The sequence below is a fragment of the Phascolarctos cinereus genome, unplaced genomic scaffold (genome assembly GCF_003287225.1).
Source record: "Phascolarctos cinereus isolate Bilbo 61053 unplaced genomic scaffold, phaCin_HiC Scaffold_4;HRSCAF=312, whole genome shotgun sequence".
NCBI lineage: Eukaryota > Metazoa > Chordata > Mammalia > Diprotodontia > Phascolarctidae > Phascolarctos > Phascolarctos cinereus.
In genome coordinates this window covers 528,483,047-529,636,479 of record NW_027555847.1, presented here as the reverse complement: position 1 = coordinate 529,636,479, position 1,153,433 = coordinate 528,483,047, and the positions used below count along the sequence as shown (strand labels likewise).

The 1,153,433-nt window shown below is 34.5% G+C and overlaps 1 protein-coding gene and 1 pseudogene across 2 annotated transcripts; one reads left to right on the top strand and one right to left on the bottom strand.

Moving 5' to 3' along the window:
* Positions 1 to 325,749: 325,749 nt before the first annotated feature.
* On the bottom strand, positions 325,750 to 1,121,981 carry CCDC102B (coiled-coil domain containing 102B). Of its 2 annotated transcripts, XM_078153543.1 has the most exons (11): positions 1,121,882 to 1,121,981; positions 1,097,142 to 1,097,186; positions 1,049,896 to 1,049,993; positions 1,035,734 to 1,036,354; positions 1,032,466 to 1,032,680; positions 1,007,839 to 1,007,947; positions 930,431 to 930,547; positions 886,784 to 886,993; positions 663,626 to 663,796; positions 583,344 to 583,447; positions 325,750 to 329,333 (listed from the first exon to the last, which is right to left on the bottom strand). In XM_078153543.1, exons 4-11 carry the CDS (start codon positions 1,036,334 to 1,036,336, stop codon positions 329,216 to 329,218), a joined length of 1,647 nt encoding a protein of 548 aa, XP_078009669.1. In that variant the 5' UTR covers positions 1,036,337 to 1,036,354; positions 1,049,896 to 1,049,993; positions 1,097,142 to 1,097,186; positions 1,121,882 to 1,121,981; the 3' UTR covers positions 325,750 to 329,215. The 2 variants fall into 2 exon arrangements, with proteins under 2 accessions (XP_078009669.1, XP_020841283.1); XM_020985624.1 differs by lacking the exon at positions 1,097,142 to 1,097,186.
* On the top strand, positions 651,851 to 657,089 carry LOC110207832 (crooked neck-like protein 1 pseudogene; annotated as a pseudogene).
* Positions 1,121,982 to 1,153,433: the final 31,452 nt, after the last annotated feature.

Here is a 1,153,433-nt window from a genome sequence, read left to right as displayed (position 1 = left end):
TCCTTAATTACCAGGTGGTAATGTTCGCCACACTCCAGGTCCTATGGTAATAGAAATATTAAACACTGGATAAGTCATATTCTCTCCTTGACAGTAATATAGTCTACTTTATTGAGAGGAAGTATTGAGGAATTACCAACCTTTCTATGGTTCTCAAAGAATGAGTAACTTTTATCCTTCAGCTCTACTTCTCTCTTAACCATCTAGCAATATAAGTTGGCTAAAGGGCATAGTTATTTTGGATTTATTCAATCAGAATAGTTCTGAGCTCCCTCCTACTAGCAAAACTCTACTTTAGCCTTGATCTATTATATTTTACAAATCCCTAATCACATGAACTTGGCATAATCCAGTCAGGTCCCTATGGGGGGTGGGGTGGGGAGATAACAACAGAGCATTCTTAGCTGTACACAGTGCTTTATTCAGCAAACAAAAATAATTCATAATAGAACTTAACCTATGACATGGATGTGTACACAATGATTTTTCTAAACCCAAGGTACCCCATAATAATATAGAAAGCACTCTCAACCAATGAGTTCCTGGAAAGATACCATTCAATTTCTTCAGCATCCACCCCCTACACTATAATCCCATAGCTATTCTTCCTGAAAGCAGGCAGGAGACTATAGGAAAAACTACACAGTTCCCAGCTGTGTTACATTTAACTTCTTGACACCTCAGTTTCATCATCATTAAAATGGGAAATAAAATGGAAATAAAATTATATTACCTTCATCATAAGGTTGTTGTAATTATGGAAAGCGTATTGAAAATTTTAAAGTATTATTAAAAAAAGAGCTTTTGCTATGCTAAATATATGTTTTCTAAATCACATTTTCTTTCAAGTAATTGTTATTTTCATAATATTTTGTATACCAAATTTAGGCATTTATCAGCAATCATGTTGCATTGAAATCATTCAATTAAAATGGTTTAATTTTACTTTCTTTGTCATAATGATTTTAGTTGATTATTATAAATCCCTAAATTTACATAGCTTTGAGAAGTGAAAGGAGGGCTAGAACAATGTAAAGGCATAGAACAACTCTATACACATGTGTGCGAGCACACACAAATCAGAAGAGAATACAACAAAATTACAAAGATCCAGCCAGACTCAAATGAAGAGATATGAGAAGACAAACCCAAACCTACTCCTTCATGGAGGTAGGAGGTCCACAGGTGTTACATCTTGCACATGCTTTCATAATTTTTTTTTTAGGCAATTAGGGTTAATTGACTTGCCCAGAGTCACACAGCTAGTAAGTGTCAAGTGTTTGGTCTGAGGCCAGATTTGAACTCAGGTCCTCCTGATTTCAGGGCCAGTGCTCCATCCACTGTGCCACCTAGCTGCCCCTATAATTTTTTTTCAATGAGTGGATCAGTTGTGCTGATTTTTTCCATTTTAAAAATATTGCTATATGAGATGTTTCTCTGGGAGGAGGAGGAGTAAGGATCAAGGTTATTATCATGATGATTTAGAAAAAACATAAGATAATAAAAGCTTATTAAAAAGAAAGGAGAGCTCTCCTCCAAAACCCTCCAACTACCTGTAAAAAAATCCAGAAATCTCTTCAATTAGGAAACGTTTGATCAATTTTCTATGGAAACACACAGCAATAAAGGGCCAGAGTAAGTTTATGTTATAATTCACTCACAAACATTCAGCAGAGAAATTATAGAACTCTTATGAGCAAAATTTAAAAAAAATATATTATAAATTACTAAGTTGCTGAAAACTTGATGTGAGAACTGACAAATTAATATTATCCTAATAATTTATCCTCAGACTCAAAAAAGATTCAGCTGGAATTGACAACCATGTATACTGAGGCAGGGAAGAAGTGCATGCAATTCAGCATCCTTGATTCAGCTGGCTTGAGAACTCCATTTTCCATCAGTTTTCCCATCTTGGTTTCCAGTCCAGTGAACATTATACCTATTCCAGGATGAGCTAATCACAAAAAAGCTCTCCACTATGAAGACTGACTCAGTTTTTGATACACAACAACATTCTCAACTTTCTCAGCTGCATCTCTCCTCTGATTGGAGGGTTAGAAGATAGAACAATAAACTCCTCCCAGAGTCTTCCTTTTTTGGGGAGCTCAGAACATTGCAGGTAACTTTCCATTTCCCATTAGCAACTCTGCTTCATAGAACATTATGACCATGTACTGGTTATTTCCTGGTAGTCCACTGATCCCCATTTCAGCTTCCTTTTGTGTGTTGTCTTCCCAAATTACATTGTATGCTTCTTGAGGTCAAGGACTATCCTTTTCTTACTTCTGTGCTAAACCCTTAGCACAGCTCTTGGCAATAGTAGTTGCTTAATAGATGTCTATTGAATTGATTTGAATTATTTGAGTATGTTAGATTTGCAAATCTTACAGATTCTTGGGCAGTTCTTTTGTGCCATCCAGATGGGGTTCTGAGACTGACTAATAGAACTGAAATGTGTTAACTATCCTTAAGTTTTATTGGTTTGTGTAGTCTTATCCTAAAAAAAACCCCAAAACAAAAGAATGGTAGCACAGAATTCCAGGATATGAAAACTAAAGAGAATAGCAGCAGAACTGTTGGTGGTAGTAACTGTATAGATGTAGAGTAATGACAATTTTAGCAGAGAAGAGCTACATAGAGGAGTATAGCCAGAGTGACAACAGAACCCTAAGCACCCATGCGTTGACAGGAATGAATACAAGGCAGAGGGAGTGGAAGCATAGCAATTACTGTACTATGCCAAAAGCTGTGGGAAGCAGAACCATTAAGTGGTGAAGCACAGTCAACTGCTGGGAGATGGAGCCATGAGAACTTAGATAAGAGAAGTTTTCCAGCTGGGATACTAGCAGGTGTCAGTGAAACCTCAATATCCACTTACCTCAGATGGTGAGTTTTACAGTGATTTGTGTGCTAATTAACATTCCCCAATAATGCATGCATCTATGGAAGATTGTACTCAGGTCATCAAGCTAGTCATTTTTTATAGCACACTAGTATTCCATCAAAATCATACACCACAACTTGTTCAGTGATTCCCCAATTAATGGGATACCCACAATTTCCATTTCCTTGCCACCACAGAGAGAGCTACTATAAATATTTTAGAACTCATAGGTTCTTTTCATTTTTTCCTAATCATCTTGGGAATAAACCTGATAGTGGTTTTGCTAGGTCAAAGTGTACAGGAAGTTTAATGACTCTTTAATCATAATTCCAGATTGCTCTCCAAAATTCTTGGATTAGTTTGCAGTTCCACCAACAGTGACTTAGTGTATCAATTTTTCTACATCTATAGATTTGCATGAAATAATGAAGAGTCAAATGAGCAGAATCAAGAGAATGTTACATACAGTAATACCAATAATGTTTAAGAACAACTTTGAGTGACAAAGTCATTTTGACTATTATAGATACAGAAAATAATTATACAGGGCCTATGGAGGAAGATTCTATATGCATGCAAAGAAAGAACTGATAAATAGAGGTATGCATAGACTAGTTTTACATGCAAACAAAAATATATATATATATATGTATGTGTGTGTGTATTTGTGTCTAATGGTGGCCATCTCTAGGGTGGAGGGAATGGAAGAAAAAAGGAAAAAAAAGTTACATGACAGCTTTATTATGTATTTAAAAGGAATAGGAAATTGTACATAATAGATTTGTAGTTTCATGTGGAATATTTTTTCTCCCTATTGTACTATGTTATAGAAATACTTGTTTTATTTCTTAAGTTCAGAATAGTAAAAAGCAGATTATACTCAGAATCACACAGAATCATAGAAGCTCATAATTGGAAAAGACCTTAAAATCTTAAGTGTATGCATCAGAATAGAAACAAAGTGCTCATTCAGCTTTTCATTGAAAGACCTCCATTTGTGTAAGGGATTAAGAGTGGTTACCTTGCTTGGTCTTTATTTGCTATTATACCCTAATTAAAAACTTGGCATTTGATTTATGGTTTCTGCCTGGTATATTTGTAGATTAGTGACTGCTTGGCTGTTTAGGCTTCATATTACCTTGACATTTAATCTAGTAACTGGTGGAAATTTCAGAGTAGATAGTAAATGCATGTTATGCTAATATTATTCAAAAAAGCTAAAGTGATGAATATATCAGCAGCTACTATCACATATGCCTCATTTTTAATCACCATAATATCTTCATGAGAATGTTCTATAAATTTGTCAAAACTATCCTTTATGAAAATATATGAATAGGCTTTTGTAGTTCTTAACATTAATTGACATCATCAGTCAAAATGAAATAACAATAATAATAATAATAATCAACCAACAAAATTTAATAAATTTCATCATTTTATCTAAGCTAGAAGAATGAAAAAAATTCAAAATATGGATGTCTAGCAGAGAAAGCCAAAATCATATGGGAAAAAGATGAGTTGAATAGCATCCTCACTGTTCAGACTGAAATTAAAAGATTAATGAGGATGTTTTCAACAATCATATAGAAAATGAGCTTACATAATACTTTTATTCAACTACAAAAACATCTACTTAGTCCATCTATGCAATAGTATATAAGACATTAAATATAGAAGGACAATTGCCAGGAAGTAACTTGCACCAGGATCATTTATGTCTGAATTCCATCAAAACAAGAAGAAATGAATGAAATAATAGTTATTTATATGGTACTGCGTGTTTCTTTGGGATAGCTAGATGGCTTTGTGGAAAGAGTGTTGGGCCTGGTGTCAAAAAAAGAGTTGAGTTCAAATTTAGCCTCAGACACTTATTAGCTATGTGACCTTGGGCAGGTCACTCAATCTCCATTTGCCTTAATCTACTGGAGAAGGAAATGGCAAAACCGTTCCAGTATCCTTGCCAAGAAAACTCCCTGGACAGTATGACCCATGGGATCATGAAGAGTTGGACATGACTGAACAACAACAGCAACACATTTCTCAAAGTACTTTATATGTCTTATCTCATTTGATTTTTACAACAAATATATGAGACAGGTAAAACATATATTGTCCTCATTTTGCAGAAAAGGAACATGAAGATCAGAAAGGTTAAGTGACTTGCCTATAGCCCCATAGCTGCTATGATTAAAAACTGAATGCAAAGCTATGTCTCTCTTGAAGCCAGTTCCTATGCTGAGAGAGATAGGTAGGACATGATTCTTTTACATCTCAGGCATGTTATTTCTTTCTTTCTTTTTTCTTTTTGTAAATGAAAGGCTTAGAGGAATGTTTGTGGCACTTTAGATGAGTTCTTTTTTGAAGAATTTATGGAAGTATGTAGATCAACATCTCATAGCATGAGCAGGCAAGGATGAATTGTCATCTGCACCATTGAGATAAAAGAGCCATCAAAACATATCTACGACTATTGAACATTACCAAGCTTTTGGTGAATATATAAAATGGTTGACTAAAAATTATATTTTATATAAAAATTTTTCATTCTTCTTATATCTAAGGAAGATGAACCTGTATTCAAAATTTTGAAAGCTTTCTACATTGTGTTACTTCTATTTGACAGAACTAAGACTATTTGCTTGCAACTGAACTAGTTTTATCTATATTATCTCAAGATTTTTTTGTTTGTTTGTTTTGTTTTCACTTATGAAATCCACTCACCGAAAACTATCATAATATATACTTATTACACATACAAATACACTTTTTAAAACTCATTTTGGAATTCAAGATCGACTTTGATGATAATAAAGAAACTGTGAAAATCATATTAGTATTCTTTTTTTGCAATTAAAACTATATTTCCAAAAAACTTCAGACCAAAAATGAAAAATGCCTCCTTAAAACTTTCTTTCTTTTGATTTTTGTTGTTTATGACATCTTCTTTCTTTAACTACCACTACCAAAGAGAATCAGCTACCATTTTACAACTTATATTTTCAGAGAATTTCATTCGGCTATAAGAAGCTGTAGGACTTGCCCAGAATCAAATGGCAAAAATAAATAAGGGGCAGGATTCCAAGCTAGATCTTCCTGATTCTGAGAATAAATCGTTATGCAATAAGTTACAATACATTTCTTTACTTTAATATATTGATATATTTTAAAAGAAGAAAATATGAATACCTATACCAAATATATGGAAAACATATGTTTAACAAAAATATGAAATTCTCAACTTTTATTAAAATGCCTGAAAATTATGATTCTGTTAATCAATCACACTTTCTATTCTATTCTATAATTTCATTATAATATGCAAGATGTATTTTGTGACTTTGATGGAAATAAGACTGATTTGTTCACTCTGATGAAGTTGGAAAAGGCAACTTTGAATAGTCAAAATAGAAGGAAATAAATCACAATTAACCTTAGGAATTAATTTTATGCTGATTCTCTGCAATGTTTGAAATAATTCATATGATCATACCTTAATAGTTGGAGGAATTTTACAGATGAGGAAACTTTAGCCCACAGTACTTAAGCAGTTACTATGATCACATAGGTAGTAATAGGCAGAGCCAAGAAGGAAACACACATACATTGTCTCCAAAGTTAGTCCACTTTGTCCTGCACCATGTTGCCAGGAGCCTCAAATGTGAATGTATTTTCTATTTTAATATTCATTACTAAACTATTAGTTTTAATCAATGTTATCATTTGCTAAAGATTGATAAATTTATTTAATCAGTTCTCAATTATCCCTTATCAGAGGGAAGCAGCAATGAAGATAATTCAAACTATAATGTAACTCAAGAAAAATAACAATTTTTATTTTACTTTGAGTGATTATATATATAATATGCATATGTCTGTACACATATATACATATATACATACTATAATAGTTTTACCTTTGATCATACTAATAATAAAGTTATTGTGACTACTCATGCCAGTGGGGATGGGCTGGATGGTAGGCAGATGTAACTCTAAAACTAAATTTTACCATGAAATTTCTATATGTAGTTTGTAATCAAGATTGAGTTTTATATGGCATAAATCAAGTGAATGAATAACATATTTCTCCAATGGGAATTTCTCAAGTCCCTTACTCAATTATATGAAAGATAACTACAGAGAACTAAAGACTTATACGGTCATTTTTGTCTGCATAGAATATAATTTTTTTCATTTAGAAATAATTCTTAAAATGTTCTTTGTTAGTGTGTTGGGAAATAAGCTAAAGAAAATTTCACTATGCAATTTTTAATTAAATGAGCCACATATGTGATCACAACTTGCCTCATAGGTATAGTTAGAGATAGATATTGATATCTGTGTAACTATTAATATAGCTAGATTTTACTTCAAAATGTATGGGATATTCAGGATGGACTAGTACCTCTAGTGTCAGGGCTTATCTGGCCCTTTTCAAGGCTGCTCATCCACCTTGGGTGTCCACTTTTCCTCCAACTCTCTGTACAGTATGTACAGTAGCCATACCTCAGTTAGCATCTTAGCAGATGGACTAAACTAGGTGGAGGGTAACTGACAGGTCTCAAATCTGTCTGTGAATTAAGGGATGTCTAGATCCAAGCATATGAAGACTTCCCTTTGCAAAATGGACAGATGAGATAAATTTGTTCCAATGGCCATGAAGGCAGCTGAACCAGGCACTTAGAACTTGGTCAAACCTCAGATATGCCAAAGTTGTCCAATCTGTCTGGAACCATTGACAGTTGTTTTGACTTTTGTTCTGTGACTGGGCTTTGATGACTCTGAAAGAGAAAGTGAGGCTGACAACTTTGCACAACTCTGCCTCACTTAAAACCAATTTGCACACAAGTCAAGATATCACCCATACGCAATGCACATTGACCCCAAGATCATGATGTCATTGGTCCCCTTTAAAAATGGAGGATGAAAAACAACTTTAAATATATTTCAAAAATCAGAGACCTCTTTTGTCAATACACACATATTCCAAAAGATCACTGACTGAATGATTTCAAGCCAAAAATAAATGCAAAGATGACTTAGTACAACACTATGATTTCAGAGACCGTGAAAGATGGAGTGATTACAGGATTTCACCAAAAACTTTCTGACTTCCAATCCAGGGCTCTTCATGCCAGGCAATGCTACTTCCTGATCTAAGCATCAGAACCAGTTTCATCTCCACATTGATTCAGTCTTCATGTTGTTGCCTGCTAGATATGGTTGCTTCATTCTGGTCCCTGGTCTCTCCATAATACTTTGGTAACACTACAATCTCAAAGTTCTCATTCTACTTTTCCATTGGACCTCTTTTTTTCCATTACTCATTCATTAAATGAGACATACTTCAAAGCTTCAAATACTCTACACTTTTTTTTCCCCACTCTTTCCTATACTACATTGCTGTTCAATTGTTTCACTTATGTCTGACTCTTTGTAACCCTCTTTGGAATTTTCTTGGTAAAGATACTAGAGAAGCTTCCCATTTCCTTCCCTGGTTCATTTTACATATGAGAAAACTGAGATAAATAGGGTTAAATGACTTGCTGAAGGTCACACAACTCTTTTTTTTCAAAGTTTTTTTTAATATAAATTTATTTTTAGTTTTCAACATTCACTTCCACAAGTTTTTGAGTTCCAAATTTTCACCCCATCTCTTCCCTCCCCCCATCCCAAGGTGTCATGCATTCTGAATATCCCTTCCTCTAGTCTGTCCTCTCTTCTATCTCTCTCCCCTTCTCTTATCCCCTTCCCCTTCTATTTTCCTGTAAGGCAGGACAGACTTCTGTACCCCATTTCCTATATTTCTTATTTCCCAGTAGCATGTGAAAACATTTTTTTTAAAAACATATATTTTTAAAACTTTAGGTTTCAAATTTTCTGTCTTCCTCCCTCCCCACCCATCCTCATTGAAAAGGCAAGCAACTCAATATAGGTTGTACATGTGCAGTTATGCAAAACACATCCATAGTAGACATGTTGTGAAAAACTAACTCTATTTCCCTTAATCCTATCCTGCCCTCCCATCTATTCTATTCTTTCTTTTGACCCTGTCCCTCCTCAGAAGTATTTACTTCTGATTACCCCTTTCCCAATCTGCCCTCCTCTCTATCATCCCCCTGCTCTCTTGTCCCTTCTCCCCCTATTTTCCTGTAGGTAAGACAGATTTCCATACCCAATTGAATGTGTATGTTATTCCCTCCTTAAGCCAAATCCTATGAGAATAAGATTCACTCATTCCTCTCACCTTCCCTTTCCCCTCCACTGTAAAGACTTTTCTTTTCTGTTTTTTTTGTGAGATAATTTACCCCATTCTACCTCTCCCTTTCTTCTTCTCCGAGTATCATCCTCTCTCATCCCTTAATTTTATTCTCCAGATATGACCCCTTAATCTTCAACTCACCCTGTGCCCTCTATCTATCTATCTCTATCTACATATACATACATATAATTTTTTTCCTCCAACTACCCTAATACTGACAAAGGTCTCATGAGTTATAAATATCATCTTTCCATGCAGGAATGTAAACAGTTCAATCTTAATAAGTCTCTTATGATTTCTCTTTCCTGTTTACCTCTTCATGTTCCACTGAGTCCTGTATTTGAAAGTCAAATTTTCTATTCAGCTCTGGTCTTTTCATCAAGAATGCTTGAAAGTCCTCTATTTCACTGAATGACCATTTTTTCCCCTGAAGGATTATACTCAGTTTTGCTGGGTAGGTGATTCTTGGTTGTAATCCTATCTCCTTTGCCCTCTGGAATATTATATTCCATGCCCTGTGGTCCTTTAATGTAGAAGCTGCTAAATCTTGTGTTATCCTGATTGTGTTTCCACAGTACTTGAATTGTTTCCTTCTGGCAGCTTGTAATATTTTCTCCTTGACCTGGGAACTCTGGAATTTGGCTATAATATTCCTAGGAGTTTTCCTTTGGGGATCTCTTTCAGGAGGAGATCTGTGGATTCTTTCAATTTCTATTTTGCCCTCTGGTTCTAATATATCAGGGCAGTTTTCCTTGATAATTTCTTGAAAGATGATGTCTAGGCTCTTTTTTTGATCATGGCTTTCAGATAGTCCAATAATTTTTAAATTCTCTCTCCTGGATCTATTTTCCAGGTCAGTTGTTTTTCCAATGAGATATTTCACATTGTTTTCTAATTTTTCATTCTTTTGGATTTGTTTACAGTGTCTTGATTTCTCATAAAGTCACTAGCTTCCAATTGCTCTATTCTAATTTTTAAGGAAGTATTTTCTTCAGTAATCTTTTGGACTTCCTTTTCCATTTGGCCAATTTTTCTTTTTAGGGCATTTTTCTCCTCATTGGCTTTTTGGACCTCTTTTGCCATTTGGGTTAGGCTATTTTTTAAGGTGTTATTTTCTTCAGTATTTTTTTGGGTCTCCTTTAGCAAGCTGTTGACTTGTTTTTCATGATTTTCTTGCATCACTCTCATTTCTCTTCCCAGTTTTTCCTCTACTTCCCTTACTTGCTTCTCAAAATCCCTTTTGAGCTCTTCCAAGGCCTGGGACTGATTCATATTTTTCTTGGAGGCTTTGGATGTAGGAGCTTTGACTTTGTTGTCTTCTTCTGGTTGTATATTTTGATCTTCTTTTTCACCAAAGTAAGATAATATAGTCTGACTCTTTTTGTGCTGCTTGCTCATGATCCCAGCCAATTACTTGAGTTTTAAACAAATCTGCTTCCAATGTGGAGAATGTACTGCCCCAAGCTTCGGGGGTTTGTGTAGCTGTTTTCAGAGATACTTGTAGGGACCTGTAAATTTTCAGTTCTTCCAAGGTGGTATGATAAGGGGCGAGGTGTTTACTCCTTTCCTGGCCTGTGACTACAAGTATTCCTTTCTGTCCTGTAACTGTGAGGAGGGGTTCCTCTCCACAACCACTGCAAGCTCCACCAAGCCAGCACTCCTCCTCACCCCAGCACCAAACCAGATCCAAACATGGGCAAAGCAAGAGATTCCTGCCTCAGCACTGGCAAAGAGATCCCTGCAATCCTCTATGATCAGGCACTGGATTCCCCCTCAGTCTGTGGGCTGGAAGCTTGAGAAGCAGCTCCCCCCCCCCAGCTCCACGCTCTTGGGTAATGGAGCTGAAACCCTGCCTTCCTTTCTCAGCACCGACAGAAACAGACTTTTCCCACTGATCTTCTAAGTTGTCTTTGACATTCATGGATTGAAGAGTCGGAAACCTCCACAGCTGCCCGAGATTCAGTCCTCTGCGGCCTGCTCCAGGTTCGCGGCATCCTGCATGTCCGTGCCACGCTGCACTGCGCTTCCAGCCTGGCACGATACACCTTTCTGATCAATCATCCAGGTTGTCTTGGGCTGGAAATTTGTTTCACTCTGTCTTTTTGTGGGCTCTGCTGCTTCAGAATTTGTTTAGAGCCATTTTTTATGAGTATTTGCATGGGTTTGGAGGAGAGCTCAAGCAAGTCACTGCTTTCACTCAGCCATCTTGGCTCCTGGGTCACACAACTCTTAAGTGTTTGAGGCTGGGTTTGGATTGAGCTCTTACTGACTCCAGACCCAGTACTCTATCCATTGTGCCACCTAACTGTTTCTCCTTCCCCATACCCACTGCCAACTTCATCTATTACCAGGCCTTGAATCAACACAATCAAATTAAGTGGTCTAGAAGATCATTTCCATTCAGAAATTTTATGGTTTATCAGAATGTTGTTTCAACTGCCTACCTACTCAGTATTTGAACCATTTGCCATTTGCCAATAATTTAAATTCAAAGAAGTCCACAACTTTAATATTTTGCTCAAAACCTATCACTTTCTGCAGTTTTTCTGTGTGGTACCATCATTCCCCTAGTTCCTGAGGCTTGAATCATTGGAGTCATTTTTGTCACCTCAATATTCTTCATGAATCACATGAGATTAATTTCTATGCCTTACGGCTTTCAACTCTGAAACATTTATTGGATTCATCTTCTTTTCTTTTACTACTATTAAGTCTAAAGGCAACATAGCACAGTATAAATGAATCAAAAAGTGCATAGCACAGAACAAAAGAAAATATAAAAGGAAGCAAAGAAAAGATGGACAGCTCTCAACACAGTGTGTTGTATTTATCATACAGGCTTTCTTGAAATAAAATTTATTGTTACATATTTTGAATCCCCTCATGTTCTGTTGTGCACATGACATTTTTGTTACTTTGTATTTAAGTTCTAATATTTAATTAACAATTTTTTCTTTTCTCTGTTCTGTATTTGTGTTCTGGTGTTTGAATATAAAAATAAAACAAAAAGAAAAAAGAAAAAATATATAAAATATATAGCATAGTACATAGGCCACTGTACACAGAATCAGGGTGAGTTGTTTTAAAATCTTGCCTTAGATACTAGCTATGTGGTTATAGGAAAATCAATTAGCCTCTCTGTGTATAGTTTTTTTTTAAAAAATGTAAAATAACTGAATTAGAGTCAATGGCTTCTACAATCTCTTCTGTCTTTAAATGCATTTCAAGTTTTCATCATATTACTTAATATATCATGTCTATGAAATAGAATTCTTACCTTCAACCCCTCCCTGCTCCATAATATCCATTATATCATTGTGTGAAAATTTTCCTGATGCTCTTATTTCATCTCTCCCCTGAGCAAACATCTCAATTGTCATCCTTTGATTATTTGTCTTTGTAATCACAATCCTCCACAGCTTGCCTGTGACATATATTTTTTATTACTATTTCATATGTTCATCTTTATAACCTCTATGTCAAATGAACTGAAATAATCTCTCAATAATTTAACAGAATTCTGAAATTTTAGAGCCAAAATTTACCTCAACAGTAACACAGGCCAATCAATGTCTCAATAGCAATCCATACTGTAACATACTGAACAATTTCTCATCCAATCTGTGCTCAAAGTCAATCAAGCTAGGAGAGACTAATACTTCTCCAGGCAGTCCATTTTTCTTTTGTATAGCTCTAATATATGACATCTGTTCTAATGTCTAATCTAAAATTTCCTTTTAATGTTTTCTTCCCATTGCTTCTGGTTTTACCTTCTTGGGCCAAGAATAAGTCCAATTACTCTTCCATGGGACAGTCATTCAAATATTTGAAGACACATATTAAGTCTTACCTGATCCTTTTCTTCTTCAGAATATGGATCCTCAGTTCCTTCAAATGATCATTCCTTTTATTATTCAGTTGTTTTAGTTCTGCTCTACTCTTTTTGGCCTTACTTGGGGATTTCTTGGCAAAGATACTAGAGAGATTTTCCATGTCCTTCTCCACTCATTTTACTCTACATATACATTCATATTAAACATATTTTCACATTAGTTATGTTATAAAGAAGAATAATAACCAATAGGAGAAACCATGAAAAAGGAGAAACAAAAAAAGAGAGAGACAAAGAGGGGGGGAGAGAGAGAGAGAAGAGAGAGAGAGAGAGAGAGAGAGAGAGAGAGAGAGCGAGAGCGCAAATGGAATGCTTTGATCTACATTCAGACTCTACAATTCTTTTTCTGGATGTAGACAGCATGTTCCATCATGAGTCTTTTGGAGTTGTCTTAGATCCCCACATTGCTAAGAAGAGGTAAGTCTATCAAAGTTAGTCATTGAACAGTGTCATTGTTACTATGCACAATGTTCTCCTGGTTCTTCTCACTTCATTCAGTATCAGGGCATGTGAGTATTTCCAGGTTTTTCTGAAGTCTGCCTTCTTTTCATTTCTTGTGGAAGAGTAGTATTCCATCACATTCATATACTACAACTTGTTCAGCCATTCCCCAGTTGATGAACATCTCCTCAATGTCCAATTCCTGGCCATCAGATAAAGAGATGCTATAAATATGTTTGTATATGTGGGTCCTTTTCCCACTTTTGTGATTTCTTTGGGATATAGAACTAGTAATGGTATTGCTAGATCAAAGGGTATGCATAGTTTTATAGCCCTTTGGGCATAATTCCAAATTGCTCTCCAGAATGATTAGACCAGTTCACAACTCCACCAACTATGTCTTAGTTTTTCAATTTTCTCACATCTCCAACATTTATCATTTCCCCTGTTTTTCATGTTAGCCAATCTGATAGGTGTGATGTGGTACCTCAGAGTTGTTTTGATTTGCATTTCTCTACTCAACAGTGATTTAGAGCATTTTTTGTTATGACTATAGATACTTTAATTTCTTCATCTGAAAACTGCCTGGTCATATCCTTAGATCGTTTAACAATTGGGGAATGACTTGTATTCTTGTAAATTTGACTCAGTTCTCCATATGTTTTAGAAATGAGGCCTTTATTAGAGATAATGGTTGTAAAAATTTCTCCCAACTTTCTGCTTCCCTTTTAATCTTGATTGCATTGACTTCTTCACTGTACATAATATTTATTTTTGTTAAAGACATTTTCTATAGGTTTTGTCTTCTCTTGAATTAATGGAATTGAGGGCTATTATCAGGATTGGTATAGAAGAACTTCTAGTTTTCTCTGTTTAAGAATAAACTCATTTTAAGTTTTTACATAGCTTGAATCCATGTTTTGGCTATCTTTGTTAATAGCTTCACAAGGGAGAATGTGTAAGTAGCAGGAAAAAAAATTAATTCAGTGTAAGTGGACCTAGGTTCAATTCCTATTCCCATTTATTATTCAGGACTTCAGTTTCTTCTTTTGTGAAAAAATGAGGAGGTTGGAGATTATTCTTAATCTAATTCCTATGAAATCTTAGAGTCCTGTGAAAACCTAAAAAAAGCATAAGGAATGTATTTGTTCCTTTCAACAACTCTGTAGTTGAATCACAACATTGTGAGTTAGCCTATTCATTACTACTTTTGTTTAATGCATGATATAATGAAAATTTTTTTCTGGGGAGAAATTTAGATGCCATTTTAAAATACTTTGTTTAAAGAATCATTCAAGATGTAATAGCTAATGCTGATTTTGGGTTGGTTAAGAGATTTAACAAAATCACATTCATGCTCAAATCTACTGTCAGTACTAATCATGACAATATCCATTCTATGTCAGGATTTTCAAGTTCTGTGGCAACTCTTTCCATATTTTTGGAATATTAGAACCATTAACTTGTTCTAACAAATTTATATCCTTTATTTGGGATCTTATGGTATCTAATATATTAGTTCAGGACAAATCATTAGCATCCCATGTTTGCTATCTAACACAATTTAGTATGTATGCTTTATAGATTATCTTTGACATATTGCCTTTGCATTATCCCTCATAACTTGTGGATTTTATAATTCATCATATGTCATATGTTCCATCAGTGAGGTTTCACACAATGGTTATTTTAATTACCACCATTGGTAACACATGTAAATGTCTTTTGTTCATTGTGGAACCACATTATTTGGAATCACAGAGGTAAAAGTTTCTTCTCTTCTTAGTGATTTTTTCGTTGATGAATACAGTACAGGTATAGCTAAAACCAATTCAAGCACTTCATCAGCAGATTCTTTGCTTCTGAAGTACCATCTATGAAGTTAATCTAAGTGATACAAAACATTACTAGTTACTTCGACTGTCAAAATGAGAAATAAGAGATGTGAAAGACATGAAGAAAAAGCCCATATTGAAAGAATAGGGATAGAAGAAATAAACAACATAGAAAAACATAAGACAGAGGATGGGAGATGAAGGAATCTAAAAAATGAATAGGAGGGAAGAATGAAATTAAAAGATGAATTGCATACAGAAAAGTGAAACTATATGGAATAAAAAGTCAAAACAAGCTTAAACAATTCCTAGATATGTCTGAATTTGAAAAATTCCTACCCCATTGCTTTGTTCTTATATAGATGAGATCTTACATTCTTAATGGCTACATTAGAATGCAAAGTCTGGAAAATTCTACCAAACTAAAAAGGCATCAAATGTTATCTCATTGATAGTCTGGTATACAAAGACAAGCCAAATTTAGGATGAAGAGCAATGTCACATGAGGGGATAAATCCCCATGAGGGACAAATTATTTGGGAGTGATAATACAATAAAATTAAATATAGATGGTTCAAGGGTGTTCTTTAATTTAAATACAATTAGATCTAATGATACATGGTTAGAAACTCATGAAAAAGTTAATGAAGAAATAAGTTAAGGTTCAGCTCCCCATTTAGTATTTCAAATAGAAATAAAGGTACTTAATAATACAAAATTAAGAATGGTCAGAAGAGAAATGACAGAAATGATCAGTAGGTAATTTTCAGAGAAAAAAAAGTTTATAATATCTCCTGTCACTGTTATAGTATCCATTTCTCTGTGCTCCACACCACATGTGGTGCAGAAAGAATTGAAGTATTATAGGTTTTTGGAACAAAAAAATGATAAAAAGCATGCTACAAATAAGGAAAATAATGGGAAAATTGACCAGTAATATTTGAAGGTAGTAGGAGGGAAGATGGAGAGAATCTATAAGAACACTAAAAAAAAGAAGCCCAAATTTTGACTAAAATTCAGGATTATGATATATAGTAACAAATATTACAGGTATATATGGGAATATAATTTTTTTCTTCCAGAAATTAAATTTAAATAATGCAACATTTCTCTTAATCATTAGAAATCAATGGAAAAATTTATATGACATCCTAAAAATTAAAATTAAAGTTTGTACCCCAAATAACATATCCTGGAAAATTGAATCTATGTATCAAGTAGCAAAAAGTATATTCTGGAAAAAAGAGAAAAAAGTCAATATATATCTTCTGGAGAACCCATAGGTAAAAATGGTATTTAGTGTGCAAACTAATCAAAGTGAAGAAACATAGATAACTTCACAGGGCAGCAAAACACAAGGATATTAAATTAATGTTTTCATGCTTATAAGACTAGACAAGGCTATAAGCATGTGGCATAGAAACTTTTTTTCTTAAAAAATTCATACATATTCAGACATATATAAAAAAGAGAGAGTTTCTATAGGCAAAATAACTTAAGAAACAAAAGAGAAGGGAACAAAGCCAAGTAGGAAGTTAGAAGGAAGGAAATGGTAAATAAATATATCAGAGACCAAAAAACATTCCCTCATTAGTTTAAACATCAATTTGTGGTACAAAAATACAGATGAATACTTTATACAATGGCCTTTTGTTGAATTTAATTGAATATTATTTTGGTGAATTGTGCTCAGTAAAGGATGTTTAACATTTCTGCATTTGCCTATTAGCTCTTGTGCTCTAATAAATGATTTTCATCAAAATATGCATTCAGAATTTAATACAATGGATCTCTGGTAATTACTAAATGGGAAGAGGGAGGGCCATGTGATTTCTACAGAAATTATAAGATTGTAAGAGGAATGGGTTTGTTGAGAAACATATTGCTCTCTGCTTTGAACATGCTGAACTTGAGATGCATTTGAGACATATAATTTGAAATGTTTAATATCAACTTGATGTGACACTGGAAATCAAGAGAGAAATAGGGCTATGTTATAGATCTGGAAGTTGTATGCCAATGATATTTAAAATCTTGGGGTACAATGAAGTAATCAAGATTGACAATGTAGAGAATTAAGAGAACATAGGAAAAGCTCTGGGATAGAACCGCACTTAAAGTGAATGAAATAAAGACTGACAAGTAGTGATCAGACAGATAAAGATAATGTAGCACTATGAAAACCCAGAGAAGAGAGAGACTAAAGGAGAAGAGGGTGGTGAACAATGTCTAATATAAAAGAGAGATCAAGAAGATATATTTCAAAGGGTTGAATAGTGAGTGAGAGGAAAGGTAGTCTAGGTGACAATTGTATTTTGTTATTGTTCAGTTGTTTCACTTATGTCTCACTATTTATGACCCAATTTGCATTTTTTCATGGCAAAGATACTGGAGTAGTTTTCCATTTCCTTCTCCAGTTCATTTTATAAATGAGGAAACTGAGGCAAACAGAGTTAAGCGACTTGCCCAGTGTCACTTAGCTAATAAGAACCTGAGGTCAGATGTGAACTCATTAAAATTGTAGGGTTTAGAATTTCCCTGCACGTGGATATTCATGACCTCCCCCCTTCACTAAATAGTGAGTCAAGTTCAATAACGAAGAAAGAGGCTGGGAGCTCCAGTATGATTATAGGAGAAATTTAATAATCATATGTATTACTTACAATAGGGGCAAAATGATGGATCACTGCCAAAAGTTCAATACTCCTCAGTCTGGGGTGGTGGCCATATGATTAAGTGGATTCCCACAAAGACCCCAGTAAAGCCCCATGGTAATTGTAAAAGTAAGATAAGGAAGGAGGAGCTATAAACACCCTTACATATGTCATCACAATTTAGCTAATGTTTTGATTTGCTACTTAATATTGGACTCGATTCCCAGAAACTCGGGCATCAAGGCCAATGCTGTTGGGTAGATGTCCACATGTCTTATACTAGTCACTGTGGCCCTGTTATGCTTTCACCAATTAGGACTCCACATTCCACACCTGAAAGCCATCCATACATACTTTCTGAATATCTTCTGCAAGGTCCCTGGGGCAGCTCTACACTAGAGTTTTTTAGGGTCTTTTTGGTATAGCCAAAAGGGATGGCCCCATTTATAAGCATAAACTTCAAAGCAATGCAACCACAAGTAGGAAAACAACATGACCAATAAGAAAATTACCACAATTTTTATAGTTTGTGAGTGGTGAAGGAAAGATCAATGGCATTTGATGAGCTCAATGTCTGAACTTAGTACAGGCTAGCTCAGAACTAGGTTCAGAGACAAATAGAATGAATTACAAAGTAGGATTAGAATAACTTGATTTTTTCAATTTCCCTTTTCCATGGGAGACTTGTCATAATTTTTCCTGACAAGTTAATGTAAGGAAAATGAGCTTGACTAATCACAACACAAGCCATAGCAAGAATATCCAAAGCCATACACTAATTTTAGAGTGCAGATTTACATGACATCAGGTAACTTAGTGAATTTGGTATTCAGATATAGTAAAACAAACAAAAACAACCACAAAAAAAAGTAGTCCAATAATGACAATCAATCCACTCCCAATATCTATTTAATCATCAGATTTCATTTTGGAACTTAGATATCCCATGTTGTTGTCTGGTCTTTGGAGCATTTTTTCTTGGGGCAATCTGGAAAATGTTTTGTGCTCAGGGGCAACTCTTTAGTAATTTTTTTCCTTGGTTCCAAGTTGCTTGTGGAGACTCCTCAGATATTCCTGCTAAAAATCTCTTATAAAATGCATCTCAATACCAGTTGGCAGAAACTCTAAAAATTTATGAATAAAATTGACTTTTCCATTAATGTAACACAAAATATTCCAAAGGTTACTTCCCTCTAAGAAAATCGATTCCATTAAATTTTCTTCCCCAAACCAAACTGAAGACATTTCTGATTTAGTTTCAATAAGTAATATAATAACATCTAGGTCCTACAAAAAGTTGTATCAATACCCAATTATTCTTACATATTTTGAAACATTTAAGGACCTTATTTCATATACACATATATTTACATGCATGCATGTATGTGTGTATATGCACACATAAACATGAACACATACACATGTATGTATAGTAACAGGAAGATGACTAGGCCAGATAGTAATTTACTAAGTTGCTTGTGATATACAAAGGACTATAATTCTAAGATGAATACCTCAGATCTTACACACCTTCATTGTTCCCTGTCTTCTATTGACCACTTGCTCAGATTATAGAAAATTGAAATAAAATAAAAAAATAAGGAACATGATTATAACATCATCAAACTGGTCCTTGATGACACATATATGTCAGGTTAAAGCATCCTTAACTCTGTTTGACTTTAGGTGAGAGTCATAGTTGATAACTAACCATGTAGTAACAATTCTACCTCATAGCCAGATTCAGTAATAGCCAGATGGGAAACATTCCTGTTCATAAAGAGCACAATGGGGAAACTGAGCCAGAAGAATCCTACCTTAGACTAATCCAAAGACAATCCTCTCAGCTTTCTCCAACATACAAACCTTCACCTGTGTCAGAGCAGGGTCACATTCGCTCTGAGTATCATGTGACATTTCTCTGGAGTGGTGGATTACTGACTTAATGATTCATCAGACAGCTATACCTGAATTCAAACCTCAAAATAAAATCAGTTACAGTCCAAAGAGTTTGTCCTCAAATGGCAAGCTTTTCCAATCCCATCTTAGGGTTGGGTATAGTTGTTTTTCCTCTCATGAGTTGCAATAAGCAATAAAAGTTTATTAGGACTCAAACATACAAGACATGTCATTTAATGTTCTTCATTTGTTTTTCTTTTCTTCTGAAGTTTAAATTTGTCCTGTTGTAAAGATCAATCATTATAAATCATTTCTATATTATGCATAAACTTGCAAGCCAAATTCTTTTTTTAGGAACTTTATAACCCAAACAAACTAGTTTCCCAGTGCTGATGACTTTGCCCACACAGATAGTTTCTAAGAACCTGGCAAGGTTCCAAAATAAGGGAAATTGACAGGGACCCCAGAGAAGAGGCTAATCCTGATGACCCTGTCTGTCCACCACACGTACCATCAGGGATGCTGTGGGTTGTGCTGTTTCTCACATACACACACATGCACACACACACACATACACACACACACACACACACACACACACACATACACACTGTGTAAGGTGGAATAGACTAACCCTGCTGCACACCCTTACACCCTTCCTTTTCACACACAGTAATCAATTACCAAGTTTAGGCTTCAACATTATGACAATAACCCCAAATAACTTAGTTAATACTTTTATACTTCATAAGTGATAGCCAAATAATTGTAGATGTAACTTCCTTTTAACTAAACATCATAAGACAGGGTCAGCAGGTCTGATAAAATAACATAACTGATTTTAAACAATTTTCTACTGTCTTTTAGTTTGTTTCAGTTTATGCTCTAATAATACCCCGGTTATAAAATATTGTTTGACATATCTGATACAAAAGCTTATCAATTTGCACATTATTACATATTTAAAACTTGAAACAAACCCATTACTGGTCATGTGACTCCAATCCTATTGAATGAACTTTCAAATTATCTTATACATGAAATCAGGTGTTTCATCACCATTGACATTGCATACTAATCATATGTAAAATCCCATATGAAATTATCAAGTATGAAGCAATTACACCTAATTAAGGAAGTAATAATAACAGCATTTGTAGTGTTTGTCCTGTGCCAGGCATTGTGTTAGGCACTACATAATCCTGTGAGGTAAACTGAGGTAAATAGATATGAGTTCACTTGCTTAAGGTCACCCAGTTAATAAATTTCAGATCCATGCATTTTCCCAATTTGTCTTAATGCCAAATAATTTAATAAATTCTGACTTATCTTAAATATCAAATTAAGAGAGACACATTTCACTTAAAATGTGAACATAATCAATTCAATTACCTTTTGGTTGTGTCTAGTACACAAAAACTTTCCCCTTTTCCATGAGCCAGGACAGGATTAAATGCCAGTCCAACTCCAAAATGTAAGCCTTGCTGACACAGCCCTCAAACCTGCAACTTGATAATCATGAAAATGTAGGCTGTTTATTGCTGGAGCTTTGAAGAGACAGTAAACCTTTTTTTTTTCCTCCCCAGAAGTTTCCAAATTCTCAAATCCTCTGTTCACACTGTTAATGAAACCATATTATGACTTTATTTCTGACCATGTTCCTCTCATTCCTACATGCTTAGACTTTCTATCTTTTCCTTCTATATAAGTATTCTTCTAAATTAGGGCTTTGATTAAAGTCCCTTTAAAGCTGCATGTCTTGTTTCTTTCTTATTCTGATCAGACACTTTTCTTTCTTTTTTCTATTTGTTTTTCTCATCATATATCAAATAATCTTCTCTGAATTTATTTCTCTCTCTCTCCCCCTCTCTCTCTCCCCCTCTTCCTCTCCTCCCTCCCCTCCCCCTTCTCATCCACCCCCCCCCCCGGCTGTTACAGTCAGGTAGGAGAGGGGAAGAAGGGGAAAAAAAGAAAGAAACTCTCTCTGTCTTCTATACGATCCTCTGAATCTTTTCCTGTATTTTTGTCTTCTCACTGGTCCCTCATCTTATTATTTTCTTTTCTACATGATTAACTCCCTTCAACCTGGCTAACCAGCAAGCCAGTGTTTCTACATGTTTCTCTTTCTTATCTACCTTGTATGACAGATCCCTAAGTACTAGGGCTGTGGCTTTGGGCACGTCTCTTTCTAATTGCATCTTCTCTGTTATTCTCAGCCTTTCCCTTTCCAGGTCAACTGTTTCATATTAGTCATGACCCTTTTCCCTTCACTTGGTGGTGGCTTCCCTCAACAACATGGCAAAAGGCTATCTCACCTCAGCTACCTCCCTTTGGCATTTCTTCAGTATCCTGCCAACTATGGAACTGCAGGGTCCAGAATTCCACTGCACAGATATATTCCTGGTCTCCCCTTCCCCAAAGAGAGGAGACAAATTTGATACTGAAGAAAGCATCTGGGAGCTCCAGTATGATGGTAAGAGAAGTTTAATAATCATATGGATTACTTACAATAGGGACCGAAGGATGGATCCATGAAAAGAGTTTAATACACCTCAGTCTGGGGCAGTAGCTAGACAATTCAGTGTATACACATAAAGCCCCTGAAAAAGCCCTGTGATAACTATAGAAGTAAGACAAAGGGAAGGGGAGTTATAGAGCATCATTACATATGTCATTGCTTTTTCGCTAATATTTTGATTTACTGCTTAATACAGGACATGATTCCCAGAAATCTGGGCATCAAGACCAATGCTGGTGGGTAGATGTCCACATACACAAGGTCTCATACTGGTCACTGTTACCTTGTTATGGCTTTCACCAATCAGGACCCTACAAGATACATCTTCCTCAATCTAGGCCCAGCACTTTATTTACCACACCACCCAATGGACCAGAATTGTATGAGTTTCTGTAGGAGTTTGATGAGAAAGAGAAAATGTAGTATAGTATGATAGCTTGAGAGGATAGTGGGTTTCATGCAGGTTTTTTAAAGAAATGAGATTGAAATCATTAGGGAAAACATAAGACATAAATCAATATAATATTTAGAGAGAGACAACTGAGGTGGCAACCTACTAGAGAAGTGAAATGATGATATCAAAGTTACATATAGAGGAACCAGCCATAGCAAGAGGAGGGCCACCCTATTATCACACTGTAGGAAAGGAGAAAAGATTTGGGGATGATGTCTTAGATTTTGAGATGAAAAGAATGGATGAAGAGGGAGCTTATCATTAATGGCTTCAATTTCCTCAATAAAGTAAGAGGTGAGGTTCTCAGCAGAAAGGAAGTTGAGAGGGAGAATGTATTGGAAACTCAAGGAGAGAAAATTTGGATTAATTTCTGTGGAGAAGTTTCAGATTAGGAGGATTAAAAGGAATGTCTTGCTTTATCAAAGAACAAGTTGCTGTTAGATTACATATATTTGTCATATATCCCACCAATTAATTATATGACTTCTACCAGTTCAATAAGTAAGGGAGGAGTTGGATGGTGGGAGTGATTCATCTCTGTAACTGGGCAAATGATGAGTGCCAATAGGATAAGGGGTCAAAGGATTTGAAGGTAGAAAACAGCTTGGAGCTATGTTCACCTTCCATAGACATTAAACCAACACTATCCTCTACACTAATCTATATCTATTTGTGCCAATAACAGCACAGGGGGAATATTGTTTTTAAAATGATGATCTGAATCAGGAAATTCATAGGTTTTGAGTTGCGCTGGAAAGCACCTTAGAAGTCATCTTGTTCAGATAGAGGGTTGTGTGTGTGTGTGTGTGTGTGTGTGTGTGTGTGTATTAAAGATACATGTAGAATAATGTAGACAATGGATGTATTCTCATAAAAGTTTTTTTAACTTATGAAATAAAATATAAGATTCCAAAGGAATCCAACGATGGTGAGTTATCAAAATATTTTTTAAAAGTTCACGTACTTCAGGTTAAGGAACTCTGAATTACTTATACCCTCTTATTTAACACATGAGGAAATTGAATCCCAAAGAAAGGGAATTATTATATAACACAGAAATAGAAAGTAACAGAGACAGGGTTGAAATTCAGACTCTCTGACACTAAATCTTGTGCTTTTGATACAACATTTCAGTTGTTATCTTGTTCTATTCATTAATAGGAACTCATCATTTCAAAAAAGGCATATTTCTGTAAGGTGTCACTATGGTGACTACTGTTTCTTAGACACATTTTAAAAGGAATTATTTAGTTTTCTCATTGTTTTATTCTTTCCAAGAAAATATTTTCATATTTTCTTAGATATGAAGAGAAGGAAAAAAGGATCAGGAAAAGGTCAAGATCAAACAACCCTTAGGGAAATTATGTGAATGTGTAGGTCAAAGAGAGCTTCTTTACCAGCCAAGATTTAGTATGTTCTCTCCAACCTCCACATCCATCTCTGTCAAAGTCCTTACTTAAAGTGTGGTTCCAACCAACCACAAAGGTATGTAGCATAGCATGAGATTTCTCTCAGCCAATCAAGAATCAAATCTCCCCCCTTCTTCATGCTGCTAATGTAGCATGAAGGTCACAGGGGTGTGTTTTAGAAAGAAGTATCCTAAACATGATTGGAAATAAGGTAACATTTTTATCACCATCACCAGTAAAGTGACTGGCACATGAGATGCCTGTATATAATTCAATCAATCAAGCTACAATCATTTATTCAGAAACTACAATGTGCCAGGAGCTGAGAATATAAAAACAGAAATAAAATGGCCAAGTCCTCAAGAAGCTTAGATAGTGTCTTGAGACAGAATATGTAAACATGCAAATATGTACAAAGTGTATAGAGAATTACAAGATAATTGGGAGGTGTTGGGAGCTAAGAGGATCACAATAGATGATTTTTAAGGAAATAAAAGGGATTCAGAAAGGAAGAGAGGGAGATCACTTCTGGCAAGGGATATAGCAAGTATAATACACACAGATGGAAGATGGATCGTTGTGTGTGAGGAATAGCAAAAAGTTTAGTTTAGCTGGACTGCAGAGGATAGGAGTAGAGATATGTATAATGAAGTTGGAAAGGTAGTTTAGGACTAGATTTTGAAGGATTTTAAAAGCCAAATAAAGTAGTCTAAATTTGATCTTAGAAGTTATAGGAAGTCACTTGTTACCTAGTTTCAGTCCTATATGACTCTTTGTGATCCCATTTGGGGTTTCCTTTGCAAGGATACTAGAGTAGTTTTACATTTCCTTCTCTAACTCATATAGATGAGGAACTAATGCAAAAAGGGTTAAGTGGTTTGCCAAGGGTCAAAAAGTCTGAGGCTGGATTGAACTCAGGTCTTCCTAACTCCAGGCATGGCACTCTATACACTGTACCAACTAACTTCCCAAGAAGCCACGAAGTTAAGCAAATATGGAAATGACATGGTCATACCTTATCTTTTAGAAAATTCAGCCTTTTTAGCTGAAATTTAAAAATGATAGACTCTCATCTAGGCTTTTATTTAATAATAAAAATGGTTTCATATTAGATTAATTTAAATTTGATGATTTAACTATCAAATATTATCAATATTTTTGATAGTGCCAATTTTTATCCATATTATCTATCATTTATCTTTCATTTTCATCCTTAGTCCTTTTTTAATATTCTTTCTCCATATTAATTCTTTTTATTATACCTTTTTCCATGGTAGTTGGGGTATTATACAGCCAAGCAACACTTTCATTCAGTTTTCAATTTCATTATTTTTGTTACAAATTCTAAATAATTAATTTCTTTCAATATCTTTATTTTTTATTTTCAATTCTTTAAAAATATTTGTTTATTTTTAGTTTTCAACATTCATTTATAAGATTTAGGGTTCTAAATCCCCCCCAAGATGGCATGCAAACTGATATAGACCATAGATGTACAATCATATTAAACATATTTCCACATTAGTCATGTTGCAAAAGAAGAATCAGAACAAAAAGGAAAAGCCATGAGAAAGAAAAAACAAAACAAAACAAAAGAGAGAGAGAGAGAGAGAGAGAGAGAGAGAGAGAGAGAGAGAGAGAATAGTACTCTTTGATATGCATTTAGATTCCATCATTCTTTCTCTGGGTGTAGATAGCATTTTCCTTTAAGAGTCTTTTGGAATTGTCTTAGATCATTGCATTACTCAGAAGAAGTAAGTCTAACAGTCAGTAATTGCACAATGTTGCTGTTGCTATGTACAATGTCATCATGGTTCTGCTCACTTCACTCAGCATCAGTTCATGCAAGTCTTTCCAGGTTTTTCTACCTGCTCACCATTTCTTATGGAACAGTAGTATTATATTACATTCATATACCACAACTTGTTCAGCAATTCCCCAATTGATAGGCATACCCTCAATTTCCAATTCCTGGCCACTACAAGAAGAGCTGCTATAAATGTTTTTATGATCTCTTTGGGATGCTGACCTTGAAGTGGTATTGCTGGGTCAAAGCATATGCAAAGTTTTATAACCCTTTGGGCATAGTTCCAAATTGCTCTCCAGAATGGTAGGACCAGTTCACAACTCCACCAACAATGCATTAGAGTTTCATTTTTCCCGTATCTTTCCCAACATTTATCATTTCCCTTATTTTGTCATATTAACCAGTCTAATAGGTGTGATGTGGTATCTCAAAGTTGCTATAATTTTCATTTCTCTAATCAATAATTATTTTTTTTCATATGACTATAGATAGCTTTAACTTCTTCATCTGAAAACTTTCTGTTCATATCCTTTGACCATTAAGGAATGATTTGTTTTGTTTTTGTTTCTTGTTTTGTTTTGTTTTTTTGTTTTTGCTAGGTGATGGGGTTAAATGACTTGCCCAGGGTCACACAGCTACTAAGTGTTATGTGTCTGAGGCTGGATTTGAACTCAGGTCCTCCTGAATCCAGGGCCGGTGCTCTGTCCACTGCACCACCTAGCTGCCCCTACGGAATGACTTATGTTCTTATATATTTGACTCCGTTTTCTACATATTTTAGAAATGAGGCCTTTGTCAGAGACACTGCAAAAAATATTTCCTAGCTTTCTGCTTCCCTTCTAATGTTATTTGAATTGGCTTTGTGCAAAATCCTTTTAATTGAATATAATCAAAATTATCCTTTTTGCATTTCATAATGTTTTCTATCTCTTATTTGGAAACAAATTCTTCACTTCACCCTCCATTTGGGAGGTTAATCATTTCTTGATCTCCTAATTTGCCTACAGTTTCACCTTTTAGTTTAAATCATATACTGATTTTTACTTTATCTTGGTATATGGTGTAAGATGTTCCTCTATGCCTGGTTTCTCCCATACTGTTTTCTGGTTTTCCCAGCAGTTTTTTGTGAAATAGTGAGTTCTTTTATCAGAAGCTGGAGTCTTTGCATTTATCAAACAGTAGACTACTGTAATTATTGAATACTGTGTCTTTTCTCCATAACCTATTCCACTGATTCACCACTCTTTTTCTTAGCCAGCACAAAGTAGTTTCAATGGCTGCTTTTCATTATTTTCCTTGCAATTCTGGAACTTTTGTTCTTCCACATGAATTTTGTTGTTGTTTTTCTTGCTCTATAAATTAATTTTTGTTAGTTTGATTGGTAAGCAGAAATGGAACAGCTCAAAAGAAAGACCAGATGCACAAATTTAGAGAATCCACCACATATGTTCACATGGACTATTCGTGCCCAACTTGTGGTAGAACATCCCAAGCTCATATTAGTCTGATGAGCCACAGTCAGACACACTGAAACTTGATTCTAGAATGGTGCTGTCATTTTGGTGCTCTTCAAGAATGAAGAATGACAACCATTACCAAACTACATAAGTAAGTAAGTTTAGCAGGATTGCCATTTTTAATATTAGCTTAGCTGATAATTTTCCAATTATTTAGATCTGAATTTATTTGTGTGAAAAGTGTTTTATAATTATATTCATATAATTCCTGGGTTTGTCTTGGCAAGTAGACTCTCAAATATTTTGTATTATCTACAGTTACTTTAAATGAAATTTCTCATTCTGGCTCTTGCTGCTGAGTTTTGTTAATAATATATAGAAATGCTTATGATTTCTGTGGATTTTGTATCCTGCAACTTTGCTAAAGTTGTTTACTATTTCAAGTAGTTTTTTTACTTAATTCTCTAGGATGCTCTAAGCATACCATCACATCTGCAAAAAATGATAACTTTGTTTCTTCTTTGCCTATTCTAACTCCTTTGACATTTTTTTTCTCTTATTGCTAAAGCTAACATTTCTAGTAAAATATTGAATAACAGTGATGATAATGGACATCCTTGTTTCACCCCTGATCTAACTGGAAATGCTTCTAGCTTACCTCCATTATGTATAATGCTCACTGATGGCTTTAGATAGATGCTACTTATCATTTTAAGGAAAACTCCATTTATTCTTATACTGTCTAGTGGTTTTAATAGGAATGAATGCTGTATTTTGTCAAAAGCTTTTTCTGCATCTATTGAGATAACCTATTATTTCTGTTAGTTTTGTTGCTGTTATGGTCAATTATGCTAATAGTTTTCCTAATATTGAACCAGCCCTGTAAGCTTGGTAAATCCTACCTTGTTAAAGTGTATAATCCTTGTTATCAGTTGATGTGATATCATTGCTAATATTTTATTTAAACTTTTTGCAACTATATTCATTAGGGAAATTGGTCTATAATTTTCTTTTTCTTTTTGGCTCTTAAGTATCACCATCATATTTAGATCATAGAAAGAATTTGATAGGACTCCTTTTTTGCCTACTTTCCCAAATAGTTTATAGATTATTGGAAATAATTGTTCTTTAAATGTTTGATAAAGTTCACTAGCAAATCCATCTGGCTCTGGAGATTTTTTCTTAATGAGTTCATTAATGGCTTATTCAATTTCTTTTTATGAAATGGAATTGTTTAAGTGTTTTATTTCCTCTTTGATTTATCTGGGCAATTTATATTTTTTATAAGTATTCATCCATTTCAATAAGATTATCAGATATATTGACATGCAGTTCAGCAAAATAGCTCCTAATTATTGTTTTGATTTCCTCTTCATTGGTGGTGAATTCACACTTTTAATTTTTGATACCGGTAATTTGGTTTTCTTCTTTCTCTTTTTTTCACCAAATTAACCAAAGGTTTATCTGTTTTATCATGTTTCCCCCCATAAAGCCATCTTTTGGTTTTATTTATTAATTCAATAGTTTTCTTAGTTTCAATTTTATTAATCTCTCCCTTGATTTTCAGAATTTCTAATTTGTTATTTAATTGGGTATTTGTAATTTGTTGCGTTTTTTAGCTTTTTTAGTTGCATGCTTACTTCCTTGATCTCCTCTTTCTCAATTTTATTGATCCAAACATTTAGAGATATAAAATTTCCCCTAAGAACTATTTTGGTTACATCCCATAAGCTTTGACATGTTGTCTCATTATCATCATTCTTTTAGATGAAGCTATGGATTGTTTCTGTGATTTGTTGTTTGACCCACTCATTGTTTAGAATTAGATTATTTATTTTCCAATTAATATTTATTTTATCTTTCCATGGCCAACTTTTTTGGGTGATTTTTATTTATCATGATCTGAAAAGGATGCATTTAACATTTCTGCTTTTCTGCATTGGATATTGAGATATTTATGTCTTCATACATGGTCAATTTTTGGATAGGTGCCATGTACTGCTGAGAAAAAGACATATTCAGCCAAGATGATAAAGTAAAAACAGTGACCTGCTTGAGCTCTCCTCCGAACCCCTCCAAATATTTGTAAAAAATGACTCTAAACAAATTCTAGAGCAGCAAAACCAACAAAAAGAGTGAAACAAATTTCCAGCCCAAGACAACCTATTGTGCCAGGCTGGGAGAGGAGCAGAGTTCATCATGGGCCATTCCTGCAAAAATAGGGCCTCAATGAACCTGGAGCAGTCCTCAGAGGATTGAATCAAGGGGAGCTGTGGTGGTTTCCAGACTTCTCAAACCACAAACACCAAAGACAACTTAGAAGGTCAGTAGGAAAGGTGTGTCTGACTTACCTGAGCAAAGAGCTCAGTCCCAGCCCCACTATCAGTGCAAGCCCGGGGTGGCTGCTGCTTCCAGAGCTCTCTGCACACAGACTGAGCAAATATCAAGCAGCTGATTTTCGGGTAATTGTAGGGATATCTTTGCTGGTGCTGAGGCAGGATTCTCTTGCTTTCCCTGGGATCTGGGTTGCAGTTCTGGGTGGCAGTCTTGGGGCGAGGAGAAGTGATGGCACAGTGGAGCTCATAGCAGTGATGAAGAGGAATCCTCCTCACAATTCCAAGGCAGAAAAGAGTACTTGTAGTCACTCATAGACCAGAGCCCAGGCCAGGAAAGGAGTAAACACCTCGCCCTTGATTGTACAACCTTGGATGACCTAAAATTTACTAGTCACTAGAAGTATCTCTGAAAAAAGCTGCACAAAATCCCCAAAGCTTGGGAAAGTACATTCTCCACACTGGAGGCAGACCTCTATCTTTAAATTTTTTTAATTAATTTGTTTTGATTTATCAACACTAACTTCCATAAGCTTATGAGTTTTAAATTTTTCTGCCCCCCTCCCCAAGATAAGACACAATCAGACATAAACTATACATATAATTTCCTATTAAGCATATTTTCACATTAGTCATGTTGTAAGGAAGAATTAGAACCAATAGAAGGAACCAAAACAAAATGGAAACAAAACAGAAGGAAAAAATAGCAAATACTATGCTTTGATCTGTGTTCAAACTCCATAGTTCTTTCTTTGGCTGAAGATAGTATTTTCCATTATGACACCTTTAGAGATGTCTTAGATCTTTGCATTCCTGAGAAGGGCTAAGTCTATCAATGTTAGTAATTGTACAACATGCTGTTAATGCATACAGTGTTCTCCTGGTTCTGCTCAATTCACTAAATATCAGTCCATGAAAGTCTTTCCAGGTTTTTCTGAAGTCCATCTACTCATCATTTCTTGTATCACAATAGTGTTCCATTACATTCATATACCACAACTTGTTCGGCCATTCCCCAATTAATGGACATCCCCTCAATTTCCAGTTCTTTGCATCCACAAAAAGAGCTGCTATCAATATTTTTTACATGTGGATCCATTTCCCATTTTAATGAACTCTTTGGGATATAACTCTAGAACCCGCTATTTCTGGGTCAAAGGGCAAGCACATTTTTATAGCCCTTTGGTCATATTTCCGAATTGCTCTCCAAAATGGTTGGATCATTTCACAACTCCACCTACAATGCATTAATGTTTCAATTTTCCCCCATCTTCTCCAACTTTTATCATTTCCCCTATTTTGTCATATTAACCGGTATAATAGGTGTGATGTGGTACTTCAGAGTTATTTTGATTTGCATTTCTCCTATTCAGTGGTGATTTAGAACATTTTTTTTTCATGTGACTATATATGGCTTTAATTTCTTCATCTGAAAACTGCTTCTGCCTGTTAATACCCTTTGACTATTTATCAGTTGGAGAATGACTTGTATTCTTATAAATCTGACTTAGTTCTCTATGTATTTTAGAAATGAGGTTTTTATCAGAGACACTGGTTGTAAAAATTCTTTCCCAGTTTTCTGATTCCCTCCTAATGTTGGTTGCATTGGCTTTGTTTGTGCAAAAACTTTTCAATTCTATGTAATCAAAATTATCCTTTTTGCATTTCATAATGTTCTCTACATCCTGTTTGATCAGGAATTCTTCTGTTCTCCATAAATCTGACAAGCAAACTATTCTTTGCTCTGCCATTGGCTTATAGTATCAGCCTTTATATCTAAATCATGAACCAGTTTTGACCTTACTTTGGTATATGGTGTGAGATTTTGGTCTATGCCTAGTTTTTGCTATACTCTTTCCAGTTTTCCCAGCAGTTTTTGTCAAATAGTGAGTTCTCCTCCAAGAAGCATGGGTCTTTGGGTTTATTAAATAGTAGATTACTATAGACATTGACTACTATGTCTTGCATACCTAACCTATTCCACTGATCTGCCACTCTATTTCTTAGCCAGTACCAAGTAGTTTGGATGATTGTTGCTTTATAATACAATTTAAGATCTGGTGTGGCTAGGCCACCTTTCCCCACATTTCTTTCCTTTAGTTCCCTTGATGTTCTGGACCTTTTGTTTTCCCAAATTAATCTTCTTATTATATTTTCAAGGTCTATAAAATAATTTTTGGTAGTTTGGTATGGCACTGAATAAGTAAATTAGCTTAGGTAGGATTGTGCTTGGCCTACCCATGAGCAACTGATGTTTTTCCAATTATTTAGATCTGACTTTATTTGTGTGAAAAGTGTTTTGTAATGGTGTTCATATAGTTTCTGGGTTGGTTTCAGCATGTAGATTCCTGAATATTTTGTAATTTCTACAGGAACTTTACAATGAATTTCTCTTGCTGTTGGGCTTTGTTGGTAATACAGGGAAATGACAATGATTTGTGTGTGTTTATTTAAAGCCTTCAACTTTGCTAAAGTTGTTTATTATTTCAAGTAGTTTTTTACTTGATTCTCTAGGATTTTCTAAGTATATATCATCCTATCATCTGCAAAGAGTGATAGTTTTGTTTCTTCTTTGCCTATTCTAATTCCTTTGATATTTTTCTTCTCTTATTGCTAAAGTTAACATTTCTAGTAAAATATTGAATAACAGGGCGATAATGGGCATCCTTGTTTCACCCCTGATCTTATTGAAAATGCTTCTAGCTTATCCCCATTACATATGATGCTTGCTGAAGGTTGTATGTAGATGCTACTTATCATTTTAAGGAAGGCTCCATTTATTCCTATATTCTCTAGTATTTTTAATAGGGATGGGTGTTGTATTTTGTCAAAAGCTTTTTCTGCATCTATTAAGATGATAATGTGGTTTCTGCTAGTTTTGGTGCTGATATGATCAATTATGCTGATAGTTTTCCTAATATTGAACCAGCCCTGCATTCCTGGTATAAATAATACCTGGTCATAGTGTACTATTCTTGTGATAAGTTACTGTAATCCATTTGCTAATATTTTATTTAAAAGTCTTGCTTCTATATTCATTAGGTAATTTCATCTATAATTTTCTTTCTCTGGTCTGACTCTTCTTGGTTTAGTTATCAGCACCATATTTGTATCATAAAAATCATTTGATAAGACTCTTTCTTCACCTATTTTCCCAAATAGTCTGTATAGTGTTGGAATCAATTGTTCTTTAAATGTTTGATAGAATTCACTTCTAAATCCATCTGGCCCCATAGATCTTTTCCTAGGGAGTTCATAGATAGCTTGTTCAATTTCTTTTTCTGAGATGGGGTTTTTAAAGTATTTTATTTCCTCTTCTGTTAATCTGGGCAATTTATATTTTTGTAAATATTCATCCATTTCACTAAGATTGTCAAATTTATAGGCATACAGATGGGCAAAATAGTTCCTAATTATTGCTTTAATTTCCTCTTCCTTCGTGGTGGATTTACTGTTTTAATTTTTGATACTGGTAATTTGGTTTTCTTCTTTTTTTAAATTAAATTAACCTAAGATTTATCTTTTTATTTTTTTTCATAAAACCGGCTCTTGGTTTTATTTACTAGTTCAATAGTTTTCTTAATTTCAATTTTATTAATCTCTCCTTTAGTTTTCAGAATTTCTGATTTGGTGTTTAATTGAGGATTTTTAATTTGTTCTTTTTCTAGTTTTTAAAAAAATTTTAGTTATATGCCCAATTCATTGATCTCCTCTCTCTCTATTTTATTCATGTAAGCATTTAGAGATATAAAACTTCCCCCAAGAACTGCTTTCACTGCATCACATAAGTTTTGGTTTGTTGTCTCATTATTGTCATTCTCTTGAATGAAGTTATTGATTGTTTCTATGACTTGTTGTTGTTTGGCCCATTCATTTTTGAGGATTAGAGTTTTTAGTTTCCAATTAATTTTTAGTCCATCATTCCATAGCCTTTTATTACACATAATTTTATTGCATCATGATCTGAAAGGGATGCATTTAATATTTTTGCTTTTCTGTATTTGACTGTGAGTTTTTTATGCCCTAGTATATGGTCAATTTTTGTTTATGTGCCAGGGGCCATCATGAAAAAAAGTATATTCCTTCCTATCCCCATTCAATTTTCTCCAGAGGTCTACCATAGCTAACTTTTCTATTATTCTATTTACCTCTTTAACTTATTTCTTGTTTATTTTGTGGTTAGATTTATCTAGTTCAGGGAGAGGGAGGTTGAAGTCCCCCACTGGTATGGTTTTCCTGTCTATTTCTTCCTGTAACTCCCTGAACTTCTCTAAGAATTTGGATGCTATACCACTTGTTGCATATGTTTAGTAATGATGTTACTTCATTGTTTATGGTGCCTTTTAGCAGGGTATAGTTTCCTTCCTTATCTTTTTTAAATAAGATCTATTTTTGCTTTTGCTTTGTCTGAGATCAGGATTGCTACCCGTCCTTTTTTTTTTTTTTACTTTAGCTGAAGCATCATGATCTGAAAATGATGAATTTAATATTTTTACCTTTCTGTGTTGGATTGTGAGGTTTTTATGCTCTAATACATGGTTAATTTTGTGTATGTGCTATGTACCATTGAGAAAAAAAAAGTATACTCCTTTCTATCCCCATTCAATTTTCTCCAGAAGTCTATCATATCTAAACTTTCTAAAATTCTATTCACCTCCTCAACTACTTTCTTGCTTATTTTGTGGTTAGATTTATTTAGTTCAGAGAGGGGGAAGTTGAGGTCCCCTAGTAGTATAGTTTTGTTGTCTATTTCTTCCTGTAACTCCCTGAACTTCTCTAAGAATTTGGATGCTATGCCACTTGGTTATATCTGTTTAGTAATGATATTACTTCATTGTCTATGGTGCCTTTTAGCATGATGTAATTTCCTTCCTTATCTCTTTTAATAAAATCTATCTTTGTTTTTCCTCCTTCTGATTGCTACTCCTGCTTTTTTTTTTTACTTCAGCTGAAGCATAACATATTCTACTCTAGCCTTTTATTTTTGCCCTGTGTGTATCCTTCTGTTTCAAATGTGTTTCCTGTAAACAACACGTTCTGGGATTATGGTTTTTAATCCATTCTGCTATCCATTTGTGTTTAATGGGAGCATTCATCCCATTCATATTCACAGTTATGATTACTATCTGTGTCATTCTCCCCATCCTATTTTCCCCCTGTTTATGCTTTTCTTTCTCCTTTTTCCCTTTCCCTCCTCCCTGGTGTTTTTCTTTTGACCACCTCCTCCCTCAGTCTTGCCTCCCTCAGTTCCACCTTCATTCTGTTAGCTTCTTCCCTTTTACCTTTACTACTTCTTCACTGCCTTCCTCCTCCCTTTTCTTTCCCTGGTTCCCTCCTACTGCCTGTAGGGCAAGTTAGATTTCTATACCTAACTGATTATGTTATTCCCTCCTTGAGCCAAATCTGATGAGAGTAAGGTTCAAACAATGCTCATTTCCCTCCCTTCTTTACTCCTACTGTAATAGGTTTTTGTGCCTTTTCCTGTAATGTAATTAACCCTTTTCTGCCTCCTTCTTTCAGTTTCTCTTAATTAGATCTGCTTAATCAAATTACTTAGATCCATTGAACCCACTTAATTAGATATTTTTATCATTACATCAAAGTCAACTTATACATACCCATGCTGTCTATATGTACCCCTTTAAAATGGTGTAATAACAATATAGTTCTCAAGACTATCAAATGTCATCTTCTCTTGTAGGAATGTAAACAGTTTGCCCTTATAGATAAAACTTTTTTTCTGTCCTGTTTACCTCTTTATCTCTGTCTTGAGTCTTGTATTTGAAGATCAAATTTTCTGTTGAGCTCTGATTTTTTTAGCAGGAAGGTTTGGAAGTCCCCTTTTTTTTTTGTTTAATGTCTGTTTCCTCCCTTGAAAGATTATGCTCATTATCACTTGGTTGTAATCCAAGCTCCTTTGCCTTATGGAATATCATATTCCAAGTCCTCTGATCTTTTAATGTAGAAGCTGTAAGGTCCTGTATAATCCTGACTGTGTTTCCATGATATTTAAATTGTTTTTTTCTTGCTGCTTGAAGTATTTTCTCTCTGACCTGGTAATTTTGTAATTTGGCTAGTATATTGCTTGGTGTTTTCAATTTGGGATCTCTTTCAGTAGGTGATTAGTGGATTCTTTCTATAGCTATTTTACCCTCTGATTCTAAGGCCTCAGGAAAGTTTTCCTTGATGATTTCCTGAAAGATGCTTTCCAGGCTCTTTTTTACCATGCGTCTTTCAGGTAGACCAATAATTTTTAAATTATCTCTCCTGGATCTATTTTCCAGGTCAGTTGTTTTGCCAATGAAGTATTTACATTTTCATTTATATTTTTCATTCTTGTGTTGCTGTTTGACTGATTCTTGTTCTCTCATAGAGTTTATTAGCTTCCACTTGCCATATTCTAATTTTTAATAAATTGTTTTCTTCTATTAGATTTTGTGCCTCATTTTCCATTTGGCCCATTTTACTTTTTAAGGAGTTCTTTTCCTTAGTGAGTTTTTGTGCTTCATTTTCCGTTTGTCCAATTCTGCTTTTTAAGGAGTTTTTTTTTCCTTCAGTGCACTTTTTTTCCAGTTGGCTAATTGTATTCTTTAGGGACTTGGTTTCTATAGTTATTTTTTGTCCTTCCTTTCCTAAACTATTGACTCTCTCTTGCATACTTCTCATTTCTTTTCCCAATGTTTCTTCTGCCTCTCTTATTTGACTTTTAAAGTCCTTCTTGAGCTCTTCCAAGATGGCTTTTTGGGCTTCAGACCAGTTCATATTCCCTTTTGAGGTTCTATATGTGTGTTGGTTGAAAATGTCCTCTTCAGAATTTCTTCCTTGATCTTTGCTGTCCCCATAATAAGAATCTATGGCCATTGTAAGTTTCTTTTTTGCTTATGGTGTTCACTTATTTCCTGGCCTTTTAAAAAATTGTGCTCTCATGCTGGGGAGCAGGGGGCACTGACTAAGATTCTTGTGCTAGGAGCCTGGGGTCTGGCTACTGGCTTTGTGTGTGAGGTCCTCCAAAGCTGGCAATTGGAGGCTGTAGGGTTCTGACAACTTACCTGATGTTGGGCTGGAATCAGCAACACTGGGGCTCTAGGGGTGGGGGTGGGAAGTCTGACCCCCTAGAGGATGCCTGCTCACCTGGGCCTTTCACTTCTTTCTTTGGCTCCCTGTAGATGGATGCTTAGCTGCTGCAGGATGTTTCTATGCCTGGAGCTTTCCCTCTTGGAGATGTGTTTCCCAGAGTTTTGCTGAGGTACTGGGAGACTTGGCTGCTGCAGAATGCCATGGCATGTGGTGGTTTTCTGAGCCCATTTCCACTGGTTCCTCTGACCATACTGAGGGACTTGGGGGTCCTGGTGTTGGTGCTTGCCTGCTCCACTACCTGGGCCTGCTTATGCTGAGGTGGGGCTTCCTGCCAGCTTGCTGGGAAATCTCCCCTTCTGTATTCCTCACTGTCCCCTAGGGCAAGAGGGTCCTTTCCCATTAATCACTCAAGCTTCCTGGGCTACAAGATTGCTGCAACCTGTCTTTCTACTAGTTCAGCTGTTCCAGGGGTTTTCCTTGGGTGATATTTTCCAAGCTTTCAGAGGTTATTTCTTACTCTGTCATCTTGGCTCTGGGAAGTGGAACCTAGATTAAGACTTACATTAGAACTCTATATCTAACTTTTCTGAAATTCTATTCACTTCCTTAACTTCTTGTTTATTTTATTGTTAGATTTATGTAGTTATGAGATAAGGTGGTTGAATCCCCCACTAGTATAGTTCTGCTATCTATTTCCTCCTGTAATTCCCTTAACTTCTCCAAAAAATTTGTATGCTGTACCTCTTGGTGCATGTATGTTAAGTTCGAATATTACTTTATTGTTTTCAGTACCTTTTAGCAGGATGTAGGGGTTTTTTTTTTCTTATCTCTTTTAATTACATTTGTTTTTGCTTTCACTTTGTCTGAGATCAGGATTCCTACCCCTGCTTTTTTTTTTTGCTCCAGCTGAAGCATAATATATTTTGCTCCAGCATTTTACCTTACTTTGTGTGTATTTCTCTGCTTCAAATATGATTTTTGTAAACAACATATTATAGGGTTATGGTTTTTAATCCACTCAGCTATCTGCTTCTGTTTTATGGGAGACTTCATCCCATTCACATTCATAGTTATGATTACTAACTCTGTCTTTTCCTCCATCCTATTTTCCCCCCATTTATGTTTTTTTGTCCTTTTTCTGTTGGCCTCCTCACAAGTGAAAGTTTATGCTCATTTTTATAATACGAGCTACTTTGGCTTCTGGAATATCATATTCCAAGCCCTCTGGCCCCTTAATTTAAAAAATGCTAAGTCCTGCATAATGCTGACTGTGATTCCATATTTAAATTGTTTCTTTCTAGTTGCTTGTAGCATTTTCTCCTTGACATGATAATTCTGGAATTTGGCTACAATATTCCTTGGTGTTTTTCATTTTGGGGTGATTGTTGAATTTTTTAAATTAATGTATTTATTTTTAGCTTTCAACATTCACTTCTATAAGATATTGAGTTTTAAATTTTCTCCCCCTCCCACTTCTTTTCCCCACCCCAAGATGGCATGCAATCTGTATGCCTGTACATACAGGCCTGTAGCTCTACATATACATTCATGTTAAGCATATTTTCCTGTTAGTCATAATGTAAATAACAATTAGAACTAATGGAAGAAACCACAAGAATAAAGTAATAAAACAAAACAAAAAAGAAAATGGAGAGCAAATTGTATGCTTCCATCTGTCTTCAGACTCCATATTTCTTTCTCTGGGTGTGAATGGCGAATTCTTTCAATTACTATTTTACCCTCTGGTTCTAGGATATCAGGGCAGTTTTCCATGATAATTTCTTGAAAGATGCTGTCCATCTCCTCCTTTTGATTATGGCTTTCAGGTATTTCAATGATTCTAATATTGTCTCTCCTGGATCTATTTTCCAGGTTGGTTGTTTTTACAATGAGGTATTTTGTATTTCTTTATATTTTTTAATTCTTTTGATTTTTTTGGACTGATTCTTAATGTCTCACAGATTCATTAGCTTCCACTTGCCCAATTCTAACTTTTAACAAATGGTTTTTTTTCAGTTAGCTTTTATGCCTCCTTTTTCATTTGTCCAATTGCACTTTTTTAGGAGTTCTCCTCCTTGATGAATTTTTGTATCTCTCCTTCCCTTTGACTAATCCTTCTTTTTAAGGAGTTCTTCTTTTCTGTGGATTTTCTTACTGCCTTCTTTGTCCAGTCAATTGTAGTTTTGAAGGAATTTTTTCTTCAGTCAATTTTTGCCCTTCCTATTCCAAGCTCTTGACTCTGCCTTGCATACTTCTCATTTCCTTTACCAATATTTTTGCTTCTCTTCTTTGACTTTTAAAATCCTTCTTGTGCTCTTCCAAGAAGGCTTTCTTGGGCTTGGGACAGACTCATATTTCCTTTTGAGCTTTTAGATATAGGTATATTGAAAATGTTGTCTTCTTCTGAATTTGTGTTTTGATCTTCCCTGTCACCATAATGATTTTCTTTGGTCAGTGTTATTTTCTGGTTTTTGCTCCTGATTTTTACCTATTTCTTGGCTTTTAAAATTGAGCTCTCCTGCTGGAGCACAATGGGCATTGTACCAAGCCTTTTGTGCTCAGGGTCAGGGGCCTGGTCACTGGCTTTGTGTTCTGGGTCCTCAGGTGCTGGCAACTGGGGACTCTAGGGGTCTGGCAGCTTACCTATTGCTGAGATGGGGTCCTAGTAGTTTTGTCTGGTGTGTGCTGAGGCCGAATGGACTTTTTCTATGTTTTCTATGTTTCTCTGGGCCTGCTCTGAAGTGGGAGGTTTGGCTGCTGGAGGATGCTTATTCACCTGGGGCTGAGCTGAAACATATGGAAGTCTGGTAGCTGGAGGATGACTACCCATCCAGGATTGCACTGAAACAGTTGGAGGTCAGCTGCTGGAGGACACCTACCTGCCCAGGGCTGCACAGGAATACAAGGAGGTCCAATTGCTGAAGGATGCTTACTCACCTGGAGCTGTACTGGCACATGTGGTGGTTCTCCAAGGTAGTGTCTATTGCTTCCTCTCGCTATCCTAAGGCACATTTGGGTTCCTAGTTTTGGCGTTTGCCTGCTCCACCACCCTGGGCTTCAGGATCTCCTGCTGGTTTGCTGTGGTGGGGCTTGCTGCTGGCTTTCTGGGACAATATCTGTCCTGGAATGCATTGCCCTTTTACTTTAGTGAAACAGACCTTTTTTACTGATCCTCCAAATTTCCTGGGCTAACAGACTGCCCCAGCCCATCTTTCTGCTGGCTATGCTGTTCAGAAATTTTCCTGAGGTGCTATTTTCTGTTTTTTTTTAAGAGGCCAAAAAGGGAGAGTGGGAGCAACTTGCCACTTCCTCCATAATCTTAGCTCATAGAAGTCCCCCATCCTTAACCTTTCTTAAATGCTCTTTAATGCAAATCTTCTGATTTACAATTTTCTTCATATGAGTGTCCTTTCTTAATATACAATGGTGTCCTATCCATACCTCACTTTTACCTACTCTCTTCATTTTAGAGAAGTCATGCCCCCCCCCCAAAAGGGCCTTATGCCATCAAGTCTCAGTAATAACTATATTAGCAAAGTAATTTCTTGGAGAAGGATGCTAGAAGCTGAGGGAATCAGATGAGGATTCCCAAAGGAAGTGGTACTTTAGATGAATTTTGAAGCAAGACAGGGATTTGATAAATCTGATTCAATCAAGAAATACATCCTAGGCATGAGGATAGCCTTTTTGCAATTTGAGGATACAATATTCTATTGGAAGAACAACAAGTAGATCAGTCTGACTGAACCATACAGTACATGAAGAATATCATATATTATGTCTGAAAAAATAAGCTGGAGCCAGACAGCAAATCAATCAATTAATAAGCATTTATTAACAATATACTATTTGCCAACCATTGTGCTAAAAGCAAGAGATGCAAAAAGAGAGGCAAAAACAGTCCCTTCCCTCAAGGAACTTACAATGTAATGTGGAGACAACGTGCAAACAAAATACATATTCAGGAAGCTATATATGGGTTAAGAGTGAAATAATTCACAGAAGGCACTGGAATTAAGAGGAATTGGCTTCTTGTAATGTCACTTTCCTAAAATGTAGGATGGATTGGAGTGGAGAGTGAATTGAAGCAAGCAGACTCACCAAGAGATTATTATAGTTATCAAGGCATGAAGTGATGAGGACCTGCATTAAAGTGGTGGCAGTATCAGAGAGAAGGAAGCATAATTGAGAGATGCTGTAAAGGTTAAATTGATAGGCCTTGGTAACAGTTTGGATATGGGGATGGAGAGGAATACAGGATGATTCCTAGTTTTTTGAGCCTGAGGGACAGAGATGATGGTGTTGCACTCTACAGCAATAGGGAAGGTGGGAGTAGCTAGGTGGTGCAGTGGATAGAGCTCCAGCCTTGGAGTCAGGAGGACTTGAGTTCAAATCCAGCCTCTGATATTTACTAGCTGTGTGACCCTGGGCAAGTCACTTAACCCTGATTGCCTCACCAAAAAACAAAACAGGTTTTAGGAGAAAAGATAATGAATTCCATTCCAGACATAATGAATTTAATATTACTTTCGGACATTCAGTTTGAGATAGTTGAAAAGAAGTTGGAGATGTGAGATTGGAGATTTGAGAATCATCAACATAGAAATAGAAAGTAAATCTATGGGAGCTGATGAGAACACTTAATGAAGGAGTATAAAGGGAGAACAGAAGAGGGCCAGGGACCACACCCTGAAGGAAATGTACAATTAGAGGGCATAATATAGAGAAGGATCCAGCAAAGAAGTCAGAGGGGCAATGATTGGATACATAGGAGGAAAACCTAAAGAGTGTGGTATCCCTAAAAACTAGAGAGGAGCAAATCAAGAAGGAGAGAGTGATTAACATTGTCAAAAGGTGTAGAAAGGTAAAGATAAATCAGGAATGAAAGTTGGATTTGGCAACTGAAAGATCATCAGTAACTTTGAAGGGAGCAGTTTTGATGGAATAATAAGGTTGGGAGACAGATTGTAAGAGGTTAAGAAGAGAACAAAGGCGAGACAGTGGAGGAACCTAATGTTGATAGTCTTAGACACAACTGGAGAAAACAAGGAGCCATTGAAACTTTCTTAAAAATGTAATTACATGATCTTACCAGTTCTTTAGAGATATCACTTTGAAAGCTATAGAAAGAATGTGTCACAGAAGAGTAAAACTGTAAGAAAGGAGAACAATTTAGATGGCCAAAAAATAATGTAGGGAAAAGGCAAAGGGGCTCAAGGATGTTGGCTATGTGGGTGTAGATAAAGGGAAATATGTGAGAGATGTGGAGGTATAATTAACAAGAAGTAGAAACTGATTAGTTATAATGAAGGCTGGGAGGTGAGGAAACAAGCTTCATGGTCAGTTCATGAAGGCATAATTGAATGTCTGAGCCATTGAATCTGGGTGATTGAAAAAAAATAGTCAGTCCCTTATCAAAAATATTTAAACATACAAACTATTTAAAATTGATATGTGTTACAGTTAATTTATTAAAAAGAAAACCTTATGATTCACAATATAGTATCCAAGGCCAGGGTATTTTAATCATTTAAAATTAAAAAGATTATTTTGTTGCATCACTATTTTTCTAAACACAGCTATAGAAAGCAACAGGATATATTTCTATCAATCATTAAGAAGTATGCAGATCATTTTATAAGACTCCAGTCCTTGGACTAGGAAAGTTATTAATCTTTAACTAAATCACACACTAGAGTATTTCACATCAAGTTTGGTTCTTTAATACAGCACATTAAAAATGATTTTGCGTATGTATTCTTTCCTGTCATTGCATACACCTCTTCAACAGGAACTAGACTGCATGAGAGAAGCATAATGAAAAGAAAAAAAGTGTGAAAATCCTTTGCTCTGGTGTTTTATATTAAATAAATTTAAATCATGTTTGAAAGCTTATTGGGCATGTCCTTTCTAAGGTACTGCCAGCATTCCTAAGACCACATGCCCAATGAACTGGGTATGTTTTCCATAGCAAGTTTCTTTCCTTAAATTGTGAGGAAAATCAGAAGCTGCTGGATTCACAGTGCATTGGTTTTTAGCATTGACAGTGAGAATCCTTTGCAAGGCAAGAAAGGAACCAATGCTTTCTTAAAAATGTTAATGGTAGCAGGAGATAATAATTGGTAAGAATCAAATAGATACTCTCTTCAAATGATACTTCAAAATTATTTTTAATAAGAAATGAATGCCAATATTAAAACCATTCTGTGGTAGCGATTGGATAATCTTATTTTGAAGTCAAATTCAATGATTCTTCATTCTCTACTTCATTTTAAGGGTTTGTTATTTTTCTAAGTTTATCTAATACCAAAATGTAATATTTTATAAGGTTCCCAAAAGTGACAGATGCCAATTGGTTTAAGCTGGCTCAAGCACAGTGGGTGTCATCACCCGTTTCTAAAACCATTTAAAATTTTTCACCTTGTAAATATGTACATTTTTTTCTATGTAATCTACCAAATAACTAAAGGTAATATTTTAGATAAATGTTCTAGCCTTCTAAGTGTTCCTTTGCCAAAAAAATTGAAAATTTGAATGATAACATTTATTCTGAAAACTGAAATGGAAATGCAGAAACACACCACTTGGCCTTAGCACACACCAGACACCAGTACTAGGATGCCAGTCAGCACCAGGTAAGCTTCCTGACCCCTATGGCCTCCAGTAGCACCAACCACTATCCACTCCAGTGTATCAGCTCAATGCCAGACCCAAGAGTTCCTTAGGGGCTTCAGGGCAACATCAGCACAGCATCAAGTAAACAGCAAGAGCCTGTAGTCACTAGCACAAGAAACCACTAGCACAAGTGCCCCTTCCATTCTGGGTACAGAGCTCAAGTTCAAAAGAAAGGAAAAGGGCCAAAAAAGATGAGCAAAAACCAAGCAAACAAAAAAAAGCATCTGACCATAGAAAGTTATTATGGTGATGGGGAGACAAAGACACAAACTCAGAAGACAACAATGTGAAATTACTCATGGGCAAAACCCCAAAGGAAAATGGGAAATGTTCTCAAGCCCAGAAAGAACTCATGGGAGAGCTCAAAAAAAAAAATGATTAAGAATCATATAATACAGGTAAAAGAAAAATGGGAAAAGAAATGAGTGTGATGCAAGAGAATTATGAAGAGTCAACTGCTTGAAAACTGCTTAAAAAGCAGAATTGGTCAAATGGAAAAGGAGATACAAAAATTCATTGAAGAAAATAACTCTTTAAAGAATACAATTGGCCAAACAGAAAAAAAAAAGTAACAAAAGGTAATTGAGGAAAACAACACCTTAAACCTGAGAATTGGCCAAGAGGAAGGTAATGACTATGAGACATCAAGAATCAATCAAATTTAAAAGAATTTAAAAAATGGAAGAAAATGTAAAATACCTCATGGAAAAAACAAATGACCTGGAAAGTAAGTCCAGGACAGACAATATCAGAACCACTAGACTACCTGAAAGCCATAATGAAAAGGAGGATCTGGCCAGTATCTTTCAAGAAATTTTCAAGGGAAATTGCCTTGGTGCCCTGGAACCAGAGGACGAAATAGTCACTGAAAGCATCCACTGATCATCTCAGGAAAGAGATCCCAAAATAAAAACTCCAAGGAACATTATAGGTAAATTTCAGAACTATGAGGTCAAGAAAAAATACTACAAGTGCCCAGAAAGAAACAATTCAAATACTGAGGAGTCACTATAAGGATTACACAGGACTTGGAAGCTGAAATATTAAATGATCAGAGGTCATGGAATATGATATTTCAGAAGAAGCTAAAATAACAACAAAGAACCAATTGCCCAGCAAAATTAAGTGCAATAAATACATCAAGGAAAAAATGGTCATTCAGTGAAATAGAAGAATTTCAATCTTTCATAAGGAGAAGACCAGAACTAAACCAAAAATTTGACCTGTAATATCAAGACCCAAAAGAAGCATAAACAGGTAAAAAGGGGGAACAAAAACATAAGGGATTCAACAGAACTAGACTATTTACATCCTTATATGAGAAGATGATGCTTATAATTATTTTTCATTTATTTATTTATTTTTAGTTTTCAGCATTTACTTTTATGAGATTTTGAATTTTAAAAGTTCCCCTCTTCCCTCTCCCCCTCCCCAAGATGGCATGTAATCTGATATAGGCTATATATGTACAATCATGTAAGACATATTTCCACATTTGTCAAGTTGTAAAGAAGAACCAGAACCAAAGGAGAAAACCACAAAAAAAAAAAGAAAGAGAAAATAGTAAGCTTCGATCTGCATTCAGACTCCTAGTTCTTTCTCTGGATGTGTATAGCATTTACCATCTCTAATCTTGGAACTGTGTTAGATCATTGCATTGCTGAGAAAAGCTAAGTCCATCAAAGTTGGTCATTGCACAATGTTGCTGCTATCACATACAATGTTCCCCTAGTTCAACTCACTTCACTCCCCATCAGTTTATGTAAGTCTTTCCAGGTTTTTCTGCAATGGACCTATTCATCATTGCTTATGGAAAAAGACTATTCCATTACATTTATATACCACAACTTGTTCAGCCATTCCTCAATTAAAGGACATCCCCTCAATTTCCAATTCTTTATTTAATCATTCTCTTACCCATAGACAACCCAGGATTTGTTGCATCATATTAAAGCAGTGAGTTCTACATGTCCCTGTAGTCTTTTGAATTTACTAGGGAAGTTGTAAATAGTCCCTCATAAACTAAGTCTATCCTTGATCTGTATATAATGTAAATTTATCTTCCTTGCATCACAACAACAAGAGGCATTAATCATTTGTAAAGGTTTCAAAGGTTCTGTACATGCCATATTTCTTTAATCTATATACAATGATTATAAATTTTGAAGTGTTTTATATATATATATATATATATATGTATATATATATATATATGTATGTATATATATATATATACATATATATATATATATATATATATATATATATAGTCCCAATAGTTATTGCCATCAGTTTACATTGCAATCCATCCATACCTTTATAGAGTACAGAACTGAAAAAAACCTTTTAGGTTATATCAGTCAACCTGATCATTTTACGGATTCAATAAATATTTGTTAAAATTCCATTATAGGGTTTTCTAGGTAAGGAACTGTGCTAGGTGCTGTAGATGCAAAGATAAGAATGGAATAAAATTTTCCCTCAAAGAGCTTACATTTTACTTAGGGGTATAAATGAAATCTGAGTCAGAGAGAAATTATGTGATTTTTCCAGGTTCACACATATAGTAACAAAGTTAGGATTTGAATCTATTTATTTTGATTCTAAGTTCTTTACAATGTACCTTGTTCTCATACCATTATGCTCATTTTCTATTCATCTTCTTCCATGGATAAGATTTATTTTTGAGACCTGCTTTTAGGTCTTTTCACTTTGTAACAATATTAAGCAGCACACTGAAAGGTTTACTATTCTTATTTTTTTTTCACAGGAAACTATGTGAATGTAATATAAATTCAAAATATTACTTATTCAGGCAACAAAAAAAAATCCATTTCTTGCTAGGGAGGAGGAAGAATGTAGTTCAAATAGCACTAAATTTGGAACCTGAAGACAAAATAACTTATGTTAGTTTAGAGATGCATAACATTGAAAACTTATTTACTACTCTGAGCCTTAGTTTCCCCACCTATGAAGCAAGAATAATAATACTTGTACTTTCTTATTGTATGAATCAAATTCAATAGTATAAACAAATGTTACATAAATATAAGCTATTTTTATTTCAAATTTATTATAATCAAAAGTGTATTGAAGCTCTATCATTATAGCAGTCCATTAAATTATGATATCTTCAGAATTTTCTCTAATTCTCATCACCAGTGGTGTATTTTAGATTAGCATTGTACTTCAATGAAGTAGTGAGTAAACTACAAGTTCTCATTTCTGGAGTGTCAAGAAAATCATTTTCTAAGAAATACACATGATCCCATTGATACATCTAAGTAGAATGTCTTCCTTAACTCATACAATAGAGTTTATCCTTTTGAAATTCATTCTCCTTTCTTTCTTTATCTAAATTTACTTGCTTTTCCTCAATTTTTATTTGGCTAATTTATTTTAATTTTCAAGAATTTTAACATGCACTGCAAACAAACAAACAAACAAACAAACAAACAAACAAAAGTGTAAGGGGGCAGCTAGGTGGCGCAGTGGATAGAACACTGGCCCTGGATTCAGGAGGACCTGAGTTCAAATCCAGTCTCAGACACATAACACTTACTAGCTGTGTGACCCTGGGCAAGTCACTTAACCCCATTGCCTTGCTTAAAAAAAAAGGAAAAGCAACATTTCTTAGGATTCTATATTCTAAGAGTAATACAACATCCTGTTTAGGTACTTTCACTTTTTATCAAGCACTTTGATGATAAATGAAGTCTCACAATTCTAAGACAGACAGTTATGAAAATATTTGTTCTGATCAAAATTCTGAGATAGTTGCTCCTTTTTGAATGGGATGAGCTATTTTATGTGAGACATAGATGGGATAAATACAATTTATTTAATTATAGATGGAAGGTTGGAATTTGTTTATTAATAGTAAGCTATGGCATGGCTACTCACAGAGAAGATTTAGAACTGAACCTACAATGGTAAGAAATAAGGTAGCAAGAGGCAAAAAGACAGATTTTGGAACTGCATCATCTAGCTTGAAAATAGAAAAAATAGATGCTATAGTTGCTGTGGAGGATTAGTCTAGCTAGGCAGAGTAATAGCTTGGAAGCAGAGAATCAGAGGATTCTCCTAATGGATCCATTAGTTTCATTGAAATGTCATGGCTTGGAAGTTACTGATCAAACCTAATGTGTATCAACTCAGTAGAACCATCTGTTTAATTCAGAATGTCTACTTTTTTCTGGAACCTGTAATAGACCATTACTGAGAGAAAATGGGGGAAATGAAGTTTATAATTGTAAAGAACTTGGGTTTGTATCAATAATGCTGTCCATGTTAGGGGTGGAGTGTGTGTGTGTGTGTGTGTGTGTGTGTATGTGTATGTGAATTCTTATCCACAGATGCCAAATATGTTGGTGGGAGACTGTGACTCTGTTTTATGTGTGAACTATTTTGTACTTATTGTTGCAGTATTTAATTTGAGTACTCATGATATTATAATTTCTTTTGTCTTATTGTTCAGTTAATGGTTACATATAGGATCTAAAAGGGTCATTAACTTGAGTGACTAGTTTTGCGTAAATGGAAGCACTTAAGTAAGAATATGAGAGTTAAAGTGGTTAGTAGGGAAATGTATTCTGCCCCAAACAGAGTTACCTCAATACACTGAGACAGTCTGAATATGATCACTTGGTAATGGTTGTTTCCTGGGAATCCAGACTTGTCAGTATGAGATCAGGCTGGAAAGAGTGACAGAGAGTGAGAATAGTTGCTCTGTATTACAGACATGAGTGGACACCTCATGCATCCATGATAACAATATAGTTAAAATCAGAAGAAATGATATTGAGAGAAATTGTGGAATAATGAATGTGATGATGGATTTGAAGTCAGGAGGACCTGGGTTCACATCCTGTCTCAATACTTGCTAGCTATGGGACAGTTTATTTATTCTCTAGGAGAATTAGGCAACTTCCTAAGATTTATCAATTAAATTACATATGGATTTTAATTGGTTTGTGGAAGGAATTTAAGGTCATTTCTAATCTTATGGGTTCATATTCTTGGACTGATTATGGTACTTCTACCTGCTACACTTGTTTATGCTCTCCATCTTCCACTGAATTATCTTTCCCCTGTAGAAAATAAGTTATTTATCAATTTATAGTTTTCAATTAGATTCTTTGAAATGGAGACAGAAAGCATATAGTAAGTCTTCTAGGTAAAATACTACATTCGTTTTACTAAATCCAGAAAAAAATTTTCCATTACAGCTTTTCCCCTTGCACCTTTCAAAAATGCCATCCTTGTCTTCTTGCATGAAATGACATGAAAGATAAAGGGAAGGATTTATTTGTTGGCATCTTCCTCTGCGCACCAGCCAAAATAACATTTAAAGTCATTAGAAATTTCATATCTAGAAAAGTAGTTATTATTTTTTCTTGGCTTTGCCCCAACACCACTAAATTAAAAGGAACATAAGAAGTTTACTATGTAAAATCATAATCTAAGTTTGTTTCAAATTTTACATTAAAAAACCAATAAAAAAGGATAGTAGATTACATTTAAGGAACTATTACATATTCACTTCCCTACTTCCTCTGTGCAGAGTGTGGAAACGTTTTTCTGAATAACTAAAAAACTATTAGCTATTTTATTAAATGTTAAAGTATTAAAATATTCAAAAAAGGAATAAACTTGACTCAGTGTTACACTGGAATTGTAAGAAATTTGTGCATTTCCTAAAAACATGCATATTTTCTATTATAACCTATGTCTGCCCATCCTGTTCTGCTATTGTTTATATATTTCAATACATTCACCACAAAGGGTTCATTAAACTTGCGTCAGGCCATTCATGAGTTCACCGAATATTTTAAGGATACAAGCAGGGCAAATGAGTCATGCTTCATTTGTTTCTTATTCTCCCTAGATTAACCCATCTTCCTTTTAAATTATACTTTTCTCTGAAGACAACCAACCAACATTTCTAATACATAATTCCTTGTTATAATATTTTGTAGCCTACTCAGGTCCACTGAAATCAATTATGGTCCTGACTAATATTCAGCTTGAAATATTGCCCAAAATGTATGTCATATATGAAATCATGTGTATGTCATATATTTCAGTAATTCTTTACAATGTTCTTCAAAGGGAATAAAGGCATAAGCTATAACAACTGCATGTAGATTTGTGTGTGTATATATATGCATATATATAACATATGTATGTTAACATATATGCATATTTGTATAGACTTATATTTGTGTAAATGCAGTCACATATATGCACATGACTTGATATGTATGTATAGACAATTCACATACTTTTATCTTCATGAATAACATATGTGTGTATGTACAGATAAGATAGAGATAAGTAAATCTATAAATACTTACCCATATAGAGACAGATATAGAGATCTAATACCTATTGATCTATATAGCTCATTCAATAATTATTGAAAAAGAGTTCTGTATTGTGGAATTATGTATGCATATATATGAATAGTATTAATACATATGTATATTTTAGTCTAGACAAGAAGCTTTCTTCATCCACTTGATTTTTCCTCTGTGAATAGTTAAGCTGAAGTGAATACCATTCACATGAAGCCTAAAAATTTGAAACTTTTAACTATACAACTCAGGATTCATAATACGATTCATGAGTCATTATTGGCATTGTGGAACATTACTTTGGCCAAGTATTTTTTTTCTCTTCAGATCAAACAGTCTTTATGTCATTAAATAAAGGATGCTGAGGAAAAAATAAATCCTGAACATGATCAACTATGCCCTCATGGCCAAAAGAAAACATAGGGTTATGCAACTGCCTAGTGAATTAAAAGTATACTAAGATTGATTGAGAAAATATGCGGGAAAGAAAAGTTGCTAACACTGACTCATTTGAGATAGCTTTGGCTGTTAGGACAGCACCAATTCACCAGGGATTTTATCGCTGGGAATATGCCTAAAAAAATCTTTGAAGCCATTTGCATAAACCTTGAGACTCAGGGTGCTATTAATGGGTTTGATGATAATCCATTTATAAGTAACTTACTATTAAACTACTTAGAGTACATGAAAGGAGTTCTTGGGCTTCAATTCGGCTGGCCCAGGGCTTTTGCATGGATAGAATTGAAATTCACTTCTACATTGAGCACAGGTAATATTCAGAGGGTTATAGAAATGACTGTTTGGAAACAGTAGCCTTATTCGCTGTCTCAGAATTATAGACTTGTAGAACTAGAAGTGTCCTTAAACACTGTGCTATTCTAATTTTGATTAATAATGATAATAGATAACATTTGTTTAGTTTCTATTATGTGCCAGGAACTGTGCCAAGCACCTTCAAAATATTACCTCATTTGATCCTCACAACAGCTCCCAGAGGTGGGTGGTATTATTATCACTATTTGTTGTTGTTGTTGTTGTTGAGTTATGCCTGACTCTTTGTAACTCCATTTGGGGTTTTCTTGGCAAAGATACTGTAGTGGTTTGCCATTGTCTTCTCCAGCTCATTTTACAGATGAGGAAAATGAGGCAAACATGGTTAAGTGACTTGTCCAGGGTCACACAGCTAGTAAATGTCTCAGGCTAGATTTGAGCTCAGGTCATTCTGATTATAGGCCCAGTACTCTATACACTGTAACTCCTACCTGCCTAACTGCATTGCTGATTATATAGAACAAACTTCCCATTATCAAGTCATAGCTGAGTGCTGGGAAATGTGATACTTTAAACCACCATGGTTAGGATAAATTGGCTAAAAGAGGAATAAAAACTAATTCAGCCCGTTTTAAGGTAGGGGATTGAATATCCATGGTGGGAAATTCAGGTATATTAACATGACAGACTGAGATCATCATTAGCCATGTAACACATTTCCTTAGGATATGAATATTAATAAGGCCAAGGTGAAGAAGGTTAATTATCCCCAAAGAAGGGGTTAACATTATTCTGTTTTATTGCTATACTTTATTGCTAAACAGTTTTTTTTTAATAGATGTAATGCATTGGTCACAAGGGGAACTAAAAAAAAAACAAACATTGTGTAATTGTGTAAATGGTTCAGGGTATATTCATAATGATTCCTAGAAAAATAACTTTTATGAGATATTGATTTTGAATCAACAGAGCTATCATTGTTATTTTCAACCTCTTTCCTACACTTTAGGTATAGACTTTTCTTACAGGAAAGTATGAGAAAAACATAACTAAGTTTCTGTGGTGAAAATGTCCTCATTATTCAAGTAGGTATCAAAGATTCAGTATTTACAACATTTCTTGTCTGCTTCTAGAAGAGCATCAGGATTCAGTGAAGCATAGCTGAAGTCCAGCCTTTGTCTGTACCTTATAGTCAGTAACTCTTGATTAAAGGTTCTTAAAGCTTTTTTTTTTTTTTGACTGAGAATCCTGGCTACCGTATTCCTGACTGGATGTTTGATGACAAAGTTTCACAACAAATCTTATATAAAAAATTAAAATCAAGCTACCTTTCCTTATTAATTAAAAAAAATCCGATTATGTGATATACTTTCATTAGGAGATCATTCATTTACTCTAATTTGTTTTTGTTACGACAGGATCATATTTTAATAGTAATTGATGGCACTATGTTTACTTCATAGAATTCCTCTAAAATTCTAGTTCAAGAATTTTATATTTATATTATTGTGTGCAAACATTAGTCTCAAGATCATCAATAATGTACAGGAAACAGTGCTGGACTTTGAGTCAGAAGACTTTTGGTTGACTTGTTTGTTCTTTAATTTTGTCCACAACCCTTACTAATTACATGATCAGGGCCAAGCAACTTAATCTCTGAACCTCATTTTGCTCTTTCCTGAAATGAGAATTTCTATTCTTACACCAATTACCTTAGGAAAAGCATTTTGCTATGTAAAAGCTATTTTCAAGCTTTTACTTTTAATATGTGTCAGTGCTATATTATTTTTAATATATATTTTGTAATCTATTGTGGACCTGATACCTGTCTCTGAACATTTGAATGACTATAATGTGGAAGTGAGATTAAATTTATTAAACTTGAAAGGTGAGTAATAGAAGAAAGTTATACATAGGCAGATTTTTGTCACAGTATAAAGAAAATTATTAAATTAAAATTTAATTGTTAAATTAAATTAAAATGTTTAAGTTAGTGTGGCCTAACAGAGGAATAAGTTATCATTAGAAATACTGGTTTGGTCCTATTTGAAAACCTTCAGTTAGGCTCTGAATGTCATAAATGAATTCCTTTCTGCAACAAGTTAGATAAGATTACCTCTGATGTTATTTTCAACTCTTAAATTCTGATTGATTCAATTAAAATATTTCAGATAATTCATGCAAATTTATAAATAAGAGGTAGCATGATGTAGTGGAAAATGAATTGCACTTGAAGATATAAGGTCAAATCTTAGCTCTGACATCACTTTTGTCTTAACCTGTGAAGTTGACTTCTTTGAATATGAGTATGTGTATACACACACACACACACACACACACACACACACACACACACACACACACACTTTTTAATTCCAGGAAACATTGTTCTCCTTAGTACAAATATATTGTTTTCTAAAATCCCACATGTCATAATGAAGACTCCAAATCCCCAGTACAATATAATGTACAGAATAAAATTTTCAAACTTTGTCTAAAACTTTTAGTGCTTTATTTTAGCTTCAGTTGCTGTTTTCATTGAGATAGTGACTAATAAAAATGTGATAATAAGAATTTTCACTTCAAACTTTTGGCACAATGAGTTCTTGATATTAACAATTTAAATATATGTCCTTGTTTACTCACATTAAAATAAAAAACAAAATATACTCAAGTAATTAGAAGGAAATGGAGAAATAAGAGAAAGTTGCAGTAAGGATAGAATTATAATGGTAATTAAACAAGTTATTTAAGAATTTAAATATAAGAGCTATTCAATGAGCACCCACTATCTGCCAAGCACCATGACAGATACAAATATGAATTTACTATGGTGAGTGTTTATATGAAGCCTACAATCTGATAGGGAAATCAGATTTACAGAATACAAAGCAAATACACACATAAATACATATGTACATATACATGCATGTACATGTATATTTATGTGTATGTGTATGTGCATGCACATGTGCGTGTATGCATATGCCTTCACATATGTGTATGTATATGTATATGCATGTTTAAACATATGTATGTGTATATAAGCATATATTCATACATACATGTCTACATTCACATATCTACATATACATACACACATATAGATTAAATATATAGATATAGGTATATGTGAAGGGGTGTGTGTGTGTGTGTATGTGTGTGTGTGTGTGTGTGTGTGTGTGTGTGTGTGTGTGTGTGTGTAGGGTGTGTTCAGGGAAGACTGCTACCTTTACTGTGAGGGCTGCTGAGCCCTTTCCAGGGTTTCATTCTACCTTTGGTGTCTACCTGATCCACCTAAATCTCCCCTGTGGCTCCAAGAAGCTATAGCATGCACAGTGGCCACACCCTGGTAAACCATTTTGACAGATGAGCTAAATCAGGTTGAGGGTAATTGAGGGCCTCAAATTGTTGGTAATCTAGACTAGACAATATCTACCCTAAACATGCGAAGACTTCCCCGGGGGAATGGGGGGATGAGGACAACATATTCCAACAGCCATGAAGGCAGCAAAAACAGTTGCTGTGGATTGCTTAGAACTTGGTTAGACATCAAAGATGCCATCCACTACATCTCTAGCCATCATCAGTCATCTTAACTCTGTCCTGCCACTGGACCGTGATGACTCTGGAGGAGTGTGGCCAATGACTTCATGCAGTTCTGCTTCACTTAAATCTAACTTATGCATGAATCAAAGGTCATCACTCATACCTTTTTGCCATTCTTCTCAAAGTCTGTATTTCAAAGTCCTGTTGCAATGGGCAAGTGATGAAGCAGCAAGTGTGGATACACTGAGCGCTGTAGTCACAACCCTGCATACAGGTGGCCCAGACCTTAAGGTCTTCTTTTCACTGGAAGCAGCAGTGGGATTTGGTAGCCCCCTGGGCATCTGAGCAGCCTTTTAAGGATTGTACTGCTCACATCCTAGTATGAGTAAGGAGCTGGATACAATTTTTTTCTGGAGTGGCTGCAGTTATGGGGAGTGTTGTGAAGCTGGTGAAGGTTCTGTAATCAAAACTAATCTAGTCAACAAACTTGTATGCCTACTGAAAGGAGTGAATGACAGACTCATGACAATGTGATTACCACTTGCAGGAAAATGTCACACCACCATCATCAGTGCCTACGCTCTTGCCATTATGAACCCTGATGAAGTCAAAGAAAATTTTATGAAGACCTGGGACTCCTATCATCAATGTTCCAAAAGTGGACAAGCTTACAAAGCTGGGTAACTTTAATGTTAGAGTTGGCTTAGACTACCAGACATGGCACAGAGTCCTTAGGAGGAATGGAGTTGGGAACAGCAACATCAATGGTCACTTACTATTGAAGACTTGTGCAACTCATAATGTTTTCATTACCAACACTGTCTTCCATTTACCTAAATGCAAAAACAATTTTATGGATATACTCTCAGGGCAATTATTGACATTTAATACACTACGTTATTGTAAGGAAAAGAGACAGACAAAATGTGATAATAATGAAGGCAATGTGTGGAGCAGAGTTCTGGAAAGATCATAGACTTATCCTCTCCAAGCTAAATATTTGCATTAAACTGTATCAGTGGTCTCAAGACAAAATGACTATCAGAAGAATCAATGTCAACAGGTTAGAACATTTCTCTGAGTAGGAATAATTTGTCGCTAACTTGGAGGGAAAGCTGAGTGGACAGAGAGTTGGTAACAATGGAGCAGAAAAAGAATGGGTAGCTTTCAGAGATTTGGTTTACAGCACTGCATTTGCTCATCTGGGTCACAACACTTGCAAACATCAAGACTGGTTTGATGAAAATATTCGGGTAATTAGGAAGCCACTAAATGAAAAATGAGAACTCCACGGTGTTTTCTAGAACTATAGCTCATCCATTGAAGAAGGCAGCATTTAATTCCATTGAAAGTTAAGTACAAATGAAGCTTAGAGGGATGCAAGATTCTTGACTCAGTAAGAAGGCAGATGAAATTCAGTTTTATGCTGATAGGAACAATTCAAAGCACTTTTATGATGCCCAGAAGGCTATTTATGGGCCAAAGACCTATGGTGCATCTCAACTACTCAGTGCTGATAGAGCCATATTGATTAGTGACATGATCCTAGACAACTGGGCTAGACACTTCCATAATGTTCTCAACAGACCATCATAGTCATCAACCAACACTGAAACCACTGACTATTTACTTCAGGTTGAAGTCACTCCCTCCCTACCTGTAATTCCAACTGAAGAAGAGACTTTGAATGCCATCAAGCTCCTTTTGTGTGGCAAAGCATCTAGTGCTTGTGAGATTTGTGAGATATATTCTAGGTGAGATTTAAGAGGTAGTGGTGGTGGTGGTGGTGGTGGGATCCATTGCTCATTCAAAAGATAGCTTAAGTTTTGAAGGTTATATGGCAAGAGGAGGTTGTCCCTCAGGAGTTCAAGGAGTTCCCTATTGTCCAATTCTGTAAAGGTAAAGGAAATAGATTGTTCTGCGACAGTTGTCCGGTGGAGAAAAGGGGAGGTTCTATCTCTTAGTCATTGCTGGCAAGATTCAGGCCAGAATCCTCCTTAATAGGCTGATCTTTCATCTGGGAGATGATTATTACCTGAGAGCCAGTGTGGCTTCAGAAAGGGCCTAGGAATGGTCATTATGGTGTTTGCAGCTTACAAGTCCAGGAGAAATGCTAAGAGCAGAACAAAAGTCTGCATACAATGTTTATAGATCTGACCAAGGCCTCTGATACTGTCAGTCATGAGGACTTATGGAAAATTATGTCAAAATTTGGTTGCCTGGAGAAGATCATCAGTATTGTATGTAATTTCACAATGGCATGCTTTCCCTGGTTCACGTACTTTCTCAGTTACCAGTGGAGTGAAATGAGGCTATATGCTTGCTCTCATGCTTTTTAGTGTGGTGTTTTCAGCCATGCTGTCAAAAGCCTTCAACTAGGATGAACATGGCATCAAGGTCAACTACCACACTGATGGTAAAGTCATCAACTTGAAAAGGCTACAAGCCAAGCCTCAAGTGGAGGGAGTATTGATGCATGATTTTTTTTTTTTGTACATGATTGTCACTCAACACAATCTCTGAAGTTGAGATGCAACAAAGTATGAATTGATTCTCTGCTTTGGTGCTAATTTTGGCCTAACAATTAACAGCAAGAAAACACAGGTGCTCCGTCAACCTGCACCACACCTTCCATGTGTGGAATCATGGATTACAGGAAATGGAGAAGTTTTGAATGTTGTGGAAAAGTTCACTTATCTTCGCAGTATACTTTCTAAGGATGTACACATTGATAATGAGGTTCACACACTCATTGCCAGAGTTACCTCAGTGTCTGGGAGGCTCTAAAGGAAAGCATAGGAGAGAAAAAGTTTTAGACTGACTACCAAACTCAAGGTCTACAGAGCCATTGTGTTGACCTCATTGTTGTATGCCTGTGAAGCCTAGAGAGTATATCAGTGCCATGCCAGGAAATTGAATCACTTCCATTTGATTTGGCTTAGGAAAATTCTGAAGATCACCTGGCAGGATAAGATACCAAACACTGAAGTAATTTCTCAAACTAAACTGTCAAGCATTTAAACTCCCTTGCAGAGAGCATAATTCCAATGGGCTGGCTGCATTGTTTGAATGCCAAACATATACTTGCTAGAAAGACTGTTTTATGGAAAACTCACACAGGGCAAGTGCCCACATGGTGATCAGAATAAAGCAATACAAGGACATTCTCAAATTCTATTTGATGAACTTTGGATTTGATTGTGTGACATGAGAGACACTGGAAGAAGACTGCCTAGCATGGTGTGCCATCATCAGAGAAGGTACTGTGCTCTATGAGCAAAGCAGAACTGAAGTAGCTCAAAAGAAATGCAAAATGTGCACATTTACAGGATCCACTCTAAATGCTGACATGGATTACTTGTGCCCAGCCTGTGCTAGAGCATTCTGAACTTATATTGTTCACATCAGCCACAGTCAGACACAGTGTGACACTTTTGTCCTCTTCAAAAACAGACAGTAACCAACCAATATATGTATTTATATACATATATATGCATTCAAATATGTATGTTTATACATATATGCATATACATAGAGAGAGACCTTATATTGCACATACATATATAATATAAAGTATATGTGTGTATATATACTCCTTGTTTTGTTATAAATACATATACATATAGGTATACACATACACATATGTATAACATATATACATAGATACAAGTTTTCTCAGAATTCAAAAGGGGAAGAAATTACATCTAGAGAATGCAGACTGAGAGACAAAGGAATAAAGTAGTATTTAAGCTGGAATTAGAATGACAAGTAAGATTTTGACAGGAAGGTGGAGGTAGAAGGAGAAAAGACAGGGGTCAACAAATACAAATGCATGAAAGCATAGTATATGGTGAATAATCATGGCTTGTTATAATTTGATTATGTGAAGAGGAGAAGTCAAGGATAATCCAGAAAGGTGACTTGAGAAAAATTATGTAAAGCCTTGAATGTCAGGCTAGGGAGTTTGGATTTCATTCAGCACCCAATGAAAATTACTATTTTTTTAATCTCTGAAGTGCTGATCTTAATATCCCTATGTAATGAGTAGGTAATTTTTTTGTCTATTTGTTATCCATATTTCAATCTGTGCTTTGAACAAAGAAGACCTTTAATTTTTTTTTGTAATTGAGGCTAAATTGTTGAGCAGAGTTACACTTTAAGAAGAGGAGGGACAGCATTGTATAAAGGAAAAAGCAACGTCTTTGGAGTAAGGAGACCTGCGGTTCATGTCTTGCCTCTAATGCTACATATTGGGCGAGTCATTTAACATCTAAGTTTCCTTGACTATGAAATAAGAGGGTTGGACTTGATGACCTATAAATTGTCGTCCACTTATAAATCAGTGATCCTATAATCCTAAAATTAATATGACAGCAATGTGTAGGATGCATTGAAAAGAAATAGACTAAAAATGGGAAGAATGATTAGGATTGTACTGCAAAAGTTCAGGAAAGTCATAATAAGGACCAGAGCTCAAATCTTGACAGTGTGAATGGCTATCGATATGAGAGATTCAACTGAGATAAAATTGACTATATTTGAACACTCTTTAGCTATAGGAGGAAAGGGAGAAGGGCTCAGAGATGATTCTGAGGTTTTGAGCAGGTTTGATGTTGTAGCAAACAGAGAGGGAAGGGGAAAGAAGTGAGTTAGACTTGTTAACTCCTCTGATGAAATTATTCAGTACTTACTGGAAATGTAGGTCTGCCTAATCAGCTTTAATTTTTATTTACAATAAAACAGGGCCCATCTTGTATTCACCCTTTGCTTGTTGCTTGCAAATAAGAGGTGGGTTAGCAGAGAGCAGCTAGCCATTTCTGAAAAGATTTATCTATCTCAAGTCAGTGATAATACTAAAGGCAAGCTGAAAATTCAGCTCTCATACAATGATCTTCAGCTTTTCTCCAGCAAGTGAATGCCAGCCACTGAAACCTTCTTGTCAGCTGGCTGCTTCTGCTGGCATCTTCTCATGCAGCTTCTGCTGATTCTTAACTGTTCCTTTTATCTTAACTTCTTTCCTATTGGATTCAATACTTTCCTTTCAAAATATCTTTTTATTTATTTTGTTAAATAAATTTTCAAATAAATAATTTACATAAATATTTCCTTGGTGCTCAGTGGCTCATCTTTCACTTTTAAGATAAAACTCACAAAACCCTCTGTTAGTTAGGAAACAATAGCCTTTATTTAATTATCCTATATTCTCCAAATAGTTGTTTTATTTACTTTTGATTTAATTTTCAGTATTAACTTCTCAAACTCCAAAAACAGTTTCATGCAAATGAGCTCAGGATCCTCATTGTCCTATAGCCTCATTTATTTCAATCTGTTCAAATAAGACTTCTCACTTCCCTATTTGCTTCTCCTGTTCTGGCTCTTGGATTTAGATGGAAAGTTCTGTTTCTTTGGATGTGGATTTTTGTCAGTTTTTCACACAAAATGTTGATTTCCTATTACTTTTTCATCTATACTATTCATAGTAGAAAGGAGGAAGCTCCTTACATCTTGCACAAATTGTTTTAGTTAATTTTTCTATATGTAAATGTTCATTTTCTGCACTGAAAATCTATCAGTTACCCCTTTCCACAACTGAAGTGCTTACATAATAAAGGGACCATACATTACAACTGAAAATAATAGCAAGGTGTTGGATTAGCAAGGGAAAGACTGTAGAGAGAAAAGAGATCAAAAATAGATTGCCAGATAATGATATAATAGAGTGATAGAATGCTAAGAAGCTATCAAAAGAGATAAAGATTTAACAAAAGTTATTGACTTGCATAGTAGGTATTTAGGGTTATATATTTTTTAATTTTGCTTTTAAATGTTCATTCTTTCAAAATGTAACCTTAATATCTTACTATGTAGTGTAAGATTTTTTTCTTTTCCTGTGATTAATTCCATGTCCTTTGCTATTTGGTTTTCCTTCATTCACCTGATGAAGTCAGCCCTAAAATTCTTTAATCAATATCTTCATCCATAAATTATGGAAGCTGGGTATGGACTTCATACCTTCCAGCATTCAGTGCAACAAAACTGCTACAAAACTGAATGAATAGTAGCAGTTCATTGAGTAACAATCCAATTCCTCCTGCCTAAGAGACTTGATTTAATGCCAACTGTCAAATCTTCACCTAATATTTTTTTATTCTTTTGTTGAGTTAATAATGATCGAAAATCAGAGTTGAAAACAAATGAATCCCCTCCATCCCACTTCTATTATTCTATTCCCATCCTTGTGATTCAATTTCCTTTATATTCTCTGAATAACTGGATCATCTGAGATCATCAGGGAAAAAAGCCCCTTTTGGTACATGTCTGCCAATACTTGTTTTTCTTGTTTCATAGAAACTTTAAAAAACATTTTTCAAAGTGAGAGGTATAACTCATTTAATGATATAGGACTGACTAATTCATGGAATCTGAATAGATCACCAAATAAGCAAAAACAAGTGACATGCTGCACATGCATACAGAATTAATATTATAGATGTTACATCAATTTTTGAAATACTCATGAGCCTTTGTCAAAGCCTTCCTTAATGTCAAAAATTGTGTCCAACTTACCTAGTATTGGGAAATGTTTATGGGATATCTTCAATTGTCATAGGACAAAATAAAAGACAGCAGATCTAATTCTACCATACATGAAATGAAATATGAGTCATACTACAATAATACTACAATCAAAGATAGAAGCCAATTTCTAGTTCTGGTTCTAGTACTAGTCATGTTCCTGTGCAGACACATTTGAGAGGAAAAATTAACATCATGCGTTTACTTTATAATTACTTAAGTGAAATTATTGCATTCATAAGAATGTATGAACTTAGAATTTGTAATGATTTCAGAAATTAGATGCTCCTTTATGCAGATTTTAACTGGGGATTCAAAATGAATCTTCACTTATTATAAGAGAACAAAATGTCAATAAAATTTATCTGAGGTAGCCTGGGTTTAACCGTAGTTAACCACCACTACCAGTACCACCACAATAACAAAAGGATATCAAATTTAGCTACATCTACTGATTCTATATTTTTTAAGAATTTAGCTCAGTAGAATAAAATGTAGATTTTAAGTTTTTGCTACAAATATATTTAAATAATATAAGACCTTCATGACACATATGACAATATAGATAATGTTCATCTGAATATTGACTTCAAGCAAAATCTTTGAGGCATTATTGAAAAATGTCTATTAACTAATTCAAACTAAAGGATTTTCAGTTGAAAGCAAAGTTTACCAAATGTTTCAATTCACAGGTAACATTGTACCAATCACAGAGCTCCAAAACACTATAATACTTCCTCAGTGAGATAAATAGCAATATAAAAGATTATGTTTAGTGGTGATAGAAAAAATCAAGTGGATATAAAGGCATATTTTGTTTGAACATTAGAGTCCACAGTATGTTACATAGAGCAGATCCACTAGCCCATACTGAATAATTTCATAAACTTTATGTGTGTGTGTGTGTGTGTGTGTGTGTGTGTGTGTGTGTGAGAGAGAGAGAGAGAGAGAGAGAGAGAGAGACAGACAGACAGACAGACAGACAGACAGACAGAGACAGAGAGAGAAAGGGACTGCCCCACCCACACCTATGGATGCAGAGTGGCCCAGGTTCTAGATACTTTGTAGTTCAGAATCCTATCAGCCTCAGTGGGGAGAATGAAGACGTGTATAGTGATCATTCATGAGCATACATGAAACCATGGATACATGGTTTCAATGAAAGGCAATATGGAAGGCCAACTCATATTGGAACACACGCAGAAGGTCTACTGAGTGGACAGCATAGAGTTAATGAGTGGATATGGAACTCATGCAGCTTATGCTACAGAGATACTAATGTCCTCAATGGACAGTATGATGATGCTCTTTACTTGGAATTTTCATTGCAGAGTGTAGCATGTACACTGATTCTTCTTGTATAACTGATTTATGCACTATATCATCTTTGTCTATTTGATGGCTTTCAGAACCACTAATATTTTGTCCACCATCCATTGGGAATACTGTAAGTTTCTTTGTGCAAGGGAGGACTACAGAGGCTGGGGACAATTATATTTTTTCTATCTCCAATGTCTGCTACAGGGCATGGCACATCTAAAAATCTTCAGGGAAACTAGTTAGTCAGTTTATTCAGTCAAATTCTCAATCTACTAGAATGTACTGTAGTTAGCACCTTGCTGTCCTATAGGAAAAGTCCATAGCATTTTCAGCTAGATCTTTCAGCTTCCCACATCTTAATCTCAGCTGTCAATCTCCATGTGAGGTGCTGTTTTCAGGCCAACAGTTACTCTGTCCACTATGCAATCAGGAGAGTTATGATTAGTAAGTCTCTACTTTTCTGGAGAGGTCTACAAAACTGTTAGACAACCCTTTAAACCAAAGGCTATTAAGTACTTTGCTTCAGTCAACCTTTGCCAGAGATAGTAACAGATGCAATGGCTGAAATCAGATTTGCTCTTCAAACTCTTCTGTCCTGTATTGTTTCCCTCTGACTCACGTTCAGCTCTCATCTGAAATGAGATAAGAAATCTCTTTAAATTATTATTTCTGATTATATATCCATGGAAAGGTCAAGTATTTTCATACCTCTATTTCTTCAAAGAAGAAAGGAAGCTACATACAACTTTGGTTAGAAAACTGCTTTTCATGTCTCCCATCATGTTTCTCTGTTTTACATAAGTCATAAGGGCTTTGTTGGTTGGAGAATACAGAGAACTCTGGTAACCTTTTTACTTCCCTCCAGGAACAAATTCTACCCTAGTGTCTGTCTCTTTTCTCTTAATATTTAAAAGTATAAAGACAGTCATAGATAAATAGTCAAAGGATAGGAACATGCAGTTTTCAGATGAAAAAATTAAAACTATGTATAGTTGTATGAAAAAAATGCTCTAAATCACTATTGATTAGAGACATGCAAATGAAAACAACTCTGAGGTATGACCAAATACCTATTAGATAGGCTTTACATGATAAGAAAGGAAAATGATACATGTTAGAGATGTGGGACAATTGGAATACTAATGCATTGTTGGTACAGTTGTGAAATGATCCAACAATTCTGGAGAGCAATTTGGAACCATGCCCAAAAGAACTGTGCATACTGTTTGATTCAGCAATACAACTTCTAGGTCTACATCCCAAAGAGATCATAAAAATAAGAAAAGGACCCACATGTACAGCAATATTTATAGCAGTTCTTTTTTTGTGTGGTGGCCAAGAATTGGAAGTTGAGGGGATGCCCATCAGTTGGGGAATGGTTGAGCAAGTTGTGGTATATGTCAATGGAATAATATTTTGCTATAAGAAATGATGAGCAGGCAAATTTCTGAAAAAAAATGGAAAGACTTAACTGAACTAATGCTGAGTAAAGTGAGCAAGAAATAGGAGAACTTTGTACACAGTAACAGCAACATTATGCAAAGGCCAACTTTGATAGACTTCGCTCTCCTTAGCAATACAATGACCTAAGACAATTCCAAAAAACTAATGATGGGAAATGCTATCCACATCCAGAGAAAGAACTATGGAGTCTGAATGCAGATAGAAACATACTGTTTTCTCTTTTTTGTTATTTTTTAATTTCTTATATTTTTTCCAAAACTTTTGTTTTGATTCTTCTTTCGTAATATGAGTAATGTGAAAATATGTTTAATATGCTTGTATATGTGTAGCCTGAGAAAAGGTAGTCAAGTGATTTACACAGTCACATAACTAGTAAGTATCTGAGTGAGGATTATGAACTCAGGTTTCCTGACTCCTAATCCAGCATTCTAGCTACTTCACTGTATAGTGGCCACCACATTTTACTTTTAACATTTCATGCCTCTTTTCCTATCACCTGTACTGCTTTTAGACTTCTTTCAGCTTCTCCATCATGTTCTTGTGCTAGATATCTTCTTTTTCCCCACTTCCCTTTCCAGTTTCCTTTTCTGTGTCCTCTTTGGCCATTAGAGTGTAAGTTCTCTGAAGATGGTGACTGGCTTTCTTATCTGTATTTGCATCCTCAGTGTTTACCAGAGCCCTGACATATAGTAGATGCTTAATAAATGCTTACTGACTGTTTTCTATACTGTATATTCACACAGTAATGTAACTGTGTGAAGTTGGATGGGACAGAGGAGAAATTGGAGGCATGGAGACCAATTAAGAAGCTATTGCAATCATCCAGGCAATAGATGATCAGGGCTTGAACTACGATGGTGGTCATGTGAATGTAGAGAAGGGATCAGATGCAGGATAGGTTATGAAAATCAAATTGACAGGACATAGAAACTAATTATCTTAAATATTTACTTATAAATGTGTTATAAATGTGTATGTGTATATACATGTATATATGTGTGTGTGTGTGTGTGTGTGTGTGTGTGTACACATCTAAATTAGAAGAAAGAGAATGAAACATCAATTATGACTTCAACTGTGTCAACTTGGGTGACTAAGTAAGGAGATGAGTGGAAGTATGTCTATTTTATCTAGTCCTATTTTTTTTAGTATTATAAAATCGTGTAACTAGGCCAGGTTTGATTTGCCTGAATTGTGCACAATGTCTCATTTTTATTCTTCTAATTTAGTATTAATCTCAGTTTTTAAAAATAAAATCACCTATACCTGTATTGTATAAAATGGACTGATTACAGGGAAAAAACAATATTTTATATAGCCATATACATGGCTATATAACAATAGTTATCCATACATCTCTGCCATAGGACCTGTGAAAAGGAACCTTCCTGCACCACAGTGGTTTGGAGTAGAAATGACATGTTATCCCTTGACTAAAGCTCTCTTTTGATGCCTTATTAAGGAACAAAGGTAACTTTGGCTTCTCAAAGACCCTAAAAATGAAGCACAAGTCCTAGGAAGTTTTAGCAAGCTAAAAAGATTTTGAGTAAGGGCCTAGAGATGAACTTCATGCCTGTTAACACTGGACTGGTCTAAGTTATTAGACTGGCAGTATCACTTCATTAGTCTCAAGATGCTGCCTTTTCTGCCACAGCAACTGTTGAAATTTATCTATACAGGATTATATTCATATTATATGGAAGTTATTGTCTGTGTCTTTGTTGGTTAAAGGGTTATCCACATTAATAAAATTACTAGATCCTTTAAGTTGAACAGTAGTTATCAATACTTGAGTCTTATCCCATCATAAATTTGAAGCTCCAACTGAGGGCATTTTGTGAAGTAAGAATTTTTTCCCTTTTTTTTTTTACATCCACAGCAACTAGCTGAGTACTTTGCATATAATAAGTTAGGGGTCTTAGTGTGGGTACACAGACTCACGATGGTCCATGGATAGATGTCAGGGGGTTTGTGAACTTGGATTGGAAATATACACATCTCAATAAAATTGAATGTTTATTGTCCTATATAATTAATTTTATTCATTTAAAAACAAAATTTTCAGGTTTCCATACACTTCAATAGACTGCCAAAGGAAGCCTATGTTTCATATAAGAAAATTTTAAAAATCACCATCATAGGCACTTGGGAAAAGTTATTGAATTGAATTGAATTTTCTTCTTCCCTACATGCCTTTCTTTAATTTCCACATCTGCTAGACTCAGTTGGAAGATCTTGAAAGGAGTAAGAAACTGCTTCCTGCTTGCTCTAAACCAGTTTCCTGCCCAGAGTGTTAAATGGTGAAACTATGGTCAGTTTATCCATGATGTAGAATCCTGTGACTACAAGAAACCTAAAAGATAATGTAGGTCAACTTCCTGCCTATATTTGTTCTTTGTTGTTACTCTTTGAATCAATTAGAGAATGCTTACACAGCACCTGCAATTTCCTGGGGGAAAATATTTTAATAGTATCATTATAGATAGTAACTATTCGCATTTATTTTAAATTTAAATGATTGAGCATAAGGAATACTTATTTTCTAATAGCCTGAAGCAGCAAGTATTATGGACTTATCTCCTGGAATGCATATTTCTCACTTCATCTTGTCAATTAAAATGAAAATTTAGAAATTTTATTCTAGGACAATGGTAAAATTGGTTCCAATTTTTAAAATATAAACCATGAAGCTAAGAATTAATTTTGAGATTTTTCTAGGTTCAAATACTGGTCAGTATTAACAAGCATAATACAATTTTTCATGAGCTAATGCTAACACTAATACAAGTTAGTAAAATTATTGATTTTATTTTAAAAATAATATGGCTTAATGAAACTGTTAGTTGTCTTATTCTAAATTATATTCAAATCTATTAATAAAACAGGAACACTATTGACCTTCTAATTAAAGCACTAACTTTTAAAAATTCAGTTGGCTTGAGTTTAATACTCACTATTATACACCTAACCTAGCACATTCTGAATATCAATGCTAATGTAATTAAACACTCTTGCATTAGAAACATATAAATTTCCTGTAACAGGATCATATTGTCATATTTGGATTGTAATAAAAGGAAATACTTGCTGATGGATGAATGCATATTTCAAGAGCAATAGCAAACACTCCAAACCTTATTAATATAATTACTTCTAATCAATTTATTATAGTATCTTATTCTGCTAATTAAACATTCAAAAATGATTCTATATTGAATAAAACTTAACACATATTATTCACTAGTGCATGTATAAATGGTATAAGTCTCATTACCAGTCAGGTTTTATTTTCAATATTAAAAGCTTCAGGATAACATGAGAGAACACTGTTTGAGAACACTGAGAAATAGTATTCTCTGAAAATCAAATGAGATGGTTAACCTAGTTAACATTTGTAAAGTGTTTTGAATTGCTTCAAAGTTGCTTTGAGAGTACTGTATGTATGTTTGTTTGTTTGTTTGTTTTTCCACATGATTACCCCAACTCCTTGAAAGGTCTTCAAGATTAAGACATTACTTGGAAAAAGATAAAAGTATAGATAAATTTATGTTTTTTTTCTAAATTCTGTGGTTTCTTTTTATAGAAAAATATATGCCATTAACAAAATGTCAGGAGATAAGATCATTAACAAGTAAATCCTTAGCAAACAAGAAAAGGAAAATGATCAAGAAATTAACACAGAAAATCACCTTTCTTCTGCCAGTGTTTATACCCATGAAACACAAAAACAAATAAAAAGTCATCCAATGATTAATCTTGAACAATACTTATTTTATCATGCCATGTCTTACATGTACTTACAGGTACAATGTAAAAATGTTTCAGAAAAGATTATGTTTATGTCGCATAATGTTATTTAAAATAAATACCTATATTCATCCTATATGAAGCAAAACTGTTTAGTAGATATTCATGCTTACCACATTACCTATTCTAAGAGGAAGGATGATGCAATAGAAGGAACTCTGGAGAGTTAAAAAAAATGTGTTTTAGTACTGGCTTCACTACTATTTGGTTTGGTCATCCCTTCACCTCTTTGGGTCTCAACTTCCTCACCAATAAAATTGATTGAGGGTTGGGGCAAAGTAGGAGTGTTGGTCCAGATGAATTCTAAGATCTCCAATTCTAGCATCTTATTATTGTCTTATCTTTTTAAGCCAAAATACCAAACTACATACTAATTAGATTGTCAAGAAGTTAGAACATATAATTTAATATAATTTCCCACAAATTTTCTTTGTAGAACAACAATGAATAGACTTGCCAAAACAAGTCATCTGGAAGTGATCTGTGCCTAAGAATTTCTCATGTGTGGACTTCTATGCACTTGCCACATTCCAACCTTCATTTTGGTTATCTTTGGTTTTGTCCTATGTTTTCTTCTAGATCATATACTCTATTAAGGCAGAAATGGTCTCTTTATTCATCTTTATATCTTCAGGGAGAACATACTTTTCATACACGAAAGAAATAAATGAATGTTGTTAAATTTGTTATTATTCAGTTTACTTTGAATGGTTATTAATAGGATTATTCTAGAATCTACTTAGAGATTTTAATACCTTCTTCTTATACTCCAATAATATGCTGATATTGTATAGCCTTCCTCTATTTTATTTGTCTAAAAGCTATATAGCAAAAATTGAAGTAAGTGCAATTTAAACTCGTTCTTCATTTAAGATCTTCTGTAACTCCATGGTTAATGTAGTCTAGTATCACTTTTTCTCAACAACTAAACTATGTCAGTGTGCATTGTCTTTTGGTATGCTTTAAATCTATCCTTTTCCCTTCATCATAACAAGATTTATGTATTTTCTTCCACTCTATAGGCTTGATTTAAATAGTTCAGAGCTACTAGGAAATATATGAAAGCTGTTCACCATTTGTGAAGCCATTAAATAAAATGCCAGTCATAGAATAAACAAAATTAAGTATCTTTTATGTATCCATGCTGCTATGGTTTCACCTATCAATAACTATAGCACTGCTTAGACAAGAGTAATCATACTCAGACTAAATGTAATTATCAATTTGCCTTTTGCAACAAGATAAATGATGAATCTATATGAAGATAAAGTTGAATTAAGGACAATCAAATGAACACAAATTCTAACGAACCATCTAGAAAACTGAAATTGAGTTCTGAAACAAATGTCCACCAAATGTGATCATGAAAAGTATCACCAAGTTATATCTGTGTATTCTGGGAACATTTAAAATAGATTGTACACAAAACTATTATTTTTTTTTTGCTTTTAGGCAACTGGGGTTAAGTGACTTGCCCAGGGTCACACAGCTAGTGTCAAGTGTTTGGTCGGAGGCCAGATTTGAACTCAGGTACTCCTGACTTCAGGGCCAGTGCTGTATCCACTGCACCACCTAGCTGCCCCTCAATATTAATTTTTTACAAATAATTACCTAGTCTGGACTCAAATGACCATTTGATTAAATAACCATGTATAATATATCCATTGTTATCATTTATCTCCATAAATGTTCAAGTTCTTTTAAGTGGAAAAAATGTGTCATGAATATAAGAATTAAAATTGAATCAGAGCTATAAAATTAAATTCAAAAATTATAGTTAAGGAGATAAAATACGAAGAAACAGAACTAGTACATTTGTGATATGATTACACCTACAGAGACTGAGATGACTATAATCTGTAAATTAGATGTATGCATAGAAAAAATGGAAAAATAATTGGTACTATAGGAAATAAAGTTATCTTTAATTAAAGATCTATGTCAAAGATGATAATATGTATATGTTTGGGTGGCATTTATGTTTAAACATCAAAAGATTATTCCTATGCCCAGGTCTTTAAGGTTTCATTCATTCATTCAGTAAACTTTAATTAATAGCATCTGGAAGGATTGATTCTAAAGAAGAGTGAAAATAACTAATTATTGTTAATGGTCTGTATCTAAGCTGGCATATTTTATGTACAATAATAATGTTAATCACTCAACAAGAAGCATTTATTAATTACAAAATATATGGCTGACCCTGTGCACCAAATACAAAACAACAACAACAACAACAACAAACCATCACTGCCTTTAAAAACAATTATCATTTTATAGGGGCAGATAGCATGTGTTTATACACACACACCCAGACACCCAGACACCCATATATATATATATATATATATATATATATATATATATATATATAATATATTATTATATATATATGTATAATATATATATATGTATATATATGTATATATATATATATGTATAATATATATATATAGTATATATATGTATATATATATGTATGTACGTATGTATAATAATTATAAGGGAATTTTAAGTAGAGCAAACATTACATTTATAGATTTATAAAACATTTTACAAGTTGGAAAACACTTTATGTATATTATCATATTTAATTTAAAAAAACCCAACCAAACCAACCATGAAACACAGGTATTGAAGGTATTCTTTTACAATTTTAAACAGGAGAAATCCAAGGTTCAGAAAATTTAAATGACTATCCTTTAGCTATGCAGCAAGAAAAGGAGTAAAGTCATTTTTAGTTAGTCAAAGGCTCTTTCCACCACATCACTAGACCCAATATGTTGCTTATAACATATTCCAAGCCTTATGATCTTTTAATCAGAAGCTGCGAGTTCCTGCATAGTCCTGACTGTGGTTTCACAATATTTGAATTGTTTCTTTCTGACTGATTGTTATATTTTCTCCTTGACATGATAATTCTGGAATTTGGCACAATATTCCTCAGCATTTTCAGTTTGTGATCTCTTTCAGGAAGTGAACAGTGGATTCTTTCAATGACTGTTTAATCCTCTTGTTCTAGGACCTCAGGGCATCTTTCCTTGATGATTTCTTGAAAGATGGAGTCCTAGCTCTTTTTTTGATCATGGCTTTAAGGTAGACCAATAATTCTTAAATTATCTCTCCTGGATCTATTTTCCAGATCAATTGTTTTCCCAATGAGGTATTTTATGTTTTCTTGTACTGTTTTTCATTCTTTTGATATTGTTTGACTGATTTTTGATGTCTCATAGTGTCATTATATTCCACTTGCCCAATTCTAATTTTTAATGAGGTGTTTTCTTTGGTTATCTTTAGTTCTTTCTTTTCAATTAGACCAATTCTGTTTTTTAAGGACTTGCTTTCTTCAGTGCACTACCCCCCCATTTTGTCAACTGCATTTTTGAATTAATTGTTCAATTTTCTTCTACCTTTCTTATTTGACTTTTAAAATCCTTCTTGAGTTCTTCCAATAAGGCTTTTTGGGCTTGAGACCAGTTCATATTCCCCTTTGTAGTTTTGGATGTGAGGGTATTGCTGATGTTTTTCTCTCCTGAATTTGTGTTTTGATCTTCCATCATGATAATATTTCTCTATGGTCATTGGTTTTCCTTATTGCTTTTTGTTCATAGTGTTGGCCTTTCTCCTGGCTTTTAAAGTTGATCTCTACTTCTAAGACACAGAAGGCACTGTCCCATGCTTCTTTTGCTAGGGGCTATGGGTCTAGTTACTGGCTTTGTGTGCTGGGGCCTCAGATGCTGGCAGCTGGAAGCTGTAGGGGTCTGGTGGGTTACCTGGTGCTGAGCTGGAGCTGGTGGTGGATGCAAGTGTTTGCCAAGGTAAGATGGGGTTTTTCCTGTATTTCTTCAAGGTTACACTGAAACTTTTGGGGTGGGGGTGAGGCTAGGGGTGGTGTGGAGATAGCCTTACCTGAGGTTGTGCTAAAACATGGGTAGGTTCAGCTGCTGGTGGACTACTGTCCACCAATGCACATGGTGGTACTCTAATCTGGCATCTAGTGGTTCTCCAAGCTGCTGTCTGCTGGTTCCCCTGGCTGTGTGAAGGTATGAGAGTCCTGGTGTTTACACTCACTCATTCCACCACTCTGAGACTCTGATTTTCTGAGGTGGGGCTTGTCACTGGCTTGCCAGGGCACCTCTCATCCTGTACAGGTCACTTTCAGCCACAGCAAGAGGGACCTTTCCCATTTAAACCCCTTAGCCTCCCAACTAAAATACTTCTGCACCCTGTCTTTCTGCTAACTCCACCATTTCATAATTGTTCCTGTGGCAGTATTTTCTGGGTATTTCAAAGTCAATAAGGGAGGGTGAGAGTGATTTACTGCTTACTCCACTATTTTGTCTCCTGGAAGTCTCCTCTACTCTCAGTTAAATGGTTTCTTTATCATTAATCTTTTAATTTGATTTTTTCACATTCTAATATTGGAATGTTAAGGACTCCTAATAATATTATATTTTGTGTATTTCTTTGTATATTTCAAACATCTCACTTTAATTTGATTTTAAATTTGCCAAGTGTATAAATAGAGTATCACTACGTATTTGATTTTTGTTTTTCCTTTTGTCATTATATAACGGCATTGTTACCTTAATCATATGTTTCTAATTAGAGTTCTTATGAATCAGGTATTAGTGCCACCTTTTCTTATTTTGAATTTGGATTCACATATTGTTAGGTAACTCTTAGTTTTTAACAAAACTATATACTGTTTTATATTCCACAAGCAACTTTTGAATTTTTTTTTGTTTTGTGATTCATTCTATGACTCTTTCTTTTAAAAGAGAATTTAGATTTTAATTTTTGTTGTGTTTTCTCTTTTATTTTAAGTTTATTTACATGTTTTGATTTTATATTACAAATTTTTAAATATTATTACCACTTTTTGAGGGGTATCTTGTAAAAATGTTAACAGTTAAGCAAAACTGATGATATAGTGACCTTACCTGAAGGTGCATGCAGATTTTCACATCTGTAGCACCCTCCCACAAACACCTTTAAAAGAAAAGTAAATGAATCCTATTTATCTCCCATCTAATTACAAAAAATATGCATTTATTTAAATAAATATATATAGTTAATTAAAATAATTTTGTACAAGAATATAGGTGCCTCATTTGGTACTCTAATCTATCACATCTCTCTAGTGGGTAGAATGGTTCATTATTGTTCCTGAGGAATTATAAATAGACATTATAATAATCAAAGCTATTTCATTTTTCAAAGTTATTTATTATTAAATTCTAATTGTTCATATATACATTGTAGTCATTTGAACTTTTCATTTATTATTAGTTTATAAAATTTCTCAAAGTTATTGTTTTACAATATTGCTAATACAGTTTAAGGTGTTCTCATACTGCTACTTATTTCAATCTGCATCAGTTCATATGTCTTTCTATGTCTATTTGAAATTACCTTTTTCCTAATTTCTTGTAGTATATTTGCACTCAATCAATCAAATTAATCTACCTCTATTAATTCAACTATTCCTCAATTATTGAACCATTTCTTAATTTCCCATTTTTTACCATCTTGAAAAAGAACTGTATATCTTCTTAAAATAATATTTTATTTCCCTCTAGTTCTATGTAAAGACAGTTTTTAATATTGGTATACCTGTACATATATACCAACATTAAAAATATACACATATATATGTATGTATGTGTGTATGCAAATGTGTGTATATATACACATATAGATATATATACATATATATGTATATGTATATGTTTACGTATATGTATATGTGTGTGTGTATAATTCAGCTCCAAATTTTCTCCTTCTCTCCCAAGATTCCCCCCTCTCTGAGATGGTAAGCAATTTGATATAGGTTAAATATATTCAATTATACTAGACAGATTGCCATATTAGTCATGCTGTGAAAGAAAACATAGACCCAAAGGGAATAAATGAAGAAAGTGAAAAAGAGTATGCTTTAGCGTGCAATTAGATGTTGTCCATTCTTTTTCTTCATGTGGATATCATTTTTCAACATGAGTCATTTGAAATTGTCTTGGAACACTGTACTGTTGAGATTAAGTAAGTCATTCACAGTTTATCACTGTACAATATTGACATACCATGTATATTGTTCTCATGGTTCTGCTTACTTCACTTTGCATCAGTTTGTGTAAGTTTATCCAAGCTTTTCTGAAATCAGCCTGCTCATCATTTCTTATAACACAATAGTATTCAATTGTAATCATGTACCACAACTTCTTCAGTCATTTCCCAACTGAAGGGTGTCCCCTCAATGTACAATTCCTTGCTACCACAAAAAGAGCTACTATAGATATTTTTGTACAAATAAGCAATTTCTCCCCATCCCTGGGATGCAGACCTAATAGTGGTACTGCTGTATCAAAGGATATACACGGTTTTATAGCACTTTGGGCATAGTTCCAAATTGCTCTGCAGAGTACTTGGATTAGTTCACAACTCCACCAATGGTGCATTAATGTCCACATTTCCCCAAATCCTCTTCAATGTTTATTATTTTTTTTCTGTCATATTAGCCAATCTGATAGGAGTGAGGTGGTACCTAAGAGTTCTTTTAATTTCCATTTCTCTAATCAATAGCAAATTTTTTCCCCATATGACTATAGTTAGCTTTGATTTCTTCATTTGATATCTTTGACCAATTAACAATTGGGGAATGACTTCTATTCTTATAAATTTGACTTGGTTCTCTAAATAATTGAGAAATGATGCCTTTATCAGAGACACTTGTTCTAAAATTTGTTTCCCAGTTTTCTGTTTTCCTTTTATTTTGGTTGCATTGGTTTTGCTTGTGTAAAACTTTTTTAAAAAATTAATATAATTAAATTATTAATTTTACATTTAGCAATGCTCTCTATCTTTTCTTTGGTCATGAATTCTTCCCTTCTCCATAGATTTGACAGGTAAACTATTGCTTGCTCTTTATTTTGCTTATGGTATCACCATTTATGTTGAAATTATGTATCCATTTTGACCTTGTCTTAATATATGGTACAAGATGTTGGTCTATTCCTAGTTTCTGCTATACAGTTCTCCATTTTCCCCATCAGTTTTGTCAAATATTGAGTTGGGGTCTTTGGGTTTTTCAAACAATAGATCACTGTAGTCACTGACTACTGTGTCTTGTGTACCAAACCTATTCCAATGATCCACCACTCTATTTCTTAACCAGGACCAGATGGTTTTGATGATTATTGCTTTATCTTGCACTTTGAGATGATATATGGCTGGTCACCTTCCTTCACCTTTCCTCCCCTTTAATTCTCTTGCTACTCTTGAATTTTTGTCTTTTCAGATGAATGTTGTTATTTTTTTAGTTCTGTGAAATATTTTCAATAGTTTCAATATGACACTGAACAAGTAAATTAATTTAGTTAGAATTGTCATTTTTTATTTTATTGGATCATCCTACCTTTGAGCAATGTATATTTTCCAGTTGTTTTTAATAATAGATGTGATGATGCACAAACTTGATTCCATCCTGTACCTATTGAGAAAGATTTTAGCTTATCTCCATTACAGATAATGATTGCTGATGGTTTTAGATAGTTACAACTTATTTTAAGAAAAGCTCCATTTATTCGTAAGTTCTCTAGTTTTTTTTTATTTCATTTGTTTATTAGTTTTTGGTTTTCTACATTCACTTCCATAAGATTTTGAATTCTAAATTTCCCCCCCCCTTCTTCCACTCCCTCCTCCCTGAAAAGGTGTTCAATCTGATGTAGGCTATACATGCATAAATCATATTAAATACATTTCCACATTAGTCATGTTGTAAAGAAAAATTAGAACCAAAGGGAAAAAAAGAGAAAGAAGAAACAACAACAACAAAAGAGAAAATGGTACACTTTGCTCTGCATTTAAACTCCATAGTTCTTTCTCTGGATGTGGATAGCATTTTACATCATGAGTCTTTTGGAATTGTTTTAGATACTTGTATTGCTGAGAAGAGTTAAGTCTATCGGTTATTGCATAAGGTTGCTGTTGCAGTGTATAATGTTCTCCTGGTTCTGCTCACTTCACTCAGTATCAGTTCATGTAAGCTTTTCCAGGTTTTTCTGAAGTCTGTCCACTTACAATTTTTTATGGAACAACACTATTCCATTACATTCATATACCACAACTTTTTCAGCCATTGTGCAATTGATGGGCATACCTCCTTTTTCCAATTCTTGGCCACTACAAAAAGAACCGCTATAAATATTTTGTATATTTGGGTCCTTTTCCTATTTTTGTGATCTTTTAAGGATACAGACCTAGAAGTAATATTGCTGGGTCAAATGGTATGCACAGTTTTACAGTTCTTTGGATGTAGTTCTAAATTGTTGTTCAGAATGGTTGGGCAATTTCACAACTCCACTAACAATGTATTAGTGTTGCAATTTTCCCACATCTTTTCCAACATTTATCATTTTTGTTTTGTCATCTTAGCCAATCCGATAGGTGTGATGTGGTACCTCAGAATTGTTTTAATTTCCATTTATCTAATCAATAGTGATTTAGAGCATTTTTCATATGATTATAGATAGCTTTAATTTCTTCATCTGAAAACTGCCTGTTTATATCCTTAGACCATTTAACACTTGGGGAATAACTTGTATTGTTATAAATTTGACACAATTCTATATATATTTTAGAAATGAGGCCTTTATCAGAGACACTGGCTGTAAGAATTGCTTCCCAGCTTTCTGCTTCCCTTCTAATCTTGGTTTCATTGGTTTTATTTGTGTAAAACCTTTTTTTATTTCAGTGTAATCAAAATTATCCATTTTGCATTTCATAATGTACTCTATTTTTTGTTTGGTCATAAATTCTTCCCTTCTCCAAAGATCTGAGAGTTAATCTATTCCTTGCTTTTCTAATTTGCTTATATTCTCACCCTTTTTGTCTAAATCATGTACCTATTTTAATCTAATCTTGGTAAAGGGTATAAGATGTTGGTCTATTCCTAGTTTCTGCCATACTATTTTCCAGTTTTCCCAACAGCTTTTGTTAAATAATGAGTTTTTGTCCCAGAAGATGGAGTCATTAGGTTTATCAAAGAGTAGATTACTATAGTTATTGATTACTTGTGTCTCATGTATCTAGCCAATTCCACTGAGCCACCACTCTTTTCCTTAGCTACTACCAAGAAGTTTTGAGGACTGCTGCTTTATAATACAGTTTTTGATCTGGTATGGCTAGGCATTTCTTTTCATTATTTCCCTTGATATTCTGGACCTTTTGTTCTTCCAGATGAATTTTGTTATCATTTTTTATATCTCTGTAAAATAATTTTTGATAGTTTGGTATGTCACTAAATAAATAAATAAATTTAGGTAGAATGGTGATTTTTATTATATTAGCTTGGCCTAACCATGAGCACTGATATTTTTCCAATTATTTAGATCTGACTTCATTTGTGTGAAAATAATTTTGTAATTGTGTTCACATAGTTCCTGGTTTGTCTTTTTGGAATTTTTCTTCTACCTCTCTTATTTGACTTTAAAACTACTTTGTGATATCTACTAAGAAGGCTTTTTGGGCCTGAGATCAATTCATATTCCCCTTTGAGGTTTCAGATGTAGGTATATTGACAAGGTTGTCCTCTGCTGAGTTTGTATTTTGATCTTCCCTGTCAAGATGTTTCATGTTCCAAGTTCTTTTTTGCTTCTTGCTAATTTTTTTTTGCCTATACAGTGGCTTTTGAAGTTGATTTCTCCTTTTGGAGCACAGGTGGCACTGTCCCAAGCTTCTTGTGCTGGGGTGTCAGAGCTCTGGTCACTGGCTTTTTGTGTGGGGCCTCAGTGCTCACTGTGCTGGGGTGGCTCAGCCCAGTAGCACTTGTTGCCTGGTTCTCAGGGCTGGCAACTTTCTTTGTGGGCTGGGAGTCCTTAAGTCCTTAAGCTGGCCTGATGTACTAATGGTCTACTGAGCCAGAACCAAGGAGCTAAAGTTGCTGACCTGTATTGTGGCTGAGAGCCTCCTGCTTGCTTTTCAGGACACCATCTGTACTGGGCTACATTCTCCTTTCACCCAAGTAATTCAGACCTTCCTGAAAGTCCATCCAAGTTATCTGAAGCTGGAAAATTGTTTCATTCCATTTTTTGGTGGGTTCTGTCCTTTCAGCATCCATTTAGAGCTTGATTTAATGTTGTTTCTTAGGGAAACTGGAAAGAGCTCAGACAGCTTCCTGGCTTACACTACCATCTTGATTCTACCTCCTCAATTCTTTTTCTTTTTTTTTCAGCCAAAGACAAGGTTTATTAGAACATCCGTCATATTGGCAAGACTCTTACAGAGTCTGAACATTAGTGAGCTGTTGGTTAGATTGTGAAAATCTGAGCAGTGGCTACATTCTAAGAATCTGAGTCAGTAATTTTTTCAAGTATGATGTCCAGGCTCTTTTTTTATCATGACTTTTTGTAATTAAATAATTTTTAAATTATCTCTCCCACATCTATTTTCTAGGCCATTCATTTTTCTAATGAGATATTTCATATTTTACTCTATTTTTTAATTGTTGTGATTTTGCTAGATTGATTACTGAGGTTTCTTCTGGACATCAATGTCTTCTTGCTTACTTCTAACTTTCTTTTTGAATTATTTCTTTCAGTGAGCTTTTGTTCTTCTTTTTTCATTTGACCAACTTTACTTTTTAAGGAGCTGTTTTCTTTAGTGAATTTTTATACATATTTTTCCATTTTTTGTGTTTGTTTTAACAAGCTGTTTTATCTTTTTGTTTTACATTCTCTTGTATAACTCATTTCTTGTTTCCAATTATTATTCTACCTCTCTTATTTGATTTTTAAAATCCTTTTCAAGCTTTTTCAAGAATTCTTTTTGTGTTTCAGAATAATTCATATTTCTTTTTGAGGTTTCATATATAGGCATATTGACATTTCTTTACTCTGCTCAGTTTGGGTTTTAATCTTCCCTGTCACTGTTATGGCTTTCTGTGGTTAGGGGGTTTATGTTTTTTGCTTGTTTTTTTTTTTTTTGCTAATTTTCCAGCCTATTTCATCACTTTCAAAGTTGAGTTATACTTCTGTTGAACAGGGGACATTATTCCAAGCTTTTTGTGCTTGGGGCCAGGTTTCTAGTCATAGGCCTGCTTCCCTCAGGTCTCTGGCTTGGCTGCTTGCCTTCTGCCCTGGTACCAACAATCCTAGTTGCTTGTCTGCTTCCCTGAGGGCTGGAAGACTCACAACTGGCCTGCTGGGCCACTGGCCTATTGCTCTTGGGCTACAGTGCCTCATGTCTTCAGTTTCTGACCTATCTTGGGTCTAGGGGCCTCCTGCTATCTTATCTGGACAATATCTACACTGGGCTGTCTTCCAGTTTTACCTGAGTGAGTCCAACCTTTCCCTTAGTCCTTCTAAGTTTTCTTTGTTTGGAAAATTGTTTCACTCAGTCCTTTTTTTGGGTTTTGCTATTCCAGAATTCATTTTGAGGCATTATTTAAAGGTATTTTGGGGAAAATTTGGGAAACTTCATTGAACTTGCTGACTTTTTTTAGGCATCTTACTCCACCTCTCATAAATATTATTAGTGACATTTGTGTAAAAATCCAAATTGGTTTCCAGAATGTATGTACTTATTCATGGGCTTAACCACATTGTATCAAGCAATTTTTTTTTCTGTAATCTTTTAACTTTTTAACTGTTTTCTAGAGGGAGTAAGTCTATTTTAATCTATATTTTTTTATTTTAAAAAAATTCAATGTATTATTTTTGTTTTTATTTTTCTATTTTATTTTAATATTTTACTATTAAACCTAGTAAGGAAAATAAGTTATATTTCCCTTTTAAGGCTATTAAGATTTATGTTTCCTAAAGGTTCAGCATAGTTTATTTCATCAATAAAAAAGTTTTGCCTTTGGGATTTAAAAAAACAACAGCAAGGTTTTAATGGTATATTTTGTTTTTATATTATTTAAATTTCCTCCTGTATTCCTCCCCTCTTTTTTCCCCAGAAGATTATATATCTCCCAGGTTATACATACATACATACATATATATGTATATATGTACCTGTATATATATGTACATGTATATATCTCAAAGAATTTTTTTTAAAAGAAAAAAAGGGGAAGATAAAAAAAGCATAAAAGTCTATCAACACATCACAATGTTTCTCACTTGCAGACTTCCCTTCCCACATCTGTAATACAGTGAAAGAACTGAGTATGTTTTCTCAAACCACTTCTTTACAAGGTTATTCTTTGCAACTTGGCAACATTTATTTTATAATATTTTGTATTTGTTGTTCTTTCCACTTAAGTTGTCATAGTCACTGTATCTAGTTTTTTTTTTAGCTCTGCTTACTTCACTTTGCACCAGTATTTACCTGTTTTTTTCTGTATTCATCCTGTTAATCACTTCTTAGAGCACACTAATAGCCCATTAATTTGATGTCTCATAATGTGTTTAGCCACTCCCTTATCAATAGACATATACTTTGTTTCTACTTCTTTGCTACTACAACAAGGATTACTACAAATGTTTTAGTGTATATAGGTGTTTAAAAATAAATTACTTCCTTGGTATAAAAGCCAAACTATGGGATTTCTGGGTCAAAAGGAGGGGCCATTTTGTCCCCTGATTTACATGATTACAAATTGCTTTAGCAATGGTTTCAGTAATCCATAGCTTCACCAACTCATTAATATATCTATCTTTTACACGGTCCCTCCAACATTAAAAGAGGATGGAAACAATAAAGGAAAGGAATAAGCATTTATGCAGTGACTACTATGCACCAGGCCCTTCAAAAATGATTGATTCTCAAAATGACCACATGCTATTATTATCTCCATTTTGTAGCTCAGGGAACTGAGGCAAATAGAGGTGAAATAATTTGTCCAGGGCCACACAGAAGGTAAGAGTCTGAGACCAGATTTCAACTCATTGCTTTCTAACAGGCTCAGCATTCCATGCACTGTACTACCTAGCTTTCTGTATTGACTAGTCCGACCTCATGAAAATGTTTCATTGCTTGTGGAATTTTGTTAAAGGATTCCCTTGGATTTTATCTGTCTTTGAAGTGGATTCTTTTATTTTTCAGATCATATTGTAATTACTGCAGAGTATGTAGTTTTGGGGTCCAATCACCTTTCTAGACTTTGTTCCAAATATGTGATGCTTATCCTTTGTTATTTTAAGGAGTCTGATGTTAATCTAATTGGCATTTTTTTTAAAGTAACTATTTTTTAAGGTGTGTAATTGTTCATTTTGCTTTGAAATTTTACAATTCAATAATCTTATTTCCCCTGATTAAACATGACGAATATATAATTTTGCTGGTATCCTGTGTATTTACTCTACATTTTATCTGGTGTAGTATTATAAGATCATAAATATAAAATTAAAGAAATTGGAAGAATCTGTTCAATGCCCCCATTTACTGATGAAGAAATTGATGCAAAGTAAAATTTCTCTTAATAGTTCTTGAGTAGTCTTTTTACCCCCTATATCTCTTCCTGTGCCTTTTAGTTGAAATCCTGTGTTTTTTTCTTATAAACCTATTATTTTTCCCTATACAAATATTAATGTCTTGTTTATTCCATTTATAATTTGCACTTATGATTTATTCTTTGGTTCTTTTGCATCAGGCTTTTTATTTAACTTCATTTATTGTTATCCCATTGATGTTTTTTTGTTCTCGGCTATCATTCTGAAATTTCTATAATTACTACTTAATCTGTGTGTATGTGTGTGTATTTTCAAAAAGTAAAGTAAAACACTCCTTTAATTCTTTTAATAAGGGATAAGAGGATCATAGCTCAGGAGCTGGAAGGGATTTAAACTTATGAACCAATTTAATGTATCCCTGTTCACTTCTACCTTATTCATTGGCATTTCAATTTGAATTCCTGAGGGAACTTTTACCCATAGTTCTTTAATATTAAAGAATGTTTTTATTGAGTTGCAATTTTTCATTTCTTATTCATTCTACTCTTCTGGAATGGGAGTGGTAGAAAAGCAAATCTCTGAAATGTAATTTTGTAGAGGGTTGGAGTTACTTTCTGATTTAGTGAGCTCTGGAGGAGAGTTTAGAATAAGTACATGTATTGGAAGTAGACCTAGGAATGCTCTGTGATTTTGTAGTGGGGGTGATGGATGTTCTTAGAATTTTGCTACTGTCCTGTCCTTCCCCCTTTTCCCACCTAAGGAAAGTCTCTATACCTGATAGAGATAGAATTGTTTACTCTCCATCTCCAAAGGTTAAGATTGAGAACTAAAAAGATTTGAACTTTTAGACACTGACTCCTTTGAAAGAGGCAGAAGAAAGGTAAGGCTGATTGGTGAGAGTCCTCAGTAATTTGGGCTGTGGTAAAATATCAAGTATGGCCAGAGGTTACTGAGACTTTAATTGTTAATCAGAGTCCTGAAGTGAATTTCTCATCTGGGCTTAACCTGTGTGGTGAGTCTGGATCTACTTGGATTAGACAAGAGTATGAATGTAAGACAACAAAGTAGGCCTTTATTCATTTAATCCACAACATTATGGAAGTGAGGAAGGGGATGGTAGAAATAAATAATACAAATTGGAATGGGGGGGGGAATCACACACCCACCAGTTAGTGCAGAATCAGAGACTGTAATAAAGACATAGTACTTCTGTGATAGATAAAGTTTCATATTTCTGCAATTCCAACTTGAATTGTGTGTTATTCTTTAAATGTTTAGTTTTATTGATTCCTTTTATTATTTTATCACATTATTTTCTGAGTGTATCACTTGCTCTATTCCCATGACCAGAGAACCTTCTCCAAGGTTTTCCTTTTTTTATTCCATTTTTTTCTTCCTAAATTTCTCCCTCCCATTTTTTCATTCTTTCCTTCCTCCCTTCCTCCCTCCCTCCCTTCTTTCTTTCTTTCTTTCTTTCTTTCTTTCTTTCTTTCTTTCTTTCTTTCTTTCTTTCTTTCTCTTCCATTTCTTCCTCTTCTTTTCTTCCTTCCTCTTCTCCTCCCTCTCTTCTTCCTCCTCCTTGTTCATTTTCTCCTCTTCCTCCTTCCTATCCTTCTCCTCCTCTTCATCCTCCTCCTTCTGCTTTTCATCCTTGTCATCCTTCTCCTACTACTTCTTCTCCTCCAATCTCCTTTTTCTCTTCTACCTCATTGTCCTCCTCTTTTCTAGGTTGAGCCAGAGAAGGTTAGATGATATTTTTGTATTTGACAAAGGAAAAAAAATCAGTCAAAACTCATTATCTTGGCTTCTCTCTACTCTGATATCTGCCAGAAAGAGAAGATATTAATTTCTTTTGTTTCTGTTATTATATGTTTGTTAATATATTTCTTCTCTAAGTAAACTGTATATCCTTTAAGATCAGGATCATGCCTTGATTTCTCCATTATCATCAATAGACTTAAATGGTGTTTTGTATATTATTTATGTCCAGTATGTGTTGGTTGGCTAGTGACATCCAAATAATGTTTTCTCAAGCCATGAATCTTTTTGCTTACTTTTAAGTTATATAATGCATCTTTACAAAGTGCCTAATAAAACAAATTTTGGAAATATGAGACAAGATTATATAAAATACCTATTTATTTGGTTTATAACCAGCAATTAGTGATCCATTTCTTGTTTCTCTTGCTGTTTTTTCCTAAACCCATGGCCTGTTACAAGGAAAACTCACATTGTCTTTGCAATGTTTATACAAGAAAGGAACAGAAAATGAGAATGAGAGTGGAAAAATCTCTTGATTTTCACCCTTGAAACTTTTTGCTGGTCTTAAAATCTGCTACCTGTCCTGAAGTCATTTAAAAATGTTACATCCTAACATTGATAGACTTAGCCCTTCTCACAACACAAAGATCTAAGACATCTCCAAAGGTCTCATGATGGAAAATGCTATCCACATCCAAAGAAGGAACTATGGGGTTTGAATGCAGGTCAAAGCATACTATTGCTTTTATTCTTCCTTTTGTTTTGTTTTCTCTTTCTTATGGTTCCTTCTATTGGTTCTATTTCCTCCTTACAACTTCACTAATGTGAAAATATGTTTAATAGGAATGTATATGTATAGCATATATCAGATTGCATGCTGTTTTAGGGAAGGAGGCGGGGAGGAAGGGGGAGAAAAAATTTAAAACTGAAAAGCTTATGGAAGTGATTGCTGATAAATCCAAATAAATTATTTTTTTAAAAAAGAAGACAACATAAGATACTTGTACAAATCAAGTAATGGAATGACTAAGTAAGGAGATTTTTGTCAGTGAGTTATATATAGCAATGTGCAGCATTCTATGTAAAAGTATAAAGACTTTAAGTTATAGAATTTCAAACTGGAAGGCACAATAAACATCATTTCATGATCATGAGATCTCTTCATTCTGGAGATGAGAAGTAACTGAGGCACTGAGTTTGGAAAATTGTCATTTTAATTAATAAATTTTATTTTTTTAACTTAAAAAAATGTTTCATCATTCCCACAAACCTTAAGAGAAGGAGAGAAGGGTTTTCAAAATTATGGAATTGTCACTGAGAGTGGAAATATTTTGGTTTGAAAAGTTACAAAAATATTTAGCCACAGAGGAATAGATTACATATTCTTTCTAGGATAAATAACAGAATTGTTTCAGTTATTGTTGTATACCTGGTGAGCAGGACAGGGTGGGTGGTAGGGCTAGAGATCATTTATACAAAAATACTTTTGAAGGGAACTGGTTATTAAAAAGAATACACCTCATTATAAATTAAATAAACTGTTTTTTACATTTTATGTAGTGGGAGAGGTGGGAGGTGCTATTAGAGTGGCGCTTGGAATATTTTTTGTTAATATAAAATGAATATATTACCTTACATTCATATGTCAAACATTTTTTTGCTTAATATTCACAAAGAAATTTAATTGAACTTGATATTCAATGTATTTAATTAGATTCTCATCATAATGATATAAAGTAGGTAGTTTAAGTTTTTTTGGCTTCTAGATGGTGCAGTGCAACACTGGGTCAGGAGTCAGAAAAACCTCAGTTTAAATCCATCCACAGACACTTACTAGCTGTGTGATACCAGAAAACTCATATAACCCTGTTTACCTCAGTTTTATTATGTATAAAATAGATTACAGAAAGAAATGGCAAACCACTCCAGTATCTTTGCCAAAAAAGCCTCAAATGAGGTCATGAAGAGTTAGGCATGATTGAAATGACATAACAACAACAAAGTTTTGTTTGTTGTTGCAATTTGTAAACAAGAAACCTCACTTCATAAAGGCTGATTTACTTGCTCAAGATCACACAATTAGTTCATGGTGAATTCAGAATTCAAGGCCAAATATCCTGTTTGTAACCACACTGACCAATGATAGCAGTGAGGTATTCTTTTTCCCCCCATCAATTGTAAAAGCTTTTGCCCCAGAATTGCATTCTACTTAAGGTACCTAAAATAAATGTTAATTTTCTTTAGGAAATCCCTTTTGTAAGCATGGGGATATGTTCAAGAAACATTATAATTTTAATTGTAATTGTATTGACACTTTATATTTCTGGCTTATTCCTCTTCAGAATGTCTATTTGCTCTTCTGCAAAACCAATTTCAGAATTTTAAGAAATGTAATAGACTAAAAAGCAGTTTCAAATCACTATTAGGTAGGGGATCCTGAATGATGAGGACAGTTTTACAAAGGGAAGGCTTACTTATATGTAGGCTTTGTCCATTATAAAGAACAATTTTATAATTTGTGATTTCAGCTACAAAAGGATTTTGCATAATTTTAATTTCTAACAAATTTTGAAATGTCCTAACATTAATTAAAATTATCTAAGAATCTGTGTCTTGAAATGCATTTGGGATATTTCCTGACTGTATTAAATGCTACAGAACATTGTTTTATGCTTAAACTCATTAGAAAGTTTCTGCATTAAGAGTTTCTATGCTGTCAGAATAAAGTGAGGTTAAATACTGCAGTCAATGGACAAAAAAATGACTTGAGATAGCCCATGCCATCTAAGGGTTATCCATTTAGTTGACTTTTCTGTAAAGCCATTAGACATAGCATTTAGTAAATGTAGATATTAATAAATGATGCACAGTGTAGAAGATATAATAAGGACTATTTTTGCCAGGTCAACACCTTTAGGTATTGTAAGATCTCACAAAAACTTTTTTCTAACCCAGATATTTCAGCTTGCCCTAGTTAGGATATTCTCCAAAGCCTCATTAAATGCCTCCTCAGATCCTTTTTAGGAGGAGTAAAATTCATAAATAATGCTTTTGGAAAAGTAAAATATCACATTGGACAATGTTTTTGGAGATGTTTTAATTTTTATGATACATCTTATTAATTCAGTGCGGTTTTAAATAAATGATAATTATTTGAAATGGACTGAACACCATCATATAATATTCTTCTCTTATTCAGAACTTATGAGGCAATGAGATTTTATTGCCTCATAATCTATTGATGGAAGATGTGATTTAAAATCAAGAAAAATGAAGTTCAGGTGTTTCTTATATATTCAAGCCCTCTGATCATGAATAGGTCACTTAACTTTCAGTGCCTCAAGTCAAATTTCCAAGATTATAAATTACAGTAGAGATCAATTACAGTACAGACCCACATGGGTAGAAGGAATTTCCATATAGGGGAGTACTACACTATGAGAAAACAGAGGTCTCCAAAAATAATTACACAAATTGCTACTTAGGAAATTTTTATTACCTCTGTCAGACAACTCTTTCTTCTTCCTCTTTTCTATTTTTCTCATGATTTCTTGTTACATGATCAGACTTAAGCAAAATTATAAAGTTAATGAAATTTTTCTATACCTTGTCTCCACCTCTAAGAGTACATCCTTTCTTTGGAAACTTTTTACCTGGAACTAATGTTACTGGTCACTGTATATTCTCCATGGAAGCTTCATGCTGCCTAGACTACTTAGGAACATCCTTTGAATATCCAAACCCAGGACTTCTGGAAGTCACAATGGTTAGGTAAGCAGTAAATGGTTGTCATTCTCCTATACTGACCTCTGAAAAACCAGAAAATAGCTCTGCAGGCAATGTACTGGAAAAGTAGAGACTACAGAAAGATGGGGTTAGAGCAGTTTTTTAGCCCTGGGAACTTGTATGATCAGTAAGAAAGGTCCTTTTCATTCAGGTAAAAGAGGAGCACATTCCCAGGACAGAAAGCATGCCAGCAAGCCAGCAGCAAGCCCCATTTCAACAAAGCATGGGGATATCCTGAGCCCCAGATCCCTTTGCCTGGTGAAATAGGCAAATGTCAACATCAGGACCCCTCATGTGTCTTAGCATAGCCAGACAAACTGGCAGACTCCAGCTCAGAGAACCACCATATGCTTAAATGCAGCCCCAGGCATCCCTCAGCAGCAAGACCTCCATGGGCTTCTGTGCAGTCCTCTGTGGGCAGGTGTTATTCAGCATCCATATCTCCATATGCTTCACTGTAGCCTCAGGAAAACACAGAAAAATGACATCTGGCCTTAGCATACATTAGACACCACCATTAGGATCCCACCAGAGCAACAGGAAAACTGCCAGACCCCTAGGACTCCTAGATGCTAGCACCTGAGGTCCTAGCACACATTGCCAGTAGCCAGGCCCCTGGACCCTAGCACAAGAAACTGGGGACAGTGCCCCCTGTGCTCTAGCAGGAATGCTCAACTTTAAAAGCCTGGAAATAGGCAAACAAAATGAGCAAAAAGCAAAAACAAACATTGACAATAGAGAATTACTATGTTGATAGGGAAGATCAAAATGCAAGCTCCAAAGAGAACAGCATTGTCAATATACCTACATATGAAAACTCAAAAAAGAATATGAATTGGTCTCAAGCCCAAAAAGCCTTCTGGGAAGAGCTCAAGAAAGATTTTAAAAGTCAAATGAAAAAGGCAGAAGAAAAATTGGGGAAAAAATGAGAAATATGCAAGAAAGAGTCAACAGTTTGGAAAAGGAAGGACAAAACTTGACTGAAGAAAATAATTCCTTAAAAAATCAATTGGCTGAATGGAAACAAAAATCCATTAAATTTTTAAAAAGTTAGATATAGTAGACCTCTGAGAAAACAGAATGGGCATAGAAAGGAATATACCTTTTTCTCAGCAGTACATGGCACTTACACAAAAGTTGACTATGTATTAGGGCATAAAAACCTCATAATCCAATTCAGAAAGGCAGAAATATTAAAGGCACCTTATTTAGATCAGGATGCAATCAAGATTACATGTAATAAAGGGCCACAAAAAGAAGGACTAAAAATTAATTGAAAACTAAATAATCTAATTTTAAATAATGAGTGGGTCAACCAACAAATCATCTAAACAATCAATAACATCATCCAAGAGAATAACAATAATGAGACAACATACCAAAACTTATGGGACATAGCCAAAGCAGTTCTTAGGGGAATTTTTTTTTACCTCTAAATGCATACATGAATAAAATAGAAAAAAGAGGAGATCAATGCATTGGGCATGCAACTAAAAAGCTAGAAAAATAAAAAAAATTTAAAAAATTAAATACCAAATTAGAAATTCTAAAAATTGAAGGTGAGATTATTAAAATTGAAATAAAAAATAACTAATAAATAAAAGTAAGAGCTAGTTTTATAAAAAAAATTGAAAAACTTTTGATTAATTTGATTAAAAAAAGAAAGAAAACCACATTACCAGCATCAAAAATGAGAATGGTGAATTCACTACCAATAAAGAGGAAATTAAAACAATAATTAGGAGCTATTTTTCCCAATTGTAGGCCAATAAATCTGACAATCTAATTTAAATGGATGAATATTTACAAAAATATAAATTGTGTAGATTAACAGAAAAGGAAAGAAAATACTTAAATAACCCCATTTCAGAAAAAGAATTTGAATAATCCATCAATGAACTCCCTAAGAAAAAATCTCCTGGGTCAGATGGATTTAAAAGTGAATCTGATCAAATAATTAATGAACAATTATTTCCAGCATTATATAAAATATTTGGAGAAATATGCAAGAAGGAGTCCTGCGTAATTATTTTTATGATACAAATATGGTAATAGCTAAATCAGGAGGAGCCAAAAAAGAAGGAAAATTATAGTCCAATTTCCCTAATGAATGTTGATGTAAAAAATTAAATAAAATATTGGCTAAGAGATTACAGCAACTTTTCATAAAGATAATACACTTTGATCAGGTGGGGTTTGTACCAGGAATACAGGGCTGGTTCAGTATTAGGAAAACTATAAGCATAATAGACCATATCAATAAGAAAATTAACAGAAATTGTGGGATTGTCTCAATAGACACAGATTTTTTTAAAATATAACTATTCTTATTAAAAAGACTAGAAATCATAAGAATAAATGGAGATTTGCTTAAAATGATAAGTAGCATCTATCTAAAAACATCAGCAAGTTACATATGCATACACACACACACACACACACACAACACATATATAATGAAGATAAGATAGAAGCATTTACAATAAGATCGGGGTGAAACACGGATTTCCATTATCATCACTGTTACTGAATATTGTACAGGAAATACTAACTTTAGCAATGAGAGAAGAAACAGAAATTGAAGGAATCAGAATAGGCAATGAAGAAACAAAGCTATCACTCTTTGCAGATGATATGATGGTATGCTTAGAGAATCCTACGGAATCAATTTTGTGTCTTGAGAATATGTTAGGTATTTTGACATAAATAAGTAACAACATGCAGTTTTTAAATTCAGATACAACTTGTTTTGCTTGAATAGACAATGCCTTTTCTTTTGATTTTTTTGATCCTCTTCTACATTTTCCTTGATTTCTGTGTTTTGCATTCCCAATCAATATCAACAAATTGTTTTTCTCTCTCTTCCCTCCCCCCCTCTTCCTTTCTCTCTCTGTCTCTCTTCTTCTCTTTCTCTCTCTCATTTTTGTGAAATTTGTCATCATATATATGAGGTGTTCTATCCTACCCATTTTCCTTTTTTGCTTTGTAATTCAGATAATCTTTTCTCATGATTCTCATTTCTCTTTTAAAACACTCAGGAATAATGTTTCATGGTTCTATGTTCTCAATTTCTATGGGTTCCACTCTCACATCATTTTCCTTTGTTTTATAGAGGTTATTTACTTTGAATAGTTTGAACTTATTCACTAGATCTGGGTGCCATATTTTGTTCTATTTTAATGTTTTCCTGTTGATTTATCTGCTTATGGAGATCTTTAGCAATTTCAGTCATTTCACCCCTAAATTTTCTTATTGTTCATTTTCTGATTCTCTTCCCTCTTGTGGTCAATCCTTTGGAGACTATATTTCAAAGGTTCTCTGCATTTTCCACACATAGGGCCATTCATGGTTCACCAAAGTCTCTGCCCCACATGACTTTGTTGGGTGGTGGAGAGGGTAACAGAAGTGTCATCATTTGGATGCTATTAGTTAGATGCTGGTTTCTTTCACTCACTTAGTGGAGTTTTTCACACCTCACACATATGGTTTCCTCTCCTTTTCATTTGATTACTCAGTTTTCTGGTTCAACAGTTTAGGTCACTATTATATTGGTAATTAGAAGGAGCCTGAGGTGATTTCTATCACTTGGAGTTTGGCTCTTCTTGTTCAGGGAGAAGGAAAAGTATTCATGGTGTGGATTTGATCTTTATTTCAGTCCCTGACACCTGCCCTTCCCCTTTCCCTCTGTTAATCCACTTTCACAGAGATAGTTTACAACCAAGGACAATGTTGCAGCACTGGTTTTCAAGTCCTCATCAAATTTCTGCAATTTAGAACTTGTATCTCCATGACACAGGAGAGAGGAAAGATACACTGGGGTATGAGGTTGGGTTTTTTTTTTTCAAGCACATAGGTCCAGTCAGCAAGTGAGGTCATGAGGTTAAAAAAAAGTCTTTTCTTCATTTTGCTGGTCATATAATCCAGAAGAACTATAAATTCATTTAAAGTAATTTGTCTGTATTCAACAGGAAGTAAACTTTGGATTTCCTGAGTATAATAGAGTTATTCTGTGTTTGAACTATGAATAATGTGCTGATAATACAGTTTTACCAATTACTTCTATGCTGTCTTGATTACTATTAGTCTTATAATCTTTTTAAATAGTCTAAGATTGAGAGGATATTGATAAAATTATGTAACATAAAGTACTTGATCTCCATAAGAGCTAATAGTATAAACAGATTTAAGTTTCTTTGTAAAGAGAACTTAATGGCATATTATGGGAACCATTTTCATTGAACCTGCCAGATTCCAAATGTATTACATTGGATTGACTAGGCTGTAATTCAGTTAAAGAGAAAATATTGTGATGTCATAAACTACCTGACTGATGAGTAATATCCTAGTAAGTGGTAGTCATTGAACATTACTTTCATATTACATTTAATGTCCCTTAAAGATCAGCAAATTTGCTTGGATAAATATAGGCCTAAATCAATCTTTTTCTCCCAAATTCAAATAAAATATGTAAGTATTTGCATTAAATTTACTATGATATGGTAAAGCTAGTTCAAAAATTTTCCAGACCAAAAAAAAACCCCTTAAATTTTCCCGTATTTTCATTTTTTTGTGTGAAAAAGTTTTCTAGCACTTTGGCCTAATGTTATGCTTTTCTGTAGAATTACTGAGAATCCTTAACTTTAAAAAGATGGTAATATTTGCTTAAAGGCAACAATGTTGAATCCTTGACACAATTTACTGACACATTTCTGTGTTGAAGGACTGTTGAATGAAGCAGAGATGTTGAGCCTGAAGACGGGAAAAGTGGGTAGACGTTATAGCAGTCTTCAAGAAGTCACAACTGCTGACATGTAAAATTGGTATATGTATTTTTCTTGATGCCAGAGGATACAAATAATGTGAGTGAATGGAAGGTTCAGAGAGACAGCTTTTGTATGCAGATAAGGAAACATTTCTTAACCATTATGGCTGTCCAAAATAAAATAGATTGACTCTAAAGATAGTTTCCCCATCCTGAAGGTTTTTATATATAAATTAGATGACCTGACCACTTGTTGAAGATCTTAAAGACAAACTCCTTACTAAGGGGCTTCTTATTGAGGTATTAGTTGACTTAGATCACCCCTGAATGCCTCTTTTAAAACAAAGAATATGATTCTGAAACTAATGAAATATTTCATAAAATACACATTTTCTGTTTTTGATGTTTTCTATATTATTTTATTCAAAATTTGTCATATACAGCTATATTTTTTGCCAATGACATTTAACCTAAAAAACACACTAAAGTGATTGCAATTGTGTAATGTGAATGCTTCAGTTGAAAGTTTAGTATAGCTAAATCCTTCATGCTATTTTGTGATGTGAGTTTGCTTTTGTCTATGTCTGTGGGTTGGGGTGAAGCTTGACCTGTAATCAATATGCATTGTTTCCTTGAATTATTGTATGGGATTTGAGGTTCATTTTACCTACGTGTTTAGAGTCTCCAAAAGGAGCTGTATTCTGAAATTTCTCAGCATAAATTCTGTATAAGAACAAAACAACCTGAAATCAAAGTGCTCTTTGTCTATGAGATGTAACACATTTCTTCCAAATTAAACCAGAAGTTCAATTTTAAGAGGCAAACTGATTTGTATATAGAGGCTGCCCATGGAGAGTCAGCAATACATTTTAGCTTGACAGATGAATACCATGGAGAAGGTAAACTAGATGATTTTTGATGTTGGAACTCCTGAATCCTAGATGTCTAGCGGAATTGAGAGTTCTTGAAATCTAGCTTCTTTGATTGAAGAGGGAGGAGTTCATGGTCAGTTCTATCTCAGAATCCATTTTTCTAGAGGGAGAAAAAGAGTTTTGGGTACTAACAGTTTCTTCATAAAATAAAAATGAATATATAGCTCTCAAAACCAGAGGAACAGAAGACAAATTTTTGCCCTCCATTATTACCATTAGTTATTCAGATGGTTTAAGTCCAGTGGAAACAATATGACTGACAATCTCATGTAATAAGGAGAGGGATGTGACAATCTAAAAGGCCCATGTGAATATCCTTTTTTGGGAAGTCAAAGATATTCAAGTAGTATGAGGGTGGAGGGTGGAATGAGTTCACAGAGCAAAGAAATGAGACCAGAATATGTCGATTGTCTCTCTAGTAGTAGCAAGTTCCTTTTTCATTTTTTGGAGGAGTCCAAGGTTTCAGTTAGTACACAAGACAGGGTGTTTATATGTGGGTCTCGGTGGCAAAGAAGTAACTAACCTGACTATCTAGGGAGAATGTTAAAGGGTGGAGAGGATTGCTCATTTAGAAGTCCCATATTTGTTTCATTCTTAAGGAGTACAAATCACAAGGCAGTGTTATAAGCATGGTGGCCTCGAGGACCCTGAAGACTGATGGTAGTTACTAGAAGTGGACAATTTATCAATTGTTCAAGGGCTCCTGGAAGTCCTTTCAGGTCTTTTTTTCACTTTTGTAGGTTGAAATAAAGGCTATCCTGTATCTGATATTTATTAGTATGTTGAGTTATTATATGAGGCCTTGGGACCCTTTTTACCCATGTCTGTGGAAATGTAAAGACAGCTATATTTTAATTTTTCCCAAAGCAAACCTTGCATGAGGGCAAAGAAAGGCAACATGTGTTTTAGGGTACTACCCTCAGATTAATTGGGGGTTGTAGGCTACATATTAAGGAATAACACCTGGCAGTAGTTTGCCTAATCACCCTCCTCCACCCCTTTTCTGGAAGCTCAGTTGATTCACATTTCAAATAAATAGTATGAAACTACATCTAATGCTATAGCTCTGATTTTTGGTTGCTCAGCATGATATGGAAGAAGGGAGTAGTACAAGAGAAATAAAGTCATAAAACCAGGCCAAGATAAACATTTGTGTATGTGTTCCCATACGATAGGATATTGATGCATAAACTCAAAACCAATATCATGGCATTGCAGCAATCAGTGTCTCAACTTCTTCAATTCTTTCCTTAACAATCAGTACTGTCACAAGTAACACATGCCTCCCCATAACTAATCACTGACTCTTCCCCCAATCTCTAATACTCTACATATCAAGAATCACTCATTTTTGATCCACAATAAGTTTGTCTATTTTTCCATTATTTTATCTATTTAACCTATTCTCTCTCTCTCTCTCTCTCTCTCTCTCTCTCTCTCTCTCTCTCTCTCTCTCTCTCTCTCTCGTATATGCTCTTGGTCTTATCCATGAAGTAACTCTCTGTGATAAGACAAATTTTAAAAATTCTCAGTATTGGGTTTTCCCCAATTATATGTTAAAAAAATTTAACATTCATTTTTAAACTTTGAGTTCCAAATTTTCTCCCTTTCTAATTCATCTCCTCCCTCATTGAGAAGGAAAGCAATTTGATATAGGTTATACACGTGTAGTCCTGCAAAACATATTTCTATATTAGTTATGTTGTAAAAGAAAACATAGACCAAACAATGCCCTCAAAAAAAAAAAGAAAGTAAAAAAATGTGTGTTTCAATCTGTATTCAGATACTATCAGTTCTTTGTCTGGGGATGGATAGCATTTTTCATCATAAGTCATTCAGAGTTGTCTTGGATCATTGTATTGTTGAGAATAGCTAAGTCATTCACAGCTCATCATGGTAAAATATTGTTGTTTCTTTGTACACAGTATGTTTCACTTTGTATCAGTTCATGTAAGTCTTTCCAGTTTTTTCTGAGAGCAACTTGCTCATAATTTCTTATAGCACAATAATATTCTATAACAATCACATAGCACAAATTTATTCAGCAATTTTCCAATTAATGGGCATCTCCCCAATTTTCAACTCTCTGACATGTGGTAGGACCAGTATTTACCACGATCCCCCATATCCCTTTCACCTCCAACATGGTTAAGGGTACATTTTCTCATTTTCTGTTGTTTGTCTGTCTGTCTATCTATCTACCTATCTATATCTTTCTCTCTATCTCTCTATCTATCTTCTATTGCATATACCCTTACTATATTAGGGCTAAGTAAACTATTTGTTAACTGTTCAATGATTTCTGAGTTGGTAATTTCATCTCAATATTGAAACTAAACTAACAGTTTCAGTATTAGGCCCACCCCAGCACTTTCCATTTGAGATTTCTTTCCACTCATCCAGATTGGCAGTATTTCTGTAAATTTATGGTCTTCAGGAGTTCCCAAAGTGACTTAACTAGTATCACACAGGCAGTATACATAAGGAACAAAACTTGAGCTCATATCTTCCTGATTCTAAGGCTAGACTTTTGTCTACTTTTCCATTCTAACTCTCACCCCTTAAATATTCCTACAGAATTATAAAAATCAACCACTCTTCAAGAGATCCTCCTACATTTCCCCCAAAACAAGCAACACTGGTACCACCCTGATGAGTACTGCAACATTCCTATCTCCTGATAGAAGTTTACATAGCTATTTCCAGTAGGATTCTAAGTACTGTAGCCATAGATTATGAGAATTTTATCTATTTCTAAGGATACGTACAATCTTCAATATCTAAAAAGATAGCCTCAGGCTCAATAATTATCGAAACGTTCTTCCTTGTGTCTAACCAAAAAACATCCATGTTGCTGTTATTTGAATGTATGCTCATTGTAATGATTATTTTATTCTTTCTACTTATATCAGCAGTATTTAGCACAGTACCTGACCCATTGTAAGTGATTAATAAATATTTGTCAATTGGTGCTAAAAATGCTATTTTGTTGCCTTACTTGTAAAACTCTTTCCTCACAATAACCATGTAAGTAGTATATTATTGTCCCAATTTTACAGATGAGGAAATTGAAGTTGGGAAATGTTAGGTCAATTATGCATGGCCCTAGGACTTTTAAGTATCAAAGACAGGATATGAACCCAGATTTCTCAAAATACTCTTTCTGAAGTGAAACCTATTTTTTCTTTGTTTCCATTCATAAAAGTATGCTGTATCAAATGTAGAATCTCCAAATTAAAGTTGAAATAATAATTATCCATATTTTAGTAAATGTATTGGGCTAGAGCAGATAAGTCAATAATTATCACATGGGTACATTGCATTGTGTAGACATCTGAATAGGTAATGTCCATTTAAAGAATTCTCTCTTCATACAGTTGAAGGCCATTTTTGGTAACAACATTCACATTTATTTTCTGGCTTGAACAACATAGTCCTTTTTAACTGTTTTTCTCTTATTTTCTATCCATCATGTAATTTAAACAGGTGTGCTAAGAAAGAAAACAACACTGGGAAAATGGAATCTTCAGGAGGTAATTCAGTGATAGAGAAAAAAATGTCTGAATGGACTTGAAGAAAACTATCCATTTTCTAATCTCAGATATACATTTTTGTTTTAATTTCATGAATTATACTTTATTGAAAGATATATTTTTGAAATATTTTTGCTTACATAGTTTGGCCATTTTCACAACTAATCAGAAAGCCATGAGTATAGTTTTCTTTTATATAATAAACCATGCTGTAGTAACAGTAAGTCAGTTACTGATGAAAATATGCTACTTACATCTCCATGCATTTTGTACTTTGCTTTACAGACCTGGAATCTTCTGTGAAGGAACACAAATCTATATACTGCTTCCCTCCACTTTTCATGTTTTCATTGACAATTTTTCTGACAGCTATCACAGAGCATATCTCTAAGGTACAATTAAATAACAATATACCTATGAGGATTTATACATTTATAATTTATACATCTAAGTATCTCTATTGTAAAATGGCTCTGATATATAATTTTATGAGACTTTTCAATAGTTTAGTTATATTACTAATAGTAAAGGTAATGTGTTTGAACATTCATTTGAATCATCTTATACTACATCTGATTGACCTCTCAATGTAGCATGGATAATAATTCTGTTGTCATAGCATGAGAGTAAATGATATCGTGGTATGAAGGTGTCAATGAATTCCAATCCCTTTCTTTACATAAATATGTTGGTTAAAATATATATATATATATATATATATATATATATATATATATGTATATATATATATATATATGTATATATATGTATATATATATATATATGTATATATATATATACACACACACACACACACACATATATGGCATATATACATATATACACATAAATACATGATATACATTATATATGCATATCATGTAATTATATATGTCAACATTTAATCTTTGTCTTTTCACATTCCTTGATTGATGGGGAGTAGAATCATTCCATGATAAGCACAACACTGTCAAATTTCGTAGCATAATAATTAATGATGATGATAGCTTATCTTTATTTTGTGCTTCAGAATTTACAAAGACCTTTCATCCCCAAAACTCTGTGAGGTAGTTAATATAAGTGTTGTTCCTTCCCAAATGAGGAAACAGATACTCAGAGGCGACATGACTTGTCCAATGTCACAGAGTTAGTTGTCAGAAAAACTTATGTTCTTTTGACACTAAGTCCCTTGATTTTCCCATTATGCTATAGATCTCTGTATATTCCAACAAAATCAAAAATGAACTTGTTTGGCATTAAGAGTATTGCATATTTAGGAATTTTGTGGACCTGTATCAATGAGATTGTACAGATCATTAAGGGAGAATAACTATGCTTAACGAAAAACGGTAATAGCTAATCCCTTTGTCCATGCATGCAATTTAGCAAAGTCTTTCTATGTACTCCACTCAATCCTATTTTCTTCTTCCCTCTCCCTCTCCTTCACCCCCCACTCCCTCTTTTCCCTTTCCCTCCCTCCCCCCTCTCTTTTTCTCTCTCTCTCACCATAGTAGCTTTAATCACATACATGCTTATAATGTTTTATTTTAGTTAATGCACATATATATCTTAGTCCATAGTGAACAGAGAACTGCACTGAATCAGAAAGAGCTGAAGTGAAATCCTGCCTTTTTGTACCTGTGTGAACTGGAACCAGTTAATTAATATCTCTTAGCCTCAGTTTAGTCAGCTATAAAATAGGTATAATAATAACACCTACCATGCAGGTAGAAGGCAACCCATATCACTGCCAATCTTCTGTGATTCTTGTCTAGGCCCTATGAAAAGTTTGCCATAAACTATCTAGCCAGTATGCTGGAAACTTTGCTCCAGTTCTTCCATTTAAGGCTCCTAATAGAGCTCATGGGCTAACCACAAGTTTTCATTCATTTTAGCCACATGAATAGCCCATCTTCTATGTTCAGTCATGTATTTTTAAAATATCATCTCTTATACCTACTCTCCATAATTACTAGTTTAAAAGGTGATGTTTTCTACTTGTGCACATTTTGAGTTTTTCCATTCCTCTTTTGGTTATGTTCAATTTCAGTTGTTTTTGGGGAAAAACAACTTGGAGTAATTAAAAGAACTTTTGCATTTCCCACAGTTAATCTAACCTGTTATATCTACTCTTTTATTTAATGCTTAGTACAATCCACTGACCAGTTTGCAGTATCTAACCAAGAGTATGTTGGATAACTTCTATAAGTTATTCACTCAACTTTTGTATCACAGTCTTCATGAGAGACATTCTTTCTTAACTTTGTTTTTCTAATGAGATAAATCAAATTCTCTTTAGTTACCGTGGGTTTTATTTAGAAGGCTCCTTAAAGCTGTGGGGCTTGATATAATGAATAAAACATTATCTAGAAACAGGAGTATTTGCAGGGAAGTCACAATTTATTGGGAATTCCTCATTTTCTGCTTCTGAAGATTTTATAAGTATATTTGCATTCTATATCTCTGTCTGCCATATTTTTTCCCATTGGGAAATAAATCAAGTGCTTGCTGATCAAGGTAGTTTTGGTGCCTGTTTGGCCTCTCATTTTTTCAATTGATTTACATTGGTTAAACTTCTGTATGAAATTCTTCTAATTGAGGTTGATGTCAAGTACAACAATTTATATTTTTAACTTCAATGACTTGGTGAGGAAGTCAGTAGGTAAGTCAGTCAGATTAGAGTAGTTTCAATTGCATGCCATATATTTTTATCCTGATTATAATTTCTATCATTAATTATTGTTTCTTCTAGCTATATATTAATGCTAATTTTTGCTCTAAAAGGTATTACCTGGTTATACATAGACAGCTGATTCAGAAATTACTTTCATATCAGTAATGAATTATTTCCTGCTTATTTTAATAAAATCACATTTCATTTTGAAATGTTATATGATACTTACCGTGTCCTACTTAGATTTTCTTAGAAATCATGTCTGTGAAGTATATGTGTGAGGCTGAAATGTAGTCTATGTGTTTTTGGTCTCTTTCATGCTTTATTCCTTAACTATATTTTCCAATTTCCCATTCTTACTAAAAAGGTCCACCTTTTCATTAACGTCCAAGTATAAGATTTATTTTGGAGGGTCACAGAACTTCTCAACTTTTTTAATTGATGTTGTGACTAAGTTGCAATTATTTTATGTAGCCTTTTTGAAATAATAAGTATTATAATATCTTATGAAATGTTAATCTTTGTTTGAAAATAAAATCGTTTCTGCTCACTATTTTCCTTTCTGAAGAGAACCTGTGAGTTTTCCTCCCACTTGGGACAGCTAGGTGGCTCAGTGAATAGATCTCTAGGCCTAGAGTCAGGAACATCTTCATTCAAATTTGGCCTCAGATATTTGCTGTGTAACCCTGGGCAAGTCATTTAACCTCTGCTTGCCTTAATCCACTAGAAAAGAAAATGAAAAAAAAATACTACAGTATCTTTGCCAAGAAAACCCCATAGACATTATTGGTGTGCTACGTTCATGGGGACATAATGAGTCAGACACAACTGAACAGCAACAAATCCTCCCATTTAATTACAGGTTCATTTTGTTTTCAGAATTCAAAGTGGATATGATTCACTTGTTCCAAGTATATGTCCACTCACTAGACATTGGTCAGATTTCTAACATTTAGAGTCTAAATAGTAAAGGAAAAGGTTATAAATTTTCCAAAGCTCATGTGATTTTTGAGCATCCTCTGTCTCATTTTGTGTCACCAGCAGTGCAGAATTCTAAGTGGGATCCAACAGCACAGTGCACCATTTTGAACTTTTCAATGTTTTTTCTTTGGCCGTGGCCAAAAAATTCTTTGTCAAATCACCATCATACTGGTGATGAACATTTCTATTATTAGGAAGGCTGCTTATTGGTAAAAAGTCACAGTCCTTTTTGCCTCAGTCAAACCGAGACTTGTTAAAGATATTAGCTTAAAAAGACCAAGATCTCCCACTGCATCCAGGGCTATCTCCAGGCATCCTGATCTACATCTTACCCTTGGACCCAGATTACTTAGAAGGAAAAAGTGAGTTTGGTGACTTTGCACAGTCCTCTCTCACTTGAATCTGATTCTCTTGCATTGCCTCCCTCATGTCATGGTTCTCTTCCAAAAGGAAGGACAAACAACAACCTCTGTGAGTAGCAGGAGCTGCCCCACTGCGGATCCAGCTGGAACAGACAGGCCAATTGGGCAACACAGCTCCTTTGTACTTCCTTCCTTCCTTCCTTCCTTCCTTCCTTCCTTCCTTCCTTCCTTCCTTCCTTCCTTCCAAACTTTCTTTCTTCCTCCCTTCCTTCTTTCCCTGCTTCCTTCCCTCTCTTCTTCCTTCCTTCCTCTGTCCATATAGGGTATCATACCCTTACCTTCAAGAGCTTGCCAAAATGAATGCAAATTTTGATCCCTGGAACCTCTGAAGATATCTTGGACTTTGTGGACTAGAATTTTTTTTTCTTAAGGACCATGCCTTAAACCCAAATCATTCTGGCTCTCATTAATTGGTTAACAATAGGTCACAGGCCAAGCCCCACTTGCTCATTGTTTGGACCCTGATTGGTTCACAGCAAATGTAAATTGCAATTATTTCTGTTTTGGCCAAAAACCCTGAGGGTCTTCACTTCCCAGACAGATTTTTTTTGACTTGGTAAAAGAGGTCATTTCTTACCTAGCCTTAATCACTGAATGGTGTTGAGTCAGTCAAATTGAGACTTGTCGGGGTCCTTAGCTTAAAAACGCCAAGATTTCCCATTGCATCTGGGGCCATCTCCAGTTGTCCTAATCTATATTTTGCCACTGAACCCAGATGACTCCAGAGGAGAAGGTGCAGTTGATAACTTTGCACAGCCCTTCCTCACTTAAATCCAATTCACTTACATGTCATGGCACTGCCTCCCTCTTCCTTATCCCAAGGTCCTCTTTGAGAATGAAGGACACACAACAAAATTCTAAGTATGTCTATAACCCACCACATGCTGTGTTTCAAGGGACTTAGCCTTCAAAAATCCAAGGCAATCTTCATATTATAAAAATGTGTGAGAGTAAGACTGGAAAATAAACTATGATATTAAGGAAAATAAATTGCTGATTTTCTTTTGAACTTGAAGATCACTAATCTTTCATATGCCTGAATAGGCACTATTATATTCAATCATTGAGAAAAAATTCATTAAACTCTTACTGTGTGTAATTAACTGAGAAAGAATTGGTCCCTGCCCTCATGAAATTTGTGTCCTAGGAGGATAATAAATCACCATATAGTACATGATATTAGATTGTTAGCTTCTTAGGGGCAAGGATTCTATTTTACCTCTTATTGTGTCCCATCCCACAACATAATACCTGGCACATAGTGTATACCTAATAAATATTTATTTATTGATTAGTTCATTAAAAAATTATTAAGAGAAAAAAGAACACTATGTGATAACCAAAATAGGCAGGCTTATCTCCTTTACCAGATGGGGATTTTCCCAGGGCCACTTTGGAGAAGTGACATTTGATAAGACTTTTAAAACATAGGTCTGAATTTGTTACCACAGAAAGGGTGAACATTCTTTGTCTGATGTTTGCATCTACTGTTGAAATAAACTGAATGATTAAGTAATCTTCCATTACCTGAATCAGTTTTTAAAGAAAGCTATTATTGAACTACTATTTGAGAACCCAATGATTGGCATGTCTCATCATGTGCTTCAAATACAATTTTTTACAACTCTCCTTCTAGATATCATCATCTAACAACTGCTTAGATATCTTAGCATTGTTCATTTCTTTCATAGCTTGAAAGCTAAAACCTGACCTAGAGGAGACTTTGAGTTTCAGAACATTTTCTTTTTCTACAAAGGAACCTAAACCTTCCCTTCCTAATTCAAAAACAATAGGAATCTTGCTTCCATGTTCTTTTCTTAACAGACTAGTATGCTTACCACCATTAAGAACTTACAATTCCACCAGGTGGTGCTATTGGTGTCTATGTGTGAGTACAGTCCCCTAATGCCTTGGGACACTTCAACCTTCTCAGATGCTGAGCCTTATCAGAATATGAGGAAATGAGCTGATCCTAGTGAGAATCAAAATGATATTCTATTATGTTGAACTATTCTCTTTTACATTGGAGTTCCTTAATGACAGCAAATATTAACTTTTGCAAACTATGTCCTAATGTACAATGTGTAGCATATTTTAAATCTTCATCTCATTTTAGACTATGATCTTGAACAAGTAGTAATCAGTAGGGGTAGCAATTAAGTAATTTCTATTTATTTGTGAATGAATCATTATGCCATATGCATACTGTTGGTGTGGACAATAATATTTGTATATGCATGACATAACATTTTTCATCAATTTTTTTTCATGTGTGTAAAATTTTTTTTTCCAGTCTTAGAAAGTAGAGCTCTCTATGAAAAAAAAGAAATTTCATCTCTCATGTTTTCAAGCAATGATCTTATCTCCACATTTCTGAGCTTTAAGTTCTTCCATATTTCCTTTTATGAATAAAAAGCAAAAGGTCCTATATGATTAGCTTTTAAAAAATGCATATGTGTACGTACGTATATATACATATATATATATAATGTATTTACATTTAATTTGTATATGTTTGAACAGATATATGTATAGATATAATAAATAATAAATATATGTGCATATGTAACAAACAGCTTTGTATAAATATTAATAGTAATTTTTAATGTTAAAATAATTCTACTTTTAAAGATCATGTGGATTAGAACATTTAAATAAATAAAAATACCAAATAACAATTTAGGATCTTTCTCAAAAATCTTTAACATTCAACATTTAAGGATTCATATTGAATTGACCATATTTCCTCCACTCTTAAACAGAATTGACTCACATTAAATCACTTAGTATCAAAGTTTTATTTTTGTTTTTATCTACAGATACAGAAAGATACCAATGCCATTTGATGTTTGCTTTATTTTAAAGTAATTGTATATGATTTTTAAATGGAATTAATTGTTCTAAAGTTATTAGTAACTGCTAGTTAATATTTATACAAAGGTATTTTCATAATGGAATTCTATATAAGAACATCATCATTGAGAGAGAAAACATTCTACACTCTCAGTTAAAAACATCCACCAAAAACATAGTCACCAACATAATGAAGACACCACTTCTCATTGTTGGATTTAGAGACAAGAGCATTTAGATCTGAATCCCAGCTCTATTACTACCTTGAGAGACCCTGAGCAAGTCTGATGTTCTTTGTTCTAGTTTTCTCAACTGCAAAACTGAGGAGGTTGGACTAGTCAAATTTTCAAGATCTAGAAAAAAATGATGATAGTATTTATAGAGCACTTTAAGATTTGCCAAACATTTTACAAATAATATTTCATTTGTTTCTCACAACAACCCTCAGAAGTAGAGCCTATTGTTATACCAAATTCACAGATAAAGAAAACAGAGCTCAGAGAGGCAATGAATTATTTAGTCATACAAATGATAAGTGTCTGGGGTCAAATTTGAACTTGTCTTCCTGAGTTCAGCTCTATTATTCTACTTATTGTGCTACCAAGCCACCACCATGATTATCATGGCAAAATATATGACCCTGTCATCCATTGTCATTCTTCTGGTGGCAGTTTATACTACTTAAAGCTAAAATATGTATAAAGAAATAGACATTCTCTGGTGCAGTGGTGCAGTAGATAGAGCTCTGGCCTTGGAGTCAGGAAGATTTGAGTTCAAATCCAGTCTCAGATACTTGACACTTACTAGCTCTGTGACCCTGGGCATCACTTAACCCTCATTAATTCAACAAAAAGCAAAACAAACAAAACAAAAACAAGAAATAAACATGCTCTTGACTGTTGACTTTATAAAATACAACTAGTTATCCATTATAAAAATCTGATAGATTTGTTTAAGAAATGCACCAGAGAATTTTTTTACAGCAACTTTCTCTGCTAAACGTCTCATTTCTAAAATATAGAAAGAACTAAGTCAAATTTATTTTAAAAAAAGCCATTTGATAAGTGGTCAATGGATATGAACAGTCAATTTTCAGAGGAAGAAATCAAAACTATCAATAATCATTTTTAAAAATGCTCTAAATCATTAATAATTAGAGAAATGTACATGAAATCAGCTCTGAGGTACCACCATCAGATCACCAAGATGATAGTAAAGGAAAATGACATGTATTAGTGGGGATATAGGAATACGGATAAAACCATTCTAGAGAACAATGTGCAGCTCTACTCAATGGTTAAAAAATGGTGCGTACACTCTGACCCAGAAATACTGCTACTATGTCTATACCCTAAGAAGATCAAAGAAAAAGAAAAAAACCATACGTACAAAATTATTTGTAGTAGTTCATTTGGTGGTGGCAAAAAATTGGAAACTGAAGGGATACCCATTAATTAGAGATTGGCTCAGAAAATTATGGTATATGAATATTATGGAATATTATTGTGCTATAAGAAATGGTAAAGGAGATGATTTCAGAAAAACCTGGGAACATTTGTATGAACTGCTTCAAAGTGAAGTGAGCAGAACCAGAACAACTTACATAGTAACAGCAATATCATAAAAATAACAAATTATAAAAAAACTTTAGATAATATAACAATTCACCACATCTCTAAAGAATTCAAGATAAAAAATGTGCTGGGGCAGAGCCAAGATGACAGTAAAAGCAGTGACTTGCTTGAGGTCTCCCCCAGACCCCTCCAAATTCCTATAAAAATGGCTCTAAACAAATTCTAAAGCAGCAGAACCCACAAAAAGACAAAGTGAAACAAATTGGTCTGGATAGTTGATCAGAAAGGTATATTGCTGGGCTGGGAGAGGAGTGTAGTTTGGCATGTGCACGCAGGCCACAGCGAACCTGGAGCAGGCCTTGGAGGACTGAATTTCAGGCAGCTGTGGCAGTTTCCAGACTTCTCAAACAATGAACGCCAAAGACAACTTAGAAGATTAGTGGGAAAAATCTGTTTCTGCTGTGAGAGTGGAGCTAGGTCTCAGCCCCATTCCCCTAGCTTGGCCCCAGGGCAGCGGCTGCCTCCTGGGCTTCTGGCCCATAGACTGAGGGGGAATTGAGTGGCTGATCAGAGAGGGATTTCAGTGATATCTTTGCTGGTGCAGGTTTCTTTTTCTTTGCCAATGCTTGGATCTGGGTTACAGTTTTGGGTGGCAGGCCTGGGGCGAGGAGGAGCGCTGGCATGGTGGAGCTTGTAGTGGCTGTGAAGAAATCTTTACAGTTCCAAGACAGAAAAGAGTACTTGTGGTCACTCATAGAACAGAGGACAGGCCAGGAAAGGAGTAAACACCTTGCCCTTGATCATAGCACCTTGGAAGAACTGAAAATTTACATGTCCCTACAAGTATCTCTGAAAACAGCTGCTCAAAAACCCTGAAGCTTGGGACAGTACATTCTCCACATTGGAAGCAGACTCTTACCTTAACAAAGAGTTTATAACTCAAGTAATTGGCTGGGATCGTGAGTAAGCAGTGCAAAAAGAGTCAGACTATATTATCATACTTTGGTGATGAAGAAGATTAAAACATACAACCAGAAGAAGACAACGAAGCCAAAGCTTCTATATCCAAAGTTTCCAAGAAAAACATGAATTGGTCCCAGGCCATGGAAGAACTCAAAAAGGATTTTGAGAAGAAAGTAAGAGAAGTAGAGGAAAAACTGAGAGTAATGCTAAAGGAGACTCAAAAAAATACTGAAGAAAATAACACCTTAAAAAATAGCCTAACCCAAATGGCAAAAGATGTCCAAAAAGCCAATGAGGAGAAGAATGCCCTAAAAAGCCAAATTGGCCAAATGGAAGAAAGAAGTCCAAAAGCTTACTGAAGAAAATACTTCCTTAAAAAGTAGAATGGAGCAATTGGAAGCTAATAACTGTATGAGAAATCAAGGCACTGTAAAACTAATCCAAAAGAATGAAAAAAGAGAAGAGAATGTGAAATATCTCATTGGAAAAAAAAATAGCCTGGAAAATAGATCTGAGAGAGAACTTAAAAATTAATCTACTATCTGAAAGCCATGATCCAAAAAAAAAAAAAGCCTAGACATCATCTTTCAAGAAATTATCAAGGAAAACTACCATTGTATTTTAGAACCAGAGGGCAAAATAGAAATTGAAAGAATGCACTGATCACCTCCCAAAAGAGATCCCCAAAGGAAAACTCCTAGGAATATTGTAGCCAAATTCCAGAGTTCCCAGGTCAAGGAGAAAATATTGCAAGCAGCCAGAAAAAAAACAAAAAACAATTCAAGTATTGTGGAAACATAATCAGGACAACACAAGATTTAGCAGCTTCTACATTAAGGGACCAGAGGGAATGGAGGATGATATTCCGGAGGGCAAATGAGATAGGACTACAACCAAGAATCACCTACCCATCAAAACTGAGTATAACCCTTCAGGGGAAAAAATGGTCATTCAGTGAAATTGCTGAGGAAAAGACCAGAGCTGAATGTAAAATTTGACTTTCAAATACAAGACTCAAGTGAAACATGGAAAAAGTGAACAAGAAAAAGAAATCATGAGAATTATTAAGGTTGTACTGTTTACATTCCTGCATGGAAAGATGATATTTGTAACTCATGAGTCCTTTGTCAGTATTAGGGTAATGGGAGGGGAAAAGTATCACATGTATGGAGAGAGAGAGAGAGAGAGAGAGAGAGAGAGAGAGAGAGAGAGAGAGAGAAATAGATGGATGTATAGAAGGCACAAGGTGAGTTGAAGATGAAGGGGTGATATCTGGAAAATAAAATTAAGGGGTGAGAGGATTATACAGGGAGAAGGAGAAAGGGAGAAGGAGAATGAGGTAAATTATCTCACATGAAATGGACAAGAAAAGGCTTTTACAGTGGAGGTGAAATGGGGGAAGGTGAGAAGGAATCAGTGAATCTTATTCTTACAGGATTTGGCTTGATAATGGAATAACATACACAATGGAGTATGGAAATCTATCTTACCCTACAGGAAAATAAGGGTGGAAGGGGACAAGAGAGTAGGGGTTTGATAGAGGGGAGGGCAGATTAGGGAAGGAGATAATCAGAAGCAAACACTTCCGAGGAGGGACAGGGTCAAAAGTGAGAATAGAATAAATGGGGGGTAGAATAGGATGAAGGGAAATATACTTAGTTTTTCACAACTCAACTGCTATGGAAGTATTTTACATGACTACACATCTATAACCTGTATTGAGATGCTTGCCTTTTCAATAAGGGTGGGTAGGGAAGGAGGAAGGGAGAAAATTTGGAACCCAAAGTTTTAAAAACACATGTGAAAATTAAAAAAAAATAACTTTAGCCTCCCCAAAAAAATGTTCTTCACCTTCAGATGGACAACTAATGGACTCAGGGTGTAAATCGAAACATACTTTTTTTTCCATTTAATTTTCTTCCTTTTTTTGGAATATGGCTAATATGGAAATACATTTTGCATGACTTCTCTTGTATAATAGGTATCTTATTCCTTGCTTTCTCAATGGGTGAGAGAGGGAAGGAAGAGAGGAAGGGAATTTGAAACTGAAAATAAAAATTAAATTAAGTTTAAAAAAATATGTATGGAGCCAACAGAGCCTTCTAAATATGAGTGTTTCACACCTTTTGCCCTGAAGGCCTCTCTCAATAGTAACACCCCTCCTATTTCCCTCTTCCTATTCTTGCTCTAAGAAGATAATCAAATTGGTTACTGCCACTGCTCCTGAAAAGGGCATGACAATTGAGTGACCTTTTCCTCTCTTCAAAACCCCATGACCACTAAAACTCCCTTTCTTGGTCACCACTCCCATTTATATGCTAGATTCCCTAAATAGAATATAAATTTCTACAATACAGACACTGTCTCACTTTAATATTTGTATTCCCATCACCTCCCATAGACAAAGTGGATGCTTAATAAATGTTTAATGTTTGATTGATTTATGAAGCAAAATGAGTGAAAATGTCACAAATTTCTAAACTATTTTGTCCTCATTTTGTGACTTTCTCACTTCAAGTAGTTCAAGTTATGATGGAACGGAGCTTGTTAATCCATAAATGAAATATTGGAGACTTATTTGATACATTGTGACTTCTCTGATAATTAGAAGTAAATAAATATACTGCTTAGGCTCATAGCAAAATGCATTACTTCCTCAAGAAGCCAAAAGACGTAATAGGCCAACTAAAACTCATTGATGGCCCCAATTACACATTGTAGGAGGCTGTAAATGTGGTTCTCGGATCCCTGACATACAGGAAATAGAAGCAAAAGATGTGTCTGAACTTCATGCCAATTTCAGTAGCCAGAAATGGCTCCCTCTTTGTCCAGCTAGCCAAAAGACTGTGTTTTTTCTGCCAGGGAGAAAAATGAGCCATCATACTCCCCATATCAATCACTTTTAAAATGCTCTTTATGTAGGGGCCTACCACAGCAGGCAAACAAAACTGCAGCAAGTACAAAATAGATCAGCTCACCTGCTAGGTGAAAGGTAATCACTGATACACATGTGGATCCCAGTGCTCATCAAGGTCCCCTGGTCATAAAATGAGATTAAATTCCAGATTCTCAGTTTTATTTTGAAAATGAATAAGTGGAAAGACTGTCTCTTTACCTTACATAAATATTTTTTAGGGGACTATGCTGCTTATTTCCTGGTAACCAAATTCTAAAATACCTTTCTTCCTCTTCCTCAATAGTTGGGGATGAGATTTTGGCAAGGACAGATTTATCCATCTAAACATGAAGTCACAGGAGAAAGACTGAATTTGAGGTGGAACTTGATCAATTCTAATGTAATAAAGACTTTGAAGGAAAGAAGAGCTGTTGATACCTTGAAGGAAATGATAAATAGCAATAAGTAGTTAAAGCAGGAATTCTCTACTCTTTTTGCATTATGAACACCTTTAGCTGGCCAATGAAGCCTATGAATGCTTCTCAGAAAAATGGCTTTAAATTTATAAAATAAATTAATAGTTTCACCTAAGGAGCCAATTACATTGACATATAATTAGAAAACTATCTTTTAAAAGATAAATTCATGCACCCAATGTTCAGAACACCTACTTCGATGTTGTTCATTTCTAACATTGACTACTAATTACTCAATTAACAAAAAGTATTCATTTTAAGCATAGGAATAATAACACCAACCTCACATGGTTGATGTGCTGGTTAAATTTGATGTTACATGAAAAATACTTCATAAAACTCAAAGTACTATATATATACACACATATACACATATTATGTATGTATATCCATGCATATATAAACATATACATACAGTGTAATTACTACGATTATAAAGGAAGACTCTCAAAAAATCTCTCAGAAACTAGAAGATCGTTAAAAGACACCACCCACATAGAAACTGAGTATTCTAAAATGTCATAACTTTCAAATATTTTATCAAAATAGCAGGACAATCAATTTCATAATTTTCCAATCAATATGCTCTGTATTTCTACACAATAAAAGCAAACTAAAATGCCAACATTTTGAATTTAGAATTCTAAAGAGAAGGCCCTCTTTTTCTAGCACTCCTATGGATGATCAATTATATACTTTTAGGTAGTCAACCTGATTTTAGAGATCTAATCTGCAGTCAGAATTCAGGCTATATGTCTCAGTTAATGAAGTAAGATGTCAATAAGATATGCACATTTGTGTTTCTTACCATGGGATCACAGATTTAAAGCTAGAACCTGTGGGGCCATCTGGTTCCACTCCTTCATTATATAGAGAAGAAAACAGGTCTATGGAGATTAAGTCATGCACCAAATGCCACGCAAGTAATAAGCATTAGAGGAACCCAGGGCTTGTGATTCCTGAGGAACTGTTCTTTCTTCTACACCACACTGTCTCTTAAATATTATAACACTACTGTATGTGTGTGTGTGTGTGTGTGTATATATATATATATATATATATATATATGTTGTGGAAGATACAAAAACCATATCTGATCCCAAGAATTAAGTTTAGGATTCATAGTTCTTTTTACTTTTAAACTCCAAGAAGAAGGCAATATAGCTGTCAAACAATACAAACTCCTAAGACTTGGCTCTGAATTGGAATCAGTTTTGTGGTACGGAAGATGCTAGCCTTCTTCCCTGAGAGAATGAGCATCCTTCAGCAGGCAGTGGAGAATACAGATCATTGATTAAAACATAAAGGGAGCTATAATAAGTAAATAAGGAATTTTTCTAACCTAAGACTCAATTTTGCCAAAAGAGGATTAGACTTTTTGGTGTATTTTTATACATTTGTTTCTCTTTCTCCTCACCATGGCAGGGAAATGGGGGTGGGTGGGTGGGACAGTAGAGCCATACTATTATCAATGGCTATGGAATATATGGCTCCATTACTTTAAGAATCTTACATTACTAATTCCTTTCCTGCAGGAACATGTTATTTATATTTTGATGATAGAGGAAATGGAAGCAGAGGGAGATAAAATGGCTTTCCCAAAGGTCTCAGTGAAAATTAATCACAAAGTCATATGGAGAATCTATTTTCTCTTATAGTACAAAGACTTTTCTCCTCTTCCTGTTTTTCCACTCTGACATGGGGAACAAAATATTGACAGACTAAGATCATGTCTTTACAGCTTCAAGAAAATTGGGCATGGTCTTAAAAATGACTAGGTTCAATTAACAGAGATCATTTTTATTTGTTTTTTCGTTTGTTTGTTTGTTTTAGCTAGACAATGGGGTTAAGTGACTTGCCCAAGGTCACACAGCTAGTGTTATGTGTCTGAGGCCCGATTTGAACTCAGGTCCTCCTGAATCCAGGGCCGGTGCTCTATCCACTGTGCCACCTAGCTGCCCCCAGAAATCATTTTTATGCCATGTAAATGATAGAGTTTTGTCTTTGATCCATTAGATTTCCTGTAGTGTTCCTCTTTATACAAATGAATATACTATAAATTGAGATGATTGGATTTTGGAAGACTAGTAAAATTCGTCTGTGGTCATATGGTCATTACTTACATAAAAATGATACTTTCATCTCACTTTACCCTCTAAAGGATATAGAGTGCATGCATTTTACTAAAACCTTGTCACAGCAAAATAATATCATTTCATTCTGAACTCAAAAATCAACATTAAAATATTTGGAGTAAAATAAAAGTCAATGGCATTTCACCATAACAGCATTCTAGAATGCTTCTGTGTTTACTGTAGAAAAAAATATTTTGACAAAATTATGGAAAAAATGTTGTATCATTTTTTTTCTCTGCTGAACTCCTATTCCAGTACCTGAAAGGTCTCGAATGCTATTTCAGTACAGTGCTCATTCCATTGGATCTTGCCATGCTGTTAAAATTTGCCATGTTGGTAAGTCCAGGGCTAGTGATAGAACATGTGACAAGGGAGGGGAAAAAAAAACCTAATTAGGTTTGGAGAGATTCATCACCACAGCATTTGCTCTGTGTAGATTACTTTGGTCATGGTGGCTCACAACATTGTATCTGAAGGCATAGGGGAGGTTGTTGTCTTCATCAATGGAGGGAATACACATATCGGTGAAGTCACAGATCTTAGAAGTACAGACGTTCTTATAGTAAATAAAGTGAATAATTAGTATATTGACCAAAAATATTTGTTTTACCTCAGAGAGAGTCACAGTGAAATGATATTCCTTTGCTTGGCTTTACTGAATCAACATCAAAGCAATATGTTAACACCAATTATTTGACCAATTTTTATGGAATTAACCAGTCAATCCATGGACTAGTCAACTGAGAAAATCATTAAAATTCATTATTTGTTAATTTTTTTTAACATTATTTTCTTTTTTTGAGCATATTTTTTCAGTTTAATAGTATTTTGTTTTTTCCCCAGTTACATGACAAGAAATTTGCTAGCATTCATTTGTACAAGATTTTGAGTTTCAAATTTTTCTCCTTCCCTTTCCTCCTCTCTTCTAAAAATGGTAGGTAGGTTGATATAGTTTACACATGGGCTGTCATATAAAAATATTTCCATATTTGTCACAGTTGTGAAAGAAAAAATTATCAAAAGGAAGAAAAAAACATGAGAATAAAATAAGTGAAAAAAATATGCTTCAATCCACATTCAGAGTTCATCAGTTCTTTATCTGGATATGGATAACATTTTCCTTCCTGAGTCTTTTGTACTTGTCTTGGATTATTGTGCCGCTGAGAAGAGTTAAGTCACTCATAGTTGATCATAACAGAACGTTATTGATACTGTGTACAATGTTTCCTGATTCTGCTCATTTCACTTTGCATTATTTCATACAACATTCTTTTCTTTTTAAATTTTGTGTTCCAAATTCCTTCCCTCCCTCCCACACCTCCCACATCCACTAAGAAGGCAAGTAATATGATATAAATTATACATGTGAAATTATATAAAACATTTCCATATTAGCCATATTTTTTAAAGCAAGAAAAATGAAGTGAGAAAAGTATATGTCAATTTGTACTCAGAGTTCATCAGTATTCTCTGTGGAGGTGGATAGCATTTTTTTTTTTATCATGAGTTTTTTGGAATTGTCTTGGATCATTATAAGGATCAGAATAGCCAAGTTGTTCCCAGTTGATCATCATCATAGGTGATCACATGCACAATAATCTCCTGTTCTTCTCACTTCACATCACAATAGGCCTTTCCAAATTTTTCTGAAAGCAACTCCCCTTGTCATTTCCTTTTATTTTTTTTGTCATTTCCCATAGCACAATAGTATTCCATCACAATTATATGCCACAAATTGTTAAGTAATTCCCCAACTGATAAGCATTCTCTTGATTTCCAGTTCTTAAGCATCACAAAAATGAGCTGCCATAAGTATACTTGTACTTATAGAGTTTTCCCCCTTTTTTCCTTTTATCTCTTTGGGATAGAGACCTAATAGTGCTTTGCTAGGTCATTTTTATGGCTCTCTGGGCTAAGTTCCAAATTATTCTACAGAATAGTTAGGTTAATTCACTACTCTATCAAGAAGTAGTATACCTATTTTTCACTCCTCCCCTCCTGTATTTGTCATTTCTGAGATGTTAAGTGGTACCTTAGAGTTGTTTTAATTTCCCTTTCTCTAACAAATAGTATATTTAGAGCATTTTTTCATATAAATATTGCTTTAATTTATTCCTCTGAAAACTGCCTGCTTATATCCTTTGAACATTCATCAATTGTCATTTTAGGTAAAATCATCCAATTACATTGGTTGGCCTACCAATTAATGTTAACAATTAATATTTTTTCCAGTTGTTTAAATGCATCTTTTTTTTCCTGCAAATTTTTTTTTTTTTTGTAACAGAGTTCATATAGTTCCTGGGCTTGTCTTATCAGGTAGATTTCCAAGTTTTTATACTGTCAGCAGATATTTTAAATGGAATTTCTCTTTCTATTTCTTCCTGCTGGACTTTGTTGGAAATACATAGAAATGCTGGTGATTTATGTCGATTTATTTTATGTACTGCTTTCTAAGATTCTTTAAGCATACCAGCAAATTTTCTGCAAAAGGTGAGAATTTTGTTTCCTCATTGCCTGTTTTACTTTCTTTAATTTTTTTTTTTTCCTGGAAGGATGAAATTCCTCATAAGGAAACCCTATCTATTAAGGCAGTGTAGCAACTGCTTTGTTATTGATGGTCTTGAACAATTCTAGAAGCACTTAGATGTTGTGACTGTGGTCATACATTTAGGATCTATCACTGGCAGAATTTGAAACCAAATCTTTTTTTAAATAGTATTTTATTTTTCCAATACATGGAAAGTTTTCAACCTTCGTTTTTACAAGATTTTGAGTTCCAAATTTTTCTCTGTCCCTCCTTTTCCTCCCTTCCTCAAGATGGCAAACAATATGATATAGACTATACATGTTAAACATACTTCTACAGTAGTCATGTTTTGAAAAAAGAATCAGAATAAAAAGGGGAAATCATAAAAAAGAAAAAAAAGCAAAACCCCATAACAGTGAAAATAGTATACTTTGATCGGCATTCAGACTCCATAGTTCTTTCTCTGGATGTGAATATCATTTCCCACCATGAATCTTTTGGGTTGTCTTAGATCATTGCTGAGAAGAGCTAAGTCTATCATAGCTGATCATCACACAGTGCTGCTGTTACTATGTACAATGTTCTGTTGTGAACCCAGATATTTCTAAATTTCAGGCTGGCCCTTGAGTCATTGACACATTTTGCAATATTTTAAAAGTACTATATAAACTATATCTGCATGAAAAGAGTGAATTGGACCAGACTTTAAAACTGATCATTTCTGATTTACTGTATTTTGTTTCTATTTCTGGAAATTGCAATCATACCTTGGATACACTGGCTTCATTTTTGTATGGAGATCTCTGATGAAGTGGACAGGTGAAATTCTTTGGTCTTTCAGGGGTCCAATGGATATTGTCTATATTGATGTTTATTTTTAACAGCTTATGAAGATAAGTGATGATCATATGAGCATTCAAATTCAATTAGATGATTAATGTTGAATCTAATTATAATGATGGATTAGGATGCTCTACAATGATTAATCTATTATCATGATTTATCACTACTTTCCATTAATAACATTCAATTTTTACAAACTTACAAATGTATAAAACACTGATTTTTATTCTTGAGTAAGATAGATGCTACTTTACAAAGAAGCACGAATAATACTTATTAAAAACTTTCATGGTCTTGGTCTTGTGAACTCATTGATGGGACTACTTTCCCCACACTGGTACAGTCTTTAATACATCCATGGTTCCTCTTCTTTTGTGATTCTTGCTTTTGTCTTCCTGGAAATTCTGTACAAGGGGTAAATTCAAACTTCTATGGTCTTTCTCTAAATTCTTTATATCATAATGGAATAGGCAGAGTGTCTACAGGTTACTCCTCACTCTCACTGTATGATGCCCCTCACCTCCTTTTCAGATTATGTAACAGTCTAATGGAGTACTTAGTGGGCCTTAAAATGTGGGTTTTGACACCACATGTGGTCATGTAACTGATTGTGGTGGTTGTGAAAAATTTCACAATAGTAAAGAGTTTCTGAATGCACAAGGACCAAAAATTAATTCAAAATCAAATACATAATGAATCTGAGGTGTATCTGGCAGCCCTTGCCTGTGTTACATTGTATCACTTCACTATAGCCCTGGTTCATGCCATGGAACACCAACGAATACTGCCAGAAACACCTTGGCTCAGATTTGAGATTATTGTTATGTTATGAATTGCACTGTTTTTTACTCTACATACAAAATCTTCTGCTCTTACATGGACATTATCATTTCATCACGGAAAATAAAAACTTCTAGTATTTCCCTAACATCATTCCTCAGCATGTAATTATCAAATTAATGTATCTTTGGAATTAATTGTGCTAGAATGTTAGATTTTAAACATTGCTGTTATCTCCTTCTACGTTAACCTAAATGGTTTAATAGAAGCAAATGAAGATAAAAGCCTTTTAATACTATTTCTCCACTATCACTGCCATATATATATATGTAAGTGTGAACATCAACTTTTAAAAATTATCCACAAACGCAATTTCATAAACTAAAGCTAGTATTTATTTGAGAAATTATTAGCAATATTTATGTTTTCAGACAATAATATTTTTTCAGTTATGGATAAGTGGCTAAATTTAGACAGAAGTAAAATTACTGGTCATAATGTGGCAGAGTCTTTGCTAACAGGTCATAGTACACCTAAATTGATAAGAAAAAGACAATATGGAATTACTTCTAATGTATTTACTTCTAATAATGATGATGGTGTGGAAAAAGCTCTTTGCTTAATTTGGAATGAAGTTTTGGCTTTAGAGAGCACGAAACCAGCCAAACTAAAACAACATCTTAATACCAAGCATGCAGCATACAGCAATAAACCAAAATAATATTTTGAATGACTTTTAAAATCTTCAAATAAAGAAAAACAATATTTGGAGAAATGAAAAGTATTTACTTGCATCTTACGAAACTTCTTATTTAAATGAAAAAAACCCCATAAATTCCTACATAATAGGAAAAGATCTCATGTTACCTGCTGTTATTAAAATGTCAGAAATGCTTCTGGGGGAAAAATATGGGGAAGAAATTCCTAAAATTCCTTTATCAAATGATAGTGTTTGGGAAAGAATTTCTGTAATTAGTAATGACTAATTCCTTTATTACCAGGCTTTGGAAGGGCGCAGAAAACGAGAAGATAGATATAGCTACAAATATAGATATAGATATAGATAGATATACACATACATATATGCATACATATATAAACATATGTAAATACATATCTTAAAGTCAATGAATTTTTCACAAATGAAGGTTTACAGTGGAAAAATTGCATTGCAGTCTGTACAGACAGTGCTGCAGCAATGATGGGTGAGAATGTTGTATTCATAAGAAAAGTTAAAGCTGGTCACAATGAACATATCACTTTTACTTACTGCATGATCTATCAGGAGATACTTATAGCCAGAAAAATACCACCAGGGTCAGATTTTATATTTTGCAATGCTATCAAAATCATTAACTTCATTAAAAGCCATGCCCTTTACAGTAATTTCTTTTCAAACCTTTGGAAAGACATGGACTCAAATCATAAAACTTATTACTACATGGAGAGGTAAGGTGGCTCTCAAGAGGACAATGTTTAAACTGATTATTGAAATTGAAAAATGAATTTATATTTTCAACTGAGCAGAAATCTGATTTTGTTAATTTTTTCCATGACTTATGACTTTCAAAATTGTGTTATTTGTCTAATATTTTTGAAAAACTCAATGATGTAAACAAATTGATTCAAGGAAAATATTGTAGCATATTTATGTTAAAAGATAAAATTGAAAGTTTTACTAGACAAGTTAACATGGAAGAATAGGGTGAAAAATGATTCTTTACAAATATTTACATTTATAGTGGAAGGGAAGTGGGGGAAGATGAGAGGGAATGAGTGAATCTTATTCTCATCAGATTTGACTTAAGAAGGGGATAACATACACACTCGACTGAGTATGGAAATCTATGTTACCTTAGAGGAAGATAGTGGGGAAGGGGATAAGAGAGGGGATGATAATACAAGAGAGGGAAGATTCTTGCAGGGAGTAGTCAGAAGCAAGGACTTCTGAGGAGGGACAGGGTTAAAAGAGACAATAGAATAAATGGGGAGCAGAACAGGATGAAGGGAAATATAGTTTTTCACAACATGACTACTATGGAAGCATTTTGCATAACTACACATGTATAACCTGTATTGAGTTGCTTGCCATTTTAATAAGGGTGGATGGGGAGGGAGGAAGGGAGAGAATTTGAAATCCAAAGTTTTTAAAACAAATGTTAAAAATTGTTTTCACATGCAAATGGGCAATAAGATATATAGGCAATGGGTATAGAAATCTATAGTGCCCTACAGGAAAATAAAAGAGGAAGGCGAGAAGAGAAAGGGGGAGGGGGATTATATAAGGGAGAGACGATTGGGGGAAGGGGTATTCAGAATACACACCTTCTTGGGATGGGGGAGGGACGAGATGAGGAGAAAATTTGGAACTCAAAATCTTGTGGAAGTGAATGTTGAAAACTAAAAACAAATAAATTAATAAATATTTTAAAAAAGAAAAAGAAATGTTTATAGTTACAGACAACCTTCCCAAAGACTTAATTGTAAGAGTTATAATTGGTTATCTGAAGTGCCTAGAGCCCAGTTTAAGAAATATTCCCTTCAAATTTTGATTCTAAAAAATTAAGTTGGGATCATAAACCATGCTCAATTGAAATAAAAAAAATACATTGGTCATCTGCCATTAAAAGTCCAAGAAGAATTTGTTGAGTTATCAAGTGACAAAGGTTGAAAACTAGAATTTCCTTAAAAAGTCAGTAAATCACTTTTGGCTTGGGATTAGGACAGAATTGCCAACAATTTCTGAAATGGTCCTAACCTTACTTCTGCCATTTTTTACTGCATAATTATGTGAAATGGTATTGTCATCATTGACAATTATAAAATCAAAATATCATCTACTCTGAAAAGTGTTGAAGATGAGCTATGTCATCACATATACTGCAAAGATTTGATTCTTTATATAAAAATAAGCAAGCACAGCCATCTCATTAGAATGCAAATTTGCTTCCATCTTTAATAAATGATAAAATTATGTGTATACCATACAATTGTTTTAAAATAAATTTCTTTAAGATTTATTATCAATACATGTTTGATTTGCATACCTATATATCTAGGGTCATGTAAAAATTTATCAGGCAAAAAGGGGTTCTGAGTTGGAAAAAATTAAGAAGCCCTGCTTTATACCACTTCTACACAGCTCTTTGTTGGTAATTAGCTGTAGCCCAGTCAGGTCCTCTGTGTGCTTTTTCATTGCTCTTTGGGTGACCCGCAGCGTCAACTTTGTGCTGTTCCACTAAACTATAGTAATATAACACCATGGGAAGAATATCTATGTTTGAAAGATGGTCCTTCATTTATTCAAAAAATTAGTAATCCTTAAAGACACTGAAAAAAGTCAATCTAACTCATTCTATTGGTCTTATATTTTGAATTCAAAATAAGTTTCCAACAGTTATATCTAAGATATGCTTACTGATGGATCAGCTCTATAGCTTGCACTTCTAAGCCCACATCACAGGCTAGAAAACAATAGTTGCAAAATATGGGTAAATCCATGAATTTTTTTTTTACTTTTTGAAAAACTTATTTTCCACTGGTTGCAGAATTTTTGTGTTGTTATCTTACCAAAGTATGATGCTCAAAATATTCTAAAACTTCCAATTTTAACACTATCATTCATTCTAGATACATGGAAGTTCACTCTAAAATTTTATAAAACAATACATTGATTGACCTCAGAGATAATCTGTCACTGCCTCATCATTTTATAGATAAGGAGACTGAGACCCAAAAAAGTCATGATCAGGCCAAGATCACGCGATAAATTTATTTGAGTAAAAGGTCATGAACACAAGCCATCTGGCTCCCAGTTCTATTGAAGTCTCCAGTGTGCTACTACATACTCAGGTTTCTTAAAACAGTATGTTTTGAGATTCTAGTAAGTATGATCTAAAAGGAATGATTTTTAAATTAAACATGGTATGTTGTCTTTTTCCACTACCTCTATACAAAATATACGAAACATATGTAGAAAAAGAAAGATACTTGAAGAATTCAGTGGGATTTGCAGAAGGGTTTAAAATTTGGAATTCAATTCTCCTTCCTGAATGAAAGATCTAAGGAAAAAGTGTTTTATAGAACTAACTGCTAAATTACAAAGTTTGTGAAATGTGGCAGAATAGGATTGGGATCAGAATACAGGAAACAGGAAACTGTCATCCAGAATTTTCAAAGAAAGGAAAATCTGTGAGTTATGGACTTGTCAGTCTGGAGGAAAAAAAAATCTAAATTAGTCTAGATTAGTGATTACATAGGAAAGGAATTGTTCTACCTAACAGCATGGTTTCCCTAAAAATGACTTCTAAAATTAAAACTACTTCCATTCTAGATAGTATTGCTAGATTGGTAGACCAAGGAAGGGCTGTAGAAAAAACTCATATGTATTCAAATAAGGTTTTCAGCTTATCATTTTGGATATTTATATGGATGCCACAAAAACTATGGCTGATAATGGTTTTAATCCAAAGGGAGATCTCTAGTTGTGGTCTACAGGACATTGTGTTCCTGCTCAAGATTTTTATGAACATCTTAGGCATAATTGGCCAATACTTATTAAATACTTTTATCACTCATAAATGGCATACTTATGACATTTCTGAATGACACAAATTTAAGAGTGGTAGTTAATATTTGAATAACAAAATTGTTATTTTAATAGCCTCCCTAAATGAACCTGAGTAGATCACTTTGAATTAGAATTAATGAGCAGTTATCACACATCTATGGTGATGTTATGCTGGATACTGATCTACAAATTAAAAAAAAATGAAACAGTCCTTGCTTTTGAGGGATTCTGTTGGATAAATGTAAACCTAAACATAGTTTTAGCTATGGTAGAATAATCTGGGATTTTTTACGAGATCTCAGAATTATGGAGTAGAAAAGGATCTTGAATATCATCCATGATTAACTATGATTTAGAAAAGAATAATATAGCTAGAGTTCAAACTTAATATGATCTAAAGGTGCAATGTGGCTACCAAAAGAGACAATGGATAGCTATTGGTACTAACATGCAATTTTGTTAGAGTAGAATGTAAGCTCCTTGAAGTCAGGTAGTCTTTTTACACTCCTTTTACAATACCTGACACATGGCAGACAAATTAAATTTTAATTTATTTAAAATAAGTATTTATTAATTTAATATTTTATTGGTTGGCAGAAATTAGGTTTAGACCAATGTATTACATCATATTCACAATATATTCTAAATAGATATGTGACCTTAATATTAAAAATCATACTAAGAATGTTGATTGACACTGACAAAAAGGAAAGAAAAACCTTGAATACACATTTAACATGCTTTCAGACTTTTGTAGACATAATAAATTGATTTTTTTTCTCATTTTACTCTTGTGTCCCCAGTCAGGAGTACTGTAGGGAGAAATCTTGCTTTTTCACCCCAATAATCTAGACAGTATATCTATTCTTTTTATCTTCATATGTCAATAACAAACTCTTTTTTTTTTTTTGCAACCCCCTGTTTACAAGTCAGGAAGCCTGTAGATCAGAAGCAGTTAGTATCAAACTGATTTTTATCTTGAGTAAGTCAGCTTTAAAGTACTAATTAAATCAGGAATTATGGACATGCTTAAAAAAAAGATGAATTTTTGATTAAATGCTTGAATTCTTTTGAAAAAAGAGAGAGTGGAATAGAGCAATTAAAACACTTCCCAGTCTTTCTTAGTTCTCCTAGAGACAGAATTCCAGCAAATCTCAGGCCATTTTGATCACAATTCCAGCCCTAACCCTTTCCCCCACCCAGCCTCCATTTTATCTACTCACATTTACTCATTTGATTCCATTTGAATCATGTATGGAACCTTTCTTTCTCCAAAATTCTGAATTACCAACTGCTTACCGTGCAAACCCATTCACAACTCAATATTACTTCTAATACCCTCCAAGGACAAGAAGACACATATTTTTGTGACTACTTTCCCTAGAAGCTCATGAAAGACATCTCTGAAAATATTTGTGCATGTAGAAATCTGCTCCAAATTTTTTTTTAAAACTCTAGTGCCCACTTCACAATATTTTTTTGAGGGATCAAGTATAATTATGTATGCAAAGTACTTTGCAAAACTTAAACAGCAAACAAATTTTGGTGAATCGTACTTTCTTTATTTAACTTTGACTCCATAATCCAGTGTGTCACTCACAGACTTCATTAGCTTACTTTCTTTATCTTCGTTTAAGTGATTTAGGATATTGTAAATGGAACAGTTTTGAGTATTAAGTGTTGTAATATATAACTGGAAAACTTTCTCCAAACTGACATGGATCCATTAATCAGTCCCCTAACCCTGCTTTAGTACAGTCCTTCAGGTAGCTTTTAATCCATCTCAGAATGGATGATCCAGTTCATATTGCTCCATTTTATTCACAAGAGATAACTGGAGATACTCTGTCAAATGTCTTATTATAATCCAGGTACACTAAGTCTATGGCATTCCTCTGATCTACTGTCATGTAACCTTTTTGAAAAAGGAAGTATCATTATTGTCAGACATGTTTTTGAAAAATTCACACTGATTCACAGAGGATGACCACTTTCCTTCATAAGTGTTTGCAAATTGTGGGCTCAATATCTCACCTAGAAGGTTATTGGAAATTGATGCCAAGCTCAAGAGTCTGAAGGTTCTGGAATCAATTTTTAAAAGCAACATATCAACTGCACCATGCAACGTCTTCCAACTATTTATAATTGATACTGCTGTACTTAGTGTTCAGTACTGCAATCCATAGTGCTAAAGAAATTAACCAAATGCTCTATTTACTTTGGAAAGGAACATGGCATTTATTTTTCTTTAATTGTTACTGAGGAACAAAATCTATATTTATACTCCCCAAAGTAGTTAATTATCTCTATCCTATAAAACTTCAAAAATCCACACCAGTTAATTTTATAGTTCTTACTATCACGGATCTACCAGATGGCCTCTTATAAGAAGTAATCAGAATTTTATGTGCATGCAGTTGAAACTTTAGGAGATGTTCTATTGCTATTTTGGTGGTGAAACTTTTAGTGAATTATTAATTATACTAATAATTTTTTTTCACTTCTGAAATTCACTGACTCATCTCCAATCATCAAATTATCTCCAAGAATTGGACAGGAATCTAATGAAAGCATCCATCTTTTATAATTTTATGTGATATGTGTCAGTTTGTTCCTCATTCAGGAAAATGTAGATTGTTTTCTAGAGTTTTAGGCTCTCAGAAGATGGAATGAAGCACCCTGAAGTATTATCAGAAGCATAAGGAAGCTCAACAACTCATTTTTGAGAGTTCTCTTAGATCAGTTGTGCAAAGGAAGACAAAAAAAGATTATCTTCCTTCACAAAATGGAAAGGGAAAAGAATATTATTTTGCTACTTGGAAAAAAGTTAAGAGCATGTTAGAGTCAACTTGGGAAGACTCTAATATCAAAGGTGAACACAATAGTTGTGTACCATATAACTCAGCTCTTTGTATAAGATGCCAGTGAACCTATTGAGAACTGTCATTTACTGACCATGAAAGGCTCAAAGACCAAGTGATATACAGAACCAAACATTAAAACACTCAAAAGACATTAAATTATTTTACTTAATTTGTCAGTGGATGTAACTATCCACAGAAAACTGAGCATGTTCATATACAACTTCTGTCTTAGAGAAAATAGTTTGTAACACTCTAGAGAGGAAATAAAAAATTGAACTAAAGAATTTTTTAAAACTAAGACACAGATGAAATTGAGCAAGACGATTGAGTAAATTCAAGGGTAAAGTGTAATTTGTTGATGTTGACATCAGTTTATATTGATCCCTATGGGTAGAATAAAATATGTCTGGGTAGTCATCACTAAAGAGAATATGTAATGGAAGCATTGTGTCATAGAAAAGAATAGAGAGCATACATATAGTCACAGAGAAGAAAATAGAGGTCAGATCTGTAGATCTTTTTTTTTATTCTAGAAGGCATAAAAAAACATAGCTCAGAAAAAAAAAAGATAAGTGATGACATTGAACAATAGATGAAAAATGTCCAATCAATCACTGACTAAGAGAGGTAAAAATGGAGAAATATATGAGTAAAAAGAGCAGGTCAATTAAAGAAAAAAAGTTGGCATAAAGATAGCAAATCCTTGAGATGACACAATATATTTCATTGTTTTCCTAATTAGCTAACAGTCCTCAGTGGGATGTACAGACAGATAGACAGACATTGACATGCACATAATTAAATTTTTCAAGGTCTAGCTAAAAAGAATGAAGCAGGATAAAGGAATATGATGCAGATGGATTGATGGAAACAGGACATTCTTTGGTTATGTTTATACATCTTCAGAGTAGCACTCAATTTTCATTCTAGAAATAAAAACAAAAAAAACCCAAGGGTGAAATTAATAACTTCATGCTCCTTAATATGTCACAACCATTATAAATGTAGGTTGATTATTTAGTCACATAAAGGTAGAAATATGAATTTATTAGTCTTTTCTCCATGATCTAGATCCTATTGCTGGATGACTGGTAACTTGACCTAAACAACCATTATAATAACCACTAATGCTGATTCGGTACTTTTAGTTTTATAAACTATAGCAGGAAAAACAAGTTCTGTCATCATTCCTATTTACAGAGGAGGAAAATGAGACTGGAAGAAGTTAAGTAAATTGTCCATGGTCATATGGCTGGTAAGAATCAGATCTGGGATTGAAGTGAATGTCTGCTAACTCTACCCAAAAACCATTCTATTCTACCACACTGCTTCTTATCACAAGATATCACACTAGGGTAATTGTTCTGGTATATATTAATGCTCATTGTGAATAAAATAATCTTACTTCCAATGCGAAGCCTTTAACCATGAAAACTGCTTTTTTTCTGACTCCAGAGCTGAAAAGGCAGGGCCAATGCCTGCATTGTTTTCAATATCACTACTTATGGGTCAATCCACAAAAAAAAAAATTAATTTTCTTTCTTTTACTTTTTGTGTCATGTGGATGACTGCCAATTTTTTAATGCAAAATATTTTAGTCAATACTTCTGAGTCTGTACAGCCTTCATTCATTTGTTTTATCTTTCCCACTGACTGGAACAATGATTTGCATACTTGAGATGCTTAATGAATTTTGTTGAATGAATAGTTGAATAATACATTTTCCAGTATAGATGAAAATTTTGAGGATCTTTGGGTCCAAATCTGACATGCCCGAAGTACAAGTTTCAAATTTTCTAAAGAAGTAAAAAATAAACTACTGTTACATGTCTATTTCACATGAAAGACTCTTGTAATGAATTTCAATTTAGATTTACTTAACTGTTTTTTTCTTTCTCATAATCAGTGTTTTTGGACACTTATAGTGTACTAGGAACAATAAAATGTACAGAAAATATTGTCCCTGCCCTTGAGAAGTTTACATTCTATAATAAAAAAAAATACCTCTCTCTTTAAATGGTATTTTGTGTTTGGTATTTTCTACAAGGGTAGTGAGGGGAAGATTTTGCAGTGTAAGCTTTAGGTATAACTTAGCCCCACCATCACTTAGTGAGAAGATTGAGTTTGGGGAAGAGTTTAAGGCAGACAAAAACAGGTCATTCAGGGTACGGTTTAGAGTGAGATTTTTTTAAAGCCACTATTTCACTAAATTAGGGCAAAATTTTCTATGGAAATAGGAATAGAAGCAAAATATTAGTGGGATGCAAGCAAAGGGAGAAAGGAATCTCAGATATTGAAGCCAGAAATATCATTCTATATTTCCCCACAAAACACTTTCCCCACCTCCACCACCATAATAGTCATGTGGTTGGTGAAATGGCAAAAGGAGAAAAGGCTAAATGGTATGCCTGACAAATTGGAATATGGGATCAAAATCCGAAGTGTATTGCAAGAATAGCAACAAATTATTTTAAAGAGGGATTTTGAAAGCACAAACCTGATAGTTCATCAATATCACCACAAACCATGAGACTTGTAGCTTCTGTAAGTTAGAAAAATGCCATACCAAAAATTTAAGTGGAACATATGATTTTATTCAGACCACAACCTTTTGTTTTAAAAGAGAAAATGAAAATCAGGGTGGTGGAGAAGGGAGTAATATTTTGAACAATATGGAACACATAGAACTTTTGCCATTTAATAACATCATAATTAAACTTGTTTGTTTTTAAAGCCCATTATATAACTACCAAGTGGGAAGTAAATCTGCAAAATGTACAATTTCCTTTGGAGAAGTTTTCAGAACTAAAGATTTGATTTACATAAATAGCTATAGAGAAAATAGTAAAAAGTCCATTCATAAAACTTTTACTCCACTTATATCAACTTAATACACATATTCTTAACAATTATACTTGGATAGTTCATAAAAATTTCATAAAACATTAAGCAAGCCAATCATCTTAAGTTATTTCTTTGTTAACTACTTTTACAACACATGCATGTTAGGCACGTACAAAAAAATCACAAAAGCAAAAAAAACCCCAAAATCAAAAAAAGTTAAATAAATGTTTTTTTTTTAAATTTTACTGTTGTGCTTGATATACACTGACTTTATGAATATCAAGCAATTCATTTTTCCTGCATCTTTAATTGTACATTTGTCCTTAGGTCGGCTAAACCATTTGGTTACAAATAAAATGAGTGCAGCAAAAACAATGAAGGTGAACAATAGGTGACATCAAATAATAGAATATGAACCATTTCTGCCCTTCTCCAGAGTAAATTTACTGGGTTAAAATGTTTTCTTAAGGAACACACATTTGCATCAAAGGTGTGCATGTTGAGATTATGTATTCCACAGATACACACAGAATGTCATGTAAAATCTATAGGATATCTGTTTCTACCACAGCCATGAATGCTCCAACCCAAAAGTATCCACAACAACTATACTTGTGGCTGGAACCAATTATCCCTTTATCGCCCAACCATGACAGACCAATATGTAGAAAGTTGTTGTTGTTGTTGTTGTTTTGGCTTAGACATGAAAGTTCTTTAAAACTGGCCTTATGAAATCACAATGTATCAAAAGTACTATGTCAAACGTAAAACATATACAAAAATTCCGTATGTCCATATTGGCCACCTCAGATGAAAATAGGTAACATCCCAAATGTTGACTGGCTCTCCTCCCATAATATTAAACATAATAACCACATAGGAAATATGGAAATCCAAATAGAAGTAGCATAAACTGTCATAAATCATAAACAAAAGCTATTTGTGGGATAGCACAGATGACAAATAGCCTACTGTGTAAATTTTAGAATGAGGCAGACAGAAGTTGGAAGGCTGGTTAATTTTCCACTCCTCTTGTTTCTGCTTCATCTCCTTGGGTATGTGATGTCCACAATGTCAAGTTTTCTCTCAGTAATTGCATTATTATCATATTGCCTTTGTAGGATTCTTCACTTAATGTATCAAGTTCAGCAATGGCTTCATCAAAGGCTGTCTTTGCAAGGGAGCAGGCTTTCTCTGGAGAGTTCAGGATCTCATAACAGAACACAGAGAAGGGAGCCAATATGGTGGAGTAAAGGCAGGGACTCTCCTGAGCTGTACCCCAAACCCCTCCAAATAACTTTAAAAATGACTCTAAACAAATTCTAGAGCAATAGAACCCATAAACAGACAGAGTGAAACAAATTTCCAGCCCAAGATACAGCTTGGAAGGTCAGTAGGAAAGGTCTATTGTACCAGGGTGAGAATGGAGCACATTCCAGTTCAGGCCATGCCAGCAAGCCTTGGCTCCAGTAAACCAGGAGCATGCCTTAGTAGTGATTGAATCAGAAACTCCTGCTTCCTTAGCTCTCAGCCCATAGATGGCCATAGGTCTAACAACTAGTCAAAAGGATATTACAGGGTCTTTTTGCTAGTACTGAGGCATGTCTCTGTTGCTTTGCCCATACTCAGATCCGGGTCCTGGACGGCAGTCTCAGGGTGAGGAAGATCATTAGCATAGCTGAGTTTGCAGCCACAGTGGAGGAGGAACATTCCTCACAATTTCAGAACAGAAAAGAGTTCTTGTGATCATTTACAGACAAGAGCACTGGACATGAGATTAGTAAACAACTCTATTTTTTTTTAATTTTCTTTTGGTTAGGCAATGGGGTTAAGTGATTTGCCCAGGGTCACACAGCTAGTAAGTGTTATTATGTGTGAGGGCGGACTTGAACTCAGGTCCTCCTGATTCCAGGGTCGGTGCTCTACCCACTGCGCAACCTAGCTGCCCCAACAACTCTCTTTAGATCATACCATCTTGAAAAAACTGAAAACTTACAGGTCTCTAGAAGTATCTCTGAAAACAGCTGCACAAACCCCCTGAAATTTGTAACAGTGTGTCCTTCACCCTGGAAGCAGAGCCCTACTTTAACAAAGACTTAAAAGTCAACTAACAAAAAAAACCCAACAACTCTGACTACAGAAAGTTATTATGGTGACAAGGAAGATCAAAATATGTACTCAGAAGAAGACAATAAAGTCAAAGCTTTTATATCCAAAGGCTCCAAGAAAAATATGAATTCATCTCAGGCCATGGAAGAGCTCAAAAAAGAATTTTGAAAATCAAGTAAGAAAGGTAGGGAAAAATTGGAAAGAGAAATGAGAGGGAGGCAAGAAAATCATGAAAAAAAGAGTAAATTCCTTGGTAAAAGAGATACAAAACAATACTGAAGAAAATAATGCCTTAAAAACAGACTCGGCCAAATGGTAAAAGAAGTTCAAAAAGCCAATGAGGAGAAGAATGCCTTTGAAAGCATAATTTGCCAAATGGAAAAGGAGATCCAAAAGCTCACTGAAGAAAATAATTCCTGGAAAATTAGAAGGGAGCAAATGGAAGTTAAATGGCTTTATGATAAATTAAGAATGATAAAACAAAATCAAAAGAATAAAAAAAGAAGAAAACAATGTCAATATCTCATTGGAAAAAAAATTGACCTGGAAAATAGATCTGGAAGAGATAATTTAAAAATTGTTCAACTACCTGAAAGCCATGATCAAAACAAAACAAAAAAAAGAGCCTAGATATGATCTTTCAAGAAATTATCTAGGAAAATTTCTCTGATATTCTGGAACCAGAAGATAAAATTGAAATTGAAAGAATCCACCAATGATCTCCTGAAAAAGATCCCAAATTTAAGACTGTGAGGAATATTATAGGTAAGTTCCACACCTCCTAGATGAAGGAGAAAAATATTACAAGCAGCCAGGAAGAAACAATTCAAGTATGGTAGAGCCACAGTCAGTATCACGCAAGAGTCAGCAGCTTCTACATTAAAGGATTTGAAGGCTTGGAAAATGATATTGCAGAGGGCAAAGGAGATAGGATTACAACCAAGAATCACCTACCCAGCAAAACTGAGTATAATACTTCAAGGAAAAAAATGGAAATTCAATATGATATAAGACTTTCAAGCATTCTTGATGAAAAGTCCAAAGCTGAATAGAAAATTTGACTTTCAAATCCAAGACTCAAGTGGAACATGAAGAGGTAAACAGGAAAGAGAAATCATAAGAAACTTATTAAGGCTGAACTGTTTACATTCCTGCATGGAAAGATGATATTTATAAATCATGAGACCATTGTCAGTATTAGGGTAGTTGGAGGGAAAAAATTATATGTATGTATATATAGATACAGATATAGATATAGATATAGATATAGATATAGATATAGATATAGATATAGATATAGATATAGATACAGATACAGAGAGAGAGAGAGAAAGAGAGAGAGAGAGAGAGAGAGAGAGGGAGAGAGAGAGAGAGAGAGAGAGGGAGAGAGAGAGAGAGAGAGAGAGAGAGAGAGAGAGAGAGAGAGAGAGAGAGAGAGATAATAGATGGCATAAGGTGAGTCGAAGATGAAGGGGTCATATCTGGAAAATAAAATTAAGGGGTGAGAGAGGATTATACTGGGAGAAGGAGAAAGGGAGAGGAAGAACACAGTAAATTATCTCACAAAAAATAGAAAAGAGGCTCTTATAGTGGAGGGGAAACAGGGGAAGGTGAGAGAGAATGAGTGAATCTTATTCTCATATGATTTGGCTTAAGGAGAGAAAAACACACACACTCAATTGGGTAGGGAAATCTGTCTTACCCTAAAGGAAAATAGGAGGAGAAGGGGACAAGACAGCAAGGGAATGATAGTGAGGAGGGCAGACTGGGAAAGAGGGTAATCAGAAGCAAACACTTCTGAGGAGAGACAGGGTGAAAAGAAAGAATAGAATAAATGGGGGGGTGGGATAGGATTAAGGGAAATATACTTAGTTTTTCACAACATGACTACTATGAAAGTGTTTTCCGTAACTGCACATGTATAACCTTTATTGAGTTGCTTGCCTTTTCAATGAGGGTGGGTGGGGAGAGAGGAAGGGAAAAAATTTGGTACCCAAATTTTTAAAAACACATGTTTAAAAAAATGTTTTCACATGCAACTGGTAAATAAGAAATACAGGACATGAGGTACGGAAATCTATCCTGACCTGCAGGAAAGTAGAAGGGAAGGGGATAAGAGAAAGCAGGGAGAGATAGAAAGGAGGGCAGACTATGGGAAGGGATATTCAGAATGCATGCCATCTTGGGATGGGGGTAGGGGTGAGATGAAAATGAGAAACTCAAAATCTTGTGGAAGCAAATGTTGAAAACTAAAAATAAATAAATTTAACAAAACATAAAATGAGATAGTTGAACTAAAAAAAAACAAATATGAGACTCAAGAGAAACATAAAAGGTAAATGTAAAAGGGAAATCATAAGAGACAATATGTTTCAACTGTTTACATTCTTACACAGGAATATATTTGTAACTCATAAAACCTTTCTCATTATTAGGGTAGTTAGAAGAAACATATATAGACAGAGGGCATGGGTGTGAGTTGAATATGAAGGGATGATATCTAAAAAATAAAATTAAGAAGTAAGAGAGGAATATACTGGGAGAAACAGAAAGGAAGAGGTAGAATGGGGTAAATTATCTCACATAAAAGAGGCAAGAAGAAGCTTTTGCAGTGGAAGGGGAAAGTGGAGAGGGGAAAGATAATGAATGAATCTTACTCTCATCAGATTTGGCTTAAGGAGGGAACAACATATATGCTCAACTGGGTATAGAAATCTGTCTTTCTGCACAGTAAGATCAGGAGAAAGGGGATAATGGGGGGTGATAGAAGGGTTTGAGGGAGGGAGTAATCAGAAGCATTCTCTAGCCAATCAGGAATCATGTCTACCTCCACATAGGAGTACCTAACATGGTGCTACTGTCTCGTTGTAATACCTTCTCAGGAAGTGTGGCATACTGTATACAGAAATGGTCTTAAACCAGGAAGACTTGAGTTTAGTACCTTCTGAAAAGGTAGTTACAGATCTTTGAAAGGAGCTAGTTTTCCCTTCACTATTCTCTATCCCAGAACAACCATGTTCAATGCAACCATTCCTAGGCCTACGTAACACCACTGAAGGATCTTTCTTAATATGTGTGTTGGGGTGTGTGTGTGTGTGTGTGTGTGTGTGTGTGTGTGTGTGTGTGAAGGGACAGAGAGGGTAGAAGAAGGAGTAATCTGTGAATCTTGAGAAGCAGTTAGTGGATAAAATTACAGGTCACATGACCAAGAAGATGGAGGACTGGATAACTTTTCTAATCCTTACAACCTCTCAGATTTCTCCAAAACAGTAAGACATTTTCAGCTTTCTCCATGCTCTAAGATACCAAGAACTCTACTGAAATAAAACCTGGTGAATTAGCAACAAAAAAGGCTAACCCCTAATACTAATGTTCTCACATAGAACATTGTCCCCTAGTTATTTTCACAGTGCTGGTTGGGCTTCCAGGTGCCACACAAAAATCCCAATGGCAGACACTTACTTTCACTTACAGAACAGCAAAACTGCCCTCAATCAGAGAACTGAGGAAGAAAGATACCTAAGATATGGTGCCAGAATATATAATATATATGGTACACCAATAAGCCTGAGGGAAAGTGGACTATCATGGAGCTAAGTACAATACTGTTCCCCCACATATCATTTAGGGGAGGTATGAAGGCTTCTGAAACTCAAATTGTGCAATGTGGGGAAAGCTTGAGACTGTTTTGAGTTCCACTGCTAGGGAAACCATCATCAAAGGGGAAAGATTCAGAAAGGTAGAAATAGAAAAAGAGAAAGGAAAAAAAGAATTAAAAATCCCAAAGATGTTTGGGGGAATAAAAATCAATTAAAGACCTTTAGCAAAAGCAAATAATTCATCAGGAAAGCTACTGAAAACAGAAGGGAATATGGTCTCCTTATAAACTAAGAAAGTACAGACATCTATGAATAAGTATTGTAATGCAGAGGTAAATGAATTGTCAGCCGATGATCCTTTGCATTTCTAAGTGAGCACAAAATTAAAGCAGACTGAATGTTCCTGAATGGTTTAAAAGAGATATAAAAATGATGGTAAAAATGTATATGTGGCATAGGAAATATAATCAGCAGAATAGTAAGACTTGATACCACATTGTCAAGTCTTACCAAAGAAACAAAATAGAGAACTAATTGTCAATGTACATGTATTTGGTAATGAAAGACAATCTCAAAGAAGAGAAACAAATAATAATAGTAATAAAAACATGATTCCTACAAAAGCAAAACATATTAATCTTGAAGACAGGAGATGCAGAAACAACTTAAGAAGTGTAAGTCTCCCAGAAGAACAGAATTCCAAAAACTTGTACACCATAATACAATAAAGCTACACATAATTTCTGAAAACTGAGTGCCAATTAAAAGAATCCACAGATCACCCCCAGAAAAAAAAAGCCCTATGAAGCAAATATCAAATCATGCTGTGGTTAAAGTTAAGAATTACAATGACTAATAACAAATTCTGTAAGAAATCAAGAGAGCCAAGATGGCAGAGTGAAAGTAGTGACCTGCTTGAGCTCTCCCCCAAACCCCTCCAAATACTCATAAAAAATGGCTTTAAACAAATTCTGAAGCAGCAGAACCCACAAAAAGACAGAGTGAAACCAATTTCCAGCCCAAGACAACCTGGATGATTGATCAGAAAGGTGTATCGCGCTGGGCTGGGAGCAGAGCTCAGCGCAGCGTGGGCACGCAGGCGGCCGCGAACCTGGCGCAGGCCTCAGAGGACTGAATCTCGGGCAGCTGTGGAGGTTTCCAGACTCCTCAATCCACGAATGCCAAAGACAACTTAGAAGGTCAGTGGGAAAAGTCTGTTTCTGTCAGTGGTCAGAGAGGAAGGCAAGATTTCAGCTCCATTCCCCAAGAGCGTGGCCCTGGGGGGCAGCTGCTTCCCAAGCTTCCAGCCCACAGACTGAGGGGGAATCTAGTGGCTGATCAGAGAGGGACTGCAGGGATCTCTTTGCCAGTGCTGAGGCAGGAATCTCTTGCTTTGCCCGTGTGTGGATCTGGGTCACAGTTCTGGGCAGCTGTGCTGGGGTGAGGAGGAATGCTGGCTTGGTGGAACTTGTAGTGCCTGTGGAGAGGAACACCTCCTCACAGTTACAGGACAGAAAGGAATACTTGTGGTCACAGGCCAGGAAAGGAGTAAACACCTCTCCCCTTATCATACCACCTTGGAAGAACTGAAAATTTACAGGTCCCTACAAGTATCTCTGAAAACAGCTACGCAAACCCCTGAAGCTTGGGACAGTACACTCTCCACATTGGAAGCAGACTCTTACCTTAACAAAGAGTTTAAAACTCAAGTAATTGGCTGGGATCATGAGCAAGCAGTGCAAAAAGAGTCAGACTATATTATCTTACTTTGGTGAAAAAGAAGATCAAAATATACAACCAGAAGAAGACAACAAAATCAAAGCTCCTACATCCAAAGCCTCCAAGAAAAATATGAATCAGTCCCAGGCCTTGGAAGAGCTCAAAAGGGATTTTGAGAAGGAAGTGAGTAGTAGAGGAAAAACTGGGAAGAGAAATGAGAGTGATGCAAGAAAATCATGAAAAAAATCAACAGCTTGCTAAAGGAGACCCAAAAAAATACTGAAGAAAATAACACCTTAAAAAAAGCCTAACCCAAATGGCAAAAGAGGTCCAAAAAGCCAATGAGGAGAAAAATGCCCTAAAAAGAAAAATTGGCCAAATGGAAAAGGAAGTCCAAAAGATTACTGAAGAAAATACTTCCTTAAAAATTAGAATAGAGCAATTGGAAGACAGTGACTTTATGAGAAATCAAGACACTGTAAAACAAATCCAAAAGAATGAAAAATTAGAAAACAATGTGAAATATCTCATTGGAAAAACAACTGACCTGGAAAATAGATCCAGGAGAGAGAATTTAAAAATTATTGGACTATCTGAAAGCCATGATCAAAAAAAGAGCCTAGACATCATCTTTCAAGAAATTATCAAGGAAAACTGCCCTGATATATTAGAACCAGAGGGCAAAATAGAAATTGAAAGAATCCACAGATCTCCTCCTGAAAGAGATCCCCAAAGGAAAACTCCTAGGAATATTGTAGCCAAATTCCAGAGTTCCCAGGTCAAGGAGAAAATATTACAAGCTGCCAGAAGGAAACAATTCAAGTACTGTGGAAACACAATCAGGATAACACAAGATTTAGCAGCTTCTACATTAAAGGACGCAGGGCATGGAATATAATATTCCGAGGGCAAAGGAGATAGGATTACAACCAAGAATCACCTACCCAGCAAAACTGAGTATAATCCTTCAGGGGAAAAAATGGTCATTCAGTGAAATAGAGGACTTTCAAGCATTCCTGATGAAAAGACCAGAGCTGAAACAAAAATTTGACTTTCAAATACAGGACTCCAGTGGAACATGAAGAGGTAAACAGGAAAGAGAAATCATAAGAGACTTATTAAGATTGAACTATTTACATTCCTGCAGGGAAAGATGATATTTGTAACTCATGAGAAGTTTGTCGGTATTAGAGCAGTTGAAGGAAAAAAATTGTGTGTATGTGTATATAGATAGATAGATAGAGGGCACAGGGTGAATTGAAGATTAAGGGGTCATATCTGGAGAACAAAATTAAGGGATGAGAGAGGATGATACTCAGAGAAGAAAGGGAGAGGTAGAATGGGGTAAATTATCTCACAAAAAAAACAGAAAGAAAAGTCTCTCACAGTGGAGGGGAAAGGGGAAGGTGAGAGGGAATGAGGAATCTTATTCTCATAGGATTTGGCTTAAGGAGAGAATAACATACACATTCAATTGAGTATGGAAATCTGTCTTACCCTACAGGAAAATAGGGGGAGAAGGGGACAAGAGAGCAAGGGGGTGATAGAGAGGAGGGAAGATTGGGAAAGAGGGTAATCAGAAGCAAATACTTCTAAGGAGGGACAGGGTCAAAAGAAAGAATAGAATAAATGGGGGTGCAGGATAGGATTAAGGGAAATAGAGTTAGTTTTTCACAACGTGTCTAAGGAAGTGTTTTGCATAACTGCACATGTACAACCTATATTGAGCTGCTTGCCTTTTCAATGAGGGTGGGTGTGGAGGAAGGAAGGGAGAAAATTTGGAACTCAAAGTTTTAAAAACACATGTTTTAAAAAAAATTTTTCACATGCAACTGGGAAATAAGAAATACAGGAAATGGGGTACAGAAGTCTATCCTGCTCTACAGGAAAATAGAAGGGGAAGGGGATAAGAGAAGGGAGGGGGGAGAGATAGAAGAGAAGGCAGACAGGGGAAGGGTATTCAGAATGCATGCCATCTTGGGGTGGGGGAGGGGTGAGAAATTTCGAACTCAAAAACTTGTGGAAGTGAGTATTGAAAACTAAAAATAAATAAATTTATATTAAAAAAATAAAAAGAAAAAAAGAAAAAAGAAATCAAGAGAAATACTATCAAAGAGAAATGAAAGGAGATTTAAATAATGTAAGATTATGCTGCACCCTCCAGAAAAAAAAAGTAGAAAATAGTACAAAGGAGCTCAATATAGAACATAAGTTCTCCTGAAGATGATAAAAATTATGAGAGACATAGATAATCTTAAAAACAAAATAAAACTATAGAAATGATAAGTGAAACAAAGTTGGTTCTTCCAAATAAGTAATAAAATTGATAAATTAATGTGATTATGAAGTGGAGAAAATCAAATCAACAAAACTGCAAATATACAATGTAAAGTAATAATTCAACTAAAAGGAATGAAAGAAGTTATACATTGATCCGTGATAATAAAATCAAGAACACAAAAGCAATAAATATTTTAAAAAATATAAAACACTCAAACTAACAGGAGACCAAATAATAATCTTAAATAGTCCAATTTCAGAAAAAATAATATAACTCATTGTAAAAGAACTGCCAAAGGAATGCAATAAAAACTCCTGATACTGGATCAAACTGTTAAAAAACAGTTAATATGGATGCTATACAAATTTTTCTCAACAATTGAGAAAAAAGCAAAAGTGAATATTGAAAATTTGTAAAGAGCAAACTTGGCTCAAAAGAAGACATATGAGAACACATCTCCTCCTAACAGCTTTGCAAAGGTAGTAAATTCACAAATATACATTGTGCATATTTTCAGACTTTTTAAATATATTAAATCTTCTGCTAATTTTCCTGTCCTTTTTTCCCCCTATTTATTGTCTTAACAAAAAGCTCTGTTGTATGGTATTTATCTGTGGGAGGGAGATGGGAAGAAATACTGGAGGGAAAATATGATGATGCAAAAAAAAGCAAAAGAGAAAAATACAAGCTTATTTTAAGAAGACAACTCATGTCACCTCCTCCCACAGCTTGTGTCCTCCTGTCTAACTTTAACTTCTATGTTTAATTCTTTTTTATTTCAATAACATAGTACAATAAAAAGATGATTGTACATGAAGCTACAAATATATTATACACAACTTGCTATTCCTTTCAAATACACAACAAATATCTTTTTTTAAATTTTTTCTCTTTCTTCCTCCACTCTAGAGATGGCAACCATTAGACACAAATTGTAATATGTAAAATTATTCTATACATAATTCTATTTATCACTTTTTTCTTGGTGCGTATAATGACTTTCTTCATATGTCCTTAATAGTTAATTTGGGAATTTATAATAGACAAAATAATGAATTCACTCAAATCATTCTTAAAACAAAATTGCAGTTACTATATACAATATTCTCTTGGTTCTGTTCATTTCACTCTTCATTATTTTGTGCAAGTCTTTTCATGTTTTTTTTTCTAAAACCATTGAGTTCAACATTTCTTTTTCATTTAAATCTTATTTACTATTTTATTTTCCCCAATTACACATAAAATCTATTTTACCTTTTTATAAATTTTGAGTTCTAAATTCTCTCCTTCCCTCCAGTTTCTCCCTCCCCTTGAGAAGGCAAGAAATTTGACTTAGGTATGTGTAGTCATGCAAAACACATTTACATTTGTCATTCTGTGAAAGAAAACACATACAAAAAATACAAGAAAAATAAAGAAAGTAAAGAAAAAGTATCTTTCATCAGCCCCCAGGCTCTACCAGTTCTTTCTCTGGAGATGGATGGCATCTTTCATCATAGGTCCTCCAGAATTATCTTGGATCGTTGTATTGCTGAGAATAGCTAAGTTATTCATAGTAGATCATCACACAGTATTTCTGTTACTGTGTATAATGTTCTCCTTGTTCTGCTCATTTCACTTTACATCAGTCCATGAAAGTCTTTCCATGTTTTGTCTGAGAGTGTCCTGCTCACCATTTCTTAAAGGACAATAGTATTGCATCACAATCATGTATAATAACTTGTACAGCCATTCCCCAAATGATGGACCTCCCCTCAATTCCTAATTCTTTCCCACCACTGAAACAGCTGCTATAAATACTTTTCTACACATAAGCTCTTTCCTTTTTATTTTTGTCTTTTAAGAAATAGACCTAATAGTGATATTGCTTGGTCAAAGGATAAGCACAATTTTATAGCCCTTTTGGCATAGTTCTAAATTGCTCTCCAGAATGGTTGAATCAGTATACAACCTCACCAATAGAACATTAGTGTTTTAATTTTCCCACATCCCCTCTAACATTAGTCATTTCCCTTTTCTCTAATATTCACCAATCTGACAGGTGTGAGCTAGTAGCTGAGAGTTGTTTTAATTTGCATTTCTCTCACTATTGATGAGATACATGCAAATTAAAACAACTCTGAGGTTCCACATTACACCTATCAGATTGGCTAACATGAGAAAACAGAAAAATGACAAATGCTGGAGATGTGGGAAAAATGGAACACTAATGCATTGTTGATGGAGTTGTGAACTGATGCAACCATCCTTTACAGCAATTTGGAACTATGCACAAAGGGCTATAAACTATGCATACCCTGTAATCTAACAATACTACTTCTAGGTGTGTATCCCAAAGAGAACATAAAAAAGAGGAAAAAGGACTAATCTGCACAAAAATATTTATAGCAGCTTCTTTTGTGGTGGCAAAGAATTGGAAATTGAGAGAATACCCATCAATTGGGGAATGGCTGAACAAGTTGTGGTATATGAATGTAATGGAATACTATTGTGCATAAGAGATGATCAGCAAATGCAATTTTGACCACTGCCTTCTTCAGTCTGCCTTCCCTTCTCTCTGCCCCCTCCCTTTTCTTTTCCCCTTTCCCTCCTACTTCCTATAAGATAGGTTAGATTTCTATACCTAACTGATTATGTTATTACCTCTTTGAGCCAAATCTGATGAGAGTAGGGTTGAAACAATGCTTATCTCCCTCCCTTCTTTCCCTCTACTTTAATAGGTCTTTGTGCCTCTTCGTGTGATGCAATTTACCATTTTCTGCCTTCTCTTTTCTTCTTCTCCCAGGACAATCCCTTTCCACCACTTAATTAGATTTTTTTTTAATCATCACATCAAAGTCAACTTATACTCATGCCCCCTGTCTAAGTATATCTCTTCTAAATGTTATAATGAAGATATAGTTCTCAAGAGTTAGAAGTATCATCTTCCCAGGTAGGGATATAAACAGTTTGCCCTTCTTGAATAACATGTTTTTTTTTTTCTTTCATGTTCACCTTTCTATGCCTCTCTTGAGTCTTGTATTTGAAGATCACATTTTCTGTTAAACTTTTAATCAGGAAAGTCATTGAATATCCATCTTCTCCCCTGAGAGATTATGCTAAATTTTTGCAGCCAATCCTTGGTTGTAACCCAAGCTTCTTTGCCTTACAGAATATCATATTCCAAACCCTCTAATATTTTAATGTTGAAGCTGCAAGGTCCTGTGGAATTCAGACTATGGTTCCATGATATTAAAATTCTTTCTGGCTACTCGCTGTATTCTCTTCTTGATGTGAGAATTCTGGAATTTGGCTACAATATTCCTAGGTGTTTTCAATTTGGGATCTCTTTCAGGAAGTGATCAGTGGATTCTTTCAATTACTATTTTACCCTCTGGTTCTAGGACCTCAGGGCAGTTTTTGTTGATTTTTTGAAAGATGCTTTCCAAGCTATTTTGATTATGGCTTTCAGATAGACCAATATTTTTAAATGAGCTCTTCTGGGTCTATTTTTCATATCAGTTGTTTTTCCAATGAGTCATTTTATGTTTTCTTCCATTTTTTTTTATTCTTCTGATTTCGTTTGACTGATTCTTGATATATCATAGTCATTAGCTTTCACTTACCCAATTCTAATTTTTAATGAATTGTTTTCCTCAATTAGCTTTGTACCTCCTCCATTTGGCCAATTGCATTTTTTAAGGAGTTGTTTTCTACAATCAATTTTTGTCCTTCCTTTTCCAAATTATTGACTCTCTCTTGCACACTTCTCATTTCTTTTCCCAGTTTTTTCTACCTCTCTTATTTGACTTTTAAAATCCTTCTTGAGCTCTTCCAAGAAGGCTTTTTGGGCTTCAGACCAATTCATATTTCCCTTTGATGTTTTGGATGTTCATATATTGACAATGTGGTTCTCTTCTGAATTTGTATTTTTATCTTCCCTGTCCCCAAGGAAAGAATCTATGGTCATTGTCCATTTCTGCTTTTTGCTTTTGATATTTGCCTATTTTCTGGCTTTTGAATTTGAGTTCTAGTGCTGGGAGCACAGGGAACACTGTTCCAAGCTTCTAGTGCTATGGGCCAGGGGCCTGGCCACTGACTCTGTGTGCTGGGGCCTGAGTTGCTGGCAGCTGGAAGCTGTAGGTGTCTGACAGCTTACCTGGTGCTGAACTGGGGTCCTAGTGGTTGTGTCTGGTATGTGCTGAGGCCAGGTGGGGTTTTCCTCTGTTTCCCTGGTCTACACTGAAGATCTCAATGTGTGTGGAGTGGTATCTGGCCCCTGGAGAACATCTGCTGCAAGACGCCTGCCCACTTGGAGCTGTGCTGAAGCATGGGGAGGTTTGGCTGCTGGAGGATGCCTGCCTATTGACACAAATGATGGTTTTCTGAGCTTGAGTCTACCAGTTCCCCTGGCTGTGCCATGGGGATTTCTGATGTTGTTCTTGCCCACTCTGCCACCCAGCAGCTCAGGAATTCCTGTGAGTTTGCTGAGGTGGAGTTTGCTGCTGGTTTGCTGGGATGCCCTCCATCCTGTACTGCTCCCCTTCCACCAGAGCAAGAGGGACCTTTCCCATTAATCTCCCAAGCCTCTTGGGCTACATGACTGCTGAAAATGGTCTTTCTGCTGGCTCTGCTGTTGCAATTTTTTTTTCTTGAGATGATATTTTCTGGGTTTTTAGAGGTTGATAAGGGAGAGTAAGAGTAACTTACTGCTTACTCTGTCATCTTGGTTCCTAGAAGTCTACTCCAGATTTTTTTAAAATAAGATCTGTTGTTTACCCAAACCCTTTTAACATTGTACTTGTGAAGTTGACTTTTTGAACACAAATTTCAAACTTTACATTTATCTCTATTAAATTTCATCTTACAATAATCAGTCTCAAATTCTTGTTTGTTAAACTCTTTTTCATCTGGACTCTTTCTTTCTTGTTTTATCATGTTGGCCAATCTAATAGGTGTGATGTGGTACCTTAGAGTTGTTTTGATTTGCATCACTCTAATCAATAGTAATTTAGAGCATTTTTTCATATAACTATAGATGACTTTAATATCTTCATCTGAGAACTGCCTGTTGATATCATTTTATCAATTGGGGAATGATATATTCTTATAAATTTGACTTAATTCCCTATATATTTTAGAAATGAGGCCATTATCAGACAGACTGGCTGTAAAAATTCTAGGAAACCACAGGAGATTTTTTCCTAGGGAGTTCATCAATGGATTTTTCAATTTCTTTTTCTGAGATGGGGTTATTTAAGTATTTTACTTCCTCTTCTGTTAATCTGGGCAATCTGTATTTTTTAAATATTCATCCATTTCACTAAGATTGTCAAATTTCTTGGCATACAGTTGGGCAAAATAGTTCCTAGTTATTATTTTAATTTCCTCTACCTTGGTGGTAGATTCACCTTTTTCATTCTTGATACTAGTAATTTGGTTTTCTTCTTTCCTTTTTTTTTAAATTAAATTAACCAAAGGTTTATCTATTTTATTGTTTTTTTCATAAAATCAGCTCTGAGTTTTACTTATTGGTTTAATAATTTTAAAATGTCAATTTTCTTAATTTTTCCTTTGGTTTTCAGTATTTCTACTTTGGTGCTTAACTGAATATTTCTAATTTGTTCTTTTTCTAGTTTTTTTCATTGTATACCCAATTCATTGATCTCTTCTTTTTCTATTCTATTTATGTAAGTGTTTAAAGATATAAAACTTCTCTAAGAACTGCTTTTGCTACATCCCTTAGTTTTGGTATGTTGTCTCATTATTGTCATTCTCTTGAATGAAATTATTGATTATTTCTATGATTTGTTGTTTGACCTAATCATTTTTTAGGATTAGATTATTTAGTTTCCAATTATTTTTTGGGTCTACCTTTCCATGGCCCTTTATTACATATAATTTTTATTGCATCATGATCTGAAAAGGGTGCATTTAATATTTCTGCCTTTCTACACTGGATTGTGAGGTTTTTATGCACTAGTACATAGTCAATTTTTGTGTATGTGCCATCTACTGCGGAGAAGAAAGTATATTCCTTTCTATCCACATTCAGTTTTCTCCAGAGGCCTATCATACCTATCTTTTTGAATGTTCTATTCACCTTAACTTCTTTCTTGTTTATTTTGTGGTTAGATTTATCTAGTGCATAGAGGGGGAGGTCAAGGTCCCCCACTAATGTAGTTTTGCTGTCTATTTCTTCCTGTAACTCCCTAAACTTCTCCTCTGAGAATTTGGATGCGATACCATTTGGTGCATATATGTTTAGTAATGATATCACTTCATTGTCTATGGTGCCTTTTAGCAGGATGTAGTTTCCTTCCTCATCTCTTTTGATAAGATCTATTTTTGCTTTTACTTTGTTTGAGATCAGGATTGCTACCCTTGCTTTTTTTTTAAAGTCAGCTGAAACATAATATACTCTACTCCAGCCTTTTCCTTTACCCTGTGTGTGTCATTCTTTTTCAAATGTGTTTCCTGTAAACAACATATTGTAGGATTATGTTTTTTAATCCATTCTGCTACCCACTTCCATTTTAAGGGAGAGTACATCTCATTCACATTCACAGTTATGATTACTACCTGTGTCTTTCTCTCCATCCTTTACCCTTCTCACCGTTTATGCTTTTCTTTCTTTGTCTTTTTCCCTCCTCACTAGTGTTTTGCTTTTAACCATCACCTCTCTCAGTCCCTCCTCCCTTCTATTAGCCCTTTCCCTTTTCTTCCCCTTTACCCCCTTACTGCTTCCTCCCTCCCTTCTATCCCCCCTCCCTTTTCTTTTCCCTTTTCCTTCCTACTGCCTATAGGGCAAGTTAGATTTCTATACCTGATTATTTTATTCCCTTCTTGACCAAAATCTGATGAGAGTAAGGTTCAAACAATGCTCATCTCCCTCCTTTCTTTCCCTCTGCTGTAATAGTTTTTTGTGCCTTTTTCTGTAATGTAATTTACCCTTGTCTGCTTCCTCCTTTCTCAGTATATTTTCTTAGATCAGATTAATCCACTTCTTGGATCCATTTAACACACTTGATTACATTTTTTTTTATCCTTACATCAAAGTCAAGTTATATCCACCCCCTTTATGCATACTCCTTTAACATGGTGTAATAATAATATGGTTTTCAAGATTTACAAGTGTCATCTTCCCTTGTAGGGATGTAAATAGTTTGCCATTATTAACAACATATTATATCTTTCTGTCCCATTTACCTTTTTATGTCTCTCTTGAGTCTTGTACTTGAAGATCAAATTTTCTGTTGAGCTCTGGTTTTTTTATCAGGAAGGTTTGGAAGTGCCCTAGTTTGTTGAATATACATCTCCTCCCCTGAAAGATCATGCTCATTTTCACTAGATAGTTGATCCTTGGTTGTAATCCAACCTCCTTTGCCTTATGGAATATCACGTTCCACCCCCTTTGATCTTTTAATTTAGAAGCTGCAAGGTCCAGTGTAATCCTGACTGTGGTGCTATGATATTTAAATTGTTTCTTTCTGGCTGCTTGCAGTATTTTCTCTTTGACCTGGTAATTTTGGAATTTGACTACCATATTCCTTAGTGTTTTCAATTTGGGATCTCTTTTAGGAGGTGATCAGTGGATTCTTTCTATGACTATTTTACCCTCTGGTTGTAGGACCTCCAGGCAATTTTCCTTGATGATTTCCTGAAAGATACATTTGACTTTTAAAATCCTTCTTGATCTCTTCTAAGAAGGCTTTTTGGGCTTCAGACCAGTTTATATTCCCTTTTGAGGTTCCAGATGTGGGTTTGTTGACAATGTTGTCCTCTTCAGAATTTCTGTTTTGATCTTCACTGTTCTCGTAATATGAATCAACTGTATGTTTCTTTTTCGTCATGGTGTTTGCTTATTTCCTGGCCTTTAAAGAGATTGAGTTCTCCTACTCAGGAGCAGAGGGCACTGACCCAAGTTTCTTGTGTTGGGAGCCTAGCTCTTGGTCACTGGCTTTTTATGCTGGAGACTCCAATGTTGGCAATTGGAAGCTGTAGGGTTCTGGCAGTTTACTTGGTGTTAGGCTGGAATCAGCAAGGCTCTAACTCTAGGGCAACTCTAGGTTGGCTGCTTTTCCTTTCCTTTTGCTTTCTTCTGCTCCTTTCAGGTGCCTATTGTGGGGTGTTTATCTGCCTGGGGCCCATTGTCCTGCTGCTTCCCTTATTTTTTGCTGAGGCACTGGAAGACCAGTTTGCTGTAGAATGCAGAGGTACCCGGTGGTTTTCTGAGCTGGTTTCCACCAGTTCCCTCACCCTCACTGAGGCACTTGGAGGTCCAGGTGGTGGTGTTTGCCTGCTCCACCACCTGGATTTAAGGATCTCCTCCTGGTGTGCTAAAGTGTGGCTTTCTGCTAGCTGGCTCTGATGCCTCCTGTTCTTACTGCTCCCCTTCCCCCAGGGTAAGAGAGGCCTTTCCTGTTAATCCCTCAAGTTACCTGGGCTACTGGACTGCTGGTCCCTGTCTTTCTTCTGGTTCAGCTGTTCCACAGTTTTTCCTGGGGTGATATTTTCTGGGCTTTCAGAGGTGGATAGGGGAGGGTGAGAGCAACAACCTTTTTTTTTTTTTTACTACACCATCTTGGCTCCTGGAAGCAGAAATCTCGTGTTTTCTTTTTCCTTTTTTTTTTTTGATAGATGATGCAACAACTGCAACAAGACATAAAATGGCTATAGTGATGATGAGGATGACTATCTAGAAAACAACAGAACTTGGGCTGAAACACTGGCTTTCTTATTCCTAGTCTAGAAGGTAATGTAAGAATTTTATGTTATACATTATCCCAGAAATAATTTACTGAAGTGGTTTTTGAAAAAAATCAGAAATTACTAAATAATAAAATAGTCATCATAAGAAGTAATATGATTTTTGTAATATGTTTAAACAACGGAAAAACATTTATTTTTGAAGCCCAAATTAACTTTTCAGCTGTGGTATTTGTCTACTTCATTATTTTCATTTGCAACCACAGCAGTGAGGGCAGCTAAGTGTTACAGTGGAGAGAGTGCTGGGCCAGGATACAGGAAGATTCACATTTGTGAATTCAAATCTGTCCTCAAACACTCACTAGTTGTGTAACCCTAGGCAATTCACTTAACCCTGTTTGCCTCATTTCCTCATATGTAAAATAATGTAGAGAAGGAAATAGTAAACCTTTCCAGTATCTTTGCCAAGAAAACCTCAAATGCAGTCATGGAGAGCTGGACATGACTGAACAACAGCAAAAACAAAACCAACAAGTGATGTGAATTGCAGGTAAAGAGTATTCTATTTTCACTTTTATCTCCGATGTCACTTATACATCAGTCATTGCTGACTGCCCTGGCACCCTCTCAAGCTAGTCATGTTGAATTGCTGAAGTGCATTTACTACCTTCTGTTCTGATGCATCTCCCACACACAGAGTTGTTCCCACAACTTGCCTGAAAATGTGAGGCAATTACTCAAAGGTTGTCGGTGTGTCAGAAAAGCAGCCAATGAGCAATATGTTTTCCATGAAAAGAGCAGATGTGTAGTCAGGGAAATAGTTCTATCGATACGAGCAAAAATAAAATAAAGAAATAATAAGGAAGGTCGCTTTCTTGCCCTTCCTATAAAATGTGTATTCTAAGCACATTTGAAAAACTGTAAGAAAAACAGACATTTCAGGAGACCCTCTCCCTCATAAATGTCAAAGAAAATAATTTCTTAAAATCAAATTAATTACCAAATAAACTGAAGATAATAATTTATATATATTTATATTTCTAAGTATATTTAAAATTGTTGATAACAATAAAAATTGTTAATAATAAATCATGCAAAATATCTTTCCATGTTAGCTATGTTGAAAAAGAAAGCAAACAAAATAAATCATTAAAAATAAAGAAAATAAAAATAAATGCTCTTCTATCTACATTCAAAGTCCATCACTTCTAGAGTTCTCTAGAGATGGACAGCATTCTTCACCATGGCTCCTGTGGAATTGTCTTAGATCATTGTCTTTATCAAAGTAGCTAAATCTTTTATAATGGATATTCTTATAATATTGCTGTTACTATATACAGTATTCTTCTGCTTCTTCTAACTTCATTTTGTTTGAGTTCATATAAAGTATCCCAGTTTTTTTTTTCTGAAAATATCCTGCTTCTCATTTTCTATAGCATAATAGCATCTCATCACAATTAATATCCCACAGTTTGGTCACCCATTCTCCAGCTGATAGACATTGCCTAGATTTCCAATTATTTGCTACTAGAAGAAAAGCAACTATAAATAATTTTTTTTATAAAAATATATCCCTTTCCCTTGAGAATAACATTCAATATTATAATAATCAAAATAAAGAAAAGGAGGAATAAGTAAAGAAAGGATACACACTCACTGAGCAGGCTGTCTTATACCTACTGGACCAGGGAGACTGAAGAACAGCCAAGATGTCTGGTCAGGGAGGCAACAGGGCAGCGTCCCGCTCCTACCTCAATAGAAGACATGCACGCGATCTGCTTCTGATCAACAGAGATTCGTTATCCCTATCTTCGACATCAAAGAACTCCAGAAATCCCCTTCCAAATGACCCCTTTTATATCCACATAAACCAGGGAAAAACAAGCTTGATATTTTATTTTGTGTATGTATTCTTGGAGAGTGCTCAGGTTCAGGGCACGTACACATCTTAACCAAGGTTGAGGCTTGATCACAGCCCCAAATACATGTTTGTTGTGTAAGTCTCCAAGGAGTGATCAATTCCTTGGACAGTTAACACACCTTTCTCAAGAAAAATGTTCCTTGAGATGAATTGCTTTCTCGGGTAACATAGTTTGTTTGTTACTTAATGTTCTAGTCTCCTTGGTCCTGGCCATGCACGGTAACTTCGAATTTAACTTTATGTCAGGTCATGAGGCAGTTACACCAGGGGGCTGGGAAGGATCTATCCTCCTCAGTTTCCCTTATAGATGGGTGGGTATAGAAATATATGTTACTCTTTAGAAAAGGAGGAGGAGAAAGGGGAAAGAAAAGGGAGGGGAGGAAATAGGATAGAGAGAATACACAGTAATCATAACTGTGAATGTGAATAGAATGAACTCTCACATAAAATGGAAACAAATAGCAGAGTGGATTAAAAACCATAATCCTACAATATATTGTTTGAAAGAAACACATTTAAAGTGGAGAGATACACACAGAGTAAAAGTAAAAGGCTTGAGCAGAATATATTGTGCTTCAGCTGAAGTAAAAAAAAAAAAAGAGGTAGCAATCCTGATCTCAGACAAAGCAAAAGCAAATATAATGAAAAGAGATGAGGAAGGAAACTACATCTTGCTAAAAAGGTACCATAGAAAATGAAGTAATATCAATACTAAACATGTATGCATCAAGTGGCATAGCATCCAAATTCTTTGAAGAGAAGTTAAGGGAGTTACAGGAAGAAATAGATGACAAAACTATACTAGCGGGATACCTTAGCCTTAGCTTCTCAAAACTAGATTAAGCTAACTACAAAATAAAAAAGAAAGAAGTTGAGGAGGTGAATTGAATTTTAGAAAAGTTAGACATGACAGACCTCTGGAGAAAAATGAATGAGCATAGAAAGGAATATAGCTTTTTTCTCAGTAGTACATGGCACCTACAAAAAAATGACCAAGTATTAGTGCATGAAAACCTCATAATCAAGAGCAAAATATAGTATAGATTAAAGAGTATTCACAGTTCTATAGCCCTTTGGCCATAGTTAAACATTGTTCTCCAGAATGGTTGGATCAGTCCACAACTGCATCTACAATGCATTAGCATTGTAATTTCCCCACATCCTCTCCAATATTTATAATTTTTCCTGTTTTGTTGTATTAACCAATCTGGTAGGTGTGAGATAGTACCTTAGAGTTGTTTTAATTTGCATTTCTCCAGTCAATACTGATTTAAATCATTTTTTCATATGACTACAGATAGCTTAAATTCTTCATCTGAAAACTGCCTATTCATATCCTTTGACTATTTATCAATTAGGAAATGTCTTGCATTATTATAAATTTGATTAAGTTCTGTATTTATTTTATAAGTGAGGTCTTTAGGAGCAACTAGGTGGTGTAGTGGATAGAATACTGGCCCTGGAACCAGGAGGACCTGAGTTCAAATCTGGCTGCAGGCACTTGACACTCACCAGCTGTGTGACCCTGGGCAAGTCACTTAATCCCAATTGCCTAGCCAAAAAAAGAAAGAAAGAAAGAAAGAAAGAAAGAAAGAAAGAAAGAAAGAAAGAAAGAAAGAAAGAAAGAAAGAAAGAAAGAAAGAAAGAAAGAAAGAAAGAAAGAAAGAAAGAAAGAAAGAAAGAAAAAAAGAAAGAAAGAAAGGAGGACTTTATCAGTAACACTGTCTGTAAAAATTGTTTCCCAGCCTTCTGCTTCCCTTCTAATCTTGGTTGCATTAGCTTTGTTCATGTAAAACCTTTTCAATTTAATGTAACCAAAATTATTCATTTGGCTTTTCATAATGTTATTTATCTCTTGTTTGGTCATAAATTGTTCCCTTTTTCTATAGGGCTGACATGTAAACTATTCATTGCTCTCCTAATTTGCTTATGGCATCACCCTTTATGTCAAAATCCTGTATTATTTTGACCTTATCTTGGCATATGGTGTAAGGTGTTGGTCTATGCCTTGTTTCTGCCATACTGGTTTCCAATTTTCCCAGCAGTTTTTCTCCAGTAGTGAGTTCTCATCCCAGAATCTGGAGTCTTTGGGCTTATCAAACAATATATTACTATAGTCATTGACTACTGTGTCAATAATGCTTTAAAAATTAATCTGAGGGACAACATTTTTTTCTCAAGATCCTCCTTTGGACTTTGTATAAAATTTTATATTATAAAAAAGAATTATTGGATTCTGGAGTGAAGATGGTGGAGTAGGTAATAAATTGTGGTCACTCTTCCCTATTCAGCACAGAACAACCATAAAATTGCACCCCAGAACAAATCCTGGAACAAAAGTTTTGGTGATTGTTGCTTTATGTTAAGTTTAAATCTGGTAAGCTGGGCCATATTGCTTTGCATTTCTTTTCACTAATTCTCTTGATATTCTTGATCTTTTATTCTCCCAGATGAATTTTGTTATTATTTTTTCTAACTCCATGAAATATTTTTGGATTTTGATTGGTATGGCATTGAATAAGTAAATTAATTTATTTAGTGTTATTGTTTTTATTATATTAGCTCAGTCTAACCATGAACAATTAATAGTTTTTGAATTGTTTAGATATGACTTTATTTGAATGAAAAAGTTTTGTAATTGTGTTCATATAGTTTTCAGGTTTTTCTTGGCAGGTAGACACCCACTTCTTTTACAGGAATTTAAATGGAATTACTCTATCTCTTGCTTCTGGGCTTTGTTAGTAATGTATAGAAAAAGTGATGATTTATGTGGGTATATTTTATATCCTTCAACTTTGCTGAAGTTGTTAATTATTAATGTTTATTTATTTATTTTTATTTATTTTGGGGGGGCTAAGCAGTGGGGTTAAGTGATTTGCCCATGGTCACACATCTAGTAAGTGTTTGTGTCCGAGGCCAAATTTGAACTCAGGTCCTCTTGAATCCAAAGCTGGTGCTCTATCCACTGTGACACCTAGCTGCCACATTTTTTTTTATTTTTTAAAAGCACTTTAATTTTTTTTGCTCTTTTATTACTGAAACTTTTATACACAATAAAAAGAAGAAATATGTTATAAACTTAAATACAAAAATAAGAAAAGAAAAAGAGCATTTCATGTGCATAGCAGAACATATGAGGATTCAAAATATATAGCAATAAATTTCCAGTTTAAGAAAGCCTATGCAATAAATTCTATGCATTTTATTAAGAACTGTCCACCTTTTCTTTGTTTCCTTGTTAGTTTTCTTTCCCTCCCCCAGAAGGTTACAATTAAGAACAGATATATATATATATATATATATATATACATCTATGTAGATAGATATCTATATATAGATATAGATATAGATATGTATGTACTTAGATACTTACATATATACATACTTATATATACATATATGTATATATATAAGCATATATATCTATGTATAGATATATAGACATATACTTTCCCTAACAAATTTCACTTCTGATTTTTGTTTTTATATTTGTTGATATCTTTTATGTCCTATCCCTCTTTGTCTCTATAGTAACTCTTTACGGCCAATGTCCATTTTTGTTTTTTCCCATGTTATTTGCCTATTTCCTGGCTTTTAAAGTTGAGCTGTCCTGCTGGAGCACAGGCAGCACTGTCCCAAGCTTCTTGTGCTGGGGGCCAGGGGCCTGGTCACTGGCTTTTTTCACTGGGGCCTCAGGTGCTGGCAGCTGGAGGATGTAGAAGTCTGGCAGTTTACCTGGTGCTGAACTGGGGTCCTAGTGGTAGTGTCTGGCTTGTGCTGAGTCCAGGTATGGTTTTTCTCTCTTTCTCTAGGGCTACATTAATGCATGTGGAGGTCTGGCTCTTGGAGAGTGCCTGTTTGCCCTGGATTGTGCTGAACCACTTGGAATTCCAGCAGTGGAAAATACCCAACTGTCCTGGGTTGAGCTGAAGCACTTGGAAGCCTGGCCGCTGGAGGATGCCTACCCACCTGTGACTGTGCTGCAGCATGTGGTGGTTCTCTGGGCTGGAGCGTGCAAGTTCTCCTGTCTATGCTAATGTACATGTGGGGAAGGGAGTTTCTGCTGTTGGCATTTGCCAGCTGTACCTCCTTTGGGCTCAGGATCTCCCACTTTTTTGCTGAGGTGGGACTTCCTGCTGGCTTGCTTGGATCCTTCCTGTCTTGAAATGTGCTCCCCTTGTACTCAAGCAAAACTGACCTTTCTTGTCACTTCTCTAAGTTTATTGGCCTAAAAGCGTGTCCCACTCTGTCTTTGTACTGGCCCTGCTGTTCCAGGATTTGGTCTAGGGTGCTATTTTATGGTTGTTTAGTATTGAATAGGGGAGAATAACAGTTATTTATTCACTACTCTGCCATCTTAGTTCCAGAATCCAAAAATCATTTTTTATAATATAAAATTTGTTCGAAGTTAAAAGGAGGATCTTGAGGAAAAAAAAGTATTGTCCCCCAGATTAATATTTTTAAAGCAGTATTATATTAGATTCTTAGAAAAGGCTAGAATAAGATAGACATCATTAAAATAAACAGGGAAATTTAATTATGCTTGAAGTCAACATAGATAATGAAATATTAACAACTATAACTCTTTGCCATATGACATATAATTTGAATAAACAAACTAAATATGAAAAAGTAATATCATAAAAATAGAAGGAAATTGGGAGGATTATGTCATTGATAAGTATTGTTAGAAAAAAAATCACCAGACACAGACTAGATAAGATCAGAAAAGAAAAATAGATAATTCCAAATATATGAAATGAAGGATATTATACATAATTAAAATTTATTCCAACTAATATAAGAAGTAAAGTCATAGACTTGGAAACTATATTTCTCTGATAAACATATTACATGGAAAATATTTGCAGACTTAAATGTAATTTCATAATGTTTCTCAATGAAAATGTTATGAAATAGATGAATAATATTCTAAAGAAGAAATATAATAGCCAAATTTAAAAAAAATCAAATCTGAAATATCTGGATAAACTCCAATTAAAAAATCTTTTTTCCTTACATTTATTTAATAATCAAAAATGGGAAAAAAAATCCAAATGATTGTAATTCCTAATTCCTTGCAGGAGCATCTAGTTGGGGGCAATGGATAGAGTAGAGGGCTTCTTATCAGGAAGACTGATTTTCCTGAGTTCCTACCTGGCCTCAGACACTAACTTGCTATGTAACCCTACACAAATCACTTAATTCTGTTTCCCTCATCTATTACAGTTTCCTCATCTGTAAAATGAGATGGAGAAGGAAATGGCCTACCACTCCAAAATCATTGCAGGAAAACTCCAATGGAAAGTAAGACATGACTGAAAAAGACTTATCAAGTTTCTTGCCAGTAGAGCTACAGATTAGTTCAAGGATTTTTGGAAACAAAATATAATTTTCCAAGAGTAAGTAATAAATTGTTTATACCTTGTGATGATATTGTATTACTGGAACTACATCTCAGGGATGCTAAAGACAAAAAGGAACAATTCATGTACAAATATATTTATTTCAACATTAAGTAAATCAAGAAAAAGCTAGAATTAAATCATTCTAGTTAATAGCTAATAATTACTGGTGAATAGTTAGCTATTAGTACTAATAGAATTAACAATTGGTGAACAGCTGAACAACTTGTACAATATGAAAATAATACGATATGAATGCACCTTTAAAGGATGAATATAGAGAATTCTGAGAACTTTGGAGAGACTTGAATGAAATTATTTAGATTAAAAAGCAAAACTAATGATGATATATACAAGGATTATGATAATATAACTAAAGATAATATCAAAATAATTAAAATTCTAATTATATACAAACCAATTTTAGGGCCAGTCTATCAAAATTAAATGATACATTCCTTCCTTTCTATTATCCATCAATAGTGAACAAGTCAACAAGCATATATTAATCACAGATCTTTAGAGGAAATTTGCTTGTTGTAGGGCTTGTTCTATTATTTGTTGGGAAGCATCTTCTATGTTCAAAACAAAATGAACAAATATCAAAAATAAATTTTAATAAAAGTTTAATTTTTTAAAAAATATAATTTGTTTTAAAGTCTAGACTTTAAAGATATATTTCATTAGTACTTACATGAAAATTGCAACCTTTACATGGTTTATTAGATAATCTTCATGAGCCATAGTGGCCTAAAATAAATCATCATGACATGGCCAAGTTTTGGTGATAATCCTTTCTGAATGTAGCAAGGCTTGCTCTCAGGCCAGACACACAGGGACTGTCAGCTGGTCTTTAGACATTTTTTCCCCCAGAATGACAGGGGATTTGAAAAAGTTGCCACTTTGCTGCCCTGGTCCTTGAAGAACACAGTTACAACCCTGCACCAAGATGATGAATCAACATAAAACTAACAAGTAATTTTTAAGAAGAAAAATGGGAAAACAAAGCAAACAAACAGACAAAACTTTTTGTTGGGAAATATTCACGCCATGTTGCAAGGCTCAAATTGGATAATAAATTTAAATTGCTTTGCAAGCCTTAAATCTTGACAGAAATGCCTATCATCATCATCACCATCACCACCATCATCATCATCATTATTACTATTATTATCATTATTATTATTAGCCTACAATTACTGGGCATTTAGTCCTTTGATGACTTCATTCTTTGAGCCTTCAACTACACTCTGAAGCAATACAGGGCTGTACTAGTAAATATTCAAGAGCCTAGCTGGACAGAGGGTTAAGATACCCTTCCTTTTCATCATTTTTAATTTTTTTTTCTCTTTTGGTTATAAATGATGGTTTTCTGAGAAGTAGAAAGGAAAGGGGTATATTGGGAAATTCAGGTGATTAAAAAAAGATATCAGCAAACAGTATTTAAAAGAAGAGGAAATATTGAAATATGACCTACTGAAAGCAAATTAAATCAGTTTTAATCTCAAAATAGTATATCCTGCAAGTAAACTCATTGGAAAATCAGAATTGCACATTGCAAATTACACTGAATTTAAAGTCATGTTACCTGGGTTCAAATCCCACCTCTTATTATTATAAGAGCAACCTTGAGCAACCCTGAACTTTATCTCATTAGGATTTAATCTCCTTTTCTAAAAAGTTAAGTTATTACAAATGACCGACAAATATCCACTCAAACATAAACCATGTTCCTATATTTTTTTAATTACATTTACAACCTTGGCTCTCACTGCCTACCTAACAACTGGTATGTTACATTCCAGCCCTCCACTAGGGTTCTCCAGTATCATTAAGGGGATTGGAACGTGTGTAGGTTTTCTTCCAGTGGTACCTGCTCCACATTTTGTATGTCTCAAATGTACAGGTGGGTCCCCCGCACTCCAGTTTCATTCAACCACTAAGAGTCAGATTATCCTTTACCAAGAAATATTTATTCAAAGGTAAAATCACAAATATACAAACATGTCTCAGCACATGAGACTTCATCCATCCTTCCTCTACCACTTTGTTCTCTGGAGAAAGGAAAAGGATGAGCTCAGTCTCTATTGAACACAGTGCCCAGTTACAAATTCAAAGCTTCCACTGGATTCAAGTCCTAGGCACCCTGACTTCTCAGAGCTTCAATATTGAATGGGCTGGCTGCAATACCCCACCTGGAATCTTGCCTACAAAGTCACCTCATCTGATCTCCCTGGCCCAATGAGGATTTTATTCTACCCCTAGAGATCGAGAAAGACAAATGACAGAACAGAAGAAAATACCAAAGATTTTTTTTTTCTTGAGGTTACAGGAACAAAAAGGGGAAGTCATCCCCCCTTTTCAGAGCCTTTGGAGCAGTGGTTGAACAATGTGTGATCTTTATCCTCTGGAATTGGCAGGAAGGAGCCATGGGGGGAAAATGAGCAAGACTGTCCCAGCCTCAAAGTTTCAAATATGTAGCCTTTTCCACAGACAGGCAATCAGAGACTACTCTCACTGTGAGATAGGGAAAAACAGGAAAGCATGTTGCTTCCATGTTAGGAGATCTGAGTATGTTCCAAGCAAAGCCCCATTATGCACACACACACACACACACACACACACACACACACACACACACACACTCATTTAACTTACAATTTTTGATTTTTTGGTTCTTCAGTGTTTTAATTGTACTTCCAATTCATTGACCTGTACCCTCTCTTTATGCTTAGAAATCATAACCAAATTCCCCAATAGCCTCTTTGTCACATCTCAACTATTTTTTGAGAATTAAATAAAAGAAATGTTAATAAAAGGGCCATAGAAGTATCATTTCTCAAAGCATATCCAAAGCAGTAACTATTAAAACAATGTATTATTGACTAAAAAATAGAGATTTATTAATAGAACAGATTAGGTATACAACATAGAACAGAAAACACATCTATTACTCTATTCTACAAAGAGAAAGATTTTACTTTTTTAATTATTTTAAAAAGAAAGAAAAACAAAAGCTTATGGGAAAATTGTACAGTGCTATGGAAAAAATTACACTAACACTTCACATTTCATGCAAAAATTATTTTTGATTGTATGTATGATCTAGTTATAAATGTTCACAACATAAACAAATCAAAGAAATATCAGAAAAAGTGACTATCAGATATATAGATAGGAAATATTCAAAACCAAACATGGAATACAAAGGATCACAGATGATAAAATGAGTAATTTTGATTACATAAAATTTAAGTTTTGTACAAATTAATCTAATAAAGCAAAGATTCAAAAATAAATAATGAGGAAAAGTTGTAGCAATTTTCTTTAATAAAGATCTCATTTCTAAGATATATAGGAAACTGATTCAAATTTCTAAGAATCATTTCCAATAACAACAACAATAACAACAACAACTTGTAGGATGTCATTCATAAAGAAGGAAACCTGAGTATCTTTAGTTATTTGGAAAAAAAATGCTCCAAATGCACTTTTAATTAAATGAAAATTAAAACAATTGTAAGATTCCTCCTCACACCAATCACAAAGGCAAAAATGACAGAAAAAAGAGTACAATAAAGCTTAGAGTGACTGTGCAAAAATGAACACATTAATGCACTGTTGGTAGACCTGTGAATGGGGATAATTCTGGAAAGCAAGTTGGAATTATATACAAAAATTTAGTGAACAGTAAGTCCATTTCATCTAGCTATACCACTGCTGATGGTATACCCAAAAGAAATCAATAAAAGAAAAAAAAGAATCCTTTATGCACACACATGCATGTATACATGCAATATACATATAGATGTAGACATATGTGTGTGCATACATATGTGTATACACATGTGTATTATATCTACACATGTATGCATGCATATAACGTGAGCTATGATTGAACTGGAAACAAAGTGAAAGAAAATAAGAGAATGCTCAACAACTAAAGGATAGTAGAATAAGTTATAATATGTCAATGTGATAAGTACTGTTGTGGTATAAGAAGCAATGAAACATGGCTTTAAAAGCTCATTGAATTACTTATATGCTCTCCTGCAGGGTAAATTCAGCAGAACCAAAAGATCAATTTATAGTAAAACATCAATATTTTTAAAATAAATGGTTTTGAGGACTTTTGTAAACTGACAAAGAATTTAAAGAGTAGAATCAAGAGAACAATGTATACTGTAATGGCATTGTAAAAGTAAACAACTTTGAAAATATAAAAAAAAAATCAATACAAGGGACATTCCTGATACCAGAGGATTGATGATAAATCAATTATGTTACTATCAGAGAAATATGACAGTTTTAGGTTGCAGAAAAAACCACATGTTTTGTATACTGTCATTGAGTGAATTTGTTTTGCTTGACCATATTTGCAAAGCAATTTTTTCCCTTTTTCCCCCTCAATGCAGTAGGTGGGAGAAAGAGAGAAAATAGATTATTGTTCACAGTTTTTACTTGACTGTTTTACTTTATTACAAGAGACCTCTCATGAAGTGCAAGTATTTGTATATGTATGTATTATTAAAAAAAAGCACAACACTTTATGAAAAATAAAGTAATTTTCTTTAAAAAAATTCAGTGTGTGGAATGTCAGAAATGTTGAATGCATCATTTATAATCTGCAAGACAGTACTCTATTTTACAAAGAAAAAAGAACAAAAGGTTAACACCAATTAAAATTAAATAATGATTTCCTGAATAACAAGTAGACAAAAGAATAAATCCTAGAAACAATGTATACTTATACTAAAAATGAAAAAAATACATTTTCAAAATGTATATAATAATTAAACCTTAACAATAGCTCATTTGCTTTATGTGTTCCAATATGTCTTATCTAAGCTCAAACAAGGTCTTCTAAAATTTATTTATTTATTCATTTGCAGTACTCTTCCAAAATGTGTCTATCTATCAGGATCAAAGGTAAATGTTATGTTCTTTAATTTTTTGAATCTGTATTTGTGGCACCATTGAGGTAGGCTTTTTCTGCTTGTTTTTTAAAAATTTGCCTTCCTCCTTCTCTATAATATCATCCCACAAGTTTATTAAGGCAGTTTTAACCAGTAATTGTTTTAGAAATGTAGAAAGGGTAACACTATCTAACACAGACAAGTGAATAACTCTTAGAATCTCTATCTGCACCATGTCAAAAATGAGAACAAAAAGTGCTTAGTACTTACCAGCTATGCTAATACAGTGTTTTATTTCAATGACTTATCTTTATGAAATTAACTTTAAAATATTACCTCTTATTACCCTTAGAAACTTATTCTAACTTTCTTTTCTATTTTGATCTTTTGAGCTATTTTAAAGATTACATTACACCTTCTTGTTGTAAATTTAATGTGGCTTCTGGTCAGGAGGAATATAATTTGTGTTTCTCTAAGAATTATTAAGCACTACAATATATTATTTAGAAAAGGTGCACAACCTCTTGAAGTAGAACTTTAAAAATTTTGTACTTCATTTAGTAGGAATAATATAGAGGTAGGAGGTTGTACTTCTTAAAGGAAAGAGATAGAACTAAAATCAAATCTCAATGCCCTATTCCAACCAAATAAATGTGTAATTTTACATTCCCACATAATCTGCCTACCTTAGAACACTTGTAGACAAATCATTCCTTAAAGTTTTGTTACCTTTTGGATTATGACCTTAAATCTGGCTGCTAATTATGGCAATCTTGAGGCTACATGAAAACACACACTCTCAGATAGTTCCATTTTAAATGCATATCTATTGTTTTTTTGAGAAGAAACACTTATGTAGCTTCTCCACTCAATTCATGAAAGGTTTTTTTTTTTTTATTGTTCTTCGGAAATTGGCTGAAAAGTATGTGTGTACTTTCCCTGGGGTTAAACAATGTATATTTTCTTTTTTTTTAACCTAGATTTTTATCTACTTTCATTTTTGTTGTACACCTTAAAGACATTTAAATTTGTTTTCTTCATCTGTGAAATGGTCAAAGTAGTAAATATATCACTTACCTTACAGGTTGTTTGAGCAAAGAGCTACGAAATATGATTTATTATCACTATTATCATCAAAAGTGCCATATAATGCTACGGCCCCAAAGAAGCAATTGACTTTTTTATTCAGTAACACGAGAATTTACTTAATTTTAAATGGATGCTCTGAAACCCAGGAAACAAAGTCTTTGCACATCTCTTGGAGGTCATATAAGGCCTCTGTGTTCTGGCTATTAAATTGTTCAACCAGATTTCTCTGGTTCCATAGGTGAACATTAAGAATGTTGTATTGTCAGCAGGAAACATCCATGATCTAATCGACTTGCTTGCAGACACTCCGTGGATTCTAAACTTGGAGAGAAAGGTCTGAAATCAAACAACAGATGGCAACTGGCTAAAGTAATTAAGTGTTGAAAATTTAATTCCTCTTTACACAATCTGCACAGAATGTTTAAGCAGACATTTGACCAGTGAGATAAGGCATACAGTAAAATGTTTCCTCCCCATAATAATCTCTTTTGTTTCACAAATAAAATAATTCTACATTAAATAAAATGTTTGTTATATTTAAAAGGACAACTGAACTGAGAAGTGAAACCTGGATTCCATCAGGGTATGAGCAATTTGAATTAGACTGTTTGAATTATGTAAAATGTCCCTGCAGGAAATTATCAAGACTAAAAGCAATTATTCTGTTTTCATTTGTCCTCAGTACCTGGTACTGTAATTCAAATATAATAAAACACTGTTTCAGTTAAATTCCCTTGGTTAACAGAACATTAAATTTTGGGCGATAGGGGAAAGAAGATTTGTAAGAAATAGTTTTTTTTGTAACTAAATACTAGTGCCCACATGAAATTACTAGAATTATTTTATTTTTATACTTACCTTTTACTGACTAAATCTCATTGAAATAAACATAGAATAAGATAATGAATTTTTTAAAAGTGTTTTTGGGAGGGGGAATTATCCTTATTCTATGTTAAATAGTGTGTTATATTACTAGCTTTAAAAAGTAAATGTGCTATCTCAAACATCATTATACTCCAGGAAGAATTGACTCATCCAGAAATATCTGGCTCAATTAATAAAACTGAATATTTAGAAGCATCACATGCCCTATGGCTCAATTAAAAATCCTTGTGATTCCATCAATCAAAATTCCCTTACCTAACCAACATGTCCATAGCGTGTTGCTTCCTCCTATTAAAATGTAAGCTTAATATTTCTAGCGCATTTCAGCAGAAGGATGTAAATTAATCATTTTTTTCCACACCACTTCAACTTTCCAACTATTCCCCCCACCCCCAAAGAAGTCACATGCCATAGAGAGTAAATGCAGCTAACAAAAGGAATAAGAGACTCTGGCAAAGCAATATTCTTATGCATCCAAAACAAAGAAATTGAATCTTTAAAGCACTCTATCAGCATCCCTTCCACATCAGTCTCAATGTGTCTGTGCCAGGAGCACAAGCTAAATTACTATCTCGTTCAGGGATTGGTAGAATGATAACCTTGATGCTTTAGAGACTGTTATGGTACACTCATGCTCTCCTTCCATCCTACAAAGAGAGACAAATGTTGATGCTACCTAGCCATATGACACTAAAGTAAAGGATTTAAGAAGGACCAGGTTGAAAATGTGCTTAGGTTTGATTGTGCACTGGTCCTACTCTACAGAGTCTGAGGCTTTTGAAACCATTTGTACAGCATCTCTGTGATCTCTATGTACCTTGAAACAAGGAAGCAGATAATAGTTCAAACCAGTTGAGAAGGAAAGGAAGATAAATAAAGAGAGAAATTAGAATTGAGAGCCAGCACAGGTAGCTAGGAAAATGACCTAAAATGCACTTGAAAACCAGCTATTATTAAGAGGAAAAGAAAGGCCAGAAAATCCTATATTCCCCAATGAGAAAGCAGAGGCAGCTTTGCAGCCCAGTAATTCAAGTATACCTTCCAATACAGGTAGAGGGTAAATGATGCTGGGAATAAATAGAAAACTAAAAAAAATGCCAAATATTTCAAAAGAAAAAAATAAATAAAAGCCTATAAAAGCAAGAGAGAAATTAACAGAGGATTCTTTAAGTTAGAAAAAAAAGAATTACTACAAGCTCATAGAGCATAAAAACTTCTCTAAAATATTATAGAATTACAGCAAAGATAGGTAATGAAACTATTTCAGATTAGCCTCCCAGAATTCCACTCCAAACAACTTGAAAATAGCATTAAATAAAATTATAACATGTTATACTCAAGAAAAATTCTAAGTGACAAAATTTTCAAGACTAGGACAGCTTAGGAGGTCAGACATGACTGAAATGATACAACAACAAAATCAACAAAAGATAGTAGAGTATGGCATTGAACAATAAATAAAACAAAGAACTGGTTTTATGAAAAAAACAATAAAATAGACAAACCTTTGGTTAATTTAACTAAAATAAAAAGAAAGAAGAAAACCAAATTACCAGTGTCAAAAATGAAAAGGCTGAATCCACCAAGGAAGAAGAGATTAAAACAATAATTAGGAACTATTTTGCCCATCCGAATGCCACCAATTTGACAATCTTAGTGAAATGGATGAATATTTACAAAAAATATAAATTGCCCAGATTAACAGAAAAGGAAGTAAAATACTTAAATAACCCCATCTCAGAAAAAGAAATTGAACAAGTCATTGATGAGTTCCCTGGGAAAAAAATCTCCAGGGACAGATGGATTTACAAGCTAATTCTATCAAACATTTAAAGAAAAATAAATTCCAATACTATATAGACTATTTGGGAAAATGGGTGAAGGAGTCTTACCAAATTCTTTTTATGATACAAATATGGTGCTGATACTTAAATTGGGAAGAATCAAAACAGAGAAAGAAAATTATAGACAAATTTCCCTAATGAATATAGATGCAAAAATTTTAAATAAAATATTAACAAATAGATTACAACAACTTATCACAAGAGTAATACACTATGAATAGGTAAGATTTATACCAAGAATGCAAAGCTGGTTCAATATTAGGAAAACTATCAGTATAATTAATCGTATCAACAACAAAACTAACAGAAACCACATCTCAATAGATGCAGAAAAAGATTTTGACAAAATACAACACCCGTTCCTATTAAAAACATTAGAGAACATAGGAATAAATGGAGTCTTTCTTAAAATAATAAATATCATCTACTTTTTTAAAACCTTCAGCAATCATCATATGTAAGAGGGATAAACTAGAAGCATTTCCAATGAGATTGGGGGTGAAACCACAGTTGTTCAAGATGGTACTGGAAATGGCAGCTTTTACAATAAAAGAAGAAAGAGAGATTGAAGATAGTGGAATAGGCAAAGAAGAAACAAAGCAAAACTATAAATCTTTGCAGATGATATGATGATATACTTGGAGAATCCTAGAGAATCAAGTGAAGAACAACTTGAATTAAAAAACAACTTTAGCAAAGTTGCAGGCTATAAAATAAACCCATGAAAATCATTGGTATTTCTACATATTACCAACAAAGATCAACAGCAAGACATAGAAAGAGAAATTCCATTTAAAGTTACTGTAGATGTTATAAAATATTAAGGAGTCTATCTCTTGAAACAACCCAGGAACTATTTGAACACAATTACAAAATACTTTTCACACAAATTATGTCAGATCTAAATAATTGGAAAAGCATCAGTTGCTCATGGGTAGGCCAAGCTAATATTATAAAATGACAATTCTACCTAAGGTAATTTATTTATTCAGTATCACACCAATCAAACTACTAAAAATCATTTTATAGAGCTAGAAAAAAATAATAATAAATCATTTGGAATAACAAAAGGTCCATAATATCAAGGGAACTAATGAAAAGAAATGCAGGGGAAGGTGGCTTAGCCATTCCTGATCTTAAATTGTATTATAAAGAAGTAATCATCAAAACTGCTGGGTACTGGCTACGAAATGGAGTGGTGGATCAGTGGAATAGGTTAAGTATGCAAGACACAGTAGTCAATAATAAACCCAAAGACCCCAGCTTCTAGGATAAGAACTTACTCGTTGACAAAAACTGCTGGGAAAACTGGAAAAGAGTATGGCAGAAACTAGGTATAAATCAAAATGTCACACCATGTACCAAAATAAAGTCAAAATGGGTTCATGATTTAGATATAAAGGCTGATACTGTGAGCAAAATGGGAAAGCAAGGAATAGTTTACTTATCAGATTTATGGAGAATAGAAGAATTCATGACCAAACAGAGATACAGAACATTATGAAATGCAAAATGGATGATTTTGATTACAATAAATTGAAAAGTTTTTGTACAAACAAATCCAATGCAACACAGATTAGAAAAAAGGTAGAAAATTGGGAAAGAATTTTTACAACCAGCCTGTCTGATAAGGGCCTCATTTCTAAAATATATAGAGAATTAAGTCAAATTTATAAGAATATAAGTCATTCACCAATTGATAAATGGTCAAAGAATATAAACAGGCAGTTTTCAGATAAAGAAATTAAAGCCATCTATAGTCATATGAAACAATGTTCTAAATCACTACTGATTATATAAATGGAAATCAAAAGAACTCTGAGGAATCACATCACACCTATCACATTAGCGAAGATGACAAATAAGAAAAAAATAAATGTTGGAGAAGATGTGGGAAAATTGGAACATTAATTCATTGTTAGTGGAGTTGTGAAATGATCCAACCATTTTGGAGAGCAATTTGGAACTGTGTCCAAAGGGTTATAAAAATATGTATACCCTTTGACCCAGCAAAAGCACTTCTAGGGCTGTATCTCAAAGAAATCATAAAAATGGGAAAAGGACCCATATGTATGAAAATATTTTCAGCAGCTCTTTTTGTGGTGGCAAAGAATTGGAAAATGAGAGGATGCCCATCAATTGGGGAATGGCTGAACAAGTTGTGGTATATGAATGTAATGGAATACTACTGTGCTATGAGAAATGATGAACAGGCTGACTTCAAAAGAACCTGGAGGCTTCCGGAAGCCAAGATGGCAGAGTGAAAAGGTAGCCACTCTTACTCTCCCCTATCAACCTCTGAAAACCCAGAAAATATCACCCCAGAAATAAAACCCTGGAACACCTGGCCTAGAAGAAAGATGAGGAGCAGCAGTGCAGTAGCCCAGCAAACGGGTCTCCCAGTGCCTCAGCAAAAATAAGGGAGGCAGAACTACAAGGGGCCCCAGGCAGACAAGTACCCTGTGGCATTCATCTGAAAGGAGGTGAAGAAAACAACCTAAAGGCTTCTTAAAGCCTGGGCCTTGCTGATTCCAACCCAACACCAGGTGAGCTCTAGAAGCCCTGAAGCCTCCAATTATGAAGAAATCCTGAAGCCCAGGTGGTAGAGCAGAGCAGGCAAACACCTGGACCTCTGAGTGCCTCAGTGAGGGCGGGGGAACCGGTGGAAACCAGCTCAGAAAACCATCAGTTGCCTCAGCACTCTACCACAAAGGAATCTCCCAGTGCATTAGCAGAAATGAGGGAGACAACACTGCAAGGGCCCCAGGCAGATAAACACCCTGCAGCACCCATCTAAAAGGAGCTGAAGAAAGCTAAAGGAAAGGAAGAGCAGGCAACCTAGAATTGCCTGAAAGTTCCAGCCTTGCTGATTCCAGCCCAACATGAGGTAAGCTACCAGAAACCTACAGCCTCCAATTCCCAACATAAGAGGCCCCAGCTCACAAAGCCAGTGACCAAGACCTAGGCTCCCAACACAAGAAGCTTGGGTCAGTACCCTCTGTTCCCCAGCAAAAGAGCTCAATCTCTTTAAAGGCCAGGGAATAAAGAAACACTATGAGTCAAAAGAAACGTACCATAGATTCTAACAGAAGAGTACACTGAAGAAAACAAGTCCCTAAAAAACACAATTGGCCAGTTGAAAAAGGAAGTATAAAAACTAACAGAAGAGTATACTGAAGGAAACAACTCCCTAAAAATCAGAATTGGCCAGTTGAAGAAGGAAGTACAAAAACTAACACAGAAGAAAACAATCTGTTAAAAACTAGAATTAGACAAATGGAAACTAATGTCTCTATGAGAGAGCAAGAATCAGTCAAACAGAAACAAAAATGAAAAAATAGATGAAAACGTAAAATACCTCATCAGTAAAACAACCGACCTGGAAAATGGACTCAGGAGAGACAATTTAAAAATTATTGGACTACCTGAAAATCATATGAAAAAAAGAGCCTGGACAGTATCTTTCAGGAAATCATAAAGGAAAACTGCCGAAGTCCTAGAACCAGAAGGGAAAATAACCATAGAAAGAATCCACGATCACCACCTGAAAGAGAAATTGACAACACCAAGGAAATATAATAGCAAAATTCCAAAATTACCAGATGAAAGAGAAGGTGCTGCAAGCAGCCAGAAAGAAACAATTTAAATATCATGGAACCACAGTCAGGATTACACAGGACCTTGCAGCTTCTACATTAAAAGACCGCAGGGCATGGAACATGATATTCCGTAAGGCAAAGGAGCTTGGAATGCAGCCAAGGATCAATTACCCAGCAAAAATGAGCATCATTTTTCAAGGGAGGAGGTGGATATTCAACAAAATAGGAGACTTCCAAACTTTCCTGATAAAAAGACCAGAGCTCAACAAAAAATTTGATCTTCAAGTACAGGACTCAAGAAGGACTTAAAAAGGTAAATGGGACAGAAGGATACAATATGTTGTTAATAAGGGGGGGGCTGTTTAAACCCCTACAAGGGAATATGAGACTTGCAACCCTTGAGAACTGTATTGTTATTACACCTTGTTAAAGGAGTATACATAAAGAGGGTGGATATTAGTTGACTTTGATGTAATGATAAAAAAAAATCTAATCAAGTGGGTTAAATGGATCCAAATAAGTGGATCAATCTGATCTTAGAAAATGTACTGAGAAAGGAGGAGGCAGACAAGGGTAAATTACATTACAGGAAAAGACACAAAATCCTATTACAGCAGAGGGAAAGAAGGGGGGAGCATTGTTTGAACCTTACTCTCATCAGATTTGGCTCAAGAAGGGCATAATATAATCAGTTAGGTATAGAAATCTAACTTGCCCTATAGGCAGTAGGAGGGAAAAGGGGAAAGAAAAGGGAGGGGGAAAGAAGGGAGGGAAGAAGCAGTAAGTAAAGGGGAAGAAAAGGGAAAGGGATAATAAAAGGGAAGGGACTGAAGGAGGCAGTGGTCAAAAGCAAAACACTAGTGAAGGGGGAAAGGAAAAAGGAGAAAGAAAAGCATAAATGGGGGGGAAAAGGATGGAGAAAAAGTAATCACAACTGTGAATGTGAATGGGATGAACTCTCCCATAAAATGGAAATGGATTGCAGAATGGATTAAAAACCATAATCCTACAATATGTTGTTTACAGGAAACACATTTGAAAAAGAGTGACACATACAGGGTAAAGGTAAAAGGCTGGAGCAGAATATATTATGTCAGCTGAAGTGAAAAAAGCAGGGGTAGCAATCCTGATCTCAGACAAAGCAAAAGCAAAAATAGATCTAATCAAAAGAGATAAGGAAGGAAACTACATCCTGCTAAAAGGCACCATAGACAATGAAGTAATATCATTACTAAACATATATGCACCAAATGGTATAGCATCCAAATTCTTACAGGAGAAGTTCAGGGAGTTACAGGAAGAAATAGACAGCAAAACTATACTAGTGGGGGACCTGAACCTCCCCTTCTTAGCGCTAGATAAGTCTAACCACAAAATAAACAAGAAAGAAGTTAAGGAGGTGAATAGAACATTAGAAAAGTTAGGTATGATAGACCTCTGGAGAAAACTGAATGGGGATAGAAAGGAATATACTTTTTTCTCGGCAGTACATGGCACACACAAAAATTGACCATGTACTAGGGCATAAAAACCTCACAATCCAATGCAGAAAGGCAGAAATATTAAATGCATCCTTTTCAGATCATGATGCAATAAAAATTATATGTAATAAAGGGCCATGGAAAGATAGACTAAAAAATAATTGGAAACTAAATAATCTAATCCTAAAAAATGATTGGGTCAAACAACAAATCATAGAAACAATCAATAATTTCATTCAAGAGAATGACAATAATGAGACAACATACCAAAACTTATGGGATGCAGCAAAAGCAGTTCTTAGGGGAAGTTTTATATCTCTAAATGCTTACATAAATAAAATAGAAAAAGAGGAGATTAATGAATTGGGCATATGACTAAAAAAACTAGAAAAAGAACAAATTAAAAATCCTCAACTAAACACCAAATTAGAAATATTGAAAACCAAAGGAAAAATTAAAAAAATTGAAATTAAGAAAACTATTGAACTAATAAATAAAACTAAGAGCTGGTTTTATGAAAAAACCAATAAAATAGAAAGCCTTTGGTTAATTTAATTAAAAAAGAAAGAAGAAAACCAAATTACTAGTATCAAGAATGAAAAGGCGAAGCTACCACCAAGGAAGAGGAAATTAAAACAATAATTAGGAATTATTTTGCCCAACTATATGCCAACAAATTTGACAATCTTAGTGAAATGGATACATATTTACAAAAATATAAATTGCCCAGATTAACTGAAGAGGAAGTAAAATACTTAAATAACCCCATCTCAGAAAAAGAAATTGAACAAGCCATTGATGAACTCCCTAGGAAAAAATCTCCAGGCCAAATGGATTTACATGCAATTCTATCAAACATTTAAAGAACAATTAATTCCAATACTATATAGACTATTTGGGAAAATAGGTGAAGAAGGAGTCTTACCAAATTCTTTTTATGATACAAATATGGTGTTGATACCTAAACCAGGAAGAGTCAAAATAGAGAAAGAAAATTATAGACCAATTTCTCTAATGAATATAGATGCAAAAATTTTAAACAAAATACTAGCAAGTAGATTGCAGCAACTTATCACAAGAATAATACACTATGACCAGGTAGGATTTATACCAGGAATGCAGGGTTGGTTCAATATTAGGAAAACTATCAGCATCATTGAGCATATCAACAACAACCAACAGAAACCACATGATCATCTCAATAGATGCAGAAAAAGCTTTTGATAAAATACAACACCCATTCCTATTAAAAACACTAGAAAGCATAGGTATAAATGGAGTCTTCCTTAAAATAATAAATAGCATATATCTAAAACCTTCAGCAAGCATTATATGTAATGGGGACAGGCTAGAAGCATTTCCAATAAGATGGGGTGAAACAAGGATGTCCATTATCACCACTGTTATTCAATATTGTACTATAAACCTTAGCTTTAGCAATAAGAGAAGAAAAAGAAATTGAAGGCATTAGAATAGGCAAAGAAGAAACAAAGCTATCACTCTTTGCAGATGACATGATGATATACTTAGAGAATCCTAGAGAATCAAGTAAAAAACTACTTGAAATAATAAACAACTTTAGCAAAGTTGCAGGCTATAAAATAAACCCACATAAATCATCAGCATTTCTATATATTACCAACAAAGCCCAACAGCAAGAGATAGAAAGAGAAATCCCATTTAAACTTACTGTAGACATTATAAAATATTTAGGAGTCTACCTCCGGAAACAAACCCAGGAACTCTATGAACACAATTACAAAACACTTTTCACACAAATAAAATCAGATCTAAATAATTGGAAAAACATCAGTTGCTCATGGGTAGGCTGAGCTAATATAATAAAAATGACAATCCTACCTAAGCTAATTTACTTATTCAGTGCCATACCAATCAAACTACCAAAAAATTATTTTATAGAGTTAGAAAAATAATAACAAGATTCATTTGGAAAAACAAAAGGTCCAGAATATCAAAGGAACTAATGAAAAGAAATGCAGGGGAAGGTGGCCTAGCAATTCCAGATCTTAAATTGTATTATAAAGCAGCAATCATCAAAACTGCTTGGTACTGGCTAAGAAATAGGGAGGTGGATCAGTGGAATAGGTTAAATATGCAAGACACAGTAGTCAATGACTATAGTAATCTATTATTTGATAAACCCAAAGACCCCAGCTTCTGGGATAAGAACCCACTCTTTGAAAAAAACTGCTGGGAAAACTGGAAAAGAGTATGGCAGAAACTAGGCATAGACCCAAATCTCACACCATATACCAAAATAAAGTCAAAATGGGTTCAGGACTTAGATATAAAGGCTGATACCATAAGTAAACTGGGAGAACAAGGAATAGTTTACCTATCAGATCTATGGAGAACAGAAGAATTCATGACCAAACAGGAGATAGAGAACATTATGAAAAGCAAAATGGATAATTTTGATTACATTAAATTGAAAAGTTTTGCACAGACAAAGCCAATATAACTAAGATTAGAAGGAAGATAGAAAATTGGGAAAGAATTTTTACAACCAGTCTCTCTGATAAAGGCCTCATTTCTAAAATATATAGAGAATTAAGACAAATTTATAAGAACACAAGCCATTCCCCAATTGATAAATGGTCAAAGGATATGAACAGACAGTTCTCAGATGAAGAAATTAAAGCCATCTATAGTCATATAAAAAATGCTGTATATAGTTATTGATTAGAGAAATGCAACTCAAAACACCTCTGAGGTACCACATCACACCTATCAGATTGGCCAACATGACAAAACAGGAAAATGATAAATGTTGGAGGAGATGTGGGAAAATTGGAACACTAATACATTGTTGGTGGAGTTGTGAAATGATCCAACCATTTTGGAGAACAATTTGGAACTATGCCCAAAGGGCTACAAAAATGTGCATACCCTTTGATCCAGCAATAGCACTTCTAGGGCTATATCCCAAAGAGATCAAACAAATGGAAAAGGACCCACATGTACAAAAATTCATAGCAGCTTTTTTGTGGTGGCAAAGAATTGGAAATTGAGAGGATGCCCATCAATTGGGGAATGGCTGAGCAAGTTGTGGTATATGAATGTAATGGAATATTATTGTGGTATAAGAAATGATGTAACAGGCTGACTTCAGAAAAACCTGGAAAGACTTATATGGTCTGATGCTGAGTGAAGTGAGCAGAACCAAGAGGACTCTGTACACAATAACAGCCACGTTATACAATGACTAAGATTGTCAAAATGAACCCTTCTCAGCATTACGAGGATCTAAGACATCTCCAGAGGCCTTAGATTGGAAAATGCTGTCCTCATGCAAAGAAAGAACTATGGAAGTCGAATCTCTATCACTTATTTTTACCTGTTGTTGAGTTTTGTTTCATCTTTCTGATGGTTCCTCCTATTGGTTTTAATTTTTACTTACAACTTCACTAATGTGAAAATATGTTTAATAGGAATGTAAATGTATAGCCTATATCAGATAGTTTTCCATCTTGGGGAGGGGGGGAGGAAGGGGGAGAAAAATTTTCAACTCAAAAGCATATGTAAGTGATTGTTGATAAATCAAAATAAATTAATAAAAAAAACAACCTGGAAAGACTTGTATGGTGTGATGCTGAGTGAAATGAGCAGAACCAGGAGAATGTTTTACACAGCAACAGCCACATTGTGCAATGACTAATATTGATAGACTTAACCCTTCTCAGCAATACAAGGATCTAAGACCTTTCCAAAGGCCTCATGACGGAAAATGCTATCCACATACAAAGAAAGAACTATGGAGTTTGAATGCAGATTGAAGCATAGTATTTGCTATTATTTTTCTTCTTTTACTTTTTATTTCTTCTTTCTGGTGGTTCCTCCTATTGGTTCTAATTCTTACAACATCTCTAATGTGAAAATATGTTTAATGGGAAGATATATGTATAGCCTATATCAGATTAAGCGCCATCTTGGGGAGGGAGGTGGAGAGGGAGGAGGAGAAATATTTATAACTTAAAAGCTTATAGGAGTGATTGTTGATAATCCAAAATAAATTAATTAAAAATATTTTGTTAATTGTAAAAAAAAAAAAAGAAAGAAAGAAATGGTGGGTATGAGCATTTCAGAAAAGCCTGGGGAGATTTTTATGAATTCATGAAAAACAAAGTAAGCAGAATCAGGAGAACATTGTATGCAGTAAAAAAAAAAAAAAGATGAGCAATTGTGAAAAAATTAGTTACTGTGAATCAAGACAGTGATACAAGATAGTTCCAAAGGACCCATGATGAAAAATGCTATCCACCTTCAGAGATAACTGATGAATTCTGATTGCAAACTGAAGCATTCTTTTTAAAATTCATTTTTTTATTATTTTATTGTGTCTTTTCTTTTGCAACATGACTAATATGAAAATATGCTTTGCATAACTTCACATGTGTAATTGATTTCATGTTGTTTGCCTTCTCATATAGTGGGCAGAAATAGGAAAGAGGGAGAGAATTTAGATCTCAAAAATTTAAATAAATGTAATTGAAAAATATATAATGAAATAAATTAAAAAAACTTAGATTCATAAAAGAATATATTAGTTACTATTTGTATTGGATTCAGACCTTGGGGAAAGCTTGGTAGAAGTTGGGAAGAATGGCATGTTATGGTGTGGTACAGCACTTCTTAAGTTTTGTCATTACCCCATATGGGGTCACAAAAATTTGGCAACATAAAAGGTTTCTGAACACAGAGTGACCAAACATAAGTTAAAAATCAAACACACAATGAATTTGAGGTGTTTCTCACAGTGCTTGCCCATGTTGTATCTGCAACTTCACTGCAGCCTTGGTTCTGAACACAAAGCATGCACTCTTTGCACTGCTCATGCCCTCAGGCCACACAATGCCAATGCAATTGCCTAAATGCAAAAAGAGGTAGCTGCAAATGGAAAAAAAGTTGAAGAAGCCCTGTCATGCTGATAAATATTGTCTGGGTTTCTTCTCTTTTTGTTCTATTTATGGCACATATGAATGCTTATATTTAATTTTGATGTTCTGGTTTTGTGGCTTAGGCTAGCATTGTTAACATACATAGTATGTATCAGAGTAGAGTGTAAATGATGATGTAAATATAACATTAGATCTACTCTCTCTGCTGCGGTAGGAACAATATCTTCCAAAGCCTGAGCCATGTAGTCTAGGCTAATCTTTTGTAATTGTTATCTCATATTAAAAATATTGTATTAGTTATAATTAATTATATTATATATAGTATTTAATTAATTGTATATAATTAATTATATTAAGATTTCCCTTTTTGTATTTCCTCATGCAGAAATCAGCCCCTTGTAAGTAATTCAGCCAGCATCTGAAGGACATTGCTGATAGATAAGAGTAAAAATTACATGTAATAAAGGGCCATGGAAAAATAGACAGCAAACTAATTGCAAACTAAATAATCTAATCCTAATGAATGAGGGGGTCAAACATAGTCATAGTCACAATTAATAATTTCATTAAAGAGAACAACAATAATGAGACAACATCCCAAAACTTACGGGATTCAGTCAAAGCAGTCCTTAGGAAAATTTTATATCACTAAATGCTTGCATGAATAACATAGAGAAAGAGATGAATGAATTGGACATGTAACTAAAAAAGCTAGGAAAGGAACAAATTAAAACTCTCAATTAAACACCCAATTAGAAATTCTTTAAATTAAAGGAGAGATTAATAAAATTAAAAGTAAGATTATTTAGGGAAGGTGAAGCCAAGATGGTAGAGTAAAGGCAAAGATTAGCCTGAGCCCTCCCCCAAACTCCTCCAAATACTTTAAAAAAATGATTCTAAACAAGTTCTAGAGCAGTAGAACCCGCAAAAAGATGGAGTGAAACAAATTTCCAAACCAAGAGAACTTGGAAGTGTGGCAGGAAAGATTTATTGTACCAAGATAAGAGGGGAGTGCACATTCTCCTAGTGCAGATCAGTACCAGCAAACTAGGAGCAGGCCTCAGAGACACTAAAGTTCTGCTAGTAGTGGTGGATTCCAGACTTCTCAGCCCACAGATTCTAAACAACTTAGAAGGTCAGCAGGAAGGGTGAGTCACTACTGGGTGGGAGTGGAACACAGTCCAGCACAGGCGTCACCAGCATAGCCATGACTACAGCAAAACCAGGAGCAGACCTTGGGAGGAACCGAATCAGCAGCAGTAGTGGGTATTTCCGGAGCTCTCAGCTCACAGACAGTAAAAGGTTTAAACAGCTGGTCAGAAGGAGATTACAGGAGTCTTTTTTGCTAAAAATGAGGCAGGATTCTATTGCTTTAGCCATACTCAGATCCAGGTTGCAATCCTGGGTGTCAGTCCCAGGGTGAGGAGAATAAGCATAGCAGTCACAGTGGAGGGGGGACCTTCCCCAAAGTTCCAAGACAAAATAGAGTACTTCTGGTTGCTCACAGACAAGAACAGAGTCTAGGCAAGTAGGAACCATCTCTCCTTAAATCATACCACCTTGGGACAACTGAAAACTTACAGGTCTATAAAAGTATCTCAGAGAACAGATGAACAGAACCACTGAAGCTTGGGACAGTTCACCCTCCAACCTATAAACAGAGCTCTACTCTAACAAACAGTTAAAAGTCAAGTAACAGGCTGGGAAAATTAACAAAAACAGAAAAAAAATCCTGAGAATAGAAAATTACTATAGTGACAAGGAAGATCAAAACACAAAGATCCTACATCCCAAGCCTCCAAAAAATATGAAATGGTCTCAGGCCATGCAAGAGCTCAGAAAGGATTTTAAAAATCAAGTAAGAGAGGTAAAGAAAAGAATTAGGAAGGGAAATGAGAATGACGCAAGAAAATAATGAGAAAAGAGTCAACAACTTGTTAAAGGAGACACAAAAAGTACTGAAGAAAATAACACTTTAAAAAACAGACTAGGCCAAAAGGTAAAGAAGTTCCAAAAAGCCAATGAGGAGAAGAATGCCTTAAAAAGCAGTATTGGCTGAATGTAAAAGGAGGTTCAAAAGCTCATTGAAGAAAATAATTTCTTGAAAATTAAAATGGAGCAAATGGAAGCTAATGACTGTATGAGAAATGAAGAATTAATAAAACAAATCCAAAAGAATGGAAAAAAATAGAAGAATGAAATATCTTATTGGAAAAAATAGCTGAAACTAGATCCAGGAGAGAGAATTAAAAATCATTGGATTACTTGAAAATCATGATAGAAAAAGAGCCTAGGCATCATCTTTTAAGAAATTACCAAGTAAACTCCCCTGGTATTCTAGAACCAGAGTGTAAAATACTCATTGAAAGAATCTACCAGTCATCTCCTAAAAGAGATCACAAAATGACAACTACCAGGAATATTATAGCCAAATTCCAGAATTCTCAGGTGAAAGAGAAAATATTGTAAGCAGCCAGAAAGAAATAGTTCAAGTATCATTGAGCCACAATCAGGACAATACAAGATTTAGCAGCTTCTATATTAAAGGATTAAAGGGCTCAAAATACAATATTCCAAGGGGCAAAGGTTCTAGGATTACAACGAAGAATCACCTACCCAATAAAACTGAGTTTAACTTTTCAGGGGGAAAATGGATATTTAATGAGATAGAGGACTTTCAAACATTTTTGATGAAAAGAGCAGAGATGAATAGATAATTTGACTTTCAAATACAAGACTCAAGAGAAGCATATAAAGGTGAACAGGAAAGGGAAGTCATAAGAAGTTTAAAAAGATTAAACTGTTTACATGCCTATGTGGTAAAATGGTATTTTTAACTCATAAGTTATTTCTCATTATTAGGGTAGTTAGAAGGAATATACTGGGAGAAAGAGAAATGGGAGAAGTGGGATGGGATAAATTATCTCCTATAAAAGAGAGAAGAAAAAGCTTTTACAATGGGAGGGAAGAGGGGGGAGGTAAGGAGGAGTAAGTGAACCTTACTGTCATCAGAATTGGCTCAAAAAGGGAATAACATACACACTCAATTGGTTATAGAAATCTATCTTACCCTATAGGAAAGTAAAGGAGAAGAGGATAAGAGAAGGGGAGGGTGATACAAGGGAGGGCAGATTGGAGAGGGGGTAGTCAGAAGCAAAACAATGTTGAGGAGGGACAGAGTGAAAGGAAAGAGAACAGAATGGGGGGGGAGAGACTAGGATAGAGGGAAATACAGTTAGCGATAGTAACTGTGGAATCATTTTTCTCTGATAAAGGCCTCATTTGTCAAACATATAAGAAAGCTGAGTCAAATTTATGAAAATAGGAGCCATTATGCAATTGATAAATTATCAAAACATATGACTAATTTTCAGATGAAATAATTAAAGCTATCTATAGCCATATGGAAAGTTTCTACTCACTATCAATTAAAGAAATACAGATTAAAACAATTCTGAGGTACTACCTCATACCCATTTGATTGGCTAACAGGACAGCAAAGATAAATATGACAAATGCTGGAGAGGATGTGGAAAAAATGAGGCATTAATGCACTGTTGGTGGAGCTGTGAATTGTCAACCATTCTGTTGAGCAATTTAGAACTATGGCTATAAAACTATGCATACCCTTTGAGCTAGCAATACCAGTACTAGGTCTATATCCCAAAAGAGATTAAAAAAAAGGAAAATAACCTATATGTACAAAAATATTTGCAGCAGCTCTTTTCTGGGGGCAAAGAATTACAAATTTAGAGGTTGCCCATCAATTGGGGTGTGGCTGAGTAAGTTGTGGTATGTGATTATGATGAAATATTACAGTTCTGTAGGAAATGATGAACAGGACTCTATCAGAGAAACCTGGAAAGACTTATATGACCTGATGCAAAGTGAAATGTACTGTGTACAAAGTAGCAGTCATATTACATCAGCTGTGATTGACTTAGCTATTCTCAGCAATAAAACCATCCTAGACAAAGCAGGACTTATGATAAAAAATGCTATCCATCCCTAGAGAAAGAGCTGATGCTGTCTGAATAGAGATTGAAGCATACTCTTTTGTACTTTATTTTTCTTCAAGTTTATTTTTTTTATGTTTTCTTTCCCAACATGACTATTATGGAGGTGTTCTACATGACTGCACATGTATAGCCTATATGGAATGGCTTTCCTTCTCAATGAGCAGAGGTAGGGAGGGAGGAAGGGAGAGAATTTGTAACTCAGAGTTTTTAAAAGGAATATTAAAATTGCCTTTGCATGTTACTGGGGGAAATAAAACAATAAATAATAAAAGGGAAAAGGAAAGTACTCCTCTACTTTATGTGTATGTGTATTCTCAGTTTTATTAGCACGTAATTGCTGAATATTTTCTAATTATTCTCTTTATTTCTGCTGGATTTTTTGTTATTTGACTTTGCTTATTTGTTATGTTATTGATTTGATTATCTCTTCTTTTCTTAAATTAGATTAACTAAAGGTTTATTAATCCTATTGATATTCAAATTATTCATGTCCAGATTTATCATTTCCATATTTTCTTTATTTCTAACTTATCTATTCTCTCTCTAAATTTTAATATCTCCTCTTTTGTACTTATTTTAGGCTTGTTTATTTGTTGGCTTCTTATTTTTAAAGGTATATTCAGTTCTCTAATCTTTCCATTTTCTATTTTTTAATGTATGTTTGTAAGGTCATGATTTTTATCCTATGGACTTCTTTGGCTGCATTCCAGAAATTTTGATATGTTGCTTCAAGCTTATTATTTTCTTTTAGTAATTATTAATAACTCATAAAATTTAACCTACTTTATTTTTTTTAATTTAGTATTTAATTGTTAAGGCTCCATTTGGTTCTATATTTTTGTGGTATCTAAGCTGATTGCTTTTTAAAATTGTGTTATGATTTGTAAAGGCTAAATTAAATACATCTGCCTTTTTACATTTATTTAAAACATCTCTTTGCCCAAGTACAAGGCCAGTTTTTGTAAAAGTTCCATATGTTGCTGGGAAACATGCATATTACATTAGAGTTCCATTTAGAAGATGATAAATCTTCCCACATTAGTTTCTTGAACAATGAGTTCAGCACTTTTGTTTATTTTTGTGATAGACTTACCTAAAACTAAGATTGATATTCATCTCCCTGTCACCATTGTGTCACTCTCCTTGGGGCTCTGATGTTTCCTTTATGCATTTGGATGCTAAAACATTTGGAGTATATTATTACTGATTTTGATTCACTGTGTATAGTTTCTTTCAGAATAACATAATTTCCTTGTTTATCCCTACTTGCTTTATGAATATTCATTTTTGCTTTGTCAGAAAGCATTACTGCAACTCCTTTTTTTAATATTTACCTGATGATAGTAATTATTTTTGACCCACTCTTATTTATTTTGTTTATGTCTGTGATTTTAAAATGTGTTTCCTGTAAGCAAGAGATTACAGGATTTTGTTATACACTCTGTTATTCTTTCTTTGTTGTTGTTTCATCAGATTGTTCAATCTATTCAGGCTTCAAGTTACGAATTTGTTTTATATTTTCCATTGTCTCTAATATTTTTTCAAGTTATAATTTTCCCCCTCCTCTGATGTATGCACTATGTTCCTTCAGTTACTTTATCTTAATCTTTTTTTATAGTGTCCCTATTCCCCCTGGCTCTCTTCCCCTCACCTTTGATCTCCTCTACTCATTTGTTAATCTTTTCCTTTTTCGGTTTTGTTTATTAGTTTCTTTTTCTCTCCTATTTGTATCTGGTTACATATCCCACACCCCCCTTTCCTCTCTCTGTTAATCAAATTGATTCCCTCTTTCTCTCCTTGTCTTCAACTAGTCCTATTGAAAAAGAAACTTTTTTCCCATACCATTTAATAGGGTTGGAGTCTACTGCACTTTAGCGTAATGTAATAATAAAACATTTTAATCAGTATCAAAACCTTAATTATGCTAGTGATGATGCATGCCTGTTATAATTGACAGCATGAGTAATAAGTTCTTCATTGAATGCCTTGCAGTAATTGAAAATCAAACACATGTAATATACAATTTTAGATAGTGGAGTTCAATTTTAAATCATCAGCCCTCTTTTCATATATTTGAGCAAAAATCTAAAAAGTCCCATGAGTCGATCTCCCAGATATCACCAGGACATTTTCAGAGGTAGAGTCAAAACCTTTCCTTTAGTCCTTCTGAATCTTAAGGTCTCCTTTTGAAAGGTCTTCCCTTTAACCTTTTGAGATTGTCACTGGACATTCAGTGTCTCTTTTTTTGCTCCATGACAACACCCTCACCATAGAGGTTTAGACACCTGCACAAGGATGCGCTGCAGCCCAGGTGGAAAGGACCCTACCAAGTCCTCAGCAAAGCTGAAGGGAATTGATAGCTAGATATATCTGTCTCATCTAAAGAGTGCTCCAAAAATCTGAGTGGACAGCCCAGCCTACTACTAGTGATTGCAAGCTCATCTGACCTACAAAAAGAAGTGGAAGATAGCAGTATTTGATAATTCCCCCAAAACACTAGATGTGGACTGTGTATCCTATGTCCCCTGATGCTTTTGTTGAGAATTAAGTGTTCTCCACATGTCCTTTCTCATATTGAGGTCTGTGTTACTGATAGTGTCATAGTCTGATATCTCATTGAACTGCTTAATGACTCTGTTGGTCAGTGACAGAATTTGTCGTGACCAACAGAGGAGAATGTTGAATGCAGCTAACTGAACTGACATTATCTGAGCTGGGGATTGCCTGAGAGAAGTCAAAAAACAGTTAAAAAGAGGCCTATAGAAACCAATGAAGAAAGAAAGGAAACCCCTCACTCCTTCTATTTTGTAAAACAAACTTCACTTGACACTCCCTACTGAGCCTCCCCCAGCCTTCTCTGTGGACTTTTCCATGAGAAATATATTTAACAGTGTCCCATGCTTCCCCTCTTGGGCACTTCAGCACTCTAGTACTGTGTGATGGTCTGTGAATGGGATCTCCTTGCCTCTATTAAAGATTCTAATTTTTGCTGGTTTGGAAGTATTCTTTATTTCAGATTGACAATCCTTAGGTTGTCTCTATGCATCCTGGCTTTGAGATCAGTATATTTTGCTTCCATAATGGTCCCATTAGCAGTAGGTAAATAAACACAAATAAGACAGAATCCCTATATGTGGGATGAATTATTAGCCTAGGCATAGCAGTTTGACTCATGAACTTCTGTCAAAATCACTCATATGTTGTGTTGCCTTTTCATGTAGCTCTTCATTTTCTGAAGATTTTGTAATATCTTTCCCCCGGTTTAAATGTACGAAATAATTATTTGCAAATTGAGCAATGTCAAAATTAAATAGAGAGAAAACAGCTAGAGGTGACCATTTAACTTTTAGTAAAGTGGCCTTGGAAAATACAAATTTTCATTGGATTGTTAGAACACAACTATAATATGCTGAGTACATAAGGTAAGACTGAAAATCTGTCAGTCAGCAATGAAATGGTAAAGCAGACAGGCAGGGAACATCTGACTGCATAGCAGTCATGCTTAACTAGCCTGAAGGACTTCTTTGAAGATATTACTGTCATGATAAATAAAGAATATGCTGGGGATGTACTATTACTACGATTTTCCAAAATGAATTTAACTGTATTCCACATCAGAGAGTTTAATTGCTAAGGTGAAGTATCATGGGTAAGCCTGGATGTGAAATAGAAAATAATGGAATCATCATCTAGTCACAAAAAAGTTTGTGGGCTTATGGTATATGTTCTATACTCTTAGAAACAGTTTTAGGGCTTTTTCTAGAGAATGACTTTTAATGCACCTATGTTGTTGGCTTTAACTGGAAGGCTTTGTGAAGTATAAAATGCTTCTATTGCCCTTATCAAAAATGAAAAGAATGAATTTTCCACCAACAAAGACAAAACCAAAGTACTTATTAGAGGTTTTACCCAATTATGTGCTGGTATAACTAACAATATAAGTAAAATACATGAATATTTACAAAACCATAAAGTGTCCGGATTAACACAATATGAAATAGAATAATGAAATGGTTCTAACTTAGAAAAAAATGGAACAAGAATGATTTTTCTAAGAAAAAGTCCCCAAGAAGAGATGGATTTACAAATGAATTCTACTAAATTTTTAATAACAATCCCAATTCTTTATAAACTATTTGCAAAAGAACAGGTAATGGAACCCTAACAAATTCCGTTTATGTCACAAATATGATTTTGGTACCTAAACCAGAGAGAACAAAAACAGAGGAAGAAAACTATAAACCAATCTCCCTAATGAGTATAGATGCAAAAATTTTAAATAATATCCATTGATCATTTTACAGGTTAAAAATAATTTCATATTCATTATCTTCTCTAATTCTCAAACATGAGGCAGCCAGGACAATTATTCTCTAAGATTTACATGTTAGAAAAATGAATATCAGAAAGGATTCATTATTTCCCAAGGTCTCACAGTTGATATGTGGTTTAGGAAAGACTTGAATTTACATCTCCTGATTTTAAAATTATTGTGTTTTGAAACTCACAGTATCTTATTTTTCTATACAGTTTTTCCATTTACATAGTGTGCCAAGCATTTGCTGCATAAAGAGGGGTGTGTGTGTGTGTGTGTGTGTGTGTGTGTGTGTGTGTGTGTGTGTGTTCAAAGGATTACATTAGAGAGAGAAATGCAGAAGGGTGATTCAGGAAAGGTTGGATGGAAATGGGAAAGGACATGAATTCTGAGTAACCATTCAAATTCTTTTTTTTTTAGCCAATTTTTTAAAACCAAGTTTGTTTTTTGGTTTTTTTTTTTGGTATCTCATTGACTACAGTTGGGAAATTATATAATGAGAATTTCCAATAATAAATTTATTTATAATTTACAGCAATTATGGGATATTCAGTCTTTGTTTTAGTACTTAAAGAAATTGTTGAGACTTCCCAAAGCCACACTAAATCTAATACTGCTCCTCTACCTCTTTCAATTTACTTTTATACATTGCTTTTTTGTACACTGTCTCCTATTGTTCATTGTGAGCTCCTTGAGGACTGGAATGATCTTTTGCCTTTCTTTGTCTCCCCAAGCACTAATTTTGAGTTCTCTTACATTAATTATCTTATATGATCTATCCATACTGGACAACTCTATACACATTCAGCTTGATCTTTTCTCTGTGTGCTTTTATGCTGGATTTTCTTCATTTTTGAGTACTCCTTCTTCACTTGCACTTCTTGTAATCTCTAGTTTACTTCAAGATACAGGTCAAGTACCACATTCTACGTTAAGCCTTTCTTGGTTCCCCAGCTGCTAGTGTACAACCTCTTCAACCATATTTTATTCATCTTTCATATATGATATTTAGACATAGGTGTGTAGGTTGTCTCTTCTAACTGGGATGTAAACTTCTTGCAAGCAGGAATTATACAGTTTGGTACTATGGCCTCATACTTTGGCCAGACTGTTTATATCATTCCTCAAAGATCCAGAGGGATACCATGAGGAGTTGGAGATATCTCTTTTCTCAAATGTATAAACCCCCATTCACCAATTTGTTAGGTACCAATTATTAGCAACCCAGTTCCATTTAAACATTTAACATTAAAAGGCTTTTATAAGAAGATATTTACTTCAACAATAGAGCAAGAGCAATTGCACAGGTACTTTCTCTAGTACTTTTGGTGCATACTTTACCACAATCTTCAATCTGTAAGGAGGAGGCTCAAAACTTAGCCTACTTCCAACATAGCCTCATCAAATTTATCTCTAAAGGCACTATTGCTGCCATGAGTCAAAAAGTCACCGCTAAATATTGCTCCTTATTCTTTACTCCTTGCTCCTTTAGGTGCTGATTGTGAGCTATTCATTAAACTCTTCCTAAAACCTAAGCTCTGTAATGCTAAGACACTAGAATATTCTCATGATGACTTTTTAAATTCACTAGGTCATGAGACTCCACTCCCTTCACCATACCACATCTCAGCAGACACCGTGTGAGAATCATTAATGTCTCTCAGATGTGAATGAATCAAAGAAAAGATAGCATAAGCTGATAGTGGTTAGTACATGTTTATTTTCTATTCATTATTGATTCCTTCTTTGTGAGGTCAGAAAAGAAAAACTAATCGGAAATGTTTGAATGGGAAACAGCCCCTTTCCTATAAAAACTGTGATCTTTAACTGCCATTCAGAGCTGCACTATTGTGAAGGGTATTACAATGCTGACATCTTTTTTTCCCAATTAAGAGCAATAGAAATCTCATCAAAGCATGGCATAAGAAATCATATAACCTCATTTCTGACCTCTTTTCCAAATCTCACTCTATTCTGAAGACCATACTTTTTTATCTTGAAGGACTGACTACTCTTGTAGGTTTATCCCTGTGATATTCTCTGTTCTACCCTTCCTTTCCTTTTTTACCTTTGTTCTTCCCCCATGATCTTGCTTCCAAGTGCTTTGTCTTAGTTTCTTAGCTTTTTGTTTAAAGCAAAATGCCATAATGAAAGGCCTATTCATTTACATATTATTAATCCTCTTGCTTCTTTTGTGAAATCCCTTCCAAGTTCTATTAACACTATTTAGGGCTGAATATCTGGCCCCTAATCTCACTTAGCCCTAAAGGTACTTTAACTAAAAGGAATTTTAACTAAAAAGTATTTAAACTAAATGCGAATAAATGTGTCTCAAGTTACAGAATGCATAAGGGGATTGAGGCATCTTTCTGATAACAATATTAAAAATGTATCTGTTTATCCCCTTTCTAAGTGGAAATGACTATAGATAACTGTAGCATTCCTTGTGTCACAGTCCACAAAATAAGAATATAGATTAATTTGGGGTATGACTGAAGTTTTTTTGTCTTTGAATTTCTTATGCATAAAGACAAATAATGTTTACTAATGTAGCAACTTAAGTTTATTTCAGTGGCACAGGAATTCTTCCTTTGTCATGTATAGGTACACGTTTTACTCAAGTAGATCATGATTTCTCCACACTTTAACAGCTGATCTTTTTTAGTTTCCAAGGCTGAAAAAATGCAATTTGTCACCTGATAAATCATCTTCTGGTGAGGGCTTAGCTAGACTTTTCCTCAAATGGCAGACATGAAATCTTTGGGCAGATTTAAAAGTTTTTCATTGTGGTAGCAGAAATTGTATTTTGTTGACAAAGTTTTAAGAATCTAGACTTACCTGCCTGTGATAATGAAATAACAGCTTAGGTTTTAAATATAGGAAGACTTTAAACACTTTATAGGAATTATTTGACAGCCAAGCAAGAGCCAAATAGGAGGTCAGTGAGAGAACAGAAGCTTAAAAAGAATATAAGAGGGGTCAAAGAGCAACTTCAACTTTGAGATTTTATTTCCCTTTCAATCCTGCTGGAATTCATCTTCCCGCTCCCTACTTGCCTCCTTCCCATACACAAACCTTTTACTTGTGCCCTGTAGTATGTAAACAATCACTTAAGTACTGGAAAGAAGCATTACTCTGACCATCCCAGTGAGAGCTATTTGTGGGCCTTGTCTACACCACACATACCCAACTCTTTATAGGTTATTTCCTAAAACTTCCCAACTCTGTCCCCTCCCTCTCCCATGTAAGGTTTCAACCTCCCTTCTCCTTCTGTTTCAGGTATCATAGCCTCAATGCAGTCATAATCAAACTGCCAGGCAGCTAAGCAAAAATTGTCCATGTTCCATTGGAAGGATTCTACCAAGCAGATCACATTGTGCTACAAAAGGTATCATTTAGAGGGAAGGCTCTGCATTCTGTGGAAGTAACTTAGGTGAGAAAAAAATGACTCCCATATGATGAGCAGACATGGATGGGTTATGATCTGCATTGCAAATCTCACTGCATTACATTTATCCCAAGACCTAATACCACTTAAAAAATCTCTGTTTCTATCAATTGAGCTACCATCCTTCCATTCACCCAGCTTTGAATTTTCTATGTTACCCTTAATTCTGCACTCTCTTTCATCATCCCACATATCCAAGCAGTTGCCAAATTTTGTCACTGATACCTCCACACAACTTTTGCATCTGTACCTTCTCTCTAATCTCAGTAAGAACACATGAATGTAGGTGCTAATGACTTATGCCTTAGACTATTACAATCACCTCCTCATCAGTTTCCCTACTCCAATCCACTTTCCACTAAAGTAATTTTCTAGGAGCAGAGTTCTGACCATGTCACCTCCTCTTTGTTCAATAAAATCTAGTGACTATTAATTCTAGGGTAAAATATAAATGCCTCTGTTTAGCATTAAAGTCCATCACCACCTGGCCCCAATTTACCTTTCTACATTTTTTGCCTTTATATTCATTATACCCCTTCTCCAGGAGTGTTATGAAGCTCAGATGACATAATGGATGTAATTTTGTTTATTGTTCAGTCATTTTGGTGGTGTCAAATGATTTGTGATCTCTATTTGGGGGTTTTCTTGGCAAACAAACTAAAGTGGTCCACTATTTGCTTCGCCAACTCATTTTATAGATGAAGAAACAGAGGTCAGGATTAAGTTACTTGCCCAGGGTCACATAGCTAGTAATTATTTGAGTCTAGATTTGAACTCAGGTCTTCCTGAATTCAGGCCATCTGCTATACCATCTATTGACAGAGAGAGAGAGAGAGAGAGAGAGAGAGAGAGAGAGAGACATTCTCTTAAAACTATTTTTAATAAAGGTGCACTATTTTTAAAAGTCTGTGAAACAATGTAATAGAGGGCATTGTCTCAAATATATTATGTCCTCTGACTAATAAATAACATGATTTCTAACTAGGTGGAGTGCTGCACTTCAACTAAGGAAGACCCAAGTTCAAATCCCCCTTCAAACACTAGCTCTTTGATCCTAGGAAAGTCACTTAAACCTCTCCATGTTCAGTTTCCTCAACTCTAAAGTCAGAATAATAATAGAATATACCTCTGAGTTTTGCAATGGTTAAATGAAATAACATATGCAAAATACTTTACAAACTTTACAATGATATTTAAATGCTTATTGTTATTATTAAAATGTGAACTACAAACTCCTACCTTGGTATGAGAGAGGAGTTTCTGAAACAACAGTTACATTTACTGTAATTGTATCATAAGTTGTCCATCAGAAATCTGCTTTTTCTTACTCTTAACCAAACACACTGAGAAAATTCAAAATGAATCAAATTTGAGATTCATGGGGTGACTCTAATTGCCCTTCACAGAGTAACAACTCATTAAAGCCTGCTCAGAAGCATCACATGGACTAAAAGTGAAAACATATTTATCAATAAAACCTAAGTTTCAGCTCTTCAGATTGGGTTTCCTGGTGACAGAGTGAGGATAATATTAGAATAATACACAAGGGTTGAGTTAGTCAGTCACCTCTTAAAAATGGAACAAAGTGGCACCTTCACTTTGGAAACTGAGACTAAGATGAAAGTGAGGAAAGGAAAAGAAATTGAGCTGTTGGAGTTTAGTAACATGTTCTGCTTTTCATGTATTTTATATTTCAGTCACTGGTTTACTGCCTCATTCCAGTACTTCAAAGCCCCTCCCCCCCCACAGTGCATATCAACTATTATGGGGCAACCAAAATGACACCAAACCAGTAAGCTGACAGTGGTGGGAAACAGAAAGAAGGCAGAGTTTGAAAAGATGATTCAGTTTCATTTCAGTCACTGACTAGTTATTCTCCCACCCTAAACATAGCCCTTTTCTGAACTTCTCTATTATTATCAAAGGCACCATCATTCTTGCAGATAGCTGATTTTTGTCCTTGATGTCATCTTCAACTCCCTATTCTCACTCACCTCATTTTTCTGCTCCAAATGTTCTCCTTTTCTCTACTCAGAAGTACCACGCACATATAACACACATATATGTGTATATATATATGTATACATGCACATACATATATGTGTGTAGATATATGATGGTGCCTTTTTCATTATAAATTAAACTTTTTTGAGATGGGCATTGTTTTCTTTTGGTTTTGTATCCCTGGACTGCTTAATAGATGATTGTGGATTGATTGATTGATTGATATAAGATTATAGATTCATAATTGAAAGTTTCCTTAGAGGCAAACTAATTCAACTCTCACTTTACTGATGAGGTAACAGAGATCCGAAGAGGATAAGTTAGACGTCCAGGGTTACACATGAAGTGACAGAGACAGAGTTTGCTTTTCTTCTGATTCCCAATTCAGTGACCTTTCCACTTGCTCCCAAATTAAATCAGATATAATGATTTGAACCCATAAGAGGCAAAGAAAACAATAGCTATGTTATTAGGAAGTGACTCAGAGTGATATTATGCCAGGGCACAGACATAGAAGAGGAGATGTTATGGGATATAGAACCAAATAGCACATCAAGAGATTGAGGAGATACACACTCCTGTGTTTGATATCAAAGTTGAAATGAATTTAAAAATTCGAGAAGTATAGGAATTGGGAGTGGGGCAGGGAAACTAGATAATAAGAAAATTTCTTAGTAAAAAAAAAAATTATCCAAAACGAATATACAATCACAGTGCAGCTGTATACTTTGATATTTCAGAATTTGTGATTTTGTCAATGTGTTTTTCCCCTTCATTGATAAAGATTAGAACCTTTCTACAACTGTCTTCAGTAGCTCTGGCAATGGAAAAGTTCAATACCTCATAGCCAAATTGGCAATCTTAGCTTCTATTATCTTCAGATAGCAATGCCATACCCAGCTTTTGTAGCTGGATAGGGCCTAAAAGAACTTGTGAACTGTGACCATAACATTTAAGAACCTAGAGTAACTGCCATACTTTAGCGAGAGATTGTTGTTGACTGTAATGGAATAAAATAGTTCTCTGGAGGAGAAAATCAAATAGAGTTGTTAGAGCTAGAAGTAATCTTAGAGATAATTTAGTACTGAGTGCTTAGTATTCATCTGCTTAATGAATTAATCTAGTCTGGTGCTCTGATTTAATTGAAACTGAAGGTAAGACAGGTAAAGTAATGAGCTCAATTGTCATTAGTATCAAAGCTGAATCAGGGTTTTGGGATTCTCAGACCACTGGTCTTTCTAATATAATCTACTATGATTCAAGAAGATTGAAGACTTCCACTAACTTAAGTGCCTTTTATATATAAAGAAGCACACATTGTCATTCCCTTCAAAAGACTTAAAATCTAACTGGGGTGATGTCTGTGCATGATATATGAACCCAGTAGAATGTAAGCTGCTTGAATACACAGACTTGTTTTTGTTTTTATCATTGTAAAACCATCACCCAGCACAATTTCCTGCACATATACGTTTATTAGGTAGAATGATAAATAGAATACTTGATTTGTGGTCAGAAAAGCCTAAGTTTAAGTATAACCTCAGACACTAGCTGGGTGACTGTGCAAGTCACTTAGCCTCTTTGGGCATCAGTTCCTTCATTTGTGAAATGAGAATAATACTACCCACATATTAGGGTTCTTTTGAGAATGCAATGAGATTATAATTACAAATATTTTGCAAACTTTAAAGCATTATATAAATGCTAGCTATTGTTATTATGATTGTTAAATGGAACAGAATTGAGTTCATGGGATTGTAAGGTGATAGGTTTAAAGCTGAAAGGGACATTTGAGGTCACTGAATTTAACACTTTCATTTTACAAAGGAGAAAACTGTGTTTCCAGAAGATTAAGTGATTTGCCAAGGGTCACATAGGCAAAGCAAGGCAAGGCAATAAAGCATTTCATAACTGCTTACTATGTGCCAAGCACTACGCTTACTGATGAGGATACAAAAAAAAGCAAAAAAAAAGACAAATCATTCATTCAAGGAATTTACATTCTAATGGGGGAAGACAATATACTAAAAGACACTGAAATGCTGAAGTAGGGGATGGGTATGGAGGTATCAATGTGTAAAGAATAGTGTTAAAGTCCAGCTAGTCAGAAGCACAGCTGGAAAGGGAATGAAGGTTGGCAGATCCAGAAAGTTCTCCAAAATGGAGGCCCAGGGACAGAACCTCCAGTGGGGGAAAGCGTGCTAGAAATGATGATAGATATTTCAGGGTGATGGAAAAGGAGACTGGCATAGATGATGGATTTTCTAGGGTGAGGGGTCAGCAGGCACTGAGAGAGGTTCCAGGATGAGATTGTAGCAGAGACATGTTAGCAAAATCCAGGAAGTTAGAAGTACAAGTAGGAGATAAGAGTTAGAGGGAGAATACAAACTCAGACATATCTGACTCCAAATCTGGTCCTTAACTGAATCCAATTGAACATGCTATAAACTCCATGAAATCTTACTCCAATGTCTCATCTTGGTATGAAGGAGAATCTAGATTATTGAAAGTTATATCAAAAAAGTACAAATTTTAATAGGTTCTCTTATGCTGGAAAGGCTTTGAATAGACAGACAGGTTGATGGTCTCAGACTGATTTTATTCTCCATAGACCAATTCAACTAAATACATAGAAACTGATCAGAAGCAGTTCATTCTTTAAATTATATATTTTCTCACTTTGGAAATCCATCAAAAAAAGAAAATTACGAAATGACTTTTCTTCTTGAATGGTCTTTATTTCTGGTAGTAGAGTAGCATATGGTAAAAAAGGATGCTAGATATTACAAAATTTTAAATGATTTAAAAATACCCTATTACAATACCATAAACTTGAGATGTGTACACAATGAATGATCTATACACATATTAAACTTATCTTGAATGAAAATGCAAGAAGATAATAGGCTCTTATGAACTTTTTTGTTTTATTTTTTAAATTTTATTGATGACTTTTGGCTTTTAAACCAGCCATTTCCTGATACACTTCCTCCTACACACATTGATAGCAAAGCAAAATAATTAAGAAAAACAAAAGACAGAGCAGCTGTGTTTGATAATACATATATGCTACCTTCTAATACAATTTACATATGTTTTCTCTTCTGAGAGGCAGGTGGTATGCATTATCATCTATTTCTGAGAGGCAGGTGGTATGCATTATCATCTATTTCTGAGAGGCAGGTGGTATACATTATTATCTATTTCCTAGAAGTGAGATTGATCATTACCATTAATTATCATCTGACTGCCTTTTGGTATTATTTTTGCCTTATGTTATTGCAGTCATTTTGGACATTGTTCTCCTGGTCCTGATTGCTTTGATTTGTATAGATTCATAAAAATCTTCTCATATTTCACTGAATTCCTTATATTCGTTTTGATAGTGCAATAATTATCAAAAGTGGGGAGGCTGATTAATAGTTAACACTTACATAGAGCTTTAGGATTTGCAAAATATTTTACATGTGCTACTGGGGTGTACAAATGTTCAGGGAAGACTAGTACCTCCAGTGTGAGGGCTGCCAAGCCCTTTTCACAGATACTTTCCAACTTTGGTACCCACCTGACACCCAACTCTCACTTGTGGCTCCAAAAAATTGTGGCATGACCAGCAGCCACACCATGTAAACCATTTTGTCAGACAGGATAAACCAAGTTTAGAGTAACTGACAGGCCTCAAACCCTTCAGTGAGTTAAATGGGTATCTACCCCAAGCATGTAAAAATTCACCACAGTGGAAAGGTGAATATGAACAATTTGTTCCAGTGGGTCTTGAAGGCAGAGGAAACAAACATTGTAGAGCACTGAGAACTTAGTCAGATATCAAAGATGCCAAAGTACTCACTGCATTTTGAGTCATTGCCAAACTTCCTGACTTTTGCCTTGCCACTGGACTCTTGATGACTTTGCAAGAAAGTGAGGCCAACAACTTTGCAAAACTCTGCTTTATGTAAATCCAAGTTATGTGTGAGTCAAAAGACATCACTCTTACAACTTTACTATTTTTACTTACCTCAAAGTCCTATGGTAATGGGCAAGTGATGAAACAGCAGATGTAAATACACTGGGAACTGTAGTCACAACACAGCAAGCAGGTATCCCAAGCCATTAGTACCATCTTCTCATCAGACTGAGAGATTTGGGAGCCCCCTGAGTGTCAGAACAATCTTTTTAATGACCACATTACTCACCTCCTGGGATGAAGAAAGACCTAGAAAAGGTGCCCTGAAAATCGTCTGCTTGAGCTAACCTAACCATGGCCTCCTTATCACAGCAGTTGGGGATCTTACCCTGTTGTCTACACACACAAAAAATGTACAAAAACTTTTGTGGAGATAATTGGTACATAGAACATGCACATGCTTATAGACAAAATAAAATCCAGTAGACCAAAAAGATGAGTAGCTCTTATCAGAGAATTCAACAGGTATTGCATCCAAATAGGAGCCCTGAATGAAACAAGGCTTGCAAATGAAGGCTAGCTTACCAAAGATGAAGTTAAATACTTTTTTTTTTTTTTGCTGGAGTGAAATCAGTGATGTTGAATGCCATGAAGCTGATGTAGGTTTTACAATCAAAACTAATCTAGTCAATACAGTTGTATGCCTCTGAAACAGTGAATGACAACCTCATGATAATGTAATTTCTATTTGCAGGAAAGTGCCATGCAACCATCATCAATGAGTATACTCCAACTATCTTGAACCATGAGGCAAAGAAAAAACAAAGCATGAAGACCTGAAAATCCTCATCATCAATATGCCAAAAAGAGGACAAGCTTATAATTCTGGATGACTTCAATGTCAGAGTAGGCACAGACTATTAGACATGGCAGGGAGTCCTTGAGAGGACTGGAGTCAGAAACAGAAACAACAATGGTCACTTACTTCTGAAGACTTTTAAATCTCATGATGTCATCACCAACACTACCTTCTGTTTACCTAAATGAAATAAAACTTAGTGGAGTCACTCTTGTAGCAAACATTGGAATTTAGTAGATTATATCATTGAAAGGATAAGACACAGACAGGATGTGAAAATAACAAAGGTGGTATCTAGCACGGAATGCTGGACAAATCATAGACATATCCTCTCCAAGCAAAATATTTACATTCAACAATAATGTTGGCCCCAAGGAAAGAAGACTACCAGAAGACATAATGTCAACAGATTAGAGTATTTCTCCAACATTGAACAGTTTATTGGTCACTTGGAGGGAAACTGAGCTAACACATAGTTAGCAACAGTAGAGAAGAAAAGGAGTGGGCAGCTTTCAGAGACTGGCTGTACATTACTACATTTACTCATCTAAGGCCAAAACATTCACAGACATCAATATTGGTTTGATGAAAACGATAGGGAAATATGGAAGCTGCTAAATGAAAAATGAGAACTCCACTGGGTTTACCAACAAGATAGCACATCCATCCTTAAGAAGGCAGTGTTTGACTACATCAAAAGTAAAGTGCAAGCAAAGCTTAGAGAGATGCAGTATTCTTGATTGAATAAGAAGGAAGCAGAAATTAAGTTTTATGCTCTGTTTCTCTTTCCCCTAGTACATTCCTCTCTTACCTCTTAATTTTTTTTTTAGATATCATTCCTTCATATTCAACTCACACCTGTTCTCTCTATATTCTAACTACCCTAATAATGACAAATGTCTTAGAAGTTATAGATATCATCTTCCCATATAGGAGTATAAGCAGTCTTACCTTACTAAGTCCCTTATAATTTCCCTTTTCTGTTTACCCTTTTGTGCTTTTCTTGCATCTTGTATTTGAAAGTCAAATTTTCTATTCAGCTTTGTCCTTTTCATCAAGAATGTTTAAAAGTCCCCTATCTCATTGAAAGTCTATTTTTCTCAGGAAAGATTATACTCAGTTTTGTTGGGTAAGTGATTCTTGGTTGTAATCCTAGTAACTTTGCCCTCTGCAATATCATATTCCAAGCTCTATGGTCTTTTCTGTAGAAGCCATTAAATTTTGTATTATCCTGACTGTGGCATCACCATGCTTGAATTGTTTCTTTCTGGGCACTGGCAACATTTTCTCTTAGGGTTGGGGAGTCTGAAATTTGTTTATAATATCCCTGGAAGTTTTCCTTTTGGGATCTCTTTCAAGAGGTGATTGGTGGATTTTTTTCAATTTCTATTTTATCCTCAGGTTCTAGAATATTAGGGCATTTTTCCTGGATAATTTATTGAAAGTGATGTCTAGGCTCTTTGTTTGATCATGACTTGGGGCTATCACCCAGGATTGAGTATGGGCAAAGCAACAGAGTCCTCCCTCAGTGCTAGCAAAAACATCCTTGTAATCTCCTTTTAACCAGTTGTATGATCCCCTTACCATTTGGGGACAGAGAGCTCCAAAAGCAGCCACTGCCATGACTGTTTCAAATCACTCCCAAGGCCTGCTTCTGGTTTGCTGTGGCCATGGGCTGTGCTGATGCAGCCTGCTCTAGATTATGCTCCTCTCTCACCCTGGCACAACAGACTTTCCTGCCAAACTTCCAAGTTGTCTTGGGATAGAAATTTGTTTTGCTCCATCTTTTTTTGAGTTTTGCTGCACTAGAATTTGTTTGGGGGAGAACTCAGGCAAGCCTCTGCCTTTACTCTGCCATCTTGGCGCTGCCTTCTGGACTTGTTTTCTTCAATCATTTTTTTTTGTGCTTCCTTTTCCTAGCTGTTGACTTTTTATTCATTTTTCTTCTGCATAACTCTCATTTCTTTTCCCAACTTTTCTTCTTCCTCTCTTACTTTAATTTTAAAATCCTTTTTGAACTCTCCCAAGAGGACTTTTTGTGCTTGATAACAATTTATATTCCCCTTTGAGGCTTCACATGTAGATACTTTGACAATGTTTTCTTTTTCTGGGTTTGTGTTTTGTTCTTCCTTGTCATCCTTGTAGCTTTCTATGGCTAGGACTCTTTATATTTTTACTCATTTTAAAATATTGAGCTCTGCTACTGGGGCATAGGGGCACTGTCCCAAGCTTCTTTGACTGTGGTACAGGGACCTGGGCACTGGCTTGCCATGCCAGATCCTCAGGTGCTTGCAGTTTGCCCACTGTGCTTGGATGGCCCAGCCTAGTTGCACGTGTTGTTCTGGGTTGTGGGGCTGGCAATTTGCCTTATGTACTGGGCCTGGAGATCTCATAGCTGGCCTGCTGTACTACTAGCCTGCTAAGCCAGGACTGATTGGACTCAATTGCTGATCTGTGCTTTGGCTAAGAACCTCCCTCTTGCTTGCCTGGGCACTGTCTGTGCTGGGCTGTGCTCCCCTTTTACCTAAGTGAGACAGACCTTTCCTAAATTCTTTCTAAGTTATCTTAAGCTGAAAAATTGTTTCCCTCCATCTTCTTGTGGGTTCTGTTGCTCCAGAATCCATTTAGGAATTAACATTATTTTAGAGAGAAACTGGGCAGAGCTCAGGAAACTTCCTGGCTTTGCTCCATCACCTTGGCTCTGCCTTTCATGTAACTTTCTTAATGAGCAAAACTAAGGAAACTGTATATAGTAACAACAATATTGTTTTAAGAACAACTTTGAACAACTAAGTCACTTCGACTATTATAAATACTCATAGTTTTCATTTGGTCATTTGCCATTTACTTCTGTAATCCTTTCAATCTGTCACTGAACTTATTACTCAGCTTAAATTGTTCCATAGGTTTATCTATGATCTTAGTGACCAAAGCTGATGCCTTCTTCAGTCATTCCTTCTTGATCTCTCTGCAGTATTTGCTGCTGTTGACCATCTTCTCCTTACAAATATCATCTCTTTCCTGGGTTTATCAAACTTTTTCCTATTTTCATTCTCTTAACTGTCTTACTATCCTGTCTATAGAGTCATCAAAGTTCCAACTTCTGTGTGTGGATATAACCCAGAGCCTTCTGTCTGGGACTCTTCTCTATGTTTTCACTTTGGAGTAGGATGTTTGCACATTGTCTCCTTTCTTTTCTCTTCCTCCTTTCTCTTCTTCCTCCTCTTCTTCCTTTTCTTTCTTCTCTCTTTCCTTCTCCTTTTCCTCCTTCTAATTCTTTACCCCTCATTCTCCTCTTCCGTGTTCTTATTTTTACTCTTCTTGTTCTTGTTCTTTCTTCCTTAAATTCTATGGATTCATCGCTATGTAACACATATATTTATGTATGTATAAATACAATCTGACTTGTTACATGATTAATGTCCATTGTAAATCTCCCACTAAGAATTTATAATCATTTCAAACTCTGCATTTCCAAAACTAAATTCAATATCTTCTCACCCCCAAAAAATTTTCTTTTCTCAATTTTGCAAAAGACTCTACAATCCCAGTCTAGTTTTGCACCCTCAGAGTTACCTTCATCTCTGTTCTTCTTTATCTTTACCCCTTTTCTAGCCAGTTGTCAAATCTCGGTAATTTTATCTTTGTATCTATTACATTTGTTCCTTTTTCTTCACTCACATAGTGATTCTTTTGGATCAAAGCAACTTCATTTTTCATCTGGACTATTGCACTGGCCTTCTACTTTCCTTCCATTCCTCAAGTCCCCTATACTCCTTCCCTGCTTCAATTCTTCCCCACGTAGCTGTAAATTGAAAACATTTTTTGAACTAATCATTGAAGAAAATCAAGCAAACAATTTATTATATTTCCCTTATAGTATGCATTTGCGTTCCTCCTAAAATATAGTCTGATCCAGAATTAATAAGAAAATATATCACTTATGGAATTTCTAACCATTCTCATAAAATTATTGTGTAAAGAGATAATTTCTATTTCATCAGCTATTCAGAGAGCAAGACCTAAAAGCTAAATATATTCCAATTCCTCAATATTAATGTTGACATTTAAAAAACAAATTCTGTTTTTTGGATCATAAAATTCTCAATCTTTAGGTACAGATTAGTGATTGTTTCTAAGCATGAACCTTAGAACTAAAACGGTGAGAAAAATAGAAGCAGACAGTAAATACCATCCAAGCATTCTAATAAAATGTGTTAAACATTAAATGAAGTTAGTAGGTACATAAAAGTATGTGTGCTAACATTGCAATTAGATAGCATGAACATTTCATTTTTCTATGAAAAGTATATATCTTGTGTTGTAATTCCTTGGTGTTCATGCTGAAAGTCAAAATCAATTATAGCAATCACTGAACATTCCACCATCACAAAGATAAATAACACAAGTAACTAGGTGAAAGATTAAAAGAACAGTGACATTCACTCTAGTAAAATTTCCACAGTACCAGAATGGTTCAGAAATAAAATTATTTCAAATCACGTTAAAATCCAGTGTCTTGTTTTTATTATTTATATTTTATCATCCTGATGCACATTGGCAACCAGCCAAATTTCTATGTGATATGAAATCTCAAGACAAAATTTGCAATTATCAGTTTTGTTTGACTTTGTTAAATTCATAGTATTTTTAATAATGGAAAGCAGAATACCTTATTGGGAACCAGTATCACAAGAATTCAATTATGCAATTCAATTCAACAATTCAATTACAATATCTTAAATACAAACTATATATTGGGTGCTGTTTTAGACACTGGAGACAGAAAAAGAAAAAAAAAGAAATTGACTCTGGCATCGAGGACCTCATATATCATTAAGGAAAATGACACATAAATTGAAAATTAAATAAAAAATACGTATGAATTTCCACAGAGAGAACATTATCAACTGATAGTATCAAAATAGGTTTACAAAAGAAGTTGGCATTTCTGCTTTGAAAAAAAGATACAGTGATTCCATGAGGCAATGACATTTTATCTTCTGTCTCAGTCTTTATTATAATTTGTTTCTTTCTCCTTAATAAATTTCAAAATTAAGCTTTTAGTATTTGTGATAAATAGTCAATATATATTACTGAAAAGGAATTATCAATAATCCTTGTTGATTAATTAAACAAGGTAGGGAGGCACTTGATAAAGACCTTTTCCCCTTTGGAACCAGTGAGTGCACATCTGCAAATAGCTTCCCAAAACCTTTCCCTATTGTATGTAAAATTGAAGCAATGATCTGAACTGTAATGGTCTAAACCCACTTGGATACTGGACAACTTTCTTATTGTTTCTAAGAGGATCATTGACAAATAATGAGCAGGTCAAAAAGGAAGGGGTTGAGAAGACAGTATCTTTTTGTCTTTTGGTTTCCTAACCATATTTACCTTACAGTGAACCTGGCCTAAGGAGGAAATGAGAAGCAGGACTAAATAATTGAAAAAGGATTAGACTCCAAAGGCCTCATGATGGAAAATGTTATCCACATCCAAAGAAAGAACTATGGAGTTTGAATGCAAATCGAAGCATACTATTTGCTATTTTTTTTCTTCTGTTGAGTTTTGTTTCCTCTTTCTGGTGGCTCCTCCTACGGGTTCTAATTCTTCCTTACAACATAACTAATGTGAAAATATGCTTAATAGGAATGTATATGTACAACCTATATCAGATTCTGTGCCATCTTGGTGAGAGTGGTGGTGAGTGAGGGGGAGAAAAATTTTAAACTCAAAAGCATATGGAAGTGATTGTTGATAAATCAAAAAAAATTAATTTTAAAAAAGAACTACTATAAGAGCCTTCTTAAAAAAAAGAAAGATTAGACTTATGCTAGGTAAAAAGAAACAAGAACAAATGCAAAAGTGTAAGGTAAAGGAGACCTGTCTAATCAAGAAATCCTTTTAAGAAGATCTAGTTTTTAGTGTACTTTAACTTCAAGATAAGTTAAAAGTGTGACCTAGCAGTCAAAATAGAATATCTTCTGAGACATTTGTTAATAGAGTACCCCAACCCCCCCCAAAAAAAAGGAGCAGCGGAGACACAGTAGGAATATAATCACAGACAAGTCATTTAACTGCTATGTGCTTCAATTTCTTCATTTTCTTTTTTTTGTGGAAGGAATGGGAAGGTGAGGAGTTGGAAGCTCCTACTAACAACTCAACTCTTTTGCCACTTTAATCTTAGATCAGTCTCTAAAACACTAAGGGGTGGTTTTTCAAGGTTAAACAGTCAGTAAGCATCAAGGGTAGGAGTTTTCTAATAGGCTCATTCATTATTTACATGGACATAGTAATAATATTTGTAGGACAAGATATAGTGGAGATTCTTTTTTTAAGCACAGGTATTATAGCCATTAGTAATCCACTACAACTCTATAATTCTATGATTGTGTGAACATCTGTAGTGAACACCTGATAATTTAACAACAAAACTGTAAATGTTAAACTTATAAATAATAGTTATAATTAATGTGATTTAAATGTTACTTGTTCAGTTGTTTCAGTTGTATCCAACTCTTTATGATCCCATTTGGGGTTTTCTTGGCAGAGATATTGGAATGATTTGCCATTTCTTTCTCTAGCTTATTTTACAGATAAGAAACTGAGGTAAATAGGTTAAGTGACTTGCTCAGGGTCACACAGCTAGTAAGTTTCTAAGGCCTGATTTGAACTCAGGAAGATGAGTCTTCCTGATTTCAAGCCCAACACTCTACCCACTGTGCCACCTCCTACTGTTATGTCATTACTCACATCATTTTATTGAGTTTGTATGTCTATCTCAGTCACTATCCTGCTATTATCCTTTGTATTTAGTGTTCCCTATTCAAGAAACCAGGTGAATAAAGGATTTTGGCTATACACATTTGCATAAAATAACTGCTTTTGTATTTGAGTAAAATATTAAAATGTTAGATTATCCTTTGTAGACAGTAGTAAAGAGGATAATAAGGATGACATGTATCTCATCTTACCCAAGTAACATGAGGCTATGCCAAATATCTCTATTTTGAAAGATTTGCCTTGCATGTAGCTTGGAGATTAGGTATATTTTGCATAGTAATATCTATTAAAAATGCTGTTCTTTAGTTTTTTCTTTTTAATGAATCAATATATGCAGATGATTCCGTGGTGATTATAAAGTTTATTTCCTGAGTTCTCTACATGTTAATGTCTCTTTTTGTGGCATGTAAATTTATTATGTTTTGGTCTGTGAAAAATTGTGATCATCTTTTATTTTTAGTCTCTTCAATTTTACCCAACCTGTTCCCCACTCCAACCCAACCAACCTCTCTCATCATGCCCTCTTCATCTTTGATCATATGGTGAACAAAATTTCCTTAATTTTTAATCTCTTTCTCTAAAATACTTTTACATCTGTTAGTTCTCACCAATAACTGGCCTTCTCTCCTCACTCCAAAGACAATGTATTCTTGACTATATTTTCCAGTCTTATATGTTCCTTCACCAACAACCTCGCTACTATCACCCCCTAAACCCACAAATATTAATCCTGGTGAGGGAATTGGAATACTCATTGAAATCAAATGCTACTTCCAGACTCTCTCAGGAATAGGATTTGGGTGGGGTAGGATTGAGGAGGATGGGGGTGTGTAAAGGAAAGGAGAGATAGTGTTCCTGGTTTCTTCCAAAGTGATTGATCACTGAGTCATACAGGAATAAGAGATGGGTGGTGAAACTTTTTTTTTTAATTGATAGCTGTAGGGATAGTTACAGGCAGCAAATGAATAATAATGCTCACAGTCTGGATAGTTTGTTGTTGGCCCATAGGAATTCAATTAAAATTTCCAAAAAAACCCAAATTATGGTGATTATTGTGTATCTCTCATCCAGTAGGATATTCTCCTTGTTTTTTCAAGAATTTTAGCATCTTAATATATTCTCTAACTCCTGCCTTTTTCTTATTGGACTTCATGTTCCCTCAAAGTTCCTAACCTCTCAGTTCCTCTGCCTCCTTAAATTCCTATTCTTTAAATGATTTGCTCCTCTACCTCAGTCACACACAGGGATGGTCACATCCTATATTTGTCCGCTACTCACAAGTATTCCACTTCCTTAATTAAAAACTCTGAAATTCTTTTATTTGATTCTCCTCTCATTTCACCTTTACCTGCTTCTCATTCCTCATAAATCTATAGTATTCATCTTCTCATAATCATTTTCAATTCTTTCATTCTTAAGTAGTTTTACAGGCCATTGTCCCATTTGCTTTCCTTCTGATCTAATAGTTAGCCATTTTAACTCCATACTGTCTTCTACCCTTTAATTGCTTGTCCTTTTGTCATATCACCACTTATCCCTTAAAAGACTTCATCCCTGGATCACCCCCACTGCCAGCCTGTTCTAAATTTACTCAAGTACTACTGAATGGACCTGGAGAAAGTCACAGAATTAATGAAGCACACTGTGGATATTATAAATGTATATCTCCCAATTTCAACTGGGCCATTATTGCATCAAAGCAATCATTTTCTTTCTCTCTAACTGATTTCCAACCGTTCTAAATCTCTTTTTCCCTCAAGTCTTCCACATTTCTCCTAACTCTCCTCCTTCTTCTAACAAGAAAATTGAAGAGATATTCCTTTTTTTATTTTGGGGGGATGACCTCCCCTGACCACCAACTTTACCAGTTAATGGGCTCTCCCTTCCTCTCCACCTTCTCCTACAATTCCTATGGGGACATGTATTGGTGAAGTAACTCACAGTCTCCATCCAAATCTCAAACATATGGGGCAAATTCTCACATTCTCTGACTAGTTATGACTATAACTGATTATAATCTGAAGTCAAGTGATTGATTTGAAATAGATAGCTATTAAAAACAAACAGAAACAACAACAAAAAACAAAAACAACAGTTTAGCTTATTCCATTCCAGTACCATCACCAAGTATGCATTCTAATTCACATTTAGTCGATGAGAGTAAGCATTTCACATGATGCGCTGGAGCAATGGCAGGTACATTAATATGTTCTTGTCTACTTTTTGCTACCTAGTTTCTCATCTGTCATCCAGCCATTTGAGAAGCTGCAAACTATTGCAACATTTATTACAGTCAGCAAAATAGGAGCTGGGAGGAGACTATTGAATAGAAAGCCAAAAATATGTCTTTTAGAGAGCAACTTGCCTTTTTCTTTAAGTCAGATTTAAGGCCAGATGTCACCCTATGTGTTTTATACCCTGCTGACACTGTGGGTGTTCTGGGAAACCTAAATGCTGCAAAACTTTTTGTTTTTTGATGTATTGAGACTTAACTTTTTTTGAAATTTTTATCTTTTACTTTCTATATGTGTATGCTAGTGCTTTGAGAGGGAGGAGTAAATGGAAATACTGATGAAGTCATTGGGCTGTGTCACAAAGTAGACATGTGGGAGTCTTGGTGAAACACAGCAGGGCCAACTGGATAGGTTCATTTACAAGGACAAAGAAATCATTGAAACCCACTGAGCCACACTCTAGCTATGAATGTGTTCTCCTTTTATCTTTGGTATGTTACACCTGGGCTCTAAGAAAAAAAAAAGGACAATATCATACTGTTCATGAAAATAGGAGATATGCTTCCAAACTATACCTAGTTTTCTCAGACAGATTTCATTTTTTTTTCAGTCAACATAGTGAAAGAATCTTTCTAAAATGTTCATTAGGAATGGAGACCTAGAATTCAACTAGGCTAGAAAAAATGTTCATAATGTTGTCTCTTCTCTTTTCCAACAGAATAATATTTAATCATCAATTAATGCATCTCAATTCTTAAATATCAACTTCTAGAAAGCTAATGGGGGAAGGCAATATGTTGTTGCAGTACAAACTTGCTAGAAGATAACCCTGGTCCTCTGGGGTGGGGTGGGAGGAAATCACAATCAAATTATGGATGTTGATTATGGATAACAAAGATGAAAATTTCAGGGATAAAAACATTACATCGATACTTTGATAAAATATAAATATTAAGTTTTAAAGTGTAGCAACCAATTAGAATTGCCTTTGCAATGCATAACTATATATGTATATATACATACATACATACACAGACACACACACACACACACAATATATATGTGTATATATATATATATATATATATATATATATATATATGAAAAGACAAAAGGCTTGTGGAGGTAGCCTGTTAATCCAGAGAGATAAAGAGAAAAAACGGTTTAGACCCCAGATACCAGTAGAATAATCATCTAGAAGGGCCTATGTTTAAAAAGAGAAGGCTCAGAGATATAGAGAGTATTTTTATTCTTCCAAGGACTAAAGTAGATAATAAAAATAAAGTGAACTAGCAATAAGGAATTAAAACCAAATATTGTTAACTAAGAGAGTAAAAACAGGCTATTCCTGCACTTAGTCAGCCAACCAATAAGCATTTATCAAGCATGTACTATAGCCCAGGGATCATGGTACATTGTTATTGTTTGTCCTTTATTTTCTAAAAGGATTAATTACATCATTGGGTTATATCTTGGCTCATATTATGAGCATTAGTTCATAAACTGGATTTAAGTGAGGTAGAGTTGCACAAAGTCATTAGCCTCATTCTCTCTTCCAAAGTCATCTAAATCCTGTGGCAAGACAAAAGAGAGGATTGTGCAGTGGATGACCTTGGCATCTTCAATGTCTGATGAAGCTCTAAGCACTCTTCATGCCTGCTTCATGGCCATTGGAACACAGTGTTCTCATCCACTCATTCCCCCAGAGGAAGTCCTTATATATTTGGGGTAGACATCTTCATCATGCACCTATTGGTTTGAGGTCTGTCAGTTACTTTCATCCTGGTTTAACAATCTAAGCTTCTAATTCATGATTTAGAAAATGAAGATTTATAATCAGCTATTGATTGAAGAAAGATAGAGGTAATATCATTTATCTGACTTATACGTTTACAACTCTGATCCAAAGAATTTGATATTCAGAGGCTGAATAACAGTAATACATCTTTGTAACTTTTGCTCAGTGAAGAAAGAAGGGTTGTGGCTGGTGGATGTCTGTCTATATATGGATATACTTAAAGCCTTGTAGAGTCTTCTTTAAAAATTAAGAACTGTCATCTCTTTCTCTTCCTCTTCATTACCATTTCAACACTATAATTAATATCCTCATTACATCCCTCCTAGACCACTGTCACAGTGTTCTAGCTATCTTGCTGACTCCATTCTTTTTCCATCTAATTAATCTGTTTGGCTATTTTTTTTTTCTGAAAAGATACTTTCATTACCTGCTGTACTCAAAAGCTTGCAAATCAATCCCCATTGCCTATAATGCAAAAATTAAGTTCCTCCAGCAGGTTTCTTAGTCCCTTCATATATTGCCTTTAAACAGTCTTAATAATCAATATTGTCCAGCACACCCATTGTTCTCATCAAACTAGATGCCTGATTGTCATGAAAGCACAATAGGCTCTTTTCTAGCTCTGTTTGGGCTCTTGACTATATTTACTCTCCTACCTGGAAACCTCTTTTGTCTCAGGGACTAGCCAATTCACACCTCCTTCCTCTGTGAAGTTTTCTTTAACTGTTTAAGTGATAACTGATATTTACCTTTTAAGAAGTCTTTCAACATATATATTCTGAAACATACAATCTAGCGCTTAGTTATATGTCTGCCTTTTTCCCCCTTCTAATTATTTATGGAAACATGAGTGTTTTTCTAGAGGATAAGGACCATTTTTTGATACTTGTTCCATTTCCACAGTGATTCAGGGATCTCTAACAAACTTTCAGGGGGCTTATGGGATCAAAATGATTTTCATAATAATATTAAGATGTTTTAATTTTGAATATGGTAAATATGAATAGATACTGCCCACATAAACAAAAGCTTTATGGGAGTCTCAATAATTTTTAATAGTGTACAGGAAGTCCTATGATTAAAATCTTGCAAACTTGTGCCCTACAATATTTATTTCATTACTGATCACAAAGGGGGGGGAACTAAAATTAATTCATTGATTTAAATAAAAGTAGGACTAGTAGCTAATCTCAAAACACAGAATAAGCCCCCTTAGAGCTCTATATAGTGTCTAATTCACTTTTGCCAACTCCATTCTTCTATCTCTTCACCCATACATGTGGCAAATTATGTTGAGAAATGTAGAAAAGAGAAGCACATTCTATCATCTATAATTTTTAGAATTATGCTGTGTATAGAGATTCTAATTGTGCCTGAAATTCAACATCATAGAATATAAAATAGTAGAATGAAAGAGTCAGGATACTTAGACTCCTAGGTTCAAATATTGGCTCATTTACTTGCTATTTGCAAGTATTTGTATTTGGCCATGAATGAGTCAATTAAACTCTAGAGGTGTCAGTTTCTTCATTTGTCAAGTGTGGGTGAGTGGGGGAGAGGAGGAAGATATGATAACCTCTAAGGTCCCTTTCAGCTTTAAATCTATCAATAAGCCTATTTGGCATGACCATCAGCAGCCAGTACATGGCAAAGTCCAATGTTTAATGGGACTAGGAGTTCCTTCTCCTGAGGCATTTCTACTCTCTAGGGTCCTCTTTTCCCTCATTCTAGTTCTGAACAGAGATCTCACATTCATCTTTATCTAAGCAGTGAAGATAAGAAAGGACAGAATTGAATCAATAATGGAAGGATACTTTTTTCTCAATATTTATTTTACTCTGTATCTTTGTTACTGAGTACGTTTTCTTTATACAGTAAATTGTTGGGATTTATTTTTCACTCCTTTCTTTCATTCTTCCATTTTATGGACCTATTTAGTGTCTTTAACGTGCATTTTCTGTTGAATAGTTTGTATTTTTCCATAATAATAACAGCTAGTATTAAATAACATGCTACATGTGCTATCTCATTTGACCCTCACAACAACCCTGGTATAGGGGTGCTATTATTACTCCTATTTTACTGATAAGGAAATTGAAGAAGAAAAGTTGAGTCAATTGTCCAGAGTCACAAAGCTGGTAAGGGCCTGAGGCAGTCTTTGAAGTTAGTTCTTCCTGAATTAATTCCAACACTCTATCTGCTTCTGCCATCAAATCCTTTTCTATTATTTAAAACAAAACAAAACAAAACAAAGAAGAAGTAAAAGACCCAAAACCAGCACTAGGCCCATGCTGTTTCTTTTTATTAACACAATCTAATACCAGTTTTTCACTATCCTACATAGACATACACCCACACTCATTCTTTCCCATGTACATCCCCTTTCCTAGGTTGATGGCTTTTTCCTTAAAAACATAAATCAAAACTATGTATTTGGGATTTGTTTTGCTTGGATACATTCTAACCCCAGTCTCAATCCAGAAAGTTTCTCTCATATCTCTGTCTCTGTCTCTTTACTTTTATTTCATTTCTGAACACCAAACATTTTTATGGGCTATCCCACAGTCCTAGAATTCTCTCCTTCATTTGTGCCTCCTAGATTTCTTGGCTTCCCTCAAGTCTAAGATACAGTCCCAACTTCTGCAAAAAAGCCTCTTACCTTTACTCCTAAATGCTATTGTTCTCCCTCTGTTAGTTATCTCCAATTTATACTGTACATATTATGTTTACACATAATTGTTTTTATCTTATCTCCCCCAGTATACCGTAAATTGAGTACAGGGGTTGTCTTCTGCATTTATTTGCATTCCCATCACTTAATATAGTGTCTGAAACATTTGTTGTTATTCGGGGATTTCCATCATGTCTAACTCTTCATGAAGAACATAGTAAGTACTTAATAAATACTAAATAACTGACAATTTCTCCTCCATTTCCATAGAAGAGTGGGTTTGATATATTCTCTTCCTATCACTCTACCTCTTTGTTTTAATAAATAATATTTTCCCCGGGTAACTCATTCAAATAAGTATTAATTCAATTGTTTTTCCCTGTTCCTTTCCTCCTGCTTCTATTTGATTTCCCCCCATGGGCTTTGCCCACAAATTTTTTTTCTTCTATTTTTATCAATAACCCTTACATAAATTGAAGCAATCACCTTGTCTTCTTTGATAGGCCCAGAGAAGAGTGTTGTCCAGCATTCCCCTCTGCCTCCTTCCCCTCCCCTGTCTGCTCCACCCCCTTTAACCTTTTGTTTCAAAGACTTCACTGTGTGGTACTCCATTAAAAGAAATATTAATTAATGAAGGAGATACTGTAGTGTAGTGGAATAAGCATTGCATTTGGAATTAGAGAACCCAGTCCCAATTCCAAGTACTATCACTGACCACAAGTTTCACCCTAGGCAAGCTATTCCATCTCTCTTGTCCTTATCCCCCATTCACAAAGTAAGGGGATTGAATCAGAAGACCTCCAAGACCCTTCCCTCTGGGATACCAGTGGGGCAAAGCCAATGAGCAGAAAGATATCTTGGAAGGAGAAAGAGACCTAGGATCAGAAAACAAGTGTTTGAATTCTGGTTCTACTCAGTACTTACATAGTAAGCTGTGTAACCTCTATTTGCCTCATTCAGTTTTATAATCTATCAAATGAAAAGAGGCAGACAAGATGACCTCTAACTTCAACTTTAAATCTATGAACCTATTTGGCACAGCCATCAACTCCTAGCAAATGTAAAAAATAACTCATGGTCCTGGGATTAGACATTTCTTCTCTTGAGATAATTCTATTCTTTAGGAACTCTTTTTCCATAGGCCAGCCAAGAACTGAGAGCTTATATTTAGCCTCCTCTAAAGAATGATTGCAAAGCAGGACAGGTATAAAACAGGAGATATAATCAAGATAAATGCTCTGTCTTTGAGATGCTTACAACCCAGTAGGAGGTAAGGACATAAGACAAATATACAAATAACCAAACAACCAAGACATAAAGAAGACTGTGAGAAATGCTTTAAGAGAGGGAAAATATGTGATGAGGATTCAGAGAAGGGAAAGATCATGAACAAAAGTTTCTGTTATCTTGTCTTAAGCTTAAGAATCTGGATGAAAGACTCCAGCAGATTTAATTAAAAGAACACATAACTAGGTTCCTGCTCAGTAAAATAGAAAATCTAATTTAAGAAAACCATTATAATTTTTTTCTTCTGAAATTCTTCCCAGAGTTTAACTACTTATTCCTTCCAATCCACATTAAAGTAAGTGTGTTATTTGGTGACCTTATATGGTTTAACACTGAATTTGAAGTCAGGGGACACTGGATAAAAACAGGAAACAATTCTTCAAAAAAGCAGTGCCTCCTTAGACTCTGCATAAAGAAAAAAAGATACACAGAATCAACTCTACCCTTGTAATTAGTGAGCTATAATTAGCCTTTCAACATGAGATGGCCCCTAGCTAAAGATCTTCCAGCAACCCCTACTGCCTTCCACTACAATATTTTCTGGTGGAACAAAATTTAAATCTAGCTGTGCAATGACTGCTTCACACTACAGCTACATGGCAACATGACAGTGGGAAAGGGGTGAGGGAGCCCTAAACAAACTGTTCTGCTTTTTCAGAATAGAATGTCCTCACATTTCCTCTTCTACCAGTTGCCCCACTACCATTACCACTTAACATCCATTACCACTAGGGCTGTATTGTGTCAAATGGTCTGATCAGCACCCTGCTTCCTCTACCAAAGCTAAACCATCATACATCTATTATTGCTACTCTTTCTCTAGAGATGTATTAGTGTGATGGATTAATGTGGTCAATTAATTAATAATAAAGCTTCAAATAGACAGCATGTTCATAATTTTTAGTTTATGAAATTTTGATTCAGTTAATGTCTTAAGGGTTAAACTTTAATCCTTCTTAACAGGGGAATATAACAGTGTTGGAAACTTTAAGCACCATGGCAGCTTTATATGGAACAAATTTCTGATCAGAGGGACCTTTTAGTAACCTCCAAATAATACATCAAAAGTCATTGTTTTAGTGGCAGCTATGTGATGCAGTGGACAGAGCACTGGCCCTGGAGTCAGGAGGACCGGAGTTTAAATCTGGCCTCAGATGCTTCCTAGCTATGTGTCCTTGGGCAAGTCGCTTAACCCAGATTGCCTTCAAAAAAAGAAAACCAACCCCCCCCCAAAAAAAAACCCAAAACATTGTTTTCTCTGCCTGCTAGTAAGTATGGCTTAGTATAACAGGGGCTCCTCAATATTCTCTTTCAGGGGTCAGTGACTATCCAATTGTTTACTTTCATCATTTGAGAAATACTTTCCCTAAGACAATGTGCAGTTGAAAGAAACAGGACTGCAAAACACTCTCCAATGCTTACATTTGACCATTGGAGCTAATGAATTTTCCTTCCTTCCTTAAAACTGAAAGAATCCCTCCACGTTATTTTTTTCATAGTCCACTTTACCTCTTTGAAAATTAGAAGTACTTAGTCAATTAATCTTTCCCTGCCTAAAAGATTTAAGAGACAAGTGAAATGTTGTGGTCTCAGATTAGCACTTTATTGTTGAATGGAAGGAGATGGGATTTGGAATTATATCATTAGTAGTAATCAGACAAGTAGAACTCATTAAAACCCTAGAGAAGTAGCAGTTTAATATTAGTGCAGATTTATGTTATCAGAAGTAACTGTCACAGGTGAACATTTCCCAGAGTTTTACTTGCAAAGAATGTTTTAGCTAAAAAATAGGAGAAAATATTAGAAAAAGAATCTCAAATTGGAAAAGAAAAATTACCAATAAACTAATTGAACAAAAGTCATTTTGCATAAACTTCCTCAAATTGCCAAAGAATTGTCTTCTTGCTACAGATATGACTAGGAAGTAGATACCCTAAGATTGTGTCTATTCCCCTGCCCCTTTTAAAAAAAACAAATATTTTCCATAATGCCATCAATAATAGTAATTCTCATGCCAAAGGACAAGATCAGTAAACACTTTGCATATTTGCAGTTAAATTTCAGGCAATGTTATTTGATTTTATTGGCATGAATCTTAGAAGCAATGTGATGTGAATGGATAGCCAGTGTTATACTTAGGAAAATGTATTCATTTATTCAATTTAATAAACATTTATTAAATGCCTATATACAAAGTATTCTATGTAAAGAATAAATAGGAAACAATTTAAAAAGGGAAAGTACTGGAATTAAGAAAACTTATGGAAGGCTTCCTGTAGAATGTGAGATTTTAGCTGGACTTTAACAGAAGGCAGAGAGAGCAGTAGTCAGAGAATAGGAGGGACAGCCAGAGAAAATATCTGGAGCTGAGAGATGAAATGTCTTGTACATGGAGCAGCCAGGAGATAAGGGTCACTGGATCAAAGATTATCTATTGGGGAGCATGGTATAAGAAGACCGGAAAGGTAGGAGAAGGGGTTATATTATGAAAGGCTTTGAATACCCAATACAGCATTTGTATTTGTGACTGGAAACAATAGAAAGCCACTGGAGTTTATTGAGAGGGGGTGGGGGTGACATGAGCAGATCTGTGTTTTAGAAAAAACGCTTTAGTGGCTGAATGAAAAATGAATGGGGCCTTCACTTACAAAAGGAAGAAAACTAAGAAATACTGGAAATTGTAACACTGGGGTTCATACCTGAAGGACATTCACTTGCTTCACTTCTTTACTTATACTATTGTCCACATTGTTTAAATGTCAAATGTACATTTGTGTAAATGATTTTTATGGAGAACTCACACAAGACAAGCACTCACATAGAGGTCAGTAGAAGCAATATAATTACATGCTCAATGTCTCTCTGAAGAACTTTGGAATTAATTGCTTGACATGGAAGACTCTTGCACAGAACTTCCTAACATGGCATGCCTGCATCAAACAATGCACTGTGCTCTATGAGGAAAGCAGAATTGTAGTAGCTCAAAACTGAACAAACAAATAAACAAACAAGCCATGTGATATGTAAATTTAGAGATGTCTCTGCTCTAAATGTTCATGTAGACTATTTGTGACCAATCGGTGGTGGAGCATTACAAACTCATATCTCATATTGGTCTGATCAGCCACAGTGAGATACATTGTACCTTAACTCTAATATAGTGATGTCATTTTAATCCTCTTCGAGAATGAAGGACAACAACCAAACAACCAACCTTGAACCCTAAACCTCAATAGATAGACAGGACTTATGGGTTTCTTTGCTGGTTTAATATAAGAATTTTAGAGCCAGAAGACAGAAAGGTCATCTAGGCCAACCTCTACATTTTATTTTATTTTAAGATGGCTTTATTGGTGTCATCTTACTTCATTCATTTTCAGAATATACCACGTATTCCCTCCGGACCTTCCCTTATAAGATCAAAATAAAAATACACTTAAAGAAAACCAACCAATAAAATGGGCACTTAGGATAGTATGTGTAATATTGTGTATCCTTAATCTGCCACCTCTCTACTTGGAAGAGGGAAGTGTATTTCATCAACTGTTCTCTAGGACCAAGACTACTGTAATAGAAAGTGGACTGACTTTAGAATCAGAGGACCTGAGTTGGAATCGCGTCTTTGCTCCCTATAACATATGAGAATACGGGCAAGTAATTTAACCTCTTTGGGTATCATTTTCTTTATGTGTGAAGTGAAAGGGATGCAATAGATGCAAAATTCATTTCAATGTCACACCAATATCATGCCAATATAATGTAAATATCACACCGATATGATACCAACATCATGCCAAAATCAAACATCATAACAAGGTCAACAAAATCATGCCAAAGTTATGTCAATGTCATGCCAATTTCCCATCAATATAAAATATCACTCCAATATCACACAAACAATCAGAAAAAAAGACCAAAGAACATAATAGTAACTGGAGATTAGATTGTAATACTCCTCCCCTTATGTAAGTTATATTATACAAAAGCTGCAAGTTTATACTTCATAGATAACTTTGTTCAGTAACTCTAGGTATTAACTTTTTGTCATTATTTTAGAGCAATCTATTGTTTTATATTGAGTTCATGAATTAGATCACTACTCTTCATTGAGAGAAAGAAAAGGCAGTTGCTGTAGAAGAGTGAGGAGCCAGGAAGGGTGTATGAGGAAAAAAAAAAGATTCTGAGTTAGGGAGGGGCTCAGGTTTGTTTTGTAGTTATAAGTAGCTGACAATATTTAAAAGGAAATTAGAAGTCAACAGTAATGGTAGATAAGTACAGGCTCTACTCAATTGCGAAGTCTTTTCTGTGTTTTTCTTTAATTACATCCTATGGAGCTTTCCATCAACCCCTTTAAAATAGGCCCCTATGATCAGCATAGATACTGAAAATTATCATATAAATGACTGAAGACCAGAAATGCAGATAGATCTGGGAAAGGCACACAAAAAAAAATGGGTTCAAATACAGTAGCCTCTCAGAGCTCTGTGACACTGTAACAATAATCACCTTTATTAATAAGGGAACATTGATCTTTTCTGAAACTAGCAGTCTAAGAGATTAGAGAATTGGCAGTATGATCTAACAGATATACACAATGCTGGATCTACAGAAGCAAAAGGAACTATTCTAGAAATAATATTTAAACAAGGATATCATAGAAAAAATAAGGAGGATTAATAACAATTACTGTAAAAATAGACTAAATGAAAATGAACCATGATAGAAAATAAAATTTAAGTGAATAAGTGCTTCCCAGCAAAGGCAATTGAGTCAATGTCTCATGGTAGCAAAACAAAACAAAACAAAGCAATAAAATAATTAAATGAAAAGGTCAAAAAATTAAAACTCTCAAGAAAAAAAAAGCAAGTCTAAGAAAAAAAACCAAGTAATCTAGAATTAAAAACAGAAGCACTATTAACAAAAAAAGTAAAATCATAAAAATACAGTATTTCAACAAAAAAGTAGAGGTATAAATAACTTGTATAAAGTAAAAATAAGATGGCCTCTACAAAAAAAAAGCATGTTGAATTTGAAGATAGGTTATAAAAATATAATCTAAAGAATGTAGTTTTTTTAGGATAACATCACAGAAAGCAAAATCTTACTCACTTAGGTAATTTAGAATTTAGTAAATATAAGAATATTCAGCTGAAAAAATTAAGTTAGATGACAAAATATAACTTGGAAAGAAACTACTGAGTACAAACAGCAAGAAACCAGAAGTCTCACCAGAACAGGGACTAAATGTTGTAGGTAGATAAGAGGAACTCTATTAGAGTTTAAGAATAATCCATCAATTTGAATAATACAGAAGTATAAGAAATTAAAAAAAATGTGAATAAGATATTCTTAAAGCAATTATCGGTTTATATCTCAAAATAATACATCCTGTGAGTCTATACCTAATCATAAAAGGAAATAGTTAGACAGCAATACAAAAGATCATGACATTCCTGCAAAAAATCAATAGGGGTACAGGATATTCAACATGGAAATTGATTAAACATAAAACAGTTAAACTCTTTCAGGTAACAAAGAAAGACTAAGAAATCAAATCTCTGTTTTAACATGTCTAGAACTAAATTAGGCCATAGCTAAGGACTAAGGAACTTTGGTTTATTCTATTTTTTTCTATTAAAAAAAAACTTTAAGGGGGCAGAGCCAAGATGGTGGAGTAAAAGCACTGACTTGCTTTGGCTCTCCCCCAAACCCTTCCAAATAAATGTAAAAAATAAATCTAAACAAATTCTAGAGCAGCAGAACCTACAAAAAGACAGAGTAAAACAAATCTTCAGCCTAAGGCAACATGGATTGTTGATGGGAGATGTCTGTTGTGCCAGGCTGGGAGAGGAGTTCAGTTCAGACAAAGACAGGGCCCCAGTGAAGCTGGAACGTGCTTCAGGGGACTGAATTATGGATAGCTGTAGTAGTTTCCAGACTTCTCAACCCACAAACACCAAAGACAACTCAGAATGTCAGTTGGAAAGGTCTGTCAGACCTGTCTGAGAGAGGAGCAAGTTCCAGCCCTAGACAGTGCAGCCTCAGGATGGTGGTTACAGTAGCAGCTGCTGTTGCTGGAGTTCTCAAAGATGGGGTGGGGATTGAGTGGCTGAAATGAGGGGATTTCAGGGATGTCTTTGCTGGTGATGAGGCAGGATTCACTTGCTTTGCCCATGCTTGGATCTGAGTTGCAATACTGGGTGGTGGTCCCAGGGTGAAGAGAAACACTGGCATGGAGCTTGTGGTGGCTGTGAAGAGTGAATCCTCCTCACACTTTCAAGGCAGAAAAGAGTGCTTGTGGTCACTCATAGACCAGAGCACAGTCCAAGAAAGGAGTAAACACCACCCCTTTGATCACACCACCTTGGAAGAACTGAAAATTTACATGTTCCTAGAAGTATCTCTGAAAACAGCTACACAAAACCCCTGAAGCTTTAGATAGTATGCCCTCTACACTGGAAGAAGAACTCTACCTTAACAAAGAGTTAAAAAGTCAAGTAATTGGCTAGAAACATGAGAAAACAGTGGGAAAAAAATCAGATTATAGAATCTTACTTTGGTGACAAAGAAAATCAAAACATAAAACCAGAAGACAACAAAGTCAAAACCCCTACATTAAAAGCCTCCAAAAAAAAATTTTATTTGGTCTCAGACTATGGAAGGACTCAGAAAATATTTTGAAAAGCAATTAAGAGAAGTAGAGGGAAAATTGGGAAGAAAAATGAGAGTGATGCAAGAAAATCATTAAAAACGAGCCATAAGCTTGCTAAAGGAGACCAAAAAAAATATACTGAAGAAAATAATATCTTATAAAATAGACTAACCCAAATGGCAAAAGATGTCCAGAAAGCCAAAGAGGAGAAGAATTTCTTAAAAAACAGAATTGGCCAAATGGAAAAGGAGGCCCAAAAGCTCACTGAAGAAAATAATTACTTAAATATTACAATGGAGCAAATGGAAGCTAATGTGTCTGAGAAATCAAGAAATTATGAAATGAAATCAAAAGAATGAAAAAAAGTGGAAGACAATGTGAAATATCTTGTGGGAAAAATATTTAACTGACCTAGAAGATAGATCCAGGAGAGATAATTTAAAAATTGTTGGACTACCTGAAAACCATGATCAAGAAAAGAACCTAGACATCATCTTTCAAGATATTATTGAAGAAAACTGCCCTTATATTCTAGAACCAGATGGTAAAATTGAAATTGAAAGAATCCGTAAATCACCTCCTGAAAGAGATCCCAAAAAGAAAGCTTCTAGGAATATTATAAGCAAATTCCAGAGTTCCCAGGTTAAGGAGACAATATTTCAAACAGCCAGAAAGAAACAATTCGAGTATTGTGGAAACACAATCAGGATAACACAAGACTTAGCAGCTTCTACATTGAGGGACTGGAGGGCTTGGCATGTGATATTCCTGAGGTCAGGAAAGCCAGGATTAAAACCAAGAATCATCTACCCAGAAAAAAATGAGTATAATCCTTCAGGGAAAAAAAAATGGGTATTCAGTGAAATAGAAGACTTTTAAGCATTCTTGATGAAAAGACCAGAGCTGAATAAAAAATTAGACTTTCAAATACAAGACTCAAGAGAAGCATGAAAAGGTAAATAGGAAAGAGAAATCATAAGGACTTTTAAAAGTTGAACTCTTTACATTCCTACATGGAATGATGATATTTGTAACTCATGCGACCAACACACATATACACATACACATATACAGATACACACACACACACACACACACACACACGTATATATGTGTGTATACACACATACATACATATATATAGATAGATATAGATATAGATATAGATATATATCAGAGGCCACAGGGTGAGTTGAATATGACTGGATGATACCTAAAAAATAAAATTAAGGAATGAGAGAGGATTGTATTGAGAGAAAGAGAAAGGGAGAGGTAGAATGGGGTAAAGTATCTTACATAAAAGAGGCAAGAAAAATCTTGTACAGTGGAGGGGAAGAGGGAGGAGGTGAGAAGGAATGAATGAATCTTACTCTCATTGGATTTGCCTTAAGAACGGAATAACATACACAGTCAATTGGGTATGGAAATCTATCTTACCCTAGAGGAAAATAGAGGGGAAAGTGATAAGAGAGGGGAGGATGATAGAAGGGAGAACAGATTGGGGAGAGGGGTTAATCAGAAGCAAATACTTTTTAGGAGGGACGGGGTCAAAGGAGAGAACAGAAAAATAAAACAGGATAGGTTGGAAGGAAGTGTAGTTAGTCTTGCACAACATGACTATTATGGAAATATTTTGCAGGACTACACATGTATAAACTATATTGAATTGCTTGCTTCTCAATGGGGGTGAATGAAGAGAAAGGAAGGAAGAGAATTTGGAACTCAAAGTTTTAAAAAAGAATGTTAAAAATTGTTTTTACCTGCAACTAGGAAATAAGATTTACAGGCAAAGGGATATAGAAATCTACTCTGCCCTATAGGAAAATAGAAAGGCAAGAGGATAAGAGAGGGGACAAGGTTGATAGAAGGAAGAACAAATTGGGGAAAGGGGTATTCAAAATGCACATGGACTTGAGTTGAGGTGAAAGCAGAGATGGGGAGAAAATTTGGAACTCAAAATCCTGTGTAAGTAAATGTTGAAAACTAAAAGTAAATTAATTAATTAATTAAAACAACTTTAGCTAAAAATGAATTCTATAAAAGGTAATTAATTTGCTGAGACCCCATCAGGGTGCAGTTTTGAAAGGACCTATTTTTTGTTTTTATTTTTTATTTTTTTTTAATAATAATGGCTTAACATCTAAAAAAGGGACGAATAATGAGTGAAAAGGCAAAGATTAGGATGGAGTCCCCAGACATGGTTTACTCAGTATTTCTGAAAGTTATTGCCTCCTTAAAAACTAGTATCTCTGAGAATAGACTTTAGAATATACTAAAAGGAGAATGAATACAGCCTGAAATGATTCTTCAAAAATTAAAGTCAATAAAGCTAAAAATAATAGATGAAGTGGTGGTGGAGGAGAAGGAAATTTTATCTGAGATGAGAATGGGAAGGTAAAAGAGAAAAGATGAGAAACAAAGAAAGAAAGAGAGAATGAGACAGAGACAGATAGAAACAGTTAGAGAGGCAGAGACCTGCAGAGTGGAAAAGAAAAAAAAAGGTATAGATAATGAGAGAAACAGAATAACAATAAAAAGTGACAAAAAATATATGGGTTTGTGCAGAATTATAGAAGAGAGGGTATCAGGCTCAGTTTAGCATAAACAAAGCAAATTTGAGAAACCAGACACTGATTTAAAAGATGAAGAATGTAAAGCTAATAGAGATAAAGACATGAATAAACACATACAAATCAACACTTGTGTGAACGAGTTTAAGCAAAGAAATGCAAAGCATTTAGAAGCCAAAATATGAATATATTAAATATTAATAGAAAAAATGGAAAATTGGTTTTTAAAAGCCAAAAATTTGCAGCATAAAAGAAATGTTTATTATTACAGATATGTTGTTCGTTAGCCAACTCTAAAAACAGGGATTGCAATAATATTTTAATAGAAATAATAATATGATTCTTATTAAATTATTATTGTTAAAGAGGCAAACAGGAAAACACTGTTTACAGACAATAGAGAGAGAAAATAACAAAATTAAATATATGTATTCCAAATAGCAACACAACTAAAAAACTTTTTTCTTAAAAGCAAAGCAAAGTGATAAAAAACAGACATCAAGAACAATACAATAATAGTGGGAAACCTTGATATTTCTTTCTTTTCATTAAATACAATTGAATAGTATTAATTGGTTAAATAGAATGAAAAAATAAAAAAATGATTATATGGATGCATATGTGTTTATGAATGAACATACTATTGGAAAAATCTAGATTTGTCTAACCTGTGGCAACTTCTGAATAGTAATAGAAATGCTTACATACATACATCAACTTCCATCACATCTTCAGAGTTGTTGATAATGTATGTTGCTATATGGAATCATAAACAGATATTAAAGCAAAAATACTAAACACATGCTTTACAGACAATATTTTTAAAGTACTAGCTGGAGACTAAAAAGTGACATCACAAATAATGAGTCAAAGAATAAATCAGAGAAACAAGTAATTATGGTAAAAAGGAATTCAGAAAGAGAAAATATGCCAAAATTTATGAGATGCCACTAAAGCAGTGTCATAGGAAAATGCATACATCTGTGATTTTTTAAACACGCTATTAAACAGAGTGATTTGAGAATAAAATTCAAAAGTCTAGAAAATAGGCACACTAAACCTTAAAAAGTATAATTTTTAAATTTAAAAAATAAGAGTAGCGAAACTAAAAATTACAAAGAAAAGAAACTGATAATAAAAAAGAGCTCATTTTAAAACACCAACAAAATCCATAAACAATTAGCTTACCTGATCAAGCAGAAGAGCATAAAATCAAATTATTAAAATAAAAAGGAAGATACATTCACAATGAAGAGAAAATAGAGAAAATTACCTTAAACTAAAATATATGTTTTTGACAGGAAAACTTAGAAGTACAATGAAGTAGATAATTATTTACAAAAATTAAATTGAACCAATTAACAAAATAAGAAAAAGACATCAAGTAACCATTAGGTGGGAGCCACTCAGGAGCCACTGACTGCACCAATTGTAGAAACACAGGAAATACCACGAGAGGTTTTGGACTCTAGCCTCTAGGAGATTCATTCTTGATCTGGGCAGCCAGAAGGACAGGAACTGAGAGACAGTGAGGGGTTTAATAATTTATTCTTATTTTCTTCAGGTGGGTTGCTGATAATGAGAGCACCAACTCCTACACCTTCCCCTAATTACTCTTCTTCAGGACAGGGGCCAACAAGAATGGGGCAATGACCTCTACATGGGAGCACAGCTCCTATCTTATTCCCCTGAGATAGGGCCAGTTGAGGCAGCACAGCTTTCCAGCTTGTGAATTCCCCCTAAGACTCAATGGGAGCCAGCTGAGGCAAGCATACCATTATTCTGTCACATTCCCCTGAAGCCTTGATGGGGGGGGTAATCAAGGTGCACACATTCACAGATCCCCACTCACTGACCAGTGCTCACCTGATTTATAGGAGAGCACACAAAGAAGGCAATTTTCCAGTAATAGACTCATAATCTTATGTTAACTTTAGCAATATCCTGATGACTTAGCACTGCACAAATGCAGTAGGTTATTTATGACAACTCAAATGTTTATATTATCTCATAGCTGTATCTCACTGTGCAGTCTCAGTTGAAACTGTTTATAATGTGAAAAACTGGGAACTAGACATTATTTTGGCCATGGATCCTGGAAATTATTATCTAAAAGTTTATAACAAAATCCACCTTACTTACATTAATACATAAATAGCCTGACATGAGGAAAATTAAAATCCCTTGTGTCAAATGGATTTACAAGTGAATTCTATTAAGACTTAAAGAACAATTAAAAACCAGGTGCTCAAAAATAACTCTCAGGTACAGAGACAGAAGGTACTCTATCAGTCTTCTTTAATGAAACAAATATTGTTATTTCCTAAACTAGTGAAAGAGAAATCAGAGAAAAAAAATTATAGATCAGCTTTACTAATGTATACAGATGCTAATATTTGAAGTAAAATCCTTACAGGGAAATTGAAGTTAAACATACAAAAAATAATTTATTATGACAAAGTTGGTTTCCATCAGGAATGAAAGAATGATTTAATATTAGGAAAGCAATTAACAAAATTAATCGTAATAACCCCCCCAAAAAAAACCACATTCATTTAATTAAGCTCAGAAAAATCCTTTGGCAAAATGTTGGACTCATTTATGTTAAAAGTCTCCAAAGAATGTGTGTAAAACCAAGTCTTAGCATTATTTAAAATGATAAACCATTACAATTTTCACAGCACAAAAACAAAGTCTCCCCACTATGAAATGGCAGCTCTTAAAATGTTAGAAGCAATACATATGAGAACAATTCAAGTTATACACATCAGCAAAGAGGAAATATATTATTTCTACTTGCAAATGATATGATAATATATTTTAAACCTCTAAAAAATTCTTTAAAAGACCAATTGTGGCAATTGGTAGCTTTAGAAAGGAGCAGCATAATAATACATCCATAAAAGCATCAGCATTTATTTAGAGCACTAATAAAAAGCAAAATTAAACAATAATAAGAAAAATTATATTAAAATACTTACAAAATGCTTTGGAATTAACCAACTAACATGAATACTAGATTAATGTATCTCAACATGCATGTCAGATTAATATATGTATGACTACAAAATATTCTTGACAGTATTAATGATTAAAGAGTAAAGCTCATAAGTACAGTACTTTGCACAATTTTACATCAAAAAACAACAAGGCAAATATATGGCTACTTACAAAAATATTAGATACCCTTATTAACAAAAGAAGCAAAAGATTATTTAAAAGTAACAATATAAGAAAAAATAATTTGAACAAGCAATAAATGAACTTGCAAAAAAAGAAACATAGAGATTGATACAAAGTCTAACATTAAAAGAATAATTAATCCCAACAATGTATAAAGTGTATTTTTAAGCAAAAGATGGGACTTATTCAATCTTTTTCAACAATATCAAAATGGTTCTCAATAAGTAAGGCATAGAAAAATTAAAAAGAGAAAGAAAAGAATATGTCAATATCATTTGGAAACATTGATGCAAATATTTTAAATAAAGTTTAAATGATATACAAAAATGTGTTCAATATATATTAGGAATGAAAGATTGTTTCAATATAAGGGAAAATACAAAAATAAATTGTATGAAGAACAAATAAAAAATGATCATGTGAAGAGATGGTGAAAAGGGTTTAGATAAAATACAATAGTTTCTTCGGTTAAAAATATTAGGAAGCTGAGAAACAAATGGACTTTTCTTTAATACAATGAATAATATAAACATAAAAGGAAGGGTAAATATATGTAATAGAGAACAATTAGAAGCCTTTCCAATAAAATTGAGGGAAATCAATGGTACTTATTATGACCACGACTATCTACCATAGTGTTAAAATGATAGCAATAGCAATAAGAAAGGAAAGAGAAATTTAGGGAATAAACAAAGATAAAGAGGAAAAAACACTATTTATTTGGAAATTGGGAAAAAATCAATGAAGAGATTCAGAATGAAGTCTACAAAACTAGGAGAATGATTTATATTATGATGACACTAAAAGGAAAACAACTTTGAAAGACTTTTGGACTCTGATGCAAATAAAAGAAAAAAAATTATTCCAGAGAACTAAAGATGAATCATATTTATAACTTTTAGAAGAGTTATTACGGGCTCAAAATACAGAATGAATCATAATTTTTTCTTGGACAAGGCAAATAGAATATTTGACTAGTTAATTATGCATATATGTTACTAGTGTTTTCACTTTTCAATAAAACTAAAATCTTTACATCCCTACATGGGAAGATGATAGTTGTAACTCTTAAGAACTGTGTCTTTATTATGATATTTAGAAGGGGTAGACATAGATAGAAGGTCAGGGTTTAAGTTGAATTTGATGTGTTCAAAAAAATAATTAAGGGGTGAAAAAATTGTACTGGGAGAAAAAGAAAGGAGGAGACAGAAAAGGGCAAATTAAATCACATGAAGAGGCATAAAGACCTATTACAGTAGAGGGAAAGAAAAGAGGGAGGCCAGCATTATTTGAACCTTACTCTCATTGTATTTGACTCCAAAAGGGAATAACTTACACACTCACCTATCTTACCCTATAAGAAGTTAGAGGGGAAAAGACAAAGAAAATGGAAGGGGCTGATAGAAGAGAGAGCATATTGAGGGAGGTGGTGATCAAAAGCAAGTGAGGAGGGAAAGGGAAAAAGGAGAGAGAAAAGCGTAAATGGGGAGGGGATAATATGATGGAATGAAAGACACAGCTAGTAATCATAACTGTGAATGTGAATGGGATGAAGTCTCCCATAAAATGAAAGTGGATAGCAGAATGGATTAAAAATCATAATCCTACAATATATTGTTTACAAGAAACGTATTTGAAGCAGAGAGATACAGAGTAAAGGTAAAAGGTTGGAGCAAAATATATTATGCTTCAGCTGAAGTAAAAAAAAAAAGCAGGGATAATAATCCTGATCTCAGACAAAGGAAAAGCAAAAATAGATCTAATTAAAAGAGATAAGTAAGGAAATTATATCCTACTCAAAGGTACCATAGACAATGAAGTAATACAAATAGTAAACATACATGCATCAAGTAGTACAACATTCAAATTCTTACAGGAGAAGTTAAGTGAGTTATAGGAAGAGATAGACAACAAAACTATACTACTGAGGGACTTCAACCTCCCTCTCTCAAAACTAGATAAATCTAACAACAAAATAAACAAGAAATACATTAAGGAGATGAATAGAATTTTAGAAAAGTTAGATATGGTAGACCTCTCGAAAACCTGGAAAGACTTTATATGAAATAATGCTGAGTGAAATGAGCAGAACCAGGCAAACATTGCACACAGTAACAGCAGTGGTGTGTAATAAACATCTTTAATAGATTTAAGTCTTCTCAGTAGTACAGGTATCTAAGACAATTCCAAGGGACTCATGATGGAAAATGGTGTCCACATCCACAGAGAAAACTGTGGAGTCTGAATGCAGATCAAAGCACACTTATTTCTCTTTTTTGTTGTTTCTTTTTCCTTGTTTTTCCCTTTGGTTTTAATTCTTCTTTACAATATAACTAATGTGGAAATATGTTTTTTAAAAAAGCCACACATTTGAAGCACAGAGACATACCCAGAGTAAAGGTAAGGGGATGGAACAGAATTTGTTACGCTTCTACTGAAGCAAAGAAAGTATGGGTAGCAATCATAATCTCAGAGAAACCAAAAGCAAAATAGATCTAATTAAAAAAGATAAGAAAGGAAACAATATCTTACTGAAAGGTACCATAGACTAGGAAGTAAAGTCAATACTAAATGTATATGCACCAAATAGTATAGCATCTAAATTTTTGAAATAGTTGAATGAGTTAGAGAAGGAAATAGACAATAAAACTATACTAGTGGAGAACCTCAACTTTCCCCTCCCAGAATTAGCTAAATCTAACCAAAAAATGAGGAAAAGTTAGGAAGGTGATTAAAATTCTGGAAAAGTTAAATATGATAGATCTCTGGAGAAAACTGAATTGGAAGAGCAAGGAGAATTTTTTTTTCTCAGTGGTATACATGGCATCTACACAAAAATTGTCCATATATTGCTACATAAAAATCTCACGATCAAATGCAAAAAGCAGTAATAGTAAATGAATCCTTTTCAGATCATAATGCAATAAAAATATTTTCAATAATTGGCACTGGAAAGACAGATTAAAAATTAATTAAAAACTCATTAGTCTAATCTTAAAAAAAGAAGTGGATCATAGAACAAATCATAGAAACAATCAATAGTTCGATAAAAGAAAATGACAACAATGAAGCAACATATCAAAATTTATGGGATGCAGCCAAAGCAGTATTAATAGGAAATTTTCTATTTCTGATTACTTACAGCAATAAAAAAGAGAAAGAGCAGATAATAAATAATTGAGCATGAAAATAAAAGTCTAGAAAAAAATAAAATCACCAATCAAACACAAAATTCAAAATCCTGAAAATCAAAGGAGAGATTAATAAAATTGAAAGTAAGAAAACCATTAAATTAATAAATAAACTAGGAGCTGGTTTTGTGAAGAAACAAAAAAGAGATATTCCACTGGTTAATATGATTAAAAAAGAAAATAAGAAAACCAAATTGGTAGCATAAAAAATGAGAGGGGTGAATTCACCATTAATGAAGAGGAAATTAAAATGATTCTTAGTAGCTATTTTGCCCAATTATATGCCAATAAATTGACAATCTAAATTAAATAGATGGATATCTTAAAAATATAAATTACCCAAACAGGAGAAAAATAACCACCTCTTAGAAAAACAAATTGAACAAGTCATCAATAAATTTCCTAAGAAAAATTCACAAGGGCCAAATGGATTCATAAGCAAGTTCTAAGACTTAAGCTTATATTCTATCAACTATTTGGAAAAAGTGGGTGAAGGAGTCCTACTAAATTCTTTTCATGATGGTTCTGATATATGGTTCTGATACCTAAACCAGGAAGAGTCAAATCACAAAAAAAGAAAATTATAGACCATTTCTCCTAATGGATATTGTTGCAAATAAATAAATAAAACACTAGCAAAGAGATTACAGCAATATATCACAAGTATCATACACCATGACTAAGTGGAATTTATACCCAGGAATGCAGGGCTAGCTCAATATTAGAAAAACTACCAGAATAATTAATCATGTCAATAACAAAAACAACTGAAATTAAATTATCATCTCCATAAGATACAGAGAGATTGACGAAACACAGCACCTATTCCTATTAACAATATTAGAGAGCATAGGAATAAATGGAGCTTACCTTAAAATGGTAACTAATATTTACCTAAAATTACAGCATTATCTGTAATGGAGATAGATTAGAAGCTTTCCCAGTAAGAACAGGGCCAAAACAAGGATGCCCATTTCACTACTATTATTCAGTATTATACCAGAAATGCTAGCCATAGCAATAAGGAAAGAAAAAGAAATTGAAGGAATTAAAAAAGGCAATGAGGAAGCAAAATTATCACTCTTTGCAGATGACATGATGGTATACTTAAAGAATCCTAGAGAATTAACTAAAAAAATAGTAGAAGTAATGAACTTTAGCAAAATTGCAAGGTATAAAATAAATCCGTATGAATCACCATCATTTCTATATGCCACCAACAAAGTCTAGTAGCAAAAGATAGAGATAACATTTGCATTTAAATTAACTGCAGACAAATAAAATAGGATCTAAAGAATTGGGAAACTATTGTTCATGGGTAGGCTAAGCTAGCATAATAAAAATCACAATTCTACCAAAATTAATCTATTCATTCAGTGTAATACCAAACAATCAAGAATTACTTTTATAGAGCTAGGAAAAATCATAACAAAATTCATCCGGAAGAATAAAATGTCAATAATTTCAGTGGAATCAATGAAAAAAATGTGAAGGATGTTGGCCCAGCTGTACTGGATTTCAAACTGCATTAGAAAGTGGTAATTATCAAAACAATCTGATACTGGCTAAGATATAGAGTGGTGGATCAGTGTGATAGATTAGGTAGTGATTATATTATCATAAATGACAATAATAATCTAGTATATGATAAATCAAAGATCCAAACTTTTGCTACAAAAACTCATTATTTGACAAAAAGTCCTGGGAAAAGTGGTAAACAGCATGGCAGAAACTAGATATAGACCAATGTTCAATGCCGTATTACAAGAAAAGGTCAAAATGGGTACATGACTTACAAAATAAAACAAACAAACAAACAAAACCTGTGCATATCTTTTGATCCAGACATATTACTACTAGGTCTGTATTTAAAAGACCTCAAAAAAGAAAAGGGAGGGAAGACCTATTTGTACAAAAATATTTATAGCAGCTTTTTCTGTGGTGGCTAAGAATTTGAAATGGAATGGATGCTCATCAATTAGAGAATGACTAAACAGTCTGTGATATATGATTGTGATGGAATATTATTGTTTTATAAGAAATGACAAGCAGGATGATTTCAGAAAAACCTTGAAAGACTTACATGAACTGATATAAAGTGATGTGAGCAGAAACAGGGGAATATGTTTTAATAGTAACAGCACTATTTTACAGTGAAAAACTGTGAATGACTTAGCTGTTATCAACAATAGAAGGATCCAAGACAATCCAAAGGGACTAATGATGAAGCATGTTATTCTTCTCCAGAAAAACAAAAAAGTCTGATGTTGTCTGAATACAAACTGAAATGTGTTATTTTTTTCACTTTCTTTCATTTATTCTTTTTTTGGCCTTCCTTTACAAAATTAATAATACAGAAATGTTTTACATATTTGCACAAAATTTAAAAAAACTTTTAAAAAAGTTAAATAATTGTTTAAACATGTAATTGAGGAAAAATAAAATGGTACATATTAAATCTTAAAAAAAAATGTTGGTTGTTTTCCTAATGTTAAAGTATCCTTGATATATACCTAACTTTCACAGAAAGAATTATTTCTGGGATAAATTGCTGTAGTTTGAGAGAATTTTATTTAAAATTGTAGCACTAATATTCATTAATGATTTTTGCCTACAATTTCCTTCTCTGATTTCTCCTTACCTGATTTAGGAATTAGGATATTTATCTCATTTAAAAAGAAGTAGTGTTTCTCAAATCCTGCGACTAATTTTGATAGAATTGTCAAGAACATCTTTATTAAAATTATGTTTTTTGACCATTTTTCCCACTTACAATTACTGTATAGCTTATTCTATTTGCTTTTTCTGTGGTAAGATTATTTAAAATCTGCATTTCATATTCTTTTAGTTTGGGTATTCTATATTTTTGAAGGAATTCCTATTTTTGTGTTATTTTATTAGCAAATAACTTTTCAGAATAGTTTTTGATAATTATTTTATTTTTATTTCTTCTGGTCTATTTTTTATTTTAAACTTTTGTTGATGTGTTTTTCTCCTCTCTCTGTAAAACAAAATCAGGTTAACTAAAGGAATATCAATATTATTCATTTATTTTTCCCCTAAAAGATGAAACTTTAGTTCTGTTTGTCATTTCTGTAGATTTTTTTCATTCTAATTTATTTATTTTTTCTCTAAATTTAATATCTTCTCTTTGGTACATATTTTAAATGTGTTTACTTGTTAGCATTCTAATTTTATATGCAAATTTATTTTCAAATTTTCATTTTTGGTTCCATTTTATCTTTTTTTTATTTGTGCTTCTTGAACCAATAACTATTTTTATTAGGTTATAGTATTTGCAGATGTACTTATAGTTTCTCCTTAATACTTATTTGCAATATACCTATTTCCCAAAACAGTGAATTTTTATAAAAGTTACAAATAATTCTGAGAAATTATATATATATATATATATATATATATATATATATATATATATATATATATATATGTGTGTGTGTGTGTGTGTGTGTGTGTGTGGTGTATGTAGATATATGTGGGTGTGTATACACACACATTTACATATTACCAAAACCATTAAGGATATGTCATAAGTTATTTTTTGTCCTAGTTTCTACCACAATTTGTTCAATTATATATTTTACTTTTTCTTTAAGTTTTCACATTTGTCCAAAACTCTGAGATGGGCATGAAAATATCCATATATAATTGTAACAGTATCTATGTCTTCTCTTAATTCTGCCCATTTTCCCTTTATGAACCTACATCCTGAGGCATTTGAAGCACATATGTTTAATACTGTTATTGATTTGTTGTCTAAAGTTACTTTCAACAATGTAGTTTCCTCATTTATCTCTGTTTATTTTATGGATTTTTGTGTTGTCTGATTAGCATGGTGATAATTTTTCCTTTTTGTATTTATTAATGCATAAAACATTTTCTTCCAGCCCCTATTATTTCATCTGTGTTTGTCTTTTTATTGTTGCTCAGATATGTTTTTTGTAAGCAACAGATTGAAGAGCTTTGATTTCTTTTCCAGTTGCAACTTTTTTTCATTTTATTTAATTATCTAACTCATTCACATTCAAATTTTTGAAAGCTAAGCCTATTATTCCACCATTTGTTTCCAATATTGGTTTCAACTTTTTGTTTTCTTCACCATTTTGTATACAATTATTATTTTTTCATTCTCTGATTCATGGTATTTAAACTAATTTATTCCTATTTTGACTTCCTTCCTCCAAACAGATTTGTGTTATTACCTTTTTATTCTACTGCGCTCTCTCTGCGAGTTATCAATTACTAAAGGAGATAAAGAAGATGGAAATACTATACCATGGCAGAAATTTTCTTCTATCCTCGATTATGCAATTCATTACTATACACTACCCTAAATATTATCTCATTGTTTTCACATTTGCAATGAATTCTCTGTGCTAAATCTATGCTTTTCTACCTTTCAGATGTCAGCTGCCAAGAATTCCTATTACTTTTTTTATTGAATCAGGTTGCTATCTATAAAGACACAAGTCTTTCCAAGGGGTTGTCTTTTTAAGCACTATATACCTTCAGATTATGTATCTCCTCATCTCCCATTATAGAATGTAGCTCTTCCTCAATGCAAATATTCTTCAGTGGGACCCACCTCCCAATACTTAATCATAATTTCACCTTATTTCCTACTGTTTTAATTCCTCCAATTTCTGACTTTACCCAGTTATTATCTTTTTTTATTATTTTGTTGGGACACCACTGTGCATTCATTTGTTTTTCAGTTCTGTCAATCATTTCTATTGTGTAGGCCATAAATTCTTCTTTCATGATTCACATTTCTCTCTTGAACCATTTAGAATATTCTTTTGCAGTTCCATGCTCTCATGGGAATACATACGAATAGTTCATCAGATGTTGATTCAGTTTCATTTTTCTCACAATATTTATTTAGATATGGTTGGATACATTTAACCATTCTAGAGGCCATATTCCATTCTAACATTCAGTATCTTCCCCATTGATTCTTTTTATTATGTTCAATGTTTTTAAATGCATTTTCTTCTTCCTGAAATATTTGGCAATTTCATCATTTTTTTTAACCTGATAATTCCCAATCACTCATTTTAATAATCTTTTCCCTTGATGACAGCTCCCCTGGAAACTATACCTCAAAGCTCTCTCATATTTTTTTTTCCACATTGGACAATTTAATTTTGACTTGCATCAGTATCTGCCACAGATGACTTTTGAGAGAGGGCAGAAGAAGTAAGTGGGACTGATCTTTGATTTTTTCCAGCCCTCTGTCCTTCAGGTACTCCACACCTTCATACATTAGCTCCCTGTCTCACTTTCCTCTTTCCTTAGTTCTCTGACTGAACACTGCCATATAGCAGAACAACACTCTGCACCCACTTACCATTTCCTCCATTTCCACCTCCTTTTAACTTGCCATCAGAGACTTCCCATAGTGGAGCAAAGTGAGGCTACAAGTAGGAGAGTCTGCTGGAAAAGTCTATAGCAATAACAAGATGGTTGGTTGGCTGTTGTCCTTCAGTCTCAAAGAGGACCAAAATGTCATCATTATGTTAGGGTCAAGTTACAGTGCATCTGACTGACTGACCAAACAAATGAGAGCTCAGAATGTTCTATCACAGGTTGGGCACAAATAGTTTATGTGAACAGTTGGATGGATCTCTAAATTTATATATCTTGCATTTCTTTTGAGTCACTTCAATTCTGCTTTGTTCATAGAGCTCAGCACCTTCTCTTTTGAGGGTACACCTTAATGGGCAGTCCTGTGTCAGTGTCTCCCACATCACACAATCAATTCCAAAGTACTTAAGAGAGACTTTGAGAGTGTCCTTGTATCACTTCTTCTAACCACCATGTCACTGCTTGCCATGTGTGAGTTCTCTATAAAACAGTCTTTGAGGCAAACAAAAATTTGGCCTTCAAATAAATGGCCAGCCCATTATAGTCGCACTCTCCAGTAGAGTTTGAATGCTGGGCAATTTAGCTTGAGAAAGGACCTCTGTGTCTGATATTATATACTGCCAGAGGATCTTCAGAATCTTCCTAAGATAATTCAAATGGAAGTGATTCAGTTTCTTGGCAAAGAACCTGTATTCTGTCCAGGTTGCACAGGTATACAATAATGAAGTCAGTACAATGGCTCTGTAGAGTTGCAGTTTGGTAGTCTGTCTAACACCTCTTGTCTTCCGTACGTTCCTTTGGAAGCTCCAAAACACAGAGCTAGCTCTGATAAAGTATCAGTCATAATGCATGTATACATCTTTAGAAAGTATACTGCCAAGGTAAGTGAATTTATCAATAGAATTCAAAACTTCTTTATTTGCTATAACCAATGGTTCCACATATGGATGATGTGGTGCTGACTGATGGAATACTTGTGGTTTCTTGGTGTTAGTTGTTAGGCCAAAACAGCACAAGCATCAGAGAAACCATCCATACTTTGTTGCATAACAATTTCAGAGGCTGCACTGAGTTCACAATCATCTGCAAACATAAAATCATGAACCAATACTCCTTCCACTTTGATCTTGGCTTATAACCTTCTCGAGTTGAAAAATTTACCATCAGTGAAGTAACTGACCTAGATGCCAAGTTCATCTTCACTGAAGGCATTTGACAACATGACTGAAAAAAAAAAACATGATGAAAAGCATGGGAGCAAGCACACAACCTTGGTTTACCCCACTGGTGACTGAGAAATCATGAAAGCATTGTCCATTATCCAGAACTCTGGCAAGCATGTTGTCATGAAATTGATGTACAACACTGATGAACCTCTCTAGGAAACCAAATTTTGACAAAATTTTCCATAAGTTCTCATGACTGACTGTATCAAAGGCCTTGGTCATATCTACAAGCATTGTGTACAGACCTCTGTTCTGCTATTGGCATTTCTCCTGGAGTTGTTGGGCAGCAAACATCATATGCATTCCCTAACCATTTCTGAAGCCATGCTGGCTGTCAGGAAGATGATCATGTTCCAAGTGAAGGATCAGCCAATTAAGGAGGACTCTGGGAAGAATCCTGCCAGCAATGACCCCAACAGAGACCTCCCTGTGATTATCACAGGACAATCTATTTCCTTTGCCTTTATAGAGATGGACAATAGAGACATCTTTGAACTCCTGAGGGATAATCTTCTCTTGCCATAACCCAAAAAATTTCAGCGAGCTTTTGTGTGAGCAATGAATACTCCACTCAACTAGAATAGAATTGTAACAGATGCTTTGCTACTCAAAAGGAGCCCAGTGGCATTAAAAACCTCTTTTTCAGTTGGAACTTCAGCTAGGGAGGGATTGACTTCAACCTGAGATAAACAGTCAATGGCTTCAGCATTGATTGATGATGGTCTGCTGAGAACACTATGGAAGTGTTCAGTCCATCTGCGTAGAATCATATCCTTATCACTAATCAATGTGGTTCCATCAGCCCTGAGTATTTGAGATACAACATAGGTCTTTGGCCCCTAAATAGCCTTCAGGGCATCATAAAAGTGCTTTGGATTATTAATATCAGGTTAAAACTGAATTTCATCTGCCTTCTTACTGAGCCAAGGATCCTGCATCACTCTAAGCTTTGCTTGTATTTTACTTTTAATGGAACTACGTGCTGCCTTCTTAGAGACAGATGAACTATCCTGCTGGTAAACCCCGTGGAGTTCTCATTTTTCATTTGGCAGTTTCTGAATTTTCTTATTATTTCCATCAAACTAGTGTTGATGTTTCTAAGTGTTCTGACCCAGATGAGCAAATGAAGTGCTGTACATCAAATCTCTGAAAACTGCCTACTCCTTTTCTGCTCCACTGATGACAACTGTGTATTGGCTCAACTTGCCCTCCAAGTTAGCAAGGAACTGTTCTCCCTCAGAAGTCCTCTAATCTGTTGACATTAATTCATCTGGAAGTCATTTTGCCTTGAGGCCACTAATTTTGTTGAATGTGAATATTTAGCTTGGAGAGGATAAATCTATGATCAGCTCAGCACTGCACACCAGACATTGCCTTCATTACTTTCATATCCTGTCTATCTCTTCTCCTTAAATTCACATAGTCTATTAAATGTCAATATTTGCTGCAAGGATGCATCCATGAAGTTTTATTGTGTTTAGGTAAACAGAAGACAATGCTCGTGATGAGAAGGTCATGGGACACACAAGTCTTCAGTACTAAGAGACCATTGCTGTTGCTTTCTCCAACTCCATTCCTTCCAAGGACTCCCTGATATCTCTGGTAGCCTAAGCCTACTCTAACATTGAAGTCTCCTAGAATTATAAGTTTGTTCTCTTTCGGCACATTGATGATAAGGGTCTCCAGGTCTTCATAAAATTTTTCTTTGACCTTATCAGGGTTCATCCTTGTGGGAGCATAGACACTGATAATGGTGGCATGACATTTTCCTGTAAGTAGCAATTGCATTGTCATGAGTCTGTCATTCATTCCTTTTGGTAGGCATGTATATTGGGTAGATTAATTTTGATTGCAAAACCTATAACAAATTCATGGCATTCCCCTTCACTGTGGCCACTCCAGAAAAGCATGTATCCAGCTCCAACTTTAGTAAGCTGGCCTTCATTTGCCAGCCTTGTGTCACTCAGGGCTGCAATTTGGAGGTGATATCTGCTGAGTTCTCTTGCAACAAGAGCTTTTCATCTTTAAAGTCTACTTGTTTTTGTGTTGACTATAAGTATGTGTACATTCAATGTACTAATGATGAGTGGAGTCATCTTTGCAGAAGTTTTTGTGCATTTTTTTGGTGTGTGTTTCAACCAAAGGGTGGGATCTCTGACTGCCATGATACTCAGGCCATGGTCGGGTATGCAGACAATTTTGGGGGCATCTTTTCTAGCCCCTTCTTCACACCAGGAGCTGAGCAGTATTATCCTTAAAAAGTTGCTTAGAAACCCAGGGGATTACCAAATCCCACTGCTGATTCTGGTGAGAAGATAACCCTATGGCCTGCACTGCCTGTGTTCAGGGTTGTGACTACAGCTTCCCAGTACATTCATGCTTGCTGCTTCATCACTTGCCTGTCACCACAGGACTTTGAGGTAGGTAAAAATGGTAAAATGGTATGGGTGATGTCTTTTGATTCATGTGTAAATTGGAGTTAAGTAAGGAATAGTTGCTCAAATTCATTGGCCTCACTATCTACTCTAGTCATCACAGTCTAGTGGCAGGACAGAGTCAAGATGACTGGTGATGGCTTGAGATGCAGTGGATGACCTTGGCACCTTCGATTTCTAACCAAGCTCTAAGTGTTCCACACTGCCTGCTTCAGTTGCTTTCGTGGCCATTGGAACAAACTGTTTTCATTCATTCACTCAACCAGGGGAAGTTATCACATGCTGGGGTTAGACACTCCTCTAATTCACTGATAGTTTTGAGGCACCTTGGTTACACTTGACTTGGTTTAGCCCATCTGTCAAAAAGGTTTACCAGGGTGTGGCCACTGAACATGCTACACCTTCTTGAAACCACAAGTGGGAGCTAGATGGATCAGGTGGGCACCAAAGGTGGAAAGCAGCCCTGAATTGGGCTTAGCAGCTCTCACACCATAGATACTAGTCTACTCTGAACACAACCTATATCCCCAATACATCCCCCCAAGTGGATCCCTAGACATGATTCTTTTTGTGTATCACTGACAGTGCATGGGGGTTAGTGGTGGATGCTATGTTTACTGAGTTAGACCCTAGCCTTCTTTTTCCTTAATCATATTGTACTTTATTAGAGGTTCTTGGTGCCTTAGCCTAAAAAGCTAAATTCACTTTTATCCTTTGTATACAATTCATAATTTATAGAAGTTTATAATGTTTTGAAGTTTAGGAAAATATCTAGACCTCTTTATTATTGTTCATATTATGCTAAAAGATAGATATTTTTCAAAAGAAATAAAATGGAAACTGTAAAGAACCACTTGAAAGCATGCCCAAATTCATTATTACTGCTACTATTACTGCTATTACTACCACTAACCACCTACTACTACTACTACTACCACTAACCACCATCACCTACTACTACTACTACTTTTCTTCTTCTTCTTCTTCTTCTTCTTCTTCTACTACTACTACTACTACTACTACTACTACTACTACTACATTTGTAGTTGTTGCTCATTCCTTTCAGTCTTCTCTGATTTTTCATAACCTCATTTGTGGATTTCTTTGCAAATATACTGGAGTGGTTTGCCATTACCTTCACCACTCATGAAGATGAGTCTTTCTGACTCTAAGCCTAGTGCTGTATCCCCTGTGCCACCTAGATGCCACTACTACTAATATGCACATTAAAGAATTCTTTAATTTTATCTTACATTTCATAAGATGGCAATTATATTTTTAAATGGACATTTGACACAGAAGAAGCAGTGAAAATATAATCATAATCTACCATTCTGGTAGAGATGTGAAATGCTCTGATATTGGTGTTGCAATCCCACTACTGGACATATACCAAAAGGAATGAAAAAAAAAAGACAAGAACAAAGTTCTAATAAGAAGCTCTGGTGGGGACTCATGAGCTTTAGAGAAATAATCTCAAGCCCCTAGGGTTGCCCCTAGAATCTGTTATTTCTGAGAATATTGTTGATTCATCAGTTATTAATAGTGTTATTGGGGTACAGCCAAGATGCCAGAGAAAAGACAGGAACCTGACTGAGCTGTGCCAAAATACTCTCTGAACAACTTTTTAAAAATGTCTCAAAATTAATTCCTGGGTGGCAAACTCACAAAAAGATGGGGTGAAACAATTTTTGAGCCCAAGACAACTTAGAAGAACTACAGAAAATATTTGTCTCACTCAGGTAAAAAAGGAGCACAGTCCAGTATAGGTGGTTTCCAGGCAAACCAGCATTTCCAGCACAGGTCAGCAACCACAGTCCAGCCTCAGTGCAACTGGCCAGTGGTAAAGTGGGCTAGTGATGAGGTTTCCAGTCCTGGTGCATCAGGTCCCACCTCAGCAGGTGAGCCTACAATCCTGGGGTCCGTGGTGCAGCAGGTGAGAATTCAAGTCAAGAGACTCTGGTGTGGCATGTAAGCCACACCATACCTGGAGGCTCCAGGGCAACAGGTGAGCATGCAGGCCCAGAGACCCTTGCACAGTAGGCCACTGGCCAGGGTCCTAGCCCCCGAACAAGAAGTATAAGACTATACCCCTCCTGTATCTCAGGAGTGGAGTGCAAGTTTAAAATTCACAAAATAGGCTGGAAAATGATGGGGGGAAAACAACCTTAAGCATAGAAAGCTTTTATGGCAACAGGGAAGATCAAAACACAAACTCAGAAGAGAACAACAGTGCCATAAAACCTGCATGTGAAGCCTCAAAGAGAAATATGATTGATCTCAGGTCCTAAAAGAATCATTGTAAAAGCTCATAAAGGATTATAAAAATCAAATAAGAAAGGGACAAGAAAAAAATTGGAAAAGAATGAGAGTTGCACAAGAGAATCATTAAAAAAATAGTTAACAGCTTGATAAAGGAAGTACAAAAAATGGAAAAAAATATGTACAAATATTCACTGAAGAAACAACTCCTTAAAAGGTAGAACTGATCAAATGGAAAAGGAGGTACAAAAATAAACAGAAAAGAGTAACTCCTTAAAAAAGTAGAAATGGCCACATAGAAAAGGAGGTACCAAAGCTCACAGAAGAAAATAATTTCTGAAAAATTAAAATTATGCAAGTGGAAGCTGCTGACTGCATGAGACATAAAGAACCAAGCAGACACAAATGAAAAGATTGAAAATATAGAAAAAAAGAATTATCTCATTGGGAAAATGACTGATCTAGAAAAAAAAAAGATCCAGGAGAGATAATTAAAGAATTATTGGGCAACCCGAAACACATGATTAAAAATATAAAAAGAACATGACAGCATCTTTGAAGACATTATCAAGGAAAACTGCCCTGATATTCTAGAACCAGAGAGTAAAAAATCAATGGAAAGAATCCACCAATCACCTCTTGAAAGGGATCCCAAAATGAAAACTCCTAAAAATATTGTAGCCAACTCACAGAACTTCCAGGTCAAGGAGAAATTGCTGCAAGCAGCTGGAAAGAAACAATTCAAATACTGAAGAGCCACAGTCAGGATTGCACACGATCTAGCAGCTTCTACATTAAAGGATAGAAGGTGTTGGAAGATGATATTACAGAAGGCAAAGGAGTTTGGATTGCAACCAAGAATCACTACACAGCAAAACTGAACATAATGCCTCGGGAGTAAATGGACATTCATTGGAATAGAGGAGCTTCAAACATTCCTGTTAAAAAGACCAGAGCTAAATAGAAAAAAAAATAGACTTTCAAATATAAGACTCTAAAGAAGCATAAAAGTTAAATATGAAAGAGAAAATATATGTTATTTAACAATGTTGAAGTTTTTTACATACCTACATGGGAAGATGATACTGGTAACTCTTAAGAACTGTATCACATGCAGGGCAGTGAGAAGCAATATATATATAGTCAGAGAGTTCTGGTATAAGTTGACATTAATTGAATAGTATAAAAAAAATTAAGGGGTGACAAAGAGGATGACACTGTGAAAAGAGGGAAAGGAGAGGTAGAATTGGATAAATTATCTCACATGGAGAAGAACAAAAGACATTACAGTGGAGGGAAAAAAAGGATCACTTGAACCTCACTCTCATTGAATTTGGCTCAAAGATGGAATAACATAAACATTATAAATATTGAGACAATATTCAGATTCTTTTCTGTCTGAATTTTATAATTTTGCTCTCTACTCTCCTCACTTTTTTCGATTATAATTCCAATAATAGTATTTCCAATAGATCCTACAACTTCCCATGATGATATTTCCTTATTGCTTTTCCTAATCCTATCTTACTGCCTCTGATTTTAGAATACTTTCTACTTTCTTTACTTCAGGATTATCCACTATTATATCTTCAATGGCTATGAATTTTTCCAATTTCCCTATATCTTAGGCTCGATATGGTGGAAAAGCAACAACAGCAACATCACTGGAGTGTTGTATAAAGAAATGGACACAAATAAAAAGTAGAGAACTTTATGCCTTCTTACTCTAATTAAATGATGTAGAGGGTAGATTTTTGTACCTCTAACTTCCTTTTGAAGTTTGAAAATTTACCACCTTTCAAATGGGACCCCCATTTTATAAAATATATTAATATTAGAATAGGATCATATTCAATTAAATATTTTATTTCTAGTTCTAGAATAAAATAGAAATTGAAAGAATCCACCAATCACCTCCTAAAAGAGATCACAAAATGAAAAATTCCCAAAATATTATAACCAAATTCTAGAGCTCCCAGGTCAAGGAGAAAATATTGCAAGTAGCCAAAAAGAAATATTTCCCGGAGTCACAGTGAGGATCACACAAGTAGTAGCTTGCATTTTTAAAAGAGTAGAAGGCTTGGAATATGACATTCTGGAGCACAAAGGAACTAGAATTACAACCAAGAATAAGCTACCCAGCAATACTGAACATAATTCTTCAGAGGGAAAAATGGGCACTTATTGAAACAGAGGATTTTCAAGCGTTCCTCATGAAAAGAGAAGTTCTGAATAGAAAATCTGACATTCAAATACAAGAGAAAAGATAAATACAAAAAATAGGAATGAAAGAGTATTCATAAGGGACTCAATAAAGTTAAACTATTCATATCCCTACATGGAAGATGACATATATAACTCCTAAGAATGTTATCATTACTAGGGCACTTAAAAGGAGTCTACCTAGACAGACAAGATGAGTGTGAGTTGATTATTTTTGGATGATCTCCAAAAGAAATTGAAGCTGTGAAAAAGGGGCATGGATTGGGTTGAAGGGCAAAGTGAAAAGTAAAATGGGGAAATAAAAGAGGCACACAAAGAAGAGTTTTTATAGAAGATGTGAAAATTGGAGTAGGGGTGGGAAATAATGCTTGAACTTTACTCTTATTGGAATTGGTTCAGAGAGGGAAGAATATATATGTACACTCCTATTTGGGGACAGAAATATATCTTGCCCTTTAGAGAAATAGGAGAGGAAAGCAATGAGACATGGAGGGTGTGGTAGAAGGGAGAATAGATTAAGGGAGGCAATGTCAGAAGCAAAATAGACTTTCAAACAGGGACAGGATAAAAAAAGCAAAAAGGATAAACAAAATTAAAAGAGATGGAGGAAAATATAGAATTAGTAATTGTAAATGTGATTGTGAATGTAATAAGCTCCCTACAAAACAGAAACAGGTAGCAGAATGAATTAGAAACCAGAATATAACAACATGTTATTTACAAAAGACATACTTGAAACTAAAAGATATGCACAGAGTTAAAATAAAGGGTGGGAGCAGAATCTAATATATTCCCTCTGAAGTAAAAAGGGCTAGGATATCAATCATGATCTCACACAAAGTGATAGCAAAAAATTAAAAGAGATAACCAGAGAAACTATATTTTCCTAAAAGATACCATAGACAAGAAAGTAATATTAAAAATCTTTACATCAATTTTCTCTGATAAAGGTCTCATTTCTCAAATACATAATTAACTGAGTCAAATTTATAAAAAAAAATAAGAGCAATTCTACCAAAAAATAAATGGTCAAAGAATATGAACAGACATTTTTCAGAGGAAGTAAAAGCTACCTATAGTCATATAAAAACGTTCTAAATCACTATTGATTAGAAAAATGCAAATTACAACAACTCTGAGGTGCCATCTCATACCTATCAAAAATGATAATTGCCAAAAATTAAGGAAAATAAGAACACCAATGTATTGTCAATGGAGTTGTGAACTGGTTCGATTGTTGTGGAGAACAACTTGGAACTATGCCCAAAGGGCTATAAAACTGTGCATACTCTTTGACCCAGCACTACTAGGTCTATATCCAAAGAGGTCAAAAACAAAGAAAAAGGACCTACCAAAAAAATTTATACCAGTGTTTTTTGTGGTAGCAAGCAATTGAGGAGATACTCACATATTGGGTAATGGCTGAACAAGTTGGTTCATGTGATTGTTATGGAATACTACTGTCCTATAAGAAATTACAAGCGGAATGCTTTCAGAAGAAAATATGGCAAGATCTATATGAACTGAAGAAAATGAAGTGAGAAAAAAATGGAAGATCATTGTGTGTGGCAACAGCAATATTATAATGAGGACCAATTGAGAAAGACTCAGCTATTCTGATCAAAATAAAATTGATCTAAGACAATTCCAAAAAAATCATGATGAAAAAATGTTATCTGCCTCCAGAGAAAGAACTGAAAAAAATCTGAGCACAAATTGAAGTATGATTTTCTCATTTTATTTTATTTTTTTCTTAAAATATGGCTGATATGGAAATATGTGTTGAATTATTTCACACGTATTATTGATATCATTTTGTTTGCCTTCTCAGTGGATGGGGGAACACCGGAAAGGAGTGGCATAATTTGGAGCTCAAAATTTAGAAAGCGAGGAATATTATAAATAAATATATCATAAAAATATAATGATAGGGGCTTGAAATACTAATTTTCAAAAAAGTACTCATCATTAAGATTTGGTGGGTTGTGACTCCTGAGTAGAATATCCTAATGAAATCTATATTATAGTTAAAGAGAACAGAATGTATAAGGGCAAAAGAATAGCATTATAGATGAAGAAGCACAGAGAAAAGCATGGTGTAGTACATTTAGGTGAGGAATAATGGAGAGAAAAAATAGACATATTATTGGGTTTGGAACATTGGCACAGAAGGAAGAACTAGATAAAAATGTTGTGGAAAAAATAGACATATTATTGGGTTTGGAACATTGGCACAGAAGGAAGAACTAGATAAAAATGTTGTGGAAATGAGTCACATTCCTAAGATGTTACAGTGAAGAGGTCTAGAGGTTTTGGGGTGCTGCTGGAAACCCTCGAGATTGTGATGCTGGGCCCTGCCTGAATGAATTCAACTCAAATCTTCTTCCAGCCAGGGAAAAACTTTATTAGTGATAAAAAGCATATGCCAGGTGACCCCTGTAAAGACGAGTGGGCATGAGATTCTCAACATCTGAATGGGGGCCAGGGTAGAATTTTTATACACTGAAGTAACTTTCTGTGGCCAGAGAAGGGGGCTGGGAAAAGGATCTAGGTAAGAATTCTGATTGGAAGATCTGAGAGATTGAATAGACAATGGGAATAGATAATGAAGGGAACTGGAAGGCATCTGAATGAGATCAAAAAGATGAGGCTAGGGCTTTCAAAAGGGGATAAGGGGAGTCAATAAGGAACCATTTGAGACCAGAGTAAGGGTTTTCTGGGGCCCATAGACAAAAGGGAGTCATATTCTTTTAGAACAAGGGGCAAAGGCACATCTGAATAAGATTAAAAGGTAAGGCTAAGGCTTTCAAAGGGAGATGAGGGGCTGGGGCCTGTAGACAAATGGGAGTCAGATTCCCTTTGGGGCAAGGGGTTAAGATCTTGGCTTGGGCCCACACCCACATCAATAGTATAGTGATGTGGGACTCAAACTCTCCAGCCTTTATTGAAAACATCTGTCAAAATTAGAATATCCATGACTTGCCTTAAGGATAATTTTATTCTTCTGTAATAGGGATTTGACATATACCCAGAACACCTGAACTATTATCTTCCTGTGGAGGTAGACTAAATCACAAGAACTGATATTCCAAATCTGAATTTGATAAAAAAAATCTATATTACATGGATATCAGAAACAAAATCCTATCAAAGAGTGATCTCTGAACATAGCATATTGAGACCTCCTGAATATCTTTCATGGTACATTTCTCAGAAACTTCTTTGGGAACAATTCATAATTGCCCATCATTTAGATACATGAAATCTGCCCTGAATTTCCCAGGAACTTCACTAGAAGGAACTTCCTGTGCTGTATGGGAAAGAGGTAGTCAAAAGACTTGAATTCTAGCATTGGATTTGCTATTATTCAATACCTTTGGCTGGTCATTTCTTCTCTCTGTGCCTTAATTTCTTCACTGGTTATAAAAAATGGAACTTTGTAATACGATATCTAAGGCCCTTTCCAGTTCTAGCTATCCATTGAAATGTGATTTTATTACAGATAGAAAAAGAGAAGAAAATAATAAATATTCTTGTTGCCATCATCATTATCATCCTCATCATCTTCTTCATTATCATTCCACTAACACTGATTCTTAGTTTTTGGTAAGTTTGTTATCATACATAATACTAGATGGTCTGGTTTTCAAAGCTGTTATATTTTTAATCTATCTTTGACATTATAAACCCTGTTAAAATAGAAAATGTTGGCTGTTGTTTCTAAAATTAAAACCAGAAGTATGCCTGTATTTTTATTTTTAATCACGATTGCTTAGAGATCTTTGGGGGACTACATTTGTTAGCGTTAACATTTGTTGAAGGAAAAAAAAAGTATCAAAAATGTATAGACTTATCCAAAGCAGGTTAATGTTCTTAAAACAATAGAACTAAAAATTTTAAGACATGGCAAAGTGTGTTTTTATGGGTCTACAAAGAGTCTCTTCTTGTTCCAAAAGATAATGGAGTCTTGAATAATATGGATAATATGTTAGTTCCTAAAAATGATTATGTCAAAACTTTTTTTTTTGCTGATTATACATAGAGAAGTAGGGAGAGGAATATGCCTATATTTTCAATCATGTTTCACAGAAGAAATAATGTTTATTTTTTTCACCTTCTGCTCCACATTAATATCCTCTGATCAGGGAGTAGATAACTTATACTAAAAGATGTCATAACTATATGAAAGGATCAATAAAGGAACCGTCATATGCAAACATGTTGATAAAAAACAAATATCAGAATGTATATAAAAAAGAAACGAACATTTTCAAAAGGTTACATATTTTCCAGGGTACTAGAAAAGAGAGATTGGCAAAAATGATTAAGGGAGATATAGTATCTTATAATTTGTGAGACCTTAGCATTAAATTTTTCAACTTTTAAAAATATTTTGAAGAATAAAAGATATTTCTTTTATTCAAGAACTATATCTCCTTTATTTTTTAGTTACTTTGTACATAATAATAATACCTTATCTCTGTCCCTATGCTTTCCCATTTCTCTACTTTCCCTATTACTGTAAAGGGCAATACCATACCCACATTTCCTCAGGCTTACAACTTAGAAGTTAGAGGAAATTGGTAAATATTTAGATCTTTTAGGAGATCATGAGTTCACAAATCTATTTCATAATTATTAAGCCTTCAGATTCTTGCATTATCTAGACTTAATCTCTTTAATAATAATAACTAGCATTTATATAGTACCTTATGCTTTGCAAAGTGCTTTAAACATATCATCACATTTGATCTTCACAACAACCCTAAGAGGTAGGTGCTAATATTTTCTCCATTTTACAGATGAGGAAATTGAGGCTAAAAGAGCTTAAGTGACTTGCTCAGGATCACATATATTGCAGATGTCTTAGGCTGGATATGAATTTAAGTCTCCCTCACTCCAGGTCCAGCATGTTAACCACTGAGCCACCTAGTTGCCTAAATAAAATGTTTAAAACTTTTGCTTAAAGTTAAAGGAATAATTATAGAGAAGCTTTTCAAAAACAATCAAGTCAAATTTCTCCTGGAAGAAAAACCCCAAATTAGATAAAGCAGGTACATATACATATGAAACACATAAACAGCATAAGGTATTCTGATGGATGATTGTTGAGTTGTTGAAAAGTTTTTGCTTCTTTATGTCACAATCAAAGGTAGATGAGATAAAGAGGCAATCCCTCCTTTCTGCAAAACAATCACTCCTAAAGCAATGCATCTCAGATTCTGGTGCTGAGAAACCTAATGGCATGAGCACACAAATCATTTTTCCCTGTTTTGCTTCTGTAGAGATTACCTACATCACATTAAGGACTGATGAATATTTAGTGTTTAAATGCTAATCAGTTTAGCAATAGAAATAAAAAAGAATTTGGAGTTAATGAGGCCATAAAATCTCCTTGAAGCCATTCATGTGTATTTATAGGTATGTTTACTGGCTGATTTGTTTGGAACCAATTTTTGTTGACTATGTTTGGGATTAAGTAATGATTTTCCGCCCTCCCCTCATTCACTCAATGATACATTTTAAATGTGTGTGCCTGAGGAATTCAATGACTTTCACATAAGCAATATTTTACATTTACAGATTTCCCTTTTATACTCTGCACTTCTTAACTCCTAGTAGCAACCCAGGGATGCTGATAGTTAGGCTCTTAGGCAGATGGTAGACTCCACTCCCTTCCACAAGAACATAAAAGAACCAATAAAAAGGCCTAAAATTCAGTCCTGTTCCTTGGTGTCACATGGCATGGAGGTGGAGGAGGGGAGTTAACCAAGGGTCTCATAAACTATAAATAAAGGAACCCTTCACCCTCAGTGCAAATGTAGTAAAAGCCTGGAACCTTTTTGAATCAAGCCATTCTAAAATGACTAACATTTCTGACTATTCAGCCAATGGAAAAAGGCTGTAGCCAACCAAGTGATAAATCAATAAAGAATGTGCACATATGCTCTTCCTTAGTCTCCCAAAAGGAGTCCTTTAGCATCTTCTACATTACTGACATGGCTTAGGTGATCTGGACGTATTCTAAACTCCCTCCTGTATTTGAATTTCTTTTTTCATCTCTATCAGGGTTACATTTTGAAAACATTCAGCAGACCTACATTTTGAAGGCATTATCAATCCAAAACAGTCTCCTGTAGTGTCTAGGGAAACATGAGTATTGTCCTTTTACTTCCATCTCTTACTCCTCCCTCCCCATTATCTAAAAGAGATCTTAATTCAGTCCAGGATGGGGAGCAGAAGATTAGGGACAGAAGCCTTAGGCATTTTGAACTCCTCAGAGAAAGAGGGTACTGGGCTAGAATTAAATCTATCTGCTTCCTTAAATATTGATAGTCTAGGGGATTGGATTTTCAGGTTCAAGTTAATTTCTAATTGCTACTTCATTCTTGGGGAAAAGAAAGACCATAGTCTTTATATCCAGGGTACTATGAAAAAAAAATTTTAATGTCCTTTTATTATTTTTTACCATTCAGGAGTCAGAGTCATTCTTCCTGTGACTAAAAGCCTTTATTCTGTTGATGTTAATGTCATTGGTCCAAAACCTGACTTCTGGAATAAGAACACTAAGGGAAGACTTTGACATTCCTCTTAAAAACCAAAGAGGACTTTCAGCTCCCAAAAGTGGTTTTGTTATTTGTTAGCTTCCCTAGCTAACTCTGTAAGAAAGCATTTCCCTGGTATCAGTTTTCTTGGTTATCTTGGTGACATATAAATCTTACCCCTTACTCAGCCTACTGTGAAACGTCTAAATGTACTTTAATGTGTAACTTGACTTAGTTTACCTATAAAGTCTGTTCAACTAGATTTGTTTACTTAGAAGATATATGAAAAACTTTATCTAATTTTGCCCAAATTTTATGTAATTGAAGGAAGTATGGGATTATGAATCTATCTTTTCTTTAACTTTTATGGTTTAAGGAATATACTGGATGGTAATATGTAAAATAATTATTTCTCTGTCACTCTTGTATAATTTTGTCTGTAAGAGGGCTTGTTAGAATCCTATTCTTCATCCAGACATTTTTTTCTGAGATCAGAACCTATACTTACTTATAATAAAAAATTAGATTTTTTGCCTTCATTATTTCTGCATTATGGTAGATCAATTTCAGCAATTTACCTAATACAGTAATTTAAAAGGGAGATATTTCTCCCTAATAAAAAGTTTGTTCATAATAAAGAAAAGATATTTCTCCATAATGCTACTCATTTCCCACTAAATACCAGTTTCACAATGAACACATATAACCCTTAGCTAAGAACCTCATTTATCCAAATCAGTAACAAAATAGAAGTCAGAGAAGGTATACATTTGAAAATATATACCAGACAATACAAAGTGAAGAAGTTCTTTCATTGGGAGTAAGGTAACTTGGCTCAACCAAGAGACTCCTAGATCTCACCCAAGGGGAAGTTCCCCAAAGTCTCTAGAATAGCAAGCTGTGGATAGGGACATGATAGAGACTACCTTCTTTCACTTCAGTTTTTTTTCCTTTGACAGCTTGAAGGGGAATTGGCATCAACCACCTTCATTCTAACAACTGGAAGCCAGAATTACCCAAAGTGTAAGGAGACACAATGATTCAAGACTCAAATAGCCTTAAAACTTGAAGAGAACTAAAAGAGACTAGATTTTTTTCCTGTTCTTGCCAACATCATCTTATCCCTGATGCAGGCAAGGGACATTGTATCTGTAGAAATAAGGAGAGAGCCTCATTCCAATGGATTGTAGCCTGGGGTTAGATTCCTTCTCTTAGCCAAAACTCTTTGTAATCCTTTTCAAATATCAGCTGAGACAAGTTCGAAAGCCATAAATACACAGCATAAATATAAACACCAACAATTTAAAACCACAAGGGTGATTTCTTGGCATTTCAGGTAGCTTACTTTTAATACTACTGAAAATAAAATAAGCAATGCACATTAATAGTACATGCAGTAGATATGGTACTATATAAAATATCACCTGGGATGATACTCCAATGCCAATGTGCTTAAATATATACAGGATATAATATGTATACCTTCCAAAAGTACATGTATATCCATATGCTGTCATTTCTTCATGTAACTCACTTAACTTCTCCAAGAATTTGGACGCTGTACCATTTGGTGCATGTATATTTAGTATTGATATTACTTCATTGTCCATGGTACCTTTTAGCAAGATGTAGTTTCCTTCCTTACCTCTTTTTTGTAGATCGATTTTTGTTTTTGCTTTGTCTAGGATCAGGATTGCTACCTCCCTCCCCACCCCCCCCATCCCCACCCTGTGATTCTGGTTTTTAATCCACTCTGCTATTTGCCTTTGTTTTATGGGAGACTTCATCCCATTCACATTCACAGTTATGATTACTGCATCTTTCTCTCCATCCTATTTTTACACCTTCTTATGCTTTTCTCTCTCCTTTCTCCCTTTCCCTCCTCATTAGCGCTTAGTTTCTGACCACCACTCCCTCAATCTGCCCTCCCTTCTGTCAACCCCTCTCCCTTTTCTTTCCCCTTTCCATTACTACTTCTTCCCTCCCTTTTATCCACTCTCCTCCTTTTTCTTTTCTCTTTTCCCTCCTATTTCCTATAGGGTGAGATAGATTTCTATACCCAAGTGAGTGAGCGCGTTTTTCCCTCTGAGCAAAATTCAATGAGAATAAGGTTCAAACTATGCTTGCCTCCCTTCTTTCTTTCTCTCTACTGTAATAGGTCTCTGCACCTCTTCTTGTGACATAATTTACTCTTTTCTGCCTCCCCCTTTCCTCTTCTCATAGTATACCCATTTTTTCACCCCTTAATTAATTTTTTTTATCATTACATCAAAGTCAACTTATACCTACACCCTCTGTCTGTGTATACCACTTCTAAATGTCATAACAAAGATGCCAGCAAAGTGACCACTGTAAATCTCTCTTGACCCACTGGCCAATCCCTTTACCATCTGTGGGCTGAGAGGTCTGGCGGTTTCTGTATATAAGTTCCATCTTGTCTCCATTAAGGTGCTCACATTCTTTCAGAGTCTATCCAAGTGTTCACATTCTTAAAATCTAGCCAATGGCTAAGATTTACTCTAGCCCACTTGTCAATGAGTCACAAATGTTTAGATTCCTTTAGAGTCTGGCCAAAAGGGTAAATCTTTGATAAACCTTGTCTTTGGCTGAAAGAAGGCTTGAGTTGAATTTATTCAGGCACGACCCATGTGTCACTATTTTGGGGTCTCAGTACCCCTAAACCTCTAAAACCTGAACATATGGTTCCCTAGACCTCAACATAAAGGATTATTGTTATGCCCAGCTTAGGGCATAGCTTGCTTGCTGGGCCTTAGCTCTGGAAAACAAGATGTCTACTAATAGTAAAAAGAGAGGAGTGAAAAGAGAGGGGTGATTCTTGCAAGGGGATCCTGATAATGAAAAAACGAAAACAAACAAAAAAAAAAGATGAGAAGTTAGCCAGGTAAGTAAAGGCCTTGCAAGTTTCTACATGGGAATACTGCTATGCACAGTGGGGAGCTGGATGCCTTGGGAATCAAACTGTAACAGGTTGGTAATCCTGCTAGATAAGCCCAAAACTGAGAGATGAAGCTTCATGGGAATTGGAAAATTATGGAAAAAAAGAAAAAAATATATTTTGGCAAGATGGAGGGGCCTTGGTTATTTTTGTCTGATGAGTATTTTAAAGTTATTTGTACACTTATAACCTAGGTAATCATGAAATGTTCAGTACCTTAGAGAGGGCTTTCAACCAACAATTATCCTCCATTATCATAGGAAAAAAGGATTAAAGCATGGAAAAGGTCATTTTTAAAAAAAAATCTGGAGGAGAGACCAACCAACCAACTTATCCCCTTAGGCACTTGGGACCATATAACCTACCCCCACAACTATCTAGTACCAGACACACATTATTAAATATTAATGCAATTAATTAATGGACAGTATTACAGCAACAATGGTGGGGAAAAAAAAGAAATAAAAAATCTTTTCCAGAATAGGAAGGCAAAATTTTGTTTCTGAAATGGAAACTCACAAGAGAGAGAGAAAAAGTTTGTTAGAAACTTCCCTTTTAAATCAGTCAAAGTTCCCAACACTAATAGTGCTTGTTTGAGGCAACACCCATTTGATTTCAAATGGCTAGGCTTTCAATATTCACCATCCATCCCCCCATCAAAAGAAAAAGTTAGTCCATGAAAAAATCTTCCTTCCAACTTTTCTCGCTGAAATTCGCTAACATTCAAACAGCAAACCAGGTTGTTGGTAGAAAACAATTCCTATTTATATTCATCCTAGGTCAGAAAAAGTGAGAAAGAACCTAAAATAATGAACCTTAAAAAATTGAAGTTCTGATCATTTAAAGGCCATTCTATAAAAGCTTGAGGCAATTTGGACTAAAAAGGTTTATTTAAATAGTTACATTTGGAACACAACGGGAAACTCTTGTGAAAATAAAATACTGGAGACTACAAGACAGAAAACAAACTGTCCTAGATTTTAGAGAGAAAAAAAATCCCAGCCCAAACCCCCAAAATATTTTGCAACAATAAGGAAACAGAAATTGTATTTCTAAAGACAGAGGTCTCTCGGGGGCAAGGCCCTATGTTTAGTGAGGGGTACACGTGTTGTAAGGGCAGTCCTCCATTTGCAGCATGGGGATATTATCGTAGGGTCATGGAGTATTGATCTGAATGGTGAAAGTCTCTTATAAATGGGCTTTGGAACTTGGATTCTTATGCATTTGTAACATTTCTGTGCTACTTTCTTACATCTAGATAATGAACAAATAATTAATAATCCAACAATTAATCAATCCCTAATTTGTTGCATTTGCCAATTCCCAAAGCAAAAATACTCAACCTAAAAATTTAACCATTGGCTTGCCAGAGCCAGTTCAAGATGGTTCCGAAACACCGTTGGAGTTTATGAGTGATTCCTGTCCATGTTTTCCTTTAAATGTTCATAAAGGAAGCATTCGTTTTGGCTTCTTGACATGTGGTAAACAGTGTTTTATACTTTCTATCTACCTAATATCCTTTACTCTTTATAAATAATTAGGTCACCTACTTTTTGGTAAACACATTTTGATGTAATTTCTTACACCAAATACAATTCTTTGTAATAGATTTTGATAATTCATTCATTTAACAAGCATTTATTAAATGTCTACTAATGACATTTTTTATGCACTGGAGAAATAAAGACTAAAATAAAACACATATACACACACACACAATTTATCCTTACATTCTTTGGGGAGATACAAACCAGGGTATTGCTTAATGGTAAAAAGAAAAATTATATAACAAGTTTCTACTGGTGTGCATCAAATAATTACACTCTTAAATTAACTTTAAAAATTATCAGATAAAAAATAAAACCTTAGCAATAAGGGACCACAATGTAATACTCTATACTAGGCTTTGGCTAGGATTAATGCAAAAGTCTATCTTCAGCTTCAAAGTTTATATAAAATTGGTATAAGGAAATATCACTAAGGCAGGCAGCATCTGCAAACTTATCTTTGAGAAGTAAGATTGTAAAATAGAGAGGCCCAGATAATATAGCAGAAAGACACATAGCCCCAAAGCATATTGACTATGTTTTTGAAAATTGCCAGAGCAACCCCCATGCTGACATGACATCCACCATTTGGGGAATAAAAGGAGTATATGGAAGGGTATGGCCATTGCTCTTCTGACCTAAAAAGTCTATTTCCGTGGGTTGCTGGTATTAAGACCCAAAATGTTCTCCTTCGAGGGACACAACAAGGCATATTAAGACAGGAACAATGGCCATTACATCTGACTTCCGTTATTTATCATTAATCATCAGTATTCTTACATGTTCTGGTAAACTATTTTAGACTCAGTGTTCATTCCAGTCAGTCTCTGAACATGAACATCCTCATAGCAAATTCAACTAAATTATTAAAATTACTATGTGACTATGAAAATGGATATGCTAACTACCTTGATTTGTTTTTGCCCCCCAATCATCCAGGTAGCTAAGAAGAGTTGTATGAGGACTGGCTGTATTAGCTAAGATACAGGGCTGCTTGACATAACAACAATCCTTTGAGGTGACCAAAAATAAACCCAGTTGGATGTGCAGAAAATCAGTAACTCTGAAGTCAATTAAGTTTATACCAGCCTTGAAGAAGACCCTGAGCCATTTGATGGTTTATGGATCTTTTAAAGACATCCTTATCTTCAGAGACTCCCCTAACTATTGGTTGTGGGCCTCTGAAACACATCCTGCTTTAAGGATTTTGGCAATACTCTCTTATCTTATTGTTTGTGCTCAAGCCTTAAACTGTCAGGACCGCTTATCACCAAGAATGCTTTATGATTTATGTATCAAAGGACCACAGCCCTGACACCTGGAATTCCCCATTCTCCTTGTTTCCTGGATCTTCCCCTCCCCTTGGGAATGGGGCTCCTTGCCTCATTCCTTTCTAGGACCTACTTAATTCTCACCTTTCTCTCCCATTCCCTGTCTTTCTTTGTTCAAAAAGTATAAATAATTCACCCTTTCCAAGTCCTCTTTGAACAGATGAGAACACTGTCTCACTGATCCAGCTTGTAAGCTCCTTCTTTGGCAATAAATACATTTATAATATATGCAAACTGTGATTAGATTCTGGCTCATTTCATGTTCCCTTTTTTGGACCTGAGGTTTCTTCCATTTTAACAATTCACAGGAGTTGTTAATTTAACATGACAATCAAATAAAAAGATTAATAATAAAATGAATGCAATGTGAACAGATTACTTAATAAGCTGGAATTAGTTGATAAAGGAAGAGAATTAAATGTAAGAATCAGTAATTCAAGGAATAAATATGAGTATAAGCATAAGTAAGAGAAAAATTAGAAGAAATTAAAGAGGAATAAAATTAATGGGGAAAAAAAAAGAAAAATATTAGGGAAAGTTACAGAAAAAAAAACACGCAAAAGAAGCTATAGTAGAAGAGATTTTGAACTAATCATGTAACTAAAAGTGGAAAGAAAAGTGAGAAAAGTGAAGAAAATAATTAGCTAAATAAATCATTTAATTATTTTTTTCTTTCTTATAAGGAACGCCTGCCTTCCTGATCCCAAACAAGGAACAAATGAGAAATCTAGCAGATGTTATCAAGTATGTAATGATCATTCAACATTAGGAAAGCAATTAGCATGGTTTTATATTAAACAGTAGTAAAAGTACAATACTTTTTTGTCCTAAAATCCCTATAAAGTAGGTTTAAAATACTGTTTAAAAATATGACAAACCATATTTATCTAAAACCAAAAGCTAACATTATGTGAGATGATGAAATACTAGATATTCTTCCCAAAACATACAGGAGTAAATGTAGGAAGCAAACTAACTAAACTGACTCCATTTTATAAAGTCCTTCCATTTTGTCTCTGGTCCTAATCTACCTTAGAGGCCTGCCCTCTTTGTGGCCACATCAGTGTTATAGCAGACAAAGATTTTACTACTAATTCCCTAAAACCATACAACGTTTTAATTATATTGTTTTCTAATAACCATGAAACAGTCTGGAGCCACCTGGGAAATCCCTTGCTTCTTTATCCTTATCTCCCCAACCCCATAATCATAGTCTTATGTGAAGAAATTGTTCAAGGGCATATTCTCTCTGAGGGCATACTCTGGATGATTTTTATTTGTGGCACCACATAATAAAGCAGTTCTAATTTCCCTACAACTTTGGTGTCTATAATCGATCCTACATAAAGTAAGGTTATTTCTTTCCCCATCATTATTTGACAGAGTTCAATTGTGTCTGAATCTTTGTGAACCAATTTGGGGTTCCCTTGTCAAAGATAACTGTAGTGGTTTGTCATTTCTCTCTCAAGCTCATTTTAGAGGAAACTGAGGCAAGCAGGGCTAAATGAGTTGCCCAGTGTCACACAGCTAGGGTCTAAGGCTAGATTTGAAATTAGGAAAATGAGTCCTCCAGATTTTAGGCCCAACACTTTACCCACTGCATTACTTGGTAGCCCCTCAACAACATCTTTTTCCCCATCATTATCTGACATGGCTTTAGATATTCTAGAGACAGCAAAAAAACAAGAGAAAGAAATAAAGGTGTTAGTATGGGTAAATGACATGACAGCTAACATAGAAAACCTCAGCGCATCAGCAAAGAAGACAAATGATAATCAACAGCTTTAGCAAAGAAGCAGGATATAAAAGATTTTTTTTAATAAAGAAATCAATAGAGGCAGATAGGTGGCGCAGTGGATAGAGCACCAGCCCTGAAGTCAGGAGGACCTGAGTTCAAATCTGGCCTCAGGCCAAACACTTCACACTTACTAGCTGTGTGACCCTGGGCAAGTCACTTAACTCCAATTGCCTAACCAAAAAAACAAAAACAAAAACAAAAACAAAACAAGAAATCAATAGCATTTCTATATAACACTATCAAAATCTAGAAGAAAATGATAGAAAAAGAACTTTCATTCAAATTAAGTACAACATGCATAAACTATGTCACTGGATTTTTATCAAGGCATATTCAAAATTTGTATAGAAATGACTACAAAACATCTTTTAAAAAAGTAAGGGATAAGGTCAACATAATAAAATGATGTTACTACATAAAACAATTTAAAGATTTAGTGTTGTTCAATCTAGAGCAGGACTTCTTAAATTTTTTCCTCTCTCGACTCCTTCAGTGCTTCTTAAACTGTGGGTCACAATCCCATTAAAAGTGCTGATCTAGAAGAAGAAATATTCTATTTATCTTCATAGAAATATTGAGAAACTATGAATAAAGGCAGAAAATATCTTCCAGAGCTCATTACAGTTTAAAGCAATATTCACCAAAACAATTTAGTACTGTTTAAAAAATAGAAGAGCAAATCAGTGTGATAGATTAGAGAAGGTTGAATCAGAAACTACTTGACAGGGGTCTGTTAAACAAGTGGTTTATTTGACTTCATGGATCAGAGTAAAGGAAATATTTGAGTATGAGATTTCTAGAAAACTAATACTCAGGAAAATGATGTAATCATGAGTTTAATTATTATGTGATATGGCAAGCAGGCAAATAAATATGACAATATAAATGACATGGCAATATAAACAGACATTGGTTTGTCTTCAAACATAACAAACTCACTCCAGCTTGAGAGTAGAGGAAACATGCTGGAAAGGATGTCGCAAAGTTCAGATTCAGATGGCAAGATTATATAACCTAAGAGTTTGTTTGAGAACAGATATTCAGTGCCAGATGTAGGAGGGTGCATTCTCAAAAAGACCCAGATGTGGTAGAAAGGTTCTCAGGATCCCTTATCAGTACTAGACTTAGGTGAAGCTCAGGTAGGGGGACTTTATTGGGACCAGAAACTGGTCAGAGGATGAATTCTAAGGCAACAGAAGGAGAATAATTCAAAGTCCCTGTACCAGAACAAGCTACAAGCCTTATCTGCCTGAAAAAGTTAACAATGAAAAAGTATAGTGGAAAACTATCTGTTTTTCTTATGTGTTTCTATGGGCATTAGAAAGACAGCCTAAGTGACTTCATATTGGAGTCTTATCATTTAAAATATAATAGCAAATGAAAACTAGGACATTAACAGTAATCATAACATAAAAAATACTATTCAACAAAATATAGTTTATAATTATCACACTGAATTACGTAGAGACCCAATACAAACAGTCCAATTGATTTGCAATCTCATTTACTTGAGTTCTCTACAATGTTTCAGCTAGCAATCCATCCATGTCTACCCATGCTGTGGGACTCTCATCTGTGTCCTTCTAGAAGTTCACCATATGGGGTCTACCCAGCATGCTGGAGGCCTTTCTCAGTTTCTCCTGACAATGAAAAGATATCAGTGGGGTACTCTGGCTATCTGATTATCATTACTTACTTTCACCAACTGACCAACTCATATTCTCTTTATGCCATAGAATTTTGTAATGATAATCTTAGCTTCTATTTTTTTTTTTGGAGTTCCTCTTTGGTTATGTGATACAGCTCTCTCATAACCACCACATGTATTTCTTTCTTTTTTCTTTTTTTGGCAATTGGTCACAATAAGTGACTTGTCCGCAGTCACATAGCTAATGAGCTTTATGTATCTGAGGCCAGATATGAATTCTGATTCCAGGCTGGTGCACTATCCATTGCACCACCTAGCTGCCCTACCACATGTATTTCCATTGACCTTTGGTGATGCTTATCATTAGCTCTTTTTAAGCAGTGGTATTGCTGGTATTATTGCCTTACAACACTACTGGTAACATGTTTGTATTGAAAAAATGGGCCTTTACAGTTATAGGGTTAAGAAAAATGGTTTATGGTACTTCTAAAAGCAATGCTTTCCTTCTACTTTCCCCAGCCATTTTGATTCTGAGCCTGTCATTGTTCATCTTTATTACCTATCCAAGAATCATATACTGATGCACAGACTCTACAGTTTATGTTGGATATTTTCCCCCTTTCTTTAGACTGGTTTCACCCTCTTTCTGCTTCTCTCTGCATTATGAAACAATACTGCTCATAATCATCCAAGATTTTATAGCAGAGTTAACAGTCTAAACAGTATATCCTTCGTCAACCACCTCTGTTTGTCATGTTTGTCAAATATTAACATGTAGGTCCTTTCTGGCCTCTTGATCTTGTTGTTATAGTGATTAATTTACATTGGTTTTACTTCTCAGTGAAATGATTATACTCAGTATTAATGTGGCTTCTACTGTCCATTTTCCAATTTATTTAGCCTATTTTTTTTGTTAATTTATGGCTCATTTAGGTAATTCAAGGTTAAATTTTCTTAATGGTATGCCATCTTTTTTCACTATTACTGTTGTTTATTCTCATTTATTATATATTCTCATCTTACTTCTGGGTTACATGCTTTGTTATGAAGTTTCTAGATAAAATGTAGGAATTTTTACATCACTCTATTTGCATAATTCCAAGTTTTCCAGAACAGTTGGACTGATTTACAGTTCTACTAATAGGCTGTGAATGTCCTCATCATTCCACAATGCCTCCAATATGGATTATATATTCTCATATTTTTATTATCTTTTCCATTTTGCTGGATATGATGTAAAATCACGAAGGTGAATTGACTTCAGTTTGTCTTATTATCAGTTATTTGTAGCACCTAATTCTAGGGATTTGGGGGAGAATAAAAATTAAATAATATGTAAGTACATTGTTAACTTTAAGGCTTAACATAAATGTTGCCTGTTTCTAATTATTATTGTCAATATTAGTATTAAGATTTCAGTAGGTAACTTTGGTTTCTATACCTGGAAGATAGTTCTATGGTAGGTGGATTCTATGAATGTATTAATGAATCTAGATTCACTAAGCACAAACTAAATGAAACAACATTAGAAATCATATTGATATGCTTAAATAATAGCTTACATTAACATTACATATGTATATATATTATGTAGATATGTGTGTGTATATCTATCTATATCTATCTATCTATCTATCTATCTATCTATCTATCTATCTATCTATCTATCTATCTGTATCTGAAAAGAAGCAAAACAGCAGGCTCAGAGCTGGGCTTGATGCCAGAAAAATCTGGGTTCTAGACGTACCTCAGGCATACGTTCTTCATGTTACCCCGGACAAGTCATTTAATCTCTCAGTGCTCTAGGTCGGAGATGTCAAACATACCTGCAACTCTCCTCAGTGTGATGAATCATATCAAAATATGATTGGGAAATATTTGCCAACATAAGCAAAACATAACAGAACATCTAAGTAAATATGATGCTCTAGGGATCCTTATGAATTTATATGATACCATTACTCCAGGATACTCTCTAAGGATCAAATTTGCAGAAAATGTGCTGACTTGCACTGGTAGAGGGAGTTTCACTTTGGAGTTCAATATAATGAAATCACTGATCCATTCCCTATCCCTATAGTAATCTGATTTCTCTATTTAGGGCTTGGGTTTAAGACTTGAAATTGATACTTAGGACTTCATATTGATGAATATCAACTCTGGTTCAGTGAAGAAGTTCTGTTTGAGGGATTCATTGTGAACTCCACATAAAATTCATTACATATTTCTTTGAAGAAATCTCAAATTTTCACAATTTGCAATGGTAAGTCAAATTTTGGAGCTATACAATGATTGCAGCAATGTCTTCACCTGGGAATTGGTTCAATTTATTAAATTAAAATTTTCAAATTATAAAAATCAGTATTTTAAGAATGAAAACTTTATCTACCATCATATTCTTGGATGAGGAGGAGTTCTGGTGGTTGTTATTATGCCACATATTTGGAACCCACAAGGCATTTGGATATTAGTAACATAAGGGATAAGCAAATCTTTCCTGTGTCAATTCAAAGAAGTACAATTTGAGAGCTAGAAGGAACCTTTGTGATCATACTGTCCATCCCCTTGACTTTATAGGATAGGAAACTGAGGTCCAGTAAAGTTACTTACATATGGAGAATCTAAATCTTAAACCCTCAATCCAGAGTTCTTTTCCCAGTGTCATGCCCTATTCTAAATCACTGAAGATGATTTTTACACACAGCATAAGAGGAAAACCTAACAATGAAATACATTTTTTTCACATATATAATAGAGTCATTGAAAGATTTTTAGCAGAAGATTGACATATCAAAATAGTCTTAGATAATTAACCTGGTAGGTATATATAGGGCGCATCGACTTAGAAACTGGACAATAGTTAGAAAACAATCAAAATAGTTTACTACTGAACTAAGTGTCTAGAATAGGGTGATACTTGTGGAAATGGAAAGTTATAAAAATTGACAATCATTTTTCCAATCAATAAGTTTTTTATAGTAGCCAGGAAAATGTGAGTTCTCTAAGAAAAAATCTCCAGGGCCAGATGGATTTACAAGTGAATTCTATCCAACATTTAAAGAACAATTAATTCCAGTACCATATAGACTATTTGGGAAAATAGGTGAAGAAGGAGTCTTGCCGAATTCTTTTTATGATATAAATATGGTGCTGATACCCAAGCTCAGAAAAGTCGAAACAGAGAAAGAAAATTATAGAACAATTTCCCTAATGAATTTAGATGCAAAAATTTTAAATAAAATATTAGCATATAGATTACAGCAACTTATCAGAAGAATAATACACTATGATCAGGTAGGATTTATACCTGGAATGGAGGGCTAATTCAATATTAGGAAAATATCAGCATAATCGATCATATCAACAACAAAACTAACAGAAAACCACATGATCATCTCAATAGATGGAGAAAAAACTTTTGACAAAATGAAACACCCATTCCTATTAAAAACATTAGAGAGCATAGGAATACATGGAGAGTCTTCCTTAAAATATTAAATAGCATCAACTTAAAATCTTCAGTAAGCATCGTATGTAATGGGGACAAGCTAGAAACATTTCCAATGAGATAAGAAGTGAAACAAGGATGTCTATTATCACTACTGTTGTTCAATATAGTACTGGAAGTGTTAGCTTTAGCAATAAGAGAAGAGAAGGAAATTGAAGGTATTAGAATAGGCATAGAAGAAACACAGTTATCACTATTTGCAGATGATAGGATGATATACTTAGAGAATCAATTAAAAAACTACTTGAAATAATAAACAGCTTTAGCAAAGTTGCAGGCTATAAAATATATCCACATAAGTCATTGGCACTTCTCTATATTACCAACAAAGTCCAACAGCAAGAGAAAGAAAGAGAAATTTCGTTTAAATTTACTGTAGACATTATAAAGTATTTAGAAGTCTAGGACATAGAAGTCTGCTTCCTGAAACAAACCCAGGAAGCATATGAACACAATTACAAAACACTTTCCACAAAAGAAAGTCAGATCTACATAATTGGAAAAAAACATCAGTTGCTCATGGGTAGGCCAAGCTAATATAATAAAAATGGCAAATCTACTATCTAATCTACTTATTCAGTACCATACCAATCAAACTACAAAAAATGATTTTATAGAGTTAGAAAAAATAATAACAAGATTAATTTGGAAGAACAAAAGTTCCAGAATATCAAAGGAACTAATGAAAAGGAAATCAGGGGAAGGTGACCTCACCATTCCAGATCTTAAATTCTATTATAAAGCAACAATCATCAAAACTGCTTGGTACTGTCTAAGAAATAGAATGGTGGATCAGTGGAATAGGTTAAGTATGCAAGACACAGTAGTCAATGACTATAATAACCTATTATTTGATAAACCCAAAGACCCCAGCTTCTGGGATAAGAACTCACTCTTCAACAAAAAATGCTGGGAAAATTAGAAAAGAGTATGGCTGAAACTAGGCACAGACCAAAATCTCACACTATATAACAAAATAAAATCAAAATGGTCTCATGACTTGGATATAAAGGCTGATACTATAAGCAAACTGGGAGAGTAAGAAAGAGTTTGCCTATCAGATCTGTGGAGAACAGAAGAATTCATGACCAAACAGGAGATAGAGAACATTATGAAAAGCAAAATGGATGACTTTGATTACATTAAATTGAAAAGTTTTTGCACAAACAGAGCCAATGCAACTACGATGAGAAGGAAGGTAAAAAATTTGGAAAGAATTTTTACAACCATTCTCTCTGATAAGGGCCTCATTTCTAAAATATATAGAGAATTAAGCCAAATTTATAAGAATACAAGTCATTCCCCAATCGATAAATGGTAAAGGATATGAACAGGCAGTTCTCAGATGAAGAAATTAAAGCCATCTATAGTAATATGAAAAAAATGCTCTAAATCACTATTGATTAGAGAAATGCAAATCAAAACAACTCTGAGGTACCACATCACACCTATCAGATCGGCCAACATGACAAAACAGGAAATGATAAATGTTGGAGAAGATGTGGGAAAATTGGAACACTAATACATTGTTGGTGGAGTTTTGAAATGATTCAACCATTTTGGAGAGCAATTTGAAACTATGCCCTAAGGGTTGTAAAAATGTGCATATTCTTTGACCCAGCAATAGCACTTCTAGCGCTATATCCCAAAGCGATCATACAAATAGGAAAAGGATCCACATGTACAAAATTATTTATAGCAGTTCTTCTTCTGGTGGCAAAGAATTGGAAATTGACAGAATGCCCATCAATTGGAGAGTGGCTGAACAAGTTGTGGTATACGAATGTAATGGAATACTACTGTGCTATAAGAAATGATGAACAGGCTGACTTCAGAAAAACCTGGAAAGACTTATATGGTCTGATGCTGAGTGAAGTGAGCAGAACCAGGAGTACATTGTACACAGTAACAGCCGTGTTATGTGATGACTAATATTAATAGACTTAACCCTTCTCAGCATTTCAAGGATCTAAGACATCTCCAAAGACTTAATGATGGAAAATGCTATCCACATCCAAAGAAAGAACTATGGAGTTTGAATACAGATTGAAGCATACTATTTGCTTTTTTTTTTCTGTTGTGTTTTGTTTCCACTTACTGATGGTTCCTCCTTTTGGTTCTAATTCTTACTTACAACATCACTAATGTGAAAATATGTTTAATAGGAATGTATATGTATAGGCTATATCAGATTGCATGCTGTCTAGGGGAGGAAGGTGGGGAAGGAGAGGAAGAAAAATTTGAAACTCTAAAGCTTATGGAAGTGATTGTTGATAAATCAAAATTAATTAATTAAAAAATGTGAGTTCAATGTGACAAGTAGGGTTGAGCTTTATTGGGGAGAGACTTGAAAGACAAGATAAGTTTTCACTTTTATTGATAAGAAGTGGGAAGTCATTAAAGGACTTTGAAGATAGCCATGGTGTGATCAGAATAGATAATGAGGCAGACTAGGTCACCATTTGTGTGAAGGATAAGTTAGAGAAGAAAAGAAGATATATTAAGTTTGAGGTAATGAGAGAACATATAAGTGGTTATAACCAGCAGACAATTGTTGATGAATGTTTTTCTGGAACTAAGGAGTCACATGGAAGAGGTAAAATATGAGAGTTTTAAAAACTGTATTCAATTCAGAAGGAAGGTGTCATTGCGTGTCACTGAGAAGGAAAAATTCATTAGGCTTTTTTTTTTCCAACTAGAGTTATGAAACAAATCTATGTGAACAAACACCACTAAAACCAGAACTGACAAGGTAAAGCCCTTACAAATATTAGCTAGACAGTCTTGATAATGTGCTCTTCAATGAAGTTCTGTCCCTCATTCCACTTACTTAAGGTCGTGGAAAATCCTAAACTTGTGAGATGGAGACAAGAAAAAATATATGTATATATATATGATATGCCAAATATAATTGCCACAAACTATTTTTCTTGCTTAATCTTTGTTGCTGTTCAGCCTAAATTCTTTACTCCACTAAACTAAATTAAAGTAGGTCAATTTCTTTTCTTTAACAAAATGCTTGGTTAAAATTTTACATACCTGTTATACAAGTATTTATTAGTTATGCAATTATTTTAATTTAAATTAGTGAGTTAAATTCTGATTTTTTAAAAACCTAGTGGTAAGAAAATCTGTTAAACTATTTTTAATTGAAAGGGGAAAAAAACAACAAATATAGACTATATTTAAAAAAACAACTTCCAACTCATCTGTTTAAACTTGTGATATTGCAGTTTTATTGACTAACCCATATCACTCTATAGACAAATACAGATGATAGGCTCCCTAAGGCCTCCCTATATTTTGTGAATAAAGATACTTACAATATTTTATCCACATTCATGTTTACCAATAAGAACAATTTGCTTCATTCCTCACCTGGATAATCAGACTACATGAGAAGCAACTCTATAACTCTATACAGTTAATAGAGTGCTACCTTGTAACTGAACATGACACTGAAAACTTGCAAATAGATTAGGTTTAATTTAAATACATCCTTATTTCTTGTTGAATAGTTTTGTACTTTTAAGATATTGGACTTTTAAGTTCACCTGAAGTAACCAAGTGTCCCTTTAAACTGTATATTTGAATTTTCCTAGATTTGTAAGACCTATTCTTATTCTTATTATACATGTTCTTGCTAAAAGAGACACCGACTTTCTTTAAATAAAAGCTAATGAGATGCTATTACATTTTCTTTAGTGTTGATCACCTAATTTTAGCATGACAGCTAATTAATATTTTTCTTTTTAATGATTGAAACTAGCTTTCTAGCACATAAATTTTTAACTCTTGGATATAGCTAGATAGAAAAGAAGATTCTTACAAAGGAGATATGGAATATTGAGATAAGTATTCAGATAAGGCAGAAGAAACTTTTAAATTAACAAATTGAAGATTTGTTGGTCTAGATCATTTCTTTAATTCTCCACATTGTATTGCTCATCAAGCCTTACTTTTAAATTCAGGAAGATGAAGAAAGGCTGTTAAAGACCCAAAGCAATGCCTGGCCTTCCTTCCAGCAACATAAATATTATCAATGACATCTTGAATAATTTATTGCATTTCTATGAAAATGATTTTGTAGATTCTAAAGACATATTACAATGGTCATTTGACAAGAACCAAAAAAAAATTTCTGTGAAAATCACCATTTCAGCTCTAAATTTCAATGCATTCTGCTTCATAAATTAGTATATATCAAAACATTTAAATTCATGATCAAGTGACATAGATTTGAAGGTGGGAGATATAGTGCCACAGTGCATTTAAAGTTCTGTCTTTAGTCTTTTCAACCCTAATTTCCTATTATTTAAAAAAAAATCTGGAGCCTAATAAGCAATTGGCACATAAAACATCTTATTGTCAGTATGTGCCTGATCAATTTTACAAGCTAAGAGTCAGCATAACAGAAATTTCTAATTTATATAAGCAACTGTATGACCCACAAAAATATCTAATGAGAAGGCAAATGCATGAGTGATACTCTTTTACAGAAGAAAATAAAATAAAGGTAGTAATCAAAATTGATTCAGATTTGACAATTTTCCTTTTTAAATATATTTTGGTGGGAGAGGGCTAACTATTATATGCAAATGGTTTTGTCCCTGCAGCATGTTTCCTAAAATAATATGAAGGTCACCATAGTTGTAAGAAAATTAAAACATTACTGAAAGAAACAGGTAAGCACAATAATAGTCTGGCACATTCTAAAACCTTAAATATGAAATAAAACTCTGTCAATTTAATTCAGCTTTTTTTTATAAATCAAGACAACAGATTCCTAAATCCCTGAATTTATAAATTTATGAATTTTACAGACATTTATGTTATCCATGTTATCATTTTCTAGGCTCCTAATGAATCTCAGGACTCTCTGCCCCTACTCAGGCATAAGACACATGTAAAGATTGATTTTATTTTATTGAATGGAATATTTAGAAATCATATATTCTAGTATGTCACTATTGATATAAATATGATAGCTACAAAAATCTAATTTCAATACCATAAATGTTGATCATGGCAACCACTTACATATCTCTAACAAAATACTATACTTAAATGATCACCAGAGAATTGTTGACCAGAGAAGAAAGTGATGACATGGTTCTATCATGTGATCTAAACTATTTACTACCAAAATTAGGTGTGGGAATGAGGACAGGAAGGAACGAAGGAAGGGAAGGAGAGAAGAAAGGAGAAAGAAAGGGAGGGAGAGAGGAAGGAAGGGAGGGAGCAAAGAAAGAAAAAAGTATTTTAAGTCTCTACTAAGTATTAGGAACTGTGCAAAACAATCGCAAACATTATTTCATTTGATTTTACAACAACTCTGGGAGATAGGTGGTATTATTATCCCCATTTTACAATAGAAGAAACTGATGCAAATAGAGATTAACTAAATTACTAAGGTACACACAAATAATAACTATTGGGTCACATCTGAGCTCAGATTTTCCTGATTTCGGAGCCAGCATTATATCTACAATGCCACCTAGATTGAATACTTACCCAGTTATTCAGTACTGGATTACCACTTGTAGATATAGATAGATAGATAGATAGATAGATAGATAGATAGATAGATAGATAGATAGATATCTATAAATATCTATCTATCTATCTATATCTAAGATATAGATATATGTGTATATATATATATGGATATAGATATAGATATAGATATAGATATAGATATAGATATAGATATAGATATAGATGATATAGATATAGATATAGATGATATAGATATAGATATAGATATAGATATAGATATAGATATAGATATAGATATAGATATAGATATAGATATAGATATAGATATATTTTGTAAAGTAAATAAAAAGATTGTAGAAGGCCGGCTTTGGGGAGTTGGAGGGTTTAGGCCAGCTCGGGTCTTACCTGAAGATTGTACTAAGCCTGACAGCTGTGAAACTCAAGATGTTGGCTCACCACCCCCCTGTTCAGTCTCTTGAGAACAGGATGCAGGAAGGGAGGAAACGGATGGGGTACAGGACAGGACACAGGAAAGAATGTAACAGACAAGGTACAAGGAAGTAAGGAAATCACCTAATTAGATTTGTACTTTTCATGAATAATAATGTTACTATTGCTTGATCCAGTACTATATAAGCCTGAGCCCTCAGATCAATAAACAGAGTTTGTTCTTCACTGCTCTCACTTGGCCCGTGATTCTTTCTCTCTTCACACTCTGCCGGCATCAGACCACAGCCGGGTCGCAGGCGCTCCCAGCATTTGGCGCCTAGACAGGGACCTGAAAGGAAGGCTTCCCCCGGCAGAGTGGCCCTGGACAAGGTGGACTGTTTGGTCAACAGCCCTAGAAAAGGAGCTCCGGTCGTCAAGAGAAGACGCTAACAAGGTAGGGCGATAATGTTCCTATACAGTTTTTTATTTTCACCAGGTTAAACGGGGATTAGAAAGAAACCAGACTGCCGCTTATTGGGGTCTCAGATTTAAAGTGAAAGCAAACTGCACAGGTGGGAAAGCAAACCGCACAGGCGGACAAACGAGACTACGGCTTTTGAGCATCTTCAAAAGCAAGAGTAAACTTCAGAACGAGACTGCCGCTTTTCGGCTTCTCTGATTTAAAGGGAAAGTAAGCCACACGAGCTCAGTAGTGTCCTATAAGATAGTTAGCTAATATGGGGCAGAGCTCGTGGGCAGAACAGAGAGATAGACAATATTATTTGAAAGTGTTCACATACGGGGGACACAACTAGAATTTTAGCATGCAAATAAGAACATTGTTTTTCTTTAAATTGTCAACTGCATCTTTGTCATTTCTATTGAGAACAAACCAAGTGCCATTCTGCTACCGAAATCTCTGCATAAGATACCTGTACTGTCCAACCATTGCATTGCCAAGACTGTACTAATACCAGCTTTGATTACACTAGGAAATGGCAGTGCTCACTCTTAGTGGTGTTGCAATTTTCACATATTTGCTACTTTATTGATTATTGTTTAAAATAATAGTACTATATGAGAACTTAATGATTATATCTTGGAATTATTTTGTATAGAAAATACACTTAGAAAAGTGGTTACCATGCTGCTGTCCTGTTCTTGTTTAAAAAAAAAAAAACCCATGTCATAAATATTCAGGACATTGGCAGCTGATCACACTTACAAAGTCAGTGTATAAGTGAAATTATTACTCCCTCCGTAATGCCTTATGGACAAGCAGGAGCTGTGATGTGAAGCTAAATTGTATTTCCCATATTATATATGTCTCCCTATTTGATTTTATTTAAGTTATAGTACATTATGAAAAAGTTGGCCTTAGGTGTGTGTCTTTGTGGCATGCAAAGAATTATGATTACTTTACATTAAATGTTAGAATTTGTAGTCATTATGACATTAGAAATTTTTGTGGTTTTCAAGAGTCTCAAAGAAAATTGTATATTAACATTTTTGTCAGCCATCACATTTCCAAACAGTGTTAAAAAAAAAACAAAGGTAAATGTGATATTAACCAAAATCAGTGGTTAAGGGGATTTCATTTTAGATCCTTTTTACTCATCAAAGAAAATGGGACATTTGCCTTATACATAAAAAAAAGTTTTATTGAAATTAGAGGTAAATTACCATACTTAATTTTATAGCTTATGTAGATACATGTCCTTTGCAACCTTGCATTCATTTCAGATTGGTTTGTAAATCAAGAGTTCTATCTTACCGTAATTCTAGAAAAATAAAGCTTGTATCATTTTATCTACAACCACCATTTAGGTAACTTAAAAATTACATTGGAATTCAAAAAAGAGGAAAATTACTTAAGAAGCTAAGGTATATCAATAATTAGAAAACAAATCAACTTGTTTCTTAATCAGGTGGGGAGGAAACTTCAAGGGTAGGAGTAAATAAACTCTGCTTTAGAAATTTGACATGAGCAGTTTGTATGTTAAACACAGTCTAATGCACTGTATGTATACTAAAATTTCCAGTAAAACATAGCTTGTAAATTTTCTGAATCAGCTCCTTAATGCTAGTTATAATACAGCTAAAATCTTAATATATTTTCCAGTATATAAAAGGCTATAACTTCATAAGTCCTTTTAAACATATATTTGATAGAACTTTTTGATTTAAAAAATTATTCATTCTGACTTTGTTAGAATATTAATAGCAATATTTTTAGGCTTTCATTTGTCCTGGTGGTTCTTTGGGAGGGTTTGCAAGCAAATTAAACAAGCAAGAGTGGTAAAGGGGACATTTATTTGTCTTTGAATATTTAGAAATAGATTTTTGCCCTTGCCCAACAAAACTATTTTGAATTCAGTAGATAACTAAAGAAATTCTTTTGCTTTGCTGCAGAGTTCTACTGCCTAACTCCCCTCTTGTATTAGAAAATCCAGCATAAATTTGTCATAGCCTGGTCAGTAGTTAAAATAACATTTCAGAGTTGAAAATAATTTTTATTAATTAAACGATTAGGGAATCTTTTTTTAAGGACAGATAGGAAACTTAGTTATTTCTGTGTTTTCTGCCAAGAAGCATAGCCTTAAACACATTTCTATACATACCTGATTTCTTAGCTACTTAAACTTATGCTGTTCTAAAAACTATTTAATCATATTTAGTTGGCTATTTTTCTACTGAACAATTACACAATGTTAGGGAGAGTCTTATTCTAAAATTCCTATATTTCATATCAACGTGTGATTCATGTTTTTTTAAGTGTAATTACACTGTGTCAGAGTATGCGCAAAAAAAAAGTGGGGGAAAGATGAATATCATATGAAGACAAGCAGATATTTTGGATTAGTTACATTTTTTAAGAAGGACATAAGCAATACCATTTCTTGTTTTTCTTTAATATTCTTGGCAATCCAAGAAACCTCAAGACTGACAATGGTCCCGCCTATACTAGCAGGAATTTTGCACAATTTTGTCTCACCTATAATATCACTCATTCTACTGGCATCCAGTACAATCCTACTGGACAAGCCATTGTTGAAAGGCGCAACAAGGATATTAAAATCCTCCTTGATAAACAGGAAAAAGAGGAATAGAAAATAGGGTTAGAAGGAGATTGGATCAGGTAATATATACCATAAATTTTTTGACACTAGATGATCAGGGACATACTCCTGCACAAAAACATTTTGCAGGGCAAAAGAACAGGTTGTTAGATGAGCAACCAGATGTCACAGTAATGTGGAAGAATTCAAAGATGGCTAATTGGGATGGTCCAGTAAAATTACTAACCTGGGGTCAAGGTTATGCTTGTGTTTTTCCAGAACATGCAGGAGAACCAGTCTGGGTTCCCAAGAGGAACATCCGTACCTGTCAGCATACCGACCAGAGGAATAGAGACCCTAAGCATCAAAGGAAAAACTGGTTGGAGAGACAAGTGGAGGAGGAAGGCAAGACCGAGAAGATGAAGAGCCAATATTAAGATGTTGACTCTCCTTTTTGCAATGATGACTGTCGCAGATGGCTCTGGGACAGAGTCATGATTACACTGGACTTAAATGCCTTACCCCACCTTGGGTTAAACCTGTAACTTGACCACTATACTTTTCTTTGTATAACTCCCTATTTGCTTTCTAATACTACCAATGTAACTTCTGATCAAATATTGAATAAGCTTCAGGGCGCTTGGCATTCCAAAAATATAACATGGATGGTATTGATCCTCAAGATATTTTTTATAAGCTATTGTACTATATCAAGCAACTTAACACTTTCCAGAATATTTCAAGTTTGCTGTTGCATTTTGTACCCTGATAGTGTTCTTGTTACTCTTGAGTTTTCTCCTGATGTGCATCCTACGTTCTCAAGCTAGAACAGAAGAAAGGGGGAGATGTAGAGGGCCGGCTTTGGGGAGTTGGAGGGCTTAGGCCAGCCCGGGTCTTACCTGCAGATTGTACTAAGCCTGACAGCTGTGAAACTCAGGATGTCAGCTCACCACCCCCCTGTTCTGTCTCTTGAGAACAGGATGCAGGAAGGGAGGAAACGGATGGGGTACGGGACAGGATGCAGGAAAGAATGTGACAGACAAGGTACAAGGAAGTAAGGAAATCACTTAATTAGATTTGTACTTTTCATGAATAATAATGTTACTATTGCTTGATCCAGTACTATATAAGCCTGAGCCCTCAGATCAATAAACAGAGTTTGTTCTTCACTGCTCTCACCTGGCCCGTGATTCTTTCTCTCTTCACACTCTGCCAGCATCAGACCACAGCCGGGGACGCAGGCACTCCCGGCAAAAGATGACAGGTAGTTGATACTAATATGCTTTTATTATTATTGGTACCATTAAAAAGTGATTTTTCTTTTTTTTTACACTTTTGACATTCATTTGATGATTCTTTTATAAAAATAAAGTTTGAATTCTTATTTTATATTAAATTAAAAAATAAAATTTATTATAGACCCTTTATTTGACCTTCTATGTGGCTTTGTTTTAAATATTTTTACTGAATACAGTCTATTGCTGTGTTCTGTTTTCCAATATAGTTTGGAGAATATATATTACCAAATATTTTATAGGTAGCAAGTGTTTCTTATAATCAAAATAGGGACAAAGATAATAGTTAATAAATATTGATTCAAAGATATTAAATATAATGTTAGCAAAGAGATCTGTGCCAACATATTTCAAAAATTAACTATGAACAATTTGAATTTATATTTAAATCTTGAATGGAAGGGTAGTTCAATATTAGGTAAATTAAAATCTTAAGAAGTTTTACAAAGGTTGATTTAGAGTCAGAGGTCTTTGGTTTGAATCCCAGCTTTGCTACATACTCTCTGTGCAAGTTTCATAAGCTCTGATTTTTAGTTCCTGTTTCTTCAACAAAATATAGAATTCATTTTTTTTAAATTAAAAAATCATTGAAGGACTTTTTCTTAATCTTTTAAATGGCAAAATCAAATGGAAGCAACATGGTAAAATGGTATAATATCTGGCCATGTAGTCAGCGGAGCTAGGTTTAAATCCTGCCTCTGATGCTTATTGCCTGTGTGACTCCAGAAAAGTCACGAGGTACTCTAGGGACCTTGGTTCCTGAACTATTAAATGAAGGGATTAGATTAAATGATCCTTTTATCTATAAAAACAACAATAACAAAAAAAATAAGAGGAAGCCTTGTTTTTCAATCTGATGAAGAGTAACCAATGATAGCTTTTGTCTATAACATCCAGAAGTAGTAATATTTTAGATACAAATGACTGTATTAAGAGAGTATTTAGAGAGAAATGACTTCCAAAGTGAGCTGATTTACAGTCTCCCTGTGTTCTGTTCTTATCAGAATAGTCTTAGAGTTTCATGGTATTTCTGGCTACCACATTTTATTAATGTCATTTGAAATTAGAACATGCCCACAGGCTGGTGATATTATTAAGATCAATTGCAGAAATTGAAATTGTTTAGGTTGTAGAAAGAAAAGACTTGGTAAGAGGAGTGATTGATTGTAGGCAGTGGCCATATTCAAATATTGTTAAGATTATCTTGAAGGAATGAGCTTAGCTTTTTCTGGCTGGATCCAAAACCAGAGCCAAACATCAGTAAATACATGAATAGCAAGTCAAAAGTGAAATGAGCTGCATTGTAAGTAGATTTCCCATCATAGGAAGTCTTCAAGTAAACAATGGATATTAATTAGTTAGAGATGTTTAGAAAATACTCCAGTTTAGGTATAGGTGAGACAAAAAGATTCTGACTTTCCTGCAAATTCTGAATTCCTATGGTTCTGGTAATAATGGAAAGCAATATTCATAATTTTTTTTTTGGAACAGACATAAGCACAAACCATTCTTGCTTGTGTCAATATCCTTAAATCTTTCTCTTTAAAGGAGAGTGAAAACATTTTTCCCAATAAGGGCTTAAGAAAAAAAATTGTATTAATAACCAATTTTATTTAAGGGGCCCAAAGATCTTCTTTTTGCTTGCTCATTAAAAGCCCACCCTCTCAAGGGCATTTTTGCCTTTGCCCCAAATTTTACCCCACTCAGACCATATAATTTAGGTGGAATTCTTTCTGTAACTCCACTATAGTTCAATTTAAGTAGGACTGGTTCCTGAGAACAGATAATTTTGTCTAGATTGCTCTAAGGCTGGAATGGTCTGGGTGGAAATGGATGCTTTTGTTTAGACAGCTGAAGGCAGCCGAATCTTATGTAGCCAGTCCTCAGCAGGAAGAGTAGAAGGCTTTCAGCCCACTTTCTTATTCACCAGCTCACTGATTTGTTCATGGAACCTGGCTGATCTCTGCCCACTTAAAAAAAAAAAACATTTAAGGCATTCATTATCTCCATTAGTGATCTTTCGTTACTAGATAAACCAGTGATCTAAATTTATTGATTATTTGCTAGCCTAATGAATAAATTGATTATTAATTACCGAGAAACTCTCTCTCAGAATTTCCATTTGCCTCAGGCTCATTTATTATCTCCTTGGCCTAATTATTATTATAGTTTTTTGCTTATTTAATTTTTTTTTTTACTGGCAAATTCATATCTTCTTGCTTGGAGTTGTGGAGACCTACTGAGTTATAAAAATCTCAACACAAAATTTAATTTTTAAGCATTAAACTGAAAGTGATATCAAACTTTTTAAACATTACATCAAGATATTTGAAATAAATGACAGCTTCAGATTTCATCAGCAAGGGATAATATTCTATCCTTGAATTCTGAAATTCTTTTTAAAGATTAAATGATCTTCCACTTCCATACCGCAGTAAAAGCTTTTCTATTTCCTGGGCTGTTCTTATCACAGTGATGCCACTTAGTTTTGAGCTATTGCATTTTAGAAATCTAGATTTGGGCTACTTATTTGGGTAAGTAAAATGAAGAAAGATGATAAACCTCTACATAGCAAAATTTCTTCAATAGTAGCTCAGCTACACTAGTGGATATTTTAAAGGGCATTCCTTTCGAAATGAATATTACTCCTATCCTCAGTGAAATGAGGTCTTTCTATGGGCTAAGTAATTTTCATGACTAAATCAGTATTTCTACAAAATTCCAATGAAGTAAGTGCATTAGTTTTGATTTCAGACTAGGGTATTAGCTCTGATAAGAATCACTTTTATATTCTTTTCAAAAGTTCTATGAAGTAATTATTTTTGAAAGCCTTTTTCTCATTAATTTCCACAAACCAACTAAATCTGCTAATATGTTCAAGTTGACAATTGTTTTATGGCTTCCAAAGACAATCTTAAGTTAAAGAAATAAATCCTCTTGAAATCCATAGTAGCTCTAACCATCGAATTGCCACATTCAAAATAGTAGTTTCAATGAAGAACTGAGGATCTTTCAGAATGTTTTAATGCCTACATGTTAATATCCTATATGATAGTCCTGAAAAATACGATAATTTGTTTTAATGGATTAAGCCATATATTAACACATACATGTATACACACATAAACATATGTGTGTGTGTATGTATGTATGCTTGTAGGTATCTTATGTGGAGAGACGGTATGGTATAATAGACAAAAAATTGCTTTCAGACTCAGAAGACCTAGCTTCAAGTATATCTTCTACAAATAGTCTGTATTATACTAGGCAACTCACTAGTTGGGGATCCTGAAAAGTGGGCAGTTCTTCAGCAAGGTTCCCCTCCCAGAGAGTAATGTTTCTCTAACTACCCTCAGCGAAGGAAGAGCAAGCCTAGAGCTGCCCAGACCCAGGTACTGCCCAACATCTTCTGGAGATCTGACTGACAGCTGCGCTGTCTCTTCCTTCCTGTTCTTTCCTTTCTGCCCTCCACCCCTACCCCACAGAGCCACATGGGGGTAGTAGCTATAGCCCTAGTGCATGAAAACAGAATGCCTTACAGATTTTTTTTGTTCATTTGTATCAGTTGTTTGAATTTTTGTCACCCCCTTGTGGTTTTCTTGGCAAACATACTAGAGTGGTTTGCCATTTCTATCTGTAGCTCATTTTACAGAAGAGGAACCTGAGGCAAACAGGTTAAGTGATGACTTGTCCAGGGTCATGTAGTTATTAGGTATCTGAGGCCAGATTTGAATTAGTTCTTCCTGATTTCAGGCCTCATGTTCTATCTACTACATCACCTAAATGCCCTGTAGTTGCCTTCCAGATTATAAGTATTGTTATTAATTTTCCAATTATTTCTTTAGTTAACGACTCCTGTGACAGTTTACTCATGCAACTTTCCTTACCAAGACACAATTCCCTCATGACACAACTTCCTTTAGACCTAGCTTCCCCAACCACTTCCCTTGTGAAACTTTCTACTCCACAAAACCTAACTGGCCCTAGTTACTCTGAGGGAGCTTCATAGTCTAGGGCCAATAAAAAGCCTAAGTTGAGGGGGCTCTGGACCTTTTAGACTTGGTAGGTGACCAAGGCCTAGAGAGTGGCTGTATCCTGATTACTGCTAACCAAACAGGTTTCCAGATAGAGATGAAGGGTACCATGTCCAGATAAATGAACAAGTTGGCACTGAGTTATTGATTCATATGTTTGTGTTAGAGGAAAGAAAACTTACTTTCTTAAATGTTTAGTGATTCACCCATGCCTCATTTCATTCCAACATTGAACTATAACTAAGAGGACACTAACATATCCAACAATAAATAGCCTGTAATTCTCAATCATTTTCCAGATGGGGTAGATGATGTCTGACTCTCATTGATGTGGTTTAGGGTTTCAGGGGTGTTGGGACCCCAATATCACAGCATGTGGGTCCTGTCAAAAAGAATTCAACCTAAGCTTTCTTTCAGCCAAGGACAAGGTTTATTAGAACATCCATCATATTGGGTACTCTTAAGGAGTCTGAAATGGAAAGCTGTGGCTAGATTATAAGAATCTAAGCAGTGGCTAGATTTTAAGAATCTCATCATTTCCCCCCTCAAACAAATGGGACCGAAATTCTTTTGGAGTAAAGGACAAAGGTCTCAGCTTCTGAAATGGCTTCCTGCTGGCAAGGGGTGTAGAGCTGTCCATGCCTCAAGGGGGTCCCAAAGAGGAGGTTGACTGGAATAGAACACAGGCTGCATCCAGGGAATGATGTGGAGACATTGGCTGGTACCAACTGTTTGCTACCAACTGTAGGTGAATGACCTGTAGTCTGGAAGACACAAATCTGATAGAAAAGACTGCAGGACCCAGATATGAAACAGTGGCTAGATTTAGGGCCCAACTTTGAGAGGACAGAACATCCTTAGCTCTGTTTGGATTTAGATATCTCAGTTTTTCAAAAATGCAGTATCAAATCTGCCTCATAGCCAGACTCAGGAATAGCCAGGTTGGTAACATTCTCTATCAAAGGAATATAATGGGGAAACTGAACCAGGAGGATCTCATCTTAGACTGAGGCTAAAATTGTCCTCTCAGCTTTTCCCAATGCTGACTTCTCACCAACATCATCTTCTCTGAATAGCTTGTGGCATTTCTCTCAGATGGTGGATTATTGATTGTCAATGGATTATGAGCCATCAGACAACTCAATAAAATCCTATGAGCTTTTACCTCAAACACCAAGTTTAACTAATCACAGCTTAAGAAAAACTTTTCCAGGACTTACATCTCAAACTTAAAAAAACAATCATTAGAGATTTTTATATACTTGCAAATTCTCAGCAAGCCATATATAACCCAAACAAACTTTTTGGCTAGTTTACACATTAAAACAATAACCAACAATAGCTAAATTATTTTAGTGGTAACTAAATCATGAAAAGTTACTTGACATAACTGATACAGGAAGTTCACCAATTTGAAACTTGAAACAAGCCCATTAGCAATCAGGTGATTTCAGTTCTGTTAAATGCACTTCCAAATTACTTTACACAGAGAATCAACATCTCATCATTAACAGTCAAAACTACAGTTAAAAGAGCATGCTTACCCAAGTTTGGAGGCCAGCTTCTTTACCTTGAGCAGGATGTGCTGAACCTGGGTGATACTTCCAGGTAAAGGTTGCCCCAGGGCCTAAGGTCATTGCCAGTGGGACCCATGCTGTAGCTGCTGCCCCTCCTCTCTCCTTCCTTTCCCAGGTGGGGGAAGGTAAACACAAAGGTGAGGGGTAAAAGGGTGAAACTCTCTTCTCCTATGAGAGGGGTTAACAGATACCTTCTTGATTCAAGAGAAGTGAGTGAAAGAAAAGAGTGACCAGGGTTGTATGGAGGAGTTTCAAAACTCCTTAATGATCAATCACAAAACCTCCAGAATCTACCAAGATATTTTTAGCTGCTCTAACTTTCCCTGTAACCTCCATGAAGGAAGATTCAGAGAGGCAGAGGGAGGGGAGTAAGCCTCAGGGAACCAAAAAGCAACTGCAGTTTCCCCCAATTCCCTAGCACCGAGGGAATTGAACATGCACTTCTGGATAGGGCATCCGTCCTTGTCCTCTATGCTGCACAAGGTGTATCCAGGTCGATGGCCTTGAACCAATCCAGTGCACTGAGAGCCTGAGAGCATCAGGCCGAGTGCAAGACAGCTTCATAACTGTCTGCCAGAAAAGCACCTCCAAGACTTGGTGCTTGGAGAGTGACCCCAACTGCAGAGCAAGAAAAGGAGGGGAGGGGGGAAGTTTGCATACCTTCCAGTCTTGGCTGGAGAAGAACTTGGAGTTAGGCAGTTTCCCTGTACAGGCCACCAAAATGTTGCAGTTTAGAGGTTCAGTGGTTCTGGGACCCCAATATCACAACATATGGGTCCTGCTGAAAGAATTCGACCCAAGCCTTCTTTCAGCCAAAGACAAGGTTTATTAGAACATCCATCATATTGGGAAGACTTTTAAGGATTCTGAACATGGGTAAGCAGTGGCTAGATTATAAGAGTCTCAGCATCTTAACAGAGACAAGATAGACCTTATATAAAAAAAGCCTGTGGGAGGGATCTAGGTGTAGCCAAGTAGTTTAGGGTGATGGGAGGAAGGGCTTAAGGTGATCTAGGTGGGAACAGAACTCCTGGGACCTGGACAATGGAGCCTAGCTAGGATTAAGTGTGAGAAATGGCCAGGGGCAATAGGGAAGTAAAACAATGGAGGGGAGATTGGGTGTACCCACAATGAAAGGCCAATTGATGTGATTATAGCCTCAGGTGAATGCCAGAGATTTGGCCATGTGGGAAAGCCCAGGGTTTTTCCTTTTTGGGATCTAGATCCCATCCTCCTCATCATCTTTCCTTTTCTATTTCCCATCCTCTTCAACTCTATCCTAACTACTTTCCACTCCAAAGCTGCCTATATTTTTTACCGTGCCCTCTGAAATTACTGTTCCCAAATGAACAAAATTACCTTCATTCTATATCTCTTTTCTCTCATTATGCTGTCTATTGCCCCTCATTAAGATCTAGTTTTCCCCTGAAGGACCCTGGATCTGGGACAATGTTTCCATCTCAGGCTGTACTCTTACTAATACAATACCCCTACCCATACTCACTCCTATACCAGGGAGCATCCCTAGGCCTTTGAAATCACAGGTCCAAACAAAAGAAAACAAAAAAACTATCAAGGTGAATCTTGAAGGTAAGTATTTCAAATATGCTAGAATATATTCAAATTTCTTACAAAGAAATAATTGTAGTACTTCTCAAGATACATCATACCAACTACTATATATTTGTATGTGTACTTGTATGTATGTATGTGTAATATATGCATATATATACACATACGTATATATAAATATACATATGGTGTGTGTGTATATATATATATATATATATATATATATATATATATTATATATATACAGAGAGAGAGAGGAGAGAGAGTGAGAGAGAGAGAGAGATCATAGATTTAGAGCTGGAAAGGAGTTTTAGAAGTTATATATATATTCTGACTCCATTTTATGATGAGGATACTGAGGCTGAAAGAGAGCAAATTACTTGACTCCAGTCTTATGTGTAATAAGGGGCAGAATAATGAGATTAAAATTCAGGTCTTTGACTCCACTTACTTTGATTCCACTCTGATCTTTCAAGTACATGATGCTATAAACAATAATCAATTGTGAAAGAACAATTTCTGGAAATTTTGGCTCCAAAGCTGATTTTCCAACTTTTTGGAGGAACATAATACAGACTTTAAATTCAGCTCTTTTCTTTCTCTGTAGTGGTTCTTTTGTTGGATTTCTTTGTTTTAAAATAACCTTTAAGGTTTTAATAACTGAGTAAAGAAAAGAAGTTTCACAAATCCCTCAGTATCACAGAACTAGATTTTCTGCACTGTTTCAGATACCAATAAACCATAATTTGAATTTCAATTAATATAATTTTTTAACTTTATAGTCATTTTCTGATAAGCCCACTTGCTCCCACAGTCAAACCTCTCTAATAACAAAGAAAAGCTGTTAGCCAAAACCAGTCAGCAAAGTAAGAGTATTTGACAGTCATAGAACATTAACTCTCTACCAAGAGGAGGGAGCTTTGTTTCATATGCTGTTCTGCAAAACTACAATTGTATCTGTGTCAAATAGCCATTTCTGTTTTTTTAAATGCTTTTTTTAATCTCAATTTTTTAAACCTCAATTACTTCAGGTGAGATTTTGATAATAATAATAATCATAGCTAACATTTACAGAGCTAAGCACTTTACACATATTATCTCATTTGATTCTCATAGCAATCATGGGAGGTAGCTGCTATTATTCCCATTTTTACAAATGAAGAAACTGTAGCAAATTGAGGTTAAGTGACTTGCACTGGGCCACATAACCAGTAAGTGTCTGAGGATGCATAGGAACTGAAGTCTTTTTTTTTTTTTGGCTAGGCAATAGGGTTAAGTGACTTGCCCAGTGTTATGTGTCTGAGGCCAGATTTCAACTCAGGTCCACCTGAATCCAGGGCCAGTGCTCTATCCACTGTGCCACCTAGCTGCCCCTTGAAGTCTTTCTGACTGTAGTCTGGGCACTCTACACAATGAAGCAACTAGCTGCTCCTAGTTTTCCCAGGTTCCTCAAATTTTCTAACGCTCATCATTTCATATAATACAGTAATTTTTTTAATTATATACATATGCCATACTTAATCATCATATAACCTGTGGGCATTCATTTTAGCTCCAGATTTTTCCTCAATACAAAAAGTGCTGCTGTTAATATTTCAGAGTGTTTGGGATCATGGTTTTTTTTTAATTTTACTTCCTAAAAATGTATACAAAGTAGCAGAATTACTGGATATATGAATTTGAAGCATTTCCCTTATCGAATCCAAAGTGTTTGGTAGAGTATTTGGACAATTCACAACTCTATTAAGATTGTATTGGTGTGCCTATCTTTCCATAGCTCCTACTCCCAGTATGATGTACAATGTCAGAGTTACTTTATTGTTAGTGATTTAGATAATTTCTCATATTGTTTTTATTGCTTTAAATGTCTTCTAAAATTATTTATGCCTTGATACCACCTATCAATTGAGAACTCTTTGCCTGTCACAGTGAAAAAAGCACTGGATTTTGAGTCAGGAAGTCCCACTCCAGGACAAAAAAAAGTATAATAAGATTGTGCTTAGATTTTTGTGTTTCTTTTAACCTCCTCAGTGATGATAATGGTGTGGCAATGCATTATAATGGAAAAATTCCTCCTTGTGGATCTGCATTCAAAGTATCAGTCTACCATTTAATTTTTTTGGTGTCTTGGGAAGGTCACTTCTCCTTTCTGAGTGTCAGTTCCTTCTCCTGTAAAAAGAAAGGATGGGTAAAATGACATCATGACAAATGTCACATACAGTTCTAAAACCTTATGTTGGAAAAAGGAGACAGAGGACAGTACAACTACATAGTTCCTTTTACAAGGACAGCTTTAATTGCCAACACGCTTCATGTACAATCTTTATGTGATGGCCAATAAATTGGCACACTAACCAGATTAATTGAACCATATCCATATTGGAATTTTCATTACAAAAGAAAAAAAAGACAAAGAAATTAGAACTAAACTTAAGGAAAAACAAGAGATTGGCTTTCAAGATGCAATAACATTTGATATATTTGGTTTGCTTGAAGGTAATCAGAAATATAATTTCTTAAAATATTTTTACATCTTACACTGTATAATGATGAGAATGAATATGAGCAAACAACAAACCATGAAGATACAAAAATTTGCCAAAAAAAATCATGAGATGTATAAAATGCAGACATCTTATGAAGAATTTACAGAATTCTCCAAATTAGTTAATGTATGCACTGGAATTTAGTAGTTTCAATGGGGAAAGATAGGATGGTAAGAAATATGTTTCATATGTGGTTCATAATCAGTTATCAAAAATGCATTAGCAGATTATATAGATACTTCATGAAAGTATAACATGAATGCTGCCTACAAAAATGATTTGGAAGGTATAGGATCTTGTGGCCACCAAAATGAAAATGATTATATTTTATAAAGGGCACAACTCTACTGATGTGATTTTAAAGACGTAAGTGTCTTTCTTCAGGCAGATAATGTCTTATAGCTGAATATCAAGCTAGAAAAAATGATAAAGATGAGGAAAGTCCATGCATTCAAGTTAATATGTAACTTCATATTCATTGACATCATTTTGAGATTGGTCACAGGAGAAAACAGCCAAAATTATGTTGAAGAGCATGGTTTTGAATCAATAAAAACTTGAGCCAAGGTTTATAGATTACATTAAAGTCTCAAACTTGTGCATTATGAATATTTTCTCTAAGACAGTACAGTCAGTTCTGCTACTATGTGCATTTCTAAAACATAAAGTTCTTCCAATATGATTGGTAGACTAAGAAATATTTTGAGCATAGGAAACATAACTTGAATTTTGAGTTGGCTTCTGCCATATTTCTTCCTCGAGAAACAGAGAGAATTCAGAAAATTGTACTACTTCACATTCATAAGCTGCAACCTTGTGAATGACTATTTCCACAAGCAAACTTCAGGTCTTTGTCAAGGTCCATCTTCTGCAGTAGGAGCTGTAACCTGAGAAGGTACTATACTACTCCTATGCCCAACGCCCTCCCCAATGGCCTTTTATATGAGGCCCCAAGTTGTTATGTCCTGACCAACTTGGTTGTGTAGCCTAACGAGTAAGAGCAATCAACAGCCTAAAATGGCCACTATCTATTGCAATATTTATGTGTTCCTTAATTGTTTAACATCTATACAGCTATGCTATTGATTTTACTGTTTTTGCATGTCAGAGGTGAAAATTTTAAGCATTATGTCCCAACATTATTTCCCCATAAACTCTGTGATTTTTTTTATTGCAAAATTGGCATAGTATGATACTTTTTAGCAGCACATGTCAAGTTATAGAGAAATTACTGTAGCAGGAAAATTTGGAATATGTTTGTAAAAATAAAATTGACTCTTTTTATATAGAAACTATTATTAACCAACACAGTAGTTATTCAAAATCTGCTGTCTTTGTAAACTCTGCTTATCAGTTGGTTTAACACAGAGATAAAAGTTAACATGAAATTAAAAGGATCAAGACCAGAAGACAATATGCTCAATCATAGTAACTCCTTTAGAGGATGAACAAGATTTTTATCCTCAAAATGAAAATAAATACATTGATTCCAGCAATTTTGATTTTCAAAAGCATTTTAACCAGTGCAAAACAATTGTCACAATAACAAAATTTTTAAAAACCTGAAACTGACATAGCCAGTACTTAAACTTGTTCATATGCTAATTGACATGGAAGCCGTGGGTGATATTAGTTTAGAGTACAAGATAATTAGCAAATGTTAAAGAGAAGAATGACAGAAGATTTGAGTAGTATTGCCTGAAAAAATAGGAATTCACAGTTGTTGCTTTAATACAAAGGTAAGATAGTGGAGTGAAAAGAGTGTTAAGGTCTTATGTCAAAAGAGACTTGAGTTTGAATCCTGCTTTCACTTTTTAGTAAATGCATGACCATAGGCAAGTTTCTTAAACTTTCTGAGCCTAAGCTCCCTCACCTTTAAAGTAAAAATTTTAAAAATCAATAATAAATGAAATTATAACTCCTATAATATCTACCTGCTACGGTTGATATGAGATTCAAATGAGAATGCAGAGCCCTTTGTCAAGAGCAAAACACAGTATAAATATAAATTAGTATAAAGAACTTCTCACATGGCATAGTTTTCTTATGATCCTGCTAGCTTTTATCTGTTTGGCTCATCAACAGAAGTTTGCTACTAGTCCACAAAGTATTTTAGCTACTGTACTGCATGAAATCATCTCCTAAAATGTGAAGAGAGTGCAATCTAATTCAGTGAAAGGTGCCCATTCTGATGAAAATGTGGCTCATTTGAAGTACTCAGGTATTTTTTTATTCAGATTTTTAGATAGAAATTTAGTGGGATGCAAAATCTAATCAACTTGACGTTGCTCCTAGAAATGGAGTGTCAGCCTACTCTCCAGTCCCTCCTTTTAACATCCCTGTTACTTTCCAAACCAACCCTTCCTTCCCTAGCCACCAGGACCCTGTATGTATCACTATCCACTCTGACAAAATGTAAGTTCATGGTTGTAGAATATCTGTGTGTGTGTGTGTGTGTGTGTGTGTGTGTGTATAAATGTATACATTTATACATATACACAGATATATCACTACCATATAAATATACATTTATACACACTATATATATACATACATACATACATAAATCAATATTCCTTTATATTATTAATAAAACCCAACAAGAAAAAATAGAGAAACTCCAGTTAAAATAACTATATTTATTTATAAATTTAAAATGGGTAAAATATTTGGGACTCTTATTACTAAGATATACACAGGAACTATAAATATAGCTACAAAACATAGTTTACACAAATAAAGACTGACCTAAATAATTGGAGAAATATTAATTTCCTTGGGTAGATGGAAGAGATATGACAAAAAAGTGATGTTGCAACCTAAATCAATTTACTTATTCAGTACCATACCAATTGAGCTACCAAAAGCTTTATAGAATAAGATAGCTTTATAGAACTAGAAAAAAAACCAAATGTTCTCAAGGAATAAAAGGTCAAGAATAACAAGTAAAATAATGAAGAAATGTGAGGGTAAATGAGGGCTGGCAGTACCAACTATAACACAACACACTAATCATAAAAATAATTTGGTGCTGAGGTGGGGAAGGGAAGTGGAAAATATTAATCAATCAATCAAAAAACAACTTATTAAGCCCTTACCATGTGCTAGGCAGCAGCTACATGGTGCAGTGGATGGAATACTAGCTCTGGAGTTAGGAGGAGCTGAGTTCAAATTCTGTGTGACCCTGGGCAAGTCACTTAACCCGGTTTGCTTCAGTTTGTCATCTGTAAAATGAGCTGGTGAAGGAAATTACAAACCACTCCACTATCTTTGCAAAGAAAATTCCTAATGGAGTCATGCAGAGTAAGACACTACTGACTACTTTCTCAGCAACAACAACAAATGTGCCAGGCATTGTGCTAAATTCTGGAGGCACAAAAAAGAGGGAAAAGACAGTCCCTGACCTCAAGGAGACTGCAATCTAATGGGGAGATGACTTGCAAATACATACATACATACATATATACAAAAATACACACATACATGTATACACACATATACATATATACACATATACATATATACACACACACATATATACATACACACACACATATATAAAGTATATAAAGCTAGTCACAGGATAAAAAATAATTAATGGAGGGAAGTCAATAGAATTAAGAGGATATGCAGAAGGTTTCCAATAAAAGGTGTGATTTTTGTTGGAATGTAAAAGAAGGCAGGCAGACCAGTAGGCAGAGCAGAAGAGGGAGAGCATTCCAGACATGGGAGACAGAGAAATGCTTGGAGCTGGCCAGTGTCACTCAGTTGAAGACTATATGATGGAGAGTAGGGTATACAAAGACCAGATGTTATGTAGGGTTTTGAACAGCTTGTGACATTTTACATTTGTACCTGGAGGCAATAAGGATACATCAGAGTTTATTAAGTAAGGTAGTTACATGATTAGACAGGCTCTTCAGGTAAATTGCTTTAATGGCTGAATAGAGGATGGATTAAAGGGGGAAGAAATCTAAGTCACACTGGCCTACCAGTAGGCTATTACCATTGTCAGGTTGTGAATTGATTACGGCTTGTACTAGAGTGGTGGCAGTGTTAGAGGAGAGAAAGGTGGAATATTCAAAAGATGTTACTAAGGGGAAATATAAAGTCCTTGGCAACATCTTTAATATTGGGTGGGGGGAGATTAGGGAAATAGTGAAGAGTCCAGGATGACTTCTTGGTTGTAACCCTGAGGGATTAGTAGCATGGTGTTATCCTTTACAGTAAAGGGGAATGTGGGAAAAGGGTAATTTAGAGGTAAAGGAAATAAGTTCTATTTTAGATATATTGAATTTAAGATGTCTGTGTCTGAAAGGCAGTTGGAGATGTGTGATTGAAGGTCAGCATAGAGTTTGGGGAAGAATAGGTAGATTTAAGAATTATCAGCATAGAGAAGGTAATTACCTCCTTGGGAGCTGATGAGATTACTAAATGAAATAATACAAAGGCAGAAGATAAGAGAGCCTGGGACATAACCCTGAGATACATCTCTGGTTGGAAGGTATGATCTGGCTTCTGCTTCCAGGAGCCAAGATGGTGGAGTGAAAAGGTAGTCGCTGTCACTCTCCTATATCAACCTCTGAAAACCCAGAAAATATCACCCCAGAAATAAAACCCTGGAACACCTGAACTAGAAGAAAGATGAGGAGCAGCAGTGCAGTAGCCCAGCAAACGGGTCTCCCAGTGCCTCAGCAAAAATAAGGGAGGCAGAACTACAAGGGGCCCCAGGCAGACAAGTACCCTGTGGCATTCATCTGAAAGGAGGTGAAGAAAACAACCTAAAGGCTTCCTAAAGCCCGGCCTTGCTGATTCCAACCCAACACCAGGTGAGCTGTAGAGCCCTGCAGCCTCCAATTGTGAAGAAATCCTGAAGCCCAGGTGGTAGAGCAGGCAAACACCAACACCTGGACCTGAGTGCCTCAGTGAGGGGGGGAACCGGTGGAAACCAGCTCAGAAAACCACCAGTGCCTCGGCACTCTACCACAAAGGAATCTCCCAGTGCATTAGCAGAAAGAGGGAGACAACACTGCAGGGGCCCCAGGCAGATAAACACCCTGCAGCACCCATCTAAAAGGAGCTGAAGAAAGCTAAAGGAAAGGAAAAGCAGGCAACCTAGAATTGCCTGAAAGTTCCAGCCTTGCTGATTCCAGCCCAACAAGGTAAGCTGCCAGAAACCTACAGCCTCCAATTGCCACATAAGAGGCCCCAGCACACAAAGCCAGTGACCAAGACCTAGGCTCCCAACACAAGAAGCTTGGGTCAGTGCCCTCTGTTCCCCAGCAGGAGAGCTCAATCTCTTTAAAGGCCAGGGAATAAAGAAACACCATGAGTAAAAAGAAAATACCATAGATTCATATTATGAGAAGAGTGAAGATCAAGACAGAAATTCTGAAGAGGACAACATTGTCAACAAACCCACATCTGCAACAACAAAAGGGAATATGAACTGGTCTGAAGCCCAAAAAGCCTTCTTAGAAGAGCTCAAGAAGGATTTTAATAGTCAAATGAGAGAGGTAGAAGAGTCCTTCAAAAATACAATTGGCCAATTGGAAAAAAAATACACTGAAGAAAACAAGTCCTTAAAAAACACAATTGGCCAATTGAAGAAGGAAGTACAAAAACTAACAGAAGAAAACAATCTGTTAAAAACTAGAATTGGACAAATGGAAACTAATGTCTCTATGAGAGAGCAAGAATCAGTCAAACAGAAACAAAAAAATGAAAAAAAAGATGAAAATGTAAAATACCTCATCAGTAAAACAACCGACCTGGAAAATCGACTCAGGAGAGACAATTTAAAAATTATTGGACTACCTGAAAATCATGATGAAAAAAAGAGCCTGGACAGTATCTTTCAGGAAATCATAAAGGAAAACTGCCCAGAAGTCCTAGAACCAGAAGGGAAAATAACCATAGAAAGAATCCACCATCACCACCTGAAAGAGATCCCAAATTGAACACCAAGGAATATAATAGCAAAATTCCAAAATTACCAGATGAAAGAGAAGGTGCTGCAAGCAGCCAGAAAGAAACAATTTAAATATCATGGAACCACAGTCAGGATTACACAGGACCTTGCAGCTTCTACATTAAAAGACCGCAGGGCATGGAACATGATATTCCATAAGGCAAAGGAGCTTGGAATGCAGCCAAGGATCAATTACCCAGCAAAAATGAGCATCATTTTTCAAGGGAGGAGGTGGAAATTCAGAGAAATAGGGGAATTCCAAACCTTCCTGATAAAAAGACCAGAGCTCAACAAAAAATTTGATCTTCAAGTACAGGACTCAAGAAGGACTTAAAAAGGTAAGTGGGACAGAAAGATACAAAATGTTGTTAATAAGGGGAGGGGCTGCTTAAACCCCTACAAGGGAATATGAGACTTGCAACCCTTGAGAACTGTATGTTTATTAACCTTGTTAAAGGAATATACATAAAGAGGGTGGATATTAGTTGACTTTGATGTAATGATAAAAAAAATCTAATCAAGTGGGTTAAATGGATCCAAATAAGTGGATCAATCTGATCTTAGAAAATGTACTGAGAAAGGAGGAGGCAGACAAGGGTAAATTACATTACAGGAAAAGACACAAAATCCTATTACAGCAGAGGGAAAGAAGGGGGGGGAGCATTGTTTGAACCTTACTCTCATCAGATTTGGCTCAAGAAGGGCAAAAAAAAAAAATTTAGTAAAAATCTAACTTGCCCTAATAGGCAGTAGGAGGGAAAAGGGAAAGAAAAGGGAGGGGGAAAGAAGGGAGGGAAGAAGCAGTAAGTAAAGGGGAAGAAAAGGGAAAGGGATAATAAAAGGGGAAGGGACTGAAGGAGGCGGTGGTCAAAAGCAAAACACTAGTGAAGGGGGAAAGGAAAAAGGAGAAAGAAAAGCATAAATGGGGGGAAAGGATGGAGAAAAAGACATCATAACTGTGAATGTGAATGGGATGAACTCTCCCATAAAAGGAAATGGATTGCAGAATGGATTAAAAACCATAATCCTACAATATGTTGTTTACAGGAAACACATTTGAAAAAGAGTGACACATACAGGGTAAAGGTAAAAGGCTGGAGCAGAATATATTATGTGTCAGCTGAAGTAAAAAAAGCAGGGGTAGCAATCCTGATCTCAGACAAAGCAAAAGCAAAAATAGATCTAATCAAAAGAGATAAGGAAGGAAACTACATCCTGCTAAAAGGCACCATAGACAATGAAGTAATATCATTACTAAACATATATGCACCAAATGGTATAGCATCCAAATTCTTACAGGAGAAGTTCAGGGAGTTACAGGAAGAAATAGACAGCAAAACTATACTAGTGGGGGACCTGAACCTCCCCCTCTCAGCACTAGATAAGTCTAACCACAAAATAAACAAGAAAGAAGTTAAGGAGGTGAATAGAACATTAGAAAAGTTAGGTATGATAGACCTCTGGAGAAAACTGAATGGGGATAGAAAGGAATATACTTTTTTCTCAGCAGTACATGGCACATACACAAAAATTGACCATGTACTAGGGCATAAAAACCTCACAATCCAATGCAGAAAGGCAGAAATATTAAATGCATCCTTTTCAGATCATGATGCAATAAAAATTATATGTAATAAAGGGCCATGGAAAGATAGACTAAAAAATAATTGGAAACTAAATAATCTAATCCTAAAAAATGATTGGGTCAAACAACAAATCATAGAAACAATCAATAATTTCATTCAAGAGAATGACAATAATGAGACAACATACCAAAACCTATGGGATGCAGCAAAAGCAGTTCTTAGGGGAAGTTTTATATCTCTAAATGCTTACATAAATAAAATAGAAAAAGAGGAGATTAATGAATTGGGCATACAACAAAAAAACTAGAAAAAGAACAAATTAAAAATCCTCAACTAAAACCAAATTAGAAATATTGAAAACCAAAGGAAAAATTAAAAATTGAAATTAAGAAAACTATTGAACTAATAAATAAAACTAAGAGCTGGTTTTATGAAAAAACCAATAAAATAGATAAACCTTTGGTTAATTTAATTAAAAAAAAAAGAAGAAAACCAAATTACTAGTATCAAGAATGAAAAGGGCGAAGCTACCACCAAGGAAGAGGAAATTAAAACAATAATTAGGAATTATTTTGCCCAACTATATGCCAACAAATTTGACAATCTTAGTGAAATGGATACATATTTACAAAAATATAAATTGCCCAGATTAACGAAGAGGAAGTAAAATACTTAAATAACCCCATCTCAGAAAAAGAAATTGAACAAGCCATTGATGAACTCCCTAGGAAAAAATCTCCAGGGCCAGATGGATTTACATGTGAATTCTATCAAACATTTAAAGAACAATTAATTCCAATACTATATAGACTATTTGGGAAAATAGGTGAAGAAGGAGTCTTACCAAATTCTTTTTATGATACAAATATGGTGTTGATACCTAAACCAGGAAGAGTCAAAATAGAGAAAGAAAATTATAGACCAATTTCTCTAATGAATATAGATGCAAAAATTTTAAACAAAATACTAGCAATAGATTGCAGCAACTTATCACAAGAATAATACACTATGACCAGGTAGGATTTATACCAGGAATGCAGGGTTGGTTCAATATTAGGAAAACTATCAGCATCATTGAGCATATCAACAACAAAACCAACAGAAACCACATGATCATCTCAATAGATGCAGAAAAAGCTTTTGATAAAATACAACACCCATTCCTATTAAAAACACTAGAAAGCATAGGTATAAATGGAGTCTTCCTTAAAATAATAAATAGCATATATCTAAAACCTTCAGCAAGCATTATATGTAATGGGGACAGGCTAGAAGCATTTCCAATAAGAGGGTGAAACAAGGATGTCCATTATCACCACTGTTATTCAATATTGTACTGGAAACTTAGCTTTAGCAATAAGAGAAGAAAAAGAAATTGAAGGCATTAGAATAGGCAAAGAAGAAACAAAGCTATCACTCTTTGCAGATGACATGATGATATACTTAGAGAATCCTAGAGAATCAAGTAAAAAACTACTTGAAATAATAAACAACTTTAGCAAAGTTGCAGGCTATAAAATAAACCCACATAAATCATCAGCATTTCTATATATTACCAACAAAGCCCAACAGCAAGAGATAGAAAGAGAAATCCCATTTAAACTTACTGTAGACATTATAAAATATTTAGGAGTCTACCTCCGAAACAAACCCAGGAACTCTAGAACACCATTAAAACACTTTTCACACAAATAAAATCAGATCTAAATAATTGGAAAAACATCAGTTGCTCATGGGTAGGCCGAGCTAATATAATAAAAATGACAATCCTACCTAAGCTAATTTACTTATTCAGTGCCATACCAATCAAACTACCAAGAAATTATTTTATGGAGTTAGAAAAAATAATAACAAGATTCATTTGGAAAAACAAAAGGTCCAGAATATCAAAGGAACTAATGAAAAGAAATGCAGGGGAAGGTGGCCTAGCAATTCCAGATCTTAAATTGTATTATAAAGCAGCAATCATCAAAACTGCTTGGTACTGGCTAAGAAATAGGGAGGTGGATCAGTGGAATAGGTTAAATATGCAAGACACAGTACAATGACTATAGTAATCTATTATTTGATAAACCCAAAGACCCCAGCTTCTGGGATAAGAACCTACTGTTTGAAAAAAAACTGCTGGGAAAACTGGAAAAGAGTATGGCAGAAACTAGGCATAGACCCAACTCACACCATATACCAAAATAAAGTCAAAATGGGTTCAGACTATAAGTAAACTGGGAGAACAAGGAATAGTTTACCTATCAGATCTATGGAGAACAGAAGAATTCATGACCAAACAGGAGATAGAGAACATTATGAAAAGCAAAATGGATAATTTTGATTACATTAAATTGAAAAGTTTTTGCACAAACAAAGCCAATGCAACTAAGATTAGAAGGAAGGTAGAAAATTGGGAAAGAATTTTTACAACCAGTCTCTCTGATAAGTGCCTCATTTCTAAAATATATAGAGAATTAAAACAAATTTATAGGAACACAAGCCATTCCTCAATTGATAAATGGTCAAAGGATATGAACAGATAGTTGTCAGATGATGAAATTAAAGCCATCTATAGTCATATGAAAAATGCTCTAAATCACTATTGATCAGAGAAATGCAAATCAAAACAACTCTGAGGTACCACATCACACCTATCAGATAGGCCAACATGACAAAACAGGAAAATGATAAATGTTGGAGAAGATGTGGGAAAATTGGAACACTAATACATTGTTGGTGGAGTTGTGAAATGATCCAACCATTTGGAGAACAATTTGGAACTATGCCCAAAGGGCTACAAAAATGTGCATACCCTTTGATCCAGCTATATCCCAAAGAGATTAAACAAATGGGAAAAGGACCCACATGTACAAAAATATTCATAGCAGCTCTTTCTGTGGTGGCAAAGATTTGGAAATTGAAAGGATGCCCATCAATTGGGGAATGGCTGAGCAAGTTGTGGTATATGAATGTAATGGAATACTATTGTGTTATAAGAAATGATGAACAGGCTGACTTCAGAAAAACCTGGAAAGATTTATATGGTCTGATGCTGAGTGAGGTGAGCAGAACTAAGAGGACTTTGTGCACGATAACAGCCACCTTATGCAATGACTAAGAATGTTAAACTGAACCCTTCTCAGCATTTCAAGTATCTAAGACATCTCCAGAGGCCTCAGGATGGAAAATGCTGTTTAGATCCAAAGAAAGAACTATGGAAGTTGAATAGCTATCACTTATTTTTACCTTCTGCTGAGTTCTGTTTCATCTTTCTGATGGTTCCTCCTATTGGTTTTAATTTTTACTTACAACTTCAGTAATGTGAAAATATGTGTTAAAGGAATGTAAATGTAAAGCCTATATCAGATTGTGTGCTGTCTTGGGGAGGGTGGGGGGGAGGAAGTGGGAGAAAATTTTCAACTGAAAAGCATATGGAAGTGATTGTTGATAAATGAAAATAAAGTAATAAATTTTTTTTAAAAAGATGTGATCTGGTAGAAGATCTAGCAAAAGAGCCAGAAGGAGAGTGGTCAGATAAGTAGAAGGAGAATCAAAAGAGAGTGGTGTCCCAAAAATCTAGAAAGAATTGAGTATCAAAGACGACAGCATGATCAACAGTATCAAAGTCTGCAGAGAGATCAAGGGGAATGAGGATTGAGATAAAGCCATTAGATTTGGCAACTAAAGGATCATTAATAACTTTGGAGATTAAAGTATAAAAAGATTGGATAAGTAAGGGAAGGGGTTATGTTATGCAGGGATTTGAATGCCAAACAGTGGAATGATAAGGATGGAAAACTATATTGCAAGGGGTTAAGAAAAAAGTAAGAGAGAAAGTGAATGCACCAATATAGAAAGGCTTTTCAAGTTTAGATACAAAGAAGAGAAGTGATATAGGATGGTAGCAGTGATAGAAGGATCAAGTGAGGGTTGTTTTTTTTTTCAGGGTAGGGAAATACCCATATGAGTATGTTTTTAGGTGTCAATGAATGAGTCAGTAGACAAAGAGAGATTGAAAATAAGTGAAAGGGTAGAGATAATGGAGAAGCTAGTCTGTTGGAGGAATTGCAATCACTTGAAAAATACTAGCATTAATCTTCTTAAGGAGTAAGGCCACTTCATCAAGTGAGACAGTGGGGAAGGAGGAGAGAGTGGTATGCAGCATTTGAGTGATTAGAAAGAAGGAAAAGAAAAGAATAAGAAGTTCATACAGAACGGCCTCAATTTGTGTGTGTGTGTGTGTGTGTAAAATTTGAGGTAAAATTCTAAGTTGAGAGAGTGGGGAAAACATGGAGCCACTGAAGGGTTGAGAAGGGATGAAAAGTTTTGGAAGAGCCATTGTAGAACTGAAATAGAGAGTTGATAAGGGAGGTTGAATAGGATTGTCTAGCAACAGTTGAGGGCCCATTTGAGGTGGTGTAACATCTGGAGTGGATCTGGTCAGAATAATTGAATATTTTTGTGAATCTTCATTCAGCAGCATATGTGTAGGAACAAAAGTGATGAATGATGGAAATGATATGTGGCTGAGACTGAATTGGATATAGTGGGCAATGTTACATAGGGTTCCAGATTTGTGAGAAAAGGACAGTGTAAGTTGAATTAGTTCACAACAGATACAGATAAGGAAAAAGAAAAGAAAGTGGCTAACTCAGGGGAGATGGCACTGGGGAAAATTGAGGGGATCACAATATAGATGAAATGTAGGATTTTGTAAGAGAAGCCAGAGGGAGAGATGGAGAGCCAAAATATTATAGTCAGATGAGGAGATTTCAGAATTCTTGAATAAGAGCTGGTACATTTGTCAGTGATGAGAAGGGTATAATCTTCATTGTGTGTTACTGAGGTGGGGTTGAGGAGTAGTTCATAAGAAGTGAGTCTTTCATAAGAAGTGAGTAGGTTGAGGAACTGAGTGGGTAGGGTGTTGAGACTGGTTATAGAACATAAAGAAACAAATAAATATAGAAGCTTAGAGTTCAACAAATCTAAAGACCTCAGCTATGGTGAAATGACTCACTAGTTTCCACAAACTGCTAGGCAAAGTCGACAGTAATCTGAAAGAAAAAGGGTTTAGATTAATACATCGCATATGCTAAGCTAAACTCCAAATGAATACCTGACCTAAATATAAAAAAAAATTACATCACAAACAAATTAAAGAAGAAAAAACAAGAAGCCATTTCATTCACATCTATGGATAGGAAAAGCATTCATGACTAAACAAGGGATAGAGAGGAGTAGAAAAGTTTAAATGGACAATTTTATTTACATACACTTTAAAAGTTTTGTATATATTCCATACAGCTAAGCTTAGAGAGGGAATATTTAATGAGGGAAACATTTTCTTTTTCCAGTAAGTTTCTCTGTTAAAGTTCTCATTATCAAGATATATTGGGAACTGATCAAAATTTATGAGCATAGTAGCCCTTTGCAAATTGATATGAACAGGAAAAAGTCAAAGACTATGGGGAGGCAACTTCATAAGGATGAAATCCAAGCTATCTATAGCTACACAGAAAAAAAAAAGTTTCAAATAAAAAAAATTAAAATTAAAATTAAGCAAATCCAAGATTCTGTCTCACACTCATCAAATTAAAGACATTGACTAATAAGGAAAATGGCAATTGTTGTGAGAAGGCAAGGCAAAACAGGCACATTGGTGCACTGGTTTTAGAACTATGAATTGAGAGTCATTCTACAAAGAAATTTGTTATTAGGCCCCTAAATTTACTAAGCCCTTCAGTAGCTTTTATATAGAAGTATGGTTTATAGGTCTGTATCCTCAAAGACATCAAAGAAAGAGGGACAGGATCCCATGTGTATAAAAATAAATATAATTTTTGTAATGACAAAGAAATGGAAACTAATGAAGTTTCCTTCAGTTGGAAAATGGCTGAACAAATTATGATATTTGAATGTCCAGTCAAGCCAATATTCATTTATGAAAGGCTGACTAAATGCTAAGCACTGTACTAAGTGCTAAAGGTACAAAGAAAGTCAAATTAAATGATAAAAGTGATGGGTTCAAAGAAAATTTGGAAGATTTGTGGTATGGGCTGATAAAGACTGAAGTAAGCAAAATCAGGAGGAAAACTAGTTCTAGAACATCACCGTTGTGAAAGTGAACAATTTGGAAAAATGAAAAACATATGATCAGTAAAATGGTCAAGCATGATGCCAGAGTACCAGTGAAAAAGAATTCTACTCATCTCCTGACAGTGAGGTGATGAACCAGTATGAAGAGTATGTTTTTGAAGATGGCCAGAATGAGAATTCATTTTACTTGGTTATTAATATTTGTTACAAGGTTTTTTTTCTTTTCTTTCCTTTTTAGCAAGTAGAGGAGGTGACCAAGGGGAAAATGCTCAACAGTTAATATAGAATTCAATTAAAAATTATTGTGAGCTCCTTGGGGAAAAGGATTGACTTCACTTTTGTACTTATGTCCCTCGGGTTTAGCACAGTAATTAGCACATAGTAAGATCTTAAGAAATGCTATTTTATTCACCCATTTATTCACGAAGAGAAAAAAGTCCCATTGGATTCAATTGAGAGTAGAAAAGGGAATGACATATTATGGAATGTAAGGACTTTATATTTCAAATAATTTTCTGACTACAAAATTTTGTTTATACAGTATAATATGAATGGTAAGAGATATTTAAAAATTACTATCATCTGCTTTGATGATGGAAGTGCAGAGAGACTGTATGATAGAAAATTTAGTATTTATAATTTAACAGATACCACCATAGATGAATAGAAAGCTTAGAATACAGTATTCCAGAATATAAAGTGTATGTTTTTAAAACCAAAATTTCTAACATAGCAAATTACTATAATGCTACAGGAGTGGGAGTGGGAGGAGAATGGACCTTTAGTGAAACAGAACTTTAAAGCAATCCTGATGAAAAGACCAGAGTTACGTAGAAACTTCGAATTTCAAACACAAAATTTAATGGGAAATATAAAAAAGGTAAATATGAATGAACAATAATAAGAGACTAAAGAATAAACTATTTTTAAGCAAATATGGAGAAATGATATATGAATCCCCTCTAATCTTATCATTATCATATAAGGTATCTAATTAGACAAGTCCTGGGAGTGGTTCTGTTATGGTTAGATGACTTTAAGAGTGGAATGGAAAGAGAGGGGAAGAGAAATACACCAGAGAAAGGAAGGAATGAAAGTTAAGGAAAATAATCTCATGTAATGGGGGTGAATAAGTATACATCTATACAAACAAGGAGGATGGAGTAGGGAAAGTGATTGACACTTCAACCTTACTCTTATCTGAACTGGTCAAAAGAACGAAGAACACACACAAAGAGTTGGATAGAGAAATAAATTTTCATTTAACAGAAAAATGGAAGAGAAAGGTGAAAAGTTTGGAGGGGAAACTAGAGAGAAAGTATATTAGGAGAAAGAAAAGTCCAAAGCATAACAAGCTTTAAAAACTAATGATATGCAAAACAAAATGAATGCAACCAAAATTAGAAGGAAAGCAGAAAACTGGGGGAAATTTTATAGCATTACTGATTAAAGGCCTTCTCAAATACATAGAGAATTGAGTCAAATTTATAAGAATACAAGCCATTCCACAATTGACAAATGGTCAAAGGATATGCACAGTCAGTTTTCAGATGAAGAAATGAAAGCTATCTCTACTCATATGAAAAAAATTATCTAAATCACGATTGATTAGAGAAATACAAATTAAAATAACCCTGAGGTACCACCTCATATAAACAATATAGACTAATATGACAGAAAAGGAAAATGATACATGTTAGAGGTGATGTGGAAAACTGGGACTAATGAACTGTTGGTAAGGTTGTAAACTGATATAACCACCCTGGAGAGCCATTTGGAACTATGCTCAAAGAGTGATAAAATCGCATACTCTTTGACCCAGCAATACCACTACCAGGTCATATTTCCAAAGAGATACAAAAAAGGGGGAAAGGATATAGATATATTGATATAGATCAATATAGCTATCAATATCTATATCTATATAGATAGATCAATAGAGATAGAGATAGTGATTTAGCTCTATATCCATCTTTATGTATCTAAACCTATGTCCCTTTGTATATGTGTGTGTGTGTGTGTATGTTTGTATACATATGTGTGTGTGTGTGTGTGTGTATGTATGTATTAGCTCTTTTTGTGGTGTCCAATAATTGGAAATTGGGGAGAGGCCCATCAATTGGGGAACAAGTTAGAGGGCAGAATAAGAAATAGTAGAAAAATATAACAGCTATATTAAAGCCCATTATGAATAGCTGAATGTATAGGTTTATTCTTAGAAAACAGCCAAGAGACTAAGGGAGGGGGTATGTTCTGGCATTATTTTCTGGTTTCAACATGTCTGTGGGCAGAGCAATCACAGGAAAGTTTAAATATTCAGATTTCCTTCATCTTATCTGTTCTGTTCCCTCAGTGTATATTATATTGAGTATATGATATTTCAAATTTGAACCATGAAAAGAGCCAAGTTGGTTCTGTTTGACTTTTGGAAGTATCTGAGATGTTTTAGGTTGATGGAGTCGATGCATGTTGCAATGGGTGTACCCTTCAGGTACTGGCAAAAAATTTTGTGCTAAGAAAGTAGGTTGATTATCTAATTAGTGGTTTTTCTAAGCTGAGCAGGACAAGAGCACTTAGACCTCTATATTTTTTATAACTGAAAAATTGATTCACAGTTGAGTGTTAAAGTATTGGAGACTACCCATCAAAAATTCAGCCACCCTTCTACCCAGAAGCATTGATTAAGCAAGCCATGTGAGTTTTTAATACATTTTTGTTGCCATCATGTCAGATGGATTTATCAAGACCCTTGTCACAAGGGTGGTCTCACTCATTTAGTACTCCAAATGAACGAATCTTACATAGATTCAACCACAGTTTTTTTTTTTCCTAGAGCTTCCAGATATGAAAATTGACAGCCTGCTCCTGCTGCAAATATCCCGAAAATTCTGAGTTGTGCCAGGAAACATGACAGTGACTCCAAGATCCTATCACATTTGTCTAGGAGACTGATATTTATTCCCAACAGGATTGGGACTTGTAGAAGTTAAAAGCAAGCCCCCTGAAATTATACATAGATGGTAGGTCTCATGAGTCCATGTATCCCTAAATTGACACATTTTCCTAAATGTTAAATATCAGGTCAATCATCCCATAAGAATAAATTGATTTGACCTGCACAGGAAGTGCTAGGATTGACCAGATCTGACCACATTGAATCCTGGGATTGTCTCAGGTCACCAGTAGTCTTTTGCAACAAAGAATAATATAGGATTGGGGAACAGGAATTGTAGCTATCTATAGTTTTATTTCTCCTCACTGCTGGACTTCTAGAAACAACCACACTTACCTGTTTTCATTTCTTCACCACCCACTCAGTACTCATCCTCTTGCACCCTGGCTTTTGACCTTACCACTCTACTGAAATTGCTTTTTTCTCCAAAATTCTCCTAATAGCTGAGTTCAATAGCATTTCCTGTCAAGTCAATTCTTTCTCTTTGGCCCATTTGAACCCTCATCTCCAATTTAATAGCATTCAATTCAACAAATACATATTAAATGACTTTTTGTTCAATTGTTTCAGTCGTGTTAGAATTTTTTGTGGCCCCAATCCAGGTTTTCTTGACAAAGATAAAGATACTGAAGTGGCTTGCCATTTCCTTCTCCAGTTTATTTTACAGATGAGGAAACTGAGGCAAACAGGCTTAAGTGATTTGCAGGGTCACACAGCGAGGAAGTGCCTGAGGCCAGATTTGAACTTAGAAAGATAAGACTTCCTGACTTAAAGCTTGGCACTCTATCCACTGCACCACCTAGCTGCCCTTCATTAAATAACTACTATACGCCAGACACTGTGCTAGGTGTTGAGCATACAAAAATAAAGCAAAATGAAATACTTCTTGCCCCAACAAAGCTTATATTCTACTGGTTTTCTTTTTCCTTGACTCCTATTGTTCTCATCTGATTTTTCCTCCAACAATGGCTGTATCTGACTACTGTTTATTGGTCTTCTCTAGTTTATCCTCTACCTACCCCCTATTATGGGCATTTCTCGAGGCTCTACCCTTGGCCCACTTCTCTTCTTTTTCTAAAAATATTTTCTTTTGATGATATCATTGAATTGGTTTCAATTATTGCTTCTGTGCTGATCACTCAATAATCTAAATTTTAAGTACTCCTTTATGTGAGAAGTATGATTTCATATCTCAGTTTCCTACACAGTTCCACTTTAGTATCCTTCTAGTTACCTGAAGCATACCATGTCCAAATCTGAACTCATCTTCTTTGCTTATCCATTCTCATAACTTAACTAAATTTATTGATGTTTGCTTAAAACCTTCTGTGACTACCATTTCCTATAGGACACAATGTCAACTTCTTAGCCTGATATTTAAGGCCTTCCATGTTTTGACTCCAATCTACTTTTGTATTCCTATGCCACATTATTCCATGTCATACAATCTCCATTTTAAACAAACTGGACTAATACTGTTTCACAATCTCAGCCTATATTCTTTGATCTGTATTCATCAATAAAAACTGTCACCATGCTTTTACTCCTTAATCTTCTTCTTCACTCAGAACACAACTCAGTTTCTAACCCTTCTATAAAATTTTCCCTGGTTTCAAGTGGTGTGGAGAGGTCAAAAGTGAGGGCCAATTTGGGTTGGCAAAAGAAGCCTGTAAGTTTAAGGTCAATAAGCTTTGTTTGGAATTGAAGGTGCTGGATGATATAGTAAGGCAAGAACTGGTTCAAGACCAAAAAGAACAGCTGAATTCTCAGAATGAGAAGCTGTCAAGGATGAGAAACTGTGAAGTGGTTCAGGATTTTCTAGATCCAGGGTGGGGATGTTGTAGTCTTGAGGCCACAAGTGGCCTTCTAGATACTCAAGGGCAGTCCTTTCACTGAATCCAAACTTCAAAGAACAAATGGTCTTAATAAAAGGATTTGTTCTGTAAAACTTGGACTCCGTTGAAAGGTTACAGCCAAAGACCTAAAAGGCTTTAAGGCTGCAGGTTACCCAGTCTTGTCCTAGATAGTCAACTTGGGAAAAGTAGCTTCAAAGTTAAATGGGACCAGGCTCTCAGATAGTGATCTGACTCTATTAGTGTAGATTTTTTTCCCCCCTTCTTCATACAAAAATAACAACAGGGTGACTTAACAGGCAGTTTTCATGGCAGAGGAAGTTCTGCTGAACTCATGAGCTTTTATCAAATACCTGTAGTCCTCACTTTCTGATTCATTCTAGTTCCTGGAAGACATCTAAAGACTGTGAAGCAGTATTCTGTCTCCCTCAAGGTTTTACTAATTCTTTCATTCAATTTGATAACTCTGAATTAATTTTGAACATTTTGAAGCAAAACAAAACATAAATAAATAAAATCAAACCATCAAGTAGTATAAAATATAAGTTAAAAAGGTAAATACTTTTCTTCATAAACCTGAACAAAATTTGTCTTAACTATCTCAATATCCTTGTTTTCTTTTAAGTATTGGAAGCCACACACTAGTTTTGTTAAATGTAAACACAAATGACAAAACGGGTTGGCAGATGGGAAGAAAATATTTTGTTCCATAAATTTGGTGGGGGAGGGAAGTTAAATTATGTAGACTTGAAGGAATACCGTACTTTTGGTTACCATTTATACTTAGTAGAAGTGATATGTTAACACAGATGTCACCAAATCTAATCAAACAATAATGTGCTTGTTTAATTAAAGCAAAGTTCTAAATTCCTAACTCGGCAATTAATATTCTGAGAAGAAATTAGCAAAGGAAGGAAAGGGTCATATTGGGGTACAAGTCTCCATTCCATCTAATCAATGTTACTGTTGCTGCCATGCATACAAAATAAATCATCCAGCATTAGTTATAATCAAAGCTCTCCAGACATTTAAAATAGAGAATTCTTTCTTATTTGTATGCTAAAGTTCCATATTTTAGGCAATTTCTCAAAAATAAAGAAAGACTACCTCATGACCTCGGGGGGATTCCTGTTTTCTAGTCCTGAATAAAGATATTACAGAAAAAAGTAAGAGTTTCTTTCATGTAGTATTGAATCAAGTAAAACCAATGTGAGAAAAAAACAAGTGTTAAATAGTAACCTAATATATCTATTAAAATGAAAATTTCAGACTGCAATCCTTCCCTCATCTCTTACTTTGAAAACTGAACGCTGATTATTATCATTGATCTTTTGTGTTTTCTTAAGAACTCAGTGATACCCCATGGATATTTCTGAAAGACTTCTATTCTGATGCAATTCAGCACGTAACATAAAAGGTAACCAATATTTTATCATCCCGAAATAGAATGACCTTGAGACTCTTTTCAGGAGGTAACCCCTATTAGAGTTCACACCTTCTGGAAATTTAGTTTGTTATTGTTTCTGAATTCTTACTTACGGATTCATAGGATAATATATTAGAGCTAAAATGGCTCTTAGAGGCCATCAAGTCCAATTCTCTTATTTTGCAGGAAAAGAAAGTGTGTCCTTACTAATTATTAGTAAAGTGACTAGAGTAATGCAATAAAAGTAGGATTTACAGTGACATCCTCTGATTCTAAATTCTTATTTTTTCATTGGTTTTTCATCCTTTCATATATATGTTATATGTACGTACACACACACACACGTCTATAGTTAAGAACAAATATGTTAATATAATATGTTAAGAACAAATTAACCTAAAGAAATATATATATATATATATATATATGTATAAATTAACCTATGTAAATATATATAATTAAACATTTATTAAACATTTATATATATATATATTCTTTTTTTCCTGTTAGTATGAATAATACCAAAATGTTGCACAAAAGCCATTTCCTTTATTAAAATAAATGTTTAATTTTTCTTCATGAGTGAATAGAATATTTTCTTTGGTTTTTATGTAATTGTCACATGGTAAATTCCTCCCCCACTGTATCTTTCTTGGGAGAAACCTTATCCCTCAGGTAACTTGCCCTCTTACCATTTACGTTGACTTGAATATGATAATATGAAAATTAAATTGTATATAATCATTAAAGTTGCTTTTTTCCAACTAAATAGTATTTTTTACCAATTACATATAAAGATAGTTTTCAATATTCAGTTTTGGAAGATTTTAAGTTCCAAATTTTTTTCCCCTGCCCTCCCCACTTCCTTCCCTCTCCCTTCTCTAAGATGGCAAGCAATCTGATATAGTCTATACATGTGCAATCATATTAAACATATTTCCACATTAATATGTTGTGAAAGAAGAATCAGAGCTAAAGAAAAAAAACACAGGAAAGAAAAAAACAACAACAAAAAGAGAAAATAGCATGTTTTGATCTGCATTCAGACTCCATAGTTCTTTCTCTCAATGTAGATATCATTTTCCATCATGTCTTTTATTTTGTTTTGACTTTTTTTAATCACTGAAGCTTAAATACACAATAAGAACAGAAAAATAAACATATTATAAACTTAAATACTGAGACTTAAATACGTAATAAGAAAAAAAAAACATGTTACATGCACAGCAGAAAATGAAAGGATTCAAAATATATAACAATAAATTTACATTTCAAGAAAGCCTATATAAGTACTATGCATTGTGTTAAAAAGCTATCCATATTTGCTTCCTTGTTAGTTTTCTTTTTTTCTCTTCTGTATACTTTTTACTTTGTTCTTTTTCCTCCTTCTTCCCTCCCCCAAGATTATAATTACATGTGGATATTTTCATAGATATATAGATGCACACATACTTATATAGACACACGTGTGTGTGTGTGCATGTATACAGAGACAAAGAGAAAGAGAGAGAGAAATACTTTCCCTAACAAATTCTACTTCTGATCTTTATTTTTATATTTGTGTGTATCTCCCATTTCCCATCCCTCCTAACTCCTCTCCTTTTACCCTTTACCTAGCCCTCCTATTACTTATCATACCTCCAAGGATTCCTCCCTTATCCTCTCATTCCCATTAATCTAAATACCTTTCTATACTCCTCTTTAACCTGTTCCCCCACCCTTTCCTGCAGAGATCCCTCCCTTATCTTCTAATCTCTCCTTATCCCTTTGCTGTTTTGTTTTCTGAATTTAGAAGACTTTAACACTCTTCTAAATATATATGTATGTTCTCTCTTCAATACACTCTGGATGAAAGTAGACTTCCAGGTCTAATAGCCTTCCTCCTCCTTCTAATTACTCTATATTCTGTAGGTTCTTCCTCTTGCATTTCATTTGTATAAATAATTACTTATTTAGCTGTTGCTAAAAAGTTTTACGTTTTAAAGTTATATTATACTCAGCTCTACCCCAATCTTTCTTATGAGCTACATAATTACTAACAACAATCTTTTTTTTTCTGTTTGTTCATTTTGTTTTTGTTTTTGTATTTTGCTAGGCAACTGGGGTTAAGTGACTTGCCCAGGGTCACACAGCTAGTAAATATCAAGTGTCTGAAGGCCATATTTGAACACAGGTTCTCCTGACTCCAGGGCCTGTGCTCTATTTACTGCACCCCCTAGCTGCCCCACTAATAACAATCTTAGACATAGTTTTACATTTTACATGCATAAAAGATAAATATTCAGTCCTTGAGTCCCTTGTAATCAGTCTTTTGTATTTACCTTACATTTCTCTTGGCTCTTGAACATCTAATCTAGGAAATTCAGGTTGTTTTTTTTGTTTTTTTTTGTGTTAACAAAGTCCTAAAAAGTCTGACATTTCATGAAATGTCTATTTTTTTCCACTCAGGATTTTGCTCATTTTTGGTGGGTATAATATTTTCACCTAGAACCCCAGTTCTTTTGCTCTTTGATATACAGTGTCCCAAGACCTGTGATCTTTTAGTGATCTTGAGTGATTCTAATTGTGGCACTGCCATATAAATATACATATACATATATATATATATATATATATATATATATATATATATACACACACACACACACATATACACATATATATGTATACATATATGTATATATGTATGTGTATACATATGTATGCATTTACATCTATATATGTATATATTGTATAGATGTGTATATGTGCATATATGATTATATGTATATATAATATATATTACATAATAATTACATATATGTATACATACACATACATACACACACACATATAGGTTTTGCTCATAATATTTTATCCTTGAGGTGGAGGTTTAGGAATTTGACTATAATATCCCCATGGGTTTTCTTCATATAATGTCTTTGAGGTGGTGATCGGTGGATTTTTTCTATTTCTACTTTCCCCTCTTATTCTAATACTTTGGGACAATTTTAAAAAATTATTTCTTGTATTATTTTATCAAGATTCTTTTCTTTTTATCATAGCTTTCAGGTAATCCAGTTATTCTTGTGTGTTCTCTTCTTGATCTGTTCTCCAGATCAGTTGTTTTTCTTATGAGATGTTCACATTCTCTTCTTTATTTTTTCATTTTATGTATTTTGTTTTATTATTTCTTGATCTCTTATAACTTCACTGACTTCCCCTTGCCCAATTCTGATATTCAAAGAGTCATTTTCTTCCTTAAGATTCTGGATCTCTTTTCTAATTGGTTGACTTTCTTTTAATAATCTTGTTTTTCTTGGATTGTTCTTTTCATTTTTTTCCTATTTTTTCCTCAATCTCTCTCATTTGATTTTTAAAGTATTTTTAAAATTCTTCTGTGAATTCTTTTTGAGTAGGTGCCCATTTGATGTTACTCTGCAAGGTAGAAGAGGCTTTCTTTGCTTCAGTACCCTCCTCTGAAAATGAACTCCAGTCTTCCCTACCTCCATAGTAACTATCTATGGTTGAATCTTTTCTCCTTTGCCTACATATTATTGCTATTTTTATTTGTAGTAGCTCAGTTTTTATAATAACCTCTAGTCCTGGGATATGAGGATGGTGCCTCTAGCCTCAGATTCTCCTTCAGTTCTTCCTTCTGGCTTGAAATTGGAACCAAGACCTCCAGTAGTCTCCTGTCAGTATCCAAAGCCAGCAGAGTCCCAGCTCCTCTGCTTCTGCACTCAACAGGCATGTGCTATTTTATTTTCACTCCTGCTACATCTCTCCAGCACAGGTGGGTCTGACATTCTTTGTCAGCAGAACTTCCCTTGATGTTCTCTGCTCAGACATCCAACATCCCTCACTGTACCAGGGATAAAAGTTCCAGCAGCTGGGGCTTAGACAGCCTTAGGTTAGCTTTAACCCAGCTAACCTCAGGGCTTGCTGTTTGTTGTTTAAGCAGGTTTAGGACCTAGCCTAGAAGTGCTTACTCTTCACATGGACTGAACCTTGTCCTGGGACTTTTCTTCAGACCTTCTCAGATGGTTCCAGGAGACCCTTGTTCTGCCCCTATTCTTATTTATTTTTATTGCTCAACATTTGCCTTGAGGTGGTATTTCATATCTTTTGTGGTAGAAAATCTTGAGAACTTGAAATTTTCTGACCTACTTGACAATCTTCCCAGAATCTTCTATGAGTCTATGAATCTTTTGGAATTGTCTTAGATCATTTTATTTTTGAGAATAGCTAAATCTATCAAAGGTGATCATTGCATAATGTTGTTGTTACTGTGTACAATGTTCTGGTTCTGCTAACTTCACTCAGCATCAATTCATGTAAATTTTTCCAAATTTTTCTGAAATCTTCCTGCTTATCACTTCTTATAGAATAATAGTATTCCATTATTGTCATATATCACATCTTAATCATCCACTTCCCAATTGATGGGCATCCCTTCAATTTCCAATATTTTGCCACCACAAAAAAAGACCTGCCATAAATATATTTGTACATGTGGGTCTTTTTCCTTTTTTGTGATCTCTTCGGGATACAAACCTAAAAGTGGCATTGCTGGATGAAAAGTTATGCACAGTTTTACAGTCCTTTGGGCATAGTTCCAAATTGCTCTCCAGAAAGACTGGATCAGTTTACAACTCCACTAACAATATATTAGTGTTCCAATTTTTCCCACATCATCTCCAACATATATAATTTTCCTTTTTCATCATATTAGTCAATTGGATAGGCATGAAGTTATTAGGTTTATTATTGACATAGTCAATTATGCTTGTAGCTTTCCAAATATTCAATCAGTCCTACAACCCATATATAAATCCCCACCTAATTATAGTTTATTACCTTCATGATAAATTGCTGTAATCTCTTTGCTAAAATTTTATTTAAATTTTTTGCATCAATATTCATTAGGGAAATTTGTCTATAATTTTCTTTCTCTGTTTTGGCTCTTCCTGGTTTAAGTATCAGCACCATATTTGTAACATAGAAAGAATTTTGTAGGTCTCCTTCTTTGCCTATTTTTCCAAATAGTGTATATAGAATTGGAATTAACTGTTATTTGAATGTTTGGTAGAATTCACTTGTAAATCTATCTGGCACTCAAATTTTTTTCTTGGGGAGTTTATTGATAGCTTATTTTTTTTTAAATGAGGTTGTTTGAGTATTTATTTCCTCTTCTGTTCATCTGGGAAATAGGTATATATGCATCCATTTTACTTAGATTGTCAGATTTATTGGCATACAGTTGGTCAAAAAAGCTCCTAATTATTGTTTTAATTTTCTCTTCGTTGGTGGTGAATTCACCTTTTTCATTTTTGATACTGATAATTTGACTTTCTTCTCTTTTAATCAAATTAACCAAAGGTTTATCTATTTCATTTTTTTTCATAAAACCAGCTCTTAGTTTTATTTATTAGTTCAATAATTTTCTTACTTTCAATTTCATTAATCTCTCCTTCGATTTTCAGAATTTCTAATTTGGCATTTAATTGGGGATTTTTAATTTGTTCTTCTAGCTTTTTTACTTGTATGCCCAATTCATTGAACTCCTTTTTCTCTACCTTATGCATGTGAGCATTTAGAGATATAACATTTCCCCTAAGAACTTCTTTGGCTGCACCCCTCATGTTTTGATATGTTGTCTCATTTTTATTCTCTTTGATGATATTATTGATTGTTTCTATGATTTGATGTTTGGTCCACTCATTCTTTTGGTTTAGATTACTTAGTTTCCAATTAATTTTTAGCCTATCTTTCCATGGTCCTTTATTACATGTAATTTTTATTGCATTATGATCTGAAAAGGATGCATTTAATGTTTCTGCCCTTCTGCATTGGATTGTGAGGTTTTTATGCCCTAATACATGGTCAGTTTTAGTGTAAGTGCCATGGCACTGCTGAGAAAAAGTATATTCTTTTCTATTCCCATTCAATTTTCTGCAATGGTCTGTCATACCTGACTTTTCTAAAATTCTATTCACCTTCTTAACTTCTTTCTTTTCTTTATTTTGTGATTAGATTTATTTAGTTTGGGGACTGAGGTCCCCCACTAGTATAGTTTCATTGTCTATTCCTTCTGTAACTCACTTACCTTCTGTAAAAATCTGGATGCAATACCACTTGGTGCTTATATGTTTGGTAATGATATTACTTTATTATCTTATGTGACCTTTTAACAGGGTGTAGTTTCCTTTGTTATCTCTTTTAATTAGATATTTTTTTGCTTTTGCTTTGTCTGAGATCAGGATTGCTACCCCTGCTTTTTTTTTTAACTTCAACTGAAGCATAACATATTCTACTCCAGCCTTTTACCTTTGCTATGTATGTATCACTTTGTTTCAAATGTGTTTCCTGTAAACAATGTATTATAGGATTATGGTTTCTAATCTACTCTGTTATCTGCTTCCATTTCATGGGAAAGTTCATCCCGTTCACAGTCATAGTTATGATTACTATCTGTGTCTTTCTCTCCATCCTATCCCCACCCTACCCCTTTTGTGCTTTCCTTCTTCCTTTCTCTCTTTTGTCCTCACTAGAGTTTTGTTTTTAGCCAATGCCTTCCTCAATCTGCCCTCCCTTCTATTAGCTCTCTTCCTTTTCTTTCACTTTTTCCTTTACTACTTCTTCCCTCCTTCTATCCACCCCATCTCTTTTCTTTCTCCTTTCCCCTCCTACTTCTTATAGGGTAAGTTAGATTTTTATAGATAACTGATTATGTTATTCGCTCTTTGAGCCAAATCTGATCAGAGTAAGGTTCAAACAATGCTCATCTCCCTTAGTTCATTCCATCTACTCTTGCATGTCTTTGCACCTCTTCATGTGATGTGATTCACACTTTTCTGCCTCCCTCTTGCCTCTTCTGCCAGTACAATCTCTTTTCACTACTTAATTGGATTTTTTGCCATCACATCAAAGTCAACTTACACCTATGCCCTCTCTCTCTCTCTCTATATATATCTCTTCTAAATGTAGTAATAAAGATATAGTTTTCAAGAGTTACAAGTATCTCCCCATGTAGGGATGTAAGCAATTTGCCCTTATTGAATAACATGTTTTTTTTTCTTTCCTGTTTACTTTTTTTATGTCACTTTTGAGTCTTGTGTTTGAAGATCAAATTTTCCATTGATCTCTGATCTTTTCATTAGGAAGATTTGGAAGTCTCTTGTTTCATTAGAATGTCCATCTCCTCCCTGGAAAGATTATAATCATTTTTTTCTGAGTAGTTGGTCTTTAGTTGTACTCCAAGCTCCTTTGCCTCATAGAATATCATATTCCAAGCCCTGATCTTTTATGTATTATGTAATCCTAACTGTGGTTCCTCCATATTTAAATTGTTTCTGTCTGACTGCTTGTAGTATTTTCTCCTAGATATGATAATTCTGGAATTTGGCTATAATATTCCTTAGAATTTTTATTTTGGGATCTTTTTCAGGAGCTGATTGGTGGGTTCTTTCAATGACTATTTTATCTTCTGATTCTAGGATCTCAGGGCAGTTTTCCTTCATGATTTCTTGAAAGATGCTATCCAGGCTCTTTTTTTTTTATCATGGTCTCCAAGTAGACCAAATAATTCTTAAATTGTTCCTCCTGGATCTGTTTTCCAGGTCTGTTATTTTTCCAATGAGTTATTTTATGTTTTCTTCTATTTTTTCATTCTTTTAATCTTGTTTTACTGATTCTTGATATCTCATAGATTCATTAGCTTTAACTCACCCAATTCCAATTTTTATCGAATCGTTTTCTTCAGTTAACTTTTATACCTCCTTTTACATCTGGCCAGTTCTACTTTTTAAGGAGTTCTTCTCTTCAGCAAGTTTTTGTGCCTGTTTTATCATTTTGCTAATTCTACCTTTTAAAGCATTGTTTTCTTTATTGTGCTTATTTTTTTTTCCGAGTTAGCCAATTGAATTTTTTCTAAGGAATTGTTTTCTAGAGTAAATTTTTAAATTTCTAGAGTAAAGTTCTTTTCCAAGTTGTTGATTCTTTCTTGCCTACCTCTCATTTCTTTTCCCAATTGTTCTTCCACCTTTCTTATTTGACTTTTAAAATCCTCTTTGAGTTCTTCTGAGAAGGCTTTTGGGGCAGTTTTTTTCCCTTTCTTTTCTTCTTGTTGCTTTTTTCTCATAGTGTTTGTCATTTTTCCTGGCTTTTAAAACTGATCTCTGCTTCTGAGGCACAGAAGGCACTCTTCCAAGCTTCTTGTGCTGGGTGCTATGGGTCTGGTTACTGGCTTTGTGTGCTGGGGCCTCAGGTGCTGGCAGCTCTGGAGGCTGTGGGAGTCTGATAGCTTACCTGGTCCTGATCTGGAGCTGATGTTGGTGGCTGATGTGTTCTGAGGCAAGAGGAGGCTTTTTTTCCCCCTACACTTCCCCGGGGGCTACACTGAAGCTTGTTGGTTGGAGATGGGAGTTCTGGTTGCTGGTGGATGCCTGCTCACCTGGAGTTGAGCTGAAGCATGCAGGGGTTTGGTTGCTGAAGGAAGCCTGCCTGCCCATGTGGTGGTTCTCTTGGCTGGAGTCTGACACTTCCCCTGGCTGTGCCAAAGTAGGAGTCAGGGTAGGGTCCTGGCATCGGTGCTTGCCTGTTCTACCACCCTGGGGCTCAGGATCTCCCACTGGTTTGCTGAGGTAGAGCTTGCCACTGGCTTGCTGGAATGCCTCCTGTCCTGTATGGCTCTTCTTTCATCAAAACAAGAGGGACCTTTCCTGTTAATCCCCCAAGTTTCCTAAGCTAAAAGACTGCTGCACCTCATGCTTCTACTGTCTCTCCTCTTCTAAGATTTTTCCTGGGGTGATATTTTCTGGGGGTTTTGGGGTCAATAAGGGAATGTGAGACTGACTTACTGCTTACTCTGCCATCTTGGCTCCTGGAAGTTATCAAAAGATCGTTTCATATAAATTGTTCTAATAGACAAAATGATAACCAACAACATGATACAATCAACATAATTTTCAAGGAAAGTATTCACTTTAAAGTTTAATTAAGCTGAATGATCTTACCAGAATCATATCCAGAGAAAAATGATGATAACTAGGTGAAATAGAAAAAGCTTTTTGCTATTTGCCAGGAAAAAAATAAAACTGAATAAAAAGCATCTCTGGGTAACAAAACCTATTTTTTCAATTAAATTCCATTTCAAAATCATAGATGAGGCATATGAGAGAAAAACCAATATTGTTAAACTGAATACTTTAAGAGAGCAAAATTTTATGATGGAATCAGTTTTATTCTGTGTTGAGTATGTAGTACAATGGCAATGTTATACATAAGAAGAACCTGATGGTCTACAAATTTCCTCCAGGGTGTTTGTAGACTAGTCCAAAATTGACAGACATATTGTAATGTTATCTGTGTAATGCAGTCCTTCATCACCTCCTGTAAGGACTATTTCAATAGTATTTTGTCTCATCTCCTTACCACAAGTCTTTCTCTACTCTAGTCCATCCTCAAGTTAATTGTTAAATTGATTTTCCTAATGCACAGATTTGACCATGTCATCCATCCATTCAATAAACTCCAGTGGTTTCCTGTTACCTTCAGTATCAAATAGAATGTCCTCTGTTTGACTTTTAAAGTACTTCATAACTTGATCTCTTCCTTCCTTTCTAGTCTTCTTATATCATTGTCTTCTTCAACTCTGTGACTTTGTTGTTTCTCACACATAACATTCCATCTCTTGACTCAAATTATTTACTGACCTCCATACCTGGAACACTCTTCTTTCTCACTGCAACATCCTAGCTTCCCTCGCTTTCTTCAAGTGTCAGACAAATGATCACTTTCTGCAAGAAGACTTTTTTAGTCTTCCTTAATCTTAATGCTTTCTTCATAGACTACCCTCAATTTATCTGGTATATGGCGGGTTCGTACATAGTTGGTTGCACATTTATTTTTCTTCCCCCATTAGATTGTGAGTTCCTTTAATGTAGTTACTTTTTTCCCTTTTTCTATTTCTTTGTAGTCCTGGTGCTTGGTATGTGCCTGGCTTTTAACAAATACTAGTTGACTGACCATTCCACAGCATCACAGATAAAAGAAAAAAATCTTAAGTGATAAAAAATGTCATTTTAAAAAATAGACCATCCAAGCAACCTTCTTTAGGATAGGAACCAAAAGTGAGCTCAGTTGCTACAATTTAGTAGCATGTAAACTCCCAGAGGACAAGGAATTTTCTTTACCTTTTGTTTCTATATTCCTTTTATGGAGCATAGTACCCAGCATATAGTGGATCCTTGAGAAATATTTGTTGAATTGAATTGATATATGAGCAAATCTGTCATGATAATTCATCACCCTAATTTTGATGAATGGATAGGTGTGTGAGGTGTTAGACATGTAGGAATGACCAATATATACAACAATGAAACTGATAAACCCTACCTACATATGATGAAGAAAGGAATAGAGACCCCAGACCAAATATCATTGATTAGTGACTCTCTATCTTCTACTAATTTACATCAGGAAATAAGTTTGATTTATTATTTGCCTTTTAAGAGGGAGCACCTTGACAACTCCAAAGATTTTGTGATGGAATTTTATACAGTATGTTAAATATACATTATTTAAAAAGTGCAGGGTTGTATAACTTGGGCACTCAGGGAAACTCTATAGCACACTTTAAATTACATCAACTTGAAGATTGCCTCATGGTCTTATGCAGCCTAAAAAAAAAAAGATAATTTGACCTTTTAAGTAAAAAGAAACAAGAATATGTTTTCTCCAAGTGAAGTTTTTCATTATTTGACATTTAAGAAAAATTCAGCATTGGTATAGAGTAAGTAGAGTTCCGGGCTTGAATTCAGAGACACATGGATTCAAATCCTATTTCAGATACTTTCCAGCTGTGTGAACCTGATCAAATTACCACTTATTTCAAACAACTCATAGAGGTTATTTAAGTCAAAAACTTCAGTGGTGTGAGTTTCCTATGCCAAGGACATCATAAGTCACTTGGGTATTTGCCATCTATAAGACTGCTTGGTTTAGCTGATTTAGAAATCAATAAACATTTATTCTCTAACCTATTCTAACCATGCCAAAAACCTTTACTTGTTTAAAGCTTGAAAATACTCTGGATCTTTTTTCTATATCCATTTTTCTGTTTCTTACTTTAACTTTTCCATAAGCCTGTCTTATACCTAATGAAGTTACAAAAGGAAATGCCACCTGCAAGGCAGCCCAATATTTAAAATACCTAAAATGCCCAAGGAAGCCTGATTGAGGTATTTGAGTATGGCTTATGCTTTTCAATACATATTTGCTTATCCTTTCTTCACAGAAAGCAACTTTCCCTGCCTGCTCATCACCTTATTACCTTCTGTGATAAAATCGAAGTTCCTTTGAAAAGTCATGATTCACTGTTTATTTATATATCATTTTTTTTACCAGACACAACTATCTTAATTAATTAATTAATTTATTGATTAAGTTTTTGGCAAAGAAATATACAAACACAGTGGATTATCAGTCTTTGAAATTGTTTTGGAATGGATGCCAATATGCAAGACCATGCCCATATAACATGTGGCTGATAATTAATTAGAAAATGCCTGCTGAACAGCTTATAGAGGTAAAATAAATGTTTGTCATTAACTAACAATTAATCTGGTTGCATTATGAAGGTCAAACACCAGACAGTGGTATGTAACGACTTACTTGCAGATATTCAGGAGACAATTTTTCAGTCTAAGTTCTTTAGGGGAATGCATGTAATGATGGTGGTAAAAACACGAGAGAAGGGGTATTACCAATCAAAGAGAAAGTGAGAAAAAAGCTCTTGGAACAACAGAAAGCAGAACTAACATAAGAAGCAAATGAGTATTCTGTATGTACTCTTACATGAGTTAAAAAACTTTCAGTGTTTAAAAAAAAGTATTCCAACCTGCTGGTTTGAAATAATGTATGACAGTGAGTGTATGTTTTGGGGGGAGATAGTAGAAAGGTGGAGAAATTTTAGTGCTAGGAGTGAAGGGGAATTCTATAGTATATATTTGTATTGTTGTGGGGAAATAGAAAGGAATATTCTTTATGATTTTAAAATTTTATTTGTGGCAGGAAATGCATAATTCATCAATTAAAACATTAATAAATTTGCCTATTTTAATTTCTCTTGTCAGACAGCTGAGCCAAGTTGAGTTCTCCTTTATTCACAGTGAGTGCTCCCACATAGGATCATCTACACAGGGATGTGAAGTAAGATATGAAAGGGATTAAATGATGATAGAACACAGCACAAGGCATATGTGCTGAATGCATATTACTCAGAATATTAACAGCATCTTCTTAATTCATGTTTTGACCTCCTACAGCTTTCCCCATGCACATAGAATACTGACTCAAGTTATGTGAGCTCACTTTTCAATCCTAATTACATTGGCACTAATTCTCAGTGTACCTCAAAAGCCCAGATGGTTCGAGGAGTCACATATGCTGCAGAAAGCAGGGATCAAAGTATAGATAAGAATATGAATCAATTTTGGTGACTTACCTGATTGTAACAAAAACAGTGCTTTGTACTTTAGTAAATTGTATTACTGGAAGTGTAAAAGTTCTATGTTATATTATGTACTGCATTTCTCTGTTTATCTCATAGTAATATTTTCTTACTATTTACATTACAAGTCATGTAGTTATTTCCACCTTTTTTTTTAATAAGCAGAGACAGAGGCATATCCAAATATACTAAAGACTGTTAAAGATGCAAAACAATAGTTAATTTGGCGATCACATGTCATCCTGACAATTTAGAACTAAAACATTTTATTTCAATTTCAATTTAATTCTAGTTAAAATAGAATCTAATGGCCAGATTGACTACCTCTCTACCTTCTCCCTCCTACCCAAATATAATAGGTCTGTGATTGGCTGGTAGTGTGTCAAAATCATTCTCCTTCTTATCTTTGGGAAACTTTTTTTTAGATTTGCAAAGGAACAAAAAGAAAAGAGGAACTATTTATTGGACAGATGACATATTTAAAAGAACTTTGGTTTATCATAGAAAAATAGAGGTGAAATGTGTCTCAAGAAATAATTTGGTTCAATTCTTTCTGTGAATCAAGCCAGATAGAGAGTAGTCAACTTCTTGAAGACATCCAGAAATAATTGTTCCCTCAGTAGAAAGTAAAGTTGCTGTTAGAAATCTTCATGTTTAGATAGAGCCTAAGACAATTGGGCAACTAAGATTGTAATTCAGAATTCATTCTATCCAGGTATGTTCTAAGCAGAACTTTCTCTCTTTATTTGATGGTTTTACATTTATAATCATGTCTGGAAATTGGCAAAATGTATTTCAAGCAAATAATAGTCACACAAACAATGCTTTCGAATGACTCCATTTTAGACTATGTGATGTTATTACCAAATACACACACACACACACACACACACGCACGCACACACACACACACACATATATATTTATTTATGATGCCATCCCAGTGATATCCATGTATGTTTACAATGAAATTCTATTCAGTAGGTTTTTCCCCCTTCTTTATTATTTCTTATTTAGCTTGTGTATTTGTGTTTGTATGTTGTCTTTCCTATTAGATAGGGTTGAGATACTATATACATATTATTTTGCTTCTTTTTGTGTCTCCAGTGTTTAGCCCAGTACCTGGCACATAAGAAGCACCCAATGTTTGTTAAATAATTGAAAATGAAGATATGTATTTTCTAATTGCCATGTGGTTTCAAATTGTTATAGTCAGTCAAAGACACAAAATAACAAAAATGCAGTGTCATGAATAACCAAAAGGCAGGACAATTAAATAGTTAAGTGGGAAACAAATGGGAAAAGGGAGTCATTTAGCCATTAAACCCTAGGACATTGCCTGAAAGCCTCATTTTCATAATTATAGACCAAATTTTCAACTTCTTTTGGACACAGAAAAGATAAGGATTCTTAACTTTGTTTTGTGTCACTGACTTTTGCTATGTGGATGAGCCAATGGCCTTCTTCTCCAATGCATAAAATAGAATATATGTGATTACCAAAGAAATATATTTAAATGAAGATGCAACATTTTAATTTTATTCAAGTTAATGGGCCCAGGCTCAAGAACTCCTGTTCTAAATATTTTTCTTAAACACATATGTATATATGCATGTGTGTGTGCATTTATTTTTTTTTTAATTTTGAATGGAAGTTGCTAATGCACAACTGCTAAATGGCTACATGAGATTTCAGAATAAGAAGAGACTAAAAAGATCTAGTTACCCTTCTCATTTTGTAGCTGAAAAGACTCCTACAACTGCTTCTCACAATCCTATAAGACTCAGCTCAGGAAGCTTTTTCTGATCTCTCTCTCATCAAATTCTCTGGTATTTACTTATCTGCAGAAATGTCTCCCCATTTCCCACAATAAAATAAGGCAGTTAAGTAACTCAGCAGATAGATCTCTAGGCCTGGAGTCAGGAAGACCTGAATTGAAATCTGCTTTTAGAAATTTGTTAGCTGTGTGACTCTGGGCAAGTCACTTAACCCTATTTTCCTCAATTTCCTCATCCGTAAAATGAGCTGGTGAAGGAAATGACAAAATACTCCAGTATCTTTGCCAAGAAAAGTCCAAATGGGGTCACAAAGAGTCAGGCAATACTAAATAACAACAACCAATAAAATAAAAGTAATAGATCATAATTACATAGTGCTTGAGGGGTTGCCCAGACATTTACAGGAATTGCCTCAATTGAGCTAAAACTATCACTATTTTACAGATGTCAAAGTGGAGGGTCAGAGAATCAAGTTTCCCACTACAACACAGGTAATAAATCTCTTTGGTGCAATTCAAACTCAGGATATCCTACTTCTAATAAGTAATTTCTTCTACGTTTAATCCTCTATGTGTCCTACCACTCTGTCTCTCTTTGTTAGAATATAAACAGTTTGAGAGCAGAGCTTGTCTTTCTGTCTTTATATTCTTAGCACATAGGACAGTCACCCATGTAAGGTACATAAAAAAAAAAAGCTGACTGAATTGAATTGAAACGAAATTAAATGAACAATAACTTCAAAATCACACAGGCAGTAAGTTCCAGATCCAAAATGCCAATTTCCGTGTGCCAATCCCAAATCCATATTCTTTAGCTGACTTCTTGACAGTTATACTTTTCTAGCAATTTTCTCCAAAGCTAGCAGAAGCTGGGCAGCTAGACAGCTCAGTGGATAGAGCATTGGACTTGGAATCAGGAAAACTAATCATCATAATCTCAAATCTGGCCTCAGGCACTTACCATCTGTGTGACCCTGGATAAGTCGTTAATCCTGTTTACCTCAATTCCTCATCTGTAAAATAAGTTGGAGAAGGAAATGGCAAACCACTCCCATACCTTTGTCAAGAAAATCCCAAAAGGGGTCACAAAGAGTTGGACACAACTGAAACAAGTGAACAAAACAGAAACCTGTGGTCATGGAGAGTCCACCAGAATAATAATCAGAAGCCCTGGTATTAGGCAGCTTGGTGATGCTAGAGTGCTATGCCTACAGTCAGGAACATCTAAATTAAAATCCAGCCTCACATTTTATTCACTATGTGACTTTGGACCAGTCACTTAATATCTGTATTCCTCAATTTCCTCAACTATAAAAACATAGCTGATATTGATACATACCTCTTAGAGCTGTGAGTAACAAATGAGATAATATGTATAAAGCACCTAGCACAATGCCTATCAAACAATGGGTTCCATATAAATGCTATGTGTCATCATCATCATCATCATCATCATCATCATCGTCACCACCACCTGTATTCTAATTCTGGACCTTCTGTATGCTATGTAAGTGACTTTTGAGTCAAATACTGTGGTATATAGTTGAAGGAGCCTCTTAGATTTGAGGTTAGAGGAGTTGGAGTCTAATCATAGTTCTACCTGTATACAGGCATAACTCATTTTATTACATTTTGTTTTATTGAGCTTCAGAGATATTGCATTTTTTTTTACAATTTGAAGATTTGTGGCAACCTTGAATTGAACATGACTATCAGTGCCATTTTGCCAATAGTATGTGTTCACATTTTATCTCTGTGTCACGTTTTGGTATTTCTCATAATATTTCAAACTTTTTCATGATAATTGCATCTGTTTTGATGATCTGTGATCAGTAATCTTTGCCCTTACTACTGTAATTGTTTTGGGGCACCGTAAACTGCACCCATATAGGGCAGCAAATTTAATAAATGTTGTGTGTGTTCTGACTTCTCCACTGGCCAGCTATTTCAGTCTCTCTCTCTCTCTCTTCTCCAGCCTGCCTATTCCCTGAAACACAATAATATCAAAATTAGGCAAATTAATAACCCTGTAATGGTCTCTAAGTTTTCAAGTGAAAGGAAGAGTCAATCCTGCAGCAAGCTTCATTGTTGTCTTATTTTAGGGAATTGCCAGAGCCACCCCAACTTTCAGCAACCACCACCCTGATCAGTCAGCAGCCATTAACATTGAGGCAAGACCCTCCACCAGCAAAAATATGACTCACTGAAGGCTCAGATGATGGTTTGCATTTTTTAGTAATAAAGTATTTTTTAATTAAAGTGTGTATATACTTCTTTTTAGACATAATACTGTTACACACTTGATGGACCACAGTATAATATAAACAACTTTTACATGCAATAGGAAACCCCCCAAAAATCATGTGACTTATTTTATTGCCATATTAACTTTATTGCAATGTTCTGGAACAGAACCCATAATATCTTCAAAGCATACCTAAAGTTACACTAAACTATGTATTTTACCTATTTAAGTCTAAATTTCCTTAACTGTAAGTTTAAGGAGCTGTACTAAAGGATCTCTAAGTAGTTCCTCATCTAAATCCCATAATCCTGCCTCTAAAGGCCTCTGTTTCAATGTATCAAGTAAGAGGAAAAAATACCTAGATGATTTCTATTTTCCCTCCAGATCCTTCTATGGGTCTGTGACCACACTGACTAAAGGAGTAAAAATTTGAATTCATGAATTATTCATATGCTTAGTTTCAAACATCCTACTCCTAACTTATTCTTCCATGCTACTCCCCTCTTCTCATCCAGGAAGATCACTGCCCCTTTCTCTGATTGGTCAATTCTTCTGTCCGGGTCAGACACAGTCCTTCATTTCTTTGTTTCTCCAGGCTCCTCTGCTTACGCTACACATTTCCTCTACCTGCCACCTGCTCTGCATTTCCATTCCCTTTTATTTTTCTATAACCAAATCTAAGTTCCTCAAGGACAGGTACTGTCTTTTTGCTTTTATTTGTTGTCCCAATCCTTAGCAAAGGTCTGGCAGTTAGAATCCATTTAATAAATGTTTCTTGACTTAATATGACTTGCTTCTTGCCTGAGCATCTTTTTGTTTTGACCAGGAGTGTAATTTTCTCTGATAGGGAGCTCCTCCTTTGAAATTCTCCCTACCAATGTGCATTGGCTCCTTCCTGCCAACTTAGAGCTTCTTATAGCACTAAGGCAACAAATGACATGTCCAGGGTCACACAGGCAGCTTGTGTCAGTGACTGGAAGTAAACTCAAGCTTTTCTGATTTTGAAAGCAGATTTTTATCCACTATGAAATACGTAATTGCATTTTCAGTGTTTTAAGCAGTATTTCAAGTGCATATTTTAAATATTCACATAGTGGGGGAAAAAGAAGAGGGTTTACGTTTTAAAAGACATAATTACTGCTATATGCTGCTTAAATTCTTATAATTTCTTACTGTCCAAATGTAGCTGTGTTAAATTTTCCAGATTTTTTTTAAGCTGCTTCTGCTTTCTTGTTTCTCTTCTCTCACATTTTCACCTCTAAACAGTGAACACTCAAGCAACTGCTTGAAAAAACTGTGTATTAATTAAAGGCTAAATAGGACAGTTCTAACAAGCAGTGGAAATATCCTCATTAACAAGATTGTTTTTGGGTGCATTGTATTAAGAAAAAATACAACAGTTTATTATCTGTTATCAATGCGGAAAGAGGGAATAACACATTCACAGGCTAACCCTACTCATATTGCACCTTCAGACTGGAAGAACTTTTCTTTCCCAGGTTACTTCAGAAATATAATCATTTTGGTTCCTAAGTGATAAGTGTTGGAGATGTGGGATAATTGGGATAGTAATTCACTGTTGACGGAGCAGTGAATTGATCCAAATATTCTGGAGAGCTTTGTGGAAGCATGTCCAAAGGGTGATACAACTGTGCATGCTCTTTGACCCAGCAATACCACTACTAGGTCTGTATCTCAAAGGGGTTTAAAAAAAAGAAAAGGAAAAGGACCCACGTGTACAAAAATATTTAGAGCAGTTGTTTTTGTGGTGGCAAAGAACTGGAAAATGAAGAGATGCCCATCAATTGGGGAATGGCTGAACAAGTTATGGTATATGCTTGTAACAGCATATTTTTGTTCTAGAAGAAATGATAAGCAGGATGCTTTCAGAAAAACCTGGAAAGCCTCATACATAGTGATGCAAAGGGTAGTGAAAAACATGAAAACATCGTAAATAGTTTCAGCAATACTGTATGATGACCAACGGTGAATGACAGCTATTCTCAGCAATACAATGTTCAGAGAGAGAGCAGAGGGAGAGAGACAGAGACACACACACAGAGACACAGAGAGACAGAGACACAGAGAAAGAGGCAGGGAGGGAGAGACAGAGAGACAGAGAGAAAGACAGAGAGAGGAGTCTTTCGGTTACCACATAAAAACATTTACTTCTTAGAATAAGTTAGATTGTAGAGGTTTAATGTGCCTACAAATCCTTTTGTTCACATATATATTGTTAAGAAGTACTCGGAAATAGGGAGCTCTGGTATAGAGAGAAATTATAGATATTGATTAGAAACAATTAAGACTGAATGTTTCAACTAAGGTAGTACTAAGGGACAGGACTTTTTTATACCCCACCAATTCTGTCTTCTCTTCCCCCATCAAAAATATATATTTCATTTTATATAAATGTTCAATATTTTTTCTTAATAAAAGGAAAGCATTGTACTTACATACTAAATACTAATAAGGATGATTCACATCTTAAGAGAGCACTATAATATGTTTCTACCTGACAGAAATACAATCATTTGTTTATACTGCATAAACAAAACTCACCAATCAGCAATTGCATCTTTGGTTTATCAATGTTTCCAGAAATTTTTCTTAGTTAATTTAATTTAGCTACCTATTAAAATCTCATAGGATGATAAGTATGGATAGAAAAGGGATTCTCGGGGCCAAGATGGCAGAGTAAAAGCAGTGAGTTACTTGAGCTCTCCCCCAAGCCCCTCTAAATACCTATGAAAAATGACTCTGAATAAATTTTAAAGTGGCAGAACCCAGAAAAAGACAGAGTAAAACAAATTTACAGGCCAAGACAGCCTGGATGGTTGATTGGAAAGGTATATTGCACTGGGCTGGGGGGGTGTGCGGAGCCTAGTTCGCTGTGGGCACTCAGGCAAGGCAGGCATCAGCAAACCCTGAGTAAGCCTGAGAGCACCGAATTGTGGGCAGCTGTGGTGGTTTCCAGACTATTCAACCCATGAACACCAAAGACAACTTTGAAGTTCAGTGGGAAAAGTCTGTGTTTGTGTGTGAGAGAGAAGCATGGTCCCAGTCCCAGTACCCAAGCTCAGGCCCAAGGTGGTGGCTGCTTCCAGAATTTCTAGCCCATAGACTGAGGGGGAATCAAGTGGCTGATCGGGGCGGGGATTGTAGGGAGCTCTCTGTTGGTGCAGGAATCTCTTGCTATGCCTGAGTTTGGATCTGTGTCACAGTTCTGGGTGGCAGTCCTGGGGCAAAGAGGACCCCTGGCATGGTGGAGCTTGTAGTGGTGGTGAAGGGGAATTCCTGCTCGCAGTGCAAAGACAGAAAAGAGTACTTGTGGTCACTCACAGACCAGAGCCCAGGCCAGGAAAGGAATAAATGCCTCACCCTTGATCATACCACCTTGAAAGAATTGAAAATTTACAGGTCCCTAGAAGTATCTCTGAAAACAGCTATGCAAAACCCACGAAGCTTGGGACAGTACATTCTCCACACTGGAAGCAGACCCCCTACCTTAACAAAGAGTTTATAACTCAAGGATTGGGTGAGATCATGAACAAGCAGCACGAAAAGAGTCAGACCATAGAATCTTTTTTTGGTAACAAAGAAGATCAAAACATACAAGCAGAAGAAGACATCAAAGACAAAGCTCCTACATCCAAAGCCTCCAAGAAAAAATATGAATTGGTCCCAGGCCAGGGAAGAGCTCAAAAAGGGTTTTGAGAAGCAAGAGAAGTAGAGGAAAAACTGAGAGCGATGCAAGAAAATCATGAAAAACAAGTCAACAGCTTGCTAAAGGAAACCCAAAAAACTACTGAAGAAAATAACACCTTAAAAAATAGCCTAACCTAAATGGCAAAAGAGATCCAAAAAGCCAATGAGGAGAAGAGTGCCCTAAAAAGCAAAATTGGCCAAATGGAAAAGGAAGTCCAAAAGCTTACTGAAGAAAATACTTCCTTAAAAATTAGAATAGAGCAATTGGAAGCTAGTGACTTTTTGAGAAATCAAGACACTGTAAAACAAATCCAAAAGAATGAAAAATTATAAAACAATGTGAAATATCTCATTGCAGAAACAACTGACCTGGAAAATAGATGCAGGAAAGAGAATTTAAAAATTATTGCACTATCTGAAAGCCATGATCAAAAAAAAGCCTAGACATCATCTTTCAAGAAATTATCAAGGAAAACTGCCCTGATATTTAGAACCAGAGGGCAAAATAGAAATTGAAAGAATCCACCAATCACCTCCTGAAAGAGATCCCCAAAGGAAAACTCCTAAGAATATTGTAGCCAAATTTCAGAGTTCCCAGGTCAAGGAGAAAATATTGCAAGCAGCTAGAAAGAATCAATTCAAGTACTGTGGAAACACAATCAGGATAACACAAGATTTATCAGTTTCTACATTAAGGGACCAGAGGTCATGGAATATAATATTCCAGAGAACAAAGGAGATAGGATTACAACCAAGAATCACCTACCCAGCAAACTGAGTATAATCCTTCAGGGGAAAAAATGGTCATTCAGTGAAATAGAGGACTTTCAAGCATTCTTGATGAAAAGACCAGAGCTGAATAGAAAATTTGACTTTCAAATACAAGACTCAAGTGAAACATGAAGAGGTAAACAGGAAAGAGAAATCATAATAAATTATTAAGTTGAACTGTTTACATTCCTGCATGGAAAGATGATATTTGTAACTTGTGAGACCTTTGTCAGTATTGGGGTAGTTGGAGGGTAACAATTATATGTATGTAGATAGATAGATAGATAGATAGATAGATAGATAGATAGATAGATGGCATAGGGTGAATTGAAGATGTAGGAGTGATATCTGGGGAATAAAATTAAGGGTTGAGAGAAGATTATACTGGTAGAAGGAGAAAGGGAGAGGTAGAATGTGGTAAATTATCTCACATAAAACATGCGAGAAAAGGCTATTAAAGTGGAGGGGAAATGGGGGAAGGTGACAGGGAATGAGTGAATCTTATTCTCATTGGATTTTGCTTAAGGAGGGGATAACATACACACCCAATTGGCTATGGAAATCTATCTTACCTTACAGGAAAATGGGGGGGGGAGAGAGAGCAGGGAGATGATAGAGGCTAGGGCAGATTGGGGGAGGGGGTAATCAGAAGCAAACACCTCTGAGGAGGGACCATCAAAAGAGAGAATAGAATAAATGGGGGTAGGATAGGATGAAGGTAAATATATTTAGTTTTTTACCACATGACTACACATATATAACCTGTATCGAGTTGCTTGCCTTTTCAATGAGGGTGGGTGGGGAAGGAGGAAGGGAGAAAATTTGAACCCGAAGTTTTAAAAACACATGTTAAAAAATTGTTTTCACATGCAACTGGGAAATAAGAAATACAGGAAATGAGGTATAGAAATGTATCCTGACCTACAGGAAAATAAAGGGTGAAAGGGATAAGAGAAGGGAGGGGTGAGATAGAAGGGAGTGCAGATTAGGGGAAGGGGTATAAGGAATGCATGCCATCTTGGGGTGGGGGGAGAGATGAGATGGGGAGAAAATTTGGCACTCAAAATCTTGTGGAAGTGAATGTTGATAACTAAAAATGAATAAAAAATATTTTAAAAAAGAAAAAATATAAAAGAAAGAAAAGGGATTCTCAATTCAAATGAAAATCAGTACAGAAATAAACTGTTCTAAGAGGGGAATTATTCTATGTGTCTTTTAAAAATTTTATCATTTTAGAGGATCAGAAACAGACCCCAAGGAAAGATTTTCACTTATGAAGTATAGTTAATTAGTATTTAGTTAGATTTTTAAAAGATTGGCAGAGTGACAATTGAGGGGAAAATAAAAACAAAGCTTAGAATGATGAGAATGATGGCAAGTCTCTGCATGCCTACGTAAAGACTTTTTTGTTATGCATCTGGGAAAGAAAAAGAGGATAGAATCTCTTTTTGAACGATCACTGTTTCCAGTGCAAAAGTATATGCCTTTTAAGTCAAGTGCTTCCTGACCCTTCAGGTCTTTTGTAGGCAAGCAATTAGAGAGCATGCAAACTTCTTTTCAACTCTCACTTACCTTGCCACATTTTATTAACACTTATCTTAAGCCAGTTTCCATATGCAGTGAAGCAGATTGTTTTGTTTCTCAAAGGCAATAGTTACACATTTTAAAAAAACATATAAAGGACATTATTCATTTACTATGCAGTGCTAAGCATTATACTAATTAGTGCGGGGGTGCAAAGAAAGACAAAAAAGTGTGTTCTTTATTTTCAAGGCGATCACATTCTAAAGGAAAAGACAATAGGTAAATAATTAGGTATATATAAGACATATACAGAATAGATGCAAGTTAATATCATAGAGAGGCGTAAGAATTTGGGAAGATCAAGAAGTCTTTCAAAGGATGTAGGATTTTAGTTAAGTCATAAAGTGAACCAGGGAAGTTAAGATGTGGAGTTAAGGGAAAAGAACATTCCAGGTATGGAGGGACATTCTGCTTAAAGGAATGGAATCAGAGATGGAATGTCATATTAGAAGAAAAGCAAAGTGACCAATGAAACTAGATCTTGGAATATATGAACAGGAATAAAGTGCAGAAAGTTGGTTGGGGAGAATAAATGGGCCAGGCTTTCAAGACATTTATATGCCAAACACAGGACTTTATATTTGATCCAGAAGATAATAAGGATCCTAGTAAAATAGTTTGAATTTCATATTGTGAGCCCTTTCCAAAAATTTCCAGAATAAGAGTCATTTCCTATAATTTCCACAGAAACATAAAACAGGCACTGGATAGGCAATTAATATTAGACCATGAAAAGTGCCATCCAACTTACTATTACAAACATAATAATGCAGTAGTGCAGAATATTTTTAATATACAGAACTGTAAGTATGCAAAGATATCATTACATTTTATTCTAATAATGGAAATTAGTTTAGTTTGATAAGTACAAATAATTTGTGCTCAGTGTATATATATATATATAATCAAATGATAATAGTATCAAGATATAGACAAATCAATACAGAAAACAATTATACCAATTTTCTCAATTATTTCTGGGTGCTTTGACATAATTTGACAGAATATACTAGATTACATCTATCTGAGAAAGCACTAGTGAGACACATTTTAAGTATGATAATAATATTAAAGACTGAAAGGAATTCCTAAAGAACTGATATAAAAGATTTATCCACCTAACATGATATTCTGTATATCCTTTAAGTAAGATTAGATGGTTCAGTTCCACATTCTCTCCTTCCTTTCATCACCATACCCCTCATTGAGAACGTAAGCAATTTGATATGGGTTATACTTGTGTAATCATGCAAAATTATATTTTACATTAGTCATATTAAGAACACAAAGACAAAAATAATAAAGTGAAAGATAGCATACTTCGATCCACATTCGGGTTTTATCAGTTCTTTCTCTGGAGGTAGGTAGCATTTTTCATCATGAGACCTTTGGCATTGTCTTGGATCATTGTATTGCTGAGAATACTTAAGTCACTCATCGCTGATTGTTGTATAATATTTTTATTACTGTGCATATGTTCTTGAGTTTCTGTTCATTTCATTTTTCATCCATTCACATAAATCTTTCCAAGATTTTCTGACACTAATCTGCTCATCATTTGTTAGAGCACAATAGCATTGCATTCACATTCCTATTTAACAACTTGTTCATCCATTACCCATTTGATGGGCATTTCCTTACTTTCCAATTCTTTGACAGAACTAATAGAGCTGCTTTAAATATTTTTCTACATATAGATCCTTTGCTCCTGATGCCAACTTTTTTATGTCTCTGGGAAACAGATTTAGTAGTGGTATTGCTGGAGCAGATTATACACAGTATTATAACCCTTGTGGCACGGCATCAAATTGCTCTTCATGATGAGATCAGTTCATGACTTCATTAAAAATGCATTCATGTCCAGATTTTCCAATATCCCTTCCAACACCTATCATTTTAATTTTCTGTCATATTAGCACATCTGATAGATCTGAGATAGCATTAGAGTAGTTTTAATTTTAATTTCTCTAATCAAGAGTAATTTAGAGCATTTGATCTGACTAGGAATATTTTTTTCTTTATCTAAAAACTGTCTGTTCATATCTTTCGACCATTTGTCAATTTGGGAAGAATTTGTATTCTTATAAGTTTGACTCAGTTCTCTATATATTTGAGAAATGAGGACTGTATCAAAAACACTGGCTGTAAAAATTGTTTCTAAGCTTTCTGATTTCCTTCTAAGCTTGGTTACATTGGTTTTGTTTGTGTAAATCTTTTTTTCTAATTTAATGCAAGCAAAATTATCCATTTTGTATTTCATAATGTTCTCTATCACTTGTTTGGTCAAAAATTCTACCCTTCTCCATAGATCTGACAGGTAAACTATTTCTTGCTCTCTCAGTTTGCTTATTGTAACATCCTTTTTGTCTAAATCCATTTTGACCTTATCTTAATATAATATTGAACCTAAAATTGAACCAGCCCTTTATTTCTGGTATAAATTCCACCTGATAATAGTATATGATCCTTGTGATATGTTGCTGTAATCTCCTCACTAGTATTTTAGTTTTAAATTTTGCATCAACATTAGTGAAATTACTCTATAGTTTTCTTTCTCTATTTTTGCTCTTTCTCATTTATGTATCAGAACTAAATTTGGGTTGTAAAAGGAATTTGGAAGGGTGCCTATTTTGACTATTTTTCCAGATAGTTTGCATAGTATGGAAGTTGATTGCTCTTTAAGTTTATCTTACAAATTCCTTGTGAATCCATCTAAGGAATTTTTTTTTCTTTAGGAATCTCAATGATTGCTTGTTTCATTTCTTTTCCTAAGATGAAGTTATTTAACTATTCTTTTTCTTCTGTTAATCTAAGCAATTTACATTTTATAAATATTCATAAATTTCACTTCGATTATTAGATTTATTGGCATAAAATTGGCCAAAATAGCTCCTAATAATTGCTTTAATCTCCTCTTCTTTGGTGGTGGATTCTCCCTTTTCATTTTTGATACTGGTGATTTGGTTTTCCTTCTTTTAAATCAAATTAACCAATAGTTTATTTTATTGTTTTTCCATTAAAAAAAGCCCTATTTTTATTAGTTCAATGGTTTTCTTAGTTTCAATATCATTAATCTCTTCAGTTTTCAGGATTTCCAATTTGGTGTTTCATTGGGTATTTTAAATTTGTTCTTTTTCTAGTTTTTCTTTTAGTTGCACAGCTGATTCATTGATCTGGTCTTTTTCTACTTTATTGACATACATGTTTAGAGACCTACATTTTCACCTTAGAAGAGTTTTGACTACATCCTCTGAATTATGATATGTTGTCACATTGTATTCATTCACTTTAATGAAATTATCTATTGCTTCCATGATTAATTCTCTGATGCACTCATTTATTTTACAATTAATTGTAATCTATATTTCCACAGCCATAGAGTGAAAAAAAATTTCATTATGATTTGAAAAAGATGTATTTAATATTTCCACTTTCCGCATTTCATTGTGAGGTTTTTATGCCCCAATAAATGGTCACTTTTTGTCTAGGTGCCATGTACTGCTGAGAAAAGTTTTCTCCAGAGGTTTATCATGTTTAAATTTTTTACACTTCTATTCAATTTCTTAACTTCTTTCCTGTTTAATTTTTGGTTAGATTTATCTGGTCCTGAGAAGGAAAAATTGAAGTTCCCCACTAGTACAGTTTCTTTCTATTTCCTCCTGTACATTATTAAATGTCACCTTTAGAAATTTAAATGATAACTGCTTTGGTGCACAAATGTTAAGCAATGATATTGCTTCATTGTCTATAGTAACTTTTAACAAGATGCAATTACCTTCCTTATCTCTTTTAATTAGATGATTTTTTTTCTTTGCAGAGATCATTATTGCTACTCCTGCTTTTTTTTTTTTGCCATTTACTTCAGCTGGAGCAGAATCCATAATGCTCCATCCCCTTATTTTTACTCTGTGTCTCTGCTTTAAATGTGCTTTCATAAAAAAAAAACAAAAAGAAAAACAAAAAAAACCCCAACATATTTTAGGATTCTGGTTTTTATTCCCCTCTGCTACCCATTTTAGTTTTATGAGTGAGTCTGTCTCATTCATATTCACAGACATAATTGCTAACTGTGATCTCTCCATTCTATTTTCCTCTTGTTTATCTTCTCTCTCTCTCTCTCTCTCTCTCTCTCTCTCTCTCTCTCTCTCTCTCTCTCTTTCTCTCTCTCTCTCTCTCTCTCTCTCTCTCTCTCTCTCTCTCTCTCTTTCCTTTCACCCTGTCCTTTCTTTTTTTTAAAAAAATTATTTTTAGTTTTCAGCATTCACTTTCATAAGATTTTGAGTTTTAAATTTTCTTCTCCTCCCATTTCTTCCCCCCCCCAAGATGGTGTACAATCTGATATAGGCTCTACATATACATGTGTATATGTATGTGTGTGTGTGTATGTATGTATGTACATATGTGTGTATGTATGTATGTATGTATTTGTGTTAAGCATATTTCCCCTTAGTCATTAGAACCAGTGGGAAGAAACAAGAGAATGAAGCAATAAAACAAAACAACAAAGGAAAAGGAGAGCAAATAGTATGCTTCCATCTGCACTCAGACTCCATATTTCTTTCTCTGGGTGTGGATAGCAATTTCCATCATGAATTTTTTGTAGTTGTCTTAGATTCTTATGTTGCTGTGAAGAGCCAAGTCTATCAAAGTCAGTTATCCCATAATGTGGCTGTTACTGTGTACAATGTTCTCATGGTTCTGCTTGTTTCACTCTGCATTAGTTTGTGTAAGTCTAAGTTCTTTTGAATTCTACCTGTTCATTATTTCTTATAGCACAATAGTATCCATTACATTCATATACCACAACTTGCTCAGCCATTCCCCAATTGATAGGCATCCCCTCAATTTCCAATTCTTTGCCACCAAGAGAAGAATTGCTATAAATATTTTTGTACACATGGGTCCTTTCCCCATTTTTATGATCTCTTTGGGATACAGACCTGGAAGTAACCTTTCCTATCTTACCAGTGTTTTGCCTCCCCTGATCTGCCCTCCCTTCTGTCAGACCAACCATATCTCTCATCACCTTCCCTTCCTACTTCCCTAAAGGGTAAGATAGATTTTGTATATGTAACTCAATATGTAAAGTTATTCCCTCTTTGAGACAATTGTGATAAAAGTAAGGTTCATATGGTACCCACCACCCCATCTTTAATTCCACTGTAATAGATCTTCTGTGTCTTTTCATGTGAGATAATTTACCTCTCCTTTCCTTCTTCTCTCAATATAATCCTCTTTCTCATCCCTTTAAAGTCAACTTATATCCTAGCCCTCTGTTTATGCATACCCTTTCTAACTGTCCTAATGGTGGTAATTTTTAATTATTTTATTTTATTTTTAGTTTTCAATATTTGCCTTTATAAGATTTTGAGTACAAAATTTCCCCCCTCCCCAATATGGCATGCAATCTGATATAGGCTATACATGTATGATCATATTAAACATATTTTCACATTTAGTCATGTTGTGAAAGAAGAATCAGAATGGGGCAGTTAGGTGGTGCAGTGGATAGAGCTCCAACCTTGGAGTTAGGAGAATGTTGAGTTCAAATCCTGTTTCAGACACATAACACTTACTAGCTGTGTGACCATGGGCAAGTCACTTAACCCCAATTGCCTCACCATAAAGAAAAAAAAAGAAGAATCAGAACAAAATGGAAAAAAAAAAAAAACAAGAAAGAAAATACAACAAACAACAAAAGAAAGAGAAAAAAGTATGTTTTGATTTGCATTCAGACTCCATACTTCTTCTCTTTATGAGCATAGCATTTTCCATTATGAGTGTTTGGTAACTGTCTTACATCATTGCATTGCTCGGAAGAGCTAAGCCTAACAAAGTCAGCCATTGCACAAGGTTGTTGTTACTGTGTACAGTGTTCTCCTGGTTCTATGCACTCCACTCAATATGAGTTCATGCAAGTCTTTACAGGTTTTTCTGAAGTCTGCCTGTACATTATTTCTTATGGAATAATAGTATTCCATTACATTCATATACAAAAATTTGTTCAGCTATTCCCCAACTCATGGGCATCCTCTCAATTTCCAATTATTTGCCACCACATAAAAGAGCTACTGTAAATATTTTTGTACATGTGGGTCCTTTTCCCTTTTTATGATCTCTTTGGGATACAGAATTAGTACTGGTACTCCTAGATCAAAGGGTATGCACAGTTTTATAGCTCTTTGGCCAGACTTAAAAATTTCTCTCTAGAATGATTGGATCAATTCACAACTGTGTCAACAATGCATTAGTATTTCAATTTTCTCCCATCTTCTCCAGCATTTATCATTTTCCCATCTTATCATATTAGCCAATCTGATAGATGTGATGTAGTACCTCAGAGCTGTTTTGATTTGTGTTTCTCTAATCAATTGTGATTTAGAGCATTTTTTCATATGACTGCAGATGGCTTTAATTTCTTCACCCAAAAAGTGCCAGTTCATATCCTTCAATCATTTATCAATTGAGGAATGACTTGTATTCTTATAAATTTGACTAAGTTCTCTATATATTTTAGAAATGAGGCATTTATCAGAGACAGTGATTGTAAAAATTGTTTCCCAGCTTTCTTTCTTTGTTCTAATCTTAGTTGCATTAGCTTTGGAGGGGTGCTATTCATAGCTTCTTGTGCCAGCCTTGCTGCTGGTCTTCTGGGCCAGGAATATGAGGCCTCACTGGTGTGTCTGGGAAATGGGTCCTCATTTCTATATTGCTGTACTGGAGGCCCTGGGCCCCACAGTTGGCCTCCTGCTCAGACTCTCATTGCTAGCTTGTTGGGATCCATTTTGCTCATGGATTGCCCAGGTCCCACCTTTACTGGACTACACTATTCTTTTACCTGAGTAAGACAAACATTTCTTGCCAACTTTCTAAGTTGCTTTGGTCTGAAAAATTGTTTCACCTCAACCTTTTGTTGGTTCTGCTGCTCCAGAATTCATTTTGAGGCATTATTTTATGTATGTTTGGAAGTGAATTTGGGAGAGTTCAGGTGAGTTCTTTCCTTACTTAGCCATCTTGGTTCTGCCCCCTATACATACATATCTAAATAAATATCTAAATAAATGTGTGTGTGTATACACACACACACACACACACACACATATACATACACAGTGTACATATATGTATATATACATACACACAAACATATACACACATATACATTGTGTGTGTGTGTATATACACACATACACATGCATATATACATATACACATACATACATGTGTATGTGTGTGTACGGATGTGTGTACACATACATGTGGGAATTTATTTGTGTATTTCTACACCTGAAACCTGTCACTTCTCTGTCAGGAAGTGGATGGTGTGTTAATGTCATTAATTCTTTGGAGTCATGAGTGGTCATTTCATTAAACCTAGCTCTTATAGATTTCCAAGTTGTTTGTTTTTACAATGTAATTGCTTTTTTGTAAGCTGTTCTGGTTTTTTTCATTCCATTCTTTATCAATTTATGAAAATATTTAGAATGGACTATTTTATGTTAATATTGTAGTAAAAATTGTTATTCTAGTTCTGCTTATTTCACTCATCAATTCATTTTTTCATGTCCTTTCAAAATCATCTCTGTCCTTATTTCCTATAATGCAATAGGAATCTATCTCATTCATATTGCACAATTTATATAGGCTTCCTTAACTATTGGGAAAACCTTTGAATTTCCACGGTGTTTTGCTACCACAAAAGGAACTGCTATAAATGCTTTGTATATATAGATTTGCTTTCTGTTTATTTGATCTTTGGTATAATATGTAGTATAACTCATCAAAAGGCAAACACAGTGTACCCATTCTCAGCTCCAGCAACAGTGAATCAATGTGCCTCATTTTCCCACATCCCACCTCTTTAAAGTTTATTATTTTCTTTTTTCAGATTCATTTTTCCCAATCTGATGATTGTGTTGTGGTAAATTGCTTTAATTTAAATTTCTCTTATCATTAGTGATTTAAGCATTTTTATATTGCTGTAGATTATCTAGGTTTCTTCCCTTGAAAACTGTTGATTCATATTCTAAAACTATTTATCAATAGGTTGCATTTATATTTTTGAAATGAGATGTGTATTAAAGGAACTTCTTACAAATATTTTCCCCTAAGTCTTTTCTTTACCATTTAACTTTAGTTTTATTGGACTTTTAGAGCAAAATCTTTTTTTTAAATTTTATTTAATCTAAATTGTCTATCTTATTTTTTCTGGTCCTTTCTATCTTTTGATCATTAACTTTCTATCCTCCTATCCACAAATCTGAGAGGCATTTTTCCTTGTTTCTCTACTTTGTTGATGATATGACTTTTTATATCTATGTCACATATCCATTCAGAACTTATCTTGGTATGAGGTGTAAGGTATTGGTCTAAATTCAATTTCTTTCATACTGCTATATGTTGCAGTCTTTGTATTTATGAAATACTAATGATCCATTTCCTTCCGTATTTTGTTTACCATATCTGTTCGCTTGCCAACTTATTTATTAATCAGTACCAAATTGTTCTGGGAATTAGTGCCCTGTAACATAGCTTGATATCTGGCCCTGCTAGGCCCCCTTTATCTCCTACTACTTTTTAGTATTACCATTTAGATTCTTGACCTTTTTTTGCCTCCACATAAATTACATTATTATTTTTTCTAGATCTCTAATATAATCTTTAATGTAATTTGTCATTTGATTTGGCATGGCATTAATCAGTAAATTAATTTTGGCAGGGTGTTCATAAACGTTATATTGACTCATCCTGCACAAGAGTAATTTATTTGTTTCTTTGTCTATATCTATCTATCTATCCATCCATCCATAGGTTGTTATCCTTCACTTTTGAAGAGACCAAAAAGATATCTCTATACTGGAGTCAGGTTTTAGTGTGTCTGACTGTGGCTGCTCAGACCGATATGAGCTCATAATGTACTATCACAGGTCTGGCACAAATAGTCTGCATGAACATTTGGGGTGAATTCTTTTGTTTGTGTATCTTGCATTTTACTTGAGCTATTTCTATTCTACTTTGATCATAGAATGCAGTATCTTTTCTGATGTGCATTTGCCACACTGAGTGGTCCTGTACCAGTGTCTCCCATGTCACATAATCAATTCCAAAGTTCTTAAGAGAGACTTGAGAGTGTCCTTGTATGGCTTCTTCAGACCACCATGTGAATGTTTGTCCTGTGTGAGTTCTCTGTAAAATAATCTATTTGGCAAGTGTACATTTTGCATTTGAACAATGTGGCCAGCCTATCATAGTTGTATTCTCTGAAGCAGAGTTTGAATGCTTGGCAGTTTAGTTTGAGAAAGGACCTCAGTGTCTGATATCTTATCCTGCCAGGTTATCTTCAGAATCTTCCTATGACAATTCAAATGGAAGTGATTTAGTTTCCTGGCATGGTGTTGGTATACCGTCCAAGTTTCAGAGGCATACAACAATGAGGTCAGTTTGATAATCATTCTAATATCTCTTGTCTCCCATTCTTTCTTTCAGAGACTCCCAAACACTGAGCTAGCTCTGGCAATGCATGTGTCAACCTTATTGTCAATGTGTACATCCCTGGAAAGTATGCTACCCAGGTAAATGAACTTTGCACAGCATTCAAAACTTCTTCATTAGCTGTAACTGATGGTTCCATATGTGGATGTGTGGTGGTGGCTGATGGAGCACTTGTATCTTCTTGCTGTTAATTATTAAGAAAAATTAGCACAAGCAGCATAGAATCAATCCACACTTTGTCGCATTTCAGCTTCAGAGGCTGTGTTGAATGCAAAATCATCTACAAACATAACATCATGGATCAACACCCCTTCTACTTTGGCCTTGGCTTGCGGTCTTTTCAAGTTGAAGAATTTACCATCAGTACAGGAGCTGACCCTGATGCCATGTTCATCCTCACTGAAAGCATTTGACAACATGGCTGAAAACATCATGTTAAAAAGCATGGGAGCAAGCAAGCACACAGCCTTACTTCACTCATACATACACACAAATACACACACCCATATTTGTGTGTTTCTGAAAATAATGGTTTATAGTTATATTTTTAAATGCATATCTTGGTAGATAGACTCCAAGTATTTTATAGCTTTTGTGTTTATTTTAAATAAAATTTCTCTTTTAATTTGTTTTGGCTAAGTTTCATTGTTATTATAAAGGAATTTTGATGATATATGTGTATTTATTTATATTCTATGAGCTTATTGAAATCATTATTTCAATTAATTTTAGTTGAGACTTTGGGGTTTAAGTATCATATCATCTGCAAAAAAAATGATAATTTTGCTCTTTCTTTACCTATGCTTAGTTCTCAATTTATTTCTATTTACTGTAGCAAAGATATGTAGTGCTATGTCAAATAGAAGTGGTTACAAATATCCCTTCCTTTTAATGGAGCTGTTGGTTTTAGATATTTGTTATCATTTTAAGGAAAGCAATATTTTCCTATGATGTCTAGTATTTCTAACAGAAATGATTATATTTTGTCCATTTTCTTAATCTATTAATATATTTATTTCTGTTAATTTTGTTATTACATGGTCAATTAAGTTAATGGTTTTCCCAATATTAAACCATCCTTGCATTCCTAATATAAACCCAATCTTTCAATAAATCATAGTATATAATATTTGTAATAGCTGTTTTAGACTCTTTCCTTACATTTTATTTACATTTTTGCATTAATTTTGATTAGACATATTGGTCTACTCTACCTTCCCTTTTTTTTCTATTTTTCCTATATATATTTTTTAATGTATCTGGCTATATTTGTGTTACAGATACAATTTGGTAAGATTATTTTTCTTTTGCTATTTCTTTAAAAAATTATGCAATATTAGAATTGGTTTTGAATGTCTGACAGAATTCACTTGTGTGTTTATCTGGTGCTATAATTTTGTGGTTTTTTTTTTTACTTTGGAAATCATTTATTTATGGTAGTACATTATATGTTCATAATGGTAGCTCTGTGTCTGTGTGCTGTGTTTCCTTAGTGCCTAAGCTAGCTTCTTGTACTTAATAACTGCTCAGTAATTTTTTTTTATCATGTGTCATGGGCGATGATGATCATCATGATGATCATATACATGGGTAAAGGAAAAAAAAAACAGTGGTAGCAAATGGGATTTACTTATTGTAGAATCTCATATCAACACTAATTCCTTATGACTCTTTTTGAAGATGTTTATGGGACCATCAAAGTTGGTTACTCCTGAAGTGTTTCATCAACATCAACTATTGAAGTTACTGATAAGCAACCATCCAGACTGAAAATGAATTTTAAGATGAAAATTTTTTGATATGAGGTGATATCAAATAAGAGATTACTGAAAACTTCATTTAAGAGATTTGTATATCTACCAATAAAATCAGTACTTTTAAAGTTAAAATAGATAATAGCTTTGAAAGGACAAATTTTACTTTACGCAGTAAAGAAGAGTCAGTAAAGAATCCATGACACGAAATATCTCTTAAAAATGAATCTCCTGATGAATTCCTTGCAAAGATTCATAAAATTTTAAAATTCATAGAGATATTAAAATCTAAGGAAAAGTTTAGAGGGGGAAAAATGTTGAATTACAAATAAGTAATTTTACTCCAACTGTAAACAGAGCTATCTTGGTCATTCCTAATGCTGGAAAATATTAACAGGTCTGATTTTCTTTGTAAGTAATACTTTCTATCTTGTAACTTTATTCATTTATTTATCTATCTATTTATTTATTCATGTATGTATGTATATATGTATGTATGCATGTATGTATGTTTGTATGTTTGTATGTATTTGGCAATTGGGGTTAAGGGACTTGCCCAGGATCACACAGCTAGTAAGTATCAAGAGTTTTGTACAAGGCCAAATTTGAACTCGTGTCCTTCTGACTTCAGGTCCAGTGATCTATCTACTGTGCCACTTAGCTGACCACTATCTTGTAATTTTAGCTGCAATGGAGAAACTCTATCCATATTGTTAGATGATTAAATACATTATATTTCCATGAATCATATTTAGACATGAAATAATAATATAAAGACAGTATAACTCAGAAATTAGGGTAACTTTATTACAAACTAATATATTTTCATTAACTAATACATAAGATATTGATTTTTAAAAATTAGGCATTGTGAGTTTGATCTATCTTATGGATCCATTTGACATTTTTTTCTCATTGGCTTGTAAGATAATTTACATATTTCATGTTATCCTGGGAAACTTAGTTTAGGTGCTCAGCACCAGGGTGGATTTCTGGGCCTGTTTTGTAGATATAGTACTGAATTACCTATTCGGAACTTGGTTCCCCATGGAAATAAACTGTAGACAGTTAACAATAAAATAACATTTATGGTACTTGAAACAGTAATAGTTACAGGTAAAACAATAAAAAGTTTCATTAAGCTTTTATTTTAGGACATTTTTCAATACACTGAACATTACACTTTTTTTAAAATTGCCTTGAAATAAGAATTCAACAGCAAGAGGAAAAAAAGTCCATTATAGAATGCAAGAACTATTTCTCTTGAAATGAATACAAAAGTTAATAATTGTGAAATACTCCTGTAAAACAAATAAACTTGTATTACTTATTAACCAAAAGTTCAAGTAATAAATTATTTTTAAATTTTGATGGTTAATAGTAGCATTCTCTTATCAAATGATTGGAGAACAACATTTATAAGGCCAATTTATGTTAAAAATTATGTAAAGGATATTAATGCTGAAATAGAATAATTATTTATATTGTGCATATTTAACTTCATTAGAATGCAAAAAATTTGATTAGCTTCATCAACACATAGCTATGATTATATTGATTCTACACAGAAGTGTCACAATGTAATCCATGACAACTTCCTAAGAATGACTATTGAAATAAAATTGAGTATCCAAAGTCTTCTCAATTAATATTTATGTATTCATTAGTTTCAATTTTAGGAGACTGTTCTTACAAAAAAAAATTTTAAAGATACAACTGCTCTATATGTTTAGGGAAATATACCCAAATGTGTTTCTTATTTTAACTTCTTTAGCTATGTATTTTCTTTACTTCTTTCTTTAGCTAAGGTATTATAAAAATATTATCTATCCAAGTGTTTAGTTAATACTAGCTATAGTTAAAAAGTATAAAATTAGGCTATAAAACATTGAAAAAGGAGTGCTTTTTAATTTCTTGGGACATTAAATGATTTTTTGAAAACTTAATGTATTAGGAACTTGGAATAATTAAAGACCATGAAACCAATTTTAAGGAAGCATTTTCCAGAATTTTGAGATAGAAATATCCATTCAGTACCACACATTTATTTCTAAACATATCTATGGGTTCAGCTGTTGTTTCAGAAGCTTCCAGATTCTTTCAGTTGACCTGATTAGTCTTCTATAGCAAGGTAAATCATAGGTAACTGATTTGATATAAAATCAGGGATGAAATTGTTTCAAGATAAGTTCTGCCCTCAAAATATGGAGACCTAGTCTGAATTAAAGGTTACTCAAATAATAGAAAATTTTTTTCTTGATTAAAATTGTATTCTACTTTTGAAATGATCCAATATATGAAAATTGAAATGGCCCAAAAAAATCCTGCTTTTCAATTCAACAAAAGTTTAGAAGATTTCTTAGTGAATTTAAGAAGTAGTTTATTAAAATTTTGATTTAATATAAATTTGAAGGAAAATACCAAATAGATGGCATCTTAAAAATAATGTAAGTAATTATACTTTCTTCAATGTACAGACTATTTCAGTGAGAGACTCTTCTGCCACATAAGTTACTGACTGGCTTAATATGCCATTATCTCACCTGAAAGGCTAATCTAGGCAGATTTTCTTTAAGCTAAAGGAGGGATTGCAAGGTACTCTCTAGCATATTGTAATTAGCAGTTCTGTGTATGTTACTTGGAACACTTAAATCTAAATGTGCAAATTAGTATGTATGAGCAAATCATAAATGAAGGCATTTGACTATAAGACCTCTGATGTCTTTTCCAACTAATGTTTTATGAGTTTATTCCATGAAATCAGCATATAAATTTCTGAAAGTTTACACATTCTTTATCTGAAAGTGTATGTGTGGGGATATTCTTTACCTTGCAAAAGTGGATGCATTTGGGATGCTGGACTTTACATAGAATCATATTTCTAGAACCCTTAAAAGACTACAGAAGCCAACTAGTCCAACTTTATCATTCTACAGTTGAGGAAATTGAAGCCCAGATAGGTCGTGACTTGTCCAAGGTTTTGCAAGTTGTAACAAGAGAAGAGGGTTTGGGATCCATGCCTTCTTACTCCAAAGCATTTTTTTTTACTATAGTGCCAAACTATCACTAAGGATATGTCTCTGTTACTTACTATCTGTGTGACCTAGAGTACCTCACTTAAACTCTGAATCTCAATTTCCTCATTGTAAAACCAAGGGGGTGAACTAGATTACTTCTAAGAGCTTATGTCTAAATTCTACAAGAAGGAAAACGTCTTCAAAGACAAATCTATAGATTCATATTTCAGACACAGTCATGTTCATTATCTACTTGATTAAATCTATATGAACAAATCTATTGTTCCAATAAAAATAATTTGTAACTTGCTAAGTTTAAGGGAACATTTATCAATTCAATTTGTCTTGGTAAATATTTTTTCCACCAATAATATACTGGTTTTAAGAACATAGATCTTTTAAAGAATGTAATTCTAAGAAGTTGATAGGTGTCATAATGATCAGTGTTTGGCAAACAAATAAATCAACAGGCTTTATAAAAAAGTAAGTAAGCTGTATATCCCAGGCTTATAATTGATTTCATATGTAGAATAAAAATCAAAGTTAGTGGATAGCCAAAGGGCCAGAAACCAAATCATAACATTTAGAAGAAAAATAGTAGCTATAGTACCACCTTTTAACACATATGACTATATCTCTAATTTTTTCAAATAAATGAAAATGTTGATTTATTCTCTACTAGTTAATATTTTCATTTTTCACATTAAAAGTTGATGGTTCAGCCTAAAGTAATCTTTTGGTAAATTTGCTGATAAAAATGTTAATGAAAGCATTACATCATTAAAGACATAACTTTTTTGTCTCATATATGCATTGTGATGTGCAGGAGGTGAATAATAAACTGAAGCTTTAACTTTTTTCCCACAATCTTACAAGCTCTTGTCCCTACTTTTTCAAAGCACATTTAAAATTCCACAACTTTTCTCAGTGACAATAAAAGAGAAAGGTGAAAAATTTGAAGAAGTGATTTAGTAAAAAACCCCAAAATTCAGAGGGTATATAATTCACACTTGAAAACTCAACCTCTTTTTAATAGACAACAAGGTAGGTAAATTTATTTTATGCAAAAATTGTTAGAATTGGATAAAATGCTTACAAAATATTCTATAATATTTGGCATTTTATTAAAACAGGTGTGTTTGAGGTGCTTCCAATTAATTTTCCTTTCTATATTGTTTCTATACCTTTTTCTTCTATTCTAATTTGACAAACACATATATCCCCATGTGCTTCATGAAATACACTGGTCTCCTTCCTCTTCATACTCTGCTTCTGTGGAGTCCTCAGAAGTATATTTAGCACTCAATTTGATTCCATATGCAGGGCTCACATTCTTTGGTCTCTTGAATCTGGAAGGGGAAAAAAAAAGGAAACGTGAAAATGACTAGACTATCCAACAAAGAGTACCTGTCCTCAGACACTTGACACTTACTAGCTGTGTGACCCTGGGAAATATTCTTAAGTATAAAAATACTATAATTATTTTTTTGCTTGATCTAGAGTTAGGAAGACTCATCTTCCTAAGTTCAAATCTGGTCTTACACACTTACTTGTGCTGTGACCTTGGACACTGAAAATGTTTTTCCTTTAGTTTCCTCATCTGTAAAATGAGCTGGAGCAGGAAATGGCAAACCACCCCACATCTTTGTTAAGAAAACCCCAAATGAGATCACAAAGAGTCAGACATGATTGAAACAATGGAACAACCACAAAAATTAATTCTTCTTGATTTTACTTAACCAAATTAAAGCTTAACTTAGGTATCTTAATTGATCTTTCACTTTACTTGAACCCTAGTATATACTTTTACCATCAGTTGTCCGCTCTGCACATGAGTGTAGGGCACAATGACACTTCACCATCACAAGACAGGGAAGGGATATTTAAAATAAACCATATATGATGAGGTGTATAAATGAGGAAAGAAACCTAAAACAATCATCTAGGCAAGGAAAGGGGGTGTGGGAGGCAGAAATGGGGTCTCAAAATAAGTCAAAATCTATCTATTTCAATGTTAAATGCACAGTGACTATTATCTCATTTCTTTAGGAACAGAACTTTGGGCTTTACAATTAGATGAAATATTTTCTAGGACAGATATAAACCTCTTGTTTAAATAAATAAGAAAATGAACAACCATGTAAACCTGAACTGATTCATTCTTTCCATAAATCAGAAAATTTTAGTAAAACAGATATTAGACAGACAGACAGATAGATAGATGGATAGATAAACAGAGCACAAAGTGGAAATTTGTAATATATAGAGCTATGCCTCAAAATTCATAGAGAAACATATATATGTGATAGTGACACACATGTACATATACACATAAACAACTGAGCTCAACGATGCAAATGAATAATAATACTTTTTTTTTTGCAAGGCAATCAGGGTTAAGGGACTTGCCCAGGGTCACACAGCTAGTAAGTGCTAAATGTCTGAGGATAAAATTTAACTCAGGTACTCCTGACTTCAGGGCTGGTGTGCTATACACTGCTCCACCTAGCCGCCTTCTTTTTTATTTTTATAAAAAATGATATATGTATACATATATTACATATATGTAATTACATACATATATACATATATAAATATATATTTACCAATACACATATATGCACTGTATATATGCATTTGCAGCCATGTGCAGGTATGGATGCTTATATATATATATATATATATATATATATAATTTTAAAATTTAAATGCATATGCATGTATACATATATTATTTTTAAATTTTGCATTATGCAAATTAAGTGTCTATATCAGTTAACTCACAAGAAAAATTTAAAATTTTCATTTCACCTTGGGGGCAGTTATGTGCTGTAAAGGATAGAATTTTGAGCAAGGATTTATGAAGAGCTGAGGTCAAATATGGCCCCAGACACTTAATAATGGTGTGACTTTCAGCAAGTGATGTAAGCTCTGTTTGCCTCACCTTCCTAATCGATAAAATGAGTGTAATAATAACACCTACTTTCCAGGCTTGTTGTAAGGATCAAATTAGATATGCCCAAATTTCTTTGCCAGATCTACAAGGAGCAAACTCAGTGTATGTCCCTTGAACCCCAGGCCCCCAACACTATGTGAAGGCAAGAGAGCATCTCTCCCAGACCTGACCAGCTAAAGCCTCTTCCTTTTTCTCCCTCTACCCAGAGCCTCCCACATATACCTGTTTGTTTTTCATATATAAACATTTTCATTTTTTTAAGAGACAAACATATGTATAAAAATATATAGATATATTTATCTATGTATATACATGTGTGTATAAGTAATGTTATACATATTATAAACATATACTAACAAAATATTATCTATATGTGCATATGTCTATGCATATAGACATATGCATACATGTGTATATATGTACATCTAAATATACGCAAGATATTTTAGATTAGACAGACAGACAGACAGATAGATAGATAGATAGATAGATAGATAGATAGATAGATAGATATCCTACCCTCCATGATATATAACAGTAACAAAGGGAAGGTATTCTACTTAAATTGCATATTTATCTTAATACAACTATGAGATACTTAGGGAAAGGTAAGTTTAAATCTGATGTCATTATTTAGTGATAATCTCCACGTCAGAGTAGATATTGACCTTGGATATCCATATTCTGTGCTAAGTGTCACTACCACTGTCAGCTTAGAAGTTACAGATATCCCTTTCATGGTGATATTTTAAATTGTTATTGGAAAAACAACAGTCAGGGTGAAGGACTGCTGCCCATGAGAGATTTTGTAAACAGAACCTTTGGAAACAAATTTAAGAATGGCATGGAAACTGAAGGAAGGAAATTATCTAACCTCAGGCACTTCACATTCTACATCCTTGTTTGTTCTCCTAATGGATTATCTCACTGCCAAAAAGGATACTTTAATCCCAAAATTTCTGGCTCTTCCTCTCTCTATACAGTGAACCCAGATTCATGATTCTAGTAGTAGGTCCCTCAGGTTCACTGTTTCCTTCCTTAATGATGTTCTTAATGATGTTGGCCAGACCTCGCCACACTCTCCTGAAAAGTTGCAGAGTAGACATGGCTGCACACGCAGCTTGGATATGTGGGGAGTAACTAATTATACTCCTTCCAATATGATGGTGGATAACTAGTACCAAGTGTACTTACCCTCCAAACCTGACACATGGCCATCTGACCAGCCAATGCACTTAAAAGAACCCAAGATCTTTCTATTTGCCCTATAATTCATCTTTCTTTAATATATTGTTTACCCCAATTAGAATGTAAATACTTAAGAATAGAAACTCTCATTTTTTTTCTAATTATATCCCTCAAACTTAACACAGTGACTGCATCTGCATCCTATCTGTTTCTCTCTCTGTCTCTTTCTCATATGTGGTAAATGATTTGGCTACCATACTTAATCCTAATTAAATCATCTGTGGACACAAAATAAGGTTGTTATATTAAATTATTATTCTAAATACTTTAAAAATTATATACATACATATTTAGAAATATAGAGATGATTAAAGGTGTTCCATTTTGAACATTACAATTTGATCCTCATATCCAGAATTAGCAAAATATTCTTAATGATTATATGGTTCAACAAAATAATTTACTGTATTTGTATTTAAATGCAAAGTGTACTTATTACTAAATGACCTAGAAAAATGTTCTAATACCTATAATTTGCCTTTCTACTAGTATCCCATCTGACAGAAAGCAAATTGTTGGTGCTATTGTTATAGACATGTATTTGAAGGCATCCAAGCTTATTTGATAAAATATCATTTTAGTTTCCAAGGCAACAAAAAAAAAATACACAGTGTAAGCATACTCTTCCTTTATATCTCAAGAGAACCAGAAAATTAGGGAATTAAAAGAGAAAACAGCCAACTCAAAGCCATGAATAAAAATGATACAGCCAACATACTGTATCCTATTCCCTTGGAATACACATAAACTGCATATTTAAAAGCAATTTAATTTATCTTGCAATATAGAAACCCTTTCAAATGGAAATACATAGACCATTTCTATAATGGCCCTGGCTTTCAGTTGTAAAATCTCAATTATCAAAGCTAATGGGCCCTCATGAAACAGAGTAGTGAAAACATACTTGGCAGTTTGCTGCCTCCCTAATATCTTTAACAGATTAATAAAGACACAAATTAATTTTAGCCAATTATCATGCTGGTAGTCTTAATTGATGAAAATGGTATAGAGTTTGCTTCAAACTGATAGCAACCCAATACTTTGTTTATTAAATTGAACATTATTTTGAATAATGGGTTTTTTAAATGTTGCTTTATAAAAACACGAACGAGTACATGTTATGAATTTATACTGAAAAAGTGCCCATGGTAGCTGAACTCCACATTTTCATTAAAGCAATGCTATTTGATTAGGAGGTTAGAGTTCTTTATTCCTAAGTCATCTGGAAATCAACCAGGCATTTTAAAAAAAATGCCTCTGAGAGGCACTGCAATAGCAAAATATATGTACCTTATTGTCCTCATGTACCATCATCTTAACTCACTATGGTTTAATTCATTATTACCTCTACCTGGAACACTCCAGTAGTCCCTTTCCACTTTCTCCACTCTCCATTCCAATCCATGTGGACCACTTTTGCTAGATTTACCTTTCAAAGATACTACTATTGTCATGTCACTACTTACTAAAAAAATTCCAGTGGTTTCTGAATTCCTACTAAATAAATTTCATACTGCTATGCCTTGCATTCAAGATTCTCCACAATCCAGGCCCAGGTTATCTCCATATTTGTACCCCTAGCTGCTTAGCATCTCTAAACCTTAGTTCCAGCCAAACTGGTTAATTCATTTCTCTCTCTTGTATGTGTGTGTTCATACATACATACATGCATGCATATAGAAATATACATATGTATATATCTGTGAATGCATATAGCTGTGTACATGTATATACATGCATATATATATATATATATACATACATATATAGCTATTTATTAGTCATTTTGCTGACATCACACTGATGTTTAGTTGTCATACCATTCTTTCCTTTTGTCTTTGCCTATACAATTCTATCCACTCCTGACAGTTAAAAAGGAAAATAAACATACACCATCAGGGTAGAAAGTTCCTTTAGAGGTCATCAGAATTAATCTCCCCATTTTATAGGTGATAAAACTAAAGTTCAGACAGTTAAATTGTCATAAAGTTAATAAGTGTTACAGTAAATTTTCCAATACAGGTATTCTAGTGTCATGATCATTAGTGAGCATAGGTTCCTCAAGAATAATTCTAGATTGGTAGATAAAGGAAATTCTCTAGTATTAATAAACAACAAAAATATCAATAAGGCAAATGAAAAATTCCCTCATGATATCCTTGTTGTGAAGATGTAGAAAAGTGAGATTGAAGATAAGAATTCAAAATATTGAGAACTGGCAGAATTACCAGTCATAAAGAATAGTAATTATTTCATCTATGTCACTCATGAGGAAAGTGCTTCAGGGATCTGGTGTTGATGCAATTTTGTTCAATAGTTTAAAAAAATGATGTGGATAAAATCATATGATTTCTTTATCAAATCTTCAGAGAACACAAAGCCCATAGGGATAGCAGATACTTTTAACAGAATTAAGGTCCAAGAATATTCACAATTAGCTGGCAGGATAGACAAGTTAAATAAAATAAAATTTAGCGGAGATAAATGAAGTATTCAATATTTAGTTTCAAATAACCAACTGCACAAGTCTAAGTTTCACACAGAATGCCTAGATAAGAGGTTTTGTGGAAAAGATACAGGGATTATACTCAGTTACAAGCTGAATATGATTTAGCAGTTTGACAAAACAATGAAAAGTACAAGTGCACAAACGTCAAAGAAACTAGGGAAATAAAAACAATAGTGACTCTGGAGAACAGATAAGGAAACACCTACTACCTCCTTACACAGAGAAGTACTAGGAAAACTAGAATAGTGCATATATTTCTAGATGTAGTTTATCTTTACTCATTTGATTTTCTTTCTTACCAATAGGGACAATGCTGGAGAAGATAGAAATTCCAGAAATGATGGAAATATAAAACCAAAAGTTATTTTTTTTAAAATAAAATGCTCACATATTATTAGGCTGAATTAAGAGCAATTGTGCAAAACAAGAGAGGTGACCCTCCAGTAATGTGCTAGTAAATGATTAGCAACAGGTTTTCTGGAGGGAAAAAAGTTCATATGCTACATTTAAAAAATAATTTGTATTATTAAAATTTCTCCATAATTTTCTTAAGTTTAAACTAGAGACAATCAACAAACCATTAAATCAAACTCTGATCTGTATTGTTTGCAAATGTTCACAGCAAAAATTTAACAATCTGTTTTTGTGAACTTATTCAAGCTGGCTCCAGAACACCCCCATATTCTTCTTGTCAGAACAAATCTAAGATGTTTATTAAGTTCTGAATAACACAGTATATATATTTTTAAAAGTTTTATTTATGCCTTTTTATATGAGATTTTTTTCAATAGATCCATGTCCTTGAACACTGTCTCATAATAAATAAAAACATTTAAATAAAACTAAAAATGAAATTACTCCATCTCATCAGCTCTGCAACATCCCTCATTTGTAGTCTCATGACTCCTAACCCCCAAGAGGAGGGTAGCATTTATTGTCACTCTTTCTTTGGGACCAAGATTATGAGTGCCACTGATGAGAAAGGAAATGAACAACTAAGAGTGTACACCAGAGAAGATGATTAAAATGATGCAGACCCTGGAAACTCTTTTAAGTCCTAGATATACTTAATTTTTTTTTTTATTTAAGCAAAGCACATTTCAATCAGTTATATTTGCCATACTGTGTATACATGCGAATATTTAAGCACAGCTATGTATATACAGGCCCTGCCATTCAGCTTTTCCTGAATTCTCTCCAACTGACTAATTATTTCCCTCCTTCTTCCCAAAGAAGGACTTTGAAACAGGCCATTCCTGACAACTGACTGTGTGAACTGGGGCAAATCTATAACCTCTCTGGCTCTTTCCTCATCTGTAAAATTACCTTGAAGTTTCCTTCTAAGTCTAAATCCAATGATTCTATGAGGGTATGTGTGGATTTAAAAGAATAAACTAGAAATTGACTTAGTAAAAAACTAAGAATCTTTGAATATATATATATATATATATATATATTATATACATATATATATATACATATATATATATGCACACACAAAGATTAATATCAAATACTGTCAATGAAAATTAGCATGGAAAAGTATGACTATGCAGGCAAAATACCATATGTTCTCCCAAACCTAAGCATAGTAAGGATATTAAGAAAGCTATTAAGGAGATGTCCTGTTGTGCAAAGGTATGAGATGACTTATGGTACATGTCCCATCTAACTGTGCATCTCAATATTTTTGTCAGCTAATGCCACTAATAAACTTCCATGGGCATTTGTTTTATAGAAATCAGTTCCTTCTTTCAAATTAAATTCCTGTAATTATGATTGTATTAACTGAATCTCAGGCTTAGAAGGGACCTCAGATACCATGTAGTTCAACTCATACCTTACTGAGGATTCCTTCTACAATACACACAAAGCATGACCATTCAACTTTTACCTGAAGACTTCTAGTGAAGAGAAGCCTATTTTTCCCTAAAGTAGCCAATTTTACTCTTCGATAGCTTTAATTGATAGAAACATGTTATTTGTTTGTTTTCCATTAAACCAAGCCTAACTCTATGTCTTTGAAGTTTCTACCTATTACTCCTTTTGAAGTCAAGTAGAATAATCATTGTAAATTATTTCATGTGTCAGACTTTTAAACAACTCATTTGTGAATTTCAGAAGAAAATTCCCTCTATGAATATATATATATATGTGTATATATATATATATACACATATATATATATACACACACACATATGTATATACACATACATACACACATATAGATAAATATAGATATATATATATAGAGAGAGAGAGATAGACATAAAATAGAAAGATAGATAAAAAAGAGATAAATAGATAAGATAGATAATATTTTGAAATTGCTAGAAGTAGAATATTTTAAATATAATATTAAAAGTACATAAATATAAGTGCATTAAATCAAACAAAAAAAAGATGAACAGGAGAAGTAGTATATTTCAGTGGGCAGTGTACAAGCTCTGGGTCTAGATGACTTGATTTTAAATTTCCCCACTGATACTTACTCTTTTTGTGACCTTGTGTAAATCACTAAATGTTCTAGGGTCTCAGTTTTCTAAAATATCAGATGAAGGGATTGCATTAGATGGCCTCAGTGGTCTCTCTCATTTCTAGATTGCTGTTTCCATAATGCACTATGATGTAAGAAATATGTTAGTTTATTCCCAAATAGACTCCAGAATCTTAGATGGTATTTATTCATCCACCCGTAACACAAATATATTTTCATGTAATAGATAATAGATTATAAATAAATAAATAAATATATTATTATTATTATTATTATTATTATTATTATTATTTCAGAATCTTGGGTAATTTAATCATAAATGGGCTCATGTTTCTTCAAATGAAATAGTATTTGAAAAAAATATTCACTTAGCACAGTGCCTGACACATGGTAAATGTTACATAAATATTTATTCTCTTCCCCCTTACCTCCTTCCTTCCTAATGGGGAAAATATTTTTTTTTGGCAAATTAACCATATAGATTTGATTGCAGAGTCATTATTAAAATTACTGAACTGTATGCATTATTTTCAAGACTTTAAAAGTATTTTTATACATTCAAACAACAGTTGTACCAATGATAAATCCTTTTTATTCACTTTTTCAATTGATTCTCAAAGGAATCATACTAGGTACCAGTTTTTATTGTGATTTGATTTATTATATGAACTGGGAAACAAAATTGTATTTCCTTCCAAGTACACCAATTCTGCTAAAAGAAAAGAAGGAGTAGGTACTTGCCTTGCCTTGCTATTAGTTTCATTTCTCAAATGTTAAGGGTAGTAAGGAAGGTATCTATGACTTTGGTCTTCATTACAACAAAAGCCAGAACTAACAGGTAACATGAGAATGACAAGAACTTGGGACAAGTTTACAATGGTGAACAAAGAAAATCAATTGCCCTAAAATTTAGAAAAGTGTGTGTATATGCGTGCATTTACACACATACACATATGTGTGTATATATATATGTATGTACATGTGTGTAAATTTGTGTCTCTCTACACACACATATATGCTTAAATAAGATAAAAAATACATATGATTCAGTGTCCTTATGGTTAGGATGCATATTCACTATATTGGCAGCTAGAAGGTGTAGTGGATAGAGTGGCTAGAATGCTGGTCTTGGAGTCAGGAAGAACTGAGTTCAAATATAGCTCCAGACACTTACTGCTTTTGTGACTTTGGGAAACTCACCTAACCTGTTTGCTTTTAGTTTCTTCATCTGTAAAATAGCAACAATAATAATACCTCCCTCCCAGGGTTTTTGTATCAAATGGTATTACCATCACTATTATTATTATTATGTCTACCTGTCAATTTCCTATCCATTCTTAAAGGCCCAGCTTCCATCATACCTCCTCCATTAAGTTTTTCTTGATTCAACATTGGTATTTTCTTCCTTATACTTCCTAGAGTAGGGATTTTGAATCTCTCTTTTTCATTATTATGGTCTATTTTATATTCTAGTTATTTTGATACATTTTTATCCTCCTTCAATAATAATAATCACAATCTTAATAGTACTTCACACGTAAAGACTACATGTTTTATAAAGCAACTGTTCCACTACACTTTAAATCCTCCTGGCTAAGTCAATAAATTATTAAATATTTTTATCTCCCATAGTACAGTTCTATGCCTATATAATAGGTTTTAGGTCTAAGGCTGTTAATATGCCCCTACCCATTGGAAAATGGTCTTATATAGTCATACCACATGTTCAGTCTGAGGTTTATCTGAAGGGTTTTTATTATTACATTAATTTCTTGGTCAATTTATCCTTTACAAGCCCAGCAATACCATAGAAGAAGGCTGAGGGAGGGAGATAAAGACACAAAAATATAGTTCCCCATCTGTCTTCCCCTGAGTTGGTACACTGCGCATAACCCTCAGAAAAATTCCCCTGGAGACATTAATAATATAGGTAGAATTTTTTTTTAAGTCCAAAGACTTAAGTCTGACAATCTCTATTCTCACCTAAGACAAATACATCTAAAGATGTGCCACCAGCCTTGAAGTTCACTGGTAAAAATAATCTCTCTTACTCTTCTTTAATGTACCCAACAGTTATTAGCTAGACATTCCCCCTGGCTCTACTGGATTCTTCCTGTTTTTTTTAAATTAAGATGAATAGAAATTATTACATCCAACTAAATTACTCATAACACTATGTTTCCTATGTATTGATTATATTGGGTTTTGTACTGCAGCTATTACTATAGTCTTTTATCTTCTACTGGATTGTAATTGCCTTCATGGCAAAAACAAGCATTTTTTTCAAAGTTGTAGCTTTATAGCTTAGTACTTTGCTTCACATTTAGTAGGTATTTAATATGTTTCTGGATTTCAATTGTCTATAGTATAACAACATACAAGGTTTTAAAAATTAAAGTCTGACTATATAAACAAAATCACAATTATACTAAGAAACAAAAGAGAGAAGCCAATATAGCTGCACAGGAAGCTCAAAGATGAGCTCATTTTTAACAAAGACAAATAGAAGACAGTGGCATGTGGCTGCAATAAAATATGAAAGACTGTCATCAGTGCTTAAAATAAGTTGTTAGAAAAATGCTAATAGCTTTGTGATAGTTCATCAGTTTGTTGTCTTCCCAGTATTGTTGAAAAAGTTCTTGGGGTGATCTCATCAACTTCCTTTAATTTAATTACCATTTCTATGCAAATGATTTTCAAATATTGCTAACCATCCCCCAACTCTCTGTTGACCTCCAGGCTCCTATCTCCAACTGCATTTCAGATATCTGAAACTGGATATCCAGTAGACATCTTTAACACAACATTCCCAAAACCCAACTCATGATCTTGGCCCCCAAACCAGGTGTGGGGAACCTGTGGTCTCAAGGCCACATGTGGCTTTTTAGGCCCTTGGATATGGCCTTTTGATTGAGTCCAAGTTTTACAGAACAAATCCTTTAATTAAAAGGATTTTTGGAGGGTAAGTTGGGATTCAGTCAAAGGGCTGTACTTAAGGACCTAGAGGGCCACATGTGGCCTCCAGACTGCAGGTTCCACACTCCTGCAACTCTCCTCAACTTCTACCTTCCCTATTACTGTAGAAGGGAAAAAAAAATCCTCCCCTTCCCTGAGGCTCTGAACTTGTAAGTCATGATGGTTACCTTACTATCTCTCACACCACATGTCAAATCTGTTGCCAAGTCACGTTGAATTAACTTTTTCAACATCTCCTGAATATACCCTCTTCTCTTCTCTTACACTGTCACCACTATAGTGCAGGCTGTCATCACCTAATGTTTGGATTATCACAATAGTCTGCTGATGGATCTACCTACTTCAGGTCTCTCCAATCCATCATCAATTCAGCCACTAAAGCTCAGGTTTGACTATGTCACCCTCATATTCAATAAACTCCAGTAACTCCCTATTCCACCAGGATCAAATACAAAATGCTCTGACACTCAAAACCCTTTATAGCCTTACATCCTCATAACTTTTCAGCCTTTTTGCACCTTAGTGACCTGGAAAATAGATTGAGGAGAGATAAATTAAGAAATATTGGACTACCTGAAAACCAAGATCAAAGAAAAATCCTAAACATCATGCTTAAAGAAGTTGTCAAGGAAAATCACCCTACTATCTTAGATCCAGAGACAAAATAGATATTGAAAGAATCCACTGATCATCTCTTGAAAGAGATCCAAAAATGAAAAATCCCAGGAATATTATAACCAAATTCCAGAGCTCCCAGGTCAAGCAGCCAGAAAGAAACAATTCAAATACTGTGGAACCACAAAGGATCACACAAGATTTATCAGCTTTCACATTGAAGGAACGAGAGCCTTGGGATGTGACATTCCAAAAGGCAAAGCAGCTAGGATTACAACCAGGAATAACCTAACTAGCAAAACTGAGCATAATCCTTCAGGGGGAAAATTGATATTTAATTAAAATTAATGACTTTCAATAATTCCTAATGAAAAGACGAGAGCTGTATAGAAAATTTGACATTCAAAAAGAAGACTCAGGAGAATTATAAAAAAGTAAATATGAAAGAGTTCTCATGGGGGACTCAATAAAGTTAAACTGCTTACATTCCTATATGGGAATATGAGACATGTAACTTCCAAACATTTTGTCATTTTTTAGGGCAGTTAAAAGGAGTTTACATAGACAGTGGGCATGGGTGGGAGTCCATCATGTTGGAACAATTTTAAAAAAAATTAAAGGGTGAGAAAAAGGGACACACTGGGAAATGGGGAAAAGAAGAGGTAAAATGAGGAAAACTTTCTCACGTAAAAGAGTTGTTTGATGACTGAAGAGCATTTACAATGGAGGGGGAAATGGGACAGTTGCAGGTGATGCTTTAATCTCATTCTCATCACAATTGGATAAAAATGGAAGAATACACACACATACACATATATAGACATACATATATATGTGGGGTGTGTGTGTGTGTGCGTGTGTGTGTGTGTGTGTGTGTGTGTGTGTGTGTGTGTGTGTGTGTACATATACACTTGGGTATAGAAATCTATCTTGTCCAAAAGGAACTTGAATATGAACTAACTGAAAACAGTGACCCATGAAATTTGAGGTGTTGCCAGCTAATGGCTATTAAAAACTGAGATTTTGGATTTGTGATTGTAAATCCTAATTTAATTTGATTGAGGTGTATTCTGTAACTAAATTATCAAATGGTCTCTGTAACAGTGAGATGTATTTTCTTATTGAAGTAATTGTTTTAAATCAGAACTTAATGGAAATCACATTTCCTATCCTGCATTAAGGTGGTATGCTGGAAAATGCATGCATTAGGAAAAGATAAGTAAAAATCAAGTCTCAGAAATGTATTAGCTGTGTGACCTTTAAGCAAGTTATTTCACCTCTGTTTACATCAGATTCCTAGTCTGTAAATATTAATAATAGCACTCACCTCCTAAGTTATTGTAAGGATCATATAATGGTGAAGTCTTTAACACATCATTCCTGAAATGTGATAATATCCAGATAAATGTTAACTATTATTATTTTAAACATAATTACTCCATACAGGAGACCTACATATTGGGTTTTAGATGTGATTAGTATAATATATTAGAAGTAATAAGATGAATGATTTTCTATGATAACTTGGAAATCCACTCAATTGAATTGGTATCCTCTGACTGGTAATAAGTTTTGTTTCATGTTTTAAATATATATCACATATGATATTGTACTTTTAAAATATTTTATATTAAGCAGAGCCAAGATGGTGGAGAAAAGGCATCTACTCACCTGAGCTCTCCCCAAAATCCCTTCAATCACATTTAAATAATGAAATAAAGCAATTCCTGGATCATCAGAACCCACAAAATGGTGGAGTAAAATAATTTTCCAGCCAAAGACGACTTAGAAGATTGGTAGAAAAGGTTGTACCTGATGGAGAGTACAACATAGTCCAGCCCAGGCTGTACCAGCAGGGAACCACCCCAGCAAACCAGGAGCTATTATATCTTGGGAGCTATTGTATCAGCAGTGGCAGCAACTGCTTCTGAAGCTCTCACCTCACAGACAGTAAGAGGGTCCAACAATTGGTAAGAAGGAGATTACAGGGGTCTCTTTGCTAGCACTGAGGCAAGATTCCATTGATTTGTTCATACTCAGACCCAAGTAGCAGTCCTGGGTGGCAGTCCCAGGGTGAGGAGGAGCACTAGCACATCAGACCTTGTGGCCTCAATGAAATGGGAACCCTCATCACAGTACGAGGGCAGAAAGGAGTGCTTGTGGTCACTCACAAAGCACAGCACAGGCCAGGAGATTAGGAAACATCTTAAATAGTATCACCCTGGAAGAATGGAACACTTACAGATCCCTAGAAGTATCTTTGAAAACAGCTGCAAAAAACCGCTAAATCTTGTGACAATGCACTTTCCACATGGAAGTGGAGACCCATTTTAGTAAAGAATTAAAATTCAAGTAGTAATCTGGGAAAATGAGCAAAAACAGAAAATAATTCTGATCATAGAAAATTACTATGGTGACAAGGAAGATTAAAACACATAGTCAGAAGAAGATAACAAAGTCAAAGCAGTTACATCCAAAGCCTCCAAGAAAAATATTATTCAGTCTTAGGCCATGGTAAAGCTGAAAAAGGATTTTGAAAATATTAATCAAGTAAGAGAGGTAGAGGAAAAATTGAGAAGAGAAATGATAGTGATGCAAGAAAATCATTAAAAAAGAGTCAACAGTTTGGTAAAGGAGGCACAAAAAATACTGAAGAAAATAACACCTTAAAAACAGACTAAGACAAATGGTAAAAGATGTACAAAAAGCCAACAAAGAGAAGAATTTCTTAAAACATAAAATTGGCCAAATGGAAAAAGAGGTACAAAAATTCACTGAAGAAAAAAAAAAAACTCCTAAAAATATAGAAGTGGCCAAACAGAAAAGGAGGTACAAAAGCTCATTGAAGAAAATGATTCCTTAAAAATCAGAATTGAACAAATTGAAGTTAATGACTGTTAGACATCAAGAAACAATAAAACAAAACCAAAAGAATGAAAAATTAGAAGACAATGTGTGAAATATCTCTTTGGAAAAACAGCTGACCTGGAAAATAGATCCAGGAGAGATAATGTAAAAATTATTGGACTACCTGAAAGCCATCATAAAAAAAAATAGAGCTTAGATATCACTTTTCAAGAAACTAACAAGGAAAACTGCCCTGATATTCTAGAACCAGAGGGTAAAACCTAAATTGAAAGAATCCACCAATCACATCCTGAGAGAGATCCCAAAATGAAAACTTCCAAAAATATTATAGCCACATTCCAGACCTCCCAGATCAAGAAGAAAACATTACAAGCAGCCAAAAAGAAACAATTCAAATATCATGGAGCCATAATCAAAATAACATAAGATTTAGCAGCTTTTAAATGATCATAGGCTTAGAATACGATATTCCAGAGGCAAAAGAGCTAGGATTCCTAGTCAAGAATCACCTACCAGCAAAACTGAGCATAAACTTTCAGAGTAAAAATGGACATTCAATGAAATAGAGGATTTTGAAGCAACCTTGATGGAAAGACCAGAGCTGAATAGAAAATTTCACTTTCACATACAAGATGTAAAAGGAGCACAAAAAGGTAAAAAAGTAAGAGATATCATAAGGGATTTGATAAAGTTAAACTGTTCATATTCTTACATGAGAAAAGATATTTATAACACCTAAAACTTTTCTCTTTTTAGGGCAGTTACAAAGAGTATACATGGACAGAAAGCAGAGATGTGGGTTCAATGTGATGGTATGATTATCTTAAAAAGTAAATTAAGAGATGAGAAAGAAGAAGTCACTGGAAGAAGGGAAAAAGGAGACGTAGAATGGGATAAATCATCTGATATAAAACAGGTCTGAAGGAGATTTTACAGTAGGGAGGAAATTGGGGGAAGCAGGGAGGGGAGCACATGAACCTTACTCTCATCAGACTTGGCTCAAAGAGGGAATTCACTTGGGTGTAGAAATTCATCTTACCCTACAGGAAAGTAGGAAAGCAAGTGGATAGAAGGGGGGTGGGAATGATAGAAGGAAGGGCAGGTTGGGGGAGGCAAAAGTCAGAAGCAAAACACTTTTGAGAATGGAAAGGAGAGAGAGAGTGGTATAAACAGGGAGAATAAGATGGAGGGAAATACATAGTTGGTAATCATTAATGTGAAAAAAATTACAATGAGATTCTCTGATAAAGACTTCATTTCTTAAACATAGAAAACTCAGTCAAATTTGTAGAAATAAGAACCATTCATCAGTTGATAAATGGTCAAAGGATATGAAGAGGGAGTCTTCAGACAAAATAATCAAAGCTATCTCTAATCGTAAAAAATGCTCTAAATCACCACTGATGAGAGAAATGCAAATTAAAACAACTCTGAGCTACTACCTCTCACCTGTCAGATTGGCTAATATGACATAAAAGGAAAATGACAAATGTTGGAGGAGATGTGTGAAAATTAAACCCTAATGTTCTGTTGGTGAAGGCGTATGCTGATTCAACCATTCTGGAGAGAAATTTGGAACTATGTCCAAAGTGCTATAAAACCATGTTACTCTTTGACCAAGTAATGCTACTACTCGCTCTGTATCCCAAAGAGAGAGAGAGAAAAGGAAAAAGACCTATGTGTACAAAAATATTTATAGCAGTTCTTTTAATAGTGGCAAAGAATTGGAAATTGAGGGGATATCCATTAATTAGGGAATGACTGAACAAGTTATATATTATTGTGATGGAATACTATTGTGTTTCAAGAAATTATGAGCAGGATGTGCTCAGAAAAACATGGAAAGACTTACATGAAGTGATACAAAATAAAATGAACAGAAACAGAAGAATATTGTACTCAGTAACAGCAATATTATATGATGATCTACTATGAATAACTTAGCTATTCTCAACAATACAATAATTCAACACAATTCTGTAGGACTTACAATGAAAGGTGTTGTCCCTTTCCAGAGAAGTAGTAGAGCCTGACTGCAGATCACAGATATTTTCTCTTTACTTTATTTTTCTTGTTTTTTATTTTTGTTTGTGATTTCTTTCAAAGAATGATTTACATGGAAATGTGTTTTGCATGACAATAAATGTATAACCTATGTCAATTTTTTTGCCTTCTCAATGAGGGAGGGAGTAGAAGGAGGGAGAGAATTTGTAATCAAAATTTGAAAAAAAAAGAATGTTAAATTTGTTTTTACATTTAATTGGGAAAAATAAAATATTAAAAAAAATTTCGAGGGAGAGAGCTGAAGCAGGGTAAAATATTCAGGGGGGAAAGATTAACCTATTCTGCTTTTGTGGGGAGGTATTCTTTGACCAATAATCCCTACAAAAAGAAAGGAGCACTTAATGTATTTTTACGCTATCTTAGTGTCTACCTAAATAATCCTTAAGAGATTTTCAAATCTAAATTTGCCAACCTAAATAACAATACAATATTTTTAATGTTCAAACATAAAAAGAATATTTTTGATGAAAATTCATGAATGCTTTTACAAACGATTTTCTATATCACAATGTACTTTCATAGTCATGTAATTGACTAAAACTTCACTGGTAAAAGTACCTGGTTTTTGAACAAGAAAAACAAAGAAATCTGTGGTCTAGTCAATATTTCCAGAGCAGCTAAAGGACAACCTGGAAATATAATGATCTTACAGGATGTAAGAGCTAGTGGCAAAAAGACTTTCATACTTTAAGTAGGCACATGTGTGTATGAAAACATCAGGAATGTAGCTGACTTATTACCCTAAACCAGGGGTAGGAAACCTATAGCCCTAAAGGTGCATGTGGCCTTCTAGGTCTTTAAGTGCAACCTTTTGACATCATCCAAATTAATTATACAGAACCAATCCTTTTATTTTTATTAATATGTTTTTGTGTCTTTTATACTTTTATTTTTAAAAATGAACTCATTTAAAATGCCGAAGAATAAAATAAGTTTCAATGAAATATTCCTCCTAGACTGACCTGCACAATTAGAACATTAGTAAGCCATAATGGATAAATTAACAGGGCTCTGCTCATTATTTAGTTCTAACTGTCCCAGACTGACTGGTGCCACTACTGCCTGAGGCTGGTTGGTGAGAGTTTATAGGGGTCAATTATGCCAGTCTGTTATCAGTTTTTGATGATGGTGCACTGTTTCTGTATAAAGAGGAATTTGTGAATAATTGGAACATCTCAACAGAATTTTTAAATTCTGTCTGCTATAGAATCTGTCATATCAAAAAACACCAAGAAAACTTTGAAGGAAGAAAACAGATTTTTTAATGAGGACTGGTAATTGCAATATTATCTTGTTCCTGCTAAAGATAAGATGATTTGCTTGCTTTGTGATACTGCAATATCAACATTAAAGAAATTCAATGCTTATCAGCATTATAACACCCAAGGACCACAAATATTTTAAATTAGAGACAGAGGCACAAAAGGTTTTATTATAGAAATTAGAAGATGAAAAGTAAAAGCAAAGATAATTCTTTCAAGCAGCGATAAAACATGGAAATAATACTATTGATGCAACTTATAAAGTGGTTTAAATACTTAGGAAAAAATGGAAGCCATTTAGTGATGTAGAAATTGTGAAAGAATGCATTGTCATAGTTGTAGGATGCTTAGACCCTGATAATGTTTCAAATTCAACTTTCTCTTTTAAGAGCCACAACTGATTAGCAGCATGAATTAAACTATAACTTAACAGAACAACTTCATGCAAAACTTCAAAAGGAAAATATGTATTATTCAGTTGCTTTGGATGAATCAACTGATACCAATGACTTGGTGCATGTTTTGAACTTCATTTGGGTCATAATAGATGGTTTTGTGTGTGTGTGTGTGTGTGTGTGTGTCTGTGTGTTTTGTTTTCTTGCTGTGAAGACTTGCTTTGGGAAACAGAACATGGGGAATAGATATCTTCAAAACTTTCAGGATAAATGTCATGAAGTTGAACTGAATTTGGTAAACTTAGTGAGTGTGTGTACAGATGGTGCACCTTCCACGACAAGAAAACACATGAAGGCTTATTGCACGTATAAAAAAAGTATTAGCATATCCAGATGCTCTCATCTTTTCATTGTATCTTGCATCAGCAAAATCTCTGTGCTAAAGCTACTATTTTAAATGACATTTTGTAACAAGTTATAAGTATTGTTAACTATATTCATTCAAATGCAACATGCCATGGTCAGTTTCACAACATGCCAAAGTTGAACAATGAGGTATTTGGTGTGGATTTGCAGTATCATTCTAAAGTGTACTGCCTATTACAGGGACAACAGCTAGTCAAAATTTTATATCTGTGAGAAAAGAGAGAGTTAAATTATATGAAGGATAGAATCAACAATGTGATTTTTTTTGTATTTAATTATTTTATTTTCCCCAGTTACACGTAAAAACAATTTTTAATATTTGTCCTTAAAACTCTGAATTACAAATTCTCTACCTTCCCTTCACCCAATCCCTCCTCATTGAGAAGGTAAGCATTATGTTGTAGGTTATACATGTATAGTCCCCAAAAAAATTTCTATAATAGTCATGTTGTGAAAGAAAACGCAGATAAAAAAAAACTCAAGAAAAGTAAAGAATGTTAAAAAAAAAAGTAGGGTTCAATCTGTATTGACACCAACCGTTTACTCTTTATGAATGGATAGAATTTTTTATCATAAGTCCTTCAGAGTTGTCTTAGATGTTTGTATTGCTGAGAAGAGCTGAGTCATTCACAGCTGATCATTTTACATTATTGCTGTCACTTAGTACACAATACATTTCACTTTGCATCAGCCCATGCAAGTTTTTCCAGGCTTTTCTGAGAGCATCTTACTCATCATTTCTTACAGTAAAATAGTATTCCGTCATAATCACATGCCACAACTTGTTCGTGCATTCTCCAATTGTTGGACATTTTCTCAATTTCTAATTCTTTGTCCCCAGAAAAGTGCTGCTATAAATATTATTGTACATATAGGTCCTTTTTAAAATCTCTTTTGGGATAAAGTAGTGGTATTGCTAGGTCAAAGGGTAAACATGGTTTTATAGCATTTTGGGTATAGTTCCAAATTGCCTTAGAGAATGATTGAATCAGTTCAGAACTCCACCAAGAGTGCATTAATGTCTCATTTTTTCCCCACATCCCCTCCAACATTTGTCATTTTCCTTTTCTGTCCTATTAGTCAATATAATAAGTATGAAGTAGTACCTCAAAGCTATTTTAATTTACATTTCTCTGAACAATAGTGAGTTAGGATTTTTTTTTTCATGGCTATAGAGAGCTTTTATTATTTCATCTGAAAACTGATTGTATCTTTTGATCATTTATCAATTGGGGAAAGGCTCTTATTTTTTATAAATTTGACTCAATTCTCTATTTGTTTGAGAAATGAGGTCATTATCAGAGAAACTTGCTTCAAATTTTTTTTCACAGTCACTATTGCTAACTATATTTACTTCCATTCTATTCCCCCACCCCCATTTATTCTATTTTCTCTCTCCTTTCACCCTGTTGCTTCTCAAAAGTGTTTTGTTTCTGATCACTCCCTTCCTCAATCTACCCTCCCTTCTATCACCTCCCCACCTTCTTTTATTACCTTTCCCTCCTGCTTTCCTGTAGGGTAAGATAAATTTCTGTAACCAATTGGGAGTGTATGTTATTCCCTCTTTGAGCCGATTCTGATGAGAGTAAGGTTCACTTACTCCCCTTCCTCTCCCCACTCTTCTCCACTGTAAAAGTTTTTTCTTGCCTCTTTTATGGGAAATAATTTATCCCATTTACCTCTCCCTTTCTCTTTCTCCCAGTACATTCCTCTTTCACCTCGTAATTTCATTTTTTTTAGATATCATACCTTCATATTCAATTCACAACTGTGCCTTCTGTCTCTCTCTCTCTCTCTCTCTCTCTCTCTCTCTCTCTCTCTATATATATAATATATATATACATATATATACCCCCTTCTAATTACCCTAATAATGAGAAAGGTCTTATGAGTTAACAAATATCATCTTTCCATGTAGGAATGTAAACAGTCTAACTTTGTTAAGTCTCTTATGCTTTCCCTTTCCTGTTTACCTTTCATGCTTCTCTTGAGTCTTGTATTTGAAAGTCAAATTTTCTATTCAGCTCCAGTCTTTTCATCAACAATGCTTGCAAGTCATCTATCTCATTGAATATCAATTTTTTTCTCTGGAAGGATTATACTCATTTTTTCTGGGTAAGTGACTCTTGGGTATAATCCTAGCTCCCTTGCCCTCTAGAATGTCATATTCCAAGCCCTCAAATCCTTTAATGTAAAAGCTGCTAAATCTTGTATCATTCTGACCATGACTCCAGTATATCTGAATTTTTTTTGGGGGGAGCTGCTTGCAATATTTTCTCTTTGACTTGAGAACTCTGGAATTTGGCTATAATATTCCTGGAAGTTTTCCTTTTGGGATCTCTTTCAGGAGATGATTGGTTTCAGTTAGTCCAAAAATGTTTTAAATATCTCTCCTAGGTCTATTTTCTATATTAGCTGATTTTTCTGATGAGATATTTCACATTATATTCTATTTTTTTCATTTTTTTTGGTTTTGCTGTATTGCTTCTTGATTTCTCATAGAGTCATTAGCTTCCATTTGTTCCATTCTAATTTTTAAGGAATTTTTTTTCAATGAGTTTTTGGACTTCCTTTTCCATTTGGCCAATTCTGCTTTTTAAGGCATTATTCTCCTTATTTGCTTTTTGGACCTCATTTGCCATTTAGCCTAGTCTGTTTTTAAGGTGTTATTTTCTTCAGTATTTTTTGTCTCTCCATTACCAATCTGTTAACTCTTTTCTCATGATTTTCTTGCATCATCCTCATTTCTCTTCTCAATTTTTCCTCCACCTCTCTTACTTGATTTTCAAAATCCTTTTTGAGCTTTTCCATGGACTGAGACCAATTCACATTTTCCTTGGAGGTTTTGGATATAGGAGCTTTAACTTTGCTATCTTCCTTCTGAGTGTGTGTTTTAATCTTCCTTGCCACCATAGTAACTTTCTATAGTCAAAGTATTTTTCCCATTATTTGCTCATTTCCCTAGCATATTACCCGTCTTTTAACTGTTTTTTTTTTTAAATACTGCTCTGCTTCCAGGGTAGAGAGCACACTGTCCCAAGTTTCAGTAGTTTTGTGCAATTATTTTCAGAGATACTTCTAGGGACCTGTAAGTGTTCCATTCTTCCAAGGGGGTATAATCTAAGGAGAGGTGCTTACTACTTTCCTGGTCTGAGAATCTGTGAGGTATTACAAGTACTCTTTTCTGCCCTGGAACTATGAGAAATGTCCTGCCTCCTCTCTGGCCACAAGCTCCACTATGCTCATGTTCCTGCTCACCCTGGGACTGCCACCTAGAACTGCCACCTGGATCTGAGTATAAGCAAAGCAACAAAGTCCTGCCTCAGTGCTAGCAAAAAGACCCCTATAATCTCCTTCTGACCAGTTGTTGGACCCACTTACAGTGTGTGGGCTGAGATATCCAGAAGCAGCAACTGCAGCTCCAGATTTAATCTCTCCTGCTCCTGGTTTGCTTTGGCTGGGGGCCATGCTGGTGCAAGCTGCACTGGACTGCGCTTCACTCTCACCCAGGTGCAACACACCTTTCCTGCTGACCTTCTAAGTTGTCTTAGGCATCTGTAGGCTGAGAAGTCTGAAAACACCAGTGATGCCAGTGATTCAGTTGCCCTGAGGCCTGCTCCAGGTTTGCTACAGCTAGTTCTACAGTGGGCTGGCCTGCACTGAACTGTGTTCCTCTCTCACCCTGGTGCAACAGATCTTTCCTGTCAACCTTCTAAGTTGTCTTGTGTTGGAAATTTGTTTTACTCTATCCTGATTTGAATACTTCTTTGCAAGGGAAAACTAAGTTTGTATATGATATGTGGCAAAAAAAATCCAAGCATTTAAAAAGAAAAAGCTATCTTTTTTCAAAACACTTCTTTTTTAAAAGGAAATTTCAGACAAAGATCATTGATGAGGAGGAGGATATATGCATATCTTTTGAAGAATACACAGTTGTTATAGACCTATTAATTGGAGAATACAATGAAAGATTCATTGACTTTGAGTATCATGACATCACACTCAAATTAACATTTCAGCCTCACCTAGTTGATATCACCAAGGCACCTGAAGAACTATAGATGGAATTGATTGAGGTCTCAGTGTATGACATTTAAAGTCATTGTTTGATGTTAAGAAAGATACAATTGAAATATGGGAAAATGTAGTAGAATACCCAGGTCATTGGCAATATGCTTGAAAATGATTTTTTTTTTTTGCTTTTCAGGCACTTATTGCTGTGAATCTACATTCTCTGACCTAACACAAATCAAGATTCCCTGCAGGTCTCAAATGATTGATACCCATGTAGAGGATCAACTGAAACTGTGGACCTTCATGGTGCTACCAAATATTGAAATACTTTTGAACAAAAAGCAGAAACAACAAAGTCACTAAAAGGTTAGTTAACTTTAAAATTAAGTTTTAATTTTTTGAAATTATTAAGTACATAACAGATTTTTTAAAAAATGTAAATTTTTAAGTGTATCTAATTGAAGCTTCATGAATGTAGCCTTATTTGATTATAGCAGGGCTTTTTAAACTTTTCCCATTCAGCACCCCTTCTCACCTGAGAAATTTTTACATGAACCTTAAGAAAGAAGAAACTAAACAAAACAATAAAAGAAAAGGAGAGCAAATAGAATACTTCCATCTGCATTCAGAATCATAAGTTCTTTCTTTGGACGTGGGTAGCATTTTCCATCTTGAGTCTTTTGCAATTGTCCTTTACTCTGTGTGTATCCCTCTACTTCAAATGTGTTTCTTGTAAACAATATATTATGGTATTATGGTTCTTAATCCATTCTACTATCTGCTTCCATTTTATGGAAGATTTCATCTCAGTCACATGCACAGGTACTATTACTATCTGCGTCTTTCTCTCCATCTTATTTTTCTCCTATTTATGCTTTTTTCTCTCCTTTCTCCCTTCCCCTCCTCACTAGAGTTTTGCTTTCAACCACCACCTTCCTCCGTTTGCCCGCCCTTCTACCAGCCCCCTCCCTTTTCTTCCCTTTTACCTTTACTAGTTCTTCCCTCCCTTCTATCCAACCCTGCCTTTTCTTTTCCCTTTCCCCTCCTACTTCTTGTAGGGTAAGTTAGATTCTATGCCTAACTGGTTATGTTATTCTCTCTTTGAGTCAAATCTGATGCAAGTAAAGTTCAATGCTCATCTCCCTTCCTTCATTCCCTCTATTGTAATAGGATTTTGTGCCTTTTCATGTGATGTAATCTACCCTTATCTATGTCCTTCTTTCCTCTTCTCTCAGAACAGTCCCATTTCAACACTTAATTAGATTTTTTATCATCACATCAAAGTCAACTTATATATACCCCTCTTAAATATCTTGATAAAGATACAGTTCCCAAGTCAGAAGTGTCATCTTCCCTGGTAGGGACGTAAACAGATTGCCTTTATTAATAAGATGTTGTGGTTTTTGTTTATTTTTTTCCCTTTCCTGTTCACCTTTTATGCCTATCCTAAGTCTTGTATTTGAAGATCAAATTTTCTGTTGAACTCTGGTCTTTTCATCAAGAAGGTTTGGAAATCCCCTGTTACATTAAGATCATCTCCTCCCTTGAAAGATTATGCTCAGTTTCACTGGGTATTTGATCCTTGGTTGTAGTCCAAACTCCTTTGCCTTATGGAATATTGCATTCCACACCCTCTGATCTTTTAATATAGAAGCTGCAAGGTCCTGTGTAATACTGCCTGTGGTTCCATGATATTTAAATTGTTTCTTTCCAGCTGCTTGCATGTTTTCTCTTTGACCCAGCAGTTTTGGAATTTGGCTACAACATTCCCTTGACATTTTCAATTTGGGGTGGATTCTTTCAATAACTATTTTACCTTTTGCTTCTGGACCTCAAGGCAGTCTTCCTTGATGATTTCCTGAAAGATGTTGTCTACGCTCTTTTTTTCATTATGGTTTTCGGGTAGACTAATAATTTTTAAATTGTCTCTCCTGGCAGTTGTTTTACCAATGAGACATTTTACATTTTCTTCTATTTTTTTTCATTCTTTTGTTTCTGTTTGAGTGATTTTTGATATTTTATACAGTTATTATCTTCCACTTGCCCAATTCTAATTTTTAATGAATTATTTTCTTCTTTAGTTTTGTACCTCCTTTTCCATTTGGCCCACTTTGCTTTTTAAGGAGTTGTTTTCTTCAGTGTACTTTATTTTTCCCATTTGGCCAATTGTATTTTTTAAGGACTTGTTTTCCAGAGTCAATTTTTGTCCTTCCTTTTCCAAGCTGTTGATTCTCTCTTGTATACTTCTCATTTCTTTTCCAAATTTTTCTTCTACTTCTCTCATTTGACTTTTAAGATCCTTCTTGAGCTCTTCTAAGGATTTTTGGGCTTGAGACCAGTTCATATTCCCCCTCGAGGTTTCAGATGTGGGTATATTGACAATGTTGTCCTCTTCTGAATTTGTGCTTTGATCTTCCTTATCCCCATAATAAGAATCTATGGTCATTGTCTATTTATGTATTTTGCTCATGGTGTTTGCCTATTTCCTAGCTTTTAAAGTTGAGGTCTCCTGCTAGAGTGCAGGGGGCATTGACCCAAGCTTCTTGTGCTGGATGCCTGGGACCTGGTCACTGGCTTTGTGTGCTGGGGTTTCAGGTGCTAGCAGGTGGAGGTTGTAGGGATCTTACAACTTGCCTGGTGCTGAGCGGGGGTCAGCACCAAGAGTTCTCAGAGTAGGGGTAGGAAGTCTGGCCTTTGGAGGACTCCTGCTCACTTGGGCTTCTTTAAAGCACTTGAATGTTTGGTTGCTGGAAGATGTCTACCAGCCTGGAGCAGTGCCTCGTGGAGTTGTGCTTTCTGGAGTTGTGCTGAAGCACCACTAGATTTGGTCACTGGAGGATGTCAGCGCACATGGTGGTTTTCCAAGTTGATGTCTGTTAGTTCCCCTGCCTGTGCTGAAGCACTTGGTGAGGGAGGTAGAAGATGGGTTCCCGGTGTGGGCACTTGTGTACTCTACCATTCTGGGGCTCAATATCGCCTGGTTTGCTAAGGTGGGACTTGCCATTGGCTTGCTGGGATGCCTCCTGTCCAGTACCGCTGCCTCCTCCCCCAGAGCAAGAGGGGCCTTTCTCATTAATCCCTCAAGTTTCCTGGGTTACAAGATTGTTGCACCTTGTCTTTTTTCTGGCTCAACTTTTGTATGGGTTTTCCTGGGGCAATATTTTCTGGGCTTTCAGAGGTCAGTAAGGAGAGTGAGGGCAACTTACTTCTTACTCCGGTGCTTGGATGCTTGGCTCCCAGAAGTCTGCTGTAAACATTTCTAAAGAACCATTTGCCACCATAGTCTTCTGTAAGTTAACTTTTTTGGTAAAACTTTCAATCTTACATTTTAATATAAATATGTTACATTTTTTTTCCTTGAAGCAACATGTTTAAATCATTGTTTTTCAAAAATATTCAACAAATAACAGTTTTGAAAGCCATAAGATAACCAGCCTTCTCTTCTTTTCATCCTATTCAACTCTGGGTACAAAGTGTTGTCCACTGATTCTCTGTGTTAATGATATGATATATTCTATAAGTTCTCCATCCAAATGCATATTATAATCAGGAAAATAAATACATTTACAGAGTAACCATGAGAGGAGAGCTTAGCATTCCAGTCAGTGTTAAAGCCTATTAAAATATAATCTATTTATCTTTTGTGGTTATTTGGTGCTTTTCAATGCCATTATCTACTATTTTTATCAAAAATAATTTTCATAACAAAGGAATGTGCAGCTTTTGTAGAATATATAAGCTTTTATTCTCCTATTCCTTTGTCTCAAATCATGTTTTCCCACATTTCTCTCTATACTCAGTTAATTCACCAAGTAGAAGAATATATGTTACTTTAACTATAGGAATCTAAACAAGATAGTCATAGAATTTCTCTTTTTCTTCAAACTTGGTTAACAATGTTCATGCATATGATTCATCTATTTTTCATCATAGTCTTATTGCAAACAATTATTATTAAAACTATAATATATGTTGACAAAGTCATCCATGACATAACGTTTCCTGTTTCATCTGGGTATAGGATAAAAACTTCACTTCCAATGCTTTTCTTTGCCTCTCCAAAGAATGTAAGCTATACAACTTCTTTATTTCTTCTGGTTTTGACTGTAGAAAAAATATTAATGTGAATATTATTCAGCTCCTCTAGCAACATTGGACTCATTAAGCACTACACAAGTTATCGTATTTAGAGTAGTTATACTAAAATTAAATTCTTTCAACTGTCTAAAAACTTTATGAATATTAACACCCACTGCCCCCTTTCCATCACTTTGCCACTAATCCTTGTAGAAACATAAGGTGTTAGCAGCACATATCTGAGGGCCGTCTTTTACTTTTAATTGTTTCATGGATTGTTATGGCCAAAAAAAAAAAGCATTATCTGGCGGCCAATCAACTAGTGATAGTCCTCTCCATACATAGCTAGGTATTCATGAAAAGTTAATTTTGCTGCAAAAGCTATATTTGAAGGTTTTCTGACAGGGATAGAACCTGTGGGAGCTTTCGCTCAAGCAGCATATTCAAAATACCTAGGGCCACTTCCAAATCACAATGATGTATCAGAGCAGGACATTGTGGAGTTTCTTATTTATAATCATTTTTATAAGAGTTCTTTTCTATTATCATTATGAAGAAATAAAATGTATTTCTTATGCCAATTCCTTTCCCTAAACATATCTACAATAATAATACATAGATACATAATATATAGAGAGTAATAGACATGTAATAGATAGTAATAGAGATGTAATATATAGATATTAATTATATATATATATATATATATATATATACACATATGCATATACACACTATTGTCATTACTGTAGCTGTGTTTTGCGGTAGGAGCCATTATAGGATATAAATATATACATATATGCACATATAAAGTCTAACTCTCTCATTTTATAGAAAAGGAAACTGAGATATAGGGAGGTGATATCATGACCTATGTGTAGATATATACAAGTGTGTGTGGACACAAATTTCTTTCTAGCATGTTTTATATTCAGCAAAATCTGAGCCCTATGGAGATGATGTAAAGAAGGAGGAACATAAAATTCTATCACACTAAATATAAAAAATATAAACATCATTTTGTAGAGTAGATAATAGTTAAATTTTTGAAATTATGAATGTAAAGAAGTTTACAAATTTAAAATTTATAGATAAATCTAAGTTAAAACTATTATTAGATAATAATAATAATGGTGGTCAAAACAGAAACATGCATTTATGGATTTCTCATAAACTGGCATAATTTTCTTTGTCATGATTATGTCTCTATTTCATTTCAATTAGTCTTTGCATCACTTCACACATATGCAAGCAGAATAGTTAATTATTTAAAAATGTATAGGCTTTTTTATTAGAGCCTTTGTGAAGTCTCTTTGTATTGCAGTAATAACATATTTAAAAAGTATGTTTCAAGCCAGCAGGTGTGTATATACAGGAGGAAATTTAGAAATCAACTCAAAGAGCCCAGGAGAATTCTCCTGTTATAGACAAGAACTCATCATTTAGCCTTTAGTAGGGATTCAGGCTTTCAGCCCTGTTAATGATTCAAGCTAACAGATAACTAAATCTGGGTCCACATGTCACACTATATGTCGCCAAGAAGTGTTATCTATTGGGCAGGAGGAACAGATGATGAAATGAAGGATTCTTTTTCCATGTTGAAATAAATTGAGCATGTATCTATAAAATATAAATTTAAAAATAGATGCAATAGAACTTTTTACTCATGTTTTTTTTCTTTTGAAAATACATATTTTTCACATATAATAATAACAGTGACAAAATTCTAAATGGAATATGTTCATGAAGACTACAAATTCCTTTGTCTCCCATTTTATTTTTCATCTTTTTGGTAAAAATAAAGAGGGCCCAGATGCTACCCAGAAAATGCAAAAGGGACTTCCAGGGATTGCATCTGTTTCACTGGCAAAGCCCTCCAGTGCTTTGATTTTGGCTTGGATTTACCTTTAGATTTGGAATTTCAGAAGCAAGTATATTTTGGTGAATTATTTAACATTTGAAAAAAGCCCTGTCTGAGAGGTCTGCTTTACTTTCTGACAAATACAATCATGTGTATAAACTGTAAGGAAGTCCTTTTTTTAAAGCTACCACAACCCCACTGAGTCAAGTTCTTTGTAGCAGACAGTCATTGGAACAAGAGAGGCTATCAGATGTTCCTTGGTTTGTAGAGAAATATGCTATGTAGACATTCTACCCCTCTCCCACCTGTCTGTCTTAGCTATTTCTCCTGCTAAGAGGCTTGATTTCTTAATTAGAACATAAATTCAGTCTCCATTGTAATGAAATTGGGCTGTTATTTTTTTTTTCTTTTCTTAGTCTTACTGTGGGCATCTATAAATTATTTCCTCATGAATAGACTCTTGCTTCTTATCTTGGAAAGAGTTCTGAGTGACAAAGAAATTGCAGGTATACATAGTAATTCATCCCTTCAGGTATCATACTTAATGCATCTATCTCAGTACATACCCATATATTGAGGAGTATTTTTTTCTCATAGTAAAAGTAACATTAGGAGATTAACTACATGTTCTTCTAATTTTCCTTAAATTCTGAATTTATTGCTATGAAATCAGAGGGCATAGGAGTGAGGAGAGGGACAAACAAAATATACTGCTTCACTTTTCTTTATTTCCTTAAGTTTTGTGAAGCTAAATAAGAAAATTATGGATGAACAGTGGTGAAAAAAAGTTTCTTCTTTGGCATATTTTATCTCACTATTGTTTAGTTTAAAAAAATTTAAAAAATTATTCAAGGAGAAAGCACTATTTTGGGGGTACTTCCAAGAGGCTCAAAACCATACCTAAAAATCCTGTGTTTTGTTTCCAATCCAGTATTCTACTGTCTATTTGAATATCTGGTTTAATGAAATTCTCTTTCACAAAGTGGCTGGTGACAACTTGAGAGACATTGTACTGTGAGGCAGAAAATCCACCCACCAGAAAAAATGCATTAGTGACCAGGAATGCAGGGATAAATTCTATGATCCAAGTACAGTCTAACTTTGGCACTGCCACTAGGCTATGCAAAACACACAGGGCTGAATTAGATCCCTTTTGAAGTAAATGTTTCTTTAATATTTGATTTCTGAGATTTCCCTTTCTAAATTATCCTCGTTTCTTTCCTTTTTGATCATATCTTTTTATAGACTTCATATTAAAACATACTGTGCTTCTTTCCCTCATCTATGCATATTTCATTACATGAGTTCCTAATCACTATTGCAGTCAGTGACTGGATCTTTTCACTCAACTTTCTTAATTTTCTCCTTTGAGGATTTAGTACATCTGTTTCCATGCAATATCTTCATTTGATGAAACATCTAAATATCAATCAAAGTAAAGGGATGACTGGTATGCTGTTGGTCATCTGTGTTAAGTAACTTGGATCCCACGAAAAATCAGGAGAATTGTGTTTACACTGTTCTGAAAATTGGTAGAGAATGATGTATTGGTCAACTTGATTTTCAGCTGAATCAGAAGAAGGTTATATCTCTCTATAAGCCAAGTATTTATTAAACCCGACATAATCCAAAATCATACAAATGCTGAGTCTGTGTAATAAAAGACCCATTAAAAAGAATGAAAAAAGCACATTCTGAAACATCACAAAAAAAATTTATAAATGAGATACTTCTAAAAGATGAATATTACATATTTTGGCCATGATATCCCAATCCTCTTCCCTTCCAAGAAACTGTATCAGGTGCAATGTGTGATATATAGAATACTTTTGGGAATAGATTTCTGAGATTTTTTTTCATTGCTCAAACAGAGATTCTGGAAGGTGTTTTGGGAATTCTAGAGACTCTCAGCTTCACCAAGGGACCATAAGAAAGTTTAAGCCCCTGTAAGAGCAGCCATTTTGATGTTGCTACTCGTGTTTACATGAGTTTGAATTGATGGTGACATAATAGATTTGCTTTTTCTGTCAAAGACAAAGCTATGAAACATTTCATGAGAGCTTGTTATACCCACTGTACCAGAAAAAGAACCCCCACAATTTTATGACTTGTGTAGCATTTTTTCTGGGCACACCATTACTTTTTGAAGTAAATATTTCTTTGTAAAAGCTAATCTGTTAGTATTTAAATGAAACTGAAGTGAAGGAGACCCTTACAATGGGAAAACAATAGGTGTGGGCTGGAACCATTTGTAGAGAGCCTAGACACACCTCAAACCCCCTAAAAGGTACCTGGAGAAGGGGCAAAATGTAACACAGTGGTCTTAAGGCAGTGGGGTTCAGGGTGTTAGAAAAAAAAATTAAAAGAAGATTGAGCTTTTCCTCAGAGGCAAAGCCCATTTCATAAAGATCTCTTAGAACGTGCAAGATTCTCTCCACAGAACTTAAGGATTTGGTTTAAAGTAAACCTTTCAACTTCAAATGTGAAAACAATTGTACTATGTTAAAAGTTCTCTGTGCTGTGGATGGCCAGGGTGGAGCCAAGATGTCCAATTACAGGCAGTAATCCAGTGGAACTCTCTGAATATTCTCTTTGAAACAACTTTAAAATACTGCCTCAAATTAAATTTTGGAGCAGTATACTCAACAAAAGGTCAGAGTAAGATATGTTCCAGTCTGAAAAAACTTAAGTGGTCAGCAGAAGAGGTCTATGATATGTGCGTGGAGGACTGCCCAGAGAACATGCAGTGGCAGCAACAGTGGTGGCAATAGTCTCTTTGGCGGCTCTCATCCCAGAGTTGATAAGGAAGTCAGGCAACTGGTTAGAAAGAGATTACAAGGGACATTTTACTGGCACTGAGTATAGTTGACACTGATTGACAACTCTATTGCCTATTGTTGTTGTTGTTGTTGTTTGTCCTTCACTCTTGAAGTAGACAATGGCATCAGGAAGGTGATACCATGACTTGCAAGTGAATTGGATTTAAGTGAGGAGGTCTGTACAAAGCCCTCGGCCTTAGTTCTCCTCTGCAGCCATCTGGGCCCACTGGCAAGACATGAATCTGGACCAGTGGAGATAGCCCTGAACATAATGTCCCACTGGCCCTTTCAAATTAAGGTCTTTTCCAGGTTTCATTTGACTGAGGCAACACCCATTAAGTGATTAGGGTTAGGTAAGAAATGAGGCAAAGAATGGCCTCTTTTACCTAGTCAAAAAAATTAATAAATCAGTCTGGAAAGGGAAGACTCTCATGGTTTCTGGCTAAAAATAGAAACAATTGCTATTTGCATTCACTCTGAGACAATCAGGGCCCAAATAATGACCAGGTGGGGCTTGGGTTAGAACTTAGTGTTGGTTCTAGGCCATAAGCCTCAAGATATTTTCAGTGATGAAAATTTACATTTCTTTGGGCAGAGAACCTTCAGCTTGGGTCACAGTTCTAGGATTAAGAGGAGTGTAGTTGATTAATCACAAGAGTGAAGAAACCCTGATCACAGTTGCAAAGCACTATTATTTGTTGTTGTAGGGGACCAGGGCATTTCTTGGGTAGAGAGCAGAATGTGGACCAGGAGAATTGTGATCATACCTTTCATTAGATCATAATATTTTGGAAAAAAACTGAAAACTTACAGACCCCTTAGTACCAGTTCAGAAAACAGTAGTACAAAAAAGCCTGAAGATTGAGACAGTGCCTCCCTATCCCATAGCAAGCAGAGCCCAACTTTACATAAAGTTGAAAGTCAAGAAATAGGCTAAGTACATGAGCAAACAAAAATAACTAGAGTTCATCCAGATTGCTGTATTCAATTGGCTATCTTGAATCCACCACCATCACCACTACTCCCTTCCTCAAGCACAGATGACTTTTCCCCCAGGATGTTTATTTTCACATCTGAAGTCAAAGAGTTTACTCTAAACCAGGTCCCTAAATTCTGTGGAAAGAACTTTGCATATTCTAGGAAATCTATGTGAATCAGACTTTTCTTCTGCAAGAAAACTCAAGATTCTTTTCACTTTTCTTTTGTAACAATGTCCCCCTGTTCTCCATTGCCTTAATATCAATTGTGTCACATTTTGCACTCCCCCCACCCCAGGTTCTCTGGTTTCTTTAAGGGGATTTCAGGTATGTTCAGGCCCTCTGCAAATGGCTCCAGCCCACACCTATGGTATTCCCTCAATTGCACAAGTCTCCTTCACTCTGGTTCCATTTAACTAATAACAAATTAGTATATACAAAGAAATTGAAAAAAATCAAAAGAATCTACCAATCACCTCCTGAAAAAGATCCTATAATGAGAACTCCAAATAATACTATATCCAAATTCCAGAGCTCTCAAGTCAAGGAGAAAATGCTGCAATCAGCCAGAAAGAAAGAATTCAAATATCAGATAGGATCACACAAGATTCAGTGGCTTCCATGTTAAAGGAGCAGAGGGCTTGGAATATGATATTCCAGAAGGCAAAGAAGCAAGGGTTACAACCAAGAATAGCCTACCTAGTAAAACTGAGTATAATCCTTCAAGGAAAAAAAAATGGGTATTTAATGAAACAGATGTGCTTCCTAATGGAAAGGATAGAGCTGAATAGGAAATATGACATTCAAACAGAAGATTCACAAGGATAAAAATCTGAACATTAAAGACTCAATAGAATTAATAATAATAATAATACATTAAAATTAAAAGACAATAACATTAAACTGTTTATATTTCTACATGGGAAGATGATACATGTAACTCATAAAAAACATTATCATTATTAGGGCATTAAAAATGAATTTATATAGAAAGCATACGTCTGAGTTGATTTTGTTGGAATTATCTCCCCCCAACTGTTTAAGCATGAAAAGTACATGAAGATTTTTGGGGACATCCTATATCCTTCATAGGAAAAAAAATCTGTTCATTTTCATGGAAACTATTGTCTCTGAAAAATCTTCAAATACTTTTTTGATATTCTTTGGAATATTTTACACTCTTTACCTTACAGATATGACAAATGAAATGCAGATGATGAATACTATCTTCAAGGACACACTGAGAATTAGTCATTTAGTTAAATGAAGCCTGGAAGTGGCTTCCTGCACGTTGTCATTCAAGTTATTATCAGTGTCCTCCATGTTTTAAAAACATTGGTTTTCGTCATTTTTTCTGAAGTTACCAATTTAAAGAAAAAGTGTAATCTCGAAGCAAGTTCATTGAAAACCTACTTTTTCTGGTTACTTTATCTAACAATTCAAGTCTTTTGTGCATAAAAGTTACAAAACTATAAATACTACTTAACATGCACAGTATGCTTTTGGTTTTAATCTGAAAAGAAAATATACAGACAAATGCCCTTTTCTGTAAATTAGGCTAGGTTTTCAATGTTTTACATATCTATTCGTGCATAAATTATATGATCTCTTATGTGAAAATTCCTAAGTATATAAAATTAATGGAAATCTGAACCTCTGCGCAAATGCTTTATTACAGAAACTCAGGTTAGTTGCTATACAAAAGAGGAACAAATATCCCAATGCTGCAGATTAAAGTGGAAACAGAGACAATAACTCATGCTCCAAATATAAATGAGAAGTTAACATAGAATCATAGACTTTTAGAGTTTGGGAAGGGTTTTGAGCTTCTCTTGTCCTGACCCTCCTAGGATGCAGAAATCCTATCTCTCAATGTCACAGTAAGGGAAAATATTTATAATCTGACTATTTGATATGAAGTTCTCAATCTTATATCTAGCTCTTCCTTTTAAAGCTCTCCCTTTTCTAGTCTTCTTAGACTTTACTCTCTTCTACATCTTCTATAATGCAGTAACACTATCCTTCTTTCTGTTCATCACACGCAACATTCAATCTTCCCACATTGTGACTTTCCACTGGCTGTGTCCCATTGCATCTAATGCTCTACATTCAACTTTTGTAGAACTTTGTCCCCAACCTCACCTTCCCTCTGTGATTACCTTCCACTGATACTGTATATATGTTATAGGTACAATTTGTTTTTGCATAGTCTCCCCATCTTAAAGGCACCATATTTTTGCCTTTCTTTATAAGCTTGACACAATGCTTGGCACATACTAAGCACCTAAGTACTTATTGAATGACTGACATCAAACATAATTTTTATGAATGTATAATGTAATATTTTCTTTTTTTCTTTTTTATGTAAACTTTAGTTGTTAACAGTTTAACATTTGAGGATATCATACACATACATATATAACTATAATGTGTATATTATATGTATGTATATATATGCATGTGTGTATGCATTTATACTTGTATATATATACATATACACATATATCTATCTTTATCTATCTATCTAGTTTGAAAGTTCTTTGAAACTTACTGGACTACATCCATAATTAATATTATATCAAAAATTGCATATAATTCCTATTATCCTTCTTTGAGTTCTAACCAAGTAAAATACATGAGGGCTTAGCAATAGAAGAACGGACACTAGATAATCACCTTATTCTAGTGAGCAGCCTATGAAATAGAGGGGTGGGAGAAGATAAAAATGGAAGAGCATCATGGGATTATAAATTTAGGATTATATTGAGGATTATAAATTTAGGATATATATTTAGGATTATAAATTATAAATAAGCTTCTACTGCTGCTGCTGCTAATGATGATGATGATTGGCATTTATATAGTGTCTATTACATGCCAAGGCAGCTAGGTGCTACAGTGGGTAGAGTGCCAGGACAGGAGTTAAAAAGACTCATCTTCCTGAGTTCAAAATTAGATTCAGACACTTACTAGCTCTATGATCCTGGGCTAGTCATTTAACCCTGTTCGCCTCAGTTTCCTTATCTGTAAAATGAGCTGGAGAAGGAAATGGCAAACCATTCTAGTATCTTTGCCAAGAAAACCCTAAATAAGCTCATGAAGAGTTGGACATGACCGAAACAACTGAACAACAATAACTATGTGCCAAGCACTTAGAATGCTTGGAACATAGTAGGCACTATATAAATGCTAGCTATTATCATTATCATCATCACCATCATTGCTATTATTTATTATCATTATTATGCTCAAAGTAATTCTGGGAGGTAGATGCTATTATAATACACCAATTTTAATTGAAGAAACTGAGGAAAACATAGGTTAAATGATTTACCCATGGTCATACAACTAGTACATGAATGAGGCCAGATTTGAACTCAGGTCTTCCTGACTCTAAACCAAGCACTCTATCCACTATGCTACTTACCTGTTATAAGGTCATAGATTTAGAGGCAGAAGGAATATGAGACCAACTTTCCTCATTTTATGGATGCATCTAATCCAAGAGATTTTATAAGACTTGTCAATATCAACAAAGCAAGTAAATGTCAGAGATGGAATTTGAATAGAGATCTTCTTCTCCAGAGGCAGTTAATAGTCAACTGGTTAGAGTGCTGGGCCTGAAATCAGGATGACCTAAGTTCAAATCTGGCCTCAGAAATTTACTAGCTGTGTGATCCTGGGAAAAATCGCTTAACCTCTGGTTGTCTTATTTTCATCAATTGTAAAATGAGGATAATAACATCTACCATTTGGGGCTGTTATAAATCTAAAATGAGATGATATGATTTAGCACAGTGTTTGTCACAGAGTAGATGCTATATAAATACCAGTGAATGTGTGTATGTCTATATGCATATAATATACATATTATATGTGTGTGTATTTATGTGTATGCTAAGAAGAAAGTCTTCAGTTAAGCAGAAAGATGATTCATAGGGTCTGCTGAGGCTAGTATAGAGTTCCTGGATATTCCAATTGAGACACAAAATCATAATCTATGAAATAAATTGCAGCTTGAAAGGAAATGGCCTGTTACTGATGTGGTCTTTTCTAAATTAGCTATTGATATACAGTAAGGTTGTTGTTTAGAGAATTTTTCAAGTGAGAAGACACTGTGCAATCACACCAATTTCAACTCAATTTCTTGAGATAAGATATTAAACCTGAGAAATTGGAAATGGACGAAAGACTTTCATTCTATTACATTTCCTAGAAAATTTTAGCCAAGAGGCGGAGCCAAGGAGAAGATTTAGTTCAGCTCTCCCCCTAACTCCTCTAAATACCTTTAAAAATGACATTTAGCAAATTCTAGAGCAGCAGAACCCACAAAAAGATGGAGTGAAATAAATTTCCAGCCCAAGACAACCTGTTGCATGAAGGTGAGAGAGGAGTACAGTCCAGTTCAGTCCAATGCAGTCCGGCACAGGCCATAATGATGCATTTCTGGCCCAAGCAAACTTGGAGCAAGCCTCAGGGTGACTGAATAACAGGGAGCAGTGACAATTTCCAGACCTGTCAGCCTACAGACACCAAAGACAAATTGGAAGGTCAGCAGAAAGAGTCTGTCGCATCTGAGAGTTGTGCAGCACACAGCCGTGCCAGAACTGCCTTGGCCACAGCAAACCAAGAGCAGGCCTTGGGAGTGACTGAATCAGCAGCAGCAGCCACAGAAGTAGCTTCCAGAACTCTCAGCCTACAGATGGTAAGGGGGTCAAAAACTGGTTAGATGGAGATTACAAGAGTCTCTTTGCTAGTACTGAGCCAGGGCTCTGTTGCTTTGCCCATGCTCAGATCCAGGTGGCAGTCTTGGGTGGCAGTCCCAAGGTGAGGAGGAGCATGAACGAAGCAGAGTTTGTGGCCATGGTGTGGTGGAGGCATTCCTCACAGTTCCAGGGCTTGTGGTCACTCACAGACCAGTGCACAGGTCAGGAGACAAGTAAACACCTCTACTGAGATCATACCACCTTGGAAGAACTTAACTTGTAGATCCTTAGAAGTATCTCTGAAAGCAGCTACATAAAACCCCTGAACTTGGAAGCAAACAGTTAAACATCAAATATTAGACTCAGAAAATGAACAAACAATGGAAAAAATTCTGACTATAGAAAGTTACTATGGTGTCAAGGAGGATCAAACCACACACTCAAGAAAACAGCAAAATCAAAGCTCCTACATCCAAAGCCTCCAAGAAAATCTGAATTAGTCTCAAGACATGGAAAAGCTCAAAAAAGATTTTGAAAATATCAATCAAGTTAGAAAGGTAGAGGAAAAATTGGGAATAGAAATGAGAGAGATGCAAGAAAATAATGAAAAATGGGTCGACAATTTGCTAAAGGAGACACAAAAAAAAATTACTGAAGAACATAACAGCTTGAAAAACAGACTAAGACAAATGGTAAAAAAGGTCCAAAAAGATGAGGAGAAGAATGCCTTAAAAAGCAGAATTGGCCAAATGGAAAAGGAGATCCACAAGCTCACTGAAGAAAATAAGTCCTTAAAAATTAGAATGATGCAGATGGAAGCTAATAACTTCATGAGAAATCAAGAAGCAATAAAGCAAAATAATAAAAAACAATAGAAGACAATGTGAAATATCTCATTGGAAAAACAACTGACCTGGAAAATAAAACCAGGACAGAGAATTTTAAAATTATTAAACTACCTGAAAGCCAGGATCAAAAAAAGAGCCTAGATATGGTCTTTCAAGAAATTTTCAAGGAAATACTAGAACCAGAAGGTAAAATAGAAATTGAAAGAATCTACCTATCACCTCTTGAAAGAGATCCCAAAATGAAAACTGCAAGGAATATTATAGCCAAATTCCAGACCTCCCAGATCAAGGGGAAAATATTACAAGTAGCAAAGAATTGGAACTGAGGGGATGCCCATCAACTGGGGAATGGCTGAAGAAGTTGTGGTATATTATGATGGAATATCATTGTACTATAAGAAATGATGAGCAGGATGCTTTTAGAAAAACCTGGAAAGACTTGCATGGGTTGATGCAAAGTGAAATATACTACATATAAAATACCAGCAATATTGTAAGATGATCAGTTGTGAATGACTTAGCTATTCTCAGCAATACAATGATCCAAGACATCTCTGAAGGACTTATGATGAAAAATGTTATCCATCCCTAGAGAAAGAACTGATGATATCTGGATACAGATTGAAGCATACTTTTTTAAACTTTATTTTTGAGGGGGTTTTTTTGTTGTTGTTATTCATGTTTTCTTTCATAACATGACTGTTATGGATATGTTTTGCATGACTATACACGTGTAACCTATGTTGCCTTCTGAATGGACAAATGAGTGGGGGAAGAAAGGAGAGAATTTGGAACTCAACATTTTTAAAATGAATCTTTAAAAATTGTTTTTACATGTAACTAAGGAAAAACAAAAATAAAATAGTAAAAGAAAAAGAAAAGAAAAATTTAGCTAGTAGAATATCAAGGTTGAAAGAGCCAAGAAACTGTTTCAATCAGCCAACACTTTTTTACCAAGTGGAGTTATACAGTAGTAAGAAGTATTCTAAATTCAAAAGCCCTTCAGGAAATCATTGCATTCGCTTTGTATATGTTGGTTCTTATTGTCAAGTCAACAACTATTTATTAAATGACTAATATGTGCCAGACACTGTTTAAAGCACAAGGAATTAAAAAAAATAGCAAACACAGCTCCTGCCCTCACAAAGCTTACAATCTAATGGAGAAAACATGCAAATGAGCATTGTACAAAGAAGAGATATACAAGATAAATTGGAGATAATCTCATTGGAAAGGAATCTGCATTAAGAGGAAATGGAAACAGATTTATTTAGAAGGTATGTTTTTAGCTGAGACTTAAAGGAAGCCAGAGAAGTCAGGGGATATTGTGAAGACAGAAACAAAAGGATTCGGCAACAGATTGGTTATGGGGACTAAAGTGAGAGGAGGTGAAGATGAAAACTAGATTCTAAAACTGGGTGACTAGAAAGATAATGATGCCGTTAGGAGGCGTAGGGAGGTTAGAAAGAGGAGAAGATATCTGGAGAAAGACAGTGAGGTCAGCTTTGGACATGTTGAGCTCTAAATTTCTTTATGTCCAGTTCCACATATCTAATAGGCAGTTGGAGAAGTGAGAGTGGTAGGGCTGGATAAATAAATCTAAATAACATCTGAATAGTGATGGTAATTGAATTCATGGGAGGTGATGAAATCACAAATGGAAATAGTATTGAGAGAGGAGAGAAGAGGGTCCATAGATTTGGAGAGACAAAATCGTGGTTACTTGCTGCAACTTGGATGAAAATCCAACCAAGGAATTTCAGGAGTGGTCAGACTAGTAAAAGGCCAATGAGAAAAGAGTGGTGTAATGAACACCTAGAGAGAAGAGAGTATCAAGAAGAAGAGGGTGATTGTTGGTATCAAAGGCTGCAGAGAGATCAAGAAGAATGAGGTTTGAGAAAAGATCTTTAGGTTTGACAAATGTATCATTGTTAACTTTGAAAAGTGTTTCCTTTTAATGACAGAGAAGTTGGAAGACAGAGTGTAAAAGGTTGAGAAGAGAGTGAGAGGAAAGAAAACGTAGGTACTGATTGTACTTATTCTTTTCAAGGAATTTAGCCAAGAAGTGGAGGAAAGATAAATCACCTCAAAATATGTGTTCAGGCCAGAATGAGCCAAGCATCAGGCTTGACGAATTCCTTTTTAACTAACATCTCTGAAAACTTAAACAGTTAAAATGAGATGAAATCATTTTAAAATATTTTGTTGATGTTTTCTTTGTCTTACATTGCCATAGTATCCCACATATCATCCCCATGACCACTTCTTCTATGAGTTTTTTCCTAAATGACAAATAGTACTATTTTTAGAGAGGAAAAAATCAGCATAAAGGATCATTTCATTGAGAAAATCTGAAAATATGTGCAATATGTAACACCTATGGACTTCCCACCTCCTTGAAGGTGGTACATTGGCATATCTTTTCAAATCTCTTCATTTGAATCCCTCTTGTTCTAATTTTGTTATATTTACTGTTGGTTTTGGAGCATAGTTGTTCTTTCCATTTACATTGTAGTTCTTGCATAAATTGTTTTCTGGGCCCTGCTTACACACTGTGCGTCAGTCCATATAGATATGTCCATGCTTCTCTGTATTCTGGTATTTCTTATGGCATAGCAGTATTCCATTATATTTATGTACCACAATTTGTTTAGCCTTTACCTAATTGATGAGTATTTATTTTGTTTTTAATTCTTAACTGTCACAAAAAGAGCTACCATAAATATTTTAGAGTATATGGGATTTTTTCCTTATTAATGGCTTCTGTGGGGTATCAACCCAATAATAGAGTCTTTTGTTGACATTTCAGTCACTTTATATATATTATCCAATATTGCTTTCCAAAATGGCTGTATCATTTCACAACTCTACCAATAATGCATTAGTATATTTGATTTCCAACAACCCTTCCAACATTGATTATTGACATTTTTTTTGCTATTTTTGCCAATATGCAGAGTATTAGATGAAACATCAAAGTTATTTTTATGAGCATTTCTCTTATTATTGGTGATTTGGAGCATTTTTTTTAAGGTTGTGAATATGTTGCAGTTTTTTGAGAAATGTTCATATCCTTTGACCATTTATCTATTGGTAAATTAATATTAGCATACACACATATATACATGTGTATGTAGGTATATATGCACATACATACATACATACATAGACAAATATATACATATGTTAATGAATTATTTATATAGCTCAGTTACCAAACTTTTCAGAGAAACTTGCAATAAAGATTTTCCCCCCATTCAATCACTTTTCTTCTTATCCTAGATGCATTAATGTTGTCTGTGCAGAAACTTTTTAGTATCAAGTATAATTAAAGTTATCTATTTTATTTATTGTAATTACTTTTACCTCTTATTTGTTTAAGAATATATCTTTTACCCATAGTTGATGGAGGTACACAATATACTCCTATTTTCCTTATTTTATGATCTTTTGTATTAAGGTTATATATCTATTTAAATGTAATGTGGACTGCGGTATATTGTTGCTCTAAGCCTCATTTCTACCAGACTGCTTTCTAGTTTTCACATCAGTTCTTATCAAATAAGGAATTTTTTCCAAAAGAACTTATTTTTCCATTTTATGGAACACTGGGTTATAGAGTTCTAGTGTTTTTTAAACTTGTCTGGTCTGTTTCATTACTTTATGTATCTATTCTTTTTTATTTTTTGATTTTCTTTTTCAAAAAATATTAATTATGAACTTAAATACAAAAAGACAAAAAAGAATATTTCCATATACACAGCACAACATAAAAAGAAGGCTCAATATAGAACCATAAATTTGTTTCATACTCTTTACTTTAAAAAAAACATTATGTAATAAGCACTGTACATCATTTTCAAAGCTATCCTGCTTTTCTGTGCTTCCTTCTAAGTTTATTTTTGTTCTCTGCTGTGTACTTTTTATTTTTTTTCCCTCTCTCTCAATCCCACTCTAGGGAAGAATACCATTAAACACAAATATGAATAAAGACATATGTATGCATGTTTACACATAAAAATATATACATGTATTTATGTGTGTATACACATACATATATGTATATATGTGTATATATACACACATACATACATACATACACACACACATACATATAATCACCATACTATAATATTCTTCTGTTTATCAGTTCTTTCTCTGGATATATATAACATCTTTCTTCATAGGTCCATTGTAGTTGATTTAAGCATCTATAATGCTCAAAATTACTTAGTCATTCAAAGTTGTTTTTACAACCATGTTGCTGTTACTGTGTACAATGTTCTTTTAGTTCTGCTCATTTTTATTTTAATTATTTCATGCAAGTATTTTCATGTTTTTTTTCTAAAATCGTTTCTTATATCACAGTAGTATTGCATTATAATAACGTACCACAACTAGCTTAGCTACTCTTCCAATTGAGGGGCATCCCCTCACTTTCCAATTCTTTGCCACCACAAAGAGAACTGCTATAAATGTTTTAGAGCATATAGGTTCTTTGCCTTTTTCCTTAATCACCTTGAGAAATAGATCTAATAGTGGTATTTCTGAGTCAAAGGGTATATACACAGTTTTATAACTCTTTGGGTATAATTCCACATTGCTCTTCAAAATAGTTAGATCAGTTCATAGTTTCAATCACAGTGAATTAGTGTCCTGATTTTCCCACATCTCCTGCAACATTTGTCTTTTACTCCTTTGATCATTTCATCTCACTATTCTTTAACAATACTGAATGGTTTTCATCACTGCTGCAAATATGATTTGAAGTCTTGGAGTGCTATTTCCCTTTGGTCTTTATTTATTTTCATCATTTCCCTTGATATTCCAGATGTTTTGTTTTTTCAAATTAATTTTATTAGTTTATCAAATTCTTTAAGATATCCTCTTGGTAATTTAATTGGTATAGCATTAAAAGTATAAATTAATTTTGATAGTATTGTCACTTTTATTATATTAAAATGATTTTACCATGAACAAATTGGTTAGTTTTATCTCCTCTAAATATCTTAATTCCTTTAATTACTTGGTCTTGTCATATTACTATTGCTAGCATTTTTAGAACCATATCAACTAATAGTGGGAAGAGTGAAAATACTTGTTCACTCCCACATATAGGAAAAAAAGTTCCACTGTATCCCTAGTGCATATGATGCTTACTTGTGGTTTTAGATACACACTTTTTATGATATTAAAAAAAAATCCCACTGTGCCCATACTTTGTAAGGTTTTTAGCATAAATGAGTGTTATACTTTGTCAAAGACTTTTTTTTTCCATATATTTAGATGATCTTGTGGTTTTGGAAATTTTGCCTTTTTACAGTTGAGAAAATATTTAATTAAAACATGTAGTAATAATAACAATAAGAAGAAAGTGAATCAAATAGCAAAACATTCTTAAGACACAAACACCCATACTCACAGGAGTATCAATATCCTTCAGTGTTGAGGGACAGCTCTAAAGAGTCTGATCTGGGTTTAAGATCCAGGACAGAGTTTGACTCTTGCCCAGGCTTAACCCACAGGGATCAATTATTTAGAAAGCAGGGCTCTCCAAATCTCCCCCTGCAAGGGAGGCTCCTGAGACATTCCTTCTCACTCTTTGAACCTTAGGTTTACACATTCACTCCTCTATGCAGATGGTGCCAAGGCACCTGGGAAAACCTTGGAAAATACAACCCAATCTAGGAACCCTGATAATGAGGAATGTATGTTGTCACATCCTCAGCAGATGTTTTGGGGAGTATCTCACAGGGAGGACTCTTTAAAGTTAGGCTAGATTTTCTCTACATATCCTGTACCCTCAGATGAATAAACTGAGTCAGTTTTTACTACACCGCCTGGCCCATGTCTCACATTTATTTCACCCCTTCCCATTCGGTGCATTATCTGATTGCTGGCAACACTTCAACCCTAGGAAAATGATTATTTCTTCTTTAATTATTCTTTCCAAAACATATTTTTTATTTAATATGACTAATTATGTTGATTTTTTCCTAATGTTGAAGCATCCTTGTATCCCTGGTATAAATACCACTTGATCATAATGGATGATTTATTTTTTTAGTTGTCCTTTTTATTAATTTATTTTGATTTATCAACAATCACTTCCATAAGCTCTTGAGTATTAAATTTTTCTCTCCCTCCCTTCCCTCCTCCCTCCCCAAGACCGTGCACAATCTGATATAGGCTATACATATATATTCCTATTAAATATATTTTCACATTAATGATGTTGTAAGGAAGAATTAGAACCACTAGGAGAAACCATCAGAAAGAGAAAACAAAACTCAACAGAAGAAAAAAAATAGCAAATAGTATGCTTCAATCTGCATTCAAACTCAATAGTTCTTTCTCTGGATGTGGATATCTAGAGATATCTTAGGTTCTTTCATCACTGAGAAGGGCTAAGTCTATCAACGTTAGTCATTGCACAACGTGGCTGTCACTGTATACAATGTTCTCCTGCTTCTGCTCACTTCACTTAGCATCAATCCAAACAAGTCTTCCCAGATTTTTCTGAAGTCTGTCTGCTCATCATGTCTTATAGCACAATAGTATTCCATTACATTCATATACCACAACTTCTTCAGCCACTCACCAATTGATGGGCATTCCTTCAATTTCCAATTCTTTGCCACCACAAAAACAGCTGCTTTAAATATTTTTATACATGTGGGTCCTTTTCCCGTTTTCATGATCTCTAGAAGTGCTATTTCTGGGTCAAAGGGTATGCATATTTTGATAGCCCTTTGGGCATAGTTCCAAATTGCTCTCCAAAATGATTGGATCATTTCATAACTCCATCAACAATGCATTTTCCTACAACTTCTCCAACATTTATCATTTTCCTGTTTTGTCACATTGGCCAATCTGATAGGTGTGATGTGGTACTTCAAAGTTGTTTTGATTTTCATTTCTCTCATCAATAGTGATTTAGAGTATTTTTCCATATGACTATAGATGGCTTTAATTTCTTCATCTGAGAACTGCCTGTTCATATCCTTTGACCGTTTATCAATTGGGAACATAATGAATGATTTCTTGAATAAATGCTGTAATCTATGTGATAAAATTTGTTTAAAAATTTAGAGTCATTGCTCATTAATAAACTAATATTGGCCTACAGTTTTCTTTCCATGTTTTATTTTTCCCTGGTTTAGATATTAGGTCTATATTTGTCTGAAAAATTGATTCTGGTAGTTCTTTCTCAATTTTTGAGAATAGTATACAAAGCAGTTGGTGTGAACTATTCTTTAAAAAGTTTGATAGATTATTCTGTGAATTACATCAGGTACAGAAGTACTCCTTCCCTTTGCTAGTTCCTTTAAAGTAAGATCTTTTTCTCAGATTATTTAAAATCTCTATCTGGTATTCTGATAGTTTAGGTGTTTTCTATTTTTGTGGTGTTCTCAGTTTTGTTTACTATATGAATTTGGATGTTAAGGCATTTGGAGATCATAAGTTTATTGCCAATATTGGTTTGTTGTCTATGGCTCCTTACAGAATAACAGTTTCCTTGTTTATCCTTTATTATGTTTGTTTTTATTTTTTCTGATGGCATAATGTTAACTCTTGCATTGTTGGGTTGATTTATTTTTGATTCAGTTAACACATAAGAAACTTTTTTTTCCCATCACCTTAGCTTTATTTGGTGTACATCTTTGTTTTTTAAATATTTTTTATAAGCAACAGATTTTAGGGTTTTCTTTTCTTATCCAATCTGTTACTTTTTAATTATATTGGATTATTAAATTCCACTTTTGAAGTTGAGTTAGGCACATATTTTCATCTATCTCAATTTTTTTTCAAGTTATGATCCCCACCTTTATCCTCTAAACACAATATTATATTGCTTTGATTACTTTAATCATTTTTTAAGGTAGTCCTATTTCCAGCAGCTCTCTTCCTCTCACCTCTGATTCCCTCTTCTTGTTTATTACTCCTTTCCTTTTAGGGTTATGCTTGTTAGTTTTTCTGTCCTATTTGTATTTAATTATATATTTCTTCTGGCTCTTCTTCCCACCCCCTTTGTCAGGTAGATCTTTCCCTTCCTATCCTTCCCTTTAGCTAGTCCTGTTCATTATTTTTTTTAATTTCATTTTTGTGCTTCTTTACAAAAGGCATTTCAAATTTGCACTCTTCATTATCTTTCTTCTCTTTCTATTTACTCTAGGCCCTTATTTTCTTAAAAACTACTTCTATAATTATCTTCTCTCTCTCTCTCTCTCTCTCTCTCTCTCTCTCTCTCTCTCTCTCTCTCTCTCTCTCTCTCTCTCTCCTTCCCTCCCTCCCTCCCTCCCTCTCTCTCTCCTCTGTATTATTCATAAAACGAAGTTTCCAAATTATCCATTCTAGGCTCTGCCTTCTAGGATGTTGTTTCTGCTTCTGTCATGTAGAGGTTATCCCATGGATTCCTCTTTTCCATCATGCTTCATCCTTAGTACAATGCCAATTATTGCAGGTGTCAGAAAGGACACCGTCCCATGGCAGGGTACCTCTCCCCACATTGAATTCTCCTCCTTGTGCCCATGTTCTTCCATTCCTCCAGGTTCCAGTTGCTCTAGAGTTTCCAGCTCTCCCCTCTCCCAGGACAATTAGACTTCAGGTATCAAATCCTCCAGGCCTCATTCAGTATAAAGTTTTCATCTCCCTTTATCCATAGGATCACTGGAACTACCTTTCACTTCCCAGATAAATCCCCCTTCCCTTCCTACCCTTTTTGATCAATTTTTTTTTCTTCCTCATTGAATCTCTTGTAGGCTCTTCTCTTTCTCAGACCAGAGGTCACTTTTGCGTAATTGCTAGGCTTTGATTTGACCTCATCACAACACTCATTCCTCTCTATCCTGTTACTTCCCTCCCTCGCTTTCACGTACCCCTCCTTGTTTTAATATAGTCCCAGAAACGAATTCACCTATAGACAGGATATCTTCAGGTTGTGTCTATAACTTCTTCTTTCTGCTTCTTCCCTATTACCACTACCAGATTTCCATCTTCACCTGTCTCCTGTACATTTAAAAAAAGAAGTCTCTTACTGGTCTTGCTGTGATCACTCTGCTGATTTCTGTATTCCATCATTCCTCTTGCATTTCTTTTGTTTTGGGTGTTTGAGAAGCACATTTTCTCTTCATTCTTTTTTTTCTTTTTAAATGATGTTTCAAATTCTTCTTTATTATTGAATATAGACAAAAGATGGATAACTTTTTTCTTATATTGTTAGGCTCAGATTTGCAGGATAGGTCATTCTGGACTGTATCCTGAGCTCCAGTGTTCTTCAGAACACATTATCACATTTCCTCATTTTGGAATAGTCTTACATTAATCTAAAGTTGTTTTCTTTGTATTGGAGGGTCTTTCTCCTGATTGCATAACTTTTTGTTTCTGAAATGAGATGGTAAATTTAACCATTAAGTATCTACGTTTATACAGCTTGATGTTTTGTTTTGTTTTTCTGGAGGCAATTTATAAATTCTTTCAAGTGGAACTTTATTTTCTATGATCAGTAGTTCTGAGCAGTTCTTCTATTATTTCTTTCACTGTGTTGTTAATGTTAATATTTTCTGTCCTGTCATGTTCTTCTGTGAGACTTATGATCCTTAGACAGCCTCTACATATCCTGTCTTTGAGATCTGTAGGTTTGCATAGTGAATATATTTTCTATTTAATTTTGTTTCTCTTCTTCTACATTGTCTTTCATTATTGTGCATTTTCATTCCCAATATATTGTTCTGTCTTTTCTTTCTTTGGCAAGGGTTTCCATTGCCAATTACAGTTTTTTTTTTTCTATTCTGTGCATTGTTTTTGTAGGACATAAATTTTGCTCTCATAATTCTCATTTCTTTTTTAAACCATTCAGTTACAGGGTGCTGTGGTTTCCTGCTCTCAAACCGACAGGGTTCTTTGTCTCATCAAATGTTGTATCATTTTCCTTTATTTTTAAGTATTTTTCCTAGATGCCCTGAACTTCTTTACTTGAGCTAGAAGCTATATTTCCTTACATTTTTATTTTTATTTTTATTCTTTCTGTTGACTGATCTGTCTTTATTCAAGGTCTTTGAAGTTGCTTCTTTCTGGAAACTTTGATACTTTCAGTTCCCCCCTCCCCTTATTTTCCTTATTACTCATTTCTGACTCCCTGTCCTCTGGTTCTGGTTTCTAATGAATGGGATCTTAGTTTTTCAATCTCCTCCAATACTGAGCAATTTACAGTTAACCAGCCTAGGTTTCTTCCCCAACTGACTATTGAGCAGTCAGAAGTAGCCTCAGAGATGGTTCATCTTTCTTTAGTCTTAGTACAATGCTACAGAATTCACCAAGTGCACAGTGTTCTGTCCCAGTGGCCTGCTCTGCTCCCTCTGTTTCTTAGCTCTTTGGTCTGGCATCAGTGCTTCAGAGACTTTTTTTTCCCCCTGGCACCAGCAGATCTTATTTTTCCTGTCACTGGCAACTAAGAGAGAGAGAGCTACCAGCAGTTCAGAACTTTGCTTCTTTTATGCTTCCAGTTTGTAGTCCCTTAGCAGGTTTTTGCATCTCAAGGCCTATGGCTATTCTATCTGTTGAGACCTAAGGAAACTTCCACATTCTTGAGCCAGGTTCTCTAAAGCACTGGTAAGAGGGAGGGGAGACCAGGTTATAGGGAAGGGTTTTGATGCAAATCTATGTCATGTCTTTGGGACTGTTAGTGCAGCTTTGCTACAAGTATCAGGTAGGGAAAGGGTGAGCTTAGGGTCAGTGAATATCAGTTTCTGGGTTTTTTTAAACATTCTTTTGGATTCCTGTGTTCTTAGACAAAGGAAACAGCTAGAGTTGATTCATCTTTGGTGTGTGAACTAGAACCAAATACTTAGCAAATCATAATAATAATAATAATATCTGTCATTTAGTGTATTCAAAAAAGAACCCTGTGAATTAGGTAGTGCAATCATTGACATTCCCATTTAATAGAGGAAAAAACTGAGGCACAGAGGTGTCAAATGATTTATTCATGTGCATACAAATAATGAAGTTAAAGCTAGGATATTTACCAAGAAGTCTTGTATCTAAGGTCAGTACTCTTTATAAAGTCAGTACTTCACTAACTACCCAATTCTTAAACGTATTTGTAACTCAGGTATTTAGATGTTCCCTTTGACAGTGCAGAATGCAATTCATCCCTTATCTACCCAGGCTGTGCAATGCTTTTCCATGCCCTCCTATAAATTTACTAAAGGAGGTCCATCAAACATGTCACAGGCTTTACTCTTTCTAAACTCCTTTAAATAAACATATAGAAATATAACACACACACACACACACACACACATATATATGTATATAAACATATACATATATACATACATATAGATGGAGAGATACTATATGTCTGTGTATCTCTATCTCTCTATATATGAGTCTTTTTTATATAAAATCCCTCAGTCTTCATGACAGCCCTATGAGAGAGACCATATAGGTATTATTTCTTCCAGTTTCAAAGTAATTGAAGCTCAGTTAAGTACATTAAACAAGGACACACAACAATTCAATGACAAAGTTGGGAGCTGAACCTACAGCTTCAGAAGACTTCTTTCTATAGTTTGAGACTAATGGCCTGATAATAACAGTTCACATTTCTTAATTATTAGGGTTTATCAGTGGCACGGAAAGAGAAAGAATCTCTAGAGCAAATATAACTTATTCTACATAGTCTGCATATTATTGCCTCCCCCAAGAGATTATCCTTCCTTCAGAGAAAAAGGTACCCAGGAAACATTTAGTAAGCACTTACTATAGGCAAGGCATTTTGCCAAATGCTAGAGACTTGTAGAAAGGCAAAAGAGAGGAGCCTGAAGTTTAAGTTACAAGGTCAGGTAAGGAGAGCATTATGGCATTGACTGTCAGCCTTATAAAGGTTTTAAAATTTTTGTATGATTAGTTTTCTGTTTTGAAAAAGGGGTTGAATGTGGTATACTAGCCATGAAAAACTTGCCAAGGGTATTATCTTCATGGCAAATAAAGCATACCTATTGATAAATAAATATTGATAAATAAAGCAGATCTATTGATATATAGGCCATCAAAGCCAAAAACAAGAATAGATCCAACTATTGGCAGTTTTGGGGAAATATGAGACATATGCACATATGTACATATAATACATACATTGTATATGTCACACACGTATACACATACGTATGTGTATATGTATATATACATATGTATGTATGTATGTACATATGTATATATGTGTGTGTTTATATACTTCTTGTTCGGCTGCTTCAGTTGTGTTCAATTCTTCTCAGTCTTACTAAAGATACTGGATTGTTTTGCCTTTTCCTTCTCCAATTCATTTTAAAGATAAGGAAACTGAGGCAAACAAGGTTAAGTGACTTGCCCAGGGTCACATAGCTAGTTTCTGAGACCAGATTTGAACTCAGGAAGATAAGTCTTCCTGATTCTAGGCCCCTTTTTGTGAGCTACTTCAGTAGTTATCTGACCAGGTGTTCTACTCCATACAATGAAAGTAGACAGAGAGCTCAGGTATCCCAATGATGGAGACAGTGACACTTTTAGATTTCAGTAAAAAGTATCACCTCGGTCTGCCTACTCTTTTGAATACTCTGCCACGGTTTATGGGGGAAAAGTTTGTTGATTTTTTTTTCACTTGGCTATTTTAATTAACTCTTTGCCTTGAAATAATTGTGTCTGCTGGTTGACTAATCAAATAAACATAGTGGTGAGAGCTTATTAGCTATGATTTTGAGTGGATATAAATCAACAGAGTATCTTGAACCTGGGATACCACTGCTTGAGCCCTTGCATGTGAGAAGGAATTGTCTTAAAAGGAGTACAAAATGCAACATGGGAAGACAGTGGAAGATTATTAGCAATCTTTTCATTATTTTGCAAAACAATAAAAAATATTGGAGGGGTGAGTTTGTGGAAAATTTGGCATGAGACAGAACTAAGTCACATTATCCAAAGAATATGTATAGATGAAATTAAAATGAGGAAAACAAGGTGGAAAATTGAATAGCTTAACTATTTCTGGTTATTGCTTCTTGATAAATAAAATAGAAAGATTTATGCTTGAGAAAATTATTCATCACAACTAAGAAGGGTATGTTGTACAGAATTCAAAGGGAAGACAGTTTTTACTGGGGGGGAAGTCTATTACTTGTTACACTATTTGTGGATGAAATTGGATTAATTCAAGAAGTTGCATAATATACTTTTCTAGGTGGAAGGCATTGGACTTAGAGTCAGGAAGATCTAAGTTTGAATACTTCCAACATTTACTAACTGTTTGATGCTGGTCAAGTCACATAACTTGTGTCATACTCAGTTTCCTCATTTGTAAAAATAGGGCTAATAGTAGCAACTATCTCATAGGGTTGTTTTGAGGATTAAATAAAGTAACATGTAAAGTGCACTGCATTCTTAAAGTGCTATGTAAATGTTAACTCTCATCATCACCATCTTTATCACCATTGTCATCTGCAATGAGAACCACAACCATTCCCCACTCTTATAGAAATTTCCAACTATGCATGTAACTTTTACTGTACATCTTCAACTCACAGTTTTAAAGAATCAGTTGGGTATACTGAGAGATGAAGGACATTAACCATGTTTTTCCTTACTCTGAGGCTGGCCCAAGGGAATTATTATTCAGAGACTGTGAGACAGTTATGTGGCAATAATAAAATCATATTCAATTTGGTAAACTGGAATGAATAGAATAACAGAAAAGTAGGAAATTATGGAAGTGTGTGATGTGGTCCATTGATCTAAGTAGTTATTTTGAAATGATCTGTGTTATGATTCTTCTTTTTGTACCTAATTTATCTGTAAAGAAATAGCTAGACCTAATAGCCTGAGCAGCTAAAATTTCTGTTCTTCAACCTTTGAGGAAAAAGCCAAATTAGAGGTTGTAGAATTTATATCTGAAAAAAGGCCTTGGAGACCTATAGATCTCATGTAGAAGGAAACTGAGGCATAGATAGTTTAAGTGCTTTTTATCAAAGTTGCACTGGTAGCAAAGCCAGAATTTAAATTCAGATTCTTGTACTCAAAATCTAATACCTTTTCCACTAAAAGAATGCTATACCTCCTATGTACTGCATAGTATTTTTGTTTATATGACTACTTTATATGATTTCAAAATTAGGGGAATAGTATAATGTAAACTTAATATAGCAGAAAGTATTGATTTTGGAGTTTGAGAACCTAGGTTCAAATCTTGACTCTATTGTTTCTTAAATAGGTGACCCAGAACAATTCATTTAATTTTCCTGGAACTCAGTTTACTCATCTATAAAATTAAAGTCTTGGACTCGATGGCTTCTGAAGTCCATTCCATTTTTAAACCATGATTTTGTAAATAATTATGTTGGTTGATATATACCAGTATTTTTAAAAATCCTGAAAAAATTTCCTTTGGAAAAGCATGACTAGACAGTTTAGATAATGGAACGCTTCCTTTTAACTTAAAGTCTCATTTTCACATTCAAATTGTATTGCTTTTTTAGCTTTACCTTATCTCAGTTAAAGGACTATGCCATATATATGCCACCTAAAATTGGCATTGTTTCTGAACAAGGAATAATTAACTTTCATTGTCTCTCTCAAGTACAAAAATTATTTTAGCCTATCTATAATAAGTTCAGAAAGTACTGCTTATGGTAAAGGTCAGTGAATAATATAGATCAAATCGTTACTTGGAAGAAAATCCTCTTTTCCACCAGAGAGACAGAGATAACTGCTTCCTAATGTGCCATTGGTAACAAAATCACTATTATTTCCATTAGAAAGTAGAGATTTCATCAGTTTTAGGGAAGTCTAATATAATGCCATTTAGCCAAAATAATATTAAGTCCAAATCATTTAGGACATCATGACCCACATTCATTTCCCTTGAATTCAGGGCAATCACTAGAAGGGTGAATAGTGAGCTTGTTTGAAGTACTTAATCTATAGCTTTCTGAAAAGGTAGTTTTCACCAGGGAAATAGGAACAAAGACTTTTTAAAGGTCTTTATTATTTACAAAAAAATCCCTATTGCTTTCTGAGAAAGAATAGACTTGGAGTCAAGAAGACTCATTAAAACATTACATTAGAAGCTTAATCCTTTCATTATCTTGATAAGTCCCTTAACCTTTTTGGACCTCAGTTTCTTCATTTGTAAAATGAAGGAGTTGGACTTGACCTCTAAGGTCTTTTCCAGCTCCAAATCTTATGAATGCTGGAATTACTTCAATCTCCTATTAGCTTGCTGAAATTCTCTGGAACATGCTTCTCATGTACTGTAGCATTAAACCCCCATATTCTATAGCTGTCTCTACAACAAAGTATTATCTCCTTACAAAATTGAATTAGAAAAAAGATGTGATTTTTTTTTCCTGCTGACTTTTCCAAACTTCCCTAAGTCAGTCTGTAACCTTTTCCAGTTCACGAACTTCAGACACTGCTCTCCTTACAGGTACACAAATAACTGTGCCTTTGGTTACACCCAGAGCTAAACATAGCATCATTAATGAGGCTCCTCCAAGACTTAATTTTAGAACCAGGTGACTTTCTAGATTTCCTGAAATCACAGTTCACTTTGGTCAAAGGCACTTCGAGCTTCCTACACTCACAGCTGCCAGTTGTTGAGATGCACAATTGCCAGAAAGCCCACTCCCTCAGTGGGATGTGGGGAAGAACCCTGCAGGTGGGAAACATTCTTCAGTAACAGCCTATTTGCATCAAGGTAACCATCCATAATTCTTGATCTTGGGCTGCCAGAAAACTACAAGAAAAAGTTTCTTTTTCACTCTTCAGCATCAGCAGACTGAAAAAGGGTTTGCTATTATTAGATGGAAGGTTTCCGTCAGCTATATTTTTCTGCTCCAAAGTCTAATAAATTTAGTATTTTCTATAGGAGAATATTCATATAAATGAGTATACTCATAACTTGGTACACTCAATTGCATATTTATTTACATTTTTGGACTGTACCTCATTTTTTATTGGTATAGGAAATTCCTAGTGAGGAAGCTTCCTCTGCCAGTGTACCTGGGTCACTGATAAGCTAAGTGTCTTGCCCTGGGTCAGAAAAACAATACTTGAACTAACTTGGACTTGCTGCCTCAAAAACTAGCTTGCCATGCCAAACTGACTTCTTATAGCTATACTGCTTGACAAAATAAAAATCTTTCAGACAATTAATTTGTACTATTCAGAAGTGGAACAGGCTGACTTAAAAAAGTACTTGGATTCTCATCCCTCTAGGTCTTGTACTACTGGTTAGGATTATATTAGAGAGGACTCATGCTCAAATATGGGTTGGGATAGTTGATCTGTACATTGGCATGAATTAGAAGTTCATTCTAATTCTAAGTCATTGATTATTTTTTTGGGGGGGCTAGGCAATGGGGGGATTAAATGACTTGCCCAGGGTCACACAGTAAGTGTCAAATGTCTGATGCCAGATTTGAACTCAGGTCCTCCTGACTCCAGGGCCAATGCTCTATCCACTGTGCCACCCAGCTGTCCTGTCATTGATTCTGCATGGAGAAATTACACATAACATTGTCTTCTCCTTTTCGTATATAGGTATGCCTGAAATTATAAAATATTTTTAATTAGCCAAATTTTCTTGAAATCTACCCTTCTCCTTTTTGATGACCATCACTGAATAATCTCTCCCCTCTTCACCCAATACCAACCTTTCAAGTACTTATTTATAAAAGTACTCCACTTCCACAAAGGGCTGTGTGCTCTAAAGTCATCTTTGCTTCATCCTTCCTTCCTGCAATCATATTCTCATTCTTTCAGGGTAGCTGATCTTATCTAGACATTAGGAGAAAAGTATGTCTTCCAAAGTGTGATTGAGGAAACCTTAACTCTCAAAGAGTGTTTGTATTTTGAAAGAGGGAGTTTGTTAACCAGTATGAAACTTCAATGGTAGAATTGTAGGCACTGTGAAATATAATGAAATAAAGTTTTTTCTGAAAATCTGTCAAAGGTGTTTCTGGGGAGAAATGTAAATCCTGGTACTATCTAAAATTTACATAATGGGTAATAGTATCCAGAAACTAAAGAACTTTTACTAAAACCAAAGTTTCTTAATTTCTAGTATGTGAATGTTATATTTACACCTGAATATAGAACAAAGATGATAATCAGTTATATCCTTCTATACTCAGCTCATATCAGAATTGTTGTTTTCAATTCTGGTCAGTATATATTAGAAGAGAAAGTGATAAGTTAGAGAAAGCCAAGGAGAAAGTGTCAAAGAGTGTGAAAAGATCAGGAACCATGTCATATTATCACTCAATTTTTTATTCAATTGAGTGTGTATTAGATAGGCACTAGCAATATTAACATAAACAAATTACTCTATGCCCTAAAGTTGCTTATATTGTGTATCAAAAAGTATCCAATATTTGTAAATGTAAGTATAGAAAATACATAAAATGAATGCAAGATAATTTTTGTAGAAGACTTTAGGAGCTAAGGAGGTTGGGAAAGGTCTTATTTAGAAAGTGGTGCTTAACCTAAATTTTTAAGGAAATTGGGGGGGGGTGAAGGTGAGAAGACATTTCATTCCAAGCATTGTTATTGTTATTTAGTCACTGCCATCATCAGACTCTTCATGATGCCATTTGGGACTTTCTTGGCAAACCACTAGAATGGTTTGCCATTTCCTTTTCCAGCTCATTTTACATATGAAACTGAAGCAGCCAAGGTTCAGTGACTTGTCCAGGGTCACATTTCTAGTAAGTGTCCGAAGCCAGATTTGAACTCAGGAAGATGAATCTTCCTAACTCTTGGCCCGGCCTGGAACTCTATCCCCAGATCCACATAGCTGCCCTTATCACCTATCTGCCATATTTCAAGCATGAGGAACAGTAAAGGCATAGCAATGAGAGTTGGAATGTCATGTATAGGTAACAAAAAGGACAGTATGGCTTCAAAAAAGAGTTTATGAATGAAAGTAATGCATAATGATGGTAGAAACATAGTTTGAAGCCATACTGAAAAGGTATTTTAATGCTAAGGTAAGGAGTTTGTATTTGATCCTAATGATAATAGGGAAATGCTACAGTTTATTGTATAGTACAATAGTATGGGCAGACCTATGTTTTAGGAAAATAACTGGCAGCTTAATTGAAGAAGGATCGAAAAAGCAAGAGACTGATGCAAAGTGACCAATAAGGAGACTATTGCAATAGTTTAGATTAGAAGTGATGAGTAGCTAAACTGTGGTGGTAGCAGTGTGAGTTCATTCAAGACAACAAATATGAAAGACTCAATAGAGGTAGAATTGCCAAGATTTGGCAACTTAATAGTTATATGAGAAGAGAGAGAACAAAGAGTTTACTCTGAGAACGTAAACTTTTGGTAACTGGAAGGATAGTATTGCCTTACATAGAAACAAGGAAGTTCAGGAGGGGTTTGTTTTTGGGAAAATAAAATGAATTCTGTTTCAGATCTATTGACTTGGAGGTGCCCATGGGGCATCCATTTCAAAATGATTTCTAGGTAGGTGGTAATAGAGAACCAGAAGAGAAGAACTATAACTGCACCAAGATTACAACTAAAAGAGAAGTGATTCTATGAAATAGAAACTTTAACAATAAAAACACATTCATAGACATTCTTGAATTTGGTATACTGCCAACAACTTATTACTGAGAAGAGAAATCAGAATATAGCTAGCTAGTTCATCTCCATTTAAAGATCTTTGCTTATAACAATGCATAACATAGCATACTGTACCATTTCACAGATTGAGACCTATAGAGATCCAATTCCTAAACATTAGAGATAAGGAAACTGAGAATGGGAGTAACAGGTAATTTTTTGTAAGTCACATAAATTGCAGAACTATGATTGCAATTAATTAGAACCATAGATTTAGATAGAGAAGGGACCTTAGATGTCATTTAGTCGTAGAATCATATAATAGGATTTAAAAAGCAAGAGTTACAAGGGAAATTTTAAGTTTGCTTAGTCTAATGGATCATTTTAAGATCATATAATTCCAGAATGTGAGAATCGGAAAGGCCCTCAGTAGCCATCTAGTCTAGATGAGGAAATTAAAAACCAGTGAATGAAGTGACTTACCCAATATCACACATGTACTAAATGGTAAATCCAGTAATCTAGCCCAGGTCATCTAATTGCAGATAAGTCACTTTTCTCAGGACATCACATCACCTGCTTGATAATATATAGGAACTACTGTTGAATCCTTATCTTCTTTTATTTCTGACAAACTCCAAACAGATTTGAGTCTCATTTGCCAATGTGTTTTAAAGTATTTATATGGCTGTTTACATACATACATACATACATACATATACATTTACATACACACATATACATATATAATATCTTATGGTGTGATATATGCATATATGTATATATACATACACATATATATGTATCCATATCCATATCCATACACATGTGTGTGTGTATGTATGTGTATATATGTGTGTGTGTATATATATATATATATGTAGGAAGAAGAAGAAAAGGGGGTAGGAAGATCCAATGGGATGGAAACAAATTTCAATATATGTCAGTCCAAGTTTGAGGGGTCATAAGGATTATGCACTTGTCTTGTTGTCCTTTTTCTTGCCAGGCTCCTTATGCCTAATGGATCTTTCAAAGGCTGATTCATTTCTCCTTTCCAGAGTGTGCAAATTGATCTGACTTATTTCAAGATTGACCTTTTTCACTGAAGAACTGATGAAGTAAGAGACCAATTTCAGTAATCTTGGAAGTTGTAATAATAATTATAATTACTATTTTCCATTTATAGTATGTTGCAGCTATCATCCAAAAGGATCCCAGAGAAAGCCATAAATTCCATAAATACTATCCATGTAGACTCTCTCTGAAAGATTGAGCATATATTGTAGTCTTATAAACAGCCTGAGGTGAAGGTAGAATTTTATTTGACAAATATGGGGAGAAACTTTGCTTTCTCTAATGAAATATTATATAGAATTTGTAGTTTCTTGCCAAAATTGACTGGCCTTAAATCATTTGTCACTCTAAATATACCAATGTCTACAATAACCCATAGCACAAAAATTACAATCAAGAATCTTCTCAAAGAATGAAAAGTAAGAAACAAATGCAGAAATAAGGAAAAGTTACAAAAATGAAACCTTAAACATTATTTAAATAGTAAAAAGTTTCAAGTTCTTAAAAATTAAGACTAAAATAAAACCTACCATTAAAGAAATTCCTTGACTGTCAGATCAAGAAGAAAGCATTAAAAATGTCCCCCTCTCAAAATGTGCCAATCATTTCAGATATTTAAAATGATAGTGGGAAATACTAAAAAAGAGATATGGAATTTACACAGAAAAACAATCATTTTCTCTAGGTCATGGCTGTACAAGGAGACTCAAGGCTGCCAAAGGTGGAAATATGTTCAACAATAGAAATGGTTTTTTTTGAAAGATTAGGACCTTTTATTGAAGACAAATTTCCAAACCATAAGAGGTATGACATTAGTTAGGGTAAAACTTTTACTTATGAAAGTATACTAATTTGATATCATGCTTCTAAGAGATTGTTAAAAATTTCTCATTCTTTCTTCCAATATATCTTTTGCTAAATGATTACCTTACCCTTATATTATTTAATAATCCTATCATAAACACCAAAATATATTATAATATGAAACATTATATATATATTTAGCTCTCATAGAGATCCCAATATGTCCTCTACAGCCCTTTGGAATACTCCCTCTAACAAAGTGGCAGTCTTCCCCCCAAATTAGTATTTCAAAGGGCAATGTATAATAGAAAATATATCTATAGAGTTAATTATGACTAATGTTATAATGAACTTTTTTCCACCTTTTGGCTTTTGTTCTAAGAAAATTATTAGTTTAACTGAGGCTTTCTGTCTGACTTTTGTTCTAAGATAACTATTAGTTTAATTGAGTCTTTCTGTCTTCCAAGTTAGGAGTTATACCATATTTACATATTTTGTTTCAAATTCATTTTCCATTTCTATCCTGCGAAGGTGGCTGCCAAAATGGGAGTCCGACTGACCACAAATAAATATTATAGAAAAACTCCAACATTTGCACCAGACCAAATAATAAACAGGAAATCCAATGGGAAACTAAAGCAAATTATTTCTTCCACTCCACAACTGCACAAAACATTAACCAGAAGCCCACAGGCAAAATGAGAGCCACTCCTGTAAAGTGAATTCATGTGTGATCAGGTATAGCTTGCAAGTCTCTGGGTCTAGGGGCAGTAAGAACAGTGAGTTTTCTTGAGAAACCCTAGTATAGTCAGAAAACACCAGAATGGGGACTTTGGAAGACCAATGAGTAGCAGCATTAGAGATTAGTGAAGTGGGGTGTAGTGTTCAGACTGGAACAGGTCAGGCACATCACCTCTCTCCTCCTCCATTCCCTACATAGCAGAGAGGGCCATGAAGATCCAACATACTGAACGCTAACAATCTAGGAGTCTGTGGATAACCTCAGTAGGAAGAGAACAGTGACAGAAACCGGGGTCCTAGATGGAGAACAAGAGGGATGAACAACTCCATCCCAAAGCATATTGAGTGGAAACTTGCCATACCTCAAAGCCCTAATTTAGAATCTAAACCTGAGGAAATACATAAACAAAATATAACTATTATCAAAAATTATTTTAATTTTAGAGATCCCCAAAAGAATGACCAAGTAGTTTCTTCCATGACTCTAAAAATACCCTGAAGATATAAAGTAAGAGATAGGAAGGATGGAAAGAAAGAAAGAAAGAAAGAAAGAAAGAAAGAAAGAAAGAAAGAAAGAAAGAAAGAAAGAAAGACAGACAGACAGACAGACAGACAGACAGACAGAAAGATAGAAAGAAAGAAAGAAAGAAAGAAAGAAAGAAAGAAAGAAAGAAAGAAAGAAAGAAAGAAAGGAAGGAGGGAGGGAAGGAAGGAAGGAGGGAAGGAAGGAAGGAGGGAGGGAAGGAAGGAAGAAGGAAGGAAGGAAGGAAAGAAGGAAGGAAGGAAGGAAGGAAGGAAGGAAGGAAGGAAGGAAGGAAGGAAGGAAGGAAGGAAGGAAGGAAGGAAGGAAGGAGGAGGGAGGAAGGAAGGAGGGAGGGAAGGAAGGAGGGAGGGAAGGAGGGAGGAGGAAGGAGGGAGGAGGAAGGAGGGAGGAGGAAGGAGGAGGAAGGAAGGAAGGAAGGAAGAGAGAGAAGGAAGGAAGGAAGGAAGGAAGGAAGGAAGGAAGGAAGGAAGGAAGGAAGGAAGGAAGGAAGGAAGGAAGGAGGGAAGGAGGGAAGGAGGGAAGGAGGGAAGGAGGAAGGAAGGAAGGAAGGAAGGAAGGAAGGAAGGAAGGAAGGAGGGAAGGAAACTGCAGGAAAAAAAGATCTGAAAGAAGAATAAGTAACATAGGAGAGAAAGTAGTATTAACCAAGATAGAGATTGCTCCACAACTAGAATTGACTAAAGAGAAATCAATGACCCCATAAGATGGCAAGAAATATTTGAACAAAATCAAAAGATTTTTAAAATTAGATGAAAATTCTATAAATCTATTATCAAAATCACATGATTTGGAAAACAATACAAAGAAAAATAATTTAAAAATAATAGACTTCAGCACCTGAGATCCTGGCACAGAAAGTCAGTGACTGGGCCAAGGGCTCCTAGCCCAAGAATGTTGGTACAGTGTTCCATGTGCCCCAGGAGCAGAGCTCAACTATAAAAAGTCATGAAATAAGCTAAAAATAAGCAAAAAGAAAAAAAGAAAAAAAGCAGAAAAGAGTTCTGACCACAGAAAGCTATTATGGTTACAGGAAAGATCAAAGTAAAAACTCAGAAGAGGACAACAATGACAAAATGTATTAATGTGAAACCTCAAAAAGGAATATGCATTAGTTTCAGGCCTTAAAAGCCTTCTTGGAAGGGCTCAAAAAGGAGTTTAAAAATCAAATAAGAGAGTTATAAGAAAAATTGGGAAAAAGAAATGAAAATTATGCATGAGAGAGTCAACAACTTAGAAAAAGAAGGACAAAAATTGACTGAAGAAAACAGCTCCTTTAAAGGTAGAATTGGCCAAAAAGAAAAGGAGGTTCAAAAAGTAACTGAAGAAAATAATGACTCTATGAGACATCAGGAATCAGTCCAAAAAAGTCCAAAGAATGAAAGGGAAAAAAAAAGAATATGTAAAATCCTTCATGAAAAAAAAAGGAACCTGGAAAATAGATCCAGGAGAGAGAATTTAAGAATTGTTGGACTAGCTGAATGCTCTGACTGAAAAAAATAAAAATACAAAAGAGCCTGGACAGCATCTTTCAAGAAATTATCAAGGAAAACTTCCTGGAGAGCCTAAAACCGGAGGGTAAAATGATCACTGAAAGAATCTACTGATCATGAAAGAGATCCCAAAATGAAAATTCAAAGAAATATTGCAGGTAAATTCCAGACCTCCCAGATCAAGAAAAAGTACTGTAAGCAGCCAGAAAGAAATTAACATATCAAGAAGCCACAGTCAGGATTATAAAAGACTTAGCAGCTTCTATGTTAAAGGATTGGAATATGATATTGCTGAAGGCAAAGGAGCTTAGATTATAACCAAGAATCAACTACCCAGCAAAATTGAACATAATTTTTCAGGGGAAAAGATAGACATTCAATGAAATAGGGCACTTTCAAACTTTTTTTTTAATGAAAAGACGAGCAGAACAGAAAATTTGTTCTTCAAATATAAGACTTAAGAGATGCATGGAAAGGTAAACAGGGAAGGAAAAAAAATGTTATCCAATAAAGTTAAACTGTTTACATCCCTACATGAGAATATGATACTTGTAACTCTTGAAAACAGTATTACTATTATAGCTAGAAGGAGTATACATAGACAGAGTCTGTGGGTATAAGTTGACTTTGATGTGATGATATAAAAACAATTAAGGGGTGAAAAAAAGGATTATATTGGGAGAAGTGGAAAAAAGGAGGCAGGATGTGACCTATTACAGCAGAGGGAAAGAAGGGAAGAGGTGAGCATTGTTTGAAACTTGCTGTCTTCAAATTTGGCACAAAGAGGGAATAACATGCACATTCAGTTGGCTATCAAGATTTATCTTACCAATAGGAAAGTAGGAGGAGAAAGGGGAAAGAAAAGTGGGGATGGCTGATAGAAGGGAGGGCAGATGGAAGGAGGCAGTGGTCAGAAGCAAAACACTGGTGAGGAGGGAAACAGTAAAATTAAAGAGAGAAAAAAACACAAACTAGGGGAAAATAGGATGAAAGGAAAGATACAGTAATCATAACTGTGAAGGTGAATGATATGAATTCTCCCATAAAATTGAAGTACACGGCAGAGTGGATTAAAAAAAAACATAATCCTACAATATGTTATTTACAAAAAAAGACATTTAAAGCAGGATGATACATGAAGAGTAAAGGTGAAAGCTGGGACAGAATATATCATGCTTCAGCTGAAGTGAAAAACAAAAAAAAAAATTAGGGGTAGCAATCCTAATCTCAGACAAAGCAAAAACAAAAAGAGATCTAATTAAAAGAGATAAGGATGAAAACTACATCTTTCTAAATGGTACCATAGACAATGAAGTAATATCAATACTAAACATGTATGTACTGAGTGATATAGCATCCAAATTCTTAGGGAAGTTGTGAGTTACAGGAAGAAATAGACAACAAAACTATACTAGTGGTGGACCTCAACCTCCTCCTCTCAGAATTTGATATATCTAACCACAAAATAAACAAGAAAGTAGTTAAGGAGGTAAATATAATTTTCTAAAAGTTAGATAAGGTAGACCTCTGGAAAAAATTCAATGGTGATAGAAAGGAATATACTTTTTTTTTTCTCAGTAGTTAAGGAGGTAAATATAATTTTCTAAAAGTTAGATAAGGTAGACCTCTGGAAAAAATTCAATGGTGATAGAAAGGAATATACTTTTTTTTTTCTCAGCAGTATGGGGCACCTACACAAAAACTGACCAAGTATTAGGACATTAAAGACCTCACAATCCAATGCAGAAAAGCAGAAATATTAAATGCATCCTTTTCAGATGATGATGAAATTAAAATTACATGTAACATAGGACCATTGAAATAGATTGAAAGTTAGTTGGAAAACTAAACAATCTAATCCTAAAGAATGAGTGAGACAAACAACAAATCATAGAAGGAATCAATAATTTCATTAAAGAGAATGACAATAATGAAACAACATACCAAAATTTATGGGATGCAGCCAAAGCAATTCCTAGGTGAAATTTTATATCTTTAAATACTTTCATGAATAAAGTAGAGAAAGAGAAATCAATGAATTGGGCATGTAACTAAAAATGCTAGAAAAATAACAAATTAAAAATCCTCAATTAAATATCAAATTAGAAATTCTGAAAATTAAAGGAGAAATTAATAAAATAGAAATAAAACTATTAAAGTAATCAATAAAATTAAGAACTGGTTTTATGAAAAAAAGCAATAAAACAGATAAACCTTTGGTTAATTTGATTAAAAAGAAAGAAAATCAAGTTACCAGTATGAAAAATGAAAAGGGTGAATTCTCCACCAATGAAGAGGAAATTAAAACAATAACTAGGAACTATTTTGTCCAACTGTATGCAAATAAATTTGACAATCTTTGTGAAGTGGATGAATATTTATAAAAATATAAATTGCCCAGATTAACAGAAGAGGAAGTAAAATATTTAGATAACCCCATCTCAGGAAAAGTAATTGAACTCCCAAATTAAAAATCTCCAGGCCCAGATGGATTTACAAGCAAATTCTATCAAACATTTAAAGAACAATTAATTCTAAAACTATATAGACTATTTGGTAAAATAGGTGAAGAAGATCTACCAAATTATTTTTATGATACAAATATGGTGCTGATACCTAAACCGGGAAGAGTCAAAACACAGAAAGAAAATTATAGTCCAATTTCCCTAATAAATATAGATGCAAAAATTTTAAGTTAAATATTAGCAAAAAGAATAGAGCAACTTTTCACAAGAATAATACACTATGACAGGGTAGGATTTATACCAGAAATGCAGGGCTGGTTCAATATTAGGAAAACTATCAGCATAATTGACCATAACAAAAAAAGTAATGGAAATCACATGATTATCTCAATAGATACAGAAAAAGCTTTTGACAAAAATACAATACCCATTCCTACTAAAAACACTAGAGAGCACAGGAATAAATGGAGTCTTCCTTAAATGATGAATAGCATCTACCTAAAACCTTCAGCAAACACTATACATAATAAGGATAAACCAGAAGCATTTCCAATAAGATTGGGAGTGAAACAAGGATGTCGATTATCACTACTGTTATTCAATATGGTACTGGAAACATTAGCTTTAGCAATAAGAGAAGAAAAAGACATGGAAGGTATTAGAATAGGCAAAGAAGAAACAAGGCTATCACTCTTTGAAGATGATATGATAAAATACTTAGAGAATCAAGTAAAAAAAATAATAAACAACTTTTATTTGGAAGCTTTTGGACGTCCTTTACTGCCCTGTGTTATGCTCTATGAGTGATCACAAGCACTCTTTTCTGCCTTAGAACTGTGAGGAGGGTTCCCTCTCTACCACTACCCCAAGCTCCACCCTGTCAGTGCTCCTCCTTGCCCCAGGACCACATCTAGGACTGTGACCCAGATCCAAGTACAGGTAAAGCAAGAGAATCATGCCTCAGCACCAGCAAAGAGATGCCTGCATACCCCTCTGATCAGCCACTTGATTCTTCCACTGTCTATGGGTTGAGAGCTCTGGAAGCAGGTGCCACCCAGGGGTTGTGCCAGGATGAGAGCCAGACCTCAATCCTCTCTCACCCAGGTCTGACAGACCTTTCCTATTGATCTTCTAAGTTGTCTTTGGTGTTTGTGGGTTGAGAAGTCTGGAAACCTTTAGATCTGCTTGTGATTCAGCCCCCAGAGGCCTGCTCTAGGTTTGCTGATATCTGTTCTTTGCCTGCACAGTCTATGTCCATCTGTGCTCCTCTTCCAGCATAGTGCAACAGACCTTTCCCATCAATGATCCACGCTGTCTTGGCCTGGAAATTTGTTTCATTCTGTCTTTTTGTGGGTTCTGCTGCTCTAGAATTTGTTTAGAGCTATTTTTACAGGTATTTGGAGGAGTGTGGGGGAGAGCTCAAGCAAGTCACTTCTTTTATTCCACCATCTTGAAAACTGCATTCTTGATTAATTTTACACATGAGGGAACAGAGGCCCCAACAGCTGTTTTGATTTTCTGTAGGTCATAAAGAAAATAAATGGCTTACCAGGACAAAAAATTCTGGTCCCTTGAGCAAGATACCTAGTCATGTTATACTAGACCCGCCTTTCAATAATTTTGCCATAAAGATAATGATCATATATAAGACATTTATCTCACACTTTAAGATTTGCAAGGCTCTTAACTTGTGCCAGTCCTATAAAGGTTCCCATCTATCATGGGGGAAGAAGCATAATATAATTACATCTCTTTACAGATGAGGTGATTAAGGTATGGAATGGTTGAATTACTTTTCTCATTCTACCTACCTACCAAGTATCAGAGTTAGGATATAAACTCAGGGTTTCTAACTCTATATCCAACACTTTTCATGTTTTGAAACATTGCATCTCCAGGATAACATTATGTTTTCAATTATATAAGCTTTGCAGTCTCTACTTAGTGCTATTACTAGCATATCTATTTTTCAAATAAGAAGATGAAATTTAGAGATGTTAAGTAATTCACACAATGTCATGAAGTTAGTAAGAAATGGAGCATAATAGAAACCCAGATCTCTTGAAGGGAAATCTCCTCTACCTACTTCACAGTGCCTCTAAAAGACTTTTGGGGGAAAAAAACAAAAACAAAATAACAAGCAAAAAATATGTTCGTTAACAGGATTCATTAATAGGAAAATTCATTTGTTCATCCATCTCTTCCTTCCTTCCTTCCTTCCTTCCTTTATCTTTCATTTATTAGTTTTGCCATCTTATATCCAGGTGACTTTTAACAAGATATTTGAGTCAAAGCCAAATAGATAAATTTCCTCATTCTTTTAAGACATTACATTTGACTGTCACAGAAGAAATTATGCTCATATGGACATACTGATATTGCTTTATTGTTCCCTTTTTCATTTGGAAATGTTCACATCTTTGTTGTTGTTGTTTTTTGTAGCAACATGTTTCAGAAACAAAAATTATAGATGTCAAGTAGGATAGATTTGCTGCCATGTTTTATAAACTAAACTCCACAGACAATTTAGAAAAATTTATGGAGTACTGTGATGTCAATAAATCAAATGAAAGGTTTTCAAAAAGCTTTTACTTTATAAGCATAAAAGGAATGGATTTGTTCATATAACACCAAAGAAGAAAATTGATCATAAAATTGCAGTTTTAAATAATATATTTTTATTTATTTTGTTTTTTGAAAAAAATATTTTATTGATCTTCCTAGGAGGAAGATTCCTTTGTAAAGGGAAGAAAAAATTATTTTGAGGTATAAATCAAGGTAGGAAAGTAAAATAGAATAAGTTTTATAACTGGTAATTAGAACTGCCTAATGTAACAACATAGAATAAAAACTAAGTTTGAAAGAGATGTAAATTAGCTTTGAGTTCAATTTTAGTATGAATAAAATGATCCCTTTTCCTGAGCTTTGAAATTTAGAGGTAAACCTATCTCACATTCTGGACCAAACATCCTAACAACAGGATACTTACCGTAATGCATGATGATTAAATAATGATTAATTGAGAGCAGATGAATGGATCTCTTCTTCCCTTCCTCCTGCCCCCTCCATGCTTAGATGAGCTATGTGAGTCATGACTGCTAATACTAATTGGATAAATATATGTAAATAAGCAGAGCCTGAAGAGAAGAATCATCTTATTCAACTTAGCAGAAAAGAATTATGATACAAGATGATTTGTATTGCATTCAAATTGTTAGGGAGCTAGTCATTCAACAACTTTTTAATGATTTTCATGGGCATACACCTTCAATGGCATGCCCTAAAATATGCCATATTATTGAATAAATTAGTTTATTCTCATGCCATTTTTATGTAAATGGGGCACACTGCTGAAGCTTTTTATTTCTCTCTCCTATCAGTTTGGTCCCTTCCATACATCAAATCATTCTCTTTCTCAATTTCTGTGAGATTTTATAGACCTGATAAAGAAGAAAGAAGATTCTGAGATTGGAATCTTGAAACAGCCTCCTAGTTAGATTTCTGGCTTCTTTTCCATTTCATTTTCAATACAACTTGGATGAAATAATCCTCCTGAACATATGAGGGCCCATGCTACTTTTCTGTTAAAGAACCTTTAGTGGTACCCTGTTGCTACTGGGATAAAATACAAATTTCACAGTTTGACTTTTAAAGCTCCTCACAATCTGGCTCCAGGTTATCTTCCCAGGCATACTAGATATAGATATAGATATAGATATAGATATAGATATAGATATAGATATAGATATAGATATAGATATAGATATAGATAGATATAGATATAGATTCCTCCTCCTCATTCATTCTATGTTCCAGCCAAACTTGCCCATTTGATGATCTCAAAACTTGGGTCTTACCACCCATTTCTGCACATTTACATAAGCTAGCCTTAGTGCCTAGAATTCACTCCATTTACACTCCACTTCTCAGAATCCCTAAATTCTTTCGAGGCTAAGCCCATACATCATTTCTTACAAAAAAGCTTTCATGATCAATCATATGGCTGCCATCAGTGTTCAGGCCATTCACTTCTTATCTATACTATGGCAATAGCTTCCTAGTTGGCATATAAAAAATCTCTTTGCTCTCTAATTCCTCCTCCATACAATTGCTAAAGTGATTTTCCTAAATCATAAATTTATCATATTAATTCCCTACTCAATAAAAGCCAGTAACTCCTTATTACCGCTATTACCTCCAGGGTCTAGTACAAATACCTTTGAAATTTGAAGCTCTTTATAACATGATTCCAAGTGACCTTTCCTGCTTTATTTTATATTAATCTTTTTCACAAAATCTATTGTTCACCCACACTGGCCTTATTAATGTTCTTGAAAAGTAGCAATCCATCTTTTTTTTCCCCATGCCTCCACATAAGCTACCCCACTTGTCTAGAATGCATTCTCTTCCTCACCTCTACCACTTCTTAAAATTTTATTTTAAATTTGTGGAATAAAACAAGCATGTTCCTAATATATGCAATAAAAAGATGATTGTACATGAAATTGCAAATCCACTTTCCACAACTTGCTAGAACTTTCAAATATACAACACAATTATCATGTAAATTTATTTTTTCTTCCTTACTCCCCATGCTAGAAATGGCTACCATTAGACAGAAATAAGCATATTTATGAACTTTTATTCTATACATGCTTCTATTTTTCAGTTCTTTCTCTGGATGTAGACAGCATCTTTATTCATATGTCCTTTGTAGTTAATTTGGGTATTTACAATAGTCAAAATAATTAATTTACTCAAAGTTGTTAAAAGAACATTGCTGTTACTATATATAATGTTCCCTTAGTTCTGCTCATTTTGTTCTTCATTATTTCTTGCAAGACTTTCCATGTTTTTTTTCCCCTAAAATCACTGAGCTCGTCATTGCTTATAGCACAGCAGTATTCCATCACAATCCTATTTCACAACTTGTTCAGCCATTCCCCAACTGAGGGGCATCCCTGCAATTTCTAGCTCTTTGCCAACACAAATAGAGCTGTTACAAACATTTTAGAACATATAGATTCTTGTCCTTTTTCGCTAATTATTTTCAGAACTAGACCAAGTACGTATTGCTGAGTCAAAGGGTATAAGCAGTTTAATAACTTTCTGGGCATAGTTCCAGATTGCTCTCCAAAATGATTGGATCAGTTCACAATTATACCAAAAGTGAATTAGGGTCCCAATTTTTCCACAACCCCTCCAACATTTGTTATTTTCTCCTTCTATCATTTTAGTCAATCTGGTAGGTATAAAAGAATATCTCAAAGTTGTTTTAATTTGCATTTCTCTAATCAATAATGATTTAGAGCATGTTTTCATGTGACTATAAAATGTTTTGATTTATTCATCAGAAAACTGTCCATTCATATCCTTTGACCATTAATCAATTGGGAATGGATCATATTCTTATAGATTTGACAGATTTCTTTGTATGTATTAGATATGAAATGCTTATCTGATAATCCCCCCCCCAATTTTCTGTTTTCCTTCTCATCTTGGCTATTTATTTGTACAAAAACATTTTAATTTCATGTAATCAAATAATTCATTTTACACCTAACTTTGCTCTCTATCTCCTGTTTATTCATAAACTGTTCATCTATACGTAAGTCTGAAAAGTAATATGTTCTGTATTCTTCTACTTGTAAAATCTCTTTTTACATCTAGGTCATGTATCCATTTTCACCTTATCTTGGTAAATGATGTAAGATATTGGTCTATGTCCAGTTTTTGCCATATTGCTTTCCAATTTTCCCAACAACTTTAACCAAATAATGAATTCTTATCCCATAATCTTAAGCCTTTATACTTGTCAAATACAAGATTATTATGTTTATTTGCTGCTGTAAATTATATGTCTGTGATATTCCATTGATCTACCTTTAGATTTCTTAGCCAGTACCAGAGAATTTTGATATGTACTGCCTTATAATATGATCCGGTATTGCTAAATCTCCTTCCTTTACTCTTTTTTTTTCATTTTCCTTTGATATTCTTGACTTTTTGTTTTTCCAAATGAATTTTATTATTATTGTTTTTTCCAGTTCATGTTCAAAGTTATAATTACTATTTGTGAATTTCCCTGTATCTTATTTTTACTAATTCCTTCTCAGTCTCTCTTTTTACCATATCTGTTATCTAATCTACTCTCCCTACCCTTTTAGCCTCTACCACTTTGAATTCCATTTTCCTTCAAAACTCATCTTAAGCACCACATTCTATATAGAACCTTTCTTGATCCCCATAGCTACTAGTTTTTCCCCTAACAACCTTCCATAGAAATTCCCTTCTTTTTATTTTCTACCTACTCTGTATATCCTTATATATGTACATGCTGTCTACCCTAACAAAATGTAGGTGCCTTAAGGGGAAGGGCTGTTTCATTTTTGTCTTCATATACCTATTAGCATAGTTACTGGTATATAGTAGGTGCTTTGTAAATGTTGGTTAAGTGTTAGTACTGTCCCCCTCATACACTTATGTGTTATATTGTCATATAGAATCATACTTGGGAAAAAGGAATAACTATGCCTAACTTTAAGAAACAGGAAAGGTTTTTAAAGTTGTCAAAATGTCTTTGATACTCTACGTGAAAATTGGATCAATTTTCTTGACCGTCAAGCAAACAAGTAAAAAGGATAAATTTCAATAAGAGGATATGTTTCTTTTTAAAGATGACACTAGAAATCTCTCCTGGGGGAAATTGTTTGAAAGCAGAAGCCAGAGAATTATAGACAAAGGGGATAAGCTACAGTAAACAGAAATTTGTGGTTGATTGACTGTATTCCATTGTCAAATTGTATTCACCTCTCAAATTGATTTTCCTATAGACAATACCTCTCTCTCAATTTAATTACACCTCAGTGGCTCTCTATCACTTCCATGTCAATGTAGAAAGAATCTTCTAGAGGAGTACACCAGAAATCATATTGTCTTATTTAAAAATTTAATCAATGACTTTAAAACTTACATGGTATGTTTATCAAAATCTAATTGATAAAAAAATGGAAGGATAGCTAACTTTCCCTCAACTTTTCCTATATCTTTTTTATTGCCTAGTCTTTGCATTTTATCTTTGTTATCAACAATATCACTTAATTAAACCTCCTTCTCTCTTCTGATACTATTACCACACTAGTGCAGGTCCTCATCACCACATTCATGGACTATTGCATTAGTCTGCTTATTGGTCTCTCTATCTCATTTCTGTCCATTCCAATCAACCCTTTACCCAACTGCCAAATTGATCTTCCTAAAGATAACGCCTGCCTCCAATTTAATAAACCACAGTGGTTCCCTATCATTTTCAGGATCAGATTTGAAATATTGTTCAAATACAATTCAAAACTCTTCATAACTTGGTTCCATTCTACTTTTCCAGTGTTCTTATACCTTAATCACCTTCCCCAACCCTCTGCCCTGCTCTGCAATCCAGTGGCACTGAAATCTTTATTGTTCCTCTCAAAATATGCCTCACCCCCAACTCTAGGCCTTTTCATTGGCTGTCCCTCCTACTTACAATTCTCTCTTCCTTTATCTCTGTTTCCTACTTTCCCTGGTTTTCTTCAAGTTCCAGCTAAAAGCTCATCTACAAATCTGATTCCCCCTTAATGCTACTGCCTTCACTCTACTGTGTTCCTCCAATTTATTAAGTGTATATCTTATTTTTCCATAGTTATTTATATGTCCCCAGTTATACTGAGAGCTCCTTCTGATTCAAGACTGTCTTTACTTTTTTGTACCATCACCATTTTGTTGGCAGTTAGGTGGCACCAGGTATAAAATGCTGGACCTAAAGTCAGAAGACCTGATTTCAAATCCAGCCTTCCAAGCGGTGAGGCAAGTCACTTAACCTTGTTTGCTCCATTTTACTCATCTACAAAATGAGCCGAAGAAAGAAATGGCAAACTGTTCTAGTATCTTCACCACAAAAATCCCAAAATGGGTTTGTGAAGGCTCAAGAATAACTGAAATGACTGAACAACAATATTCACCATTTAACAGTGGGCCTGGTACATAGTATGTATTAAATAAATAAATCCTGTAGACTTCCTGTGTGTCAGAAGCAAGTTATAAAGAGTACTCAAGCCAATATGATGGGCAACAACTGATAAGACGAAATTTAGTAAAGATAAATATGAATCTGCATTTGGAATTCAAAACCAGTTTCACAAGATTGGAGAAGTATGAGTAAACAATGTTTTTTTTGTTCTGTTTTTTTTGTTTGTTTATTTATTGCCTGTGTGATAAAGTTCTGGGAATTTTAGTGGACTTCAAGCTTAACATGAGTCAATAGTTACAGCATGAATGAATGAATGAATGAATGAGTGCATGCATGCATGCATGAATGAAAAAGTGTTTATTAAGTGGTTCATTCAAGTGTTCCATTCAGATGGGAATGCTTGATCTCTTTAACTGCATGCTACCAGGGAGAGGAGATATACTCCAATGTACCTTGTTGAAAGTGGAATACTTAAACCCTGATCTTGGTGGCCACCTGGAGCTGGCCAACTTTCATTTCCAGGTTCAGGTCACATAGAGGATTTTTGAGGTACAGGCACATAAGGGTGAGGGGGAAATAAATTAGCAGTTGGCAAGATATTATTCTTGAACACACAGCTATATTAACCTTATATTGTCAGTATTTTTATATGGACTAATCTAATTACAGTGGTTTCCCTGCATAGATTCTAACACAAGGCTTTATTTTATAACAAAATGGAATAATAGATTTGCTTATATAAGTTTTTTTTAAATTTACATTTTTACATACATTTTTTACATAAATTTACATTGTTAAATTTCTTATTCATCCTCCCAATCTTTCCTCTTTTTGAAAAACAGTGCTCTAAGCAGCAAGCTAGAAACTAAGTTCTGTGAAATCATAAAAGTCCAATCTCAAGTGGATAGATTAATATTACTCATACTCCATGGCCAATATAATATTTCATGCTCTCATATATTATCATATATTGAGCATCTACACAGTGTTTAAACATCCAGCCTGGAATCAAGAAGATCTCAGTTCAAATCTGACCTTAGACACTTTCTAGCTGTGTGACCCTAGGCAAGTCACTTACCTCTGTTTCCCTCAGTTTCCTCATCTAGAAAAGGAGCTAGAGATAGAAATGGTAAATCTTTCTAGTACTTTAGCTAAGAAAACCCCAAAGAGGGTTATAAAGAGTTAGACACACTTGAAATAACTGAAGAACAACAGCAATTATTATTGTTCTTGATTTTAGAAATTATCTAGAAAATAGACATTTTAAGTTAAAAAAATGTCATAGAATTATATTTGCTCCTGTACACAGGGACAATTGCTACTAATTAAAAAAAAATTAGTAATATGCATGTTAATATCATTAAACAGATTATACTTTAGGTTTACTTTTGTTACCAGGTAAAAGTACCATGAGAGTACTTCATTACATTATTATACCAAAGTATCCCTCTTTTCCTATCATATCATTGTCACTACTATTTGGCATAATGGACAGTGGCTACCAGTAGGTGAACAAGTCTACAAAAGAAATCTTATATATTTAGCTAATCATTCACTTATATATTTATCAGTGGACTCAAGCAAATTAGCAGTTTTCATGGTCCATGGGTTTTAAAGGTGTATTTAGGCCAAATAACGATCATTACAGACATTTGCTAAATGCTTATCCATAAGCTTTAGCTCAAATACTCATATTATGTTGACATAACATTAAACACGCTACAAAAGAAATCTGATATATTTAGCTAATCATTCACTTATATATTTATCAGTGCAGGAAAAAATTCAATTAACTGAAAATATTTGCTGTTTTCTAAGTTTGCTTGCTATGATTAAGAGGAAGGGAACAAGCATTTGTTAAGCACCTACTATGTGGCAAGAACTATGATAAGCATTTTACAAATATTATCTTGACTGATGCTCACAATAACTCTGCAGTAGGTGCTATTATTATTCCCACTTTTCAGATGAAGGAATTGAGTCAGCCAGAGGTTAAGTTGCTTGTCCAGGGTTCCACAACTAGTAAGTGTTGGAGGCTGGATTTGAATGAAGGTTCCCCTGATTACAAGACTGGCATTCTATCTGCTAAACTCCCTAGGCACCTCTGTAAAGACATAGTTCTTGTACATAATCTAAAGCAATTTTCTCCGAACTTTTTAACTGTGTACACTTATCAGCAGAAATTAAGAAACATCTTGATGAAGGTGAAAGAGGAGAATGTAAAAGTTGTCTTGAAGCTTAACATAAAAACAGCAATAAAACTATTTCTTCCAAGTGGTCCAATCACTTCCTGGCAAATGGAGGGAGAAGAAAGGGAAACAGTGTAAGATTTAATATTCTTAGGCTCAAAGATCACTGCAGATGGTGTCTGTAGCCATGAAATTGAAAGCGGGCTTGCTCCTTGAAAGGACAATCTGGCCAGCATACTAAAAAGCAGAGACATCACCTTGACAACAAAGGTCCATATAGTCAAAGCTATAGTTTTTCCATTGATGATGTATGGCTGTGAGAGTTGGACAATAAGGAAAGCTGAGCACTTTCAAATTGTGATGCTGCAGAAGACTTTTGAGAGTCCCTTAGATAGCAAGATCAAAACAGTCAATACTTCAAGAAATTAATTCAGGCTATTCACTGGAAGGTCAAATACTGAACTAAAGCTTAAATACTTTGGCCACATAATGAAAAGACAGGAATCATTGGAAAAGATTCTTGTGTTGGGAAATATTGAATGCAAATGGAAAATAGGATGGCAGAGAATGAGACATATAGATAGTGTCATGGAAACAACAAACATAAATTTGGGCAGACTTTGAAAGACAGTGGAGGATAGAAGGATCTGGAATGCTATGGTCACAAAGATTCAGACATGACTGAATGACTGAAGAAGAACAAAAATTAGTAAAAATGTATTGGGCACACCATAATGTATGCAGATTTATTGTTTATAAATTATGTGCATATATACATGACTATGTCACTACTTACTTATATTATAAAACTTACACTAAAGTAAATTTTAAAACATGAGATATTTTGAGAATATTTAGTAATGTTATATACATTTTGTTCTCACTAAAATACGATATTTTATTCCTGTTAAATATTGTTAATAATATTTCATTGAGTCATATGATTGAATTTTTCGTTATTTAAAAAATAATGCTTTGTCAAATGTCAACTTCTAAGTTCAGTCTATTTTGATATGTCATTTTAATTGGTGTCATCCTGTATGGGACATAATCCCATATACCCCCAACTCATTCACAGTACTAACAATGAAGTCTTCAATGTGTTTGTCCTCAGTGTCAAGATTACATGAAATATTTAACATTCAGTTCTAAAACTTCATGCTAATACTCCAGAAAGTTAAAAGCCAGTCTTCTTTTTTAGATTAAATTGTAATCACATGAAAAGAATAATGCATGATACCAGCACTTAAGCTTATAACCATGAAAAGATTATACATCATTAAAATAAAAGTTAAATAACAAAGAAACATAACAGTGTCTTGTTTCCAAAGGTTCATAATAGGAACAATAATAATAATTTTTAAAAAATTCTTTAAGGGAAACAAATAGCCAAGGAAATATCCATAGGCCTTGTGACTTAAAAAGAATATGTAATAAAAAAAATCCATGTAAGAGCTGAAGTGTGACAGGCAGAATGTTTTGGATAGTGTCTAGTCTAGTACAACCTGGCAGTGAGGACCTTAGACTGTATCTATTATTCCAAAGCTCATTTCCACTTGTCAAATATATCAAGAGCATGCTCTGAGGTATCTGACATGCTCACTGTATCTCTCTCAGGATTTCAGAGCATCTAGTTGTCACACTCACCAACTTGGTTCCAGTCTTTGTGAATGGTATAGATATTCTCACCATAGACTAAGGTTTCAATTTGTATCATCAAAACAATGCTTATGACCTAAAGTGTTGAGTCATTTCAGTTGTGTCGGACTCTTTGTGACCCCATTTAGAGTTTACTTTGCAAAGATACTGGAGTAGATTGTCATTTCCTTCTCCAGCTCATTTTACAGATGAGGAAACTAAAGCAAACAGATTTGAACTCATGAAGATGAGTCTTCCTGACTCCAGGTATGGCACTCTATCCACTGAGTTACCTAGTTTTCTCCTCATCGCCTAACCTACATCTGAAGTAGATAAAGCTATTCCCTTTTGTTGTCTTTCCCTGCCTTTCATTCAAGGTCATTTACAGAAAGTATACAAGTTTCATTAGTATAGAAGACATAATTCAAAGGAGGACGATATCAGCACATTAGTATACACTTTCCTAGGCCACTTCTCTTCTAATTCTTGCATCAAGCACTTTCTCATCCCCATCTGTGTCACTAAGTAAGCAGAACAAAGCCCCTGAGGATCAGATCTCTCTCCTAACCATGATGGATTTTAGGGAATAAGAGTATTCTTCTGTAGTTTTCTAGAGACTCCAGAATATGTGGGTGGGGCATGGATGGTACTTAAGCCATTGGAATTCAAATAACAGCAACTTCCTCTCTGGGACTTACAGAATGGACAGAATTTATTTATTTTTTTTTGTCTTTAGTTGGAACTACTTTTTAAGATAATATTCAGCATTAACAGGAAAGCACTTGCTTTTTAATTATCTAATTAATAATTCCATTCATCATCCCACAAATGGTATTTGTGGTAAGTGACAGAGCAGTTTGAGCAAGGTTCAATTACTCATTTAAACACATATAATTACTGTAGTGCAGTTCTCTTTCAAAACCGGTTTCAGTGGTCACACTTTTTAAAGATTCACCTGCTCATCCTGAACCAACATTGATAAGATGTTACTATTTCGTATTTTATATTCTATCCATTTAAATGACCTCCAGGAAGAGTTAATATTCCCCTGCCTTTGATGGAGAACTTGTCTGAAAGTGACATCATGTATTAATAATCTATCTTATTCCATTATTCAAAATAACAATAAACTGATCAATGTATGATAGGTTTTTACTTTATATAGGATAGAAAGAGAATTATCACACCTTCATGAATGTTTACAAACTCTTTGTATAGCTGTGCTTCTTCCTATATAGGGATTACAACAAGTTTATGCACACTTTAATGGAAGTACTCAGAAGGAAAGAAGTAGTTCTAAACCTTCGAATCAAACCTGCACTCCATTGCCACACTGATCTTAATTCAGCTGTCACTCCATGATTCTAATACCTCATTAATTCTTTATTAAAATCCTCATTTCGTATCCTAGTTTACAAGGTGCTTCATGATCTGATTTCAAACTTTCCTTCCAGCTCTATTTCACAATTTTACATATTCTATACTCAAGCCAAAATGAACATCACCCAAATATTGCCAAACTTTCCCCATCAGCAACAGTCTGTGCCTAAGTCATGAGTTCCCCCAAAATGTCTCCTTATCATCTTGAGTCTTTCTGTAGCTATTAATATAATGTACCTCTTTTTAAGAGCTAGCTCAAGAATTATTTCCTATGTAAAGGCTTCTTTTGTCTTTTTCTCATTTATCTTCTAGCATTTTTCACTGCTCTTGTTGTATTTTAATTTGTATTTGCTTTTAATTTTTGAAGACTTCTGATAATATTTAGAGTTTATGTTCTTTGAAGGTAAGTACTATATTTTGTTTAAATATGTGTCATTCACCCCAGGATATAGGATAGGATATTACGCTTAGTAAATAGTTATTTTTTTTCAATGAATGAATGAATATGCTAAAAACATATTGTCTTATTAGTCATGCAGGCCACCAAAAAAAAAGGTGGTCATGGTTCCAGAACCTTAAAATATAGTATATTATTTCTCTTTTATCTTTTTAAGCAATTGTTATCTTTTGCATGTTTAGGGAAGGGAAAAGAGACTGAGAATTTTTGATCTACCAACTATGGCAATTTTTCTTTGTTACAATAAGTACTATCCTAACTAGCTTTGGCAAGAGCCCTACTCTCATAATGAATACAGCTATTTACTCCCACTCTCCTACGTTCTGGGATTGCTGCCTGATTGACAATAGCCTGGCTCATGCTTATAATCTTTAGTTGGTATGACATGACATGGAATCTTTCAAACATGCATTCTGATATTTTGACTTTAGGTCCATTTCTGCCCTGACTCTCCATGCTAAGCATTTTCTCTTTCCAAGTAGATACCAGTAGGGTCTCAGAAGTATGCCATTCAGCTGCCTCACATCACTCAGGGCTTTGTCATCAGTCTTCAGATGCTATAATCACCTAATGAGGAGCAACACTAGAACCTAAAATACATTCAATCTTTTCAGCCACTTTCAGGTTGGAGAAACTTGTCTTCAAGATAGTATAACAGAAAAGAGTATCGACCAGAGGACTGCCTCTGATTACTAACATGGAATTCATCAAGTTACTTAAAATCTCTAAGGCTCTATTCCTTATCTGTAAAATGAAAGGGTTTACTAGCTGAATTCTGAGCTTTCCTCCTTAGTCTATGATTGATATTCTGCCTTAAATCCTCAAACTTTTGAAATGGAGATCCATTCAAGGACATACCCTCATCTTACCGTTGATTTGCACTCTTAACATGAAAACATGTGATTTTGTCCTAGGCTTCCAGAGTTTAACCCTGACCCCTAATCCCCATGCAATAAAACAAAAACAAAAGCTGGCTTGTATTTTTTCTCTTCTACCTAGTTAACTAATCACTCTCTGATTTGACAACGTTATTCTCTACTGCACAGGGGACTAGCCTTAGGAGAAGGTCCTAAATTTGTTTATAGACTAGAAGTAATCATCCATCACAAGTAACTTGAGGTCTCTTCCATTCAGATACAGAGCCATTATTACTCCAGGGTTTTAGTATTAGATTAAAAAATCATTTGACCTACATTTTGGGGATTTCTAAATTAGGTAAAAGGTCTACAACTGTTGGTTGATGAGAAAACACAGGTGATATGATTAGAAGGGTCATTAAATATACCAACCAGTTGCCTACCAGAGAGTCTAGAATGCCTTGAATTAATGGTATTTCTTAAGGTCTATTTCAAATAGTTTGATACATTTCATTATCTGGTAGGGCAATACATTACCTAGCCAATATTAGTTTATCTCGTTAAAAATAACATCACTCACTATCCACTGTAATAGAATAGATCATATAATCACTCATTTAGAATCTTTCTGTGTTAGAGCCAGAAGAGGTCTCAAAGGCCATCAAAATTTATTTCCCTCATTTTATATCAGTGAGACAATGAGCCTAGAGGTACTCAATGACTTATCTAGACTGACATACCTGTTCATGACAAAGCTGGGATTAGAACCCAGGGTCCTTAAAACTTTTAGCCCAGTACTCTTTTGACAAGTATTAGTTTTGATGGGTAGTAGCAAGGGGTCCTCTCTTACGCTAGTAGTGATCTTCAATGGGGGATTTAAATAGCAAAGGAATGGTAACATGAGGACACTGGATCCTTCTGTCACAGTGTCATAAAAAGGGGAGAAAACAAGAAAAAAAAAGAGAATGAGGGAGCTGAAGATAAACTCCCCTCCACCCCACTGGCAGACCATGCACCCATATTTTTAATGAAATTGATGATTTGAGTATAAGGTTCTTCTTCCTGGTTATTGTTGTTGGTTGTGTTGTTTTGGTGGGACACTTATTTAAACTCATCTAATCTATTTTGAGCATTAAAGGCTTAAGTTTCCATTCACATATGTAAGAGATATCAAAAAAACTCTGTTCTTCCTGTTAACAGAAGTTTCCTGTCTAATTTCCAAAGAATAAAATTAACAACATACCCATAAGGACTTTTGGATGCTAATCAACAATATGTTCTATATTTTGGTGGTGAAAAGGGGAGGAACTGGGAATGTAAATCTGAATTCCTAAAGGAATTTATTTCCTGGAGAATGAAATCTGATTTCTTGGTGTTTATAACTTGAATTTTAGATAAGACAGAAGTTATAGTACTTTAGGGAATAAAGGAGAGTTGGGAACAATAGCAGTATTAATAAGAAAACTGCTTACAATCAAATGGAAACTGGTCCTATTTTCCATGATCATTAATGTAAACAGCTGGTTTCTGACTGGTAGATATTTCCAGATGCTGAAGTATGAAGTGCTAAAGTGGAACTATATTAACAAATAGACAATATTTTTTCCTCCTATGATTTTTTCAATATGCTTTAGATCCATCCTATGATGTCTCTTCCTACATAGCCTCACATAAAACCTCCTTATAGCATTTTTTGGTGTGTGTATGTGTGTGTGTGTGTGTGTGTGTGCATGTGTGTGCATGTGTGTATCTATGTGTCTGTGTGTGCACACACATGCGTGTCCCTGTGTGTGTCAATCAATGACTCAGTCAATAAACATGCATTAAGCATTATAATGTGATAAGCACTGTGATAAACAATGGGGGTAAAAAGGAAGGAAATAGTTCACTTTCTTTTCTTTCTTTTTTTTTTTAAGGCAATTGGCATTAGGTGACTTGCCCAGGGTCACACAGCTAGTAAGAGTCAAGTGGTTGGTCTGAGGCTGGGTTTGAACTCAGGTCCTCCTGACTTCAGGGCTGATGCTCTCTCTACTGTAACAAATAGCTGCCCCAATAGTCCTCTTTCTTAAGGAGTTCACAGACTAATGGGGTGAGACAACATGCCAACTACAATGACTGAAGATAAAACAAAAGAGATGGAAGAGTGGTGTGTGTGTGTGTGTGTGTGTGTGTATGTGTGTGTGTGTGTATGTAATAGTGTGTGCAACATCTGGCTGCAGGCCCATTTTCCTTACAGACCAACTTGTGACTTAAAGTGTGATTTCATATAATCTTTTATGGACTTGCTTATATATACCATTCTTATGTATTCAGGTTATAGGCATTTTAACACTCCTTCTGGTCTTACAAGCATATATAGAACCATTTGTAAAGCAACTTCAATTCTGGCAGCTAGAAGGCCTAGTATACACTATACCTTTTACTTAGCCATAAAAATTCTTGTGTTCTCTCTTTGTCTGTCTGTCTGTCTGTCTCTCTCTCTCTCTCTGTGTCTCTTACTGTCTTTTCCTATATACATACACATAGAATATTACATATAAAATAGATACGTGTATATTTACATAAACACATATAGAAATATAGAGGTAAATTATTAATATTAACATACTAATGAAACAGTACTGTCTGTAAGTGGAAAAGAAAAGATAAACAGGTGAAAATAGGGATTGGTCTAGCCTATGACCTCTGAGTTTGTACAGAAAAACACAGAATAAGAATTCCTAAATTTCATATTCCTGAAGAGATTTGAAGCACAATAGAGTCTGTGCTTAAACATACTTAAACAATAATTTCACATATAATGACTTTACTTGAAGGTCTCCACTGGGATGGGATGCTACCTCATGAAGCATACATTTTCACTCATAGAGAGTACTAATTCATAGGAATATTTTTCTAATATCAAAACTAAACTAAAACCATCCTTTGTGCCTTTATTGAAGCAGCTGCCTGGATATCAAAAGTTGAATGCCTTCTGGCACTTTTTGTTAATGAGTGAAAATAGAGATCCATAATCAACAAAATATCATTGATTTTCTTATTAGTGATCAACCAATATTTGTTCATTAAATGGTCTTTCCAGGTTGTGAAATAGATTTCATTTTGAAATTCAATTTTATTTTAAAGCCTCTTTTCGTAGAATGAAAGCATAAACTAGTAGAAAGAACACTAGTCTAGATAATTAAGAGACTTGTGGTTTAATAACATACTTCCATTCTTAGAGATATATCCTTGGAAATAACTACAGCCTCAATTTTCCTTATCCTTTAGTATATTTCTCAAATGAGTCGTAGTAAACATCATTAACTTTAGAGGCATAACTCAATTATTTTATTGTACAAATTTAAAAAAATTATTAAAAACTATAACTTGAACCCCAGAGTCAATTTTGTTTCATGGGATTAGAGTTAATGGTTCAGGTTAACATTCACTTATCTTCAAAATAGTTTATTTCAGACATGAACAAAAATGTTGCCAACTTTATACTGCAAAAACTATAAGTATTCAAAAATCAGACAAAGCAGTAATGGTAAGTAGTAATGATTATGATAAACATTTAAACAGCCATGAAAGGGGTAGTGGTGGTGAAACAAAGATAGCGAAGAAAAGTCAGAGACTGCCCTGAGCTTTAACAAATGCTCCTATCAACAACATTAAGATAACACCTCAAAATAAATTCTGGAGCAGCATGACTAACAAAGGATAGGATGCAACAATTTTCTAGCCCAACGCAACTGAGAAGGTTTTTAGGAAAAGTGTATCTCATTGTGGTGAGAGGGGAGCACAATCCAATGCAGGCCATATACTCCAGTAAGCCAGTAGAAGGTCTTGGGGACTACTGAGGTCATATGGTTTCCCACAGATTATAAGGGGGTCATACAAGTAGTCAAAAAAAAAAAAAAGAGGGACCTATTGCTGGCACTAGAAAGAAGTCTTTGTTGCATTAACTATATATGGTTCCAGGTCATAGCCCCAGGGCAGAAAAGAGTGTTTGTGGTCACTCATAGACAAGAACATAAGTCAAGAAACCAGTGAAGATATCTCTCCTCAAATAATACCACTTTGAAAAACTGAAAACTTACTGACTCCAAGAACTAGGTCTGAAAACAGTAGTAAGAAAGTTTGAAGTTTGAGAGAGTGGCCCCTCCACCCAGGGAGTGTTCCCAACCTTTAAAGAAAAGTCAAGAAATACAACAGGAAAATGAGCAAAAACAAAGAACTTTATCATAGAAAGTCACTATGGTGACAGGGAAGGTAAAAACATAAAATCAGAAGAAGGCAATGAGATAAAAAATAACCATATGCAAAGCCTCACAGAAAAAAAAATGTGAATTAATCTCAGCCACAAAAATAATTCCTGGATAAAAATTTAAAAATAAAATAAGAGAGAGAGGGGAAAAGTTGGGGAAAGAAATGATATTAATGAAAGAAAATCATGGAAAAAAGAGTCAATAGCTTGATAAAGGATGTAAAACAAAACTAAGGAAAATTATACCTTATAAAAAACAGAATAGAACAAATGGTAAAATATACATAACAAAAATCCAATGAAAAGAAGAATTCCTTAAAAAGTAGAATTGTCCAAGTGGGAAAAGCAGCAAAAAAAATAAAAATAAAAAAAAACTCAGTGCAAAAAATTCTTAAAAAGTAGAATTGAGCAAATGGAAGTTAATTAATGCATGAGATATCAAGAAATAATTATTAAAAAATCAAAAGAATGGAAAAAGAAGAAAATGTGAAATATCTCACTGGAAAAATAACTTACCTGGAAAATACATTTGAGAGATAATTTAAGAATTATTGCACTACCTGAAAGCCATGATAAAAAATAGCTCAGACATCATCTTTTAAGAAATGTTCAAAGTACACTGCCCTGATATCCTCAAATCAGAAGGTAAAATATAAATTGAAAGAATCACTGATCCCCTCCTAAAAGAGATCCCACAACAGAAAGTACCAAAAACATTATAACCAAATTCCAGAGCTCCCAGGACAAGGACAAAATATTACAAACAGCTAGAAAGAAACCATTTTAATATGGTAGAGCCACAGTCAGGATAACACAAGATTTAATAGCTTCTGCATTAAAAAATTGGAAGGCTTGGAATATAATATTCTTGAGGGCAAAAGAGCTAGAATTACAACCACGAATCACTTACCCAGAACAATTGAATATAATGCTACAGGAGAAAAAAATGGATATTAAACAAAATAGAGGACTTTCAATCATTCCTGATGAAAAAACCAAGGCTGAGTAGAAAATTTGGCTTTCAAATACAAGACTTAAGAGAAGCATAAAAAGGTAAATAAGAAAGATACATTATAAGGAATTCAGTAATGTTAAACTGTTTACATTTTTATATGGGAAGATGATATTTGTAATACCTAAGAACTTTATCATTATTAAGGCAGTTACAGGGAATTACAGAGAGAGTTACAGAGAGAGAGAATGCATGGATATCAGTTGACTATAAAAATTAAACTAACGTATGAGAAAGATGGATACAGTAGGAGAAGGGGAAAGGGAGAGATAGAATGTGGTAAATTATCTCATATAAAATATGCACAAAACATGCACATTGGAGAGGAAGATGGGGCTTGGGGTGGAAGGCAACACTTAAACCTAATTCTTTTTTTTCTTTCTCTCTCTCTCTCTCTCTCTCTCTCTCTCTCTCTCTCTCTCTCTCTCTCCCCTCCCTCCCTCCCTCCCTCCCTCCCTCCTCCCTCCCTTCCTCCCTTCCTTCCTTCCTTCCTTCCTTCCTTCCTTCCTTCCTTCCTTCCTTCCTTCCTTCCTTCCTTCCTTCCTTCCTTCCTTCCTTCCTTCCTTCCTTCTTTCCTTTCTTTCTTTCTGGCAACTGGGGTTAACTGACTTGACTAGGGTCACACAGTTAGTAAGTGTCAAGTGTTTGGTCTGAGGCCAGATTTGAACTCAGGTCCTCCTGACTTCAGGGCTGGTGCTCTATCCACTGTGCCATCTAGCTGCCCCCTGAACCTTATTCTTATCACAATTGTCTCAAAGAGGGAATAATTGACACATTGAGTTGGGTATAGAAATCTATCTTACCCTAATTGGGAGTAAGAGGGGATGAGAATAAGAGAAAGTGGGACTAATAGAGAAGAAGGTAAACTGGGGGAGGTGTGCTTGAAAGTAAATAATTTTTGAAGAGGGAGAGGGTGAAAGGAGAGAGAAAGAAAAAAATAAGCTGGATGAAAAGGAAGATGGTGGGAAATACCCAGTAACTCATTTGATTAAAAACTTCTGGGAAAACTGAAAAGTAGTCAGGCAGAAACTATGTATGGAACAACATCTCATACCATATACCAATATGATGTCAAAATGGTCATATAATTTAGACATAAAGAGTGAAATTGTAAACAAATTAGGGAGTGTGGAATAGTTTACCTAACAGATCTATGGATAGGGGTAGTATTTATTACCAGGTAAGAGATAGAAAGCTTTATGGGATATAAGATGGATAATTTTGATAATATTAAATTTAGAAAATTTCACACACAAAACAATGCAGTCAAGATTAGAAGGAAAGCAGAAAGCTGGGGAAAATTTTTGCAGCAAGTTTCTCTGATAAAGGCCTCATTCTCAAATATATAAAGAGCTTTGTAAAATTTCTAAGATACAACTCATTCCCTACTTGATATATTTTCAAAGGATATGAACAAGCAGTTTTCAGATGATGAAATCAAACCTATATTTAGTCACATGAAATTATTTAAATAACTATTTATTAGAAAAATGCAAATTAAAACAACTCTGAGGTACCACATCACATCTCTCAGATTGGCTAAAGCCAATTGACACAGCAATACCACTACTAGGGAATTAAATGGTTCTTTCCTCTTCTCTTTATATATCCAATATCCTATCCATTCCTAAGGGCCTCATCCAAGTCTCAACCCTTCCATGAAGTCAAACTACCTCAGTTTATCTCATGTGTATGTGTCATTATCTCTATTCACCCTTCTTAACAAGTTTAATTTGACACTTGTCTTATTAACTGTTGTGTGAATATGACTTTTTCCCCTTCACATGAATTTTAAACTTTTGAAGGTACAAACGATAATTTATATTCATTTGTATAGTACCAACACAGTACCTACTATATAGCAGACACTCAATTATATTGTCTAGAAGAGCATATGGCTCCAAAGAAGACATTAAAGTACTACATAAATGTTAATTATTATTACTATTAATCATGGACTCATTCCAATCAGGGCAAAAAAGTTAGAGGTGTATTTCTTTGCTTAAATTCTTGTGGATGTTGATCTGTTTTTGTTCCATTCACAACATAACTTAAATTGAGCACATGGTGTTTGTCTCACATACACTGGATTTATTCTAATGGCATGTAATGAATTCCACAGATTAAAAAAGCAAGAGACATATAGGAATTCTCATCTGTGCTTCTCTGTATTAAAGATGATTTTATGAATCAGTAATTTGCCGTGGTTGGGTTGGCATTTTTAGTCTGGAAATGAATGGTTTTCTAGGAATATAAGATTCTATTGGTTTCTTCTACACAGTGTAATTATATTGAAGTAATTATTATTGAGCCACTTTATTTTTAAGAAAGAAGCAAGAAGGATTCTATAAGAGAATGTTTATTTGGTATATGCTTTGAGAACAGCTACAAGTCTCATTTTTCAAGAACAGGGAACTTGGAATAATTTAGAGAATCTTCATTCATCTTAGTTATCAAAACCTTAATGTCATTTTATTATCTGTTATATCAAACTTCTTAACAATTTTCAAAAATGGTTTTAAAATGTCTAGGAGATGCAAAGAAATTTTTACTGTTGTTGTTTTTCACTTAAAAGTGACTCAGAAAGCTAGAGACAAAATAATGTTTGTCAGAAGTAAAATTTTGTCTCCTAGGAAGATTATAGCAATATTAAAAACAAAAAAAAAATCAAGAATTTTTATATTTCAACAGAAATGACAGAAACAAATTAAAGCAATGCACAATATTCACAAATTTAACTGTCACCTTAAGTTCTACGTCTGAAGAAATCTTCCCAAATTTGCAAGACTTTCTTAAAACTAGTTTTCTTTATGCTATAAATACAGCTTTAGACAGGTATATAGTAAACTCCAATTACTCAGGGGCTTCATTGATCACCAAAGTCCCTCTCTCTCTTTCATTTTCCATCATGATATCACCGTTTGGGCATTTCACTGCTCATTACAGAGAGTGGAGCAGAGAGAAGAGGTAAAACTCAAACCTATCAATTTTGCTACTTGTTATTAACTTTGATAAAATACTTGATCATAGGGAAAATCGAAATAATTGGCTACTCTGACAGTTTTTAGAATTTTCTATGGGTTTAATTAGCCTGTACTTTCCCTGTCCCCTTCCACTAGTAGTAACATATTGACTTTCCAAGATGGTAGAGTTTAACTCTTAGGTCTAATTACCAATTCATTAAATAATTGTTTAAAAATAAGTTTAGGAAATAATGTTTTATTTGTAAAGATCTAAAAAAAAACTTCACAGTCTTATTCCTTTCAATGCTAAGCATGCAATTGGATTGAAATTTTTCTACCTGTGGTTGCTTCTCTGCAGATGAAAATTCAAGCATCTATTGTTTACATTGTAGATATTTTTATTAGATTTTATTTGCTAAGCATTTTTAATAAATGCAGTTAATTCCATATTAAACATTTTCACTTTTTGGCATCTTATATTTTTTATCATCTTTAATAATAAAAGAGTTTCTTTCCCAAAAATATATTATATGAAACTGTGTTTTACTTTTACTTTATGAGGGCAGGGGAGACTCAATAGGTTTTGTCAACTGACATTAACATTTATCCTGATGAGCAAATTGGAGGATGAAAAAAATGAAGAGAAATGAAATGAAAAAATTTTATATTTTAGCCATAAATACTAGAAGTAAAATAAGTGAGGAGTTCATAGCATTTTTTAAAAAATTGCCTTACTATTCACATATATGGATATCTCCATTTTTTTGTTGTTTTGTGCTTTGTTTGGGGACACAGAGAAACAAGCAATCAGAGAATGAAAACCTTTAAATGGTCTATTTGTGACAGAAAAAAAAGATTTCCTTCTTTGTAGTTTCTAGATCTGTATTCTAGACTTGTAATCCTACAACTTTTTGTAAATTTTGACCACATTATGTGATGATACCATTTGCAGCTGTAAACATAAAGCCATGTTCAACCATGAACACTGTATGATTATTCTGAAACTACATTTGTAATACCTCTAAGTATATTTGTGTTTAAATACCAACCTAGATAATTATTCACCAAAAACATGAAGTATGAGTAACGTTAAGGTATCTTTCCTCTCTGAAAGTATAAGTGTAAATTATCAGTGAATTAGTTGAAACAACAAGAAATCGTCTCAAAAACTATATAATGACTCCAATAATCTAATTTATTATACAATAATTCCCCATTTGTTGGGAGGTTTTTGATGGTGAAACTCAAACTTAATAATATAACTGGAATTAACTACAGAATTAATAGCAGGAATAGCTGTTGCAAAGTTCAAGTACTAGAATCTAAAAACTTTATTCACTAGTAGAATTCATTGATCTCTTGGTTAGAGTCTACTCTATTTTGCCTATAGCTACAAGAAGCTTTGAAAACATACAGCATCAATGGTAGATCATTGGTAAGTGTTGAAAAGATGAGACATTGACAGTTTCTAAAGGATCAAAGACTCAAATAATCCATAGGTAAATGAAGAAAAGGACAGTCATTTTAAGTTGACCACATCATTTTTCTAGTAATGACCAGTGATGGAAAATTGGTATAATACGTATCAGTGAGGAAATGAATGGAAAAGGAAGTAGACTGATCATATTGTGAAAACAGAAGTTATTAGATGAATAGTTAGAGTTCCACTGGTACCACAAAATGTAAAAAGACCAAGAAGAATGATGTAGATAGATAATGATGATAATGATGATGATGAAGTAACAAGCATTTATTATATGTCTACTATGTGTCAAAGATTCTGCCTAGGTGGTAGGGGTATAAATAAAGAAGTGAGACAGTTCCTACCATCAAGGACTTTATATTCTACTAAGATTTTTGGAGATGTGATGGTAACAACAACAACAACAACTGAACTTTATACAATCCATTAAGCTTCTCTTTACATACATCTTTTATAGAAGGTTCTTTTTATATACAACAAAGGCAGCTATGTTATACAGTGGATAGAGCCTTCAACATGGACTCAGGAAGACCGGAGTTCAAATTTATCTTCAGACATTTACCAGCTGTGTGATCCTGAACAAATCACTTAATTACTGTCTACCTCAGTTTCCTTATCTATAAAATGGGGACTTTATATTAACTACCCCCCTGGGTTGTTTTGAGGATAAAATAAGATGATTTTGTTTGTTTGTTTTAGGCAATGAGGTTAAGTGACTTTCCCAGGGTCACATAGCTCGTAAGTGTTATGTGTCTGAGGCCGGATTTGAACTCATGAATCCTGAGCCAGTGTTCTCACCACTGCGCCACCTAGCTGCCCCCTAAAATAAGATGATATTTGAAAAGTGTTTTGCAAACTTTAAAATGTTACAAGACTGCTATCCTCATTATCATGATCATGATCATCATTTCATTTAATCCTCAATAAAATTATAAATTATATATCAAAATTATTATGATTTTCATTTCATAGAAAGAGAAAACTGAGTCTCATAGAACTTAAATGATTTACCAAAGGTCACACAGATAATACTGGGGATGGAATTTGAAACTTGGTCTCTGTTGACTCCAATTCTAACACTCTTTCCACTACTGGGCAGGACCTATTGAAGAACCTTGGAAGAATCATATGGCACAAGCATTACCTGACTTGGTTCATTTTGTTAAGCTTTCTCTAATTAGGAATTTACATATAAGGTCTAGATTGTTTTGGAGGGAGTTGCCTTCTGAGATCATAATGAACTGAATATTTATACTTCTTTCATCTTTCAGAACTGTTACATTGTACTACAAATACATACAAAGTTCTGTTAAATTCTGGCTCACTCTTCTGTCTTGTTATCTTTCTAAGACTTGCTGGGGTTCCGCACTGAGCATAAAAACAGGAAAAATGGGACTTTTCTTCATCAAAGACTGAATGTTGGGGTAGAGGAGATTGAGCCCATACCCATATTCTAGTAGTGGAAACAAACATAAAGGGAAAAATTGAGGGTCCACATTGTAAATGTATTGTAACAGCTTTTGAACCTAGTTGACAAATAGCTTTATATGAGGTGGAGGTAGGGCTATGGTAGCTTAAAACTCCTTCTCTTCTCTCCCCATGGAATGCAGCAGATGTTGGGTGTCCCAACATGGGCTGTGGGCTACACAATGTGAGATATAAGATAGCAGGAAAGGGCAGTGTGGCTCCTGTAGCTATGGTGACCTCTTTTATGATTTTTTTTCCTTTTTCCTTCTACTTTTCATTCTTTTTTTCATGAGTAGTAGGTGAGGATGAGAATGAAAGAACACTGGGACTTTATATTTCATTGGCGGAATTTTAGACATCTAAGGTCAATGATGATGGTGGTAGTGGTAGTTTTAGTGGGAATGATAGCCACTGTTCTTATAATGTATTAGGGTTGCAAAGTGTTTTTTATATTTTGTCTCATTTGGGGTAGATGTGAGGTAGATGATATCATTACCCACATTTTATAGATGAGGAAAATGAGGCTGAGAGTTTAAGTGACTTGTCAGACAGCTATTAAGAATCACATAGCTAGTTAAGTGTCTGAGGAAGAATTAGCTAGTTAAGTGCTTGAGGAAGAGTTTGAACTGAAATTGTTCTTGATTCCAAGCCCAGTACTGTGTCTAGTAGAATCTTTTTGGAAAGTGATCTGGTAGTTAACATAAAATAACAGTAGAATAAAAATAATTATACTCTCTGAGCATATAATAAAAGCTAAGTGTACAAGAAGAAAACAAATGCTATCTCTTCAAAGATGTTTTAATAGTATTATTCGTAGTTACAACTTAAATGCTAAACATAAATTCATCTAATAGGGAAATGATTAAATAAATTATGTTATAAAATATAATACTATAATGCAGTGAAAATAAATGAATATAAGAACTATGGATAAATATTAAAGGAACATCACAAACTAATGCAAAATAAAAATTGGAAAATAAATGTATTTTTCTATATGTGCATATGTACATGTGCATATGTGTGTTCATATGTATGTATACATACTAACATATGTTTTCCAAAAAAAATCCCATACAGGGTCATGAAGAGTCAAACACGATTAAATGACTTAATAAGAAATCTAATCTATGACCTTATAAAGAAAATGGAATGGGATACTGAAAAAAAAAATTATTTTGAGACACAGAGGAAGTAACTAAATATTTTATATGTTAAAATGTGGTTTCTTGAATGTAAATAGCTTTCCAAACAAGCTTGAGGGAGAAAAATGATTGAAACTTTGGGAGAGATGAGCATTCCATATTGGAAATTTTGATTGAGGAAAGTAGGTCATGGGGGGTGGAGCCAAGATGGCAGAGTAAAAGCAGTGACTTGCTTGAGCTGTCCCCCAAACCCCTCCAAATACCTATAAAAATGGCTCTAAACAAATTTTAAAGCAGCAGAACCCACAAAAAGACAGAGTGAACCAACTTTCCAGCACAAGACAGCCTGGATGGTTGATCAGAAAGGTATATCATGCCTGTTGGGGGAGAAGCACAGTTCCGTGTGGGCACGCAGGCCACAGAGAACCTGGAGCAGCTCTCAGACAACTGAATCGCAGGCAGCTATAGCGGTTTCCAGACCTCTAAACCTACAAACGCCAAAGAAAACTTAGAAGGTCAGTGGGAAAAGTCTGTTTCTGCTGTGGTGAGAGAGAAGCTAGGTTCCAGCCCCATTTCCTGAGTGTGGCCCCGGGGTGGTAGCTGCCTCCTTAGCTTCCTGCCCACAGACTGAGGGGGAATCCAGTGGTTGATCAGAGGGGGATTTCAGGAATCCCTCTACTGGTGCAGGATTCTCTTGCTTTGCCCATGCTTGGATCTGGATCACAGTTTTGGGTTGAAGTCCTGGGGTGAGGAGGAACACTGACATGGTGCAGCTTGTAGTGACTATGAAGGGGAAATCCTCACAGTTCCAAGACAGAAAAGAGAGCTTGTGGTCACTCATAGACCAGAGCACAGGCCAAGAAAGGAATAAACACCTTGCCCTTGATCATAGCACCTTAGAAGAACTGAAAATTTACAGGTCCATAGAAGTACCTCTGAAAACAGCTGCACAAAACCCCTGAAGCTTGGGACAGTACATTCTCCACACTGGAAACAGATTCCTACCAATTTAACAAAGAGTTTATAACTCAAATAACTGGCTGGGATCATGAGCAAGCAGCACAAAAAGAGTCAGACTATATTATCCAACTTTGGTGATAAAGAAGATCAAAACATACAACCAGAAGAAGACAATGAAGCCAAAGCTCCTATATCCAAAGCCTCCAAGAAAAATATGAATTGGTCCAGGCCATGAAAGAGCTCAAAAAGGATTTTGAGAAGCAAATAAGAGGAGTAGAGGAAAAACTAAGAGTGATGCTAAAGGAAACCCCAAAAAATAGTGAAGAAAATTACACCTTGAAAAAAAGCCTAACCCAAATGGCAAAAGAGGTCCAAAAAGCCAATGAGGAGAAGAATGCTCTAAAAAGCAAAATTGGCCAAATGGAAAAAGAAGTCCAAAAGTTTACTGAACAAAGTACTTCCTTAAAAATTAGAATGGAGAAATTGGAAGCTAGTGACAATTTGAGAAATCAAGGCACTGTAACACTAATCCAAAAGAATGAAAAAATAGAAGATAATGTGAAATATCTCATTGGAAAAACAACTAACTTGGAAAATAGATCCAGGAGAGATAACTTGGACTATCTGAAAGCCATGATCAAATAAAGAGCCTAGACATCATCTTTCAAGAAATTATCAAGGAAAACTGCCCTTATATTTTAGAACTGGAGGGCAAAATAGAAATGGAAAGAATCCACCGATCACCTCCTGGAAGAGATCCTCAAAGGAAAACTCCTAGGAATATTGTAGCCAAATTCCAGAATTCCCAGGTCAAGGAGAAAATATTGCAAGCAGCCAGAAAGAAACAATTCAAGTATTGTAGAAACACAATCAGGATAACAGAAGATTTAGCAGCTTCTACATTAAAGGACCACAGGGCAGGAAATATAATACTTAGAGCAACACTTTTTGTGATATCTAAAAATTAGAAACAAAGTAGATGTGTATCTCTTGGGGAATGGCTAAATGAATTGTGGTCTGTGAATATGATGGAATATTAGCATATTATAAGAAATGATGTGTGTGACAAATACAGAGAAGCATGGAAATATCTATATGAATTGATTGAAAGAGAAATAAATAGACTCAAGAAAATTATATACACAGGAACTACAACAATGTAAATGGGACCTATTAGTAGGTTGGAAACTTGATCTCTTATACGATGAAATACTGTCTCACGACACTATTGTGCTAAGTAATGATAAGAACTCAAATGCCAATTAGTAAAGAAAGGTGGTTATGATATGTGACTTATAGAAGTGCATATATTTGGCAATAGAAGAATTATGCATTAGATATCTTCCTGAAAACATGTGTAAACAGAATATTTATCATTTGAGACAGGTTTTATTTGTGTAAAATGAGGGATCAGATATTTAGAGCTAGATAGGACTTCATAGCTAATATAGCTCTTCATTTAGCATTTGAGGAAACAGGATGAGAGGTTAAATAATTTAGCTAAGTTCATGTACATATAGTCGGTGTCAGTTGGGATTCAAGTCAAAATAATTGTATTATAGGATCAGAGCTAGAAGGTACTTCGTAGGTTATCTATTCCAGGCCCCTTATTTTACTTATGAGCAAACTGATGGGGCAAATGAGGTAAGTGGTTTGCCCAAGGTCATGAGCTAATAAGGGCTAGAGCCAAGATTTGATCTCTGGCTCTATGTTTTCAAATCTACAGTTCTTTCTACTGTACTTCTACTTCTAACCTCTGTTCTGATTTATATTTCAAAAGTGCTGGAGAAATTAATTTCATGAAAGTTGAATTAGAATAGTTTTGCGTAATAAAAACTGATGAAAAGAGTATCCAGTAACCTCCTCAACCTGAGTAAATGAAAAGCCCCAGGAAAGCACAAAGGCCCTGAGTCACTCTGTCAAAAAGGGCCCAATAACCCTTTCCTTCTTGGTAAGGATATTTAATATGAAGTAGCCACCAATTCCCCAGGAGTCTCTCTCCTTTCCCCATCCCACCCCACTCCATTAACATGGATCAGTAACAGTTCCTAGGTCCAGGTTCCTCACTCACTTCCCCCAATGTCTGATCCTGCTAAACCCAAATAAGAATGCCAGAAAATCTCCGTAGACTTCATTGTTTGTTTCTTTGTTTTTTTGGGAGGGGTTACACTATTCCTACTGAGTGTAAGCAGTGTCACTCAGGACCCCCAACAGAACTGACCTTTTTCCACAATCGTTTTAGACTGCCCTTCATATTTTAAAAATGTTCCTTCAATAAAGTTGGCCTGCTTCACTGCCTTGAGTGCTTCATATTTTCCTGTACTGGATTTTGATATCCCTACTAACTGGACAAATACCATGCTAGCACTGGAGAGGCCACAGAAAAAGAAGGCAATCCCTGAACTCACTAAACTTATTTTCTGAGAGGAGAATGAAATGTAACATATATACCAATAACTATAGAAATGAATAATCATCCTCTAATTTATTTGTTTTGCAAAGTAACTTCTTTACCTATTCAGTTTTCTAAAAGTGGAGATATTTATATCATTAAACATTAATTTTTAGTCCTGAGGAATGGATAGTGTTTGGACAACTAGGTGAGTCACTGTAGGCTGCTCTTTGCTGACTCAAGCAAATTAGTAGTTTTCATGGTCCATGACTGTTTTCAGTTTGGTGACCCCTTATTTATTTCCTTTCACTAAATGTGCTGCACTGGGCGGAGAGATGTTTCATACCTCCCTCCCAGGACAAGTTAACTAAGCAGTGATTAAGCACCTTAGCAAAAGAGACCACACTCTAATACTCTTCACTTTGGTAAATAGACTGGTACTTTGCTAGCTACTTCAGGTGATTTCCCCTCAATTTACTATTCATGGTTGCTATCAAGTCCCTTACTTTACCACTTGCCTAGTTCTCACCAATCTGCACTGCATTTTCTTTCTTTTTTGTTTTTTTTAACATTTTTATTTACAATTTTGAGTTCCAAAGTCTATTCTTCCCTCCCTCCCTGCACTCCTCCTTCCCTGAGATAGTAAGCAATCAGGTATAGTTTATACATGTGCAATTATGTAAAACACTTGCATTTTAGTCATTTTGTACAAGAAGACTCAAATAAAAGGAAAAAAATGAAAATGAAAAATGTTTCAGTCTGTAATCAGTCAATATCAGTTCTTTTTCAGGAGGTGGATAGTATGCTTCATCATTAGTCCTTTGGGATTTTGTTGCATCATGGTATTGCTTAAAATAACTAAGTCATTCACAGTTTTTCATTGAAAAATATTGTTACCATGTAAAATGTTATCCTGGCTCTATTCACTTCATTACGTATCAGGTTTTTTTTTTCCTGAAAACATCCTACTTTTCACCTCTCATAGCACAATAATATCCTATCACAATCATACACAATTTATGGGCATCTTAGCCACCACAAAAAGAGTTGCTATAATTTTGTTTAATATAAATCCTTCCTCTGCCCTTTTTTAAATGTCTTTGGGATATAGACCTAGTTATGGTATTGCTGGACCAAAAGGTACGCACAGTTTTACAGCCCTTTGGGCATAGTTCACATTGTTCTCTGAAATGGTTGGATCTGATCACAACTCTACAACAATGCACTACTGTCTCAATTTTCCCACATCCACTCCAACATCCAACGTTGTTATTTAGCCACTCTCAGAGGTATAAGGTGATGCCTCATAATTGTTTTAATTTGCATTTCTCTAATCAATGGTGATTTAGAACATTTTTTTGTATGACTATAGATAGTTCTGATTTCTTTGTCTGAAAACTGCCTGTTTATATCCTTTAACCATTAATTAACTGGGGAAATAACTTATTTTTTATAAATTTGATAAATTTGATAAATTTTTTATAAATTTTCTAAATTTTTTATAAATTCTCTATATATTAGAGAGATGAGACCTTTATTAGAGATATTTGTTGCAAATTGTTTTCTCAGTTTACTGCTTTCCTTTTAATTTCGATTACACTGGTTTTGTTTAGGCAATTTTAAAAAAAAGTGTATAACCAGAAATATCTATTTTATATTTTGTAATGGTCACTATATCTTCTTTGGTCCTGAATTCTTCCCTTATCTATAAATTTGCCATGCTCTCTTAATTTGCTTATGGCATCACTCTTTATGTGTATACTATATACCTGTTTTGGCTTATCTTGGTATATAATATGAGGTCGCTGTAGACATAGTTTTTACCATATTGTCTTCCAGTTTTCTTAGCAGTTTTTGCGACGTAATGAGATTTTGTTCCAAAAGTTTGGATGTTTACATTTAATCATATTTTAGATTACTATTGTCATTTATAATGTAATTATTCTACATTGTACATTACTATAATGTAATTTGTACCTAATTTATTCCATTGATCCACCACTCTATTTATTAGCCAGTACCATATTATTTTGATAACTACCACTTTATAATAGTTTGAGATCTGGTATGGCTAGATCACCTTCTTTCACATTTTTTTCATTGATTCCCTTGATATTCTTGAGTTTTTATTCTTTCAGAGTATTTTTGTTATTATTTTTTTCTAACTTTATAAAATAATTTATTGATAGTTTGATTGGCATGGCACTAAGTTAATAAACTAATGTAGGTAGAATTGTCATTTTTATTATATTGGCTTGCTCTAGCTATAGCAATTAATATTTTTTCCAATTGTTTATATCTGATTTTATTTGTGTTAGAAGCATTTTACAGTTTTGTTCATATGGTTCCTGGGTTTGTCCTAACAAGTAGACTCCAAAGCATTTTATATTGTCTACAGTTGTTTTAAGTGGAATTTCTCTATCTCTTGCTGCTGGGCTTTCTTAATAATATATAGAAATGTTGATGACTTACGTGGGTTTGTTTTGTATCCTGAAACTTTCCTAAAGTTGTTAATTATTTCAAGTAATTTTTCGTTGATTCTCTAGGTTTTTTTAAGTATAATATCATGTCATCTTTCTTCTTTATGTTTTGGTTAGATTTATCTATTTCTGAGAGGGGAAAGTTGAGGTCCCCTGCTAGAATAGTTTTATTATCTATTTCCTCCTATAACTCATTCAACTTCTTCAAAAATTTAGATGCTATGCTATTTAGTGCATATATGTTTAGTATTGATATGAACTTCATTGTCTGTGGTACCTATAAGCAGGATATAGTTTCCTTCTTTATACCTTTTAATTAGATCTATTTTTGCTTTTGCTTTGTCTGAGATCATGATTGCTACCCCTGCTTTCTTTGCTTCAGTTTAATAGATTCTGCCTCAGCCCCTTATTTTTATCCTGATTCTCTCTCCTTCAAATGTGTTTTTTTGTTTTTGTTTTTTGTAAATAACATATTGTAAGAGTCTGGTTCTTATTCCATTCTGCTATCTGCTGCTGTTTTATGAATGAGTTCATTCCATTTATAGTTATGATAGCTAACTGTGTATTTCCTTCCATGCTATTTTTCACTTGTTTATCCCCTTCTCTATCTTACCCACTACACTTTCCCCCTTCATAATTGTTTTACTTCTGATCACCACCTTCCTCAATATACCCTTCCTTTTATCAGTACTCTCTCTATTGCTCCCTGCCCTTCTTTCCTATAGAGTAAGACAGATTTCTATATCCAGCTCAATATGTGTGATATTCCCTCTTTGAGTCAATTTTAATGAGAGTAAGGTTTAAGCTTTGCCCACCACACTCCATTTCCCATCTTCCCCTCTATTATAACACCTTTTCATGCTTCTTTTATGTGGGATAATTTACCCCATTCAATTCCGCACTTCTTCCAGTGCATTTTTTTCTCACTGTTTTATTTTGTGATACTAAATATCATCCCATCAAAATTGCCTTACACCTACACCCTCTGTCTATATCTACTCCTTCTAATTACTCTTATAGTAACAAAGTTGTGAAGAGTTACAAATATCTTGCCATATAGAAATATAAACATTTTAACTTTATTGAATTTCTTGTGTTTTTCTTGCTTCTTTTTTTTAGCTTTTTATGTTTTCCTTGAATTTTGTATTTTGAGATCAAAATTTTTTATTCAGCTCTGGTCTTTTAATTAGAAATGCTTAAAAGTCCTTTATTTCATTATGCACTGCATTGTCAAGTCAATTCAATAAACATTTATTAAGTGCCTACTATGTGTACATAGTACATGTAGTGAAAAAATGATAATAAGCATTTCCTAATATCTACCGGTTGCTGAAATCTGTATTAAGATCTGGAAAATGCAAAAAGAAAAATCCTTCCTAGAAGGCAGGAGCTTACAATCCAGTTAAAAGTAAAGTGTAAGGGGAATATGACAATAAAGATTAATTTTATAGAGCATCCATATTGGCCTCCACTAGCCAATCCTCAGGTATAAAAGCATTCTGTAATGTATTTTGATGTATGCTCAGAAGAAAAATAAAATCAGGTTTCAAATTAGAATATTTACCAGGCTATTTTTTTTGTGTGTGAATATTTAGTTTCTTTTTTAATCATAAATCATAATTATAAGGCATTAGTAGGTGATTATAGGCTTTTCCTTCATGTTTGCTGTCTCATTTCTCCATTTTTCAAGTGCAAATGTCTATGTTAATTATTCAGGGGCAACTTGCTATAAATTACAAATGCAAAAGGGAAGGGCAGATATCACCCTACAAGTATGGTAGTGGTGTTTCAATGTCATTTCCATTGCATGTTAGGATAGATAGCATCTGTTTTATCTGAAGATTAAAAACTGTTGTGAGTTACAATTATAGCCAAAGAATCGATAAAACATAAACCAATTTGTATTTCTTATTCTCTTATATCATTGGGGATTTTTTTCAGTTCAATATTTCCTTAAGTCTGTTTTCCATTTGAATAATTCTATACAAGAAAAAAATATTAAGTACTTAATATGTGCAACATATTTTGCTAATCTCTAAGTGTAAGAAGGAAAAAAATAGTTCTTACCTTCATGCACTTTATATTTATAATACTTAGTCAACAGGAATATAGTACATTTAGTATATACTCACAATAAGAAGCAGTTCTTAATAACCTACTGTGTGTTGGAATCCAAGCTAAAATCTGGAAGATGCCTGGGAGCTTACAAGCTAGTTAAAACTAAAGATTCAATTAAATAACTGGTTGTATCTGCATGGAACTAGAACTAGTGTGACTCATGTTTCCTTTGAATTAACCAATTGTTTTGGTGTTAGGCAGATTCAGGCACAGACTAATTCAGGAAGAAAGGATAAATGTGTGTATATATAGACATCCATTACAACTGGAGTCATTATAGGCATACTGAAAAGGTGCTTTCCATGCTATTTTACAGAGGTGTCTTAGTTAAGATTTCTCTCTGTGACTCACATATTGAATCATAGGAGTTTTATTTATGGATAGCATTTTCAACTGAGATATCATGAGGTTGAAAATTAATTCAGAAGTGACGTATTTCCTTGCTTCTGCTATGATACTTCAAGATATCTACCTCTGGAATATCAGGAGTGAGTCCTTTTTCTTATACACTATATAGTTTTGAAAGAGAAATCAAGCTATAGAAGTTCAGGGATAGAAGGGACCTTGGAAAATCATACAATCCAACCTGCAGATATCATAGATGAAAAAACTGATACCCGCAGAGGTTACAGAGTTTTTTTGAGGTTCAAAAACTAATTACTGGCTTATTCAAATCTGGATCCAGATACCACAGTACTTTCTACTTGACTGTTTTTGTATTTAAAAAAAATAGTAACAATAATTTGAGAGGCTGTGTTGTATAATGGTTAGAGAGGTAACCTGAGAATTAGGGAGAACTAGATTCATGTCAGGCTTCAGCCACATACTGGCTGTGTGACCCTAGGCAAAATATTTAACCTATAAGTGCACCTAGTTAACTCTTTGTGACTATAATTTCCACAGAAGGTGCTGACCTGCATTAGTAGGAAGAATTTCCTCACTGGGTGCTCTCAACACTGATATAATTACAGATTTGGGTAAAAATAAACAATAGCTTACAGTTACAGAACATTTTAAGGTTTACACATTTTGATAAGCCTTATGAATTTCACACAGCCAGAGACATACAAAAGTGCCTTCTCAGGTATTTTCTCCAGAGATTTTATCTGGTTTAAATACAATTTTTCTCCTAGCAACCAGGGCTTCTTCAGTTACAGAGTTTCAATTGTCTTTCTTACTACTGTTTAGGTATTCTATCTGGGATTAATACACAGTTACTTACAAATGATTTCCTCTAACATCAGCTGTCAGGAGATAAAATGAGAATTCCATAATTATTCTTGAACTTCCATCATTTGCCCATTTGCTCTACTTCTCTAATCAAATGTTGATTTGACAGTGAACAACAACAGCCTTGGCAGAAACAGCTAAGCCACCTGCATAAGTGACTTTGACATAATGGAAATGGTGATGATGATGACGATTTTTTTTGAGGTGCTAGTCCTGTTATTTCATTATTGTTAAGAGCTTCTTATGAGGAAACTTCCTAATGATATTCTGAGCAAGTCAGGTGCTTTTCTGTTACTGATACTCTAAGAGTTGCCTAGAGGTTGAAGAAACTTTCATGAATTCATTGCTATTTAGAACACACCCCTCAAAGGGGAATTCCAACAGAAATCTGACATACGTTTAACTGAACTGTATCCATATTAAAAGGTTAGAAAATATCTTCTGCTTTTAAGGAACTGGAGTAAAATGGTCATACAGTTACAAGGAGGAATTCCCAAACTGGTTTCTGAGAGCAGTATCTTGAGATTTTCCCACTCCCCTTGGCATTTTAGAATGACGGAGTCTCATCTACTTGTTCCTGACATTTTGTACTCCAGTCTCTATGGAATGGAAGCCCTAGCCCATCCTTAAAAATAGTCCAGCTCCTCTATGGGTCTCTTCAGAGACTTAACATGAATTTCACATCTTTCTTACCTTGGACAGCATATTCCCATATTCCCTTTTTTTCCCTCTGTATAAGGAGGTTGTTGAAGGTGAATATTTTTGGTTCCCATTTGCATATAAATTGCACTGTGGTATATGGAGACCCTATATATCATTTAACTTTTCTCTTCTCCTAAAAACTCTGGCTATCTACATTCAATTAGTATGATTCCTTTGCTATTAGCACAGCAGTACAGTGAGTTAATTAGTCATTTTAATAAAATGTGGCCATTTCTTAAAAGATAATTATTAAGCAGAAAATTATAGCTAATCAGAAAAATATTAGCTTTTCCTCTTGAAATCAATTTCAAAGTTGATTTGCCCTCATAAAAATGATTGGATGCTTTTCATTTTCTTATATGTTTTTATTGCAATTTTCACACTAAAATTGGTTTGTTAACTTTTTTATTCCTCCCTCATAACCCATTTGACTGGTATAAAACTATTCACAAAACACCCATTGCATCTCCCACATATATATATATATATATATATATATATATATATATATATATATATACATTTCTTTGGATAATTATGTTTACAAGTTACATTTATATGCATGTAAGCTAAATATTCTTGCAAAACCATGAGAATTTAATGGTCCTTTTATTCTTTAGCCCTTGCAAACACTGTTGATTTTTCTATTCTTTACTTAAAGACCATCTTTCTTCCTTAGTATTAAAAAGCCTATCTCTAGCTAAATCAATAATCATTAATACATTTCTATACTAATAAGAAAAAAAACCAACACTATGTTCATATATAAATAAATAGATGTTTGTATACACACGTGTGTATTTGTATAACAGTATTCTTTATTTTTTAGAAAAACATGCAAAAAAGCAGGTGGCCATCGACTGCAAAAAGGCTAAATAAATTATGGTATATTCATTTTTCAAAGTGTTTTTGTTGCAGTGCATATGTGTCTCTGTGTGTATGTGTGTGTGTATAGATAGAGAGATATATACGCAGAATTTAGAAAAAATGAAAAGACTTGCATGAATTGAGAGAAAAATTGATAAAAACAGAATCACTTTATAGTTACATCAACAAAGTAAAAGAAAAGAATGTTAGCAAACTTTACAAATCTTTGATCATGAAGCAATTATAACTGGAAAACTTATAGGGTAAAATGTCTCTTATCTCTTGGAAGAGAGGAACAGAATAGGGTACGCATTTTCATTTATGTTCACTATATTGATTTGGTTTGCTTGACTATATTTATTCGTTACAAAGGAAGGTTTCAATGTGTGAGTGTAACTGATAAGAAGTGACAATAGTATGAAAAAAGGTATCAATTAAACATAATTAACAACCTATGTCACATGACCAGCAAGATGGATGCTATTTATGTTCTCCAAACCACTTCAACTCTCCTGCCCTGGAAAAAATTGTAATGCCATCTTTTTATTTTACTTTTTATTCATTTAAAAACATTATTATGAATTGGTCTGTATGTGTCATGAGATGTCAAAGCAATTCATGAAACAAGGAAAGGTTGAGAGCTTCTTTGATAGGAGAAAGATTAAATAATAAAAAAAGCTCCCATTAAATAAAATCATGGGTATGTTTCTAAATGATTAACAATCATCTCCCTAGGAAAACAAATGTATGCAGAACATACTAAAACCAGAAGGAAGAATTAATAACATTTTTAAAAAATGCAAAATTCTACTTATAAGTTATGTAACACAAAGGAAAATGATCCACAGCCTAGGGAATTGAGAACTCTGTTGACTCCCAAAATACATTATAAAAAAAAAAAGCAGAAATTCAGTCCCCCAAAAAATAAAAGAAAGAAAAATGAATGAATCTAGATCTGAACTTAAGGCTCACAACAACAACAACAAAAAATTAAAAGTCAGGTAACAGATTAGGGGGGGAAAAGAATTTACTCTGAGGAATCATAGAAAAAAAGTGAAAGATAGATATACAGATTTAGAATACAGAAATACTGAGGCATAGGAAAATTGGGCAGACATGAAAGAAAAGAAATAATGTTAAAAGAAAAGAACTCTATACAAATTAAAAACAGTGGACTTTGAAATACAGAGATAAGTTAAGGAATATAAGTTTTGCAGAAGCACTTCAAAAACAAACAAAACATACTCTGCATGCCATAATGCAGTATATAACTGTAAGATAACATACTAGAAGTTATAAATTCAGATGGGAAACCTTCCAGTAAGAGAACGAAAGATTGGAAGACAGGGGGAGTGTGAGGGTGGGGGTGAAAGGGCATTTAAATCTGCAAGACATATAGAGTTTAAATTTAACAATTTTATTGAGAAGCAATACAGATTTTACTTGGCCAGAAGAAAGGGCTTTAAATATAAGGGAAATAAATTTGAATAATTTGATATGATTCTTCAGCCAAAAGATGTTGTAGAATGGAATGAAACAGTATATTCTTTTTATTCCCCCCCTCCTTTTTTTTTTTTTTGCCTTTTGGTGAGGCAATTGAGGTTAAGTGACTTGCCCCGGTTCACACAGCTAATAAGCATCAAGTGTCTCAGGTCGGATTTGAACTCAGGTCCTCCTGAGTCCAAGGCTGGAGCTCTCTCCACTGCAGCACCTAGCTGCCCCAAAGTAGTATATTCTTGAAAATGGAGATTGAACTACAACCTAAAAATGACAATATATGCCAGCACGAGCCTAAAATTTAATGGGGAGAAAAATGAATGTTGAGAAGAGAAATGAATGAAGAGATTTGAGACATCACTGCAAAAAATGAGAAATTACAAAAAAAAAATGAGAAATTACAAAAAAAAAAGAAAAAAGGAAAGTAGTGTGATGTGATCCTTTGTCTTTTTTTTACATGAAGGAAAATGGTAGGAATCATAAAGCAATGACTGGAGGAAATCATTTTAATAATATCATAATCTTTATTATTTAATTTTTATATTAATATCCCAATATACTTTTTCCTCTAACTCCAAGAAAATCATAATAAGTAATAATGTATAAAAAAGGAAAAATTTAAAAAGTTTAATTTTACCATACATAGTATTCCACATTCATGGTAATAAGGGAAAATTTTTACCCAATAAGTGATAGATGAGAAATTTTATTGTATATATGTAAAAAAAATTACATGTGAGCAAAACTAATGCAGCTAAAATAAACAGAAGATGTTGATAGAGAAAATGATTTGCATCATATCTCTGATAAATGAATGAAATTCATGATAAATGTGGAATAATCACAAATATAAGACCATTTCATTTTTTCATATGCAGAGTGTTTTATCTTTAATCTTTAATAGATTAAAACTCCACTAAGATTTTTGTTATGCCCTATGTAAGTAGTCAGGGGTTATTTAAAAAGAAAACAATTTTCAAAAGAAGAATGAAACACTATAAATAACAATAAAAATTAAAAAAAGATTCCAAATCATTACTGAAAGAAATGTAAATTAAAATAAAACTGAAGTTCCACTTCACATATTGACAAAGATGCTAAAATGGCAATAGTCAAGGCTGGGCAGGCTGAGCAGACTGGGAAGGCTGGGAAGGCTGGGAAGGCTGGGAATGAAAAGCAATCTAATCTGTTCCCAGAAGAGTTATGAATTTGTCCAACTTTTCTGGAAAACAATTTGAAACTATGAAAAAAAAAGGCACTAAAATATCCACACCTTTTGACCCAGAGATTATGCTGCAAAGTTATCATTATGACGTCAAGGACAGAAATATAGTAGCCATATGTACTAAAATATGCAAAGCAGCACTTTTTGTAGTAACAATGTGTTGGAAACAAACAAAATACCTATCCATTAGAAACTGATACACAAATACTGATATATGAATGTAAATGAATAGTTTTGGACTATAAGATTTTTTTTAAAATGAACAATTTAGAGAAATTCACTAAGATTCTACAAATGGATGTAAAATTAAGTATACATAACTAAGACATTAATATAAATTACTAAAATAATACAAGTGGTAGAATAACAAAATTTAACTGAATGCTATGCAACTGCCTCGACTAAGCTTGGCCCTTGGCACTTTCCTCATATTCTAACGAGATGAGGAAGTATGGGTATGGAATGTTGCATGTGTGGTCAGATACAATATATTGGTAAATTTTGCTAAAAGGAAAAAAATATTTTTATTTTTAATATGTTTTACAAGAGAAGGCTCACTAAGTTGGGAGAAAAGTCTATTCATAAATGAAAGTGGTTTAAAAAGAAGACAGATACATATATACACACATATAAACATATATGTATATATGAATATATACTTTTATTAATATGTAAAATATATAATATATATAATATATAATATATATAATATATTTATGTGTGTAAATTTCATGTAAAGATTAAATGAATGTAAAAATCCTTATTTCCAAGTTCACTAATAAATCTTCAGAAGCTCTCCCTTGTCTCCTTGAATACCTTTCACATTCTTTTGTTTCAAATTCAAGGTTTTCCCATCTAGCAGAGAATACTTTTCTTAATATTACAGGTAAGAAAAACAAAATATATCATGATATATAATAAATAATATAATGTGTATTATGTATACATATAATACACACACATATATGAGAGGAATAAGGCTTTTTATTCATTTAATTCTTACATGAAAATATATTTACACAAATACACACACACACACACACACACATCCACATACACACATATAGTGCTGCCAGACATGGAAGAACCTTGAATAACAAGTAAGAAAAAGACAAAGGTAGTCAGTAAGCAAAAGAAGGCTACTAAATATTCATTAGTAAACAGAGAAAAAAGGATTTTTAAATTCATTTAATCCTTATACAAAAATTACCTAGCGATTTTGAACATGCAACAAAATAATAAACATTAGCATAATTTTAAAATACTTCAATTATTTTAAATTATTACACTGAAGGGACCAAATGATTAAGAAATGCTATTTCCAATATAGTTACAATGGAACTATAACTAATTGAATAGATTCCTGGGAGAGGGGAGAAAAACAGAATGACTAGCTTAGGGATTCAGTCTTAAAAAGTTTGTAACTGTTGGCCTTGAAGAAAAGGAAAATGTTATTTGGTAGAACGGGGCTGTGAGTATTGAGAATAAAATAGGGAAGTGTGTGTGTGTGTGTGTGTGTGTGTGTGTGTGTGTGTGTGTGTGTGTGTCCCTGTGCATGGTTTGGGGGTGGGTAATTGGGGGAAGGGAGAAGGAGACAATAAAATTGTATGTTAAACTGGACAAAACTAGTCTTGTGTCAGTACAGTTTGACTACTCTGTATAGACTAAACTCCTGGGGCCCCTCATATTTAATTATTTTTAATATTTTTTTGATATGTAGTATTTTCTTTTTCCCCAGTTACATGTAAAAACAATTTTCAAAATTTGTTTTAAAAAATGTGAGTTTCAAATTCTCTCCCTACCTCCCTCCTCATACTCCCCCATCAGTGAGAAGGGAAGCAATTTGATATAGATTACACAGATGTAATCATGCAAAACATAACCATAATAATCATGTTGTTAAAGAAAATATAAACAAAAAATACCAAAAAATTTTTTAAAAAGTTAAAAATAGTATTCTTCAATCTATATTCAGACATCATCAGTTGTTTCTCTGGAGACAGATAGCATTTTTCATTATGAGTCCTTCAGAGCTGTTTTGGATTGTTGCATTGCTGAGAATAGCTAAGTCATTCACAGTTGGTCATCCAACAATATTGTTGTTACTTTGTACACAGTACATTTCACTTTGCATCAACTCATTCAAGTCTTTCCAGGTTTTTCTTAGAGTATCCTGCTCATCATTCCTTGTAGTACAATAGTATAACATCATAATCACCTACCACAACTTGTTCAGCCATTCCTCAATTGATGGGCATCCCCTCAACTTCTAATTCTTTGCCCCTGAAAAGATCTGCTATAAATATTTTTGTATGTACAGGTCCTGTTCCTGTTTTTTTTTTTTTAATCTCTTTTGGGATAAAGACCTAGTACTGCCATTGCTAGGTCAAGGGGTGTGCATGGTTTTATAGCACTTTGGGCATAGCTCCAAATTGCTCTACAGAATGGTTGAATCAGTTCCCAACTCCACCAACAGTGCATTAATGTCTCATTTTTTCCACATCCCCTCCAACATTTGTCATTTTCTTGTTCTGTCTTATTAGCCAATCTAATAGATATGAGATAGTACCTGAGAATAGTTTTAATTTGCATTTCTCCAATCAATAGTGAGTTAGATTATTTTTCACATGGCTATAGATAGCCTTGGTTACTTCATCTGAAAACTGATCGTATCTTTTGATTATTTATCAGTTGAGGAATGACTCTTATTTTCATAAATTTGACTCAGTTTTCTATATGTTTGAGAAATGAGTCCTTTGTCAGAGAAACTTGCTTCAATTTTTTTTCACAGTTACTGTTTTTCACTACATTTTCTTCCATCCTATCCACCCATTAATTCTATTCTCGCTCTCCTTTCACCCTCCCCTCCTCAAAAGTGTTTTCCTTCTGACCATCCCCTTCCCTAATCTGCCCTCCTTTCTACCACCACCCCCTCTCCTTCTCTTATCCCTTTCCCCTCCTACTTTCCTGTAGGGTAAGACAGATTTCTTTGTCCAACTGAGGGTACGTGTTACTCCCTCTCTAAGCCAATTCTGATGAGAGTAAAGTTTACTCACTTCCCCTCACCAGCCCCCTCTTCTCATCCACTATAAAAGCTTTTTCTTGTGTCTTTTATGAAAAATAATTTATGCCATTCTACCTCTCCCTTTTTTTCTCCCGGTACACTCATTTCTCACCCCTTAATTTTATTTTTTAGATATTATCCCTTCATATTCAACTCAGATCTGTGTTCTAAGTCTATATGTACTCCTAACTACCCCAATAATGAGGAAGATCTTATGAGTTACAAATATCATCTTCCCATGTAGGAATACAAACAGTTAAAACTTATTAAGTCCCTTATGATTTCATTTTTTTGTTTACCATTCTATGCTTCTCTTGAGTCTTGTATTTGGAAGTTAAATTTTCTATTCAGTTCTGCTCTTTTCATGTATCTCACTGAATGTCAATTTTCCCCTTGAAGAATTATACTCAGTTTTGCTGGGTAGGTGATTCTTGGTTGTAATCCTAGCTCCTTTGCCCTCTAGAATGTCATAATCCAAGTCCTCTGATCCTTTAATGTTGAACCTATTAAAGCTTGTGTTATCCTGACTGTGGCTACACAATACTTACACTGTTTCTTTTTAGCGGCTTGCAATATTTTCTCCTTGACTTGAGAACTCTGTAATTTGGCTATATTTCTGGCAGTGTTTCTTTTTGGATCTCTTTCAAGAGTTGACTGGTGGATTCTTTCAATTTTTATTTTACCTTCTGGTTCTAGAATGCCAGGGCAGCTTTCCTTGGTAATTTCTTGAAATATCATTTCTAGACTCTTTTTTTTTATCCTAGCTTTCAGTCAGTTCACTAATTTTTAAATTATCTCTCCTGGATCTGTTTTCCAGGTTAGTTGTTTTTCCAATGAGATATTTTACATTGTCTTCTATTTTTTCATTGTTTTGGTTTTGTTCAATTGTTTCTTCATTTCTGACGAAGTCATTAGCTTCCATTTGCTTCATTCTATTTTTTTTTAATTTTTAGGCAAGTGGAGTTAAGTGCCTTGACCAGGGTCACACAGCTGGTAAGTATCAAGTGTTTGGACTGAGACCAGATTTGAACTCAGGTCCTCCTGACTTCAGGGCCAGTGCTCTATCCACTGTGCCACCTAGATGTCCCCTTCATTCTAATTTTTAAAGCATTATTTTCTTCAGTGAGCTTTTGGACCTTGTTTTCCATTTGGCCAATTGTCCTTTTTAAGGCTTTCCTCTCCTTACTGGCTTTTTGGACCTCTTTTACCATTTGGCTTACTCTGTGTTTTAAATGTTATTTTCTTCAATATTTCTTTGTGTCTCCTTTAGCAAGCTATTGACTCATTTTTTCATGATTTTCTTGCATCACTCTCATTTCTCTTCCCAATTTTTCTTCTACTTCTCTTACTTGATTTTGAAAATTCTTTTTGAGTTCTTTCATGGCCTGAGACCATTTCATATTTTTCTTGGAGGTTTTGCACATAGAAGCTTTGACTTTGTTGTCTTGTTCTAAATGTGTATTTTGATCCTTCTTGTCACCACAGTCACTTTGTGTAGTCAGTGTTTTTTCCCATTGTTTGCACAATTTTCCAACCTAATAGATAACTTTAAAACTATTTATTAAAGTAGGGCTCTGCTTCTAGGGTGAGGGGTGCACTGTCCCAAGTTTCAGTGGTTTTGTGCAGCTGTTTTCAGAGACACTTCTAGGGACCTATAAGTTTTTAGTTATTCCAAGGTGGTATGATCTCAGGACAAGTGTTTACTACTCTCCTGGCCTGTGCTCTGGTCTATGAGTGACCACAACCTCTCTTTTCTGCCCTGGACCTGTGATGATGGTCTCCCCTCCACTTTGGCCACAAGTTCTGCTATGCTAGTGCTCCTCCTCACCCTGGGTATGATACCCAGGAATGTGACCTAGATGGACAAAGCAACAGAGTCCTGCCTCAATGCCAGGAAAAAGACCCCTGTAATCTCCTTCTGACCATTTGTTCAATACAATTATCATCTATGGTCAGAGAGCTGAAGAAGCTGCTGTTTCTGATTCAGTCACTCCCAAAGCCTGCTCCATATTTGCTGGGGTGGCTGGACTCTGCTCTTCCCTCGCCTTGGTGCAACAGACCTTTCCTGTGGATCTTCCAAGTTGTTTGGGCTGGAAATTTGTTTCACTCCATGTTTTTGTGGATTCTGTTGTTCTAGAATTTGTTTAGAATCATTTTTAAAGGTATTTGGATGAATTTGGGGGAGAGTTCAGGCGAGTCTGTACCTTTACTCTGCCATCTTTCACAATAGCTCTTTAAAACTAAATTCTTAATGACTACCTGAATGCTTACTTATTTATATTATTAACTACAAAGGAGGGATGCTAAGAACTATTGAGAAGGGTGGTTTGTTCCCAAGAAATAAAGTTCAAAAAAGATTTAATTTTGAGTGGTAGTGGAGGACTAGACTAGAACTCAGAGAGCCCTTCTGGATGGAGATGGAATTTACATTTCATAACATACAGGGTATAGTTTCAATCTTATCATTTTTTAAAAAATGTTATTAATATTTGTTGAGCCTCTGAAATTTAACCTTCTACAAAATGGGTACCTAAAGGTATATACATTGCCTGGTAACTGTAAATAGAAATTCTAAAATACTATTCATTGAAATGCTAGAAAAACACTCAGATTCTAGAAATTTTTTTATGAATAAATGAAAAGAACAGATGGCAGGAACTATGTGGATTCATAGAGATGCCTCTAAAGGCTGACAGTGACTTCTGGGCTTCAGGTTTTGAAGTAAATAATTATATAATTACTAGAAATTCTGATTCATTAGAATAGGGGAGTAAGCATCAAAACGGGACGGAAGCATCTTCATTTTCAGTAGCAGCTGCATGTTCTAATCAAGCAAAATAATACTAATTAAAATCAGAACAGGATAGAACAGTGACAGAACCTAAACTGATTTAGGATAATGAATACTCAAAAATGGTCTTCTCTCATTATTGATGTAGCCAGAGTCTACATATGCTATAGGAGAACTGGTGATGAAAAGGAATCTTCTTTTGAATATAAACTTCCAAGAGAAAATATATCCAATTTTCATTCAAAATGTTAGGGATTCAAAAATATTTAAAGCAGACAAATCAAGATAACAGAAATGCCAACTAATTATATACGACATTTTCATAATGGATTATTCAATAAAGGCAACAGTCAATACCAAAAATTACAATAAAGAAAAGTAGATCCCATAAAACGAAAATACAACAAACCCAAGAATCCCCAGAATGTTTGAGAAGCTAATTGATGATCAAAAGAAAAATATGTGGAAGAAAATTAGAGTTCAAAATAAGAATAAAAAAGATGAAATACTAGAAATCTTAATGAAGCAATGACAACCAGAAAAAAGTTAATGGAAGAAAAAAGTTTAAAAAAATCAAAGGTGTAACAATAAGCAAAATCTCAGCAATATCCAGTTCTGGAAGGAAGAAAGGAAGAGAGTAAGAAAGGGAGGAAAGAAGGAAGGAAGGAAGGATGGAAGGGGGAAAAAAAACCTATGTTTGAGTTTTCTTCAAACTAAGAGAACACCTTGAAGACATAAGTAAGACAATCTGAGAACAACTGGCCTTCAGGACAAATAAGCTAAAATTTACTTGAATATTATATTTTAGGATCTAATGGTATAAAATTAACCAAGAGTATTGCAAATTGAAAACAAAATACAAATTGATGCATCTCAAAGCACACCATTAGAGAGGAAACCTAAGCTCAGCACACTCAGAAATCTTGTCACCAAGTCACAGGGCTTCAATATCAAGAAAAGACTCACATACTCAGAAAAAAAAAAACAGGGCCCTTATACAGAAAAAAAAAAAGATCAAAATACACAAATTCCACTTATCAACAATGAGAAATTAAATAAAAAAGCTAGATTGATGGAGGGAGAGGGAAGAGAAAAATAACTGCACTTGTATCTTGTGTTATCATAGTTGGCAAAGCTGAATTAAATCCTCCATTAAATTAATTGATTGATCATCCGCAATATCAGACTTTCATCTATGCCTGCACAGAAACCAAAGATTCAAAAGGTCATTTGAAATGAATAATTGGCAAATAAGAACAAATTAATTAAGTGAAAGCAATCCATTTATTTTGAAATGACTAGGTGATGGTTTAAGGTTTGTCCACTTAAAGGAAGGAATTAGCACTTTATTAGATTTCCTGCCTTTGAAGGAACAAAGAGAAAATAGCTTTGAGTTAATACAATGACTATTGTTGAGAAAAATATTACAGATGAAATAAAGAGAAGAGGGAAAAGTCAACTAGGATATCTTTATCCTGGTTTCATGGTTGGAGGTTTTATACTCAAATATTGTAATAAAATGAACATTGTAATTAATTAAAGAAATATGAACAGAAATTGTAGACTTAGAAGCAAAGTCATATAACATTAACAATGAGTATGTCATCCAACATATATCAATCAACAAATAAGCATTTATTAAGCACCAGTTAGGTTCCAGGCACTACATTAAATGCTCTGGATTAAAACAAAAAAAGATAGTTCCTATCCTTAAGGAGCTCAAAATCTATAAATAACTAGCTATAATAAAGAGAATAACAATGACAAGGTATGCCAAAATAACATAACACAGATAAACTAGTGATGAGGAAAATATCACTGAAAGCATATTAGCAAATGAGACAGGTCAAATGATGAATTAAATATGCAATTGAATCCAAAATTAGAAAATCATTAAAATGTTAACATCCAAACAAGTGCAAAATTATACATTTTAAATATGAAAAGAAAAATCAATAAAATTTAAAATAGGAATTATTGAACTAATAAAAACTACTAAAAATGAGAGATCTTTAGATATTTTGTGAGAGAGGGAGAGAACAATTATCAAGATAAGAAATAACAAGTAATTCTGGGGGCAGCTAGGTGTCACAGTGGATAGAGTACCAGCCCTGAAGTCAGGAGGACCTGAGTTCAAATGCGGCCTCAGACCAAACACTTGACACTTACTAGCTGTGTGACTCTGGGCAAGTCACTTAATCCCAATCGCCTAAAACCAAAAAAAAAAAAAAAAAGAAAAAAAGAAATAACAAGTAATTCTCTATTAATAGAAAGGAAATAAAATGATCAAATGTTATATTTAATTATGTTCAAATAACACTTAAGACAAACAAAATAGATAATTTTCTAGAAAAGATTAAAAATATGCAAATTAATTAAATAGAACTCCAAATAATCAAGTCTTTGAAACTATTGAGCAATGAATAAATGAACAATAAAAGGTTTCTTTTTCTTTTCTTTTTTCTTTTCTTTTCTTTTCTTTTTTGGTGAGGCAATTGGGGTTAAGTTACTTGCCCAGGGTCACACAGAAAGTGAGTGTTATGTGTCTGAGGCTGGATTTGAACTCAGGTCCTCCTGACTCCAGGGTCAGTGCTCTATCCACTGTGCCATGTAGCTGCCACCCAAAGGTTTTTTTTTGTTTGTTTATTTGTTTGTTTGTTTTGGTATAAGCTATTTTAACACGGAATCTGTCAAATATTAAAAGAATAAATAAATCCTACGTTATATATAACAGCTTCTCGAAGTTGGAGAAAGGAGGGTAAACCAGAAAAAGAGACATGGAATAATATTAACATTTTAATGATATATAAATCAAATGTTGGCAAAATTATAGCAGTATGCAAAACATCAGTTGAATTTGAGCTGAATAAAAATGAATAAAATAATAGCAAAACTAATAATATTAAGAAGTAAAATATATATCAAAAGGAAGGAAGGAAGGAAGGAAGGAAGGAAGGAAGGAAGGAAGGAAGGAAGGAAGGAAGGAAGGAAGGAAGGATTTATTAAAATCTTATGTGCTAGGCTGTGTGCTAAGAACTTAACAAGTATCATCTCATTTGATCCTCACAACAACCCTTGCACTTGAGTTCACCCATTTTAAGTGAGGAAACTGAAACAGACACAGGTTAAGTGACTTGCCTGGGGTCACATAGTGAGTGTCTAAGGTCACATTTGAACCAAAGTCTTCCTTAATCCAGTCCCAACAGTCTTCCAATTATTGTATTATCTAATGAATAATGTATTATCTAAATGAATAGTCTTTTACCATGTATAATCATTTATATTGTAAATCTTTTTTTCTATATTAAAGGACCCTTCCCTAATATATTAAAGATTAGTTATCCTGAAATCTCAGGTGGTAGAGTACCAGGAAGTTGTGCAGGGAGCTCACCCCCTCCACTACCTTTCCCAAAAATTCCTCCAAACAGATATCAAAATACACCAGATCAATCCTAAAAAAAAAAAAAAGTCTTATTCAAGTCGTTTTTCCAGCCTAAGGCATCTCAGGAAGATAGATCAGAATGTCTGTGGACACTGGGGATGGAAGTCTAGCAAGAAGCACAGAAAGACTGTGAACCAGGGCAAAAGAACTAATCAGACACATGGGCATCACATACACACACATACATAGCATCTCAACACTATTGTTGCCAACTAGTAGCTTTGTCACACACTACCAAATTACAGTTCATAGATCCAAGGTAGCCTGAAGAAGGGGATCTTGCAATGAAGCCTGTAGGCTGTATACCAAGAAAGAAGCAGCAATGTAGCTCCATTTCCAGGAGCAGATGCTCTCCCTTCTACTTCCATGGCCAATCTGAAGTCTGCAGAGGAATAACCAGGAAATTAATTGTAGACCAAGCGGGGAACCTGCAGTTCTGTCACTCTGAACTAGCAGAGCTTCCCAGTTGGCTGATCATGGCTGAGTCCAATTAACTATCTATATCTTGGAGTACAACCCTGGTCAGAAACTTGGAGAAGTCAGATGAAGCAGACTTAGATCAAACCTTGTCCTGGATCAGACCACTATGGGAGCATTGAAATATGAGAAGTTCCCAGCCCAAACTGCCTGGGATCCTGGATCAATGAAACACCCAGCACTGCAAGAAAGCAACAATATGACTAGCCTAGATCTTCCTTCCAGAACTGTGGACAACCTGGTCCAAAAAATTAAAAAAGCAGGATGGAAGAATGAGTAAATAAAAGACAATCCTACTCTAAAAAGCTTTTATGGTGACAGTGATACTCAAGTTCCAAACCCCCAAAAAGAGAAATATATATATATATAGATAGATAGATAGATACATAGATAGATAGATAGATAGATAGATATAGATATAGATATATATATGTGTGTGTGTGTGTGTGTGTGTGTATTATATATATGTATATATACACATACATATACATATACATATGTACATATATATGTATATATGTATGTATATACATATACATATATATGTATGTACATACATATATATGTATATATATGGAGAGAGAGAGAGAGAGAGAGAGAGAGAGAGAGAGAGAGAGAGAGCCTAAAAAAAAAAAACAACAACCAAAACATTATCAGAATAAATTTAATTAGAATTCTTGGAAGAGCTGAAGCTACAGTTGAAAAATCTTTTGTCAATGAAATGAGAGCACAAAACAAAATAGAAAAGAAATGGGAACTCTGGAAGACAAAATCGAATAAGGAATTGATATCTTGGCACAAGAGGGAGAAAATGTTGCCCAAGGAACAAATTCTTTAAAAATTAGAATGGACCAAATAAAAACCACCAATAACTGTACAAGTCACCACAAAATATTTAAAAAATCAAAAAACTGAAATAATACAAAAAATGTAAAGTATCTCAACCAAAAAACAAATGACCTAGAGAAGGGATCAGGGAAGAAAATTAAAAATCACAAGACTATTTAAATACTGTAACCAAAACAGAAGTCTAGACTTCATATTTCCAAAAATATTAAAATAAAACTATGCAGATCTCTTTGAGTCAGAAGGCAAAGTAGAAATCCTCTACTCACTTTCTGAAAGAGACAGCCAAATGAAAACACCCAGTAATGTTGTAGCCAAAATGCAGAGCTTTGAAGTCAAAATGAAAGTACTGAAAGCAACCAGGAAGAATTCAAGTGCAGGCAGGTCTGCTATGACACATGTTAAAAAAAATTCCCCAAACCAATTGATATATTAGAGAACATTTTGAGCATGCTGCAAATTTCCAGTTTGCTTCTGTAAATTTCTTCCAAGTGAAACATTGAAAATGCAGAAAACTGTACCACTATAAAGTAACTTAAAAGCTGCACTTTTCTGCTGTGGTCCTATCTGGAGACCAGGAATTGTGGCCTGCCCAAGTTGGCCAAGACTTTGCTGCCAGTCAAGTCTCATGGGAGCTGTAGCAAAAGCTGAGCAGCTTCCCAATGATGCGTCCAATAATTATAGGAGTATCTATGTATGTCTTCACCATTTAACTTGTATAAAATATGCTTCCATTACATCTTTTTTTTTTAAATGTGTTACTGTTGAAGCTTTTCAGTACTATTCTCCTAACCTCATTTTTCCAATAAGTCCTGCTGTTTTTGTCACGATTCTGCACAGTATGGGGTTTTCGGGGAATGCATATGTCCGTGGTCTGATGCTGAGTGAAGTGAGCAGAACCAAGAGAACATTGTACACAATAACAGCCAAGTTGTGTGATGACTAATATGGATAAACTTAACCCTTCCCAGCATTACAAGGATCTAAGACATCTCCAAAGGCCTCATGATGGAAAATGCTATCCACATCCAAAGAAAGAACTATGGAATTTGAATGCAGATGGAAGCATACTATTTGCTATTTTTTTCTCTTATGTTGAGTTTTGTTTCCTCTTTCTGGTGGTTCCTCCTATTGGTTCTAATTTTTACTTACAACATCACTAATCTGAAAATATGTTTAATAAGAATGTGTGTGTATATATATATATATAGCCTGTATCAAATTGTGCACTGTCTTGGGGATGGTGGTAGGGAGAAAGGGGGAGAAAAATTTTCAACTCAAAAGTATATGGAAGTGATTGTTGATAAATCAAAATAAATTAATTATAAAGAAATAAAGCAGAACTGACTGTACTGAGGACCCAGTCAGGATTACACATGATTTTGTAGCCACCAATATAAAGGAGTAATGTGAACAGCTATGATACACACACACACACGTGCACTGACAAGGCCAAGGCAGAAATTTGTTTTGCTTGACTAGTCATGTTTGTAACAAGAATTTTATTTTTCTTTCATTCTCCACTGAGGGTGGAGGATATTGAGGTAGGGAGGAGACAAGAAAGATTTTTTTTTTCTGATTGAAACAATAAATTATCAAAAGCCAAGAAGTACAATAACTGTAATGGAGTAATACTAAAAAGTTTCCAGACAAGAATAGTGGCAAAGATTCTTCCTATCTCCACTATAATTTTGTATTAGAAGTAAAACCTAGAGCATAGGATAATAATAAAAAAAAATAATGGAAAAAGTATAGGCACAGAAAAAAAAAATCTAACTGTAGATTTTAGGATGATTTACTTAAGAAATCTTAGAGAGTCAAGGGAAAAAAATAACCAATGAAATAACAAGTAAGATTGCAAAATATTTAATGAATGCATGAAAATTTTTGATGAATATCAGGTGCTACATAAGAGTTTGGTTTAATAAGAATTTGTCTGTTCATTAATAATTTGAGCAATTTTCTGGATATTTATTAGTGTGTGTATATATATATATATATATATATATATACATGCATATACATATACATACATATGTACATGTATATATGTGAAAATAGTCCCACTTCATGGACACTATTTAAAGGTCTGTCACTAAGACTCAATAACACAATTAGAAAAGTACATTGATTTAGCAATCCAGGCATTACTTTTAGATTATGTATTTATGCATAGATTGTACAATACAGTAAGGCTATCAGAAAATCCTTCTAATTGATTCTTCTTCCATATCTCATTAATCATCTATATCCATCTTTAAATTATTCCTTCAAATTGTCAATTTCCAAGTTAACATAATTGCAAAACTAATGAAAGATATTTTGTTACGTAAATAATTAGTCTCCTGCTCTAGATATAATGGAATACTAATTTACATTGCCATAACTCTTGAAAATTTCAATGCATTTTCCTTCTAATAACTGTATTAAGTAGGTAAATATAAATATATTTTCACCATATTATAGATGAAGTTGCAATTCTCATAGGTATGTGTTCAAGGGCTCAGTGCCAGATTTGGAACCTAGCTTTCCTGGCTCCAGTGCAATCTGCTTTTTATATATAAGTTGATAATCATATGTTCCTTTAAAATAACAATGGAATAATCAACAGGGTTTTTTTTAGTGATCATCAATTGTTCTAATAGCCTGTACTCCTTAACCAGTCAATTATATACCACTGTGACACTTTTTCTTTTGTCCAAGCCCCTTTCTTCATGATTATTTAATTCATTTTAATCTAACTCAGGGCTCCTAGTCTAGATTGTGTCAGTCTATTAATAATCATTCATTTAGTGCCTGTAAAGTGTGAGTGGGTTTGAGATACCAGTATGAGAGTGAAACAGTACCTCACGTTAAAAAGCTTACATTCTACTTAGTGGATATAATATGTTACAGTTAAGTAAACCAAAAATATATACAAAATAACTACTTGGGATAAATTGGACTCTAAAAACTGGGTAATTAGGAGAGGTGTCTTGAGGGGAAGCGATGCTTGAGCTAGGCTTTGAAGGGAACTGTGGGTTTCAAGAGGTGGAGAGGGTGGAGAGGTGGAGCCTTTGTAAAGACATGCAGGTGGGGGAAGGAGCAGTATGCAGGCCAGTTTGACTTGGGCACAGAGAGTGTGAGGAGGAATAAGGTATGACTAGACAAGAAAAATAGGGCTGAGGCCAGATTGTGAATAGCTTTAATTGTCAAACCAAATAATCTATTTTATCCCCCAAACTGTGGAGAAATCAATATATCTTCCTGAGCAGAGGAACAGAATGATCACAGTAGCCAGAATTTCTTCTTAAAAGAACCAAAATTGTTTCTTTTTCCCCCTTCCTCTGCTGAATCTCAAAATGCTTTAAAGTATTCTGTCAACTTAACAAAGCATTAAAAACAGTTTTTAGTCCTATTTTCTTCAATTCAATGAACTTTTGCTAAGCAACTACTATGAAAACAGTAGCAGAGGAGACAGCTAGGTGGCACAGTAAATAGAGCTCTGGCGTTGGAGCCAGGAGGACCAGGGTTCAAATCCATCCTCAGACACTTAACACTTACTAGCTGTGCGACCCTGGGCAAGTCCCTTAACCCCTATCACCTTATCAAAAAAAAAAAAAGAAAGAAAATAAAGAAGGAAAGAAAAAAGAAAACACTAGCAGAGACAAAAAAATAAAATCTCTCTGTCCCATGGATGGAAAACCTTGTAATGGGGATATGACACCTAGACAAAGAGAATAATGACCACTTCATAAGAAAAGTATACACTCAATCCTATGTGAGGCCTGTTCCAGGAAGGAAGGAAGGTAGAAAGGAGGAAGGCAGGAAGGAAGAAAAGGATAGAGGGAGGAAAGAAGGGAGGAAGAAAGGAAGGAAGAAATGATTAAGTGCCTGCTACATGCTAAGCACTGTGGTAAGTGCTAAACAAATAAAATAGCTAAGATTTACAGAGAGCTTAATATGGTCTAGGCACTGTACACCTAGCTCCTAACTAAAGATCTTATACATGTGGAAGAGAAGATGGTCTATATTCAAAACACTGTTAGTATTTAATACTAATGTCCATTTGATAAGGCATAGTATAGTGGAAAGAATTTGGAATTTTACTCAGAATGAAGGGTTTGAGGCTTCACTCTGCAACCACTTATAGTTAGGCTTTTTGCAAGTTTAATTCCCCAGCCTCTGTTGCATAGCTGTAACAAATGAGAATAGCAGCACCTGCCTGGCCTGCTTCACAAGATCATTGTTTGGATCAAGTGAGGATAATGTATGTGCTGCTGTGATACTATGTGAGCTTCATAGCTTGAAAACTCTTTAGCAAAATACATTCAAAGTTATTTTGGAGTCTGAAAATTGAAAGGTAGGCACAGTAGTTTTCTGATCAAATGGAAGATGACTGTAGGTCAAAAGCAACAATCACTTTTAAGAGACTTTTTTGAATCTTTTTACCTAACTCAGATAAAGGACAGTTAAGGTCAATTGCCCCAACAGCTGTTGTCAGTTGTGATTAAAGTTTACTTGCACATTACTAATTGCTTGAAGATTCCTAAGTGTTTCCTTGTCAATGACACAAGTATTAATTTAAAATGTGTATTACCTGGGTGAAATTATGTCTATATTGTTAGTATAAGGAAGCTCTAATTTCCATTATTTTCCATTAGTGGATTTGAAGAATTGCTTGATTATATTCAGAAGAAAAATTGATTTTGAGAGTAAAGGAAACTGGGATCAATATGAAATGGTAATATGTTATAAATGGATGGTAAGACAGAGCAAGGAAGGCCAAGAGTGATATTTTAGTTAGACCTGAAGAATAAGATGAAGACCAAGACTATAAATATAGCTGACCAAATTTTAAAAATAGACATACAGGAGTGTAAATCCAGAAGATAGACCCAAGAATGGGAGATTATTCCCAGAGGGAAAAAAATATGAAATGCATGTAATTCCAGGCTAAAACAGAGACACTATAGTATTTATGGTGCCAATACAGGCAGAGAGTTGGCATATGATTGGCAGAGATCCAAAAAACAGAAAATTTGTAGAGGCAGAAAAAAATTTTAAAAATCTGGCAGTAGATATTTGGGTTTCTGTCACTGGGAAATTAGGAGTTTGACAGCAAGAAAAATATTGCCTAAAGAACTAGACTCACATTGGAGAGTGGGTCACTGAGGTCAAATATCATGTGAGTACCAGTGACAAGACAGAAAATAACGATAATGTGACATCCTTTGTTCTCTTTTCTATGGTCAAGATTTGTTTCAGAGATGTAATAAATGCAGAATAACAAATTAGGATGACAGTAGAAAACATTTATATAGCACTTTAAGGTCTTCAAAGCACTTTCTACATTCATTTCATCCTCATGACAACTCTGTGAAGTGGGGGCTATTATTATCCCCATTTTGCCGATAAGGAATCTAAGGCTGATGAAAGTTAGTGTGCCTTATCCAGGGTTTTCTGGCAAGATTCAAACTCAGGTCTTACTGACCTACAAGTCCAAATCTCTAGCCACTGAACCATTTAACTGCCTGAATAACTTTTTAAAAAGCTGGAGAGTGAAGAATAGAATAGAGATGAAATAAAATAGATTGTGGAAATTGTAGCATCAACAGATTTAAATATGTGTGTATAAATAAAACTTGGTCATATTTTTAAGTGGAAAGGAAGAAGCCAGAAAAGAATATTAAAGACAAAACACAGAGGGGATGATTTAAGTAATAAAAGTTAGGTAGCATCTAGATACTTAGCAAAACATAATATTGTAAATTTAATTTTATGGGTGAAGCATAAAAAAGGGAGATTTCCTAGAGAAATGGATCCTCCATGTTTATTCACTGATTTTTCTAATCCAATAACTCATTATAATGGTCAGCTTCCTTTGGATATGGTCCATTTGATTACAATTCTACTAAAACTATGGTGAGCCAAACTGAATATAATACTCCAGGTTCTGACCAAGGCAGAGTATGGTACAAAAATATATCTCTCATTTTGAAAACTATACCTGTCTTAATCCAGTCTAATATGGTATTAACTTCATTGACTCTAATGCCATTGTTGCAAATCACTAAAATCCTCATAACTTTTCAATGGTGTATGTAGCCAACCTTCTGAATATTTTACTTATAGAGAATTTTTTTTGAACTTAACATTGAAATTTACTTTTAACTCAAATTTACTTGTATTAGATTTGACCTCTTCCCGTCTATTAGTGTTATTTTGGATGCTTTCATGCTATTTATTGATTGATTGATTGATTGATTTTAGCAAGCCCTTTAAGCTGAATCTTACATGCAAATTTAATCAACATAGCATATAAATTTTAGATCTTTGGGTGTGGCTTTTTGAATGAGTCCCTTATTAAAAGGATTTGTTCTGTGAAGTCCCCACTTGAGGACTTAGAGAGCCACCTGTGACCTCTAGGCTGTAGGTTCCCCATTCCTGATCTAAATCATCAAAAACTATTATACAGCAGCTGACAGCTAGGTCATGCTGTGGATACTGCACTAGATCCTGAAGACAGGAAGACCTGAGTTTGAATGCCATCTGCAACATATACTAACTATAACCCTAAGAAAGTCAATTAACCACTCTCTGCCTCAGTTTGCTAATACGTAAAATTAGGATAATACTATTACCTACCTTCCAGGGCTATTGTGAGAATAAAATGGGTTAATATTTTAAAACACTCTACAAACTTTGACGTACTATATAAATCCTAGCTTATTATTATTATAATTATTAATGACACACCATTGCTCAACTAATTATTGACTGCTCTTTGGGTCCTGACATTCAAACATTTCTCTGTTAATACCTTTGCAGCTTATCCAGAAGGATATCATTAAAGACTGTGAAATGTTTCCCTGGATTCAAGATGTAGGCATTTATATAGTGCTTTAAGGTTTTCAAAGCACTTACAAATATTATATCTCATTTAATCCTCACAACCAACCTGGAAGGTGGATGCAATTATTACATTTTTCACAGAAGTAAACTGAAGCAAATAGAGGTTAAGTGACTTGTTTAAAGCATACAGTTAGAATGTCTGAGCACAAACTAGAAGTCAGGTCTTCCTTACTCTGTTCACTGAATCACCTATCCACCTCACTTTCCTGATCACCCCACCCAGGAAAGCGCCAAAGAAGTGACATACACACAAACTAGATAGACCACAGTGACCATAGGAATTATAGAAAGGGATAGACCCAAAAAGATACTCTAAATTAAGAGTAAGATAAGTAATCAATTATGTAATGTCTGTAAATACAACTTATCCTTTCAGTCAAGTACAGACTTCAGGAGAGATAAGGACATTTTAAGAGGACATAGGTTTTATGTTTTGCTTATTGTTATCTTATTGTACAGAGAAGGAAGAATTCATGTCATTGTATTCTTAATATTTGCAGGTATACACATATGTCTAACAAAATTTTTTAAAAAAGAAAGACATGGAAAGAGTTACAGAGATGATTTTTGCTAAAATGTTTCCAGTTGAATCAACTGAGGTTGATTTTTGAAGTCAAAAAGGCAAGAGATACAAATGCTTCTGATGCTGTGTATGTGTCACTTTCATTACCTTGTTATCTGCATTGGTGTGATGAATTCTGACTGGTGACAACTCCTTGCAAAAGGAAGCAAGTAACATGTCAATTTCTTATCAGCTTTCTGCACAACAATCCAAGGAGAATCATGTAGTTTTAAGAGTTACATAGCATGTCAACACTTGGTTATATCTGTATGTCTTAGGGATCAGAATGACAAGTTCTTGTTATTTTCCTTGAATTCTTAAAACCTGTACCTCAGAGCAGTGTTATCCACATTTTTTGATAGCATATTCCTACCAATAAAAATATTTTGAACAGTCACAACAAATATATTCATATTTACTCATTTATATTTAATATACATGTCCTACTCTAGTTGCACTTGTTTGCCCTTCATTTTTGAAGAGGACTAATGACATTATGGGGTGGTGTCTTAATTCACTTGTGAATTGAATTTAAGTGGGGCAGAACTGCGCAAAGTCATCAGCCTCATTCTCTTCTAGAGTCATCAAAGTCCAGTGGCAAGACAAAAATCAAGACAACTGGTGGCAGCCTGGGATGCAATGGTGTTCTACAGCTACTGCTTCAGCCACCTTCGTGGCCTTTGGAACAAAATGTTCTTATCCACCCATTCCTTTGGGAAAGTCTTCACATGCTTAGAATAAACACCTGTAACTCACCAATGGATTGGAAGTCCATCTGTTCCCCTCAACCTGGTTTAGTCCATCTGCCAAGAAAGTTTACCTGGCTGTGGCTGTTGTAAATGCTACAGTTTCTTGGATCAAAAGGTGAGAGTTTAGTTCCAGATAGACACCAAAGGTGGTGAGCAACTGTGAAATTGGCTAGGCAATCTCTCACACCAAAGGTGCTAATCATCCTTGAACACCATGAAAACTGTTAGAGACAGTATGGCATCAGAGTTAGAAACATGGTCTTGAAGACAGAATGACCTGAGTTCAAATCATTTACCCTCTCAGTGTTCTAAGTATTTCTCTAAGACTATAAGGTTATTATCCCTCTGTGTTGGTGGAAAAAATTTCTTCATCTGAGAGTTAGTTCCCAATACCATTGAAATTCCAGTTCCAATTCTAACCCAGTCTGCAGAACCATCTAATATAGTGGACATAGTGCTGGGTCTTAAATCAGGAATATCAAATTTCAAATCTAGCCTAACCTAAGACACTTACTAGCTATGTGACTCTGGGAAAGTCACTTCATCTCTCTCTGTCTCAGTATCCTGAACTGTTAAATGTGGGTGATGATAGCATCTATCTTACATAGTTGTTGTGAGCATCAAATAGAATAATAACTGTAAAAGTACTTAGAACAGTGCCTGTCCCATAGTAGGCACTTAATGAATACTTCCTTCTTCCCTTCTTTCCTATCCTTAATACTGAGCTTATTACTCTGTATGCTTTGAAACTTACAGATAAAATAGAAACTGAAATATGAGTAAGACAAGATAAAATTTTGTCCTAGAGACACTAGTGAGAACATAATGGGAACCATTCATAGCTATTGACTAAGGGGATGACATAATTAGACCTAAAATTTTGGAAAATCACTTTGGAAATTTGGAGAGAATACAAGATTCCATTGCATTTACTGTTGGATATTGTGGATTGCTTAAATAAGGTTTCTTGCCTATATATCACAATTATTTAAGATTTCATAAAATATACGAGAGATAGCCCTTTTCAACAACCTCTGACATTAGGTAAGGCTTAAAATATATATTGACCAAAAGTGCTCACTTTTGTAATGGAGGGCTTACAGTGTAGAGTGTAAGTTGAAGAAGCATCTCCTAATTATTGAGAGATCCTTCAGATGCTCCTCTTTGTATTCAACATTATGCTGGTTGCATCAAGTCATGGAATACTACGAAATTTTCTAGAATTGATTTGTAACCACTTTCTCATCAGCATCACAAAAAAAGAAAAAAACCAAATAAATGAGTTCATGAAAAATATCTGTGTGACTAAATAATAACATGTACTTAAGTGAACAACTTTTAGAGTTTTCCATAAGTAGTATATATCCTGGACAGAAAACAAAAAGAGGCAAACAGTTGGACCCAGAATTAAGCATTAGGAGGACAAACTGGATTATTTGGGTAAATTGCAAAGCTCTTTTAATGGCCTCAAACATATCTCTGAAACATATAGAAAATAAGGACAATTATATATGTATTACAAAACCATTTTTTAAAATATTATTTGTTATTATATGTTATAAAAACTACACTGTTTTCTGGCAGAATGAGCTTTAAGAATGGAGGATGGGCAATGTTTCTCCTACATCATCTCCCATGTGATGATAGAGGTCATAATTTCTTATGATTTTCTAAGAAAGTAGCAATTGTTAGCCAAATCAAATCCAGTCTGCTCAGGCTAACATTTAATATAGATAGTGCTAATTTTATTTTCTTTACTGATAAAATATTCTCTGTTGCAATCCTCTTAACCTGACTCCTGCACAGGTCTGTCTATTTAAACTGTATAACCTTTTGTCTGATTGATTTTCTTAGGATCAGTGGAAAGATTGTGCACAAAGAGGATGGAGAAATTTCATCTCTTTGAATTTTATCCTTAAGTTGAGCAGTGGCTTATAATTATGATAGTGATGATGATGATGATGATGATGATGATGATGATGATAATAATAATAATAATAATAATAATAATAATAGTAATAACAACACTTAAACTCAACAACCAAATTTCAGAAGAAAGTTTTAGGTATGGGTTTACTTGGCTTACCTTTTTATTCATTATAGAAAAAATTTCAAGTAATTGTAGCAAAATGCTACAGTAACATAAATTTTATTATTTTCCTAAAGTTATAGAAGGGAAATGATGGAAAGTTAATAAGGACAAATCAACATAAAGGAATAGAGATATGATAAAGTATGAAATATTACTTTTTTCTTTTTTGCATTTCATGTTTATGTACTATTTTACAAGTATTACGTTGCATTCCTGTTTGCCTACTTAAAATAATATCTCATTGATTCCTGTTTGTTTTCTGGATAATGCTCCCTTCCGCCCTCTAGGTTGTATCCTCCTTTATAACAAATAAAAGCAATTAAACAAAAAGACTCAAGATGATGATTACATCTTACAATATACAGAATATTCTGTCCAAGTACTCCCTCAACTGTTTGCCACAAAAACAGAAGTTTAACTATCTGTTCTACAGGACTGTTGTTATTTTTTTATATTGTGCATTTGGCTTCATTTATATATTGTGGTAACTGTGCATGTCCTTCTGGTTCTTTTTTATTGTACTATGCAACAGTTCATCAAAACCTTTCCTTGTCACTGTGAATTTCCCCTATTTGTCATTCCCTACTGAATAAAGATATCCTATTACCTTCACATGTTAGTTGGGTTTTCTATGCTACCCTTGACCCCACGCAATCATATGATAAATACCTACAGTACTTTGCACAGGTAATATTTCTATGAATATTTCAGTATCAGACTTTGTTTCTGTCTTTGACTTCCTTTACGTTCATAAGTCAAACATATGGACAAGTTAAGTTACTTTTCTTGAATAATACCAAATAATAGATAAGTAGAACAGAAAGAACAATTAACAACTTTATTAATTGTATTTTTATGCCTCTTTTTTTCCAGTGCTAAATTAATAATTCAATATTCTTGTATTGGTAAATTTTGTCATTTTTTTAAATATGAGATAAAATTCCACATTTTCACTTGTATTTGTCTTAACATTTAGGACATGTTTTCAAATGAACATTTATAGTTTACAGTTCTTTTAGGAACCATTTAAAGAAATATCCTTTGATAGCAAACTACTTGATATTTTTTCTCTCTGTCTCTCTCTGTCTCTCTCTGTCTCTCTCTCTCTCTCTCTCTCTCTCTCTATATATATATATATATATACATATATATATATATACATATATATACATATATATACATATATACACATATACACACATATTTAATATATATACAATACATATTTATATATATGTGCTATAATTATATTTATTTATAAAACATAAATGACATATAATGTTATCCTACTATATATACATATAGATAGATACAATCTACAATTATCTATATCTTAGCTATGAGATATTTATTAACGATATCTGAAGCAAATATATTTCTCTATAGTTTCTCTTGTTACTCCATCTCCATTGATTTTATTCATGTAATTTTTTTTAATTTTATGAGACTGAAATAATCTATTTTATCTTACATAATATTTATCTGTACTTTAAGAATATCCCCCCATATTTCCACATAATTTTGAAAGATATTTCTTCTTGTTCTCTTTTAATTTGTTTGAGGCTAAGACCTTTCACATTCTACTACTGTACCTATTTTGAGCTCATTATGTACATATGGTATAAGATATTGATCTAAACATATTTCTGCCAAACTGGTATGCAATTTTATCCCATTCAAAACTCCTTAATAAAATTAACTCATAGTCTCCTTTCACTTCTTTGTCTACCCCTGATTTAGATGTCAGGAAAATATTTGTCTTATAAAATATATTTAGAAAAATCCTCTCTTTTAAATTTATTAGAATAAGGTTCCAGGAGCCAAGATGGCAGAGTAAAAAGGTAGTCACTGTCACCCTCCCCATCAACCTCTGAAAAGCCAGAAAACATCACCTCAGAAAAAAAATCCCTGGAACACCTGAACTAGAAGAAAGATGGGGAACACCAGTGCAACAGCCCAGCAAATGAGTCTCCCAGTGCCTCAGCAAAAATAAGGGAAGCAGCACTACAAAGGGCCCCAGGTGGATAAGCACCCTGCAGCATTCATCTGAAAGGACCTGAAGAAAGCAACCTGGAGTCTTCCTAAAGTCCCAGCCTTGCTGATTCCAACCCAACACCAGGTAAGCTGTCAGAACCCTACAGCACCCAACTGTCAACCAGGAGGAGATCCTGAAACCCAGGTGGTGGAGCAGGCAAACACCAACACCTGGACCTCTGAGTGCCTCAGTGAGGGAGGGGGGAACCGGTGGAAACCAGCTCAGAAAACCACCAAGTGCCTCAGCACTGTGCCACAAAGGAATCTGCTTGTAAAGTAGCAGAAACGAGGGAGACAGCACTGCAGGGGTCCCCAGGCAGATAAAAACCCTGCAGCACACATCTAAAAGGAACTGAAGAAAGCTAAAGGAAAGGAAAAGCAGGCAACCTAGAATTTCCTGAAAGTTCCAGCCTTGCTGATTCCAGCCCAACACTAGGTAAGCTGCCAGAAACCCTACAGCCTCCAATTGCCAACATAAGAGGCCCCAGCACACAAAGCCAGTGACCAAGACCTAGGATCCCAACACAAGAAGCTTGGGTCAGTGCCCTCTGTTCCCCAGAGGGAGAGCTCAATCTCTTTAAAGGCCAGGGAATAAAAAAAACACCATGAGTAAAAAGAAACGTACCATAGATTCATATTATGAGAAGAGTGAAGATAAAGACAGAAATTCTGAAGGGGACAACATTGTCAACAAACCTGTATCTGCAACATCAAAAGGAAATGTGAACTGGTCTGAAGCCCAAAAAGCCTTCTTAGAAGAGCTCAAGAAGGATTTTAAAAGTCAAATGAGAGAGGTAGAAGAGTCCTTAAAAAATACAATTGGCCAATTGGAAAAAAAGTACACTGAAGAAAACAAGTCCCTAAAAAACACAATTGGCAAACTGGAAAAAAAGTACACTGAAGAAAACAAATCCCTTAAAAATACAATTGGCCAATTGAAGAAGGAAGTACAAAAACTAACAGAAGAAAACAATCTGTTAAAAACTAGAATTGGACAAATGGAAACTAATGACTCTATGAGAGAGCAAGAATCAGTCAAACAGAAACAAAAAAAAGAAAAAAATAGATGAAAACGTAAAATACCTCATTGGTAAAACAACCACCTGGAAAATCATCCAGGAGAGACAATTTAAAAATCATTGCTACCTGAAAATCATGATGAAAAAGAGCCTGGACAGTATCTTTCAGGAAATCATAAAGGAAAACTGCCCGAAGTCCTAGAACCAGAAGGTAAAATAACCATAGAAAGAATACACTGCTCACCACCTGAAAGAGATCCCAAATTGACAACCCAAGGAATATAATAGCAAAATTCCAAAATGACCAGATGAAAGAGAAGGTGCTGCAAGCAGCCAGAAAGAAACAATTTAAATATAATGGAACCACAGTCAGGATTACACAGGACCTTGCAGCTTCTACATTAAAAGACCACAGGGCATGGAACATGATATTCCGTAAGGCAAAGGAGCTTGGATTGCAGCCAAGGATCAACTACCCTGCAAAAATGAGCATGATTTTTCAAGGGAGGAGATGGATATTCAACAAAATAGGGACTTCCAAACCTTCCTATAAAAAGACCAGAGCTCAACAAAAAATTTGATCTTCAAGTACAAGATTCAAGAAAGACATAAAAAGGTAAATGGGACAGAAAGATACAAAATGTTGTTAATAAGGGTGGACTGTTTACATCCCTACAAGGGAAGATGACACTTGCAACTCTTGAGAACTGTATTGTTATTACACCATGTTAAAGGAGTATACATAAAGGGGGTGGATATTAGTTGACTTTGATGTAATGATAAAAAAAATCTAATCAAGTGGGTTAAATGGATCCAAGTAAGTGGATTAGTCTGATCTTAGAAAATGTACTGAGAAAGGAGGAGGCAGACAAGGGTAAATTACATTACAGGAAAAAAGAAAATCCTATTACAGCAGAGGGAAAGAAGGGAGGGGGTGAGCATTGTTTGAACTTACTTCATCAGATTTGGCTCAAGAAGGGAATAACATAATCAGTTAGGTATAGAAATCTAACTTGCCCTATAGGCAGTAGGAGGAAAAAGGGGAAAGAAAAGGGAGGGGGGAAAGAAGGGAGGGAATAAGCAGTAAGGGTAAAGGGGAAGAAAAGGGAAAGGGATGATATAAGGGAGGAGAGACTGAAGGAGGTGGTGGTCAAAAACAAAACACTAGTGGGGGGGGGAAGGAGAAAGGAGGAAGAAAAGCATAAACAGGGGAAAAAAGGATGGAGAAAAAGACACAGATAGTAATCATAACTGTGAAAGTTGAATTGATCACTTCTTTTTTTTCCTTCTGTGAGTTTTTTTCCTCTTTCTAATGGTTCCTCCTATTGGTTTTAATTTTTACTTACAACTTCACTAACGTGAAAATATGTTTAATAGGAATGTAAATGTATAGCCTATATCAGAGTGTGCGCTGTCTTGGAGAGGGTGGTGGGAGGAAGGGGGAGAAAAATTTTAAACTCAAAAGCATATGGAAGTGATTGTTGATAAATCAAAATAAATTAATAAAATGAATTTTAAAAATTAGAATAGTTATTGATCATTCTTCTCATGTTAAAATTCATTCGAAAATTCATGTGACTTAAGATCCACCACCCCATTTTGGCAAGTCATTTATGACTTACTTAATTTTTTTTAACCTGATATTAGGTTTAAGAAAACAGCTCTTCTTTCATTAGTTTGGGTTTTATATACACATATACCTCCTTGCAATGACTAGTTTTTCTTGCATATTTTACATATATTAGCATCTGATAACATATTTTCTATTTCTTATGAAATTTGTGAGCTTAATTTTCTACAATGTTTTTATTTATCAAATTAGCTGATGATTTATAAACTTTTTTAACCTTTGCCAACTTTCCTTGTCAGTTCTACTGTCCTTATTTCATTTTCAAATTTCATTTATTTTCTCTTATTTTCAATTTCATGCTTATATTATTGACTTTCTATATTTTAATATTAACTTTAATGATCATTTTATAATAGAATTTGATGTGTATTTCTATTATTTCTATATATTTGGGTTCATATGTATGTGCATACATATATATATATATATATGTATCCCTTTATATATGTATATGTATATGCATGTATGTGTGTATATACATACATACACACATACATATATAAATATATGCAGGTGTGTGTGTATGCACACACATGCACACACACACACACACACACACACACACACATACATATATATATTTCTTAGTGCAACCTTGGTTGCATCCTATAAGTTTGGTATTTGGTCCTGTAACTTTTATTTTATTTTATATTTTTAATTTGAACTTGCGATTACACAAGTGCAAATCATACCTTGATAAGGAAACTTCTTTTTATCAAGGTAGTGTTACTCAATTATTTATAATTTTTAGTCTTAAAGAACTGTCTGAATGATGGAGAGTTTAAGCTACTTATTGGGGGAAACAGAGTCAATGTGTTTGGGGTACAGAAAGGAGGGTGGGACTTGAATGCAGGTCTTCCTGACTTTGCGGCTAGCAATATATTTGTGTGTTTATGTGTGTATGTGTGTGTGTGTGTGTGTGTGTCTGTGTGTGTGTTATTCTGACTCATATTATTTACTCATTCCCTATATCCAAATATTATTATTACATTATGATCCATTTAAACTTTTTTCTTATTGCATGTATTTATGATTCCTCTATGCCCATACTCATTGCTTAGCTTTAATTTTAAACTTAGACACAAACCACTTGCATATATATTTAATGTTGTTTTTTCATTATAGATGATCTTTTTAGGAATAACATAATTTCTGTTATTATCCATTTTGATATTATCAAGCATAATCACTTCAATAAATGCTAAGGACTGTGATTTCATTAGTATAGAAACTCTTTCCATCTCTTTATCTAAGGATCTCTATGTACTTTCTCAGTTAATCTTATTTATGTTCTCAGATAAATCTTTCATAGATTTTCTGTTGATTATTTTGGATACTTTCCTTTTATTCTTTGATTTTTGAACAGAATTTTTTTCTATCTGTGGTTTGTCTATATCTCTCACTCGATGAATAATCAGCATAGCTCAATAAAATTATTCATAAGTTATTTTTAATGATAAAATACTGTAACTTCATTATATCTACCACACCTTTTTTTTTTTTGCTTTTTTGGTTATTTCTAATTTCATTTATTTGGTGAGCAAAGTGTTTCATGATTTATACTGTAAAGCCTAACTTTAAAGGTTAGATTTTTGCAGTGGCATGACTTTGCCTTGGAAACACTGTATCATTCCCCAAATGCAGTGTAGTACCATCATCTATTTCTCTTATTCCAGACCAATCTCATTATCTATCTGATATAAGTTATCACGGGCTTAATTTGACCAGTTATATATCATAATTTGACCAATATAAATTTTTCATCCATTTTTACAGCATGGATGATTAAATCCATTTCCCCCCATATTGCTGTGACTTGCTGGAGGGAGTTTTATATCTTTCTGAGGGTTGATGAAATATTGTGATGTCATTTAGCAAAAAGGGAGAATTTTGCCCTTATTTTAGGCTAAAGCACATCTACTTTTTCCAATGTTCAATACAGTATTTTGTGCAATTTAATATTTATAAATAATTTAATGAAAAAAATAAAGTAATAAAACATTTGGAATAGCACAGTGTGGACAGAAAGCTTTCACATATAAGTAGACAGAGAGAATTCTCAAAAAAATCGGCAGGACTACTTAACACTTTTGCTCCTTCATTATAATTTATATTTTGCTAATTTTATCCCTCTTTTCACTGAAGCTTAAACTATTTTGTCTATTCATTTTGTGGGATAGTGAGAAGAATTATTTCTTGTTGTTGTTCAGTCATTTGTAGTCATGTCTGACCCTTTGTGACCACATTTAGAGTTTTCTTCACAAAGACACTGGAGCAGTTAACTATCTCCTTCTCCAGCTCACTTTACAGCTAAGGAAGCTGAGACAAATAAGGTTAAGTGATTTGCCCAACATCACACAACTAGTAAGTGTCTGAGGCAAGATCTGAACTCAGGAGGTTAAGTCTTCCTCATTCCAGACACAGCAACTTATTATTCTTTGAGAAGAAATATACCATTACATAGATGAGAGTGGTTTAATAATTGAAATTCCCCTGGCACTGATGCCTTTTACTTATCCTGTTTTGATCTAACTGCTCTTCCATACTTCATCTTAAATCTCAGGGCATTTCCTTTTCTTCCTGTCACACCATTTTCTATTTTGGCTCATAAATCTTCCCTACAGGAGGGCAGAACCAAGGTGGCAGAGTGAAAGCAGGGTCTCATTTGAGCTCTATCCCAAATATTTTCAAATGTCTCTAAAATGAGACTCTGAAAAATTCTAGAGTGGCAGAACCCACAAAGAGACAGAGTGAGGCAGATGTCCAGCCCAAGACAACCTGGAAGATCCACAGGAAAGGTCTGTTGCACTGGCCTGAAAGAGCAGTGTCCAGTGCTAAGGGAATAGTGTAGACCCTGCCTAAGCAAAGCTGGAGAAGGCTTCAGGGGACTGAATCACCAGCAGCACTGGCAAGTTCCAGTCTTCTCAGCCCAAAGACACCAGAGACAACTGAGAAGGTCAGAAGAAGGGGTCTGTCAGAACTGAGTGAGAAAGAATTACAGCACAGCCCATGGCTGCAGGACATGCCAATACAGCCCCTGCAGCACCAAATCAAGGACAGGCTTTGGGAGTGACTGACTCAGCAGTAGTAACAGCAGCAGCAGTGATACCCTAGAGCTGTTAGCCCACAGACTAAATGTTTGAAAGTCACCTATTTAGACTTCCAGGAACTAAGATGGTAGAATAATCATTAAGTCGCTCTTACCCTCCCTTACTGACCTTGAAAAACCCAGAGAATATTGTCCCAGGAAAAATCCCAAAATAGTAGAGTCAGCAGAAAGACTAGATACAGCAGTCTTTAAACTCATGAGGCTAGGGGGATTAATGGGAAAGGTCCCTCTTGCTGTGGCTGAAGGGGATGAGTACAGGAAGAGAGGCTTCCCAGCAAGCCAGTGGCAGGCCCTACCTCAGCAAACCAGTAACCAGGCCCCTAGTCCCCAGTACAAGAAGCCTGGGACAGTGTCCCTTGTGCCCCAGAAGGAAAGATCAACTTTAAAAGCCAGAAAAATGCGAACAACATGAGCAAGAAGCAACCCAGGAAAACAATGAAAACAAGAAAGTATCTTGGTGACAGAGAAGATCAAAACACAAATTCAGAAGAGGATAGCATTGTTAATATACCCACATATGAAACCTTAGAGAAGAATATGAAGTGGTATCAAGCCTAAAAAGCCTTCTTGGAAGAGCTCAAGAAGTATTTTAAAAGTCAAATAGGGGAGGTTGAAGAAAAAATTGAACAATTCCTTTAATAATACAGTTGACAAAATGGGGGGGAAAAAAGTACAATGAAGAAAACAACTCCCTAAAAAGTAAAATGGGCCAAATGGAAAAGGAGGTACAAAAGCTAACTGAAGAAAACAATTCATTAAAAATTAGAATTGTGCAATTGTAAGCTAATGACTGTATGAGACCTAAAGAATAAATAAGACAAAATCAAAAGAATGAAAAAAAAATAGAAGATGTCAAATTCCTCATTGGAAAAACAACTGACCTGGAAAATAGATCTAAGAGAGACAGCTTAAGAATTATTGGTCTACTTGAAAGCCATGGTGTAAAAAAAAAAAAAAGAAAAGAAAAAAAAACCTAAACAGTATCTTTCAGTAGATCACCAAGGAAAACTGCCCTGAGGCCCTAGAAGCAGAGGGTAAAATAATCATTTAAAAAATTCACCAATTGTATCTTGAAAGAGATCCCACATTGAAAACACCAAGGAATATTGTAACCCTATTCCAGAATATCAGGTCAAGGAGAAAATTCTGTAAGCAGCCAGAAAGAAACAATTCAAATATCATGGAACTACATTCAGGATTACACAGGACCTTGCAGTTTCTACATTAGAAGACTAGAGGGTATAGAAGATAATATTCCATAAGGCAAAGGAGGTTGTATTAAAACCAAGGATCAATTACCCAGCAAAATTGAGCATAATTTTTCAGGGAAGGAGATGAACATTCAATGAAATAGGGTTATTCCAGACTTTACTGATGAAAAGATCAGAGCTTAATGCAAAACTTATCTTTAAATACAAGGCTTAAGAGAGGCATAAAAAGGTAAACAGTAAAGGGACAAAAATATTATTCAATAAGGGTATCCTCCCAACCTGGGAAGATGATACTTATAAATCTTGAGAACTGTATCTTTGTTACAACATTTAGAAGTGAGATATATATATATATATATATATATATATATATATATATATATATATATATATATATATATATGTATATAGACAGGGCAGGGTTAAGTTGACTTTGATGGGATGATAAAAAACCTAATGAAGAGGTGAAAAGAAACTGTAACGGGAGAAGAGAAAAAGAGGATGCAGAAAAGGGTAAATTACACCACATGAAGAGGCACAAAGATATATTACAGTAGAGGGAAAGAAGGGAGGGAGATGAGCATTGTTTGAACTTTATTCACATCAGATTTAGCTCAAGGAGGGGAATAACATTCTCAGTTAGGTATAGAAATCTAACTTGCCATATATGCAGTAGGAGGGGAAAGAGGAAAGAAAAAGGAAGGGGTAATAAAGGGAGGGAAGAAGTAGTAAGGGAAAAGGAAAAGAAAAGGGAGGGGGCTGATAGAAGGGAGGGCAGAGTGAGGGAGGTAGTGGTCAAAAGCAAAACTCTAGTGAGGAAGGAAAGGGAGAAAAAGGAGAAAGAAAATCATAAACAGGGAGGATGAAATAGGATGGAGAGACAGACACAGATAGTAATCATAACTGTGAATGTGAATGGGATGAACTCTCCCATGAAACTGACAGGGATAGCAGAATGGACTAGAACCTTAATCCTACAATATGTGGTTTACGGGAGATACATTTGCGACAGAGGGACACTCACAGAGTAAAGGTAAAAGGTGAGAGTAGAATATATTATGCTTCAGCTGAAGTAAAATAAAAGAGATAAGGAAGGAAACTACATCCTGCTAAAAGGCACCATATGCAATGAAGTAATATAATTACAAAACACATATGCACCAAGTGGTATAGCATCCCAAATCTTAGGGGAGGAGTTTAGGGAGTTACAGGAAGAAATAGACAGGAAAACTATACTAGTGGGGAACCTAAAACTTCCCTCTCTGAGCTAGAAAAATCAAAATACACAACAAACAAGAAAGAAGTTAAGGAGGTGAATGGAATATTACAAAAGTTAGATATGGTAGACTTCTAGAAAAAATAGAATGAGGGTAAAAAGAAATATAATTTTTTTCTCAGTGGTACATGGCACTTACACAAAAACTGACCATGTACTAGGGCATAAAACCTTCACAATCCATTGCAGAAAGGCAGAAATATTAAATGCATCCATTTCAGATCATGATGCAATAAAATTATATGTAATAAAGGGCCATGTAAATATAGACTAAAAATTAATTGGAAACTAAATAATCTAATCCTAAATAATCAGTTGGTCAAACAAGAAATCATAGGAACAATCAATAACTTCATCCAAGAGAATGACAATAATGTGACAACATACCAAAACTTAATGGGATGCAGTGAAAGCAGTATGTAGAGGAAGTTTTATATCTCTAAATGCTTGTATGCATGAAATAGAGAAAGAGGAGACCAATGAGTTGGGTACGCAACTAAAAAGAAAAACTAGAAAAAGAACAAATTAAAAATTCCCAGTTAAACACCAAATTAGAAATACTGAAAACCAAAGTAGAGATTAATGAAATTGAAATTAAGAAAACGATTGAGGGGGCAGCTAGGTGGTGCAGTGGATAGAGTACTGGCCCTGAAGTCAGGAGGACTTGAGTTCAAATCCGGCCTCAGACCAAACAATTGACACTTACTAGCCGTGTGACTCTGGGCAAGTCACTTAACCTCAATTGCCTAAAAAACAACAACAGAAAAAACTATTGAACTAATAAATAAAACCAAGAGTTGGTTTTATGGAAAAAAAAAACAATAAAATAGATAAACCTTTGGTTAATTTGATTTAAAAAAAAAGAAAACCAAATTACAAGTATCAAAAATGAAAAGTGCAAATTTACCACCATTGAAGTGGAAATTAAAACAACAATTAAGATATATTTTGCCCACTGTATGCCCATAAATTTGAGAATCATAGTGAACTTTATGAATATTTACAAAAGTATAAATTGCCCAGATTAACAGAAGAGGAAGTGAAATACTTAAATAACCCCAATTCAGAAAAAGAAATTAAATAAGCCATTGATGAACTCCCTAGGAAATAATCTCCAGGGCAGATGGATGTATAAGCAAGTTTCATTAAACATTTAAAGAAAAATTAATTCCAATACTATATAGGCTACTTTGGAAAATAAGCAAAGAAGGCAGCAGCTAAGTGGTGGAGTGGATAGAGCATTGGCCCTGGAATCAGGAGGACCTGAGGTCAAATCTGGTCCCATATAAGACACTTCACACTTACTAGCTGCATGACTCTGGGCAAGTCACTTAACCCCAATTGCTCTGCAAAGAAAAAAAAAGAAAAAGAAAGAAAAAGAAAAAAGAAAGAAAATAGGCAAAGGAGTCTTGCCAAATTCTTTTTATAATACAAATATGGTATTGATACCTAAACCAGGAAGAGTCAAAACAGAGAAAGAAAATTATAAACCAATTTCCCTAATGAATATAGATGTAAAAATTTTAAATAAAATATTAACAAAAAGAACACAGCAACTTATCATGAGAATAATACACTATGACCAGGTAGGATTTATGCCAGGAATGCAAGGCTGGTTCAATATCAGGAAAACTATCAGCATAATTGATCATATCAACAACAAAACTAACAGAAACCACATGATTATCTCAATAGATGCAGAAAAAGCTTTTGACAAACTACAACATTCATTCCTATTAAAAACACTGGAGAGCATAGGAATAAATGGAGTCTTCCTTAAAAATGATAAGTAACTTCTATCAAAAACCATCAGCAAGCATTACATGTAATAGAAGCATTTCCAATAAGATTGAGGGTGAAACAAGGATGTCCATTATCACCACTGTTGTTCAATATTATGCCAGAAATGTTAGCTTTAGCAATAAAAGAAGAAAAATAAATCAAAGAAAATAGCATAGGCAAAGAAGAAACACAATTATCACTCTTTGGAGATGATATGATGATATACTTAGAGAATCATAGAGAATTAAGTAAAAAAAATGAAATGCCAAACAACTTCAGCAAAGTTGCAGGCTATAAAATAAATCTGAATAAACATTGGCATTTCTATATATTACCAACAAAGCCCACCAGCAAGAGATAGAAAGAGAAATTCCACTTAAAATTACAGTAGACATTATGAAATATTTAGGAGTCTACGTACTGAAAGAAACACAGGAACTGTATGAACACAATACAAAACACTCTTCACACAAATATAGTCAGATCTAAATAAGTGGAAAAACATCAATTGCTCAGGGGAATGCTGAGCTAATATAATAAAAATGACAATCCTACCTGTTAATTTACTTATTCAGTGCCATAACAACCAAACTTCCTAAAATTATTTTATAGAGCTAGAAAAATAATGTTTCATTTGGAAGAACAAAAGGTCCAGAATATCAAGTGAACTAATTAAAATGAATGCTAGGGAAGGTTGCCTAGCAATGCCAGATCTTAAATTGTATTATAAAGCAGCAATCATCAAAACCACTTGGTACTGGCTAAGAAATAGAGTGGTGGATCAGTGGAACAGGTTAGGTATACAAGACACAGCAGTCAATGACTACAATGTTCTACTGTTTGATAAACACAAAGACCCCAGGTTCTGGGATAAGAACTCACTTTTTGACAAAAACTGCTGGGAAAACTGGAAAAGAATATGGCAGAGACTAGGTATAGACCAAAATTTTATACCATATGTCAAAATAAAAGCAAAATAAGTACAAGATTTAGATATAAAGGCTGATATCATAAGCAAACTGGGACAGCAAGGAATAGTTTACTTGTCAGATTTATGGAAAACAGAAGAATTTATGACAAAACAACAGATAGAGAACATTATGAAATGTAAAAAGGATAATTTGGATTACATTAAATTGAAAAGTTTTTGCACAAGGCCAATACAATCAAGATTAGAAGGGAAGCAGAAAACTGGGAAAGAATTTTTTCAACCAGAGTCATTGATAAATATATAGAGAAGTGAGTCAAATTTATAAGAATACAAGTCATTCCTCAATTAATAAATGGTCAAGGGATATGAACAGGCAGTTTTCAGATGAAGAAATTAAAGCTATTTATAATCATATGAAAAATGCTGTAAATCACTATTTATTGCAGAAATGCAAATCAGAACAACTCTGAGGTACCACATCACCCTTATCAGATTGGCTAACATGACAAATGCTAAATAGGACAGTGATAAATGTTGGAGAAGATGTGGGACAATTGGGACACTAATGCATTTCTGGTGGAGTTGTGAACTGATCCAACCATTGTGGAGAACAATTTGGAACTGTGCCCAAAGGGCTATAAAAATGTGCATACCCTTTGTCCCAGCAATAGCACTTTTAGGGCTATATCCCAAAGAGATCATAAAAATGGGAAAAGGACTCACATGTACAAAAATATTTATAGCAGCTCTTTCTGTTGTTCAAAGAATTGGAAATTGAGGAGATGCCCATCAATTTTGGGAATGGCAGAACAAGTTGTAGTATATGAATGTAATGGAATGCTATCGTGTTATGAGAAATGATCTGCAAAAGCACTTCAGAAAAACCTGGAAAGAGTCGTATGGACTGATGCTGAGTGAAGTGAGCAGAAGCAGGAGAACATTGCATACAGGAACAGCCACATTGTGTGATGACTAACTTTGATAGACTTAGCTCTTTTCAGCAACGCAAGGATCTAATATCTTCAAAAGTCTCATGATGGAAAATGTTATCCACATCCAGAGAAAGAACTATGAAGCTGGAATGCAGATCAAATCATACTATTTGCTCTTTTTTTTTCCCTACTGTTTTGTTTTGTGTAGAGGGCCAGTTTTGGGGAGTTGGAGGGTTTAGGCCAGCCCGGGTCTTACCTGCAGATTGTACTAAGCCTGACAGCTGTGAAACTCAGGATGTTGGCTCACCACCCCCCTGTTCTGTCTCTTGAGAACAGGATGCAGGAAGGGAAACAGATGGGGTACAGGACAGGACACAGGAAAGAATGTGACAGACAAGGTACAAGGAAGTAAGGAAATCACTTAATTAGATTTGTACTTTTCATGAATAATAATGTTACTATTGCTTGATCCAGTACTATATAGGCCTGAGCCCTCAGATCAATAAACAGAGTTTGTTCTTCACTGCTCTCACCTGGCCCGTGTTTCTTTCTGTCTTCACACTCTGCTGGCATCAGACCACAGCCGGGGACGCAGGCACTCCTGGCATTTGGCGCCTAGAGAGGGACCTGAAAGGAAGGCTTCCCCCGACAGAGTGGCCCTGGACAAGGTGGGCTGTTTGGCCAACAGCCCTAGAAAAGGAGCTCCGGTCGTCAAGAGAAGACGCTAACAAGGTAGGGCGATAATTTTCCTATACAGTTTTTTATTTTCACCAGGTTAAACGGGGATTAAAAAGAAACCAGACTACAGTTTATCGGGGTCTCTTAAAGTGAAAGTGAACTTCAGAATGAGACTGCCGCTTATCGGTGTCTCTTAAAGTGAACATCAGAACGAGACTGCCACTTTTCGGGGTCTCAGATTTAAAGTGAAAGCAAACCGCACAGGCGGACAAACGAGACTACGGCTTTTGATCTTCAAAAGCGAAAGTAAACTTCAGAACGAGACTGCCGCTATTCGGCTTCTCTGATTTAAAGGGAAATTAAGCCGCACCGGCTAACTAGTGTCTTATAAGATAGTTAGCTAATATGGGGCAGAGCTCGTGGGCAGAACAGAGAGACAGACAATATTATTTGAAAGTGTTCACATATAGGGGACACTAGAATTTTAGCATGCAAATAAGAACATTGTCTTTCTTTAAATCGTCAACTGCATCTTTGTCATTTCTATTGAGAACAAACCAAGTGCCATTCTGCTACCGAAATCTCTGCATAAGATACCTGTACTGTCCAACCATTGCATTGCCAAGACTGTACTAACACCAACTTTGATTACACTAGGAAATGGCAGTGCTCACTCTTAGTGGTGTTGCAATTTTCACATATTTGCTACTTTATTGATTACTGTTTAAAATAATAGTACTATATGAGAACTTAATGATTATATCTTGGAATTATTTTGCATAGAAAATACACTTAGAAAAGTGGTTACCATGCTGCTGTCCTGTTCTTGTTAAAAAGACCCATGTCATAAATATTCAGGACATTGGCAGCTGATCACATTTACAAAGTCAGTGTGTAAGTGAAATTATTACTTCCTCCATAATGTCTTGTGGACAAGCAGGAGCTGTGATGTGAAGCTAAATTGTATTCCCCATTTTATATATGTCTCCCTATTTGATTTTATTCAAGTTATAGTACATTCTGAAAAAGTTGGCCTTATGAGTGTGTCATTGTGGCATGCAAAGAGTTATGATGACTTCACATTAAATGTTAGAATTTGTAGTCATTATGATATTGGAAATTTTTGTAGTTTTCAAGAGTCTCAAAGAAAATTGTATATTAACATTTTTTGTCAGCCATCAGTGGTTAAGGGGATTTCATTTTAGATCGTTTTTAATAATCAAAGAAAATGGGACATTTGCCTTATATACATATAAAAAAAGTTTTATTTAAGTTAGAGCTAAAATAGCATACTTAATTTTATAGCTTTTGTAGATACATGTCCTTTGCAACCTTCCATTCATTTCAGATCAGTTTGTAAATCAAGAGTTCTATCTTACCGTAATTCTAGAAAAATAAAGCTTGTATCATTTTATCTACAACCACCATTTAGGTAACTTAAAAATTACATTGGTATTCAAAAAAGAGGATAATTATTTAAGAAGCTAAGTTATATCAATAATTAGAAAACAAATCAGCTTGTTTTCTTAATCCAGGTGGGAGGAAACTTCAAGGGTAGGAGCAAATAAACTCTCTGCTTTAGAAATTTGACATGAGCAGTTTGTATGTTAAACACAGTCTAATGCACCGTATGTATACTAAAATTTCCAGTAAGATGTAGCTTGTAAATTTTCTGAATCAGCTCCTTAGTACTTGTTATAATATAGCTAAAATCTTAATATATTTTACAGTATATAAAAGGCTATAACTTCATAAGTCCTTTTTAACATATCTTTGATGGAACTTTTTGATTTAAAAAATTATTCATTCTGACTTTGTTAGAATATTAATAGCAATATTTTTAGGCTTTCATTTGTCCTGGTGGTTCTTTGGGAGGATTTGCAAGCAAATTAAACAAGTGAAGTGGGAAAGGGGACATTTATTTGTCTTTGAATATTTAGAAAAAGATTTTTGCCCTTGCCCAACAAAACCGTCTTGAATTCAGTAGATAAGTAAAGAAATTTTTTTGCTTTGCTGCAGAGTTCTATTGCCTAACTCCTCTCTTGTATTGGAAAATCCAGCATAAATTTGTCATAGCCTGGTCAGTAGTTAAAACAACATTTCAGAGTTGAAAATAATTTTTATTAATTAAACCATTAGGAAATCTTTTTTTTTTAACGACAGATAGGAAACTTAGTTATTTCTGTGTTTTCTGCCAAGAAGCATAGCCTTAAACACATTTCTATACATACCTGATTTCTTAGCTACTTAAACTTATGCTGTTCTAAACATTACTTAATCATATTTAGTTGGCTATTTTTCTACTGAACAATTACACAATGTTAGGGAGAGTCTTATTCTAAAATTCCTTTATTTCATATCAATGTGTGATTCATGTTTTTTAAGTGTAATTATAATGTATGTGTCAGAGTATGCACAAAAGAAAAAAAAGTGGGGGCAAGATATACTTCAGGAGATGGGGGTATCCATACAATCTGTATGGCAGGGTTTTCACTAGGGATTACTGTTGAGAAAGACAAGAGACAGAGGACCCCTCGAATAATTTGGAAGGAGGGACCTCCCATATGGATGGAACAGTGGCCCCTATCTCAAGAAAAGCTAACTGCACTGACTGAAATAGTAAAAGAACAGTTAGAGGCCAGCCATACTGAGCCATCTAATAGTCTGTGGAACTCACCTATTTTTGCTATAAAAAAGAAATCAGGAAAATGGAGAATGTTGACCGATCTTAGACGCATAAATGATAGAATGCAAGATATGGGCAGCCTTCAACCAGGCTTGCCCTCTCCCAATATGATACCGAAAGGATGGCCCTTATGGATAATAGATTTGAAGGACTGCTTCTATATTATCCTACTACAACCAGAGGACAGGCCATACTTTGCATTTTCATTACCTTCAATAAACTTAAGAGCCCCACATAAAAGATATCAAGGGAAAGTTCTCCCCCAAGGGATGAAAAATAGTCCCACCATTTGTCAGCAATTTGTAGCAGCAGTCATCCAACCAGTTAGAGACCGCTTGCCACAGGCCTATATTATACATTATATGGATGATATTTTATGCTCTCACCCAAATGCTGGAGTATTAGAAACGATTTTGAGGACTATGACTAAGGCATTAGAAGATCAAGGATTAGATGTAGCACCAGATAAAATACAACTTTCTCCACCCTTTTCATATTTAGGACAAACAGTAGAGCAGACAGAAATTAAACCACAAAAGGTCATAATAAGAAGGGATCAATGAAAATCCCTGAATGATTTTCAAAAATTACTGGGAGATATTAATTGGCTTCGACCTCATTTGGGAATAGGAACTCATGAGCTAGGGGAACTTTTTAAAATACTCCGAGGAGATCCTAATCTTAATTCCCCAAGACAATTAACTCCAGAAGCAGATATACAACTTCAAAGGGTGGAATCTGCAATTGAATAATGTAGAACCCAAAGAATAGAAAAGGGTCTTCTTATTGAAATAACCATCCTGCCAACTCCAGAGATTTCTTTTGGAGCCATACATCAGCAAGCAGGGATCTTAGAGTGGGTATTCCTGCCATTCCAAACCAAAAGGTCTGTAACCCCGTATGCACAGCTTGTAGTGCAACTTATATCAAAGGCGCTAAAAAGAGCACTCGCCATCAGTAGACACCTTCCTCAGGTGATCCACCAACCATATACTCAGGAGCAGATTGACATGTTGGTAAGTAATGACCCTTCCTGGCAGGTGGTGTTATCAATATATCAAGGGTGTATGGATGATGTTTTTACACAAAAAAATCTTTCAATTCATGACACCTTATAAGTGGATATTCCCTGGGATTGTACAAAATCAGCCATTGCCCAAGGCATTAACTGTCTTTACTGACGCCACTAAGAATGGCACCATGGCTTATTACTGCCCTCCTGAAATTAAAGGGATTATTAATACTCCATTCCAGTCTACTCAACAAAATGAGATTTTTGCAATTATTGAAGTTATAAAGCAATTGTCCTCTCTGATAGCAAGTATGCTGTTTATGTAATTAACTACATAAAAACTGCACAGTTAAAATACTCCACTAACCTCTCTATTTTTCAGCTTTTTCACGAATTACAAAATACAATAAGAGAACGTACCCATCCTCTTTTTTGCATGCATGTTCCTGCTCATACTTCTCTCCCAGGTCCTATAATAGAAGGCAACTCTGTAGCAGATAAAATAATAACCTTTTCTTTTTCCCTACTCGAAGCTCAACAATCTCCTGATTGTTTTGCTTTAGTATTCTTGGTATTCCAAGATACCTCAAGACTGACAATGCTCCCGCCTATACTAGCAGGAATTTTGCACAATTTTGTCTCACCTATAATATCACTCATTCTACTGGCATCCCATACAATCCTACTGGACAAGCCATTGTTGAAAGGTACAACAAGGATATTAAAATCTTTCTTGATAAACAGAAAAAAGAGGGAATAGAAAATAGGGTAAGAAGAAAATTGTATCAGGTAATATATACCATAAATTTTTTGACACTAGATGATCAGGGACGTACTCCTGCACAAAAACATTTTGCAGGGCAAAAGAACAGGTTGTTAGATGAGCAACCAGATGTCACAGTAATGTGGAAGGATCCAAAGACAGGTAATTGGGATGGTCCAGTAAAATTACTAACCTGGGGTAGAGGTTATGCTTGTGTTTTTCCAGAACATGCAGGAGAACAAGTCTGAGTTCCTGAGACGAACATCTGCACCTGTCAGCATACTGACCAGAGGAATAGAGACCCTGAGCATCAAAGAAAAAACTGGTCAGAGAGACAAGCAGAGGAGGAAGGCGAGACCAAGAAGACAAAGAGCCAATAATAAGATGCTGACTGTCCCTTTTGCAATGATGACTGTCGCAGATGGCTCCGGGATGGAATCATGATTACATTGGACTTATATGCTTTACCCCACCTTGGGTTAAACCTGTAACTTGACCACTATACTTTTGTTTGTGTAACTCCCTATTTGCTTTCTAATACTACCAATGTAACTCCTGATCAAATATTGAATAGGCTTCAGGGCGCCTGGCATTCCAAAAATATAACATGGATGGTATTGATCCTCAAGATATTGTTTATAATCTATTGTACTATATCAAGCAACTTAACACTTTCCAGAATATTTCAAGTTTGCTGTTGCATTTCATACCCTGACAGTATTCTTGTTACTCTTGAGTTTTCTCCTGATGTGCATCCCACATTCTCAAGCTAGAACAGAAGAAAGAGGGAGATGTAGAGGGCCGGCTTTGGGGAGTTGGAGGGCTTAGGCCAGCCCGGGTCTTACCTGCAGATTGTACTAAGCCTGACAGCTGTGAAACTCAGGATGTTGGCTCACCACCCCCCTGTTCTGTCTCTTGAGAACAGGATGCAGGAAGGGAGGAAACGGATGGGGTACAGGACAGGACACAGGAAAGAATGTAACAGACAAGGTACAAGGAAGTAAGGAAATCACCTAATTAGATTTGTACTTTTCATGAATAACAATGTTACTGTTGCTTGATCCAGTACTATATAAGCCTGAACCTTCAGATCAATAAACAGAGTTTGTTCTTCACTGCTCTCACCTGGCCTGTGTTTCTTTCTCTCTTCACACTCTGCCGGCATCAGACCACAGCCGGGGACGCAGGCGCTCCCGGCAGTTTTGTTTCTTCTTTCTTGTGATTCCTCCTCTTGGTTCTAATTCTTCCTCACAACATGATTAATGTGAAAATATATTTAACAGAATGCATCTGTAGAGCCTATTTTCATGCCATCTTGGAGAGCAGAGAGTAGGAGAGGGAGAAAACTTAAAACTCAAAAGCTTATGGAAGTAAATGTTGAAAACTAAAAATAAATAAATCTTTCCTATAGGATAAGACTCCACCCTCCCCCAAATACTACAGGCTTTCCTTTAAAATATATGATTAGCTTAATGACTGTTGTCAAAAAAATAAAAGAAATACATAAAATCCCACATGAATATAAACACTTATTTCATGACTTACATGCTTTCTTTGAAGCTTCATAGCAATCCTATAAGGTAGGTAGATAAGAAACTACGGTAGCACAGATAGTAAATATAAGAGGTGAGATATCAATCAACATCTACTTGGAACCAAATCAAATTATTAACCCTACTCCTCCCATAAACCTCTCAGGGAGGGCCAAATTAAAAAAAAAAAAGGATGGGAAGGTAGAGCTATTGATTTACATCTCTTTTTAGGTCTGGCTTTGTGTTTTTCCTCTCTTCTGTCCCCTCCCATCCTTCTCTCTGTCCCTGTGCACATTTTGATGCCATAATTCTCATAGATCTTAACACATGCTAGTTTACCATAATATATTGTTTTCTTCTTATTAAGCACATAATTAATGTTTACTTATTGGGAATTATGCATTATTTCCTTTATCTTTACAAATAGAATGGTTGTTAATATGTTTTTATAAATGTTTTTTCTACTTTTCAGGAAGTTTTTTTTGGTAAAATATTAGAAATTATATGGGGTAAAAGTATGGTTAAATTTTTGTTATAAATTGCATACTGACATAATTGGTTTCAAAATGCATGGCCTAATTTATAATCCCAATAACACTTTAGTAGATTTCCTGTTTCCACATACCACAGCTAACCTCAAATTTAGGGATTTCTTTCCTTTTGGGGGGCACAATGCTAGTGGTGGAAACCTAAAGGTATGTATGTAAGTTTTCCAAAATTGTTTTTTTGTGATTATCAGGCAATTCAAATGTTTTTCTTTATATGGTTATTAAGTTTTTACCTCAGTTTTATATATTTCATCTTCTGATTCACTGCTTCTTTGAGTTGGATGTATCATTATTCTTGAAGATCGGCATTATGTTTTTATATATTCTGAATGTCAAATCTTGATTGATATGTAATTTTTACAAATATTCTTCCATTCTTTTTCATTTTTTTCATTTTTAGATATTGATACTCATACAAATTTTATCTTTTCATATTCCAGCCTATTAGTGTTGCCAGTTTTGAGACTTCAACAAATTTTTTTGTCTTCTCAGTAATTGAGATAAATATAATATTCATTTGTTTCCTTTAAATGAATATTTAGTATCCTGAGTGGGGCAGCTTTTAAAGTATCTGTCTGATTTCTCATATTGGAGTTTATGTATTTTACTTATGCCTTTTATACTTCCTTCCCCATTTCACATGTATTGTTTTAATTTTAGTTATCTACTTTGTGTGTTTCGCATGTAGTTGATGATGCATGTATTTTAGATTTTCAAATGTTATCAGAGGACTATATTCTAAAATAATGTGACAAATTTCTCCATTTGCCCTTGTGATTTCCTCTTTCTCATTTATAATTTTGTTTTCTTTTTTTAAATTAGACTTGCTATTTGTTGATTTTGTTAGTATTTTATAAATTAGCTCTCAGATTTGTTTAAATATCTTAAAATTATTATTTTCATAAATATACATATATACATATACATATATATTTGTTTTAATTTTACCACTCCCTCTTCTGCCCCTCCACATCTAATTAAATGCCAAGTGTTGAATCAAATGTATAACAGCTGTCACATGAATCCCCTTATTACACTTTTTACAAACTCTACCTTATTTCAGGCCCTCTCCATCTACATGATAGACTATTACAACAGCTTTCTAATTTTTAACCCTGTCTATAGTTTCCCTCTTTTTAAATCTATCCTTCATATATTGCCAAATTATAACTTATCTCTTTTAATTTTGAATAAGTAACTAAATGAAAAATGACCTCATGTCATAGGCACAGCAAAAAAAAAAAAGAGGTAGGGGTGGAGTGGTTCCAATATACAATAGAGACAGTTAATTCATCTTTAATAATTCTTAATATGGATATGCCCTCTGAAAGGAAAGTCAATCAAGGGTTCCCAAACAAGGCTCAAATCCTGTTAACCTATTTCCACTGATTAACTCACTAAAAATACAGTCATACCTTTTGAAAAGTAGAAGAGATTTGGGAGTTATATTTCTCATAACTAGGCATAGGATAAAGAAGATGATTTGACAAAATGATTTTGATTATTATAAAAAGGTTTAAAATTACCTTACACAAACAAATCAATGCATTCAGAATAAAAAGGGCAAGTGTTGACTGGGAATAAATCTCTTTGAGAAAATGATGAAATCTTATATCTCTAGATTGATACAAATCTATAAGACCAAGATGTAATTCCACTACATAAGTAGCAATATGATAGGAACAAACTGTTTTTAAAAGGGAAACTATCAACAATAAGTATTTTTCAGAATTATCAATAATTATGCAAATATTTCAAATTATGAGAACTCAGAGATATTGCCTTATATCTCTCAGACTGGGAAAGGTAGATGACAAAAAAGTCAACATTAAAGAACAAAAGTAAAGTAAGTAAAGAACACATTAATTCACTATTGATGGAGATGTATATTGGTACTTCTATTCTGGAAAATGATTTGTATTTATGCAGGACAAGTTCCTATGCTATTCATATCCTGAGATCCCACTACTGGGTTCATTTGTTGTTGCTCAGTCATTTCAGTCACATCTGACTCTTTGTCACCCCATCTAGGGTTTTCTTGGTGAAGATATCAGAGTGGTTTGCCATTTCCTCCTCCAGTTTATTTTACAGAAGAGGAACTGAAGCAAATAGGGTTAAATGACTTGCCCAGGGTCACACAGCTAGAAGGTATCTGAGGCCAGATTTGAACTCAGGAAGATGAGTCTTCCCCATTCTGAGCTCAGTCCTCTATCCACTACCCCACTTTCACCAAATAAGGTTAATGATGGAAAGAAGAAAAGTTCCCATGACATATTTACAGTAGCACAATTAAAAAATAGCAAGGATCTAAAAAATATGCCTAATATACATAATTAAATTTACTTGGCCCAATATTTTCCCGCAGCATACCAGGTTTTTTTTTGTTTTCTTAACTGTCATGTTATTGCAAAGAATCATAGCAAATATTAAAGGTGCTACACAACTGATATTTAGAAAATTTTATTTTGGTTTCCAAAAGAAAATTCAATATGCCATTTCTAAAGGCCATCTATTAAGGAATCGAGAATTTGTGATCAACATCAGCAAAAGATTTACCCACACTAATGAAATTTAAAAAATGTTAAAGTTTTGAAGAAGTATTAGTAACTGAATGTCAAAGTGTGTGAATATAGTGTAGTTTATAATGGGCTACCAAAGAGCTCTGTCTGCGACCCCCTTTAGCTGGTTTACCAATGACATGAATGAATGATGTGCTTATTAGATATTCAAATATAATAATCTAAGAGTAAAAGTGTATACTTTGGATGATAGCAAAAAAAGAGGGTTAGATCAAAACTAACAAGATTAAATTTAATAAAGATAAATTAAAGGAATGCACTTAGGTTCGAAAAATAAATTTTATACATGATGGGTTATTTCAATAATAGCCAGCAACATGATATTGAAATTAAAGAGACAGCTAAAATCTTCAATTTTAATAGTGTGATAAGCTCCAGAAATAGAAATCTAAGAATCCTTCTGTATTCTACCATGGTTGTAAAGTAACTAGAAATTGTGTTCAGGTGCAGGTGTCATATTTTCAAAGGGAAGTGGTGATTTGTAGGTTATTCATACAGAGGAGAACTATGATGGTAAGAGAATTTGAAATTTGCCTTTATGTGAATACTTTAAAGCAATAAAAGTAAAGATAATTTACTGGGGATATCTGATTTAAATATCAAAAATATTGTTGTGTACAAGAAGAATTAAGCTTATTTTGCTTGGTCCTGAAATACAGAAGAAAATATTTAAAATTACAGAAAGACAAAATGTTATTTATTCTAAAGGAACACTACTTAATAATTGATGTCCTGATATGGAATGGTTTGCTTTGGTGAAGAAAATGAATTCTTTAAACAGCAATTGCATAGTCACATGTCAGGAGTATTATAGGAAAAACTCATGCTTTCTGTGTATATTTTGTAATACTCAATCTCTGGGGTCACTTTAAATGCTGTAAATTTATAGTTACATTCTTCTATTTTATTCTAATTAGTTTATAGTAATTGTAGTTCATATATTCTTTACTCAGAAATGTTATCACAGGCAAAAAGAGCTAAACCCTAACCTAACTGTTCTTTTTTCATTTTACCATTACTATGAGTTGATCAAACATTTCGTTGAGTTGAGGTTCTTTTACTACCTGTCTATCAAATTACTGAGGAAACCTAACAGATCATTCAAAGATAATTCTCTATTGAATTTAACATACTATTTTAAAAGTGGTTTCCATTTAAGAACTTATAAGCAGAAATTGATACCACATCCCACATAGGGATATGTTCATTTCCTTCTGGACATAATGAAGGAAAACAAATCAGGTTATTAAACATCACTTTCTCACTTTTATCCGATTTTGATGCTGCTAAGTATAGCTGTGTTTAAGTGTTTATAAAATTTCCATATTTTTTCCCCTACAGCTTTCCCTTTCTACAACTTGGCATTATGTATGAATTTCAAGTTAGACTTCTGAAATCAAACAGTACATACAGATTAGGAGTCTCTTGCTTTCACAATGACAAATGCTAGTATATTTAAAGAAAAAAAAAGAATGCTTGTCAGTAAGATTTGGATATTACAAATAAGGAATGGCACAGGTATAATTCCCTCATTTAATAATGATCTTCAGATGTAATCATTTTACTCATTAGATTTTATTCTTGTAACATTGCATATATTTTACTGGAGCTAATATATTCATTTAATGTCTTATATTTCCTGTGCATTAGTAGATGCTAATGCACTTGCATTATATTATTCTTTTTATTTGTGCACCAATCCATTGATAAGCCTATACCAGGTGTTCATTATGTGATAGATACTCTGTTAAGTGGTGGGGATACAAAGAAAATCAACAATTACTTCCTCAAGGAAGTTGCATTTCAATGAAAGAGGCAAAACATGCCTAAATAGATGTATACATAATATAGGATAGATACAAAGCAACCTTAGTAGAAGAAGGCAGTAGCAGTTGAGTTGGAGTGGGGAACCAGAAAGAGTCTCCTCAAATAAAGTAACATTCTAGAAGTATCATGAAGGATTCAAAAAATGGACATGAGGAGGGAATGAATTCCAGGAAGGCGGGTAATTAGTTGGAAGGCATGAAGATTTTATATGGAACATTGTATGGGGGGTGGGAGGAATTAGCATATTAAGCTGAACTACTGAGTATGTGAATGGAATAGGCAAATGTAAAAGACAACAAAGCCAAAAAGGGACTAGGTTGAGAAGGTTTTTAAAATGTAAGCAAAAGGAGTGTATATATGATTTGGGGGTTACTAGCAAGGAATAAGAGATTACTGAATAGTGGTGGAGAGCCAGATTGAATTTTAGAAAGACCATTGTGATAGATATGTGAATAATGGATTTTTCAGAGAGAGACGTGATACAGAGAGATTAATTATGAAGCTACTGCAACAGTTCAGACAAGAGTTGATAAGGGATTGAACTAGAGGAATGACTATATAAGCAGAGAGAAAGGGACAGATTCAAGAAATGATGGGAATGCTGAATGAAAAGATCTGGCAACTAATTGAACAAATGTGGCAAATGATGTTGAGGGGCTAAGGATAACATGGAGGCTATGAACTTAGGTGGTTGGAAGGTTGATGGTTTCCTCAAAGGTGATAAGGAAATGTTGATGAGGTATGTGTTGGAGGGGAAGATAATAAGCTTACATGTATGTGTGTGGCACCACTTGCAATATACTGGCTATTCAGTGAATCAACAAGAATTGAATAAATGCTGACTGTGTCCTAGGTTCTAGTCTAAGCACAAGAGATACAAACAAAGGGAAAAATAAACAACCAAAAATAGTCCCCTGCCCTCAAGGAGCATATACACAAATGATAAGGGCAAGGGTAACATGTACATAAAAAAGATATATGCAAAGCAGATGAAGACAATATGAAAGAAAAATGCATTAGCATCTGGGGGACAGGGAAAAGACTCCTACAGAAAGTGAGATTTAAGTATGGTCTTGAAGGAAGCCAGGAAATACAAGAAGAATTAAAGGGCAAGACTTCATAGGAATGGGAGATGATCTGTGCAAAAGCATAACAATAGGAAATGGATTAGCATGATTGATGAACTGCAACTCCTCAGGGTAGTTGAATCAAAGTTTGTGGAGGGGAGTAGTCAGATAGATAGTAGGAGAACAGTTTCATGGAAACTTAATGGAATGAGTATTCAGAAAGAGAAGGTGATTATTGGTGTCAATGCATCTGAGAAGTCAAATAGGATAAGGATTGAGAAAAAGCCATTGGATTTGCCAATTAGAAGTTCATTAATATGCTTAGAAAGGCCAGTTTTAGTTGAATGATGACATCAGAAATAAGATTACAGAAGCTACAGAAGAGAGTAAAATAGATACTTATTAATTCAGTGTGAAAGGGCCAATAAGCTACTGAGCGACTGAATAACAAATTGAATTTGGGTGAAATAATCTGAATTTTCAAATGGAGCATTACTCTGACACAGAAAAACCTGGTGAGAATTTAAAGATTTAGTCCAGACAGAGAGGCAGGGGACAGAGAGAAAGAGAGAGACGGAGGCAGAGAGAGAGGCAGTTAAGTAGAGACACAGTTTAGATCTTTTCTTACAGGGAGTTTAGCTGAGAAATGCTGGCAAGATATACAAATTACATTTTGGGAGGAGGAGATGGTTTTATCTAATGAGGCAGGGTTTTTTTTGTTTGTTTGGTTTTTGGGTGAGAGACTTGGGAGTATTTACACACAAAGGGGAGGAACCAGTAAATAAGAATGGATTCTGAAGACTAAAGATAAAGAGTGAATGATAGTTAAAATGAAGAAGTGTCAAACTAGCAGATTGGGTTCATGCCACCCCAAAACTGTGAAGTATGGCGTTAATCAGATTAAAATGTAATGAAGTGTTTATATACATATACATATATATGTATATATATACATGTATATGTATATATACACATATATGTATATATATGCATATATGTGTGTGTATATATATATATATGTATATATATATAAAATATCATACAGTTGTTTGTGATTTACTAAGTCAATATGTGACTTACAGGGATCCATTTAAGGCAGGAGGAGATGGGATTAAGAACAAATATAAAGGAAATGGACTTGGCAAAGAGAAAGAATATCCCTTTATTGGAAAGTGGAGTGAAAGGGAAGATACTGGGTGTTCATGTTGGGAAAGAGTAGAAAAGGGATCTTAAAGTGAATATATTTAATATTTTCAGTGAAACACAAAGTAAGATTGGTAAAGTTTAAGATGCCCACCTGAGAGAGTAGCCAGAGGTGGTGGTATGGAATTTTTGAGGAAAGAAGAAAAAGTTTGGCATGGATGAGATAAAGGAATGATTAGAGAAGAGTACATAAATTGCTTTCCCATTGTGATAGCCTAGTTGAGATTAGGTAAAAAATGTGAACTGAACTCAGTCATCAAATTTGTTTATTTCATTTCTAAATTCTTAAAAGGTAAAAGATCTATTTTACTAAATATGTCAGTGGTTTTTGAAAACTATGAGATTCAGTATTTTGGAAGTAGCTGTTTTTACTTTTCCTTTTTTCTGAACCTTAACAATTCACGTAAGAACATAAAATTTATAGACCAATATCTTACACCGTATACCAAATAAAGTAAAAATGAGCACACAATTAAGATATAAAGACTGATACTATAAGCAAACTAGAAGAGCAAAGAATAATGTACTTCAGATCTATGGAAAAAGAATTTATGACTAAACAAGAGATAGAGAACATTATGAAATGCAAAATGGATAATTTTGATTATATTAAATTTAAAAGTTTTTCCACAAACAAAGCCAATGCATCCAAGATTAAGAGGGAAGCAGAAAACTGGGAAACAATTTTTAAAACCAGTGTCTTTGATAAAGGCCTCATTTCTAAAATATATAGAGAACTGAGTTAAATATGTAAGAATAATAGTAATTCCCCAATTGATAAATGTTCAAAGGAAATGAACAGGCAGTTTTCAGAGGAATAAAGTAAAGCTATCTATATTCATATGAAAAAATAAATGTTCTAAATCATTATTGAATAGAGAAATGCAAATCAAAACAACTCTGAGATACCACATCACACATATCAGATTGGCTAACATGACAAGACAGGAGAATGATAAATGTTGGAGATGTGGGAAAATTGGAGCATTAATACATTGTTGGTGGAGTTGTGAAATGATCCAACCATTTTGGTGAGCAATTTGGAACTATGCCCAAAGGGCTATGAAGTTGTGCATATGCACATATGCACAACCCAGAAATACCACTTCTAGGTTTGAATCCCAAAGAGATTATAAAAATGGGAAAAGGATTCACATGTACAAAACTATTTATAGCAGGTCTTTTTGTGATGGCCAAGAAATCAAAATTGAGGATGTGCCCATCAATTGGGGAATGGCTGAACAAGTTATGGCATATGAATATAACAGAATACTATTGTGCTATAAGAAATGATGAACAGAAGGGGTGGAGCCAAGATGACAGAGTAAAAGCAGTGAATTGCTTGAGCTCTCCCCCAAACCTCTCCAAATACCTATAAAAATGGCTCTAAACAAATTCTAGAGCATCAGGACTCACAAAAAGATAAGGTGAAGCAAATTTACAGCCCAAGACAATTCGGAAGGTCAATAGAAAAAGTCTGTTGCACCGGGAAGGGAGAAGAGCACATCAGTTCAGCATGGGCCCTGCAGGCAAAGACCAGGCCTCAGCAAACCTGAAGCAGGATTCAAGGGACTGAATCATGGGAAACTGGTGGTTTTCAGACTTCTCAACCCACAGATGCCAAAGACAACTTAGAAGGTCAGTAGGAAAGTTCTGTTGAGCCTCAGTGAGAGAGGAGCTCGGTCGGGCACCAGTCCCGGCACAGACCAGGGGTGGCAGCTACTTCCAGAGCTCTTGGACCACAGATGGAGGGGGGTTGTGGTGGCTGATCAGGGGATCTCTAGGGTCTCTTTGCTGGTGCTGAGGCAGAATTCTTTTGCTTTCCCTGTCACAGTTCTAAGTGGTGGTCCTGGGGCAAGGAGAAGCATTGGCATGGTGGAGTTTGTGGGGCCAGTGAAGAGAGAATTCTCCTCACAGTTCCAAGGCAGAAAAGAGTGCTTGTGGTCACTCATAGACCAGAACACAGGCCACGGAAGGAGTAAACACCTCACCTTTGATCATAACACAATGGAAGAACTGAAAATGTACAGGTCTGTAAAAGTATCTCTGAAAACATCTCTGAAAACAAAATATCCAAAGCCTGGGACAGTACATTCTCCACACTGGGAGCAGACCCCTACCTTAACAAAGAGTTTAAAAGTAAAATAATCAGGTGGGATCATAAGAAAACTGAGCAAAAAAAAAAAAGTCAGACCATAGAATCTTTCTTTGGTGAAAAAGATCAAAACACACAACCAGAAGAAGCCAACAAAGTCAAAGCTCCTACATCCAAAGCCTCCAAAAATATATGGATCCATCACAGGCCATGGAAGAACTCAAAAAGGATTTTGAGAAGCAAGTAAGAAAAGCAGAGGAAAAACTGGGAAGAGAAATGAGAGTGATGCAAGAAAATTATGAAAAGCAAGTCAACAGCTTGCTAAAGGAGACCTAAAAAAATTGAAGAAAATAACACTTAAAAAATAGACTAAACCAAATGGCAAAAGAGGTACAAAAAGCCAATAAGGATAAGAATGCCTTAAAAAGCAGAATTTGGGCTTAGATTCTTAAAATCTAGCCACTACTCAGATTCTTATAATCTAGCCAATAGCTTAGTAATGTTCAGAGTCCTCAAGAGTCTGCCCAATATGGGGGGGGGGGGTTGGAGCCAAGATGGCAGAGTGAAAGCAGTGACTTGCTTGAGCTCTCCCTCAAATCCCTCCAAATACCTATTAAAAATGTCTCTAAATAAATTCTAAAGCAGCATAACCCACAAAAAAGGCAGTGAGAAACAAATTTCCAGCCACAGACAGCCTGGAGGGTTGATCAGAAACCTATAGCACGCCTGGTGGAGCCCAGTTTGGTATCGGCGCACATGCTGAAGCTAACCTAAAGCAGGCCTCAGAGGACTGAATCGTGGCAGCTGTGGCAGTTTCCAGACTTCTCAACCCATGAATTCCAAAGACAAATTAGAAGTTCAGTGGGAAAAGTCTGTTTCTGCAGTAAGAGAGAAGCTAGGTCTCAGCCTCAGTTCCAGAGTGAGCATGTCCCCAGGGTGGTGGCTGCCTCCTGAGCTTCCAGCCCACAGACTGAGGGGGAATTGCGAGGCTGATCAGAATGGAATTGCAGGGATCTCTTTGCCAGTGCTGAGGCAATAATCTCTTGCTTTGCCTCTGTTTGGATATGGGTCACAGTTCTGAGGGGTGGTCCTGGGGCAAGCAGGAGCACTGGTTTGGTGGAGCTTGTAGTGGCTGTGAAGAGCAAATCTTCCTCACAGTTCCAAGAGAGAAAAGAGTGCTTGTGGTCACTCACAGACCAGAGCACAGGCCAGGAAAGGAGTAAATGCCTTGCCCATTATCATAGCACCCTGTAAGAACTGAAAATTTACAGGTCCCTAGAAGTATCTCTGTAAACAGCTGTACAAACCCCCAAAGCTTTGGGCAATACATTCTCTACATTGGAAGCAGACCTCTACCTTAATAAAGAGTTTATACCTCAAGTAATTGGCTGGGATCATGAGCAAACTTCAAAAGAAGTGTCAGACCATAGAATCTTTTTTTGGTAACAAAGAAGATCAAAACACACAACTAGAAGACAACAAAGTCAAAGCTCCTACATCCAAAGCCTCCAAGAAAAATATGAATCAGTTCTAGGCCTTGGAAGAGCTCACAAAGGATTTTCAGAAGCAAGTAAGAGAAGTAGAGGAAAAACTTGGAAGAAAAGTGAGAGTGATGCAAGAAAAATGATGAAAAACAAGTCAACAGCTTGCTAAAGGAGACCCAAAGAAATACCGAAGAAAAGAACACCTTAAAAAATGACCTAACCCAAACGGCAAAAGAGGTCTGAATATCCAATGAGGAGAAGAATGCCATAAAAAGCAAAATAGGCCAAATGGAAAAGAAAGTCCAAAAGCTTACTGAAGAAAATACTTACTTAAAAATTAAAATAGAGCAATTGGAAGCTAGTGACTTTATGAGAAATCAAGACACTGTAACACAAATCCAAAAGAATTAAAAATTAGAAAACAATGTGAAATATGTCATTGAAAAAACAACTGATCTGGAAAATAGATCCAGAAGAGATAATTTAAAAATTATTGGACTATCTGAAAGATGTGATCAAAAAAAGAGCCTAGACATCATCTTTCAAGAAATTATCAAGGAAAACTGCCCTGATAGTTTAAAACCAGAGGGCAAAACAGAAATTGAAAGAATCCACTAATCTCCTTCTGAAAGAGACCCCCAAATGAAAACAACTAGGAATATTGTAGTCAAATTTCAGAGCTCCCAGGTCAAGGAGAAAATATTGCAAGCCTCCAGAAAGAAACAATTCAGGTATTGTGGAAACACAATCAGGATAACACAAGATTTATCAGCTTCTACATTAAGGAACCAGAGGGCATGGAATATAATATTCTGGAGGGCAAAGGAGAGAGGATTACAACCCAAAATCACCTACCCAGCAAAATTGAGTATAATCCTTCAGGGTAAAAATGGTCATTCAGTGAAATAGGGGGCTTTCAAGCATTTTTGATGAAAAGACCAGAGTAAAATAGAAAATTTGACTTTCAAATACAGGACTCAAGTGGAACATGAAGAGGTAAACAGGAAAGAGAAATTGTAAGAGGCTTATTAAGGTTGAACTGGCTACATTCCTGCATGGAAAGGTGATATTTATAACTCAGGAGTCCTTTGTCAGTATTAGGGTAGTGGGAGGGAAAAATGATATGTATGTATATACATACATACATACATACATATATACATACATACATACACATATATATGTATATATATATATATATATATATACATACATACATACACATATATATGTATATATATATATATATATATATATATATATATGGAGAGACAGAGAGGGCACAGGGTGAGTTCAAGATTAAGGGGTCATATCTGGAGAATAAAATTAATGGATGAGAGATGATTATACTGGGAGAAGGAGAAAGGGAGAGGTAGAACAGAGTAAATTATCTCACAAAAAAAACAGAAAAGAAAATGCTCTTTCAGTGGAGGGGAAACAGGGGAAGGTGAGAGGGAATGAGTGAATCTGATTCTCATAGGATTTGGCTTAAGTAGTGAATAAAATACACACTCAATTGGGTATGGAAACCTGTCTTACCCTACAGGAAAATAGGGGGGTGAAGGGGGCAAGAGAGCAAGGGAATGATAGAAAGGAGGGCAGATTGGGAAAGGGGGTAATCAGAAGCAAGCACTTCTGAGGAGGGACTGGTTCAAAAGAAAGAGTAGAATAAATGGCTGGGTGGGATAGGATTAAGGGAAATAGAGTTAGTTTTTCACAACATGACTACTATGAAAGTGTTTTGTGTAACTGCACATGTCTAACCTATATTGAGTTGCTTGCCTTTTCAATGAGGGTGGGTGGGGAGGGAGGAAGGGGGAAAATTTGGAACCCAAAGTTTTAAAAACACATATTTAAAAAGCTGTTTTCACATGCAACTGGGAAATAAGAAATACAGGAAATGGAGTACAGAAATCTGTCTTGCCCTACAGGAAAGTAGGAGAAGGGGATAAGAGAAGGGGAGGAGAGATAGAAGGGAGGGCAGATTATGGGAAGGGATATTCAGAATGCATGCCAGGTTGGGGTGAGGGGGAGGGGTGAGATGAAAATGTGTAACTCAAAAGCTTATGGAAGTAAATGTTGAAAACTAAAAATAAATGAATTTTTTAAAAAAATAAATGGGAGTAAATGGGAGAAAAAGAGTCTGCCCAATATGATGGATGTTCTAATAAATCTTGTCTTTGGCTGAAAGAAGGCTTGGGTCAAATTCCTTTGGACAGGACCCACATGTTGTGATGTTGAGGTCCCAGCATCCCTGAACCCCAAACCACATCATTTTGGCTGCCCATACAGGGAAACTGCCTAACCCCAAGTTCTTCTCCAACCAAGACTGGAAGGTATGTAAACCTTTCCCTTCCCCTCCTTTCTGGCTCTGTAGTTGGGCTTGCTCTCCAAGCCCCAAGGCCTGGAGGTGCTTTTCTGTCAGACAGTCTCTCACTTGGCCTGATGCTCTCAGGCTCTCAGTCCACTAGGTCAGTTCAAGGCCATGGACCTGGGTACACCTTCTGCAGCATAGAGGACAAGGATGAGTGCCCTATCAGGAAGTGTACGTTCAATTCTGTTAATTCCCTGTTAATTCCCTTGGTGCTAGGGAATTGGGGGAAACTGCAGTTGCTTTTTGGTTCCCTGAGGCTTACTTACTCCCTTCCCTCTGCAGCTCTGAATCCTCCTTCATGGAGGTTACAGGGAAAGTTAGAACAGCTAAAAATATCTTGGCTTATTCTGAAGGTTTTGTGATTGATCATTAAGGAGTTTTGAAACACCTGCACAACTTGGTCACTCCCTTCCCTTGAGTCAAGAGGATATCTGTTAACCCCTGTCACAGGAGAAGAGAGTTTCACCCTTTACCCCTCACCTTTGATTTTGCCCTCCTCACTTGGGAAAAGATGGAAGGGGGAAGGACAGCAGGTACACCATGGCCCCCCCTGGCAATGGCCTTGGATTCTAGAGCAACCTTTGCCTAGAAGCATCACCCAGGTTCAGCACATCCTGCTCAAGGTAATGAAACTAGCCTCCAAACTTGGGTAAGCACATTCTTCTAAATTTGTAGTTTTAACTGTTAATGATGAGATGTTGATTCTCTGCATAAAGTAATTTGGAAGTGAATTTAACAAACTGAAGTCACCTGATTGATAATGGATTTGTTTGAACTTTCAAATTGGTGAACTTTCTGTATTAGTTATGTCAAACAACTTTTCATAATTTGGTTACTGCTAAAATAATTTAGCTATTGTTGGTTATTGTTTTAATGTGTAAACTAGCCAAAAAGCTTGTTTGGGTTATGTAAGGCTTGCTGAGAATTTGCAAGTGTATAGAAATCTCTAATGATTGGCTTTTTACACCAGGACAAATTTAAGCTTGAGATGTAAATCCTGAAAAAGTTTTTCCTAAGCTGTGACTAGTAAAACTTGTTGTTTGAGGTAAAAGCTGATAAGATTTTGAGTTTTCTGATGGGTCATAATACATCAATAATCAATAATCCACCATCTAGGAGAAATGCCACAAGCTACTCAGAGAATGTGATACTGGTGGGAAGTCAGCAATGAGAAAAGCTGAGAGGACAATTTTAGCCTCAGTCTAAGATGGGATCCTTCTGGCTCAGTTTGCCCATTATGTTCCTTTGAAAGGGAATGTTACCCACCTGGCTAATCCTGAGTCTGGCTATGAGGTGGATTTGATACTGCATGGTTGGAAAACTGAATTTTCTGAATCCAAACAGAGCTAAGGATATTTTATCTTCTCAAAGTTGGGCCCTAGATCTAGTATCTGGGCCCTGCAGTTTTTTTTTTCTGTCAGATTTGTATTTTCTAGACTATGGGCCATCACCTACAGTTGGTAGCAAACAGTGGGTAACAGCCAATTTCCCCCTATCATTCCCTGGATGCAGCCTATGCACGGTTCCAGTCAATCTCCTCTTTGGGACCCCCTCAAGGAAGGAACAACTCTATACTCCTTGCCAACAGGCAACAGTTTCAGAACCTGAGACCTTTGCCCCTCACTCCAAAAGAATTTGCATCCCATTTGTTTGAGGGGGGAATCATCCCCAAAAGGAAAAACCCTGGACTTTCCCACATTGTCAAGTCTCTGGCAGTCATCTGAGGTTATAATCCCACCAACTGGCCTTTCTTTGTGGCTATACCCAACCTCCCAATTCTATTACCCTTAACCTAGCCTAGCCCTCCCCATGGCTCCACGCCATTTCCCACACTTAATAGTAGCTAAGCTCAATTGTCCAGGACCCAGGAGTTCTGTTCACCCCAACTTATTGGCTACTCCCATCCAGATCTCTTTAGACCCCTCCTCCAGTCACCCCAAACTACTTGGCCACTCCTGGATCCCTCCCACAGTCTTTCTGTATATAAGGTCCATCTTGTCTCCACTAAGATGCTTAGATTTTTAACATCTAGCCACTGGTCAGATTCTTATCATTTAGCTGATAGCTTACTAATGTTCAGATTCCTCAAGAGCCTGCCCAATATGACAGATGTTCTAATAAACCTTGTCTTTGGCTGAAAAAAAAAAAGCAGAATTGGCCAAATGAAAAAGGAAGTCCAAAACCTCACTAAGGAAAATACTTCCTTAAAAATTAGAATGGATCAAATGGAAGCTAGTGACTTTATGAGAAATCAAGACATTGTAAAACAAAACCAAAAGAAAAATAAAATAGAAGAGAATGTGAAATATCTCACTGGAAAAACAACTGACCTAGAAAATAGATCCAGGAGAGAGAATTTAAAAATTATTGCACTATCTGAAAGCCATGATCAAAAAAAGAGCCTGGACATCATCTTTCAAGAAATTATCAAGGAAAACTGACTTGATATTCTAGAACAAGAAGGTTAAATAGAAACGGAAAGAATCCATAGATCACCTCCTGAAAGACATCCCCAAAGGAAAACCCCTAGGAATATTATAGCCAAATTCCAGAGTTCTCAGGTCAAGGAGAAAATACTGTAAGCAGCCAAAAAGAAACAATTAAAGTATTGTGGAAACACAATCAGGATAACACAAGATTTAGCAGCTTTTACAATAAGGGATTGAAAGGCTTGGAATATAATATTCTGGAGGGCAAAGGAGATAGGATTACAACCCAAAATCACCTACCCATCAAAACTGAGTATAATATCTTTCAGGGGGAAAAAATGGATATTCAGTAAGAGGACTTTTAAGTATTTTTGATGAAAAGACCAGAGCTGAACAGAAAATTTGACTTTCAAATTTAAACTCAAGAGAAGCATGAAAAGGTAAACAGGAAAGAGAAATCATAAGGGATTATTAAAATTGAACTGTTTCCATCATGCATGGAGAGATGATATTTGTAACTCATGAGATCTTTCCCAGTTGGAGGGAAAAATATATGGATAGATAGATAGATAGATGGACGGATAGATAAATAGAGGGCACAGCATATGTTGAAGATGAAGGGGTGACATATAAAAAATAAAATTAAAGAGTGAGAGAGGATTATACTGGGAAAGGAGAAGAGAGAGGTAGAATGGGATAAATTATCTCATATAAAACAGACAAGAAAAAGCTTTTACGGTGGAGGGGAAGTGGGGGAAGGTGAGAGAGAATGAGTGAATCTTATTCTCATCAGATTTGACTTAAGGAGGGAATAACATACACACTCAGTTGGTTATGGAAATCTATCTTACCCTACAGGAAAAATAGAGTGGAAGGGGATGAGAGGGAGATGATAAAGGGGAGAGCAGATTGGGGGAGTGGGTATTCAGAATCAAACACTTCTGAGGAGGGAGAGGGTCAAAAGAGAGAAAAGAATAAATGGGGGGACAGGATAGGATGAAGGGGAATATAATTTGTTTTTCTAAACATGACTACTATGGAAGCATTTTTCATAATTGCACATGTATAACCTGTAATGAGTTGCTTGCCATTTCAATTAGGGTGGGTGGAGAGGGAGGATAGCAAAGAATTTGGAACCCAAAGGTTTAAAAACAAATGTTAAAAATTGTTTTTGCATGCAACTGAGAAATAAGATATATAGGCAATGGGGTAAAGAAATCTATCTCCTCCTACAGGAAAATAGAAGGGGAAGAGGATAAGAGAAGGGGGTTGATAGAAGGGAATGCACATTTGGGGAAGGGGCATTCAGGAGGGATTTTGGTCAGGAGATCACATTTGTGGCAGCTGTGATCATTATATATAAGTAATCCCAACTGAAAGGTGATCTTTACATGAAATAATATCCACATGTTTGAAAATTTTAGATTCCTCTTTAATATTTGGGTGAAAATGAACAATCTATTTTCAGTGTTATTCTTTTCCCATATAACTAAAAGCAAGAGACAAAGATGAAAAGTTCAGGAAGATAGAGTTTGTGTAATGACCAGAGATGATAATTGAAAACCAAGACAATTATCATGATGTTGGTAAGTCTTCAGCCGAGATGTTGATTGATAGGCATTAAAATAATTTTAAAAAAGCTGTGGAATATTCTTGTAGGCATGGAAAGTAGTAATTAGCAATATGAGGCTTGCTGAAAGAATATAAGAAGAGATGAGAAACAAGTAGATCATTACCTTAAAGGATCTAGAAAATACTCAAATAGTCATTAAATTAAAGCTGTCTTCTCTTGATTTTATTGTTTACTTTCTATTAAGATGTTTATTGGTTCTGATGCCCAGGTTATTTCTTACTATAATGGAGTGGTCATGATAGCCAAAGTGCAGCAATGGTATTTCTATCCTTACTTCAGTAAACAATTTCCATAATTTTTAGTTGTTGTTTATCCATTCTCAGAAATTATGTTGCAAAAACTTTTGATGAAATCATATTTCTGAATTTTATTTTCTAAGCCTCTTTATTTTAGTCCCTTCTTTCAAAACACAGTAAATTTTAGTTTCAAAAGTTATCTTATGGAGGCGGAGCCAAGATGGCAGAGTAAAAGCAGTGAACTGCTTGAGCTGTCCCCCAAACCCCTCCAAAAACCTATTAAAAAGTGGCTCTAAACAAATTCTAAACAGCAGAACCCACAATAAGACAGAGTGAAACAAATTTCCAGCCGAAGACAGCCTGGATGGTTGATCAGAAAGGTATATCACAGCAGGCTTGGAGAGGAATGTTGTTTGGCATGAGTACATAGGCCACTGTGAACCTGGAGCAGGTCTCAGAGGATTGAATCACAGGCAGCTGTGGCAGTTTCCACACTCCTCAACCCATGAACGCCAAAGTCAACTAAGAAGGTCAATGGGAAAAGTCTGTTTCTGTAGTGGTGAGAGAGAAGCATGGCGGGGTTCCAGCCCCAGTTCCCAAGCTTGGCTCTGGGGCAGTGACTGCCTCCTGAGCTTCTGGTCCACAGACTGAGGGGGAATCAAGTGGCTGATCAGAGAGGGATTGCAGGAATTTCTCTGCTGGTACAGGATTCTCTTGCTTTGCCCCTGCTTGGATCTGGGTCACAGTTCTGGGTGGTGGTCCTGCGGCATGGAGTGCTGGCATGGTGGAGCTTGTAGTGTCTGTGAAGAGAATATCCTCTTCACAGTTCCAAGACAGAAAAGAGTGCTTGTGGTCACTCATAGACCACAGCACAGGCCAGGAAAGGAGTAAACACCTCGCCCTTGATCATAGTACCTTGGAAGAGCTGAAAATTTACAGGTCCTTAGAAGTGTCTCTGAAAACAGCTACATAAAATTCCTAAAGCTTGGGAGAGTACATTCTCCACACTAGAAACAGACCCCTACCTTAACAAAGAGTTTGCAACTCAAATAATTGGCCAGGATCATGAGCAAGCAGTGCAAAAAGAGTCAGACTATATTATCTTACTTTGGTGACAAAGAAGATCAAAACACACAACCAGAAGAAGACAATGAAACCAAAGCTCCTACATCCAAAGACTCCAAGAAAAATATGAATAGGTCCCAGGCCATGGAAAAGCTCAAAAAGGATTTTAAGAAGCAAGTAAGAGAAAGAGGAAAAACTGAGAGTGATGCTAAAGGAGACCCACCCAAAAATACTGAAGAAAATAACACCTTAAAAAATAGCCTAACCCAAATGGCAAAAGAGGTCCAAAAAGCCAATGAGGAGAAGAATGCCCTAAAAAGCAAAATTGGCGAAATGGAAAAGAAAGTCCAAAAGCTTATGGAAAAAAAAATACTTCTTTAAAAATTAGAATGGAGAAATTGGAAGCTAGTGACAATTTGAGAAATCAAGGCACTGTAACACTAATCCAAAGGAATGAAAAAATAGAAGAGAATGTTAAATATCTCAATGGAAAAACAACTCACCTGCAAAATAGATCCAGGAGAGAAAACTTAAAAATTATTGGACTATCAGAAAGCCATGATAAAAAAAAAAAAGCCTAGACATCATCTTTTAAGAAATTATCAAGGAAAACTGCCCTGATATTTAGAACCAGAGGGCAAAATAGAAATTGAAAGAATCACTGATCACCTCCTGAAAGAGATCCCCAAAGGAAAACTCCTAAATATGTAGCCAAATTCCAGAGTTCCCAGGTCAAGAGAAAATATTGCAGGCAGCCAGAAAGAAACAATTCAAGTATTTTGGAAACACAATCAGGATAACACAAGATTTAGCAGCTTCTACATTAAGGGACCACAGAGCATGGAGGATGATATTCCAGAGGGCAAATGAGATAGGACTACAACCAGGAATCACCTACCCATCAAAACTGAGTATAATCCTTCAGGGAAAAAATTCATCATTCAATGAAATAGGGGACTTTCAAGCATTCCTGAGGAAAAGACCAGAGCTGAATAGAAAATTTGACTTTCAAATACAAGACTCAAGTGAAACATGGAAGAGGTAAACAGGAAAGAGAAATCATAAGAGACTTATTAAGGTTGAACTGTTTACATTCCTGCAGGGAAAGATGATATTTGTAACTCATGAGTCCTTTGTCAGCGTTAGGGTAGTGGGAGGGAAAAAATTTATTGTATGTATAGATAGATAGATAAAGGGCACAGGGTGAGTTGAAGATGAAGGGGTGATATCTGGAAAATAAAATTAAGGGGTGAGAGAGGATTATACTGGGAGAAGGAGAAAGGGAGAAGTAGAATGGGGTAAATTATCTCACATGAAACAGACAAGAAAAGGCTTTTACAGTGGAGGGATAATGGGGAAGGTGAGAGGGAATGAGTGAATCTTATTCTCATAGGATTTGGCTTAAGGAGGGAATAACATACACAATGGAGTATGGAAATCTATCTTACCCTACAGGAAAATAAGGGGGGAAGGGGACAAGAGAGCAGGGGGTTGATAGAAGGAAGGGCAGATTGCGGGAGGGGATAATCAAAAGCAAACACTTATGAGGAGGGACAGGGTCAAAAGACAGAATAGAATAAATGGGGGGACAGGATAGGAGTATGGGAAATAATTAGTTTTTCACAACATGACTACTATTGGAAGTGTTTTGCATGACTACACATCTATAACTTGTATCCAGATGCTTGCCTTTTCAATGAGGGTGGGTGGGGAGGGAGGAAGGGAGAAAATTTGTAACCCCAAGTTTTAAAAACACATGTTAAAAATAAAAAAATAAGAAAGTTATCTTATGTTTCAGTGTTATGAGTAGGAAACATTTTATGGATTCCATTCTTCTCTTAATATATTGAAAGTTGTAAGCCATAGAGTGTCCTAGGTGTAAGAGGTAAGAAAAATTCTCTTCCCTTTTGTAGTTTCAACTTCAAATAGAAGAAACTAAAGAAAGGGGAAAATAGCTTCCTGGTGTGAAAATGTGGGGGACTTTTCCATTGCTCTTTAAGAAACTACTACAAGGAAATCCACTGGTTTCACTTTAACGGGTCCTCACAGTCATTTACATTTAGCCACCAATTCATTCCCTGGTATATTTAATTAAAAGACCTTGAACACATACATGAAAGTGATAGTTCATAGGTGGATGTTAACTTATTCAGTCTGCACCTACAGAGAGGAGCTATAACATTTCCTCTTTCAACATCAACTTCTGGAGAGATTCCAAGTACAAAGTTTATTGTGCTTAGAAATAAAGGCTCTTTATAATCTGGTTCTAAACTACCTTTCCAAATTTGCACCACACTATTCCTCTAATGTAGGCAGCATGCAGTAATGAATGGAAAGCTGAATTTGGAGGCAGAAAGACCTGGGTTAAAGCCCCACTTTTGACACACTGGCTCTGTGACTGGGCAAGTTATTTAACTTCTAAATTTTCTATTCTCTCTCTAAAGCTACAAATTGCAAATAAGATGCATTGGTAGAGGGATTTTCCTCAAATGAGACTTCCCTATGCTATTGAATCACAGGTCTGGTCACCATCCAAACCTCTGTTCTCTAATTTTAAATACATTTACTCTGCTGGTCTATTTACTTAAGCCTGAGGAAGCATAAAGCCCTGGATGGCTTTGCCTTCATCTAATATGCTTATCTATTCATACTTATTCTTTAAGACAAGTCCAAGTTCCCACTACCTCCATGAAGCCTTTCCTGAATTCACAGGAATCACTCTCTCTTGTGAACCATAATAATGTTTCTTATCTACATAAATCAAGAATCCTCATAATTCAGGATTGAGGAAAGGTACACTGAATTCCATATGGGAGGGCTTATCAATGATATACTCTATAGCTCATGATTCTATACAAAGTAACACTAAAAACAACTAAGTTCATCTCTTTTGTAGTTCTTGTTTAAGTTTCCTTAGTTATTTTGGCAGCACCAAGCTAATACAATTTGGAATAGAAAAAAAAAAGTTTATCATTAACAACAAAAATACCCCCAAAACGTCTCATACTCAAGCCCATAGACAACCAAGAAAACTTTTCCCATTTCCTCTTTTTCTTTTTTCCCCTTACCCTACAAGTCAACAAGCTAACATAATGATTCAGGACTTGTATTACTGCCCTAATTTACTTCTGGCCCTTTGGTGATAAACGGACAAAAAACTTAGAGTCCCAACCCTTGCCTCTGTTAGAGTCTCCCCTTCCTTGTTATCAGTAAAAGGCAAAGTCAAAGCTTGCTTTTTTATGCTAGCACTTTATTTCTCAGTATTCCAGATCTATACCTCTAACAGATTCTCATGGTGCAGGGCTCCTTCACTGTCCTACTGCTACCACTTTACCTACATTCACTGCTAATGAGAGTTGAGTTGGAAGCTTGACCATTTTTATGGTACTGAAAGCCATCTCCATAGCTACCATTACTTCATGCTTGTACTGTTGACTCTATTGCTTTCTGAAAGGAGTGTCACCATTATTGGATAAGAAGATTGTCTGGGCCAACATGCCTTAAGACTTGTTACTATGATTATAGTTTTGTTTCTATAGTATAAAATCAGCAGTATAGAAACAGGTCCCTCATGTAGTTCTCAAATCCTTCAGATTTGCCTTTCTCCAGGGTAAGTCTGCACCCTTACTCCTACTGACTCCTGTTTACCTTTTCTCTGCCAAAGGGTTCAGACAATAGGACACTCTACCCCTACATGTTCATCACTAATTACTGAGTTATTTTTTTTTAATCTGGGAATAACCACTACTTGTAGTATTTTATATTTTTCTTTCTAAATATATAATCCCTCTTGGTGACTGGTGCCAAACTATGTAATTGTGTTAATGATTTGTAAAAGTTATAAAATAATACAGTGAAACCACTGAGAGGCAATGGGCAAAGCTGGTGGCTACTTCTAGCAATCCTACTATGATGAGGCCTCTCCCTATTATAGGAGTAGGAAGAAAAGAAGCAAACATTAATATAGGGCCTCCCATGTACTAGGTACTATGTAAAGCAATTTGCAAATATAATTTCATTTAACTCTGGCAACAACCCTGTGAGGTAGGTGCTATTGTTATTTTTATTTTGGAGTTGAGGAAACTGAGGCAGATAGGTTAGGTGACTTGTCCATGGTCACACAGTTAGTGTCCAATGCCAAATCTGAACTCAGAGTACCTGACTCTAGCCTCAGTGCTCTACCCACTGCACTGTCTAGCTACTTCAGTATTTAGCAAGAAATGTGTTACCATTTTGTGAAAGCCCTTATATTGCCTGGGTATTTTGTTCTTTAACTTTTGAATTTTTATTTAATTTTCAAGTGGTTAGGTTTTCCCTCCTTGAGATCAAGGTTCTAGTATTATTCTTTATTAATTCATTTATTGATAAATCTCCTAAAGTATCTTACACATTACCTAATGTATAACTGAATCAATATTTTATATAAATGACTGGAAAACAAGAGCTTTATCCCCTGTCATGCCTTTATGATAACCAACACTAATAGATCCCTAAGAACTAGGTTCAATGACAAACAAGAACTACAGGAATAATTTTTAACTTTTTTTAAAATCCCATATTAGAATCTCTTTGAGTGTCAGATAATAAGTTGTAATTAGCACCTTAAAGACTGTTACATTAAGGTTCAGGAAAGTGAATTCTGTTGCTGCGACTAATACCAGAAGACAAGTTCTTAGACTTCCAACTCAAAACTCTATTCACAAAACTGCTTTACCTTCAAGGAAAACAAATTAAATCATAATTGCAACATGCATAAATTGATCTGAACTATTGTATAAAAGCCAAAACAGAAACATATTTTGACATCTAATAATCACCCTAGTATCATTGTTGGTTTGTTCATTCATTTCTAGATCAATGATCATGCCTCTCTTTCTCATGTCACATAGTCCCCCACTACTCATTGAGGCTAACTTTATGCTAAAGCTGCTACTTTTCTTATTTAAAAAAAATACAAAATACAAAATATTCAAGGATATTTTTCCTATCCATGAAAAATAGCAAAGAAGGCCTCCATCCCAGGCTGGCTGATAACAGCAAAAATGCACCTGGTACACTGGAGTACTTTTGGTTTCTACTTTAAGGTTATATGATGTGAAAAGCTACAGTGAATTGCAAAGCAGCCAGGCAGTGCTCATGAAAATGAGATTTTCTCTTCCTCCCCACTCTACACTAAAGACACTTCCTTTAGCCAATTTATAAGTACCAATATATTTTTCTTAGGTTTCAGATAAGGACAATTTTGGACATGAGTGGTATAAATGTCTCTGCTCATGTGATCCTTGAATATCTTCTTATATCAGTATCTCTATTTGGACAATATAAATATAAACTTAATGAGTAGGCCACCTCTTAAATGATAAGAGATTTTTAAAAATAAAATATTCTTCACTTGGAACTTTAGAGAACTTGGGATAAAATCTGTTCAAATATGTAAACATTTTTAAATTGCCTTTCCAAAGACATCTAAAATGGCATAAAAACATTGGAAATACTTTGTCCATAGTAACCTTGTAAATGTTTTTTTTTTTCAGACATAATCACTAAATAACTAAAGGAAACTCAAAGTACTTTCTAGTCCATGATACTATCAAAGAAAACTTGGTATTATTATTATTGAAGCAATCATTTAAAAAAGACATAAAACCCAATACAAAACCTCTGAAGGTGACTCATATTTGAGTCAATTTTTAAATCATATTTGAGTCAATTTTTTTTGTGGTAAGGTTGGTAGACTTAGAAAGTACACCATAGTGTTCCACCTAACAAATATCCAAGCACTTTTTATAAGAAGTAAAAAAAATAAGGATTGCCGGTAGCAGGAAAGCTGCTTACTTGAACAAATGTTTCCAAGGCCAAGTAGATGCATATGTGATACGAGCAGAATATCTCTCAACAAAGAGTCTTTAAAATTAAAAAAAAAATTACTATGAACAGTAGTTCAGCAACCATATAATCAGTTAAACTTGCTTTGCAATTATTTACATTTTTAAAAAATGACATTCAACCTCCAGAATACTATATAGCAACTTTTTAATCACTCCCTGAAATTCCCATAAAGTTTTTTTTTGTTTGGCTGTTCATTACCATTTATATTTCTTTTCATGTGGGTATAATTAGTGTGTAGCCTGTTCTTCGAATTCTGCTTTTTCAGTCTTCTTATTTCATAAAGTCTTTCCCATATTTCTTGTGACCTTAATTGCACTATTACATTTCATTATATCAATGTACTACAATTTATTCAACCAACCACCACATTCCCCACTGTAGGATATTTAGGTGGCTTCCTTCCAGACTTTTGAACTTCTTCTAGAAGGATAAGATCTGGGGATAAGGATGAGTGAGCAGTTTAATTTCCATGTATATTTAAGTATTTGACCTCTCAGTTAGGCTTGCCACTGAAGGTGCAAAAAGTGATAATGACTTTTTGGATATAGAATCCAGAAGCTAGACTGAAGGCTTAATCTCATTTCACACAAACAACTTATGTGCTAATGGTTTTCAGTCACACTCAGCTGCCTGTGGATTTGAACCACTGACTCAAAGGTAAAGAGCTTCAGAGCTATAGATTATTATTTAGCATTTAGATGGTATTTCATAGAAATGTTGAGAAAAAGTAATTCACCACTATAAGGATAAAAGCATTTATGTTTGGTCAGAAGAAACAATCATGGCTTTTATTAAATTTTCCTACTAGGTTACATTTCATTTTTGTCTTTATATACCCAATGCCTATTCAGTACCTGGCAACTCATATGCTTTTAATAAGTGCTCATTGATCGACTTAGCTCCATCAATCATTCCATCTATTGCATGAATATTCAACCTTTCAGTCTCTACTGGCTCCATCCTATCAGCCTACAAACAACTTCCCCAAATCCTAAAAATAAAATAAAACTTTCTCTTGAATCTGCTATTACATAAGTCCATATTCGTATCTCTCTTTTAATTCATAAATGCCTACCAGAAGAAATAGTCTATACTTCTTGTACCTACTTTCTCACCATCCATGTACTCCTCATCCCTTTGCAATCTGGGTTCATTATGATCTTTATATTGATATTTACTCACAGGTTACTAATTACCTCTCTAATTATAAGTCCACCAAAATTTTTTTTTGTCTCTATTTTTTTTTGTTTCCAATTGTTTGGCCTATGCCTTTCCAGATTTAAATGTGATTATAACAATGACATTTTATTTGAATTTTATTGAACTGAAATTAAATCTTTGTAGTATTTAGTACTGTCAACTTATTTGACACTTTCTTCAGCCTTGACTTCTATGAAAGTGAACTCAAGTTTCTCTTTCTATTGCTCTGATTTCTTCTCTGACTCATTTTTTTTTTTTTGGTCTCATATCATCCTACCTAACCAAGACAAAACATTCCAGGTATCAGGGAAGTCCTTGAATAGAGAAAGGGTTGTATATTTCTGTGGTGGAAGATGCAGAGTCTGGACTAGAAAAAAAATCAAGCATAAACCAAAGAGGTATATGACCTGAAACAAGATGTTGGCAAGTTGCCATATCTAATAGATATATAGGAATAGGGTGACCAAACTCTTAGGTCCAAGGGCCACACAATAAGATAGGAAGCTAAAACATAAGAAACATTCAAAACTTAACTTGAGTGTAATTCAGCCTAATTCCTTAAATCTTCTAAATGATTGTTTGCATTTCTAACTCCTGTCTAGCACTAATGCATAGTCTGGTAATGGGCAAGAACTGTCAATTTTGCTGACAATCTATCCCTGTAAAGCCCTGAGTTTTCCCTCCCATACTTTAATACATGTATAGTTCTGCTCTTGGCCCTTTTTCTCTCCCCTTATCTTTATAGTTATAATGAGGTAAGGTATTACAATAAGAAGAGTGAAGATCTTGGATTTATAGGGCCTGAACTCAAACAACAGCTCTGCCTTTGACCCTGGAAAAGTTATTTATCCCCTCTGAGCCTCAGTGACCTTATTTTTAAAAATTAAAGGGTCAGCACATTTCAGAAAAAAATAAATTGGACAAGCCATCATTGAACTCCCTAAGAAAAAATCTCCAGGGCCAAATCTATTTACAAGTGAATTTCTATTAAACATTTAAAGAACAATTAATTCCAATACTACATAAAGTATTTGGTAAAATAGGCAAAGGAGTTTTACCAAATTATTTTTATGATACAAATATAGTTCTGATTTGTAAACCAGGAAGACTCAAAACAGAGATGTAAAATTATAGACCAATTTCTCTAATTAATATAGACACAAAAATTTTAAATAAAATATCAGCAAAGAGAATACAGCAACTTATCTTGAGAATAATACACTATGATTAAGTAAGATTTATACCAGGAAAGTAAGGCTGGTTCAATATTAGGAAAACTATGAGCATAATTGACAATTATCAACTACAAAAGTAACAGAAATCATATGATTATCTCAATAGTTGCAGAAAAAGTATTTGACAAAATACAACACCCATTCCTATTAAAAACACTAGAGTACATAGGGATAAATGGAGTGTTCCTTAGAGTGATAAGTAGCATCTATCAAAAACCATCAGTAAGCGTTATATGTAATGCGGATAAGTTAGAAGCATTTCCACTCAGATTGAAGGTGAAATAAAGATGTGCATTATCAACACCATTATTCAATATTGTACTAGAAATGTTAGTTGTATCAATAAGAGAAGAAAAATAAATAAAAGGAATTCAAATAAGCAAAGAAGAAATAAAGCTATTACTATTTGCAGATGATATGATCATATATTTAAAGAATCCTAGAGAATCAAGTTTAAAAAACTACTTCAAATAATAAACAACTTTAGCAAAGTTGCAGGATGTAAAATAAACCTCATAAATTATGGCCATTTTTATATATTACTAACAAATTCCAACAGCAAGAGATAGAAAGAGAAATTCCATTTTTAGATAAAGAAATTCCATTTTAAGGTACTGTACACATTACAAAATATTTGGGAGTCTACCTGCCAAGAAAAACCTGGGAACTATATGAACACAATTACAAAACACTTTTCATACAAATAAAGTCAGATAAAATAATTGGGAAAATATCAGTTGCTCATGGGTAGGCTGAGCTAATATAATGAAAATGACAATTCTACCTAAATTAATTTACTTATTCAGTGCCATGTCAACAAAACCACAAAAAAAATATTTTATAGAGCTAGAAAAATAATAAAAATTATCTGGAAGAACTAAGGGTCCAGAATATGAAGAGAATTAATGAAGAGAAATTCAAGGGAAGGTGGCCTAGATCTGAAACTGTATTATAAAGCACCAATCATTAAAACTACTTGTTACTTGGCTAAAAAATAGAGTGGTTGATCAGTGGAATAGGTTATGTACACAAGACACAGTAGACAATGACTATAGTAATCTACTCTTTGATAAACCCAAAGACCCCACCCTCACTATTTAACAGAAATTGCTGGGAAAGCTAGAAAATTGATGGCAGAAAATACGCACAGACCAATATCTTACACCATATACTAAGATAAAGTCAAAATGGGTATGTGATCTAGATGTAAAGGTTAATATTACAGTCAAACTAGGACAGCAAGGAATAGTTTATCTGTCAGATTTATGGGGAGGGGAAGAATTTACAATCAAACAAGAGATAGAGAACATTATAAAATGCAAAATGGATAATATGGATTACATTAAATTGAAAAAAAGTTTGTACAAATAAAACCAATGCAACCAAGATTTGAAGGTTAGCAGAAAGCTGGGAAACAAATTTTCAGCCAAGGTCTGTGATTAAGGTCTAAATATATAGAGAACTGAGTGAAATTTATAAGAAAACAAGTCATTCCCCAATTGGGAAATGGTCACAGGATATGAAAAGGCAGTTTTCAGATCAAGAAATTGAAGATATCTATTATCATATAAAAAAATGCTGTAAATCACTATTGATTAGAGAAATGCAAATCAAATGTGAGGTACCCCATGACACCTATCAGACTGGCTAACACGACAAAAGAGGAAAATGATAAATGTTGGAGAAGATGTGAGGAAAATGGAAGACAAATGTATTGTTGGTGGAGTTGTGAACTGACCCAACCACTTTGGGGACAAATTTCAAGCCACCAATACCACTTCCAGGTCTGTGACACAAAGAGATCATACAAATGGGAAAAAAGACTCAAATGTACAAAAATATTTACAGCAGTTCTTTTTTGTAATGGCCAAGAATTGGAAATTGAAGGGATGCCCATTAATTGGGGAATGGATGAACAAGTTGTGCTCATTCATGTGTGCATACAAATGTAATGGAATACTACTGTTCCATAAGAAATGATGAGAAGGCAGATTTCAGAAAAAAAAAAAACTTGGAAAGATTTACATGAACTGATTGTTCATGAAGTGAGCAGAACCAGGAGAAAATTATACACAGTAACAGTAACATTGTGTGATAATTAACTTTGATAGACTTACCTCTTCTTAGCAATGAAAGGATCTGAGATAACTCCAAAGTATTAATGATGAAAAATGCTATCCACATCCAGAAAAGGACTATGTAGTCTGAATGCAGATCAAAGCATGCTATTTGCAATCTCTCCTCTCTCTCTCTCTCTCTCTCTCTCTCTCTCTCTCTCTCTCTCTTTCTCTCTCTCTCTCCTCTCCTCTCCTCTCCTCTCCTCTCCTCTCCTCTCCTCTCCTCTCCTCTCCTCTCCTCTCCTCTCCTCTCCTCTCCTCTCCTCTCCTCTTCTCTTCTCTCTCTTCCCCTTGGTTTCTTCTTTCTCATGGTTCTTCACATTGGTTCTAATTCTTCTTTACAATATGACTAATATGAAAATATAATTAATATGAATGTATATATAAAGTCTATATCAGATTGCACATTGTGTTGGAGTGGTGTGAGGGGAGGAAGGGGGAGAAAATTTGGAAGTAAAAATGTTCTGGAAGTGAATGTTGAAAACTAAAAGTAAATAAATAAAGTTAAAAAAATAAATAAGTTAAGCATTTAGAATAGATGAACTCTAATACCTTACAACTATATGCCTATTAACCTAAAATCCTCTGCCTTAGCAATATCATATCACCTCTATGTCAATAACTCTAAAATTTTTGCCTCTACCTCTAAACCAGATCTGTATTTTCATATTTCCAACTGTCTGATAAACTTCACGTAGGTATTCTGCCAGGATATCAAACTCAACATATCTGAAATTGAACTCATAATTTCTGCTTTTCAAAATCCGACCTTCTATTTAACTTCTACTTTTGATTGACAGCATCACTATGCTCCTATTATCCTATCCTTGCAATATCAAAAGTCTTTGACTCTTCATTGTCTTATTCCCCACAGACAAGAAGTAGTCAAGCCCTGTCAATTCTACCTCCTCAATATCTCCAAATATATACCTTCATTACTATTCCCACAGAAGCCATTCTAATTCAATCCTTGTACAATAGGGGTGTGTGTGTGTGTGTGTGTGTGTGTATGTGTGTGTGTGTGTGTGTGTGTGTGTGTCTGTATTTTATTCCCACTACTCCATGGTGTGCTTTTTGAGGTGAAGAGCTATGTATATTTTATCTTTGTATTCTCAGAACTTAGAGCATGTTAATAATTTCCTAATCAATGCTTTTGGCTATCTATCTATCTATCTGTCTATCTCTCTCTCTCTCTCTCTCTCTCTCTCTCTTTCTATTTACCTAGCCGTCTGTCTATCAGTCTATACCTATATTCACACATACACACACACACACACACACACACGTGTATGTGTATATATATATATATATATATATATATATATATATATATATATATATATATATATATGTGCATGTGTATGTGTCTTGCCCCATTTAATTATAAGCTTCTTGAGAACAAGGTGGGCATCATATTTACCTTCCTTTTCCAGAACTTAGCACAGCAACTTGTATTATCTATGTAACTATGTATGTAAATATGTACGTATGTAATTTGTCTGTTTTTGAAATATAATTTGATAGCCTGGTGGTTCAATGGATAGAGCTCTGGGCCTAGAGTCAGGAAGACTTGATTTCAAAAATAGATATGGACACTTACTATCTCTATGACCTTGGGTAAATCATTTAACCTCTGTCTCAGTTTCCTCAACTATAAAAAATAAACAAAAATTATCTACCCTGCAAAGTTGAGAAGATCAAATAAGATAACATTTGTTAAATGCTTAGTCCAGTGCTCAGCAACAATACCAGTGATATTTCTCCACCCTCTCATCCAGTATAATCAGTCCAGTCCTATAGATAATCAGTATAGACAATTACAAGTGTGGAAACACCCTTCACTAATATAGATCAACAACTCAGGATCTTAGGGTCACAAGATCTTTGATCTAGAACAGCAAGAAACTTCAAAAGACTTAATCTAGCATATTCCTTTTTCATATTGACAAACAATGGCTTGTCTAAAGTCACACAGGTATTAACCATTGTAGCCTTAGAAACTTACATAAGGCACTTCCAGAATAAGTGAATTGCCCATTGTCAAACAAACAATATGTTTTAGCGGCATGTCTTGAAAGTAGACATGGCATGATTCAGGGATAATAATAAAGTTCTGAAAATCACAATGAATTGAAGATTGTAGGAAAACTAGAACCATAAAAAGAACTGTTGTATTTGATTAAATTTAACTATATTGAGGAAAAGAAAGGATCAAAGAACAGATGAGATAGCTTTTTGAGATAGAGAACTGTCATAACCAACAACCAAAAGAATGTGGATGTGTTCAGTTCACATTTTGTTGTTTCTATTTACTCTGCCAAAGAGAAAGATCTATGGAATCACAAGACAGAAACATGCATAAAATATTAATGGGAATATATATATATATATACATATATATATATATATGTATATATACATATATATATGTGTGTGTGTGTGTGTGTGTGTGTGTATATACATACACACACACACACACACATATATATATGTATATATACATATATACATATATATATGTGTGTGTGTGTGTGTGTGTGTGTGTGTGTGTGTGTATGTATATATACATACACACACACACAGATTGATCAGTTTAAGTCACTGACTTAGATGAATGCCATCCTCAGTTATTGAAAGAACTGGCAAAACTTCCAGGGGCAGAACCAAGATGGCACAGTAGAGAAACCATTCAGGCAAAATCTCCCAACATTCCACTGCAAAAAACTTTAAAATAATACCTCAAGTTGAATTCCAGATGGGCAGAGCCAACAAAAGGGGAAAGCAAGACATCTTTCCAGCCCAAGATAATAAACATCAGGAAGAGAGATCTATGGCAATGGGGAGGAAGAGGTTGCCCCAAAGCCCATGTGAATTAAACATCAGTGGTGGGACTAGGTAGTGGTAAAAGAAGCAGCTTTGGGAATTCTCAAGCTAGAAGAGGTAAGGGGACCTAGTAACTTGTCAGAAAAAGATTAAAAATTACTGCTGTACTAGTACTGGAAGGGATCAGAGGCCCAGCCTGTGTAAAGAAAAGAGTGTAAACCAAGAAAGCCAAATCACAATTCTCCCCATATTACACCACCTCAGAAACAACAAAAATTTCCAACACCCCAGAAGTAGCCCTGAAAATAGCAGCTAAAAAAAAAAAGCCTGAAGCTTGAGATAATGTCCCCACCCCATCCACATCAGGAAAAGAGCCCAACATTAACATAAAGTTTGAAATCAAGAAATATGGTGGAAATGTGTGGAAATAACAACAACAACAAAAAGAACCTGAACACAAGAAACACAGGGAGGATGAAGATATGAAGACAATAAAATATCTATAAGCAAAGACTCAAAGCAAAAAAAAAAAAAGTGAACTGGGCATAAGCCCAAGAATTCCAAGGGAGAACAGATTGAGGAAGGGGGTAGTCAGAAACAAAACACTTTTGAGGAGGGACAGGGAGAAAGGAGAGAAAGAGTAGAGTAAACTTGGGGGAAGTAGAATGAAGAGAAATACAATCAGCAATTGTAACTGTGAAAAAAATTGTGAAGCAAGTTTCTCTGATAAAGGCCTCATTTGTCAAATATATGGAGAACTGAGTCAAATTTCTAAAAATAAGAGCCATTTCCCAATTGACAAATGATCAAAAGCTATGATCACAGTTTTCAGATGAAGTAATGAAAGCTATCTATAGCTATATGAAAAAAAAATACTCTAACGCATTATTGACTGGAGAAATGCAAATTAAAACAAGAGAAGAATAAAAAGGTATACACGAAAGAGAAATCATAAGGTCAGTAAAGTTGAACTTTATCTTTATGGGAAATTGATACATATTAACTTCTACAAACTTCATTATTAGGAGAGTTAGATGGATTCTAAATAGGAAAAACAGCATGAAAATGAGTTGATTATATTGGCATGATATAAAAAATGGATAGGCAAGGAAGAGGAAAGCAGTGATAGAAGGGGGAAGGAAGAGAAAGAGTAGGGAAATTATCTCACAAAATAGATAGATAGATAGATAGATAGATAGATAGATAGATAGATAGATAGATAGACAGACAGATAGATAGATAGAGGGCACAGGGTGAGTTGAAGATGAAGGGGTCATATCTGGAGAATAAAATTAAGGAATGAGAGAGGATTATACTAGCAGGAGAAAGGGAGAGGTAGAATGGTGTAAATTATCTCACAAAAAACAGAAAAGAGGGGAAATAGAGGAAGGTGAGAGGGAATGAGTGAATCTTATTATCATAGGATTTGGCTTGAGGATGGAATAACATAGACACTCAATGGGGTATGGAAATTTGTCTTACCTTACAGAAAAATGGTGGGGGAGGGGATAAGAGGCAGGGGGATGATAGAGAGGAGGGCAGATTGGGAAAGGGAATAATTAGAAGCAAATACTTCTGAGGAGGGACAGGGTCAAAAGACAGAATAGAATAAATGGGGGGGCAGGGTAGGATTAAGGGAAATAGAGTTACTTTTTCACAACATGTCTATTACAGAAGTGTTTTCCATAACTGCATGTTTAACCTATATTGAGTTGCTTATTTTTTCAATGAGGGTGGATGTGGACAGAGGAAGGGAGAAAATTTGGGACCCAAAGTTTTAAAAACACATGTTAAAAATTGTTTTCACATGCAACTGGGAAATAAGAAATACAGGAAATGAGGTACAGAAATCTATCCTGCCCTACAGGAAAATAGAAGGGGAAGGGGATAAGAGAAGGGGGAGAGAGAGAGAGATAGAAGAGAGGGAAGATGAGGGGAAGAGGTATTCAGAATGCATGCCATCTTGGGGTGGGGGAAGGGGCGAGATGGGTTGAAAATTTGGAACTCAAAATCTTGTGGAAGTAAATGTTGAAAACTAAAAACAAATTTATTTTAAAAAAGTAAATGAAATATTTAAATAAGCCTGTCTTAGGGGAAAAAAAATTTGAAGAAGCCATAAATGAGTTCCCTGTGGAAAAAAAAAATTCCAGGAGAAAATGGATTCACAAGTGAATTCTACCATTTAAAAGAACAATTAATTTCAATATTACACAAAATATTTAGAAAAAATAGGTAAAGAAGGAGTCCTACCAAATTCTTTTTTATGAAATAAATATGTTTTTGATATCCAAACTAAGGAGGAAAATATCGAGAAAGAAAACTATAGACCAATATCATTAATTAATATTGATGTAAAAAATAAATAAAACATGAGCAAGAAGATTACAACAATATATCACAAATATCACACACAATGACCAGGTGGAACTTATACCAGGAATGCAGGGCTGGTTCAATAGAGGAAAAGCTATCAACATAACTGACCATATCAATAACAAAAACAACCAACTCATTTAATTGCATCAACAGACACAGGAAAAAAAAGCCTTTAACAAAATACAACACTCTTTCCTATTAAAACACTGGAAAGCAGAGAAATCAATGGAGTCTGTTTTAAAATGATAATACAAGCAAAAACTCTATCTCAAATCAAGAACAATATTGTCTACAATGGAGATGAACTTAAAGCCTTCCCAGTGACATAGGGATGGAAACAATGTTGCTCATTTTCCCCATTATTATTCAACATTGTAGTAGAAATGAATAAATACTGTATAGCAATATGACAAGAAAAAGCAATTGAGAGAATAAAATTAGGCAATGAAGATATAAAACTATCACTCTTTGCAGACAATATGATGATATACTTATAGAACATTAGAGAATACACTAAAAATGTAGTTCAAACAATTAAAATTTTCACCAAAGTTGCAGGATATAAAATAAACCCACAAAAATCATCATTTCTATATGCTATCAACAAAAACCAGAAGCAAGACGTAAAAAGAAGAAATTCCATTTAAGATAACTGCAGACAATATAAAAATATTTAGACATCTATTTGCCAAAACAAATTCAGGAATCATATAAACACAATCATGAAACATTTTTTTATACAAATGAAGACAGATTTAAGCAATTAGAAAAATATTAATTGTTCATAGATAGGCCAAGACAATATAATAAAAATGACAAATATACCAAAATTAATTTATTTATTCAGTGCCATGTCAATGAAAATTTCAAAGAACTGTTTTATAGAGCTAGAAAATAATAGTAACAAAATTCATCTGGAAGAACAAAAGGTCAAGAATATCAGGGGAATCAATGGGGAAAAAAGAAGGTAAAGAAGTTAGCCTAGCAGTCCCAGATTTCAAACTATATTACAAAGCAGTAATCATCAAAATAATACAGCACTGGCTATGAAATAAAGTAAGTGGTGGATGAGTGAAATAGATTAGGTACACAATACATGGTAGTTAATCCAGTATATGATAGTACACTATCATAGTAGCACTATATAATAGTAATCTAGATTGTGATAAACCCAAAGATCCGAACTTTGGGGGTAAGAACTCAACATTTAACAAAAATCACTTGGAAAACTGGAAAGCAGTTTGGCAGAAAATAGGCATAAATCAAGATCTCACATTGTATACCAATGTAAGTCAAAATAGATAAATGATTTAGATATAAAGGGTGATATAAGAAGATTAGAGGAGCATGGGAAAAATGTACCTGTCAGATCAATGGATAAGGAAAGACATTATGACCAAAGAAGAGGTAGAGAAGATTATGGGAAGTAAAATAAATAAGTTTGCTTACATGAAATTAAAAGTCTCTTGCACAGACAAAACTGACGTAGCCAAAATTGGAAGGAAAATAGGAAACTGGAGGAAAATTTTACAGCCAATTTTTTTGATAAGGCGTTATTCCTCAAATATATACAAAAACTGAGCCAAATTTATAAAAATAAGAGACATTGTACTGTTGTGGAATTGTCAAAGGTTATGAAGTCAGTTTTTTGAAGAAGAAATCAAGGTTATCATTAGTCACATACAAAACAAAACAAGAAAAAAACAACACTCTAAATCACCACTGATTAGAGAAATGAAAATTTAAACAAATCTGTGATATCACCTCACACCTGTCGGATTGGCTAATATGACAGAAAATGGAAAAGACACATGTAGGAGGGAATGTGAGAAAATCAGGACATTAATGCTCTGTTATTGGAGTTGTGAACTGGTCCAACCATTTCAGAGAACAATTTGGAACTATGCCTAAATGGCTATAAAGCTATACATATACTTTGGCCAGAAACACCTCTGCTATTTCTATATTCTAAAGAGCTTTTTTTAAAAGAAAAAAAGTACCTATTTATCCAAAAATATTTATAGTAGCTCTTTTGTGGTGGCAAAGATTTGGAAATTGAGGGGATATCAATCAATTTGTTAATGGCTGAACAAATTTTGGTGTATGGCTGTGATGGAATACTACTGTTTTATAAGAAATGATAAATAGGATAGTTAAAGAAAAACCTAGGAAGGCATCTAGGAACTCATGCAAAGTGAAGCAAGTAGTGCCAGCAGAACAATGTACACAGTAACAGTAATATTTTAGGGATGATCACATGCTAAAGACTTAGCTACTCTGCTCAAGACAATGATTCAAGACAATTCCAAAGAACTTATGATATAAATTTTATCCACTTCTTGAAAGAGAAACGATGAACTCTAAATGCAGATTGAAATATATATAACTTTATTTTTGTTTTACTTTCATTTTCTTTTGAAAAAATACATAATACAGAAACTTGTTTTGCATGATTTCACATGTATAATGGAAATAGAAAATTGCTTGTCTTTTCAAGGAGGGGGCAGGGGATGAATAAAGAGGGAGAATTTGGAACTCAATTTTTTTATTTTTTAAAAATGTTTGGTAAATTTTTTTTAAATGTAATTGTGAAATATTTAATGAAATAGATAAAGAAATAACTAAAATAATGAAATAAAAAAGGAAAGAACTGGCTGGTAATATTGCCAAGCCACTCTTAGTGATATTTGAAACATCATCTAAAATGGAAAAGTTATCACAGGGAGAGGTACTTGAGAAGTGAAATTGTTCCAACAAAAAAAAAAGAAGAAAATGAAACCTGTAATTACAGAATAGAGTACTTGATCTCAATTCCTGACAAATTTCTAGAATATATAATTGGACTAGTCAGTGAAAATATTTTTTTAAATAAAAAAAATGTATATATTTCTACTTGGCTCCAAAGAAAAAACAAAGAATAATGGATGGATGTAAAAAAGATTTAAGCTTGATACAAGTGAAACTTCCTATTCGTTAAAGTTGTCTTAAAGTGTGATGACAACTTGGGAATTATCTTGTAATTTCAGCATAGTGAGGACCACCAGTCTTCAAGATAATTATGGATACACATTAAGAATGTATATTTTAGAAAAATAATTCTCAAGTGGAAGTTTGGATTTGATGGCCTCTACAGTTGCTTCTAAATTTGACACCCTGGAGAGGATTCTGGGAAGATGATGGAGTAGGTCAGAAAATTTCAAGTTCTCAAAATTTTCCCCCACAAAAGAGATAAAATAACACCCTTGAGTGGACACAGAGTTGAAAAACAAATAAGAGTAGGGGAAGAACAGGAGTCCTCACTGTACAATTGGAGATTTGAAGAAAAAATCCCAGGATGAGATTTCCTCCCTGTGAAGAGTAAATATTTCTAGGCTAAGGTCACCTTTAACAACAAGAGTTAAGACACTTCAACAACAACAGGCAAGCGCCAGGGTTGAGTGGTTTGGGAGGCTGCCTCAGCCCCAGTCACAGGAACTTTTACCCCATGGACAGTGAGGACAGTTAGTCATATGAGCCTGGGAAGATCGAAGGAACCTCTGCTGACAAGGAATTCCAGACCCAGCTGTGCTGCAGGGACTTGAGAAGGAACCAACACACAATGAGTGAGTGCAGAAGCAGTGGGATGGAACTCCCCCTGGCTGTGGGCACTTACAGGAGGCTAGAGGACTTGGTTTGAGTTCAAAGTCAGAGTGTAGAACTGAAGAGAATGTGAGGTCAGAGGCACCATCCACCATACCCCAGGGCTAGAGGTGATTATAAAAATTAAATTATTTTTAAAAAATGCACAGACAAAGGAAAAAGAATCAACCATAGAGAGCTACTATGGGAACAGAGAAGATTGGGGTTGATCTTCAGAAGAGGATACTGAAGCAAAGAAACCCACTTCTATCACAAAGAATAACATCAAATGGTCATCTGCTCAAAAAGAATTCATTGAAGAATTTAAAAAAGACTTTAAAAATCAAATGAAAGAGATTGAGGAAAAACTAAAAAAAATAAGAACAATACAAGAAAGGCAAGAAGATTATGCAAGGAAATTCATCCAATTAGAAAAGGAGATTCAGAATCTTAAAGAAGAAAATGACTCCTTAAAAACCAGAATTGGGCAAGGGGAAGCTAGCAAAGTTATAAGAGATGAAGAAAAAATATATATAAAGAACGAAAAAATAGAAGACCATGTGAAACATCTCATAAGAAAAACAATGGATCCAGAGAATAGATGAAGAAGAGGAAACATAAGAATAATTGGACTACCTGAAAGTTCTGATCAAGAAAAGAAACTTGATACAATAACACAAGAAATAATTAAAGAAAATTGTCCTGAAGCATTAGAACAAGGGTGAAAGTAGAAGCAGAAAAAAAAAAAACCCACCAATCATCACCTAAAAGAGATCCTAAAAGGAAAACTCACAGGAATATTACAGTCAAATTTCAAAACTCCCAGATTAAGGACAAAATACTATGAGCAGCAGTAAAAAAAAAAAAAATTACATATGGCTATAACACAAGTAGAATTACACAAGACCTAGCAGTGGCGACATTGAAAAATCACAGGTCTTGGAACACTTTATATGAATAGCAAAATAACTGGGTTTCTGGCTGAAAATATCATATCCAGCAAAGCTAACCACAATTTTGAATGAAAAAAAAATGTACATTTGATCAATTGTCACACTTTCAGAACTTTGTTAAAAGAACAAATACAAAAAAACCTGAACTCAGTAGATGATTTGACATATAAGAGTCAAGAGAAATATAAGGTACATACCAATGGCCAATTACAAGGAACCAATTAAGGATAGAATGTTTACCTGGTATGTATGGAAAATGTAAAACCTATGTCTAAGATTATTACTAGTAATTAGGTAACTTACAAGAAAGATTAGAGTAGACCTGAGTATGTGACTTCAAAAACCATTCAAGAACAGCTAAAAGAGTAATTATCTTTTACAAATGAGGTGCAAGAACCAATACAGAGGAATTAGATGGGGGAGAGGGTCTGTTAGTTCTGGAAACCTACTTTCAACGAGAATGGATTTAAAAGGGGAAAATACACACACATTTAGAAGAGTATACAAGTCTTATAAATTTAGAAAGAAATAAAATTGTAAAGGGATAGGGAGGTGGGAATGTATAATGGGGGATCTTTAGAGGGGAGGGTGAGGGAATAGGTTAAAAGGGAGATTTGGAAGGGAGTTTACATTTAGGAGAATGGGAGGATAAAGGAGAGATTGCTAGAGCTGGGGTAGGTCAAGTAATAGGAGGGTAAAGTAGCAGGTAGAAATAAAGTAGAGGAGTTATGAGAGATAGGAAAAAAGAAATGTTCAAATATAAAAAAAGATTAGGAAGAGAATCTCTTGGGGGAAAGTACATGGTCATATATGTATGTATGTATATGTTTATATGTGTACATGTATGAATATATCAATAGTTATATATAAGTATATCCACACTCAATTATAGCCTTGGGGTGCCAAGGAAGGGGGAAAAAAGAACAAATAGAAAAGCGTACAGTAGAGAACAAAAGGAAACCTACAAGGACGCAAAGATGGATAGTTTCAATATAACGAACAGTATTTAATATATAGGCTTTTGTGAAATGAAAAGTTATTGCTGTATATTTTGTATCCTATCCTGTTCAGCTGTGTACATGGCATATTTTTTCTTTACTTATTTTACATCTAAGTTTAATATTTAAATTCATAATGTTTCTTTCTCTCTTATTATGTATTTAAGTTTTAGCATTTGTCTAAAATAAAAAAAATAAGAAATTTGACACCCTATTAGTATAATTACAGAAGCTCGTGTCTGGCAATCATGCCAACAAGGAATGATTGAAGGAAAAGCATGTGTGTACCCTAGGGAACACTAGACAAGAAGATGTCACAATCAGGGTTATATATATAGTGTTATGAATCACTCAGATTCCTGGGATTCACATAATCATTTTAATAAAATATATACAGAAATATTCTACTGTTAAAAGCAGTTACCAAGGATGTTAAAGGGGAGTTCACAAAATTAAAGCAGGTAAAAAGTGGCAAAAAGGAATTGAAAACTAATTATCCAGGGCATTCCTGGGGTTCTCGGGAACTTCCCACCTAAGTCCCAGGAAGCCTTGTATTGTGGCAGTTGTTCTTCTGGGGATATTTTATTTTTTGGCTAGGCAATGGGGTTAAGTGGCTTACCCAGGGTCACACAGCTAGTAAGTATGATGTGTGTGAGGCTGGATTTGAATTCAGGTCCTCCTGATCCAGGGCCAGTGCTCTATCCTGTGTGCCACCTAGCTGCCCCCGGAGAGATTTGCAAACAAATAATAGGAAACCATCATTTGAAGGTCCTATAAGGAGGATTTTGATGGCCATGTACAAGTCTAGATGATCTCTATGGTTCTATCCAATTCTGTGATCTTAAACTATGAATTTTCCTTTATTCTACTTGACTTTTCTACTACATTGCAGTTAAGTGGTTCAGTGCATAGTGTCAGTCAGCAAGGCTCATCTTCTGAGTTAAAATATAACCTCAAACACTTACTAGCTGTGTGACCCTGGGCAAGTTTAACTGTGTTTACCTCAGTTTCTTCATCTATAAAATGAACAGGAGAAGGAAATGGCAAACTACTCCAGTATCTTTGCTAAGTAAACCCCAAACTGGGGTCATAAACAGTCAGATATGATTGAAATGACTGGACAACATCAATGCTCATAATCCCTTGGTCTTTTTCCATCTCCTTCCTGGCTCATCTCCCCACATTTTCAAGCAGTTGCAGTTATCTATTTCTGTATTGTCTCTCAAATCTCTCTCCTTGATTCAATGTTATTTAACAAACATTCATCCAACACATTAATATATTTAAAAGAGTTCAAAATTCTGAGTTTGCAAAGATAAGAAGGTTACATAGCCCTTGAAGTCTTTAGAAAGCATGCAATATAATAATAGAAATAAAATACATACACAAATAACTATTATACCAGACAGGTTGTGATAAGGGCAAAGGAGATATTCAGACAAAATATCCTAAGAAAATTTCAACAGGCACCTGAACCAGCCCATGAAAGAAAATAATTTTAGCAATTATGCCTGCAGAAGAAGTACATTTCTAGGATATGAGCATGGACTACATAAATGTATAAAGAGATGAGAGTTCAGGATGAGATCTAGGAAAATGCAGTTTGTTGGAAGAAAAAAACAAAGGATTGTGTTATGGAATTAGGCTGGAAATGTAGATTTACTTAGAGTGTAGAGTGCTAAATACTAGGAAGTTTGTTAACCTAAAGGAAATATGGGCTAGAGGGAGTCATTGAAGGCTTTTCTCACAGAGGAGTCACATAAGTCAGATCTCATTTAAAAAAAATCAACTTTTTCAATGTGAAAGGACTGAAAAGATGATTTTCAGAGTTAGAGTGAGCAGCTAATGGCTGTTACAATAATCTAGTTGTACAATGATGAAGGACAGAGCTGTAGTGGTGGGTATAATAATGGAGAGGAAGGAAATGGTGGAAAAGACATCATTAAAATGAACCCTTACTGGCAAAAGATTGTCACTGACACAACCCAAGGTTTTTGTATTTGCTGTTGTTGTAGTAGTTTTGTTGTTGTTATTGGTAGCCTGGGCCACTGTGCTAGAATATTTTTCCCCCATATGCAATCTCTCCTCATTGCACCACGTGCTTCACATTATTTGCCACATCAATCTTGTTCATACACCAATCTATGTCCGTTTCTCTTGTGCTTATAATATTTCAATGGGAAGAAAGGAAGAAAATAAGCATTTAGCAAATGTGTACTATGTGCCAAGTACTGTGTTAAGCTCTTTACTAATATCATCTCATTTGACCCTCACAACAACACAGGGAGAGAGGTGCTATTATTAAGCCCATTTTAGATTTGAGGAAACTGAGACAGACAGAAATTAAGTGACTTGCTCAAGGTCACATTGCTAGTAAGTTTTTATAAGTACCTTGGATCTTATTGATCCCAGGTCCAGTCAGCATTTATATGCTGTGTACCCTAGTTGTCTCTAGGACCTGAATATCTTCTGGTGGGTCCCTGTTGATTGCTCATTAAAGACCAAATTATTATACTTAAAAAAGTCCTTCCAAAATAAAATGATGCCTTCTCTCCCACTATTTCCCTTGACATAGTACATTTTCTAGGCTAACTAAGCTAATCACTTCCATGAGTACATTTTAGCTCTCTGTGCTTTTGCCTATGCTATTGAATCTTGTGCCTGGCATGTTCTATCCATATGTACTTACCGCATCTCTAAAACCCATCTTTCCAGACCCAGCTCAAGTGCTACCTTCTTTTTCTTCATGCTATCAGAAATGAACATCAACTCCTTAAGTGTAGCACTTGATATGTATCTCTTTTAGATACTTAATGTATTATAATTATCTTTCTGTGTGTCTTACATCTATTAATAGTTTGTTAGAACTAGTTCTTTCTAATGATTTGGATATAGAGTCTCAGCTTCCTCAGCTACAAAACAAGGAGAATGTATGAGATGATCTCTAATGGCATTTCCAGCTCTGAATATGATCCCAATAATATTTTTTCTTGTTGAACTAAATTGAATTGAAAAAATTGATAATATACTTAAGAGACAGCCAATAATATACTATATTGTGTTCTAGCTTGGAATATGAAAAAAATTAAAATAGCTTAATGTGACTTAATATAGACCTTTGATATAATATTTTCACATAAGTAATGGAATAGATTAGACTTTCAGTGTTCAGAGCAAAAAGAAGGGGCCCCTCAACCTAGACTTATTCACAGCATATCTGAAAGTATGAGCTATGTGGAAAAGTAAACTATTTTTGCAAGGGCTATGTAATTTGACACTAATGATCTACAAATAATGAAATTGGAAAGCTAGAAATTTTCTAGAGTAGAGGCAATAATCAAAATTGTCTTAACAATTTTTAACAAATTTTAAGTTTTTCCATTTCATTTTCAAAATTTGTATGATGATACTGAAAGCAGAAGAAAACTGCTAAAAGTAAAAAACACAAGAATGACCCTTAATACATAATGTACAATAAAACATATTTGCAATTACCAATACCACAATATGTGTGTATATACCTATGTACATATACAAATATATTTATATTTATTCATTTATTTTATTGACTTCTCAAGTCAAGGTTAATTTTTTTTCTGTAGTTATATGAAATGTATGCTCCTAAAACAACTGTTAGAGCAATCTAGAAAATATTTTCAACAGGCAATCTTCAGGCAAATGAGATATCCATAACTGCTGCAAACATTTACTTTAAAGAGTTTTTTTTTCATCAGTAGGTAAAATAAGGCTTTCTGTGAATGTCAGCTCTCTAGAATCATGTTAGGATTAAAACATGTTTATCTGAAGAACAACAAACTGTTTATATTTCAGCTAGAGGAGCATCAAACCATAGCCAGGGCTGTACTAGTCTAACAGACAACATTCACTAATCATTCTGTATAATGAAAAAGCCTCTACTAGGCTCTGAAGAAATATTTGATTGTCTTTTTCCCTGACCGAACACAGGCATACCAAGGAAAATGGAAGGTTCTAGGTGCCAAGATGGCAGAGTAAGCAGTAAATGCTTGTAGCTCTCCCATATCCACCACCAGACAATTATAAAACAGTGTCCAAGAACAAATCCTGCAATAACAGAGCCAGTGGAAAGATAGGGTGGAATAGTCTTTTAGCCCAAGAGATGTGGAGGATTGACAAGAATGGCCCATATCAAAAGACTCTTAGAGGTACTGCTTCCAGGAGGTAGGATGGCAGGGTAAGAAGTAAGTCACTCTCACCCTTCCTTACTGACCTCTGAAAGCCAAGAAAATATCAACCTAGAAGAAACTGTGGAACACCTGAACTAGCAGAAAGACAGGGTACAGCAGTTTGGTAGCCCAGAAAGCTTGGGGGATTAATGTAAAAGGCCCCTTTTGCTCTAGGGGAGGGGGAGCAATTGAGAATAGGAGGTGTTCCAGCAAGCCAGAGAAAAGCCCCACTTCAGCATACCAGGGGGAGATCTTGAACCCCAAAGTGGTGGAGCAGGCAAGCACCAACACCAGGACCCCTGAGTGCCTCAGTATGGGCAGGGAAACAGTGGAAACCAGCTTGAAAAACCACCACAGGCCACAGTGTTCTCCATTAGCCAAGTCTCCCAGTGTCTCAGCAAAACTCTGGTAAGCACAACTCCAAGAGGCAAAGCTGTGGGCAGAGAAACATCATGCAGCAGCAAAACATCCATCTGTAAGGCCCAGATGAGCAGAAGCCAAAGAAAGGAACACAAGGCCTAGGGGAGCAGGAGCCAAAGAAAGAAGTGAAAGACCTGGGGGAGCAGGTATTCTCCAGGGACCAGACTCCCCACCCCTACACCTAAAGCTCCAGTGTTCCTGATTCCAGTCCAACAGCATGTAAGCTGCCAGAACTCTACAGCTTCCAACTGGCAGCATTTGAGGCCCCAGCATACAAAGACAGTGACCAGGTCCTGGGCTCCCAGCACAAGAAGTTTGCTTCAGTGTCCCTGCTCCCCGGTAGGAAAGCTCAATCTTTATAAAGGTCAGGATACAAGCAAGCACCATGAACAAAAAGCAATGTACAATGACCATAGTTTCTTACTATGGGAACAGGGAAGATCAAGGCAGAAATTCAGAAAAGGATATCATTGTCAATAAACCCACTTCTGAAACCTCAAAAGGGAATATGAACTGATCTGAAGCCCAAAAACCTTCTTGGAAGAGCTCGAGAAGGATTTTAAAAGTCACATAAGAGAGGTAGATGAAAAATTGGGAAAAGAAATGAAAAGTATGCAAGAGAGAGCCAATAGCTTGGAAAAGGAAGGACAAAAATTAACTGTAGAAAACAAGTCCTTAAAAAATATAATTGGCCAACTGGAAAAAAGTACACTGAAGAAAACAAGTCCCTAAAAAGCAGAATTGGCCAAATGGAAAAGGAGGCAGAAAAACTCACTGAGGAGAACTGCTTAAAAAGTAAAATGAGCCAAATGGAAAAGGAGCTACAAAATCTTATAGAAGAAAATAATCAATTAAAAATTAGAATTGGGCACCTGGAAGCTAATGATCCTATGAGAGAATGAGAACCAGCCAAACAGAAACAAAAGAATGAAAAGATAGATGAAAATGTAAAATAACTAAATGGTAAAAACAACTGACATGGAAAATGGATCCAGGAGAGACAATTTTAAAATTATTGATCTACCTAAAAACCATTATGGAAAAAAGAGCTTGGACAGCATCTTTTAGGAAATCATCAAGGAAAACTGCCCTGAGGTCCTAGAACCAGAGTGTAAAATAGCCATAGAAAGAATCCAACAATCAACTCTTCAAAGAGATCCCAAATTGAAAATGCCAAGGAATATAGTAGTCAAATTCTAAAATTACTAGGTCAAAGAGAAAATACTGCAGGCAGCCAGAAAGAAACAATTTAAATATCATGGAACCACAATCAGGATTATGTAGGACCTTGTAGCTCCTACATTAAAAGACCATAGGGTGTGGAATGTGATATTTCATAAGGCAAAGGAGCTTAGACTACAACAAAGGATCAACTACCCAGCGAAAATGAGCATGATCTTTCACGGGAGGAGATGAACATTCAATGAAGTTAGGGACTTCCTAACCTTCCTGAAAAAAGACCAGAGCTCAATAGAAAATTTGATCTTCAAATACAAGACTTAAGAGAGATATAAAAAGGTAAATAGGACAGAAAAACAACAACAACAACAACAACAACAACAACATGTTATTAATAAGGGTAAACTGTTTACGTTCCCACAAGGGAAGATAAAAGTTGTAACTCTTGAGAACTGTATTGTTATGCACCATTTTAAATGCATATACATAGATAGAGGGGTTGGGAATAAATTAACTTTGATATAATGATAAAAAACCCTCTAATTAAGCAGATTAAATGGATCTAAGTGAATAGATTAATCAGATCTAATTAAGGGGTCATACTGGGAGAAAAGGAAAAGAAGAGGCAGACAAGGGTAAATTTCATTACGGGAAAAGGCACAAAAAACTATTACAGTAGAGGGAAAGAAGGAAGGGAGATGAGCATTGTTTCAATCAGATTGGGCTCAAGGAGGGGATAACATAATCAGGTATAGATATCTAACTTGCCCTACAGGCAGTAGGAATGAAAAGGGGAAAGAAAAGGGAGGGGGGATAGAAAGGAGGAAAGAAGTAGTAAGGGTAAATGGAAAGAAAAGGGAGGGGGTAATAGAAGAGAAAGCTGACTGAGAAAGGCAGTGTCAAAAGCAAAACACTAGTGAGGAGGGAAAGGGAGAAAGGAGAAAGAAAAGCATAAACAGGGGGGAAATAGGATGGAGAGAAAGACACAAATAATAATCATAACTGTGAATGTGAATGGGATGAACTCTCCCATAAAATGGAAGGGGAATGGCAGAATGGATTACAAACCATAATCCTACAATGTGTTGTTTACAGGAAATACATTTGAAATAGAGGGACACTCCCAGGGTAAAGGTAAAAGGCTAGAGTAAAATATATTATCCTTCAGTTGAAGTAAAAATGAGCAAACAAACAAACAAAGCTGGGATAGCAATCCTGATCGCAGACAAAGCAAAAGCAAAAATAAATCTTATTAAAAGAGATAAGGAAGGAAATTATATCCTGTTAAAAGGCACCATAGACAATGAGGTAATATCATTACCAAGAATACATTCACTTTATACCAAGATAGAGTCAAAATGGGTACATGAATTACACATTAATGATACCATAAGCAAAATAGGAGAGCAAGGAATAGTTTACCTGTCAGATCTATGGAGAGAGAGAAAGAATGTATGAGATTTAAAAATTAAGAGATAGAGAACATTGTGAAATTCAAAATGGATAATTTTGATTTTATTAAATTGAAAAGTTTTGGGAAAAAAAGCCAATGCAACCAAGATTAGAAGGAAAACAGAAAGATGGGAAACATTTTTTGTTGCCAGTGTCTCTGGTAAACTCCTCATTTCTATAACATCTAGAGAACTGAGTCAAATTTATAAGCATACAACTCAGTCCTCAGTTGCTAAATAATCAAAAGATATGAACAGGCAGTTTTCAGGAAAACAAATTAAAGCTATCTATAGTCATATTAAAAAAATGCTCTAAATCACTACTGATTAGAGAAATACAAATTAAAACAAATCTGAGGTACCCCCTCACACCTATCAGATTGATTAATGTGAAAAAAAGGAAAATTATAAATTTTGTAGATTTGGGAAACTGATGCATTATTGGTGGAGTTGTGAACTGATCCATCCATTCTGGAGAACAATTTAGAGCTATGCCCAATAGACTACAAAACAGTGTGTATGCTTTGATGTAGCAATGGTACTACTAGGTCTGTATACTAAAAAGATCCTGAAAAAAGGGAAAGGCCCCACATGTACAAAAATATTTATAGCAGCTCTTTTTGTGGTGGTAAAGACTTGGAAATTGTGGGAATATTGATCAATTGGGAAATGGCTGAACACGTTGTGGTATATGAGTATAATAGAATATTACTGTTCCACAAGAAATTATGAGTAGAGAGATAGTTAGGTGGTGCAGTGAATAGAGCACCAGCCCTGGAGTCATGAGGACCTGAGTTAAAATCTAGCCTCAGACACATAACACTTCCTAGTTGTGTGACCCTGGGCAAGTCACTTAATCCCATTGCCTAGCCAAAAAACAAACACACACACACAAAAAAAACCCAAAAAAAAGAAATGATGAGTAGGCAGACTTCAGAAAAACCTGGAAAGATTTACTGACGCTGAGTGAAGTGAGCAGGACCAAGAGAACACTGTGCACAGTAGCAACAACACTGTGTGATGACCAACTTTGGTAGACTTAACTTTCCTCAGCAAAATAATGATCTATGACAATTCCAAAAGACTAGTGGAAAATGCTGTCCACAACCAGAGAACGAATGATGGACTCTGAATGCAGACTCTCTCTCTTTTTTTCTTGTGGTTTTTCTTTTTTTTCCTGATTCTTCTTCCAAAATATGACCCATGTCGAATTATGTTTAATATAATTGTACATGTATAGTGGACATCAGATTCCTTGCTGTCTTGGGAAGAGGGATAGAAGGGAGGGAGGTAGAAACAAATTTGGAATTTAGAATCTTATAAAAATGAATCTTGAAAATTATATTTATATGTATTTGGAAAAAAATGAAATACTATTAAGTGGGAAAATATTAAAAAAAATAGAAAAATGATCTGAAGACACTGTTGAAGATGTTGGTATTGTGGACCACCTGACTGTATGTCAGCACACACTAACCCTGCAATGTTTATTATTCCTTTGACCTCAAACAACTTAAATTATATACCTTCTCTAGGAACACACAAAACTGGGGAATGTGTACATAAAGGCAGACACATTCAAGCATATCCCATCCCCATAGAGAGAGAGGTAGAGAGACAGAGAACGTTCATAGCCCTAGTACTTTTAGCTCTGTGCAGAAGATTAAGAGATTGATTTTTTTTTTGGCTAGGCAATGGGGTTAAGTGACTCGCCCAGGGTCCCACAGCTTGTGAGTGGGATTGTTTCTTGATTGGAAACTCCTAACCCATTACATATTTTCCCTTACTCAAATGTTCAAATGGATCCTCATCCATCAGTTATATTCTCTCTGCTCTCTCCAAATCATCAGTTACTTTTCTGATAATACTTTTTTCCCCTTTGGGAGTATTACATCACTCTACTTTGCAGTTCTTTGTTATATATTTTACCCATTTTATACCCACCATATCCTTCTACAATGCTGTCTGATTGGTACCTCTAATTCAGTTATTCAAAGTCAGCAATGTTCAGTAATTCACAGTGATATCTTTGGTAAGGAAACATAGGGTTAAAAAAAGTTTCCTTCATTTCAACTCCAAGTTGAGTATCAATGGGATATGAACATATGATGGTAGGACATGTCAGAAAGTACTGAATAAATGTATGACTTTTCCTTTTATTTTATATTTTCCAGTAGGATGGCTTAGATACTTATATGCATCTGTGATTTTCTTGATGTGGGTACTTTTTTGAAGGGGGAAAGGGTATAAGGATTTATAAAGCACCTACTATGTGCCAGGCACTGTGCCAAAAGTTTCATAAATGTTAGTTCACTTGGACATTCCAAAAATGTGAGGTATGTGCTGTTATTTTTTGTCATTTTCCAGTTGAAGAAACTGAGATAAGCAGAAATTAAGTGACTTGCCCAAAGTCAAATGGTTAGTAAATATTTGAGGCTCAATTTGAACTCAAGTCTCCTTGACTCATTATGGTCCAACTAGCTGTCCCTTTGAATTGTACATATCACAATCAACCCTTAAGTTCTAATACTTCACATCTCTTACCTATCTGCTCTAAGTCTTCCTAAGTGGTTCTCCAACATTTTCGTAACTTTTTTTTGGGATCTCTTCAACATTGTTCTTATTTTAGTATAACAGGGTGTCTGATGAGAATGTACCAGTTTGTTTAACTTATACAATTACCAGGCTGGGGAATGGCTTAAAAAAGCTATGATGGAGTATAATGGAAAGGCTCTACTCTTTAATATGGAGCATTTCAGAAATTCTGATATTGGTGTTGTTTGCTAACCACATGGCAATTGGATGGCCTGTTGATTGGCTACTTGACCATAATAATTGAGATACATTCAAAGTGTATTAACTTGACCAACATAAGTTACTGGGGTTTTTTTTGTGGTTTTCTGCCTGTGGTTTCACCCTGTTGGGATGACAAGAAAATGCTATCAGTGCATGAATTGGCCTTCCTTATATGAGATCAATATGTGGCATTGGAATGCAGACCTCTGTTCCTTGCCTACTTTTCTTTTTTTCTGCTTTTAGATGAAGAGGTATTGGAGTTAGCTGCACCCTGGCAAGCTTCAAAAGCTTGAATAATCATCTGATAGAGGCCTGAGGGCTAAAGTTTAATCCAGAGTTTTAGGGCAGTGGAACCTTGTCAGTCAGCAGCCAGCCCTGTGAGATACAATCTACAGGATCTAAACCTGTGGTAACAGAATTAAGGAGTTATCTATCAACTGTGTCTCATTTAGAAGTGACTGTACTGGGTCAAATGCTTTGTACAACATTCCTTTCAATTTTCTTTTCTTTTTTTCTCTTGAATAGAAGAAAGTGTGTTTCTATATGTTGTGAGGAAGAATTCAAAGGTTTGTAACTTCTGTACTTTTTATGTATTGAAAGTAATTATCCCTTTTTTAAAAGCTAATAGATTTTAATCTGACAGTTAACATTTGTGGGATTTGACCATGTCATTTGCATTCAATCAATTCTAGTGGCTTCCTATCATTTCCAGGAACAGATGTAAACTCTTCCGTTTGGCACCCACAGCCTTTTAGAATGTGGACCCTTCCTTACTTTCCAGTCTTCTTATACTTTAGGTCCTACCCTCACCTTTCCCCAAGTACTCTTCAATCCAGGGATATTAACCTCCTTCAAGTTCCTTGAAGAAGACACTACATCTCCTGACTCTAGGAATTCTCACTGGCCGTCCTCCCATCTGGAATTCTTTCTCCTCTCTTTCACCTGGATTCTCTGGCTTCATTCAAATCTATTATGTGCCAAAAGCCTTTTCAAATCCTCCTTAATTTTAGAGCCTTCCTCTGAAACTCTCTCAAATTTATCCTGTATATATCTTGATTTTACATAGCTATTTCATGTTGTTTCCCCTATGCTACTGTGAACTTCTAAAGAGCAAGGGCTGCTTTTTGTCTTTCTTTGTGTCTCCGCTGCTTAGTACAGTGCCTGACATATATTAGAAGCTTAATATAGGCTTATTGCCTTACAGAAAACAATGGGAAAGAGTCTCAAGCAGAAAATATTAAAGAAGACTTACTCCAACTCCTCAATGGTAATTCCAAAAGTCTAAAACAGAGATGTAGCCAACCCAATAGTGGGATCCTGACTTGCAAGTTTTTGTGTAGGTAGAGAGTAAGTCCAGAATCTAACACATGAAGAAAAATCACATGGTATCAAATATCACTAAATCTGTTATTTTTCTCCCACAATTAGAAATTGGTTGAGACAATTTACAGCTAAGTAATCAGTGTATCTGTGTACCTATCTATCCATAGCCCTTCCATCATTGAACCAAACAGAATCTTAATAAATTATACTTCATTTTCCATTGAGCTAGTAGCATATTTTACATAATTATGACTTTGAATAGAGTAAATGTGAATGCATAGAATCATTCCAAAGGATTTTACTATTTAAACTAATCAGGATTTGACTGTATTTAATGTTATAAAATGTAAAAATAATCAAGTGAGAAATGTAACTTAGGCCATATGTGCACATGGAACAAAAAGCAATAAATTCTCAGGCTCAGACAACATGCATACTATTTCAGAAGTCAATCTGTTCTACAACCTTTCCCTAAATACTTTTACAATTATCTGACTACAGATTTACCTGCACAATCAACTCCCACCTTTGTTGTGTGTAAATGACAATTTCAACATTTACAAATTACAAAAAAGTTATGTAATTATTTGGGTTAAGCACATGGGTTATGATCTAAATAAAGGTGAAGTTTTCCTAGATACAACCTCTGCTATTATGATAATTAAATCTAATCAGTCATCTTCATCATAAAGATTCCTCAGAATTTTTTTGTTTTACAGAAGTTCTTTGGTGGCCAAACTAGACCTAGAGTGCCACAATTTAACTCTGAGGACAACAATTTCAGATATAGTTTGTTTAAGTGATCATTCTGGTCCATAAAATGTTATTTTTCAGCTTTCCTGATAAATGGTCTTTTTTGGCACCTAGGTTTGATTGAATGGATATATTTATTTTTATTTAGACTTAGGAATAATGGGTTTATTTAAATAAATCTAACAAATAAAGTTAGCTTTGCCAATGAATATCCTTTAAAATAGTAGACTTCAGATGGACTTAATGGAATAAGTTGAAATACAAGCAGAATACTCAGAAGCATAGATGAATTTGAAATCTTCATTTTAATTCCTCTGACACAAGTTACATAAAAGCATAAGCTGATTTTCTCCCTCACTAGCAGTTTTCTAATATACAAATGAGACACTAGGATTAGCAATATAGCTGACTCAAGTAAAATGTTTCATTGATAGATGAAAGAGGAAGGTAAAATATAATAAAGTAGCAGTATTTGGGTTGCTATTGTGATGTCCAATAATATCGACATGTTCCTCCTTAATGATTATGGGAAGAAAAAAAAATGACTAATATTTTGTACTTGGTGAGCTTCTTGCTTACTACCAAGGTCTTAAAATATGGATAATTTTAAAAAGGAAATGTATCAAAAAAAGGGTCGCTTGTCATCATTAATGTTTGCAATCACTGGTTGATTCAATCATATATGTCATAACAACTCTTAATAGTCACAACTGAGTAACCACAAACAAACATCATCAGGGCTGCTGAAAGAAAATCATCTTTGATTGAAACAATACATTTATATTTACATCTAATGATATAAGCAAGTTTCACAGCCAGAGTTTCATATTGCTCTTGACAGATATGACAATGATAATGTTAAGGTAATATTATAAACATAACTTTCAATCATCTCATATTACGAGATATAAACATACAGGTAAATATTTCTCTCCAAAGAGTTTCTTATGTACCATAGGCCAGTTTGCACATTTTTTATTTGAAAATTCGAGACATAAAATCATTAAGAGAGGTGGCTCCCCAAGTTAAGAATTAAGTAACCAAAAATGTCAGCAAAATAACAAAAGAAATGGGATTGTGATGAAACCCTATCCATTAACTATTATCTAATTAAAATATTGCAAACATGAATAAAAAATATTTTTTAGGTCATTGAAATGAGAAGAGTTTCCTTTCTAGAGAAAAAAAAATAAGACAACTGTCCATATTTAAATTGACAAACAAAAAGTTTAATCAGGGGGATGATTTGAATGCTGTGAGAAGTGAAGAAAGTCAGTTAATATTCCAAACTTGTATTAGCAGCAAAACAGATTTCATGCAAAAATATCAAAGTGAAGCAAGTAAAAACAGAAGGAAATTTCCATAAACATCAATGACATTATTAAGTTTCACAATACGTATGGATTCTACATCGAACTGAGAAAATACCAGACCTTTAATGAAGTTTTAGTAAGGAAGGGGAAGAAAACAACATTAAGCTTTTATATAGTTTTCATAAGTGTTAGGGCATATCATTTAATGCCAAGCTCTTCCTGGAATTATGAAATCTTCCAGTGTACAATCTAAACACATTAGCTTAATACACACTGGAAATGGAAAAGATTTGGTCTTCTCTGAATATTCAGTACATATATTTCATTTAGTCCCTACTTGCAGTGTGGAACTGTAACCTTTGTCTCTCACTGCCATTCACAACTAAGGATCATTTTTGGAATCCCATCTTCAACATCATTCCTGTTGATCAGCAATTCAAAGAATTTTGATAAAATCAAAGAATCTCTGGATGCTCATCAATTGAGGAATGGCTGAACAAATTGTGGTATATGAATGCAATGTAATATTATTGTGCCATAAACACAGGTGGATTTCAGGAAAAAAAAAACCTGGAAAGACTTACATGAATTAATGCTGAGTGAAGTGAGCAGAACCAGTACACTGCACACAGCAACAACAACGTTGTGCAATGATTAACTTTGAGAGACTTAGCTCTTTTTAATAATATAATGATCCAAGAAAATTCCAAAAGACTTGTGATGGAAAATGCTAACCACATCCAGAGAAATAACTATGGAGTCTGAATGTAGACTGAAGCATATTTTTTCACTTTTTTCTTTTTTTCTTTCTTGTAGGTTTTCCCTTTTGTCCTGATTCTTCTTTCACAATATGACCAAGGTGGAAAAATATTTAACATGATTTTACACATATAAACTGTATCAGATTACTTGCTGTCTTGGGGAGGGGAAGGGGTGTAAAGGAGGGAGAAAAATTTGGAACTCAAAATTTTGCAAAAATGAATGTTGAAAACTATCTTTACATGTAATTGGAAAAAGTAAAATATAATTAGGGGGAAAAAAATAAAAGAACTTCCTAATATCTGTGTGACCTTAGGTAAGTTTGTAACCTCACTGGGCCTCAATATGGTCATCTGGACTATATGGGTATTAGTCTAAATGACCTTTCAGATCTAGAGCTAGCATTATATTATTGTATGATGTAAATAACAAACATTATTTCTAATAGGTACAAAGTAATATCTCTAGATATATGTTAATATATTTACACTAACCTGATAATACTAGCAAATATGCTTAACTCATCACCAAACACATTTAATTTTTGCATATTAAAGAAATGGAATTAGGTATTTTTAAAGCATGTGTATTAAAACATTTAAGGACATTTCACATAATGCTTCACAAACCAGTTTGAGCAGTGCTAATAACATTGTGCCTTCTCGAAACAGTGGCTTTGGATTATTTGGTTTTATTGTAGAAAAGCAATTAGATAAAATTTAATATACAACCTGATTATTCATTTATGAAGCTTGATTAAATCTAATTTTTTTTCCAGTGCCATGAAGGACTAAAGTAATCTAACAAAATTGTCTGCTGAAGTCCTCTCAGACATGAAAGTAAGCAAAGACTCATAATAATGCAGGCTAATTAGAAGAAGGAAGCATAATTCATTTAAATTATGATTTTCCCTCTCTAAGGCTTACTGTCAGAAAGGCCATGAAAAGTCCCATGGAATGCTTACTGAAATATTGAATTAAAAGGGGCGTGTTAAATATATTTTCTTTAAAAAGACTGTCTTACTCCCCTATAAAAGAAGCAAATTAACATTTTCTTTCAGTGTACCTCTAAGTTCCTTGGCAATTCCAATGTTTTAAAACTGCTTAAACTTTCCAGCAACCACACACACACACACACACACACACACGTGTGTGTGTGTGTGTGTATGTGTGTATGTGTGTGTGTGTGTGTGTGTGTGTGTGTGTGTGTGTGTATTTCATGAAAGTTACACATTTTTTCTCTAAAATCTGTATTTAGTCTTGATACCAGATCAAAAGATTACAATCTGTCCTTAGGTTGATTTCTTCTCCCAGTGGTCCATTCTTTAGTTCAGAATTTCAATTTTATCTTGTCAATCATTTTTAATAAGCACCTGAAGGACATTAATTTGGTTAATTTTTTCATATAAATTGTGGTCATATTTACACTTTACACTCATCCCCTTTTGACTGGGGATGTCTTTAGTGTAAAAGAAATGAGGCAGAGTAAATTGTACTTGTTTCAATAGAACCTGATTATATATGCAGTAGGTAACATGGTAGGATTTATTTCAAAACCACATTTAAAATCATAGTCACTAAATTTCATTCTGTTCCTTTTACCAGAAGGAGGAAATAAATAAGAAGCATCAGAAGTAACCTGAGGCAAAACCAAAGCACATATGATGTTTATACTTACACTGGGTAGAATGCAATAATAACCTGAGGAGCATAGGGAGTGATTACAGAGAAAATTTGATGCCATTAGATAACAATGAATATGTATTAAGTACCTACTTTGTGTAAGGCACTAAACTAGGTGTAAGGAATACAAAGAGAAAACTGAGACAGTTGACTCAGATAAGAATAATCTCTATAGTTATGCTGACTATGTGACCTCAGGTAAGGTCACTTGGAACTTCTTAGGAGCTCATTTTACTCATCTGTAAAAATTAGAGGTACATATACACACGTATAAGATTTTGTCATTTTTCACGTCCAACTTTTTGTTTTATTTGGTCACGTCCAACTCTTTGTGACCCTGTAAACCATTCAGCGCATGGAGTTTTCTTGGCAAAGATTCTGGAGAGGTTTGACATTTCCTTCTTCAGTATAAAAGACAATGCAATACAACACCACTGTACTATACTATACTATACTATACTATACTATACTATACTATACTATACTATACTGTATTATACTCTACTCTACTATTCTATACTATAGTACACCACAGCGCACCACAACACACCACACTACTTTGGATCATCTGGGTCCCTTGTAGTTCTAAATCTCTGGTTCTTTATGACTTTGTGATTCTTTCTACTATTATAATATTATCTGTAGGAATGAAGGGTATAAAAGAAAGAGATTAGAATACCCTCTCTGAGAAAAAAGGATTATTTGAGGAGCAGGGAAAGAACTAACAAAGGGGGGACTCATAGCTGTCTTTCTCTTTTTTAATTTATTTTTTTAAATTTGTATACCCAGAGCTTTGCTCAGTGCCAGGCATGACATGTATTAGTCACTTAAACTGTTTACTGACTATGAATATTGATAAAAGTGATGCTATTCAGGAGTTGAACTTTGAAGGAAGATAAGAATTCAGAAAGGAAGGGGTAAGAAACAACACGCTTGAGAGATAGTTTGCACAAATGCATGGATGCAGGAGTCATACTGAGTGCTAAAATAACAAGTTATCAAATTTGGATAGACTGTTGAATGTATGAAAGAGTGCAATGTAAGGATGACAGAATAAGAAGTAGAGCAAACTCCCTACCAGAGAAAAAATTCCTCCAAACAGATCTAGAAAATTCATCAAACTAAATCCTAATGGAGAAATAGAGGGAAGGTAAAGTAAGTACAAATAAAACTATTTTACATGATCAAGATCGTCAAGCAGACATCTATACAAATGAGGAGGTGGGATGGTGGTGGCTGACACTGCTACCTCATTGTCATTTGAACTGGTCAAAAGAAGGGAAGAATATATGTACATAAATATGCACACATACACACAAATACAAAGACTTGGTTAAAGAAATACATTTCATTCAACAGGACAACAGAAAGGAATGCGGAGAAGGAAGGAGAAAGAATAACAGGGAGGATATTAAGGGAGGGATTAGTCCTAAGCAAAAATATATACAAAAGGATGTACAAAAATGTGTATAGATCTTTTTGAGGTGGCAAAGAATGGGAGTCTAAAAGGAACCTATATATTAAGGATGGATAAACATGTTATGGTATATAAATGTGATGGAATAGTCCTGGAGTCAGGAGGACCTGAGTTCAAATCTGGCCCCATACACATAACACTTCTAGCTTTATGACTCTAGGCAAGCCACAACCCCAACTGCCTAGCCAAAAAAATAAAATGATGAAGGGAGATGTTTCAGAGAAACCTCAAAAGACTTTTCTAAACAGCTGTAGAGTGAAGTGAACAGAACCAGGAGAATAATTTATAGAATGATCACATTCTGGTAAAGAAATAACTTTGAAAAATTAGATATTCTTATTGTTATAATGACTAACTACAATTACAGAGGACTAATGATGAAACATGATACCCACCTCCATATAGAGAGGTAAAAAACCTAGAGTACAGATTGAGGCATATATTTTTTGAATGTGATCAAAATGGAAGTATGTATGCTCGTAACAGGGTTTTTTATCTTATTTAATTCTCAATTGGAGTTGTGGTGGGAAGAAGAGAAGATGGATACACACACACACATATGTATATATATATATACACACACACATATGTAAAATCTTAAAATTAAAACAAAAACAACAAAAGAAAATAATGTGAAACTATGCTAGAAAGGGAGTGTAGAAATTGTACAAGAACTTAAATGATACTGAGGAATATTTTGTTGTTATTGTTGTAGTTTATTATTTGCTTTGAGAGGAATGAGGGATGACGGATTCATTTGAGATTACTGAGCATGGGAATAACATGATCAGAACATAGTATATATTTTGTGTAAAACTGATGTGGAATGTGGTATCAAGACAGTAAAAACTTGGAGTATAGAAAGAAGTATTGCAGTATTCAGACCAGTGCAATGTTCTGGACTTGATATAATTCCTAAGGCCATAGACTTTATTGTGAACATGTGTCAATGCCACCTGGTAAATTCTAAAAACAGTGCTTCCAAAATTATTATAGCAACATGGAATCATTTCCAAAATGCCTTTTTCATTTTCATTTCTCCTCACTTAGGTGGATCTGTGCATTTATTATTGTAGGTATTACTTACATTTTTATAGACTGTAACCATTCCTTGCTTTCCTAATTCTGTACAATAATTAGCCGTGTTCTCTTGTAAATGATATCATTATGATCCTCCCAGAAAACCCTGGTTTTGGACTTCACCATAAATATTTCCTTGCTGCATCATATTGAGCAAATCTTTTAAACTCTCTATGCTTCAGTTTCCTAAATTGGAAAAAAGAGATAATAATTGTACCTTCCTCAAAATGTTATAAGGATCAAATAAGATAATGAATAAATGCAGTTTTCAAACCTTAATGCTCTTTAAAATATAAATTGTTATTATCAGTTGTATTCAATATCATTAACAAATCATATGTAAAGATAAAATGCCCAGTGACATATACAGCTGATTAGATGACCTTGCTGCATATTGGAGATGAGTTGTAGCTCAGATATAGATGGGATCACATCCCCTAAGGGTATAAATAACAGCTTTGTGATTTATTTGACCTTACTTACCAGAGAGAAAACACTTCATGTATGTTATTGACCTTCCCTGTGAACTTAAGTAAGTTGAAGGCAAGCTATGTGTTATAAAGTATCCTAAACCATCAGCCAACAAAGTGCTTGCTTTAGTGAATATTATAATGAAGATATCTCAAGGGGAGCCTACAGTTAAGAGAGAGACAATTGTAGGCTTATAATAGGTTTGTTTCTTGATCATTTATTCATGTAGCAGGTGTCATCATCCAAAAAAAAAATGATCAAATAGAAAAAAAATATTTATCCTGCAAGGTTTGACAGAAGAAATGAAACTTGAAGAAAATTCTGGAGGGTATTGATTCACAGTCTTTAAAACTGGTTTCCCCATAAATTTTGCATCAAATAGTCAAATTTTCTATCCTATGAAAAGGATTAAATTTAATCAAGCATCACCATTTAAAATACTTTGGTTTGATATTCTGAGCAAAGAGTTTACAATAGAAAAGTCAAGTTCTTTTCTACTAGCTACTACAACTAGGGTCAGAAACATGACCTAAGATCACAAATTATGAAGATTGTTTAAAGGGCTTGGCAATGTCAGCCTAGAATTAGGAGACTGATTCTTGGTCAGATGTGGATTGCTCTGATGTTGGATGGCCACTTTCTTTTAACTCTAAAATTCTCTATTACAGAGAATAATAATGCCTCACATGTACAAGGATTTAAAGTTACAAAATGGTTTGAGATACATTAGTTCCTTGTAACAGTCCTATGGGATAAGTAATACCAGTATTATCATCTTCATTTTACAGATAATTAAAATAAGACTCAGAGATTTTAGGGTCACATACAGTAAATAATGAATGCAAGTTGCTAATAGATATCTTCCAACTTCCATGCTTTTCTACTTTCTGAACTGTTTCTATTGAATAATAAATGCATGAAAGAATCTAATCCATGAGAAGAGAAGTACACTGATACCATCTGAATTTGATTTTAATATTCTTTCTTCTTTTATGAGTAGAGTCGTATGGGGCTTCTATCTCATTCCCATGTTTACCCCATCATGGGCAATTCATCAGATGATGAGATAGACTGTCCTTCATCTTCCTTATTCTGAGATCAAGATCTCAGTCATATAATAATAATGCCATGAAAAACTTCAGTGAGGAATAATGATCCAGAAGTGAAGCAGGGCCAAGGTGCTTGTTGAAGAATGCTTTGACTGGTGTCTTTCCCTTTTAGTGAGGCAGGGGGTCACAAAGTGAATAAAACACTGGGCATGAAGTTAGGAAGACCAGAGTTTAAATTCTACTTCAGACACTTAGTACATGTGTGACCCTGGGCAATTCATTTAACTTCAATTTGCCTCAGTTTCCTCAATTGTAAAGTGAGGACAACAACAGCACCTACCTCAGAGTGTTGTTGATGGAATCAAATGAGATATTTATAAAGTACTTAGTATCATGTCTGGCACATAGTAGGTGCTTCATAAATGCTTTTTCCTTCTCCTTTCTCCCTCCCTTTTAACCAGTGCAAAACATCCTATGGAAAGCAGCAAACTACACCTAGGAAATTCTTTCTTGGGAAACATGATTATTTATTTTGAAGTATTACATCATCTATTCCTCAAGTATCTTACTTATATATGAAAAATCAAAACTAAATACATTTGACCAGTAAGACAGTTAAACAGCTGCTTTCTTCAAGTATCTAGAATAACAATAATGTAAATAATGATATTAAGAATAGTAAATATAGTATTTATATGGCATTTTGAAGGTTGCAGAGTGCTTTATATTTGTTATCTAATTTGATTCTTATGACAACACTATGAGACATGTGCCATTATTATGTCCATTTCACACAAAAAAAGGAAATTGAGTTACAGAATTATATACCTTATGAGTATCTGAGGCAGAATTTGATGTCAAGTCTTCATGACTCCCAATCTTCTACTCTATCCACTGTACTACCTGTCTTTCCCTTCTTCAACCCCAAAACTTTCCCCTCCAAAAGAATTATGCAAAAATTAGGTAATTACAGAAAGGATGTAATTCAAGATTAAAATCCCAAGAGTTAAAGCTTTTATTCAGTGTTTATATCCAAAAGAATTTCCCATGACCATGATGGTGAACATAAGCAAATGCCATCAATTTGTGACTGGGGCCAAGCTATGGTGGTATATCATGACAGTGATCCTTCCAGGAGTGGCAGACTTTGATTCATATTAGTCATACAAAGATATTCAATTTGACACACTAAGATTTGCTAGCAATAAGAAAAGAAAGTGTATTGTACATAAGCAAAAAAAGAATACTCTAATAAAATTAAAACGGGGATAGCCTTCTTCCCTTGGTACTAATCCAGGGCAGGAATCCAAAGTAGCTTCCAATCACCCAACATGAGGTAATTGATAAAATTAAGTAGTCCAGGTATAGGGGACTATCCACTAGTGGAAAGAGGAGGAGCCAAAAAGAGAAGAATGACTGGAAATACAAGAAAATAGCTAAAATACCAAGAGATCTAGAAATTAAAATATTAATAAAATTGACCTTTGGCTGACAGATGAATAAAATTTTCCACAGCACTGAATGAAAATAAGTTGGCTTTATTAGTTGCTAAATAGTGCCATATCTGCCAGTCCTTTCTCAGTCAATATTTTTATTGGAGACAATAATTCTGTGATGTGTATTTGTTTTCAAAGGAAGAATTGAATAAACTTCTTTCTCCATTCAGAAAACACACCAGAGAGCCACTGTACAAATTGCTACTTTTATTTTGCTTGGTGTTTTCCATGTAGACTTCAGATGATCCATGTAGTGTTCAAATCTAGGAGACTTGAGACTCTCTACTGTTGTAAGCAAGTCTCACTTCTACTATCATCTCACTGAAAAGTAAGGGAAACCAAGTTTGAGACTGAGAAAAGATTGGCATTATTCTTTAATTGGAAGTGGACAGAAAAGTATTACTTAGACTCATTCATTCTATCAGGTCACTTAATTTGGTAGAATGACAGATTATAAAATGCTATGCCAAGGTGAGTAGCAAGACATAAAAACAGACAATGTCTATAAACATCCTCAAATTCAAATTGAAAAGCAAGAAATTAGGCATCAGAGATTGAGTAATGGTAGGTTTTTCTATAAAGTCAGAAGAGAGAATCCATGGACAAATTAAAAAGAAACACACACACATACATACATACACACACACACACACACACAAACTAGTGAAGTAACTCAGAAGAACTTAAATATTTATATTTCATCCAAATCCACAGACATGCTACATTGAACAAACACAAACTCATTGGCTCACAGAGATGGTATTGGGGTGGTGGTGATAGTATATGTTCTAAAATAAATAGGCTAAGAAGAAATAAAATAAATCCATACAATCATCAATATTTCTCTTTAGTATTAACAAAAATCAGGAAGAAATGTTAATAAAAATAAATAAAATGATGTGTGTGTATGCAAATGTATATATCTATACTTGTATCTATCTATCTATCTATCTATCTATCTATCTATCTATCTATCTATCAATAATACCTGGAAAGCAACATACTATGATGCATGCATGATTTATATACATTTTTGTTGAAACAAATGAAAAATTTGGAGAGGCATAGGCAAGATTATAGAGTAAAGACAGAGATTTACCCGAGTTCTCCTAAATTCACCTCCAAATAGCGTTAAAATAATGCCTCAAAAGAAATTCTGGAGCAGCAGAACTAACAAAAGGATGAGGTGAAACAATGGTTGTCCCCCCAAGACAACTTTGAAAGTCATTCAGGAAAGGTTTGCCTCACTAGAGTAAAAGCAGAATGCAATCCAGTGCATCCCATGCCAGCACAGGTCACACTTAGCAAACCAGTAGCAGGCCTCAGGAATGACTGAATCATTGTTGTGAAGGTTTCCAGAGCTCTCAGGTGTACAGATAGTAAAGAGTCCAGACAATTCATCAGAAGGAGATTGCAGGGTACCCTTTGCTGGAACTAGGTGCAGGACTCTGTTGCATTGCCCATACATGGTTCTGGATTGCAGTGCCAGGGAGGGGAGGAGCACTAGCATAAGCAGGGACTCTGGTTACAGTCACAAGGTTGAAAAAAATGGTCACTTAGATTAGAGTATGATACATAAGAGCAGTAACCACACCACTCCTTAGATCATACCACTATGGAGGAACTGAAAAATTACAGACCCAAAGAACTAGTTCTGAAGCTTGAAACATGATCCCTCTACCCAGGAGCAAAGTCCAAATTTAACATAAAGTTACAGCAAGAAATAGGCTGGAAAAGTGTGCAAACAACAGCAATAAAAAAAAGAACCTAATCATAGAAAGTTACTATGATGACAGAAAAGATCAAAACACACACTCAGAATAAGACAACAGAATCAAAGCAGCTACATGTAAAACCTTAAGGAAAAAATGTGAAATGATTTCAGGCCATGGAAAAACTCAAAGAAGATTTTAAAAATCAAATAAGAGAAGTAGAGGAAAAAATAGGGAAGAGAAATGAGAATACCTCAAGAAAATCATGAATATAGAGTAAACAGCTTGATAAAAGATGCACAAAGAAAAATAAAGTAACACTTCAAACACTTTAAAAAAAACAGATAGACCAAATGGCAAAAGAGGCACAAAAATCTACTGAAGAGAAGTCCTTTAAAACTAAAATCGTCCAAATGGAAAAAAAAAGACGTACAATAATTCACAGAGGAAATAGAATTTTTACGAAGTGGAATTGAACAAATGAGAAAAGAGGTAAAAACAAAAAGCTTAATGAATAAAATAATATTATAAAAGTGAGAATTGGGCAAACAGAAGTTAGACATCAAGAACAGTGAAACAAAATAAAAGGATGAAAAAAAAGGAAGAAAACATGCAATATCTTATTTAAAAAAAACTGACCTGGAAAGTAGATCAAGGAGAGATGATTTAACAATTACTGGAAAAGATGAAAGACATGATGAAAAAGAGACCCTAGACATCATCATTAAAGAAATTATGAGGAAATCTGCTCTGATAGTATACAAACCAGAAGGTTAAATAGAAATTGAAAGAATCTACCTATCACCTTCTTGAAGAAATCCTAAAATGAAAACTCCCAGGATACTGTACTCAAATTCTAGAACTCCCACACCAAGGAGAAAATGTTGCCAGCAATAAGAAAGAACAATTCAAATATCATGGAGCCACAGAAAGGATAATACAAGATTTAGCAATTTCTACATTAAAGAATCAGGGCCTTAGAATGATATTCCAGAGGAAAAAGAAGTTAGTGTTAAAATGAATAATCACCTACCCAGAAAAACTGGGTATAAAATTACAAGGGAAAAAGAGAGGTCATTTAATGACATTGAGGGATTTCAAGTATTACTGATGAAAAGAACATAGAAGAATTAAAAAAAATACTTTCAAATACCAGACTCAAGAAAAGCATAACAAATTCAATATGAAAGAGAAATCCTAAGGGACTTTACATGGTTAAACTATATATATTCCAATATGGGAAGATGACTTGTAACTCTTAATAACTTTAACATAATCAGGGCAGCTAGGAGGAGTATACATAGACAGAGGGCTGTGGGTTAACATTGATAGGAAACAATACAAAAAGTTAAGGGGTAAGAAAGAGGGGTGAACTTGGAGAAGGGAGAAGGGAAATGTAAAATGGGGTAAATTATCTCAAATAAAAGAGGTGTGAATGAGGTTTTACAGTGGAGGGGAAGGTGGCAGGGTGGCAGGCAATGCTTGAACTTTACTCTCATTGGAATTGGCCCAAAGAGGGAATAACATCCATACTCAGTTGCATGTAGAAATCTATCTTACCCTACATGGAAGCAGAAGGAGAAGAAGATAAAAGAAAGGATTGAGATGATAAAAGGGAAGAAGGAATTGGGGGAGGCAGTGTCAGAAGCAAAAAACTTTTGAGAGGCACAGGGTGAAAGGACAGTGAAAGAGAGAAAGGGACAGGTGAATGGGAGAGGGGAGGAACAGATTAGATGGAAATACACAGTAATCTGATAAATAGATGTATAGAATAATTTTACACATTTATACATATGCATATACCTAATGTATTTCATGGTAGCTATCACTAGGGTAGGGAAGGGAAGGAAAAAAAGAAATTTACATGATAATTGTATTTTATATTTGAAAGAAATAGCAAGTTGTGCACAGTATATTTACAGTTTCATGCATATCTTTTTTATTATACTATGTTAGGGAAATACTTGTTTTATTTCATAAATTAAAAATAAAATTAAAAATGTAAATGTGAGTGGGATGAACTCACTCATAAAACAGAAGTGGATAGTAGAGTGGATTAAAAGTGAGACTCTTAAACATGTTCATAAGGAACAAATTTGAATCAAAGAGACAGAGTAAAAAAAGAGGCTGAAGCAGAATCTATTATGCTTCAGCTGAAGTTAAAAAAGCTGTTCTAGTAATCATGATCTTAGAAAAAGCAAAAGCAAAAAATAAATCTAAATAAAAGATATGAGTAGGGAATTGTTTTTTCTAAAAGGTATCATAGATTTAGTAATATCAATACTAAACATATAATCATTAAATTGTATAGCATCCAAGTTGTTAAATGAACCATTAAATTAATTACAGGAAGAAATAGATAGTAATGTAATAAAAGACATACTAGTAAGGGACCTAAATTTTCCTTCTCAGAACTAGAAAAATTTAACCAAAAATAAAAAAAGAGAGAAGTTGAAGAGATGAATAGAATTTTAGAAAAGTTAGATAGGAAAGACTTCTGGAGAAAATCAAACAGGAATAAAAAGGAGTATTGCTTTTCCTTAATGGTACATGACATCTACCAAAAAAAAAAATTACCAATTAGTAAGGCATAAAAACCTCACAATCAAATGCAAAAAAAAAAAGATATTAAATGAATGTTTTCAGATCACAATGCAATAAAAATTACATTGAATAAAGGGCCACATAAAGACACATTAAAAATTAACTGGAAACAGAATAATCCAATCCTAAAGAATGAATATGTCAAGAACAAGTCAGAGAAACAATCAACAATTTCATTAAAAAGAATAATAACAATGCTACAAAATAGCAAAATTTATAGCATACAGCCAAAGCAATACTTAGGGAAAAGTGTATTATGTATGTATGCATGTATGCATATGTATGTATGTATACACACATGTATGTATATATGCATGTATATATATGCACACATATATACATATACATGTGTATATGTATATATACCTACATCAATAAAAGAGAGAAAGAAAAGATCCTAGAATTGGGCATGAAACAAAAAAAAACCTAAAGATGCAATTAAAAATACCCAATTAAACATCAAATTAGAAATCCTGCAAATCAAAGAAAGATTAAGAAAACTAAATGTAAGAAAACTATTGAACTAATAAATAAAACTAGAAACTAGTTTTATGGTGAAAAAATAAAATGGATGAACCATTGGTCAATTTAATTTAAAAGAAAAGAAAACGAAATTGCCAGGATCAAAAATGAAGAGAGTAAATTCACCACCAACGAAGATAAAATTAAATTGACTATTAGGAGTTATTTTGTCTAATTATATGTCAATAAATCTAGTAATATAAGTGGTATATATGAATATTTACAACAATATATATTGCCCACATTAACAGAAGAAGAAGTAGATTACTGAAGTAACACTACCTTACAAAAAGACATTTTAGAAGCCATCAATGAACTCCCTGAGACAAAATCCCCAGGACCAGATGGATTCTCAAATGAATTCTACCATGCATTTAAGGAACACTTAATTCTAAAACTATATAAATTATTTCGGAAGATAGACAAAAAAGTACTACAAATTCCTTTTATGTCATGTCACAAACATGGTGGTTTTACCTGAAGCAGAAAGAGCAAAAACAGACAACAAAAATTATAGATTAATTTCTCATATGCATATTGAGGGAAATTTTTAAATAAAATACTAGGAGATTACAGCATTATATCACAAAGATAACATACTATAACCAGGTAGAATTTATAACAGTTATACATAGCTATTTCAATACTAAGAAAACTATCACCATAATTGACAATATCAATAACAAAACAAACAGAAAACATAAAATTATCACAATAACTGCAGACAAAAAGTTTTTGATAAAATATAACTCATTCTTATTAAAACACTAGAAAGGATATGAATAAATGAAGATTTCCATATAATGATAAGCAGTTTAGAAGAAACATATTTGAAGCAGAGATGTATACACAGAGTAAAAGTAAAAGGCTAGAAAAGAATATACTATGCTTCAATTGAAGTAAAAAAACCAAAAAGCAGGGGTACGAATACTGATATCAGACAAAGCAAAAGCAAAAATAGATCTAATTAAAAGAGATAAGGAAGGAAACTACATCTTGCTAAAAGAATCCATGGACAATTAAATAATATCAGTACTAAATATATAGGCACCAAGTGGTATAGCATCCAAATTCAAAGATAAGTTAAGTAGGTTCAGTAAGAAATAGACAGCAAAACCATGCTAGTAGGGAACCTCAACCTGAAAAAAGAGGTTAAGGAGGTGAATAGAATTTGAGAAAAGTTAAATATGATTGACCTCTTGAAAAAAACTGAATGGGCATAGAAAGGAAAATATATTTTTCTCAGTGCTACAGGACACTTATACAAAAATTGACCATGTTGGGCATAAAAACCTCACATTCCAATGCAGAAAGGTAGAAATATTAAATGCATCCTTTTCAGATCATAATGCAATAAAATTATGTGTAATAAAGGACCACTGAAAGATAGACTAAAATTTAATTGGAAACTAAATAACCTAATCCTAAAGAATGAATGGGTCAAACAACAAATCATAGAAACAATCAGTAATTTCATCAAAAAGAATGACAATAGTAAGTAAACTTACCAAAACTTATGCGATGCAGCCAAAGTGGTTTTAGGGAAATGTTATATCTTTAAATGCTTACACGAATAAATAGAGAAAGAGGAGATCCATGAATTGGGCATATAACTAAAAAAACTAGTAAAAGAACAATTTAAAAATCCTGAATTAAATATTAAATTAGAAATTCTGAAAATAAAAGGAGAGATTAATAAAATTGAAAGTAAGGGAACTGTTGAACTAATAAATACAATTAAGAACTGGTTTTATGGAAAAACAATAAAATAGATAAACCTTTTATTAAGTTGATGTTAAAAAAGAAGAAAACCAAATTAACAGTATCTAAAATTAAAAGGGTAAATTCAGCACCAATAAAGAGATAATTAAAACAATAACTAGGAGCTATTTTACCCAACTGTATGCCAATAAATCTGACAACCTAAGTGAAATAGATGAATATTTTTTAACAGATATCTAAATTGCCCAGATGAACAAAAAAGGAAGTAAAATATTTAAATAACCCCAAATCAGAAATAAAGAAATTAAATAATCCATCAATGAACTCCCCAAGGAAAAAAAATGTCCATGGCCAACACCCAATATATACTGAAATATTCACAGCAATATTTTGTTATTACTGTTACAGCTGCTGCTTTTGTTATAGTTACAAAGAACTAGAAACAAAGTGTATACAAATCAATTGGAGATGACTGAGGAAAAACATGGAATATGAACATAATAAAATCTTACTAGGCATTAATAAAGAATAAACATGAGAAATCTTGAGCAACTTATGAAGATTTGCATGACCTGAAGCAGAGTGAAATAATAGAAACAATAGAACAATATGCTTTCATATACTAAAGCAATATGAAATAAAAATTATCTTAAACTGATTCTTTTTATTGGTCCCAGAGAACAGATCATGGAATGTATTTCCATTTTCATGCCAGAAAGGCAAAGTCTCCTTAAGCAGAATGCTATATATTCTGTAAATCAATCAAATATTTAATCAGCCAACATTTATTAAATATCTATTATGTGCCAAGGGCATAAGTACCTGGGATATTATATTCTAAGTATTGAAATGCTAGGGATAATAATGGCACAAACAAAAACTCCTGCAATCAAGTAGTTTACATAGTATTGGAGGAGACAACATGTATAACTATGTAAAGAATACAAAATCAATGCAGGCCAATTTTAATCAATTAATAAACATTGATTGATTGCCTGCTATGTGCCAAGCACTCAACTAAGTGCTGGAGATGCAGAAAGAAGCAAAATATAGTCCCTAATTTCAAAGATCTTAAAATTTAATAGGAGAGACAGCATGCAAACACATATATAAAAAGTGACCTATATTTAAAGGATAAATAGGAAACAAAGAGGGAAGGTACTGGAATTAAGATGAATTAAGAAGTTTTGGGAAAGGCTTCTTGTAGAAGGTGGGATTTTGATTAGAGCTTAAAGGAAGCCGCAAAAGTCAGTTGTGTTTGTGGTTTGTCCTTCGTTCTCAAAGAGGACCATGACATCAGGGAGATGATAACATGACTTGCAATTGACTTTGATGTGAATGAGTGATTGCTGTAGAAAGACACCAGACTAACCTTCTCCTCCAGAGCCATCTGGATCTCATAGATTGGACCCAAGGTGCCCAAGCACCTCTTAATGGTTATTTTTTAGGCCTTCCTGGTTCAGAGTGAATACAAATAGTAACTGTTTCTCTTTTGGCCAGCATCCCTGAGGGTCTTCCCCTCTCAGTTTGATTTTTTTTTTTTAATGTACGGGGCCATCCCTTGACTCATTTCTTGAAGAGGCCTATTCACTGAATGGGCATTGCCTCACTCAAAGTGAGAACTTGAAAAGACTTCATGCATCCTCGGCCATCTCCAGTCACCATGATCCATATCTGACCACTGGACCTAGATGGCTCTGGAGGAGAAAGTGAGGCAGGTGACTTTGGACAGCCCTCTCTCACTTAAATCCAATAATTCACTTGCAAGTCATGGCATCACCTTCCTGACAAACAACAACAATTAATTCTGACAGGTGAAGGTGAGGAATGCCTTCCAGATATGGGAAACAGGCTACACAAAGGCATAGAGATAAAAAATGGAATACTGTATTTGAGTAACACCAAGAATGTCAGTGCGAGTGAAATATAGATTGCCAGAAGATGTGTAATATGCAAAAAAAAAAAACCAAAACAGAAAGGCAAAAAGAACAAGATTGTGAAAAGTTTTAAATGTTAAACAAAGGAGTTTGATTTGAATCAAGAGGTAATAGGGAGTCACTTGGACTTATTATCATATATATTAACTTTGTCTGGTTTGTTCTATATAAAAGAAGTCCCTAAAGCACTAGGATAATTTTAAGCATCTATTAAAAGTGCACCTATATGTATATGCATACATAATCACACATATATACACATTATTGCACTGATATATATATATATAATAATATATATATATATATATATATATATATATATATATATATATATATATATATATATATATAAAACTAAATATGGACATTGAAAATTATTTAATTAATTTATAATGTGTTTGTATTTGTGTGTATGATACAACTGGGGGAATTGAGGCAATTCAATGAACCATACTGATTCTATATTGTGAGTGAATTTTGGATCTAGCTCAATTCGATTTCTATACAATTATGGGTCTATTCTAATTTCTGGTTTGTGAGAAAATTTCATTCAATTGTGAAAATTGTAAGAAAAGTTTATTGCTTTGTTTGAATCTAACCCTGTGTGACTGGGAAGCTGGGCCACCTCTGCTGCTTAGAAATCCTTAAGTAATGACTTAGGTTATACTGATCAAAAAGCCACTCAGATCCAAAGATTGACATAAGGAGTTTTCTCACAATTATACATCTGAAGCAACTCATATTATGTCTTATTTGAAACCTGGCCCTGTACTGAACAATCAGTTGTTTCCATGTTCCTTTGATTAAATACAGTCATGTGAGGCCACTTCTTTTTTGTTTCAGTGAATTGTAGCTGTTGGCTCTCCCCCTCCCAATTTGTAAAGTTCCTAATTGTTCCTGCAATTACAAATAAGATTACTTAATTTTGAATCCTGGTTAGTTCTCTTTTAATTAATTGGACTTATTTGATTAATTGTTTTTAATGCATAAAAAATTGTCTCTGAATACGCATCTTCTTCATACCTTCCACTCTTTGGTGTCTGCCATGTTTCTTAACACAGTTATTTCCTTCTGGATTTCCTGCAATCACCACCCTCTAACTTAGATGAAGTGTACTCTATACCCCTTGCCTTCCTGCTATACTCCACACAAAATTTGAATAGTGTCCCTTAAGAACATTGTCTTTGGAATTTGAATGCTGACTCTGCTGCTTCCTATGATTATGAACTTGACCCTCAGTCTTTTCATATGTGAAATGAAGGGAGTTAGCTATTTGATCCCCAAGTTCTCTTTAAAAGAAATGTTTTCCTATCTCTGGCTCTCAGCTGCTCCCTAGTGACTGTAAGAAGCATTATTCCACCAGCTTATCAGATTCATTTTTGATGTGCTGTGTAATATCTTCTAATATACCTAACTTTTGCCTACTTATCAGTGATAAACAACACATATAGAGAAATACAATACATTTTAAGTTAATTTGTAAATTAATATAATTATTTGAATTTACAAAAGAAGAAAAAATATTTTGGGATGTTTTACAGGGAAGGTAAATCCTGGATTCAGAATTAAATTTATCTCTTTTAACATTTGCATTCTGTGTAATACATATATAAGGACATATTAAACATGGAACTCTAATATTTAATAAAAGCAGAACTTACCAAAATAGCTTTTTAAGGGGGCAGAGCCAAGTTGTTACATTACAGGCAGCAATCTAGTCAAACTCTCCCAACATTCCCCTCCAAACAACTTTAAAATAACACTACAAATCAAATTTTCAAGTGGCAGAGCCAACAAAAGGTCAGGGTGAGACATTTTTCCAGCCTAAGACAACTTAGGAGGTCAGAAGGAGACCTTTTTGACACCAGGGTCGTGGTAGGCTAGAGTGCAAACTATAGCAGCAATTGGGAGACTTCCTTAAAGAAGCCATGACAGGGGCAGGGGCAGGAGTAGCAACTGTAGCAGCTTTGAAAGCTCTCAGCCTAGAGCCTGTAAGATGTTTGGACAACTGGTCAGAGAGAGATTATAGGGGAATGTTTGCATCATTGGGTGCAGCTGGTGCTGATTGATAACCCTACTTCCCATATGCAGGTAGTGGTTGCAGTTCCATGATAGATAGGAGTGCTGGTGGCTGCTCACAAAGGAGGAGGAGCCCTGGTCCCAGTCCAAGGCAGAAATTAACACAAGCACTTGCAGTTGTAAGAGAGCAGAGGAAGGGCCAAGAGGAGTGCTAGCATTTGAAGCTTCAGGGAAGAAAGGGAATTTCCTGGGTAAAGACCAGGGCAAATACAAGAAGAGTAATGACTATATCTTTCCTCTAATGACACCATTGAAAACCTAAAGACCCCTAGAACCAGCTCTGAAAAGAGCAGCACAAAAAGCCCAAAACTAGTGAACAGAACCTCTGCATTCCAAGGTGAGCAACGCCCAACTTTAACATTGATATTTACTTTATTCTTTTCCCCCCTTTCTCCAAGAAGGCTACAATTAAGTATGGATACACATATTTACACATTTATCTTAAAAAGTCAAAAAATGGACTTGGAAAGTAAGCAAACAATAATAACAAAAAAGAACTTGACTATAACAAACTACTACAGTGGCAAAGAAGACCAAGACATGAACTCAGGTTTCAATAATTTCAAAACAACTACAACCAATGCATCAAAGAAAAATGATAGTTGGATCTAAGCCCAACAAGAATTCCTGGAAGAGTTAAAAATGAGATAAGTGGAAGAGTAAAATTGAGAAAATAAATGAGAGCAATAAAAGAAAATCATGAAAAAATAATTAGCAGTCTGGTAAAAGAGACATAAAAATACTGAAGAAAATCACACCTTTAAAATTTCCTGTTGATTAAAGAAATACAAAAATTCATGGAAGAAAAGAATACCTTGTAAAGCAGAACAGGCAAAATGGAAAATGAGGTACAAAAAATCACTGAAGAAAAGAACTCATTAAAAGGCTGAATTATCCAAATGGAAAAAAAGCCCACTGAAGAAAATAATTCATTAAGAATTAAAATTGGGCAAGTCTCATGACTCCATGAGACATAAAGAAATAGTCAAACAAGTTCAAAATCAAGAAACATGTTGGAAAAATATGCAAAAGTAATCTGATTTTTAAAAAGTTATTAGGGTTATAAGGAAGATCAAGATACAAACTTGGAAGATGATGAAGTTAAAACAAGCTAAATCTCAAAGAAAAAAAAATATGAATAGGACACAAGTCCAACAAGAAACTCTGGAAGAAGTAAAAAAGTTATGTTCAATATCAAATAAGGGTGATAGAGGAAAAAATAAAGACATTAAAGAAAAAGAAGACAATTATGAAAAGACAATTAATAGTTTGGTAAAAGAGGAGCAAAGATAATACTGAAGAAATAAAAACTTTAAAAAAAAAAGAATTGGTTAATTGGAAAAAGAGATAAAATTTCAATACTGAGAATAACTCAGTGAAAAACTGAATTCGTAAAATGAAAAAAGAACTTTAAAAATATCATCAGGAAGAAAATAATTCCTTAAAAATTAGAAATTGGGCAAGTAGAAGGTAATGACTCAATGAGACATCATGAAACAATGTAATAAAGTCAACAGGCTGAAAAATAAAAGAATGTGAAATATCTCATTGGAAAAATAACTGACCTGGAAAATAGATTGCGTAGAGATAATTTATTTATTTTTTGTGAAAAATCAAATATGTTTCCCTTTATCCTATCCAGCCCCCATCCATTCTATTCTCTTTTTTGACCCTGTTCCTCCTCAGAAGTGTCTGTTTCTGATTATCCCCTCCCCTAATCTGCCCTCCCCTCTATCATCCTCCTGCTCTATTATCTCCTTCCCCCTCTATTTTCCTGTAGGGTAAGCTAGATTTCCATACCCAATTGAGTGTGTATGTTATTCCCAAAGAGAGATCATTAAAAAAAAATTTGACTACTTGAAAACTATGAACAAAAAGAAACCCTAGACATAACCTTCCAAGAAATTATCAAGGAAAACTGCACTAATATACTAGAAACCAATGGTAAAATAGAAATTGAAAGAATTCATTAATCACCTCCCCAAAGAAATCCCAAAGTGAAAACTTGTAAATGTATTATAGCCACATCCCAGAGCTTCACCTTCACAAAAAATTGGCCATGAATTAAGGAATAGAACCCTCACAATCAAAAGTAGAAAATGAGAAATATTAAATTCACCCTTTCTAGACCACAATGCAATAAAATTTACTTTTAATAAATGGCTGTGGAAGCACAGCATAAAAACTATTTGGAAACTAAATAATGTAATCCTAAAGAATGAGTCAAAGAACAAATAATAGAAATATCAATATTTTCATTAAAGAGAATGAAAACACTGAAATAGCACTCTAAAATTTGTAGGATGCAATCAAAGAAGTACTTAGGGGGAATTGTATATCCGTAAACGTTTACATCAAGAAAAGAAGGAAAGAATAGATCAATTATTAATTGGGCATGAAATAAAAAATAGAACAAGACCAACTAAAAATCCCCAATTAAACACCAAAATTGAAATCTTAAAAATCAAAGAGAGCTTTAACAAATTGAAGGAAACAACATTAAATTAATTTTTCTTTCAATTTTTTATTTAGTAAGACAAAGAGACAATTTTATGAAAAAAAAAATCGATAAAAGGGGTTAATTTGATTTAAAAAAAGGAAGGAAACCAAATTACTAGTACCAAAGATGGAATTAAAGCAATTATTAGAAGTTATTTTGCCAAATTATATGCTGGTAAAACTGACAATCTAAATAAAATGAATAAATCTTTACAAAAATGTAATTTACTTAGATTAATAAAAGAGGAAATGGAATACTTAGCATTTTTTGTAAATAGTATTTTATTTTTCCAATTACATGTAAATATATTTTTCAACATTCATTTTTTGTAAGATATTGAGTTTCATTTTTTTTTCTGATTTCTTTGGGTTACAGACCAACTAGCAATATGCCTGGATCAATGGGTAGGTACAGTTCAATTCCTATTTGTGCATAGTTCAAAATTGCTCTCCAGAATGCCTGGATCAGTTCACAACTCCAACAAGAGTGCATTACTGTCCCAATTTTCCTACATGCTCTCCATTTATCATTTTCCTTTTATATTATATTGGCCAATCTGATAAGTTTGAGGTGGTACCTCAGGGTGTTCTAATTTGTATTTCTCTAAATCAATAGTAATTTACAGCACTTTTTTTATGTGGTTATAGATAGCTTTAATTTTTTCATCTGAAAACTGGATGTTCATACCTTTTGACCATTTATCAGTTGGAGAATGACTTGTATTCTGATATGTTTGACTCAGTTCTCCATATATTTTAGAAATGAGGCCTTTATAAGAAACACTTGCTGTAAAAATTGTTTACCAGATTTCTGCTTTCCTTCTAGTCTTCGTTGCCTTGTTTTTATTTGTGCAAAACCTTTTTAATTTAATCATAATTATCCATTTTGCCTGTTATCTATCTCCTGTTTGGTCATAAATTCTTCCCTTTTTCCATGGATCTGACAGGTAAACTATTCCTTGCTCTCTTAACTCACTTATGTTATTACCCTTTATTTCTAAATCATATACCCATTTTGATTGTATCTTTGTATAGTGTATGAAATGTTAGCCTACATCTAATTTCTGCCATACTGTTTTCCTATTTTCCCCCAAGTTTTTGTCAAAAGAGAGTTATTTTCCCAGAAGCAGGAGTCTTTGGGTTTATCAAACAGTAGATTACTATAGTAATAATAGCCTTATTTTTGAAAAAAAAAATTAAACAATGTATAAATTAGCCCCTAGAGAAAATATTCCCCAGGATTAAATAGATTCATTATTAAATTCTACTAAATAATTTATGAACAATTGATCCACATACTATTTAAACTATTCAGGAAAAATAAGCAAGGTAATACTACCAAATTCCTTTTATACTTTTTTTTTTTTTGGTGAGGCAATTGGGGTTAAGTGACCTGCCCAGGGTCACATGGCTAGTAAGTGTCAAGCATCTAGATTTGAACTAAAGTCCTCCTGACTTCGGGGTCAGTGCTCTATTCACTGCACCACCTAGATGCCCCCCAAATTCCTTTTATGACACAAATATGGTGTTCATATATGAACTTGGGAGAATAAAACAGAAAGAAAAGTATTAACCAATTTCCTTAATGAATATTGATGCAAAAAAAACCCCTTTTTAATATCAGCAAAGAGATTATGGTCATGCATTCTGAGGATCATACACTATGACAAGGTGAGATTTATATTAGGAATGCAGTGTATATTCAATATTAGAAAAACTATCAGCATAATATCATACTGGAAATACTAGATGTAGCAGCAAGATAAGGAAAAAGAAATTCAAGGAATATAAATAGCCTATGGGGAAACAGAACTACTACTCTTTGTAGATGATATGATGGTATACTTAGCATTGACTGCTAGTTGGCACAGTGGATAGAGCACTAGGCCTGGAATTTGGAAGACCTCAATTCAAATCTAGCCTCAGACACTTACTAGCTGTGAGACTTTTGCCAAGTCACTTAGCCTTGTTTGCCTCAGTTCTTGATCTGGAGAAGGAAATCACAAACCACTCCAGTATCTTTGCCAAAAACAAAAACAAAAACATACAAATAGTATTACAAGAATTGGACATGACTGAAATGACTGAACAACATTCTTGGAGAACCTTGAAGATCAACTTAAAAACTATTTGAAACAATGAACTACTTCAGCAAGATACAGAATACAAAGTAAACCTATATAAATTATCAATATTTTTATATGCTACCAACAAAACCCAGCAGCAAGAGATAGGAAGAAAAATTCCTTTTAAAATTATGACGGACAATATAAAATATTTGGGAGTTTAATTGCCAAGACAAATTTGGTAATTATGTGAACACAATTACAAAACACTTTTCACACAAATAAAGACAGCTTTAAACAAGTACGGAAATTTCAATTGCTCATAAGTAGGTTGAGCCAATTTAATAAAAATGGCAATTCTATCTAAGTTAATTTATTTATTCAGTGCCACACCAAACCTCCAAAGAATTATTTTATAGAACAATAAAAAGTAACACAATTCATCAGGAAGAACAAAATTTCATGAATTTCAAGGCAATCAATTAAAAATATGAAGGAAGGTAGCCTGGAATTTTTAGATTTCAAGCTATACTACAAAGCAGTAGTCTTAAAAAATCTAGTATTGCCTAAGAAATAGAGTGAACGATCAGCGAAACAGATTAGGTACACAATACATGGTAGTAAATGACTATAGTAATCTAGTGTTTGATAAACCCAAACATTGAAGCTCGGGGGGTGGGGCTAAAAATTTACCACTTGGAAAAAATTTACTGGGAAAACTGGGAAGCAGTTTGGTCAAAATTATGCATAGACCAACATTTTATAAAAAAAAAGTTAAGGTCAAAATGGATAAATGATTTAGATATAATAGGAGATATCACAAGTAAATTAGAGAAGCATGGAAAAATGTACCAGTCAGATATGTGGATAAGGGAAGAATTCATTACCAAACAAAAGATAGAGAATATCATAAGTAAAATGAAGAATTTGTATTACATTACATTAAAAATCTTTTGGACAAACAAAACAAATGTAGCCAAAATTAGAAGGAAGAAAGGAAAGTGGGAACAAAATTTTGACAAGTTTTTTTCTAATGAAGGCCTCATTTCTCATTTATACAAGGAACTGAGCCAAATTAATACAAAAATAAAAGCAATTTCCTGGCTGGTAAATGGTCAAATGATATCAAGTGGCTGTTTTCAGATGAAGAAATCAAAGCTATTAATAGTCACATAAAAATTTTCTAAATAACAACTGATTAGAAAAATGTAAATTAAAAAACTCTGAGATACCACTTCATACTTATTAGACTGGCTAACATGACCAAAAAGGAAAATGATATATACTGTAGGGCATGTGGAAAAACTTGGATGACTAATGCACCATAGGTGGAGTTGTGTACTATTACAACCATTCTGGGTGAAAAAAAAAAAACTTGTAAGATGTCCAAAAAGCTATGAAATTGTGCTTACCCTCTGACCTAGCAATACCACCAATAGCTCTTCATTCCAAAGAGATAGAAGAAAAAAGAAAAGACTTATATGCACAAAAATACTTATAGCAATGTCTTTTTGTGGTGGCAAAGAACTGGACGTTAAGGGGATAGACATCAAGGGGAATGGGCAGAACAAGTTGTGATATATAATTGTGATAAAATACTATTTTGTCATAAGAAATGATAAGCAGGATGGTTTCAGAAAAACTTGAGAAGACTTACATAAATTCATGAAAAGTGAATTGAGCAGAATCAGAAGAACATAGTACAGCATAACAGAAATATATAAATATATGTGTGTATGTATATGTATACACACATATATGTACATGTGTGTGTGCTTGTATTAAGTTTCATAAATAGTAGTACCCACAGGTGAAAAGGATCTTCATTACTATACACCATTGATTCCTAAATGTATGGTGGAATCATTAGAATCCTCTGATGCATTATTCTTCTGCCCTGTGGTGCTTTGATCTCTACATCTGATCCTTTTCAGTTAAGTATACTATTTCCTAGAAGTTCAGAGATTGGTTTACAATGAAACAAATCCTCATGGCTATTCCTTTGGAATGAATTAATTACCTATTAAAATTGCATTAACTTTTCTACATGATTCAGATAGTATTGAATAAATTATTTCAGTATAATAAATTGTCTTTTGTCTCTTAAATGATTAGCAGTAGGCCAATACTAATCTGAGGAAATTCTATTGTCCAATTCTTAGCCTAAAAGTAAAAAAAAGAACTACAGGTTTCATTGTTGTAGTATATAATGTCACATTATGGATTTGATAATTGAAACATAGAACTATGTCAAAGTAGGGGAGCTTTTGCAAATAACCTTGCTGTTTTCACTCTGTACCTCCCTAAAATTTCATGGGCCTCAGGACATCAAATCCAACATTACCTGGAATGTAGGCAAGAATAATTTGGTGACATGTGAAAATTCTTCATTTGGTCTTATCTACCTGCTGTTTCTCTACTGACACCAGTTTTATTTTTTTTAAACATTTCTCATTCTTTAGCAATCTCAATTCTGAAATCATCACTCAATTGAAAATTGCACTTTATAAAGTTAGCATTGATTTCTTAAATCAATGGCCTCTTTTATTTTTGAGGTCTCATTCTATTTGGTTTCTCTGAAGCTCTTGACCTTCATGACCATGCTCTCCTACTGTGTCAATTCTCCTAACCGGGTTTTTATGTCATTGCTTTCCCTGGTTCTCCTCCAATCAGGCTCATCCATATCTTGTCTATTTTGTATTGTTCTGGGACTCTTTTCTTCCTTCTCTATACTTAATCTTGGTGATCTCATCAGTCCCAAGGTGTTTAATTACTAAATGACTTATAAAAATACAAATCCAGAAGCAGTCTCTCTCCTGAGTTGTGGTCTCACATCACTAACTGCCTGCTAAACATTTTCACCTAGGATATCCCATCAGGATGGGAACTAAACCTATAATTTCATAGAAATAGTGAATTTGAGTATGAAAAAAACTATTTATCAATGCAACTTGACACACTATCTACGATTTGTTGTCTTAGAAATTTGCCTAGAGAACTAGAATAGTTTAATGATTTACCTAGGATCACACACTTATACTTGAGTATAAGTCTTCCTAGGTCTTATATACATCTCACACTTAACATATTCAAAACTGAAATCATCTTTTCTCTGAAAGACAACCTCTTCCCAATCTCTTTATTTCTGAGAAATCTACCAACATTTTTTGTATTTGTCTCCTCAGCACCTAGCACATTTCTTGGCACATAGCAAATTCCTAAATTCTTATTGATTGAATGATCTTCCTCAGCACCTAGCATGAATATTTTCTCATAATAGAAAATGAATGAATGTAGAATGAAGGAAAGAATCCAAGAGAAGGTAGATTGGTGCTACATCACATTTTTGCCTGCAAATAAGCTAGCAAACACTTTGATATTTTGGTATTTACCTAAGCTTTGTAGATACGTGTTCTACCTGACAATACAATGCATGAAAACTATTCCCACCACTGTGGCAGGGTCAACATTCAGTTAGGAATTAAAGTGTTTTGTATAGATAAGCAGACTTCCTTAACACAGCACATTCTCACAATCTATCCTTTTACTTCTACTAATTCACAGCAGAGTTGTGGTAGATAAATGAGATGCATTTGTAGAAAGTAACCCACAAATCAGTGTACATTTCCTTACAAATTAGGCCTGCTATTGCATTTCCAAAACTGTTACTGCATGGCATAACTTCTCAAATCTGTTTCTTATTTGATAACTAGCTTATGGAAGAGGGGGTGGACTTTAAGTGTGGAAAATGAGAATAAATTTAAAATTGAGTGACTCATAATTTATATGGTAATTTTGACATTTAAATAAGCATTTATAAGCAATGCTCTGAAAAATGGTATTGATGCACATAACTCTTACCACCACACATATTTCAAATTTATTCAGTTTATCCAGGGCACTTTGAAATTCCAGGAAGTTAACTGGCCACAACATAACAGGAAAAAAGTCAGGGTTGTGATTAATAGAGCGAGTGTAGGACATTCAACGTAGGAAATTTTCTGAAAAAGAAAACACTGGGGATCAAAATGAGAATGATAAGTGATTTCAGCATTAACTGATTTTGCTCAAGATTTACAGAGCAGGCAAGAAATAGACCTTAGGAGAGCTGTAGCAGATGTAATTACCTAACCGAAAACAGCCTAGGGGTGGGGAAACTGCAGCATCCTCTGAACAATTGAAAGCACCCCAAAGGGACACTGAAAATTGGAATGGTCAATCATTGTTGCCAAACAGGCCTCAAAGAGCCAATGCTGAGAATTGACTTACTCAGTGGAGGTCTCCCTCTCAAGCTCAGAGACTGAGCCCGAGCAGTCTTGCCAGTTGAAGTACAGGGTGCAATGGCAGAGGGCAGGCCACTGACTTTCATGGGCATCAAAAGACCAGAGTTCCAGTCTCAAGTTTTCTACTTAATAGCTGTGTTATTTTGCAAACATCCCTTAATCTTTTGAGCCCCAGTTTTATGAACTTTGTAATGATGAGGGAGTACTATCCACTCTGCCTAAACATAATTGTCTTTTAAAAATGAAAATGAAATTATAAAATGTATGTTAAATGTTCTGTGCAACAGAAAGAAACTGTCATACAAATATGTGGCTATCTTTACCAGTATTTTCTTTGGTACCATTGAAGAAGAACCCTAAAATGAAAGTATTATTATTATTATTTCCAAATTTATGGGCTTTCTTTCTATAGAAGTTTATAATATTGAACTCACAGAAATGTTCAAAATAAAACTATGCTTATGAAAAATAAAAACATTTTCTTGATAACTCACACTTAACTCTAGTTCACAAAGTGTGTTCTGTATAACAGCACTATGAGTTAGGAATTATGATTATGATTATTCATACATTACAGGTGAGGAAACTGAACCACAAAGATAAAAGTATCTAGGTCAAAGTCTTAGTAATTAGCAGAGGAGGGAATTAAAATTAGGTCTTCTTATGCTAAACCTAGGACTTTTTCCAATTAATCAACAAGCAAACATTTGTTTAGTTCCTACTATGTGCCATACATTATGTTTGGTGCTAGGAATACAAATACAAAAGTAAAACATTACTTATTGCGCTGAAGGAACTTGCAACCTACTATAGGAAATGCAACACGTTTGCATACAAGTAATTTCAGGGTGCATTCTCCCTGTTACCCTCCCCCCAAAAAATAGATAATGAAGTAATGAAGGGAGACCTGGGGAAATAAGGGCAGTTGTCTTGAAAAAAGTGACACATAAACTAGCCCCTGAAAAAAGTTCAAAATAAGTAAGTTGGAGGAAGAGAATTCCAAGCATAAGAATCAGCCTGGGAAATGCCATACATAAAAAATGGAACATTGATAAACATCAGAAAATATGCCAGTCTGGCTGAAACATAAATGCATAAGGAATAGACGTGTGTGACCGACCTGGAAAAGAAGGCTGTAGTCAGATTGTGGCAGGCTTTAAATGCCAAACAAAATAATTCGTATTTTGACTCAAATGCAAAGGTAAGCTACTACATCTTCTTCAGCACAGAATTTCAGACCCCTGCTTTAGTATAGTCAATTTAGCATCTGGAAGACAGAGAAACCGGTTACAACAATGCCAATTAGAAGGTTACTGCAGTATTCCAGAGGAGATTTGAGGATGCTCTGGACTAGGTTTGTTGTGATATTAGAGAAAGACATAAGAAATAATGAGATAGAACAGATAAAACTTAGAACTGATTAGATATAGATGATGAAAAAGTTTAATTAGTATGATTCTGAAATTGCATACCTAAGTAAGGGGATAATACTGGCGCCCTTCACAGAATCAGAGAAGTTAGATGGAATGGTGAGATAAGAAGAGAAGAAAATTAGTTCTGTCTCAGAAATATTGAATTTGTGAAGTCTATGGGACATCCAGGAAGAGATGTCAAACACTGGAACTCAGTACAGCGCTGGTTGCTAGATATGTAGATCTGTGAGTCATCTGCACCAATCATGATAATTGAACCTATGCAAACTAATGAGATTTTTGAAAGAGAGAGAGACAGAGACAGACAGACAGAGAGATATAGGGGATAGAATATTTAAAAAATGTTGTAAAGAAAACTAAGAAAGTCTAACAGGTAGAAAGAGAAAATAATTTTGATTGCCCCTTATTTATGGCATAGTTAGATTGTAGTTCATGAGTTTCATAGGTTCCTTGTAAGGGAGGTGAAATATGTACATAGGCATATATGTATTATGTTATTTTCTTTTATTCACCTATTTATTTGGGCAGCTAGCTGGTATAATACATAGAGCACCTGATTTGGAATAAAGAAGACCTGCTTTTGAGTGGAAGGTGGCCTAGTCATTCCAGATCTTAAATTGTATTGTAAATCAGCAATCATCAAAACTGCTTGCTACTGGCCAAGAAATAGAGTGGTGGATCAGTGGAATAAGTTAAGTATTCAAGATGCAGTAGTTAATGACTATAGTAATCTATTATTTGATAAACCCAAAGATCCCAGCATTTGGGATAAGAATTCACACTTTGAAAAAAATTGTTGGGAAAACTAGAAAAGAGTATGGCTGAAACTAGGCAATGACCAAAATTTCACACCATATACCAAAATAAAGTCAAAATGGGTTTATGATTTAGATATAAAGGCTGATAATATAAGCAAATTGGGAGCACAAGGAATAGTTGAATTATCAGATTTATGGACAACAGAGGAATTCATGACCAATTAGGAGACAGAGCACATTAAGAAAAGCAAAATGGATAACTTTGATTATATTAAATTGAAAAATTTTTGCAGAAACAAAGCTATGTAAATAAGATTATAAGGAAGGCAGAAAATTGGGAAAGAATTTTTACAACCAATCTCTCTGATAAGGGCCTCATTTCTAAAATATATAGAGAATTAAGTCAAATTTATAAGAATACGAGTCATTCCCCAACTGATAAATGGTCAAAGGATATGAACAGGCAGTTCTCAGAGGAGGAAATTAAAGCCATCTATAGTCATATAAACATGTTCTAAATCACTGTTGATTAGAGAATAGCAAATCAAAACAACTCTGAGGTACCACATACACCTATCAGATTGGCCAAGTAGACAAAACAAGAAAATGATAAATGTTGGAGAAGATGTGGGAAAATTGGAACACTAATGCATTGTTGGTGGAGTTGTGAACTGATCCAACCATTTTGGAGAGCAATTTGGAACTGTGTCCAAAGGGCTATAAAAATGTGCATACCCTTTGACTCAGCAATAGCACTTCTAGGGCTGTATCCCAAAGAAATCATACAAATGGGAAAAGGACCCACATGCACAAAAAATATTCATAGCAGCTCTTTTAGTGGTGGCAAAGAATTGGAAATTGAGAGGATGTCCATCAGTTTGGGATTGGCTGAACAAGTTGTGATATATGAATGTAATGGAATACTATTGTGCTATAAGAAATAATGAACAGGTTGATTTCAGAAAAACCTGGAAAGACTTGTATGGTGTGATGCTCAGTGAAATGAGCAGAACCAAGAGAACATTGTACATAATAACAGCCAAGTTGTGTGATGACTAATATTAATAAACTAAACCCTTCCCAGCAATACAAGGATCTAAGACATCTCCAAAGGCCTCATGATGGAAAATGCTATCCACATTCAAAGAAAGAACTACGGAATTTGAATGCAGATTGAAGCATACTATCTGCTGTTTTTTTTCTCTTTGGTTGAGTTTTGTTTCCTCTTTCTGGTGGTTCCTCCTATTGGTTCTAATTCTTACTTACAGCATCACTAATGTGATAATATGTTCAATAGGAATGTATATTTATAGCCTGTATCAGATTGTGCATCATCTTGGGGAGGGTGGTGGAAGGGGGAGAAAAATTTTAAACCCAGAAGCGTATGGAAGTGATTGTTGATAAATAAAAATGAATTAAGAAAAAAAAGAAAAAAAAAGACTTGCATTTGAATCCTGCATGAGACTTTATTGGATGTGTTATCCTAGGCAAGTCACCTAACTCTTCTTAGAATCCATTTCCTCTCTGCAAAATGGGGATAATAATAGTTTCTATTCCATAGAATTTATGTGAGAATTCAATGAGCTAATACATGCAAAGGTTCTTTGCAAATCTTAAATATCAAAATTCCATTTACTTATTTATGTTTTGCTGTTGTTGTTGTTCTAGACCCATAATTTCATCATGGTAATAAATTTCAAGTATGGAATTTCTGACCACTAATCCAGTTACCTTTTATTATTTTCTTAGAGCTTTACCTGGGGCACTGAGTGTATAAGTGACTTGCCCATTATTAATTCAGATAATCATGTAAAAGAAAAGACATAGACCCAGGTATTCCTGATTGCAAGAATGGCCTTCTATCTACCATGACATAGTACCTCAAAGAAATGAAAGATTCATATTACTTTCCTTATAGACTTGTTACTTCTCTTTTTGCATGAGGTAATTGGGGTTAAGCAACTTGCCCAGAGTCACACAGCTAGTAAGTGTTAAGTGTCTGAGGCTGGATTTGAATTCAGGTCCTCCTGACTCCAGGGCCAGTGCTCTATCCACTACACCACCTAGGTGCCCCTAGACTTGTTACTTCTTAAAGACTGTGCTGAAGGCTGCTTATAAGAATGTGCAAAATGGAGAGGCAGTGGAAAGTACTTGAGTCATAAGATGTAAATTAAAATTCAGTCTGCAACAGTAGCTATTTTGGGGACCGTGGACAAGTCACTAAGTTTTTGAGAGTCACTTTCCTCATTTATTAAATTGAGATAACATTTATATCATTCACCATGCCTACCTTATACATGTGAACAGAACATTTTGCAGAATATCATATTATTTTTAAATCTATTGTAAACAACTAGAATCTCAAACCATTTCACCCTACATAAAATAATAGTAAGGGATAAACTACATTTTATATTTTCATTCTGGTTAGGTTTTACAGCTTACTTGAGATGTTGAAAAAATAGAAGCAGTCAAAAAAAAGTCACAGTAATGGTGTATGGAATGGACTTAAACACACTATTACTCATGCAGCTTGTTCCTATAACTGGAAAGGATATATCTCTGGTCCTCCTTAGTTCACATTTAGTTTTGATCTTTTAGACTTTATTTTTCAGTGTGAGAAGTTAAATAGAGTATGAAAAGGATAAGATACTAGCCAGATATCCTCCAGGAGGCTTTGCAGAATGTCTCCCTCAGTATTTCATGGCTGGCTTCTCTGAAGGCAACAAGGAAAGCCATATAGATTCAGTATTAGGCTCCATGCAGTGAAGGGGAGCTTTGTTCCATGTTTATTTTAAACAGCATATTTTACTGTGGCAACACCAATCCTTATGATCTATCAACTCAGAGTGTTAAAGGCCCAGTAACATTTCATTGACCTATAGCAACTTCAGCTGCAATTTCAGCCAATAGACTCCAGAAAAAAAATGTGCCAGGGGACAGTATGTGAATAACATTTCCAAATTTAAAACTGTTAAATTTCTAGGCAGCTTCACATAAGAAAGAGTTCTTTGATAATGTAAGAATGGTGGTATAGGACACCCTGTAATCCAAGGAAAAAGAAAACTGCAGGTGCGAAACCAGAATACATGCCATTTAACCATGAATGGCAATACTTCCTTCTTCCAGGCCAAAGGATATTGACAGAAAAGCAGGTGAGAGTGTTTTTTGTCAGGCTTTTTTGTTTTTATCAGGAAAATTTATACAATGGGAGCAGGTAGTGAAAGCCAGGCCTGTGGTGAAGTGCTGGTTACTACTACAAAGTTGGAATGCCAGGATGGGGAAGGTCAAAGAAAAACTGAAAGCAGAAAATTGAACAGATAGAAAGAGAAGATCAATATATAGGTCTTCAGAGGAGGGAAAATAAGGTCAGAAAGCAACTCGAGAGAGGGAGGTGGGGTACAGAAGGTAACAACAGAAAACAAATACCATGAACAGATTCAGAAGGTAATTTTTAGTTTTGTTTTATCATGAAAAACTGAATAAAACATCTCCAATCCTCTTCAGGTGCTGCACTTGCAAAAATGGAATTTTTAGATAAAACAACTATGATAAATAAGGATTAATTGGCATTTAAGGTGACAACAAAAATGATAGTCATTGATGATGAAACTGAGTTATAGATTCATTTGTCTGTTTCAGATGTGATTTAATTTGACTTTGGGTCCCCCAGTTGGAAAGACACAGTCTTTATTTAAAAAAAAAAAAAAGACGTGACATAGACATCCTGAGTCAGGATTGCTCTAAGAATATACATTGTCTATTTCAAATTGCTTAAGTCAGTCAGAGTTAAAGCTTTCACTCGATGTACATGTCACTCACTTAAGGGAATAAACAATACGAATTTATTTATCACTTAGCTTGTTGCCTCTTTAACCAAACTTTAAAGTTAAGAATATGCTTATGTATTACTTTGTAAGTCTCTATTATGAATAACTTTTTAAAAAATATATATTAAGTTTAACATGATGTTTCCAAGGATCTATATCCTAACTTGTTCTATGTTTTTTTTCTTGACTGTCCTCTATTCTCTTCTGTGTGTTTTTAAAAATGTGTTTATTTTTAGTCTGAACTTAACAAATCACAAAGAAAATGAGCATTTCCATATCCAGAGGAATACTGAAAAAGAGGATTGCATGTGAAACTATGAATCTCTATTTATATAGATTGCTTTTCTTTTAAAATATATGATAAATTCAGTGTGTAACTTTAAAAAATTTTTAAAAAAAGATAAAGAGGAAGAGTTGTTTCATAGAATTCATTGGTTTTCAAAACATTCTGATGACTAATATGTAAATAGGAACATTTTAAGCAACATTCATAAATTTATTTTTTCTGCCTTTAACATTATTTCAATTTCCATGAATATGAGATTAATGGAGTTTAAAGTCACTCTGTGCATGTGGATTATATTTTCTTAACATTTTATTTACTACAAAGCTTAATCGTAGGCCTAAGCAGAATACTGTAAATCTTTCTCACATTGATTCAAGGCTATTGATATAACTGTCTTGTCTGAATAGTAGTTATTCATGTTCTTCCTTTCTCTGGGATTAGATAATTTAACAGGGTTTGTCAACATTAACAAAAGCATCATATCTCAAATATGGACACCCAGACAAAATGTGGCGAATTAAAAGCAATTTTATTTTAAGTAAACATAGCAATTCATAACATTTATTAACCCCCTCCACTTTTAACCAATTTAGACACGGCCAATTTAAAATGTTTGACATTTTTAAAGGTTAATTTTAGAGAGTATAAAACTCCTTAAATACAGCAAAGGTTTTCTCAAGTAAGAAATTCATATGCATCTGTGCATAAGTCTAGATGGTTTATAGACCTTAATTTACTATTACCACGATCATAATAATTGCCAGTGGTGGTCCTGGAATAGGGATAAATCATCACCATAATTTTTTTTCTGTCCCCTTTACCTTGATAAAATGCTTGAAGAGGTTTTCAAACTATTGCAAATTTATATATTTGTATATAAAGAAATGCTTCCTGTTCCTACGATATCCCATAATCTATTTTGGGTTGCTGTTATGGTTTGTAAACTATCTAGTTTCTATTTAGGTCTGATCATGTATTCTACTTTTAGCACCATTTGTACATTAAAAAAATCCTGGATGATGGAAAGATTTTCCTATGGCTTGTCTTTAGAGAAGGTTTATTTTTTTTGGAGGGGGGCACCACTGAGATATAAAGAATATCTCAAAATTAATAAATTACTGAAATGAATCATAGAATATTTAAATTATAGAACTGGAAGAAATATTAGCTATCATCTAATCCAAAAACAATATTTTTACAGACTGAAAAATAGAGGCCAAGAAGATTTAAGTCATTTGCAAAGGATCACAAATCTAGTAAAGGATATAGACAAAATTCAAATTCAGGTATTTGTGATCTATAGTTCTCCTACACCAAGCTAAATATAGCATTCCATTTTCATAACTTTCTTGGGCACAACAACCAAAATGCTATTGCTAGTAGAATTTGTCCCAAAGATCTTAAATTATCTGTGAAGATTATGTTCCTTTTGGACAATCAGTAAATAGTACATACTGAGTTCATACTAGAAGTTACTGATGGAGATACAGGATTTTTGGAAGACAAGATTTCTATCTGTAAGGAATCTAGAGAAGTGAGTTTGGGTTGCTCATTTTTCCATGACCAAGTTTTCCAATCCTTTTACACCCTAAAGCAGAAGAACCATTAAAGAGTACTAGAAGAAAGTACTAAAGAGACATTCTACTTCTAGGCTGAAGAAAAGCTAATCCTACTAAAACAAAGATTATGTATTTATTTTATACTCTTTAAATAAGTAAAGAATTGATGGGTGAAAAAATAAATAAATCTCAATGATATTTTTACATGGATAGTCAAAAAGATTTTCTTCATGTTCTTACAAAACTTTTCGGTTTCATCTTTGTTAATGACTAACATAGGCCTAAGCAGAATATTGTAAATCTATCTCACATTGATTCAAGACTATTCTTCTTTCACAATATGGTGAATGTGGAAATATGTTTAATATAATTGTACATGTATAGCTTATATCAGATGGCAATCTTGGGAAGGTGGGAGAATTTAGGAAAATTTAGAACTGAAGATCTTATAAAAGTGAATATTGAAAACTAAAAATAAATAAATGAATAAATTTATTTTAAAATTAATAAGTAAATGAAGAAATATACAATGTATAAAAAGTAATTTCATGAGCAGAATATGAACAATGGGAGGAGGAGGATCAAGAAAGGTTTTACGTATGAGGCAGTACTTGAGCTGAGTATTAAAGGGTGTTAGAGTTTCTAAAAAGAGGAAGTAAGGAAATATGTGATATTAAAATCTTATGAGTATTTTCTTTGGGTTGATGAAAAATATACAATTATTAAAATGTAATCACTGCATATAGAAGAATAGGTTTACCGAAGCAAAATCCTACAATATATGCTCATTGACTTATAGGTTGAATGAGATTTAGAAATAATTTAATTCAGTTCTATAATATTACAAGTGCCCTGGAAGAAGAAGTGATTTACCCATAGTTACACTGAAAACATTAAGCAACCTAGGAAAGGGTACAGAACCCCCTATCCTTTTGGTTCCAAAAGAGAGGTCTTGTCTTACACAAAACTAAACAACAAAAACAAAACAGCCTACAGAGAAGGAAACAATAAGAAAGAGAATATCTGTTTTATTTTTTTAATTTATTTAATTTTATACTTCTCCCGTTCCATGAAAAAAATCAGCATTCATTTAAAAAAATTTTTTTTGAGTTGCAAGTTCTGTCCCTCCCTCCTTTCTTCCTTTACCCTCTAATTTATAAGGCAAGCAATCTAATGTAGATTTTACATGTGTAGTCATGCAGAATATATGTCAGTATTAGTCACAGGAAATAAAAAAAGTGAACCCCCCCAAAAATAAAGACAGTTTTTAAAAAAAGTGTGTTTTGATCAGTATTCAGACTTAATAAGTTATTTCTCTGAAGACAGCATTTTTCGTCATATCATTCAGAATTGTCTTGGATCATTGTATTGCTGAAAATAACTAAGTCATTCACAGTTAATCATCATAAAATATTGCTGTTACTGTGTAGAATGTTCTCCTGGTTCTGTTAATCTGTTCATTTCACTTTGCATCAGTTAATATAGGTCTTCCAATTTTTTATTGTAATCAACTCACTCATTATTTCTTATACCACAATAGAATTCAATTAAATCGTATACCACAACTTGTTCAGCCATTCCCTAATTGATGGGCATCCCCTCAATTTCCAATTCTTTGCCACCACTAAAAGAGCTGCTATATTTTTGTACATATACTTTCTTTTCCTTTTTTTTTTTAAATCTCTTTGGGATACAGTCATAGTAGAAGTATTGCTGAGTCAAAGGGTATTCATGGTTTTATACCCCTTTAGGCACAGTTCCAAATTACTCTCCAGAATGGTTGGATCAGTTCAAAAAACCAATAGTGCATAAGTGTTCCAATTTTCCCACATCCCCTCCATCATTTGCTATTTTCCTTTTCTTTCATATTAGCCAATCTGATAGGTGTGGAATGCATAGCTGAGTTGTAATAATTTATATTTTTCTAATTGTAGTGAATTAGATATTTTATATGACTATAGATAGCTTTGATTACTTCATCTGAAAACTGCCTATTCATATGCTTTGACCGTTAATCAATTGGGTAATGGTTCTTATTTTTGGAAATCTGACGCAGTTCTCCATATATTTAAGAAATGAGACCTTAGAGAAAATTTTTTTTCACAATTATGATTACTAAAGTGGTATTTCCACCCATTCTATTCCCCCCCCCGTTAATCCTACTCTCTCTCTCTCCTTTCAAACTTTCCATCCTCAAAAGTGTTTTGCTTCTGACTAACTGCCTCCCCGAATCTGTCCTCCCTTCTATTAGCCTTCCCCTTTTCTTACCATCTTCCTTTTCTATTTTCTGTAGGGTAAGAAAGATTTCTATACCCTTACTGATTGTGTATATTATTATCTCTGTGTATCAATCCTGATAAGACTGAGTTTCAAACACTCCACTCCACCTCCCTCATCTTCTCTTACACTGTACAAGCTCTTTCACACCTTTGTTATGTGAGATAATTTACCCCACCCTACTTGTACCTTTCCCATTCTCCTAGTGAATTCCTCTTTCTCATCCCTTAATTTTATTTTTTTAGATATAGTTCCATCATATTCAGCTCACAACTCTGTCCTCTGTTTATGCATATTTCTTCTAATTTCCCTAAGAATGATTAAATTCCTAGGAAATATAAGTATCATCTTCCCATTTAACACTGTAAACAATTTAAGTTTATTGAATATCTTATTAATTTTCTTTGTTGTTTAGCTTTTTATGCTTCTCTTGAGTCTTGTATGTGAAAGTAAAATTTTCTATTTAGCTCTTGTCTTTTCATCAGGAGTGTTTGAAAGTCCTCTTTTTCATTGAATGCCATTTCCCCCCAAAAGGGCAATACTCAGTTTTGCTGGGTAGGTGATTCTTGGTTGTAATCCTACTTCTTTTGCCCTCCAGAATATCATATTCCAAGTCCCCTGATGCTTTAATATAGAAGTTGCAAAATCCTTTGTTACACTGACTGTTATTCCACAATATTTGAATGATTTATTTCTGCTTACTTCCAATATTTGCTCTTTGACCTGGGAGGTTTGGAATTTGGCTATAATATTCCTGAGAGTTTTCATTTTGGGATCTCTTTCAGGAGGCAATTGGTAGATTCTTTCAGTTTCTGTTTTACCCTCTGGTTCTAGATATCAGGGCAATCTTCCTTGAAAATGTCTTGAAAGATGATGTCTAGACTTTCTTTTGGATCATGGCTTTCAGATAGTACGATCATTTTTGTCTGTTTTTTTTTAATTATTGAAACTTAAATAGACAATAAGAAAAGAAATATATTATAAACTTAAATATTGAAATTTAAATCGATAAAAATAAAACAAAAAGGCATGTCATATGTACAGCAGAATGTAAGAGGATGCAAATATACAGCAATAAATTTGCATTCCAATAAAACCTATATAATAAGTACTACATGTTGTTGTGTTGAGAGCTGCCTGTCTTTTTTTTTTTGCTTCCTTGTTCATTTTCTTTTGCTCTTTGCTATGTACTTTTTACTTTTTTTCTTTTTTCCCCTTCCTCCCCCAGGGGCTATAATTAAGAGTGTGGATAGATAGATAGATACAGAGATATAGATAGATGTAGTTGTAGATATAGATATATAGATATATGTGTGTGTGCATAGATATATATGTATATATCTATATCTATATACATCTATATACATAAGGACATATACATATATACATATATATCTAAATATACTCATAGATATCCACATATATATATAACTCTATATACATATATACACACACACATAAACACATATACATTCATACACATACATGCATACATATACACGGACCAAACTTTTCCTAATAAATTCTACTTCTGTTCTTTGTTTTTAGGTTCTGCATATTTCTTATTTTCTATCCCTCTTAACTCTTCCATTTTACATCTACCCTCTACTTTGCCCTCCTATTACTTAACCTAGCCCCCTTCCAAGGATTCCTCCCTTACCCTCCCATTCCCTTAAATCTAAACACCATTTTACACCTCCCTTTAACTTATTCCTTTACTCTCCTCTTTAGAGATCCCTCCCTTACCCTCTCCCCTGTTCCAATACCCTTAGTGTTTTATTTCTTTCTGAATTTAGGAGATTTTAAAACTCTTCTAGATATATATGTATTGTTCCTTCTTGAACTCATTCATGATGAAAGCAGTTTTCCAGAACTACCAGCCCTCCTCCCCTGTCTAATCCCTCTGTGTCAGTTCTTCCTCTGACACCTCATTTGTATAAGATAATTATTCTTTTTAGCTGTTCCTAAAATGATTTTACTTTTTAAAGTCATATCACATTCAGGCCTACCCCAATCTTTCTTACAAACTACTCAATTACTAATAATAATGTTAGATATACATTTTACATACACAAAAGGTAAACAATTTGTCCTTACTGAGTCCCTTGTAAATAGGCCTTGGCACGTATCTTATATTTCTCTTGGCTTTTGCATGTCAAATCTTCAGTTTGTCAAATAAGTTCAGGTTTTTTTTTTAAACAAAGCCCTGAAATCTGACAATTCATTAAATGTCCATTTTTTTTTTTCATTCAGGATTGTGCTTAACTTTGCTGCATATGATATTTTTGCCCACAACACGAGTTATTTTGCTCTTTGATACACAGTGTTCCAAGACCTGTGGTCTTCACTATTGCTAGGTCTTGTGTGATTCTAATTGTGGCACCACCATATTTAATCTTTTTTTTCTTGTTGCTCATAATATTTCATCCTTGAGCTGGGGGTTTTGGACTTAGACTATACTATTCCTATGGATTTTCAAAAAAAAAAAGATCTCAGGTGGTAATTGGTGGATTTTTTTTCTATTTCTGCTTTCCCCTCTTGTTCTAATGCTTGTATTATAGTATCAAGATTCTATTTGTTTTTAATCATAGCTTTCAGGTAGCCCAATTATTCTTGTTTTTTCTTCTTGATCTGTTCTCCAGATCACTTGCTTTTTCTTATGAGATATTTCACATTCTCTTTCATTTTTTTTTTATTCTTCACATTTTGTTTTATTATTTCTTTATCTCTTATAACTTAGCTGGCTTCCCCTTGCCCAGTTCAGGTTTTCAAGGAGTCATTTTCTCCCTTAAGTTTCTGGATCTCCTTTTCTAATTGGTTGACTTTCTTATCATTATTTTCTTGTTTATCTTGGATGGTTTTCCTCCTCAATCTCTCTCATTTGATTTTTAAAGTCTTTTTTTAAGTTCTATGAATTCTTATTGAGCAGGTGACAATTTGACATTATCTGCGGAGTAGAAGAGAGTTTCTTTGCTTCCGTATCCTCCTCTGAAGATGATCTCCAGTCTTCTCTATTCCCATAGTAACTCTCTATGGTTGATTTTTTTTCTCCTTTGCCTGAGCATTTTTTTATTTGTAGTAGCTCAGTTTTGGTAATGACCTCTAGTCCTGGGATATGGGGGATGGTGCCTCTGGCCTCAGATTCTCCTTCAGTTCTCTCTTGGAATTGGAACCAAGATCTCCAGCCTCCCATAAGTGCCCACCACCAGCAGCATCCCTGCCCCACTGCTTCTGCACTCACCAGTCATGAGCTTGTTCCTTCTTGCCCCTGCCATGTCTCTACAGCACATCTAGGTCTGGCATTCCTTGTCAGCAGAGGTTACCCCAATCTTCCCTGGCTCACACTATCAACACCCCTCACTGTCTCAGGGGTAAAGATTCCTGCAGCTGCAATGAGGCAGCTTCTCAATCCAGCCATTTCCAGGGCTTGCAGGTTGTTGTTTAAGCCATCCTAGGACCTAACCTGGAAATATTTACTCTTCACATGGACCAAACCTTGACCTGGGATTTTTTTTCAGATCTTCTAAGATTGTTCCAGAAGGACTTCTGTTCTGCCCCTACTCTTATTCATTCTTACTCCTCAATATTTGCCCTGAGGAACTATTTACCTCTTTTGTGGGGAAAAATCTTGAGAGCTTGAAATTTTCTGACCTACTCTGCCATCTTTCCAGAATTCTCTCTTTTAGTCCAACAGTTGTGAACTTATCTTTCCTTGATCTACTTTCCAGATCAGTTTTTTTCAATGAGATATTTCATATTTTCTTTATTTTTTCATTCTTTGTTTTTGTTTGAGTGTTTCTTGATGTCTCATGGAGTCATTAGCTTCCACTTGCCCAATTCTAAATTTTAAGGTACTATTTTCTTCAGAATTTTCACTCCTTTTCCATCTGGCAAATTCTACTTTTTAAGTAGTTCTTTATTCAGTGAATTTTTGCACATTTTTTCCCTATGGCAAATTCTTCTTTTAACTTATCTTCAGTGGATTTTTATACCTTTTTTAACCATTTGCTCTATTCTCTTCCCTATAATGTTATTTTCTTTAATATTTTTAGGCCTCCTTTATCTGTTGACTCTTTTTTTCATGATTTTCTTGCACCACTTTATTTTCCCATTTTCTTCTATCTTTCTTATTTGATTTTTAAATCATTTTTGAGGTCATTCATGAATTATTTTTATAGCTATAACAATTTATTTGTTTTTTGAGGTTGTGCATGTAGTATTTTATTGATTTTGTTGTCTTCTTCTGAATTTCTGTTTTGATTTTCCCTGCCACCATAACAACATTCCATGGTCCAGTACTGCTTATTGTTGTTTGGTCATTTCCCAGCCTATTTCTTGATTTTCAACTTTGTGTTTAAGTTGGGCTATGCTCCTAGGCTGGAGGGAGAACTGTCTAAATTTTCAGGATTTTTGTTCTCTTGTTACTAAAGTTAATTCGGGGACTTGCAAGTTTTCACTTCTAAGGTTGTATGATTTGAGGGGAGATGTGATCACTGCTCTCCTGGCCTGTGTTATGGTCTGTGAGAGACCACAAGCACTCTTTTTTTTTAATTAATTCATTCTGAATTAATGACAATAACTTCCATAAAGTTTTCAGTTTTAAATTTTTCTCCCCCTTCCCAAGGCAGTGCACAATTTGATATAGGCTATACATAAACATTCTTATTAAAAATATTTTCACATTAGTGATATTGTAAGTAAGAATTAGAACTAATATGAAGAACTACCAGAAAGAGGAAACAAAATACTACAGAAGAAAAAAATAGCCAATACTATGCTTCGATCTGCATTAAAACTCCATAGTTATTTGGATGTGGATAGCATTTTCCATCATGAGCTTTTGGAGATGTCTTAGACCTTTGTATTGCTGAGAAGGATTAAGTCTATCAATATTAGTCATCACACAATGTGGCTGTTACTGTGTAAAATGTTCTCCTGGTTCTGCTCACCTCACTCAGCATCAAACCATACAAGTCTTTCCAGGTTTTTCCAAACTCTGCCTGTTCATCATTTCCTTTTTATGTATCACTTGAGTCTTGTATTTGAAGAACAATTTTTCTGTTGAGCTCTGGTCTTTTTATCAGGAAGGTATGGAAGTCCTCTGTTTCATTGAATATCCATCTCCTCCCCTGAAAGATCATGCTCATTTTTGCTGGGTAGTTGATCGTTAGTTGTAATCCAAGCTGCTTTGCCTTATGGAATATCACATTCCATGCCCTATGGTCTTTTCATGTAGAAGCTGCAAGGTCCTGTGTAATCTTGACTGTGGTTCCATGATATTTAAATTATTTCTTTCTGGCTGCTTGCAATATTTTCTCTTTCACCTGGTAATTTCGGAATTTGGCTACTATATTCCTTGGCATTTTCAATTTGGGATCTCTTTCAGGAGGTGATCAGTGAATTATTTCTATGGCTATTTTACCCTCTGGTTCTAGGACCTTAGAGCAGTTTTCCTTTATGATTTCCTGAAAGATACTGTCCAGGCTCTTTTTTTCATTGTGATTTTCAGGTAGACCAATAATTTTTAAACTGTCACTCCTGGATTGATTTTCCAGGTCAATTGTTTTAGTAAGGTGGTATTTTATATTTTCATCTAATTTTTCATTCTTTCATTTCTGTTTTACTGATTATTGTTCTCTCATAGTCATTACCTTGCATTTGCCCAATTTTATTTTTTTTCCAGATCATTCACGCAAATTTATTTATTTTTAGTTTTAAATATTTACTTCCACAAGATTTTGAGATCCAAATTTTCACCCTATCTCACCCCTCCCCTACCCAACATGGCATGCATTCTGAATATCCCTTCACCTAAGTCTGTCCTCTCTTCTATCTCTCCCCACTTTTCTTATCCCTTTCCCCTTCTATTTTCCTGTAGGGAAGGATAAACTTCTGTACCTCCTTTCCTGTATTTCTTATTTCCCAATAGCATGTGAAAACATTTTTTTCGATATATGTTTTTAAAACTTCAGGTTTTCAATTTTCTCTGTTCCTCCCTCCCCACGCACCCTCATTGAAAAGTCAAGGAACTCAATACAGGTTACACATGTACACTTATGCAAATGTTGTGAAAAACTAACTCTATTTCCCTTAATCCTATCCTGCCCTACCATTTATTCTATTCTTTCTTTTGAAATTATTTACTTTCCTCCTCAAAAGTATTTACTTCTGATTACCCCCTTTCTCAATCTGCCCTCCTCTCTATAATCCCCCTGCTTTCTTGTTCCCCTCTCCCCCTATTTTCCTGTAGGATAAGACAGATTTCCATACCCAATTGAATGTGCATGTTATTTCCTCCTTAAGCCTAATGTTATGAGAATAAGATTCACTCATTCCCTCTCACCTTCTCCCATTTCCCCTCCATAGTAAGAGACTTTTCTTTTCTGTTTTTTTTTCAATTTATTAATTTATTGATTTATCAACAATCATTTCCATATGCTTCTGACTTGAAAATTTTTCTCCCCCTTCTTTCCCCCCAACCTCACCAAGATGGTGCACAATCTGATATAGGCCTTACATTTACATTCCCATTAAACATTTTTTCACATAAGTGAAGTTGTAAGTAAAAATTAAAACCAATAGGAGGAACCATCAGAAAGATGAAAAAAACTCAACAGAAGGTAAAAATAAGTGACGCATTCGACTTCCATAGTTCTTTCTTTGGATGTGGACAGCATTTTCCATCCCGAGGCCTCTGGAGATGTCTTAGATCCTTGTAATGCTGAGAAGGGTTCAGTTTAACAATATTAGTCATTGCATCATAATGGCTGTTATTGTGTACAAAGTCCTCTTGGTTCTGCTCACTTCACTCAGCATCAGACCATATAAGTCTTTCCAGGTTTTTCTGAAGTCAGCCTGTTCATCATTTCTTATAGCACAATAGTATTCCATTACATTCATATACCACAACTTGCTCAGCCATTCCCCAATTGATGGGCATCCTCTCAATTTCCAATTCTTTGCCACCACAAAAAGAGCTGCTATGAATATTTTTGTACATGTGGGTCCTTTTCCCATTTGTTTGATCTCTTTGGGATATAGCCCTAGAAGTGCTATTGCTGGATCAAAGGGTATGCACATTTTTGTAGCCCTTTGGGCATAGTTCCAAATTGTTCTCCAAAATGGTTGGATCATTTCACAACTCCACCAACAATGTATTAGTGTTCCAATTTTCCCACATCTCTCCAACATTTATCATTTTCCTGTTTTGTCATGTTGGCCAATCTGATAGGTGTGATGTGGTACCTCAGAGTTGTTTTGATTTGCATTTCTCTAATCAATAACATTTAGAGCATTTTTTCATATGACTATAGATGGCTTTAATTTCTTCATCTGAGAACTGTCTGTTCATATCCTTTGACCATTTATCAATTGGGGAATGGCTTGTGTTCTTATAAATTTGTCTTAATTCTCTATATATTTTAGAAATGAGGCCTTTATCAGAGAGACTGGTTGTAAAAATTCTTTCCCAATTTTCTACCTTCCTTCTAATCTTAGTTGCATTGGCTTTGTTTGTGCAAAAACTTTTCAATTTAATGTAATCAAAATTATCCATTTTGCTTTTCATAATGTTCTCTATCTCCTGTTTGGTCATGAATTCTTCTGTTCTCCATAGATCTGATAGGTAAACTATTCCTTGTTCTCCCAGTTTACTTATGGTATCAGCCTTTATATCTAAGTCATGAACCCATTTTGACTTTATTTTGGTATATGGTGTGAGATTTGGGTCTATGCCTAGTTTCTGCCATACTCTTTTCCAGTTTTCCCAGCAGTTTTTTTCAAAGAGTGGGTTCTTATCCCAGAAGCTGGGGTCTTTGGGTTTATCAAATAATAGATTACTATAGTCATTGACTACTGTGTCTTGCATATTTAACCTATTCCACTGATCCACCTCCCTATTTCTTAGCCAGTACCAAGCAGTTTTGATGATTGCTGCTTTATAATACAATTTAAGATCTGGAATTGCTAGGCCACCTTCCCCTGCATTTCTTTTCATTAGTTCCTTTGATATTCTGGACCTTTTGTTTTTCCAAATGAATCTTGTTATTATTTTTTCTAACTCTATAAAATAATTTTTGGTAGTTTGATTGGTATGGCACTGAATAAGTAAATTAGCTTAGGTAGGATTGTCATTTTTATTATATTAGCTCGGCCTACCCATGAGCAACTGATGTTTTTCCAATTATTTAGATCTGATTTTATTTGTGTGAAAAGTGTTTTGTAATTGTGTTCATAGAGTTCCTGGGTTTGTTTCGGAGGTAGACTCCTAAATATTTTATAATGTCTACAGTAAGTTTAAATGGGATTTCTCTTTCTATCTCTTGCTGTTGGGCTTTGTTGGTAATATATAGAAATGCTGATGATTTATGTGGGTTTATTTTATAGCCTGCAACTTTGCTAAAGTTGTTTATTATTTCAAGTAGTTTTTTACTTGATTCTCTAGGATTCTCTAAGTATATCATCATGTCATCTGCAAAGAGTGATAGCTTTGTTTCTTCTTTGCCTATTCTAATGCCTTCAATTTCTTTTTCTTCTCTTATTGCTAAAGCTAAGTTTCCAGTACAATATTGAATAACAGTGGTGATAATGGACATCCTTGTTTCACCCCGATCTTATTGGAAATGCTTCTAGCCTGTCCCCATTACATATAATGCTTGCTGAAGGTTTTAGATATATGCTATTTATTATTTTAAGGAAGACTCCATTTATACCTATGCTTTCTAGTGTTTTTAATAGGAATGGGTGTTGTATTTTATCAAAAGCTTTTTCTGCATCTATTGAGATGATCATGTGGTTTCTGTTGGTTTTGTGTTGATATGCTCAATGATGCTGATAGTTTTCCTAATATTGAACCAACCCTGCATTCCTGGTATAAATCCTACCTGGTCATAGTGTATTATTCTTGTGATAAGTTGCTGCAATCTATTTGCTAGTATTTTGTTTAAAATTTTTGCATCTATATTCATTAGAGAAATTGGTCTATAATTTTCTTTCTCTATTTTGACTCTTCCTGGTTTAGGTATCAACACCATATTTGTATCATAAAAAGAATTTGGTAAGACTCCTTCTTCACCTATTTTCCCAAATAGTCTATATAGTATTGGAATTAATTGTTCTTTAAATGTTTGATAGAATTCGCATGTAAATCCATCTGGCCCTGGAGATTTTTTCCTAGGGAGTTCATCAATGGCTTGTTCAATTTCTTTTTCTGAGATGGGGTTATTTAAGTATTTTACTTCCTCTTCGTTAATCTGGGCAATTTATATTTTTGTAAATATGTATCCATTTCACTAAGATTGTCAAATTTGTTGGCATATAGTTGGGCAAAATAATTCCTATTTATTGTTTTAATTTCCTCTTCCTTGGTGGTAGCTTCACCTTTTCATTCTTGATACTAGTAATTTGGTTTTCTTCTTTCTTTTTTTAATTAAATTAACCAAAGGTTTATCTATTTTATTGGTTTTTTCATAAAACCAGCTCTTAGTTTTATTTATTAGTTCAATAGTTTTCTTAATTTCAATTTTATTAATTTTTCCTTTGGTTTTCAATATTTCTAATTTGGTGTTTAGTTGAGGATTTTTAATTTGTTCTTTTTCTAGTTTTTTTAGTTGTATGCCCAATTCATTAATCTCCTCTTTTTCTATTTTATTTATGTAAGCATTTAGAGATATAAAACTTCCCCTAAGAACTGCTTTGCTGCATCCCATAGTTTTGGTATGTTGTCTCATTATTGTCATTCTCTTGAATGAAATTATTGATTGTTTCTATGATTTGTTGTTTGACCCAATCATTTTTTAGGATTAGATTATTTAGTTTCCAATTATTTTTTAGTCTATCTTTCCATGGCCCTTTATTACATATAATTTTTATTGCATCATGATCTGAAAAGGATGCATTTAATATTTCTGCCTTTCTGCATTGGATTGTGAGGTTTTTATGCCCTAGTACATGGTCAATTTTTGTGTATGTGCCATGTACTGCGAGAAAAAAGTATATTCCTTTCTATCCCCATTCAGTTTTCTCCAGAGGTCTATCATACCTAACTTTTCTAATGTTCTATTCACCTCCTTAACTTCTTTCTTGTTTATTTTGTGGTTAGATTATCTAGTGCGAGAGGGGGAGGTTCAGGTCCCCACTAGTATAGTTTTGCTGTCTATTTCTTCCTGTAACTCCCTGAACTTCTCCTCTAAGAATTTGGATGCTATACCATTTGGTGCATATATGTTTAGTAATGATATTTCTTCGTTGTCTATGGTGCCTTTTAGCAGGATGTACTTTCCTTCCTTATCTCTTTTGATTAGATCTATTATTGCTTTTGCTTTGTCTGAGATCAGGATTGCTTCCCCTGCTTTTTTACTTCAGCTGACGCATAATATATTCTGCTCCAGCCTTTTACGTTTGCCCTGTATGTGTCCCTCTTTTTTAAATGTGTTTCCTGTAAACAACATATTGTAGGATTATGGCTTTTAATCCATTCTGCAATCCATTTCCGTTTTATAGGAGAGTCCATCCAATTCACATTCACAGTTATGATTACTCTCTGTGTCTTTTTCTTCATCCTTTTTTCCACCATTTATTCTTTTCTTTCTCCTTTTTTCTTTCCCCCCTTCACTAGTGTTTTGCTTTTGACCATTGCCTCCTTCAGTCCCTCCTCCCTTTTATTATTTCTTTCCCTTTTCTTCCTCTTTACTCTTACTGCTTCTTCCCTCCCTTTCTTCCTCCCCCCTCCCTTTTCTTTCCCCTTTTCCCTCCTACTGCCTACAGGGCAAGTTAGATTTCTATACCTAACTGATTATGTTATACCCTTGTTGAGCCAAATCTGATGAGAGTAAGGTTCAAACAATTCTTACCCCCACTTCCCTTCCTTCCCTCTGCTGCAATAGGATTTTGTGTCTTTTCCTGTAATATAATTTACCCTTGTCTGCCTCCTTCTTTCTCAGTATATTTTCTAAGATCAGATTGATCCACTCATTTGGATCCATTTAACCCACTTGATTAGATTTTTTTTATCATTACATCAAAGTCAACTAATATCCACCCTCTTTATTTATACTACTTTAACATGGTGTAATAAAAATACAGTTCTCAAAGGTTGCAAGTGTGGTATTCCCTTGTAGGGGTTTAAATAGCCCCCCCCCTTATTAACAACATATTGTATCTTTCTGTTCCATTTACCTTTTTATGTCCTTCTAGAGTTCTGTACTTGAAGATCAAATTTTTTTGTTGAACTCTGGTCTTTTTATCAGGAAAGTCTGGAAGTCTCTTGTTTCACTGAATATCCATCTCCTCCCTTGAAAAATGATGCTCATTTTTGCTGGGTAGTTGATCTTTGGCTGCATTCCAAGCTCCTTTGCCTTATGGAATATCATGTTCCACGACCTGTGGTCTTTTAATGTCTAAGCTGCAAGGTCCTGTGTAATCCTGACTGTGGTTGCATGATGTTCAAATTGTTTCTTTCTGGCTGCTTGCAGTACCTTCTCTTTCATCTGGTAATTTTGGGATTTTGCTATTATATTCCTTGGCATTGTCAATTTGAGATCTCTTTCAGGTGGTGATAGGTGGATTCTTTCTATTGTTATTTTCCCTTCAGGTTCTAGGACTTCTGGACAACTCCTGAAAGATACTGTCCAGGCTCTTTTTTTCATCATGATTTTCAGCTAGTCCAATGATTTTTAAATTGTCTCTCCTGAATCGATTTTCCAGGTCAGTTGTTTTACCAATGAAACATTTTACGTTTTCATCTATTTTTTCATTTTCTTTTTTCTGTTTGACTGATTCTTGCTCTCTCATGAGACATTAGTTTCCATTTGTCCAATTCTAGTTTTTAACAGATTGTTTTCTTCTGTTACTTTTTGTGCTTCCTTCTTCAATTTGTCAATTGTGTTTTTTAGGGACTTGTTTTCTTCAGTGTATTTTTTTTCCTAATTGCCCAATTGTATTTTTGAAGGACTCTTCTACCTCTCTCATTTGACTTTTAAAATCCTTCTTGAGCTCTTCTAAGAAGGTTTTTGGGGCTTCAGACCAGTTCATATTCCCTTTCATTGCTGCAGATATGGGTTTGTTGACAATGCTGTCCTCTTCAGAATTTGTCTTTATCTTCACTCTTCTCATAATATGAATCTATGATATGTTTCTTTTTACTCATGGTGTTTCTTTATTCCCTGGCCTTTAAAGACATTGAATTCTCCTGCTGGGGATCAGAGGGCACTGACCCAAGCTTCTTGTGTTGGGAGCCTAGGTCTTGGTCACTGACTTTGTGTGCTGGGGCCTCTTATGTTGGCAATTGGAGGCTGTAGGTTTCTGTCAGCTTACCTCCTGTTGGGCTGGAATCAGCAAGGCTGGAACTTTCAGGCAATTCTAGGTTGCCTGCTTTTCCTTTCTTTTAGCTTTCTTCAACTCCATTTAGATTGGTGCTGCAGGGTGTTTATCTGCCTGGGGCTCCCTGCAGTGTTTTCTCCCTCATTTCTGCTAATGCACTGGGAGATTCCTTTGAGGTAGAGTGCCAAGTCACCTGGTGGTTTTCTAAGCTGGTTTCCACGGGTTCCCCCCACCCTCACTGAGGCATTCGGAGGTCTAGGTGTTGGTGTTTGCCTGTTCTACCACCTGGGCTTCAGGATATCTTCACAATTGGAGGCTGCAGGGCTCCAACAGCTCACCTGGTGTTGGGCTAGAACCAGCAAGGCTGGGGCTTTAGGAAGCCTTTACATTGTTTTCTTTACCTCCTTTCAGAATGCCACAGGGTACTTATCCTCCTGGGGCCCCTTGTAGTTCTGCCTCCCTTATTTTTGCTGAGGCACTGGGAGACTCACTTGTTTGCCTGCTGCACTGCTGATCCCCAACTTTCTTTTAGTTCAAGTGTTCCAGGCTTTTTTTTCTGAGGTGATATTTTCGGGGTTTTCAGATGTTAACAGGGGAGAATGAGAGCAGTTACCTTTTCACTCTACCATCTTGACTACCAGAAGTGGAACTCTCTGGTTTATTTACTTCTTCTTCTCCTAGTATAATCCTCTCTCATCCCTTAATTTTATTCTCCAGATATAACCCCTTAATCTTCAAATCACCCTGTGCCCTCTATCTATCTATCTATCTATCTATCTATCTATCTATCTATCTATCTATCTACATACATACAATTTTTTTCTCTAACTACCCTAATACTGACAAAGGTCTCATGAGTTATAAATATCATCTTTCCATGCAGGAATGTAAACAATTCAAACTTAATAAGTCTCTTATGATTTCTCTTTCCTGTTTACCTCTTCATGTTCCACTTGAGTCTTGTAATTGAAAGTCAAATTTTCTATTCAGCTCTGGTCTTTTCATCAAGAATGCTTGAAGTTCCTCTATTTCACTGAATGACCATTTTTTTCCCCTGAAGGATTATAGTTTTGCTGGGTAAGTGATTCTTGATTGTAATCCTACCTCCTTTGCCCTCTGAAATATTATATTCCATGCCCTGTGGTCCTTTAATGTAGAAGCTGCTAAATCTTGTGTTATCCTGATTGTGTTTCCACAATACTTGAATTGTTTCTTTCTGGTTGCTTATAATATTTTCTCCTTCACCTGGGAACTCTGGAATTTGACTACAATATTCCTAGGAGTTTTCCTTTGGGGACCTCTTTCAGGAGGAGATCTGTGGATTCTTTCAAATTCTATGTTGCCCTCTGGTTCTACTATATCAAGGCAGTTTTCTCAGATAATTTCTTGAAAGATGATGTTTAGGCTCTTTTTTTGATCATGGCTTTCAGATAGTCCAATAATTTTTAAATTCTCTCTCCTGCATCTGTTTTCCAGGTCAGTTGTTTTTCCAATGAGATATTTCAGATTGTATTCTAGTTTTTTCATTCTTTTGGATTTGTTTAACAGTGTCTTGATTTCTCATAAGGTCACTAGCTTCTAATTGCTCTATTCTAATTTTTAAGGAAGTATTTTCTTCAGTAATCTTTTGGACTTCCTTTTCCATTTGGCCAATTTTTTTTTTTTAGGGCACTTTTCTCATTGGCTTTTTGGACCTCTTTTGCCATTTGGGTTAGGCTGTTTTTTAAGGTGTTATTTTCTTCAGTATTTTTTTGGGCCTCCTTTAGCCAGGTGTTGCCTTGCTTCTCATGATTTTCTTGCATCACTCTCATTTCTCTTCCCAGTTTTTCCTCTACTTCCCTTACTTGCTTCTCAAAATCCCTTTTGAGCTCTTCCAAGGCGTGGGACTGATTCATATTTTTCTTGGAGGCTTTGGATGTAGGAGCTTTGACTTCTTCACCAAAATAAGATAATATAGTCTGACTCTTTTTGCTCTGCTTGCTCATGATCCCGGCCAGTTACTTGAGTTTTAAGCTCTTTTTTAAGGTAAGAGTCTGCTTCCAATGTGTAGAATGTACTGTCCCAAGCTTAGGGGGTTTATACAGCTGTTTTCATAGATACTTGCAGGAACCTGTAAATTTTCAGTTCTTCCAATGTGGTATCATAAAGGGTGAAGTGTTTACTCCGTTACTAGCCTGTGACCACAAGCACTTCTTTCTGTCCTGGAATTGTGAGAAGCTCCACTAAGCCAGTGCTCCTTCTCACTCCAGGACTGCTTCCCCGAACTGTGACCCAAGTTCAAACACCAGAAAAGCAAGAGATTCCTGTCTCAGCACTGGCAAAGAGATCCCTGTAATCCCTCTCTGATCAGCCACTGGATTCCCCCTCAGTCTATGGGCTGGAAGCTCAGGAGGCAGCTGCCCCCCAAGGGTCACAGTCTTGGGGAATGGAGCTGAGACCCCGCGTTCGCCTCTCAGCACAGCAGAAACAGACTTTTCCCACAGACTTTCCAAGTTGTCTTTGGCATTCATGGACTGAGGAGTCTGGAATCCACCACAGCTGCCACTGATTCAGTCCTCTGAGGCCTGCTCCAGGTTCACTGCAGCCTGTGTGTCCAAGCCACACTGTGCTCTTCTCCCGGCCCGGTGAGATAGACCTTTCTGATCAATCATCCAGATTGTTTTGGGCTGGAAATTTGTTTCACTCTGTCTTTTTGTGGGTTTTGCTGCTTCAGAATTTGTTTAGAGCCATTTTTTATGAGCATTTGGAGGGGTTTAGGGGAGAGGTCAAGTAAGTCACTCCCAATTCTATTTTTTAACAAATTGTTTTCTTCTATTAGATTTTGTACCTTCTTCCCCATTTCCCAATTGTATTTTTAGGGACTTGGTTTTTTTTGGTGTATTTTTTTCCAGTTGGCCAGTTGTATTTTTTAAGGACTTGTTTTCTACAGTTAATTTTTGTCCTTCCTTTTCCAAGCTATTGACTCTCTTTTGCATACTTCTCATTTCCTTCCCACAAGCACTCTTTCTTGCCCTGAAAATGTGACTAGGATCCCTGCCCCTCTGTGGCTGTAAGCTCTGGTATGGTAGTGATCTACCTAGGGATTGCAACCCAGGTCTGCACTCTAGATCTACATTTGGGCAATGCAACCGAGTCCTGCACCCAGTGCCAAAAAAGGAACCCCTATACTCTTCTTCTGACTAGGTATTCCACCCCTTTATCATATTTGTGCTGAGAGTTCCAGAAATTGCTACTTCTACTGAGTTAATCACCTGCATCTTCTGCTGCAATGCATCCCATGATGGACTATGTTCCACTCTTACCCAAGTGCAATAAACTTTTCCTGCAGACCTTCTAAGTTTTCTTGGAATGGAACATCGTTCCACCCTGTTACATTGTGGTTTCTTCCACTCCATAATTCATTTTGAAGAATGTTGCTTAAAATTGTTTAGAGAGAATTTGGAAGACCTAAGGTGATCCCTTGCCTTTTTTTTTTGCCATCTTGGATCTGCCCACAATATTTTGTTTTCTTCTTTTTTTTTAACTTTCATTTTCCAAAGTGATTTTATGCAGGAATTCTAAAATGGTAATATTTCTCATACCGGTCTTAGGAAATGTAAAAATTCTTAAGAATAGCTATAAACTGGATTTAAAGTATTAAATGGAGGCAGATGTTACTTTTATTGTTTAATGAAATTATTTTTACTTGTATCTCACAACATCATATCACTAACCTTTTTCATCGTTTTCAAGAGTACCCTATTATATTCATTATAAAAATCTGGCACTTAAGGGAAACATAAATACTTTTATGAGTAATTCACCAACATCCATAACAGAAAACATTCAAGAATAATAGCAACAGACTTTACTATATCACAAGTGAAATCCAAACGTAAAATTCAAACTTGTTTCTAAATGAGTTGTGTGATATATTTTCTTGAATGTTACAAAGATCTGCCTTGATATTTTTAAATTCTCTGTTCTCCAAATTTTTAACCAAGCTTAACTTGCACTAGGAAACAATAATATCTTGTCTTTCAAAGAAATGGTTCAATACTTCAAAACAATGAATGATTACATATGTACAGTGCTTTATGGTTTACAAACACTTTACTCACAATAAACATGTGAACTAGGTTGTGAAAGTTTTATCATTCCTATGACAAGTGATGTGACTGGTTTATGGCCACATAGTTATTTGTTGACAGTATCAGAACTTGTTTTCAAAGTCCCAGGGTCTTTCTCATTATGCCACATAGTACATTTCTTTGCATATATGTTAACACACACATATATCGATACATATATATTCATTCTTAAGCAAAGACACACCCAAAATGAGTAGTTAAATATACAGTAAAAATGACTGTACATAAAATCATTAAATTGTATATAATATTTGCATCTAAATATTATATATATAGTATTACCATTGCTACTTTTCCCTCTTCCCACATCAAAAAAAGAAAGAAACTCTTTTTGATAAATAACCATAGCTAAGTAAAAGAAATCTGCATAGTGCCCAAGTACAATCATGAATGTCTCCTTTAGCCCCTTTAGCTCTTCATCTCTATTTCAGAAGTTGAGTAACATACTTCATAAAGATGCTCTGAAGAAATGGTTAGTCATTGCTTTGTTTATAAGTCTTTCAAAATTGTTTTTCTTTACAATATTGCTAGTGTATATATTATTCTCCTGCTTTTATTCATTTTGCTTTACACCAGTTATGACTTCCCTGGATTCTTTGAAATTGTCCTATTTGCTATTTTTTTATCACACAATAATATTCCAGTATATTCATATGCAAAAAAAAATCTTCAACCTTTCCTCAATCAATGAGTACCCAAAGCCTGTGTTTTTTGTAGTCATAGTACTTTTGTACTCCTATATTTCCAGGTGATTCATTTCAGAGATGCAAGTGATTATGGTATACACAAAGGTGAGTCCTGTAGTTCAGTCTTTCAAAAAGACATAACGACATAATTTCTTTGTGTGTCTACTCTCTTAGATCATATTTTTTATATTGATCTAATGAATTTTTTTTGAACTTGGAATCACAAAAGGCTCATCTTCTAACAGAAATGCTTAATGGAAGATTTTACATTGCCACTGACAAGAAAAATGAACCACAAGAAAAATGGAGACTTGCAGTATTCTAAATTTTCTATGAACACCAAATATCTAGAAATCTCTCACATAATAATAGGATAATAAATATAGGAAAAGAAGGATTCTTAGAGTTCAACTCATCCAATACTTTACAGATAAGGAAACAATTTCTAGAGGTACATCACATAAAAATAAATGACAAAGTCAGGATTTGAACACTAGTTCTCTGATTCCAAAGACAATATCTTTATCACTGTATCATATTGTCTCCCTATCACATACCAACAATACAACATTCTGATTAAATAAACACGTCACAATTGTTGATAAGTATTCTCCTTTAAGATTATGAAACGTAACTCTTGAGTAATATTTATGTAAGAAAATAAGAAAAATGTTTTTACATATGAATGATAGAAATACAATTACACCTAGAAGTAAAAGAGTAGATCTTTGAAACCCCACATGTTCATGGCTGAACAAAATGTTATTGTATTATCATTACCTGTTTTGTAGATGATTGAGCTGAATCTGTAGATTATCATTCATTTCTATCTGTTCATCTAGAGATCGCTGGAGTTTACGAATCTGATTCAGTGAGCCATCAAGCTAAAAACAAAGAAGGAAAATGTTTGAGTTAAGGTGATCCTAAAAAAGTGAATCATTAAAAGAAAATTAACTTTGAAATGAAGAAAACCTGGGAGCTTTTAAAGAATTTGCTGTTGCTTATGCAAACTGGCAGATTATGGTCAATATCTGGGGAATGTTCAAAAGTTAGTTTTTTCTCACATTTTAATATTAATTAAAACAGTGCTGAGAACTTCTTTAGTTTATTTCAAGAGTCATGTTGTCAGACTATGTTGCTGAATTATAATATTATAGAGCTTTAAAATGTGAGATCATCTCATCTAATCTTTTACCAAAGAAAACACTGAGAGGTGAGTGAATTAATGGATTAGAGGTATGTACACTTTACTTCACAGAGCCTGTTGGTGATCAAGCTAGGGATGGAATCTAGCTCTCCAACTGACATCACTTTGAATATTAGAAAGTAAGACATTATTAGACAGTCTTATATGATGTAAGAACTCTGGATTTTGAGTCAGAAGTCCAAGGTTCTAGTATTGTCCTTTCAACTTAGTATCTGTGTGACACTGAACAAGTTATTTAGCCTGTTAGAAACTCAGGTTTGTCATCTGGAAAATAAGAGGTATGGATGAAATCACTCCTTTACATTACAGTTTTAAATTACATTTCCAGTGCATTATAGTTCTGAATATATCATACCACTAACAATAATATTAATGATAGCTAGTATTTATAACATGCTTAGGAGGTTACAAAATGCTTTACAAATATCATGTCATTTAATCCTCTTAATAACCTTGTGAGGTAGGTGCTATTATTATACCCATTTTATGGATGGGGAATCTGAAACAAAGGTCATGACTTGGTTGTCCAGGGTCACACAGCTAGTAAGTATCTGAGGTCAAATTTGAACTCAGGTCTTATTGACTTCAGTTACAGTACCCTATTCGTGGTGTCACCCAGTTTTTAAAAGATAAAATATTGGGTAGGGGTGTGTGTGTGTGTGTGTGTGTGTGTGTGTGTGTGTGTGTGTGTATTATTGAAGATCTAGGGATAGATAAATCCTACCCTATGATCTCTCTTTTTAATTGATTTGCATATAACCATGGGTAATAGATATAAAGAAGGAAGGGACCTCAAAGTCCACCTAGCCTGACCCTCTCATTTTACAGAAGTGAAAACTGAGATCTATGGAGATTAAGTAAATTTTCATAGTATATATAGAAATTTAGAAGGTACAAGTTTACAAATTACAAGAAGAAATTTAGAAAGATATATGATTTCATCAGTGTGGGCATCTTCTTCATCAGTGTAGTTCATATCCTTCCATGTCTTCCCATCTTATTAATTTCTCATTCACATCTTCCAATAAATACTGCATAGACAATTTATCCAAAGTACTGGGACATTGCCTCCAGATTGTTAAACATTGTTTCTGACACACACAAATACACATATACACAGACATACAAACACACATATACACACATATATCTAATACACACTGTAGTGACCTTTCCACTATTCCATGCTAATTCCATTCATTTTCCTATTGGGACTGTAGTTGCTTATAATTTTAAACCTTCTAATATCATGGTTTTCCTTAATTCACAGACAAGCAACTTCACTATGAGAAATTAGGTTCTTGCAAAAGATTATCTAGTACTTGAAGGAAACAAGGAGTACAAATGAAGAGGGAGAGAGTTCAAGGTATAGGAGAACAACCATTTAAAATGTGTAGTCACAAGATAGGTGGCTTTTGTGAAGAATAGCAAGAAGGCCAGTGTCACTGGTGGGAGAATACATTGAAGGCCTAAGATGTAAAAGAAGGAAAGATAGAAAGCGGACACGTTATGAAATTTTAAAAACATAACATAGGATCTTTATCTTTGATCCTAGAAGTAGTAGGGAGCCATTGCAGCTGAATACATAAATGATGTGTGTTTCATGTTACTAATAATAAGAGAAAGGCAAATTAAAACAACTCTGGGGGTAGTGGTTACCTCAAATCCCTCACGGTATCAAAGCTACTGTTCTAAAAATTATAATTATAGGAGGATAGGGACAATAATATGCTAGTGGTAGAGCTATGAATTTGGTTCAAGAATACTAAAATGCAATTAAAACAATACTCAAAACAACAAACTTTTATTAATGTCATAATATGAACCAGAGATATTATTGATATACCTATGAAAGATTAAAGAAAGTAGGAAAGAACTTGTATATGAAATATGTAAGAATAACATATATATATACATATATATATATATATATATATATATTCCTATATATGTGGATTATTAGAGATTACACAATAGAATATATAAGTACATATGCATGTATATATACATTTATATCTATATATCTAATCTATATCATCTATATATCTACATCTCTGTGCTCTTTTTGAAGTACCAAGAAGCTGAAAATGAAGGCATTGGTCCTCATTATTATGGCACAGCTAAATTATATGAATATAGTGTTTTCTACTCATTGTTATATATGACAAAACAAGTTTTTGGATCCTATGAAAACTACTCATTGATTTTATAGAGGGTAGTTACAATCTATGTTAAAAAATCTTGCTGTAAAAATCTTACTCTGTAGTCAATAATTATGAAATGATCTAGATAATTTTAATCACTGACTTTATATCTGTTAATTCATAGTCAATTGCATTTTAATCATGCTTTTAGGTGACAGACATATCTAGCACCATCCAACTTTCTTGTTGAAGATAATATCATGATGATGATATGAGGCTATTGAGTAATCCATTAGCCTTAGATTTCTTTTATTTCTCCATTAAAATATTTTACATCTGTATTCTTCCATTTTCACTTCTGCTCAATCTTATATTGAAAATCAAAGTATATTTAATTTGGATTATCTTGTCAAGTTATTAACTAGATGTCTTGGCTTTGTGTCTTTCAGTATATATTGATGTATGTGACAATTAACTTTATACTGCTCTGTTGTTACTCTCCCTGTGAGTGTTATAAGACAAGATGACCAAGTGTTACACAAAATAACAAGTGGCTCAGTGCAATGGACATAATACTGAATTTTGAGGCACAAGACATAAATTTGTGACACAGATCTGGCAAATATTTGTGTAAAACCATGGACTCATCACTTCCCCTCTCTTGGCTTCAATTTCCTCTACTGCAAAATTAGGATTATAATAGTTGAACTACAGACCTTGCAAGTTGTAAAGAAAATGCATTTTTGAATGTTAAAGCATTATATAAATGTAAACTATTGAATTATTATTGTTGAAGCTGTTGGCTATATGATGAACATTTATGACATCTTTGAAAGCCTGTAAGCTAATCTTTTTAGCAGAAACCTCAAGTTACATTGACAGTGAGAATGTCAGTTCTGTTATAACTCATTTCGTCTAGTAGTCCTCAATGTTTGAAAAAAATCAAAAGTAGAAAAATATTTAATGATATATAAAAGTAATATGAAATTTAAATCTCAGTATCTATTTGCATTTATTTTATTATAGCCATACTCATTCAAGTGTCAGGTGAAATGCTGTACTGAAGTAAGGGCAGCTAGTGGTGCAGTACACAGATCTCCAGGCCTGGAGTTAGGAAGAATTCAGTTTAAATCTGGCCTCAGACACTTAAAACTGGGTGACCCTGAGCAAGTCATTTAACCTTGTTTGCCTCAATTTCCTCAACTGAAAATGAGCTGGAGAAAGGGCAAATGAGGTCACACATGACTCAACAACTACTAATATGTATTATCTGTTATTATAATAATCAAATATATATCCTGTCAAAATAAGAAAAAAAAAGATTTTTAAGAGTGTTATGATGATTTTTTCGTTCAGGGACATACTGAAATTTTCCTAAACAAAAAAGAATTGCCATCAAATGATATTATCAACTCTGAATAATTGTGGAAAGTAGCTTTTGATAAGGACTTGATGTTTCTTAATGAGGTCAACCTAAAAATACAATATAAAACAGCCAATGTTCATATGTGAAATTTATACTAAGTCAATTTAATTATAACTCATATTGCTTGAATGTAATGTCAAGATGTTTTATATTCTTCCCTTGCTATTAAAACTTAAAACATGTAGCAAAATAATCATTCCCACATAAATCTGCAGTGGATATATTTTCTGAGCTCAAAGCACAGTTCCAGCAGAATTTTTCAGAATTCAATGCAAATGTAAAAGAAATTTCCCTATTTTGAAATCCATTTAATTGTACAGAAGAATTTCCATCTAACTTGCAGTTGTAAGTGGTTAATCCGAAATTAAATGTCATGCAAAAGACAAATATCAAAAGAAAAACTTAATCAAATTCTGTAAATGTCTTTCTAGTAATGAACATGCTTAACTGAAGTCATTTGTTCTTAGACTAGTTTCAATATTTAGGAACAACAATCTGTGTGAAAATATTGTCAAAGTTGAAATATATACAAACTCATTACTGCTCAATATTAATAGACGTACTTTTGCCATAGATTTTAATTAGAGGAAACAATAAATTTGAACGCTAATTAAACATTTTTTTCAGAAAAAAGAATTACATTCCAATTAGTAAAAGTGAAATGTTAAATTATTATATTTTAAATTTCATCAGTAAAATTATAGAAATTTGTTTTCTCTCTTATTGTATAAATAATCCTCCATTTTATCTACTGACATGAAAAGTCTAAAATGTTTACTACCTAACTTTTTACAGAAAAAGTTTGCTAATTCTGATTTATGGTGACCTCCATTTATGATGAGGCATAAAAGGAGGTACTTTGTGGATGATCAGTATTGTAGCATATTGGAAATGTATTGGAACTATCTATATTCTTATTTTGCCAGTTTGCAGGTTTTAACATGTTGTCAGTTGCGCATGATTTAACAGAAAATATGCATTTTAAGTTTCACAGTCCTGAGATATTCATATAATTCAACCATCTTTCACTTACTTTCTTCTTATTTCCTTTAAAAGGTAAGTCAACAACTAATAAAGAGGAAATTAAAACAATAATTGGGAACTATTTTGCCCAACTGTATGCCAATAAATTTGACAATCTTAGTGAAATAGATGAATATTTAAAAAAATATAAATTGCCCAGATTAACAGAAGAGGAAGTAAAGTACTTAAATAATCCCATTTCAGAAAAAGAAATTGAACAAGCCATAAATGAACTCCTTAGTAAAAAATCTCCAGGGCCAGATGGATTTACAAGTGAATTCTATCAAGCATTTAAAGAAAGATTAATTCCAATACATTATAGACTATTTGGGAAAATAGGCAAAGAAGGAATTTCACCAAATTATTTTTATGATACAAATATGGATCTGATACCTAAATTGGCAAGAGTCAAAACAGAGAAAGAAAATAATAGATGAATTTCTCTAATAAATATAGATGCAAAATTTTGAATAAAATATTAGCAATAAAATTACAGCAACTTATCATGAAAATAATACACTATGACCAGGTAGGATTTATACCAGTAATGCAGGGCTGGCTCAATATAGGAAAACTGTCAGGATAATTGATCATATCAACAACAAAACTAACAGAAACCACATGATTATCTCAATAGATGCAGAAAAAGCTTTTGACAAAATACAACACCCATTCCTCTTAAGAACACTAGAGATCATAGGAATAAATGTAGTCTTTCTTAAAATGATAAATAGCATCTACCTAAAACCTTCAGCAAGCATTATATGTAATGGGGACAAGCTAGAAGCATTTGCAATAAGATCAGGGGTGAAACAAGGATGTCCATTATCACTAAATGTTAGCTTTAGCAATAACAGAAGAAAAAGAAATGGAAGGTATTAGAACAGACAAAGATGAAACAAGGCTATCACTCTAGATGACATGATAATATACTTAGAGAATCCTAGAGAATCAAGTAAAAAAAAACTACATGAAATAATAAACAACTTTAGCAAAGTTGCAGGCTATAAAATAAACCCACATAAATCATTGGCATTTCTATATATTACCAACAAAGCCCAACAACAAGAGATAGAGAAATCCCATTTAAAGTTACTCTAAAAATTAAAAAATATTTAGGAGTATACCTCCTAAAACAAACCCAGGAACTATATGAATGCAATTATGAAACACTTTTTCACAGAAATGAAGTCAGATCTAAATAGTTGGAAAAAAAAAACATCAGTTGCTCATGGGTAGGCTAAGCTAATACAATAAAAATGACAATTCTGTCTGAAGTAATTTACTTATTCAGTTCCATACCAATGAAATTACCAAAAAAATTTGTATTTTATAGAACTAGAAAAAAAATAAGATTCATCTGGAAAAACAAATGGTACAGAATATCAAGGGGAATAACGAAAAGAAATGCATGGAAAAGTGGCCTAGCCATTCCAGATCTTAAATTGTATTATAAAACAGTGATCATCAAAATTACTTGGTACTGGCTAAGAAACAGAGTGGTGGATCCATGGAATAAATTATGTATGCAAGATACAGTAGTGATTGACTTCTGTAGTAATCTAGTATTTCAAAAAAAAAATCTAAAGACCTCAGCTTCTGGGATAAGAACTCACTATTTGACAAAAAACTGCTGGGAAAACTACAAAAGAGTATGGCATAAACTAGGCATAGACCAAAATCTTACACTATGTACCAAAATAAAGTCAAAATAGGTTCATGATTTAGATACAAAGGCTGATACTATAAGTAAATTGGGAGAGCAAGGAATGGTTTACCCACCAAATTTATGGAGAATAGAAGAATTCATGACCAAACAGGAGATAGAGAACATTACAAAATGCAAAATGGATAATTTTGATTACAGTAAATTGAAAAGTTTTTGCACAACCAAGACCAATGCAACCAAGATTAGAAGGAAAGTAGAAAATTGGAAAAAATCTTTACAACCAGTGTCTCTGACAAGGGCCTCATTTGTAAAAAAATTTATAAGAATACAAGTAATTCTCCAATTGATAAATGGTCAAAGGATATGAACAGGCAGTTTTAAGATGAATAAATGAAAGCCATCTATAGTCATATAAAAAAATGCTCTAAATCACTATTGATTAGAGAAATGCAAATCAATACAGCTCTGAGGTACCACATCACAATTATCAAATTAACCAACATGACAAAAGAGAAAAATGATAAATGTTGGAGAAGATGTGGGAAAATTGGAACACTAATGCATTATTGGTGGAGTTGTGAAATGATCCAATCATTTTGGAGAGGAATTTGGAACTATGCCCAAAGGGCTGTCAAAATGTGCATATGCCCTTTGACCCAGCAATAACACTTCTAGGGCTTTATCCCAAAGAAATCATAGATATGGGAAAAGTACCCACACATACAAAAGTATTTATTGCAGCTCTATATTGTAGTGGCAAAGAATTGGAAATTGAGATGATGCCCATCAATTGGGGAATGGCTGAACAAGTTGTGGTATATGAATATAATGGAATGCTATTGTGCACAAGATATGATGAACAGGTGGACTTCAAAAAAACCTGGAAAGACTTCTATGGACTGATGCAGAGTGAAATGAGCAGAACTGGGAGAATGTTCTACACAATAAAAGCCACATTATACAATGCCTAACTTTGATAGACTTAGCTCTTCTCAACAATTCAAGGATCTAAGACAACTCTGAAAGACTCATGATGGAAAATGCTGTCTACATCTAGAGAAAGAACTGCGAAGTTAGAATGCAGATCAAAGTATACTATTTGTTCTTTTTTTCTTTTCTCTTTCGTTGTGTTTCTTCTTTCTTGTGGTTCCTCCTCTTGGTTCTGATTCTTCTTTGCAACATTGGTAATGTGAAAATATGTTTAATAAGAATATATATGTAGAGCCTATATTAGATTGCACACTATTGTGAGGAGGGAGTGGGAAGGGAGAAGAAAATTTAAAACTCAAAAGCTCATTGAAGTGAATGTTGAAAACTAAAAATCAATTAATAAAAATAAAATAAAAAAATAAAAGTGTTGTATAACTTAGTATTACTTTGCCCTCTTAAAAAAAATTAACTGTAAATGTTCAAAGTTGAAAGTATTGCAATTCTACATTGTATAATATAAAATATTTATTACTTCTTTCATCATTAAGCTTCACATAAACTAAATGACATATCTCCTTTAACAGTTTGACTTTGCCACAGAATTCATTAGAGAATAATTATGTCATAGTTTTTTGGCTTACAAATCAATAAAAGAGACCATGCAAATAATACATATGAAGCTTTTTTTTTTATCAAAATAGAGTGCCTTGGTCTTTTCTAAATCTTCATGTTAAAACACAACACACTCAGTGAATTCTTTATCCACTCACTTTTAACTTATTTTCAAAAATTTTCAATGACACAAAAATTTAAAAAGTCATGTTTAGAACATTATAACTAATCTTATAATTTGAATGAATGTTGTGCTATCCAGTCAAATCTCATCCACAAATTAATAATATTCTAATTATATAACAGTTAGTTCTCCCTATCTGTGCATAACATACATGTTGATCTCTTATCAGTGAGCATAAATGGAAATACTTTCATCTCTACCTTGTATTTCTGGAGAGTTTTCAAGCTACTACTATGACCTTCTTAGTAATGTCATTTTATAATCCAAATTGATATTAATTCTTGAAAAATCCTAATGCATAACATAGTTTTATTAACAATTGCAAGAATTTCACCATATCTAACTACATTGAATTTTCTAAATAAAAACTATGGAGGAAAATTTGGGCAGTATGTAAATGTTACATTAAGTCATATTTAAAAAAAATAATTAGCATCAAGGATTCACTTAAATTCTACCTAACTTATTAAGTTTCTAAACCGCACTAAGCATAATGATAAATAACAGAATTGTCAATCTAATGGATCTAAAAGGATATAACAGAAAAACAAATAATTTAAATTAAAGCTATCTATAGTCATATGAATAAATGCTTTATTTATTAGAGAAATGCAAATTTACAAAACCTCTGAGATATCACCTCCCACCTATCAGATTAGTTATTATCACAAAAAAGGAAAATGATAGATGTTGGAGAAGTGGGAAAATGGGAATATTAATGCATTGTTGGTAGAGTTGTGAAGTGATCAAACCATTCTGGAGAGCACTTTTGGAACTAGTACAATCAAACTGTGTATATGCCTTGATCCAGAAATACCACTAATAGGTCTGCATCCCAAACAGATCATAAAAAATGGAAAAGTACATACATGTTCAAAAATATTTATAGCAGCCTTTCTTATGGTGACAACAAATTGGAAATTGAGTGGATGCCTATCAATTGCGAATGGCTGCACAAGCTGTACTATATGAATGGAATACTATTGTGCTATAAGAAATGGTGAGCAGGCAGATTTCAGAAAAACCAGGAAAGACTTATATGAAGTGATACAAAGTAAAATAAGCAGAACTAAGAAAACAATGTACACAGTATCAGCAACATTGTGTGATGACAAACTATGAATGACTTGGGTCTCCTCAGCAACACAATGATTCAAGACAAGTACAAAGGACTCATGAAGGAAAATTCTATCCACATTTGGATAAAGAATTGATAGACTCTGAATACAAATCGAAGCATATTTTTTCACTTGCAGTGTTCTTTTTCAAGGTTTTATTTTCCTTTTTGACTTGTTTCTTTTTTCACAACTATGACTAATGTATTACATGATAGCACATGTATAACCTATATCAAACTGCCTACCACTTTCAGAAGAGGGGAGGGAAGGAAGAGAGGGAGAAAATTTTGGAGCTCAAAATATTATAAAAATGAATGCCAAAAATATCTTGACACGTAATTAGGAAAAATAAAATACTATTAAGAAAAAGAAAATGTGTGATTTGAACTTAGATGGACTCTATGATCCTTTCTAACTCTAAATCAATGATCCTACAGAATTGTGTTGAGACTAACTAAAATGTTTATGGTTTTTGACCCAGAGATATCATGACTACACTTACACCCCAAGGAGGCCAATGATAAAAAGAAACTTCTTGTATATGCCAAAACACTTGTTTTCTTTTCCTAATTAGAAACAGCTAGAAACAAGCTAGATTTCCATTGGGAAATTACTAAAGAAACTGTGATATTTGAATGTAACAGAATCTTATTGCATTGTAAAAAGAGGCATATTAAATTCAGAGAGGCATGAGAAGACATTTGAACTGATACAAATTGAAGTAAGCAGAACAATACAGTCAATAACAACAAGGTAATAACAAAAAGAAAGATAAAGTTAAATAAAACAAAAATAAGAAAACAATAACAGAGGGTAATAAGGGCTAAAAAAATAATATATTTAGAAGTAAAAAGGGCTTAAAAGGACATTTTGTCTAATCCTCCCTTAAAAAAGATGAGAAAAATAAAGCCCAGGGACATTAAAAGATTTTTCCAAATCAATACAAATGTAAGAGTCAGAGGTAGGATTGGAACTCTGGTTCTCTTTTCATGATATATTGATATTAAATTACAATGACCGATAACTGCTGGGGGTAAACCCAAGATGGCAGAGTCAAAGCAGTGACTTGCTTGAGCTGTCCCCCAAACCCTTCCAAATACCTATAAAAATGGCTCTAAACAAATTTTAAGGCAGCAAAACCCACAAAAAGACAGAGTGAACCGAATTTCTAGCCCAAGACAATCTGGATGATTGATCAGAAAGGTATATCATGCGCGGTGTGGAGAGGAGTGCAGTATGGAATGGGCACACAGGCCACAGTGAACCTGGAGCAGGCCTCAGAAGACTGGATCTCAGGCAGCCTTGGTGGCTTCCAGACCTTTCAACCCACAAACACCAAAGACAACTTAAAAAGTCAGTGGGAAAAGTCTGTTTCTGCGGTGCTGACAAAGGAGCTAGGTCTCAGAGCCAGTTCCAGAGCATGGAGCACAGGCACCAGGGTTGTGGCTGCATCCTGAGCTTCTAGTCCACAGACTGAGAAGGAACCAAGTGGCTGATCAGAGGGGAATTGCAGGGATCTCTTTACCAGTGCTAAGGAAGGAATCTCTTGCTTTGCCCATGCTTAGATCTGGGTCACAGTTCTGGGAGGCAGTCCTGGGGTGAGGAGGAACACTGGCTTGGTGGAGCTTGTATTGGCAGTGGAGAGTTAAACTTCCTCACAGTTCCAGGACATGAAGGAGTGCTTGTGGTCACTAATAGACCAGAGCACAGGCCAGGAAAGGAATAAACACCTCCCCCCTTATCATACCACCTTGGAAGAACTGAAAATTTACAGGTCCTGCAAGTATCTATGAAAACAGCTGTATAAACCCCTGAAGCTTGGGACAATATATTCTCCACATTGGAAGCAGACTCTTACCTTAAAAAAGAGTTTAAAACTCAAGTAACTGGCTGGGATCATGAGCAAGCACCATAAAAAGGGTCAGACTATATTGCCTTAATTTGGTGACAAGATCAAAACATAAAACCAGAAGACAACAAAGCCAAAGCTCCTATATCCACAGACTCCAAGAAAGATATGAATCAGTCCCAGGCCTTAGAAGAGCTCAAAAGGGATTTTGAGAACCAAGTAAGAGATGTAGAGGAAAAACTGGGAAGAGAAATGAGAGTGATGCAAGAAAATCATGAAAAACAAATCAACAGCTTGCTAAAAGAGACCCAAAAAAATACTGTAGAAAATACCACCTTAAAAAATAGCCTAACCCAAATGGCAAAAGAGGTCCAAAAAGCCAATGAGAAGAATGCCCTAAAAAGAAAAATTGGCCAAATGGAAAAGCAAGTCCAAAAGATTACTGAAGAAAATACTTCCTTAAAAATTAGAATAGAGCAATTGGAAGCTAGTGACTTTATGAGAAATCAAGACACTGTAAAATAAATCCAAAAGAATGAAAAAAAGAAGACAATGTGAAATGTATCATTGGAAAAACAACTGACCTGGAAAATTGATCCAGGAGAGAGAATTTAAAAATTATTGGACTATCTGAAAGCCATGATCAAAAAAAGAGCCTAGACATCATCTTTCAAGAAATTATCAAGGAAAACTGCCCTGATATTTTAGAACCAGAGGGCAAAATAGAAATTGAAAGAATCCACCAATCTCCTCCTGAAAGAGATCCCCAAAGGAAAACTCCTAGGAATATTGTAGCCAAATTCCAGAGTTCCCAGGTCAAGGAGAAATATTACAAGCTGCCAGAAAGAAATAATTCAAATATTGTTGAAACACAATCAGGATAACACAAGATTTAGCAGCTTCTACATTAAAGGACCACAGGGCATGGAATATAATATTTCAGAGGGCAAAAGGAGATAGGATTACAACCAAGAATCACCTACCCAGCAAAACTGAGTATAATCCTTCAGGGGAAAAAATGGTCATTCAGTGAAATAGAGGACTTTCAAGCATTCTTGATGAAAAGACCAGAGCTGAATAGAAAATTTGACTTTCAAACACAAGACTCAAGTGGAACATGAAGAGGTAAACAGGAAAGAGAAATCATAAGAGACTTATTAAGGTTGAACTGTTTACATTCCTGCATGGAAAGATGATATTTATAACTCATGAGACCTTTGTCAGTATTAGGGTAGTTGGAGGGGAAAAATTATATGTATGTAGATAGAGAAATAGATTGATAGATAGATAGATAGATAGATAGATAGATAGATAGATAGATAGATAGACAGATAGATAGGTAGATAGAGGGAACAGGGTGAGTTGAAGATGAAGGGGTCATATCTGGAGAATAAAATTAAGGAATGAGAGAGGATTATCCTAGGAGAAGAAGAAAGGGAGAGGTATCACACAAAAAAAAAAAAACAGAAAAGAAAAGGCTCTTATAGTGAAGGGGAAATGGGGGAAGGTGAGAGAGAATGAGTGAATCTTATTATTAGAGGATTTGGCTTACAGAGGGAATAACATACACATTCAATTGGTTATGGAAATCTGTCTTACCTACAGGAAAATAGAGGGGGAAGGGGACAAGAGAGCAGGGGGATGATAGAGAGGAGGGAAGATTGGGAAAGGGGGTAATCAGAAGCAAATACTTCTGAGGATGGACAGGGTCAAAAGAAAGAGTAGAATAAATGGAGTGGGCAGGATAGGATTAAGGGAAATAGAGTTAGTTTTTCACAACATGTCTACTCCGGAATTGTTTTGCATAATTGCACATGTATAACTTAAAAACATATTTATAATAACTTCCCAGTCACTGACAGCCCTAGTGTCTGGTAGGCAGGGAGCCGAGCTGGGATTAAAACTCTGATATAGATAACTAAAGGCCAGCTTCACCCCTTCTGGATTCCACACCATCTCCTGGAGTAGTTTGTTTCTGAACCAATAAAAACTGCATTTGGGAGAAATATGAGCATATCAAAGATTGAAAGCCCCAGAATTTTAGGAGCTGAGAAATGGTCTCACCTATTGCTGGGAAAAGACCCTGAATCACTTATACAAAGCAAGGAAAGAAGGATTCATAAATGTACTATATTGTACCATAGGAAATGATGAGGCAGACTGGAGTTGAGGATGACGAGGCAGCCTTGGAGTCAGGAAGGACTTAGGCTCAAATGCCAACTATGACACATATTGGCTAGGTGGCCCTGGGCAGGTCACAAGCTCTCACTGTCCACATGCAACTTCTCACCCATTGTGAAACAGGTATCTATTTGCACTGGTAGAGGGATTTACCAGGTTGGTAATTCTCTATATCAGGGTCAGCATGATGCCACCTATTTTTGTCTGGCCGCTAAAAATATTTTTTTACTTTTATGTTTAAAATATAATAAAAACTATTTTTAAAATGTAAAAAAATATATAATAACCATTCTTCATTCTAAATAAAGATACGATGGTGTACTCTTTTTCTTCCTTATAAAGAGGATGATGACAGTGGATAGCGATGTTTACATTAGTTTTGTAGAATTATTCTTTCTCTTTTTTCTGTTTTAAGAGAGATTTCTGAGGAAAACAATGTAAAATGTAGGTGATATACAAAAAGATATCAAGGAAACAAAGACTGGATGATCATGCAAACTATAAAGAAACATAAGTAACATGTATTAAGTCATATATAGTGAAGTAAGGAGAACTAGGAGAATAATATATACAGATAATGAAACAATGAAAAAGGAAAGAACAACAAAAGAAGCTAAACACTGCCATTATAATTGCCAAATTCTGCTCTAAAAAAAGTTATATGAGAGTGAACCTCCTTCTATTCTTTTCGCAGATGAAAGTGTATATAGGTGGAATACTGTAAATAGTGTTTGATTTGATTAATTTTCCTCTTATGTTTATTATTAGGTACAAGGAATAGCTCTTTTTGGAGGATGGATGAGGAATATTTTCAAAAATGTAGAATGTGCAAAAATAAAATATACTGATCTTTTTAAAAATATTCACATAATGACCGTTAGGTCTAGCTTGTAAGTTGTCTGCAAGTATTCCTAAGCACTCTTTACCCTTTTGTCTCTCCAGTCATGCACTGGGACATATAGTCTGGAAGGAGAAAAAAAATCAAAAGATAGGCAGTGTGACAATTGGTGCTCAAAGCTCACTCTGAAATTCCATTGATGCAGCATCTGGGCCATTCTTATGCTCAAAGGCTATTTTGTCCTCCATCTTCACCCAAACCAAAAGCAGATGTAGACCATGGATTTTCATGGATGAAAACATACACATGGATAAGAGGGCCAGAAAGTGAGGGAAATTTAAGTTGCTGTCGATGATTTACAATAGCTCTAATTTGTATATTCATTATAAGTGCCCTACATTTTAAAATGCATTTTAATCTTCATAAATAAAATTGAAATATTTATGAAGTGAATGAATATTGTTTTCTCTTACATTGAATAAAGTAAAATAGCATTTATTCATGCATTAATTTTAATGGCAATAATGCTATTATTTGAATATCACATGAAATCCAAGTTTATCTCTCTTATTTCAGCTTAGTGTGTCCAAATACAATAGCTGGGGAACTGATTAATAGTTTTTACTCCCGTTTCATCTTTGCTCAATTAACACAGAACAGATGTCTGCTTTCAGAATTAGATAGGGAGGAACCTAAGCAAGATGTTTCCTAGAGCACTGGTCTGTGAATGCTTTGCCTCTGGATACCTGGATGAAACCCAGCACCAAAGCATTCTTGCAAATAAAATAAGATCTGTTTTTGCTTCAAGTTTCAAGCTTTCAGAACCCACAAAGTTAGTCATTAATTCTTTTGGAATATTGGTAAGTCAGAATAAATTCTCCTATTGTGGTCTTAGTCAGATATCTTCACTTATAAATCCATTTGTAACAATTCCAATTACTCAATGTCTACATTTATCTTAATCAAAATTGAATGATTTCCCCTGTAATTTAAACTATCTGAACAAAAGTTCTCAGCTTAAAATGGTGAGATTAAAGCTTTTCTTCAATGAAATGATATAGCTACTTTTCTTATATGCAGAGGTGACAATCTTAGTATGGACTTAAGTATCAACACAAATGTTTAAAGGTTAGGCAAACAGCAAGAAGAATTTATTGCAAGTGAGAAATGTTGATTTCTTAAGCATCACTGAAATTCACAGAGTAACAACCTATTATTGGAATAGGTCTCTGAATGTGTACATACTTTTTTTTTTCAAAATAATAGGTACAAAGTGGGAGATGAATGAGATAGCATAGGTTAAACATATAAATAAGAGATAAAATTTAAAAAAAACAGGAATCAGAGGCACAAAGTAGATGGTGGAGTATATTTGGGGGAAGGGAGGAAAGAAGAAATAGTTTTGTCATTGATGTATACTACAAAGCAGTAGTACTGAAAAAGAGATGAAGAGCTTTGGGAATGAATCATAAGCCTGATGGAGAGTCATGATGTAATAGTAATGAAGGACTTCAATTATTCAAACATCTGCCAGTGTTCTCTTAGCCAAAAACCAAGGAGCAAAAACCTTCTTGTTTTACCTGTGTGATAACTACAACACTCAAAAGGTAGGACTAACAAAGAAATAATATTTTGTATGTAATTCTCACTAAAAGGAGAAATTGGTTGTGGTGGTGAAAATGTTGGTATACCTGGAGGGTCATTCTCTATCCATGGAAATATAAGTAGTCTCATATTTGTGATGTTACTGGTGCTTGTCAAATGTAGTGCATTCTTATTTCTTTCTTGAGACTATTAGTGACATAGAGGTGTGAGTTTCTGTGTAGACTATGAAGGTTGGGCCTCTCGCATGCTTTATTGCCAATCTAAAATAGATTTCTTGATATATTCATCTACTTCCACATTTTCATAGTAGTGACAAAGAAAAATATTTATATTGTTGCTGTTATTTTTGTGTCTGTGTGTGCATACAGACCTCTGAAATTTTCAGTGTAGGGTATTTTGGTGACAGAACTCTGGCTAATACAGATAAGCTACTCTTCTGCAGTTTAAATTCTCACAGAATTTAATTATCTTATGCAGTCATACAATCGGTACGTTTTATACACAAGGTTGAACCTAGATCTTCCTAACTATGAAGAAGAATCTCTATTCATTATAATATCCTTTCACATGAAAGAACATATTGTTTTAATTTAGAGAGTCTTATTAAGTTATATATAAATCTTCTATGAATGTCCTCAATGTTATCTCCTATTAAGAATGATATTCTGGTATTATCTTGAACACCTATAACTTGAATTTTTTACCTGTAACTTATTAGCTTCTAGAAGGAGAGGGAGACAAGTGTTAGAAAAGGAAATATAAGAGAAAAAGAGAAAGAAAGGAGAGGTTAAAAAAGAAAAAAAGAAAAAAGGAAAGGAAAAGGTGAGAGGGCACTGAAGAAGAATCAGCAATGAGAAAGTTGGAAACTGCTCACCATACCTTTCCCTCCAGTACATGATACACAGTGTCTACATGACCTGGGCAAAGTAGATGGAAGAATAAGAAAACATAACAAAACAAAACCTTCTCTCTTGAAATCAGGATTCTACTTTAAAACTTGAAATAAACAAGTCATCCATTTGACTAGTATTTACTGAATGCTTACTATGTGCCAAACACAATGATAGGCCCTGCTACTTCAGTCCTGATCTGTCTGAGTAAACACGGGGAATTTTTTTTATGAGAGCATTAAAAGATAACCTGAAGATATTTCCAAAATGAACTCTAGTTTTCCTGTTAGAGCCTTCAGAAGTGAGACTTGAAACTTTACAATTTTCTGAGTTGTGTTTTTTGTGTCTAGTTATCACACCCAATAAATTGTTTTATCTCTCTAAGGTGGTTTTTAGAATTCTATATTTTATGATAGTACTGGTCTTATAGCTGTATCACTATGGAAGGTTTTCTACTAAAGTACTTCAAAGTTATTTCCTCTCAGAAATTATCCATTAAACTTACTTAAATTAATTTCTGAGTTGAAATGTCTGATTCTAGTATTTATAGCAACAACCACGCTGTTGTATGCAATTTTATAGTGTGAAAACAAGGAATCTGACACCTTAGAATAAGAACTTAACAATGCAGTAAAGAATATTTAAAATTGTATTTAAAAATATTTTCTCTTGAAAAATGAGCTTTCAGGTTTTAAAGTTTCCTATGTCACATAATAGCATAATCATAAAAAGTTGTTATGATTGAAAAATATCCAAATTTTGTTTTCATATAGATATATTTGCATATGTTCAAAGTTATAATTATCTTCCTTGAGTAAACATAATATAACTAAAGTACTTTTCTTGTAATTGAATTATTTGATATCAACATGCAGTGGAAAGAAGACTGGATTTGGAATTAGAGGAACTAGGTTAAATTTCTGGATCTTTCAAAAAACCACCTGTGCTATTTTTGGGAAATACTTTAATCCCTTTGGGCATTAGTTACCTCATTTGTAAAAAGAGGGGATTGGACTTGATAGCAATGAAGGTCCTTCTAACTTTAAATCTATGATGCTTTGATCACTTTCAGTTATGTAGAATTTATAGATTTTTAAGCAACCTGAAAAGGTTTATTAATATTGTGATGTCAAAGACAAATGACTGGTAATCAAAAAAACTTTCTTAGAACAGAATTACAATTCTGTTAATGTGAAAACTATGTTTTAAAGATGCTTTTCTTTACCTTCATAAAATGCAGATTGTCTTCAAAGATTTTTTCTGCCTAAAAATCTTAGTTTCTAAAGGGTTTACCCTCTCCACAAATTCTAACTGGTGTAAAATGTCCTTTCCCCATCAATTTTTAAACAAGCTTACTAAGGTTCCTTAGTACCTTTCTGAAAAATAAAAGGAAGGGAAGAAACACTTATTAAGATCCTAAAACATTCCAAACACTGCACTAAAGTGCTTTACAAATATAATCTTATTTCATAATCAAAACAACCCTGGATGATGAGTGATATTACTATCCCTATTTTGAAGTTGAGGAAACTGTGGCATATGAAGATTAAGTGATTTGTCCAGGGTCACTTGCTGATGCTGGATTTGAATTCAGATATTCCTGACTCTAGGCCCGACACTATTCACTATAGCACTTAGCTGTCTCTAAATGAAAGCACAAAGAAATTGAAATATTGTGTTAGCCAAACAGTTAAAATATACAAAATATAGCAAATTGGTTTTCCTGTTTAAGCAAGCTCACTCTAATGCTTATATAATAAAACACATAATAAGGGGGATAACAAGATTTCTCTCCTGGACAGGAGTCTACAAGGCCTGATTTGTAGATAGACCCTTTTTTATATATAAAAGTACTTTTCTGCCAATGGGCTAAAGCACATTCATAGACTTGCAAGGATGTTTTTATAAGCCTTTTCTGATGGGGAGTTAATTGGAAGAGCTATTATCTCAACTTTTTTTTTTTTTAGCAATATCTGCTAATAGAATGTGCATTGAGATTGGCTATTCAGTTACCATAAATTTGCAAACACCTTAGAGAGAAAAAAAGTCAACATTAGGCCCAGGAAGAATTTTATCTCAGCTTTCAACAAGTTTATAGCCATAAAAGCCACAAAAAATTCCTTGTTAGCTGAATCCCAAAGAAATAATAAAAACCTGTCCCATCCAGATGGCTGAGTAACAATAAAGGCATTAAGAGAATAAGCTTTGTAAGGTATAGTAATTAAAGGAAGTACAGATATGAAGACTATCTTTTCTATTTCTGACCTCTGAAATACCCAAGGTTGTTCACTGAATTTCTAAATAGTTAGAGATAAATAAGATTGTGCTTGCTTCTGCTGTATTTATTTACTTGTGCATCACATAAGTAAGACCTCTTTTAAATTTTATCTGCAGATGCAAATACAGTTTAGGCATATGTCTTCAGAGGAAGGAGAAAAATAATTTTTCAATGTCACCTAAATTTAATGAAATTAATACTGAATCAATTATAAGAAATACATCATTTAAGGCACTAGTATGGGAAGATCTGGATGTCACGAGTAGGATCCTTCAAATTATAAACTTAAAGAGGTGCTTGAGGATTCATATGGAAAAAAATGTAATGCGATTCTAATAGCTGAGCTTTTGCCTTACCTTACCCTGAACTAGACCCCCATCGGATGTCTAAATTCCATTTCCAAATCATGCTGCCTGCATTCTGGCCATCATTTCCATCATAACCCTATTAGACCTTAACATTCTGTCTTCTTGGATTCTGGACTCTGATAGGTTAGTTTTGCCTTATCTTGCCAGACACCAGGCCTCAAAATCATTTCATGGACATCATTTGTAAATTATACTGGGGCAAGGAACATTTTACTTTTTTGAGCCTTTCTTCATGTGTTTTCTTTATGTATTTGAAGGTAAGCTCCTTGAGGGAATGGACTGTTTTGCTTTCTTAAATTTGTATTCTCAGCAATAAGAACAATTCCTAACACATAGGAAGGTCCTTATTGAATTATCTATCTATCTATCTATCTATCTATCTATCTATCTATCTATCTATCTATTTATCTGTCTCTGTCTGCCTATCTATCTATCAATCTGTCTATCTACCTATTTAATATGGATAAAAGCATGGAAACCATGCACATCAAAATTATGGGTGGCCTAAAAATGGAAGTTTGGATGAAAGAATGGGGAGGCAAAAATATCCCAAAAGACTAGAATAGTAGGACCAAATCAAATAAGGCAAAAATAGGCCAAATAAAGCTATGTAGTTCCTAGATTATTTTCACCCAAATCTATCAGTACTATATTTCAATTAATCATATTTTATTGCTTTGAAAATTAAGTCGGATTGTGAACAAAACTTTAATACAAATAAATGTGAAATCCAATCTTTAGTTAAAAATGTCAACCACATGATGGGACTGACACAGCTATAGAATACTTTCTATGGAAAAGAGACAGTGGTTTAAGTGAACTAGAGTTTTAATTTTAGCCAACAGTGTGATTTGTAATAAAATATTAATATGATAATGGATTGTATTAAGAAAATACCTTAACAAGGTAGAGCATACAGGAGACTATCCAAAATGACAAAGGAGCTCAAAACTGTGCTATTTAAGGGCTTATTCAAAGATCTAGGTATGCTTAGGACAGGTAGGTATGCTTAGGACAGGGAAGGGAAGACTTGGGGAGATTGCATAATAATACATAAGTATATTAGAGCACCATAAAACAATTGGAAAAATGTTGCTATTTGGGAGAATCGATAAAGCTTCATGGAGAAAGTATTTTAGTGCTTATCAGTTCCATATATTGTAGTAACAGATGGAATTTTAAAAGACATATTTCAACTCAAGTTGTGAAAATCTAACGTTTAGTACTGGAATGGGCTAACTTGTGTGTTACTGTATTCCTCATTACTAGAGATACTTAGTAGGGGTATATCATGATAAGGACCTGGTAAGGTTTTTCTTGTTAAGTTTTTGTTTTTGAAATAGATCAAGAATTCCCTTGCAAGTCTAGAATTCTATTAATATTAATTTAAAAATTTTGCTAATTTTAATTGTTTTTATTTTTATAAATCCAATTAAAATTAATTATCATTATTGCTCACTATAAATATTGCATAATAGTTTGTCATATCTAGATAAAGCTACAGCTACTCAATTAGCAATCTTATTAATTATGTAAGTAACATTTATCCAACACTCATGGTATTCAAAGTTTACCCTAGCCTTGATTTGGTCCCATACATTAAGACATGGCTCCTATACATACGGATGATACTTACCACCAAGAGGGTAAGGCTGAACATATTAACATAGAAAAATAAAGCAAACTCACAAACAATTTACCTACACAGATGTCAACAGAGTTTGAAAGGAATGGAATTCTAATCTAAATACAACTAATCAGGAAAGGCTTCATTAAGGAAATAAATCTTAAGGTTTTGAAAACTGGTAAAAATGCAGTTTGTCAGAGAAGGCAAGGACATTCTAGAAGGATGCAAGTAGAAACAAAAACTCTGAAGACTGAGACTTCAAGTTATGTATAGATGCAGAGACATTAAACAGAATTTATTTTCTGAATTGCTGCTAAAGATAGGATCTTATGGGAATTTATGTTAATTAGAGATAGAGAAAAGAAAAAAAGAGAAAAATCAGCAGAAGGTATTGAAGCACAATGAAGTTTTATATTGGGGACAGGACAAAAAGCAAGAATGTCCTAAATCTTCAACTTCATTGATGTGAGGAACTATTTGTGTGGAAACCCTACCCACAAATGCATATCAGCAATTCATTTGTATCATATACACTTAGAAGTGTAGGGAATGGAAAGTTTAAGTCGCTTACTCATGCTCACATAAATAGTATTTGTCAGAGAACTTCAACTTCGTCATGGTGACTGTAAGAGCATCCTTTTATCCAACATACCATATGCTTCCCAAATCCAGCATTATTAACTTACACACTAAAAGCCTGGGGAAAGCATTTTTATTTTCTAGTTTGGAGAGTGTCATGACTGAAATTAAGTAAAAGGATGAACAACACAATTACAAATGGTCCATTACACAATAACTGAGAGAACATAAAATGAATTCTAGCAAGTACAGCAGTATGTAGAAGCCACAGGAGTATTTGATGAGCTTCATTTTCTTGGTACCAACTGGGCAAACTCAAGTTAAGTAGGAATTTTAAGAAAGCAAAAGACAGGGGCAGCTAGGTGGTGCAGTGGATAGAGTACTGGTTCTGAAGTCAGGAGGACCTGAGTTCAAATCTGGCCTCAGACCAAATACTTGACACTTACTAGCTGTGTGGCCCTGGGCAAGTCACTTAACCCCAATTGCCTAAAAATAAAAAGACAAAGCAAGGAGTTGAATAGATGGATGGGAGTTATTCTTTTTACACTCCATTGCTCTGAGTCACATATTTTTTTCTTTTTTTGAATTTATTTTTAGTTTTAGTTTTCAACATTCCTTTAACCTATTACGCTGATCCACCACTGTATTTCTTAGCCAGTACAAAGTAATTTTGATGATTACTGCTTTGTAATACAATTTAAGATTTGGTATGTCTAGGCCACCTTCTCTTGCATTTCTTTTGATTAATTCCCTTAATATTCTAGACCTTTTGTTCCTGGAGATAAATTTTATTATTATTTTTTTCTACCTCAATAAGATATTTTTTTTTGTAGTTTGGTATGGCACTGAATAAGTAAACTAATTTAGGTAAAATTGTCATTTTTATTACATTAGCTTAGCATGAGTAACTGATATTTTTCCAGTTATTTAGATCTAACTTTATTGGTATGAAAAGTATTTTGTATTTGTGTTCATATAGTTCCTAGGTTTGTCTTGGCAGGTAGACTCCCAAATATTTTATAATGTCTACAGTAACATTAAACAGAAGTTCTCTTTCTATCTCTTGCTGCTGGTATTTGTTAGCAATATGTAGATATGCCAATGGTTTATGTGCATTTATTTTATATCCTGCAGCTTTGGTAAAGTTGTGATTTTCTAGGATGCTCTAAGTATACCATTATATCATCTTCAAAAAGTGGTATCTTTATAGAGGCAAAGATCTCCTTTGCCTCTATATTCAATAGGAATAATTTTCTTTCTCTGTTTTGGCACATCCCAGTTTAGATATTAACACCACATTTATATCATAAAAAATATATTTGATAGGGCTCCTCCTTCACCTATTTTCCCAAATAGTTTATATAGGATTTGAATTACTTGTTCTTTAAATGTTTGATAGAAATTAGTTGTAAATCCAACTTGCCATGAAGATTTTTTCTTATGGAGTTCATTCATTCAATTTCTCTTTATGAAATGAGGTTAAGTATGTTATTTCTTCTGATAAACTGGGCAATTTATATTTTTTGTAAATATTTATACATTTCACTAAGATTGTCAAATTTATTGGCATACAGTTGGGCAAAATAGCCCCTAAGTATTGTTTTGGTTTCCTATTCATTGATGGTGAATTAACCCTTTTCATTTTTGATACTGGTAATTTGGTTTTCTTCTCTCTTTTTTGAATCAAATTAACGCAAAGTTAATCTGTTCTATTTTTTTTCATAAAACCAGATCTTAGTTTTGTTGATTATTTCAATAGCTTTCTTAATTTCAATTTTATTAATCTCTTGTTTGGTTTTCAGAATTTCTAATTTGATGTTTAATTCAGGATTTTTAATTTGTTCTTTTCCTAGCATTTTTACTTGCATGCCCATTTCATTAATTTCCTCTTTATTTTATTCATGTAAGCATTGAGAGATTTAAAACATCCCCTGAGAACAGCTTTCACTGCATCCATTAAGTTTTGGTATGTTGTCTCATTATTGTCATTCTCTTGGATGAAGTTATTGATTGTTTCTATCATTTATTGTTTGATCCACTCATTCTTTAGGATAAGATTATTTAATTCACAATTAATATTTAGTCTATCTTTCCATGCCCCTTTATTACATCTAATTTTTATTGAATTGTGGTCTAAAAAGGATGCATTTAAGATTTCTGCCTTTCTGTATTGGACTGTGAGGTTTTTATGCCCTAATACATAGCCAGGTTTTGCATAGGGAAAATGTACCATGGAGAAAAAGTTATATTCCTTTCTATCCCCGTTCAATTTTTTTTCCAAACCTCTACCATGTCTAACTTGTCTAAAATTTTATTCACCTCCTTAACTACTTTTTTTTTGTTTATTTTTTTGGTTAGATTGATCTAGATCTGAGAGGGGCAGGTTGAGGTCCCCTGCTAGTATAGTTTTGCTGTCTATTTCTTCCTGTAACTTCCTTAACTTCTCTTCTAAGAATTTGGATGATATACCATTTGTGCATATACGTTTAACAATGATTGTCTATGGTAACTTTTAACATGGTATAGTTTCCTTCTTTCTTTTAATTAAATCTATTTTTGCTTTTGCTTTGTCTGATATCAGGATTACTACCCTCCCTTTTTTTTTTCAAATTTAGCTGAAGCATAATATATTCTACTCCAGCCTTTTACCTTTACCCTGTGTGTATCCCTCTGTTTCAAATGTGTTTCTTGTAAACAATATACTGTAGGATTATGGTTTTTAACCCATTCTGCTATCCACTTTTGTTTTATGGGAGACTTCATCCCATTCACATTCAGTTATGATTAGTATCTGTGTCTTTCTCTCTATCCTATTTTCCCTTCTGTTTTTACTTTTCTCTCTCCTTTCTCCCTTTCCATCCTCACTAGTGTTTTGTTTTTCACCACCGTATCCCTCAATCTGTCCTCCCTTCTATCAACCCCCTCCTTTTTCTTTCCCTTTTCCCTACTACTTTTCTCCTCCCTTCTATCCAGTTCCTCCTTTTTCTTTCCCCTATCTCCTACTACTTCCTATAGGGTAGGTTAGATTTCTGTATCTAACTGAGTATACTATTCTCTCTTTGAGCCAAATACAATGAGAGTAAGGTTCAAAAATGCTTATCTTTCTCCCTTCTTCCCTCTAGTGTAATAAGTCTTTGTGCCTATTTATGTGATGTAATTTACTCATCCATCTCCTTCTTTTCTCTTCTCTCATTACAATCCTTTTTCACCTCTTAATTAGATTTTTTTTATCATCACATTAAAGTCAATTTATACCCATGCCTTCTGTCTGTGCATACTCCTTCTAAATGTTGTAATAAATATACAGTTCTCAAGAGTTACAAATTTCATCTTCCTATATAGGGATGTAAACAGTTTGCCATTACTAAATGGATCTATTATCCAGGTCAGTTGTTTTTTCCAATGAGGTATTTTACATTTTCTTCTATTTTTTCATTCTTTTGATTTTGCTTGACTGATTCTTGATGTCTCATAGAGTCACTAGCTTCTACTTCCCCAATAAATTGTTTCCTTCAGTTAGCTTTTGTACCTCCATTTCCATTTAGCCAGCTCTACTTTTTAAGGAGTTCTCTTTAGTGAGTTCTTGTGCCTCCTTTTCCATTTAGCCAATTCTACTTAATAAGGATTAGTTTCTTCACTGTAATTTTTTTTTTCCATTTGGCCAACTATATTTTTTAATGAATTGTTTTCTACTATCATTTTTATCATTTTCCAAGCTGTTGACTCTCTCTTGCATAGTTCTCATTTCTTTTCCCAATTTTTCTTCTACTTCTCTTATTTGACTTTTAAAATCATTCTTGAGCTCTTCCAAGAAGGCTTTTGGGGCTTGAGATTAGTCAATATTCCCCTTTGAGGTTTTGAGTGTGGGTATATTGACAGTGATATCCTCTTCTGAATTTGTGTTTTGAGCTTCCCTGTTCCCATGGAAAGAATCAATGGTCATTGTCCATTTCTGCTTTTTGCTCATGATGTTTGCTGATTTCCCTGGCTTTTAAAGTTGAGCTCTCCTGCTGAAGCACATGGGGCACTGTCTCAAACTTCTTGTGCTAGGGTCCAGGGACCTGGTCATTGGCTTTGTGTGTTTGGGCCTCAGGTACTGGCACATGGAGTCTGTAGGAGTCTGGCAGCTTATCTCATGTTGAGCTGGGGTCCTAATGTTGGTAGTTGGCATGTGCTGAGAGAAGTTGGGGGTTTTCTGTGTTTTCCTGGGGCTACACTGAAGCTTGGGCAGGAGGGTCTGTCTCCTGGAAGATACATGCTCCCCTGGGCTAGCATGAAGCAATGGGACATTTGGCTGCTGGAGTATGCCTGCCTGCTGGCACATGTGCTACTTTTCTTAGCTGCAGTCTGCTGATTCCCCTTGCTAGGACAAGGCACACAGGAGTCCTGGTATTGTCACTTGCCTGCTCAACCACCCTGGGACTCAGGATCTACTGCTGGTTTGTTGAGATGGGGCTTGCCAGGACACCTCCTCTCCTGTACTGTTCCCCTTCCACTAGAATGGGAGGGACCTTTCCCATTAATCCACCAAGACTGTTGTGTTGAAACAAGGCTGCACACTGCCTTTCAGCTTGCTCTGCTTTTCTAGGATTTTTCCTGGGATGATCTTTTCTGAATTTTTAGAGGTCAACAAGGGTGAGTGAGAGTGACTTTCTGCTTACTCTGCCATCTTAGCTCCCAGAAGCCCTACCCATTTTTTCTTTTAAATAATACCTTCTTTTTTTGAAGTGTATATAAATTCAATTTTAACCTTCATTTTTAAAATAAAATTTGAGTTCCAAATTTTCTCCCTCTCTCCTCTCCCTCTTTCCTCAGAAGATAAGCAATTTTATATAGGTTATATATGTGCAATGATGTAAACTTATTTCCACATCAGTCATATTGTGAAAGAAGAAACAGAACAAAATTTTAAAAAATGAAAAAGTTAAAGTGAAAATTGTATCTTTCTATCTGCATTCAGACTCCATCTCTGGATGTGGATTGCATTTTCCATAATAAGTCTTTTGCAATTTTCTTGGCTCATTTTATTGCTGAGAAGAGCTAAGTCAACCACAGTTGATTACTGCAGAATCTTACTGTTATTGTGTACAATATTCTCTGGTTCTGCTCAATTCACTTTGCATCAATTCATGTAAGTTTTTACAGGTTTTTCTGAAACCACCTTGAACCATACATTCTTAAAAAATCATAAGCCCAAGAGCAAAGAAGGTTAGCTCCTGAAGAATAATTTTGTTATCACACAGCTGATTCCTCTGGGTTTTAGAGGAATCATTAGTTATTCTCACTGTTAAATAAGCCTGCACATTACCCCTTTCTGAATAGTCTGCCTTACTTCTAGCACCTTGGGAAAGCCAAGCCTGGATGAGGATGATAATGGTGATAATGATGATAATAATGATGCAAAATGGTAGAGAGAAATTCTTATCCTTTTGGAAACTAGAATCTTTCAATCAAGCAGGGAGAAATCCAACTCAGTAGCAGCTACTTTCTCTGTAATACTAATAGCAGTTAATATATTTTAAAGTTTCCTTACACTAAAAAAGTCAACTCCATTGAAAGGCTGAGCTAGAGTATTCAAGAAGCCACCAAAATATGAAAATAGAAATATAAGAAATGAGACAACACAACAGAGACAACATGCAATCTTTCAGAGTCAACCACACAATAGAAGATTATGGCAGTATCATTGCAATAGAAGATTATGGCAGGATGTGTTCAACATCTTGAGCTGAGCAAGGACTGGGGCTCCAGATTGGGGCATCTGTACTTGACTGGTTCCACTGGGAGACAGTTGAAAATCCTGTCAGAATAGTGTCATGTAATCCTTTGACTGCTCATACAGTTTCAAGTGTTGGACACTAAACAAAGTCAAACTGTTCATTTCCTGGAAACTTCAAGCCCAGATCCATCCTATATCTAGGAAAACTTCTAGGGTTTAGGCCAATAGAGGGCCTGGAATTCTAAGTATGCATTAGCTTTTTTTTTTATTGCATTGTGTTCCACTTATTACCTATTATTTACTAGAATATGAGAATATTTTCTGAGGAAATGCTGCATGTTGTATTTAAGCAAGCCTGTTTTTCTGACTTGTTTTAAACAAACACAATTATAAATCAAACAAACATTATTTAAGTGCATAATCTGCGTCAGGAACTGTACCAGTTGAGGTTTCAAAGAAAAAAATGAAACAATTTCATCCCACAAGCAACTTATATTCTCTTAGGGAAGACAATATGAACATCTACAACTAGAAGGAACCACAAAGGCAATCTAGTCCAACCGTTATGGTAAGGTCATGTGACTAGCATCCAGTAAAAATACAGTAAGGTAAAAAAGGGGGGAGCACAACACATTTAAAAGGATAGTGGAAAAAGAGTTTGGAGGGAAAGAAGGTACTCAGTTTAAGGACATGGTAAAGAAAGTGCTATGGAGATGTGACAACAGTGAAGCCTGAAGAGAGTAAAGTCATCTTTGATGTAGACCTTCTTAATTTGGAAGTTCAGGTAGGAACTAGACAATCTGAAGCTAAGGACTCAGGAGTAGACACTGATGTTCAGAGGTGTCAGTTAATTTAGTAAAAACATTATGAAAATATTATAAAGAGAATTTAGAAATAAAAAAACAGTGATGAAAGGCATTTATTTCACAGAATATGTAAAGCTACTTTGTGTTGATTTATAAGGAAAAGGAAAGTCATGCCTGTTAGGAGGGCTCATCTCTATTTTTATTAAATTTCCCCATAAAAATAATACCATCACTTCTACTCTGTGGCTAGCTTCTGATGGCGTGAATTTTATTTAATAGTTTTAGCACATAACCAAACCTGTGGGATTATATTTGCAACCTTAGAGTCCTTGGATTTTCTTCCTAATAGAATTGTATGTCTATAAATCAGAAGTTTTAAAAATCAACTGAACAAAAATCTCGCTGAGTAGATAAACAACTGCCATATTGAAAGACTGCCCAATCAACAGAGAATAAACTAGTACTTTTGGGAATGAATATAGGAAATAGCCCTGAGCTTTAGCTTACAGAAGATATTACACCAAGCAGGCTCTTAGTAGCTACAAGTTATGTTTCTGATTGGTGCCCTATTACAAAGCTATTAAATATTTTGGAAAATGTTATTTTGTCTAAATTATTTAATACTGAGGAATTTCATTTCCAGTTACTGTCACATTTTAATTATTATTATTATTGTAATTTAGTTTCAATTGCAATTTGTCACAAATAAATTTTGTTGTGAGGAAATAAGGTATAAGATAACTAAATTTGTGGTAATGTATTATTTTAATGCAATCTTCCTCAAGTTTAAAAGAAGAAAATCAAAGTAGTTGTTGCAATAATAATAGTAATTATTTGTTTTTATTATATCTACTGACCAGTGAATCACATTATAGCTTTAACAAAGTGATTTTTCTTTTCTTTCTTTTTTTTTTTAAGCAATTGGGGTTCGGTGACCTGCCCATGGTCACACAGCTAGTGAGTGCCAAGTGTTTGGTCTGAGGCCAGAATTGAACTCAGGTCCTCCTTACTTCAGGGCCAGTGCTCTATCCACTGTGCCACCTAGCTACCCCAAATAAAGTGATTTTTATTCATCACCAAATCTGAGCCACACCACAATTTAGTAAAGTAGGTACTCTGAGAATTGTCTCCATTTTACAGCTGAAAAAAAAGATAGATTCAGAGGTTAAGTGATCTGCTATGAACATTCAGCAAGTAAAGTGTCAGAGGTAGGAGACAAGCCCAAGTTTCCCAAGTTTCTCTACTACTGCATCTATTGCATGATACTAAGGACCAATAAAATTCTTCATAATATGCTTAACTGATTTTTTTCCAAAATCTTAAGCTTTCATTCAATACCTTTTGTTATTCTTATACTTTTTTTTTCTTTTCAGTACTTTTTCTCTTATGTAACCCAGGGATTCCTCTATGGATTTCCTATGCAAACAGTATCTTATACTTCAGAATTTTCCTAACCTCTCTTTCCAATCAAAACTTAGTTTTCATATATCTTACCCTATTAAGTAACTAGTAACCTAATGAGAGAGAATAAGTTGATAGATGGTGTTAATAGCTGGATTTATGTATTACTTCTTACTTCATGACTATCACATTTTAGCAGAGGCCTTTCTATGGGAATATGGGGATCAGTATAAAATTTTCTTTTTTTTCTTTTTTTGAAATTTATTTATTTTTAATTTCAATATTCATTTCCATAAGATTTTGAGTTTTAAATTTTCTTTCTCTCCCATTTCTCTTCCCTCCCCCAAGACAGCGTGCAATCTGATATAAGCTATACATACACATCCATGTTAAGCATATTTTCCCATTAGTCATGATGTAAAGAACAATTAGAACTAATGGGAAGAAACACGAGAATGAAGCAATGAAATAAAACAACAAAGGAAAAGGAAAGCAAATAATATGCTTCCATCTCCATTCAGACTCCATATTTCTTTCTCTGGGTGTGGATAGCAATTTCCATCATGAATCTTTTGTAACTGTCTTAGATTATTGTGTTGCTGTGAAGAGCCAAGTCTATCAAAGTCAGTCATCCCATAATGAGGCTGTTACTGTGTACAATGTTCTCCTAGTTCTGCTCATTTCACTCTGCATCAGTTCATGTAAGTCCATTTTTTTTTATTAATTCTGTTTGCTCATCATTTCTTATAGTACAATAGTATTCCATTACATTCATATATCACAACTTGTTCAGACATTCCCCAATTGATGGGCATCTCCTCAATTTCCAATTCTTGGCCACCACACAAAGTGCTGCTATAAATATTTTTGTGCATGTGAGTCTTTCTCCCATTTTTATGCACTCTTTGGGATACATTCCTGGAAGTGTTATTGCTGGGTCAAAAGGCATGCACAATTTTATAGCCCCTTGGGAATAGTTCCAAATTGCTCTCCCAAATGGTTGAATCATTTCACAACTCCACCAACAATGTACTGACATTCCAATTTTCCCACATCTTCTCCAACATTTATCATCTTTTCGGAAACACTTTTAGTTTAGCCCCATTGCATATAAGGCTTGCTGATAGTTTTTGATAGAAGGTACTTATCATTTTAAGTAAGATCCCATTGATTCCTATGCTTTCTAGTGTTTTTAATAGGAATGAGTATTGTATTTTGTCAAATGCATCTATTGAGATAATCATATGATTTCTGTTAGTTTTGTTGTAGGTATAGTCAACTATGCTGATAATTTTCTTAATATTGAACCAGCCCTACATTCCTGGTACAAATCTTACTGGTCATATTGTATTATCCTTGAGATAAGTTGGTTTAATCTCTTTGCTAATATTTTATTTAAATTTTTTGCATCTATATCCATTAGGAAAATTAGTCTATAATTTTCTTCCCTTATTTTGGCTCTTCCTGGTTTAGGTATCAGCACCTTATTTGTATAATAAAAAGAATTTGGTAGGACTCCTTCACCTACTTTCTCAAATACTTTATATAGTATTGGAATTAGTTGTTCTTTAAATGTTTGATAGAATTCACTTGTAAATCCATCTGGCCCTGGAGATTTTTTTTCTTAGGGAGTTCATTCATGGCTTGCTCATTTCTTTTTCCTGAAATGGGGTGGTTTAAGTGTTTTATTTCTTCTTGTGTTAATTTGGGCTATTTATATTTTTGTAAATACCCATCCATTTCATTAAGATTGTCAAATTTGTTGGCATACAGGTGGGTGAGTGTAAAATTTTCAATGTGGACTTAAAATAATCAACTTCACAAGTACATCAGAGAAGAAGATTAGAGAGATAACAGTTTGTGTGAAAAATATCTTTTTTATTGGACTGAAAAATCAATATGAATTAGTAGGTAGGTGTTAGAGTGAGCATAAAAAGACATATTTGTAAAATGCTTTGCAAACCTTAAAGCACTTTATAAATCCTAACTGCTATTAAAATAATGCAGTCTTTGGCTGCATTGAAAATCATACTTCCAGGAATAAGGTGATAGTCCTCTGTATTCTAGCCTGGTCAGGCCACACCTGGAGTACTTTGCTCAGCTCTAGGTGCCAAAGTTTTAGAAAGACATCAGTAACCTTGAGAGTGTCCAGAGTAGGGTAACCAGAATGCTGAAGAGTCTTCAGTCCATAAGTTCAAGGAACTAGGAATGCTTAGCCTGGAGAAGAGAACACTTGTGTGGGGCAGTTTTTTTTCAAGTATTTTAAAGGTTATCGTGTGAGTGAAGAAAAAACAAAGATTAAATGACATGTTTGTTCTCAGAGGACAGAACCAGGAGCCATTAGCAGAAGTGCCACAGAAGCCTATTTAGAATGAATATAATGAAAAACATCTCATAAGTATAAATTGACCCCAAATAGAATAGGTTTTTTTGGTCTCTCAACAGACACAGATGAACACATATCATAAATGTTATAGAGGAGCTTCATTAGGAGTAGGAATTGGAAAGAGAACTTTTGAAGTTCTAATGCTAAATTCTCTGATTCTATGAGAACTATAGACCACTGGTCTATCTGTCTAATTTCAGGTTTTGATTTTGATTTTTTGGTTTTTTTTTCTTCCTGAAATTAGACAATATGGTTGCTGAGTTGGTCAAATGAAATGTTAGGAATATGGCCTCTGCCCACATCAAAGAATATGAGCGATGACATTGTTTTATTTTTCTTTTTGGTTTTATTTTGTTTTGTTCTCAAAGGGCCTAATGCAGAGGGAACTGAAGTTCGTCCATGGATTGGGCTTACTGAGTAACATCACCTTTTACAAAAACAAACAAATTAAGCTTCTTGGGAGGAGATGGCCAACTTCTGTTCCCATTCTCTTAATAGAGGAAGGGGTGGCATGAAACCTTGTGAGGAGGGTCTTTCCTTTTTTGTGCTAAAACTTTTTTCAACATTATTTGTCATTAAATCTTTTATAACAGATGTTGATGGGAACTAAAACTGATTTGTTAAAAATTCTATTTTGCCTTTTGTTCTTGAAAACATAATGAATTGGCTTTCAAATCAGATAGCAAAGAATAAAGGAAAAACATTTTGTAATAACATTGCATAATCTGACAATGATTATGAATCATTAAATACAACAACTCCTCAAACCCCCTTCACTACTTGAAACCTTTTCAACAGAGTAATAATGCTAATAAAATAACCATACATATTTTTACTAATGTTCTCCAGCATAGATGAATGGACACAAAATTACAATTAAGAGTCTTGTTCAGATGTGTGATTTAATTTGTACACAGAACTTCTGTTATGGAAACTTCCTCACAAAAAGAGATAAGCAACTTTTCTATGAGTTATTGGTTTAGAGAGTTATCTGGGGACACTAATAGGTTAAGTGTCTTAACCATAGTTATGTAACTTGTGTGTGACAGAGAAAAGAATTGAATTCTGTTTTCCTGACTCTAGGACACAGTCTCTATCTACTATCCTATACTGATTATCAATGAATACTATTTAATATTTAAGAATAATATTTAAACTACTCAGAAATACCTAAATGTAAGGAGCTTTCAAACATTATTAATTATAGTTGTTGTTTAGCTATTCCTAACCATAAAATCTTATATATGTTTTTATAGTTCTCTGGGTCTTATCAGATAGCTTATAGCATTTGGTCCTTCCACAAATGATTTTATTCTTCCATTTTTATCTATACTTCATGCTTACCCCCAAGCTTCTTCTCTACCCAGACTCCCTTTAAACATATCCAAAAGTAAGGATCCCTTTCTTATTTTAGAATACCTTAAACAGAACCAGGGAAACAGTAATAAGCAATAAGCAACATAAAATAATACAAAAAGCAATAATAAGCAAAAAATAACCAGTAACTACAACAATGTAAATGGAAAGAATGATAACAAACTAAATGAAGTGATATGAAACTATAATTGCCAAACAGACCCAAAGAAGAAATATGAGAATGGGTCACAAAGTCTTCAGCTCCTTCCCTACTTCTTTGCAAAAATAACCGACTATGGGATTGGGACTTTGAAAATAATGTCAGAATTGTTAAAGTGCATTAGTTAGTTTTGGAGAACATATTGGAAAATTAAGGTGCTATAAAATGGAAGAAGATACCAACAACTTTTATTTTTAAAGAATGTCTTAAGCACACTAAAGAACAAACTAAAAATGTTTGCAACAATATTTTCCCATGTCTCCCTATGAAGTAATCAACATGTTACAGAAGACAGTACCCACATGACTAACCCTGTGATAAGCAGTGTAAGGTATAGAAGAAGTTTCAGAAGGTATAGTATTTGGCTACAAGATATTGCTGATATTTTTTAGTAGAAAGAACATTGGACTTGGAAACAAATAATCAAAAATCAAATTTAGTTACCAGCTCAGTCTCTTACTAATTTGTCAAATATAACCTAGAACAAGTCAGTAACTTCTTTTCCTCTGTATCTTATCTAAAGTTGGGATGATAACAATACGTTTAATACCTAATGCATCATAAGGCAGTAGGAAGAGCAATGATCTCAGAATTAGAAGACTTGGGTTCTAATTCCATCTCTATTGCTTACATAATTTATAACACTAGAAAAATTACTTTTTGATACATGGTATCTATTTCCTTATACGTAAGATGATATGGTCAGAAGAGATGGTCCTTTCCTTAAATCAATAGGTTATGCATGACCATAACAGATAACAAAAGTTATCATTATACTCAAAGGAGAAAATGAATGTTATAAAGGATATATAAAAATCAGAACAAAAATTTGATAAGGCAATAAAGTAAACAAGTATGTGAAGCTGAACAATCAGTACAGTATTAGGAATAATAATATTCATTAGGGGTGGGGGTGGGAACACAGAACCATGATTTCATTGGCATAGGGAACTTCTAGTAAGTACGCTTTTTATTGGTGCACATCAGCTACTTCCCTACAACTCAAAGACCTAGAGAGTTCCCTGGGGAAGTGAGAAGTTAAGTGACTTGCCTAGAGTTACACAGCAGCATGAATTGAACCAAGAATTTTCTGACTTTCAGGCTAGTTATCTTCCTGCTATGCCATTCTGCATTTTTCTATACTATAAAGTCATTAAATTCTGATATGATTAAAAAAAAGTATGGAAAATTAAGAGACTAATAAAATGAGGTAGTAATTTTATGGCATTGGTAGTATATGACAAAGGATTTAGAAGAGGAAGCTAGCAATGTAGATGGATAATATGAGGAAAAATGTAACATAGAAAGGGAGACTTCAACTTGGGCTTCACTAATCAGTTAGCTAAGAACAAATAAAGATGAAAGTAGATTTTACAGACACAGAAATAGCATGAGGAAAAATAACAATGAATTTGTTCCATGGCACAGACTGGAGACTTAACTTAACTAGAGTGAGGCATACACACTGAAAGTTGGTTGAAATAAAATTGATTGACGGATTAAGGGCAATTGTAGGGAAACCATCTATGCATATCTTCAAGATACAAATATATATGCATATGTGGTATAATAAATGTGAGTTCTAAGTAGGTGATATATTGAAAATTGATGACAGCAGGGATGTATCCCTAAGTACATTTGCATCTGATTTATGTTCCTTCTTTTCCAACATACTTCTACTGAGATTTCCATCTGGATTCCTATTATACAGTTGTTTTGCAGCATTTACCTAACACATGATATAGATCATATTTATTTCAATCTTTTGACTGCATATGGAGGTCAAATTATCCTAAATTCTGAGTTAAGTTCTCCAAAAGGTTATGTAACAATAGGAGAATGGATCTCATCCTCATTCCTAGCTCCTACTTAGGGGAAGAGGGAGGAAAGGTTTTTTTTAAACCTCCTAAGTCCTTCAGAAGGAAAATCACCACCTGCAGTGGTGGAAGGGGAAAGTTGTTCTGACTTCATTTTGGTAGCATACTCATGGTTCTATCTCACTTTTACTCCCAAATACCTTAAATAATAAAGCTTCTGCCACTTGCCTTGGGAGATTTTTATCCTTCAAAGAAATTAATGTTTTGTTTTGGTTTGGTTTTTTGCTTGTCCAGAGTGATAGCCAAGTTATCTGCCTGATAGAAGTAATTTGGAAAATGGAAAATAACACTGGAAAAAAGGGGAGGGGACAGGGAGATCAGTTTTAGTCCCTCATACCTAATTACTTTTACTGATAGTTATTTTTTCTTACTATAATAGAGAATATGTCTATTCTATGGAAGCCCTCAGTGTTAGTAGTGTTGGGTATTTTCAACTGCAGTTTCCTCTTTAGATTTCCAATTTTTTTGTTCGTTTTTTCATCATGTTGAATAATGTGTAGGAGGGAGTGCACTGGGTGTTTATGGCATGGTGTTCTGATGATGCCTGTTCTTTATTAGGACAAGAGCCCAAACTTCTAAATCTAGAAAGTTCAGCTTGCTAACCTCCTCCTATAATACATCCATGTGGTTTATTACACCCTATTTACCTATTAAAAAAGGGAAGAGGGGAAAAAAAATCAGAAGAATGATAATCTCATATTCAGTCTATGGGTTTTTTTTCTGCCAAGAAATAATAATACATGTGATTGCTCCTGGTGATTATTCAACTGGATTTGTCACAGAATGCTCTTAGATTTCAATAGCACTATATATAGCAGAGTATTGTGCCTGGTGGAAGCAAGTTTAATCATCTAGTGACTAGTCCATACGCTTCATTCCTAGACTTGAACTGGAAGATTAAAAAATGGGCCCAGATTCTTTTTTTCAAGGACAAATGATGGAAAATAATATTCAAAAACAGTTCTCATCTGAGAACTAAAAATACATTGAAAAAGACATATATCAGATAAAATCTCTATGCTCCAAAACCATTTAAAAACAGAAAATAAATATGACTATTTATAAATATAAAAATCCTGTTTCTTAACTTGCAAAAATGAAATAAAATTGGTTATATGAAACAGTTACTTAGCATAGTCATATATATTATAAATCTCCAGAATAGCTTTATTCTCATAAGTAAAGAAAAAAAGTTTATTAGGAATAAAGTAGACAGAATTCATGCAAAGCAGTTCACATAGATAATGCTGCTAGAATTTTAGAATTCCTGGAGTGTTTAAGCAAGTTCATCTAGGCATCATCATTCATTGATTTTAGATACGAAATAAGAGAATTGATTTCAAGATTTCTTGAATGAATATGCATCCACACACACATGTACACATGTATCTGTGTGTGTGTATCTGTGTGTATTCCAGGAAATAATTCTTTTGAATAAAGCCAATATGGTCACTTCCTCAAACTTAAGTTCTTCAAGAGGCAAAGATGTTATAATTTGTTGCTCAGTAGAAAATTAGACTAAAAAGATAACATAGTTGACAGAGACAATCTTCACATGATAGTCATCCGTCCAATGATAGAAAATTGCAAATCAGAATTTAAAAAAATAAAATCTTGGGGTTTTAGTAGAGACTATTATGATAAATACACAAAACCCTTTTCAGTGTCCATTTTTTTCTGTTATATGGTGGTCATGAAGCTTAATACATATACTAACTTATTAGGTATGAAGGACATAATGATAGCGTAAATCTACAGAAAAACTAATCTTGTATCTTTTTAATCTGAAAAGTGGCATTCCATTTACCCAAACCAATTATATATATTTTTTATGAAATATGGACAAAAAAGTAAAGAATAGATACACATAGTTTTTAAGTTACCCTATTAAAATTGTTACATGTTTCCACTATTACCCAAGCACCACTTTTTAGAGAATTTTTCATTACCTAATATCCTAACCATTCTAAAGCTTTCCTTAACTTAATATGTATCTAAGAAGATATTAAGATAACTTGAAAAAAGAAGAGGGTAGGGTGTAGGAAAATCAATTAATCAAATAATTGTCTACTAAACTTCCATTATGCATTACACAGTGCTAAGCATTGGGGATATGAAGAATGAAAAAATCCCTGCTCTTATGAAGCTTACACTATTTTAAGGGAGACAGTTTGTGCATAGTTAAAAATGTCTAGAATGGATTGAAAATTAAAATAAGGTAACTAAATTAGAGGTAGCTAGTGAGAAATTTAATTAGCAGATAAAGTAGAAGATCTGATCTTATTATTAGAAAAAAATTATAATTATTACCAGAGGCATATAGGAGCTAAGCATTACGGTAGTTAAGGGTTTTTGACACAAAAATAAGGGAGGAGAAATCAGCTGCAAGGCCTGGCAATATTTATAAATAACCTTGTTATCTCTAGTTTATTGTTAGAGATGTCTAGTCCCATCTTTGGCAAACTATTTATCAGAAATATGTATGTAGATACAGATACAGATGCAGATAGATATAGATATAGATATAGATATAGATATAGATATAGATATAGATATAGATATAGATATAGATATAGATATAGATATAGATATAGATATAGATACAGATATAGATATAGATATAGATGATATAGATATAGATGTAGGAGGGGAAGAGTCAAAATGGTGGAGAAAAGGCAGTGACTTGCCTGAGCTCTCCCTAAGGCACCTCTGAACACCTTTAAATAATGCCATAAAACAATTCCTGAAGCAGCAGAACCCACAAAAGGACCAGGAGAAATGATTTTCCAGTCAAAGACAATTTAAAGGTTTGCAGGAAAGATCTGTCACACCTGGGTGAGAGTGGAGCACAGTCTAGTGTAGGCTGCAGCAGCACAGCCCAGGCCCCAGCAAACCAGGAGAATATCTTGGGAACCATTAAATCAGCAGCAACAGTAGCTGCCTACAGAGTTTTCAACCCACAGATGGTAAGGGGGTTGAACAACTGAGAAAGATACTTTTAATATTTCTGGTTTCTACTTTTAACTATAAAAATTTTATATACTAATATATGGTCACTGCTTGTAAAGGTACCATGAATCACTGCAAAAAAGACATATTTCTTTCTATTTCCATTCAATTCTCTCCAGATAACTGGCATGTCTAGTCTTTTCTAAAATCGTGTTCACTTCCAATTCTTTCTTATTTATTTTTTGTTAGACTTATCTAGTTCTGAGAGGGAAAGATCAATGTCCTCTACCATTATACAACTTCTATCTATCTCCACTTGTAATTCATTTAACATTTCTTTTAAAAATTTAGATATTACAGCAATCAGTGTACATGGGTTCAGAAGTGATATTGTTTCATTGTCTATGGTGCCTTTTATCAAAATGCAGTTATCCCATTTACCTCTTTGAATTAAATCTATTTTTTTTGGTTAGGCAAAGGAGTTAAGTGACTTGCCCAGGGTCATACAGCTATTTAGTGTTAGGTGTCTGAGGCCAGATTCAAACTCAGGTCCTCCTGAATCCAGGGCTGGTGCTGTATCCACTGTGTCACCTAGCTTCCCCAAATTAAATCTATTTTAGCTGGAACTTTGTCTGAGATCATAATTGCTTCTCCTACCTTTTTTTTCATCAGCTGAAGCATAGTTTACTAGGAAGAGTAAAAACAGAGAAAGAAAATCATAGAACAACTTCATTAATGAATGTAGATGCAAAAATCCTAAATGAAATAGTAGCTACAAGATTACAACAATATATCAACAGGATTATACATTATGATCAAGTGGGATTTATATCAGGAAAGCAGCAATGGTTTAATACAAAGAAAACTGCCAACATAATTGTATCAGTAACCAAAGTAAAAAATCATATCATCATATCAATAGCTACAGAAAATGCTTCTGATAAAGCTCAATAATCATTTTTAATAAAAATACTTGTAAGTATTGGTATAGATGGGTTTTTATTTAAATTGATTTAAAAAAAGTATCTACCTAAAACCACCAACAAGCACTATTTATAGTGGAAATAAACCAGAATCCTGCCCCATAATATCAGGTGTGAAACAAGGATGCCTCTTCTACCAATTATTCAATATTGTATTAGAAATCATAACAGTAGAAATAACAGAAGGAAAAAATGAAGGAATCAAAATAAGGAATGAAGTTAAAAAGTTTTTGCTTTTGGCAGATGATTATGATATTCTTGGAAAATCCAAGATTCAAATAAAAGTTAGTTGAAACAATTAATAATTTCAGAAAAATAGCAAGATATAAAGTAAATCCACATGAATCATCAGCGTTCCTATATATCACAAACAAAACTCTGCAAGATGGCAAAAAACATTCTATTTAAAATAACTCTAGACAGCATGAAATACCTGAGAGTAGACCTGCCAAAACAAATCCAGCAACTACATAAACAAAAAAAACCTTTATACAAATAAAATCAGATTTAAATAATTGGAGAGATAGTAATTGTTTATGGGTAGGCAAGGCCAATATAATAAATATAACAATTTTACCCAAGCTAATTTACATATTCAATACCATCCCAATTAAATTATCAAAAAATCCTGAATTATAAAATATAATAATAAAATTCATTTCAAAAAATAAAAAGTCAAGAACATCAAAGAAGAATATCAAAAGTAACAATGAAAAAAATGTAAAGGAAAGAGGTTTAACTATACCAGAGCTTAAACCATATTATAAGACCTTAATTATCAAAACTATCTGGTGCTGGCTAAGAAACAGAAAAGTAGATAAATGGAATAGAGGAGACATACAATTTAGAGCAGCAAATAAGTATAATGGCCTTTTATCTGACAAGAGTAAAGACTTAAGATTTTCAGATAATTCATCATTGGTTAAAAAAAATGATGTTGAGAAAACTGGAAAGCAGTATGAAAGAAACAGGGCATGGACCAATATTTTACACATTTACCAGGATAAGGTCAAAATTGATACATGACCTAGATGTAAAGAAAGATTTTATAAGAGAATTAGAAAACAATGGGGCATATTCCTTATCAGACTTGTGGATGGACAAAAAAAAATGTATGAATGAACAAGAGATAGAGATCAAAAATAGGTGTAAAATGATTAATTTCAATTACATTAAATTTAAAAGTTTTTGTGCAAATAAAACAAATATAACCAATGTCCGAAGGAGAGGAAAAAATTGGGGAGAAATTTTTATAGGCAGTTTATCAGATAAAGATATCATATCTAAAATACAAATCTATAAGAATATGAGTAATTCCCCAATTGATAAATGTTCAAAGGATATGAACAGGCAATTTTCCAATGAAGAAATAAAAACAATTTTCATATAAAAATACTCTAAAACATTGTTGATTAGAGAAATGCAGTTTAAAGTAACCTTGAAATATTATTTTATACCTTACAGATTGGCTAAAATGATAGATGGGGAAAGTAACAAATGTTGGAGAGGATATGGAAAAAATAATTCATTGTTGGTGGAATTATGAACTGGTCTAACCATTTTGTAGAACAATCTGGAATCATACCTAAAGAGGTATTAAACTATGTACATATCTATTGACCCAGCAATACTACTACTTGGTCTGTTTCTGAAGACAAATAAGGAAAAAGGAAAATAACCTATATATTCTAATTCTCTTTGTGGTGGCAAAGAACTGGAAATTGCAGGGATTCCATCAATTGGAAAATGACTGAACAAGTTGTGAGATATGATTATGATGGAATACTGTTGTTCTATAAAAAATGATGAGCTCAGTGATTTTAGAAAAAAACATGGAAAGGCTTGCAGGAAAAAATGAAGAGTGAAATGAGTAGAAACAAGAGAACATTGTATACCATAATAGTAATATTGTTTTAAGAATGACTTTGAGAAAATAAGTCATTTTGTCTACTATAAATACCCAAATTAACTATAAAGGACATATGAAGAAAGATGCTATTTGCAGCCAGTGAAAGAAGTGATAAATAGAAGTATGTATAGAATAATTTTACATATGTATTTCTGTCTAATGGTAGCCATCTCTAGTGGGTGAAGGGGAGGGAAGGAAAGAATGAAAAGAAAAATTTACATGATAATTTTGATGTACATTTGAAAAAAATAGCAAGTTGTGTATAGTAGGCTCCTGGTTTCATATGCAATAATCATTTTTTATTGTACTATCCTATGTAAATGCTTGTTTTATTCCATAAATTTTTAAAAAATAAAATAAATGGAAACTGAAAAAAAACCCTGAGGTTGGAATTCTAAACTAATGCTGAGGAACATTTGGGGGACAATGAATTTTCAGTGATGCCTTTAAGCATTATGGGTATTTTATGAAAAGGGAGTGTAGCTTTCTGGAGATAAAGTATGGTATTCCTAGACCAAGTTAAAATTTGAGCTATGTTTTGTACAATAAACACATCAATATAACTTTATAAAATTTAATATTTCACATTAAAAATAACATTTTATTTGTATCTTTTGTTTTCAAATCACTTACATTTATAAGATATCATTTCTCTTTTTCTCACAAAAACTTATCCTTTATGATGAAGAATGAAAAAAGAAAAAAAATTTGCAAAACAAACATATCAAAAAATCCTGATATTATAAAGAGCATCTCATATCCATAGTGCTCCATCTCTGAAAAAGGAAAGGTAAAACAAGAAAAGGAGAAAGGTATCTTTTTCTCCACTGAGTCTATTCTGGATTAGTTGGCATAGTAAAATATTTAGATAAATTCAGATTTATTAGTGGTGTCAAACTCAAATAGAAAAAGGGTTACTAATCCAAACAGAAGAATCCGTGTAGGCCACATATTGATGGGTTTAAAATGGGATATCATCTATGTTTTATTTTATTTTTATTTGCTTTATTAATACTTCCAAATTACATTTTAACCTGGTTCAGTATGCAGTTGGGAGCATTATTGGTCACACATGGCCAGCAGGCTGTGAATTTAATATCTCTACTGTACGCTATTCCTCATCATAGAAAATCACGACCAAGAGAGGGTTCAAGATTGGAATAAAAATAACTTGTCCAAATTTATTTTTCCAGAGTAAGAACAAATTCACCATAGTTTTTTTTTTTTGGTCAAAACTTCTTAATTTTCCAAATATGTCTGTAATATGAGAAATCTGAGAACTGTACAAGTCAGTTAGAAGCAGATATAAAGGCAAAGTCATATTTATTTATGAAAATGCCCTTTCTCTACTACAGAGCAAGTTCTTGATTTTTTTAAGTTAGCATAACAAAACAACAAATCAACCATATGAAGGGACAAGGGAAATTAAGAAGACTGGAAGACACCAAGGTACAGCCAGGAAAAAAGTGCTGAATCTAGAATCAAAGGACTTGAATTCAAATATGATCTCTGTCACGCATAACTTCTATGATCTTGAATAAATCAACATCTCTGTGTCACATTTGTAAGAGACCTATAAGATTTCTTCTAACTTTCAACATATGATCCCAAGGGCAATATCTGGATCACATTACAGAAAAAAAAAAAACGAAAATAAAGGTCCATCCACAGAAAATTTAAAGGCCGCTACCTTGTTTCCCAACTCCCAATTTTTCTAACCCCAAATTCTAAACTACACTAAAATTCATTTTATATATTTATTGACTCTCACTTGATAATAGAAATAGGAGCTAATGAGTAAAAGAAGAAAATTCAGCAATAATGAAAACTCTAAATTAGTTTTGAGAATATGATCCATTTTTTTCCTCTTGTCATGTAGGGCATTTATTATTATATTCTGAAAGTGGGAATATGACAATAAATAATGCACTTAGAAGATAGCATGTGAACAGAAAATGGAATGCCAACACACTAAATACAATACTGATATTTTAATACAGTAACAGAGTTTTCTGGATGCCAATAACAAAGACAATGATGTTGTCATAAGTAAAAGCCAAGGACAAACTCAGTCCCAATAACACTTTTAACACCTTTTATGAAAAGGCTTTCTAAAATATACTAGTATACTTTCTTGGCTACAGCTTCTTCTGGAGGTGTACCACAGTGTTATCATACTGATTGTTTTAAGTAGCATCCTGAGAAGTGGCATTGGTAAAATGGAAACAATACTAGACATGGAATCAAAAGGCCTGCATTCCAGTTCTCACCCTATAGATTTAAAATTCTGTATAATCATAAACAAGTCATTGTATCTCTATGGTTTTCAATTTCCTCATCTATAAAATGACATTAGATGTATTCCATCTTTACAGTTCAAAGCTTGTATTTCTCATGGAGAACAGCTGAGTACTCCCATGTAAAGTTTTCCAGTAGAGAAAGGAAAAGATCTTTAAATTCTGAATGCAAATTTGTCTCTTTCCATCTGGAATTTAAAAAAAAAACACCCACTTCTGCAATTTCACAATTTTTCTTTGTAGTTTATTATTTCTTTGAGTTTTTAATGGCAAATAACTCAATGTTTTTCCCTATGTCTCCTTATCCTCCAATATATTTCACATTTCTCATTGCCTGGCAAAGGAAGATCAACCTATTTTCACCAACTCACTTACTAAAATAAAAACTTCTGCTTTAATAATAGCTATTAATTCAAGTCAACAGTTATTAAGCACCTGCTGTATACTGAATCTTTTCAAAGAATCTTGGAAAAACACATTATTTTGATAATATTTGCTATATGTCATCATGGAGATTTTCTCTTATATAAGGATATAAGTCAAATAAATCATATTTAATTTTATGATATATAACCTAACACTTCATAGCAAAAACCTAAATTCAATAGTCTAATAAAAGAAAATTTTAGTTAAAAAACTTCTTAAATGAAGTGTAAATGGAACACTAAGCATAAACAGTTTGCTGGTCATTCTTCAGTGCTGCACATATTTGTTATCATACTACTTTTATCAATTCTATTAACTTCCATAAATATGTAGTAAGTGTCTACTAGGTTCAATGTACCAATTTTTTACTTAAATGTATTTCAGAGAAATCAACTCATACCCCCAACTAAGGGATAATTATTTTTATTTAATTTTATTTTAAAAATTAATTTTTTCCATTCAAAGTAATGAATTTATTTGTCATGCCAATAGCAGCAGGGCCAGACTCCTAGTGAGTCTACACATTTGATAGTGAGAAAACTGATATTTTTTATTAATTTATTTTGATTTATCAACAATCACTTCCATAGGCTTTTGAGTTTTAAATTTTTCTCCCTCTCCCTCTCCCCACCACCACCTAGGACCATGCATAACCTGATATAGGCTATTCATATACATTCCTATTAAACATATTTTCACATTAGTGATGTTGTAAGGAAGAATTAAAACCATCAAAAAGAGGAAACAAAACAAAGCAGAAGAAAAAAAATTGCAAATAGAATGCTTCAATCTGCCTTCAAACTCCATAATTTTTCTTTGGATGTGGATAACATTTTCCATTATGAGAAATTTGGAGATGTCTTACATCCTTGCGTTGCTGAAAAGGGATAAGTCTATCAATGTTAGTGCACACACCAGGACAGAAAGTGTACCAGCAAGCTAGCAGCAAGCCCTACCTCGACAAACTAGCAGGTGATCCTGAGCCTCAGTGTGGTAGAGCAAGCAAATGCCAACATCAGGACCCCCGTGTACCTTAGCATAGCAAAGGGAACTGGCAGGCAGACTCCCATGTGCTTCAGCTTATCCCTGGGTAGGCAAGCATCCTCCGGCAGCCAGACATCCACATGCTTCAGCACAGTCATGGTTGGGCAGACATCCTCCACTGGCCAGCACTCTACATGCTTCAGTGCAGATCCAGGGAAATGCAGAAAAACCTCACCTGGCCTAAGTACATGTCAGACCCCAGTTCAGGACCAGGTAAACAGCCAGAACCCTATAGTCTCCAGTTGCCAGAATCAGCACAAAAAGGCAGGGATCAGACCCCTGTCCCCCAGCACAATAAGCTTGGGACAGTAACCCCTCTGCTCCAGCAACAGAGTTCAACTTTAAACGCCAGGAAATAGGCTAACAAATGAGGAAAAAGCAAAAATGAACACTGATCATCAAGAGTTTCTATGGGGATAGACACAAAGTCAGAAGAGGACAAAATTGTCAATATACCTACATTTGAAACTTCAAAGGGGAATATGAAGGGTCTCAAGATGTCTCAAGCTCAAAAGGCTTTCTTGGAAGAGCTCAAAAATGATTTTAAAAGAGAAGTAGAGAAGTAGGAAAAAAAAGTGGAAAAAGAAATGAGAGGTATGCAAGAGAGAGTCAACAGATTGGAAAAAGAAAGATAAAAATTGGCTATAGAAAACAATTCCTTAAAAAATACAAATGGCCACATGGAAAAAAAATATTCACTGTAGACAACAACTCCTGAAAAAGTAGAATTGGCCAAATGGAAAAGGAGGAACAAAAGTTAACTGAGGAAAATAATTCATTAAAACTTGGAATCGGGGTAGTAGTTTTTGTGTATGTGATACATTTGTTTAGGTGCTTCATGCATGTTTGTGTTTTAAAATATAAAATATTTTATTTCCCACTTATATTTGTTAGGTAGAAATAAAATCAATGGACAAAAAAATAGAATTGGGCAAGTAGAAGCTAATGACTCTATGAGACATCAAGAATCAGACAAACAAAATCAAAAGAATGAAAAAATAGAAGAGAATGTATAATAACTCATTGGAAAAACAATTGACTTGAAAAATAGATCGAGGAGAAATAATTTAAAAATTATTAGTCTACCTGAAAGACATGATCAAAACAAGAGCCTGGACAGCATCTTTCAAGAAATTATCATTCCAGGAGCCAAGATGGTGGAATAAGCAGTAAGTTGCTCTTACTCCCCCTTCTTGGCCTTCAACAACCCAGAAAATATCTCCCCAGGAAAAATCCTGGAACAGCAGAGCCAGCAGAAAAAACAAGGTACAGCAATCTTTTAGCCCCAGGAGGGTTAGGGGATTAATGAGAAAGATCTTGCTCTGGTGGAAGGCAAGCAGTAGAGGATGGATGGCATCTTGGCAAGCCTTCCCTCAGGAAATCACCAGGAGATTCTGAACTCCAGGGTGTTGAATCAGGTAGGTTCCAACACCAGGACCCCATGTGCCTTTGCACAGCCAAGAGAACTAGCAGACAAAGTGGTATAGCATCCAAATTCTTAGAGGAGAGGTTAAATGAGTTACAGAAAGAAAGAGACAACAAAACTATACTAGTAGGAGATCTCAACCTCCCCCTCTCAGAACTAGATCAATCTAACCACAAAATAAACAAGAAAGAAGTTAAAGAGATGAATTGAATTTTAGAAAATTTAGATATGGTAGACCTCTGAGGAAAATTGAATGGGGATAGAAAGGAATATAACTTTTTCTCAATGGTACATGGTACCTACACAAAAATTGACCATGTATTAGGGCATAAACTCACAATCCAATACAGAAAGACAGAAATATTAAATTCATCCTTTTCAGATCATGATTCAAAAAAAAAGTAATAAAGGACTATGGAAAGATAGACTAAAAATGAATTTGAAAATAAATAATCTAATCCTAAAGAATGAGTGGGTGAAACAACAAATCATAGAAACACTTAACAACTTCATCAAAGAGAATGACAATAATGAGACAACATGCCAAATTTTATGGGATGCATCCAAAGCAGTTCTTGCAGGAAATTTTATATTTTTAAGTGTATACACAAATAAAATAGAGAAAAAAAATTAATGGGATAATGATATGCACCTGGGCATAGCATGAAACTCCATCAAATTAAATCTTCTTTGTTACTTATGGAAAATTCCATTTTAAGAATATAAATTGGCATGATACAAATTGGATTATGAAAATGCATGCTCAATCTCTTACAATTTTAGAAAATTTGAAACAATGCATTAAATTCTCTTGAATTATACAGCATATGGAAACTATCATAGGAGTCAAAATAAGTAAAAATAATTTCAATAGAGTCATGAAGAGAAATAGGAACTCTATATTTTACCTGGAATATTAATATCTGCAAGGGAGGATTGATACAAACTTCTCTTAAAAAGAAAGATAAGAGATAAGAATCACCAGAGTCCTTTGGAACATTTTGAGTTCCAGGTGGAGGAAAGCAAAATGATTACAAAATGAAAAGGGTCTGATGGTGAGAATGGGTAGATGTCATTGTAAGGAGTGCTGTGGTCTTTTAAATTGTGAACATTAAATATTTTATTCTTGTTTATTATTGTTCTTGAGGGGACTTTTCTTATGATTGTTGCTACAAGTGCTGTTTCCCTTCCAAGAATGTAAATTTTTTGAAGGCAGGGAATGTGTTGTATATATTTCCATATATCCCGTGCAATATTTGATTCACAGGACACGTTAAAAAATTATATTAATGTGAACTAAAAAGAAATTCTTGCTAACCAGTTAATAGCTATTACAATGAAAAGCTTGTTATTAAACTAATCAATAAAGCAATCAGCTTAGGTGCTACAACTATATTGTCTCTTTTATTACCATTCAGAAACTGTAGTTTTGTCCTATCCTTTCTGACAAGAGCTAATGTAGCAGTTTTCAAATAACCATTCATGCATTAATGAAAATGGAATTATGTTATTACCCAGCCATATAGCCTTTGAGCAAAATTATTGGTTTGTCATAATTAGCAGCAAAGTTGATGCTGCTTTATCATCCCAACACCCCACCCCAATATTTTGCCTGTAAATTAGCTGCACTAGGGGTGGGAGTATGGTAGTACACGGGTTAGGATATTTGGAAGGTCAGTGGCTTGGGGATATTTCCTAGGAACAATTTTTATAAAGACAAAAGTTGTGGATTGAAACTAGAATTCATCTAAAATTGAACTCATCTTTTCCCTGAAACACACTTCTCTTCCTGACATCTCTACCTCTCCATGCACCCATCATTACATCATTCAGTCAGTGCTAATAATTTCTTCATCTCGCACATCCAACCAGACATACCAAATCCTGCCTATTCTATCTACCCTGTCTCTTCTAACCCTTCCTTTCCTTGTTCACTATTACAACATTAAGTCTTTTTACCTCACACAAAAGTATCCTAATTGGCCTCCCTTTATCTCTTCTTTACATACTCTAATTCACAGAATCATATGACTTCAAAGTGGGATGAAGACTCAATGGCTTTCACATCCAAACAATACCTGAAAATGAATTCCTTCTGCAACATACCCAAGTACTACTTACCCTTTGCTTCAAGGCCTTCAATTAAACAGAACATAGCACTTCTTAAAGAAACACAACCCACTTTTAGATAGATCTAATTGTTAAGAAGTTTTCTTCTACGTTAAGGCAAAATTAGTGCTTTGAAACTTCTACCCATTCATTGTTCCTACTTGTATTTAATTAAATTCAGCAAGCATTTATTAAGCACTAATACCTTTAAGTCTTTTTATTAGGTGTTAGGGAGATAGACAAAAATAGTTAATAATTTAGTTAACAAACATTTTTGAGTACCAACTATGTCCCAGGCTTTAGGAAATGCTGGGAATACAAATACCAATAAAAAAAAGTTTCTGCCCTCAAGGAGCTTATAATCAAATGGAGAAGACAACACACAAAAGGAAGCTGAATAGTTGAAAGGAGATACTCAAATCAGGGGCATGGTGGAGATATCTAAGAAATCACAGAGTAATTTAATCAGGTAAGAAATGTGGAGATGTTCTGAGCTGAGCTCTCTCCTTAAATGGAGGTTACATAATTCAATTAGAGAAGCAGATGGTAGTGTTGAGCTAGACTAAGAATAATGGGATCTTGAAGGATGATTCTAATAAGTTTCCCCACAGCAAGGTAGGGAAGTCAGAGAAGTTCCAAGGTAGTATAGCCAAGTGAGAAACGAGGAAAAAATAAAATTTCTGTCCTCAAGTCACTTTCATTCTACATAGTTCTGCTCTTAAGAACAAAATAGAGGGGCAGCTAGGTGGCACAGTGGATAGAGCACTGGCCCTGGATTCAGGAGGAACTGAGTTCAAATCTGGCCTCAGACACATAATACTTACTAGCTGTGTGACCCTGGGCAAGTCACTTAATCCCGTTGCCTAGACAAAAAGAAAAAAAAGAACCAAATAGAACAAGTCCAATCCCTTTTCTGTGTGATAACCATTCAAATACTTGAAGATAGAGGGTAGCTAGATGTCCCAGTGGATAGAGCACCAGTCCTGGAGTCAGGAGGACCTGAATTCAAATCTGACCTCAGACACATAATACTTCCTAGCTGTGTGACTCTGGGCAAGTCACTTAACCCCAATTGTCTCACTAAAAAAAAAAATACTTGATGATATATTAAGATCATCACCTGTCTCATTATCCCCCCCCACACACTTTTCTTTTCTCCAGAGCAAACATCCACAGTCATTTTAACCAATCTTCATATGGCCTGTTATAAATTCAGGCATCTTCCACTGCCTTCCTTTCAATGTTCTCCAGGTTATTAATGTCCTTCACATAATGTGTGCCTACAATTGAACACAATATTCTAGACGTAAACTTACTATAACAAAGGATAGCAGGACTATAATTCCTGGAATCTGTACTCTTATTTCAGCTTGGGATCAAATTATCTTTTTGGACACCATATAGTTTTACTTAAATTAGGCTTTTGCTCACTGAAACTAACACAACCTTTTTCAGACAGAATACTATCTAACCATACTTCTAACTTGTACTCATAAAGTGACTTTTTTGACCAAAGTATAAGACTTTATATTAATTCCTATTAAATTTAATGTTATTTGATTTCATTCAGTACCCTAGCTTTTTTAAATCTGACTTTTGTCATATAGTATATTATCTATTCCTACTAGGTTGGAGCAATCTAAAAATTTAGTAAAACATGCCAGTGATAACTTTTAGCCATCGCTGAAACAATACTAAACATAACATGGCCAACAGAAATTCCAGGGGTGCATCTAACTCTTAGTGACCCTACATACCAGGACCTCCAAAGACCATATTCCTATGTCCTGAGAGATTTAATTCATTCAAGTTAAGCATTCAGTGTTATGGTTGAGCTATCCCAAATCATAGGTGAGAAAACCTACTACATTTAAACCTGTCACAGTACTCACATTGTATTGCATTTACCCATTCATCGAGAAACCAAGCCTTCCTAGAAGAAGCATCTTGCCATTTGCTCCACCGAATGTACACACTCCTCATCCTCCCTGAGCCTTCCATCTTTTGCTCTTTTGCGGAAAACAGTAATCAAATCAGTGCTCCCATTGCTACTGGAAAGTGTGTGCAATTAACTGGTATATGACTGCACTCAAAACCTCTGTGACTTTCCAGATGGAAATTTCCTTCCCTATCCTTCATTCCCCTGTAGGTGTTATACCTCCCTATTACAATATACAATCCATTTTATTGTTGTTATTGAGTTATTTCAGTGATGTCTGCCTATCTGTGATCCTAGTTGGGGTTATCTTGGCAAAGATATTGGAGTGGCTTGCCATTTCCTTCTCTAGCTCATTTTACAGATGAGGAGCTAAGGGAAAAAGGATTAATTGACTTGCCCAGGGTAACGAAGATAGTAGGTGTTTGAGCCCAGATTTGAACTCAGGTCCTCCTGACTCCAGTGCTGGTGCTCTATACACTGTGCCACCTACCCAACATAAAATCCATATGAGCAGTAATTGTTTCACTTTTTTATTTTTATCCCTAGTGCTTAGCACTATGCCTAGTTCACAGTGGACATTTAATAAGTGTCCATTCATTTTTTTAAAGATTACTCATTGGGTCTGGCCAGTTAGCCAATTCCAAATCCATACCAATATACTATCATCTAGCCCAAATTTACCAGTCTTTTGCATGTGAATAGCTTGAGAGGCTTCACCATATGCTTTGCTAAAACCTAGGTAAATACTAGCCATACCATTTCACAGGTATAACCATTTAGTAACTTTGTCAAAAAAGGAAATAAGTTTAGTCCTATTTTTAAAGATTTTATGCTTTCTTTGTGATTGCTTTCTTTTTCTAGATATTTACTAGCCATATCTCATAAATTCTAAATCTCAAATACTTTCTATAGAAGTCTCTTTGGTTTCTCTCTGATAGGACAAGAAGACTAGCAGAATCAAATTATTATTTCATAATAATGATGTCTGAGTTAAATTATTTCTTGCTATCTTAAATGTGCTGCTGGTTCTCAGTTCAATTCTCTATTGATTCCCCAGAGCAAAGCATCTCTTGGCCTTTCTCCAACCATGGATATTTTCCTTGGCCTCTTTAATTTACTAGAATAGTTCTCCTTTTTCTTCTTCATTCATTTTAAGACTGTAAAGATTTGCCCTTTAATATTAAGTATTATAGACTCCAATCCAGCCAGGGTAACCTACTTTGTATCTCTCTACTGTATATTCAAAGTAAGGAATATTTCAGATTTTACTAAATCCTAGCTCCAGCACTACCCTAGTGGTATCACTTTAGGAATACATCACTAGTCCCTTCCCCAGAATAAAACAAAGAGATCAAAGTAATATCAATTTCAAAATGTCCTTATCACTGATGCCTCATAAGTTTTTGACAATTTATTCTTGTTCTTCAGCCCTCTCTTACTCTGTCATTCACTGGACAAACATTTATTAGGCATCTACTGTATAGAAAATACTGTGTTTTGTGCTAAAGGAGATATAAAGTGTCAGTAAGCCAGTTCTTGATATCACTGATAATTTTCTAGCCAAAGGGAACTATGAAGGTCAGCAGGAAAGATTTGTCACACTGGAATGAGAGTAGAGTGCAGTCCAGTGCAGGCTGCACCAGCACAGACCAGGCCTCAGCAAACCAGGAGCAGGTCTTAGGAGTGACTGAATCAGCATCAGTTGCAGTGGCTGCTTCCAGAGCTTTCAGCGTACAGACAGAGAGGAGGTTGAACAACTGGCCAACCTTTCTTTACATAGACTCTAGCTTACCTTTACAGGCTTACTTTGATCATGCAGTCGTGATGTACTACTCAATTGTTACACTCCTTTTACTGATTAACCTCAGAAAGACAAAGATACAATAAGGGCACTTATTTCTAGGACACATTACAAACCTGTGTCTCGGTGCCCTTCCATCCTTAGAAAGTTTTTTCTGTCTTCTGATTATTTTCTTCCCTCAGTCCACCTAACTCTAGGTCTTAATTGATATACAAAGGCTTAAGTTTTTATTTTAGCAACCCCATGCCACATTACCTTAGGTTAGTATTTTCTAGCTACTGGTTCTTCTGACATACCTATCTGCTTACAGACAGACAACAATAGTGCTTAATGTGCCAGGCACTGTGTGAAATATTGTTATAGAAAAACAAAAGTAAGGGGCAGCTAGGTGGCGCAGTGGATAGAGCACCGGCCCTGGATTCAGGAGGACTTGAGTTCAAATCCCACCTCAGACACATAACACTTACTAGCTGTATGACCCTGGGCAAGTCACTAACCCCATTGCCTAAAACAACAACAACACAAAAAAACAAAAAAACAAAAGTAAAATGGTCTTTACTGTGAAGGCTCTTACAACCTAACTGGTGAAGGCTCCAAGGACATATATAAGTACCTACAAAAAAGATACAGAATAAATACAAGATAATATTGGAGGGAAGGCACTAGCAGTAGAGTGGATCAAGGAAGACTGCAAATGGAAACACTGGACTTCAGCCCAGAAAGAAATCAAGAGTTCTAAGAGGCAAATGTGAGGAGGAAGTGAATTGCTGGTATCAGGTCAGCCAGTGCAAAGGTATGGAGAAAGGAGATCAACTGCTTTGTGTGAAGGAGAGAAATGACTGTTTAGTTAAAGCATAATTTTAGTGAAGTAGAGTAATTTTTTCTAAGTATGGAAAGATAGGATAGAGCCATTTTGTGAATGACCTAAATGCCAAATGGGAGGATTTATATTTGATCCTCAAGGCCAAAGGGAGCTGCTGTAGTTTACTGAATGTGTGAGGTCAGATATGAACTCTAGGAAGACCACACTGGCAACTGCTTGGAGGATGAATTGGAGAGATGAGAAATGAGGCAACAAGATCAATTACGAGGATATAGAAGTAGACCAGAGGAGAGCTGATGAGGGCTTGAGCTAGGCTTGACTCTGAATAGTAATGAGAGTTGAGGTTACAGATAAAAAGGATATTGTGACAACAGAAATTAAAGTTACTTGCTACATGTGTAGCATGAATGAGGATGATAATAAGTTTGTGAACTTGAGTATCTGGTATCCTGACAGAAATCAGTAAGTTTGGAAAAGAGGTTGGCTTGGAACAAAGATGATAATGACTGTTGTTTGGGATATGTTGAGTATGGTGTCTGGTAAATCCAGTTATAACTCAGGCAGGCAGGCAGTCAATAAATATTTATTTAGTATGGCACACTGCTTTAGTGGAAAAAATGAGACGTATATAGGATAGTTAGGCATATACGAGTTAAAATTTTCATTGTTGAAGGGAGTATACATATTGATGAGATCACATATTCATATGAGTGCTACAGTATGTGCCTTGACATATGAAGGAATTATACACAGTAAGACTTCTTTAGGAATAACAATTTTATTTTATTTAACTGATGAATTACATATACAATTTGTTATTTTATCTAGAGGGTCTAAATAATATCTAATAAATAATGAAAGTAAAGCTATCCACTGCCCACACCATGAACTCATCATGTGTACTATGAAATTATTTAATAGGAGAGTGAAAGGAAGAATATGAAACAGAAATTATATAGTTCTCAAATAGGTCTTGAGTTGAGAATTCATTATCAAATTTGGGTGATCCTGACAAATGGTCTTTATCTTTAGATTGCCAAATTAAATAATCTCAGAAAAATTATTTCAGTCATGGGGAAACAGAATCAAAGAATCCAACATACTAGAAAAAGGACTTATAAATGGAGAGCATCATTTGATCAGTAGTATTTTTGCCAAGACACAGTTTGGATTTTATGCTGAAAATTACTTTGCTACTACTTAGGATAGGGAATAAAATAGTAAAAGTTTGCTTTTTTTGATTTATATTTTAAAGTATAATTAGCCAGAGTTGCTTGTATTTTAAAGTAATAAAATTAAGCATATTTATTCCTATTGAACAATAATTCCACTTACTTAACCACCATCTTCCAGAAAGGAAAAAAAAATGTCCAATAGGTTGATATTTGCTAACCAGTCAAGCCAAAAAAAATTCTAGTGTGTCATATGGAGTTATTCAGTACAAAATGCATTCAATTATTAATTTTCATATTGACTCTTATATTTGTAAGAGTCATACTTCAGCATACTATTTTTCAATTATAGATTGCATAGAACAGTCATAAAAGTTATAAAAGAATTACAGAAGAAATGGAATACAGGGGAAATAAAAGCCTACCTTCATAAAGACTTACCTTTCAGTTCCGCTTCCGGGAGCCAAGATGGTGGAGTGAAAAGGTAGTCGCTCTCACTCCCGCCTATCAACCTCTGCAAACCCAGAAAATATCACCCAGAAAAAAAAAACCCTGGAACACCTGAACTAGAAGAAAGACAAGGAGCAGCAGTGCAGTAGCCCAGCAAACAGGTCTCCCAGTGCCTCAGCAAAAACAAGGGGCCCCAGGTAGATAAGTACCCTGCGGCATTCATCTGAAAGGAGGTGAAGAAAACAACCTAAAGGCTTCCTAAAGCCCGCCTTGCTGATTCCAACCCAACACCAGGTGAGCTGTAGGAGCCCTGAAGCCAATTGTGAAGAAATCCTGAAGCCCAGGTGGTAGAGCAAGCAAACACCAACACCTGGACCTCCAAGTGCCTCAGTGAGGGCAGGGGAACTGGTGGAAACCAGCTCAGAAAACCACCAGGAACCTCAGCACTCCACTGCAAAGGAATCTCCCAGTGCATTAGCAGAACAAGGGAGACAACACTGCAGGGGGCCCCAGGCAGATAAACATCCTGCAGCACCCATCTAAAAGGAGCTGAAGAAAGCTAAAGGAAAGGAAAAGCAGGCAACCTAGAATTGCCTGAAAGTTCCAGCCTTGCTGATTCCAGCCCAACACAAGGTAAGCTGCCAGAAACCTACAGCCTCCAATTCCCAGCATAAGAGGCCCCAGCATAAAGCCAGTGACCAAGACCTAGGCTCCCAACACAAGAAGCTTGGGTCAGTACCCTCTGTTCCCCAGCAGGAGAGCTCAATCTCTTTAAAGGCCAGGGAATAAAGAAACACCATGAGTAAAAAGAAACGTACCATAGACTCATATTACGAGAAGAGTGAAGATCAAGACAGAAATTCTGAAGAGGACAACATTGTCAACAAACCCACATCTGCAACAACAAAAGGGAATATGAACTGGTCTGAAGCCCAAAAAGCCTTCTTAGAAGAGCTCAAGAAGGATTTTAATAGTCAAATGAGAGAGGTAAAAGAGTCCTTCAAAAATACAATTGGCCAGTTGGAAAAAAAATACACTGAAGAAAACAAGTCCCTAAAAAACACAATTGGCCAATTGAAGAAGGAAGGACAAAAACTAACAGAAGAGTACACTGAAGAAAACAAGTCCCTAAAAAAACAATTGGCCAGTTGAAGAAGGAAGTACAAAAACTAACAGAAGAGTACTGAAGAAACAAGTCTAAAAACACAATTGGCCAGTTGAAGAAGGAAGTACAAAAACTAACAGAAGAAAACAATCTGTTAAAAACTAGAATTGGACAAATGGAAACTAATGTCTCTATGAGAGAGCAAGAATCAGTCAAACAGAAACAAAAAAATGAAAAAATCGATGAAAATGTAAAATACCTCATCAGTAAAACAACCGACCTGGAAAATCGACTCAGGAGAGACAATTTAAAAATTATTGGACTACCTGAAAATCATGATGAAAAAAAGAGCCTGGACAGTATCTTTCAGGAAATCATAAAGGAAAACTGCCCAGAAGTCCTAGAACCAGAAGGGAAAATAACCATAGAAAGAATCCACCATCACCACCTGAAAGAGATCCCAAATTGACAACCAAGAAATAAATAGCAAAATTCCAAAATTACCAGATGAAAGAGAAGGTGCTGCAAGCAGCCAGAAAGAAAGAATTTAAATATCATGGAACCACAGTCAGGATTACACAGGACCTTGCAGCTTCTACATTAAAAGACCGCAAGGCAAAGGAGCTTGGAATGCAGCCAAGGATCAATTACCCAGCAAAAATGAGCATCATTTTTCAAGGGAGGAGGTGGATATTCAACGAAATAGGAGACTTCCAAACTTTCCTGATAAAAAGACCAGAGCTCAACAAAAAATTTGATCTTCAAGTACAGGACTCAAGAAGGACTTAAAAAGGTAAATGGGACAGAAGGATACAATATGTTGTTAATAAGGGGGGGGGCTGTTTAAACCCCTACAAGGGAATATGAGACTTGCAACCCTTGAGAACTGTATTGTTATTACACCTTGTTAAAGGAGTATACATAAAGAGGGTGGATATTAGTTGACTTTGATGTAATGATAAAAAAAAATCTAATCAAGTGGGTTAAATGGATCCAAATAAGTGGATCAATCTGATCTTAGAAAAGTACTGAGAAAGGAGGAGGCAGACAAGGGTAAATTACATTACAGGAAAAGACACAAAATCCTATTACAGCAGAGGGAAAGGGGGGGAGCATTGTTTGAACCTTACTCTCATCAGATTTGGCTCAAGAAGGGCATAATATAATCAGTTAGGTATAGAAATCTAACTTGCCCTATAGGCAGTAGGAGGGAAAAGGGGAAAGAAAAGGGAGGGGGGAAAGAAGGGAGGGAAGCAGCAGTAAGACTAAAGGGGAAGAAAAGGGAAAGGGATAATAAAAGGGGGAAGGGACTGAAGGAGGGTGGTCAAAAGCAAAACACTAGTGAAGGGGAAAGGAAAAAGGAGAAAGAAAAGCATAAATGGGGGGAAAGGATGGAGAAAAAGACACAGATAGTAATCATAACTGTGAATGTGAATGGGATGAACTCTCCCATAAAACGGAAATGGATTGCAGAATGGATTAAAAACCATAATCCTACAATATGTTGTTTACAGGAAACACATTTGAAAAAGAGTGACACATACAGGGTAAAGGTAAAAGGCTGGAGCAGAATATATTATGCGTCAGCTGAAGTAAAAAAAGCAGGGTAGCAATCCTGATCTCAGACAAAGCAAAAGCAAAAATAGATCTAATCAAAAGAGATAAGGAAGGAAACTACATCCTGCTAAAAGGCACCATAGACAATGAAGTAATATCATTACTAAATATATGCACCAAATGGTATAGCATCCAAATTCTTACAGGAGAAGTTCAGGGAGTTACAGGAAGAAATAGACAGCAAAACTATACTAGTGGGGGACCTGAACCTCCCCCTGGCACTAGATAAGTCTAACCACAAAATAAACAAGAAAGAAGTTAAGGAGGTGAATAGAACATTAGAAAAGTTAGGTATGATAGACCTCTGGAGAAAACTGAATGGGGATAGAAAGGAATATACTTTTTTCTCGTCAGTACATGGCACATACACAAAAATTGACCATGTACTAGGGCATAAAAACCTCACAATCCAATGCAGAAAGGCAGAAATATTAAATGCATCCTTTTCAGATCATGATGCAATAAAAATTATATGTAATAAAGGGCCATGGAAAGATAGACTAAAAAATAATTGGAAACTAAATAATCTAATCCTAAAAAATGATTGGGTCAAACAACAAATCATAGAAACAATCAATAATTTCATTCAAGAGAATGACAATAATGAGACAACATACCAAAACCTATGGGATGCAGCAAAGCAGTTCTTAGGGGAAGTTTTATATCTCTAAATGCTTACATAAATAAAATAGAAAAAGAGGAGATTAATGAATTGGGCATACAACTAAAAAAACTAGAAAAAGAACAAATTAAAAATCCTCAACTAAACACCAAATTAGAAATATTGAAAACCAAAGGAAAAATTAATAAAATTGAAATTAAGAAAACTGTTGAACTAATAAATAAAACTAAGAGCTGGTTTTATGAAAAAATCAATAAAATAGATAAGCCTTTGGTTAATTTAATTAAAAAAAGAAAGAAGAAAACCAAATTACTAGTATCAAGAATGAAAAGGGAAGCTACCACCAAGAAGAGGAAATTAAAACAATAATTAGGAATTATTTTGCCCAACTATATGCCAACAAATTTGACAATCTTAGTGAAATGGATACATATTTACAAAAATATAAATTGCCCAGATTAACCGAAGAGGAAGTAAAATACTTAAATAACCCCATCTCAGAAAAAGAAATTGAACAAGCCATTGATGAACTCCCTAGGAAAAAATCTCCAGGGCCAGATGGATTTACATGCGAATTCTATCAAACATTTAAAGAACAATTAATTCCAATACTATATAGACTATTTGGGAAAATAGGTGAAGAAGGAGTCTTACCAAATTCTTTTTATGATACAAATATGGTGTTGATACCTAAACCAGGAAGAGTCAAAATAGAGAAAGAAAATTATAGACCAATTTCTCTAATGAATATAGATGCAAAAATTTTAAACAAAATATAGCAAGTAGATTACAACAACTTATCACAAGAATAATACACTATGACCAGGTAGGATTTATACCAGGAATGCAGGGTTGGTTCAATATTAGGAAAACTATCAGCATCATTGAGCATATCAACAACAAAACCAACAGAAACCACATGATCATCTCAATAGATGCAGAAAAAGCTTTTGATAAAATACAACACCCATTCCTATTAAAAACACTAGAAAGCATAGGTATAAATGGAGTCTTCCTTAAAATAATAAATAGCATATCTAAAACCTTCAGCAAGCATTATATGTAATGGGGACAGGCTAGAAGCATTTCCAATAAGATCGGGGTGAAACAAGCATGTCCATTATCACCACTGTTATTCAATATTGTACTGGAAACCTTAGCTTTAGCAATAAGAGAAGAAAAAGAAATTGAAGGCATTAGAATAGGCAAAGAAGAAACAAAGCTATCACTCTTTGCAGATGACATGATGATATACTTAGAGAATCCTAGAGAATCAAGTAAAAAACTACTTGAAATAATAAACAACTTTAGCAAAGTTGCAGGCTATAAAATAAACCCACATAAATCATCAGCATTTCTATATATTACCAACAAAGCCCAACAGCAAGAGATAGAAAGAGAAATCCCATTTAAACTTACTGTAGACATTATAAAATATTTAGGAGTCTACCTCCCGAAACAAACCCAGGAACTCTATGAACACAATTACAAAACACTTTTCACACAAATAAAATCAGATCTAAATAATTGGAAAAACATCAGTTGCTCATGGGTAGGCCAGCTAATATAATAAAAATGACAATCCTACCTAAGCTAATTTACTTATTCAGTGCCATACCAATCAAACTACCAAAAATTATTTTATAGAGTTAGAAAAAATAATAACAAGATTCATTTGGAAAAACAAAAGGTCCAGAATATCAAAGGAACTAATGAAAAGAAATGCAGGGGAAGGTGGCCTAGCAATTCCAGATCTTAAATTGTATTATAAAGCAGCATCATCAAAACTGCTTGGTACTGGCTAAGAAATAGGGAGGTGGATCAGTGGAATAGGTTAAATATGCAAGACACAGTAGTCAATGACTATAGTAATCTATTATTTGATAAACCCAAAGACCCAGCTTTGAAAAAAACTGCTGGGAAAACTGGAAAAGAGTATGGCAGAAACTAGGCATAGACCCAAATCTCACACCATATACCAAAATAAAGTCAAAATGGGTTCAGACTTAGATATAAAGGCTGATACCATAAGTAAACTGGGAGAACAAGGAATAGTTTACCTATCAGATCTATGGAGAACAGAAGAATTCATGACCAAACAGGAGATAGAGAACATTATGAAAAGCAAAATGGATAATTTTGATTACATTAAATTGAAAAGTTTTTGCACAAACAAAGCCAATGCAACTAAGATTAGAAGGAAGGTAGAAAATTGGGAAAGAATTTTTACAACCAGTCTTCTGATAAAGGCCTCATTTCTAAAATATATAGAGAATTAAGACAAATTTATAAGAACACAAGCCATTCCCCAATTGATAAATGGTCAAAGGATATGAACAGACAGTTCTCAGATGAAGAAATTAAAGCCATCTATAGTCATATGAAAAAATGCTCTAAATCATTATTGATTAGAGAAATGCAAATCAAAACAACTCTGAGGTACCACATCACACCTATCAGATTGGCCAACATGACAAAACAGGAAAATGATAAATGTTGGAGAGATGTGGGAAAATTGGAACGCTAATACATTGTTGGTGGAGTTGTGAAATGATCCAACCATTTTGGAGAACAATTTGGAACTATGCCCAAAGGGCTACAAAAATGTGCATACCCTTTGATCCAGCAATAGCACTTCTAGGGCTATATCCCAAAGAGATCAAACAAATGGGAAAAGGACCCACATGTACAAAAATATTCATAGCAGCTCTTTTTGTGGTGGCAAAGAATTGGAAATTGAGAGGATGCCCATCAATTGGGGAATGGCTGAGCAAGTTGTGGTATATGAATGTAATGGAATACTATTGTTCTATAAGAAATGATGAACAGGCTGACTTCAGAAAAACCTGGAAAGACTTATATGGTCTGATGCTGAGTGAAGTGAGCAGAACCAAGAGGACTTTCTATACAATAGCAGCCATGTTATGCAATGACTAAGAATGTTAACCTTAACCCTTCTCAGCATTATGAGGATCTAAGACATCTCCAGAGGCCTCGGGATGGAAAATGCTGTCCACATCCAAAGAAAAAACTATGGAAGTCGAATCGCTCTCACTTATTTTTACCTTCAGTTGAGTTTTGTTTCATCTTTCTGATGGTTCTTCCTATTGGTTTTAATTTTTACATACAACTTCACTAATGTGAAAATATGTTTCATGGGTATGTAAATGTAAAGCCTACGTCAGATTGTGCGCCATCTTGGGGGGGTGGAGAAAAAGGGCAAAAAAATTTTCAACTCAAAAGCATATGGGAAAAAATAAATAAATAAATAAATGAAAGAGAAAAAAATAAAGACTTACCTTTATCATTATAGGCAGAAACCACTGCTTCATATCCTTAGAACTCTAAGTGTGTAACTAACTTAACTACCACTGGATTAAGCATACTGGAAAGATTATTTTCCTTCCTACATAAGTACCAGACTTATAGTATCTAGAAAGAAAATGACCTTTCAATTTGAAATTGACTAAAAGACCAAGCTTCAGAAATAATTACTGTAATGTAAATTTCATACTTTTCCAATTTGTCTTTAGGAAAATGACAAAACCCCATTAGTACCATTGGCATGGAGATCCACTTGGTTGGTGTTTTTATTCATTTGTATACTCATTGTGTCATGCAAAAGAAGGTATTTTTGGAATGGAAAAACTTTGACTACCAACATGTTGGCTGTTTAAATTATTGGCCCTTGTTCTCCTTCTTATCAGTCTTGTTTCCTTCTTATCTCAAAATTAAATCAGATACCTTATGGTTTAAATCAGTTCCTTATTGTATATTAAGACAAAGATCCTATGAAAAGTGAGAGTTTTTTAGCTGTGTTGACCGCAATGCCACATTTTTTTTAATACAATTGACAATTAAAAACAAAATATATGCTACCATTTCATTGCTCTCTCTTTTTCTCATCATTCTTTATTCAAAGGACACAGTAACTACATTTACACGAAAATAAAAATCTAAATTAAAAAAAAACAAATCACACATTTAGTCAGAAACCCAAATTTATTCTTCCAAATACTTGAAATGTTCTATATCATTTAGGCCAAAAATATGGGTGCCTAATTATTTCCCACTTACCTTCCTTCTTACTACTCTCTTAATCATAGGCTTATGTATTAAAAGCAGGAAAATATTGCCTAAGAGAAATATAGTGACATTAACAAAATGATGAAGGGAAAGATGAATAGACCAAAGGGTAAGGGAAGAGTATCTAGCTTGGTGTTCAAGGGAGAGGAAATTCAGGGTCAGAATCATACATTAAGCCAGTCAAGGAAAGGGAGAGCTGAATCACATGCTGCTGTGTAGGAAGATTAGGCTTAGAAACATTTATTCCTAATTGGTGGGTAACTGGAGAAAAGAGTAAAAGTATCAATAGAAGAGTTTAAAGGTCCAAAGCAATGGGATGCACAGTATTATGAGGTAGAAAGGAAAGATTTACTAACATTTGGCTTGGATAAAGTATTCAAATGCATTAGTTCTCTTTGGTGGTTTGATTTTGATGAACTAATAACTGTGCAAATGTTTTTAGGAAGAGTCAAGATATGGATGAACCTGAAAGCAGTATTTTTTTGCCAACATGCAGGCCATTACAAGCTTAGATGAATTTGCTGTAATTACCACATGGAAGAAGTTAGAAAATCGGGGCAGCTAGGTGGCACAGTGGGTAGAGTTCCAGCTTTGGAGTCAAGAGGACCTGAGTTCAAATCCAACCTCAGACACTTGACGCTTACTAGCTGTGTGACCTTGGGCAAGTCATTTAACCCCGATTGCCTCACCAAAAGAAAAAAAAGAAAGAGAAATTAGAAAATCTTCATTGCACGCCATAAACTTATGTGTTAAATTAATTGTTGTTGTTGTTATGAGAATGGAATGATTGAGTAAGCAGAATATATCACTTAAAGTAAAGCATGGGTTCTTAACTTGCAAACCTATTTGTTTTAATATTTCAATAAACATATATTAATATAACTGGTTTCCTTTGTAATCCTATGTATTTTATTTTCTGTATTTAAAATTTTTATATCTGTATGATATTGGGTCAGTCCTTTAATAATTTGGAATCCCACCCATTTTATCTAAAAAATTAGGGAATTGGATGAGATGATCTTTAAGGGTTCTTCTACTTCATGTTTTATGTAAAAGATAAGAATTATCTATTACTATACAAAATGCTTGTATGTGGGGGACATGAATTGGTCCATAACCAATTGATAAAATCAGAGAAAAAGGCAAAGTAACAGAGAAATGAGGTGTTAATGTGTTAAGAATTTGCAAAGACACGTCCACACCTTTTTATCCCCTTAAAATGTGTAAAGAAGTTTTCCTGATGGAATTACAGTAGTTGCTTGCCATTAGATAGTTACAGATTGGTCAAATCTCTGGTGGCCTTTAAAAAGAAAATTTGCCAATAGAGAAAGAAAATTATAGATTGATTTCCCTAATGAATATAGATGTGAAAATTTTAAATAAAAGATTAGCAAAGAGATTACAGCAACTTATCATAAGAATAATACTCTATGACCAGGTAATATTTATACCAGGAATGCAGGGCTGGTTCAATATTAGGAAAACTATCAGCATAATTGATCATATGGACAACAAAACTAACAGAAAACACAAGACCATCTCAATAGATGCAGAAAAAGCTTCTGACAAAATACAATACCCATTTACATTAAAAACACTAGAGAGAAAAGGAATAAATGGAGTTTTCCTTAAAATAAGTAGCATCTACCTAAAACCTTCAGCAAGCATCATATGTAATGGGAATAAGCTAGAAGCATTTCCAATAATATCAGGGGTGAAACAAGGATGCCCATTATCACCACTGTTGTTCAATACGGTACTGGAAACATTAGCTTTAGCAATAAAAGAAAAATAAATTGAAGCTATTAAAGTAGGCAAAGAAGAAACAAAGCAATCACTCTTTGCAGATGATATGATGGTATACTTAGAGAATCAAGTAAAAACATAAAACTATTTGAAATAATGGACAAATTTAGCAAAGTTGCAGGCTATAAAATAAGCCCACATAAACCATGAACATTTCTACATATTATCAATAAAGCCCAACAGTAAGAGATAGAAAGAGAGAATCTATTTAAAGTTACTGTAGACATTATAAAATATTTAGGAGTCTACCTGAAAAAAAAAACCCAGGAACTATGTGAACACAATTACAAAACACTTTTCACACAAAAAATCACATCTAAATAATTGGAAAAACATCAGTTACTCATGGGTAGGCCAACATAATAGAATAAAAATGACAATTCTATCTAATTTACTTATTCAGTGCTATACCAATCAAATTACCAAAAATTATTTCATAAAAAAATAGGATTCATTAGGAATAACAAAAGCTCTAGAATATCAAGGGAACTAATCAAAAGAAATGCAGGGGAAGGTGGCCTAGCTATTCCAGATCTTAAATTGTATTATAAAGCAGCAATCATCAAAACTGTTTGGTACTGGCTAAGAAATAGAGTAGAGGATCAGTGGAATAGGTTAGGTATGCAAGACACAGTAGTCAATGAATATAATAATCTACTGTTTGATAAACTCAAAGACCCTAGCTTCTGGGATAAGAACTTATTATTTTGACAAGAACTGCTGGGAAAACAGGAAAAGAGTATGCCAGAAACTAGGCATAGACCAAAATCTCATACCATTTACCAAAATAAAGTGTTTTTTTAAAAAAAGAAGAAACCAAAAGGGGTTCATGATTTAGATATAAAGGTTGATAGTATAAGCAAACTGGGAGATCAAGGAATAGTCTATCTGTCAGATTTATGAAGAACAGAAGAATTCATGACCAAACAGGAGATAGATAACATTATGAAATGCAAAATGAATGATTTTGATTACATTAAATTGAAAAGTTTTTGCTCAAAGCCAATGCAAAGAAGATTAGGAGGGAAGCAGAAAACTGGGAAAGAATTTTTAGAACCAGTATCTCAGATAAGAGCCTCATTTCTAAAATATATAGAGAACTAAGTCAAATTTATAAGAAAAGAAGTCTTTCCCCAATTGATAAATGGTCAAAGGACATGAAAAGGCAGTTCTCAGATGAAGAAATTAAAGCCATCTATAGCCATCTGAAAAAAATGCTCCAAATCACTATTGATTGGAGAAATGCAAATCAAAACAACATCACACCTATCAGATTGGCCAACATGATAAAACAGGAAAATGATGAATGTTGGAGAGCATGTGGGAAAATTTGAATACTAATGCATTGTTGGTGGAGTTGTGAACTAATCCAACAATTTTGGAGAGCAGTTTGGAAGTATTCTCAAAGGGCTATAAAAATGTGCATACCTTTTGACTCAGCAATAGTGCTTCTAGGGCTGTAAAAGTGGGAAAAGGACCCACATGTACAAAAATATTTATAGCACATCTTTTTGTGGTAGCAAAGAATTGGAAATTGAGGGGATGCCCATCAATTGGGGAATGGCTGAGCAAGTTGTGGTATATGAATGTAATTTAATATTATTGTGCTATAAGAAATGAAGAGCAGGCAAACTTCAGAAAAACCTGGGAAGACGTGTATGTAGTGATGCTGAGTGAAATGAGCAGAACTGGGAGATAGTTGTACACAGCAACAGCCATGTTGTGTGACAGCTCACTTTGATAGACTTAGTCCTTCTTAGCAATGCAAGGATCTAAGACATCTCCAAAAATCTCATGATGGAAAATGCTATCCATATCCAAAGAAAGAATTATGGAGTTTGAATGTAGATTGAAGCATACTATTTGTTCTTTTTTTTTCTTCTGTTTTGTTTTCTTTCCTCTTTCTTGTGGTTCCTTCTATTGGTTCTAATTCTTCCTTATAACATGACTAATGTGAAAATATGTTTAATAGAAATGTATATGTATATACTGTATCAGATTGTGTGCTTTCTTGGGGAGGGAAGGGAAGAAAAATTTATATCTCAAAAGCTTGTGGAAGTGATTGTTGATAAATCAAAATTAATTAATTAAAAAAAAGAAAATTTGCCAACTCTGAGAAAAAGGAAGCAGCTGTGAGTAGAATAACCCCTGAACCTCTCCCTGAGGGCACCTTCCTCTTTTTCATCCATTGTAGCATCTTATAGTGTAGCTATTTGCCCAATAGAAGAAACCATATTAAAGAGGAGGAAGGAAGGAGGAGTGAAGGTTTAGAAGAATGACTTTTGGTAGCAGAGAAGGGAGTCAATTGTGGATTCAAGAGCGAATTAGTCCTAGAACTCATGAGTTAAGTGATTTAGAGCTGAGAAAAAACAGACTTAGTGATCTCAGAAGAGTAACATGCCTATTAAAGAAAATGTACCCAAGGGGAAGAAGCTCAAGGACACCACAAGGAAGAAAATAACAGGAATCTGAAGAACTGGAGGAACAAATCACTTTGCCCAGATGTGTTTTCTCTTTATGTACCTCATAACTACTGTATTCTATGCATGCGTCTGTTCTTCCCACCAAAGTTATATTTGTGAAAGACTGTGCTATAGGCTTAAGGTGAAGGGAAGATAGTAGGTGAATTTTGTGACCACCATTTTTATCATGGCATCACAAATGCTTTTAATTTGAGCTTTTTGTACCCATTGGATTATTGCTATATGTAAGCACAACAATGGGACCTTGTGAGCTACAGTTTTAGGAATACAATAACACTACAGGGTTTCTTTGTATCCAAGGGAGTATTCACTCCACTGGGGACCCAACACACCAGTATGAGTGAGAGGTAAAGATAAAATCAAATAAGATGTTAGCTACAGAAATGATGAGTCTAAAATTGTGAAAAAAAATAGTTTATTCTCTTCAGTAATTATCATGTCATACTTATATACATGATTAATTTGCTTAGAGTGTATTTTTTTCTATTGTCAAAGATAACATTAAAGTAAACTTCAGTTTAACTCTTGTTATCACAAATTTAAGGTTAGTCACTTCTAAGTTTTCATTGAAAAAATGTTTGGGGTAGAAGCAGCATCACTAGATTGTAGTAGAATTTAAGTTAGGGCAGGTAGATGGTGCAATGGATAGAATGCTGGGTCCAGAGTCAAGAAGACCTGAGTCCAAATCAGGCCTCAGACACCAGCTATGTGACCCTGGGCAAGTCATTTAATACTGTCTACCTCAGTTTTCTCATCTACAAAATGAGCTGGAGAAGGTAATGGCAAATCCGTTCAGTATCTTTGCTAGGAAAATCCCAAATAGGATCAGATATGACTGAACAAGTTGGAGAAAATGCATGCATTTAGTAATTCAGCAAGCATTAATTACTATTTTGGGAGGATAGTGCTATTTGATGGAGTGTTGTAAAATTTAGATCAAAGTCCCTTCCCTCATATAACTTGTTATCAACAGATGCAAACAGTTGTAATACATAATATTAAAATAAAAGTTGCATTAGAGTTATAAAAGAATGACTATAACTTAAACAAGATGTCTCTCACATCCATCTTGGACTGATGATATCAGACTATAAAAAAAGATTCAGTGTTATAACCCAAGAAGGAACTGAAATTAGAGGTTTGAATTTGCTAAGAATTATAAAAGTTATTAACACCACATTGTTTTAATAAGGTGATAATTGGTAAGTGTTAAGCCATACTGACACCATGTTCAGTAAAACACTAGCAATTTTAGAGTGAGGATTTTTTAGAATATAAACAGGATTTTTTTTTAATTTGGGAAAGTGATAGTTTCCTTTTTAAACTGTCTGAAGTAGGTTGCATATAAGTAATTCTCTTTACTAGATACAAAGTTAGATACATTTTGGTACAAAGATACACTGTAAGGGTCAGGTAGGTAGAATAGTGGATAGACCACCAGCCCTGTATTCAAGAGGACCTGAGTTCAAATCTGGCCTCAGACACATAACACATAATGGCTGTGTGACCCTGGGCAAATCACGTAATCCCATTACCTAATCAAAAAAAAAAGATACACTGTATGGGAAAACATGATCTAGTTCTCTTTCTAGAAGTCTTATGCCATGCTTGTAAACAAAAAGATTGTAGCTTCTATCTTGGAAGGAAGTATCTGGTAGAATAATTTCAGGATCTTTCTTTGTCTTATGCACTATTCAAAAATTTGATTTATGTCTTAGATAAAGACATAGATATCATGCTCATTAAAAATGCAGATTATACTATGCTGGGAAGAACAGCTGATGCTGCATGAGAGAATCAAGATATAAAACACTGTTCACAGTTGAGACTGATAGTAAGAACCAAACATTTAATAGGAATAAATTAAAAATTCTAAGTTTGGGTTCAAAAATAACTTTCAACAAGCTAGGAAAGGCATGACTAATCAATCCTGGGCTTGAGCTTCTTCTACCATCTCCTTAACAGAAGATTGTAGATAAAGAATTAAATGATAATAAACTAAGGAAAAGAAAGACTTTTGAGGACAACATAAGGAAGAACATTGTGATTAATAATTGGACAAACTATGCACAATGTGAGTGGGTTGGAAACCTAAAAGAAATTCCAAAGGACCATTCCATACTATGTTATCAAAATATCACTCTTTGTCAAAAATATGCAGAAATGGAAACGAAGAATCATGAAGTAAATTATGCCTGCAATATCTGGGATTGGGCCATCACAAATCTTTCCTGGGTCAACCAGTTCTTGTACAAATGCACTTATGTAGAGGAGATAAATATTCCTGGAGTTTAGCAAGTATTTGAACACTAGATGGAATGGCAACCTGAGGAACAAGCCTGGAATTCCTACATCAACTTCATATGGAGATATAAAGAAGTAGATTGAGCACATTGCATTTACCAAAGGTTGCCTTCATATACCCTCATGTTAAGAACTAGATCAAGTATGCTTGCTTTGAAGAAAAACATGGCAACTTTACTCATGCAAGGAAAGTATATAAAAGAACTTTGTAATTCTTTAGGCAGGAGCATATGGATGGACATCTCTATGTGTCTTTTTAAAAGTTAGAAGAAATTCAGAAAGAATTTAAAAAAAATATGAGTGATCTACAAATACATTCTGGATAAGATTTTGAAGCAAGAAGTCCAAGAACTGTTCAAAAATTACAAAATCTTGGAAAAGAAATTTTGGAATAGGTGAGGTACTGAAGATATCATTGTGAGCAAATGGAGATTCCAGTATAAAAAAGAGGTGAAGTCTAATCCACATAATTGTGATGCATGGTTTGATTATTTGCAATTGGTAAAAAGAGATGCAGAATCAAACAATGCGTGAGACATGTATGAAAGAGCCACTGCCACTGTGCCACCTATCTAAGAAGCAGTTAAAATTTTATTTAGATCAACTCTAGATCAACTATGCACTTTATGATGCATTGGAGGCAAAGTATTCAGAGAGAACTAGACAGATATATCAAAGTTCTTCAGAACTGATTCCTCATGAAAAGTGTACATTTGCCAAAATACGGCTACTGTACATCCAGTTAGAAATAAGACAGAAAAACCTACCACTTACAGGAAGAGTTTTGGGAACTTCTATTGACAAGTGTCCCCAAAATAAATTATTTAATGCCTCATTGAGTTGAAGCTGCAGGTTCAAGAATTTTATTATTGCCATAAACTTTATGGAAAGTTCATGAAACCTGTACCACAAAATTGCACATCATGGATTGAATTTGCAAAATGAGAGAAAATTCTTTGAGATATTGAGAGAGCCCAGACAGTATATGAATTGACTATTAGCCAACCACGCTTAGACATGCTTAGACAATTTTGAAATTGGACAGGAAAGAATTGGAAAAAAACAGGTAGTCAGCAGAGAGTGCTTCAGTGAAAACATGTCTAGGAATAGATTAGTTTTCCCAATTTGAACTGTCTGCAGGAAATGAAGAAAGTTTAACTAAATGCAAACAAATTTATGAAGAAGCCAACAAAACTATGAGAAGCTGTGAAGAGAAAGAAGAAAGACTCATGTTACTGGAATCCTAGTGAGCATCAACCATAAAATCCAGTAAGTCAATCAAGTCAGAGGCTCTTAGGCAAAGCACAGATCAGCTAATGATCACTAAATAGGCTTAAAAAAAACAGTATAAAACAGAAAAGAGCCTCAGAACAAAAACTCAGAAGAGGACAACAATGTTAAAATGTTTTTTTCTGAAATCTGCCTGCTTGTCATTTCTTATAGAACAATAATATTCCATTACATTCATTGTAGAGGGCTGGCTCTGGGGAGTTGGAGGGCTTAGTCCAGCCCGGGTCTTACCTGTAGTTTGTAATAAGCCCTACAGCTGTGAAACTCAGGATGTTGGCTCACCACCCCCCCGTTCTGTCCCTTGAGAACAGGATGCAGGATGGGAAGAAACAGATAGGGTACAGTACAGGACACAGGAAAGAAAGTAACAAGACAAGGTACAAGAAAGTAAGGAAATCACTTAATTAGGTTTGTGCTTTTCATGGAAAATAATGTGACTATTGCTTGATCCAGTACTATATAAGCCTAAGCCCTCAGTTCAATAAACAAAGTTTGTTCTTCACATCTTCCACCTGGCCCATGATTCTTTCTCTCTTCACACTCTGCCAGCATCAGACCATGGCCGTGGATGCAGGCGCTTGGGGCAATTCATATATCACAGCTTGTTCAGCTATTCCCCAATTGATGTGCATTCTCTCAATTTCTAATTCTTTGCCACCACAAAAAGAACTACTACAAAAAATTTTGGACATGTAGGTCTTTTTTTCTGTTTCATGATCTCTTTAGGATACAAACCTAGTAATGGTATTACTGGATCAAGGGGTATGCACAGTTTGATTGCCCTTTGGACATAGGAACATATATTTCAAACTGGAAAAAGACTCCAGAGATCAGCTAGGAGCAGGAGCAGTAAGCAATAGTTAACAGAAGACAGAACTAAAAGTTTGGAACTGATTTTTAAGAGAATCAGAAACCTAAGTTTGGAAAGTGTTCTATTCTATTATAGAATAACAATAGATAAAATATTTGAAGAAAAGCTGAGTCAAGTAGCTACTGTATTTAAATCTTTTATTAATGTACATATTTGTTTCATGTGGTATGATCTTTTACAGTTAAATATGTTTGTTTTATATTTAAATATTTCCAGTCAACAGGTAAATTAATTACTTAAGAAAAATACGTGATATTTCTGAATTCTCTAGACTCTCTTTGTAAGACAACAAATTGACTTCACCAAATAACAAAGATGTATTTAATCAATCATTCAATAAATAGTAACTAAAAACCTACTAGTATGTAAAACATTGTACTGAGTGTTGGGTGATACTTGATGTTTAAATAAGAAATGACCCCTTCATTCATAAAACTCACAAACTAGTAGGTGATGGCAAAGGTCATCAAGGGTCTAATCATTCAATTAGTTATAACTGGTTCCAGAAACACCAGAAAGGGCAATATAGCATTCTCCCTAACTAAAATGATTCTCACATGTGGTGATATGAAAATTTAATGGCTATATTAAAGAAGAATGGCATATAAAGGCTGTGAAACAACAATTTCACAGAAACTTCGTCATCCAGCCCTACCTAAAATACCATGATAAATTATGTTGTTTTTTAATGGTTGTAAAGAAACTGGAGAGAGTCCAGAGACAAGTGACAACACTGTTTAAAAGAGCAGAAAATAAGTACTATAAAGAGCCTGGAGAAGTGTAGGTGACTTAATTACTATCTTCAAAGGCATGAAATGCTTGTGTAAAGAAGATTTTGATCTAGTAATCTCAGTCCATGTTGTATTTTAGGAAGGGAAATGGAAAAATTAGTACAGTAAAAGATTCTGGTTGAGATAGCTAGTTGGAGCAATAAATAGAGCTCTGCACCTGGAGTCAGAAATACTTGAATTCAGACCATGTGATCCTAGGAACGTCACTTAAACTCTGTCTGCCTCAGTTTCCTAATTTGTAAAGAGGATAATTATAGCCTCTAGCTACTATGCTGTTGTGAGGATGAAATTAGATAATATTTGCAGAATACTTTACAAACCTTAAAACTCTATAAAATACAAATTATTGCTGTTGGTGTTGTATAATTAAAATTAATAAGTAATGGGTGAGAAGGAGGAAAGGCATAAGAAGTCATCTAGAAACTGGAGGTCTGTAAACATTTAATTCACCTGGGCAAGCCCTGGATGCTCGCTCTGTGCTTCTCTTGGAAATCACTATTTTCTGCTATCCTGGGGGTAGAAGGGGTATTGATGAGAAAAGGGGAATAAGTAAATGAAAAATGAAGAGAAATCCCCTCCCACCCATCTCTCCCCACTTGCAGTTTAAAGGCAAAGTGAGAGAAGGCATGGTGCGGTAAGTAAAAAAAGGTGAAAGAATGAGCCATCCAAAGCTTGCTCGTTCATACAACAAGGAATGACACTTCCTGCAACAAGAATTTGTCTTCTTCTCCTCTCCCAACTCCCTTAGTCACCAATCATTTAGTAGGCTTCTCCAGTCATGAGGGACTAATCAGAAGAGTTCTCCATGCTCATTAAATAAGGGGATTAGACCAGATATCTAGAAGGTCTCTTTTAGTTTTAAATATATGATTCTATGTTCAAGCAGGGACTAAGGTACAAGTCGACCTCCATAGCAGGTGTCCTTCTGACAAAGGTTCAAAGTTTGAAATTTTATCAACTTTATTGGGGGGGATTTATTAAATTATTAGAGATTCCCCTGATCATCTGCATTTACATTTCTAAAACTGCATTGAACATTTGGGAAAGAAAGCACTAGAATGAGTCTCTTAGGCCTCTAACTTTGCAGATCTTCTAAGGTAGGAAAGTTTCAATCTTAATTAGGTTAGGTAGGAGTTGTTTCTGTGTCTCTTTCTCTTTCTGTCAGGATTCCTTCTGTGACTATCAGCATGAGCTTCACTGGATTTTATTACACATCAATAGCCTCCTCTCCTTCCCACACACTCACCCCCTTAAGGTTCCCAAAGTATGTTATACCACTCCCAACAGGATGCTGGAACAATCCAGTGGGGTGGTAGTAGCCTTGGGTGTAACTGGGGAGAGAGGGGGGTGCAGAGTGAAAATAGGGGGTTGGTGGAAACATGAGGAAAGAAGAAAAGATAGGGAAATTTTGAAGAACCGTTTGTACATGTTTCATTGGTTGTGTAACAGAGTTAAAGTCACAGCAATTACTTTATTTTTCTAAGTAAACACACAAAATAAAAATTATAACCCATTAGTGGTCAAGTTCACTGACAGGTCTTAACAGGTAATTGTTGGCAGAGTAGCATGTTGTTCACCATTGGGAAGTACAACATACATTGGCAGGAATATGTGTATGTAATGACTTGTTTACTATAATATAAGGTTACATGATGCAATATTGATTCATCAAAATTTCAATGCAGGATAAAACCAAAAATTTACAAGAAATTATTAAATTTAAGATGCATCATTTTAAAAAAATAATATTTATATTTCTAAATTATGCAAATTTCAAAAATGTTGAAGTTTTAAACAATGTAGATTTCCAGAGGGGCACTAAGTAATTTTTTTTAAAAAAGGGGGGGTGGATTTTGAAGAGCAATTTGGAACTATGTCAAAAGGTCTATTAAAATGTACATATCCTTTAACCCAGCAATATCATTTCTAAGGCTGTATCCCAAAGAGTTCATAAAAATGAGAAAAGGATCCACATGTATAAAAATATTTATAGCAGCTCTTTCTGTGGAGGCAAAGAATTGGAAATTGAGGGGATGCCCATCAATTGGGGAATGGTTGAACAAGTTGTGGTATGTGAACGTAATCAAATACTATTGTGCTATAAGAAATGATGAGCAGGTAGATTTCAGAAAATCCTGGAAAGGCGTGTATGGGCTGATACTGAGTGAAGTGAACAGAGCCAGGAGAATGTTGTACACAGTAACAGCTATGTTATGCAATGACTAACTTGGACAGACTTGGCTATTCTCAGCAATGCAAGGATCTAAGACACCTCCAAAAGGCTCATGATGGAAAATGCTATCCACATCCAGAAAAAGAACTATGGAGTTTGAATGCATATTGAAGCACACTATTTGCTCTTTTTTCCCCTCTGTTTTGCTTTGTTTCTTCTTTCTTGTGGTTCCTCCAATTGGTTCTAATTCTTCTTTACAATATGACTAAGGCGAAAATGTGTTTAATAGAAACATATATGCACAGCCCATATCAGATTGCATGCCATCTTGGGGAGGGAGGTAGGGAGGGAGAGGGAGAAAATTTAAAACTGAAAAGCTTATGGAAGTAATTGTTGAAAACTAAAACTTAATTGAAAGGAAATAAATATTTTAAAACAAGAAAAGAAAGAAAAAGGGGAGATAGGCCAAATAAGTTTGGAAACCTCTGAATTAGATTTTCTCTTTATTTCTGTGCTGATCATTGTAAACAATATCTGTCAGACTCTCAAATTGTGTTCATCTCATCATCAACTATACAGACAACCTGTTGTAATTACAATAAAATCATGAGTAAGAACTTGTTGATCTTCCTAGGAAGATATATAGAATTAGATTTTGATGAAAGTGCTTTATGAAAAACAACTTATTTGGGAAGCATTTTTTTTTTGGTTGCTTCTTTATGTGGTCCACATCTTATACTTAGTCCTAAAAGTCAAAACTCATTATTTCTATAATTCTGAGGATTTATGTAGAAACTTCATTTATTGAAACAATATTGATTTACAGGATTTAACATTTTCTCTTGGATAGCTAGATGGCACATTGGATAGAGTGTCAGGCTTGGAGTCAGAAATTCTCATCTTCCTGAGTCAAATCTGTCCTCATACATTTACTAGCTGTGTGACCTTGGGCAAGTCACTTAACCCTGTTTGCTTCAGTTTCCTCATTTGTAAAATGAGCTGGACAAGCAAATGGCAAACAACTATAGTGTCTTTGCCAAGAAAACCCAAATGGGGCACAAAGAATCAGACATGATTAAAAAAAAACTGAACAACAACATTTTCTCTCTGGCTTGTATAAATAAGAATTGGTTTTAAACTATAAGCAATTTGGATAATTTTCTATTTTACCATTAGAAAGGAAACAAATCAGGAGAGAAAATGACAAAATTTTCCTTTTTTTCCACTGATAAATCAAAATACCCTGACTGGATTTTATAATAAACTTTGATTACCTAATTCATATTTTTCACATCACAAATAGTATTCTGCACCAAAAGTTCTTTAAAAAACAGTGAAATTTCTTGTAAAGAAAACACCTTCCATATCCTTAAAATGTGTTCTGAAGATTAAAAGGGCCTGATAAATATTCCACATGAAACCTAGAAAATTACACAGAACAAATGTTGCACAGTGTATTGTACCTATCTCTGCAGCCACAATTAAAGGGCAAAGAACTTTGGGTATTGTTCTTTCTATTTTTGCAACTAAGCTGAGAGAACTGTCTACACATACTTTTGAGGATAAATGTTCAAGGTAAATTAATGTGGTGAATTAATAGTTTGTTTTGTTTTGCCATTTTCCTGGCAAGGAAACCAGTGTCACCAACATCTAGGAATGTCTGAGGTGACAGAAAGAAGTCACAACAGAGAGTGTTTTTTGGTGCCAATGAAGACTCAAGCTGTTGGTCCCAGGCAGGGACAGGCAAAGAAGGCAGGTTCTCATTCTAGCCAAACACTCAAGCTTCCTTATCCTCTTCCCTTTGCTCCCTTTTTCCTGCACTTTTTTTTAACTGATGGCTGTCTTTCTCTTTTATTCCCTACTCCCCAGCATGCCTCAAGATTTCCCCTGAATATTAATTACTTTCAAGGAAGTCATGACAGCCTCCCTTCCTTTACCCCATGAGAACTGCACTCACCCGGTTACTTTATCCTTGCATCGTTTCCAAAAAGGACAAAGTTTAGTGCTCTGATCTCAGCCTCTTTATCTTATGTGTTAGCCCCATGGGATAGAGGAGAAGCCATCTTCTATCAGTGCCACTGTATTATCAGAGAACCATATTCTACCCCTCATTGGCATCCTAGAAATTGATCTTATGAAGGGAGCAAGTGTCCATGGCCAGTAAGTATATCTTACCATGCCCCTTGACACTTGAGCCTCTGAAGTAGATGGAATGACATGGGTCCCCCTTACATCCTTCTTACTTAAAGTTTACTTCCACACCCTTGATGAAACAAGTGAAAAAACATGTATGTATATCAGCACATGTGTATGTGTGTATATATATAATATATACACACATACACATGTGTATATAGAACATGTGTGATATATAAATAGTATACATAATTATACACACCTATATGTATATGTATACATATATACATGATTATATACATTTTTAAAAGGCAGGGTCTGGGTCTCCCCACCCAGGAGTTACAGTGGGCATATATGACTAAAAATTGACTATGACTGAGCAACATTTTATAAACTAGAGTGTATGTAAGACCTAATGCCTAAACAACCTCTTTCCACTCCAAGATTGCAGTAGGAAACAACCAGCTAGTCACTATGTTCAGGAGGTGGTAGAACCTGACTTTCACACAAAGTATGAATCCTAGGACTGATGGTCAAGTTATAAAAAAAAAAAAAAACAGAAGAAATCTCCTCCTATGATGAAGTACTCTGGGTGAAAAGAATCCTAAAATATAATCCCAGAGGGTATAAATAATTCTGAAATAATCACAAGTAAAGCATCAGAACAATAACAACAACAACAACAACAAGAAAAAAATCATGAGTGGACCATAAGGACTCCTTGATTTGATAGAAGAAATGAAAGAACCAAAATAATAATAATAATAACAATAATTATAATAATTATAATAATAATAAATAATAATTTAGAACACATGCAAAGAGAATAAACAGGTTAGAGTAAAAAAAGAATCAACATTTATCAAAAGAAAACATGCATTTTTTAAACCATTGCCTGCCATGTGCAAAGACTGTGCTATATTCTTTACAATATTATCTGATTTTAACCTCACAACAGTCCTGGGAGCTAGGGGATATCATTGTCTCTATTTTACATTTGAGTAAATTGAGGTAAACAAGTTAAAGGACTTGTGAAAGGTCACACAACTAGTGAGTTTGTGAGGCCAGATTTGAACTCAGGTCTGCCTGACTCCAGGGCCAGTGTTCTATTCACTATGCCACCTAGCTGCCCCTTTCAAGGGAAAAAAGAAAGAAGAATGCAATAAACAGAACTTAGTGATCCAATCAGTATGCAAGAAATATAAAGAAACAGTGAAAAGACTGAAAAATTAGAGGAAAAAGTGACTAAAAGAAAAGGCCTGAAAAACAAGGCAAGGAATGATATTGATAATCATGGGACTCCATGAAAACAACAACCAAACAAAAACCTTGCATATGCTATTTCCAGAAGTCATAAAAGAAAATTGTCCAGAACTTTAAGAAGTAAAGAGAAATATAAAAATACATATAATTAATTGTTGTTGTTTGTCCTTCATTCTCAAAAAGGACCAATGGCATCAGGGAGGTAATATCATGACTTGTAAATGAATTGGAGTTCAGTGAGGCAGGGTTGTACAAAGTTACCACTACTCTCTCCTCCAAAGCCATCTGGGTCCAGTGGCAAGACATAGATCAGGAAAACTGGAGATAGCCTGTATGCAGTGAGAGATTATGGCCATTTTAAGTTAAAGTCTTTCCCATATCTCAGCTTGTCTGAGGCAACCCCCAATTGGTAATGAAGGCTAGGTAAGAAATGAGACCAAAAATGGCTTCTTTTACCTAGCCAAAAAAAAAAATCAATCTGGGAGAGGAACACCCTCAAGGTTATTGGCCAAAATATAAATGATTGCTACTTATGCTCTCTCTAAGTAGCAAGACTAAACACTGACCAAGTGAGGCTTGGACTGGGACCTGCTGGCTATCTCCAGTCATCCTGATCAATATCTTGCCACTGGACCCAGATGGCTCTGGAGAAGAAAGTGAGGCTAGTGACCTTGCATAGCCCTGCCTTATTGAAATCTGTTTCATTTGCAAGACATGATATCACCTTCCTGATGTCATTGGTCCTCTTCAACAATGAAGGACAAGCAACAATCTGTGAGTAGTAGTAACTGCCCCACTGGGAAACCAACTGGACAGTTCCAGTTGGACAATACTTGTTCCTTCCTTCCTTCTCCTCCTTCATTTTCTTCTTCCCTCTCCCTCCCTTCCCCCTTTTCCCTCCTTCCTCTTCCTCTGTCTACATAGGGAATCATATGCTTACTTGTGGGTGCTCTGCCCAAAGGAATATAAATTTGATCACTGAAATGTCACAAGTATAGACTTCCCTAAAGTAATTAATATCATATGTTCTACAAATACTATCTAGGGTGGGGAAGGAGGTCTCACATTGAAATTTTAAACAAATCGCCTTCCAAAAGACTGTTTATTTTCTGTAACTGCACTTAATTAGAACAGACCACCAGCCATACTCCATTCTCCAGACTCTACCAGCATGTCATAGCTGCCTTCTCTAATCCTGTAGCCCTCTTTTCCCACTGGTAAGTTACCATTGGAACCTAGACTTTGGGGAAGGGCTCAGATTAACTACCCTTCATTCCCTATGATTCATTATAATTGCTTGCCTCCCACCTTCCTCAATCATCTTTTCAGCTTTATTTCATATGTTGTCATCCTTCAACAAATTGTAAGCTCCTTGAGGACAGGGATTGTCTCTCTTTTTTTGTCTGAATTCATGTCTCCATCACTTTAAGAAGTACATGGAATATAGTAAGTGTTTAATAAAAGTTTTTTGACTAACTTTACCTAAATTTTCTGGTCCATAACATCATGAATTATAGTTTTAATTAGAGTATATCAATATCAATATAGAGGTATCTATATTTAAGTCACTTCAATTCAACAAGCTTTTATGAAGTACCTAGAGGCACTGAGTGGTTAAGTGATTTGCCCAGAGTCACACATCCAGTATTTATCAGAATCAGGACTTGAACCCAAGTTTCTCTGATTTTAAAATCAACTACTGATTCCATGAAACCCTCTAGAAGTTGAAGAGTCAAAAATTACAGTTACTGCTTTCAAGGAGCTTAAATTACATTTTCTACTTTAATGCAGAATACTATAATACAATGTAGAGAGTGATAGAGACAAAAGAGACATCTGGAAAGGACTCAAGGAAATGTTGAGGAAGAAGGGAGCAATTCCAAGTATGGAAATCAGTGAAGCCTTCATCGAAGAGGTGGCACCAAACCTGAGCCTTGAAGGAAGAGAATGACTTTAAAAAAGAAGTACTATAGGTTGTATTATATCCATATGGTACAAGGTAAGCCAGTTCATAGAGACAGTATGCTGAATTTGGGGAATAGCTTCAATATAGTTTGGGGATAATAGCATGTGAAGAGTAATATGAAATATACTTGGAAAGTTTGTATCCAGATTGCTATGGAACTGAAATGACAGCCTGAGAATTATGTTATTTTATGCTACAGGAGACAAATAGCCTTTGAAAAGTTGCTGTGGTTGATATTGTTATTGTTGCTATAGTGGTGGTTTTTGGTTAGCAGATAGGAAGCATAGACATCATGCTATAGCCAGTGTATTTTTTGTAGCCATATGAAAAATGGACTGGAAAGGAATGAAAATAGGGTCAGACAGACCAGTTAGAAAGCTAATAACTTTACAGGAGAAAATTAAGAAGGTTTCTATTTTAAACGAGGTTTTAATGTACTTCTTAAGTGCTCTATGAAGATGACTGAATTGAATCATATTCAATGTAACAAGATAGTAAAACTGTATTTTTAACTTCTTTTTTAACAGAAAAAAGTATGTGGGATTGTTAGCATTAGAATGTAGTCATTCATTCTCTTTGATATCTATGCCCAAAAACATTAAATATTTCTTTAAAAATTCATGATATCCATACAAACACAAAATAAGTGCATTATCTTATCATTATCAAGAACTCTAGATCAGACAGCAGAATCTCCAATCAGTGCAAAGAAAGGCAGAATAATCAAACACTCTCCTTTGCTGGTTTTTTTAATCTTTTCCCCATGATTCCAATTTTAATTTCAGTCTCTAAGCTTTGAATATTCTTATTCCAAATAATAAGCAAAAATTCAAGAATGATAAGGCTAATTTACAAAGAGAGTAATTGTTTATCTATATCATTAAGTAGAAACCAGAAAAGAAACTTCCACTAATTAAGTTTAAAATACCTCATCTTCTGCATGGCTGAGGCCCTTTTTTAGGTCTTCCACTCGAAATCTCAGTTTCTTTACTTCTGCCTCATGGTGATCCACTCTGTTGTTGGCATGAATCAGTTCTGCCATTTTATCTTGGTACTGTTTATTTAGTTTGCAGTAGGCATGTTGAAGTTCAGCCAGCTCCTTTAAAAAGAAAATAGAGGTTCTCTTAATCATAATAACTGACATCATGTAGTACGAGATGAAATCCTTTGCAAAATTTAAAGTGCCATGTAAATACTATTATTACTATTATTATTAAAATAACATCATTAATCAATAGATAAACAATTGAGAACAATCAATAACATTTATGAAGGACCTGCTATATGCTAGGCCCTGTGCTATCATCACCATTTTGAATCTGCTTCCAAACTTGCTTTACTGCTTATTATGTCTGGGATTTAGGCCTCAGGTTTCTCAACTGCAAAATGAAAGACTAATACTTTATAATTTCTAAATTTCTTCCCAGTTCTAAACCATATGAAAAATATGGAAAAAATAAGATTAATGGAAACTTGTATTGCTGTACTCAGCCTATCTTTATCCCCAAAGTGTTTTCTATTCCAGAAACCAAATCAGCAAGAAATGACAAGCTCTGCCTTAAATACTGGCAATTGAGTAGCTATGGGGGAGTACTATGCCCATCCCTATCCCACCTAGCACCATTGATTGGCCAACTCCTTTAACTGCCAGAAGACTGAAAGATTCTGAAATCAGCCAACATGCCCCTCTTTTCTGTGCCTACATGGCTTGAATACATATCAGCTGGACAATATGGATAAACCAATACAGCTGGGATTAGTGGCAGACAAGGGCTGGTTGGTCTTAACAGGTTGCTGCAGGTACCCTTCTTCCCCCCACTCATTATAGTATACCCAGTATTAGCTTGTCCCCTACCTATTGTTCTCTGCCATATATTTGCATTATGCCCACTGTACTCTCCTCTATTATGGTGGTGGAAATATTGGACTTAGAGAACTAAATTGAAGTCTAATTTGGCAATTTATTGGTGAGAATATAAACAGATCTCTTCTCTGGGCCTCAGTTTCTTCAACTATAAAGTGTGCATTTGGGACCAGATCAGCTCCAAATTCATTGAAATCTAACTTTAAGGTATAAAATTCTTTGACACCTTCTTTAAGGTTAATTATCCCTTATCTCAATAACTTAACATTATAAACCAAGGGGAGAAGACGCCAGATTCCTTGCTCTTCTGAGACACTTTCCAACCATCCCTCTGCCACCATTACTCAGAAACTCCAATCTTCCTTAAAGAATGACAAGCCTGGAGCCAAAGTAGTATTCCAGGTATAGTTCTTAGGCTGAACTTTGCTATCAGGGGTTGAGCTATGAGTTGCCCAGCCTGTAGCTACCTATGACCAAAGTACCAAAGAGGAGCCCTTAAAGAACTCAGAGAGCAGTGACGAAATGAATATTGTAGAGCCAGGCACTAACCATCGAACATTCAAGAATAAGGATTTGTTGGTAAGAATTATTTAGTGATTCCCCACTCTTGTAGAAGCAGAGATCCAGGACACTTAGGTGGTGCAGTGCATAGAGCTCCAACCTTAGAGTCCTCTGAATCAAAGTAATAATCATCTGTCATAAATCTTAAGGGTAGGCAGATAAAAATGGAATAAAGGGAAGTAAAACTCCAAAGAGCAAACTAGCATATTTCAAATGATCTTTTTACATCAGAATTGGCCACACAATGTAATCTAAACTAGACAAAAGAAACAATAGAAAAAGTAGAGGGTTTTTTTAAGTAAACATTTTATTTCATTAGAAAATTAAGTTAGTGTTTGCATCAATTTTGTTATAACTAATTGTGGTTAGCTATTAAAGTTTTCTGGTTTTTACATGTAAAAAGGCTAAAATTCATACAGTTTGATCAACTAAATTAGTCTAATTTGTATCTATTAATTCACACACTACTGTAACTGAGATGAGTATTTTGAGAAGAGAATATAGAAAAGTGTGGGAAGCTAGATTTCCCTCAGACGTGAGCCAATAAAGTAAATCCCAGAGGTCGAGCAAGGAAGTATAGTAAGAATGGTCATTTTATTTTTCCTGTCATTAATTCACTGGTTTTCCAGAAATAAAGTCTATGGTGATTCAAATGGAGCTTCTTTACTATGCCTTTAAACCCAAATCACTATTGTTTTCACTGATTGACCAATACTAGGTTCCAAGACAAATCTCACTGGCTCATTGTTTGGGTTTTGATGACACAGAGTGAGTATAAATCACAATTGTTTCTGTTCTGGCCAAATACTCTGAGGGTCTTCCCCTCTCAGGCTGATTCATTTATGAAAGCACACTAGGCCACTTTTGCTTCACTTCTTACCTAGCCTTTAATTACTATATGGGCATTGCCTCACAGAAACTGAGACCTGGGAAAGACTTTACCTTTCAAAGGCTAAGGTCTCCCACTGCATGGAGCCTTCCCAGTCCTTCTAATCTGTCTTGCTATTGGACTCAGATAACTCTGTAGGAGAGAGTGAAGCTGATGACTTTGCACAGCTCTGCCTCATTTAAATTCAATCCATTGCAAGTAAAGACATCTGTCTCGTGATGTCATTGGTCTTCTTCAAGAAGGAAGGACTAACAATAACAACAATTCACTGGATTTAAAAAGTAAGTCACACTCTGAAAGGATCATGAGCGACTAGAACTGCACCCTAGGAAGGGAGAGAGATGAAGGCATTAGTTCTTTCCGTGCCAAAGCAGCAGAGTGATTGAAAGGTCAGTCTGACTTGTTCTTCAGTATCAACTGGGCTTTAAAATTCATAGAGTACTTTATATACCCTATCTCTTTTGATCCTCATAATAACATTGTAACGTAAAAACTGTTTTTATCCTTATCTTGCAGATCAGGAAACTGTTAAATAATTTATATTAAACTCACATAGTTAATAAGTATCTGAAGTAGAATTTAAGTCAAAAGTGGGATTCAGTCTATATCCATGAACAAAGGATAGTTATCTGCTGTGTATTGAAACTGTACTTATATCTTTTAGTTTTCCAGCTTTCTAAGCTAGGGATATTAAATCATTATACTTCAGTCATAGCATTCCAAGATAAATCACAAAGTCCTTCTGGCCTTTTCTTCAGACAAACACATGATGGAATTAGGAAGTTTGTGGAGACAGAGTTTAAATTCCTAGTAGGCAAGCATTATTGTAATTTTTTTTGGTCTTTGTATCCATAGCTCCCAGCAAGCACAGTGCCTGACACATGCTAATTAATAAACGTTTCTTGATGACTGATAAAAAAGAAACATAAATTTATATCTCTGTGGTACAAATGATTAGATGTCATAAATTTAATGCCAAGATAAAATTTGAGCTTGAAGACATCATTCTAACCAGTTGTATTACTCAGCAAAGTGTCTATCTGAAGCAAATGAAACTCAGTGCTGTGTATACAATAGGCATTGCACACATGTTTGTGGAATGAATATTTGTTAAATAGAAAAACATTCTATGACTACTGGAGAAAATGCTAGTTCATTTAATGTTATGATACTTTAAGATATGCCAAGAACATTTCTTCAGATTCATTGAAAAATACTGTCAAAGGACTTTAAATAGCATGTTATTAAAGAATAGAGCTCTTTACAAGGACTGTCAACATGCCTGCAGATGTCATTTCATGGAAGAGGAAACAAAGATGAAAGGAAAGAAAATGAATTTACATCCTGAATGTCTTGATTGAAAAAAGAAATCTGGACTAGGTCTTGTTTTCCCCTGCCAATTCTTATTTCAGTAAAGAATATTCTTGCATGACTCATTATATTTTTTCCTTACATCCTCTGAATTAAAGTAACAATCATTTATCATAAATCTTAAGAGTACACAGATCAAAATGGAATACAGGGAAGTGAAACTCCAAAGAGCAAATTAGCATACTTAAAATGATTTTTTACAAATTGGCCATACAATGTAATATGATATATCTAAACTAGACAAAAGAAACAATAGAAAAAGTAGGGTTTTTTAAGTAAACATTTGATTTAATTAGAAAACTAAGTTAAAGTGTTTGTATCAATTTTGTTATAACTAATTGTGGTTAGTCATCTGTGTGTAATTTATCCATCTTCCTTATGAAGTAATGTGCCAAATTTTAATTTTAGTGTAATATTTTTACAAAAAGAAATATGTATTAGTTGAACTGGTGCTACTATGCAAAAAAGTAAAATAATTCAAGATACATTATTAATATCTAGTTGTGTATGAGAAATGAGGTAAAAGAAATAATCAAATAAGAATATGACCAGAAAAGTAGTTGGGCTAGCAATACAGTGAGAGTGAATAGCTAGCTAGCTTATTCCTGCTAAGATAAATACATTATATTAGGTTTGGGTAGGTATCCAATTGAGAGGTTATGGAAGGATTTCTAAAAGGGTGATATAGGATGACAAAATGTGGATGTATTTATATCAGCACCATAAGAGGGAATTCCCTCATAAATGAGAATACAGTTTCATTGAAATGTTGAAGATCAGAAGGTCTCTTTGTAAATTCTATTCAGCATCAAGAAAAGATTTTTTATAATACTGAGATGCCATTGTTATAAAATTTATTTCAACTACCAAAAGAAACATTTCTTTTTTGCAAAATGCAATATGAAAAAAAAGGCAGGCTTCTACTTGCTTTATCAAATTTATTACTCTGTTGTTTAATATGACTGTCAATAACTTTGAAAGCTGTGCATTGATTTAAATTTGGACAAAATTAAAATATTAAGGTTTATAATTTCATTAAAGATTGTTTTCATTTTTTTACTTGAATAGTTTAATAAAATCATCCTTCTACTTATGCCTATAAATGCTCAATTGCCACACTCTACTTGCATGCATAAAGTACATAGAAAATAGACATTAACTGATTTTTTTTCTTACCATCAAGTTTTTTATCTTGTGTCTTTAAAAATTCTATTTATTTTGCATTCAATTGTAATCTCTCTACCTAATTTCCCCCCCTTGTGAATAAAAGCAAAAAATCTTAATTGTACATATTCCACATTTTCTCATAGGTCAAGATTGAAAATATTTATCATTCTTTCTTGCTTTCTCTGCATTTTTATTTCACTCCTTATCTAGTAGGAGATGAGGAAGATTTTGTTTTCCAATTTATTTGTTTGCATTTAGTTTTCAATATTCACTTCCACAGGATTTTGAATTTCAAATTTTCTCCTTGGATTTCTGCCCTCCCCTCCACCCCATGATGGTGTACATTCTGATTACCCCCTTCCCCCAATCCACCATCCCTTCTATCACTCCCCCCCTTCTTTTATCCCCTTCCCCTTCTATTTTCCTGAAGGTAAGATAGATTTCTCTACCTCATTTGCTTGTGTATCTTATTTCACGTGCATGTAAAACAATTTTTAACATTCATTTTTAAAACTTTGAGTTCCAAATTCTCTCCCTTCCTCCCTCCCTACACACCCTCATTGAGAAGGTAGGCAAGTCAACACAGTTTATACATGTGTAGTCATGCAAAACACTTCCCTAAATGTCATGTTTTAAAAGACACTATATTTTGCTCCATCTTATCCCACTCCCTGTTTATTCTGTTTTCTCCTTTAACCGTGTCCTCCTCAAAAGTGTTTGTTTCTGATTACCACCTCCCCTAATCTGTCCTCCCTTTTATCATGCTTTCCTCTACTATCCCCTTTCCCCTTACTGTCCAGTAGGATGAGATGGATTTCCATACCCAGTTGAATGTGCATATTATTCCCTCCTTAAGCCAAATTTGATGAGTGTAAAGTTCACTCATTCCCTCTCACCTCCCCCCTCTTCCCCTCCAGTGTAAAAGCTTTTTTTTGCCTCTTTCATTTCAGATAATTTACCCCATTTTACCTCTCCCTTTCTACTTCCTCCACTATATTCCTCTCTTACCATTTAAGTTTATTTTTTTTAGATATCATCCCTTCATATTCAATGCTCCCTGTGCCTTCCTTCCATATATATTCTCTCCAAATATCCTAATACTGAGAAAGGTCTCATAAAGTGCAAATATCATTTCTCCATGTAGGGATGTAAAGAGTTCAACTTTAATAAGTCCTTTATGATTTCTCTTTCCTGTCTACCTTTTTATGCTTCTCTTGAATCTTGAACTTGAAAGTCATTTTTTTTATTTACCTCTGGCTTCTCAAGAATGAATTAAATTCCTCTATCTCCTTGAATGACAATTTTTTCTGCCTCATAGATTATACTCAGTTTTGCTGAGTAGGTGACTCTCTGTTTTAATCCTATCTCATTTGACCTCCAGAAGATCATATCCCAAGCCCTCCAATCCTTTAATGTAGAAGTTGCTAAATCTTGGGTTATCCTGATTGAGCTTCCCCAATACTTGAATTCTTTATTTCTGGCTGCTTGCAATATCTTCTTGGGAATTCTGGAATTTGGCTATAATATTCCTGGGAGTTTTCCTTTTGGGATCTCTTTCAGGAGGTGATTCATGGATTCTTTCAATTTGTATTTTACTCTCTGCTTCTAGAATATCAGGGCAGTTTTCTTGATAGTTTCTTGAAAGATGATAGCTAGGCTCTTTTTTTTTCAATCATGGCTTTCAGGTAGTCCAATAATTTTTATCTCTCCTAGATCCTTTTTCCAGGTCAGTTGTTTTTTGCTTGTTTGCTTGTTTTTCCTAATGAAATATTTTGCCTTGTCTTGTAGTTGTTCTTTTTCTGGTTTTGATGTATAATTTCTTGATTTTTCATGGAGTCATTAGCTTCCATTTGCTCCATTTTAATTTTTAAGTAATTATTTTCTTCAGCGAGATTTTGGGCCTTTTTTCCATTTGGCTGATCCTAGTGTTTAAGGCATTCTTCCCCTCATTGGCTTTTTGGTCCCCTTTTGCCATTTGGTCTAGTCTATATTTTAAAGTGTAATTTTCTTCAGCATTTTTGGGGTCTCCCTTAGCAAGCTGTTGACTTGTTTTTCATGATTTTCTTGCATTACTGTCATTTCCCTTCCCAATTTTTCAATCTTTTACTTGATTTCCAAAATCCTTTTTGAGCTCTTCCATGGCCTGAGACCAATTCATATTCTTCTTAGACTTTGGATGTAGGAGCTTTGATTTTGTTGTCTTCTTCTGATTGTATGTTTTAATCTTCCTTGTCATCAAAGCAAGATTCTATAGTTTGAGTTTTTTTCCTCTGCTCATTTTCCCAGCCAATTACTTGACTTTTAACTCCGTTAAAGTAGGGATCTGCTTCCAAGGTGGAGAGTTCAGTGCCCCAAGCTTCAAAAGGTTTTGTGTAGCTGTTTTCAGAGATACTTCTGGGGACCTGCAAGTTTTCAGTTTTTCCAAGGTTGTAAGATCGAAGGAAAGGTGTTTATTCCTCTCCTAGCCTGTGTTTCTGGTCTGCAAGTGATGACAAGAACTCTTTTCTGCCCTGGAACTGTGAGGAGGGTTCTCTCTCTACTGCTGCCACAAGCTCTGCTATGCCAATGATCCTTCTTACCCCAGGACTGCCACTCTTGATTAAACCCAGATCCAAGTATGGACAAAGCAACAGAATCCCTGTAATATCCTTCTAATCACTTGTTTGATCCCCTTACCATTTGTGAGCTGAGAGCTCTGGAGGCAACCACTGCTGCTGCTGCAGCTGCCACCCCGGAGATGCACTGCATTTCTTTCTCACCGAGGTCCAACAGACCTTTCCCACTGACTTTCTAAGTTGTCTTTGGCATTTGTGGGTTAAGAAGTCTGAAAACCACCACAGCTGCCCTTGATTCAGTTCCCTGAGACCTGCTCCAGGTTTGCTGGAGTCCAGTCTGTGCCAGCAAGCCTCATGCTGAACTTTGCTCCTCTCCCAGCCCAGTGCAACAGACCTTTCCCATCAACCTTCCAGGTTATCTTGGACTGAAATTTGTTTCACTCTGAATTTTTGTGAGTTCTGCTGCTCTGGAATTTGTTTAGAGTCATTTTTACAGATATTTGGAGGGGTTTGAGAGAGAGTCCAAGCAAGTCACTACTTTTACTCTGCCATCTTGGCTCCACCCCCACTCCAGGGAGATATTTCTTCCTCAATTTCCTCAACTCATGATTTGAGTTCTAAAGTATTCCAAAGTTTTCCCCTGCCAATCCCTATTTCACTAAATAATATTCTTGCATGACTCAGTAGACTTTTATAAAGGACTTCTAGAAAAGTGGTATAGGTTGACAAAATGTGGATGGATTCTTATTAGCACCATTAGTTCCCTCATAAATGAGATCACAGTTCCCCTGATTGTTGAAAATCACAAGATCTCTTCATAAATTCTATTCTGTTCTATTCTAAAAGTAAGTTTTGCTCTATAATATTTTTGTCATTGTTTGAATCCACAACTAGGTCACTCCCTCTAATCTTGTGTCCCACAGAGCTCTGTCCTGGGCCCTACTCCCTTTTCCCTCTATTCTACTTCACTTAGTGATCTCATCAGTTCCCATGGATTTAATTATCTATACGCTAATATTCCAAATCTCCCTATCTTTCCCTAACCTTTCTTCTGACCTCCAATCTCAATTCCTATTGCCTTCCAGACATCTCAAACTGGCTATAAAGTAGACATCTTAAGAGCAACATATTCACAATTGAACTCATTCTCTTTCCCATTAAAAATTCTCTCCCTCCTACCTTTTCTATTACTGTAGAAGGCAACACCATCCTCCCAGTTCCTCAGACTCACAACTTAGGAGTCATCCTGGATTTCTCATTATCTTTCATTCCCCATAACCAATCTGCTGCAAAGCCTTCTTGAGTTCACATACACAACATCTCTCAAATATGCTCCTTTCCTCTGACACTGACACCACTCTGGTGCATGCTCCCACTACCTCATGCCTGACCTACTGCAATAGCCTCCTGGTGGGTCTGCCTTTCTTATGTCTTTCAAAAGTCCAAACCATCCTCCATTCAGCTGCCAAAGTGATTTTCTTAAAGCAAAGGGGTCTGACAATTTTACCTCCCTATTCAATGAACTCCAATGGCTTCCTGTCACATCTATGATCGAATACAAAATGCTCTGTTTGAAAGTCAGTGTTCTTCACTGGTCCCTCCTATGTTTCCAGTCTTCTTACACTTTATTCCCCAGTGTGTTCTCCTTGATCCAGGGAACACTGGCCTCCTGGCTGTTCCAGGAACAAAATATTCTATCACGACTCTGGGCATTTTCTCTGGCTGTCCTCCTTGCCTGCAATGCTCTCTGTATTTATCTCTGCCTACTTGATTCCCTGGGTGCTTCATGTTCCAATCAAAGCTCCATCTTCTATAGAAATTTTTCTCAAACACCTCAATTGTAATAGCTCACCTCTGTTCATCCTGTACATAACTCATTTGTACATATGTGTTTGCTTTTGTTCTCCCACATTAGAGTGTGAGGTTCTTGAAGGCAGGGATTGTCTTTTGCTTCTTTTCCTTTTCTTTTTTTGTCCTCTCAGTACTTAAATCCCTAGTGACTAACTGATCAAATAAAATGATCCCTAGATTTGATTTTGTTCTGTATCAAATCATGAACAGATTTCTAGTCTCTTCTGAAATTTTCCATTTTGTCATTTCTTAGTAGAAGATAATTTTACATTATATTCATATACCACAATTTGTTTAGCCATTCCAATTGGAGAATAACCTTTTAGTCCTATTTAGCTAATATAAAAAGAGTTGCTATAAATATTTGTTGTAAATATAGATTCTTTTCTTCCTTTTTTGATAGCTTTGGAGTATAGGCCTAATAGTGATTTAGCTGTGCCAAAGGTTATTCACACTTTGGGGAATTTCTGGGCATAGATCCAAATAGCTTTTCAGAATATCTGGAGAAATTCACAACTTTGCCAGTGCATTAGTGTGCTTATTTTTCCTAGATACCTCCAGCATTTGTCATTTTCCACTTTTATTATCTGTGTGAGGTTGATGAGTATGTGGAGGTTACTTTAATTTCTATTTCTCTAATTAAGAATTTAGAACATTTTTTCAGATGATTGTTAAAAATCTGCATTTCTTCCTTTTAAAACTACCTGTTTGTATCTTTTAACCATGTTTTCCCCCTTAGGAAATAGCTTTTACAAAAATTTGATACTTAGATATTTTAGATATTAAATATTTTTAGATATTCAGAAAAATATGATCAAAACACATTTCCCCGTTTATATTTCCCTCCTAATTTTGACTACCTTAGATTTGTTTGTGGAAGAAAAAAAGAACTTGTAGCTTTACATAAAAGTTGCCCATTTATCATGTTTGATACTTTCTATTACTTGTTTAGCCTTTAAATCTTCCCTTATCCATAGATATGAAAGGCAATTTATTCCTTTTTCTGCTAATTTCTTGACGATGCAATTTTTTATATCTGAATCATATATTCACATAGATCTTATCTTGGTATGGGGTATATATGGGTATACAGGGATGACTAGAATGTCTTGTGGGCTTGCTGAGACCTTTTTAGGGCTGCTCATCCAATTTTGGTGTCCACCTTTTACCCAACTCTTACTGGTGGTTCCAAGAACCTGTAGCATGTGCAGCAGTCACACCCACAGTAAAACTGTCTCAGAAGACAGACTAAATCAGGTTGAAGGCATTTGACAGGCCTCAAACTTAGCAGTGAGTTAAGTGGATGTCTACCCCAAGCATGTGAAGACTTTGACAGAATGAGTAAATGAGAAAGATGTGTTTCAACATCCATGAAGGCAGCTGAAGGAAGCACTGTGGAGAACTTAGAGTTTGGTCAAATGCTGAAGACTTTTGTTTTTGCTACTGGATTTCAAGGACTCTGGAAGAGTAAGGCTGGAAACTTTTTGTAACTGCCTCACTTAAATCCAATTCATGTGAAAGTCAAGAAATCACCCAATTATGTCATTGGTCCTTTTTGAAAGCAGATGAGTGACATGTTGGTGTATCGTATGAGATGTTATTTTATATCTAATTTCTGTCAGAATTCTATCCCTTTTTTGCAGTAGTTTTTGTCATATAGTCTTTCTACCAGTAGTTGAGTGGCTTTAGGTTTGTTGAACTCTATTGCAGAGCAGCAGCTGGGTGTTACAGTGGATAGAGTGTCCAGGCCTGGAGTCAGAAAGATTCATCTCCCTGAGTGCAAAGCTGGCCTCAGACACTTACTAGCTGTGTAACTCTGGGCAAGTAATTTCACTGTTTGCTTCAGTTCCCTCATTTGCGAAATGAACCGGAGAAGGAAATGGCAAACCACTTTAGTATCTTTGCCAATACAACAACAAATGGGGTGAAAAAGAGTCAAACATGACTGAAGTGACTGAAGAACAACATAATCTTATATTTACAAACACATAGTTTGCTTCTATATGTTGTAGACCTAATCTGTTCCATACTTTGATATCTCCATTTTCTAAGTACTATCAAATTATTTTAATGATTACTGAAATGTAGTACCGTTTGAGATCTGGTACTAATATAATATTCCCATGTTTGTTTTTTTCTTTATCCTTTAATTTCATGACTCCTTATGAATTTCATTATTATTTTCTCTAGCTTTATAATATCTTTCAGCAGTTTGATTTGTATAGAATTGAAAAATCAATGTTGGTAGTATTGTCATTTCAATTGTATTAGTTTGACCTACTCATGAGTAATTAATATTTCTCTGATTATTTAGGTCTACATTTATTTCTATGAAGCACTTAATTGCTGGATTTACATAGGTCCTGAGTTCCTACTGGTAAATTTATTTCTGAATATTTTATACTTTTTGAATTCATTTTGAATGAAATTTCTCTTACTAAGCACTCCCTACGGAGCTTTGTTGGTAATATATAAGAATACTCATAATTTATGAGCATTCGTTGTATAAAATAAAATATTTATTAATTCATTATTATTTAATTGAGTTCAGGTTGACTGGGATGTTCCAAAAAGATCATCATTTTGAATACAAAATGATAATTTTGGTTTTTCTTTACTTTTCTCTTTTTGTTATATTGGTACAGCTTGTATTTCTACCATTCTGTTAATTAGAAATGATGATAATAGACATCATCTCTTTACATATGGTTTATTGGAAATGCATCTAAGTTTTATCCATTATATATGATATTGGCTCTCAGATTTCAATAGCTACTATTTAATAAATTAAGAAAAGCTCCATTTATTCCTATGTTTTCTAGAGTTTTGTTTTTCATAGAAATGAGTATTGGATTTTTTCAAAAGTATTTCTAGCATACATTGACATCTTATTATTTTATTCTGTATAATATTAACATGATTTATTATAATTGTAGTTGTATCAATTATGTTGTATCAACCTTTCATTTCTGGTGTAAAATTTGTCATAATATGCTTTTTCCTATATATCGTCACAAACTATTTGCTTATATTTTATTGTGTTTCTTACTTTTTTTGTTGATATTCCTTATGGACATTGGTTTGTAGTTTTTGTTGTTGTTGTTTTGTCTCTCACTAGTTTGGCGATCAAGACCATATTTGTGTCATGAAAAAAATGCCTTATCATTACCAACAGTGATATGGACTTTTTTTTCTAATGTCCAATGGGATTTATTTATAAATCATTATGACCCCAGAGTTGTTCCCACCCACCCACCATCTTTGGGAGTTCTTTTATGGCTTTTCCAATTTATTTTTCTGATATTTAGGTTAACTGAATAATCTATATCTTCTTTTGTCTATCAGAGTATTTATATTTTAGGCATTTGTATATTTTGCCCAATTATCATATTTATTAGCATATGATGGGCAAATTGTTTCTTATAATTTCCTTTATTTCTTTTGTAATTGTTGTGATCTCTCCTTTTTCACTTTTGACATAAACAATTTGATTTTCTTCTCTCTTAACATTTAATTATTTATCACATTAAGTTTAAAAAAGAATTTGTAATTTCATTTATAAATTCAATGTTCATTTGCTTTTTCTTTTATTAAATTCTTCTTGAATTTTCACAATTTTTATTTTGTTACTAAGATATTTTATTTACTGTTGCTTTAGTTTATTTTTTTGTTGAGTACCTAATTCATTGACGTTTTTCTTCCTTTCTTTTTTTTTAATGAATGTATTAAAAAATCAAATTCCTCTGGGGGAAAAAAATAGCTGCATCTCTTAAGTTTTGCCATTTCTTTTAATGTCATTTCTTTAAAGAAATTTTGAATTTTTCCTATATATTGTTTTTTGATCCAGCAGAGTTTTATAATTATGGTATTTAGTCTGCAATTACTTTTAAAGTCTTTATTTAAAATACTTTATTGATTTTATTTTATTGCATTCTGATAATAAATAATTTGTCTATTATTTCTGCTTTATTGTATTTTTGGAGAGGCAATTATACCTCCAAACTGGGTTAACTTTTGTAAATGTTTCATGTACAATTTAGACACATAAAAATTACTTTATTCTTATTTACTAATCACTAGAGATCTATCATCTTTTATGTTTCTAAAATTCTATTCAGATGCTTAAATTCTTTCTTCTTTCCTTTTGGTTAGACATGACAATGTCTAAAGGAGGTAATTTACCAGACTTTCATTTTAATTTGACATAAACCTTTTTGTTTCAATTGCATTTTGTACCAACAACGTGTTGTGGGATTTGGTGTGTGTATGTAGATAGATAGACAGATATGTGTGTGTGTGTGTGTGTGTGTGTGTGTAAAATTAGTTTATACATATTTCTATTTACCAGTTCTTTCTCTGGATGCAGATAGCCTTATTCTTCATGTGTCCTTTATAATTAATTTGGGTATTTATAATAGTCAAAATAATTATTCATTAAAAATCATTCTTAAAATGACATTGCAATTGCTATGTACAATGTTCTCTTGGTTCTGCTCACTTTGTTCTTCATTGTTTCATGCAAATTTTTTCATGTTTTTCTAAGATCCTTGAGCTCATCGTTTCTTGTAGCACATCAGTGTTGTATTACAATCATATACTACACTTTATTCAGCCACTCCCCAATTAATGGATATCCCTGCAATTTTCTTTTCTTTGCCACCACAAAGAAAGCTGCTATAAACATTCTAGAACATATAAAGAACTAAGACTAAGTGAAGGGAAATGAGGGCTGAATTTTATTAATCTCATACTTAATTTTTAGTATTTGCAATTTAGAGTTTAATTGGGGATTTTAAATTTTTCCTTTTTCTACTTTTTAATTTCATACCCAATTCATTAGTCTGCTCTCTATTTTATTGATGTAAACATTTAGAGATACACATTTTACTCTAATCACTGCTCTTGTTTTGTTAAGTTTTGATATATTGTCTTAATATTGTTATTCTCTTTAAGATTAGGTTGTTAATCACTAATTAATTTTTAATATGTTTACTTGCTCCTTTATTAAACTAATTTTTACTCTTTATAACCTGAAAAGGATAATTTTAATATTTACACTTTTCTTCTTTTAACTGTAAATTTTTTATGTATTAATATATGGTCAATAAAAAAGTATATTCCTTTCTATTCCCATTCAATTCTTTCCAGATATATATCATATCTAATTTATCTAAAATTCTATTAATTTTCTTAACTTCTTTCTTATTTACCTTTTGGTTATATTTATCTAGCTCTGAGAGGGGAAGATTAAAGTCTATTATAATACTGCTATTTATCTCCACTTGTATCATTTAGCTTTTCTTTTAAAATTATAGGTGCTATATTATTTGGTGCATATGGGTTCCATATTGATATTGCTTCATATTCTATATTTTATCAAAATGTAGTTGCCCTGTTTATCTCTTTTAATTATATCTATTCTAGCCATAACTTTGTCTGAGATTACAGTTGCTACCCCTGCCTTTTTTGCATCACCTTAAGCATAATAAATTCTACTCCAACTCTCCATTTGAACTGTGTATATCTCTCATTTTTAAATTTTTTTGCAAGTAGCGTATTTTTGGATTCTGATTTCTAATCCATTTTGCTATCCATTTATGTTTTATGGGTGAGTTCATCAAAGTTATAATTGCTATTTGTTAATCTCCCCCTATCTTATTTTTACTATTTTCCTTCTCAGCCTTTCTTTTCTTCATATCCCAATTATCTAATCTTCTCTCCTTACCCTTTTATTCATTTTAGCCTCTCCACCAAAAGTGCCTCCCTTGTCTATTTACCCAACCCTCCTAATCTTAATCAACATACCCTTCTATGAGTCCCTCCTTCAACCTATCTCACAGTTTTGTCACCTCTCTTGAAGTTCAGAAGACTTCTAAATCTCTTCAGATATATCCTTTGTTTCCTCTTAAACCCAGATGAGAGTAAACTTCCATTATCACCAGCCCTTCACCCCTACTTGCTTCCTCTATATTAGTTATTCTTTTCACTAATTAAATATATTTTTGCATTATGATCTGAAAAAGGATACTTTTATTTTTCTGATTTTAACTATAAAATTCATCAATTTGAATTTTATGCTTTATTACACTGAAATCTCTATGTGTTTATATGTGTAATTATGTTGAATACACCTTTAGCTGATTCAGGTACAAGTGAGGTTAATCAGATGGCCACCTCACCCTTTGCAACTTTTGCAATAGTTATGTACTCTTCACCTTGTGTACCTCTATTATATGACAGTGATTTCCCAACCCTACTTCCTCCTTTCTTCCCATTATAGTCTCCTGTCCCTCCAAACTGTGTCTTCTCTTAAGATCAAGAAAACAGAACAAGGCATTCTAAGGCCCTTTTTCATTTTTACCTTTTTTAAACTATGACTCTTAATGATACTAAGATTCTGATTAAATTTTTTTATTATCACTCTTTTAACATTTAAACAATCCTCTCATACTCACATCAAACTAGATAAACCATTTCAGCTTCAGAAATTTCCTTTATTATGATTTTCAGATAGTTCTATGATTCTAAGGTTATATATTGAGGAAATATACCTCAATCCTTTAAAGATCAATTGTTTGGGGTATAATATTCCTCAGATTTTTTTTTCTATTTTTTTTCCTTCTATTCTTTTGATTATGTTTTCTTGATGGCCAATTCTAATTTTCAGGGCCATAAGTTCTCTGAGGTTTTCTATTATTGGTTCTAAGATATTAATTCTTGGGGTTTTTTGTTTGTTTGTTTTTCCAATCCCTGGCTATTTCACACTGAATCACTTGTTTTTCATTTCTTCCATGTACTCCTATGACCCTGGTAGCCAGGACTTGTTTCATCTTAAAGCCTTTACCTAAACTTGTTATGGGGTTACTATCTTTTGGGGGGTTTATCCCCAAAAAGGTCTTTCAAAAAAAGTCTTTTGGTCTTTCAAAGCAAAGTCTTTCTTCACGGTATCCTGAGTTTTTCTTTGTTTGCTTACCTCAGCAGCATAGGGCAGAATGCATCAGGGAAAGGGCGATTGTTCTTGGGTCAGGTTTTAAAACTTAATGGCATGGACATGGTCATCCTGGACTTGAGAATGGTGGCCAAGAAGACCATGTTCATTCAAGGGATTCTGCAGATGCTCTGGTGCTGGGCTCTGCCTGGGTCCTTCTCTTACCCCAGAGCTCCAAGGTATCCTTCTGCTATGTATAGACTTTGCCTAAGTTCTTTCTGCCCTACATTTGGGTTCAGAGATCACATCCACTTACTGAGCTCCAGCCAAGGCTTGGGAGACACCCTTAAAGGGACTTTTTTTAGGGTCTTTCCCTGCTAGAATTTGTATGCTTGTTCTGCATTTAGGTTTGTGTTAGAAGCATATCATGCTGTAATTCTGCACTGTATCTTCCTGGAGATCCCAATAACTTTCTTGCTGGTTTCCTGTTGTTATGAACTGTTTCAGGCTTTTGTGATCAGGCTGCCAGTGCCATATTGGACCAACCTCAACCTGCCAGTCTCCTGGGACTCCCTGAGCTCCTTTTTTCCACCTTCTAATGTTTTTTTTTTCTATCTCTGGGTCTCTATGGAATTCCAGGCACCCTTCTTTGGATCTCAGAGAAGTCAACAGGAGACTCTTCTTATTTCTTTTTGACAGGTGGATTTCTAAGTCACAATTTTTTTTTGGGGGGGGGATTGATGCTCCTCTATATCTTGACTTAGCCCATTACATCTTTCCACAGTCCCACTTTCATTTCCATTTCTAACAAAAGTGACAACCAAATGTTCTTGTGAAGAGCAAACTCATTTTCAAAATACAAATATATAAAAGTTTCAAGGTATAAATATCAATATATACTTAAATTTCTCAAGAATCTTTCAATCTTCTCCCTTTCCAGTCTACATAAGTCTTGGCCCATGATGTTCCCTTATCCCTTCATACTTGGTGTACAATACTCCTGATGGCTCTTCAAAGACTGGTGGGTTGTTGATCTTGGAATTCTTGAAGCTAGTACTCAATGCTAATTTGCTCTAGCAGTTCATATTTGTTTTACATTTGTTTTTAATGGTGAGTGAATTTTGTAAGAACTTTTCTTTGCTACCTTTCTTTCAAAGAATTATCATTACAATAAATGACTAAATCACTTAGAGACATATAACAACAGTTATCTGAACTCTAAATATCTTCCTGTAGCTTATTTGTAAATTTATAATTGAAATCTATCCAAGACAGATACTTGAAATGTCAAAGGACTAATGAATGGCATTTGTATGGGGAAGTTACTTGAATGATAAGCTTTATACTTCTGATAATTGTGTAATGTTCTCTGTTCTGTAGAGAAACTAAGTCATAGCAGCTGTAGAAAAAACTAAATTATGAGATGAAGAATCTGGATTTAGCCTAGAAAAGGAAAAAATGAGGGTAATATGATAATAATATCAAAACATTTTAAAGGTTGTCAGATAGGAGAGGAATAAAACTTGTTCTAATTGGCTCAAGGTTACAGAAATAATGGGTGGAAGTTACATGGAGGCAAATTTTTGCTAATAATCAGGGAAAACATTTTCAATCTTGGTATTGCCCCCAAGGAGAATTGGCTGCTTTACTATATAGAGAGCTCCTAACATTTGGTGATTTTAAGAAGAGACCAGATGGCAAATTGTAGTTCTGATTCATAATCTTGGTAAGGAGATGACCTCTGAGTCTCCTTTCAATATGAAATATAGGGTTCTATTATCTGTAGTTCTATCTCCCCATGCCATTTTTATTAATTTGTTTTAATTTACCAACAAAAATCATTTCCATAAGCTTTTGAGTTTTAAATTTCTCTCCTCTTTCCCTGTTCCCCTCCCCAAGATAGCATGCAATCTGATATAGGCTATACATATACATTCCTATTAAACATATTTTCACATTAGTGATGTTGTAAGGAGGAATTACAATCAATAGGAGGAATCGCAAGAAAGAGTAAAAAAAAAAACAAAACAGAAGAAAAAAATAGCAAATAGTATGCTTCAATCTGCATTCAAATTCCATAGTTCTTTCTTTGGATGTACATAGCATTTTCCATCATGAGACCTTTAGAGATGTTTTAAATCCATGCATTGCTTAGAAGAGCTAAGTCTATCAACATTAGTCATCCCACAATGTGGCTGTTACTGTGTACAATTTTCTCCTGGTTCTGCTCACTTCACTCAGCATCAGACCATACAAGTCTTTCCAGGTTTTTCTGAAGTTTGCCTGCTCATCATTTCTTATAGCACAATAGTATTACATTACATTCATATACCACAACTTGTTCAGCCATTCCCCAATTGATGGGCATTCTCTCAATTTCCAATTCTTTGCCACCACAAAAAGAGCTGCCACAAATATTTTTGTACATGTGAGTCCTTTTCCCATTTTTATGATGTTTTCTCAATACAAACCTAGAAGTGCTATTGCTGGGTCAAAGGGTATGCACATTTTTGTAGCCCTTTGGGCATAGTTGCAAAGTGCTCTCCAAAATGATTAGATGACTTCACAATTCCACAAACAATGCATTAGCATTCCAATTTTTCCCACATCTTTTCCAACATTTATCATTTTCCTATTTTAACATGTTGGCCAATCTGATAAGTGTGATACAGTACCTCAGAGTTGTTTTGATTTGCATTTCTTTAATTAATAGTGATTGAAAGCATTTTTTCATATGACTATAGATAGCTTCAATTTTTTCATCTGAAAACTGCCTGTTCATATCCTTTGACCATTTACCAATAGATAAATGATTTGAATACTTATAAATTTTACTTAGATTTCTATGTATTTTAGGAATTAGGCCTTTATCAGAGACACTGGTGGTAAACATTCTCAGTTTTCTGCTTCCCTTCTAACCTTAGTCACATTGGCTTTGTTTGTGCAAAAACTTTTCAATTTAATGTAATAAAGTTATCCATTTTGCATTCTGTAATGTTCTCTATCTCCTGTTTGGTCATAAAATCTTTTGTTCTCCATAAATCTGAAAAGTGAAGTATTCCTTGCCCTCCCAGTTTGCTTATAGTATTAGCCTTTATATCTAAATCATGAGCCCATTTTGACTTTATTTTGGTATAGGGTGTGAGATTTTGGTCATTGCCTAGTTTCTGCCATACTCTTTTCCAGTTTTCCCTGAAGTTTTTGTCAGATAGTGAGTTTTTATCCCAGAAGCTGCAGTCTTTGGGTTTATCAAATAGTAGATTACTATAATCATTGACTACTGTTTCTTGCATACCTAACCTATTCCACTGATCCACCACTCTATTTTTTAGTCAGTACCAAGTAGTTTTGATGATTGCTGCTTTTTAATACAATTTAAGATCTGGAATAGTTAGCCTACCTTCCCCTTTATCTCTTTTCTTTAGTTCCCTTGATATTCTGTACCTTTTGTTAACAATTCCAGATGAATCTTGTTATTATTTTTCCTAGCTATATAAAATAATTTTTTGGTAGTTTGATTAGTATGGAACTGAATAAGTAAATAAGTTTAGGTAGAATTGTCATTTTTATTATATTAGCTTAGCATGAGCATCTGATTTTTTTTTCAATTATTTAGATCTGACTTTATCTGTGTGAAAAGTGTTTTGTAATTGTGTTCATACAGTTCCTGGGTTTGTTTCGAGAGAGGCAGATGCCTAAATATTTTATAATGTCTACAGTAACTGTAAATGGAATTTCTCTTTCTATCTGTCACTACTGGGCTCTGTCGGTAATGTATAGAAATTCCAATGATTTATGTGATATAAATTTATAGGATTTACCCTTTTCCCCTTGTCTTTTTAAAAAATTTGATTTGTTCTTAAATTTTATGTGGTAAAAATATATTACATTTATGGTGTGACATTTTTGTCTGATCTTAAATTTGAAAAAATCACAACATAAATTAGATTTATATATTGAAAATAATATACACTAAACTGTCAACTTATTGGAAAAAAATATGCCTTCTAGAAATAAATAAGTAATGTGCACTATTTTGTAGATCAATGTCACTTTAGCTGGAAGATATAGATTATTTAGGAGGTTTTACTTTTATATTAAAAAAAACTAGCATAAATAAACAGCTAATTAACAGTCCTCAGTTGTAGAATAATAAAAAGTATACAAAATTTACAAATTTAAAACCCCTGAAATTTCCATTTTTAAATTAGCTCATTTATTTTATTGTCTTAATTTGTTAGAAATATGAAAACTCTTAAACTTTAAAAGTGTTAAAGACTCACTCTGAAGTTTAAAACAAATTAAGTGATATCAGGCTTTCCTACTTAAGCTTCCATTAATTACAAACTACTTCATTAATCCATTCTTTAGTAAGCAAGAGTGAATTTTTCCACTCATATGTATTAAAGCATCCAATACTAAAATTATGAAGTTTTTGATTGCTATAAACAACATAGAGAATCTTCCTGGAAATCAAGTAATGACCTAATGATAAACTGACAAAGGTGAATCAAAATATCTTATGTATCTGTGAGATAGGAACATCTAGAAAAAAGTATAATATTTTGGGGTGTGTGGTGTTTGTTTTTGTTCAGTTTGAAAGACAAGTGGGCAATGATGGTAACCAAGTAGAATTAGAAGTCACTGCATCTGTAGTCTCAAAAATAACACAATTAGAGTGTATTGATTTTCAGAGATCTTGAAATTCACGTATATCACATATAACTCAAAAATAGTTAAAGAATTATACTTGAATAATTGAAAGTAACGTCTTTACAGCCTGCTGACAACCTTGTTATAATCCAGCTGTGTTTAATAAGGTAGCACAAAAACACTTGTCTCGTAGGAGAAAAGTTGACTGAGATACATTGGATTAGCATCATAATCAAATAGAGTAACTTAAATTTAAAAATTCACATTTCTTCTAAAATAAGTCTGTAACAAGAATCCATTAAACAATCTGTCTCATTTTCTAAGGACTGATGTCATTGTGTTATTTTTTTAATTTATTTTAATTATTACCACAACAAACAGGGAGAGATAAGCCTTCAAAAAGCAGAAGTGGAATTTTCATGATAAACTATTAAAAATTACCTATAGTGAATACTAATATTTAAAAAGAAGGGTCTTTTTACAATCCTCAGAAAGAAAAGTCCTTATGTATCTTTTTTCTCAACTTATTGTCAGCTGTAAAGATCCTGGCCCTTTTGAGGGTATTTAAGTGGCAGCTACATTAGACTATCATCCTTCTTAAAAGAAACCTATAGTAATAATGCCTTTCATTCAAAACAATGAGGGAGATGGTCTGAACATGTCCTAAACAAGCTTCTATCTAATTCATTAAGACATGAATAAAGATTTGTAGGTAAATGATCTTTTTTCTTAATCACTTTGAAAGATCTTGAAAACATATTTCTTGAGAGTAGAGATCATCATTATCCTCAGAATATTTTGTTAAAAACCCATGTGAACCTGGGTATGTGGCAAAAATTAAGCCATTAGAAAAATTAATTCAATAAATGACCTAAAATTAAAGGTGACAACATTAAGAAAATTGAGAATCAGATTAGGTACATTTTATATCTATCTATCTATCTATCTATCTATCTATCTATCTATCTATCTATCTATCTATCTTTCTATCTATCTTTCTATCTATCTAGATCTACATCTATATATGCATATATAAATATATATCTATCTACATATATGTATATCTATGTATGCATATATACATATACATATTGAAGATTTTTATGAAATCAACTGAAGTGATCACAAGGATTTAAATAAATAATTTCAATTACATAAAATTGAAACTCCTTTAAACTGGCAGAATCAAAGCAGGGAGGATAATAAGGAAAGAGATAACTTGGGGATAAGTCTTTGCACCAAATATCTCTTTCAAAGGTCTAAAATCCAAAGTATATGGAGAACTATATATACAAGACATTGCTCAATGGATAAGTGATCAAACACATGACCAATTGATTCTTAAAAGTGCAACTGCAAATTAAGAATCTTATAAAACATTGATCCAAATTACTAATAAGAAAATACAAATCAAAATAATTCTGAAATTATCACGCATGTGACAGAACTTCTCACAGCATTTGCCACATAGTAGGAACTTAATAAATGTTTGTTGATTTGACACATGGTGAACTAAGAAGGATAACAAAAGATGAGAATAATCCATGAAATACAGTCTGGGAAAGGCAGGCATGCTAATGGATTGTTGGAACATCTACAACTTGGTCCAAGCATTCTGAAAAGCAATTGTGAGTCATGCTAAGAAAGTGACTAGTAATTCCATGCTCTTTAAATGAGAGATTTATTCTGCTACTGGGCATATACTTTAAGGAAATAAAAGATAGGAAGAAAGATCCAAACTACACCAAAATGTTCATAGAAGCATTTTTTTTGGTTGTGACAAGAATTGGAAGCAAATTAGATGTCCTCAGGAGTGGTTAAACAAATTGTGTTATTTGGATGTGTTGTGGTATTACTCTGCCTTAAGAAACTATGTGCATGACAGATACAGGTAAATATGAGACGATTTTTATGAAAAGAAAAATAGAAAAGGAAAACTAATTCTGCATAATTACAATAATTAGCCTTTATCCTAAACAAAAGGTATGAAAATTCACCTCCCTTCTTTCTTTGTAGAGGTGAAGAACAATGGATATTGAACAATGTATATAAAACAGGCTTGGTTGTTTAGATTCTGGAATGTTATTTTTTCTTTATTTTTTAAAAAAAATTCTTTGTTAAAAGGATTAGCTGTGCAGGCAAAGGATAGAGAGGAGTTCATATTTTGAAATGAAGGTCATGTAAAAACAAACAACATCAATTAAATATAATTATTAAAATAATTCTAAAATATTAGCAAATATTCAACTGTGAAGATTTTATTCTGAATTGAATTCTATTGAGCTACATATGTATGGTAAAGGATGGACCACTGAAATAATGTGACAGCTAACAAAGGGCACATAAGGACCATGAAAATGGCTGACCAACACTACATCATCAAAGTTATATAACTCTGGGCTTAGAGCTTAGAACACATCAATAAAGAACAATTTCCTAAGCAGACATCAGTAAATAAAGAATAGGGCCTTCATATATGCAACTTCTGCTTATATGTGAATCAGAGTTAGATCATCTCAACCAGGAGTGTGCTGTAGCCAGCTCTAACTGGCTTTTGCCAGAGCTGAGTGTTAAATATTCAGTATGAGCATTTATACCTTGGAAATCAACAAACACTAAATATCAGGGCTTTATAGTTTTGTTGATTTCCTAAACTTAAAAAAAGATAAAGGAAATATTAATAATGCAGATTAAACTTTAAAGCATATCATACATACCCTTTTAACCAGATAGTCAATTATTAAACATTTATCAGCACAAGCTTAAGTAAAGGTAGTGGGAAGAATAAATGAGTGTCAAAACAGCAATGAAATACCTAATCTCATGAAAAAAAATAGCACTGTCACAGGTAGAATATGAAAACTACTCTTCTTGACTCTAAGTACACAGAAGGCAGATAGGTAAGACTTCTGGTGCCAAGATGGCAGAGTGAGAAAGGAACCTCTCAAACCTTCTCAAATTCCCCTCCAAACAACTACAAAACCACCTCAGAATTAATCTAGGAGCAGGGAAGCAGCTTACCAACATGACAGGAAAGGTCTGTCTCACTGAGGTGGGAGGGGAGCAAGGTCTAAGACCACCAGACGCAGCAGCCAGCCTTACAGCAGAGGGCCTTCAGGGAGGCTCCAAGCCAGAGCAATCCACCAGTAAGGTACTCCCAGTCTGCAAATTAGCACCCTCCTAGGCAAGTGAGCAGTTTGAGAAACAGAACAAGGCCCCACCTCAGTGATCCCACCCAAGCACAAGCCACCAGGAGGGGCTTGCCCCCATTGCTGAGCAGTAGTGCAGCCCCACACCAGGGCTGGCCAACAGGGAGATTCTACTCATGGGACCTACAGGGCAGAGATAGATGTTGTATCCGGAGCTATCCAGCAGCAGGACCACACCCCTGAGGCAGACCAGCAACAACATCCCTCCTACAGTGCCAGCCACCAGAAACACTCTTAAGCAACCCAACAGAAATTCCACACCCCTGAGGCAGGCCAGCAGCTAAATTCCACAGCCAGGGGAGGCCAGCAGGGAACCTCCAACCCCCAGCTTGTACTGGGGGTAACCTACCTTCCAGTGAAAGCAAGCAACTAAGCCTTGATGCCCAGTGACAGCTAGCAGTAAGCCCCTGAGCCCTAGTGCAGGACCAGACACTGACTCTCACATAAAACACCAAGTCACAAAAAGGCAGAAAAAATGAGCAAAATACAATAACAAGAACTGGACTACAGAAAGTTACTATAGTGACAGGGAAGATCAAGCTATAAACTACATGTGAAATGGCTGCATGTGAAATCTCAAAGATAAATATAATTTGGTCTCAGGCACCAAATGAACTCCTGGAAGTGATTAAGAAGGATTTTAAAAAGCAATTTAGAGAAGTAGAAGGAAAAATGGGGAAAGAAATGAGAGTAATGCAAGAGAATCATGAAAAAAGAGTCAATAGTGTGAATAGGAAAAGGTATACAAAAATTTCCAAGGAAAATAACTCCCCAAAAATAGAATTGACAAAATGTAAAAGAAATACAAAAACTTACTGAAGAAAATAATTCCTTAAAAGTTAGAATTAAGTGGAAACTAATGAATCTATGAAACATCAAGATAGTATAAAACAAAATCAAAAAAGTTAAAAAAGAAAAAAAAAGAAAATGTCAAATTTCTTATTGGAAAAACAACTGACCTGGAAAATAGATACAGGAGAAATAATATAAGAATTATTGAATTACCTGAAAGCCATACAAAAAAAAAAGGCCTGGAAAAAATTTCTCAATATATTATCAAAAAAACTGCCCCGATATGTTAGAATCAGAGGACAAAATTGCAATTGGAAGACTCCACTGATCGCTGCCTGAAAGATACCAAAAGGAAAACTCCCAGGAACATCATAGTCAAATTCCAGAGCTCATAGATCAAGGATAAAATACTGCAAGAAGTCAAAAAACAATTGAAGAACCATGTAACTACAGTCAGGGTTACAAAGGATTTGGCAGCTTCCAAATTAAAAAATTGGAAACTTTGGAACATGTTATAGGAGTAGGCCAAGAAGTTGGGATTAAAACCTAGCCAGCAAAATTGAATGTAATCTTTCCAGGGGAAACACAGATATTTAATGTAACAGAGGATTCTCAAGCATTCCTAATTAAAAGACTAGCTGAATAAAAAATTTGACCTCCAAATATGAAACTACAGTGAAACATAAAAGGGTAAAAAAGAAAAAATAAAGAGGAAATATAACTAAGTTGATATGGTTATACTGTTCATATTTCAAAATGGCAATAAAATATTTATAACTCTTAAGAACTTTATTACTATAAGAACAATTAGAAAGAGTATATGTAGGTGACTTTGATGTGATGATACTCCCCCCCACCCTTTCAAAAAAAATGGAATGAGAAAGAAAATTGCACTAGAAGAAGAAAGAGGGGGAAGGTTGGGGTAAATTATTCCACAAAAAAGAGGCATGAAAGAGCAATTATAATGGAGGGGAAAATTGTGGAGGAGGGGGAGGTGACAGATATAACTTAAAGCTTTCATCAAAATTGAGTCAGAGAGGGAATAACATACCGACACATTTGGATATAGAAATCTATCTTACCGTATAAGGAAGTAAAATGGGATGGGGATAACAGAAGGGGAAGAAGGACTAATAAAAGGGAAGGTATATTGGGGAAGGAGGTGATCAGAAGTAAAACATTTTTGAGAGGGAAAAGGATGGGTGGGAAAGAGGGGAGGGTAAAAACAAGTGAGAAATAGCATGGAGAGAAACACACTGTTAGTTATAACTATATATGTGAATGGGATATACTCACCCATAAAATGGAACCGGATAGCAGAAATAAAATAGATAAACCATTGGTTAATTTGATTAAAAAAGAGGAAAAAAGAAAACCAAATTACTAGTAACCAAAATGAAGATGATATTAAGACAATTGTTAGGAGCAACTTTGGGCCAATAAAGTTGATAATCTAAATGAAGTGGATGAATATCAACAAAAGTATAAATTAACCAGCTTAATGCAAGAAGAAATAAAATACTTAAATAACCCAAAATTAGAAAAAACAGACATTAAACAAACTATCAATGAACTTCCTAAGAAAAAACCCCCAGGGCCTGATGGATTAGCAAATAAATTCTACAAAATATTTAAAGAATAATTAATCCCAATATCATGTAAACAATTTGGAAAAAAGATGGAGTCCTGTCAAATTCACTTATGACATAAATATGATTCTGGCGCCTAAATCAGGAAGAGGCAAAGCATAGAAAGGAAACAATAGATTAATTTACTTAATGAATATTAATGCAATTATTTTAAATAAAACTTTATTTATTATTTTAAATATTCATTTATTAAATGCAATTACATATAATAACAAATTATTATATTAATAATTTATATTAATAAATTAATAAGCATAAATAGATATAACATAATTTATGCAATTTTAAAAAATAAAATAGCAAAGAGATTAGAGCAATATATCACAAGGGTCATGCACTATGACCAGGTGGGATTTATACCAGGAATTCAGGGTTAGTTCAGTATTAGGAAAACTGTCAGAATAATTGATCATATGTATAACAAAATCAACAGAAATTGTATAATTATTTCAATAGATGTAAAAAAAGCTTTTGACAAAATACAGTACCTATTCCTAATAAAAACACTAGAGAGCATAGGAATAAATGGTAAGTGACATTTTACAAAACCATCAGCAAGCATTATCTGTAATGGAGATAAGCTAGAAGCATTCCTAATAAGATCAATGATGAAACAAGAATGTCCATTATCACCTCTATTATTTAATATTGTACTAGAAATGTTAGCTACAGCAATAAGAGAAGAAAAAGATATTGAAGGAATTATAATAGGCAGTGAGGAAACAAAACTATCACCCTTTGCAGATAATATGATGCTATACTGAGATAACCTGAGAGAATCAAATAAAAAACCACATGAAATAATTAACAACTTTAACAAAGTTGTAGGCTATAAAATAAACCCACATATTTAAACAAACAAACAAAATCTAGTAGCAGGAGACAGAAAAAGATATTCCATTTAAAGTAACTGTAGACAATCTAAAATACTTGGGAGTCTGCTTGGATAAATCCAAGAACTATATGAACACAACTATAAAATACTTTTACACAAATAAAGTCAGAGCTAAACAACTGGAAAAAAAAATTAATTGTTCATGGGTACACTGGCCCAATATAATAAAAATGAGAAGTCTGCCTAAATTAATCTATTCATTTAGTGTCATACCACTCAAACCATCAAAAACATGTTATAGAGCTAGAAAAAAATAGTGACAAAATTCATCTGGAAGAACAAAAGCTCAAGGATATCAAGAGAATCAATGAAAAAAAAATATGAAAGAAGTTAGTCTAGCTGTACCAGATCTCAAACTATATCATAAAGTGGTAATTATCAAAACAATATGGTACTGGTTAAGAAATAGAGTAGTGGATCAGTGGAATAGATTAGGTACAAATTATATTATAGTAAATGACACAGTACTCTAGCATATGATGAACACAAAGATCCAAGTTTTGGAATAAAAGCTAATTGTTTGAGAATAACTGCTGAGAAAACTAGAAAACATATGGCGGAAACTAGGAATATACAAACATCTCACACCATATCCCAAGATAAAGTCAAAATGGGTATGTGTTTTACCCATAAAGAGTGATACCACAAGCAAATTAAGGGAGTATGGAATAGTTTATCTGTCAAATTTGTGGATAAGAGAAGGCATTAAGATGAAAGAAGATATAGAGATCATTGCAAAATGTAAAATAGATAATTTTATTATATTAAATTAAAAAGATTTTGCACAAAGAAAACTATAATTATAAAGAAAGCAGAAAACTGGGGAAAACATTTTGCAATAAGTATAACTGATAAAGACCTTATTTCTCAAAAATAGATAAAACTGAACCAAATTTATAAAAATACAAGGTATTCTTCAATTAATATAAAGTGAAAGGATATGAAGAGGCAATTTTCAGACAAAGAAATCAAAACTATCTATAGTTATTTAAAAATGTTCTAAATCACCATAGATTAGAGAAATGCAGAATAAAACAACTCTGAAGTATCATCTCATAGCTATCAGATTGGCTAATATGACAAAAATGGAAATTGGATGTTGCAGGGGATGTGTGAAAACTGGGACATTAATGCACTGGTGGTGGAGTTGTGAGATGATCCAACCCTGCTGGAGAGCAATTTGGAAATATGTCAAAGGACCATAAAACTGTGCATACTCTTTGTTCCATCAATACCACTTTTAGACATAAAAAAAAGAAAAGCACCTATTTGTACATTAATATTCATAGAAGCTCTTTTTGTAGTGGCTAAGAATTGGAAATTGAAGGGATGCCATCAAATTGAGGAATGGCTAAACTCTCTGTGGTATATGATTGTAATCGAATATTATTGTGTTATAAGAAATGACAAGCAGAATTATTTAAGAAAATCTGGAAAGACACAAACTGAAGCATGGTGAAGTGAACAGAATCATGAGGCTGTACACAGTAATAACAATACTTTTTGATGAAAAATTGTGAATGAAAGAATTGTGAATTAGCTATTCTCAGCAATACAATGAACCATACTAACTGCCTCCAGAGCTTTTGTTTGAATAGAGACTGAAGCATGTTATTTTTTTTCTTTTTCTTTCTTCCTTTCTTCCTTCCTTCCTTTCTTTCTTTCTCTTTCTTTCTTTCTTTCTTTCTTTCTTTCTTTCTTTCTTTCTTTCTTTCTTTTTCTTTCTTTCTTTCTTTCTATTTGAGTCTTCCTGTACAAAATTACTAATACATAAATGTTTTACATAATTGCACATATATAACCTGTATCTAATTGTTTACCATATCAAGAAGTTGACAGGGAAGGAAGAGAAGGAATAGAATTTGGAACTCAAAACTTTAAATAAAAATGTCAAAGAAAAAAAAAGCCCACGCTAGATCTAGATCTGACTCTAATACTTTTATCAATATCATTCTCTATCTCTCAATATCTATGTCTATCAATATACATAGAGCCACATAAAAGTGTGCACATGTTTATATGCATGCATGTTTATATGTATGTATATGGTTATATGTAAATATAGTATTTATATAGTTTCAACTATTATTTATATAACAGTGTACATTTATTTCACCTTCTAAGAAAGCATGATCATATCTAATTGGCAGTCTCTGCTCACTGAAATACTTAAAATCAGAATAACACAGGTGGGGCAAGTTAACATTAATATATATTGGGAAAAGAATATAGGAATTCTCATGTTTTCTCTGACTAGTTTGAAGTTTCCAAAGAATCTAAGTTTTTGAAAAGGGTCGGGGTGGGGGGAAATCTTATTGTATAAGAGTTTGTTATGTAATCCTTATCCCTAAATGCCTTTGTAGAACAAATTACATAATAAGAAAAATCTGCCTTCATACAAAGTGGCAAAAACATACTGCATATTCTGGTTTCCCTATTAACAACGTCACCTCCCTTCTATTTACATTTACAGGACAAGGGGCATAGTTGTGTTTTCTGTCTTAACAAAGGAAAAAAAAATAATGTGTACCTTCTTAGTTGATGACACTTGTGGATTTGGGTATTGTATTCTTTCATTGCAAATTTCCTGTATTCATCTTGCTGCTTTTTTATTTTAACCATTAAATGAAGATGCTATGCATGAAAGAATGAGTTAAAATTCACAGTGTTCAACAAGGTAAATGTGGTAAAAATGTGATTGTGTATGTTTTGTAAAATTGTCTTGATATGGTGTGTATAAAAATTATAACATGCATATTATTTCATATGGTATGAATTGTAATATAAATATGCATAAATGCACATACATATATGTCCATTTGCTTGTTCATATGTATATGCATTGTATTTGTGTTGTGGATAGGTACACACATGTGTGTATGTGTGTCTATGCATGTGTGTGCAAACATATGTGCCTATATGTAGTTACGCATATTGTGTCTATGTAATCTCACCTGCTATGTACCAGGCATGGGACTAGATAGTTAGGTGCTAGAGGATATCATTATATAACATATAATAACATCCAATTCTTTCTTCTGACATTTGAAATCACCTTACATTTCTGAGCTTCTGGTAGTATTTTAAAACTCTAAATTATACATAGTTTGCAATCTATATACATAAAATGAAGTTTCTAAAGCAATATAATAATAGGATATTGACATATCTGTATCCATATATAGGTACGTTTTTCATTCTTTAATATCATTTTGCTTATGCTAGCAAGAAAAGCTTGCCTTTCCCAAGCACATACCAAGTCATTATCATGTGTGGGCATAGGGAGGTGGAATAATAACAATACTGATAATAACCAGGATTATGTATGTGTTTCCTTTATAAAAGCAGAGGTAGTGGTAACCTGAGATGAAAAGCTTTGTGCAAGTAAACCTTCAAGGGGATATAACAAGACCTGGCCAATGACATCCCATCCTTGGTGCATACAGTACACCAAGACTGAGTGATCTTGGTACTGAAAGTGACTAATGACACAGAATAGAGGGGCTTAGTTATTCTACAACTATTTCCATTCTTTTAACCATGTGGTATAAAAGCAATCTGAGCCTGAACTGACTGTGCATTCAAAAGTCAATGACCATTCAATTCTCTGTTTTCTTTCTTGCCTGGCCATATTTGAGTTAAGAGGCAAGGATTTCTGTACCTTCCAGGTAGGGAGAGAAAGCTAAAGCCAATAGTCTATTTTCCCCACCAAGGATCGCATAATGTCATGACCAAATGCCCTTATTCTTGTTTTTGTTCGTATTGTCTTTTGTGAGGGAATATTAGAGATAGAAGAGATTAGGTTGCATTCTTGTGAGCTTAAAAAGATTGGAAGGGTGAGCCACCATAGGTTAAGAGAAAGGTGTTCATGTCAAAGCTTGCAGTGAGCCAAATCCAGTAAGCAATGAAGTCTTTAGTAATTTTCTTGACTAAGCAAGCAAAGGATTAAAGCAGCCAAATGGAGTAACTAATCCATTGGCACTATTAACTTTGAGCAATTTACTACAATTGTTTTAGCTTTGAACTCTCTCTTCTCAAGGACTAAGGTGGTAGAGAGGAAAGTGTGTCTCCAGGTCTAGAGAGGGGGTTGAGAGGGAGGAAAGGATGGCATACATTTGTACTTCTATTATTTCTACATATATTTTGGTAAATATCCTTTTTATTCAAGTGAATTTATTTTAAATGGTGAAATGATATTGGGTATCTTTTGAGAAGAAACTATACCTAATCATTGATATTGGAAAGAACAATAGAATGGAGGTCAATAGCATTAAATATGCTATTAAAATAACATAAAATTAACCCTAAACCTTCAAATGCACCCATAGAACACTGAGAAGGAGATGTAATCTTAATTTGGTACCCTAACTTTCCAGGGCACATCTTATTAGCACTACATGGGTAACTGAAATTAATTTTAATTCTACTTGAATCATCAAATGGCACACTAATCTTTCCATTCATTGCTAACATTTTCCTCTTTGTTTAATTTTGCATTATGAAACTACATTTCCTAACTCTAAAATTATGATTATCTTTCGCTTTTCAAAATACTTAAATGTTTTTAGTTTTATGACTCATGTAATTCCCATACACATTTTTCAGCATCTTTTTAAAATTCTTCATTATCAGTAAAACATTACTGGAATTAGAATTGAGAAAGAAAAATAAGACAACAATATTTTATAAATCAATGAACATTTATAGTCATCTAAAACAATGACAGTATCATTTCTTTTACTGATATAATTGAAACGCACTTCAATCTGCCATTTTGGCTTACTACATGGGTCAGCATAGGTGTTTTGAAGACATCATATATTTGGCAAGAAATCTAGACAGAGTGGAAAGTGCTATCATTTGGTATTTTTTGGCCATAGTAATATTACTTATATACATAAATACAGTGTAATAATATCATGCTTTAGTTCTTAGAATGTTTTAGATCATCTTTCACTTAACAATTTTAAGGTTTTAAGGTGGGCTGTATCTGGAATCTAGCTATCTAGAATGATGGTTATGGGGGGAAAAATTGAAGGACTGTATCAGTTCTACCTATGAATCTTTCTTCCTAAGAAAGGTTTCTTCCTGATGTGAAATTAGAGAATTATACTGAATAAATGATTAGGGAAGCTTTTATGTCTGGTAAATTACTACAACATGTGGTAAGGTAAAACTTTTTAGGGATGTAGATGTGTTTACTGGACTGAGGGATTAAGCAGAGAAAGGAGATGCCATAGCTAGAGGTAGACTCAGATGACCTGTAAATGCTGAATGAAGAATTTTAAACTGATAAAAAAAAAAAGGAGCTATGGAAAGCAGCAGATTTTAATAATGGAATTATGTGGTTATAACTCCTTTCAAGATAGATAATTTTAGGCTGACAAAAAACTCAAACATAGAGAAAATGGTGAGGAAAAAGTTATTGCAGTCTAAGGTTGAGATGACAATCAATCAATAAACATTTATCAAGTGTCTACTAGGTGCCAAGCAATGTGCCAAGCACTGGGGATACAAAAAAAGGCAAAATATAGTCCCTCCCCTCAAGAAGATTAAAAAGCTAATGAGGAGGACAATGTGCAAACATACACACACACACACACACACACACACACACACACACATATAATATGTGTTTATATATATATATACATATACATATATATGCATATATATATATATGCACACATAAGTATTTATGTATATATGACAAGCTATATACAGGATAAGTGGGAGAAAACTAACAAAGGGAATGCATTAGATTTAAAAGGGGCTAGGAAAAGTTCCCTATAGATGGTGGGATTTTAGTTGGGATTTGAGGGAAGGCAAGGAATTTAATAGATAGATCAGAGTAAGTAAAGTGATTCAGTCAAATGGGATAGACAAGAAAAAGTGCCCAAAGCCAAGAAATGAAATGTCTTGTTCCTGGAAAAGCCAGGAGGCCTATATCACCAGGGTGAAGAATACATGGTGGGGAATAAGGTGTAAGCAGACTGAAAAGATATAAGGAGCCTAGTTTATGAAGAACTTTGAAGGCCAGAGCAGTTTTTATTTGATGCTGAAGGCAATAGGAAACCATTGGAAATTACAAAATGGGGGGTGAGATGATCAGACCCATGTTTAGGAAAATCACTTCATTGGATGGATAGAGAATGGATTGGAGTAGGGAGAGACTTTAGAGAGGCAGAGCCACCAGCAGCCTTTTGCAGTAGGCCAGGCATTAGGTGATGAGTGCCTAAAAAGGTGGCAGTGTCACAGAAGAGAAAGAGGAATATAAATAGATGTTGCAAATGTAAAATTATTGGGCCTTAGAGACTAATTAGATTCAGACATTGAGTTAGTAAGGAATCCAAGATTACTCTTAAGTCATGAGTCTGAGGGACAGGGAGAATGGTGTTGCCCTCTACACCAAAAAGAAAAAAGAAGGGAGGATAAGAGGAAGGTCTAGGGCACGAATGGGGAACCTGTGGCCTTGCAGCCACATGTGGCCTTCTAGATCCTCAAGTGCCAATCCTTTGACTAAATCCAAACTTCACAAAACAAATCCTCTAAATAAAAGGATTTGTTCTGTGAAATCTGGACTCAGTCAAAAGGCCACACCCAAAGACCTAGAAAGCCACATGTGGCCTCAAAGCCGCAGGTTACCCACCCCATGTCTAAGATGAAAGATGATGAATTCCATCTTAAACATAATTGAGTTTAAGATGTTTATTGAACACCAAATTCAAGATGTCTAAAAGGCCGTTGGAGATGAGAGATTGGAAGTCAGTAGAACGTTTGAAGCAGAATAGGTAGATATGAGAATCATGAGCACAGAGATCATAATTAAATGCATGGAGCAAATGAGATTACCTAGTGAAGTAGTATAGAAGAAGAAGAATAAAAGGACAGAACTCTAAGGGACACCTGTAGTGAGAGTGCATGATCTGGAAGAAAATCCCACAAAAGAGACAAAGAAAGAGCAGTCAGAGAGATAGGAGGATAACCATGAGACAGTTGTGTCCCAGTAATCTAGAGAAAAGTGAGTATCAAGGAGGAAAGAGGTATTTACTGAATCAAAGGCTGAAGAGAGACCAGCAAGCATGAGGAGTGAGAAAACCTAATTAAATTTGGTAACTAAGTGATCGTTAGTACATTTGGAGACAGCAGTTTCACTGGAATGATAGGTTTGGAAGTCATATTGAAAGGGATTAAGAAAAGAGTAAGAGGATCAAGTGGATCCTTCAGGAAAGGGAAATAGGTTGTCCTGTAATAATCACAGAAAGGGGATCTTTTTCTAAGTAAATACCATTAAATTTTTGCCAGAATCATCTTTAATAGCTTGATCCTTCACCTGGAAAGTTGGTCATCTACCTGAGAGCCAGTGTGGCTTCAGAAAGATCCAAGAAATGATTCATATGGTGTTTGCTGCCCGACAACTCCAGGAGAAATTCCAGGAGCAAAACAGAGATCTGTACCCAATGTTTGTTGACCAGACCAAGGCCTTTGATACTGTGAGTTGTGAGAGCTTGTGGAAGATCATGGCAAAATTTGATTGCCCAGAGAAGTTCATTAATATTGTGCACCAGTTCCATAGCAGCATGCTTGCATAGGTTTTGGATAATTGACAATGCTCTTGTGTTCTCCCAGTCACCAAAGAGTGAAGCAAGCCTGTGCTGACTCCTATTGTTTTTTAGCATGATGTTTTCAGTGATATTGTCAGACACCTTCAACAATGAGGAAAATGGCATCAAGGTCAGCTGCCATATTAGTGGTAAATTATTTAACTTCAAAAGGCTAAAAGCCAAGGCTAAAGTGGAGCAAGAATTGGTATGTGACTTTTTGTTTGCAGATGATTGAGCCCTCAGTATAGCCTCTTAGGCCAAAATGCAACAAAGTATGGATCAATTATCTGCTGCTTTTGCTAATTTTGGCCTAACAACACCCAGAAACTAAAGTTTTCCATCAGCCAGCACCACATGATCCATTTGTGGAATCATTTGTTACAACAAATGGAGAAACTTTCAATGCTTTGGATAAATCCACTTATCTTGCCAGCATACTTTCCAGATGATAAGGTTGATGCATGCATTGCCAGGACTAGCTTAGTTTTGGGGAGGTTCCAAAGGAAAGTGTGGGAAAGAAGAGGTATTAGACTGCCTACCAAACTGAAGGTCTACAAATCCATTGTGTTGACTTCATTATTGTAAGCCTGTGAAACCTGGATGGTCTACCAGTGCCATGAAAGGAAACTGAATCAATTCCATTTGAATTGTCTAAAGAAGATTCTGAAGATCACCTGCCAATATAAGGTACTAGACCAATGTCCTTTCTTGAGCTGAACTGCCAAGCATTAAAACTCTACCACATAGAGTACAACTGTGATGGTCTGGCTACACTGTTTGAATGCCAGATATATGTTTTCCTAAAATACTATTTTACAGAGAACTCACATGCTCACATAGAAGTCAAAGAAATGATACAAAGTCTCTCTGAAGCACTTTGGAATCAATTGTAAGACATGGGAATCACTGGCATAGGACCATCCATCATGACATGGCCTTATCAAAGAAGGTGTTGTACTCTGTGAGCAAAGTAAATTTGCAGTAGTTTGAAAGAAATATGCAATGCGAAAATTTAAAGACACTATAAATGTTCGTATGAACTATTGTGCCCAACCTCTTGTAGAGTCTTCAGAACTAATATTGGTCTGATCAGTCACAGTTGGACATACCATACTTTGATCCCAACATAGTGATGTATTTTTGATCCTCTTTCAGAATGAAAGACAACAGCTAACCTTTGGAGATAGCAGTTTTGGTGGAATGATACATTTGGAAGCCATATTGAAAGGGGTTAAGAAGACAGTGAGAAGATAAAGTAATATAAAGCCTTCCATTATCTTCAGAGTTATAAATGATCTATCCTCCTTCCAACCTCAGATAAAATTCTGGTTGACCCTTCCTCCACTATCATGGTTATTTGCATAGTTGTCTTATCTCCCTTCTAGTCTGTACTCTCTTGAAGACAAGATTTTGTCTTATTTCATGTTTGTTCCCTTAGAACATTAGAGGCATTTACTAAATGCTTGTTGATTGGAATGGCATGAGTAGGATAGCTAGGAAGTACTTTAGTTCTTGGATCTTGCAGTTATTTTTAATTCCACAAGAGGTATTACCCTTGCCATTCAATTATATATCAAAGATAATTATTTTGTTAGTTCAGAGTCATTTTGCTTCAGCTTCCTAACATTCTTACAGATTTCAATAATGTATAGCATGAATATTTTCTTGATATATACAAGGGTAGATGATACAAAATGCTGTTCTATATTCCCTTTAATAGATAAGACATATATGCATATATTTGCCTATACACATACACACTTGCTTTACTTATAGCTTTAAAAAAAAGAGATCAGTGTAAATTGATGTTATAAATTTTTCCCAGTTCATGTAATTCTTTATTATGTCCTGAAATTCTCCAGCAATCTTAAATGAAATAGCCTAGCCCTGCGGTGCTATTAAGGTAAGAATAACTTATAGAGTAAACTCTCCAGGACACATGTAAAATCGATCATTTTTACTATTATGACTAAGAAAAAATTCCACCTAGAAAGTATGGTGTGCTTACAAGCATCTCCTTGAAAATTTTATATACTTGGTATGCTCAAGACATGCAGTATTTTTAATTGCTCATGTAAAACTAATAGATTTAAAACACGATTATTTATATAATTATCTATGTGTACTTTTCATCTCTTACTCAGCATCTGAATATATTAATTACAGATATTATTTGTTGCACAAATGTGTGTGCAATTGTTCCTATTTTTAGTAAGAACATTCGGAGAATCTATGATTACTTAGAAACAAGATTTGTAGAAGCTAGGCATATATGACACTAGTATTCAAATAGAAATGAAGCAAGTAGGCAGTGCAATGTAAGAAATTAATAGGTTATATATAAATCCTAAATATAATAATAATAAAAATAACAGCCACTTGAATTTATATAGTTGCTAACAGGTTACAAAGTATTTTTACTTACATTAGTATGAACTAGGATGTATTTCATCTTCACCAAGATGAAAAAGGTCCAGAGTCCTAAACTCATTTTATAGATTAGGAAATTAAGATTTAGAGAAGCATCTTGCCTACAGAGCAAGCAAGTGGCCAAGCCAGTACTTGAATTCAGATCTCAGCTAAGCCAAAGTCCAATATTCTTTCTATATGTTTGGCTTAAATATACTGCTTAGTAGGTTAGTAAATTAAGCTTACATAAAACATTTATTTTGAACCTTTAATTAATTACAAATAAATGTACTAGCTCCAACACCCCACCACAACATATGCTGATTTCTTCCTTCCTATTCATTGCCATGTCACTTTCTTACACTTTTCCTTTCTGCAAATGTATTTATTTAGGGGTATAACCTAATTTTTTCCTCCAAAATTATACGAACTAAATTTTGTTCCTATTCCTCTCTCAACCCAACAATTAGCTCACAATAGACACATAATAAATGTTTGTTGAATTGAATTGGTATCATTAATTCTCAAAATATCCTTTTAAGAAAAATAGTTTGGAAACTAATGGATAATGTATTGATAAAACAATTATCTAGCAATGGACTTGAGGTGTGATACCTGGGAAAATAATTTCAGTCGTATCTTAGCTACCATTTCTTTCAAATGAGTGTATAATATTTGTTTTACATGGTATATTGTAGAACAAAATGAGGTAATAAATAGAAAGCCCTTTGAAAACAAAATAACTGCAAATATTTGATTAGGTTTTCTCTCAAAAGCCAAATTAGTATACATTAGTACACATAAGGTATATTAGTATACCTCATCTATCTGAGGGAGCTATGTCCCTGTATGTTAGAGTAAATCTCCTGAGTCAAGATTTGTGTGGAGATGTTAGATTCATGGAGATAAGGCATATTAATATGGGCATATTGTCCAAAATAAGAGAAGCAATTGTCTAGTCATATTCTACCCTGGTCAGATCACTTTTGAAGTACTCTGTTCATTGCTAGGTGTTATATATACAATGGACACAGACAAAGTTCAGAGGATGATAAATTAGATGTCAAGGAGATCATAAACCATATATGATTTCAGTTGAAGAACTAGGGAAATTTAGCCTGGAAAAGAAAGGACTTGGAGGGAATGTAAAAGCTTGAGTCTTATGGAAAATAATGAGACTAGTCTTCCTACTTGATTCCAGATGGAAGAACTAGGACCAAAAGGTAGGTGTAATAGAGAGACATATTTTGGTTCAATGTAAGGAAAATTTTTCTAATAAGGAGAACAATCCAAAAGTGAATTGTCAATTAGTATTTGCTTTCATTGCAAGTCTTTCAGACAATGGCTTGGATAACCACTTTTCAGGAATATAGTAGGAGAGATTTTTTTTTTCAGGTGTAGGTTAAACTAGATAGCTTTTGAGCTCATCTTCAGCATTGAAAGTATATATTGTTGTGATTTCAGAAATAAATGATGTATACATGACAGGTAGCTGGTAAAGTGAATAGAGCACTAAACCTAGCCCAAAAGACCTGCATTCAAATACAGCCTCACTTAACAACTGTGTGATGCTAGACAACTCACATAATTTCATTTGCTTGAAGCTAGATGGCTCACTGGATAAAGCACTGTGTCCTGAGTCAGGAAGATTTAAGTTTAAATCTGGCCTCAGACACTCACTAGTTGTTTGACCCTGGGTAAATTACTTTACCTCTCTTTGCCTAATCCACTGGAGAAGGAAATTGCAAATCACTCCAGGACCTTTGCCAAGAAAACTCTATATGGGGTCATAAAGGGTTGGACATAACTGAACAATCTCAACTATAAAATGAAGATAATGACATCTTCTTCCCAGGGTTTTTGTGAGGATTAAATGAAATAGTGTTTGTAAAGTACAGTGTCCAGTATGTAGTAGGTTCTATTTAAATACTTAGTGCTTTCCTTTCCATATATAAACTTAGAACAATTTTTTTCAATATCTCTTTGTTTAAGAGATACTTTTGGTAGAAGTCTGTGTTGCTATTTAAGAATATCCAGAGGAGGCAGAGCCAAGATGGTGGAGTGAAAGCAGAGACTCATCTGAGCTCTCCCTCAAATTTTTTCAAATATCTTTAAAAAGTGACTCTGAACAAATTCTACAGTGGCAGAACCCACAAAGAGACAGAATGAGGCAGCTTTCCAGGCCAAGACAATCTGGAAGGTCAATAGGAAAGGTCTGTTGCATCAGCCTGACAGAGGAGCATCTAGCATACAGGGCACAGTGCAGACTTGGCCTAAGCAAAGCCGGAGCAGGCTTCAGGGAACCGAATCACCGGCAGCGGTGGGGAGTTACAGTATTCTCAGCACGTAGATGTCATAGACAACTTAGAAGGTCAGTAGGAGGGGGTCTGTCAGAACTGGGTGAGAGAGAAGCAGTCCAGTGCAGGGCTGGAGGGTATACAAAAACAGCCCCTGCACCAGCAAACCAGGAACAGGCCTTTGGAGTGACTGAAGTGGAAACAATAACAGCAGCAGCAGCAGCACTGCTTCAGGAAATATTAACCCACATATTGAATGTTTGAAAGTCACCTATTTAGATTTCCAGAAACTAAGATGGTAGAGTAAGAGATAAGTTGCTTTCATCCTCCTTTATTGATCTTGAAAAACTCAGAGAATATTGCTCCAGGAAAAATCCTGAAATAGTAGTCAGAAGAAAGATGAGACACAGCAGTCTTTTAGCTCCTCAGGCTAGGGGGATTAATGGAAAAGGTTCCTCTAGCTGTGGCTGAAGTGGACAGTACAGGAAGTGGCAAGTACAGGACCAGCAAGCCAGTAACCAGGCCCCTAGCTCCCAGCACAAGAAGCCTGAAACAGTTCCCCCTAAACCCTAAAAGCAGAGATCAGTTTTAAAAGCCAGAAAAAAGGCAAACAACATGAGGAAGAAGCAACATAGAAAAACAATGACCATAGAAAAGTATCTTGGTGACAGGGAAGATCAAAACACAAATTGAGGAGAGGATAACATTGTCAATATACCCATATCTGAAACCTTAGGAGGGAAAATGAACTGGTCTTAAGCCCAAAAAGCCTTGCAAGATCTTGGAAGAGCTCAAGAAGGATTTTTAAAGTCAAATAGAGGAGGTAGAAGAAAAATTGAACAATTCCTTTAAAAATACAGTTGACAAAATGGGGGGAAAAAAGTACACTAAAGAAAAAAATTCCCTAAAAAGTAAAATGGACCAAATGGAAAATGAAGTACAAAAGCTAACTGAAGAAAACAATTCATTCATTAAAAGTTAGAATTGTGCAGTTAGAAGCTAATGACTCTATGAAACATCAAGAATCAATAAAATAAAAGCAAAAGAATGAAAAAATAAAAGAAAATGTAGAATACCTCATTGGAAAAACAATGGACCTGAAAAATAGATCCAGGAAAGATAACTTAGGAATTATTGGTCTACCTGAAAGCCATGATGAAAAAGAGAGCCTGGATAGCATCTTTCAGGAAATCAAGAAAAACTGAGGCCCTAGAACTGGAAGTAAAATAGTCATCAAAAGAATCCACTGATCACCTCCTGAAAGAGATCCCAAATTGGAAACACAAGTAATATTTTAGACAAATTCCATAATTATCAGGTCAAGAAAAAAATCCTGCAAGCAGTCAGGAAGAAATAATTCAAATATTGTAAAACAACAGTCAGGATTATGCAGGACCTTTCAGCTTCTACGTTAAAAGATCAGAGGTTTTGGGATATGATATTCTATAAGGCAAAGAAATTTGTATTACAACCAAGGATCAACTACTCAGCAAAATTGAGCATGATCTCTCAGGGAAAGAGATGGGCATTTAATGAAATAGGGGGACTTCCAGACTTTCCTGATGAAAAGACCAGAGAGTTCAATGGAAAATCTGATCTTCAAATACAAGACTCAAGAGAGGCATAAAAAGGTGAACAAGAAAGGGGAGAAACATGTTATTCAATAAAGGCAAACTGCTTGCATCCCTACATGGGAATATGATACTTATAACTCAAGAACTACAACTTTATTACAACATTTAAAAGGGATATATATATAGACAGAAGTGGTGGGATTAAGTTGACATTGATGTGATAATAAAAAATCTAATGAAGTGGTGAAAAGGAACTGCAATGGGAGAAGACCAAAGGAGGAAGCAGAAAAGAGTAAATTACATCACATGAAGAGGCACAAAAACATGTTACAGTAGAGGGAATGAAGAGAGGGAGATGAGCATTGTTTCAACGTTACTCTCATTAGATTTGTCTCAAGGAGGAAATAATATACTCAGGTATAGAAATTTAACTTCTCATATAGGCAGTAGGAAAGGGAAAGGAGGATAGAATGGGAGGAACAAGTGGCAAGCGAAATGGAAAGAAAATGGAGGGGGCTTATAGAAGGGAGGGCAGATTGAGGGAGGTGATGGTCAAAAGCAAAACTTCAGTGAGGAGGGAAAAGAAGAAAGAAAAACATAAACAGGGGAGGCGGAATAGGATGGAGAGAAAGACACAGATAGTAATCATAACTTAATGTGCATGGGATGAAGTCTCCCATAAAACAGAAATGGATATCAGAATAGTTTAAAAACCATAGTCTTACAATATATTGTTCACAGAAACACATTTGAAACAGAAGGATACACACAGGGTAAAGGTAAAAGACTAGAGTAGAATTATTAAGCTCCAGCTGAAGTTAAAAAAAAAAAAGCATGGGTAGTAATTCTGATTTCAGCCAAAGCAAAAGCAAAAAATAGATCTTATTAAAAGAGATATGAAAGGAAACTACATCCTGATAAAAGACACCATAGACAATGAAGTGGTATAGTATCCAAATTACTAGAAGAGAAGTTCAAGGAATTACAGGAAGAAATAGATAGCAAAAGCATACTAGTGGGGGACATCAGTCTTCCCCTTTCTGAACTAGAGAAATCTAACCACAAAATAAACAAGAAAAAAGTTAAAGAGGTGAATAGAAATTTTGAAAAGTTAGATATGGTGGACCTCTGGAGAAAATTGAATGGGGATAGAAAGGAATGTACTTTTTTCCTCAGTGGTATATGGCACTTACACAAAATTTGACCATACAGTAGAGCATAAAAACTTCACAATCCAATGCAGAAAGGCAGAAATATTAATGGCATGCTTTTCAGATCATGATGCAATAAAAATTATATGTAATAGTGGGCCATACAAAAATAGGTTAAAAATTAATTAGAAACTAAATAACCTGATCGTAAACAATGAGTGAGTCAAACAATGAATCCTGGGGAAAAAATCAATAATTTCATCCAGGAGAAGAACAATAATGACATAACAAACCAAAACTTATGGGATGCAGTGAAAGCAGTTCTTAGGGGAAGTTTTATATCTCTAAATGCTTACATGAATAAAATAGAGAAAGAGGAGAATTGGGAATGCAACTAGAAAAAGAACAAATTAAAAATCTCCAATTAAATATCAAATTAGAAATACTGAAAAACAAAGGAGAGATTAACAAAATTTTAATTAAGAAAACTGCTGAACTAACAAATAAAATGAAGAGCTGGTTCAATAAAAATAAACCAATAGATTAACGTTTGGTTAATTTAATTTAAAAAAAGGAAGAAGAAAACCAAAATACTAGCATCGAAAATAAAAATGGTGATATCACCACCAATGAAGAGGAAATTAAAACAATGATCATGAAGTATTTTGTCCAACCACATGCCAAAAAATTTGGTAATCTTAGTGAAATGGATGAATATTTACAAAAATATAAACTGCCCAGTTTAACAAAAGAAGAAGTAAAATACTTAAATAACTTTATCTCAGAAAAAGAAATTGAACAAGCCATCAGTACTCCCTTGGGAAAAATCTTCAGGGCCAGATGGATTTAGAAGTGAATTCTATGAAATATTTAAAGAAAGACTAATTCTAATACATTGTGAACTATTTGGGAAAATAGTCAAACAAGTAATCTGACCAAATTCTTCTTATGATACAAATATGGTGCTGATAACCTGAACTAGGAAGAGTCTCTACAGAGAAAGAAAATCATAGACCAATTTTCTTAATGAATATAGATGCAAAAATTTTAAATGAAATATTAATGAAAACATTACAGCAACTTATCACAAGAATAATGCAGTAGGACTAGGTAGAATTTATAGCAGGAATGCAGAGCTGGTTCATTATTAAGAAATCAACATAATTGATCATATCAAAAACAAAACTAACAGAAACCACATGATTATCTCAGTAAATGAAGATTTTTTTTAACACAGTACAACATCCATCCGTATTATAAACACTAGAGAGGAACAGCTAGGTGGTGCAGTGGATAGAGCACCAGCCCGGGAGTCAGGAGGACCTGAGTTCAAATCTGGCCTCAGACACATAACATTTACTAGCTGGGTGACTCTGGACAAGTCACTTACCCCCACCACCTCGCTAAATAAATAGATAGATAAATGAATGATAAATGAATGAAATAAAACACTAGAGAGCATAGGAATAAATGGAGTTTTCTTTAAAATGATAAGTAGCATCTACCTAAAACCTTCAGCAAGCAATGTGGATGTAATTATATGCAATGGGGATAAGCTAGAACCTTTCCAATAAGATCATGGGTGAAACAAGGATGTCCTTTATAACCATTGTTGTTGAATATGGTACTAGAAACATTATCTTTAGCAATAAGAGAATAAAAACGAAATTGAAGATATTGGAATAGGCAAAGAAGAAACAAAACTATCACTCTTTGCAGGTGATATGATAATATACTTAGAGAATCGTAGAGAATCAAGTGAAAAACTACTTAAAATAATAAAACAACTTTAACAAAGTTGCAGGCTATAAAATAAACCCACATAAATCATTGACATTTCTATTTATTACCAACAAAGCCCAAAAGAAAGAGATAGAAAGAGAAATTACATTTAAAGTTACTGTAGACATTATAAAATATTTAGGAATCTACCTAGCAAAACAAACCCAGGAACTATATAAACGCAATTACAAAACACTTTTTACACAAATAAAGTTAGATCTAATTAACTGGAAAAACATCAGTAGTTAATGGGTAGGCCAAGTTAATATAATAAAAATGACAATTCTACCTAAGCTAATTTACTTATTCAATGCCATACCATCAAACTACCAAAAATTATTTTATAGAGCTAGAAAAAATAATAACAAGATTCATCTGAAAGAACAAAATGTCCAGAATATCAAGTGAACTAATGAAAAGAAATACTAGAGAAGGTGGCCTAGCCATACCAGATCTTAATTATATTATAAAGCATAAATCATCAAAGACACTTGATACTGGCTAAGAAATAGAGTGGTGGATCAGTGGAATAGGTTAGGTACAAAAGACACAGTAGTTCATGACTATAGTAATCTACTGTTTGATAAACCCAAAAATTCCAGCTTCTGGGATAAAAACTCATTATTTGACAAAAACTGCTGGGAAAACAGGAAAAGGGCATAGTATAAACTAGGCATAGACTAAAATCTTTTACTATATACCAAACTAAAGTCAAAATGGGTGCATAATTTAAATATAAATGCTGATACTATAAGCAAACTGGGAGAGCAAGGAATAGTTTACCTGTCAGATTTATGGAGAACAGAGCCCCAGAGAACAGAAGAATTTATGACCTTACAAGAGATAGAGAACATTATGAAATGCAAAATGGACAATTTTGGTTACATTAAATTGAAAAGTTTTTGCATAAACAAAGCCAATGCAACCAAGATTAGAAGTGAAGCAAAAAACTGGAAAAGAATGTTTACAACCAGTGTCTCTGATAAAGGCCTCATTTCTAAAATATATAGAGAACTAAGTCAAATTTATAAGAATGCAACTCATTTCTCTATTGATAAATGGTCAAAGGATATGAACAGGCAGTTTTCAGATGAAAAAATTAAAGCTATCTATAATCATATGAAAAAAATGCTCTAAATCACTAGTGATTAGAAAAATGCAAATCAAAACAACTTTGAGGTACCACATCACACCTATCAGATTGGGCAACATGACAAAATAGGGAAATTAAAATTTTGGAGATGTTGGAAAATTGGAACATTAATGCAATGTTGGTGGAGTTGTACAATAATTCAACCATTTTGGAGAGCACTTTGGTACTATGCCCAAAGGGCTATAAAAATATGCATACCCTTTTACCCAGCAATAGCACTTCTAGGTCTGTATCACAAAAATATCATAAAAAGGGGAAAAGGACCCACACATATAAAAATATTTATAGCAGCTCTTTTTGTGGTGGCAAAGAATTGGAAATTGAGGGGATGCCTATCAATTGGGAAATGGCTGAACCTGGAAAGACTTGTATGGGCTGATGCTGAGTGAAGTGAGCAGAACCAGGAGAACATTGTACATAGTAACAGCCATACTGTGGGATGACTAACGTTGATAGACTTAGCTCTTCTCAGCAATGCAAAGATTTAAGACATCTCCAAAAGTCTCATGATGGAAAATGCTATCCACATCCAGAGAAAGAACTATGAAATTTCAATTCAGATGGAAGCATACTATTTGCTATTTTTTTCTTCTGATATTTGTTGTTTGTTTGTTTCTTCTTTCTTGTGTCTGCTCCTGTTGTTTCTAATTCTTCTTTAGAACATGACTAATGTGAAAATATATTTAACAGGCTTGTATATGTACAGCCTATATCAGATTGCATACTGTCTTGGAGAGGGAGGTAGAAAGGGAGGCGGAGAAAAATTTAAAACTCAAAAAGACATGGAAGTGAATGCTGAAAACTAAAACTAAATAAATTAATCAAAAACAAGAATACCCAGAAATATTCAAAAGCCCTAGCTGTGCCTAAAAAAAAAAGAGAATGAAGGTCAAGTTTTGTATCTCAGCATTCATTTGAAAGCAGATAAGTCTTTCTTTTAGTGATAAAGTATGGATTTGAAAAGCATGTTAAATCCTTTCCTTTACCAAAAATTTATCTGGATACTTCATAGTGATGGGGGGGTAACACTAGGGCCTCATAAACTAATCCTATCTATCCTAAGCTCTAGAAGGTCCTCCAAAACTGTAGAAGTTTAGAATACAAACAAGTTTCATGGATGAAATCTATCATCCAGGAAACAGCCTAGCCAAATTCAAAGAAGCTTATCAGTTGACCACATGCATACAGTAAAACTGGCAGTAGAGGCAGGGAAATAAGGTAGAAAAAGGATTATTAAGTTTCTATTTCCCAGTAAATTATGCAGAAACACAAGTCTGGAATATCCTTTCTCCTTACCTCTGCTTCATAGAATCCCTATCTTGATGTTAGATACAGTTCAAACACTATTTTCTGCATATTTGTGTGAAATCTTTTTGGATCCTAACTATCATTAGTGTCCTTCCCCACAGTATTTTTTATTTAATTCCTGTGTGTATACATGTACCATGTATGTGTGTGTGCATGTGTGTATGTGCTTATATACACACAGAGTCCTACACATATAAACACACATGTGTATGTTTATGTCATGGATTACTGTTTATTAACTTAATGCTGCATATGTTTTGATACAACTTCTTTGTCTTTGCCATTAAAATGTAAGTTCCTTCTTCATGCTTGTATTCACAGTGCCTGACATATAGTAGGCATTTAGTAAATACTTTTTGATTATTTTTTGGAAATATTTAATAAACAAAAGGTGTAATGTGTGTCAGTTGATGAAGTGTCCAAATTCATCAAATCACAAATTTTCTGAAATATTAACTAATATATGCTATTCTTTTGAATGTTTGTGATTTTAGCAACACATATGTGTGTATATATATATATGTATATATGTATGAATATGTGTATATATATATATATATATATATATATATATGACAGGAAGGCTCTATTAGAGGCCCTCCTCTTTGTTTCTCTCTCTCTTTTTTCTTTTGAATTTTCCCTCTTTCTGGATGATCATATCTATTATTGTGAGTTAAATTATCATATCTAGGCATATGGCTATATATATGTATGTATATATGATATCTTCAATTGGATATCCCCATAAACATATCAAATTCAGCATGTCCAAAATAGGACTCATTTTTCCCACCCATCCCCCCTTACCTTAAGCCTATATTCTCTACAATTTTCCCTGCTACTACCTGATGGTAACACCATCTAGTTAGATTGAGATAAAATTTCATAATGTGTGTAAGGTCCTTTGTAGTTTTAACCACTGTATAATAATTCTTTGCTATTTCCGTTGTTATCAAATTGTAGACATATATCTCGCTATCATGACTAATCCCCTATCTTATGAATTTCTCAACATGTTGGATGAAATTTCATGACCTTTCAAATTATTCCTCTCAGCTACTCATGAATTTGATTTGAGTATATGTACACATGCATAAATGTGTTTGCATGTAATAGTCATGTAAATATGTGCGCATTCTTGGATAATACTATGACATTTTTTAAAAATAAGGTATTCTATGTCATAAAAGTCCCTCCCTATTACCTGCTCAGCAGCTTAGAGAATCTTAGAGTTTTCTGGTACACTAAAAGGTTAAATGATTTGCCCAGAGATACAAAGACAGTTTTATCTGAAGTAGGACTTGAACTAGGGTTATCTTGCCTTACAGGCAAGCTTCCTATCTATTGAAACATGCTGATTTGTATTTACACATGCATGCATTTATGCCAATTTTAGGGCAGTGCATATGAATTGTGCATGTACAGAGATATATGTGATAAATTAGTCAATATATGTAAGGCACTAAATAAAACCCCAAATGCTGTAAAATTCAAAATATATGCTATACTTAACTATATCAACATATATGAATCATATCTGACATATTCAGATAATATATACTTTTGTTACATTTCTTTTAATAATATAACCTAAGTTGCAAATAATACATAAATTATACAGCGAATAATAAAAATCTGTAACAGCAGGAGAGAAAATTTTATTCATAACAGCACAATGACTGAGTGAATCTATGTGTTAAATTTTCATATTTAAAGCATTACAAAAATGGCATATTAATTCTGTACACAAAATATAACTACAAGTTACAAATAGAGTCTAAAGCTGAAATATTTAACATCTTCAGAGTTCTCCAGAATATTAAAAGGAAATCTCTTGATGTTTACTCGACAAAAATTGTACCTAAAATCTTAAGTAAGCTCCTAGTCTCTTAGATTCCCCATGGGGCATAAAAGGATAGATAAATGACTCATATTCAGTAAGGCATGAATTACTCCTACACGGTTATTTTTTCAGCAAGGTACATTTTGCCAAGTGATAATGCTTTACAACTACCCATATTCCCTGCCCTATAATTGCCCAGGACTACAGAGATACATGAATAAAATTTTATTTTCTTGTAGAAAAGTGTTCCTGGGACACAAGAATACCTATATTCTAATTAGGGGATTAAATTACCTTTTTTTTTTTTGCTAAAAATCATTGTTAATAAAAAATAATTTTATTTAGTATCTATTTGTTAGGATTACTTGAGTAGCACTGATTAATCTAAAATCAGCTTGCATTAATATTAATTATGATGTATCAGATTCTGTCTGAGTTACTCAAAGAAAAAATAACCAAAGGTTATATAAGGATTTCTCAATGCCATATCATAGTAAAGGAAGAGGCTGATACTACCACTTATAAGACAGAGCAGCAGCACATATGGCACCAAACATTTCATGCCAACCTAGCTACAGTTTATCACTTATGTCTGCTGTCCGTATATATCATCATGTATCTATGGGCACCACCAACACCATGTTGGTGCTCACTATTTGGCTATTCTTTCATTTGCTATACTATTTCCCTCAAAAAATGCTGAGCTACCTGGCTATGCTTCACTTTTTCTAAATTGTGACCAGATCAGATACCTTCATTTTTGTTTATTCATAGTTATCCTAGAGAGTAAATTGTTCTTTGGGATAGGGCTGTCATGTGAAGGTCATAAATAATTTGTATAGTGATACCTTGCAATATCTGTAATTTTCTTATTGTGAGTACTCCCTCTACCAATAATGATCATAGACAGTCTCTCCATGTTTTCTGAGTTGCCATGGCTACAAAATCCATTACCTGATGGCCAGCCTTAGGGTGGTAAGCCTTTCAACACTTAGTTAGACTGGTTCTTGAGTGAGAAGTATAGTCGATCACTGATTCTGTATTCAAAGCCTTTACAGATTGGCATATGCTGCCAAAGCTTATGACTAACAAGATCTTGTGACTGTGATCTTGTGTCCAAGTACTCAGGGCCACACTGAGTACAGTGAGTACTTAAAGTAAGATTGGGAAAAGAGATTTATATACTATGAATAACATCATGCACCCGAGTCAAAAGACTCTAATTTTAAATCAGAAGATAAATTAGGTTAATTATAAATATAATTGCAATGGTTTCATTTCAACCAAAGTGCCTACTATGCACCATTAACTGTGTGCTAAGCCCTGAACATATAAAAAAAGGCAAAAAGGAGTTCATAGTCCAATTAGGGATTGTTTTAGATTCCATATATAAAGTGTGGTCTTTTTCAGGCAAAATCAATGACATTAATAAGGCTTTATTGGAATCTTTAACTTCAAACCAGGGCCAGTTCATACCACCTTCCCCATGAGCCCATTTCTGATTATACTCCACCCTCAAAAATTACTTTCTAATTACTTCACACACATATATTGTATTTATACATCAATACTGATATTATTTCTTTACAGTAGAATGGAAATTCCCTGAAGACAAAGAATTCTTTACCAAACAGTATCTGGTAGGCTATTGCATTGCCTAGTGGTAGGCATTGCATAAGCTCCAATTGAATTTAATTGAATGAGTAATATAGAAAATGTCAATGAAACTTCAATATTTTTGGCTGAAGTATTTGCCATGGAAAATGAAGAGGAGTCATTATACTTGGTTAGTCAATAAGTACTAAGCACCTACTATGTGCCAAGTACTGTGCTAAACTCTGGGGATACAAAATAAGGTAAAAGACAGTCCTTGCCCTTAAGGAGCTCACAATAAAGTGGAGGAGATACCATGCAAGCACATATGTAAAGACAAGAATATACAAGATAAAAGGAAATAATCAACAACATGGAGGCAGTTGAATTAAGATGGATTAGGAAAGGCTTATTGTAGAAAGTAGAATTATGCTGAGACTTGAAGGAAACAAAAGAAGCCAAGGAAGCTAGGAGGATAAGATGATAAGGAAGAGTATTCTAGGCCTGGGAGTTAACCAGAGAAAATGCCTGTAAACGAGAGATGGAACAGCCAGGAGGCCAGTATCTCTAGATGGCAGAGAACATGGCCATAGTTGGTAGTTGTGTAAAGTGTAAGATTGGAAAGATGAGGATTAGAAGGGGCATAGTTTATGAAGGACTTTGAAGCCAAACAGAGGGTTTCAGAAGTTGGGAGCATTCCTCTGGACTTCATCCTGCATTTCAATGGAACATACAAAGTTTGAGCACCAAACTCCAATACCAACTAATATTGACACACATTATACAAACCCCTAGATGGTCACTATAACATATAAATTAACCTCTTCTTCCTAGCAGTGACTAAAATTTCCATTTAAACATCTAGATAAATGGGATACACAGAAATAAATATATATTATGTTGATTAAACCATAACAATCATTCTGTAGTCATAAGTTAATTGATGTGTCAAAGTTCCAAGTTTGCACTAAGATTCTCAGGATTCTCAGTTTAATATAATAATGTGATTCATGAGAGACTTAAAATATATTCTCAACGGAACTTTTAAGAGTCGTATCTTCTTCAACTTTATGGTAGAGAAATCCAAGCTCTGGATACAGCAACATTTTCAATTGTTTCAATTGTGATTCTTCTAAATTTGTGGAATTCAGTATCACCTGAAGAATACTGAAATTCACAGAATAGTGAGTAATTTGGGATCAGTGAAAATATTATGTAGTTTCTTAAATGTCATGGAACACTTTCTCCAAATTTATGAAGTTCTGAGCCCCTTTCATTATCTATAGTACATGTTTTAATATATTTTTACCAAAGTACTAACTCAAGGGTCCTACCCATCCAAATGCAAGTCATAATCTGGGGTATATGCATAGTGAATTTGAAATAGCCTTAGATTTGGTGTCAGGATATATAGGATTGGATCCTAATTCCATATACTTCTTATCTGTGTTACTTCAAAAAAGTCTAATAAGGGCCTACTGTGTGTCAGGCCCTGTGCTGAGTACTGAAGTTACAGACAAAAAAATGAAAAAAGACTCTGCTCCTAAGGAGTTTCTTTTACTATTTATTTCTATTCAGTTCAACAAAAATAAAATACATTTTTATGTGGTAGGCTTTTGGTATTGAGAGAAATGATTATTAATAACCAATGATTTATGGAGATTCAGATTTCCCCCTTTTCCTTTTCTCCTCATTTCAAGACCTGAGTCTCTGAAGAGTGAGCAAACCTTCTCCTCTATCCAGCCCTTACCCAGTGGGGTAGCCATTTTGTTTCACTCAGGTTTGGGTGTGGATAAATTCTTTGAATAGTTTGCCCAAGGCTGGGGCTAACTTAGAAGCAAATGATATAATCAAAATTTAGGTCCAGGCCCTTATTGTAATATTCATTCTCTCACTACTTGTTAGCTAGAGTTGATTGCTACCCTCAAGAATGTCCCTCTCCCAATAAGTTATATAAACCATGAGCTCACTTCCATGATTTTCTTTGGACTAAGTGAGAGAGAGCCAAATGACATCCTTTTATTAAAATGCTGGCATTATTAATAAAATGATTAAATTACCCAGAAATCATTTCTCTCAAAGCTTTTTAAATGTCATAGTATCTAGAGATACAAAAAATTAATATCTGACTTCTAAAGGGCTCCCACTACTTTTATTTGGGGATAAAACTTGTAAATATATAAGCAAATAGAGGTTAATTTTAGGAGGAAGAAAGTACTAATGTATATAGAGATCAGGAGGGGTTTGCCAGAGAAAGTGTCATCTAAACTGAGTGTTGAACAAAATTAAGGATTCTAAAAAAAAAGAGATGAGGAAGGAATACAGGCATATAACCTATGCAAAGTTATGGTGGCAGGAAATTGAATATTGTTTTGGGGAGACAAAAAGTAGGAACATTTGCCTGGAATATAGAGTGAGTGAAGGAGAGTAACATGTAATTTTATATAGGCAATATAGGCTACATCAAGACTGTGAAGAGTTTTAAATGACAAGCTGATTAGTTTGTGTTTTATCCTAGAAGGAATCAAGAGCCACTAAAATTTCTTGAGTAAAGTAACATGATCTTGCAGTTTCAGTATGACAGGGAAGCCATGGGCAAATCATATAACCTCTCTGTGCCTACACTAACTTATAATGCTGCCATGCAATAAGTTGTTTCTAACATTAAAGTATTATGTGTGTGTGAGCAATTTTTTTCAACCATTTTATTTATCCAGCTTCTATCCAATCAGGCCAATTTGGATTTTCTTCCAGGATTCTCCTCCCTGAGGTTCAGTACCATAATCACCAGTTGTCTACTAAACATTTTAAACTTTATGTTCCAAAGATCAAGCTCAACATCTCTAAAACTGAGCTAAATTCCCTGTTTCTGTACCACCATCCTTCCAGTATCTCAGGTTGGTAATCTGGCATTATCTTCACTCTTCACTCTCCCTTACCACCAAATATTCAATCAGTTGCCTAATCTTACAATTCCCACCTTCACAATTTTTCACTAGTCTTATCCTTTCCCTCCACTCACACAGCTACCAACTTAGTTCAGGCCCTTATCTCTCAGTATAAATATTAGAAGAACAGCCTTCTAATCCTTCTTCCTGTTTCAAATCATTCTTCACTCCAGTCCACTTGGAACATTATTGTCAACGTGATTTTCTATAAATAAAAAAACTCATCATCTTACTCTCCTACTAAATAAACCTTAGTGGTTTGCTGTTGCCTCTAATAATATATGTGTGTGCACATACACAATAAATATATATACATATACACATAATTTTTATTATATTATAGTTTATAATTATATATAATTTTTCTATATAGCTTGTACATAACACACATTATATATATAAGCTAGAGTATGTATTATCTATTTTATATGTAGATTATATTATATATTATACTCCTTGTATGTATGTGTATATGCATACATGTATATGTATGTGTTAGTGTGTATGTGTGTGTGTGTATTCCCAATTTAGTTTTTAAAGCATTAGAAACCTGGCTCTAGTCTGTCAATGGAAATTATTCCTTCTCCCTCATTCTGTGATACAGCCAAACTGATCTACTACTTTCTGTTCCTTATATGACACCCCATATCCCAAACTACATTTTATAATTATTTTGCATAACTTTCATTTATTTACTCTATATTCATGCTATTTTTATTTTTATGTGTACTTGTGGTCTTTCTCCATTAGAACATATGCTCTTTAAAAATGGAGATTTTTTTTCATTCTTTCAAAAATTTTCATCTTTCAAGAAAATATCAATGAAACCTATCCTGATATTGTAGAACCAGAGGGTAAAATAAACATTGAAAGAATCCATGGATCACCTTCTGAAAGAGATCCCAAAAGGAAAACTCCTAGGAATATTATAGCCAAATTTGAGAATTCCCAGTTCAAGAAGAAAATATTGCAAGTAGACATAAAGAAGCAATTCAAGTATTGTGGAAACACAAAATTTAGCAGCTTCTACATTAAAGGATTACAGGATTTAGAATATGATATTCTGGTGGTCAAAGGAGATAGGATTAAAACTGAGAATCACCTACCTAGCAAAACTGAATATAATCTATGATGGGACAAAATTGTTATTCAATGACATAGGGGAATTTAATGTATTCTTGAGGAGCCAGAGCTAAATAGAAAAATTGAGTTTCAAATACAAGACTCAAGAGAAGCATGGAATGGTAGACAGGAAAGAGAAATCATAAGGAGTTTATTAAAGTTGAACTGTTTACATTCCTACATGGAAAGATGATATTTGTTGTAAATCACAAGACCTTTCTCATTATTAGGATAGTTGGAGGGAATATATCTACATATATCTATATATCTACATTTATATACAAACAGAAGGCACACGGTGAGTTGAATATGAAGAAGTGATACCTAAAAAATAAACTTAAGAGGTGAGAGAGAAATGTACTGGGAGAAGGAGAAAGGGAGAGGTAGAGTATAGTAAATTAACTCACATAAAAGAGACAAGAAAAAGCTTTTACAGTGGAGGGGAAGAGCAGCAAGGTGAGAGGGAATAAGTGAACTTAATTGGATTTGCTTTAAGGAGGTAATAACATATACACTCAATTGGGTATGGAAATCTATCTTACCCTACAGGACAGTAGGGGGGAAGGGGATAAGAGAAGGAGGGGTGATGGAAGGGAGGTCAGATTGGGGGAAGTAGTAATAAGAAGCAAGGATTTTTGAGGAGAGACAGGGTCAAAGGAGAGTATAGAATAAACAGGGAATGGGATAGGATGGAGGGAAATATACTTAGTCTTTCACAACATGACTATAAGAAGTGTTATGCATGACTACATATGTGTAATCTATATGAAATTGTTTGCCTTGTCAATGAGTGTGATTGAGGCGGGAGAAAGGCAGAGAATTTGGAACTCAAAGTTTTAAAAATAAATGTTAAAAAGTGTTTTTACATGCAACTGAGAAACAAGATATTCAGGCAATGGGGTACCAAAATCTATCCTGCCCTACAGGGAAAAAAAAGGGGATGGGGATGAGAGAAGGATGGGGTGATAGAAGGGACAGCAGATTGGAGGAAGGGGTATTCAGAAAGCATGCTGTCTTGGGGTAGAGGGAGGGGAAAGAGAGGGAGAAAATTTGGACCTCAAAAATCTTATGGAAGTGAATATTGAAAACTAAAAATAAATAAATTAATTTGATTTTTTTAATTTAAAAATTTTAATTTTTTTTTAAATGACAAAGGAAATGGATTCAGAAAATCCTGGCAAGACCTACAGGAACTCACCCAACATGAAGTAAGTACTACTAGGAGAATACTCTACACAATAAAGCCAATATTGTAATGAAAGATTTAATTAAGACTTAGCTACTTTGATTGATACCATTGCATCCTGAGCTATCTGCAGTTATCCTGACAATGATCCAAGTCAATTCCAAAGGCCACATGAGGAAAAAATATTATCCACTTCTAGGGAGAGAACTGAGGAACTCAGAGTGTAGATAAGCATATTTTTTCCCTTTATTTTTCCTTCTTTTTCCCCTCAACATGACTCATGTAGAAATATTTTTATTATGAATTTATATATATAATAGATATTGTATCTTGCCATCTTGATGGATGAGGGAGGGGTGGAGGGAAAGAATTTGAAGCTAGAAATTTAGAAAAATTAAAAATTAACAAAAAACGCAGTCTAAGAGACCTCAATAGTGAAAAGCATAGTTGGAAAAAGTAATAGGTTGGGCATTTAATTAAAGTGGGGATTACCCTTAAGATAGTCATAAAACTAGACAAGGGCTCTGGTCTGTTTTATGAGTTCTTTAATAAGGATTTATAGAAACTCGTGTATGAGAATTCCATAGAAAGAGAAAGCTCATTCAATGAAACATTAAAAAAAAATATGATTGACTTCTTAAATAAGCATGAAAGAGCCAATACATCTAAATGATTGGTATCTTCTTACAAATAGAACTTCAGAGATTGGAGCAAATTCTTTTGAATGTCTTCAATTCTGATAAATTTTTGTTTTTAGAACTTTGAGAAATGTGACAACTTTAACAGTTAAATGAACCTTTGGATGTGCATTTAATTTGTAGAAATACCCAAGAGATAATTGTAGGAAAATCTAGTGAATAAGGTATGTGCTCAATCTTTCTAAAACTTGATGTTTTTTGGTTAAACATAAAAAAGGTTGACTAAAAACTTTTTTCTCTTGTTAGGCTCATAAATGAGCACTGAAGTCGATTAAAAAGAGGAGTTTCAAAAATATCATAAGCAATCAATGGTTGCATCATTGCAAGAAGTATACAATCCCAAAAGTAAATAAGCTAAAAAGGAAGGAATTAATTTGGGTATCTTTTTCTGGCATATTGAAAAATTTCTAGGTACATTGGATAGAACACTAGCCCTGCAGTCAAGAAGACCTGAGTTCAAATGTGACACAAGACATTTACTAGTTGTATAACCCTGGAAAAGTCACTTACTCTTTTTTTTTCACCTAAATCTTCTCAACTGTAAAATAGGGTTAATAGTAGCACTTAATTCCCAGAGTTGTTGTGAAGATCAATTGAGATAATATTTTTAAAGCATTTAGCACAGGGCTTAACACATAATAGTTATTATATAATGTTAGCTACTACTACTACTACTACTACCACTACTACTACTACTATCATTGTCATCATTATTATTGACACAAGTGAATCTCTAAAGGTTTCCCTGAATCAACAAATTCTGGGGTAGAGTAGTCATCCCTCAATAATGAATTCAACTCATAAATTCTCTTTGCTTCTGATATTGGAATTATTGTTTCAATTTTTTTTCCAATATGAGTGCTCGAGTAAAATACGGTTCTCCTTATTGGCAGGAAAGGAAGAGAAGCTTAATTAAGACTGACATCTCTAATTCAGTTAAAAATATATTCAGTCTATGCACAGTTCTCTCTTCTCCATTATAATGTGCAAGATATTTAAGGAAAATATGGTGGTCACTTTTGATTATGACTTTTTAAAGAATGTTTATAGCTTTATTGACCTTCTCTTTCTCTATAATTGTAAATTAGGCTTGTAAATAACATTTTTGATAATGCTTTTCTCTATTTTGTTGTTGATCCAGGTGGAGGAGAATGGCCTTTTCCTGCTAAAGAGAAGTTACCTGTTTGGGCTACTTATCTTTTTTTTTTTTTGCTAGGCAATGGGGTGAAGTGACTTGCACTCAGCCCCACAGCTAGTAAGTGTCAAGTGTCTGAGGCCGCATTTGAACCCAGGTCTTCCAGAATCCAGCCCCTTGGGCTAGTTATTCTTCACTTAATGTGGTAATCCTCAGTGACAATATAATTAATGGCTGCAGGAAAAGAATATGATACCATAAATCATCTTTATATGTAAGGAACTGGCAGCACACATATACAAATTTTATTTTTGAAGTTACTTTCTTATGTAAAATAAGAATCAGAAATCCTAACATCGAAGGAACAGACAGTATATCTGTGATCTCATTTTGTATAGGGAATTCTTAAATGAGAAAACTACCTATGTTATTTGGCACCTTCCCTGCAAACTGAGACATATTTTTTGTCCATGTCCAAAGAAGAAATTTGTTTTGCTTCATTATGCCTATCTGTTATGAGGAATCTTTGTTACTATTGTTTCAGTTGTGAGAAAAAAAAAGGATTTGCAAATTTTTATTTTTAGCATTCATTTTTTTATTCAAATTCCCTTTCCTCCAGCTTTCCCTTGACCCATTCAGAAAGCAAGTAGTGTGATACCAAGTATTCAAGTGAAGACATGAAACATCATATATTAGCCAAGACAAACTGATAGATATAGCTATATACAGAAAACTTATATATATATATATATATATATATATATATATGTATATACATATATATGTATATATATTCTGTGTCTTACATATAAGCTATAAATATAACTATATATTCAATATCTTATATTTATCATATATATCATACTATAATATACCATCTATTTTTTCTATATAATTATCTATTATAAGTTGGAGATAATCAAAAGAGGTAAGACACTAGCACAAACGGAGTCAGGAAAGGCTTCTCATAGAAGGTGAGATTTTCTCTAGGATTTAAAAGAACCCAGGGAAGCCAGGAAGCAGAGAGAATGATGATAATTCCAGACATGAGGGACAGCCAGTGAAAATGCACAGATTGCTAAGTTGTAGCAATTATGCATTGCTAACTTGTAGATAAATATTAATCATCAAGCAATAAGGTGAAGCTAATGATGAAATACTTAAAGTTTAATATATTTTTAAAGGCAAGACATCATTGTGTATAGGGTAATGTGCAGGTACACTTTCTCCCTCTCATACTACTAGCACAGTGATGCTGGGCAAGTCATCTAACCTCTATACAAGACTTAGCATTTTCCTATGATTAAGTGGAAATCACAGATTTTTTGTGTCATTGACGTACTGTGCAAATCATTCAGTTGAGCTAAACCTTAAAGAAGATTAAATGTAATTTTTGTTTCTTTCTCCATTATTTTAAAATACATATACCTAAATAAAATAATTTTTGCTAATGGGTAATTTCAAACAACATATAATTTCCTAACAACAGCTATGATTATATCCTTTTTTGAGGTTTCTTAATTCTGTTTTTTTCAAACCATAAGGATAACGTGTTCATGACTGTTGCCAAAATTTTTAACCTGTTCTTTTTTGATATAGAGTACTTTGAATAAGATTTATATAAAATTGTATATTGTAATATAATAAATTAAAGTAACACATATTGAGAGAACTATATGTGTATACATCCCTCAATTTTTAAGTGTGTGAATCTACACCATATTTACTTGTGTTAACACAACAGTGGTTTTACATAGAATTATTTTTGAATCCTAGACTTACAGGGTAAGAGGATTTTAGAGACTTCATATTTCACATTATCCATTTCTCTGATATGCTTCATAGGGTGAATAAACTCGTTCTTGATTAGCAGCTCCTTTGCTCCATTAGGGCTTCATTTTGAGGCCCAAGTGAATGATTTTTTTTGGCCCACATTTCATTGTTTAGCTGCTTCATTAATCGAATTAACTGGTCAATTGCCAAATGCCCACTTCATTTTGTGTCATATAGATAAAGTCTATGGGGATTAGAGTACTGATTTACTAAGTGGTATTCTAGCATCAAGGAGAGTTTATGTGTTTCATAAATTATATAAATCATGTCAAGAGAACTGAAATATACATCAAGATTTCTCCAAAGAATAATTTATATATTTTGTTATTTGGGGAACTTAAAAGTCGAGAAACATTATTAAGCACCTACTAAATTCCAGGAACCTTGCTAATCACTGGAGATATAAAAAAAATTATTTAAAAATCCCTACTTTCAAGGAGATTACAGTCTATTGGAGGGGACAACATGCAAGCAATTATGTGCAAATAAGACATATACTTGATAAATAGGAACTATTGCTCAGAAGAAAGAAACCAGAATTAATGGGAAAAGGCCCCCTGAGAAGTTGGGATTTTAACAGGGACCTAATGGAAACCAGGGAAGTTAGGAAGCAGAAATGAGTAGGGACAGAATTCTAGGTATGGTGGAAGAGGCAGTGAAAATTCACAGTCAAGAGATAGTGTGACTTTTATAAAGAATAACAAGACCATCATTGCTGCATGGAAGAATATTTGGAGGGGAAAAAATATAAGACTGAAAAGGTATGTAGGGAATACATTAGGAAGAATCCTAAAAGCCAAGCAGAAGATTTTATATTTGATTCTGGAGGTAATAGGGAACCATAGGAGTTTATTGAGGAGAGGCACAGAATTATGACATGAGTTGGCCTGTACTTTAGGAAAATCAATTTGACAGCATAATGGAAGATGGATTGAAATCCGGTCCTGAGAGGGACTTGACTTAGTGAGATGAACCATCAGCCTATTTCCGTAATCCAAGTGTGATATGATTAAGGCTTACATCAGAGTGATGACAGTGTCAGAGAGAAGAAGAGATGTTATAAAGATAAAATTGACAGGAAATTGCAGGTGATTGAATGGGGACTGAGAGAAAATGAAGAGTCAAGGATAATACCTTGTAAGCCAGGATGACTGGGATAATGGTGACACCCTGGACATTAGGCAAGAGTTTATGGGTAAAGATAATGAGTTCAGTTTGGGTCAGATGCAATTTAAAATTTCTATGAGACAACCAGTCTGAGATGTCCAATAGGAGGTTGAAGATGCCAAACTGGAAATAAGGAGAGAGTCTAGGGCTAGACAAATAGATCTGGCAATCTTTTGCATAGGTGAAATCTTGGGAATTGATGACATCATCAAGTGATATATCATAGAGGAGGAAGAAAAGAGGGCTTAGGACAGAATCTTGGTAGAAATTCATAATTATCAGGCTTTACTGGAATGAAGTTCCAACAAAGGAAACTGAAGATTGGGTTAGATAGGTAGGGAGGGGGAGGGGCAAGAGAGAACCAGGTGAGAAAAGTTTCATGGAAACAGAGAGAGAATAGAGTATCAAGAAAAAGAGGGTGATTGATAATGTTAAAGTCTGCAGAGAGGTCAGAAAGGATAAGGATTTTAAAAGGGAATTAAATTTAACAATTAAAAGATTATTAACAACATTGGAGAGAAGAGTTTTAATTGAATGATACAGTCAGAAGCCAGACTGCAGAGATTTAAAAAAGAGAATGGAAGAAAATGAAATGAAGTTGCAGATTGCAGATGACCTTCCCTAGGAATTTAGTCACAAAATAGAGGAGAGATATAGTATGATAGCAGGGATAGACATATTTAGTGAGGGTTTTATGAGGATCAGGGGGATAAGGAGAAATTGTATAGGCAGTAGGAAAGCAACCAGCAGGCCAGGAAGGATTGAAGACTGGTGAGAAAATAAGGATGTTAGAAGAGGCAATGTGATGGAGCAGACAGGATGGAATGAAATCATTTATGCATCAGAAGAGTTTACTTGGCAAGGGATTGACCACCTCTTCACGTGAGAGAGGGGTGAAGGTAGAAATAGTGGAGGAAGGCATCTGAGGGATGTGAGATGAAGAGGTAACTCTTGGCAAATTGTCTTAATTTTTAGTAAAATATGAGGAAAAGATCGCAACTAAGTGGAGTGGGGCATGGGAAAGGTGGGGCATTTGAGGAGGAATAACAAGGTTTGGAATATCTACTGTGGTAAGTGGAATAGTAAATCGATGAGGGAAGTATAAAATGATTACCTTGGTTCAGTGAGGGCCTCCCTTAGATTATGTAATTAGATTTATAGTAGGACCACATAGCACAGTTTTGTGATTTTTTTTTCCAGCTTTGGTCAGCGGCCTGTGAGTAGGAGGGAAGATAGCATATGCTGGGAGCAATTCAAGACAGAAGTTTAGTAGGCCATGATAGGCAATAGGATAAAAGGGCAAGAGACTCAAAGAATGAGACAGTATAGAGCTTAACTGGATCACCAAGGAGGTAAGATAGGGAAGGGAGGAGGGTGCTGCCTGTGCAAAGATGATAAACTGAGGGGAGGAGAGACTTGTGAAGGTGAGCATAAAGAAATGCATTAAGGATTGTAAGGCAGAAAAAGAAGTAGAATGGTAATGGATTATTATCAGATAAAGGAATTTGAGAGTACATGAACATGGAAATAGAATACTATTGATAATAAAACCAGAATACTAAAATAAATAGATCATAAAAGTAGGGTTAAGTAGAGATGGCAAAGTGAACCTATGTAAGTTGGTGATACTAAAAATGCAGAGATTAGGCTTTGTATTTTTTAAAATATTACCAAAGACAACTTAACTATTTTGATGTAGCATGTGAAAGTGGGGTGCTTTAATTATCTTTAACTTCAGATAATGTAAATTAAGGCAAATAGGTTTTAAAAAATTTTATTTTTTTCTTTTCATACATATGTATTATATGATTGATAATTCAAATATGTATGAAATGGATATTTAGGATCATTAATTATTGGGAGGCCCCTTGGTACCTGAAGTAGTTGTGAAAACTGACTCGAATTGATCAGCATAAATATATCTACAACATTCAGAACTTCAGGAATGCTCAGCTGTCTCCCTGCCAAAAATATTAAGTGACGTTAGAGAATATCATCAGTATAGATTGTAGTCAAGCATAAAACATGGCCCTAGGTACACTTGTATTAGCATTAGTATTAGCACTGGCCCTTTCCCTGAAGGGAAGTGAAAGGGTCAGTGGTGATTTTTGCCCTAGTGGATATCAACAAACCTGCCAAATGCTCTTTATATACCTGTGTTCAACATTAAAAATGTTCTCTACTAATGTCATTAATTTCACCTTTGTTTAAATGTTCCACAGAAACTTCATAAATTCATTCCCTTTTTACTTTCAGAGGTATCTCATGTTAATAGAAACTACTTTTATGTACATCATCAAAATTCTTAGAGCATTGTCTGGGTATATTCTGGCAAAACTTGTGGCATGATTTGTGGGCTAAGTATCTTTGAATAGTCAGGCCAACACAGCCTACACTCCATGCATACCTCTGATGTAGATAAAAGATTTCTCTTCTATATGATTCTAGAAAATACCCAATTATATTATACTAATTGCATATGCCTATTTCAGTGAATATCTAGTTCTCTCACAATATGATACTACTTCATCCCACTTTGAACTTATTTATTCCTATATAAATATTTTGATACATTCAGTTATTCTACTACTATATTGTTATCTATTATAATACTTCTGTTATTTATCTATTATAATGCTACAAAGCTGAATTTGAAGATGAGGACTTGGGATATTACAGGTTGTTCAGAATCTCCCATCTGCTTTCTCACCATTTAGCAGCAAATGCTTTCTAAATAGGCAACCTAATGATAAGCTGGTGACCATACCAGAAAAATGAAAATCTATACACAAAACATATGTTTTAAAGTAAAATGTATTGTTGTAAAATGGCTAAAGTTGTATGGAAATCAGAAGATATTAACACTGGGCCTATTAAATTAATGTTTATTTTCTAGGCCCTTACTTTTTAAATTTACTATTAATCCCACCAGTGTAAAAGCTAACATTCAGGGCAGAAGTTCATGAAAAAAGAAATAGTCTAAAGGCTAGTAATATCTCTCCTTTCCTTTGGCACAAGAGAAGCCTCATTGTCTCATGAAGGCTATAACAATGCTGATAGTTTTTCCTAATTCTGAATCGAGTTTTGACCTATCTAGAATTTTATTTGCTAGGAAGGCAGGAAGTATAATTTGTTGCCTCCATCCCCAATTCATGTTTTGTAATCTTTGAACATTAGAAATGGTTTAACAGACAAAGAAGGGAGGAAAGAGAATGACCATGGAGGTGGGAAGGGAGAAAAAGGGAGCAATCTGGTTCATTGCTAGCCTTGGGAGGGAGTCCACATTATTCTCTATATAAACTCAGAACCTAAATGAACTCACATTGCTGCACTAATAGACATTATCTATATAGCTACAATTCATTAGTATATTTGGACAAAGGCTTCATGCCTCAGTTGTTAGTTTAGCAACTGAAAAAAATAACATATGACATTAAGTGTGTTCATAACCTGCATATGACAATTCCTCTCCTGAATCAATCTCCATACATTAATTTTATTTATTTACATATATATGTCTCTGTGTATATGTGTGTTATATGTTAACCTGTATATGTATATATAGGTTAATATTTACTTGTGGTTTTTCTTCAATGCTTCATGTATTAGACTATCAGAACAAACAGAGGGAGGTTTAAAAATATTATTGTTATTGTTATAAATGCCAAGGAAAATCCACATGCATTTACGTGTGTGTGTGTGTGTGTGTGTGTGTGTGTGTGGTTATATACGACCTCTCTGTCCACTTTTACCATAGATCTAACTACCAACCAAGGATATTTTGCAATGTTTGGGTACCATTGAAATTGAGAAACAATTACAAAGACAAGATTCATACTTTTCCAGGACTTATTTCCTTAAGTATCTAAATTCTAATCAAAATGGCAGATTGTCTATGACATAATCAAATAGACACTAGAACTGATTCCTAGCTATTGTGCCTGCTACACTGGTTAATCCTGATATATACCAGCATAACCCTTCTCATCACAATTTTACTAATGCATTCACATGTAGTATGTCACCAACCCAAATGGTGCCTCTTAACTCAAGACTTCTAATTATTATGCAATCCAGTTGAAACAAAAGATAATGTCCATTTAGTCAGAATCCCTTAGTAGAAATAAAACATGAAACTCAAAGGGAGTTCCATTAAGATTGTAAACCTATACAATGTGCCAATTTGCAAATCATACTTTCAGTGAATTAAATAAAACCAGTAATATTAAATGATTAAAGTGCCTCATACAGTAAGTATCCTTCAATTTCGTATTCACAGAGAAAATTTCACTGCTGGACCAGTGATAAAACAACAAGTGTACCTACTATATTTCATTAACTTATCCATGCTATATATGTAAATACATTAATATTGAGAGAGAACATAAGCTTTTTCAAGTGGACATATAAATAATCTAAAAATCGATCACTATTCTGAGACAAGGTAATATCACAGTATTTACCATGCTCTCTATTCACTTTCTTTTTTTTAAACTTATTTCCCTGATGATGCATTTATTTATTTATTTGTTTGTTTATCTATTCATTTATGTATTTATTTATTTTATTAATTTATTTTGATTTATTAACAATCACTTCTTTTAAAATTTTTTGCATCTACATTCATTAGAGAAATTGGCTTATAATTTTCTTTCTCTATTTTGACTCTTCCTGGTTTAGGTATCAACACCATATTTGTATCATAAAAAGAATTTGGTAAGACTCCTTCTTCACCTATTTTCCCAAATAGTCTATATAGTATTGGAATTAATTGTTCTTTAAATGTTTGATAGAATTCGCATGTAAATCCATCTGGCCCTGGAGATTTTTTCCTAGGGAGTTCATCAATGGCTTGTTCAATTTCTTTTTCTGAGATGGGGTTATTTAAGCATTTTACTTCCTTTTTGGTTAATCTAGGCAATTTTTATTTTTGCAAATATGCATCTATTTCACTAAGATTGTCAAATTTGTTGGCATATAGTTGGGCAAAATAATTCCTAATTATTGTTTTAATTTCCTCTTCCTTGGTGGTAGCTTCACCCTTTTCATTCTTGATACTAGTAATTTGGTTTTCTTCTTTTTTTAATTAAATTAACCAAAGGTTTATCTATTTTATTGGTTTTTTCATAAAACCAGCTCTTATTTTATTTATTAGTTCAATAGTTTTCTTAATTTCAATTTTATTAATTTTTCCTTTGGTTTTCAATATTTCTAATTTAGTGTTTAGTTGAGGATTTTTAAGTTGTTCTTTTTCTAGTTTTTTTAGTTGTATGCCCAATTCATTAATCTCCTCTTTTTCTATTTTATGTAAGCATTTAGAGACATAAAACTTCCCCTAAGAACTGCTTTCACTGCATCCCATAAGTTTTGGTATGTTGTCTCATTATTGTCATTCTCTTGAATGAAATTATTGATTGTTTCTATGATTTGTTGTTTGACCCAATCATTTTTTAGGATTAGATTATTTAGTTTATTTCCAATTTTTTAGTCTATCTTTCCATGGCCCTTTATTACATATAATTTTTATTGCATCATGATCTGAAAAGGATGCATTTAATATTTCTGCCTTTCTGCATTGGATTGTGAGGTTTTTATGCCCTAGTACATGGTCAATTTTTGTGTATGTGCCATGTACTGCTGAAAAAAAGTATATTCCTTTCTATCCCCATTCAGTTTTCTCCAGAGGTCTATCATACCTAACTTTTCTAATGTTCTATTCACCTCCTTAACTTCTTTCTTGTTTATTTTGTGGTTAGATTTATCTAGTGCAGAGAGGGGAGGTTCAGGTCCCCCACTAGTATAGTTTTGCTGTCTATTTCTTCCTGTAACTCCCTGAACTTCTCCTCTAAGAATTTGGATGCTATACCATTTGGTGCATATATGTTTAGTAATGATATTACTTCATTGTCTATGGTGCCTTTTAGCAGGATGTAGTTTCCTTCCTTATCTCTTTTGATTAGATCTATTTTTGCTTTTGCTTTGTCTGAGATCAGGATTGCTACCCCTGCTTTTTTTACTTCAGCTGAAGCATAATATATTCTGCTCCAGCCTTTTACCTTTACCCTGTATGTGTCACTCTTTTTCAAATGTGTTTCCTGTAAACAACATATTGTAGGATTATGGTTTTTAATCCATTCTGCAATCCATTTCCATTTTATGGGAGAGTTCATCCCATTCACATTCACAGTTATGATTACTATCTGTGTCTTTTTCTCCATCCTTTTCCCCCCATTTATGCTTTTCTTTCTCCTTTTTCCTTTCCCCCCTTCACTAGTGTTTTGCTTTTGACCACTGCCTCCTTCAGTCCCTCCCCCTTTTATTATCCCTTTCCCTTTTCTTCCCTTTAGTCTTACTGCTTCTTCCCCCTTCTTTCCCCCTCCCTTTTCTTTCCCCTTTTCCCTCCTGCCTATAGGGCAAGTTAGATTTCTATACCTAACTGATGTTATGCCCTTCTTGAGCCAAATCTGATGAGAGTAAGGTTCAAACAATGCTCCCCTCCCTTCTTTCCCTCTGCTGTAATAGGATTTTGTGTCTTTTCCTGTAATGTAATTTACCCTTGTCTGCCTCCTCCTTTCTCAGTACATTTTCTAAGATCAGATTGATCCACTTATTTGGATCCATTTAACCCACTTGATTAGATTTTTTTTATCATTACATCAAAGTCAACTAATATCCACCCTCTTTATGTATACTCCTTTAACAAGGTGTAATAACAATACAGTTCTCAAGGGTTGCAAGTCTCATATTCCCTTGTAGGGTTTAAACAGCCCCCCCCTTATTAACAACATATTGTATCTTTCTGTCCCATTTACCTTTTTAGTCCTTCTTGAGTCCTGTACTTGAAGATCAAATTTTTTGTTGAGCTCTGGTCTTTTTATCAGGAAAGTTTGGAAGTCTCCTATTTGTTGAATATCCACCTCTCCCTTGAAAAATGATGCTCATTTTTGCTGGGTAATTGATCCTTGGCTGCATTCCAAGCTCCTTTGCCTTATGGAATATCATGTTCCATGCCCTGCTGTCTTTTAATGTAGAAGCTGCAAGGTCCTGTGTAATCCTGACTGTGGTTCCATGATATTTAAATTGTTTCTTTCTGGCTGCTTGCAGCACCTTCTCTTTCATCTGGTAATTTTGGAATTTTGCTATTACGTTCCTTGGTGTTGTCAAGTTGGGATCTCTTTCAGGTAGAGATCGGTGGATTCTTTCTATGGTTATTTTCTCTTCTGGTTCTAGGACTTCAGGCAGTTTTCCTTTATGATTTCCTGAAAGATACTGTTCGGGCTCTTTTTTTCATCATGATTTTCAGCTAGTCCAATAATTTTAAAATTGTCTCTCCTGATCGATTTTCCAGGTCGGTTGTTTTACTGATGAGGTATTTTACTTTTCATCTATTTTTCTTTTTTTGTTTCTGTTTGACTGATTCTTGCTCTCTCATAGAGACATTAGTTTCCATTTGTCCAATTCTAGTTTTTAACAGATTGTTTTCTTCTGTTAGTTTTTGTACTTCCTTCTTTAATTGGCTAATTGCATTTTTTAGGGACTTGTTTTCTTCAGTGTATTTTTTTTTCCAATTGGCAAATTGTATTTTTGAAGGACACTTCTACCTCTCTCATTCAACTATTAAAATCCTTCTTGTGCTCTTCTAAGAAGGCTTTTTGGGCTTCAGACCAGTTCATATACCCTTTTGTTGTTGCAGATATGGGTTTGTTGACAATGTTGTCCTCTTCAGAATTTGTCTTTATCTTCACTCTTCTCATAATATGAATCTATTATACGTTTCTTTTTACTCATGGTGTTGCTTTATTCCCTGGCCTTTAAAGAGATTGAGCTCTCCTGCTGGGGAACAGAGGACACTGACCTAAGCTTCTTCTTTTGGGAGCCTAGGTATTGGTCACTGGCTTTGTGTGCTGGGGCCTCTTATGTTGGCAAGTAGAGGCTGTAGGTTTCTGGCAGCTTACCTCATGTTGGTCTGGAATCAGCAAGGCTGGAACTTTCAGGCAATTCTAAGTTGCCTGCTTTTCCTTTCCTTTAGCTTTCTTCAGTTCCTTTTAGATGGGTGCTGCAGGGTGTTTATCTGCCTGAGGCCCCCTGCAGTGTTGTCTCCCTTGTTTCTGCTAATGCCCTGGGAGATTCCTTTGAGGTAGAGTACAGAGGCACCTGGTGGTTTTCTGAGCTGGTTTATACCAGTTCCCTGGCCCTCACTGAGGCACTTAGAGGTCCAGGTGTTGGTGTTTGCCTGTTCTACCACTAGGGCTTCAGGATTTCTTCACAACTGGAGGCTGCAGGGCTCTGACAGCTCACCTGGTGTTGGGCTGGAACCAGCAAGGCTGGGGCTTTAGAGAGCCTTTTTCTTCACCTCCTTTCAGATGAATGCTGCAGGGTACTTATCTGCCTGGGACCCCTTGTAGTTCTGCCTCCCTTATTTTTGCTGAGGCACTGGGAGACTCATGTGCTGGGCTGCTGCACTGCTGCTCCCTGTCTTTCTTCTAGTCCAGCTGTTCCAGGGTTTTTTTCTGGGGTGATATTTCCTGGGTTTTCAGAGATTGATAGGGGAGAGTGAGAGTGACTACCTTTTCATTCCACCATCTTTGCTCCCTGAATCAGAAGTCTATTCACTTTCAATTATTGACAGACCTTGTAAGACATGTTAATACTCTCTAGATATGAGAGATGCCGTAGTAAGATGGCTTATTGATTCTTTGTACTATTTATGTGTTGAATTCATTAGAAATGCAAACATAAGCCTAGAGAAAATATGTGTGATATATCTATAATGTCACTATAATGAAATAAAAAAAAAAACAAGAAACAAGAGGGGGGATTATCAGCTGAGATTTTGAAAATGAAAGATACTATGTTTTTAGAAATTTTCAGCTAATTAAAAATTGTCTTCATAGTATTAATTGATTCTAAAACAACCTGAAGGAATTATTAAGTAATTTAAGCTTTTTGGCACAGAGAAGACCATATATTTTGAAAGGAATGATGGCTTCTTGTTACCTGACTACTTGAAATAGAAAAGTAGTTAAAGAGAATCAGGCTCAGTGTGCAAAGTCAACTATATAAGAGAGCAAGATTCATCTTAATGTCATGTTCATTTGTATATAGCACTTCTTTGAAAATTATGTTACCATCAATTTTAATATGCTGTTCCTGTAAGGCTGCAGATGAAGATAATACTAAAAGGAATATTAAACTCATTAAGACCATTTGGACAGTTGGTATCAGTGGTATTTGATGTGATATCCAGTTTACTCCAAAGAGAAGGTATCTTGGAAGAGGGGGGTCGCAGCTATAGGACAACAGGGACTAAAAGTCCAGGGCTAAACAAGAGTGTAGTAGGTCAATGACTTGGCTAACAAAAGGTCATATTGGATAGGCACAGAACAAGAAAATGTCAAATAAAGGAATCACATCTACTCAGATGTCAGTTTCTAAGATATAGCCCCTGTCACTCTCTGCTAGTTGTATTTCTGAATATGGCAATCTATTGAATCCCTTGAGAAATCTAACTAGTCATAGGAAAAGAGAATAGCTTATGGATCAAGTGAATTTGGACAAAATAAGTAGACAAGAGATAATTATACCACTAAAAAAAACTAATCAAGACTAAATCACTGCACTGTCTCTGTTACTTGTTTTTCAAGTTTTTCCAAGTCTTTGATGACTTAGTTTCTTCAGCACTTTAAAGGGGATCATGAAAATTTCCATTTATTTCAAATAGCCTTCATGTGAGATAATGTTGTGTAACATTTTGCTATAGGAGCCATCATACATCTAAATTACATTTCTTCTGTTTCATTTGAAACTCATTTTGCTCTATATTCCCTATAATGAAGATGGAGGACAGCTGTTTGCCCTGGTTAACAAAGTAACAAGAACTGGCTATGCAGCATTCTCTCATTAGGTTAAATAACCTCAGTTAGCTAAATCATTCTTTGTGAAAACTGTCTTTACCAAGTGGAGTCTACTAGCTATTGTAAAGCTTCCATAATTGGTACTCATCAGGAGTCATAGCTGAAACTGAATTTTTGAAAAGTCTGTCTTACGCAATCTTTTAGACTTTAAATGTAAAAAAAAAAATCAAATGAGTCCTTAAAGTGTTTTTAAGAGAAACTAGGCTAATAAAGTTAATGGTTCTGTGGAGGAACTGTAAGGAATAGAGTTTCATCATAGCCTATGTAACTTGAAGGACTCACAAACTCTCTAAGCTCAGTAACCTCATTTATAAAATTGAGGTAATTGGACCAGAGTCTCTCAAAGGTTTTTTATAGTTCTAACATTCTTTATCTACTAATTGTAATTAGCATAACTCTGTATGCAAATGGTTGCACATAATACATAAACCAGTGCTGCAAAAGTTTATTCTTGAAACATTTTTCTTAAACAAACTTTATTTACACTTACATATAAAATTGAATTGTTTTCAGTGCCTTGCATAGTGCTCAATTTAAAAAATATGTATTTTCCTAGTTTAAAGTTAAGTTCCACGCAGACTCTTTCCTGAGTATTATATATTATGAATGAGCGATGCACAAATTAATAAGGCCCTGATTACTAAAAGTTATGCATCTTGGAGCCATGGGGCAAAGACTGAATTGGAATTGAAGAACTTGGATTTGAAATCCAGATTTATCACTTCATTCCATAACTGAGCAAATGATTTAAGCTTTCTGCATCTCCACCCGTCATGTCTAAAATGAAGGGACTGTACTAGATGGCATCAAAGGTATCCCATAGATCTCAATCTTTGGTCTCCAAATGTTCTAATTTTCTTAAGCTTACCGTCTGTATCTCTGTTGTTTTTACTAAATTATAGCTTATGGCATATTTTGTGTATGTCATTCAGTTCAATTCAATGTGCATACAACAAGCACTTCCTATATTCACTTAGTGTCAGAAATGTGCTAGGGATCAGGGGTAGAAAAATTTTTAAAAATGAAAGTCTCTGCCCTTATGGAGTTTAAATTTTACTAAGAAAAACCACATAGGTAAAACATACATACGAAGTAAATGCAAAGTACTTGGGGAGTGAGACATTAAAGACTGAGGGACACTGTGTGGAATGATACACTAACCTCTTTGTACTTCCAATTAGTTCACCAGCTTCTTAATGGCAGGAAGAGTGTAATCATCCTCCTACTCCCACTCCCTTCTCCCTTCTTTCAGAGACTAACAAAGTATCTTATACAATGCCTTGGACTTAGTGGGTATGTATTAAGTATTTGCTGAATTGCCTTGATACTTACAATGGAAGAAAAGACAAAAATCAATATCCTTGAAAAGGTTATATTCAATGGGTAAGAGAAACAACACCAAAATGTACATCTAAACACAAATATCAAAAACAATTCTGGATATTCTCTGAAAAAGTCAAATCAATAAATTGGGTCCTTTTATTGACAAGAAGGGCCCTCCATTACTGATGATCCACTTCTCTTATCATATCTTTTCTGCCTTGCTTCCCTCTAGACCTACTGTACTAGGAAGAAATCTTCACTTATGTAATAGAGAATCAATAAAAAAAATGGGGCATGCTGTCTAGAATTTCTCTTTGCAGCAAATCTTTCTCAAAAGAATTTATTCAATTGAGTGAGACATTTAAAGTTAAATATTAAACTTTTGTTGTTGTTTCATCCATGTCTGACTTTTCATGACTCCACCCCTATTTGAGGTTTTCTTGGCAGATACTGGAGTGGTTTGTCATTTCCTTCTCCAATCCATTTTACAGATGAGGAAACTGAAGCAAATAGGGTTAAGTGATTTGTCAGGGTCTCACAACTAGTAAGTGTCTAAGTCCTTATTTGAACTTAGGTCTCCCTGACACCACTGTGCCACCTAGCTGCTCCTAACTGTTCAACTACAGCTTAATGAATAGAAATTTAGTAAATGATCAAAGAGACATAAGGGAATAAAGAGAGATTACTTGAGAGACTGAGTTTCCAAAAGACTGGTCCAGAAAAGATGAATGGAAAAAAAAAAAGAGAAGCAAAATTTTGAAAGAGAAGTTGATGTTTAAGCACAAGATAAGGTGACTTAGAGGGAAGGGAATAAGCATTTATATAGTACCTATTATGTGCCAAGAACTGTGCTAAATGCTTTTACAAATATTATCTCCTTTCTTCACAATAAGCCTAAGAGTTAGGTGCTATTATTATCCCTATTTTACTATAGAAGAAACTGAAACGAAAATAGGTTAAGGGACCAACCCAGGGTCACAGATAATAAGTATCTGAGGCATTCCAATAACCATCTTTAAATGTTTAATGAAACAAAATCTGAAAGAATTAAATTTATATTTTGTGTCACCAAAGGGCAGGGGCAGGATCTGTGGCAGTCCCAAGAAAGAATACGTTGCATTATTATAACAAAATAACTTTCCAGTGACAAGAGGCACCCTCAAGCAGAATGAGATCTTTAACAGGCAATAAATTTCCAAATTCTGAAAGTGGTAAAACAGGGACATAATTACCATTGGTAATAAATATTTTGAGGACATTGAGGGATAGGTTATGAAGGTTCACTATGCAGCGTTTAGAGTCCTTTCTAATTATTCATTCTCACATAGGTATTGCCTGCTATTCTTTAGTTTTTCTGATGATTATATTATTTTCTCAATTACATTGTAAACATGCTGAAAGCAGAAACCTTGATTTATGCCTCTTTACGTCCTCTGAAACTCCTCAGACAGTACTTGGAATATTGTAAGCATTCAATATATCTGACTGCTTGAATAAGAAAGGCAAGAACAAAGGAAACATATAGAAATATCATTTTTTTAACTATAAGCCCCTAGATGGGGAGAAGTCTTTTCATCGAGGGCAGACATGAGACCCGTGAATACAGACCTCTGTTTTTTGTCTCTTTGTGTTTGCCCTTTCCTGCTTTTAGGAGGAGTGTTGAAGACCCCCATAACCTTAAGATCTTTAAAAGGTCACAACGGCAGCCACTAGAGATGTGGATTAGAGCCATCTCTAAACTCTAGGATATGCCACATGGTGGATGGTGAAGAGAGAAATCCTAAGTGATCTGCTTTACTCAGCCCAGCGTTATCATAGGCATGGACTCATCAACTGGCTGTATCACTTTTGGAAGTGAAACTGATGAGGTAGTAAGCTTTTTAGAAGTGCTTTAAATGTGAACACATTTTTCCCAGGGACTGAGGTAACAGATAGAAAAATGTAAACACCTCCATACATCCACCCCCCAGAAACTGAGGACAAGGGGAGAATGCTTTGTAACTTATGCTCTTTCTAGATCTTCAGAGTAAATAGCCCTTTATAAGAGATAATTGATAATTAGAAACAGGAGCTAATTACTAGCAATTAAAATTGACAAGAACACACTGAAAAGAGAACTTTAGCAAATAGCATTAGATAAAGTCACCCTCAACCCCTCAGAAGTACATTATAACCCTGGTGGTGGGGGTAGGGAGAAAGGCAGATATAGCTAGCCATATTTCTTTCTACCTACTTCAAGCTTAATTCCCTATTTTATATTGTGAATGTGTATGAACATATCAAATTATCAGTAATAAGAAAGCATGCTATGATATAAGTTATTAGCAATGGGTGAAAAAGGTTATAACTTTTTCTTTTGCTTTTAAAGAAACCTATTTCTTTAAATGTTTTGTTGCATACAAATCTATAATCAACAAGAATAAAACTCTCTACAAAAAGATAAAATAGAAGGATGAATGAGGTGGAAAAACTATGGCTAAAAATAGATTTCTAAGTGGCTAGGTTGTGTTTTTTTTCTTTAAAATGTCCCAAGTTATTAAAAAGAATGAATTTTAAGTGATTCAATAGCTAAAATTATAAGGTGAGACTTAGAGCACCAATTCAGTTTTGATACAACACCGCAAATTCACCAATGACTCATTTATCATACTCATTCTTTGGCTTGTCTATTTACACTTCATTTGTCTGAGGTATCTGAAAACTGTGCATTGTCTTGGAGTAAAAGCATGAAGATACATAAGGGATTCAACTATCTTATTATCTGTGGTTTCTTAAAGAGTCATTGAAAAATAGGGAGATGAACATATTGTATGAGGAAGTCTTTTTTTTTCTCTTCAAGACTAATTTCCACAAGCATTAGTACTTTTATGATAATTTGTAAGTGTCTTTCTGAGGAAATACTTGGCTTTCAAACATACTTTTGGTGCAAAATTAAAAGAATAATCAGAATGGTAAGTGTTTTATACAGTGTACTGCTAGGGTATTTTCTCCAAAGAAGCTCAATATGTCACATTAAATAATGGCAATAGGTTTTTAATGACATTGTGCATCCACAATAGTTATTAAGCTGAAAATTAAAGTGAGCAGCAGTCTTCTAGTTTGGTGTCAGCACACTTTACCCTGAGTTGCAAAGCTCCATACCATTTAATTCTTGGCTAAAATAGTCATGACCCAAGGGGTAAATATCACTGCTTCAGGGTGGCAATGGAATACCTGCTGCAAAACTTGTAGGCATAACAGTCTAAATATACATTTCTTATCTTGTGAATGGGGGTGCAAGTATGTAAAATTCCTGGATCAAATAATTGATTCTTTGCTTTTATGTTACAATGTATCCAGAAAAACAATAAGAAAGGGTAAGAATAAAGTTTTTTTTTAATTGCCAATATCCAGCCTTCATAATGACATAAAAATCCTTCAGCAGAGCTGCAGCCATCAAATTTGGAAGTCAGCAATGTGCAAAATTTAGATAGTTGAATGATCCTATTATACATTAGGTCAGGTGATTTGGGACTCAGAGCTGGTGCACATTAGAGCAGAAAGGACGCGGATAGACATGCTGCAATTTCACTTTATGGAAGGTAGCTCACCTGCAGTTCAAATCGCTCTAATATTGCATTAGATTTTTGCTGCCTATATGTTTAATCCTTTTAAAATGAAAGTATTCATAACCACAGGATTTGTGAATACCTGGCCCCAAATTGCCAATAGACCACTGTTATTTACTGTACTATTGCTATGCTAATGTTACCACTTGCAGACATGCAAACACCAATACAAAAACACCATAATCCAATAATGTGAGGAATACAAAGCTCACCTTGAAACTGTTAATTAAACAAGAGCAACACAATCCAGAACACTGCTCTTTCTTTCTTTTCTTTTTTAGAGGGAGAGGGCATTTTAAGATTTTCTCATTTTACTGATATTTAAATCTCCTTCATTTAAAAAACCTATATTTTCTTCCTTCTCCACCATGCATGAAGCTATCCCTTATAACAAAGGGAAAAAAACAATTCATCAAAATGAACTGAAAAAATCAATCGATTCTTACATTATATGCATTGTACCACTCTCATAGTTTTCCATTCTGCAAAGAAGGGAGGGAAATACATTGTCTCATCTCTTTTTTAGGACCATGTTTTGTCAATATAACTATACAATGTGTGCTTTTATTTGATTTTTTTTCCATTTATATTCATATAGTCAAGTATTAGTTTCCCGTTCCTATTTACTTCACTCTGCACAAGTTCACATCTTCCTATGCTTCTCCATATCTACTATATTCATCTTTTTTCTAGCACATAAATACTCTATTACATTCATATACCCCAGTTAAGTTATCTATTCCCCATTTGATGGACAATTGTTTTCAGAGACCTCTTTTGAGTACATAAAACAAAACCCCCAAAATGCCCAAGAGGTACTATTAGCCCTTATCTCAGATAGTACATGGCAATCTCTAGGAAAATATGTTGAAAGCATGCAGAAAGTGATTCCAAAGTCTGGATTCAACTGAAAAGGTTGGTATTAGGACTTCCAAGCATTTGGTCCATCCCATTCCAATTCATCCTGGACAGTTGGGGTTGTTGTTTTGTTTTGATTCCCTCTATGTCAATAAAAGAGCTGTGGAAGTAACAACCTCCAATAATGGGTGATAGAAACAAGAAAGAAAATGAAGAGTCAAGCAGCAGAAATAAGATTCCAGAGTACTTTAATTTAATAGAGGAGCTATCTACAGAAAATCTGGTTAAAGTTCTGTCTCCACAACTTATTAGCCATGAAACCTTGAACAGATATACCACCGCTGGAAGATAATGTCTGGTCTTTAAACAAATGGAGGAATTTGCAATCTATAGGCAAATGTTCTTGACTTCAAGTCCTAACAAAATTCTCAAGTTTACTTTTAAAGGGATGGTTGGTGAATAGCTAGAAAAAGAAATTAGTAAAAAAAAATCAGCAAGACTTCATGAAGAACAAGTCATGCCAGACTAATCTGAAGTAGTTAGTTTGCCCAATAGATAGAGTGCTGGATGTAGAGTCAGGAAGATCTAAATTCATATCTTGCCTCAAACACTTATTAGCTGTGTGACCCTGGGCAAGTCGCTTAACCTCTGTCTGCCTCAGTTTTTTTTTTCCCTAAGTAAAATGGGGATAAAGATAGGACCTACCTCCTTGATTTATTGTGAAGAACAAAAGATATCATATATGTAAATCTCTTTGTGAATACTAAATTTCTACATAAATACTTGTTATGTTCATTTTGATGATGATGCTGATGATGATTTTAAAATTAGATAGGGATAAAGCTGCAGATATAGTTTACCTAGGTTTTCTCAAGGATTTGACAAAGTCTTACATGTTATCCTTGAGCCAAAGATAGAGGGATACAGGCTGAAAATAGTATAGAAAGTATAATAATTATTTGATTAAAATATGGAAGAGGTGTCCAGTTGAGTGCACCAGGGATATGTACTTGGCACTATCTTATTTGACATTTTTATTAATAACATAGATAAAGTTACACATAGAACAAGTGGTAAATTTATAGATGACACAAATCTAGGAAAGGATAAGTAGTATATTGGATAAGAGCATCAGAATAACAAAAAAAAATTTGGTAGGCTAGAAGGTTGGTCCAAATCTGAAAAGGTAAAATTTAATAGGATAAATGTAAAGTCACATACTTGGGCTCCAAAAATCAAAAGCACAAATATTATATTGGAGGGTAGCTAAATGTTTTTTTTCTTCTGAAAAACTTATCTGGTTGTTTTACTGTACTACATGCTCAATTTGAGTTATAATTGTCATACGATGAGGAAGGAAATTAATATGATCTTGTGTTACATTGAGAGGCATAATGCTCATACCCTGTATTGTTTCTGGAAACCACATTTTGGGAAAGATATTGAAAGAATCTACTAGAGCACAACTAGAAAGGCCTGGATATTATGTCATATTAAGGTCAGATGAAGTAACTGGTTATGATGAGCTGGAAATGAGAAAATTTACAAGGACCATGACAGTTGCCTTAAGATATCTGAAAGAATGCCATAGGGAAATAAAATTCTGCTTGTAATGTTAGGCCCCAGAGAACTAATTGAAAACAATAGGTGGGGGGCAGCTAGGTTGTACAGTAGATAGAGTACTGCCCTAGAGTCAGGAGGACCTGAGTCCAAATTTGGCCTCAGGCACTTAACACTTATTAGCTGTGTGACCCTGGGCAAGTCACTTAACCCCATTGCCTAACCAAAAAAAATAAAGAGAAGAGAAGAGAAGAGAAGAGAAGAGAAGAGAAGAGAAGAGAAGAGAAAGAGAAGAAGAGAAGAGAAGAGAAGAGAAGAGAAGAGAGAGAAGAAGAGAAGAGAAGAGAAGAGAAGAGAAGAGAAGAGGAGGGAAGAGAAGGGGAGGGGAGGGAAGGGGAGGGGAGGGGAGGGGAGGGGAGGGGAGGGAGGGAGGGGAGGGGAGGGGAGGGGAGGGGAGGGGAGGGGAGGGGAGGGGAGGGGAGGGGAGGGGAGAGGAGAGGAGAGGAGGGAGAGGAGAGGAGAGAAAACAATAGGTGAAAGTTTCCTAGAGAAAGATTTTGCCTTAATGTAAGTAGGAAAAAACTCAACTTCCTAATGGTCTAGACTACCCCAAAATGGAAAGAGTTGCCTCAGGGGGTTGTTGGTTTTCCCACACTAGAGGTCTCCAAGGCTGAATGACCCATTTTCAGGCTCATTAGAGATAGAACTTCTATTCAGGTCCATTTTGAACTAGATAGTCTCTGAGGTCTCTACTCATTCTGAAATGTTTCATTTCCGTGACTTTTTTTCTTCTGATTATTTTTTAAATCTATATAAAATTGATACTTATCTCATAAGGTTATTATAAGACCCTATTGAGATAATATATGTGAAAGTGTTTTATGTCCATAAAGCATCCTATTATTTGGCTGTCTGTATCATATCTATGTCTTTCCTTAATTTACAAACTTACACAAACATTTCTCTGCCAGAGTCAAATGTTTGGTGGCTCACAGAGCCTCAAGGAGTTAAGAATTCTTTTTTTTAAGCAGTCTTTAATTTTTTTCCTTATTAATATATTTATTTTTAGTTTTCAACATTCATTTCCACAACATTATGAGCTCCAAATTTTCTCCCCTTCTCATCCCACTCCCCACCCCAACACAGCATGCATTCTGAATACCTCTTCCCTTAATCTGCCCTCCCTTCTATCACCCTCCTTCTCTTATCCTCTTCCTCTTCTATTTTCCTGTGGGGCAGGATAGATTTCTATACCCCATTGACTGTATATCTTATTTCCCAGTTGCATGTAAAAATAATTTTAAACATTTTTTTTAATTTTAGGTTCCAAATTCTCTCCCTTCCTCCCTCCCCACCCACCTTCATTGAGAAGGCAAGCAACTTGATATAGATTATACATACGTCGTTATGCAAAACACTTCCATAGTAGTCATGTTGTGAAAAAACAACTCTTTTCCTTCATCCTATCCTCCCCCCTGTTTATTCTAGTCTCCTTTTTGACCCTGTCCCTCCTCAGAAGTGTTTGCTTCTGATTACCCCCCCCAATCTGACCTCCCCTCTATCATCACCCCCCTTGCTCTTTTATGCCCTATCCCCCCTATTTTCATGTATAGTAAGGGAGATTTCCATACCCAATTGAGTGTGTATATTATTCCCTTCTTAAGTCAAATCCAATGAGAATAAGATTCATTCATTCCCTCTCACCTTCCCCCACTTCCCCTCCACTGTAAAAGCTTTTTCTTGTCTGTTTTATGTGAGATAATTTACCCCATTATACCACTCCATTTCTCCTTCTTCCAGTATAATCCTCTCACCCCTTAATTTTATTTCTTAGATATCACCCCTTCATCTTCAACTCACCCTGTGCCCTCCATCTATCTGTTTTGCTATCTGTCTATATGTGTGTGTGTGTGTGTGTGTGTGTGTGCACATGTGTGTATACACACATATATACATATATTTTTCTGTCTACACTCATATTGACAAAGGTCTAATGAGTTACAAATATCATCTTTCCATGTAGGAATGTAAACAGTTCAATTTCAATAAGTCCCTTATGATTTCTCTTTCCTGTTTACCTTTTCATGCTTCTCTTCAGTCTTGTATTTGAAAGTCAAATTTTCTATTCAGCTCTGGTCTTTTCATCAAGAATGTTTGAAAGTCCTCTGTTTCACTAAATGTCCATTTTTTCCTCTGAATGATTATGCTCAGTTTTGCTGGGTAGGTGATTCTTGGTTGTAATCCTATCTCCTTTGCCCTCCAGAAGATCATATTCCAAGCCCTCTGGTCCCTTAATATAGAAGTTGCTAAATCTTGTGTTATCCTGATTATGTTTCCACAATACTTGAATTGCTTCTTTCCAAATTTTTGCAATATTTTCTCCTTGACCTGGGAACTCTGAAATGTGCCTGTAATATTCCTAGGAGTTTTCCTGGGATCTCTTTCAGGAGTGATTCTAGAATATCAGCGCAGTTTTCCTTGATAATTTCTTGAAAGATAATGTCGAGGCTCTTTTACGTTTAGCAAGCCAGTCATCTCTCTTCCCTCATATCAAGGATTTGTCAGTGCAGTGATATTGATTCTATGAGAATGATTCTCTTGTCTCTCAGAGAAATTTGCGAAGATTTCTGTGGAGCGAGTGCTATGAGTATATACCATACTACGGGCACATATGGGGTTGGGAAAAAGATGCATTTCAAATTCAAGAGTTTTATCCATTTTTCCACATTATTTGAACATCTAGAGATCAAAGTCTATGTGTAGGAGGGGTTGTGTGTGTGTGGAGGGTGTAATATGGATGAATACAACACATAGAGAAGAAAAATCATGTTACTCAGCACTAACCAGGTAAGGTCTAGAATCATATCTCTAGTTCTACACACTTGAAATTAAAAATGGTGATATACAAAGTCTGAAAATAATCTAAAGGCAACTAAGATTATCAAATAATTGGAAATAAGGACATGAGGATCGGCTAAAATTAAACATACTCAGAAATGGTTTTTTGTCATGTATGGTTTGCCTTATTTCTTTTGTTTCTTGCTATTCAGTTGCTAACAAGTCTTTGTTTTCAGATTGTTTTGTCTTCTTGAATTATTGACTGAAGTTACATCTCTTAGTAAAGAGGTAATGGAAAATCATAGAAAGAGCAGTGGCCCTGAAGTCAGAAAAGGTATAGATTTGAATCCTACCTCCGGCACTTATTAGGTATGTGTTTATGGTCACTTGATTTCTCTGAGCTTGTTTCCTCTTTAGATGAGTCACATATTTTGGTGTACATACCTCATGGTTTGTACTCTGAGGATCAAATAAGGTAATGATATAAAATGCTGTATCAATGCTAAATATTGAAGTCATACTTAAAAATTTATAATAGGCCAATGGTTCATAGATCAAGATGTAGAAGGGATCTCAGAGGCCATCCAGTCAAACCGACTCATTGCACAGATGAGACAATAATAAGACACAGGCTTTTCACATAGTGTTCCCTTCAGTTTAGTCAGTGCACATTCTCTTTGTACTACACAGTCATATTTCAGGTTAAGTCATGATTTTAAAGCAGAAAGCCTAAAAAGCAATCCTTTCTCTGGTCCCTAGAACAGCTTGATACTCTTTCTATTACATTATGCTTACTGTGGTACTTCAGGATGAAGAGCATTTGAGAGGGATTATGAAAAGCACAGTGGTTTGGTAACAAGAACAATTAGAGAATCTGGAAAATAGGAGCCAGCATAGTATGTGAGAGATAGAGTAAAGTGAAAATAACTCAGGTCATAACTGAGTTCAAATTTCACTTCTGATACTACATGTGTGGCTGTGAAAAAATGACTTAACTACTCTGTGCCTCAGTCTTCACAAATATGATATGGGCATAAGGATTCATATATGTTCTACTTCACGAGTTGTTGTAGTGAATAAATGACCTAATATTTGTTAAGTGCTTTGCAAAGTAATTTACTGATATGAAATATTACTGTTCATTAGTATCCAACACTTTGTGACCCTATTTGGGGTTTTCTTGGCTAAGATACTGGAGTGGTTTGACAATTCTTTCTCCAGCTATTTCACAGATGAGGAAAGTAAGGTAAAGAGGTTTATGGGACTTGCCTATAGTCACATAGTATGTGTTTGAGGCCAGATTTTTTTTAGGCAACTGGGGTTAAGTGATTTGCCCAGGGTCACACAGCTAATAAGTGTTAAGTGTTAGTTCTGAGGCTGGATTTGAACTCAGGTCCTCCTGACTTCAGGGCTGATGTTCTATCCACTGTGCCGCCTACCTGCCCCTTGAGGCGAGGTTTAACTCAAGTCTTCCTGACTCCAGGCCAGGAGCTGCATCCACTTCACCACCTAGTTGCACATAAGCTATTACTATTGCATCATTATTTCAATCGATGATCAGCCTTTTATGCAACTATTATTCAAGGGAATATAGCTCAAACCACAAAATATTCCCCTTGGCTTGAGGCCAAGGTTTAAAGAAAAGCTGTTTTTTAAAAAGTACCTTTTAAAAGAATTCATTCATATTTATGTTACTTCTAAATTACAACAAAACTCTAGTACTTTGTTATTTGATTTATTAAATTTATTTATCTATACTCTTTCCATAGGTAATTAGTGATATACAAAGAACTTGAAAGATAAAGAAACAAACTCTTTAAAATTTTACTACAGATGTTGTGTCTCTGTTTACCTCTGAAATACTGTCGGCATGTGATTTTTTTATAGTGAAAAATATGTTAAACTTTTTTCTTTGCTAGTATATTTTGTGATACTATCAGCTTTTGACAGTTTAAAAGGAACCTAAATTTCACATTCTCTGATTCAATAAGGGAAAGAGCTATTGCTGATGGATTTACATGTTGGAAGAGCCCCTGAAAAGCATTGCATGTGCTATTCAATTCCACAATATTTGCTCTGGATCAGAATAAATATGCATGTGCATGAAACAACATTTTCATTAGCATCCAACTGGCTACTTTTCAAAACATCTGATAATTTGAGACATGATAATAATAGTGAATTCAAATACTTGTAGCAACAGGCATATATTACTCATATATAGAAAAACATGATTGCAGTGGGAGAGGGACCAATACTAAATATTAATAAAACTTTTCTTAATATCACTCTTGATGTTTAACAAATGAATTATTTAAATCAAAAAGCCAAAATGCCAAGGAAGAACATTTCTAAAAGGATATTCATACTACAACAATCTTAACATTCTATTCTGATCCTTCATCAAAGAGGTAGTGTGGTGTTGTGAGAAGAATTTAGAAAGACGTTGTTTTAAATTCTGCCTCTGACTTTGCTATGAATACAGCATTTGACCATGAACAAGACATATATACTAGACCTTAGTTGCCTCATCTGTAAAGTAAGGGGGAAATACCTATTTTACTTACTCCTAGAAGGCTGGCTTCTGGAATAATGACATTTTCAGTGTCATCAAATCACAAAAATTTCCCCAAGAGCCAGAGAGGAGCACACATTGATTACTGTAGAGGGGATGTAGGGGCTTCAATGAACTTTTTTATATTCACTTGGGACATGCCTCTAGAGGTAATGTCCTCCCCTAGGAGAAGGGAGATTCTCTGAGGCACCTAGTATTGAGAAAAGTTAGGTCAGAGGACACATGTTAAGAGGAATGATGTGCTTGATTCAGAATGTGTAGGCGGAGATTGGGAGGGCCTAGATTCATTAACTCAGAAAGTGAAGCTCCTTCAAAAGTATTGTTTTATCAACTCTCTGCCATGTTGGGGATGCGGTCTTTCTTTATCACTATCTCTTTTATCTCTGGATTTTCAAAGATTAACTCAGGTCCAATATGAGTTAACATCATATGTTGAATGTTTACCTTCTCCTAGCCCTTTTTCCAAAAATGAAATTTATTTATAGTGTGTGTGTAATATATATGTTCATGTGTGTATGTTTACAGATAGATAGATAGATCTAGATAAACCCAAATCTCTGTCTAATCTTGATCATCCATCTATCGTCTATCAATCTATCACCAATCTATCTATAGTGCCTCTCACAAAACCTCTTTAATGTTTTTGATTGCTCTCGATGTCTCCTCTGTTAACAAATATTTATTGAAATACGACAACTCAAGAAAAAGTCTTTCAGAAAAAGAAATGTAAACGAAAAAGAAAGGAAATATCTGTAACAGAAATGGGAGTTTAACTCATCATCAAGTACTGTGTGAGTTTTTTATCTTGTGGAGTTTCACTTTATGTGAGAATCCAAGAGAAGTTAAGGAAAGAATCTTTAAGGGCAAAGCTTATAAAAGTTAAAGGCATAGAGAAAGATGACTTAAATATTTCTTTAAGGGGACAAGGGAGAGTCTGCATTTCATTATCTAGGCTAAATAGTAAAAGCGGGTGGGGAGAGGGAGAGAAATTGTGTGTGTGTGTGTGTGTGTGTGTGTGTGTGTGTGTGTGTGACAGCAAGAGCGAGAGAGCAAGACAGAGAGAACAAAAATTTATTTGGCCTTGGGCATCATCATTGCTAGTAATTATAGAAAAAATATTATCATGGTTATTGAGAAGTTATAAATAAACTCTAAAAAGTAGAATAATTAAATAAATCCTGAACAGAGAACAACTTAATAAAATTGTAATTATACAGAGAACAAAAGCAAACTGTTCACATTTAAATGAGGACTAGGTAATAGCCTTTGAAATGATTGGTGTACCACAGAACAAATCATAACCTTAAACAAATAAAACTTACATTACAGAAAGTGATAGCAATGAAACAGCACTCTACAATTTATAGAGTTCCATTAAAATAATCTCCAGAGGGCAATGTATAGTTGTGAAACAGATAATAACAAAATAATATTAATGAAGTGATCAAATAATATAAAACACTAGAAAATTAATAAATTAAGGACCATGAACAAAGCAAAAAGAAAAAAAAATAAAGTAACTGTTGTTGTTCAAATGTATCTGACTGTTTGTGACCCATGAACCTTAGCACACCAGGCACTTCCATCTTCCACTATCACTTGAAGTCTGTCCAAGCTTGAGTTAGTTGCTTCCATGCCACTATCTATCTGTCTGTGTGTGTGTACATTACACACACTTTATATATAAATATATGTATGTGTATGTGTGTGTGTGTGTGTGTGTGTGTGTGTGTGTGTGTGTGTATATATATATATATATATATATATATATATATATATATATATATATACATTTTATACTTTTTCTTTTACCTTCAATCTTTCCTAACATCTGGGTCTTTTCCAATGAGTCCTGTGTTTCTCATTAGGTAGCCAAGTATTTGACCTTCTAATGAGTAGCCTGAATTAATTTTTTTTATTAATTTATTTTGAATTATCAACAATCACTTCCATAACCTTTTGAGTTTAAAATTTTTTCTCTCCCTCCCTCCCCACCAGCCTCCCCAAGACAGTGCACAATGTGATATAGGCTAGATATAGATGTAGATTCCTATTAAACATATTTTCACATTAGTGATGTTGTAGGTAAGAATTAGAACCAATAGGAGGAACTACCGGAAAGAGGAAACAAAACAGAACAGAAGAAAAAAAAATAGCAAATAGTATGCTTCAATCTGCATTCAAACTCCATAGTTCTTTGCTTGGATGTGGATAGCATTTTCCATCATTAGGTCTTTGGAGATATCTTATCTCCTTACATTGCTGAGAAGGGTTAAGTCTATCAACATAAGTCATCACACGACATATCTGTTGTGTATAATGTTCACCTGGTTCTGCTCATTGCACTCAGCATCAGACCACACAAGTCTTTCCAGGTTTTTCTGAAGTCAGACTGTTCACCATTTCTTATAGCACAATAGTATTCTGTTACATTCATATACCACAACTTGTTCAGCCATTCCCCAATTGATGGGCATCCTCTCAATTTCCAATTCTTTGCCACCACAAAAAGAGCTGCTATAAATATTTTTGTACTTGTAGGTCCTTTTCCCATTTGTATGATCTCTCTGGAATATAGCCCTGGAAGTACTACTGAATTAATTTTTTAAGTAGTGACTAGTTTGATTTCCTTACCATGCAGAGGACTCTCAAAAGTCTTCTGCAGCCCAATTTGAAAGTGTTCTGTGGCACTCAGCTTTCCTCATAATCTACTTCTCATAGCCATACATTATTACTGCAAAAAGACACAAACAAACAAACAAACATAGCCTTGACTACAGACTTCTGTCAGCAAGGTGATATCTCTGCTTTTTAGTATGCTGTCCAGATTTGCCATAGCTTTCTTTCCAAGGAGAAATTGTATTTTAATTTCACTTTTTTATTTTGCAGAATATAAATTTAGATTAACATATAGGCACAATAAATTCCACAGTTATAAATGATTTAAATATAAAAGGTCACTTAATATAAAAAGGAGCATGGATGTTTGCATCATTCAGGTTATTTCAGGAAAATCAATAAGGAATCTGCAAAAAGAGAGTGATGAAATAGACAAAATTGATCATATGAAATTAAAAAGTTTTCCTAACAAGATCAATTCCACTAGAATGAGAAAATAAAGTATACATAAGAAAAAAATAAATCTTACACCAAAAATTTCCAATAAAAGTCTGAAAGCCAAAATATGTAGGGACCTGTCACAAATGCAGTAGATTAAATGCCACGCCAAATTGGATAAGTGGCCAAATGACATGAGTAATTTGCAAGAGAAGAAATGCAAACTATAAAACACCACATGAAAAATACTTCAAAAGACTAATAAGAAGAGAAATGCAAATGAAAACAAATATGAACTTTCACCTCACACCAAGGATTTAAACAATGATACCATGTTGAAGCTGTTTAATAGCATGAGGAAAAAAAAAACCCACAAATACCCTGTTGGTGGAACTGCAGCTTGGGCCAACCATTCTGGAAAGTAATTTAAAATTGTCTTAAATTGTTGGTTATTGTTGATACCTTTCATTCAGTGATCTTACAACCAGGCACATATGCCTAAGAAAGTTGAGTACAAAATGTCCTATATATGTATGTGTGTGTGTGTGTGTGTGTATCTATATCTATATCTATATCTATATCTATATCTATATCTATATCTATATCTATATCTATATCTATATCTATAACTATATCTATATATAGATATATATATACATATACATACATATGAAAAAATAGTAATAGCAATATTTTCCATGGTAGGAAAAAAATAAAAACAAAATTGGAGTGGTTGAACAACATACTGCATAGTAATATAATGTAATGTTAACCTACTCTAAGGTTTAATGGTATGAGGAATTCATCAAAAACAGGAAAACTTTTTTTTATGAAATGATGCAGAACAAAGAAAATAGTAGTACTGAAAGGGTAAAATAACAAAACTCTCATAATATAAATGAAGACAATATTAAAACAGAGCAGATTTTAATTCAAAATCAATTATCAATGTTGGTTCCAAATGAATACTGTAACATTCTGCAACTATATTCCACTACCACACTTGTAGAATTTTATATATTGTGTCAATTCACTTCCATGCTGTACAGTTTTCACTTAACCATTTTTGTTTGCTTTGTAATTTAAGAATATTACTACTTTTAGATAGGGATATGGATAAGTGATTGTGATATGAAAAACAGAATGCCATAATAATGCAATTTATTTTCTTAAAAAGAAAAGGAAATGAGAATACTTTTCCCAGATGGAGTACTTCATTTAGAAACAATTTGTTGACAATTTTTTTTCAAGATTTAAAATGTTTATGTTTCTTCTATTTCTTTCAAACAAAACAAGGAAAACAAAACAACTCATAAAGTGCTTTTGAATTTTTGTGGATCTTTTCAAGAGTTATTCAAATTTAACATCATCACCACTCTAAAGTGTAATTTTTTAGGCAGACATTAGTCTATAAAAGTCATTTCCATTTCAACAATAATTTTTTAAGATTGTAAACAAATACTCCACTCTTAGAATTTATAAAATTCAAAGAAAGTAAGCTCTTCAAGAACAGGAAGTGTTTCAGTTCTGTTTTTGTATCTGCAGTACCTAACACCATCACAGGAACATAGTATGTGCTTAATAAATACTATTGTTTTTGTTTTATAAAGACTTTGAGCATTTCAGAGGAATAAATGTGTTATTGAGAATAGAACTTTAAAAAGTGTGGAAAACAAAATCTATATTTGAAAAAAGAAACATGCTTTAGGAACAAAATATCATTAGGATAAGATAATATGCCTTTGTGTATAGGAAAAAAATAAATGGATTGCACATCTGCTGTAATAGCAAGAGGGTAAATAAAAGATTTAGGATCACAAAGAATAATGATGACACTAGATGAGCATCACAATCATCCCAAAAGAGAAGAATTCACATGTGAATAAATATTTCTCAATGATCTAATTTTTAAAAACATAGTTGGTGCTATTCCACAAATGTTAAAACAAAAGTCTAAGTCTTAGGTTTGTTGTGGTGATTTTTGTGAGCTTTTAAATAAAGTTTATTTGGGAGGTTGGGGAAGCAAGAAAAAGGAAGGCTACAGCTAGGCTAAAAAGAGAAGTGTAGTTATCTAAATTTGGAAATATAGAGCAGAGAGATGATAGTTGAAGCCAAAAGAATGAATGAGCTCTCCAAGGGAGTGATTGGAGAAAGAGGAGAGCAAAAGTAACTTGTTATTTACTTGCTATTGTTTAAATAAATCACAAAACTGAGCAACATAATTTCAACAAGTAAAGTGAGTCAAAGGTTATAGTTACATGAGATTTTTTGTTTTTTAGAAAATGTCCTTGTATTTGGAATAACATTTCTAAATACAAATTTGACTGCTTTGTGGAAAAGCAAGATCTATTTCTCCAGGGTACTTCGAAGGAAACAGCCTATTGAAACAGAAGATGCCTTGCCAATATGTACCTTCCATAAAGAGATATAACATCTGCAATAACATTTTTAGAGGTTGTCTATATTTAAAGAAAATTAAAAGAGATGAGTGAAATCCCAAAAAGATGAATACACAAAAGCTAGGGTATTTCTATTATAACCCAAGAAGTGGAATATTTATTGGTAACCAATTACACTGTTATGACCATCATTTTTTTCAGGAAAGTGTTATTTTATATTCACATCCACAACCCCTAAGCATATAATATTCAATGTGAAAAATAAGATACCAGAAAAAAATTGTAGAAGAGAAATTACAATGAGTTTCAAAGCATACATTTTCAAGGCCAACGAGAAATCATATTGTTAGACTGCCTTGATTTTTCATTGTTACAAATGTACCTTATTTTACACAGCAGATAGACTACTAAACTTAATGTATAACCATTTTATAAACTAAATAATATTTTAATGTACTAGATTTTCCTACCACCACTCTGCCTTTACATTTATGAATCCTGGGGTTAAAAACAATTTGGATACTTTTTGATTTAAGGTTTAGGTACAGCTTTCTTCACTAATTAGTGTGAGTTTAATTGAGGGAGAGGATCAATACACACCCCCAAATCAAACTCAATTCTAAATGTATTCACAGAAATGTTATAGTTTACTGAATTCTTCTCATAAATACACAATTCTACACTCTCTTCTTTCCTATAACTTTTGCCAGATTATGACAAAGCCATTAGCAAATAAGCTTGTCTTGTGGCATAGAGAACCCCTTTATGGAATTACCTACAACATATCTTAGTGCATACTCATCTCCTACCTCTCTTGTACACTTTGTCCCACTTTGTCAGATCTAGTTCTCATAAAGAGAACTAACTCATTTTGAGTAGAGAGGAGGGAAATTGATTTTTCAGCCAATCAATGCATGTGGAATCCTTCTAGACAAATATTAGATATACTTAACATACATGCCAAATCCATTTGATGTATACTACCAACCTATTAACTTTGTTAAAAAAGACTTTCTACCAATTTCCTGCCCCCACTTAGCTATATCCCACAAAATTTAAGATCTCAACTTTTTTCCATATGTATACACACATACACACACACACACACACACACACACACATATATATATATATATATATATATACATAATACATAATGCATATATATGTAGTATTTGTGATATCATTGATACAGCAAATTTCTAGGGAACAAACCCTTTTATTAATTTATATTTCTGTGATCTTTGCAACTTATAGTCTTAAAGAGTTACTTGGGGTACTGAGAGGTTGTAACTTCCCCAGGGTCACATAGCCAATATATCTCAAAACGAGGATTTGAATTTCGGTTTTCCTTTCACCCATAACAACCAAATCACTATCTACTACACCAAGCTAGTTGTCATCCTAATCCAGACTTCCTTCCCTCTCACCACCCCTATCCTAGCAAAATGCATTAATGCAAATGGTTATTTAAACACTACTATTGTAAATTCTTATGTAAGAAAAATGCTTCCCTCTGGATATTATCCAGTTTAGTTTGACCTAATAAGAAGGTTCATACATTAGATTTTTCTCAAGGTAAAAAAAAAAAAGTAAAAACAAAAACCTTTATCAACCCCTTGCATGCTGACTTCCATTCCCACTAGTTTATTGAAACTGTCTATAATGATATCAATGACCTTTTGTTTTACACAGGTTATCTTTTTTTTTCAGTTCTAAGTGTTCTTTCTGCAGCATTTAAATGGTTCAACAATCCGTTCTTTTTTAAGACGCAGTTTTTCCCTCCTTGACTGCCATAATGTTATTTTTCTTGGTTTTCCTACTACCTATCTGCTCATTCCTCTTTTTATCATAATCTAGTTCATTGCTTTTCCCACACCAAAGAGTATAGATTTCGCTCAACTTCCCATTTTCAAACTTCTTTTCTTCCACTCTACATTGTCTCTATTAGTAATCTCATGTAATATCACAGCTTCAGTAATAATCACTGTGTTATGACTACCGTATTTATTTGTAATAGTAATCTGACACATTCCCAGATCAACTGGGCCAGTATTACTATGTGAAAACACAAAGAATAGATGGCTTCTTTCTACATGGAAGATGCTAGAGAGCTTTAGGGAGAAGCATGCACAGGAAGTGCCTTGGAGAAACTGGAGCCTGCTGGGACATTGAGTTTATAGTTCGGTTCACGTAACTACATGATGAACAAGAAACTCTATCATTGGCTTTGGAAGTTGTTGAAGGGTTCGTCAACTTTGGCTACTTTTTATTTCAGGTACACTCTGGAGGGATGATGACATCCGGTAAGAAAAATTGCTGTAAGGAGAAATTCTATTAGACCATCTTCTCCCTCTGAAGCCATTTGCCTGCCAAGAAATGGGTCCCCCTTGTCCTTTCTATTTATTCTTTTGTGTTCTAAGTACAAAGAATTGACTTTCTGATTTGGTCAGAAGAAAGAGCCAAACAAACCTGGAAGCTGAGATCAATGACAATTGTTGCTACCAATTCAGCATAATTGCTCAAAATAACAAGGAGAGATCTTCAAGGGTGATTTGTCTTTTTTACCTTTGTCTGTGAAAGTAGAAACAAGGAATCCAAGAGTGACATATTTAAACCTAGACTTGTTGGAATGATTGCTAGGTGTTGAAAGTAGTTATGAGCCTATTCTCCAAGACATTGAGGTGGTATAGGGGCAAGTGCTTCCTCCATGACACTAGGGAGAGGGATGCTTATATATTTATTCTTGGCATATCTATGAAATAAATGCCCTTTTTGCTACCTGATGTTGTGAATTAATGTAATTATGGTTTTAGTCCTGGGCTTCTAACAAATAGGAGTTAGGAGGTACAAACAGTAAGCAATTGAGAAATGGTAGAGAAAGGAAACACAGAGGGAAAAAAAAAAGTACTCTGCAATCCCAAGGGGCAATATAACTACCTGGCCCTGGAGAATGAGATCAAATTATACATGTTAATATGTATTCATCACTCTTTTCCCTCTGAGTTCTAAAGATGCCTATTAAACATGTTCACCTGGATGTTCTGTTAGCATTATAAATTGAATAAGGTGAAAGCTGAGTTAATCATCTTCTATCACTTCACGTCTTAATGCCTTCAGGCAAAACTCTAATACTCTAAATTGCAGAGTAAATATCAATTTATATTATTAAGGGGAGGGTAGTTTCATCACTAATTTTTTTCCTATACCAATGAAATCACAGGCACAGATTAAAAATATACATACATATATACATATACACACAATACATACATCTTTATTTTTATTTGTGTGCATATATTTTTGTATATGTACATATATGGCTACACATAGGCACATATGGCTATATATCCATTGATAAATTTCTTGTTTTACATGAATTTTTATTTTATTAACAAAAGTAGGACAGTATTCTATAGCTACTTCATTATACACATTTCCCTGAACCTAGAGTCTCAAAATTCTAAAAGTATACTAGACTAGAAGTCAAAAGAGGTGAATTTTAATCTCAGTTCTACTACTTTCTTACCAATTCAAGAACAAATTCAAAAACTATTCATGCAATTCTACTATATGCAAGGTCCTACACCATGTACAGGGTCTACAAAGACAAGAATGAAATAGTCATTGCATTTCAGGAGTTTACATTCTACTTGAGGAGGAAGGTTCAGTTTAATAGATGTGAATACATGATAGCTAATGTTTATAAAGAGCTTTAAGTTTTGCAAACCTTTCACATACTGTATCTCATTTGATTTTCAAAATAACTATGTGAGATAGATATTATTATCTCCATTTAACAGATGAGGAAACTGAGACTGAGAGAGGACAAGTCACTTAACACCATCTGGAAAATAAGGTAATTGAATGATTTTTTTATTTTATTTTCCTTCTGGTTTTAAAATTCTACAAGCTTTCTAGTTATATGTTGCAAAGTTGCTCAAGTTTCTGTCATGCTGAGGTACTGACAACCATGAATTTATTCCTCAAGAAAACTCTTAAACTCAGTCTATAGGGAGATTGTTTCCCCCACAGTAAAGAATGTTGATTTTATAATAGAAGTCAATGGGTACAAAAAGCACTTCTTTCATAGCCAACTTTGTTGGAATAAATCTATTCTCTAAAACAAGGGAAATCTGCACTTTGATAGAGATTATGGGTTAAAATGACTGAGTTATGGGGGCAGCTATGTGGTGCACTGGATAGAGCACCAGACCTGGAGTCAGAAGGACCTGAGTTCAAATTTGGCCTCTGACACATGATACTCACTAGCTGTGTGATCCTGGGCCAGTTACTTAACACCAATTGCCTCACCAAAAAACAAACAAAAAATATAAATACTGATTTATGAAAATTATAAAATTTTACAAAAGTATGAATATACACTTTCCCAAAGTTAGAAAATTACTTGTATTGAAACAATATGAAAAAAAAATCCTTAATTTGATTTTATTTGGTATGGATATATAAACTGATTTTTCCAGCAATATCTTTCTGAGCCATGCTTCATAGGATGACTTCAACCTCTTTTATTTATGTTAAAATATCTTATTTAGAGATCATATGGTCACTTTCTTTATTAAGTGACAAATTCAACTAGTTATACTTTAGAGCAAAGTTTATACCATACATAAAAATAAATGCATATGAATAGAATACTATTGTGCTAAAATAAATGATTAAAGGAATCATTTCAGAGAAACCTAGGAAGACTTGTATGGATTGATGAAGAAGAAAGTGAGCAGAATCAAAATGATTAATGCTCTTCAACTACTTTAAATTAATGCAATTTATATTAATATATAATTCAATATATTTTTATATATTACATATTATACATAATATATAATATATTATAAATATAATTTAATATAATTTAAATTAATGCAGTTAACTACTTCAAAGAGGTAGGGAAGGGAGTAAATATTTACATAGAACCTACTATGTGCCAGTATCTGTGCTAAGATTTTACAGTTAGATGCTAGTTTATTCCCATTTTATAGTAGAAAAACATTGAAGCAAGCAGAAGTTAAGTAACTTGCCCAGGGTCACACAGCTAATAAGTGTTTGAGCCCAGAATACTTTCATTAAAACAATAACAACTATGATATATAAAAGTTCAATAGAACCAGAAGTAATTTTATAATTGGAAGGGACCCTAGAGGTCATCTAGTACAACAGAAAACCCCCTCTACAACATCAATGGCAGATAGCAATCTCTTTACTTGAACTCCTCTAGTGACAGTGGATTCACACTTTTGTGAAGCATCTTATTCCATTTTCTGACAACTGTCTGTTGCCATCTTACTTTTCTCAAGAGAAGCAACATATATGTAATAAAATATACCCAGATATTGGTACTCATTCTATGGCTTTGATAGAACTGAGCGTTTCATATATATGTTGAACATGAGGTGTCTGCTGTTCCTATACTAAAGGGTTATGGGTTACCTTATAGGTTGCCTTTATATAGAAAAATTACCAGAAGTGGCATTGCTGTACAGCTATCTGTCAGTCATATCATCACATAGGCAGGGAAATGTGCTGGTTTGAAGATCTGACAGTAAAGTGGATACTCATTTTAAAGAGAAATGCACTTGAGCATCAGCAGTGTCACAAAAGTGAAACCCACTAATGCTCCAAAAGGCATTAATGCAATTAGCCCAGAGGCTAGTCTATTTTCTGTAAAGAGTTTCATGAGACCTTTTGTCAGGCACACTCATGGGACAAAAGTATACAAAGAAGGTTCTTTGCCAGGCATAATCTGGAAACATCACCTACCACAGGGTAATAATCAGGTCCCTTGGGAAGGCTTTCTTATATTTATTTAAGAGTTGCCAGTGAAATAAAGACAATCTTATAAAAGCAGCAGCTTCCATGGGGGGTAGGGGGGTGGAATCTGGCTAAGACAAATAATAGATTCTTGAATAACTTTCTTGTGATTTATCTCTGGCTAGTCTGACTTTTCTAAGTATATATTGCTTAGATTGGTACAGAAATTAATTTCTAAGTGAATTCAAAACATACCCATCTCTTTTTCCAATTAGGATAATGAATATGTATATAAATGATCCTAGGATTTCTGGGAATCCAGATGGCTAAGGAAGCAGTAAATCTCTGTTGCTGTCCCATATTCACCCTCAAACAACCATAAAATAGCACCCCAGACCCAGAACACTGGGTCCAGCAGAAAGGGGTGTGGAACAGTCTGACTTGGAGGATTGGCAAGAAAGGACCATCTCAATTGACTAAAAGCAGAGTCCAGTCCAGGACAGGAAGCATCCCAGCAAGCCTCACCTCAGCAAACCAGTGAGAGATCCTGAGCCCCCTGTGGTGGAACAAATGAACCCTGACACCCAGATCCCACATGTGCTTAGTATAGTCAGGGAAGCCAGCAGACTCCAGCTCCAAGAACCACCACTTGCCTCAGCATAGCCTCAGGCAAATAGGCATCCTCCAGCATGACAAGAAAGTAGCCCAGAACTCCATGTGCTTCTGTGTATCCCCAGGTAAACAGGCATCATCTAGTGGCCAGACATCCAGGGGCTTCAGTATAGCTCCAGAGAAAAACAAGACAAACCCCACCAGGCCTAAGCACACACCAAACCGCACCACTAGGACCCCAGCTCAGTAGCAGGTAATCAGGTAAGTGTCAGCCATCCCCCACCCAACACCCTGAACACAACACAAAACATGAGGGTCCCCTGTGGGCCTCAGTGAAACATCAGAATAGCACCAGGTAAACAGCCAGGGGCTGCAGCTGCTGGCACATGAGACATGACACAGAGCCTCCTCTACCCTAGAGAAAGAGATCAAATTCAAAAGAAAGGGAAAAGGCCAAAAAAATTGAGCCAAAAACAACAGAAAAGGAATCTGACCATAGAAAGTTATTGTGGTGACAGGAAAGACCAAGTCACACACTCAGAAGAGGACAACAATGTCAAAACATTTATGGGCAGGGAGGGGTGGGGTGTGTGGAGCCAAGATGGTAGAATAAAAACAGTGACTTGCAGGAGCTCTCCCCAAAACCCCTCCAAATACCTGCAAAAAATGCCTCTAAGGGGGGCAGAGCTAAGATGGCAAAGTAAAAGCAGTGACTTGCTTGAGCTCTCCCTCAAACTCCTCCAAATACTGGTAAAAAAAATGGCTCTAAACAAATTATAAAGCAACAGAACACACAAAAAGACACAGTGAAACAAGACAAAATGGATGGTTGATTGGAAAGATCTATCACACCAGGCGAGGAAAGGAACACAGTTCAGCTTGTGTGTACAGGCAAAATGGGCCTCAGTGAACCTGGAGCAGGCCTCAGAGGACTGAATCACAGGCAGCTGTGGCAGTTTCCAGACTTTTCAACCCATGAACACCAAAGAGAACATAGGAAAAGTCTGTGACCACAGTGAGGAGGGAGATCAGTCTGGCGCCAGTCTTTGCACAACCAGGGGAGGTGGCTGCTTCCTGAGCTCTTGGCCCACAGACTGAGGAAGAATCAAGTGGCTGATCAGAAGAATTGCAGGGATCTCTTTGCTGGTGCTGAGGCAAGATTCTCTTACTTTGCCCGTGCTTGGATCTGGGTGACAGTTCTGGGTGGCAGTCCTGGGGCAAGGAGCATTGGTGTGGTGGAGGTTGTAGTGGCAGTGGAGAGAGAAATTTCTTCATTGTTCCTAGGCAGAAAAGAGTGCTTATGGTCATTCACAGACCAGAGCACAGGCCAGGAAAGGAGTAAACACCTCACTCTTCATCATACCTCCTTGGAAGAAATGAAAATTTACAGGTCCCTAGAAGTACCTCTGAAAACACCTGCACAAAATCCCTGAAGTTTGGGATAGAACATTCACTACACTGGAAGCAAACAAAGAGTTTATAACTCAAGTAACTGGCTGGGGTCATAAGCAAACTGTGCCAAAAAAAAAAGTAAGACCACAGAATCTTTCTTTGGTAACAAAAAAAGATCAAAATATACAATGAAAAAAACAACAAAGTCAAAGCTCCTACATTCAAATCCTCCAAGAAAAATATGAATTGGTCCCAGGCCTTGGAAGAGCTCAAAAAGGATTTTGAGAAGCAAGTAAGAGAAGTAGAGGAAAAACTGGGAAGAGAAATGAGAGTGATGCAAGAAAATCATGAAAAACAAGTCAATATCTTGCTAAAGGAAACCCAAAAAAATACTGAAGAAAATAACACCTGAAAAAAATAGCTTAAACCAAATGGCAAAAGAGGTCCAAAAAGCCAATAAGGAGAATGCCTTCAAAAGCAGAATTGGCCAAATGAAAAAAGAAGTCCAAAAGCTCACTGAAGAAAATACTTCCTTAAAAAGTAGAATGGAGCAATTGGAACCTAGTGACTTTATGAGAAATCAAAACATTTTAAAACAAAACCAAAAGAATGAAAAAATAGAAAACAATGTGAAATATTTCATTGGAAAAACCACTGACCTGGAAAATACATCCAGGAGAGATCATTTAAAAATTACTGGACTATCTGAAAGCCAAAAAAGAGCCTAGAGATCATCTTTCATGAAATTATCAAGGAAAACTGCCCTGATATTTTAGAACCAGAGGACAAAATAGAAATTGAAAGAATCCACCAATTACCTCCTGAAAGAGATCCCCAAAAGAAAACTCCTAGGAATATTGTAGCCAAATTCCAGAGTTCCCAGGTCAAGGAGAAAATATTGCAAGCAGCCAGAAATAAACAATACATGTACTGTGTAAAAACAATCAGGATAACACAAAATGTACCAGCTCCTACATTAAGGGACTAGAGGGCTTGGAATATAATATTCCAGAGGTCAAATGAGATAGGATTACAGCCAAGAATGACCTACCCATCGAAACTGAGTATAATCCTTCAGGGGAAAAAAGGATATTCAGTGAAATAGAGGACTTTCAAGCATTCTTGATGAAAAGACCAGAGCTGAATAGAAAACTTGACTTTCAAATACACGACTCAAGAGAAATATGAAGAGATAAATAGGAAAGAGAAACCATGAAAGGCTTATTAAGGTTGAACTGTTTACATTCCTGCATGGAAAGATGATGTTTGTAACTTATGAGACCTTTGTCACTATTAGGGTAGTTGGAGGGAAAAAAAATATATGTATGTATGTATGCATGTATAGATAGATAGATAGATAGATAGATAGATAGATAGATAGATAAATAAAGGGCAAAGAGTGAGTTGAAGATGAAAGCGTGGTATCTGGAGAATAAAATTAAGGAATGACAGAGGATTATACTAGGAGAAGGAGAAAGGGAGAGGTAGAATGGGGTAAATTATCTCATGTAAAACAGATAAGAAAAGGCTTTTATAAAGGAGGGTAAGTGGAGGAAGGTAAGAGGGAATGAGTGAATTATTCTCATCGTATTTGGCTTGAGGGAATAACATACACATTCAATTCGGTATAGAAATTTATCTTATCCTACAAGAAAAGAGAGGGCAAGGGGAAAAGAGAGCAGGGGGATGATGGAGAGGGGGACAGATTGGGAGAGGGGGTAATTAGAAGCAAACACTTCTAAGGCAGGACAGGGTCAAAACAGAGAATAGAATAAATGGGAGGTGGGATAGTTTTTTAAGGAAAATATACTTAGTTTTTTACCACATGACTACTATGGAAATGTTTTGCATGACTACACATGTATAACCAGTATCTAGTTGCTTTCCTTCTCAATGAGAGTGAGTGGGGAGGGAAGAAGGGAGAAAATTTGGAAGCCAAAGTTTTAAAAACATATGTTGAAAATTATTTTCACATGCAACTAGGAAATAAGATACGTAGGCAATGGGGGTATAGTAATCTATCCTGCCCTACAGGAAAATAGAAGGGGGAAGAGGATAAGAGAAGGGTGTGGGGAGATAGAAGAAAGGGCAGATTGGGGGAAGAGGTATTCAAAATGCACACCATCTTGGGGTGGGGGGAAGGACGAGATGGGAAAAAAATTTGGAACTCAAAATTTTGTGGAAATTAATGTTGAAAACTAAAAATGAATAAATTAATAAAAGAAAAAAAGAAAAATGGCTCTAAACAAATTCTACAGCAGCAGAACCCACAAAAAGCCAGAGTGAAACAAAGTTCCAGCCCAAGACAACCTGGGTGGTTAATGGGAAAGGACTGTTGTGCCAGGCTGGGAGAGGAACACAGTCAAGAGTGGGCCACACAGGCAAAGACAGGGACCCAGAAAACCTGCAACAGTTCCAAGGAGACTAAATCACTGGCACTTGTGGCAGTTTCCAGACTTCTGAATACACTAACACCAAAAAAACAAAAAACAAACAAACAAAAAAAAAAACCCCTTAGAAATCAGTAGGAAAGATCCGTGAGACATGAAAGAGAGAAGAATGTGGTCCAGCATAAGCTGGCACAGCCCTCAGTTAGAGGCACATCTGGAGCCCAGAGACAGTGGGGTGATCAAGTGGCTAATCAGAAGGGGACTGCAGGGATCTCTTTGCTGGCACTAAGACAGGATTCTCTTGCTGTGTCAGTGCTTGGGTCTGGGTCACAGTCTTAGGTGGTGGTCCTGGGGCAAAGAGGAGTGCTCAAGTGGTAGAGCTAGTGGCAGTGGCAAAGAAGGAATCCTCCTCACAGTTCAAAGGGAGCAAACATTGCTTATGATCACTCATAGATGAGAGCACAGGCCAGTAAAGGAGTATTCACCTCTCCATTGGGCATACCACCTTGGAAGAACTGAAAATTTACAAGTCCCAAGAAGTAATTCTGAAAACAGCTGCACAAAAACCGTGAAGCTTGGGACAGGACCCTGTACACTAGAAGCAGAGGATTACTTTAACAAAAAGTTAAAAAGCCAAATAATCAGCTGGGAACAGGAGTAAACAGTGTGTGTGTGGGGGGGGGGGGAAACTTAGACTATAGAATCTTACTTAGCTGACAAAGAGGATCAAAGCATACAACCAGAAGAAGACAACAAAGTCAAAGCTCCTACATCCAAAGCATCCAAGGAAAAATATGAATTGGTCTCAGGCCACAGGAGAGCTCAAAAAGGATTTTGAAAATCAAGTAAGAGAAGGAGAGGAAAAGATGAGAAGAGAAATGAGAATGGTGCAAGAAAATCATGAAAAAATGAGTCAACAGCTTGCTAAAAGAGACCTCAGAAAAATACTGAAGAAAATAATACCTTAAAAATAGATTAATCCAAATGGCAAAAGAGGTCCAAAAAGTCAATATGGAGAAGAATGCTTTAAAAAGCAAAATTGGACAAGTGGAAAAAGAGGTCCAAAAGCTCACTGAAGAAAATAATTCCTTAAAAATTAGAATGGAGCAAATGGAAGCTAATGACTCGTTGAGAAATCAAAATATTATAAAACAAACCAAAAGAATGAAAAAAAGTTAGAAGACAATGTGAAATATCTCATCAGAAAAACAACAGACCTGGAAAATAGATCCGAGAGAAATAATTTCAAAATTGGGCTATCTGAAATACATGATCACAAAAAAAAAAGAGTCTAGACAGCATCTTTTAAGAAATTATCAGGGGCTGGTAGGAGGTACAGTGGATGGAGGTACAGTGGATAGAGTACCAGCCCTAGATTCAGAAGGACCTGAGTTCTAATCCAGCCTCAGACATATAACACTTACTAGCTGTGTGACCCTAGGCAAGTCACTTAACCCCACCGCCCAGCCAAAAATAGAAAAAAAAAGAAAGAAAAAGAAAAAGAAATTATCAAGGAAAACTGCCCTGATATTTTAGAACCAGAGGGTAAAATAGAAATGGAAAGAATACACTGATCACCTCCTGAAAGAGATCTCCAAAGGAAAACTCCAAGGAATATTATAGCCACATTCCAGAGTTCCCAGGTCAAGGAGAAAATATTTCAAATAGCCAGAAAGAAACAATTCAAGTATTGTGGAAACACAATCAGGATAACACGAGATTTATCAGCTTCTACACTAGGGGATCAGAGGGCTTGGAATATGATATTCTGAAGGTCAAAGGAGCTAAGATTAAAACCAAGAATCTCCTACCCAGGAAACTGAGCATAATCCTTCAGGGGGAAAAAATGGTCATTCAGTGAAATAGAGGACTTTCAAACATTCTTGAAGAAAAAAACAGATCTGAATAGAAAATTTTAATTTTAAATACAACACTCAAGAGAAGCATTAAAAGGTAAACAGGAAAGAGAAATCACAAGAGATTTATTAAAGTTGAACTGTTTACATTCCTACATGGAAAGATGCCATTTGTTACTCATGAGAACTTTCTCAGTATTAGGGCAGTTGGAAGGCATACATATATATATATACAGACAGAGGTCAAAGGGTAAGTTGAAGGTGAAGGGGTGATATCTAAGAAATAAAATTAAGGGGTAAGAGAGGATTGCATGGGGAGGAGAAATGGAGAGGTAGAATGGGGTAAATTATCTCACATAAAAAAGGCCAAAAAAAAAGCTTTTATAGGGGTGGGGGGGAGCATGGAGTGAAAGGGAATGAGTGAATCTTACTGTCATCAGATTTGGCTTAAGGAGGGAATAGCATACACACTCAATTGGGTATGGAAATCTATCTTATCCTACAGGAAAGTATGGGATAAGAGAATAAGAGACAGAGGGTAAAAGAAGGGAGGGCAGATTGGGGGAGGGGGTAATCAGAAGCAAACACTGTTGAGGTGGGACAGAGTCAAAGGAGAGAATAGTTGACAGGATACGATGAAGGGAATTATAGTTAGTCTTTACAACATGACTACTATGGAAGTATTTTTCATTACTACACATATCAAATTCTCATTGAGGGTGGTTAGGGAGGGAGTGTTTTGCATGACTACACATGTATAACCTGTATCAAATTCTCAATGATGGTTTTTAGGGAGGGAGAGAATTTGGAACTCAAATTTTTAAAAATGAATATTAAAAATTGTTTTTACATGCAACTGGGAAATAAGATATACAGGCAATGGGGTATAGAAATCTATCTTGCCCTACAGGAAAATAGAATAGGAAAGGGTTAAGAGAAGATTGGTAGAGATAGAAGGGAGGGCAGATTTGAGGAAAGGGGTATTCAGAGTGCACACCATACTGGGGAGGAGGAAGGGAAAGATAGGGAGAAAATTTGGAACTCAAAATCTTTTGGAAGTGAATGTTGAAAACTAAAAAAAATATAATCAACTAATTAATTAATTTTTAAAAAGGGTTTAAAGCCAGAAGGGACATTAAGTAAAGAAGAAATGAGAAAAAAAACAGGAACAACAAAATGGGCAAAACTACGAAGAAAAATTGGAAGTGTTCTCAAGCCCAGAAAAATCTCAACAAAGAGCTGAAAAAGGAGATTTAAAATCATATAAGTGAAGTAGAAGAAAAATTGGGAAAAGAAATTAGAATGGTAAAAGAGAATTATGAAAAAAAGAGTCAATAGCATGGGGAAACTATTTAAAAAGTAGGATTGGAAAACGAGATACAACAATCCACTGAGGAAGACAACTCCTTAAAGAGTAAAACTGCCCAAATGGAAAAGAAAGCACAAAAGCTAATTGAGGAGAACAAAATTTTAAAATTAAGAATTGGGCAAGTGGAAGCTAACGACCTCATGAGATATCACAAATTAATCAAACAATTTCAAAAGAATGAAAAAATGGAAGAAAATGTAAAATACCTCATGGGAAAAACAATTGACCTGGAAAATAGATCCAGGGGAGATAATATCAGAATCATTGGAATCCCTGAAAGCCATAAGCAAAAAGAAGACCTACACAGTATCTTTCAAGAATTTATCAAGGAAAATTGCCCTAAAATCCTGGAACCAGAGGGCAAAATAAGCAATGAAAGAATCCACCAATTACTTCAGGAAAAAGATCTCAAAATAAAAATGCCAAGAAACATTATCGCCAAATTACAGAGCTTTCAGGTGAAGGAAAAATACTACAAGTGTCCAGAAAGAAACAATTCAAATATTAGGGAGTCACAATCAGGATTACTGAGGATTTTGAAGCTATAACATTAAGGGATCCAAGGTTATGGATATTCTGGAAGGCAAAGGAGCTAGGACTACACTTACATGGCAAAATTAAGCATCATCAAGGGGGAAAAAAATGATCATTCAATGAAATAAGGGGATTTAAAGCTTTCCAAAGGAGACCAGAAGAAAACCAAAAATTTTTCCTCCAATATCAAGACCCAAGAAAAGTATAAACAAGTAAAAAGGGAAAAAAAATGTAAGGGATTCAGTAGACCTAAACTATTTACATTGCAAGACAAGAAAATAATAATTGCAATTTTTAAAAATCACATCATTAAGACTGCAGACATAAGGAATATACATAGACAGGCTGCCAGTATAAGATGAATATAAGGGAATGATATAAAAATAATTTTAAGGGGTGACAAAGAGGAATACAGTGGGTGCAGAAGGAAGGGAGAGGAGGGTCTGCTTCTGGGAGACAAAATGGTGGAGTAAGAAGTAAGTCGCTCTCACCCTCCCTTATTAACCTCTGAAAGCCCATAAAATATCACCCCAGGAAAATCCCTGGAACAGCTGAACCAGCAGAAAGATGGAGTATAGCAGTCCTGTAGTGCAGGTAGCTTAGGGATTAACAGGAAAGGCCCCTCTTGCTCAGAGGGAGGGAAAGCAGTACAGAAGATGAGATATCCCAGCAAGTTAGCAGAAAGCCCCACCTCAGCATCCCTGGGGAAGATCCTTAACACCAGGTGGTGGATCAGGCAAGCACAAACACCAGGACCCCCTAGTGCCTCACTACAGAGAGAGGAACCAGTGGAAACTGTCTTGGAAAAATACCATTTCCCATGGTGTTCGCTGGCAGCCAAGTGTCCCATTGCCTCAACAAAACTCTGGGAAGCAAAACTCCAAGAGGGAAAGTCCCAGGCTGAGAAACATCCTGCAGCAGTGAAACATCCATCTGCAAGGAGCTAAAGACAGAAGTAAAAGGCACAGGTGAGCAGGTATCCTCCAGGGGCCAGACTATCCACCCCTGCCCCTAGAGCTCCAGTGTTGCTGATTCCAGCTCAACACCAGGTAAGCTGCCAGAGCCATACAGACTCCAACTGCCAGCATCCAAGGGACAGCACACAAAGCCAGTGACCAGGCCCTGGGCTCCCAGCACAAGGAATTTGGGTCAGTGGTGCCCCCTGCTCTTCCATAAGGGAGCTCAAATTTTTAAAGGCCAGGAAATAAGCAAACACCATGAGCAAAAAGAAATGTACAACGACTATAGATACTTATTATGGGGACAGTGAAGATCAAGGCAGAAATTCTGAAGAGGACAACATAGTCAACAAACCTACATCAGAAACCTCAAAAGGGAATATGAACTGGCCTTCTTGGAAAAGCTCAAGAAGGATTTTAAAAGCCAAATAATAAAGGTAAGTAGAAGGAATTTTTGGAAAAAAAATGAGAGGTATACAAGAGAGAATCAATAGTTTGGAAAAGGAAGGACAAAAATCAACTGTAGAAAACAAGTCCTTAAAAAATACAATTGTAGGGGCAGCTAGGTGGCACAGTGGATAGGGCATTGGCCCTGGAGTCAGGAGGATCTGAGTTCAAATCTGGCCTCAGACCAGACACTTGACAGTTACTAGGTATGTGACCCTCAGCAATTCACTTAACCACAACTGCCTAAAATAAATAAATACATAAATAAAATTGGCCAAGTGAGAAAAAAGTACACTGAAGAAAACAAATCCCTAAAATATACAAGTGGCCAACTGGGAAAACAAGTACACTGAAGAACATAAGTCCCTAAAAAATAAAATTGCCCAACTGGGGGAAAAAAAGTACACTGAAGAAAACAACTCCTTAAAAAGCAGAATTGCCCACATAGAAATAGAGAACTGGAGGGCACCTAGGTGGCACAGTGATGGACTGCTAGATGGTGCAGTGGATAGAGCACTGGCTCTGGAGTCAAGGGGATCTAAGTTCAAATCTGGCCTCAGACACATAATACTTCCTAGCTGTGTAACTCTGCGCAAGTCACTTAGCCCAAATTGCCTCACTAAAAAAAAAAAATAATAGAATTGGACAAGTGGAAGCTAATGACTCTATATGAGAGTGAGAATCAAACAGAAACAAAAGAATGAAGAAATAGATGAAAACACAAAATACCTCTTTGTAAAACAATTGACATGGAAAATAGATCCAGGAGAGACAATTTAAAAATTATTGATGAAATCACAATAAAAAAAAAAAAGCCTGGACAGTATCTTTCAGGAAATCATAAAGGAAAACTGCCCTGAGGTCCTACAACCAGAGGATAAAATAGCCACAGAAAGAATCCATCCATCACCTCCTGAAAGAGATCCCAAGTTGAAAATGATAAGGAATATAGTAGCCAAATTCCAAAATTTCCAGGTCAAAGACAAAATACTGCAAGCAACAAGAATGAAATAACTTAAATATCATAGAAACAGAGTCAGTATTATGCAGGACCTTAGAGCTTCTACATTAAAAGATCATAAGGCGTGGAATAAGATATTTCATAAGACAAAGGAACTTGGATTACATCAAAGGATCAACTACCAAGCAAAAATGATCATAATCTTTCAGGGGAGGAGATTTCAATGAAATAGGGCACTTCTAAACCTTCCTAATAGAAAGATCAGAGCTCAATGGAAAATTTGATCTTTAAATACAAGATTCAAGAGAGACATAAAAAGATAAACAGGACAGAAAAAAAAATGTGTTATTTATAAGGGCAAACTGTTTACATTCCTACAAGGGAAAAAGACACTTGTAACACTTGAGAACTGTAATGTTATTACACCATTTTAAAGGGCTATACAGAGACAGAGGTATAAGTTGGATATAAGTTGACTTTGATGTAATGATAAAAAAAATCTAATTAAGTGGGTTGAATGGATCTAAGTAAGTGGATTGATTGGATCTAATTAGGTGATTGTACTGGGAGAAAAGGAAAGGAGGAGGCAGACAAGTGTAAATTTAATTACAGGAAAAGGCACAAAAACCTATTAGGTAGAAGGAAAGGAAGGAGAGAGATGAGCATGTTTGAGCCTTAGTCTCATCAGATTTGGTCAAGGAGAGAATAGCATAATAAGTTAGGTATAGAAACCAAACTTGCCCTGTAGACAGTAGGAGGGAAAAGGAGACAGAAAAGGAAGAGGGGGAAAGGAAGGGAAGAAGTAGTAAGAGTAAAGGGGAAGAAAAGGGAGAGGGCTAAAGGAGGGTTGGGGTACTGATGGAGGCAGAACTGAATGAGGAGGGAAAGGGAGAAAGGAAAAAGAAAAGGATAAAGAGGGGTGAAATAGGATATAGAAAAAGAAATAAATAGTAATCATAACTGTGAATGTGAATGGGATAAACTCTCCCATAAAACAGAAGTAGATTGCAGTATGAATTAAAAACCATAATCCTACAATATGTTGTTTACTGGAAACACATTTGTAATAGAGGGACACACACAGGGTAAAGGGAAAAGACTGGAGTAGAATGTATTATGCTCCAGCTACCATAAAAAAGCAGGGGTAGCAATCCTGATCTCAAATAAAACAAAAGCAAAAATAGATCTTATTAAAAGAGATGAGGAAGGAAACTACATCCTGCTAAAAGTCAACATATACAATAAAGTAATATCATTACTAAACATATACGCATCAAGTGGTTTAGCATCCAAATTCTTAGAGTAGAAGTTCAGGGAGTTACAGGAATAGACAGCAAAACTATACTAGTGGGGGACCTCAACCTTCTCCTCTCTGAACTAGATAAATTTAACAAGATAAACAAGAAAGACATTAAGGAAATGAATAGAATTTTAGAAAAGTTAGATATGGTAGACCTCTGGAGAAAATTGAATGGGGATAGAAAGGAATATACTTTTTTCTAGGTAGCACATGAAACATAAGCAAAAATTGACCATGTACTAGGGTATAAAAACCTCACAATCCAATGCAGAAAGACAGGAATATTAAATGCATTCTTTTCAGACCATAATGCAATAAAAAATTATATGTAATAAAGGGCCATGGTAAGATAGACTAAAAGTTAATTGGAAACTAAGTAATCTAATCCTAAAGAATGAATAGGTCAAACAACAAATCATAGAAACAATCAATAACTTCAATCAAGAGAATGACAATATGAGACAACATACCAAAACTTATGGGATTCAGTGAAAGCAGTTCTTGGGGGAAGTTTTATATCTGTAAATGTTTGCATGAATAAAATAGAAAGTGGAGATCAATGAAGGGCATGCAACTAAATAAAAAAAATTAGAAAAAGAACAAATTAAATATCCTCAATTAAATACTAAATTAGAAGTACTGAAGACCAAAGGAGAGATTAATAGAATTGAAATTAAGAAAACTATTGAACTAAGAAGTGAAACTAAGGGCTTATTTTATGAAAAATAAAACACCATAAAATAGATATACTTTGGTTTAATTTAATTTAAATAAAAAGAAAGAAGAAAACCAAATTACCAGTATCAAGAATGAAAAGAGTGAAGCTACCACCAAGGAAGAGGAAATTAAAACAATAAACAGGAATTATTTTGCCCAACTATTTGCCAACAAATTTGACAATCTTAGTGAAATGGATACACATTTACAAAAATATAAATTTCCCACATTAACTGAAGAGGAAGTAAAATACTTAACCCCATCTCAGAAAAAGAAATTGAACAAGCCATTAATGAACTCCCTAGGAAATATCTCCAGAGCCAGATGGATTTACAAGCGAATTCTATCAAACATTTAAAGAACAATTAATTCCAATACTATATAGACTATTTGAGAAAATAGATGAAAAAGGGAGTCTTATGAAATTCTTTTTATGATACAATTATGGCACTGATGCATAAACCTGGAAGAGTCAAAAAAGAAAAAGAAAATTATAGACCAATTTCCCTAATAAATATAGATGCAAAAATTTTAAATAAAATATTAGCAAATAGACTACAGCAACTTATCACAAGAATAACACTGTGACCAGATAGGATTTATACCAGGAATGCAGGGCTGCTTCAATATTAGGAAAACTATCAGCATAAATGATCATATCAACAACAAAACCAATACAAAATATGTGATCATATTAACAGATGCAGAAAAAGCTTTTGACAAAATACAACACCCATTCCTATTAAAAAGACTAGAAAGCATAAGAATAAATGTAGTTTTCCTTAAAGTGATGAGTAGCATCTACCTAAAACCTTCAGCAAGCATCATATGTAATGGAGATAAGCTAGAATCATTTCCAATAAGATCAGAGGTGAAACAAGGATGTCTATTATCACTACAGTTGTTCAATATCATACTGGAAACATTAGCTTTAGCAATAAAAGAAAAAAGAGAAATTAAAGGTATTATAATAGGTAAAGAAGAACAAAGCTATCATTCTTTGCAAATACTATGATGATATACTTAGAGAATCATAGAGAATTAAGTAAAAAAACTACTTGAAATAAACAACTTTAGCAAAGTTGCAGGCTATAAAATTAACCCACATAAATCACTGGCATTCCTATATATTAGCAACAAAGCCCAACAGAAGAGATAGAAAGAGAAATTCCATTTAAAGTTACTGTAGACATTATAAAATATTTGGGAGTCTAGCTGATAAACCCAGGAACTATAGGAACATAATTACAAAACACTTTTCACAAAAATTAAATCAGATCTAATTAATTGGAAAAACATCAGTTGCTCATGGGTAAGCTGAGCTAATACAATTTAAATGACAATTCTATCCTAAGCTAATTTACTTATTCAGTGCCATACCAATCTAACTACCAAAAATTATTTTATAGAGCTAGAAAAAAATAATGACAAGATTCATTTGGAATAACAAAAGGTCCAGTATATCAAGGGAACTAATGAAAATAAATGCAGAGGAAGGTGGCCTAACTGTTCCATATCTTAAATTGCATTATAAAGCAGCATTCATCAAAATTACTTGGTACTGGCTAAGAAATAGAGTGGTGGATCAGTGAAAAAGGTTAGATATGTGAGACACAGTAGTTAATGACTATAGTAATCTAGTATCTGATAAACCCAAAGACTTTGAGAAAAACTGCCGGGAAAACTGGAAAAGGGTACGACAGAAACTAGGCATAGACCAAAATCTTACACTATATACCAAAATAAAGTAAAAACGGGTTCATAATTTAGATATAAAGGCTGATAGTATAAGCAAACTGGGAGAGCAAAGAATAGTTCACCTGTCATATTTATGGAGAAGAGAAGAATTTATGACTAAACAGAAGGTAGAGAAGATTTTGAAATATGAAATAGATCATTTTGAGTATATCAAATTGAAAAGTTTTATCACAAACAAAGCCAATGCAACCAAGGTTAGGAGTGAAGCAAAAAACTGGGAAAGAATTTTTACAACCAGTGTCTCTGATAATGGCCTCATATTTAAAATATATAGAGAATTAAGTCAAATTTATAAGAATACAAGTTATTCCTCAATAGAGGAATGGTCAAAGGATATGAACAGGCAGTTCTCAGATGAAGAAATTAAAGCTATCAATAGCCATATGAAAAAAATGCTCTAAATCACTATTGATTAGAGAAATGCAAATCAAAACAACTCTGAGGTCTTACATCCCACCTATCAGATTGGCCAAGATGACAAAATGAGAAAATGATAAATGTTGGAGAAGATGTGTGAAAATTGGAACACTAATTGGAACACTGTAGAAAAAGGAAGGAAGATCAAACAAGTGGAGGGGTTGAGACTGACAGAAGGGTGGGCAGATCAGGGGAAGTGGTAGACAGAAGCAAAACACTGGTGAGGAGGGAAAGGGTGAAAGGAGAGAGAGGACAAACAGGAGGTAGAACAGGATGCAGGGAAATACACAGTTAATAATCATAACTGTGAATGTGAACGGGATAAATTCTTGCATAAAATGGAAGGGAAAGCAGAATGTATCAAAAACTGGAATCCTACAATACATTGTTTACAAGGAACACAGAGACACACACAGAGTAAAGGTAAGGGACTAGACCAGAATCTATTATGCTTCAGCTGAAGGGGGGGGAAAATCCAGAGTAGTAATCCTAATCTCAAACAAAATAAAAGCAAAAATTGACCTAATTAAAAGAGACAGGGAAGGAAACTGTATCATGCTAAATAGACAATATCACTACTAAACACATATACACCTAGTGGTATAGCATCCAAATTCTTAAAGGAGAATTGCGTGAATTATAGAAAGAAATAGACAGAAAAACTATACTATTTGGTTACCTCAACTGTCCTCTCTCAGAACTTGATAAATAAAAAAAAGAAAGAAAGAAACTAAGGAGATAAATTGAATATTGGAAAAGTTAGATGTGACAGACCTTTGCAGAAAATTGATTGGGAGCAGAAAGGAATATAGCTTTTTTCTTAACAACACATGGCACCTACACAAAAAAAATGAACATGAAGTAGGGCTAAAAACCTCAAAATCATTTGCAAAAAGGCAAAAATATTCTTTTTGAATATTTGTATATTCAACAGTGGAAATATTGCTTAAAATTAATTGGAAATTAAATAATCTAATACTAAAGAATAAGTGGTCAAAGAACAAATTATAGAAACAATCAACAATTTCATCAAATAGAATGACAACAATAACAACAATACCAAACTTACAGGATGCAGCCAAAGCAGTAGCTAGGGGAGAATTTATTTCCCTAATTTATTACTTCAACAACAATGGAAAAAGAACAAATCAGTGAATTGGGCATGCAACTAAGAAATCTAGAAAAAATAAATTAAAAATCCCCAATTGAACAACAAATTGGAAATTCTGAAATTCAAAAGTAAGATTAATAAGATTGAAAATAAAAATAGAAACTATTGAACTAATCAATAAATCTAGGAGCTCATTTCATGAAAAAAACTACTAAGATAGATAAATCATTGGTTAATTTGATTTTTAAAAAAGAAAGAAGAAAACCAAAATCAAAATAGTATCGAGAATAAAAAGGAAGAAATACCACCAGTGGAAAAGAAGTTAAAGAAATCATCATGAAATATTATGCCCATTTATATGTCTATTTGAGCAAAAAATGAAAATTTGCAAAAAGATATGAACTACCTTCATTAACAGATTAGGAAATAGAATGCCCAAATAACCCCCATCGTAGGAAAAATAAATTGAATAGGCAATTAATGAATGACCTAGGAAAAAATCCCCAGGTCCAGATGGGTTCAAAAATAAATTCCACCTAACATTTAAAGAACAATGAATTCCAATACTATATAAATATTTGGAAAAATAGGCAAAGAAGCAATCCTACCAAACTCCTTTTATGACACAAATATGGGTCTGACACCTAAACCAAGAAAACCTAAAACAGAGAAAGCAAACTACAGACCAATTTCCCTAATGAACATAAATGCAAAAATCTTGAACAAAAACCTAGCAAGGTGATCACAGCAACATATCACAAGGATTATGCACTATGACTAGATGGGATTTATACCAGGAATGAAGGTTTGGTTCAATGTTAGGAAAATCATCATTAATTGATCATATCAATAACAAAATGAACAGAAATTATATGATCATCTCAGTAGATGCTGAAAAAGCTTTTGACAAAATACAGCACTCATTCCTATTAAAAACAATAAATAACATGAGAATAAAGGGACTGTTCCTTAAAATGATAAGCAGTGTCTATATGAATGATCAGTAAGCATTATCTGTAATGGGGATAAGTTAGAAGCATTTCTAGCATAATCAGGGGTGAAGCAAGGATGCCCATTATCACCATTATTATTCAATATAGTACTGGAAAAATTAGCTGTAGCAATAAAAGAAGAAAAAGAAATTGAAGGAATTAGAATAGGCAATGAGAAAACAAAACTATCACTCTTTGTAGAAGATGTTATGGTATACTAAGAGAACCCTAGACCATCAACTAAAAAATTACTTTATATAATTAACAACTTTGGCAAAGATGTAAGATATAAGATAAATCCACATATATCATCAGCATTTCTTTATATCACCAATAAAGCCCAGCAGCAAAAGATAGAAAGAAAAATTCCATTTAAAATAATGGTGAACAATATAAAATATTTAGAAGTCTACTTACCAAGACAAACCCAGCAATTGTATGAACACAATTTAATGAACACTTTTCACAGAAATAAAGTCAGATCTAAACAATTAGGAAAATATTGATTGATCATGGATAAGCTAAACTAATATAACAAAAATGAGAATTCTGCCTAAATTCTTACTTATTTGGTGTCATACCAATCAAACTACAAAAAAACAATATTTTATAGAGCTAGAAAAAAACGAAATTTAACCAAACAAAAAAAACCTCATTAGTAACAATAATAGAAGGTCAAGAATATCAAGGGAATCAATGAGTAAAAAAAAAAGAATACAATGGAAGGTAGCCTAGCAATACCAAGTCTCAGACTAAATTATAAAGTAGTAATCATCAAAACTATCTGGTACTAGCTGAAATACAGAGTGGTGGATCAGCAGAATAGATTAGGTACACAAGACACAGTTGTCTATGACCATAGTACCCTAGTGTTTGACAAACCCAAAGACCTCATCTTTTGAGATAAAAACTCACTGTTTAACAAAAATTGCTTGAAAAATTGGAAAGCAATAAGATACAAACTAGGTATAGACTAGAATCTCACACCATATACCCATATAACATCCAAATGGGTGCATGATTTAGATATAAAGGGTGATGCCACAAGTAAATTAGAAGAGGAAGGAGTAGTCTACCTGTCAGATCTATGGAGAGGGGAAAACTTCATGGCTGAAAAAGATATAGAAAGCAACACAAAATGTAACATGGATAATTTTGATTATATTAAAATAATAAGCTTTTTGTAAAAACAAAGCCAATACAAGATTAGAAGGAAAGCAGAAAGCTGGGAAACAATCTTTACAGCAATTATCTCTGATAAAGACCTTATTTCTCAATTCTTATGAATTCAAGCCGTTCACCAATTGATAAATAGTCAAAGGTTTTGAATAGGTAATTTTCAGATGAAGACATCAAAGCCTTCTATAGGTATATGAAGTGTTCTAACTCACTTTTGATCAGATTAGTACAAATTAAATTATTCTGAGATACCACCTTACACCTATCATATTGGCTAATATGACAAAAAAAAGGAAAATGACAAATGTTGGAGGAGATGTGGGAAAACTCATCCAAACATTCTGGAAAGCAATTTGGAGCTATGACCAAAGGACAACCAAACTGTGCATATCTTTAGATCCAGAAATACCATTACTAGGTATGTATTTCAAATAGATCATAACAAAGGTAAAAGGACCCACATGTACAAAAATATTTATAGTAGCTCTATATTTGTGGTGGCAAAAAATTGGAAATTGAAAGGATGCCCATCAACTTGCAAATGACAGAACAAGCTGTGACATATGAATGCAATGAAATGCTACTGTGCAATAAGAAATGATAAACAGACAGATTTCAGAAAGTCCTAGAAACACTTGCACAGATTGATGCAAAGTGAAATGAGCAGAGCCAGGAAACTCTTGTACACAGTATCAGTAACATTGTATGATGATCAGCTATGAATGACTCAACTCTTCTTAGCAACACAATCATCTAAGACAAGTACAAAGGACTTAGGGAGGAAAATGCTATCCATATCCAGATAAAGAACTGAAGGATTTCGAAAGTAGTTCAGAACATTGTTTGAACAACTTTGTTCTTTTTTTTTTACCTGTTTCTTCTTTCATAATTGTGACTAATATGGAAATATTTTTATATGATAACTGGTATAAACTATATCAAACTGCCTACCATTTTCAAAGGAGGGGAAGGGGGGGAAGGGAGAGAAGGTGAGAGAAAAATCTGGAACTCAAAATCTTATAAAAATGAATGCTAAAAATTTTCTTGACATGTAACTGGGGTAAAAGAATAAAATGTTATAAAAATAAAGTGAGCCTCATTCATTATTTAAGAATTCATTAATAAAAAAAAAAAGGAGATTCTTTACTCTGGTCTTTTTCCAGGTTTCACCAAATACATGATAATGCTATCTTTGACTAGAACAAAATGAAGTGGAACTTGGCTCCTTTCTACATAGAGTTAATTGATTATTAATAGTACTAATATATTTATATATCTCAGTCAACATTGATAAAACCTTCCATACAGGATCAAACTTTGAAAGGGACATTAGAGATGTTATAATCTGACTTCTTCACTTTACAAATGAAGAAACTTAGAGATAAGTAAAGTAACATTCATAAGGTTATACAGGTAGTAATTACTGAGCTGGGATGCAAGCCCCTCTTATTTAACTCCAAATATAATATTTGTTTCATTATGCCAGGCTCCTTCAACATATGAAAAATTCCATTTTTCCTAGGTGTGGACACCAATGAAGATTACAAGACCTCATTCCTTACTGGGATGCTTCATGAGTTGCTATGACAAAAAACAAAAACAAAATCATGAATCAGCTATCTGGTAATGTCTTTCAAAAGTTAGCTTTCTTGGTCCTCAGTTGTCAATCACATAATCTGTTTTCAGGACAGTATTAACTTTTTTTCTTCTTGGTCAGATCTTCCGTAGCAGCCATTCCAATGTCCTTTAAGAACCCAGAGTCACCTTTATACCAGCATGAGGAATTGGAATGGAAAGTTCAAAGAATTTATGTAAATAATATTTCTTTATCTTTTTAATGATATCTTCTTATTTCCACAGCCTTTTTTCATGTTAAGGCTTAGAGGTTTTTGAAAGCTTTGAAATTTCTTTTGACACACATGGGCATATTTGCATTTGATTTGGCACTTTGTATGCTAATTATGGAGTACATGATCAATGGCTGATGAAAGTCATGTTATAGAACTCTGCAAAATGGTGTCACAAAGGGTCAAATGAGACAATGCATATAAAGTGTTCTGTAAATATTAAAGCGCTGCATAAATGTCAGCTATTATTATTTTTAAAAATTGTAGAAACATAGAATTTTAGAGCCAGGCGACTCCTTAGAGATCCTCTCATTTAATCCCCTCAGTTCACCAATAAGAAAGCTGAGATCCAGTAAGATTAAATGACTTATATAATTTTACAGTCATAAAATCTGTAGGTCAGAAGGGAAACAACTGGTCATCAAGTCAATCTTACAACCAAGGTAAGACAACATATGGTCACCTAATTATGTTTCAACTCACTGTCTCACAGAACAATTCATTTTGGTTTTAGGCAGTTCTACTCATTAAGAATTTTGTTCTTTTATATTGATTCAAAAATCAACCTCTCTGACCATTGGTCAGAGTTCTGTTGTCAGATCTATGAAGATTTAGTTTAATGAATTCTCTACATGACAGTCATTCAGATGTTTAAAGATAATTCTCACCTCCATCTTGAGCCTTCTCTTCTCCAAGCCAAGCCTCCCTAGTTCAATTTCTCACACACACACACACACACACACACACACACACACACACACACATGTTGCTTTCCAGGTCATTAAGAAATCTTGCTTAATCACTCCATTACATAGTGCTCTAGATTCTAATTACTGAAATACCTTGGTAGAAGTGTATGTTATCTTATTGACATGGCTACTCATCCAAAAATGCAGATAAGTCATAGCTTTTCCAAACCTTTTCATCCTGCTAGATAGCTGTCTGTATCCTCTACCAAGAATGCATCCAATGTGCTTCTAGCTTTTTTCTAGCTCTCTTGACATTGTGTGGATAACAATGGAGCACACAAACCATTCACAGATTAATACTTGCACTTGCAACATAACTGGACTACATCTTTTTCCATCATATATCACCTAGATAACATTCTTTTATGCTACTTCATAAAGTCACTCTTCCTTTCTGAGTAAAATGCCATAGCTTATTTGCATTAACAATGTCAATCTTTTATCTATTTCCTTTGCTTTGGAATTAACAGCCTTAAAAACAAATCAGCTCAAGAACCAACCTAGAATAATAAAGAACAGGTAACATTGAGTCAGAAAGACCCAAATTCAAGTGCCATCTCTGCCACATACTATATGTCAAATCAGTTAACCCATCAATCCTCCCAACAATTCTTTAAGAATAAAAATTGCAGAGAAGGTGCCAATTTGTATCAGTAAAGAAAGTTGCTCATGGTGGGATTTCAGGTGGTTCCTTAAATAGGTGAAATTAAATGTGTAATCCAAAAAATTCATAATGTATAAAAAGATCAAAGTGATTGTATGCCTCATTACATTCAAAAATGAATTATAACCTAAATATTAAAGTTTGCATTATAAAAATATTGAAAAGAACAAGTTCAGGTACTTTTCATAGGTGTGGGTCAGGGAAGAGTTTTTGACCAAACACAGGATAGAAGTGATCACAAAAGAAAAAGAAAATTTTCATTTCCTGAAATTATATATATTTTTTCCCTAAACAAAATTTATGCAACTTAGGTAAGAATTAAAGTTATTGATTAGGAATGAAAAATCTTCACATCAAATTTCTCTAAAATGATCTATATATGTTGTTGTTGCTGTTGTTTGTCCTTTGTTTTCAAAGAGGACCAGTGATATCACAAGGTGATGTCTTTTGACTGGTGCTCAATTGTATTTAAGTGAAAGAGTGTTGCACCACGTCATTAGCCTCACTCTCTTTTTCCATAGTTATTGAAGTCCAGGGGTAGGACAAAAGTCAAATTGACTTGTGATGTTTCAGAATTCAGTGGATGACCTTGGCATCTTTGATGTCTGACCAAGCGCTTTTCTGACCCAGCCTTCTTCAGCTACCTTCTTGGCCATTGGAATAAATTGTTTTCTTCCACCCATTCCACCAAGGGAAGTCTTCCCTTTAGGCTTGAGGTAGGCACCCTCCTAACTCACCAACAGGTTTGAGGCCTGTCAGTTACACTCAACCTGGTTTAGCCCATCTGCAAAGATGGCTTACTGGGATGTGGCTGTTGCACATGCTATAGCTCCTTGAAGCTACAGGTGAGAGTTAGATGAATCAGATGGACACCAAAGGTAGATGAGGAAACTTGAAAAGGGCTCAGCAAGCCCCCTCGCACCAGAGGTGCTAGTTTGTGAATATATGATATACTGTATATATGTACTATATATATATATATATATATATATATATACATATACACACACATGTATGTATATATATACACACATGTATGTATATATACACACACACATATATGTATATATAGACACACACATACATGTGTATGTGTGTATGGTATATGAGATGATATATATACACACACACACACACACATATATATATATATGTATTCATATATGTATATTTGTGTATATAGGTGTGTGTATCAATTTAAAAATATTTGTCAAAGCACTATTCCTCAATGGTTAAGTGGCCTAAGGATTTGAATAGTTACAAAAATATATGTTATTAATAATTATATGCAAAATTACTGCCCATCACTAATAGTAAAAAAAAAGTAAGTAAAAACAAAGTTGAGGTTTTAACTCCTATTCAACAAATTGGGAAATGCGTCAAAAGATAGAAATAGTATTGTAAAGGCTGCAGAAATATAGCTATACTGTTGGTAGTACTGTACGTGAATGGCAATCTAGAAAGCAATTTGAAAATACCTCCTCAAATAACTAAAATACACCTTCTGATCCTAGAATTGCTCTCCACTTAAGTAATGCTTGTGTTGTCATTATATTAAATAACAATATTTCTCAATTAAGACCCACTACTTCAGCACCTACTCTAGTAGGTCCTGGGGACACAATTACAAAACTAAGACTTTTACCTAATATTTATTATAACAAATTTAGGGGGGAAATCATTTGAAAAAAAAAATTGACCTCAACTAAAATAACACACACATAGACAATGGTTTAGAATTGAAGCAGAATCACAAAATATTCCATAAGAGGATAATGTAGATTATGAGCAATGTAATACCAAAAGAAAACAAAATGATGGAAAAGAGTGAGAAAATGTGCTGGAAAAAAAGCTTGATATACAATCTAACTAAACCACAACATTCCAAGCTAAATAGCAAGGGGTGGGGTAGGACAAACAGAGAAACAAAATCCAATAGATTCCTAGCATTTCTATAGTGAATTATTCTCATCAGCAATACTAATGGAATCACTACATTGGGATTCTTTCATCTCATGCCTGCTATCACTTGAGATAACATTGGGGAAAGTGCTTTTACATGGCCAGATAACATACAGAAAATGTATTAGACATTTATTTGCAAAACTTTGAAAGGAAAAAAGAAATTTAAAAAAAGAATGGAAAATATCATGAATGGTACTTTTACAAAAATAAAATAATGATATCTATAAATTCTGACAATGAAGTCTATTTTGAGGGTATTTTTATTAGAAATATGAAAAATTAAATTTAGATTTTCACAGGTGATCACTTGTTATGGAATTGTGACATTAGGCAAGTTATCAATCTTTTTCTGCTTCACTTTTCAGCTATAAAAGGAAAGTGCTAGAAGAGTTGATCTAGTTCCAGTCTATGGTGTATCATTTTCTAAAGTTGAACACATTGTTATCTTTATACAACTGTTTCTAAGGAACAGCAAATATAAATTTGTACCGTCAATTTTGATCATTTTTTAAAAAAAGAATTCATTTTGGTACTCCAAAATGCAGCATTAAAGCTTTTCTCCTCAAATGAGATGCCTTCCTCACATATGTCAAAATAATTCAAAATTCTACAGTAGATGTTATCATGGAGATAATCTCATTCAATTCTCAGTAGAATTTTAAGCTTCTACTACATATCACACACTATACTAGGCATTAGAGATAAAAAGAAAATAAATTAGTCATTGCCTTGGAAGAGCCTAAGGGCATAGGGGGCAGGCTAGGAACAGATTAGGGTTTGATGAGAAAGAAGAGGAGGAGGCAGGTAAAGCACTGAATTATGTAACAGTAGGGAAGAGCTTCTCCAGACTCTGATCTTCTTCCCCTGGATCATGTTGTTAATTACTATGTAGCCAACAGACAGGGAGATCTTAGACATGGTCATGGAGAAACTCACAACTCATGAAATAAAACTGAGAACAAAAATAATGAGGACCACAAACTAAAGAAAAGGATCTTCAAATAGGGTACAATAAAAGTAACGGGTTAGAAGGCAAAAGAGGAAGCATTTGGACTATTTACCTGAGTGATAAGAGGAGAAACAGAAGATGGACTAAATAAATAAATAAGCAAATGGTAAATAATTAACAAAAGAAGGTAATAGCATCTAATGCTAGAAAAGAATATTCCAATAAGAGTGGAGAAGGAGAAGAAAGTACATAGAGGGAAGTAGAAGAGACTGGAAGGATAGTTACATCAAACTTTTTAAAAAAATTTTTAGAAAGTTATTATTATAATAGTCCAGGTTAGGCCTCAACTGTTATGTTGCAGTAGGGATAAAGAAGAGTGATTGATATAAGGGATTTGAAAGGAAGAATTGGCAGAACTTGGCAATTGATTATACGGGGCATCTCAAAAATCTGAGAAAAGCTTTAAGCAACTATTCTAAGACTTTCAAAATACCCTGTACATAAAACAATATGTAAAGGAAAATCATAATTATATCTAGAGTACTAATCAGCTTAGAGGATTCAAGGAACCTAGGCAATCCTCCACAATGAACTGCTCTAACAACAATGTTTACCTCATTATACAAGCCAGATTACAAATTAATTTCTTAAGAAGGAAAGACAATATGGAAGAACTGCTTTCTCTCCCAGCTCTATCTGTGTCTGCCCCAGATATATGACTGCTGAAAAAAAGGTGAACTATCCAGATATATAAGGACCACATGGGGCCTCATAGATATTAGGATCATGGACTAATTTGGACAAAAGGAACTCCACCCTCTTATAAATACACTATTCTTGAGTAAATCAGATAAGGCTCAGCAAATCAGCAAAGGATCTGGCAGAATTCTTGGATATCCTTCAACTATTTAGGGCTGACACTGTCTGAATGTCCATATCTCCTCCCCTGAGGGCAATGGGTCTTATTTATAGTAATTAATTAGGTTCTATCACTTCTCTAACTTCATCTCCAAATAATCCATTCATTGTGGCTATTATAGTATACTTTACTGTCCTCTAGACAAACTCTGCTCATCCAACCACAAGAACCTTTGTTCCTCTCCCATAAGCCTAAATCCAGCTATTATGTGAAACCCTTCTTCGGCCTCTACAGCACATTGTGGTCAGTGCCTCCCTTAAACCACTGTTGTACTTGCTATAACACTTAACACTAAAGCATGCTATTTTATATCATGCTTTATTTTGTGTGTGTGTGTGTGTGTGTGTGTGTGTGTGTGTGTGTGTACACAAACTAAATTTTAAACTGCCTCATGCTTTTCAAGTGCTTGGAGACATTTTCTTGTTTAAGACTGGTTGCAAATTCAAACAGAAACATATCTCTATGGGCCAAATATTGACATAGAAAACCACTAATTAACATTACCTATGTTGTATTGTATTTTTATTTATTTTGTTAAGCATTCCCCAATTACAGTTTAATCTGGTTTACTGCTGAACTGCGCAATTTTACAAGTAGCATGCTTGGAACATGATCCATTAATTCACTTAGCATACCATGTTTATGAAGACTGTAATTTTCATTCAAAGTGCTCACAATGAAACAGAAGACTCAGCTGGCAATGGCTAGTCTAGGGAAATATTTCTTCCTTCAGTTTCACCACAAACTTTCTAACTGGTACAAGTAGAAAGACTTCTATAAGTAGTTCTATAATTTAATGGACCAAATAGAAAATAGACTTAGAAGGGGGCAGCTAGGTGGCGCAGTGGATAGAACACTGGCTCTGGATTCAGGAGGACCTGAGTTCAAATCTGACCTCAGACACATAATACTTACTTGCTGTGTGACCCTGGGCAAGTCACTTAACCCATTGCCTAAACAAAAACTAAAAAAAAAAAATAGACTTAGAAGCAGTAGGAAGAATGTTATAAGGTAGAAGCCTAACAGAAAAGAACAAAAGTACCTGGTAATAGAATTTGAAAAAACATTTTCTATATCCATTACATTCTTGAGAATCAAGGCCTTGAAAATTGTTTCTATGAGAACTTATTACCTCTATTTTTTATTATTATAATTACCATTTCTAAAAGTCTACACTGTAAAAATAAAGGTCCCTCCTTACAGAGTGACCATTTTTCAAAGATTTCCTTTGCTTTAATGTGGGAACTGCTGTACAGCTTTTCAAATGTCATAAGGATTACTAAAACCCAGGTTTGTGTATTCATGTTTGGTGCACTCAACATGCTGACCTTTACCATTGCACATGGACTAATATTTTCTCAGATTCTTATGTGCACATTTTGAAATACTTCTGGAGTTGGTAACACTTTCTCATTAGTTACTTAGACTAGAAAGTTTTCCTGGAGTAGAGGTGAAGAAGGGCTCGCTGCTAGACATGCTTGACAAGTAAAGGAGAGCCTTTATGAAGACATGCTTTCCAAATGCAATGTTGAAAGATAAATACAGATATTTTTGGAAGGACAAACCTATCAGCAGTATGAAGGAATGCTTGGCTTTATATCTCTATGAGATATATAACATATGAGGGTTTTCAAGTTAACCAGCTTATCATGTTAAATCTGAAAATCCATAGTAATAATGAAGATAATTTCTCCTTTCAAAATTGATTTCCATGAAACATATGGAGTGACAGGTATGTCAAATTAAGAGTTTTTCATCCATAATGGGAGTCAAAGGAAAGATTGACAATAATATAATGAATCTTTAAAGTCATTTTAAAAGTCATGCTTCTAGGTATGATAATCATAACTGTTGGATGTGTTTGTGATTAAGGGGAGATAGGTAAAGAATCAAAAGCATTCCTCATGAATAGAGAAAATCATACTGTTTGTTTTAAAAGAGTTTTGATATGTTCTATACTACTGTGTGTGAGATATATATAGATATATAGATATACATAGGTGTATATATATTACACAGGTTTATATATATATATATATATATAATAAATATTATACACACATATGTGTTTATACACACATGTCCACACACACATATTTGTGTGTATACACACAAACATATATAAATGAGGTTTTATAAAGAGTAGTTGTTTAATAGTGTTCGATAGTGTCCAATGTGACTGAGAGTTAAGGTTTCCTGACAAATGAAGGAGTTAGTAAACAATTTTGACTGTTTACAAAGAATTTTTATTTATCTCAAAGGCTCAGAAAAAAGCAAGGGAGCTGAGTTGCAAAGAGCTCTTAGGGATGATAGATGAACACATCCAAAAAGGCAGGAAAGTAAATTTTTCCTTCATGCTGCGATTCTTTCAAATTTGGGGGAACAAGTAGGAGACTGCCACAAGAACAACTGCCATGTTGAACAACTTTTAATTCTCTTTGAATCATAGAATCATAGAACTGTGAGGGGACTGAAATACATACCCAGTACAACTCCCTCACATTGCAAGTTAGGAAAGTGAGGCTCACAACTAAGAAGTGATGTACCCAAAGTTTGTAAATAGTAGACTCAAAAGAAGGTTTTATGGTACTCTAGGGCAACAGAATAGGAAGTCTTCAATCTAAAGACTTCAGTGGCCATCAACACTTATCTCTTCATTTTACATATGAAGAAACTGAGGCAGGGAGAGATTAAGTGACTTGCCCAGGTTCATACATCTAATAAACATCACAAGCAAGATTTTAATTCAGGTCTTAATTTGAGATCTTATCCACAATGCCAAGCTACCTCTTTTGAAACTCTGTCAGATGTAGTTAGAGTCACTCTAAAAGCTGTGTTCTCCATTAACTACCTCGTCAAGAAAAATCTTTACATATGTTTATGTACGTTATTTAGTTAAGTGAAGGAAAATAGTAAACCTGTGTTTTAGCATACTTACCTGGAGGAAAAGTTTCCTGTTTATTTGTGTACATGTTTTTGCTTCACAGTATAATTAAGAAGCCAACAGTCATTGTCTTCCTGTCTCCTTCTGCTTATTACATAGCGCTTACTTTAAGCAAACCACTCTGAAAACAGTAATCATCAACTCAGGGAAGACTAGCTCCATATATTCAGAGTCATCTCATTACCGAGTATCCAATACTGAGGGAGGCCAATAGGGAAACAAGTCAAGTCGCACAAAGCTATATTGAAGGCCTAATATGGTCATGGGAGTGTTGAGCTATGGAGAGGCCTTGAAACCCTTCACATAGAGAACTCATTGAAAAAGAAAACATGGATTTCCATTCCAGGTCATCTTGGGAACTCAAGTCTCTGTTTGTTTGCAACGGATATCGCTATACTAATAACACCTTGCTTTGTTGCTTTGGCTCCATCTATTGACACCAAACTAAGATGACACATTTCCCCAAAGATTTTATTTTCTTGGAGCTACTCTATACTTACTAAAATATGCACATATAGTTTGTTCATCTCCATAACAGACAACTATTGCACAGAAACCAAAATATAAAACATATCCATATATATGTGTGTATATATATATGTACATATATATGTGTGTGGGTATTTTATATATATATATATATATATATATATATATATATATATATATATATATATATATATATACATATACATATATATGCACACGTATATGTATGTTAGGTGTTAGTTATATGAATAGGCAAACATAGCCCTTGATTTTTAATGTCTCATAGTTTGTCTAAGGTTACTGGGGATGTACATTGAAAAATAATACAAGTTAAAACAAAGGGTTACAACAAATTAATTGTTAAATTAGTGGCATAGAGAAGTGCATCAGAAGAGCAAAGACAGTAGCAAATGCTGACAGCTGTGGCATTTGATTGGGGGAGGGATATTGATAGAGGATGCGGGGCTTGAATTGTGATTTTTTTAAAGTAGGATTTTGGCAAGTGAAGCAAATGGATTATAGGAAGTAATATAATGCCATCTAAAATGTACTTTTTTCCCCTCCTTAATGGAATTTTTTTCCAATTACATGTAAAGATAGTTTTCAATATTCATTTTTGTAAAATTTTGAGTTCCAATTTTTTTCTCCCACCATCCCTCTCTCACCTCCTAAGACAGCAAGCAATCTGATACACATTATACATGTATGATCATATTAAACATATTTCCACATTTGCATGCTGTGAAAGAAAAATCAGAACAAAAGGGAAAAACCACAAGAAAGAAAAAACAAAAAATTGAAAATAGTATACTTCGATTTATATTCAGACTCCATAGTTCTTTCTCTGGATGTGGTTAGCATTTTCTATCATAAGTCTTTTGGAATTGTGTTGTATTATTGTATTGCTGAAAAGAGCTAAGTCTATCATAGTTGGTCATCATACAATGCTGCTGTTTTGGTTCTGCTCGTTTTATTCAGCATCAGTTCATGTAAGTCTTTCCAGGTTCTTTCTGAAATCCACTTGTTCATCATTTCTTAAAACACAATAATATTCCATTATATTCATATACCAAACTTGTTCAACGATTTCCCAATTGATAGACATCCCCTCAATTTCCAATTCTTAGACACCACAAAAAATAACTGCTACTAAAATTTTTGTACATGTGGGTCCTTATCCATTTTTTATGATTTCTTTGTGATATAGACCTAGTAGTAGTATTGCTGGATGAAAGGGTATGAACAATATTATAGTCTTTTGGGCATAGTTCCAAATTGCTCTCCAGAATGGTTGGATCAGGTCACAACTCCACCAACAATGGATTAATGTCCAAATTTTCTCACATCTTTTCCAACACCTAACATTTTCTTTTCCTGTTGTATTAGCCAATCTGTTAGGTGCCACCCCAGAGTTGTTTTAATTTGCATTTCCCTAATCAATAGTGATTTAGAGCATTTTTTTCAAATGACTATAGATAGCTTTAGTTTCTTCCTTTAAAAACTGCTTGTTCAAATCCTTTGGCCATTTATCGATTGGGGAATGGCTTGTGGTTTTACAAATTTGACTCATTTCTCTATATGTTTTAGAAATGAGACCTTTATCAGAAACACTGCCTGTAAAAACAACAAAAAAAATTGTTTCCCAACTTTCTGCTTTCTTTCTAATCTTGGTTGCATTGGTTTTCTTTGTGTAAAACTTTTTAATTTAATGTAATCAAAATTATCCATTTTGTATATCATAATGTTTTCAATCTCTTGTTTGGTCATAAATTCTTCCCTTCTCCATATATCTTACAGTAAACTATTCATTGCTCTCCTAGTTTGCTCAGAGTATCAACCTTTATATCTAGATTATGTGTCCATTTTGACTTTATCTTGGTATACAGAATAAAATGTTGTTTTATGCCTACTTTCTGGCTTCCCTAACTTCCTTTAACTCCTAGCTAAAAGTCCACATTCTACAAAAAAGCTTTTCCAATCATCCATAGTTATTTTCCCATTGTCTTTTAGACACTGTTCGCTTTCTATATTCCCCTGACTGTAACACAGTGCCTATCACATAGTAGGTACTTAATAAATGTTTATTAATTAATTGAGTGTCTGTATGTACATTTGTGTGTGTGTGTGTGTGTGTGCTCCATCATATTTTCCATTTTTCCCAGGAGTGTTTGTCATATCATGAGTTCTTATCCCAGCAGGTAGTTTTTGGATTTATCAAGCAGTTGATTACTATATCATTGAGTCTTATGTTTTGTATACTTACGCTATTCCATAGATCCACTACTCTATTTCTTAGCCAGCAGCAAATAGTTTTGATGATTACTGCTTAATAATATAATTTAAGATCTGGTATGTCTAGGCCACCTTCCCTTCCATTTCTTTTCATTAATTCCCTTGATATTTTTGACCTTTTGTTCTTCAAGGTGAATTTTATTTTTTTTAGCTCTATAAAATAATTTTTGATAGTTTGATTGGTATGGCACTGAATAGATAGATTAAGTTAGGTAGAATTGCCATTTTCGTTATATTGGGTAGGCCTACCCATGAGCAACTGATATTTTTCCAGTTGCTTACATCTGACTTTATTTCTTTGAAAAGTGTTTTGTCATTGTGTTCATACAGTTCCTGTGTTTATCTTGTCAGGTAGACTCCCAAATATTTTATGTTGTGTAAAGTTATTTTAAATGGAATTTATCTTTCTATGTCTTGCTGCTGGGCTTTGCTTATAATACATGGAAATGCTGATGATTTACATAGGTTTATTTTATATCCTGAAACTCTGCCAAAGTTTTAAAAATTTTCAAATAGTTTTTTCAGTTGATTCTCCAGGATTCTTTAATATGTGTAACATCATATTATCTGCAAAGAGTGATAGTTTTGTTTCCTCATTGGTTATTCTAATTCCTTCAATTTATTTGTCTTCTCTTATTGCAAATGCCAATATAAAATGTAATTTTAAATATTTGGTTTTATTCAATAGAGCTATTGTTAGCTAGGTGTGATAATGGATAGAGTGCTGGACTTGGAGTTCAGAAAGGGCTGATTTTGAAACCTTTCTCAGAAACTTAAAGCACCAGTTTTATGAACCTGGAAAAGTCACTTACACTGTGTCACCCTCAGTATTCTCATACAAAAATGGAAATAATATTAGCATCTATCTCACAGAGTTAATGTGAGATATATACATGTACACATATGTAATGCTAAGTAAATGTTAGCTATTATCAGGTATAATCATCTTTTATCTGCTGTGCCTATGGCACATATTACTTACTAGGGAAAAAAATAATAATTGCCCATATTCTTCACACTATCTTTCTGATCTTTCAAAATGACATCAAATTTTACTGAATTTTATACTACACACACACACACACACACACACACACACACACACACATATACATACAGACACTCAATTAATAAACATTTATTAAGTACCTACTATGTGATAGGCACTGCGCTACAATCAGGGGATATAGAAAGGGAAAAGTGTCTAAAAGACAATGGGAAAATAACTATGGGGTGATTGGAAAAGCTTTTTTGTAGAATGTGGACTTTTAGCTAGGAGTTAAAGGAAGTTATGAAATCCAAGATGCAGAGATGAGAATGAGAAGAATTCCAGGCATATGGAACAGCTGGTAAAAATCTAAGAAGTTTGTAAATGGAGTGTCTTGGTAAGAAACAGAAAAGAAGCCGTGTCACTGGATTCCCAAGTATAGAGGAGTGAGTAAGGTAAAAGAAGACTAAGAAAGTAGAAAGGGGAAAGTTTATGAAGGTGTTTGAATGACAAAAACAAGATTTTATATTTGGCCTTCCAGGTTAACAGAAAACCACTTATTGGGTAGGAAATGAGGTTGAAGTGTAGGGAAAGGAACATGATCAGAACTATGCTTTAGAAACTGAATTAAAGCAAAAAAAAAGAAAAAAGAAACTGAATTAAGGATGGACTCCAGTGGGAAGAGACTTGAAACAGGGAAACCAATCAACAAACTATTGCAATAGTCCACACATGAGATGATGAGGGTCTGAGCCAGGATGGTGATAGTTAAAGAAAAAGGGAGGCATATATAAGAGATGGTACAAAGGTAAAAGAGATAGCACTTGACAATAGATTAGATATTGGAGGAGTGGGAGAGTGACAGAATGTGAGGAATCAAAGACGATACATAGGTTGTAAGGTTGCAAAACTGGAAGAATGGAGGTGCTCTCAACAGGAACAGAGGAAGGTCAAAAGGAAGGATTTAATGAGAAAGAAAATTAATTCAGTTTTATATATGTTAATTAAAATGACTAAGGGGAATTCAGTTCAAGATATGAATCGGAAGATCAGCAGAGAGGTTAGGACTGGGAAGCTAGATTGTTGAATCGTCAGTAGAGAAATCATAACTGAATCTATGGGAGCTGATGAGATAACCAAGTGGTATGGTATAGAGAAAGAAGACAAGAGAGTCTGGGATAGGACCCTGAGGAACAGCCACTTTTATGGGGCACGGCCTGGATAATGATACATGAAAGAAGACTGAGAAGGAAAGCTCAAGGAGATTGGTAGGAGAACAAGTACAGAGTAATGTCAAGCAAACACAGAGAGAACAATATCAAGAAAAGAGTATCAAATGCTTCACAGAGGTCAAGGTTTAAGAAAGGACTATTAGCTTCAGTTCTTAGAACTCACAGGTGAAAAGACTGGGAAATTTTAGCATGATTTGCTGACCTAGTAAATATGAAGGAACTGTTTCAATGAAGAGAAAGATACATTATTATCCTAACTATAAATATTTGTGCAAGGTTAAGGTGATTGATTTCCTCAATGGTATTTGATTTGAAATAAGTGATATGATGTCCAATCTACTCATGTCATAAGCCTTGGACTAATTGTGGGAAAGTTCTCTGAATTATAGTGATTTTGCACAAGAAGCATGTTTAGATAAACTGAAGAAACTTGGCCACCTAAGGTTATCTATCAAACTAATTAGAGCCCCATTAACTCAGTAGGAACAAATATGGCATTTCAGCATATCCAAGAAGCACTCAGGAAGATCTGAATTCAAATCTAGCCTCAAACACCTACTAATGGTGTGATCCTAGGCAAGTTATTGTTTACTTCATTTTTCTTATCTGTAAAATTGGGATAATAATAACACCTACCCCCTATGGTTATTATGAGGATAAAATAAGCTAATATTTATTTATGAATAAGTTTACAAACTTTAAAGCAGTATATTAATGCTATTATTACCATTATTATCATTATTATCATAATTAGAAGGAAAGACAGTAAATATAAGCATCAAGGAGGGTGAATGGCTCTATAGGCATCTCCAAGCAGAATACCAAGCCTGAGTAAAGTACCAAGATAATGTTTCCTCTTTCCTTGATTTTCATCCCAGAACCTGTCAACCTTCAGAAACTTTAATGTAATCTGTTGTTTTATTGCCCAAATATTTCCACAAATATTAATTTTGCCTCAAAAGCAAAAAGGCTAGAGTTAACTAGAGAAAGAAAAATAAAATTAGGCAGTCAGTCCAACTTCTATATAAATGTGAGGAATTTTCATAACTGTAACTGTTACATTTGTATGCTGAGAGATCATGCTATAAAGGAAAAAAAAGGGATCCACCTTTTGGCCATAAACCAGGCAAGTGACTTTGGGTAAATTGCTTTAATTCTCTGTGACTCAACCTTCTCATCTTCCAAATGAAGTGAATGAAATTCTTATAGTCTCTTCTAGCTGCCATTTTGCCATTATCCTTTGTGTCTAAATTTTAAAGATAATATTATATAGCACAAGAGATCTCAACATTTTGGTCTCAGAATTCCTTTACACTTTTATAATTGCTGAATACCCCAATAATTATTATTTGTATCCTGACAGTATTTATCATATTTGAAATTAAAAATGTTTTTAAATTTAATTTAATTCATTTGAAATACTGATAAACCAATTACATAGAATGTAAGTAATATATTTTAGGAAATAATTACATATAACAAAATTTAAAAATAGTAAGAAGTGTGGCATTGTTTTACATATTTTTGCAAATATATTTAATGTTTGGCTTATTAAAAGAAAGGTAGATCATTTTATCAGCTTTTATGCTCAATCTTTTCTGACACGCTTTCATTTAATTATATGAAGAAAATCTGGCATCACATAGATTTATAGTTAGAAAAAGGAATATTACATAACAGCAAATAATGCCTTAACATTTTTATGAAAATTTCGTTGATCCCATGGAACCTCTGGAAAGAGATTACTATTAAAACAACAAAAACAACACCTCATATAAATTCCCAAGATGTTAGTTCACTCACTTGGCCAAGCTCTTTAAAAAAAAAAATAATGTTAACCCACTTATAAGTTTAACATTTTTTGGAAGTTTTGAGTTTCAAATTCTATCCTACCCTCACTCCCTCCCCTTCTCCATTTGTAAGAAGGTAGGTAATTAGATATAGGTTATATATATGCAGTCATGTAAAAAAATTTCATATTAGTCATTTTGTACAAGAAGACTGAAATAGATGAAAAAGGAATGAAAGAAAATGAAAAATAGTGTGCTTCAGTCTGTATTCAAACAATATCAGTTCTTTCTCTGGAGGCAGATAGTATTCTTCATCATTAGTCCTTTTAGATTGTCTTAGATCATTGTATTGCTCAAAATAGGTAAGTTATTCACAGTTCTTTATGAAATAATATTGCTGTTGCTATGTACAAAGTTATCCTGGTTCTGTTCATTTCACTATGTATCAGGTCATGTAAGTCTTTCCATGTTTTTCTGAAATCATACTGTTTGTCATTTCCCACAGTACAATAACATTCCATTACAATCATATACCACAGATTGTTTATAAATTCCCCAATTGATGGGTTTCCCCTCAATTTTCAATTCTCAGCCAGCACAGAAGAGCTGGTATAAATATTTTTTGTGTATATAGGTGCTTTCCCTGAACCCCTGCTTTTTTATGTCTTTGGGATATAGACTTACCAGTGATATTGCAGGGTCAAAGGGTATGCATAGTTTTATAGCCCATTGGATATAGTTCCAAATTGTTCTCCTGAATGGTTGGATCAGTTCACATCTCTACCAATAATGCATTTGTTTCCCAGTTTTCCCATATCACCTCCAAAAATTATCATGTTCCTTTTCTGTCATGTTAAGCAATCTGATTGGTGTGGGGCAATACCTCAGAGTTGTTTTACCTTGCATTTCTCTAATCAGAAGTGAGTTAGAGCATTTCTTTTTCATATGACTAGAGATAGCTTTGATTTTGGCTTGTTTGAAAACCTCCTGTTCATATCCTTTGACAATTTTGGGAAATAACTTGTATTTTTCATAAATTAGACTCAGTTGTTTATGCATTTGAGAAATGAAACCTTTCTCAGAGATACTTATTGCCAAAAAAAAAATTCCCAGTTTTCTGCTGTCCATATAATGTTATCTGCACTGTTTTTATGTAAAAAATTTTAATTTTATATGTTCACATTATTTAATCTTATATTTTTAATGCTATCTATCTCTTGTTTGGTCATAAATCTACCCTTATTCATAGATATGACAGAAAAAAAACCATTCAATACTCTCCAAATTTGCTTACATTATCACCCTTCATGTGTAAAGCATGTACCTATTTTGACCTTATCTTGGTGTACAATGTGAAATGTTTGTGTACACTTAGTTTCTGTAATACTGTTTTCAAGTTTTCCTCATAGTCTTTTTTGCTAAATAATGAGTTTTTGTTCCAAAACTTTGGAGAGTTATGTTTATCACATATCAGATTACTGTGGTCACTTACTGTAATGTAATTTGTACCTAATCAATTCCATTGATCCACCACTTTTTTTCTTAGTTGGTACCAGATTACTGCTTCATAATTACTGCTTTATAGCACAGTGTGATATCTCTTCATAATACAGCTTGAGATTCTCTTCCTTCACATTTTTTCATTGATTCCCTTGATATCTTTGAGCTTTTGTTCTTCCCAATGAATTTTGTTATTATTTTTTCCAGCTCTACAAAATAATTTTTGATAGTTTGGTATGATATTGAATAGATATATTAATTTAGGTAGAATTGTTATTTTTATTATATTGGGTCAGCCTACCTGTAAGCAATTAATATTTTCTAATTATTTATATCTGTTTGCATTGTTTATTTTTTCTATTTATTTGTGTGAAAAGTGTTTTGTAATTGTGTTCATATAGTTCCTGAGTTTGTCTTAGCAGATAAACTCCCAAGTATTTAATATTGTCTACTGTTATTTTTAAAGGAAATTTCTCTTTCTACCTCTTACTGCTGGGCTTTGTTTGTCATATAAATAAATGCTGATAATTTGTATGGGTTTATCTTATATCCTGCAAGTTTGCTGAAGTTGTTAATAATTTCAAGTAGGTTTTCATTTGATTCTCTATGATTCTCTAGGTATAACATCATATCATCTGCAAAGAGGAGTAGTTTTGTTTCTTCATTGCTTATTCCAATTCCTTAAATTTCTTTTTCTTCTCTTATTGCTATAGCTAACATTTCTAATACAATATTGAACAATAGAGGTGATAATGGGCATCCTCAATTCACCCTTGATTGTATTGAAAGACTTTTAGCTTATTCCCATCACAGATAATGCTTGCCGATGGTTTTAAATAAATATTACTCATCATTTTAAGTTAAGACCCATTTATTCCTATACTCTCTAGTGTTTTTAATAAGAATAGATGATGTATTTTGTTAAAGGCTTTTTCTGCATCTGTTGAAATAATCATATGGTTTCTGTTGGTTGTGTTATTATATAGTCAAGTATGCTGATAGTTTTCCTAATATTGAACCAGCCCTGCATTACTGGTATAAATCCCACCTAGTCATAATGTATAATCCTTGTGACATATTGCTGCAATCTCTTTGCTATTATTTTATTTAAATCTGCATACAATATTCATTACAGAAAATAGTCTACAATTTTATTTCTGTTTTGGATCTTCCTGGTTTAGGTATCAGTACAAGATTTATGTCATAAAAGGAATTTGGTAGAACTCCTCTTATTTTTCCAAATAGTTCATATAGTGTTGGGTTTAATTATTCTGTAAATGTTTGGTAGAATTTGCTTGTGAATCCATCTGGCCCTGAGGATTTTTCCTTGGGAAGTCCATGGATGTTTTGTTCAGTTTCTTTTTCTGAGATTGGATTATTTAAGCATTTGATTTCTACTTCTGTTAATCTATGCCATTTATATTTTTGTAGATACTCATCTACTTCATTTGAATTGCCAAATTTATTGGCATAATATAATTGGACATCAGTTGGCCAAGCTTCTAATGGAAACAAGTAATTAAGATACCCTTGCTAAAGTCCAAAACAGCACCAGTTGTCCCTCACATACCACTCTGATAATGTCAGGATGTCCCAAAAAGAAAACAACACTTTGAAAATACAGCTCACTTAACAATTGCTTTCTTTTAGAATCAATCTTCAGTAACTTCTTTTATTCTAATACATTTAAAGTAATATGAAAAGAATTATTTTATTTATGCACCTGCTAAATCAATGTCATGCCTTTAATACACTACTCAAATGATTTTGAGAATTAATGTTTCACAAAATATTCCTTTAATCTTTAAAATATTTTTCAATGGAAAACACGACAATATTATTGAAGAATTCTAGTTATATCATAGAATTTCTGTAGTAGTCAAAATTGGAAAGATCATATCTAGAGTTAAAAGTCTAAAACAGTGCCAGAGAAACAGACAATTAATAAATGTTTGTTGGTTTATTGGTCAAAAGAGGCATATTTAAATGGCAAAACAAAACTACAACATGCCAAATATAATAATCTGGTTATTAAAATTTACTATTTAAATTTTATAACTGTATTTGCATATCAATATCTATATTCTTTTTGTGATTTATGGACAATTAAGCAATTCTCCTAAGGCTCTTAGGAATGTAGTGTGCATCTCCACTTTAGCAGATCGATTTATGAAATGGACTTGCCCTGAACTTGTTGAAAGTGATATTTAAAAGAGGACATACAGAACTTGTAAGGAATACCATTTCTTCAGGTAGATTCCAACCCACAGAAATGTGTATATGACAGATTTTGAGACAACCACTATACACACATAGTCATGCATACTCACGCGGTATGAGGGGAAAAAAGGATATTTCATGTTATATGATATTTATAATATGATATACTTAATTACCATTCATTGAAAATCAATAATGTATATGGCAAATAGTTTATATATTCTATGAATATGATACAAAGCTGGTTACAGACAACCATCTATAATTCTGGGTATGATGAAAATAACACAAAGTATGCTGCTATGTAAACTCAGAGCTCTGGTCCATTATCCTGTGAGTGAATTGCCTTACTGCTATTCTACAAGAGAATTTCCACAACATTTATGACAAATACCTTGAGGTTACGTTGTACTAGCATGCTTCAGTAAACTATGCTATTAAAAGGAGTTTCAATCCATTATCCACTGAAAATCAACAGCTGTACTACAAAATATTCTGACAACTGACATAACAAAGTCAGGTCGCAGAAACTATGCAGTCTTCATGTCATCTTTCCCACAGTAAACAGTTAATAAATATTTGTTGAATTGATTGAGAATTTTTTCCATTTAAATATTAAGCTTGTTTAAGTAAAAAGTCATGTTTTTCATCTTGAACTTTTAAATGTCTATGGGTAATCTATGTTTTTAAAATTCATATTTACATCTGTATTCTGAAGTCTACATAGGGTTGAGAGTATCTAGCTATGATGAAAATATGTTTCATGACCTTGATAATATTAGCTTTGTCAGATAAGAATGAATATTTATATGACATTGAATTTCACTTTAGTGAATTTTGTTAAAACAAGTACCTTGCCTTCTAAAAATTCTTAGCTTCATTGATTACATGGGGATGTAATATTCACTTTATATCTGATAGATCCTTCCTTATGGAAAACATTCAGGGATTGCTACTAGTTTATTTTGTGAATTTAAAAAGAGAAAGTAGTTTTATTATTTCAATTTAACATTTTAAAGTGCTTATTCAAGGTAAGAGGATACAAAGATGAAATCAGACAGATACTAAACTCAAGATGCCAGTAGGTTTTAAATGACTGTTGATATCTGAGTTATTATTTTAATGTGAAAAAATGCTTTCTCTCCAAGGCTGATTTCAATGCACTTTCTTTAAAATGAAAATAATGTGTGGAATGTAATGCAATGGAAATGGAAATAATATATGTAATGAAAATATAAGAATCATAATAAAGTCTTACTTAATCTTCAAAATTTAATTATTAATTATTTTCATGAAAAGTTCTCAGTAGGACTCACAAAAAATAACATTACAATTTAGAATACAAACCTTTTGTTTGCATAGACACAGACAGAGAAGCATTACCTTATAATACTTATTAGTGATATTTACCAGTCTTTTCTGATTTGGGGTCAGGGATACACTTTTGTTTTTGTTTTTTCTGGATTGGTCAATGGTTTTTCATCTATATCTATAGAATATTTCTTAGCTATCTGTAGAAAACTGCTTAGTTGGAGACTACTTTGAATTGAGTGAAATACAGGAGAAAAAATAATCTATACTTTTTATCCTGCATAATCTGATTCCAAACTAATTTACCAGTTCCCCACCCCTTTTGTTGTTTGTTTTTACATTGGTCCTATTCTAGGTTAGAGGGCTTGGACATTGATCAGTTTTCCTTCTCAAACTCCCCTCATCTAGAGACCAGAATGTATTCACAGAAAATGAAGGACAGATAAAAAAGGAGCTTCAGTATATAGATGCAGCCATAACCAATGATCCTTTTACTCAGTAGGAATAAGTTCTTCCTTTGTAAAAGTAAAAAAGGGACTTCACTGCGGAAAAAAAAAGATTATCTATGCCCCTTAGGGGTCCTTAAAAGATAGTTAAACAGTAGCAGTGTTGATCATTTCAAGTCAGTCCAAGCAGAGATAGTCCAGGACATTAAAAAAAAAAACTTTGTGGGCCCCCTGTACCTGTATCAGAGGACAGCAGATGTAAGGTGATTTTCTCTGCCTCACCACTGTCCCCAGTCCCAGCCCATTGGCCACGTCATTTTGTTTTTGTTTGTTTTGTGTTTTGGTGAGGAAATTGGAGTTAAGTGACTTGCCCAGAGTCACACAGCTAGTAAACGCTATGTGTCTGAGGCTGGATTTGAACTTGAGTCCTTCTGATTCCAGGGCCAGTGCTCTATCCACTGCACCAACTAGCTGCCCCCCTGGCCACGTCATTTGGAAACGGAGCTACTTGGCCAGTAGGAGCCATTCTAAGAGTTTTAGAGTAAGATGTAGTTTCAAATGCTGTAACTCCTGCAACAGAGAGCTGATGATTTATTTAAGGAAGAAATAGCCTTGGAAATGGAGAGTTGTGCCACAGAAAATACTCTAAGACGAGAGAAAAGGCAGGAGTACGGAGAGCTTATAGTAATGTAGCTACAACTTGCCTTGCCCACAAGAATTTCCTACATATATGCCTCACTACCATTGTCCTCTAAGTTTCTATGATTCTAATGGATGTTTCATGTATTTGTGGGATAACACACACCAGGTTTATGTTGGGGAGGGAATGTTTTAGAGCTACTATTCCTAAGCTACCTTTGAGCTAATTATGTCTACTGGTTAGCTGTTAAAGGGAAGCTCACCAATAGGAACTTATAATTTATGTAGTTTTAGGCATAACTTGTGGGTACTAGTTTCTGTCTAGATACCAACTTGGAGAGTTAGTGCAAACTAAGGAAGTAGAATAGAGGGATTGCTACTTTTGAACTCTACGTTTCACCCAAATTAGATTTACAATTATTCCCCATATCTGCCATACACTCTCTTGTGTTAATGTATTTATATCGTCTCCCACGCTGGAAATAAACTGCCATTACATATCGGCCAGTTGTAATGAATCTGTTCCTTTGAAGTCCAGCCCTGACATTATTTTTTCCAGGAAGTTTCCCTGAAAATTGTCACTCCATTCTCAAATTTTCTGGAACACTTCCACTTGCTCTCTGTTTGTCCCTATTAAGTCTATCTCATACATAACTTATTAAAGCATCATTTACTTATATCTGAAAAGGACCTTACTGTTCATTTAGTCTATCTGCCCATTTTATAGATAAGGAAACTAAGACCCAAAGTCACTGAGATTGAGACAACATCTGAACTCAAATTCTCTAACTTGAAATCAAGTATTCTTTCTGTTACACAGTGATGTTCAGTCTTGTTTATCTATGTTCAATAAACTTTACTAAGCACTTGCTATACCCAATGCACTATGATTCATAGAATTTAGATTTAAATTAGAGTGACATATCCCCACTTTAGATCATTCAGAGATCACGTGGTATTTCACCTAATAAATTCCATCATATTTTTCGGAACAGCATTTAAGAAAAAAGTACAGGTCCTTTGTGATTATTTTTTATTGTCGACCATAGGATAAAAGTTTCTAAAGCACAGTTTTCTTTAGCTAGCTTAATATTAGTGATAATAAAATATATATTCCATGTGGTCTGAGTTTAGAGTGATGGATTCAGACCTAAAGAAGGCTGTATGAGATGCAAGAGATAAGAAGTTATCATAGAGTAGGATAAAGCAAAGCAAAAGAAGGGATATGTCCTTGATTAATGATCTGTTGTGCACAAAGAATCAGTCCTGAATGGTACAAACTACAATCTCTTTATCCTCCCTCAACCCCACTCCTTTCAGCTGAAGGCAATGTAGCTGGAAAACAACAATAACCTGCTATTGATTAGCCTCTCGCCATGAGCAAAAAGTTCCCCTATTTTCCCCTTACATTATTTATGCTGTGAGGAAAGTTGGTTTTGTTTGAGTTTTTTATACAATCAACATAAAGTCTCATGAAAAGGACCTGGATAAGGGCTCCAGTGCTTTGAGTGGGTACACTATGAAAGGATTTATGGAAAGATATGGACACGAGTTGTATAGTAAGAGAAGGAATGGAAAAGATGAAATCTACACCAGCTAATAAAGTATTGATATAGAAGAGATTACGTATCCAATGAAGTATAGAATTGTGATATGATTTTACCTATATGTTTCATCAGATATCAGATCATTAACAAATAATTTGCCTTGAGCTTACAAAGAAAGATTAACTTTCAGTTAAATATTTATTCTTTTTCTTTTTTGGAACATTGGATTTTATAAGATTTTGACGACCAATTTTTTTCTTCCTCCATCCCTCCTTTTCCTCCTCCCTCCCCAAGACAGCAATCAATGTGATATAGGTTAGGCATGAAGAATCAGAGTAAACACATTTCCACATTAGACATGTTGTGAAAGAAGAATCAGAACAAAAGTGAAAAACCACAAGAAAGAAAAAAAATTAAAGGTGAAAATAGGATGCTTTGATCCACATTCAGATTCAATAGTGCTTTCTCTGGATATGACTATCATTTTCCATCATGAGTCTTTTGGAATTGTCTTTGTATATAATTTGTCACTGTATTTGTCTCAATGTCACTCTCAGCTTTTGAGCACAGTTTCAAATTGCTCTCCAGAATGGTTGGATCAGGGCACAACTCTACCAATAATGCATCAGTGTCCAAATTTTCTACATCTTCTCCATCACTGATCATTTTCCTTTTCTGTCATATTAGCCAATCTGATATGTGTGAGGTGGTACATAAGAGATTTTCAATTTGTATTTCTCTAATCAATAATGACTTAGGGCATTTTTCATATGACTGTACATCCGAGATTTTTAATTTGTAATTCTCTAATCAGTAATGACTTGGGGCATTTTTCATATGACAGTGCTCATTATCTGAACACTGCCTGTTCAAATCCTTTCACCATTTATCAATTGGGGAATGATTTATATTCTTAAAAATTTGACTCAGTTCTCTAAATGATGCCTTCATCAGAAGCACTACTGGTAAAAATTCTTACCCAGCTTTCAGCTTTCCTTCTAATCTTGATTGCATTGGCTTTGTTTATGGAAAAACTTTTTAATTTAATGTAATCAAAATTATTCATTTTGCCTTTCACAATATTCTCTATCTCTTGTTAGGTTATAAATTCTCCCCTTCTCTATAGACCTGACAGGTAAACTATTCATTGTTCTCCTAATTTACTTATATTGTTATCCTTTATGTCTTAATACTGTACCCATTTTTGACTCATTTTCATATAGGATGTGAGATGTTGGTCTATGACTAGTTTCTGCCAAACTATTTTCGTTTTCCTAGCAGTTTTTTTTTTCAAATAGTGAATTCTTATCCCAGAAGCAGGAGTCTTTTGGATTTATCAAACAGTAGATTGCTCTACTCATTGACTACTGTGTCTTCTGTATCTAACCTATTCCACTGATCCACCACTCGATTTCTTAGCCAGTTTTGATGATTAACATTTTATAATATAGTTTTGGATCTGATATGGCTAGGCCACTTTCCTTTGCATTTTTTTCATTAATTCTCTTGATATTCTTGATGTTTTGTTCTTTCAGATAAATTTTATGGTTCTTGCTATCTCTATAAAATTTTTGGTAGCTTGACTGGTATAGCATTGAATAAGTAAATTAATTTAGGTAGAATTATAATTTTTATTATTGGTCAGCCTACCCATAGCAATTAATATTTTACCGATTGTTTAGATCTGACCTTATTTACATGAAAAGTGTCTTGTAATTTTGTTCATATACTTCCTGGGTTTGCCTCAGCAGGTAGACTCCCAAATATTTTATATTGTCTACAGTTATTTTAAATGGAATCTCTCTATCTGTTGCTGCTAGGCTTTATTAATGGTAAGTAGAAATGCTGATGATTTCTTTGGATTTATTTTAAATCCTACAACTTTGCTAAAGTTGTTAATTATTTCAAATAGTTTGTAGTTGATTCTCTAAATACAACATCATATCATCTGCAAAGAGTGATAGCTTAGTTTCCTCATTGCCTATTCTTTTTTTTTTCAATTTCTTTTTCTTCTCTTATTGCTGAAGATAAGATTTCTAGTACAATCTTCAATAAGAGTGCTGATAATGGCCATCCTTGCTTCACCACTGATCTTATTGGGAAAATTTCTAGTTTATCCCCATTACATATAATGCTCACTGATAGTTTTGGATACTACTTATAATTTTAAGGAAAACTCCATTTATTCCTATGCTCTATAGTGTTTTTAATAGTTTTAATATGCTGTATTTTGTCAAAAGCTTTTTTTTCTGCATCTATTGAGATTATCATATGGTGTCTATTAGTTTTGTATTGATATGATTAATTATGGGAATAGTTTTCCTAATATTGAACCCAACCCTAAATTCCTGGTATAAATCCTCCCTGGTTATAGTGTATTATCCTTATGATAAATTATTGTAATATCTTTCCTAATACTCTATTTAAAATATTTGCATTGATATTCATTAGGGAAATTGTTGTATAATTTCCTTTCTCCCTTCAGGCTTTTCCTGGTTTAGGTATGCAAATAACATTTATATCATAAAAAGAATTTGGGAAAACTAATTCTTTGCCTATTTTCCCAAACAGTTTATATAGTATTGGAATTAGTTTTTCTTTAAATGTTTGGTAGAATTCACCCGTAAATCTATCTGGCCGTGGAGATTTTTTTCTTAGGGAGTTCACTGGTGGCTTGTTTGAATTCTTTTTCTAAAATTAGGTTAAGTATTTTATTTCCTCTTTCTGTTAATCTGGGCAATTTATATTTTTGTAAATATTCATCCATTTCACTCAATTGTCAGATTTATTGGCATACATTTGGGCCAAATAGGTCCTAATTATTGTTTTAATTTTCTCTTCATTGGTGGCGAATTCACCCCTTTCATTTTTGACACTGGTAACTTGGTTTTCTTTTTTTTTTTTTTTTTAGTCAATTAACCAAATGATTATCTATTCTATTGGGTTTTTTTTTACATAAAACTAGCTTGTAGTTTAATTTTTTAGTTCAATAGTTTTCTTACTTTCATTTCTTTTTAATCTCTCCCTTGATTTTCAGAATTTCTAATTTGGTATTTAATTGGGAATTTTCATTCGTTCGTTGTTTTTGGTTTTTTTAGATTTTTCAGTTGCATGCTGAATTCATTGATCTCCACTTTCTCTATTTCATTCATGTAAGCATTTAGAGAAAGAAAATTTCCCCTAAAACTGCTTTGGCTGCATCCAATAAGTTTTGTCAAATTTTCTCATTACTGTTATCATCTCTGATGAAATTACTGATTGTTTCTATGATTTCTTTATTTCTTTATTCTTCTTTATTATTTCTTTCTTTAGGATTAGATTATTTAGTTTCCAATTATTTTTTTAGTCTATGTTTTCATGGCCATATTTTACATATAATTTTTATTGCATCATAACCTGAAAAGGATACATTTAATATTTCTGCCTTTCTGTGTTTGATTGTGAGGTTTTTATGCCCTTGTTCACAGTCATTTTTTGTGTATGTGCCATGTACCACCAAGAAAAAAGTATATTCTTTTCTATGTCCTCTCAGTTTTCTCTACAGGTCTACCATATGTAACTTTTCTAAAGTTCTATTCACTTCCTTAACTTCTTTCTTGTTTATTTTGTGGTTAGATTTATCTAGTTCAGAAAGGGAGAACTTGAAGTCCCCCATTAATACAGTTTTACTGTCCATTTCTTCCTGTGACTTGATTAACTTCTTCTCTAAGAATCTGGATGCTATACTGCTTGGTGAACATACATACATTTAGTATTGATATTGCTTTACTGTTTATGGTATCTTTTATTAAGATGTAATTTCCTTCCTTATATCTTTTAATTAGATCTATTTTTACTTTTGCGTTGTCTGAGATCAGAATTGCTACCATTGCTTTTTTTTACTTCAGTTGAAGCATAATATATTCTGTTACAGCCTTTTATCTTTATTCTGTGTGTATCTCTCTGCTTCAAATAAGTTTCTTGTAAACAACAAATTGCAGCCTTATGGTTTTTAATTCACTCTTCTATCGGCTTCCATTTTATGGGAGAGTTCATCCCACTCACATTCACAGTTACAATTAGTAACTCTGTATTTCCCTCCACCTTATCCCCCCCAATTAAACTTTTCTCTCTCCTTATACCCTGTCCCTCCTCACCAGTGTTTTGTTTCTGACCTACAACTTCCTAAATCTGCCCTCCCTTCTATCAACACCCCCCCTTTTCTTTCCCCTTGTTCCTCCTGCTTCCCTATAGGGTAAGATAAATTTATATACCCAACTGAGTATGGTATTCCCTCTTTACGCCAAATCCAATGAAAGCAAAGTTCAAACAATGTTCACCCCCTACCTTCTTTCCCTCTACTGTAATAGGTCTTTTGTACCTCTTCATGTGATATAATTTACCCTGTTTTGCCTCCCCTTTCTTCTCCCAGTAACAACAACAAAACTAACAGGAATCATATGATTATCTCAATAGATGCACAAAAAGCATTTGACAAAATACAACACCCATTCCTTTTGAAAACACTAGAGAGCATAGGAATAAATGGAGTCTTCCTTAAAATGTAAAGTAGCATCTATCTAAAACCATCAGCAAGCATTATATGTAGTGGGGATAAGCTAGAAGCACTTCCAATAAGACCGGGGGTGAAATAGAGATGTCCGTTATCACCACTATTACTCAATATTGTACTAGAAATGTTAGCTTTAGGAATAAGAGAAGAAAAAGACATTGAAGGAATTAGAATAAGAAAGGAAGAAACAAAGCTATCACTCTTTGCAGATGATATGATGGTAGACTTAGAGAATCCTAGAGAATCAAGTAAAACACTACTTCAAATTATAAACAAATTAAGCAAAGTTGCAGGATATAAAATAAACCCACATAAATGATCAGCATTTCTATATATTTTTAACAAAGCCCAACAGCAAGAGATAGAAAGAGAAATTCCACCTAAAGTTACTGTAGACATTATAAAACATTTGAGAGTCTACCTGACTAAACAAACCCAGGAACTATATGAACACAATTACAAAACACTTTTCACACAATACACAATGACTATAGCAAACTGCTATTTGATAAATCCAGACTCCAGCTTCTGTGATAAGAATGTATGACTCAACAAAAACCTCTGGGAAAACTGGAAAAGAGTATGGCAAAAATTAGGCACAGTTTCTTATACCCTATACCAAGATAAAGTCAAAATGGGTACATGATTTAAATATAAAGGCTGATACTATAAGCAAACTAGGAGAGTAAGGAATAGTTTACCTTTCAAATCAATGGAGAAGGGAAGAATTTATGACCAAACAAGAGATCAAGAACATTATGAAATGCAAAAAGGATGATTTTGATTACATTAAATTAAAAAATTTTGCATAAAGTAAATGCAACCAAGTTTAGAAGGGAAGCAGAAAGCTGGGAAACAATTTTTCCATCCAGTGTCTCTGATGAAGGCCTCATTCCTGGAATATATATGAAACTGAGTCAAATTTATAAGAATACAAGTCATTCCCCAATTGATAAGTGGTCAAAGGATATGAACAGGCAGTATTCAGAGGAAGAATGGAAGCTAATCATATAAAAAAAAGTTGTAAATCACTACTGATTAGGGAAATGCAAATTGAAACAACTGTGAGGTACTACATCACACCTATCAGATTGGCTAACATGACAAAACAGGAAAATGATAAATGTGGGAGAAGATGTGGGAAAATTGGAATACTAATATCATTTTGTGTAGAGGCAATAACAAATTGATTTGGTAAATTATTTGAGTGAGAGACACCAACATTTTAAAAAAAGTTACCAGAAACTTTGAAAGAATTCTTTTTTTTTTTTTAATTGAACTAGAAACAGCCTGGATATTATCCGTCTAAAATTTACTGCATTGTACTTGCAAATCAACCTACATTGGTGTCATTGACTGGATTGATGAAAATGTGGAAGTATTAATATATCTTCTCATCACCAGAATGTTGGCTGCTCTATTTGGGGGCCACTGCAAGTCACAAAGGCTATCTACCAAGCAGCAGAATGGATGTGATATATGATGCTGGAGTGACTACTCACACCAACAAAATTATGGTTCCCTGAAGAATTGAGATAGAAATATATTTTATAGCTTTGGACTATAAAACTCTTCTCATATATTTTCATGCTTAATAACTAAGCAACCATATTTAGTAGGCTGTCAACTAATATCTTTCATCATGAGGAACACTGAACATATTCTTTTTTCATACACACATGGAACAACATGGAACATCTTAAATTATTAATAGTTTATAATTCTATTTAATATAAAAGGAATAGAATATTAATAAGTTGGAGAGTTACAATGTAATAACAACAATAGGTAAATATACTTAATGTATCATAATTATCATGTGGTACTTTCTGGTTATAAGGTACTTACTACACATTATTTCATTGGATGCTCAGAATACATTCTTATGAAATAAAAGGGTAAATATCAGCATGACTTCACATGTGGGAAAGCAATGGATCAGTGAGACCGAGTAACTTGCCTGAAGGCACAAAACTATAGTATAACAGAGGCAGGCCTCAAAACCAAGTCTTCTCACTCCCAATCATTTCACTTTCCATTATATAATATTAACATAAAATTAGTTTAACCAACCCGGTAGTGTCTTTTTGAATCAGTAAGTTCTTCTTCAAATCTATATGTTTCCTTTGTAACCACAAAATATAGTTTTGATATGGTAGAATGTCGATTCACATATTTATATATTATAATAATATCTAGCATTTACATAGCAATTAAAAGTTTGCAAAATCCTTTACATATATTATTTGATCGTCCCTGTGAGGTAGATGATATACTGTTATTATCACCACTTTTTGGAGAAGGAAAATATATTACTGAGTGATGAGTTTAGGGAAATTAATTGCCAAGACTCTTTTTTCCTTTTAATGAATATTTGTAATTCATCTTTTAACTCTTTGGTACTTTAAGTATATTATATTATATATTAGAAAAAGATCACAAGGTTTCTTTTAATTCCCTTAAGAAATACCAATTACTGAAGATGCTAGAAGAGATATTGCTCCATGATAGGAATTTTCTTATGATCCTGATTGTTTAGTTCCTTATTAACCTTTGTCCTCCACATGGTAATTTTTTTCCATTTCCATGAAATTTCCTCACTCTGTGACTGTCCTCACAATTTTCTGGGTGTCAGATGTTTATTCCCCTTTTCCTGAGGCAGGATGAGTAGTGCCAAATTCCTATAGATTGTATCCATTGTAAAGTCTCTATCTCCCTTCATTGCATATCCCTCTTACTGCATAGAAACATTCAGCAGTAATCACCCCTGTCACTACTGAAACACTATTTCCTCCCTTCTTTTACGTTTTGATGTCTTCCTTATCCCTCTTCTCTATTATCACATAGCTCTCTCTCCCTCTCTTTTTTTCCTGAATGACCACAGGAGTTATTTTCCCTTTATTGTTGGTCTTTGCCTTGATTAAATGGACGTATCACATTCTACTTTTTTTCCTTCAGATACTGTCTTTTTTTATGTATCCTCCCACTCTGCAATTTTGTCCAACAACAACAACAACAACAACAACATTAACAAAATAAAAACAAGCAAATAAAAATACTAATTTATCTTTTACTGAGATGTTGTAGGGTTTAAAATATCATGTACTAGGCCTGTTTACCATCACTTTTTTTAGACTTCTGCTTTTACCCTGACCTCCTTGTGTACTCTTAAAAATAATTATTTTAATGGTCTTTATCATTGTTTTGTTAATCTTGTTTGCTGTATTTGTTTATCTTTCTTGTACTTCTGTCTTCTGGGTATTTAAAAAACAATTTTTTTTTGTTTTTCTTTATACGAATGCATCTTTTTATTGAATATCTATCCTTTTTCATTAGTAGGTAGACAGGTTTCTAGAATGGCATTTTGAACTTCTTTGCTTTGAAGAATATTTTATTCCATTTTTTTTCTGTGATTTCTGATGAGTGCAGAAAAGTCTTATGTTATTCAAATTCACTTTCCTTTATATTTGAAGATCTGCCTCTTGGTAGGTTGTAGAATTTTCTGTTTTTCACCAGAAATGTTGAATATAATAACTATGTATCCAAGTTTGCAGCATATTTTTTTCCTGGATGTCATCTGTTGAAGCTTTTACTTTTTATATTCTCTTCTTCCATATTTCCTTCTTTTTTTGTATTTTTTTCTTCTAAATAATCCATTTGGAAAAATAAAAGATCTAGAAAGTCAAAGGAAACTATGAAAAAAGGTACGAATAAATGAAGAATAGCACTTTCAGGCTTCAAATTATAATGAAGCAGTCATCAAAACCATCTGTTATTGGTGAAAAAAATAGAGAAGATAATTGGAATATACTAGCTAAAGGATAATCAGAAATAATGGAATTCAATAGCATAGTACTTAATAATACAAATTCCTTATGAAAGATCTGCCTATTTCATAATGACCTCTCAAAAAACTGGAAAACAATATGATAGAAATTAAGCTTAGATCAACACTTTATACTATATTACTTAATTCATTTTAAATACATAAATGACCTTAATTATTAATGATCATTATATAAAAAATTAGAAGATAAGCAAATGCTATATCTCTCGCAACTATGGGTAGGATATGTATTGTTAACCAAATAGGGGATAGAGGCAAATAGAAAAGAAAAAAATACATAACTTTGATTACATAAAACTAAAATTTTTCCACACAAATGATATAAATGCATCTTGAGGGTAAAAAGAGAAGCAGTTAAATGAGAAAAAAGTGATGGTATCTAATTTCTCTGATAAAGATTTGGTGACATAAAAACAAAAAAAGTCCCCACTAGGTAAGTGGTCAAAACATATAAACAAATAATTCCCAGAAGAATGGCATAATATTAGCCGTCATAGGAAAGAATTTCCCAATCACTGAAAGAAGTGTAAATTTTAAAAAAAGTATAAGGTTTTGCTTTATAACCTGAAAAATAGCAAAAATAACAAAAGATCACCATAATTAATATTAAAAATGTTGCAGAAAGACAGGAAAACTAGTACACTGTTGATGGAGTGGTGAATCAGTGTAGTCATTTTGGAAAGTAATTCAGAATTATGTAAAATTATATATGTATATAAAGCAACTAAATTATTTATTTCCATTGACCCAGAAATTCCACTACTTAGGTGTATAACACCTTGGGGGACATTGATAAGAAGAAAGCCCCATACACACCAAAATAAACATTAAATTAAATTAAAAGCAAAGATGATGCCTATCAACTGGGCAAACAAATTGTGGTACATAAATGTAATGCAATGATAATAAATGGAATAGAATGACATAAATGTAAGAAATTACAAGTGTGATGGAAACAAAAACTTGAAAAGGTCTATTTAAACTGATGCACAATGTACTAAGCAGCAGAGTTAAGAGAATATAGAACTACAACAATTTAAAAATAAACCCACACACACACACACAAGGTCCAAAGTGAATGTTGCAAAATTATCAAGAACAATTGTGGCTCAAAAGAGGAGAAATAAAAAGAAATCCCCACTCCATCCATTTGCAGAAGTAGAATGAATGTAGTATGATGCACATGTTTTCAGATTTTTTCCCTATATTGATTATATGTGTGTGTATCAGCTATATTTTGAATATATTCATCAGAAAAAAGCAGGTTACTTTGATTTTTCCTCTTTTTGTCTTTAAAAAATACTATCTGTTATTTCGGATAGTTTTCTGGGAAATAGGAAGAAATTATGGTGACATAAAATATATGAATAAATATATTTTTAAAAAGAAAGAGGCATATCAGATGACATACTTAAGATGGAGGAAGAAGAAAATTAATATAACAGTAACATCTTGGGTTAATGTGAGTAGACAATTTTAGCAAATTAACATTACATCAACATTCACAGATGAGGTGCTGAATAAATCCCTAATTATCTATACAGTTAAATCTAGATAATTCAGACAATTTGATCTGCCATTTTGAATTTTAGACTAATTTAAAAGGATTTGTCAATTATATATAGCAGAATAAGAATGTATCTAAAATATTATTACAAAATAGATTTCTGTTACTACTGTACATAGATAATTGGCACATTAATTTTTGAATGTATATTAAATTCACCTTGAATCAGCTGACTGCATATAATATGCATATTATCATACTGGTCCTATAAAGCATATACAATAAATATGATATTGTTTCATGGCTTCAGGGGCCTTAAAATTTTAAGGAGACACAATATCTATGTATCTCTATTTGAAAAACTGATAGTTTTTTTTAAAATTTCAATATCTTCCATATATGCCGTCTATTTTTACAAATTATTTTTCAACAATAAAAATACAAATGTCAATTTATTTCCAGTCTAATTCTAAATGCTGTTATATTTAATGAAGTCAAAACGTATTACATTAAAAACCTATAGAATACACCTCTCACTATAAAGTCAATTGCTAAAGTCAATATCTGTGTCCACATTAGCACTAAAAAAAAAGGCATGTAAATTCATTTGTTTTCAAAACGACAGGAAATAATTGAAAAGGTGAAGACAACAGAAAATATTTTAAAACTGCAATGAAGTAACAAAGAAGGAAATTGATGTTGGAATTAACATAGCTAAGATATGAGCAGAGAGCTTTCAAGTATGAAGATAAATAAGCCTTTCATTCCTACTAAAGAAAAAAGAAAATGGAACCACACTCTTTAAGAGATTGGGCTTTTAAATGAGGGGAGGAAAATCCTGATGAAAAGAATTTTATACCTTGAAATAGGTTAACGGAAACTGTTGTAGAAAATGTTTTCATTGCAAAATCTCAAATGCAATATAGGGTCAAGTGCAATTCTAAAGATGGAGTAATGAAAATACAGTCACATTTTCAGGTTTTTACAGTCACATGATTCTATAATTTCCTATTAGTTAATTCGTATTACTATGTATTTCCATAGCTATTTATTCCTCTTTTTTTGTTCTAGATCACCTGTAGATAATTTTTTTGAAATGTGTATCTACAAAAATTAGTATTCTGAGTGTCACTAGATTTCAAAATATCAATAAACTTAGACTTTTCCTTTTGTGGTACCCTCATGAATTTTGTGTGTTCATGCTATACTTCCAGCAGGCAAGGAATGCTTTTCTCATTTCATTTCTTTCCCAATTAACTGATTTTGCACTTAGACTCCCGATGTAAATCTGAAGGATAGAATGTTCTCATTCATTGTAATGAGGTTCTCTCTTTAGCTTAATTGCTATTATCACATTGAATTTTTAGGAAACAAAAATAAAATAAACAATCAGGATGTTAAAATATTCAGGCTTCTGTTTGGGGCTGGAACTATAGAGATAGGAGTAGAGATTGGAGCTGAAATTACATTTGCATGAGGAACTCCCAGGTGAGGAATCTCTCTCTACAAATGCAAGTTGACACCTTCTTGGCAACTTAAAGTCTTAGAAGGGCCCTTCTAAGGGACTGAAAGTATAAATGACCTGTGCAGAGTCACACCCTCAATATGTGTCATATATAAGGCTTAAATTTAGGATTTTTTTTTACTTCAAAGCACTATCTCCTCTACAGAGATTCAATTAATTCTCCTCTAAGGTAATTCAAGTAATTCTCCACTAAAGAAATGTTTCTTCTGGTGTATTATTTGACATATTGACTATATTTTTTTAACATGGCTGCTATATTAGTGATGATACAATATCATGAGTCCTAAGAAGGTCCACACTACAGAGGGCAGAATTTGTGTTGGATTTATAGGAAGATGTGAACAAGAGTCACATCTATTAAGGCATAGATGAATTGTGTTCTGACCCACAAGTATCCACATTTATGAGACCACAGATCCACTGAAATATATTATTAAATCAAATGCCATAGCATGGCAGCTTCCTCCTCTGACTCCACTCTATAAATTAGAAATTGAAAGACCACTTAGAGCATTGTATGACACACAGTGATGGCAAAGCCACTCTAAAAAAGATTGAACTAGAGAAAAGGATGGTTGTGCTGACATGTTTGTGACACTCTTTTATTGCTGCAAAATCACATACAAATACAAGAATTCAGAAGAAAAAACTTATGGGAAAAATAGCATGATGTCAGAGTATCCACTCTTTACATAACATGCCTTACCCCTTTACTCTACTTGATATAAGTTTTCAATAACCTTTAAGGAGATATTTATTTGTGATAGTAGTTCTGTATTTTATTAGTTAGATAAAAATATCAAATGCTACCACTAACATGGTTGTAGTAGCTAAACGAATTATTATATTTTTTTATCATTGTGTCTTTGGTGAGTCATTAGGAGGTGTGACCAAAAAATAAATTTTTAAAAAATCAATACCTGATAATTTTAAAGAAGATGCTTCTAATGGTTCTATTGTTATTAAGTGACCCTGAGAGTAATATTTTTTAATTAATCAATCTGTCATTGACATATTTATACTCTGAATTATTATACATAACTCACTTTAGGCTACTCCAAAGTTAATAACAAAGTGAGAGGGAGCATGGTATGGTAGGAAAATCAGTAAACTGGAAACCAAAAGAGGTAGTGTTTAATCTTAGTTCTGTCCATATGTTCCAGGTGACCTTAGGCAAGTCATTTACTCTTTGGGAATCAGTTTCCTCATCTAAGAAAGGAGAAGTTGAACTACATGTTTAAGATCTTTTAGAACCATAAAATTATGAGACTTAATGACTATTTTTTATATTTAAAATAAGGATAATTTGATAAAGACATTATACATTCTTGTATATCCTATGTCTCATATAAGTCTAGATGGAAAACAATTGTGGTAAATTTTTATATAATAGCTTTGATACAGCAAGGCTTGTAGGTTAAGTGTGGGAAATGATGTAAAATCATGTTGGACAAACTCCTTCAACAATCTGCTATAATGAATCCTTAAAAATGATTCATAGTTTTTATAGCATTATAAAGTACAAACTGCCTTCCTCATAACTTCCTCATAACCTATACTGCAGGTAGGTAGTAAAAGTAATATTATAAACATTTCAAAAATCAAAAAAAGCTTAGCCTCAGACAGCTAAGTGACTTGCCAAGGATCACAGTGCTAGTACTATCATTCTATTCTGATCCCAGGAAAAAGGGGTATCAGCATTGGATGATAGCTCTGTGGTCATTTAATTCAAATTATTATTATTATTATTATTATTGTTATCATTATCATCACCATCATCATCATAACTTACATTTACATGATATTTACCATGTGCCAGCCATTGTGCTAAGCACTTTACAATTATAGTATTTAATCCTTTAATCCTTAAAACAACCCTGGGAAGTAGGTACTATTATTCTCCTCATTTTATAGATAAGGAAACAGAGGTTAAGCAGTTTACTTAGAGTCACAAAGCTAGTCAGTGTCTGAAGCTGGATTTGAACTCAGGTCTTCCTGACTCCAGGCCCACCATTTTCTCCATTATACCACCTAGTTACCCATACCCACACATGAATTCTTTCTACTCTAATTCCCTCTGTAGCATCTCAACAAATAGCCTTTCTGCTTCCACTCAGATACTTTAAACTTGAACCCAGCTCTTCAGATTCCAAAGCCAACACTTTCTCCCACTACAACATACTACTCCTTAGTATTTTGCACATGTTTTTAAATTGGCCATTGGCTTGAGGATACTGTGGAATATTATTTGTAGCTTCCATAAACTATTCATGATCTTCTAACTGACAAATCTAAAGGTTTCTTCTCAATGTTTGCTCTTCTTGACCTTCCTACATCCGTGACCTCTATCCTCTTCTCCTTCTTTCCGGGTTTCCATGACACTACTATATCCTAGGAATTCTTCTTGTCTTCCACATCCTTCTCAATGTTTGTTTCTGGATGTTCATCCAAGTCATGCCTGCTAGCATGGGTGTCCTCCAGGTTCTATCCTAGGTTCCCTTCTCTTTTTATATTATTTTACTTAGTGATCTCAAAAGTTCCGATAGTTTCAACTATCATTTCTGTGCAGAAGATTTTTAGATCAATTTATCTCCTGACCTCTAGTGTAGCATCTCTTACCTGATTATTGGCTGTCTCTCATCTCCATCAACTGAATATCCCACAGATACCTTCAAATCAACAAGTCCAAAAATGAACTCATTATCTTTCCCCAAAAAATCTCTGCCTTTCCAAACTTTCCTATTATAATCAAACATACCACCATTCTTCCTAGTCAACCAGGCTTGAAACCTAATGATCATCCTCAACTACTCACTCTTTTACCCTCCTTATTCAATCAGTTGCCAAATGGTGCTGTGTCCATCTTAGCAGAATCTCTCCAAAACCACCCTGTCACCTTTTCTCTGAAATTTCCACCACTCTGGTGGAAACACTCATCCATACAAACCTGAACTACCACAATTGCCTGCAGGTTGATTTCCCAGCCACAAGTCTCTCCCCACTATAATCTATCCTCAACTCAACTGTAAAATTAATCTTCCTAAACAGCAAGTCTGACTATGTTACCACCTTATTCAAGCAATTCTGGACACTACAGATTATCTCCAGGATCTTGTATAAAATCCTCTTTCTGGCTTTTATAGACCTCCATAACCCAGCCCCTTCCTACCTTTCCAATATTCTTATACATTAGTCACATTCACCTACTTTTCTCTCCAGTACCACCAGCTTCATTTCTTTTCCTCTAACTTCATTTTCAGACCGAGAATTTTACTACTTCTCCTCCATGTCTGAAACTCTTTTCTCCTCACTGACTTCCTTCAAGTCCCAGCTAAAGACCCATATTCTGCAAGAATCCTTTCCTATTCCTTCATAATCTCAAATGCCTCATCTCTGGGAAAATTTTCAATTTATCCACTATATGCCTTGTTTATACATAGTTGTTTATATTTTGTCTCACTTGTAAGACTATAAACTCCCTAAGAGCAGAACTTTTTAAAAATTGTTTTTGTTTGTTTTGGTTATTGTCTTTCACTGTATCCACAACAGTTAGCACAGTTCCTCAGACAAAGTAAGCATTTAATAAATATTTGTTGACAAAGCTCCTAGCCAAAAAGTCTTTAAACTTAACTAAGGTTGAGGCTGATCCATTTTAGAAACCATGATTGTTGTCATCCATGTCACAAAGTTCTAATTATTATAGTAGACAACCCACATGCTGTTTGACCTGAGTCAAGTTATTTTGAAAAATGCTTTGATAAATTCTACCAAGAAGGTATTCCCTAGGAAATTCACAAAATCTAATTGTACCCTTGCAGATGCAAAGCCTAAGGCTTTCTTGAAGGAAATTTAGAAATCATCTAATTTAATCTTTATATATATATATATATACATATATATATATATATAATATATATTATATATATATATATAAATATATATATATATATATATATATATATATATATATATATATAAAACTTTATCTATCTTCATATAGATATGTGTATATATGTGTGTATGTGTGTTTGTGTAATCTTTATCTATACTGTTTCCCCCTCTACTCTATCCTGATACAATGAGCAATACCAAACAACTTCTGTGAATAGAAAAGTAGCTGCTCCATTGGGGACTCAAGTGGAACCTACCAGTAAGGCAACACAGCTCCCTCCTTCCCTCCCTCCCTTCCTTCCTTCCTTCCTTTCCCTTCTTTCAGGCCATGTGGCACATCATACCCTTACCTGCAGGTGCTCTGCCCAAGGGAAAGTAAATTTTGATCTCTGAAAGCTTTTTTCTTAAGGACTAGCCTCAGCCCAAATCACTCAAGCTGTCATTCATTGGCCAACAACAGGTTCCAGGCCAAGCCCTATTTGGTTATTGTTTAGGCCTTGATTGGCTCAGAGTGAAGGTAAAATTGTTTCTTCTTTGGCCAGAAACCCTGAGGGTCTTCCCCTCCTAGACTGATTTTTTTTAACTAGGTAAAGAGGTCATTCTCTGTCTTATTTCTTATTTAGCCTTAATCACTGACTGGGTGTTGCCTCAGTGGAACTGAGATTTGTTAAAGATCTTAGATTAAAAAGACCAAGGTCCCCCACTGAATCCAGAACCATCTCCAGTTTTTCTGATCCATATCTGACCATTGGACCCAGATTGCTCTGGGAGAAGAAAGTGAGGCAGGTGACTGCACAGACCTCACTCACTTAAACCCAACTCACTTTCTTTCATGGCATTGCCTCCCTGAAGTCAAAGTCCTCTTCCTGATCTAAGGACAAACCACAACAACCTACATCACCTTAGGCAATTCATTCTTGAGATAAAATTCTGCCTCTCACTTCAAACCATTACTCCTAGATTTGTCCTTTCTGTTGTTCAGTTGTGTCTGACTCTCTGTGATGTCATTTGAGGTTTCCTTGGCAAAGATAGTAAAGTGGTTTGCCATTTCCTTCTCCAGCTCATTTTACAGATGAGGAAACTGAGGCAAACAGGTTTAAGTGGCTTGCCCTTGGTTACACAGCTAGTAAGTATCTATGGCCGGATTTGAACTCACTATGATTAGTCTTCTTGACTCTAGGGCCAGCACTATGACACTTAGCTATCCCAGATACAAAAAACAAAAATAAGTCTAATTTTTCTTCCCTACAACAGTTCTTCAAATAATTGAATACGACTACCATGAACTGAATATGACTATCACTTCTTTTTTTCCAGGCTAAGGTTTTTGAGTTCCTTTAAAAACTCTTCATATGCCATATTCTCTAATTCTGATGATCCTCTTCTCATCATTCTCTTTGCTATCAGTGTTCTACCTAAAATTTAGCAACTGGATTTAGACAGTAGACTTCAGATATATCTGAAGAAGACACACTATAATAGAAGTATAACTACCATTGATTTGGAAATTAAGCCTCTTTGCACCCTAAGATCATGTTTGTTTAATGGCTATAATGACACCCTATTAATTCATACTGAATTTTCAGTACTCTAGCAATCCAAAAGTCTTTTTACAGGAATTATTGTTCAAGCATACCATATCATTTTGTACTTTTATAGCAATTGACTTTAAATTTAAGTAAAGGGATTGTACACAATTTCATGCGAACAATGACCACTATGTCTCCCACACAGATAATTGGAAAGTCTTATTCCAGTTTTGACTGTGATTATAAAAATTCACTTGCTCTAAATGGTCAGTTTTTATATTTACTAATAACTATTTTAATGAGTTGATATTTTTTATTTATAACATATGCTTGTTAATGTTTGTTTCACAAACATTTGAGCATTCTCTAAAATCTACTAAAATAACTTTATAACAAAATATAGTAAAATTATGGAAAGTAAGAAGATCAGAGTAATTTAGAAAAGAAAGTTGAAGATTCAAGTACATAGCAAAATAGAATATTTCTAAACAATTCTGTTGTGGCTCTCAATTGAAAAAATATCACACAGTGACATCACATACTAAGGCATGGAAATATTAAAATATTTTGATATCTCAATGAAGGTAGGTGATTTAACAAAAATCATGGCCAGGATGGTATAGGAAACACACAAGATTTAGAATTATGCAGGAAAGCTAGCTTCTATTTTTATATGTGTGAATGTGACCAAAATAAATGTTGATCAGTTTCTATTATAAATGCTATTTTTCCTCAGTCTTGGGATCAAAAGGCATTGCTTATTATTGTTAATTATATATGAACATAAGTTTGTTTCTTTTTCCTAATAACTAGACAAAAATACAAGACTAAAAATCAGAAAACCTGTGACTCACAAACCTTAGCTCTATTATTCTCAATCAATTAATAAACAATTGATTATTAATAACTTATAATGTGCCAGACACTATATCAGGTCCTGGGAATAAAAGGAAAAATGGTAATACTCTGGCCCTCAAGAAGCCTCTATTCCATTGAAAATAACAGGAAGGGGGAAGAGGTCACAATAAAATGATGATATGTATATGTATGTATGTATGTGCATGTGTGTATACACATATGTGTGTATATACACACATATATGCATGTATACACATATATGTATACACACATACAGAATATGTACTAGGTTATGGGGTGGCATAAACAGCTGAGAATAGCAGGAAAGGCTGCACATAAAACGTGACATCTGAGATAAATTTGAAATGAAAAAAATGGATTCTAAGAGGTGGAAGTGAGGTCTGAATGAATGCCAGGAATGGGCAAAATTAAGGCTGAGAGGTAGGGGATGGAATATCACATGTGAGGAATAGAAAAAACCAGTCTTATTGGATCTCATAGTGCAAGAAGAAGAATAATGAATAGCAATGTTGGAAAAGGTAGGTTGAGGCATAGTTGTGAAGGGATCTTTGTTCTGGTTTTATTTTGTTTTTGTTTTTTAATATTATTTTCTTTTAACCTGAAGGCAATAAGTAATCATCAAAGTTGTTTCAATGGGAGCAGAGAAATGGTCAGGTCAATATCCTTAGCAGTGGTTTGCAGGATTGATTGGTGTGAGATGAAACTTAAGTCAGGAAGAGCAACTTAGAGGTTATTTCAATAACTTATGAAAGTAGTTATGAGAGTGTGAACTCAGACTCTAATTCTTGATAATTGCAGAAACTGGGAAAAAAATATGTTAACCTTTCAGGCTTAGTTTCCACATCTGTAAAATCTTTTCTTGGTCTAATATATACTTGTGCTTTGATATTCTTCATTCTAAGGTTCCTTCCATTTCCATCATTAATATTTCTATGAAAGTAATATTCCCAATCATTTTAAAAGTTAAAAAAAAATCAGCATGCAGGGAGGTATTTATTTAATTGGAAGTACTTTGCCCATAATTAGAATAAACTGCTACCATATAAATCAAGGTGATTTCATTATGTATGTGTAATCTGAACATAACATTAGAGCAGTAGATTTATCACTCAATTATGATTTTTAAAAATAAAAATCTAATTATTACATCAGTTAAGCTTACGTAGTAATTATATAATAACATTAGTATTTACTCTGTATGTTCAGATAATATCCAGGTAGATCAAAGGTTATAGTGGTACAAATATCCAACTACGAGTGGATACCCATAGGTTTTCCTCACCTAGCAGAGGATGACTTCTTGCTTTTGTTCTTTTTTATTTAAATACAGATTTATTTATTTTTAGTTTTCAACATTTACTTCCACAAGATTTTGAGTTCCAAATTTTCACCCCATCTCACCCCTCCCCCCACCCCAACATGGCATGCATTCTGAATAAACTTAGTCTGCCCTCTCTTCTATCTCTCCCCCACTTCTTTTATCCAATTCCCTTTCTATTTTCCTGTAGGGCAGGATAGACTTCTGTACCCCATTTCCTGTATTTCTTATTTCCCAGTGGCATGGGAAAACATTTTTTTATACATATGTTTTTAAAACTTTGGGTTCCAAATTTTCTACCTTCCTCCCTCCCCACCCACCCTCATTGAAAAGGCAAGCAACTAAATATAGGTTTTATGAGTACAGTTTTTGCAAAATATTTCCATAGTAGACATGTGAAAAACTAACTACTTTCCTTAATCCTATCCCACACACCCATTTATTGTATTCTTTCTTTTGACCCTGTCCCTCCTCAGGAGTATTTGCTTCTGATTACCCCCTTTCCCAGTCTGCCCTCCTCTCTATCATTCCCTTGCTCTCTTGTCCCCTTGTCCCCCTATTTTCCTGTAGGGTAAGACACATTTCCATACTCAATTGAATGTATATGTTATTACCTGCATAAGCCAAATACTATGAGAATAAGTTTCACTCATTCCCTCTCACTTTCCCCCATTTTTGCTCCACTGTAAGAGCTTTTTCTTTTCTGTTTTTTTTTTGTGAGATAATTTACCCCATTCTACCTCTCTCTTTCTTCTTCTCCTAGTATAATCCTCTCTCATCCCTTAATTTCATTCTCCAGATATGACCCCTTAATCTTCAGCTCACCCTGTGCCCTCTGTCTATCTATCTGTCCGTCTATCTTTCTATCTATCTACCTATCTATCTATATCTATATCTATATACATAAAATACATATAATTTTTTCCTTCCAACTATCCTAACACTGACAAAGGTCTCATGAGTTATAGATATCATCTTTCCATGCAGGAATGTAAACAGTTCAACCTTAATAAGTCTCATTATTTCTCTTTCCTGTTTACCTCTTCATGTTCCACTTGAATCTTGTATTTGGAAGTCAAATTTTCTATTCAGCTCTGGTCTTTTCATCAAGAATGCTTGAAAGTCCTCTATTTCATTGAATGACCATTATTTCCCCTGAAGGATTATACTCAGTTTTGCTGGGTAGGTGATTCTTGGTTGTAATCCTATCTCCTTTGTTGTCCAGAATATTATATTCCCTGCCCTGTGGTCCTTTAATGTATAAGCTGCTAAATCTTGTGTTATCCTGATTGCATTTCCACAATACTTGAATTGTTTCTTTCTGGCTGCTTATAATATTTTCTCCTTGACCTGTGAACTCTGGAATTTGGCTGCAATATTCCTAGGAGTTTTCCTTTGGGGATCTCTTTCAGGAGGATATCTGTGGATTCTTTCAATTTCTATTTTGCCCTCTGGTTCTAAAATATCAGGGCAGTTTTCCTTGATAATTTCTTGAAAGATGATGTCTAGGCTCTTTTTTTGATCCTGGCTTTTATATAGTCCAACAATTTTTTAATTATCTTTCCTGTATCTATTTTCCAGGTCAGTTGTTTTTCCAATGATATATTTCACATTGTCTTCTCTTTTTTCATTCTTTTGGATTTGTTTTACAATGTCTTGATTTCTCATAAAGTCCCTAGCTTCCAATTGCTCTATTCTAATTTTTAAGGAAGTATTTTTTTCAGTAATCTTTTGGACTTCTTTTTCCATTTGGCCAATTTTTCTTTTTAGAACATTCTTCTCCTCATTGGCTTTTTGGACCTCTTTTGCCATTTGGGTTAGGCTATTTTTTCAGGTGTTATTTTCTTCAGTATTTTTTTTTTATCTCCTTTAGCAAGGTGTTGGCTTGTTCTTCATGATTTTCTTGCATCACTATCATTTCTCTTCCCAGTTTTCCTTTACTTCCCTTACTTGCTTCTCAAAATCCCTTTTGAGCTCTTCCAAGGCCTGGGACTGATTCATATTTTTCTTGGAGGCTTTGGATATAGGAGCTTTGACTTTGTTGTCTTCTTCTGTTTGTATATTTTGATCTTCTTTGTCACCAAAGTAAGATAATATAGTCTGACTCTTTTTGTACTGCTTGTTCATGATCCCAGCCAATTACTTGAGTTTTATACTCTTTGTTAAGGCAAGAGTCTGCTTCCAATGTGGAGAATGTACTGTCCCAAGCTTCAGGGGTTTGTATAGCTGTTTTCAGAGATACTTGTAGGGACCAGTAAATTTTCAATTCTTCTAAGGTGGTATGATAAGGGGTGAGGTGTTTTTTCCTTTCCTGGCCTGTGCCTGGTCTATTAGTGACCACAAGTACTCCTTTCTGTCCTGGAACTGTGAGGAGGGTTTTCTCTTCACAACCACCACAAGCTCCACCATGCCAGCACTCCTCCTCACCCCAGGACTGCCACCCAGAACTATGACCCAGATCCACTCACAGGCAAAGCAAAAGATTCCTGCCTCAGCACTTGCAGAGATCCCTGCAATTCCTCTCTGATCAGCCACTGCATTCCCCCTCAGTCTGCAGGTTGGAAGCTAAGGGGGCAGTTACCCCCCCACCAGGGTCATGCTGTTGGGGAATGAAGTTAAGACCTTGTGCTCCTCTCTCAGCACCTCAGAAAGAAACTTTTCCCACTGACCTTCTCAGTTGTCTTTGGCATTCATGGGTTGAGAAGTCTAGAAACTGCCACAGCTGCTCATGATTCAGTCCTCTTGGGCCTCCTCCAGGTTTGCTGTGGCCTGCACACCCATGCCACACTGTGCTCTGCTCCCAGCCCCGCATGATATACCTTTCTGATCAGTCATCCAGGTTGTGTTGGGATGGAAGTTTGTTTCACTCTTTTTGTGGGTTCTGCTGCTTTAGAATTTGCTTAGAGCCATTTTTTATAGATATTTGGAGGGTTTTGGGGAGAGCTCAAGCAAGTCACTGCTTTCACCCTGTCATCTTGGCCCCACCTCTCCCTCCAACAATCACTTTTATTCTTTCTAATGAGAGAATGTTTTCTCTTTTATTATTTCAAAACAAAACAGAGATAAGATAATGAACTATCTTCCTACCATTTTCAAGTTTGGTTTTTGCTGTTTCCACATCTTTTCTTTTCTTCTGCAAGTCATAAAAGAAGAGTAAAATTAGAGACTTATATTGTCTCATATGAGAACTGTGACTTGGAAGTGATAATTTCTTTGCCTTATTTCCTCTTTTTTTATATCAGAGATTTGCTCTTTGAAGCTAGATTCCTGTCATTCCTTATTTTTCATTGAATGACATCTTAGCATATGACACTTACATGTGGGACTGAACTGTTTCCTATATCCCTTTCTGATAAAGCCTCCTTTTCAAAGGATTATATTTCTTCCTACTACAAATCAAACTATGTATGGGTATTACCTAAAAAAAAATAAGCAGAAGCAACTCTTTTTAAAAAATAAAAAACATAATATAGTACTTTAAGATAGATAAATTCAAATAAAGAAAGCTAAAAAGCAGAAATTGGTTTATGCCCTACCATAAGAAATCCATAACCTTTAAAATAAGGTAAGATTATACACAAAATATCTTCTAATGTGTCAAAATTTAGATAAATATTACAATGAGTATTTACATAGAATACTAAAATCCTCTTTGTGTAATTATAGTTCTAGAATAATTTTGCACTTTTAAAAATCCAAGCAAAATTACTTGGTCAACTGAAATTCTGTCAACTGGTGATGATTACTATCAACTTGATATTTCCTCATATCTTACTTCAAATAATCATGATTCACAAGTGTCATAAGTGCTCAGCTTAATAGCATATGCCATTTATAGGAGTATCATTATTGCCAATAGAGTAACTCCTAAATTTCCCCAGGTATCTTGGAAAGTAAAAGGGCAATTAATTCAATTAAAAGGTTAATAGCTAAAACACTCTCACAAATATTCACTATGGCCAAGAAAACTACACACTTTGAGTGGACTAAACATGGCATTTTAAATTCAAATGTTAAAGTATCAAAACTATTCAATATTAAAGAACTGAATTATTTGGTCCTAGGACATCAGCTCTGTGTGTGTGTGTGTGTGTTGTGTGTGTGTGTGTGTGTGTGTGAGGATGAACATTAAATAAGAATTACTGCAGAGTTCTATGGCAACTAAAAAAGCATGAATGTTTTAAAGTTGTAAGATTACAGAATTAGAGCTAGAGGGGTCTTGTGAGGTGATCTAATCTAGTTCCTTCACTTTACAGATGAATAATCAGTGCCCAACGTGGTGTTTTTCCTAAGGTCCCAAAAGTAGTATATGAACATAGCAGGAATTTGAATCCAAGTCCTCTACATAAAATACAAGTATAAAATTGTTTCTCAGGGGCCTAAATGATATCCAACTTGCAATATTCAATTCCATAAATATTAGCCACTGTAGCATACACAGAGGAAACAAAAGCAATAAAGCCATTAACATAAAGGAAATTACATTTTACTGGGAGGAGAAGCATGCAAAGTTAATATATGCAAGAAACATTTCATAAATACATAAATGCAAAGTGGGTATAGGTATATACACATATCAAATGAAAGAGAATGGCAATGACTAGACGGATCAGGAAAATTCTGGGATTGTAGATACATTAAGTTCATAGTAGTTAACACCAAAACGTCAAGCTGGACCCTTCAATTAGATGTAGATTTAAACACCATAGCAAAGAAATGTGATAGAAGTGAGAGTGGATATACCAAAATCAAGAGGGAAAGGCTGGAATTAAGACAAGGACAGTACTTCTTCATTTCTCTGAAAAACAAAAATTGATGGGTATTTTCTACATTTATTAATATGTTAGTAAGTTTTAGCTTAATGAACTAGACAGTGCAGACTTAGTGAGGAGGTCTTCATTCAGGAGCATTTTCTGTATATTAACTTTTAGATATCTTAATACTAATTTTCACATTCTAACTCATCCTGATCTCAAATAGGGCCAAACTGCAATGAATTCTGCTCAATAACAAGAATTTAATTCTTTCATATTCTTGGGGTATATGTTTCAAGTCATTTGATGGCTGATATTTTGAAATTCAAAATTAAATTAAGCAAATGATATGGCCATGTGCTAGCTGCCAGGAATTGTTTAGCAAGATAGAAATGGAAGTGGGTGAATCTTAACAGAAATTTTATACTTTCCTAATGCTTAACAGGCTCTGGCCTCATGTTGTTTTTTACCAAGTTGAGGGGGAAACTGTTGCTTCATAGAGATAAGCAGCAGGGGTTTCCATAAAAGCTGCTTTCTGTATCAGCAAAACCAATGCAAAAAAAAAGCAGTCTGTTGGAAAACCAACACTTTTGTAAAGTGGAAAACTCAGCAGAAGGATGAAATTGTTCCATTTCAAATAGAAAACTCTTTACATGGTTCTACCACCCATTCAGTCAAAATGGAAATTACTGAACTTTGAAGATACTGAAGGGTGAAATTAAGAGTTTGCTAACTTGGAAACCCTGCTACGTAGAATCTCTGGGGTAGAAAAGACTGCCATTAGGTTCAGCTGGTACTTTTTTTTTTTTAATAATGATTGGATGAAAAACCATAGGATCACTTTGCAATCTGAATGTGTTCATTTAGACAGGGAACTGAAAATTATTCAAATCATTTAGCACCCTGAAAAATCATCACTCTTTCCAATTGATCACAGTGCATAAAATGGGACGTACTTTATAATGTGTCCATCTCTAATGGACTAGAGATGTAGACTGAGATAAGTATTCATTTCTTTTGTTGGACAAAACGTATTTGTGATAAAGAAAGACTTAGTGGGAAAAGAGAAAGATAAATAAGTAGGCAAAAAGATCAACAATAAAATGATGTAGAGAAGAAAAATGTACAGGAGATCCAATTATCAGTTATGTTACTACATTATTAATTTTTACATATACACTTCTTAAATTTTCTGTTTCTTATTGTCTTATTCTTTCTATCTTCAATTATTTGTTTGATGATTATTAAGTCCAGAATAAAACAGAAAATTTAATTTTAAAAAGAATTTGAGGTCAAATTTTCTTGACAGTGATTATTTTCTACTATCTCTTAAAAATAATAATAACAATAGCTAGCATTTCTACAGCACCTACTATGTGACAGACATTGTGCTTAGTGCCTTACAAATATTATCATATTTTATTTTCACAACAACCTTGGGGAGTAAGCGCTATTATTAGCTTCACCTTAAAGTTGAGAAAACTAAGGCAAACAGAGGTTAAGTGATTTGTCCAAAGACATACAAGCAAATAAGTATCTGAGGCAGGATTTGAACTTGGATTTTCCTGGCTCCAGGCCCAGCACTCTATCTGTTGCACTGCCACAGCTAAAGATTAAAAATAAAAGATGTTGCTACACAGTGGCTGCATTTCCAGGTATATCATATTTTTAGACTAAACTATTTAATTGTTGTGTTTTCCTATATGACAAGCATATTTAAAAGAGAAAATTAATACTTTTATGTGTCTGGGTCTTTATTAATTTACAAAGGCATATGCACTTGTCCCAGCAGAAAATCACTATGTCACCATAACTACCTAGATTACAGCATATAAAGGCAACACCCTTAACAGCCATGAGAAGTAGCAGTATAGGGCTTTGAGTGAAATCAGCACTTCCTGGGTTTGAATCTTGTCTCTCATGCCTAATCGTGATATAGCCTAGTACACCCAATTGTGAACATTGGCAAGTGACTTTCAGAGGCTCAAACTCCTCATTTTAAAAGTTAGACTAATAGTACTGCTTTTGTTTTAGGTAAGGTACTTGGCAGATTTTTAAATGCTGAATAGATGTGATCAACTGAATAATAATTTTCTCATCCTCCTCTATGCTCTTTGATGACTACCCTGCTCCTAACTCCCCATTGTGCTACATTGTCGGGGGGGGGGGGCTCTTCATCCAATAATAGCCCCTTCTACTAAATTAAAGACTCTTGCACCTTATTAGGGATAGGCACTATCTAATCAAAGTCCTTTTAGTTTGATTGAAAATGGCTCAAAAGCTCAGTGTTTCTACTGAACTTGCCCAAATAGTACAGAAATAGCAATGACATCAGATTCAGAAGAGCTGGGTTTGAAAGGTGTATTTGTCCCATACTAACTGTTTGACTTGCAGCAAGTAATTCATCACTCTAAGTTTCAGTTTCCTCATTTCTAAAATAATGATTCATTCAGTATCCCAGAATCTCATCTCTAAGCTCTCATGAACAAGGTTTAATCTTTCTGTTTCTCTCTGTAATAGCCTTTACCACACTCAGGTTATAGATCCTGGGAGCATCTGAACTTTCCATTATGTCTCTAAGGACCTTGACCTTAGTTTCCCAGCTCAACTTCTCCCTTACTAACTTGGCTTTTCAGGCCAACAATGAGGGTTTAAAAAACTTGAACACTGAGTAAGACTTAGCAGTACAGGAAAAAAAAACCATGAGAAAAATAATAGAAGACTCTGTCTTTACCATCAGGCTCCACTTCCCCTGAAATATCAGAATCATCCCTCCTAATTCAGTCTTAATGACCACTGCAGTGTCCTGAACCTCTCCAGCTCTTAATAAATATATGTTTAATTGAATTTATATCAGTCCACTTAATGGTCTGATTTTTTTTTTTAGAAAACCAGGTCATACTCTAACAGCTGTTCATGCAAATAAAGTGGAATTGGATGGCATGTTTTCTCAAGTCTCATTGCTCAGACACCAACTCAAAAGGAAAACTTTTAAGCCATGAGGTTAAAGAGAAGGCCTTGTTGCCTCTAGTATCTATGTGTGTTTCACCTTAAGCTTCTTAAGCCAAAGGCAGCTAAACCACATATTGTCATAGAGTTTAATTCCAATTTCACAAAGGCCATGAATCTTGATTTTTTCATCAGGTACAAGGATAGAAATGGCCTAAAAACCTCACTAGGTTTTTTTAAAGAGGAGAAAATGAGACAATGTGTGCAAATTGTTTTATAAACTTTTAATCACGATCTTAATATCAGCTATCATAAAAGGGGAAATTAGTGGCAAGTAATAAGTACAAAGAAATGGGAAAACGTCTGTTTTACCAAGGAACTAAAAATGGGCAAGCAAGCTATCAAATGTCTGGTCATGGTTGATGTGAGGAAAGTTACCTTATTCTGCCCTCTTCTCTTTCTGTTATTTTTTTAATGCTACCTTTCTGTCCTTCATTTTCTTATACTCTGTCTTCTTTCTACCTCTTTGCAATCCACATAATCTTGTTCCATAGAATCTGAAATTATGGTAGGAGAAACATTAATTTAGTTTTAATTCTATTTTCTTTACATTAATGCCTGTTTGTCTTTATTCTTAGGGATAGTATGTTTTTAGGGTAAATCAATTTATAAAAGCTATATTGATAGATTTGCATGTTTTATTTGAGTTAGAAATTTCACCAAATATGCATGTGTTTACAAATTCTTATTAATTAATAACAAAAGGTAAGGATATGATAATGATAATAATGATAATGATTAAACACCATGCCTATATCATCTTGGCTGCTATATAAAGATTAATACTTCTCTGCAAAAAGAGGAGTAAGAGGACTTATAGAAATTCCCAAAACATATGACAAAAAATAGAGAGAAATTCTTTTGGAACAAGCAAATATCATTTCACTTTGTAACAGTGAAGAACAGCAACAGGTATATACTAGATATATCAAATGCAATTTATCAACTGTCATGTAAGTAGTTTATCTCTAGGAGCCTATGAGATTTTTAAAATTCTAAACAGAATCAAATTACCTACCTTCAATAAGTGACATACATCTAAATTCAACAAATGACATAGTGGCACTTTAAAACAAATGGTAGCACCATACAAAATTGTTTATATAAATGTAGAGATTTATGACAGCAATGCAGGATTGGATCATTGCTGCAGAATTTACAAAAAGTTTATCCTAAAGGATTCTAGATCAATTAATCAATGTCAATTATTCAAGGAAATGGTAGAAAGTTGCATCATGTCATTGCAGTTATCAAAATTTGAGGACCAACCAAATACTCAGAAAGATAAGATCAAATGACTAGAATTACACACTAGATGCTCCTTATTTTTCATCAATTAAAAAATGAGAAATACTGCAAATACAGGGTCTAAACTACCTTTGAGAATTCAACAAATAAAGTCAACTGAAACCAGATCACTATCAAAGACTAAATTAGTGCCCTGTTGTGCACTCTCTGGGCCACCCTGACCATGAAGCTTGGGTTTCCAAGCAGTGGCTAGACTAAGCAAAATCAGAGAACTCATCACACTGCACAGGTGAAAGCCAGCTCTTTTCCCAGATGGGATATGCAAAGACAAGGTTTGGGGCTTGGTGCTAGGGGCAAAGGGAATTAATTGTGCATCATGAGGAAAGTTGGTACACATCTGAGCCATTTATCCTTTCCTCCCTACCACTGAGCAAGCTAGTGGAAAAGATTACATGGGGAAGAAAAGACATGGAATAAACATTGATATAACTCCTACTATGTGCCAGGCACAATGCTAAATGTTTTACAAATATCATGTTATTCTATCCTCACAACAACCCTTTTTACTTTTTAAAAAAATTTTATTAATTTATTTTGATTTATCAACAATCACTTCCATATGATTTGAGTTGAAAATTTTTCTCCCCCTTCCTCCCCCCACCCTCCCAAGAGGCACAATCTGATATAGGCTTTACATTTACATACCCATTAACATATTTTCACATTAGTGAAGTTGTAAGTAAAAATTAAAACCGATAGAAGTAACCATCAGAAGGATGAAACAAAACTCAACAAAAGGTAAAATTAAGTGATAGCAATTCAACTTCCATTGTTTTTTCTTTGGATGTGGACAGCATTTTCCATCCCGAGGCCTCTGGAGATGTCTTAGATCCTCATAATGCTGAGAAGGGTTCAGTTTAACAATTTTAGTCATCAAATAACATGGCTGTTATTGTGTACAAAGTACTCTTGGTTCAGTTCACTTCACTCACCATCAGACCAAATAGTCTTTCCAGGTTTTTCTAAAGTCAGACTGTTCAGCACTTCTTATAGCACAATAGTATTCCATTACATTCATATACCACAACTTGCTCAGCCATGCTCCAATTGATGGGCATCCTCTCAATTTCCAATTCTTTGCCACCACAAAAAGAGCTGCTATGAATATTTTTGTACATGTGGGTCCTTTTCCCATTTGTTTGATCTCTTTGGGATATAGCCCTAGAAGTGCTATTGCTGGATCAAAGGGTATGCACATTTTTGTAGCCCTTTGGGCATAGTTCCAAATTGTTCTCCAAAATGGTTGGATCATTTCACAACTCCACCAACAATGTATTAGTGTTCCAATTTTCCCACATCTTCTCCAACATTTATCATTTTCCTGTTTTGTCATGTTGGCCAATCTGATAGGTGTGATGTGGTACCTCAGAGTTGTTTTGATTTGCATTTCTCTAATCAATAATGATTTAGAGCATTTTTTCATATGACTATAGATGGCTTTAATTTCTTCATCTGAGAACTGTCTGTTCATATCCTTTGACCATTTATCAATTGGGGAATGGCTTGTGTTCTTATAAATTTGTCTTAATTCTCTATATATTTTAGAAATGAGGCCTTTATCAGAGAGACTGGTTGTAAAAATTCTTTCCCAATTTTCTACCTTCCTTCTAATCTTAGTTGCATTGGCTTTGTTTGTGCAAAAACTTTTCAATTTAATGTAATCAAAATTATCCATTTTGCTTTTCATAATGTTCTCTATCTCCTGTTTGGTCATGAATTCTTCTGTTCTCCATAGATCTGATAGGTAAACTATTCCTTGTTCTCCCAGTTTACTTATGGTATCAGCCTTTATATCTAAGTCATGAACCCATTTTGACTTTATTTTGGTATATGGTGTGAGATTTGGGTCTATGCCTAGTTTCTGCCATACTCTTTTCCAGTTTTCCCAGCAGTTTTTTTCAAAGAGTGGGTTCTTATCCCAGAAGCTGGGGTCTTTGGGTTTATCAAATAATAGATTACTATAGTCATTGACTACTGTGTCTTGCATATTTAACCTATTCCACTGATCCACTCCCTATTTCTTAGCCAGTACCAAGCAGTTTTGATGATTGCTGCTTTATAATACAATTTAAGATCTGGAATTGCTAGGCCACCTTCCCCTGCATTTCTTTTCATTAGTTCCTTTGATATTCTGGACCTTTTGTTTTTCCAAATGAATCTTGTTATTATTTTTTCTAACTCTATAAAATAATTTTGGTAGTTTGATTGGTATGGCACTGAATAAGTAAATTAGCTTAGGTAGGATTGTCATTTTTATTATATTAGCTCGGCCTACCCATGAGCAACTGATGTTTTTCCAATTATTTAGATCTGATTTTATTTGTGTGAAAAGTGTTTTGTAATTGTGTTCATAGAGTTCCTGGGTTTGTTTGAGGTAGACTCCTAAATATTTTATAATGTCTACAGTAAGTTTAAATGGGATTTCTCTTTCTATCTCTTGCTGTTGGGCTTTGTTGGTAATATATAGAAATGCTGATGATTTATGTGGGTTTATTTTATAGCCTGCAACTTTGCTAAAGTTGTTTATTATTTCAAGTAGTTTTTTACTTGATTCTCTAGGATTCTCTAAGTATATCATCATGTCATCTGCAAAGAGTGATAGCTTTGTTTCTTCTTTGCCTATTCTAATGCCTTCAATTTCTTTTTCTTCTCTTATTGCTAAAGCTAAGGTTTCCAGTACAATATTGAATAACAGTGGTGATAATGGACATCCTTGTTTCACCCCCGATCTTATTGGAAATGCTTCTAGCCTGTCCCCATTACATATAATGCTTGCTGAAGGTTTTAGATATGCTATTTATTATTTTAAGGAAGACTCCATTTATACCTATGCTTTCTAGTGTTTTTAATAGGAATGGGTGTTGTATTTTATCAAAAGCTTTTTCTGCATCTATTGAGATGATCATGTGGTTTCTGTTGGTTTTGTTGTTGATATGCTCAATGCTGATAGTTTTCCTAATATTGAACCAACCCTGCATTCCTGGTATAAATCCTACCTGGTCATAGTGTATTATTCTTGTGATAAGTTGCTGCAATCTACTTGCTAGTATTTTGTTTAAAATTTTTGCATCTATATTCATTAGAGAAATTGGTCTATAATTTTCTTTCTCTATTTTGACTCTTCCTGGTTTAGGTATCAACACCATATTTGTATCATAAAAAGAATTTGGTAAGACTCCTTCTTCACCTATTTTCCCAAATAGTCTATATAGTATTGGAATTAATTGTTCTTTAAATGTTTGATAGAATTGCATGTAAATCCATCTGGCCCTGGAGATTTTTTCCTAGGGAGTTCATCAATGGCTTGTTCAATTTCTTTTTCTGAGATGGGGTTATTTAAGTATTTTACTTCCTCTTCGTTAATCTGGGCAATTTATATTTTTGTAAATATGTATCCATTTCACTAAGATTGTCAAATTTGTTGGCATATAGTTGGGCAAAATAATTCCTAATTATTGTTTTAATTTCCTCTTCCTTGGTGGTAGCTTCACCCTTTTCATTCTTGATACTAGTAATTTGGTTTTCTTCTTTCTTTTTTTAATTAAATTAACCAAAGGTTATCTATTTTATTGGTTTTTTCATAAAACCAGCTCTTAGTTTTATTTATTAGTTCAATAGTTTTCTTAATTTCAATTTTATTAATTTTTCCTTTGGTTTTCAATATTTCTAATTTGGTGTTTAGTTGAGGATTTTTAATTTGTTCTTTTTCTAGTTTTTTTAGTTGTATGCCCAATTCATTAATCTCCTCTTTTTCTATTTTATTTATGTAAGCATTTAGAGATATAAAACTTCCCCTAAGAACTGCTTTGCTGCATCCCATAGGTTTTGGTATGTTGTCTCATTATTGTCATTCTCTTGAATGAAATTATTGATTGTTTCTATGATTTGTTGTTTGACCCAGTCATTTTTTAGGATTAGATTATTTAATTTCCAATTATTTTTTAGTCTATCTTTCCATGGCCCTTTATTAATATTTTTTATTGCATCATGATCTGAAAAGGATGCATTTAATATTTATGCCTTTCTGTATTGGATTCTCAGGTTTTTATGCCCTAGTATATGGTCAATTTTTGTGTATGTGCCATGTACTGAAGAGAAAAAAGTATATTCCTTTCTATCCCCATTCATTTTTCTCCAGAGGTCTATCATACCTAACTTTTCTAATGTTCTATTCACCTCCTTAACTTCTTTCTTGTTTATTTTGTGGTTAGACTTATCTAGTGCGAGAGGGGGAGGTTCAGGTCCCCCACTAGTATAGTTTTGCTGTCTATTTCTTCCTGTAACTCCCTGAACTTCTCCTGTAAGAATTTGGATGCTATACCATTTGGTGCATATATGTTTAGTAATGATATTACTTCATTGTCTATGGTGTCTTTTAGCAGGATGTAGTTTCCTTCCTTATCTTTTTGATTAGATCTATTTTTGCTTTTGCTTTGTCTGAGATCAGGATTGCTACCCCTGCTTTTTTCACTTCAGCTGATGCATAATATATTCTGCTCCAGCCTTTTACCTTTACCCTGTATGTGTCACTCTTTTTCAAATGTGTTTCCTGTAAACAACATATTGTAGGATTATGGTTTTTAATCCATTCTGCAATCCATTTCTGTTTTATGGGAGAGTTCATCCCATTCACATTCACAGTTATGATTACTATCTGTGTCTTTTTCTCCATCCTTTTCCCCCATTTATGCTTTTCTTTCTCCTTTTTCCTTTCCCCCTTCACTAGTGTTTTGCTTTTGACCACTGCCTCCTTCAGTCCCTCCCCCTTTTATTATCCCTTTCCCTTTTCTTCCCTTTAGTCTTACTGCTTTTCCCTCCCTTCTTTCCCCCTCCCTTTTCTTTCCCCTTTTCCCTCCTACTGCCTATAGGGCAAGTTAGATTTCTATACCTAACTGATTATATTATGCCCTTCTTGAGCCAAATCTGATGAGAGTAAGGTTCAAACAATGCTCCCCCCTTCTTTCCCTCTGCTGTAATAGGATTTTGTGTCTTTTCCTGTAATGTAATTTACCCTTGTCTGCCTCCTCCTTTCTCAGTACATTTTCTAAGATCAGATTGATCCACTTATTTGGATCCATTTAACCCACTTGATTAGATTTTTTTTTATCATTACATCAAAGTCAACTAATATCCACCCTCTTTATGTATACTCCTTTAACAAGGTGTAATAACAATACAGTTCTCAAGGGTTGCAAGTCTCATATTCCCTTGTAGGGGTTTAAACAGCCCCCCCTTATTAACAGCATATTGTATCCTTCTGTCCCATTTACCTTTTTAAGTCCTTCTTGAGTCCTGTACTTGAAGATCAAATTTTTTGTTGAGCTCTGGTCTTTTTATCAGGAAAGTTTGGAAGTCTCCTATTTCGTTGAATATCCACCTCCTCCCTTGAAAAATGATGCTCATTTTTGCTGGGTAATTGATCCTTGGCTGCATTCCAAGCTCCTTTGCCTTATGGAATATCATGTTCCACCCTGCGGTCTTTTAATGTAGAAGCTGCAAGGTCCTGTATAATCCTGACTGTGGTTCCATGATATTTAAATTCTTTCTTTCTTGCTGCTTGCAGCACCTTCTCTTTCATCTGGTAATTTTGGAATTTTGCTATTATATTCTTGGCATTGTCAATTTGGGATCTCTTTCAGGTGGTGATTGGTGGATTCTTTCTATGGTTATTTTCCCTTCTGGTTCTAGGACTTCAGGGCAGTTTTCCTTTATGATTTCCTGAAAGATACTGTCCAGGCTCTTTTTTTCATCATGATTTTCAGGTAGTCCAATAATTTTTAAATTGTCTCTCCTGAGTCATTTTCCAGGTCGTTGTTTTACTGATGAGGTATTTTACATTTTCATCTATTTTTTCATTTTTTTGTTTCTGTTTGACTGATTCTTGCTCTCTCATAGAGACATTAGTTTCCATTTGTCCAATTCTAGTTTTTAACAGATTGTTTTCTTCTGTTAGTTTTTGTACTTCCTTCTTCAACTGGCCAATTGTGTTTTTTAGGGACTTGTTTTCTTCAGTGTACTCTTCTGTTAGTTTTTGTCCTTCCTTCTTCAATTGGCCAATTGTGTTTTTTAGGGACTTGTTTTCTTCAGTGTATTTTTTTTCCAATTGGCCAATTGTATTTTTGAAGGACTCTTCTACCTCTCTCATTTGACTATTAAAATCCTTCTTGAGCTCTTCTAAGAAGGCTTTTTGGGCTTCAGACCAGTTCATATTCCCTTTTGTTGTTGCAGATGTGGGTTTGTTGACAATGTTGTCCTCTTCAGAATTTCTGTCTTGATCTTCACTCTTCTCATAATATGAATCTATGGTACGTTTCTTTTTACTCATGGTGTTTCTTTTTCCCTGGCCTTTAAAGAGATTGAGCTCTCCTGCTGGGGAACAGAGGGTACTGACCCAAGCTTCTTGTGTTGGGAGCCTAGGTCTTGGTCACTGGCTTTGTGCTGGGGCCTCTTATGCTGGCAATTGGAGGCTGTAGATTACTGGCAGCTTACCTTGTGTTGGTCTGGAATCAGCAAGGCTGGAACTTTCAGGTAATTCTAGGTTGCCTGCTCTTCCTTTCCTTTAGCTTTCTTCAGCTCCTTTTAGATGGGTGCTGCAGGGTGTTTATCTGCCTGGGGCCCCCTGCAGTGTTGTCTCCCTCATTCCTGCTAATACACTGAAAGATTCCTTTGCAGTGGAGTCCTGAGGTACTGGTGGTTTTCTGAGCTGGTCTCCCCGGTTCCCTCCACCCTCACTGAGGCACTTGGAGGTCCAGGTGTTTGTGTTTGCCTGCTGTACCCCGGGGCTTCAGGATTTCTTCACAATTGGAGGTTTGCAGGGGCCCAATAGCTCACCTGTGTTGGGTTGGAATCAGCAAGGCCAGGGCTTTAGGAAGCCTTTAGCTTGTTTTCTTCACCTCCGTTCAGATGAATGCCAGATGGTACTTATCCATCTGGGGCCCCTTGTAGTTCTGCCTCCCTTATTTTTGCTTAGGCACTGGGAGACCCGTTCGCTGGGCTGCTGCATTGCTGCTGCCAGTTTTTCTTCTAGTTCAGCTGGTTCCAGGTTTTTTTTTTTCTGGGGTGATATTTCCTGGGTTTTCAGAGGTTGATAGGGGAGAGTGAGAGTGACTACCTTTTCACTCTACCATATTGGCTCCCAGAAGCCCACAACAACCCTTTAAAAGAGGGATTATCAAATAGATGACAGATTAGAAGGGAATGTCTTTATTAAGTACCTATTAGGGCAGTGAGGTGGCACAGTGGATAACATGCTGAGCCTGGAGTTAGGAAGACCTCAGTCCAAATCTGGCTTTAGAGACTTACTAGCTGTGTGTCCCTGGGCAAGTCATTTAACCTTGTTTGCTTCAGTTTCCTCATCTGTAAAATAAGCTGGAGAAGGAAATGACTACACACTATCTTCGCCAAAAGAGGTGACAGAGTCTGGCATGATGAAAGGACTGAGCAGCAGCAGCAGCAATGACAACAACATGCTAGCCACTGTTAAGCACTTTACAAACCTCATAAGAAACCTGGAAAATCAGTGTTATTAATATCCCCACCCTACAACTGAGCAAGCTGAGACAGAGGTTGATCAATTACAAAGCTGGTAAATGTCTAAGACTTTAATTTAGGTCTTCTAGACTTCAGGACCAGAGATCTAATAAATACAAACAAAAAGGAAGACAATCCCTACCCTTGAGTGACTAATATTCTAAAGTGGAGGGCATTCAGAAAAGCACAGAAATGAGAGCTAAAAATTATAGAGGAGGCAAAATTAACAGTCTGGAAATTCAGAGGTAGAGCCGTTTTAAAAGTGACTATGTCTAATTCTGGCTCTTCTTCAAATGGAGGTCCCAGGCAGGAATTCACCAAGCAGAGAAAAGGTCACTCTAGGAGTTCTGACAGCTCTATCTTGAAAAGTAGACAACTGAGATAGAAGGAGAGGAAAATGGCTGGGGAGTCAGAAATCAGGCTAAAAGATCTAGATTATTAAATGAAAATTACCCAGCCAGATAAACTCCCAGGTGGGCTTCTCTATATGTACAAATACAGAGATTCTGAAATGTTGATATAGACATAAATGGATGTTTATGCTTATATTTATAAACGTGCTTATATGTAGAACACAAATATATAAATTTGTTCATGGAAACATGTATGTGCTTCTATAGACATGCATCTGTATCTGCGTGTGTGTGTATATATATACACATATATATACATATATATATATATATATATATACATATATATATATATATATATATATATATGTTTGTCTGTGCATATGTTTCAATCTGAAGAGCAAACTTCATCTAGATAGAGAATGACATGACAATGACAACAACTACTACTGCTACTACTACTACTACCCTTGTTGATGTCCAATCCATCAGCTAGGGAAGGGAGGTTTGTAAGGATGGTAATGACAGCAAGGGTGATATACAGAGTATACTTTGTATGTTGTGCTAACAGCAGCACAACAGTAGCTACTGTTATTCTGAGTGTTCAGGTATGGAAGGAATCCTGAGATACCAGATTATTAGACTCTGACTATGCCACTGCTTGAGTTAACACCCCTGTTGTAGTGCTACAACTGTTTCTAAGAATGAAAGAAATAGGAAAGCATAGGGTTGTAGGTTGGTCTTCCTCAGCACTGGCATGATGATCAGCTTAATATAGAGGACACAGGAGTGAATGGTATTCACAAAGTCCATTTTGAATTTGAGGGCACACATATAAATAACAGACCAACTAACTGTGTCAAAATAACTCTTAATAAAACTGACTCCTTCTATAGCTATCATGAATGAATGCATTTTACTCACAATATCTTGGAGAAAATGTAGTATCATTTCAGGATTTGTATGCAATAGTATACATTATAATCATTGTCATGGCAAGAAAAGATAGAGCTATCAAGGAACACCTAAGGACAGGGATAGGATATAAAATACCACCATCTCAGGAGCAGTTTCAGGAAGCTTGTGAAGACCCGAATAAAGACATTGGAAGATTATGACTCTATCTCTTTCTGTGTGTATGTGTGTGTATGTATGTGTATACACATACATGTATGTATGTATGTATACATACACATACACATAGATAGATAGACAGACAGACAGATAGGTATCGGTAAGCACAGTAAAAACTTTAATATCATTTTGCTTTATGAAAGGCAATTAAAAACAAACATGCAAAATGGATTTCAGGAACAAAAGTATATAAGAAATTCTAGATTCCACTAATTAACAATTGAAATTGAAAACCAAAAAGTTAATAAAATACAATAAGTCAAAACAATTCCAAAACATTTTTAAATGAATATTAATAAAAAAATTAATACAGTGTCTCTAATAGCAAACAAATAATAAAAGGAGAGAAAAAAATTATTCCAGTGACAAATGTGAAAAGAAGAAATAGTGCATTCATGTTGATGATTATCTGAGATAAGCCTATTATTCTGAGGAGACAAAACCACCACAGGCATCAGTGATGTATAATTATTGAATGGCATATCACAGAAGAGCTGAGAGAGACAGTTATCATGTCACAAAGCTACCTAGCAGAATAATCATATCTGAGTTCTATGCCATGGGTTTTATCTCTCAGTTGGAGTACTATCCTGAGGAAAAAATTACAATAGCTCACAATGCCTACAAATTGGCACATTTAACCCAATCTTTTTTACCATAAAGTTTAAAGCCATTCCTCACCCATACTCATTCAATCACTCCCAGTTTTCTCCAGCTGATGTGATATGTCCTAGGTGCACAGAGGCAAAAACTATTTAAGAGTCAGTGAGAAAACCATGGCACAAAACAATTCAATTAAGAAAATAATACACATTTATTATACTCCAATTACGCACAGAACATGGTATCAGGAGAAGAGTAAGATACAAATTTTAGATACGTCATGGCCGCTGAGCTAATGGAATTTATGATCTAGTAGGTAGTACACAAAATTATGATACAAAGTAATATGTGATAAATGAATCAGAGAAGTCTGATCAAAGTTTGAGGCAAAAACAAATAATGACCATTATTGACTAAGGCTTTAATGGTGTCCTGGAAAACAATAGGCATTTCAGTTGGACTTTCGAGGTATGTAGGAATTCAAGAGGCACAGAAGGGAAAGAGTAGATCCTAGAAGAACCAATGTGAGCAAATACATGGAATAAATATAGGGGGCATTCCCTTTTGCCTGGATCATTAAGTGCATGTTGGGTAGATAAAACTGGATAGATGAGGTAGCAACAAACTGCAGAAGGTTCTCAGTGATTGGAAAAAGAATGGTATTACACTTTGGAGTAAATGAAGACGTTTGAAAAGAGGAGAGGGCAGCCCTAATACCTAGTCAACTGAGGGCTGAAATTACTCAGAGAGATTCTACAAAGGGGTCCTAAAACTGGGCGTGGCTTCATCAATAACACATGAGTATGGCTCAACTGCCTCTGGCTGAAATCTGGAAAGGAGATGTTAGTAATACAAATTTTCACAAATGTCAATGCAAACATGGCTAGGGGAACTAGGATGCCATTTCAGAAAAGCAAGCAAATTGTCATGTTCTCCTTAAATCATGCCTCCCACACAAAGAGGGAGAGGAAAAGCTCCTGGAATAATTGAAATAGGAAAGAGGATTTGGGGCATAGGTACTTAGATGGTGAGAAAAGATAAAATATTAAAAATCTATGGTTTCATCAACATGAAGATAAATAGCATATGTATCTGGAAATTTGTCCTTGTGGGCCTAAGAAGAGGCAATGGACAACAGCCCTTGATTCCCATTTGAAGTATTTCTCTAATACTTCTTACTGATTTTATTGAATTATTTTCCCCCCTTACTGAGGACAGTTATTGCAGAGCAGGAGTTCCGTGGGATTTCACAGTTGGAACCATCATATAGAGTTACATTCTCTATGAAATTCCTCTCCCCTAAAGTCTGTGATGCCTATTTCAAATGGCCTATTATGTACATTTGTGTGCCTCCCATTCTGAATTGGAACAAGAGCCTTCTCCTATGCTTGTGCTTGAGCCCCATGGTAGGAAACCTATTAGTCTGTGCCTCTCTGTGGAAATTATAAGAAACCTGCCCCATGGTGACAGAGAAGTATTAAATTTAAATAGCAATCATAATTTATGGTTTGTGTTTTATTAGTATAATTTCTTGGGTTTTTTTACATGATCTTTTTGATTTATGGCTAGTTCCTGCATGTATACACACACACACACACACACACATACACACACACACACACATACACATATATGTGTATATATATGTGTGTGTGTGTATATATATATATGTATATGTGTGTGTGTGTATATATATATATATGTATATATGTGTGTGTGTGTGTGTGTGTGTGTGTGTGTGTGTGTGTGTGTGTGTGTATGGCTGTAAGTATTTACATGATAAAATGATTGTAGGGGCAGGATTCGTATACTCCTTTGGAGGAAGAAATGGAACTAATTAACAGTGAATAAAAGTAATTAACATTGATCCTTAATTTAAAATGATTCAGTATTTGAGCAATTAAAAAGCAAATTATATACACAGTTAGTTATTATATTAGGTTAGAAAGCATAGTTTCAATATTGAGCAGCTTCTTCATCTGCTTACTCATGCATAAAAATGCTCTTTTATTCCTATGGGATTTCCCCCCACCCACTTTTCTAACTAAGTTGATGTTCTAGATCTCAATTCTCCCTATACTTTTCCCATACATATAAGGGTCAAGGTTTCATAGCATCAAGGATTAGGGATCCACAAAGAAATTTAATTATAACTGATAAACAATTAATTCTGTTGACATTCTCTCATTGAATGATAAATAGTTCATAGGTATATTGAGAATGAATATAGTAAAAAGCATATTTAAAACATGTACATATGCTTCTGATCAAATACAATATTCCAGTCATAAAGCCAGGGATTTAGAATGGAAAGGTACCTAAAACTCAACTTCTCCAATGTGATCATTTTACAAAATGGGAAGATGAGGTCCAAAAAAGTGAACTTGCTTGTATAAGGGCATGCAACTGATAAGAAAAAGAAAAATCCAAACCATTTACTCTGATTCTGATTACAGTGTACTTTCCCCTATGTCACATTCTAGACTACAATGGCCTCTTCTTTCTCTAGACTTCACTTAGGATTTTTATATATCTCCTCATTTAGGTATCTTTTCTTGTATATAATGTTTATTTTCCCAAATAAAGCACAAGCTCTTGGAATTAAGGCAAAATGTCTCCTATATCTATTTGTTCCCCACAGAAATTGTCACCAACCTAAATAAGTATATCATAGCATCTCTCCACAGTGAACATTATTCCATTAGATTTTTCTGTATTCAGACACTCACATTTAAATGGCTTTGAAATACAATCCATGTGGATATTTCCTCCAGTAATGCAAATAGCAAAGCACCCGTGTATGCCCATATTGAAGAACTATAATTTCCCAGATTTTACCCAGAGGATGTCCAGCCAATTTCTTGAAGGCTTTCTCTTCTACTTCTAAACTATTTCATTTGATGATCTCATTATCTACCATGGATTTAATTATAATTTATTAAGATGATTCTCAGATCTATTTATCTAGCCCTAAGTTCCCTCCTGCCTCCAATCTCACATCTCCAGCTGCCTACTGGACATCTCAAGTGGAAGGTCCTATTGTGACCCAATTTTTATAAATATTTTTGTAAATAGTTGTTCTTTCTTTTTTCTTTGATCTCTTTGGAATACAGATTTAGTAGTGGTATTGCTGGGTTAAAGGGTATGCCTAGTTTTATCTCTAGGCATAGTTCCAATTTTCATCTTTAGAATAGCTGAAACAGTTCACAACTCAACAACCGTGCATGTAAGTCCTTATTTTTCCTTTAGCATTTCTCCTTTTCCTTCTCTGTCATGATAGTTAATCTGAGATGGAACTTCAGAGTTGTTTTAATTTCCATTTATCTAATTAATGATTTAGAACATTTTATATGACTACTGAGGGCTTTGGTGTCTTCTTCTGAAAACTGCCTGTTCATACCTTTGACCATTTGTCAATTGAGTAATAGCTCTTATTTTTTAGAAATTTTATATATTGGGCTCATTTTTATATGTGTGTATATAGATAGATAGATAGATAGATAGATAGATAGATAGACAGATATGGAATGAAGTATTTATTTGAGAAACATTCTGTAGAATACTGCACACAGACACACCCCTCATTTCCTGCTTTCCTTCCAATTTTGACTGCATTAGTAGTGCTTCTGTAAAAACTTTTGGTTTCATGTAATCAAAATTACTTATTTTACCACCTGTGATTTCTCTCTCTCTCTCTCTCTCTCTCTCTCTCTCTCTCTCTCTCTCTCTCTCTCTCTCTCTCTCTCTTTCACTCTCTGCCATAAACTCTTCCCTCATTCATAGATCTGAGAGATAAATTTCTCCATGTTCCTTTAATTTGTTTATATCACCCTTTACGTATAAATCACATACCCATTTTGATCTTATTTTGTATTAGGTATAAGATGTTTGTTGATGCCCAATTGCTTTCAGACTGGTTTCCAGTTTTCCCAGCAGTTTTTTTTGTCAAATAGTGAGCTTCTGCCCCAATAGCTAGGATCTTTGGGTTTATCGTATACTAGATTTCTACCTATGGTCATTTCCTTCTGTATATTGTGTATCTAATCTATCCACTGATCAACCACTTTTTTTTCTTACCTAGTACCTGATTTCTATGATGATTACAACTGATAATATGGTGCTAGTGCTAATCTGCCTTACTTTACTTTTTTTTCACTGACTCCCTTGATATTCTTGATCTTTTGTTCTTTCAGATGAATTTTGCTATTCTTTTAGCTCTATAAAACAATTCTTTGGTAATTTCATTGGCATGGCACTGAATAAGTAAATTAATTGAGGTAGAATTGTCATTTTTATTATCTTATTTATCTTGGCTTACCCAAGATCAATTAACATTTTTCTAAATGTTTAGATTTGTCTTTATTTGGGTGAAAAGTGTTTCATAACTGTGTTTATATAATTTCTATGTGTGTTAGCAGGTAGATTTATAAGCATTCTTTATTATCTGCAGTTATTTTAAGTGAGATTGTCTTTATATTTCTTCCTGCAGCATTTTTTTGGGTAATATATAGAAATTCTACTGATTTATGTAAGTTGATTTTATATCCTTCAACTTTTCCAAAGTTGTTAATCTTGCAACTAGTTTTTTTTTTTAAGTTTGTTCTCTTGGTTTCTTTAAGTCTATCATTGCATTATCTGCAAAGATTGATAATTTTCTTTTCTTGTTGCTTTTTGTCACTTTAATTTCTTTTTGCTTTTCTTATTGCAAAAGCTATAATTTCTAGTATAATATGGAATAATAATGGTGATAATAGATATGCTTGTTTCATCCTTTTTCTTATGGGAAGGCTTCTATTTTATTCTGATTTGCAACTAATATTTATTCTCGGTTTAAATAGATATTTCTTATTTTACAAAAAGCTCTTTTTAGTCCTATGATTTCTAGATTTTTTTTAAAAATAGGAATGGGTGTTGTATTTTGTCATAATCTTTTTCTGCATCTATTGACATGATTATATGTTTTTTGTTTGTTTTGGGTTCTTTCTTTTTAATTGACATGATCAATTATGGTTAGAGTTCTCCTAAAATTTGACCAACTCTGTATTTGTGGCATTAATTCTTCCTAGTCATTGTGTTTAATCTTTGTGATATAGCACAGTAATGTCCTTGCTGCTATTTTATTTAAAATTTTGCATGAATATTTTTGCAGTATTCATTAAGGAAAATGGTCTATAGTTTTCTTTCTCTGTTTTTTATTATTTCCCTGGTTTAGATATCAAAAGAATATTTGTGTTATCAAAGCAATTTGATAGGGCTCGTTTACCTATTTTTTTCAAATATCTTATGTGGTATTGGAGATAATTGTTTTTCATTTAATTTTTGGTAGCATTCACTTGTAAATACATCTAGTCCTGGGGATTTTTTTCTTGGGGATCACATTTATGTCCTATTCAATTTATTTTTCTAAGATAGGCTACTTAAGTATTCAATTTCTTTTCTTGTTAAACTGAGCAATTTATATGTTTGTAAAGAGTCATCCATTTCATTTAGTTTGTTGGTTTTATTGGCATATAATTAGGCAAAATATCTCCTAATAATTTCCTTAATGTCATCTTCATTAGGGATACATTTGTTCTTTCATACTGGTAATTTATCTTTGTTTTTTCCTTTTTTAAAATCAAATTAATAAATGGTTCTTCTATTTTATTGTTGTTGTTATTTTTCTTCATAAAACCAGCTCCTCATTTTGTTTATCATCACATTTTTAAATTTCAAATTTATTCATCTTTTCTTTGATTTTCAGGATTTCAATTTTGGTGTTTAACTGGATGTTTTTTATTTATTCTTTTTCTATTTTTTTATTTGCCTGTCTAATTCATTGATCTATTCTTTATCTCTTTTGTCAATGTAAGTATGTAGAGTTATAAATTGTCATCTAATTTCTACTTTGGACATACCCTACAGATTTTGGAATGTTGTCTCATTGTTGTCATTTCCTTTAATGAAATTATTGATTTTTTTCTTTGATTTGCTTTTTGATCCATTCATATTTTAGGGTTCCATTTGTTTCCAAATAATTTGTAAATCTATTCTCCCAAGGCACTTTATTGAATATAATTTTATTTCATTATGGCACAAAGAGTGTGCACTTAATATTTCTGTTTTTCTACATTTGTTTGTGAAGTTTTGTGCCCCAATACATGGTCAATTTTTGTGAAGGTGCCATCTACAACTTAGAAAAAGGTATACACCTTTCTATTTCCATTCTCCAGTTTTCTCCAGAGTTCTGTCATACCCAACTTCTGTAAATTTTTTCTTCACCTCCTTAACTTTTTTTCTTATTTATTTTGTGGTTAGATTTATCTAGTTCTAAGAGGGATTAATTGAGGTCCTCAACTAGAATAGATTAGTCTGGTTTTTCCCTGTAATTCATTTAAGTTTTCCTTTAAGAATTTGGATCCTATACCATTTGGTGTATGTATATTTAGTATTGTTATTACATGATTGTCTATGGTACCTTTTAGGAAGACGTAGTTTCTTTGCTTATCTATTTTAACTAGGTCTGATTTTCTTTTGCTTAGTCTGAGATCATGACTACTACCCCTACTTTTTTCTTTTCTTTTTTTTATTTTTGCTTTAGCTGATGCATAATACATTCTGCACCAGCCTCTCATTTTAATTATGCTTGTGTCTCTCTATTTCAAATGTGTTTCTTGTAAGCATCCTATTGTTGGATTCTAATTTCTAATCCATTTTGCTATATGGTTCCATTTTAAAGGTGAATTTATTCCATTCACATAGTCATATATGTGTGTACATGTGTATGTGTGTGTGTAGAGAGAGAGAGAGAGAAACAGACAGACAGAATAATTTCCTCTTCCCTTTACTGCCCCCTAGAATGTATCTCAGTCTTTTCTGTGAAAGCTATATAGCCTAGGACCAAGAAGCTAGGGCTGTAGTATAATTCCCCTCAGATAGCACAAAGCATTATGTTCCTTCTAGATGGGACATTTACTCAACTTTCTTTTATCCTCTGACTTTTACTGTATCCCAGCCCACTGGCATAACTAAGATGATGCCTATACTCCAACTCAAATGAATATTGGGGCACTTACCCTTGGTATAGATGCAGCAGATACCTGCTCCCAGGTTGTCCCAAACAATATATTCCATTTCTACCTTCTTTCTAGAGAACAGGTTTACTAAATTCCAAGCTAACCAACAGATAAAATAGATTAATATATACTATGTATTAATGGATCATAATACAAACCTGCAATAAGAACAGGATCTGATATCACAGAAGGTGAGGAGTGGGGGAGAAAAATAAATCTTGTGTGGAAGGCAGCAAGAATGAATTGCTGTCCAGAAAAAAAAAAGAAAGGAGCTAGAAAAGTGGGGATATTGAATTAAAGCTTCATAAAGAAGAATTAGAAGACTGCTTCAATGCTCACCCTCCCTCTCAAAAAGTTTGTATATATGGGGCAAGGTGGGGGAATGGGCAGGAAGGAGAGAGAGAGAGAGAGAGAGAGAGAGAGAGAGAGAGAGAGAGAGAGAGAGAGAAAGAGAAGAGAGAAACTACTACAGTGAAAGATATTTTGAGACCAATTTTAGGAAAATAGGCAGTTCAGCAATTTTGGATCCTAGGAGACCTCCTTAGTTGGTAATGATACCACTTACAGCAATAAATATGCAATCAAACAAAACACTTAATGGCAGGCAGCTCAGGGACAAGACAGCAAGTTTTGCTGATTATAGCCACAGTTTCCTTGTCATAGTTAGTAAATTAAAACCATTCCCGTAGGATCCATATATTCATTATCGTGAAATTCATCCATTGCAAATTTGAACTAATTTTCTCTCAGTGGCCTCTTCTAGTCTGTGTGGGTGACTTCCATACTACTTTCAAGTAGCTATGGAGGGCTGCAAGCACACTGTACCCAATTATCAGGGTTACTTTGGCCTGCTTATTCCCATTTAATATCAATTAATGATATCTCCCCTTTGGATACAGTTATAGAGTTTGCATGAGCTCATTTGATCTTAATAACAAGTCTGTCATATATATAAAGCAAGTATTATAATCTCTGTTTTATATTTAAGCAAACGTAACCAGAAGGTGGTAAATAACTTGCATCAGATCACAGAGCCAGAACTCAGATCTTCTAATTTCCCAGTTCTCATTCACCAAGTGGAAATACATGCATGTATACATCAATCAACAAATGTTGATAATCAATCAATATGTATTAAGCACCCACTATATACCAGACACTGTGCTAAATACCAGGGGTACAAAAAGAAAAAGGCAAAAGATGTCCCTCCCCTAAAGCTTGTGTATATATATAATATATATATACATACATATACACACACACACACACACACACACACACATATATATATATACATACATACATATACACATATATACACACACAAGCTAAATACATGAATGTGTATATATGCATGTATATAAGAATAAATCTATGTGTGTTCATAAATATATATATATATATATATATATATACATATGTACACATAGATATATGCACATACATACATAGGTAGTCAAGTAACTCAGTAGATAATGTGCTGGACCTGAAATTAGAAAGACCAGAGTTCGAATTCAGACACTGTATGATCCTGAGCTAGTCATTTAAAATTTGTCTGCCTGTTTCCATATTTGTGAAATAGGTTAATATTAACACCTATCTCCCAGAGTTATTGTAAGGATGATATAACATTCATAAAGTATTTTCCAAACTTTAAAGTGCTATATAAACACCTTTATATTTGTATGTATGTGTGTTCTACCAGAGGAATATGATAAATTATAGAAGAATAATTAAAAGGGTTTTAAATAGTTCTTTGTACTGGAAGGACCCTCAAGGGGGTAATCTAACATATTTACCCCCATCTTCAAGAAGGCAAACTGTTAAACCATTGAGACATAATAAGAATCTAGATATTCTTTGTTTTAGGAACTAAAATTATTGTGTAGATTTTTCATTATCACAAATGACATTTTTGCATTATGCATGTTTACAAAAATATGATCATATTATTTATTTCCAAACTTTTTCAGTAACATATCATAATAAGAAGAAAACAATCAGTTATTAACTGCCAAATATTTTCCAGGTATTGTGCTAAGCAAATTGATTTTCAAAATAACTTACAGGATTTTGATGTCTGACAATCAAGAATACTCCCCTATAGTAATCTAAAATATAGATTGAAATCATCTTGTTTTATCATTTATTAACAAAGTCAATTGATGCTTCTCTGTCTTAAATACAAAGGTCAAGTTATACCTTGAATGAATGAAAAAAAAATATATTGAGCTCTTACTGAGTGCCAAACACTGTGATAAGTGACAGGAATATAAATACAAAAGTGAGATTGTTCTTGCCTTCAAGTAGTTTATATTCTAAGGGAGAAACAACACATATATATGATGAGTTTCTCATTATTAGAGGTCTTCTATTACCAGAGGGTTGGCTACCTCTAAGGTAAGTTGTAGTGGGATTCTTTTTCAGGTATGGGTTGAAATAGATGGATGCTGAAATTTTCTCCAATTCTAAAAATCTGTGATTCTGTAAATATGTTAATTTTTAGGGGAACAAAAGATGTTTAAAACACAGCATCTTATATAAACAGGCAGTTTTCTGATGAGGTAATTAAAGCTATTTATAGCCATATGAGGAAAAATGCTCCAAATCACTGTTGATTATAGAAATGCAAATGAAAACAACTCTGAGCTACCACCTCATACCTATCAGATTAGGTAATATGACAGAAATGGAAAATAACATATGTTGTAGGGAGTGTTGGAAAATTGAGCCCCTAACACACTATTAGTGAAGGTGTATACTGATTCAACCTTTCTGGAAAGTAATTTGGAACTCTGCCCAAAGGGCTACAAAACCATACATACCTTTTGACCAAACAATACCACTATTAGGTCTGTAGCCCAAAGTGATAAAAAAAGAAAAAGTCTTATGTGTACATAAATTATTTATAGCAACATTTTTACTGGTGGCAAAGAATTGGAATTTGAAGGGATGTTAATTGTGAAATGACTGAATAAGTTGTATATTATTGTAATGCAACACTTTTGTGCTACAAGAAATGACAAACAGGATGCTCTCATAAAAACATGGAAAGTCTTACATGAACTGATGCAAAGTGAAATGAGCAGAACCAGGAGAACATTGTATACAGTAATAGCAGTATTGTATGATGGATCCACTGAGAATAATTTTGCTATTCTCAGCAATACAATGATCCAAGACAATTCTGAATGACTTATAAAGAAAAATTCTCTCCATCTCCAGAGAAATAACAGTCTGAATACATATCAAAGCATTAATTTTTTTTAGTTTTTTTAATGTCTTTGTTTTCTTTTACAGAATAACTAATGTGGAGATATGTTTTTCATGACTGCACTTTCATAATCTATATCAAACTGATTGCCTTCTCAGTGGGGGGGGGAGGGAGGAAGAGAAAAAAGTTGTAATTCAAAAAATTAAAACAATGGTTAAAAAATGTTTTTACATGTAATTGAGGGAAAAATAAAATTTAGTTTTAGAAAAATGAAAAAATACAGTATCTCAGAGATAAGACCTCAGACATCATCTAGCCCAATTCATAGCTGAAAAGGAATCCTGTGTACCAAATATTCAACATGCAATCATCTATCCTTACCTTGAAGACCTAATTAGGCAGCCTAATTTGCCACCAGAAAGATCTATAAGGTTATAACAAGCTTAAATTTACCTCATTGAAAGTTTTATTTATTCTTCCTTTCTCTTTCCTAAGGATCAGTTGGAAGAAATCCAATCTTTCCTTTGTGAGATACTTCAAAAATGTGTAGATATCTATTGTGTCTCCTCTCAATCTTTTCCGGCTAAGCATTCCCATTTTCTTGATCCATCCTCACATGCAGAACCTAAAGGTCCTTTGTTATCCTTGTTTCCCTCTCCCAAAGGCCCTTAATTTATCAAATCCATCCTTGAAGGACTTATTCTAACTCTATTTTTTTCTTCAACATAGGACCATTATCCCTTTATGTTCCTAACCATTGTTAGGAGATAAACTGCTGAATGAGGTAAATATATGCAAGTATTGACACAGGTCAGAAAACAAGAAGTATTACCATTTATCTGATTGCTTAAGGAAAACAATAAGATTTTTTTATTCACTTCCCAAACCTTGATGGATACACAATGTAGCAAATTTCTAAAGATTGATTCTGTAGTTATTTAGGATTGACGACCAAAGAAGAAATGAAAGAAAAAGGAGAAAAATAGTCAGTTATGTTGTCAATAAGCATTCATTAGGAATACAAAGAAATGCAAAATATAGACCCTGCCTTAGTTACAATCTAATGGGGATACATTATGTAAACAATTATGTAGAAACAAACTACATAAGGGAAAAACAAGAAGTAATCATCAGAGAGAAGCCACTAGTATTAAGAGGGATTAGAAAAGGTTTCCTGAAGAAAGTAGGATGTTATCTAGTGCTTGAGGTAAGCCAGGGATGCCAAGGGGTAGAGATATGGAGGGAAAGCATTACAGGAATGAAGACTGGTCAGTGAAAAATAACCAGAACTGAGAGATGAAGTTTCTTGTTTGAAGGATAACTGGGAGACTAGTATCACCGAATATTAGAGTCCATGGATAGGTGGGGTTAAGTTATAAGAAGACCGGAATGGTGGTTGGCACATGTTGTAAAGAGATTTTGACACCAGAGATTTTTATATTACATACTGAAATTTATAGGGATCTACTGAAGTAGGTGGATGACAAAGTCAGATCTGTGCTTCAGAAAAGTCACTTTGATGGCCTAGAATGAGAAGAGACATAAAACGATAATTATCTGGAGGAAATAAGGGTGGGCAACAGAATGGTTGCTGCAACATAAAAGAGAAGGGGCCATATCAAGAGATGTTGCAAAGGTGAAATTGACATGTTTTGACCACAGGGGGGGACAGAGATAGTGAGGAGTTGACAATGACCCCTTGATTCCCAGCCTTAAGGACTCAGAGAATTGTGGTACCCTTGACAATAACATGGAAGTTTGGATGACAGTAGGGTTTGGGGTTGAATATAATGAGTTCAGTCTTGTATGTGATGAGTTGAAAATGTCTACAGGATGTCTAGTTTGAAGTGTCTGAATGGCAATTGGAGAAATGAGATTAGAGGTCAGTAGAGAGGTTAGGGTAGGATAGGTAAATTCAACAATCATCCAAACAGATATGGTAATTAAATCCACGGAGACTCCTTAGATCACCTAGGGAAGTAGTATAGAGGGAGAAGATTAGAAGACCTAGTACAGAACCCTGTGGGACACCTACAGTTAGATGATATTATCTGGATAAGAATCCAGCAAAGGAGCCTGAGGAGCAGTTGTATAGGTAGGAGAACAAAGAGTGGTGTCCTGAAAACCTAAAGAGAATAGAATATCAAGGAGAAGGTGGTGACTGTTGGTGTTAAAGGCTGCAATGAGTTCAAGAAGGATGAGGATTAAGAAAACTCCTTGGATTTGGCAATGAAGAAACCAGAGAATTTAAGCCACTGTTTAAAAAAAAGTGAAAGAACAATGAAATCTAGAGGAAGATTAAACATAAATCTCTTCTCTATATATTTGGTCCCATTAGGAAACTCTTCCTATCTTTTTGTATTTTCTTTAATTCCATTTCTACCTCTTCTATGACTACATCCAGGAATGTGATGTCAATATTAGCATCCAATTCTGGTGGTTCAAATGGCCTTTATAGTAAATATAGTTCATCAGAGTAATTTTACAGATATTGTCCATTTGTTATCCTTCAATTGTTTTCCATAAATGTGCTTAGCATGCCTTAGTGATTTATTTTAAATATTTTGTCTTTTAAACTTGTTACCCCCTCCAGTGCTTCTCTCTGCTTTAGGAAATGATATACTTATAATCATTCAATAACCTTCTTCATAAACTTTTATTAATGAGTTTGTAGTCTAATCCAGTGTTGACTTTGGCCACCAGCTCTCTTTACTTAGTAAGTAAATGAAATATTTGCTGACTAAGGTCTTTTTCTTATGGGTAACATTTATAGAAGTTAAACATCTGTATAAAATTATTATAATCAATGCCAATGTCATTTTTATGTCCACTTCACATGTCTCACTGTTGATTTCTGATTTAAATGGAATTGATTTTCACTTGTATATCATATTTTCTCACTTATTTTTTCTTGCTTTTTATTAATTCTAATCTTTGCTCTACCAAGTTGGTGGTCTAATAGCACAGTGAGCTGATTCAGGGATAACTTGTATGTCAATAACAAATCTTTTCTTATTTGTTGAAATGTAAACTATTCCATTTTTTTCAATATTATCTATTGGTCATCATGACCAATATCTACAAATTCTTTTAAGAAATAATGTGTTCGTGATACTCAAGGTATGAGACTTCTGTACAATCAAGTTATTGGGTCTCTCTTCTTCATTCCTGAACCATTATTTCCAAATGATATCTCATCACACTCACCTTTTCTTATTTTTATATTAAAATTCCTGAATATCATGGTATATAATGACTTAATTTGGGGGAATCTTATGAATTTCTTCATAAAATTTCTCTATCTCTTCTGCTGATGGAGAGAAAGCAATTATAGTAATGATAGATTTTTTAAAAAATATTATTAGTACTGAAATACAAGATGACCATACATCCTGTGAAGTAATGTTTTGTTGCCTTTGGAAATATAATGGAACCTACTCTGTCATCTTCTTTCTTAGTATCTTCAAAGAGTACACGAGCCATTCTTCTCATCAGCTGAAACTTTCCTCTATCTTTGGGTTTCACCTAAAAGAAAGAATGTTCAGATTGCTATAACTCAGCTTTTCCTGTAGTATGTCTCTTGTTAGTTATTGGATGAATATCTCACAATTAGAGGTACAAAAGTCAAATTGAGGTTTATAGATAAAAACAACAACAACCACAACAACCCTGATGTCATTTTTGCCACCCTCTGATCCTTTTTCTACCACTTTGACAATGAGAGTATAAAAATAGCCTGAGGGATATTTTCTAATTTTCTTTATGTCATGGGTTGTCATGACCAAAATTTTATCATCAAGTAGCCATTTATGAGTGACAAGATTCCCTATGTAACTGGGATGGCCTTTGGAAAGCCAACTGAGTCTGTTGTTGAGTCATTTTTGAAGCCATTTCAGAATGGCAGAATCTGCCAGAGCTTTCACTCCACTGGCATAGCCTTTAAGAAATGAGAGTCACCTCCATGCAGAGGAACTTCTCCATGTTATTTTTTAATAGGTGAACTATAAACATATTCTGAAAAGGAGCTAACTAAAAAAATATGGAGAGCTTGTTATCGTCAGCTTTGTCCTATTCCCATAATCACAGTTGTGTTTTCACAGTGTCATTTCCTTTGATGACTCATAAGCAAATTGTGGTCAGTTATGACTCAAATCTTTCTTTTGAATTTGTTCCAAGATGTTCCTCCAGTACTTTTCTATATTATATTAATGTTGCTAGTATCTCTGTCTTCATTTAATACTTTATCTGTAGGCCCATGTTCCAATTTGCAAGTTATATCAAAACCTGTTCCTTCCTTTGAGATATGAGAGAGATGAAAGTGATGAGAAAGACAGAAAGACAGATTGAGAGAAAACACATTCATTTAGTACTTCCTATGTGCCAGGCACCATGTGAAGCACTGGGGATATAAAGAAAGGCAAAAACATTCCATGACTTCAAAGAATTTACATTCTTATGGGGGAAGACAACACATAAAGAGGAGTAGGAATCACAAGTCTTCTAGAAAAGAGGTAATGTATGTAGAATTAGTCCTTTGGAGAGTGAAATGAGCATGGCTGGAGCACTTCATGAAATGGAGAGCCAGGCTAGGGACTCATAATCCTGAGAGAGGGCTGAGGTATTTGTAGGACTAGGAAGCTGCCATAGAGGAGGTAGAGAATTACAGAGTGGATCATCCAGGGATTGAAGGATTATTGAGGACATTTGGGTCTAGGAACCTGTAATTCTGTCTAAGGACTCACCAATCCTGGGAGTAGGCCTCAGGGTAAAGGGTACAATGCTCTCATATTGTGTTTGTTTTTTGAACTTGATTCACTTAGTTTTTGTTTGTCTTTATTTTTTTTTTCAGTCTCAGAGATTGTTTTAGTTTTTTGTTCGGTTTGGTTTTGTTTTAGTTGCGTTGGTGTTGATGTTATTGGCTGTGGTGTCACTGTGCATTTGTGTTATTTTGCACTTAAGCATGTTCAGTATCCTGAGAACTCCTCTTCACTATAGCATTCACCAAATCACTGCCAAATCTCAATGCCTTTAGAGAGGTAGATAATGCATATGTGTTTATAGCACAGAGTTAGTCCAAGTATCGATACAGAATTTAAAAGAAGGCAAAAGAATAAACAGAGCTAAATGGATTATGAGTCCATTGCATCTCTCAAGGACACTACCTGGAATGATCAACCAAAAGGATATTTCACCCAAAGCTCTAGCTAGAATGGGTACATACTTAAACTCGTATGATATCTACCTTTGGCTCTTTGGCTAGTGAAACTAGAGAAACTGGCTTCCTTTGATATTAGTGGGGAGGCAGATTAACATTTCTTCCACAGTGTCACTAGATGAGCAACAAGGGCTTTCAAAGGAGCACAGGTTCCTCAAATAATCTATCTCAGCAATCCTTCTGGCAATACCTGTTCTAATGAGATTAATGAATTTTTTTTTCAAACGCTGAAATGATCCTTCTGATTTACCAAATCATTTTCTGGGGGTATATTTAAGCTCTCAAACACACTTAATAGAGTTTATGAGGAAGATAATGTTTTGTAGCTCAGCATGGAAAAAAAATTGGATAACAAGTAAGAAAGCAAATCTTTCTATCAGGTATTTTCTATTCAGAAGCTTTAATCCCTATTAAACATTAGAGGTGCATAAAATTTAAGAACGGAAATGCAATCCCTCTCCTAATATGTCTTATCTTTCTAAGCATTTACATATCCAATAATTACTTGACTGAGTTTCATTATCACCTAGGCCATGCCCTCTACGCTAAGTAGCATTTGGAAGAATGATATTTATGCATGTGACAGTTAAAATTGATAGTCTTAAAAAATATATTATGAGAAATATATATTTAACTCTCAAGTGCTAAAAATATGAAAAGTAATTAATACATACAACATAAATATATGATAAAAGTGATAAACAGTTTGCTGAATTCTGTGAGATTGCCTTATTCTTGATTCCTCTCTCTATTATATGATATATATATATATATATATATATATATATATATATATATATATATGTATATGTATATATGTTTGTGTGTGTGTGTGTGTGTGTGTGTGTGTGTGTGTGAGATGTGTGTGTGTAAAGGCACTGGATTGTTGGGTATCTTGAAGTCAGGAAGACCTGGATTTAATTCCTGCTTCAGGTACATAACTAACTGTGTAATCATGGGCAATTAACTTCACATTCCAGGGTCCCAGACAATTCTCTAAGTTGGTGAGTTCAAATGAGTTGAAAATCTGCATAGATGAGGAAAGTTTCAACACCAAGAACTATTTATTTACTGCTAATGCTTTGAATAGGGATTACTTATTGATTAAGGATTCTTAACTTGTGGAACATAAACTTTTTTAAAAATTATAGAACAAAGTGAGCTCCCCTAGGGGGAAAAAACAAGCAAATTGACAACAACAAAATCCTTCAGAAAGACCTAGAAAACACAACAAACTAAATCCTGTTTGAGAAATTCAAGAAAAAGCCATAGTGAGTCATTTTTCCAGACCAAGTCAGCACAGGGATACAGAGAGAGTGGTCTGCGGATACCGGGGTATGGATAGAAGCAGGTTTCATAGAGCACTCAAGTACATAAGGGAAGACTGGGAACCAGGACAAAAGGAGATCTAAGACCAATACTGAGGCAAGACTAGCATCTTTGTCACTCACTACTCAATTGAAAATCATAGATCCAAGGTGAACTAAGGAGGGTATCCATGCCGAAGGGTGGCATTCTGAGATAGGGAGCAACCACAAGCCCTAGGTGGTATAGTGTGGGAAGCAAGTACAAAAGAAATGAATAGTGTTGGCTCAGGTCCCAGAAGCAGAACAGGGTCTCAATACCAGCATCTAACTCAATCTAAAGCCTACAGAAGAATAAACACGTCAAGAATCCCAAACCAAAGAGAGTCTGTAGTTCTGCCACTCTGAACCTGCTGAGGTTCCCAGATGGTTGATAGTCACCAAGTCAAGCACAAGGCATTTTTTGCTCAGACCCATACCCAGGTCAAGAACTGGCAGAGCTCAGACCAGGGAAGCATTGTTCTCTGGGTGAGAATACTTTGAGATTACTGAAAGTTTGCATATCCTGAGTTTCATAGGTATCTGAGACCCAGGAATACATCACTTTCAATACCCTCGAGAGAACAGCAACAGGAGTAGACTAAATCTTTTTTTGCACCATTAAAATCACAGATCTAGTCCCCATATCTATATATTCACCACAACAGAGCTCTACCCAATGTCCTTAGAGCATATTGGTTATCACTCATCACTTTCTCAGCTCACAGATTTACCTGATGATATCTTGTGTATCATATGTGTAAATTTAGATTTTATATCAAGGGGATCAGGAATCCTAAAAATTTCATCTGTACAAAAATGCAAAGGGCTACCTTATTGAAATTATTCTAACAAAATCTGGATAGCCACTTATTAAGTATATTTTAATGGGAATTCTCTAGGGTTTGGGTTTCATAGTCATTGAAGCACATTCAACTCTAAAGTTCTGTGATTCAGATATTTTTTCTTGGCAAACACATTCTATGCCAAATATCATTCTATTCTGTGTATTTCCTGATGCCATTCCCTATTGTCAAGTCTACTTAATACCATAGCCTGATCCCTGTAAGTCTGATTCCAGTTTCATAAGCTAATAACTTGTTTACTCCATTTGCTTGAAAGTTTATCTTGAAGATCATGCTCTTAATGTAATCCAGATCTTATAAATATTGCCATAATGTTTCATTAGGTAGGATTTAAACTCCTTTACCTGACACTAAAATCGGGAATTAAACAACCAGTGAGCTCACATATTTCCTTTTAAATCATGGGGAAGCTAGGTGGCACAGAGGAGAAAATGCCAGGCCTGGAATAAGAAACAACTGTATTTGAATACTGCTTTAGATGCTTAATGTAGCCCTGAGGAAATAATTTAACCTTTCTTGATCTCAGTTTCTTCATTTATTAAATGTCGATAATGATGATACCTACCTCATAGGGTTATTATGAAGCTCAAATAAGGTAATATACTTAAAACCATTTATAAATTTCAAAGAACTACATAAAAGTTAACAATTAGCAAGTAACCTATTTAAAATGTATATTTTTGTAATGTATAACTTTAGAAAGAGTACTACACTGTTCAAAACATTTTCCTAAACAATCCTACTAGTATGCATATAACAGCAAGGAAATCAAGGTCAAAAGAAAAATCTCAGATATGCCAAGTGGCCAGAGTAACACTTTTATAGCAGCAAAAATTAAACATTAGTCTGCATTAATTTTTACCAGTTTGTAAAACTTTTACAAAAGTCCATACTTCTTAAAAACCTATAACATTTTAAAAGTAAATTTCAGCCTAAAACAGACTTTATATTTTAGAAGATATTGAAACAAAAGGATAGATGAGATCTCAGAGTCTAAACTGTTATAAAGGGAAATTGGAGATGTTCTTGAGTAGAAAATTTTGAAAACATAAATACAAATGATTCTGATAATAAGAAACAGATTTCTAAAGAGACTAAAGGGATGTGCTAGGAATATGTGGACAACAAAACTGATTTTTTTAAAGATATATTCAAAAGAAATAAGCAAGATCAAAGAAAGAATGTGAAAGAGTAGAATGTTCTTGTCAGAATCACTAAAGTATTTAGAGATTAGCTAAAGGTGGAGATGAATGCTCAGTACAAGAAAAAGTGTTTTTGATAACAATATTGCAGATGTGGTGATGTTGACAGAATTAGAATTGTACGATAGAACAATCACTGGATTTGAAGACAGATACTAGTTCTTCCATTTTCTTGGTCAAATTACTTGACCAAGTCATTTAGGGGCTTCAGTTACTCATCTATAAACAAGGACATTAAGCCATATTGTCTCTAAAAATCTCTTCCCACTCTAAATCCCATTATCCAATGATGCAGCAATAGTGAAATATTTGGTAAAGTCTCTCATGATTCTCTTGTTGACAAGCTAAAGAAATGTGTACTAAATGGTGGTAAACATTAGTAGAGATGGAAATGATTATTAGATCAGAAAAGAAGAGAGTAATGAATTATTATCACCTTGCTGGAAAGTTTTCAGTAGCATGACACATGAATCTGTCCTTGGCCCACGTTATTCAAAATTTTATAAATGAATTGGATGAAAGCATAGAATATATGATTTGAAGATTTCACAAGGCTGAAAATATGAACAACACATCGGATTATAGAATCATAAACTTTAAAACAATCTAATGTTTCCAACAACTGGCTGAGTAATTGTGTTCAAGGCCAGTTTCCTTTTCCCACATAAAAACAACTAATAAATGCATCAAATTCAGTAAAGAAAATAACAATAGTCAATTACCAAGCATTTATTAAGCACATGCTATATACCAGGCATCTAGAAGAAAGGTGAAATGTGTCATCAAGGAAATACATGACAGAAAGAAAAGCAAGGTTAATCACAAGATGAGGACAAGAGATTATGATTGGTATATAGCCAAACTGATCTACTAATAGTCTTGATATGTTAGAAGAAATAAAGGAAGCCTCCAACATGTTGGTGGACTTATTGTGGTGAACTTATTGAACAGAGAATATGGACAAGTATCACACATCTTGCTCAGTCATGGATGTGTTGTAATCTACATCATTGTTGAGAACGCTGTAATTGATGAGATCACACTCTTTTCAAAATTTGAGTTAAGATGCCAGGCACTGGGCTAGGGATGCAAAGACAATAGCCAAAACCCCAGAGTCCTCAGGGAGATAACATATTATGGAATAATAATAAAATGAAAAAAGAATAAATCTTCATTAAAAAAAAATCATAATAAACTGACAGTAAGGACAAATTTCTAAGAGAAAAAAATAGTACAATAACAGCAACTAGATACATTATACATGGAAATATAACAATTCCCCAAACATGAGGTATGATTATATCTTTAATAAAATAAAGGAGAAAATAAAGCAACAAGTATTTAGTAAGCACTTACTATAAGCCAGGTACTATGCTAGGCACTGGGGATACAAATACAAGCAAAAAGAATGACTGCCCCTGCCCTCAAAGAAGATAACATATAAAAGTGAAGAGGAGTGGGGAGATACCAGCACTAGGGTGTAGAGTAATGAAAGGAATGAAGGATAGCTGTCCTGGGCTCCTCCCCCAAAATAGAGGCCCCCAGAAAAAATTGGGAGAAAGGGAGAATATTAGAGTTCTTCAGGAAAATTTTGAAAAGTCAAATGAATTTATAACTCATTTTATGAGTTTATGAGTAGTTTATATCAGAACACAGAAGATATCAAAACAGCTCACAATTTTAAAAAGGGGAGCAGCAGAGGCAGAATAAAAAATGGTGCAAAGATATAGCAACAAACACCAAAGCAAAAAAATAAAGCCATAGAAATAGAATCCATATTGTCTCTGTATACCAATACAGATCACTTGGAAGACAAACTTCAGCAAGTGAGGTCTAATATCTAATTTAAGATTTATTTCTGATCTCCCGGAAATTATCTATCTACTTATGTCTATAGACATTTCCATAAATATAGACAGACAGATATCTATAAATTGATATTCCCAGACAGAGATACAGATAGATAATTAGGTAGATAGATTTTAAAAGGAACCTGAATACTGCGTTCTGGGACATCATAAAAAAAACTGCCTCAAATAGTGGAAAAAAGGGGGGGGAAAGTGACTGATTGAAATAATTCACAATATGCTATCATAGAAGAATCTCAAATTCAATTTAACCCAAAATGCAGTAAACATATTTCAATTTTCAATAACATTTACAGCAGCCAGGAGGAAGCATTTTTTTTTTAAATTAGGAACCAGCAGACCAAAGTGTGCAGTACTACTCATCAGAAATGAAAATTGAAAGAAAGAATTGTAAAATGATATTTCAGAAAAATACACTTCTGAACTCAACTCACACTGACACTTCCAACTTTTGTATCCAGAAGGTGGATAATTATTTCACCAGCACCACCCAAGGTTCTAGACGAAACTGTGAAACTTTTCTGGTATTACCACTCGTAGGTTCTATTGTCCCACATTTCTTCAGGGCATTCATATAATGATCACTCTCGAGTTTGGGAAGAAAATATAGAGCCAAGGAATCCCCAGTCTTTAAATAGCTATTTGAAGGCAAAGATTGTAGTATTTGGATGTCTGCTATGACGGCAGAGTGGGATGCTGGTTCCTCTCTTTCCCTATCTCCCTCCAAGAATTGGGTAGTGGTAGTAGTGGAGATAGATGTAGTCTGAACAACCACAGAGGGATCAGGACAGGTATCATCAGTGACTGAAATAAGCAGAGATGGAAGGGTCAGAGGCAGTAAGGCCAGTGGGAAGTCAGTTCTTAAATATACATTAAGTGTCTAATATGTGCCAGACACTATGCTAAGCCCTAGGAATGCAAAGAAAGGCAAAAGACAGTCTCTGCCCTCAAAGAATTCGCAATCTAATGGGGAAAGTTGCACATTAAAAAAATAAAGGAAAATTGGGAGAGTAAGAAGAAAAAGAGGAAGAAGTATTCCAAAGGATGAGGCATTATGAAATCCTGCAGTGAGTGGGAAATTATGAAATGGTTTTCATGGGCGCCTTTCTTAAACGGAGGATCTGTGAGGAGCTCTTGATGTCAGCTCTTCACCCTCTCCCATCACAGAGACAGATTTTAGGGTCAAGGATGCTAAGGAGGAAGGAGGAGCCATAAAGACCAACGAGGGGACAGAGCACTTGGTATCTATGGGCTGCTGTCCAGGTTGTCCACTTTCCTCCAAAGGCTAAACAATTTTGGTGGCCAAGAAAAATGTAGGCTGAGCAAGGGTGCAGAAATTGCCACAAGAAAGAGTGGTGACAGAAGCAAAGGTGATAGAAGCCGCCCAGGCTGAATAAGACCTTTTGGTAGTTTCATTATTTACAAAATGCAGCATAACAACACCTATTGTATCTCATTTACAGGATTGTTGTTGGGATCAAATGAGACATAACATGTCACATACTTTAAAATACAACATAAATTCCATATGCTATTCTCTCGTAATTTGGGTCCCCAACCCGCCATGCATCCTGTCTTATAAAACAAACACCCCTATGAACTTTGCTAATAGTAAGTTTGTGCATCATATACCACCCCCACCACAAAATATGGCTGGCAACCCATTTCTAGCTATAGAAAACTTCTCTTGAAGGCACATTATCAGTGAGTGATTCATGCCTCAATATGAATTTAATTTAATTTCACATCCATAACCAAAAGGAAAAGAATATCATCTCAAATTGTGAAAGAAATGATTGTATCTCCTGATAGAGGAATTTTAAGCCCAATGAATAAGACAGTGGCAATTTTGCATACACAGTCTTTCCTTCCTGTTACCCCAGAAATCTTATCTTTTACATAGCTGCTTACTCTGTCTAAAAAGTAGTTAGCTCTGTAATGTCAAAAGCCCAGAGATGATCACCCTTATTAATTTCTTCACATTGTCATCATACCTACAATCGGTTTGGCACTGGGTATGAACTAACCTGTAAAACTTAGAACTCAAGGGAAAAAAAAGTATCCCATTTATTTCCAGACAAGTGTCCTGTTTTGTTATTATATGGAATTCTGCTTTCAGAGTCAGATTTCAAGTTTTCTGCTTTTGTATGACATATTTTTTCTAGAAAAGAATAAAAAAGTATCCATGACACCAGCTTTGAGACAGGATAATTTAGGGTGCATATATCTTATCATATTGTGTCCTCTCAAAGGCACAAATTTTTTTTTTGTTTGTATGAAAAATGTGCTAAAGACAATGCAGGGTGTGAATCTGACTCACTGTCAACCAATCAAGAGGCTTTGTTGTGAACCTAACTGTAAATGATTCATTCACAGGCACTCCGGTGGCTTTTATCTTAAAAACTACCATCAATTTTGCTTTAATGGATATTTTGAAAAAGTAAAAACTAAGCTTAAAAAGAAAAAGATCAGTTCTCACATTCAGACACTGCTGCTCAAGCCTGACTACATTATTTTGTCAAGATTTTTTTTATGTATTATTTAAAGGAGAAGTTTCTGGCAAAACTGATTTCATCCTGTACAGAACTAATCTAAAAATCAGACATAAAAGTTATATACTTAAAATAGAAGCAACTGCCTCACTATTTCTGTTTAAATTTTTCTCTACATTTATCTCTATTTAGCCTACAGTCCAAAAGATAATCAGCAAGGTTTAGTGGATATGGGACTAAGCTGAGAGTAAGGAATACTTGGGCTCAAATTCCACCTCTGACATCAACTAATTGTGTGAATCTGGACTAGTCACTTAACTTGACCTTTATGAGCCTCAACTATATCACAATCAATCTAAATGAATGGATTTCCTACCTATGAAATCACACATGGGGCCCTGTACAACTTGGAAAGCAGCAAAATGAAATAATGTTGATTGTTCAGTATGAATACAAGTACAATTTCTTTATTATTTCTACCTATTTAATATGAATCCTCATTCATCAATATTTGCTAAATTCAAAGTGTAAAAGGGCCTAAATATGGTGAGGAGGGTTGTACTTGTGTATCTTAAAAGGAGGCAGAATAGATATCTCTAGCCTCTTCTCCTCCTACCTTTCTCTAAGAAAAACTTTTATTCCTGCCAGGACAGGAAGCAGGAGGTTGGAGTTAAAGGTCACCATTCTGCTTTCTTCAAAATATGTGGATACCAGGCTAGAAGCCTGTCTGCTTACACTCTTAAATATTATTAGTTTAAAGAATGTGATCAGGTTGGAGCTAATTTTTGATGATGTTATCATTTTGGGGGAAAAGGTAACTCTAAGATCTATATTCAAGGTTTGACTCTTTCCCCTCCTAAAACCAGTTCCACAGTGAACAAATGAAGAGAATACCAAAGAAGTCCAATTATCTAAATCATAGCAAAACAGAAATCAGAGAAAGTACATATAGAATATATACTGGACAAAACAGAATGAAGAAACTCTCCCTTTGGGAGCAAGATAACTCAGCTTAACCAACAGAGAGAGTCCTGGAATTCATCCAAAGTGAAAGTCTCTACAGTAAGCAATCTGGGAATATGAACGTAGTGGAGACTGTCCATGCTTCTCATGTCTTCCCAGGATCTTTTCCTTCAACAACCTGAAGTTGGGTTGGCCTCTTTCATCTTCTCAGTCCAAGATGAAAGCTATCTTGGACTTTAGCTTAAAGAGTCCCAAATGGAAACTCCCACTTGAAGAGTTACCAAAGGGGAACTCTTTGGGAACAAGGAAAGACTGGAGCTCTCTCACATCTGGACAACTTTTCACCATCCCTCACACAGGGCAGGACTTTCATCTCAACCAGTAAGGAGAGATTCCCATACTAATGAATTTGAAATATGAGTTATGAAAAATATGCTATCTGATGTGATAATGGTTTCTATGTTAACAAACTGTAACATTTGAAATTTAAAATATCATTATTCATTCTCTTAATTTTGAGGGAGAATTTAGCAAAGCTGTGAGAGAATAGAACCCTCCTTACACACATATTTTAGGATAATGCATATCTTGATATGAACATGCTTCAATATGATTTCTTATATTTTTATTTCTCAGGATCAATGATAATCTTTGTAGATTGATAGAAGTTATCTAATGACTTAATCAATCTTGCTTCTAGTTTCACAACACCTAAAAAGTAGGATTTTTATTCCTGCTAAAATGTCTGAATCATTTCTTTTTTCTTATCATAACCCCAGTATCACATAATAAACATCAACAGATAACTTCTATATTGACTTTCCACTCATCTTGTAATATAGTGGTTATCAATTTATGATGCTCATAAAGAATACTAGAATGATATCTCCAATCTGAGCTTCTCTGTTTCTATTTTTAAGAAGACCACTAAGTTATAAAAACATAAAAGGAAAGTGACTTAGATGTCTAAAGTTGCTTCCTCAGTTTAATTGGATGTGGGATAAGAGATTTTTAACTGATATATTATGATTTTAAGGTATAATGGAAAAAAAGGCAACTCTTATCCCAAGCCCTTTGCCCTCTAATTTTAGGATATAAATGAAAAAGAAGTAAGAAGGAAAAAATGATTTAGTATAGTTAAAAAAAGGGTAGAATAATGATAATGGTCCACATTTAGATAGAACTTTACAATTTAAAAACATATGAGCTGGATGAGGAGGATATCAATATTACTAGTTTGAAAGGGATTCTTTGGACAGGCCTATAAAAGTGACTTATCACTGAAACGTAATGAAAGCCATATTACCCTGCAAATTGCAAAGGTAGCACGGAACCACTAGAACTGAGGTAATGTGATGGAAGTCATGTCTTGAAGAAAGGTAAAAGACAAAAACAATTGGTAAGAACAACTGGGGAGGGAAACTGATGAGCAATACCCTTCTCAGCTGATACTTCTTTTCTCTTAAAGCATACACTTAGACTACAAAAGCCAAGAGATAGTGTTGGTGATCTAGCCTAGCTCTTTCACTTACTCCTAGCATTAGCATCAATTGAGGAAATAATTTCTGCATATTGTCTTTGATGAATGTTTGTACAAGGATGAGATACTAAAGAAAGAGTCAGGGATCCTCTTCTCATAATGGTTTGTGAACTTTATTCCTTCTTACCTGATATATAAGTTAATGCTGCTTTTCTAGAGTTTGTCCCAATGGTTATGATCCCTGATGGTTAGGGGTGGGCATTTTATCTTTTTGTTCAACAGAAAATGGAGAGCCCTAGTGTGGCACTCCATTACAATGTAACTTCCTTCTTAGGGGGAAGACGAGAGGAGTGATACTGTGTGAATGTGGACTGAATTGGTTTCACTGATTAAGAGGAAAGTTGAGGATGAGTTCTGGTGAGTGACTAGGCTAATTAAATTTTAATCTAATAATGTGTCCCTGAGGTTCCCCTCACCTACACTGACAAATAGTTGCAGACATTCAGGGAATACTTAGTTTTCCAAACAATAAACAGTTTCCAAATGATCATTCTTAATTTACAGATGACAAGTCTAAGCATGAGAGAAATTATAATTTGCCCACAGTCACCCAAATACTAAATGGTAGAGTAGAATTTGAGCCCCTATTTTATTCTTACACATGCAATGTGTATCACACCATATTGTCTCCTAAAAATGAAAAAACCCACACATTTTAATCTAAATTTTAATTCTGTGATCTGTTGGTTGTCTTTTAAAATTAAGAAATGACACACATGTCATGGTTATTTGTTGTGGTGGGGCTTACCCCTCCACCAGGTATTTAATTTCTTTTTCAGAATGGCAGTTCACATCCATACCCAGGCCTTATTTACCCAATGGGTAAAACACAAAAGCAGAAAGAACAGTGAATTGTCTCTTATGAACAAGGACATCCTTATGTAATAGATGATGGACTTGAAGGATTAAATAAGATGGAAGTAAATCTTTCAGTATAATGCAGTCGATTCATGAGATCACTTCTTTAGACAATTAAATGACTTGTCAGAGAGTAGTCCTTTTCAATGTTAGCATCTCATGGGGGAAAACCATTACCATGATTAACAACCCCCTCCCATTCTCACTTGCCAACATTAAAAAAATGAAGAAATGGAAACAAAAATGTTCAACAGATTTCTTTTTTAAAGAGATACCATCAAGATATACATAAAGGTTTTAATTAAAGAAGTAAATTAATTGTTAATTTGTACTTGAAACAAATATGGTAAAACTCTGTGTGTTATGAAAAAACTATATTTGGAGAACAGTTTTAGAATTCCAAACAACTTCAAATCTTCAACAACAAATCTTCAGAAGACAGTAAATACTTCCATCTTCTCTGGAAGAATCAAGTTCATTTTATGTATGAAAGTAAAAATATTTTCTACCATATAAAATAAAATGTTTTATTAATGAATACTTTTTAAAACTTTCTTCATATTCCATGCATGAGAATGCTGGGATGATACAAAGAATTAAAATGATTTATTAATTTAAATAGCTTTTTTAATATTGAAAATCCTTGCCTTTTTTTACATTTCTGAAGCATACTATTCAATGAGTATACTGCCGTTTCCAAAAATGTCTCCGAAATCTGTATAAATCCAATCCTAATCTACAAACCTAGAATCCATTCTTGAGTCAGCAAGTGCCTGATTGGTATCTCTATCACACCATTAACATCTCAAACTCAACATGTCCAAAATAGAATTAATTATAATTATACCTTTAATAAATTAAAATTTTACTTCTCCAAACTTCTCTATTTTTACTAAGAACACCACTATCTTTCCATTCATGTATAGCCAGAAGAAATAATGAAGTCCCCCATTTTGCTTATAAGGCAAATTTACTCACTCTAACCTACATTCACATAGGCAAATCTAGAAATTCCAGAGAGGAGTGTGTCATGTGGCTACACTTCACAATTTTCTCTCAGGATAATTGTAATAACTCCAATGTGAGGGATCCTAGTAGTAACTCATCCTGCTCTAACTCCTGAACCCTGACCAATGTGCTTCCCTTTTACACCAAATCAGTCATTCCTACATAATTAATTTGTAAACATAAGACATAAAATATTTATTTACATATGAATCAATAGAAAGAAAATCTAAATATCAGAGGCATTGGCATTGCTGTTTGTTCTTATGAATTTGGATCACATTCTCCCATCAATTAATGAGAGAGAAAGTGCACACACTTAAAGAAATTTGTTGAAGGTTTTTGTAACACTGTCTTGGTTTTCCTCTTTCCTGCTTGACCAAGATTCCTTGTTTTCTTTTGCTGGATCATTATCCACATCCCAAGGTTAGCTCCTTGGGCATTCTTCTCTTCCCTCTCTACACTCTAGTTAGGTAACCTGTGTGTCCACACAGATGACTCTGATTTATGTGTATGTATATATATATATATATATGTGTGTGTGTGTGTGTGTGTGTGTGTGTGTGTGTGTGTGTGTGTATATGTATATATATATGTGTGTGTGTGTATGTATATATATACATATATGTGTATACATATATGTATATATATACATATATATGTATATATATGTGTATGTGTGTGTATGTATATGTATATGTATACGTATGTGTGTATGTTTATGTGTATGTATGTACGCATGCATATGTATGTATATATGTGTATATGTGTGTGTGTGTATCCCTCATCTCTTTCCCAAACTACACTCTCTCATCAACAAGTAGTTATAGACATTTCCAACTGTATGTCACATCTCAACCTCAACATGTTCAAAACAGAATTAGTTCTATTTCTGTCAAAACTGACCCCTATTAGAAATTTTCCTATTTCTCTTAACATCAACATCTAGGTAGTCAATCATATTCACAAGCTTAAAACCATCCTTATTTGCTCATTCTCCCTCACTCTCCCTTACCCCAAATATCCATTCAATTGCCAAGTCTTGCCAAGTTTACTTCTTAAATACTTCTTGCATCCATTTCTTTATTTCTACTCATATGGTCACTAACAATTCATTCCCTTATCACTCCTTTCCTGTACTAGTACAACTGATTGCTCTTCCAGAGCAAGTGAACTCCTCCAATCCATTCTCCACTTGGCTGCCTAAATGATTTTTCTAAAATGTAGGGCTAAACATTGTCACTACCCTCCCTGCTCAATAAACCCAGTGACTTCCTCTTCCCTCTAGGAACAATTACAAACATCCCTGATTGGCACACTACAATATTTTGCCATTTCCTTTTCCATCTCATTTTACAGATGAGGAAACAAGGTAAACAGGGTTAAGTGACATGTCCAAGGTCACACAGCTAGCAAGTGCCTAAAATCAGATTTGAACTCATATCTTCCTCACTTCAGGCCAGAATTCTATACTCTATCTACTGTGCCACCTAGCTAATGTATATGTACACACACACACACACACACACACACATATCATATATACATATACGTACTTACATACATGTATATTTATATATTCATACACACACACACACACACACACACATACACTTCTTGTCTCTCCTGATAAAATGCAAGCTACTTGAAGTCAATCACTGCTTCCTTTTTTCTTTGTATCTTAGTACCTTGCACAATGCCAAGTACATAATATATAATTTATAAATGCTTGTTAATTCATTGTTGCTGGTTGAAAGCCAATCAGTTGACATATTCTGCAATTCTATCTAAATTTCATTTATCCATCCACTTTTTTCCTCACCACCCTGGGTAAGATGCAAATCACCTTTCACATAGACAATTTTAATATCCTTCTGCCTCTGACAAATAATAACTACTTAAACCTGGGCAAGTCACTTAGCTTCTCAGTGTTTTAGGTGATGTAAAATTATAAAATACAGAGAAAATAACAAATTGCATTAGTAGGGCAGAGCCAAGATAGTGGAAAGTAGCCAAGAAGTTTCCTGTACTCTCCCCAGTTTCCCTCAGAAAAAAAAAAACACTAAATCAAACCTCTAAATGTATTCTGGAGTGACAGAACCTACAAAAATGCAGTGAAAAAAGCCTCCAATTTAAGATTAACTTAGAAGGATGTCAGGAAAGGTCTGTTTCATTTGAGAAAAAGGGGAGCACAACTCATTACAAATGAGGTCTTGGCAAGCCAGCAGGAGGCTCTTAGCCATAGCACAGATCAGCAACCAAGGCCCCTTGGTCCAGGCTCAACAGGTACCAGCCCCCAAAGAGAGGGCAAATTGCCAGCCCCAGAAACCAGGTAACAAAAGATATAACTAGCCCAGGCCACCCCCGCACAATGAGCAAGCCACTAGCACGTGAGGTCCCAGTGTACAAAGCCAGTGACCAGGCCCTTGGCCCCCTAACACAAGAAGCTTGGGACAGTGCCCTCTGTGCTCCAGCAGGAAAGCTCAACTTTCAAAGGTCTGAAACAGGGAAAAAAGATGAGATAGAAGTGAAAACCAACATTGACCATAGAAAGCTACTGTGGTGACAGGGAAGATCAAAACACAAACTCAGAAGAGGACAATATTGTCAACATACCAACATCTGAAATCTCAAAGGGGAATATGAATTGGTCTCAAGCCCAAAAACACTTCTTGGAAGAGATCAAAAAGGATTTCAAAAGTCGAATAAGAGAGGTAGAAGGAAAATTGGGGAAAGAAATGAGAGGTATGCAAGAGAGAGTCAACAACTTGGAAAAAGGACAAAAATTGACCAAGGAAAACAATTCCTTAAGAAATACAATTGGCCAAATGGATAAAAACATCCACTGAAGGAAACTCTTAAAAAGTAGAATTAGACAAATAGAAAAGGAGGTAAAAAACCAACTGAAGAAAATAATTGCTGAAAAATTATAATTGGGCAAATGGAAGCTAATGATTCAGTGAAACATCAAGAATCAAACAAAATCAAAAGAAGAAAAAAAGAAGAAAATGTAAAATACCTCATCGAAAAAATAAGAACCTTTCCCAATAAGATCAGGGATGAAGCAAGGATGCCGATTATCACTTCTATTATTTAATATTGTAATAAAAACATTAGCATTAACAATAATAAAATAAAAATAAATTGAAGAAATTAGAATAAACAATGAGGAAACAACTATGACTGCAGAAGATATGTATACTTACAGAGTCCTAGAGAATAAACTAAAAAAAACTACTTGAAATAGTTAACAACTTTAAAAAAGTTGCAGGACATAAAATAAACCCACATACAACATTGGCATTTCTATATACTACCAATAAAGCCCAGCAGCAAGAGGTAGAAAGAGAAATTCCATTTAAAATAACTGTAGACAATATAAAATATTTGGGAGTCTACCTGTTAAGACAAGACTAGGAACCATATGAACACATTTACAAAACACTTTTCATACCAATAAAGTCAGATCTAAATAATTGGAAAAATATCAACTACTTATGGGGAGGCCAAGCTAATATTATAAAAATGACAATTCTACCTAAATTCATTTACTTTTTCAGTATCATACCAATCCAACTACCAAAAAGTTATGTTATAGAGCTAGAAAAAAATCATAAAAATCATCTGGAAGAACAAATGGTCAAGAAAAAATGCAAAGGAAGGTGGCCTGGCTGTACCAGATTTGAAACTACATTATAAAGCAGCAATCATCAAAACTATTTGGTATTGGCTAAGAGTGGTGGATCAGTGGAATAGGTTATGTACACAAGACACAGTAGTCAATGACTATAGTAATCTACTGTTTGATAAACCCAAAGACTCCAGCTTCTGGGATAAGAACTCATTATTTGACAAAAACTGCTTGGAAAACTGGAGAATAATGTGGCAGAAACTAGGCATAGACCAACATCTCACACCATATACCAATATAAGGTCCAAATGATTACATGCTTTTGACATAAAGGGTGATAACATAAGCAAATTTTAAGAGAGCAAGGAATAGTTTACCTGTCAGTTCTATAGAGAAGGGAAGAATTTATGACAAAACAAGATATAGAGAACATCATGAAATAAAAAATGGATAATTTTGGTTACATTAAATGAAAAGGGTTTTGCACAAACAAAGCCAATGCAACCAAGATTAGGAGGAAAGCAGAAAACTGGAAAACAATTTTTCTGTCAGTGTTTCTGATAAAGTCCTCATTTCTAAAATATATAATTTGTATTATTTTATATTATATTATTATATTATAATATATTTATACTAATTGTATTACTTATGTTATATAATTTAAAATAATATGTCATTCCCCACTTTATAAAGGATCAAAGTATATGAACGGGAAGTTTTCAGATAAAGAAATTAAATGCCCTAAATCACTTTTGATTAGAGAAATACAAATGAAAACAACTCTGCCATATCAGATTGGATGATATGACAGAAAAGGGAAATGATCAGTGTTGGAGAACATGTGGGAAAATTGGAACGTTAATGCATTAATGCACCAAGAGTGAAGTTGTAAACTGATCCAAACATTCTGGAGAGCAATTTCAACTATGCCCAAAGGCAGACAAACTCTGCATGCCATTTGATCTAGCAATAGCACTATTAGTTCTATATCCCAAAGAAATCATAAAAAAGGGGGGGGGGGACTCACACGTACAAAAATATTAATAGTAGCTCTTTTGTGGTGGTAAAGAATTGGAAATTGAGGGGATGCCCATAAACTGGGGAATGGCTGAATACATTGTGGTCTATGAATATAATGCAATACTATTGTTCTATAATAAATGATGAGCAGGCAGATTTCAGAGAAAAACAGAAAAGACATACATATACTGATGCTGTGAAGTAAGCAGAACCAGGAGAACATTGTACATAGTAACAGCAATATTGCATGATGATGAATTTTTATAGACTTGACACATCTCAGTAATACAATGACAAATTATACACAAAGAAGATTCCAAAAGACTCATGATGGAAAATGCTATCCATATCCAGAGAAAGAACTATGGAGTCTGAATGCAGATTCAAGCATACTATTCTCACCTTTTTTTCTTTGTTTGTTTTTCTTTCTTTTTTTTTCTTTCTTGTGTTTTTTTTCCTTTTGTTCTGGTTCTTCTTTCCCAATATGAATAATGTGGATGTGTATTTAATATGATTGTATATGTCAAACCTATATCACATTTTTTGCTCTCTTGGGTAGCAGGAAGGAGAGGGAGAGAGGAAGAAAAAAGCTACCTTTACATGGAATTGGAAAAAAATAAAATACTACTAAGTGCAAAAAAAGTATTGTATTACTTAAGAGAGTTCCTTATCTGAATTTTTTTATGTAGATGAAACCGCAGGTTTAGCACTCATCTTGATCTCTTTCCTTATCAATCTCTCCAATCCCAATGTCTTCCCTAATTCAGTCTCTATATAACCACCAATTTTTCTCCCTTTCCATATCCCAAACAAAATAATTTTAGTAGCTCTTTAGTCTTATCCTTATAAACTTCTTGATGTTATTCTTTCTCCTTCACTGCTTTTGCACAGGTTGTCCTTCATGCCTGAAATTATCCTTCATCTCACTTTTTTTAGAATCCTTATATTTCTTCAAACTTTAGCTAACCTGTCACTTCCTCTGTGAAGTCTTTCCTAATCCTTCAGTTGTTAAAGTTGTCACTCTACTCAAATCATTTTGCATTATAATTATCTGCATACATGCCTCCTCCAATAGAAAAGTCTGTAAGCTTTTAGAGAAGAAATTTGTTTTTATCTTTGCAGATCTGGCACCCATAGCAGAGTTTTGTAATTAGTTAGTATATAATAGATGTGGTTGAACAGAACCAAGAAAGAGCATAGAATCCATTTTTACTCTTCAATCATTTAAGCTATTTAGCTAAGAGAAATCAATGTAGTTATATAAGGAAAATGCATATAGACCTCTGTATGTTGAAACATTTGGCAAAAAAAATTGAAAGCCTAATGAAATGCATTGTCTATTACATCATTGTTTATGAAAACCTACTTTTTATAGAAATCAGAGTTACTAATTGAAAGAAATATGACGGTAGGGTCTATAACTATGTCATATTTACAGAAATGAATTCATTAGGAACTGGCTTTGATGACTTATCAAGCTTTTGACTCATTCCTTATTTCGTGGATACATATCAGTTACTAGATGACACATTAACTTTTTAAAACTGACCTATTGTGTGACCTGAATGAATGAATTCAATTTCAGGAGCTGATTGAGAAAACAAACTCCCACCTATATGTTTTTGTTACTTTTAATTATTGGCACCAAGAGTCTTCAAGTTGCAACTCAGAGAAAGGGACCGCACCTGGGATAATGTATTATCACCTTGAGGTGAGTAAATTGCTTGATCTTTAACTCAAAATAAGAAAACATGTACAGTATATAATAATAATAATAATAGCTAACATTTATATGGCACTTAGTACGTGCTGGGCACTGTGCTAAGTACCTTGCAGTTATTTTCTCAGTTGGTCCTCACCGCCTTGTGAGGTAGATGTTATTATTATCCCCATTTTACACAATAGGAAATAAGTTAATTTACTTGCCCAGAGCCACACAGCTAGTAAGTGCCTGAGGCCAGGTTTGAACTCCTTTCTTCCTGACTCACTTTCAGAACCTCATCCACTGTGCCTGTCAGCTGAATTTTTCCAGTATGTGAAGAGTTTGGGATAGGGCACAATGAGGTAAAGATTCCCATAGACAGTGTTTATTTCTAATAAAGGACACTCTATGAAAGTGTATGAAAACCAGGCCCAGTAGAGTCATAGATCATCTCTTTATGTCAAAACTGGAAAAAGTCCTTTGAAACATCAAGGTCTATGTCAGCAACAAAGACCCAGCTGTTTTGGGTTGATGAGCCAAAATCAAGCAGAGTAATGAATTTAGTCAAAAGAAGGGCAGATTCCAACATCTATTACAGAAGTTCTTAGCCTTTTTTGTATCATGGATCCCCTTTTAGAACATTTTTGAAGGCATAAGAATGTACTCCATCCACCTATAGACATTTAATATAGGCTTTGTGAATGATTATCAGTGTTACCTGAATCTTAGGACAGAGAATCATGTTGGAGGGCAATTGACACTACACCAGTTTGGAGATCTCCCTCTCCCTTTCTCCAAGCTAGCAATTATTTGGATGTAGATTAATGACAATTTAAATAAAACTGTGTCAGGCAGACTAGTGTCTAAATGCAGATTATAATAGGTAATTTACTTACTCTTTCTTCTGTACCGTTACTTATGTTATCTGCAAACCACTACACCTTAACTAATCCAAACCTTGTATTTCTTTCATTGCCCAGACTTCAAAGCCAACTTTTTCATGAAGCTTTAAGCAAAGACATTGAGGTTGCAATTCTGTTTCCTTTCTCTCTACTCCTATAGCACTTAAAGTCCGTGCATTACAATTGATTGTCAAGGTGAGAGATTAGAAGTCAAGAGATATTTGGAATTTCATTCTACCTTGGGTACTTATTTATGGGAACCTAGGCAAGTTCCTTGACTACAGTAAGTATCAGGTTCCTGTTATTTTGCATTTATTGTATATTACTTAGTATTTTCATCATCTGGTTGTTGTAAGGAAAATGTTTTGTAGACTTTAAGAATTTATTAAGGGGGATTATTATTATCATCGCATGTCTTATATAGTACCTATTTCATTTCACAGCTTTCTCTTGTCTCTGTAATTATGCAGCAATCTCCTCAAAGAATAAGAAACAAAAATTCTACTTCTTTTCTATCCATTTCAATGTTGAACTGTAGCAGGTGGCTAATAAATGCATATTAACTACATGAATGAATTCATTAAAATTTAAGGTCACAAATACACCTAGGAATGTCTCAGAAAAAGTTAGGTACTCCTTTTTTTGGGCCTAATCATTAAGTGGCATGACCCACTTTCTAAGGGATAATGAAAATCCTCATACAATTTAGTTCAAGCATAGTTACCAACCTGCTATTCAACTTTATGGCTCCATAAAGGACACAACTTCATGTGTGGTTGATGAGATTTTAAGAATTCAATTTATGACTAGTGAGTAGAAGGGAGAAGGGAGAAGGGAGAAGGTCCTGAAAATGTGGTCCATGAGCAGAGGGAGAGTGGTTTACTGAGAACAGTGAACGATTGTCAGGTGTGTGCTAAAAGAACAGCACCATACACCCTTCCCTGTGGTTCATTATTTGCTTACATAAGAAATGTGATTAGAGTTCAATTGAAGGCACCTCCTAACTAACAGTAGTAGTTTCCTGACATTTATTTTCCTCTCTAACTGCCATTGACCATTCACAACAGGGAGAAAGTCATGCCTGAGTTTCAAATTGTATCTTATACCCTGATGGAAAATCCTACTGCCGGAAAAACACTAAGTTGTATTCCTATGAATTCAGTTAACTTTTTCAATTGATCAATCAATTACAATTGATTCACTAGAGATTCCTGATCTAGATAATTCCTTGGTTTATTGTTATTCTTACTACAATCTTATTTTCATCTTTTAAAATGGGATTCAGATAAAAACAGCTCTAGTTCAAGTTGTTATCCTGCTATTATTCTATTTTAATTAATGCCTTCCTTACTGTTACAAGGGTGGACAAAATAGTTGCTTTTATAGCAGAATAAAAGAATTAGGATGTAAGCTTACCCTCGGTAGGCTTGCTGAAACCTTCCTCAATATAAAATGAGTAAGAGAAGAGACAGCAAGATTTATACTACATCCTTTATATGATTTTGATATCCTTGTCTAGGTCTCTATATTTTGAAAGCTTTTTGTTCCATGTATCTTGGATATTTTGAATATTTGATGAGGCAACATGTACTAAAATATTCTTGTTTTTTATGGCTCAGTGTCATGTCAGGTGATTGTGAAACAGTTTTGTCTCTGCTAAGAGTCTTGTTTTCAATATAGTTTATTGGCAGAGTCCTCCAAGATATTTTTTCATCTAGATGTAGTATGTAATATACCATTTTTTTATCATGAAATATAGTGAATGTCCAATGTATGGATCTAGCAAACAGATTGTGTCTTCCTAGATACAGAATAAGTGTTCATTTTTTACAGTCTAAAGTAATGTGTTGTACAGATTCCTATAATCTGCTTGCATAACCTACTTTAATCAATAATTTTAGACTCCTAAGGGATAACAACTTTGTAATCTCATGTGGCAATGACATGGTCCTCAGTTGCTATCATCATCTCTTTATTTCCACCTTTATGCAGCTATTTAATTGAACACACTTTTTTGTCAACAGATTGTTGGTTGTATTCATGTAGATGCCACCATTGTAGGGCCTCTTAATTCCATTGCTTTTTTTTCCTTTTTTTCAAGCCTCATATGGAGGGAATCTGCTTTGGGTTGATTCTAACAAATATAATAAAGTCTGTCTATAATTAGCATTTAATATTGCTTAATAAAATTATTCCTGGTTGTTTTAAAAATACTTTGTAAATTTTATGTATGTTTAGATTTATATGTTTATATATGTGTATACATATATATTTAAATGTTTATCATGTGCTTGAATAATAAATACCAATCACCTTTTTGGCAAAGAAGTGCTATAATTATAGAAGTATGATGAATTATTTTGAGTTATTGTTATTTTTCCAATCTACATGACATTTTAGTATTTACAATATTTTTTTTGTTGGTGGTAAGCCAATTGGCGTTAAGTGACTTACCCAGAGTCACACAGCTAGTCAGTGTTATGTGTTTGAGGCAGATTCAAACTCAGGTCCTCCTGACTCTGGGGCCAGTGCTCTATCCACTGAACCACCTACCTGCCCCTATTTACAAAATGCTTTAACAACATTCTGTGAGGCATGTAATGAAAGTATTATTCTTTTCCCTCCTATTTTGTGGATGACAAAGATAAATCTCAGAGTGATTAAATCACTTGCACAACCAGTGACAAACAGCTGGAAAAGCTGGGATTCAAACCTACATCTTCTAATTCCGAGTCTGATTTTTTTTCCACTCCATCACACTATAAGTAGTCAAAGTTAAATGAAATTTGTCATTTACCAAATACATTATTTAAATTTTAAAATCAGTTTATAGATAATACATACATACACATATATTATACCTACTTATGTTTTACTTTATACATATTAATTCAACCATATTAATTATATTCTCTACCTCATTCCATCTTTTATATCCATGTGTTTGTGCTAAGTATTAATATTTATGTTCATAGATGTATTCAAACCTATTTTCAGTTTGTCAGTGTTTAGGACTAATGAGGTCAAGGTTACAGGGTCATAGATCTAGAACTGGATGAGAATTTAGAGATTATTTAGTCCCACACTCTCTTATTGCAAATGAAGACCAGAGAGATTAAGTGACTTGCCTGAGAATATACAGGTAATAAGCAGCAAAGCCAAAATTTGATTCCAGGTATTCTGATTCCAAGTCCAGCCTTTACTCTATTGTACCATAGTGTAGAAGCTGTGTTTTATTCAACTTTGTGATGAATAGCCTGCATACCTTATCCTGACCAACTTTTTAAAAATATATATGTCTGGGTTTGTTTTGTTTCTTTTCTTTTCAGAACAGGGCCAATGTGAAAGAGCAGATGTTTCGCTACTGGGAAAATAACTCAAAACCCTACTAACACTTTGCAAACAGTAAAGTACCATATAAATGGGAGAAAATAACAATTCTGTAATAATAATAATGTTATCAGTATCATCTTTGTGTACAAAGTGTATCACATCTAAACGTATATATATAGAGAGAGTTACTGCGTAGTAGTTTTGTACAGCAGAAAATATGTAAGATTTAGAGACACCGAACATGAGTTCACATCCTGACTCTGTTATTTACTCTCTGTGTGATGCATCAAAAGTCTTCACATTTCTGGATCTTAGCTTCCTCCTCTACATTTCAGATTCCCTTTGGTTTTAAATCTATGATTCTATGATCTCTCTCAATAGGGATTTTATGACAAATCATTTCTTAAATTTTTTCTGTTTTATTTTATAATGCAGTTATTGTGGCAAAAATAAGTCTCTTCATTATAAAATGAATTTATAAATGCATAGAGAAATATAGCTTCTCTCAAACAGAGACTTTCCATAATTGTTGATGTCCCGTAAGATAGAAACATGAATACCGAGCCTTACCATTCTTGATGACCCCATATTTACTAGGAAGAGAAATCCTGTATGTTGAATAGTAGATATGAAAGGGTCCTTAGTATTAATGTAATCATATCTCTTCATTTTTATAAATACAAAAACTAAGGCCCAGAGTCATCTTCAGTAGCACAGGATATCATATCTACCTTCCTAGAAAATTATTCATCCGGTTATAAGATTTAGAATCACAAGTGGCCTTGCTACTTATATGTGTGAGAGAAAGCGTGTTAGTAGAAAGAGCGCTGGCATGAATTCAGGAGAGACTCCCACCTCCAGGATTTAAGAGCTGTGATAATGTGATCAAGTCACATATCTTCTCTGAGCCTGATTATTTACTTTTACAAATAGTCTATTATGGATATCAGTGAGAGAGCCCACACTACTTCCTGAGACACCCCATCATTCCATTCTGCTTTGAAATACTTCTAATTGTTAAGAAGGCTCTACCTATCTCTCTCTCTCTCTCTCTCTCTCTCTCTCTCTCTCTCTCTCTCTCTCTCTCTCTCTTTCTCTCTCTCTCTCTCTCTCTCTCTCTCTCTCTCTCTTTTCTCTCTCTCTCTCTCTCTCTCTCTCTCTCTCTTCCTCTCTCTCTCTCTCTCTCTCTCTCTCTCTCTCTCTCTCTCTCTCTCTCACACACACACACACACACACACACACATCATAGTTTCTTCTTTCTGTGGCCAAAAAAAAATATTTAATCCTTCTTTCCTAAAATAGTCTTTTAAATGCTTAAAGAGAGCTATTACATTCCCCTTGAGCTTTCCCTTCTCCAGATTACAAAACCCCAGTTCATTTAATAGTTTCTCATTTCTCATGGGCATCATTCCAATTGCCTTCCTCTAGACATGTACAACTTGTTCAATATTATTTACAAAACATGATGCTAAGAACAGAACACAGTACTCCAAATATGTCTTAACTAAGGCAGAATACAGAAGGATTATCGTTCCTTTATCCTAAAAAGCTATGCTTTTCTTCATGCAGTCCAAGACTGCATTAACTTTTTTTGGCTTACATATCATACTGCTGACTCATATGTATTGAGCTTGCAGTCCACTAAAACCACTAGTTCTTGTTTTTTTCAGATTGAGTTCTGTCTTTTCTATACATAGATATTGATTTCATGAATGTAATGTAAGTCTTTAAATATATCCCTGTTAAATTTCAACATATTTAACTAGGCCCAGTTTTCTGGCATGTCAATATCTTTTTTGTATCTTGACTCTCTAAGCTTACATATAAGCTGTTCCTCCTAGCTTTGTGTTATCTGACAACTTGATAAGAGACTATCATTCTATAAATTTTTCTCACTTAAAAAAACTAACAAGTATACTGTACTATCCTGTTGGGGTTTTTTTAGTGAAAGCTATTTTAAGAAAGCTCAAAAGAAGATAATCAAGATAAAAACCCACTTATCCTAAAATAAAGCTGTGCAATGTTACCATCATTCTTTTAAAGACATTGAAGTTTGAGGAAAACAGCATTTTATACGTGGTAGGAGCTTGTCAGTTGTTGAAATGAAAGAATGAATAAATGAAATCCTAAAGGAGCTTTTAATTTCCTCTCTATATAAAATGGCTCCCTTCTGAAGTTCTTTCAGTTCTGATTTATAATCATTATTCAATCCATAGATCACTTCCTCGTTCAAAAATTGATTCTTTTATCTTGTCTTTGTATTTTGCTTAGTTTTTTTTTTTTATGAAGCAGTATATTGTGTATTAGAAAGAGAATTAGAGAGTTATATAAGTGTGTATATCCTCTGACCCAGTAAATTGGACCCCAATTATTTTCAGGGTGATTAGAGGGGCAGCTGGGTGGCACAGTGGATAGAGCTCCAGCCTTGGAGTCAGGAGGACCCAAGTTCAAATCTGGCCTCAGATGCTTGACACTTACTAGCTGTGTGACCCTGGGCAAGTCACTTAACCCCGACTGCCTCAATAAAAAGAAGAAAAAAAAAGACTAATAACATCAAGGTGATTAGAGAAAAAAGAAAAGAACCTATACATTCAAAAGTATTTATAGCAGGTCTCTTTGTGGTGTCAAAGAATTGGAAATTGAAAGGATACCCACCAGTTGGAAAATGGCTAAACAAGTTGTGTTATATGATTGAAATGGAATACTACTGCATTGTAAAAAATAATGAGCAGATTGGTATTAGAAGAAACATGGAAAGATTTTCATGAAATATTGAAGAATGACATGAGCAGAATCAAGAGATCATTGTATACAGTAACAGCAGTATTGTTCAAAGAATAACTGTGAACCACTAAGCTATTCTAATATCATAAATACTCAAATCAACTACAAAGGACCTGTGAAGGAAGATATTCACTTCCAGAGAAAGAACTTATAAATAGATGTATGACATAGTTTTTCATATATACAAGCACATATACATATGTGTGTGTGTCTGTGTGTGTGTGTATGTGTGTGTGTGTGTGTGTGTGTGAAATGGCAGCTTTCTAAGTGCAAGGTGGGGAGGGAAGAAGAGAGGGAGGGAAATAGTTCAGAACTTAAAATGTAACAAAACAAATAAAGAAAACTAATTTTTTAAGAACATTGGCCTTAGACTCACAAGGCTTCAGTTTAAATCTAGACTTGACCAAAACTGTGTGGCCATCTTCTTGAGCCTCAGTTTCCTCATCTGTGAAAATTAAGATAACTATTGAATTTAATTCAGCAAGCATTTATTAAGCACCTATGATCTAACACATTCTGTGCTAGATCATGGAGGTATAAAGAGTATGACTTGTCTTCATTGCTAAAGGTTTTTGTTGTGGGTTTTTTTTTTTGTTTAAGAAAATTCAGGATTATAAAAAGCAACAAAGGTGGCCTAGCCATTCCAGATCTTAAATTGTATTATAAAGCAGCAATCATCAAAACTACTTGGTACTGGCTAAGAAATAGAGTGGTGGATCAGTGGAATATGTTAAATATACAAGACACAGTGGTCAATGACTATAGTAATCTACTATTTGATAAACCCAAAGATCCCAGCTTTTGAGAAAAACTGCTGGGAAAACTGGAAAAAAGTATGGCAGAAACTAGGCATAGAACAAAATCTCACACCGTATACCAAAATAAAGGCAAAATGGGTTCATGATTTAGATATAAAGGCTGATACTATAAGCAAACTGGGAAAGAAAGGAATAGTTTACTTATCAGATCTATGGAGAACAGAAGAATTCAAGACCAAACAGGAGATAGAGAACATTATGAAATGCAAAATGGATAACTTTGATTACATTAAATTGAAAAGTTTTTGCACAAAGAAAGCCAATGCAACTAAGATTAGAAGGAAGGTAGAAAATTGGGTAAGATTTTTGCAACCAATCTCTCTGATAAGGGCTTCATTTCTAAAATATATAGAAAATTAAGTCAAATTTATAAGAATACAAGTCATTCCTCAATTGAGAAATGGTCAAAGGCTATGAACAGGCAGTTCTCAGATGAAGAAATTAAAGCCATCTATAGTCATATGAAAAAATGCTCTAAATCACTATTGATTAGAGAAATGAAAATCAAAACCACGTCACACCTATCAGATTGGCCGAGATGACAAAACAAGAAAATGATAAATGTTGGAGAAGATGTGCGAAAATTGGAACACTAATGCATTGTTGGTAGAGTTGTGAAATGATCCAACCATTTTGGAGAGCAATTTGGAACTACGCCCAAAAGGCTTTAAAAATGTGCATGCCCTTTGACCCAGCAATAGCACTTCTAGGGCTAAATCCCAAAGAGATCACACAAATGGGAAAAGGACCCACATGCACAAAAATATTCTTAGCAGCTCTTTTTGTGGTGACAAAGAATTGGAAATTGTGAGGATGCCTATCAACTGGGGAATGGCTGAGCAAGTTGTGTATATGAATGTAATGGAATACTACTATGCTATAAGAAATGATGAACAGGCTGACTTCAGAAAAACCTGGAAAGATATGTATGGTCTGATGCTGAGTGAAGTGAGCAGAACCAAGAGAATGTTGTACATACTAACAGCCATGTTGTGCAATTACCAATACTGATAAATTTAACCCTTCCTAGCAATACAAGGATCTAAGACATCTCCAAAGGCCTCATGATGTAAAAAAGAAAGACATATAAAATTTGAATGCAGATTGAAACATGGTATTTGCTATTTTTTTTCCTCTTCTGTTGAGTTTTGTTTCTTCGTTCTGGTGGTTCCTCCTATCCTTTCTAATTCTTACTTACAACATCACTAATGTGAAAATATGTTTAATAAGAATGTGTATGTATATATATATATATAGCTTATATCAGATGATGCGCCGTCTTGAGGAGGTTGGTGAGGAGGAAGGGGGAGAAAAATTTTACACTCAAAATCATATGGAAGTGATTGTTGATAAATCAAAATAAATTAATTAATATAAAGGGGAAAAAAAGGAACATGAAACCAAACAATAAGACAAAGAAGCAAAAGCATAATTTAACATGTTTTTCCTATATGCTGTAGAGGCTTAACATTTCTTTACCATTGGTTATATTGAGGAAGGGGTGGAAGAAGATTTGGTTTTAGTTGGGATAGAGGATATTAATTTTCTAGATCAGATAGAATAATAATAATAATAAACTATTTTTATATAGTGTTTATTATGCTATAAATACTAAGAACTTTATTATTATTATTATCTCATTTGGTCCTTGCAATGACTCTAGAGGTAGGTCCCCATCTTTCAGTAGAGGAAACAGGATTTAGTGACTTGCCTAGGATCACATAGATAATAAATGTAAAAAAAAATCAATAAAAATAGAAAAAAACAGAAAAAGGAAATGATCTGACTGAATTCAGTTTTTTTTTCCTGCTGTTTTCTGTTATACTTTGTGGATACATACAACCTTATGTGTATGTCTTCAACACTGTTCTGCCTATATAGGTATCATTTGGTATTCACTTTTATCCTCCTGCTTGTCAGATCCAATTCAAGAACAGGAATTACTGGCCCAGTATGCAGATGAAAGAATTAGGTAAGGTTTCTTCTGTGTAACACTGTAGCAATGCAATTCAATTCTGTTCAGCAAGTATTCATTGACTGAAGAGCATAGCACCGATCTTTATGTGGATATAGCAATATATGACATGGGGCCTACTTTCAAGAAACTTATAATCTTCTTGGAGGGAAAAGCCATACATATACAAAACAATTAGAGGTAAACATAAGAAAGCAAATACTAAATTGAATATAGCCAAATATTCCCAAGAAAGGTACATTTTTATTCCATTCATTTTGATAACCATTTATAAGACACCTTTGGGGCAGTTAGGGGGCAAAGTGGATAGAGTGCCAGTCCTGAAGTCAGGAAAACTCATCTTCCTGAGTTCAAATCTGACCTAATACACTTACTGTGTGACCCTGGGCAAATCACTTAACCCTGTTTGCCTCAGTTTCCTCATTTGTAAAATTAGTTGGAGAAGGAGATAGCAAAGCACTCCAATATCTTTGCTAAGAAAACCTTAAATGAGATCGTAAAAGTAAGACATGACTGAAAAAATGACTAACAACAAAAACAAGAAACCTACCATGTGGTATGCCCTGGAGTACATAGAACTGAAAAAAATTAAATTCTCTGCTTTTAAGGAACTTGTAGTCTAATAGGAAAAAAAATACATCCTGGCATATAGTAAGCCCCTAATTATGCTGATTCTATCTATCTATCTTCATCTATTCCTCCCTCTGCCCCTTTTCTCATTAGTAAATTATTCCTAGAACCTCTGTTTTGTGGAAGGACCCAGACCCACCATCCTTCAATCTCTAGATTTCGTTAGCATTACCCTATGTGGGAACCCTCCCACCACCTCTTTTTATGTCTTATCCTTTCCTTTACAAAAATGTAAGCTACTAGAGGGTAAAAATTGTCTTTCTTTCTCCTTGTATTAGTTTCCGTAGCACTTAGCATAGGAGTGCTTAATAAATGCCTGTTGACTTGATTACTCAACTATCTGTCCACACAAGCATGACAAAGGGTAGCTATTTCCTACATCTTGAACAGTCTTTCCTCTTCTAGCAGAATTCTTGTTTTCCTTAAAGACTCATCTCCCTTATCAAATTACCTTTTTCTGTCTGAATTTGCATACATTTTGTATCACTTACTACTATAGCCTTTTAACCAGACTTCTGAGAGGCAGGAACTATTTTCTTTTGTCTCTGTGTCTCTTTACCTGACAATTTCCGACACATTGAAGATACTCAATAAATGTTTATTGAATTTGCCAAATGGAATAATGCAGAAATCATATTCATGTAATAAGAAATGTCTAGAATTAGAAACATGAAAGCAAAGTAAGAATACTAGGTAGAGAATGTAACCATTTAAGCCATGAGCATAACATTTCAACAATTTATTTAGGAGAGGGTCAAACCAATAAAAAAAAATAGATAATACATGTCATATACATAAATATACCAAAAGACCAAAGGTGCTTTTTTTTTAATCACTTTTCAAATAGAATTGTGTAGATACTCTGCAGATTACTGCACTAAGCTTACTCATGGTCCTTTGTTTCATTTTTCTCATGTAACAAAGATAAGAAAATAAGTCAGATGTTTTAATAGAACTTCCATCAAATTTATAGTATTCTGTACAAGTATTTAAGTTGCACCAAAAAGCTTATATTAGGTTATTTATCTCAACTTTATTTTCATAATTATTGTTCATGCTAGCTTTGGAGGCACAAGAAGGAAATAATCAATCATTAACCAGCTCAAGCTATTTATGTCAAAGGGGAGGGAAAAAAAGGAACTATAATATGGTATCGCCTACATACGCACATTTTCTAAGTTTGTTTCACTATTTTTATTCTTAAAATTAACCAGTGGGCTCCATTTATATTTATATTAGCAGGTTATTTTTCAAATGTTATTATTATTTTAAAATTCAAACATTATTCCATGAGGAACAATTGATAGTACCACAGAAAATCCATCATCTGATCTCAGTTGATTCATCAGTTTAGCTGAAGCCATGGAACAATGTCATCCCCACCAGAAGACACAGCAGCACAAACATCAATAGAATTAACCTTTTGGTAATAACCACTAAAGGCTTAGCAAATGAAGAACTAATCTATTTATTAATGTTTAAAATACGATTTACCCATTAAAAAGTCAGATCCAGTTTTTGTAAAATACATACATTGCAATGATGCATAAAAATAGATGTATAAGCAACATGTCTGCAAAGAGATTGAGAGCATGAAGTTGATTTGAATCAGTTCACCTGAAAGAACCTTTATCTTAACCTTTATCTTTTGAATCACTAGCGCATTTTTAATTTTGTTCTGAGAAAAAAAAAACTATTTTAATCTAGCATCTAGTCCAGGGAAAGGAGAAAAGAAATGGAAATTTGCTTGAAAGTCTTGGATAGACTATTAATTCTCAATATTTCATGTCCCATATTGGAAGCTCATTTTCAAAGTTTTCATTTTTGAGTATACTTTGTTGAAAGTGTTTTTCACTGAGATTTTTCAAAAATATAAACTCATTCTCAATTCCCATTGACAATGTATCAGGATATACACATTTCTATAGGTAATTTGTGTTGAATAAGGAACTATTTTTAGAAGTAATAACAATATTTGCTGTAGGAAAATGTGAGATTTTAATAGGCTAATTTTTTTATTCATCTAGAGATCTAGAAATAGGGAACTACTTCTTGTTCTCATATAAAACAGAAAAAAAAAAAACACATGTGAGGCCTTATTAGCATGCTCAGTATCCCAGAACACACATGGTTGAGTATGCCTAATGATCAAACTTTGAACTCTATTGGAGCATACAAAGACCCAGAAGATACTGTGACTCACCAGTATAAAACCTACTCTTAGGAGGAATGAGGACTTCAAGAGAGAGGATTTATAAGTAAATTACTGTATCCTCCTTGTAGAGAATGATTTCTTGAGGTTATGGACTTTTCATGATTTAGGAAAGACACTGTTGAAGTCTTTTGAAAAGACTAATAATGTCAGGGTGGTACTCAAAATAATTTAGAATCCTCAAAATTATCTCAGTCATTGTGATTGGCATAAGCTTGATGCAGATGTTTTAGATTCAAATATCCAGACAGAGATGTACAGATGAGAATTCCAATGGCCAAATAGGAGTAAAATTAGCCTGGAAGTTGTCTATGGATAGGATCTGGCAAATTTCAGGCATGCCAAACACCATTCCCCTTGATTTTCAGTCATAACTCTGTTGTCATATGTCATTTCATTTTGGTGTGCCCTAGGAAAGTGTCCAAATAATTTGAAGACAGATTTTTGCTGTTCATTTAATATTTAATAGAAAGATCAAGGACATTTGTGACACTTTTAGATAAATTCTGAACAATATATAACCCTAAAATACAGAAATGATGTGCATGTTAGAACCAAATAACTTTATGATTATGTTAGTGATTTCAATGAATATGAATTATACAAGTGTTGTGAATACCCTGCTGTAGGATGAAAACTGCAATCACTGAAAAACAATGATTTAGTTTAAAGATTAAATGCCTAAATCAAGAACAACCAGTGTGATATTGCAAGGTGATATTGCACTGCTTCAGTGTGGAAGCCATTTGAGAGAAAAGACAAAAGTAGAAAGGGAAAAAAAAGATTATAACATACTAACAATGTATAAATTTTCACTTCTGGCCATTAAAATTTTAGAATTTAGTTATTTTTTCAAAATATAACATTTTTTTCATTGCTAAAAGTCTAAACTTTGAATGTAGAAAATTCAGGAACCTGCCAGGTTATCAAAGACAGTGAGTAAAATCAATGTGATATCGTGCCTTAAAATCTTTACGAGCTTTTAAAGGAGGAAAATATGGCATGCTAACTTCCCTCAAAGCCATATAAAGTGTCATCTCCTACATGAGCCATTTCCTTATCTGCCCTCCCTTAAGCTGCACTCTTTCCTTACCTGCCACCCCCCCCCCAAATTAGATTATATTTACTTTGGCTATATTTTGTATCCACTTATTTGTGTGCTTGTCATTTGACCTGAAAGAATGTAAGCTCCTTAAGGTAAGGAACTGTTTCCTTTTCTATATCTGCATTTTTAGTGCCTAATATAGGGCCTGACATATAGTAGGCAATTAATAACTTCTTGGTGATCAATTGATGGTTTCCAATAAAAGGGAAATAAAATAGTGTTACTGATATACTAATTACATATAAATTACATTAAAATTTGTTACATTACAAATAAAAGTGATAATATAAACTATGACTTAAAAATTCTAAAACTATATGCAAAATATGTTCCCTCCAATAATTCTGAAGATCTTTACAGAATTATAAAGAAAAAATAATTTTAGACAATACGGGTTTTTTAGTGAATATTTTGAATTCCATGTTGAATATATATCACTGCACGTGCATATGTCTATAATGCTCTCTGGAATTTGTTTTAAAATTGATATTTAGAATTCTTTGTAAAATCATCTTATCTGATCTTGATTACATATGAACCAGAGATAAGCAAACAACAGGCTAAATCTATCAAGTGTTTACTAAGATTGCTGCTGAGTAATTGCTTACTGAGTAATTACTGGAATTGATGGGACAAGACACTTGGTGTGAATAAGGTCAATTGCTTGGAAAATGCACAGAGAATGAAACACAACAGGCCAAGTAAGTCATAAAGACTAAATACATTTTTCTAAGATTTCTTGTCATTAGGGTGAAATCTTTGAAACCACAGATTTCTTGAAGTTCTTGAGAGGCTTTGACATAATCTAAAACTTCAATACAAAATCACTGATGTTCTAAGTTTTCAAATTCATGAACCAAAAAGTGATTTTTCAAGTTAGAGAATCAAAAACCTGGCATGATACTTTTCTGCTTTCATCTTAAATGGCAGAAAAGAGACAAGTCAAACATGGAGACTTAGGTCAAACTTGAAGATAACTAGGCATTAAAAACTGGATATATGCAAGTAAAGAAGTGTACTTCAAAGTAGAATCCATACCTTGTTTTTCTCTAGCAGCTCACTTTGTGACATCTTCAAATCAGGACCTTGAGAGGTTACAGCTAATGGATTTTTTTTATCCAAAAGTTCTTCCATTTCTTTCACCTGGGCCTTTAACCTTCTATTGTCTCTTTCCAGTCCTTGTTTTTCTGTTTCAAGTATCTCCCTCTTGCCCCACTCAGAGGCGCTCTCAGCCTGCAGTCTCTCCAGCTGAAAAAATACAATACAAAAAAAAAAAACCAGCATGGGATACATGTAATGCCAAACTACTAGAGAATTCAAACAAATGACACTTGCTGAGAAGGTTTGATAGCAAATTCAGAGAAGTAATTGTTACTTTTATTTTTTAAAGAGATATGTCTTTAAGAACTCAGAGGGGAAATACATTTGTCTGAAATTGGCATGTTTGAGAAGCTGACAAAAACACTAAGCTCTAAGGCTAAATATGTTCATGGATAAACTGGATTCTGATATAGCTAACCTAGTAATTTTGCCAAAATGTATAATTAATAATGAACACAATCAAACTAATTCTGTGGCAATCTGCATTGTCCTCACTATTCCCTCTGACTAACTCAAAGTTGACCTTTAAGTAGAAATCCTTAAGCAATCCTACCCATTGAAGCAGAGATAATCAAAGGAGCAATTAGGGCATGTTTCTATAAACTATTTCTAGGTGACCTTGACTTAACACATGGGCTCTGTGTAAAAGTCCATTTAAAAGTCTGTTCTTTGGAACTCATCATTATTTTTTTCCTGTAAAAACATTATGATAAATGATAATTAGCTTCATAGCTTAGCCTATAAAAGGTATTATAGCTCATGAGTTAGCTGAAATAACAATAGCTAGAATTTATATAGCACATTAAAGTTTGCAAAACACCTTACATATGTTACCTAATGTTATCCTCCCAACCAACCTATGAGGTACTATAATTGTCTTCATTTTACAAATGAGGAAATTGAGGCAGACAGAGGATTACTGATTTGTTGAGGACCACACAGAAAAGTAAGAGATTGAAGCAGGCAAATTCAGACTCATGTTCCTAACTCCAAGTCCATCACTCTAACCAATACACCACTTTCTTTCCTTTGAACAATGAGATCGTTTGAATCCTTCTGATCACTGAGGTTAACTGGGTGGGAGAAGGGAATAAAGAATAGGGAAGTTACTCTTCAAGGCTCCATGAAATGTAGCAGTCGGTGTCAGTCTCTGGGGAAATATTTCAAGGAGGCTCTAGAACAGGAGTTCTTATTCTATGAACTTCTCTAAACTTGTCTGTTCTTTTAAAATATTTTAATAACTACTTCAATAAATCTAATTTCCTTTTGAATCCTATATATGTCATTTTACATATTTATAAACATTCTGAAAAAGGAGTCCAATAGAGTTCAAAGTGTGGTCATTAGGCATACTCAACCACGTCTGTTCTGGTATAGTGGGCATGCTAATGAAGCCTCGCATGTTTGTTTGTTTGTTTGTTTGTTTTTTTCCTGGAGTGGTTGCAGTGAAGGAGAATGCTATGAAGCTGGTGTATATTTTGCCAATCAAAACTAATGTAGTCAACAAGCTTGTATGCCTACCAAAACGAGTGAATGACAGGCTCACGAAAATACAATTGCCACTTACAAGAAAACATCATGCCACCATCATCAGTGCGTATACTCCAACCATGACAAACCCTGATGAGGTCAAAGAAAAATTTTATGAATACCTAGGGATCTTTGTCATCAATGTGCCAAAAGAGACAAGCTAATAACTCTGGGTGACTTTAATATTAGAGTAGACTCAGACAAGCAAATTTGGCAGGGAGTGCTAGGGAGGAATGGAATGTTCACTTACTACTAAAGATTGTGCATCTCATAACCTTCTCAACCCCAACACTGTCTTCCACTTACCTAAATGCAATGAAACTTCATGGATGCACCCTCAGAGCAAACTTTTAACAGACTATGAGATTGTAAAGAGAAGACACAGACAGGATGTGAGAGTAATGAAGGCAATGTGTGGAACAGAGTGCTAGACTGATCATAGACTTGTCCTCTCCAAGCTAAATATTCACATTTAATAACAGCAGTGATCCCAAGGCAAAATGACTACCAGAAGAATTAATGCCAACAGATTAGAATTTTTGAGCAAGAACAGTTTGTTGCTAACTTGGAAGGAAAGTCGAGCTAATACATAGTTGAAAACAGTGGAGTGGAAAAGAAGCGGGCAGTTTTCAGAGATTTGGTGTACAGAACTACATTTACTCATCTGGGTCAGAACACTCGCAAACATCAAGACTGGTTTGACAAAAATGATGAGAAAATTCAGAAGCTGTTAAACAAAAAAGGAGAACTCCAGAAGGTTTACCAGCAGAATAGTTCATCCATCTCTAAGAAAGCAGCATTTAATTCCATCGAAAGTAAAGTACAAGTGAAGCTTAGAGTGATGCAGGATTCTTGGCTCAGTAAAAAAGCAGATTAAATTCAGTTTTATGCTGATAATAACAATCCAAAACACTTCTATGATGCTCTGAAGGATATTTATGGGCCAACAACCTGTAGAGCATCTGAACTACTCAGTGTTATTGGATCCACATTGATTAGTGATAAGGATGTGATAGAGAGATGGGCTGAACACTTTCACAGTGTTCTCAGCAGACCATCATCAATCAGTGCTGAAGCTATTGACCATTTACTTCAGGTTAAAGTCAAACTCCTACTAGCTGAAGTTCCAACTGAAGGAGAGGTTTTGAATGCCATTAGGCTACTTTCATGTGGCAAAGCACATGTTGCTGATTCTATTCCAACTGAGATTTGTAAAGTAGGGAATCTAGTGTTCATACAAAAACTGACTGAAATTTTCCGGGTTATATGGCAAGAGGAGGTTATCACCCAGGAGGTCAAAGATGCCTTCATTGTCCATCTATATAAAGGTAAAGGAAATAGTTTGTCCTGTGACAATCACAAGGAGATCTCTCTCTTAGTCATTGCTGGCAAGATTCTTGCCAGAGTCCTCCTTAATAGGCTGATCCTCACCTAGAAGATGGTCACCTACCTGACAGACAGTGTGGCTTCAGAAATAACCAAGGAATGATCAATCTGGAGTTTGCTGTCCAACAACTCCAGAATCAATGCCAGGAGCAAAACAGAGGCCTATATACAACATTTATTGATCTGACCAAGGCCTTTGAAACTGTCAGTCATGAGGGCATAGAAAAAATTATGTCAGAATTTTGTTACCCGGATAAGTTCAGCACTGTATATCAATTTCACAATGGCATGCTTGCCCAGATTTGAATAATGAACAATGCTTTTGTGCTTTCTTAGTCACCAGTGGAGTGAAAGAAGGCTATGTGCTTGCTCCAATGCTTTTCCATGATTCTCTCAGCCATGTTGTCAAATGCCTCTAATGAAGATGAACAAGGCATAAAGTTAGCCACTCCATCAATGGTAAATATTTCACCTTGAAAAGGCTACAATCCAAGACCAAAATGGAGGGAGTGTTCATGTATGATTTTCTGTTTGCAAATGATTGTGGACTCAATGTAGCCTATGAAGCTTAGATGCAAGAAAGTATGGATTGATTCTCTGCTGCTTGTGCTAATTTTGGCTTAACAATTAACACCAAGAAAACATAGGTGCTCCATCAGCTAGCACCACACCATCCATACATGGAACCACTGGTTACAAAAAGTGGAGATAGTTTGAATGCTGTGGATAAGTTCACTTCTTTGGCAGTGTACTTTTCAGGGTTAACATATTGACAATGAGGTTGATGCATGCATTGCCAGAACTAGCTCAGTGTTTGGGAGGCTCCAAAGGAAAGTATGGGAAAGAAGAGGTATTAGACTGACTATCAAACTGAAGGTCTACAGAGCCATTGTGCTGACCTCATTGTTGTATGTCTGTGAAACCTGGACAGCGTACTAGCATAATGCCAGGGGACTGAATCACTTCCATTTGAATTCTCTTAGGAAGGTTCTTAAGATCACCTTGCAGGAAAAGATACTAGACACTGAGGTCTTCTCTCAAACTAAACTGCCAAGCATTCAGACTTTACTGCAGAGAGTGAAACTGATGAGTTGACCACAGTGTTTGAATGCTAGATGTATGCTTGCCAAAAAGACTATTTTATGGAGAACTCACACAGGGCAAGCACTCATATGGTGGTTAGAAAAAGTGATACAAGGACACTCTCAAGATCTCCTTTAAGAATTTTAGAATTGGGGGCAGCTAGGTGGCACAGTGGATAGAGCACCAGCCCTGAAGTCAGGACAACCTGAGTTCAAATCTGGCCTCAGACCAAACACTTGACACTTACTAGCTATGTGGCCCTGGCAAGTCATTTAACCACAATTGCCTAAAATAAAAAAAGAATGTTGGAATTGATTGTGTGACATAGGAGACACTGGCATACGACTGCCCAGTATGGCATGCCCTCATTAGATAAGGTGCTGTGCTACATGAGCAAAGCAGAATTGAAGTAGCTCAAGAGAAACACGAGTTGTGAAAATTTAGAGAATCCACCCCAAATGGTCACATGGACTATTTGTGCCTGATCTATGGTAGAGCATTCCAAGCTTCTATTGGTTTGCTCAGCCAGAGTTGGACACAGTATAACTTGACTCAATCATAGTGATGTCCTCTTCTTTTGTCCTCTTCAAGAACAAAGGACAACAACTAATCTAGATTTCAGATCAGATATTTCATATCCTTATGGGTAAAATGGTGAAATGTAGATTGATATGCAATCTAAAATAGGACTCAATGAGATCATTTTCAATTTAGAAGAGGGTCTCTAATTAGTTCTCCAGGGTTCTGTACTTGTCCTTTCCTATGTAACACAAACTAATAACACTTAGAGATGGATCAGGTCTTAGAGATCTCATTCAAGTTCCTTATTTTATAGATGGCACATTGAAACTCATATAAGTTAATTAATTTCTCCAAGGTCAGAAGGTTAACAGAGCTTTCTTTAAACCCATCTCCTTCAAATACATAACTAGTCATCCTTCCATGATGCTACATTTGATCAATGGCATGTTGACATATTAATGGTATATTTACAAAATTTGTAGAGAATACAGGCTGGGAAGGATCATTATTCAAAAATGGAAATTGTTGGAGGCAAAGCCAAGATGGGGGATTAAAGGCAAGGACTGAACTGAGCTCTCCCCCAAACCACTCCAAATACCTTTAAAAAATGACTAAACAACATCTAGAGCAGCAGAACCCACAAAAAGACAGAGTGAAACAAATTTCTAAATTTCAAGACAACTTGGAAGGTAGGCAGGAAAGGTCTGTTGCACCAGGGTAAGAGAGGAACACAGTACAACACAGGTCAAACCAGCACAGACCAACCCCAGAAAATCCAGAACAGACCTCAGGGCAACTTAATCAGTGGCAACAGTGGGAGTTTCTAGACCTCTCAACCCAGAGATACCAAAGATAACTTATGAAGTCAGCAGCAAAGGTCTGTCACACACGGGTAAGAGTGGAGCACAGTCCAAATTTGTGCCAACACAGCATAGCCCCTGCCATAGCAAACCAGGAACAGGCCTTGGGAGTGACTGAATCAGCAGCAGCAGTGGCTGTTTCTGGAGCTCTCAACCCACAGATAATAAGGGTGTCAAACAACTGGTCAGAAGGAGATTACAGGGTTCTTTTTTCTAGCACTGAGGCCGGATTCAAATTCAAATACAAAACTCAAGAGAAGCATTAAAAAGGTAAACAGAAAAGGGAAATCACAAGGGATTTGATAAGGTGAAACTGTTCACATTCCTGTACGGAATATGATATTTGTAATTCATAAGACCTTTCTTATTATTAGTGTAGTTATGAGTATACATAGACAGAGGGCACAGGTAGGAGCTGAATATGAAGGGATCATATATAAAAAAATAAAGGTAAGGGATGAGAGAGGAATGTCGAAAGAGAAAGGGAGAGTAGAATGGAGTAAATTATCTCATAAAAGAGGCAAGAAAAAAGCCTTTAGAGTGGAAGGGAAGGGGGGGAAGTGAGGAGAAGTGAATGAACCTTACTCGTATCAGAATTGTCTCAAAGAGGGAGAAACATACACACTCAATTGGGTATAGAAATCTATCCTGCCCTACAGGAAAAAAGGAGAAGGGGATAGGGGGGCGGTACAAAGGAAGGTATATTGGGGGAGGTGGAGTCAGAAGCAAAACATTTTTGAAGAGAATCAGGGTGGAAGCAGAGAGAGAATAGAATAAATGGGGGATAGTATGAAGTTAAATACAGTTAGCAATAATAACTATGAAAAATACATTTGAAGTAAGTTCCTTTGATAAAGGCCTTATTTGTCAAACATATAGAGTACTGAGTCATATTTATAAAAATAAGAGCCATTTACCAATTAATAAGTGATCAAAAGATATGATCAATTTTCAGATGAAGTATTCAAAGCTATCTATAGCCATATGGGAAAAAAAATACTCTCACTATTGATTGAAGAAAGGTGAATTAAAATATTTCTGAGGTACTACCTCATATGTATTAAATCGTCTAATAGGACAGAAAAAGTAAATGACAAATGTTTGAGGGGATGTGAGAAAAATGAGACATTCATGTGTTGTTGATAGAGTTGTGAACTGATTCAACCATTCTGTACAGCAATTTGGAACTCTGCCCAAAGGGCTATAAAGTCATGCATACCCTTTGACCTAGCAATACAACTACTAGGTCTGTATCCCAAAAGAGATAAAAAACAAAAAGGAAGAGGACCTATGTGTACAAAATATTTATAGCAGCTCTTTTCTGCAGGCAAAGAATTAGAAATTGAGGGGATGCCCATCAACTGAGGAATGGCTGAAAAAGTTCTGGTATGTGATGATGATGAAAATATTATTGTACTGTATAACGTGATGAGCAGGATACTCTCAGAAAAAAGCCTGGAAAGACTTGGATGGGCTGATGCAAAGTGAAATGTACTGTGTACAAGGTAATAGCAATATTGTAATATGATCAGCTATGAATGACAGTTATTCTCAGCAATACAAAAATCCAAGACAACTCTGAAGGAACTATGATGAAAAATGCTATCCATTCCCAGAGAAAGAACTGATGGTATCTGAATACAGATTGAGGCATACCTCTTTTTTTTCAATTTATTTTTCTTTTTTTCTTGTTTCTATGTTTTCTTTAACAATATGACGATTACGGATATTTTTTGCATGACTACACATGTATGTATATCAAATTGCTTGCCCTTTCAATGTGGGGGAGGAATAAGGAGGAAGAGAGATAATTTGGGCCTCAAAATTTTAAAAACAAATGTTAAAAATTGTTTTTACATATAACTGGGGAACAATAAAATACTAAATAAATAAGAAGAAAAAATATTCAAAAATAACAGAAACAAGAATAAAAATGTCAATTAGTTCATCAGTGAACATTTACTCTTTATAGATAACATTTCATTTTATTTTTAAATTTAAATTTTTTTTTTCATTTTCAAATTTCTTCTTCTCTCACCTAGCTATTGAGAAGGCAAGAAATATGATAGCAATTATAAATATAAAGTTTATATTCTAGCCACAGTGCCAACGGTTGGAAAAACAGAGAAATGAAAACAGTCCTTCCTTCAAGCAGCTTTCATTCTTTTAAGGGGAGGCAACATACACACACTTTTAAATAAAATTAAAGTATAAATATCATTAGGGATAGGACTAGTAGCTAGTGGATCAGAAAAGATCTTACATAGAAAGTGAATGAATGAATGACACATTTGTTGGGTGCTTACTCTATATGAAATACTGTGATAAATTAAAAGGATACAAATAGAAAAGTAAGATAGTCTTCGTGCTCAAAGGGTTTACATTCTAATGGTGAAGTCTAAATTTGGAAGTTTTCAGTAGCAAGTAAAATAGTCAGATCCCAAAGATTTAAGGTATAGTAGGATAGTAGATATTGATGATTCAATTTATAGAATCATATAAAAATGGTATTTGAACTGAACTTTGAAGAAAAATACAGACTATTGCCACCACTACCACCATCATTAGCAACATCATCATCTTCATCATCGTTACCATCATTATCATTATTATTTTGAGACATGGTCTTTATATCTGACCCAAGCTCTAAGTACAGCAGCCACTCATGGGCCTCATTCCAACAGTGACTGACACGAAAGTGTTAAACTGCCCTATTTTTGTCTCTCCTTAGGCAGCCTGGTAAGTCTCTGCTCCTGGGACCTCACCATATTGGTGCCAGATTTCATATACATACCCAGTCAGCTTTAGCCCTATTGTATCTCAGAACTTCCAAGCTCAAGCAATCTATGTCCTCTAGCAGTAGAGACTATAGGTGTGTGCCACCATGCCCAGTGAAAATAGAGATTCTAAGAGGCAGAGATAAAAAAAGAGTATATTTCAGGTGTAATAGACTCTCTAAGATACTACTACTTCACTAAATAGTATCAGTTTAGTGTTAAAAGGAGATGAAAAAGTAACTTTAATAAAGAAAAGTTATATCAACAGCCAAAGGATGTGATATTTTGTCACTGTTATAAATGAATACGCTAATACCTAAAGAGAATTAGATAACAGCTTTATTTAATTAGAAACACTTAAATATATGTACGAAGTAACATCTTTCTCCTGGGATTTAAGCAGTTTGGAACAGAAAAATTGAACTGCAGCAAAAATAAAGTGACTCAAGTCACCTAAAGAACAATATAGAATGATAACACACTTTTATGTAAACAGTTTTGTGGTTTAAAGAATCAGAGAAAGAACTTTTACTTATTCCAAGGTGGAAAAATATAACTTTGAAAAAACAGTTCAAGGACATAAAATAAGTTGGACCACACTGAAGAATTTAGAGCTTTAGGACAGTGTGTTCCCTAAACTCATTTACATATAACTGTTTTATGACTAAAGGATAAAACTGAACAGAATGAAAATCATTTCACATATAGCAACTGAAGTATGATTTTAAATGAGTATTGATTTCCTAGGGAAAATTTGAAGAGTTGTGACATTTTCTTTGAAAGGTAGGTCATTGAGAGCCAAAAGCTAATGTTTTGATTTAAACCACTGAAAAATACAGGAAAGATAGAAAGCTAAAGAATGACAGAAGAGGAAGAAATGGCATGGAATTTAAAAGGTAGTTTGTGTTAATTTCTAAAAGAGGCCTGCACAACCTGCAGCCTGTCAAAGGATTTCCTGTACATGCAAAGGGTGTTGTTCATGGGCCGCCCAAAATTCTTTGGCATGCTGCAAGGGGCAGAAAGGGTTATAAGGAGCCCACAGGGCCACGGGTTGTGTAACCCTAGTCTAAAAAGACCAATAGTAAGGAGAATCAGCTGACAACAAGACTGGCTTTTATTGCTTGCTCAACTGAATGAAGATGACAGTTCATCTATTGCCTTTCAGTACCACCTAAAGCTTTAGAGAAGTGAAACTCCTAAGTATATATTTCCCGTTTCTGCTCCACTCTGTTCTGAGAAGAGAAAACAGAAAAGAGAAAGGCAGATACTACAGATATTTTGAAATGTAAGAAAAGCTGGCTTGGTGGATTTAGCTAGTTATTAAACCTAAGATGTGTACTGACAGGTCTGTTCTGATTTGACAATACAGCACCTGAGTGAGTCAATAACTGACTACGATGGTCTGTATAACACAGAAAGAGCCAGTTTCACGAACTTTGCAGCTGTCCTGCTTAAAGAGAACTGCTGTTGAAATTAAGACCTATCATCTTCTAAATGCCCTTTTAATTGTTATTGGAATTGAAGAAATTTATAAATGCTACATCCAAATATAAAAGAAAAGAGGATTTACCCATCTGAAGAGTGATACAAATAAACAATGAACAGAGATGGTATTTCATATGATACAGATATTTCTAACTGAGCCGATATTATCAAAGCCTGAAATCCAGAGTTGTGAGTTACCCTAAGCACTTGAATCTTTCCTCCTCAAGTGTTTCTCTCCCTGGTTCCTATGAGCATATACCTACTCTCTCTGACATATACTGGGAGCATTGGTGGAAGTTCCTTCCCCAGCTTTATATTAGTATTGCAATGCATTTTATTATTTATGCATTTCATTTAATATGAGTATTTATGGTGTTATAATGATTTATTTAGCATTATGTTAAGTAAATGGCTATTTTAAATTCTAAAACTCTCATTATTGTAAGTGGCTGGTTTGTGTAGATGAAACACTTGGAGCGTGGGTTTTCTACTGCCACTGAAGCCTAGTACAACGTGTTACATTTTGAATAGCTTATTAGGTAAAAAGAAAGATAATGATGAGGACTCAAGAGCTAGAGCAGTGAGGAAAAGAAATGTATTTCCCACTTACATGGTTACCACCAGGGTTCTGAAAGAATTTGAATATAACTGTGTGGTATTATTCTCTCTCTCTTGAAACCTAGATTGCCATGTATGAGAGAGAAAGTAGATATCTAAGTGCCTTGTGTGAGACTGACACTGTAAGGGATCTATATCAAACGGAAACCCTTGTCACCCCATATATTATGTTATTTTTACGGAGTTGGTGACCATTCCACACTGGTATTACACAGACATTAAGAGACAGTCTGTGAAAAGGTATAATAATGGAAGATGGGATATCATTTAACAACAACAACAACAACAAAAATACTTTTGGGCTGAATATATGAAGTATTTAATAATTCTGGATTGATATCTTGGAACCAAGTTGGGAAAGATTTCAAACATCAAAACAAGCACTTTATATTGAGCCTTAGAGAAGACTAGAAGATATTCAGCAGAAAAGTGGCATTGTCAGAGCTGTACTTTAGAAATATCATAGCTACTATGTGTAGGATAGTCTGGATAGGGGAGAAACTTGAGCCAGGAACTCAAGCTATTGAAATCTTCAGCATGTAGAATAGTAGCTAACATACTATATGAGGTATTCAGGAGAACTGGCACCTCTGGTGTGAGGGCTTGCCCTTTTCAGGGGTGTTCATCCACCTTTGTTGTACACCAGATTCTCCCAACTCTCATCTGTGACTTCAAGAAGATATAAAATGTACAGCAGCCACACCCTGGTAAACTTCTTTGGCAAATGGGATTAAACTAGGTTGAGGGTAACCAACAGGCCTCAATTTTTCTTTGTTAAGTTGGGGCATGTCTACCCCAAGCATACAAAAACTTTACCCACTAGAGTGGGAGAATGGGAACAATTTGTTCCAATGGCCATGAAAAAACTGAAGCAGGTGCTGTAGAGCATTTAATAGAGCTTGGTCTGGCATCAAAGACATCAAGGTTATCCGCTGCATCCTGGGACACCGACAGTTGTGCTAGCTTTCATCCTGCCACTGGACTTAGTTGACTCAGGAAGAGAGAATGAGGCTGACAATTATATGAAACTCTTTCTTACTTAAAAACAATTCATATGCAAGTCAAAATACCACCTGTGATGTCACTGGTCCTCTTCGAAAATGGAGGACAAAAAACCAACAATATACTGAGTCACTTAACAAATGTTCATAGAATTGAAGTGATTTGACTATAAGCTATATGTCTGTAATAGCAGACATCAAACATTAATGTACTCATTATGCCTATAATAAGGGCATGATGATGTACAGATAAAGGGAGGTAATAATCCTTGTATATTCTGAACTGCTCAGACTACATATTGTTCAGTTCATGATGTCACATTTTTTAATTTTTTTATTTATTTTAGAGTCAAACACGAGAACTCAAATAAATAATAGAGAAAAGAAAAAGAAACATATCATAAACTTAAATATTGAAACTTAAATATAAAATAAGGGGGGGGAAAAGCATGGCATGTGCACAGTAGAACATTACAGGAATTTAAAGACTTTTATCTAAATATATCTGTTTTGTTCTCTCTTGAACCCATTCCTGATGAAAGTAAGTTATCAGAATTATGAGCCCTCTTCCCCTATCTAAATCTTCTGTAGCGGTTCTTCCTCTCACACCTCATTTGTATAAGATAATTACTTTTTTATTACTGTTCCTAGATGGTTTTACAATTTAAAGTTATATCATACTTAGGTCTACCTTAATCTTTCTTACAAACTACACAATTACTAATGACAATCTGAGACATATTTTTAAAATTTACCTACATAAAAGATAAATGGTCTATCCTTATTGAATACCATGTAATCAGTCTCTGGTATGTCCACCATCTTCCCAGAATCCTCTCCATAACATTGCATTTTAAAAGGGATCTTCACCATGTGGAACTCATGGAAGGGTTCTTAAATACCATGTCAAATGAGAAATGATGGAAGAAAATTAGGATGTTTAGATTGGGGCATAAAAGGATGGCAATGGTTGAAGGAATGAAAAATCTCTTCAAATATCAAGGGCTGTAATGTGGAAGATAGATCAGACTTATTCTGTTTAACTATAGAGAGAACTTAAACCAGGTGTTAGAAGTTTACAGGAATTCAGATTTTGATTCAAGATAAGGAAGAACTGTCTAATCATTTCTGTTTTCCCCAACACAATGGTCTTTTTTAAAAATTAAATTAAAATTATTTTATGTTACATTTTAAGTTCCAAATTGTCTCCCTTCCAACCTCTTCATCTTGCACTAAAGAGGGCCACCACTTGACACAGATGTGTGAACGTATATTTATTTTACATAACTATATATAACTATAAAACTATTTATAGTCATATATAATACATAATTGTATAACCATATATTTTATATAACTATACATGTAACTATATGTAAATATATAGTTACATATATATATATAGTAAATATATATGAAAGTAAAAATATACATATATATGTATATATTAAAAACCATATTATGCATACTTCTATTTATCAGTTCTTTCTCCAGAGGCAGATAGTATCTTCCTTCATACATCTTTCATAGTTGATTTGAGTATTTATAATACTCAGAATAACTTAGTCATTCACAGTAATTCTTTGAATGACATTGCTGTTACTGTATACAATGCTTTCTTGGCTCTGCTCATTTCATTCTTCATTACCTTACACAAGTCTTTCCATGTTTTTCTAAAGTCAAATTGCTTATCATTTCTTACACTACAGTAGTATTCCATCACAGTCATATGCTACAATTTATTTAGCCATTCCCCAACTGATGGGCATCCCCTCAATTTCCAGTTCTTTGCCACCACAAACAGAACCAATATAAATATTTTTGAAGATATACTTTCTTTTTCCTTTTACCCTGATCACCTTGAGAAACAGAGGTAATAGTGATATTGCTAGGTCAAAGAGTATGCACAGTTTTATAACTCTTTGGGCATACTTCCAGACATAATGAGTGCTTCTTTATGAAGTGATGAGTTTGCTCTCCATGAAAATTATAGGATCAGACTCAACAATTTACCTGTCAATAATATAATAAAAAGATATCTCCACATGTACTGGAGAGTTGGGCAAAGTGACCTCTAGTATTCCTTCCATTTCAAAGACTGATTTTATAATCCAGTGGTTATCCAGAAGTTTGGGGTAGTGTCATTATGAAATGTGACTAGAAATCATCTCCATTATTGAGAGATAAAAAGTGGGACAGATTTGTTATTTGGCAGTGGTAAATACTATACTGTACATACTTGATGACAATGTTAGCTTTAAGGGAAAAAAATAAATTGAAATTTTAATTAAAACAAGTTTAAATTTTAATAATGTTTCCAGAACTGAAACCCAAATCAAAGCATTTACCCAGAACTTTTATGTTTTTTAACCCATTTACCATTGCAACAGGAATATTGCATTCCAGACCTACAAAGTAATTCATTGTCTTATAATTTCATGCATAGCAATAGACAAAAATCATATATTTTGCAGCAGATAATGCATCTCAATTAATTAGGAAAATTAAAAAATTAGTTCCTAGATAATGCACTTGATATCTGAGGTGGCAGTAAATAGATAGGAAGTAGATATAATCTTTCATAATCCAATTTAGAACATGACATCACTTAAATTACTAAGATTAATGTTTCAAAAAGTTTTGCAATCATCACACCACTGTTTAGGATAAAAAACAAACAAAAAGTCAGCATCTTATAGTAGTTATGGAAAATAGAAGAGGTGACTGAATGACTTGTGGTTAAGAAAAAATAAGATGATGTCACATCAAGGCTATCAATTTCTCTCCAATTTACAGAAATTGCTGTGGTTACTTATATTGTTTTTACAACTGAAATCAAGTAACAGATATATCTAAAGCTTTAAATTACTGGAAAATTACTGGAATGAGCAAACTCTAAAACTTGGACCAAATAAGAAAAATGGAAGAATTACTTTAATAATAGTAGCCAGGTTTAAGTAAAGTTAACTATTTATTATTTATCATTTTGAGGATAGCTATATAAATCATTTGCTGAAATAATGTGATTTGGAAATCATAAAAGGATTGAATCTGCTGGACAAGTTTATAAGACTGTAGTTCATTTTAGATTTTTTTTTTGGCCTATGATTTCTCATAAGACCTTCTTTTTCAATGGAATATAGGAAAATCAACTGTATTATAACTCCTTCAACTCAATGCACAGTCCAAAGCAATTCCAGTAACCAAGAACTATATTCTGAATTATACAACAGTTTCAGAAATTGCTCTTTGAAAAACAAGTACTAATTATTTCATCAAAATGAAATGGAATTACATGGATTTAGTATCAAAGAGCCATAGAAAATTCAGAAAAACTGAATACCAAAACTATTCAGTTGTAAGTAATCACTTTTTTGGCTACGATGGTAAAATGATATAGAATCAAAGGGAAGGTATTTTTTGGAACTTTGGTTGCAAGGTAATTCATGCTTTTCTTTTATTATGGATACTCCATAAATACTTATTGACTACTTGATTTCTTAACTTAACTCTACGTAACTTTGTTGTAACTTCTAAAAGTGGTAAACAGTCAATCAACACATATTCTCTGCTATGTGCTGGGCATACAAATACAAAGAATGAAACAGCTTCAATTCTTAAGAATTTTATAACCTGGGCCAGGAACTCAAATTTACTATTTATGAAGGAATAAGCTCTAGATAAATTAAACTCTTAATTATTGAGCTTGTATAGCTTTATAACTTCCATGTTGCTATCACCTTAAATATTTGTATTACCAAGAAGTATAAAATAGAAGAAGCACAATTTTTCTCCCAGAGATACCCAATTTTATAAACTGCTGAGTACTCTTACACTCCTTCAACAGTCTGAAACAACTGAGCCTAGCATCTAGTTAACAATAAATAATTAAAATGGGAAGCTACCAGATGTCTTACTTATTCTCCTCTATCACTCTTAGACTGTCTCTAAACAAACTTCTCCCATACTTACCCATGTTAGCAACCTCAGCAATAATTTCAAAGTATTCTGGGATCCCTCCAACCAATTGTGTTTGTCTTAAAATCTTGTTTCAGGGTACCTTTCCTGATGTTTATCCTAGGCTCTAAAATTGCTAGTTACTACTTGATCTACATTTAACAACTTAATGTAATAATGAATTTATAAAAAAACTGAAGTAATCAATGACTTTGGGCTGCATATTTAGCCAATCTGAATAATTTAGGTTAAAAGATCAATTTTATTCTTTAGAATAAAACTTCTTCACGTTCTTTATACTTCTTCACCTTGTAGACTATTTTTTAGACCTTCTGTGACTAAAAACAAAAATTATTAGCCAATACATAACCAACTGGAACTGAGTCCTTACAGCCTTTCCTAGGCTGGTGGTAAGGCAAAAAGTTCTGGCACCAGGCCCATACTCAGACTCTTTCCAGCTAGGTAGTATCAACCAGAGCTCAATCTCACCTGGAATATCCTTGAGGAGTAAGGAATCAGAAGACAGCCCTATTAGATGATAACCCACTGAGGACCATAAGGTTTAGAACTTGAAGGCACTTTAGATAATTATCTAGTTCATACCTTAATGAGGAAATCAAGGTATAGAAAGGGTCAGAAAGTTGCCCAAAACCATATGGGTAATAAGTAGTAGCAGAGTTAGTGTCTATTTTTTTTTTAATTCCCAGTACTCTTTTCTCCATACCACACTTCCTTCCTATTTGTCCCTATACGAATATACTCCCATCAATGTTCACTATCTGCTTGACCATAATTAGAGTGAGCAATGACTGATTTTAATAATAAGCAATTTCATTTGTATTTTTGATATTTTATTTAATTATATTTGGAGAACTTGCTTAAGTAAAGGGTACAAGAACTAATTTGTAACTGAAAATAAATAGACGAATAAATGATAAATGGATAAAGAAATAAGTAAATAGGCAGATAGATAGATAATATGCCAAAAAGGAGATCAAATTCAATTCAATAAACATTTATTAAGCATCTGCTATATTCTAACCACTCTGCCAAGCACTGGGAATAAAAAAGAGGTAAAAGACAGTCTGTACCCTCGTGGAACTTAGAGTGAGAGAACAGGAAAGTCAACTTATAAATATCAAATGGAACATGAATCAAGAACAATGTAAGCAAATAAAAAAAGAAAGCAACTATAACTAATGTCTAAATAAAGCCCATCTACTTGAATCACAAGGGAGTAAAGAATTTTTGAAGGATTTTAATGTGCTTGTGCCAACATGTATATAAAATTCCTAAAGAGAATTTAAGGCCAATACTGATGACTTGATTTAATAACATAGTAGATTCTGTCCAATTATCTCAGGGGGAATTAGGAAATACCCCCCAAAAATTACTATTTTCATTTTAATTAACATCTATGTGTATGCCAATATACTTTCAGAAGAGGAGAAATCACATTCTCAAATAATAATGAAGTGTCACAACCCTCAAAAGGTTGGCTGTCATCATTTCAGTATATAATAAAAAGAAAGCCCTAAAACTAAAAGTAAAACCAGAAAAATAGCACTTCTATGAAACTTCCCTGTCAAACTTTTATATGCTACAGTAGTTTTCTCATGACCTTAGGAGAAAATTGGGCTGAGAAAGCCCTATAGAATAGAAAAGCTCTTAGATACCTGACAAGCAAAGACCATTACTATCTGCAACAACTGAAAATATTTTTTGCTGGTAATAAAAAAACAGAAGGTTAAAATGCTGTAGCCCTGACATCTGTACCAATTCCAGCACTAAATAGAATTTTAAAATAAACAAACAGGCATCCCAGGTTAACTAGGTCTTTCGTGGAGGAGATTAGCAAACTACATGTTCTGCATTTCAAATCATGATGCCTTTGACTGGACATTGCAATGAGATTTTCCCTAGTGTTTACCGGTTTTTCAGGAGTCAGGTAAGAACCTATAAAAGGTATTTTAAGTAATGAAGAAATGTGAGTGAGAGAAAGGTTCGTTATACCAGCTAGTGGCTCTGAAAGTATATCTTCACTACCCAGGGAAACCATAGGGAATTTCATTCTCCATGGCAAGATTTCCCATTTAGTTGGGGCCAATTGTTTCTTCACCCAGGCAAATTTGTCCTCTGAGCAAATGCATCAAAATACTCCCATGGGTTATATGCTGTTTCATGTTATTTTGTGCTTGTACAGATATTCAAAAGTTGGCTATATTTTTTAATCCTGAGTGGATAAGTTGGAAGAAAGGTACGAACATGCTACAAAACAGTTACACAGAAGATTTAAAATTATGTGACTGCTACCACAAACTAGTGTCCTGAAAGAGTTCATTAATGCAATGTGCATAATTTCATATTAGGATTTACATAAATATTGCGATGAACTGCATGAATTTTAAAATAAAATGGTTTTCACATTATAAGCACAATATCAATGGAATTATCCTTATGGAAATCTGCCCCTCCTGCATGAGATTTAACAATGTTCCATTTATGAAAGGACCAACCTCAAGGGTAAAATTTACATTTTCATAGTTTATTACATGTTGTTCAACAGCAATTGGACATGCTTGATGTAATAATTTAAAACATATTCAATTATTGCAAGCATTAATAGTTATGTTTTCAGTCAGTTGACAGATTAATTACAAGTATTCATCTTTAATCTAAAGAGTCAGTCCTGTTCTCATTTAGTTCCAGTTGGCAAAATCTCTATATTTGTCTATGACCTTAGTATAATTTGATATATTTGTCTCTAAAATCATTTTTCTTTTCCCTGTATTTAATATTTGATCTTTTGTGGTTCATCATTCTCTAGCAGTTAAAATGGCTTAATATAATTCAACCGTCTTTTGAAAATGAAATATGTTTACATTCTCTAAATGGTTTTCATCAAAAGTGGTATAGATTACTATTTGTTACACATTTATTTAAAACTTTTAGTTTTCCTCTCATTTCCTGACTCCTGAAAATGATTTAAATTCAAATGTTTACTATCTGCATGAGCTAATGTTTCACTTTCCTGTACTATATTCCAATACAAAATGATAAGCTATATATTCAAAAAACAAAAAAGGTTCTTTAAAAGTGTGGCATGTATTCCAATGGATTTATTTTCAAATAGAAAGAAATAAGAACTCTGAGAAAAAATATGTCCCTCAAATACAACCTAATTTATAATGCTCTTATTACATAACTAAGCCTAAGATTCATACACTAATATGCTTGTTCAAAAAGAAGCCCTTCATCCCTTTTAGACATTCACCCAACGGTTTGTTCTGCATATGGTTGTTGGAGGTTTTGGAGGGCTTGGGGGAGTTTGGGGGTTGTTTTTAGAGTAGGCAACAACTAAGCTATGCCTCTTGAAGATGGCTTCCATGTATCCTTTACATATTTCCTTTATTCATGTGTCAGAATCTGGCCAGGTATTCAGGCACAGGCAAATTGAGCCATTTAAGTGCCGGTATGAGGGCCAGAAAAATATAATGTATTTTTCAAAAAATGGCTTAGATAGAAAAGACATAGTTATTTTCAGTTGTTTCTGATACCTTACATCTTAGACCCTTGGGTGCTTTGGTGATTATACCTCAATTCCTTCACAGACTTATCATTCAAATTTTTAGTGTTTGGATCCCTTTGCTTAACCTCCACATATTTCAATCACCCCCTACTAAGTGACTTAGTTTTCTGAATTTGTTTGGCATCTGACTTGCATCTGGTAACATTCTATCCTGTCCACAATCCTCCAAAAGTGAAATTTGTCTATTAAAAAATCATGAAGGACCTTAAATATAAAGCAATACTTCCCCCAAACAATAACTAGCTAGCTAAACTTTTCCCAAGTAATTATTGGCCACTTACATTATGGATTCACAGAACAATATGTATATGTGTGTATATAGATATTTGGATATAGATATAGATAGATATAGATATAGATATGTATGTATTTGTGTGTAGATGTGTAGGTATGTGTATATATATAAATATATATATATATACATATATATAAATATATATATATACATATATATACAGAAAACATATATGTATATATATACACATATATTTATATGTGCTTAGATAGGTAGATAAACAGATACTTGATGTGACTGAGTATCTTCATTTTAAAATAAGGGGATTAATCTGAATGTTTCTAGGGATCTTTCTAGTTTTAATTCTCTATGATTCTATGCTCTTTCCGCTACGTCACTGATGCTCTTGTTTTACCATTATATATCTCATAGATGACACAAATGTAACTGATTCTAAAATCCACATTTCAGCGGTCACCAGTTTTCTGAGCTCCAGCCCCAGACTTCCAACTACCTCTATGACACCTTTTCCTGGATATCACCTAGAACCTCAAACTTCATGTGTGCCTAAATGTACTGTACGTCCCCTTAAGCCTGATCCTCTTCACTAGCTCTGACATGAGGAGAACCTGAGTTCACATCCCACTTCTGATCACTACCTGTGGTATCTAAAGCAAGTCACTTAACATCCCAGAGTCCAGTATCCTCATCTGTAAAATGAGTAAGTTGAATTAAATGGCCTTCGAGGTCCCTTTCACTACTAAGTCTATGATCTTATTACCCATAGTTTTCATCATTTTCACCTTCATTCCCAGGTCAGAACCTTAATGTTTTATCTCTTCTTCAGTTCCCATATATAATCAGTTATCAGATCCTCTCAGTAATTCTTCCACAATATCTCAGGTGTTCATACCTCCTTCTCTATTTCTATGGTAACTTCTAAAATACAAACCCTCTGAATTCACCTTGAAAAGCCTCAAGTTCCAGTTTCACCTTGAAAGGACATACAGACTACAGTACTGTTAACTGTGCATTAACTAAAATCATCAAAATACTTTAGTAATTAGGGAAACATAATGAAAAGTTAGACCAATAGCAGTTGCAGTAAAACAAGGCTTTCTGCATTTTGCATAGGTGCTTACAGAGACTATTCTTGGGTCCAAGTAGCAGCGGTCCATGAAAATGGTAGAGTCTTATCAGGTCAGAAGAACAATAACGTACTTCCCTGAGATTGCTTTTATCTTCCATGTGCTGTTTGCCAAATGAACCGAAGGTCATGTGAGCCAATTGTGAAAAACATGGTGACAGGGCTATGCATCCATGTCTCTACACTCTTCACCTTTCTCCGTTTTAAAATCTTATTATTTAGATAGTTAATTTTCCACTGCACTGTTATCCTAAGGGTTCTTACTTGACTTGAATCTATGTAAACACCTGAAACTTGTTAGAGAAGAGAGAGACACCACAGTAGGGCCTCATCAAAGTCCACCACACCATTACTATCACATTGGTTTTTTGTTTGATGATAGCAGACCACGCTGACTAAAAATTCTGACCAACCTCTTGCCAGCAGTAAAGAGTGACAGCATGATATTTAGTGTACAATAAAAACAACATGTCTCTGAACACATCAATACCTCTCCATACTTTCTCATTTCAAGCTTAACACTATCAGTGGATCTCAGATTTTGCTGCATGGTGGGTTATATAAGACTATAAATATCCTATTGTAATTCATTACCCTAAGATGAGGTTAAGAGGTGTTATATTATATATCGCTCTTCCCTGGACTTTGCAACTGTTTCCAAAAGGGTTTTTCATTTGTATTCTCTGCTGTTCTGATGCAGTCTTCATTTTTTTTAAATCTGCCCCTATCAAAATAAACTCTTTTTAAAAAAACATAGAAATCTTTTATTTTGGCATCATCTGTCATTTTTCCCAACTCCTCCCGAGGAAACCATCCTTTGTTTGGGAAATCATCTTTCATTTTACCTATTTCACAGGGTACAAAAAGGAGATTCAGATTGTGAGACAACTTGATTACAGTTGCATGGCTAGTAAACAGAAAACTGAGTCCTCAAATTCTGCTAGGATCTACTGAATTAGAAGACTTTTAGAGTTGTATCTGTTGACATCAGCTTATTGGCTATTTTCCTGTTTTCACAAAACACCCAAAACAGTTTAGTAGGATTTTCTGTACTCCACTGAAAACCTCCATGGATGATGGATATAATAGAAAGAGTGTTTCCTTAATGTAAATTTCCCGTGCCCACCCCAGTTTCCCTGGTATATCTTCTTTCTTCCATACAACCTGATTGGCCCCAGATTTTTTAAGGCAGTTTCTTGGTTCAAAGACATAAAACACTACAAATGCATAGAATCTGGGCACCCCAGACTAATACATGCCTGAGACCATGACAGTCACCATGCCCTTACAGACCTTCTCCAAATGGAAAGAGTAGGTGAAGGGCTTCTAGAGAAGCTGAGTGTCACTGTATCTTCGTTGTGCATTCTTACTGTATTAAGGTAAAATAAACTTCCTAAATGAAATGTGTGCTGCTGTTAGAACCTTGCCTACATGAACAAGAAATGAACTAGATAGGACACTTAAAGCTAAACTTAACTAACTATATTGCTAATCTAAGTTATACTGATGGTGTCAAATTTGAAAGTCCTGAAAATATTTAAAGATGCTGATATGTTCAGGGATTTGTGCAACTTCTGTGTTTGCCATGAATTTAATGTCATGTCATCCCTCCTTGCCAATGAAAAGGGCTTGGCCAAACTTTCTAGACTAGCTACAGCTTAATAAAACAGAACTAGATTGTGTTTTGGGCCACAATAACACATACTAGCAGTTGTACTGGTTGAGGGTTGTGATAAAAGAAATTCACCACATACTTTTAGTGTGAAAAAGAAATATTTCCCCCCTCTTTTGGAAAGACAAATGGAATAACACAAATATGCCAGAAGCAAATTTTTTTTCATGTTTTCACACATAAGAGATACTACAAAAGTCTTTTTTGATTTGATATGATTTTCTTTCTCTGCCCTACAAGTCATATCCTTGAGTCCTACCTGGATGAAAGGCTAACAATGTACTTTACCCTACAGGGGCCATAAGCAACCACCACAGGCAACAATTACTTCCCCTCTTTTTCTTCTCCCCATTATCTCATCCTTTGTGTGACCTAGATCTTCCAGCACAAATTTGAAAAATGGAATATAGGAAGTGTTTTCTCTAGATGTGCTCAGTGTATAAGCTTCTAGTAGGCTGGAAGGAATTGAATCCAAATGAGGTGTGATTACACAAGAAAACCAAAAGTGAAATGATATTTTTAGTTTTGGGGGGAGTGAGACAAAAAGCACTGAACGATTGCCCTACCATCCAATCCTGATGGCAAGCTGCTATAGAGAAATGGAAAGAGCACTGGATTTGGAAGCCAAATCTAGTTTGAGTTTGAGTCCTAGATATGTAATCTTAAGCAAGTCACTTACAGTTTCTAAGCATCAAAATCCTTCATCTTCATGGCGAGAATTATAATACTTACACCATCTACCTCACAAGGTTGTTGTAGGAAATGAATGAATTGTTATATCATAAAGGGCCATGTAAATGTGGGCTGTGGTACAATGTACCATAAAAAAAGAAAAACACTCTATTAAAATTAGAATAGGCTCAAGGAGGGTAGTGGGACTGATTGATATATAACTGTTCTATTTAAAATTGCAGTTGGGTAACAAGGGGTCAGGACAGATGAATTGGAAAATTTTGTCCATTAGGTTGCTGATACAGATATCATTATAATTATCACAATGCATGTCTTCAGGGTCAGTAAAAACTAATAATTGCAACCTGACCATTGACAAAGCATCTTTTCCCTTGTTCTTTTTGATGAGTTTAACAATGACAGTACTACAGATATTTCTACCATCTAACAAACTATGGTGAAAACATAGCCAACCAAAGATCCATATCAATTATGAAAATAGTTTGCTTTTAATTTTCAAGTAGTAGTGAAATTCATTTTCTTTAAAAAATTATAATTATATTTCGTTGTTATAGGATACATTTACTTGTTTTTCTGCTGTCAAGTTAAAGTGGTGAGGCAGGGGAAAGATGAAAAACAGGTCAGTCTTAAGAGATGCCAACTGTTTGTTGCACAAAAAATAATCTGGAATCCAAATTCAAGCTTCCAAATAGGATTAGATTCCCAAATAGCTGATTCACCAAATTTCAAGCCAGAGAAATTCACTCTTCTACTACCAATCAATAAAAAATTGATTTTGGCATGACTGAGGGAGATAGCATTACCAAAGATCAGAGGCCCATTTCAGTCACATTCTTAGTATGGACACTGCTGCTCCAAGTCCTGATGCTGAAAATTGACAATGACGATACTTAAAGTATGAAAATGTCTAGATCTCTTATATTTTACAAAGTCTATAAATTTGCCTTAGAACTTAGAACTAATATAGAATGAGATAGGAAGGATCAAGTAGTTAATATAGTCTTTTCCCCAGATAATTCTTGGCAGGGTCTACATTTGGGACAGACACCCATAGATCCCAAATGGGTAATATGTAATAGAGATATTAAATTCCTTAGTATGAAGCTTTTAATGTAATGCTTTATCTGGAAATTTGGGCCTTTTATCTGCTGCATTATCAATCAGTCAATATCTTGAACAAACATTAGGGAGTAATAATATATTTGAACCAAAAAGTGAACCAGTGGATGTAGCAAATTGTATAACTCTTTTGATGATTGTCTTCTTCTCCCTCAAATATTTTTTAAAAATACACACACTTATTCAAAGCAGTATTCTTCCAGCTGCAAAAGCATTAAATACTCACTTTGAAGAATTATAATTGCTTGTGACTCTAAGAACAACAAAGATAGATAGATAGATAGATATGATGATGATGAAAGGTAATAGGACACTTCCTATTACCAGAGAAGATGTGTATGTGAACAGTGACAAAAACTCTCTCCAAGGATCAATTTATCAGGGGCAGCTAGGTGACGCAGTGGATAGAGCACTGGCCCTGGATTCGGGAGGACCTGAGTTCAAATCTGGCCTCAGACACATAACACTTATTAGCTGTGTGACCCTGGGCAAGTCACTTAGCCCCATTGCCTAACACCCCCCCAAAAAAAAAAAGAAATTGTATTTCTTAGCCAAAAAAAATTTTCTAATAAAAGGATCAATTTATCTTCTTAGGTAATTGTGTAGGTCAAGGAATCAAGAGTTTAAAAGACTCACATAAAATAATGCACATATTACATTCCAGAGGTATTACCTAAAACTATGTCTTCCTAACTCCAGGGTAAATAGGCTCTTTATCACTACATTAAGTGGTGGACTGGAGTCAGCTCTACCTGACTCTCAATTTATAAATTTTCATTGTGACCATTTACACCTCAGAAATCTACAAATACTCCAAATCAGGGCATGATTTATTGTCTGTTGATTGTCTAGCACACTCCTGACTACACTGCACTGTTTTTTGCATACATAACTGTCTACAATTTTGTCAGACCTCTACTGGAGCTATGCCTAGCAGCAAAGGATAAAAGGAAACAGCCCACTTCAAATTACCAGTGATGATGTTTATGCAAAAACTCCCTCCAAGGATCAACTTATCAGCTTAGGTAATTGTCTAGGGGTACCAAAAGTTTAAAAGATGTGCACAAAGTGAGTAACATAGATAGTATATTCCAGAGGCATTATTTAAAACTATGTTTAACATGGCAAATTTATCTTTTTGTTGGAAGACTCAGATTTATTTTTCTCAATGATTTATTTTCCATTCTCATTTAAATCATTATGTTCATAATATTTAGATAAAAATCAACCTCATAAAAGAAGATTTTCACTAAGAAAATTTTGCTGTTTCATATTAACCCTTTAGGTATCACTCACTACTAAACTCTATTAACTTAATGTCCTTTACTTGAACACAAGAAAATCACTACAATACAACAAATTACAATGCAATAAAATGAACATTTATTAAGTGTTCACTATGTGCCAGACACTGTGCTAAGTGCTGGAGATACAAAAAGAGACAAAAGACAGTCTCTGCCCTCAATGAGCTTACAATCTAATAGGGAAAACAACTTCCAAACAAATATATGCAACTGCAAATATACACAAAGCACTGGGCATTACAACAGAAATGCATAAACAGCCACTTAAAAATACAGATTCTGTAAATTCAACGTTTATTCTGAGATGCTGTGAAGAGCTTAGCTTTAAAGGTGATAGGTATAGGTACAACAAGCTTGTAAATATGTTTCTTGGCATGAGAAATAAATTCCATTCCATTAGATATATTTTATTGCTATATTTACTAGCCAACCACCATATTAAGTCATAGCCTGAGCTATGTGCTCCTGGGGTCCACTGTTTTGCAGTTTATTAAAAATAAATAATTTACACATCTGCTCTTTAAAAGATCTGAGATTTATATAAAGTTTCAATTCAGAATGACATGTCTATCCATCCATATTCAAGAACTGGTTAAGTTCATTTGATAGTTAATATGCCTGAGTCCTTAATTTTAAGCAAAGGCTTAAAGCTTGGGCAAGTACTAACAAACTGGAAAGGCTTTGAGGGAATACTCAATCAGCCAGTCAGTAAACAAGTATTTATTGAACATTTACCAATTATTGTGCTAAACTCTGAGGATACAGAGAAAGACAAATACAATCTTTGCCCATGAAGAACTCACATTCTAATGGAGGTGACAAACACAAATAATTGAGTGTAACTAGAAATACATAGAATAAGTGGAAGGAACTAAAAATTGGGTCTCTAACACTGATAACTATGTTAAATTCGTACATACTCATCATCAAAAAGATTGACCATAGATTAATAATAATGACATGTTAAAGTCCATTAAAATAAATCATCAAAATAAATCAAAACACTATTAATGTTGTTACTTACTATGGGTCCAATCTAAATTATTTCAAACCTTATCCCAAACATTGTAAAGAGTTGTTTTAAAATGTTGGTGTGGCATTCCTCAAATGATGTTGTTTGTCCTTTGTTTTCAAAGAAGACCAATGATATCACAGGTAATGGCTTAACTTGTGCATGAACTGGATTTAAGTAAGGCAGGGTTGCACAGAGTAATCAGCCTCACTCTCTCTTCCAGAGTTGTCAAAGTGAAGTGGCAAAACAAAAGTCAAGATGTCTGGTGATAACCCAGGATGCAGTAGATGACCTTGGTGTCTTTGCTACCTGACCAGAACCTAAATGCTCCACATCCCCCCACCACACATACCTCACCAATGGGTTTGAGGCCTGCTGATTATCCTCAACCTGATTTAACCTATCTGCAAGATGGCTTACTGGGGTGTGGCCACTCTGTATTCTTCAGCTTCTTGGAGTGACAAGTGAGAGTTGAGTGCCAGGAAGATACCAAAGGTGGATGAAAAGCCCTGACAAGGACTAAACAAGCCCTCACAGCAGAGGTGCTAGTCCTCCTTGAACACCCCATAAAACCCCATGTTCCCCAATATATAAGTAGTTAAAGAATATGAATAGTTCAGGGAAAGAGAATAGCAAAGTATTAACAGCTATATGAAAGATTGCTCCTATCACAAATAATAATAGAAATAGGATTCAAAATAACTCCAAGGTTTCATATCACATCTAGCAAACCTGACAAAAGATGCAAAGAAGTAAGTATTGGAAAGTGTGAAGTGTGGAGTGAAGTAAGTTTTGGAAAGTGTGAAGAGACAGGAATATTAAAGTACATTGTTGGTGAAATGAGAATTGGTCTAACTATTCTATAAAGAAATTTAGGATTTTACTGAAAAAAATTATGAAAATGTTCAGATGCTTTGGGATACATATCCCACTGCTCGTTATATATTCCAAAAACATTAAAGATAAGAGAGAAAAATGTCCCATATATACACCAAAATATTCACAATAGTATTTTTCTTGTAGTGGCAAAGAACTAAATACAAAGCAGATGTCCTTAAAATGGGGAAAGACTAAACAAGGTGTGGTATATAAAAGTCATAAAATATTTATGTGATATAAGAAATTACAAATATGCAGAATTTGGAGAATCATGGAAATCCATATGAACTAAAAAAACAAAGAAGTATGCAAAATTAAGAAAATATAAAAAAAACTATAATTTAATCAGGAAGAACAGTAACAAAAATGTAGCTCTACTATATAATAATACTGAACAAGCTTTGCACTGGGGCATAAAACTCTACAGAGAAAAAGACATTCCATATCCTATAGTGGGGAATATCACGTGTTGTCAGGCACATTTAATGTGTTGATTGTGTTGAATTTTTTTGCTATCCTTTTTATTACTTCTTACAAAAATGTCTTCCTGGATAGAGAAAAAGAAAAGATATATTTGGGAAAAGGGTGATATTTTTTAAACAAATGACACCAAAAATGTTTAAAACCAAAATACACAAGGCAAAAAGGACATTGGAGCACCAGTAAATCAATTTCCTTTCTATTATCTTTCTTAAAGAAAGTGTTAGGCTCTGTTTCTACCATTCCTTTTCTTCCTCCCTTTCTCCCTACCTCCCTATCCCTTTAGTGGTTATATTTGTATATCTGTGTATACGTTTTATATATTTTCATCCTCATTAGCTACAAGAGGGAGAAAACCACATACACACGTTTCATTGTTTTTGTTGTTGGTTTGGAGGAATGAGGCTAGGAGTCAGGAACAAATCTGTGAGTGGCTCAGTTTTGGGAAATTGTTATGTAAAAAACTCCCTGAACTAATACAGATTAGTGAATAATAAATAGCTCAGAGTCTCATCAGTAATTGCTGTGTAACTTAGACTCTTAGAAAATTGCATAGGACATCAGTAAGTAAAGTCACTTGCCCATAGTTACACACTAAGATTTTGACAGGACTTATACCCAATCTGCCTTACTCTAAGGCCTGCCCTCTCTATTCACTACACTAAGTGATAGAGGAAGGGGGAAAGAGAATAGAAGAAGGATGGATTATGTGACTTTATTTAGTAAAAACCCTATTTATTTTGAAAGTGTGAATTGGAAAGTCTACAACAAGCAAATATACCATGAACCAGGAGAATATTTCCCTTCACCAGGATACATGCATTCTTGTTAAATACAACAGAAGAAGCCTCAGGCAACTATACTCAAATAACTCCAGAACAGCTGTTTTGAACTTGAATAGTTCAACACTGAAAGTACAAATCAATATGGTCTTATTAGTGTTAAAAACAATTGTTCCAACAGCCACCTGTGCTGACAAGGATTTTTAAAAATGGAAGAAATCTGCTTCTCATCCAGTAATGCATCAATATTATCAAGTTAAAAAAGGTTTTTGGTTTGGTAAGAAGTCATGAACATTGCTAATAATATTTAAAGGAAACATCCATTATAGAGATTAACCAATTTAATGTATCAGGATCCAAGAGTACAATTACTTTCCTTGAATTAATTCTGGAATTTTACACATGAAATTCAAAAGAGACAAGGGATTATTCTGATTAGAGATTGCACTCAAAAACACACTTAACCAGGAGTCAGGGAATACAAGTTCTAATTTGAAAATGATTTGGTGTGTGAACATGGGAAAATCATTCAATTTAAAGATTTAGATTTTAGAGCCAGAAGGGACCTTAGAGTTGGTGTAATACAATGTTGTCGATGTATAGGTTAGGAAACTAAGGGTCAGAGAAGTAGGGGGACTGCACCAAGATCTCACAGGCAGTAACAAAACTAGCATTTCTCTGAGGATTAGTTTCCTCAAATACAAAATGAAAGTTTTGAACTATAAAATTCTATGACAAAACAGTCATTTTAGTTTTCTAGGACTTCTCTGTTTATTTTTTAAATAAAATTTGAATGTTATTTTGTTTTTTTCCATGACCATACCCCTCTAGAGACCCATCATATATAAAAAAATATTATCTGTAAAGAAAAAAAGAGGGGGAAAAGTCAGAAAAATTAATCAGTACATCAAAAAAGTCTGAAAATACATGCAATGTGCCACACCTATGGACCTCCAATGTCTGTAAAGGAGTAAACTAGGGTGGTCTTATTTCTTGTCTTTGAAGTCAGGCTTGTTCTTTGTAATTTTGCTGCATTCACTTTCAATTGCTCTGTGGTAATTCTTTCCATTTATATCATTGTAGTCATTGTGCATATTGTTTTCTTGATTCTTCTTCCTTCACTCAACATCCATTCCTGCCTGTAAATCTTTTCAGGGTTATCTCTATTCATCACTTACATTGTTTCTTAAGGAACAGTAACATTCTATTATATTCATGTACAGTCACTTCTGCTATAACTCAGTATTATATATTTCCCAAAAGCATTGCACTATGCAAAGTAGTATAATAAAAACCACAAAGCTTATGGGCAAGATGCCATTAGGAGCACAATGCTCAAAAACTTTGACAATGAGAAATGAAAAAAACATATAGCAACACTACACAAATGGTAGCTCAGTTTGATACATATTAAATGGTTACAAAATACATAGATACTACAATAAATAGTGGTAGTGTCCATGACCTTGGGCTGCTGTTCAGCCTGCACCCAGGTTCCTACAGCACAGGCTGGCAAATTCTTACAAAAGTTGTACTGGCTAAAGGCCGTGACCACTAAAGTTGGGCAGATAACAATAACTATGGCATTTTACCTTAAAAAAAACAACAACTTGAAGTTTGCTTGTGGAAGTAGGCATCAGAAGGGTTGTAGGCTGTCAGTTATTGTGAAGTGATACATATTTCTATAACATTGCTATTTCTTGAGGGGGAAAATCACATTTAAGCAAACTCCAAATTCAATTTTTGTTCAAAATGTTCCCTATTATCATTTTTGTTGTAATAAATTTTCATTTTCAAATTTATTGGAGAACTGACTGTACTGTAATCTGTTTAGCCATTCCCCAATCAATGGTCATCTATTTTGTTTCTAATTCTTTACTACCACACAAATTGCCACTATTGATATTTTGGTGTGTATGGGGACTTCTAAGAGTATGGTCACCTTAGTCACTTAAATTGCATAATTTCAAGTTATTTTTCAAAATGCTTGTATTTGTTCAAAACTCTACCAACAATATACTAATATGTCTATTTTCCTACAACCTCTAATACTAACACTTCCCATCTTTTGTTATCTTTTCTAATTGTAGGATGTGAGGTCAAAACCTCAGGGTCCTTTTGATTCATTATTATTATTATTATTCTGGAACATCCTTTCATATTATAATTTGCAATTCTTTTAAAAACAGTGAACAAAATTCAGATGCTCTAGATTCAAAACACCGAAGTATCATCCTCAGTTTTCATTTTGTTCACTTCATTATAAACCCTTTTTTTCCAGGCTCAGTCTAGTGAGCATGTTCTGGATAAATCTTACTAATGACCATAATTATAGCAAAGTGTCTAGTAAGCTCAAACCTCACCCTGGAAACCCCGTTCTCAACATAACTTTGACTTGGTCAAAGTCATACAAGATTACTTGGTTTCAATACTGTGATTTGAAGTCAGGTCTTTGATTCATACTACTGTACTCATAAAAAAAATTAGAAAACAAAAACTATATTTTTAAGTACTAAAATTTATTCAAAAATAATATTAATCTGGGAAGGTTATGAGGTTGATAATGTAAATACAATTATCTCCATTTTATAGATGAGTAAGAAGCCTCAGAGATATATAATATGTTAGGACTGTGATTACATTGGTAGTATGTAATGGGGCCAGTCTTCTTTGATTCTATGATTTGGAAGTATGATTTCTTTAATGATATTTAAATTTTGTAAGATTAAATTTTCATTCTAAGCACTCATATGGAAAGAAAACATCTCAACTCATGTTAGTCTGGAGAAGTCAGCTGTTACATAGCTTCATTTGAAGGTGATATAATTAGTACTGCCTACGTTTAGCAACCTACTTGCTGTATAGTAGTTCACATCTAATATGGAGCTAAATTAACAGTTTCATAAAAGAGATGTCAATTAGGGGTTGCTGAATATATGCATATATATGTATACACACACATATATACATACATATAATATAATACGCACATGTATATTTGCAATGTGTTTTCCAGTTATAGCTGTCAAAATTCCATCATAATTAAATTGGAGTGGATATTGTCATCTTAAAACATTGTATTTCCTTTTAGTGATGATATCTCAACATGCAGACATCAAAGAGACTACTTGGCACTTTGATTTTACTTTAAAGAAATTATTTCTTCTGACTAATATGAACTAGCTAAGATAATAAAAGGTGAGCTCCCTAGATGCCCAGTACACATCATGCATATGTGATTCACACTTTCCTCTAGGATTTCACACAAGGCATACTTGACCTTTTCTGAGAATTTAAGGCGAATGACCCAATTTGAGGCTCCAGGGATTGGGACTGAGAAGCTAATGTCAAGTGAGAGCAGTCTGGCATTTTGAGTAATGTCAAAAATTGTTAGCCCTTGCAAGCCATAGTATGTATAAATGTTCTCAAAGAAAATTCTTTCAGAGAATTTAGATTAACTATATCCAAGCCTTAAATTACAGAGAAAAATATTTTCTGATCAAGCCAAACTTCTTCCTCAGTTTCCCTCTCCCCCTCAGAAAACAGGCCAAGAACACTCTTGCAACTGAGCTTATGCTTATTTGTAAGCATTTCCCTCAAATTCCATTTAGTGTCTTTGGGGTTCAATTTTCTCATTTGTGAGAGAATTGGGTTGGACTAGATGGGGTTCTCTGAGGTTCCTTCTAGCTGTGGATCCTATAATCCCTCCTTTCCTGGAATGCCTTTCTTACAACCATCAACTTGTTTAGGTCTCATCCTTCCCTCAGGGTCCAGAGAAATTAAACTACCTTAATCCCAACCTTGGGTGATAACTCCATCTTCTGAAAAATATATAAATCTTGATACTGTATTGGTATTTAACATGAGCTCTGTTATATTGTTTTAGATTTATACTATAAATTTTTTTTGCACATACTTAACTTACTTAGTACAGTGCCTAACACATAGTAAGCACTTAATACATGTTAATTGGATTTGGATTGAATTATTAGTTATAGAGCTACACTATACATGAGTCCCACATCTATATAGCCAGCCCAAATAACATCTTTAACACTAGTCACACATTTCTATTTATCTAGTAGACATCTCAATTTGCATGTCTTCCTAGAACCTCAAAATCAACATGTCAACATGTCAATGACTAACACCTGTGGTACCTTTATATTGACATTGCAAACCATTTTATTAAGATGTACAAAACTTCAAAAGTATTATAAAGACCTCTTAGTTCATATTTCTAGAGTCTCCTAAACTATTATAATGGCCTCCTAATTGGTTTCCTTGACTCCATTTATTTAGATCTCATATCAATCCTTCTCATAGATCAAAAGTTATAATTCTCATTATATGGTTATCACTATGTAATTCTCTTGCACAAAAAAATTTCAGTGACTCACTATTGCCTGAAAGTCTCTAAATTCCTTTAGGTTGGCATTTAAGAGCCTACAAACTTTACCTCCCTTCTATCTTTCTAGCCTTATTTCATATCACTCAGATTCATGCAATTTAGTAGTTTAATCAAATAAAAAGCCTTAGTATAATGGCAAAAGAAATGAACTCAGAGATAGAAAAATCAGTATTTATGTCATAGTTCTGTTTCCTTACTGTTTAACCATGGACAAATCATTTTATCTATGGGCATCAGTTTCCATATCTGTAAAATGTGGGGGTTTGAGGAGATAACCTCTTAGCTCCTTTCCAATTCTAACTCCATTGATTAGAATGTAATTGATAACTACTGACTACACTCATCTTTTAATTTCTTTACTGTGTCTTCATACAGAACACTCTTGCTTAGAATATGCTCTCAGGCTGTTGAAAGTATTAAAGGGCTAAGTTCAGGAGCTACTTTCCTGTGGAAAGTGATATTTCCCTTCTCAAATTATTCTCTTACGCTTTCTCTTTGCTTCACAGATAGAACAGGTCATAGAAAGCTAGAGACAGAATTAGTGACATTGAGAGGACCTAACGTAAAATCCTTCATTTTATTAATGAGCAAGCTGCAGTGTATGATCTTTAAGTGATTTGCTACATAGTCATTTAGGGCTGGTTTTTAGTTTACCTAATTCTAGTCCAGAACTCTTTTTCAGCATGTGACTCTGATGCTCCATGTCTTCTTCTTGAGAAACCCCCTGCTTTAAAAACATGTTCTTATATCAGGCAGAAAGATAATTTAAATTAACCTTAGCTGTACATAGAAATGGAAAACAATACAAATGCATTCTTGGTGGGACTGTGAATTAGTGAAATCAGTCAGGTAAACAATTTTGAATTATGCAAAGAATGTGATTAACTCCAGGGCCAGATGGATTTACAAATGAATTCTACCAAATATTTAAAGATCAATTTTAATACTATATAAATGACTCAGAAAAATATGTGGATACAAATATGGTGCAAATAGCTAAACCAAGATGAGCCAAAAGAAAAAAAAATAAAATTATAGACCAATTTCCCTAATGAATATAAATACAAACATTTTAAATAAAATATTAGCAAAGAGATTATAGCAACTTATCACAAGGATAATACACTATGACCAGGTGGAATTTATACGAGGAATGCAGGGCGGGTTCAATATTAGAAAAACTATCTGCATAATTGACCATATCAATAACAAAATTAACATAAATCATATGATTATCTCAGTATATGCAGAAAAAGTTTTTGACAAAATACTACCTCTATTCCTATTAAAAAGCCTAGAAATCATAGGAATAAATGGAGTTTTCCTTAAAATGATAAGTAGTATCTATCTAAAACCATCAGTATTATGTGTAATGGGGATTAGCTAGAAGCATTTCCAGTAAGTTCATGGGTGAAACGAGAATTTCCATTATCACCACTGTTATTCAATATTGTACTAGAAATGTTAGCTTTAGCAATGAGAAGAAAAAGGAATTGAAGGAATTAGAATAGGAAATGAAGAAACAAAGCTATGACTTCTTACAGATGATATGATGGTATAGAAAATCAACTAAAATCTATTTAAAATAATAAACAACATTATCAAAGTTCCAGAATATAAAATAAGCTCACATAAATCATCAGCATTTCTATATATTACTAAGAAAGCCCAACAGAAAGAGCTAGAAAGAGAAATTCCATTTAAAAATGCAGTACTTAGGGAACCATAAATGTTGAAGTTTAGATGTTAGGGATGCTGGGACCCCAAAATCATGACACTCAGGTCCTGTCCAAATGAATTCAATCCAAACCTCCTTTCAGCCAAAGACAAGGCTCATTAAAGATCCGCTATATTGGCCAGACTCAAGGAATCTGAGCTCGCATTGGCTAGTTTCTTCAGCAATCTGAGCACCTTAATGGAGACAAAAATGGACCTTATATCCAGAAAGACTGTGGGAGGGTTCTAGGAGCAGCCAAGTAGTTTGGGGTGACTGGAGGAGGGGCCTAAGAAGGATCTGGATGAGAATGTACAGTAAGTTGGGGTGAACAGAATGCCAGGCACCTGGACCATGTGGCCAAAGAAGAATGGAGTCTAGATAGGATTAAGGATGGGAAGTGGACAGGGGCAAAGTGGAGGTAATAGACAATAGGGAGATGGGCTAAATTAAGGGTAACAAAGAACTGGGAGATTGGGCATAGGTGATAAGGAAAGGTTAGTTGACAGAATTACAGCCTCAGGCTAACACTAGAGCCTTCCTTGACCAAGCAGGACAGTTCAAGGAGATTCTGTAGACAAATGGGACCCAAATTCTTTTTGGGGTGAGGGACAAGGTACCCTGTCACAGGCCTGAATTGATTTTGTCCTACTCAGGTTTGGGTGGAGACAGACTTCCAATACTGTGGGTGGTATTTCCTTTGATGGACTAAGTAGTCTAAGGAACCCCCCCACCTCGTAGTATGTTAACCAATCACAACTGATTGGCACTCTTTGGGAATACCTACTCTTTGAAGGGCATATAAGGCTGTTCCCCCAAACCCCAAACTAACTCAGTTCTAAACTGGCCCTTTTAGGGGGCCGGGTTTTGGATTGAACTCCCCTGCAACACATGTTAAGCTACCTTGAGAGAAATTAAACCATGGACACATGTACCCCAATTTCATTTGTCTCTTTCTTAGAGCAGATTGTTTCAAATTGGGCTTCATAGGGTTCATGGGGTTTGGTGTTCACGGTGGCTAACTGGCTTTTCTATTAGACTGTTATCAAACAAGATCAAATTCATGAGAAATTTCCTGCAATTCACAATCCATTTATCTCTAGCTGTGGTGAGTTTGCTTGTAAATTCAAAAATCTAGTGGCAGGAAGGACAAGGTCAGAAAGTAGAGAGGTCATTGTAAATATATCAATGACGAGGATGGGCCCAAGCCAAGACCCTTGCCCCTTACTCCAAAAGAATCTGCATTTCATTTGTTTGAGGGGAAAATGATGGGGTATGAGTCCTGGGAAATCCTGCCCCGCCCAACTCTCCCTGAGTTTTCTCCTTCTCCTATATGGCCAAATCTTTGGTGTTCATCTGAGGCATCATCTCAGTAATCCCATCAACTGGCCTTTCATTGTGGCTACTTTCCTTGTGGCTATGCCTAATCTCCCAATTCTGACCCAGCCCAACCTTCCTTGTCTGTTACCTCCCTATCTCCCCAGCCAATTTCCCACCCTTAATCCTATTTAGACCCCATTCTACTTCCCAGTCACTCCCATCAAGATCCTCCCTGGACCTCTTCTCTCAGACCCCTCCTTCAGTTACCCCAAACTACTTGACCACCCCCAGATCCCTCCCACAGTTTTTCCCTGTATAAGATCCATCTTGTCTACATGAAGGTGTTCGGATTCTTAAAATCTAGCCAATGACTGAGATTCACTCTAACTTGCTTGTCAGTATGAGCATCATAAATGTTCAGATTCCTTAAGACTCTGGCCAATATGGTGAATCTTTAATAAACCTTGTCTTTGGTGGAAAGAAGGCTTGGGTCAAATTCATTCGGTCAAGACCCACACATATCACTATTTTGGGGTCCCAGTACCCTTGAATCTAAACCTCAACATCACCATGGCTCAAAAAGTCTTTTACAATTCTAAGTGTAAGAAATTACAGTGATAGTATTTATGAAATCATCATATAATCAACCTAAATGATACACATATATAGCATACATATACATATATGCATATGTATGCATATGTTCAATCCAATAATTAAATTTAATAAACATTTATTAAATGATTACTACATGCAAGGTACTGTGCTAAACACTAGAATGTACTTGTATATATAAATATAAAAATGAGACAGATAAATAGATGTATACATAGATATCAAGTTAATCAAGTTTATCAAGTTGTTAAGTGCTAAGAAAATTGTGATTTAGAATGAAAAAAATGTATTTGTATCAAAGCAATTTAGTCAAAGGTATAGTTGATTTCTACTTAGCCCATAAGGAGCAATGAGTAGAGCTTTAGAATATGTAGAAATTCTCTCTAGGAGTAGTATGATAGACCACTAGTTATCTAAATCAATAAAATAATGGCTAAAGAAGCCAGTCTTCAAACAACTGAGTTCCCATTTACTAAAATGTATTCCTTGTTTCTGTTTTTCTAAAAAAAAAATTACTTTTATCTAAAGAAAAAATTGTCCTAATTTTGTACTGTTTAAATTTTGCCCATCTATTCAATATGAGAAACATATTTGCATGATGACTAGATTTTATTTCTATTCTTCTTTCTGAAAGAATCATAAATATTAGAAATGAAAAATAATCACAGAATAACAGAATCAACCTGAAGAACAGAAATATAACTTTATCACAGTTGCAAAAATTGGGTAATTGGGCCCAGAAAGATTAAATTATTTCCTCAAGAGGATTAAACTAAAGAGAACAAATATCTATGAGTGGAACATAGGCGTACAGAATGATATTTGAAAAATTCTCATATTTTCTTTTCCTTCCACTTTTTTTCATATTGCTACTAAATATATATAATAATGAGGACCCTAGTTGCTCTGAATGGAACTCAACCTTCTGCAAGAGATTGAAATACATTTCATTTTATATTATTGAATAAAGTGAATTTTTATTACCATATTAGTCATGTTGTAAAAGAAAAGACAGACCAAAAGAAAGAAACCACACACATACACACACACATACACACATACGCATACACACAGAAAATGAAAATAGTATGTTTTGATCTGCATTCAGACTCAATCAGTTCTTTCTCTAGAGGTGGATAGCATATTTCATCATGACTTTTCAGAATTGTCACAGTTGATCATCATATAGTATTGCTGTTGCTGTATACAATATTTTTCTGGTTCTGCTCACTTTGGTTTGTATTAGTTCATGTAAGATTTTCCAGTGTTTGTTTTTTTTTTCTGAAATCAGCCTGTTCATCATTTCTTATAACACAGTAGTATTCTGTTACAATCATGTACCACAACTTGTTCAGTCATTCCCTAATTGATGGGCATCCCTTCAAAACAATCCTTAGCAATACAAGCAATACACTTCAAGCAATACAAGAAGAGGTCCGATAAATATTTTCCCTCTTTTTGTCTCTTTGGGATACAGAACTAGTACTGGTATTGCTGGATCAACAGATAGTCTCAGTTTTATAACCTTTGGGGCATAGCTCCTAATTGCTCTCCAAAAAGGTTGGATCCATTCATAACTCTACCAACAGTATATTAGTATCCCAATTTTCCCATACCATCTCTAACATTTATCATTTTCCTTTTCTGTCATACTAGCCAATCTGATAGGTGTGAGATGGTAACTCAGAGTTATTTTATTTTGCATTTCTCTAATCAAAAGTGATTTAGAGCATTTTTATGACTATAGATAGCTTTGATTTCTTCATCTGAAAACTGTTTGTTCATATCCTTTGACCATTTATAAAGTGGGAAATAATTGTAATTTTATAAATTTGATTTGGTTCTCTATATATTTGAGAAATGAGATCTTTTTCAGAAACACTTGCAATAAAAATTGTTCCCCAGATTTCTGCTTTGCTTCTAATCTTGGTAAAATTGGTTTTGTTTGTGAAAAAAAAATTTAATTAAATAAAATCAAAAGTATTCATTTTATATTTAGTAATACTCTCTGTCTCTTGTTTGGTCATAAGTTCTTCCCTGCTTGATAGATATGAAAGGTAAATTATTCCTTGCTCTCCTAATTTCCTTATATCACCCTTTATGTCTAAATCATATACCCATTTTGACTTTATCTTCATATATAGTGTAAGATATTGATCTATGCCTACTTTCTGCCCTACCATTTTCAAGTTTTCCCAGCAGTTTTTGTCAAATAGTGAGTTTTTATCTCAGAAGCTGGGTCTTTGGGTTTATTAAGTAGTAGATTACTATGGTCATTAACTACTGTGTTCTGAATACCTAATCTATTCCACTGATCAAACACTGTTTCTCAGCCAGTACTGACTTATTTTGATAATTACCACTTTATAATATAATTTGGGATTTGGTATGGCTTGGCCCCCTTCCCTTGAATTTCTTTTCATTAATTCCCTTGATATTCTTGATCTTTTTTTCTTCCAGATGAATTTTGTTATTTTTTTCTAGCTCTATAGAATAATTTTGGTAGTTTGATTGGTGATAAGTAAATGAGAAGAGTAGAATTGTCGTTTTTATTATATTGGCTCAGCCTACCCATAAGCAATTTATATTTTTCCAGTTATTTAGATCTCACTTTATTGGTGTGAAAAATGTTTTGTAATTGTCTTAGTATAGTTCCTGGGTTGATCTTAGCAGGTAGACCACCAAGTATTTTATATTGTCTGCAGCTATTTTAAATGGAATTTCTCTTTCTGTCTCTTGCTACTGGGTTTTGATGGTTACGTATAAAAATGCTGCTGAATTATGTGGGTTTATTTTACACCCTACAACTTTGCTAAAGTTATTAATTATTTCAAGTAGTTTTTTTAGTTGCTTCTTTATGATTCTCTGAGTGTACCCTCACATCATCTGCAAAAACTGATAGTTTTGTTTCCTCATCGCCTATTCTAATTTCTTCAATTTCTTTTTTTTCTTTTCTTATTGCTATATATAACATTTCTAGTACAATATTGATACTGTGCATCTAAAACCTCTGATTTTATTGGGAAGGCTTTTAACTTATCTGCATTATAGATAATGTTTGCGAATGGTTTTAGAATGATAGTACTTATCATTTTAAGGCAAGCTCCCTTTATTCATTTGCTTGCTTGTGTTTTTAATAGGAATGAGTGTTATATTTTGTCAACATGTAATAGAATACTACTGTTCTATAATAAATTATGAGCAGCCTGATTTCAGAAAAAAATCTGGATAAATTTCCATGAACTGATGCTGAGTGAAGTGAGAAGAACCAGGAACACACAGGAACACATTGTACACAATAACAGTAACATTGTATAGTGATCTACCATGGTTGACTTAGCTCTTCTCAGCAATACAATGATCCAAGACAATTCCAAGATTCATGGTGGAGAATGTTATCCACATCCAGAGGAAGAACTGACGGACTCTAAATGAAGATCAAATCATAGTATTTTCAATATTTTTGTGTTTACCCCTTTTGTTTTGCTTGTTCTTTCACAACATAAGTAATGTAGACGTGTGTTTTACATTATTGCACATGTAAAACATGTATCAGATTGCTTAACATCTTAGGAAGGAAAGAAGGGAAGAAGTGAGGGATAAAAATTTTGATCTCAAAAATCTTTCAAAAATTAATGTTGAAAATAATCTTTTCATGTAATTGGAAAAAACAAATACTATTTTAAAAAGTAAAAATATATGAAATTTTTAAATTAAAAACAAATAAATTAATGATCCTTTAAATATTTGGTAGAATTCACTTCTGAATTCATCTCACCCTGGGGATTTTTTCTTAGGGACTTATGATGGATTATTCAATTTCTTTGTCTTTTTTTTAAGTATTCTATTTCCTCTCCTTTTAGTCTTAGTAACTTACATTTTTGTAAACATGCATCCGTTTCATTTAGATTGTCAGATTTATTGGCATAGAATTGAGCAAAATAGCTCCTAATTATTGCTTTAACTTCCTCTTCATTGGTTGTGAAATCATTCTTTTCATTTTGATATGACAATTTGGTTTTCTTCTTTCAAAGGTTTATCTACTTTATTGAATGTAATTTTTATTGCATCACAATCTGAAAAGGATGCATTTAATATCTGCCTTTCTGCACTTAATTGTGAGGTTTTTATGCCCTAATACATGATCGGTTTTTGTGTAAGTGCCATGTACTGCTGAGGAAAAAGGTATATTCCTTCCTATCCCCATTCAATTTTCTCCAGAAGTCTATCATATCCAACTTTTCTAAAATTCTATTCACCTCCTAATTTTTCTTATTTATTTTGTGGTTAGATTTATCTAGTTCTGAGAATAGGATGTTGAGGTCCCACACTAGCACATTTTTATTTCTATTTCCTTCTGGAACTCATCTAACTTCTCTTTTACAGGTTTGGATGCTATATCATTTGGTGAATATACGTTTAGAATTGATAATACTTCATTATCTATGGTACCTTTTAGCTAGATGTAGTTTCCTTCCTTATATCTTTAATTTAAACTATTTTTCCTTTTACTTAGTCTGAGATCATGATTGCTATCCTTGCTTTATTTTTTTTAACTTCAGTTGAAGCATCATAGATTCTGCTTCAGCATTTTACTTTTACTCTGTGCATATCTCTTTGTATGTTTCTTGTAAACAGCATATTGTAGGATTCTGATTTTTAATCCACTTTTCTATCTGCTTCTTTTTTTATTGGTGACTTCATCCCATTCACATCCTTACTTATGATTACTGGGTATTTCCCTCCATCCTATTTCCCCCTGTTTATTCTTCTCTCTCTTTCTCTCTCTGTCTCTCTCTCCCTCTCCTTTCACCTATCCCTCCTCATCATTGTTTTTCCTCTGACCACTTTCTCCCTCAATCTTCCCTCATTTCTATCAGTCTCCCCTTTTCTTATCCCCTTCCACTTGTACTTCCACATAGGAAGATTTTTATACCCAGCTGAGATGAGAGTAAGGTATGTTCACCTACCCTATCTTTCCCTACATTGTAATAGCTCTTTTGTACCTCTTTATATGAGAAAATTTAATCTATTCTACCTTTCACTTCCCTCTTCTCCCAATGCAATGATCCTCACCCTTTAATTTTTTATATAATCTTAAGTCATCTTATACCTTCACTCTCTGTGTATATTCCTTTTAAAAAAAACTATTAAGTTGCATATTTTTAGTTTGCAACATTCACATCCATAAGATTTTGAGTTTTAAATTTTGTCCCCCTACCTCTCCTACCTTCCCCCCAAGATATCATGCAATCTGATATAGGCTCTAATTATACATTCATTTTAAGCATATTTTCACATTAGTCATAGTGTAAAGAAGAATTAGAACCAATGGAAGGAACCATGAGAAAGAAGAAACAAAACAAAACAACAAAAGAAAAGGAGACCATCTAGTTTGCTTCCATCTGCATTTGGACTCCATAGTTATTTCTCTAGATATGGATAGCATTTTCCATCATGAGCCTTTTGGAGTTGTCTCATATCCTTGCATTGCTGAGAAGAGCTAAGTCTATCACAGTCAGTCCTCTCACAGTGTGGTTGTTACTGTGTACAATGTTCTCCTGGTTCTGCTCACTTCATGCAGCATAAGTCCATACAAGTCTTCCCAGGTTTTTCTGACATCCACCTGCTCATCATTTCTTATAGCACAACAGTATTCCATTACATTCATATACCACAACTTGTTCAGCCATTCCCCAATTAATGGGCATCCCCTCAATTTCCAATTCTTTGCCACCACAAAAAGAGCTGTTATAAATATTTTTGTATATGTGGATCCCTTTCCCATTTTTATGATGTCTTTGGGATACAGACCTAGAAGTGGTAGAATACTCCTTTTAACTGCCATAACATTGATATAGTTCTTAAACATTTCATTTATCAATGAAAATAGATTAACCTAATTGAATCCATTGTGTTATCTCTTTCCTTTTTGCCTTTTGTCCCAAGCTTCTCGTACCAAGGGCCAGTGGCCTGGTGACCTGATATGCTAAGGTCTCTGGGCTTGGCCACTTGCCTCCTGCAATGGGGGCAAGCAGCCTCACAGCTGACTCTATATGCTTCTGGCCTACTGCTCCAGGGCCACAAGGCCTCAATTGATGAGCTGTGTTGGTTACTAGATGCCTCGCACTGGCTGAGCTGGTCACTGCCTGCCCTGGTCTGTGCTCCCCTTTTTCCAAAGTTAGACAGATCTTTTCTGTAATCTTTCTACATTTTCTTGGACTGGAAAATTATTTCACCCCATCCTTTCACGGGTTCTGTCACTCCAGAATTCATTCTGAGGCATTATTTAAAGTTGTTTGGAAGGGAATTTGGGAGAGCTCAGGCAAATTCCTGACTTTTCTTCAACATCTTGGCTCCACTTTTCCACATTTTCTTTAAAAATGTTAAAAAAGATATAGACCATATATTTATTACTTTTACCTCCCCCTCTCACACAATTTACTACAAAACTTTTTATTTCCTGGAGTCATTAATTTACTATACAAGCATTCCTGATTTCCACAATTCTTTTTCTTTTTTTTGGCAATTGGGGTTAAGTGACTTGCCCAGGGTCACACAGCTAGTAAGTGTCAATTGTTTGTTCTGAGGCCAGATTTGAACTCAGGTCCTCCTGACTTTAGGGCTGGTGCTCTATTCATTGCACCACCTAGCTTCCCCCAGATTTCCATAATTCTTCATTTAGGCAACATGCAAACATAAAAGTCACGAGTTTGAAAGTATAAATGGCTCAGTCTTTTGTAATAATTATCTTTGCTTTTACCAAATCAAGATAAAAACAAAGAGTTTACAATCTGTGACAATTCTTCTGTTTCTTTTGGAATGACAAAAAAGAAAACTGTTTTCTACTATTTCATTTGACAAGTACCTCAGTCATAAATTAGATATAACAAAAATAAATCCACTCTGCTTGTCTCTCCCTACTAGAATGCCTTGCCAAGAATACCATTAGGTCCACCAGAAACTTCAGGCTACACTTGATTTATGTCATTGGATGTGACAATAGTCTGACACATCAAACCCCACAACAAATTGAACTTTTAATGAGTTTTTACTCAAAGAAAGATATGCATTGGACTCAGAAATCTTAGAATAGTCAAATGTTATGTCTTTTTAGCATTAAAATTGCTCAGGATCTGTTGAGAACTGATATCATTACATTGTTTTTACATCAAATTCCAACTCCATGCCATTTAATTTCATGTGTATAAGTTTTTGACAAAGTTCTTTCTTTAAAATGAATGATCTGCCTATGCATTAAAATCAACATATCTCATTTATTTATGCTATGCATAATATTAATTATTTAAGCAGATTTATTCAACATGTTTATAACAGTATATTATCTATGTCCATGCAAAGTAGTAATGCAAAAATAAAAACAAAATCATACCTCTGCTCTCAGCTCACAGATCAATCTGTCCTTGCTGGTTTCACAATTGCCTTCATCCTTTCTGCCTTCTGAAACCTTTTCCACTTCATTTTCGTGTAGATCATGAAATATGTTAAACTACAAAACAGGCATAAATTTATGACCAAAAAATGTAAAACAACATTCCTAAGATATTATTTTGACTAATTTTTTAGTATCTTCAGGAGTAGTTTAGGTTTTTGTACTCCTTTTCGTTTTAATATTATTAGCTATTACTAATCAATGAATAGGCAAACTATCTAATAATGTTAGCTAAGCAAATCTACATAAAGATTGATTATATTACACTTAGTTTATGAACAGTAGGTTTATTAAAGGCAGCACAGCATAGTAGATAGAAAGGAAAACCTGGGTTCAATTCCCATCTCAGACACATGCTAATTTGTGACCTTTGAACAAATCTTTAACTTCTTAGTGAGCCAGACAACTCTTTAAGACTATAAAATACAGGACAGTTACCAATCTGAATTGGGGCTGGAAGAGTATGTTCTTTGTGAATTTCTAATAGCAGTAAAATTATAGGTTTAATAAAAATATGAATAAAAAGTTTGTGAGTCCTGCAAAAGAAAAACAGTAATAGCCAATATAGGTTTATTAAAAGCAAGGCATGCCAAACTCATGCTAATTTTTGTTGTTTTTGTTGACAGGGTTATGAATTTGACCATAGATCAGGAGAATGCCATATATTTCATCAGGTTTCTTGCCAGAATATCTATCCTAATGAGCAAAATAGAAAAAAAGGTAGACAGGATGGATATATAAGTAAGTTCAGAACTTGTTGCTTGACTGAAACCAAGCCGCTAATGGTTCCATGTCAAATTAGAGACAAACCTTTAGTTAAGCCACAGGGTCCTTTCCTTTATGAATGACTTGAATTAAGTTCTACTCATCAATTTTTGGGGTGATGTAAGGTTTGGTGAGATATATAACACATTGAATAACAGAACTAAATTCCAAAATGATATCTGTAGAAATTTTTGGAGAGTAGGCTAATGCTAAGAAAATCTACTCTAAAAGTAAAAGAGCCAATATAATTCAAAAAGGCCTTTTAAATGTGTCTACTATGTACATAGCACTATACAAGACATTGAAGCTATAAATACAAAAATGAAAGGGCATCCAGGGAAAATAGAAAAATGTGAATCCAAAGCAGTTTATTTTGGGGGGATCTTGAAATTCTAGGAGCTTTAAACCAAATATGAGTCAGCAGTATGAGATGACAGTAAAAATTATTAATGTTAAGTAAGGTTAACATTTTAAAATAAGATTCTAGAGTGAAGGACTTCATGGTAGTACTGTCAGACATGCCCTAGGCTGACCATATGCTTCATATAGCTATTTAAATGAACTTCCTAAAGCGTAAGACTGACTTTGTTTTCTCACCACTCCATAAGCTCCAAAGGCTCCTGATTACCTCTAGGATATTATTTTAAACATTGGTTTACATTTAAAGACCTTTGTAACCTGACTCTATCCAAACTTTTCAGATTCATTTCCCTTCATGCATTCTTTGATCCAGACAAATTATTCTTTGCACAAAAAATATTCTCTCCTACCTTACTATCTTTGCAAATACTGTCATCCATGTATAGAATGAAGCCCTTCCTCACCTCTTTCAAGTGCTACTTTGCTTCTGATTTCGTCTCAAATCCCAATTCTCCTAGTTGTTAGTACCACTATGAAGGGGAAAAATAATATTTATAATAAGTATATCTTAAATATACTTATATACAGTGTGTACAAATTGTCTCCTCTAAAGGAACAGTTTCATTTTAGATTCAGAACCAAAATTCTTCAGAATTTTTCTTTTATTCCTTTAAGGCAGAAGGGCATGAAATACCACTACCACCAAAGAATTAAAAAATGAATATTACAGAGAGCAATGGAAAGGTATATGTCAGGGATGAACAGACTCTAATATGTATTGAATGAGAAACTCCAATAGCAATAAAAGATGTCATCACAAAATTTTGAGACCAGAAGAGATAAGCTGATTACATGCCAAGAATGAGGAATGACAGATAGAGAGAATGTTCCACTGGCACTCTTACAGTATTGGAAGAAAGCAAGTAAACTGCAACTAACACATTGGATAGACTCCCTGTAATAAATTTAAGGGACAATATGGATGAATTTCATAGGATGGGCAGATAGAGATGGCTTTTTGATCCGCAGAGCTGGAGGGAGATTTAGATATCATCATTCTCTCTAAGTTCATAATTTTAGAGATGAAAGCAACTTTAGAGGCCTCCAGCCCAACATTCGTTTTACAGATTAGGGACCACAGGCTCATGGAGATTAAATGATGTTCCCAAGGTAGTGAGTTTAAAAGACAGGATATGAACAGAGGTCTTCAACTCCCAATACTTTATACCATACCATACTTCAAATATGCAATAGGACAAATGAATTAAAAATAAGGAAATAAATAAAATTTGGGAATTCTGCCTATGAGAATATTTTTTCCTGTTTGGAATGTTAGTAAAAACACATTGAAGTATTTCTCTTCCCTTACTTGAAAAATGAGATATAAAAGGAGCTCAGCTTAACATTTGGTGGATGAATACATCAAGTATTTAAAGACAGCATCCTTAACTTCATAAAATACAGTGATTTTCATAAATAGGGCTAGCATACTATTTCTTATGAAAGAGAGGAGACCAGTCTCTGCTTCTGAATACATTTTTATAAAGATGGTAAGTCATGTTTGATGTAGAACTCTGCATCATTCAAAAAAAAAATGGAAACAATAACCATACTAAAAACTTCCCTTGATTTATATGTTTTATTATATGTATTACCATCACTGGTACTAATGTATTTGGCTCTCAGAGAAAAGCCAAAGATTGAGACAGGAAAAATTATACTTTCACTTTTGAAATTTAGAAATGGAAATCTATTCCCCTGGGATTTCCATGTATAGATTTTTGATGCGTAGAGGCACCAAGCCTGAGGCATGTGAACAAAGGGAAGGGGAATATTTTAATATGTTTATACTACTCACTTAATGCCCAAAAAAATGAAGGTTTTTTTTTCAATGACCATTCAACATATTGTTTTCTGGGGAAATTTCTTTCTCCATTGCAACACATTGATATCACTATCATGACAAATTTCTAAACATTATATTGTGATAGATCTCTTAAAATCATGAAGAAAACAAATTGAGTATATAGCTACATGTGACTAGGAGTAAGGGCTTATCAAAAGAAATACTTATAAATTAAATTTCAGCTAAAAGAAGTCATGGAATTAATAATTTTAATTTAACTATAAATTATAGTCAATAATCTAAAATCTGTGATATTTGAGTGGCATTATGGAGTGCTGGACTTGTAGGCATCCAGATCTGAATTTGATATCTGACTCTGATGCTTACTGGCTTTGTGATCACGGACAAATGAAAATTTATTTGAGCATAGCTTCTTTATCTATAGAATAATTATAATAATAACTTCCCCAAAAGGAGATAAAACAGAGAAAGCATTTTGTAAACTTCAAAATATATCAGTATACATGGAATTTTATCAAATGGATTCTTTAATTAATACAGTTGCTTGTTTTTTACAAAGATGCCAGGGATGTGTAGCACTATTCATTAGATGTTTCCTTGTATGTAACTGGTGACATATCTCTTTGCTTCCCAGTTATGCTTATTAGCTAATCATTATTATCCACTTACATCTGGTTGCCAATTTTTTAAAATATATTAATTGAAAAGACATACTGAAAAAAATCAGAAAAAAGAAACAATATCCATACTTAAAGCCTACATTGATTAGAGGCATATTTTGTCTTATTGAACTTTATAGTGCTTCACAGATAGTGTGTTTTTTTTTCTTTTTTTATAAATTGAGGGTTTGTGGCAAACCTGCATTGAGCTAGTCTATTGGTGCCATTTTTCTAATAGCATATATCTTAACTCTGTGTCATATTTTGTTAATTCTCACAATATTTCAAACTTTTTCATGGTCATTATATCTATTATAGTGATCTGTGATCACTGATTTTTGATGTGATAATTGTTGTTTTTGGACTCCATGAATTGCACCCATATAAGTTGGTGAACTTAAATAGATAAATGTTGTGTGTGTTATGACTATTCCAACTAGAGTTCCACCATCTTTTCTCCTTCTCCTCAGGCCTTCCTATTCCCCAGATACAACAATATGGAAATTAGGCCAATTAGTAACCTGACAGTGTCCTGTAAATGTTCAAGTGAAAAAAAGTTAATCAATGTAACAAACTTCATTATTATCTTGTTTTAAGAAATTGCCACAGTCACTCCAACCTTCATCAACCACATTACGAACAGTTAGCTGTCATTAACCTCAAGGCAAGAACTTCTAGGGCTGTATCCCAAAAAGATCATAAAAAGGGAAAAGGACCCATATGTACAAAAATATTTATAGCAGCTTTTTTTGTGGTGGCAAAGAATTGGAAATTGAGGGGATTCCCATCTATTGAGGAATGCTTGGAGAAGTTGTGGCATATGAATGTAATGGAATACTATTATGCTATAAGAAATGATAAGCAGGCAGACTTCAGAAAAAACCTGGAAAGACTTGTATGGACTGATACTGAGTAAAGTGAGCAGAACCAGGAGAATGGTGTACACAGTAACAGTCATGTTGTGTCATGACAAACTTTGATAGACTTAGCCCTTCTCAGCAATGCCAGGATCTAATTCATCTCCAAAAGTCTTATGATGGAAAATGTTATCCACATCCAAAGAAAGAACTATGGAGTTTGAACGTAGATCGAGGCATACTATTTGTTCTTTTTTTTTCCTTCTGTTTTGTTTTGTTTCCTCTTTCTTGTGGTTCCTTCTATTGTTTCTAATTCTTCCTTACAACATGACTAATGTGAAAATATGTTCAATAGGAATGTATATGTGTAGCTTATATCAGACTGTGTGTTGTCTTGAGGAAGGATGTGGGGGGGAGAAAAATTTAAAACTCAGAAGTTTATGGAAATGATGGTTGATAACTCAAAATAAATTACTAAAAAAATAAAAAATAAGGCAAGACTCTCTACCAGGAAAAAGATTATAACTTGCTGAAGTCTCAGATTATGGTTAACAGTTTTAGTAATAAAATATTTCCAATTGAGTTGGGGTTTTTTAGACATAATAGTTTTGCACACGTAATACACCAGTATAGAATAAAAATAACTTTGATATGAATTGGGAAAACAAAAACTTCATGTGACTTGTTTATTGTGATATTCATTTTATTGTGGTGGTCTGTAACCAAGCCTAAACCCATAATATCTCTGAGATATGACTATAATATGTTTTTTTTTAATGATGAACTAGTCTTTCATACTTGTTATAACCCTGCTTGATTGTGTGAATGCATTGTTATATTCCACTGGGTAATATTTCATTTGATATTTAAACTTTTATATTCCTTAGTGCAGTTGTTGGATAATTTTCTTTTTAGTTTTATTTTTATCTTTTTTAAAAAGAATCTCACATTTTACTCATAAAAGGTAATGAATAGTGATTCATTTTCCTTATATTTATGTTTATGAATAATCTATATCACATAGGAATTATGTATTCTTACAAAGTTACTAATAATTAAATTATGTTATTATAATGCTTCTTGGGAAAGAAAACAAATCCATAGATAGATGTAATTTAATCAATAACAATGGCAAAGAGTATCAAAAGCAAAAATATATATTAATTCAAGATTTTGGAAAATTATATCTACATCTCAGATATACCTTTAATAATATTTTACTAAGGAAACCAAAATTTAAATCTGACTTCACAAATTTATTAATTCTATAACCATAGGCAAATAACTTAATCAACATGACATTTGCTTTCATTGTTTTTAAAATATTATCTCCCCATGTTGCTGTAATTTTCAAATGAGATAATACTCTTCATGAATTTAAAGGGTGAGTGTGTAGAAAAGGTTTGTTCTGGAAAGAGAAAATCAGGAGCAACAAGTAAAAGTTTTAAAATGACAAATTTAGGTTTGAAATAATGAAATCTTTCTAACAATGATTTTTTTATTAGAAGTCTTTAGTCAAGTGGTTGTTTTTTCTTGAATTGATTGATATGGATGGCAAGTGATATAAAATATTGTCATTCTGTGATATTCTGCATTGTAAATTATTAAGCATTATATAAATATTGGTCATTATACTCCACATAATTTATTTACATTGCAACATAGTTCAACTGTAATAATTGAGAGGAAACATGGCATATTAAGAAGAGCATAAGTTTTGGGTAATACTAGTTCTAGCATTCAGTAATTGTGTGAACATACTATTAATTTCTTTTAGCCTCAATTTTTTGATATGTAAAATTGAAGTAATAAAATTGCACTGCTTTCTTTTCAGGGTGAGCTTAAAAGTGCTTCATAAAACTTAAATGACTTTAGACAAGAGTTTTTATGAATATTAACCCTCATTACTTATATATAATCTATTAATATTAAGATGTTTTGAAAATACATTCAACAAAATAATTATACAATGAATAGAAAATAATATAATATGCTCTCAGTCTTTTTTGTTCTAATAATAAGGGGAAAAATCTTTTGTTTCTTGCATTAACTTCTATCATATCATCCAAAAAAGTCATGCCCATCTTAAAATGTCCAGAAAAGAAAAATAGCCCACAGTAATATTTTCTTATAAAGTAAAACTCTTAACATTTCCTAAACATACAATGGACTCTTAAATCTTTTTGAAATTGTGAAATAGGTGAAATAGAAAACAGAGTAAACTGATTTTGCCTTGAGCTAAAACTATGAGTTTATCCCTTCAGAGAATTTTAGTTGCTGGAATTTTGGAACAAAGAGAAAAAAAGGTTTATTTTTAAGCTGTAGATTTTTTTAAAGCCTTACTACTCAACATTCTCAACAGTTGCCAATCATTTTAGATCTATCTCAGAACTAAAAGTATTAACAAATAGCTTCTCTCTTGCTGCATTATTTTCTCAGCATTCACTTGAATTTTCCATTTCTAAACATATGTAGAGACCCCTACATTCTTGGAACTCATAGTGAGACAGTTAATTAAGGTCAACTATATTTAATACCTGTGTGCAAAAGCCATTAAAAATAAAGGTAATTAAATGTACTGCTTAATTAATAGCTGCATCACTACTAGGTAGTGCAGTAGATACAGTCAGGAAGACCTGAATACAAATCCAGCTTCAGACACTTATTAGTTGTATGACCCTGAATAGTAACTTAATTTCTTTATTCCTCAGCTTCCTCAGTTATAAAATGAGGATGACAATAGTACCTACCTTCCAGAGTTGTTGTGAAATTTAAATGAGATAATATCTTTAAAAGCGTTCAGAAAGTCGAAGTTACATGGTATGAATTCAAAATAAATGCTTTCTTTCCTTCCTTTCCACTTCCCTAAAATAGGTTGTACCTTCTGATTTATTTTAAATTAAGTTTTGTATCTAGTTCTACTATCTCACAGTTTGAGAGATACTCAATACTCAAAGATCAAGAATAGTTTCAGTCCATTAGCTGTATTCTCTCTAAAGAATTTATAGGAGAATATGGACCAAATAATCTCATGAGATTAAAAGGCACAAAAGGCTTTGGAACTATCAACAGAGTTGGTTTGTTGCAAGGGAACATATGATAATGAACTTGATAATAAATTATCTGTTATTTTCAAAGGCTACTCAGAAACAGGAGGAGGAGAAAGCCTTGAGAGAACATTTAGCTACCCACTAATTACATTTAGGTTTGAATTTAAGCCGTCTCAATCACTTGGGTATCAGTCTTGGATTTCAAATATCTCTGGTTTCAAAACCACCTTTGATAGCCCATCCTAGAGCTTCTCTAACAAGCTTTCCTGACAGAAGTTCAGCATATACCTTTTTTTTTTTGCTTTTTGATGAGGCAATCAGATTTAAGTGACTTGCCCAGGGTCACACAGCTAGTGTTAGAGGCCAAATCTGCACTCAGGTCCTCCTGACTCCAAGGCCAGAGCTTTATTCACTGCACCATCTAACTGCCCCCATGTTTATTTTTAATATTGCAATCCAGAAGGACAGATATGTAATGCAGTTGGTAGCATGCTAGGTCTGGAGCTAGGAAGATTTAAGTTCAACTCTGACCTCAGATACTTACTAGCTCTATGACTTTTCACAAATTACTTAATTCTGTTTGCCTCAGTTTTCTCATCTTTACAGTGACCTGGAGAAGGAAAGGGCAAACCTATTGAGCATTTCTGTGAAGAAAATCCCAAACTGGGTCATGAAGAATCAAATGCTACCGCAAACAACTGAATAACAATTTAGTATAGAACTAAATTGTGATTGTGTCCTTTATAAAACAGTGTTAGCTCCTCCCATGTGTATTTGCATAACAGAGTTAAATTTCATGTACTAGGAAAAACAGAAAGTTCCCTATTTCTTTAAAAAAAAATTAAATATCCTTTTTGGGCTTATTGCAAGAGTTTAAATTATACAACAGTGGTGACCAAATAGGCCCAATTAACTAGAGTAGTCAAGATTTTGATTATTCTATTCTATTTTCTCCATAAGTCATCAAAATATCCCAGCAAATTCATTATCCTTTCAAGTACTTAGTAGACAAATTAAATCAGCAAGTTTAATAATAAAAGTAAGAAAAAAATAGAAAAAAAACCAATAACAATAGCTGTCATGTACATAGTTCAACCTGAAGGATGACTAACTCCTTTGGAGATCCCAGCTAGGAAGCTGAGCATTACTCCCTAATCCCCAGTCAACTTTTCCTCACCAATCACCTTCCCACCCTGGAGAAAATTCCATCTTGGGACCCACTGTTAATTCCCTTTTTCTTTAGACACTATAGGAGAAAAAAAGTTATAAATAGGAACTAAAAACATAGATATCTGACTCAAAGGATTCACTTAGAATAACAATGGCTCACCTACATTTCATAGGGGAAACAGGCAGTCTTCATGAGAATTTTTTCCCAGGAAAATAGTTCTGATTCAAAGAATAAGATAGACTACTTGTGTGGAGGAAGTACAGGTAATGGTATAAAATTACATAATAACTGTTAGTAACAAAGGGACTGAAGAATGTTGAACAGCTAAAATCACTTTGGACAAGCCATTAACCTCCCAACGTCCCAGATAACTTTCTAAGGTAGTTTATTCAGTGGGAGGTCCCTACACCAATGAAGTCTCAGATCTAGATCTAAAACTAGAGTGCTTAAAGATTACAAAGTACTTTATCTCACCACTTGATGAGACAAATAATACAATTACCATTTTTAAAAATATTTCACAAAAGAAAAAAAAATCAGCCTTATAGAATTTGTCCAAGGTCACATATATCTTAGTTGAAAAAAATGGTCAACAATTTTTAAAATTTATGGAAGGCTACACAGATAATAAATATCCATGCTTATACTTAAACTCAGAATTCTCGACTCAAAGTCCAATGCTCTTTTCAGCTGTATCACCCTAATTCAGTGAGGGTAGAGGATACCAATTCACATCTAGGAGTACCTTAGCAGTGGTGATGAAGTGAGGGAATTTATTCTCCTTTTCACTTTCACTACTACATTTCAACACACTTACCTAAACAAATCCTGACAAAGATAAGGGAAACCACAACTAATTTTGGAAGTATGGGTTGTATGTTCCCAGACAGCAGATAGCAGAAAGTAAAACAAAGAGAAACAAAATAGCATTTACATAATGACAAAGTTTACAGAGAACTTTCCTCACAAAATACCCAGAGGCAGAAGTATTATCATACCTATTTTACAGGGGAGGAAAAGGAGGCCCAGAGCGATTTATCGATTTGCCAATAGTCACACAGCTAGTGTTTAAGGTGATATTTTAGTATTAGTCTGCTTATTCCAAGCACAAAATTCCTTCAGTTGTGCTATAGTGCCTCTAGAACATTGGCAAAGGGGATCATATGGGAAACCCTCAGGGCCATCAACCATTTAAGGGCCATTTGTGTGTTTAATCCAATGCAATAAACATTTTTTAAGTGCCTACTATGTGCCAGGCACTGTGATAAGTCCCAGGGATTTAGAGTAAGAAAGAAAGAGAGAGAGAGAGAGAGAGAGAGAGAGAGAGAGAGAGAGGAGAGAGGGAGGGAGAGAGGGAAGGAAGGAAGGAAGGAAGGAAGGAAGGAAGGAAGGAAGGAAGGAAGGAAGGAAGGAAGAAAGGAAGGAAGGAAGGAAGGAAGCAAGGAAGGAAGGAAGGAAGGAAGGAAAGGAAGGAAGGAAGGAAAGGAAGGAAGGAAGGAAGGAAGGAAGGAAGGAAGGAAGGAAGGAAGGAAGGAAGGAAGGAAGGAAGGAAAGAAAGAAAGAAAGAAAGAAAGAAAGAAAGAAAGAAAGAAAGAAAGAAAGAAAGAAAGAAAGAAAGAAAGAAAGAAAGAAAGAAAGACTGTCCCTGATCTCAAGGAGTTTACAATCTAAAGAGGTGGTTGGGGTGAGGGAGGAGAGACAGCACAAAAAAGAAGGCAAGAAAGGGGTGGGGTGCCAGTGTTAAAAGAAATCTAGGTTAGGACTTCACTTTGATCAATCAGGCAAACTCAGATGTAACAGAAAATGAATTTTTAATACATTGAGGTAGTAAGTGTTAGTGGCCCTGCCAGTATTTCATCTGTGGTATAGAGAGGAGTGAGCAAGTTCCATATAATAGAAACACAATGCTAATTGATCCACCTAATCTATGAGGAGTTGGGGTTAGGGTTGCCTCAGCCACTCCCTCATTTCTGTATCCTGGGGAGATGGTATTAGTGAGCTTGTGCTACCTTAGGCAGCTGCCATAATTAGTGAGCATACATACCATCACCTTATGCAGCTGCCACATACTCAAAGTTTTAAACATGGTTTTAAAATAGAGTCATACTAGACTGATTCAGCACAAATATCTGCCTTCCCAAAATGGTACCCCAAGCAAGGGGGTATCTTGCTCCAGGAGTTGAAACCAGGCAGAGAAATGGATACCGGTCGAGTGAGCAACATTTACAAGTCAATATCTGCATTATTATTTTCAAAGGCCTCTGTATATTCATTTCAATGTACACACAGGCTTCTGAATACAATGCAATACAACTGGCCACTGAAACATGAGGTTTCTTGCTTACAATAACAGTCATCTTGTCAAATATTCTAGCTATTTAGCTTCTAGTTTTTAACTGTCTCAATTTCTTTTATTATTGTGTCACTTTGATGGTTGCTTAATCTGGAATTTTACCTTTGCTACATTCATGTTGACAATTTAAAAAAATTTAAAAAGCTCTCTATTTCTTCTTGTTACACTTTGATTTGCAAAGCACATCTGTGTAAGTATTTGCCTTTCCCTTGCTTGATTTTATTTTTTGTTGAGAGTGGGAACAGTTTCAGGCCTGTTACTCTATTGGTGAAAGGAACCACTGATGAGGAAACTCCCTATAACAATTCAGATTAGCAAATTATTCTTCAGTAGGCTTGTATTGTTTACTGTTATATAAAACACTATATATTTAAGGACATTAAGCAAAAACAAAAAAAAGGCAGCCAAGTGAGAGGGAAAAAAACAATAACAGCAATAGAACAAATATTAGATCTCGCCTTTTTTTTCCCAAAGCATTTTCCTTTTCCACTGTCATCTTAGGTTATAAATTATTTTTGCTGGAATCCACAGTTTTGTCTCAATAAGCACTTTCTGCCAGCTGGTACGTACCAGTACACATACTAGCAAATAATCAATGCTTACAACAAATTTGTCACAAGTTCCATCTCTCCTACTGCTTTGTGGGTTTTAACCTTGAAGTTAAATATGAAATGAAGAGAAATGGCTGCCTTAAACTCAGCACACATTCTCACCTTTTATTTCCCTCTCACAGAGTATTTCACCCCTTCTCATACTAGAAATGAGCAGATGCAAGTCAGCAATTCAGTCAAGTTCAGTAATTAATGATGTGGTGTATGTATAGCTTAGTTGAGTTTCAAATTTTCTAGAGTATTGCCTAATTAATCATTATGAGCCATTAAAAACCAATGTTTTTCCTTGTCTTCCAAATTTGTAAGGTAATTTAAAATGAGTTATTTAAAAACATTTTAATTATTGGAGGGTTATTTTCTTTTTTCTTTTCTTTTAAATATAAATTTATTTATTTTTAGTTTGCAAAATTTACTTCCACAAGATCTTGAGTTCCAAATTTTCACCCCATCTCACCCCACCCCCCACCCCAAGATGGCATGCATTCTGAATACCCTTCCCTAGTCTGCCTCTCTTCTATCTCCCCCCTTCTCTTATTCCCTTACCCTTCTATTTTCCTGTAGGGCAGGATAGACTTCTGTACCCCATTTCCTGTATTTCTTATTTCCCAGTTGCATGTGAAAACATTTTTTTAAACATGTGTTTTTAAAACTTTGGGTTCCAAATTTTCTCCCTTCCTCCCTCCCCACCCACCCTCATTGAAAAGGCAAGCAACTCAATATAGGTTATACATGTGCAGTTATGCAAAACACTTCCATAGTAGACATGTTGTGAAAAACTAACTCTATTTCCCTTAATCCTATCCTGCCCCCCATTTATTCTATTCTTTCTTTTGACCCTGTCCCTCCTCAGAAGTATTTGCTTCTGATTACCCCTTTCCCAATCTGCCCTCCTCTCTATCATCCCCTGCTCTCTTGTCCCCTTCCCCCCTATTTTCCTGTAGGGTAAGACAGATTTCCATACCCAATTGAATGTGTATGTTATTCCCTCCTTAAGCCAAATCCTATGAGAATAAGATTCACTCATTCCCTCTCACCTTCCCCATTTCCCCTCCACTGTAAGAGCCTTTTCTGTTTTTTTTTTTGTGAGATAATTTACCCCATTCTACCTCTCCCTTTCTTCTTCTCCTAGTATAATCCTCTCTCATCCCTTAATTTTATTCTCCAGATATGACCCCTTAATCTTCAACTCACCCTGTGCCTCTATCTATCTATCTATCTTCTATCTATCTATCTATCTATCTATCTATCTATCATACATATATATAATTTTTCCCTCCAACTACCCTAATACTGACAAAGGTCTCATGAGTTATAAATATCATCTTTCCATGCAGGAATGTAAACAGTTCAACCTTAATAAGTCTCTTATGATTTCTCTTTCCTGTTTACCTCTTCATGTTCCACTTGAGTCTTGTATTTGAAAGTTTTTCTATTCAGCTCTGGTCTTTTCATCAAGAATGCTTGAAAGTCCTCTATTTCACTGAATGACCATTTTTTCCCCTGAAGGATTATACTCAGTTTTGCTGGGTAGGTGATTCTTGGTTGTAATCCTATCTCCTTTGCCCTCCAGAATATTATATTCCATGCCCTGCAGTCCTTTAATGTAGAAGCTGCTAAATCTTGTGTTATCCTGATTTGTTTCCACAATACTTGAATTGTTTCTTTCTGGCAGCTTGTAATATTTTCTCCTTGACCTGGGAACTCTGGAATTTGGCTACAATATTCCTAGGAGTTTTCCTTTGGGGATCTCTTTCAGGAGGAGATGAGTGGATTCTTTCAATTTCTATTTTGCCCTCTGGTTCTAAAATATCAGGGCAGTTTTCCTTGATAATTTCTTGAAAGATGATGTCTAGGCTCTTTTTTTGATCATGGCTTTCAGATAGTCCAATAATTTTTAAATTCTCTCTCCTGGATCTATTTTCCAGGTCAGTTGTTTTTCCAATGAGATATTTCACATTGTCTTCTATTTTTTCATTCTTTTGGATTTGTTTTACAGTGTCTTGATTTCTCATAAAGTCACTAGCTTCCAATTGCTCTATTCTAATTTTTAAGGAAGTATTTTCTTCAGTAATCTTTTGGACTTCCTTTTCCATTTGGCCAATTTTCTTTTTAGGGCATTCTTCTCCTTATTGGCTTTTTGGACCTCTTTTGCCATTTGGGTTAGGCTATTTTTTAAGGTGTTATTTTCTTCAGTATTTTTTTGGGTCTCCTTTAGCAAGCTGTTGACTTGTTTTTCATGATTTTCTTGCATCACTCTCATTTCTCTTCCCAGTTTTTCCTCTACTTCTCTTACTTGCTTCTCAAAATCCCTTTTGAGCTCTTCCAAGGCCTGGGACTGATTCATATCTTTCTTGGAGGCTTTGGATGTAGGAGCTTTGGCTTTGTTGTCTTCTTCTGGTTTTATGTTTTGATCTTCCTCGTCACCAAATTAAGGCAATATAGTTTGACCCTTTTTATGGTGCTTGCTCATGATCCCAGCCAGTTACTTGAGTTTTAAACTCTTTTTTAAGGTAAGAGTCTGCTTCCAAGGTGGAGAATGTACTATCCCAAGCTTCAGGGGTTTGTACAGCTGTTTTCAGAGATACTTGTAGGGACCTGTAAATTTTCAGTTCTTCCAAGGTGGTATGATAAGGGGCAAGGTGTTTATTCCTTTCCTGGCCTGTGCTCTGGTCTATAAGTGACCGCAAGCAGTCCTTTCTGTCCTGGAACTGTGAGGAACATTTTCTCTTCACAGACACGACAAGTTCCACCACACCAGTACTCTTCCTTGCCCCAGGACCACTGCCCAGAACTGTGATCCAGATCCAAGGAGAGGCAAAGCAAGACATTCCTGCCTCAGCACTTACAAAGAGATCCCTGCAATCCCCCTCTGATCAGCAACTATATTCCCCCTCTGTCTGTGGGCTGGAAGCTCAGGATGCAGCCCCAGCCCGGGCTGTGTTCAAGGAATGGAGCTGAGACCACTGTGCTTCTCTCTCAGCACCACAGAAACAGACTTTTCCCACTGACCTTCTAAGTCCTCTTTGGTGTTCATGGGTTGAGAGGTCTGGAAACTGCCACAGCTGCCTGTGATTAAGTCCTCTGAGGCCTGCTCCATGTTCACTGTGACCTGAGCACCCACTCCAAACTGCGCTCCTCTGTCGACCCAGCACGATATACATTTCTGATCAATCATCCAGGTTGTCTGGGGTTGGAAATGCTTCATTCTATCTTTTTGTGGGTTCTACTGCTTTAAAATTTGTTTAGAGCCACTTTTTATGGGTATTTGAAGGGGTTTGGGGGAGAGCTCAAGCAAGTTACTGCTTTCACTCCATCATCTTGGCTCTGTCCCCAGAAGTCCTATTTTTTTTTAAATTATATTGGGGCAGCTAGGTGGAGCAGTGGGTAGAGCATCAGCCCTGGAGTCAGGAGGACATGAGTTCAAATCTAGCCTCAGACACATAACACTTAACTACCTGTGTGACTCTGGGCAAGTCATTTAACCTCCACTGCCTAGCCAAAAAAAAATTATAGACAACATGTTTTAGGAAACCTATGCAAGGGTACCAGATCATTTGGCTCATTACAATGTATTTTTACTTTTTTGTGCATTCTCAGTATATTCAATAAAATGTATCAGGAAAGTCCTAGTTTCTGTGGGTCTGTATAGTCTCCCAATGACCACAAAACTATGATACCTGAAAGGCAGTCATTAAGGTATGTATAGAATTTGGGCCAGATATGCTAGCACATCCTATACCACTGTTTTCCTCTTCATCTGATGGTTATACTTAAGGATCTAAGGCAATCTGATGATAATTTATGGTTATCCTCATAATAGTGTTTGACAGTTCCTCCTGAAGAGTTTAGAGATCCCTTCTGAAATCCAGCATTGAAAGGGGATCTTAACTCCCCAGGAGAATAACCTTAACTTCTTTATAATCTGTGGAATTTTTTCATGCTTCCCAAAAGCCTATATTATCACTCATAATTGTACTTCTCAACAGCCATCACTAGTCAGAAAAATTTGATATATGCTACAGATTATCAAGAATAACACAAAGCAGAGTGGTAAAAATCTAGCAAATGAATAATTTCACCATTTATCCAAATCCTTAGGAAATAAGGCTGCTGAATCTCTGGTCAAAAGCTTCACCTAGATTCAAACATTTTTCAGTAAAACACCAACACATTTATTATATTTTCCAGGATGGCCACACACATTATCACTACTTAATTTTCCTTCCAAAAGTTTATATGGAAAGTCTATATAGGGGTAGGAATCAGAACTGTGATTTCCTTGGTAAAAGGAATTCCCTGGTGAGCAATCTCTTTTTACCAATGCAAGTCAACACCTTCTCTGCAATTTACAGACTGAGATCATTGTCCAAAGAAGTGATATTGTATTCAAATAGAAACATGGGTATAGGGTGGGAGCACTCAAATACATGAGGACCTTTGAGGGCTGCATTTTCACTTAGTAAAAGGTACATATTAATATGATTCTTTTTTTCTTTATTTTGTTAAATATTTCTCAGTTACATTTTAATCAGTTTGGGTCACACTCAGTAGAGGAACATGATCTGCATGTTTGACACCACTTATCTGGATATCTGAAAGGATAATTACTTGCCAAGGTTCATGCAGCCAGTATGTCCAAAATAGTACTTGGGGGGCAGCTGGGTGGCGCAGTGGATACAGCACCGGCCTTTGATTGAGAAGGACCTGAGTTCAAATCTGTCCTCAGACACAAAACATTTACTGGCTGTGACCCTGGGCAAGTCACTTAACCCCATTGCCTAGCTAAAACAAAACAAAATAAAAAAACAAAGTAGAACTTGAACCCAGGTTGTCCTGATTATGAGACTGGATCTTTATTAACTATTCCACAATGACTCTATGTAATCTTTCTAATGAGTGTGTGTATTTATACACACACACACACACACACACACGTGTGTATATATGTATATATGCATTTGTATGTATATGTGTATATGTGTGTGTATATATATATATGCACACACACACACATATATATATTTTAAAATTCTTATTCATAGCTGTATTTTGCCTAACACTTAGTATGAATCCTTACTTATAGTGATGTTTAATAAATGCTGACTCGAAGCAAATTGAATAGAATTCTCTGGGCAGTTTGATTACTATCTATCTATCTATCTATCTATCTATCTATCTATCTATCCCTCTATCTATCTATCTATGTGTATATACATATGTATGTGTATGTGTATGTATATGTGTATGTATATATATATGCACATATGTTATATGTGTATACATATATACATACATGTATACACATACATATACAGATACTTTTTACTTTATATGAATTCACATCAAAAATTTGACTTTAACTCAAGAATTCTGAAAGTAATACTCATCTCAAAAAAAACCTATGTTAATTTTACTGTATAGTACTATACTCTCTCTCTCTCTCTCTCTCTCTCTCTCTCTCTCTCTCTTCCTCTCTGTCTCTCTCCCCTCCAGCCCCTCTACTTGGTGCTCCACTGCCTCTCATACCCCCACCAAAAAATAAAAATTAAAAAAAAGAAACTTTAAAAACAAAATCCTCCAAGTGAAAGCAGAAGAACAGACCATAGAGAGGGCACCACCACTATAGCCACTGGATCCAGCTTGGCTTTAGACCTCTAGAGGCCTAGAGAGGAGATCTCTGCCCCACTATGTCCACCAGGCCCTGTATGTTGGTCTTTCCTCCCTCCTCCCTTGTGTACCATGTGTCTTTCCTGGCCCCTATGTCACCCATCTTCTCCTGTCTGTGTCAAAATTAGTCCCCCATATATTTAGCCCTCCTTGCCACACCTTCTTCCTTTGGGTTCAGGCCAGGCATGGCTAGCCATAGCCTTTCTATGTTCCTCCTTCTGCTCTTTTTTCTTTGTTCCTACCTCATCAAATTTCTGTTTTTCTATTTAGCTATTTTTTGTTTATGGCCCCCCAAGATGTGGTGGACTAGGTGACTGAATACCTCAACTGTAGCCTTGGCTCTACAGTTTATTAGTCAAGTAATATCTATCAAGTCATTCAAATTCTTGGACACTCTGTTTCCTCTTTTGCAAACTGAGGGTAGTTAAATCTTCCCCATCAAGACCAGATGAGGTAATGCACATAAAAACAGTTTGAAAACTGTAAAGCCCTATGCAAATATAAGCTATTATTATTTATTTCATTCCAAAAGTTCACTTCGGCTGAGCTTATTTATATAACTTGGTCAGTTCTTTTGCCTGAACTGTGCTGGAGAACCAGGAAGGCCAAAATATGTTTTGGTCAACCAATTTATTTGGCTTTCATCTCCCTAGCAACAAGAAAAAAATAACATTTTCAATGAAAATGTAAACATTTCTAATTGGACTTCAAATTTCACAAAACTGGGTGTGGGTGGTAATGAAAGAACCCTTAAGTACACCAGATCAGAAAATAATCATGAAAAGGTTAAATGACCTGCTAGTTCTATCTTCAAGGAGATGACTTTGGAGTCAGAAAACAGAGATTAAATCCTGACCCTGCTGCTTTCTTTGTCAGCTCTACTTACCATCCCTCTAACTTCCTCAATGGAAATATTTAACAAAATGTTTTCTCCATTGTTAGAATGTAAGCTACTTGAGGGCAGTGATTAGCTTCACTTTTGTTTTTGTATCTTTTGTGCTTTTCACAGTAAGGGACAGATAATAAGTACTTAATAAATTCTTCTATCTTTCATCATTCATCTCTATGTCTCTAGAAAGGGAACTTGACCTAGCTTCAGATTCTGCAACTATTAAATGAGGGGGTTGTACCAAAGCACCACCAAGGTCCCTTCGAGCTCTAGAACTATTAGCTCATGACACTTTGGTTAGCAAGAAGTCTCTTCATTCAAAGTTTTAGTTATCTTTCCATCACACCATGTGTTTAATTGACTTGTGTGATGAGTATTCTAGAGTAACATAACCTTTAGTACCATATTTTATTGATGTAGCCATTAATTTATTTTATAAAGAACTCTCATCTTCTACCCCATTTCTCCAATGAGTTTTTGTAGATTAGCTTGTGTAAAGCCTGGGAATTAGATTCAGCCAAAAGCTAATCATCAGAAAATCCCAAAACCTATGGCAGAGAAAAATTGATTAAATCAAATAAAATTGTTTCAACTAATTTGTTTAACTGTCACAAAAAATTAATAGATGTAACAGATTTTGTCAAAGTTAAAGCTAAACAGTTGGTGTATCTATGTCTTTGGGGGTTGGGTCTAGGGATGGAAAGGAAGGGAAGGAAATACAAGGAATCTGTAACTTATGGTCTTACTGAGTTTCTTGGGGGTACTCAAAAGATAGATGAGTTACTGGAGTCTCATAACTAATATGTAACAAAGATATGACTAGATTTTAGATCTTTCTGAAGATCTAGTCCTCTATTCTCTTTGCCACACTACTTCTCAGGCTATATTTGTATTAATGACAATAACCATCCAATTATTAAAAAAAAACTTAGATACTTTGCTTTAAGTTTTATACACAGAGAGAAAATACAATCACACACACGTGTGTGTGTCTGTGTGTGTGTCTGTGTGTGTGTGTGAGCTAGATGGTATGGACCAGGCTGGGGTCAGGAATATCCAAATTCAAATCTGAACTCAGACACTTACTAGCTGTATGACCCTGAGCAAGTCTCTTAACCCCTATTTGTCTCAGCTCCTCATCTGTAAAATGGGGATACACTGGACAAGGAAGTAGCAAACCATTCCAGTATATTTACCAAGAAGATTCCATGGACAAAAGTCCATGAGGTCACAGTGTCAGACGTGACTGAATGACTGAACAACAGATAGATAGATAGATAGATAGATAGATAGATAGATAGATAGATAGATAGATAGATAGATAGAACACATACACATATATCACGGTACCAAGTGTGGGGAAAGAAAGAAAACAAAGGGAAGGAAGGAAAGAAAGAAGGAAGGACAGAGACAGAGAGAAAAGGAGAGAGAGACTCTCTGCCCTCAAAGATCTGACATGTAAATGTCTGTGTACATATGATAGATAGATAGAAAGGAAGAAAGAAAGAAAGAAAGAAAGAAAGAAAGAAAGAAAGAAAGGAAGGAAGGAAGGAAGGAAGGAAGGAAGGAAGGAAGGAAGGAAGGAAGGAAGGAAGGAAGAAGGAAGGAAGGAAGGAAGGAAGGAAGGAAGGAAGGAAGGAAGGAAGGAAGGAAGAAAGAAAGAAAGAAAGAAAGAAAGAAAGAAAGAAAGAAAGAAAGAAAGAAAGAAGAAAGAAAGAAAGAAAGAAAGAAAGAAAGAAAGAAAGAAAGAAAAAGTTTGGAAGTAATCTAAGATGAGAAGACATTAAAAGTCAGTAGAAAAGCAAAATTTTCCTGCAGAAGGCAGGATTTGAAACTAAGAGGCAGAATTCTGGAGGCAGCACTCTCCAGGCATGGGAGATAAACAATACAAAGGCACAGAGACTAGAGATGGAGATGCACATGTAAAAAGCAGTACATAAGATAGTGTTGCTGGTCTTAGAGTTTGGGGAGGAGTATAAATTATAAAAGGCTAGATAGGTGGGAAAGGGTCAAGTTGTGAAGACAATTAAATACCAAATAGAGTTTATACTTTACTTTAAAAGTAGTAGGGAGCCCCAGGAGTTATTGAGTAGGGATGTGACATGGTCAGACTTCTACATTAAGAAAATCTCTTTGGCATCTAAAGAGGGGAAGGATTAGAGTAGAGAGAGATTTGAGGTAGGAAAGCCAATTAGAAGGCTACAGTAGTAGTTCAGGGAATAAGAAATGTGGGCCTTAACTACTAGTCACCATAACTTTTTCTAACTGCTTATGAACCATTCCTTTAATAATTTATTGTACATATATTTTTAAAAAATCAAATTTAAGCTTATTATCTTATAGTAATGGACTCTGCCTTTTCCTTTTTCTGAAAGTCAAGACATTTCTCTTCTTCAATGCCTAAAACAGCTCTTGGCACATAGTAGCAACTCAATAACTGCTTCTTGATTTGACGAGCTTGGAGTTGAGACTGATACACTCTCTCTCTCTCTCTGTGTTTCTCCTATCTCCATCATGTTTCAGAGATTACTAAAAGCAACTACACATTCATATGTAGTTTCTGTAGTCCTGTTGTCTTTAGCTTATCAAAGGCAGCTAAGAGCTTTCTTAACATACCCATGTTTATCTTGGTTCTCAATTCCCTATTTATCATTTTCATCTATTCTTCCTAGCCTAAGTTTCACTGTTCTTGGAAAAGAAAAGAGAGCACAATAAAACTTGAGTAGCATAAATAACATACTGCATATCCACTTCTATTACATATAAAATCTATCTCAGAATCTTCTCTGTACATAGAAGATACACTTGAAAATATAAGGGAATCAACAGTGTTTCAAAGATGAAATATAAGATCTTACCATGTTTATTTTCTGTTCATTCACAAACATAAAAGGTAATTTACTTGGTAGAGTAAACTGGAACTTTAAGGGCTTTTTGTGTCTACTGCACATATTAAGACCACTCAAGATTATTTCAAAGATTCAACAATGAAGAAGCTATTTTTTTAAGATTAATTTATTTATTTTTAGTTTTCAACATTCACTTCCACAAGATTTTGAACTCCCCATTTCATCCTTCCCCCAACCCCAAGACAGTGTGCATTCTGACTACCCTTTCCCCTAATCTGCAATACCTTTTATCTCTCCCCTTCTCTTATCCACTTCCTCTTCTATTTTCCCATAGGGCAGGATAGATTTCTATACCCCATTGCCTGTATATCTTATTTCTCAGTTGCATGTGAAAACAATTTTTTAACATGTGTTTTGAAAACTTTGGGTTCCAAACTTTCTCCCTTCCTCTCTCCCCACCCACCCTCATTGAGAAGGCAAGCAATTCAATACAGGTTATACATGTGTAGTAATGCAAAACTCTTCCATTGTAGTTATGTTGTGAAAAACTAAGTATATTTCCCTTCATCCTATCCCACCCCCCATTTATTCTATTCTTTCTTTTGACCCTGTCCATCCTCAGAAGTATTTGCTTCTGATTACCCCCTTTCCCAATCTGCCCTCCTCTCTATCATCCCCATGCTCTCTTGTCCCCTTCCCCCCCAATTTTCCTGTAGGGCAAGACAGATTTCCATGCCCAATTGAATGTGTATGTTATTCCCTGCATAAGCCAAATCCTATGAGAATAAGATTCACTCATTCCCTCTCTCCTTCCCCATTTCCCCTGCACTGTACAAGCCTTCTTTTTTCCTGTTTTTTTTTTTTGTGTGAGATAATTTGTTCTATTCTATCTTTTGACCCTGTCCCTCCTCCCAAGTATTTGCTTCTGATTACCCCCTCCCCTCTATCCCCCAGCTGTCTTGTCCCCTTCACCCCGTATTTTCCTATAGGGTAAAATAGATTGCCAAGCTCAATTGAGTGTGTATGTTATTCCCTCCTAAAGCCAAATCCAATAAGAATAAGATTCACTCACTCCCTCTCACCTTCCCTCATTTCTCCTCCACTGTAAAAGCCTTTTCTTGTCTGTTTTATGTGAGATAATTTACCCCATTCTACCTCTCTCTTTCTCCTTCTCCCACTATAGTCCTCTCTCACATCTTAATTTTATTCTCTAGATATCACCCCTTCATCTTCAATTCACCCTATGCCATCTATCTATCAATCTATACATAGATTTTCCCCTCCAACTACCCTAATACTGACAAAGGTCTCATGAGTTACAAATATTATCTTTCCACGTAGGAATGTAAACAGTTCAACCTTAATAAGTCTCTTATGATTTCGCTTTCCTGCTTACTTCTTCATGCTTCTCTTGTGTCTTGTATTTGAAAGATTTTCTATTCATCTCTGGTCTTTTCATTAAGAATGCTTGAAAGTCCTCTATTTCACTGAATGACCATTTTTTTCCCCAAAAGGATTGTACTCAGTTTTGCTGGGTAGGTGATTCTTGGTTGTAATCCTATCTCCTTTGCCCTCCGAAATATTATATTCCATGTTCTCTGGTTCCTTAATGTGGAAGCTGTTAAATCTTGTGTTATCCTGATTGTGTTTCCACAATGCTTGAATTGTTTCTTTCTGGCTGCTTACAATATTTTCTCCTTGACCTGGGGACTCTGGAATTTGGCTACAATATTCCTAGGAGTTTTCCTGTAGGGATCTCTTTCAGGAGGTGATGGGTGGATTCTTTCAATTTCTATTTTGCCCTCTGGTTCTAGAATATCAGGGCAGTTTTCCTTGATAATTTCTTAAAAGATGATGTCTTGGCTGTTTTTTGATCATGGCTTTCAGATAGTCCAATAATTTTCATATTATCTTTCCTGGATCTATTTTCCAGGTCAGTTGTTTTTCCAAAGAGATATTTCACATTATCTTCCATTTTTTTTTATTCTTTTGGTTTTATTTTACAATGACTTGATTTCTCATGAAGTCACTAGCTTCCATTTGTTCCATTCTAATTTTTAAGGAAGCATTTTCTTCAGTGAACTTTTGGATTTCCTTTTCCATTTGACCAGTTCTGTTTTTTTAAGGCATTCTTCTCCCTATTGGCTTTTTGGGACTCTTTTGCCATTTGGGTTAGTCTATTTTTTAAGGTGTTATTTTCTTCAGTATTTTTTGGATCTCCTTTAGCAAGCTATTGACTTGTTTTTCGTGATTTTATTGCATCACTCTCATTTCTCTTCCCAGTTTTTCCTCTACTTCTCTTACTTGCTTCTCAAAATCCTTTTTGAAGGGAAGTGAGGTGGCACAGTGGATACAGCACAGGCCCTGAAGTCAGGAGTACCTGAGTTCAAATCTGGCCTCAGGCCAAACATTTGACACTTACTGTCTGTCTGACCCTGAGCAAGTAACTTAACCTCAATTGCCTAAAAAAAAGTCCTTTTTGAGCTCTTCTATGAACTGGGACTGATTCATATTTTTCTTGGAGGGTTTGGATGTAGGAGCTTTGACTTTGTCGCCTTCTTCTGGTTGTATGTTTTGATCTTCTTTGTTACCAAATTAAATTTCTATGGTCTTACTTTTTTGTGTGGTTTGCTCATGTTCCCAGCCAATTGCTTGAGTTTTAAACTCTTTGTTAATGTAGGGGTCTGCTTCCAGTGTGGAGAATGTACTGTCCAAAGCTTCAGGGGTTTTGTGCAGCTGTTTTTAAAGATACTTCTAGGGACCTGTAAATTTTCCATTCTTCCAAGGTGATATGATCAAGGGCAAGGTGTTTACTCCTTTCCTGGCCTGTGCTCTAGTTTGTGAGTGACCACAAGCATTCTTTTCTGCCTTGGAACTATGAGGAGGATTTGCTCTACACAACCACTGCAAGCTCCACCATGCTAGGGCTCCTCCTTGCCCCAGGACTGCCACCCAGAACTATGACCCAGATTCAAGCACAGGCAAAGTGAGAGAATCCTGCCTCAGCATCAGTAAAGAGATCCCTGCAATCCCTCTCTGATCAGCCACTTGATTCCCCCTCAGTCTTTGGGATGAGAGATCTGGAAACAGCTGCCACTCCAGGGCAGCCAGGACAGGGGCTGGGACTGAGCTTTTCTCTCACCATGGTCACAGACTATTCCTACTGACCTTCTAAGTTGTCTTTGGAATTTGTGGGTTGAGAAATCTGGAAAGCACCACAGCTGCCCATGATTCAGTTCCCTGAGGCCTGCTCCAGGTTTGCTGAAGCTTGGTCTTTGCCTATGTACCCAGGCTGAACTACACTCTTCTCCCAGCCTGGAGCAGTAGACCTTTCTAATCAACTATCTAGGTTGTCTTGGCCTGGAAATTTGTTTCACTCTCTCTTTTTGTGGATTCTGCTGCTCTAGAATTTGTTTAGAGCCATTTTTTTAACAGGTATTTGGAGGGATCTGGGGGAGAGCTCAAGGAATTCATTGCTTTTAAACTGCTTTCTTGGCCCTGCCCCTCCCCCCATCAATCTCTGTTGTCATTTTTTATGTTGTTTCCTCTGATAGAATGTAAACCTCTTATGTATATTTACTGTTTAGTTTTTGTCTTTCTATTCCCAATGTCTAACACAGTCCCTATAGCTGGTAGTAGGTATTTAGTCACTGCTCGTTGAATGAATAAAAAAATGAATGAATGAATGAATGAATACTAATGTTTTTCAAGTAATATTATATGACTACCAATCATGGAGTCACATACAATCAGAAGAATAAGAATTTTAAGTTACTCAAAAAGTAATGGAAAGACACATGGTGAGTATAAATGGGCAGCAATGGTATAATACCAATGATGAGTTTTGTACAAGAAGGATAATAAAAGACACCCAAAAGGCATATATGACTAGAATAGAACTGGGTTTGTCAAGTGCCAAGAGTAAGGTATAACCTTTGGATAGATAGAGTACAACACTGGTACCCATAAAATATAGAGAAGACCAAGATAATGACTTCTACCATGCAGAGCATATGCTTTCTGAAGAATTTTTTGAAGGATAAGGGCTAGAATCAAAGAGGATAGGAAGATTTGAATAGGTTAAAATCTCTACTATACATAGGTTGTAATGTGTAGGGGAAGAGAGCAGAAGAAACTCCTACCAACAGAGATTTTCAGATATTCTACTTCATACTTAAATTGAATAGAGGGAATATATATGCATTGATTAGATAATGATTCTATCACCATATTGAAGTTTGGTGGAGTTTTTTTTTTAACTTTCAAAAGGATATAAATACTCTCTTAGGAAACCTGTAATTCAGACAATATGTATTTTGTATATAGGCATAGTTCTATTTAGAAGCTACACAGGTGTACTTAGGTCAGCTCACAGTAGTTCTGGAGAGTCAATTGTTAAATTTTCAGTGTAAGCATGTAAATTTTGAATAATAAACAATACAAATCAGGGATGTATTGATTGTTTTGTTGCTTATCTAGACTATAAAAGTATCAAACAAAATGTTAATAATGCAAATTAAACTTAAAATTGATTTGGTATATAGGTTGTTAAAATTTTACCAGCACCCTCCTAGAAATACATATTCACATATTTGATAACTGTTTCAATAGATAAAGTGATCGGTTGTTGGGAGGATTAAGCATCCAAAAAACAAGGTAATACAATTTGTTCATTTTACAAATCATAATGTAGTACTTTTCAAATGTATATTTAATGGTTATGATAGCTGAAAATGCTTAATGGGAATGGGGCAGCTAAGTGATAAAACAAATAGAACAATGGAATTGTAATCAGAAAAACCTGAGTTCAAATCCAGCCTCAGGCATTTACTAGCTATGTAACCCTAAACAACTATTTAACTGCCTTTACTTCAGCCTCCTCATCTGTAAAATGGTGATAATAATAACACCCAACAAACAGGCTTTTTGTGACAGCCAAATAAGACAATATTTATAGAGCTCTTTGAAAAAAAATTAAAGCATAATATAAATGCTGTTATAATTATTAAAATAGTCATTTAAAAAATTGCTAAGGTCTCTCATCCTGAAAACACTTTTTAATTCTGTAAGTAATAACTAATCAGTTTTAGAGTAATGGATTAATAAGTAAAATCTACTTAGCAGTAAGAAAGTTGAGTTGTAAATTTATAGATACTTATAGATACTGGAGAGTAATACTTGAAGCAAAATTATCAATGCTTTTCCTTGAATGATGCATGGCTGCAGTTAAATTGAACCTGACAAAAACAGAATGGCAGCTGTCTAAATTAATGAGTCATCATTAGAAGGCATTTTCCAAGTTTATGTTCAATCTTCCAATTGTCTATATTTAATTCAGATGCCAAGCTAGTTTATTTGCTGGGGAAATAATTTTGATGAAAAAACAAACACTGCCACATGATCTCAGAAGAGAATATAAAATTTTAGATCGATTATATTTATTTAGTCTTAGGAATACCACATCAAAGTGTTTTGTTTTATATGGTCAGGAAGAATATGTGTGTTGGGGGAGGGGTGTTTTGTTGTGGTTTGGTTTTCCTGTCACTTTATTAAGAATATTGTATTTTACTCTTAAACATAATTTAGCATTTTTTTCATTTTTTGGCTACATTTGTGGCAGGTTAAGCAGGGCAGCCTGGAAATATTCCCAAGCTCTTGCTTTAATCAGCCTTAATATTGGCAGTGGTTTGCTTATAGAAGCACTGCTTATGGAAGCACTGCATCATTAGCTGTTTTAAAAAAATCTAATATATCTCTATTATAATTCAGTGTAAAATATTTTGTGGTTCATATTTGAAAAGGAAGAATTCTGGGAGCCAAATTAAACACAGTACTTCCTGTTTTTCTAACAAGGAGGGAAATTTCCACAGTGATGTGTTTAATAGGACATTTTTAAAGGAAAAGCATCTCAAAGGCATAGCTTAGGCTGGGTTTTCTATAGCATTTCTGTTTCACTTAGACATTTTAAGAACTGGATAAAAGTCACTATCAAGAAAGCATAAGTTGCAACTAAAACATTTGCAAATTGATAAAATGATTTGTGTATGTATGTATGTGTGTCTCAATTCTACATGCATTTGTTTGTGGTAACTCCATAAGTCACATTAAATAAATGCCCCACAAACACTTGATGCTTAACTTTGTGCTCTATCTCAACATCATATAGTATTGGGCTCTATTCAAATGAAAACATTAATGCACATGCTATATATACACCATGGTTCTATGTGATATATAATACATTTCAAGTAAGTACACTACTGCCTTCAAGAAGCTTTCATTTTTAGAAGAAAATTCCCTAGTAAAATGCTGTAAAATCACAATTTTGACCTGTAATATATAATGCTTTGTAGAGAATAAGCTAATAGAGAAACAAAGTAAAGGTGTTTATATGTGCAGTTTGTGCTGTGTTTTTTTTTTTTAATTTAGGACTATAGAGTAGAAGTAGATGCAGTGTAAAAAGTAGCTAGAATCTTGAGCTTAGAGTCAGGAAGACCTGGGCTGAAATCCCATCTTTGATCCTTATGAACTTAGTCACTCAGAATAAGTCACTAAACCTTTATGTGTTTCAAACTGCTCCTTAGGTTTCCAGAGTCCTTCCTAGGACTCAAAGTCTGAAGGGAGTTCTACCCTGAGATTTTTCCACACAGAACCTGCCTATGTCACTTTTAAATGGTATATTATACTTTCAAAGACATTAACCAGCAAATGGCTAATTCATTTCTATTGACATCACTAAAAGTTTGAAGTGGAGGTGGCACTTAATAATCACTTTGATGAATTTGCCATAATTTATTTCTGACAACACGGTATTTATGGGAACATATAAGCAATAATTATAGTTTTGGAGGACCATATATAAAAGAAGACCACAATATTATAGAATGTGTTCACAGTGTCAATATAGAACATGGAACAGGCAATGAGACAATGTGGTATTGTAGGGGAAAAAATAAACATTGGATACGGAGTCAGGTCATCTGGATTCAAATCTCTTCTCTGACAGTACCTGTGTAGCCATAAGCAAATCATGTATCTTTTGTAAGCCTCAACCCTATCTGATAAATTCAGCTTAAAATACGCACTCATTATGAAAGTCCTCAAAAGATTTACACTGCTATATAAATCACATTATTAAAATGATGGGATTGGCTTAGATCAGGGTTTCTTAAAACTTTTGGGGATGTAGACCTCATTCACAATCTGGTTAAACTTTTGGTCCCCTTCTCAGAATAATGTTTTGAAAGCATAAATAGTATATAATAAATGTTCATTAATTAGTAAAAATAAATATTTAGAATTATAAAGGAAAAGAAATATAATGAAATAGTAATCAAAATTAAACAAAAATTTGTGACACAGTAATTTTTATCATTTTATAAACAAGTTAAATAATGATACCACATATAAAAATATACTCCAGTTAAAATAAAAATTATCTTTTACAAAAATATGAGCATGAAACCTACTGTTCCTTAGCTTGAATAAGATTATTAAATTGGTATTTTCCTCTACAAGGCAACAAACATGTCATGTAGAGTATGAACTGTTTTCACTTTTTTAAATTGTTTTTGATGATTACAAATGTTGAAAACCCTGACTCACAAAGGTATATTATTGCAAAAGTTTCCATAGCTCATAAAACAAGGCAAGAACTAGATTCTATAAAACATCTATTGAAAGGAAGAGTATGATCATGCATGATCTAATGATGGGTTTGATAATAATAATAACAATATTAATAATAATTTCAAAGTAAGGATGATCATTAACAATGTTTCAAAATATCTGCAACAACTGCAAAAAAATGTGAAAATATCTGTGATTTCTATTGGTGAAAAAGTCATAAATTCTGCTAATATTATTGGGGTTTGTTAATTATGTTAATAATGAAAGAAAATGCTAAATTTCAGCTAGAGAAAATTTTTTTTAAAAAGCAAGTTTAAAAAAAATGTAAGTTCACTGACCCCCTGAGATCAATCCATGGAACCTATGTTAAGCATCTCTGGATTAGAAGATCTCTGAGGGCATTCCCAGGTTTCTAATTTGATTATTGATTTAGTTGGTGAAGGATAGGCACATTTCCAAGCTGTTACATTTTCTTCATACTTTCAATGGAATACAATAAATGTTATTGGGGAAAAACAACATTAGGATATTTTCTGTATTTCAAAAAAAACCCTATCCATTTTCTTTATGTCTCTGGAGCCTAAATTGAAGAGATCCTGACATTTAGATAATGTTTCTTGATTTGTAGCAAATAGCTATTAGAGTATCAGAAGATGAAAACAGATGGGAAGCAGAAAAAATTAAAATCAGAATTACCAGGCAGGATAACAAATGGAAATACATAAGGATGTGGCAAGGTAAATAATGAAAAAAGCAGGCAGATGGGGCATAGTATTACAAGAACTTAAACTAAGAGGAGAGGATTTTGGGAAGGTGGCAGAGTAGGTCAGAAAATTCCAAGCTCTAAAGACTTTCCCCCACAAAAGTGATGAAATAGCACTTAAGGGCAAATATTGAGCAATAAAATAAATAAGTGTAGGGGAAGAACAGGGGTCCTCCTGGGACAATTCAAGATCTAAAGAAAAGTCCCAAGATGAGGTTGAGTCCCTATGAAGAGTAAACACCTCCAGGCTAGGTCCTAAATCTGCTTAAAGAAGAAGTGACAAGCAATAGCATTAGCTGGGTTGGGAGCTTGCCTCAGCTCCAGTTGCAGGGAACTTTTACCCCTGGGACAGTGAGGGGTATTGAACATCTGTTCCAGGGAAGATCAAGGGAAACTGCTGACAATGAATGCCAGACTCAGCTGTGCTGCAGAAATATAGCAGGGGTAAGAAGGAACAAGCACATACCCAGTACAGAAGCAGTGGGGCGGGTATGCTGCTGGCTGTGGACACTTACAGAAGGCTGCAGGTCTTGCTTCCAGTTCCAGGCCAGAGGGGAGAATTGAAGGAGGATCTGAGGTTGGAGGCACCCCCCATGCTCCAGGACTAGAGGCAATTATAAAAACCAAACTACTACAAATAAAAAAAAAATGCATAGGCAAAGGACAAAAAATCCAACCATAGAGAGTTACTATGGGAATAAAGAAGACCAGGGTTCATCTTCAGAGAGGGATACTGAAGCAAAGAAACCCTCTTCAACCGCAAAGTGTAATGTCAAATGGTCACCTGCTCAAAAAGAATTCATAGAAGAACTTAGAAATCAAATGAGAGAGATGGAGGAAAAACTGAAAGAAAAATTCAAGAAAAGCAATAAAATTATGAAAAGAAAGTCAACCAATTAGAAAAAGAGATACAGAATCTTAAGGAAGAAGACAACTCCCTGGAAATCAGAATCAGGCAAGGGGAAGCTAGTGAAGATATAAGAGATAAAGAAATAATAAAACAAAATATAAGGAAAGAAAAAATGGAAGAGAATGTGAAATATCTCATACGGAAAACAACTGCTCAAGAACAGATCAAGAAAAGGAAACATAAGAATAATCAGACTGCCTGAAAGCTATGAAAAAAAAATCTTGATACAATAGTACAAGAGATAATTAAAGAAAATTGTCCTGAAGCATTAGAAGAAGAAGGGAAAGTAGAAATAGAAAAAAGTCTGCTGATCATCACCTGAAAGAGATCTTATGAAGAAAACTGATAGGAATATTATAGTCAAATTCCAAAACCCTCAGACCAAAGATAAAATATTATGTGAAACAAGAAAAAAAAACAATTTAAATTTGATGGTGCCACAATTACAATCACACATGATCTAGCAGTGGTGACATTAAAAGACCACAGGTCTTAGAACACTATATATTGAAGAGCAAAAGAACTGGGGTTCTAACTGAAAATATCATACCCCATAAAGCTAAGCATAATCCTGAATGAAAGAAAAAAATGGACATTTAATGAACTGTCAGACTTTCAGGACTTTGTTTAAAAAAAAAAACAACTGAACTTAGTAGAGAATTTAACGTACAAGAGACAGGAGAAATATAGCCAAAGACTAATTACAAGGGACTCAATAAGGTGACTGTTTACCTTTTATGTATGTAAAATGTAAAACATATGTCTAAGATTGTTATTAGTAATTGGGTAGTTTGTAAGAAAGATTGAGGTAGACCTGAGTATGATATAACTTTAAAAAGTAAAACCATTTAAGAACAGCTAAGAAGAGTAATCGTGTTATACAAATGAGGTGGAGGACACAGAGGAATAAGATGAGGGAGGAGAACTGTTAGTTCTGGAAACCCACTTTCATTGGGAATGGTTCAAGGGGAAACAATACTTATATATCTAGAAGAGTATAAAAGTCTTCTAAATTCAGAAAGAGATAAAATGCTAAGGGAATGGGGGGGAGGATAAGGCAGGGATTTCTAGAGGGGAGGGTGAGGCAATAGGTTAAAGGTAGGATACAGAAGGGTGTCTAGGGTAATGAGAATAGGAGGATAATGCAGGGAATCCTTGGAGATGGGGTAGGTCAAGTAACAGGAGAGCAAGGTAGCAGATAGAAGTAAAGTAAAGGAGTTAGGAGGCCTAGGAAATAAGAGATATGCACAAACACAAAAACAAAGATCAGAAGAAGAATTTGTTAGGAAAAGTATACGGCCAAATGTGTATGTATATTATATGCATGTCTGTGTACATATGTATATGTGTGTCTATATATCTATATTTACATATAAATATATCCACACTTAATTGTAGCCTTGGGGAGGGGGACCAAAAAAGAACAAAATAAAAAGTGCACAACACAGAACAAAAAATAAAACTAAAAAGGAAGCAAAGATGGACAGCTCTCAACACAATGTGTAGTATTTATTATATAGATTTCCTTTGAAATGGAAATTTATTAATATATGTAATTTTGAATGCTTTCTTATATTCTGCTGTGCACGACATGCTTTTTCATTATTTTATATTTAAGTTTATAATATGTTTCTTTTTCTTTCCTCATGGTGTATTTATGTTTCAGTAATTTAAAAAAAACTATATTGTAAAGTAATTTGGTATTGATTAAAAAAAAGAAAATTATGTAAATGGAATTGACCATATAAGTAAGAAACAGAAGAAATTAAAAATAGAAGCCCAGTAATTTGATAATCCCCAAAACATAATTATTGAAAGAAAGATTCCTATTTCAAAAGAACTGGTAGAAAAACTGGAAAGCAATTTGGGAGAAAATAGGATAACACCATCAGTTTATATACTATTAACTTCAGTGACTATGTGACCAGAATGTAAAAACTACTATTAAAAAGTTAGAGGAAAAGAATTACTTTTTACAACCTTGGCTAGTGGGAGAATGGAACAAGGCATAAGATGATCATAAAAAAAAGCATTAAATTAAGACTTAAAGAAGTTTTTGCATGATAAATAACTATGCAGATAGAAGAGAAACTGTTTAATAGGAAAATTTCATTATCACTTAAAAATCTGATAATCAATATATGTAGATACTGACACAAAGATATAAGACTAAGACCATTTATCAATAGATTAGTAAGTGCATGGAGAATGCTTTCAAAAGAATTCCATATACCTGTATGAAAATATGACTCAAACTACAATAATAAGAAAAATATAACCTAACATAGCTCTAAGATTTTACCTCATACCCTGAAAATAAACAAAGATGAGACAAACAAAAAACAAAAACAGGAACAGACAGCAGTCAATATCAGAGGCACACAAATGTAGTGCTACAGCTGTGAATCTGTTCAGCCATTCTGGAAAACAATGAGAAAAAAATTACTAAACTGTTCTTTAAATTAGACTTCCCTGGTACTGAGCCAAGGAGCTCAAATGAAGAAATGAAAGTCCAGTAAATACCAAAATTTTCATAACAGCATTATTTGTGATAGCAAAGAACTAGAAACAAAGTGAGTAATTTTTATAAACTAATACAGAAAAAAAGCAGAACCAGAAGAACAATATACATGACTGCCACAATTAAGGATAGAAACTTTTTAATTTTTGTCATTGCATTCTTAGGACCTAGAACAATTCCTTGCACATGATAGGTGATTAATGCATAAATATTGATTGAGTGATTTTTTAAAAGGACTAATTTTTTAAAATTACTAATAATGTTGATCATGATGACAATGAAGGAATAATGAGTAATTTTAAAAAGCCCTTTGTATTGGAGAACAGATGAGACAGAGAGACAGAGAGAGAGTGAGGGAAGGAGGAAGGGCAGGACATTGTATACATTGCCATATGTGGTCATTGTTTTGTTTCTCTTTACTTGTTTTTTTCCTTTTCACAAGATGTAGGTCCAAATATGAGTAGAGTGAAAAATATTTATTCACTGCAATTTAAAAAAAACAAAATACATTAATCAAAATTTACAAAAGTTAAAAATAGTGTTTGAGCAAAAACTTTGGAAGTTTACATAGAGAATGTGAAACTATGAAGATTTACACAGGAAACAAAGATTGGATAAGCAAAGAAGGAAGGCAATCACATAAATAAGAAAATGAAGACCCAAAGAAAGTCTGAATAAAAATCATTCAGGTAATTAGAAGGTTAATAGGTTAAAGATGAAGAGCTAGTGGTAAAGTACCAATGAATTTGGATAGTGTGTTGAAACAGACAAACCAAGAATTGTTGAAAAGTTAGACATAACTGGAGAGATTTTTGTTTTCCCTTAAGATATAATTAACAGAATGGAAAATTTGAGGTTCAGAGGCAAAAATGAGGACCAAAATACGATAAAACTCTTGAGTAAAGCAAATAATTGTGAAACGGATGGGCTTATCTCTGAATTTTATAAGAAAAAAAAACCTCACTATTATAAAGCAACTCTTCATGAGAGCTATTCAACAATAAAATTGGATTCAATCCCATAAAGATTGATTTCACAGTTACTCTGTTTAAGTGCCAGGGGAGAAACAAAGTTTAACTAAGACTCAGTCTCTGACTTCAGTCCCTGACAAAAAGTTACATTCTAGTCAGATTATATAACACTTACATTGATTATAATAAAAGATAATACATAATGCATTACAAAAAATGGTAAGGACTTAACAGAAGTAGAAGACATTAAAAAGGGGTGACAAGACTATGCAGAAGAACTATATGAGAAAGATCTCCATACCATCAATAACCTGGATGGTGTGGTTATTGATCTAGAGCCAGACATCCTGGAGAGTGAAGTCAAGTAGGCCTTAGGAAGCACTGTTAACAATAAGGCTGGTAGAGGTAACAATTCCAGCTCAACTATTTAAAATCCTTAAATGATGATGATGCTAAAATGCTGCACTCAACATATCAGCAAAATCTGGAAAGCTCAAGAGTGGCACTGAATTGGAAAAGATTAGTTTGCTTACCAATCCTAAAAAAAAAGGTAATGCCAAAGAATATACAAATTACCCAACAATTACACTCATGTCACATGCCAGCAAGATTATGCTTAAGATTCTGCAAATTAGGGAGGGAAGAGCCAACATCGCAGAGAAAAGGCAGGGACTCATCTCAGCTCTCTACCAAACCCCTCAAAATACCTTTAAATAATGACTCAAAATTATTTCTAGAGAGGCAGAACCCACAAAAAGATGAAGTGAAACAATGTTCCAGCCCAAGACAACTTAGAAAGTCAGAGGGAAAAATGTTTCACTAAGGTGAGAGTGGAGCACTGTATAGCACAGCCATGCCAGATGAGCAGGCCCCGGCAAACCATTAGCAGACCTTGGGGCAACTGAATTGGTAGCAGAAGTGGTAACTTCTGGACCTCTCAGTCCACAGACAGGTAGGGGGTCAGACAACTGTTCAGAAGGAGATTAGAAGGGTCCCTTTGCTGACACTGGGGGGGCAGGATCTGTTTCATTGCCTATACTTAGATCTGGGATGCAGTCCTGTGTCTCAGTCCCAGGGCAAGGAGGCACATTAGCACAACAGAACTTATGGCCACAGGGGAGCAGGGACCCTGGTCACAGTTCCAGGGTAGAAAAGAATGCTTGTGATTTCCCACAGAACAGTTCACAGTACAGAAAAATAGTAAGCACACCTCTCTCTAGATCATAATACCTTGGAAGACCCAGAAACTTACAGGTTCCCAAAATTATGTCCAAAAACAGCTGCACAAAAAAACCCTGAAGCTTAGAATACTTTGCCCTCCACAGAGCCCCAGTTTAGTATAGAGTTAATCGTCATGAAACAGGCTACAACATGAGCAAATAGCAGGAAAAGATCCTGACTATGGAAAGTTACTTTGGTGACAGGGAAGAGCAAAACATATACTCAGAAGAAGAGAGCAAAATCAAAACTTCTACATCCAAAGCCTCAAAGAAAAATATGACTCAGCCCCAGGCCATGGAAGAGCTCAAAAATGGTTTTAGAAATTGAGTAAGAAAGGTGGGGAAAAAATTGGGAAGAGAAACGAATCATGAAAAAAGAGTCAACATTTTTATAAAAGAGGCACAAAAAAATACTGAAGAAAACAACACCTTAAAAAACAGAATAGGCCAAATGGTAAAAGAGGCACAAAATTCCACTGAAGAAAAGAACCCCTTAGAAAGCAAAATTGGTCAAATGGAAAAGGAGGTACAAAAGCTCACTGAAGAAAATAATTCCTTAAAATTAGAATTGGGCAAATGGAATCGAATGACTTTATGAGACAACAAGAAATAATAAAATAAAATCAAAAAAGAAAAAAATACAAAAAAATAGAAAAGTGAAATATCTCACTGGAAAAACTGCTAATCTGCAAAACAGGTCCTAGAAAAATAATTTAAAAATGATTGGACTACCTGAAAACCACGACCAAAATAAGAGCCTAGACATCATCTTTCAAGAAATTTTCAAGAAAAACTGCCCTAGTATTCTAGAACCAAAGGGTAAAATAAAAATTGAAAAAAATCCACCAGTCACCTCCTAAAGAGATCCCAAAACTCTCAGGAATATTACAGCCAAATTCCAGAGCTCCCAAGTTAAAGAGAAAATATTTCAAGTAACCAAAAAGAAATAGTTCAGATATTGTAAGGTCACACACAGTCAGGATAACAAGAGATTCAGCAGTTTCTGTATTAGAGAATTAGAAGGCTTGGAATATGATATTCCAGATGACAGAAGAGCTAGGATACCAACCAAGAATCACCTACTCAGCAAAAGCAAGTATAATCATTCAGGGAGAAAATGAAATAGAGGACTTTCAAGAATAAGTAATGAAAAGACCAAAGCTAAATAGAAAATTTGACTTTCAAATTCAAGACTTGAGAAGCATAAAAAAGTAAACAGGAAAGATAAATCATAAGTGACTCAACAAAGTTAAACTGTTTACATTCCTACATGGGAAAATGACACTCCTAACTCCTAAAAATGTTTTCATTATTAGGGCAGTTAGAAGGAGGATACATAGACAGAAAGCATAATTGTGAATTGAATGTGATGGAATGATTATTCTAAAAATTTTTAATTAAATTGAGAGGTGAGAAAAAAGATGACTGGAAAAAAAGGGTAAGGGAGAGGCAGAATGGGGTTAATTATCTAACATAAGAGGCCCAAAGAGACATGAATTTTACTCTCATCAGAATTGGCTCAAAGAGAGAATAACATACATGCTCAGTTGGATATAGAAATCTATTTTACCATACAGGAAAGTAAGAGGGGAAGAAGAGGTAAGGGGGTGCTGATAGAAGGGAGGACAGATTAAGGGAGATAAAAGTCAGAAGCAAAACACTTTTGAGAATGAACAGTATGGAAAGAGAGAGAGAGAGATAAAGAGAAAATAGAATGGAGGAAAATACATAGTTGGTAATAATTACTGTGAAAAAATATTTTATAGCAAATTAATATAAACTGAGCCAAATATATAGAAGAGCCATCAACTGATAAATGGTCAAATGGTATGAACAGGCATTTTTCAGATAAAGTAATCAAAGCTATCTATTGTCATATAAAAAATGCTTTAAATCACTGTTGACTAGAGACAACATGTACATTAAAACAGATCTGAGGTGCCATCCCATGCCTATTAAATTAGCTAATATGACAGAAAAGTGAAATGACAAGTGTTGGAGTGGATGTGGGAAAATTGATACAGATGCATTGTTGGCAGAGTAATGAACTCATTCCACATTCTGGAGAACAGTTTTGAACTATGCCCAGAGGGCTATAAAACCATGCATATCCTTTGACCATGAAATACCACTACTATGTCTGTATCCCAAAGAGATTTTTTAAAAGCACTTTTATGTACAAAAATATTTATAGCAGCTCTTTTAGTGGTGGCAAAGAAGTGGAAATTGAGCAGATGTCCTTCAACTGCGGTACAGCTAAACAAGTTATTGTATATGGTTGTGATGGTATGCTGTTGTGCTACAAATAATGATGAGCAGGATGCTCTCAGAAAAACCTGGAAAAACTTACATGAGCTGTCACAAAGTGAAATGAGCAGACCAGGAGAAGATCGTGCACAGTAACAGCAGTATTATATGATGATCTATTGTATATAACTTAGCTATTATCATCAATGCAATGATTCAAGACAATTCTGAAAGATTTATGATGAAAGATGCTGTCCATCTCCAGAGAGGGAGAAGTGGTGGAGCCTGAATGCATATTGAAGATACTTTTCTTTACTTTCTTTATTTTACTTGGGGTTATTTTGTCTGTGTTTTCTTTCACAGCATGACTTACACAGAAATATGTTTTGTATGACTTCACATAAATAGCATGTTAAATTGCTTGCCTTCTCAATGGTGATGGAGGAGGCAGAGAATTTTGAACTCAAAATCTGAAAAAAGAATGTTAAAATTATTTTGCATATAATTGGGAAAAACAAAATATTAAATACAATTTTAAAAAAGAGCCTGCAAGCTAGGCCAGAGGAGCAGGCTCATTTTCAAAGATATAAAGGAACTAGGAAACAAATTCACTAGACTATGTAGAAAGTTAGGGAGTTGGGGGGGGGTGGCAACAACATCTACTTCTCCTTTATTGACCATACTAAAGCCTTTGACAATGTGGAACACAAAAAAAATGTGGCAAGTCCTCAAAGAGACAGGTGTACTAGATCATTTTACTTGGCTTCTGTGGAACTTGTATATGGGCCAAGAAGCAAGAGCTGGAACTGAATATAGAACAACTGATTGGTTTAGGATGGAAAAAAGAGTATGACAGGGTTCTATATTGTCACCTAATTTATTTAACTTACATGAAGGGTACATCTTGCAAAATGCCTGGCCAGATGAATCAAAAGCTGTAATTAAAGTTGCCAGGAGAAATATTAGCCATCTCAGATATGCATATGATGCTACTGATGGCAGAAAATGAAGAGGAATTAATCAGCTTCTTGATGAGGGTGAACGAGGAGAATGTAAAAGCTGGCTTAAAGTTTAACACTTAAAAAAATAATACCATCACCAACAACAACCTAAGATCTTGGCAACTGGTCCCATCACTTCCTGGCAAATAGAGGGAGAAGAAATGGAAGCAGTTTCAGATTTTATATTCTTGGGCTCAAAGATCTCTGCTGATGGTGACTGCAGCCATGAAATTAAAAGACATTTGCTCTCCAAAGGAAAACTATGGCAAATCAGGACAGCATGCTAAAAAGCAGACAATCATCTTGCTGTCAAATGTCTGTCTGTATAGTCAAAGCTATGATTTTTCCAGTAGCAATGTATGTCTGTGTATAATGTATAAGAAAAGCTGTGCACCACAGAATTAATGCTTTTTAATGGTGATGGACAAGACTTTCAAGAGTCTCTTGGATAGCAAGGACATCAAATCAGTTAATACTTAAAGAAAGTACTCTGACTGTTCATTTGAATGTCAAATACTGAAACTGAAGCTTGAATACTTTGCAAACATAAAGATTGAAAGCAAAAGGAAAAGGATATGGCAGAGGAAGAGATGGATAGATAGTGTCATGGAAGCAGTAAACATGAGCTTAGACAGACATTCAGAAACAGTGTGGGATAGAATGGCCTGGCAAAGTTAGATATGATTGAATAACAACAAAATTCCAAAGAAGTACAGCAGAATACTTTGCAAATGCCAAGGAAGAACAGGCAAAAAAGGAGGATATAAGGAATTCCAGGGATGGAAACAGAGAAAGCAATGACATTGGGCATGGAAATGCAGGAGTATTTATGGATTTGGGAATAATATAATTTAATTGAAGATCAGGGTTTTTGGAAGGGAGTTATTGTGATATAAGGCTAAAAAGAAAAGATGGCCCCAAAGTCTAGAATGCCAAATAGTAAAAGAAATTTTAGGAAGAAAAGACTCTAGAAAGTTTAAAGTACAGTAGCATCAATGATGCTAACAAAAAGGAAGTGTATGACAAAGAATTAGAGGTACTTGATTCTATTCAATATTGATTATCATCTGCAGACATTTTATTAGCAAAAGCTGTGACAACTAAAATTATTGATGGCATGACTGAAATATTAATAAAGCTTGATATAACCATGGTGGTATTAAGTACGTGAAGCTGAGAGGACCAGTGGGGGTGGTAGCAAAAAATAATTATATCATGTAGTTAAATTCTAAATGCCAAAACCTAATTCTTTTTAATGAGGTATCATATGAAAGTAAATCAGTGAATTCACCCCTCTTCTCCATGTTCCTTATCCTTTTTTTAGGAGTCCCAATTAATTATATAAGAAGGAAAAAACCCTCCCATTTAACCCTGAAAGTCCTCCCGTAGGTGTCATGAGTGTTATTTGCATCCACATTATCTCCCTACATTTTGGAGAATGTAAAAACCTAGACAAAGGTCAATATTCTCCTTGTTTTCACCATAAAATCAAGTTACATTTCTTTATAGGATAATATGAATAAAAGTATTTTGAGAACTATAAAATGTGGTACTAGAAAATAGAGTAGTTGAATGGAAAAAGTATTGGACCAAAATTTAAGTCCTGACTTTGCCACTTAATAGCTTCTTTGGGGAGTGAGTGACAACTTTCCTAATCTTTAATTTCCTCGTCTGATACATGAAAATATGATCTTTCTTTATGCTACAAATAGCAACAGTGTATAGGGGAAAGAGCATGAGATTTGGAGTCAGGAGAACTGTATCCTAATTTAAGCTCTATCACTAGCTACCTATGTGTTTTTGAGCAAATCACACAGTGTCTCCAGGACCCAATTTCCTAAATAAGATAGTTGAATTAGATTTTCTTCAAAGTCCTTTTGAGCTCCGAAATTCTGTTATTTCATGAAAAAGTAAGAATGATATAAATGGTCCCAAATCAACCAGTAAAGAAATATTATATATTTCTTATCCACCAGGAAAAAAAGAAAATGTACTAACGTGATAAAGATGATTAATTTATCTGCTCAATTTAAATAATAAAAATAATATTTGATAGAAAAAAGCATTTCTTCAAAACAATAAAACAGCTTACTTTATCATTGATTCTTGTCAGACATATATCTCTTTATGCAAATAAATATATAACCATATAATAACACAGCAAAATATGTTAGTGGCATTATAGCTATACTTTTTAAAATTTTATGTCATAATTTTCATATGATGACAATCCTACTGACCTATCATCAGCATAACATGTTGAGGGCCGGCTCTAAAGAGTGCGATCTGGGTTTAGATCCAGGACAGAGTTCGACTCTTGCCCAGTCTTAACCCACAGGGCTCAATTATTTAGAAAGCAGGGCTTTCCAAATCTCCCCCTGCAAGGGAGGATTTACACATTCACTCCTCTATGCAGGTGGCACCAAGTTGCCTGGGAAAACCTTGGAAAATACAACCCAATCTAGGAACCCCGATAACAAGGAAATGTATGGTGTCATGTCCTCAGCAGATGTTTTGGGGAGTGTCTCACGGGGAGGACTCTTTGAAGTTAGGGTAGATTTTCTCTATCTATCCTGTACCCTCAAATGAATAAACTGAGTCAGTCTTTACTGCTCTGCCAGGCCCATGTCTCACATTTATTTCATGCCTTCCCGTTCAGTGCACTATCTGATTGCTGGCGACAATAAGATATACTGCAATGCTTTTTCTTAAAAGGTAAAGACTTCATAATGATCACTTCAAACTCTCTCCGCCATCCATATCCTGACCAATAGTTAATCAAGTAAATAGATCAAAGGTACTGTGGGTCATGCCCATGAAATAAAGTGAAGTTAACTGGTTTATAAGAGGATCAAATTCACCTTCTGGTCTCATTATAATGGTTTATTTAATTCAACACAGATGCTGATATGCTTATCAAAGTTACCATTGGTATTTTAGAAATAGGAGTCAAGCTTTGTCAATTTGTGTGGGCCCTGGAGATTTTCACTCCAGGGAAAGTTAATTTCTGTTTTACCAAAAATAGCATGGTGAAGAAGATGTGATGTGATGTAATGGAAAATGTGCTGGTCTTAAGACCAAGTTCTGAGAGACTAGGATTGATTGCCCCTGAAATTTATTAGCTGAGTGAACACTGATAAGTCATTTAACCACTTTAAAACTTGGTTTCCATAATTGAATAATGGAGATAATAATATCTTCTTTGCAGGTTTTTTAATGATCAAATGAACTAATAATTGTTTAAAAGTGCTTCAGAAGTCTTAAATGTTATGCTTATCTCAGCTATTATTACTAATAATTAGAATTCTTTTACAAGGGGATTACTTATTTATATGTTCTCCTTAGCCTCTGCTTATAAAGTACTTGGGTTTAGTGAATTCTACTCCCATCTTAGAACTTAATTGAGTTATATATGGTTGTCAGAAATTGTGAAAAATATTTCTTTTGAGCTAGTTGCACCTTACTCATGCATTCCCAATATGGATTTTTCTTTGTTTGCCTGTTTAGATGCAGAGGAGAACTATGCATAATTTTGAGTGAAAGAGGTTCAGAGCCCAGTGCATTCATTTCCGTAACTGACAGAAAATATTCTCTTCAGAGATGAGACATGGTATTTTATTTTCTTTGTCTTATTTGCTTCCATTAGGTTAAACAAGAAGATCAATGATCAGAAAATATTACAGGAGCAAATGATGAAAGCATCACAGTTTCTCCTGAAGTTCCATCCTTTATGCAAACTCTTACCAAATCCTTTAATTCAGTTTCAAGGCTAGCAACAAAGACATCATTGTGGTGTTACACAGGGTAACATTTCCACATGACATTTTTGAAAGTTATACTTTTTAATTTAATAAGTACATTAAAAAAATATTAATACATTTTTGGAGTCCTATAAGCCTATAATAAAAAGCTTAAATTTATAGGACATGAAAATTTGTGGTTAAGAAAAAAAGTCATCTGCAATCATATTCCTGTGAATAAATGAGATTTTTCTCTAGGATTAATATGATTTAATTCTTAATTATATTTCTGGGTTTTCCTTGAGATCTACATAATTATTATAAGCAAAAAACCAAGACAAATTAAATGAACATATTTTAACGGATTTTGCTAGAGTTAAAGTATATGATCTAACTTCACTGAAGTAAAAAATTAGCACATGCTAATCCCTCAGGCTACTTTCTTACTAAATCCAAAAGACTCATGTCCCTACCCCCCAAACTTTACAACTTGACAAACTGTCATTTATTTGTAAAAACTGGCATTGCTTGATTAAACACGGCAAAAGTAGAGCAATCATTTCTATGCTATCTTTGGTTTATTAAAAGCGAAGTTTTCCTTTAAAGAAGAAATCTTTTCATATGTTAACTCTTCTAATTTAAACAGATACGGAGAAAACTTTAATTTTACTTTTTTGCTCTGAAGAGATGAGGACAAATCTCCCCTGGTGGTTGTTCATTTTAAATGGGGGCTTTCATAAGGCATTAGCATGTTATTCTTGATTTTTCTTTTGCTATGACAAGAAAAAAATAAACTGGGTAGCAGTATTAATAGATTACAGAAACTGTGTTCAAAAACCTATGTAAATAATAAAGATTGTTTTAAGCAAAAGGATTACAGCAATTATTCCTTCTAATTTAATTTTACGTCTCAAAGGGCTTTAGCTTGGAGCACTCTTAATCAAAAGATCTGAAGCAAAGCATGAGCTTTCATCCCTTAATTTGCCATAGTGGCGTCCCTATTTTAGGGGAATCAAAAAGCCTCCTCACTCCTCTGTGGTTTTCTGAATTCAATACTGGGATTTGAGGGTATAAAATAAGGAATATCACAAGTCCATGGGAAAAAAATTAACCAGTATTCCTTCACAGTCATCCTTTAATGATTTTAAGAAGAAGCTGTTGCTTGACCTTCATGGGCATATAATATTTACAGTCTGAAGCACTTCTTCCTGTAAGGTTTACGACTATCTTGGATACTACCATTTTTTTCTATTTTCTTCATAGCATATGGAGCTCTTAGAGTCATTAAAGAAAGCAATCTGATTTATGCAAATCTTTTCTGCTATCAAACAGCTGACCACATTCCTTTTCTTCTTTGGGGCAATGTGTCCTCATGTGTAAACAATGTAAAAAGACCCAAATAGTCAGTAGAAACAATCTCATGTGATGTTTCATAAAAAAAGAAAAAATTCAGCAATTGACAATAAATGAGTCAAATATAAGGATTCATATCCTTTATTTGTAACCGCAGAGTATTCTCTCTTTTATTTAAATGTCAAATGTATTTTATACTGTAAATATTTACCTTTATTTGCTAAATTTATATGATTTATAGAACTTCTAAACTAATAATACCATTGTACTGGCTTAAGTAACAGGCCAAGGCATGAGCAGGCCTTCAGTGGCAATGAACTTTATCATTGAAGACACTATTGTGTGCAAGATCACATTTTACAAAAACAGTGATGGTAATGATGATGGAAAAGGATGATAATAGGGACTGGGGTATAAAGGGGACTTGATGCATGATAATGATTTAAACCCAGAGCCTCCTGACTCTCACCCTACCACCATGATACCTCTTGTGTTGTTATAAAATAGGTGGGGTGGCAAAGAGAAAGATATCAGAACATTGCACCACAAAGATCTCTATCAGAATACACTGCTTGCCTTAGGTACTAGCATAAACTTTTAAAATGCAAGAATGTATTTCATTTCCCAGGTTTCCAAGAACTATTCTGTTTTTATCATGTGTTCCTTCCATAAAAGGAAACCATTGTGGAACCCCTTCATCACATGCTGGAAAAGGACATTTTCTGTTACTGGACATGTCAGCATAAGGATTCTTCCCTACATGCTAAGGAGTTATTCACATCTGAGCCAGCTTAATACATTAAAATGAATACAAACCAGAGCTTCTTATCCTAGATGATTCTCCTTCAGGAATTGAAGTTGTATTCAGCCACAGAATAGCACATGGTCCTGAGGCACCAACTGCTGAATACTTAAGAATAATACTATCTCAAGAATGTAACTGTGCCCACAATCAAAATACATGTCTATTGTTCTCACAGTGTGAGATGATCTCTCAGAAGTGAAGCCTTCTCAGGGAATCAATGGTTCTTGCTAATATTTCTTGATGCTTTCAAAACCCTTCCCCACTCAGACCCTGTTTTCTTTAAATGCTTAGCAGAAAGAATAAGCCCTACCAACCAACCTGAACTGTTTTCCCTTGCAAAAACTTGCTGCTTCTTATCTCTGGGCAAACTTGTGTAACTACCTTTGTTCTAGATTTCCGAGAAAAAATTGTGCTCCACAAAAGCCCAGCCAATGGGATAAGGGGAAGGGGATTAGGGAGGAGGAGCTCACATCAGGGCATAAATAAGCCTTTACTTCTGTAAGAAGCTTGAACTCTCCTGGCCCTCAATGGCAACTAAGGGAGTACCTTTTCTCATGAGAAAGCAATAAACTCCTTTCTACTTTCAAGTTATCTGAGTCGGTTTTTATTTTTGAGTAAGTGGTCTCTGTCCCACACAGTTGAGGGCTCTCTGAGATTTCCCTCCTTATCTGAGAAGGGCCACTCAGCCAATCCTAGGATAGGTGCCCACCAGCCACTTGCCAGCAGTAGGAGGAATGGTTTGGGAGATTTCTTTCACTTTTAAGGAATGGACCCAAAGAAAGACAGATACCTGAAAGCAGAAACCTTGGAAAAGGAACAACGACCACCACCCACTGAAGAATTTGAATCGGTCCATAAGTTTGTGTGCACAGGCGCAGGAAAGGCAAGATCGGTGAGCCCCCTGTAAAGAGGGCAAGAACTAGTGAGTCTCTGGGTGACTGGGGGGAGGGGAAACAAGGCTGAGCTTAGTGAGGCAAGAAGGCAAGATAGGTGAGCTTTCTACAGAAAGCAAGAACTAGTGAGCAATGGCAAGATCTAGCCAGCCTCCCCTCCTGTAAGGGGGCAAGATCGGTGGGTTTTTGAAAGAGGGCAAGAACTAGTGAGCCTCCACCTCATGGCAAGATATGGTTAGCCTTAATGAGCAAGAACTGGTGAGCCATGGTGACGTCCAAAAGGGGGTAGTCAGAAATATTGTTCCTTTCCAGATGTTCTGGATGATAGCTAGTTGGATTTTGCAAAGCATAAAGGGAAAGATAAAAAGAAAATGATTATTTGAGGATTTTACAGTAATTTGTAGGATGCCTGTTTTTGTGTTTGTGGTGTGAATGAGTGTTATATGTGTTGTGTACCAGAACACAACCAAAAGGTAATTTAATTCATTCTGGTAATATTTTAAATTAAATGTGATGTTACACTGTTTAGCACTAAGGTAAATTGGGAAAACGTATGGATCTGAAATTTGTTATGATTGGAAGGTGCCTAACATAATGCCTAGCAGAGGGCAGACACTAAAAATGTTAACTATTATTATTAGTTCCTTAATTAGATGTGACCGGTATATAATGCAAATGGTGAAGAGATGCCCAATTTTCTGTGTAAGGAAAGTTGGAAATACAGTCAACAGAATTGAAACTACCTGACTGGTAATGTGTCTGTTTCAAGTTTTAAACCCATAGTATTGTTTCACATTGGTAAACTTTTGTATTGTTATGTCAAGCAGCTTTTCATAATTTGGATGTTATTAAAGTGAACTGAGGGAAACTAAAGGAAAACTGTGTGAGGTCAGTCAGCCCTGCTAACCCTGTCTTGTAATTTTTTTTTATATATAACTGCTATTTGGAGAACCAGGTTGTCTCCACCTTTGCCTGTAATTAAAGAAGGGGTTATAGCTGAAACAGTGTGCTGAGACCTTCGCCCGTTACTCTGAAAGAATTTGGGTCTCATTTGTTTGAATGAAGAGGGTTAGGATCCGGGCCCTAGAAAGGAAAAAACCCTGGACTTTCCCACTTGGCCAAATCTCTGGCATTTCATGAGGCTACAAATCCCATCAACTGGCCTTTCCTTGTGGCTACATCCAATCTCCCCTCCATTGTCTTACGTCCCCGTAAGGCCCTTGGCCTTTTCCCCTCCCATCCAGATCTCGTGCTAGTTGAGAGAGAGAGAGAGAGAGAGAGAGAGAGAGAGAGAGAGAGAGAGAGAGAGAGAGCGAGCATTTGCTTGGGTTCCATAGGTTTAACTGGAGTTGGTGAATATTCAAACCTTTTTGGGGAGCAGTGCAAGCTGATGAGCATGCTTGAAGGAAAAGAATAATTTTTTAAAAAGTCACCCTTAGTAGTTAACATTTTACAGGCAGATTTCTATGCTACCTTTTGAAATGGAATCATTGTCTTCTTAATCTTAATTGAGTTTAATAGCAGAAAAATTAATCAGGTTTAGTTTCAGTTAGGACAGCATGCCATATGACTGAGGAACACCACAAGGAAAACTAATGGTTAATTTTAATGTGTTAGTTTAAAGAAACACTTTTCTTTTGTTCCAGTAAAGCACATTAATGGTTATTTAATTAAGAATAGCACACTTGTTCACATTTTGGGAACAGAAAGGAAAAGCCACAATTCTGATGTCAGCCTTGAATTTTGGGATTTCAAGCAAGAGCTGAAAAAAAAATTAAGGTTTACAGGAATTTAGATTTCTTAATGATCAGATTTTGCTATTTCAGAAAATGAAAAGTTATCAAGTAAAAGGTTAGTTTTGTCAGAGTGTTTAAGTTGAAATTATTTCGTGGATATTGCATGAAGTATGTTGGGCAAGATCTGAGTACATTTCAAAGACTGCCCTATTTTGAGGACTGTCGTCTTTTATAATATAGAAGGATGTTAAATTAATTGTGCCTTCAGAGAAAAGAGAAAAAGGAATGAATTGGGGCTATTGGAGCATTCTATATGGTCCTGTTTTGTAACATTTCCTTTTAAGTATTGTAATTTAAGAAATGAGAACTTCTAAGTTTTGTCTATGTTTAAAGGGAAGTTTTAGCTGGGATTATCTGGAACTAAGTTATCTGAAGTTACTGTTTTGATGTTAAAACCTAGAATTGTTAATTGTTTACTGTGTGAGAAGGATAATTGCCCATTCAAAACAGTCCTCTTTGGGATATGGGGGTTGCAGGCAAAGGCACCAAGATTAGCTCCTCCCTGGGAGGACCTGATTGATCTGAGGAAAGCCACAGCACCATCCACCCCTTTCCACCTAGAACTAAAGCAGTTACTCAAAGACCAAGAGAACTTTCTGCTGCCTACTTCTTCTACCACCACCAGGGAGTTCCCATTAAAAGAGGTTCCCTTAGCTTAAGGAGGAATTGAGTATGTGAATGCTCCCCTCAATAGTTCAGGGATTAGGAATCTTAAGAAAGATATGAAGAAGTTAATAGAGGACCCCTCAGGGGTTGCTGATCAGGTGAATCAGTTTTTAGTATCTAATTTGTATATTTGGGGAGAAAATGGTAGTGATATTAGATATCTTATTCACTGGGGAAGAATAAGATCAGATTCAGAGGGTGGAGATGAAGGCCTGGGATGCTGGCCACCCCATAGCACAAGGAGAACCAAGGGGAGAAGAGAAATTCCCCCTTGTAGACCTGAATTGGGACCATAACAACTTAGCCCATAGAAAGAACATGAGGAAATTATAGGGAATTAGAAATGCTGTCCCTGAAAGCCAGAATGTGAATAAGGTGATGGGGATCAAACAGGAAAAAGAGGAAACTCCCTCTGCCTTTTTAGACAGGCTGAAGGAGAACATGAGGAAGTTTTTGGGGTTAGAACCTGAGGATTCCACTGCACAAAGTTTGTTGAGAGTATATCTTGTAACTAACTCCTGGCCAGATATTAATAAAAAGTTGCAAATTTGGAGAACTGGCAGAACAGGCCTTTAGATGAGTTGCTGGAAACAGCCCAAAAAGTGTATGTGGCCAGGGTAGAGGAAAGTAAGAAGGAACAGACAAAGCAGAGTACATCTGCCCTGAGGAAAGAACTTGCAGTTCCTAAACAATGAACTTGGCTTGCTGAGAAGTTGCAAGTTTCTAATAATTGGCTTTTACGCTGGGACAAGCTTAAATTTGAGATGTGAGTCCTGGTAAATTTTTATTGATTATTGCAACTCCATGGGAGTAAAATTAACTGTATCTGACTTTAAGCTATAATTAATGAAATTTGCTGTTTGAGGTAAAAGGCTGTTGGTACTATAATTAATTTTGTTTTGAGTTTGAATTTGGGTATAGTTGTCTGCATTAAAATCAGCATCTGAGAGAGATGCCACAAGCACCCAGAGGGAATGTGATCCTGTAGGTGGAGGTCTGCATCTGGGAAAAAGCCATGAGGACAATCTTAGCCTCAATCTAGGATGGGATCCTCCTGGCTCAGTTTCCCCATTGTGTTCCTTTGAGAAGAAATGTTTCCCACCTGATTATTCCTGAGTCTGGCTATGATATGGACTGCATGACTGGAGAACTGTGACTCTTACCTGAATTCAAACAGAGCTAAGGCACATGTCCCTGCCTTTTCCTTTTATGGTATGATGTCTCTGATTAGAGCAAGTGGTCAGTAAAAGAAGTATCTGAGTTTGTAGTCATCTCATGGCCTAAGTAAGAGTAAAATCAGTGTTTGAATTTATCATACGTGAAAGATTCAATTTGTGAAGTATAATTAGAGAAGGATGCATATGTTAAAATGTGGAATATGTAACTATTAAAGGTATCAAGAGTGCCAAGTGTTAAAGGTACCATAAGAGTTATAATTTCTGTATGTGATAATATGGGAATGCAACTGATGTTACCTGAAGTTTTTTGTTTGTTACAAACACTATTACTGTTTCTAAATTGTAGTGTATTTCTAAAACTCTTAGATTGTAAAATTTGAGGGAAATTGTTATTATCCTACTCCCAGTGTGTCTCCCCTTTATGCAAGACTCCTTGTTCCCCTTGGTTAAGATAGAAGGGAAAGCAGAAATCAAGCTGATGGTTCTGAAGAGTTAGGGTTGGGTGCCAGTCTGAGACTACCCTGATGGTTATTAAGGTTTAGTTCCTGTGAGGAGGCTTCAAATTGTAAGAAAAGGGAGGGGGAATTGTGAGAGACGATCTCTCAGAAGTGAAGCCTCCTCAGGGAATCAATGGTTCTTGCTAATATTTCTTGATGCTTTCAAAACCCTCTCCGACTCAGACCCTGTTTTTTTAAAATGCTTAACAGAAAGAATAAGCCCTGCCCCCAACCTGAACTGTTTTCCCTTGCAAAAACTTGCTGCTTCTTGTCTCTGGGCAAACTTGTATAACTACCTTTGTTTTAGATTTCCGTGAAAAAATTGTGCCCCACAAAAGCCCAGCCAATGGGATAAGGGGAAGGGGGTTAGGGAGGAGGAGCTCACATCAGGGCATAAATAAGCCTTTACTTCTGTAAGGAGCTCAAACTCTCCTGGCCCACAATGGCGACTAAGGAGGTACCCTTTCTCATGAGAAAGCAATAAACTCCTTTCTACTTTCAAGGTATCTAAGTCTTTCTTTTTATTTTTGAGTAAATGGTCTCTGTCCCACACAACAGGAACCAAGGTAGTTCTACATCTTCCTTGACAATTGAGCCCTTGAAAAGTTATACTTGACTTTTTCTGGGACAACTTTCTAAGTCATTCAACAAATATTTAAGTGCTGTTGGCAAAACACTCTACCAGGTCCACTCCTCAGCAGCAAATGTCTATAATGTTTGAAGAACATTCTTGAATGCTGTTCTCCTCAGTAGACTGTAAGCAAATTGTATAGAAGAGCCCTCATCCCAATTTTCACCATTGCTTTCTCAGCAGCCTGAAGCAAATATTTAATGCTGAAAGGATAATTCAGGCAACTAAGTTGCAATGGGTTTTGGCCAGACCCTACTGCAACACCTGTTAAATTCCACCTGTACACACAGAATAAGAGTAAAGAAATGCCCACCAAGGACAGAAGTAATTTACATGGAAAACAAAGTAACTCTGCAGAAGCTGAAATAGGTAAATAGAGCTGGAAGTCTAGAGACACACAGCCCCAAGTTAACTAGAAGCTCTCTTGACAAATGGCTGAGCAACTTGGACATAAATTGCATCATTTATTTAGTCAAAATAGGAATGGGAAACTGAAGTGTTGGCATAACTCTGGAGTTCCTGCTACAGGGAAGACTGGGTCTTGTACATCACTTGAGTTCTAAGATGCAGTAGGGTCAAAGCAGATCCAGCATCCACACTAAGTCCTGCACTAAATATCAAAGGACTAAATAGAATTTGAGCTCCTTACATATTCCTGACTCCAAGGATAGCACACAAGTGACACAAATTATTCTTCTCAATGGCATACAATCAATATCTTCTAATATTAGGACTTTCTTATGATGTTATCAATATATTCGAGAAAGCTATAGATGTCACTTTGATGGGGGCGGGGCCCAAGCCAAGATATTCACCCTTTGCCCCAAAGGGAATCTGACTCACAGGCCCCAGACCCTCATTTCCCTTTTTTCTTTAAATTTTATTTTTTCCATATGCTTTTGAGCTGAAAATTTTTCTCCCTTTTCCTCCCCCCCACCCTCCCCAAGATGGCACACAATCTGACATAGGCTTTACATTTACATACCCATAAAACATATTTTCACATTAGTGAAGTTGTAAGTAAAAATTAAAACCACTTGGAGGAACCATCAGAAAGATGAAACAAAACTCAACAGAAGGTAAAGAATAAGTGATAGCGATTCGACTTCCATAGTTCTTTCTTTGGATGTGGACAGCATTTTCCATCCCGAGGCCTCTGGAGATGTCTTAGATCCTTGTAATGTTGAGAAGGGTTCAGTTTAATGTTCTTAGTCATTGCATAACATGGCTGTTATTGTGTACGAAGTCCTCTTGGTTCTGCTCACTTCACTCAGCATCAGATCATATAAGTCTTTCCAGGTTTTTCTGAAGTCAACCTGTTCATCATTTCTTATAGCAAAATAGTATTTCATTACATTCATATACCACAACTTGCTCAGCCATTCCCCAATTGATGGACATCCTCTCAATTTTCAATTCTTTGCCACCACAAAAAGAGCTGCTATGAATATTTTTGTACATGTGGGTCCTTTTCCCATTTGTTTGATCTCTTTCAGATATAGCCCTAGAAGTGCTATTGCCGGATAAAAGGGTATGCACATTTTTGTAGCCCTTTGGGCATAGTTCCAAATTGTTCTCCAAATGGTTGGATCATTTCACAACTCCACCAACAATGTATTAGCGTTCCAATTTTCCCACATCCTCTCCAACATTTATCATTTTCCTGTTTTGTCATGTTGGCCAATCTGATAGGTGTGATGTGGTACCTCAGAGTTGTTTTGATTTGCATTTCTCTAATCAATAACGATTTAGAGCATTTTTTCATGTGACTATAGATGGCTTTAATTTCTTCATCTGAGAACTGTCTGTTCATATCCTTTGACCATTTATCAATTGGGGAATGGCTTGTGTTCTTATAAATTTGTCTTAATTCTCTATCTATTTTAGAAATGTGACCCTCATCTCCCTTTGAAAGCCTTAGCCTTACCTTTTAATCTTATTCAGATGCGCCCTAAAAGAATCTGGCTCCCTTTTGTCTATAGGCCCAGAAAGGCCTTCCTTTATCTCCTTTTGAAAGCCCTAGCCCTACCTTGATTTTGTGCAGATGCCTTTCAAACTTCTGCCTTCCTGTTCTCTCCATTATCTATTCCCATTGTCTATTCAATCCCTCTGACCTCCCCAATTAGAATTCTTACCTAGACCCTTTTCCGAACCCCTTTCTCTGACCACCCAAAGTTATTTTAGTATTTAAGATCTACCTTGGCCCTCATTCAGATGCTGAGAATCTCAGGCCCACAAGGGTGAGAACCTCTCATGCCCACTTGTCCTTATGGGTGTCACCCGGCCTATATGTTTTACCACTAATACACTTTTCCTCTGGCTGAAGAAGATTTGAGTTGAGTTCTTGAAGGCAGGGCCCGGTACCATGATTTCGGGGTCCCAGCACCCCAAAATCCCTAGACCTCTTCAACTTCACTGGACGTGGAGTCAAGAAGACCTGTGTTCAAATCTAGACTCTGACACTTGTTATCTAAGTGACTTGGCAAGTCAATTAACCTGTCTGCCTCAGTTTCCTTATCTTTAAAATGGAGATAATAATAGCACTTACTTTCAAGGGTTTTTTGTGAGGATAAAAATGAGATAATATTTGTAAAACACCTTGCAAACCTTAGAGTACCACATAGATTATGGCTCTTAAGAAAGTCATTTTATCATTCAATTTAGTGCTTCCTATACTATCTGAAGTTTTTATTTGTCAATCTTCAAGAACACTGATGTAACCCTCTGTCACCAAAGCAAGTATATCTGAATAGATCTGTGGGTATTGCCCAGTATGAACTTCCTATGTTACCTGTGACTTTATTGGCAGGGCCTTTCTGCAGGCCGATTATAGACATCATTGATATTGCTACTTCAATTTCTGTAGCATGTAGCCCCAATATCTTGCCTTGAGTTATAACAAATGTTAATTTTCAGTTCAAACAAGAGGTGCTATTGGAGAAATTTATTACAAACTTCACCTAAAGGCAATCCTACAAAACTTTACCTAACAAATTCCTGAAATTGCAGTACTGAGACAGATGGCACAGCCTTGAAATATATGCAGTGATGCCCTTACCAGACTGTTAATTCCAAATATGAAAATTAAATATGTGAACAATGGTGTATGATGTTTGTAAGAAGTACACTTTTGGTAACCTCATCTATTTATCAAAACCTTTGTCTTGGTGAGTCAGGGACAATGAGAGAAGTTATTATGGCATATGTTTAGACTACACAGATTATCAGGAGTGTAGAATGCTTCTGTTTAGGGTCCATTGTTGTGTTTGAAAATAGAAGGCCAGTAACTCAGCATTAGAATCTCAGCAAGCTGGCTGAATGACATTAAATCTCTTTAAAATGTTCTTAAACAGCCATCCCAAGCAGGGGACTACTCAGTTTCCATGGAGACCATATTCAGTTGTTTATCAGACTTAAGAAAATAGGAATTAATTTTTTATATACATTATGTGTATATGCATGTGTGTGTGTGTGTGTGTGTGTGTGTGTGTCTGTAACAATTAGACATAAACTTGCAAGTTGCTTTAGCTACCCACCCTCTACAACTTGACAGCCTAAAATAATCTTAAAGAGCCTTTTTCTTATTTTCCAAAATCATGGTGATATTGAACCTGACACTTGTAACTGATATCCTTTTTCTGGTGAGCATGATTTTGTGTATGAATGCTAGTACCACCTTGGTGGTCCAAATCCTTTCCCCTTTTTGGTGTCCCCTGCGGAAAAGAAATAGATGCAAAACTTTGCTTACAAGCTGTCTTAAATTTTCAGTTCACTGTTATCTTTTTATATTCCTGTTAGCTTGTATTAGGGAGAAGAAAAAAAAACTATAACCCAGATGAGATTGTAAAGTCATTCTTGGTTTCTGAAGCAATATATAATAAGAGCAAATACATTTATGCATACATACATACATTCATAGTTGTGTGTAAATGTGAATGTGTAATCCAGGGTTCAAGCCTAGGAATTTGCATAACACTTTCTTGATTGGTGGAACGAATATTCATTTAGCCTTTGTGCCTGCTGAGTAGTGGATCTGGCAAGAGCCTAGGGGAAGAGAATTGTTCTCCTGGCTTCCAAATTCAGTAGTGGTAATATGTGATTCCAGACCCTGGCCGCACATTTCCTTGCTGTGAGTTGATCCCTATTAATAACTCCCCCACACTAAAGAAAATGGAGAAATTCCTGTTGGGTCAGATCAAAGAGGACTCTCTCAGTTGAGCTGAGATATCTTGCTCACAGTAGGAGACCCACTCATTTTCTGTATTGTCTGGTAAATTGTAGTTTGCATAACTCCTCTGATTTCTCTTTGCACTCAACTTTTATAAAAGGGTTTATTTGTGATTCACTATTTGTTATGTAACTAGCATTAAGTAGGTAGGAAGTTCAGCCTCTGTGTATAGGTTGGGGTACTCCTTCCAGTTCACCTAGCTGTCAATATTTAGAGATTTACCTAAATATAATTCATTTGGTATCTCCTCTTTTAGAAGCGCAGATCAGGTCAGCCTCAGTATCCCAATCTCCTGATCCCCTGACAGCTTGAATTAAAATTTTCCTTGGAGAGATGGAAAGGATTCCAAAGATATCTATCTATTCATGTCTCCCAGTGAGTCTAAGAGATAAAATGATTTGCCCAGTGTCAGGCAACAATAGTACCAGAAGACCAAAGATTTAGAAGTATAAAAGATCTTAGAGATTATCTGTGACTTACTCAGGGTCACAAAAAGATAAAACTTGCAATCAAGTACACATGCTTCCAATTTCAATTCTCTATGCCTTTTTGACATTTTTTATCTACAATTAAAATAATGACTACATGACTTATTTAAGTGAACTGCTGATGCCAAAAAATGGGAATAGATGGAAGATCTCACAGTAATACTAATTGCAAATAATTTCTTACTGAAGTTTAATGAAGGAAAATCAATTGCCATAGCAAAGAGACTAAAAGAACCTAAAAAAGTATCTTAGCAAATTTTTGACCATTTCTTAAGTGGCTAGATATGACAGATAAGTATGTCATACATTTATGGTTTAAATCCATTGCTAAAATTGTAGAGAAAAAGACAGTTGAATAAAATAAGAAATGTTATTACATAAAACAGAGAGATGTAGAGGGTAAAGCCAGTTTAAAGAAAGTTTGGCAGAAGCATCAGCTAATCAGATATCTTGAGGTCATTTGTGGATGAAACTGGGAAAAGAACAATAAGCATATGAAAGTTGCAAAAGATCTATAAAGATATTTTATAACAAACCTTTTCCCCCATCAAGGACAACTGAGCCACCACACTGGATTATATATCACTGTTACAGATATACCTGGAGAGCAAGTAAAAATGCCACTAAAGAGAGAAAAAGGGAGACAGACAGAATATACACAGAATACATAAAGGGAATCCATTTTGGATTTTAAAGTGATTCCTAGATATAATCCTAGCTGCTTTGCCTTCTAAAATATAATATCTCAACCCCTTCGATCCTTTAATTTAGAAGCTGCAAACTCTTTTGTTATCCTGACTATGAATCCATGATATTTGATTTACTTCTTTCTGGCTGCTTGCAATATTTTCTCTTTGAGATGGTAGCTCTGGAATTTGGCTATAATATTCCTGGGAATTTTCATTTGGGGTCTCTTTCAGGAGTTGATCAGTGGATTCTTTCAATGCCTATTTTCTCCTCTGGTTCTAAGATATCAGGGCAGTTTTCCTTGATAATTTCTTGAAAGATAATGTCTAGACTGTTTTTTAATCATGGCTTTCTGGTTGTCCAATAATTCTTAAATTATTTCTCCTGGATCTATTTTCCAGGTCAGCTGATTTTCCAATGAAATATTTTACTTTTTCTTCTATTTATCATTCTTTTGATTTTATTTTATTGTTTCTTGTCTCGTAAAGTCACTAGCTTCCACTCACCCAATTCTAATTTTAAGGGATTATTTTCTTCAGTGAGCTTTTGTACTTCTTTTTCTATTTGGCCAATTCTATTTTTATGGGGTTCTTCAATGACTTTTTTACATATTTTTTCACTTGTGTAATTCTGCTTTTTAAGAAGCTCTTCTATTCAGTAGAATTTTGTACCTCTTTTACCATTTGCTTTATTTTGTTTTTTAAGGTGTTTTCTTCACTATTTTTTGTGCCTCTTTTATTAAGATGTCTCTTTTTCATGATCTTTTTCTCTTTTCTCATTTCTTTTCACAATTTTAGCTCTGCCTCTCTTACTTGATTTTTAAAGTTCTTTTTGAGCTCTTCCAGGGGCTGAGCCCAATTTGTATTTTTCTTTGAGGCTTTACTTGTAGCTGCTTTGATATCATTGTCTTCTTCTAAATTTGGTTTTTGATCTTCCCTTTCATTATAGTAATTTTTATGATCAGGTTCTTTTTTTGTTGTTTGCTAATTTTTCCAGCCCATTTCTTGACTGAACTTTAGTTTAAAGTTAGGCTCTGCTCCTAGGATAGAAGAGTTATTGTTCCAAGCTTCAGATTTTTCATGCTGCTGTTTTCAGATCTAGTTCTGGGGTTCTCTAAGTTTTCAGTTCTTCCAAGATGGCACAAACTAAAGAGAGGTATGACCATTGTACTCCTGGGCTGTGCTCTTGTCTGTGAGTGCCCACAAGCACTCTTTTCCACCCTGGAACTGTGACCAAGGTCCTGATCCTGCTAGTGCTCCTGCTCACCCTACAATTGAGACCCAGAACTACATACAGGGAATGGTAACAAGAGTCTTGCTCCCAGTGCCAGCAAAGGGTTCCCTGTAATCCCCTTCATACTAGTTGTCCAATCCCCTTACTGTCTGTGGGCTGAGAGCTTTGAAATCCATCAGCACTGATTGAATCACTCCCAAGCCATGCTGCTACCTTGCCAAGGCATGACCTTCACTGGTGCTACCTACACTGGAATCTCATGCCAGTGAGAAAAACCTTTCCTGCTGACCTTCTAAGTTGTCTTGGGCTGAAAATTTTTTGGCCCCATCCTTTTGTTGGTTCTGCTGCTTTAGTATTAATTTTGAGGTATTATCTTAACATTGTTCGGAGGGAAATTTGACAGAGTTCAAATGAGTCCCTGACTTCATTCCACCATCTTAGCTCTGACATCCCCCCAATAGTTACTGTTTTAAACAATGAGATGCTATTATAAAAGAAACTCCTTTAAATAACCACATGATTTCTCCAATGAGGTGAACTTCAATACTATTGCCACAATTATTTACTCTTCTCTTAAAATTCACCTTAGGATTATAAATTAACAATGAGTGAATCAATATTTTGTGGAAATATTATGTTTTATATCTCTGTATTCAAAATGAAAGGCAGCGTGACATAATTAATAGAACGCTTAACTCTGAGACAGGAAGCCTTAGGTTCAAGTCTTGCTTCTGACACATAATGGGAAAGTCACTTAACTATTCACATGATTTAGGCAATTCTCTATAAATTGACCATTGATTACAAAGAAGGTCCTGACCTATATATGAAGGACTTTCCTTCTTCAGGAGTTTTTATTCTGATGAAATCACAGAAGAGTTCTTGTCATACATACATACACATATGCATTTATACATATATGTGTTTCTGCATGTGCATGCATGTATGTGTACATATACACATACATACGTGTGGTGCATGTATATACATCTCTATGTGTATTGTATGTATATGTATATGTGTGCATATATATATATATAGATTTATATATATAGATTTATATATACATATAGATATATAGATATAGATATAAATACACACACAGCTATTATATATACCTTCTACCACAACATAATTGGCATATACATAAGCCAATTACAATTGTGATAGAGTTGGCATATATTTCATATAGATTAGGATGGCTTTTCTTTAAATAGGCAAATCATCATGATTTTGTTGGTCCAGAGCCTCAGGTTGTAATTATTGATGTGAGTTCCTGGTGTCCTGAAACAAAAAGTCTAGCCCAAGGGAAGTTGCTATTCTTTGCCGATCTTGTTTGGCAAATCTTGTTTTTTTAATCTTCACATCACTTGGATGTATGCTGTTTCTCTTCCCTCACAGAGTCACCACCTCAGTATAGGTCATCCTCACTTCTTGATTGTATTATTGAAATAGACTCTTAATTGATTCCCCATCTCAAATCTATTCTCATTCCAATCAGTCCTACACTCAAATGTCAAAATGATTTTCCTAAAGCATAGGTATGATCATATCACCCTGACTACTCAATAAATTGCAGTGTCTCCCTATCAGTTTTATGGCCAATTATAAAATTCTGTTTGGCATATGATATCCTTCATAACTGTGCCCCTTCTTACTTTTACAGTTGTTTTATATTTGCCTCCCTTCTACATATTCTACAGTCCAGTAATATTTGCTTGCTATTCCTCAAGCACAATACTCATTTCCCAATCCAAGCATTTGTATTGGCTGTCCTCCTTGCCTGAAATGTTATCTCTTCTCACTTCTGATTCCTACCTAACTTGGCTTTCTTTAGGACTTATCTCAAATCTCATTTTCTGCAGGAAACTTAACCTAGTCTCCACTTTCTATTACTAGTGACTTCCATCTGAAATTGCCTTCCATTTACACTGTATATATTTTGTATGTACATAGTGATATGAACATTATACCTTCCATTATAATGTGAGATCCTTGAGAGCAAAGACTGTGTTTTGACCTTTCTTTGTATTCTCATTGCACAGTACAGTTCCTGGAACATAGTTAATGCCAAATAAATGCCTGTTTACTGATCAATCTTTATTGAATGGTTGAACAAATTATTCTTTGTTAATAATTTATTTTGTTAAATAACTTATGGCCCACAAGTAGCTCATAGTATGTCTGTCCTCAGACTGAGACACTGGATTTGCCTGATTTAGGACTAACCCAGAAGAATGGTTCATTGTCTACTTTAGTCTTAGCAGAGAAATAAATCTTCAATGATGAAAGAATCTATAAGGCCATTGAAGGTGTTATCTCTAGTATAGATTGTGCAGTTTATAATCCATTCACCTTTTTTTCATTCTATATGGCCTCATATCCATTACTTCCCATATATTCTTCATAGAGGGATCACCCAACAAAGTGTAAGTACAAGGAGGAAGGGAGAATTCCTTTATCTTTTAAGATTACCTGGGAACCAATAAAAATTTATTATAATCACTCATTCTTTTCACATGATATACAACAGCTCCATATATCCCTGAAATTATACTGTTTGATGATTCACAGCCATGTATTACTTGTGAAATAATATTGCTATTTAAAAGACGGGATGTTGTTTTCAATGGAATATTTGTGTTCTTTGATAAGGCAACACAATTTCCTATTAAGTTGCCTTCTTCCTATTCAATACTGATTCAGAATTGAAGTCTGTCTGAATTCTACCCAAAATATATGTGTTAACAGTTCAGTGGTCTTATTAGGCCAAACTCATTTGAGTGGTTGTGAATCACATTTATGAGGCACTGTAGTATTCTATGACTTGATGCAATTAATGAAAAGTCATCTACAAACTACATCTACAAAAAGTCATCTACAAAAGTATTATAGAACTGCATTAATAAAAAGAGTCTTTCTTCACTTGGACTCTTCCCTGAATATCTTCTGTGACAACGGTCAACAACTTCAGTGAGTATATAACCCTTGTTTTATGCCTCGTACGGTAATTATGATAAGAGATTAATTGAACATGGTTGCTTATGTTGTTGCATCCATTGAGGAGTCTTCTTTGATTTTAACATAAGAATGGTATAAACTTTGTTAGAAGAATGCCTTTGAGGCAGCATTTTGCTCTAGTGAATCAATTGCTTTTTTATATTCAACAAACCAAAAGCACAGTGGGATGTTGAAATATCTGCTACTTTCAGTAAGTTTGCTTGACTATAAAAAATGCAGTCTGCTCTTGAATATCATTTGTGAAGGTCTGCATATTCTTTTCTCACATGTTCTTTAAGGATGTATGCAATATATGTACAGATCATTTTCATATTTTATAGAAATGAGAAAGATATACATGTTGGTCATTATTGGCATTCACTTTATCACCATTTTAGGTTATAATACAACTTATACTATTTTCTATTCATTCAGGTTCCTTTTTAGATATCTTGATAATTAAATACCCAGTCCTCCAAAAGTGTATAACTCTCACATAAATGATATCCTTGTTTATGTGATGTGACCCAACTAGCCTTTACCATAGTTATGTTCATTAATGACAGTTTTAGTTACTCATGTAACCCAATCAGGTATGAGGTACTATAATAGTATGAATAAAGTGGCTCTACTGTCAATGATAGAGAAAATGCCGTCTTAAACATATCTTTTTTCCTGTTTTACTTATCTGTTATTTATCTTATTCATCTAGTTTCCTTTTTAAGTGCTCATGGGATGATGTGGCTTAATTTACTGTCATGCCAAGCTTTCTGCAAGCTTGTTTTTTTCCCTCTATGACTCCTCATTATTCTATGAAATAATTCCACTGATAATATTCCAGAAATAAGATGTTTTGAAAAATACATCTTTGACTAAAGTAAGAACCTGAGAAATAGGGGCAGCTAGGTGGTATAGTTGATAGAGTACCAGCCCTAAAGTCAGGAGGACCTAGGTTTAAATCTGGCCTCAGGCTCATAACACTCACTAGCTGTGTGACCCTGGGAAAGTCACTTAACCACACTGCATAGCCCCTTCCCAAAAAAAAAAGAATCTGAGAAATAATTCATATTACATTTTTTAACTTAAATTTTGCCTCAACTTATTTCCCCTTAATAGACAAGATTCTCTTTAATGAAAAAATAATCACTTATCCAAGAAATTCTATTTTTTTTTGACAGTCTGACTAGGAAATAGAATTTTAATCATATGGTATTCTTATGCTTAAGATGCAAATCTGTTCTTCTCAAACTATGCTTTTGCCAGTCTCTCATGGCTGTAATATATTTGCTGAAATATGTATCCTTATACAACAAAAAGAGTATACTTTATTATGTAATAAAATATATGCTGTATTTAAAAAAATGTTCCAGAAAAACATTTTTTGTGATTGCTTCTTCCTATCCTGTCTGGGCTTCCTGTCATATACCCATTTCATTATTTTTCCCTATGTTGCTTCTACAATTCTTGACAGCATAACTGACTTTCCACTTAGTCGATTCAAGTCAAATATTAAATAAAAAAATGATCACCCCTTTTCTTTAATACATGAAGCTGCTTTGATAGTAGTAGCCCCTGTTACCAACCTCCCATTGTGCAGCTTCTATTAACTTTCCCTGCCATTTCATATCAAGTAAGGAGAAAAGTCTGGCATTTTTCTTTCTTCACAGTACCTTGAACATAACAGACACTTAATAAATGTTTGTTGAATGAATGAATGGTGTAGCCAGAAATCAACAACCTAATGATAGGGCTAGTAAATCAATAAGATTATGTGGTATTGCATTTAAAATTTCTCTTTAAAATTTAAAATCTCTTTGGTAACAGAATTTGGGGGATAGGGGTAGAGAGCCTAATGGTGTTTTAATTAAGGAGTCAGAAACAAAACTTAATGATTACTTTAACTGTCAGTCCAGTTTCCATGTTTTTCCTTCTCAGTCCATACCCAGGCCTTCTATAATGCAATCTAAGCTAGACCATTCATCCCAAATCCCCAGTCCTACATTTATAGCCTTTTTTTTCACCTTTTCTAGATAGTCTTATCTCATTCAAGGGTTTTATTTAACATGTATCATTTAACTACTTCCACCTAAATCTTCTTTTCTACCACAATATTTCTCTTTCTGCCTATTTCTATAGACCTGTGAGTATCATGTAACATTTATCTGAATTCTTGACAAGTACAAAATTTACTTAATTATTTGTCTGTGTATATGCATTGATTAGGCCACTCCAGCTCACCATCACTGTAATATCTCAAGCACAAAGATTACATGGATTACACAGGAATTGCTATATGTATATGTGCTTATAATTTTTGGACACTCTAGTAATCCTTAATGGTGATATTATGGAGTAGCAAGGGAGAGTGGCAGCATCATGCAATAAGAATGGGTTTGAATTTAAAACCAAAACCTGAGAGTCCAAGCCTTGGCTCCAATTCTCATTATCCAAGTCCATCCACTTCACTTCATCCTACTGAGATTTCTTTTTATTCATCTTAAAATTAAGATGTTGTCTTGTAAAGGTACAGGCATATTTCATAGCATTGAGTGTCATCCAGATTTCTGGGGTGCCAGCTAAGGCAACAACACAGTGTAGTGGTAAGTACATAAGATGTATAGTCAGAGGAACTAGATTTAAATTCTGGTTCTGCTGCTTACTATCTGTGGGACTCTGGAATGTCACTGAGCCTTAAATTCCTCATCGAGATAATAAGAAATCTGGACCAGATGATCTCTAAAGCCCCTTATAATCTGTGATCATATGGACTCAGGGTGAGATACCACAAACATGAACTAACTTAATCAATATCAGATTAAGAGAAGAGAATGAGCTGGACCTAGTCAATAATTGAGATAGCATTAAGCAAGCCTACAAGAAGTCTGAAAGAGACAGAGGAAATGCTTTTTCTGGTAAACACAGGAGTAGCCAAAACTCATTGTGAAAAGGATTCAAGGCAAAGGTAATGGTCATGTGGAGTATGAAAGTACTAATCAGAGGGTAGCATGTTGTGGACTGAGCACATGACTGGCAATCAAGGGACCTCCATTCTAATTCTGATTCCACCAATGATTGAGTGTGAGGCCTTGGGAGAATCACTTTCCCACTCTGGTCTCATTTTTCTTAGCTGAAGAAACAAGAGGGATGAACCTGAGTTTCTAGGTTCCTTCTAGCTCTAGTGTTGCATGATCCTGGCTATACAACAATAGAATCAAAGGGTGGAGATGAAATTAGGCCCACCCAATGGTAAAAAAGAAAATCATCTGGACCTGAGAACAGGAGAGACCAAAGGACATTTTAAGCAGTTCAAAGATGGTATGGCAATAAATTACCTATCATATGAAAATTCACACAGAATCAAAAAGTTCAGATAAATTTCAATCTGAGATTGAAGATCCATCTAGATTAGCCATTATTATAATATGTAGCTTCTACCTTTTGTGCAAATATAATGAATTCTGAATCTGTTCTATGCTCTTGTTCCTGGACATAGCTAGTGAACACACCCAGACTCTGCAGGACTGTTCTAATATCACTTATACCATCTCTATCACTCCAATTCTACTTGGATTTTCTTAATCCCCTCTCTTATCTACACTTCCTATATTTCTCCAATGATCTTTTTTTTTCATGCTGCCTGCCCCTTCTCTGAGAAAGAATAATTGTAACTATTTTACTTGCTCGTTCAGTGCCAATTAAAATGACTGCAAGATACACCTAGAATTAAAAAAAATTGGAGGTGGGGTGAGGAGTGTGATTCTATCAAATCTATAGAGATTAAAGGATGGATATTAGTTGCTTTGTTTGTAAAATATAAAAGGCAGAATGAATCCTCTACACATTGTGCCTAACAAACTATAGTGTGTCACTAATATTTTTATAAAACATTCCCAAATGCAAAATCCAAATACAAATTTAAACACTAAAAAAAAGTATGTTCCACCAGCTGCTTTATCTTTTCCTTTGTTTCATGAAAATTGTTTTCTTTGCAACACTGATGTGATTCCCTTACTTAAACACCACTCTCTGACTATAAAACAAATATATTTTCACTGGCCACAATAGAATAATAAATCTGTCTCTTTCTCTTCTCCCTACTGTAATTTGATATAAGTCAAAATGGAAATAAATTTACTTCTGCAGGAAGAAAGTGAGAATGTTATTTAAATGACAGATTGGGATGTTTGGTTTGAGTAAGACTGTAACTCTAATGATAAGGCTAAGAAAGATGTCTAAAAAGAGCATTAAAACTCTTATGGCCCTTGTCCAAAAGAAGAGTCAACAAAAAAGAGTAAGGGGCCTTTATCACAAATCAATTATTCAGTAATCCCAATGAATCAAATGCTTTGAATACAAAGATTAACCATTAATGACTGGTGTTTTTTGTTGTTTAGTTAACAATTAGGTGTGATTTGTTCCAAAATCAACACATGGATTTTCATAAAAAGAGTGCTTTCAAAAATAACCTCTTTCTTTTCCATTCATCCCTTATCCAAAAACCTTTTCCCATATTATGTGACACCATCTCACTGAAGGAGAGGGGAAGTTATAAGAGAGCAATTTCAACTAAATCCAGGCTATCAACATGCTTCCTCCTTCCAAAGATTGGTAATGTCTCTCCTTAAATCAATGTGGAGGATGTGGAAATTTTTCAAGAGAATTACAGACAGTCTTCATGTGCAAGTTTGTATAAAATTGAAGAAATACAAAACCTTTCCACATAATGAGGAGCATGAGTTATTTTATGGAAAAAAGAAGGATGTGATAGAGAGGATTCTAAATTGTTAGAAAGCCTAGATTCTATCATATAATCTCAGAGTTGGAAGGGCCCTCAGAGTTCATTAAGTTCAACCTACATCTGAACAAGAATACTCCCTTCAACCTCTTACACAAGTGGTCATCCAAATTTTGAAGATCTCTAGTGAGGGAAAAGTGACTCCTCCTGAAGTAGTACATACTACTTCAAGACAATTCTAGTCAAGATTTCCTTACATTCAGCCAAAATCTGGCACTGTAATTCTCACCCATTATTCCAAGGTATAACTCCTTTGGCCTAACAGAACAAATGTACTCCCTGTTCTATATGATACTCCTTCAATTGTTTAAAGACAGTTTGCTTGCCCCACTTCCCCCAAGTCTTGTCTTCTCTAGGCTAAACATCCATATTCTATCAGATCAAGGTTCTTAACCTACTTTCCATAGACCCATAAGAAGTCTATAAGTCTATTTCAGGGGGAGGAAGGGCTATGAATTTATTTATTTATTTATTTATTTATTTATTATTATTTTAAGAGTTGTTTTCAATATAATTGACTTCCTTTGTAATCTTCTATATTTGATTTTATGAATTTCAAAACATTATTCTGAAAAGCAGCCCATAGTTCTCATCAGGATGCTGAAGGGGTCCTTGGCATCAAAAAAGCTTAATACCCTGCTTTAGAAGAGTATTATATTGAATTGCCTTTAATTTTCTTGTCATCATAGTCACCTTCTTGGTTTTTCTTCAGACCACCAATGTCTTTGAATTTGGGCACTGGCCAGAATGATATTCCAGAGGTTATCTAACTAGAGAAGTGTGATAATTATTTCTCTCATTCTGAACATTATGGCCCTTTGTGCTTGGGTCTATTACCTCCTCACCTTTAATCTTAAGAATGTTATTAAGCCTAGTACCTACCTCAAAGTTGTTGTGAAGATAAAATGAAATAATATTTGTAAATTAGTGCTTATCATAGTAGTTGGCACATAGCAGGTTTATATAAATTCTTATTGTCCCTCCCTACTCCCTTTTTAACAAGTTTCCTTATCTGCAAAATAAAGAAGTAAACCAGATTGATCACATAGTTCTATAAAGGACAATGTTGACAATACTCTAAATCAAATTATTTACAATTAGAGTCACCAATATGTACATGTCACTTAGCAGATCAGACTATAGATGAGACAATAAAAGTACAAGGTTACTGAGCTATTGAATGCCAGTATTATCTATGTAGTGCCAAACGAGCACAGACAGAATAGCAAAGAAAAATTCTTAATACAGTAGCAACTGCGACATGGTCACTATGTTCCAGATACAAGCACCTCTCCTGTGCGATATCCATGCTAGCTATTTTTTGATAACACTTAGGTGTTCCTATTAAATTATTCAATTTTCCCTTCTCAAAATTTTAATGATTTAATTTTTAAAATTCCCTTTAAGAAATATTAGCTATACAAATACTTTTTTTAGTCTTGGTCTATTAAGAACAACTGTTTCTCACTCTAAAAATTTTTAATCTTCCCATAAGTGTTCCCTCCCTTTAGTGCTTAGCTAGGCATTTGTTTTTGAATAGATTCAGATATTTCAAAGAATAGAAATTACTGTAGTTATGGCCCCTGTGAAGTTGAAGAACAGAGAGAAGGCAAAGGTTAATTATTCAGATCTTTTGGAGAAGATTGGAAGTAAAAAGGTAAGAGACTTCCTATGGAGTTTCAGTGAAACAAAATGTATCATGACAACTTTTTCTACTTGTCAATCACTGGTGTATAGGTTTTGGGCCGCTTCATTTCTTATCTCTCTATCTCACTTTTCATTAGCATTGCCTAAGATGTATACCGTTAATATAGTATTCCAGAAAGAATAAATTGAATGCTCAAGTGAGAAATGCTCCTCAAGATCTTACTACTTTGCATTTTTAAAGATGATGTGGAGGTGGGATCTCATCACATTTTTATAATAATCATCCTGATGTTCACCACATCTTTGGATGAACTCTGAGCTTTCTTGCTGTGAGTCTATGCCCTCATAAAGAACGTGCTTATATTCCAAATCTTTTAAGGACCAGTACTCTATGAATCTTCTAATAATTGCTCATAAGAGTACCTGGATGCAGAACTCTACAAAAAAAAAAAGACAGGGTTTTGCTTAGAGCAGTAGTTTAAACTGACCTTGAATCTACAGATTAGAGCATCCTTTTTTCTCATATCTGTAAAATTACATTTTACCATTTACTTGCTGCATGCCAGCAAAATGTACAATCTTTAACTTCATTCCCTCTACAACTTGCTTATTGAATTCACCCATCTGAGAGGAATTCTAACTGTTGCCACCATGGAAGTTGTTAATAGTAGAGTAGAAAAGGATAATTCTCAGCCCCAATAGGTTCTAGGTTCTCTGTCTTGTTCAGGAGGCAAGCCTTTCATCCAGTTCAGCATTATTGGGTTTTTTTTGTAATGTGGATATCAAAATACACACAGTGTATACTACCTAATACTCCAGTCTCTACAATTTGAAATGAAGAGATCTATTGTCTTGTCTAAAGTATTTTGTGGTATTTAAAAATAACAGGCATTTTGTGAATGGCATTTCTATAAACCTAATAAGGAAATAAGAGTTTTTCAAAAGTATACTAAACCATTTCCATGGAACAACAATAACATAGGAGAACAGACCTTAACAGACTGATCATCATATTTGTAGGTCTATACTGCACACCAGTGGTAATATCAAGTACATGCATGTTTCTTTTTTAATTCAATCTTGTGATAAATTCTGTCCTAAACGTTGACTAATTTTTAAAATTAGATAACATTGTTATGAAAATAAAACACAAAATACCTTAAGTTGTGAAACATTTTTGTGTCCTGTACAATACAAGCTTTTGTCAAAATCTGCTAAGTAAAATATGAAAATATAACTGTGAAATTCTGAAAATGTGTGTGTGTGTGTGTGTGTGTGTGTGTGAGAGAGAGAGAGAGAGAGAGAGAGAGAGAGAGAGAGAGAGAGAGAGAAAGAAAGAAAGAAAGAAAGAAAGAAAGAAAGAAAGAAAGAAAGAAAGAGAGGATGGAACATCAGGAAGCATTTAGAATATAGAAGAAATTATTAACTCAATAGTGACTATATGCTTACAAATAGAGACATCAGAAACAGACCACTGGACAAAATTCCTATCCCAGTACAAACATTTGAAGATAGCAAAAATGATTCCAAGATAAGGAAAATAGAAATTTTAACAATAACAATAATTGGGAAAAAAAGACAAAATTATTCCTGAAATAAGCCAAGGCTTAACAATGTGTGCCTGCTTATGTAAGTACATTGGAAACTGTCTTAAGAAGCCACAAGAATGGGGGGGGGGGAGATGAGGAAAAAGAAGGAAGAGAGAAAAGAGGAGGAGGAAGAGAAGGAAGAGGAAGACAGGGAGAGGGAGAAGAACAGAGGAAGATGGAGAGATGGAGGGACAGGGAGAGAGAGAGAGAGAGACGGAAATGGAAGAATAAGGAAAGGGGGAGAGACAGGCATAAAGAGAAGGAGAGAAAGGGAAAAGGGAGGGAGAAAAAAGGGGGAAGAGGAAGGAGAGGAAGGGAGAAATCCTTTTCCAAGGGGGGAGAGTTGGGTTTTTTTTAAGTTTTTTTTATTTAAAATATAAAGCTACCCCCTTCATTCATGACTTCTTAAGAACTATTTCTGTATACAAACCCTTAAAGTACTTAACAAATACTAGTTGACTGACTAAAAATGATATTATTGTTGTTGCTGTTGCTACTATTACTATTACTTTTACTGTTGCTGCTGCTGCTGCTGCTGTTGCTGCTGCTATTACTACTGCTGCTGCTACTACTACAAGATGGAGAAAAGTGACAAGTGTTATTATCACCAAAGATAACTAAAGTGAGGAAGACTCTTAACACATAGGACTTGGGAGATCATGAGACAATTGAATTCAATTCTTCTCTTGGATACTCACTAGCTGTGTGACTATGGATAAGTCATTTTAACTCTCTGAGTCTTAGTCTTTTGGTTGGTTGTTGTTGTTGTTACTAAATATGAATAAGAATAATTATCACATCTACATCATAGAGTTATTGTGAGTTTTAAATGTAATAAGCCACTTAAAGTACTTTGTAAGCCTAAAATGCTATATATATGCCAATTTTTAATGTTATTTTAAATTAGATTTCCGGTTAAAAATAAACTAGATATGGTAGTACATGCCCGTAATCCTGCTATTTGTAATGCTGTAACAAATCTCTTGATCTGGGTAGTTATGAGTTGCAGTGGGCTATCCACATTGTCTGGCATTGATATAGTGAACCCTGGCAGTTGTAGGAGACCAAGAGTTTGTTTAAGGAGGGGTGAACTGGTCAGAGTTGGAGATGGAACAGGTCAAAGCTCTTGTGCTGTACCAGACAGAATCAGGCCCTGAACGTCTAGCTCAGAGAGAGGGAGACTGAGTCTCAAACACACCCATGTTAGACATATATATATATATATGCATACACACACATACATATATATATATACACACACATATATACATACATACATATATACACATATATACATATACATATATACATATCTATACGTACACATATATACACACATATATATACATATACATATATATATGTATGTATGTAAAGAGAGAGACAGAGACAGAGAGACAGACAGAGACAGAGAGACAGACAGAGACAGAGAGAGATGTACACTTCCATAGCAAGTACAGGAGTTGAAATTCCCTCTCCTCAACAAAACTGTGTATATATTCAGCAGGTAGGCTGTAAACTGAGGTGATGTCTCCACAAGAAGAAATTCTTGGCCAGAAATCATCTCTCTTGAGCCTATGAGTGTTACATAAAGAGTGTTGTTTCAAACCTCAAGGAGAAAGTATTGTTGAAAGACTTGTGCTAACCTTTCAAAAGAATATTTGCAGAACAAGATGATCTTGGATACTCATAGTAGTCCATAAACAAATAATTATTCTGTATTTATTGAGTCCTACCTTCCTTCAGGCCCTTAAGGTCTTCCAAGTCTATAGTAACAACCTGTGCTTTGGACTACCTTTAAAAGAGAAATTAAATGTAAGTTGCTCATGGGGCAACAATGATTTCCCCACATCATAATCATTCTAATAAGTTCCCCTTTTAAGACACCTGGTCTCTACCTGCTGCTGATAGAGGGAAATGAACTGGCAGTTTTTAGAGAGGCAATATCCTTTTCATAGGACTCATACTAGTCTAATAACTTACAACAATAGAAGAAAGGACAATCTGTCTTCCCTTTACTACCCCACATCAGCTTCCGTGAATTTAATTACCATCTCAATAGTAGATTCCCAAATCTATCTATCCTGCCCTAACTTTTCTGCTGATTTCTAGTCTCACATCTCCAACTGCCTTTCAGATATCTCAAACTGGATATTCAGTAGACATCTTAAACTTAATATGTCTCAAATTGAAGTATCTTTCCCCCTAAACCTCCCCCTCCGCCCTTGTCCTAATATCGGTTATACTGACACCATTGTCCTAGTCCCTCAGGCTCAAAAGAAGTCATCCTTAATTTCTGTCTCTCAAACACCCCCCCCATATCCGATCCATTGCCAAGGCTTTTCAATTTCACCTTTGTAACATCTTTTGAATATGCTACCTTCTCTCCTCTGACACTGCCACAACTGCAGTACAGGCTATCATTACCTCACACCTGTACTGTTGCAACAGCCTATTGGTGGGTCTGCCTGCCTCAAGGCTCTCCCCACTCCCACCCATCCTCCATTCAGCCAGCAAAGTGATTTTCCTAAAGCACAGGTCTGATCACATCATACACACCCCCACACATGGCTCCTAATTGCCTTTAAGATGAAATACAAAATGCTGTGTTTGGTGTCAAAGCTCTTCGTAACCATATCCTCTCCTACATTATCCATCTTCTTATGCCTTGCTCCCTACCAAGTACTCTTCTAACCAAAGACACCGACCTCCTGGCTGTTCCATTAACAAGATACTCCTTCTCTTGGTTCCAGGCACTTTCTCTGGCTGTTCCCCATGCCTGGAATGCTCTCTTCCATTTCCCCTAATGACCAAGTAGCTTGTTTTAAGTACTAACTAAAACTTCACCTTCAACAGGAAACTTTCTCCAGTCTCTTATTTCTAGTGCCTTCCCTCTGTTAGTTATTTCCTATTTATTCTGTGTATACCTTCCTTGTACGTGTTTTTTTCTTGCTGTCTCCCCCATTAGATGGTGAGCTCCTTAAGGGCAAGTACTGCCTTTTGTCTTTTGTTATAAGCCCAGAATTTAGTACAATGACTGGCACACAGTAGGTGTTTAATAAATGTTTATTGACTGACTGAACCTTCACACAACCATGTCAAATTATTAAAACAAAAAGATGCAGAATTGCTAAAAATAAAAAAATAAATAAGAAGTCAAGAGAACAATCTCTTAGTAGATCATTCCTGGGTTCCCCAATAAACACAGAATTCATCTTTAAGAATAGATGACTTCAAGAGCTTACCTGGAGCATTTATGCTCTGGTGGCCTCTCTGTAATTTTACCATTGCCATTTCATATCTAAGAGGCCAGGTCACAGATACATTGTTCTATAACAATGACACCAGAAAGATGTTCCTGGATTTAGTTGCCTATTCTACTCCTTATAAAAGTTCCCAATTGCTTTGAGATTTATATTAAGGAAAATTATGGGGAGAATAGTTTTGCTATAGAAAACAATTATGCATGATAAATTAAATTCAAATGCCATTATCTGATTCCAGAACCTATACTGTATTCAGACAATGCAAAAGAGTAAATGGGCTAGCTAGAAAAGGATGGCCTTTCTAATGTCATCACTCTTTTCTTTAACTACACGTTGGCTTTTCTGGGGAGATACTAATTTAAATATATAATGTATATATATATATATATGTATATATATATACATATATATATGTATATATATATACATGTATATATATATACATACATACACATATATATGTATGTATATACATATATACATATATATGTATATATATATACATGTATATATATACATACATACACATATATATGTATGTATATACATATATACACACATATATGGATGTATATACATATATATATATGATTAGGTAACAAAATTTCAGCATTTTAGAACTAGAAGGTATTATATTAATACCTTCTAGTTCATAGTGTGATATTATAGTGTAATTTTTCATATTTTTAGATAAGGATACTAGTCACAAGAAAAATAATACCTAAGGTCACAGAGTTAGTTAGATGATGAACCAATATCAAGACTCAAATTTCCTGATGTAAAACCCAGTAATTATTAAAAAAAAATACATGTTTATTTATAGTAGGGCATATTGACCTCAGAATTTATTTGTCAATAAAATCATAAAGACAGAAAAATAGGAAGGAAGACTGCCAGAGTGGGAAGAAAAACAATAACTTGATGAATGGTTTCTTTACTCCTACACTAAATTAATTTTAAAAGATTTCTTCAATATCTTTTTTTGTATATTGCTTATATTCCCTCTATACTTTTGCTCTGTCATTCCTAGAGATTCATCCCTTATAAAAATAATTCTTAAACAAAAACAAAAAGGAAAAGGGGGAAATTTATCAAAATAGATCAAGACATCAAAATATCTGACAATATATGCAATGCTCCACATTTGTGGATTCCTCATCTCTGAAAAAAAAAGAGTAGGAGAGATCTCTTCTTTCATTTGTATCTTTGGAGACAAGCTTGTTCTTCACAATTGCAGAAGATTCATTTTCAGTTGTTATATAGTTCCTATTATTTCCATTTACATTGCTGTACTCATTTTGTATGTTGTTATCCTAGCTCAACTTAACTTCATTCCTTCCCAGTTCATGTAGATCTTTCAATTTTTATCTCTATTCATCATATTCATCATTTCTTAGAGAAAGGCAATGTTGCATTACACTATTTGTTTAGCATTTCCCAATCGTTGTATATCTACTTTGTTTCAAATTTGTTGTTATTCAAAAAAAGTTTTGCAGTAGATATTCTAGTGTATGCAAAGTCTTTTTTTCTTTTTTGTATTTTGTCACTGACCTCTTTGGGATATATGCCTAGTAGATCAAAGAATGTGAACATTTTAGCCCCTTTATTTCTGCAATTTAAGATTTCTTTCCAGAACAGTTGCACTAATTCATAGCTTCACTAAGAACATCATAACGTTTTTATCATTCCACAACAGGACTCCTCAAACACTGAATGTTTCCTATCTTTGCTAATTTACATATTTGCAGGTTGTGAGATAAATATTCAGGTTTTTTATTTACATTTTTAACATTAGTGATTTAGATAATTCTTTCATGGTTTTTAAGAGTAAGCAATACTTCTTTTGGAAATTGTTCATTTTGTTTTACCATTAATCTATTGAAAAATGGCTTTTGGTCTTCTATTTTTATACTAGTTGTCTACATATTTTGTATATTGAGCCAATCACTGACAGATATTTCATTCAAAAATTTTTTTTGCCAGTCTACTGTTTCCATCCTTAAATTAGATGCATTATTTTGTGTGTGTGCAAAAGCTTTTCAAATTCATATAACCAAAATCATAAGTTTTATTTCTTGCAATGACATTTATCTCTTGTTTGGTTAGAAACATATCTCTTGCCCTTACCTGTTAAAAAATGCCTGATTGGGGGGGCAGAGACAAGATGGTGGAGTGAAAGCAGTGACTTGCTTGAGCTCACCCCAAACCCCTCCAAATACTCATAAAAATGGCTCTAAAAAAATTCTGAAGCAGCAGAACCCACAAAAAGACAGAGTGAAACAAATTTCCAGCCCATGACAACCTGGATGATTGATCAGAAAGGTGTATCATGCTGGGCTGGGAGCGCAGCGCAGCGTGGGTGCGCAGGCCTCAGCGAACCTGAAGCAGGCCTCAGAGGACTGAATCTCGGGCAGCTGTGGAGGTTTCCAGACTCCTCAACCCACTAATGCCAAAGACAACTGAGAAGGTCACTGGGAAAAGTTTGTTTCTCAGGTGGTGAGAGAGGAGCACAAGGTCTTAGCTTCATTCCCCAAAAGCATGACCCTGGGGGGGAGGCGGTAACTGCCCCTTTAGCTTCCAGCCTGCAGACTGAGGGGGAATGCAGTGGCTGATCAGAGAGGAATTGCAGGGATCTCTGCAAGTGCTGAGGCAGGAATCTTTTGCTTTGCCTGTGAGTGGATCTGGGTCACAGTTCTGAATGGCAGTCCTGGGGTGAGGAGGAGTGCTGGCATGGTGGAGCTTGTAGTGGCTATGAAGAGAAAATCCTCCTCACAGTTCCAGGACAGAAAGGAGTACTTGTGGTCACTAATAGACCAGGCACAGGCCAGGAAAGGAAGAAACACCTTGCCCCTTATCATACCACCTTGCAAGAACTGAAAATTTACTGGTCCCTACAAGTATCTCTGAAAACAGCTATACAAACCCCTGAAGCTTGGGACAGTACATTCCCCCACTTGGAAGCAGACTCTTACCTTAACAAAGAGTTTAAAACTCAAGTAATTGTCCAGGATCATGAACAAGCAGTACAAAAAGAGTCAGACTATATTATCTTACTTTGGTGACAAAGAAGATCAACATATACAACCAGAAGAAGACAACAAAGTCAAAGCTCCTATATCCAAAGCCTCCAAGAAAAATATGAATCAGTCCCAGGCCTTGGAAGAGCTCAAAAGGGATTTTGAGAAGCAAGTCAGGGAAGTAGAGGAAAAACTGGGAAGAGAAATGAGAGTGATGTAAGAAAATCATGAAAAACAAGTCAACAGCTTGCTAAAGGAGACCCAAAAAAATACTGAAGAAATTAACACCTTAAGAAATAGTCTAACCCAAATGGCAAAAAGGTCCAAAAAGCCAATGAGGAGAAAAATGCCCTAAAAAGAAAAATTGGCCAAATGGAAAAGGAGGTCCAAAAGACTACTGAAGAAAATACTTAAAAATTAGAATAGAGCAATGGAAGCTAGTGACTTTATGAGAAATCAAGACATTGTAAATCAAATCCAAAAGAATGAAAAATTGGAAAAAAAATGCGAAATATCTCATTGGAAAAACAACTGACCTGAAAAATTGATCCAGGAGAGAGAATTTAAAAATTATTGGACTACATGAAAGCCATGATCAAAAAAGAGCCTAGACATCATCTTTCAAGAAATTATCAAGGAAAACTGCCCTGATATATTAGAACCAGAAGGCAAAATAGAAATTGAAAGAATCTACCAATCTCCTCCTGAAAGAGATCCCCAAAGGAAAACTCCTAGGAATATTGTAGCCAAATTTCAGAGTTCCCAGGTCAAGGAGAAAATATTACAAGCAGCCAGAAAGAAACAATCCAAGTATTGTGGAATCACAATCAGGATAACTCAAGATTTAGCAGCTTCTACATTAAAGGACTGCAGGGCAGGGAATATAATATTTTGGAGGGCAAAGGAGATAGGATTACAACCAAGAATCACCTACTCAGTAAAACTGAGTATAATCCTTCTGGGGAAAAAATGGTCATTCAGTGAAATAGAGGACTTTCAAGCATTCTTGATGAAAAGACCAGAGCTGAATAGTACATTCGACTTTCAAATACAGGACTCAAGTGGAACGTGAAGAGGTAAACAGGAAAGAGAAATCATAAGAGACTTATTAAGATTAAACTGTTTACATTCCTGCATGGAAAGATGATATTTATAACTCATGAGACCTTTGTCAGTATTAGGGTAGTTGGAGGAAAAAAATTGTATGTATGTAGCTAGACAAACAGATAGACAGATAGATAGATAGATAGATAGATAGATAGATAGATAGATAGATAGACAGATAGTCAGATGGCACAGGGTGAGTTGAAGATTAAGGGGTCATATCTGGAGAATAAAATTAAGGGATGAGGGAGGATTATACTCGGAGAAGAAGAAAGGGAGAGGTAGAATGGGGTAAATTAACTCACAAAAAAAAACAGAAAAGAAAAGTCTCTTACAGTGGAAGGGAAGCAGGGGAAGGTGAGAGGGAATGAGTAAATCTCATTCTCATAGGATTTGGCTTAAGGAGGGAATAACATACACGTTCAATTGGGTATGGAAGTTTGTCTTACCCTACAAGAAAATAGGGGGAGAAGGGGATAAGAGAGCATGGGGATGATAGAGAGGAGGGCAGATTGGAAAAGGGTGTAATCAGAAGTAAATACTTCTGAGAAGGAACAGGGTCAAAAGAAAGAATAGAATAAATGGGAGGGCAGAATAGGATTAAGGGAAATCGAGTTAGTTTTTCACAACATGTCTGCTATGGAAGTGTTTTGCATAACTGCACATGTACAACCTATATTGAGTTGCTTGCCTTTTCAATGAGGGTGGGTGGGAAGGGAGAAAGAGAGAAAATTTGAAACCTAAAGTTTTAAAAACATATGTTTAAAAAAAAGTTTTCACATGCTATCAGGAAATAAGAAATACAGGAAATGGGGTACAGAAGACTATTCTGCCCTACAGGAAAATAGAAGGGGAAGGGGATAAGAAAAGGAGGGAGAGAAAGAAAAGAGGACAGACTGGGGGAAGGGATATTCAGAATGCATGCCATCTTGGGGTGGGGGGAGGGTGAGATGGGTTAAAAATTTGGGACTCAAAACCTTGCGGAAATGAATGTTGAAAACTACAAATAAATAAATTTATATATTTTTTAAAAAAGTCTGATTTAGGGGGCAGCTAGGTGGTGCAGTGGATAGAGCACCAGCCCTGGAATCAGGAGGGCCTGAGTGCAAATCTGGCCTCTTAACACTTACTAGCTGTGTGACCCTGGGTAAGTCACTTAACCCCATTGCCTAGCCAAAAAAAAAGTAGGATTATTTTTTTTTAATTTCTCATGATTCAATCTTTAATAGCCTGGTCACCTATCCAATTTAAATTTATTGTTCAATAAAGTTTAAGATGTTAGTCTAATCCTACTTTCTGACAGTATGTTTTGTAGTTTCTCAAAAGTTCTTATCAAAAAGGGATTTCTTCTTAAGTGATTTATGTTTTCAGCTTTACTTAGCATCACGTTATTGAGTTATATTCCTTCTGATTCTCCTTGTCAAGTCTGTTTCATTATTTTACTTTCATGTTTTTAATCACTAGTGGATGGTTTTGAAAATTGCTGCTTTATAATATTTTGACATCTAGACATACTATTCCCTTTTCATTCATTTTTAAAAATTATTGCCCTGGGTATCTTAGATTTTTTTACTTCAAAATAATTTTGTTATTATTTTATCAAGGTATTTTTTTTGAAGAATCTCTTTGATAGATTGATAGGCTTAGCATTAAAACTTGTAATAATATCATTTTATTATAGTGAGGTGACTTAGCCATAAAAACTAAATATTCTTCCAGCTTTTTATTTTAATTCTTTATTTTTAAGGCATATTTTAAATTGAAACTATGCAAGTATTTAGTATGCTTTGGTAGCTGAAGTTCCAAATATTTTCATTTTGTAGTTATTTTGAATGGAATTTCCATTTATATTATTTTTGTCTTAGATTTTTTATCGTATAGAAGTGCTGTTGATTTTTTGTGAAAATATTTTGTAGTTTGAAACTTTGTTAAAGTTATTGCATCAGTTAGTTTTCTGTGAATACCCTAGGATTTCATAAGCAAGCAATTATGTAATCAACAAATAGGGATAGCTTCAGATACATGTTTCTACTGTGCTTCACATCTTGTAGGCCCCTGACATCATTACATAATTAGATACTGAAACAGTATTGTGTAGAACAAAGACCAAAAAGAAACAAACACATGAAAAGTACAGCAAAGAATGTTGGTTCACCATTGAAAATGCTAACTTCTTAAGGATTTCTTAAAAATATTTGATTTATGCCCAATCTACTCACTATGTACTTCACAGTTTCATGTTTTTGAGCAATCCTGCTTTTCTGTATGACTTATCGAAAGACCTCCAAATATCATATAATATAAACACCCCATGACTGAGAACAATTACATATTTTAAAATATTTCTAGCCAAGGAGGCATTCATGCCTACATACCTGGTTTAAACTCATCTTTTTTGATTCTTTCATTTCTTCATACTTGCATTTCCAAAGAGACAATGCTGACTCGAGTAACTCAACTTCTTTTTCCAAAGATGAACGCATTCTAGGAAATTTCAAACAAAACATTTCTAAGACCAATACAAATTAATGAAAAATCACTTTATATATATATGATTAGTAACTCCTTATTTCTATTTAACCATACTTAAGTTATATTCTGAGATTAACAAAATCATTAACCCAGAAATTTCATAAAAAAAGTATGTATATTGACAAAGTCTAAGCTTTCGATTCTGGGAGCCAAGATGGTGGACTGAAAAGGTAGTCGTTCTCACTCTCCTCTATGAACCTCTGCAAACCCAAAAAATATCACCCCAGAAAAAAAACACTGGAACAGCTGACCTAGAAGAGACAGGGAACAGCAGTGCAGCAGCCTGGCAAATGGGTCTCCCAGTTCCTCAGCAAAAATAAGGGAGGCAGAACTACAAGGGGCCCCAGGCAGATAAGTGCCGTGCAGTATTCATCTGAAAAGAGGTGAAGAAAACAATCTAAAAGCTTCCTAAAGCCCTGGCTTTGCTGGTTCCAACCCAGCACCATGTAAGCTGTCAGAGCCCTGCAGGCTCCAACTGTGAAGAAAACCTGAAGCCCAGGTGGTAGAACAGGCAAACACCAACACCTGGACCTCCCAGTGCCTCGGTGAGTGTGGACGGAACCAGTGGAAACCAGCTCAGAAAACCACTAGGTGCCTCAGCACTCTACTGCAAAGGAATCTTCCAGTGCATTAGCAGAAATGAGGGAGACAACACTGCAGGGGGCCCCAGGCAGATAAACACCCTGCAGCGCCCATCTAAAAGGAGCTAAAGAAAGCTAAGGGAAAGGAAGAGCAGGCAACCTAGAATTGCCTGAAAGTTCCAGCCTTGCTGATTCCGGCCCAACACAAGGTAAGCTGCAAGAACCCTACAGCCTCCAACTGTCAACATAAGAGGCCCCAGCACACAAAGCCAGTGACCAAGACCTAGGCTCTCAACACAAGAAGCTTGGGTCAGTGCCCTTTGTTTCCCAGCAGGAGAGCTCAATCTCTTTAAAGGCCAGGGAATAAAGAAACACCATAAGTAAAAAGAAACGCATCATAGATTCATATTATGAGAAGAGTGAAGATCAAGACAGAAATTCTAAAGAGGACAACATTGTCAACAAACCCACATCTGTAACAACAAAAGGGAATATGAACTGGTCTGAAGCCCAAAAAGCCTTCTTAGAAGAGCTCAAGAAGAATTATGATAGTCAAATGAGAGAGGTAGAAGAGTCCTTCAAATATACAATTGGCCAATTGGAAAAAAAATACCATGAAGAAAACACAATTGGCCAATTGAAGAAGGAAGGACAAAAACTAACAGGAGAGTACACTGAAGAAAACAAGTCCATAAAAACCACGATGGGCCAATTGAAGAAGGAAGGACAAAAACTAACAGAAGAAAACAATCTGTTAAAACCTAGAATTGGACAAATCAAAACTAATGACTCTATGAGAGAGAAAGAATCAGTCAAACAGAAAAAAAAATGAAAAAACAAATGAAAACGTAAAAGGCCTCACTGGTAAAACAACCGACCTGGAAAATCGATTCAGGAGAGACAATTTAAAAATTATTGGACTACCTGAAAATCATGATGAGAAAAAGAGCCTGCACAGTATCTTTCAGGAAATCGTAAAGGAAAACTACCTTGAAGTCCTAGAACCAGAAGGGAAAATAACCATAGAAAAAATACACCCATCACCACCTGAAAGAGATCCCAAATTGACAAAAGCAAGGAATATGATAGCAAAATTCCAAAATTACCAGATGAAAGAGAAGGTGGTGCAAGCAGCCAGAAAGAAACAATTTAAATATCATGGAATCACAGTCAGGATTACACAGGACCTTGCAGCTTCTACATTAAAAGACCGTGGGGCATGGAACATGATATTCTGTATGGCAAAAGAGCTTGGATTGCAGCCAAGGATCAACTACCCAGCAAAAATGAACATGATTTTTAAGGGAGGAGATGGACATTCAATGAAATAAGAGACTTCCAAACCTTCCTGACAAAAAGACCAGAACTCAACAAAAAATTTGATCTTCAAGTACAAGATTCAAGAAAGACAGAAAAAGGTAAATGAGACAGAAAGATACAATATGTTGTTAATAAGGGCAGACGGCTTACATCCCTACAAGGAAAGATGACACTTGCAACTCTTGAGAACTGTATTGTTATTACACCATGTTAAAGGAGTGTACCTGAAGGGGGTGGATGTTAGTTGGCTTTGATGTAATGATAAAAAAAAATCTAATCAAGTGGGTTAAATGGATCCAAGTAAGTGGATTAGTCTGATCTTAGAAAATGTACTGAGAAAAGAGGAGGCAGACAAGGGTAAATTACATTATAGGAAAAGACACAAAATCCTATTACAGCAGAGGTAAAGAAGCGGGGTGGGGGGTGAGCATTGTTTGAACTTTACTCTCATCAGATTTGGCTTAAGAAAGGAATAACATAATCAGTTAGGTATAGAAATCTAACTTGCCCTATAGGCAGTAGGAGGGAAAGGGGGAAAGAAAAGGGAAGGGGAATAGAAGAGATGGAATAAGCAGTAAGGGTAAAGGGGAAGAAAAGGGAAAGGGATAATAGAAGGGAGGAGGGACTAAGAGCTGGTTTTATGCAAAAAACAATAAAATAGATAAGCCTTTGGTTAATTTAATTTAAAAAAGAAAAGAACAAAAGCAAATTACCAGTATCAAGAATGAAAAGGGTGAAGATACCACCAAAGAAGAGGAAATTAAAACAATAATTAAGAATTATTTTGCCCAACTATACGCCAACAAGTTTGAAAATCTTAGTGAAATGGATACATATTTACAAAAATATAAATTGCCCAGATTAATAGAAGAGGAAGCGAAATACTTAAATAACCCCATCTCAGAAAAAGAAATTAAACAAGCCATTGATGAACTCCCTAGGAAAAAATCTCCAGGGCCAGATGGATTTACATGCAAATTCTATCAAACATTTAAAGAACAATTAATTCCAATACTATATAGACTATTCGGGAAAATAGGTGAAGAAGGAATCTTACCAAATTCTTTTTATGATACAAATATGGTGTTGATACCTAAACCAGGAAGAGTCAAAATAGAGAAAGAAAATTATAGACCAATTTCTCTAATGCATATAGACACAAAAATTTTAAACAAAATACTACCAAGTAGATTGCAGCAACTTATCACAAGAATAATACACTAAGACTAGGTAGGATTTATACCAGGAATGCAGGGTTGGTTCAATATTAGGAAAACTATCAGCATCATTGAGCATATCAACACCAAAACCAACAGAAACCACATGATCATCTCAATAGATGCAGAAAAAGCTTTTGACAAAATGCAACACCCATTCCTATTAAAAACACTAGAAAGCATAGGTATAAATGGAGTCTTTCTTAAAATAATAAATAGCATATATCTAAAACCTTCAGTAAGCATTATATGTAATGGGGACAGGCTAGAAGCATTTCCAATAAGATCAGAGTGAAAGAAGGATGTCCATTATCACCAGTGATATTCAATATTGTACTAGAAACTTTAGCTTTAGCAATAAAAGAAAAAGAAATTGAAGGCATAAGAATAGGCAAAGAAGAAACAAAGCTATCACTGTTTGCCGATGACATGATGATATACTTAGAGAATCCTAGAGAATCAAGTAAAAAACTACTTGAAATAATAAACAACTTCAGAAAAGTTGCAGGCTATAAAATAAACCCACAAAAATCATCAGCATTTCTATATATTACCAACAAAGCCCAACAGGAAGAGATAGAAAGAGAAATCCCATTTAAACAAACTTACTGTAGACAATATAAAATATTTAGGAGTCTACCTCCGGAAACAAACCCAGGAACTCTATGAACACAATTACAAAACACTTTTCACACAAACAAAATCAGATCTAAATAATTGGAAAAACATCAGTTGCTCATGGGTAGGCCGAGCTAATATAATAAAAATGACAATCCCACCTAAGCTAATTTACTTATTCAGTGACATACCAAACTACAAAAAAATTATTTTATAGAGCTAGAAAAAATAATAAGATTCATTTGGAAAAAACAAAAGGTCCAGAATATCAAAGGAATTAATGAAAAGAAATGCAGGGGAAGGTGGCCTAGCAGTTCCAGATCTTAAATTGTATTATAAAACAGCAATCATCAAAACTACCTGGTACTGGCTAAAAAATAGGGAGGTAGATCAGTGAAATAGGACAAATATGCAAGACACAGTAGTCAATGACTATAGTAATCTATTATTTGATAAACCCAAAGACTCCAGCTTGTGGGATAAGAACCCACTCTTTGAAAAAAAAATGCTGGGAAAACTGGAAAAGAGTATGGCAGAAACTAGGCATAGACCCAAATCTTACACCATATACCAAAATAAAGTCAAAATGGCTTCCTGATATAAAGGCTGATATCATAAGTAAATTGGGAGAACAAGGAATAGCTTACCTAACAGATCTATGGGAAACAGATTTCCTGACCAAACAGGAGATAGAGAACATTATGAAAAGCAAAATGGATAATTTTGATTACATTAAATTGAAAAGTTTTTGCACAAACAAAGACAATGCAACTAAGATTAGAAGGAGGGTAGAAAATCGGGAAAGAATTTTTACAACCAGTCTCTCTGATAAAGGTCTCATTTCTAAAATATATAGAGAATTAAGACAAATTTATAAGAACACAAACCATTCCCCAATTGATAAATGGTCAAAGGATATGAACAGGCAGTTCTCAGAAGAAGAAATTAAAGCCATCTATAGTCATATAGAAAAAAGCTCTGAATCATTATTGATTAGAGAAATGCAAATCAAAACAACTCTGAGGTACCACAGCATCCCTATCAGATTGGCCAACATGACAAAACAGGACAATGATAAATGTTGGAGGAGATGTGGGAAAATTGGAACACTAATACATTGTTGTTGGAGTTGTGAAATGATCCAACCAGTTTAGAGAACAGTTTGTAACTATGCCCAAAGGGCTACAAAAATGTACATACCCTTTGATCCAACAATAGCACTTCTAGGGTTATATCCCAAAGAGATCAAACAAATGGGAAAAGGACCCACATGTACAAAAATATTCATAGCAGCTCTTTTTGTGGTAGCAAAGAATTGGAAATTGAGAGGATGTCCATCAATTGGGGAATGGCTGAGCAAGTTGTGGTATATGAATGTAATGGAATACTATTGTGCTATAAGAAATGATGAACAGGCTGACTTCAGAAAAACCTGGAAAGACTTATATGGTCTAATGCTGAGTGAAGTGAGCAGAACCAAGAGGATTTTGTACATAGTAACAGCCACATTACTCAATGGCTAATATTGTTAAACTGAACCCTTCTTAGCATTACAAGGATCTAAGACATCTCTAGAGGCATCGGGATGGAAAATGCTGTCCACATCCAAAGAAAGAACTATGGAAGTCGAATCACTATCACTTATTTTTACCTTCTGTTGAGTTTTGTTTCATCTTTCTGATGGTTCCTTCTATTGGTTTTAATTTTTACTTACAACTTCACTAATGTGAAAATATGTTTAATAGGAATGTAAATGTAAAGCCTATATAAGATTATGCACCATCTTGGGGAGGGTGGCAGGAGAGGAAGGGGGATAAAAATTTTCAACTCAAAAGCATATGGAAGTGATTGTTGATAAATCAAAACATATTAATAAAAGTTTTTAAAATGTCTAAGCCAAAAAAATAAACTACACGTACAAAGATGTTTCTAGCAAGATATTTTGTGGCATCAAAACATTGGAAGCAAAGTGAATTTTCATTGATTGGGAAGGATTTAAAGAAACTGTAATATATATAATTCATTTTAAAAAATGAATGTGGGGAGGAAGGGCAGAACCAAGATGGTGGCATAAAGGCAATGACTCATCTGTGCTCTCCCCAAAACCACTCCAAATACCTTAAAAAATCACTCTAAACAAATTCTAGAGCAGCAGAACCTGTAAAAACCCAGCCCAAAACAACTTGGAAGGTTGGTAGAAAAGGTCTGTTGCACCAGGGTAAGAAAGGAGCACAGTTGCACACTTCATCAGCCCATACCAGGCTCCAGCAAATTAGGAGCAGGCCTTGGGGCAATGCAATCACTGGCAACAGAGGTGGTTTCCAGATTTTTCAGCCCAAGAGAAGCCAAAGACAATTTAGAAGGTCAGCAGGAAATGTCTGATACATCAGGGTGAAAAAGAAGCATAGTACAGCACAGGCCAAGCCAGAACAGGCCAGACCACAGCTAACTAGGAGCAAGCCTTTAGAGTGAATGCAGCAGCTGCTGCTTCCTGAGCTCTCTGGCCACAAACAGGTAAGGGGGTCAAACAACAGGTCAGAAGGACATTACAGGGGTCTTTTTGCTAGCACTGAGGCAGGACTGTTATTTTGCCCATACTGGAATCCAGGTCACAGTCCTAGAATGAGGAGGAACACTAGAATAGCAGAACTTATGGCCCAAGTGGGGGCTGGGACCTCCTCACAGTTCTAAGGCAGAAAAGAGTGCTTGTGGTCACTCATAGACCAGAGCACAGACCAAGACCTATGCTTAGATCATACCACCTGGAAAAACTGAAAAGTAACAGGTCCCTAGAAGTATCTCTGAAAACAGCAGCAAAAACCCCCTGAAGTTGGGATAGTGTGCCCTCTACACTAGAAACAGAGCCTACTTTAACAAAAGTTAAAAATCAAGCAACAGACTAGAAAAATGAGCAAGCAAAGGGAAAAAACTCTGACTACGAGAAAGTAACTATGGTGATAAGGAAGATCAAAACACATATGCTGAAGAAGATAACAAAGTCAAAGTTCTTACATCCAAAGCCTCCAAGAAAAATGTGAGGTGGTCTCAGGCCATGAAAGAGCTCAAAAAGGATTTTAAAAATCAAGTTAAAGAGGTGGAGGAAAAATTGGGAAAAGAAATGAAAATCATGCAAGAAAATCATGAAAAATGAGTCAACAACTTGGTAAAGGAGAAATACACACACACATATACACACACACACAATATGGAAGAAAAGATGCCTTAAAAACAGACTAAGTCAAATGGTAAAAGAGGTCCAAAAAGCCTATGAGGAGAAAGATGCCTTAAGAAGCAGAACTGGCCAAATGGAAAAGGTGTTCCAAAAACTCACTGAAGAAAATCATTCCTTAAAATTAGAATGGAACAAATATAACCTAATGACTTTATGAGAAATCAAGAAACAATAAAAACCAAACCAAAAGAATGACAGAATAGAAGACAATGGGTAATACCTCAATAGAAAAATAATTGACCTGGAAAATAAATCCAGGACAGATAATTTTAAAATTATTGTACTACCTGAAAGCCATGATCAAAAAAAAAAAAAGCCTAGACATCATCTTTAAAGAAATTCTCAAGGAAAACTGCCCTGATATTCTAGAACCAGAGTGCAAAATAGAAATTGAGAGAATCCATCAATCACCTCCTGAAGGAGGATGAAAGAGATCCCAAAATGAAAACAGCCAAGGGTATTATAGCCAAATTCCAAAGTTCCCAGGTCAAGGAGAAAATATTGCATACAGCCAAAAAGATAAAATTCAAGTATGGTAGAGCCACAGTCAGAATGACACAATAGCAATTTCTACATTAAAGGATCAGAATGCTTGGAATATGATATTCCAGAGGGGAAAGGAGGTAGGATTACAACCAAAAATCACCTACCCAGCAAAACTGAGTGTAATCCTTCAGGATGAAAAATAGATATTCAATGAGATAGAGGACTTTCAAGCATTCTTGATGAAAAGAGCATAGCTGAATAGAAAATTTAACTTTCAAATACAAGATTCAAGAGAAGCATAAAATGGTACACAGAAAAAGGGAATCATAAGGTTAAACTTTTATATTCCTACATGGGAAGATGATATTTGTAACTCAGAAGACCTTTCTCATTATGAAGGTAGTTAGCAGGATTATATATAGATAGAGGGCACAGGTGTGAGTTGAATGTGAAGGGATGATATCTAAAAAATAAAATTAAGGGGTAAGAGAGTAATGTACTGGGAGAAAGAGAAAGGGAGAGGTAGAAAGGGGTAAATTATCTCATATAAAAGAGGCAAGACAAAGCTTTTACAATAGAGGGGAAGAAGAGGGATGTTAGGGGTAGTGAGTGAATCTTGCTGTCATCAGAATTGCCTCAAAGGTGGAATAACATACACACTCAATTTTTTTTATATGGAAATCTATCTTCTCCTACAGGAAAGTAGGAGGGGAAAGAGATAAGAAAAGAAGGTAGGGATAGAAGGGTCAGCAGATTGGGGGAAAGGGTAGTTAGGAGTAAAACATTTTTGAGGAAGCACAGGATGAAAGGAGGGAGAGAATAGAATAATGGGGGGGCAGAAGGACAGGATAGAAAGAAATACAATTTACAATAGTAACTGTGAAAAAATTTTGAATCAGGTTTCCCTGATGAAGGCCTCATTTCTCAAACATATAGAGAACTGAGTCAAACTGATGAAAGCAAGAGCCATTCCCCAATTAATAAATGATCAAAAGATATGATGTTTTAAGATGAAATAATCAAAGCCATCTATAGCCACATCAAAAAAATACTCCAATTCACTGCAAATTGAAACAATTCTGAGGTACTACATCATGTCTATTAGGTTGACTAATAGGATAGAAAAGGTAAATGATAAATGTTGGAGGGGATGTGAGAAAATTGAGACATTCATTCGTTGTTGATGGAGTTGTGAACTGATTCAACCATTGTGTAGAGGAATTTGGAACTACACCCACAGGGCTATAAAACTTGTTTTGTGAAGTTTGGATTCAGTCAAAGGGCTGTACTTGAGAGCCTAGAAGGCTGCATGTGGCCTCAGGCTGCAGGTTCCCTGCCCCTGAATGGAATTGCTTATCTTCTTAATGGCATTGGGGGGGGTAGAAGGGAGGAAGGAAGAGAATTTGGAATTCAAACTTTTACAATATGAATATTAAAAATTGTTTTTACATGTAACTGGGGAAAAATAAAATACTAAATAGAAAGAAATTATTTCTTTGTAAATTAATGTGGGGAATTCACTGAAATATGAAAAGACTTGTTTGAACTGTTACAAATCAAAGTAGACAGAACCAGGACAACAATAGGCACAATGAGTATAATAAAAATGATGCAAAAAGGTAAATGATCTCAAGATAAATGCAAGAACAATTGAATCCAAAGGACAGATGGCTATAGATGCCAAATGCAGAAGACACAAAAAGGGAAAGTTGCTGTTTTGATTAATTTTTTTCCCATTATTTTTTCTCACTTCGAGGAACAGTTCTGGAAGAGGAGATTATGGGCTAAGGCTTGAAGGAAAACAGGAATTCTTTATATAAAGATAAAGAGGGAGAGTATACCAAGCATGGTGGACAGCCAGTGAAAAGTTACAGAATTCAGAAATGGGGTGTCTTTTGTGAGGTATAGCAAACAGGTGAATGTCACTGGATTATATTTTATGGACAATGGAGATCAAAAGGAACAGGAAGGGGGAATAGAAAGAGGAAGAGCGAAAGAAAGTGTACATGCGAATGAAAGGGGAAGAGGAAAGGGGAAGACAGAAGGAAAGGGGAGGGGAAAAGAAAAGGAAAGATGAAAAAGGAGGGGGAGAGAAGAGGAAAGGAATAACCATTTTTTAAGCATCTACTATTTTCTGGGCACTAGGCAGATTTTATCTCAGTTGACTCACAGTAACCCTGCCAAGTAGTTGCTCTTATGATCCCCATTTTATAGTTGAAAAAACTAAGGCACAGGTAAAGTGACTTTCCCAGCATCATACAGCTATTAAATGTCTGGGGGTAAATTTAAATGCAGATCTTCCTGATTCTAGGTCCAGTGCTCTATCCACTGTGCAACCTAGTTACTTCTAAATAAGAAGGTTTATTTACTAAAATTATGAATTTTCTCAATTATTTTCTTTGGTAATTCTCTGAAGTTTTCTAAGTAAGCCATCCTGAGGTCTGAAAATTCATGCAAATAAAAAAAAGCCTCTTTTTTCATGATATTCATGCCTTTAATTTATATTATTCTCTCATTTTTTTAAAGGATCTATGACATAGTTATAGTTGGGTGGCATAGTGGATAGAATGCTAAACTTGAGATTAGGAAAGCCTGAATTTGAAGCTGGATTCAAGTGCTTACCATCTGTGTGACCCTAGAGAAGTCACTTAGTTTCTTTCAGTTTCAGTTTCCTCATCAGTAAAATGAGGTAATCATATCTCAGTGAGTTGTGAGGACTGATAAATGTGTATGTGTATGTATGTATGTATGTATATATAACTTCGTAAACCTTAAACTATACTATACAAATACCATATTTACATAATACATAAAAATTAACTATTGTAATAAATGATGGAGAGCCAGACTCAAGTTAGGAAGTCTAAGATTCAAATTTTATCTCTATAAATACTGCCTGTGTGACCCTGGGCAAATCCCTTAGTATATCAGTGCTAAAAGCAAACTGTTTAAGACTATGAATTGCAAGGCAGGTATCAACCTATATCAATAGAAAGAGTGTCTCACAGGGAGTTCTCTTTATCCATTTTCTCTTTCAATTCCTCAATACTATGAAATAAATGTGGGTTATTGAGATAGTCTTCCTTTCTTATTATAAAGTCCTCTGACTGCTTATAAAATGTGTTTCCTTTTTTTATTGGAATTTTTAAATTTAACCACTATGATCAATGGAATGTGAAGCAAGTTTCTTTTTGCTATTGTTTTTGGTGGAACTGATCTATGAATTCAATTAAATATATTGTTGTTTGTATTCAAAGATTCTGAGGAATTTTCTTTTATTATTTACTTATGGACAGGATTTAGGCTTTTTGTTTGTTTTTGACTATGTTCTTTTGTCAATCCTTATTTATCTTTACATACTCTATCATCAAGGTCAGTTGCTTTGTCTTGTATAAAATTCATGTGTTCTCTTAAAATTATAGTCCTTTGGGTTTTTTTCTATTAAATCTTCCTCTAGTTTAATTTTTTTGTGTGTGTGATCTGTCATTCTTTCCCTTGGAGTCTCTGATTCCCTACATTGATCTTCCATCATTTAAATCAATTTTTCTTACTCTTCACCTTGTGTTTTTAAGCTCTCTGTTGAGAGCTCTAAATGCATTTCTAATTTTATTTACAAAAGCTATATTTTTCTATTGAACATTTCTGGAATTTCTTTTTGCTATTCTGTGAACTCTTGGGTTTCTGCAGGATTCTCCATTGGTTGACTTTGTTTCATTTTCCTTTCTAGTATAATAGTTGTTCAATATGCTTTGGCTTCTCCATGTAGTTTTATTCATTCTTTTTTTGGATCTCTGCTGATTTATCTGTTTATGAGCTAGGCGTTTATTCAGCTTCTTCTCTTGATATGCTGGTCCTTCTCAGCTTCTTTCTTATATTCTCAGTCATCTGCCTTTATTTTTCCATCCACTACTTTCATTTCTGCACAAATCCCTAAGACTTAATTAGAGGCTATCTTTAGCAACTTATAATTGGTGGATGTGGGAGGTAACAGTCCTCAGTACTTGCCCAGAAAAAAAAAACTGTCAAGAAAGGACTGGCCTTAATTCAGTTTCCAATCTTCCTTTCTGGCAGCTTATATGCTCTTTAGCCTTTCACTTGTGTTTTTGTATTGTTCTGCACTGTTCTCATCTTTCACTCCTCCTCCTACCTAGTTCAGTGGTTTTTAACATTTTTATATCACGAGCAATTTTTGCAGTCAGATATAGCCCACTAACCCTTTCTTGGAATAAAATAAAATATTTAGGATTAAAAAGAAAATTAATTATCTTGAAATGGAATTATATTTTTTAAATAACACGTTCACAGATCCCAGTTTAATTCCCTTTCTTATTCCTGGGTTGTGTGGGGTAGAATGAGTGTCTTCTTCCTCTTAAAAGGTGAAGGGGAGTTCAGATGTGTGGGGGCAACAAGGAAAGGATCTTTACAGAGACCCAGAATAATAAACCTTCCAGTTAATTTTTGCTCCACACACAGTGGTTTGTATGAAGGGTGATACTGAATGGGAATTCAAATATTAAAATTCTCTGATTTATTTCATGAGTTTTTTTTTCTTTTGGGTTTTTTTATGTTGTGGGATGTTTTTTGTCTATTTGCGGTATGTGAGTATGATAGAATACTGACTATAAGAAATGAGGAGCAGGATGCTCTTAGAAAAGCCTGGAAAGACTTGCATGGACTAATGCAAAGTGAAACGTACTGTGTACAAAGTAACAGCAATATTGTAAGATTATCAGCTATGAATGACTGAGCTATTCTTGGCGATACAATGATTCAAGACAACTCTGAAGGAACTATAATGAAAAATGCTATCTATCCCCAGAGAAAGAACTGATGGTATCTGAATACAGATTGAAGCATACTTTTTTTCAACTTTCTTTATTTTTCTTGAGTTTTTTCTTGCATCCCTGCTAAGTTCCTTTAATTGTTGAAATAATTTTTCCTGAATACCTATCTGAGGTTTCACAGCCTCAGCCGCATGGAGTTCAGGGAGGTGAGAAATATGGAAGCCTAGTCCCATCTCTATCCAGAATATACTCCATAGGAAATGAACTGACTAAGCTGTTTCTGGGGGCCATTCTCTTTAAAATGGAAGCCATTTCTCCTTTAGTCCACTCTGAATTACTTATGTCTTTTGCTAGTCACATGACTGTTTTTCTTCATTATAGCATACTTTCTTTTTAAAAATAAGCTTTTCCAACAAAAAAGTGACATATTCTCCCCCAAATCATGTGGGCAAGGATAATAGTAAAGAGAAGTAATATAATGACTGAAATGTTACCCAGTATCTGAATAAAGAGCTTTAAAATTGTATCAATTGATTTTAATATAAATAAGAAATAAATTCTTATAATACACATGCAAAAGATAAATTATTACATGACTTGCACAGTTCATTTTTCTATCAAGGTCAATCCAAGTGGATATATCACTAGTTTTATGTCCCACTGAAATAGCTTTTTGTTTGGATTCTTCTGGTCCATATCTTAATTCCAGGTATGAAAATCTACACAGCCTAGGTAAATGATCGACTCATCTATAGTTTAGTGCTTTTAAGAGAATTATCTGTGGACTTGAGAACTCAAGTCATTCACCCATACTTACATAGCTAATATCAGAGACAAGACATTCTTAATGCAAATCTAAACCCTCCATTCACTATCACACACTGCCTCTCTATAGGCTGTAGTTTCAGAAATCTTTATTTCCTTGTTTACCTTTAAAAGATTATCACCTCATTAAGATGTTAGTTTTTTGCTCATTTTTTATTTGTCCTTAAGGAAGAGAGCTAAATATTTTTACTAGGTTAAATCAGAGCTATTATAGAAAAAAATGTAATTTATGCAAAACAAATTGTGTATAAAAAAGCATGCCCAGCATAAATCATTTTTTGGTTTTGATTTGGTTTGGTTCTTGTTTTTGTTTTAGGTTGGCATTTAACCAGTCATTAACACTAGCTATATTACCAAACTGCTTTCTTTGCCAGCATATAGCAAAGAAAAGTGCATATCTAAAGTCATGCAGCAGAGGGCACTACATAAATACATAATATTTTGGCCTAATTAAATCATTCTGAACTTCAGAAAGAGTTGCTGAATTACCTCATTCCACATTGATAGCAATTTCTAATCTTCATCTGTACTGTAGTTACAGATTTTGTTGTCAGTACTGTGAAAGGGTATTTACCAACAAGTTAAAACAAGGTTTATGTATTCCAGAAAGATCATTTTTTTAATTTGGTAAGTAAAAATTTAACAAAACATTAAATATTAGTATGATAAAGCTCTTCCTGATCTAAAGTAGCAGTTTTTAAGTCAGTCTACTACAGTCTGCATATGTTAGGAGTCTAAAATACTTGAAAATAATAATTGTGCAAACAAGTGTTTCTGTAGCAACATGTTTTTATGTTTGTACATGATCTAATAGTAGCTTGTCAACTGTTATGATCATAAAACATTTTAAAAACTAGAATTAATCAAAATATGTCCATAAACTGAAAGTTCTTTCAACAATAAACATCAAAAAAGAAAGATTTCACATTTCAAACACAGAAATTCCCTTTCAAAATAATCTACCTACCATATTGTTGAGGGTGAAAAATCTCATTTCTCAGGTCAGAATAATGATCTTAAGTTGATGTTAACATGAAAAAAGCCCTAAAGACTCAGTGCCAATTTAAAATTAGTAAGAATTAAAAAGAGGTTAAAATAAGATCCCAAAGGGAAAATAATCAATCAATAATCAATAAATAAATATTTATTAAGTGCCTACTATGCCTACTGTGCTAAGTGCTAAGCATACAAAAAGAGGCAAAAGATAGTTTCTGCCCTCAAGGAGCTTACAATAAAATGGGGGGAACAACAAGCAAACAAATATATACAAAAACATACTATAAACAGGATTGATAAGAAATAATTAACAGAAGAAAGGCACTGAAATTAGGAAGGGTTGGGGCAGGCTTCCTGTAGAAGGTAGAATTTTAGTCCAGACTTAAAGGAAGTTAGGGAAGTTAGTATTTGGAGAGCAGGGAGGAAATTACAGGCATGGAAAAGAGCCATAAAAAATGTCTGTTGGCAAAGCCAAAATGGTGGAGTAAAGTCAGGGAATTATCTGTGCTCTTCCTCAAGCCCCTTTTGAAGATCAAATTTTATGTTGTGCTCTGGTATTTTCATCAGGTAGGTTTGCAAGTGCCCGATTTCAACGAATATCCATCTACTCCCCTGAAAGATTATGCTCAATTTTTCTGGGTAGCCCCTCCAAACATCTTTAGAAATGACTCTAAACAAATTTTAGGCCAGCAGTACCCACAAAAAGATGGAGTGAAACAAATTTCCAGCCCAAAACAACCTAGACGGTCAGCAGGAAAGGTCTGTTCTACCAAAGAGAGGAACACAGTCTAGCACAGGTCAAGCCAGCACATACCAGGCACCAGCAAACCTGGAGCTGGCCTCAAGAGTGACTGAATCAGCAGTGGCAATGACAGTGGCTACTTTTAGAGCTCTCAGTACAAAGACAGTAAGGGGGTCGAACAATTAGTCTGAAGGAGAGTACAGGGGTCTTTTTGCTAGCACTGAGGCAGGACTCTGCTGCTTTGCCCATACTTGAATCCAGGTTGCAGTCCTGGGTGTCAGTTCCAAGGTGAAGAGGAGCACTAGCATAGCAGAGCTTATGGCCACAGTGGAGGGAGAGCCCTCCTCACAGTTCCAGGGTGAAAAAGAGTGCTGGAGCACAGGCCAGGAGAATAGTAAACACCTCTCCTTAGATCATACCACCTTGGAAGAACTGAAACTTACAGTCCCTATAAGTATGCCTGAAAACAGCTGCACAAAACCCCTGAGGCTTTAGACAGTGTGCCCTCCACTCTAGAAGCAGAGACCTACTTTAACAAACATGGAGATTTGGGGAAAATGAGACATTAATGCATTGTTGGTGGAGTTGTGAACTGATTCAACCATTCCTTAAAGCAATTTGGAATTATGCTTAAAGAGCTATAATACCATGCATACCCTTTGACTTAGCAATACCACTACTAGGTCTGTATCCCGAAAGAGATAAAAAACAAAAAGGAAGAGGACCTATATGTACAAAAATATTTATAGCAGCTCTCTTCTGGGGGCAAAGAATTAGAAATTGAGGGGATGCCCATCAATTGGGGAATGGCTGAAAAAGCTGTAATATGTGATTATGATGGAATAATATTGTACTTAAAAGAAATGATAAGGAGGATGCTCAAAAAAACCCTACAAAGACTTGCATGGGCAAAGTGAAATGTACTGTGTACAAAGTAACAGCAATTGTAAGATGATCAGCTGTGAATGACTTAGCTATTCTCAGTAATACAATAATCCAAGATAACTCTGAAGAAATTATGATGAAAAATGCTATCTATTCCAAGAGAAAGAACTAATGGTATCTGAATATAGACTGAAGCATACTTTTTTAACTTTATTTTTCTTGAGTTTTTTTTGTCTGTGTTTTCTTTTACAACATGACTATTATGAATATGTTTTGCATGACTACACACATATAACTTACACTGAATTGCTTGCCTTCTCAATGAGGGTAAGTGGGGAGGAAGGACAGGAGAGAAATTTGGAACTCAAAGTTTTAAAAAGAAATGTTAAAAATTGTTTTTACATGTACCTGGGGAAAAATAAAATACTAAAAAGAAAGAATGAAAAAAAAAGAAAATGCCTGTTGGCAAAAGAAAACATGTCTTATTCCTGGAATCACCAAGAGACTGCTATGCTTGGATGGAAGAGTACATATTCAGGACCAAGGTGTAAGAAGACTGGAAAGGTAAGAAGGACTGGGTTATGAAATGATTTGAATGCCAAAAAGTGAATTTTGTATTTATTCCTGGAAATAACAGGAAGCCATTAGAGTTTATTGAGTAAAGTTGGGGTGGGGAGTTAGGTAGTGGGAGGAGTTTGAAATGATTGGGCCTGCTCTTCAGGAAAATCACATTAGTGACTGAAGGAAGGATGGATTAGAATGGCAAGAGACTTAAAGCAGGTAGACCCAATAGCAGGCAGTTGCAATAGTCCAGGCATGAGGTAATCTGTACCTGCACCAGAGTAATGTTAGAGGAGAGAACAGAGCATATTTGAATAATGTTTCAAAGATGAAATCAACAAGCCTTGGAAACAGTTTGGATGTAGAGGTGGGGGTTATAATTAATGAGGAACCCAGGATGATTCTTAGTTTATGTGCCTGAGGGACTATGAGGATGATGTTGCCCTCTATAGTAATAGAGAAGGTAGAAGTGTGGACAGAGATTTGGGGGAAATAAAATTACTTCTCTTTTGGATATATTGAGTTTAAGATGTCTACTTTACATACAGTTTGAAATCTCTGAAAGGCAGTTGTAGATATGAGATTGAAGGTCAGGTCAAAAATTGAGGCAGGAAAGGTAGATTTGAGAATAATCACCTTAGAGATAATAATTAAAACCACGGGAGCTGATGAGATCACCAAATAGTACAGAAGGAGAAGAGAAGAGGGCCCAGGACAGAACCCTGCAGGAAACTTATACTTTAAAAGCATGATCTGGAGAAGAAGACAGAAAAGAAGCATTTAGATAGGGAAAAGGAAAACCAAGGAAGACTGCTGTTCCAAAAACCTAGAAAGAAGAGAATATCAAGGAGGAGAAAATGACTGACAGTGTCAAAAGCTGCAGAGAAATCAAGGAGATTGAGGATTGAGAAAAGGCCATTGGATTTGGCAACTAAGTGATCATTAGTTACTTTGAAGGGAACAGTTTTGGTGGAATGATAAAGTCAGAAACCAGATTACAAGGAGTTAAGAGTAAGAGGAAAGAGTGCCAGCTAGGTGGCTCAGTGGATAGAGCTCTGGCCTTGGAGTCAGGAAGACCTGAGTTCACATCCGACTTCAGACACTTGACACTAACTAGTTGTGTGACCTTGGGAAGTCACTTAACCCCAACTGCGTCACCAGAAAACAAAAACAAACAAAAAAACCTAGAGTAAGAGGAAAGAAATTGGAGGTAGCTATTGTAGACAGCCTTTTCTAGCTTAGCTACAAATGACAGAAGAGAAATACGATGATAGTTGGCAATGAAGAAAGGAGCAAGTGAAGACTTTTTTTCAGAATAGGAGAGACATGAGCATGTTATAGACAGTAGGGAAGGAGCCAGTAGACAGAGATAGATTAAAAATAAGTGAAAGAGTAGGGACAGAATGAGTAATCTGTAGGAGGAAAAAGAATGGAATGGGATCACTTGAATAAGTAGAAGCTACCAAGTTAGGTATGGTAAGGAATAAGTCCACTTCATCTTATGAGACAGAGGTGAAAGAGGAAAAAGTATTAGAAGACACTTGAAAGATAGATGAGGAGGAAGGGGGAAGAGGGAGTTCATGGTGAATGGCCTCAATTTTTCTGTAAAATATTAGACAAAGTTCTCAGTTAAGAGAGTGGGGGGAAGGGAGCCCTGCAAGGTTTGAGGAGGAATGAAAAAGTTTGGAAGAGTCCCTGTGGATACTGGGAGAGTAAGTTGATAAGAGAAGTAAAGTAGGATTGCCTAGTAGCAGTGAGAGCCCAGTTGAAATTATATAGTAGAACTAGTAGGAATAGTTGTGTAATTTTCTCCACCTTTTATCAGCAGCATGTGTACAAGAGTGAAGGAACAAAAGGTGCGATTGATCCAAGGTTAGGTGTGATCTGCAGTATGATAAGGCTTCATTTCACCCATTCAAAGTTAAATATGCATTATTCCATACCCATAGTGATATAATTTATAGCAAGCTTACTTATTCTCTTCCACACAAAATAAGGTTAATACGTTTATTTGTGTTTTTTTAATAGAGGAAAAGACAAAAACATACATGAAATCTAAGGTACAGGATGATAGGATGAAAACTCAATGGCTTTCTTTCAAACATTATTTACTGCACTTCATCACTAGGAAGTAAAATCGTTCTAATTATAAAACTCTAAAAACAAATGCAGCTTTTACTAAAGCATAAGGCAATAAAATGATTATAGCATCAATTTATTTCAAATTTTCAAGGGATCTCTGGGTTCACCTAATGCAAACTGCTTCTTTTATATGAGAAAACTTTCAGAGAATTAAAGTGAATTGTCGAAGTTCATACAAGTTCATGGCTGGGCCAGGGGTAGAACTCAAAACTCCTCACTAGCTGACTGATGTCCTTTCCGTTTGTATAAAAAATTGAATGTTAATGTAATTAAGTATGACTGGAATGATTTTGCTTTTTCCTATGGAATAGTGATGGGAATGAAGAATTGAGCTCCACATAATAGGGTAGAAGTAGACATATTATGTGACAGAAAACAAATATTTTGGAACATATATAAGCAAGGGCTATAATTAGTTATAGGAACAATTCTGTTTTAAAAAACACTACACCAAATATTTGCTTCAAATATGACATATTGGGCACAGGTAACCTCCCTCCCTCAATCAATCATTCAAATGAATGTATAAGTATCTCCCTATCTGTGCTTCTTAGAACAATTAGAAGCAGACAGATGAAGATATGAAAGAAACTATATCCTCCCATCCCCCATCTTTCCAGTTCCTCTACCTGGGTGGTCTTATTGCAGCTGGTCAGGAATTCATAAATATGTCTCTATAAAAAGGATTCTTGGTAGCAGCTTATAAATGGTGACATTCTATAAGCAATATTTTTTAAAAATCTCTATTTCATAGATGGGGGAGGAGTTTCTACAAATTTTCCAAAACTGTAATCCATGTCAGATTTGGTATTAATGTCCTGAGTCCTAGTCCTAGGCTCTTTTGATTAGGCTACACTTGTCAAGGCAACAGATGTCTGCGGAAAATTAAAAGGGAATGTTCCCCCAAGCTGAGAGCAACAAAAATTGTTTTCAGGATTGCTCAATACAAGCCACCCACTTACTAAGGCTTCAGGAGAAGGAATTTAGAAGATTAGGAAGATTTATATTCCTAACACATAGTATATCCTTGGGAAATATTCCCTTGTGATGGGAAGAAAAAAGACTATGTGATTGTCTCATGTGGATTGCAGCTTAATGTTGATTCATGGGCACACAAGCCTTAAGTCACAATACCCATAGGACAAGTTTCCTAAATACAATAAGGAGAAAACAAATTCTGAATTACAGACTATTTCTTCTTTCTTCTATCTGTGTTGCTTTTATTGGTATTACTCTGGAAGAAATAATTTTGCTTTCTGTAGTAGTTACTATTTTTTGTGAGAGATGCCAATGCTTTTGGAGAAGATTAAATACTTACTTAGAACAGGTTCTTTTGAAGAGAAATATGTTAAATCTAGGAAAGATCACTAGAAACTTCTCCCTGAAAATTACTTCAATGCTACTACTAACATGGGATGACAACATTATACTATTGGCTATATGACAGCCAGTTGGATATTTCAAATAGACATCTCATATTCCAAATGCCTAAAAAAAATCCTTTCTCAGCAGCTAGGTGGCTCAGTGGATAGAACACAGGCCCTGGAGTCAGGAGGACTTGAGTTCAATTCTGGCCTCAGACACTTGACACTAGCTGTGTGACCCTGGGCAAGTCACTTACCTCCCCCCCCGACTAGCTGAGCAAAAAAAAAGTTATCTTTTCTCCCTAAAATCCACTTCTTTTTAAAACATTCCTTTATTCTCAAGGATACCACTTTCCTCTTAGTCACCCAGTTTACAACCTCTGTGTCATCTTTGATTCTTCATTCTTACTCATCCCACATATCCAATTGAGTTCCAAATCTTACTGATTCTATGTTTACAATATCACTTACATTATTTTTATCTACTTACATGGCCACTGCTGTAATTCAACCCCTTATCAGCTGTCAGTTTAACCATTGCAAAAGCCTTTTAATTGGGCCTCCCAACCTACAATTTTTCAATACTCTAAATTAGCCTCTACATAGTTACCAAGTCATATTAACATATTAAAAGTATGTATCTTATATCATTTCCCTACTCAATATATTTCAGTAACTCTCTGTTACTTCTAGGTTAAATATAAATCTTTCTATTTGACATTTATGTCTTCACAACTAGGCTCCATCCTATATTCCTAAACTTATTCTATATTGCTCTCCACCCATTTTATAGTCTTGCCAAGTGGGACATTTTGCTGTTCCTCATGCCACATGAACTTCCTTCTCCTATCTCCATAACTTGGTCCAAGCTATCCTCCATTCTTGGAATTTATACCCCTTCATCTCTGCCTAATAGAATTCCTAGATCCCTTCAAATTTCTTATATATGACTCCATATATGACCTTTCCCAATCTCACCTACTGCTTTTACCTTTTCCCAAAAATTACCTTCTATATTTTGCATATACTTAAGCAACTATGTGGCACAGTAGATAGGGCAACAGCCCTGGTGATCAGAAGGTGCAAACTGAAATTTGGCCTCAGACATTTACTAGCTATGTGACTCTGGATAAGTCACTTAACCCTGTTTGCTTCAGTTAGCTCACATGTAAAATTAGCTAGAGAAGGAAATGGCAAACCACTCCAGTATCTTTGCCAAGAAAACCCCAAATGGAGTTACAGCAAGTCAAATATGACTGAAACAACTCAATAACAACAACTGGTAAGTCAGTGTTATTTCATTGTATAGAATATTAGCTTGTGGATGGCAAAGCCTGTCTCATTTATATCTTTATATCCACAATGCCTAGCAACATAGTAACTACTTAATAAATGCTTATTTATTTATTTTTGATAGATTCTGGATGTGATTAATAGAAGAGGACCACAGTTTGACATGCAGTGACATAAAAGATCAAGTTTCAAAAGATTCAAAGAAAATTTAGTTAGAATATAAAAACCTAACGTTCTGCTAGGAAGATTGGCCCAAGAAGGATGAGAGTCCATAAGAATGAAATCATTAAGAGTTAAATAGAAATTATTTCAATGAGGAAGAAAAAAAATGTTTAAAGAGATTGATATGGATGCACAGAAGACTCATTAATTAACTTTGATTTTAAGAAATGTACAAAAGATGTTAATAGCATGTAAAGATGATGAAAACAGAGGACAATGATTCAATTTCTCATGTTTAAATAGTGTCAGGAAAAAATATTCATATCAGCTCTTTTTGTGGTGGCAAAGAAGTGGAAATTGAGAGGATGCCCATCAATTGGGGAATGGCTGAGCAAGTTGTGGTATATGAATGTAATGGAATACTATTGTGCTATAAGAAATGATGAACAGGCTGACTTCAGAAAAACCTGGAAAGACGTATATGGTCTGATGCTGAGTGAAGTGAGCAGAACCAAGAGGACTTTATACAAAATAACAGCCATGTTATGCAATGACTAATATTGTTAAACTGAACCTTTCTCAACATTACAAGGATCTAACACATCCCAGAGGCCTCAGGATGGAAAATGCTGTCCACATCCAAAGAAAGAACTATGGAAGTCAAATTGCTATCACTTTTTTTACCTTCTGTTGAGTTTTGTTTCATCTTTCTGATGGTTTCTCCTATTGGTTTTAATTTTTAATCACAACTTCACTAATGTGAAAATATGTTTATTGGGTATGTAAATGTAAAGCCTATATCAGATTGTGCGTCATCTTGGGGAGGGTGGGGGTGAGGAAGGAGGAGAAAAATTTTTAACTTAAAAGCATATGGAAGTGATTGTTGATATATCAAAATAAATTATAAATAAATAAATAAACAAATAAATAAATAAATAAAGTAAGTAAGTAAATAAATAAATAGTGTCAGGAACACTATAATCTAGAGGGGTCTGTTTTGTTGTTTTTGTTGGTTTTTTTAAGCTAAGGAGGCAAGAGAAGGTTTTAAGAAGAGAAAACAAATGAAAGTCAGAAGGCTAAGCACCACTCACATATTTATTTTGTTTTCTTTCTCCCAAGGATAATGAAGTTTGCTCTAGGAAGAACAGAACTATGGTCAAAGATAAGTTGAAAATGAACTACAATGGAGGAAATGGTAAGAGGGCACTTGATTGTCTCACATGACATTCAGTTAAATGATTCCAAGTGTTAGAAAGAGGTAAGCATTTGGCCCTGGTATTAGAAGATTTGCTTCTGACATTGTGTAACCTTAGACAAGTCACTTAACTTGCCTGGACTTCAGTGTCATCATCTGTAAAATAGAAGAGGTAAAGGAGGAGAGATGGACCAGATGGCCTCTGTGGTTCCTTCAAGTTGTAGGTCTATGGTTTTATGAACTATATCTTGTGAGACTGAAAGAGCTAATAAAAGAGATTGTTGAATTGGCCATCTTTGAAAGATCACTGAAATCACTAAAGGTACCTCAGGCTTCCAGGAAGAAAAATGTCCCATTTTTTAAAAGGAAAATTTTGTAGTGCTACAATATTTAGTCCATTGAACTTGACTTCCACTCCTGGCAAAAATTCTAGACACATTATTGAAAGGATGAAACAAATTTAAAACCATGTTTTTGCTAATTGGTTCTAGCCTTGACTATCCCTCTCCTTTCCAATTTTCCAAATCTAGGATTATTTGAATTAATTCATAGACAGAAAGATACACATATCATAGGATTTTTAGGGCATAAAAATAGTCCCAATTTTCAAGTAGAAATCAAAATGAATTTTGATAATTTTTTCTAAGCTTACCAGCATGTAAAAGTGTTGTTTTGGGTTTTTTTTGCTAAATCAGGTTAATGATTCACACTTATTTATTGATGAATGCTAAATGAAGATATTACTTTAATATTAAGTCTGAAGTGTATATCAAATCAACCATCAAACACACATAGAAAAGAAATATTTCTCATAAAATTCATTTTGATGTATCTAGAGACAACTAAGTGGCATAATGGGGAGATCACTTGACTTGGAATCTGGAAAATCTGAGCTCATATCCTGCTCCAAACACTTATTGGCAACATGAAGATGATTAAATTGCTTTCTTTATCTCTCTCAGTAACCTTACCTGTAAAATGGGGGTGATAAAAGTACCTACCTAACAAATTGTTGTGAGGATGGGTCAAATGAGATCATATATTCCAAGCACTTCACAAACTTTAAAGTGCTATATAAATATTAGTCATTATTATCCAGGTTTCTTCAGCCATGGCATATTTTTAGTGAAAAACTTGGCATAGTCATTAGAGAGCTGGCCTCAAAGTCAAGTAGACCAGACACATAGTGGTTGTGGGACCTTATACAAGTCATTTTACCTCTCGGTGCCCAGATCTTCACAGTCTTCTAAAACTGTGATGTGGAATGAAGGCACCAATATGAAATGGTAAGAGCTTCCTCACAATGAGTTCCTTATGTGGTTAAAATCACAGGTATGGTTTTAAAAAATGTCATTTCATTAGCCCTTTTATCTACTTGAGAACAGAGTTGTGAGTTCCCCTGTAATTACATTTAATCATTGTTTGTGTTCACCAGCTTAATTTCTAGGAATACTGTGAGAATTGTAAAAAGCACTGGATTCACTTTTAAAATATATACTCTATAGACTGAAGGCAAACATCACAATACTACTTGCCCTCCTCTCCAAAAAAGCAGATGCTTGAGGCCAACCTAGCAAATAAGATACAAAAACTGATTTACTCATGAGTCTTTTTTTAAAAAAACAAATATTTATTAATTATATTTGGCAAATCCTAGAAGATTGTAATTATAATTGCTGACATACATATATATATATACGTATATATACACATATGTACACATATATATATATACACACATATATACATATATATCACTATAAAGAGCTTTACATGCATTACCTCATTTGATCTTCACAAAAATTCTGGGAGAGAAGTATTACAGGCACGATTATTCCCATTTTACAGATTGGAAACTGGGCAGCAGAGAAGCAAAGTAAGTTACTCATGTCCACACAGTTAATAAGTATCAGAGCCAGGTTTTTTTGGCTTCAAGTCCAGCTATCTTTCCACTACATTACAAAGATAATGGTGAAAGCACATTCTCTTATAACATTTATCTAAATTAACTCTATTCAGAGGTTTGGAGTTATGATTTATTCAAAGGACACTATGATTTTCACTTACTCTCTTTCCTTCCACAAAATTTTCTGAGATTCATCCAAATGAAATTTCAGAGTTGAAATCTGGGTTAATTCCTTCTCCAAAGGTTGTGCTACATTATCCAGCCTCAATGCAGGTTTTGTCACACAGTTGCCAGAAAGACCTTTTCTAAAGAAATCAAGGCCTTGTAAATTCAAATCCTGGTTGAATCTTACTGGGTTGGCAACCACTTCTATTTCCTAAAGGGAAAAATATAAAGACACATACTAAGCCAAAGCAAAAATAATTTATTAGGTTACTTAATGCCTGGTTTTACTAGTATCTCAGGAGAAATGTGGGAAAAAATAATTAAGCCACATTTTCCCAGTTGAGCATATTCAAAATAACATTATTATCTTCGTAGTGTACAAAGCTGTTCTTTGTTTTGTTTTGTGGGAACTTGGGTTAGGACTTCCCCATTGCTCTGGATAATTCCAAGTACGGAAAATCACTTCACTTATGCAAATCCTCAATTCAATGATGACATACCAGTATTGACATAATTGAGTAGAAATGAGTGCCATTAAACCACACATGAGGGTGCTTGTGGGTACATACAACAATTACAACAACAAAAAAAACCCCACTAATTATTGTGTTTTATTTAACTTTAAAAAATATTTCCCAATTACATTTTAATCTGTTTTGGTCTCAGGGCAGGGCCATGTGTTTGACACTTCTGTGTTACACCCTCAATAAGTTCTCTACAACACTGGGGATAGGAGTATCTATATGGTCAGATTTGTGAGGGAGAAGAGTCAGAATAGGAGTGACAGCCCAGAACACAGAAGAATTAAGAGACTAGTGATGATGGCAAGGATGAAGGTTTTGAAGATATGAGGAACAGGAAGAGATAGAATGATGAAATATTGTGACCAGATGGGGAAATTTCAGAGTTCTTAATAATGGAAGTAAAACATTCATGAGTGATGGGAAGAACAAGGTATAACCATATATATGGTTGAGAAGCAGTGAAGGTCATGGGAACTGAAAAGGTTGATGTCTTTGAGGAGATGTAAACATTTAAGTCCCCAAGTCAGCGTCCAGTTTAGTACTAGAATGAACAAAACCTACCCATCTTATGTATCAATGGCAACAAATACTAAACATGCCAGTTATCTGTGTAACATTTAAATGTATACTTGTTATGAATTTAAAGTGAGAAAAATGAATTTGTTAATATCTGAGTTCACATATCTATATGTACTACAAGATAAGAATAAATCAATATATTAGATCTCCTTTTAAAAAGAGTATGTGGAGGCAGTAGTGCTTAATTTTATTCTCTTTTCTTCATAAGAAGGAATATGTACTTGTCATTCTGTGCAATAATTGTCAAATAACAAATGGGATGTGTGTAATGCACTAAGAAAAATAGTAAGCAGAGACAATGCAAGCACAGCCCTTCTCGTTATGCTCAGAGTTGGCAGAGGAAGCTGCTCTAAATCAGAACAGCTGCTTGAGACATCTTTTACATCTGACGGGGATTCATTTCCCCTAAATCCTGAAAAAATTTCAGACTTAGATACTTTCTGAATTTATTCATATTTTAAATATATTTATTTATATTATAAATTATTTGAGGTAACACCCCTCTCTTTTTCTGCTGCCTTCCCACATAAAATGGCTTCTCACGTGCCCTATTAACAAATTAGCAAATGTTAAGTGAATTAGAATCCCGTAATTTATTCTACAAGCATACCCTTTGCTCTACTTATGTAATTTATCAGTATCTATTATACAACTCACGGTTAATGGAACCTCATTGTCATGAGGAAACACAGAATTTCACAATTTAATAGATCACAAGTGGCAGTCTTCTCTAAATCATATCTGAGAAAAGAATATAACACGCCTGACAAGTGGTCACCTAATCAATACTTTAAGACCACCAGTGGGGAGAGTCCATACCTCTATAGGCAAAAAAATCATTTTACTTTTGGACAGTGCTAATTATTTGGAAGCTTTTTTTCCTCACTTCAAGCTTTAATTTACTTCTTCACAACTTCTACCCATTGCTGCTACCATTATCCACTTGCCCTCTCCCCCAAAAAAGGAAAGGGAAAATAAGTCTAATTTGTTTTCCATGTACATCTTGTCAAACATGTTAAAACTATTACCATCTTCCACACTCTTTAGTCTTCTCTTCCCTAAGCTAAGTGTCTCCAGTTCCAACTCATCAATATATTCCATGAACTAAAAACCCTTCACCATTTTATTCTTCTCTCTATAACATTCCAGCTTATCAATGTTACTCTCTTGTTCAGTCATTTCAGTCATGTCTGACTCTCTGTGACCCCACTTGGGGTTTTCTTGGTGAAGATACTGGAATAGTTTGCCATTTGCTTCTCCAGCTGACTTTACAGATGAGGAAATGAGGCAAACAGTTAAGTGACTTGCCGAAGGTCACACAGCTAGTAAGTGTCTGAGGCCAGATTTAAACTCAATAAAATGAGCCTTCCTGACTCTAGGCCCAGAACTATGATACTTAGCTGCCCTCTATTGTTACTCTAGAATGTGATAAATTATAGTATATTCTCAATGTTACACAGAATACTATTCCTGAATAGGATGTTATAATGTAAGCCTAAAAATCTGAGTACAAACAGTAGTAATTTGGGGTAGCTAGATGGCGCAGTGGATAGAGCACCAGACCTGAGTTCAAATTTGGCCTCAGACTAAACATTCGACACTTACTAGCTGTGTGACCCTGGGCAAGTCACTTAACCCCAATTGCCTAAAAATAAAAAACAAAACAAACAGTAGTAATTCTGATCTTAATTTCATTAAGTTCACATGCACACACATGTACTTGCTACCCCTTCCATATTATACCTATTACCTTTATCTTCCCTAAAGTCCCATGGAACAGCTTCAAGTTTAGAAGTGACATTGCACATTTTTCTAAACACTGAAGTACCTTTTCAGATAGAGGATTAAACAGAGATAGAAGAAAGTGATACATAATGATCCCTTAATGAAGTAACCAATGATTACTTCTGACCCTCTCATTCCATAGGCTTATTCTGAGCACTGTTTATATAGTTTTGCCCTACTCTATCCCTAATTGCCACTGCAGAGAAATGGAAGGGGGCCATATAGTATTAAGGGGAATTTTGTATTTTTTTAAAAAATATCTACATAGCTCTTTAATACAATAAAAACTAAGTTATGTTGAAACTTATTTTAAAAGGAAAATATTTGAAAAATGATCATTAGAACATGAGATTATCCTACGACAGTTGCCCTTTACCTTCTTGCTTATATCTTCTTTGATAGAAACCTGTGTTTTTCCCAAATTGATTCTAGGAGGACCATATTCCTTGGAAGCCACTGGAAATTGAGCTTCTTGTGGACAGGAGCCTTCTACAAAACCAGGCTTTTCCTTCCAGATGACTTCAGCATCCAGTGTCTCCTTTTCATTTAGTGAGCTTTGTTTCTTTTTGAGGGCACTCAATTCCTTCATTGCCATCTCTAACTTAATTCTGAGCTGCCGTCCTTCCTCCCTGGCTTTATTCCTTTCTATTCGGACTTTACTCCATTTCTCTCTCCAGTTGGCGGTACAATCTGACCACCAGCGCATGGTCTTTTCCATCTGGGCAGCTCTAGCCTTGACTTCTTCAAGTTCTCGAACTCGAAGCTCTTCACAGATGTCCCAGTCATTGCTGCTGTAAGAGTGAGCATAGAAGTTCTGGGCACCACGTGAATACAGGCCTTCAGGTGGTAAGTAAGAATTGCAGGAGTCATAGAGTGGTGAGGCAGGTGTTACTGGTTCACAAGGTGATCTCAGTGAAGATTGCTGGAGCTTAAAAATCTGTGTTTCTTCAATTAACTTGTGGATGGAATCGAAATTCATTTTTTCACTACTTATGGCCTTTAAAAGAGAGGATAACATTAGTATACATTTAGTCTAATGGCTATGATATCCAGATTTATTTGGCAAAAAGTAAAATGTAATAACATCACGTGTAACACCAGGGATGTTTTTCACTGGGTAAAATAAGGAAATGCAGATTTTTATGGATTTAATACTTATGCCCTCCCCCAAAGAAATTCATCCAAATTAAACATATTTAAAAATCAAGTAGGAAAGAATGCTATTTTAACTGTTATGGCACACAGCTAGTCCAGTATCCCCCTGCCTGGAATATTTTGTATCTCCTTTCTTCTCTTTAGTACTAAGTTTCCTTCAAGGACTGAATTCAAACCCCTCTACTCCATAAATGAAGCCTTTCCCAGTATCCTCTGCACATGTGATCTTTCACACCATGGAAATTATATACTTATGAATTCTATTATTCATTTTGCACTTACCTATTAGATCTTGAAATGTCATTTATTGCTTTAGGTATATTTTTGGGGAAGCCTTGACTGTTTATTAAATAAGTCTGACTAATATTAAACAAACACCCTAAGGGATCAAAAAAGCCTCAAAACTCCCTTAACTAATAATCATTTGATTTGTTAATGCGATGAAGAGACATAGAAGCTAAAGGAATCACCAACTTAAAGTATAATGTAGAAATAGATTTGGAAAGAACCTTAGAGATCATATAATCTAAACTTTTCATTTACAGATAAGGAATTTGAGGCCCATAGAGGTTGTACCTTAGCCAAGGATCTCTCCACTGTACCACACTGCCTTGAATAAAAACTAGTTTTTAAAAAAAGTTTTTAAAAAGGGTGATAGGAGACAGTTATCAGTATTATCTCAAAAAATAGAAAATTAAAAAGCAGAAGATAGGCATAGGTAGATAGATAGAGGTATAGATATAGAGGACATAGGGAAAATATAGGTAATACAGATAGATATTGATATAGATAGATTTCATGTATATGTATATGTATATATACATATATGTGTGTGTGTGTATGTGTGTGTGTGTGTGTATGTGTGTGTGTATACTCTAAATTTTAATTCAATTTCATCTCATAGTCTGGACATTAGGAAATTATTTATGCACTTTTTTTCCACTGTGGATAGTTGTCTAGAACTCGCTTTTTAGTGATCATGTATCTCATTTAGGAGGGTCTGCAATATTCCAGAACATAGGGAAATTAGGATAATATAATCTGCAACCAGAAGTATCTGGAGAATCTCATAACTTATTGGAAATCTCTCTTTAATTCAGACTTTCATGATGGTATCAAATACATTTTACAAGTAAGATTCTTTGTATTGTTTCACTTTGATATTAACAATCAGAGTGTTATTGAGCAAAGTTATTTCTTTTTTTACATCTTTCAAGGAATTTTGCATCATATTGACATAAAAATAAAAATTTCAATATATATGTATATATTTTTTTCTTATTGGAGACAGGAGAATGTCTTGACCTATGATTTTATTAATTTAGAAAACTCTTAGTTAGGAAACTCCCTTTACCAATGCTAATCAACATCCATGTTTCAATTTATAATATTAGAGAATTTCCTAGGATTCTGAGAAACCACCTTTGCAGCATCACATATGTGGCAGAATATGTATCAAAGGCAGAACTTGTACACAAGTCCTTGGGGTTTTGAGGTCAGTTCTCTAGCTATTATGCCACAATACCTTTATTAATACTATCTAGAATTGTGTCAAAAAGAGAAGTCAAGGTCACTGGTCTGTAGTTTAAAGAATCTCTAAAGTCCTTTCCAGTGTTAACCTTCTATAAATCTATGAATATATTCTTATGGCATAAAATAGCTAATATTCCTTCTTAAATAGCTAACTTACCATCTAGCAGAAAATCTTAGAAGAATTTTCAGTGTGTAGAATACTATATTAAAAATAGTTCTGGGGCAACCACATAACACTCACCAGCTGTGTGACTCTGAGCAAGTCACTTAGCCCCAGTTGCCTCACCAAAAAAAAAAAGAAAAAAGAAAGAAAAAAAGAAATAGTTCCCTCCTTTCAAGTACAGGAGGAAAAGGACAATAAACTAAAGAAATATTCAACCAGTGTTGTCCTTCATGAAGATATACCAGTCCAACATTCATTTAAGATTGCATGGGAATTTGAAACCTGTATGGCACAATAAATCTCCAGGATCTTACTTCTTCAATTTCCATTTCTTTTCATTTCTTATGCTTTTTTCTCTAAATTTAATTATTCTAATTTGAGTTCCTCTTCTTTTCATAGTTAGTAAAAAGAGCTATGAGAGCGGATAAGTACTAGTAGTAGTTAAGGAGCTTTCCAGTGTTAATACTAGTTTTTCAATTCTCTTTGCTAATAATATCCAAAGGTATATAACAAATCTAATATTCATTTTTCTGATATCTGTCTCCACCTTTCCTACAATTATTTCCTTGTTACCTATATATCTGTATGTACATAGTAGAATTTTTTTATGTTGCATTATAATTGGAGAAACAAAATGAATACAACATGGACTTCTGGGTTTATTTACCAGAAAAATCAGATAGATACACTACATAACATTTCATTGTCAACCATCTAATCAAATGACAATTTCTACATATACTCTATATATACACACCTTTGCTCTCATTTTGTATTCGCTTCATTATATTTCAGATCACAAATATCTAACCAATCCATTTTTTCCACTAAATGAAATTCTAACAGTCCTGATTCCCCTGCCAGGATAGTCTCAATTCAATGAAACAGAGCCTATCAGATGTAAAATGAATATGACTTTCAGTTGTTGAAAACTCACATTTTAGCAAGTAAGCTGGACCTGTTCCAAAACCATTCACCCCTGAGTATAATGAGATGGACTTGTGGTTGCAATACTTTTGTTAGCCTTGGTATATATCCAATCAGATTTGAATAGCTTTTGATTTTCATTTATTCTTCCATTCATTTGCTGTAATTTGGGGGTGATTTGTAATGTAGCTTACAAATTTCTAGATCCATATATGAACCATGACCAATACCCATATTAAAAAACAAATAGAGAGAAAAACACTCAAATGGCGGACAAATGAATATCACTTGCCTATATAGAAGAGTATATAACACCTATCAAAGGATCTTCTTTTGATAAGACATTTGATATGTGACAATCATTTTTATGAGGGCATTAAACTCCAATTTATCAACTCTATACTTTAAAATTAACCAGTATCATAAATTTGCAGCATATTGTAAACTATCTCATTAACTTTTATTCCATTGATGATTTGCACACACTGTAATTGAATACTGGTACATTAGGATTTTGCCTACCAATTAGCTTTATCACAGCTGACTAAATAAGAAATGAGTAGGTTCTCATCATTCAGTACTTGGACTCACATCATTTCTCCTACTCCAAATATTTTGCACTAGAAGGGCAAAATGGATCTCTCATTTAATTATCTAATCTATCACAACAGGATACTTGCCTTATTAAATATTGATTGAAACGCATTTAAGAATTATATTTCTCTCCTGCATAATTAACATGACTAAGCTCTTCACATGAATATAAACATTTTATTAAGAGTATATGTTTATGGAAGTATAAAACCTTAAATGAAAGCAAGTCTATCAGAGAGCAATCTACTCTTGTTGCTTTTTAGTGATGCTATATTTACTTTTTAGGATCCTCATAAAGCTAAATTTAAATACAACATATATACTATATATATATATAAATGTGTGTGTGTATGTGTATATGTGCATATGTACATTTGAAATATATATATGTTGTATATGTATGTATATGTATATGCAGAGAAAGAGATAGAGGGAGTGAGAGAAAAAAAGATTGTGTATAATATATAAAAAATCAAAGTGAGGAAGAACTGAGCCCTGACTCTGACATATACTGGTTATGTACCATGGACAAAACAGGCTATTAAGACCATAAGTTGCAAAATAATTTCAGATGTGCAATGGTAGAGGGACTCCCTTGCCCTGATGAAATCACGGGTCTAGAACCTCCAAAATGATTGCAATAATTGCAATAATATTCTCACTTAAAAGAATGAAAACCCTACTTTTTTCCATGTGCAGTAAGGCTTACTGCACATGGAAAAAAGTAGGGTTTTCCCCAGTGCCGATGACAAAGTTAGTTTTCAGAAGAGCGTAATTCTTTGATAGTCATTATCAAACAATATCTTGGCTGGTTTCTGGGGGAAAATGTTTTTGTAATAAAACTAATGAGCTTCTAATACTGTTTGTCATATGATGAATGCTAGAATTGGAGTCAGGAAAATTGAGTTCGAATACAATTCTAACATTTATTATCTTGGAAAAATCACTTTCTCTGAAACTTATTTTCTTTATCTGAAATTTAGGGATAGTGATAACTGTAGTATTGACCTCAAAGGAATGTTTGAGGATAAAATAAGATATCATTTGTATAGTGTTTTGCAAGCCTTAAAGTTCTATCTAAATATCAGCTATTATTATCATGTACTTTCCATTGAAGTATTTGTTAGAAATCTGACAAGGAACAAATTAGCTACAAAACATAGGACTAAAGGACTCCAAATTGGATTCCAAATAACGAAGTTGTTCCCTCACTTTTATACATAAGCATGTGGCACAAAAACCTCCATAAGTCTTTGGTAGAGTCCTGACCATTTAGCAAGATCTGCTAAAAGCAAAGAACGTATAACCATCTCCCTATGTGAATTACCTCATTTAAAACTAAAACCTTTTACCACTCTATGAGAAATTAAACTGGTGAAGGACAACATATCTGCCAGCCAGGTTGGGTAGTAGTGCTGAAAATCTGTTCATTTAATAACAGTGCCATTTTAATGTATATTCTCCACAGAATACATGGAGAACTCATCAACTCTTGACATTTAATCATATTGGGTTTCCCAAAAAACTTAATGCAGTTTTCAATATCAATAACATCAGAAGTATAAATTCAATAAACTTACAAAAATGACACTTTGAAGACTAATAATTTAATTTAAAAGTACTGATGTTTGCAAAGTTCAACATAACGACCCTTTTGTGCTATATGTCATGTTGGTCAATTTTAAAATTTTTTAAATTTTTGAAAGTTATTGAAAGGACTTATTTTGAATCTTAGACAAGATCATTAAAAGGATGAGATTTTAATGCATACATGACAATTTTGATGTCACCTTACAAGGAAAAATCTAGGTGACTAAATCAAGTGAAGCAAGATCTCCTCTTCCAGTCCACTAGTCTGAGAGAGTATCATCCAAAAAGTGTTGAACATATAATGCATAATGACAAGGTGCATCATCTTGTTAAAATCAAAATTATAAGTTTACTACTCAAAATTCTCCTATTAAATAAGCATAAAAGAAATAAGTACTAAATAAGTATAAAAGAAATATAAATAATTTGACTTTGAAATATTTATTTTCATTTATACTTCTGAAGTTATTAAGACTTAAAAATACACTAAGACTTTTGATGCACCCTTTATTACAAAAACAAGGTATACTTTTGACTTTATCTGATGGTAAATTTGTATAGTTTTTCTAGTATAGTAAATAACGGTAACACCTCAAACATAGTAGAAGCAAAGACAAACCTAAGTGTTTTATAAAAATTAATTCAGAATGTTCAGTTTTATAGGAATTTGATTTGTTGGTACAGGTTTTTTAAACTTATTAGACATAAGTATTTAAAATGAAATTTTACTTATAGATGCTTTTTTCCACCTGTGTTTCCTAATGTACTTTTCCTCCTCTCCCCCTTGCCTCATAACAAAGAGTAAAGAGGAAGTAAAGGAGGTACATATTTTTGAATGAAATCTTTTCATTTTTCAAAACTAAGAACATTTTTTGAGAAATATAGTAATTGTAAATTTTAAATAAATTATAAATGTAAGTAAAAGTATAATTTAAATATAAATAAAATATCACTTAGATATTTTATAGTATAAATGGGGAAATTCCAGACTCTAAGTAATCAGAAAGAACAGACTTGTGGTATTTTAAAGAGTATTATATTTGCCAATTCTATATATCAAGGGAATGGAATGAAACTTTTGTGTGTGTGTGTATGTGTGTGTGTGTGTGTGTGTGCAACTCCTTTTTTGTGAATTTTTGGTTTGCAGCAGAATGTGGAATGTAGATTTTTAAGATTTTACAAAAGAGGTTACAGGAACTGAGCACATATGAAAATATCACCTGTATGTCAGAAGCAAAGGGCAACAATTAAATAAAATGAAATTCATACTTGTGGAATTAAGAAAGAAAAAAGGATAGGAAAAACGTAGGAGCAGATTATCATTTCTTATAGATTGAATCCTCAATAAAACATAGGATCACAGCAAAGGCTAGTATTCATGATTGGCTTTTTTATATCCATGATATGGTGGAGGGTTTTTATTACAATAAATAAGGCTAAACTAAGAGACTGTCTCTTACCCATGTCTTCCATATAACTACAAAGAAATACACAGATACACTCATAAAATTGATATAAGATATTTGATTGTTCAATTTCATACTTTACTATCTAATTCCTTTCATTATTTCTGATTATAAGCTACTTGAAGGCAAAGATTGCATCAAGGTCCTTATCTACAAGTTTCTAACAAAGTACTTTACACTTAGAAGTTCTTCATAAAAATTTGTTAAATAAATAACCTCAAACTTTTCATTAATTCAGTATTTCCTTCACTTAGTATTAATGGCTACCACAAAGAAAAGAGAGGGACCCTAGTTAAAGGGAAAAAAGGGTTATACTGAAAAATGTTAAAATTTCTTTACATTAGGTAGATTTATAAATAAGTTTCAAGGAATCAACAGAAAATATGCCCTCCCATTTCAACAAGTAAATTATATCTATCACATTTAGAAATTATATGTTTTGCCCATCAGGAATGAAAGATTCTTGAACACCTGTTGTAACTTCATTTATTTATTCATTTGTTTATTAATCCATTCATTTATTTATTTGTTTGTTTATTTATATGTTTGCTTGTTTTTAGTTTTCAACATTCACTTCCATAAGATTTTGAGTTCTAAATTTTCTCCTCCTCCTTCCCCAATATGGCATGAGATCTGTTATAGGCTAAATATGCATTCATATTAAACATTTTTATATTAGTCATGTCGTAAAGACATGTGGGAGAAACCACAAAAAGGAAGAAACAAAAAAAAGAGTGAAAATAGTATGCTTCAATCTGCATTCAAACTACATAGTTCTTTTTCTGGATATGGATGGCATTTTCCATCACGAGTCTTTTGGAGTTGTCTTATATCTTTGTACTACTAAAAAGAGCTAAGTCTATCAACGTTAGTCATCATATAACATGGCTGTTACTCTTTACAATGTCATCTTGGTTCTGTTCTCTTCATTTATCATCAGTTCATGTAAGTCTTTCCAGGTGTTTCTGAAATCTGCCTACTCTTCATTTCTTATGGAACAATAGTATTCCATTACATTCATATGCCATAACTTGTTCAGCCATTCTTCAATTGATGGGCATCCCCTCAACTTCCAATTCTTGGCCACCACAAAAAGAGCTACTATATATAATTTTGTACATGATCTCTTTGGGATATAGCCCTAGAAGTGCTATTGCTGGGGTAAAAGGGTATGCACAGTTTTATAGCCCTTTAGGCATAGTTCCAAATTACTCTTTAAAATGGTGGGATCAGTTCACAACTCCACCAACAATGAATGCATTAGTGTTCCAGTTTTCCTACATCTTCTCCAACATTAATCATTTTCCTGTTTTATCATGTTAGCCAATTTGATATGTGAAATAGTTAAGTTCTTATAGGCCAGAGCTAAGAAGCAATCAAACTGACCTTGTCTGGAATATGAATAGAGAAATGAAGAAATATCCAAAGTCAACAATCTGCTTTACAAAGGATCTATGCATCATTCTTGATGGACCTTTGGAAAAAAAGCCCTGTTTTCTGGCAAGCTGATCATTATAAATCCTTTATAGTGGTTTGACTGCCAAGTACAGATTTTATTTCAGTGAATTTAGAGTTTTCATGGATGTAACAGAATTTATGCTATTCAGTTTGTGTGGTTCTCAGGATATCAAACAGGTTCAAGAGGATTCTGTGGCAAAAATATTTTCTTGAATTTTGGTATTCTAAGCATGTATTTTAAGGCATAAGAGTATTTCTGTTCTTGGATTATGAAAAGAGAAGCTTATTTCCACCAACACATTTAAAAGAAAAGTACAGAAATAGCAACACAAGCAAGAACATTACAGTTTTATTTTCCTACACACAAGAAAACTTGCCCCATGCTGCTTATGTTCTTCAAAAGTTTATATACAACCAAAGATTTCAGTGATATTATATCACAAAACACTTCAAACTTTGTATAAAATATCATCCAAAGCAATAGAGCCAAATCAATGAGCCAAGTTATTTTCTTGTAAATCCAAGCCAAAATTGAAATGAAAATGAGCTGCAAGAATCAGGGGGCCTCAATTTGGAAATTATTTGTATATAATGATTTTTTTTCCTCTCTCAAAGGTGACTACCAGGAAGATAGTCAAAATGCAATATAGTAGTTTATTAGAAAGGCAGAAGGCTTGAGGTGAGGATATGACCTATTTGATGTATAATAAGAGGAGAAGAGAGGATAGGACAATACAGAACAGGACAGGACAGGAGAAGACAGGAGATGAGGAGAGGACAGGGGAGGGAACACAGGGGATAGGGATAGGAGGAGAATAAAGGGAATAGAGAAGAGAAAGGAGGGGGGAAGTAGATCAAAAAGAGGAGAGTAGAGAGAAGAAAGGGGAGGGGAAGAGACAGGAGGGAAAAGTGGGAAGAAAGTGGGAAAAAGATGAGGAAGGAGAGATGGGAGGGAAGGGAAAAGGAGAAAAATAAACTTCTAACAAATTAATTTTAAATCCTACCTGGAACGATGTTTCTCTCCAGCACCCACAACCCAGCCACCCCATGCAAATTAGTCTTGAAGAATGTCTTTTCACGACAAAGGAAAATATTCACAGGTCTAGCTTTAGGAAAAAGGAAAGGCTTTTGAATGTCAGGTTTGTCCAAATGGTTTTTCATACACATTCTATGGAATGTACAAAGCTGCCAACCTCCTGCACATTAGCTGACTAACGGGGTTTTCTCACACTTGAAAAGTAAAGTGGTTTGGAAAAGTTTAGAGAGCATAATCCAAATAATTGTCAGATTTGTTTTTGCACAGCAGTTACAAAATACTACAGAATCTTAACAAAAATTACTCCCAAAGTCTTTTTTTTATTTTACCAACTGTACATTCTTGATGTCTATAAACTATAACTTGCTGCACTGCTTCCCACATCAAAAACAAAAGGAAAAATGGATCTGGGAAGATAATATGCAATCCTTTATTTTGATTTTATGTACTATACCTATGCTTATTTCCACATCCTTTGATCTCTCCATCCACTCTAATTCAAATAAAGCCAATAGAAAATAATGTCTATGTCTAGGGAGGAGCTAGAATTTAATGTTTTCTGCAAAAAATAATAATATCCATAATTGATACCAGAGAATAAAAATCCATTCTCAATATTTTGAAAGATCTCATTAATGTTCCACCACAATGCCATATTGGGGCATGGAGGTGAAGTTAGATTCTTTAAGACTATGGCTCCAAAGTTGATACATATTTCTCTACTCTCAGAAAAGGGATGGTAGACTAGAGCTGTGGAATGCTAAATGCACTGTGAGGTACAAGCACTGTGACATTTTACATTGCTTACATTACATTGAGGAATAGTGGTGACATAAAATTTAAAAAAAACTAACAGTTATCTTTTAAAACCTTTTTTTTTTCTAATGGAGAGCAAGGTTTGCCAGCAAGTTTTCATACTGTTATGCCATCAGGTGATGAATTATTATGTCTGTTGTTCAATGCTATCCCAGCTAAAGTCAAAAAAGCTCATCCCCAAAAGACTTGCTGACAAATAAGTGTTCAGGAATAGAAAAGTTGTAGTGTGCATCAGTATGGGGAACAATAACACTTATGAAATCACAAACTCTTAAAGTATTGGAATACATATGTATTTGACACCATAACATAAAATTGGAACTAAAGACCCAAACAAAAAGACCATGAACTGTATTTGGGATTAAGATTTTTTTGTCATGCTGTGTTGTGGGCAGCAGGAACACAGGATGGCTCAGATAATGAGATATGATTGTGTAAAGCAAGCAGTCCTCCTGACTTAGTACAGGTACAGCAGAGATCAAAGGCCCTATAAGCTGCCAGAGACTGAGATATAGCTGAAGCTTAAAAATCAGAAATTCAGAGAGGAGTCAGCTCAGACTCTGAAAACCAAGGAATTCTGACAGAATTCAGAGAGTTTTCAGTCTTTATTGGAAAAAGTAAGTCAAAAATTTAGAAGAATCATTTGAGGCAAGATAGAGAAAACAATATTTGGATACTAAGGTAACTAAAAATAAATAATATAATGGAACAGGAAATTTGATACACAATCAAATAGTAATTCTGAAGCAAACCTAAATTTATACTTTCTGTCATAAGTATAAGAACCCACATTTACATAGTGGATTATTATTTCCTAAACAATTTCTTCACAAGCCTATGAGATTAGTTTGAGGACGTATATTATTTCATTTTGTATTTCTCAAATTGTCTAGTATGAATAAGCTTACATATAGCAGTCTCCTAATAACTACTTGTTGAATTGAATTAAATTAAATATCACAACCTCAGAATCTAAAAGTTAAAGAGACCTAAGAGGTCATCTAGCCCAATACGTAGCTGATCAAGAATCCCCTCTATGATATTTCTAACAGGTATTCATTCAACTTGTGAACCTTTATAATGGGGAAATCTATTACTTCCCAAGTCAATCCATTTCAATTTTGAATTGCTCTGATTATTAAGAATTTTTTTCTTATATCAACTTAAAATCTTTCTCTGTCTCTCTGTATGTGTCAAATTAGCTCCATTTTACATTTTACATATTAAAATGGTTGCTCAGAGCCACAAATAGAGAAGATGTCAGAGAAGGGGCTCAAACCCAGATCTTCTGATTCCCTAATAAGCTTCTCCTACCCCATTTCCACTTCACCATAGGGAGGCGACACTAGATACCTTGAGATAGGACTTTTTTTGTTTCCCATCCTGTGTATCTTTTGCCTCATCTCTTATCAGATCATCATCCTTTCATGGATCTCCATTACCACCTATCTGGATGAAAAGTTCCCATCCAGTCTTCCTGCTTCTATAGATCTTCCATATTTCTCTCTTCTCTTCCAAAAAAATCATGCATTTTATCCCACTGCTAGAATAATCATTGCTATTATAAACCTAGTCATGTCACAATCTTCATAGATTCCTTATTATAAATTAAACTACAAGATCCATAACCTGATATTTATTGAGAAACATTCATAGTCTAGCAACTTCCTACCTCTCCAACCTTATTTCATATTTCTCTTTTCAGTGAACTCCATGCTCCAGCCAAATCAGCATGTACCCTGTCCCTCAAACACATGTACCCTCCTTCCTCTATAACTTAATTTTTAGGGTTCTCTATGCCTTGAAATCTTCCTTCTTGATCTTTACCTATCCATGCTCAAATACCACCTTTTCTCTAATGTCTCCCTTGACATATTCATTCAACAAAGACTTTTCCACTAAGATCTCACAGAGTAATTTGTTTTGTAACTCTTTAACTCATTCATCAAGTTTATATTCATTGTTTATATTATAAAAAACAACAATTGTTTATTATCATTATCTGTGTGTATTATTCTCCTACTAAATAAGTACCATGAGGGCAGGGACTATATTTAAGCAGAACTTTTTTATCTCCACTAACCCCAAGCACAGTGCTCTGGATGTAGTAGATATTTAATAAATATTTGTACAATGAATGGAGATTGCTATTTAATTAGGTTTTTCAACAGCCACTTTGTATTCATAAATCATACTTATTTTGATATCAACTAATACTCCCAGGTTTGTTTGTTTGTTTTTTTCACATGAACAGTTGTCAAGTCAGGTTCCCAATATTGCAGTAAACCCAGAATCATACATTTATCTCTGTTCAGTTTCACTTCTTAGGAGGCAGAATAATGTAATGGGTAGAGAACAAGTCATCTCAGCCTCAGAAAGACCTGGGTTCAAGGCCTCTGTCTGACATATACTAGGTGAATGACCATGGTAAGAAGCCCAAGTTATTAGTGTTCCAGGCAATTCTGTAAGTCTAAGTTGCAAACTAGTAATCTGTTGGCATTGGTATTAGCAATAGAGGGAGTCCCTTTACCAGAATTTCCCTACATGAATAAAATATTAAGGCTGAACAAAAAAGAATTATCTTTTTGGTTTTGGCACATCTTTCACACAAATAAAATTCAAAACCTGTCATTCATCAATAACTTTTATGTAGGGAGAACCACAGTTATTGGTGTGTGAAATAGAAATAGGTCCTGGTCTTTGAAGGGCTTTACCTTAAAAAAGAAATAATATCCAGTTTGATAATTCTTAGAAGTCTAACACCCCTTTTCATCCTGAGCCATAGTCAATGTAGGAATAACTGAATAGCTGAAGGCATGAAGAACCATTTGTTCCTGTAATTATGCCAAAATTAATCTAACTTTAATGATTTCATTTTCAATTAATGTAAGAGAGAAATAGTGTTGAAATTCATTGGATCATAGATTTAGAACTGGAAAGAGTCAGTCTAACTCCATCATTTTACAGATGAAGACTGAGGCCCAGAGAGGTTAAATGACGCCCAAGGCTAAACAGAGAATATAGTAGGAATTTGAACTCTAGACATCTGACTTCAAAGCTAGCACTTCTTTCATTTTTCCAAGATCATTAGGAAGTTAAAGTACATACAATTCTGAATTAAAAGGTTGTTCATTCCCCTCAAGGCCATACTTCTTACTTTCTAGACTTTGCCCTCCTTATGCAGCTACTTTTTCACCTAGAAACTTCCCTCAGCCCCTAAGGTCTTTTTTCTCAATATGGAGGATGTCTCTACCATGCTTTACTCATTGGTGGGTTCCTTCTGGAGCCTGCATTTAGGTGACTGGCCCAGACTGGCCATGATGTATTCCTCTCCCAGCCATACTTCTCATTCTCCAAACTTCACAACCAGCACTTAACATGATACCTGGTACATCGTAGGTGCTTAATAATTGTTTAGTCACTACTATGCCTGACTACTATGTCACTCCACAGGCAGTTTTTTACCCTTCCCTTTTTAGTTTCCTTTTGTTGTCCTCCTCCATTAAAATGTAAGCTCTTTGAGGACAGGCACTGTCTTTGATGTTTGTTTTTATTTTTATCCCCATCCTCTTAGCACTATTCCTATGACATAATAAGCACTTAATAAATATATGTTGCATGCCTGTTTAGGATGGTGATAAAAGTCATCATTTGTTGTTGTTCAATCATTTTAGTAATGTTCAACTCTTTGTGACTGCATGCAGATTTTCTTGGCAAAGATACCAGAGAGATTTGCCATTTCCTTCTCCAGCTCATTTTGCATATGAGTAAAGTGAGGCAAACAGGGTTAAGTGACTTACCCAAGATCACACAACTAGTCAGTGTCTGAGATCTGAGTGGATTTTAATGCAGGTCCTCCTGACTCCAGGCCAAGCACTCAATTCATTCTTCTACCTAGCTAATTTTAGTAAAAGAAATAAAAATAAGAAAACTACTTTAGACTTTGTTTCAATGATTTTTTTTTGCAAAAATTCTGTACTATATTACAATATCCAGGAGATAGAATAAATTTAGCTTTGTAATTCCTTTGCTTCTGGCACAGTTGCATATAGTGGGCAATTAATATTACTTATTAACAAATATTTGATTAATGAATGAATAATTGAAGGCCCTATCGAAACTATTCAAAGCATAGTTAAAGGAAATGAATGAATGAATAGCAAGGAAAAGAAGGAAAGAACAGGAAACTATTGATAATGTCAATCATTTTTGTGTCAAATATTAATGATGTCTGGTATTTCTACATAATCTATAAGTCTTCTGCTTCCTTCATTCCTTCTTAATGATCCATGCTTTCTGATTATCATTATCTTCACCAACCAAGTATCAAATTATATTTAAATTTTATTGGTGGGGTCTTTTGGAGTTTTCCATAGAATTTCTCTTTCCCTTAATTCTCTGCTAGATAAGGTGGTGCCAAGGTGCAATGGTTCTCTTGGTAATTTTTTCAAATACTTATGCTGTCTGCAACATGGGATGACAAAATATTCTATGAAATAACATCTTCTTAAAAGAAACATTGTGTGCCTTTAGGCACATAATAAAATAAACTCTACCAACTCCTTTCTTTCACTCTCCAAGGAATACCTATGCACCATCCATCCATGGAGCTGCAACTTCCTTATTTCTTCTGTTTTTCTTTATAGCAAAAATGTAAAGATTGATGAGTCAGCTTCTCTAGTGGTATTTCTACATGCTAATGATTGAACAAGGATCTTGTATTTAGAATACTGGGAAAAAGACTAAAATTTAAAGACCGTTACAATAAAATCAAAATGGATATGTGACTTGAATATAAAAGATCATACCAAAAAAGATTAGAAGAGAAGCACATCATTTACATTTCACAGAAATGGCATAGGAGATAAATTCTTAACCAAATGAGAAAGGAGCAACTACAAAATAGAAAGTGCATCATAAGATTGATTATTTTTATAAAACAACTCGAAAAACTTTTGGACAAGCAGAATTAAAGTATTTAGGATAAGAAGAAAAGCAGTCAGTTAGAGGAAGCTGTATATCAAATTTCTCTGATAAACATTTGGTATCTATGCTATATATATGCACACATATAATACCACATACATATACATATGTGCACATAAATAAACAAGCAATATAAATATATAAGAACAAAATCCATTTCCCAAAATTTGAAATAGTCAAAAGTCAAGAACAAATAGTTGCCAAAAGACTTGCAAACTATTATTGATCATATAATAGAACATTCCAAATCATTAATAATAAGTGAAATATACATCAACATAAATCATAAATTTCACCTCAAGTCCAAGATACTGGCAAAGATGAAGAGTCAATGTTGGAGTGTGGAAAGACAGGTGCACAATGTATTTTGGGCGGATCTTTGAATTAGTATGATAGTTCTGGAAATCAATTTGGAATTATGCAGATAAAGTGGCAAAAATGTCTATTCTCTCTGACCCAGCCATTCCATTGCTAGACATATGCCCCAAGGAGACAGATCATAAACAAAAAGGAGAGGTAGAAAGTTACTAGAGTATGAATGTTTTGAATAAATACCAGGTTATGGATCTTGAAGTTTATCTATAAACAGATCTATGAAATCTATAAACAGATTGTGGAATAGTATTGTAATAGAATATTATTATTCTTTAATTAACAATGAACAGGATTAATACAGAGAAAGGAAAGACTTCTATGAACTGAGGCAAAGTGAAGTAAAGAGATCCAGGAAAATAATATACATAATAGCTATATAAATATAAGTGAAAAAAATAACAAACATAAAACATGAATGTTGCAAAATTACAAAGAACAATCTTCCTTTCTAAGAAACACCAGATGTAAGAAAACTCCTCCCCATAGTCCTTTGCAGAGGTGCAGGGTCCACAGATGTAGAGCATATTGTCAGATTTTTAAATTTCATTTTCTCTTAGTTTTAAGTTTTAAAAACTCTTTTTAATTAAAGTGGATTTCTAGGAGAGACAGTAGGAAATATAGATGATTTTTAAAATAAATCAATAAAAACCTATTTTTAAAGTTTATAGATGGCCTGAAAACATTGTGATTATCAGTATACTCTGCCTCCTTTTCTGCTGTCATCACTACAAAAACATAAGGACTGAAGGCCTTTTAAAATTTCTTTATGTTTTATGGGTTACCTTGGCCATAGAATTAAACACCTACAGATCAGTCTACTGGTGATACATCCATGGTTTAGGTAATCCTCAGAAAACAGATTTGGTCTGTTGCTGGGGAGATACTTGAATTCTCTTTGGCCTTTTCTCCACAGTGCCTTAGTCCAGTGCCTCATAGTGCTTTGGAGGTGACCCTGAGTTCTTGATGGCAATGACAACAAAGCATAGGCTCTGGAAAGTTCAGACATGACTGATTTCAAGCCATTGCACATCTGTATTTATTAAAGTCAGTTTTAGATATATATGCCAAGATATGGTGAATCAAATTTTTATGCTTGATACTAAAATATTTTTAGTGTCAGGAATAATTCTAGTGTTAACTTCACTTATAGGCAAGTAAGATGGATCTTAATATTTCTTTCATCTGTTCTCAGTAGGTGATCTTGGTCACAATTTGAAATTTGATCATTTAAAAATGTCAAGTTATCAATGTTTTTATCTATTATCACTAATCTTTTGATTTTATAACCCACCATTTCATGTAAAATCTCATTTTATAATAAATATACCCAGGAAAATAAAATAATCAGAAAGGACCAAAAAAAAACCCTTTATAAAAGTACAAAATCTTTCTGCTGTGGAGTACATAATGTAGAAGCTAATATTTATTGGCATGTGACATACCTTTCCAGAGAAAATTTTGTGACCCAAATGCACAAATTACATTTAATTTGTGGTAAACTATAAAGACAAGAATACATTTTGAATACATAATGACATGAAAGAAGACCATCTCAATTATGTATTTACAGCTTTTGAACTATATTTCTTAGCTATTGTAAGATAAGCAAATCTCAAAATTCAACCAATTTGTGGAAAAAGCATGAATACAATAGGTTAGATGTCAGTTGAGATATTAAGCCACAGCTTCAGGCCTGAATTCAAATACCATCTGTTTTGAGGGGAACTAAAAATTTGACTGAAAAGGAAAGGATTTGATAACATAGCAATGGATACTACCATATTCCTACTTCTATACCCAGTGGACAACATTTTAGTCTGCCAGGAGTCACCAAATTCTTGATAACAAAATAATAGTAATGAATAAAAATTAAACTGTTCTTGGTAATTAATTTATTTTTATTAACAGTTATTTTACTGTATCCTATGATTGTTGGCACAGTGAGAAGAAATCATTTATCAGTCTGCCAACCTAGGATTTATGTTTCAGCTGTGAAGTACCCCAGAATAGCTACATAGCTTTCATTTGAAATAAAGGAAGCTATTTGAATTTTTCCTTGAGGATGTACTTCTGAAACTTTTTGGTCTCAGGACCCCTTTATGCTCTTAAAAAATTATTGATAACCTCAAAAAGCTTTTGTCTATATGGGTTATGTCCATTTTTATTGACCATGTTAAAAATTAAAACTGATAAAATTTTAATTTTTATTAATTTAAAAATAGAAACATTCATGACATGTTAAAACAAATAACATATTTTTATGAAAAAATACTAACTTCTAAAACAAAATAATTCATAAGGAGTGGCATTGTTTTACATATTTTGCAAATGTCTTTAAAATCTGGTTTAATTGAAGACAGCTGTATTCTCCTCAATTCAACTTGTGGTGAAGTTTGAGTTGAATGAATTAAGTATATGAAGAAAGCTTAGACTCACATATGTACAGTATATAGTTGGAAAAATAAGTTGTACTTGAATAGGCAAATAAAGTCAGCATCATTATGAAAACAGTGTTCATCTCCTGGACTACCTAAAATAGCATTGAGGATCCTGGGATCCATGTACCATACTTGGAAAACTGATGCCTTAAGGCATCATCTATAGACAGATGGAGATTTGACAATTAAATGGTAATTTCATCACTATCTCATGTAGAATATTTAACAAAGTCCACTTTCTAAAAACTTCACTATTTACTTCTTGCATTATGTCTTATACTATACTAAGCTCTGTCAAGGGCAAAAAAAAGTGGGTGGTAGAATTTCTTTGCCCTCAGCAAGTTTACAAGACACCTGTAGAGACAAGGTATTGTACATGCATCTAGTTATTGATCACAAATGCTGCAAGAGTTCAGCAAAGAGAATGTGGGCTGATTAATGAGAGAAATCTTAGGGGAAATGGTTAAACTTGTCAAGTATGCAAGTATTCACTGCAATTTTTTTCTTTTAATCTGAGTTGCCGCTTTTGTGTTATTCACTCCATTTTCCACTATTTCCCTCAATATTCTTGCCGTTCTCCAGCCAAGCTCCACCCTGGCCAGACAACTTTCCAACATGTTTCTCTGAGCCATTCTTTCATAGCTTTTATGTGTTTATGTAGCAGTCAGGATACAGAATCAGTCCCATCCCTTAAGATGCCTCTAATGAATATTCTAATAACATTGATTACATTTATTTGAAATCCTATTATCTGCATTAGTCATTTTTGCATTGGACAAAATATTGACTTATACAAACTTCTCTAATATTATTTTCCTGGTTCCTAACTTCCTTCAAACATTTTTTTTTCTAAGATTACATCTTATCAGTTATATTGAATCAATCTTATCAATCATCTTCATGATTTCTTCCCTATTAGAAGATGAGCTCCTTACAGGCAAGAACAATGTTTTGGTCATTTTCTGTATCCCCAGAGCTTAATAGATGGTTGTTGACTCATTTGCTCACCTCTACATTGGCCACCAATGAAAAGTCAATCAAATAATAAATATTTATTAAGCACCTACTATATTCCAGGTACTGTGCTGAGAACTGGGGATTAAAAAAAAAAGCAAAAGTCAGTTCCTGCTCTCAAGTAACATACAATCTAATGCAGGAGACAACATGAAAACAAATATATACAAAGAAAATTATATTCAGGGTAAAGAGGATATAATTAACAGAGGGAAGGCACTAGAATTAATCGAGGTTGGGTTATTAATACTCCCTGAAGAAAATGAAATTTTAATTGAGACTAAAAGGAAGTCAGGGAGGTCAACAAGCAGAATAGAAGAGGAAGAGCATTCCATGCATGGAGGCCAGCCAGAAAAAATGCCAGGAAAGAAATGACCTAGATATGCTGTAGATACTCAGTTAAGATTTATTGACTTGAATTAAAATGCATCACCCTTCCCTTCCTCTACCAACCCATCAGTTAGTAAAGTTTTAGTATTGAAAAGACAAACATTTAGACCAAATTAAAAGCCACTGGAAGACACAGGTATATAATTTTAAAATAAATTACAGTCTAGCAATATTGTGATAACAGACCTTTCAAATTTACATATGGGTTCACTGCCAAAGGTTTGCTAATATGTTGCTTCGATCCCAGAACACTAATAGGATATTATAAATTGTTAGGTTCACAAGCTGGTCCACAAAAGTTGTTGTATGCCTAATTACACCACTGCATTAGTCCATGATTACTCACACATGAAAGTGGGGGGAAAGATAGAAAACAAATTACTGCAACACTAGTAAAAAAAAAAGATTAAGAAGAAAAAATGAATTTAAGATTATTTTAAAATTATTCTTGAATGCTGTTGTTTGAGGAAATGAAGATTTCATTAGAGGCAGATAAAGACATATGGCAACTGTAAGTGAAACTGTCTGCTGGGACTTCTGAGAACAACTTTTAAGAAGTGAGTGTCAGTAGTTCTTTATTACATCCAATTGACTTCTAGAGCAACCCATACCTAAACAGAAATCCTTCTATGATATCCCTAACAGGTGGTCTCCAACTTTCTCATGAAAATATCCAATCATGAAGAGTCTATTACTGCCTGTGGACTGCTCTAATTATTGGGAATTTTCTCCTTATATGGAATGGAAATTTGCCTTTTAGTCTACAACATCCATCCATTTTTGTTTTTCTTGATGCATACACGTCACTAACACTACTTTTACACTTATTCTTCAAAGATTAGGTCCCTTCTCTTGCTCACAAATGGAACAGCAAGAGACAGAAAAAGAACAAAAGAAGGCATGAATAGAAGAAAGAAAGAAAGAAAGAAAGAAAGAAAGAAAGAAAGAAAGAAAGAAAGAAAGAAAGAAAGAAAGAAAGAAAGAAAGAAAGAAAGAAAAGAAAGAAAGAAAGGGAAAAAAGTGTGCAAACAAATGGTAAAGTAATCATCTGCAGTAGACTTATTGCAATTTTTGCCAAAATAAATGTTTGGCATAGAGAAAAGGAGATTCAAATGGGCCACAGGTATTTCTTCAAATACCCCTAGAAGGCAGAACTAGGAACAGTGGTGGAAGTTGAAAGAAAAAATTAGACTTCAAATAAGAAAAGGCTTCCTAACAATTACAGTACAGCTGTCCAAAAAGGGAATGGGCTGTCTTGGGAGGAGTAGATTATCTCTCACTGGAGGTCTTCAACCAAAAGCTGGATGACCACTTGCCAAGTATGTTTCAGAGGGGTTTTTTATTCAGGAAATTACTGGTAGTGATTAATTACCAATATTTTAGACATGCATATTTATATAATTTCCAAAGTATACTAGATTAAGGCTTGGAAGAACTGAGTTTTCATACCCTGACACCAACTCATTGCATGACTTCCTGTAAGTTGTCTAACTTTTTGGGGGGAGGTGGGAGTGGAAGTGCAGAGAGAGAAAGAGAAAGACATACAGAGAGAATGATAACATGATATGCTAGAAAGAAAAGATTACTTGCTTTGAAATCAGGGAACTTTGGTTTGAATCTTGACACATCTTGTGACCTCAGGCAAGTCGCTTAGCCCGTTATATCTCCTTTTCCTCATCCACAAAATGTCTGAGGTCCCTTAAAGATCTAAATGTATGATCCTATGTTAGTAAACAATGTCAGTAATACAAGCTCTTCCCTATGCCTAGAATGTACTTTCTTATTATCTCTTCCTCTTAGAATCTGTAATTTCCTTTAAGGTTAATCTCAACTGCCCCATCCTATGCAAGGCCTTCCTAGATACCTTAAATTCATCTCTTCACTAAAGTCACACTATATCTATCCACTTCTCTCTGTATATTCTTTCTCTCTACTAGAATGCATTTTAATTTTTTTTCTTTATATTACCAGTGCTTAACACAGTGCCTTTGACATATTAGGCAATTAATAAATGTTGAGTTTAATTGAACTGAAGAGACCATGAATTTTCCATTAATTCAGTTCTATAACCTAAATGAATTAATTAAACACACACACACACACACACACACACACACACACACACACACACACACACTGCATTTGCTGATTGTTTCAGGAGATAGCAGGAGAGCACTACAAAGAATTCTAGACTAGAAGTCAGGTAACCTTAGAATCACAGTACTTAGGGCTCCTAAAACAAAACTCATATTTTTACAGATGAGAAAATTGAGGCACAGAAGTGGTAAGTATTAGCCCAAGATCACATTATAGGTAAGTGGGTAAAGTACCCACACTGTTGTTAGGAGTATAGCACTTAATAAAATCAAGTGGGTCCCTATTACCTCCAAGATAAAATATAAAATCCTCCTTTTAAAATGCAAAATCCTTCACAGACTGGTCTTTTCTAGTTTCCTTGCATATTGCTCCTTCCATAAGCTCTATGATCCAACTACACTGGCCAATTTGCCATTCTTCAAGCAAAACATTCCATCTCCCCACTCTGTGCACTGACTGTCCCCCATGCTTTTCTTCCTCATTCCATTTCTGTCTTCCCTGCCTTTTTACTTCAAGACCCAACTCAGTTTCTGCCTTCTGTAGGAGGCCATTCCTGCCATTCCCACCCAACATTCCAAGCTACTAAAGCTGTTCCATTTCAGACTGTCTCCTAATGCTCTGTATATGTCATCTATACACCAAATTATTTGTATATTATCCCTCTCATCAGAATGTAAGCTCTTTGAGGATATGAACCATATTTTTGCCCTTCTTTTTTATCTTCAATAATTAGTACAGTGTCTGGTATATTGTAAGTGTTTCCAGAAATGCTTGTAGAGTGCCTAAACTGCTTATAATTTGTAATCCTTGACCTGTAATCCACATGTAAAGAGAGAGGACTTTGGGGGAAGAAGGGCACTTCTGCCTAAAGGTATTTTTTTTCTTTTGAAGTTCTCAACTTCTCAAACTGCCTTACTGACAGGATGAAAGTAGGGGGGAATCAAGTTTGAACCCATGGTATGCCTGGAAGCATATTGAGGTATCCCCTTCATTCCTGGATGGTTGTTCTGACTCCTAAGAACCTATCAGAGTCAGTTCAGTCACCTCAGGGAGTGGGAAAAACCTTCCTCAGGCCTAGGAATCCTCTGATACTTCTCAACAAAATCTACGCTAAGAATGGAATGGTGGGAGTGATTCAATGAGGGGCAAAATAGGAGAGAAAGCCAGTACTCTCTTTGCAACCTCAATTTCTTCTTCCATAAAATCATGGAATTGTGTTAGAAAATCCTTAACATCCCTTCCATTTCTACCATGACATTATAAGTGCCTTTAGGCTTTGTTCTGTTTTGTTTTGTCTTGTTTTTGACAGGATGGGAAATGGAAAATAACTTCAAAGCTTCTCATACCTCTTGATCCAATATGTATTTGTTCTTATAATTACTATTGCCACCCCCAAATTCTCCTGTAAACAATTTCCTGGATGTCAAGGAGTAAAAGAACAGCTGACCTTCACTCCAAGTTATATTTTTAAAAATTAGTTTATATTAAATATACTTTGTGGCTATGGCTTTAGTGCTATCACAAATAGCAATTTGGAAATACTTCTGGGTTATTTCTTTAAGATGAATGATCTTAGGACATTAAACAGAGTGTGTAAAAGAAGGATAAAAATATTTTGAAGTTCTTAGGGCTCTCTCTATATTGAACATAACAAAAGAGGATTGAAAACACTCCTAATTGCCTGTTAAGTAAATATGTTTGCCACAAAATCCCTGCACTAATTTATTTCTACCATTTGGAGCAGTATACCAAGACCCTATCCCCAAAATGACCATCCCAGAGCAAAGAGAGGAGAAACAGTATCCCCAGAAGGTGATGTGCTGCTCTCTCTATATCCCACCTTGCGAGGGTGCTGCCCATCCTCCCTATCAAAATAGGGGAATTTTCATGCTGTTTGTTTTGTGGTATGCTTTGTGGTCCCTGCAACAGGTATAAAAATTGCTAATCACACTTCTGTTATATATTGAAATACATATATAGGACAAATTTTTATTTAGCATGAAATCCAGGGTATGCAAATAATTCACAGGGATACCATTCACCAAAATAATAGCTATATCTAATGCATTCTTCATGAAGTTGGACAGTTGTAAAATGAAGTAATTGGTATCACCACCATCTGAATAAGATTAAAAGAATACGAACTGAATTGTCTTCATTTTAAAATGCAATGAAGAAATTCATTTTACATAAAAGAAACTTTTACTTTACCAGTTTAAAATGCTCAGAAAATAAATTTTACTCCCTTTCAATACAATTATGATCTTATTCATTTATGGAATATATGGAGTCAGAAATTCCATAGAAATTTATCCACTCGTAAATTGGAGACTGTTATATTTTCTCATTTGACATCTTCTTCCACTTGTTTGTATCTGATTTCAATCACATAATCAAAATAGACTGTGCTGATATATTGTGTATGTTTAGGAATTTCAGAAAACACATGGAGAAAATATTTTCCCATCAATCCATTTTGACAAAAATCATATACAGGTAAACCAAGACTTGAGGGAAAATCATAGTTACTGTTTAATGTCTTTTGGATTATGGGTACCTAATTTTCCTTATTTGTTTTCAAAATCAGTAGTTCATTTCCTATGTTTATGACCCCATTTCAAATTTGAAAATGCACAACACATGAATAAATCATGGATTCATAAGTGATTTTTTGCTCTGAACATGCAGTTATAATATGCAGTTGTCTTTGCCCACTTAGCCTATGTTCTGTTGTTGTTGTTCAGTTGTTCAATCATGTCCAACTCTTCATGAACCCATGCACCATAGCACACCAATACTTTCCTTGGAGTTTTCTTGGCAAAGATACTGGAGTGGTTTGCCATATCCTTTAGCAGTGGATTAATGTAAACAGAGGTTAAGTGATTTGCCCAGGTCACACAGCTCCTAAGTGACTCAGTTCAGCTTTGAACTCAGGTCTTCCTGAGATAGAGGTCCAGCACTCTATCCACTGAGCCACTTCACTGCCTCCTATTTATGTCCTAACAACTTAAATTATAAGCACTTCTATGTGCTTATGTATAATATATGTATATGTGTTTATGTATGTAAATGTATAAATTTATGTATAATATAATTATGTATAATTACTTCAAAAAAAGGATAGAAGCAGACTTTCAGAAAGTCAAAAATGTTGGGCTGAAATATCCTGCTGCTAAAGGTTTTAATTGCTGGTTCATGCGCATTTGAATAGTCAAACTGGAAACAGAAAAAGTTAAGAACAAATGTGCCTGTTAATACTTAGGATCATTTCAAGGCTCTGGGTAGAAAGTAATCAAAATTTACCTTCATATCTTTGCTTCTCATTGGAGAAAATTTCAAATTGTTGTTTTCTCAATTTCTTAATAAGGAAAATGTAGACTGAGAAGACATTTTAGTATAATCTTGCCAAAAATAGAGAGAAGGCCCCTGGAAATAAATGGCTTAAGAAGCTTTTTTCAACATCAAATAGTGTAAAAACACAACAAAAAATCCTACATATTTTGATGATTTATAAATTACAAACATATGGAAAGAATTTCCTTTAAGTTACACTTGAGCTTAAAAATTAAGGGTAAAGTGCTTAACAAAGTACCTTTGGGGTTTCCTTAACTCAAGACATTTGAAAAAAAAATGACACAAGCCATTCAACTAGCCCGAAGTACAGCTGAACTTCCTATCTTCAATTTGTATAAGCTAACTGCCCTCCATTTCATGTAAAGTGCTTGAATACTGAAGTCAAAATACGTATTAATGTCGTCTTTCTTATTACATAGTATATATAACACATTATGTGGAATATGTAATTTCATTTTTGTTCCAAACCTATGATTTCTTCAAAGCAGGGAACTCCCTATAAAGAAACTATGTTTACCAATGTATATATGAACCTATTCTGCAAATTACAGTCTTAAGATGTTCACTGGAGTACCAAGAAATGAAGTGACATACCCAGCATCACACAGATAACACATGGGAGAAGCAGAACTTGAACAAATATTCCTATGTCTGAGCCTTTTATACATAAAACCATGATATCTCTCTACAGATCTATACACAAGTGTTTATGTACATAGAAGACAATGTAACAACTTTCAGGTCACTTGAATAACAAGATAGAGATCTAGACTTTTCCTATGATCCCCAGGACCTCTTAGATTTCTGCAAAATAGAAATAATGTGCCAAAAATAAAGTAACTTCAGCTGCCTCCATGGTCTAGAATACCCAGAATCCAAAAGAAATTAAGAAAAAATAAAATCATGAACTGATGCTCACCAACCTTGAGCTCACTCAGCAGTCCTCCTCTATCTTCCATGGTACTTCCCAAACCTTTAACATATGGGCTTACAACAAAACACAATCCTCCACTCTGGTTCCCTCTCTTTGTTTCCAGTGCCCCTGGATACCCAGGTGTCAGGCTGTGAAAGTCTGCTCTTGCTACAATAGAAGCCAGCCTCTGCCAAACAACCCTGTAGCACTAGTACTGCAAAGCTCTAAAATGCCCATGCTCAGGCCAAAAAAACAGAAACAGAGGGAGTGGGACCAGATGCCAGGTTAAGAGACTGTATGTGTGTTAGGGGTGGGGGGAGTTACTATGTGGAGTTCCACTAAACCTGAGGGACAGAGCTCATCATCCAGGCAGGACCAGTTCTATCTACAAAAAGTCACTTGAAGCAGAGACCTAGACCGGTGTACTATAAATTCTTCAGCATGGGATGAAGCTGAGACTTTTTGAAATCTAGTCCAAAGGAAACTACCATTATCAGATGGGAGAGAATCAGAGAGCCAGTAGAAAATTGAAATTACCAAAGAAGAAAACTCAAAGTCATTAAACATAAGAAGATAAATCAACAGATCGAACATTAACAACAGAAGGAAATATGGCCTCTAGATTTAATTTTAAAAAGTACAATTAACCAATTACAAACATTTATTAATCATCTACTATGTGCCAAGTGCTAGACATACAAAAAGAGGTCAAAATGGTCCCTGTCTTGAAACTAATGAGAGATATTTTTAAAAAATGTTTCAGTACTCAATAAGATAGAAGACCCTCTGGAATCAAAAGATTTGTATTTTACTCTGTTGCTTTTATCTATGTGACTGAGAAAGTTAACTTCTTAACCTTAGGCTACTTTTCTGAAAAATAAAAATAATAATATCATCCCTAGCTACCTAATGAAGTGCATAATGGAAAATTAAAATAGTTGTTGTAGGAAGTAAAGTCAAGGAAAGATCTGAAGCCAACAGAAAAGTTAAACAAAAAGGAGAACCAAAACAGAAATTCTAAGAAATATCATAAGGACTCTCTTTCTTCTAGTGACAAACAAGCTAAATGGAAGAGATCCTTAGACATTGCTTTAGAAGCCTGAAGAAAAAACAAAGAGAATGGTTTCCTTCTTCTGCAGGAAACAGGCCCAGTAATCATAATGAATCCAATACACAAAGCAGAAAATTGTAGGTGGCACTCCATATATATGGCACCTAAGCTATGGGTACCCTAGCTGCATGAGTCACCCACATGTGATTTCCATGCAGATCCACTCTCTCCTTAAAGAATATGTATTTTTATTTATGAGAATGAACTCTGCATCAACAGTGAAATGTCAAGGTTGTAGGTAGAAGCATGTCATGAGTAGGAAGTTTTCTGTTATTATTGTTAATACATTTAATTGAAATGCACTAGTTTTGCACTATTTGTCTTCTGACTGACTCATAAAAATAAACATATCAGTTATATTTTGGAGAGGATTTTGATGGTTCAGGGTACTAGCAGGGAGGAACCAAGATTGACAAGTGTACTGATTTATATATTAAAAATGAACATATACTTAGGTAAAATAAATGGATTTAGTATCATATAGATAGATTAAAGAAATGAGATGTTTAGTCATAAAAAATTAAATTCAAGTTAAAATTTTCTGTGGCCATAAAAACAAAATTTTAAATTAATATCAATGATCCCAATGAGAAATAACTCCATATAATAAAACTAATAGTAATAATGCAAAAATTATGACAGAGGGCAATTATTCATTGCAATAACCAACAGAAGGGATAACAAGGAAGGTGAGATAAATAATCATTCATTCAGTGTTGTTTAGAACAGAACTGGAACTGTGTTCTGTTCTGAGCACCATATTTTAGGAAAGACATTCATTAACTAGAAAGACTAATTTAAAGAATTGGGTATATTTTTGTTTTGTTTCATTTTTAGCATGAAAAACAGAAAACACGTGGGACATGCTATCTCCTTTCAAATATGTCAGGGTCTCTCATGTGGAAGAGAATTTTATTTTTTCTTGTTCATCTAGAAGGCAGCCAGGTGGCACAGTGGATAGGGTCAGGACTGGAGGCAGGACGAGCTGAGTTCAAATCTGGCCTCAGACACTTACTAGCTATGTGACCCTCAGCTAGTTACTTAATCCTGTTTGCCTCAGTTTCCTCATTAGTAAAATGAACTGGAGAAGGAAATGGCAAACTACTCCAGTATCTTTGTTAAGAAAACCCCAATAGGGTCACAAAGGGTTGTACTGAACTAAATAACAAAATTTGTCTAGAGGGCTAAATTGGAAATAATGAATGAAAGTTGCAGAGATGAATATTTATGATGTGTACAAAGATAATATTTATAATAATTCAATCACTCCCAAAGGGAATGGGCTGGCTGTCTCAAGAGGCAGTGCAAGTTCCTTATCACTAGTGATCTTTAGCTAGAGATTAAATGAACACTTAGGGATGTTATGGAGATGGTTCTGGTTGGACTAACTGACCTCTTAGATTCCTTCTAATTCTAAGGTTCTGTGATTCAGTAACAACTTGAAATACAAATAAACTTTAGTTCATCCTGCAAAGATTATGAATATATTTATTCATCTCTGAACTTTCGAATTTGTTTTGTCACCAGAAGAAAAAAGTTGAAAATTTACCTTCCAAGAGCTTAAACATTTCAGTCAACAAAAATAATGTGAATATTCAGGGGGGAAAAAGTATTGTTGGTGCCTAATGATACATGGTAAATCAAAAGCTGACAAGAGGAACAAATCTCTGGGATGTCTTGAGTATAATTTGGCCTTGAGAAAGATGCGGGGACAGTTGGGGGTTGGAGAGGTAAAAGGGAAGAGAGAAGTACATATGTGGATTTTGGAAAGTGTTTAAAGCAGGAAAGCAAGATTAAAGAGCCAGTAACTGTCCTCCTCAGTAATAGATTACAAAGAAAACACAACTTCAGAGACATAGTATCAGGAAGTGTAAATTGGCAAAGAACATTGTCCTTAGCTACTTAAAACACAGTGTATGCTAATACAGCTCTCCTAGAAAATGTTTGTTGAATGTTGAATTATTTAATAATATTTTTATTTTCCTTAAAATTTTATCAAGTTTAGGGGACAATTATGAAAGAAATAAAGTTGAAACATAGTTATATCCTAAAATATTACACAGTAACATTAAATTCACCATCAGTTTTGGGGTGGTGATCTACTAAGAATGTTTTATATTACAGTGTGCAAACTGTCACATGTGAAAATATTTTATTTAAATAATTTATTGAGTTAAAGCTGTTTCTCTTTCAAAAGATCTTATACATAATATTTCACTCTTAAAGAACATTGCAAAGTACTTTAACAATCCATTTAAGATTTTCCCCCATTTATTTCTAATGACAAATTCTATTTAACAAGAAAATCTTTCTTCTAAAGCACAAGGTTATTTGAGTTCAGTTATGGGTGTATTTTGACATTGGTTAGTTTTGATATCCTAACGTTTATTGAGTTATAACACTGAAAAAGTCAGTTTTGTGACTGATGCTGTCAAATCAGCAGTACTGCCTTATATAAAAATAGCAAATGTGACTTTGTTCTACCCTCCAAAAGTTTATTAAAAGTTTTTGAACATAAAACTTCACCCATTTCATACAAAATATATCTCACCTTTTAACACATTTTAAACTTTCATACCTTGTATTTTAAAAATATTACAAACTTAAAAACAATGAAGTCAAATTTCCAGTTATGTATAGAAATGTTGCAGAATACATATAAATATACTATTAAAGGTGGCTAAATGGTCATATGTAGAAAGCACATTTTATCCTAGTTGAGTAGACAGTCTTTTTATTAAAAAAGAAAAATGTTGCCAAAAGGAACTGTCATTGAGGGACCTGATTGAAGTGTTGGCTTTTTCACTGGGTGGCCTTGAACATGTTACTTATCCTCTCTGTGCCTTAGTTTCCTCATCTACAAAATGTGATTCCTATGATACATTCTAGCCAACTGTTTCCCAAACAAAGTCTAATCCCAGTATACTGTTAAACCTCCATAAGGCTTAAACAAGAGACATTATTTTGTACTCTGTTGATAATTGTTACATCAATTAATTAAGTCAGCCAACAGAAATGAGATTCAGGAGTATATTTAAGTCTATTTAGGATATATTTTTCATTGAAATTCAGTTTTCTAGTTTGATAGTAACAAGAAGATGGAGGATGTCTTCAAACCAAATCAATTTGATCTAAAACCTCAGCTCAGCATGAGCATAGCACAATCTGAAATAATAGGGAAAAAAAAAGTCAAGGACACACATAGGCACTTTATGAGGCAATGGAAGAAAGCCAGTTGCTTTTGGAAAGTGATAGCATCAAGTAGGCCAATTTGGAACGCAATCATAAGGTCCAAAAGGATGTGTTGTTTGCTAGGCAAGATGTCAGTGTCAAGCAGTGGCATGATCTTCTAGGAGTTATTTCAGTCTATATCAAATTATAAGTTACAAAGAGTGTGTAGAAAACAGTGAGTCATATTTTGTTTTCTTCAATCATATCATTTTCATGCATCCTACAATTACATGAAAACCAGAAACAAACCTTTTTTTTGTTCTTTTATCTTGCTCACAGAATCAGAAAACATTTAGAATTTGAAGGGATCTCAGAGATCTTATAATCCAACCCATAACTGAACAGTCCCCTCCACAGTATACCAGAAAAGCAGTCATCCAGCTTTTGACTGAAGACTTCCAGTGAGGAGAAACCCATCACCTGCCAAGGCAGTTAATTTCACATATGGATAGCTCTGTTAGGATATTTCTCCTTATACCAAGCTAAAATTGCAGTTTTGCAGCCTAGTTCTACCATCTGGAGCCAACCATAGCAAGTCATACCCTGCGCCCCAGGTGACAGCTTTTCAAATACTTGGAGGTAGCCATTATGTACATCCTTTCCAACCCCACCATGATCTTCTCTCTTTGAGGCTGAATAGTCCCAGTTCCTTCCACCACTATTCAATGACATGAACAAAAGGCCCTTCACCACTCTAACCCTATCCTTCATACTCTCCAACTTATCAATGTAATTTCTTAAATGTAGAATGTAGAACTAAACACAAGAGATCAAATATGGTTTTACCATGGTAACATATAGAAGGAATACAACTTTTTTGTTTCTAAAAATATCTCTTTTAATGCTTTTAATGCTGCATTATCTTTCTTAGATTTCCTATTATATTCCAGCATACAACTTACTAAGACTTCTATTTTTTAGTAGAATCACTGTTTACACATATTTCTCCTATCTTCTATTGATTTTATTTTTTAACTCTAATGTAAAAATTCATAATTGACCCCATTAAATTGTATAACAGTCAAATCAGCCCAGTACTCTAATCTGTCATAATGAGCACACACACACACACACACACACACACACACACAAAATATATCATTCAATGTCTTAGCCCTCTGTTGCAGCTTCATGCCTTCTGCAAGTTTGCTATCAACATATGCTTAGGTACTAGAAAGTTTCTGGTGTGTAATAATCACACATAATTACCTTTTGTTTTTAATTTGTAAGTTCATTTGTTATTTAATTGAATTGTCTACTTTGCTTACTACCAAGGTCAGTTTTTGGTTTATTTGTTTTTCCATATTTTCTTTTCCTTATATTACAATAATCTCCACAAGGCAAGTAATAGATTAATAGCACTAATTCAGTGTCCTTGAATGAAACATAATACACATGTTTAATGTGAACTCTCTCTTTACAAAGAAAGTTACCTCCAGGGCATTGGCTAAAATACATTTGTTACTCAATCAAAATTACACAGAGAACTTTACATACTAAGAAAATATTTCACTGATTTAAAAGTCCACCTCATTTTGATGATGTTATATTTTTCAGGTACAAAATTTAAAGTTTCAAGACCTTTCTTTGTGCTACTATATATTTTGAATCAATGACTTATAAAAATAAATTGTGCAACAGTTGACCCATACAAATAAAACTTTGAAATAAGAGCAAACCTTAACAATATGAGCATTTTGCTTATATGCTATTGTGGTCGTAGACTTGTAATATTTCTACAATTATAAATGAATGATTTACATACCTAAAGGAAAACTTCAAAGGTACAATAATTAGGCTCATTGTTAACATAATTCCTAACTGAAAGGAAACATTTAGACATATAGCTCAGAATTTTTTAATAACCATAATTCAATAAAATTTTGTATATTTGAATGCAATTTGGAGAGATGGAGTGGTGATGATTTTGCAAAGGATATAATCATTCATCATTTATTTGAGGTAATATGGCAGGAAAAAAAAGTTTTGTCTTCCCAGTCACTTCCTTCAAATCACTGGTTTTCAGCGAAATGAAATGAAGGACATCTAAGTGGCACAGTAGATACAGTGCCAGACCTGAAATCAGGAAGACTCATCTTCCTGAGTTCAAATCTAGCCTCAGACACTTACTATGTGACCCTTGGCAAGTCCCAAAAACCTGTTTTCATCAGTTCCTCATCTGCAAAATGAGCTGGAGAAGAAAATGGCAAACCACTTTAGTGTCTTTATCAGATACCAGTGAAATGACTAAGAAAGAAAGAAAGAAAGAAAGAAAGAAAGAAAGGAAGAAGGAAGAAGAAGGAAGGAAGGAAGGAAGGAAGGAAGGAAGGAAGGAAGGAAGGAAGGAAGGAAGGAAGGAAGAAAAGAAAGGAAAAAATGAAATGAAATATCTAGACAACTGTAGGTTTATCAAGTGTATATATATATATCTTTTTTTTTCTGTTGTCACTCTGCCATGAACTCATTTTTATGACCTAGCTCTCTAGCCAGAAAAATTGTCTGTGTTTTTGTTTGTGGAAACTAGCTGTTAAAAAGTGTTGTATGTTTTTTTTCTTTCTGTCATATGGGATTTTAATCTAGTGAAAGAGACAAATGATGGCCTGCAGAAGGGACAAAACAGTAATAGGCCCCCACTATTAACCTCATGGAAAATGGAAGAGAAAGAGGTTTTTAAAGAAATGACATCTGAGTAACCAAAACACTAAAACCTATTATCTAACCAGATAATATTATAAGATATTTGCCTACAAAGATAATTGAATGTGAAGCAACAAGCATGTGCTTCTTTTAGAAGCATCAAGTGAGAGTTGGGCAGTTGACCTATTTGCATACCAAATTTTTAATTTAGTTAAAATTTTAAAGCTTGGGTAAATTTTGAGTTATATATATTTATATGTGAATTTATGCATATGTACATATTACAACTCTAATTCATTTTATCCTCACAACTTCATTGTGAAGTGGTAATATTTATATCTCCATTATGCAGTTAAGGAAACTGAGGAAAACAGAGGTTAAATGACTTATCCAAGGTCACCAACTAGTAAGTCTGAGTCTGGATTTGAATTCAAGTTTTTCTGATTCCAACACTCTGCACTGTCCTACCTAGCTGTGATCTATATCTTTATCTATATGGATATAGAAATATAAATTATAATATATATGCATATATATATATATACAGATACCCATTTATTAAGTACTTAAAATGTGACAGATACTGTACTAAGTTCTGGGGATACAAAAAGAGACAAAAGATAGTTCCTACGTTCAAGGAGCTTACAATCTAATAGGACAGTCAACATGCAAACAAATAAGTACAAATCAACCTATGTATAGGAAAAATAGGATATAATTTACAGAGGAAAGGCACTAGAATTAAAGGGAATTTGAAAAGTCTCCCTATAAAAGATAAGATTTTAGTTGGGACTTCAAGGAAGCCAGGGAAGTCAGTAGGTAGAGTTGAGGAGGGAGAGGATTCCAGGCACGAAGAAACCAATCAAAACATGGAGTTCTTGTTTGTGTCACTGGACCCAAGAGTATATAGCAATGAATAAAGTATAAGAAGACTGGAAATGTAGGAGGGGATTAAGTTATGAAGGGCTTGTAGTGCCAAACAAAGCATTTTACATTTGATCCTAGAGGCAATAGGGAGCCACTGGAGTTTATTGAGTAGGGGAGTGATATGGCCAGACCTGTGCTTTAGGAATATCATTTTAGTGGCTTAATGGAGAAGGTATTGTAGTGGGGAGATACTTGAATCAGGCAACCCATAAGTAGGCATGAGGTTTTGAGAGCCTGTACTAGAGTGGTTAGGAACAGCGCTTGATTCTTCTGCTGTGAAGGTTTGAATTCCATCTCCTGCTGTACCCTTTTCCTATCTAATCTCAGTCCTTTAGATGGAAGAGGAGTAGTGAACCAGGATCTCCCATATAACCATACAAGCATGTGACCATGTGGAATACATTTCATCTCATGCTACATTTGCCTCCAGCACAATCTCCAACCTTTTTGGAAAGAGAAGCACTCAGTAATGAATATTCTCATACCTAGTTATATCTTTCATATTCCAGTGCTTCTGAAACCCCATAGAACATCTTTCAAACCCTGTTCCCCACCACCTCTTTATTTTTTTTTCTATTCTGATTCTTCTCAAACCTCCCACCACAAAGTTTCAATTAAACACCATCCATCTCTTCCACTGTGTCCTTGAAAATGCCTGTTCTGTAGCAACACATTTTCCTTTATCTTTAATCTTTTCTTCTCCCACTCCTTCAGTCTAGTGGCTATTATTGGAACCTAGTTTCTCCCTAATTACATAGCCTGTCATCCATTTCAGTACTGATTTCACTTTCAGTCATTCTCCTCAGCTCACTGGTCAAAGCAGGGGAATTGGAATATTCCTTTCTCCTCATTCCAATGAAATATTCCATTGCCACTTCCAAATTCTTAGCCTGAGCTACTTCTCCCCTCTTCCTCATCTCCTATTACTCAGGTGCCTTCTACCACTATCTCCTTCTTCAACCCTACCTCAAAGGATGAAGTGGCCTTATTCCTTATCAAAGCTAATCCCTCTACCTATTCAAGCAATTCTATTCAAACTCAGCTCCTCACACAAAATTGTCATTTTTAGCATCCCCACTCTATCACTTGTTTTTAATATCTCACTGCCTACTACCTACAAACATATCCATCTCACCTTCATCCTGAAAAAAATCCTTACTTGATCCCTCCATCCCCACTAACTACTTTTCTTTTTCTCTTCTCCCCTTTGTAGCTAAACTCCTCAGAAAAGCCATCTACAATAGGTGTTTCCACTTACTTTTTCTTATAGTACAGCTTCCAAACTTATCATTCCATCAAAACAATTCCCTTCAAAGATAACAAAGATCTTAGTTGCTAAATTCAATGGCCTTTCTTAATCTTCATTCTCCTTGATGAAAGGATCATTTGATACTGTTCACCCTTTCCTCCTTGATGCTCTTATTTCTCTAGGTTTTCAGGATACCACTCTCTTCTAGGTCTCTTTCTACCTATCTGACTGTCCCTTCATAGTTTTTTTGTTGTATCCTCATCCATGTCATGCCTTCTAACCATATATTTCCTTCAGGGTACCTTTTGTCTTTTCCCTTTATACCACTTCGCTTGGTTATTTCATCAACTCTTGTGGATTTAGTTGTCATCTCTATGCTGATAACAAGTCTACCTGCCCTAATAGCTCTGGTGATCAGCAAATCTCCTGTCTCCAAATGGAAATCCAGCAGAATTCTTAAACTAAACATACCCAAAAAAGAACTCTATCTTTCCCACTAACTCTCCCCACCCCTACTTTCCTTATTATTGAATAGAGCTTCGTAATTTATAAAGACCCATCTTCCCAGGCTCACAACCTAGGAGTTACCCTATATTCCCCAATATGTCTCACTTCTTCCCTGTCCCCCATCCAATCTGTTGCCAAGGCCTATTGATTTTGCCTCTGCAACATCTCTCATATACTATAAAAATTTTGGTGGCTTGATAAAATGGGGTCCAATTGGAACCGTGGAACTAAAAAAAAGGAGCTATTGATTAACTTCTTAAAACTTCATGGACACAGAGTATATTTTCACTAAGGTTTCTCTGTCCTTGAAGCAGCAATAGTGACTGTACAATTAATTGGCTGGATAGGCACTGAATGAGGTATCTACAATGACCTGTCCCTGGTTTGAAAGGAAGACTACTTTTCCAGAAGGGTATGGTTAAGAAATTGGCTAGAGTTAAAAAAAAACCCTCCAAGGAAAGAAGTAGTCTAATCCACAAAAAAAGGAAGCAATGAGGGTGAGGGGAAGGAAAGTAGAAATTAATGACATCCCTGCCTATGAACTTAGCCCCCAACATTCTCACATAAAGTCATATGATCAGCTAGTTTCACTTCAAAGCTTCACTTTTTATTCAATTCAACTCAATCCATTAGTCATTTAAGACATATCTATGTGTAAGATGATGTACCTAGCATGTGGAGTACAAAGACAAAAATGAAGTATAAGAACATATATTGTACAAAAGAAATGTATCTTATGTATAGATAAATAATCAGGCTAGCTAGGCAATGATTGGGCAGTAGGTGGCACAGTGGATAGATTGACAGGCCTGGAGTTAGGAAGCACTGAGTTCAAATCCAGCCTCAGAGACTTACTATGTGTGTGACCCTGGGAAGTAACTTAACCCTGCTTGCCTCAGTTTCCTGAACTGTAAAATGAACTGGAGAAGAAAATGGCAATCTGCTCCAGTATCATTGCCAAGTAAACTCCAATTAGGTCATGAAGAGTTGAGTATGACCAAAAACAACTGAACAACAAAGGAAAGTGATCAGGGGCAAAGAAAAGGGCCAGTCAAAATACCTTAGGAATATTTGATCAAAGTAAGAACACTTTTAGGGACATTAGGGCAAAAATTGGCCTAATGGGGCATAAGCAATTGTCAAAGGCAACTGTGGTACAGCATAAAGAGCTCACCAATAGTTGGAGTCCAAGGATCTCAGTTCAAAACCCACCTCTGCTGCTTAGTGTCTTTATGACTAAAGGCAAATTATTTAACCTCTCTGAATCTCACTTCCTCATCTAAAATAAGAGTTACATTAAATGACTTTTAAGATTGCTCTCATTTTAAATCTCTGATCCCAAAACCTTGCTCTGAATCTCAGCTTCTCTACAGTTCATGACCTTAGAAAATCAACTAACCTCTCCCAACCCCAGTTCCTTCATCTATAAAATGGGTTTAATAATGTACTACCTACTTCATGGAGTTGTTGGGAACATGAATCACTGTAGAGCTTTGTAATTTATAAAGACCTATCTAAAAATAAGGAATTATAACTTTGTGGCCTATGAATTGTAACAATCTAATCACAGAGGCATCAGGACTTTCCTGACTTTCTTGTTATTATCAATATGGATATTACAGTATTTCCATGCTATCATAGCTTCTGGGATCTCACATTCATTGCCTAGTCCCAATTTTCTTCCTTTATTTCAATAACATTTCAAAAGAATATATAATAAAAAAGAAAACAATAAATTGGCTTCTAAGGAAAAGTAAAACCTATGACTTTCTTTAACTGTGAATAATACATCCATCAAGTAACAGTGAGCTAGAGGGATAAGGCATATGAAAATAGAGAGATGACAATGAAATTAGGCTTTCTTAATACTGAAAACTCAAGTGGCCCAAGTGGTTAAAAAATTATTTGGTTCAGCAAACTAAGATTGTTGAAGGAAGACTGAAATACAATGCTAGGCTCAGTTTGGTCATTAAATTATTCCATATCCAACTGTAATTGGTCAATTGACCATTTGTTACCAGGCATTTGACTCTGTGTGTGTAGATATATGTATATGCATCTGTGTGTGTGTGTGTGTGTATATACACACACACACACACACACACATATATATATATATATATATATATATATATATATATACACACACATACATATATGTAATGCATAATATGTATACATATATATAGTACCTGACTTCACTATCCAAAAATCTTCATCATATTTTATTGCACAGAATGCAAAAAATAAAGTTAAACAGCATTTTGGTTAGATAATTCAATTTAGCCAATGTTTATTAAGCATCTGTTATGTGCAAAGTTTTGTACCTTTCTTTTATGTCTTAAGATACTCTCTTTTCTGATGATTTTTTTATTTCTTTAATTTTTTATTAATTTATTTTAATTTATCAACAATCACTTCCATAAGCTTTTGAGTTTTAAATTTTTCTCCCCCTCCCTTTCTACCTCCCTCCCCAAGATAGTGCACAATCTAATATAGGCTCTACATGTACATTCCTATTAAACATATTTTCACATTAGTGATGTTGTAAATAAGAATTAGAACTAATAGGAGGAACTGCCAGAAAGAGGAAACAAAACACAACAGAAGAAAAAAATAGCAAATAGTATGCTTTGATCTGCATTCAAACTCCATAGTTCTTTTTTTGGATGTGGATAGCATTTTCCATCATGAGGCTTTTGGAGGTTTCTTAGATCCTTGTATTGCTGAGAGGAGTTAAGTCTATCAGTCAGTCATCACTCATTGCAGCTGTTACTATGTACAACATTCTTCTGGTTCTGCTCACTTCACTCAGCATCAAGCCATACAAGTCTTTCCAAGTTTATCTGAAGTCTGACTATTCATCATTTCTTATAGCACCATAGTATTCCACTACATTCACATATCACATAATTATGATTACTATCTGTGTCTTTCTCTCCATCCTATCCCCGCCCAGTTTATGCTTTTCTTTCTCATTTCTCCTTTTCTGGTGATTTTTTTTTACAGAAGAGCATTTGCAAACAAAAAGAATCATAAAAATTCAGGTAACTTTTGCAAGAGAGTGTCTCTGAATACAAATATACAAGTAGGAATATATTTCATTCACTATATTATCTTGAAAGAAAAATAAATCAAGTGTAACAGAATAAGTCTATTTTCCAAAGCATGTTTTCCAGAGAAACTCTGCTTTGACACACTCTTTGATTTAATGCATTTTGCCATGATTTTCTACAGAACAAATCATAGATCATGTAAGTGTACTTATTTAACACGATGTTGGTAGTTAAACAGCTTGAGAATGAATAATTTTTTGTCCATTAGATCACTTTGCAAAAGAATCTCAACTTATCTACACCCATCTCAATCACTATTTAAAAAAAAATCAGTGTGTTCTAATGGAAGACAAAATTAAATCTTGATATCTTTTTAATTATTGTTAAAAGAGAAAGGCACTGTGGCATAATGTAGACAGAGCTGGCCTAGGAATCAGGAAGACCTTGTCACATAATATGTGGCCCTGAGCAAGTCAATTAAACTCTCTGTTCTCTAAAACATTCTCTAAAAATATGGCACAGGAAAAAAAAAAGGACTGACCTGCAGTGGTAGAATTCCCTATATCAATTAAATCATATATCCAATCTCTTTCACCCTTAAGAGAAAAATATCATGTACATTAGTGCATTTCACCCAAAACTATATAGAGGAAGCTTTGATTATTAAAAACAAATGGTAAATAGGGACAGGTAGCATGGTATAGTAGATGTAGAGCTACCATTGAAATCAGGAAGACCTCGGTTCAAATCCCTGCCTTTGACATGAACTGGCCATGTAACTCTGGGCAAGTCATTTAATCTCTCAGTACTCCAGGCAATACTTTAAGAAGATAACCTTGCGGGGGCAGCTAGTGGCACAGTGGATAGAGCACAGCCCTGAATTCAGGAGGACCCGAGTTCAATTCCGGCCTCAGACACATAACACTTACTAGCTGTGTGACCCTGGGCAAGTCACTTAACCCCATTGCCTAGTGAAAAAAACAAACAAACAAAAAAAGAAGATAAGCTTGCCAAAAAAGATTGATGACTTTCATTGTTAGAAGGGATTTCCTATGGAATTTTCCCAAAAGTTCCCTATGTTAATAAAATCTCAGATCTAGTCCCTATTCCTATCCCTAGTAAAAGGAAAGAAACATCTCTTATTTTGTTTTTTTAATAGATAAAGAGACGATCCATATATATTCAAACACAATAAAAATATGAATTGGAGAAAAGTCTGTGGAGGACATTGGATTCAACATCCAGTACTCAATGTGGTTAAATCTTAATCTCTCTAATGACTTCCAGTCTCAAATTACCAACTGCTTATTGGACCTTTCAAACTGGATGTTTCATAGTTATCTCAAACTTAGCACAGCCAAAATAGATTTCATTATCTACCACTCTATTCACCCCAATACACCCTTCTCCCAAGCTTCCCTACTTACGTCAAGAGTATCACCATCTTTCTGGTTACCCAGGTCCACAACCTCAAAATTGTCCTCAGTTCCTCATTTTCCTCACTTCACATATTCATCTGGTTGCCAACTTATCTTTTCTTCCTTCTCAATATCTCAGACCCATCCCTTTCTCTTCATTCAGATATCTACTGTACTACTTCTTTCTCTCATTAACAAAATCACTTTGAATGTCTACTATGTACTAGTTACTGTGAATAATAAAGAAATCAATCAGAAAGAGTATCTGCATATCTGAAAATATATTTTTCTAATAGTTTATTAATGCCTGAGTTGCTAATTAATTTATGGAATTATGAAATAGGGGGAAGTTCTTTGAGTACTCTTTGGGAAAGACCATAATGGCAGCAGGTAATTAGGCTTCAATCACACTTTAATAAAGCATAGGAAAGGCAGGGGAAAATGGCACAGAAAGAACAGAGACAAGCAGCAAAGGTTGGGGGAGGCTGGGGAATGGGGTGGTGGAGTAAGGTAGACAGTGTGGAAAAGAGAGTGGAGAAAGGAAAAGTCACAGAGAGTAACTCACATAATCATGGGAGCTGGGAGCACTAGGCAGCATGGGCCCAGATTGAAAAAGATTGCTTGGGGCCAGAAGTTTGGGGTCTCATTTTGATAGGTTTTGGGAGGGGCAGACTAACTCTTATCTGTGCCACCTGGGGGTTAGTTCATTAACATCATCTCAAAGTTATCAGCCATTTTGTGTTCTGCTGGTCTTATTGAAGATGTCTGGAACTTATCTGAGGTTTGCTTATCATAGGACCAAAGGGCCCTTAGAGCAAGGTCTAAATGGCTTCCCCTGATTCAGCACATAGCCTCAGAATGTGATTTTTAGTTGATATTTGATGCAATTTGCAAATTATACTCCTTTGATCTTTAGGACAGTCTGTATATGACTTCTAGGTTTTCTTTTGCAATATTACTTCCTGCTATTGTTACTTTGTCCTGGCTATATATAAACTTATTTACTATACTGACTAAAAGGGGAACAGTGTTGTCAAGGGGACCAGAACAAGATACAATTTTAACACAAGGCTAAAAATTCTACAATTAGTTCATTGTCTTGGCTACAGTTAAACAGAAACTTTTCCCCATGTTCCCTGAGAGAAGTCAAGCATTGTTTGTTTATTATTATTAGTTCTTTATATCTCAGTGTAAATAAGTTTATCATCCTTCTCCCTTATGCCACTTCAACCTCAGCAGAAAGTAAGAGTAAAAAAAGAACAAGGGCATAGACCACCTGAGAATTTCCTTAGCGACAAGGACAGGGGCAATACTGAAAGGAGAAACTACCAGAAAAAGGGAATTTGGAAGTATGGAAGAATGACATTACCTGCTTTACATTTTTCCCCCAGATTGGCTTTGTTTTCGTCATCTCTAGATAATGTCTGTGTAAACAAATTACTAATTTGCAAATATACTTGATTTTCCTTCAGAAGAGAAAAATTTCTACCTTGCCATCTCATTGCCTCAGTCATAGCATTTATTTATAAATTTTACAAGATATAAGCTTTTTAAAGCCAGGCAAACAGTTTATTTATCTTTACCAGTAATACTGAATTACTCTGGTAGAGTTGCCATTTCAACTACTGATTATGCTAACAATCCACTTTTATCAGCCTTTTTCTATCAATTCATTAGCACTTTGTTTTAAAAAAAATCCTTTCACTGACAAGCAGTCTGTACTGAATCTAATTTTAACAGTGATTCAAAGCAATTTCAGAGTAGTTAACTATAACTGCTTCAGTATCCTAGCTTATTTACTAATCATAGTTTTCCTTATTAAATTGTCTACTCTCCTTTATTCTACCCTTTGAAATCAGTAAACATTTTATAGCATTATTTTTTCTTCTTTTTTCCCTTCACTTTAATTCAAATGAGCTATTCTGGGGAGCCTGCCCATTGCCATCACTTCTTTCTCATAAACATCTGGGACTACTTAAGCTTTTCAAAATGCAGGAGCATTTATGGATATTATTTGTTGGAATATTAAGAATAGTTTCCATTTCATGCTATCATCCCTAACCCTTTTTCTATTTTTCCACATTTGTGAGGTTTTTTTAAAACAATTTCAATTGAATTGGAACGAGAGAAATTGATCTTTAAAGACTCAATCTTACTATATTCCTTTGCAAATGAATGCCCTTCATTTCCAAAACAGGTTATGCATGAGAGCTGAAGATGAGTGATTGTTGAATGATGGAATAATTTCTCATCCAAAAACTGTTGATTTTTTTTCCTTAGGAGAGTGTTTCAAGATTCTATTTAATAATACATGGTCTAAAATGAAGAAAGGAATGTTATGTCCAACTCTGTCCTTGGTGTTTGTGATGAAGCCTGTTTGCTTTTGTTTAATTTTCTATTTGTTCTCTTGCCAAGTATACTATAACTTCACAAAATCTTTCTGAAAAAACATAGCCCAGATATGAAGCCTATTTTTGATAATGGAAGCAATTAAGAAACTGTTAATTAGTAAACAAGCATATGAAGGTAAGAAGGAATAGCCTATTACACATATAAAAGTCAATTGAGAGAGAGGACAGGGTTATTTTACTTTTCTTTTAAAAGTAAAGAAATGCTTCTTAATGGATAAAAGACAAACACAGAATTTTCCACATAGAGAAGATGATGCTGTATCAGATTGTATATGCCTTTCTTTTCCTGACTTCCTGGAAGCTATTCCTCATGGTTTCTTAGAGAGATTAGGAAACTGAGAAAGTGACTTTTTTGATTATAATCACAAAGGAAGAAGAGAAAAAAATCTCTTATGGAAATTACTATATTTTGGGAAGAGAGAATAGATTTTTGAAACCCCAAACCAGAGGAGAAAAAAGTTGGTTAACCTCTAATAGAGAGGTTAGATGTCAAGATAAGATCTAGGGTATTATAAAAGTTAACATTCTATTTAGAGTCTATGTTGAGGGATAGATAGAGCTATAAAGACATATATACACACAAATAGACACATATATATGTATGTCTATTTGCAGAGAATTAGAGAAATGTTCTCATATGTTTTACCTCTTTAAAAAGTTGGCTCTAAAGAATTTTCTTTGTTTATAAAGTTTATTTGGCTTTGCTTGAGATATGTATTCATAGTTAAAAAAAATTAAAGAAAGCATGGAACTCTGATAGCAAATATTTAGAGTAGAGTGAATGTGTCATGATATGATTATGATACCCCGCCATGCCTGGTGTTCATAAACCTAAAGTGTAAGAGCAGTATTTTTTAAACCAAGTCTGTGATTTCATAGTGTTTGCTGTTTTCAATGAAGAACTTCCTGTACTAATATTTATTAATACCTTTTCTGAAATGTATAGTCTTAAAGAATTGCCTGGGGCAAGGGAAGTTAAATGATATTACCAGGGTCACAACCAGTTTGTATCAGAGGCAGAACTAAACTTATAGTCAAATGTGACTCATTGCCTCTTGGTTTCAACTCTGATAATTCTATGGCATAGTCCAGAAAGTCCCTTTACCCAGCCACCTCAATATATATATATATATATATATATATATATATATATAGAGAGAGAGAGAGAGAGAGAGAGAGAGAGAGAGAGAGAGAGAGAGAGAGAGAGAGAGAGAGAGAGAGAGAGAGAGAGAGACTCCTATCAAGGTTTAGAAGCTTACCACTCTGCTTTCACTGTTGCATGCTGCCTCCACGGCTATCTTCCGCTGAACTTCTGCTGCCATAGCTGCTAGCCTCCATCTCTCCAGTGGTTATTTGCCTTTCTGTATTTGGAACGCTCAATCAATGCACTCTTCTGCTGCTCCACCCTCTGGCTATATCACAATGCCTTACTTCTATTGTTGCTGCATTGGAGAAGTATTACTCCTGTTTTAGAGTCAGGCCTACTAAGTCAACATGTCTCTGGGTTAGTCAATACATTTTCAGTTCCAGTATGACCAGGTCTCACAGTTTGCCACTTCCTTCCTTGTCACACTTGAGGAAATTGAGGGGATTGGAGCAGCAAGTGGTAGTGGGAATCAAGTGAACCACACAGACTCCATTTAGTGATTCAATTCTGGAGCTAGCTCAGTTCCTTTTCTGTTCAAATATGGGTCTAGTCCAATTTCTGTCTTGTGAGAAAACTTTATTCAATTGTGGAAATTGTGAGAACACCTTATTGCATTGTTTGAACCTAGCCCTGACTGGGAAACTGGACCACCTCTACCCTTAACTAATGACCTAGGTTATCCTGACTAGAAAACCAGTCAGATCGGAAGATTGATAAAAGGAGTTTTCTCACAATTACACATCTCAAGCAACCCACTGTCTTATCTGACAATTGGCCCCATACTGATCAATCAGTTATCGTTCCCATGTTCCTTTAATTGTTTGCAGACACTTTGGGGGAAGTGGAATACCTCGCACCCATTAGCTCTTCCCCTTCCAACTTGGAAAGTTCTTAATTTTTCCACCAATTAGAAATCAGGTGACCTAATGTTGTATTGTTTTCTTTTAATTACTTGGTCATATTTGATCAATTATTTTTAATGTATAAAAATCTTTCTCACCCAGTATTCAGCATCCAGTCCTAAGCTGAGGAAGGATCTGGGTCCCAGTTTGTTAGGCAATTGGCATGTCTTGCTTAATAAAGTAAAATACTCAGAAGCTTGAACTTTTGTTTCCTCAGTTATTTTACCTTTTACATGCCATGCCTAAAAGGCAGCTCTTGGATGAGTAAGAATGGTAGAATGACTTTTCTTTTAAAGAAAAAAATTCTTACTGTATATATATATATATATATATATATATATATATATGTATATATATATATATATGTATATATATATATATATGTATATATATATGTACATATATATGTATATATATACACACACATACATATATATGCATATATATATGCATATATACACACACATAATATATACATACATATACATATATACATATACATATATACATATATATACATAATTTTCCCTAATGTTATTTAACATTTTTAAAGTTTTGAGTTCCAAATTCTATCTTTCCCTCTCTTCCTTTCCTCCCTCCCTCCCTGAGACAGTAAGAATCATATATAGTTTATACATGTGCAGTCATGTAAAATATTTCCATATTAGTCATTTTGTACAAAAAGACAAAAGAAAAAGAATGGAAATGAAAAATGGCATACTTCACTCTATATTCAAACGATATTAGTTCTTTCTCTGGAGGTATATAGTACACTTCATCATTAGTCTTTGGGAATCTCAAACTGTATTATAAAGTAATAATTATCAAAACAACCTGATACTAGCTAAGAAATAGAGTAGTGGATCAGTGGAATAGATTCGGTACAAATTACATTATAATAAATAACCATAGTAATCTAGTATATGATAAACCCATAGATACAAGCTTTTGGAACAAGAACTTATTATTTAACAAAAACTGCTGGGAAAACTGGAAAACAGTATGATGGAAACTAGGTATAGACCAACATCTCACAACTGATACTAAACTAAAGTCAAACTGGGTAGATAATTTGCACACAAAAGTTGATACTACAAGCAAATTAGGAGAACATGGGATAGTTTATTTGTCAGATCTATGGATAAGGGAAGAATTTAGGACCAAAGAGGATATAGAGAACATTACAAAATGTAAAATAGATAAATTTTATTATATAAAATTTTAAGTTTTTGCACAGATAAAACCAATACAACCAAAATTAGAAGGAAAGCAGAAAACTAGGGGAAATTTTTTTTGTGACAAGAATCTCTGATAAAGGCTCATTTCTGAAATATATAGAGAACCTAGGCAATTTATAAAAAATACAAGTCATTCCCAATAAAAAATCAGCTTTCTTAATGGAAGGTACTCAAGTTTTAATTTAGTATAGCTGAATTTTATTTACCTCTTTCTTACCTGTGTTAATCACATGGCTGGCAGTTGCTAAAGAGTATTTTTAATACTAGGAATATATACTCAACACCATTTGATTTACTTTTCTAATTTCCATCTCTCCTCCCTCTACAGATCCTACATGCTCAATTCCTGGTATAATGCAATGATTCCTAGAGACGTGAATTATGGTAATGTGAAAATAGTGCAGAGAAAAGGAAGGGAGGAATGACAGAAAAAGAGAGAGAGAGGCTAGAAATATTTTTGTAAATTTCTATATCTCTATATAAAGCATATGTGAGTGTGATTCTTAATCTAATTCTTCATCACTAACAGACTACCACAACCACCTGCACATATGCACACACATTGTATCTCTCTGCTCCTACTCTAAAAATGTACTGACCCCGAACCCAAGAGTTCCCTCTCCCCCTTCGATTGGAGATTGTGGAACGTGGATAATGTAGCGCTCCTCCCAGATCGTCCATTTAAGGAGGGCACCCAGGGCAATCACCTTACAATTTCCTATCTAGCTGTGGACTTCATCATATTCCTGTACCTGGTACCCTCGAGTTTCCCTTTTTAGCTTCTTTTATGCATTGTCCTCCCCCATTAGATTGTGAACTCCTTACGGGCAGGGACTGTTTGTTGTCTTTCTTTGTATCAATGCACAATACCTGGCATATGTTATTTTTGTTGTGTTATTATTTAGTCATATTCAACTCTTTATGACCACATTTGGGGTTTTCTTGGCAAAGATACTGGAGTAGATTGTCATTTCCTCCTCTATCTCATTTTACAGATGAGAAAACAGAGGCAAACAGTGTTAAGTGACTTGCTCAATATCACCCATCCAGTAAATGTCTGAGGCTGGATTTGAACTCAGATCTTCCTGACACCAGCCCCAGTGCTCTATTCACTGTGCCACCTAGCTTCCCAATGTTCCTGGGATATAGTAGGCACTTAATAAATATCTATTGGGTAAGTGTCTCCAATAAAAGCCTCATTTGTCAAACATATTGAGAATTGAGTCAAATTTGTAAGAATACAAGTCATTCCCCAATGACCAAAGGATACGACAGGCAGTTTTCAAAGGAAGAAATCAAAACTATCTATAGTCCTATGGAAAATGCTCTAAATCACTAGTGTTTAGAGAAATGAAAATTAAAACAACTCTGAGGTACCACCTCACTCCTATCACATTGGCTAATATGACAGAAAAGGAAAATGAGAAATGTTGGAGGGAATGTAGGAAAATCCCGACATTAATGCACTGTTAGTGGAACTGTGAACCAATCTAACCATTCTGGAGGATAATTTGGAACTATGCCCAAAGCACTATAAAATTGTGTATAGTATCCTTTCATCCAGCAATACCACTATACTAGCTCTGTACCTCAAAGAGATAAAAAAGGGAAAGGGACCTATTTGTACAAAAATATTTATAGTAGTTCTTTCAGTGGTGGCAAAGAATTGGAAATCGAGGCAATTTTCATCAATTGGGGAATGGTTGAACAAGTTGTGCTATATGAATGTAATGGAATACTATTTTGCTTTAAGAAATGACAAGCAGCATGATTTCAGAAAAACATAGAAATACTTATATGAACTGATGCAAAACAAATTGAGCAGGACCAAGAGAACATTGTACACAGTGACAGCAATATTTTATGATGATCAACTATGAAAGACAGCTATTCTCAGCAAATACAATAATCCAGGATAATTTCAAAAGACTCATGATGAAAAATACTATCCACCTCTAGAGAAAGAACTGATGAGTCTGAATGCAGATAGAAGCATACTATGTCTCATTTTCCTTATTTTTTTTATGATGGGAGGTTTTTTGGCCTGTTTTTTTTAACAATATGACTAATATGTAAATATGTTTTGCATGAATGCATATATATAACCTACATCAAATTGCTTACTGTCTCAGGGAAGAGGGAGGAGAGGGAGAGAATTCGGAGCTCAAAAGTTTAAAAAACAAATGTTAAAAATGTACATGTAATTGGGCAAAATAATAAAATATTATTGAAAAGTAAGTTAATAAATGTTTGTTGACTGTCCATAGATGATTGACTTAACTTCTCAGCATCAGCATCCTTCTCTGTAAAATAAGAATAATAGTACCTCCTGGAGAATATATAAATGCTACTTATTATTATTTTGAGGGTAGGAAATTCACCAGCTTTCTTTAATGCCATTTCCCACTTATTTAACTTGTTAAAAAATTGCATTAAACTAAGGATTTTGAGTTTATTTGATGAGCTCTTTCAATGACATTCTGTTTCATAGCCTTTCATTGAAATTCAATTCAACTGCACTGAATTCAAATAAATTATATTTAACTTCTCCCTACATGTTAATTTAATCACCTCATAACTAGTATAATCCTTCATAATCATATGTGACATGGTTAGCAGATGCATGACCCATTTGCCTTGACCATTATCAACTGGAACATATGCTCACTTGTTTCTAGTGATAATTTGTTGTATTTTGCCATCTGTGCTTATGTATCCTAACCATATCCCACCGCTTTACCTCCATTATTTTTGTTTTGCATTTTAGGGAAAAAAATTGGTGCAGATGTTTAAAATCACTTACAGGCAAGCCTGGCCTAAGAATATGATTAAGTATATAAATATATCTTTTGTATTCCCCCTTTTCCCTATTTCAGCCTTTCTTGCTTCACTTCTAGGATGCCCTAAATACTATTTCCCTATGGTTCTTGCCTGGTTTGCTCTCCCATCTTCCATACCTCTTCTTTTCCTTTTCCCTACCCTGTATCCAGAAAAGATAATGTGCTGCAATTCATTTTAGTTCCTCAACATCATGGCCTTTGTTTTGAACAGTGTATGGAGTCTGGTAAGTGAGCTTCTCTTAAATGATTATGAAGGAGTATTTCCCCAGGGAGCACAGAAGTAATTAATAGAAGCCATGTAGATATATACTGTCTTAGACCAAAGGAGTAAATCTAATGCTTAAGCATCTTGGTTAGCCCAAAGTAGGACCAGTAATGTTTGCAGTAGTTTTTATGTTTCTCATTTTGAAACTGTATGCCTAATGCAACATTACAAACTTTTCCCATTTAAATGCTTTCATAAAAATGACCACTCACTGCAAAGCCACTAAATTGAATCATTCAATATCATATTGTTAAAAAAAGTTTTTGCTATATTTCTCCTTACAAGAATTTTAAACAATCAATCTAAGTTGATTAACGACTTTTTCTTATGAATATATAAGATGAGAAGTTTAAGTTGAAAAGATGCAAATGAACAAATTTTATTGTGAAGTTACTTCTTAAAGTAATGTCACTAACAATAAAATTTTCTTTAAAGAAAGCTTTTCTTAGAAATATTCATTTGGATAAATAAAAATTCCTTTTTGTGTAGCAAGAGATAATTATAAAATAATAAAATAAATATAAGCCATTATGTTTACTTTCAAATTGAATTAGTTGTTAGTCTCAAAAGTTTAAAGTCACTTTAGAACTTTTTTCAAAAATAATTTTTACTGATGCATTTGTTTTTCTATATCACTTTCATTTCTGAAAGTATTCTTACCCACCCACCTATCAAGCATATCAGATCTTGTAAAAAAAAATTAAAGAAAGAAAAAATAATAATAAGTCCAGCAAAATTAGCCAACGCAGCAGCACTTAGCATATCGTCTGGCATATAGTAAGCATTTAGTAAATGTTTATTGTCTAACTAACTGACATTAATGGAGTCTAACAGTATAGGCAATGTTTCATGCCAAAGTCCTCCACCTCTGCAAAGAGGGGAGGAAGGTGTATTTTGTCAATTCTTCAAATAATTGTACCTAGATACTATTCGATTTTGTTTGTTGTTCCATTTATATTGCTTTAGTTGATGTATATTGTTTTCCTGGTTCTGCTTACTTCGATGCATCAAATCATTTTGCTAGCACTGAGGCAGGAAAATGTTGCTTAGCCCATAGTCAGATCCAGGTTGGAGTCCTAGGTGGCAGTCCCATGTGAGTCTAGAAATGTCTCTGAAAACAGCTGCACCAAACCCCTGAAGCTTGGGACAGTATGCCCTCCACTGAGAAGCAGAGCCTTAATTTAACAAAGAATTAAAAGTCAAATAATAAGCTGGGAAAATGAGAAAACAACAGAAAAAAAAACTGACTATAGAAAGTGACTATTGTGATAAGGAAGATTAAAATATACTCAGAAAATGTAAAAAAAAAAATCAAAGTCCTACATCCAAAGCCTCAAGAATTGATCTTAGGTCATGGAGGAACTCAAAAAGGATTTTGAGAAGCAAGTAAGAGAAGTAGAGGAAAAACTGGGAAAAGAAATGAGAGTTATGCAAGAAAGTCATGAAAAACAAGGCAACAGCTTGCTAAAGGAGACACACACACCAAAAAACTAAAAACTAAAAAAAACTACTGAAGAAAATAACTCCTTAAAAAACAGACTAGGCTAAATGGTAAAGGAGCAGAAGAATGCCTTAAGAAGCACAATTGGCCGAATGAAAAAGGAGGTCCAAAAGCTCACTGAAGAAAATAATTCCTTAAAAATTAGAATGGAGTACATGGAAGCAAATGATTTTATAAGAAATTAAGAAATTATAAAACAAAACCAAAAGAATCAAAAAATAGAAGCCAATATGAAATATCTCATTGGAAAAACAAATGACCTGCAAAATAGATCCAGGAGAAATCATTTAAAAATTATTGGAGTACCTGAAAGCCATGATTAAAAAAAAAAGAGTCTAGACATCATCTTTCAAGAAATCATCAAGGGGGACAGCTAAGGGGGGCAGTGAATAAAGTACTGGCCCTGAAGTCAGGAGGACCTGAGTTCAATCTGGCCTCAGGCCAAACATTTGACACTTACTAGCTGTGTGACCCTGGGCAAGTCACTTACCCCCAGTTGCCTAAAAAAAAATCATCAAGGAAACTATCCTGACATGCTAGAACCAAAGGGTAAAATACAAATTAAAAGAAAAGAATCCATCAATCACCTCCTGAAAGAGATCCCAAAATGAAAACTGTCAGAAATATTATAGTCAAATTCCAGATCTACCAGGTCAAGGACAAATACGACAAACAGCCAGAAAGAAGCAATTCATGTATAGTGGAGCCACAATGAGGATAACAGAAGATTTAGCAGCATCTACATTAAAGGATCAGAGGGCTTGGAATATGATATTCCAGGGGTAAAAGTAGCTAGGATTATAAGCAAGAATCATCTACTCACTAAAACTGAATATAATCCTTGAAGGGAAAAAATGGATATTCAATGAGATAAAGGACTTTCAAGCATTCTTGATGAAAAGACCAGAGCTGAATAGAAAATGTGACTTTCAAATATGAGACTCAAAGAAACATAAAAAGGTAAATAGAAAAGGGAATCATAAGGTACTTAATAAGGTTAAACTCTTTACATTCCTATGTGGGAAGATGATATTTGTAACTCATAAGACTTTTCTCATTGTTAAGGTAGTTAGAAGTATATATAGACAGGGCACAGGTATGAGTTGAATACGAAGAATGATATCTAAAAATAAAATTAAGGGGTGAGAGAGGAATGTACTGGGACAAAGGGAAAGGGAGAGGTAGAATGAAGTAAATTATCTCTCATAAAAGAGGCAAAAAAAGCTCTTAGAGTGGAGGGGAACAGGGGGCGAGGTGAAGGGTAAGTGAACCTCACTCTCATCAGAATTGTCTCAAAGAGGGAATAACATACACACACAATTGGATATAGAAATTTATCTTCCCCTATAGGAAAATAGGAGGGGGAAAGGATAAGAGAAGAAGGGGGTGATGAAAAGGAAACCAGTTTGGAGGAGGAGTAGTCAGAAGCAAAATACTTTAGGTGAAAGGAGAGAGAAACTAGAACAAATTGGGGGTAGGGAATAGTAATAGTAGTTGTGAATAAAAATTTGAAGCAAATTTCTCTGATAAAGTCTTTATTTCTCAAACATATAGAGAACTCAGTGACATTTATAAAAATAAGAGCCATTTCCCAAATGATAAATGATCAAAAGATATAAGTAATTTTCAGATGAAGTAATCAAAGCTATCTATTGCTATATGAAATGTAAATCAAAACAATTCTGAGGTACTACCTCATACCTACTAGATTAGCTAATATGGCAAAAAAGGTAAATCATAAATGTTTGAGGGAATGTGGGAAAAATGAGACATTAATGCACTGTTAGTAGAGTTGTGAACTGATTCAGCTTTGTGTAGAGCAATTTGAAACTATGCCCAGAGGGTTATAAAGCCATGCATACCCTTTGACCTAGCAATACCACTACTAGGTCTACATCCCAAAAGAGATTTTTTTTTTAAAAAAAAGGACCTATATATACAAAAATAGTTATAGCAGCTCTTTTCTGGGGGCAAAGAATTAGAAATTGAGGAGATAATCAGATTGGGAATGGCTGATCAAGACGCAGTATGTGATTATGGAATACTATTGTACTATAAGAAATGATTAGCAGGATGCTCTCAGAAAAACCTGGAAAGACTTGCATGGGTTGATGCAAAGTGAAATGTACTGGGTACAAGGTAATAGCAATATTGTAATATGATCAACTGTGAATGACTTAGCTATTCTTAGCAATACAATGATCCAAGACAGTTCTGAAGGACTTATGATGAAAAATGCTATCCATTCCCAAAGAAAGAACTGATGTGTCCAAATATAGATTGAAATATATTTTTAAATTTATTTTTCTTTAATTTTTGTCTGTTTTCTTTCACAAAATGACTATTATGGATGTTTTTATATGACTACACATGTATAACTTTAAAAAATTAAAAATGAGAAAATAAAAATGTACATACCTCAATTAAAGTACTTCATTGCTAAAAAAAAATGCTAACTATCATCTGAGCCTTCAGCGAGTAGTAATCTTTTTTGCTGGTGGAGGGTCTTACTTTGATATTGATGGCTGCTGACTGATTAGGATGTTGGTTGCTAAAAGATGAGCTGGCTGTAGCAATTTTGTAAAATAAGATAACAATGAAGTTTGCCACAAAGATTGACTCTTCCTTTCTCTTGAACATTTATAGGTCATTGTAAGGTTATGGATTAGCCTCATTTCAATAGTGTTGTGTTTTCGGAAATAGGAAGGCCTGAGAAGAAGGAGAGGGATGGGGGAACAGCTAGTTGATGGAGCCATCAGAACACATACAATATTTACTGTTAAGTTGACTGTCTTATATGCATATAGTTCATGGTGCTCCCAAAAAGAAGAAAGTGAGATGAACTAAGGAGCTCTCCCCCTTGAGGAAGAAAAACATGTGAGAAGATGATAAGAACTGTGGCTCATTCAGTCAGGTCTGAATCTGGGACAACCCCCTCAAAGATGTATCTCTACCCCACAGCTCCAAGATGAGGGAAAAGGTTGCCCTTCTCAGTAGTTAAGTAGTTAGTACAGCACTGTCGTCCATATTTGCACTAGCTACCATGGTTGTTATACTGCATTAATTAGCTCCCATCCCCAGCAAGTGTTTTGCTCACTGCCCGTTTGTGTTCTAATTCATCCTCCTTGAAACATAAAATAATTTTAGCATATTAGCATTGATTAAATGCTTATTTGGGGAAAACTGGATAGGAAGGAAGGCAATATAGAGCTGGTCTGGAATAAAGAAAATAGAATATTCAGCAAGAGGCTGGGCTCTAAAGCTGACCTTGAGGTCTCTTGCCCCTTGGAAATTCATCAAGGTTATAACAGCAAGAAATAAATAAAGACCAGAGAGGGCTTTGAGGCATGGATTATAGTATATAATGTAAAGGGACCTGAATTTCTCCCTAGCAAACCTATATACATCTAGTTTATTTTAATAAGCTCAGTAGTCAAGGACAGTATGGAGGATAAAAGAAGAGTATTGTGCTGAATGGCTTGTCTTAGATTTCATTATCTCTAATAGTCAACGTTGAACCACATGTGAGCAATTTGACCATCTCTCTCTGGCAGTGTGCTGCATATACTGCACATTAGTGATATATATATACTGTATAAAGAAGTTATTATGCTTGGCTTTTGGGGTTTATTAAGTTCAGCATTTTACGAATTAAATTGTAATTTGACTATACTTCTTATGAGAAGCTTGCTATTAGGGGGATGAGGATTTGTTGGGAAGAGGGAGCTAGTGAGTACCTGTTGTTTTTATTCAGTCACTTTAGTTCTTGCTTTCATGGAGCTTACATTCTACCAAGAGAGGCAACATGTACACATATAAACATACTGAATATTTATAAAATAAGTATAAGCTTGTTGAAAACAAGATATTTAGTGAGGAAATAATTTCTGATGCATATGGGGCATCAGGAAAGGTTTTATTTATGATGTGCTTCTTGGAATAAGATATTTCATGAGATAGATATGAGGAAGGAGTGCATTCCAGTCATTTGAGATGGCCATTGTGAAGGTCCAGAAACAGGAGATAGACTTCTGTGTATGCAGAACAATGCAGCTAGTTTGCCTGGTCCAGGGGTGGGAAACCTGCAGCCTCAAGGCCACATGTAGCTTTCTAGGTCCTTGGGTGCGGCCTTTAGACTGAGTCCAAATTTTACAGAATGAATCTTTTTATTAAGGGGATTTGTTCTGTGAAGTTGGGATTCAGTCAAAGGGCTACACTTACGGACCTAGAGGGCCACATATGGACTCAAGGCCAGAGGTTCCCCATCCCTGACCCTGGACTATAGAACACAGGGAGGGGAATAATGTATCATAGGCTGCAAAAGTAGCTTGGAGTCAAGGAGTTTAATTTTATTTTGGAGGCAATAGAGAGGTGTTGGAGTTTGCAGTGTAGGGGAGTGACATAGTCAGATATTTGCCTAAGGATAATTATTTTGGCAATTTTTGTGGAAACAAATGTGGATTGGGGAGAGACTAGAGCAAAGGAAGTAAATTAGAAGGCCACTGTAACAGCCTAGAAGATAGGTGTTAAAGACCTTAACTAAAGGATTGGTTGAATAGAGAGAATGGTTCAGATGGAACCGATGTTGTAGAAGCAGAAATAACAAGATTTGACCAATAATTGGAAATGTAGAGTGGAGGGAAATGAGAAGTAGAAAATAACACTAAGGATATAAACTTATGATACTGAAATAACAGTACTTGACAGAAATAGGGAATTTTGGTAGAGGACAGAGTTTGGGGAAAAGATGAGTTCCATTTTGGACATGTTGAGCTTGAAATAAAAAGAAATGCAACCTTCTCCCCAAAAAAAGGTTCTGAGATCCCCCAAAATAATGAAATGTCCAGAATTCCAGAAGTTTTCTTCCAACCATCTTTCTTAGCTATGGGATTCTGGAGTGCCCATGAAACTACATTCAACTCAATCACGTAACATCTCAATAAGGATTTCTATGCCAATACCATATTGGCTGGTGGTATCGCCATGTACCAAGGCATTGCTGACAGAATATAGAGTTTACAGCCCCAGCCACCAGCACAATGAAAATCAAAGCCATTGCCCCAGCTGAGTGCAAAGACTCTGAATTCCTTCTGGTCTACTTTCCAGCACATCTAGATAAGTAAGCAGGAATATGATGAATCTGGACCCTCCATTGTCCCACCACAAATGCTTTAAAAGGACTATTGGGGTTTGTTGTTATCAAAGGGAGTAACATGGTACCCCCAAAGAGATGAGATTGGCATGCAAAGATCTCTCACATTTGTTGATACAAGCTCAAATATAGGTGAGGTGGGAGAAGAATTCAAACATGGGGCACAGTTCACGCAAAGGCATAGAAATAGGAATTTAAAAGGATAGACAGTGGATATCATGTAGACCAATTTGGCTCTAACATACAGTGTATGACAGGGAATAATGTATTCATATAAGCCTAGAAAAGTAGGCTGGAAATAGGTCTTAATTTCAGACAGAGGTATTTGTATTTTATCTTATAGATAATAGGAAGCCACTAAATCTTCTTTATTAGGAAACATGGTCACACCTGTGATTCAGGAATATTAGTCTGGCAGCAATGTTGAGGATGGACTACAGAGGGCAGAAATTGGAGACAGAGAGAACATTTATGAAGTTATGTCAAGTCCAATGAACAGATGATAAAATCCTAAATTAGTATAATGGCCTTGTGGGCAGAGAGAAAACAATAGACATGACAGGTATTGTAGAGTCAAAACAGAGAAGATTCATCAATTGATTATATACAGAAAGGTGATAGAGAATGAAAAGTCAAGGTTTCCTCTACATTGACTAGGTGGTTGGAAGAAGGATGTTGTCCTCATTATAAATATAGAATGTGCCAGAACTTCTGGGATACCTGACCAATAATAGGGTGATTCCCACAACTGCTCTTCTAAAATAGAAATTATACATAAGAGATAAAGCAATTTTAACACCAAGAATACAATCAAAGTAAAAACCAAATGAACCCTCCAGTAGCAAAGAAGGCTAATTTCTAAACCATAAGCAATTTACTCAGCACCCACTCCACTAGCCACCATGCTCTGGCAGAAATGGACAGAACAACCCATGAGTTTGCAAAAGAACTCAAATCTCCTTCTCTTCCACCACCCTCTACATGCCATGGGAAACCAAAAGGCAAATGCTTGTTCAGGCTGTAACTCCATGACACATGCTGATTAAGTTTAACAGTTCCAATGACAAACAAGAAATTAGGCAAGCAGCTAGACAGTTAATAAACATTTATGAAGTACCTACTACGTGTCAGTTACTGCTAAGCACTGGGGAGACAAAGAAAGGCAAATGACAATCAATCCCTGCTTTCAAGATCTACAAAACAATAACATAGAACCTCTTTATAAGAAGAAATTCATAACAGTACTTTAGAAGCTTTAATTTCATGAGAAATATGGAGAATAAAGAAGGAATAAATAAACATAAGTGCCAAGAATCAAGAATAAAAGTCTAGAATAGATAGAAGGTAAGAGCAATAATGAAGGAGGGAAAGTAATTGTTTTTAGAAAATGGTCCACAAAATGAAAATTTAATGCTAACAAACCAAATAAATTAAAGGGGAGGGGAGGAAAGAAGATTTCACTTGATTATATGCCTGACATAAACAAAAGTTGGGAGAGAGATTTAGATAACTAGATAAAGGAAAGAAAGTAAAAATTAATAAATAAAACCCCAAAATTAAGGAACAAATGGTTCTTTGGGTTTCTTGTGGTGGCTTGAGAGTGAAAGGAAGAGAATTAGTGAGAATGGGGTTACCTTAAAATAGATTAAGGTGAAATAACTAAAGAAACAAAGTATTCTCTTTAGAGAATAACAACAAAGTCCTAATGGGGGAGGGGGGATAGAAACAAATGGAGGAATATCTACATTGAGCTTTCTTAACTTTAAATGCAAATTGAAAATAATCCAATAACACAAAGCAGGAACAGATAGAAAAATAAAATCCCACAGTCTGTTACTTACAAGAAACATACCAAAAAAAAAAAAAAAAAAAATATATATAATATATATATATATATATATATATATATATATATATATATATGCAGGGGGCAGCTAGGTGATGCAGTGGATAGAAGACTGGCCCTGGGGTCAAGAGGACATGAATTCAAGTTCAGCCTCAGACACACAACACTCATTAACTGTGTGACTCTGGGAAAGTCACTTAAGCCTAATTGCCTCACAAAATAAATATTTTTTTAAAAGTATACACCAAATAAAAATGAGTGGCAGGAACAAATTTTACAGTATGTTAGGTGAAGCCAAAAAAGTAGGAGTTGCAATTGTTTTATAATGTAAAGCAAAAATAAAAAACTCACAACAGAAAAAGAGATAAAAAGGAAACTATATTATGTTGAATGGAACAATAGACAATAAACAATAAAACAATAAAACAGCAGTGTTAAACTTATCTGCTTCTTAACTGATGTCTTAGCATTGTCTATCCTCAGTGCCTAACTGATAAACCAAATCAGTAAGTAGGCTACCAATTCAATGGCATATCACTCAAGACCAGAGTTATGAAAACACCATAGTGTTGTCAGCAACATTCCCAATTGTAGCCCAATTGGATTAAAATGTAACTGGGAAATATTTTTTAAATAAATAAAAGTACAACAGAATATATATGATGAATATGCAGTTTTCTAAGTCAATATGCAGCCAGGAAGAATCTCTATGTAGGGCATAATGGTCTCTTCTATTTGAGTTTGACAGCACTACTCTACACAAAAGGCATACATCACCAACTTGACTTTTGCTATGTGGAGTGTTAGCTCAATCTCTTTTGAGTGGTTGTGGATCTCACTGTGGAAACTATGTAGTATTTTAGGGCTTCTTATAATCAGTACAATATCATTTGCAAATAGGAACATCCGGAAAAACTAAACAACTTTAAGGAATCCTTTTCTGTTAGGACTTTATGCTGAATACCCTATATAAACAGCTAATAGTTTTGGTTAGTGTATATTTCCCCATATCCTCAGGGCCTAGGACAGCGCCTGGCACATACTATAATAGCCATTCAATAAATGTTTATTTTCTAGGTGATATTAATAATCAGAGAATCATTGAACAATTACTGTGCAAAATACTTGGAACAAGTGACAATTTTAAAATGACTTCATTGTGCAACATCAATATTCATGCAGCTATGAATTTATCGATTCTAGGTTCATTCAGAATGCCTAAACTTTACTATATAATAATGGTAAATTGATTTCCCCACCTTTAGTTATTTCTTTCAGCTGAGTAGTGGATTTCAGGCCATACATGTGTATTTTCTTGGTATCTTTTGGTGTGTTTCTCATTCAGTGGTTTTTTAGAATGGATTACTGCTAGGTAATGTGCAAAAGTTATAACTCCTCAAGATTATGCTTCAATAACTATTGGAAATTTTGTAGCAGCTTTTGGAATGTAAAATCAACATGTCAAGGATCTAATATATTTGCTTCTCTGTTTATCAATTGATAAACAGAGAAGCAATTTTTTTCCTGTAATTATAGACCTTTCCAAATGTATATACAATGTTACAACTTGGCACCATGCCATACATCATGAAAACATGAGAACTTTATCTGAGAGGTTTCTGGGAAGATGGTGGAGTAGGGCAGAAAATAGTAAGCTCTCCACAAATAAGACAAAATTGCACTTCAGAGCAAATGTAGAGTGGTAAAAATAAATGAGAGTTGGGACAGAACAGGGATTCTCCTGGGACAACCTGAGAATATCTGAGATTTGGTCCCTGTAAATTGTAAACATCTCCATGCTAGTTCCCTTGAAAAAATAAGGGGCAAGCCCTGGGGCTAGCTGGGTTAGGAGGTAAACTTGGACCTAGCCGCAGGAATTTTCACCTTCTAAACAGTGTGGGCAAGCAAGCATTTGAGCAGGGGAAGATTGAGGGAACCTCTACTGATTATGAATGCCAGCCTCAGCTGTGATGCCTAGATATGGCCCTGGATGAGAAGGAATCAGCCTATGGCTGGTGAGTGCAGAAGCAGTGGGGCAGGGACACCACTGGCTGTGGGTACTTACAGGAAGGTAGAGTTTTAGTTTTAGTTCCACACCAGAAGGGGAGAACTGAAGGAGGATCTGAGGCCAGAGGTACCATCCCCCACAACCCAGGCCTACAGGTGATTACAATAATAAGCTTCTACAAATTAAAAAAGAAAGAGCAGGCTAATGAGAAAGAAACCAGCCATAGAAAGTTATTACAGGAATAGAGAAGATGAAGGTTCCTTTTCAAAGGAGGATACTGAAGCAATAAAAGCCTCCTACCCCCAAAAGTAACATCAATGGTCACCAGCCCAAAAATTATTCATGAAAGAACTTAAAAAAGACTTTAAAAATCAAATGAGGATAATTTTAAAAAATAAGAACAATCCAAAAAAACAAGAAGACTATAAAAAGAAAGTCAACCAACTAGAAAAAAATGATCCAGACTTTTAAGGAAGAAGATGACTTGAAAATTAGAGCTGGGCTAGGTTAAGCCAGTGAAGTTATGAGACCAAGAAATAACTATAACCATAACTATATATATATATATATATATATATATACACACACACACACACACTCACACATATATATATACATATATATATGTGTGTGTGTGTATACATATATATGTATGTATATATGTATATACACACATATATGTATATATGTATATATACATATATGTGTATGTATATATATATACATACACATATATGTGGAGAAAGAGACAGAGAGACAGAGAGAGACAGAGAGAGACAGAGAGACAGAAGAGAAGAGGAAGTGAAACATCTCTTAAGAAAAACAATTGCTCTGTTGAACAGATCAAAATGAGAAAAATAAGAATAATCAGACTACCTGAAAGCCACAATCAAAAAAGAATCTTGAATAATACAAAGAATAATTAAAGAAAATTGTCCTAAGTGTTAGAACAAGAGGGGAAAGTAGAAATAGAAAAAATCCACCAATCACCACCTCAAGGAAACCTACAGGAATATCATAGCTAGATTCCAAAACCCCCAACTAGAGGAGAAAATACTATGAACAATAAGAAAAAAAAATCAAATACAGTGGAGCCATAATTAGAATTACACAAGACCTAGCAGTGGCTACACTGTAGGTCTTGGAACATTACATATCAAAGAGCAAAAGAACTGCTGTTACAGCCAAAAATATCATACTCAGCAAAGCTAAACATAATTCTGAATTTAAAAACAGATATTTAATGAATTGCCACACTTTCAGGATTTTGTTGCAAAAAGATCCAAAATCATTAGAAAATTTGACACAAAGATACAAGAGAAATGCAAGGTAAACATCAAAGACTAATTACAAGGTACTTAATAAGAACAGACTGTTTACTTTTTATATGAGGAAATTAGAACATATGTCTAAGATTGTTATTAGTAATTGAGTAGTGCAAAAGAAAGATTAGGGTACAGCTGAGTATGATGCGATGCTAAAAAGTAAATTATTTAGGAAAAGATTAAAAAGAGTAATTACTTTACGTAAATGAGATGTGAGAGGAAGAACTGATACAGAGGAATTAGATGCGGAAGGAGGGCTGGTGGTTCTGGAATCCTACTCTCATTGAGAATAGGTTAAATAGGGAACAATACTTATATGTCTAGAAGGGCATAAAGGCCTTCAAAATTCAGAAATTATTAGGCTAAGGGGATAGAGATGGGGGAGAGAATAAGTGAGGAATCCGGTAGAGGCAGAGTTTATATAATAGGAGGGCAAAGTGATGGGTAGAAATAGAAGAGTCAGGAGGGGTAGAAAATAGGAGATACACACAAACATAAAATAAAGATCAGGAGTAGAATTTACAAGGAAAAAAGGCAGGTGTAGTAATCATGATCTCAAACAAAGTTAAAGCAAAATAGATTTAATCAAAAGAGAAAAGAAAGAAACTACACTATAAATCTGCAATATTAGTCAATATTGTTTTAGACTATTTAAAATAACCAGACAGTATAAGGCTGGATTAGGAAACTTTGAGTTGATAAACTTACAACAATATGGAAAGACTTGGCCTGTGAAGGAAGATGTTATCCAACCTGAAAGAAACAGAGGACAAACAAAAATAGAACAGTCTTCCATAGATATATATGAATGTATATGTCTATAAAATAGTATGATAATAGATATCTAAGTATGTATATATATATACATATATATAGGTATATATACATACACATATATATATATACATATATATATATATGTATATATACATACACATATATATGCATATATCTATGTAGGTATATATGTTTCTGTGTATATGTATATGTATGTGTCTGTGTATGTATCCTCACTTAATTGTAGCGGGGGGGGGCGATTTGAGCAGGGAAGAAGAGGAAAAAAAGAACAAAATGAAAAGTGCACAGCAGAGAACAAAAGAAAATTTACTAGGAAGCAAAGAAAAGAGCTCAAAACACAATATGCAGCACTTATTTTATAAGCTTTCTTGAAAAGGAAATTTATTGCTGTATATTTTGAATCCTCTCATGTTCTGTTGTGCACATAGCAATGCTTTTTTTTTCTTTTTTTCTTTTGTATTTAAGTTTATGTTTGTTTTCCTTTTCTTATTGTGTATTTGTTTTAGTATTTAAGTTTAAAATAATTTTAAAAACTAAAAAAAAAAAGGAATAAATTTATCCAAGAGAAAGAGATAAGTATATTTCAATGGCTTAGAAACTCATCTGATTTTTTTTGTGGTGAGGCAATTGGGGTTAAGTCACTTGCTCAGAGTCACACAGTTAGTAAGTGTTATGTGTCAGGCCAGACTTGAGCTCAGGTCCTCCTGACTCCAGGGCCAGTGCTGTATTCACTGTACCACCTAGCTGCCTAATCTGATTTTAAATTCATCAAAAACTTCTGCTATAGTCAATGCTAGATTTAGGAAAAGGGACTATTGCTTAAGGTCAGCTTACTATCCAATGTGATGTGTAGTGTCATGTGAAGATTTAAAGAACATGTGTCAGCTTATGAATTCAGTGCCCTGTCAAGTAAAACAAGTGAATGAAGGAAATAATGGACATATCATTTATTGTATTATTTATTATAGAAGTCAGTTAATTATTTTACTTGTCCCAAATAATTTTCACATTACCTTGGTCACTAGACAAAGACTTTTTCACACACAGATGAGCTAATAGGGGAAAGGCAGAAAGACAAAACCTAAATATTCCAGAGAGTAATGGGAAGGGGCAGACAGAAAAAAACTTTTTCTTTCAAAAGTATTTTCCTTCAGCTCTTTTACACCCCCAAAGAAAAAGAAAATTTAATTAAAGATTACCATATGATTTAATAGGATGAAATATAATTTTGTTGGTTTCACTTTAATAAGCTGCATATTAAATAAATAAATTCATAGATAAAACATTCACTGATTTAACATTTTGGATACAATTTAACTCATTGGTCATGGAATGTTCATTTTTTCTAAGTCATGGAGACAGCTGAAAAACGAGTTTACTCTAACTCCCATTTTGTTATTCTAACCTATTGAACTCAATGTTTCTTACTCTTTCTTTCAAAATAAATTTAATCTCTCTCAGTTTTCCCTGAATATTGCATTTCTTATAGCACTACACTTCCTGTTCAATGTTCAGATTCTTCATGGAAGGGCTTCTATAGCTTTAAATATTATATAAATCATTTAAATTATCTTAAGCATGTTCAGTTCAAATTTTTTATTATACCATTAGAGATAAATATGATTTGAAAGTTTAAAGAATTGACCTAATTGATGCCTTTACCTATAAATTGTGTCTTGTGGTTTTAATTCTTTCAACATTCTTCAGCTGCTAAATTCTGTGAACCAAAGCCAAGTAACCACCTCAGCAGCAAGTGCAATTAAGACTATTACATTTGGCTATCTTTTCTTTAAAAAAAAAAAACTCACATATGAAAAGATTATTTATATCTAAAAGTATATATATTCACTCCTTACTGTCTGTAAAGATAAAATAAGAAATGAACATTTGGAGCTCCCTACTTTCACATTTATATGCATTTGAAAACTAATTGAAAGAATCCTTTGTCAAGATTTTCTTAGTATAATTTAACTATGGTTTCCCAGCACAAAAGGGAGCAAAAATTTGTGAAAGAAAAAGTGCTTAACACAGAAAAGGATCAAGTCAAAACCAGCTCCTTTGAATGTCATGGGAAAACCTAAAAGACAGAAAGTTTTCTGGATGAAAATGAACATTTCAAATTGCCTGGCTTTCGGAGTTTCAGTAAACTTTCTAGATTAACCTTCAACAACAAATACTCACACATGTTCAACTTTGTTTAAAGTTGGAAGGTGGAGTACATCCTGCTCTAAAAGTGAGGGGAACAACCTAAAAATTCCCAAAAGGTTTTAAAAGGAAGTCCATGAATCTCCACCCTGCCCATCCCAAAGTGAAATGCTGTTCATTTGTGTCAGTTTCATCCCTTGAATTAGTTCACTTTTATTTTTTCCATGGAAAGTTCAAGTATTAATTGATAAAAACAATTTCCTTCTGTGCTTCATAATATTTTTGCTTAATAATATGCAACTAATCTGAAGGTCCAAAAGCTTGGAATAGGAAAATTTTAAACTTTAGTAAATATAGTACATCATAGAATCATGGACTTGCCACTGGGAGGAAATTTGGAAGCTATCTATTCCATCCTTATTCATATGACCAGTTAGGAAAATGAGGCTCTGAGATATTCAGTTATTTACCCAAACTCACAATTTATTAAAACTCAGAGACAGAAATTAAACCTAGGCACTTTTTGTCTCCATGAAGCTGTTTTATGACATGAAGAGATGGGAACATAAAAGAATTCAGGAAAACTAAACAGTGTATATTGGGAAATGACAGTAATGGCCTCCAAAGGAAGACTTAAAAAACTGGGTCTGAATTAACTGGCTTCTAAGATACCTTCCATTTCTAAATCCACACTCTTAAGATTCAATGACATAGTGTACAGAATCATGCACTTAATTTAAAGATACACTGATATTCCTCTTGATGAGAATAATTTTGGTGCCCGAAGAAACAGATAATAAGAATGGACAATCAAATGAAAGAGCCTTACAGGAAATGTGTGTCATCTCAGTTTGAGCTGCATCAATTATCTGAGACTGAAAGTCTTTATAATACAGAATTGCTGTATTATATTTCAAACTCAAGTCAACATTATTAAATGCCTACTATATACAAGACATTATGTTAGGCTGTGGGAATACAAAGAGCAAAAATAAACAGCCTTTGTCTGGCCTAAGGAGATTACATTTTTGGGGGGCTAAAACACGTATGAGTTTGGAAATACAACATATATTTTTAAGAAAAAGTAATTTCAAAGAAAAAGAAAACACAACTAATGAGATATTAGGAAATGTGTTGGAAAAGAAATGTCAGCAGAGCTACACTTAAAAAAAAGTTGGATATTCTAAAAGGTAAAGAAAGTGTGTATTCCACAAAATAAGGTACTATTTGTGCAGAGGCATGAAGGAAGATGAAATATTTTGTTTAGGAAACAGTGAACAGTGCAGTTGAACAGGAAGAGGGGGTTTATGAAAAAGAATCCATTAGATTATGAGCACCTTGAAGGCAAATACAGTCTTTTGCCTCTTTTTCTGTCTTTCTGCCTTGTTTCTATTTGTATTTATGCTTAGCACAATGTCTGGCACATAGCAGGTGCTTAATAAATGTTTACTGATTGAATACTATGAAATTATACTGGTAAAAAAGTGAATGTAGATACTAGACTAGAGATTTTATATTTTATTCTAAAAGTAATAAATGGGTACCCATTGACACTTCAGGAATATCAATATGGCAGTTATTTTGAGGATGTGGTAGACTAAGGAAAGAATGGATTCAAGAAGAATAATTACAAGACTGTGGCAATAGCTCATATGAGAGGTAATGAAGAGTTGAACTAGAAGAAAAGTTGCATCTCTCAATAAAGATAATAAATGTAAGAGTTTTCATGGAAATTGAATCAATAAAATTGTAAGTCATTAGGATATGGGGACTGAGGATTACTCTAAGGATTAGAGTAATTAAGGATTACCCTAAGCCTACAAACCTAGGTGACTAGTATATCAGCAAATATGGGGGAAACAGTAAATAAGTAATATATGGTAAATGGCTGAGATCCACATGATATTTAGGAAAACTTGGAATGTTCACCTAACAGAGGTAGTGAAGCTTAAAGAATCACAACTGGGGCAGAAGGGACAAAGTGAAGGAGAGGTGTACTAATGTACAAAGGCAGTAAAAGTCAGATGGGATTTCCAAGACCAAGACTTACATAATAGTTATGCAGATACAAAGAGAAAAAGGTAAATAGCTGAAGGAAGACTATAGGAAAGAATCAAGTAGTAGCTGCTATGGATTGTGGAAGATGTCACTTAGGTTTATGTGAGGATTAAAAGAGCTCACTTATGTTGAGGTTAGAGGCTTATTCACTTCATAAATCACGTACCCAATAATAAAATCTGTTTGGGAGTAATTGGCATAGAGGTAATAATTGAACCAAAGAAAGAACACAAAGGAAAAGGGCATAGATTGAGAAGAGAAGAGGGTCCAGAGCACAGACATTTGGCATATTTACACATAAGGGGCTGAAGAATAAATGACCTAACAAAGAATATTTTAAAGAATGTTAAATCTGTTCATTATAATATCAAAAAAAAAAAGGATCCCCTCGTCTCCTGTCTTCACTGAATATCTCAGTCTTCACCTATTGGTCTTTCTAAATCCCTGATTTCTTTATCTACAGCAGTTTCTCCTACATCTGTGAATTTCTGGAAAGATCTTTCAAGCATGCTCCTATCTCACAACGGGAAAAAACCAACTTAGTTAATGAACACACACACACATACACACACACACACACACACACACACACACATACATCCTATTCCAAATATTTAGATTGATGCCCTGGTCTAATTTCTCTACTTCATTTAAAGCATTTGACTATTACCATGGTATGGCAAAATATAGATTCCTCAGAATTAGGAAAAACTAGATTCAACTATATATTTTGACACATACTGGCTATGTGAGCCTGAGCTGGTGTTAAACCTCTCAATGTCTCAGATAATTTGTTAGGACTAGGTTGTAGAAGAGTTGCTGATTGGTATTGATAGAGGAGGTTTCCTCAGTGGGAGTTCCCTGAAACAACAAAAGCACTGGTACAGACAAAAATAAAAATACAAAGAATAATAGATACCCCAACAGTATTTGAACTAAAAACATTTTAGAACATTTTTGTACTAAAAATATTTTAAAAAATAATAAAAGGTTTCAAAGTAAGGTCTCAAATTCATGGGGTAAATGCCATTTGGAGGATAAATTTGTGAACATAGATGGGAAACAGGCAAGATTATGTGGAAATAGATTACAGTATATACCAGCGGGAGCATCATGGATGTATTGAGATGTCTTAAAGAGTAGTCTGTTAGTCATGTTACTATTTTTGTTTTTTGATTAAAAGAAATCCTATTGTCAAATTTAATAGTCAAAGACTGGCTCATGTGTAATGTAGATTTCACAAATTATTCCTCCAAGGAGATACATATACACATACATACATGTGTATATATTATATGTAATATATATGTGTGTGGATATGCTCATTTGTATGTATGTGTATATATATATATGTATATATATATATATATATATATCTTTTATCTATGTATGTATATGTGTGTGGGTGTGTGTGTGTGTGTGTGTGTGTGTGTGTGTGTGTATCTTTTAAACTACAGGGAATGATAGGGAAATTAGAGCTAAGGTACAGAGCTCTGATTTTATTGGTATAGACAAAGTCTCAAATGAAGAACTCTCCCCATCAAGGTAGGTCTTTTTCTTCAACTTATTGTCTTGGAAAGTTGTCCACAAAAGAGAGGGGCTTAATGACTTGCCCAGATCCATATAGCCATTTTATGCCAGAAGTGGGACTTGAACCTGAGTCTTCCTGGTACCAATGACAGCTCTCTATCCACTATGCCAAAAGCAATGAAAAAATAATCAAGTAAAACTAGTATGACTTTTGGTCTCATGGTGGAGCTTTCAGATTAAAGCTTTTGAAGATTTTTTTTTCTTTCTCATCCTTCTTTCTTTCCTTTCCTTCTTCCCTTAATTCCTTCTTTTTTGTTTCTTTGTCTCATTTCTTTCTTTTTTCCTTTTTTCTTTCTTTCCCTTTTGAGACTTGATCTCTCTCTCTCTCTCTCTCTCTCTCTCTCTCTCTCTCTCTCTCTCTCTCTCTCTCTCTCTCTCTCTCTCTCTTTCTCTCTCCCTCTCCCTCTCCCAGGCTAGCAGTGCATTGACCACCCATGGGCCCAACTGACATACGAGCTTTAACTTCTCCATTTCTAACCTGGGCCTTTTTGCCCCTCTTTAAGCTGCCTGGTGCTCTCTTGCTCCAGCGGGATTCATCATATAGGTACCTACAGATGTGCAATTGGACTTTATTCCTAATGAAGCTCACAATTCCTGAGCTCAAATGATCCACCAGCCTTATGGTAGTAGTTATAAGCATGGGCCACACCCACCCCCAGCTTTTTTGTCATTTCTATATTATGTTTAACAGAACAAATTTTCCCTTTGTTATATTAGGGCATTTTGAAGGTCTATTCATTTTAAACCTTTTAAATATGGAACCAATGAGAGTTGATTTAACTTTTGTTATTTTATGAATCATTTTATTTTTTTAATTTGAAACACTTTATAACAACTACAAATGTCAAATTCTGAAAAGTATTAATTTGCTTCAAAATTTAGTATATGTTTTCTCCTTACTTAATCCCTGCCCACACTTTCTCTATTTGTAGCCAAAAAGAATTTGTAATTTGTTTGGACATTAAGTTTCCCAAAGCCTCCAAACATGTTTTTAAAAATGTTTTCTTGACTGGTTTGTATTTTTTGGCACAGAGGATCACAGTTTAAAGACAGTTAAACTATAAAACCCAGTCCTCAGCACTAATGTTAATTGACCTGGAATCTGATTTCATCTCCTTGTTTTTATTTTAGGTGTAGTTGCTTATTTCCTTAGTTAAGACAAGTAAATGAATTGAATTAAAAATATCAAAATAACAGGGAGTGTACATCTCCCTCAAAAGCAATAAGTATTTCTGCCTCTGAGTTAAAGTAATTCTAAACTATTGAGTGGAAAACTCAGATGAGACTTTTTTTCTTAATTATTTCTCATCCTACGTATAAATCTTTTATTTCCTTAAGATCTTTTTTTCACCCTCTTCTGAACTGCTTCTCCTTTTCATTCTTATCTTCTTTAAAAAGAACCTAACAAAGGACAATTTCAGTTTCTTTACTGGATGGCCCCTGACTTTCCCCTCTTAATGTTATTCAAGTCAAATCAAATCAATGAGAATTTATGAAGTGCCTAGTATATGTGAAGAGCTGTGTAAATGCTAGGGATACAAAGAAGAGTTATTCCTCAGCTTCTCATTTGTTCTCAGAAGACAAATTGTGGGATATTGAAATTGGTTGCTTTGTCCGATCAGACTTCCCTGCTTTTCTAATTTCTGAGGCTTTTAAATGTCTTCAGATGTTGAAGAGATTCTGGTCACTTAACGTAGTTTATCACCACCATAATAGAGAAGACTGAGACATGGGATCTGTTAATGTACTATTAAATCCACGTGACCTCATGGAGAATTTTAAGAAAATAAGAAATTCTGCTTTGATTTTTTTCATATTGTTTAAGGACAATTTCTGTATGGTTTGGCAAAATTCCCAGTTCTTTCTCTTTTTTCTCAAGGTTTGCCATAACTACTTTACAAACTTTTTTTACTGATCATATATGACATGTGCCTCCCAATGAAGGAATGTCAGATGATGTGTTATAACAATAAAAAAGGAAATGTGTGCACTCTGCTGACCCCTATTCCCACTCAAAAGGCATGTTTTGAGATGATAGCATAAATTGTCATAATTTATGGAAATTTATTCTCCCAGCATATTTAAAGCACTGCTTGCCAGTTGAATTAAAACAATAAATTCACATGAAAACTTATGGCCCAGGGTATGAGTCACATAATTCAGGAGTCAGAACACTGTTATGATCATAGCACAGTTAAATTAATGTCATTCACAAAACTGGATCTGTTTACCACAATATTTTGGTTAATTCTGTTAAGAGGCTTTCAATATTTTGGATAAAATGAATATGAAAAGTGAAAAATACTTGTTGAATGTTGGTCACAATGTAGATAAGAGGATAATATTCTAAATTTTTATTTCCTGGGTAAACTCACTACTAAATTTGATATCATTTTATACTTAGCTAAACAAACAATAAGAACACATTCACAAGTATTAAACAAACATCTAAAAACACTGAGGGACTTAGAATTTGTTAGGTGTGATAGCCATAAATTCTATAATTTTCCCCAAAACACTGTTTTAATATCATCTGGGAAAAAACAATGGAAATATAATGCTAAAATAGAGAAAGTAGTTCAATAGATAAGATATTAGAGTTTTGTTATAAGGGTTCAAAGCCAGGAAATACAAATTAGCTTCCTGCCAAATACATTCTTTTACATAGAACATATGAATGTGTCAGTGTTATAGCCCACGTGTATAAACAGCTTTGATTCAATGAAGATTCATATGGGTAACTGGAAATATGTGCAAAGTGAAAATGTCTCATAATGCTTTATTATGGACATCTCTTTTTTTTAATTGTGCTGAAAAAGATGATCATTCTCCCTTTTAATCTTTATCTTGCACACATTTTTTACTAAAACCCTTGATGACTCCTCAGATTTGGACAAGTCTGAGTTACCAAATCACCAATGAAGGTACTGGCCTGATTCAATTAACTGTATGTTATTTACCTGACATATAACTATTGAATACACCAACACATTTTTGTTTTCGGATGCTCGATCACTTTATCATTTGTATTCTCGAAAGCACCCAGAACCCACTTCAATGTCAATAATTATACACATAATTCAATTCATCTCAACAAACTTTTGTAATTCATGTGATATGCCAGACTTCTGGCATATCAACATTTCACAGTAAATAACTTGTACACAAATGAAAAAAATGCAAAATATATACAAAATTGTAATACAAAATATATACAAAATCAGCAGTAATTAGGGGCTGCAGAAAAAGGTGGCTGAGTTGCCCTTTGAAGGATGTTGGGAATTCTATGAGGCTGAGGTGAGGAGGAAATAATTCCAGGTATGGGGAATAGACTATACAAAGGCATGGAGGTAGGAGTTTGAATTTCCCATCTTGGAAACAGCAAGAGGTACACTTTGGCTGGAATCTAGAGTATTTGAAGGGAGAAAATATGAGATTAGTCTGGAACTAAAAGTTGGAACAGAATTGTGAAGGGCTTTATTTCAGACAAATGAGTTACAATTATTATACTAATAATGGTGTTAGACTCTAAACTATGCAATCTAGAAGCCAGAAGAGCAGACCAAATTCTTCCCCTCCCTTAAATCAAAGTTTTATGATTTACACTGTGTACTTATATCATAAAAAAGATAAAACTTTTGTGACACTTTCTATTGAAATTTGGGGCTATAAAATATTTATTGATTGATATACTTTTAAATGTTTTTTAATTCCTTTTTGATTAAGTGTTTTATCATTATAGTTTATATAGTGATTTAAGGTTGATAAAGAGCTTTAGATACAGTAATCTGAAGTTGCCATTATTATCCCCATTTGATAGAAAAGAAAACTGAGGCTCAGAGAAGTTGAACCTTGCAGTTGATTCTCAGATCTATTTTTCCAAACATAATCTTTCCCCTGACCTCAATTTCATACCTCTAATAGCCTATTAGATATCTCCAACTTAAAATATCTCATAAACATTTAAATTCAATATGTCCACAACTGAACTCATTATCTTTCCCACAAAACCCATCCCTCTTCCTAACTTCTCTGTTTCTGTCAAAAATACACATATCCTTCCAATCACCCAGGCTCACAACCTAAGTGTTATGCTTGACCTCTTACTCTTTCTCATATCTGTTAATTGTCAATTTCTGTCATTTGTACCTTGAGAATGGTTTTTATATGGCCTCATCTTTCCTTTGACTCTGCTACCACTCTGGTACAAGCCCTGATCACCTCACACCTAGATTCTAGTAGGTCAAGTTTATCCCCACTCCAATCCATCCTCCACTAAGCTGTTAAAGTGCTCTTCCTAATGGAGATGTCTGATCATGTCACCCCACACCTTCTTATTTAATAACATCCAATGTCTCCCTATTACTTCCAGGATCAAATAAAAATACAGTGGCTTTTAAAGCTCTTCAAAACCTATCCACTGAGAGAAATGATTATTAATAATCAATGATTTGAGGAGATCCAGATTTGCCCCCTTTTCCTAAAGCCCTGATTTTTAAAATTCAGTCTCTTAAAGGGTATTACTGATAATGAGATTGGACTTTCTTGTTCAGAACCTACTCAGGTGTGGAAGCCATTGTACTCTACTCAGGTTTGGGTAGGAATAAATTCTTTGAATACATTGCAAGGGCTGGGAGTAACTTAAGATGTAAATGAAATAATCAAAGTTCAGATGCAGCCCCTCATTGTAATATTTATTCTCTCATTAATGCCAACCAATCAGAGTTTATTGCCACCCTCCGGAACACCCCTCTCCCAACAGGCATATAAGTTATGCGGCCACTACCATGATTGTCTCTGGTCTAAGAGAGAGGTGACCAAATGACCATCTTTTTAGTAATAAACATGCTGGCATTATAAATAAAATTATTGAATTATCCAGAAATCATGTCTATTGAACCTTTTTAAATGCTACATGACTTTTCTAGTCTTTTCATACCTTACCCTTTTTCCAGCTACTCTGTGATATGGTAACACTGACCCTGCCTAAGTGAAAAACTAGATTTGCATTGTTACACCATTTGCACAGTACACTTCATCTACTGATTCCAGAAATTTTCACTGGCTATCCCACTGCCTGGAACTCTTCACCTCTTCATATCTATCTTCTAGCTCAGCTTCTGTCAGGTTCCAGTTAAAATCCCACCTTTGAAAAACTTTCCTGACAATCCTTAATACTAGTGCCTTTCCTCTGAGATTATTTCCAATATATACTGTGTATAACTTATTTATACATAGATATTTACATGTAGTCTCTTCCATCAGACTATAAATCCTTTGAGAACAGGATTGGCTTTATTTTTTGTGTTTTGGTGTTTTTTTTGTTTTCTTTTCTTTGTATTGACAGCACTCAGCATAGTGAATGGTACATAGTAAGCACTTTAAATGCTTATTGACTTGATTTGTATTAGCCACCTAGAACTCAATCTAATTCATATCTCTCCTGTCTAGATATCTAGCACTGAACTGAATTCTCCCCAATACCTAAGATAAATACTTAAGGAAACTCAAGGCAAGCACTTCCAAATGTTTGGGCCCAATTAAAAAAAATTACTGAAAAAGAGGAAGCACTGTTATGCATTATGTACCTTCTTTTTATTAATGAAAATTAAACACTCCAATGATACAATCTGTTGTCAGAAACTTTGTTATTAGAAGTAATATGGGGAACTAAAATTCATTCCAGGACATCCACCCCCTCAGTGCTGCACTGGGCACTTTCTTTACTCTCAAATTGTGGCACCTTGGCCTTTTCTGCCTCTCTAAGGTGTGATACCTACGTTTCTTGAGCTAGTCCCTCACCCAGCACATTACAATTGTACAAAGCTGTGACTTTTAAAAAGGGTCTTCCCCTAGACATTCCTAAATAGTGCAATGCAAATCTAGCCTTCCTTTTAGTCAAGCCAAGACACTTACATAGCGCCATTATGTTCTTTTTAACTCTTGACATACCTAACACTGAAAAAATATCTTATACATCCTCCTTCACCAAAGAGAAATTTGCTATATATACCAAATATTTATATTTATACATATACACACACTTATATGCATATTCATGTATATATACATATGTGTATATGTATAAATAATATGTACTTATAAATTCATTCACATATTTTCTTTTTTTATTAACTTCATAATTATCAAGATTCAAACATTTCAACACATAAAAAAAGAACCAAAAAGAGGATTGCATACTCAACAATGAACTTCCATCACATAATTTCTTTTTGTAAATTTATATTAAATTTAACAAAGTAGTAACAAAATTTGCCAATTTGTGTTCTAATTTTTTTTGTTTTCTTCTGTTTTTAATGTTTATTTATGTTCTTTGCTTTCTTTTATTACCACCTATCTCTTCCCATAGAACCCCTCCCCCATAATAAATATTGTCAAGGAAAATAGATCATCACTTTAACCACATCTGTACTTCTAGTCTATCACTTCTCATGAATTTTCTGAAATCATGGTTCATCACTGCAGTGATCAGAACTCTGAAATCTTTCGAAGTTTTCCTTTATATTCTAATAGGAAATTGTTCAAAGGAGTTGTATTCCAAGATTTTGCAAATTAAAAAAAAATTAACACTTCTTCCTCTGTTTCCTCTCTTCTCAATATTTTGCAATGTTTAACTCCCATCCTTGCTATTCTTCTGAAATTTCTCTCACTGTTTGCCAATGATATTGTAATTGCCATATCCAGTTTTTCAAGTTATCTTCCTACTTGGCACTATTGACCACTCTCTTCTCAGTGTTTTTCTTTTCTTTCCTTTTCTTTAGAAATGCAATACTTTTTTTGTACTTCTACATTGCTAACCACTTCTCTCTATCTTTTTTTTTTAACACTTTAGCCCCTGACTTCTTAGCAAGTGAACCCTTCTCCACCCCTTAAGGTGATAGTCCCCAACTCTTGGCTTTCTTCTCTCTTTAATCTGTCCCTTGGCAATTTCATTCATTCTGCAAAGTTAAAGTATCTCATTTATAAAACTGTGTGTGCTCTTTGGTTCAGAAAAACTGCCATTAGGTCTATTTCCCAAAGTGATCAGGGAAAAAGGAAAATAACTTATACCTTCTCAAATATTTACAGCAGCTCTCTTTGTGATGGCAAAAAAAATCAACACCTAGAAATTAAGGGAATGCCCATCAATTGGTGAATGGCTAAACAAGTTGTGGCATATGATCATAATGGAAAACTACTCTGCTATAAGAAATGATAAGCTGGTGGATTTTAGAAAAAATAGAAAGATTTACATGAAATAATGAAGAGTGTAATGAGCAGAACTAAGAAAACATTGTATACAGTAACAGTAATATTGTTCAAACAATAAATATGAATGACTAAGTTACGTTGAGTGCCATAAATACTCGAATAAACTACAAATATTCTCCAGAGAAAGAACTGATTGATAGAAGTATATTTCATGTGGTTTTACACACACACACGTGCACACACACACACACACACACACACACATATACACAGATACATATATACATATCTGTGTCTAATGGTGGCCTTCTCTACTGTGGGGGTGGGACAGAGGGAGAAAAAAATAATAAAGAGTGCATAGCAGAGAACAAAAGAAAACTGAGAAGAAAGCACAGAAAAGCAAGGCAGCTTTGAAAATAATGTTACATAGTTTTTCTCAAAAAAAAAAATAAACAGTACATAATGTACCTGTGTTGTGCTGTGTACATGGAGGTCTTTTCGTATTTAAATTCATGATGAATAAAAAAAAAAATTAAAAGAAATGGAATAGCCCTCAGTCAACAAAAGGGTGAGAAAAGCACAAAAAAGTTACATTATCATCTCTACACAAAATTCTCCCAAATCTAAATCATCAGCCTTGATCTTTTCCCCAAGCTCTACAAATTCATCTCCAAGTGCCTATGATACATCTCAGCCTGGATATTCTACTACCAGCTCAAACTCAGAATATCCAAAATCAAACTTATTAACTTTCCCCTAAAACATGTATTTATTTCTCATTTGACTATCATGATATTGATAGCATCACCATCCATACTGTTTCTCATTTTTAAACTGTATCTTCTCTATTTTTCTTTTTCAACTAGTTACCAAATCCTCTCTATTCTGCCTCTGTAACATTTTTTCCACTTGTCATCTGTGCTGTATTGTCTTTGGAATTAAAAATAGCCAAACCCTAGAAAAACTATTTCACATCCCATTTAGCCTATCATAATAATCTTCCAACAGGTCTTCTCTTCTCTTCTTTCTTCCCCTTCATTCATCAATTGCATCCCTACCAGAACTTCATTTTTTTCCAAAGATCTAAACATGTCATTTCTTTGCTTAAATTTCTTTAATGTTTTCCCATTCTTTTTCCTGGTAATCAAGGGGACTTAACAACCTGGCACTGACCTACCTTTCCAGCACTATCTACATTTCCCATTATGTAACTTTACACTGCAATCAAACTGCCTTACTTGCCCTGCCCATACATATACATATACATATATGCTCTCTGTTTACTCAACTCTGTACCCGTTCTTGTTCAGTTCTTTGACCCTGACATACCTCCCTACTACCATTCCTCCACTTGTTTATTTTCCACACTATAAGAACATAATCAAATGTAATTTTTTTTAGAATTATTTCTCTGATCCTCAAGTATTGATGACTTTTTTCATTAGACCTCATCTAGAATTTTGCATATATCTCTCATGTATTTATGATATATTTACATTATCATCCTTTGTAAATTTCTCATATGTCCCTACTAGATTGTGAGTTCCGTGACAGCAGGAACAGTATCTGAGCTAAACTTTGTATTTCCTCCACTACTTAGTATAATACATAGTTAAGATATGAATGCTTTTTTATATTGTATCTGCTGAGCTGAATTAATTCATGATCCCCTGTCAAAATGCTTATTTGTTATCATATTGATATAATTTGCTTAATGCTATTGGAGAAAAATGCATTTGTAGATAGAATAGCATCTCTAGAAAATGGGAATGGAGAGTAAAAAGAGAAAGCGTTTCTTGGATGTTTACTGGTTCCCATATAAAGTAAAGTGCTCTACTGGCAGATGATTTGGTATGCTATTGAAACTGATCTTCTTTTGGAGAGTTACCTTCCTGTAACCAACTATAATAAATATTTTCAGCATCTGGTGTTTCATTTTTGCCCACTGGTATAAATAAGAAACAATTCAATTAAAAACTGCCAAATTTGGGGCCAGACATAGAGATCTATATCTAACATCCAACTGTGAACAGAAGTGGAACAACTTCAATAAGTCTGGCTCATTCTGAGAAACCCTTATTTCAAACTTATCCTATCATAAGGGATAGCCATCTATAGGAACAGACAATCATCAGGAAAGTTCTGACACATGAACTAGGTGTGTCTTGATGTCCTTCTTGTAACCCTTAGGCTTCAGTGAATTTCTGATTGTTACATGGTCCTGCCTTCTCAGGTGTCATTTGTTATGCCAGTGAGAAATAATGAAAAGAAAGGTTTCATATGAATCTGAGGACTTGTATGAACTGAAGCAGAGTGAAGTAAGCAAGACCAACCATACAATTTATGCCAATGCAACATTACAAAGAAAAATATTTTTGAATGATTTAAAACTCTGATTAATTCAATAACCCACTCTGACTCCACAGGATTTATGATGAAGCATGCTACCTACCTCCTGCCAGAAGGGTTATAGACAGAAAATGCAGAATTAAACATAAGATTTTTAGACAAAGCAAATGTGTATCTTTTTTTCTGCTTGGGACTACTTATTTATTACAAGGATTATCTTTCTTTTTTTCATTGCTAGGGAAAAGGATTTGGGAGGACAGAAGAGAGTTAGCAGTTGTGTTACAAAAATAAAAAATGAAAAGAAAGAGTCATTGAGGCATTTCTTAAAATGCACTGAACAGAAAGATGTTCAAAAAGAAATACAAATAAGCAAGAGAGTTTTGAAATTAATGTGTTGAATTTCTTAATAATAATAACCCACATATATGTGTGTATATATCTATGTATATATTTTATATATGCATATACATATACATATATATGTGTATATATATGTGTATATATATACATATATATATGTGTATATATATATACATATATATGTGTATATATATATATATATATATATATATATATATATATATATGTCCTACTATGTGCCAGGCACTGTATTAAGAGATTTATAATTATTTAATTATTTTCTCATTTGAATCTCACAACTCTATGAGGTATGTGCTATTATTATCCCCATTTTACAGATGAGGAAACCAGTTAAATTACTTGCCCAGAATTAAAATGTTAGTAAGTGTATGAGGTCAGATTTAAATAAAGACTTTTCTGAATCTAGGCCCCACATTCTATTTACTGTGCCACCTAACAAGACGAAATGTTTAATTTTGGTGGCTAAGTTTGGAAATTTTTTTTGAAAAGTAATTAATATTTTAAATCACATATAAAGTATGAAAAGAAAAGACTCTCCATTCGTTTCTTCATCTTCGGAACTTCTATAATATTCATTGGATGGACACTGTACTGGGAATCAGAAGATCTGAGCACAAGCACTAGTTTTGGCACTAGTTTTGCCACTTATGTGAACATTTTTGGGGGGGGAATTTCGGTTGTTTCAGTTGTGTCTGACTCTTCATCACCCTGTTTGGGATTTTCTTGGCAAAGATAATGAAGTGGTTTGATATTTCCTTCTCCAGCTCATTTTACAGATGAGGAACTGAGGCAAACAGGGTTAAGTGACTTATCCAGGGTCATACAACTAGTAAGAGTCTGAGGTCAGATTTGAACTCAGGAAGATATGTCTTCCTGACTTTAGGCCCACTGTGCCACCTAGCTGTCCTTATTTGAACATAAGAGGAGTTAATTTTCCTTAGCTTTATATTCCTTTTCTATGAGAAGATAATAATAATAAACAATATATGTGCCATCTATCTTAAAGGGTTATTATGAGGAAAACACTATATGTGTGTATTATGTATGTATGTATTATTATTGCTTATGCCATAGATTTGTCATTTATTTACTGACATATTTTAGTTCTTCACTTAAGACTCATCTCTGATACTTCATCCTGGTGTGGAGGTGATCCAGGGTTCAAAAAAGCTAGGCCCATGTTCTGGAAAGAAGGAAAAGCTTTGATGAAAGGGCCTATAATACACAGCATGCCTGTTGTTTGAGGAACAAGATTTATAAGTTTGGAGAGCTTTATCACCTATTTGCCAGCAGAGTAAAAAAATTTTCATGCATTGTAAGTCTCAAATTACTGAATTATAAAGAAAGTATGATCTGTGTGAGTGAAAGGAGAACCCACATTAAATAATTGAAGGATCAAGGTACAAATTATTAGTTTATTGTATTTATGCATCTATGTTTTGTCTCACCAACTAGATCAATAACTCCATTACAATAGGGACCTTTGCACAGAGTAGTATACTGTTGATAAACACATTGACTGAGTCAACATCTACACTTCCTTCATAAATGAATCTTTTGTCCTCACATGAATGTCACACTAAATGATGATAAAAATCATATATCTAAAGCTAGAATGAATCTTAGAGACCGCTTAGAGTAACACCTACCCTGCCCCATGTTGTAGAGATGAGGAAACTGAAATATTACCATATTAAATGGCTTACCCAAAGTCACATACATACATAGCAGACCCAGAATTCAAACCCAAATCCTCAGACTCTAAACTCAATGCTCTTTCCACTACAGCATGAAATTAATGACTACAGTTTCTTCAAAACTTCTTCCACATAACCCTCTAGAATCTAGATCTAGAGTCTTTAATAAGATACTACCATTCCAATTTGTGTAATATATTTAAATAGTTACAGCATCTTAGAAACACATGCTAGGCTGTCAAAAAATGGAAGTTCTCACTCTGACTTTTTGAAAGAATTTCTTCTACAAATTAAAAGCAGATCCAACACAGGAGGTATAATGTTGCATATTTCACAACTACATGTCTTTTTTTTAAAAGTTGACATGAAGATCTCTCTGTCTTCAGCTGCAACAGCAAAGAAAAAAATCTAAGTGTTTGGTGCTCTAGCATCTTCATTTTTTTATATTTATATGAATACAGAACACAAATCACTGACATTTTAGTTAAAAAAAAATAATCTGTGTCAGCAGTTCCTGGGAAATTTTCAGCATTAAAAATAAAATCAGTGGAGTAACTTGAAATAGATTATAGCGGGGGTATGGAGGCAAAATTATGGAGAAAGGAAAATTTGTATTTTGAGGCACCAACCTCCTTAGTTCTACAATATTTATATTTCTTCCTAAGGTAGGTATCAGTTCTCCCCTTTCAAGAACTTAATGACTTAATGTTATTTTGTGCTCTGTCTGTCTCTATTTTTGTCTGTAATTTTCTTCTTCTCTTCCTCCTCTTCCTCTTCTTTCCTCTTCTCCTGCCCACCATATTGTAACCAGCAGATGGCACTAGTAGAAAATGAAAATAAAAGACAAAAAACTTCCCTGTCACCCCACCTTTGGAATGTGGTTTAATTCAATCTTCTTCAATTCCTCACTTACCTGGCCTCTGGAGAGGGACTCTCCCTTTTTCAACCTCCATTTTTCCTCTCACTAGAGATTCCAAGCTTTGAAGGGAAAGGAAAACAGGGGGTGGGCAGTGAACTGGCCGGAGATCCTTGCTTCCATGTGATCTGTTTACATGTGACTCAATAACTCAGGGTTGATAGGGTGGTTAACTTTTGTTACTTGAAAATTTATAAATGTTATTAATAAAAACGAATGACATTCAATTCTCTCAAGATAACCTCAGAGCCATTGAATTAGGATAAAAAGAATTTTAGCTGTTGTTATTCAGTCATGTCTGACTATGTTTTAGGACAGAAGCCTATAGGTTTTTTTGGCAAAGATACTGGAGTATTTTGCCATTTCCTTCTCCAGTTTTCCCCATGCTACAGATAAGGAACTGAGGCAAATAAGGCTAAGTGACTTGTCCAGGGTCACACATCTAGTAAGTGTCTGATCCTGGATTTGAACTCAGATCTCCAGGCCCAGTACACTATCTACTGTGTTGCCTAATTTCCCCTAGTAAGACCAAAATTCAAACCTCTGTACTGTTCAGTTCTTTCTACTGCCAGTCATTAACTATCTTCTCTATTGTACACCTTCTATACACAGCTAATAGCTGACATTCATCATACAACAGTTAGGAATGATCATAGTTTTATATCTTTTTTTTAAAATTAGGAATTAGAAACATCTTAAAGAAATAGAAAAATTGCTAAGTTTTTTTGCCATGCTGTAGGGGGATGGAGAAAGGAAGTACAGAGGAGAGAGGAAAGTTATACATTCACTAGGTTTTCTGAGATAACAATGATACGTGGAAGTGACAATAGATCAGCCAGGCCCCTTCATCTACACCCGTAAGAAATTTTCGTCATTGTCATTGTTTACTTGTTTTTGTATTTGTTAAGATGTCATCACAGAAGCCAAACCAAGACCAGTCTCTAGTCTTTGAACACGCATCCCAAAACACCTGCAAGAGCTTTTTTCTCTCCAGCCACCATTTGCTGCTGCTACCATGCTGGTCCTCTTCTCACAAAATTCAAACCAAATCTACCCCCCAGCGACCTTGGCTCAGTGACTACCTCCTCCCCCAAGCCCAGTGGTCATCCCTTCAAGTCACATTCTCAGACAGTCTGCTCACATCCATGGAATTTCATGTCTCATCATGCATTTCTCCATTGTTCCAGAGGCACTCAGGTTACAATAACAAAAACTGCCCTCAGATCTTTCATAAAGGCATAAATAACTGAGAGCAATTTAAAATATTGCCTACCCCTGGATTATTTTAATTTTAATTTGGATCAAACTAAAGTTATTATGCTCTATTTTAGGAATTTAATTCATCAGTTAGCCTGTCTGAGGACATGGTAGGGGTGTAAGAAGGGGTTCAGTGGCCATCCAAATCTTTATCATACCAGGTAGACATCAAGACACTCTAGGATCCATGAACTTTTTTTTAAGATTTTGACCATGATATTTCAATATTATTTATTTTCTTTCTGATCAAATACAATTTATTTTGTGCAATGAGGAACTTTATTCTGAGGAGTCCATAACCAAAGTGATCCACAACACACACAAAAAAAATTAAGATCCCTACTCTAAAGCATCCCCTGCACAATACTCATGATAGGACTAGATTTTGTGAACAATCAACAAGAAAGAGAAAAATGACCACCATTTAGACTTCTGTCTACCCTAGAGTAGTCACTCACATGTTGTAAGAAGAAGTAAAATAGCATGCATACGCGCCCCCAGTTCTGCAAAAGAAAAACACTAAGCAAAACTAGATTATCTGTAAGGTTCCTTCCTTGTTTTTTTTTTCCCTTGATATAATATATTCTCTTTATTAAACTGTTTTCAAGAATAATTTTCATATACTCTTCTGCTTTGAAATAAATAGAGTTGACTTCAGGAAAACTGCTTAGTTTTTCAGAGCCTCAATTTCCTAATCTGAAAAAAAATAACTTATATTTAGAGAATGCTTTAAGGGTTGCAAAGCACCTAAGGAATAGGTAGTGTAAATATTATTATCTTACATATTACAAATAAGGAAATTGGCTGAGGGAGGTTTATAAGATCCTAGATTTAGAGCTTAAAGTTACTTAGAGGTCTTTTTTAATACGTGGTCATTTAGTAGATGAGAAAACTGAGGCTAATGAAGTAGAATGACTTGGGAAAAGTCACACAGGTTGTTAACAGTTAACTGACTTGCTATGGTTGTCTAGGTTATAAGTGGCAGAACCAGATTTCAAAGTGATGTTTCATGATCACAAGTCTAGCATTTTCTCCACTATACTATGCTTCCTTTCACAAAATGAGAACATTAGACTGAATTTAAAGTCTCTTCCAAAGCATGATTTCTATGAATCCATGATTCTAAATATGTGTGTATTTTATAACATATATGCTTATAAGAAAAGTCTTTATTATATTCCTCATCTTCATAATACGTGACAGGTACATATACTTTCTATTTTCAAAGCAATTTTTACATCAATCCCCTTATCACCATTTTCCTTGGCTATTTTAATGGCTTTCTAATTAATCTTTCCTCTGGTCTCTCCCCTTCCAAACTCCTCTTTCACACTGCAAAAATAATCATCCTAATATAGAGATATTACCATATCACTGTCTTGCTCAGGGACACTATAGTCTACTCTCCTATCTTGGCCTGCCACCTCTATCAATTCATTTATTCAGATCTATCCCACATTCCTAGAAATGTACTCCCTTTGTTTTTGGCACTAATTTATGAAGCAAGTTTTCTAAGAGTTGTAGTTGAAATGAAAGTACATAAACCAAATCACTACAGCTAATATGACAAGAAAAATGGTTAAGTGGGAAATTTTTCTCTTCCTTTTCCTTCCTTCCTTCCTTTCTTTCTTTCTTTTTCTTTCTTTCTTTCTTTCTTTCTTTCTTTCTTTCTTTCTTTCTTTCTTTCTTTCTTTCTTTCTTTCTTTCTTTCTTTTTTTTTGCAGCATGTTCCTCAGATAAAATTCTGATAACCAAGAAACAAGAATCATTCCCAAATAGATAAATGGCCAAAGGTTATGGACAGAAAGTTCTCAAAAGAAGAAAAAATATCTATCAACAACTATATGGAAAAATTCCTCAAATCACAAGTAGTAAGAAGAATGCAAACTAAAAGCAACTCTGAAGTTCTACCTCATTGGCTACAATGACAAAAAAAGAAAATGAAAATTATTAGGGAGGATGTGGGAGAACAAGCATACTAATGTACTATTGGTAATTTATTGGCCCAAGTATTTTAGAAAATAATCTGGAATTATAACCCAAAAGTCACTAATTTATGTATACCCTTTGACCCAATGATTTCACTACTAGGCGTATATCCCAAAGAGATAAAAGTAAGAGGGACAAAAGAATAAGATTTGAAAGTGAATTCAGAGGCCATCTCATCCAACTCCCTCATTTTATAGATGAGGGAACCAACACTCAGAGAGATTTCATGATTTATCCAAGGAAATACTAGCAGTTAGATTTGAACCTAGATCCTCTGACTTGGAGCCACTGTGCCATGCTACAGGACCCCTACGTAAAAAAAAAAAAAAATATATATATATGTGTGTGTGTGTGTGTGTGTGTGTGTATACATGTATGTATACATATATGTGTATATGTATATGTGTATATATGTACATACATATGTATATGTGTGTGTGTATATATATATATATATATATATATATTCACAATAGCCCTTTTTTTGTTGCAAAGAACTGAAAATAAATCATTAAATGGCAAATAGCCATACAAATAATGGTATTTGGATTAATGGAGAATTATTGGGCTATAAAAAATAATGAGGATGGTTTCAGAAAAACCTTGGAAGATATCTCTATCCAAATGCAGTGAGGTAAACAGAACCAAGAAAATAATCTATACAAAAAGACTAAAACTGTGGGGCTTAGGAAGGGATATAATTTTGAAAGACATAAGAATCCCGATTAATTTCATGTCCAACCACAACTCCAGAAGACCAGAGTTGAGTTATGCTTCTCAGCTCTGGAAGGAGAGGTTATGGACTGCAGGTATAAGAACGTGACATAAATTTTCAGTCATGACCAATGGGTAGATTTGTTTTACTTGACCATAGTAACTTATTAAAGGGAGAAGTCGCTTTTGGGAGATGGAGAAGAATTTGGATCTCTCTTTTCCTGATCCACCCCTGCTCCAAAAAAAAAAAAAGGACACCATTAAAGCCTTAAAGAAAAGGCACTGAGGATATGAGAAAAAGTTCATAAGGCAATGCTGGCAAGCAAAGCTTTGGAACTAATGTGCTGAATTGAGCTCTTTTAAAAAGTTGTATATAATAAGATTACATATTTCAGTTTCATGTATAGTCCTCTTTTTCTATTCTTTTTACAGGGACGTATACACATTAGTTCAGTTCAGAATAACAAAAACTTTTTTAAGGAATTGAAGAAGAAAAAAGACAGTGTGAATGTTTACAGAGATAACTGATGTGAATCTGAAAAACAAAATAATCCCTGTTCAAAATAAATTAAATGAGAAACAGAAGATATGGTTTGTCCCCAGTGGAACCAGTATACATACCCATATCTATCTTTGTCCTACTTTGGAAACTACTGAAAAATTAAATGTGGAATTCAACTGACACAGTGACATCTACATGGAAAATCTCATGCTTTTATATAAAGAGTAGATCCATGCTTGTATTGCATTATTGTGGAAAATGTAACTATTGTCCTTTTGGGGGTTCTAAAAACAACCTAAACACCATATATAAATACCCTAAAGAATATTTGAATAACATCCTTATCTCAGGACCCAAAAATGTATGGCTCAATGATCAGATAATCATTGAATCCAGCCAATATTTACAGAGAAAGTAAAAAATATAATCAATGAAATGGTCTGCTATTACACAGCAGGGCAATCTCTAGAGATATTTGGAAATAAATAATTTTAAGTGAGTGATGGATTTTCTTTCCCTGAAATTCCTCAGTGTATATATTTTTTATTTTCCAATCAACAGTATAAAGGCATATGGGAGAACTGCACTGGTGCTATATTATAATCTTCTCAGGGTGTTCTCTTAAATTTAATATTGCCATTGAAAATATATGGGTAAGAATAATAGCATGGGAACATTTTTTTCCAAACAGTGTAAGATCTCTTATTGACTATAAAAGTAGGTTGATTTACTTATGTCAAAAGGATTCTCTTCTACTATGTCCTAAAGTGACTATCCTGGGATCAACATATCTTTGATCTAATCCTTTGAATTCTGAAACTTTCATCAAGATTTAAACTTGAATTTGCAATGTCCTGCCCCCAAAGAATATAAAATCTGATATGTGAGCTGATTTAGAGAGGTGAAAAAATCAGAGTTGGTGTGAGAGTGGCTAGAGAGATAAAATAGGAGGATTAAGTTTTTGAAAGCCATCTGTTACTTACATTTATCCAAGAGCTAATCATGATTTTAGGAATTTCCTTTCTGTTTGACAGACCTATTTTACATTCACAGGTAATCAAAGTTACAATCTTTTTTAAATTAACAGATAAACTAAATCATTCTACTTGTCAAAGAAAGAGTTTTTGTTTGTTTGGACATAGCATTACCCCTTTGTGTAGTTCTATTTTCCACTTCCTTAGTGTGTGTATGTATTGACTTTTATTCTCTGTCCTTCTCTCCTCCACAATGGAATCCTGTATTTTACATAAGGAAATTCAGATCACTTGTGGTAGCTCCGAAATGTGACACATCTCTTCTGATCACACAACTTCCTGTTAACAATTACAGGAATTCAACAAAAGCACCAATCATTTCCAAAGGACTATAAGTGTATGAAACATAAATCTATAGTTTTGATAAGAAAATGCAGTATGCAAAAGCAATATCATCTTTTTTCTTCTTATAGCACAAAATGTTACCGACATTTCTGATAATTCATGTTTATCTTTTACTACTGAAGTTTGTAAAATAATATCTTCAGTTACTATCTATATTAGCATGCTAAAACCTTACCTGGTTATGATAACTATACAAATATTTTAAACACAAGGAATATACATGCTATCAAGATAAATGATACAGATAGTGGAAAAATGAAAAGGAAGGGAAAAAATACATCCAACTTAACAATAAACTCCAAATTCATCTGTTTCTTCTGTTTCACAGACCCACAGTAGTCTTGCTCTGTTTCTTATAACCAACTACTTTTTTCCTTGCTCAGAAAACAACCCATGCTCTACCCGAGCAGGCAAATATAAAAATTAAATAGAAAAACCACAAGGTTATTAAACACTCTTACCCTCTGGGCTTGCTGGGCTGCTCCTGCTTCTCAGTGTTACAGACACATGTGTAAACAACTGAATTTCCTGCATCCTTTCCTCATCTGTACAGCTCTGGGGTCTTGGCCAACAGGATTATATCCAGCATTAAGGCCACTCCACACTAACTCAAAAAGGATTCCCATTGGTTGTGAAGCTTTATCAAAGCCAATACCACAACATACTCATTGGATTGCAACTTAGCTAACCAAAATAAAATCTTTTTTCTACTGTCCCCAAACTAAACATGAGTTTCCAAAGGCTTCCTTTCCAAACTTTTGAAACTATATGCTATTAATATACCAGGAAATATAAACATAGGTTTTTTATTAGCAAGTTTTCTACTTATTTTCATGTCATCATACTCAGCCAGTCACTTTTTTAAATGCACTAAAATGTCAAAATTAAAAAAAAAAACTATTAATGAACAAATCTGTAAAAGCAAGGGATAAACATTCTGTGTTATGGACAATAGAAAAATATCTGCAGGTATTCAATATGTTACTGTGACTTATTTTGCAAAAGAAATAGTAAATTGAAGGAAATGTTTTGGTAAATAAATCACAGATCAGGCTCTGTGTCAGAACACTTTATCTCAGTCAGAATGACAAGAATTCTGAGTTTCCAAGTCAAGGACCCCCCAGTGAAAGGATTTTGGCCTAGATTCCCAGTGCTTTATCTGAGTGACTTTCCATTGATATGACTCAGCTGTCAAGATCCACTGAGGGAGTGGTGATGTTTTATCCCTTTAGGGATGCAAGTACAAAACAAACAAACAGTACTTCAAAGGTTAACTCTAACATTTCAAATTGTCCAGAGGAAAACTAAATGACAAAAAAATCATATAACAGGAAAGAAGAAATTTCCTTCAATCATTTGTATTTTCTGTCCCTTTGGTTTAGGGGATTAATCCTTGTTATTAAACAATGCTATAGTTATCGATAACCTCTGTCAGCAGCAGAGCATAATCCAATAATTCATATCAGAGATATACCCCATAGAAATCACTCCTATGCATTTTAGGCTACTAATAACACTCTTCTAGCCATATGAAAAGTGGAGAAAGAAAATAGCTACAAGATTCTTATTGTATGGAAAGCCAGAATTAGATACTATTAGATGAGTATCACAGACTCAACAAGAAACAAATAAGAAAACCCACAATCACTCTAAGAACAAAAAGAAAAATCAATTTTTTCTTTTCAGAATCTTTATCATCCTTTCCTTCTCTTCCCTTCCCTCCCTTCTCTTCTCTTCCCTTTCCTTTTTTTTTTCTAGCAGCAGAATAGGGTTTTTGACTTGTGTTCTGCTGGGAACCCTACAAACCTTTGTACCCTATCTTCCAGATCAACATTTTCTTGTACAGAGGTCATATTTTCTTTTAATTTAAACAATAACATTATTTTAATGTTATTGCTTTTTGTTTTTCTTCTAGATTGCCCTTCACATCCATGTAGTTACATTCCCAATCAGTTATCCACTCTTTAGTCTCTTTGACAATATTTACCACTTTAATTCAAGTTTTTCTACTCTGTTATTTTTGTTGTATAGGACATAAATTCATCTTTTACAATTTTTATTTATCTTTTAAACCATTTATAGATACCTTATTGTGGTTCTATGTCTTCTTGGGAATCCACAGGGTTACCTACTTCACCAGGTTTTGGTTCATTTTCCTTGGTCTTAAAATACTTATTCATAGAAGCCTATTTTATGTGCTCTGAAGACTATATATTTTCTTTTATTAATGTCTTCTCTCTTGGTTTATTTGCTTATGTTCAAAGTTTTTGGCTGAGTTTTCTCCTACAAAAATCCTTAGTAATTTCAGTCTTTTTTTCTTCCTTATTTTCCCCTATTGCTCACTTTCTGACTCCCTCCAGTTTGATGGCAGTTTCCCTGGATTCTGAATCACTGAGCCTCATGATCTCAAAGTGTCAGTCTCTTCTTTCAGTCATAGCCCCAAGTGATTTCTAGGGAGACAAAATTGGATCTAGGTGTATACTAAGATCTTTCTCTCAGGCTTAGTGGAATACCACATAACTAAACATTCTGCTACATTCTTTGAGTTCAATCATTCTCTGGCCAAGCTATGTTATGGCAGAGAGCACTGCCACAAACTAGCACAGTCAGAGGAATTTTCTGCAGTTTGGATCTCTAAAACTCTGAAAGAGCATGAAGTGGGGAGACTATATAATTGAGTTCTGCTGCAAGCCTGTCAGTTGGCTTGTACAACCCTGCTACTAGAGTGTGGGTGGGGAGAGCATGCTAACTGAACATTTGTTGGCAGCTAGGACTTCTCAGATTTAATTAACTGAGTTTTTACCTCATCTGCATTCTTGGTGTCCTCTCTTGCTCATAATTCCTATTTTTGAGGAGTTTGAGAGTTCATGAGAATCAGGGATAATGTCTGCTCCTCCATTTTGTTAGTCATGTGACCCTAAAGTCTGCCTATCTTTCTATACATTCTCTCTCTCTCTTGCTTGCTCGTGCTCTCTCATTGGAAATTTAGAGCTAAGGGAGGCCATGAGTTCTTCAGCTTTTTTGTATCATTTAAATAAAATAACTTTGAAGATCCAAACATTTTTAGGAAAAAAAAAACTGCTTTAAAATAGTGACTGATAGAAAATGGAGAAATCAATGTAATGTGATAATGCCCTGCAATATAATCTGAGTAAGGAAAGGATACCAAGGACTTTGGTTTGTGGCAGTACAAATATCTACATGAAAGTATACTACAAGCCCTTAACAATTGTGCCATCAACTCTATCTTTGATGTTTCAGAACCACTAATTTACGGTAAAAAATGAAGACATATGAAGCAGTCACTTCTATGTTGAATGAATTCTAACATCTTAAAGAAAGAAAATTCTGGGAGATTTCTATTGCTAGTTTATTTTCTATTGCTACTATATAACATTCTTACTGGTGTAACTGAAAAATGTTCTTTCTCTATCAGTTCTGCCTGTTAAAAATCATTACTGTCTTTCAAGACTTCAATTGTTTTCTCTTTCAATGAGCTTTCCCAAGTAGCCAAATCTACATGCTCATACCTGCATTTCTATGCTCTCATAGCACTTTGTTCCTCATGTATGTAGTCATTAATTATCTCTCCTAGTAGACTATTAGATGCTTTAGTTCGGGGACCATGTCTTACTTAACTTTAAATATTCCTCTTTGAAAAACACTGTACAGTGGAAACAGCACCAGACTTGGTCAGGTGACCTGATTTTAAATCCCAGCTCCAAGATTAAATTGTTTCATAGACTTGAGCAAACCATATATCCACTCTAAGGCTCAGTTTCCTGATCTATAAAATGGAGCTAATTATATTTACAGAAACTTTTTTTCAAGATTGTTGTAAGGAAAGCATATATTGTAAATTGTGAAATACTATATAAATACTAGCTGCAATTATAGGCACTAAAAAGATGTGTGATGAATGAATGAATTCAAAATGGACCGTATAATCATTAAGCCCACAAAACACACCTAATTTTTTTAAGTTATTTCTATTGATGACTTTTGCCTTTAATATCAACTCTGTTTCAGAATATATTAGTCACCTTCCCCTACCCAGTAAACCACACATTGTAATAAACATTTAAAAAGAGCAAGGGAAAAAAAAATTAGGTTAGCCAAACCAATCAACATATCAACAATGTCTAACATGATGTGGAACATTGCACATTCATAGTCCCCCATCTCTCTAAGGATTTATTGAGTGTTTATTTGTGCCAAGCCCAATCTATGAGCATCCATTTTGTTTCTAATTCTTTCTTTCTACAAAAACTACTGCTGCAGGATTTTTGGTATACAAGTGACCCATCTTCCTATTTTAACTTCTCTAGTATATGGTCTTCATGGTGTGGTATATGGGCCAAAGCATATATGAACACTTCAATCACTTTTTAGTGTAATTCCTGATTGGTTTCCAGAAAGGTAACATCAAATATCAATTTTACTTTAGTGTGCCTCTTTTTTTAGACCTTCCATTTTTGTCACCTTTTCCAGTTTGCCAGCTGTAAATTTACCTCCTAAAACTCCTTGATTTTCATTCCTATTATTATTAGTGATTTGTTATTGTCTTTTTTATTTCTCTAATGTTATTTTTTCCAATTATATTGCAAAAATAATTTCAACTTTTTTTTAAATTTTGAATTCTAAATACTCTCCCACCCTTCCTTCCTGCTCTCCACTCTCTATGAGACAGCAAGCAATTTAATATAGGTTATACATGTCAAGCCATGAAAAATATATTTTCACATTAGTCATGTTGTAAAAGAAAACACAGACCAAAAAAAAATAAAGAAAGAAAACACAAATAAAGTATGCTTCGATCTACATTCAGACTCCATCAGTTCTTTCTCTGGAGATGGATGGCATTTTCCATCATAAGTCCTTCAGAACTATCTTGGATCTTAGTATTGCTGAGAGTAGATAACTCATTCACAGTTATTGACACGATATTGCTGTTACTATATACAATGTTCTCCTGATTGCATATCAGTTCATGAAAGTCTTTCCAGGTTTTTTTTTAAAGCATCCTGCTCATCATTTCTTATATCATAATATTATTCCAATCATAATCATATGCTACAACTTGTTCAGCCATTCCCCAATTGATGGGTATTGCCTCAATTTACAATTCTTTGCCACCATAAAAAGAGCTGCCACCAATGTTTTTGCACATATAAGTTCTTTTTATTTTTATAAAAATATCTTTTAGATACAGACCTATTAGTGGTATAACTGGATAAAAGGGTGTGCACAGTGTAATAGCCCTTTGCACATAGTTCCAAATTGCTCTCTCAAATGGTTGGATCAGTTCACAACTCCACCAACAGTGCAATGGTGTCCCAATTTTCTCATATCACCTCAAATATTTATCATTTTCCCTTTCTGTCATATTAGCTGATTTGATAGGTGTGAGGTGGTACCTCAGAGTTGTTTTAATTTGCATTTCTCTAATCAATAGTGATTTCAAACATCTTTTCATATGACTATAGATAGCCTTGATTTCTTCATCAAAAAGTCACCTGTTCATATTCTTTGACAATTTATCAATTGGGGAATGACTTTTATTCTTATAAATTTGACTAAGTTCTTTATATACTTAAGAAATGAGGCCTTTCTCAAAGAAACATTATTTTTTTTCCATTTTGTTTGCTTATTCTCTCCCCCATTAGATTGTAAGCTCCCTGAGGGCATGGACTGTCTTTTGCCTTTCTTTGTATCCCTGACACTTGGCACAGTGCCAAGCATATAGTAAGCACTTAATGTTTATTAAATTGAATTATCTCCTTTCTTCCTTATTTAATTAAATATTCTCTGCCTAGCCATATTTCAGATAGTGACAGCTATGCTTCTCTTCAATTTTTTTTTCTCTAAATGTTATGACATCTTATGTTTAGGGCAATAACGATTTAAATTTACTATCATATAAAATGGTGTTCTAAATCTATTTTCTTCCAAACTATGATCTAATTTTCATAGCAGTTTTTATCAAATGAGGATCCTTATCCCCAAACAATTTATGTATTTATTATAGCATTATCAAACATTCTTAGTTTTATCAAGCAACCTGATTGTTTCTGGTTCTTCCCTATTAATCTATTCTATTAATTTGCTTTTTCTAATTTTTAACCAGTACAAAGTTATTTTTTTTATTATGAGTGCTTTATAATAAAATCTGAGTGTAATCTAAGAACTACTTTCATTTGAATGTCTCCAATTAGTAAATTATTTGGAGCATATTTTCATATGGTTATAGATAGCCTCGATTTCTTCCCTTGGGAACTGTTACATTGATGTAATGTTGGTGGACATGTGGATGAGTAAAACTATTCTGGAAAGCAATCTGGAATTATAGGCAAAAAGTTACTAAAGAGTATGTACCTTTTAAGCTAGAAATACCACTGTTAGACCTATATCCAAGAGATTCAAAGAAAGAGGGAAAAGATCCTATCAATAAAAATATTTATAGCAGCTCTTTTTGTGGTAGCAAAAAAAAAAAAAGAAACTAAGAAAATGTCCAACAATTGAGAAATGTCTGAATATGCTATGGTATATAATTGTGATAGAGGACTAGCATATTGTAAAAAAATTTAAAAAACAGATAATTTTGAAAAGACATGGAAAGACATATTAATTGATAAAGAGTGAAGTAAGCAGGTTCAGAAGAACAATTTATATAATAACATCAATAGTATAAAAATGAAAAATTTTGAGAATTTTCATAAACTGATAAAGAATGAAGTGAGCAGAACCAAGAGAATGTATACAATAGAATAACATTGTAAAAACAACTTTGAAAGCTAGAACAATTATGATAAAAAAAAATAACCATGCATGCTCCCAGAGGACAGATACTGAAACATGATATCCATAACAGGGATGCAACAGATTTAAGATGCAGAATATATATTTTTTACATACAGCAATGAGTAAATTTGTTTTTCTTTGCTATACATATTTGTTACAATAAATTTGTTTTTCTTTTCTTTTTATTTCAATGAGATAAATGGTGTTGAAGGGGTAAGGCAGAAAATAGATTTCTGATATTTTTTTAAATATTGAGTTGGGGGTGTTATTACACTTATGGGAGAATATTGCACTTATGGAGCAAATATGGGGGAATATTGCACTTATTTTCAGATGAGCTCATTGTTTATTAATTTCACTTAACTGTTTTACTCTGTTACAAGGGACCTCTTGCAAAGTAGAAGGAATCTATAAATATTTGTAATCAAAAAACAACATATATCAATAAAACTTTTTAAAAACTAAAGTATAAGATTTAAGATATAGAAATGTTATTTACCCATTAAATCTCTAAATTAATTTTGATAGACTATTAATTTTAATTATATTAGTGGAACCAAGCCTTAAACTCTTTTTTTGTAATTATTCATCCCTTCATCTGGCATCATTTATTTCATTTAAAATATTTTGGAGGTAGAGCCAAGATGTCAAAGTAAAGGCAGGAACTCACCTGAGCTCTCCTCTAAACAGCTCCAAATACCTTGAAAAAATGACTCTAAACAAATTCTAGAGCAGCAGAAACCACAAAAAGATGGAGCGAAACAATGTTCCAGTCCAAGACAACTTATAAGGGCAGCAGGAAAGGTCCATTGCACCAGGGTAAGAGAGGAGTGCAGTCCAGTGCAGGCTGTGCCAGCACAAACTAGGCCTCAGCAAACCAGGAGCAGGCCTTGGGACAAATGAATCACTGGCAGCAGTGGCAGTTTCCAATCCTCTCAGCCCACAGACTACAAAGACAACTTAGAAGGTCGGCAGAAAAAGTCTGTATTACCTAGGTGAGAGGGGAGATGGTCGAGCATAGACCCAGACCCAGTAAAGCAGAAGCAGGCCTGAGAGCCACTAAATTAGCAGCAGCTGCTTCTGCTTCCAGAGTTCTCAGACCACGGATGGTAAGGGGATTGAAAAACTGGTAAGAAGGAGATTATAGGGGTCTCTTTGCTATAACTTCAGGCAGGACTATGTTGTTCTGCCCATACTCAGATATAGTTCTCAGTCCTGGGTGGCAGTCCAGGGTAAGGAGGAGCAATAGCACACCAGAGCTTGTGGTTGCAGTGAAGCAGGACCCTACTCACAGTTCCAGGGCAGAAAACAGTGCTTATGGTCATTCACAGACAGAGAACAGGCCATGAGAATAGTCAATACCTCTCCCTAGATCATGCCATCTGAGAAGAATTGACAACTTAAAGGTCTCTAGAATATCTCTGAAAATAGCTGCACAAAATCCCTGAAACTTGGGACAGAGCACCACCCCCCACCCTGGGAGCACAGCCCTACTTTAAAAAAGAGTTAAAAGTTAAGTGATAGGTTGGGAAAATAAGCAAACAACAGAAACAAATTCTGACCACAGAAAGTTACTATGGTGACAAGAAAAATCAAAACACACACTCAAAAGAAAATAACAAAATCAAAGCTCCTACATGCAAGGCCTCAAAGAAAAAGATATATTGGTCTCAGGCCATAGAAGGGTTCAAAAAGGATTTCAAAAATTGAGCAAGAGAAGTAAAGGAAAAATTGGGAAGAGAAATGAGACTGGTGAAAGAAAATCATGAAAAAAGAGTCAATAGCTTGGTAAAGGAGACACAAAAAAAGTACTGAAGAAAATAACACCTTAAATAACAGAATAGGCCAAATGGTAAAAGAGGTTCAAAAAGCCAATGAGGAGAAAGAATACCTAAACAAACAGAATTGGCCAAATAGACAAAGAGCCAAACAAATTCACTGAAGAAAAAAAAAGCTCCTTAAAAAGTAGAATTGGCCAAATGGATAAGGAGGTATGAAAGATCAATGAATAAAATAATTCCTTAAAAATTAAATTGAGGGGCAGAGCCAAGATGGCAGAGTAAAAGCAGTGACTTGCTTGAGCTCTCCCCCAAACCCCTCCAAATGCCTGTAAAAAATGACTAAACAAATTCTAGAGCAGCAGAACCCACAAAAAGACAGAGTGAAACAAATTTCCAGCTCAAAACAACCTGGATGGTTAATCAGAAAGGTCTATCATACTGGATAAGGAAAGAAACACAGTTCAGCATGGGCAAGCAGGCAAAACAAGTCTCAGGGAACCTGAAGCAGGCCTCAGAGGACTAAAGCAAGGGCAGCTGGGACATTTTCCAGACTTCTCAACCCACAAATGCCAAAGATGACCTAGAAGGTTAGTAGGAAAAGTCTGTGACTACTGTGAGAGAGAAGTTCAGTCCCAGCCCCAGTCCAAGCGGCAGCCTCGAGGCTATAGCTGCTTCCCCAGCTTCCAGCCCATTGACTGAGGGGGAATTGAGTGGCTGATCATAGGGGGATTGCCCGGATCACTTTACTGTTATTGAGGTAGGATTCTCTTGCTTTGCCTGTGCCTGGATCTGGTATACTGTTCTGTGTGGTGATCCTGGGGTGAGAAGGGGTGTTGGTGTGGTGGAGCTTGTGGTGGCAGTAAAGAGAGAATCCACCTAACAGTTCCAAGGCAGAAAAGAGTGCTTGTGGTTACCCATAGACCAGAGCACAGACCAGGAAAGGAGTAAACATCTCGCCCTTGATCATAACACCTTGGAAGAACTGAAAACTTACAGGTCCCAAGAAGCATCTCTGAAAACAGCTACACAAAAACCCTGAAGCTTGGAACAGTACATTGTCTACACTGGAAGCAGAGCTCTACCTTAACAAAGAGTTTAAACCTCAAGTAATTGGCTAGGATCATGAGCAAATTGTGCAAATAGACTCAGACCATAGAATCTTTCTTTGGTGACAAAGAAGATCAAAACATACAACCAGAAGAAGACAACAAAGTCAAAGCTCCTACATCCAAGGCCTCCAAGAAAAATATGAGTCAGTTCCAGGCCACAAAAGAGCTCAAAAAGGATTTTAAGGAGAAAGTAATTGAACTAGAGGAAAACCTGGGAAGAGAAATGAGAATGATAGAAGAAAATCATGAAAAACTAGTCAACAGATTGCTAAAGGAAACCCAAAAAATACTGAAGAAAATAACACTTTAAAAAAGACTAACCCAAATGTCAAAAGAGGTCCAAAAAGCCAAGGAGGAGAAGAATGCCTTAAAAAGCAAAAGTGGCCAAATGGAAAAGGAAATTCAAAAGCTCACTGAAGAAAATATTTCCTTAAAAATTAGAATGGAGCAATTGGAAGCTAGTGACTTTATAAGAAATCAAGACATTGTAAAACAAATCCAAAATAATAAAAACATAGAAGACAATGTAAAATATCTCATTGGAAAAACAACTGATCTGGAAATTAGATCCAAAAGAGATAATTTAAAAAATTATTGGACCATCTGAAAGCCATCATAAAAAAAAAGAGCCTAGAAATCATCTGTTAAGAAATTATCAAGGAAAATTGCCCTTATATTCTAGAACCAGAGGGTAAAATAGAAATAGAAAGAATCCATCAATCACCTCCTGAAAGAGATCTCCAAAGGAAAACTAGGAATATTGCAGCCAAATTCCGGAGTTCCCAGGTGAAGGAGAAAGTATTGCAAGCTGCCAGGAAGAAGCAATTCAAGTATTGTGGAAACACAATCAGGATAACATAAGATTTAGCAGCTTTTACATTAAGATACCTCAGGTCTTGGAATATGATATTCTGGAGGGCAAAGGAGATAGGATTACAACCAAGAATCACCTACAGAGCAAAACTGAGTATAATCCTTCAGGGGGAAAAATGGTAATTCAGTGAAATAGAGGACTTTCAAGCATTCCTGATGAGAAGACCAGAGCTGAATAGAAAATTTGACTTTCAAATGCAAGACTCAAGAGAAGCATGAAGAGGTAAACAGGAAAGAGAAGTCATAAGGGACTTATTAAGGTTGAACTGTTTACATTCCTGCATGGAAAGATGATATTTATAATAACCTTTGTCTGAATCAGGGTAGTTGGAGGGGAAAAATTATATGCATAGATAGATTGATAGATAGAGGGCACAGGGTCAGTTGAAAATGAATGGGTGATATCTGGAGAATAAAATTAAGGGGTGACAGAGGATTTTACTAGGAAAAGGAGAAAGGGAGAGGTAGAATGGGATAAATTATCTCACATAAAACAGACAAGAAAAGGCTTTTACAGCAGAGAGGAAACAGGGGGAGGTGAGACTGAATGAGTGAATCTTATTCTCATTGGATTTGGCTTAAGGAGGGAATAACATACACACTAAATTGGGTTTGGAAAGCTATCTTACCCTACAGGAAAATACAGGGGAGAAGGGGATAAGAGAGCAGGGGATGATAGAGGGGAGGGCAGATTAAGGGAAGGGGTAGAGAAGCAAACACTTCTGAGGAGGGACAGGGTCAATAGAGAGAATAGAATAAATGTGGGGGTAGGATAGGATGAAGGGAAATATACTTAGTTTTCCACAGCATGACTACTGTGGAAGTGTTTTGTATGACTACACAAGTATAACCTGTATCCAGTTGTTTGCCTTCTCAATAAGGGTGGGTAGGGAGGGAGGAAGGGAGAAAATTTGGAATCCAAAGTTGTAAAAACAAATGTTAAAAAACTGTTTTGACATACAACTGGGAAATAAGATATACAGGCAATGGGGTATAGAAATCTATCCTGCCTGACAGGAAAATAAAAGAAAAAGGGGACAAGAAAAGTGGGGGGTGAGGGATAGAAGGGAGGGCAGAATAGGGGAAAGGGTATTCAGAATGTATGCTGTCTTCTGGTTGTGGGAGGGACGAGATGGGGAGAAAATTTGAAACTCAAAATCTTGTGGAAGTGAATGTTGAAAACTAAAAATAAATAAATTAATGAATAAAAAAGAGAGAATTTGGAAATCACAGTTTTAAAAATGAATGTTAGGACTTCTGCTTCTGGGAGCCAAGATGGTGGAATAAGAAGCAAGTCTTTCTTACCCTCCTGTATTAACCTCTGAAAGCCCAGAAAATATTGCCCAAGGAAAAACCCTGGAACAGCTGAACCAGAAGAAAGACTGGGTGCAGCAGTCCTGTAGCCCAGGTAGGTTGAGGGATTAACAGGAAAGACCTTTCTTGCCCTGGGGGAAGAGAAGCAGTACAGAACAGGAGGCATTCTAGTAAGCTACAGAAAGCCCCACCTCAGTATACCAGGAGGATATCGTGAAACCCAGGTGGTGGAGCAGGCAAAAACCATCCCCTGGACCCCTGAGTGCCTCAGTGGTGGCAGGGGAACCAGTGGAAACCAGCATGGAAAACCACCAGGTATCTCAGCATTCTACAGCAACTGGGTGTCCCAGTGCCTCAGCAAAAATAAGGGAAACAGCACTATAAGGGGCCCCAAGCAGATAAACACCCTGCAACATCCATCTGAAAGGAGATGAAGAAAGTAAAAGGAAAGGAAAAGCAGGCAACCTCCAGGGGCCAGACTACCCAATCCTACCCCTAGAGTTCCAATCTTGCTGATTCTAGCCCAACACCAGGTAAGCTGCTAGAACCCTACAGCCTCCAACTGCCAACATTAGAGAACGTTATACACAGTAACAGCCACGTTGTGTGATGGTTAATATTGATAGACTTAACCCTTCTCAGCAATACAAGGATCTAAGATATCTCCAAAGGCCTCATGATGGAAAATGCTATCCACATCCAAAGAAAGGACTATGGAGTTTGAATTCAGATCAAAGCATACTATTTGTTTTTTGTTTTTTTCTGTTGTGTTTTGTTTCCTCTTTCTGGTGGTTCCTCCTATTGGTTCCAATCATTACTTACAACAACTAATGGGAAAATATGTTTAATAGGAATATGCATGTATAGCCTATATCAGATTGCATGCCATCTTGGGGAGAGAGATGGAGAGGGGGGGAGAGAAAAATTTAAAATTCAAAAGCTTATGGAAGTGATTGTTGATAATTCAAAATAAATTAATTTAAAATAAAAATAAAAAATGAATGTTACAAATTGTTTCAAATATAACTGGGAAAATTTTTTGAATAAATATTTTTAAAAGGCTAAAAAAAGAAAAGAAAAAATAATATTGAGCAAATGAAAGCTAATGACTTTATTAGAAATCAAGAAACAATAAAACAAAATGAAAAGAATAAAAAAAATAGAAAACAGTATGAAATATCTCTTTAGAAAAACGACTGACTTGGAAAAGAGATCCAGGAGAGATAATTTTTAAATTGTTGTACTATGGGGCAGGTAAGTGGTACAATGGCTACAGCACCAGCCCTGGATTCAGAAGGACCTGAGTCCAAATCTGGCCTCAGACACATACCACTCACTAGCTGCATGACCCTGGGCAAGTCACTTAACCCCATTACCTAGCCAAAAACAAAAAAAAAGTAAGAGTTGTTAATTATCACCATTAAAAAAAATGTTTGACTACCTGAAAGCCATGATCAAAAAAAAGAGCCTAGGCATCATCTTTCAAGAAATCATCATGGAAAACTACCCTGATATTCTAGAATGAGAGGGTAAAATAGAAATCAAAAGATTGTACCAATCACTTCCTGAAAGAGATCCCAAAATGAAAATTCCCAGGAATATTATGGCCAAATTCTAAAGCTCCCCAGTCAAGGAGAAAATATTGCAAGCAGCCAGAAAGAAGCAATTCAAGTATTGTAGAAATACGATCAGAATAACACAAGATTAGGAGCCTCTACATTAAAGGGTCAGAGGGCTTGGAATATGATATTCTGGAAGGCAAAGGAACAGGATTACAACCAAGAATCACTTAACCAGTAAAACTGAGTACAATCTTTCATGGGAAAAAAATGGATATTCAATGAAATAGAGGACTTTCAATCATTCTTTATGAAAAGACCAGAGCTGAATAGAAAATATGATTTTCAAATACAAAACTCAAGAGAAGTATAAAAAAGTTAAACAGGAAAAGAAATCATAAAGAACTTAATAAGGTTAAATTGTTTACATTCCTATGTGGCAAGATGATACTTGTAACTCATAAGAACTTTCTCATTATTAGAGCAGTTAGAAGGAGTAAATGTAGACACAGGATAGGCACAGATGTGGGTGGGTGGAAACTCTAAATGGAAACTCTAAGTATTTATCTATGTATTTCAGTTTTCCAATGTTACTTAATAAGTTGGTTTTTTTACCATCATTTGATGTACAGAATATGTATTCTTATCTTGTAGATCCAGATTTAGTGACTATATCTAGCAAAGAATTCTTTTTTTCAGGTTTTTTTTTACTTGTTTCTTAGGATTAAACAGCTTCACAGAAAACTACAGCACTCTATTAACTTGATAGTCACATGGTTTCATAAAAATCAGCACTGCTCAACTGCACTTAAATGACATCCATTCTAATTAAATGATTACATAGAATATTCAGATTGGTTTTTTAACCTTTCTAGGAAGCAAAACAACGCAAATATTAGAAATAAGCTTCTTAGGTAAACCAAAATAAGTACCATATTCAAACAGACAAATATCTCTTTAACTGGCAAAACACTTCCTCCCTGAATAAAAAATTGTTCAGCATATCCCCTCAACATTTAGTACTCTCCTTTTCAAACTACCTTTCATTCAATTATTTTGTATTTATTTTTTATTTTTCCTCTTAATATTCATTGTGTGTGTACATACAGAGAGAGAAGATTAGTGGATAGATAGATTGATAGGTGATAAATAGATAAATGGATGGATAAAAGGGTGTATGTCCTTCCTGTCTCCCTATTATAATATAACCTTCTTGCAAGTGGAAACAATCTCATTTATTATTGAGTTCAAAGACACCTAAAAATTATAATTGTAGGATTGATTGAATACCTGCATATTATACTCGTGCTACAAGGGATACAAAAGATATTTGAAACTGATTGTTTCACAAACTCAATGTACCAGGCTTCAACAACTGACAATTACTGTTATTAGCCAAGAGACCAACTTAGGTTTTTAATAATAGCCATTATCTGATATAATCACAAATTGATAATGGACATGAATGTAATCACTGACTACAATTGTGATATTATATGTACAACTCTTTTTTAATATGGAGGGTCACAACCAGGAAGGCACTTCTTTTACTAAAAGGATGTGTGCTTCTCCACACATGTTAGCCTTCTTAATGTAAATCACAATGGTAGTCCTCACTCTAGGAACTGTATTTTAAAGGATGGAAGGGACATTTTCTTTCTTCAGTTTTATAGTAATGAATTATCTTGAGGCAAAATAGTTGCCTCCTATTACTAAGAATTCTTCTAACAACAGCCTTATGTTTCTCATCAAAATTGTCATTATAGAAATAAATGCTTACTTTTAATGTGCTAATTGGGTAACAATAATAATTATGATGATATTAGTAATACTAACACACACACACACACACACACACACACACACACATATATATAACACACCTTAAGGTTTCTGCAGCACCAGTGTACATATATATTTGATCCTTACAACAAGCTTATAATGTAAGTGCTATTATTATGCTATTATCCCTGTTTCATAAATGAATGTTGAGGCTGAGAGAGGCTAGGTGACGTGCCCAGGGTTATACAGTTAATAAATATATCTGCAAATGTTCATTAAGTGCCTACTACTTTCCAGGAGCTATGATAAAAATACAACAAATGAAGTAATCTGTACTCACAAGAAGTTAGCATTCTAACAAGAAAACAAGCATATAGATAACAGATAGATAGACAGATGATAGATAGATAGATAGATACATAGATACATAGATAGATAGACAGACAGATAATGAATAAAAAATTGAGGTTGTTAGGGAGCAGAGAACTAGCAATTATAGGTATCTTCTCATAGTGTTTAAGCTGTGGCTAGAAATAAAATTCTATGAGGCAAAGAGGAGGACTGAGTATATTCTGGGTATGGAGAATGGCTAGTGTAAGGGCACAGAGGTAGAAGATCACATGTCATATGTGAAGAAGAGCAGAAAGGTCCATTTCACTGAATCACATATGCAAAAGTGGAAGTGATATACAGTAGGGTTGAAAAAAATAGATTGGGGCCAGATTGTGAATGTCTTCAAAAGCTAAACAGAGGTGTTTATATTTTATTCTATAGGCAATAGAGAACTATTGTAATTTATTGAGGAGGGAGGCTATATGGTCACATCCCTTTTACAGAATCACTTTGGCAGCTAGGTCAAGTGAAGTCAAAAAACGTGTTTTAACAGCATATGCTGTATCTTATGTTAAAACAGATAATAGAAGGTTATGAAGTGCCTACTATGTTCTACACTGTGCTAAGCATAGAGGATACAAAGAAACACAAAATAATAGTCACTGCTCACAAGGACTCCAGTCTAATATGGGAAACAACATGAAAATAACTATGTACAAACAAGATAAATATGCAGGATAAGTTGGAGATAAACAACAGAGGAAGCACTAGAATTAAGAGGAACCAAAACAGTCTTCTTGTGGAAAATGGGATTTCAGCTAGGACTTGAAGGAAACCAGGGAAGTCAAGAGACAGAGATAAGTTCAGAGAGGATTATAGGCACGGGGGACACTTGGTAAAAATGCCCCACAGTACAAAAACAAAGTTTCTTATGTGAGGAACAGCAACACTCAACATCAATAGATCACAGACAACGTAGAGGGGATTAAGGTATAAGAAAAATTGAAGGGGTGGGAAGGGGTATGAAGGGCTTTGAATGACAGATTTTATATTTTCATTCTGGAGGAGAGCTACTTATTAATTGGGGGGAGGGGGGAAAGGGGTGATATGCTGAATTTTAGGAAACTACTTTGATTGTTAAGTGAAGGAAGAGCTGGGCTATAGTACATGGGACAGGAAAGAGGATAACTTGAGGGAGGGAGATGAATCAGCATGTTATTGCCACAGCCTAGGTGTGAGGTGATGCAGGCCTATACCAGGGATTTGTGGCAATGTCAGAGGAGAGAAGGTGTATATGAGAGATGTTATAAAGGTAATTTAAAGGCCTTGGAAACAGGTTGCCTATTGCAGGGGGGCAGGGTGTGATAGAAAGTGAGGAGTTGAGAATGATACCCAAATTGTGAGCCTGAGTAACTAGTGATATAGTAATAGGGAAATTAGAAGGGGATGGTTTGTGGGGGGAAATGTTGAGTTCAATATTGGACATGCTGTAGTTAATATTTCTACTAGACATCTAGTTTAAGATGTCCAATAGGTAGTTGGGAATATGAGAATGAACTTCAGGAAAGAGATTAGCGATGTATAAGTAGATTTGAGAACTGTCTGCATAGATATAATACTCAAATCCATAAGAGCTAATTAGATTACTAAGTAAAATAATATAGAGAAAGAAGAGAAGAAGGCCCAGGAAAGAGTCCAAATGGACATCTACCATAATGGCTGCGATCTGGATGAAGATTTAGCAAAGGAAATTGAGAAGGAAGGGTCAAAAAAGGTTGGAAGAGAACCATGAGAGGCCAGTACCACCAAAACCTAAAGAGAATGGAGTATCAAGGAGAAGAGAATGATCAACAGTGTCAAAAGTTGCAGAGGTCAAGAAGAATGAGAATTGAGAAAAGATAATTAAATTTGAAAGATAGACTAGAATTTGAAGATACTTTTGCCTTTAGGCAAGGAGGTTGTCTTCTCGCTTATAGCAGTAACTTTGAGGGAGTGGTGCTAAAGGCCTAAAGTAAAATGGTAGCTATGTGAATAGAGAAAGAGGGTCAAGAAATGTAGAAATAGAAACAGCAAGATTTAGCAACTGCTTAGATATGTGGGGTAGGTGAATAAGCAGTTAAGAATGATTCCAGGTTTACAAATTTGAGAAACTGGGGAAGAATGATGATTCCTTCAACAGAAATAGAGAAACTTGCAAATGAGTGTTTGGGGAGAAAGTTAAGTTCTGTTTAGGACATATTGAGTTTGAGAAGTACTTTGGACATCTACTTGGAGATCTCAATAGACTGATGGTGATACTGCATCAAAGTTTAGGAGAGAAATCAGGAGGGGTGTGTGTGCGTGTGTGTGTGTGTGTGTGTGTGTGTGTGTGTGTGTATGTATGGGGAGAGAGAGACTGAGATACAGAGAGAAACACAGAGACAGACACAGAGATTTGTGAGTCATATGCACAGAGATAAAAATTAAATCCATGGTTGCTTATGAGGTCAGCAGGAGAGAGTGTAAAATGTAAAGAGAGGAGAAAACTGCCCAAGATTAAACCTTGAAAAGGATGTAGAGTTGTCGGGCTAAGGAGGGGATGGTGGTGAGAGAGAGAGATATAAGACCATTGTAAGAAGTTATAAGGAGACAAATTATCCTTATAATTAAAGCTACCCAGAAATGAAATGGTATGCAATAGCAGAGAGGGTATTCAAATACTGGAGGTCTTCAATGGATGACTACATGTAAGAGCAGTTTGTATAGAAGATAAATATGCAAAAACATGAACAAGATGACCTCTAAGATCTCTCTCAGCTCTGGGATACTATGACCTTTTGAGAATTATAAATTAAAATACCAATGAATAAGTCCAACTAAGCATAAGATTTAGGTTGCAAGGAAAGAATGAGAAAAGGAATAATGTCACTTAATTTGTCTCATAGGATCAAGTTAAGTTGTATATTTCTCAAAACATAAGTCAATATTTACTATATTGATAAAATTACTGATGCAGACTCGAGAAGTAAATCCAATTAAAGTATAGCTCTTCTCACCCTTTTCATAGAGTGATGGTGGATAACACTGAACCTGATGCATAACAAAGTGAAAAATTAATTTTTAACAGTTAATTACAAAAAATATATACATCACATGTCCAGCCCTTAAAGTATAACTGCCTTATGGAAAGCCTCTGTCCACTAATCTTTTCTAAATCACATCTAACTTTCCTCAGCTCACATAACTTGTGATTCATTTTCATGATGATTTTTGGCATTTCCTTTCACCCAATGCCTGCTGGGAATTCCAAATGAACTTTCCTCCACAAAAGCAAAAGAATTTCTCTTGCAATTCTTTACTGTCATCTTCCCCTGTACCATTAGTTTTTCTTCTTTTGAAGTTGAGGAAATAAGAATTATAACTTAGGAAAGAAAATAACTAGGTTTTCCTGTGACAGTAAAAGAGTTAATTTTTTTTATGGGTAACTGGCTGGATATGAAGAAAACACTTAAAAATTGCAAAGGAGAAACATTATATAGCTTGATCTAGAAATAGATGGAAAACTGAGATGAGAGTTAGGATATCTGACTTGTATTCTTGACTCCCCATAGAATTATTGCTAAGCAATGGTCAAGTCACTTAACTTTTCTTTGTCTGATGTCAGTAAATATAAAAATGAATAGTTGCATAGTTATTATAATTGTTTTCCAGGTTTTATGGGAAGTTCCATAATAAACAAAACTATCAATGAGAGTGGCATTTAAGTCAAGAAAACATTATAAACTTTATGGAGTCACCTAATCTCAATCTATATTACTACAGTTCCCAGCTTATTATTACAAAGACCAGGCAGCTTTAAAGTACCTAATTTTCTTTTCAGTATTTGCAACATGTTTCTTTTTGTGTTGTTGTTGTTTCATCACAAATTATAACCTGGCATGGTTATCTAAGTATTAGAATTTCTGGTATTTCCATGAATATATTTGGGGTTAATTGTGGCATAAATTTAAAATTGTTCAACTTACATATGATAATAAGGAAAATAATCCCATTTTGATTAACAAAAATAAAATTATGACAATTTCTCTTGAACAAATTCAAGAATTAAAAGTTCAGCATTTTCTCTCCTTACCAAATGACTGTAGCCCACAGGAATTGTTCAAACACCTTTCTCCAAAACATAAAGTTCCTAGGCATTGATTGTGGATATGGAGGGATGAAAATCATACATACTTCACCTCCAGGTGGCATAAATGAAAAATAAGGAGCTTGTGAGTTTATAGAAATTCTGAAGTTTTAACTTGTCTTTTTTTTTCCAAAGAAAAGAACTAATTTAAAACCATTTCATACAATTAGTGTGGCAAAGAAGAGGACATCAATTTTAAAACCTCACAAATATGTTTAATAAAACCCAGTTGCAAATGTATACCACAAATTCAATTATGCTGAGGCTCACCTCATGCTCTCTAAGTACAAAATGACACAGAGCACTTATCTCCCACCATAGAGATGAGAGCCTAGGCTGAAGGTATTATCTTTGTCCTTCAAAAACAGTGCCAAAGTAGAGTTTGATTTTATCAGAAAAGTCATGGTTTGCATATGACAATGTCTGAAATGTATGAATACAGGAGACTTTTGTAACTTAATCACTTTTTATACTGAATGCTACTTAATTGTAATCCTTAATGCTGATTTAAATGATTTAAAATAAGAAGAGAAACTTCAGTGTATATTAGCATTAGAATGAAAATTTTCTTGATTTTCCATTGTTTTCTTAAAATATATAATTTAATTAATAAGTAGTGAGTCTTGAACTTTCTTTTTATCCTGGTTAAGTGATATTGATGAATATAGACCTTCCTTTTCTAACAGTGGGAAAATGAAAATGGTCTTTCAAAATAGTAGGGGGAAAATATATCCATGTGAAACAGTCCTATAGATACCTGGAACTTATTAAGTATGACTGAGAATATTGAAGTTCAATTGCAAGGCCCGAGAAAATACAAAAAACATTCATATTCTAATTTAATTAAAAATAAAATATGTACTGTTATCATCTGCATAAATAGTAGGCTTAATATTCCCCTTACATGTGTTCTACATCACAGCAGAGCTCCTTTTGATGTTCAAGGAATATAGGGAAGAAAAGAAAAAGCTGAATTCTGTAGGATAGGATTACAAATTTAAAAATGAGATTTTGTAAAGTACATTCTGATTTTCAAGAATTTTGTCCTGTATATTTAAAACATGCACAGCTAAATGCCCATTTAAGGTTTTAGATAGATAGACAGATAGATAGATAGATAGATAGATAGATAGATAGATAGATAGATAGATAGATGATTGATAGATAGATAGATAGATAGACAGATGATATGAAATATTAATTAACAATGAAAGCAACCTTCACTAATAAAATGCAGATAAATTTATAGTTCCAACAATACTCTAAAACTTTCAAACATTGCATTTAACTTGAACTTTAATTTTAGTTTGGTAGGACTCTCCACCAAAAGAGTGATAATTTTAAGAAATGAGTTAGTTGAAAAATAATGGGAGTAAGCTGAAATGAAAAAAAAAAGTTGGCATTTGTATATTCTCTTTTTGTTCTCGGTGAAATCCAAACCAAATCAGCCTGTATTTTAGTGAAGATGTTGAACCCAGAATGACATAAAGATAAAGTAGAGAAAATGTTAATATTGTTGCTGTTGTTGCTATTTTTGCAATTTCCTGAAAGCAATCCAGCCTGTTCTGTTTCTCTTTTGGAACTCTTTATGAAGCTCATGCTGTCTGTCCCAGACATATATTGTGTATATGCATAGGTATGAATATGTGCATGCATATATTTGTGTGTATGCATACATGTGTATCTACGTGTACACATACACTTGGTAGTATTACGCATATGTGTTCTGTGTATATACATTGTATCAAGGTGCATATTTATACATATATGTACCATATGCATATGTATATATACATACTATTTGATCTCTTTAAATACAAAAATACACACACACATATACACTCACACATATGTGTGTATGTATGTATGTATGTATGTATGTATGTATGTATGTATGTATGTATTCCTGTATGGATGAACAGGACAACTTCTTTGAATGATCACAAATCATTCCCTAGGCTCTGCAATGTCCTGGTGCTAGATGTAATCAGCATAAATTCATCTGCCAACAGGGGCAAGGGAAGACCTCACCATCCACCAAGAATCCCTGCCCAACTCATCTGATCTCCATGTTGGATCTCCTCCCTCACATAGTGATTGCTTTTTTAGCTTCTAGGACCACAATTTGGTGGATGTCCTATGGTAAACTTTGGGAAGAATCTGGACTAGAAACTCATAGGGTAACCTCATATAAATGAATTATAATATTTATCATTTGAGGAAACTCCCAAACTCATGAGGTCTCTGATCCATTTGACTCTATGAGAGGTGCTATTTTTATTAAAGTATCTACAGCATCTTAACTCCATAATCTGATAATCCTCATGTACTGTTGTTTGAAAGAAGTGCACAGCTGTTTCTTCAATTAACATAATCTAAAAAGATATTCAGCAATTAGGTATTATAAAATATTTTTAGCTAACATTTATTTATTCTAATTTGGAAGCAGCTTGATGGTAAAGTAGATGAACTCTGGTTCTAGAATCAGGAAGACTTGCTTGAGTTCAATTATGGCTTTAGATACTTACTGGTTATGTGACCTTGAGCAAGTCACTTAACTCCTGCCTGCCTCTGTTTCCTCAACTCTAAAAAAAGGGATAATAGCACCACCTCACAGAGGATCAAATGAGATAATATTTGTAGAGCTGTATAAAACAGTGCCTGGCACATAGTAGGTACTTAATAAATACTTTTTTCTTTCCTTCCCCCTTCTGGTCATCCTAATAATTGTACATATAAAATGTATTCTATAAATTGCCAGGGATTTTGAAAAATAAAAATTATCCCTATTTTAAACTTTGACTTCAAAGAGTAAGGTTAGAACTCAGAAGGAAGCTTTGACCTGATCTGGTTAGATGAGAAAATTGAGGTTCAAAGACTTAAGGTAATTTTCTCAAATCACACAGCAAGTGAAACTGAGACTTGAACCAAGGACCTCTGATTTCAAAGTTATTGTTCTTTCTACTGCCCCACCCTGTCTCTTGATTAAAAAAGACCTCAAAAGTCATTTAACTACAGAATCCCACACTCTAGTAGCTAGAAGGGAACTTGGAGATCATTTAATCTAATATCTTTCTTTTACCAATGAACTCAGAAGATACATAAATGCAATGTAACAGGACACAAAATCAACCACTTAATGCTAACTTGGTCCTGTTTTATATAATATTTAGTCAGTCAATTAAATTTATTAAGCAGCTTAAGCACTATGCTAAACTCTGGGTATGTGAAGAAAGATAAAAGATAATCCTTGCTCTTAAGGAGCTCGAATTCCAATGAAAGAAACAACATGTAAACACCTAAGTACAAATGATATAAGTACAGGATAAATTAGAAAGAATAGAAGGAAGACACTCGAATTAAAGGGGATCTGGTAAGGCATCCAATAAAAGGTGAGTTTTTAGCTGAGATTTGAAAGAAGCTAGGAAATCCAGAAAGAGAGAGAAATGAAGAGGGAGAACATTCCAGGCATGGGAAACAACTAATGAAAATGCCCCAAGTTGGACAGGGCATATTTTGTCCAAGGAGCATCAAGGAAGCCAGCATCACTGGATCCCAGAGTACATGGAAGGGAATAAGATGGAAAAAATTAGAAATTAGAAAGGAGTAGATGGTTTTGAATACCTTGAGTAGAAGACTTTATATTTGATCCAGAGGTACTAGGGAGTCACTAAGGTTAATTGAGTAAGGGGGAGGCAGGAATGATACTTAGAAAATCCCCTGAAGCATTGGGAGATTAAGTGACTCATTCGCCATCGCACAGCCAAAATCAAATTGCATTCATCAGGCTCTTGAGGGAAGTCAGAAACACCTTTTAAAAAATATTTTCCCAAATGGTTAAAATATGACATTCTAAATACTTAATGAAATTTCATTTCATTCAATAAGCACTTAATAAGTGCTTGCTATGTACAAGGCATAGTGCCAGGACTGGATATGCAAAGCTAAAATGAAAATAAAAAAGTATTTTTCCCCAAGGAGCTTATATTCTGATGGAGTCTGGGGTGAAAAGGTAGACAATATTTACACAGCTAAGCTAAGTGCAAGATAATTTGAGGAGGAAGAGGAAGAATTTTGTAAAGTAAGGAAATCAGAAACAATGCTTTCAACTAGTTTGAAAATTCAGCTACTCATAATTAATCGTTCCTCACCAAGGTGTCAAACATGTCTTTTTGGCTGTAATACTCCCAAGTGCTACCCAAAGCAAATTAAAATGTAATTGAGAAATATTAAGCAAAATAAATAAGATACAATACATAATGTTAATATGTGGTTTTCTAAGTCAATATATGGCCTGCAGGGATCCATATGTGTGGTTGAGCACCCCATTTCTATTTAAGTTTCACACCACTTCTCTAAGAGATAATCTCTAATTTTTGTGACACCAGTCTTATGCTCCCTCAGCCAGGTGATAGCTGCTTATAACGTGGAAGAAGCAAACAGAGGAAGTATTATTCTAGACTGGATTCCAACCAGAAAAAGACTGCTGACACAAGAATTATGAGAACCTTGCAGGTAATAGAAAAGGAAAGAATAGCCAGGAGTAATCTGAAATGCACCCTAGACTTAGGAGAGTAGATTTAAAATGATTTAGAGAATGGATAGGAATGATTCAATATGTTGCAGGAAAAGTGAGCCCAACTGGAATGGGAAGCTATCACAAATGAAAAACAATACAATAAGAAAGGGTTTTGATTAAGAGGGAAAATGAATAAGGCTAAAGAGACCCAGAGCACTTATCAGGAAACTCCAATTTTTAAAAGACACATAGAAAATGGAAGCAAGTATAAATATCTAAAGATAAATACAAACAATCAGCATAGTCCTGGGAATGGGGTCAGGAATGTTAAAGCCCAGAATAACTTGTAGCTAGAAATGAATGTTAATGATGAGAAATATTTTTTCCCCTTGTTTGCTTATTTGATTGATTGGGTTTTAGCTATGCAAAGGACAGAAGAACAATGAAGGAAGAGTTAGGACTGCTACTTGAGGTGGATGGGCTAATGATAACATGACATAAGAAGACTAAACTACTGAAATCTTACTTTATTTCTGCTTTATTTTCCAAAGAGAAATTAGAATTTAAGTATGGAATGAAAAATAGTTAGCAGGCAGTAGAAAGTGAAAATAAGTGAGAACACAGTGAGATGGCAGTCAGACAGCATTGCCATCAATGAATTTCAAGTCAACAAGCCTAGATGAATTATTATATCCAGAAGTGTATCGATTAATATTTAATAACCAACTGTCCTACATGCAGGACACACTTTTAAGTTTAATATTCCTTATTAATATTTTCTCTGTTACTTTCTTAAGACTAGACAATCAGCAAAACAATAAATCAAGCCCTGATTTCAATCCTGTTCCTATTTCCAAAGCATAAATACTCATGCTGCAAATTTAACAATCAGTTCTCAGGAGATGAATTGGTTCCACCATTCCCCAATAATGTCCAAAGAGTCTAGCATGTATTTTTGCTGATCTTCTGTTTGATGTCATTTTAAAAATCTAGAGAACAAGAAAATTTCTAAAGAAGGAAAAGCGCTGCCTTAATTCATTTTTTAAATAAGGAAGAAAGTTGAGTCTGCAAACTATAGACTAGTAAATTTGATTTCTGTTCCTGGCAAAACTCTAAGCTTCATTATTAAGGGGATTATTTGTGATCACTTAGGAAAGAAAGAAGCAATAAGTAAAATCCAAGATGGCTTCATCAAGAATAGGATGTAATCTTTGCCCTAGAGAACAGTTAATAAAATTCATTTCCCTCCTCTCATGAAAGAGGTAGGGAACTGAGTAAAATGTTTCATATGTTGTCTGAGGTGGTTGTTTGTTTTTTTAGTTTTATTTAACTGTTCTGTTTTGTTTTTACAAAGTATGGTTTAGTGCTAGGGATTGGGGTGGGGCATATCAGGAAAGTCATAAAACAGAAACAAAAAGCATTGGTAAAGTCTTAAATAAAGTATAATTTCCCCCTTTTTAAGGAGAGAATCCTGATGGCTTTTTCTTTAATCTTTCATGTACTCGTATTGCCTCCTTAACTGGATTTAAGCTCCTTGATAACAAGAATTGTGTTTCATCATTTTATCTCCCACCAACACAATTCCTTACCTAGAGTAGTTGCTTCAGAAATCCTTATGGTTCGATCAATTGACTCCCACTTCTGAATCTGAGATGCTTCCTAGGATACATTGTTCCCAGTAAGTTAGTTCTGTATTTATCCTGCCCATTCCCAAAAATAATCAAATACATTCTGCCAGATTAATCTAATTTCTCTTTTTGATAGAATAATTAGATTAGTAGATTAAGGTAATGCTGTAGTCATAGTATACTTAGATTATTTTTGGAGGAGTTGGAGTCTGTACAGAAGAAAACCAAGATATAAGAGGCCTGAAGAAAATGCTATATGAGGATTGGTTAGAGGGCATGGCAAGCTGTTTTCAGGTCTGCTCATCCACTCTTAAGTGTCTACTTGGCATTCCACTCTCACCTGTGGCTCCAAGAAGCTGTAGGATACACAGAGGCCACACTCCAGTAAAAACTTTTTGACAGATGGGCTAAATCAGGTTAAGCATAACTGAAGGGCCTCAAACCCATCAGTGAGTTAGGTCAGTGTCTGCCCCAAGCATGTGAAGACTTCCCCCTGTGGAATGGGCAGATGAAAACAATTTGTTCCAATGTCCATGAACATAACTGAAGCAGGCACTGTAGAGTGCTTAGAGCTTAGTCAGATATTGAAGATGTCAAGTTCATCCATTGCATTCTGGGCCATCACCAATCATCTTGACTTTTATCTTTCCACTGGACTTCTATGACTTTGGAAGAAAAAGTAAAGTTGATGACTTTGTACAACTCTGCCTCACTTAAATCCAATTCACCCACAAGTCAAGGTATCACCCCATGATATTACTGGTCATCTTCAAAAATGAAGGACAAACAACACAACAGAAGGGGTGATTTAGAAGGTGCTTGCTAGTTATCCTCAAGTGGAAGAGGGATTAAGCTTTTTCTGCCTGGTTCCAAAAGGCTGAACTAGAAATAAATGTTGTAAATTACGAAGAATCAAATTTAAGTTTGAAAGGAAAACTTTCCTAACAATTAAAGCTACTCAAAAGAGGAATGTACTGTCTTTTGTAGTAAGGGGTTAGCTCTCACTAGGAGTCTTCAGATTGAAATTGAATGACTGTATCGCTATGTCATTTGCTACCAGCTGCTCTGCCTGGTTTCAGTTCCACTATCATCATCATTATCTCCACCTCTTCCTCCCCCAGTGATAAGCTCCTCACCAGGAAACTTGTCATCCTGGAGATTGTTTCAACTTCAATATTTACACTGCAATTCTGATTGGATTAGATAATAAGCTCCATGAGGTCAGGGAATATCTTTGTTTTTCTTATTTGTATCCTCTGCACTTGGTGCAATGCCTGGCACATAGTAGATGTTTAATAAATATTTATCATATTGCATATTGAGAGGAATATTGTTAAGGGGACTCTTGGTCAGATATAGTTTGGACTAAGAGATCTCCAAATTCATAAATTCTGGAATTGTTTAATTTTATTCCTTCATTATCTCTCACCTGAATTCTTCTCTCTTCTATGAACCACCCTAGTTTATACCTTTATCATATTTTATCTGGCCTACTGCAACAGACTCTTAATTGTTCTCCTTACATACAATTTCTCTACTATCTAATCCATCTTCACCATAGCTGTGGTGGTAGAACTAAAGCACAGTTCTGATCATGTCAATTCCCGCTCAAGAAGCTTCAGTAATTTCCCATTGCTTGTTGGATAAAACACAAGATCCTCTGTCTGGAAGTTAAATTCCTTCACATTCTGGTTCTAGGTTATCTGTCTCCCTTCCTCGAAATATAACCCTTTCTTAACTTCACCTCTTGAAATACCTGCTATAGCTGCCTGAGACCAGACTCAAGCATCAACCCCCCAAGAAACCTTTCCTGATCTCACCAAGTATTAGAGCACTTCCACCAGAAATTATTTCGTATTTACCATTTATTTTGTACTGAATTCTCTGTGTACATGTCACACAATCATTTTAAGTGATCCATTACAAATTTACGTTGTCCAATCTTTACTGGTTCTTGAGTGCTTCATGGCAGTTCTTTTATTTGTCCCTAATTGAATCTCTATTGCATTCTGCAGAGAGATTGTTACAAAACTCATCTTCTAAAGCCTCTCACATTTTCCCATCTGTCTGTACTCTCAGTAGTGGGTCTATCATAACATACTTTACTGACAAAATAGAGGCAGTTCACTATAAGCTTTTATACTCTATCTCAAAATCTTTTTCTCAACCATCTCTCCTCCTTTCCTTCAGTTTCTAATAAAGCAGATGCTTCTCCTCACCAAAGCTAACCCCTACACTTGCACCTTTATCATTTGGTTCTAAGTTAAAGCACGTCAAGCAGGGACCAGGAAGGAATGTAGAAGAGACAAAGGGACATAGGCAGGACAAAGGAAGGAGGATGTACATGTAGGTATGAAGTGGAGAGAGCTGTTTAAGTGTATATAAGGAAATGCGGTAGAAGAATCTGAAGGGAAATTCTAACAAAGCTAACCTTGGGCTAGAAAGCTTGAAAATCATGTCATCTCTACTGTATCCAATCTCTGACACACATTTTAAATACCACAGGGCCAAGTATAAATGCAGGAAGCACTCCATGACTTTTCTCCAAATTGACACCAAGAGCATTAATGACTAGACTTTTCCCCTATCCCTTCCATACAAGAACCGCAGACACAGGGATAAAAGTGTAGATAGATAGATGGATAGATAGATAGATAGATAGACAGAGAGACAGATAAATAGAGGGCGCAGAGTGAGTTGAAGATGAAGGGGTGATATCTGGAGAATAAAATTAAGAGGTGAGAGAGGATTATACTGGGAGAAGGAGAAAGGGAGAGGTAGAATGGGGTAAATTATCTCACATGAAACAGACAAGAAAAGCTTTTACAGTAGAGGGGAAATGGGAGAAGGTGAGAGGGAATGAGTGAATCTTATCTTCATAGGATTTGGCTTAAGGAGAGAATAACATACACAATTGGGTATGGAAATCTATCTTACCCTACAGGAAAATAAGGGGGGAAGGGGACAAGAGAGCAGGGGGATGACAGAGGGGAGGGCAGATTAGAAGAGGAGATAATCAGAAGCAAACACTTCTGAGGAGGGACAGGGTCAAAAGAGAGAATAGAATAAATGTGGGGGTAGGATAGGATGAAGGGAAATATACTTAGTTTTTCACAAAATGACTACTATGGAAGTGTTTTGCATGACTACACATCTATAACCTGTATCTAATTGCTTGCCTTTTCAATGAGGGTGGGTGGGAAGGGAGGAAGGGAGAAAATTTGTAATCCAAAGTTTTAAAAACACATGTTTAAAAAGTAAAAAAAATTCTTTAGAAAAAATAAAATAAAATGAAAATAATACCTTTAAAAAAAAGAGGCCTTTTAAGACCAGACCAACTCACATAGATCTTTCCTGTCTATGAAATCCAATATTTTGGATATGTGCCACACAGTTGAGTATTTAAGCATATGTTGTGTTACAATATTTTCTAATTTTTTAATGTATATAAGTTTATCCCTTGATAATAACAACAAAGTAACAAAGGCATCCATAGTAAGATATGTATGTATGTATCTGTACATGTCTGTGGGTCTGTGTGTATAAAACATTAAACTTAACATATACAAATTTTCAAAAAAAAAAAGGCCAAGGTCTCCCACTGCATCCTGGGCCATCTCCAGTTGTCTTAATCTATATCTGGACCTAGATGGCTCTGGAAAAGACAGTAAGGCTGGTGACTTTGCATAGCCCTCCCTCACTTAAATCCAATTCACTTGCAAGTCATGCCATCATCTTCCTGATGTCGTGGTCCTCTTCAAGAATGAAGAACCACAAAATACACACACACATACACATACACACATATCCCACAGCATTTCCCTTGTCTATTTATCTTGTAAAACTCTAAACAAAGAAAATAAAGTTGTTCTGATATGACCAATTCTTAATGACACCATGCTAGCTCTTCACTGATCACTACTCCCTTTTCTAGATAATTCATGACCTTTAAGGGTACATTCTAAAACTTTCTCAGGAACAAAAGTTAAGCTCATGTCCTTGAGTTTGCAAACTCATTTCTTTGCCTTTGTGAAAAATCACAGCAACATTTCCCCTTCTCCATTCCAGTAGTACATCAGCTATTCTGAACAGTCTTTACACACTGTGGGTAACCCCTCAAAATATAAATGGTCAAAGAATATGAACAAACAGCTCTCAAAAGAACTGCAAAGTATTCCTAACTACATTAAAAATGCTTGAAATCACTAATATTAACAATAATAATTTAAAAACTTGTTGTTATTTGTCCTTCATTCTCAAAGAGGACTATGACATCAGGGAGGTGATGCTATGATATGCAAGGGAATTGGATTTAAGTGAGAGAGGACTATGCAAAGTCGCCAGCCTCACCTTCTCCTCCAGAGCCATCTGGGTTCAGTGGCAAGATATAGATCAGAACTACTGGAGATGGCCCTGCCCCACAGCTTGTATGTTTCATAGAGAACTTGAACCCAGGTCGTCCTGATTTCAAAATCAGTCTAGGAGAAAGAAGGCTACATTTAGGGGATGAAAGGACCAGGATTCAAATAAGAAGTTTGCTTATAAATGTTTAACAACTGGCTCTCAAAAAAAAACATACCAGTAACACACTTTTAAGTTTAATCTGCATTATTAACATTTTTTCTATCACTTGAGTCTAAACAATCAACAAAACAATGTTAAAAAAAATTAAACCCTGATTTGTAGCATTTGCTGATTTCCAAGGTTTGAGAAGAAAATTTAACAATCAGCTTATAGGTTTCAAGCTCCCTCCAGGACACCCCTGGTTCAAATCCTTCCTCTGACTGTATGACCTTAGGCAAGTCACTTAACCACTCTTTGCCTCAGTTTCCACATCTGTAAAATTAGGGAGTTGGACAAGCTGGCCTCTGAGATGCCTGCCAGCACTAAATCTGTAATGGTTTGATTTCTTTTCCACTTGCCAGCCTATCAACTGCTATTTGCAATAAAACGAAGGTAGGGACACATAGGACTTAACTGAGATGAACATTTGGGACAGTTATTCAGAAAAATATTCCATGAAATATGTTAATCACTACCAAAATAAGCAAGAATATTTATAGATTTTTTAAGAGCAAAGAAAACAATTATTTGCTATCCTAGATATCCTAATTGGCTATCTCAATTTAGTTCATTATACATAATTCTACGACCTCCTCAGCAATGATTTATCTATCCAATAAGCCAAGTACATAGTAGTCTCTCTTCACAAGTGAAAAAAAAAATAAGGCACAGATTGGACCATGTTACTCTCTCATTCAAAAACTTCTAGCACCTCCCTTGTGCTTCTAGGATAAAACACAAAACTCTATAGCCTAGCATTCAAAACCTCCAGACTCTTATTCAAATGTATTCTTCCAGTCTGTTACCTTTATCTGGATACATGTATTTTTTTAGAATTAAGTTCTTAGGAAAGGAATTGTTTTCATGTTGTTTCCTTTATGCTCCAATGAAGTTGCAATCTTCTTTCATATAGGCATGCCTTCCATATGCCCAGCTTTCAGCCTATCTATGCCTTCTTCATTCATTTATTAAGCACCTACTTTGTATACCTTATAGACACTTAGTAAAATCTTCCTAAATCAAATCTCATTGTCACATTCTGGACCTATGGCTAAGGTAGAAGAGGAGAGTCCAGATATATGATTGATTTATCCTTGCATTACAACTCCTAGAAAATACCATTTACTTTGAGTAAAGAAAGGTTCAGCTTAAATAAACTGAAGTGATATTTATTGTCTTGTCAAGTTGAGAACGAATCCATCCCACCTCCTTGTCCTCAAAAGGCAATATGGCATAGTGGAAAGACCACTGTGTTTGGAATAAAATATATGGGTTCAAATCCCAGCTCTGCTTCTGAGTGATCTTAAGCAAGTCATCTCGCTTTTCTAAGTCATAACCTTTCCCCTTAAAATGGGGGCAAAGGCAGTTAAGGAAAGGGAAATCCTGATATTTGCTAAGGTCTCTTCTAGCCTAAATCTCTAGATCAACTCTTGCATTACTAAAGAAAGATACTTTGGCAATTGAATGAGAGCAAAAACGAGCATGGGAATAGATCCATATTTAGAGAATCCTTTACCACTGAATAAACTATGAGTTGAGATCCATATTACCAAATGTCATTTATTTAGTCTGTTCTGATCTGATTT

Coding starts and splice junctions, on each gene's coding strand:
- CCDC102B (XM_078153543.1), bottom strand. CDS start 1,036,336: ATGAATTTCGATTCCATCCACAAGTTAATTGAAGAAACACAGATTTTT. Junction 930,548..1,007,838: donor AAAAGATGAGTTTAAACCAG/GTATGTAGGCAT, acceptor CCTGTTTTGTAG/TTTAACATATTTCATGATCT. Junction 663,797..886,783: donor AGCTGCTAGAGAAAAACAAG/GTATGGATTCTA, acceptor TTCTTTTTAAAG/GAGCTGGCTGAACTTCAACA.